The 1,082,500-nt window shown below is 39.7% G+C and overlaps 25 protein-coding genes and 1 long non-coding RNA gene across 46 annotated transcripts in view; 17 read left to right on the plus strand and 9 right to left on the minus strand.

Annotated features, from left to right (window-relative positions):
- The window catches only part of LOC137590456 (kin of IRRE-like protein 1), a 37,462-nt gene extending 1,378 nt beyond the window's left edge, over nt 1–36,084 (plus strand). The window contains exons 2-15 of one of the 3 annotated variants that reach the window (XM_068308089.1): nt 14,631–14,780; nt 23,203–23,352; nt 23,424–23,581; nt 23,683–23,833; nt 24,430–24,535; nt 24,691–24,839; nt 25,009–25,136; nt 26,365–26,491; nt 26,762–26,862; nt 28,009–28,225; nt 28,868–28,975; nt 29,581–29,708; nt 29,967–30,080; nt 33,511–36,084. In XM_068308089.1, coding sequence (XP_068164190.1) covers nt 14,631–14,780; nt 23,203–23,352; nt 23,424–23,581; nt 23,683–23,833; nt 24,430–24,535; nt 24,691–24,839; nt 25,009–25,136; nt 26,365–26,491; nt 26,762–26,862; nt 28,009–28,225; nt 28,868–28,975; nt 29,581–29,708; nt 29,967–30,080; nt 33,511–34,233 — 2,510 coding nt within the window. In that variant the 3' untranslated portion in view covers nt 34,234–36,084. The remainder of the gene's footprint in view (nt 1–14,630; nt 14,781–23,202; nt 23,353–23,423; nt 23,582–23,682; nt 23,834–24,429; nt 24,536–24,690; nt 24,840–25,008; nt 25,137–26,364; nt 26,492–26,761; nt 26,863–28,008; nt 28,226–28,867; nt 28,976–29,580; nt 29,709–29,966; nt 30,081–33,510) is intronic. The other 2 variants (XM_068308091.1, XM_068308090.1) reach the window with 2 other exon arrangements.
- Nucleotides 36,085–36,835: 751 nt separating this feature from the next.
- Nucleotides 36,836–45,753, plus strand: ndufs2 (NADH:ubiquinone oxidoreductase core subunit S2). The gene is made up of 14 exons (XM_068308618.1): nt 36,836–36,960; nt 38,532–38,635; nt 39,210–39,400; nt 39,744–39,864; nt 40,705–40,817; nt 42,490–42,564; nt 42,669–42,746; nt 42,828–42,913; nt 43,237–43,356; nt 44,244–44,373; nt 44,542–44,637; nt 44,934–45,017; nt 45,405–45,462; nt 45,554–45,753. Exons 1-14 carry the CDS (start codon nt 36,854–36,856, stop codon nt 45,589–45,591), a joined length of 1,401 nt encoding a protein of 466 aa, XP_068164719.1. The 5' UTR covers nt 36,836–36,853; the 3' UTR covers nt 45,592–45,753.
- Nucleotides 45,754–45,908: 155 nt separating this feature from the next.
- On the plus strand, nt 45,909–51,021 carry fcer1g (Fc epsilon receptor IgFc epsilon receptor Ig). The gene is made up of 5 exons (XM_068308619.1): nt 45,909–46,111; nt 48,818–48,909; nt 49,690–49,737; nt 50,317–50,340; nt 50,437–51,021. Exons 1-5 carry the CDS (start codon nt 46,045–46,047, stop codon nt 50,488–50,490), a joined length of 285 nt encoding a protein of 94 aa, XP_068164720.1. The 5' UTR covers nt 45,909–46,044; the 3' UTR covers nt 50,491–51,021.
- Nucleotides 51,022–52,027: 1,006 nt separating this feature from the next.
- nectin4a (nectin cell adhesion molecule 4a) lies at nt 52,028–68,477 on the plus strand. Its single transcript, XM_068308296.1, has 11 exons — nt 52,028–52,388; nt 58,369–58,554; nt 59,135–59,302; nt 59,390–59,668; nt 60,420–60,537; nt 63,402–63,556; nt 63,637–63,796; nt 64,106–64,181; nt 64,629–64,691; nt 65,582–65,776; nt 65,900–68,477. Exons 1-11 carry the CDS (start codon nt 52,334–52,336, stop codon nt 66,290–66,292), a joined length of 1,848 nt encoding a protein of 615 aa, XP_068164397.1. The 5' UTR covers nt 52,028–52,333; the 3' UTR covers nt 66,293–68,477.
- Nucleotides 68,478–70,181: 1,704 nt separating this feature from the next.
- LOC137590461 (ubiquitin thioesterase OTUB1-like) lies at nt 70,182–75,457 on the plus strand. Its single transcript, XM_068308096.1, has 7 exons — nt 70,182–70,258; nt 72,135–72,196; nt 72,406–72,504; nt 72,682–72,800; nt 73,109–73,193; nt 73,531–73,725; nt 74,896–75,457. Exons 1-7 carry the CDS (start codon nt 70,204–70,206, stop codon nt 75,091–75,093), a joined length of 813 nt encoding a protein of 270 aa, XP_068164197.1. The 5' UTR covers nt 70,182–70,203; the 3' UTR covers nt 75,094–75,457.
- A 344-nt stretch (nt 75,458–75,801) lies between these two features.
- On the plus strand, nt 75,802–78,883 carry cskmt (citrate synthase lysine methyltransferase). Of its 2 annotated transcripts, none has more exons than XM_068308019.1 (2): nt 75,802–75,898; nt 76,630–78,883. In XM_068308019.1, exon 2 carries the CDS (start codon nt 76,647–76,649, stop codon nt 77,301–77,303), a length of 657 nt encoding a protein of 218 aa, XP_068164120.1. In that variant the 5' UTR covers nt 75,802–75,898; nt 76,630–76,646; the 3' UTR covers nt 77,304–78,883. The 2 variants fall into 2 exon arrangements, with proteins under 2 accessions (XP_068164120.1, XP_068164119.1); XM_068308018.1 differs by having other exon boundaries at nt 75,833–75,923.
- A 144-nt stretch (nt 78,884–79,027) lies between these two features.
- Nucleotides 79,028–80,895, minus strand: epdl1 (ependymin-like 1). The gene is made up of 6 exons (XM_068308020.1): nt 80,741–80,895; nt 80,569–80,603; nt 80,355–80,489; nt 79,905–80,091; nt 79,736–79,823; nt 79,028–79,615 (listed from the first exon to the last, which is right to left on the minus strand). The coding sequence occupies exons 1-6, from the start codon at nt 80,805–80,807 to the stop codon at nt 79,486–79,488; spliced, it is 642 nt and encodes a 213-aa protein (XP_068164121.1). The 5' UTR covers nt 80,808–80,895; the 3' UTR covers nt 79,028–79,485.
- Nucleotides 80,896–83,515: 2,620 nt separating this feature from the next.
- Nucleotides 83,516–100,799, minus strand: alpk1 (alpha-kinase 1). 2 transcript variants are annotated; one of them, XM_068308799.1, is made up of 14 exons: nt 100,715–100,799; nt 100,063–100,284; nt 90,568–90,722; nt 90,287–90,485; nt 90,144–90,203; nt 89,975–90,061; nt 89,824–89,900; nt 89,633–89,728; nt 89,458–89,562; nt 86,783–88,472; nt 86,060–86,207; nt 85,820–85,982; nt 84,841–85,027; nt 83,516–84,735 (listed from the first exon to the last, which is right to left on the minus strand). In XM_068308799.1, exons 2-14 carry the CDS (start codon nt 100,175–100,177, stop codon nt 84,530–84,532), a joined length of 3,288 nt encoding a protein of 1,095 aa, XP_068164900.1. In that variant the 5' UTR covers nt 100,178–100,284; nt 100,715–100,799; the 3' UTR covers nt 83,516–84,529. The 2 variants fall into 2 exon arrangements, with proteins under 2 accessions (XP_068164900.1, XP_068164899.1); XM_068308798.1 differs by having other exon boundaries at nt 100,538–100,741.
- Nucleotides 100,800–101,736: 937 nt separating this feature from the next.
- LOC137590387 (RAS guanyl-releasing protein 2) lies at nt 101,737–134,562 on the plus strand. Its single transcript, XM_068307972.1, has 17 exons — nt 101,737–102,080; nt 111,245–111,359; nt 111,535–111,637; nt 111,909–111,965; nt 112,186–112,317; nt 112,753–112,903; nt 113,486–113,659; nt 116,766–116,882; nt 117,233–117,514; nt 120,975–121,049; nt 121,562–121,684; nt 122,606–122,721; nt 122,832–122,973; nt 127,700–127,736; nt 129,634–129,792; nt 130,930–130,992; nt 133,334–134,562. The coding sequence occupies exons 2-16, from the start codon at nt 111,290–111,292 to the stop codon at nt 130,986–130,988; spliced, it is 1,797 nt and encodes a 598-aa protein (XP_068164073.1). The 5' UTR covers nt 101,737–102,080; nt 111,245–111,289; the 3' UTR covers nt 130,989–130,992; nt 133,334–134,562.
- Nucleotides 134,563–277,115: 142,553 nt separating this feature from the next.
- On the plus strand, nt 277,116–858,216 carry nrxn2b (neurexin 2b). 4 transcript variants are annotated; one of them, XM_068307857.1, is made up of 21 exons: nt 277,116–277,229; nt 343,966–345,370; nt 387,379–387,399; nt 463,767–463,784; nt 521,428–521,729; nt 542,290–542,451; nt 550,502–550,940; nt 551,970–552,353; nt 553,963–554,166; nt 557,398–557,424; nt 574,991–575,110; nt 576,697–577,078; nt 580,062–580,252; nt 596,824–596,997; nt 601,746–601,865; nt 753,623–753,804; nt 813,637–813,808; nt 828,932–829,021; nt 840,043–840,368; nt 847,539–847,617; nt 855,242–858,216. In XM_068307857.1, the coding sequence occupies exons 2-21, from the start codon at nt 344,659–344,661 to the stop codon at nt 856,129–856,131; spliced, it is 4,995 nt and encodes a 1,664-aa protein (XP_068163958.1). In that variant the 5' UTR covers nt 277,116–277,229; nt 343,966–344,658; the 3' UTR covers nt 856,132–858,216. The 4 variants fall into 4 exon arrangements, with proteins under 4 accessions (XP_068163958.1, XP_068163961.1, XP_068163960.1 ...); XM_068307860.1 differs by lacking the exon at nt 828,932–829,021; XM_068307859.1 differs by lacking the exon at nt 557,398–557,424.
- On the minus strand, nt 693,483–697,642 carry LOC137590898 (uncharacterized). Its single transcript, XR_011034543.1, has 2 exons — nt 697,442–697,642; nt 693,483–693,920 (listed from the first exon to the last, which is right to left on the minus strand). It is a non-coding gene; the product is annotated as an uncharacterized lncRNA (long non-coding RNA).
- A 23,768-nt stretch (nt 858,217–881,984) lies between the features above and the next one.
- LOC137590342 (mitogen-activated protein kinase kinase kinase 11) lies at nt 881,985–923,238 on the minus strand. 3 transcript variants are annotated; one of them, XM_068307897.1, is made up of 11 exons: nt 922,529–923,238; nt 921,466–922,385; nt 903,666–903,846; nt 900,523–900,671; nt 898,805–898,980; nt 897,554–897,800; nt 895,661–895,777; nt 893,139–893,310; nt 892,925–893,034; nt 892,140–892,757; nt 881,985–890,042 (listed from the first exon to the last, which is right to left on the minus strand). In XM_068307897.1, exons 2-11 carry the CDS (start codon nt 922,220–922,222, stop codon nt 889,441–889,443), a joined length of 3,129 nt encoding a protein of 1,042 aa, XP_068163998.1. In that variant the 5' UTR covers nt 922,223–922,385; nt 922,529–923,238; the 3' UTR covers nt 881,985–889,440. The 3 variants fall into 3 exon arrangements, with proteins under 3 accessions (XP_068163998.1, XP_068163997.1, XP_068163999.1); XM_068307896.1 differs by having other exon boundaries at nt 921,466–923,238; XM_068307898.1 differs by lacking the exon at nt 895,661–895,777 and having other exon boundaries at nt 921,466–923,238.
- Nucleotides 923,239–925,573: 2,335 nt separating this feature from the next.
- Nucleotides 925,574–938,091, plus strand: c23h11orf68 (chromosome 23 C11orf68 homolog). 3 transcript variants are annotated; one of them, XR_011034375.1, is made up of 2 exons: nt 925,574–925,712; nt 927,423–928,079. XR_011034375.1 is itself a non-coding variant. In XM_068307935.1 (2 exons), exon 2 carries the CDS (start codon nt 937,162–937,164, stop codon nt 937,903–937,905), a length of 744 nt encoding a protein of 247 aa, XP_068164036.1. In that variant the 5' UTR covers nt 925,644–925,712; nt 937,121–937,161; the 3' UTR covers nt 937,906–938,091. The 3 variants fall into 3 exon arrangements, 2 of the variants coding, with proteins under 2 accessions (XP_068164036.1, XP_068164035.1); XM_068307935.1 differs by lacking the exon at nt 927,423–928,079 and adding an exon at nt 937,121–938,091 and having other exon boundaries at nt 925,644–925,712; XM_068307934.1 differs by lacking the exons at nt 925,574–925,712; nt 927,423–928,079 and adding exons at nt 936,505–936,822; nt 937,121–938,091.
- Nucleotides 928,311–935,872, minus strand: drap1 (DR1-associated protein 1 (negative cofactor 2 alpha)). Of its 2 annotated transcripts, none has more exons than XM_068308208.1 (7): nt 935,713–935,872; nt 935,044–935,116; nt 934,568–934,661; nt 934,076–934,201; nt 932,099–932,189; nt 931,538–931,626; nt 928,311–929,650 (listed from the first exon to the last, which is right to left on the minus strand). In XM_068308208.1, the coding sequence occupies exons 1-7, from the start codon at nt 935,752–935,754 to the stop codon at nt 929,470–929,472; spliced, it is 696 nt and encodes a 231-aa protein (XP_068164309.1). In that variant the 5' UTR covers nt 935,755–935,872; the 3' UTR covers nt 928,311–929,469. The 2 variants fall into 2 exon arrangements, with proteins under 2 accessions (XP_068164309.1, XP_068164308.1); XM_068308207.1 differs by having other exon boundaries at nt 928,311–929,653.
- Nucleotides 938,092–938,794: 703 nt separating the features above from the next.
- On the minus strand, nt 938,795–949,456 carry rela (v-rel avian reticuloendotheliosis viral oncogene homolog A). The gene is given in 12 exon segments (XM_068307933.1): nt 938,795–939,167; nt 939,169–939,980; nt 940,450–940,533; nt 940,617–940,697; nt 940,783–940,998; nt 941,167–941,271; nt 941,767–941,901; nt 943,817–943,908; nt 945,810–945,955; nt 946,479–946,624; nt 946,830–946,865; nt 949,299–949,456. Coding segments are annotated over 12 exon segments (1,932 nt in total). The 5' UTR covers nt 949,306–949,456; the 3' UTR covers nt 938,795–939,095.
- Nucleotides 949,457–951,053: 1,597 nt separating this feature from the next.
- LOC137590862 (serine/threonine-protein phosphatase PP1-beta catalytic subunit) lies at nt 951,054–972,312 on the plus strand. 2 transcript variants are annotated; one of them, XM_068308670.1, is made up of 8 exons: nt 951,054–951,208; nt 961,442–961,573; nt 961,657–961,887; nt 962,386–962,490; nt 962,645–962,716; nt 963,496–963,647; nt 963,722–963,856; nt 971,814–972,312. In XM_068308670.1, exons 1-8 carry the CDS (start codon nt 951,157–951,159, stop codon nt 971,916–971,918), a joined length of 984 nt encoding a protein of 327 aa, XP_068164771.1. In that variant the 5' UTR covers nt 951,054–951,156; the 3' UTR covers nt 971,919–972,312. The 2 variants fall into 2 exon arrangements, with proteins under 2 accessions (XP_068164771.1, XP_068164772.1); XM_068308671.1 differs by lacking the exon at nt 951,054–951,208 and adding an exon at nt 959,668–959,691.
- A 4,903-nt stretch (nt 972,313–977,215) lies between these two features.
- On the minus strand, nt 977,216–988,843 carry LOC137590861 (equilibrative nucleoside transporter 2-like). Its single transcript, XM_068308668.1, has 13 exons — nt 988,577–988,843; nt 984,497–984,550; nt 983,300–983,381; nt 982,529–982,674; nt 982,294–982,433; nt 982,081–982,215; nt 981,838–981,935; nt 981,316–981,385; nt 980,811–980,965; nt 980,618–980,720; nt 980,435–980,520; nt 980,093–980,292; nt 977,216–979,163 (listed from the first exon to the last, which is right to left on the minus strand). Exons 2-13 carry the CDS (start codon nt 984,526–984,528, stop codon nt 979,052–979,054), a joined length of 1,359 nt encoding a protein of 452 aa, XP_068164769.1. The 5' UTR covers nt 984,529–984,550; nt 988,577–988,843; the 3' UTR covers nt 977,216–979,051.
- Nucleotides 988,844–995,229: 6,386 nt separating this feature from the next.
- LOC137590668 (uncharacterized) lies at nt 995,230–998,451 on the plus strand. Of its 2 annotated transcripts, XM_068308376.1 has the most exons (5): nt 995,230–995,380; nt 995,722–996,051; nt 996,249–996,368; nt 997,335–997,432; nt 998,248–998,451. In XM_068308376.1, the coding sequence occupies exons 1-5, from the start codon at nt 995,326–995,328 to the stop codon at nt 998,335–998,337; spliced, it is 693 nt and encodes a 230-aa protein (XP_068164477.1). In that variant the 5' UTR covers nt 995,230–995,325; the 3' UTR covers nt 998,338–998,451. The 2 variants fall into 2 exon arrangements, with proteins under 2 accessions (XP_068164477.1, XP_068164478.1); XM_068308377.1 differs by lacking the exon at nt 996,249–996,368.
- A 3,250-nt stretch (nt 998,452–1,001,701) lies between these two features.
- On the plus strand, nt 1,001,702–1,002,650 carry LOC137590669 (protein S100-P-like). Its single transcript, XM_068308378.1, has 2 exons — nt 1,001,702–1,001,923; nt 1,002,371–1,002,650. The coding sequence occupies exons 1-2, from the start codon at nt 1,001,786–1,001,788 to the stop codon at nt 1,002,509–1,002,511; spliced, it is 279 nt and encodes a 92-aa protein (XP_068164479.1). The 5' UTR covers nt 1,001,702–1,001,785; the 3' UTR covers nt 1,002,512–1,002,650.
- A 14,504-nt stretch (nt 1,002,651–1,017,154) lies between these two features.
- kiaa0232 (KIAA0232 ortholog) lies at nt 1,017,155–1,031,209 on the plus strand. The gene is made up of 8 exons (XM_068308139.1): nt 1,017,155–1,017,311; nt 1,021,331–1,021,881; nt 1,022,511–1,022,651; nt 1,024,045–1,024,114; nt 1,024,198–1,024,282; nt 1,024,376–1,027,718; nt 1,027,903–1,028,011; nt 1,028,332–1,031,209. The coding sequence occupies exons 2-8, from the start codon at nt 1,021,645–1,021,647 to the stop codon at nt 1,028,346–1,028,348; spliced, it is 4,002 nt and encodes a 1,333-aa protein (XP_068164240.1). The 5' UTR covers nt 1,017,155–1,017,311; nt 1,021,331–1,021,644; the 3' UTR covers nt 1,028,349–1,031,209.
- Nucleotides 1,031,210–1,032,072: 863 nt separating this feature from the next.
- tbc1d14 (TBC1 domain family, member 14) lies at nt 1,032,073–1,059,477 on the plus strand. 5 transcript variants are annotated; one of them, XM_068308390.1, is made up of 14 exons: nt 1,032,073–1,032,564; nt 1,033,903–1,034,650; nt 1,043,059–1,043,182; nt 1,052,848–1,052,972; nt 1,053,913–1,053,995; nt 1,054,207–1,054,324; nt 1,054,961–1,055,067; nt 1,055,971–1,056,048; nt 1,056,164–1,056,252; nt 1,056,468–1,056,539; nt 1,056,690–1,056,818; nt 1,057,022–1,057,149; nt 1,057,374–1,057,632; nt 1,057,716–1,059,477. In XM_068308390.1, the coding sequence occupies exons 1-14, from the start codon at nt 1,032,525–1,032,527 to the stop codon at nt 1,057,770–1,057,772; spliced, it is 2,157 nt and encodes a 718-aa protein (XP_068164491.1). In that variant the 5' UTR covers nt 1,032,073–1,032,524; the 3' UTR covers nt 1,057,773–1,059,477. The 5 variants fall into 5 exon arrangements, with proteins under 5 accessions (XP_068164491.1, XP_068164493.1, XP_068164492.1 ...); XM_068308392.1 differs by having other exon boundaries at nt 1,057,040–1,057,149; XM_068308391.1 differs by having other exon boundaries at nt 1,055,971–1,056,045.
- Nucleotides 1,059,478–1,060,138: 661 nt separating this feature from the next.
- On the plus strand, nt 1,060,139–1,062,748 carry LOC137590795 (uncharacterized). Of its 3 annotated transcripts, none has more exons than XM_068308582.1 (6): nt 1,060,139–1,060,260; nt 1,060,627–1,060,767; nt 1,060,912–1,060,972; nt 1,061,633–1,061,793; nt 1,062,207–1,062,333; nt 1,062,412–1,062,748. In XM_068308582.1, the coding sequence occupies exons 2-6, from the start codon at nt 1,060,653–1,060,655 to the stop codon at nt 1,062,497–1,062,499; spliced, it is 552 nt and encodes a 183-aa protein (XP_068164683.1). In that variant the 5' UTR covers nt 1,060,139–1,060,260; nt 1,060,627–1,060,652; the 3' UTR covers nt 1,062,500–1,062,748. The 3 variants fall into 3 exon arrangements, with proteins under 3 accessions (XP_068164683.1, XP_068164684.1, XP_068164682.1); XM_068308583.1 differs by lacking the exon at nt 1,060,139–1,060,260 and adding an exon at nt 1,060,278–1,060,602 and having other exon boundaries at nt 1,060,680–1,060,767; XM_068308581.1 differs by lacking the exon at nt 1,060,139–1,060,260 and adding an exon at nt 1,060,278–1,060,509.
- A 279-nt stretch (nt 1,062,749–1,063,027) lies between these two features.
- On the plus strand, nt 1,063,028–1,071,726 carry LOC137590385 (uncharacterized). Its single transcript, XM_068307970.1, has 12 exons — nt 1,063,028–1,063,705; nt 1,064,533–1,064,718; nt 1,064,873–1,064,981; nt 1,065,260–1,065,334; nt 1,066,087–1,066,151; nt 1,066,254–1,066,362; nt 1,066,549–1,066,652; nt 1,066,805–1,066,922; nt 1,067,295–1,067,363; nt 1,069,377–1,069,600; nt 1,071,016–1,071,142; nt 1,071,303–1,071,726. The coding sequence occupies exons 1-12, from the start codon at nt 1,063,642–1,063,644 to the stop codon at nt 1,071,394–1,071,396; spliced, it is 1,344 nt and encodes a 447-aa protein (XP_068164071.1). The 5' UTR covers nt 1,063,028–1,063,641; the 3' UTR covers nt 1,071,397–1,071,726.
- A 40-nt stretch (nt 1,071,727–1,071,766) lies between these two features.
- cfap184 (cilia and flagella associated protein 184) lies at nt 1,071,767–1,073,664 on the minus strand. The gene is made up of 3 exons (XM_068307969.1): nt 1,072,891–1,073,664; nt 1,072,153–1,072,500; nt 1,071,767–1,072,069 (listed from the first exon to the last, which is right to left on the minus strand). Exons 1-3 carry the CDS (start codon nt 1,073,647–1,073,649, stop codon nt 1,071,767–1,071,769), a joined length of 1,410 nt encoding a protein of 469 aa, XP_068164070.1. The 5' UTR covers nt 1,073,650–1,073,664.
- A 230-nt stretch (nt 1,073,665–1,073,894) lies between these two features.
- tada2b (transcriptional adaptor 2B) lies at nt 1,073,895–1,078,202 on the plus strand. Its single transcript, XM_068307968.1, has 2 exons — nt 1,073,895–1,074,164; nt 1,074,874–1,078,202. Exons 1-2 carry the CDS (start codon nt 1,073,895–1,073,897, stop codon nt 1,076,083–1,076,085), a joined length of 1,482 nt encoding a protein of 493 aa, XP_068164069.1. The 3' UTR covers nt 1,076,086–1,078,202.
- Nucleotides 1,078,203–1,078,717: 515 nt separating this feature from the next.
- grpel1 (GrpE-like 1, mitochondrial) lies at nt 1,078,718–1,081,610 on the minus strand. The gene is made up of 4 exons (XM_068307971.1): nt 1,081,477–1,081,610; nt 1,080,880–1,081,027; nt 1,080,459–1,080,540; nt 1,078,718–1,079,766 (listed from the first exon to the last, which is right to left on the minus strand). Exons 1-4 carry the CDS (start codon nt 1,081,542–1,081,544, stop codon nt 1,079,420–1,079,422), a joined length of 645 nt encoding a protein of 214 aa, XP_068164072.1. The 5' UTR covers nt 1,081,545–1,081,610; the 3' UTR covers nt 1,078,718–1,079,419.
- Nucleotides 1,081,611–1,082,500: the final 890 nt, after the last annotated feature.

The raw sequence follows: 1,082,500 nt of genomic DNA on the forward strand, positions 1-1,082,500 counted from the left end.
GGAGGGGGGCGGTGGAGGGTGTGTTCAGGGAAAGGAAGGTATGGAAAAGGATGATGTCACCGTGTCTGCTAGGCTTTGTATCACTCATCCAGGCTTGTTGTTCTCAGCATCCGCCCATTGTGTGTCGCTGAAGGTTCAGGCAAGAACTGAGCCGTACTGTAAGGAACAGGTTCTCCATTGACAACCCAGATGCTCTGTGAAAACACAGATTTGGCTGTCATTGTAACAAACAAACAAATAAACAAACACACACACACAAACAGCCTTGTTCTCTCCATTGAGACCCCACGTTGCTGTTTGCGCTGCGTTTCCACTCATAAACTATTCAACCCACATGACCGGCTCTGTAACACATGCACTTACAGATCTATACACACACACACACACAAACACACGCACGCACACAAAGCGCCTATTTGCATGTGTGAAGCCATGTGTCCTATTGTCTGCCGTTGCACATAATCCATTATTACTTCATGTCGGGCTCCACCACACAAACATATTTGCTCTCAAAGGCTTTTCCCGAAGACGAGATTAGCAGGGCTGCGCACAGGGATGCATTTTGTTCAGCAAGATTTAAAATGATGTAATAAATGTAAGGTCTCAAATATTGCACTGTGGGGTTTTTTTTTTTTAGCATATTGGATTTGAAAACATAAGAGGAAGAAAAACGTAATCCAGAGGGTGCCGAGATGAACATCGTCTCAAAAGAGATAATGCTCACGTTAGGTTGTGAGACTCTTATCTCTTCATTAGACAAGCAAAAGCAGTATTTCATGGCCTGCAGTTTTCACACATATAATTGCCTACAAGTGCTAATGATTGGATGGTTATTAGTGGAGCAACTAATTGAAGCTTTAGCAGGATGTTATAAACTTTATAGATAGCTTCAATGATACATCTGCAACCAGGACTAATTACATCATGAATGCTTTTTACAACAATGCCACTGGAGGTGCTGGATTAGTAGCCTGCCTTTTTCTTCTTTTTTTTTACCTCCATGCCAAACAAGTGTTACCTTTAACACTTTCCGTTAAGTGTTACTGCATAATCAATCATCAGCACATGCGTTGAACTGTAATCTGTCGGAGGCCTGAAAGCATTTACGCTTCAAGCCCAGACGAGTGTCTGGACTGCTGACTCGGACGGCGGCTCCAGTGCAGGTGTACGATTCGTCATCCTCTGTCCTTTTTTGTGTGCGCCCAGGCCACGAGCCGTTGTTCCCCGTACTGTACGCTCCAGCTCTGAATCATACAGCCAGGCTGTGAATCATAGACCTGAGAAGTCGGGAAGAGTCAGACGGGTTTCTGGAGGGAAGTTGATCAGCAAAAGACGTGGTTCACCTACTATTTGTCTCATGCTGATGACTCAAAGCTGGCTGTAAGAGTTGAAGTATCTGGAAGAATCCAGTGAGGACTAAAACGCTGATGATTTACATTTCATGGAGTCTTGCCAGTGACAATCTGTGACATTTGCGTGTAAATCAGTTCAGCTTTTTTCACACTTTTTTAATTACACACACACAGTGACTTCAGTCTTTTCTATTTTCTTGATCGCAAACCCAAGAGAAGCCTCTTGCGTTCTCACGAGAAATTGAAGAATCGAGTTAGCTTTCGACTAATCTCACTCAGCCAGACGTCCATCTCATTAAAGCCATGCAGATCTGGAGACGTCAGCACAGGAGCTGACACGAAAAAGGATCACATGTATGTGACTGAAAGGCTTTGCGCAGAGATCACGCAGCAGAGCCAGATCGATAATTGTTGAACAAGACAACATCGGAACAACGCCGCTTTGGAGTGTAATTTTAAATCTTCTGCTTTGGGCCTTGCGCATAAAAGGTCATCAAAGCGTCCCAGTGCTTGTCGTCCCACTCATGTGTGATTCGACACTGCCACAGCAGAGGTGGAACAAATGAAATTCCCTATACATTCTGGTGATGTTTATACAGAATGCCATCCTGCCTTGAAAAGACAGTCAATGGGCCGATGTTGACTTGAAATCTACCATATCTAACGGTTTTACAATTTATGCTTTATCTGCATGCTACAGAAGAAACTGTCTCTGTGTGGAAATTAGACACGGACAATTCAAACTGTTTTTGGTGCTCGAGCTAAAAAAACCCAAAACATTCAGGACCTGATTTGTTTCAGTTCTTCTCCTGGTTTGACATTATGTACCTTTTGATGAGTCACAACTGTCGCCTGTGAGGTTTATGTTGATGATATGCAGGAAACTATTTGGGAAGCTTGAGCCAAATTAGTGAAAATGATATGATAAATGATAAATACCTAATGAAGAAATTCGAGACTGAGCATCCAAGTAATGTTAATAATCAATAAATATGGAACTGATCAAACTAAATGAATACAATTTTTTGCGGGATTACAGTATCTTCTGCACTATAAGGCGCACCTAAAAGCCTTTAATTTTCTCAAAAACCGGCAGCGCGCCTTATAATCCAGTGCACTTCGTATATGAAAATAAGTTTTGAAATAGGCCATTCATTGAAGGTGCGCCTTATAGTCCAGTTTCCTTATAGTGCTGAAAATACTGTAGTTATTATATTCCATTTTTCCATTATTCCCCTGCATTCTTTTGGAGCAGTCAACTGTACAGGAGGAATCAACCACTGATGGAGTCAAACTCCAACCATCCTGATCATACTAATATCATTCCACTCGGGCTGATTGATCAACCAAAACATGATCTATCTGTAGATGTCAAAACTGCTTAAAGCTACGATTAAACGCGTTTCTGTTAAGATTACGGCTGCAAAAAAAAAATGGTTGGGGAACTCAAACCTTCATTGAGGATTGCGTGGATCACTATGTTTAGGACTATTTATAGCTGCATGCATCTTCCTAAGAGCGTTCTACTCTGGTCTCAAGGCTAATGAACCATTTTGCAGTGCTATAGTGAACACTTCTCCACTGTAGATTTGTGTAGATATGGAGTGACACGTGTAGCCAGGCAGAAGTCTGTTTTTGATTTTAATCCCTGCGATTGAGACACGGTTCTGGCACAGCCTACCATTAATATTTGAATTCGGGTCATGGTTTTACTGGATCTGAATGAAGCCTATTTACCGAAAAGCATTTCTAATTGACAGCAGCCATGAAAGCAATCACTGAGCCAGTTGTAAAGCTCAATCTGGGAATGGAGCCCATAATGTTATAATATACATCCACGCCTGTTGTTCCCCCACCGCGTTTGACTCAATCAACAAATTCTTGGCATTTCTGGCCCGACGGGTGTTTGTCAATGTGTGACGAGCCGAGTGTCTCTGAGTTGGTGTGTTTGTTTAAGGGCAATCCTCCGGACACGAGTGTCCTGTGATGTTTTTTTGTTTTTCTTTGAAGAAGAAGCGTGTTAGATTTCAGATGATCCGTTAAAATATCTGATACGGTACAGAGTATAATTCCTTATCACACACAGACATTGTCCTTTTTTGTGTCCTCAACAACTACACGAATGTGGAGAAGACCACATAATCTGATCGTGTTTGACAGGCCATGAGCATCCAAGTTCTAAAAAGAAAAAGAAGAAGAAAAAAACAACACTCCCCTAAAATGTTTCTTTATGCAGAGTCCCCCGAGCAAAAGAAAGGAACACTTTATCACATCTGACTGAATCTATTGGCCTTGTTTTCCCCAAACTGCACGGCCACATTCTGCAAGCAAGGCCCAATTTGAGGTGATGGAGAGAGGGTTGGTTGGAAGCGGGGGGGAGGGGGGGTGCAGGTTACTGAAAAAAAGTTTTTGGGGGCAGGGGGAGGAGGAAGGGGACAAAAAAAAAGGGTAATTTTGCGAGCAGGTGGGCGAAGCTTGATCGAGAGTGATTAGACCTTTTTTTTGTGTTTGTTTTAAAGGTATTGAGGCGGAGATGGGGGGCGGGGGGGTGGGTGGATGGGGGGGGGTAAACTGGATGAAAAGAAAAGGGAAGCCTGGAGTGAGGGACGAGGACGGAGGAGGAGGAGGAGTGGTCGGGAGGCCAAAGGGACCATTACTCAGGCTTGACTGCCCCCTCAGTGAGGACAGTGAAGCTGCTCATTCAGACAGAATATGGTGGCGGCCCGGTTCAAAGCTTACACTCGCGCTGGTATCAGGACTGATTGAACACACATCTGAGGGGGCAGCCAAGCTCTTTCTTGGGCTTCATCGCCTCTTAGGTTAATTGCTGTTAACCAAAAGCTACTGTTAACATTCGTTTCCTCCAGTAACCATTTGCAGCTAACCAAATTTAATTCCTTCCTCCCTTATTTCTTTCTTTCTTTCCTTTCCTGGACTTTTAAAAAAAAAATCCAACTCCTTATTACTTCTCCTACCCCCCACGCCATTAGATCGCCTTCTCTTTTCCATCTACCCATTTTCTCTCTGTTGCTCTCTAATAAGTTCCAGATGTGCTTCTTGCATTCCTTTGGTCGGTGGAGAGAGAAAAAGAAGAGGGGAGGGGAGGGCTTGGTATGAGTTGGGGGGGGGGCATTGGGGGAGGGGGCAGGAGGAGAAGCACATGAATTAAAACAGGGAGCACATGATGAGGAAGAGAACGCACACACTAGCATGCACTGGACAACATGTAGCACACACACACAAGCAGGGGGAGGGAGATCGGTGTGTGTGTGTGTGTGTGTGTGTGTGTGTGTGTGTGTGTGTGTGTGTGTGTGTGTGTGTGTGTGTGTGTGTGTTTGGGGAGATGGGGGAGGGGGTGGGATGTCAGTCCTGCAACCTCAAAACTTTTGGGACATTCTCCTCCTCCTCCTCCAATTCCCTCTTCCCCCACCTCCTCTTCCAGCCCACCCCCCCTCCCTCTGCAGGAATGTGACCGACGCTGATGATGTCACTTCATTTCTCCACTCTCCCAGTTTCTGCTCCTCTGAGGGGACCGACAGACAGAGATCTGACGCGCTTCATCCATCTTCTTTTTTTTTTTACAATAACAATATTAGGGTCAGCCATCCAACTTAATCGGTCACCGCGGTAACGTAGCGCTCGCCGTCTCCTCATCATGTAATTTAACAGCCTGCAGGCTCAAATGTTGGCCACTACAAATAATGAGCGAGCCATCTCTGAGTAGTAATAATCATCGGTAGCTTTGAAGTCCAATCATTAAAACCATTTTGTACAGATGCGTTTTTGTTTCATAGAAGGCCACTGCCGACTTATACCCTCAAGGCTGAGCTTTATACGTCCATTTTCTCCTCCAATGTTGGCTTTTTGTAGTTTATTTCTCAGTGAATCACATCAGATTGGTTAAAGACAAACTTCATGGTCAAAAGTATGTGGACCATGAGCCTAATTGGCTTCTATAACAAGATCCACTCCTCAGGTTTGAGGTTATCTACAATAATTTGTAACCTGGCTGTACAGATTTACCTCCCACAAAACTGATGTTGGTTAATAGGACTAACAACGTATGATGATTATCAGACAGATAAGTTACCAGCTTTATAAATGGAAAACTGTATTATCATAGCTGATAAACTGAAACACCTATTTTTTACAGGAGAAGGGAAAACATCTATGGGATAGGTGTGTAATATTGAAGAGCTATTCATTCTATGCAATACTAAATCAATAATTAATATTATTTTTGCTATAGCTACATTCATTCATTCATCTTCCTACCCGCTTCATTCGCTTGCACGGGTCACAGGGAGCTGGAGCCTTTCCCAGATGGCGTAGGGCGTCAGGCGGGGGAAACGCCGGGCGCGACGCCAGTGCATCGCGGAGCTACACAGAGACATACAAACACACACACACACACACACACACACACACACACACACACACACACACACACACACACACACACACACACACACACACTCCTACGGGCAATTTGGAACGACCAATTAACCTGAAGTGCATGTTTTTTTGGAGGTGGGAGGAAGCCGTAGAACCTGAAGGGAACCTACATCTTAAATCAAATTATAGGGAACTTTATAACATGAAGTCAAATCATCATTTATCAGTATCTGCCACAGAAGCAGGTTATTAATGGTGATTGTTTTCAGACATCCATCAGTAGTGGATATTCAAACACTAATCCAAAAGTGATAGATAAGAAAAAAGCAGAGAAATAATTTATTGTCCAACCTGCACTCCAGGGCATAAAAATCACTGTCAGGAATGAATAAGGTTGTAGTTAATTGATTACAATTAGTTTGTAGTAGGATCTGGAACAGATCAAAGTAACTATATACTGTATATACCGGTACTGATCTAAAGAAATCCATGTTGGGCATATGGAGATAGGACGGGATTAAACTGAGTGATGGGTTTGAGAACAATAAAGGTCTGTTCAAATTTGTCAAGTTAGTCTTTCACTGAACTGGGAAATAATTTTTTTATGAAGCAAATTTTGTGTTTGGGTCAAATCGGGTCAAGTCAACCTCATTTGTACAGAACTTAGTAGCTGGAGAGAGAGTGGAAGAAAAGCTACTTTTAACAGGCATAAATCTCGAGCAGATCCAAGACTCAAGGTGGGCGACTGTGCTTTGACTGGTTAGGGTGAGAGAGAGAGAGACAGGGAGAGAGAAGAGATTTGATTAGATTTTTTTAACATCACATTAGAGAGTGTAGCCAAAATACAATAATGATAACCTATAACAATAAAGAACAAAAGCTGTGAGGAAGAAGTCAATGTAGGACCATGAATTAACAATAAAAAACATTTGGAGAACAAGAGGCAGAGGAAGAGAGAGGAAGTATCACAGGAAGTCCCTCAACATGTTAAGCCTATAGTGGCAGAGTTGAAACTAGCCCAAGGTAGCCTTAATTATCAAAGTTATTAAAATAGAATAAAATTTTAAGGTTACTTAAATGTATGGAGGTGTCTCCTTCTGGACTGCAGCTAATACAGGAGAGGTATGATCGCTCATATTGTTTCTGGTCAGTACACCCGCAGAGGCATTCAGGATCAGCTGGAGAGACTTTAGCGACTCTCCAGCTGATGTATTAGGACAGCCTGATAATAGGGAATTACAATAATCCAGCCTGGAAGTAACAAATCCATGGATTATTCTTTTTCTTTTTGAAACAGAATATACCTCATTTTTGTGATGCTACACTACTGAAAGAAAATAGTCTTAGAAATTATTTTTATATAGGTACTAAAGGACATCCTAATTAAACATAACTCCATAGTAGTTATACTCTTAGATAATGTTTTTCTGAGGTTTTTAAGGTCTGGTAAATTTTATCAGTTTTGCCAGAGTTAAGTGGAAAATTGGATGTTACTCAGTTTTTTATATCCTTAAAACAACTTAAAACATCTGCTCCTAGTGGAAGTATCTATTGGGTGAAAAGCAGTGGTTCGAGTACAGTACCTTGAGGAAAGATAAGAAATAGGTGTATATTTAGCTAGCTATCAAGAGTTGACATGGCATATCAAAACAGAGTAGGAGTAAAGTGTTCCAAAACCTACAAGCAAATTGTCGTAGAATTACTGTATGCTGGACCATCAACTTTTACCCCCAAACTATGAACGACAGCACCAGACCGAGGCCGCAGACAGGTGTGGATATACTTTTTGACACAGGATTTCTTGATGCATATTTTTAAGTAGAACAAGAAGAAAAAAATTGATTCACCTCATTTATTTCTTCCCTTGTCATCGAAACATTCAACATTTTTGCCACCCCCCCCCCCCTAAAAAAAGCCTCTCCAAGCAACGACATGCTCTGGTGGTGACGCCGGTGAGGGTCTCCGTCTGGAGATTGTTTATATGCATGGGGCTATGACATTGCATGAGGTCAAGGCCTTGGGCTTTTATTGGATGGTTTATGACAGATGACATTGCAGAAAGCTACAGCACATACCAATAAAATTAGATTGCACTGGATCGAATTAAAGCAGACCTTGGACTAAGTGATTTATTGATGGGACGCTGCCTGTAAAATGGTCCCGCTGGATTCCATTACCATGTCATACTGTAACATGCGCTGGATTGACCAACCGTCTGAAAGCTGCCACATGTGATCATGTGATCCAGTGTGCTTGCACGATAGATCACATGACCTTTGGAGGAGTTGCTTTAGAAATGGGTTGCTGTTCAAAATCTACCAACGATACAGATTGAGCCACTTCTGTGAGCATCCTTGTGCTACAAGCAGCTTAGCACGACATTTCAGAGTAGCATCTTTATATTTATTCATCCCCTTGTTCTGGCGTATCCAGAGAGCCTCTATTGTTAGTTGTGGTCACACTTGGTTACGGCAGAGTGTTCTTTGTCAGCCGCTCAGCGTGATCGCCACAGAAAAGCTCCTGGATTTCTTGCAAAGGGCTGGTTTTCCAGCGGTTTGAGCATATTCTCGCTCACGTGATGTGTCAGATGCTTCATCCATGAATTATCATATTACCCACCACTGCTCCTGAGGTTGCCATGGCCACTGTCATTGTGTCAGTGGTCCTTACCGGCTGTAGCCATGGTAACATTGTCTCTAACAGAGGTTTGGTATAAATAAAGCTCTGCAGATGTGAAATGCATGTATGAGCAGAGCCCCAAAGGACGTGAGGGAATACACACACATGCAGATATGCAAATTCGTAGTAAATGAGTGAAATGAGTGCATGTCCTCATTACAGGATGGTATGGACTGTCATTCACATGTTCGAATTGCTGGACAAAGTGTAGCGACGGCAACCATTTTGGTACACAGACGGAATGAGAGGGAGGAATGCGGGATGGAAAGAAAAGCAGATAGTGCTTAAAGGTAGAAAGGTGTCGCCCAAGAATGGAAGAAGGTGGTCGGTGGAAGGAGGAAGGAGGGGTTGTTATTTCTGACAAGATGCCTCCCATAAAAACAAAAACAAAAAACAAAGTAGTGAATCGTGAATTTGGAGGGGGGGCAAGGCCACAAAAAAGATGAAGAAAGAGAGAGGTCGCTGGCTGTTAGTCAGGGGGAGGACGGCTAGGTGAGATGACAGAGCAGGCAGACAATGCGGCAAACAAAAGAGAGGGCTATTTCCCTGCTCCGGCCTGATCTCCCGTCTCCATCCCCACCTCCACGAGACACCTTTGTGCTTGAGTGATACGGTGTCAGCAGGCACAGCGGGTCGCCTCCGTTCACTCCTCGCTTCTCCCCCATATATGTCCCCTCATTTGTTCCTACAGCGCCGTCACCATGGTTACAGGTTATTATGACCATCCTGCAAGGCAGCCATGTTGTTGAGAGAAGGAAGGCACAGGTGTTGGAGTTCCCAAAACCAGGCATATGGGTAGAGAAATGGCTCACACTCACACACTGCATGGTTAATAGAAGTTAGAACAGATTGATTAATTTGTTTATGAGAAAAGGGGAAAGTTTTTTTTTTGTTGTGTGATATTTTCTTAACTATGGAGTAATCAGCATCGAACATATATACTTTTCTAATCTACATTGTTATAAGCTTGAACTTAGACAACCGCCAGTGCTAATGCGATCCGTCTGCCATGGCTCAGGTAGAAAAGTTCATATATAGGTTAATATTTTAATATTTTTGGTGACAAATTAATTTTCACAAAACGTGGTGGGGGAGATATGTCTACAAATACCCCAAATTAAATTTGGGTACAGTTTTTGATAAAGGGGAAATTGGTCTTTTTTTTTAGAAGAAAAAAAAAATATTATATATATTATTTAATTTGGACATATTTCAGAAGCTGGGATCTATGTGTGTGTATGCAATTTGGTGCAGATCCAAATTTGAGCTATGATCTGCAATTTGGATTGGATTGGAAGATTTGATGGATTAAAAGGGAACTGTTGGGCCTTGGCAAATGTCTGTACTCTAATAAATTCATATTTTGTTCCATTGTGTTGGAAGACTTTCTCCCCAAGAAGTTACTGTGACAAACGACCAAACGAAACCCAATGTTACCTTGAATAAATCTACCGTGGCAGAACGTGTACCGGTGTCAAGGACACACAATCCACACATCTGTGCAGCTTACTTCACCCATGCTCCACTCTCCACAGATTAAAAAAAAAAGAAAATCTTGATCTGCCTTTTTATCTTTTTGCATAATTCAATTGACAAACAAACAACAAGCAAACCAAGAGGCATAGGGGACATCGTTGGCTGTTTTGGCTTTCTACATTATTGATAGAATTTAGGATGTAGTAATTTCACTATTACTTTTGTTTTTATACGTTTTAATGAAATTGCTGTATATATTGTCTTTTAGAGTCCAGAGGGTCTCGTGCAGACACAGACCACACAGATCAGTCCTAGACAGACCAGCAGACTGACAGATATCTGGCTCTGCATGCAGTCATGTTCAAGGAGGGCGAGTTAGAGCCTCATGACTCCTGTGGCAGCAACTTTCTCCTGAAACAATGACATCATCCTGCTCCATCACACTTCACAGCTCTTTGTGCGTGGACCTCGCCTTCTCTTTGTTCTCCTATTCCTGCATCTCATTTTCAGATAGCCCCTCCACAGCACCACCACCACCACGCCAGCCACACGCAGCGACGATATGGAATTAGCCTGATAATAAAATCAATTTGAAGCAGATTGACTAACAGTGGAGAGAGCGGGGAGGGAGTGTGAAGGAGAGAAATAAAGAGTCCGACCGCCTGACTATTAATTGGATGTGTGTAAAGAGGATGAGGTCATTGAAAAATGTTTTGGAATAAAAACGGGGTTTACCGATCACAAGGGAGGGTTTCATCAGACATACAGATACACACACACGTGTGTGTGTGTGAGCTCGCAGACATGCTCATACAGAAAACTTTTTTTGGGCTGCTACTATACACGTCAGCTGTTGCTATGGTGACGCAAGTCTGTGATCCAGCCGGAGTGCGGGATTGGCTGCAAAGGAAAGAGGGAGAGGAGGGCAGGAGGACTTTGATGGAAGGGTGCAGAGGGGTATGGGGAGAGGGGGGTAAAACACAAAGATAATTAAATCGATGCATTACAATCCATAGAAATACTATTTTATTTAACAGCATCTCACTCAATGACACTGAATGCCTTCCCTAGAATTCACTATTGCACTTCCAAACTCGTCTCCTGTCCCACAGGAGATGAGGCATATCCCTTATTTAAAAAGTTAGAAAGGAAGCTTTGACACGCGTCACCTAACAGCAGGGTGTTGGCAACCGAAGAAAGTCATCGCATATGGACAGCACATTTACTAAAAATAGCTCCAAACGTCTTTGCATGCGTACACCCTTTCAGTAATTTTTAGCAACAAATTGACGGTTCATTACCTTGCTATTAAAACGGCATCTCATGGTGCGAGAGGAGCTCTGGGGCTAAACTGCTGGGGTGGTTCATACTATGGTGGCGTGTAGCCATGCTTTTTTTTTTTTTTTTTGTGAGTCACCCGGCGAAGCTGTGCACGCCGGCCTTTGGCTTTGTGTCTGCTTTAACATGCCGGGTTTTGGTGTTGACGTCTGCAGGGGCTGTTGTCCTCATCTCCAGATTAAGCCTAATCCCTTCCCAAATTTAAATTAAGGCCATTTTTAAACCCGGACTAAACTGAGACCCATTCCCAATGGAGACAGAGATTCTCCGTCCAAGTCGTGTCGTAATTCATGTTCAGGAAACCACCTCTATGTGTTGATTATATGTTTGTGGGTTTGGAGCGGTCATGTTTGTGTGTGCGCTGGGAGGAAATGGTTAGACCATAAGGGGAAGGTGTTCATCTCCACCGCCTGTTTGTGTTTGCGTGCGTCTGTCATGGTCACAGCTCTTTTTGTGGACAGGGTGCTCAGAGTCTCCCGTCGGTGTCTTGGGGGGATCAGTGACTCAAGAAAATCAGGACAAACTCTAAATTTGTCACAGCAGCATAACCCACATAATGAAAGAATACAAGCTGCCTTGAATACCATCTCCCGTCTTGCCTTTTGCTGTGAGTGCTCTGAAACACACAGACACGCTTACAAGAACACACACTCTTGTTGACACGTGTTAACTGGGTAATATGGAAATAAGAAGGCGACGAGCACATGTTCAAATGAGTCAGTGTTTTCTGTCCTCAGCCTTTGCACGATTGTGTATCCTCCAGTCCGGAGGAGACAGTTCGGATTATGTTTGTAGATGACTGAGGCGGTTGAGGGAATACCTCCAACTAGTAAGTCTGAGGTGATGGAGAAAAGGATTTGCTTTGCCCTCAGGCTACTAACAAGGTTGTGAGAGACTCTAAACCCATTTTAACTCTCTTCACACCCATGAATATCTGAGTAAAGGCTTTCTGTGCTTTTCCTTTTTAAAATATAATGCAAATCTATGCACCCTAGTAATTACCATTAGCATCATAGCTGCTACAAATTAGAGTGCATACAGAAAACTGAAAATGCTCTACGACCATTTGTCTATAAAAGCCATTTTTTTAAAAAATGCATTGCCCATTGCATACTCTCTACTTGAGAGATTATAATGAATCGGTTCATTATTCTTACGTGTGTTTTCTACAATAGACTAAGAGTACAGTATATTTGGTATTCATACACTGTACTTTCAGTTCAGAATTGCCATGAATTCCGCCAAAATTTGAAATGAATTATCAAGCTAAGCATCCCAAGCATGCAATAAATGAAGCATTTTAGACAAGTAGGATTAATATAATCAGATGTTTTCATCTATTTACAACATATATGGGTACTTTTAAGTAAGTAGGGTCACTCGATTACACTTATCCAATTATCATTTATATACTATTTATATTCTTTTCATGACACCCCTTTTATTGGTATTGCTTTCAGTTGCAGTAACCCATTTCCTGTGCTGACTTCAACTGAAATATGGTGAAAACACGAGCCCTTGTGAAGCAATTTCACAATATTTACAACCTATAAGATGTGACTGTTCTTCCCAATGTATCATAAAAAATATTTTTGCTTTGTTTATCTTAATTTATGAATGTAGTTCATTTGGGTGTTCCTCAGAGAGCAAATTAAGAGCTGCTATTTTTTTCCGGCATGAAATATTCTAGGTGTACATGCACCAAAGCTCCATCTACATCTAATTTCCTTCTCACTCTACTTCCACCTCTCCTTTATACTCAGAATATTAATGTGCTGCATTGTTAGAGGTTATTGTTATGATCAGTCAAGAAAACTTTGCTTGTCTTGGTCCTTTTTTATTAGCATATACAGTATATTGCAGGTATATACTGTATATACGTATATATCTGCAAATCACACCAAACTTGACAGGATAGGATGACAATTTATGCCTGCGTGTATGAAAGAGAAGGAAAACACGAGAGGCAAGGATTGAGGGACTTGGTGGGATGTCAGGAGGTTGGGTGCAGAGGCATATGGCAGTTGTTAAAAAAAAAAAAAGTGAGAGAGCTGGGAACCTTCAGAAAAGCACCGGAGGGTTCAGATGGAGAAGTGTGAGGAATGAGACAGGGATGGTGAGGGGGTCAAACAAGTGACTAAAAAGTGGAGAGGACAAGTGAGAAGGAGGGATATAAATGATAGGAGGTGAAGAGAAGGGAAGATAGTGAGAGAAGAGAGGGGGAATTAGAAAGAGAGGGAGAGCAAATGCTGGAGGGCTGATATTTAATGTGATAAATGAGTTGTGACAGTCCGCCTCTAACCCTCTTCCAACCAGTGAGGAGGAGGAACACAGAAATAGAAAGCGTTATGGGTAAAAGGACATATACAGCATTATATATCTATATAGAAAGAAGAACATACTGTTGAGAGGGAGCTGTAGAAAATCAGCGCGGGCAAAAGGACGTTCATAGACAGCATTATGGATGAACAAAGTGAAGGAGGCGAATGGACATGCATACATATGGAGAGAAAAGCAGAGAGTGAAGCAAAGCAATTTGGGTAAAGGACGGGGAACATTATGGAGAGAGAACAGAAGGAGAGACACGATGGCAAAGACGGAGGGAAGGAGGGCGTACAATGCTGCATTAGGTTAATGATCTACTTCAAACACATGGGAGGGAGGGGGGGCAAAGAATTAAAGCAAGAGATCACAACTGAAAGAACGAAAAGTTAGTCTGAAATGTGAATCCTCTACAGCGATTGGCTCCTCCTTGCTGTACAGATGCCGTATCTTTAAGGAAGAGCTACATAGAACGTGTTATATAGTATAGAACAATAGCAGGGTTTTATTTTTCTTGTTCTTCCACCATGTCGGACCACAGATCAGCAGGATCAGTCTGCTACCACTGCAGACTACAAACTGGATTTATAGAGTCTAGTAGACAATGACAGTCACTGTAGTTTTGGTTTGGGAGTAGAAGCCTGGGAGATGACTCATAGAGAGGAATGATGAAACAGAGGGAGACAAGAAGGAGGGCCGGAGAGAGTTTTGAAGAAATCAGGAGCAAGAAGGGAAGTGGTGTAAGAAAGACCCCATGGCTGAAGCTGCCTGTTTGATTTCCCCGGCTCTTCTCTCCTGAGTCAGCATTAACTAATTTATCATACTTTCACTTTCTTCTTCCTTAACTCGAATTTTTATGAACGACCCAGTATTTCCATCCTGCTTTTAGCTCCTCGGTGAGTTAATTGCCGCGAGCTAGTATTTCATGGCGATAGTGGCATTTAATTTCTGATGGGGGAATGTCATTTGCCGTAAAACAGCACATGCAAAAATTAGCTTCCCTTCAGTGGAATTGAAAAAGCCCTTAACATATTATTGTTTTCTCCCAACTCCCTTCTGTCTCTCCAGTTTGGACAGCGAGGTTCTCTCAGGAGCCGGCAGACCAGTCGGTGGTGCGGGGCCAGAGGGTGATCCTGTCCTGCGTTGTCTTCAACTACTCGGGCATTGTTCAGTGGACCAAAGATGGTTTGGCTCTGGGCATCGGCGAGGACCTGCGGGGTGAGATATCATGTTGCCTCCTCAGGCTTCCTTATGCTGTCCAGCATGTGACTAAGATATGATTTTCAAAAGCTGATTGTGATACTTTAGGATTGGAGTTGCTGATAGGCAACATGTTACGCCACATTTAAAGCTGGAGAGGTTGTAACTTTGAGAATGTCAAACATGTTTAATGTTTAGAGTGGTCTCTGCAACTTTTGTTATCAGGGATATCAGAAGAGATTATGCTGAGTTTATATTAGCTAAAGGCTAATGTCAGCTTGCTCTTATTTTAACAAAAACCACCAAATTAAAACTAAAACTAAACTCACAATGATTATTATATATATATCGAAATACATTGACCCATCCAACCAGTTTTTCAGTAACATTTTCTGTACTTTTATGCTCTACTATCAAATTGCTTTTATGAGGCTTGTGATGCTTGTATGGGAAGTAATATTAAAATAAAATAAAGAAAAAAAAATTGGCATGGTGATGGTGTAGTCAAGGTAATTTGGCAAATACGGTTTTTAAAAATGTAGTTTCCTCTTGGAATCTTTCATTACTTTCACCAATCTCACTGTGGTTGCTATGGTTTTAGAGAACATCTATACTTTTAATGTGGAAATATTATGGACAAAGTGCAACTGTGATGGCCATGTGAAGGTCTAAGTATCAGCAGTATCATCTTTCCGTCTCTAGTCTGACGCAACATCTCAAAACTGAAAACAGAGGCCACAGAAAAAAATTATATCTCATAGTTTTCCACCGTTGCAAAAAGCTCAAGTAAAATACCCTGGAGATTTGAAATTCTCAACTACAACCAGATCAGATGTCCTGATCATTATTCTGTCAACGTGATTCTTGCTTCACTTCCAATGATTATCGGGAAAATATTTGGCTTTAATGACACTGCCTGTCAACACACAGTACTAGCAAAAGTCGACCTTTTTTGTGCCTTAATCTTGGTAGTTATGGTGAAGGTAAGTTTCTTTTCATCTTAGAAGTACAGTAATGGACCTAGTTGGGGTCCTCAGTCCCTATATGTGGCTTTAATGTCTTTAGAACCATCAGTAATGACATTGGTTTTACCCAAAATGATTAATCATAACTTATTCTGGAAAATGCCAGAATAAGTATATCTATATCTATTTCTATATCTATATCTATATATATATATATATATATATATATATATACACACACACACACACACACACACACACACAGTATATATATATATATATATATATATATATATATATATACACAGTATACTGTATATACACAGTATATATATACAGCAATCAAGTTAGGAAGTTGATTGCATACAGTTGTACTGTCCTTCCCATATGACTATTTACAACACACATGTGTATTATTGTTCTTCTTTCCCATCGTATTTTTTCATTAGAAACAGTCATGCATTCTCTGTATTCTCATTATGCCTTCCATGTGGAGGAATTGTGGAGCTGTTCATCAGGGACTTCCTGCTCAAGAGCTTCCTGAATTTGTGTCTAATCTCAGTTTAAGATATGACAGAATTGTTCTCTGTGGTGCTTTTAGTATTCAAGTGGATTGGCCTCGCAATTATTGATTTTCCCAATATTACAAATTCTTTTAATTCAGCCATAGCCTCTGGCCATATTCATGACCTGGTCCTCATCCTAAACCCCTGTGTATTTTTGGTTTGAAAATACTGTCCATTGAAGCCAAGGATGTGATTGTATCTGATCACCAATGCATTGATTTTAACAGTGAAACTGGGCCACAAGTCAACAAATTTCTTAGTTTTAACAATACTCTTGTCTCTAATGAAGACAGTGCCTCAAAATTGAGCACAATGCGTTTTATGATTTCTCTAAGACTAATGATTTGGTTCATTATTTTCACTCTTCTTGTGGCTCAGCCTTAAATCCCGTCGGAGATTAGAGTTATCCCCAAATTAGCAAACCACCCTGGTTAAATGAGAATATTCATTACTGTAAATGACAAGAAAGCATAAAAAAGTTGATGAAAAATTCAGGCCTTCACACACACTCTGTAGCCATGAGAGAACTTCCATCCATCCATCCATCCATCCATTTTCTGTTCACTGCTTTATCCGCAATGGCGGGTCACAGGGAACTGGAGCCTATCTCAGCTGGCCTTGGGCGTGAGATGGGGGAAACTCCAGGCGGTGAACACAGAGACACAGACAACCATGCACGCTCACAGTCACACCTACGGGCAATTTTGGACCAGCCAATTAACCTAAAGTACATGTTTTTGGAGGTGGGAGGAAGCCAGAGAACCCGAAGAGAGCCCACGCACACTCAGGGAGAACATGCAAACTCAGCACAGAGTGGTTCACAAACCCAGAACGGCTTTGCTGTGCGGCAATAGCGGTGCCCACCACACCACCATGCCGCGGAGAGAACTTCATTCCAATAAAGTAAATTGAGAATGCTAGAGTTTATAATTTCTCTAAATTATAAGGTCCTGGAGTTCAGACTGCTGATCATTTAGTGAAGCAAGCCTTTCCTTGTGTCTTTGGTGATACTGGTGAAATTAAATTATTTTTATTCATAATTCAGAGGCGTTAATAAGATGTGATGTTACACCAGTGATCACACAAACTTTGAACCTTTGAACTCTTTTTGTACCATTACTCTATATGAGTTCCTAGATGCCACGTGTAACATGAAAGTATCCCCTATATGGCTTCATATTGCTCAAACAATTTTGTTATATGAAGTTGTCGGTTCTTTTGGGAACCATTTTTTATGAGCAGTTAACTGGCACCATCCCTGATTATTTTATATTAGCTTGCGCACCATCAATCCTCAAAAAACATTGGCTGCATCCAACCCTGGGTACACTCTGGGAAAATCTTCAGCAGCTTTGAACTGGCTATCCCGTTATTCCAAGTCCTCATTTCTCCAATTTTAAGTACGTTATTCCAAGGGTCAAACGGCTGTCCAATCCTGCTCTCTCAAGATAGAGTATTTCCTATTACACTGATGACACACAGTTGTACCTTCCAGTAATGCTCATTTCACTTCAAGATTCAAAGCTCCTCCCAGGACACTCTGTTGGACTTTACAAAACAGATATCATTAAATTTCTTACGACATAACTTAAATGAATATCCTTGTTACTGGGCTCTATTGTACGACTAAATAAATGCAATCTGTGACAATAAATAAACCCCATTGCGAGAAATTTTTCCATTAGTTTACTCAAATATAATGTGCTATATGTGAGTAGACTTGCTTGCATTATGCATGAATTTCATCAACCTAGTGTTGTGTCAATCACATACTGCTGTTGTGTTCTCATCTGAAATGACAACCGCAACATTTTATCACAGATTTCTCATCACTTTCACAACTGACCCTATTATATTACAAAACGGAGTTGTCTAGTCTGCTCCACATTTTACGTGACATGGTACTATGGTAGTTGGTTCTACTTCTATTGTTGTGTTGCTTTGTTTCTCCGCTGTAGCTTTTGCTTCCTCTGCGATAATTTTCACAAGCATGGTAAATCATATCCAAGATGATCACTGAGGGCGAGAAGCGTCCATCACCTTTTGCATTTGCCAACTCCATGACTCCAAGATCCCACGTCTGAAAAGACTTTAAGAAGGGGTTTATGCTAATATTTTTATCTTAGATCCTAAAGTGAGATTTCTTTGAAAGGGAACAGTTGCAGATTTTTTTTTTTTAATTTAGAAAAAAATCTGATGTGACAGATGCTGCGACATTGTGAGACCTCAATTACTTTCTATGTGAAGAAACTTCACACTTGCTTTTAGGGTTTCCATTTTTTTATACACAGATTAAAACAAATATATTTGTTTGAGTGAATCAGTCCCTTAAAACACAGCTAGGTAATGAACAGTAGAAGAAAAATGGCAATTTAGATGGTACATACTCACTGAGTATGACACTGTGTGTGTGTAACTGTGGCGGCAACTGCATGCTGACAAAATGTGTTTGCTACTGAATATTAGAGATACAGCTGCATGGAGCCAGCAGAGCAATTTTGGCCAAGAGATGTGAGAGTCTACTGTTGTGCTAAATACAGCCAGACCACCACAGCAGCCATCCCATCACACCAGATTGTAACAAAGTGTCCACTTATTCAGAATGACTTCTGCACACATCATCCAATGTTTGGTGGGAAACTCTAAGCTCCCTCTGGCACATTCAAGTGACACCCTTCAAGATGGTTGAGGAGCATCGCATCAACACCTCTGTCATATCAGCAGCGGGTGACACGGACTGGTTGATTCTTATTGAAAGGCTGATTCATCAATGAATGCACTGTTTGGAAGTAATGTCTGTGTAGATTCTCACTCATCCAGGTCATGTTCTTCAGTTCTCCAACTGAAGAAGATTCTTGGATGAGAGGTGAAACGTCTTCAAGAAACTTTCTTTAAGTCCAATGGATTGATTTAAACAGCTTTGGATGTGTGGAAGTCAGTTTCTTGCTGGTCAACAGCAGCAATTTAAGACACGGCTTGTTTGACTTTCACAATACATGGGGGGAATGATGCATCTTCTTGCTGTGATGCAGTAGAATTGCACTGATTAGCCCAAAGGGGGCTGTGCAATTACTGGTCAAAACAAGTGGGTATATTTTGAAGCCAGTTCCAGAGGGAGTCATTTGTGATGTGCTGCTGCCTTGTTTTTGTGGATGTTGCTGTTGTTTCCTTCTGACTTGGTGCTGTATTATTCAGATTTTTTCCTTTTGACATCCTCTCCTCTCCTCTCCTCTCCTCTCCTCTCCTCTCCTCTCCTCTCCTCTCCTCTCCTCTCCTCTCCTCTCCTCTCCTCTCCTCTCCTCTCCTCTCCTCTCCTCTCCTCTCCTCTCCTCTCCTCTCCTCTCCTCTCCTCTCTTTAGTTCTCTTTTTATTTCTCCCTGCATTTGTCCCTTTTTTGTTACAATCACATTTTTACTATAATACTAAATAAAAACATGTGAAGGAATCATGGCTGCTTCATGCACACATGAACTCAGTGTGTTTGTGTCTGAGGCCCTGTCCCTGTGCTCCCCTGCCTCATTCAGTGGGCTTTTCATGTACCAGTGACAATTCACATGCAAATGTATGTGTATACAAGGCACACACGTGCACATATTCATGCAGAAACAAGGACACACAAGGTTAGGAAAGCTGCAAAGCTCAGTTTGAAGGCTGCATGGAAAAGTCACAGAAAATAAAAAATGCGTTGTATGTCTGGGCAGCAAACATAAATTCTGCACCATGGACTGGAGTCGATTTGAGTCCTCTAAAACGTTCCTGTCATAATGAATTCATCTTTCCACCCTGCTGGTGAGAGAGAGAGCATGGATGCCACCTAATGGTGAGAAAGTACAGTAGTGGCACAGCTGGACTGTGAGGCAGATGGGGGAAGGGAAGAGATGGTGCTACATGGGATCTATTGTGTGGGCAACAAGCAAAAACATATGAGTTAAGTGTGGATTGTTATTTAGCCTGATGAAGAAAAAAGAAATGCCTGATTTTTTATTATGAGGATTAAATGGAAACTTTCTGAAAAATTGTAATGTGGGAATGTGAGGAAGATATAAAGATTTATGAGATTGTATTTAATTTAGTGTCATTCAATGTAGCAACAAGAGGGCACAAGCCAGTGTCTTTTATGTGCCAGTCCCAAACCCAAATAAATACAGAGGGTCGTGTCAGGAAGGGCATCCGACGTGAAACTTTTGCCACATCAAACATGTGAATCAAATCTATAACTTCCATACCAAATCGGTCGAGGCCCGGGTTAACAACGATCGGTGCTGTTCACCTACAGGGTGCCGGTGGAAATTGGAAAGTGTGTTCGTAGGAAGAGAGAGAAGAGGAACGCCATGAGTATAGGACTGAGAGTAGGGACATTGAATGTTGGAACTATGACAGGAAAAGGTAGAGAGCTAGTTGACATGATGCACAGGAGGAAGGTAGACATACTGTGTGTCCAGAAGACCAGGTGGAAAGGTAGCAAGATTAGTAGTTTAGGAGCAGGGTTCAAGTTGTTCTATCATGGTGTAGAAAGGAAGAGACATGGAGTAGGAGTTATCTTGAAGGAGGAGTTTGTTAGGAATGGAGGTAAAATGAGTGTCTGATAGAGTGATGAGTCTGAAGCTGGAAATCAAAGGTGTGATGGTCAATGTTGTTAGTGGGTATGTTCCACAGGTAGGATGTGAGCTGGAGGAGAAGGAGAAATTCTGGTTGGACTTTGATGAAGTGATGCAGAGAGAGAAGTGAGAGAGTTGTCATTGGTGCAGACTTCAATGGTCTTGTTGGTGCAGGAAACAGAGGTGATGAGGAGGTGATGGGCAGGTTTGGTATCCAGGAGAGAAATGCAGAAAGACAGATGGTGGTTGACTTTGCAAAAAGGATGGAAATGGCTATAGTGAATACTTTCTTCCAGAAGAGGCAGGAACATAGGGTGACCTATAAGAGTGGTGGTAGGAGCACACAGGTAGACTACATCTTGTGTAGACGGTGTAACCTGAAGGAGATCAGTGACTGCAAAGGAGTGGCAGGCAAGAGCGTAGCCAAACAAGAAAGGATGGTCGTGTGTAGGATGACTCTGGTGGTGAGGAAGATGAAGAGGTTAAAGGCAGAGCAGAGGACAAAATGGTGGAAGCTAAAAAGGAAGAGTGTTGCAGGACTTTTAGGAAGGAGTTATGACAGGCTCCGGGGGGTCAGGAGGTGCTTCCAGATGACTGGACAACTACAGCTAATGTGATCAGGGAGACAGGTAGGAGAGTACTTGGTGTGTCATCTGGAAGGAAAGTAGATAAGGAGACTTGGTGGTGGAATGAGGAGGTACAGGAGTGTATACAGAGAAAGAGGCTAGCTAAGAAGAAGTGGGACACTGAGAGGACTGAGGAGAGTAGACAGGAGTACAGGGAGATGCCGCGTAAGGTGAAGGTAGAGGTAGCAAAGGCAAAACAAGGGGCTTATGATGACTTGTATGCTAGGTTGGACAGTAAGGAGCGAGAGACTGATCTATACAGGTTGGCAAGACAGAGAGACAGAGATGGTAAAGACGTGCAGCAGGTTAGGGTGATTAAGGATAGGGATGGAAGTCTATTGACAGGTGCCAGTAGTGTGATGGGAAGATGGAAAGAGTACTTTGAAAAGTTGATGAATAAGGAAAATGAGAGAGAACAAAGACTAGAAGAGGTGACTGCTGTGGACCAGGAAGTAGCAAAGATTAGTCAGGATGAAGTGAGGAGGGCATTGAAGAGGATGAACAGCGGAAAGACAGTTGGTCCTGGTGATATACCTGTAGAGGTTTGGAAGTGTCTAGGAGAGGTGGCAGTAGGGTTTCTGACTGGGTTGTTCAACAGGATCTTAGGTAGTGAGAAGATCCCAAAGAATGGAGAAGTGCGCTGGTGCCCATTTTTAAGAACAAGGGAGATGTGCAGATTTGTGGCAACTACAGAGGAATAAAGCTGATGAGCCATACAATGAAGTTATGGGAAAGAGTAGTTGAATCTAGACTAAGGGCAGAAGTGAGCATTTGTGAGCAAATGCCAAAAAACAGTACTACAGATGCAGTATTTGCGTTGAGGATGTTGATAGAGAAGTACAGAGAAGGCCAGAGGGAGCTGCATTGTGTTTTTCTAGATCTGGAGAAAGCTTACGACAGGGTGCCCAGAGAGGAACTGTGGTATTGTATGAGGAAGTCTGGAGTGGCAGAGAAGTATGTTAGAGCGGTGCAGGACATGTATGAGGACTGTAAGGCAGTGGTGAGGTGTGCTGTAGGTGTGACAGAGGAGTTCAAGGTGGAGGTGGGACTGCATCAGGGATCACCTCTGAGCCCCTTCTTGTTCGCTATGGTGATGGACAGGCTGACCGACGAGGTTAGACAAGAATCTCCATGGACTATGATGTTTGCAGATAAAATTGTGGTCTGTAGTGAGAGCAGGGAACAGGAGGAGGAGAAGCTAGAGAGGTGGAGGTTTGTCTTGGAAAGGAGAGGAATGAAGGTTAGCCGCAGTAAGACAGAGTACATGTGTGTAAATTAGAGGGACCCAAGTGGAAGAGTGAGGTTACAGGGAGAAGAGATCAAGAAGGTGGAGGATTTTAAGTATTTAGAAGAATATTTTATTTAGTGTCATTCAGTCAATACCAGCACACACGATAACTGCAGGAAAAACCTACAATGCAATTAAAATGTTAGTACTTTTAACAAAAAATACTAAGAGATGTAAACAGAATGTGTTCTCTTTATTGCATAGCAATACATAAGGTTCAAAAAACATAATAATTCCTCCTTATGGTTAAATTTTATATTTGATCTGAGTGACTTTTAAAAAATGCTGATTCAAAGTTACAACAATAGGTGACATGAATGACATATAGATGATGTTGTTGCCCTTCAATGCCTTTTTAATAATATTTATTTTTTTATTCACTGTCTTTATGTCCTAGCCTGGCCCCGGTACCGTGTGCTGCGTGTCCAAGAGTTGGGACAATATAACCTGGAGATCCTATCAGCTGACTTGTCAGATGACTCACTGTATGAGTGCCAGGCCCCAGATGCTGCCCTGAGGTCCAGGAGGGCCAAACTCACTGTCCTCAGTATGTAGACTATCTAATACCATATCTGGGAGCTGGTGGAGTGTCTCTAACAATCTCCTCTCCTGCTCTAGTCCCTCCAGATGACCCTGTGATTGATGGGGGTCCCGAGGTGTTGCTGAATGCGGGGGAGTCCTACAACCTGAGCTGTGTGTCTCGAGGGGCTAAACCGCCTTCTGTGGTCGAGTGGCTTAAAGATGGTCTGCCTGTCGATGGGGCTGCCAGTATTACTGTAAGTCCACAATAGACACATATTAAACATATGCATTCCTGAAGTGTTTTAAATGTGTTTTCAATCATACATCCACGTGTGTCTTCGTTTTCCACCACCAGGAGGTGCTTCCAGACAGGAAGAGGGTGACCACACGTAGCTACCTGCCAATCCAGCCCATCGACAGCGACACGGGGAAGAACTACAGCTGTGTGGCCACCAATCTGGCTGTTCCTGCTGGCAAAAGCACAACCGTTACTCTTAATGTCCACCGTAAGCAATTCAGTAATACTGAGATAGACATGTGCTTTAAGTAAAGAAATACTGTATGTGTATGTCTTTTTTTCCTTACAATTTACAGTATGTGTGTAATAGCTCTCAATTGAGCACATACCTCAGCCAAGGCCAAACAATACTGTGTCTGCTGAACTTGCCTGAGCCACACCCAACCGCTCTACAACATTTCAGAGAAATCATTTTGGAAGCTTTTGCCCAATTGTGGAAAAGATAGAAAAATCTCAATATCATGGAATGTTAGAATAAAGTTTGGAATCTGCACCAGAACTCAACTGCTTCTTAATGTTTCTAAAATTAAAAACAGCCAACCAGAAGAAAAAAACAAATAAATGGAAACAGGTGAAATAATACCATTGTCTATTTATATAATATACTGTACATATGTTCGTAAAATGTTGCTATAGAGAGCAACATTACATCATATTATTTAATGAGACACATCCGACAACTGCTGTATCTCATTGTCATTGTTCGGTAATGAGTTTAAGCCTTTGTGCACCTTATTATCCTCCAGCTTGCAGCACATTAGATATAGGAAAGTTTTTTTTTACAAGAGTCTTTCTCTTTCCCAGATTCGCCGACAGTGACCTTGTCCATTGAGCCTCGCTCTGTCCTGGAGGGGGACAGAGTCACCTTCACCTGCCAGGCTCATGCAAACCCTCCCATTATGGGCTACAGGTCTGCTTCTGAATAAAAGCACACTCTTATTTTCAGTGGGCAAAATAATATAGAAGCATGCTCAGATTTCTTTATTTTGCTTTAGAGGCTGTGTCTGTTATTGTGGTTACAAATGTGGTCATTTCGACTGTGTTTAATGTGTATCTTTATCTCAGGTGGGCTAAGGGGGGCGTGGTGCTGCAAGGTGCCAGGGAGAGTGTGTTCACCACTAAGGCCGACCACTCTTTCTTCACCGAGCCAGTCTCCTGTCTCGTTTTCAATGCTGTGGGAAAGACAAACGTCAGTATCCTGGTGGATGTTCACTGTGAGTCACTGGTCTCACCTTGTTCAGGCGCCCTTCATTCATTATAGTCAGGAGTCAGAAGTAAAAAATGCACCATTGTTGTTACTCCTTTCCCTCTGGGCAGCTTCTCCTCACTGGTTCTGCTGTTTTATTGCTCCAACTCCACTAACATTCCTCTCTGTATCCCCAGTCGGTCCATTTCTGTTGGTGGAGCCGCAGCCTAAAACAGTGGATGTCGACTCTGATGTCACCCTGAACTGCAAGTGGGCAGGAAACCCTCCACTGACACTCACCTGGTTCAAAAAGGGTTCAAATATGGTGAGAATCCAATCCCGTACATTTACGTTTTTTTCTGGTATTCACACTAATTTAACAAACTTTGCATGAACTGGTTTCTATTGACAGTCCTTTCTTTTTTGTGTTGTAACATATTTAAATTTTTCTTTTCCATTCATCATTAATAAAGTCATAAATAAAATTCAAATATACACAAATATTCCTGCTTAATTTGAATGTTACAGATATACAAGTTAAGCATCCACGTTGTTGTGAACAACTAGGGTTGTGAAGTCTTGTTGTGTTTACAGAATGTCTACAAAATTCATTAGACGTTACTGCTAATGAGGTTTGAGGTTTTTAGATTATTTGTCCGCAGTTGACAACAAAAGAGAGAAGACACAAAGAGAGAGAGAGAGAGAGTTTTGTCAGTAATGCAACACCGACCCCTTAGGGAGAAACCAGACTGGGGATGCGACTTATCCAGTTATCCGGTACATTTATTAAAGTTTTACTAGTGAGGACCACCTTGTCAAAATGTGAGACATATATAATTGAAACTACATTTCATAATTCTGATAAAGATCCCTATTTGCAGCATCTCAAGAAGAAAACTATGTCTGTTAGGGTGAAGCACGTAGACACAAATAACATGTTTAAGCCAACATTCATGTTTTTACTTTGACTGCTTCCTGTTTGTCTAACCACCGTCAGGTTCATGCAACTTTGATCAGGCTTCAAATTAGAAAACTAATGACATGTCTTACAACATGTTAATGAAATCTACTGTAACAGGACTCAACCAGCCTAACCTTAATCCATACTGTCGATATTGCTCAGCTGTTTTTTCCGTCTTTAGGTCTATACTGTACTTTTTGTCAGAATGTTCGCGCAGCTAATTCTTCCAGCAGATGCTTTTGCAAGACTTATATGAATACTTGAATTGTGCAAATGAGCCTTGTTTAGCATGTCAGCATCAAGGTAATAATCACATATATGATATAAGGGTAGCATTATTAACTCTCCTCTGTTTATGTACATTTTTGCTTTTATTTTGTTGACTCCAGCCTGCTGTTCAGAAGAATTGCCTTGTTCATATTTGTGTGTTCATATTTCTCACACACACACACACACACACACACACACACACACACACACACACACACACACACACACACACACACACACACACACACACACACACACACACACACAAACACACACACACACACACACACACACACACACACACACACACATACACACACAGGTACTGAGTAACAGCAACCAGCTGCATCTGAAGTCCGTCAGCCAAGCGGATGCTGGCCAGTACGTGTGCAAGGCTATCGTCCCAAGGATCGGAGTTGGAGAGACTGAAGTCGTGCTCACAGTCAATGGTCAGAAAACAGCCACACACTTGAATGTATCTCTGATTGTAGATGAACAAATTCAACTTCCTTGAAGGCCGGCTTGTTACTAGACTATTGTGCTTCTAAATTGGCGCTCATTTATATTTCATATCATACGATTTCTCTTCAGCAGCCCAGGTCAATGTCTGACATAGACAAAAACAACAGACTAGAAGATGATTCCTGCAATTTCTGATATTTTAAATGTAACTTCTCTTTCACACAAACACAATTATATAGAGTATCTCATTTCTGCAGGTCCTCCACTCATCTCCAGTGATCCAGTCCAGTATGCAGTGAGAGGGGAGAGAGGAGAGGTGAAGTGCTACATCGCCAGCACACCTCCTCCAGATAAGATTGTAAGTCAGCAAATGAGATGCTTGAAGAGACTGTGCTATGAAACGTGGCTGGAGCCAAAACCACAATGGAAATAGAAATATTTTAGTTAGCATCAATATTCAGAAAATATTGAAATACTGTCTTTTTGTGTGACGGTATTTTGTATTTTACTAATACTGTACGGTGTTGTTCCTACCTTTACTCCTGCACCAGGAATGCTTTTAGACACTGTTTCCCTTTTCCTTTTGAGTGGTGAATCACCCCATACTCTCCCAGAACTCTCCTCCATCCCATCACATAAACCAACAGCACTAACTCTAAGCTGGTCCTCTTTTAGCTCCCGCGTCAGAAGTCATTCTGGATGTTTGCTCCACTCAGCTGTATTACGGAGACGCAATAGTAGCAGTTCTTCTCCTCTTCGGCCGCTGTGACTGATCCGTCCTGACTCCCAGTGTGCTCCCCTAATGCAAGTGGCGGTGGTTGGGACAGAAAAAGATTTATAAAATATATATAATATATGTCCCAGTAAACGCCATGGCCAGGAGATTATCCTTCTGTAGAATAAGTGGCAGATTATGGGAACATGTGGGTTTATGCATAATTAACTGGCCTTAGTACAGGCCTTCAATGCTGAATAATACAGTTGCTTTTAGTGGCTTTAAAGCTGGAGGATGTGCAAGATTCTCACCTGTTCAGTCAACCTTGTTCCTGCAGAAGCGGAAGCAAATCATTTCAGATTGCAACTTTGTGTGTTCACACGTGAAGATGCACATCTGTCAAGCCTCCCTGTATTTTTTTATATGTAATGTGTTGCACTCATAAAGAAAAACAGAATTGTAGAAATGCATAAGTACATGTTGTGGATTTATAGGGAGTTACATGTCGTCTGGTTAGCTTCAGAGCAGCCTGTCATGGCTAGGCTTGATTGCAGTTGCATGTTTCTCTGGAAACACTCAGTTCATTTGGGGTCTTGTCAACAGCTGCAGACCATAATAGCTGAATGTTGTTGGTTGGATCTGCAAGCAACCAGAGCAGCAAATTCAGGGATCGATGCAACCCGGCCCATGTTACAGTAATAGTTCTAACTGGACCTTCACAAACCTAAAATACTGGCCTCCTGTGTGTGTGTGTGTGTGTGTGTGTGTGTGTGTGTGTTTGTTTTCCAGGTGTGGGCGTGGAAGGAGAACGTGTGGGAGAAGGAGAAGGGGACGCTGCTGGAGAGGTACACAGTGGAGCAGAGCAAACTATCAGCTGAGGGCGGCGGTGTCCTCTCCACCCTCACCATCAACAATGTGATGGAGTCTGACTTCCTGTCCACCTACAACTGCACGGCCTGGAACTCGTTCGGTCCAGGGACCATGATCATCACGCTGGAGGAGACTGGTGTGTGTTCTTACGATTTTTGGTTTTGGAAGGGTGAGAGAACATGCAGGGGGAGTGTATCGACTACGATGAAATGATTGATAGGAAATGTTGTGTATGTGTGGTTTCTAAGTTAATAAGGTACAGGATGTAGTGGCAGAAATGGAATACACTGCTCAGAATTCGGGTTTCATGACTATATCACCTGACCATGAGAATCAACACTGCTATGTTTCACCCAGTGTCTCTACAGTAGACCAGATACTGACTGTACAGATGTACTGTACTGAAATTTGCATTAAGGTGTTGCTAAATCTTAATTCAACACTTTTAAATCATTTTTAGTTTCCATACTTGTTCTTCTAATCGAATGTATTAGTTCTAGATTTTTTAAGAATATCAACTGTAAAGGCCAACTGCGCCTATTCCCTGCTCCTTTTTAATCACTTTGTTTGTTCGTTTGTTATGGGTCTGTCAACCAAAAATGTGTCACCACTCAGATCTAAATCAGGTAAAAATTGTCCCTGAAATTACTGTGAATGGAAATGAGACGCCTGAAGTGAGCAAAATGATCAACAATGAGAAGGAGTTATGAGTTCTTTCACACTCAGAGTTCAGGATCCAACACTTTTTACGAGACTCTCTCTCTGTCTCTTTCTTCAGAGGAAGTCCCAGTGGGGATAATAGCTGGTGGCACAGTGGGCTCTACCATCCTCTTATTCATCTTTCTGCTGGTTCTCGTTCTCATCTTCTACCGGCAGCGCAAAGGCAGTGAGTCATACCCTGAATGTGCTTACAGTGTAAAACCTCATTCTGCATGTATTGTAAATGGTGTCTGTTTTTTCTTTAGATGATAAAAGTTTAGAAGAGTAGTTCACTCAAAAATAACAAGTCAGTTTGAGAACGGATGGAGTTTCTGGCTGCAGGTTAATCCTGACGATGGTGCAGCACATGTACGTACAGTCAGGTGCGCTAAGTTATTGCTTTTATCTTAGGGGTTGCAGCGAACATTCCAACTTTAAAAAGGTGTGAATGTCACCTTTTGTTATCAACTCGGAACTTTTGTTCTTTTGTAGCTTTCAATTATACCATGTAAACTTTACAGTCCTGTACTTCTCGCTTAATTTGGATAAAATTGCAGTTCTGTCTTCGCTGTGAAGCACCAGAATCATTTACTCAGCATAATTGGGTGAAAATAAATGAATTGAGATTTTTGGGTGAACTGTTCCTTTAGTTATTTGATATCAGATGAAACTTGGCCCAAGCTAAAGCGAATCGAACTCGATCCCCTCCAGCATCTGGATGTAGGTCCCCTCCTGCAGCTCACAAAAACTCAATAGCAGACTGTATTCAACCTTGCTGTGTTTTGCTTCCAGGTCGGCGTGGGGTCACTCTAGGTAAGCCTGACATCAAGGTGGAGACGATAAACAAGGAGACCCACAGCTTGGAGGAGGATTCCGGCAGTGTGTCCACGGCTTCGCGCATGGTCAAAGCCATGTATTCGGTGAGTAGCAACGGGATCGGTGCGCCTGGGCAGGACACTGTTTACACAGCTAGTAGCTGTAGAGAAAGCCTCAAGTTAACTGAGTAACCTCTTCCTACGCCACATTTTGAGTAAAAACAAACTCTCTGTTTCCTCCTCCTTTTAACACTTTGTATTCCATGTCCTTCTTCCCCGTCATATTCTGTTTCCTCCTTCCCTCTTCTGCACCTTGTCTCTTCCTTTTTTTTTTAATTTTGGTTTTGTTGTTTGACGGTTTAGTTTCTCCCCTCTGTGTCCTTCTCTCCCTCAAATCAGCCGTTTAAAGATGACATAGAGCTAAAGTCTGACCTCCGCAGTGACACTCTGGACACCCGTCAGGAGTACGACCTGAAGGTGAGCTCACGCTGGAACACTGGCTTTTGTCAAGTCGGCAAAACAATGTCCTCTTAAGACTCTCACACATGATCACAGTTACAGAAAGAGGTAGAAAACCACAGATGCAGTGAGTATGAACTTGAATCCAACAAAACACTACATGATGCCAGAGTGAAGTCTTGTACAGTTCAATTTGGAGCAAAGTTCGATTCTAATTATACCTCAAAGGCTGCAAATATCCTAATTATTACACACATGGTGATGACTTTGATCCAGTCATGACTTTCATCCAAGGATGTGCAGCATTTCCTCTCTGACTGAAGTCAGTATGTGTCCAACAGGCAGAAATAATAACCAGATGAAATACCCATTGTGTTTTACTGTGAATGATACCACATTCATTAACAAATAGTCAATAATCGCCATTGATTTCATGGTTGCTATAATCATACAACACTGGTTTATTTCAGGTGACGGTTCGGTACTACTTTATTACCAAAGAACCAGTCCTCTAGATGTGTGGGGATTTAGCATATTTGAGCAACTGCCTCCCATTCCATCTGTTAATAGTAGAGTTAATATTCTCTAGGCTCAACAATCCTTCACATATCCCACACTTTCACATAGCTTTGTTGGTAGTTTTTATATAATTTGGAAGAAACATTGAACTTCTTACCTGATGATGTTAAAGGAAAAGGAAATACATTCCTTGACAACATCTTTTTTTTCTTGCCTGTGCCCCATTAGGCCAAGTTTAGCAGAAATGCATCCAGTACAGTAGTTTTGATTTGGATAGAATCTTTTTAGAAGGTATCTACTAATATATTATTACATGTTGCCTTTTGCTCAAGTCAACCCAATGTTCTATGCTGGATTGTTAGTATCCAACCAATGGTGAGAGCGGCCTTAAATCATTTCACTAGCCGTCGCCCCCTCATTTCACATCCTTTATCCAGCAACTATTATATTCTAACAGACCTGGAGTCATTGTCCAGAAGCCAGGAATGTTCTCAGCAAACCTACAAAAAAAAAATAGTTAGCCCCAAGTTGCCTCTTATTTCTGCTTTCTTTTACGTTCTTATTTTTTTTAGCCTTTATCAGTACGACCAGACTAAAAGTGGTAAATAAGGGATAAGTCGATAAATCACTAGAAAATGCTCTCAGGCCTCCACTGAGGAGGAAGTCAGTGCTCAGTAGAGATCAAAAGCTCAACAAATAACTCCACAGAAAAACTTCTAATTGTAAGCAAGTACAGATTTCCTAACGAAACCCAAGTGATACATTTTGCTTTTTATAGACAGTCTTTGTGATTCACTGACAGCTTTGGGATGGTGTGCTGCTGTTTGATTGGTAGAGTCGTGGGAAGAGTTAAAGTATATTCTGAACCTGTAGAACGGCTGAACTATGAATTATTGACTGATCGCCAGTGGTGGGCAAGCTAACAAACGATCACGCTGAAGCTGGTCATCTACGAGACGGATTCGAGGCTCTGGCTGCATGTGGCCTGAAGGCCGTCACTGGCTAGCACTGGTGTAGACTAGAAGAACATAACCAGAGGGCCTAGCATTTATCTGCTCTAGTTAGCCGGCCTATATGACTCATAACTTCTCAGTTACAAAACTGCCCCTCAGTGCAGCTGTCTCAGTCCACAGTAACATCAGCGACCTCTTGTTTCGCTCCAGTTTCCATCATTCTGCTGTACTTCAGTTTGTTTTTGATGATGTTTTTGGCATCTGCTGCTTTTGCCTTTTCAAAAACATTTTTTATGAATTCAGGCCAGTCTGTCATTTAGACTAATACACCAAACAACTCACTGTCTCTTCAGCAGAGATGTGTTCTACTTCACAAACTACTCATGTTTTAAAACCTTGTAGTATCTGTTAGAATATTTAGGACAAATACTGCAGTCTGCCCTCCTTTGGTTGCTGTAACTCCTTTTGTCTGTTCTGTCCTTCATGTATAGTCCAACTGGTGTAAAGATCATCTCTGACTAAAGTTTTTAAGCTCAACTTGAGGATTTCAAAGAGAATGTTTAGAATACGACTAAAATTTGGAAAGAAATTTTAAAAAAGATGAAGGGTGTTTAGGCTGCCCATTCAGCTGGCATGAATCATTCATGCATTTTGACACCATGGGGGTGTGCTGAGGTGACGACTGTATTTTCACGCATAAAGCTGCCAAAATGCTCTGTTGGAACTCGACCCCATGAATATTTTGTGTGGGTAAACACACCACCCAGCTAGTTGGAGTGCTGCCGCGGATCACTTTAAAGAAGCACAGACATTAATCTACCCCAGGAGGTGGTTAGATCACCCTGACAACAGCCTCAGTCTGACTGCTTCTTTCTCCCCGCCGCCTGCAGCACCAAAGCAGTCAAACGTAGTTGGGAGACGTGGGGGGGGGGTAGTGCGGGGACGAGACAAAGAATGAGATGGAAGAGTCATGTTAGAAAAACAGGAGAGCAACATTAAATCATTCAGCAGGGGTTTGGTGAATAGAGAGCAGTAGAGATTCAGGCTATCTGAGGCCAGAGGCCAGTGAAGTGAAGGGGCACAAGTGCAAAGAAAGTTAGTCTGTTTATGGTGAAACAAACCCTGATTAAGTAGCAATCACAATCAGTAACTAATGCACCTCTGTAATAAATTTGGAGTTCATTTCTAGCATGTAGAACATAGCCTATAAGATAATGCATCTCTTTTTGTTCCCTGGAGAGATAACCCAGAGGGCACCTTTGTGCATTATATTTTTCAAATATGGATGCTCTTGTGTCCACTGGTGCGTGTTGGTTGGACTCAGCCCTGCTTAAAATCATGAAGGCACCATTCAGAAATTTCTAAACCGGCTAAAAGGGAAAGCTGTGGCTCATTTCTGTATTTAATTCTACCATGAAAGCAGATTTTAATTGTGTGACTGAAATTAAACCAAATAAAATCTAGTTTGGTTTACTGTAGGATTTACAAGGAGAATTTTAGGGGGGTTCGGGGGCTGACAGCTTTTTAAAAAAGCAGAAAATTAAAAAAAATGTAATTATTTTTTCATTTTAAATTTAAGGACTGACTAGCATATAATAGCACAGTGATAAAATACATTAATTTCATGTTTACTCATAAAAACGCTGGATATAATATACTCTATTTTTAGTGTGCAGTGTATAACGTCATAAATACAAAAAATTGCACCACGGAAAAACAGTAAATAAGGCCATCTTGTAAAGGTTTTTGATTTATAGTGAAGGATCTGAGCCCAGTAGTGATAAAGGTTGTTTATGGGTGACATAACTGGAAGGACATCAGGAAACCCGTGAACAGAACCTGGAATGGTGTTGCTACATTCTCTGAAACAATTATTTAAAAGTATATTTTATTTTAAGACTATTACAGGCATATAGATGACATGTTTTGATGACATGTGTTCTTAACACTCACTCTCTTTTTGCCTCTTTCTGTAGGACCCTACCAATGGCTATTACAATGTGCGAGCCTCCACCCACGATGATGGCCGCCCTGCCTCCCGCTCCACCATGCACTACTCCGACTACCGCTCCCCTGCAGGAACACCAGGGGGAGCTGCCTCTATCAGCAGCAGTGCTGGCGGCTCAGGAGCCACAGCTAGTGGAGGAGCCACCGGTCCCCCAGGGCCACTCACCTCCCCTGGAAGACCCCAGGCTTGTTACGACCCTCGGCCGCCCTCCAGACTGTCCCACATCAGTTACGCCCAGTTCAACACATTCACCCGTGGGGGTCAGAGCCAGCAGCCCCCAGCTAACCCTGCTCCTGTATCCAGCGACTTCCCAGGAGACTGCAGCCTCCTGGACTCCACTTCCCAGCTGGCCTATGACAACTACGGATACCCCTCGCATTACCAGACGTACCGCATGGGTTTTGCCCCATCCAGTCTAGCTCCACTGGAGGCTGGCCCATCCTACGAAATGTATGGGGTGGGACCTGCAGTGGGACCTGGGGTGGGACCTGGGGTGGGACCTGGGGTGGGACCCGGGGTGGGACCTGCGGTTGGGAGCCCCGGGGTTGGCGTGGGTCCTGGGGGTCCTGCACCGTCAGGATCAGAGACTGGACTAGGAAAGTACGGCAGCTCCACTCGCTTTTCCTACACCTCGCAACACTCTGACTACTCCCACAGCCGACACACTCAGAGGATGCAGACTCATGTGTGAGACAGAGAGACGTATAAACACCTCACAGTCTTAGCAGAGCATGAGGAAGCATCTTATAAATAGTGTCACACCTAAAAACATACACGATCATCAATTTAAATGCACACATTTTCACACGCAAAAACACAAACACGGCTACAGAACACACATACACACACACACATTCAGAAGACCATGCCCATGAGGCAGGGAAGGTACAAGAAACACGGAGATGGCAAAAGTAATGAGTGGAGAAATGAGTGTCAGTGAGACAGGGAAGGGAAATAACAGTTTTGAATTCCCTCACTCCCGATGTGTTTGTATATGTGAGCTCTAAAAGAGCAGACGGCGCTAGTCACAATCAAGACTGGAAAGAGAGCAAGAACAAGAGAGAGAAAGAGAGATCACAGATCTTTGGAGCTAGATTTTTTTTTTTTTTTTTGGTATCAAGTGACTTTTCAAATGATGAGAGGGAACATCTTCAAGCAAACCGGACTCCGTTGGTAATCGCTGATCGGGAGAAAACCTCAGCCGGTGGGAGTCATTTCTGGTCACTGTTTTTAAACTTTCCTTTGCTTTATCATTGAATAAGAAAATCATCACTTTTATATAGTATCCCATAATGCCCTATACAGTGGTATGTGCCATCATGCCCATTGGGCAGTCAATGTGGGTGAGAGTGTTGGGGGTGGGGTTGGGAGGGTTGTCATCATTTGCACTGCATCTCCAGTATTCATGCTTAGATGTCCCTGATCTATATCTGTGTAATGTCTTTTTTTATTATTATTTGCACACCAGATTAGAGCTTTGTATTCTATTTTTTAACATTACAGAATTATTTTTGTCAGTGTAAAACATGTAATGTGTATGTATGGACCAAAAGTTTGAACGTGAGCGCACATACCTTGGAGTCTGCCTGAGTGGTTCCACTGAGACACAGTGAAGTCGTCCCAACTGCAGAGCCAGAATTCAGGATGTATTTCACTTCAAAAGGGTATATCAGTGTAAAAAGGAAACCTAGTGCCAAGTGTTGTTGTTCTTCACCTTAGACCATGTATATGCAGTAGAAGCTCCTTCTATTGGTGACTGTTGCTTTACAAAACCAGGCTCGGGGCCTTGAGTCATTCCCAGACAATTCTGTAGGCAGGAGCCTTTTTCTATGAGCTCGTTACTACGCGCCTGGTGCAGACAGAGAGAAAAACACAGATGTTGGGTTTAGAACTGAGTGGCCTTATAGGGGATCATGTCGTACATTTCCATTTTGAATCATTCCTCATTGTCTGCCTGCCAAAACCGCCAGAGGAGAATGTGTGTGTGGAGAGGTTCAATGAAGGCTTGTCTACAGTAGTGACATGTAGTAGTGTATGACTGAGTGTGTGGGCGTGCGAGTGTGAGCGAGAGAGTTCAAGAGGGAGCGTGTGGGCGTTTGCGCACACATCGATTTGTACAGTGTGTTTGTATAGATTTGTGAACGACTGTGTGTGTGTGTGTGTATTGGAAGCGTGCTATAAAAATGCAGTGCCCGACGTGAGAGCGCGGGTACAGTGTGGATGTGTGTGTGTGAGTATGTGTGTATGTGTATAGGTGCGCAAGTGTGTTTCAATATATGTCCATATCATTTCTCTCACAATCCTGTTCCAGTACTTTTATACCTCTGGTAGGACTGTATCCTGTATTATTGTGTCTTTGAATTTAGAAAAAACAGTGTTTATCTTATTGTACTGTTCTTCGTAGCAGAGAAAACTGTTCAAAAGATGTACAAGGAACATTATCAAACTCTCATTTTTTAATTTCATTATCTTCAATATTTTTTAAAAATGGTATGTAATTATTTTTCCACAGTATTACATAAATAAAAGCACTGTTTTTATATAAAAAAAAGAGCAGCGTTTATTTTTGGGTTCATGGGTAAAATGGACTGCAATTTAAATTTGGGCTTCACACTTACAGGTTGTAAATGAAATGTCATCAAATGACTTTATTCATGTTTCTTCAAGAACATGTATAAAGGAAGATAGAACTTTATTAATTATTTCTTTAACCAGAGATTGATTAAAAACGAGGAGTGGCTAATAAATGAACAATACAAAATTAGAAAAATTCATAACAAGCAAAAAAAAAAAGACAGGGAGCTTCCTGATGGATGCGGCTAATTTCACCTTCCTTCGCAGAACACTGCAGCAGAGACATTGATGCTGCTCACAATAAAGAATCAGCAACATGGTTCTGCAGACATTGAAAAATCTGAATCTTTTGATAAAATAGCTCTGATTCTTGCCCTGATTTGACTCCAAATGTCAACTACTAAAACTTGTTGTCTGGTGCATGAATAAAGGTTTTTTTTCAACCTTCTTTTTTTTTAAACTCTTTTCTTAATGATAAACCACAGGCGAGAAATTCCGTATATAACTTATTCTTGAAAAATTGTGAAATCTCTGCATTTGATTTATATTTAAAATTGATGGTTAAAAAAACCCCATCAACAAATACCCAAAACCCTACTCTGCAAATTGGGTCTTTGTGCAGTGACAAGTCATACCGATAGGTGGCAGACACGTACGTAAATCACGTAATACTGTTTTTAAGCAAGCGAAGAAAATTCTCTCCTACGTCATTGGCCAGAGGTTGTCTAACAACCAAGATGGCGGCCACGATGTTGAGGTCGCTCACCAAACTAGGACGTCCTTCAACAAAATTGTTATTGAATAGTAATGTGCTAAGTCCTGCTTATAATGTCCTGCAGAACAGGTGAGTTAACAAAAACACGAGACGTGACATTTCCTCTGTATTGCCAGCCTGAGCCCGACAGAAATGTAGCCACTGATTAGCTATTAGCTTGATGCTATATAAGCCGACATCGGCATTTCAAAGTAATTCGAGTCGTCTGTGACAAATAATGTGTATTATTGTACAAAGAAAGCATGCATTTAACATTATTACTATTGTTCAAGCTATTTTTCATTGTATTGTATGTAAATCTGTCATCAGTTTGCAATAACCACATAAACAACAGCTTGATTAACCCAGGTAACACATTTTCAGTTCAGCTTTCAGCGATCGCTGCGATGATTTGACCCCTTAAATTATGTCCCTCATGAGAACATTTAATAAGAACATAATAAGAACATTTTACTAAACCAAAAGTGCAAGAAAAGTCCGACCCAGTTGCTCAATCCATAAGGGGTGAGATACGGCAGTCGTGGGATGTTGTGCTGTGGAGTCATGAAGCTATTCAAGCCTATTTAACTGGTGTGTCCGGGGGACGAAGAGTGGAGCTGATGAACACCTTACCTACAAACATGCAGGTGAATCGGCGATGCTCTGGAGCTGCATTGCTTCCCCTGACCAGAAACCTGCAGTGTGTAGAACAGGGGTGTCAAACTCATTTTTAGAGAGGGCCACGTCAGCCTAACAGCTGTCCTCAAAGTGGCCAGATGTAACTCAGTGTAATGTAAAATAAATGTAATGTTGAATAACTCTGAATTTATTACTTATTCATGTTACAAACATTACAGTTTCACAGAAAAAATGTGTTTGCTTGTTTCTCTATTATAATATAAATCCTTTAATTTGTCAGGTTATAAACCCCACGTAACTCCATTAATCAAGGATCAAACTATCCAAGAGAATGAAGACAAATAACATCAAACACAAGTTAGAGTTAAAATTATGTGGCGGGCCACATTTGGCCCCTGGGCCTTGAGTTTGACACATGTGGAGTAGAAGGTCAAGGGCAGCTCTCCATCTTCTAGGAAGATGATGCTTGGACATTCCAAAAGGACGGGGATCCGAATTATACTTCAAAGTCCATAAGGTTTTGTTTCAGAAGAAGTTCTGGATCACATAGAGGCCATCACAGTTGCCTGACTTACGCATCATAGAAAGTCTCTTGTAGAATTTGAAGAAGGTAGTTGCAGCAGGGAAACCTGGAATATTCCCAAATGGGAGTCTATTATCCATAAGGAATGAATCTGCATCCTTAACAGCAAACTGGTCTCTACAAAGAACTAGACCCGCTTACGTTCATGAGTTGAGTAAATTAAGAGTCTGCAGCAGTCAGTTGTTGTATTCGACAGAAACTGTCTTTCATATTGAGATTTTTTGGTCCCATTTTTATTATTTGTGATAAATAATATATTTTACCAACCATGTCCGAAGCATCTCCCCACCTCTCGTCCGTAAGTCTCGCCCATAACACTCTGTTATGAAGTGCTCCATCCCAGCCATATGTGATCATCTCTTGTCAGGCTCTCCTATTGATCCACCTCAGCCGTAGTAGAATGAAAGCGTGCTCACTCAGTCTTATTTCAATTTTGCAGGCAGAAACAGTGGCAGCCAGATGTAGAGTGGATGGAGTACTACAGTGGGGTTGTGTTTTATCCCAGCGCCATAACTGAAAAATGGAAATTACCCCCATGGAATGGTATGTCACACATGTACACTGCAGATGCACACACACACACACACACACACACACACACACACACACACAAATTGCAGCGTGACTGGATAATAAATTCGTCATGGGAAGTGAGGGTTTGGGTTCTGTGCCAGGAACCATGAACTGAAGGTAATACCATGTTTGTACAAACAACTGTTTGTTGTTATTTTTGTTCCACATTTTCCTTAAAAAAAACACACCAAAAAACCCATCCCTCTTCCTGTAATTTTCACAGGATTGTATTGCAGTGGCAGCAGGATGACCTTGGTGTTCCAGGCATCCCTCTCCCCAGCATCGTTCCGCTTCAGTTTCTAGGCTAGATTAATGACGTAATCTCTGCAGTTAGATTTTCCTTCCTATTTTACTTGCTCAGAAGACATCCAAAGGGAGGTGCCCCAGACCAAGGCACAGCATTTATATCCAACCAAGTGTCTGTTTTGAAATAAGAAATGTAGTAAATTTAAAATTAATCAAGTCAATCTGAAGTCTTTCCCAGGTAATTTTATTGTATTCTACTTTTTTGGCCTTCTTCTGTATCAATGTCACCTTCTCACAGACAAAGCTCCTCATGCAGAGAGGGATGTCTCCACCTTGACTATCAACTTTGGGCCCCAGCATCCTGCAGCTCACGGTGTGCTGCGTCTTGTCATGGAGATCAGCGGAGAGTCTGTCAAGAAATGTGACCCCCACATCGGCTTGCTTCACCGTGGCACAGAAAAACTCATCGAGTACAAGACCTACCTGCAGGTCCTTAACTTGTTATGATGTTTCTAATTAGTATCTCTGTATTCTTGAATGTTTTAAGGGGTAGTTTTAATAGCTAGTACTCCTGGGTTCATGTTGGACCTTGTTGAGTTAGGAAATATGAAGTTAGTTAGGCCAGGTTAAGATATAATTGCAACATACTTTGTTAAATGAGTCGTGAATGAGATAGTGTCTGATAACACCCCCACCCCTGGAAAGTACTGAATGAAACTGTTGTCAGCGGAATTTTTTGTATCTTATTTAAGGAAACATGTTGCATCGTTCGTGGGACTTCCGTGGATGATTATCTAGTAGGCATCACTTCCTCTTCCCATTTGTACTGCAGGCTCTGCCCTACTTTGACCGTCTGGACTATGTTTCCATGATGTGCAATGAGCAAGCCTACTCTCTGGCTGTAGAGAAGCTGCTCAACATTCAAGCTCCACCTCGTGCGCAGTGGATCAGAGGTACGTGCCGAAGAGGATCCATCCGGGCATCTGCTGGGAACAGGAAGGATTCCTTTGTATCAAGTGACTGGAGGCCTCAACAGGCTTCAGATATATTTTTAGAGGTCTTGTTTGGCACCTGCTGTTCTTGTTAGTGTTTTTGATGATAAAATAATTAATGCTAATTTTTTTGTAGAACCACATCTATTGATAATGTGTCTTACAAGGAGTTTACGATAAATTCCTGATCTAAGGTTCAAGAATTCAGTTTGTTTACAGCCCTGTAGTCCAGCGTACGGATCCTTTCTTTTTAAATGATGTGCTTCTGGACCTCTAGGAAATGGTCCATAATATCATCAGAGACAAAATGATGACCATCTTGAGAAAGAGGTTGTCATCTGACATCCACCCTCCCCTTATGTAGCCAACTTTTTTTCATTAATCCTCGTAGGCGATGATCCCTGTAGACCAAAGCGTGAGACGGCAGCACACAGGCAGATGGTATTCAGTGCTGATTTGCATTTTTCAATTACCTGAAATAGAATTGTCATAAGTGTTATTAACTTCAGACTTTCTGAATGACCGTCCAGAGTTGGACTGTATGTATGGAAGGCTGTGTGACTCATCTGTCTTATTCAGGACTTATCAATCACTCATTTTGTAGAATCTATACGTACTTTTAGACGCCTGTTTAAATATTCCAGTTTTTAGCATCAATTGAAATGTAAGATGATCATTTTAAGAAAACAGTCTTCATGCATAAGGACCATTAAAATATAGTTTGCTTGTTTAAAATGTTGTTGGTTTTTTTTGTCAGTGAACTTGTTCTTCTTAAAGTTTGGCTGCATTTTATGTTTATAGTTTTGTACGGAGAGATAACTCGCATCATGAACCACATCATGGCCGTCACCACACACGCGCTCGACATCGGCGCCATGACCCCCTTCTTCTGGATGTTTGAGGAGCGAGAGAAGGTCAGTGGCACCGTGACATGTTTTCATGCTCAGTGCTTAATGTGATGTTACCCAACACACAACACAATGAAATACAGAATGAAATGGTGCTCTTTGTGAAGCCAGGATTTGTGTCATAACTTTTATATTAATGTACTAAAACAACATCAAGTGTGACGTTGACCTTTAGCATCACAGTTTCCACCAAATTAGTGCTTGTGGATAATTTTCAACTTAAATTATCAGTGAACAAGTAAAAATTTACAAATGCAGTAAAGAGTGGTTGGGTTAGAACAGTGGTTCTTAACCTGGAGACGGAGGTCAATACAAAACACGATGTGTAGGGTGTTTTTGCCGAACATACACATGCATACACATACACATGATTAACATGCGATTCAAACATGCGAATCTTCACCTAGCTAATATCACTCTACCTAAACATAGCTCCTTGCTAGCAGTATTTCTAGCTAAAAGAAGACTTCATGGTTTTCTAGCTTACGCGGCTAGCTAGCAGCTGCATTCAGAGCCAAAATTACAAAGCGATCGGAAGTGTGACTCCAAAATAGTGAAAGTTTTTACGGACAATAAAGAAAAAACATTACTTTTTATTTTAGCATCTCGCTCTGCTCTGCTCTAGCTCTGCGGCCCTGGTGGCCAAACCTGTTACTGTCTACGCTTGACACATCGTTTCAATTCGTGATGACACGCCCCCCGTAGCCATCACTGGCTGCAGGTGATCACGCTACATCGATTAGCCTACCTGTGCTACAGGAGATGTTGCTCACTCAGTAGTCGATTTATGCATGTCATGATGGTACGTCATCTGATTGCTTTCTTAATGTTTTAATTCATAGTAACTATGTAGAGCAAAAAAAGAATGTACTGTAAAAGGGAACGTGATAGGATTCAGCATTCTGCATGATTTGCAATGTCAAGTTGAGCAACTCTAGTCTCGCACTGGCAAAAATAAAGGAACACTTCCTTAAGCTGCATGGAAAACAACAGAAACAGACTTTGCTGTGAAAATGACATCAGAGTAACACTTGTCAAGGTGTAGCCACGCATATCTGAACTGGTCTCTCAATAATAACAGCAGAAGTCACATTGATTTGCATTTCACGTGAGTTCATGCACTGTCTTGGTTTTGTTCTTTTGTTCTTTCTTATATTAATGCACAATTCATTAAATACACCAGTAAAATATACACGTATGTCTTAAATTTGAAAAAAATAAATAAATATTTTTTTACTTAAGAAGGGTTTCGGTGAGTGAGAGCATATGAAACCAGCAGAGTTCGGTACCTCCAACAAGGTTAAGAACCACTGGGTTAGAAGAAACCGATTGTCAAACAATGTCTTGGACACTTTTCCTTTTTTTCTTGGTCTTCTTTGCATTTTAATTATTCCATTTTTTGCGTTAAAGGTCTGTCCGTTTGGGACTTGAGATTCGATTACAAGCAGCTCTTCAAGTTGCGTTACCAATGTTGCGTGGAAACAGCTAGACTTAGAATTGCTTATGATTGTATCAGGGAAGGGTGGACGTCCCGAGAAAAGATCATATGAGAGGAGGACAGAATAATGGAGGAATGATTTCACGTCAGTCACCACAGAGACACTAACCAATGAGACGTTGATCCTCTGAAAATCGACTGTTGTCGTGTCTTACCTGTGTAACCCTTGTTTCCTTTCAGCTGTTTGAGTTCTATGAGCGAGTGTCCGGAGCCAGGATGCACGCTGCTTACATCAGACCAGGTGGAGTCCATCAGGTGGGAGAAATCTGGGAAAGCAGCTCCGCGTTCTACCACCAACTGTAAACGACAGAATGGCATCAGATTCTGATGAAAATGAGCATGATTTGAATCTGTTCCAGGATATGCCCCTTGGCTTGATGGACGACATCTACGAGTGGTGCAAGAATTTCTCCATTAGAATCGATGAGGTGGAAGAGGTGAGTGTCTATTTGTGTGGTTGATGAGAATCAAAGATGAAAGCCTGTGGGAACATGATGTGATTCTTCGTCTGTGCTCAGATGCTGACCAACAACCGCATCTGGAAGAATCGGACTGTGAACATCGGGGTGGTTACTGCTGACGTAGCTCTGAACTATGGCTTCAGGTAACCGACTACGGAATATGACAAAAAGCACATTCCTTCATTCCCATTTCTATTTAGCAATTTTCTTGAGTATTTGAGGTCTGCTGCTTCCACAGAGAGCCTGAAATAGTAAAACAGTTGGAGTTTTCCCAGAAAAGACAGCAGATCATTGTAACATTGTAACAAATAACATAAAAAAACAATTTTTGAAAACCAACCAGCAACATGTTTCAAACTGCTACGGTCATGTTTACCACTGTGTTCATCACCTCTTCTGCTTTTAAGACAGGATTGTAAAAAAGAAAAAAAGATTGTGATCTGAGATTATCTTCTCTGTCCTGCAGTGGAGTGATGCTGCGAGGGTCAGGCATTCAGTGGGACCTGAGAAAGTCTCAGCCTTATGACAAGTATGACGAGGTGGACTTTGACGTCCCTATTGGAAGCAATGGCGACTGCTACGACAGGTACGGAGCAGCAGACAGCTGGTGGGGAAGTGGAAGTTTTTATTTTATTACAGGCTTGTTTGTGGGTTTTTAAGGCTGTGACACATCAGGCTGTCAATCGGCCTCTCTTTGAGCAGTAAGTAAGCATTGGAGGCCGTGGTTCTGGCCGTCAATGCACCCCACTATTAGCAACAGCTAGCATGCTTCATTTGCTTTCTGACAAAGAATGCTGAGTCAGCAGTGGATCTCACCAGGGAGAGAAAGCGCTGTGATGGGGTGTTCAGCGAGTGACTCAGCAAACAAGGGGAAGAAGAGCAAGCAAAAGAGATCACAGTTTTTTCCGCACCATAAGGCGAACTGGACTATAAGACGCACCTTCAATGAACGACACATTCTAAAACTTTTTTCATATATAAGGCGCGCTGGATTATAAGGCGCACTGTTGGTTTTTGAGAAAACTAAAGACTTTTAGGTGCCCCTTATAGTGCGGAAAATACTGTATAGTGAAGAGGGATTCAGGCGAAGTTTCGAACCCTTAGATGACCTGAAGCAACATAATTTGAAGGAATTGTTAAAAGCAGTTAAAATTATTTTTACTGCTGCTGATGTAATTGATGACATCGAACTCTAGTGAAAAGAAAGGATTTGTTTTAGAAGTGCCACATAATTCAAATAACATTTTTATTTGATAATTAATTCCATGCAGCCCTTGTCTTTATCGCTCAGTCTGGAGGATAATTCCAGTGAGTTTGTGTTGCATGAAACCCTGTGATCACAGAGAATGAAAAGAGAAGCAGGCAGGCGCTGGAGTCTCTTTGTGTGTGTTGTTTTATTGTTTAATTGTTAGCTCCACACCAAAGAACTACGGCATCTGTAGCGTCCAGCTGATTTCTGTATGTGTGGTCCAGGTATTTGTGCAGAATGGAGGAGATGAGGCAGTCTCTAAGGATCATACACCAGGCACTCAACAAGATGCCGGAAGGAGAGATTAAGGTGGACGATGCCAAGGTGGCTCCACCGAAGCGGTCTGAGATGAAGGTGAGCTGACAGTATTTCCTCCAATCTTCTGTTTTCAGATCGATAACTGTCTGAAAATCTTCTCTCCGCTTTCTTTTTTATCTGTCTTTGCTGTAAACTGTATTGTGACCATGTTTAAAACTCTCTAACATATGTGTGATGACAGACATATTGTGTTCTTTGTCCCAGACGTCCATGGAGTCTCTGATCCACCACTTTAAACTGTACACAGAGGGGTACCAGGTCCCCCCGGGGGCCACGTACACTGCTGTGGAGGCACCCAAGGTTAGACCACTAACAATGATTTAATGTAACATACGCTTTTTGTAAATTTTATTTTTTCTCTTTTCTGTATTGAGACGCATTGAAATAATGAAGAGATTTTATTTTAACCCAGCAAATAAAACCCAACTCTCTCCGTTTAACTCCGTACATCCTCACTTTACTCTTGTTTTTTTAGAGTCTTAATTAATTGGGAAGCCTCAGCAGGCCTTCAGAGACTTGTTTCGATGTAATTTGCTTACTCAAGTGTGTTTGTGTGTGTGTTCTGTGTGTCTGTGTGTGTGTATTGTCCCTTGCAGGGAGAGTTTGGCGTATATTTGATATCAGATGGCTCCAGCAGACCTTATCGCTGCAAGATCAAAGCTCCTGGATTGGCTCACTTGGTGCGCTCTTAAAACTTCATAAGTCACTGAAATATTAAACACAACAGGTATCAATTATTCAGCAGCTTTAAAGGCTCGTCCTTAAGGCTACTTTTAGTTCATTAGACACATTTTATAAAGTACTCCTGAACCATTTTTAAAAGCGTACATACCCCCCCTCCTCTCTCTCCTCCTTCCTTCCTGCGGTTTAACAGTCACTGCATTTGAATTTGGCCTTCAAGGCGAGAAAAGCCTTTAAAGTTGCATAAACAAACTATTAGAGTAGTCGGTGCATCAACTTGAGGCAATAATATAATGAATATTCCCTTTTCTGTGAGCCTTCCTGCACTAAATAACGTTAGTAGGGTTTGTAGTTTTGAACGTTAATGAATGTTTCTTTATTTCTAGGCTGGTCTGGATAAAATGTCCGAAGGACACATGCTCGCTGACGTGGTAGCCATTATTGGTAAGAACCAGTTTAGCTTCAAAATGACGAAAGAATTATCCAAATCTTAAATATTGGCAGAAGGTTTGACCTGAAGTCTTTTCCTCTACAGGCACACAGGACGTCGTGTTTGGAGAGATCGACCGCTAGCTTGACGCCACCAATGTGTTTGTCCTCTGAATTCATTCTCTCCTCCCTGCTACTCGTATTTGTGTTCTCTTCCTGTTCACCACTGGCTGCACTGCAGTCATTGATGTAAAACCTCTTAATAAACTTAAATATTTTATGACCGAACATTGAATTTTAATTAATTACATCAGAAACCTTTTCAAATTTTTTATTTTTCTCTCTGAAAATGTGCACACATGAAGCTTTGAAGATAATGCCACAGCCTTCATACCCTTCCTCTGGTTAGGGGTTTGAAGGGGAGTGGTGTGATGAGATCGAAGACAAGTGGACTCACAGCTCTGACCACAACTTCCCTCTTTGGCTGTGAGATACGCAACATTCGAGCGATTTGTCAGAACACAAGGAAGAAAAACACAATTTACGGTGTTTTCTGGTCACTGAAGCTTCCCACTTGCGCTTGTTGAGCCTCGAACCATGACCGTGTGGGGTAGGAGGCCGTTGCTGGTGGCGATTCCTTTGTGGATGAGTTTTGAGAGCGCTGGTGAGTTGTGAGTTTTCTTTGGAAAATCAAGTTTCTGGTAAAACTCTGGATTATCAATCAACAATCAATGCCTGAAGGCTCCTTTAATTTTTATGGGGCACATTCAGATGTTTAAAAAAAAAACCTAACTATTTTAAATGACTGGATTTCAGAAGTTTGAAGTGGTGATGTCATTTATTCCACTGAAATGTTGCCACATCAGAGTTCATGTGGAAAGAGAAGCTGACCCTGTCACTTATTGCCACTTTCTGATATTTCTGAACAACCCAAAGGACATTTACTGCCACCTTAAAACTCCAGTGGAAAAAATAAACATTTTACAGCTTTTAAATCATTTAGATGTTGGGCCTTAAATTTCCTCCAGATTAATAAAGTCTATCTATCTATCTATCTATCTATCTATCTATCTATCTAAAATCACCACTGTAGTTTGATAACCGATCAAAGTCATCTTTAAGTACAAATGTTATAAAGTTAATGGGTCCGCTTTGTGAATCGCAGCAACGCTGTTTCTTGTGTTATTAGAGGAAAAGGAAAAAATAAACACCTTTTAGGATGAAAAACAAGCTTCCTTCATCTTTCATGTACTCAGGAAATCCAACAGCGTTAAACCTCAGATATTTCAAATTCTTCTTGGACCAGATTCTAATGCCTGACTGGTGGAGCTCCCTGCTGCTTGTTTTATTAGCTGAGGCAATAAAACGTTACGTGTTATCTCTGGACCACAGGGTTTGCTGTTCCCGTAAACATCTGTATGGCCACCAGAGAATAAGATGATGCTGATATGACGCAACATCTTTGCGTAAAAGATAGCACAGAAAAATTCAACGTATATAACATTTTCACCTGGACAGGATCATTCTTCTTCTCTATGAAGAGTAAAAGAAGACAAACTAGGAGTTTCTGATTTTGTTGGTCATGAGAAGAAAGAAGGAGATAAATTGGAAGGGATTTGTTAATCAGATTTTAGAAAGGTGAGTCGTTTCCTTGAAGCTTTGATGGATGGAGAAAGAGGAACACATCAATGAAAAATCGGTTTTTGGTTTGTACAATGGAGAAGTTATAGCTGGAGTTAAATTTAGGTTGATAACAAGTGCCTAATGGTGAAACTTAACAAAATGAGTCAAGATTCATTTTACGGATAAAATAGGATAGTAAATTTCTTAACTGATCAGGGAATGAAAATGTTCCGAGGCAAATTATAATAATAGAGACAGATAATAATTGTTAATTATAAGAAATTAAATAGAAAAACCATATAATTAAAAAATGGACGAGAAAAAATTTGACTTGTCTAATTTATTTGTATCTATTCTATTTTAACATTTCAATTAGTTTTATTGTTGGCTTGGAACTTTTACATTAGTTCTAATATTTAATAATTCACCCCTCTGCCAATTATGTGTTATTTTCATTATTTTCATTACTGTATTTATTTTCAATACTTTATGGAGCATACTGGTATTTTTTAAAATCATTCATTATTTTAGAAAGAAACCATAGATGATAGTTTTATGTTTCTATTTACCCTCATTTACTCATACTTTCAGTAGTTATTTTCTTATGCTCAACAAAAGAAGACTTGAATAAATCCTAATAACATAAACTCAAAATAAAATAGTGTTGAACTGTGCAAAACCAAATTAATAACCTTATGTCTCGTACATCCCACAATAGTTGGCTGTATATTCAGAAATGATTTATGGGTAAAAATACGAATCAGTCTCTGTGCCCTTATGTAGAGTAGAGGCTGCTGTTCACTTCTGCCTTGTTATTATCGAGGTTACACACACACTCGTCAATGAGAAGATCTTTCACCAATGAAGAAGAAGTGTTAGCCTGACTCTCCACACACACACTCCTGATGGTCAAAATGCACACTATGGTGTGGAAAGGGATTGTTGTGCAAAGTTGTGTAAACCCTCTGCAGCAGTGCTACTAGTCAAACACAAACAAACAAACATGCAAATCTGAAGGGATTTTATCTTGACAGAGGTTCAATCATTACCAAGTTTACACTTACATGCACGCTTTTAAATTGTAGGACATTTTATATTTTGTTTAAAATTCATAATGGAGCTTTTTATCCTTCAGTTGTGCATGATTCCATTGGGAAAAAGTTGATCTGTTTGTTGACTTCCTTGTAAATTATTTGGATTTGGGATTCTTTCATTCTGCTGTAATCCTGTGGTGTTTCCTCAGAACTCCCTCAAGTTACAAAAATCTGAATGATCTCATCTAGATGCAAAAGATTTATATAAATATAAAATAACCCCACTTATGTACTTAATCAAAGCAAATGTCTGATTGTTGGTCTGTCGTCTTGTGTTTGTGTCAGATTAGTCACCGAATGCTCTTCTCAATAAATTAGTTCCTTTTTTTTAATCAATTTATTTTTAATCTCCGTTATAGTTTGTTTGTTTTTTTAGTTATTGTGTGAAATAGCATGAAATACACCTCAGGTTTCGATTAGTGTGTCTGGTGTGTATTTACTCACGTAATGCTTGTATGTTTATCTGAGGTGGTGATAACATGACATGAAAACAGCTCTGTAGTCACTGGTGACATCAAACATCACATGACGTTTGATGTCACGAGTGAACCAAATAGAAGCATCTAATAAGACTAATGAGGATGATGATGATCAGATTGCTGTGGCGTTGCTATGGTGTTGCTAAAAACAAATGTCCTCCTGTGTTTCTACAGCTGCTTTGACAGAGCAACACATCTGCTACATGCTGGATGGAATCCTGTTTGTGTACGGCATCGTCCTGACAGTTCTCTACTGCAGGTTGAAGGTTTGTTTGTTTTCTCTTTTTTTTGCAAAATACATTAATAAATTTATTTTTCATAAATTTGAATCACACACAGAGCAAACGCTGTGAAGCCACAAGACGATAGATAAGACAGTGCACATTCATCAGCTGCTGCCCTACATACCAGGAAACAGGAAAGTTTTTAGACCAAGAGATGATAAAGAAAAATGTTTATTAAAAAAGATATTATGATTGCATTTCGATGAAGCTATAATATTTTAAATTTTAGTCACATTAACAAGAAGAATTCATGGAGAAAAATGATCTTCATACTACAACACTAAGTTAATATCACAAACATGTTTCAATTATTTGTTGACTATTATCTAGATATTATCTAAATATCTTATTTTAAAATGCAATAATAATTAAAATCAAAAAGAAATATTTGTAAAGAACAATTTCTAGAGCTCAGAATACAAATGACTGAAGCTGTTGGTAAGACGGCAGTCAATTAAATTATATAAATGAAAAAAACAACAGGGTGTCTTCAGTGAAGCGAAGCCAGCAATTTTATTTTGAAGGAAAGCATTAAAGGCATGAACATGCAATTAAAACATTTTTTTCACACACTGATGTATTTCTGTGATTTTTAGTTCTATATTTAAATTCTCTATTCATGGTATTCATTATTCATCCTTGCACTAAGATCAAGAAGACTGATGTATTATTAAATTCTTCTACCGCCAGTCTATTCTCTGAAAACACACAACAGAGCCACAGAATAGCTTCTGTTCACTCATCTATCTCTGTCTCCCACAGATTTCCAATGCTAGGGATGTTAAAGCAAAGGAAGCAAAACAGAAACAGGTAAGAATGAGCATGGCTCCACAAATGTATACACCCAGACATTCCGTCCAGGATGACTGTATTGGGATCAGCAAAGATAAGAGTTACCAGAGCACATACTAGATCTTTAGTGAATAAACTAGAGACTGGATGCAAAACCACTTTGATTGTGATTATTTTGACAACTGTGGTCTCAAAAGTCAAAAATCTGTTAAGCTTCTATGACATTTAAATATCCTCAGGTTTGAACCTAAAATGCTAGAGTTTCATTTCACTATAAGGACCACAAACAAACCCTTTTTGCTGTTGCCCCCCCCCCCCCCCACCTCTTTTTTTTCTGATTTCCTATTACCAGCCACAAACTCACCCACTGTGACACATTCACAAACACACTCTGAAGAGCACATTTGAGACATCTCACTCTCTAGCCTGTATCACTTCTCCTCTTAACTTTTTGGTTCCTTCCTCTTTTCACATTTTTCATCCTAGTGGGGCCATTTGTCAAAAAAAAAAAAAGTCTTCAATTACTTTTATGTCACACTGTGCTTCCTTGCAGTTTTAGTGTTCCTAATACTGTATCTTTCTCCTCTACCCTGACAGAATGTTGCTGAGGCCATCTATGTGGTGAGTCCTGATGCTGGGAATGATGACGGCTTTTCAGTTCGATGGCACATTTCCTTTTTCAACACTGCTTCCCCTTTCTTCTCTGTTGTCCTCCAGGGTTTGGCTCCTCATGCTCAGGACACATATGAAACTATAAGTGTGAAGAAGTGACATAGAGAAAGAAAAAAGAAGAAATCCAGACAACACCTTTTTGAAATATTTAATATTAGATTTTATCCTGCTTATACTGTATTTGGAAAATAGGAGCTAGTGCGCACAAGCATTAACCACCTACAACTGTTCCTGCTCTTCTGCAAATGTTTTTATACATGAATATTTTCATGCTGCTTCTGTGAAACTTTTTATTTACTGTAATAATGAAACATTAAATAAATATTTTATTTCTCATCTTAAGCCTATATGCTAACTGAAAATGATTCCTGGTAATTTCCCCTTTTTCAACTGTTTGAAATATGAGCAGTTAGAGCCTTAGACAGGGTGAGATGCTGGGCGGTGCGTCGGAGTCACCACGAGAGGGCAGTAATGACGTCTTCCGTGACGTCATCAATGTCCTCCCTCCCAAAGAGAGAGGGCAAGAGTGAAATCAGCTTCAGGCTTTAAATGTGGGCTTATTATTTAATCTGTGTCCCATTTTGCCAAGTTCTAATTTATTTTATAGATGCACAATGAAATACTATCTGTTATCCAGGTCTTCTCAGATGAATTGATGACATTAAAACATTGAATATCATTTAATATTGCTCTTGATTGTGAGATTAAAGAGGAAGGAGGACAAATTTCACTTTTAATCCTTTGTAAACTATCAACTATTTCACACTGTTTGAAAGACAACAGTGGTCTTCCAAACGATCTTAAAACATCTCACATTCTCTGGATCTGGATTGTCACCAAAAGTTATAAATAAAATCAAACATGTAGAAATATTTCTGAAAATTTTGCAGATGACTTAAACCTACATTGTCTCAGCTGGTAATCACCTGATAGACTTTTATTTTCTAGGGTGTTTCCTGAGTACAGTAATGTCAGAAAAAATCTCAAAAATGTCCCAAAGGCTTTACTGTACTTTTTGAAGAACATTTTCTGGATCTACACTGATATGTGATGGGTTCTGAATGGATATATGTCCCAACATCCAATAATCCAACCAACCAGATGTTCAAAGGACCAAACCAATGATGTGACTGACAATATGGATCCTGATACAAGCATGAAAGTGATTGCACTAATACGATGTTTCTGCAAAATGTAGTTCAACAAGCAGCTTAACTCCATCTAGACTGTGACACGGCACTGAGTTCATTCAAGTGATTCAGATAGAAGTGTTGGTGTGGTTTCTGTGTTGCTCATCTTCGCTGATGAATCTGTATTTTTCCGACAGTAGCAGACAGCTGTTGTTTTGACGTCTGCCTGCAGTGAAAGCCTATTATGATATTCAGCCAACTTTTCATCTGCATTGACTCTGAGCTGAGCAAGTAAAGACGAGAAAATAACTGCCATGCTGTGTTCAACAAACCGGAATGGTGACTTTTACTGCAACTGCATGTGTGTGTGTGTGTGTATGAGCGAGTGTTTGGAGGCCGGTGTGTGTGTATGAGAGAGAGAGAAAGAGAGAGAGAGAGAAAGGGAGGGAGGGAAAGAGAGAGAGACAAACAGGTGTATCCTTAACAGGTAGAGCTGCTCCTTCTTTTTCTAAAGGGTAAACATGATGGGGTTTGCTTGACAAACCTGCACCTAACTGAAAGGATTTACATGACCGACTTCATATAACTTGGAAAAGTTTTTCTTGTTGTTGTTATTGTTTTGGTTTTTTTTTTACATCTGATCCTGACAGAGACAAAACAAAACAAGGATGATCCAGCAGCAGGAGGCATGAATCTGCATCTGTTCACGCTCGCCTGTCAGTTCGGATACTACCACCTGGACGGATGAGCTTTTCTTCCTGCACTGAAATCGTCCCAACTTGAACACAGTGTAAAAGTAACCGCTTTGGAGAATGACACCTCTGCTGAACTCACTCTCTCTGTGTCTCTGTGTCCTGAGGATCTGCGGTAAGACGGATATCCATCCAGTCTGTCTGGTGTGAGACAATATAAAAAATATCTGGTATCCATTCAGTCACACAATCTGTTTCTTTTATCTGATGTTAGAGCTGATGTTACTGCTTTGGACTGTACGTGCATCTGTGTTAACCATATATTTCTAATCTGAGTACCTTCTCAACAGAACTTTACATATAAGTATTTAAAATGTGTTATGAAGAGAAACTTCTGTTGTCTTCCTAGTCAACAGAAAGTCTGACAGATTCGTAATCTTCATAGGTAGGTGGCCAACTTTTCTTAGAGGTATGAAAGTTTGCTTGCAGTTTACTTGAAGTTCTGTCTGATATTTCAGGACGAACAGGTTGCTGCTCATCAATTGGTTGCAGACTGTGTGGACCCTCCCGCTATGTGTGTGTGTGTGTGTGGGGGGGGGGGGTAGTTGAAGCCTGAATGTGTGTAAATGTAGAAAGACCACATAAAAATCAATCCACTGTGCTGCCCTGTCAAACAAGCTAAGAATAATTACATTACATTACTAAGATGGCCTGATATATTTGTCTCTCCAAAAGATGTTTTCCTGTTTTCCTGCATTTGTTTACTTGTAAACATTTTTTGCGAAGGACCCTTTACCTTTTCACCTATAATGCTTGAAAGAAGATGACAAGGTGACATCTATCACACATTAGCGTCTGATCAGGACCTCAGTAACATTCTGGACTTGTTGATGAAGAATTAGTATATTTATAAAGTTCATAAAAATTAATATTGTGAAATAATAAATGAAACAGATTTGAAGTAAGTAGCTGAAATTGTGTTGATTCAGTTTAGTGTCAAATTTGTCTGAAAATATACTGTTGGATCCTAACTAAGGGTCCAATATTGTACTAAAATTTTTATTTTAGTACAATATTAGACAACGTACATCAGGAGACCGTCTCAGCTCCCAGGTCATGGACACTCTGTCTGTATCTGTGGCATAAAATGCAAATGAGTTGAGGATGAAAACGCCTCTTTCCGGTCGCCGGTGTGTCTCAGTCTTTTCTTAATTTGCTCCAGGCAGCAGTTGTTTGTGTGTGTGTGTTTGTGTGTGTGTGTGTGTGTGTGTGTGCGTGCGTACGTGCATGCGCGTGTGTGTGTGTGTGTGAGTTTGTCACAATGGCCTGTTTCTTTAGAACAAGCAGAGAGCCATCCAAACTATTACTACTATCCACAACATTCAGCTTCGTCAATAATAGATCAATATTGAGTTCAACATGAAGATTCTTCATTTTATTGAAAACATACATCGATTAAAGAGCAGGACTGAGTCTGGAGCGTCATTCGCGATGACAATTTCCACACTGTGTGTTTTCAGCAGCGCGTTGTACTATTACATATCAAATTGTGTCGTGAGATGATCAGCGATTATGTAAATAGTCTGCTAATGTCAGATGATAATAAATCATTGAATAAAATTGTCTTCAACCCACACAGAAAACAGTAGAGATAGATAGAGTGTTACGTCAGTAATGCAGCACAGGCAGATTCCACAATATGCTTAAACCTCAGCGTGACACACACACACACACACGTGCACGCACACACACACACTAATGGAAAAACACACCTGTGAGTGGCGCAGACTCACCGTCTGATGGTAAATGAATGAATCACATCCTTCTCACTGATACACCAGAACAAATTCCCACATGACCGACTGAACAACACCTGAGAGTCTCTCAGTAACACACTGTGTTGTTGTTTATTCATTTGGTGGCCTTGTAACCTAGACTGACTATTAGTACACTAACCATACTGACATATCTTTGTAGTAATTTGTGGGTAAATCCCTTTTGCTGTCTATGACGTGTTTATTGTCCCCTGAAGATGATTCCATGATCCTTTCTGGTGAGGATTCAAACATTCTGACTTGGTTTATAGATGGAGGGTGTCTCTGCTTGTGGTCAGCAATGATTTTAGTCATTTCTGAAGTTCTTGATAGAGATGATGGAGCCTGCCTCTACATTCTGAAGCAATGCCGTAGGTAGAGCCGCATGGTTGGCAAAGCAAACTGTCCCACATTAGCCAGGAATGGTGGTAGTTTGTAACCCAGGGCTGCATCAAAAGGGTCATTTGAATTATGGACCTGCTCAACCCATTAGAGATATTCAGACCACGTAGATGGATTAGTAGCTAACGCATACCTGAAAGGTTGTCTCATTCAGCCTGGACTCTGGTTTTGTGATAGAAACTGGAGGATAGGTTGACTGTTACACCCAAAGACTTGCAGAATTCTTTCCAGTCTTGGGAGGTCAACTCTAAAAACTGATCAAACATAACAAACTACTGGTTTGGTGAATATTCACCAATGGTCCTTATGAATCTCTTGAATCACAATTTAATCTTTCAAAAAACTGCTGACACCACATAAGATGCTGAAGGTCTTGGGAATGGGAGTTGTGTCATTGGTGCAGAACTGTTGGGAGCCCAGTGGTGTGTTGAATGCAGTTTCCCTCTCATCTCCCTCTCTTCTTCTGAGCAGATGGTGATCATTTCGGAGGTCCAACTTGGAAAAGACAGTGACTCCCTGTAGGGGCTCAGAGTCAGAAGTGATGAAGGGAGACAGACAGGAGACAGGAGGGAGAGGAAAGGCAGATAACACAGGATGAAACAGAGGAACTGTCTCCAGATGACATTGTCCCACTTTTTATGCGTATTAGAGAGAATTTGGAGAGTTGAGCACACAGATAGATTAAATCTGAGGTATATTTTGTACAGAAACTGCACTGTGAATTTTGATATTTTGCGGGACTCAAACACATTAAGAGGTTGGCGTTTGGTCTTTTAATAGTGAAAATGAAAATGCAGACCTTTAGTCACTCTGTCTTTCCCAGCCACTACCTACACCAGTGAAGTGAAAACAGAAATGTTCTGCAAAAACAAGTTAGAACTGGAACTACACAGCACAATTTTCATGTGGGGGGGTTTGTGTAGTCAGGGAAAACATTGTTAATCCCTCCCAATTTGAAGAAAAGTTAACATTACGAGATAAAATTCCTGGATTATCCCCTTTAGCCAGATCCACAGCAACATTAAATGAATTTGGCCCTGAACCGGATTCCGTCCTCTTGCTACATCATGGAGAAATTGTATTGTTTGCTTTTACTTATAAAGAGAAACTGTCAGAGAATTCTCAATGTCATAATGTTGAAGAAAATGGAAAAATCTAGCTTTCTTTTTCAAATCTGCACCAAAGTCTACACGGTCTTGTCAACATTCTGCAAAAAAACAACAACAACCATATACGTAGGTGAAAACAATTTGTTTGCTGATGGTGCATGATGCATAGGTTAGATGCATATAGTAAACAATGTTGTATAATTAAATATCATTAGCGCCAGGGAGTGATCCATTAATGTAATTCATTTTCCGCGCAAGCTGTTTTGCTTCAGCTTCAGCAGGGCCATCGCCATCAGGACACCGCTCCCCCTGATGGTAAATCAGTCATCAGCGGCTCATGCCTGATGCCAAGGGCAGCAGAATTTTAAATACATTGTGATGATGAATCACTTTTGCTTGTAAGCACTAGCGGGAATTCCACGAAAACTTAATTGAATTTTTTTTTTTTTCAAGCATGAAGCGTCCCCTTGAGAGATACAAGCAAAATGTCTGACTCATGCAAGTTCTGGGTTGCAGGATTCAACGCCTCGCGACTTAATTCAGTTTACTGTATGTTTGTACGATTGCTGGAGGATAGAAAATGAAGGAGTGTGACACATGACAGATCTTCATCAACCAGACGGAAAATTTGTTCTTTAAAAAAAAAAAAAAAAAAATCAGGGGAAGTGAGACGGAAGTCGCAAAACTAGATAGGTTTTGTGGTTTGTAGTGCGACGGTGTGAGACACACAACAAACACGTTGGTTGTGCTTTCAGCGTTTCCTAAGGCTTTGTTCAGAGTCTCCAGTTACTTTAATGTCCAGAAAATGAGTTTCTGGTTACCTTAATGTTCAGACTTGAGTATCCAGTTACTTTAATGTCTAGACATGAATCTCTGGTTACTTCATGCTCAGATAGGAGTCATGTTACGTTAATGTCCACATTAGAGTTAAGTTACTTTAATGTCAAAATATGAGTAAAGTTACTTTAATTACAGATATGATTAAAGTTACTTTAATGTTCAGACATGAGTTACATTACTTTAATATCCAGCCAGGAGTGTCATTATTTCAATATCCAAACATGATTCTCTGCTCATTTTAATGTGAAATGCTAGTATTTGATGACTTAATATTCAGACATGAGTTTTGGGTTTCTTGAGGTCCACACACGGAATAAAACCCTCTCCTTGTTTGCTTTGAAACTTTGCCTCGAACAACTAGTTAAGCAACATTTCTTCTTGTGTTCAGCCTTGTTTTCTGTCTCCTCCCTGTTTTCTGTGTTCACTCTCTGTGAGACCTTTTGAAATCCTCTTTATACTTCTACTGAATAGGAAGTCAGAAATTAGTTTTATTTTGTCGGAATGTTAATCATATTTCTATAAATTTGTGTTATTTTTACACCCTAGGAGAAACACTGCTACACTTTAGAAAGTGTAGCGGGAACGGCTTTTTTGATTTCTTGCTATTGTATGAGGAAAAAAAAGTCATTATTCTTATTTGTTTTCTAAACTTGGAGCTTTCAGATTGTTTGGATAACTTCCAAACCAGTAATTTCTCAAAATCTATCTGGAAAAAAAAAATGTAATCATTTAGAATCGCATTCAAACACAGATAATGAAAAATGCATTTTTAAATTATAACAAGCCCCAACAGAATAACAACTTATAATGTGTGGGTTTTGTTTTTTTTGTTTTTTTTTAAAGTTTTCTAAGTGCAACAGAGAGAAAGTGAAACAAATACCGCTGAAGAGATTCCCATGAAACTCAGTGACAGGATGGGTCTTCAGCCAGAATAGAGCCTGTTGAATTTTGGTGTCAAGCCAGTATTGTTTTTTATGACCTTCTCTAATACTATTAGTAAATAGGGTGTTTTTCAAGCTTGGCAATAATGCATCAATCCTGATCAAAAGAAAAAAAAAAAAAGGTATAATTAGGAGTTTGGTATTTATAAGAGTGTGTAATTTGGTCTGGATCCAAATAAACTCTGATTCTCATGTTAGTTTTGTCGGCTCTGTTGTATGTGATTTTTATCTTTTTAAAAACAAATGCAGTACAACCTTCTACACACTGAATCCCACCACATGGAGCTGGCAGCAGTGCTACCACTGCGCCACCGTGTCACCTCCAACAAATATGCAATTCACTACTTTGTTCCTGTGAATTTAAAATGCATTACTGTCAGCAGTTTTCTCAATAAATCATATGTAGGATAAATAATAGTCCACCCATCTTCGCTGACAATTTGTTTTTCCATAATAACCCATGACACACCCACTTCCTGAAAGAGGCATGGCTAATTTAAACTCATTTGCATTACAGAGGGATAAAATTAAGATGTGAGCAGGCATCCTACAATGCACGATCCAAGCTGTGCTTAGTGAAGCAGTATATAACATTTTTGATAAGAATATAATTTTGGATCTTTAAAGTACTTTATTCATGTTTTCATTCTCCTCAGATTTCAATACAGTTTACAGTTTATCTAACTCCAGACTGTATAAAGAAATAATGGTGCAGCTCAAAATCTGAATAAAATTAGACAAGACAGCCTGTGGCTATTTGAAAGCGAAAGGTCAGAAAAGACAAATTAGTATGACAAGATCACATTTTCTAAAGTTAACATATCTCTTGTACAACAACAGTTTTTTTTTAAATTTGACAAATAAAGAAGATTAGCAGTGTAAATTGGTGAAAGAAAGAGTCTCGGTCTGCCCTTTATCCAAGATATGGAAGTTGAGGTTGAGCCGTGATCATCGCTCGACCAATAATCCTGACAGGATCAGGCATCTCTTTTATTTTTATGACCCTCAGTAAACTCATCCTACCTGCTCTCCTTCTCTGGTCATTGCAGTGATACGGGGAGACTTTGTGGGGTCTCCAGTCGATCCCATTCGGTCCCTGGCTGAACAGGAGACCGTCCTGCCCTGCCTCTACCAGCCACCTGCAGGTGTGCAGGTGGTGCAAGTTACCTGGTATAAAGAGACTCCCGACGACAACGAGCAGATCATCACAGCACACCATTCTAATGGACAGACAGGTTCGTTTGCCATTAGCTCATCTCAAGCCACTTTACAGCCACGGTCACATGATTTAGATGTTAAGTCATCCTTAATATGAATAATGTTGAAACTTCATGTCATCGGTCTTAAATGTTCATTCATTCAATGTTCATTCATTCAAGTTCATTTGTCACTTTCACATTTTGTTCAGAGGCTTTTTGCTTCCCTGCTCAAACAACTTACTGAGCTTTAAGGACAGAGTTCACAACTGTCTAAAATGGTTAAATGAACTGCAGACTGTGGGAAACGCGTACAATTTAACATTTAAAGGGGTCAAGACCCTGTCCGTGCTTTCTTTTTGTGATGATTTGGAATCTTGTGCGTACATCCAATGAGTGTGAGACGTGTCAGATGAAATTGTGAACTAACAATCCTGATTATACACAATGTCAATGCAATTTCAAGGGTGCACGCCTCTGCAAAGTAAAGAAAGCGACAAAATAATCCCCGAGGCTTGTTCTGAACCTGCTAGATGAAATCATTTGTGTCACATTGTTTCTCACCTGCTCCTTTAACTCTCTCAATTCTTGACGTTCTAACTGTCTCATTTGTCTGCAGCGTTTGGGACGTGGTCTAGACGAGTGCACTTCGTGAACAGCGACCCCATCGTGGACTCCTCTCTGGTCATCCTGAGCACCGATGTCTCTGACGAGGGGAGATACGAGTGTCGCATCAGCACCTTCCCTTTAGGCAATTTTGAAATTGTGATGTCGCTCATCGTGTGGAGTGAGTATCTCCTCTTTGACATACTTGTATGCTTCTCATCATCACTGTTGGGACTCTGAACAAATATGGTAACAATCCCCCTTCCAGCCATCCCAATCTCCTCCCTGGACCCTGTGACTTTGGTGGAGGGACAGTCGTACCGCCAGGCCGCCTCATGCCGCTCCGTCGCCCGCCCACCTCCTCGCCTCTCGTGGGACTCCGACCTGAACGGTCAGTCCATCAATCGCTCCTCCGACAACGGCGTGGTCACCTCGCAGTACTCCCTGCACCCACTGAGGAGCATGAACGGCAAGAAGCTGGACTGTCTGGTGTGGCATCCGACTTTGGATCAACCCCGAAGGCTCAAACACAATCTGGTGGTGTACTGTGAGTAATCAGCATGCTCATATCCTATACATCACCTATGTCGAACTCAAGGCCCCCGGGCCAAATGTGGCCCACCTCATTATATTATGTGGCCCATGAGAGTGTCTAAAAATAAATAGCTAAAAGTATGCTTTGTCCAGAAACTACATTTCCCACAATGCATTAATTAAGAACATTTTATCTCTGACAGCAATGTTATTCACTTGGATGGTTCGAACTTTGATTGATGGATTTATGTTGATTTAATAACAAATTAAAAAGATATGTGTTATAACAGTGTAACAAGCAAACCAGTTGTTCTGTGCAAGTGTAATGTTTGTAACTTGAATAAGTAATAAGTTCAGAGTTATTTAGAGTTAAAGTTACATTTGCTATACATTTATTTTACATTACATTTAGTTACATTTGTTAATTACGTCTGGCCCTTTGAGGACGCTGATCTGGACCCCGGTGAAAATGAGTTTGATACTCCTGCTGTACATGTAACATCATTTAAATCAGTGGGCGAATTTATCCCACTGACAAAAGAAAATGCAGCAAAACAAATCAGGAAAAATAATAAAGTGGCTTTTAGTTCTTTTAAATTGTTGATTGAGTAAATGTTTTCCTGTGACTTCCTGAGCTAATATTCTAAACCTTCACCCACAGCTCTTATTTGATCCTGGTTTTTCCTGCTCTGTGTTCAATGCCTTATTAAATCCTCACTTGCCTGAATGGAACAAAGTGAGTAAATTCTTATTCTTTCTCTCAGTCCCTCCTCATGCGGAGGTGTCTGGATACAATCGGGATTGGAGTGTGGGTTTGGAGAATGCTGCCCTGACGTGTGTGAGTGGAGGAAATCCCAAACCACATGACTTCACATGGACCAGGTACGGTAGGACCCACCCTCCTCTCCGGCTGTCTGCTGCTCCTGTGACTAACTGTCTGACGTGTCTGGTCACTGTGACCTTTCTGGGAAATTATTAATAATCATGTTATTTCAATGCAATGAACACTTTATGTCCCGGAATAGATAATAGTCTGATTTGTTTGAAAACAGTATTCACGCACAAGCAGGATTAAAGATAAGAAAATGCAGGATTACACATATTAAAAAATAATTAAAGATGCCAACATGTGTTGGTTTGGCTTGTTCCCCATTTGTAAAGGTCATTGGAAGTCATGAGCTTTGATTTTGCAGAACTGGAGGAGGTTTATGCGCTCAATCTGTGTCACAAAAACCTTCACCCTATTCCAGAAAGAACCAGTGGACCTTTCCGCTTGTCTTCAGCTGCCTTTCTGTTAATTCAGATATTTTTTGTCACTTGATGACTGCTTCCCCAGCAGAAAGCTGTTTCGTCTCTTCTGTCTTCTTGAGGACATTTTGTGAAATCGTGTTCTCAGGTTGTACTGAGTCGGTCGGACTGATAGATTTAGATCATGCTATTTCAGCATTAGCTACTTTTTTAATTTTCGCTTTATGAGTCTGATATATTAGAATAACATCTAGAGTGCAGCCGGTTTGCTGTCGACCCTTTTCACATGGCTTAACCAAACACGTTTTGTCATTGTCACCGCCGGGTTCTTCTGCTTGAGTGGAACACAGGCCCTTCAACATGAACACAGGATTTTTATTTTTTGTCGCGCTGTTAACTGATTTGAACTCTTTTGTGTACAGCGTTGACTTTAAGTTTACTTACCGGACTCTTTACCTGTTTTCACATCAAATTACAATTATTCTTGGATGATATAGACAAACAAAGACATTAAGCAGCGTGATTTACTGCCAACGGTAAACAGTGGCCGGCAGTAAAAAAAAAAATTGTTGGCAGGCAGGTTTAATTATTGGTGAATCCTTTCTGTGCAGCGTTTCAACTGCCTTTATGCAATTTCCTGTGGATTAAGTTGGTTTTATGCAGATTTTGAAAATGGAGAAGGAAAACTCTTGTTCCTGTAGCCGGGACCGCAATCAAAATATTAAATCCCAGATGAGTGTTAGACTCAAATGTCCTTCTGGTGTCTGCTGTCATCTTTAAGCCCTCTACTTTGGCACATTAAGATATTATCAGGGTGTGGTGTTCTATTTGGCTGGATGAAGAAATGAAAACATACGAGACAAAAAAAAAAGGTGACTGGGGCTCCCATCATACTAAGAGAAGTGACAGTTAGGTCCCCAGGGAAAAATTCCTCCCATGTATATGGAATGTAGGTACGTCTGAAATGTACAGATTCATAGGTGAAATGTTTTGTAAGGTGTTTTTGCTCGATGATGATGGACATATGACTTGCTGTTAGTCACAGAAACACAACTTGAGAACTACGCTGTTGTGCGTAAGAGTTACAGACACATGCCATCCCTGCAAACACACACACTCATGAGTATGTACAGTATACACACATGCACACACACACACACACACACACACACACACACACCACTCTAAATCATGAGTTATGATCAACCTGTACTTGCTAATGCATGCGTTTCGCATGAAAACACACACACACGCGCCCGCACACACACACACACACACACACACACACACACACACACACACATGCATGCCTGTGCTGAAACAGCATTAGCAGGAAAACCTGTTGGCTTTGTCAATAACTGGCGTCAGGTGAAGTAATATCTGCTGTCACCGTGTCCTGTTGCAGCTTGCGCAGAGCGTAGACAGCTCAGACAGTTTCACACGAAGGAGGGAGGAAAAGGGGGATGAGAAAAAAAAAAAAGGGAAAGGGAAAAACCAGTGGCAGCCAGGAGGGTGGTGATCTAGTGGGATCAGGTCATTTGGGGGTGGGGGGGGTGCTGGGGGCGACGAGAGGAGGAAGAATGTGTCGACTCGTGGTGTCGGCTGCATATGCAATACAGACGGTTCCTGTTTCCTGTCATGAAAACAACACAACTGTGTTGAGAGTGATGTTAAGGTTAGGGTTAGTTGGGTATTAATACACATGTTCCTATAATAATGAATAGAACTGGTATTACTGGACCAGTGCAGGTTCGTAGAGTTCACAACAATAAGTTCACGTTTGCTCGGATGGATTAAACAGAATATGCACAAAACAACAAGGCTGAGGCGCTCATCGAAAACATGATCTCTGACTCACACTGGCAGGAATTACAGTACCTGCTGGTTTCAGTCAACTGAGTCCCATTATTTCATGTTGACTGCAAAATAAAACTGAAAATGGGAACAAATAAAGACTCCACATCTGACAATCGTCACAAAAATGCTAAAGAAAGGTTTTAGAAACATCGAATCGCATGAAAAATGGAAATTGTGGCGTGTCTTATGTCTCCAGTCAGTTTGAAATGCAAAATAGAAATATTTGAATAAAGGAAAACTGCACCATCTATGGGAAATTCAGCTCCTGGAGGGATGGTGTGCAGATTTTATAGGAGCGGGAGAGAAATGAAAAAAAGTCTTTGATTCTGTTCTCCAGTAGCTCTGCTTAACTGATAATAACCTTATTATAGTTAAATAAAACAGGATTATGTGTAGGATGGAATGAATCTTGCTCTTGCAGTAGTGAAGGAGTAGCAGAAGATTGAGAACATAATTTTCCATTAATTCTTCTCTAACAACTTGTTATTAAAAATATGATAATGACCTGAGAAGATTTGGTCATGATAGTGTTGAATTTTGCCAACGCTGGGATCGACCACTGTTTTTTGGAATCAAACCCAAAAGGAAAATGTTTGCTGTTGGTCAAAATGTACTTTAATATCTTTTTTTTGTGATTGCAGACTGGGTGGAGAGTTACCAGAGGGTGTGACCCTCCACCCGAATGGAACGCTAGCTTTTGCTCGACCCCTAAGCTTGACGGATGGGGGCACCTACCAGTGTGTGGTGAAGAATGAAGTGGGGAAAGCGAAGGCGGACATTGAGATCAGTGTGACGGGTAGAGGACCGCACTTTTAGCGTTTCGGAGGAAGACTTGTGGAAGCATTTATCTAACTCTGTTTTTGACTCTCCATGCAGAATTTCCTGGGGAGCAAATATTGGCTGAAAACATGCTCATGATCATTGTGGGGGGAGTGGCCAGTGGGCTCCTCATCTTAATGCTCATCATCATCATCACCATCACCTGTCACCACAAACGCAAGAACAAGAAACTGGAGCGGGAGCTGACGGCCAAGACGTACGCTGAGCAAATATGATGCGTAGAAACAATTTGAGAGGAGATTCAGCAGTAGAAAAACTAAGAAAAGGAGAAAATATCACAATTAGAGGAGCAGAACATTTAGAGACTGTCAGTAAATGATTGTGTGTGTGTGGGATGTGGGGTATAGAAGTTAAGCTATGGAACCTCAAAAGCATGCATAGAACTTAAGTTCTTGAGCTGAACAAGCACTAAAATATGAGATTTTTATTCACACTGGAAGTCTGTCAGTGTATTTCATCATCTCAATATATATCATTTTTCTCCCCTCCATCTCTTGGGTTTCAGGGAGGAAATAAGCACCCTCTCCAGGCAAGCGTCTTTCAAGAGGATCAACTCTGTCAGCACAGATCCCAGAGGAGCGGTACTGTTAAAGAATTATTCTCTTCACACTGAAAATACTGCCTCACTGCAGCTTCATCATCGTCATCATCATGTTGTCTCCATGTCTGCATGACCTGCTTCAGGCTGTCAGACTTTGCAACACCGCTGATCAAAATCCAAATCAACTGTTGGTTCTATACATTCCCCCATGTGTTCATCACAATATTAAAAAAAAAAAAAATTGTGATGAATACCATCCTCTTTTAGCACCCATAGTCAAACGTCTGTATCTTGTCTGCCATCAGTAGTTGCTTGACCTACTTTATTTGTCTTTTTAGAAGGGGTAGAGTGTAGGAGTATTGCGTTTACAGGTTTTATGAGGGCAAGTTGTTAACTGTTCTAAATTTTTAGGATTTATGATTTTTTTTACAACGGTTGAATGGGTCCTTCTCCGTCTAAATCAACTCAATGTTTCTTTTGATTGCAGACAGAGGAAAACATCCCTCTGAGGGTGGAGGGTACCACAAGGACCAGCACATCATCTCTTGGGGTGAGTCTTCATTTCCATCGATTTTAGCATGCGAGGCCAAATGGCAAAGTTCTGACCTGAAACAAATCAGAATGTGAAGTGTCTGAGATGATGATGACCAATGAGAATTCAATCCCTTTCATGTCCTGAGGATGGCTTCTTATTATATTTCAGCTACCTCATTCTGCTCTGATCATCCTTGTGCTAATATGAGTAATTAGACATTCTGGAAAACTATCTGATTGGTTATTGACTGACTTAGTCTTTCTATTAAATATAAAGTTATAGTCAGCAGCAAGGTAGCTTTACCAATGATATACTGGAAAAGTGTCAGCAAGCTCGCCTGCACTTTATTTCTAACTAGATTATTTACTCCAACCATAAATTTAAGTAAAATTCAACACATTTTAAAACTTACAGGATAGCTCGCTGCAGCTAAATATACAGCATACAGAAACGATTATTCTTCCCAGAGACAATGATGGGATTAATTGATTAGTATATATTTATTTTATTTTGTTGCATGCTTAATTGACCTGTTCTGTACTAAGTGAAACTACTAATGAAGTAATTTATTAATATTAATTTCCATTGTAATTTTTTGGTCAGAATACTTTTTCCCAGTGATAATTTAATTTTTTAAAAAATAAAATTAAAAAAGGAATTTAACTAACCTAAAACTCAATAGAAAAAAAGAAAAAAAGAAGAAGAAATGATGCAAGTTGTTGAACTGTTGCTTTAAATGATTCATTTTCATCAATTGCTCTACAGAATATTGATTAAAATCATGTTAACATGACTTGCCCTTAAAATCTCCTTGTTTTGTGATAAGTACAAACCCAACATGACAATCCGTATGTCTCAGCAGTGGATGTGTGAACGCTGATCGATGTCTTCTCTTGCGTTAACAGGAGCAGGCTCTGTGCCATGACAGCCGATCAACTATCTCCGGAGGGCGGGGAGGAGGAGGAGTGGGAGCGTTTGATTACCTGGGCCGACCAGTCCTGCACAACAACTCTCGCAGGGGGAGAGACAGACACCTAGACAGGGAAGAGGAGAACCGACTGCGAGTAGAAATGTATGTGAGAAACAGCACAATATCTCTGGTAAGTTTGTGTTTGTGTGTGTTGGTAGGCAAAAGCCTTATTTCATCAAACATTAGTGACCTCCTGATGAAATATTAAACCTCCTGATGGTGACATAAAGACGTCCGTGTTGTGTCTTTGCAGCAGGAAACTCGTTTACACCCTCCTCTCCTGCCGTCACCCTTCCCAATTGTACAGTCTGATATAAGGCAGCTAAATGGCAACGCCATCATCCCAGTAGATGGGGGGAGCCCGCTTCCAGAAAGCGTCACCAAGAACCATCAACACCCTCCTCTAAGCTGCACCTACCCAGCTGTAACAGATGATGAGGATGAAGTGGATGAGGGTTTGGGGGGTCCTGCCAGTCAGGAACATCCTGATGACCAAGACAGCGAGACCAACAGTTCCCAGGTGTCCGACGCTAACAGCGCAAGAAGATATCAGCTGACTAACAGCATGATCAGACCCAAACCCCGGCCGATCCCCATGGTGGTCAGTCCACACGCCTCCACCATCCATAAAGCCCAGATAGTGTAGCAAGAAGACTGGATCGGGGTTGGTTCACTGTCTAAAAAACCACTTTGTAGTGTGTTTAAAATCCTGACATTGACCTCCACACGTCATCTTCTTTGTTAGTGGAGACGTAAGACATGTAACAAAGACTTCAAGGGTAAATCCTGCTCTGAAGCATGTACTGAGCACTTCTGAGTTTTGTGACTTCTCAGGATTACCGTCACAACCCAAGACAAGAACATCACAATATTGCAGGGCATCTACAACATAATTTGTAGGTGTTATTTCTGGCTCATCGTTCGCAAGACAGCATCTATCGCTCCAGGTATCCATCTGGGGAATTAATGCAGCTGATGTTTTTTGTGTTGGATGTTGAGGGCAGTAACAATAGATACTCAGGAAACACAGAAGAAGAAGAAGACAGGACTGAGGAATTGTTGGTCCATTTGGAAAGTAGATTGCAACACATCTCTGCTTAGGGTGGAGTTTTCTTGTGTGCTGCTGAGTGTGTCAGTAGTTGTACCAGGGTTAAGTTCGCTTACACAACACGTTTGGGATGCCATCCAAACGATGGGCTTGCTCCACTCTTACCACACCTGCAACAAACATACCTCTGTATTGTTCTACTGTGTTCAGCTCTTTGGCTATATTACTGAGATAGTCTGTATCAGAGAAACCCTTGCAAGAAAACATAATTTTTTCAGTCATTTGGTATTTTGTATGTATGTAGAAATAAATGTCCCTCTTTAAAAAAAATATTTTTTAAAACATGTTTTATATGACTTACAACACTGACAAGGTAACACACCGAGAAATGTAAGATATCTTACTACCTTCCGTTTACGAATATTCATTGTGCTTGGGTTGCAAAGATGAAAGCTGAAAAGTTTTACACATACTGTACATCCTGAATAGATATGGTAAAGTGGTATTAGATATATTCTGTGTTATCGTTGTCAAAACAATTGCTGATTTTTGATACCCTACACATTATCTTATATAATTGTTTTGAAAGGGGTGGGAAAAAAGGACGTACAGTCAGTGTTTCTTTCACAGCACCTTGTGCAGGTTGTTAATTTAAATAAAAGATATTCTATTTTCATGTGCATATAACTTTTTTCTGTCTTTTTACTTCATTATTAGTTGTCTTTTTTTTATACTAGTTTTGTATGAATGTTATTGGTATTGTGACAACCCTTCTTCGTATCCACATTCACAAGGTGGATGAAAGCTGAGAAAAGGGCCAAGCGTTCGTAAAATACCACAGTTTTCCTGCTTTTGCATTTTGTAATGTTGTTGCATTGCTTGATGAGGATACTTTTCTGGACTTTTACATTCGAGATCATCCAAAGAACATAACTTTCACAGATGGAGCAGCTTCTTCTGCATCTAAAGAGGATGTTGACATGAACTGTTACAGACTTTAAATACTGTGGTAAAACCAAACATGCATTTTGTCTGTCGTTTCCTATGACTTTAGTCTTACAATGTGCCAAATTATGTGCCATATACAGTATGTATGTACAGTATCTCACAGTTTTGCTCTTTTAATTTTAATTTTAGGCAAATATGAAGTATTATTTTCTTCTGTCCTGTATGTGACCTGCTGTGAGTTCTGTGCTATTTCTTCCAGGGCAAATGGAAAATACGACCACATTACTAATATGTCTTTGAGAGTATTTACTGACGCCCAGGAGGTAGGAGAGCAGCATGTGAATGATATTCTTGAATGTACGCTGAATTTGTTGCGGACAGCGCCCCCTAATGTGTACTTCTGGAAAGTGTACGGACATGCAAGAGCCTACTAATACGTACAGTATGAAAGACTGTCCCATTGTGATTTTGGAAAAGGCTTTGACCTGGATTTACATTTATAATCGAAGGTTACGACTGGGTAGATCTTTTACTGATTGAGTGAGGTGAATAAGCACATTTAAAAAAAAAAAACTAAACCTAAAGAACATTTTCTGTTTCACTGAAAAATGTTGGCTTTTACATTTAGGCTACATGCTTTTCTGTTGAATTTCTTGCAAAAAAAATTGTAGATTCATGAAAATGACCTGTGGCTTCATACCTTTACATGCCTGGAATTTCTCCAAAAACCCAGGCCTGTACAATTTTTCTGCAGCAGCTCATCACAATGGAAGAATGTCAAGTAATCTTACATAAGACACACACATTTTTTGTTTGACATGGAAATGAACTTTTCTGATACTGTTTTAAGGTAAAAATCTTAAAATAAAAATTTCATAAATTTTAAATGGAAGTGTCAAATTAATGAGGTCATGCAGAAGAAGGAAACCCATTTAAAATGGTATAATCAATGCTGGATTTTGAGAAAGACTTTTACTTTTTTATGCAAATAATAATATAGAAAATGAAACTGAGTTATGCTTGCAGATGACGTGGAGGTGAGAGACGAACATATTTCGTCAAATTCAAATATTGGGCCATCGACTTATATTGTCAATTTATTTGATCTTTTTTCTACCAGGAATTCTCATTGAAATTAGAAAACTAATTTACAAGACAGACCTAGCCAAGGTTACAACCAAATCACTTAGAAAAAAAAAAAACCTTGTGTGAAACACATACTATACCTCCACTATCAGCAGAAAATCTGATCAGCAGAGCTTCGTTGCAGATATTTTCTGATGGTTCCACCACCACCACCACCAACAACAACAACAGCAGCAACAACTAGGCAATCAGAGACTGCAACATCCTGTTACACCCCTGAATTCAAAATTTTACCCTGACCTACTTTCATAATATGTCAGGGTCATTTAATAACTGTTGCATTCTACTGTATTTGTCATGAGGTTTCATAGATCAAAGCTAGTGCTTTGATCAAAGCTAGTGCTTTGATCTATGGTCTTACTCACACTGGCCTTCTCCCACATCTTTGTTTCTTATCCGGTTCCTAAGTCTACAAAAGTTGAAATTTGACCTCATCCCCGTTGCCGCCCGAGTAATTTGCTTTTTGTTTCATCTTTCTATCTGCAAGCGGTTGTGAAGATATTTGGTGGACAGACGGACGGACGAACACACAAACACTGACAATTACAATACATCACCACTTCGCGGGATGTAACAAAAAAAAAAGAAAAACAGGATGAAAACTTGTGATCTACTTTTTCAAGATCACTTGTTTGAATTGCAAAACTGATAGCAGTCCTGTGTTTCATGTGGTGAACAGATGAGACCAAAAGAAAAGATTCATCATCGTAAATTCTACTGCTGCTTTGTATGCTCCTGGAACACAAAGGTTAACCATTAAGATTAAACTAGCGATCTGGTCAGGACAGAGATGATGTAATGTAGGACTGATTTTGTGAGCACACAGAAATTAAAGGTAATAAAGTTGCAGTTTAAATAGCCACTGCAAAGTGACTTAAAATCTATGACAAAAGGATGTGTGCTTCAGTATTATTCAAGCATTTTTAAGAGATTACTGTACTGGCAAACGAAGTGACAAAAGAAAAGAGAAGAAGGTATTACAAGACACTGAAAAAGGGGGGAGATAACATTTGTGCTTCAATCTGTGAATGGATAGTGCCATCAAGACGAAGATTAGGTCACTCTGTCTCAGCTCCTTGTTTCAAAATCATCGGTAACCATAGAGATGGTTATGTGCAATGCATGGTCCTGGTGGAAGCTGTTCTCCATTGTCTTCAGACATGTCTTCCTTTTCAATACCTAGAAAATAAAAATGGCAGATACAGCGGCGGTACATGAAAATGAACGAATGAATGAAAATGTAAAAAATATACCTATTCCTACAGCTGTCCGCATTTTAACACGGGGGAAGATCCCCCTGGTGGTTAGCTGTGGAATTGCCATCTTCTGATGAACAGTAGGGGGAAGCACTGAGCCACTGCGGTGTCCACTCTACGTGATCAAAAGGCGAAGAAGAAAGAACACAACGAAGGCTAATGGATGCTAAGATGGCGGAAGAGCAGCAGGAATCATCACAGGGAGATACGGAGGGTGAGAAAAACATTCATGAACTGGGTATTTCACGAAGTGCACAGTGATCCCTGTCTTGAGTGAAGCATTCGTCAGTACGAGTGACATCTTGCTGTGTCAGCCGTTGTCCGTTCTATGACAACAACGGCCGACCTGCGGCGATAACGGAAACAGAGGCCACAGCTCACTAGCTAATGTTAGCTAGTCGCTCGCTACACAAAGAAAAACGATCGTTAAATGTAGTTACTGGCAGAGCAGCGTTCGGTGACAGTCTCAAGGTTTGTGACTAGGAGAAACGTTTAAAGTACAGGCTTAATGTCAGTGAGTGAATATCCCAATTTAGGTCAACTAAGCGACGTTTTTCGTCGTGACTAGAATGTGTTTTGTTTACGCACAGGTCGGAGCTAACGAAGTGTAACGGACTGGCGGCCGCTGGTGTTCTGGATTAGCACAATTGCTTTTAATGCAACAAATATGTTGATAGTTGAATGAGATGACGGTGGATGTCTGCTACAAAGAACATAGTGTCTGCTGAATGTTTGAACATTGTGTCCATTATGTACCTATTTTAAATATGTGGGATATTTCATACTTTATGATGTAGAATACATTCGAACTGATTTAATATGCTGGATTTGTCAGAATGTCTTCCTTCGAAGGGTCTCAGACTGCAGTAATCGTCCCTGACACCAGGGCCACGTCCTTTCAGTACAGGCTGTTCTACTACCTGGTTTGTGTAGCAGAAGTCTCAGATCTGGACGTCATACCATAGCTTTTCGTTGCTTTTGCAAAAGTCCACCATGAATATTTTCAGAGACATGTTATATCTAAAATAGTACTTTAAAAACGTATGATATTGACTATCATTGATAGAAATCGCTGAAACTGCCAGAAATAAATTTGCAATGCTATATCAACTGTTTAGTACTTTTGCTGTCAATAGTTTATCATTGGTTTGTAAGAACCAGATGTCAAAAAATAGGAGACGTAAAAACTGGGCCTATTTCCATCGATTCACTTGATCGTTGGCTCGCAAGGAATGGGCTAAGATTCATCAGAAATTGTGCCAGAATTTGGTGATTGTTCCCCATCGTGTTTGTAGGAGGTCATAGCAATAGAAGAAAAGAACACATACACACACGCACATGCACAAGCGCACACACACAGCACACACACAGGGCCTGTAAACACGCAGATTAAGGGAAAGAGATGGTGCAGTGAAAGGCAGCACCCTAGGAGCGGCTTCTGCGGTTCAGGGTCTTGCTCATGGGCATCTTGGCAGTGCTTAGGAGGTTAACCACTCCAGCTACCAGTTCAGACTCCATACTTTGTTCAATGCTGGACTTGAACCAGTCACCATCCGGTCCCTAAGGGTTTCTGTGAGCGACCTCCATTAAGGGGTTGAATAATTTTTAGACAAGAATAGTGGTTAAAACTAGTATACTGTTTGTACAGTTGTTTAGATGTGTTTCCTGCAACACTGGGTTCCACAGTAGGGTTAATTTTTATGTACACTGACAACCCTGTCTGCAAACAAATGCAGAAATTTCACAACATTTGTACTTTTATATTTGCTCTGATAAATAAGCAGAGATTACCTAACATACTGAGACACACCATCAGAGTCTCTAAACTATATACTAGTTCTCTACATTGGGCTGTTGTCACAACGTGAGCTTCCAGCAAGGTATATAAATTTTCATGACAAAATTTCCAGCCAGTTGTGGCTCATAAACACTGACCCTGATTCACTGCAGATTTCTGAATCAAAATGACATATTTCATTGAGATTTATATGGAGCAGTCATCTCTGACCTTGTACAAGCTATTTCATCATGACAACCTGCCTGCATTTGGAGTATTTATACCTGATGAGTCTGTCCAATGCCTTTTACAGGAGTTAACTGCCTTGCATATGATGAGGCCATAATCGCTCAACAGGACAGAATTCAGCAGGAGGTAAGGAGTCTCTATTGGCTGTTCGTTAGGTAGCATGATGTTGACCATCTATTTTTCTGTTTCTGACCAGAATCAAATGAAAAACAGGATCTAGTTTTAAGAAAATTGAATTACAGTTAATTTACCTGACGCACAGATAACGCTGATTTGCACCTACAAATGCCAAACTGTGAATGAAAGGACTTTATTTCTTTGTGTTGGGTGTCCAGATAGCCAACAGCAACCCTTTAGTGTCAGACAGACAGGACCTGTCAGTGCTGCAGAAAGAGTACTCCAACGACGACACGGTGTATCAGCTCAAGATCAAGGTCAGTCAATGCCTAATCTCACCTGATCTCTGGTTTCACCCGCATCGAGATGCATTTCTTCCACAGTCCAGGGATCTATTCACTGCTGACATGACTTGACTGTCTGCTGCTCAGTTTTTTTTTCCTTCCATTTTTTAATTTGTTATTTTTCTTTTTCTGTGTTTTTGTTAAATACAGGACCTATACAAAAAATACTCATATATTCGTAAAACACGACCAGATGGGAACTGTTTCTACAGAGCCTTTGGCTTTGCACATCTCGAGTCCCTGCTTGATGACAGTAAAGAGCTTAAAAAGTGAGTGTCACAGTGATACGTGTTATTAGTCTTTTCAGCATAGCAGTCTCTTGTTCTGGGTGTTGTTGGTAATGCTTTAACATGTATTTATTATTTATAATAGTAAATACTATTATCTATAATAGTAAATACATATTATGTATTTAATAGAGAAATGTGACGTCTATTAGTTAACTTAGCTAATATTTATCATTGTTGCCATTTACAGTAACAAGCATAGCTTTTGAGTTTCGTCTGTGTCTGTGCTTATTTATGTTTTAGTTAAAATAGCAACTTCACTTTTAATTAAATTTATTTTGTTTCTTTAGGTTCAAAGCAGTCGCGTCAAAAAGTAAACTGGACCTGGTTAACGAAGGATTCACTGAGTTTACCATCGAAGACTTTCACAATACTGTGAGTTTTCTGTACATTCAAGCATAGAAATTTTGTTTGTTTTTGCTGAAGGAGGCGCAATGTTTAGTACTGCTGCCTCACAGCAAGAAAGTTCTGGGTTTGATTCCTTTCTGTATGAAGTTTGCATGTTCTCCCCATGTGTGCGTGGGACCTGTACTGAGTCTCCTGCTTCCTCCTGACTGCAAAAACATGCAGCTTTGATGAATTGGTCACAACAAATTGTCTCTGTGTGTATGTGTGAGTATGGAAGTTGTTTGTCTTTCATTTGGCCCCACAGTGAGCTGGGGCCAACTGAACATGTACATAATCTAATAATGTGAATATAATTCCCTTCAAGTTCATGGAGCTGATCGAATTGTGTGAGAAACAGCCGAGTCTACAGGAGGTGCTAGCTTCCTTCAACGACCAGAACGTGTCGGACTATGTGGTCGTGTACCTGCGCCTGCTCACCTCTGGCTACCTGCAGCGAGAGCATAACTTCTTTCAGCACTTCATCGAGGGAAAGCGTTCTGTCAAGGAGTTCTGTCAGCAGGTGGGTCTAATTGGATTTTCACATGGATGAACTTTTTACTTGATGTTGCTGAGAAAAAAACAGTTTAGAAGGTACTCACCATTTTAGAAAGAGTAAATGATGTAGAGACTGGCATATACTGAAATATTATTCCAGTATGTCATACAGCCACTTTCACAGATATGGCCTTTTTCCTCCAATGCATTCTTTGTCTCTGTTAATCAGTGTCATTTACATTACCCATAATGCAACTAGACCATGAACAGTTTAGTCAGAGGTTTTTGTTTGTTTGTTATCAGCAGCAACCTAGCCTTGAGTCGCTTGCCTCAGTGATGGCTGAGGAGCCACTACAAATGTTTTAAAACTGACCTACTAAAACTATCATTTTACTTGAAATCCTGGATTGGGTTTTGTGTGTCTGTTAATCTCACTTAATTTCTGAATTATAACTAAACTGTTTTATATTAAAAAGACTGAATGCATTATTTCAGGCAGTCTGTGTGAGCAACACTTAGTATATGGGAGTTGTCTCTCTGGAAGCTAGAGGCGTCACGTGTCCAGCTGTAGACAAACACAACCCTCTCTAGAGCCCCCTGATAGGGGCTTGTGTGACCCCTGGGAACATGCTGTGTTTGCTTTTTTATTTTTTCATTGGTGTAAGAGAATAAGGTGTAATTACACATCCGTTACAGTGGGTGGCAGTGTTGCTTTCACGTCTACTTGTAGTTTGCCATTGACTTTAGCTCCTTGCAATGGTTTGGGGTTTTTTGCACCGAACATGTTCATACATGCAAATACACACGAACGCACACATACCAAAGAGCATGTGTGATGGATGGGGAGGTGCAAAATGTCCTTCTTAATTGGGGAACTTAACGGAAAACAATTGAGAAACACTTCTCTAGAGTAATCTAAGTAAAAAGAATTAATCACAACTGAAAAACATCAGAAATATAACAAAATAAGAAACTCCATGTCAAGGTTATCACAGCCGATTTGTATGAAAAGATGAGAGCTCAAAATTGTCACTGAACGTTTGTATTCTCATCTTTTAACTCCATGGATATGGGTTGATAAAAATTGTATAAAATTTGACAGGGTCAACTGAAAGTACCTTTTTTGTAGTCTTTTTTTTCCAGTTTAAATGAAAGATGACATGAGAATTTTATTCATATTTTTTTCTCTTTCAAGGAGGTGGAGCCAATGTCTAAAGAAAGTGACCACATTCACATCATCGCCTTAGCCCAGGCCCTAAACGTGTCTATCCTGGTGGAGTACATGGACAGAGGAGATGGAGGAACAGTCAATCACCATGTCTTCCCCGAAGGCGGAGACCCACGCATCTTCCTCCTCTATAGACCTGGCCATTACGACATCTTGTACAAATAGCACTCCCGGCCACAGCTCACCTCATTCTCCTCCTGCTGTACACTACAACAGTGGGTGACAACATAAGTTGAGCAGCCACGCTGATGAAGCATACATCTGTGTATGAGGTTACACTCATGTATTTGAAGAAAATTAAAGAAAATCACATTTACATGCCTCCCTTACCCCCTCTCCTCAAGTTTACCCTCAGTCATCACCAAATGGTTAATTAAAAATCTTTTGAAAAATAGAAATGACTCCAGACATTTAGAGTTGTACAGGTTTTTTTTTCTTTTGTGGTTGTAAATGTTATCTACTTGTTCTATGTTGGATTCTTTTCCTTTGTTACATTGCCTGTTATTGAGTTTTATTAAAGGGATTTACATCGTAATTCTTGTCGGGATTTCTTTTTTAGCCAGCGTGAGTTTAGATATGCAGTTATTCATACTATCAATATTTTAAACATCAATTTATTGATAAAGAGAATTTATGAGTAACCAATGCCAAAAACAAGCCAATAAAAGCTGACTTAATGTGAAAGCAAACAAGGAAAACGCAGGCTACAAGCAGTCTTCCACTGTCCTGGTATGCCTGCTGTCACGCATGCGCAGAGTCTGTTCAATGTTGAGTTATCAAAGATCGTCTTCTTAAATCAGATGCACTGTGTTATCGTTTTCTTGGTAGCTACAACAAAATGAGCTGGAGGAACTTTTGGTTGCGCAAATTACGGATAGAGTTGAGCTCATAGTTGAAGATTCGACAGAGGAAAATGGCTACCTTCTTGAAGCGGTTGACTTTGACAAGCCGGCGGGTGTGTGTAGCTTGTGTAAGGAAGCGCTCCGCTCTCACTAGTACGTTTAATTAAAGACATATCTAGTTTCAGATGTCAGTCATATTTGCAGAAACGTTTCTCACGGAATGTTTTTCCAATAACACAAAATGAGTCACGTAAGCTAGCTAGTTAGCCACATAGAGTGTACTGTAGTTGTGAGCTCACTTTTCCTTCGTTTTACATTTATTCAAATAGTTTTTGGTTCCTAAATAGGGCTGCGCTAATGTTCGAAACGGTTCCGGTCTTATTTCTCTTGTGTTTTGGAGGCTGCAGCGTTGTTGACATGTTGAGTAGCACAAACTGTAACAAATATCTTAATAGCTGAGGAAACACCCGAAATAGCCTGAACAAGGTGTATCCGATAAGCTGGAGGCTGGAATGGCGTTCCATCCTTGCGTAAAGAAATTCATGACCATAATATTATCCAGTGATGATATATTTCAAGAGTTAAAAGTAATGCTAGAGTTACTTAAAGAGATGAGCTATACAATTCAAAATAAAATATTTAAATTTCAACTAAAATATTAAAGTTTAAAGGAATGAACTCAAGGTGAAGCTAAACACGTGTCGTGGGTTTGTTCATTTGTAGCCTCTGACGTCAGGGAGTGTTCTGTCAAGCAGCCACATGACCTGCAGGGATCTTGTGACCTCTTCTGGTATTTTCCATATTTTACTGCTTATATTCTCTTAAGTGATAATCTTGTCTATCTGTGTTTTTTGTCCAGATGAGCTGATAGAAGGCATGGATAAGAAAGAAACCTGGGACCGCTTCTACGCTAAGAGGAGCAGCAGGACAACTTCCTTTAAGAACTTTGAGTGGTTCTTCGGTTTTGATGCGGTCCGAGACTTCATTATGCCACTTTTACAAACCACACCTGACTCCGATGCTCTGCTGCGAGTTGTAGACATGGGCTGTGGCATTTCTGCTCTAGGCCCCTGCATTTACAGACATTCACCTCTCCCGGTTTGGGTAACATGTGCTGATATTTCTCCCATAGCTGTGAAACTAATGCAGGAACACATTCGAGGCAAAGCTGTTGAACCTCACAGTCTTTCTTCCAAGCTTGAGTTTGTGGAGCTGGATTGCACACAGCTTCATAAACACTTTAGTTCTGGGAGTGTGGATCTCATCGTTGACAAAGGCACCACTGACGCCTTGTTGAGATCTGAGGAAGGCAAAGAGAAGGCCAGTTTGGTGCTGAAGCAGTGTTTGAAGGTTCTGCGGAGCTCAGGATCTCTTCTCCAGTTCTCTGATGAGGACCCTGATGCCAGGATGTTGTGGCTGGAGACTGAGGCACACAACCAGGGGGTGATGGCAAGTGTTGGTGTGCAGGAGGTGGGGGAGCTAAGGGGAGTGTGTTACTACTGTTATCACGTAACTCCTCGCCAGGCTGCATAGGAATCACTTCTTGTCTCTGGACATTCCTAATGTTGACTGTAATGGAACATAATAGTAATAAAAAATGTAGTTATTGTTTTATTTGATCGATATGCCAATGACAAAACAATATTTACCCCACTTATATTGTGAAAGTGTCTTTAATTGGACACGACTTCAATAGCCCCTTGGGGAAAAATAGTTTTTTGAATTGAACTGAACACAGAGATAAGTCAATGATGATCTTGCTGCGTTTTAGGTCACGGTGTCGTCAAACTAAAATCAGTCATTTCTTTTGTTATCCAGTGCCATCTAGTGGCCAGAAGCGTGTACTACAGCCAAACGCTCATAATTGTGTTTTGTTTATTTAGCGCTTAAATTGCTATACTGCTGTAAAAATACATTTTCTTCATGCTATGCATTATTATTTTTTACCAACACAATAAATCCATTTTAATAATTGCATCTGCATCACCACAGCTACATATTAGTTGCAATGTGTCTTCCTGTGGTCCACTACAGAGTGCCAGTCCCACCAACTTAGTGGTGGAGGATTATTCTTTTCCTGCTTTAATTTTGAGTGTCCTAATATTTTAATAGAGTTAAAGAAATAGTAAAAGAGAGAGAAGTTGACAAAAATAACAAGATGATCCAGAATCTATACCCTAACCCCAATCATAATCTAATTTACTATGCTTTTGCTCAAGATTAAACCCTACATGTAGTTTTTATAAAATCCTTTGACAATATTTAATGTGTGAGCAAACAAACAAGAATTAATGATCGCACAACCTCTGGCTCTCCTTGGCAGAGGTAGATATTTTCAGACTAAGTTATAGGGTTTTGTGGTTTATGGTTTTATGCCTCTGTGGCAGCAACATGTTAGGAATGATCCGGAGGACCTTTTCACATTCGTCTCCAAAGTCCATGTAATGTAGATGATAGATGTATTGTGTGGTCAGAGGTCAAACATCAAGGCCACTGTGACATCACAAACCATGATTTTTATTTTATTTTACCATGACTCAAGAATTCCTATGCTGATTAGGACCAAATTTCACATTAATATTTGATAGGATAAAATGATTCAGCTTTGCTGTGACATCATGATATTCCATAAAAGCCTTTTCTGACACTTCTGACACCAGATTAGATTGTGACCACATTTTGTAAGGGGTCAGAAACTAAAAAGCCAACAATAACCTCAAAACGCTGATCATTTGCGGAATCAGTTACTTCCTATATCTGATTCCTTCTCGTGTACGTGCAATCACCTGATCATCAATTTTTTTTCAACTGGGATGAAAGCATGCCTGGTGACAATGCCTTGCGCAGTCAAAGCACATCACGAGGAGCTGAAGCAATACAACCATGCAGAAGAACAGGTTAGACAGCAAGAAGGCTAAAACAGGAACACATGACAGGACATACAACTTCTATTTCTAACATCCCATTTCAGCTTACTCGCTGTCTTCTCTCATAGACTCCAAATCCTGGACCAGCAGTGTTGGACCGACAGTATTCCAGGTGTACATACCCATAATATCCACAAAAATACCAGCAGAACCTAAGGTTCTCAGTAGAACATTAAAACCGCATGAGCTCCGTGTGTAACTGCTTTCTATTTTGTAAACTGGAAATAGAAAGCAGTTATTTTCTAACACTTTCACTTAAATGTCTCTGAAAGGTGATCATTAAGTCTGGAGCCTGGAAAAGAGAAATAATGAACTTCAAGAAGTCAGTCATTCCCAGTGCAAATTCTCTTTAATTAAGTATCAGCAAGAAAACATTCAGAAGTCCAGTTAAAATTCAGAAATAAAAAGGTCTCATTCCCATATTATAATAAAAGCATGAAGAGTTGTGTAGTTTTTTGGAGTTGTGTACTAAATGCTTCAAATCATTTGCTCGTCTGTGGCTTTACCCTCCAGGACGAGGACATCAGGAACGAGTAACGTTAAAACGGCTGTGTTAATGATCCATCGTACATCGTATTGTAAATATCTGATTGATTTATTGCATGTGTTAATAACTTTTCTCAGGAGTAGAAAATTTGCAACCTAAAGCCCACAATTATTTGCTTCATTTTCTCAAAATACACCACAATTCTGCTAAGAGTTGCCTGATGGTTATAATGCTCTGTGTAAACCACAGGGCAGCCATGCCTTATAACTCTGCCTGATGAGTGATAATAGTTCAGACGCCCTCAGCGCATCTTTTGGAAGAAGCTGTGGAAGTCTACTGGCTCTTCCTCAATGTCAAGCTCCTTGTCCATGCAGAAGCTTGGGGGGTACAGCAAGTTGGGGTTAGTAATTCCAATGATGTTGTTGAAGAGACTAGAAACAGGAAGAGAGTCAAATAAAATATAGATGCAATGTAAAGAAATACATCTGCTTTCAATATCGCTGCTGCCCTATAAGGGTGAGTGCACAGCGCTGGTTTTACTGTAAACTAACCTGGACACCATCCACCCATAGTCCTTGGTGTGGACGACCGAGCTCACAGGAATGCATCCGAATTCGGTGAATGTAGACATGTACTTTTCTGAGTGATCAGAGGAGAAAATCAACGCATTAATCTTGTGACGTGGGTGTGTGAACTTCCTACCATTAGTTGTTTCCTAACCTCCGTTCTCAGGTAGCTCTCCAGTCCACGTGTTGACCAGGAGTCCTTGTCCAGGTCCAGATGAGCTTCCTAGGATGGCCTGGCCCAGCAGAGACGCATCTTTTGGTATTGCCATCGGGTGGAAGTCTGCCTTCAGGGGCAGCTTCTTGCAGGTCTTATTGTCGTAATGAATCTCATACATGATACCCTGATGGGCAAAAGTCCAGGAAGGGGGAGAGTTTTATACAAAAGTGCAAAAACAGGTGGTTTTCATTCCATTTAGACATCTCTTTCCTATCAACTATTAACAATGTCTAAGTCTAATTCTTATCTTTCAAAGCAAATCTCTTCTGCTACATTATTATTATTATTATTAACATTATTACCACTATTATTATAATTATTACTATTATAATTATAATTATTATTATCATTATTATGACTTAGGATAACCATGGAAGCTTTGATCACCTCTCTGAAGAGCAGAAGGCCATCAAATGTGAATGTCTTATTGTCGTAGGTGACCAACTCCATCAAGCGTATTTTCTGTCCCAGTGCGTCATAAAGGTATTTAGCGAAGACAAATAACTTCTCATTCTGTGTGGACTGAAGGTGATAACAAGGACATGAGTTGACGTTTCAACTTTATGACAAACACTGAATAAATATATGAATAAACACTCACCACGGTGAGTTCGCCGCTCATAAGAGGAGGACTTACTGCGTGACAGAGAGACAGAATCAATAATAACGCGTTATAAATGCAATAACACACACATTTGACACAGTCTAATTACATCTCCCACGCCTGCGCGCACTTTTACAAATAAATCACAATGATCTCTCTGCTGACTTACTGCAGTGGTGAGGTTTCTGAGCCAGGCAAGCAGCCAGCAGACAACTTAAACCCAATAAAAGCCTCATGTTTCAGGGTTTCAGGGTTTCTCTTGTCTGAGTTCAATCCCTCTGAAGCTTTGGTTGTTGCGCGCAGAGCCGCTTCCTTATAAACAGTCTCTATGGCTCCAGGAGAAACTCCAGCCTCCAGGTTTTAACTTTAACCCTCACGAACCCGTGGAATTGTGGAGCTGAAAAAAACAAAAAAACCTCCTGTTATCAAGCTTTTATCAGTAGGCAAGGTCAAGAGTGATATCCTCTGTAAATGACATCTGCTCTGCTTTATGTTACACCTGCTTTTCAGAGAGGAGATGATTCGATGGAGGAGTGTAATGAGACAAAAATGACAAAAAAATGCACCAAACAATGAGATCAGTGAAATGTTTTCGTCATTCATTCAAGATCTGAGGCTGGAGGTTTGTCCACAGTGGGTAAGGGTTGAAGAATGTTGTTACTGTTTACCTCAGGTTGAGGATTGGAAAGCCTGAAACAGACTTTGGTTGAACCTGAAGTAAGGATGACATCACTGTCATGTGATAGAGACCTGTGACTGTGACAAACATCCGCGCATTAATTATTGATCGACCGCTGATCATTGATGCATACACACACACGCACACGCACATACACACACAAAATCAACTGGAAGGAGGAAATTTGACATAAATTAAAACCACTTGCTCAACTTGATTCTAAAAATAATTTTTTAATTTCCTCTTTGTTTATACTATATTGAAAGTTGTTCAAAGTCTTTCCACTGAAACATTTTTACACCCAGATTGTATTGATCTTAACAGATTTTCACCTTGTTATCCAATACTTACACTTGATCTTGGAACTGAAGTTTCCAATATTGAACTTGTAATCATGCAGTTGGTGTATTTTAAAGGGGGCAATACTTTGTCCTTTATTACTATCAGTGAATGCAACACCTCATGCATTAATAACAACACTTTATCTTACTATACAGTTGCATAACATGGAATATTGAACAAATGTTTGTTACTGGCAAATACCAACAAGGTTAATGGACTTCAGGGTGAGCAACAGGTATGTGACTTCAGATTTAGCTGCTTTACTGTACATGGTCACAGAAGACCTTTAGAATCCACAGTGCTGTATCTCCACTGTGTTGCATTCGCTGGCCTCAAATGAACCACACCCCCATCATGTTACACAACCCTTTTACACAATGAGGGGACTTTACATCTGAAACACGCCTTTTGATTTATTTCAGCAGGAAATTGAAATGATATTTGATATATCTTGTAGTCACCCATCTGTAAATCGTGTTTGCCTGGTAATTCTTTCTAATCAAATTTATCTGTCTATGTGTCCCTTTGAGGAAATTTAGTTTAATTTACATTTACATATTTATGTCCAGTTATTTTGTTGCTGTTGATTATTTTTATTTGTCTATAACTGATTTTTGACCTTCTACTTACAGCTTCTTTCAAAACCAGCCCATAAACAACACTTGTATTTACACCAGTTAGCATTTAAGACAACATCTCCCAAATTTAATCCAAAGAGAAGTGAAATCATTGCCGTGTCGATTGGACAGAGGCCCCTGTGATGTGATGTTAATTATCAGACTTGTTGCTTCCAGAGGAATTTTTACAATTGTGAAAAACATTTTATGGTTAAGAAAAACAAAATAGCCACAACCAGTATGAGGAAATAATCGTTATAAGGAGAAGTGATCTTTTAAAAAAAATAAAAATCAGAAGGCAGAAAATACAGAGCGTTTAAAGAGGAATTTATGGTCAGTTCTTTCCCACTTTGAAACAGAGTGATTTACATTTATTTTTGTCCAATCAACTTGAATTTGGTCAATAACGTAAAAATAAGTTAGTGGTGAATATTTATCAAAGGTTTTAAGCACTCTAGCATTTCTACATTCACCATGAAAAAGGAACAATTTATGAATGTCACTGATCCACTCTTCACCAGATTTGACAGGTTGGATCAGGAAGACGTTCATTGACAAACATCAGGCGTTGCAGCACCATCTGCTGGTAGCAAGAAATACTACATCGTTGTTATTTATTTTTTCCATGCTTACCCAAGAATTTAAAATAGCTTAAAGATCATGATGATGATATATGTTAATCCATAACCTCTATGTCAGCTGAAGTATTCCATGTCAACCATTTAAGAGGTATCTTTTGTATAATAACAGTCGGACCTGTAAATATTTTCTTTAAATCATGTAGTGGATACAGATCTGATCTGGAAACAGTCTAGAGACATCCCCAATAAAAATGAAGAACTCATTCTCATTTTAAAATACTCAAATGCCATCAATTGATATTTCTTGAGTAAATTTAATAAATAAATTAAAATAGCATGTAACTGATTTTTTGATGGACACTGTTTGGTCCATATGTTTGCTGTAGGCAAGAAAACAGTTGTTGGACTTTTGACGATAATAATTGTTGTTGTATTCTGGTCATACATTATTTTCCAGCCCTTAATTTTGGAAGTCCAAACTTTGTATACCAGATGCTAATTAGCTTAAAAATGTTCTTCCTAGGATGCCACAGCTGTGTCTGGTTCCAGTTTTTGTGGCTGACAACTTGTTCTTTGTGTGGAGATGAAAAGAATCGGTTCTAAATTACAGTATTTTCCACACTATAAGGCGCACTGGACTATAAGATGTACCTTTAATGAATTGTTTATTTTATAATTTATTTCATATATGTAAGGCGCATCGGATTACAAGGCACACTGTAGGTTTGTGAGAAAATTATAGGCTTTTAGGTGCTCCTCACTGCAATGCCACACATGCAAATTCAAAACTGACAATTCTTTTTATTTTGCATCTAACAAGATAATGCAGGAGTTCAGGAACCGACTTCATCAGAAGTTCAGTGAAGTTTCACATTAACTGTACCTGACAAGCTCTTCACTGTTCCTTTCAGTCACCATGGAAAAAAAATCAGCTACAATCACACTGTGATCAAGGCACCCAATAAATTACGAACTTATACTAGTTAAACCGTTACCATTGGTTGTGATTACACAGAATCACAGAATAAATATTAAGAGTTAGAGCATAAACACATGAGGATGGCATCGTGACCACAGAACTATCAGCCAACAACAAGTGCGGACCTTCATCATGACAGTGATTTTCTAACTGAAACTAAAATCCCTAAATAAAACTAAATAAAACCAAAATACCTAAAGAAATAATTGTATTTCCTTCCTTTTTTTTTCTGGAGATAGGGGTTCAGCATCTTCCTCTTCAACACCCTGGTAGTATAGTACATCAAGATAAAGTGCTCTAGTGTTCAGGCTAAGTGATGCAGTGCCCTCTTGGACTCCATTCCAGCAGACAAAATCTGATGCAGTTCCATTAAACCGCTTTTAACTAGATCACCTCGAAGTGTCTCTAAATGTTTAAACAGTTAATAGCCGTAATTTTACTTTGGGGGTATTTTATCATGTCCACTTCTGCCTCTCCCACAACCTCCACTGGCATGTTGTTAATTCTACTCAGAATTGTGAGGCGTCTGCATGCCATTCTCTTGCATTGACCTTTTGTAAACACTGTACTCTTTCAGTCAAGTGAAGCAAAACAAAAACCCCAGTGCATTAGTTGCATTAGAAGCATTTGGGCTAGTTTTTCTTTGTGTGTTTTTTTTTTTATTTAGAAATTTGCTTAAAGAACACATTACTAATAATTTATAACTGCAAATATATGACTTTGACTCTTAATGTGGACTAAACTCAACATCAGGATCTCCTCAAGGCTTCTGAGGCTGCATATCTCTGACCAAGGGAGGGAGACTGAGCAGATGGCAAATGTCATTGCACTCTGGTCCGTGCTGCTCTTCCAGAAAGTAATTCAGGCCTCTGGCAGCAAAGTTTGAGGGGCCTTTGGGAGTCTTGATGGAGTGGATCTGGGGGTCAGTGAGGTAGGTCAGTCCTTTGCCGTTGGCAGTCACCCAGCCTGTGAAGTAAAGGATGATGTTAAGAGTTACAAAAAAGGACAAACTTAAAAATAATTTTCCTTCAGTCTGTGGAAAACCATCAGTAATCAGTTGCACGGACACACCTTGTAGGTCTACAACAACTTCCTGGCAGTCGGAGAACAGGTAGGTGAAGTGTCCAAAGGCAAGGCCGTACTCCGTGGCGTGGAAGCTCTTGTCTTTTTTCCCAGTGTTGTTGGTCAGTTTGACAAAGTCTCCCAGCATGTAGGGCTCTACTGTTACACATCCAACTACGTCATCTCCATTCAGTATCTAGTAACACATAAAGAAAATAGGAAATAAGAAATAAAGACTTTTTAGTGTGGACGTCATTAATGTATTTTCAAACACAGCATACAGGCTTGTGACAATAATTATAGGATGAATACAGACTATGTATTAAATAGGAAGAACAATAAGATGAGAGAGTGTTGATTAAGACACATCATTAGTCATGTGTGAAGCTAGAAATAGATTATGAACTAATAATCTAGAGAAGCTGTTTATAGTGCAATGAAATGATAAAAGAACATACTGCATTGACACAAATCTCTATTTCAGTACAGGGAGTTTAACTGTGAAGTTCTCCAGACAACGACTTCAATAGTTGTTCAAATTTTGGTTGATTTATGAGAAAGTTAACAGAACATTACAATATTATTGAGAGAGTAAGGTAATGCATTCTTCTTTTTCTGCTCCAACTACATTGTGTATATAAGCACTTTGAGTTAAACTGTGAAATTGGTTTTGGAAATTATTCACTGAACAGAGAGAACTATCCAAATATGAAAAATAGTCTGTATTACACTCATTTAATAACTTCCCATGAGTTCAAGTTAAACTCTCAATTACTGGCTCCATAGCTAATCTGAGTTTATTTCTGGCTGTAAACCAATAAATGGAGTGTGTACTGGGGAACAAATATGAACTTAAACCAAAATTATTCCAGGAAGGCTGCAGGCTATCCAGCAACCTTCTACCTGTGTCCTACTTAAGTAGTATTTATGAAAGATTTTCATGCAGCATCTGCTATCTCTGGTTGATCTATTTAATGTTCAGCCTCACCAGTAGAGCTTCTGAGGGGATGAAGAAGATCTGAGCCATGACTTCCTTGTCATAAAGACTCTTATTGAATTCAGTCACGTAGTACTGGGCCGTCATCTGTCTCTCCACATCTTTCAGGTGAAACTGGATCCCTCTTGGCTTCAGGTAATCTTTCCCCACATAACTGAGGACATAAATATACAGTTACAGTGTGGCTAAAAGTCACTCTGTTCATTATGCCTAGAATCTATATTCAAATACCTGCTTAACCTTTCTTCTTGGTGTAAAAACGTTACCCAGATTGCTCTTCTTTGCTTGCCCTGCTCCCCCATTGGCTCTCCAATGTAAACACAAGTCTCCCTGGCTGTCCACAGCCCTGTGGCTTTGGAGAACTTTAAATGAAGAGCACCTAGTATGATCACATTAATAGAATTAGTGTTTCACACAATGGTGTTTTATTAACAGCTACATATAATCGTGATTATAGTAGGATATATTTGATGCGATAATTTTGAAATGGCTGTTCTTTTTCACACACTGGTGGTGGGAAGCACAAAATGTTCTGCGCTATTTCATTATTTGATTGATCTGATGATAGATGATAATCTAGATGGACATATCTCTAGGAAACATTTAATAATCAGAAATAACATTAGCTTTCAGACTTCTTACACTACATTGAGGAAATGTTACACATGTAGGAACTGAGAACCTACACAGACATCTAATAGGAACATGCAATATAATCTTAAGTGTTACAGTGCATGTTTGTCATGTTAAAATACAACCTTGTTTATCTGAGAAGTTGGAAGTGTAAAACGTAATAAACACAATGAAATGATTCATTAAACCCTGAAACCCCGTATTTAATTAAAAAAAGCTCTGAAATACGTCTGAAATATTAAAACTGAGAAATGACATTGTTTCCTGACTGAAAAGACGCACTTACAATGAAGCCAAAGTTCTACATTAATGGTAACTTACTATAAGCAGTTCTGTGCTTCTTGAGTTTGAATTGCATCTTATCGCTGTGTAATCTCTTTAGCAGACAGTCGTTACAAACTCCAGCCAGCAGAGCCTGGTAATCCTGCTGTGACAACAAATACTGTCTCTCGGGGACAGCAGCAGCTTCAGTGAGGTGCTTTAAGCAGGTGTAGCACAGGGGGTTCCTCCTCTGGGAAACATGCGCCGTTTCAGTAGCACAGACTTCGCTTTGGTTCTCTTCCAACATCTCAAATGAACTCTCTGTGGAGGTTTCAGTAGGAGCACACTGTTCTGGATCTGAATGGGAAAGGTTTGGCTGTGGGTTTGCTAAGGCTTCAGTGGAATCAAAATGAAGACTCTTCAGAGATTGTGTCAATTGCAACCCAGATGCTTTGTTTTCATGAGCAGAAACATCAGTCTCTGAATCAAGGGTTTCCAAAAGAAAGAAGCTTCCATCAGATTCTGATGACTTGCTGCTTTGGACACTTCCTGCTTTTGACTGGCTTTTTGATCGAGGGTTTCTGTCTGTAGGGGAGCTCGAGTCAACTAATAGTTTCTCCCATGATGACTGAGAGCTGAAACTCTCACTGAGAGAGCTGGAGGTTGTTCTGAGAGTTAGTTGCGATAGGGATTGTGGTGCTAGGTTCGCTCCTGATGGTTTGAGCGGAACTCCAACTTCGGTCAACCAATCCTCCTCGGTGCCCAGGGTTTCTACACCAGCTTGTATCAGATCAAATTTCTCAGAATCACTATTTGTATTTGAAAAAGAAGCGTCAGGTATCGCATATCTCAGGGAACTGACACCTGAGTTAAAACCCTGTAAGTTCTGATCCTCAACCTCAGTTGTGAGACAGCTCTGGCTGCTTACTTCCTGTCTAATGGCGAAATTTCCTGCATCGGCACTGCTGCCAGGCCTTGGTGATCCTGAACTACTAAAAGAGAAGTTCTGCCATGATGAACCCAGGCTATCTGTGCTTCCTAGAGTTGTTTCCAGATCAGACTTTCTGGCAAACGAACCTGAGCTCTTTTGATCTGGTCCCAGCTCCTCAGCTCTGGCTGCATTTTTTACCACTTTACTGGAATCATTGCTACATTCTGTGTCAAGTGTTTCAATGGTTGTTCCCACTGATGTTATACACAGCCTTGCCCCATCTATTTCATCCTTTGTCTGCTTACACTTTGTGCTGTTTGTCTTGCACAGCGACGCATGATACTTTTGGAATCTCTGCATCACCTTTGCAAAACTTTCCAAAGTGAAATTTACTGATATGTCCTTGATATTTCTGTAGTTATCAGGGATATAAGACCCCTTGTCTGACTTAAAGAAAGGCTCCACTCGCAACATCAGCTTGACCTGAGTGACCAGACGCATGATCTCAGCACAGAGGTTATCTTTGTTTTTGGTATCTGCATCATATTCATAGAAAATTGACAATGCCTTCTGGCAAGCTTGGGTTGCCTGGTCTACAACGTCCTGACCAGTGCCAAGCCACTTGTGAACAACAGTCAGCGAATAGGCTGCCTTGAGGAAGGTGTGAAGCTCCTGTTTGCTGGTTACCAGCTCGCCCTCTGCTTTGGTAAGTAGGCCAATTGAAAATGCCTCTTTAGCCTGCAGGAGGTAAGCCGTCCTTTGAGAGGCAGGACATTCCATTGAGAAACTGTACGACAACAAGCAGGTCCCCTGCGTTACCTGAAGAAAAGGTCATAAAGAGTTATAAAGAATAATTAGATCAGAAATACAGCACTATATTTTCACATTAATTTTACATTCATATTTTAGATTTTATGCAGTCATCAATTTTTTTAACCACTTATTCTGGTTCGAGTGTGAACTAAATGTAACGTAAGGAACTACTCCTTAAGGTTAAATAACTCTAAATTTATTACTTTTTCAAGTTACAAACATGACAGTTATACAGAAAAAATATGTTTGCATGTTACTCTGTTATAACATAGATCCTTTTAATTTGTTCGGTTATGAAACCCACATAACTCCATCAATCAAGGATAAATAAAAATAAATAAAGAAAAATAACATCAAACACAAGTTAGGACATTTACTTTGTTCAAAATCTTTTTTCAAAGTTAAAATGAGTTTAATTACTGCATTTTTGGAAATATGGTTTTTGCTCCAAGCACACTTTTGACCTATTTATTTTTAGACTCTGACCTTTTATGCTCTCACGGGCCTCATAAAATTATGTGGCGGGCCACATTTGGCCCCCGGGCCTTGACGTTGACACATGTGCCGTAATGCAACAGCGCTACTCTCAGCTGTCCAAAGGTCATGCTTTTAAGAATTAAACATGATGATTTTGTTTGAGTGTAGGCACACAATGCCAGATTTTAAACAATTTGTTGAGAAGCCGTTCTAATGCTGAATGTCATTCTCTACTCGCCACCATGCTGATGGTAAATTAGATAAAGTTGTCCATGAGAACTTATAATTTCTGCAATTATGATCTCTGGCTTTCTAGAGCTCTTCCAGTTGCATAGTCAGTTTATGTACAGTAGTTTTATGCTTTAAACCACGTCTTTATCTTACTTTGTTAGGAGAATGTTGTTTTGCTGTGAAGCTCCAAAAATGTGTTATGACCTTCCTATTGTCATGAGGATGAGTAGATGGAAAAATGTTTCATTTATGGATGAAATGCTTTTCTAATAGAATAACTTACCACATTAGTCAACACATAGAGTGACGTGTACTGGCTGTATATCACTGCCATCTTTGCTGCCTGGGCTGCTGAAAGCAGACGATGACTCCTGTCCCGAAGTAAAGACTACACCAAACAGAGAGAAACATTTACAACGCCAATGATTTACAAAACAACGTTATTTAGTCGGTCTTACCAAATCAATGTCTGGATTAGTTCTGAAGGCGTGGAAGTCCTCATCATTCATAGACACCAATATGTTAGCCAATAAGCCAAGGGAGGTTCCAATGCCCTATAAAACAGACACATCCAGAATCATTACAGAGACTGCATGCTAAAAAGCAAAAGTGGCAACCCAGATGACTATACTATGGTTGTCAAGGTTACCTTCTTGTCAGGTTGAGGAAGAGCATAGTAACCAATTAGAGATGCCCAGATCAACTCTGCAGCCTCTAGCCACAGGCCTGAAACAAAGCATAAAGTAATTGTAATACCAACTGATCACTGGAGTAATGGTCAGTCAAGAAAAAGATCTCACCGAGCTTTTGCAAAATCATTCCACGCACTTGAATACTAACAGCCTGCACAAGCGCTCTGTCACTTTCAGAGTAGTACACCCAACAACCTGCATAAGAAAACACTCATTAGCTTTTTATTGCTATGTAATTTTATAGAACATGCTCATGGAATTATAGTAAGAGACTTACCTGTGGCACCACTATAGTTGATGAGGCTGCTCAGGATGTATTCTGCTTTCTGTAATTTGCCTGCAAGAAAGATGCTCCTTTATATATGCATATAGTGAAACAAATAAAAAGCACTTAAAACCCCACCATGCACCACAGCGTACCGGCGTTGAGGTAGACTCTAGCTTGTCGTATTACCAGTTGGGGGGCAACAGGGCTGTCAGGATTAAGCCTGTGGAGCAACTTGGTGATCTTCAGTAGTCGACTGGAGTCGTCTGTCCAGTAGAGGAAGCGGTCAAGTAAGAAGACCACGGCCAGCGCCGAGCTCGTCTCGTGAGCTTTGATGGAAGCCTTTAGACAAGCCTGACAAGACATTGTGGTGAGATGTGGTGAATTATGTGCTCAGAACGGGAAGGACACCATTAATCATCTGGGTGATTGTCACCAGTAGCTGAGGTAGATTCTTGCTGATGAGGTCACTCAGGTTGGTCTTGTCAGTGGCACTGACGGACTGCTTATACTGCCATTTTTCCGGTGCAAAAGGCCACTTCATGTCCACTGCCTCCTGCAGGAGAGAGGCCAGCTCATCACACAACAAGTCTGTAGGGAATAAGAGGAAATTCATGAGTCCAAGTCAAAATAAAATGGGAATGACATCTTTTATATCTTTTAGTTAAACCTTTACTTTAATATCCAGTGTGTTGGATTTTTGGAGACAAATAGAGTTTAAAACTGACAGAAATAGGAAATAAAATTCCTCATTCTGTTTTCATCATAACTGTATAATTGTATCAAATATGTACTGTATATATACAAATACAGTATGTAATATACTATGGAACTAATTTCCCGCATGCAGAATGCCTTTGTGATATAATTTGTTTGAGCATATTTACACAGCAATTGTTTCTGTATTTGTGTTTCCAGAGATTAGTCGTAAAAGAGAAAGTTAAAGTAACCTTCTGGATGCCTCTATGGTAGATTGAACATGATAAAATGTCCTCTTGGGTGGCCTAACAAGGTAACCTCCCCTCTGGGCGTCTTTCCAGCAGACAGCATGTGATGAAGCAACAGATTTAACTGTCATCAGGGTTTGTAACTCGTTCACCATTAGTGCGTAATGAGTCATTTATGTGCTGGTGCCTCTTTTATTTGTCACCAACCATTCCCTTCAAAGAAAAACGGCACCGTTCCGCTTTTCTGTCCCTCTTGGGAAAAGAAAAAAAACATGTTGCTGGTCTTTGTGGGAACTGGGTTATCCTGAACATTGGTCCTGGAAAGCACTGTAGGAGCCATGAATGAATGTACAGGTATTTTGTATTATGAGATGATATGATGATGGTTTGAATATTGTATTTGTTGTTATTTGTGATGTTGTTGTTTTTTGTGATCTCATTGAAGGAATAAGTGGATGTGGGCGTGAACGTCAATATAGGTTAAATAGGGTATCTTCTCACCTGTGTGGAGGTGAGAGAGAGAGGGTGAGCGGGGTTGCCGTATTTTTTGTTGACCGCCGCAAACACGCAAAACGCAACACATCACGCAACGTTTTTATTGATACGTCTTTGTGAGTCGCTTATATGAGTTTGTGAACAGTTTTTTATGAGTTGATTATTATTTTTTTGTTAATAAAGGATTAAACGTATTTTTATGTATCGTGGTGATTTTTGCCTGGAAGCGCGTCTGACAAAGGAGGGCCCCGTCGTCAGCCTCTCAGCGACTTATTGGTTTGGAAGTCGCTACATTTTTGTCAACAAAAAAGGCAAGCATTGAAAGGAAACATCATCTGACAGCGCAACGGATCAAAGGATCAAGAGTGAAAAAGGAGGAAGTGGATCGAATAAAAAAAAACCACATCTTCGGAGATAAACTACGGAGGTAGGAGCTGGTTGTTGAACAGATTGGGAGCCGCTGGCAAAGTGAACTACAGCCAGGTGAGCCACACCTGTAGATGCACGCATGAGGCTGAATATTGATGGAAGGAATGCGGCTTCCATATTGACTGCCGTTTGTTCATTGGGAACGATGGCGTGTTGGTGACTTAATGTTTCATCGCATCAGTGTTATTGTCGTTGTTCATTCTGATGCCAAACTTATCTCCATGCAATGAATGTATGAACCTCCGTTCTGTCGCTCTGACGTTGCTGCTGCGCTGCTGCTGTGTGGGATGATGATTACTGCATGAACCCCTTTTTTCGTCTGTGAATGTGGTTTAAATGCGCAAAAAATATATTGAATAAAATAAAATAAATAAAAATCGAAAAGGTACAAACTGAAAAAAAAAGGTCAAAGTGAAACTTATGAAAAATGAGTAAAACGAATGCTGGTGTTGAAATGGAGTGTGGCAAAAGAGAAACTAAACTCACAGCCAAGGCCTGGGCAAATAAAATTGAAAAACTTCAGCATGAACGCAAAATCACCGTGAATAAAATAAAAGGGCTCATACCTGAAATGAAAGCACTTATGAAAAGCAGGGAAAATGTTTCACATGTTCAACCTCATCTTGAGAATTTAATTCAACTTTGTGAAAATGCTATCACATCACATAATGTGTTGATTCCTCTGCTGCCTGAGGATGAACGAAGCAAACAAAACGAATGGTTTGCCAGCATCATGGAATACAGTAACACATTTGAAGAAGAGGTTAAAAAGTGGCTAAGTGAATCTGAAGAACCACAACAAAATACCAACTTTGGACATTCGGATCCTGTTGTAATTAGAGAAGGAGTGTTTCCATATCCAACAGAGGATGAACATCAAACACCAACTCAGGCTGTGTCCATATTCATGACAGAGGACATTCAAGACAATGTACAACCAAGTGACAGTATATCAAATGTGGGAAGCAAAAACTCCTCTACTAGAAGAAAGTCAACTGTTTCTTCTGCTTCTTCTACACGTCTTAAGGCTGAGGCTGACTTGGCAGCTTTAATGGCAAGACAGAAACTTCTTAAGAACAAACAGGAGCTGGAAGAACAAGAGGAACGTCTGAGGAGAAAGAAAGAGCAGCTTAAATTGGATGAAGATATTGCAGCGCACATGGCTAAGTTAAACGTTTTACGATCTCAGAGCATTCGAAGTGGAAAGAGTTCCTTATCGAAGCATTCTGATGGAATGAACTCTTACCTGGAAAAGGGAAAATCAAACCAAAAGGCTCTCAATGCTAATGCAAATTCTTTTATTCCACAAATGTCACTGAACCAAAAGGAAATTAAACATGATTATGTGGACCAAGGAGCAAAGCCTAAGGAGAAAACTGCACCTCACTTCATCCATTCTGAGCCTGTGTCACTTAACCAACCAAAACAATATTCAGTGAATTACAGTGCTAATGAGAACACCCAAACTCAAAATGGAGATGTATGGAATGCTGGATTTAGATCACAAAATGAGGATCAAAACAATATGCTGGGAATTATGAGAAAGCAAAATGAAATAACTACCCTTCTGATACAGCAGCAATGCCTCTCATCGTTACCAAAGAGAGAGATCCCAATTTTTGATGGTGATCCATTGAAATATCATGCATTTTTTAAAGCTTTTGAGAATGGTGTGGAAAGAAACACTGAAAACTACAGCGACAGACTCTATTTCTTGGAGCAGTACACTAGAGGACATCCTAAGCAACTAGTTACAAGCTGCCAGCACTTGAACCCAGAAAGAGGCTACTTTAAGGCTAAAGCTCTACTAAGGGAGCATTTTGGAAATGAGCAGAAAGTAGCTTCTGCATATATGGAAAGGGCTCTGTCTTGGCCTTCCATCAAAACAGAGGACGTAAAGGCTCTCCAAGACTACAGTCTTTTCCTCAGAAGTTGCTCGAATGCCATGGAAGGGGTGGAATACTTGAATGAGCTAGATCTACCTGCCAACATGCTCGCCATTATAAAGAAGTTGCCTTACAAATTCAGAGACAAGTGGAGAACTGTAGCCTGTGAGTTGCAAGAGAGGCGCAATCAGAGACCTACATTTAGTGACATCACCAATTTTATTGAGAGACAAGTAAAAATCTTAACTGACCCAGTGTTTGGAAATATCCAGGATGTTCCCTCAGCAACATTAAATAAAGGTATGAACAAACTCAAGCAACAGCCACGCACTGGGATGAAAGGAACAAGCTTTGCCACCACTGTAGCTCCAGTAGGAATCAAAACTCAACCCAGAACCAAAGAGAAGGAACAGCTTCAAGCTTCAAGGAGGATGTGTCTTTGTTGTGAAGGCGGACACACATTGGATTTGTGTCCTCAGTTGGAGAGAAGAACCCACAAAGAGAAGATAGGCTTCTTACGAGAAAAAGGTGTCTGCTTTGGCTGTCTGTGTACAGGACACGTCAGCAAAGATTGCAGAAAACGTATTTCTTGTGCAAAGTGTGGTCTCCTACATCCAACTATTCTTCATATCACTCCAAAGGAAAAAGCAAAGGACTCTGAACAAGAAAAGGAGAAATCAGAGATAACAGTGGACCGCACCCTAGTGTCAAGTGGTCTAACTGGGGCTGGTGATCATGATTGTAAACTTCCTATAGTACCTGTACAAATTAAGTCAAAAAAGGGCAGCAAAACTGTTACCACATATGCCTTTTTAGATCAAGGAAGTACAGCAGTATTCTGCACAGAGGCGCTGATGCACAAGCTTGGCCTCAGAGGAAAGAAGACACGTATTCTTTTGCGGACGATGGGCCAAGAAAAGGTGGTGAGCAGCCATATCGTGTCGGGATTGGAAGTTTCTGGCTTAAAGTATGATAATTTCTGTGAACTGCCCAAAACTTTCACACAGGAGCGTATGCCTGTCCACAGTGGGAACATTCCAAGACCGAGGGATCTTCAGGGATGGCCTCATTTAAAACAAGTTTGTTTGCCTGAAATAGATGCGGAGATTGAACTGTTGATTGGAACAAATGTTCCTAAGGCCTTGGAACCATTGCAAATCATTCACAGTGTAAATGGAGGACCCTATGCTATCAGGACGATGCTGGGATGGACTGTGAATGGACCTCTGAAGGTAGAACGTGAGGAAGCAATGGATTGCGAGCAGCCAGAGTTGTCAGTGAACAGAGTGTCAGTTGTGAATTTGGATGAACTTTGGCAGCAACAGTTCAAGATGGATTTCCCTGAATGCAGTATGGATGAGCAACCTGGAATGTCAAGAGAGGATCAAAGGTTTATGGACTTGGTTACAAACTCAGCAAAGCAAGTGAATGGCCATTACCAGATTGGCTTACCGTTAAGGAATGAGGAACTCAACATGCCAAATAACAGAATAATTGTGGAGCAACGTGCCAAGTACCTGAAGAAAAGGCTTTTGAAGGACTCATCGTTCTATTCAGACTACACAGCCTTTATGAATGATCTGGTTGCCAAAGGTTATGCAGAAAAGGTGCCTGAAGAGGAGTTGGAATGCTGCAATGGCAAGGTCTGGTATATCCCCCACCATGGCGTTTACCATCCAACAAAGAAGAAGATAAGAGTTGTCTTTGACTGTGGAGCGAGTTTCCAAGGAACATCTCTTAATGCTCAGCTCCTACAAGGTCCAGATCTGACGAGTTCATTGATTGGGGTGGTGACCAGATTCAGAAAGGAACCAGTGGTAATCTTGGCAGATGTTGAATCCATGTTTCACCAAGTACGGGTGCCAGCTGAAGATGCCGATTTCTTGGTTTCTCTGGTGGCCTGATGGAGATTTAAATCAAGAACTCAGAGATTTCAGGATGTTGGTGCATCTCTTTGGCGCGACTTCATCTCCCAGCTGCGCCAACTTTGCTCTCAGGAAATGTGCAGAAGATAATAAAGAACAGTTCAGCCAAGAGGTGATTGATAAGGTCCTACATTGCTTCTATGTCGATGATTGTCTGGTGTCTGTGCCTTCAGAAGACAAAGCTGTATCTCTCTATCATGACCTTGTCTCCATCTGTGCGAAGGGTGGTTTCCAGCTTAGGAAATGGATAAGCAACAGACGTGAGGTTATGACTGTAATACCTGAAAGTCACAGAGCTAAGGACACGAAAGGATTGGACCTGGATCAGGATCAGCTACCGTTGGAGAGAGTGCTTGGTGTGGAATGGTGCATCCAGTCTGACAGTTTTAAGTTCAAGATCATCATTAAGGACAGACCACTCACCAGGAGAGGAATTCTTTCAACTGTCAGCTCCATCTTCGATCCTCTTGGAATCCTGAGCCCTGTTGTGTTGCTTGCCAAGAAAATTTTTAGGGACCTGTGCAGGAAATCACTTGGCTGGGATGACATCATACCTGACTCAGTTGCTCATGGATGGATGACTTGGCTGCAGGAACTGTGCCGTCTAGAGAATTTTAACATCATGAGATGCCTGAAACCACCAGACTTTGGAGAAACAACTACAGCACAGCTGCACCATTTCTGTGACGCAAGTGAAGATGGCTACGGAGTAGTGACTTACTTGCTGTTGCATAGCACACGCTCACAAGTGCACAGTGCTTTTGTCATGGGAAAGGCTAGGGTAGCTCCACTTAAGTCGGTTACCATCCCTCGTATGGAACTCATTGCTGCCACCATGGCAAGCCGCATTGATGTCTTGTGGAGGAGAGAGTTGCAAATGGAACTTCACAATTCTGTATTTTGGACAGACAGTGCATCCGTGCTAAAATACATCAAGAATGAGACTTCCAGGTTCAAAGTCTTTGTTGCCAACCGAGTTTCAGAAATTCTCAAGGTCTCACGGTCTTCTCAATGGAGGTATGTTGACACTGCAAGCAACCCAGCCGATGTAGCCTCTAGAGGTTTGAAAGTGGATGCATTCCTCAAGAATCTAACATGGGTTTTGGGTCCGCCTTTTCTCTGTCAACCTGAGTGTATATGGCCTGTTAATCCTGAGGACGTTCATCAGCTTCCACCAGATGACCCTGAGATCAAGAAAGCTGCTGTTGTGAATGCTGTACAGGCCAGAGAAGAGAGTGATGCTGTGACTCGCATGATCACTTACTTTTCATCTTGGACTGGTCTGAAAAGATCCGTGGCTTGGATGTTGAGATTCAAGGACTGGCTCTTGGCTTGTTACAAGAAGAAGAAACAGTTGAACACCGAACTTTCACAGTCTAATTTGGATGTGATACAACAAAGATGTTCTTTAGAGGAAGATATGGATGCTTTCAAGAGGAAGATAGTTCCAAGTTGTCTGTCAGTGGAGGAACTGGAGAAGGCTGAACTGGAGATCATCAGGTTCTGCCAGAGGAAGAAGTTTCCAGAAGAATTCTCCAGGCTGCAAAATGGCGAAAGTGTTAAGGGCCATAGCCACATTTATAAACTTTGCCCACGTGTTGAAGATGGTGTTCTGAGAGTTGGCGGTCGGTTGAGCAGATCATCTATGCCCACGGAGGCTAAACATCCCCTAATACTGGCTAAGGACTTCCATATCTCAGACATGCTTCTGAGGCATATTCACCAAGAGGTGGGACATGGCGGCCGTAACCACATGCTAGCCAAACTGCGGGAGAAGTACTGGATTACTGGGGCTGGTACAGCTATAAGGAGCGTTTTATCCAAGTGTGTCATCTGTCGTAGACTGAACGCTCAGCCATTGTTCCAGCAGATGGCAGATCTACCTGTTGAAAGAGTAACTCCAGATGAGCCACCATTTACTCATGTTGGAGTGGACTATTTTGGACCGTTTGAGGTGAAGAGCAGAAGGAGTGTTGTGAAGAGATATGGTGTTATCTTTACCTGTCTGGCTATACGTGCAATTCACATTGAAGTGGCAACTTCACTGGACACCGACTCCTTCATAAATGCACTCAGACGCTTTATAGCAAGACGAGGTCAAGTTCAGGAACTGCGCTCAGACAATGGGACAAATTTCATTGGAGCGGAGCGTGAGTTGAGAACAGCTATTGAACAGTGGAACCAGTCTCAGATCAATAATGCACTTCTCCAGAAAGGAATTAAATGGACCTTTAACCCCCCTGCTGGTTCGCATCACGGAGGATCTTGGGAGCGGCTAATCCGTTCGGTAAGGAAAGTCCTGAATTCTACTTTGAATGTGCAAAATCTGGATGAAGAGGGACTTCACACAGTTCTTTGTGAGGTGGAATCCATAATCAACAGCCGGCCGATTACCAAAGCATCTACAGATCCAAACGACCTGGAAGCATTGACACCCAATCACCTGTTGCTGTTAAAAACCTTACCATCATTACCACCAGGAGACTGCCAGGAGGCGGATGTGTATGCTCGCAGGCGATGGAAGCAGGTGCAATACATGTCAGATTTATTCTGGAAAAGGTGGGTTAGAGAATACTTGCCACAACTACAGGAGCGTCAGAGATGGACCAGAGTGAAGCGCAATATTGTCCCTGGAGATATAGTGCTCATTATGGACAATACGGCTCCTCGAAATTCCTGGGTCATGGGAAAGGTCCTTCAAACCTTTCCAGACAAACGAGGATTTGTGCGTCAGGTGCGGATTAAAACAAAGAGCAGTTGTCTGGATCGTCCAATAACAAAGATCTGTCTACTACAGGAGGCTGAAGCTGGATGAGGAGCAGCTGCTGAATACTGGAATGCTTTGACTCCCAGTTTGACTTTGATTTTGACTGACTTGCTAAAGACTGATGGCTAAAAACTTCTTTTGACAGACTGGTTGTTGCCTTTACTTCTGACACAGGAAGAAAGAAGACAGAAGACAAGATATGTGTTATGGACTTAAATGATATTAAGCTTTTAACTGTTTCATGCCTCCTATAATATGAATGTGGGTAATTATTATGTGTTATCCTAATAATTAGGGGCTGGAGTGTAGGAGCCATGAATGAATGTACAGGTATTTTGTATTATGAGATGATATGATGATGGTTTGAATATTGTATTTGTTGTTATTTGTGATGTTGTTGTTTTTTGTGATCTCATTGAAGGAATAAGTGGATGTGGGCGTGAACGTCAATATAGGTTAAATAGGGTATCTTCTCACCTGTGTGGAGGTGAGAGAGAGAGGGTGAGCGGGGTTGCCGTATTTTTTGTTGACCGCCGCAAACACGCAAAACGCAACACATCACGCAACGTTTTTATTGATACGTCTTTGTGAGTCGCTTATATGAGTTTGTGAACAGTTTTTTATGAGTTGATTATTATTTTTTTGTTAATAAAGGATTAAACGTATTTTTATGTATCGTGGTGATTTTTGCCTGGAAGCGCGTCTGACAAAGGAGGGCCCCGTCGTCAGCCTCTCAGCGACTTATTGGTTTGGAAGTCGCTACAAGCACCAATGAAACAAAAAGAAATCCCTTATGTCTCAGTCTGCCTGTCGCATTCAATGACCGTTTGTAGAGAATATTGATATTTTTGTTTAATCACAGCTGGATTACAATTGTTCTGCAACTTTTCAAGTTGTACAAAAGGTGGCAGCTGGACTTCAAATGAGAAACAAAGAAAACATCTAAATTAACCAAAGTTTTAATGACGCTACACTGGTTGCCCATTTATTTTAGCATTAATTTAAAATTTTACTTATTAGATGAAAATACATCCAAACTTCTGCCCCCTTTAATCAACCAGAATGCAAGCTGACATCCTCAAAGAGGAACCCGTTCATTGTTCCACATTTTTTAAACCTCAACCAGTGCTTTTAGGATCATCAGCTGTGGATCAACCCGCCAGAGGAAGTGACGCTCACGTCTTTTAAATCACCACTGAAGACAAATTTAAATGGAAAGGATTTTTTTTTTTGTAAAAACGATGATACATATTTCTACATATTTTAATCATGATGCTGCATTCACTATTTGCACTGCTCTTTTTAATCCACTTGCTGCTTTTAAATTGTATTCTGGTGTTTTTTGTGTGTTTTTTTTTAGACTTAAAACATCAGTGGTTGTTATAGTTCATGCTATACAAATAAACTTCATTACTGTATAGTATAACTTTTTCATCACAAACTTTGAGCACCAGGAGCAGACAGCACCATCCTATGCCTGACCTCTGCAGCTCCAGTAGCTCTTCCTCTCTGCCTCAGTGGGCTGGTAGGACGGATGAACTCCAGCCACAGCTCCGAGACACTCCTCCAGAAAATCTCCCACTTGTTTGCTATCCATTCTGATTAACAGAGTTTATGGATGCTGCCTGGACTGAACTGATCGACTCTTGTCTTTTGCCTTCTCCTTCTTGTTGTGTAAATACAATGACAAGAGAGAGGGCAGCCCTGCTGAGAACAGATTGCATCATTACAGACATTTTTCAGAACAGGAAAGGAGTTCATACATGAAGAAAAACTGTCAAATAAATCAAACTACAAACTAATTAAAATCCATGCACATACACAATCTTTAAATGCGCTGTCGAACACGTATTAAACCCCATGAGGGCTTTTAAAGTGAATTTAATGTGTTTATACGTTGAATATTTGTAATAATTTTGTATTGACATGGCAGAATTCATTCACAACAGTACAGTACCTTCATTGGTAGTTTAACAAACTCCAGACCACAGTGTTAAATCATTGCTTTATGCGTCGAAATATAAAACAAATCCACACCGAATAAACCATTATTCTTGTAATATTCTCTCTTTTGTCATATCGTCTAATTTATAAGGTTTAATCCTAACATATTCAGTATTCAAGCGGCTCCTACCGTCCCTTCAGGTTGACTTCCTGGTAGGACAACACGACTCGGCGCTGCCTTCAAAACTATCGGATATTTCAGAGTCGACCGTTGTACCTTTGGACGGAAATGAAACTATAAAACAGTCTCTGTAGAATCATCGACATATATTTAGGAAAATTTCAACATAAGTAATTAATCGGTTATCATCAGTGATAATATATAGCAATCACTTTAAAATCGTAAATTCATACAGTGTGTTATTTTCTACACTTCCAACAATGTTATGTTGTTCATATAATCCAAGACTAAACACTGATGTTTCTGAAGGATCATGTTTGTATACAATTTAGTGGTAGAATGGTTAAAAATTTCACATATTTGGTGTTTTACTTACGGGTGTTCTTCCAACACGGCAAAAGCAGCAATGAACCGAAACTGAAAAATGTGAGCGATTGAAGTACTTTTGTAAATTCTACTGGGGAATTCTTAGTGACTCATTTTACAACACAGATGGTGTGTTCTCATGCTGCCAAATTCAAGTAAAATGAGTCTGTTTATGCTTTTATCAAATACATCAGGTTATTATTGAGGAGTGGGCTATGCGATGGAATCTATGCACCCATATGACTTGAATGCAACATGTGACGTTTAAGAGAGGGTGTGGGTATTTTATTTTGCAGCAACAGGTTGTTGTATGTTCAATGTATGATAGTGGAAAATGTGCAGCGTTTTGACATGCAGTTAAATAAATACAGCTCTAAGTCACTACCGGCTCTGATTCTACTACAACATCTGTCTGCCTCTGCTTCAGCCAAGTAAAACAAAGCGAACAAATGAGGGAATTTTAGCATTTCAAGATGCATTTGAATGCGACATAACTGCATAAGTATAGAAGTGTCAGAGGCAATAAGAGAATTATTTTATAGTAGCGCAGGCAGTAAAGTCCTTTTCTGTTGTGTGTGTGTAATGGTGCGTAAAAGCACGTACACAGCGATCTTGTGGACATGTGGCGCTGCTGTGATACTACCAATAGGCGGGACTGTGTCTCTGCAGTGTGACTGTCAGCAGCACAGCTGGAACATGAGCAGAAAGCTGCCACTCGGTCCAGCTGCGGACAAATGACGGCGCTCCGCTGCCTCCGCTGCGCACATCACATCCACTATTGGCGTCCGAGCGCGTCTGGAGAGGACTAGAGCGCATCGTGGGTTAATAAAAGAAATACACCCGCATAGCTCATTAAGGACACTGTCATCATCAACTCCGAAGAGCCTTCTAATTCTGATGAGTTCACCCGAGTCTCGATCATCTACTCTTTGATCCGAGATGTGACGCTTTTCATCTCACTTCGTTGTAACCTCATCTCCGGGATCATGGGACCCTTCAAACTCTAAAGGTAAGAATTGTGTCATAACTTTTAATGTCGGAAACAAACTAAAACCTCTTGAGCGGATGTAGTGTTAGATGTTGTTCTACCGTGATGACTTATAATCTATGGATCAGTCTTGTGTGTTCTCATGCTGCCAAATTCAATTGATACAGTATTGATCTAAATGTGTGTGTTGGTCTGCTGCGTGACGTCGTGCACAAACTTGTGTTCTTGCACCATCAGCTGCAGGTATGTCAGTTTGACAATTTCACATTGAGTCATTTCAGTATCATGAATCCTGTCTGTGTTGGAAAAAAAAACAACTCCCAATTGATTCCACACTTTATTAAACGTGCACCATTCAGTGTCTGCCACTGGGGCTGAACTGATGGAATGAACGGGGGCCCCCCGCACACAGTTGGTTTCAGGAAGCATCCCAGAGAGGATGAAGACACGCCTGTTTCTAAAATTAGACTGAGGAAGGTTAGGGTCTGTAACCTGTTTTGACTGGCAGAAGAATGACGGGAAGCTGTTGTCTGTTGTTATGCAAAGTTATGAATTGACCCACCTGACAAGAAAGGGATGATGGGATGGGGAAGAGGACAAAGTTCAATTTGAAGATGTTCCATCAACCACAATTTATTTTAATGGTTTTCTGAAGTATCCATCGAATGGCACTGACACAGGCTGTCATGGGCTCCGAGCATTTCTTCTACTTAACACCCTGAGGTGTTGTGAGTCAGCCTTGGCTTCTGACTTCGACCGATGCCAAGTCAGACTTAGGTGCCCACTTTATTTCCAGCCCCCCTCATTACCTGTCCTCTCAGGCAGGCTGCAGCTGATTGTGGCGATTAAAGGTGATTTTCTCCCTCCGTCTTCAGAATGCCAAGGATTAAGAGGATTCTTCCAGTGTTGGGGCTGCAGATTACATGCTCTGCAGTGACTTCAGCCCTGCTTTATCCACCCATGTTTGTGTGTGCGTGTGTGTGCGTGTGTGTGTGTGTGTGTGCATGTGTGTGATTTGACTTGTAAGCTGTCACTGGCTGTGCTTCTCTTGACATTTCCAGCCTTAGCAGCTGTAGTTGTGTCATACTCTTATGGGAGGCAGAAAAGTCTCTCCAAGGTTTCTCAACCTGGTTGCTTTGGGTGTAGCTGTGTTCTGCCTGTTAACTGTTCCTGTTTTAAATATTGGACAAGTCTGCTTTGTGTGCACTTGTTTTATCAGATCAGCCTCAGTGGATGCAAATGCATTCCCAAATGCAGCCACAAACACCGGCGCACATCAGTTTTGTTATTTATCGGACCATAACTTTGTAGATTTTCCTTATATTATCCACTAAGCAAGAACGAGTGCTTAAAAAGGATCCCAAGCATAAAAAGATCCCCCAGAATAAGAATTAACTAGAGGTGACTTAAAAACAGCCTCTGCATCTCTGTTTCTCCTTTCTCTCTTTTGCTGCCGCAGTGCAATTACCTCAGGCCTCTGGAACAGCAACCCTTGATATTTAGCATCACTCCCAGCCACCTCCTCCACCTCAACCCAGCAGCAGTGCTGCACTTATCAAAAAAAGCCAGCCATAATTTGATCTATTGTGCAGGACTCGGGCTTTATGTCGAAGGACAGTTCTGGGAGGAGGAGGAGGAGAAAGAGGAGGAGGAGAGGAAGGAATAGACGTAGTGAGGAAGAGGAAACAAAACAGTAATTACAGAGAGCAGACAAGAACAGAAGCTCAGTCAGATACATGGGCTTGGTGTTCACATCATGGGGTTGTGAGGTCCATTCCACTTTTTTGCTTTTGTCACTAGTGTCTTACATCTCATTAACCAATCACATCCCTGCCTTCAGAGTCATTGTACTACACTTCTAATTACCCACGTCAGAGCTTCTCACTTTACTTCCTTATTGGTGTGGACACCAGTAAAGACCGCATGTCCCATTTAATCATACATGAGTAAGTGACAATAATCATGTTGTAACACATCAGTCTATGTTTTTGTAAATTTAGTTAGAAATCAAACACTCAAAGAAGAATATATTCAACCGCATACCAACACAATTGTTGTAGGGCAGGGCATCAACAATTCAAGCAAGGCTCAACAAATGTCTATGGATGCAGAGAAAAAGAAAGAAGTGAAAAAGTGAGTAAATATGAAATATAAGCATCCACACCATCAACAAAATCACCTTTAACAAACCTTTACCAGCTAATCTCAAAATTCTACACCTTAACTGGACGTCTTATCTCATTCTCCGTTCCTTCTGGATTCTTTCTGTTCTCGTCATCTCTTCACCTCCCATGAAAGGACACAGACAAACTGATAAAATCTCAGTCTGTCAATGCACATGGCTCTCCTCACCTTTTAAAGGCATCTCTGAAAGGCGAAGGAGCGATGCAGCAGCAGGGGGTGGGGGGGGGGTTGGATACACAGGAGGGGATGGTCACTGGTGAGGGAAAGTGTCCAGACGGAGGAGCTATAAATCAGTCTGCGGTTGGAATTAAATCAGTCAGGGCAAAACACAGTAGTGGAAGAGCGCTGTGGGTGGATGGAAACACAGTGGCTGCTGGATCTTTGCTGGTTTAATGATTACTAAAGTGAATTAGCAGTGATGGTAATTACATAAGTATAATTAATTACAGCTTCAGCTGACTGGCATCCTTCTGTGCTACAGATGTTATCCGTGCCTCGAAAGGGAACCGCAAAATGGAACACCTCTGGTGTCATGCACCTGCAATTATTTCTTTCTCAACCTTTGTTTTTCATTCTCTGTCTGTTTGCACATTCTTTATTTGAATAAGCACAATGAGCGGCGCATTATGACAGCAGGAAATCGTGGGTTTTTGTGGTCCTCTCAGGGATGCAAGCTGTTTTAGGAAAAATTCATAAACAGGAACTAGCCAGAGCTAACACTGCTAAAAAAGCCTGTAGGGATAAAAGAGGCTGACTGTGTGAATATGAAACTCTGAGTTTTCACACAGTACATGAAACTAGTTCAAAAAGACTGTTGTGCTGCTCTGTAAACGTGCAGCTCTGATAGAATGAAGCAGATCAACTCAGAAAAGAACAAAACTGATCTGAATGTGCATTGTTGGTCCTGTTGTGCAAACCAGCATTTATTAGACAACTTGAAATTATGAAAGATTAAAGCTTCAATATCAGACAGTTACTGTTTTCCTGCAATGACACAGTTTTACCTCCTTCTTTCTGCATGAAGGGAAACACTTTCCAAAACTTCTTTAACACTTTTTCATTTTGAGATTCTTTATAATACATTATGTCATTAGATTCTATGTTAAATACCCAGAAACGATCACAGAATTGAGCTTTACTTTAAAGGAACAAGTCCAACATGTGAATAAATGCTTCCTGACAGTGGGTGAACATTTCAATACTACAAAGCTCTGTTGTGTTTTGGCTGCTCGTTTATGGGACAACAATATTATGGACGAGTGAAAAAATATCAACTTTTGAAAATGGCTTCCAGACTGTAATTTTTTTTTAGTGCCACACGCTCTTGATGTGTAAATATGCATTTTCAATGTGGCTACATCCCAGCCCAGCTTTGTACATGCCTGCTATGGTTCCTAATTTACAACCTAATTTGTGTTTGTAGACAGATCACTATGAAGACAGTAGAATTAAAAAAACAACAACCCGTCAGACTTTTGGGTCGGCCTGGCATATTTCCATCTGGTGTGAGGTTACACTTTAATGTGGTGTAAATGAACAGAAGACAGCTGAAATGCCCACTAACAATTGATTATCGTCTTAAATCTGGTATCAATTGTTTCAGTATCATTTTGTGTGAATTTATGGTGTTGACGGGCAGCTGGACCCAGCTGCATATTTACTGCACAGATATACCATTAGATTAGTTCAATCTTCTAATCTAGATCTGTGTATTGCTTTCATATTTGGAATAAGACACTATCTAGCTTGTCATTTTTCTCATAAATCATGTTTTCCCTCATAGACAAAATATTTGCATACAAATGCATTCTCATAGACAGACGATTATTACCAGCAGTCTGTTCACCCCCCCCCACCCCCCTGGTGAAACTGTAACAACAGGAAGTAATGGTTCTGACTTCAACGGGGCGTTAAAGCAGAAACTAAATTCTAGCTATTGTATGCCATGAAATGTGCAGACGTCTAACAGGAATTTTCTGTTGTGAAAGAGGATTTGTCACACTTGCTGTTTTACAGTGTGCCACATGGTCTCATCTTTCACTCATCACACAGCGAGAGGAGGAAGGTGTGTGTGTGTGTGTTTCAGCGAGATAATGTACAGAGTAAGGAAAAGAAAAAATCAGAGGAAAAAAACCCCATTTGAAATACAATCAAATTTTTGTGTCGTTTTATAATGGCAGTCAAATGTAGTTGGACGCACACACACACACAAACACACACACACACACACACACACACACACACACACACACACACACACACACACACACACACACACGCACACACACACTTGCAGTGTTTCAAAACCCATACCAACACACCCTTCCGCTGTTTGTTTTGAAGCAAACTTTCACATCTGGTAAAAGGAAAGAAGTTTGAGCAGGAAGCCTGAAAACAAAGCAGCAGAAAGAGCCTGACAATGATGCATTGTGCTGTTTGAGGGCTGACATTAGAGCAGCACATGGGATCTGCAACAATGACGTTCTGCGGAACATATTATACTTTTCATTGGAATCAAAAAGCTGAGATGTGAGAGTTTACCAGATGTGAAACAGACTTCTTTTTGCTTTTGGCAAATTCAATCAAACACTGCCCTGTCAACAGCAAGGTAAACAGAAATCAAAATTTTTTTTTTTGCTCTGAGTCACTTGCACTTTTTTGAAAAAGTGGGAGATTTCTTTCTTATTATGTTTTTTGACTGTCCATTCTTTTTTTTTTGATCGTTTCACCTCTTAACCAGACAATCCCTTCATGTTTGACTGGTCTGAAATGAAATGACTGGTCCTGCCAGTCTTCCTCTTTATCTCTCATTCGCTCTCTCCTCCCTTTGCCCCACGTCCCTCCCTCTCTAAGGAGCAACTCGAGCTACTAATCTCAGTTTGCAGCCGGTGCCCCCCCCACTGATGTGGCACTCAGCGTGTCCAGGGAAAAGGAAATGTTTCCTTTCCTGCTCTCAGTACCCTGCAGTCTTTAAATAGAGTTTGCTACCGGCCCCCCCTGGAGAACCATATCTGTTCTGTCAAGCGACACCCTTGCTACAACTTCCTGAAACAAAGTATGGAGTGCTGGGCAGCAGATAAGGGTGTTATGTGCATAATATCAATATGTTTTTCTTGCTTCTGGAATCTCATTACATCCATCTTCCTCCTCATTCTGGTCACCAGCCTGGTCACTGCTGTGCGACGACATCCCATTGTTCAATTTGTCGCAAGTCAGCCATCGCGGTTCTGTTATTCACCTTGGCATGGGTTTGGAGTGCTGGACAGACATTCCATCCTCTTCCAAATTCTGGATGTATAGTCTCTGATAAACCCCGGTCTGTGTGGTCCAAGACTGCAGAGATACGGGGTTTTCCACTGGTTGCACAATTTCTTCTCTGCATTGAGATTACTACTAGTGATGACAAGTCTTGTTTTTCCAGTTTTACCTTCACTAGCACTCTATGGGTGCAAAAATCAGATTCTTTTCCACACGTAAACCCTCAGTCCAAGTGCAGGGTCTTGACCTCAGGAGTGCAGCATACATAGTCAGCACCGCTAATCAATAAAAATAAAAAAAAGTTTAAAACTGTCAAAATTTGCTTTTCACTCAACCACTGTGATCCCTGTGGTTGTGTGTGTGTGTGTGTGTGTGTTTGTTTGTATGAGTTTACACATGTAAAAATATCAATCAAACATGATTTGTACTGATGCCACCGGGAAGAGAATAAATCAATAACTGGCAAAGGGACTGTGCATTAACTGTGTGTTCTAAATAACACGGAAACGTTAAACATCAATAACAGGATGGATATCATTTTCTGTCTGTCAATCACCAGTCAATTTTAGGACACAAGAAGGTGTTTAATGTTTCTACAGCTGTTGTGTGGGCTCAGCAATAAGGCAATGGGAATAAGACAGGAAGCAGGCAGCTGCAGGGTTACTAATTTATTTCACTGGAAAATCTTTTTTTAAAGTTACTTCATACATTTGAAAAATATAGCTGTTTTATATGTGTTTTCTTTGCCAAATGCTAACACATACATAATGAATGCTCTGAAATCTGAAAAGCGGAAATGTTTTGTATGTAATTTTGGAGTTAATCAACATCATTCATTAAATATACAAAATAAAAGGAAACAATTTAAATCTTTTTTGGAAATGAATTTAAAATTAATATTGTCTGACTCCATCTTTTCAATTAAAGAAATAATGCAAAATAAGAGCACTTGCACAAAAGATGCTGAACAATTTATCATGAAATCTTACACCGACTAATTGGTTTTAAAATAATAATGAGTCAGACCTAAATCGATTAATTGACCAATAATTAACAGATGAAATGATATGGAAGTCACTGATATTTTGCATAATGCAGACAAAGTGTGATCACGAATGTGTACAGACTTGTGTCTGTGCTCTTTACAAGTAGAAGCAGCATGGGCTCTTTATACCATAAATAAGTATTGTGTGGGTGTCCTCCAGGTATTACAAAGATTTTAACACTTGCAGCACTGTCTGCATGGCAAGACTGGCCTTAAGCCCCCATGAACCTCTCTTTATCCAGGATGCACCCCCACCCCAGTCTAAAACCCTGGCCGATGGCCCTGAATGGTCGTCACATGGGATCCATAGATTAGATTCTGGAGTCGACTGACAGCACAGAGAGAATTATTCTCTGGGTCAGGATGATGAATGGTGTATTTGACTCGACAGTACCAGATCAGGATCTGTTAAAAGCATGGCTCAGACTTTGAATATCCTCTGTGGGGAAAGTAGTTTGGAATCCTCAAGTGAAGCTTGAGGACAGATTGTTGCGAAATGAGCAGAGAAGTGAAATGCATGCTGTTTTGTTGCTGAGGAATGCCCCTTAGCTCAGCTCAAGATATCTCCCATCATTTCTCTGTGAGGCCACACTCCTCACTGTTACATTCATTAGATGTGAGCTGAGGCATCTTGAGAGTTTAGATCAAGAACTTATTATTATATTCATTCATTAATTTCTTTTTCCGCACGGCTTCCTTCGCTTTCGCGGGTCACAGTGATTGCTGGAGTCCAGCGGACTTACGGGGAATGACACAGGGACAAGTTTTTCCAAAATATAACAGATTTACTTCTGAAAACAATTCTAGAGGTCAACATCCGTTTGGAACATCCAGTGATGTCCAAGCATTGTCTTCCTCACGCATGATGAGCCTTTTTCGTCTCAAATTTCCTGATCCTCAATAGAATCCATCTGATCCTCTACACACTGCAGTGTGTAGAGGGTGACCAAAAACACACACTGTTTTTGGTGACAATGGAAGCACTGCAACATCTTGCATCTTGTTCTAAATTTTAAAGCTCAGTGATTTGACCACCTCCTTCATAAAACCACAGTTTTGAATCTCATCTTTTCTTTCGTACTCATCATCGCAGTGACTTTCACTCATGCTCACTGCACAACTGATTGATTTAAGCTTTACGGTTATATCCGTCTTTATCTTTTCTTTTCCCTGCAGAAATTTGTGTATGTGTGTGTGACTAAGACAGCTTGTGAAGTCTGTAATTGAGTGTGTCCTCCCACCATGTTGCTGCAGAGACAGCACAGTGGAAGGCTTCATTGTGTCCGGCACAATGGATATATACACATTCTCATCACACACATCCCACACTCCGCTACAGAACCACAACAATGACGGGCCAATGCAAACTCAGTACTACCATTAAGCTAATCAGAAGTGATCCAGTTAATTCATAACTTATCACCTGACTGGCCACACCTTATGTATAAAATAGATTTAGAGTATTTTACACTCAGACACGAAAAACACATCTGTTAAAAAAAAAAAAAAAGGTTCTCTGGTTACTTCTATTCATGAACACATTTCTCTACGTGAAAACATGGATTTGGTATTTGTGTTGTTGTGAAATGTGCCGAGACAATAGTTGCCATGGTTTCATGGTACAAGGTCATTGTCACCAATGGAAAAACCACCATTCACCTCTCTCTTAATCAATTTATGCAACAAATCAACAATAGAACAAAATACCATCATGCATGTCAAATATGTACCTTAAATATTTGCGTGTTTGCAAAACAAGATAAATTGTTGTTTCCTGTATACTCTCATGCTCATGGTTCTCTGTCAGCTAAACACAATTTAGTCCAACACGCTAAGATCGATATGACTGATGATGGATGGGGTTCACATGATACGGCTGGTATGCATCGATGAATTCGACTCGAAACGTTATATTATATACTATTTATGCTTTTATTTGAAGTAAATTGCAAGTAAAGGTCCCTTTTAGAATTTCAGTTGAAGAAAAGTAGTATACATTAATGACAAATAAATATTTTGGGAAATTAATCTGTAGCAAAGTATCAGATTTTAAAATCATGTGCAAAAAGCATGTGTGTTTGGACCAAAATATTGTTCATGAAAATGCGGACACATCAGATATTTCTCTGTCAATCATGATTTATCTCCTGTTCCTCATTCATGCCATTATTTATTCTGCTCCTCTATCCCGTGCCGATGGAAAATCCGGCGACTTAGTCGACAAGACATTTCTGAAGCTTTGCAGTGAAACAGCATTGCTCAGATCTTTACAGAGATGATATTTTTACGCCCTCTGACAAATCTTAAAGAAAGGCTTTCATTCATTCAGAGTTTTATCACTCTAAGCTTAACTCATATCAGTGACCTGGTTTAAGCTTTGAAAAACTGAAAGTGCTTTACATAATGTTTAAATGATAAAAGAATGTTCTCTATAGGGGATCTTTAACCTGATATTACAGAGGAAAGGAACAATAGTTCGTTTCAATCACAGGCAGGGATTAACTCTAACGTCTTAACTCAGTGACATTCTTCAATGTTGTGTAATTTGAACCATTTCTAAATACTGTAGTGTAAACAGCAATTGATTTTCTCATTTGGTGCAGTCTGAAGCAAAACACAGGACCAGCAGTGTCTTCCAACAGGTATCACTCTGAATGTCTTTTTCTCCGTTTTTCTTGTCATCTGTTTTTTTGCTCAGTGTGAGACTCAAGCTTGAAACAACGCTACGGACGGGAAAGAAACGATGGACTCCATATTATCAGAGCAGTCAGCCACAGTGGATGAGCTGGTGGAAGCGTGCATCCAAGCCTTCGGTTGGTTCTGCTACAAATAATGAAATTATCATTTAATTTTATATTTCATGTGAAATTATATGTGAAATTTCTAATAATGTCCTGTTGAAAAATATCATGTTTTGTGTAGATTGATAAATTTGTGCTGCTTGTGCTGTGATATCTTCTTAGTATATCACTTGTTATTCTGTTATAGATGAGAAAGGCGCACTGAAAGATGCTTCCTTGGTCCGCATGTTTCTCATGATGCAGCCTTGGTACATTCCTTCGACCGACATGGCAAAGAAGCTGGTGCTCAAGTATCCTTCATTTTTGTTTTCTGCATCATCCATGTGCAAATAACCTGGCAATAATCTCCTATCAGGTTGTTGACAGAGTGAAAAACACTCCAGTTTTAGGATGTTGACATGCAAAATGATCCCAGACCTCGGTGCTGAGCAGTTTACAAACTTTTGTTTTCCTTGTTGTTCTACATCTGTTAAACCTTGATGAGATTGTAGAAAGACTTGTTTGAAAGGTGATTGTAACAAATCCTTCAACAGAAATGTTATACCTTGACATTTTGATTAGATCTCGAGAGGAGAGCTGCTCTGCTGAACGACGAACCAGAATATGCTTCCTTGTCAAGTAATAAACTGTCATTCATTCCTGCTGTGCTCTTCCGAACTTTGTTCTGATGCAGTTTGATTTACGGTCGAATGTTTACAACATGCATGTGACGCAGTCATTCTATCACTCAGTGAAAGACGGTTTTATGATGTATGGTGTTGGTTAAAACTTCATGGTGTAGATGTCTATCATCCTGTGGTATTTTCCTCCCTTTTCATCCCTTTGTTCTGCCCCCCAGGTACTGGATCTCTGAGTTTCCTGCAGAGTTCAATCTGAACCCGGAGCTTGCAGACGAGATCAAAGACTTTAAAGACCTCTTGACCACCGAAGGCAACGAGAGGCAGAGTCAGCTCATCGACCTCGACAGCGTGTGAGTGAATCAGCTGCTGCGTAAATGAACACTGTCTGCGGCATCGATGTCCCTAGTCCCGCCTATTGCCTGTTCCTAGAAACTGATGAGAGTTGAACTGTTTGATTTAATCTTTAGTGCTCCGTACGGAGGTGGCTTTGAGAAACAGATGTCCAGCTGGTTTAGTAGGAGGGATTGGCCTTCCAGAATCGAAGTTTGCATTTACTGAAAAAGTGCTTTCTCGGTTTTACGGGACATGTGACATGTTTTATGGTTATAGAAATGATGTAATGCTGTCATCATGATTTTGCTTTGATACCCAACACCATCATAAATCCAGCTCCAGCCTCAGCAGTGGCTATAAAGCTGATTCTTTGCATATGTCATGGTGACTCCACAAGACATAACCTTTCATAATATATTCTACAGTTTTATGTGCTATGTTGTCCTTCTCAGGCCGTCATATCAATGGAAGAGACAGGTGACTCAACGTGTCCCATCAGTGTCCAAAAAGAGGAAGATGTCCCTGTTGTTTGACCACCTTGACTCCTGTGAACTTGCCGAACACCTGACCTACCTGGAGTACAAATCCTTTTGCAAGATCTTGGTCAGTTTGACTGAAGCTTTTGTTCAAGTTGTATTGATGTATCCTGTGTTGTATTTTCAGCTTTAGAATTCTTCAAAAAAAATTTTTTTTTTAATCTGCTGGATCATTGTAGTTGCTAAGCAATGATGGTTAAAGTTACTTTTATTCACAGTAATTATTCTTGTTGTTTGGAAACTTTTTGCTCTGTGTTATTTCAGGAAGCAAATGCAACGTTTGGACTTAAATGTTATATTTTAGATGATAGGTAGGCAGCAGTATGGGGGTAGTTTGTCTTGGCTTTGTCTCATTTTCTTTTGTAATTAAAACTGGAGTAGCAACAGTCACTATGCAATTTCCTCCGGGATTAATAAAGTATCTATCTATCTATCTATAAAGGAACTCACATTAAATAGAAATATGGAGCTCAAGTTTGTTTATATTTCCCAAATTAAAGGTCACCTTAGTCAACCAGGGAATCATCCACCCAGTCAAGTTTTTTTTTTTTTAATTTTTAGTTGACTTTTATTTAACCAAGTGATCAATTGTTGTATACTTTGTATACTGGAAAATTTGGGAAATTCAAATGTTACTCTCTCCTTGTAGTTTCAGGACTACCACAGCTTTGTGATGCATGGCTGCACAGTGGATAACCCCATCCTGGAGCGTTTTATCACCCTTTTCAACAGCGTCTCCCAGTGGATCCAGCTCATGGTTCTCAGCAAGCCCACGGCCCCACAGAGAGCTGCTGTCATCTCTCACTTCATCAGGGTGGCACAGGTCTGTCTGCCGGGCCCATTAAGTCGTTTCTGTATAGCTTTTCACACGGGCTTTCTAGGGTCAGGATTCTTGTTGTAACACACTGATAGGAGATGTGACTGCAGTCACAGCCAGAGAGAAAAGGTGAGGTAGAGGTTAAACCGACAGATGTGGAAAGATGGATAAAAGTCACGGTGTTCCTTTAGTAGCTTCTTCTCCCACACACTTACACTTACACACACACACACACACACACATGCAAAGGACAGAGTCACTTCCCATTAGGTGACACAGATTGTGAAAAGAAAAAAAAATGTAAAAGCTACAGAGTACTTGGAAGATAATGTTGCTGCCATAGAAAAAAACCCAACTTAAATCTTCAGGACGATTGAAAATTTTCTTTTAGCTGGGTGATGATGCATTTATGACATTGTCTAAAAACTTTTATGGCCTGTAAAACTGTCTCAGGTTATTCATTCAAAGTGATGTTTGGGTGAAGTCCTATGCCTACTTGTCTCATATGGCACATGCTGAGATATTTTAATGAACTGAATATACTGAATAATTGAGCATTTAAGCCTGCTTGCTGTCCTTGGCAAAAAGGATCACTCAGGTAATTGAGATTGATCTTAATTTGGATTTTGAATACCTATAAAAATTTGATTTGGACATTATCTGATGCTTAAAATATAAGAATTAAAATCAGATAAATGATATGTTGATGCCTAGAAAAAAGTAGATAGATAAATAAACAACTTTTAAAACAAGATTATAAATGTTATAAATCTCGTAGCTATATAAAATCTCAGTCAAGTATAAGCAGTTTGTAGAGCACTGGGTTATGCCTCCTAATATGATACTTGCGTTGTGCACATCTGTATCTGATTTCATCCACTGTGTTTGATTTAATTCTTTCCAAATGCAACCCAAATGAAGCTTACCTGATAAGTTTCTCTGACCCTGTGTTGCATGACAGAAACGTTCCTTTAAATAGCGTTTGCCTCGACTTCTCTATAACTCATGTAATGTCAGTTTTTCGTTAATCATTTGCCAGATATGCATCTGTGTGATAATTCACCCACTCAGCTGTGCAAGAGAGCTTCAGTCAACTGCAGAGAACTCAGACAAAACTTTATTTTAATAGCCGGAACAAATCCGTTCTTCTTCATCTATTATTATCAATCACAAAACCTCTTTCTGTCTATCAGTCTTTTTGTCTGCAGAAAAATCTTGTCACTCAACATTTAATAAGTTGGCTCTTAGCACGTTTCACCACCTCCTCCTGTCTTAATACCGCAGATTTCCAACACTACAGCAGGAAGTCAGGGGAGCCCAGCAGTGGCTCCTCTGTTTCTGCTCTTGATGTGTGTGTGCCTGGGCTTTTAACAGTGTTCCTGTTAGTCTCACAATATATTAGTGACAACAGATGACTGATGAGTTTGACCCAGCTTGACGTATGGAATGAAAGATCAACTGCATCTGGATCCAATTTCTATATCCTAATTTCCAAATACTGCCAGTACCCAAACTCAGTCACATACATAAAAAAAGGGAGTGAGTTTGAGATGGCGGGGATAAAATTGTGATCTTCTTTTGGACACATTATAGTTCATAAAACATATGGATAATTTGCAATTCCTAAATAGTTGCAGCTAGATTTTAGCTGACATTTTTTAAGGATTTATAACATTCCTTCATTCATTCATTCATTCATTCATTCATTTTCTACCGCTTCATCCGCCGTAGCAGGTCACGGGGACCTGGAGCCTAACTCAGCTGACATAGGGCGTGAAGTGGGGGACACTCCAGGCACGACGCCAGTGCACCGCAGAGATTTATAACATTATTGGCAAAATTTTAACAGCTATCTAAGAAGCTAAAAATTTTCTCATGAGCCTCAAATTTACAAATTTACTTCTGTGATGCTCCACAGCAAATGTTAAAATACTGACATTCTAAAATAAAATAAGCAAAATATCGGCATATGTCATTATGAACACTTTGGCATTCTGATGTTTGCATTAATCAAAGCACTTCATTTGTGCCTTAAATCAAAAAGTACAAGATTTCTGAATCACCTTAGAATATGTCATTGTATGAAAATGAGCATGAGGACTCATGAGTCAGTGCTGTCCTAGCTGTCCCAGAGTACTCGAGTGTAAAAACGCTGTATCGCAGGTTTTATTTGTTTTAATCTGAACGGTCTTCAGCTCATTTCAAAGACAAACTACAGATGAAAGAGAACTGTGTGTCTTTTTGGACTGAATTGTGTATGCATCAAAGATAAATCATTGCTGCTGGAATTCCCAGTGTAACTTATTCTCCTCTGTGACCTGCCTCATGCCTTTGGTATTCAGACATGCACAGAAGGTAGCCTGGATTTGCTTGACATTTCTAAAAGCTGCCCTCCGGGTGTGCTGCCATGTCGGATGCTTGTTCCTCCTGACCCTCACTCATTAGTTTTCTTTTTGAATGCAAAGACTTGTGTTCACATTTCCCTTTCATGTAGATCAAAAAGCTCCTTTCCAGGAAATTCCATATTATGTGCAGTGTACATGTGTATCTCTTGATAGGAGGACTTTTACCACCAATCGGTTTTGTGATAACAAACAATCAGAGACCAATCATACCAATCCCAGTGGAAAACCCTGGCATGTTGTCCAGGCCTCTCTAATGGCAACATGCACATCCATTTTATTCAAAACTACTCTACAAAAGGCTGCTTTGACGATTGATTCCGAAGGGTGTCTGAGCTGAATTAAATGTTCCCCTCTGGCAAACCTCCCACACAGCTGCAACCGCATTGATTTTCAGTGATATGCCATGCCGGCTGAAGGGCAGCATGGAGCCATGGAGAGTGCCATTTGCTTAACTCTAACAGAACATTCAGTACTAGCTTAGTGTACTCACTGCAGGTTCATGTGTGGATGGGCATACCAGTTGCCGAAGAGGATGCCAAAAGCTTAATCTTGTACTTCTTCCTGCACCGGATGCCGTAAATATTTTGTAACCTCATCCGCCTTCTCGCTTGTGCTTTCCCTAAAAGGCCTTTGGCGGTGTCCTACACATTTCTGTACTGTCTCCTCTTTCACCCTCGCTTCTAATATTTCCTCTGTCTCGTTGACAGAAGCTGCTGCAGTTGCAGAACTTCAACACGCTGATGGCGGTGGTGGGGGGCCTCAGCAACAGCTCTATTTCCCGTCTTAAAGACACCCAGACCCACATCAGTGCCGAGACCAACAAGGTGAAGTAGCTGCTGACCTCCACTAACGTTGGTGCTGTTAGTGCCACAACTAGACACAATCACACATATTTCGATGGTCACTGCATGTGATGAACTTGGTCCACATTGCCTGTGTGCAAGCTGCTAACTCCTCCACAATGACTTCTTAGAGTTTTTAGAGGAGTTACAGCATCCTGTCAGTTATGTAAGTCCATCTGGGCAAAGTTTGTTCCAGAATATCTTGACTCATGTAAACAAATCTCTCTTGAGACAGGCGTTCTATTTCCTGCCAACTCTCATCTCTTCCTTGTCCATTTTACCCAGCGTACTTCTATGTTTTTATAATTTCCCTGCACTGTCTCGACATAAAGGTTTTCAACAACCTCATCGAACTGGTCACATCGTGTGCAAACTACAGTCAATACCGTAAGCGCTTCACGGAGTGCTCAGGGTTTCGATTCCCCATCCTCGGTGTTCACCTGAAAGACCTCATAGCCGTTCACGTGGCGCTACCAGACTGGTTGGACAAAGAGAAGACGCGGGTCAACCTGACCAAGACACAGCAGCTGTATGCCATCCTGCAAGAACTGGCACAGATCCAGAACACTCCACCAAATATTGATGCCAATACAGACCTGCTCAACCTGCTGACGGTGAGTAAAGGCTGGACAGAATGTTGTTGTTTGTAGCTTCTAATTTAAATCTGAGGTAAAGATGTACCTGGGGCAAAGACACACACCTTGGTGCATATGCTGCACCTTGAATTTCATTCAAAAAGCTAGTGTGGGACATGGCGTAATGGATGGGTGCAATTTAAGGCACAAAAACAGAAAGAGAGAATCTGCACTGACTGTAATATAAAACCAATAACATGTGAACTGCTTATTATCTATGATAAAATATTACAATACACAATCAATGAACAGTGCATTCACCTGCAAATCAGTAGTGATGTCAATGCAAGATAACAGAGCAGCAATTCATCTTTGCAATTAGTTTGAACAGTTTTAGATTTATTTAGCAATTAGTGTGAGATGGATGCTCGCTTCCAGGTTTTCATATTATACATGTGTAACGAGTTTCTCTTAAAGTTTATAATTAAGTCAATCTATTCAGTTTACTGTCAATATATCTTTGGATGATACGTCTTCAGTTAATCGACTATTTGCTGTGTTTCTGCTCCAATGCACCTACTAAAATATATACTATTTTAAACTTAGTTTACATCTCTCCACTTGTGGATACTATGTACTTCATACTTATATTTATTGGGCATGAAGTACAAAGTATGTATGATTTCAAATGCAGTAATGATTTAGTTCTATTGAGATTTGGTTGGTTCGTGACCTGACAAGCTACACATGAAAACTTGGGCTTAAATCATATGTAACCATAACTTTCCAGGGTTCACCTCCACTTGTGTTAAACAGACGTGGTTCATCACCACTAAATCATAATTACAGAATGATTCTCAATCTATTTTATGAGCTCATACATTTACAATACAGAGGAAATCCCACTTTACCTTTGCTTCCACCTGAATCGAGGAGATGTTTTAAAATTTCACAACACGGAACCGTTCCATTTCTTAATGTTTTTGACAGATGCTGATAAGACTCTCTTGGATTTGAAAAGGGTAGTTTTCTGCATCTAAGCAGTCCAGGAGATCAATAACTCTGTCTGCTGGCAGGTGTTTGTGTGAGATTGGCTCCTCTTTTTTTCTTCATGTGGAAATGATAGAAAACAACAAGTCAGTGTTTGTGAGTGTGGGGGAGCAAGGGATGATTGCTGGACAGAGTCAGTACCCAATTATCTTATATGTGTATCGCACTCACGTCGAGCTCGAGACCCCCTCATCTCGCAGCGAAGAGATGGAAAAGAAATAAATTCTTCAAATAATGAAGCTGTCTCCTCAGGTACGCCCGACAGTTACAAAAGGCCAACCACACACACGATAACGCTTTTGTATTATTTCAAATGTGGTGAAAAAAGTTGTTAACCCTTTAAATATTGAAAGCTCATCAGACAGGCTAGAAGAAAAAGCTCTATTTTCTTTCTACACTCACAACGCAACAAACCCCAGGAAAACAGTTTACAGTTGAATGAAATGATGCTAGATGGTAATTACATGTGACTTAATGTTGACTGGAGCAGAGAATCCCGTTGCCATAGTGGCGGCATTAACGTATAAGACACTATAATTAAGAAGTGGAGGTCTGCCAGATAAGATAAATGATGTGTTAACTTCAAAAAACAGAAGTGGATATAGATAGATAGGTAGTCACAGTCTTTGAGTTTAGGGGAATATGGTGGTGCCGAATGTACTTGAAAAATATATAAACCACAGCCTGGATATCTGGATCATTCAAGTGAGAATATGCCCGGTGGGGTATTTAAAGGATGGTTTCATCAAATCCAGCAAGTTTGGTAGGCAAACTGCAGGGAGTCGAGATTGTGCCTGACACATAGCCGCAGATAGTGGAGGAATGGCTGCCGTTCAGACAAAACATATCTGATTTAAATATTCTTAGGGTGGATCATTAGTTTTCTACGTGGCCTTCAGAGATATTAGGGCTGGATGGTTTTGAAAAATGAACCGACATCCAACAGCTCAAAAATCATCTTAGCTGGAAGTGATATTTTTCATTTGGCCGCTTCTGTATAGTTCCCACTTGTGGAGTTAATGGAGTGCAGTTCCAATACTTACAGATGTGAATCTTTAAAAACACTGGTTTTTCTCAGTTTAACCAGATGACAACACCTTAAACATAATTTCTCACAAATGTCTATGCAATCAGAGACAGTCGTTGCGATGTTGCAGACAACCACCCAAATATTTACCAGCTGCTTCAGTCATGGTACACAACAGCCTTATTTGGTCACAATGGGCTTCATATTTGCAGCTGGACTCTTCCTCTAGATGTTCTTGCCTAAAGCGATGCAGGAATGAACAAAATTTGTGGTGGAGAATGCTGGGAAAGAAATGAGGCTCTCTTTATGCTTGAGAACATAAGCACAATGAGCTCAAAGCTCAAATGTACACTTACAAGGCCTTAGAGCTTGAAACCATGACATGTGGTCTGTATTATTTTGTGGCCTACAGTAAGTGTAGGTCTGTAATGGAGGCAGGGATGAAGTGAGCTTTTACTTTGTGTAAGGGTTTACCAACATCTCCACTCTCCTTCTAAATATTGTTTTTTCACAGCTACTTGTGAAAGTATACTTTATAGTGTACTTTAATATGGGTATGGTCACAGGTTCAACAGGGGACATATGCCACACCCAGCAATGATGAAACCTCCAGTGAAAGAATGTGGTGAAATGCTGTGTTTCAGTTTTCAGTTATGTTGTAACTTAAAATTGTTGTGGAGCTCCTAGTTTTCTCTCTGCTGCCTTGGCTTCTATTCACACTTAACAGTTGCTTCATCACCATATTTGTTTCCCCTGAAGTTACATAATGATGGTGATAAGAAAGGGTGCACATTTTTGTTCTCTTTCTCATAGGAAGATCTGGAGGTGTCGCTTAGTTTTTTGGTTTCCTCTGTGCTAGTAGTAGCATATCTATCACTTATCGCTTAAAAAAACAACCATCCAGTTATTATTATTATTATTATTATTATTATTATTATTATTATTATTATTATTATTATTATTACTATTATTATTACTACTACTACTACTATTATTATTGCTATTAATTATTAATTACAATTATTAATTATTATAATCAACAACAACAACAACAACAACAACAACAACAACAATAATAATAATAATAATAATAATAATAATAATAATAATAAATTAATCTGACCATGTACGGGATGACAGATAGTGATTGTACATTCAGGTTAAAAGCAAGCAATACAATGTCTGTATAGAGACCTATTGGGACTGTAACTGTCTTGTGTTGTTTACTCTTTGATTTGTCCATGATATTTAGCATTAGCTGTCACCTGACTCTCCGGAGTAATCAGTTTACCAGGCCACAGGGCATTTTTTATGCTGCTCCCAATGACCAGTAATGTTCTGCACTGGCTCAACCCTGCTGATCTGGGGAGGTGGGTGCTGAGCACAGGTCAAATAAGGCCAAATGTTCCCTGTCCTGTGCAGGTTTCTCTGGACCAGTACCACACAGAGGAGGAGATCTATCAGATGTCTCTGCAGAGAGAGCCCCGTAAGCCAGCGGTGAGCAGCACACTTATTTACTCTGGGTTCACTCATGGCAACTTCTCAAACATCCCATTTGGCAGTGACGTCCCCCTTTTTTGCTCCTGTCTTCATGTGATGGATGGTCAAAATTTTCACAACATCTTCCACCTTGCTTCTTGAAGCATCCATCCCTTAAGTGAATGGACAACTCTGAGTTTTCCATGATGATCTATCAGATGTTTTAAACTCATTTTTATCCTCAGTGATTTGAATTATGTTGGGAATAATTACTCCTCAACACTGCTGGACATTCAGAAATAATAACCAAGATCATATCCTATAATAGATGATACACCTCCACACTGTGTCGAATAGCGTCATAAATGCATGTTAGAAGTCTTTTCTTTTCCCATGACATTTTGATCCACTGCTGGGACACCGCCGCTCACCACAGCAGCTATACTACATTTCCCTGTCTTTTCTGCTAAACTTTCTGCTTGTCTGGCTTGATATTGATCTTACCATTTTCGGATTCTCATGTGTTGTAGCAAAACTCCAGTCCTGCCCCCGCACCTGACCCTAAGCCCACCATGATCGATGAGTGGGCTGTGTCAGTTAAGCCTAACGCTGATCCAACAATCATCAAGAAACACATAGAGAAGATGGTGGAGGTGAGTCTGTCAGTGCCCACGGATCCCCCTCTTTGGTATAAACTGTGGGGTTGTTTGTGACAACCCTGAAGGGCTGAGAGTATATTATTTGTTGTTATCCTCTCCACAGCCATTTTTGACATGATGACCGCTACTCAAGTGCTCGAGGCTAAGGGATAAAGATATGTAATCTCACAGCATAATTACCAATTCTGGGAAAGCCACTCAAACATCGAAGTCCAATTTTAATGTGGATTTGAAATAGCTTTTCAAACTAGTAGAAAGGCATTTTTATAATGCATGACTTAACATTAGAATTTTGTTTTTGTCTTGTCCGTCTTGTCTCTCTTTTTCACCGTCGGTCATCAGCCGCCACCACCAATTGGTGGCTGATGACTGTGCTACAGACCGAAGAGGCTGTAGAGACTGATGAAATGAAGTTTTTGAATGTGATAGATGCAAGCATCAATACAGACAGATGACAGATGCTATAAGAATAAATCCTTATATTAGACAGACAGACAGACAGACAGACAGATGGACAGACTGACAGAGAGTGAGAGACATAGACAGAGGGAGAAAGCGAGAGAGAGATTATGAGTCAGGAGTGAGAATATATATTTTTTTATTCTTGGTGATATAAAAGCTGTGGTGCAGTCAGAATAAATCAAAGCATATTGGTTCTTATTTATATTTATCTGCGGCTCGGTGTTATTGTCTTTTGCAGAATGCATGAAGAGCTGTGTGCATAAACTACAGACAGAATCTAATAAACACATACATTTCAATTAAAGAAACATATGCAAAGAAAACATAATAAATTCCAAAAGGATAAGTCTACTTTCTCAGATCAAAGTATTCCAAGCAGTGAGGTTCAATGTAGGTCAACACTATGCAGCAGAAATCCCACAGAATTAACCTTCACAACCTCTCTGTTCACAGTCGGTTTTCAAGAACTTTGACACAGATGGCGACGGCCACATCTCAAGGGACGAATTTGAAGCCATCAGAAACAACTTCCCTTACCTCAGCAAGTTTGGAGAACTGGACAAGAATCAGTAAGCATATACAGATTTACGCAGCGCTGTAAGCAGCTTATGACTTTAAGCTCTGGTTATGACAATCTGAGTTATGCGGCGCTCACCTCTCCTCTTCCTCTCCCCCGCAGAGACGGAAAGATCAGCAGAGAAGAGATGATCGACTATTTTATGAAAGCCAGCTCTCTTCTTAACTGCAAGATGGGTTTCATCCACACTTTCACTGAGACAACTTACGTCAAGCCCACATTCTGTGAGCACTGCGCCGGCTTTGTGAGTAAAACACAGATCAGTAAATGTCAAGATCACTCATGTTTTAAAAGTACAGCCGACCCATGTAGCTTCTTCTTGTACGCATGCTCAAGTTTCCTCGTCTGCAAAACTTTTCTCGAGTTTTATAGAAAAAGCAGCCTAGCAGAATTCTCATGAACAAATCAAGATGATGGATGGGTTATGACTCCACTGCAGCTCCCTTGGATCTTAAAATGACACAAAACAATACAAGTGTATGCAGCACCATCATAGATCATTTTAAATACAAAGTCAGCTGCACGATTCACAAAAGCTTCAGGTAGTTTTGTTTTCATATACATTGATTTCTTTATTGACCTAATCAATGGCGTGCGTCACAGATTGATTGAAAAGGTCAAAGTTTCAGTTGAGCTCACCTTGCCATTATTCATCCTCGTTGTCTTACAGACAATGTGCACTTTATTACATGCCATGATAGACCCATTCTTTCTGGATAGTCAGGGCAATGCCAATTAGTTTGAGCTATAGCCACACACACCGTCGAAGTTGCACTCTGGGAAATATGGGAGGAAAGTAATTGGGCGAGTGCTATGTCCTGTGTGTCATATGGCCCTTAACGTTCTCCAAAGCTCTCCGAGGAGCCCACGATTATTTTGACACAGACAGTGAGTCAGCAGTTAGCTGTAACAGGAACAGAAGCAGGGCCCTCGTATAGAACTTCAGACTATGATGTACGCTGCACATAAAGAAAAGCTCAAATATAGCAGCAGATATAGATAGGTAGATATATAGATGTAGGTGGATATTGCATATATTCACATATATTCATATCATGACATTTCATTCACACTCAAAAACACTCAAAAGCACAAACTCACATCCTCCAGGGGAAGCTGTGTCATTTTCAAACCATCATGAGGGGAAACTCAGAATAGAGAGCAGGGAAAGATAAGGACTCCATCGGCGCGCTTCTTCCTCTGAATGCGTGTGTGGCAGAGGTAGATACACGAGACACTTCCTCCTCTGCTTTGTGCTGTCCCTCTTGGCTCCTGTGCTAAAACAATATTTTCCCGCAGCTCATTTTTCAACACTCGTCTCAAACACGAGTTCAGTCACAACAGTGTCTCTTGTTGCGTGTTCACAGTATTGTGTTGTGTGAGTCATCTTTGGCCTCACTCCCTAATTAACGGCACGTCGAGGAGTTTTACTAAACGCACAAAGCGAGAAGAAACATCACAGCATTGTTTGCATCTCATGAGAGTACAGCTAGTTTCTAGCTGAAGGCATGGAGGGCTTTATGTGAGATACTGCAGACAGTCTCTCTGGGATTTTCACAGTTTAGCTTTATAATATCACAATAAGAGAAGAAGAAGAGGTGGTGTCTTGTTATTTCTGACGAGGAGTGTTCCTATTGTTTTAGATAAACTTGACTGTAACATTGGGCTTTAATGGGAAAAATCTTTACATTGTGAGATTCTTTTTATTCTTTATAACCAGGCTTTCATTTTATAAAACAAGATCGCTTTTACTGAGAAATAGTTCCAAATTGAAACTGGTTATAAAACTTTGATTCCATTGGAATAATAAACAAAATTCTGATTATTATTCTGCTTATTGTTACCTAAATAAATTTTGCCCACACTTAACTTAGTTTCCATGGTGATTGCATGGTCCTGTGGTTTCTACCGCAAAGGTATGATGTTAATCAGGCTCAGCCATGGACTACGGCAAGCAGCAATCAAAACTGTAGCTCTGTTTTGCCTTGAAATGCGCTGCATTGCCACAGCGCAACGACTGTGTCTTTGAGGGTTGCCCGGCAACTTCATGGCGATGACAGGATTCAAGAAGCCATTCAGCAAAGTTAATTAGCTGAGTTATCTTAAGGAAGTTGAACTGTAGCAGATAATGTATATGTGTCCATTTGGATGATTCATTGCATCAAAGTGTCCTAAGAAAGCTGACAAGCCCTCTGTGTTCACACTGTTAAATTGATGGAATCTCCCCTTAAAGCAGGACTGAATGACGCGACTGTTGCCAGATTTGGTTTGGTTTTTACTATAACAGCTAGACACATTCGATGTTACGTGAATTTATTTCAGGAATTAAGCATTAATTACACATTCATTTGCCAGCAGATGTCATTGATAATGCATGTACCTAATATGTCGGCTCAGATTTCATGCCTATAGTCACACTCAGTCTGTTGATTCAAATCTAGTGATCACAAACTGAGATGTTGATAACTATCTATCTTAGAGTTCTTCATCAAACGTCTAACCTCTGGTGATGGAAATGTATTTCTATCATTATAAAATGCTGACATTCCAATTTGACCATCTTAACATTAAAATCTCACAGTAGCCTGTCAAACTGATGTCACACCTCAGTGCGTTTCCAGCTCCTTTTTTTGAATGTATTGTGTGTTGTTTTTTTTTATTCTAGCGAGGCACCAAAGGTCATTCAGTGTAGGCAGAACTGTGATGTCAGTCCTGTTTAGATCTTCTACCCGTAACTGACTTCTCTTTGTTGTACGGCCCGCGCTCACAGTTTCCTACTGTGTGTGTCTTTGTGTGTACATGCGCATCAGCAAGTGTGCGTTTCCTTGCATGCATTTAGATTTTTGTGTGTGTGCATGTGTGTGTAAAGAGGTCAGGATATTTGTGTGATCTCTGGCTTGGCTCTTTCATGTCATTGTCCCCCCCCCACTGTCTGTGCGCTCACCATGTCCTGCTTGATCTCGGTCCCCATTCACCACCTCTGTCCTGCCAGTCTCTTCTCTCCCTATTTCCTCCCCTCGTTCTCTGACTTACCTTGTTCCATTGTGCCTTTTTCTACAGCAAACACTTGTTATTCCTTCCCTCAGCATCAGTAATGGATACCATATATGGACATTTTAACATGTTTTATCCTATCAACTGTTAATGTTTTGTACTGTAATAGTTAACTGCCAAAGCAGACATTTGTTTTTAGTTTTCAGGCAGTAAACAGTTTAGTTTTGTTTGCTGTTCAACACAGTTTAAATTATTGAAAGTGAGATAACTAATATATAACTGTGTCAAAAATGGTTAGTATCTCAATCTATAATTCCAAAGAATCTGTGTTGTGTGGATGTATGGATCCCACACTCTCATCGACTGTTTAAAGCACTTTTGTGTATCACGGAATATATAACACCTTTTCTTTTGTCTTTCTGTCTTATCCTGTTCCTGAGATATGTGCAAAAAATGTACAAAAGTTGAAATTTGACCTAGTTTTCTCAAGGTCATCTCATTTGCATCACCTTTGCCGCCCGAGTAATGTGCTTTTTGTTTCATCTTTCTACCTGCAACGGTTGTGAAGATATGTGGTGGATGGACGGACGACACACAAACACTGACAGTTAGAATACATCACTGCTTTGCGGGATGTAACAACAACGTTCAAATTAAACGAAGTGCTTATTGTTCTAAAACAAAAAGTGATGCGTCAGAACACTAAACAGACATTTCTTAGCTTTTTTGAAACATATTGCTAACCTCAGTTTTAGAATGAATGTATTTTATTTATAATAAAAATGGTCATTGTGTGGAAAATTAAATATGTTTTCTTTCAATTGCATTAAGCCATTGGATCCTCTTTTTATTGGACTTTTAACATAATGTCTCGATGGTCCTGGAAAAGATATTTAAAATAAAATAAAATGCTCCTTAGTGATGCATTCAAAGACCATTGATATTGGTGCTGATGTTTATTGATTCTATAAAAGAAGCCAGTTAACTATCATGGCCAGCTAAAACTGGAGTGTGAGAGAGCCTGAGGATCTCTGTAATTATCTGCAACTACACAATGACCATGTTGTGAAAAACGATGATGTCTCTGTAGGCTGATTATCAGGCTGTAATAAAATGAATGGAAAATAATGGCTGTTAGAGAAATGGGAAATTAATCTAACATTTTATAGCATGGTTAATGGTTGGCAATTATGTAAAGTATAAGTCATTTGTAGACTTAACCGTGCAAAACCACCACAGTCCTCAAAGCCCATCTGTCAAAATTGATCATGTCAGCTGCATAGTGGAAATCTGACCTTTGTTTTGAACACTCAGCTTAAATGAAACCATAACAAGACCGTTAAGCGAAGAGAGTCACAACATCAGCAGAAATCTACAACATTAAATGGAGCATTAAAAATTCTAAAGTAGTAAAAGTCTGGAAAGACCTTGTTTCTGTGTGCAGGGAAAGGCAAAAAATGGCTATGGGTGAAAGGCAGGGTACAACTCGGATGAGACGACAGCTCATTGCAGAGACACAAGAAAGACAAACAAAAAGCATGCTCAACTTGGTGTGAACAGTTCACCTAAGCTGCGCGACATGTATGTTAACATATTCGTTGATATATAGCTAATACAGATGTGATAATAATAATAATAACAACAACAACAACAACAACAACAACAACAACAACAACAACAATAATAATAATAATAATAATAATAATAATAATAATAATAATAATAAAATAATAATAATAAAATAATAATAATAATACTATGGATTAATTGGACCTACTGATAAAATCCTAAGCAGTTTAATTAAACATCTCATGGTTACTGGTGATACAATAAAGTGGTCCAATTAATTCTGACAGCAGTGGACATCCACTTCCCCCCTGAGGAGTCCCTATAGTGATTTTAAGTTTCCTCATGCCTGAATGGAAATGATAACGTGTCCCAATTGGCACCATTTTAATTGTCTGTCTTCTTCACAGATATGGGGCTTCTACAAGCAAGGCTACAAGTGTAAAGGTAGGAGAGCTTTTCATTAAGCTTCGCTCTGTGTCTGCTGCCAAGATGCAGACACACACACACACACACACACACACACACACACACACACATTGGTAATGATTTTTGTAAGTGCTGAGTAAATATCATCAATGCAGGAACTTAAGCAAACAAAACACACTTGTAATGGATTTCCATTCACAAAGCTTGGTTCACTAACAGCTGGACAAGCTCAACACCTCCCATCATCCCTCATCATTAGCTTCAAAGCACACTATCAGTTGGCTCCTTTCCCCTTGTTGGTACGCTGGGGGTTTGTGCTGATGCTAAAAATTAAGTAGTGGTAATTTACAGATGTTAAGTGCACTAAATAACTTACAGTGCACATGTTTCACACAGATGGCAGTTCCAAAGTTTTAAAATGATACCACATCTAAAGTTTAAGAAGAGAGTGATAAAACCCAGATTTGGAATTCTTTGTTAATTGTTGTTCTTACCATGTCTCTCTGCCAACACCATTCATTCAGCTATGAGTGCTCTTTTCATAAATTTATGTAAAAAAAATCTCTTTGTTCCTTCATTACATACAGTATAATCATATAATCGCCAACTATTTACTGCTTCCTCATTGGTTCAGGTCAATCTCACATCAGTGTATTGCTATCAACAATAATTTGACTTTCTTCTAGAGTAATTAATGCTGTTTGGAGTCTTTTACAGACTGTTACGACCAGCGCAGCAATCGGAACCATGGGTTTAGTTTTAATTTCCTGTTCTGTCACCGCCTGATTTCTGAATTACAGAGTCTAATTCCAATTTGAGATTTTCAGCTGCTTAGATATTATTGAGACGAACGCAATGTAAAACTGAGGAAAAACAAGCACTTTGTACGCAGATGCACACATGCACCATTCACCCACGCCCCCCACCCCCCCAGGCATCCCTCCGATGACGGGTGCATGCCTCCGAATCCGAGCCGAGCTGGGACGGGGGCGAGTGTTCTGCTTGTTCCAGTACATTAATGAGCCCGCAGGAAGTCGATGAGAGAGTCCCACAGCCATTCATCCCCATTACCATTGTTAGGCTGTAGAGGTAGAGGAGGGAGCTTCCCTGACATAATTGAAATGAATCACTCTCCGCCATGCAGTAACGGTGTGTCGTCTTGAATGTGTGTGTGTGTGGAGCTGGTTGTGTGTTCAGATATTGAGACCAAGGCCACTGTGTGACTGCTGTCTATTGGTGTTGTGTGTCTCAATAAAAGGCTACTTTTTTTTTTTAAACCTTATTGTGGACCTTTAAGCCCAGTTTTTTGATACAGGAACAGGGAGTTATTAGCTGTCAACAGAATGATGAGAACAGTGAATTCAGATTATCGAACCAAGGGAGAAAAATGCAGTGAAACCAAAAATGTTGTTTCTTAAATCGTTCATCTTGCCATCACCAAGGGGAAGAGGGGACTGCACTTCCTAAATGAGGGAGAAAAATGTTTCTTTAGGCTTTGAGGTAAATATGCAGAGGTGTTTAGGAGAATTTTAGGCTCAGGTTCCATGACTCACATGTTTTTGTGCTGCCTCGCTCGGGGAACCGTCACCCCTCTCCCCCCCCAGACTCCCGCTGGCTTACAGAGTTGATGTCAGGCACGCTCGGCCTCACCGTGGGCGTGTGCCGGTGTTCTTGTATCTGCATGGGATGTGGCAGCTCTGTCCTCACTCCTCAGTTCTCCCCAACTTCCGTCCCTTTGTCTGACCCTGTACCTCTTTCTCCAATCCAACCGCTCTCTTTCCTACCTTCCTTCAAATCTCGCCTCCTCTTTCGGCGGTTTTCACTCCCTCTCCCCCGATCCCCACGTCCTCTCCTCCTCTCCCGTCACCTCTCTTTACCTCCTTCCTCCTTCTTCCGGATGAACAACCGCCGGCAGCCTGCGGGGTGAACTGCCACAAGGCCTGCCGAAGCCGCCTGGCCGTCGAGTGTCGGAAGAGGACCAAGAGCATCAGCCACGAGACACCGCCCGCCCTCCAGGCCAGGTCCTACAGCTTCCCTCCACCTGCCAATACCCCACCCAGCCTGCAGAACACAGGTGAGTCCTACAGTAGGGGTTAAATCAGTAGAGCTGGGAGTCTGGTTCTCTATTTCTGACGTCACTGTAAGCATGACTAAAGTGGTCTAATATTCAACCAGACAAATGACTAGCTCTATTCTCAAACGTCTTTTATTTGTTTTATTCCTTACTTTACCGCTATAAATTATTAGACATATTATAATCCATCTTAATTAAAGTTTTATGGCTGTTTTATGCATCTTTGTCTTATTTTTACTATGATTATCATGTTAACATAAATTATCTGTCCCTGTTTTTATGTTCATTGTGTTTCTTTTTGTATTAAGTGCATAATTTCTCGTAAAGCACTTTGACCTGCATTTATTAAAAAGTGCCATATAAATAAATGTGTTAGTGCTGAATATATCTTTATAAATGTCAAATGTTGCTGCAGTTGTTACCCTTTGTTATTATTTATTTGAAGCTTGGTCTAAATTCTGACATTTGCGTAAAAATACTGCAATTTAAACAAAAAACATAAAATATTTGTAAAATCATTCACTTAGTTTGTTTATACTATCATTTCTTATATAACTGTGTCCCATGTTAATCGTCTTTGTTGTATTGTGTCTGATGGTAAATTCAGAACCAGAATTTAAATGTGATGCTCGAATTTTAAGACTAATTCAATGTGTGAATATCTTGTCTTTTAATGATGATATGATGGACAAGCAGCAGTAAATCGTTTAGCTCCAGATCAAAATCAAGTAAACCAACATGAAAAACATCGGAGCCATCCAAAGATGTGCAGAAAACAGCAGAAGAGCTTAGATGAATTCTCATTAACATTTTTTCGGCGTTTCAATACTTCCACTCCTTTAAGGGTGCTTGTGTCTTTTTCTAAACATATGGGCTGCTGGCATTTGGACGTATTATCAAACAGAGGAGGCTAATTTGCAATGGAAATATAGTTGGTTCACCACAGGGAGGGTAGTGACTCATAGATGCAATGTTTTTATCCGAAATATTCTACCGCCTGCTTCTACTTTCTATCAATATTAATCTATTTGATCAATGAGCTGTGCAGCAAATGAATGTGAATAATAAACAGACTACGGGCAAACAAACTGGACTTTCGTTGGAGTGTTTCTCTACCTTAACTATCTCTGATTGCAGTAATTGCTGAAGAGGACATCGAGTCGGTGGAGGAAGGAGTGTTTGATGTCCATCTATAACCAGGTAACAGACTTATTGCCATAGCATTCAGTTCACTCCTGTCACTGTCGACATTTTTAGTCCCTACCCACGGTGGGAATGAGTCCAGATGTCCTATAAGTCATGATTATGATTCTGGTTGGCTGCTGATGTTATCCTGGGATCGTTCAACACCAGATGTGTCCAGTCACACAACAAAACAGAAGGGTTTGTAACTGGAGCCAACACTCGGTTAGCATAACATAGCATTTAATCTGAAAAAGAACAAGCTCCTTGTTCAACAGCATGTTTGTAGTTCTGTAGTTTTTAGTTGTACTTCCTGACACTGATGTTTCCATGCCACCAGTGGACTGTCAGGTAACCTGGTGAGTCAACAAAGCCGCTGGATATAGCTTCTTATTTCCTAACATATATCAGGGATGTTATGTAAAGTTACTTAATAACATGTTGAAAATTTTTAAATCTCACTGTCCCAAATAAAGTAAAATTAATGTGTTTATATATATGTTTTTATCCGTGTCAGATCACCTTACGCTTTCTGACCCATTAAAACACACAATGGCCATTTACATCCTCTCATCAAAGGCTGCAAAATGAGAACATGCTGTGAGCAGTTAAATCAAAAAGCAATTTCACCTCTCTGATTCTCTAAATTGGAGCCGTTTTTGCTGGCCTGCAGTGATAACATAATTAGAATTTTGAAAAAAAAATACGGTAAGTGGACATGGAGGGAAAAATGAAAACTAATTTTGTGAATCTTGGGCAATTCTAAGACCCATCAATATATCAGGTTAAACACTGATGTAACAGTTATTTAGAGTATTGCGTACATTTACTGACAATAGAGCTGTGTTCGGGTTTTCTGCAGTGTTTATCACCAATTCTGTTCATGATTTTATTGGACAGGATATCGAGGCGTAGTCATGGTGAGGAGGGTTTACAGTTTGGTGGGTTAAGAATCGGATCGCTGCTTTTTGCAGATGATGTGGTCCTGTTTGCGTCGTTGGCATGTGACCTGCAGCACTCACTGGTCCTGTTTGCAGCCAAATGTGAAGCGGCGGGGATGAGGATCAGCACCTCCAAATCTGAGGCCATGGTCCTCAGCAGAAAGACGGTGGATTGCCTTCACTGAGTGGGGAATGAGGTCTTTCCACAAGTGAAGTATCTTGGGGTCCTGTTCAAGAGTGAGGGAACAATGGAACGTGAGATTGGACGGAGAATTTGGGCAGCAGGAGTGGTATTACAATCGCTTTATCGCACTGCTGTCACAAAGACGGAGCTAAGCCGAGAGTCAAAGCTCTCATCTACCGTTCAATCTTCGTTCCTACCCTCACCTATGGTCATGAGCGATGGGTCATGACCGAAAGAACGAGATTGCGGATACAAGAGGCTGAAATGGGCTTTCTCAGGCGGATAGCTGGTGTCTCCCTTAGAGATAAGGTGAGAAACACTGCTGTTCGCGAGGGGCTCAGAGTAGAGCTGTTGCTCCTTCGTGGAAAGGAGTCAGCTGAGGTGGTTTGGGCATCTGGTGCAGATGCCTCCAGGACGCCTCCCTAGGGAGGTGTTCTTGGCACATCCAGCTGGGAGGAGACCTCGGGGACCAGGTGGAGGGATTATATCGCAACACTGGCCTGGGAACACCTTGGGATCCCCCAGTCAGAGCTGGTGGATGTGGCCGGGGAAAGAGAAGTTTGGGGCTCTGTTCGCCCCACAAATGTAATAACTTTCCCACAAAAGTAATACCATGGCCTACCACAAATGTAATACCTAATTTCCCACAAATGTAATAATTATTACGTTTGTGGGAATTTATTACATTTGTGGGATGGTAATAACCCCACACACGTCATAAGAAATTGCAGCTTCAAAAGTAATAATACCACAAACATAATATCTAATTTGCCACAAACATAATTAATATTACTGTACTTTTGTGGGAGTTATTACGTTTGTGGGGCTAACAGGCTCTATGTTGAAGCGGCTGTCCCCGCGACCCGACTAAGGATAAGCGGTAGAAGATGGAGATGGAATAAGAATAAGTCCATATGGAAAAATAAAACAATTGTCTTACTGATTAAAATACTTACATGCACCACCATGAATAGTTTAGTTTGCAATATCAGTAAATGATGCATTCTATAATCTAGGTATTCCAACACAAACCAATTGACAGGGAATGTCACGCTTTCTGCAGCCTCTGGGAGTTTAGGATCTCTGGGCTGCTTCACCCAACTGGTGATCTAAAACTTTCATTATGCACTTGTGTCAGAGTGCTGTTTTTTATGCCTTCCACCATCTGGACCTATAATCCCTGATGCAGGAGCCTTGAAGTGATGACCTGTTGTTTTTTTGTTTTTTTGTTTAGAATCCATCTTACGGCTGGTGTACGAGAGGCCAAAACAGCAAACAGTCATGATCCAGACGCACAACATCTCCAGTATGACAGTTTTCCAGCCCTCAACATTGAGAAGAAATTGCACTGAACACATGCAAGGACAACAGTATGCTGCCACACGGTGGACGCACTGTGCAACTGCAGTTTCCTTCTAGCCAACTCGAATGTGACGACCTATGTGAAAGGAATGTATTTGTATGACTTTTGTGTAAAACTTCTGTATTTTAATTCTGTGGCAGCCAAAAGTGTTACTGTAAAAAAAAAATCCAAAATCCAATCCACAAAATTGTATTTTCTTGTTGCTACAAATTGGAATGCATATTTCCTTTTTTTTCTTTAACATGTAGAAGAGGTGCTGTTCAAAGCCACGAATGTAATCTTGTAACTCAGAAGCTACTGTCTCCTTCATTGTTCCGTTTTCATCAGTAATAGGATGAATTTTGATGTCAAATGAAATATTGTTGATTTGTGGTGCTGACCTGAAGCTGAAAAAGGGACTTTACCAAAAAAAAAAAAAAACTTCACAAAACGACTCACAGTTAGGTCGACCTTTATACATTGTTATATATAGATTGGCAGTAATTAATCATAGGTGTTGCTGTTGTGTTGTTCGAGTACAGTACTGTCTTGTTCCAGTGCTGCAGTACTGTAAATGTAGCACAAACAGTGAACCGTGGCTCTCACATGAAGAACTCATCTTCTTCAGAAACCATGTTGACTGCAGAGAGCAGGAAAATGTTTAACTTCCTGCTGATTTGTCCATCAATTTTCAAATGAGTTTTGGGGTTCTGAGACTGTCAGCAAAAAGAAAATGATCAAATATAAATAAACCCCACATAAATAAAAGGAGTAATGAGCCCTTTCGTTTGACAGTTGCATTTAAATATGATATTATTTCTCTGAGATTTTATTTTGATGAAAGCTAAATTTTGCTGTTTTTACCCCGCATGCTTCTCCCTTCTTGGCTCTATTCTCCAGACAGACATTCAATTTTTAAATGTAGCACGCCGAGTTGTCGTTCATTTAGCAAACATGAAGTCTTTGAAAGCCGAGACTGAGGAAATGCTACTGTTTCTTTGCGCCTGTGGACAGATGAATTCAGATTTCAAGTGCCATATTGTGAACTGGTGGCTCATCATTGAATGTGACTTCTCACATTGGTATTGGTATTTATTTTTCTGTATAAATGGTTAAATAGCTGCTGGTCCTTCTGTGTCACTCCTTGCCTGATGAAGGATGTTTGTTTTCATGCCGTGAATGAAGCTTTCACACATTCTTGTTGACTATTCTTCAGTAATAAAGGCAGAAAGAGTCATCTAACCCATGTTTTGGTTGAGGATGATTGCAAATTAGAAAACAAAAATAAGGTTATGTCATCTCTTCTGAAATGAGAATCTAAAAGACGTCCACATAGACGTGTCTCTATTTTCACAGAAGATATTTTCAGCTTTTAGCAGCTGCTTTGATCTAAAAATACAGTCATTTGAACGTCGGATGAAACATCCATTATGGCTAATCTCAGCTGGAAGCTGGAAATGTGTGTTCTCTGTATTTTAACAAGAACAATTAATGCCTAAGAATTACTGCATAACTCTGGATAACTTTGCAAATATTAGATGATTAAATTTGAGCTCAAAATACACCTGTCGAATCACATCCAAAGCTAATTTTCTCTGTTCCTGTAAAGGAGACATTTTGGAGACGAGGTTCAAAAAGCAACATTTGCACAACGTGAATGTGTTTCTGCCTTGAAAGTAAGATTTATTTAAATAGCCCCTCTGACAACTGTGAGACAGGATGATTTAATTTCTAGTAACTAATACGGGGGACTCCTAAAGAATCAGACTAGTATAACTCATTGCTTATTGTAAAGTGTTTATGACACTTCCCCAGCCTTTCCACTGGAGAATGTGGTGACACCACATCAAACCTTGGAGCAAAGTAGTGATCTTGAAATCAACTGTCCATTTGCGGCTTCACCACCCTCTACGTGACCACGATCAAGCGTCCTTGGGCTGTAATGCACAGTGTTAACTGCTCGAGGCCTGCAGTCCATGCATGCCGGGGCTCCCACGCTGTATGTTCAGTTCAATGGGAGGACATTGATCCGTGTGGATTCAGCCTTTATGGCAGTTCGTATCTCATCCGGTGCTACGCTGCTTAATGCTCTCATGTGACACTGTGTCGGCTTACTGCGAGCTGATGAGCTGCAGAGGCGATGTGTTTGTAATTTGGCCTATCGACCTCGCATACTCACGGACACACATACACACCCACAAACACATAGACACACACAGACACACACATGCACACACACATTAACCACATTATTTTGTAACCATGAGTCGTTTGTTGTGTTCATACAGCTGCAACTCCACCAGCAAGAAAATCCAAGATCCACCACTGATGCATAGACAGAGAAAATTACATTCATGACCATTTGTGTCATTTCAAATGATTTACATTCATATGCTTTGCTTGAGTAGAACTACTTACACCGCGATCTAAAAAAACTCGATGGAAAGTAAAATCCTGCATTTAAAAAGCAGATGGGAGTAAAAATGTATTTTTAAAATATCTATGCACAGGAAAATGTCCCCTCAGGTCAGTAATTTTTTTTTTTTACATATGAAATTCTTGGATTAAATTACCACTGCTAATGTGAATGATACATTTTGCTGCTCTAGATGTATAAAATCAAGATATTCAAAGTATCTCAACTATAAATTTTAAGCGACTTAAATAATTTCTAATGATATAAAGTAGAAAATCAAGTTCACCTTGACTGGAGATGCATGATTTTCACTGGAGACAACATTGATGGTAACTATTATCTAAAAACAATTCTCATACAAATGTAGTTGAGATGGACATACTGCAAATTCTTTCACTCCCACATCTGCTTCTATAAGTGTGCATGGTCATTTCCATGCAGCACTAAATTACTTTTTTTGTGTTGACTGATTGATATCCTCCATTCAACTGTAGAACAGCCCTCAATATCCCTCGGCCATTTAACGGGCAGCCAGTGATAACGATCGGAAAACTCTGAAAAGAGGGGGAAATTGAATAGCACCACGGCTAATTATGTAGTAATGAAAGCAGGAGGGAAATAACCTCTTTGTCTGCCCCCTCATGTGACAGGCTTGATTGCTGGGAAAGGAAAGATGTGAAGCCATAGAGCTGAAGTGCATCCTGGGAAGGATGTGACACGGTCCCTGAACAGATGGCAAAGGTCCACAGTCCAGTGCCATTAGACACAGACTGCAATCAGAGGGTTATTTGCTCCTGATATATTGGGAGCGTGTCACCTTAGCAGCAATGGATACATGTAAAATGAGTAACAGCACACAATATATGGTGGAGCAGCACACCATTCTTTTTATACAAGTGAACAGATAATTGATTTGTTATCTGCTGATCAGAAAATGGCACCTGAGCCAAGTCTTTTGTACCCTACCATGACAACTGTTTCTGCAGTGATGCTCCCTGAAGATGCACCGACTGCAAACATCTGGAGCAGTTTAAGTCTTTCCGAGTGGGGTCAGCTGATGTTCACCACTTGGTGGCAGTGTTGAGCTGGTAAAAGGATCAGAAGGAGAGCATGGCTCCTCATCAGGAAGGTTGGGATTGCTGCCAGTGATGTGGCACAGAACAGGCTCTGTCAGGGTTTATGGTGAATCACAATGCAGCATCACAATGCAGATAGCACCGCTACATCCCTCTGTTGTTTGTATGTAACTTCCCATTAAGTTAAAGCTATGCATATACACAAACAGACACATACCGTTAACCAAATGAAATTGGTTGATATTCTTTTTCATAAAATGACAGCTCTTTCAATCTCTTTCCACCACATTCACAGACAAACTGTGGAAAACACTCCAATATCACTGCAGCTAACTCCCCGGGTTGCATTATAATTGTGTTTGATCGGTTTTATCTGGGCTTTGCTTAGATAAAAACGCCTTTGTTTTTTTTGTTTTTTTTTTGTTTTGTGGCTTTTGTTTTTGATCGGGTCATACAAATTCTACACCCACAATCACCATTGAGCTCAAATAAAATTTTGAATTCATACAGTATAAATGAAGCTGATTGTGGGTAATACAAGTCAAATAGGCTCCCATGAAAGCGCCTCCAGCACTCTGGAGCTTCGTGGCTGACTCTATGTCTGCATTTAGGAAGCAGCTGGATAAACAGTCTCTCACAGTGTGGAAGGACCACAGTGAGATGGCTACATCCGTAATTGCATTGAGCTCATTGCTGACACTAGTGAAGCACTCAGCACCACCGTAGGAGGTTGGAATCCTCATTAGAGCCAAATCAGTTATGATGAATATTGCTCTAAGAAACTTATGCAAAAGAAATCCCATTTGGACCCACCTGATAGTTTGACTGTGTGGCAATAAAACAATCAAGAAAAACAGTACTGCCAGAATAAAAATATGTTTCAATACTCAAAGGCTTTATAATGACATTCTGAAGAGGAGACACTAACTGAGGTTATGTGTTACATGTGTTTGAGGAACTTGAACACTCAGTGTCTGATGTGTTAAGAAGAAGCAGACAAAGGAACGAGAGGAACCTTCACCTTTTCTATTCTCTCTTGTCCTGCTGCAGGAGACTCATTTAGCCATCAAAGATAACAAATCAAGTAACAGCAGCCTCAGGGATTTACTTTAAGTCAATATCTTCACATGCGCATGGAGGCCACCTTACATATTTAATATTTCTGCAGGACAGTAGGATTATGCTGGGGGATCGGAAGGAGGGAATGGAATAACTATCAGCACCATGCAAGAGCGTTTTGACTGATGGACCCATAGATTTTATCCTCACCGCCTTGATTAATCCATATGCAACCGGGTCGCCAATGTTCATGAGGCTTTCTGACAAAAAGAGGGAGACGACATGCTCATCCCTGCCCTTTGCTTTACGAGCACTTTGCCTCTGCTTCCCGTGGTTCCTCTGAGGGTTTGAATCAGAGCTTTAGTGCATTTAACATTGAGGCATTCATGACAGCACAGATTCGAGTGCCTACAAAAGGACACAAGATTTTTTTTCCTAAATGCAGGCTATCATTTCTCTGAAAGTGAGTCACATTTCACCAGTGAATGCATCACACAGTCTGCTTTCAGTCCAGACTGCTGCATTAGCCCTATGAGTTCTCTTCTTCTATCTTTGTATTCTTCATTAATTCTTATTATTATCCACTGATTTAATTTTGCTAATGTGTTTGCTGAAGGATGACCAATGGCTGCAGGACATGAATACGTTCTCAGGGTTTAAAATTCTCAACCTGCTCCTCTGTGAAGCATTTAAACATGTTAACCGGCCAAACAACAAGAAAAATATGTCTCATTATATCAGGATGTTTAAATAATGTTGATGTTTGAACCATGTTTGACCATTTTATTGCTACCATTTAGTTACAAATATGATACTGGTTAATTAATCCTAGACTTAAATGATTCATGACTGACCTCTACTGGTCAAGCTTCGACTTGTAAAATCCAATAACGAATCAGAAATATGCTCCTTACATGCTAATTAAATGAAATTGAATGCAGATTACATGGTTTGCATATTAGTAGTATAATGATATGTGAAGTATGTGCCTATATATTTTTGATCACAATTACCTGCGAGAGTTTCAATGCCCTCTGGCCACAGCTACAGCAAGAAGGTTATCTTGACAGTGGTGGCCAAACCCCAGAGGATGACATCAAACTGAAATAAAGTCTTTCTTTGGTGCTCAAAGAAGCCCACAGGTGTAGCACAATACATGAAATGCAGATTAAGTTTCCTGGGTGCCATCAAGTGATTCAGGAAGTCGAGGCAAGACATCGACCAGGCTGTTCTCACCAGGGGACGAAAAGTGTTGACCTTGTTGAGACCCAAGCAGAACACTTTGAAGAACTTCTAAGATATTGACACAGCAAGAGGAAGAAGTGATGGTGGAAACATCTCCAATTTCTTTGGCAGAGGTCAAGGAGAGTTCAAACTATCTTCACAGGTGAAGTGACAACAGGGAGTGGGATGTGGACTTTTTTGAGCTCTTGTGGTTGAAATGCATTTTCAAGTTTCCAACCTTGCCTGTTGTTAATGAAAAAAAAAAGAGATCTGGAATCAAGAATCACAGACTCTCTGGACTCATATGTCAGGATATTTGCAACAAATTCAGAAAAGAACTGCTGCAAGATGGCTGGGTGAAAGAGCAGAGCCTCCTTCATGCCTTTGAGTCAAAACATTTTTTTCTTGACCAATCTAGTTGCTTTGTCACTGCTTCTGTTCCGTAGCATAACCCACCTTGGCGCACAGAGTGGAAAAGCAGTGGCTCTAATATACATATAATGCCTCAATTTCGTAGAGGGAGCAAGTTATTCACAGCTTCTCTGCCTTTCCCCTCTGATCCAATCAAGCTCACGACAAGAATGATCACAGTGACAAGAGAGGAATGGGAGGAGGAATACGAAGGGAAACCGAGGGGCAATGGGACAAAACAGAAAGCAGCATCATTTGTGGGCAATTGTGTAAAGGTTATGAGGCTTTCGGAAGCACAAAAACCCTCTGCTAAAGATGTTCACTTTGTCATCATGGTCAGAGGAGGCTGCTGATTTTACAAGCCCATAAGAGAGAAAAACTTCGAAACCTCTCCGCTTTTTATGAGAACATGCCTGAGAGGCATGTAAAACCTACCTTTATTAAAGACCACTTAAGCTGTTTTTATGATGCGAACAGCACCGGCTGAAGTGGGAGGTTTATGAGAAGAATGTCTTTCCACACAATGTGAGAAGCGTGGAACATTCTCGCCTTGCAGGAGGTACAGGTCAGCTCGAGAAAGGGTTTATTTGACTAACAGGTCATTGGATGCCTCTATTTTTTATTGTTTTAATACTAATCACAAGCGTGTTTTAGTTCCTCCATTTCTGTTGAGAAACTTTGAACTCGAGAAAACGTTTCCCCTTTTTGCCAGCCCGTCTCCTGCAAGTATTTAACATTAATCAGAGACAGAGAGGAAGACCACCTCATTCTCTTATTATTGGTAGTTAATCTGCAGATGTTTTGGCCTCACCCACGCTTTAATGGAGCTTTTGTCAGAGCAGAAATCTCCAACTGGGCTCCAACCTCTCAGGAATTAAAGCAGAATGTAAAAGGTGTGGCTTTTCAGGACTCTCCCTCCATTTTTCTTTGCTCTCTTCCCACTCTTGTAGCCTCAGTTTTAATTGCTTTGAAGCCGAGCGCTCACCTCGGGGAGCTCAACAGGATGTTTTACAGAGCTTTGGGGAGACCGGCGATTAATAAATAATACCTCCCTCTCTATACTACAATGGGATGGAGAGGAGAGCTAACAACAGCTGCTGGTACCATTAAACAACGGTCCAGCTGAAGGTTACAGGGCAGAGCAACGGAGACTGCATCAAGACACTGTCATTAAATAACAGAACAAAAAGAATTCGATTTGGTATTTTTTTAAGTCAACAGTCAGTTTTGTAACAACATTAGCATTAATAGAGAGAAAATAAATCCTTATTTGACAAAAGATGGTGCGTATTGTATATAATAAAAATGAGTATAGCTGCACTGCCAGGAATTCTGTGTTAAGTAAAGTTGTAATCACATCAGCATGATTAGACTGCTATCACAACAGCATGTCTAATTATACATTCAGATCAAATTGGCGTCATCTCTTGAGAGCAAGTCTCATACATACAACCAGTAGCTTTCTTACGTTACCATCTCACAGCTGGACATTTCCCTTGTCACATTATGGTGCATGAGTGTTTACAGATTCCATAGCTGTTTGGACCTCATAACACAGATAAATACAGAGACAGTAGGGGTTGTAAAAATCGTCCAATCTATACAGTCGCTCACTTCTACCCAGAGCTCATGATTTGATCCAAATCACAACAGCAACCACGTGAAAACATTACGGTTTTACATATCGTGACCCCTTAATTCTTTTAATTTATTATCATTGGAGTTTTTATTTGCTCGGAAAAGATTAGGTTGTTTGTTTCCAGCAAAGCACTGTCAACACTGAACCTCGACAAATATTGGCACACTTCCTTGCATAATTCTGAGGTCTTTTCTTTGTGCAGGTCCATCACCAGAATAAAACGATGGACTTCTGTGTGTCTGAAAAGTATGGAATTACTAAATTTGCAAATTTTATGAATATAATGTAATTGCATTTAGAATATTAAGTTAAGATCATATTAATATGAGCTTAATATGAGTTTTGTTTTTTTGTTTTTTAAGCAGGTGGGGATAGATGTGTTCCATCTATCACATCTATCCCCATTGTATATGTACAGGCATACCTTGGCGTACCTCGTTTTGAATTACATCGTTCTCGATTATACGTAGGTTTTAAAAAAACATAGAGTGTATTTAACTTTACTCAACTTATAATTAGTAATATTTTCTTTACTTGTTTTCTAACCTTTGATTTTATAATTCATTTATAAATAGAACTGCCATGATGTATGGTAAACATCGCCAAATTGTATTTGTAGATTTTGATTTTTTTTATACTATATTAAAAAATAATTTTTTTTTGTTTATTTCCCAGTACAGAACTGGGAATGATTTTTTTCAGTTTGGCCTAGAGACAAGTTAATTCCACTTACATCGTGTTTCGACTTATGTCACGTCCCTTAGAACCAATTAACAACTTAAGATGAGGTTTACTTGTATATTTTTATCTCATATTAGGAATACAAAGTCAGTAAAAATAGGTTTTCACATACCCACCCCGTCTGTATGAAACATTTTCCATCTGTCTGTCTGTTTATGCTCATCTGAGGTCAGTTTGGAGCTGCTGAAGCATTTCTGCATGAGTTATATAACTCCTGTGTCTACTTGTGGCTCTCTTGCCTGTGAAAACAAATACAAGCCCCCCTCCCCTTAAAAAACCCCCAATGAGAATAGTAAATTTCAATAACAGGCTAAGATTTTTTTCACCTCAACTGATCTAAAAATACATAAAAATAATTTGAGGACATTGTACTGAAGAAATAAAAAGAAATAGAATATTTCTGGATGTCTCAAACTGTCAAAATCCAAGGATTTGTGAAACTTTCAAGTAAGTGACTTTTTGTAACAGTTTGCCCTTTCTCCTGTCTGAGGGTTTATGGGATTTTCTTTAATAATGAAGAGTTATCTATTCTCCAGGAACCCACCTTGAGCGTTCAGACCCTCTTCTGCTCCACTTCCACTCCCCGGGCTATGTGACTAATTAGATGCTGCAAAGCATCTTGATGGAAAGGAGAGATATTGAAGTTTAAAAAGGGAGAGGGGCTGTGAGATTGATCTGGTCCTAAATGATAGAGAAATTGATCACGCCTGCATGAGGTGGAGGACGAGAAGCGATTGCATTCCCTAATGAGGAAGAATAGCCATTAGTGACAGAGTTAACGGATATGTGGACAATCTCTGACGCTGATTAAAAGGGCTTATGAGTGCTGTGGCACATTTGTCCTCCACGTTTAACAGGAACAAGGAGGAAGGGAAGGACGGAGAGGATGCTGATGAGACCAGTCGTCAGCTTTCCAATTTTATAACCCAGCCAGTGGGATTTTAGACACTCAGATAAACAACATATTAGCTCCCAGATTTGACCATAGCTGATGGCCACAACACAAAGAGGCAAAATAGCTTCCTCCTCGAAGATATAATGAAGGAGACGAGTGGAGGATTCTGGACAAGGTTTGTGGAATACACAAAAAAGGTTGCAAACAAAACAGAGAAGTAAAAAGCGAGGTCTACTGACCCTATTTTTAGTATTTCACTGCATCAGTTTCATTTTTTATTGCAAAGTTTAATCTCTTTCAAAACATTAGAGTAAGGCAAATGAATGGAAGCTGGTGATATGAATGCGACCGCATCTGTTTTGTGTCTGTCTGCGGTGCATCTGGTCTTCATTGCACCAAGTACCTTAAAAGTTTAATTTTGTGTGGTTTGATCCAGCTTGTGACAAAAAAAATGTTATTAGATCCATTCTGCACAGAATGACATGCAATAAATTCCTTATATGGGCTCAGGCAATGTGTCTGTTGTTTGGGTTCTAATGGAGCCATTTAGCCATATGGAAGCGCGGAGCCTGGTCACAGCGGCATTTGTAAAACGAGATAAATTCAACATTCATTTATTCACATAGGATTTGTGTTTGCAAACTTTTTGATGGTGCAATTAAAGCCAAACTTTTCGAGGACACTACTGCGTCTATCTGTCTACTGAGCTACTGTGTTAGTCGTGTGTGCACTGTGCAATTTTACATAACCCTACATCACGCATTTAGCTTGCCTGCGTATGACATGCAAGTAGTTTCTTCATTACTCAGCTTTTGGTTAAAAAAAACCCCCAAAAAACCAAAACATCATTCATGAGTTAAATTTCATGTCCAAATCACATGCTGTTCACATGCTTGTTCTACTCTGCCTTTGCAGAGCATCATTTACAAACCACACAATCATGCCCCCCTATCTGACCTTTCATTGCTGTGAGCTCCATCTCATCTGACAACCCTCTGCAGCAGCATATTTCTCTGGGCCCTGTAATGTGCGAAAAGGTTGTTGCCAGGACACTGTTTTCATATACACACATAGATGGATGCACAAATGCGTGTCATCCCATCCTCTCTAATTTCACCGTGCAACAGTGACAGCCCCCAGTAACCTTTTTTTAGAAACACACTTCTCCAGATTGTTAATCTTAATGTCTTTGTATTCCATCGCCTTAAACTTTCCTGTTATTGAGGTCTTGCTGTTTAGCTCTTCAACTTTAATGCCGTCAAATCATGGCAAATTGCAAACCACGCTGTTTGCCACACTGTACCTGATTCTGCACAAGAGACATCGTGATGTAGGTCTCCCATTGTTCTGAGCTTCACCCTCACGTTAATGAGACTGATGCTTTGAATTGAACCACACACACACACACACACGCACGCACGCACGCACACACACACCCACACACACACACACACACACACACACACACACACACACACACACACACACAGGAAAATCAATGGGCTGTTGTTAACATTTATATGGCTATTGCTTGAATAACACCTGCTAAGAGGAAGCCTGCCAGCGACAGAAACAAAATAAAAGGAGAGGTTGTTCACTGGAGCAGGTGATACCCATGAAACCGACTTAGCAATATGGTCCTCTTACCGAGGCCCATTAAGGGCCACTCCACGTTAAACGGCTTGTGTTTTAACTCAGATTCATTACATTTGTAAATGTTTATTGTCACTTTAAACCAATCACAAGCCGGGGCAATTTCAGGTTTTATTTATTGATGGGCTAATTTACACTAAACGTCTCAAAAGGAGTGAGGACAAAATGTTGAAACCTGATTTGTCATGTTTAATATCACATTTGCCAACGTGAATCCCGCTAATAAGCTGAGAAAAGTACTTATGGGCTGCACCTGGCATCAACATTACAGGCAAAATTTAGAGGTAGATCAAACAGCCTGCATCAAATACTTGCTCTTTCCCTTTCTTCTCCAGCTCTCTCCGTGAAACACTGAAATCTTAATACTCTGACGGAAATCTAGATGAAACGATGGAGAGGTATAAATAGTTAAAGAAATATATAAGAAAGAAAAAGCAGAGAAGGGAGGTGACTGAGCATAAAAGTGAAACATAATCCATGAGTATTGGGGCTAATCTTCTGATTTGGGCAAATTTCCTTCTGCAGCTGAATCAAAAGGACTATTTGCATTTTTTTTCCTTTTTTCTCACAGATGAGGTTTTAATTTTCACGGTTCTGTGGATTACCTCCATCTCAATTCAAAGCTCTCTGTCAGGAAAGGGAAGATCTCTATCTTCAATCCCGTCTCCTCTCTCCTCATCTCACCTCCTTTACGTTCTTGTGTGTGCACTTGTGGACGACAAGGCTTGGGGAAATAAATATTCAAATATTTGCCTTATTCTTTGTCTTGTTACATTAAATTACATTTGGGCAGCTCTTTTTTTTGGTGGCTTATTCTTCACATGTCAAAAGAAAGAAAGAAATACCTCAAGGAGTCCATCCCTTCCAGTTATAAAATCAGAGAGGAAAGAGGCCACACATCTAATAAATAAAACCTCAGCAATATTTTTATTTATTTCTTTGATTGCACTGGGACGCTTTTAACATGCAGCCGTAACTCCTTGGCGTATTGTATCTTTCTTCAACAAGAGCTTTGGCTTAAAGGACAGGGAGCGTCCCGAGCTGCACAGGACTGAGGGACAGGTGGAGCCTGGGGAGGCGGCGGAAGCCAAAAAGCAATTAACATTCACAAATAGCGTCGGGGAAGCTATCCGCCGGGGTTACACAGCCGCTGAATGTCATCTACTGCCTGGGCTCAGTTCCTTCATTAAACCGTCCCATAAGGGCAGGCACACTTAAATACATATTTGCATACAAATACAGTGATTAACCCTCTAAGTGCATTAGCTATAGCCGCTTCTCAGAGGCTCAGTTCTAACATCTCCCTCACTGCTTGTCTTTTTATGCTTGAAATGAGGTGGAATAATGAGCCCTTTATTGACTTTGTTGGATTGACTTCCATTGGTTACTCCTGGCTGTTTTGTTTATGGATTTCTGAGATACAGTATTTCTTTTCTCTGTCAATAAATCACAACAAAACTTCAGTTGCATTTGACATTATGCCAGTGTGCTCTGTTTGATTTAAGGAAGGCATTTCCATATTGTGGCCCATAAAGCAATAAAGAAGTGAAGCAGAAAAGTGAAACGATCGTGGTTAGAGGTGGATGGGAGACATGTAGTTATATGTAAAGAACGGAATGGAGAAATGGGGTTCATCAACTCATGCTACAACAGTAGAAGCTTCATAAGACTAAGTGAGTATGTTTTTTTTTTTAAAGTGTGTGTTACTGCGTTTTAAGCTTTGTTCTGTTTACAGAAGATAAATTGTGACGTTCAAGGGAAAAGCTAATGAAAATGCCAGTAGGCTGATGTGTTCTTTTATCACCGCTGAGGTTAGGTGAGTCTGGATGTGAGAAAAAAGAAAGACATTCACAATAGCAAAGAACAAAAGTGTTAAGTGGTGAGTCTTGATGTTTTTGTCACACTATAAAGACACGCTTCATAACCTCAGTCTTGTCTCTCGGCGGCCACAAACAACTGCCTGTAGCAAAAATGACATCAACAGAGAAGGAAAATATCACAGAAACTGAGAGGCTACTCAGTGTCATTTCTGATTTCTATTTCCATCCCATGGCCACATTCTCCTGTTCTACTTCCTCTCACACTTATTTGCTTACAGCTCCATAAAGATAGAGTATGATGGGCTTACAAATGGAGGTGTCTGAAGCATCCTTCCAAATGTAGTAGAAAATTACCCACCTTTTCTGTCACCTATGATTGACTCATAAATGGATTATGTATTCAAAATAATAACTGAAATCATTGTTTTATAAAATATATTCTTTGTGGGTTTTTCAGATCTTCATGCTGGTGTGAGGTGTTACCAATCAAAATGAACATGTGTGGATCTATGTTAGAAAAAAAAGGTATGTTTGTTTGTGTTACACTGCCTGAAGGGACAGCCGCCTTCATTCATCTGCAGCGGCCTCTGGGCCTGGATTGTAAGCCTTCCTACCCATTTCGCTCAAGCATCCCTAATGGGAGCTCGTCTGTCATTCACACGGTCAGCAACTCTAGTTTCCTGATTGTCAAAGCACATAACCCGTCACACAGATGATGCGAAGCGACGTGACTCAGCATCCTGTGAGATAGAAGCAGCCTCATTACAGGATCTGAAGCCCCAGAAAAACAGTCCTTAATAAGAATCTTTTGTATGTGTGTTTCTTCTATTTCTACGGTCATCCAGCTGCTACCGTCCAACCGTCTTCCATGTTTGTCATGTCAAGCATTATGATATAAATGACTCACATGATGTCTTCATATCTTCGACACGTTGCACCTCGGTTTTCACATTTTCTCGATGACCGTGATTAATTTCAATTTCCTGAAAACCTCACACTGATTTTTTTTGTCTTATTCCGGCCCACGTCTTTAGAACCAGCACGCCCCTCATCCGCAAAGTTCCATTCCTCAATTTCAGAAATGGAGGATGGAGAGCTCAAAGATATGATCAATATTCTCATAAACAGTAAATCTCTTGCTTGTGGTGAGCGAGCAGCCGCTGCTGCTGAATAAAAGCGACGACTCAAACATCCTTATTTATGTTGTGAGTGTTGTTAGAAATGTCTGTAATGTGTTTGTGCAGCACACAAGATGACACTGCTTCTATGTAAGAAAATAATAACAATAATGTATAGCAATGTAAAATAATGTGTGTTTGTGTTCTGCTCGTTTTGTTTTTAGTGTAAGTGCATCGATATTCCAACCCAGAGTTACCCATACCGATTACAACCCCGATCACTACAATTTACCATTGATTAAATGTTGAAAGCTAATTTTGTTTTGTTAATATAGATGTTTTAAAGGAGTTAACGCAATACTTATGTACTAATTTATGCATTGATGTGTTTATTTATTTATTCCATATCTCATCTTAAAGACACAGAAGACAAAAGGTTAAGCACATGCACTGAAAGATTTATCCAACCTGACAACACACATTTTTATTTGCACTACTGCAAGTGGAGTTTTAACAAAGTTTCGCAATCATTAAATACGAAAATATTATCTTGTGATCTTATTTTAAAGTTTAAGGCTAAAATCCGAATAAGAATGACAAAGTCATGACATTTTTGTTTTTTAATGATTGACATTCCCTGATTAAAGGCAGGCTTTCTGTTCTTGGGAAGTAAAACCTAGTTGTGGTTTGAAATGCAATCAAAATTGCCTATTTCTGACCTTAAGGATCAGAGGAGCAGAGAGAATGTTAAGACGACACAAGGGTTAAGCAGAATCAACTGGAATTATAATGTTGTTCGTCCTCCATGCCTCTATCACTCAGCAACGATCTCAATCTTCCTCGTCCCCCCTCTTCTGTCCATTGGCAGCGCACACAGCCGTGAGCAGAGCTAATTAAATGCTTCTAAGTGAGTCGCCTCGCCTCGTCTGCCATTCTAGCCTCGGCAAAAAGGTCATCCTACTCACAGGCATGAGGCAGACATTTCTCATGACCGTTTTCCTTTGGAGAAATTTAGCAGATTGTTAATTATCAGATTACAAATTTATCTTCTTAAAGGCCAGCGCACCGCCCCAAGTTGCACGGCTAGAAAAAGACAGAGAAAGAGAGTGGGGAAAGAGGAAAATAGTGGACGGGGTATAAGCAATGAGACATAGCTGAGGGCGTCCAGCTTCTCTCCTCCGTGCTCGAGTTGAGTCAGGGCTGTGATTCGTGATCAGACAGAGAGAGAGTTTGAGACCGGCGAAGTAGAGAGTGTCTCTGTCTGACAGTAACCCCTGTGTAACTCTGCCACTACTCCGTCAGCCCCCAGCAGGCTCCCTCCACTCCTCTTTCACTCCATCCAAATTCAAATAGAGACTCTTTAAAGAATGCAAGGGAGGAAATGCCGACATACTCCTCAGGGGACGATTGCACTGTAGGCAAGAGAAAGACACTGGGTCACTTCTTCCTCACCTCTCCTACTCTAACTTGGCTTTTCTTCTTGCTCGTGAAGGCAAGGCTCTATGGAAGACCCATGAATTGTAGGTCAGAGGATAAGGCTAGACATGTCATTGATTGGTAGAAGTGCTAGAAGGCTTGTCGGTGTTTGTACAGTTGAATGTGTGCCTGGTGCATCCGTTGAAAAATTAACAACCTGAACTCAGTGACTTTTCTAACATAAAACTCAGTGAAAACATTTCAGTATTGTCGCCCTGATCAAAACATCTGTTTTGCTTTATGCATGCCGATAAGCCACAAGGCACCTCAAGCTTCCATTTACAAGAAATGATTCTCTATCTGCTAAACTGCTCATGTTGAACATGGTTTTTCAGCCTGATTCATGCCTGCCTCAGGGGTGCACTGCTTTTTTGCGGACATCAATCTATAAATTGATATAGAGCGGTAATGAGCCAATAATTGAGTCTTGAATCAGTTGTGGAAATGAGCAATGTCATGTCAGCGATGAAAGATCTGTGATATGTAAGTAGCTGAGCTGATTTCATTTCAGATCAAAAGTTTGTCGATTTGCAAGGAAATCTAAGCAGGAGGAAGTATCCCCATGTTCTAACCAAAAAGAAATTTTATTATGGTATCCATCAGGTTCCGTCATCTGTCATCAGCTACCACAATATTAACCATCAGGCCGCGTTCCACTCCAGCAGAAGACTGTGAAGAAGTTATCAGTATGACGATAAAATGTTTTCAGAGAGTCAGCATTGCATTGGATGGACGTCTGAACAACTGGATTGGACAGACATTCAAAGTTGGGACTATTTCTTGTGAAAATGATATGAATATTATTATAATCAAAAAGTTAAGAGCTAATTGGTAAGGTAAGTTAACTGTTGGCCATTTATTCTCTTGACATAGCAAAGGGAGATAACAGTATGGTGTTTATTATAGTTAGAAGCCATTTAAAATAGCGGCTGATCCCAGAAGATGCTTTACTCATCACGTACACACAGCACAACACAGCAGAACTTGTTCTCTGTGTTTAATCCCTCCCTGAGGAGCAGCGGGCAGCCATATGCAGCATCTGGGGAGCAACTCCAAGTCTGTTACCATGAAAAACAGCTTCAAGGTGTAGACTGATATATTCTGGTGGAGTAAAAAAATAATTCATCTGACACTTTCTGTGAGAGTTCATTAAGCATCAGAGGGTTACGTATGGTGTCGTAGCATCAATACTAACTTTTTCTGTAATGAAGAAATAATACAAATCATAGCAAAAGTAAGAATACGTAGGGGAAAGCAGGGTTTCTGTCGATATCAGCACACAGTCACAGTGGGTCAAAAGTGATAACTGAAAGGTGACGTGGATTTTTCAGCTAAAAACCCCCAAATTTTACAGTTTAAGTACTTTTGCATATACTTTTTGAAGTATGACAAATTGCTCTTGCAGATTTGCATTGTATAATTGATTGGAGTTAAACGTGCTTCTAGTTACTTTGCAAACGAACATTTTAGACACATAAAATAGGATCTTACTATACCAGGGTGAATTGAGTAGAAACACATGGCTGATTATTTAAAAAAATGACAATATCTTAAAAAATATATAATTGGTTTGCTGTAAAAAAGACCTCTGATAATGTCAAGGGTATGCAAAAATAAATAATAATTGGGTTATATATAACACTTTTACTGCTGTCTTATCTCCTGTTGACGGAATTTCAAATCTACGCATGGTCTCACCTATTTTCCATTTTCTAACCTTCACCCTGCATTAGTGATTTGCAACATGTGCACGAGATGTTATTTGTGTCCCAGCCTTGGGCAACCAATGCTCTCCGTCCAAACACTGCCTAGCCCACTAAGTAAATAAATGAGACACGAAGAACAAATGAATAAGGAGATGGATGTTCTCTTCTTAGGGACACAGAGACCTAATTTGGGCTAATAAAGGACCACATCAAGCATGACCCCTCACTGAGAAAGGAGGGTCGATGTCGTGTTTGAGAAGCCCATACAATCTCAAGCCAATTGCTCACAGGGCAAAAGACTTCATCAGCTTCTTTTCTCTTTATAGAAAGAAAGCAAGGACGAGGGGGATGAGAAATACAGAGACAGAAAGGGGAGGTGAGAGGTGAATGACAGATGATGTTTTCAAAGGAATACGTCTTTATCATCATTTGACCTCTTGGCGCTCTGTCTCATCAGCTCCTTACTAATCTGAAAAGGAGGAACTTTAGAATTAGCTATTGTGTTTAATACTGCGATCAATGGATGGCCGCTATCACTGTCGGCTGATGAGAGGGAAAAATCACAAAATTAGTCTCTCACCCCATCCCTCTAACCTGTCTTTCAGTCTCTCCCTGATGTGTGGGGTGGGGAGAGGGGTTATGGGTAATCGTAAGAATGCTCTCAGAGCAAACTGCCATCTGATTTGTGGCAGAGGGCAGCCAATTACAACCATCGCATCACTTAGTGCAAGACGGTTACTGCCTGCAGGGGGAGAGAGGGAGGGAATGAGGGAGGCAGCAAGAGAAGAGGAAGATAAATAATGTGGAAGGATACAGCAAATGGATGGAGAGAGTTCAGGGAGTAAATAAAAGGAGGTGCTGACTAAAATAAGGAGATTTTATTACATGTAGGACATTGTCTGTTTCTGACAACAATTTTGTAGCCTGAGCGCTTACAGATCATAAGACACAGGATGTTCATCTTTGGGCAAGATACCGTACCAGCTGGAAAAAACACACTGGACAAAATTGTTGGAACCCGCAAGACACAGGGAGAGCATGTAGACAAAGTCCCATCAAGATCACCACACCGAAATTAAAAAAAAAAAAAGTTGAACAAACCTCCACAAGTGCTGTTTCCACCAAAGCACAGCATTTAAACACATAGGCAAACATTTCAAAAACAGAATCACAACTCCGAACTGCTGACCCTGTTAAATTCAACGTCCCCGATTCCTATTTCCTATCATTAGGTTCTTTTCCTTTCCATACTTCCTTCATTAGCACCGTGTTAAGCTCTGTGGGATTGCTAATAAGTTAATTGAGGGCTGCTTAAGACTTTGTAGGTGACATTGAGATGGGGATTGGCTCCACTTTGTGCGAGAATGAGCTTTGCATATTATTTAATGGCCACTCGTGCTCCGTAGCTGCAGCCACTCCTGGGCTCGTCTGCTCATTCACACACACACCCACACACACATAGATGGAGAAACCTGCTATGACTATAGTGTCAGCTTTAATTAAACACGTTGGCTTCCACCAGGGGAGAGACAGTGTGCGCGTGTGCGTGTGTATGCATGTGTGTGTCTGTCTGTGTGAGTGTGTGTGTGTGTGTGTGTGTGTGAGTGAGAACAGTCATCTTCTGTCCCATGGGCTGAACAGAGAGCTTAAGTATAGAATCGACTATCTCTAAGCTGTGAATGTACGTTTGGCATCAAACAGACCCACTGCAATGAAAAGACAGTTGCAAGTTCTCGTTGCAGACCAGTGTGTGTGTATATATGCCGGTGTGTGTGTTTGTAGATAGGTTGACATTACATGCACAGAGTCAGAGAGAAGGAGTCAAGCAGACAGGCAGCAGCTGTGTTGGGACTTCCTCTCGGAGCCAAGGTTTCTTGCCCCTCTCTGTCTCCTTGCCTCTCTCTCCACTACCCCTGAGGCTTTGTGTAGACAGAAGAAACCTCCATCCACACACACACAGATACAACTCCTCTCCCTCTATCTGAAACGATTACTACGCCCACCAACAGGCTACAGATAGTTTTCTAAATGTCAGAAGAAATATACTGTGAAGTGAAATATTGAAAAAGAAGTATGTATGGTAGTATGGTAATTCTGTCTCTGGAGTTTCTGTTCGGTTCTGATTATGTGTATGCGTGTGTGTGTAGGCGTGTGTGTATGCGTGTGTGTGTGTGTGTGTGTGTGTGTGTGTGTGTGTGTGTGTTTGTGTGTGCGGGTGTGTGTGTGTGCATACTTCCTGGGTATCTGCAGGACAGCTTGATTAGCTAGCTGTCTATGTGTCAGAGTTGCCTTCAACAGATCAACCTTGAACAACCTTTCTATCCACTCTGATCGGGTCCACTTACCTACAAGCTCTCATTTCATCCACTCATTCGTTGCACTGAATAAACTGAGCAGATATGTATATACAACAAATTTGCTCAAGTATTAAAACGTGCTAAATTATTATGTACATATTACATTCATGAGAAACAACATCGCATAACTATTTATATCAGGAGCCTATTTATTATTCCAGCACATCATTCTAGAAACAAAGTTACTTGAAGCAGATAGAATTTGCATCAGTGAGATGAACCTGACTTCTATTAGCTCAGGGCTGACACTGCCACACACTTCAACCGGGTCATCAGCAACGCTGATGATGCTCCTGCACCACACGACCACATTTTGACATTTTAATACGAGCACTTTTGGAGATTTTTCTCGACATATAGTGGTTGTGCTTGTAGACCTGTCACGGAGGAGGACTAATGGCCTTCATGAAGGCACTGAGCCATGAGTCAGCAGAGCAGCGATGGAAACAACCACAAAACCTTCGGATAGAGAGAAGGATGGATGTGCTCACAGGTGGATGACTGTAAGTGGTACATGGTGGCCTCGTTGCGTACCGTGTGCGTCCAATCTAAGGTCAGACCGCCTTGAAATCCTGGGGACGTCATCAACCACTGCAGAGTCAGCAGCAGCAGTTATATTTCCACAGCAGCATGTAGTGTTTCTACTGAGCTGATACTGGTAAGACATGTTTATTTTAAAACAGACTATGTTAATTATGTATGATGCGTAGAAATGTTAAAAAGCTAGAAATGTTTTTGCCTTATTGTATAACGTGTGCTGAAACTAATTCTTGACTCTCACTCTAATGTTTAATTTATAGAATTGTTGGATTTTGACGCTGAAGAATTGGTTGAGTTTAAATTTTAAATAGGCAACACAAATATGTAACATTTTCGCTGAACAATTACTAATAAAAATGACAAAATGACAAGTACCTGAGTGAAACATCATAGTTTTATGATAAATATGTATTAGCAGAAGCACAGATAAAAGCTAATGCAATGTATTACATATTTATATCTACTGTATATTTATGTGTGCTGTGGGATGGCCAATTATTACATCTAGTATTCAGGATTTTCTCCAATTATGAGAAGCCCTGCTTCAAGTAAATGTGTTTACATAAGCTCTGTGTTAGGTTTGAATTTGAACAGTAGTAACAAAAGCAAAGAATTGAATGCAGTAAAGTTATGTGCAGTATACTGTATTTACTAACAAAATGTGCCGGTAAAAAGTAGTACAAAAAGAACTCATGTAAATACCTCAAAAACTGTCCTTAAGATGAGTAAATGTTCTTACACAATGTGATTTGGAGTAGAGATATGAAGATGTAGTGGAGTATGGGATTCTGAATCAAGAATGACATTATACTTTTGAAAGGAACACAATCATAATTCCTGCCGAAGGCTTGATTTGTTCATGTGAACTGACTGAACACTGCTGGTTTTTGATTGATTTGAGTGAGTATATATTCAACCTTTAAAGAAAGGATATGAGCTTTCCCCCTACTGCTCAAGTATATTAAAAACAATCCTATTATTGGGAACAGGTTTGCATTTCTGGCACAGATATTAGACCAGTAAATTAAAATGATCATTCTGTATGAATTTGTTCAGGTTGGAAATGAAGCTCATTGTGCTTGAGGTCTTGTTAAACCCTAAATGAGAGATGGGGCATGAATGTGAAACTCTTGTGAAATACAGATGGCTCGCTCCATTTTGCTAAATGAAAATGTGAAGGCCTTGCAAATCAAATCACAGCTTGTCTGGTGAATTAATTCCAGCGCTGCCTCATAATTCTTCTCTCCAGCAAATATTACAGCAGTCGATTGGTTCATCTTATCCAGACAAGCCATCAACGTTGGGCAGTAGCGCTGCCACAAATACCAGCGGCACCGATTGAGCTAATGTACTTCTCTGTAACATTGTCATAACATTGCTGTTTTCTAAATCAAAATAGCTTTTCAGTGACTTATCTCCTTTATTGACCAAGTAGGAAATCATTGTCTACTCTAGCTACATTTTAGCAAGAAGGTCAAATGCAGTCCAAAGTCTGTTAGACAGATGAGTCTATGGTTATCAACTCAAATGCCATTTATCTGCATGGAAACACAGCCAACTGTAGCTCTTCCCTATGATATCCAAAGGCCGATTCCTGCAATGTCTCTGCTGCAGAGAACTACAAACACGGAAACTGGAATTTACTGGATGGAAATATAACAGAAGGGAGAGGAGGACGAGGAATTGATCTCAAGGGAATCATTGACTTAAAGCATCCAAGTGAATATGAAGTAAATCAGTGTAAAAACAGGTGTGCGGAAAGTGATTTTTTTGAGTTATGAAAAACTTTATTTGTCACATTTTTTCATTTTGTTCCAGTAAAAAAAAGGACTAATGTTTAATTTCAATTAAATCAGTATCATAAATAAAACACTCAAACAATCACATCTCTATACAATAGTTTTTTGTTTGCTACTGAACAGAGAACCTTCTGAACCCCCCAGACCTACTGGAATGAGTCCAGATCACTAACCACTTTGTAAAAAACAGAAGCCCACCATCGTTTTGGACCTGATCATTTTTTTGCACAGCAAAGACACGTCAATGTTCAGGTCCTCCTCCACCTTCCCCCTCCTGCTCACGTACATCGCCATCTTGGCCTGTCCTAAAACAAAGTTTAAAACCAGGCTTTTCTGTTTGTGTTGGCGAGTGTATTTAAAACCGCAAATAAAAACCTGCACACTAAAAACTCTTCACAGGCGGTAAAAACAGTTAGTAAAAGCAGAAACAGAGGTAAAAGACAGTGACACACATAAAAAAAGTGGTAAACAATTTCTCTATTGTCGTAAAAAGGACATCTGTCTTCCACTGGCGGGTTGACGACCGACACAAAGGAGTTCATGGGGATAATTCCATGGAGGATCCTCCACTGGAGGTCTCCATGTTTTCTTGTTAGTGGAGGTTTGTACAGAGACTTCCACAAGGGTCTTGTTTGGGGATCTAGGCCCAAGTAACTCCTCCATTGAGTGTCAGTTCGATCCTTTGGATTATTTCTGTTCAAAGTCTTAACCATCAGCCTGTAGAGGGTTTTCCCTAAAGCCGTCTCCAGGGAGGCAGAAGGTCCAGGCTCTAGTAGAGGTCCAACACAATCTTTTTAATCTGGTGCCAGGAAAAGGGCAGGAAATGAGTCCTCACTGGTTGAGGATATGTTCCACTCTTTAAAACCTTTTAAAAGCAGGAACTGGTTTCGTTAGTCTCTGCCTCCAGTGGTCCAGTAGTTGTTTTTTGACCATGGTGGATCTTAATCCCAGCCGAGCAGCCAGTAGTCTTTGAGCAGCCAGGGTCTTTAAGCTGAGGTCCAGCCAGCTCCACCAACTGTTCCAGCGTGAAGACTACTGAAAGCTGCCCACCTGTTTTCCTTAGGAAGGAAGGGGACACTCTGCGAAACCCAGTGCATTTTGTCCAAAAAGAAATCAGTTAAAACCATCTGTCCCTGAGACAGGGGGGTGACTGGAGGATCGACACAGGTAAACTGGTGCCAAAGGGTACATGAGACCAGATTATTTATTACCAAGGTTCGGCCTCTGAAGGACACTTTTGGCATGAGCCACTTCCACTTTTCTATCCGACCTCTGACCTGTTCAAGGATGTTGTCCCAGTTTTTTCTCATGTAGGCACCCCCCAGGTACTTCTTCCCCTCTCCGTACTAGACCACCTGGGAGCCTGAGCCGATCCTCCAGCCTCTCCCCCACCATCACAGCCTTGCTTTTCTCCAAGTTCACCTTTGCAGAGGAGACGCACTTCAAGAAAAATTTGTGGAACCCAACATGATGTCTATGCATCCCAAAAGTAGTAACAGAATATAGAAGCGTACGCATGGATTGTCAATAGTACGATATAAAAACTAAACAAACTGGTAATTTTAATATTTTTATTAATAATATAATAATTGTTCGAGTAGAAAAAGAGTAAAATTATATATTAGTTTTATCCACATGTTAAAGCCTGATAGTCATTTAAAAAACTGTTTTAGAGATAAAGAAAGTTTTTTTCTTATTTTGGCTTTTCACTCAATAGTTTTCTTTGCCTTTAATTCATATACTGTATTCTAGTGTGGACACTGCAGCAAGTGACAGCCTTTTCCACACAAATTTCAGTAATATGCAAGTAATATCTGTCTCTTTTTCTTCATTAACTTTTGATTGTTTTGTTATTCAAGAAAGCACTCATTGTCACTTGTTTTTTCTCCAACTTTTGCATCTTTTTTGGAGGTATGGTGATAATTAATCAATCAATCAACCTTTATTTGTATAACGCTTAATCACATCAGCAGACATTTCAAAGCGCTTGAATAGACAGAGAAACTCACCAGGACGCTTACGCTTGCTCTGGAGGGTCGAACTAACTCTTCGCTCTCACTTCAGTGTGTAAAACGAGAAAGCGACGTCATGTGGCCGTTTGGTCGAAAGTTAGAATAAGGCAGGTGAGTGTCGTGACAAGAAACTCGCGCGAGAAACTCACACGACAGCAAAACATAATGTTGATTTCCTGTTTTGAAATTTAAGTGGAGAAAAATCGTGATTATTTTTTTTCAATGGAAGTGCATTTAAAGCTCGCGTCCCTGTCAAAAAATGTGCGTCAAGGACGCACACAAACGAGAACACCGTGTTCTACATAATTCTTTGCCTGTGACACAGTAATTTAAGTTGGAAAAAGATTCATAATTTCAAATTAATTTATCAATATGACATGAGGTGGCACCGTAATACACTTGCAATGTGTCCATGGTGTTCCCCTGCTGCTAGCACATAGCCAGAAGGGGCTGAAGACAAGATGATTTTGGTCTTATCATCTTCTTTATACTTAAGAGTATATTTTAAATCCTGTACTTTTTCATGTTTACCCTGGAGGTTAATCAATGCTACTATCTTGTTTTACAGCAATAGCTGTACTGCTTGACAAATGCACTAATGTTATTAATAACCGCAACAGTAATCGGTTGCACTGTTACTACTTATTGTATTTCTCTGAGAATAACAATAGTTTGTCTTCATGTATTTTTTGAATTAACTCCAAGTGTAGCTCACCAGCAGCACAGTACAGTATATCTCAATGGAAAGTACTCATACAGTTTGATGAAAACAGAGCATGCAACACATTATTGCCAACTCCAGGAAGAGATACCTGCTGCACATGCTGATTTTGTGAAGGGAACCTCTGCAAAACCAATCTCTTGCTGGCCTCTCAAGGTGGACATGTAGTTATTGAGCAAAAGATTGGAGGTGAGAAAAAAAAGAGATTGGGCAAAGAGAGCGAAGGGGCTGAGGGCGAGGGGCATGACTGGGGGAAAAGGGAGACAATGAGGATAAAGCATGAATAAGAGGATGACAGAGGAGGTAGGAGAGAAGAAGCAGCAGAACTAATGGAAAAAGAGAGATGGAGAGATGAATTTGACTGAATAAACGAGAAATGCTGACAGACAGCAGCGCCAAAGGGGAAGACAAGGAGCAAAGGACGGCTCGGCTCTGCTGCTTACTATTCCAGGTGTCATCTTTTCCAGTTGCTGCTGATTAGTGGCTGAACATATCTCCTGGGGAGAAAATTAAATATTGATTTAGCTTTCTCTCTTCATTGTAAGTCCCATCCTCCTTTTTTTACTCTGTTTTTTTTTTCTCAGTGAAAAACCACATGTGGTAGAATTTCAAATGTGACTAGTCAAAAGTAAATAGTGTTGGAGTGTTTGTAAAATGGGCTCCTGTGCCTTAATGTTCATTCATTTAAATGCTTGGCCTTTATCCAACAGTCAATCAGTAAAACCTGCTGCGCCTACTGTGACTTCTACCTTTCAACAGGTCCAGAATAACTGTTTCCCCCTGTTCCCATTCTTTACATCATGTAAAGCTCACCAACACATGCTTCTGTACCAAAGACTGGAATCAATGTGAGTTCTTTAACTCAGGATGGGATGTAAAACTATGTATTTCATTGTACAGAGTTCTCCTACAAGCACTTATGGGTGTTCCAGTGCATTACGGAGATTTCTTTTGCTTGCTGGTAGCATTCTAAAAAATCTCTGAATATTTTTCTGAATTCATGTTGGACAGGATTCTTTTTTAATCAGTGGGGAACCAACATAAAAATAAGGGAACCGAACTACATTGGATGATCCTTGGGATCATAACCACAATTGTAAAACTGTTTTAAAGCTAATAAATAACTGCTTTTTACTTCAGAAAATACTCAGAGAAGGACTTTAGTAGAACACATGACCAGAAGGTGTAAAACTCAAAACAATGGCCACTGTAGCCTCACATTCTCTAAGGTGCATCCAAATCCTCCAACTCCACCCGAGTCCTCTGGGTGGCATAGAAAGAACAGCCATGCATAAATCCTCCCCTTTTATCCCTCTTGTCCCCTCCTTTCCTCCGTGTCCTATCAGTTGCCTTGGAGCACTGACTTTCACTGCGACGGCGTCAGCTGTGAGGGCCAGAGCGGTTGTGACAGGTCAGTATAGCAGCCGTTCCCCACTGTCCAGGAGGATTAACTCTTCTCCTCCAGCCTGACGACAAATGCCTCCTGGCCTGCTCACCAGGTTTCTATAGGGTCCAGGATGGACGTGAGAATGGACCATGATTGACATGACACACAAATAAATTGACATATTAATGGGATATTTTAACATCTACAGTGCACACTTGTTCTTTGCGGTTAATGCGTTCCACGAACCACATGCGATTAATGAATTCTGCGATAGAGTGCCAAACTATTTATCTTATTATTTACGGTAATTTAAATGTTTATGACCCTCCCTATACTGATACCTATCCACCTTTTATCTGTATAACCTTTTTCCACACTCTTATCGACTGTTTAAAGCACTTTTGTGTCTCATGTAAGTCCCAGACTCACAGAACCGAACACACTTCCGGATGCCGTCAGCCAATAGAATCCGCGTACAGTATCAAGCGACTGCCTACCAAAATTTATACCTTAATGAATAATTTCATGTGTTGTCAGATATCTGCAGGCGATGCATCCAGTTGTTTTGAGCTGAAATAAAGTCCCTCACCAATGTGAGGCGTGTCTGTAATTACTGTACACAGATGGCCTGTTTTCAGGAGAGCTGCACCTCCACCACACTCTACATTACACCGTCATGTCCACTGTGGACTGGTTAATGTGTGCAGAAACCAACAGAGCAAGAAGACAGATCATACAGATGAATGATCTCACTTCTGTTCGCTTTTGTCTTTACTGCAATACCTTTGGGCTGCAAAGAGGTTTTTCTTATGTGGACTCAACAGGTGTCCCCTATTCTGTTTGTGAAAGAGGCTAATTTTAATGATTTGACAAAACAATTGTGGACATGCATGTAATATGGTTGTTTTGCATGCGTAAATGAGATGACTCTGCTGGTCAAAATGGATGAGTTGCTGGATATCATGGTGAAGACAGAATTAGGTAAGTCTGGATGCACAAATGGGGCTCTGGACATTAGATGACAACCTCAAACTTTTGACAAAAGAAAGACGACATCTGTTTGGCTATTGATTGTCAGTCCCTTTTCACTCATATATTTAGCTGTGCAATTTATTATTATTATTATTGTTATTACTATTATTATTATCATTACTTCCATAATCTATTTTTAACCTGCTGACATCTGCTTGCAGAGAACAAATAAAAAAAGAATCCCTATTTTTCACTGTATTGATCTGTGCATGGCTTTTTCATCACTGACAGCTTTGGTCATGGAAGTGCTTGCATACTATGTTTTACATTCCAGACATGACGGCGACTGGTGTCGTCTTGTGTACTCTGATGATGCTTATCACTACCTGTGTCCAATAAGACAATAAAGTGTATAAAATTTGAATTGAATTACATGTGTATTTCTACAGAAAAACATTAATAATTTATTGACTGAATATATTTTGCGCTCTTTATGTTCTAATTTCAAATCATTGACATGCTATTTCCAAGAAGAGCGTAATACAGAATATTTGTTCTTTGTTAGTAATGTACACATTTATACAAAATGAGATCTAATCACTGTGGCTTTATTATAGGTGTAATTGGTTCAAGTTAACACCTGTGAAGTCAACAAAGTAATACTTGTGCTGCTAATGAAGCGTGTCAGTGAACTGAAGTTGTGCCGCTGTTATTTTTATTTCACGCTGCTGAGCTCGGGTGAGAGCTTCATATGATCATGGTTTAAACTGAAAGTTATATGGTATTATTAAAGCGTAAATGAGGTGTGGTAATTTGTCTCACCTTGCAAAGTGATTGTTGTCCAAATAAATAATTATAATATTTCAATAAGGATTTGAAACTACTCATTTTACTCTCCACAGGAATTACTTCTTTAGATGCTGTGAGCTATGTATGTTTTTCTCACCTGTTTTCCCCTTACAACCATTAAGCCTTATAGTCCCTAACATAGTAACTGGAAAGTTGCTGTTTTCAATGCCCAGCTCTTCCAGAATTGACCTCCTTTTCACATTGGTGAGAAGTGACTATAAAAAATCTCTGACCTTTGGTTTATAGGTCTTTTGTAACATGGAAAAAATGTCAGTGTTTTATCCTGTAACTACCACTGGTATGAAATAAAAACCTCATAGCCCTCCAAAGCATTGGCCATTTCTTAACTGTATGTGTGTGAATTGGGGTACCTTTATCCACATGCTCAATTTGAACTTTCATGCACCATAAAGAGGCATCAAAAACAAATAAAATTGTGAGATTGAAGAAAAGAAAGCCTTTGTATTAAAAGGACAACCCCAGAACAGATGGGATGCTTTGCTCTGGTGACAATGCCCAAGGCTTCGGACCAGATTCCATCATGATGACCAGCACACCATGAATTTCACAAGAGAAATAACAAGTAAATCTTAACTGGCTCACATCCAAACATCCAATTATTCAGTATCACGGAAAGCTTCTACTCTTCCTAGCCTGAGTATATGTGAAAAATCTGAGCAGGCCAAACAGGAAATGGGCTTTTATTTCCAGAGGCAGCAGAGAGCCAAGACTGAACGTCATTTTAATGAGCTTTCTCAATGAGGTGCCACCTGTTTTATCCAGATAATTGGATGATTGGCCACCCTAAAAGGACCCTTGCTTGGCTAGCAATCTTTCGTTCTTTTTTTTTTTTTGTCACTTGCACACAACATACTCTCAAGAATAACAGAACAATAATCAAAGCCGGTAGAAATCCCATTGTCAGTCAAAGAAACTGAGCACAGACAGCTGAAAAAAACCCCACAAAAAAAAAAACAACCAAGCCATAAAACCATTATTCTTTTCTCTCTCCAGAACCAAGCTCAGCAGGAAAACTTGGTTTAGGTGTTTTTCCAACAAAATATACATACATTTTTAGTGCATACAAATAAGCTGATTGGTTATGGTCTTCCACCATATGCATATTGGACCTACCTATCCTGATTTCATTTTAAAAAGGTCCCATAGCAACCATCACAATTAGACCACATGCAGAAGCGTCAGAACTCGCTGATCGCTACAAAAGTAAGTTTTCCATTTTCAGTATCATGTTGAATTCATTTGCCACAGAGCACATTCTGGACTCCTGGCAGAGAGAACAAACAGGATTCCGTTATTTCTAGACAAAACACTACTATAAATTCTAAGGTATGGCCAGCTGATGCTGTGCAATACAGATAGATCTATAGCGGCATTTCTTCTGAGTGAGAATGACTTTACTCAAATTAGTTTGGGTATCAGGTTTTTTTCCATGACAAAATAGTATCGCCTCAGTGTAGCTGCTCGATATAGCCTCACAGCTGCTATTGTGTGATGTTTAATGCAAAACAACTCTCTCAGCATCCTTTTGTGATCTCCTGGTCAACCATCAAAGAGAGAAACATCTGCACCACTGCTAAACAGCTGTTTGGAAAAGGTAGCATGGGATTGTACATTGGCATTGAGGACACTTTGTCAATTTGCTCTTGCCAGTCAGTGGCCTGCAGTGTGTCACATGACCTTTTAGTACCTGCTCAGCAATTTTGGAACCTCCACAGCTGTGATACCGAACAGGTCAGTCCCAGACATCAGGAGACTAGAAATGAATGTGAATATTGTTTTGCATCAGCTGAATGCGTTTAGACAGTCTCGAGCTTTTTCTTCATTTTCAAAATCAACATAGGATTATGATATTTAAAGCATTAGCATAGCAACAAGCAAGTCTGTGAAATGTGAAAATATAACAGATGCCATCCTGTCAGAGGGATTGATGGTACAGTAAGCGATTCTAGATTATGATATATTGTGTAGGGTACTCATGGGTCATTTGTTTGGTTGCGGGGGAAGAAAAAAAACTCCATCTGTTTGTGTGTTCTTGTGTGCGTTCAAGGTGTTTGTTCAAAATTGGGTGTGCATGTGTGTGAAATGTTTTGAACCTGAGAGTTGGGGCGGTGGATTTGGATGGGTAATTGAGTGCTTAATCCCATCAAAGACTTCTTCATGCCGTCCGCTTCTCCCATAATCTGCACATAATTACACACTCCTAGTATCAAACACACACACATGGACACACATGAAGTTGTGCTAGTACACAAGGATGATAAAAGAACACATACATCAGCTTTAAACAGTTCATTTTAAGGTTATTGATGATGTTTAGTCCACATGGGAACTCGAAACAAGTCTCTGTAGGTGGTTTGACAACATTTGTCTCCTATTTTAAGCAGTTTATAAATTTAATTTCATATGTTTAGCAAACATTGTAACATTATACATGTAGTAAAGATGACATAAGGATAATTGGATTTATCCTTATGTCACCTTTTCCGTTGTCACATTACAGACCTGGTGTTTCAGCGTAAACTTAATAAATGCATGAAAACAGCTCTTTTCCTCATTAATGTGCAAATGTATGCATTAAAGCACTCCAAAATTCTATCAGATCATCTCCAGTGCAGGTGAACCTGTGCTTAGAAGCTTCTATCTCGTTGATGATGCATCGCCTGTACAATGTCTACCAGTGTTTAAATGACAGCCCACTACAAACCCTCCAGAATAATAACACCAGCCATACTTCATATTATCATCTAGTCACTCACTTGTTATGACTTTGTCACACTCACGCTGCAGAGAGATATCCATTAGTGTCTGTATTTGGTCTCAGGTCGGCCGAGGAGATACACAGTCATTTGTCTTTCACAGTATGATATATATTCTACACAATGTGCGAAACACACTCTTAACCTGTGGGTCAGTGCAGTGAATCTCAGCACTGACACATCTTTGATCAAGCTACAAAATGGCTCCAAGAGAACTGTTGCCCCACATTAATCCTAAATGATCCAGGTAATCTAAGGTGGAAGAAAAAGAGGTGTTTGTTTCTGGGACAGCATGGCTAAAGGGGCCTAGTGCTGATTCTGGTAAATAATATGGTAAATACTGACACTTTTATTCCTGAAAACTGCCATCTGTCTGGCCCAGAGAAAGAAAATAAATATTGGTGGAGGGCAATGATCCAGCAGGGAAGCAGATTACAAATGGAGACTTGTGCCTGGAGGCATCCTGGTTTCAATCCCAAGCCATCTTGAGAAAATCCGACAGGGGAGGGTAGGTATGTACTTTCATCCCTGCGTACCCTCAACTATCACTGAGCAAAGCATCTTCATCTGCTGGTGGCCAGTAATGGATGGCACCGGTTTCTCCCTTCAGATCCTACTTGTGAATATGTTTGTAATCAATTTACTTTGCTATTTTATTTTAGATTTGCAAAACAGCTGCAGCAGTGGATTCTTGATCTTTGTGGCACTGCTGCACCAGCCGTGTGTGAACGTGTGTCACACACTTAGAAGCCGTTTGCACTTTTTTTCAAATTATTACAAATTTATTAATTCAGTAATCCGTAAGACCATAATCGTCTCAGTCGCTTATCCATACCAGCTGGCTCCGGACGAGATGCAGGGTACATCCCAGAATGTAATTCCAGACCATCGCAGGGCCACTGATTTCAACCATTAGCATACATTGACAGCAACTAGAGTCCTAATTTATTTGCAGGATGACATAAATGTCCACATCACAAGCAGCAGAAATGGGCAATGGAATCTTAAGGGTCATTCTAGAAATGGGTTTTCACCAACTTTCATCTTATCTTGACTTTGCATTATGCAGCTTTAACCACTTTAGCTTGACATTTAAATGCCCCCCTTAACCCGTTCCCCCCCTCCCAATTTTTGATGTATACATAAAATTTAATTTTTTAATTTATTTTTTTGATGTATACATAACATGTAATTGTAAACAACAAACAAAAATATGGAACAAAACATATCTGATGGAGATGACTGGGAAAAAGGGACAAAACTACAAGTATAAAAAGCAACAAAACAGTAAACATCCAGCCACACGCACAGCTTTACACAGTCCATCAAACTGAAGGTGGGGCAAAAGGCATGATGGCAAGGTTGACCTCATCTCCACCAGATGTCTGTCACCTGAGACAGTAAGAGAGGGGGAGGATGAGGATGAAGAGGAAGCAAGTAACAGACTGCCAGATTTGTATGGGGCGGAACAATGTGGCCTCTGGCACCATCCCCAATCGCCACCGACGATTCAGTTGTTGTTGTTGCTGTCAGACGACGACAGGACAGAGAAAAACAGAAACAGGATAAAGGAAGACAGCAATATCACGTTCAAGTTGGAAAGATTTTACTTTGCACTGTAATTAGAAATGAAATTATGTAATGAGATTCTTCATAGTATCATAAAGCCCGCCTGATTCTCCAAATGTCCTTGGTGCTCAGAGCTCAAGTTTTAAAATTAAAGACAGATAAATGTCCGACGAAGGTCGTCCTTTGTCTCCATGTGAAACAATTAACCCATTACTTGTATTTGAAAAGGATATCAACTGGAGAACTAGAATTACCGGATATGTAAATACTTTTCACATTGTTGCTGACACCTTAAAAGCCTTGCCAAATATAAATATATACTGTATATATATAAATAAATATAAATATATGATTTTATTTGTTCACTATATTTCACTAATGAGCCATCTGTTGGAGGTATAACATATCAGAGAGGACAGAATCTATCTTCAGTGAGTCATATGCAGTTTCATCCTCAATGCTGCTTCATGATGGCAGTTAAGGTAAATGTGACATTAATTTATATTAGCTGGAAACTTTTTTTCTTTAAATACCAAAATCATAAAAAAATACAATAATACAAGACACAGTGTAATTAATTATTCAACGTGTTTCCATATGCTTGCAACAACATTTAATTAATCAGGCTTTATGTCACATAGAAAATTATTTCATTTCCAAATGAATTTACATGTGGGAAATGTTCATTCGCAAACCATTAGTTGTAGTGGAAATGGGGACAACAACTAAAGAAGAAAACAGCTCATGCATACATTTGGAAACTTCACATTTTTATGATGAAAATCTTGTACGGAGGTATTATTTAAAAAATAGATTGTTTAATGAAATTTAATCCCACAGCAGGATTTCTCCAATCAGTCATCAAGGGAGCACTGACTATTATAAAGATAAGATTTTATTGGAAATGGCACCGACAGGACGATATGGTACACACATTCTGTCTGCTTACTGGTCTATACGACACATCCAGAACAGGCACATTCAACAACACAACACTAGGTAGACTAAAAGATTTTATATTCGCTAATTACCTGCTTAGTATTAGAATATGTGACTGTATCATTTCAATTCAGACTGAACAAATTTTTTCTGCTCACATTTTGCAAACATATTCCATGTTCTTTTATAGTAGAACAACCTTGCGTACCAATTTTATTTTGCTTGTAAAGTGCACTCATGATGCAGCTGTAATTATTGTGCTTGAATGCATCACAAATGCAAAGATTTTCTTCATGCGTGGTTGCATGGTAAAAATTTGTTACATTTACAAAATTGTGAAGGTTTTTCAGCAGAGCAAAACCTGGCTTCTGTAAAAGAACCAACCTCTTTATCACTCTTATAATTAAAGAATAAAGCTTCATTATTTATACAAGAAAATAATGAAAAGGGGATAAAGATGGAATTTATTAATCACGATGATTTCATTTCTTTGTTTAATTTAAAGTGTCAGTAATTGTTTCCAATTAATAGTGAAGATAAAGAAATGCATTTTCATTGTGTGTCTCCACATCAGTCAGGTAAAATTACAGTGAAGAAACAACATGAAAGTAAAAAATATTAATCATTGCCTTTTATTGGCCAAAATCGCTTCCAACACAAAAAAGGGAAACGTAATTAAATCACCTGATTCTGTGTTCAATCACAACTGCAGTTTAAACCTATTAGACATTCTAGTTAAAGTGGTATTTTAATCACATGGCCTTCACTATTCAAAATGACTGAAAGTCAACATAATGAATCTGTTTTAATAATGGGTTTTGTCTGACATAGGAGCTCACTGGCAGGCTGACACCAACAGCATATATCTGGTACAACTAGCAGCTAAAGAGTCTGATACAGTTATTGGATATCAAATCTAGAAAAAAAGGAAAATTAATAGTAGATTTAAAACATTGCTGACCAAAACTTGACTGCAAATGAATACTATTTCTGCCAGTTGTGGAAACACATGCGTTCCCTCATATCATCATCATTGCTGACGTTGCAGGGCTGTATTTACAGCTCATTTCCTTTAAGCTGTCAAATGATCTGGCAGTGACTGCAGACTGAAGGAAGTCTTCAGTTCATATCGTGTTTTGATGGCGCTAACACTGGGAATGCTATGAACCTGATGATGTAAATTCAGTGTTATCCTTCACTGAGAACATAAACATATGCTTGCTGGAGGAAGATTTCTTGAAGTAAAAGTCAGGCAAAAACATGGACATCGATGTGAAAAGCATGTACTGGAGGAGATCTGGTAACATGTTAGCTGCTGAGGTTCAAGCATCGGCACAGCTGGGATACGCACCGGCAATGGATGCTCGTATTGATGAAAAACCACATCCATTAGTGCGCTGACGTTCCTCAGTCAGGCATAACAATGTCGACCACAATGCTGTGTTGTTTTCCACTCATTACTGTCTGATATGATCACTGTCAGGGGTGGATTTAGGATGTTCAAGGTTGAACAATACAACACTTGCTCAACTTGCCTGACATCACATCACAAAAGACATGACGGGCACTTCAGTAGTCTTAAATAATCATCTTGGTATTGGCATTTAGAAAGATTGAAAAAAAAAAAAATACTGTATATGAACTTTAATCTCTACCCACCAACCAAAGCGACTGAATACTTCTATGGAGAGTTTTAAAATAAGAATTGTTTTAAAGTAAAATGTGGAAAATACACAGATCATACATCAGGTTTTCACTAAAGACTTTGATAAATGCAAGAGTTTTACTCATTATAAATACTTTTGAAAGAAATTTTGAAAACAATTATACCCATTTCTGTAATGTAATGCTAGTTAAAACACCAAACATGCCCCATGTTTGGTGTTTTTGAAGCGCTGTGACACATTTAATTTTCAAATACTGGACAATATATTAAAATCTGTCACCTGGCAACGTGAGTGCATTTTGCCATTGAGACAAGAAAAAAGGTCAGGATGCTGTATTTGCTCCACCTCCAGCTTGCTATGGTTTGAGTTTCTACATGATGTGATGTTCCACAACATCTTCCCTAAACCAAGTGTTTGGCTGCATTTTAAAAACATCCTGCAACTCTCCCCTGAAACACATATACACACCAGACCACATGGGGAATGTATCCATGTCATTATGCTGCTGCTCAGTATCACTTCTTGAATTCTAAATCTGACTCCACTGGCTAAATATACGATCACATGTACACCGATGCCTACATCACCCACCATCACGTGCTCTTGCAGCCATGCTGGAGGCTCACTGATCGAATGTGAAATGTATGTATCTTCATTTTAGAGCTGCTACACCGTAGAGCTGCAATTACCCACTGATGCCTGCTTACTGCCAGGCAATCAGCACTCCATTAGCCCCTCCACATTCAACCCTCAGACACACAAATGGGCTGACACCCACAGACACACATAGGCTGACAGAGAGTTTTACCTGCCCCCGCCTTTTTTTTTTTTTTTGTCAATCTTCTCTGTTTTTCAGTCTCTTCCAGCATCTTTCTCAACCATCAAAATTGCACCGCTTCCCCAGCTTCTTCTTCCTATCTGGATTTTTCCATCGCAAACATACTCTAGCAGAGGAAACAGATCATGTAATATTTTGCTTGAGGTACAGTAGAGAATAAATGTGTTATTCATGGCCAAAGGCATTTCTATCATGTTAAGTGGAAAATGTGCCTCACAGAGGTGAATGGGATGAAGGTGGTGGTGAAATGAACACTAACAGACACACATGCTCTCTCTCTCTCTCTCTCTCTCTCTCTCTCTCTCTCTCTCTCTCTCTCTCTCACACACACACACACACACACACACACACACACACACACACACACACACACACACGCAAGAAAAATATGTTTATGAATCAGAACACACCATTACAGACAGAAACATCACAAACATACTCAGAAATATTGAGATACATGTATGAATCTGCTTTCCTGGTTAAAATAGTAAGTCTCTGCAGGAAGCAGCATTGTGCGTTCCAGTTCACAGCTTTAGACTGATAAATATTCCTGTTGCCTTGTGTGTTCTCTCTCTTCAATTTCTAATCCAGTTGAGCACACAGGCACCATTCCCCGCAAGTGTATTTTCCACCCACAACACATATTACTTTCTTGGTCAGCCATACACTCACAACATTGTTGCCACCTGCCACCCTTCAAACACTCAGGAGAAGCAACGTCCTTCATTTTGCCAACTTTAAATTGACATTCTTTAGAGGAGCTGTGGACAAACATGTAGCCCATGGTGTCATTTAGATGACACCATGGGCTACAAGATGAGAGGAAAGAAATTAGCTCATCAGACAGACATGATGTCTGTATGAAAACAAAAAAACATACATGAAACAAAGTTTAGCCTCTTTTCACCTGTTTTTCTAAACATATTTTACAACTGGAAAGATTTTCAGTCACACACATCCCTGTTCAGAGGAGGTTATGAAATTCTATTAGTCACCAGTGTCTTTGTATGTCATCTGTCCATCCATCATCCATCCATCCATCCATCCATGCATCCATCCATCCATCCATCCATCCATCCATCCATCCATCCATCCATCTACCATCCATTCAGTCAGATGTGCCTTGTTAACATTACCTGCATGCTTTTGAAACATTAGATTAAAGTTTATTTAACAGTTTAAATAAATTTAAACATTTCCCCCCCACTTTTCATGCTCTCCACAGCAAATTGATGCAAATGTCTCAAATATAGCCACCAGTGTGTATCCTATTGATTCAGAAATAATAGATTCTACAAAGGGTGGCTGCTTTATGAAGAAATACACAGGGAAATGTTGATTACCTGTAATTGTGTTTACACTGGAACTGAAATCCTTGATAAATACGGGTCAGGACTGATATTAAGTTTGCAGTTTTCTACAGTGTTCATTCTTGGTATTACTGTATTTTAAGGACTGATGTTTTTAAAATAATCCATCCATCTAGAATCTATGACTGCCAGTCATCTGAATGGGATGATTACCACCTATGTGTAGTTGCTGATTGTAAGTTAGTAACATGCAAATGACAGGCTACTTGAAAAGGAAATCTATGCTATTGGTTGCTCTTTTCTCCACTAGATTATTGTCAGCTAAGGGTTATAGTTGAAGTAACAATATAGAAACACAAGATCATTAAAAGTATCATGGGAAAAGCAGTCCATGCCATGTTAACATCAAGTAAACTTAAACTCAACTGAATTTGTTCCCATACAGCAAAGACATAATGAGAATCAGCCCAAGGATTGGTGCCTCATGTCATCATCATCATTGCTCTTCTCTCAGCTATGCATGAACATCAATGTTTGGTTAATGCACCACTTGCTAATCTTTGACAGTTTGATACCACCACTTAATAGTCTGGTGCAGTAGTCCAATGATGAGATGTCTTCACTCAACACAATCTATTCCAATGTCTATGGTCAACATCAGAAACAATGTTTCTGGTCAAGATCAGAAACAATGTTTCTGATGTTGACCAAGTTGTTACTAACTGTGTTAGAAACAATTTTCAAGTTTTAGAATTTCTAATTTCTAGCCTTTCATCCAGTACATCCTGTTCCAGGTGTCCCTCCTTCCTCCTCTGGTTCCTGGCCTGACAATAGACAGCTTTGACCTTCATGTGTTCCCTCAACTCGGTGTCAGTCACATCTACAGTATAAGTGGGACATCATTGGCCACTGTTCACCATCCTGGTTCTCATTAGTACATCTCTTCATCAAAATGTAGGCTGTTGAAGGAGGCAGTGTTAGGTCTCTCTGCCAATTCTGGTCTGACTAACTGTGGATTCCACAGGGTGTGATGTACCACTGCCATCGACAATTATGGTGGGGGATTCCATGGTTACAGATATGACATTAAAGGCAGCTTTGTCTATGTACTGTCTGTGTCCTTCAGTCTGTGCTTAAGTGTGTGTCTTATGTAGGCCGCTCATGCAACATCTATTCAGACGTTTTTAGTCTACAAAGGCATAAAAAAGTCAAACCCAACAAAACATGATTTTATTGGAGAGGGAGAACTTTACAAGAAAACTGTGACAATTTCAAACTCTTCTGGGGAAGGAGATTAGACCACTATAATAGCTGGGACTCCAACCACTTACATTAGTAAGTATGTCTGTGGGAAACAATGCTGAATTAATGTGATAGCTTCCTTTTTAATGTAAGGTCCATTTCTCATTAAAAATTACTTGATTACTTCTAAACAACATTATTTTTAGTTTTTAATTGACATCCCGTTCAAGCCAAATGAACACAGCCAGCTGGAGGAATTATGTCCTCCTGTGAAAATGATAGTTTCAGTTTGCAATGCCATGTGGTCGAGCTGGTGCTCTTGCAGCTGTTTATAAAAATCACTTTAAATACAGTTTCCTAACTGTTAATGAGTTCTTAAGCTTTTGGGTACTTAGTTTAGAAAATTCATGTCATTGATCCAGACATCCTTTTTGTCATTTGTTGTCCTCCAAAACCCACATCATCAGAATCTTGACCTGATGATGTCGAACACCATGGGATAGGTACCAGATTGACTGATATCTGTGTATCTAATCAATTCTGCGAATGTTTGTGTATGAAAATGCACAGACAAAAATAAAAATACCGTTGCAGCATATATTAATGGACACTGCAGCACATCTCTGAGTTAGCAAGCCAATCTCATCTAACTGCCATAAATGGAACATTTAATGAGATGGTTGACTCATTTAATATCAATTTAGTATACTAAATACTGTGAAGGTGAGAAAGAGAACCTGGAGCAACTTGGATCACAAGCTCATTTTGAAAGGACATGCACAGTAGCCCAGAAAACAATGACAGAAAGCAGAACTTTTTATTCTTTAAACTTGGCTATTCTTTAAACTCCAGGGTCATAACAGAGGGTGGAGGGAAGCCCACATTGTTCAAAACTGATTTTGACTTGTTCAGCCTCTGAGCCTTGGTTTAGTCTGTGACCTTCACAGTCAATCATCTCCTAGAAAATATGAGGGATATGACACATCCTTTGCAAACCATTCATCTTCTATTCAAGGAAAAAACCGTTATAAATGCCCACTTTTATGACAGTATACAAGGAAACAAGGGCAGTCTATTCAAAATTCAGTTATTTCAAACTTTAAACTCAGATTCTATCAGAGATCAAATCCTCTTTATTGCTTTGAGCCTTTCATTGTAGATTTGTCTAAAGCAAATGTTTTAATTGTTATAACATAATAAAATGTTACTGATGCTATTGTAGCTAAAATATACATGCACAGTGTTAGGTGAGGTAATCAAGAAATAGAAATGGAATATTCACAGCTATACTGATGAAACACACATGTATGCATGGAGTGGACAAAAGCAAACCAAGCCAACCAAATTGTTACGTGTTGTTTGCGTCTTGATCCCAAGGAGCAAGTGACTGACTCAAGTGAAAAATTAAAAGTTTTATTGCTCAGGCTGAAAACACAAAATGGAAACAAAATGAAACAAAACTAGAAAAAAAAACTTATCTGAAGTAATGTTTCTATTTAAGTGAGAAGAAACCCACTTATTTTCTACTGATTTTAAAATTAATTCAATAATAATAATAATAATAGTAATATTAATAATAATAAAAAGCAGCAACAACAATATAATAATGATAATAATAATATGAAAAAGAATAACACCAGTTACAAAACATACATACGACTCTTGAAACAATAGAAATAGCAGAGTGTGGTTGTTTGTTGATTGTGAACAATATCTGAATGCGAAGCACTACAATTATGATAACTGTTTTAGTCCACTGTGAAAACATGATAAGCTTCCCTGACATGTTTAGTTTATACAGTAGGTTTTAAAGTTCTGCTCTCTTGAGATCAGTCATGCTGCTTTAATATTCATACTAGACAGAGGGCTTAGTTTCAAAAGTCTTCTTTTTTCAGAGTATAGTTTGTATATTCCTGTCCCTTGGTTCACAGTGGCTTTGTCTCTTTGTGTCTGTGTTTTGAACAGATAATTACAAGTTCATTCATTCAGTTTGAATGCCTCCTCTGAGAAATGTAAATACTAATCTTGATACCCCTGGAACACCTTTAGCTACAGAGGCAGAAAAAGAAATTTAAAGTTTTGATTTTTATGTCGTTGACATTCTTACCCTGAAATAAATTCTATTTTCCCCCGACCGTATGATTGTGAAGTGCATGTATAGTATTTCGCTTTGCTTTGTTAACTCAGAAAACTGATGCTATGGTTCTATCATGTCATACTCTCTGTGGAAAAAGCAAGCGAGGACACCTTTGAAACAAGTAACAGTGAAAACAGTACAAAATCCATCTATCCATCCATATATCTATCACAACATGCAGAATATTACACTTCGGGCGGGACACCCGAAGTGTCAGATATGAAATCACACCCTTTTAGTAGACAAAATATATAACAACACTTTTTTTTTGGCAGGTAAAACCTCTAACAGTATTTTTATGTTTGACAGTGGCGAGTTATGACTGTATCTTCACTACATCTCATATCAGTAGGAAAATGATTTTACATTAAATCGAGCAACTAAAAGACTTTTCAGGTGTCATTTTGTATCTTAAGCTTGTAATTTTTAAACAGATTTGATTGTCTAGATGTGCAGGAGGGGACACCATCCTTGTTCCTGTCTTCGAGGATTTAATGGTGAAAGATGAAGTCTCATATTGTCTTTATTTTGGATATTGCTGTTTTCTTTTAGCACCATAATCAGCAACATCATTTTTGCATTCAAGCCAGTATGAAGTCATCAGAACCCCATCCAAGTCACTTGATTATGCTTTACTGTTCAACTGTGGATATGCAACATGAGCTTCATGTTCTTATTGGATTCCAGATCACAAATAGCAGAACGGACCAATCCATTAAGCGTGTTCCTTAAAATATCAATATGTCAAGTTAGAAACTCTTCTCGTTCATGTTTCAGACAAATTTCACTCCTTCCACTGCTGTACTTTATCCCTTCTATTCTTTCCAGAGACACAAGCAATGTAAATAATTACTCATACCATTCACAATTAAAAACAAAAACAAGAAAACAGAGAAAATCGACTCCCACACAAACATTTCATAAAACCACCATCCTGTCAAAAATGAGCTGCATTTGTGAGTGCAGTTTTCGATCCGTGTGTCAGTTGCCGCTTTAGGTAGTAATTAGGTTGTCAGGGAGAGGAGCATGTGAGAGAAAAATAAGCACTGCACACGCACCACACACATGCACGCACGCACGGACGCACGGACGCACACACACACACACACACACACACACACACACTATGATGGAGAGTTGGGGGTTGGAAGTGTGATTATGAGAAAGCTGATGGCAGCAACAATTGTGTGTCTTCACTCCGCTCTACCAAAGACGTATCGACTCTTCTATTGACTTTCCCTTTTTAAATCTGACACATCATTTAAATCTACATTTGCATCAATGCTGCTTCTTTAACAGTCTTGTTACTATCCACTGATGTTTTCTCCGAGGGTAATTATTTGACCTCTTAACAAAAATTGTTCAGAGGTTAAACAACAAGCCCCACACTTCTGAAATATAACAAAATTCAGGAAGTTGAGATCAACCCTCAGACTCTTCAGTGCATTGGTACTTGACTTGGATTGGAGAAAAGTAAAAAAAGGCTGTGAATAAATGATAGTGACGCTGAGAAGAATACAAGAACAGAGACAAACAAAAACCCTCATGAGCAAACAGAGAGAGAAACCTGACACTCATTCGGCAGGGACTGGCTCACCTTAACAAGAAGAATAAAGTACAGCAGTAAAGGGATTTGAAGCTCCATCACTCACCATCACCCACGACTCTTGTTAAGCCCCAGACATGAGCCTCATACAGAGCGGCTTACTAGCATCCCACAACTCCACTTAAAACACTGTCCTTAAGAGCGCCGGTATAGTGGAGAGGAAAATACAAAGAGTCTTGACAACAACAAAAAAACACAAGTTGACACATTTCAGGTGATGAAATGTAGGCAGATCAACACACTTGAAGATAAAGCCCAGATTTACTAGATTTACCATACCAGATGCAGTGTCCGTGTGATGCATCTGCTATGAAAAAAATACACTCACAACTAATTGGAGAGGGAATCATGGGGTTGATATTAAGAGCAGCAGATATTTTGGGCCAATCAGTGCCCACGGAACCTTTCAATCATTAACCAGAACACCTGGACTCCCCCAAGGGATCCATGGCGGTAGCTAGTTTAGCCCAGCATGGACTTAAGGCACCTCCTGGCTAGTGTCCAGTTAAAAAATAATTAAATGGACAAAATGAGACAACTACCCACAGCTTACTGATTTATTAGGCTACAGACTACAAGACCCCAGCAGGATGAGGAAAGGATGACCATGGACCAACACCATTGATGCTCTCTGGTGAAAAGTAGTCACTGTTTAAGAACACAAATGGAAATAGGGCACTGAGACCTAATCATTCAGATCACAATTAGTGGTGGCCTGGTTGATACGGCGACGGTCTTCATGTCTTACATTTTCTAGGACACACTGAAGGACCACCTACTCAACTGATTTCCTTTGAGAAACATCAAGAAGTCAAATTGAATGACACAATATCTGATTTTCACTTGTTTTTCTCTAATGCAAATGATGTGTTTGGGTTCACGTTCCTGCCAAAGCAAGCAGCAGATGTTTGTGAACAACTTGTTTCAACCACCAACCAACTACAACAAAATGTTATAAGTTTGAGAACTGTAGTATAATTAAAAACTTAATAAACTTAACATCATATTCTAAACCACCCAGAGCTTAAAACTGCAGCATTTAATGTAACAGTTTTTTTTTCCCATTCACAGAAGATTAAAAATGAGACATTTTAATAACACATAAATCTGCCCAGTTTATGTTGTAATATTTTTTTCAAATGCTATACAATCATTTATTTCTTTGTGTGATAAAGAATTATGTCGGGCTCAGCTGACAGTTTTACATTATGTCACTTTATGCTGCCTGTAAATCATTCTGGTATAAATGTATTTGCACACACTTGACTTTAAGGTTCTCATCTGTGTTCTTGTTTCAGTTACTGAAGGATGAGGAGGAGGAGGAGGAAGAGGGAAGGATGCTCAGTATCCAGGAGCAGAAGCTCCTCAGTCTGCCTTTCTTTTCTGATTAGGATCACAACAGCAGGAGGTTGGAGGGAATAAGAGGATGGGCACGAGGGGGAGGCGCAGGAAAGAATAGAGGGCGTCAGGGGAGCTCTCAACGAACACACACCAGTTGACTCTGCTGCACCTTTCACAGTGGGAGCTGTCAATCTAATTATGGGGACAGGCTTGCCATAAAGACATAGGCAGAAAACTCCCACTACTGCACTTAACTGCATCCCTCTGCCTACACAAGCTGCTCATACACATCTTGTAATACGCATGTGCGCCCCCTCAGACACCGCAGACAATTGAGGCTACACACTCTGCCAGCGCACACTTGCACACACCTATGAAGACAGCATCAGCGTGATCTCTATCACCACATCCATGCATAACTTGTTGAGAGAACCACAGCAACAACATATGCAGCGGGGGGGGGGGGGTAAAATTCTCTACAGCTAATCAAGACATGTAACGCTGGGATTTCCCACACATAGCCAGACACTTCAAAGCCTCGCTGTTGTGTGTTGCTCGACTGTCTGTTTTTAATTCCTCTTTCAAATACTAGAACAAACCCTTTGAACAACATTCCTTTTCCCTTCTCTCTCTCTCTCTCTCTCTCTCTCTCTCTCTCTTTCTGTCTCTCTCCATCTCCTTCGTCTGTCTTGGTAATCCACGTCGTTCATTGCATTTTGCTGACTGTGAAGTCAGCTTCATCATGTTCTTCATGCGAGCACAAGCATGTTTGTGTGCGTTTGTTACTTTTTTGTACACTGCATGACTGTAATAATCTTATCCTGGGGAAAGAGTCACAACATCTATTTTCTGCCATCCTACGCAAACATGGCGACTTCTTCTGTTCTCGGTGGGATAAACAAGGAGAACACACACGAGTAATCACATTGGATCTGAAATGGTTTTTAGTACTGAAACAAAACTCGGTGTTAAGAATCAATTGCTCTACAGTGAATAGGTGGTCACAGGAGCAACTAAAACCCTGGAGGCAGCACCAGTGTTCTGCTCCAGACATGAGTACTCTTTCCTATTCTTCCACCTGTCTCATGTCATTGACAGCCTAGAGCACATGTGTCAAACTCAAGGCCAGGGGGCAAAATGTGTCCCGCCACATCACTTTATGTGGGGAGCATAAAAGATCAGACTTTCTAAATATAAATAGATCAAAAGTGTACTTTGACCAAAACTGTATTTCCCACAATGCTTTAATTAAGCTCATTTTAACTCTGACAAAAAAAGTTTTGAACAAAGTTAATGTCCTAACTTGTGTTGTCATTTTTCTTTATTTTCTTGGATAGTTTGATCCTTGATTGATGGAGTTCTGTGGGTTTAATAACCTGACAAATTAAAAGAAATATCTTATAACAGAAACACCAACATGTCTTTCTGTGCAACTGTAATGCTTGTAACTTGAATAAGTAATACATTCAGAGTTATTTAACATTAAGGATTAGTTACATTTATTTTACATTCAATTGACTTACATTTCGTTACATTTATAAGTTTCATCTGGCCCTTTGAGGACAGCCATTATACTGATGTGGCCCTCGGTGAAAACGAGTCTGACAACCCTGGAGTAGAGTTTTTAAAAATCTGGTTTCCTCCTTCCCATATAGCACACTGTTTGAACAATGTTTAATGATCGATCTATAACCTAACAATAATACAAACTATCAAGTAAATCTATCAGGGGAAGAGGAAAAAGCAGCGCAAATCAAAGACGGTCATTAACGGGAGAAATGATGTGCATAAATGTTAAGTATCTGCAGATGACCTTGAAAAAATATTTAAAACCTACAGAAATATCTGATTAATGTAGACACAAGTTAAATGTGATTAGATTGTTGGGTAAACTTTCAAAATTTACCCAGGCTATTCTCGTGCAATTTTGGGTAATACACACATATTTTTTACGTTACTTTTTTTCTTTCTTTTTTTTTGTTCTGTCATGTAAATGAGGGAGTTGATAATGTAGCAGCAATAGGCTTGATGTAAAAAAACTTTCATGTTATCAAGTGACATCTGAGTAAACCAGGCATCAAATTACATTCCCAGCAGGAAAGAATTCTGCTGCCAAACTTATGTGGCACCTGAATGTTGTGTTCACTTAAAATTTAAACCATTTGTGATAATAATTCTGACCATGACATAACTTATCTACTGATGACATGACAAGTGATTTCCTATTCCTGAAGAGTAGGAATTCAACCTGTACTGCTTGTTTTAGGGTTAGGGTTAAAAAGAAGAATTGGGACTTGACCAAAGACTCATCTTGAAGACCAGGACTTTAACTGATGAAAACGTAAGTTATACCAAAGCAGGTACTGAAACCTAAAGAACAGTTTTTCAGTCTCTGAACCAGATATCATCCCTCCAACGAGGCCAATGGGAGAAGGGGTAACCTCACAAACGTCTCGTCCAAATTGGTGTGTCTTGCCCACTTGATCACAAGTTAAATGGGCTGGCAGTTTCAATTCATCCATCCATCCATTTTCTTGAAGGCAAGACGACCTCATCTTGTCTTCAGATGCTTTTCTGTCTTGTGAGTCATTGGTGTTGCCGGAGCCTATCCCAGCTGGTTATGGGAGAGAGGCGGGACACACCCCAGACACGCCCCCAGTGCATCACAGTGCCAGTTTCAATTCAGTTCAGTTTCATCTGTTTAATACCAGATCATAATAACAAATTATCGAAAAGAACTTTCAAAATATGGCAGGGAAAGGCCTGCTCTTATAGAACCCAACTTGACCCACATGAGCAAGCACTTTGGCTGTAGGGACGAGGAAAGAAATTTCCTTTAATACATCAGAAACCTTGAGAAAATCTCACCACTTTTAGTGGATAGCCAATTGCCTTGACCTGAGAAAGAGAGAGAGTGACTCAGTGACATAGAATGAAAAATCAGTAACAGGTTGTTCAGACCTTGCAGAGTGCTTTTTTTTTTATTTTTTAGTGATCTAATTTGGGAATCAAACCATGGAGCTACTATTTATGGTTTTATCTTTTCAATTGTTAACAGAGCAACGGAGTCAACGGAGTCATACCTGATGGTATGCAGTACAATAATATATATTTAAAATAATAAATTTGTGAACTGATTAAAAAAAGGTTCTGTGGAAATATAATTTAGTGATCAATATTAATACCCATTGTGAGAACAAGATCCGAGCTGCGATTAAAGCTTTTTGGGGTTTCTTTTCTTTGTGAGAGAAGCCAATTGAGTCTAAAAATGAAATGATTGCAGTCCCCAAGGGTTACGGCAGTCATCATTGGCATCATCATCATCATCATCATCATCATCATCATCATCTGCTCCATGAATGTTAAAATTTCCCACTATAAGTATCTTTTCTGTTTTGAGCATTAATTTAAATTCTGACATTTCAAATTGAAAATTGCTTCTAAAGTGTTCTTGGTTATTTGACTTTTCCTCCTTTCTCCCATCTCTCATCACTAAACCTAATGAACAGCCTGTTGGACATCAGCCCGGGCACATCATCATACGAAAGTTGTAAGAAATCTGAAAGAATGGTGCAGCTGCAGTCACAAGTATGACACTCCCCTTGAGTTATTTACTCACCAGCAGGTGGGGAATCTTGTCTCTTCAGCGCTGTAAGTCTCCAAATAGATACTCTGGAGGGAATGGCCGACAAAAAATTGTTCAAATACTGTGAAGAGTAGCTAAAATAATTTGATGATATGGATTATAATATAGATATAAAGCTCTTTCAAGCACCAGAATCAGTCAGTTTCCGGCTGCATGGATTGAATAGTAGAAGTTTAAACCAGTTATTTTCACTGCTACCAAGAAAATGAAATCCCCTGCTTGAGTTCTTCATATCATCTTGAAACAGATCATTCCTGTTAAAGGATATTACAGCTCATCTAGCACTCAATCTCAGGCTATGTCTCCCTGGAACCAAAGTAATAAAAAACATATTCAAACGTGATTATCAATACATATGTATGTACATGAACCGAATGAAAAGTATTATAAAGTGAATGGATATATTATTCTACACAATCCATTGCAAAATTTTTCATTTGCGGTTTGATAATGTTCAGACAGTTTGGGTAATACACCCACATCTGACTCTTGTAATAACTATGAACTGGCATTGATAAACAATGAGAAATCTGCATTGAGTTTGTTTTCTTCCACTTTAAAGACTTGAACTCAACATGTAGTTTATAAATTCACACTCAGTTCAGACTGTTGTATGTAGCTCATGATTACAAATTTTTAAAAAGGCCTTACGTACTGAAAAAATCTGAGATCCTCCGCTGTTCTTCATGCATGTAGTGAGTGATGCAGTCCTCTTTGACTTGATGTCTCTTAGCAGGCGGTCATCTTTGTTGATAAAACTGATTTTCAAAGTTGATGAAATTTCACTCTGTCAGTTGCATAAAAATTGATTAGAACACAGATATTCTATAAAAATAAAATGCTTCAGTGATGACACAAACAAAAGAGAAAGATTCATAAAGTAGATAGAAATTTTTTTTTCCCATTGTTCCTGTTGTAACTTGACTTTTCTTTTCGCCAAATTTCTTTCTAGTTACTGTCAGAGCCACAACCAAAATTTGTGGTCTTAAAAAAATTGAGTAAATATTTTATAGTTGTGTGCAGAGAGAAGAGCTGTTCTATCTTATTCTGAAAAAAGGTGTTGACGTTAGGGACAGAATGAGAGAGAAGGGTGTGTTGAATGAGTTCAAAATAAAAGCATTGAGTCACAGAAAATAAAGTCAAATGGAAAAAGAAAGTGGGAAAAATTATGGTTCAAAAATAAATATGATAGTCCTCGCAAAGATGAGGCTAATGGCTTTCTCTTGTTGAGCGCCATCCTCTGTGAAACACATCCTCATTTACCTCATCTTAGTTTAAATGCTCTAGATACTCGTCTCAACCCAGTGCTTGAAAACAATGGCGTTTCGGTGTTAATATGAAGTAATTGTAAATGTAAAGTGATTTTGTTGTTGAGATCCCCCGTTTGTATGTGATTACAAATGGAGGGTAGATTCAAGAAGGCTGGATGACTTTCCTTGACATTTTGAACATGGCATATTAGCAATCATGGGATACCAGAGTGAGACCTTACTCACACTCCATGCCTGACATGACATATGATAATGAGTTTTATGTGCATCGTTCCCATGCGTGACATACATCTCTGTCACACAATGATAAATGCTGGACCTCCCTGTGCTAGATTGATTTTTTTTTTGTAGTTGTTCTGAAATTGCTCTTCTAGAAGTCACATGACCTCATCAGCAATTAAAGAGCTGAGGTAAAAAAAAATAGAACCACTTGTCCTGCAACAATGTAGGAGTTAATTTTTAACCATTAACATTTAAATGGCTTGCATGATTGAATGAACAAGTTTGAATAGCAATTTTAACACACAAGTGATTCCTCTCACCCCCTATCAGTGCTGATGTTGTCACAACATCACATCACAGGTACTTTGGCAATTATCCTTTCATTGTCGACAGGATTTACCAAGCACTGGTCCATTAATGAGAGGCTGGACTGCAGTGTGACACGGTGGAGAATAGCACTGCTTTCAGAACAAACTGCATTCTGTAAAATAAAGATAATAATTTTTGCATCTTCATCAGCTTCTTGTATTGTTGTTAAGTGTATGATGCATGCATTCATCAGTGTCATGATGTCATGACATGGTGTGGTTCGGCTCTCTGTTTAGCTCATTTCCTGCTTTATTTATAATGTTTGTATAGCTGCTTTTATTTCATTAAGACTCATAATTTTCAATTGTGTCTTTGCATCAGTGGTATTGTTCTTCATAATTTCCAGCATCGTATGTCCCTCATGACCCCATTAAGTTCCTTCATTTTATCTCTTTTGCCCTTTTTTTTAATATAGAATTGGTTGTATTGGTATTTTCTATCTGTCAAATTTACTGTATGTTTTTCCTCGCTGTTATTAAACCGTTGAACTGTGTTTGCTGCCTCTGGCAAGTGTTTACTTCAGGGTCCTCACTCTTAATTTTACAGTAACATAACAGTACATATAGCACTGTACCAACCTATGTCATAAAAATATATGAACCAAAATATCTAAAATTAGTTTTAAGTCAAAAATTAATATTTGAGATGTTTTAATACAAAATATTAAATTCTATCAGGATCAGTTCAAAAACGACCCAAATGCGAACAAAACAATGTTGAGAACAGGGACATGTGGCTTATTGGCTTAATGAATTAGACAACCTAAAATATCAAGCAAAGACAAGAAAACAAAAAACCCCCCCAACAATCGACAATGGAAAAACAATCATATGAATAAAGGAAATAAATACAAAAGGTATATTAATGCATGTCTATCTTATTTATATGCAGAAGTCTATACAGTACTGTATATCACATATCATTCAGTGCAGCAATGCTCTTTTTTATTTTAGAATTTCTGGCAACATTGAACAGCAATTTCCTCTTAATATTTTGCTCCAATAAACTTCCATTTTTAATGAAAGTTGAATACTAATCAACCGTGTGCAAGTGTAGTGTTTAACAAGTGTGAGTAAATTGTTATAAAACAGCATTGATCCACTGGCCAATGCTTGTGCATGACCATAAACACAATCTAAAGAAGTAATTATTTGTAACTATGTCAAGAATGATTCTTTTTTAACTAACGTGCTGCATGGATTTTAAATAGCAAGGATGTTAATAAATGTAATTATATTAGATTTACCTGAAAGAGTTTATTTTATCAGATTTGATTTTTATCAATCACCAGGTTGGTGTGGATTCCATTAAGTATGAAGGCCCTGGGTTAAATTATAAAGTTGAGAAAAGACATGGTTGTTTCTTTACGCTACAAAAGCTGTGGCTTCAGTAATGATGCATCTCCCATCCAGTGGAGAAACCACATGAGATCCCATCATTCAGTATGTGAAGTGGTGCTGTCAGTGGTGTGCTGCAGCCCTGGGGTCCAGCTGTGACAACTAGCTCATGTATGACACAGGTGAGGGTAGAGCACTTCTACACACTGCACTCTGATGGCTCCTCAGACATTGCTATGTGGTTGTGTTACGAACGAAACAGATGAAAAGACATTGAGTGTGAGGAAAAAAACAATGTTGGACTCAGATGGGGAAGGAGTCTACGTTCCAGACTGCTAGCTGTGCTTTGGTGGCTTGTGGCCGATCAAATGCGAAGCTACGTTAAATTGATTTATGTATTGTGCATGCGTGTGAATCGGGTGTTATGGGAGGTATAAGCAAGTTTGCTCTGTGTGTTCTCTGTATGTTGGTATGCCAGTGACTGTGTGCATGCATGTGCAAAATATTAGATTGTATTTCAAACTCCTTCCTGTCAAACAATAACCTATAGGTCTGTGCTGTGTGGAGTGCATTTATCCCCTGACATGAACCGCCTGTCATTGGTCCTTTGCCTGTAACTATATTATAGTACTTGAGGATAAAGGACTAAAATGACACCCTTCATATTGAGATCACACCACAGCTCAGCAAAGAAATCACTCTGGTTTTGGTCTTCACACTGATAAATGGCAAATCAAGGGTGGAGCAACACTAATGTGGTATGTGTGTGTGTATGTGTGTGTGTGTGTGTGTGTGTGTGTGTGTGTGTGTGTGTGTGTGTGTATTTGTGAGTGTGAAACCTCTCTAATGTGTCTGTTCAGTTTGAAGACATTTCCAGTAGATTTCCTTCTTTGAGTTACCTGCTATATTCTTTGGTTTTGGGTTGCCCCCAAAATTCGTTCGTTCGTTCGTTCGTTCGTTCGTTCGTTCGTTCGTTCGTTCGTTCGTTCGTTCGTTCGTTCGTTCGTTCGTTCTTTCATTCATTTTCTTGTACTGCTTCATCCACTTGCGTGGCTTCGTTGGAAGCTGGAGCCTATCTGTCTAGAAATGAAACAGGCTGTCAAACCTCACATTCGCACCGATGTTAAATGTTGTTGCTATGTCTACCAATAGCACAAAAGTGGAACAATTATATACAACATGAAATCCTTTGATGCAGAATGTCAGGAACCTGAAAATAGCCTCATGATTCTCACATCAGTATCTTTCTAGATACTTTCCCAACCACTCCACAAAGTTTTGTGGATACTTGTGCAGTAGTTTTTGAATTTCATCGTCGTCATCATCGTCATCATCATCATCATCATCATCATCATCATCATCATCATCATCATCATCATCATCATCATCATCATCATCATCATCATCATCGTCATTGTTTTCAAGTTTCCAGCTTTTCTCTACTTGCAGCTTCATTCTGAGACCTTACGTGTGACGTTGAAGCTAGACATTAGTTTACATTCGATCCAGTCTGCAGAGGCATAGTACAACATTAATTCACATAATAACATCACATAATAATTAATGAAGCGAAGATGCTGTCCCTCATGCCTACACTAAATGGCACAGACAGTGGAGGCTATGTATGGTTTCTCCTTCAGGAGCATCCTTGGAGATAATTTAATACTTTTTTCATTAATGATGTACGTATAATTCATCCACTCACTTTCAAGCTGCTCTTAATCAGGTTGATCAATTTATCTTCTTCCTTTCACCCCTAAGTGGCCCAACGGACAGCAACAGAAGACCTCCCCTCCTTCCTGTTTTGGGCCTATCTTAGGATGTAGTCCATGTATTTGCTCCTGCTTTCATCATGGCCGCCAACATTCTACACCAGATATTTTTTTTTTCCTACCCTGTTTTGTCTTGCCCTCTGGAGTTCAGTATAGCCTTGTTGCATTGTCATCCTTATTTACTTTAATCTCCTTGTCATAAGTCTACTTCTCATGCTATCTTGATTGCATTTGTTCAATAGTTCTTCATTTTCTATTTACCTTGATTGCGGGCCGGTTATAAGTGTTTAGGATCATAATTTTTGATTTCTTTTGGCTGATTATCAGGTCAATCTGTTGGGCAAAATCTCTGGTGAGATGATGTCTCTTGCACATGTAGGTGAGTATAGGACGAATAGTTCCACAAAATATGGTTCATCCATCTTGTACCTCTGTTCTGATCTTTTGTTGTTTGTCGTTTCACCCAGTCTATGGCAACTAAGTGTTTGTTAGTTTCTGACCGTGCTCAGTGGTAGGCCTATTTATTCATATACACCATGTATAAAGTGCATACTTTATACATCCACAATCCATATATTCGGTACAAAGCCGTACATTAGCTCCTCTTTCTATCTGATGAATAATGAGTTAGTGATTCAACTGATTTCCCCTTAATCACCTACATTATGCCCAGTAAACAATTACTTCACTACAGGCCTGTTTGCTTTATTGCAGCATTAGCTTACAGTCCCCACCATGTGCTTACCAGAGAAACCATGATATAGAGAGAGTATAGAGAGATGGAGATTAAGGAGCGTTTTCATAAATACAATGACAAGACACAATTAGGATTTTTTTCTTTTGTTTTTTTATGACACAATTGTAATGTCCTTCTTCCTGTTCTTGTTTTTTAAAGCCATCAAAATTAACCCATTTGTGTCAGCTCTCAACACACAGGCGAATTATGATCATAGCTGATAAATGTGACTCACACTATATACAGCTGCTTCCAGCAGCACAAAAGTGGAGTGACGGAAACAGGTTTCATGTCGGACCTCCACTTTTGATTCTGCTTTTAATTGGGTTCCCTGCACACTCTAATGTATGCACTGTCACACTCAGCCAAAGAGAAATGAACAGAGTCGGTCCTTTCACATTGATTTCTGCCTTTCATTTTGCGGGTCCCGGCATCAAGGGGTATTTTACAAAGCGCTCTTTGTCACATGCTTATCGTCAAGAAATTGAAATTTTAACCATCCAACAAAATCTGCCAAAATGCATTAACTGACATACTCAAGACCGATTGAACTGCAAACTGTTGTAAAATGTGTTGCAGGTCTTGGCTGCATATCCTGAAAACTGATTAGTGAACAGCAGTGTCTACCCTTTAGCTCATTTGACCTGTACTCTCCCTTTCACGTACACTTCTGTGGATCTCAAATGCAAAACTTGAAGCTTTCCTCTACCTTCATCTCTCTCCCACCTACATCTACCACGTCCTGATGTTACATTTTCTCTTTTCCACATCGTTTATAGCGGTTGCTTCATCTTTTTGCAGACATATCATCCACTTAGTCATACTCCAAAGTATTTTGTCAATCAGAGAAGGTGCCTAGCCATTCCATATGCCGTCTTTATGCTTGACTGTGCGCCAACTTTTTTGTAATTGGATCATCTCTCTTGCAGCAGACCCAACATCTGTTGTTTGGGAGAGTTTACTATTTCACACTCACCATTCACATCTGTTGGAACCAATGCATTTTTCTTCTGTTTACTGTAATTTTGATCTTGAAAATGTACCTCCAACAGTTCTGTTGGAAATGTTTGGCCCCTAACCTGACTTCTGACCTGTCGGGACAGCTCAGCTGTTTATCTGTCAAACACAAAAATACATGTCCCGTATTATATTCCACTGACATTTATATTGTTAATAAAAATCTGCATACATTTCCATATACATTACCACAGTAATGAGTAAATAATTAAAAGGAATCATGATTGAAATAAAAGTTGCTTAATATTTATTGTTTCATATATCAAATAAGTCAAGCTCATTGTGGTTAGTTAGTTATCTAATTTTCTTATGGATTCAGTTCATAGGAAAATTAGATAACTAACTAGTAGTAATGGTGGATCTGAAGCCATTGCTCTGCCTTTACTTACCTGTAGTTCACTGGACTTGCATGTCCATTGTTGGGATATCTCATGGTCAAAGCATGGCTTTGCATTTAGCTGCAACTCGGTGTGCATGGCTTTAGTCCTTGCTTTTCTTAGTGTTTATGATGCAGTCTCCTGGTACTGTGCATGCTGGTTGCCTCAAGGATATTTAAACTGGTATAATGGAATGGATTGGTCATAATCTGGGACACAAAACAGGTGGAATAAAGCAAAATATCATTCCTGCTCCTTAAGTAAGTTAATTTTGCTATTGCTTCTATGACCAACTGTGATCAATAAGTTACAAGAAATGCATCCTTGTGTTGTCAAGCACATGGTTTTACAGTATTTAGAAAATTAATTTAATCTTAAATAATGTTTATTCTGCAAAATAATGTTTGACCTACATAGTAAACACTGAATGGGGCATTGTTTTGCCACAATTGATCCGTTACACACTTAAAAAGAGTGGGCCAGCTGTATTCACTTGGGTACAATTCACAAAGACAAATCACTGGTTCTGTAATGTCATCTCATATTCATGTGGAGGTGCGACATCTTCCCAGGTGGCGTCTCATATGTGATGGAATCTCCGTGTGAATGCGATGGACCGACTCCGTCATCCATCCACCTCTCTCTTAAATTACCCCGCATTCCCTCTCGGCTCGGCTCACATGATGCACTCGGGTGATTAGCCCACATAATGACCTCTGCAGTGTTCTTAGTAATAGAGTGTCGTATTCTGCACAAAGTACATGTGTCGATCTGATGGTGTTAAGCGGCAGGGGCACGTGTGTTTACATGTTTGATGTAAATGCATGAATAAGTAAAAGCAGTTCCTCCTAAGCATCAACACACCCATCCATGAATTATATTTCAATATGTCAGCCGATGCTTCTTATAACATTACATTAGGAGAAGAAGCATTGACGCGCTGAATTGTATAAGTCAGACTGTCTGAGGATTCAAAATGATCTCAGTGATGCTGTGGAAGTGTGTGATTAAATGTTCACGCGGAAGTGCTCACACAAGTACTTGACTGTGACTGTTTGTTGTGAATTTGGGATAGATTTTAGGGTGGGGTGGTGGTGGTGGTGGTGGTAGGAGGGTGGGGGGTTCTGTGCTGTGGGTGACAGTGATATGTAATTTGCCTGTTTGTGGAGGTTTGTGTGTGAGGATGCGTAGACTTTGAATATGTGTGAGGTATAAATGTGTGCTCATGTTTATATAAAAACCATGAAGAATTCTGCTCCTTGTCCCCACTGGCTGTTTATGTTCTATTTTCCTTTTCTGCACCATGCACACACGCGCACACACACACACACGAACACACACACACACACATACACGAACAGACACACACTTCTCAGCATCCTCCCTGTCCGTCTTTGCCACTCCATCATACCTCTCTCTGCAGAGCTGCCAGAAAAATGGCTGTCTTTTAAATGGCCCACTCAGCATGGCAAGATAACTCGCTTATCATCAAGGTCTACTCTCCGAGTAGACATCACAGACTCACACACAAAAACACACAACTGCGGATTTGTGAGACGCTCTGCATTGCACATCCCATACACATTCACACACTTGCATGTTTTTCTGCATACAAATAGATGGATGTATATGGGCATGCTACACACACCTGCTTGCTCCGAAGCACATTCCTCATTTCTAGCTTCCTCTACAAGCAGTGCACCCGTGCCCCCCCCCCCCCCCCACCGCCCTCCCAGTTCTACCCTGTCTGCCCCATAGGGGAGATTTCACACAGAGTGAAATACAGCGTTGCCAACATATGTCTCTAGCAATCAATTTATGCCACTGGGCTATCTCTCTTGGCTCCCACTGCTTAATACACTAACACAGTTAGCTGGATGAAGGCTCGGCTGTCTTCCCATCACGTTTGCGGGCAGAATTAGTGGAAAAAACGTAGCATCTGCTTTGAATTGTGTAACTCTTGTTCTTTATTTATGAAAGTGTTTACAAATACTAAGCAGCTAGTTTTTTTTTTTTTTTTAGCCCCTTCACATTTACACAGTGAGCAGTTTTACTGACACGAGTGCCTTTTGTTTGATGCGCTGCCTTTCATTTATGATTGCAGAAGTGTGGAAATTGTAACCGCTGGCGTGGAGCAGGTGAGTAAAAGTAAAGAGTTGGATTTTGAAATGAGAGAATGTGGTGGCAAACATAAAGGAGGGACATCTGAATTGCTTCTAGCAGCTTACCTTTGTGTTTTGTTTTCATGGTAGAAAATGTTTGGTTGGAATTCTAATGATGATCAGTCCAGTATAGAGTTGTAAACACTGTGTCACCCCCGCAGCATGCTGCTAACTCCAGGGTTTCAGGAGAAGAAGAGAGAAATTTAACCCCCCCCCCACTCCCTTTTTGTCTTCCAGTAGAATGAATGTCTGCTTTCAGGGCGAGGCTAGCAATGCATTAAGAACACAGGAAGGAGGGAGAGGAGGAGCCATTTAGTGGAAGAGTGGGAAGATAATCTAACACAGGTGGGTCTTTTTTTTTCTTCTGTTTTTTCTTTTCTTTTGGGTTGGGGGGTGAAGAAATATATCTGAGCTGTTATCTGAATGGTGTTGCAGGATCATTAATTTGGCTGATTCTCTCTCCTCTCCTGCCGAAGCTGCAGTTTCAGTCTATTGCCTGTGGTCATTAAGACCAAAGCGATAGGAAGGAAGGAAGACTATGCAGATACGTAGGACAGATACACGTACATAAGCAAATACAAAGACAACCTGGTCTGCCGACATTAAACAGACTATATCATAGACTATAAAAAAAATTACTTCCCTCACATGCACAGATATGAACACACACACCAGCCTAATCACTGCTACTGTGTGATATGGAAAAATGACACGAGGAGCTGGATGGACTGATAGACCATCTTCATTAGGCAACAGTCATCCTCTGAAAACCACGGGGAGGAGACATGGAGCAATGAGAGCTTGTAAATCACCATAATCCCTTCCCAAGCACTTTTTCACTGCTGCTTTCAAGTCTCCTCTTTTTCCTTGTCTTCCTATTTGTCCATGTCAAACTACCCATGTGAAGAAAATAGGTGCCTTTCACTGTGAAATAACATCAGGCTTTTTCTTTAATATAAAAATAAAATAGGAAAAGTATTAAAAAAAAAGGGTGTGTTGCCATCTTTGAGGGCTTCAATCACAACATTCTGCACTGCTGCGCACTAGTTTATGTCACATGAACCTCCTCTCATTCAAATCAGAACGTTTCTCTCAGCTATAAATGCTCCCATTAGTGGTGGTCGAAGATTGCTTAGGCCAGCAGATGTACACCTCAGTGATTCAACCTGCCATTTCTTATAGATGTTGGTGAGTCTAAGCCACATCTGCCCTCAGAGGGAACAGTGCACTGACTGGTCAGCCGTTGAATCCATTCTCCAGAAGTGTTCCAATAAAATAAGGGTATAATGAGCACTGGAGTGTGAAAATGTGAGGCTTGGCTGAACAACAAGGTCAGAATTGTTGCATGTGCTTCGTTTATATTGCTGATGGGACTGAGAGATCTCAGTTTACAAGTATGCCTTTTCTGAACTCTTGAGCCCATACAGTTGTGTCTTTATTGGGACCAATTACACAAACTGGCATTGATTCACTTTGAACCAGAAGTGAAAACAAACCAATGTAGCATTTAATGAGCATGAGCACTATTAAAACCAGAATTATTCCCTGTCATGCTGCCATTAAAACATTCCAAATTAAAGTGGTCTTTTCAAAGATGTAATTATCTTTATGTCAACTGTAGTTTTCAACATGGAGTTATAAAAAAAAGGGCAATGCAAATTAAGTCAACTGAAGAAGCTCAACCTAATTATACTTCAATAATGGGGACTATAATGATGGAAATCTACTCCAATTAAGAGGCTGGTAGAGTCAAAGTTTAATTGTTCACTCAAACTATTTATTCCAAGTTTAATAAAATTCTTAAGGAAGGATCGGACCTTTTACTCAAAGTAAAATCACACCCTAAAGGAGATAAAAGATGTGGCCTACAACCATGAACTGAACAATTTCAGCGGAATGGTGGGGTGTGATCATAGGGTATCCAATGGGGGCAATAATTCCAGAGAGAGAGAGAGAGAGAGAGAGAGAGAGAGAAGACAGGACATCTCCAAACTGGGAGATTTCATGGCAAGTGCCCTATTCTTCTACCAATAATACGCACCAACCATGACATGACATGATGTGACGTAACGTGATGTAATGCAACGTGACATGACATGATGTGATGTGATTTGACACCTTTAGCACCAGCAACATGGATAAATAAGCAACCCAAATTAAGTTGTGAATTGCAAAATCCCATGAGCTACACAAGCGAATGAACTCCCAGAATCCCATTTCCATTGCTGACTTGAGACCATCACCTGGAACAGCACTAGAAAACAGATTAAAACCCTTAACTATACAAAATCAATTCTACCCTAAGGACTTAAAAAGTCAATAAGGACTAAAGCATCAGTATTGCAGTTGCGCTAAAATAAAAGTTAGTCAGTGTTCTGCCCATCATCGAAGAGTCACCACTACAGATCATCAGCTTTCTCCTGCTGTACACTAAAGATGCTAAAATGACTCCAAAACATTAAAACATTAAAACCACAGGCTCATAGTCACTGAGCCTGAAGAACACTGGAACGACTCAGCCCCATGGAGAGAAGGATGGTAACAAAATGAGACGGACAGAATGCAGATCAATGGTTTAATAGGTTACAGGCTTACAGAGCGGTGGGGAATTCAAACAAGCAAACAGATCTGAGAAAGAGCAGGCAACTCTATACGAGGCAAAAAATGTCAAACAAGCCAGTAAAGCAGGCAGAAAAAAGGTTCTGGTGAACAGACTCAAGAGAATAAAAATCTGCCAGTGGTGTGAACAACAATTTCCGTGGTAAGTCCGTTTGGGGTTAATGAGTGGGATAAAATAGGCTGTGTGACTGCAGAGCAGAAGATGGAATGGGGAGCAGATGTACAATTGGGTGTGGCAGCCAGGTGATGAAGAAATGAAGGGAAATTTGACGGTGAATCTGAGTGGAGAAAGTTACTGACTGTTGGTGTGAAAGTTGAAATATGGCTACACGGGAGGGCCAAAAGGGACAAAGAGGCCAATGGCATCGGATGTGGAAAAGTAATGACTAAGAATTACGGAAGAGCAGCTGGAAATCCTAAATGGAAGACATATGTTGCAATATTTCCTCTTATCTTCTTCTGCATAGGTTACATTGGACTACCAAAATTGAAAGGACAGAAGATAATACCATTACTCCATTACTCCAAACTACCATTAGAGAACAAACAACTAACCCGACACAATCACAGGCTTTATCAGCCATAAGACATTCAGAGAACCATTAGGCCGCTGTTTCAGAATGTTGTTGACTGAGGTGGTAGTTTTTGAAGCTGTTAAAACATTTGTTCCCAGAAACAACCATTAATTTAATTAGTTTTTTAACAATGATAATACGATTTGAAGGCCTAACAAGTTCTCGACTGCCTTGCATAAATGTTACAGTTATATCCACAGGTTTCAGCATTAGGATACTGTATTTTTAGAAGTAACATCAGCAGCACTCAGTCAACAGTTAGGAGCCACAACATGTGAACTGGAGGTAAAGAGAATGAAGCAGCACATGGATTCTGGCTAGAGATGTGACACACGACCAGGTTCTCTTATAACAGCACAGTTAATGTAGATCCATACAGTAATTCCTCGCTCATTCGCGCTTCAAGATGCCCAGCTTCACCTCATCGCTAATTTTTAGTAGGTAGTCACTTTATATCCATAGACACATTCTATTGGCTGACAGCATACGGAAGTGTGCTGCGTTTGGAGACTCAAGAAATGCAGCGCACTTCCGTATATTGAAGAAACACTTAAAAGCACATTTAACAGTCTATAAGAGTGTGGAAAAAGCTAATACAAACATAAGTTGGTTTAATATCAGTCTGGTAGGGTTCATAAATGTTTAAATTACCGATAAATAATAAAATATATAGCCAAATCAAACTTGTAAAATCAAAATCTATGACTTCCATACCGGATCGGTCGAGGCCCAGTTTAACAACAACCACCATCGGTGTTAACAGTCAGAGAGGCCAGACTGAGATGGTTTGTACATGTCCAGAGGAGAAATAGTGAATATATTGGTAGAAGGATGAGTTTTGAACAGGAGGAGGTCTAGAAGAAGACCAAAGAGTAGGTGTATAGATGTAGTGAAAGAGGACATGAAGGTAGTTGGTTCGTGAGAGAAGAGGATGCAGTAGACAGGGTTAGATGGAGGCAATTGAGTCACTGTGGCGACCCCTGAAGGGAAAAGCCGAAAGGATAAGAAGAAGAAAATAAATAGTTTGTCAGAATATCGCAGGATTTCGTTATTTGCGGTGGTCCTAGAACGTATTAACCCCGAGTAACTAGGGATTACTGGATATCTGACTTATCCTGCGAACAGTTGACTGATACACTGATACATACTGATATGAGTGAAGTTTTATGATCAAAGAAAGTTTTTGTCATTTCAACTTTGGTGCCCATATATCGCCACTGACATCTCTCTGTTTCCAGACAGATGACTGCGACATGGTTTTTAATTACCTGATATGTTCATAACAACATAGCAATCATTTAGTAACATGGTAACATGCAAGAACTGGCAGGAAAGATGACATTTGAGTTTCTGAAAGACAAAAGCCTACAATGATGTATAAAGTTAATAGTCAAACAACTCATGATTCACACTTGACAGGTTTATGAAAAGGGCATTTATCTGGCCAACCTGCTGACCATTGTTCTCCACACCCAGCTTGACAATCACACAGCAGCTATTGTTATGAAGGTCATTTCACAAAAAAAAAAAAAAAAAAAAAGGACCTCATTGCAGACAGTTCAGGCTGAGGACCTGGCACTTCATTCAGCCGCTGCTCCATTGTGCTCCAGTCGTTGAACCCACTATTCTTGTAGCACAATGCAATGTGGCCTCTGCAGCTCCCAGTTGGACAACATGAATGAAGGCACCTGGAGCCAGGTCATTGGTACTTTATCTGAAACTTTACACAAGTTGGATGACATGCCCCTGGGAGGCTACTCACATCCACGAAGGTCAGGCCTGGTGTAGAGGAAATCGTATCTATATTGATGGGTGTTGCTGGATTGTCTTTGTCCAGTATAACGCCAAAATACATTTTGGCATACTGCTCCAAATTATTTGTCAGGATTCTGAGCACACTGTTGCAAGTTTAGGCATATTCAGCCACTTGATAACAAATTTTAAATGTTGAAGGTGTGAGATGGATTTGCTCCTCCACATGTGGAGAAAAGTAGAAATGTTCCTATAAATGAAGCAAGGCTCTGTTTTCACCTAAATGGTGTATTAGAAATTTGAAATAAGTAGTTTACTTCTTGTCAGTAACTGGAAAATGTGTCAAACACATCGCAACAATTTCTGGACAGAAATTTGCAATTTTGTTTGTTAGGATGCTTCTTCAAACTGAGGTCCTTAAACTACATGACGGAGATTCATGTTTGTGCAAATAAGTGTGTATATGTACATGCATGTGCGGACATGTTTGCGTGTGCGTGTGTGTGTGTGTATGTGTGTGTGAGTGTTTGCGTAGCAGGTCGTTGCCAATATGCCAGGGGATTTAACTAGTTCTGGTTGAACCTTTTCCAATCTGATAGGCGCTGAGGTCAAATGCAAACAGTGGAATAGAAGAATTCCACACATCCTTGAGATGCCTCCCAGCCTTTATTTTACGCGGCAAATCTCGTTCTTTAACATTCTCTAGTTCACAATACACCTTTCAGTTTCAAAGTGCTTTGATAAAATGACCAAATAGCCTTTTATTAAGAAAATAAAGATGTAACAGGACCCCTATGTTCATTCTACACTAGATGTGTTATTGTAAAAGTAGACATTTATTTTATTGCTAAAATACAGTAGTACATAGTCCTACATTTATCCTTAACAGGGCTTATTGGAAGTGGCGTCCATTAAGCCTTTTAAAATATAGAAGTATTGAATAAACAGCATTTGATCATTTAACTAAGTGCAGAAGCCAAGAACTGCCGTAGGTGCAGTTATTTCTTCATGTTGTCATCTTGAGATCACATGTTAATTATTTCATTATCTTAAGATAACAAGGTCTGTTTTCTCATGATGGCAATTCATTTATGTTGTTAACCTGAGAAAACAAAGGAAGATGAAAATAACTTCATATAATGGACCACAGTCGAGTTGCTGCTCCTCTGCATCGAGAGGAGCCAGATGAGGTGGCTTGGGCATCTGGTTAGGATGGTGAGGTGTTCAGGGCACGTCCTACCGGGTGGAGGCCCCGGGGACGACCCAGGACACGCTGGAGAGACTATGTCTCCCGGCTGGCCTGGGAACGCCTTGGGATTCTCCCGGAGGAGCTGGACGAAGTGGCTAGGGAGAGGGAAGTCTGGGCTTCCCTGCTTAAGCTGCTGCCCCCACGACCCGACCCCGGATAGGCGGAAGAAGATTGATGGATGGATAATGGACCACGTTATGCACATGCTGCTTGGTTATGAACTTTTGCCATTTGTTGTAAAAATGTTTCTCTGCTGGTTTTAATGTGATGGTATTTAGAGTATGTTAAAAATAGAGTGCATTGTGCACTGACTACTGAAGAAGGTGACACAAGCTAAAATATTGTTATCCTATTATATAAAACATGACAGATTTTGTAGTGTATGCAGCTGAAATTTGTCAGTTGTCAATTTTTATAGTTTAGAGGTAACAGAATAAAGTTGCATGCATTGATTACCTTAAAAGAGATGTGTTTCTATCCAATGGGGTCCAATCAAAAGCATTATTGAAAAGAAATTAGGCACAATTGAATATACCATCACTGTTCTGCCATTCAATATTTCTGCATGGGGGTAAAGAGGAGCCTGTAGAGGAGTACTTGGCAGTGGTGCCAGCCACCCCAGCTCTCTGACAAGATTACATCTACACCCAATTCAATTAGAAGCCTACTTCCCCCTTCAGGATCTCCATAATCGTAACAGATGGCTCTCTATGTGACATCCACCATCATTCACGTCTAAGAAGCCTGGAGAGGAATAGAGCTGGAGCACTCGTCACGGCACAGCAGAAGATCGTGTTGATTCTTTTCAGCTGTATGTGAGGGAAATGCTTCTTTTTGCAGCTGGTGATGTCAAGCCACTGTCACAAAAACAAGAAAAATGGGAACAAATGAAAAAACAAAGCAAAACAAATGTGTTTAAGAATCGAAAATAAAACCAAATTTAATTTAGATAGAAATTTTTGCATGCTGTAAAAACTGGACTGAATTGCATTTTGCTCTTTATATAGATTTGTTTTTGGAGGAATCCACCTGTATTCTTAATCTAGCAGTCAAAATAACACTAAAGCTATCAGGTGTCTAAGAAACAGGATGCTTAGGCCAGATGAGTTTCAATCAATTAATTCTACTGAATCTTGTAATATCAGCCTTTTGTCTTTGTAGTGTGAGGAGGAACAATAGAGAGGTCAAAGCTTGTTGTCCTTGTTTCTTTTTGCCGTATTTTAGAATTCCCTAGCAACATGGTTTTATAACAGTGACCAGTAGTAATTGCATACTAAAGGTTTTGGTTAAAAATTTTCATCATGTTCAGCAGTAGAAAGGCCAAGCAAACCACACTGACGGTAGTAGTTCAAAGTAAATGCAGAGGATGCTGCTCATGTTCTTTTAGTCACTGGTGCCAGAGGGTTGCTTCCGCCTTAGCACCACAGTATGTAGGAGCTAAACCTTCATGTGTACAAACAAACACTTGCAACATTATACTTAGGTGTGAGGAAACAACTCAGTGCTCAGATATACTCCTGCCCCAGACTCAGCTGGAAGGCTGACTTGTTGCTCCTCAGTTATCTGCCCAGCTCTTATGTTCAGGTGTTTCAGTGATGCTCCAGGCTCCTGTTGCCTAGACTACAGTAGATGTGATTCATTAGTTACACCCTGCATGAAGCATATTCACCATGAAGACATATTTATAGATGCATGATTTCTTCACAGCTACATCATGTCTCAATGGGTTGATGAGGCCAACAGATTCATCCCACTGCCGAAGTAGCATAACAATGTTCGCTGAATTTTAGAGTGAAAATATGGCGGCAAGAATATTCATGATAACCAGAGGATGAACCCTGAATGGAGCGCAAAAAGTGCAGAACTCAAAGAGAGTTGAAAGCTTAACACAATGTTTTTAAAACAGTTGTCAAATCCGAGTTCATGAAGCGATGAGGCGGGACAGACAAGTAGTGAACTTTCAGATCAGAAATTCACCAACATTTGAGTATCAGGAACAACTTTTGTATTCATATTTATATATTTGATTGGATCAGGTGGCAAATGATATGACGAAGAGGAACCAAGTGTCAAATGAGGAAAAAGCACTCACCATCGTAGAGAGGAACATGGAAAAAGCAACAGAGAAACAGTGAGAACAAACCGGAGATGACAAAGAAAAAAATCTGGGTAGTATCCAACAGCTGTGGTAAATGCTGATTAAAAATACTTAACATGTTAACACACAAAGCTAAATCAGAGAAAATAGTATTGAACACATCTACACACAGTTATGTTAGCATATTAGTGTAATGTGTTTTTTTTCTCCTTCTGATTCTTGGTGTGAGCAAGCTTTGTTCATTACATGTTTAATTTTGTTAACAAATTGTTTTTATATTATGAGCATGGAATTTGTGTGGTTGAACAGACAGTGGGAACTCAGAAAAGCAAAGCATATATAATGGAGTCCGGCAAAGTGTCCCTCAAATTCCACTTGAGATGCCTCCAGTCGTGTTTCCTTCCTCCGTCTGGAGAAAGTTATTCTATATTTCATGTTAAATATAAAATTCCTCTCTATAAGTTCAGCTCTAGTCAAATAAATGAAGCCCCACCTTTTGATATAATTTTAAAAATAACCAACTCTACCGTCCCCCTGTGATGCATGTCCTAAGGCACATGTTGTGTTCACATCTTTGTGTTTGGATCCATCACCAGACCCCCAATTTCATTCTCACCTCCTCCACACCTTTTACTCAACTCAACAGGACAATCAGCAGAGCACTGCTGACTGGCTGGCTGCATACTGTGTGAAAATAACATTGTGACTTTTTACATGTGATAGGAATCAACTGAGTGGGATTCTGGCACATAAATGTGTCTCTGCGTGCACAAAACACCCAATCAGAGGCACAAATGAGAATAGAAATCAAGAATCTCAACAACAGGCAGTGCATACCTGTTTTTTTTAATTTTCACTTTAGGATAGATGGAATTCTGTGTTGTGCATGTGGACTGTTAAATTACACTTCAAGATAACACATGAACCACTAAGACTGATGTATGTGCTTCTTGTTTTCAGGCCTGAATTGAACCGCTTAAGTGGCAGCTTTTCTCTGTCTGATCAAAGCGTTCTTACCCCACTGTGTGCTGATCCAGCCGAGGCCAGATAGAGCTGCTTAGCTCCCATAATGTCCTGGGGTCCCCTCTCATCGTTGCCTTTGAATCCTGTCACAGATAATGGTGGAGTTTATATGCCTCTCCTGAGTCACTTTCAAGTTGACTCAACTCCAAAATCCCAAATCTCTCAATCTGACTGGGTACATGGCAGCAACGGAGAGAGGCGCTATCCCAGCTTCCATCTGACTGCTGCTTGTAAAAGCTGGAGGGACTTCATGCATACAGTGTTTTAAGGAGAAACAGCAGGGTGATAATATCACATGGCTGCAGTGACTAATAATCATCTGAAAGATTATGGGACCTTTTAATGCAATCATCTATAGCTGGGTTATTCATAATAAAGCGAAAATGAAGCAACTAAACGTACTGTAAATAAAGAATGAAAGAATCATCTTTATTAACTCACTAGGTTGAACTAAGTTTTAAATTAATATTTAATATGAACAGTGTATTTTTTATTATTTAATCATTATTTATGTTTATTGTTCATGTTTACACTGTTCATGCTAGCACTGTATGTTTGCACTTTTACATCAATCCTGCTTTATGTGCTTTCAAGTGCCCCTTGGGGACAAATAAAGTTGTTTTTTTTTTAATTGAATTGAATCATGAATGAAGAGCCTCACCTGATTCAATAATAATTTACCCATCATTTGCAGAATCACAAAATGACACACATCAATCTGCTTGTGTTTGATTTTGTGTTATGTCTGTCAAATGTCAGAATTTTCCAGTAAGAAGACTTGACATATACTGTAGTTTGTTGGTAGGTTATGTAATGTTGGTAGTAATGACATTGACACAAAATAAAAATAGTGGAAAATTTATTTTAGACTTTGTGCCACGAACATCATAGATTCTTGCATTTATTTCAACTTAATAATGAAAGTTTTGAATCACCAGCCGAGGTCAGTTGTATGGTTGTATGTAAATATATGTGACACAAGTTGCTCCTGTTTTGGTATTCCACTTCTAACTGTATAAATATTTCAGAGTGTGAGCTGCAGGCTGGTGATCATGCAAAACACAGTGAAGATGACGAACAGTTCAACAACGGTAATCCAGGTTCAACCACTGGTGAATCCAAATTTAGATTGAAGAGTTGCTGCTCTCTTTACATAATAGTCATGATTGTCACAGTTTTACACACACGTTACAAAGTGCACGAAAAACAGGTCTCTCATTTTGAGTGGAACTATTTGAGACGGCAAAGCAAATGCAACAAAGGCAACTGAAATAAATTCCACGACACGACTCATTCAGAACCAAAAACGTTATGAAATAGCATGACCCCGACCACAACAAATTCCAATTAGAAGACTAAGCCAGAATCTTTTCACTGTGTCCCCATGGTAACTGCCTAAAGAGGGAAGAAGTCCAAACATTCTTGAGTTTAATCTATTAATAAGGGCAGCTATTTCTCCAAGAAGCTGCACCCAACTTCGCTTTACCCGGGACATGCTGGCACTTAGCGGATGTGATGAGAGGTGAGGATGATGAGGAGGAAACGGTTGGGGGGAGGGGGTGCTTTGGTGGAGGGGGGCTTGTTAAGGGGTACACAATGTGCCGAGAGACAAGAAGCTTCACACTCCAGCACACAGCGTTGCCATGACAGAGAGGGAGATAGAGAGGGGTGTGTGTGTGTGGGGGGGAGTCAGGGTTATCATTCCGTTAGGTTGTTTATCGAGTATCAGTGGTGAACACACTGACCCAAGAACCTAGCTTTAAACACACCCTAGACACACACAGACATGCCCACAGAAGTACAATCAATATTTACGCAGAAATATGGAAATGAGATGCTCACACACACACACACACACACACACACACACACACACACACACACACACGCACACACACACACACACACACACACACACACACATGCAGCATAGTTAAGTGAATCTTCTAAATCACACTCCAGTATTCAATTCATTAGGGAGCTCTTAGCAGCTGTTCTTGTCAAACCACATCAAGGTTACAATTGAACACATGAATCTAACTCCGAGTACTTCCATAAATCTGCTTCTCTAAGAGACTAGGGATTTTCTCAATAATCTCAAAATTACTTTTAAAGTCTCAAGGATCATTAAGGCAGCAGTATGGAGGAAATGAAATCAAAATCAATGCTTTAAATGGGCAATATGGTAGATGACCACCCCTAAAAATAAAGCTCTGTATCAGACTTTCAGTTCTGAACTTGCTTTCTGGTGTCATTGATACGTGCACATTATCATTTTAACTGAAAGGGCAACTTCTGGTTATGAACGATATTTCTAGCCTCCACAGTTGTTTGTTTCATTTGTTGGATTGTGTTGAGGGATTATTCAGAAGATGTCAGCGTCTCAGTTCTAGTTTTCCCTCCTGTCCTTAGTATTCCCAATCCACTCCCACTCAACCCACTCATTCCTGTCACATGTGTTGCTGCTCAGACCTCAGTTTGCTGCCAGAATGCCATCAACTTATCCTACTACTCAGGTGTCTGGGGCTTCCATGTGATTTTGCCCGTTGATCCATTCCTTGCCTGATCTTCTGACAACTTTTTGTAGGATTTTGTTTGAATAAAACTATGACTGTGGTGAATCTCCCCTGGTGTTCTGTATGTGGGTCCAAATCACATCCATGGCATGTCCTTTGGTGTTTCGTTTTATAGTTCGTGTTGTACTGCCTGTTGTACTGCCTGTGTTGCACTGCCTGTTGCACCGTGAGTCTGAGAGGACTGCAATTTCATCTGTGCTGTAGGTAGTGCAAATATGGTACATTTAACAATAAAGTTGACTTTGACTTTAGACTTAAACATCACTCATTTCTCTTGACCTCACTTCAATTGGGATTGGTGCCCTGGCATCTTTACTGAGGCGAATGGCAAGTGGAAAAATGTTGATGCTGAACATGTCTCCAAAATGTTAATCACTTTAGAGATAAACTCTTGAAATACAGCTTTACCTCACAGCAACCAAAGCATGATTGAACATTTTCATTGGTTTCATTGTGTAAATATTACAAAGGTCAGTGATTTGAGGCAGGCAACAGATTTTTAGTGGGTTATGCGTGATTTTTCTAGAACACAGGTTCCAACTGCTAAATTTCACTGTCTTTCAGTGATTTCATTGTAATGTTAGTTCTGAGAACACCCATTCCTCTGGATCAAGAATGTAAAGTTTAGATTTCTTTGAATACGATGTTAAACCATATGTTCAGATTCTACATGTATGGCTGCAGATGCAGAAATGTACTGAATTTTCCACAAGCCTTATATAAATGCAGACTGTAATTACGTATACAGGTTTAATATTTACAGGTGAGTAAGTGCCTCTCATGCAGAACAGATTTGTATCGGTCACATTCATAATGGCAGTCCTTGCATTGAGATCAACCCAACTTTGCACCTTATTAACTGCCTGCATTTATAATTAATTATTCTCTAATCAAGTCTCTATGTGCAGCTATTATCATGTATTCAAGCTTGAATCATTGGCTATAAATAAAAGACATGATAGATCAAAATGAAGCCTTTAAAATACATTCCTCCGGCATGCGGGTAAATTACAGCAGCTTAATTGGTTCATGACTGTTTATCACTTTTTTCCTGGTGATGGATTGCTTTCAAACATGATGGATTGATTAGAAAATGGTCATGAAAGTGGTCACCCATTTTTGGAGGCTATTAAATCAGCAGTACGTGTCAACCTCCTTGTGTTTTAGTTTTATTAATTTTACAACATACAGTATAACAGTAAATAAAGACATTTTTTATTTCATGAACAACAGGACACATGGAGTATTCTAATTTTCGGCTATTTATTCTGTAAAAACTGCTCCAGTGTACAAACAATAGATATTCCCCATCTGACAAAATTAACTGCCTCACATTAGAGCACTTTTGCTCCACATGGAAGCTTCCCAAGAGAGAAGCTTGCATTGTCAGAAGACCGATTCAAAATCATTTCAATCAAGGTGCATTATACCGTAGCTGTGTGTGTTGTGGTTTTATTACTGTGTCATAATTTCTATTTCTTTTGCATGTTTTACTTTCTACTTCCTGTCTCTGTTCTCTTTCTGCTCTTTACCATAATTAGTCTGTTTTTTTCCCTCTTTCCTTCATTTTTATAATTACTTGTTATTGGACCTCACGATTATCCTCCCAGTTTGTAGCTCAGCTTCACATTTTACAACTTTTATCATTTTATTGTATACATGTCATGTTCAGAGATGTTCGTTTTTTAATGCACATATGCATTTAAAGGCATTTTTTATGCAGGAACTGTTGAACTTTGTTTAAAATGACAGTAGTCCTGTTTTTGCATCCCTGGAGTGACACAAACCCTTATTTACCGACATGATGCACATTCAAAAGTCCAACAATTTAATGTGGAAAGACACATGAACAAGACGAAGGTTTTCCTTCAGGTGGGAGAAAAGAAATGTTGACTGCAATCCACGGTCATTTTTCCATGTTGACCAAATAATTTCTAATATCATATTTAATCAGTTAAATTATGAAACGTTAAAAAACATTGTTCTGTAAATTGCCCAGATTGTCCATGTATTGTGCCTGGTGGTTTTAACCCACATACACTCACAAGACACTAAGCTAAATAACTAAAGGGTGGGCAGCTCGGGCTGGCACTGTAAGGGATGGTGGGAGGTCAGAGAGAGGGAGAGATGGAAGAATGAAGGAAAAAGAGGTGGAGGATATGAGGGATAAGCTGCCAGAAAAAAAAAAAAAACAGTGTGTGGGTCTGCTTTTGTATTTGTGTGTTGTGTGTGTGTGCAGGAGTAAATGATCTAGTAAGCGAGTGTACAGTATATGTTGGTGAGAGAGAGAGGGAGGCTGTGCGACGTGCCTCCACCAGTGCTGAGGGCAGCGGGATTTTGGCAGAAGCAGCGCTTTTGTGGGCGGACGAGAGGAGACGGGGACAAGAGAGTCGGAGGAGGAAGAGGGAGGATTTTTCAGTGCTACCAGTGTGGCAGCGGCGGCGGCGGCGGCGGCGGCGGCATCATGTCAGGCCTGATTGGCTTCAGTCTTTGATGGAGGCTGACCTTGTGAGCTTGTTGGCTTTAACTGACTCTGACTGCTGGGTGAACACCAGCCGGACACATTCCCACACTCTGACCCTGAGGCCAGTCAGCAAGAAGCAGCCACACATACATGACTGGGAGTTTCACATAGTAACACATACGTACATGTGTGCGCTGGAGTCACCACAGCTGGCACCGCACCGAACATCACAATCTATTCAAGGGTCACTTCCCCTGAATTACAAGAGGAACCATGAAGACTTCTGCGAATATATTTGATCCATCCTTGTGGAAGTAGATTTCTGCCTTTGTCTTTCATGGAGCTCACATTCATTTTCACATTCTTATCCCAATCTGAGCATTAGCATAATCCCAGTTCCACTCACTGAAATGTTAACTATGAGTAAAAAGTTCGATTTCACACCTCAGAGAATGAAATCAGTCGGACTGCAGTCAGCAGGCTGAACTATAAACTTCATTTTGTAACGAGTAAAACAAAAAAAGCACTTAATTTATATGTAAGGGATCAACAGTTTAAATCTACGATGGCATGAGGTTAGGCAGTTTAAATCAAGCACTTAAAGGCTTGAGGCATCTGTGAAGAGTTCATCCCAAAAAGAAATATGAATAACAGTTTTACAAATCACTTTGAGATTTGACTACTGGACTGGACTGGACTGTACGCTAGTAGCAGCATTTGAGCTTCAGGGATAACCTTTTCAGCAGTTTTCAGTTTAAAACAAGCCCCTGGATTCTCCAGGAAGTGTGCAGTAAAATGTGCTGTTTAAGTGGACTGTTTGTTTCTAGGGAATGAGCTGTTTACTATCTCCAAGGTTGATCAGCCATCCAACTGTTTAATTGAAGGCACAGATGAGAAAAGTGATGAAGAGCAGTTGTTGCATGTAGTCCACATCACCTTCAATTAGGCGGTAGAAGAATTTCATACTTGGGAAGCTTCTATTAATTAAAACCATGAAATGAGATGGAAACCTCACGATAGACTCTAAATAAGGTCTAATTTCAATGCATTGTCCTCTTTACATACTGTGCATGGTGTCATAAAAGCATCCAAGATCACGACATGGAGTACTTCTCCACCCAGTCCGGAAATTAATGCAAGGCAATAACCTTACAGGAAAAAAAATGCTACCAAATGGTGGTGAGAATATTGCTGCAGCACACAGACACACATGTCGTGCTCTTCAGCTGTGAAGGAGTCTGAAAGGGTAGCCAGGACCCGAGGCACCTGTGGTGATGAAGGTCACACAAATGAGTGGTTCATGAAGGTCACAGGAAACTGATCCTGCCTTTAAAAACCCAACAGACTTCACATTAGCTGGTATCCAGGGAACAGCAGACATGACACACACACACACACACACACACACACACACACACAAACATACACACCAGCTCTATCACAGAGCAATCACAGGGGATCCTGTTTCACCTTTTAACACTTGACTTGTGGAAAATCCTTTCAGACTGTACACATGATCCATGTTCCCCCGGAGCAATACAACCCTTATTTGAATCAACACTCACATCAAGTAAGTAGAGGTTAAACTGCCTCAGAAAAAGGCCACATATAAACACAGTTTTTTGTAGACATTTTCACGAAATATTTTATTGACATATGTCTGTTGGTTTTGCACACAATTTTTTATGTTTTTCACGAGCACGCCAATCAAAAATGTAATTCCTCTTCTGTGATAGGCTTTACCCAATGCTGCATTTGTTATTGAAAACACAATGCAGTCTTGATTGATTGTGAGAGTGCATTCTTCAAATGCGCTTTCATTGCAAACAACAATTCTGATTGGACGTTTTCTAGTCCAACTTTATGTAAGCCAGTCGGTCTGATGACTGCTTTTGTTGTTATAAACTGTTGCTTGTTTTTGAAGCCTGCACTTTGAGATAGCACCCAGCAATTTGTCCTCCCACTCAAACAGTGTGAAAGCAAAGTGATTTTAGCTTCAGAATCGGGAAAATAATAATCATAATAATCATAATGGTAGATGGATTGACTGGACATGTTGACCAACTTCACTATTGTCACATCTTCGAATAAGGAGATTTTTATAATGTTGGACATATTTATTATATTACATTACATTACTTCTATATAATATAATATAATATAATATAATATAATATAATATAATATAATATAATATAATATAATATAATATCCCCACCTATTTATTTGAATAAGCTCACTTGAAAAGTCTCACGGTGTCAAGCTGTCACCAACTCCACCCACTACCTGTCAATCAGGCGCCCAACCAATCACGGCGCATCTGCCAGAAGGAATGGCGTGAACAGTATGGCGTAAGACATACTGTTCACTGCTATGTTAGGAGAAGAAATTACTATACATGGATTTCCCAGTAAACATAATTTCAGAGTTTCATAACTGTTCCAAAATTTTCATGTTTTTGAGCAGAGAGTCCAAACAGCAGGAACGACACAGAAAATGGCAACGAATTCGGAGTGAAACTTTGACTGAAAGAGAGGAAAGGATTGTGTCACAAAAAGAGGAGTACTACTTAGCCAGAGCCGATGAATGCCAAGCACAAAAGGTAAATTGCCAATATGCCATACATTTCAGTAGGTTAAAGCCTATCAATGAATTAATGCCGTTCCCAGTCATTCAGAGTGTCATGGATCTTACTATACAGCACTTTTTATGTTTTTTTGTAGAGAACGCAAAGAGCAGGAATGAGACAGAAAACAGCAATGTTTATGAAAACACACTCTACACTTAAAGGTTTAATTGAATAAGTGTAAAATAAGCATTTTAGCAGTTTTATTTTCTATCTTGCTCCATAGAACAGGGTAGCTATTTATTCTTTTCATATGTTTGGTATGAAATCTGACATTATTGTTTTATTAGACAGCTGTAATCTAATAATAAATCATCCACAGTGGTTTTATGTAAAATGCAGACATCAACAGACAATAAAAAACCTTTTTTTCATAAATTTATAATCAACAATCTGCCTTGACTTCAATCCAGTTGTGCAGTTGTGGGCGCTTAATTTACGGGTAACGACTGGTAATCTGTCACGTGACCGAAACCTGTCAAGTGTTACAGACGCATGCATTTGTCTGTATGTCATTCTGCACAGACTTTTCAAAATAAAACATCTTTAGACTGGTAATCAATTTTAAAAAAGTAAGTCAAACGTTCTATGCCGCCAGGACCCTAATGTACTGGGTCGCGACCTGGTGACTGGGGACCACTGACATAGACGGATGTAACAGAGAATCTCTGGTCTTAGTTTGACACTTTCTGACTTCAGTTCAAATTAATGTACTGTATAGATATTTCAACTGTTACATAGTGCGTAAGCACACACACACACACACACACACACACACACACACACACACACACACACACACACACACACACACACACACAAACACACGCGCGCTGTCTCTCTCTCTCTCTCTCTCTCTCTCTCTCTCTCTCTCTCTCTCTCTCTCTCTCTCTCTCTCTCTCACATTCTAAAAAATAAATAAATAAATAAAATTGGAAAGTTGTGCTGAGTATGACAATTCTTGTTCATGCATACTTTGTAGTTCATAATTTCCTATTGCATGTGTTGTATTCATTAGTGCACATCATGTTCTGAGCTCATAAAAAACTTCTGTAAATAATTCCTTTACTATTGTGATCAAAAACATTGAATCTCAATTCTGAGGCTGTTCTGCAAATATTCATTCATACATTTAAGAATATTCATGTTCTGAGTTAATAAAAAACTTGTTTTGTATATAGTTCTCTTACTTTTGTGATCAAAAACATTTATTTGAATCTCTTTTGAGGCTGTTCTGTAAATAGTTTTAAAATAAACAAATACATTTAGCAACTTTTGATCAATCCATGTCAATTTCAGACTTAAAATAATGTACCGATTTAAGCCGCATCCATTTCCTGTCAATCCACACCGACTTCGACCCAGTACAGATACGGGTACAGATAATTTAGATGGTTGAGCAGATACAGATAGTGGTGTACTCGCTCATCCCTAAGTACGGACGTTCTTATTAGGTCATATGTCTACAACAACACATTGTTCAGAGAATGCTCTACTTAGGTTTAACAAACGATGACAACTAGTCACTTGTACCCATGTAAACATGAAATCATGAGACGTATCAGGGAAAACACACCAAAGTTTGTCTATTTTTCAGAACAACGGCTGCTTGGATGAAAACAAACAAAATTAAAGTGAAGCTTATACACGATGATCCACAGCTGTTACATGAACCAACCAAGAGTATTGGACAGAGACCACTAGCACAGCTCAGAACGCTCTCAACATACTGCATGTAATAAAAGCAATCCCTTATTTGCTACAGCAAATATTTGGTGCAGTTAACATCAGAGGTTCACCATAGCTGTAAGCAGAACTTGACTCTTTAACCTTTGTGGCTTGATTTACAGAAATGCATTGCATCTTTTAATAAACCAGCGAATCTGCTATAGGTACAGTGCATACCTTCTCCAAGGCCAAACAATCCTACACATCAGTTTACCTCTGCTAATTGTCTGAAAAGAGACAAAATATATGTTTGCTGTAACTTATGCTCCTTTAAATAGTTTCTGCTCATCATCCATTGGGTCCTTGGCTTGAATTTCAGCCCCCAGCTGATAATTGATTTTTGGGTGTAAGGAGCTGAAGGTCTGACTATTTGATGCTACCTCTGAATTAATACCCACTTCTCCATGCTGGGTTTGCATGGAGAAGTGGGTATTTTTACTTGTCATTGAAGATAGTATCACAGCAACTTCCCCTGTCCTTGTTGCACCTTCTTTGTTTTGCGTCTGTTTAGTTTAGCAGCTTTACATGACAAACACACAACCAAATCTCACTTATTTAATTTGCCCAGTGATTTAAATGAGCCCCATTTAGTTTTACACAGACAATTTGTGGGTTCACCAATCTATTGTAAGGCCGTTTAGAATAACTCCCACAGGTGTCTTATCATAGAATGTATACAGACTAAAAGTACGACAACATAAGAAGTGCTATTATATATAATACAGTGTGGTATGGATTTCCCTCTGTGCAGGTGTACAGCAGGCATGGAGATAGCTTTGATATGTCAGTAGTGTCTTTTCTCTTCCGTGTGTGTGTGTATGCCTCCTGGTACCTTCTCCGGTTCACACCTGCCTCCTGCTCTGCTCCTCAATGGGTAGCAGTCTCATTAGACACCCTCATCCACTATAGTATCTAAGCCACAACTCTTGTTCTGTAAAGATGCAGTATGGACAGCATCTTCACAGCAACTTCAGTCCAACTGTCAGGTGAGGATCTTGGTGGTAGGTTAGCAAAGACATTACCCCCAACATAGTCTGTCCACAATTCCAGTTTAAGGGAAATCCTAGAGCCTGGCATAAAAATATGAACGTTAGCAATATTACTAACACTTGCCTCAAAACCCTTTGGTTCCGGATGGGTTTTGTCACACACACAAAATGTCAGATACGTTAACATTACAAAATCAAACATTCAGTAAAACACTGTTCTGCATTTAGATCCATAATTTCACTGGTGAAATGCAAACATCTCCTGAACTCACTCTGCTTTCACAAGAGGAAAACATATTTTAGTATAATGTGAAAAGACATTGACATTTAACTATGAACTATAGCATTTCCCTCATGCACTATTCATGCTATATGTTTGCATGAAGATATTCTCTGTTGGATCACCATGACAGTTGGATTTTCATATTTTCATAGCTGCATGCAAATTTGTCACAATTTGCAGACAAAGTCCATTGATGATAAAGGGTCCCGATGGTAACAAGAGGGGAAACTGTGCAAAAAGGACATAAAATACTTGAGTGTAACCTCCCAACACTTTAGCAAGTCTTTTTGTAGTAAATACTTTTCCTACAGCAAGCCTCTTGCTGCTCATCCCATGGGTCTAAATGTAGTCACAGAGGAGTAGGCGAAGAGGGAAAGTGAGATAGTGAAACATCTCACATGGACGTGTCGTTAGATCATCTTTTTCATACGGTAGTATTTCCAATTATGCCTGAGTGACATGAAGTGAAGCAAACACTAAAGGTTTTGAAAGTCAGATAGTAATTAATGAGCCTTTTATTATTTATTCATTGAATTTGTGAGAGAGAATTGATGAAAGTTAAAAAAAAAAAAGGATAGTGGATGGAGAAAGCAGTTCCTTTCTCCACTGACTGTAAACTGAGTCTAGGTTCCTGCTTTTCAGTAAACACCAGAGAAATGTCCTTGAAGGTTGAAATAGAATCGAGTGGTCTTCTTTTTTGTGCTAGAATATGTTTCATCTGAAGGATTTTTTCAGTTTAAGCTGACTGACACAAACATTCATGTATTTATAATGTAAATACTTTTTTCTTAAAGGTCTTCAACAAAGGCAAAGACACATAATCAGCTTTTGAGTCAACTCTAACCTTAACAACTATCAACATTGTGTTTAAAGTGAATTATAGAAGGGGAAGGAGTCTTTGGTTTTTTATATCTGTATTTATTCATTATTAGGTCATGCAAATATTGTACTAACAAACAAGTGCTGTGATCTGTGAACGGGATGAAAGACCAACGCTTGAGCGACCAGAGAACACTAGAGGTTTCCCAAAAAAAAAACTTGCTGATGGCATTTTGAAAAACCTTGTTGTTTACAGAACCAGGTTTTCTGTGCAATGAGCGATTGTTAACAGAATCCCTGATGCTCTAGATGCTGCGCAGCTAAAGAACATGCCGGCTGTCTAAGCTTAAATTAAGTTTCCCATTCATTAGAGCCAATAACACCAATTTTGTGCACTGCAAGACCCTTTAAAATATTGGAGTACAAATCCTTAACTTTTAAAGAGCAATCATTTAATCCAGGATAATCATTTTTATGCACTCAAAATCCAATTAAATAATGCTAAGGATCTGATACTTATGAACTAATCAAAGTAAAACTAGACTATATTTATTATTTAAGATTTATTTATAAAGTGTTGATTTATTATTGAGCGATGTCCCCAAACATCTGGAAATACAGTCACTGCATCAATGGACACCACAGGCCTTGGAGATGAAGTATCCTTCAGGGGGGACAGTGAGGGTTGTCCTCTCCCCTCCCCTCTCCTCCATTCCCATCGTCACCCCCCGGGGATGTGGAGGCAGTGCTCGAACAGTAGAGAGACGGGGGGTGAGTCAAACACAAGGTCTGGATGATTAAGAGTCCAGATCTAGTGACCATGAGTGTCATCTTGTATGACACACACACCTTCCAATCCATTGGTCTGATAGAGTGTGAACCCTCCCCACCTGCCTCATAGGGCAGGGAGGCGTACAACCCGTCATCGCCTACTGATGGATGGGGCACATTACGGCTCTTGGGGACAGGTGCCTGTGACGATTAAAGGCCCCAGCCAGTGGCTTGGAAAGAATGGAAGTGGAAAGAGAAGAGAAAAGGAAAGGAAAACTGTTGCTGCAGAACGAGTAAACACAAGCGCTGCAGGGAAAGCAGACAGGAAACGAGCAGCGAGGTGGAGGAGGAGGGGACTGAGGGGGTATTACAGGTAGAGAGACAGATGGCGAGAGCAGTTTTCTCAAAGAATTTGGAGTTTAAGTGTGACATGATATGACTGCAAAACAATATGTCTGTGTACCAAAACAGCAATCACCAAAACATGTCGTTAATGAGTATGGAAACACTTTCTTGTCCTTTTTAGCCCCAACTGTTGGGGCTAAACACCAACAGGCATCAGTGTAACCTCTCCACAAGACGCACTAGTTTCTCTCTTCTTTTTTTTTTGTTTCTCTCTACCATATTGTCTAGATGCCCAGCTCCTCTTTTCTGTGCTGATGACATTTGTTTCCTAACCCTGTCAGTGAGCAGGGAACAGGGAACACATATTACCTCTCCAGCCTAGGGGCAATTCACATCTCAATGCTTTGCCTCTGCCCTAATAAAGATTCAATTGATGGCAAATATTCCTAAATAAGACTATTATTATATCCTTCACCATCTCGACCACGACATACCTGGAGATTCCAGGTATGAGCGAAATCTAGCAACAAATTAGGCAGCAGTTGTCATGTCACTTTGCACCACGCAAAATCCTTTCCCAGATAATGATCGCTCCATGAACAGGAAACTTGTGTGAAGGTAAAAATATGACAAAGTCATCAGTGTGCGGCACATCTCATTTCTATTATCATGGCTATTATGGACGGAGGGGAAAGAATCGTTTTTTGAGAGAAAGATGTCTCAGTGAATGACAGAAGATAGGACATAGAAGGCAGCAGTCCGCTGGGAATGGGCCAAGTTCAAGAGATTGATTGTGGAATGGAATCTCTATGGGACCGAGGCGAGCAATAATAGGTCCCGGCTGACAGAATAGAGCTATACTTGGGGTTCTCAGGGAAAAGTGAAATGTACTGCCATCAGCAGAAAAAAAGGACAGGAGTAGGGACCGATGTCCGTCTCCACAACACCAGTGATTATCTGGAAATTGCCGCGACATTCAGATATAATTTGCTTTATAATGACTGAAAATAGCTGAGGATGAGTCTACACAGATTGCTATGTTATCAAAAATTGCGCTCCTGAAAAACATTGTTTTCACATTTGCACACAGCAGGAGGAACTACTTCATCACCCCCACCCTCCACCCACCAATTTTTGGCTGCAGTTCCTGTTTGGATCTTGCCCCATTATCCTGCCATTTTTTGCCCGACAAGGCCAAAGCTTTTGCTGTTATAATACTGTTAAATGTTTGTTCATCTGCTTGCCTATAATCCCTCACCACACAATCCCTCTCCTCTGTTGCCTCTATATCAAGATTGTGTCGGCATTGATGGATTAACTCCTCTGAACTTCATACAAAACCAAAACATGCTAATGAATATTGAACCTTCAACTATATGTTTCTATGCATTTATGTGGGTTGTTTGTAGCATGAGCTCAAGGAATCAGAAAGGAGAGCCTATGGAGGAATCCAAAGCACATTCAGCAGTGGCGACCTGCTAAATGTTCCTTTTTATTTCCCAAATTTCACATAAACTTTTAGAACAACTGTGTCACATTATGGAATAAAAATAGTTTGTTTTTGACATTCAAAATGAAGCAGAAGTTTTCACAAACTGCTGATTCTTTTCAAGCCATACAAAAACTTTCGATGGCCGGTCTTACAAATGTCTTCCACCTAATTATAATGAAAGAAGTGTGGCTTCTCAGTTAGTCCATGTCTGATAGGTTGTCATGAGGGTTCCTACCTCCTCTTGAAAATGTCCCTTTATCAGTGAATCCGCAAAGATACTGCTCTGAGCCTCTCGCCAGCTTATCTCTGTTAGACCGTTAATTAGTACCGAGCGCAGCAATTACACTTGACTATCCTGAGCAAAAAAGAAACAAAAGATGGCCCCCACCAACCTCCACCCATCGTTTTCTTTTTTTTACCCTGGCCTTAAAACTAGACCAGCTCCCACAGATGACAGGAAGGAGACAGGGGTGAGGAGAATGAAATGAGGAAGGAGGTTTTTGAGCAACACAAAGACAGAGCTCGGATAAGGCTCTACTGTCATTTTTAATTGGTTTGTCTCTCTTGAGAGGAGCCCCAAATCTAGAAGGTTTGAGATTGTAAGCCTCCTCCTGAATGCCTGTAGCTTTGCAATTATGCATTGCTATAAGTAGAATTTTGCATGATTAAAATTACTCACCAAAATTAGTATGATGCTGAAATTATTGTTTCCTTCTGTGGTGACAAGTAACCTGAAAATTGACACTAGTTAAAGTACAGGGAAAGAGGCATATAATTTCTAATTTCCTCTGGAGGAATATCCACCTCCAGTCTTTACAAGTTTAAGCAAGGCGTGAAGTCAAAACTTCACAAGGTCAGACTTAACTTTACAAAAATGATTAATGAATATTAAAATGCGGTTCATAAGGGGTAGTTTAAACTTCAATTTAAGCAAGTGGGGTTTTCTGCACCAGAGGGATACTTTCAGAAGAATATTTCTCCGTTATCAGAAATGGACGTTCACATAGGCCACATTTAATGGTGTAATTGCATAAGGGTCAAACTGTTTGGTTTGTCTTTCCAAAAGCATGTTCATGCAAAACCGCAGGACAAACAAGACATATCTGTCTCGGTGAAAAATGTGTTGTAGCTTATTCAGTACCCATCAGAGCAGCTTCTATGATCGAGTAACACAAGAATAATATCTCCACTGATCATATCTTGTTTTGCATTTGCATTGGTTTGTCAATCAACCTGATGTCCAGGGGCATCTTCAGTTCTGACACAGCTAAGACCTGAAAAAAATGTTTTCGTTTTAATGACCTCAGAAGAATTAAATACATGTATTTCCTAACAGTCAATCAGAAGCAAAGACTCCTCTTGGATGAAAGATCTTTAGACCATAAGCAGAAGTCCAACTGCTTTAGATTCACCTTTCAGAAATCAGTAGATTGAAAATAAAGCCTACTTCACTCCTCCAGGAAGTAGGCCGATCCTTTGCACTGCCTTTATGACAGAGAGGATAATTAGCCCCTCTTGGGTCTATTTACCAGCTTCATGTTCTCTGGAGATGATGAGATTTTCTATATTAATAAACAGCCCTCTTATAAACAAACAAATCTGCTTTTCCAGCATAGTCCTGTAGATAGCCACCAGTAATATCAAGACTGAACAGTTTCTTTGAGAAACATCTCTAATTAATTTCTACCAATTTCATTTTTCTGTTCTAAACCCTCATCAAGCACATGGTTACAATGAAAAGCAATGGTGGTTGGTGGTTAAACAGCTGCTACTATCACATTCATGTCCTGGTAGGACATACAGTGGGGACAAATAAAGCATTGAAGCTTAGGGCGATGTAACCTACAGTTCAAAAGAATAAGATTTTTTTTTACATTTCCGATTTTAGCATTCGTGATTGAACATATAGAGACTTCGAGGATGGTGATACACTTTGAGGTGTGAAACATTTTACTGGGTGCACATTGTTCCTATCACGGACTGCTGCTTCTGTCTGGAGTTTTACAAAACCTCATTTAAATCCCTAGTTAACTAGTTCTGCTCATATTTACATTAGCTACTCTGTTAAAAGCTGACTAGACAGCAACCAGGAAACTGGCAACCATCTGGCACCATTGGGGATCCAGGTTACCCTGCATAGCATCGATCACAAACAACAAAACTCTGGGGGGAAGTTGAAAGGCAAATTAGAATGTAGCTACAGTATAATCCTTATGGCTCTTGTGTCCCAGAATTTCTAGTAATTCTGGTGGGAGTTTGAATTCTACATCAGACATCTGTGACTATGTGAACTGTTTGTACATAAGTTAGTGCTATTTAACAAGCGTTCATGAGATGTTTTTAACTTTATATTTAAACTGTGAAATTACAGTAAACATCTGGCAACATATGGTGGTGCTAATTATCGTAAGAGAACTGAAGCTTTTTATAATTACTCACAATTACTCCATGTGTCACGATTTCCAAAGGAACCAGGCGCAAGAGTCAAAGTGTCACAAAATTAAAACCCTTTAATCAGTCCATTTTCACAACCAGGAAAGCACAGAGGTTGCAGCACTAGGGGGACATCCAAACTCGTAGTCAATTTCAGGCAGGGGTCAAAACCAGGACGATAAAAAGGAGGAAGGCAAAACCGTAATCCAACAGACAGGCCAAAGGTCAAACACAGGGCATTGAAGACAAAAATTGTGGTCAAACAGGCAAGGGTCAAAATGCAGAACAAGAACAGACTAGGCAAAGCAAACAAAAGCGGTCAAGGAGTAACAGTAACGATTGCCATACAAGATTTTCAGTTTAATTCAGACCAAAAATGCATCTGTAAACCACCCCTGTAAAAAAAGAAAAGAAAAAAAGACCACTAGAAAACCAACAGAAAAATTATGAAACTATTTTTATACATTTAGAAGGCACAATAACATGGACAGCATTCTGGAAATCAGTCTTCATCAAGGCTCAAATAAGTGATGGACACAGAGATGGGTGAACAGTCCAGGGTTCTTTAATCATGGTAAAAGGTTGGTACACAAGAGATCACCCCAACAGGCATCAGTGTTTAGATCAGCAGATAAAAATGGTTAATCTAAGAGTTGAATACATGCTGGGAAAATCAAAATATAACGCTGGAACACACACAAGGGTAAGATGGTCACAGAAGGAGAGGAAGACAGAGGTTAAACACACTATGCAGGTGGAGACAGGTGCAACTCAAGGTGAAGCAGGGGGATCTGAAAAGAGACAAAAAATACCAATATCAAACACAAAATACTGAATAAAGAGAAAACGTATCTTTAACCTTAAAGGACAGAGTGGGCCATGACAGTCATCAAGTATACATAGACACAGCTTTGTGCATAGATGACTACTGTGCAATTTGTTCAAGGTGAAACCAAAAATAGCAATTAGCAATTTGAGAAAAAAACAAATTTTGGTTTGGACTTTGATGCTTTGAAGCAACTTTTTTCATCCTCTACTGAAAATTGTTTTAAAGCTATTTACATCGTGTCATGGTTTGTACTCATCTAATCACCCTTTCCGGTAAGATCATGAACGTAAAGGAGAATGCACATTCAACAGAAGAGGAAAGGTGAAGTGAAGAAATAAAAAACAGCAGAGAAAAAAAGTCTGCATCAAGCTGCTCTGCAGGCATAGCTGGTAATTGTTTTACCCCTATGGTGAATTCATGAGCTGTAAGAAACTCCAGGAGTCACAGTTCTGATGAGCAACACCTTTAACATGCAAGAGCTATTAAAACCAGAGAGACAACCCCTTCTCCTGTTTGGCATGAACAGTGTTTTTCTGTAGCTTTAAGTCATTTTTTTGTGAATACCATAATCATTGCTGCCATTCCAGCAAATGCAGAAAACAAAAAGAAAACATCTTACATAAATACGTGGGTACTGCAATTACCCAAGCGCGCCAGCACCAGAAGCCTGACCCGCTCATTTCCTCTTCCAGAAAATGCCTCACAACAAACAGCAAGTCGTTTAGTCTATTTCCTCGGTCTGCTGTTTCCTTGACTATTATCACGACCTGCTGAGAATCCTACACGTCTACATCTTCCCACACAGTGCTCTCCAGCCTAATGTCTGCACACTGATTTGCTCTTAGGAGAATCAAACCTATTTATATGGAAAGGTCACACCATTATGCCCCTCAGTCACAAACCAAATATTCACATTCTGAAACTTCTTAAAAGAGTGATAAATGACATTTGCTCCTGTCGAAAGCCAAAACACCAGGAACCAGAAAGAATGAGAGGAACCAAAGGTAAAGGTTGAGGATTTAAAATAGATCCTCTCGACAGCTGCTGTGAAAGATATTCTCGGTATTTCAGGGAATTCAAAGTTTGAGAGGCAAATTAAACAAAGTGTGAGGGTTAGGGTTAGGGTTAGAGGAGGAACAACCACTGGATTCATTTGTAACTCTTGCTTTAATGTCAGGCTACAGTGTCACCAAGTACACACAGTAACAGTGATGGATGGTGGTAAAGATGTCCTCAAATAACTATCTCTGAAGAAGATGAAGATCTGCCTGTTGTCATTGTTCCTTTACAAACCCATTGCTAAGACCTGGAGGCAGAGAAAGATCTGGGATCTGCCCAGCAGGATACATGAGGGTGATGAAGTCAAGAATAAAAGAGAGTGTAATGACAAATAAAGTAACCAAGTGATGAAGCGGGAAAAAAGAGGAGGAAGGAGCTTAAACAGAATAGCGTAATCCTTCCAGAAAAACTCAGACACATAAAAGAAGTACATTATAAAGTTTGCATTTCATTCCTGCTGGACTTTAACTTTTTCTTTCAATTCTGTTTAAATATTAAAGGTTTGTAATTAAAAGGTGACAGAGTGAGACGTCACACTAGGGCTTTGACTTTATTGACTGAGGAGTGACAAAGTATCAACGGCAACGACTTGCAGTCTCCAACAAAGGCAGGAGCTTGGGGATTTTGTGCAATGCCTGTCTGGATGGTGGAATGTTTTTTATCAATTCACATCACAGCAAGAGCAGGGCCGGCCTCCCAGGGTGCACTGATGGATTAGAGGCGAGAGTCCACCGTGGCTGATATGTATTTCTGAACTTTTATGTATTGCTTAATTTGTTTCTATCTTTCTCGTGGGATTGGACTCTTGCTGAGAGATGACTGGCAGACAAGACGGGAAAAGGGGAAAAGTAAATTTTCAGCACTTTGCAGTGGTAATTCCCCTGACAATGCTATACAACCTTACTTTAGAAACACACCAGGAAACATTTTACTGTGTTTGGCCCACTATGTGTCTCCTGAATGCCGAAATCTATCCCCGTTAACACTGAATGCATATCCTGAAAGGACCAGACTTCCCCACTGCAGAGTCAAAGCCAGATGGTGGTGTGTCAGACGCTGGCATGCTTACCATCTCTGAACAAGAAACACAATTATCAACACCAGTAATTGCTTTGTTGTATTGAATGAGAACTGTTTGGCACCATGAACAAAAGCTGCCACTTTGAAATACTCTTGATAACATCAGAGAAAAGTCTGCTCATACTAAGTTGTCCAGTCCCCTTCGTCAGAGCAAACTGATGTTGTGAAACAGTGATATTGTGTTAGATCCTTTCTTTCATTAATCATACATGCCTTTGAGTAAATTCGCAGCTCCTCAGATTTAATAAGAGACAAGCTAGTAGACCTGAGCAATCCATGTGCCTCACATAGACTAGTGTAAGAGACATCATTATGGAAATTCTCACAGGGAGGTGAACTTTAATATCTGCTCAAAATAAATCAAGAGGTGATATGAAAATTGACAGGCATCTCTTCCCCTCCAGACTTCGGGCAGGGTGTGGAATTGAAACAACACCAAGCATCAGAACATCTCAAGTAATATTGCTTCTTGAGGGAGATTCTGATTATGCGGCTTAGAATATTATGTGCCACTGCTTTGGGTAATCATGCTGTGCTGCTGCTGCTCTCCTATTCCAATAAATCAAAGTTTATGACTCAGGAGAATCACCCACATCTATGCATCCAGAACACAATGTGCCATTAATGCATATTCAGTATGGACACCTTGGTTTGTTCCACACCTTGCTTACTGGAGAACGATATGGCAACCAGTCATGTGAGCCTAAAATGCACATGACTGGTTTTTGACTGCAGAGCCAAAGCTGATCTTAGCATGTAAGATTTGCCCAATGAATGAATGGTCATTTGTAAGGAGGTAGTAGAGTGGTCATTTTCATGGCATATCTTCAAGCCTTATATTTAGTTGAGTATGGAGTAGTTAGTATTTGTAAAAAGCCAACAGTAAAATTCAACAGTCCACTTGATATAAAATTATCAAGTATAGTAAGCCTATATCAAGAAATTATATATAAACCCATAGTAACCATAAAACATTTGCTTAGCAAGAGTAACACCCATCATTCGGGTGCTTACAAATTCAAGCTGGTTTCTACATACGTGATGTAAGAATGTCTGAATTTATGCTTTGCCTCAACGTCTCCTTAGAATGAGCTGTGTGCCAACAATGAGCAACATCTATGTAAAGGCACTGATTTTGCTCAGTGTATCTTTGTTTTCATGCTGATGCCAATGACAGATACAGCTTTTTTCGGGTGTTGGACTGAGTCTAGACACCAGTGCCGTCCACTGCTGGAGTAGCGGAGATTCTTTATAATCCTATTAACTTTCATTTTACACCTCACGGTGTAAATGCTCTTTATTCTCATAACAGTTTCCGGACCAGATGGTGATTCCCCCCTGTAGGGATGCTTTCTTCACCACAAGAAAGTCTCTAATTATTTTCAGAGGTGAGTAGTTTGGATTTTATGAGACATCCTTCTGAAGTCCGACCAGCATTGGAAAGTTAACTTTTGGAATGTAAGAATTTGCCATTTCAAAAAAAATAAGAATCATTAAAGTAATATAACATATTGTATTTGATTACTTGCAAAGAAAGGTATATGGTTTAGCAAAAAAGTAGAATACAACATAAACATGGTAAAAAAATACAACACATATAATGAGAAACAACATCTAGAGCAAACTAAACTTAACAATTAAATAAATCAGTCAAATCAGTGAAACCAACAAATAATACCATGGGAGACCAAATCTGAAACAAGTGGATTCTTTTTTTTTAAATTGAATACAAATAGTTCCCTTAATCATATTAAAATTAAGTGGATGGCGCTTCACCTAAAGTTATCCATCTGATTTTGTAGACCTACTTTCGTGGAAATATTCACGAAGAGGGTGATTCTGCTTGTCACAACATTTTGAGTAGTAAGTGTAATTTAATTATTTGTTTTTGCAACAAATTAAGATATATTAATTTGTAATATTACTTTTAATCTCCTAACTCTTGTCACAACAATCTGCTTGATTTGGCTCACTGTCAGTAAGTGTTTGGTGGACTGGCCACACACAGATAGAGGTCTCTTCTTCCCCCCTTGGCCACCAGAGATCCTACCATACTCAAGTCAACCTAACTCTGAAAATGGACTAGTAGGGCTTTCTTGATCTTCAAGCTGCAGCATGTGTTGCTGTCAATACCCGTCTCTCTTCATAAAATCTAAAAAAAATTAAGACACAAACGACTGATTTATTCTTGCTGTAAACTTATTGTATCCATAAATGGATATTAAGCCAAATAAGAATAAGTCAAGTAAATGTGCATGTTAAAATTTGTTTTTCACATTCAAGAGTCAGAATGCCAGTTCAAGAATTTTATTTCATAGATATGTAAATGCAAAAGACATAAATCGTGATTGTCTTGTCTTAAAAAATGGATGAATGGATGGATGGAAAAAATCCCCTTGTCTGTTCAGCTCTTCCATTCTGCAGCTTTTCTGAACAGTTTGTGAAAGGAATATTAACATATATATTTACAGCAGCTAAATACCACCTGCAAAGACTGAATAAGAAAAAAAAAAAACCCAGAAGAAGAGCAAAGAGATGGAAACATCAGTGAGATTATTAATTCAAGCAGCTTTCTGCAGCAGCATATAAACAAACCACTCAACTGAAGGCCAAGATTCTTTATACCGCCTGCTGCATTTCATCTTCAATCATGGATAAAATGCAGTGCAGATGATAGGGCCACTGTGATTGTGTATGTTATTTTTTTCTGTCCTTACCCATCAGCTCACCCCGTTCCAAACTAGCAAAAGGTAGCAACAAGGACAAAGAAAAAATAGTCAGAATGAAGAGTCAAACTAGCTCGGATAATGAGTCATCTTTACTTTCATCACATTCTTGTTGCAAATATTGATTTCATTTTTGGTTCTGAAAGATTGTTTGTAGTAATTCAATCGATCAAATGCACAGTCACTGCAGTGTCACTAAATCGTTATTCCTTCCCCTTCAACAACAAAGCACAGCCAATAAGAAAGTGTCCTGACCTGTCATGTGTTCTTATCATTACACACTTACAAAAGGATTTGAGAGTAACAGGGAAAAGAAATATAGTTTTAGCTGGGGACTGCTGATCCCTCTGGGGATTTGATGACAAGCGGTGACAAACTTCCAGGTCGGTCCCTGAAGCTGGCAGGTTGAGCATTAAGCAGGCAGAGTGACAGGGTCTATATTATTAGTCTCTGGGAGCTGATAAGGCTGCAGATTCTGAATCACACATTTACAGTCACGGCTATTGAAAGGCTGGGTCACTTCAATCATACCAGTTCTTCACATGAAGAGAAGAAGCTGATGAAGAACTGCCCATGGTTGTACCTACCTGATAGGAATTTCAAGGACTATATAATCCAGTCCTGTTCAGGAAGCAGACTCTTAATAACATACTGTAACATACAGTCACACCGCTGTGTGTTATGAACTTCCTCACTTTTTTCCTAAGTGTTCGACATTCTAAAGAGGCACAAAGTCTTGATTTACTGTGGCAATTACATTTTTATATTGATGTATACCATTTCCTCTGCGGTTCCTGTGTTGCAAATTATAGTCACTGTGGAAAAAAAATGTTTGTAATGCAACATCCCACCAGCGAGAATGCTTGCAGTGTTGTCACAGTGGTCTGGCTTCCCAATCATTCGGAAGAATTACTGATCCCACAAACCACACATTTATTTATTTATGTGTCTGTCGAAATATTTAGCTTCTTTTAGGGAAGAAATGTTTAGGAATTAGCCATAAATTAATCTGCTGATTCCACAAAGAACTGTTCTGCATCTAATCTCTGTTGGTTTGGTTTGGTTTTATTATGTTACTTTCAAATGAGCTGTGTGATAGAGAAGCCATTATTTAAGCCACTGTGTCCTTTTTTATATGACACATGTTTTTGAAAAGGTTAGATGGAGGCAATTGACTCGCTGTGGCGACCCCTGAAGGGAAAAGCCGAAAGGAAAAGAAGAAGAGATGTTTTTGAAAATTAATAGAAAAAGCAAACACCTATGTTGAGTCAAACTTATTGAGGATATATATTCTATTCTTTTCGATATTTTAGAGCCCTCAAATGTGTTTTAGAGTTTTCGCCGCAGCTTCTGCTTGGTCAATGTGTGTTTGTGTGGATGTGGTTATGTTGGGATAAAGGGTAGTTATGGCTGCATGTCTGCTGTGCTGTGGCATCCTTCACGTTCCTTTCTGGCTCTACCCAGGGGTTGCACATATGGAGTGCTCACAAGCTTCAGCAGGCCTGAGAAAAGAGCTCAAAGCTCCTGTTCAACAGTTCAAGGCAGAGGATTCAGGAATGCCTTGTTTTTAATTCTTGCGCTAATAATTTTGTTGCCATTTTTAGCGTTTATGTATAGGCAGGTTATAGTTTGTTCTTTGACAGTTACTTTGTGTCCCTTAAGAGTTAACCGACAAAATGTTGAGCATAACACTGATTTTTTTTTCTTTCAGGAGTGTCACCATGAGAGAAGATGAGCCAAAGCTCATCTTGATGTCGTTACTAAAGATATGTTTACATTGCCAGCCTTCATGCAGATTTTTTTTCCTCAGACTGGATGTTTTTGTGTAGTTGTTGTCAATACTTTTAAACACAATTCATTCTTTTACATGGGCATACAGGTCATTCATTTTTCCTGCAAGAGGCCAATCATCAGTTCTGATAAGCAAATAGGAAATATGCCATCTTTTATTTTCCATTTGAGCAGTAGCCATTGGCTCAAGGTTATGCTGCAACCCTGCACAATGATTTCATCAATTGCAATTATTTGAAAGAAGGTGAAGTCGAAGTTGTATGACTCGTGAACCATTCTGAAGGTTCTGACTGAGGGTTCACTCCAAAAATCCATCTGATATTGGATTTGGGACCATCCATTAAAATGCACCAAGTTCCATGTGATTCATGTTGTTCATATGCCAAGAAAATTTCAGGAATAAAATAATTGACATGTTACATACGCCTACATAAATAGCATTGTTAATTCCTGCTAGTATTTATATCCTTCATTGGACTATATTTAAGTGTCTTGTTGATATAAATAAAATCTATTTATGAGAAAAATATTTGATTTCTTGATGTAGTTCTAAAAACCGAAACAACTGATTTTGTCTCGTTATGAGTCATTTAACTTCAACAAATATATTTTCACTTACTTAAAGGTCCCATATTATGCTTTTTTAAATTGATGTCATTCAGCTGCCAGATGTCCAACTACACTGTATTTGAAATGTCTTGCTCCAAAGTGATCTGTGGTCCTCAATACCTCCCACTCGCGTTCACATGCTTTTGTTTTTTCCTTGAGCCACTTTAACGCTCCTGCATTACAGATTGATCGAACGGCATAGTCTGGAACTTTTTTTAACTTTTAAATTTCGCTGCAACGTATTTCGCTTTAATTCTTCTTGTGTTTTGCACTCTTGTTTTTCATGATATAATGGTTGATTTTCAGCGCTAAGTGTGGACCTGCTTTCTGATGTTCCCTAGTCTTTGCTGAATAAAGACTCATGACTTCTTGTGTAAACACGATGAGACTGGCCGCTGAGATAATTAAAGCTGTGTTTTCCGAAAATCGTCATGGACAGACAGATCGTGGATAACATGGGAGCTAAGCTAATGCAAACTAATGAAACATGGGATTTAACCGATAAGACCGAGTTTTTCACTTGTATTCTCGTGTGAGTGTGTGTGTGCGTGTGTGGATACACACAGCTCTCCGATCACTTAGAAGAGCTGAAGACACACATACACACCTGATGGAAGCAGTGCTAACTAGTTAGCCAAATGCAAGCTGAGTTCAACAGTTTGTGAGGAATTTTCAGTGTGTAGCTCTGAGCTAGAACATTAACATACAATGCTACAGTAGCCTGAACGAACTCCCCCCTTGGGCAAGTCAACCAATCAATATCATCAGTCACTCTGTCCAATCACAGAGCGCCCTTTGTGAGTCACAAAATCTGATCATTTTGATTCGGTCCGAACTCCAAATATCTATTGATGCAGGAAGCGTTTGTTTACCAGATTCTAGGAGTTGGTCGTGTTAGGGAGGACCACTATGTATATGTAGAGACCTGAAAAACTGTGATTTTCATTTTAAGATCCCTTTAATTTTTTGAAAAAGTCTAATTTTGTCAAGCCAAGTCAAAAACAACTTAAAAACTTACCTTGCTGTAAATTGGAGCTTATAATTAACAGCCACCACAGGCACAGAGCAGGACTGTGGTATCCCTCTTTCTCTGAGGCCATCCTGTTTCACTCAGATAATATTTATATACAGCTAATCTGCAACAACAGATATAGTTTTTAAGGAAACACAATAAACACCAATTATGTTTGCTATTAAAATAATGAGTGTTTGTAGTTAATTAACATTTGTGGTAGTATGCAAAAATAGGTATTTACAAATTGACATAATGGATATTTGGATTCAGGGGCTATGTGCTTGCTTTGCAGACTAATATTTCTTAACCTTTAACCAAAGTGCCTCCAGTGCCTGAACCGAGACAAAGGCCTACGTCCATACTCAAAACCTAGTGTCTGCTTTCTGCATCCAGCACTTTGGAAACCTACCATCCCTGCAATCCCAGCACAGAACATACATGTACTTTCCTGTTTAACAAAGTGAAATAAATGCTCTTTCTCTGAGCCTAACCCAGGCCATAATTTCACTTTAAACCACCTTCTTTTGTTGTTTGGAATTGGTTGTGGTCCAGTTTTGAGGACCGAGGTTTCTACAGGCACTGAAAGTACATGTTCATATTTTTAATTTCAGCAATGGACTGACCCAGTGTGGCAATGAATCATAAGCTCATAAGACAGAATGTATAAGAAAAATACAAAAGTATATTACTGTTTACACAACATGAAAGGAGGTCTGTATTACTCATACAGCAGTGCCTCCCTCAGAGTCAGCTCCCTTTGTCTTATTAGAAGGAATGAGACGATGACTGCACTTTAATTCCCCTCATGTAGTTTTATTTGTAGAAACCAGAGCGATGTTTTCCTTCATTTTCTTCTAGTTGGCTGAAGATCTGAAAGTCCGTCTTGATTCTCTGTATAAATTTTCATCTACAAAAATCAGAGGTCAAAGAAAGCGTCATACTGCTAATGCAAGAAATCTCCTTCTGATAAAGCAAATGCCACAGCTGTAAAGGCCACAGATGCTCACAGAGGTGAGTGTCAGGGAATTTTCTTTATTGAACCAGCCTTTGATTGATTTTCTACACAGAGCTCCAAACAGGTGTTACAGTAATGGATTTCATTAAAAGGCTCTGGAACACACACAGAGAGATGGAGATGATGCCCAATGGCAAGGGAAAGAGTGAGACAGAAAGATGGTATAAGAAGAAGGCATGGCTGTCATTCAGGGTCTTTCTGTTCTGTTCTGTTTCTGCAGAGCAATAATAACCACTTCTAACTGCTAGTATTTATTGTGATGTCTGTGTAAGTATATGCATCAGTAATATAAATGCTAGACATCTTTTCACTTATTTTATTCAGAATTTACAAAATAATAAAAGGCCAATATAAAATGTGCATTTTAATCCTAAAAAATATTAACCCCACCACCCAAGGCCATACGGTAGCCATCTGTTCAATACTTAAACTGATTTCACTCTAAAGCCCAAAACATCATACCAAGTGAGCAATGAAGTTTGGAATGTTGACAAGGTGCAATCATGTCAAGATTATTTATGATAGCAGCTTTATAGATGACTGGAAAATCCTGCAGGTGGTGGTCTGGTGTCGTGACAGCGTTTAGGGGGGAACATTCAATCGTTCACGTCTCTGGTGGACATTTCTGCAGTCAGCATGGCGGTTGAAAGCTCACTCAAAACCCAAAATGGTGCCATTGTGGTGACAGATACCTGGTTAGTTTAGTGTTTTACAGTGACATTTTATTGCTCATTGAGAATCATTTTATAGATATTAAAATCAGGTTTTTCTTTGTTTTTGTAAGTATTTTTTTTGTAATGGCTGTATTATCTAAATAATTCATCCCAACCTCCTACCATCCTGTTAGGGGTAGTTCAAGTCTGGACCCCAAGGAGCAAAGACTGACACAAACGTAAAAATAAACAGTTTCATTGCTCAGGCAAAAACACAAGTGAGCAATGAAACCAAAACAACAGAGCAAAAATTAACAAAAATTTACAACACTGAAAAGAGAATGTAGCAGCGAAAAGACTAGGAACACTAGCATCACGAACACAGGACAAAATAATCTGACACCCCCTTGGGGAAAAGCCAGGCCTTTTAAAATGAGACTGATGAGCAGAGTGGGAACTGGTGTGGCTCGTCAGCTGCTACGATCCAGCCACACCCTCTGCCACAGCTTGATCTGTCAAGAGAAAATGAGTTTTCACAATAACAGACCTGTCAAGCACACAAACAGAACAAAACCATGACATATCCATTAATGCCTTCCCTTTGAGTTGTCATGAGAAGTACATCCTTGACCCTAACTAATGTTAGCCAGTAACCAAAGTGACCAGATTAGCCCTTCGGATGTTTTCAGGCTGAGTGAGTCAGTATGTACAACTACAAGTGGACGAATAATTATTTTCATGAAGCTGTAAAAACCTTTTCATCATTACCGCTGAGAGGGGAGTGGAGATCTACAGAACATGGATGTGGACCACATGCAGATGCACATTTATGTAAATTGGCACTGTGCAATATGTTTCCGGGGCACTAGACCTTGGTCTTTACCTCAGACCTCAGACTCCGACTAAAGACCTCTTTTGTCAACAAAGTGCAGTGTGCCATTTGATCCAGCGTCTTAGTTTCCCATGATTGATGCAAGAAAAATAGTGTCCCTAATAGATGACATGCAGATAACAGTGTACAGCAGTACATATACTCAGAGCAATCTAAACTTTATTCTATGATTGTGTTAAAAGTGTTTCTGAGACCACCTGATTTTCCAGCGTGACTAATTTAGTATCTATTTTTTGGTAACTCTGGTCTATTTTATTTGCAACCCTTTTCTTTGCAGGAAGAATTCAAAGATTACACAAAAGAACAACATGATAGAATTACAGTTCTGTGATGCCTATTGTTTAGGAAATGGCCCGCAGGCACTGACAGGTTTTGTTTTCCATCTTGCTTGAACTCTCGTGGTTTTCAAATCCTTCCTCTGTATAAGATTTTAATGGTTTAGAGATAATTTTGTTAATTGACATGTTAATAATATAGAATGATATAAAGACAAGGCCGGGATGGGAGGAACATCCCCACCAGCTATCCTAGGTTGATGTGCTTAGAAATAATGGGAGAGAGAAGATGTTAGATCATCGATGATGCAGAGCTTCAGTGATGCCGTGTGGACTGATGCATAACACACATAAAACTTTAGTAAAGCGAAATGTAATTTTCATCAGCTACTTAACAGACAGACCCCACTATGCTCGAATGGGGGAATGCTTGTCATCAATGGTGACAAGCAGCACAAGGGTTCCATAGGGGAAAGTGCTCTCTCTCCTTCTCTCCACCCTCTTCACCACGGACTCCCAGTACAATTGAATATATGCCACATCCAGGTGTTTTCTTGTTCCTGCTGGCACCAGGAAAGGTGACTCATCTCCAGAGCTTGTTCTGTGCTCAATTGTAGCTTGTTCTCTGTGGAGACATTTCTGGAAAGGAGGACCAATGTGCAAGTTTAGGGCAATCCTGGAGAAAGCCACCCCGCCCCCCCGCACACCACATACTCCTCACAGCGGAGGTCCTTCAGTGGCAGAATGTTGTCAACAAGCTCATCCACAGAGGATCTCATTTGTGACATCAGGGGGCACAATGACACCATCAGAAGAAGGGGGGGGGGCATTAAGGTCAGCAAGCAGCAGATGAATAAGGGGAGGAGAAGGACTTGAACTACATTTGCGATGGACCTGGGGTGTAATTGGGATGAAGATGTGTCTCATTATGTTTATTTTTGAGTGTTTATGTGTGGATGTATGACAGCAGTTGGTATACATAATTGACTTCAAGATGAATAGAGTATGTATCTATCTATCTATCTATCTATCTATCTATCTATCTATCTATCTATCTATCTATCTATCTATCTATCTATCTATCTATCTATAGGGATTGATAGGGATTGATCAAAAGACAAAATGACAGAATGAAGTAAAAAATGAGCAAGTGAGGGTAAAGTTGCACGAATGATTGTTTGCTCAGCTTCCTGAAACATCAGGGCTTCTAATACAAGCACTTTTGAGACAATTCCAAGCCACCTAAAATAAATGCTGTAATTTATCATGTTAACATTGATTGTAGGATTTGATTTAAAATATTGAATATTGAGAAAACAAAATTGCAAAAATTGAATTGTTATACAACAACCAAATGAGTTAGTTTACTTGATTAAATGCAGGGATAAAAACAATTAAAATGTAATGGTAAATTTAATATTTTCCAGTCTTTCAAGACTTTATATAATGTTATAATGAGACTGGTCCATCTAACATAATTTTTTTAAGGTCAACAAAGAACAACACAAAAGAAAGGAGGGGTAGGGAAATAAGCAGACTGGCTGAAGTAGTAAACACCAACACAACACCAGACAAGGCATGTTTATGTCCCTTAGCTTAAGATGCTAATTATGGATGGTCTCTGGTACTTGGAAGTGGAAGTCAGATTTTAAAAAGCTTCACCATGTATGCCTCAAACCAATGACATTAGCACTGGAATAAATCACATTTTACTATGTGTCTTTCCCTTCATTTCACCTGCCTTCACCTGCATATCTGCATTTCAAAGTTAAAAAAGACACCTGGTTTACTTCAACACCCATCGGAAAAGTGTGGACTTATATTAAGGAGAGGTATCAGGCTTTCTGTTAACTTGACAGTCTTCTTTTTTTTTTCACGCATGCTCCACACATATTAGTTGCTAAGGAAATGAACAGCAGCCCTATCATTTTGGACTCATTTGTATTCATGGAGGTCCTGGTCAGGTACCCTTGGAGTGATTGCTGCTCATGAATAAGCCAAATGCCAATTGAGAACTTGCAGATAAATTGTTCTTCGAGTTTTGTTTAAATTTTCATCTAAAGTGGGTAGTCACTAAAATGATCAGCTTGTAAAACTCTGGAGTTGTTCAAAAGGTTAAACTGATTATTTATTTATTCTTTATGATTATGGAAATCAATTTGCCTGATGTACTACAGGACATGCTGCTCATACGTGGACCTACGTCATTATTTATGCACCCCCATTTCCTGCCGAACAGAATTTATTTGACTCCATTTTCTTCATCACTAAAGAAAAGATTTCCCAGATGGAGCATAATGTCATACAAAAATATTAGGTTAACACTAAACATGGACTCTGGAGGAATTTTATTTTGAAATCTCTGCTCGATAAATTGGCACGGCTAAATCACGCATTGTCAGACTAAATGATTGTTGTACAAAGGACAAAATCAATCTTATTGGCTGATTCATAACTCTGTCATGGAACTTTTTATCATTGGTTGTGGGTTTTCTAAAACTAAGGTAATGTCAGCTGTCATTTGTATTATAAGACCTATGGAGAAAATGTTATACTCCAAAGAAAAAAATTTTTTTCTCGCAAACAGAAATTGTTCTCTATCTTTGAAGGAATTTGTCCTTCATATCAAAGAGGACGGAAGAATGTGTCATACCGCTTAGACTCAAACCAGCAGCACAAGATTCATTCTCTTGTCATATAAATGGATGATGTGTTCAATTGAGACTCTGTTTACCATGGAAATGATCAAGAGATTTTGTAAATGTGCATTATATGTTCAAACCATCTTTGACCTCTCCGTTGACGGTTCTAAAGAAGAGACTGTAATTAAATGTCTTTCAGCCATTATTGGTTGAAAAAAAAATGTTACAGAGAAGAAAAACAGACAGAGAATAATAGCCAGCCGTATAATATTATTATATCATTACATTTATCATAGTATTTATAGTGGTATATGTTATTACAATTAAAACAGTCCTTTATTAATATTTAATTACAGTCCTGTAATGTGTGTGTGTGTGTGTGTGTGTGTGTGTGTGTGTGTGTGTGTGTGTGTGTGTGTGTGTGTGTGTGTGTGTGTGTGTGTGTGTGTGTGTGTGTGTGTGTGTGTGTGTTATTTACTTAAGGATCTTTGAACAGCTTTGATTTGATAACTTCATTGCCAGTATTTTATTTTTTTGTAAAATGCATATAAATCCATCCATCACACCATTCCGAGTGTTAATGTGACTAAGGATGTAGGTAAAGCACTGGATAACAGTTGCCTACCATCTTGTATTAAATGCGTTGTCTTTGTGTGAAGCTCTTTTAGACTCTAGAAGCTCCTTCAAATGCTGCTGTTGAATCCTCAGCTTGTGTTCCTCCCTCAACCAGAACAAATCCCAGTCCCCATCCTCTCTTTGTCTTTCTTTTTAAATCCATCTACTTCATTGCGGTCCCTATCTCCTATTCTCACTTAGTCAGTCCAATCCCTTTGCTCTGCCCTCGCCTTTAGCTTTTCTGGAGCATGTTCCGTTCCTCTCTTTTTATTCAGCTGCTATTCTTTTTATATGGTCTTTTGACCTTCTATTCCACATTTCTTTTTTTCTATTTTCATTTCATTGTAATTGCGTTTCCATCATTCCCATCCACTCTTTCCCTTTGTCTATTCATCACTCTTCCACTGTGCTGCCCTATAACCTGGATTCTCATCCCTTCATCCAACAGAACCCTTTGTTCTCCTCTGTTTTGACCTTTTCTCCTTTAACCTCAGGCTGCTGCTCCCACTTAGACCCTTAGCCACTCTATGCACACATACTAGACACACATGTTACACATATGTTAAATTCAAACATCTAAGCCTCTGGGTGTTTTACATTTAGTCCCATCTGAAGAAGAACTTCCAGGAAAATCCTCGCTAACACATGTCCTTTGCAGGAGAACAATACAACCACTCTGTTTCCCACTCCCTTTGTCGTTCCAACGCAGACTGTGCACCTGATGATGGATGCCACCTCGCTGACGTGACTACACAGAGGTGACAGTGTCAGCTGTCACTCAGATAGCTGGCATTTCACTAACTATGGTGCTCTCAATGCAGACAGGGGATAGATAGAATGAGGTATAAATGAGCACAGACATGGAAAGGGAGAAGAAGAGAAAGAGAGGGAACGTTTATGTCAAGCAAGGATCAGAAAAACAATAAAATAAAAGGCTATGAACAGATGGACCATTTTGGTTTAATATTCTGTCCTTACTCTTGTGTATGGACATAAAGGTAAATGGCATAAGCTATGCAAACATATAGTGTGTTTGAAGGACACAATGGGATATTAATATAGATGTTAATTGTCCAGATTGTCAACAAAAGGTGCCACACATGTCTGATGTGTACAGATTAACATAAAGTGTTCATTTGCATTGTAATTGAAAAACCATGCAGTAAAGGTTCAGCTTCATCAGGCTGTTAGTTATGATATAGATGAAAAGTTGGCAACACAAATTACAAAAGAAAAAGTGATTGCCGTCAATTTTTTTTTTTTAAAGTCAAGGCAGAAGGGAGCAATAATGAAAAGGCAAGGTCATGTATAAGCAGGGAGGATTGGCGTCTTTTGTTCACAATTTCATGCTAAGAAAACAGTAATGGACAGGAAGGTCAGTCCTGATGGGTCTATTGACACAGGAGGGAATGTTTGATTGTGGCTTCACAAAAGAACCCATGCAGAGACACTTAATTCTTAAAGGATATTAGAAGATCTGAATAGAAGGAATCACTTCTATGTCGTACCTTTAGTTGGCAAGAAGCAAATGTGAGAATAAAGCAAACATAAAGCAAAAGTATGATGGCTCCTTCGCCTTCACAATTTTTCTATGTTCGCGAGGGTCCTACATCACATTTCTCATTTTGTGTGCAATATAAATGCTGAGTGTTAGAAGACAATGCCACATTTTCTAGTGAAATTATATGTTCATGGAGCGAGATAATTTCACTGTTTAAGAGATCTTAAATAATTTAGTTGCAGTCCAAAAAAAGGATGGATTAAAAAAACAACTTCAAGGCAGGTCTTAAAATTAGATAATTTATGTAAGAGATATAGAACTGATTGTTTCTGACAGTCAGCAAGGTTAAAGGCCATTTTTATTCTGTTGTGAGTGATTTAATCTACTTACCGTTAAAATTTAGTTAATATGAAATATATTTAATTATTCATATATTTTAAATAAAAATTAATAAAATATTGGGAGAACAGTCAGTGATGCCATGCTAGCACTATGGCTTTGATTCTCATACTATCTGCTTTTTACTCTCTCTTTTCCTGAAATATGCAGCATGTATAGTATATTGTATAAGTTCACCTGTGTAACAGCCATCCTGTAAAATAGACATCAGCCTTAAAGGAAGAAGAAAAAATAAACAAGATAAAGTGGGTAATTTTATCTACACTTCAGATATGAAATGGAAAAGTTTGGAGTCTAAAAAGAAAGTGAGCAATCTCACAACTAAGGAAGTTTCAGACATAACACAAAAAGAGAGCTCCTGTGCACTCAAGAATGAAACTCAAAAAATAATGGAGAAAAGCATCAGAATATGAGAAAAAAGGCATAGGTGTTCAACAAGGAGATCTGAGACATTTCATAGCAGTGAGGGAGGAGGGAATGTTAGAATGAAATGAAAAAGAAAGTGTCAACCAGCACAGTGAGCTGCAAGGATCTGTTTAAAGTTGTCAAAACTCCCTCTTCACTGGGTAGAACAGCAGTAAACCAATGGGGGCAAAGGGAGACATACAAGCATCCATATGGACAACACAGAGACGGGAAGCCATTGAAAGTTTTCACGATCACAATAAAAAATGGATTTCAGATAGAGCGAATGGGGGAAGATTCATTATCCAGTATTTTGTGACAGAAGGTTGACTGATATCTATCTACCTATCTATCTATCTATCTATCTATCTATCTATCTATCTATCTATCTATCTATCTATCTATCTATCTATCTATCTATCTATCTATCTATCTATCTATCTATCTATCTATCTATCTATCTATCTATCTATCTATCTATCTATTTTTCTATCCATCTAGATTAGATAGACCATCTATAATCTACCTATCATCTAGATATAGGTGAAAAGGTGATGTCATGTATGCTAGCACATATTCCTTCTAGATTACTTTACTACCAGAACAGTAATTTCCAAATTTTATTAGAACAATAAAAGCTGAAGTTTTTGACGATGTACTTTTCCAGAATTGGAAACATTCTGTTGTGAGCGTTGGACACCAGGAACAAAAAAGCAGCAGGACGTCCATCACGGTGCTGACGCCATCCAGACCTCCGTTGAGTTTGTAATCTGGTGGAGACACTTTTCCAAATCATCCGTACAGAATGAGATCACAGTTGGAATTCAGCTTGTCTTCATTGGAGGAGCATTAATAAACTCAATGAGTCTGCAGCAGCAACACAACTTGACGGTGTGAAACGTGCAAAGCAAAGCTTTGATTTCATCCTTTTCAGTTGATTTTCAACAACGGTACGACAGCATTTAGAAAAGTCAGTTCGCAAACGGACTGACGTCGCAAATTTAAGGGTTTCTGTTTTGGCTGAAGCAGTCATTGTGTAAACGGACATGCTTTTTGTATACCCCGCATTCATTGGCTCTGGCTAAGTAGCACTTCTCTTTTTGTCACACAATCCTTTCCTCTCTTTCAGTCGGAGTTTCACTCAGAATTTGTTGCCGTTTTCGGTCTCGTCCCTGCTGTTTGGACTCTGCTGAAAAACATGAAAATTGTTGGAACAGTTATGAAACTCTTAAATAATGTTAACTGGAAAGTCCATGTATAGTTATTTCTTCTCCTAACATAGCAGATGCCTTACGCCATATTGTTCACGTGATTCTGTCTGGCAGATGCGCCGTGATTGGTTGGGTGCCGTGACTGGTTGGGCGCTTGATTGACAAGTAGTGGGCGGAGTTGGTGAGAGGGTGACAATGTGACACTTTCAAGTGAGCTTATTCAAATACTATATAGGTGGGGATGTTAAACATTTTATCGAATATACAGTACATAAACACCGGTAAGCCACAACATTATCATCAATGAGGGATGAAGTGTATAACACTGATTATCTCATTAACATGGAACCTGTTAGTGGGTGGGAGTTATTAGACAACAAGTGAACATGTTCTCAAAAGATGATGTGGGAGGTAAAGCAGGAAAAATTGATTTGAGTGAGTTTGACAAGGGCCAAATTGTGATGCATTACTACTAAGTCAGTGCATCTCTAAGACTGCAGCTCTTGTGGGGTGTTTCTGGACTGCATTGGTGAGTATCTACAAAAAGTGGTCCAAGAAAGGGAAAGATGTGAACCCACAACAGGTTCACGGGCAGCCGAGACTTGATTCCTTTTATTTGCCTCTGGGTTATGCTTTCTAGCCACTTTTTTTAAATTTCTGTTTATTTCTTTCCTGCTAATGTTTTATTCATTATTTACTCTCCTTTGTTCCAGGTTTGTATTTGGATCATTTGAATGATAACATTTTACAGAAACTAAAATAAATATAGTTTGTAGGCAAAACAAAGTTACTTTGGCTTTCCAGAGACCCTGGATGGGTTTAGCACCACACCATGCCTCCTTTGATTTTATCCAGCCTGTTCTTAACATTATATAATATAAGCAAACAAACAGTACGACGGAATATGATTACTGTGTTCTTGTGACCGTGAGGTAAAATTATTTTTGTTAATCTACAGATGCTGCTGCTCTTCATGCAAACTATGCTGTTTTCTTTTATAATCTTTTTCAGAAACAGGGGCTGGTACAGAAGACAGAAAATAAATTTCTGACTATCTGTTAAAAATATTTCATTTTATTCCTGCAAAGAATTTTGTGGTTCATCAGGTGCTCCTTGGGCATCTTTTAGACATCTGTGGATTTGTGATAAGACACCCTGAACACCATTTATTACACTGGGATTTAAACAAGGGGAGCTTTATTTATCTTATATATATATATATATATATATATATATATATATATATATATATATATATATATATATATATTTAAAGAAGCTTTTGCTGAATACAACTGAGTCTTTCAGCTATTGCCTGATTAATTCATGTGCAAAAGAAAGTAAAATAAAGAAAAGGTGCGTTGAGACTAAGCTGACTCAAGATGGACACGTTCAACATGTGGAAACATGATATTCATGTTTAAAGACAATAATCTCCTTGCAGCTTCAGTACAACAACACATGACTGACATTTATTAACACTATTGTAAACAAACTGACACACCATTACTCAACATCAGGTGTTGCTGATTAGAAGTGTGTGTCCCTATTTATTGTGATCCAGATGAAGGTCAAGGTGATGTTCTGGGTCCTCTAATGAGTTAGTTCAGAAATACCATCTGACTCCTCATTAATTCTTCTGTGCCAGTATCCTGGAATTTGCATTGCAGAAGAACATATGTCTGTGACTCAACCCTGGAGATGCTATTGTTCGTGTGTGTGTGTGTGTCTGTGTGTGTGTGTGTGTGTGTGTGTGTGTGTTTGACACCTTCTAAAATGACTCAATCTCTCACTTTTCCTATTTCCAACACCTCTCCTCTGCTCCTTCCACCAGTCTTTCTCTATTTACCTTTGCTATGCCATCATTTCTCTATTAACATATGAATTGGACCCATGGCGTCTTGTTATGTTTGCACGTGTTCGCATGAAAGAGTCTTGCAATGAAACACACTGGGAAATACAATATATTCAATTACGACTGTGACTGCAACCTGACGTTAAAGTTGGTAAATATGTCTTGTCTTTGTACGACTAAATGTACATGGCCTTGAATTATAATTGGACCACAAAAAGGGATGTTTGCTGCAAACTCAGGCATCGCTCTGCCCGTTTCAACCAAGACGCTTTATGCTTCTGGTTTCTCAGTATCTGATGCTTTCTTCATTTTCTTTGCATCTTTCACAGCACTAAAATTCATGTAAGCACTCATTTATTTTTTCTTTAGGATGTAATGTAGAGTGGACAGTCAAATGTTCCCTCCATGAATGGCCCTCGTTCTTCAGGTGCAGATGACCTCTTGAGACCTGCCCTGAGCTGCTTGACATAACAATGGCTAAGCAGAGATGGACAGAGTACTTGACCCCAGTACTTGAGTAAGAGTACAAATACTCCTGGTAAAAATTTACTCCGCTACAAGTAAGAGTAGCCCAGTCAATACATTGATTGAGTAAGAGTAAAAAAGTACTTGCTTTTAAATGTACTTAAAGTAAAAGCAAGAGCAAGAGTAAATTCTTTTTTTTTTCTTTGATGAGTATGGACCTGACTGGATTACTGTCATTTTACAATTTTATATATAGTACCTTGTGTCTCTTGTTTCAGAGAAAACTCTTTGAAACCACCTGCACTGATGTGCTTGCCTGTAGAACCATTATGTTATACCGTACCAATCCTTCCCCTTCCTTCTATAAAAATGGAAATAAAATTAATGGAATCATCTAAGAGGACAATTATGTCATTTTCACATTTTATTAAACAATCCCCCCCTTCCATACACACACAAGACCAAATGGAGCCATACAGGCCCAACCAACTCGTTTAACTGGGGACCAACTGGAACCCCTAAAGGGTTGAGAACCACTGCTTTACAACAAACTAAATCTCTGCTTTCAACAACTCAATGTTTACAGGAAGGATATATCCCAGTACCACAATATTTGTCAGAGCAGTTAAAGACTTAAACTGAGACGACCATCCCTCAATAGAAGAGGAGAACTTCACCATCAATTTCCTCTACATACAATTTAGTTTTAGGTTCCCGGAAATGTCATTTGCATGATGGTGAAAAGCAAATGCTTCAGGTGTCTTCTGAGTAACTTTCTGGTGGCTCCAACTTTCCTGGGATGTGGGCCTACAGGTGAGACATATACGACTGGTTTTCAAGACACTAATGAACTTGACTACTTCCACTAGGTCAAATATCTGGAACTCCCCACCAGGTGATCAGAACTGAAGAATCTCCCTGGATTAGAGGCAAAATGTCTCCAAATGTTTGCTATAAGACCAGTAGACGTCATTCAACACAGAATGGGTCAGGATTTAGATGCCTAAGGATCTTCATGGAGGTCTGGGAGTGTTTTCATACAGCCATGGTTCTGTGGAAATACAGTAAATACACAGTAATCCCAGTAAGAGACTAGGAGGTTAGCAGGAGTCTGAAATGGTCCAAATGGATGTATGTTAAGACAGATGATAGCGCTGGTCAGGAGGGAGTTAGTCATTTGCTCTGAATGACCCTCTTCCTCCTCTCACAACACTTTGAGGGCTTCCTCAGGTCCTAGGTTATAGAATATGGCAACGACAACCATTTAAAGTAGCTTCAACAATGGTCAGAGAGGCGAATGCATCTTTGTATACTGCTATTCAATAGTTTTTCATTAAAAAACAACAACACTTATTTACTGGGATCACTTGGATTATTTTTTTTTTACAATGAATCTACAACATTAAATGTAACCTGATGCACCAGTAATATCAGTCAAAAAGCACCAGATAAAACAGAAAAACATTGTGAGGACATTTTACTGCACTGTAAGTATCACTGATTCTTGCAGTTATACTCAAGTAAGGTTTGGAATGGAGTATTTTATAAGGGTAGTATTATGATTGTAACTCAAGGCACTGGAATTTAATAAAGACTGATTATGTATCATTTAAACTGTTTCTGCCAAACTATTATCATATTGTAACTCGTAGGAAACCGTGAAAATTCCATGATAAAACAATAATATGAGACTACGTTTATTTTCCTTTTTTTCTTCGCCGTCACAAGAAAACAAACCGCTGTGTCCGATGAAGCCGTAACGGCTCTGTGTGCGTGGGATGGATGAACACGAATACAAAGGCCGCTTCGGCGTTACGGTTCGGTCATCCGGGTAGACGCCGACTTTGCGAGCTCAGTCCTGGTGAATAAAGCATCGGGGTTCCCCACACAACAAGGTGAAGTCCGTCACAATGAAAGAATATAAACACAAGGATCTTAAATCTAAAACTTTATAATTGATCACAATAGACTACTCCACAAATTTCCCCACTGTGGGACAATAAAGGTATTTTATCTTTATCTTTAAAGTTAAAAAAAAAGACAAAACCGTCAAGCGAGATGAAAGAAAATGCTTAAATTTGAATTAATTTGTTAGAAGAGTGAACAAGATACAGAAAAAAAGGTTGAAGAGGTTGAAGAAGAGAAGTGTTGAAGCTGTTATATTGCAGTCTTGTCTCAGATTACTTCCTTCTCGAATTACATTTCTCACTTATTTCCTAATGAGCTTAATGGACCGAGAACAGAGTCTCACCCCTTTAAACCCTGTGAGGTCGGGAAGAAAATTGATCTGCCTAGAGGGTTGATATGTGCTCATGCAAAATTAGATGCATGCGATGTATCAAGTCTCTTCCTTTTTTTATTTTTTATTGCCATGGGAACAGGTGAAGTTGCGGTGTATCACCGCCAAAGGCCTGTTCTGTTTTACAACATAAGAATATCTGCAATAATATGGAGTCATGGTTATCATGCAAATCTAAAACACATATGTTTTGTTCTTAAAATTAAAACAAAATTCAGCATTTTTGTTTTATGCCACTCTAGGGCCTCTTTTGAATCTCATGCTATTTAAAGACCTGTATGTGTTGTACTGTATCAGTATGTAACTGATTTACTGTATTTCTATCTGCATGTGTGTATTTGGTAGGCCACTGATTTTAATACATTTGTATACTGTTGCCCATCTTACCATTGTAAAGTTTTAACAGATGCATAAATATGGTTTGTGATTTTTGTTTTACTCTCTCTGTAGTTTGAAATAATTGAAGGGTTTCTGGCTTGAACACTGATCACAGTTCTGTCAGTCTTCTATGGGATAGTAACAGTATTTCAACTGCATTTGAACTTACAGTACTATGTGTACTGTCCTGTATTAGATGAAAAACTGATTTAGGAATCATTCTCTACAACTACTTTTAAAATGGTTAACAGACAGTACATGCATATCCTGTATGTAGTCTTAGTTAATGCTCGGGTATTTTAATGCTTTGAGGGAGAACTAAAAATGTAATACAGAAAAACAGCTCTGTTCTTCTACTTTGGTTTTTGGCAGACTGAATACTGCTGTCTTTTGAATTTGGACTTGTAAGGGCTTCACATGGGCATCGGGACTGCCCATGTGAAGCTGACTCATTGGTATGAAAAGCTTTGATTGATGTTATATATAAAAAAATGTCATATGAATTATAATGACAAACAGCGGCTCATTGCTAAGACAAAAAACCCCCCAAAAAACCCACAGGGCGGTTTTTGGGAAAGTCTCTCTATAAAACCCTTCTAGAAATTTTAATAGAAGTATCAGATGAGTGTTTTTCCCAGTTGTCAGCAACCGGAGGAGCCCCAGGGGATTTATGCTTGGTCTCATTCCTCTGATTAAATTGATACAATATGTGCGGTCAGACAAAAAGTGGACTCAGACGTTCAGCCGTGCAGCTCATCATCACACATCTCCCTCTGTCAGTATCTCTATCATCTCCTGCTTTTACTCTTGATGAAAGTCGTGCCATATTTTCTATCTGATTAAATCATTTTTCAAAAGAGGCAAAAGGTCATCTCTTCAATGTGCCAGTGAAAAACTTCCCATTTTTATAAATGACAGATTTCTTTGAAAGAAGCAGTGCTCAAATTTTTTCGGTCACTGACATACAGGAGTGCATTTGACCTATCAATCTACAGCTACAACCAATAAGTGATAATAAGTATTAGATAATTAGCTCTCATCAAATGAGGTCTGAGCTCCTGGAGGGACTGTTTTAATAACAACGTGTTTTTGATTACCAAGGTCACAAACACAGCAACTTGTTGCTGAAGACTTGTAGCAATTACACCAAACAGTGTGTGAGATCAGAGACTTGAGGAGTCTGGAGCACCAGGGGGTCCAGGATGATCACAGCCTCTTGCTGTGTCTCTGAGGATCTGAATAAAGGGGAGAGAAGGGATCACAGGGCCGGGGTCTAAATACTGTAGACAGTTGCCCTGAAAAATATATAGCTCCTGGTGCTGGATTTTGATTTGACATTGTATACCGTAGAGAATCCTAAAGGTACCTAAGTGACATGTGAACCACAATGAAAGAGGACTGAATGCAAAAATGGCAAAAATGTAAGTCTTGGTAAAAATTAAATGTCAGTTATAAAAAGAAGAGTGACAGCTGTCTGAAACAGGACAGAAACAAGTACATCCTGTTTATTTATTTCCAATGTAATTGAGGAGAACTGATTAAAGCTTGTGACACCACCAGGAACGATCTATCAGTGCTAGCAAGTACCTCAAAGCCTGCCCTCGTGCACTGCTTTGTCTTCCGATGATAAGTGAGGTGAGGAATCAAATAACTGACAACACCTAGATAAAAAGGGAATATTTTATTCTCAGCTGTCAGTGAACAGCAGGAGCAGTGAAGACGGTCGGAGCTAGAGGAACTTGCTGCAATCGAGGTGCCGATCCCTGAACTTGATGTCTGTTTAATGAGGAAACAAAATCAGAGGAGCTTCTGTCATTATACGAGATCTTAACATATCTGTAGAAGGATGAGATCGCTCTCCTTCACATCAACCCTATAGCGCCTTGCACTTTGTGTTCTTATGATCATATTATGCAGTACTACATTTTCATTTCCAAGAAAGATAGAAAATAATTGAGAACTATACACAGCTAAAGTCATGATTGATGGTTTACTTATTTCCATTTTCATTTAAAAAAGTTAATTTCTCTTACATTCACCTCCTGTTTTTGTCTTGTTTTTGATTGATTGTTGACTTCTCCAGTGTCTTGCTTGCTTTCTTGTCCCTTATCATTTAACTTGTTACCGAAGAATTGTTGTCTTGGAACAGGGACAACAAAGAATGGATGATTTGGAACAAAGCATTCGTATAAATGATGCGATCATCACTGGAATCAAAATCAAGCCAAGGAATTACAGAAATGCTGCGGCTAGGGCTGGCATCGAATCTCTGGAGCATCAAGTGAGTTCCCAACTGAGGGATCTGGAGATAACTATAGAGCCGGACCAGATTGAGACATGTTACCCATTACCATATGGAGGTAGGAGACCACCTGCAGTGCTGATAAAATTCAATAACCGTAAACACAAAATTGCTCTTCTGAAACAAGGCTTCAAACTGAAAGGAAAAAATGTCTACATTAATGTTAATCTCACTAAAAAGAATGCTGATATTGCTAAAAAAAGTTCGACAACTGAAAAAGAATGGGCTGATCGACAACACCTGGATGAACAACTGCAGGAACTTCATCAAAACAAAGGGGCTTTCTCCAGACCAGATGAAAACAATGGTGATCAGGAGTGCAGAGGAGTTGGTAAAGTACGAGCAATAAAGATGGACAAGAATTGTTACTACGCCAAAGATCAATACAACAGAGTCACTTCAATGTTGGGAGCTCTACAATTTTGGACACGTCAAGTATTTCATGGAACAGTTGAAAAAATCAAAATCATCGGTCAGAAACATGGACTAATGAACAAAGAAACCCCCAAAACAAAACAAAAAACATGTATTTGTGATAACATGGGATAAAATTAACTTTGAGACTTTAAAGAGCATGTTGATATCTTTTGACTATATAGTCAAATACCGCGTAAAACTATTAAAGTGTCTGCAACAAACTGGTTAATTCTTGTATAAACACTGTCTGCTGAAAGAGGTGAATATGATCATTATATTCTTGTGGAGAACACTGGCAAGGTCGACGTCTAGTTTTGACTATCTATGATGTTAACAAACGTGTTCCTAGGAAGAATGTAAACATGGTTATACTCTGTTTGTTGAGTTTGGGGGACGGGAATCTCACAAGCCTATTTCTACTCGTCAGCCCTTTTTTTCGGATGTTGTTGACGTTGTAAATGTGATGAAGGTGTGAAGTCTGCTATATTAACATGTCCGAAAAAAATAAACTAAATAAATAAATTAAATAAATTAAATAAAAATATTATTACCCATACTAAGGAGATTATATAATTGGTTCAGTTTCTTTGCAGGATTAAAAAATAATGGATGGATTTGCATGAAATTTTCACCTGATTAAATTTTTAGATGGACATTTACATATCCCAGAGGTGAATACAATTTGGTGACAATACAGCTCAGGATCCAGATCTGGGATTTCTAAACTCTCTGAACTCTCATTCATCAGGGAATTTTGCAATTGCAAACATTTATGGTGATTTAAATGAACTTTGGTTCTATAACTAACAGTGAAATCATGTGTTCTGGTGCTTGAAAAGTCTTTGTACCTGCTTTATTTTTGAATTGGACCTTCTTTCTCTTTTAATTGTAATTTAATTAGTGTCTAATTGTGCTTTTAAGTTTAAAAAGTCACAACTAATAACATAATAATAACTAATCGATTGCCCATCCCTTTTCTTGTAGATGAGACGACCATAATTGTCATCTTCAGCTGCTTATCTGCTTTGCGGGTCATGGGTCTGCTGGAGGCTATCCCAGCAGGCAACTGGCAAGAGGCTGGGTACACCACTGATCCAAGGCCAGCACATCACGGGGCCACGTAATAGGCAAACACCCATTCACACACACACTCTTTCCTACGGTCAGTTCAGAACAATCAGTTCAAATGGCATATTTTTAGAGGTGGGAGGAAACCAGACAACCTGGAGAGAACCCACGCAGACACGGGGAGAACATTCAAAACTCTGCACTGAAACGAATTGAACCTGGAAATAATAACTAATAATATAATAAATCTGGTTGCTAAAGCAGGAAAGCAGCACTTCTCTTACGTGGGGATTTGCAAGAACAAGTTTTACTTGATTCTCTTTAGCTGTGACATCATTAAAAAGAATATTGTGATTGGCTGAAACAAACAGCAGCTACACCAGACCAATAATAGGCACAGCGAGATTGTTCTCGTAAAAATAAAAGGCTATTTGTCCTCCTCCTTCTTGAGCCTAATTCTGACATTAAAAACCACAAAGCAGTCTTGTTATTAAAAGAAATGATTTTTGTCTGACAAATCAGTCTGTCCCACCCCCTTTTGGCCCAAAACTGTGTTGCTATAACTCATCTCTGCAAAGTTTCTTTCTGCTTTGACACCTCATCTTCTTCCTGTCCCCTCTTTTTATGTTGTCCCTGCTTCTCCTCTTCGACAGCGCTGCTGAGGAAGGAAAAGAAGGTTTGAACAGGGAGCTTCTGGAAGATAAAAGCGACTTTTATTATTAACTGAAGAGCAGACGGAGCTTGAATCAGAGCCGATCCCTGTACTGTATCAAAAGAAGAATATTGCCCAGACTGATTGAATGTGATTGAGTGTGTATGCAGGCGAATTCAGTGTTTGTGTGAAATCTTTTGACTCTCTGATCACTGATTAAATCAATGGAATTAGAAGAGAGATGGAAATGAGGTGATTGTGTGTGATTCTGTATTGGGTGTCTCTAATGCATCCACTATTAGGTCTGTCTGAGGCCTAAGCACCTACTGACTCTGTGGACAGATTTCTACATTTTACTTTCCCAGGAGCTGTGATTGACAGCCAACTGTGACTTTGTGTGTGTATGTGTGTGTGTGTGTGTGTGTGTGTGTGTGTGTGTGTGTGTGTGTGTGTGTGTGTGTTGTGTGTGTGTGTGTGTGTGTGTGTGTGTGTGTGTGTGTGTGTGTGTGTGTGTGTGTGTGTGTGTGTGTGTGTGTGTGTGTGTGTGTGTGTGTGTGTGTGTGTGAAGGAGAAAGTCACAAGTGACTTGGTGAGCCAGAGGTGATTTATGTTTGTGTGTGTCTAAGTGAGCAAGTGTACATGTGTGCGAGTGGGATTTATGAGTCAGGGACAAATGTGAACGTAGCACCCTGACAGTTTCCATCACACAGGCCTGATGTGAAGAGACAAGTCATGTCAGAACACAGGGGCCCATGTTTCATCATCTTAAGTCCAGACGGGAGAGAAAAATCCCGCAAACACCCACTGAGGTGGTAAAATCCCAACATACTGATCAGGGAATGGCTGTATGAAAGGACAAGTGCTTTTTTTTGTAACTTCAAAAAATACAGAATTCACATTTACATCAGACAGTCAACCCGCTCTGACAGGGGAGTCTCCAGTAGGAACGGCTGCCACAGAACAATGTCACCCCTGTCATTTCAAAAAGACAGATGCTTTTCTCTCTTCCACAGGCAAATACATCCACATGATGTGCTCGACTGAGCAGAGAAGTTCCCATCTCAGACACACTACTTCAGTGAGTACTTCAGTCGGACCAGCGGCGGATAATGTCACAAAAATTATCACAGTTTTGCTGGGATGAATAAGGATCCTTTTTACAAAGGGTCAGCTACCACTACACATTAGTCAGTTGGTAAAAAAAATAAATAAAAATGTTTAGCTGTGTGTTATAGCAACAAACGCTGTGACATGGGTTCACTGACTTCATTTTGTATCATTGATTAGACTACAAAGCTCATGCATGGAAAGATAGAGAGAGGCAACTGATATTACTTAAAAATGAACCAATGCAAACACTTCAAAACTGAGCCAGGAGAGCAGATGAACTGGAACAATGCAGGTTAAACGTTTTTTCTCAGAGGCATCTGAAAGGTTGATGTCTTTGGTGAGTGAAGCATTCGTCATTTGCTGTCTTCTCACAGATTTTATGATCTGCCCAGGCATATGAACTAACATCCTTCTGGCCTGTTGCCTTGACATTTGGTATGGTTGTCTCCTCAAGCTGCTTCATGTATGGTAGTGGAATAGTTTTGATTCCAAAGAGAGGAGGAATTTATGGTTTAGCTATGCCGCAGATAAACCACTCGTCATCATTTGTTTTACATTTTCAGTACATGCCGAATATTAAGAGAGTAAATATTTATTTGGTTTAGAAGGAATTTAAAATACAAGTTTGTTCTTCAAAATAAAAGCACTTCTAAGCCTCACCATGTGTTTAACAAGTCCTATTGGTTGTTTTTCTTACCTATTTGTTATCAATGATAGCTTAGAAACTCCAGTTCAATTAATTATACTGCCAAAAATAATGCAACAAAAAAATGAGCCTGTCTGGTTTGTGGTTTATCCTGGGTAAATAGCATGAAGATTTGAAACATATGTTGAGCTTGTTTCATGAGAAGTTGAAATTGATTGCACACTTTAAGAGGAAATTCACCCATCTCATTATGCCAAATGGTGTACAGCTAATTTACCGAATCAAACATGCCAAGATAAAGAAGGGTAGGAGCTTGTAGTAGAGCCCAGAGTACAGTGTCCCAAAGAGCCGGTTGGGTTAGTGCTTTAGGCATCTTTTTACCTTGCACCTCTTTTTTTTGGGGGGGGGTAAACAGGGTAAACCAAAACTTGCTACAGCGATTATATATTTGACAAAATGTCATTCTTCTCTAAGACAAAAACTTACATAAATCAAACAACAGATATTGACAGAATTTTTAATATGTATATTCATATACACTATCATATGAATTATTATTATTATTATTATTATCATTACTGTTATATGTTTATTAGGATTTACTGAGACTGCTCAACTTCCCACAGCTTCAAACATTCCCACACTATCTCCTCATATAGAAAGTCACAATGTCATGGCTGTAATATACAGTATTCACTCTGCTCCTCATGCAATGATCACATTCGTTGTAAGCTGAGACCGCTCTCAAGAACTAATTACGGTGTGCTAATTCCTGCACAATGGTTGTGCATGGGACAAATGTATAAATACACACTGGCAGAAAGATACTTATAAATCAATATTGTGGCATTGATTGGATTTTGGCTGTTCTTTTTCATGACTAGCAACTACAGCTACTGAAAACAAGTGTATAATGTTGTATCATGTAATATATCTATTTCATGATCTTAGTGAATGACGGCATCTCATTTATTATTCAATCGAAGCACTGTGACATATTTGCAGAATTTACTCAAGCTTAAGTTCCTCTACTTGTTAGGTGTCTTTACAGGACATTCCATCGGAATTAATTTAAAAAAATTGGCACAGATTCTGGATCACTAAAACATTTCACCAAATAATATTGAGATTTTTGTGTAGCATATCCCCTGATCAAATTAATTTCCTAAAACAGTGCTATATACTGATCTTGGCCAAGGCGCTGCAGTGTGCAATATGCCTTTGGTATACATTCCCTGCCTCCATGAATGAGACAAGATCATCCCTCCCCTGTGCCACCATCATTCTTCATTTCCATCAGCTCCTCCCTGACTGTAAATACTCACTCACCTCCCATCTGAGGCTGTGATCTCTAACCCCAGTGGCCTGTGGGAGCTTCAGCCCTACTGATGTTTCCATGCCCCAGTCACCTCCCTGGTGCTTTCTGGCTGACTGGAGCCAGTCACAGAGGGCTTCTTCGGGTGATGGAGCCCAACTAGGCCCAGGTCACTTGCTCATGGAACTGATTGCTCACCAACACTCTACTGAGAAAATCTAGCTGACTCCTGGCCATTTATTCAACACACTTGTCAGCTGTTTGCATGTCAGCTGTAATGAAGGGAAAAGACAAAAATGATGCTGACAGGAAAAGAAAAACATTTCACTCTGAGAATGAGCAGATTGTGTCACAAATGGGTCAAATTTGAGGAGGTTAAGGTCTCAATAAAATGTGTAAATGAATGATTCAAAGGCCAATGAGGAACAGATTTTAATTTCCTGCAGCTATCAAGGAGCAAATAGCCTCAGGCTGATTTTGGAACTTTGATGTAATTCTCATCATGACTTTTAGGTCCACAGTATATTATTCCTGCCTGGGTATTGTTCAGTGTTTAGTGTGTTCTGGTTCCTTGGATCCATTTGTTTTCTCTTATCTCATAATACTTTGTGAAAAGAATTGTCATCAATTCATGATCAGAAAAGATGGAAATGTATTTTCATTCAACAGCATGTTCCCATGGGGTTGGGATAATATTTGAAAATCATACACAGAACCTTCCTTTGTTTTCTATTTTGTCCGGTCAGTTAGATGAAATACTTCAATTCTCTGATTCAATCACTGATTCCATGCACAGATAAAATATGTGATGTTTTGTTTTTCAGTACCTCTGTCGTGCAATTGTTATCAAATACGTCAAATAATTTTGAAAGGCCTCAATCTTGCTTATACTGACAATGCCACAATTATTGGAGCCTTTTAACATCAGAAATGTAAAAAAAAATTTAAAAAAATGTTTTTTTAGGATATTACCCAAGACTTCCTGCAGCCATGCCTCTTGTGCTGTCTGCTTGAGCTTCACCTCATTCCAGTTCCCTCCTCAAGGACCTGGTTCAGTTACACCAGAGCCGCAAGCTGGAGTGAGAGTTCAGCATGCTCAAGCTCAGCCCCAGGGTCCCTGAAGGACATTGATTCTTCTGACCTGCTGCTCTTCCTTTCATCAAGCTTTGCTGCTTTTTGCAGTACGCTTCAGCAAGTGACTAATTTCCCAAGGCTCAGTAGACCTGGCTATTAGCTCTGAAGCTAAACACGAGCTGCCACAAGCCACTATCATAAGGTTGGAGGAAGACCATGAGAGTTCTGATAAACTGACTTCTCCCATTGGCCACTCTTGCATCCAGTTCATTTCTCTTGAAAATGGGGTTTTCCCCTTTTGTGGGCAATGTGGTGCATTCTGCTAATGAAAGGAAAGACTATCATTATTTCAGTGATAGTGATCCTTTTCTTGAGCATAAAAAAGATAATGCAATATGTAGCATATTTTAAAGCATCATTCACACAGGAGGAAGTCTCCACATTATGTAAAGAACTTCCCTTCAGCTACACTTTTTGATGAAACTGATTTTTTGTTGGAAGAGAAATACCTCTCCAACAGCATGAGCGTGCTCCGCACTAGTAATACTGCAAGCATACAGCTCTGTATATGTATTCAGACAATTAATTTTGGTTAAACACATGAAACAAAAATTGAATGTATTATTCCTAAATTCTTCATCATTTTTTACGAAGATATTAAAAACTGAAGTATGTGTCAAGAAATATCTTCCCGGGGAAATGATAAAGAAAAGAATGGCTGCATTCACACTTTGATCAAAAACTTCTTGAAATCCCCAATCCCGAGATATTTCTGACAAAGTTCTTTTCATTTAAATTTATTTTTGGGATATTCTGTTAACAGACGACAAATAAAAATACAGATGCAATGAAAACATAACTTTCTTTGTGGGTATAAATATGTGCTACTTATACATTTGAAGTAATCCCTCTTTCTCTCTCTTTCTCTCTCTCTCTCTCTCTCTCTCACACACACACACACACACACACACACACACACACAAACAATATATATATACTCTCGGTATCATATTTTCCTGAATGGATTCCATGTGTGACTGATCGTCATTTTCATCTCACTCATGAAGCTGTCTATCCCGAATAGATGTCACACAGTATCCAAAAAAACCCTTTATCCTGTGTCCACCATGGAGATATTAGCAATACACCCCCCGCGGACACAACTGCATGATAAGCAGCTTTTCAACCTTGACTCCAGCCTGGACTTTGTCTAACTCCCAGGCCATCCAGTATAGACGCCGCTTGCCAGAGGCTAGTGTGAATCTCATATACAGCAGCCGCTATCAGTCGGTCCATAGGAGCAGCTGGCATTCAGTAAGGGCAACTCTGAGCTCATTTTTCCACTGCTAGTGCGACATAATAATCACACCAATAACAATCACTGCCTCTATTTCAGCACAGGAGCTCTGCGTAAAAAAAGAAAGAAAGAAAGAAACAACTTGGAATACGCCTCTGCTACGGATCTTACAACACCAAAAGAGGATGTTCAAGGCAATAAGACTCTGGGCTTGCAGAAGGAATTTCTTTGCCAAAAACATCTGTTTTTTTTTTTCAATATTAGAGGAAAGAACAAATCACGCTCTTTTGCAGAGCTTTCAACTCTCTTACTCAGGGCTGTAATGAGGGAAGAGATTGATTAATATGCCTGGCTGTGTCTCTGCAGCATGTGCATCGGCAGAAGTGCATATATGGGGAAATGTCTATGATTTATGTGACCATCACCGTCTGTATTTAAACCTTGGCATGCTGACCTATAGATACTGGAACCACTTAAACACAGCTGATCAGTCGAGACTCAACTATCCACACCCACGCTCTACTGGGTCTGACTGGCTAACTCTCACTTTGCTAATCCCCTGGAAAGATGCCTCTCCCAGAGGAACGTGGCCCAGAGAACAGTCTCTGTCTCCGGAGCTTTGAACACATGCCCTAAAGGTTTTTTGCTGGCCTCAGAAACACAACCTCCAATCCTCGGTGATCCTCAGGATGAGCCAGGAAAACGCTGCACCAAGAAAATCTTTGCTCAGGCAAGGAAATGGCAGCCAAACAAGTTAGCATCAGCAGTTTTGCAAAGAAGGGTGGGGAGCATGGGAGGCTGGAGAGCGGGCTAACACCGCTGGTCAACGTGGGTACACATACTCGAGAAACCCTCCCTGGTGCAAGAGCACAAACTTACTCTAGGCAACATTTTGCATGGGGATACTGAAGTTTGTGTTTTGTGTGTTTGTTAGAAAGTGATTGAAGGGATCCCTTTCATCTCAACTCTGCTACCAACTTTTTCCTCAACTGCCATCACCCCACAATCACTACCACCATCGCCAAACCACCCACCCACTCGCTGCACTCCTCTCCTCTTCCTCTGACAGCGGATGCCTGTAAGCGCTTTCTGTCTGATTGCTATTCTTTCTCATGTTGAGACAGAGCAATCTGAGTAAACTTCTTCAATTGGAGGGGAAATAGTGAGGATGAGGCAGTGATTCAAAACGAGAGACGGTCAGAGAGACATGGACAATGCTGTCTACAAACAGGAAGGAGGTAGCGATGTGCAGATAAAATGACACAACTTTGGGCTAGGAACAACTAATGTAGCTTCATTTGGATTTGAGCTAAATTAGCATAATCTGTCTTGCAAGAGGTTGCACTGTGGTGCAGTGAGTAGAGTTGTCATCTCACAGCAAGAAGATTCTGTGTTTGAGTCTTGTTCTGTGATGAGTTTGTATGTAGTCCATGTGTGAGTGTTCTGTGGGTTCTCCGGTTTCCTCCCACCACCATATATATACACTTCAGGTGAATTGGTCAGTTCCAAATTGTCCGTACATATTAAACAAACAGACAGACAGACAGACAGACAGACAGACAGACAGACAGACAGACAGACAGACAGACAGACAGACAGACAGACAGACAGACAGACAGACAGACAGACAGACAGACAGACAGACAGACAGACAGACAGACAGACAGACAGACAGACAGACAGACAGACAGACAGACAGACAGACAGACAGACAGACAGACAGACAGACAGACAGACAGACAGACAGACAGACAGACAGACAGACAGACAGACAGACAGACAGACAGACAGACAGACAGACAGACAGACAGACAGACAGACAGACAGACAGACAGACAGACAGACAGACAGACAGACAGACAGACAGACAGACAGACAGACAGACAGACAGACAGACAGACAGACAGACAGACAGACAGACAGACAGACAGACAGACAGACAGACAGACAGACAGACAGACAGACAGACAGACAGACAGACAGACAGACAGACAGACAGACAGACAGACAGACAGACAGACAGACAGACAGACAGACAGACAGACAGACAGACAGACAGACAGACAGACAGACAGACAGACAGACAGACAGACAGACAGACAGACAGACAGACAGACAGACAGACAGACAGACAGACAGACAGACAGACAGACAGACAGACAGACAGACAGAGACATTATTAATCCCAGAGGAAATTACATATATCCACTGCTCAGACATACATAATAAATAAATACAGTGCACCCACGCGTGTTCGTGCATTAACACTCGTGACTGCATCTCATCGCGTATTTTTGGTGGGCAGTCACGTGATACCGTACGCACATTCTTTGGCTGGTGGCATTCGGAAGTGCGCAACATGCCGTGAGTCTCAGACTTCCATGAGACACAAAAGTGCTTTAAACAGTCGATAAGAGTGTGGGAAAAGGTAATACAGATAGAAGGTGGTTTAATATCAGTATGGGGAGGGTTCATAAACGTTTAAATTAAATAAATAAATAATAATAATAAAAATAAAATAATAAGATAAAAAGTTTGTCGCTATATATCTTGAAATTTGTCATTCGCTTGTCTTTCCTGGAATGCATTAACCGCGGGTAACGAGGGCGCGCTGTACTTGATAAACACCAGGAGAAAATAGAAACACTGACAACACAGGACTGGACACACGACATATACGACACTAACCGAAAATACACTAAACTAACAAAAACGTATACTGCACTCTGCAGAGCATATACTATACTACAGGACATATACCACACTAAAAGACATATATAACACTAACAGGACATATACTAAAGTACAAGAGTATAAAATACAATTAACGTGATTAACAGCAGGAGGCCCACCTGGTGGGTAAGGTACATCCTTCTTACATTGTAAGTTATTGTAATTTTGTGTGTGTGAGTGGTTGTTTGTGGCTCTGCAAATTCATTGGCACAGTGTCTGAAGCATCTCCCTCCCTCATGCAAGTAAGTCTGGTGGGATAGGCTCCATCAACCCCCGTGACCCACAAAAATGGAAAAGTGGTTCGGAGAATAAATTAATGAATGAGTGAATCTCTTGCAAGACATAACTGCACAGGAGCAATAGGGTGGCAATAAAGTGATTAATACACTGATTAATTTCAATACAAATAATAAATTAATCAATACAGTATCAATGTTTAAACACACCCATGAAAGGATCATAAGTTGAAAATAACTATTCAATATAATACAAAACCGCAACTATCAACAACCTGATCCACACGACTCTTCCTCACTAAAATTATAGATAGTTATTCACACTTCATATGTGGAACCTATCAAAATAAGGCTCTGTGATGTCTCAGACACGTACACATATGCACACACATTTTTCAAAATATGGAGAAACCTGTTTCAGCTCTGTTGGGATTGGGGTAATAGAATATTTTGGCAGCAGTCGAGCTTGTTCTTTTGTTATTTGTTGATGGTGGCGGGGGGGGGGGGGGCGCTGTAGGGATAGTTTTGCTGATGTTGTCATTGCCTGTGTTTCGAGTTTTCCCAGCAGTAAACTGGCGTCTTTGACAACACATTACATTTTAGATAGTAGACTGCATACCTGTTGTAGAATCATTACTTTGTACTGCATTGTCTGGTAGATTTTATAAACATCCAAACCTCTGTGCTTCCTCCATGCGGTTTCACAAATTTTAACAACTGGAAAGGTAAAGCTTAGAGTTAGGGCTCACGTTTGCTCTTTAAGTCAACCCAATGGTCAATATTCACTCTCAAATATAACGTCGTCTTCACAGTTTTACAACATTGTGATGGCTTAGAGATGAGCCAATTTGTCTCTCTAAGCTAGAGAAGCAGGACCTTCTAACGAGAGCCTGGATTCTGTGGGTCTTTTACTGACAGTGAACTAGAAAGCTATAGAAGTTTTAAAACATTTTCATCATCACACCCTTATTGTCTTGCATATTCTTCTCAACGATGATCATTTCTTAATCACCATCTTTTCTGGTGATGCCCAGAGTCACATGTCTGATTTCTGCACTGCTATTGGCTCTAGGCGATGCCATCACAGTCAGAAGAGCATCGAATTTAGAAGTTGGGTTGTGGTTGCTTGAATGTGTGCATGTGACTAAAATAATATTTGTATTTTTTTTATTTAATTAGCATTCTGGTCACATGTTTTCTCATAACATCTAATTTTAGCCTTCTTCTTTTAAGATGTAACTGTAGCTATGATAAAAAGTAAAAGTTGAATTCAAAGCTGCACTTTAGTGTCTTATCGCTAAAACAGGCTTTGGTGCTTCAATCGGTCTCTGTTGTAGGATGATAACGGTGTACAAAAGCACAATGAAAGGCTCTGACATTGCTTGCAGCCTAAAGAAAAAAAAACAGTTATAATAAAAACGAGGAGGGAATTTGGCGTAAGGATCGTACACCTGTCAGGATTCCTGAGCCAAGAGCTGGGATCATCCATTAATGATGATGAAAATTTTCAGAGAATTAATTGGTCAGGAGGCAGTGCTTTAATATGATCTCATCTGTTATCTCAAATTATATAACCTGCTCAGGAGAAGGTCGCAATGATGTTACTCCGTGAACCACAAATCCCACATGGTTGTACAAACTTCTGGCTTTGTTTCTCTTAAAGTGGAATAACAAAGTCAGAAGTGGAGTCAGGGGAAACAATACAAACATGCACTCAACTAACCTGTTTATTCCCACTGAAGCCATGGAGCATGAAATACACCCTGCTCCCTCATGACACCATGCAAACAAAGACACAGTCTTTATGATGCTTATTAGAAAGCCTCCACATTCTGAAAAGGAGTTAGGAATCAGAGGGAAGAGAGGGAAAAGAAATGCCTTTCAAGTGTCAACAAAATATTTTGATCTGTGCTGCAACAACAAAATGAAGATATCAGTTGTTTACCACCTTGTTTGGAACAAAACAAGCTAATAATCTTTACTGATACTCCAGCCTGGGCAGGATTATGCACTTTTGTCTTTCTGTCATTTTCCATTATTGTTCTGCATCAGCTGTAATAAGTCATCATCAGAGAAGCCATCATTTAAAGAATTGGAAAACCAAGCATCAGTTTTCATTAACAACTTGACATTTTCGTTGAACATTTCAGAGCACCAATATGAATGTAGAATGAGGATTGACTGCTACCTCAACTTGCAGTTTTGCAGACAGAACTGGATGCACAACATTCAACCATTCATATGGACATTCAAACGATGGTTGCTGGTTTACCATGCAGGGTGTGTCTAGGTATTCAGGAAAAAAATCTACATATTTTTTGGTTGTTTGCTCACATTGGGACATCCTTCCACACATTTTCATAGGAATCCACGAGGTAGTTTATGACTCAATGAGAAAATCAGCCCAGCAAGCACAGTCCTGTAATATTCAATAAAATAGAAAAAATGTCTTCCTCATCACTCTTCCTTTTTATTCAGGTTCATTGTGAAAAGTTTAATCAAATTTGATGGTTTATATATGATAGATGAAAATGCATAAATAAACATGTGAATATGTTAAATAAAATGATAAAAAGATTCTTTATCTAGATCACAATTGTTGTGGCCCATCGTGCACTGGCATCACGCCAGGAGTATACCCTGCCACAACAGTGGAAAAGCAGGTGTTAAAATTGAATGAATAAAAAAAAAAATTCTGGCTGTATTTTTTCTTAGCAGTAGTCGTGTCACTTTTTCCAGCAGTTATATTTGAGATTGTTCTTTATGCTCTATCAGCATCTACTTCTTCAACACTATTCTTTGGAATTTTTGCAGAGCCTGAAGAGAAATCCTGAACTGAAAGTTGATGACCTCTGTTGAGCTAGTCCCATGACTGAATTTGGGTTTAGCCAGCTCATGGAAAGAATCATTTTGCTTTATAGTCAGCCCTGCGGCACACATTCCTCAGGGGTCACACTGGCCACACACATACAGATGAATACCATACCTTCTTTCTCACTCACATACAAACAAAGACATGCAGTTTTCCTTGTGGAATCCAGCCACCCATTGGTTCCAATGAAGGGATAAAAATGTGTTTGTTCATTATTGCCCAATAGTTTTATATTTTGCAAAGTCCAGCTCTGGTCCACTCCTGTTTAAATGTTGCCTCGTCTATCTGCTTCTCTGCCAGTAATCGATTCAAATCTGCTCAGCAACATCCCACCATCTCCCCGTCTCCTCATTTTCTTTGTTATCTAAATTAAACTTGCTATCTGCATCTTTCTCCTGTGTCTGTAATCTGGATTTGGGTCGGCTTTTGCAAAACTGTAACAGCAGTTGATGCACAAACCACAAACCAAGGCAGTTCAGTTCCTCCACTGACGCAATTTGTGACTGCATGTCTGTCTCCCTGTTGTTCACCTTTTTTTTCTGAACAAATCTGTAATAGAGCTCACCTCCATAAACAAAAGTTGTCCTCTTTTGGGAGGAGACCTGCAGATCAAACTCCTCTTCACTTACATCCCACAAGAATACCTAGCACACAGTCCTGGGGTAGTTTTGCCTTTTGGCATTCAAGTTAGTTTGTCCTTGGTGGTCCAGTGGTTAGGATTCAGCGCTATCACTGCCGCGGCCTGGGTTCGATTCCCGATCAGGGAACAGAGCTATTTGGGGGCGGCAGTGGCTCAGCGGTAGAGCAAGTCATCCAATGATCACAAGATCGGTGGTTTGATTTGCGCTCCTGTCCAGCCACCTGGGGTGTGAGGTGTCAGTTCACCTCCCAAGCACTGCTGAGATTCTATTGAGCAAGGCGCCGTCCCCCTTTACAAGTTGCTCATTTGGGTGCACCAGGAAGTAGCTGCCCGCCACTCTACCTCCCACTGCATGCTTACAGGCCCTTTATATGTGTTTGTGTGTTACAGGGTCTGTACACAACATATTCATGTGTGATCGACTGACAATGTTAACTAGAGTGAGCTATTAACTTCCCCCGTGGAATTATTACAGTATATGAAATTTAAAAAAAAAAAATTACATTAAAAAAAAAAAAACTCTAGACAGAAAGGTATGTTGGGAATGCTGGGGTTTGAACCCATGACCTTCGTGCTGCAAGGCAACGGTGCTAACCACTATATCTCTGTACATTGTGGTTGGCATATTAAATAAAGCAATGTTACTTTTGAAATGTTGTCATATGTCTTGTTTTCATGAGTGAAAGAAAGTATTAGTTCAACTAAATATGTTGAACAGATTTTCAATAAACTGACAACGCTTAACATAAAAGCATGACTGATTGTGTGTTTTGGTATGTCTATCAAAATTACAGTAAAATTTTTACCCATACATATTTAACAAAATTCAAACTAATTATAAATGTGAATGATTTACCAATTTTAAAAAAAAATCACATACTGCACTGATTTCAAATTTTCTTTGGGATATCAGTTTTAAGTGCATGTGTGCCAAGCTGGAAAGAAAAACCTCTGAATCAAAGTTCTTGTGAAACAAAAATATGAGCTGCTCAGACATTGTTTATGCTTTTCTGAAATTCTTCGTTCCAATGACCTCAGAGTGCGGTTCTGGATGTCACAGGTATCTATCTCCTGAATGATATAATAGTATGTGGATAAATTTAGGATTTTGTAAATATAATAGTGTCCAAAGAGGAGTCTAGACGAATCTTAACTTTTGTCTCTCTTACACACAAACACACACACATACACATAAATACATCACAAGTAGGCCAGGGCTGTGCTGATGTCTTGCTCCAGAAACTGAATGCTCTGGGGTTCAGACACTGAACTGCTGATGGAGCAAACACAAGTCACCCACAAAAAAAAAGAAAAAAAGGGAGCAACAATTCTCCTATGTACACATGCTCCACATGTATTTTTATATCCTCCTCAGTTGAAAGGAGGAGCCCATTACGCTCAGTAAGGATTTTGTACCCCCAACTGTTACTGACTCTCTTCTCCTTTCAAAGGGAGTTGGCAGAACTAAAGAAAAACAAAAGTGTTACAGGAGGGAAAATAACTCAAGGTCCAGCTTTTCTCTCTTTTGTGCAAAATGAAATGGCCAAAAGTAAACACATGTTTGTCTTGTTGTTTTGGCTACTCAGACCTGTCCAAGAAATGGCTTTTAAGTCTGGAGGGCAAGTACACACAAACGCACATGCTGCACGACAACTGCATGCCGTACTATTTATTTTCTCTGCATCAAAACTGAGCTGGAGAATGAGAGATGAAACTGAATAAAATATCATTCTGGGAGGAGGCTGACAGTAAAGTATGCATGAAAAGTGGATGTAGAAGTTTCCCCAAGATATTATGTGAGCATTTTCTATTCTGTATGAATATGTGCGTGTCATGCATACAGTATTGTACCTGTAAGCATATTTGCTGCTCTCTAACTTTCTGAATTCCAATTCACGACACAATGACAGTATCGCCAACCCACATCTCCCTCCTCTGGCTCCTTGTCTCCATTTCTTGCTACTCTACAAACCAGCTGCCATAAAACTCAACTTCCCTTATCCCCATCTACAGTAAAGCTTTAAAAAACAAATGTTCACTACTACTTAGCAGATAATAATTGCACATTACACAAAAGCATGAAAAATGAAACTGTCAGAACTTGCCTCAGAGTTGACTCAGACTGTAACATGACTCACAAACCCACATGCAGAAATTTTGGGTCATTTCTCAAGATGTGTTAGCGAGTGATACTGAGCAAAAGCAATGAAACTGACTTAAAATTTGTCTTTCCTTTAACAAAATTAAGAAATGCCTAAAAAAGCAGCACCCCATTTGCATATTTAAGGTAAATACCGAATTTGGGGACTTAAATGCAGTTAGTGTTAGGCTGAATGGGTGAAATCCTAATATACATTTATACATTACCCTTTAACCAGGTCGTGTACAGGACACACCAAATATTTAAAATCTTGTAGGGGAAACCAAGTTTTCACCCAGTGAAATAATTATCAATTATCAAGTCTTGTCTGGTACTAGAATATAAGTCACATGACTTGGTTCAGATTGTCTGTCATTGTTTAGTCGATCCCGCGATCTGCGTTAGCGGATTAAGCGGGTTGGAAGATGAATGAATGAATGTTTAGTCGATATGGCTGCCATCTGTGCAGAACATGATAACTGAATTTGAAGTATTTTATTATCAAAAAATCTAACTAATTCATTTGACTCATCGTGATTGTCTTACTATGTATATTCAAAGTTCATCTTCATACATGACGACTGCACTGCAAACACACATTATCATGCACCATATTTACGTTATGTGTTCTTCAACACTTCAGTGTAATGGGAAAGTTATTTTTGTTCCAAATTAAATGATGTGTCACACAGAGGAACACTTGTCGAATTATTCAGTGCCTTTGTTTTGATGAATTTGTCTGACAAACTGATATATTTGTATGTCGAGAAATGTGGTGATTTTTTCCTGTAGAAGTCAAATGGAGAAAGGTCAGAGACACTGGGATTATTTGACAGGTGCAGTGTTTGAATAGAATGAATAAACACAAATATGAAACATAACCATGATTTTGTTTTATGTTATTTGTCACTTTCATGCCTCTTTTGTCACTTTTGAAGGACAGCACAACCACATGAGTGTAAAGAACATTTCTCTTTGACAACTGTGGACAGGGATGTGTTTCAGAAGTCAATAACATTATTTGGAATGGCATATAATGGAATTATAAACTTGTTCTGAATGCGGATAGAGGAGTATGAAATCCTGCATCCTGGCTCCATCTGAGCACCAAAGGTGAGTGATAAGCGCCAGCAATAAATCTAGTTTAACTGATAGTGAACATTTACTGTAATATGTCTTGTGTTGAATATTGCCAGAATCCAGATAAGCTCAGTATGAATTACCTGTCAAGATGTCTGAACAGCAAGTATTCTGCTGAAATCATTCAAAAGCTCTATATGACAAATTTTTACATGAGAAAAGGAGACACAGTTCAGACAAAATATTGTATTGGACAAACATTTACAGAATAGTTTACTTCTGTTTTTACTTCTTTATATTTTTTCATTATAAAACTGGAGCAATTGCTGTCAATATTTTTGTGCGCCTTGGCATTATTGTAGAAACCGCTTGATTTGCATTTCTTCTCACATAATCTTTACTAAACTCAAACCTACTTAATGCTTCTTTTCATTTCATTTTATATAGCAGTAGGTATTGTGTTGGTGTGACAGCAAGAAATGTATTTATATAGGTACATATTTCCAGGATCTGTCAGCCTGACTCCTTGACATTTTCAAAGCATGTTGAACCATATCCAAATTTCTACCGTACGTCTCTTGCTAACATATGATGTAATATGCAAGCAATGTAATCTTTCACCTCCGTGGACATTTCTCTAAAATACATAACTGAAAGTAAATGGTGCATGTGTCCCTTTCTCAAACGAAGCACGGTATGAAATGGGTGAAAGAGATTATTTTGTACTGTTTCAGATACAATTCCATCCATTAAAATGTGTCTGAAATACAATGTAACGGGAGTCAGTGTACAGGTGGGCATGGAGAGGCAAACTGTGTCAGGTCAAACGTACAGTCCATAGTGAGTAAAAGACTCTTGATCACTGAAATTTGGAGAACGGTTTAAAAAACACTCTCGGATTCAGTTTGTGCTGTAAAATGTACACAATAATAATAATAATAATAATAATAATAATAATAATAATAATAATAATAATAATAATAATAATAATGTTATATTTACAATACAAGTTAAGAATGAAACCAAAATCCAGTATTCATAAATTTGGCATTTACAGTACATGGTGTGTAATGACCAAAATGAATAATATGAGGAACACAGCATTTGCTGTCTGTGCTTTGAAGGAGATCTCCTTGTTAGTCACACTTGTGAGTGTTAGCAACTGGTACAGGAACTTTTATGGAGAAGGGTGGTATGAAGCTGGTGTTAGAATATTAGTCCCATCAGGACTTTGCAGCTGGTGAGTAAATACATCATTGTTTATAGAAAAGAAAATTGAGAAGAAAAGAAAACAGGCATGATTGTTAAAAAAACAGCTGTTTTGATGTTCCATTGCCTCTGGAATGAGTAGATTGATTTCTTTCCGGTTTTTCTTAGTAGTTGGATTTCCAGACGTAATAGAAATACCACTATTACCACTACTACTACTCGTAGTAGTGTGCTTTTACTGGAGTCTAAAGTCTTCTATCATACTATGAATAATTCTGAGAATGAATGTGTTTGCTCTCAACTGATTGACTTTCACAAAAGGACAGGTGACCTTTTTTTTCTTTCAGCTGCTACTACAATGCAAGCATCCATCACATTAAGTCGTTTTTTTCTTTCCGGGCTCTTTACTGATCAGCACTGAGGTGCAAACGCAGGATGTGCATCCAAGTGTTTCTTTTCTGAATGGAGACCCCTTCGATACATCAGCTGCAGCCATGCATGATGTGAACCCCACACTTATCCTTTATCATGAATGGACTTTCATAGCATAAAACATCACAAATTAGAGGTTAGCTCATCATTCCCCTCTGATCCAGTTCTACTGTAGATAGTGGAGTCATTTGCAGGGAAATGGCAGGCCTTTCCCTCCCACTGTTTCTTTATTTAATGGCTCAATAGTGATACCTACGCCCTCCTGCTCCAAAGCATTGTTTCTTATGGTTATTGCACCATCAGTTACCCCTGAAGATGTCTTGCTGACACGAGTGCATAACTCCCAATGCTGAGAAAGAGCATGGGTGATAAGAAAGAAGCTAAGCATAACTTTCTTGCTTTCACTGTGCATAGAGTTAGCCTTCAGTATAAACTAAGATTATTGGTACTTCCAAATTGAGATACTAATATGTAATTGCCACCATTCCTTTCCCCCCTGAGTTACTTCACATGATTTGATAAAAAGAAACACACATGATGATTATTTGTTTTAATATACATTTATTACAAATACAAACTTTGATGGCTAAAACTTGTTCCCAAATCATTAAAATATTGTTTTATCTCACTCACAGTAGGATAGAAAGTTTGATTGACATGTCTGAACATAAGTAGAAATCTGTCTAGAGTGTATGAAAGGTTTCAAAAATTTAAAATGTAATGCTGTACTGCAATATTTTAACGGTGTATTTGAGCAGTGCTGGTGAAGATAATGTAAAATAATTCATTTGGAAGTAACTATTGACTTAACAAAAAACACCACAGCAAAGAAATTAATCAGGAGATGAATAACAGTCAGTTTACCAGACTGTGTGAGTACAATAATCAATATGTAGAACTAATTGTGGGACTTTATGCAGTTACCTGTTTTTGCCAGTATTGATTTGTTTGTTTGTTTGTTTGTTTATTTTTCACTTAGGATTACATTTTTGTGGCGATCCAAATCGTTATTGACCCACAATGCATCATTCTAATTTTGATGCCTGTTCAAGATGTTCATCAAGGAGAGGAGTGAAGTAGAAAGGCAACAAAAAAGCGGGTGTACCACAGGGAGATTGAAGTACAGTCACAAATTGCATTAAGTAGTGAGCTTCAGAGGCGAAACTGAGCTGTCTTTCCGAGTGCTGTCGAGTTAAATTAATCTGCACAAATTCCATGTAAATTTCTACAAACTTACAAACTCAGAATACTTTAACCGGTCCTAAACTATCACATCCACAATCACATCTGGGCAACTCACTGTGACAAAATTACAAGAATTATTCTATTTGTAATATACACACATCTGAATTGCATCTTACCTGACAAGTTTTAAAAAACATAATATTTTCATATCATTCACATTTTTAACATCTGATTGAAGTGGTGAGAATGACTGAATAACCAGGCTATGGCTGATCTAATGTGGTTAAATTGCAAAAGTGAAGCAATTTGATTACAATTCATTACACATTATACAGTACGTTATATTCTTGTAAAGGCCCAGAACTGTTTGTAATTTTAATGCAACAAAAATGGTAATATTAAATATATCTGGAATTACTATGCAAATATGGATAGAGCTGAACCCACAAGTTTCTGCCCAGTGTATTTAAACTACTCTCACTATGTGCAGCTCAGCGCTCAGTGTTTACTACTATGTGGAAAAAATATTGCAATATTTTTCATGAGAATATTCTTTTCCAGCTGTGTGTTTAAAAGTCTTTTATTGTATGTGTGTTCCCTATCAACATAGCATGTGAATGAGTTTGGTGTTGTATGTATTCATGGTAAATCAGTTCAAGTCCCTCAACGGCATCTCAAATTAATTAAATATTAGCATAAAGTTATGTAATGCCAAACTGCCAATATAGTTGGAAATATGCAAATTAGTTATTAACATGCTGTTACACGAAATTACACATCACCACATACATCCAGGCTTAGCAGTAGTAGTGGGGAGCACTGCTCTCAGCAACAAAAGCAGCGGCCTTCACAATCGGCAGGCGCCCTCCACCTCAGGGGGGATGGAGTAATTGTTTACCTTCACACCATGTGTACAATGTGTTTCCTATCAGCTGCCAGCCATGATGAAGGTGATAGCAGAGCCTATGGCATGTGGGTCTCTGCCCCCTCCCCCCATCGCCCCCATCTCCTCAAACGCAAACAGCTCACATGTTCACTGCTGTGACAGCAATGACGGAAGGACCCCCTGGAAAACGGCATCCCTGGTTATAGATCCATGTTCATGCTGAGGAGAGGAGCTGCGGGACTGAAGATCGTCTCATTAAGACAACACACAAATATAGATTCACGTGAACAGGTATTATTCTTGTGTGTGATCTCTATCCCATGCCACATTCTTACTCTCCTGTAAACACTGGCATGAATTCCAAATGGAGTCACATAATTCACACAAATAGATACACAATCTCCAGCGGTGTCGCTCCGCTGTGTATCTTGTCCCCATCCCTAGCTTGTTATCTGCAAATATGCTGATGTTGTCGCTATTACATCACACACAGACAGGCGCGCGCGCACACACACACACACACACACACACAGACACACAAGAGCATGTCCAAAGGCTTCCATGGGGTAAATATGTTTGGAGCCATCATGCCTGATCATCTAATCATGACTTGGCCTTCAGGGAGCTGAGCATGTTCGCTTCATCCTCTACCATATATGCTGATAACACATTTCTCCCACCATGCCCTTCAACACCACTTATTCATATCTTAGACTGAGTTAAGATGACTACAAATACTGAATGAATAGAGCTGCCTTTCCAGTTTTCCAATTTGATTAATATACTGTACTGCATTACATGAATTATGAGTTTTTCTATGATTGCTAATTTTTCCTCTGCCACTTCCAAGAAACGTGGATACTCTTTATCTCCTGAAACTTTACTAAGAGTCCATTACTGTCTGTAGCACCATCTTTGTACAACTAAACTTTACATAGATGAAAGTATGTAAAAAGTATTTTAAAACTCTGCAGACAGAATTGCTTGCTAATTTGTAGGTTCTGTCTCCAAACCATGTTGTCAGGACTTGAACATGACTGACAGGAGGGACCCAAAAGCACGGCAGGGAAGCAGGCGGGTCAAGTCTCAAAAGGGTTTGACACTTAATATTCCTTTCTCCTGGGATTTTCTTTTACATTTTGTCTTTGTCTTGCCTGTTTTCACCTGTCTTCTGTGTTCAATAGCTAAGTCGGTCCTTCACAGTTGGTGTTCACAGTTGGAATGTTTTTCACCTTTCAGTGTTCAGAACCCCCTTTTGTAAATTTTCAGACAATTTAATGTGTTTGAAACTATAAAACAAATAGGACAACTGTTCAGGAAAATAAATGATGGTGATGATGGACAGAAATACTGACCTGTTTTGACACAACATAAATTCAAGAAATGAGATGTCTGTGTAGGTTCTCAGTCATCCAGGTCATGGTTATCCAAAAGCTGCTTAAGTCAATCCACTGGACGTTAAGAAAGTTCTTTAAGATGTTTCGTCTCTTCAGTTCGGCAGAACTGAAGAAGTCTCTTGGATGAGAGACGAAACGTCTTCAAGAACTTTCTTAACGTCCAGTGGATTGACTTAAACAGCTTTTGGATATTCAAGAAATGAGAAATTATTACTCCAGTGGCAGAGGGGAGAGTTGATTTATTTCTAAAAATGGATGTAAAGCATTAGTAAAATGAAAAAAAGAACAGCAGTTGGAAACTGCAAACTAACAAAAACAAATATTGGAGGAGATATGATAAAGATTCAATTAGATTAGATTAGCTTGATAAGAAGTAATTAGCTATTAGAGTGGATCATTTTCTATCGAATGGGATTAATATGAACAGAGATATTGATTTTTTTTTTCACAAATAAGCCTTCCAATGTTGTCAAGTTTAATTGAGAATCATATTTAATTTGATGTATAATCATTAGACAATATTGGATAGTAATGGAATTTATTCCAATCAAAATTAGATGAGCATGAGACCAAACTATGTTCAATCTGATTGTGTATTTTATGCCTCTGTATGAATTAATGTGTTGCTTTGTTCATTTCAGAAGTGTTAATGAGATTACGGCCCTTTTTTAGTTAATACTACACTACCCACTTTTTAAATATTTTTCTATAAGTGTTTCTTTTAATGCCCTGTCAATGTTGTTAATTGAATAAATGGTGTGTGTTTTCTTTGCAAGTATTTAGAAGCTGGCAGCTTTTGTAGAAGTAAATGTTTCAACACAACTCGAGTACATTTGATGTTGAATACATTTGTCTTTTAATGGAAGGAATACAACTGGATTCATTCATTGTGTCTTACATTTTATATCTGTGTGCCCCTCCGCCTCTGCCACTCCACAGGAAGGACTCTCCGTCTATATCTGCACGTAACTCATGAAAGAATTTTTTAAGGGGCAGGTGTACAGGCTCTTGGCTCTTGTTGCTTTGTTGAATCTCCCATAGAACAAATCTGGCTGAGCAATGTTTTTTTTGCCATTGCAACCGGGCTAGAGAGAGATAAAAGAGATCAGGGGAATCAGACCTGCAAGTCGACTGAACCCAAGCTCAACATCATCCTCTCCTTCATTCCCTGAGCAAACATCTTCTTTATGGGTAGGCTTTACCTCTACCTTTAAATCACTGTTGAATGTCTGTTTTGGATTTCTCCTATCTTTTATGTCCGCCATTATGTTAGCAACATGTTCTTAGCTGTAGGAAGAAGGAAAAGCAGCTCCCGACAAGAGTCTTGAAATCTCCTCATGTTTTTCTATGCCAGTTTAATAGCCTGTTCCATTACCTCCGCCCTTTGCGAAGCAAATGTGGTCTTCTTTTTCATCTGTGACCCAGTCCAGGACTCCTGCATCATGTCAGACAAAACAATCACCCGCTGTCAAACACTAAATGTGAGAACCAAAACTTGGGGTACCTTGCCTTTCCCCTGTAGCCAGCTAAGATAGGCTCCAGCACACCTATGATCCACAGGTCAGATAAGCGGCTGCAGACGAGATGATTGCTGTGGTCTCTTAGTTGTACCCAATTTGGGTGGTGAAGTAATTCTATACTTATCAGAAGGTTGTGGTTTGAGCCCCAGCCCCTACAGTCTACATGTCTAAATGTTTTTGAGAAAGGTCCTGAAAGCTAGTTTGATCACAGTGGCCATTTTATTGATGTGTTTGACTGTGAATGGTTACTGTTCCTGATCAGCATGTTGTGCCTTACATGAAAGCCTCTGCCTGTCATCAGTCAGTCTACGAAGACCTTCTATATGTGCAGTACATTCATATTTAACAGAACTATTTAACTATGTTAAATATGAATTTTTTTTAAAAATTAAAAAAATTTTTTTTTAAAAAATTCATATTTAACAGAACTACACATTTACTAGCATGCAAGGATGCCAGAGAAACTACTTGGTGTGGTGGCTGAGACTAATCAGACTGATGAAATTGTGAAGTTGGTGAATACACAAGACTGGGTGGTGACAATGGGGCAGCGAAACAGGGACAAGAATAAACTGAAAGTTAAGACAATATTATATTTAAGAAAAATGAGATGACAATAAGTTAATAATCTTTACCATGAAGGTATGTCACTGTTATATTGGGTAGCTGAGAAAAGCTCACACAAATATCTGATATCTCAACTGACACACTAGAACACATATGTCAAAGTCAAGGCTGGCGGGCGAGATCTGGCCCGTGGCAAATTATTTATGGCCCGCCGGGTGATTTTTAATTACTGTTAGAACCAGTGTTTTGCATGCATCAAAACTACATTTCCCACAATGCACCAGTAGCAGAAGTCACTGTAGCACAGCAAGTGGGCTTTGGGTTTTAGTGTTTATCAGCAGGGCAGCATGGTGGTGCAGTGGGTAGTGCTGTTGCTGCACAGCAAGGCTTTCCCGGGTTTGCGTCCTGCTCTGTGCAGAGTTTGCATGTTCTCCCCGTGTTTGTGCGGGTTCTCTCCGGGTTCTCTGGCTTCCCCCCACCTCTAGAAACATGTGCTTTAGGCTAATTTACGGGTCCCAAATTGACTGTAGGAATGAGTGTGTACGTTGTTCTCTGTGTATCTGTGTGGCACCGCGGTGCACTGGCCCGGAGTTTGCCCCGCCTGACGCCATAAGCCAGCTGGGATAGGCTCCAGCTTCCCGCGACCCACAACAGTTTATGAAGCAATCATGACAATGGATGGATCTTTATCAGCAATCAGAGCAGAGGTTGAATTTAGCCACTCCCCTCCTCAAAACTGGCTAAAAGGTGGATGCTGAGAGCAGGGGGTATCACCCAGGTGGGAGTCAGAAAATTACAGATAAGAGCAATAAGAAAGGATACAACTGATTTGATTTTTTATTTTTTATTTTATTTTACTTTTTGAAAGTAGTGATTGGTAGGATTGTAGAGCAGCACAATATTTTTTTTTCTTTTTTTGCACAATAATGCATTATTATTGTGTATGCATAGTATTATTGTGCATGCAATAATGAATGAATTTCCAGTTTAAATGTATGCAATTTAATTTAAGCATTTATCTTGATATTAAAGAACATATTTTGTTTTTGAAGGGCATTTACTTTTTTGCTGTTTGCCTTTTAAAAAGGTTTCCCCTTGAAGATACTAACAGAGCCATAACAAAATATTGCTTTATTTATTTAATCATTAAATAATATGCACTGTGTTAGCTCGTGGCTCAATAGGCTATGTTTATTTCAATATGCTTTAATAAACATTGAAACAGTATGGCCCTCAGCTCGTATCAGAATTGTTTTTTTGGCCGTGTATTTGACTCTGACACCCCTACACTAGAAGATGAGGGTGTGAGTGTGAGTGAATGTCACAAAGATGTGAAACTTAAAAAAATGCATAAAATGTGTGAGGAAAGTCTCTCAGAATGAGCGAGCCCATAGTTTGATTACATTTGTTGTTGATGAACACAAACCATGAATCTAACAGACATGAGAAGGTTTGAGAAGAACCATATTGTCAATGGACATTTGTTCAGACGACCATTTTTCTTTGAAAGGCACTATAACTTCGGTGGACAGCGGCAAAGATTTGTCGGTGGAATATTCCACCTTCTCATTATTCTTCATGATGTCGGCATCCAAACCTCTTATCTACACCCCCCCATCAGTTGTTGAACATTATTAAAACATCCATCCTGCACACAGTGGAGATCAATTTCTCTGACAAGTGTTGTGTCTCAGTAGCAATCCCACAACAGTTGCCCTGTAAGTTAATGATCTGGTTAGAGGCTTTTAGGGGTCCTGCCACAACAGCAACAATTTACAGTAAGTAAAAATTGATTTGTAAATATTCATTCCCTGAATCCGGCACTCTTGATAGTTACTGTATCCTGGCTTGACCCTGGCCTAAATGTATTCAATAAAAGGTTCTTACCAACTGTATAAGTAACAGTCCAGCTTTCTTTGGACAAGGATGCAGAAAAATGTGTGTGACTACGTTGGGTAGTGGCAGACGTATGACCTGGATTATTATTATTATTATTATTATTATTATTATTATTACTATTATTATTATAAACATGAGTATTTAATTTCTAACTTTGGATGTCAATGTAGTTTAGCCAATTTGAATATATGACTGAAACACATTTTTTCATATGCCCTATACAAATAAAGGGATCCAGAATATTACCTGGATACAGATTACACTAATTGTGTAATTTCTGTCAAAGTAGTTTTTTAGTATTGAAATTAATATTTTGATATGACTCCCTTTCCACAATAGTAAAGACTTACATAAAAATTATAGATTCAAATGATAATCCTGATTGCCACATCAACTTAATGGATTGTTCCTTAGAATGAACCCTGCCACTCTTAAAATGTCATCAAGATCCATCAATAACAATTTGAGTAACCATGGTAGCAGAGAAGCAAACTAATTCCAAATTTGACACAACTATTGGTGACACTCATCTATATATTGTTTGGGAAAACATATCTAAACAAAACTTGGGGTTTTCAAGTTTTGTCTGTATTAAAAACATCAAGCTCAGAAACTTTTTTGCCAAAGGAGACTTTTTCCAGCTATAGCAAAAAATCACATCGGAGACAACTACAGTTACGTCTATTCAAACAATCCTGCAGCTGCTCTTTCATACCAAGTAATTAATTATGCATTCTATAGAAATGTGTCAATGTGCTCGCAACAATAACAACAAATAAGGGAGATGGCTTCTTCGACATGCTTACTTTTTTCCCTTGTATGATTACACAGCACACTTGATTTGTCTCATTTCAGGGATGAGTAGGACTGAGATGGTTGCATTGTGATTCAGGGTCTCTGTGCCATTAATTCAATTCGATTAGTTTTAATTAGTACAATGGTGAGAAATAGGAAAGAACAACAGTCTGACAGGGTCCTCCAAGAATGAAATGAATTACTCATGAATGAAAACTTATCAAATCAACCAGCTTTGTATGAAAAGAATATTAAATCAAGGCACTGGAGGAGACACAACTGGAATAAGTCAGAGGGATATTTAAAAGACATTAAATGTTATTGGATTCAAATCAAATCATGACAACACTGTAGTTGTTATTTGGTGATATTTGGTGTGTTGTACACATCTATCTGCTGAACGATGTTTTCAGTCTTCTTTAAATAAAGTGTTACGCCTAATAATCAAAATAGATTCTTGTTTGATTGAATTGTACATTGAAATTAACCGCCAAGACCTGCAATTTCCTGAGGAGACCACCCTCTACAATGTTGTAGACGTAATTTCATGATCACTTTATAGACTGGAAGACAGTGGAAATTAAAGAAAATTAAGAAAAAGAAAGTCAACAAAATGTCATGGCTAGAGTTTGGGCCTACATCCACCATTACACCAGGAAAGAAATCCGCATTCATAGTTTAATAAAAACAGAAACAAGATCCAAGAACACAAGGAAACTGAGAAGTCCAACAAACTACTCACATGGGCAAGGGTACAAATCAATCTGGCAAATAACCAAAGGAGAAGCTGTTTTAAAAATCCTCAGGCTAATCAGCCTGGTGGGGCATAGGTATGGAGATAAGGAACAGGTGTGGAGGCGAGGCTCTGCCCACAAGTTTGGCCCCGCCTCCTGCCACACTCCAGCACAGCAGAGCAAAATACTAACCGTGACAATACACCCTCCTCAAGGGACAGCTCCCGAGGTCCAAAAAACAGTCCTGGAGGAGGGTCAGGATTGAGCTCCAGGACAGAACCAGGCTCAAGACAAAATCAGGTAATGGGACAGAATAGGTTTGGGAACAGATATGGGTTCAGGCCAGGCATGGGAACAGATCCTTGCTCCTGCCCATACTCTAACTTTTTAATATAACTTAAATAAACCCAAAGCTAATATAAAGCAACTTTCAGCAGTGATGATGGGCCACCTCATCTCCACCAATGCTGTTTTTAATCAAACACAGAGGCCTGAGAAATTAATTCTGAGAGGTGACACTGTTCTCTTGACAGGCCTCTCTCACACTGTACTGCTCAATAAGCCTGTGATTGATGCACTCCTTCCAGTTTCATTGACTGAGGCTGTGATTCATACAGGTCGCCTCTGTCGTGGAGGGACCTTTAAGGCATAACAGACTGATGGGGTGGGATTTTCTGTAAAAACACTCCATACTCACATTATTGACTTGTGTCAATGGCTTGTGCATTGAATGGTTAACTTATGACATGAACCGGACTTTCATTCAGCTGGTTTGGAATTCTAAACTTGCAGCGATGCCATCTTTGGAAGATTACATTGCTTTGACCAAAACATTGTATCCTGTAAATGAGCAGAAGAGGCTGAAATGAAGACTTTACTGTGACGACTTGCTGACATGCTATGAGGCATGATGAGCAGTCCATCTACTGAGCCAGAACAGAGCTACAGCCCACATTGAGACCACAGAAGGCTACTAATGAGAAACTTTGTCAGGCCAGCTTGTCACACAGAAGGAAATTAAGAGAAACTGAAAGAAACAGAAAAATGCATTTTCAACTTCAAATGGTCTCCCTACCTCAAATGACCCCCTTTTTTGCCAAGATAAAATGGTCCCACTTTGGCACGTGACATTTTATTTTTACCAGGAGCAATGATGATGGGCTCGTCTTTAGGGTAACAGGTGATGGTTCAGCAGAAAGACACTCGGCTAAAAGTTGTTGTCTGAGAAATATGGAGCAGTGGAAAAAATAGCAGCTGTTTTCATTTCAAAAATTTATTAGGGTGTGATGTACACTTGGGATACATGTGTAAAGCATTTAATTAATGAGAATTAACCTGGTAGTCCTCCTTTTGACTGGAAACACAACAAATATTTACATCCACAAAAAAATATTTGCACAATTTGCACACATTTGCAAAAAAGAAAATGTATTTCTTACCTTAATATAATATATAATTACATTTAAAAAAATACAATTGATTGAACGATTAACATAAACAAATGAACAAATAGAAGCCCAAGTTCTATGTGGACTTGAACCAACAATTTCCTTGCAACCCATTACACCGCATAAAGTCGACCAAAATATTATAAAGCATATATATGAAATAAGAAATTCATTAACAATAGAGCAACTGCATAACACGTTTCCTCCCACAATCCAAAACTAGAACTAGGGCAGTCAGAGACTGCAACATCTATGCGCTAGTCAGGTACTACCCCGAAAGTAGTACCTAACTGGTGCATAGACTAGTGCATTTGTCGGCCAGCGTGAGTAAGACCATAGATCAAAGCTAGTGTATAGGTAGATCAAAGCACTAGCTTTGATCTATGATCTTACTCACACTGGCCTTCTCCTTCGTCTTTCTTATCTGGTTCCTGAGTGTACAAAAGTTGAAATTTGACCTTGACCTAGTTTTCTCAAGGTCAAGGTCATCATCTCATTTCCACCCTCTTTGACGCCGAGTAATTTGCTTTTTGTTTCATCTTTCTATCTGCAAAGGTGGAGAAGATATTTGGTGGACAAACTAACGAATGGACAAATGGACAAACGGAAACACACAAACACTGATAATAACAATACATCACCACTTTGAAGCGGGATTTAAAGGTCCCATATTATGTATTTTTAACTTAATGTCATTCAGCTGCCAGATGTCCAACTAGACTGTATTCCAAATATTTTGACCTAAAGTGATCTGTGGTCCTAAATATCATCTTTTCAAATTCCCTCATCTGAGCTACTCACAAAACGCTTCGTTTCAGCCTCCGGCTGCAGTATGTTAATGAGCTCCGCTGGTCAACGCCTCCTTCACCTGGGCCACGCCCCTCTGAAGGAGAGCGTTAGGCTAACGGGACACTGACCGGAGTTACGTTTGTTATCATTATGGCGTTTGGAGGACCCATCGTGTCGGCGTACATTTATGACCCTGAGTCGGACCCAGAAGCGGAGGCTCCTAAAGAAACACCGACTGTGCGGCTGCAGCAGGACGTTTTTGAATGGTTAGTACGTGTGAACGTTACTTAGTTGGTTCCTTGTTGTGTTTTGTTGTATAACCTACGTCATCACAGGACGTTAGCATCGTCCGGCAGCTACTTTTTGTTCTACTCCCGCCTCTCATCGCACAGTAATAATGTCATATCTGTCTTATTATGTATTTTGTGTATGTGCAGATGTGTTGATGCTAAAAAGTTGCTGTACTTCTATAAGTGACAGTAAAGTCTGATGGCGGTTCTGATAGTTATTACCATGTGGCTAATGCTAGCTTCTGCTCACAGCTAAGTTACTTTATTTTTCTATCACATTGATTTAACCCGTTACTAAGCTGCTAAATATTTGAGGCAGTCCTCTGTGACAAGACACACGGAGCTAACACCTGCCACCATCACACCAGGTTAATGGTGAAATGATTTAACCATATTGCAGTGATTCCTTTATCTACTCTATTTTGAGGTGTCTTCACCTGTTGTACAGGTGTTCCTGTGGACACTGTGAATGTGTGCCAACAGAAGCAGAAAACATCTGCTGTTTGGAGACACAAGTAGCAAGCTCACAGCTAAACCACAAAGTTATGTTTCTACAGTATTCGGCTACTTTTAAAAAATTGTAAATTCAAATGACCTTTACCATGTTTTTTACTTTAGGTTAGGATCCGTCTGCAGGAGGTTGATGAGGTTCCGTGCATGACTCAACATCCTGGGTTCCAGCCTGTGTGCCTAAACGTGTACACCCTACAAACGGCCGGTCATGTACTGAGGGCTGAGTATGGCCCTTCACGTCTGAGACGAATACATCGGTAAGTCATTCTTTGAAAAATGTCAGAATAAAAGCTAATTGTCTTATTTTGCTTCATTAGGCATTCCTTCATTAATGCAGTAACACATGACATATACAGTATAGGTACAACAAAGTCTAATATATTGTATTTGCGACACCTTGATTTTTATCTTATTAATAGACATGTTGAACGTTTTTTGTTATTCACAATCCATTTCTGTTGACATATACAAGCATTTATTTACATAAAACAATACATCCAATAACAATAATGAGAACACAGAGCCATCCTATCAGGAAATCAACAACAGTTATACTCAGGATTTAGACCGAGTCTTGGTTGAACCTGCTCATGTAGCTGGCAATGACCTCCTCCTTGTCCGGACGCTCATACTGGGCAGACAGATTCTCGGGGAGAGGAATGGCCATCATCTCATTTGTATATGGCATGGGGTCAACCAAGACTTTGTCACATATGAGGTCCAACATGTCAGATCCAAAACCTGTTCAAAACACAAAGATGTATCCTTACTGTTATTGATATTGTCTGATTCATTTCTTTGTTTAGAAAAATTGTTTTCAAAATACATCCTGGTACCTGCTACTAATTTATTTATTTGTATGGTTACTTTTTACTGTGTTTTGTTGTGAGCAATTACCAACAGAATTTCAAAACATGTTTGTTTGAAATATTAAAATATTGCAACACTAACAGAATGTTGGCTGTCTTGTGAGGTTTGACTCTGCATTGTCCCCTTCAAAAGCCTTTGGAAAGTGGATCTTGTAGGGGGATACACCAAACGTAACGAAATAAGGAGCCAAAACAATATCATATGACATACATGAATCTGTCTCAAAATGTTTTATACTAAAGTCTTCACTTACTGTCTTGCTGGAAAGTTCTAATACACAACACTATTATTTTTTACTGAACTACTATCAACACATGTGCATTCACTAACACCTATAGACAACAATATTTAGAAAATTAGTGTATTTAACCAATTTTATTAAAACATTGTATGGAATATGACTTGTACATACCTTTACTTCTATAGTGGGAATGAAGAGTCCTGAAGGACAGCTGTGTACCAACAGTATGGGTGTCCACTGGGTCAGTTTGGCATGGTACGTCCCTTGAAGCTGTAGGCTGAAAGGACACACGCAAACTCGAAACAAAGGAGACCTCCCTACATAGCCTAGCATAGCATGACTTCATGCTAACAAACAATAAGAAAATATGAGACCAAATTATGTGTGTTGTACCTACTGTAGGTCCAGCACGTATACACGTGATCAGGCGTGCACACACACACACGCAATACGTAAACGCGAAACAAAGGAGACCTCCCTACATAGCCTAGCATAACATCATTCATGCTAACAGACAAAAAGAAAAAAGATAAAATGTGAGCCCAACTCATGTGCGTTGTACCTAGATACAGTAGGTTTAGCACGCACACACAGAGTGCGGACACGCAAACACGAAACAAAGCAGTAACACCTAATTAGCAATTGATCACCCATGCTAACAGACAACTGCAAAAAAAGATAAATGTGGTGAGACTTACCTGTAACCAGGGTGCAGTTCCTTGGTCCCTTATGGTTGGGAGTGATCCTTGAATGAGGATCAGTGTCAGGCAAAGCCCCGTCTGTAATGACCCTCATTGCTAAAACAGACTGGAGTGAAGTGGTTCCACACACAAACAAACATGCAGGCGATGTAGCTGCAACCAGCCTCTCTTCTGTTCGTCTTTGGCTGGGATGAAAAATAAACACTGGTGTTGATTTGTACAATCAACAACTGCGCAACTACCCTGTCTCCTTCTCACGGACGCCATTTCAACAGACTGCTGCCTCAGGTCCGACACAAAGAACTCCGTCTTGGGGATGGCGACGCCCTTGAGCATGTCAACCCATCCATATCGTCTAATACTCTGTCCAATAGCACAGAGTGCAAAGTCTGACGTCAAGAATACCTATTCTAGCGCTTCATGGTCGAATCGAGTCGTTCAGAGCCAAGACTTCCTAAAACTCCAAATATCTATTGATGCGGGGAGCGTTTGTTTACCAGATTCTATAGGAGTTGGTCGGGTTAGGGAGGACCACTATGTATATGTAGAGACCCGAAAAAGTCTGATTTTCATAATAGGGCCCCTTTAATCATTCAGTGAAATTTGTTACACTGTTGGCTGTGGGTGTGAATGCTCGAAATGCATACATGTGAAAGAGCAGCGTGGACATAACTACAAAATAACAAAACTGTTATTTTCTTTAGCGTTTAATACAGTGAACAAAGTCATAACCTCATTATAGTTCTACGAACATCTGATTTGCTGCCTGCAAATTATGAAATTTAGAAACCAACCCAGCATCACAGTAAAGAGGTACATGTGGGAGATAACAGAGGGTTCACTCCCTTGCATCTTTAATACAAACATCTCTAAGAAGAATATATCTGAATATGATTCCCCTTATTTATTCCATTCCCTTTTAGGAATGGTATACAGTGGTACCTCTACTTACGAAATTAATTGGTTCCGGAAGAAATTACGTAAGTAGAAAATTAAGTAATTAGAGACATGTTTTCCATGCAAATGCCCTAATCCATTCCAAGCTCACAAAAATTCCGACATAAATGTTTTATAAAGCATAAAAATGCATCAAAACATATAACAAATACATGTTATGATTAGATTATTACACAATAAATGAGAGTTGTGCATAATGTAAAAAACAAAGACTAGAGTAAAGAATAATAATGACGGTCATTTACATTTTAACTAAATAAAAGTTGATTGATTGATTGATTGATTGCTGTCCTCATTGTTTTTTGCCCTCTTTGGTTCATGCGCACCTATCTCACGATGCCGAACAACAGAGTGAATTCCAGTCCTCCTTTTGAACTTCTCCAACCACCCACGAGATGCCTTAAACTCCTTAAACTTCCTTTTGTTTTAATAACGTCGCGATTATAGATGCATTTCAGCCATATTCTTTATCGAGATCAACCAAACACATCCCTTTGTCATGCTTTTCTATTATCTCTTGCTTTGTTTGTACGGACAAAAAAACTTTTTTCTTCGTCTTTTCTTTTCCTCTTTTCTCCATCACTTTCTTGGGGTACATAGCGAATGCGTACTCAAAAAGTTATTATATTTGCACAAAACTATCAGACTACCTGAAGGGTTGAGTGCCAAATGCCGAGAAACTCCATAAGCACGTTCTAGCTCCACACAGGTGGAGTGGCATCCCTCTTAGCCAATGGGATGCCAGGAAGATACGCAATAGGTAATAGCCAATGGCAGAGCAGCTATGAGAATGTTGCGTTCAGGAACCCGTGGGAGATTCAATAATCAGCCGATACAGTGTTTTTATTCGAGTATCAGCCAATACTGTGTTTTTACATTACGTAAGTCGAAATTTCTTTCGTAAGTAGAGGTAATATTTTCCTGCTGAGAAATTTCGTAAGTAGAAAATTTCGTAAGTAGAGACATTCGTAAGTAGAGGTATCACTGTACAAGTATTTACCCACTAATTGCTCTTCACATGTCTTCATGAGAAAAGTACTTTTTTCATAATAAATACTTGACTTATATCATCTGTGGGATTCAATGTGATGTCAAGTCTGTCTTTGTTGCTTTTGCCCTTTCTTGTGTTTGCCTTTTGTAATCATGAGCAAATGTAAATGTTCTTGTTTATATAATTACCTGTAGAAATGTTTGAAGTTCTGAGAGCCCTTTAGAAAATAACTCCAGTATTCAGGTGACGGTGAGTTCTTAAACTAATGCACTAGTTCATCAGGTATGGCTCCATTTGTTTAGATGAAGACAGGTCAGGATGGATCTGTGACCAGCCATCACCAATAAACTGTACATGTCTTGCTTTCATTAAATATTCTGTTATCTTTTGTGGTTGCAATGAGTTCCATCTTATTTGGACCCCCCCCCCCAAATCAATATTTACATCTATTTATGAGGTACAAGTATTTGCATGGAGACTTTGAACATGTGGAGCATCATGTGCAGCTCGCATCTCTCCGGTTGAAGTAGCCTAGTCCAGCCGGAGCGGGGCGTGTCTCTGTCGGCTACCTCCTCGGTGCGTAGCCGTCACCACTGCTGCTGATGCCGCGGTGTCTCCAATTCGAGTGGATGCAGGTGGCGATACATCCAAGTACCAAGAAACACCCAGAAGCATCCACCAGAAACAAGACGGTGGGACCTCCACAATAAAAGCTTCAGATTTATACAGCACTGTAATGGTTTTTCATTTGAAAGGAAAAAGCCGACGTTATATTCTCTGCTTTCTTCACGAATTGACGACGGGGATGCAGGTAGCGCGACTCGTCCAGGACCGTTCACATCTGTCTTGAAGAAGAGAGGGGGGGGAAAGAAAATCTGTGTTCTTGTCTGTTCAGCGCTTTGGATAAAAACAAGAAAAACTAAAGCAGAAGACCAAACTGCGTTCAATCCATATCCAGGGATATTTACAAATCTCTTCAAGTCTGGAGAATATTATCGGAGAGATTGCACCAAAACACAAGTAAGGACTTTTTTTCTTCTTCTTTCCAGTACCTAGATGTGTTTCTGTAGTTCTGGCTTTGAGGATATTTTTACTCTCTGTGAACGCTTCCCCAATCATGACAGTTGATGTCAGGAGACTATTTTTTTTTACAACAAACTCTCACATTGCTCAGTACCGAGCAGTTCGGGCTTTGTTTAGTGGAGAGGCAGCCACCAGCAGACGGTGCGTAACGGGTCAATATTTGTAGGAGATTTGGGGAAATTAGAGGACTGCTCTGGGTTTTCTGCTACTCCGGACGCAAACACGTTGAATCCAGCGTGGGGGGGTCAGAGATACATGCCTTGAAGCCACGAGTGTAGGAGAAAATCAGAAGAAGAAAAAAAATCACTGTGCTCGATGAAAGTCGGTTATGATCCTTTCCTTAGATTTGGATGCGTTTACGCAATACCCAGACGACTTGTGACGGACGGGGCTGATATTCTTACAGGTTCCGTCACTTATTAAGCTTCTATTTGAACCGCTTTGAATTGAAAATAGGAAGTGATACAAGTCATATAAATATGTATTTTATATTACATTTGGCCCAGTTTCCAAAAACGCGAACACACAGCTTGATTACTTGTGTTCATACTTCTCCTTCACTCTGTATGCCTGAATTGAAGAATGGCTGGAATTTTGCCCGATTCATGATTTTGAAATAATTGAGTAATTCTATTGTTATAAATTATTTCTTATTTAACATGTATCGGTTAAATCGTTATGACACTGACAATTAGGCCACCGGAGGGGATATTTGCTTTACTGATCAACTGCATTGCAATGTGATGCTGAAGGGTAGAATGGTTGTGATCCGACAGTCGCGTGTTATGTCGCGTTATGGCAACTCGAGTCTTTTGTCCAGGTAAGTATGGTCACGATGTGTTATTAACGCACGCTAAGACATTTCATGGATATTAGGTATCCTCTATTGCGCCTACTAAAATGAGACTACGCGCCGCTCCTGCGCCACCGTGTCGCCAAACGCCCACTGGGATGCGTAACGGTGTTTCTCCGCCAAATCGCCAATACAGAAAACGAATAAGAAGTACAACAAATCGGTAAATCCATCGTCATGAGACACAAGAAGGGACGGTTCTTCTTACACTAATTAAACCGAGCTAGTTCGGCAGAGCAGATGTGAATGACAACGACTCGACCACAGAAAGCATGAAAGCAGACACCCGTCGGAGTGTCCCTCTACACCTTTATCTGCAGAAGCTCTATAGATTTTTCCCAGAAAATTTGAAACCACTGGTTCATAATCTGTCATAATATTTGCATGTTTCTCACACACCTAAACCCACTTTCCAATTTTTCTGGGTCGTGTGGGAATACCTTTACTTTTCCCTCAAAAGCTGGTAACATAAAGCCAACTGTACAGTAGTAGATTCACACAGAAGAATGCCCCAGTTCTGAGTGACCGACCTGAATCCATTGCTTGTCAAATCCTCCAGGAGCAAAATACAATACAGGAAAGAGAGAGAGATTGAACCACACACAGGAAATGCTTGCAAACCTTGACGTCATCCTAAAGAAAAGGAGGCACTGTGTCAGAAATCAAGAAAGTGATGTGACTAATTCTCAGTCATATCCTCTGGTTGGGGAAAAAAAAAGAAGATGCATAAAACTAAGGCTTAAAGACGTGACAGGACCTCACTGTCATTAGACCCATGAGTCAAGAATCTATAATCCCTGATCAGTGGATGGTATAATCAGCATTCCAACAACAAACATTAACTAATTCTAATACTCTGGAACTTCTTTCTAGTTTCTCCCCTTTGTAATGAGTCACTCTGGATACACACTTCCAGATGAAAATGGTCCCTTTTCACTATTTCACTTTTGTTCTCAGTTTTCATTGCAATTTGTGAAGGGTGCTTAACGTTGCCTTTGTGGGGCGATATGATTTATGATAATTAAATTTTTTTTTGCGATTTGGATAATTTCTTCAGATCATTTCTCTGTTTGTCATTATGGGGATTTGAGGTTTGGGCCTTTTCTTTGTTTTGCTTTCTTTTTACTGAATAGAAATGTCAATCTTTGCAAACATGAGTCATCATTCATAGTCAACTCACAAGCCATTCAAATACTGATTTATGTCTTTGAAAATGAGACCACCTTTACAGTTTCTGTTGGATGGAATCTTTAGACCTTGTTAAATTAATCTCATAGAATGAGAATTATGACGAAACTGGATCTTATGTGACATAAAATCAGTCTCATGCTGGGTATATTTAGACCAAGCATAGCCCTCAAAGCATTTATCAGATAGGAGCCATCAGTCAGATACTATCCACTCACAGGTCATGGTTATGAGCAGCTGCCATTTTCCCCCTGACAGAGACTCTATCAAAATATGGACACTCATATCAACCCGACACACACCTTCCCACCCGATTGCACCCCTCAATTTTACCCTCACTTAGAGTGAGTGGGTAAAATTGGAGGAGAAGAGGGTGGAATGGCTAATCTTCCTGTAATCCTTTGCACGATGGCAAAGAGAGCAATCTGCCTCATTAACTCGCTCTTCTGCTATTCACCGTCTGGCCCTCATTCATCTTCCCATCCCATCCGTCCACGATCCACCCACTGTGGTGGAGAAGAGAAGGGTTAATAGGAGCTTCGGGGAGCCATAAAGAAGGCGGGTACTTTTACTTTAAAAAATAGGGGTGGATATGCAATACAAAAAGAAAGATTTTGTCCTTTTGTTCATCACGCCCTCCATTTTAGCTGTGGGGACCCATGGTGTGGGAAAGCATTCCCAGTCTGCTCTTTCTAACACTCTTTTATCACTTTTCACCTTTGATTAAGCAGTGATGGAGAAGAAGCAGAGGAGCGTATGATGTAAGGATGGATTGAAAGTCCTGTTGTTGTCTATGAGTGATTGTAAGGATATTTTTTTGAGAAAAAGAGAAGGAAGGGTTGATAGAGAGAAGCAGGATGGAAGAAAGGATGCAGACTGTCTATCTGATCGAGTTACTCTCTTCCCTCCTGTGGGATCACAGAGGTAGGATATCTGGGTCTAGAGTGGAACTAATATCAGCCAGTCAAAGCCTGTTCATCTGCTGTGCTGTTAGCTTCATGGGAAAAAGGCAATAAAATGGTGATACGATATCACCAGTTGAGTTGATAACATGAATTTGGTCTATTCAACTGAGAGAGAACTTCGGTTGGGGAACCTGGGTGATGAAAATACCAGATCTGTCATAAAGAGTGCAATATGAATTAATTCAGAGAGCTCTTAAGTACATCTGAGTCTTGGATGAGGATTTTTTTCTTCTTCTGTCAAATACCATTAAGTAATCCCGTCTCTCTTTTTTTCCATTTTGAATAACCTCCAAAAAGCAAGCACTGCCAATGAATTAATAAAGATGATCTTTGTAGCCTCCAGTGAAAGTCTGATTCGAAATATTTGTATTACCATATTGCCTGCCTTTCAAGAAGCTCAAGCAAGAGCCTTAGTGTCAAGATGGAAGTTATGGAAGAAATATTAAAGAAATAAAACACACACTTAATGGTACATTCTCGTTTCTGCACCTGCAATATTACCTCTATCAAATGCAGACCCAAACTAGACCTGAGAGAACTCCCGTGGAGACGTTTAGGACAACCTAATATTCCAGGTGTTGGGTTTATCTTTTCAGTTTTTACACATGAACTGCTTATTCCAAATTACTTGAGCACGCAGGCAGCTGCATCGCAGGCTTCTCAGGTTTAAAAATATCTCTACATCCATATATGGAAGGGCATGCTCTGAACAAAACGGACTGATGTAACTTCACTGCTGATGATACATTATGTTTAACTGCAACCTGAGGACAGCCTTTCCTCTTAGATTTGGAAATAAAGAGTGGATTTATTTCCTGCAGAGCCCGTAAAACTGATTTTTTTCTAAGACTGATTTGGCTTTGCTTCATCAAACATGAACATCAACATTTACTCCATCTTTGTTTGAATGGTCCTTGCCAGTTCCAGAGTGTGCTAACATGTGGCTAGGAGTGAAAGGATCCAAAGTGGAGCAGGTTGCATAACAGGGATATGGGACACAAAAACCCCGCATAAGAGTTTTATGCTCATAATTGAAGAGTGGGTGTTAGTAACTAATCCGTATGCTGTGGGATATCGCTCATCAACACCATTTCTAGTTTTGCATAATCATGCAATTTGTTTGCATGACACTCACAACTCTAGCTACACAATAGCATTGGCTGCCAAAGACAAGTGTTGGGCGTTACCATCAGTTATTTACTCACTATTTGGTCAGAAGGATAAGCTGTCCAGTGTAAGCCAATCCACAATAAGCCATTTCTCTTTTCCACTTATGGAATGCTAAATTATTTATCTGATGGTCAAAAGAGCATATTATTAGACCATTTCCCACTGGATCAATGAGCAGCTTATAGAAAGTCCCTTCATTGCAGTCACTTTCAATATAAATGTGTTAAGGTTATGATTGATTTGTATATGTGCTGCACATGAATTGGACATAGAGTCAGATGAGCTTCTTCAGATGCCCTTTTAATGACTGTATAGTCTCTTTGGGTTTTTTTTTAACTCCTCTTCTCCACTCCTTAGCTGACTCTCAGCAGAACACCTTGAAAAGCTGTAACTATTTCTTTCCGCCAAGTACTCTTAAGAGAGTTGCTCTGCACCACCATAGTTTATTTATCTCTCAAAAATCCATAAGGCTTTTGTTCTTCATGTCATGGAAGAAAACATTACTGGAAAATTGCTCTTGCAGCCTGATCAACAGGATGTGTCCAAATGCTAACAATGCCACAACCTTGCAGTTTCTCCTCTTGCACTTTCACTTGTAGCAACAGTTTGAAACCTATTTCCAATACCAGAATGCACCTGTTCTTTACGCTCTATTCACTGGTTGAAATGAGATCTGGATTGTCACCACCTGTGGGAAGGGTGGGCTGAGCGTCAGGGGACAGTCAGGAGATGATAGTGGCCATGATATTGAGATGCTATCTACTGCCGCAGCTGAGGTCACACTCAGTTTCTTCATGATAGCATTTTCCTCACCAAGCCATGGAAAGGGATGGCTATTCTGCATGCTACAATAGTCACTTCATTGCAGAGAGGGAAAAGTGTTGGCGGGGCACAATGGGCCTTTTTAGAAAGGTGGTTCTAGTGCTGCTGGGGCCTGCATTTGGTTTGTGCAGCCAGCGTACCTTCATCAAGCTTCCCTTGTCACTGATATGATGGGGTTCTGTTTGCAGACAGCCACAGGGCAGGGTGTTGGAATGGCCACCATTTATCCCATAGAACTCTCACGTTGAGCACTCTCAGCAGCCAAGGACGTAGGTTGAGCAGACAGGGTCAAACAATTACCCAGCACTATTCTATCAGTTGTAATGAGCCAGGAATAGAGAAGCACAATTGAGCAGTGACTGCTGACACCCTTTTGTGATTCAAAGGAGAAATAGAAATGAAATGAGCTCTAAAATTCAATCACATTTAGCTGTATTGCGTTTTTATAGTTGTTATGTGTCTTGCTACCTTTGTTTTTTGTTTTCTAAAATCGACTGCATGATAGTTACAATGTTTTTAATTTATAATTGCACCATATGTTTTACTTGAAAACGACGTTTTAACAGCTTCTCTAGTTTTAATGCATTTTTTTTTTTGACATTCTTCTGTTTTTCAGGGGCAAATCAGATCCCTGTCACATTTGTGCAAATATTCTGCTTTGGTGAACAAGTTTACCAGAGAGAGCGAGAGTAGATTCCCTAAACCAGCAGCTATCCCTCATTGTCACTCCAGCAATTTCAATCACACCATCCATCTGCATAGCGTCAACCAAGCTAACATTGGTGCTGTTTTGACTTCTTTCCCTGCCCATGTTCTAGCCTTCCAGCAAGTTTTGCAAAAAATTTTGTTGTTTTTTTCTCATCGTAATTAAATCCTGCTGACCAACCAACCAACCAACCAACCAACCAACCAACCAACCAACCAACCAACCAACCAACCAGCTAATCAACTAAGGTGGAGCTTGTGCAACTCATGGTACCCGTAAAAAAAGAAATGAAGGACAAATATAGTAAACTGAAAAAAATACAATAAAATGCAGCCATATGCAAAGTCTAAGCTCTCATCAGTAGAATATAAAGCAATGTTTTTACTGAAGAGTCAGTTAACACCATAAAACACTGCTGACAACTAAGCTGCACAATGTCCTGCTCTGATACCAACTAAAACAGTATTAAAGACATTCCTGTCATACTTTTGGGAGCAAAACCAATGTTTCCTTCGCAGGTGTTAATCATGGGATTAGCACTTACCAGATTTCTAGTATCTTTTATTCTGTTTCTATATTTCTCTCTGTCAACTCCTAATGGAGCTCACTAGGTTTTATCAGTTTTTCCCATCCTTTCTAGACTGGTGTGATGCACTACTTGGCCTGGGAGTTTAGTGGCTGGCGTATACGGTGACTTGTGACTTCCAGTGAGTCCCCGTAATAACTGTGATTTGACATGGCTCTCAGTGTATAGCAAGCTGTGGACTGTGGGAAAGACTAAAAGTGTGTGTGTGTGTGTGTGTGTGTGTGTGTGTGTCACAGATAGTATATCAGCAAATTTGCTCGTGCCTACTTTGACAGAATTGAAGTATGAACATTTCCATTACTGTTTCTGTCCGTCAGCTCATCACGTTTTTTGGTTTTCTGAAATTGAGTAAACATAACGAGATTTTGAAACATTTTTTCTGACTGAGGTTAACAAGGAGCTAGAAATACAACAGCCTGAAATTCTATAAAAATGGTAAAATAAATTTTCTTTTCAGATATTTCCCGAGTACTTAGGGAATAAGTTACTTCATTCCAGATGAACAAAACAAAGAGGAAGGTTAATGCAGTTCAGACTGCAAAGGTATATTGAACATTACCCTCACAGAACATACATTACAGCAGAAATAGATTTTGGTGGTGATGTCAGACAGAAAGGAAGAAGAAAGATCAATATCATCACAGTGAATAGCTTGCAGACTGACATAAAATCAGAGAAATATATACAAAAAAATAAATCAATGATGAAGAAAGAGAGGAAAAAGACAAACACGCTCTGATCATTGGAGCCCTGCAGACCTCTGAGGTCCAAAATGCAGAGAATGTTGAAAAGTTCGCCCCACCAAACTCATATCAAACTAATTGAGAGCATTATTGATCCAAATGCTTTCTCTCTTGCCAAACCATTTTCTCCAAGCTTGCTGTTATCTGTAAGGCAGGCACTTTCCTCCAGTTAGCCACTCTTCACTTGCTAACCCTGCTCCACCATCAGCCATGAAACTACAAGATTGAGTCACACCTATGTGGCCTGGAGCAAATAAATGTGGACGTAGAGAGTGTGTGTTTTGTGCTCTCCTCCACCATTAACATCTCCATCTTCTTCCTGGTTTTGTGCTCCAGGAAGGAAAGAAAAAGGTATGAAGCTTCTGCATTATCACATTACAAAGGTTTCTTTCCAGAATTTCCAACAGCTTGAATGATCAGAGCATCACTTTGAACATCATCCATTATTAATGGCAGAAGACATCATTGCTCTCCTGTTGATCATGTCTGAATACGCTGAAAAATAATACGAGATTGTACATTCCTCCCGGGATATCATATTCTTTCATTATTCTGGAAACATTAATATTAACTAATGTAGCCCATGATTGCCACAGAGCAGGGACATTTTTACATGTGTATGTATTGTATAAAGTCTTGCAAAGCCAGACTGGCTATTATAAGCGCAGACTGTGCTCTGACATTTACGTGAGAGAAACAAACACCTAGAACTGATTGAGCTCAACAATTATGTCTCGAGGCAATCAGCAAAGTATGTGGAGTGTAAAAATTATGGTGCAACTTTCAATTTTTTGTGAAATTCAGAAAAATACACTATTTAAACCAGACATTTTAAAAGAGTTATATAAAATAGACTGCATGATTTTGTGAACATACCTTTTAAATTTCTAATCTGTTTTCAAAATAGCAACATAAATGTGTTTTAGATTTGGATGTTAGGGCCCTGTTTGTAACCATCCAGTCAGCTGTAGATTTTTGTGAAGGAGAAACCTGTAAATCACCTCTGCTTGTAAAGTCCCAGGCAAGGCTCAATCTGTTGACTAAGATCAGGCATTGATTTTTCTTCCTATTTTCACTGTCTGCTGTTAAACGCTGAGTGTCAGCTTTGAGCATCTCTGTGACCTTCCCCGTTGTCATTAACTGCTCATGGCACATCCCGCAGCGCGTTGCCACCTCCAGCATCTCTGGTTCAGAGCAGAAGAGCTGAACCAGAAACAATGGGTACAAGATGCACTGTGGGATAAGCTGCGAGGACTCCATGACCATCAAGGAAGGACATGCTTTGTGCACACAGTCCATTGCCACACTTCAGCGCCACATACTTCACAGTCAGTTTATAATGCTGCCCGTGCATTGTGAGCGGCTCTCAATTCAGGACCATGGACAGATCTCCTGCACGGGTTGTTTCATTTCAGCTAACCTTGGTTTTAGAACATACTTTCTATCCCACCGTTGTTGTAAGCCCTATTCCTCTGTAATTTCCTCCATATAGCTGCTTAACAAATGGCAGACATGTAGATATCAATAATTAATTAAATTTAGATTATTAATTGTAGTCCAAAGCTCCCAACATCGATTTATCTAATGTAAACTGTTACACTCATATTTCATCATTGTAGCTCTGGAGAACATGATACCAAACTTTTAAATAGCAATCTTTTTACTGAGTCAATACATAGTACATTATTAATGGAGAGTTAACTATGACTGCAGTGTTCTCATAATGCTGTATTACACGTCCAGTACTGCTCTTTAGCCCTGGAAATAAAAGCATTGGTATCCCTTCAATGTTATAAGGTTTTTTGTTTTGTCATACTTATATTCATATTTTGGATAATTTGGTGTCTTGGAAATGCTGTAAATTTTGCATTGTGCTTCTTTTATTGGTCAATGCTTTTGTACTAGTTTATACATTAACTTATTTATATTTTATAGAAATCTACCATTGACTGCACACAATCATACTCCAGAAAAATCACAATGGTGAATTCTCTACATTGGCTGCACTGCAAGTTTTGTGTCATAATCCCACTTGAACAACTGATGTGTATTTTTATTTTTGAGGTTTAGAGTCTGAATTATGAATCACACTCAGGAGAACACCAACTATAGTATCCACAACAATACTGTTTTAAATTTTTAATATTATTGATTGTGTTTCCTGGGAGTTGTGGAACGTAGTCCGTTCTTCCTGTGAATGGTAACATCAAGTCAATAGCTTAATTCATAGCAGCAGGTAAACTCAATTGCATCGTATCACAGGTATGAGCAAACAGTCTGACAGTGGCTTACTTCATGAATGCAAATGTAACCGCTGCTGAATGGGGAGCCCCACTGTTGATTCATTACCCCAGACAGTCCCTCCCCTCCGCTGACCCCGCCCCCGCTCTGTCATCTCCTCTCCCAAGGAGCTGATTGGTTCTGAGTCAGCGATTCAGCGCCTCGGACAGCTTCAGAGTCTTAACCGCCTGTGTGTGTGTGTGTGTGTGTGTGTGTGTGTGTGTGTGTGTGTGTGTGTGTGTGTGTGTGTGTGTGTGTGTGTGTGTGTGTGTGTGTGTGTGTGTGTGTGTGTGTGTGTGTGTGTGTGTGTGTGTGTGTGTGTGTGTGTGTGTGTGTGGTTAATGCTCTCTGAAAGGCTTCTAGCAGCAGGACTGCTGCTCAGGCTTTTTATGATGGATTAAATATGTGTTGAAGTGGACTTGATCTATACTTATTTGAACTATATTTTTCTCTTTCCCTAAAACTTTGTGTGAGATTGTGATTGTTATTGCTCTTCATTCTGACTGCTCTTTCACCTTTACTCACCCCTATTGAAGAAATTTAATGGCAGGCCTCAGGAAGTAAACAACCAGGAAACAACATAGTCAGGTCCACTTTTAAAAACAGCATAATGGTTGTTTGTGTGTGTGTGTGTGTGTGTGTGTGTGTGTGTGTGTGTGTGTGTGTGTGTGTGTGTGTGTGTGTGTGTGTGTGTGTGTGTGTGTGTGTGTGTGTGTGTGTGTGTGTGTGTGTGTGTGTGTGTGTGTGTATGTATGTCTGTATATGTGTGTCATTGTGGTTGTGTGAGCTGCCATTTTTATTAATTATTGACTTGAGTGAAGCCAGTGGGAAGGGCTTGTGGGCCTTGTGGGATAACACCACAATGATTATATCTGATTTACAGCCCCCAGCTCTCTTACCATTGACTGTGCAGGATAATTTCCACCCCCCCCCCCCGTCCACTTCATTCTACCATCCTTCTCTTTTCTCCCTCAACCCATTCTGGATTGCCATCTAGAATTGCACTTTTTATGTGTTTTCTTCAAATCAAGAACACAAGACCAGCGTGATACAGACTTATAATGAAAATCACTAACTGGAGCCCTCCGAAGTTTTGGATGCATATTTCTGAGCAAAGTCATAGAGATGTAATATAATAATATGGTTATGGCGAAAATTTATGAAAGGAAGAAAACTGAAGTGAATTATGGAGGGTTTTTTTTAACACCATTTATCTCTGTGTGCAACTGCATAGGAGTCCATTTAAATTAATGAGATTAAATCACACTACACAATGCTTTGTTAAGTATTCATCATGCAGAAATAAATGCCCTTTTTACTGACAATGCCAATGCTTTCTTTTCAGCAAAACCCCAATGATGACCTTATTCAGAGTGTATGAATATCTTTTCGGAGATTTTTTTTTTTACATGTATATGAATGCATATGCATCAGTATATCCGGAATAAAAATATGCTCACATTTGCCCTGTTACTGTACTACAGCACCACCTGTGACCTACACTAGGTTAGGGTAAATTCAATGTGCTGATAATGGGCTACAGCACAAAGACAGCTGCCAGGTGTCAATGTAAAGGAGAGGGAAAGAAAGGCCGGAATGTGAAATGGCAAGGGACCATTCATTACATATTACATATGCAAAGTTTCCCCTAACCTTTGATTTTCTTCCTTATTCAAGAATTCCATGCACTAGTACTCTGGTTATGACAGTACAAAGGGCAACTTGCTGTCCTTGATGAGCAAAGGTGTCGTCAAAACACACAAGTTTGTCAGAAGGAATGAGTGATAAGTAGAGGATTTAGGTAAAGGTGAAAAAAATGATGGCAATAAAAATAAATAAGGAGAAAATGGAGTGAGGTAGTGAGAGTGATTTTTGAGGAGGAGATGATTAGGAAAAACGGTGGATGGAATGGAAGGGGAGGAGGCGTGGAAGAGAAATTTGTTTCCACTTAACACAGTGAAAGTCTTTGAGAGAAAGGGGCAGAGAAAAGAAATGAGGTTTGCGCAAAGCGCAAGGAGCAACCTATGGTTTGACATTGGCTTACCTTGGCTGTCAGTCAGCTGGAAGCAGGGGTTATCCGTGTCCCCCTGGTCCACTTCCTGCTGATTTAATGAATTTACTGAGGCCTTGGGAATGGCTAATATATTTGTTTAGATGGAAAAACAGGTGGCTACTAAATTCACCTCTAGCAGTTGTTTCCTGGGGGGAGTCAAATAGTCCTGCAGACCTTGGCTTGTGTGCAATTTGGTTACCATTTTGACATTTTGAATTCAAATCATGACTTTTGCTATATGTCCTCTGAGCTGCCCCTTTAATCTTGTGACTCATAACATGTCTTACATAGTGTGTTAAGAATATGTTCAATTTCTAGCACATTTAAAATAAAATATTCTAAACCACAGGTTAGTGACAACATAACATAAAAAAAAAGTACATCTCACACATGAGTTGATGCTTTCCTGTCTGCTCTACGTGCCTTTTTGGATGGCCGATTGCTTCAAAACCTTCTCCATCCTTAATTCATATGCTGCACTGACTGTGCTGTGTCAAATAGGCAACCCAGAAAACCCAGGAGGAGGCATCCACAGAGAGATGGGATGGTGAGCTGCAGGGCATAGGAGCAGCTGGTTCAATGTGGAATGTGTCGTGGAGGAGTGAGGGGAATGCTGCTATCATCCATTCATATTAGAGGAGTGGACAGGGAGAGGAGTGCCAGGAGGGAGTCTTAGGAAAAAAGACAATCAGTCAAGATGCGAAGGGTGCATGGAATATACCTCTACATACAACAAGATTGAGGAACTATCACTCATAGTCATGTTCATGCCAATGATGAAAGGCAGGGGAAGGAAGCACAGACTGGGAGGACGAGAGAAAAAAGACAGAGAAGCTCCTTGAGATTCAGACCTTTGCCTCCTGTGCAGTGTTAAATGCTAAAGATGTTTCTGCTTACTGCAGAGCATGGCTATCACAAGCCTTCAGGCCTTTTCCTTGACTCTGACTCCTGAGAGAGGATTGGCGGGGGCTGGGTATGTCAGAGTTAGCTGAAGGCTAGTTGCATCTCTGAAATTACTACGAGATCTCGTTCCCTTGGTTATCTTCGCTTACTATAGCAAAAGAATTAGCGCAACCAAGTTCTTATTTTGTTCACTTTCTCTCCATATTTTACTCTTCAGCACAACAAACTACCTACATCATGCATTTATTTGAGTTGAGTGAGAAAACTGACAATACTGACTCTGACAAGATGAACTGATAGTGTGGCACATCCCGAGGAAATCTAAGAATATAACAGCTGCAGAATCATTGACGGTTTCATCTCCGTGTTAGGATATGCAAGCAAAGTTTTAATGCATCGATACAAAAACAGTCGATTTTCCTATTTAGTATATATCATCATTCCATACAATTTCACCTGAATATGACACCAGAAGGAACACTATTATGACTAAGTATTTGCAAGAGACTGTTCAGTCTTGAATGCATCGATGCACAGCTAAAAGTCTATGGATATACGCACACGCTTTAATTTTCTTGCTAGATAATTGCAGCCTGGTCTCTGAGACCAATGATGGCCAGATATCTGACTAATAGCTGTGAATGTGATCTTGAAATGAGCTGTTCAAACCTATAACAGGATATGTGCCATCTTTGTCTTTGAAGAGTAAGTCCAAAGAAAGATTCTTTATTTTTGGTGACTTTATAACTGACCCTGTTTAATTAAATAGGATATATAACCCATGGGCCTGTGTAACAGGTAACTCAAAATAGTTACCTTTTACACAGGCCCATGAGTTAGATCATACATCCGGCGATTTGTCATGACCTTAAGTGGTAGAGAAACTAGCTTTGGCTTCTCTTTGAGAGGGGTGAAAACTTGTGTTTCAATTGTGGCTAAAAGGACCTGTACAGGTGGAGTAAAGTTGGAGTCTTTCTGGCAGCTAGTGTCTCATCATATAGCAAAATTCAGAGTATTTTAATAAAGCATTTTTAATGAAATGTTGACAAATGAGCTTTAAAAATGTCTTCAAAGGGATATAGTTAAGTCAAATCAATTTTAGGAAAAGAATTATGTGTAAAAGCAAATGCATGTGGGTGTTTAAATTAGCAGTTTGTGTTCGTAAAAGTATCCCAGTCAGTATATTGTACCATTTATTTCAGTCATCAAATTAGTGGTAAAATGCAACTGGCATCACTTTCTTGCAAAGCAGTGATTTGAGGATAATTAATAGTGCAGGAGTTATCATTTTTATGACTGACTGGATACCTCACTTTGAAAGTAAACTCTTGCAATAAAAGATATCCGTGTCTGTCTGTATGATTTAGTATAATATAATAGATTGTGGTTGCTGTAATGTTACGTTTCTTGCTCTTCAGGATGCAATGCTTGGCATCGTCAAGAAAATGGTGTAAAAAAACCCCCCAAAATTATTTTACCTTAAGTCACATGTCACAAGTATGGCAGAAAATAAAACAAGAGGTAAAACATGATTCTGGCTTAATTTGATCAGATCACAATAAAATAAAATGCTGGAGTTTTCACTAGAGTTTGCACTTCATAAATAAATTATAATTTTGATCTTATAAATAGTCTTTTTGGATGACAGGTAAAACTGAGAGATTTTTTTTTGTCAGAACCCATAACTCAGTTGCAGTGTCTCATCAGTGATGTCATGACTCAGCAAGCATCATCAGCATAAGATATGCCCTGTGGTGCTGAATTAAAAGGTCAATAATCTCTGAACCGATGCTTCGTTGGTTTCTTCTCCAAACTCATCTTTCTCAGGTGTTTGTTTGTGCTGCCAAACGTCTGCAGCTTGGTTTGATCCACTCTAGTGCTCCTGAGGGTTTCTGCTTGTCCAGCTGTACACTGTATATATGTTTATATTTTTGTCCATGAGTAACTTAAGGTATGTGTCTTTGTTTTAGTATAAGCAGACATAAGGGAATATTCAAGGATGCTAGCCTGTGGGCAGGAAACTATTCTTTTTGTTTACTGGGGAGGGATGTCTGGGAGTATAGGTTGCCTTTTGCAGAGTCACTGCCCATTGGTATGTGAAGGCCTTATAATTGAATTAGCTCAGGCCTTATGGCCCAGTGTTAGGGGCATGTTGAGTTCCAACGCAACAGTGCTTGCTCATTATTTGTGAAAGGAGGTCAAGATGAAGTGTATGTGAATGTGCATGGACTCACTAAATATGGTGTGGACTTTGGATGATGCTTTCATATTTCTTGGAGAAAAGTTCAATATTTGTTGTTTTTTTTAAATCAATTTTTTTTTTGGATGTTTTATTCTTACCACACCCTGCCTCAATACTACCTATGGTGTTTGTGTGTGTTTGTGTGTGATGACTGCTAGATTTATGCCGGGGCTCTGCATGTTGCAATGACTGTTTCATCAGCAGGCCCTGTAGCAATGTGGAAGTGTTTAACTGCTGTTGAACACCCATCAATCAGAACTGTTGGGGTACTTTTGGGAGGCACCTTAAAACTGATTCATAAAGAAGACAGTAGCTGTGTACCAGTAATAATATTGTGTTGGAAATATTGTGCATTAAAGATTAATTCTCAATCTGTTAGCACCAATTTATGCCACTGTGTTGATGCAAATCAATAAATCTGCCCCTCTCACTTCATTTGACACCACACACACAAACACACACAAACACACACACACACACACACACACACACACACACACACACACACACACACACACACACACACACACACACACACACACACACACACACACACACAGCACAACAATTGTACCCACAGGGTCTGGCTGCGGCTGAAATTGCTGGGGCAAAATCATTTATTTCAGTCAGCCTTCTGTCACTTTAGCATACTTTAGTAAAGCTACCTCAGGACCAAATGAAAAATTTATATATTTTTCCCACAGCTGGGATATCAACAACTATCGACCATGCATGCTGTATTATATCACTCTTAAACAATGCACCAAACCCCCCCTACCTAATTCCTTTACAGTTCCATCGAGCTGCATTGTTCCTTCTCATACGCATTTCCTCTGTGCTGTCAGTTGTGTCTGGGATTCTATGCATTTGCATGTCTTTGTTTTCACAGGCTGTTCTTTTCTTTCCAACCTCGCAGCAGATCACAAAATACACAGCCATATGCTCACTTTTGATGGTTTTAAATTGCTTTGGTCGACTCGGGGTTGAAACAATGGGACTGTGGAGGATGTCTGCATGTTTAATGAGGATTAAATCATAGATGGGTTGGGTGGGTGATGAAGACGGTGATTGGGGTTTTACACACAGACAAACACACACGTGCACAAACACAAGAGGCCAATCATTTAATGTGTAAGACGTAATTGTGCATAATTTAGCACAAACAGGTCACTTTGTTGGTCATGCTTGTACCTCTGTGAGTTGGTTTTCCGTTTTTATCAAGTGAGAATTCACTCATGCAATGGAGCTGTGCATTTAGGCTAATCTAACTTGTAGATTGCAAATTAATGTGAGCTTTAAAGCAACCCAAGCAATTAAGGAGAGGATAGTGAAAGTCTTATTTTGTTCAGTTAACGCATATGTTACAGAACTAACACTGCTAAATTGGATAATTGTTGAACATTATTGCAAAATTCACGATAAAGAGTTTATTTACCTGTGCATTGTTTCATTTCAAAGTCGTAGCTTTTCCTCTTTAATTAAATACATAGAACTTACACATAACTAATTTTTTGCTCCCTTCTACCACCTTCTGATTAAATATGTTTTAGTTTAGTTTGTTAATAAACAGAGGGGTATTGTGCTTAGCTGATAAGAGAAGAAAATAAAAATGGAGACAAATCTTTAGATCCTATTGTCAGATAGGCCATGTAAAAGAGCTTTAGTTATTTTTAGCAGCCTGACTGTGTTAGCTGGTCCTGCAGCATTAACAGGCAGAGACAATTGTTTTAAGTTTTATTTAAAAAAAACAACTTGTGCTTCGGTCCCACTGGCTCCCCCGCAACAACTGTGTCGTCTCCCCCCAACCTCGTAGTGTTGCTCTGGTCTGTCTGTCGCTCTGTGTTGGATCTCCTCTCCCACTGAGCGAGCTTTAACACTGTCTTATTTCAAAGCAAATGCAACTGGAGGGGCATCTCATCTTGTATGAGCATTGGGGACAGAGGAGTCTATGCAGCCAGTTGTCATTTCCCATTTATCTCTCTATTATTGTTGTGAGCGTCGGATAAATTCTGCCAGTGTTTAAAGACAACAGGATAAAATGCAAAAAAAAAAAAAAGGCTTATAACAATAAACATCTGCTCCATTTATGATTGTGTGAGCGAATGTGCGTGGGAGAGTTAATGAAGCAACTGGGAGGATGTGTAATCATTCTGCTGTTACTCAGTTATTGTGTATGTAATTATTGTTTATAACAAAACACTTATTGCAATGCACTTCTGTTCAAATAATAGTCTAAGTAAGTAAACAAGCAACTAGCAGTGGTTTTCATTCCTTTCAGTTGGTTCTGATTATATACCGCAAAACGGTGATGTATTGTAATTGTCAGTGTTTGTGTGATGTCCGTCTGTCCGTCCATCCGTTTGCTACTAAATATCTTCACAACGCTTGCAGATAGAAAGATGAAACAAAAAGCACATTACTCAGATGGCAAAGGGGCTGAAAGAGAGATGATGACCTTGATTTTGAGAAAACTAGGCCAAGGTCAAATTAAAACTTTTGTATTCAACGTGGATTTTTGGAAGGCGGTCACGTGATACCGTACGCGCATTCTATTTGCTGATGGCATCCAAAAGTGCGCTACGTTCTGTGAGACTTCCGCAAGACAAAAATTGCTACAATGATAAGAGTGTGAGAAAATACAGATAGAGGGTGGTTTAATATTAATATGGGGAGGGTTCATAAAACGTTTAAATTACCCAAAAAAGATAGTTTGTCGCTCTATCGCGGAAATTGTTAATTGCGTGTGGTTCCTGGAACGTATTAACTGCGAGGAACGATGGCACACTGTATACCTTTTTAGGTTCACATCTCTGAAACCTGATGAGATATAATCACTAAACAAATTCAACATTTTCAGGAAGCCAGAGGCACCAAAATGTGTAGGTCAGGGTAAGATATTGAATTCAGGGGTGTCGCGGGATGTCGCAGTCTCTGACTGGCCTGTTGTATTTCACTCTGTTGGAGCTGTTTGTTAAAAGAATGAAAAAAGAATGATATACGTATGTGATCACCATCAATACATAATCAATATGGCTGCCAGTGTGACGTGTCCTTTCTTAAGTGGCATGGCATTTAATGAACGGAAAGGTCAAGTGAAACCCTTATAGAGATGTGGTTTTGGCCAACTTGTTTACATTACTAGGTGAAACAATGAAAGACCGGCTTGGATTTGATTGTCATCCATTCATATTTTATCAGCATATTTGCATGCTATTCATGATATTGCTTGTAAAACGTCTTCCATATCTATTTATGAAAATGGATATAGCTTTCTTTTGTCTCAAAACAGAAAAAAAATTGTTACCATGTCTGACATACTAAAAATGATGCAATGAATTGTAGCATGGCATAATGCTGTTATTTTGAGACACTGCTGTGAGACATACATCCATATCTGCGGAGAAAATAAATTCATGTGGGATTAAGCTTTCCTGTTGACTGCACCATGTCAATGTCGTATCGCAGCTCAGTGTCTTTGTATTTCTCTTGCTATTCCTTGACATTATTCTGGCTGGATAGAGGGTTTTTCAAGTATAAAGTACACGGTGCTTCCATACCAGCAAACACAATATTAACTTTCTCACTTCATAGCATTTGTTTTCTTAAACTTAAAAATAAGTTATCGCATGCTATATATTTATTAACTCATCCAACCTTGTAAAGTCCTATATATCTCTCTGCTACAATTTTTACATCCCGCTTCAAAGCGGTGATGTATTGTAATTGCCAGTGTTTGTGTGTACGTCCGTCTGTCCATTAGTCCACCAAATATCTTTGCAACCGTTGCAGAAAGAAAGATGAAACAAAAATCACATTACTCAGGTGGCAAAGGGGCTGAAAATGAGATGATGACCTTGACCTTGAGACAACTAGGTCTAGGTCAAATTTTAAAATTTTGTATACTCAGGAACCGGATAAGTTAGAAACACGAGGGAGAAGGTCAGTGTAAGACCATAGATAAAAACTAGAGCTTTGATCTATAAAAGTATGTCAGAGTAAAATTTTGAATTCAGTGGTGTTGCGGGGTGTTGCAATCTCTTACTGCCTTGACTCTAGTTTTTATAGTAACTGTTCTTTAAAATTTGGCTCTTGCAACTCTAATTGATATTTTTTGTGATTCTTCGGTATTCTGAATCTGAATATCTGATTACTACAATAACCAAATATGTCCATTGTTCCTTCTTTCAATCACATTACATTTTTGGGATTTTTGTTGATTGTTTATGATTTAATTTTTTTCAATAATTAAATATTTATTCATTCATTCATTAAATTATTTATTAATTTATTATTTTGCTGCTAAATTAGTGGTCTTTTTCAAGGTGTGCAAGGACAGTTAGCACATAGTTGAGCATATTCTCATTCTGGTCATTGATAGTATTCCCGCAACAAAATACTATTCAGCACATTCAGTGTAACAGCAAATAAAGGGTGACTTTTTATATTTTTTTCTGAATTTTGAGAATGTTATTCATATATTCTGTTGATAAAGTCTGACTCCACCATCAAGATTATTTGGTCATACTGTATATGAGTTGTAATTATTGTCAAATATCATTTCTAAGGTGTGTTTGGTTCATTCAGTTTAGAAAGAAGAGTTGTGAAAATTCTTTTATAGGGGACAATGTGTCTGAACTACTGTAATGTGTTTTGAACTAAAACAAAAAGCAAAAATAAAAAATATAAAGGGATCTTACGTATGTCGGTGTAGAGTAATCCTACTAAAACATGAATTTGAAATGATCACATCGGTACCATTCTTGAAACTGAACCTGAATTTGAGTGGCAGTTCAATTTTAATCATTCCTCATCAGCAGCAATAATCCTGGTAAACAGTGCATAGGGATGGGATAATTAATCATCAGTTCCCCAATCCTCAATTAGCTGGCTCTTGGAGAAGCGAAAGGGAATATTCCATTTGCCGAGCTGCTATAAAGTCAGCATGCTGATGACACATCATAGTTAAATACTTCCGCTATCCCAGGATCTAATAGCCAACATCTTGTTAGCAGTCCCTCAGTGGATAGATAGTCTGAAAGCATTGATGTGAGCAAAAACAAAGGAGGGGACAAGATTGCAGGAGAGAAAGAATATTTGCATCAAATTAATTGATATTTGCTTTTTCCTGTGCACATAACTAGCCCTCTTATGTGTTTGGGTGCGGACTCAATTAGCTTTTTCATTAGTAGCAGGAAGAATGAATCAATATGGCCTGACTGCTGTGAGCAAACGACTGCACAACATCAGCATTTTCAGAATGAAAACATTCACACCAGGTCCTAAAACCAATCAGTCAATGAATCGATTGTCTATCACGCTTTGAAGCTTAGCCAACGGTTTACGTAATTTCTCTATTGGTTTGAGTCATGTGTGCATAGCTTCTGCATCTGGGAAGCCAGGCAGAATATATGGCCACATCAAATGATTTTTGAGGCTATATTTTCAATGATTTTTCTGATTTATAAATTCAGCTGAGAAATTAATCAGAGCCAGAATATATAACTGAAGAAATGCATCAGGGAGAGGCTGCATCTGCGGCATTAACCTTACAAATGGATAGGGCCAGTAGGGACAATCAAAAAACCTATCTGCCAAAAGCAAGCTGTGACTTGTGGTGATGTCATTGAAATTAACCTGCAATAACGCAATGTTAATGTTACATCAAATTTTAGTCTGGGGGGATTTTGGCTGGATGCTATGTTGCACACCTTCCCTGAAAGAGTGATTTACTGTGCATGGGTATTTTAGTCCTTAGAAAAGGGTTTATTGGTGATCTTTGTCAGTAAGTAGACGCTAATTAACATGACTTCTTATGTAGCTAATGTTACAGAGCGGCAGCATTCATTAACACACACACACACACACACACACACACACACACACACACACACACACACACACACACACACACACACACACACACACACACACACACACACACACACACACACACACACACACACACACACACACACAAACACTACAGCCTGTGCAGTACATTTATTCTCATATCGACAACTTATGGTAATCAGTTTCCTCTGTTCTTGTTCTGTGTGAGATACCCACTTATGTATATTTGGTAGATTTTGGCTTTGGCACTTGCTGCACTACAGAAATGGTTATTCTTATTATGAAAAGTCAATAAATTCAAATAAATAGAAATTCTATACTTGATACAATCTCTGTTAAATATAGCTTGAGTGTACTTTTCAAAAAATGGGAATCTGTCCAGTAAAGCTATTAAGTTCTTCTACATTGACAGTCTGCTGTCAGCATTGGCCAAATAAGCAGACATGTGAAAGGTGTACACAAAGGAGGTTCAAAGCAGGGTCAGCATCTGATGCCCCTTCACACACAGCGATCCTCATGTATGTCCTGTCATCCTGGATTAATGCATGAAAATTTTGAGCAAATGTTCTTGACATCAGAAGTTGTTAACTGAGTAAAATGATGCCCTTTTCTTTTCATAACATAAAAATAATTCTAAGAACAAGACCTCATTATAAATCGCTGAAAATCAATGTTGTGCGGTAATGCTGTTGCCAAGCGGAAGACACACCTAGCACTATACACTTGTCTATATCTATGTATCCGTATGACCATTTTATTTACCAGGGGGATGATTGCAACAGTGCGTGAACATGCGGCCAAAGGCTAATATTGACCAATATTCTACTCAATCTCACATTCAGAACATTGTGTTACATATTCTGGTCATTTTTTACAGGCTATTTCTGCCACTGCAAACTTGAAAAGTATACGTACCTTATCAGTCTAACATGACTCCTGTAAGTAGCTGGATCTTTATTATGTCAAAGACAATGTTATTCTGTCCCACAAAACGATCCTGGGGGTTGTCTTACCCCACTTACTTACCTTTCTCATTACAAAATAGCTTGAAAAGAGAATAAAGACACACTTATGGTGACAATGAAGACACACTTGGACCCTGTCCAAATTGCAGACATTGTGCACTGTGTGTTTGATAATCGAGTCAAGCTTAGTTTATGCAAACACTTGCATATTTAATATTTATTGAATAATTTATTGAAGTTTATTCAGCATCTCATTCCTATAAGAAAGCAAACAATAGTCAATGACAATCCCTAGACTGATTAGTTGGTTAATAGACTTTTTTAGCTAGGAGGGTTGTTGTGAAGTTCAGTGTACATTTTTATGTTATGTTCTCCTTCACAGTTCATTCAAAGGTGATGATATTGTTGCAGCTGCACTGACCCTGGCCTTTACAAAATAATGCCACTTCACATCGATGTGTCAAAATAATTATGGTCACATACAGTAGAAAAAACTCCAGTGATTGCCTCCCCTTTGTCACTGCTAGCCAGCTTGTTGTGTATGTAATTTGTTTTGCAGTTGAAAGGGGGTGGGGTGGGGCAAACAAACAAACAAACAAAAAATTAAATACTCTTAAACACCAGTGTAAATGTGCAGATTTTGTGTTGACATGATTATTTCATTCTTGATTTATTGAATCCTTATATTTGCTTCAATCGTTTGGTGCATGTCTTTCAAATTTGAAGACAGACTGCAGGGTGTCGTTAAGTTGTGCAGTAAAACTGAAAATGCTTAACTAAATGCTCTAACCTAATTAGATTTTGGGTTCCTGAAGTAGGTGTGCGGAAGCCACCCACAGTTTGGGGAGCTTTTGAACTTCACTTTATTTGCATTTTGCAGGGCAAATAGAAAAACATATTCATTTGTTAACTGAAAAATACTGTTAAAATTATCACGGTACTGTGGCTATTTTCCTGTCAGATTTTTTTTTTTTTTTGTTAATCCATGTATTTGATTTCCTCTGATGCCTGTGTAGAAAATACTGACAATACAACATATTTCCTCTGGGGGATAATACAGATTTCTTTATCCTTCAACTTGGATATATGCATGGACAACAGTCACCTAATGTCCATGCATATAGGTGACTCTTCCTAGAATGCCATTTTATTGTCAGCCTGCATGACAATGGCTTGGAACTGGATGATTGGGTTTCTGTCTTATGTACCATGACAAATGTAAGAGGCACAACTGCATTGACAGAAGTATGATTTTGTTATATATCTTTGATTTAGATTTATTATTTTTAGGTCAAAAGCAGTCAACAGTCCTTGTAAAATATTTACTTATTTTAAATTTGACCACATTTTTTTTCAATTTTGTTTTTTAATATTGATTGTTATGGTTGAAATTAATAGCAGATAATTCAGGCTTCTATAGACTAAAAACACTACCCGGGAAATTCTTTGCTTTGGTTCTATTCTGTCCTGTGTTTTTTCCCTTTTTAAAAATTTTTTATAAGCAGTATCCTCTTCACTGTAACATACTGCGTGGTTGCCTGAGGTTATGGTTAGGATTAAAATTAGGTTGTTAACCGAACAACCCGTGTTGTGGGTTATGATCACACATGCTTTAACTGCAGGGTTAAATCATTCAACTTTGTATTAAAACATCTTTTTATTGCTATTGATCAATTTTCTATGACAAGCTCCAAACTATTTTTATTGTAATTGTCAACATGTCTTGCACAACCTTGCACACAACCTTGCAACCTTGTTTTTCCATGCTTTCTAAGTGATCATATATCCAAATAATTTTTTAAAATGGCTTTTTTAATGTCAACACAGTCACTGCAAGATAAACTACTACAGCTTCATCCATTAACAGTTCTAAAGCAAACTTCTTTCATGGTCTCAGACTTCGTAGAAAACCATTTTTGCCATTTTGCAACTTCCATCACATCTATGGAATTCAGTTAACTGCACTACTTTTTCTTTGCTTCAAAGGAGAACAGCAAGGGTGGTTTAAATTAAGCTTTTAGAGCTGCTATATACTTCTCAGTCCTTTTTTTTAAAATTGCCGTCTGTGCATTTGTAATACAGCAGGTCACTTGAGAATGTCTTTTGTTTGAGCAGTTCTTTTGCAATCTCAGTTAAAAGTGTTCTATTGTCAAGTACCACATTCATACCGTCAGCCGTTTTATCCCGCTATAACCCATATCACTAAAATTAGTCTGTGATTCTATTCTGTTTGTGTTCCTTTTATGCTCCTGCTGCTCTGACTTTGGGACAGGTGCTTTTTCTCACTCCCTTTCCTCACAAGCACAGCTAGATTACATGGTTTTAAACTGGAGGCATGGTCTCCCTCTTTGTCTCACCCCTTTTACATAGCAGACTTCCATTTGCAGTCTAATTTGTGTCAGAGGACACATTTTGTTAGGCTTACAAGCTCATAACTCCATGTTTAAACTACAAGACGGTGATAATTATTAGTGGTAATATTTGCCATTTAATTACTTGGCTAAATAAATGTGTCACTTTGCTCTCCACCCCCCACCCCCCTTCCTCTTTTGTTGGTGGCGTTGTACTTGTTGCAACTGCAACTACAGCTTCAGAGACCATTACGTCTCCTGCACCTTGTTTGCACGCACTGATTTCTGTTTTTATTCCATGTGACTCATAAAATATGTATTTTTGTATTTTTAAAAATGAGTATTAATCACAGATTATAAAACAAATAATTTGACGGTCAAAGGGCCTGTCAAAGCCTTCTCAAAACCTTGGGCCTAGCACACATAACAAGGTATTCCGGTCGTGACTCCTGCAGAGTCCTCTGATCTCTAATATTTCCCATGTGTCTCACATGGACCATATATCCTTCCTCACAGTGGAAGTTATATTCTTGGATAAACTCAACCTTAGAACAACCTGTTGTCTTAGAACAAACAAAAACTGCCAAAATTGCCATTTGAGAAAAAGGAAACAATCTATAAATTTCTTGTATTTTGCTCGTCTTCACATCATCTTCAAATTCATTTTTTCATTATCAGAGCCACATGGGAAGGCAGGATCAATACTGAGCCCATGTCATACAGGGAGGATCCGCTGAGGGAGAGAAGCCAGCAGTTAGAAAGTGGAAACGGGAATGCAAAAAAAAAAAAAAAATCATCTCAATTAATGATGAAGAGAAAGGGAGAGCTGGGAAAGAAAAAAAGGCTTCCAAAGCATGCTGGCGTATGGCAGCTGTCAGATTAGTGCAGGGGGAGCGATAGTAAGCCAAGATGAGATGACTGAACCTTTCACTGACTGTCCCCTTGTTCCCTTTGGTGGCACTGAGGCCACTTTTTCAAAAGACATTAGCTGTCTCTCTTTGTGAACCTGGGCGCTCCCACCCTCCCAGTGCTTGTTCGCAGCGCCTGTCCCCTGTGACACTGGCCAGCGGTGAGCAGGCAGCACAACAACAACGGAAGAAGACAAGAGCTTCCCTTGTCTGATCCTATGGGAGACCTCAAATGACTATGATAGTCCCTTAGTAATCCAACAGGCATGGGTGGGAGTATTATCATTTACATATTTTTCCATTGCTAATTTACAGTGCTACCTGCTCGCACTGAGCCAGATTTTGGTGTTGCACAACACTGTTCTTTCAGAGAAATGTGATCGTAACAATGCCATCACCTAATATGTCAAAATGGTGTGATACAATTGCCCACATGAAACAGTCAAATCCCTGTCTTGTGAGGTTTCCATCTACGTACATGAGCATGAGCTTTACTGGTAATGACAGACGGAATTCATTCACTACTTAAAAAAACAACAGAGGACTAATTATTGAATTGATTGCAATCTCAAGATTGTAATCCTCTTATTCTTATTTTTTTTTTGCACAGAGATTCAAAATGTAAAATTTAGATGCAAAACATTTGCACATTAAAAAGAGGCAGACTTTATCATGGTTAAGCAGCCTGTATAGCCCGTAGGGTACAATAGGACAACCAGCCCCCAAAAATGACAAGTTCCATACTTAGTGGATAGTTTGTTCTTGTAAATTAAATAGCTCCAAACATGGGCACAGTACATTCTTTTAATCAAAACAATGAAAACTAAATGAAAAAGTGAGCAAAAACTCTTTGTGCTCTTGCACTGATGAGTACTCATCACCTCATCATTTCCTACTTTGTATTCACTAGGACCATTATCGTGACCTCTGCTGTTGCAATATTTACTCTTGGTGAAATGTTTGACATGCCACTGCTGCAGCTTACGATATGGATGTGTCTGTTTTTGGCAATAAATGGAATGAAATTTAGGGCTACCCAATTCCAGACCATATGTAAATCACTTTTTTTTTTTTTTTTGTAGTTTTTGCTCATAATTAAGATCACATTTCACTCTGTCAGATGCCTTCCATCTCTCTCTAGTGCCAGGGCTTCTCACTGAATCATGTAGCGTAGAGCCTCGTTGTCATGGGGTGAGGCCGAAAGCAATGATTGTTGTTTGTAATGTAGCCTATAAAATGAAATGCAGAAGAATTCCCTTTGTTTAGAATTGAAATTGCATATACATGTGACTCGAGATCTTGATTTTATAACAATTTATCATGCAGCCCTAGTATAAGTAAGTCATTGATTCTGCCGCTGGGCGTCGACTATGGTTTTACTGTCATGCATTGAGGCCCATTTACAAAAGACTGCAGTGTTTTTACTGAAGTGCAAAAGAACAGGTAGTTGCTTCAGTGCTGATGAAGATTAATATTGCTCAATACCAAAACCTGTCCATGACGGGGGAAATGTCTAGTCATTTTCAGCTGTGCCATGATTGACGTTTCATGAAAGTTGCTGTACCCCCACAACCCCATGACTGAAGTGCAAAGACATTTGCAAGTTGTACCTGATATGTTGGTTTTCAATAGTTTGAGGCACAACAAGGCTAATAATTTTTCTCTGAACCCATCACTTTTATATTTTTCATGTCCATTTGTGTAAATGTACATATATATTTCAAACATTAATATTTGTATATCAGCCCATCATTACTACACATGTCTGCAGTCTGCTAAATTTACAGTAGCCACAGAAGCACACAAAAACCTTTACAAAGAGTAAGCATTGACAATATTAAACCCATAGAACACTGCAGTGTACTTGATGTATGAGATGTCTGGCTTTTTCACCTCCCAGCTAATGGTAATAACATTTATTCAGACAAAATCATCTGCTTTTGTTCCCTCTTCCTTTTAACCTTGGAGCATTTTGTTGCGGCTTTCTGCTTGGAAGCTTGACAGCCTGAGCTGCTGTTGTCAGAGGCTTTGGTCTCAAATACCACTCTAAGGTTTCATTCAATCAGTCATTCTCTCTGTGTGTCAGCATGCTGTGTATCGATGTTTCTTTGGAGTCCATCTCCCAGCTGTAAAAGGTGATGTAGCCTTAGAGCAGTGTATGCAGCTGTCCAACAGTGGATTGATTGGGGATATAGGTAGGGTCCATGGTCAAAAACACACAAAAGCGGTCTGTTGGACTGCTGTTGATCTCATCATCTTGTTGTTGACTCCAGTTTAGTATACATATGTCAAAAGGTCTGTGGAACGTCAGTCTGCTACATGGAAAATTTGATCGAACTGGTCAAAACTATGTTAAGAAAGGACAACATCGCTCAAACAAACCAATGTGGACTTTGTGTGCAGAACTATCCAGTAGACACTCCTGACACTGATGAATGAAATCAATAAGGAAGAGCCAAAACGGAATCTAATCGAATGGACACCTGAAACTGTTGCTGAAACCAAGTGCATCATTTGTAAAAATATCAAACTTTACTGGGGTAGCATGGATAAAACAAACAAACAAACAAAAAAGCATAACAAGGACAGTTTGTTGTCATTTTTATGATTAATTTCCAATAATATATAACTACATTATATCTGTAATATATCTGTTAAAATTTCTTTAAAACTTGAACAAAAATGCATTGTTACATGATAGCATTCTCCAAACCACATCCTATGCTTTACCTTGACTCATTCAAATCACTGAACCTTACCTCTGTTTGTGGTGTTAATGCCTTTTTGTAGATCTTTCTATTCAAACATCGGACGGATGGTTTGACTTTCTGTGTGGTTATTTGTAGCAAAGTGACAGACAGTGGAGTTATGGGTTAACAGCTGCTGCTGAACTGGAGATCCCTGGTGCAAAGAGCCATGGGCAGTGCCCGGAGCCTGTGGATGAAAAGAACACCCAGAGTGTTGGCCAGAGCAGAGTGTGTTTTATAGACTTTTGTCACTAAACAGAGTATTTGTCTTCATCCTTTACACCACTGACTGTGGAGCTGTCAAAATCCGATGACATCTGCTCTCACTTTACGGTTGAATGCAGAGGAAATACATTACTCATTAACATACAGCAAAGAGAGTGTGACCTCATGCTAGTTGGAGGTTAAACCAAACTGGTTTCTGCTGTTGCCCATTCATTTGCAGCTAACGTATAATAGAATAGATATTGTGTCTGTTTTGTAGTGTAATCTGTACATTCATACTCTTGAGCACCCAAATATTTCATTCATTCATTTTCCATACCCCTTTTTCCTCTTATGCGAGCCCCAGCGAACTTACGGCCATGAGGAGGAGAGACGCTCCAGACACCTTGCCAGTGCATCGCGAAACCACACAAAAGACAATTACCAAGTCACTCATACACTCACACCTATTTAGAATTTGGAACTGACCGATTCACCTGAGCTATATGTTTTTGGAAGTGAGAAGCCACGCAGACATGTGTAGAATATACAAAACTGAAAAAAAGAAATCATATTTTTAATAGGTAAAGTACTTCAGTGGGCTATATATTTCAAAGTATTAACAAAACTTGTGCCTTTGTGAATTTGGCCTGATGCCTTTTGTATTGATGTTCTAGTGGAAGCTGTAAAAGGCCAGCATTTCATTGCCAAACTAATTGTCAGTGAAAAACATCTTATCACCTAGTTAGAGAAGAACCTTTCCTTTACGATCCCCACACTCTCTCCGAACAAAAACCCTCCAATGAACACAATGAACAAACCACTAAACTCTGGTTGCTACAGTCAGACTTGGATGTCGGTATAAAGTCTTTTATTTATTTTTTTTGGAATCTAACTAAAATTACTCTTTCAAACAGTGAGAAAGACACACACACACACACACACACACGCACACACACACACACACACACACACACACACACACACACACACACACACACACACACACACACACACACACACACACACACACACACACACACACACACACACACACACACACACACACACACACACACACACACACACACACACACACACACACACACACACACACACACACACACACACACACACACACACACACACACACACACACACACACACACACACACACACACACACACACACACACACAAACTGCCTGCACACAGAAAAGGCTGCCTCACTGACAGAGTGTAATAGATCCTCCTCAGATTTCTCCCTTTGCTCACATGTAGACGAGCAGCAACACAGCCGAGGAGGAAAGGGATAAAAGAGAGAGAGTGAAAGCTGCAGACGGAACGAAAGATAAGAACTCGTACGTATTTCTTCCCATCAACCAGCTAAAGCAACCATTGTGATCACTTTTGCACTTGCTCTGTTTGGGTAAGACAGTATTATGTTTCACCCCAGAGTGTGTGTCATTATGTGTGTGTGTGAGTGCATGATTATTTGAAAAGGCCAGAGAATCAGTGTGATGATAATTTTACTGATTGTACCCACAGCAGACAGGTGGAGGTGATAACAATCTTTAACTTCTGAGGTAAAATAGCTAATAATACCTTTTACAATAACTGATTGCTATATCAGGATTTTTATTTTGGCACCGATATCTCAGTAATCAGCTTGATGCCACAATACCTAAATGTGAACTGATTGTAATAATGAGTGTTTGTCCAGCTGTTTTTTTTTCTTTTTCTGAAGTTATCTCCCATCCATTCTAATTATTTCTCTTTTAATCCTCTGTTGGCTCATGCCCTTTATCTAGAGATGATGAGCAGGGATAAACTCATGACATTACCGATGCAGGGCGGGAAATAAGACCCCAGACTTGATCCCTACCTTGTTCGACTGGGGGATCTTTGGCCAGAGGCTCAGGTTGCAAATCTTACATCATCTTTAGTTCTCCCACCTCCAACACTCATACACATCCAACTCATTAATCCTTTTCCTCTAGCAAGAAAAGATTTGCATGATTGGATGGGAAGCTTTGCTGGGAGCCTGACCAATATAGATTTTTGAAGGATGATTCCAAACCCTAAAACACAAGTGTGTTATAATGCAGTGTGCTGCATTGTAAAAAATTCCTGTGTAGATAAATCACACCTAAAATTGAAGCTGTATATCAACGAAAGAGTGAAAATAGGTGCTAAAAACTTTAATGTGTGTACAGACAACTCCTGATTGTGCATAGCAAAGGCAGAAAATAGAAATGTTATTTTATGGATGTTGTGAAAGAGGACATGAAGGTAGTTGGTGTGAGAGAAGAGGATGCAGAAGACAGGGTTAGATGGAGGCCACTGATTCACTGTGGCGACCCCTGAAGGGAAAAGCCAAAAAGAGAAGAGGACGTTATTTTTTATAAACAGTAAGTCTGGTTGAGAATAGATGTAAGTACTGCTGAAGGGGGTCACAAACTGCTCTGTTTTTTATTTAAATAAAGGGATTATGTAGTGCAGAGTAATGAAAAACGCTCAATGTCTGAATATTTGGACACTTTGTTGCAAACATTCAGCTGTGTTTGATGGGTAAACACACCTGGATTTGTGTCTGCCCTTTCCAAGTGTGCAAAATCTCACATCACCCCTGTTTAAAATACATTTAAAGATGTTCTGTAACTCTGCATCCCTTTGTCTACCAATGTGATGCATACACAAGCACGTACACACACACACACACACACACACACACACACACACACACACACATACACACACACACATGACTTGTCAGTAGGAAACCTGAGCCTGGCGGGATGTTCACAACTGCTGTATTCTGGCATAGATAGATGAGAAGCAGAGGTGTAGCTTTTGGTCCACAATCCTCAGAAGCAGAATCAATCGCTCCATGTTCTTGTTCTTTTTGTAAGTTTGGCTTAAAATGCTCTGTTTGCACAAAAAAGCTTTGGAGAATCATAACAGAATTGTAACGGTGGAATCTGATCTCTTCCAGTTGGTGTCATGCCAGCAGTGGAAGGCCTTTCTCTGACTCTTTACACATTTCATCATCACTTATACTTGTTGGTTGTCTTGACTTTCCAAGTAAATAGTCTGCACACTTACTGGCACGAAACAGATCCTTTGGTAGAGAGGCAGACATGTGAGAAAAAGCTGTTTTTCTTGTTCTTACTTCTCTCTAACTTCTGCTTCCCTCCCTCCTAAGCTACCACTGGATGATGAAGTTTATCAGAGTTATCTGATTCTGGAGCCTTTATTTTGTTTATCTGTGTACCGTCACATTGCATTAGACATAAATGGTATTTATGTCATACTCGTAGTGATGCTTTGGCATTCTGACAGAAATGAGAAATGAGACAAATCTGACTGACTCTGTATGTACGAAACATTTCAAGAAGTATCTACTGATGCAAACATCACAGATCTTTGGGGAAATTCAACACCACAGTATTGATTGGATCACATTTTGATCTGAAATGACACAAATACACCCCCCAAAAAACATCTTAAAACATTTCAATAAACCTGACGGATGGTCACATGATACAGCAAAAACTTGGAATGAGACTTAAACCCTTTGATGCCAAAAGACACAACTCAATAGATGATTTATTTTATTGATCTACATAGATTATTTACTGATCAGTCTAAATCAATATGGTCACCTCATAAGTAGCCCTGGCACCATTGTTTTTGTCCATTTATGAATGAGGGGAGTCTTTTCCTCCGATGTCTCAGTAACACCCGTTTAGCTGTTCTAAAGGCCAACTCAATCTCTCTTCTTTCAAATGAAGACAAGTGGTTCTTGAAGATTAGTGGGGTGCTGAAAATATTCTTTTAACCGCAGATTTTTTGTTCAGGACTCAAAGAAAAATTATTTTTAGTTTGTATTATTGTAATGCTGCAGAGCATGTTCTATCAAACATATACTGTATTTTAAGTAGCAAAATACATTTAATAATATAATCAATCTATTTCAAGAGACATTATAACCAAGAAGATCTATTTTACTCAGTAGGAGAAAGTACAATTTTTTCCTACAGTAGGAAAAAAGATCATGATGAAAAGAGAAAAAAAAAAGAAAAAGTGTATATCTAAATTTTTTTACTTGTCTCAGGAGCTGTTTCTCTTAAATATAAATCCATGGATGAACAGAAAAAGGCCAAGTTCATCCTACAGTTGTCATGTATACAATCTCTGTAGAGTAATATTTGAATGATGTTCTCAATGCCCTACATTGGGCGACATTGGACAAATGTTCAAGTTAAACAAAGAATTATCTTTACAAATTAAATTGTTAAAAAACAACAAAAAAAAAACAAAAACAAAAGTCTTAACAGTCATCCACACGTTAGCTTTTTTTTTCTCATTTGCTTCTCACATACAGTATTGCATGATTTTGCGTTAACTAGTAATGATAGTAAAGATGTTTCTGAAGGTCCCTTAAGGGATGTTATGCTACTTGCTCAATATGCAGTCCAGTAATTATGAGCTTGGTGGACAATTCACACAGTGACACACTCTCAAGCGCGCGCGCGCACACACACACACACACACACACACACACACACACACACACACACTCACACCTACACACACACACACACACCCACACATACACACACACACACACACACACACACACACACACACACACACACACAGACACACACACACACACACACACACACACACACACACACACACACACACACACACACACACACACACACACACACACACACACACACACACACACAAGCACAAAGGCTCCGCATCTCTTCTCTTTCAAAGCACCTTCGTAGAATAAATCAATAGCTTAAAGCTCTCTGTTATTAAAGACTTTAGTGGGAAAACAACTTAGCCTTCTCAAAGCCACCATTTAAAGTGTGGAAACAGAGGATATTGTTTTACAACCAGTGTGTGATTTGTAAAGTAACTTAAGTAGCCCCCCCCCCCACACACACACACACACAGTATTTTTTGTAGGCTTTCTTGAGTGATGTGACATTCTTATTGGACACCACTTGCTACAGGACACATGAAGGGATGGAATAGAGGACTTCAAGAGAAAGGAATGGTTGAGATCCTTACATTATTAATTTCCCAAAAAGTTCTTTATTCCACTTGAAATTATTGAAGACATGCCTGTCTCAGAAACACCTGTTTTAATTTTTAATGGTCACCTTTTTTCAAGTGGATGTGCTCCATCTATATTTGTCCCAAAGTCAAACTTTTTTATTCTGCCCCCAATTTCCTCCAATGGCGTTTGGGCAGGAATTCTTAGTAATGGCCAGGAATTATGTATCAAGAAGACAGCTTGATTCCTTTTTGATTTCATTCTCTCTTTTCCCATTTTGAAATATGCATCGTGTTTCTACTGAACCTTGAGTGCCTTCTTCTGTCCATGACTTAAACATATCATACATCTCAACTAGTGTGTCCATTGTAATTCTCTTTGCGCTCCAGTAGTGTATTAAGACATGCATATCCAAATTAGTGACATTCAGCTGTCTACGCTGTCCTGCTTAAGTAAGTTTTTGTGTGTCTGTATGTGTTTCACCTCATCCAACAAACAAATACACAAAATCGCACACAGCATGTGCACACCTGTTCTGACATTTTTCATTCTTATTTCTTCCCGGTTTAGTATATTTAGGTTTCACTGCCAAAGGCATGCTTTTTTTATAGGAGAAAGACTCCATGGTAAAATCAATTATGCTGAGACGTATATTACCTCTTCTTATCGGCTGACATCTCTGCTTATGTATAATTGGTTCATGATTGCAGCCTCTGTGCCAAAAAAGCCAACCTTATCAAGAGCATTTTTCAACACAATTTACTGCAACGCATAAATATGTCATTCCTAGATACATGTCTTGTGCTTTATGATCATGCAATAAATCAGTACGGTCCTCTGGACCAGATTCCTTCATCGTGTCAGATAAAGGCATGTAGATATCTGAAATACTCCGCCTTTCAGGCCGGAATCACGTGGGCACAGAGACAGTGAATCTCAAACTGCTGAGTGCAGTCTCTTCCTTTATCGCCGTCTAAGCACATGTTTTAAGGCCAGCTTCCATCCCTAACATCATGGCCTCATTTTTATTACTCTATCTGCTCTGCCTCTGAAATGAGGAAAATGAAAAAAAGTGAGAACTGTCCAGTACAGAACACAGTGGTAATTAATAGTAGAAACATTTAAAACTCATGTATGTTGGTGTTAAAGCATACCATATTGAGAAAGACTGATTATGTGAAGTCATGGCCTTAACGCATTTTGGGGTCACGCACCCCGACATCTTAAGCTTTCACACCTCAGGCCAACCTGATTAGACCACCTCTGCTTGTTCTCATCCACTTCTTTTTTATTAGCTAATAGGCTTAGCTTACCCAGGGGAGCGCAGACACTTTGGATCAGCAGACCGACCTGTGCTTCATGTCGGCCTCATTGTCTCTCTTTTTCTCTGCGTCATTAGCCACCTCACGTAAGTTCTTTCTTGCATCTTTTCATCTAATGAGGCTGACTCGTGTTAACATGCATGAAGGAAGATGCTTTTCTAGAGCAACATCTATGAACATACATATGCATGAACACAAACAGAAGCACACACATGCACATTATATCTACTCAACTTAGAGGGAATTAATTATTCATGATGTTTCTTTTTGCATTTAGGGACTCATCCCCTTCTCTGTCTTTTGTTTTCTCTGTGGGCACAAACACAAATCCACACGCACAGTCACAAGTTTTACTGCTGCTTTTCTGATGCTGGTTGTAGAGCCATAAAACAAGACAGCATCACCCTGACTTATCACTGGCAATATAATTGTAATAACTCCATTGGGATATTATATCATAATATAATTGACCCTTGCTCATCTGCAAAATTGAACCCATCGTTTCCAGCTCATGTATGGCAGTTCTTTTGGTCTGGATGCTTAGTAAAATTAATAATGACTAGTTTTATGGCTATCAAAACGGTATGATATTGCTGTTATTGGGATAATATTTAGGTATTTATTTAAAATAGAAATGGTCAGTAACTTGATTTTTAATGAGATTTGTGTATTTGAAATGTAAATAAAACTACTGTAATAATAAATACATTAAATAGAAATATCCCTCGAAATGGATCAAACTGATCAAAATGGCTTGTGGTGGACTCCTGATTGTGGTCTTTTCTTCACAAAAATTGTCTGTTTGGGGTTTAGTTTTGTGTGTACCACATTGCTACCAGTAATGTGGATTTGTTCATATTACTGTAACAGTTTTCAGCTTCAAGACATTATGCTTCTGGTTGTTGAATAAAGCCCAAGTCCATGAGTGTAAAAAATAAGGACGTATTTTACTGCAAATACAAATAAATGAAGCAATTACATTAAAAATACTCAGAGTGATCTCACAGTTTTGTGGGCTGTACTGTAGAATGAAGAGGCATTAATGACGACGTGTTTCATCCATTTGTATTCTTCATTTGCTATTTACACAAAACTTTTTTTTTTTCAGGTTCTAATGTTTTAAAATTGATTGAGGTTGGAACATTGTGTCATCAAAATGAGGTAACAAAGCAATGGAAACAGATTCTTGGAGCACAGAAGTCATATCTGTAGCTAAAATGATGAGAGGAAAACAGATCCTGGTGGAACAATATCGCTTTTCTTAGATTAATACATCAATTCTAACCAACACACATCCAGCTCATTTTCAACATTAATTTCCAGTTGGAGGCTTGAAATCTTTTGCAGCATGTTCTAAGTATCCATACATTCACATTTTAATACCAATATTCAGTTGACTCATTTGATATCCTTGACTACACTACTCATTAGGTGGATGGGGAAAACCTCTCTGAATCTTTACAGAATTTGCTTTCTTGTTATCTTGTCAAATATCAAACATTGAAGTACAGTACACTTATCTAACAGTAGTTTACCTTAAAGGATATGTTAACCTTTATTTTACAGAAACAATTTACATCATAAATTTGGAGAAAGGATGAAATATGACCATATTTTATATATTGATAAGGTCATTGCCCCAGGAATTGCAGGCTCATTTTAGTAGCAGGAAAAACACAAGGCCGTAACACTGATAAGCGACACAAGTTAAGCTGTACTTGAAGGTCATGTTTTTAGTGTCATATAGTCCTGTGGCTGTTTTAAGATTTGATGCAGTGGGACATGTCAGAGTACAGTAATAATGTTCTCCTGACACCAGTCTGTACCAGGCTCATAATGGGATTAGTTGAGATTAATTTGCCAAATAGAACATATACCCTGTTGTACAATTGAACCGTGGATAGAGGTTTCATTGCCATAGCTTACCCTCTTATTATTTATTTTATTCACACTTAAAATTTGTGAAAGTCAGGCTGTACATGTAAATTTAGTTCATCAAATGATCTCAGTCAGTGAGTAGTACTCAATTCCTGTTGGATAATGTCAAATCCTCCCTGGTGAGATGCTTTAAGAAGCTGTTGGCTTGTCTAACCATTGGCATGCTACCGACTATTGTTGTTGCGATGACATCCCAGTGATTCCCAGATGAGATTAGGCAAGGATTGTGGCGCTCATGAAGAGCGTGGCAGAACATGCCGTGCAAATCAAAGTTGAATTAAGCACAACAGATGGGTCTGAGGGAGGACATGGGTACCGCCATGTCTTTTGAATTAATCATACATAACATGTTTTTACATTTCCATGTGTATTTTCCTTATTTTTGCACTGGTTAAATACTTTAAATAACAGAATATTCCCCAAAGGATGGTTACATTGTCCACATGTTGTCTCTCCTTCAGTTGAAAATAACCGGTTTTGTAGGCTTAATGGAAGTCAGGCAGTAGTCAGACCAAAGAAGCTCTCCTGAGCTAGCCACACTTTGTTTTGTGATCACAAAAGCTAAAAGTATGTCATATTGAATGTATTTATTTATTTATTCTTATTTTTTTCTATTACCGTATTGGCCCGAATATAAGACGGACTTTGGACTCCCCAGTCCAAAGCGAACCCCTGTCACGAAGAAGAAAAATAAAAATAGCGGTAGCACGAAGAAGAAAAATAAAAAATATCGGTAAGAAAGAAAAGAGAAGTTAATAAGGGAAGAGGTAACAGAAAATGGAGAAACGTAGCGACAATCTGGAGAAAAGTGGGTCGGTTCTCGGATGGTAGCAAGGTTGGTGCCACTCACCATTCATTTACAAATGTGATTGCACGTAAATATACATATTTAAATGTTCAGATATTAAGATGTGATAGACAGTTTTTGCATGATTTGAATGAGGCAAAATAACATGCTTTTTCTCTCGAATATATTGTTATAATCATTTGTTTCAGATGTTCTGTAATTATTTTCTGTATAAAAATTAAATTTGGTGTTCAAAAAGTCTTTTTTCAAACTTGAGTCTTAAAAAAGAGGGGGTCTCTTATAATCCGTGTTGTTTTATATTTGGGCCAATGCCTTATATCAAAAGATTTGGAGGTCTGGATAAAAGCTGCTTGGAGTTAGAGATTAAAGTTTTTATTATTATGCAGAATATTTTCAACCTACAAACACAATTGGTTCTAAGAGGTTGACCCCAAACTTATTAAATTTATTAAATTTCAATCTATGATTATGGGTGGCACGGTGCTGCATTAGGTGGTGCTGTTGCTGTCTGGGTTGGAGTCCTTTCTGTGTGGGTTCTCTCCTGGTTCTCCGGCTTCCACCTCCAAAAACATGCAGTTTAGGTGGATTGAACACGTCAAAATTGCCCGTAGGGGTGTCTGTGTGTGTGTGTGTGTGTGTGTGTGTGTGTGTGTGTGTGTGTGCGCGTGCGTGCGTGCGTGCGTGCGTGCGTGCGCGCGCGTGCTTGCGTGTGTGTGTGTGTTAATGGTGGGTTGTCTTTTGTGTGGCTCCACGGTGCACCGGCGATACACCTGTAATGTCACCCACCTTTCACCCGTAGTTTGCTGGGATAGACTCCAGCAACCCCAGTGACCTGCAAAAAGTGACAGAAAATACATGGTAGATGAATCTATAATTACCATTTTAGGTTATTTAAATGCCATTACTACTCCAAATAAGAAAGCACTGTTCTCTAAGGTTTACCAGAAACAATAACAAGTCATAAAAACAACACAAGTAAACTAAAATACTGCAGTATTTTTGTTCATTTGGGGGTGACCGTGGCTCAGTGGTAGAGCGGGTCGTCCAATGATTCAAGATCGGCGGTTCGATTCTTGGCCCCGCCGAGTCATTTGTCGTTGTGTCCTTGGGCAAGACACTTTACCCTCCTTACTCTCACTGGTGTGTGAATGTCTGTGATTGTTCCGGTGGTGGTTGGAGGGGCTGCAGGCGCAGATTGGCAGCCACGTCTCCGTGAGTCTGCCCCAGGGCAGCTGTGGCTACATACGTAATCTACCATCACCAAGTACAAATGAGGAGTTAATGAATAATGGATCCAATGTAAAGAGTCTTTGAGTGTCCAGAAAAGCACGATATAAATCTAATCCATTATTATTGTTATTATAGTACCATCATGTAACTTGCCTTTAAAGTGAAGGAAGAGGAATACGGGGGAGTTATTGTTGGTGAGAGCCAGAGCCGTCATCAGAAAGATCATCATTTGTATGGAGTGGTATTGCTGCAGCAGAAAGCAGAACTACAGTAGTTGATATGCTGGTGTGCTGTTGTTTGTTTGAATGTTCATATCTTGAGAACAACCTGTAATTAGGATACATTTATAAATATCAACAAGATGCCTCCTCATACTATCAGGAATATTTAGGGTGGTATACAGATACATTAAAATGTTTGAATACTGTATTGTTTAAGATAAGCAATAAGTAGTTCTGCACCACACTAAATAGTTATTTTAATCTAGTTTAACTAACTTTGAGTGTCCACAATGTAGTGGATTACCTTCTTTAAGCTTTTTAAGTTTAGAGGCCTTTTCTTGTAATGCAAGCCAAATGGACCGAAATTAGGATGAAACACAAATGAATAGGGTTCATATTTCAGAGAGACAAACACACTGGGAGGGAAGGAAGGTGTAGAATCAAGACAGTTCAGCGGTAGAAGGTGCCGAGAGCTCCGGTCTTTCCTCCTTCCTGGAGACACTGATCATACAGTGCGTGGCTGTTGTGGGATCAAAGGCTTTGTCAGTCAAAGCCCCTTGACTCAGTCTCTGCAGAGCTGACTGCAGGTACTAAGGGAGTCATGGATGTGGAATTATTCATGACAAGACAGGCTAACCCTCAAATGCACTCTGCACAGAATGAGATGGCACATCTGGGGTCACAGGTCTCAGAAATGCCCTTATCAACCCGAGGCATGGAGTTGAGAGCAGCTACTGGGCTTGGTTCCTATTGCTTTCCCATATCATTTGTTTGAACGCACATAGGGTGCTATTGTGTGCTTGGCACAAACATGTGTGGGATGAATGACATGTTTTGCATATATATGGGTGGACAGGTGAGTGGAATGTCTGCACGATGTGTTGTTTTTCAGTATGTGGGAGATATTTTTTTTACATTTTCCGAAAACTATTTTTTGGAGTTTAATCACATTCTACCCATAGACTCCAGGTTTCAAACAGCATATGGCTTTGGTTTGCTTGAAGCCTATATGAATACTATTACTCATACTCTGCTGCTTTGGATTCACATGGATGATTAGAAACACTCAGGAAAACTGCCAGGTTTTTCATAACTGCAAGATGTACATATAAAGATGTTTATCATCATATATAATGTCTCAGTACTGCAGTGAAAGTAAAGTAAATATCTATTCATCACATGTGAAGTGAAACATAAACATGATGTATTTCGGGTCAGCATTTCTCAAGTGAAGAGAAGAGGTCTTTCCACTTTGTCCTTGATGAATTGTCCCTTAGCTTAGCATAAATATTATGTATTTTAATACACACATTATTTCCCAAACATCTTGCTTCATCAAGCATATATAATGGTTAATCACTACATTTGGATATATAAGCTAGGACACGACTTGGTGAGAGGTCATTGTAAATGTTTTTAGGTGGACAGGCCCAGTGTTTATATCACAGAATGTTGTAGATTTTGAGATATTCTTTATATAAAGTGCATCTAATAATAAAAAAATCAACATGTTATCAACATTCATTACTCACATGTTGGGTGTAGTTTATTGGTAGTTTTGATTGGCTGAAATATGGCTGCTCTGAACACGGTACAAAAATGAAATTGTGATACTTTTATTCTCTTTCAGTTGCAGTATGATAAAATACAAGAATTTACCCAGATCTTAAAAATTCTGTATTTTGAGAAAGACAGTCTCTTGAGTTTATTTATTATTCCTTTGAGATAATGAAGAGGGGTGCCAGTCAGAGTTGTGACTGAGTAATAACAGCCGTACATTATAAATAAAATGGCTCCGTTAAACCAAACAAAACAAAGTAAATAACAATCTGAATCCCAGCACTGCAAAAACAATTATAGCACATCTTAATCAAGTTTCCAACAGGTGTATTAAATCAACCAAGCAAATCAGTATCAGTGTTTGTGTGGCTCAGACAGATGCCCCCCATTGTCTCAGAGTTAACTCTGAGTCTGTTTTTTTTTTTTTCTTCCCCCAGCAGCAGCAACAATTGAGTATTGATCTCTATGTCTCTACTGGAATTAAAAAGTCAACTAAACGTACCCTCCAGTTTTTTATCATGGATGTCAAAAAACAAAACAAAACCCATGTGTGCTATACTGGAAAAATTCTTGAAAAAGCTCAAACCGAGAAATAAACACCTCACCTCTTAGTGTTGAGCAGCATGAGTTCAGTTTCATTTGCTTTACTTGTATTAGATGTTCATACAAACAAGATTTGAGAAACACTTAACAGGACTCATGACTGCTCATGACTCCATAGGCCCTCAGTGTGGTGACATTTAATAGATGATGTTAAAACTCACGTAGTTTTCCTTTACTGGCTACTTATCTCATCTGATATATAATCCTTGCGCATGCAGAGAATCACCGGTACCAATACTATCTAAAAACCCATAAATCAAAGTAAAACCTGTGTAAACTTACTTTATTCCTGGGTCTTTTTTGGAAACAATCAACCAATTGTGTTTTTTTCAGAGAGTCTTTTGAGATTTACTGTTAAAAACGTCTTGTTCCTCACTTATTAAGGGAATATTGGGAATATTGTGTGAATTTGTGTGTGAGGCTGTATAATGTAAATTTTTCATGACGCAGGACGTTAGTCAATTTTTATAGTATATTGTTTCCCCTAGAAACCAAACTTTCATTGCACACATATCTTAATGTTTATCTGATTATACAAGGTAAATAGTGCAGTATTGCTGTTTTTTGTCTGGCTTAAAATCTCCATTAAAGGCTATAAATCTAAACTGTCAGTCTGTATTGTTTAAAGACGTGTGATGAATATTTACCTGGATTGAAACATTAGCTGTTAATCTACGAATGTTTTTGATTTTGGCTCCATAATTTTGAAAATAACACAGTTGTGACTCAAAATTGGTCCACTTTAAAATGAAGCACATGTTACAAGCCTTAAGGACTACAAGTCACAATTGAGTCGTGTAAGAAAAAACAACAAGTGTTCAGTTAATTCTAACAGTTTATAACATCCCAACGGAAAGGTAACATGGAAAACTGCCTTAAAAGCAGCACTTGAAGAATTGTTAATTCTGTTGCTGGGATGATGCAAGATGCTCTTTTTCAGTTCAAATTTGAGTGAAGCCATCCAGTTGGTGCCTGCTAGATAGCAAAGATAGCTAGATAGATGATTTTTACTTTCTGACAAGTATCTTACCTGTTCTCTTTTCCCTTTGTGCCAACAGAAGCATGAAGAAGAGTGATTGTAGCACTCTCACAACCAAATCCAAGTGATCTCTGTCTTTGCCAAATCACTTCAGAAGTAATCACTGTCTTAGCATGACAAGAGCTACAAGAAATATGCTTTTTTAACCTAGGTGCAGTCAGTATGTTGCGTTACTGCCAACTGACAAAGAAAAAAAAAAGGAGAGAGGAGTGTTAGGTGAAAGTGAAATAGTTGTCAAGTAGATGTAGACACTGGACATTTTGCAAACCCTATCTAGTCCTCACATGATTTCTGCTCTTCTGGCTTTTAATAATGAAGCAATGCTTCCCCAGAACAGACTTCATTTCATGAATGCTCAGATTCTAGTTTTTGCTGCCTCAGTCTCTTACCTTGCCTCCAGCGGTAAGTAGTTTATATACAGGATACAGCTACAACATCTTTATCAGGTGCTTAAAGCAAGTATAGTGGAATATATTTTTGATGTTGTTGTTTTCCCTTTCGAATTGAATATTGATAAGGAAATACTTGTTGAAATATGGGCTATTTCTATATTTTCTTGTAGAGCTGGGGATTATGAATGCAATACAAAATTCATCATACTGCAAATAGAAATTTTTAAATCATTAAAATGTCTCAAAAATTCAATTTCTGTTTTTTTGTTAGAAAAGTTGGATTATACAGTATCTGTAAAAGAAAGAAATGCATCAGTGCAAACACAACTCAACTGTATGTAGATTATTTCTCTAAATAATGTTCTTCAGAATGTTTTAAAACCTACGGGTAAGTAAGATTAACAGTCTACATTGACATTTAGTAATACACAGAAACATTAAACTGATTAAAAATAATATGAAGGAATCTGCAGTAAGAATTTGATAAAAGTAAAGGATTTATAATGGCAAAGATGCAGCTCAATGTTGGAGCACAGACGTGTGCTGCATAATTAGAACTGGGTTTTCTTTTATATGAACAGGAAATGATAATGACCATGTGACCCCCTGAAAGTTCTCCATCTCTCCCACTGGTTTAACTTTTACAGGAATACAAAGTAATTTGTGTTGCACTACTGGGACACACCTTTCTTTCTCTGGCTTTCATCATTGACCTGACAGCAAAAAGTTCAATATCAACTCATTTGAATAATTCTGTGTTGTTTTAAGGAATGAATAAGTGAGAAACTGAGAAAGTGGGTCAGCATAAATAAGCAATGTAGAGACAAGGGTAAGAATGGGGAAAGAGGAGTGCACTCAACTCCGTGGTGATAATTAAGTGCAATATGGAACATGGCCTCAAGGGTACAATCCAAATTAGCACTTTGCATTTTGATGGAATATGAGACGGTGTGGTACCCCTTTTATTAATGAATTTATTTGTGTTGGTGAAAGGCATTTGGTGTGACTGTGCAGCATACTTGGCCACACTAGTCATACTTGCAAGCTGCAAGCAGGGCGTGAGCAAAGGTGACTCAAGGTCACATAGATAGTAATCTTGAACCCTATACAAGCATTTTGGTATTATGTACTGATTGGACATAGTATCAGGTTTTTTTTTATCAAACTGGGATGTCTTAGACTTTAATTTAGCATTTTTATTCCTGAAACCTGAGACTGGAAATCTATGTGTCAGTCATGATTGTTTATATTTCTATTTGTGTTATTTATACTGTTTTATGGTGAGAGGCCTGAAAGTACTGACTCTCTCAGACAGTGCAATGCGTCTGCTCTTCAAACGCTTTAATGAATGTCTTATTAAACTGAAAACAAAACAATAGTTGTTTTTAGAAGCAAACTGTCTAAAGATTGACTAAACTGATCATTTGAGATCTGAGTCACCTTCATTCACCACAGCTGTGTTAGGAAGAAGAGAGCTGACTTCACAAAGGAGATGTTAATGTACCTGTTTCCTGAGAGGGCGAAAGTGAGATCTGTCAGGTTGCCTTTTGTTGTTTCCTTCTTCCATGATGTGAATATTGTTCCATGTGGGACTGGAGTGTCTGATTACAACATCAACTAGCAGTTTGTTGCATCTGCACCATGGTTTGATCCACATTTTTTATCCACATCTTGCTTGGGCACCCAAATATAATCCTGCCTTCTGGTGACTTGAGTTCCTTTTGAGATCTTGGCAAGCTCCTGCTACCACTTTCTACCATGACTAAAGCAGCCCACTAGCTTTCTGCATAAACCCACAGTTGGGTCAGTTGGCATTCTCTGATTGTGATACTTAAAACAACAGCCTTTCTGACTGAATTGTAGCTGTGCACCGGGAATCAAACAATGACAAATCAATTAATTGTGTTGAAACAGATTTTGTTCTGGGTTTGGAGCACTAAACATTTTTATCAAATGATGGTGGGTAATATATTTAAAGGGAAAAAAAATACAACTGAACAATGGTGTTTTGTGAGATTCTGCTCCGTCTCCCACCTCCCCTGAAATATCATTATTTTTTATGTGTGTCTACATTCAGATTCTTTCACCTTGAAACATTCACCTAAAACTTGGGTCCATCCATAACTTTTGCTGTAGGGAAAGTAAGTAAGTTATTTGAAATAGAAAAGTCAGCATTTCCTTTTCCCTTAGGCAGATACCTCCAACATTTTAATGACCTGCTTCCACCCCAGATGCCTCTTTCTAAGTAATAGAAATCTCTCTCCGACTCTATGTGTTAAATGTCTGCCCTCAGGCTTCTCAAAAATTTAAAGACTGTAGAAAAACGTGTCATGTGATGACCTCTTTATGTCTGGATCTGTTGCATAAGTCACTGGTTCCATCTGTGAGAACAGAGTTTGATGGCAATCCAACATGTCATCACAGGAAAAAAAGTCTTATCTTGCATATTAAAGTGTTAACAAAAAACCCAACTCTGCACTTTAACCTTTTCTACTCTATTATTATTATTATTATTTTTTAATTTCTAAATGTCAAATCTTCTCCCATAGTTCATCTCAATCTGCCAGGTGGTTTTAACGTTGTATATGTATAATGTATAATGTGTGTATATGTGGATATGTCTGTGCTGTGTTCTAGTAATCTGTTATGTTGACAGTTAAGGTGTAATACTTCTGCTGTGTTGATCTAAAGCTGGTATTTGTGAAGGAGTTTTTATGTAGTCCTGTTCAAGGTCAGCCTCTCTCAGAAGTTGCTAGTTTCTTTCAAAGTCACACCGCTAAGGTGAAGGTGAACAGGTCTCTGATTCATTGACATGATGGAATAAATGCATATTTTCTGTCTTCTATATGCTGTTTATTTCCCTTTAGTACTGTTGCCTCATACGGTGTATCATTGGAAACTGTCAACAGATGAAAGTATAGCCACTATTGCCCTTTTTGATATCTCCTGACTATCCTTAAATAAAGTGTGTTTATCTCTTTATTGAGATGGCATCAGCAGGTTTAGTGTTGAGCAAATCCTCAGGTCTTAGCATTAACATTGTCTGATCAATAAGCTTCTTAGAAAGGCTATTGGAAGTTAGAGGACTGATCAGGAGGTTAAACTGAGATTTCATGATAAGAAATAGGCATAGAAGTGTGTGTATGTGTGTGTGTGTGTGTGTGTGTGTGTGTGTGTGTGTGTGTGTGTGTGTGTGTGTGTGTGTGTGTGTGTGTGTGTGTGTGTGTGTGTGTGTGTGTGTGTGCGTGTGCATGCGTGTGTATGCGGGCTTGCGTGTATGTGTTGATGGAAAGGTGACCCCTGGATGAATGAGAGTGGAATGAAAAACTTGAGATCAGTATCTATCAACTAATCTCTGGGTCTTCTACACCAGACTGACAACAAAAGAAAGGAAAAGCCTCGCTTTCTGATTGATAGAAAAAAACACAACTGAGTTCAGGCATTCAGAGAATGTTCTAGAGAAAAATCTCAAAATGTTTTCTTTTTTTTTTTTAATTGATTGCTTTAATTTTTTTTATTCATTTATTTTTTGTACTATGCACTCTATTACTATAAGTAGGGAATTCATGTCAATGGACAAGTGAATAAGGGGTAGGATTAAATAAGCTTATGCTTCATCCTACTCCTTTTTGGGCATGTTTTGTGTGTTATTAGTATTATTGTTGTCTTGATTATTATTCTGCGCACATGTACGAAATAAAAAGCATTCATTCATTCATTCAAAGCAGTTGACAGTCAGTTCCAGTGCCACCATTTTGGCCAATGGATTAAAAGCAGCATGATTTTTTTTTGCAATTTTGTTAAGAAATTAAAAATACCTAATAAAACTTGTTTTATTGTTTTTTTTTTTATTTTTTAAATTAAACCACAGCCAGATGTCCGCTATACCCAATAGAAGGAGAAAACCACAGCCTCCTCTTCACATCTTTTGTGCAGGCAGGTATTGTGCCAGTCTGTCACAATTATGTGCTGAAAACGAGGTGAAATAGCTTAATTATGTTCCTTAGAATCCCCCGCGTCACTGAAGCCAAACACAAACCTCTTTTGTGGTTAGGCCAATTATATCGTTTTTGTTTTGTTTTTTTCACTTATGCTCCCTTTGCTTTGTCTGAGGTCCATTTTCTGGAATGGCCTCTGTCCCTGCTCCTTAGATATAACCAGAAAATGGAATGGATGCTGAATTGGGAGAATGTTGAAAAAAAGGAAGGCAGCATAGAGTGAAACAAGTCAGATAGCAATAGAGAAAAGAATTAATAATGTTTTATTGTTAGTCATGGACATCGGGGTGCATGTGTGTTTAATCCAATAGAGAAAGCAAGGGATATACACAGTCATGACAACTGTTCCTGATGTCAGGCCATATAATTCATTTTGCCTTCTTTGATTATTGACCAATCATTTCATCAAAAGGAACAATCTCATCTTGAAAGCTGTGATTAGAAAAGGTTGGCTAGAGAATATATTAAAATACTCTAAAAATACAGCAGACAGTAGAGCAAAAAATAGATAGTATGAAGAAGACCAGATGCTACATGTTCGCACTCAGTCACAGCTACACACTTACAGAGTGTGCTGAAGTTTAACATTGCCCTTGGCTAATGTCTTTGCTGTATAACTAGCACATTAAGAGGTTAAAGGTTGATGAAACATTTGTAGATACAAGCACAGACCCCCATGTTCACAGGTGCTTCTCTGTGCACTTATAAAATGCACATGGATGATTTTGGCATGCATTAATCTCCTGGAGAGATTGGCTATACATAGAATCATGACCTAGCTTTGTGGCCTCCGGTCGAGGTACTTACGTCGTTAAAAGATCCTTTTTAATAATTAATAGAGTGCGTCAGCTACAAAGACAGTCATCAATCGATTGAGCACCTCCACTAAAGAGGCTGCAGGATTTGTGAAATAGAGTAGTAATACAGTGGGTATGTTGACACAGGTGATTGATGCATTCGCTTAGCAAAAAAAAAAAAAAAAATCTGTGCTGTGTATCTGTATGTCACTGTCACAACAGCAACCAGAGGAGAAGAACACTTCAACAGTCCCATGGTATTGAAAGGATTCAAATATTCATATCTGTGTATATATTTGTGTGTTTTATCATTCCCACAAGATAAATCTTGTTATTGTAGATAATTTATTACTTTTGTGTTCATTTCTCAAATACCACATACTTTTAAAGAGTCTATAATTAAGTGTAGAGGTTATACTACACTATATTGCACTGAGGGGTGTCAGCTCACCTCTGGAGACATGCCAAGGTGCCCTTGAGCAAGGCACCATCCTCCCTTTCAAGTTGCTTTTTTGGGCGCACCAAGCGGGAGCGGCCCGTCACTCTACTTCCCCCTGTATGCGTACAGGCCCCTTGTGTGTGTGTTTGTGGGTTCAGGTCCTGTACACACTAATATATGCATGATACTAACAGTAATTTCCCTTCGGGGATTAATTGAGTATATAAAATTAAATATAATACTATTTTTCATATAGTTGAAGGCTTAAAACGTTACTGTGTTGAATTTGTGCAATGTGAAAAAAATATCCATTTCTCTGATTTGACCTCTGAGGGCCCCCTTGACTTGGAGGTATGGATCTACAGAAGCTTTGTCAACTATAGTTTGAAATGAACTTGATCCCTTTTACTTTAACAAAAAGAACCCCAACAACTGGATTTTGAAAAGTTATTATGCCAAGTCTTTAAAAGGAGGTAGAAAATGAATTAATTAGCTTTTAGAAGACACATTTCTTTGTGAATGCTGTGGCAAACAATAAAAAAATACTGCCATGTCAATTTTAGGAGGTTTTTGGAATTGGAATGGACTTATCCATATTATTTCTTTTTAGTCCCTCTGCATTTTTCCTGCTTGGTGGAAGTAAATTGTCAGCTTTTCAACTGCTCCAATGCGATTTCCCTTTTTACTCCTAATTTATTTGTTGTCTCTACCCCAAACAAACCAAGCTAAGACTGGGAAGTCAAAAGGTCAATTTTACTGATTTGTGACACCTACCCTTACATTATCCTCAGTCACACTATTTCACATCAATAGCTGGAGAACTGTGTTCTTAATGAAAGCTACTTCATGCTCAGGTTTATCGACATACTGAAAACCACTCAGGTATCCTTAATGGAAGGTGTGGTCTTTCATTGAGGACCCTTTCGCTATCAGCTACTCTGCTTCAAGCTGAAGAAGGCAGCTCTAATGTCAGTGGAGGACGAGCCCCCCTAAAGACTGCTCCTTTTCTGTCAGCTTTAAGTCTTTCCTTGGGGTCAATATTGTGGCACATCTCTCTGCCTCTGCATCTCCTTTGCGATGCAAACTGAAGAGCTATATTTTTTCATTCAGTTGGAGCTGGCATCATTTATCATCCCCATCTTCTGCCTCAGCTCCTCTGGGCACCCAGGGCTGCTGTCTTCCCTTTTGTTTCTCCTCCACTCCATCTCTTAGTGTGCCCTCCATGCCCTCTAACTGTGGGTTTACCTTATTTCACAGTGACTCTGCTGTCTTGCACAATGCAGGCAGTTTGCACCAAATGCACAGCATGAGCTGATGCGATTGACATGCGATTAATGTTCAGCAATTTTTAAAAAAATTTTTTATTGAGAGTATTTTAGGCCTCCACTGCTGTCAGGGATAAATCTGCTGAATTGTTATGTGAAGCAGACTGATGTTCGTACATTCATTTATGTTTCTGTCTGTGGAACATTTTCATTACCTGTACTTATCTTTCACTTCCTCCTGCCATCTCTGAAGTATTAAATAATTTAAGAGTGAATGTATGTTTGACAATTAGAAAAAAAACTTGTTTAGTGTCAAACACAAATAAAGTATTAACAACCTCCCTCTTATAAAACCATTGCCCCAAAACAAAACATAAAAAAATCATCAGTCATTTGTATAGATTTTCTTTTGTTCTTCATTCATGAAGACAGGCAACATCTTTCCTGCACACCAACTTTTTAGGAAATTTAAGAAATGTTTTTCCAATTATGTTGAGAAGTCAATAACTCAAGTCATTTTTCCTCATTGATGTCGTAATAAAATAACTTCCGTCATTGTCCCTCTAGTATTATTATTATTATTATTTTTTTTTTTTAATGGTAACCGAAAGACATATCAGTCAAATTTGCAAGTAAACCAAACGCCTGAATAATTTGATGGAATCTCAGTTAACAGGCAGAAAAGGTAAAACTTCTGTGAATAGTTAAAATGTCATTATTAAAACAGAATTGAGATTTCAAGATGATAAATTTGTCACATGACAAAGAAATCCATTCCATATTATACCATTGTTTAGTAATGATTCATCTACATAATGATACAGCAAAGTTATGGTTTGATTTAAAATTGCATGTATATAAATTCCAAATGAAGACAACAAAATAACACATTATGTGTTGATTTTGAATGCCTCTACATGGCTCCACATGTCTTTCCTTTGCTTACTTTCACTCTCCAGAGGTCTCTCAGATCCTGAAGCCAGAGACTGGAGTTGCCAGAACAGCAGAAGTAGGGAAGGAAAGGGAGCGGAGTAGGAGTACATGCATAACTTCTGGAAGGAAGGACTGTTAGTCATCACACTGAAATCAGCTTAGCCTGCTCAAGCATCCTTTACTACGCAATACAGGAAATGTGGCTGTGTTGGCTCAGTGTAGCTTTGTGTTACATCACCTGTACTGAGCCATATTCCCAGGAACGCTTTTGGTCATCCCAGCTATGGGTCATCAGTACCTCAAATCTGGAATTTTACTGGCAGAACATTTTGTCTTTATTCTTCTCCAAAGTAAATTATTTTCTTTTGGCCACAACAGAGTCAGGTATCATTTTTGTGCAGCAGAAACACAAGCTTCAGGGTATTCTCACATATGGTTAGTTATATACTAACAATAAATAAAGAAATAATGATTATGTGTTCTGAAACCAGACCTCCAGACTAATTGCTTTTAACAAGACCTTACTTTATATTTCTGGTCCTGAGTGAGAAATTTTGATTATGAGAAGGGACTGATCCAACCCTTGACTGATCATGTATGGCTTTCGAACCCCCATCAGTATTTTGAAAACAATCACCATCTACAGTATAATATGTTAGTTTGTATATGAGTCCTGGGTAGACATAAATCAACTTGTCTACTCAGTGACAGCTAATTTTTATAGACAGTGCAAAACATTGTGAATTGTGGAATGAAACTCATTGAAAAATTTGAGGTTAGAAACTTTACACTTTTTTATTTCCTTATTTTAAGACAAATGTGACCAAGGTTGGGGGCAAATGTACTTTTGTGTGACCAAAAAAACACAATGTCTAGAATTAACTTGGTGTCAACCCAACTTTAGTCCTTGCAGTGATGGTCATTTAGTGGATGGATAGGTAAGAACAGATCTTCAACTAGTCACTTTGGCACTCGTTACTTTAACAACCTGCATCTCTTTCTAATTGGAAAGTGTCCTACAGGTGTTGGCTCCAGTTATTAGAAACAAGCACACTTCTTTATTTGCTTTACAAGACACCTTAGTGCTCATTAGTAGTAATGAATCCAGTGTTATTCCTATTTGCACAGCTTTGCTTGTTTGTGTGTTGACCATAGATTTATCTGATGTACCAAGAAATTAAATCTTTGTCTAACTGACAAACTATCAGGATTATGATATTATTTATTCATGTTTAATTGTTGAAAATTTAAGTTATAGTTTAAAAAAATCCTGAAGTGGATGCCTCATCGCATAATGAAGCTTTCTGTCTTTGCAACGGCACTTTATCTTTCAGCCTTGGGCCAGTTGCTGTGATATTTTTTCTTGACTCACCACATTTAGAGGTTTGTATTGTGCTTTTTATTGTGTAATATGTTGTTTTGTGCTCCAACAAGCCAAACCCCATCTTGACACATACATCACCATCAACGTAACATCCCCACCCACACACACACACTGAACACAAACTATTCTGCACTCCTTGAAGGATCTGTGGCACATTGAAGGGATAAATACCAACCAGACCTCAGTCAGAGACCAGTCTGCTAATCCTAATTGTTACTTCTAATGTCAAATGTGTGGTAAAGGTTTTTGAATAATTTAAGACAGAAAATCAAATGGATATGGACCATTGAAAAGGTGCAAAAGTACCTCTTAATGTAAATGGGTGGGGAGTTTAATGTTCAGTTACTAAAGAGGGTCATAAGAGCACCTCTCTAGTGTGAGTGTCCATTCAAACGGCTTTACAACACTAGCCCACATTCACCCATTCAACCAGACATCAATACAGTGGGGACAGAGGCACAGAGACTCAAACACAGAATTGAAGAATTGTAGTTTTAATGACACAGCTATTGAAAATAATGAAAAATAAGAAGCAAAAACTTTTCAAAATGTCATAAAAATCTGTAATTTGGCCATAAAATATAACTGAATGTATCAAAATTAAAGCATTCTACACTCCTGCTTTATTTTCGATGAACGAGCAAAGAGTAAGTTGCAGGTATTGACTGTATGTTTGTATTCTCAGACATTTCATTGTCTCTAGTGGTATTATCCTGTGAAATATAAAAGCCTGGCAATCAGAGTCAGGATTGGTGCAATTCTCATCTATATGATCTTTTTAAGTTTAGAAGAAGAAGGTTTAGAAGATTTGATTTTTGATTTTTGCAAAAACACTTTGATCACATTCAAACATTTTGCAATTTTACATTAGATGATGCACTAAAGTTCTTCAGAAGATTTTTTGCAAAAAAACTTCAATCACATTTAGAAGAAGAAGAAGAAGAAGATATTCAGTATTTTTATTTAGCATGCTTACTTATATACTACTGACACATTTACTAGGTCATTGAATCATTTCTTAGAGTACAGTATTGGAGTATTGTCAGTCACAAAATGAAATGTTTTAATCGTTTCATTCAGACTTCAAGCGTTGGTCAGACATCTTGGACACTTTTGTGGCTGAAGGTTCATCCAGTCCTTCAGTTTTGGCTCAGCTCAGTTCCTGATCGGTCAGATTAGATCCTGGTCAGTCACATCAGACCCTGATCAGCCTCCTGAAACCCTTCTTCTTCGTCTGCATCAGGAGTTGGGCCTCGAGTTTCACCAACTAAGACATCAAATCGTTCTCGCTGTTTTCCCACTGCTTCAGCTTCTGCGACAGAGTGGGCTTCAGAGAGTCTTGGAGGTCAGATGAGCGTTCCACCTTCTGTCTCTGGCTGCTTGATGATTCCTGTTTCTTCTTCATCAGGGTGGTTTGCACCTCTGGCTGATCCCTCTTTTCCTGATTGTTGATCTGGTTCTTCTGGTGCATGTTTTTGACCTTCCTCTCTGATGTCATGCTGGTTTAGTCTTGCAGTTTGTCGCTGTTAAGGTGAGAGAGTGAGAAGTGACTCAGAAGAAGAAGAAGATTTGATTTTTGCAAAAACACTTCAATTACATTCAGAACATTTTACAATTTTTCATTAGATGAAAGAACTAAAGTGCTTCAAAATCACTAAAAAACAATAAATGAAAGGAAATACAATTTAAAAATTAGTGCATTACATCAGGAAGTTTGCAAAAGTGAGTTGATCATCAACTAAAGTGCATAGGACATTTTTGTGACACCAGATGTTCCTAAAGTTATTAAGAAGAAGAAGAAGATGATCTTTTTAGGTTTTTTAGGTCATGTTACTGGTCTGATTTAGGAGATGTGTTCAAGTATCACACTGGATGGGAGTTGATGTGTGCATCCAGAGGTGTAATGTTTGGCCGTATTCCAATCATTGTCACCTAATAACTTTTCCGGTCATTGCTGCTCCCTGAACACGTACACACTGACACATTAGTACTTATGTCATGTACTCACCTTTGGTGGGTGAGGATCTCAGTAGCACATAGGTTATTTACAGCTGTGGCCTCGACCCTTTTCCACATGCAATTAAAAAGCCGTTTGAATGCACTTGGGTGCTGCATTAGTGGTCAATCCATCACTTTTCTCCTCCCCTCTTTCCTGTTATTCCTCCTTTATTTCACTCACCGACAAGAAGCCTTTCCATCACACCACGGGTGACATCCTCCTTTTTGTCAAGGTCAGTGAAGTGAGGCTCTCAGATGATTGCTGTCACCTGTCACCACTTTTTTCTTTTCAGCGTCAGCCTTCTCTATGTCATGCTAGTTGTGTCGATACCATCGTAGTTGTTACACCAAGCTGAATTTTCTGTGCTGTCACAATAGTACATATCATCCGTTCGAATGAGGGCTAACCTTTAGCCAAGCCTCTGCTTGAACCCTGATTATCAGAGGCCTGTTGGTTAGTGATGATTTTCATTTTTGTCTTCAACTGATCCATTACAGTTTTGGTGCAATTCTTTACCATAATTCATATTGTACAGAAAACTCATGCGCTACTCAGCTGATGAGATGTTACACCCACTTTGCTCTTATGTCTCTCCTCACATGTCCCCCATCTATCCTTTGCTCCATCTCTAGTTTCCAAAGCAACAAATGAGCTTAGTCATTGTTGGGCCAGCTAAACAAGTTCATGCATTTTTAATCTGAAAAGTACCGAACCTCAATACTGACCAAATCACTCTGATGGTAGGGTTGTGCATGGATGGATAAACTAAGTCAAGAAGGTCAGAATGTCTAATATGGATATAGATAAGATTACCTTAAGCTTGTGTGAAACAGTTTTATCTGACCTTGTTTTTAGGCTTTATTACAGTGAAAGCGAAATACTTCACTCTTCTACCATATTGGAGGAACACAGATACTGCCAAGAAAGTTGTCCCTTCACCATCTCTTTATTAGGAAGACTTGATGCTACAGTTCTGTAGAGAGATTCCATCAGTCTGTTAATTTTGTTCCAATTATTCAGGTTGACTGAAGTGTTCAGAAATTGGTTTCTTCATCTGCTCCCAGGTCGCACAGCTAGCTCCTATGAAGTGAGTAATTACACCGTAAAGTATGAATTGTGTTTCTTTTGGTTAAATTGGATTTTCTGAAATTGGAAAAGGTGTCTTTCAGGAAGCTATTTCAAACTCTGTCTCTATACTAATGCCGAGTGTCTCTGAATGATATTGCGTACAAGCTGATCTCCGTCGTCTTCCTTGGTGTCCTGTTGCCCCAGCCACCGGTCAATTGACACCCAGCGGTGAGACCACAAGCCTCAGTGTCCTGCCTGCCCCTGGTGCTCATGCCCAGGTGAATATGTGTCTGCACAACAAAACTTTTTCAGCGCAGCTGTGCTTCTAGGATTCGCAGCTTTAGTCAGGTTGGGAGAGATGAGGAGAAGCAGTGTGCATTCACTGACCTTCAGCTATTTGTAAAAAGGCTGTTCTACTGTGCTCTCACTCACACGGATAAAATTTTGTCTACAGTGTTTGCACAGCAATTCATGAAACTAATAGCACTATACTTGAAGTACTTTTGTTACCAGCTGACAACAGTCTCTTGTGTGAATAGATCAATGGATTCATCAATAAGACATTTAGTAGATATTTAGCTTTGTTGATTGAAAAAATGAGAGTCACTTACGGAAATTGAATACAGCTTGCTTTGCTCATCTCACACAAATCCTGAAGAATGTTACATATTTTATTCAGCTAGCAATTGATAAAACAAACAAAGTGGGAATGAGTGAATTTTATTCTCAGGGAGTGCAGAGTCTAATACAAGCTTTAATCCACTGAGGTATTCCAACAAATGTACGTGAATAACACTTTAATGCTCTTCCTTGTTATCAATAGTCCGACATGCAACCTTGTGTTTCATTAAGTTTCATTATGTTTCTCAGTTGATTAAAAAAAAATTAACATCAACTAGCAAAGCATAGAGTTCAGCGTTCAGTGGTCAAAAAACTGTTAATCTTTCTAGGCAGAAACCTAACCCGGCCAATATTGGTTCTTCACTTCTGAGCACCAATTATCCCCATGAGATCCAATTCATCATTTGGCTCCAACAGGGGGGAAAACACACAACCCAAAAAGATTAAGTAACAAGTGTGTTGTCAGAGTTCTCTTAGAGGGAGCTATAGCTTACATTGCTGGCACTAACTTTCAACCTGACCCTAATTATCTGCAGGGACGATGTTTGCGAATGTCCCCATTCACATGAAGACATTGTGGGTTTGTTTCCGGCACTTTCCAAGTTTGTATTGAATATGAATCTCCAACTATTTGGAATTTAGGCTCATAAGGCCTATGATTAACTTAAAAAAGGAATTTGGCCTGTTGCTTGCTTTTTTTTTATGGTTTAAAAATAAATCCTCCTTCAGTTTTTTTTTTGTTTTTTTTGACAAATCACACTCTGAATGCAACCTAATTAAAGTCTTGTAATTTTTTAAAACCATTTTGGAGCAATCAATACATTTTAGACTTTATTTCATTTCATTTGCATGACTACCCTTAAAGCTCTGAGTTGCAGCATTAAATATACAGCCATGACAGCCTTATCAAAATCAGGACATCAACACCTAGAAGCAAAATTGTATCCATTGTGGCAGTATTACAGGTTACGTTTTTCCATTATTTTGTGCACTCCTTGTATTTACATAAGACTGCTTACATGAGTCCATTTATGGAACTTTTCATCTGGTGATGAGTAGGCCATATCTCACCAAGCACATGTTAAGCCTTGATACATTCAAAGCACTATTGGTTTCCTAATAATGTTGATGTGAAACCAGATTTATGAATGTGACAATATTCCCCTGCTTAAATGATGTCCATTTTCAGTTTGTCTGCATGGTTTTCACATGTGTGTGAATTCCATAATGGAAATGTTTACCCTCCCAATCATTGACTACACTCTAATAGGGTATGAGTATGCTCTTAGTGGCGCCATTAGTATTGAACGGTCTCCCTCAGAGCCAACTAAATGTTGCCTGTTCTACCTCTTTTCCCCCCACCTCTAATGTCACCTCACCTCTTTTCCCTTCTGATCTCCTTGTCATGCTTTCTGTCCCAGTCCTCCCATACCCTCCTTTCTCTCCCCTTACGCTTTGAGACGATGAATTAGCTCCAGGCTTCAACAGGGATATGTCTGTAATGAAGCCTTTGTGTTTGTACTCTGAGCCGGCACCATTTCAAAATTGAATTGGATGTTCTCTCCTCGCTCTGTTCCTCTTACCTTCCAGCTCCCAACACGGCCCGTGCTTTCTCCATTATCTCCCGCATTACTTGTAACAATGCTCCACATTGTGCATCTCAATATGCAGGCGTGTTTTTGAATGCATGCAAGCAGTCCTAGGGGCACGTCCAAGTCCCCTCACCTGGTTGCATAATATGCTTCAGAGACACCCTTGCATATACAGCGAACAGTTAACTGCTTTGTGCAGTAAGAATGCTTGGGGTTGGTCAGGCATGCACATTGCCAGTTTCATTCCATACACATCTCCCTTTGCCACATCCATGGCAATTTTCAGCAATGCTCTATTGTGGCACCCAGTGCTCCCCATACACTCAAGTGTGCGCTTTCTCCTCTTTTCTGCCCATTACTCCCACTATAGTCATTACCTGTCTGTCAAACTAGGCTATTGTTGCTGTTGTTGCCCAGTCTGTGTCGAGTCTTCCTGATGTGGCCTCAATCTTTGCTGCTGTCTGGGAAACCATCATTCCAAATCTGCACTCTACAAATCCAACCTATACATCAGTGAGCCTTTGTTTGTCCCATCACCCCCCACCCCTTCCCCCAACCAACCCAACACACACACACACACACACTCATACCCACATTTTGCTATAGTGGTCAACGTTTAAGAAAAAAACAAGCTCATTTCTCTGCAGGGACCCCATTTGCTAGAATACAGGGGCAGGCGACTATTTATGGATAACGTTCACACCATGCAATAATGAGGTGTGAAATGTACATAATGAAATCTTTTCAAAAGTGGACTTACTGAGGTCCAAGAGGTCCATACTGAAGACCACAAACAACTTTGATTAGGGTAGTTTCCACACTAAAAGGCACACTGGACTATAAGGAGCACCTTCAATGAATGGCCTATTTCAACACTTGTTTTTCACAAATAACGCCCATTAGATTAAAAGCTCTTCGTTTTTGAGAAAATTAGAGGCCTTTAGGTGGACCTTATAGTGCGGAAAATAATGTAGTGATTTCTTTTATACATCAAAATACAGAAAATACTCTGCATGCAAGCCCTTTACAGGAGCTACAAAAGGAGAACTGCAGCCTTGTGGACTGAAAGGGTCAAATTCACAATTTGCAAATTCCAAGTAAGACATGGGTAAATGGAGGAAGAGAGGCGAAAAGAGGAAAGTTGAAAAAGAAACCAGGAACAGAACATATCGTGCTGCTTCTAATAGAAACAAAATAATCAGATTATCTCTATTTGCTTTGTCAGAATATATCTAACTGCATGTCCAGTGACCCAAAGTAAAGCTCTCGTTGGCATCTAGTGTGTTTGACACACACTCTTGCTGCTGTAGGGTTTTGAACTGTACAGCATTGTTACCATGGCGGTGGATAGTAAAATAGTTTGCTCTAGTTATTTGGGTAATTACCCTAGTGATGTCAGGTTTAAACATTAGCAGGTGGCTTCGCGGGGTAAATAGATCACCTGGAGAAGTCTTGTAGTAAAGTCTTTGAAAATTAGTCTCAGTGTCCGGTTAATGATTTATTGTAGCTCTAATTCCTGAGCCTTTAAAATTGAAGTCTAGACTTCGTGAGAGTCAGAGATTTTTTTTCCTGATGGTATGTTGACATTATGTGAAAAGAATGTGATCTTCAGCATCTGACTTTATTGAGCAAACGCACCTGGGTCAACATCCTCCTTTTATCTGTATGTATTTTACAAGGTTGTATGCAGTGCATTATGTATTGATCTTCACCACTGTCTCTAAGCTTTTTACTGGTTTTCAGTAATAAATTTTGTGGCACGGAGTGGTTTCAGTTGGCCTCAGAGGCAGCCAGTGTAATATTATTTTATTCCAGGGGTCATGATTTATCCTACTGTAATATCCCCGCTGAGGCAGTCGGGAAGAGGTTGCATTTTGTCTCGCAAGTTCAGGTTGGCTGCTCAAAGAGGTCCTCCTGAATTTTTTAGGCACATTTTTTTTCAGAAAGAGAATGAGCATTAGCCGTGCTTACATAATCCGATCCTTTATACCCCCGCACGCCTCAATCCAGCCCTCGTCTCCTCTGCCTTCTCCTCTGCCTAACCCACTTCTCCCCGTGGACTTGAAAATACAGTCATGCTCTATCCCCTCTTCACAGCTCCTTATATGTGTCTGTGTCTATATATGTTTGTGCACACAAAAAGCTGTGTGTCACCTCATATCTTCTCAAACCAATTCATATTTTTTTTGTTGTGGGTCACAAAGCGGCACTACATGCCTACCCGTGTTCCTGCTTCTTCTTATTTAAAGCTGAACTAAAGGAAAACTGAATCAATGTTTTCAGAGCAGTGTCAGTTCCATTTTTCATCAGTTATTCTTAGTTACTTCCTCCTGTCCTCCTCAAAGGAGGAAACGGAGCTGCAGAGACAGACTTGATACTGCAAGACTACAAGCGAGAGGCATTGGATGAGAGGTCTTTTGTAAGACACTGCTTTTAACCATATTGCCAAGATCAATATGCCACCATGGGAAGTGCACTGAGTGAATTGAGAGGCCAATAATGAGCTCAGCAAGTCTACAAGGTCTTTGAAATTAAAAACATTGCTCACCTGCTTCAGATATTGGGCGGGCCTTGACTCTTAGTAATCATATTGCACCATAACGTCAATGGAAATCACTAACCTGGAATGTTGAGATGAATATTCTACCCTCATTTGAATGCTTTCCTCTCTCCTTACATCTCCAACAAGCTTTTGTTTCTATTTCTTTTTAGTTTTTTTGATATTTTTGCAGTGATACAATCCTGTATGGGTTTTAGGTGGAATATTGAAATGTCAATTGCATTTACAAACCTGCTATAGCTGTGGTCCCCTCAAAGATTTATAATTTGCCCTCCACTTTAGCACAAAAAGTACTGGGGAAATAAATATATTTGAGGTTATAATTGCAGTGTTTCTTCCAATAATATTTATCACTAATGGTACTTTTATAATAGCTGCAAACAGCTGAAATATTCCCTTAACCATTTATTGAACCTTCTAACTTCATTAATATTAAAATGAAAGATTTTAGTATCACATCACATTGAAAACATCTGCCCTCTTTCATTGAAGACATTGCATATCATTCCAAGTACACATTAAAGGTAACGATGAGTGTCAAAAAAGTATTTAGATTCCATGCTTTAATTATTGTTGAATGATAAAACTTCCCCACAATTTCAGTTTTCTTTTTCCTGTTCACCTAAAGCCCTCTGTTAGACAGGGACACATATGGCTTACTTGAAAATTAAAGCTCAGAAAGGTTGGGAACTAACTTAAAATATAGCACAGCCTTCCTAATAAAATGCAAATATCAGGCCCATGGCATGACAAAAGCAAATTGCTTTTTGACAGTACATTAAAATGGCAATCGGCTGTCATTTACCTCAGCCATTCGCTCTGAATTGTTACTTCTGCCTTGGCGTCTCTCTGTTTCCTGCTCTATCTCACTTTCTTTTCTCTTTGTCTGCTGTGCTTCTCATTTAAACTGTTGGTCTCTTCAATAATTCATTGGTGGTGAGAAGGTGAAGCACCCCCCACCACACACACACACACACACATACATACACACTGCTTCACAAAGCACCCAAATTCACCGAAGACCTAATTACATCAACTTCAACACAATCTTTTTGAATTCCATTTGGTGTTTTTGATATGGTGGTTGAACATATACTAAGGTGTTAAAGTGAATGTGACATGCGGTCCAACAGAAAATGCCACATTTTCTGTTGGACCCATGAAGAAAAACCAAGGTGTCTTCCTTAAAATTGTTTCCCTGTTGCCCTCTCATTGGCTGCCTTTTCTGCTCTGATGCTTTTTATTTAAATCACTGCTCATTCACAACACAAGATGCCTTCAATAGCATCCAGTACATATGATACAGCTACTTGCACCAATAGCTGTTAGTGTCCTTTTTCATGTGCAAATGACTGTCGTTGAAAGGACGCTGTGAATAATCTTATAGGCTTCTGCCATCTAAAATCATTATTGGACCTAGAGGAAAAAAAGGTAGAAAAAAACAACAACCCTTGCATCATAATTTGTTATAAAAGGTCTGTAACCACACTGTGACAGGAGCTCACAAAGGAGGCAAGTAGTGAATGACGTGGAAATCAAAGTGCAGGACCAGAGAATACATTTACCTGCTGGCAAATGACAGACTTGTTCTAACAAGGTCAACAATTATTATATTGTCATCAAATCAAGCTTTTTCTTTTTTTAGAAAGAAAAAGCTAACTACAGTTATATTGTATATATTTTATATTTTATATAATTGCTTGTATAACTGGAGAGAAACTGCAGGATAAAACAGATATGTCATTTTTATTGTTGTTTGTTTCAATGGCTCTCATTCTCCTCATATTTATTAGGCTAACCTCTGTACCATTTGCTGTAAAATAAAACTTATTCTTAGATTAACTGGGGTTTGACATTTTACAGTTGTCTCTCCTGCCCATTATGATACCAGTGTACAACAGTTGACTGCTGCTGAATGTGTCCTTTTTCTGTCGATAAGATGACAATAGCTATAGAAGGCCCACTGGCTGTACTGACTGTTTTCTTCCTAAAATAGCCACAGTGCCTTTTGTCAGCCTCAGATCCATCTTGGTGGGAAGGACAGACATGTTAGGAACTCTCAGAAAACTAGATATTCTGTCCTGCTTTTCTTCCTTCTTTTCCTGCTTTTCTGAGAGCATGCATCTGCATATACTCCAGCTGTGATGATTGTGAAGCAAGTTCTCTCTTCATTCTGTCTTCTCGCTCTTAAGCCTTATTTTTGACTTTCTGCTGCTTTCTGACTCGGCCTCACTCTATCGCTTCCTCCTCCCCTCTGTCTTCCTCTTCCTTCTCCCAGATAAGGCCAGCAGAGCTGCAGGCTGCTGGGCTGGTTAATTGGAACGAGAAAGTCTGGAGGCCTGGCCAGTGAGCCATGTGCTTCCTACCAAAACATCTCCAGGCATCAAGACAACCACACGCATGCTGCTGGGTACACACACTAGCATGCAAAAACTTAATCGCCTCACTCCCCCCCCCCAGCAAATATTTTACATTTAAAGCATGCAAAGTAACTTGGAGCAGGCAAACAGGTAGGGGTTTGTCCCTCAAGGAAAGAGTTCAGCAAGGGCATGTCTAAGAATCTGAACTTACTGTAAACATTCTTAATATTCCCACTGCTGCCTTTGATAGAAATCGATCTCATACATAAAAGGATACCATACACAAGTAAACATGTAGCATAGACAATTTGCCATGCGGGTAAGTGCAGCCATTTTCACAGTCAAGTCACAGACTGATATTTATCAGAACTGTTGTTGATTTCAGATCGGCATACATTGACCTGGGGTGGAAAACACAATTCATTCTGCTGGGTATGCCTGCAGGTTGGATACTTTTGGATTTCCACTTCTGCACTTTGACTATCGCAGTGCTTGTTTTCTGTGAGGTTTCTATAAGCTTAGAAGCAGGCAGAACCAGAACAGGATGTTGATGAATGACTGATAAACCAGGAGAGGGAGTGTATGGAGGCAGAGCCGTGAGGGAAATGGGAGGCATTATGAGGAGGTTAGTGTTGGATAGGGAGGCAAAAGGAGGATGGAAGGGCAATCCAAAGAGGTATTTAGTGCTTGGATGAGTGGGCATCCATATGCTTCAGTTACACTACGTATGCAAAGACTGTCAATCTTTCTCTCTGTCTCACAACTTGATTGGTCTATTATGCTGCAGTATGGCGGAGCTGGCTGATGGCGTGCAGATCTAAAGCCGACACTGTGTGGAGGATGATGTGTGTGTCACAGCATGTGTTGCTTCAAGATTGTGGGATGTCGCTGATGTCTTCTCTTCATTTTTAAATTTTTTTTTTTTATATCTCTCAGCTAAGTCTGCCGTCGCCCCCTCACCTCCACTCCTTCTCTTTGTCAGCCATTTTGTTAGCTTCATTCAGATGGAATAATGAGATGTCTGCCACTGTTGTTAGTCTGTGAACGTATGAGTTTCTTTGTGCCTTGATCTGTCCATTCCTGTCATCTTTGTGACCAATTGATGTGATCTGAGAAGCTGTCTGTGAGCATTGACATTAATAGTGACTGTCGTGTCTGTAATCAAACTCAAATGGCCAATAGTTATCAGCCAACTCGATTAAGAGTAAATTTGTGTGAATTTCTGTAGATAAAGGCAATACCGTATGACTATAATCAGTAAAGTACAGTTGGTACCCATCTCTTAGTAATCCTTTATGGACCTGTTTAAGCAAACTCAACATATATGACTGCTGTCTCAGAGGAAATTTACTTTCTTTGTCAAGGTGTCACGCAGGAAGAACAACAAGGAGTCCTACCAAAGTCATTTTAATCTGGCTGTTACAGATTTAACAGCAGGGCTAAAGCCCTTGATCTGTTTCATTAGCATCGCCTCATCTGAGCTAAATGCAGTTAGCTCCAACAGTACAACTAGTCACTAGCGGCTTACAACTGACGAGGCTGATCAAAGGCTGCAGTCTGATGTGGAATAAAGGCCTGCTCACCTCTGTTAGCTCATGTGGCTCACGCGACTCAAAGGCTGCTTTGCACTCTACATACTGATGAGTCCTTTTTTTTTTTTCACCCAGATTTAAGTCCTGACTCTTGTCATGTGTCTCTGTACGAGCACTGCCGCCTACTGATTCCTAGTGATGTCACACAGGAATGCATTATAACTGCACTAAACAATGACATAAAAATGTAAAAAACAAACTAAAGAAAACATCACATCTACATGGTGGCACAAGCTATGAACCAAAACAGCATTACTGATTCAGTAAATATGACTAATATTGGCCTATATAGTCATTATATATTTCATTAACATAATTGATTTTTTTTTTGCTAATTGATATGACGTCAAGCCTGAATGACTTTAACCTTCACACTCTAGTGACTAATGAAGGGAAAAACAGAATGGCTTTGTGTATTCAATGTTTACTACTGCTATTGGCACAAAAAAACACACACAATTGTTTAATTTACAGCTCCCTTGGAAAATCCTGCCTTGGAAACATGACATCCATTTATCTCTCCTCTCCATCCGTGGCACCAGCCGTCTGGTGGTGCTATGTTTCCATCATGTATTTTTTTAATCCTCGTTCTTTTGTCTTGACCAGGAATATTAAAAGTGGCTCAGTGTGTCGCTCTGGTTAATTAGAGCACAGCAGCGGCAGCAGCAGCTTAATGCTGGTGGATGGGATGCCACTGAGCTTCTCACAGGCCGAGATTGATGACTCCTGACTGACCGTGATTCTGTTTGCTGTGTGTGTGTTTGTATGTGTGTGTGTAATGCAAGTGCAGGTGTATTTCTGCGCAGGACACTATTTGTGAAGTATTTGTCGAAGCCACACCACTTGTATCTTTACACTATATTATCATAGATATATTTACTGTGCGTCAAATGCGTTCAACATCACAGTTCTAGATATATGACGAAAAACACAGCTTCGCATAGCACCGACCAGTGGGCAGCGCAGGAGTCACGCCACACTTATCCTGTTGGTCTGTGAGCTGAGTGCTAAAAGGAAAATGAAATCCTGGGAGAATATCACAGTAGGTGTTATCTGGACTGAGCTCTTGAGCTCTGCAAGAGACTTATTGAATTATAAAACACATACTTATACGCTATGTCATGCTGCTAATGTCTGCTCACATCACCAAAACACACTCATAGGATCCCTGTGTCCCAACACCCAACTAATCTCTGTAAAAAATTTAAAAAAAAAGGTTTAATCTTGAAATTATATCATAGACTACAAATTCCTTATGTCTAATTTTAATCTTTGTATTTGTGTTAATAATGTCAGCATTGCTTCCAGCATGCGACCCGTATGCAGCATTAAAAAGATGACAAAAGCTTATGAGAAGCCCTGCACGTGAAAATTTGTTCATACTTTTCAAAATGTCTTTTTTATATTCTAACCAGTGCATACGGTGTAGGGAAGGCCAGTCAAACAAAAGTTGTCAGTTAGATAACATTTTTGCTTCAAGTGAGAGAAAAATGGGACAGCAATGTGAATGGTCGCCAAAGACTCTCAAACAGATGGAGTACAGTTTTATGTCAAGACTGAGCAAACATGTTCCATGTGATGATGTGAGAGAAGTGGGTCCATGGTTGGTCACATGAACGTGCCACTATCCTGAGGGTGCCAGAGCGTGGCTTTCACTAGAAACCGGGTCAGAGTGTAAGATGGTGGGAGCAGATTGCTCTTTCAATCAAATTCCCAAGCTCTACTGCTGCTCAGCCGACCACTGTAAACCTCGGAGCTGTTGCTCTCCTTGAGCAAAGAGCTGACACCGATGGATACCAAATGTAAAAAGAAAACAACATCACTTTGTCTTTGGATTGAAACTACAAATCAGATGTACAGTACAGTCAAAACAGAACTGTTGCCAAATGCTGTAGAGGTAACAGTGTAACTAGAAAACAAATATAATCCCAAATGCAGGCATAAATATAGACTCATACAAGCTCAAGGATATGCTGTACAGACAGACACCACTCACACACAAGGACAGCTGCTTAGGGCAACTAAAATCAACCAAATCTGCACACACACACACACACACACACACACACACACACACACACACACACACACACACACACACACACACACACACACACACACACACACACACACACACACACATACAAACCCAAAGTACATCCCCCAGACTCTAATCATCTCCCGAGGCTTGTTATGCTTTGTCATCGTCCTTGGGATTTAATAGTGCCATCAGAAGGACCCACCAGTACCCCATAAGAATTAACAACACAAACCATGATAGACAAAAGCAAACTCAACTTGTTATACCTTCATTAACACAGAAATACAAGCCAAGCCAAAAACACTGCCTCTGTCTGCGGTGTTAGAGTCCCCGACCCACCAGAACTCAATGAATATTCAGTTTGGTTGGGGGATATTCCAAATCTATTTACCCATAAGGGACAGTTATGTGATTACAACCTTCCTTGATTTAACAAGTATGAGAACTCACATGACTCAAACACTGCATTTATTGTGCTCCCATGGTTTATACATTATTTTCCTGCTCTTGTGAATTGTCTCTATCTATCTATCTATCTATCTATCTATCTATCTATCTATCTATCTATCTATCTATCTATCTATCTATCTATCTATCTATCTATCTATCTATCTATCTATCTATCTATCTATCTATCTATCTATCTATCTATCTATCAATTTATGCACACACATGTAACAGGACGTACTGTAAGTATGTGCACACGTTCAGACTGAGCTCCGTCATCAAGCGACCAAAATAGACCAGCCTCAGTTTTGTCACTCTTTGGGGCATGTTGTCCAAGCCTTCAGTCATTTTGTCTGACAGCATCTCACATTTAAATGATCACAGTCTCACAAATACAGTCTGACTGTTTGGGTTGGTAGCTTTGTTATATCTACCGTCTGTGTGTGACAAACCTGCAGCGATCATCTGCAGTTAAACATGGGTAAAAAGACCACTGAATGACTATGGAATGTGGTTATCTATGAAGTTAGTCTTTTTAGACGAAAAGCCATTTAACTCACAAAAAGAAAGTAAGACAGTGACACATTTCCACTTTGCAGTGATTAAAATGTTTGTAGCTTTTTTTAATCCATTTCCCAGTGTAGATTGTCATGCATATGAAGAGTAAAGCTATACGACTATTTAAAAATGTAAATTTGTTTGATACTTTATGGAAGGACACAGTGGCCATTTCCAACTTACACTTAAATTCAATGCATTTTGTTTACTCTGCAACCAATTTTAAAAGTACATACTCACAAACAAAGGCATTAATATTTCTTGCTTGCAAGCTCTTATCGTGTGTCTCTCTTCCTTGTGTTTATCACTTTTTTATCTATTCCCACATCTTTTCATTAGCATGAGGTCTCGCACCTTTAAGATTATAATTATGCAACATTCCTCTCTTTTTATCTGTTTATCTTGAACTACCTCACCTTCCTGTATGCCAGTGATTCTCATAGTCGGATGACTCCCCACCATGGCATTTCACATAGTCACCTCAGGGAACACACACAATGAAATTACCATTTGCTTTTTCATTGGTGTAGTAGAATAAAGTGTAATTGCACATCCGCTACAGTGGGTGGCAGCGGTGCTTTCAAGTCCATGTTGAATTTACCATTATCTGTAATTATTAGTGTATGCAGGGAATATTAGTACGTTTACCCCCACAAACACACCATGCATCACCACTGCAGCCAAAGTGCGAGCGTGAGGGAGGGCCTGTGAGCTGAAAACAATTGAGAAGCACTGCATTCTCACTTTGAACTCAGGCAGGATAGCATTAGGGAGAATAAGCCCTGGTAATGGCGAAAGAAAATTGTTAACTGTGATGGAAATTATACTTCATTCAAGTACTAACGGCCAGGGGTAAGGCAAGCCTCAGGGTTAAGACCAGCTATTCAGACTGCTATTGATGCTGCAGAAGTCCATTCTGAGTCATATTTGATTTAACAATTTCTGTATTTGAATATGCATATGTGTGAACGTGAATCAAGTCCAGATTAAAAAAAAAAAAAAAAGCAGTTGAAGAATCAGTTGATTCTTTTTCTGCTTCTTGATTTTCATTGACCTGAATGAATCAGAACCTGAGCTGCATATATGAATGTTACATGCATGAATGTGGCACTCAAAGGGAGGGAGTTATAGACATGCACATACACATAGTACATGCATCTTCAGTACCCACTTCTTCCGCTGTCGCTAGACTTTCTGGAGCCTTTCATAGCGGATTTGGGGCGTGAGGCAGGGTACAGTACAAGTTTTTACATCTAATTTACAGTTTGTTTTTATTGTCTCTTTATTCTAGATCCCCTCGAGCCACCATTATGATGGGACCCATACTGACATAAATATTTGTGGTCTGCAAGTTCCGGGAGAAGAATGAGTCCACTCTGACACCATGGTCACACCATATAATCCAGAAGACGTCGGCGAGCTCTGATACCACTTTTCACTGCAACTCCTTCAATATTTTTTCCCATTTTGTTCTGCTCATCCCTTAAAGAAAGATAACTCCTAGAATATAACTCTCCCCTGAAGCTTTTGGCGGTAGCTCAAATTTCCTGGAAATTGCATTGAGGTCTGAATTCTGGAGACGAAGATTCTATTTTTGGTCCAGGATAGACCAACAGGCTTTTGAAGAAACGGCTGTGTTGAAATTATCATTTTCCCCCCTCCTCTTTTACTCACTTGCTATTCCTCATTCCTTTCCTCTCAAGTCCCAGAGGCACCAACTGATGGAGAGACGAAGGAGAGAGTCAGGATAAGGACAAGAATTAGAGCATCAGAGAGAACAGGAAAATACTGCTGATTTGTCAAGAAAATTAGATTTGGGCCCCTGTGAGGAATATTTTACACAGTGATTTTCATATTCCTGTTAAATAATATATGGTTACTGTGGTTTAAATTTTCAATCTACATTATAAAAGTAGGCTCTACCTTCGGGTTCATTAGACTTATCTAACATCCAGTACAGAACATTAAGTCGGGAACTTTGAGCATGACAAGGGGGTTAAGATTCCAGTGTTGGCCCCTGTGGGCTCTTGCCCTGTTCAGCCTGCTCACTACAGTGAAGATGTTGGAATTTGGTGGAGCGCCTGGCCAGTGGGCACGCTACAGGCGCTGGGAAGGTGGGTCAGTGGGCGAGCTGAGTTTCAGTCTCAAGACAAACATCAGCAAAGCCTTAGTACTCTACCTAGACGATGGTGGCAACTGTGACTTTTTGGAGCTGCTTATCGCTGGTGGACGCCTCCAGCTGCGCTTTGCAATCCACTGTGCTGAGCCGGCCACTTTGCACATGGAGACACGTGTGAATGACGATCGCTGGCACATGGTCTTGCTCACTCGCAACTTCCGTGAGACCCTCCTGATGGTTGATGGTGAAACAAAAGTGGCTGAGGTCAAATCCAAGAGGAAGGAGATGGCAGTCGTCAGCGACCTGTTTGTGGGTGGGATCCCACCTGACGTGCGCCTCTCTGCTCTGACATCTAGCACAGTGAAGTACGAACCCCCCTTCCAGGGTTTGATTTCCAATCTGAAGGTGGGGGAGATGCCTCCTACTTTATTAAACAGCCAAGGCATTCAGAGTGACCTGGAGTACCTCTGCACCAAACAGAACCCATGCTTCAATGGAGGGTTTTGTTCTATTCAGTATGGAGAGGTTCACTGTGACTGCACCCACACCCGGTTCAAGGGGAAGTACTGCAAGGAAGGTAAGAAGAATATTTTTGCACCACCTCAATTCCAATGTGTTGTTCTTGTGCTGTGGTAAAGTTCTATGTAAATATTTTTGACCCCGAGAAATCTCTCTCAGATGTCAGAGATTTGGCCTCATTGGATATTTGGTTGCCTTGTAGCAATTCACTCCTGAGGGATTTATTTTATGTGAGGTTTTACAAAGTAGCATGAGTTCATTTGTGAATACATTACAATAAAACAGTCCCCTTTTGACATTTTGTGAGACTTTGCAGACTTTTGCAGAGAATCACTAGTGATATGTCTTTGGTGTAAAGTAGTATTGCTCTATTCTAGAGGGTTTACAATTTGAGGTGTAGGACCCAGAAGGCAAATAAGAGTCTTTTTCCATCAAACTATTTTTTAAGACATCACTTGCTAGAAAGTTTGTGTTGAAACTTTGAATCTATCATCATTTTTTCTTTTTTACTGCCTTTCTCTTTCTTTGTCTTTCTTCATTTATTCCATTCATCATCCATCCATCCATCCATCCATCCATACATCCAACCATCCATCCGTCCATCCATCCATTGTCCGTGGCGTACACCCTCATCTTCCTCCGTTTGCTCTTGTGTTGCGCTCCTCTGCTGTCAGCTCATGTCAAACTCAGCTTTACACCTCTGGCTTTACACCTCTGGCGCCCTCCTTCACTGACACATCCCATTTCCATATCAGTTTTTTTTTTCTGCTTTTGCATCTGGTCCCTCCATTTCTCTTCATCTCCCTCCCCCTCTACTCCCGATTTCACTCCTTACTCCATTTATCTCCCCTGCACCTTTAGCCACTGTCAGCATTTACCACTCCTGCCACACCTATCACCCTCCTCTCTTTCTTTCAAACTGTCATGTTTGCACCCTGCTTGTAAATTATCTCATTCTCTATGCCACCACCAGAAACTTTCTAATGTGTATTGATGGAAAGCCCTTCATCCTACATTATCACCTGTTTTTGCTGCTAAATGTGAACTACTAATATTGTGTCACACCCTGCATCATTTTCAGTCAGTTCAGTAATGCCTGTGTTGTCCTGAGTGATGAAATTATATTTGATTACTGAATCTTCCAAAGGTGGATAACGACTTCTGCAGCAGATAAACGGCAAATGTTTAAAGTCTCTGACAGTTGAGTTTGATTACACTGGAAATAAAACAGCACAAGCTAAAGAATTCTGTAACAAAATTGCATATACTAAATCAAATTGCATTTGATTTTAAATAATAAGAAAATAAACACCAGCATCAATGATGATTAATCTAGAATAAAGAGAACGGTTTCAGAAGCTCTCCCACTGTTAGCTTGAACAAAACAAAGTCCTTCTCCCAAAAGCACAGCAGATTATGTAGCCATCCACTTTAGGAACATCTTTCTGTTTTTTGTCACTTCTCTCGTACTTCTCTGTTCCTTTCACTCTTTGAGCCTTCTGCTTCCTGTCTCTCTGTCACTCTGGTGCACTGTGTCAGATTGTTGTGTTGTGGTAGCTGGTAGCAGATACCACCTTCTGTCTCTTGGCTAAATTGAGAGCAGAATACCAATGCAGTGCTACAGTGACTGCAGGAAACATTTGTCCTTTTGAAGGGAGAGAGGGAGAGACAGGGGGGGGGGGTTGAGATGATGGAAAGGAGATAAACAGAGTGGGCTGATCAATGGATAAAAATGTAGAGAACAGATTACCATGAAGATGCCATGAAGACTGGTATTTGCTGTGTGTATTTTTTCAGGGATGTTCTTTGGTTTGTTGGCTGTTAATTGGGTCATTATGACTGAGTTTCATAGAGGTGGTGTATTTATTCCTTTTAACATGTGGGTGGGAATGTAAATGTCTCATGTCTCTCTCTTCCTTTTAGTCAGTTTTAAGATGCTTTAGATGTCTGTACAAACAAATCAATGTCTTGCTGTGTTATCTCTGTGGTGAAGGGGCCATGTTAGAAGAAAGCTTATTTTTGAAAGGCTGCTGCCTGCTCGCCTCAGAGAGGAAGAGCGCATCATTTCATGGGAGTATTTTTAATAATGAGATGTGACGCTTGAAATGTCTTTATACGTCTTTGAGATCATTTATGATGTGTTTCTTGGTCATGCTGGCTCTTCTTTACAAAAATATCCAGTTGGCAGAGGCCTCCAAAACTATGAAAATATCTAATGCATCAAGGGTACATTGTTTGTTTGCATTGTATACAAAATAATATTTTTATGGTTTCTACCGTTTTAGAACTATTCAATTGTTGGTCATATTAAAGGATAAATTTGCCAAAAATGCAGAGCAAGTTTATCGTATTCATTGCACTGACCTGTACGAATCATATTTAGGTGTTTTCTGGCACCACCCCAATGCCATGGAGGCAGGGTGGATCGCACAAAATTAGTTTTCCCTCCAAGATTTGGCAAACCAAAGTACTACTCACTCCTAGTAGTCATTATTTAATCAGGCCATTGTATCCAATGTTTCCCTTTTATTTTTATATATTTATGTATGTATTTATGTATTTATTTATCGAACTTTATAAAACTTCCTGAGACTCAGTCTATCTTATCTTATTTTTTCTTATCTATATCTGTAAGGAGTACTTTTTTTGTGAAATAGTACTCCCCTTAAATATGATTTTATTTTGAGTTGCATGCTCTTAGATTTATCCTAATTTGTCCTCTTTCACCTAAAATGTTCTAAAATGCTCTCAAATGTCCAGAAACATTATTCCTGTCATCCTTTATAACTCTCAAACAACCCTGACCTATCTTTAATGATTGTCCTGTGGATACCTACAGGTAAAATACAGTATTATTTTCAAGCCAAATTTCAAATGTTCATGGACAGACATGGTGGAATTTACTCTAAACTTTACTATTATGTTGCACCTGAAGTAAGACAGAAAATCCCCTTTCATAATTTGTTAAACTTAAACTGACTTCCAAATGACTTCAGCTCCACTGATGCTATAAAAAAGGCTACAAAGGCGATGCATTAACATGAGAATTGTAATGATGCAAATTTCAAACTATAAAATGCGGTCGACGAACTTTGAGACAAGCACTAGGAAAATGAGTTTCAGGTCAAATACACATAGAATTAGCTTTCCAGAATATTTAAGATATAGCAATTATGCTAATTGATGAATGGAGTCACTCTAATTATTTTTTTTTTGCAAATATTTGTCTGACATCAATCCACCACTTTAGATATGCATGGATGCATTAGCATAACCATAGTCAAGCATGTGGGTGGAAAATGGCAGTGGGATAAAAATCAGCAAAACAATAGCTAATGGAGCTTTAAAAAAAAAAGAAGAAAAGATATGCTTATGGAGACCAGAGATATCAACAATATTGCACAAGTAAAAAAATACTTTGCTTCAAATTGTGATGTAGACGGAGCTCAAAGAGTCATTTTTTTTCTTCTTGGAGGTAAATATAATTAAATCTTCTGTGTGTTTTTAGAAACAGTTTTCCAGCAAAATCTCATTAACCTAATCCCAATGATAAAAAAAGGACTAAAAGGACACCTTGAGTCACAGTCACACATTAACAGTCAAAAATAAAATGAATGGCTGACAGTTATAAAAGCCTCTAAATTAGAAGTGACAGACTCTTGTCCCAAAATATATGCATCGTAAGTCGTAGTGCAGTATTAAAAATATTATTTCATGCAAATCAATTTGAAATGACCAATGTTTATTGTTAAGTTTAACTGGAAAAGCACAACATTAAATCTGTTTTCATGGCAACTATAGAAACCATTAGATGTCAACAGCCACATTTTAGCAGCTGGGATTGCAATTTGGTCAGATGATTAAAATGGATGCTTTTAGCAACCTTTATTAACTATAATGGTAAATAAATGACCCCCCTCCCCCAGACTTAGACATTCGTGAAATTTCTATCTAAAATAAAGAGAGGGATTGACCTTTAATACCTTCTTATTTTTTAAGTGTTCATTTGTTTTTTTTATTCTGTTGAATTTTGTATGAGAAGTGTTCTATACGTGAAATTGATTTTATTTGACCTTGTCTCTATGAAGCATAGTGGTTTAAATCACAGCGCTTTGTGGAATCTAAATTTCCTGTTGCATTCAACTGAGTTCCAGTGATTTCCCTCAGTACCTGTCAGCCAAGACTGACTCTGACAGCTTTTAGCATTTTTGTTCCATTACTGTAATATTGTTCAGGCAAAGTGGAAAGTTATTAAGGTAGGATGAATGTGAACAATTATAATCTGTTTTTTTTTTCTTCTCACAAAATTCTGATTTTATTTCGAACACAATATGAATCCCGACAGAAATGCAAACATTTCATTTGAAAAAAAAAAAAAAAAATTGGACTTGCTGATTGTATTCATGCACATCGACCTTCCCTTCTAATATAAAATGTTCCCATTGGCTTGCATTTTGCAGTAGCTATGGGTAGGCCCCATTCCATTAGGGGTTGTAATTAGAGCTGCTATGTGCCTCTGTAGGCCATTGTTTTTATAATTACTACTGACCCCAACATTGTTCTGTGTTTGACCCAGAACAGCAGCGTCTGGGAAAGGCAGTAATGAGCTCTCCAGTCAGATTAATTAAAGGTTATATTAATTTGTGGAAATGACTGCTCTGATATTAATGCATTTATTGTCAAAACAAACTATTATTTCAGTTTACATTTAGATTAGGATTTCAGATTATTTAAAAGCTGTTTATCATTTCTTACATAACCCTTAGGATCTATGGCACACTAGCGTCGCGCCCGGAGTTTGCCCCACCTCACGCCCTAAGACAGCTGGGATAGGCCCAGCCCCCCGTAACCCGTTACGGCAGATAAAGCGGTTCGGAAGATGAAAGAATGAATGAAATAGCCCTTACATTGTCACACAGCGCTGATTTAACACACAGAAGCAGGTGTAAATACTGAACTGTAGCGGGTCACTGCAAGTGAATATTTGAAATGGAAATATGGAAATATGGCTTAAATGAGTTTTTTTTTTTCTTGGAAGATATCACATTTGTAAATCTAAACCCAAAACAAGCAGAAATCCAGCAGAAAACAAGCTAATTGAAGGTTTTCACCTCTGTGGCCATTTTACTTTATCAGTTTACAAATGCACTGGACAGTGACTAATTACTTTCAGGCTGATTTTTGAAGGCCAAGATACTGGGGCTGTCCATTTTGATTGAGATTTATGAAGCCACACAAGGTTGAAAAATCTGTTTCTCTCTCTCCCCCTAGTTATAAATTTCAAACCAGTCTCCCCTCTGACCATTCCAATTTTACATATGGAGATCCACAATGTGGATCTCCATATGTTGAAGTTAAAGTTGTGTAGAAATGAAAGAGAAAAATACATTTATGATTTAACATTCCATGATTTAAAAAAAACAAAAAACAAAAAACAAAAAACGGCACACGTGTGTGAATGGATGAGACCCATCACCTTTCGGGTGATGGCTCAATGGTGATCCTGTCCTTTGTTGTCCAGCATTGAGCTGCAGTGATTGTTTGTAGAATCTGTGAAAGGAATCCAGACTGATGTGGTTAGCTATCAAGTATTTTTATCTGTGTTCTTTCCCCTTCAATCTAACATCTCTCCACCAGAAAAATAAAATGATAAATCCCATTGCCAGAACCAAAGTTTAAATACAAGTGTGATTAATTTATAAACTGATAAGCACAATCAAAATTAAAATTTGATAGCAATTCTAATAGATTCTGAGTTTTGGAACCATCTCCAAATTAGAAGCAGTCATGCTACTATTACTACTACTACTACTACTACTACTACTACTACTACTACAGGCAACAAGATGAATAATAATGGTACAGCTTAGATATAAGCTACAGAATACCAAGTCACATTCCATGTGTATATGTACACATACTTAAACTAGTAAAGATACTTTTTGGCTAATAAGTAAACAAAATTCAGATGGAATTAAATATGAGCTGAAAAAGTGTATCACACATATGTAATTGTAATCATGAAGCATAATGTACATTAAGTAATGAGTATTGCTTATATAATATGTGCATCATGTAAAATTAACATAATCATGTACATTTGGAAACTGTATGGTCTAAATTTGATAATAAACGGATTTTGCTTTTCAGAAATTTGCCACATTATACCACATTAGTTGCACATGTTGCAGTTTATAACTTGTCTTAAATAGAATCCAGCTGCTTCTGGTTGAATCTTGTAGAAGTTGGCCTACAATTTAAAACCTATAGTTTCCTAGTAACTAATGTTACTTGGACGACTATTTATGTGTTAAAAAACAACTAAAACAACAACAACAACAACAACAATTATATGGGGCCTTATCACAGAAAATTGGATGTTATCTATGCATTTTTGCTGCCTGTTCTCTGGCGGTGGAATAAACACTGTTTCCTGTACATCACAATGTACAGGGGAAAAAAAAAGGTTGATGCAGCAGTCCTTTTTCATTTGGCAGCACCTCATAAAGTGATCAAAAACAGCTGCGTACTCCTTTGCCGCTTACTACTCCAATCCACTTACATCATCACTTTTTATCATATGTGTCAGAATAAAGCAGAAACCCAGGTCCCCGAGGAGCTCTGCTGTTAAGTGTGCCGCACCCTGCCCACCAGTAAGGCGGTCCCCCCCACCCCCCCTGCCCCTTTGAGAATGATTCTCTGACCTCGGGCAAACCTCTGTTAGCAGCAGAGTGAGACAGAGCTGCGTTCAAGAAGTCAAGGCGTCACCCTCAAACACACTCTGTCCTTTTCATAGCCTGTAACAATGTTTTACCACTCCTGCCAGGTACAGATGGTTTTCTTCTTGACAGGCCAGGGTCATCTGGGTTTATCAGCTCTCATTGTAGATAAAAAATAGTGCAACACCTGCTTGAACAGTAGAACACTCATGAACTTAGCATTTATGCCACAACAATCAACCATAGTTAATGTTTTCACATTCTTTCTCATATTGAAGTAGAAAAGGTAAGTCATTGCAAATGTTATGTTTGAAATAGCTACAGCATTACACGAGTAAGTTTGACCATGCATTTATAAAATTACAATGCCTGTATCAAAACACCTAACGTTTCTGTACTTGACCCAATGTCAACATCTTGTGTTGTTGACACATGCTTTCCTTCAAACCCTGTTTCTTCAAACTGAATTAAGATTTATCATGCTTACAAATGATGCTGAAATGTTGCTGAATGTATTTGCTCTCATTCATTGCCACTTGGGACCTAAAAGGTCTAAGCCACTTTTGTACTGAAACAACAGCAGCTCTATGTTTTTGTGTGTGAACACAACATTCCTCCGGGAAGTAAAGCATTTGGGAATAATTTCCAGCTAATCTACCCTGACGGCACACAATGCAAAATGTGGGTATGATATAATGTTGGGATGCAATATATACTGTAACTGTCCCAAAATGTCGAGTGAACCAGTGTATGTTGGAATGGTGGTGGCAGAATGGGGCGAGGCACAAAACGGAGGACGTCGAAGACAGTCTATACATCATGGTGATAATTACACTCTCTCCTCTGCACTGGCAACTGCAGTGGGAGGAAGTGAAGTGAGCTAGAGCTGGGTGTGTTTGGAAAGGGGGCAGCTCTCCGTCTCATAATTGAACTCCTAATTAACTTACCGTATACATAAATAAGTATAGTGCTAATGAGAAGGCTGCTGCCTGTACAGCTCACTGAAGAGATCCATAGATAACATTAACGGCAATGCATCTCCAAAACATGTCTTTCTTTTTTTTTTTTGCCTTGACCAATGCTACACTGATAATCCTAATGAAGCTGTCTGTTCTGTCAGACTTCAGTGGCTGGCTGAGATTTTGCTGGTGTTTATCAAAGCCTCTGTGCTCCAGCTCCTCAGCGGCTGATGTGTGCTGATGGGACTCAGTGTTTGCATAGCAGCTGTCGTTATTTCTCTATCATTATGGTCAGTCTTTTCTCTCTCTTCCTCCAGTTATGAGCTAAGCAGTTCACAGTTTCAGTTTGAGCTGCTTGGGATAAACTCTGACCACAGATGAGAAGACTTCGGGAATGATTTAGGGAAGCCTATAGCTAAAAGTTTGCATATTTTCCCATCAAATCACAGCAATAATAAGAGATATCACTTTATTGTGTTATAATTTTTGCCAGTGGGCAGTAAAATATTGGAAAGAATGAAAGCAACACGGCAATTACATTTATTAATCTAGCTTTTTAATTAACATATTTTATTGATTTTATACAGTGATAAGTTTAACCGAGAAAGCAAGAGAGATAACTATGCAAATCTTGAAAAACAATATTCATTTAGCAACCAGTATTATGCTCAACAAGTACACAAAGGCTTGTAAAGCAATTATTGCATGCTCTAAATTGGTGTTCATATATCAAGCATATATTTCAAGCATCATTTTTAATTGTATACAATTATTTTGTTGCTAGTAATAAACCCACAAAAACCCCTTAACAGAAAAAAAAAAAAAATAGTCGTCTATAAAAAGTATACATACACCCAGTGGTAAGAAGTATACATAACCTTCTGAAAATGTATATTTGTAAATATTTTTCTTAAATGCTTTCAACAGGTATCACCTTCTCTGTGAATGTGTGAAAAATCTTAGTTATCCAGCTCACACTAGATCTTTGTGGTGAATTTAAGACAACTGGACTTTTAGGAAATGCTTGAAGGTTTTTTTGTCTCATCCAAGAGGCTTCTTCAGTTGTGTTCTCTGATCTTTTTCACTCAGCCTTTACCCCCCCCCCCCCCCCCATCCACTGATTCTTTTATTTCCCACTCTCCTGTGTGTAGTCATGGCTTTTCGCTTTGCTGAACAATTTGAAGTTGAAATGACATGCTTCTGATATTCAGTTCTTCCATTTAGAAATTCCTAGCTTCCCCAAACAGATAGCAAACCAAAACAATCTGTTATTGGGACACAGTTGCCCAATATCCCTCAGCCCCTCTTACTCTGACTCTAACCATCTCACTGTCATGATTTCTCACTAGCAGGAGGAAATAGCAAAATAAAGATCTGGTAACAACTGCTCCCAGAGAGAGACTTCCTTTAATACCTAATCCCTTAATTCCTGTTTTTATTTTGGCACCATACAACGACTTTCATGCAGATTACTTCTCTTTATGCGAGTAAAGCATTCATGCATGGTGAGGATATTTTTCTCGACTCAGAGAAGATGTTGAGCTTTATCCACGAGCACCACATCTTGGTTGACATTCAGGATTCACTGGCTTGGTAGTGTTGGATGTAAATAGACTAGGTGTGATCAAGTAAATGGTGTCTAGGGTTGGCATCACTCTGATGTTTCCAGGCCAGCACCTCCTTCTTGCTGCTCTCAGGTGAGTCTTTACTGGCACTAAAGGTCCCTGTCAGTGTGATCGCCTGTCACATTCAATTAAAGCTTTTTCTCTGCACCTGCTGTCACTCTACAGATGTACGAATGAGCTGGAGGCCAGGCTCACACGTCGCCACATGCTGTCCATCCTTATTATGGTTGAGCTGATGGAGAGACTTTAAGCCAAAAATAAAAAAAACAAACAAACAAAAACCGATATCTGCATATTTTTGTGTAATTATTACTAAAGCTTCATATAAATTTAGGACATGATCTGATTCTTTCACTCACAGAAATATATGTTCAAGGTTTTAAGGTACTGTAATCCACTTTTAGAGAATAAAATTTTGATTTTTCAGGCTGTAATCTGGCCATTATGTCTACCTTTAACAGATGAGCTGCTTATTAATAATTTCCACAATATTGTTGAAATGATTTTTTTAAAAGACAAATGAGATCTTAACACAGCAGATGCATCAAAGCACAGCTGGAGTATATTAGACAGCTTTTATAATGCAACAACAAAGCAAATCGATAAGTGATTCTCTGATGGCTTGTTTTTACTTTGTTGGCTGTGCAGCGTTAGTACCCTAATGTACTCACATCACTGGCTTTAAATTTCATATATATAGATTTTTGAGTGTCCGGTGGAAAGCTTTATGCAATTAAGCTTGATTCATTTTTCTTTTTTTAACCTTCAAGGTCTCCTGATAGTTGTGCATGTTGTTAATTAACAGACTGGCTGGCTTCTTGAGACTGCAGTCACCAGAAAAGGTTTCATCACATCTTCTATTTCAGTATCTGATCCTGCATCTGTAACAGTTTTCAAATAACACAGTTGTTTGTCTTGGTGAGACTTCTGAGGCATAAATACTGATACCAAAACTTAGCAGTAGTTTAAATCTTATGTTTGCATTAAAATGCTGTTTATGATTAAAATATGTTTTTTTTAATTGAAGTGTACTTGGGAATTAAACTACAGTATTTGGTTGGTTAAATGTTTCCTTCCAATACGGCTGTCAGTGAATTAACTCATTAGATATGATAAATGCATTCTGCATCAAATCATTCTGATGTATATTGCAAGGATTTTATTCCTCTATTCTATCAAAGCTTAACTTCAAAAACACAGACACAGCATAATTCTAATGGATCTCTGCTCTGTATGATAATTATTTCACCGCAGACAGACCTTAGTTTATTCTGAGATCATGTTGGGAGAAATACAACAATATGCGGAACAACCCCATCCTTCCTGGATTTTCACTTGACTTACAAGTGAAAACCATAGCTAATGCTATAAACATTTTGGTATGACTTAAGAACTCAAGAATCTCAAATCCATTGTGAACTTTGTGTTAAGGTTTACACACATATGCAGTGTGTGTACCTTCATGAGACGAATGAATGTAAGAAAAAAATAAAAATCCCAAAATTCATTCGACAAATCCATAGCAGCATGGATGCTGAAATCATAGCAAATGAGTTGTCAACTATGTGTATTGTGATTTATTTTTTTTCTGATTTCTGTAAATAAATCACAGCACACACATTGCTTAATCTCAATTCAGGCATGCAATGATGAAGTAGCATAATGATCCGCTCACATTTGTAACGTGTAAATAATGTTGTTAAAAAAACGGTGGAAAAAAATTCAACATTCCAAATACCTGCTCTTGGGGCTCCACTTAAAACTCATGACATCTGAGTGTCCTCCAGTCTGACCAAAGAGCCTCTTACTGCTATTGCTGAGAGTATTGATATTTTGCAGCAAACACTTAACAAATCCTTCTATGATCCGTGGCCCAGACTCTGATGTGTGATTTAAACCAGGGTCTATACAATTCCAAACTATTGTGCTCTGAAATTTTGGACTCAAATTTGCTTATGAAGACCAACTAGCTGTAGTAGCTAAGGTGCTAGCACCATCTGCAAAGATTGGACATCATTATTAATGAATTTAATGCCCCTGTGAGTCAGGTTTGTTCTATGACATTTGTGTATTTATTTTTGCCTTCCAAATAGACAAGCCCACCTATGGAGTTGATACAGCTCTGGTGAAACCAAAATTACTAGGAAATGAGGTCTGATTGCTGATGTGCCTGCTGCTGTAATGCCATCAGTCAAGTTGCAAGCTGTTTGTGCTTGTGGCTAATCAGAGCTCTCCTGCCTTCTGCTGAGCGAGGATTGACAACACTGATGATAAAACTTTTGCTTTATTTATTTATTTTCATACTGCTTCCAATTTGTTTCGGAATTCTTGATTAAACACCTAAACATATGGAAGAGCTGTGTTAATTAAAAAAAAAAAATCCCATAATGCATCTAGAAGGAGAAAATGAGAGGTTCTGGGTAAAAACTGACACAATTCCTTTCTTATTCTACTGACTAAGCTATGATTAAACTTATTGCTCGGCATGTACTCTTTGACGAGCAATAACGTGTTGCATTGACCTGATTTCAGTACCTGCCAAGTGCCATATTGTTCAGCAAACACGACAGTGACTGATGGCAGTAATTGCAATGAAAGCAAAACTATGATGGCCAAACTTGTTTTAGCTGGATGGTTGAGACACACAGGAAATTTTCTGACAAAAAGTCACCTAAGTTGAAAGCTTTAGAAAATGACCAATTTGCAAATCAGACGCAAATATTTTCATACCTTCCCATTTCAAGTATTTTCACTGTGCCATGCAGCAGTTCTGTCAATCCATGACAGATCCTCCCCCCCTTTAAGAATAAAAATAAATAAATAATCGTAATAAAGGGGTGAAATTCATGGAGTTTGGGGGATCAGTGAGGAAGAGTGACAATCATAAGGTACGCATAGATGACTTGTTGGTGGACAGAATGTTTTCAAGACATTACAATGTAGCATCAGTTGTGACAAATTCATCCAACGTCTTAAGAACAGGCTTGTGTGTGCTGGATTTCCAGGGGGAAATTTGTCAGGGTAAATGGAACAGCTTCACGGACGACCTGTGAGTGCTGGGGAGGAAGCACATGCTCAGGCCAGCCTGCAGATTGTGTATCTGCTGTATAATTGCAATCAGGTTATGTGTTGAGTGTGGGTTTCAGTGTGTTAGGCTTCCATGGAGAGGCTTTCAGCATGTCTTGCTATGGCAGGCTGACAGATGGTATGGAATTACTCACAAAAAGAGACAACAAAGAAAGGCACAATCAGATTGTCTCGCAGAGAGCGTGCCACGACATTTTTCCTCCTACCGCATTTTGTTTGCCAACACTAATATTGTTTTACCACACAGGCCTGGACCTTAATGGCATCTTTTAGTTTAATATGATAGTCAAGTAATGTGATGCAGAAAATTACTTTCTTTTCACATTATAAAATGATCATTGAAATTATTCCATCTTTCCTGCTTTTTGAGGAGTCATCACAATGTAGCACTGCAATTATTCACAACCACCCCTCCCCCCCCAAAAAACCCAAAACTTAATCATGCATTTCCATAAACACACAAATACATTGACACACATCCTCTGGCATCGCTTCTCACAAGCTGAGCATGGAAGGTAAATACTGACTCACAATCATCTCATCGCAGTTTTTTGACTATCCGTGCCTCAAAAGAACTGGTAGTTCGTTATTTATAAATGGTAGAAAGCCGAAAGCAGTGTATTCCGGTGATAATGGTCACCCTTTACCCCCACCCCCCAGTATTGGCAGTTTGCCAAGGGATAATTTAGACCTAAGGGTGGAATAAGATTATAGGCCATCGTGGATGCTGGGACTTAGATGATTTTACTGTAAATGCAGAAAACACAGTTCATATGAAAAAAAAAAATTGTTAATCTTGTTAAGCCAGGAGTGCATGCCACGTTTACACAATGAGTACAGCTTCTAGTCTCATTTTTTGTGCCAGCTGTTGTGTCTGTATTCCACTAAGCCATGAATTCTTCTGAATCATGTTTACAGCTTAGAGTTAGAATACACATAATGCATTCCCCTAATGGTTGTTTTTCAGCCACAGTTTAATTTAGGTCCACAGCGGCAACAAAGTCAAACAAAGTCACCAGTATCAATTGTGAATTATAGTTAAATTGAAAGCGCATAGTAGAAGACTTAGTTCATGAATGCAGAGGAAAGAACAAGAGTAAGAGGGAGCGATACAAGAGAAGGGATAGAAGAAATCACAATCCCAAAGACAATTGTTCTGCTGTTCACATGTCTGATGAAGCTTAAAGATGCTATTACTTTATTGTCACCGGAGCTGTTCTCCCTGGCTTAACTCTAGAAGATACAATGACCTTTTGAACACTTTACTGCATCAGGTCTATTACACACCGACAGTTCACCTCTACCTTTTCCTTGTGAGGGGATAATACCTTCTCCCTTTTGATTCTGATGAAAAGGCAGGGCTGGCTTTAGTGTGATTTCATTTCCTATGCCTGTGGAGCTTCTATAGACAGAAGACCTGACAGTCACTTTGCCTGAAAGCAATCACCAGGAATGTCCGTTGCTTTAGTGTATGATTGAATACCAGTAAATGGGACCCTTTTTATTTCCTCTCGAACAAAGAAGAGTGGAGGAATGCCAGTTTATATGAAAAACATACGAGATTATCTTCTTGATTGAACTTTAAGCGACATGATCCTGCATCTTAATGCAAAGCTTCCATCAAATGTGCAGCGAATGGAGTGATTGAAGCTGATACTATAATCCATGCAATTCATAGAACACTTGTGTAACTTCAGCCATTGGGTCTATGTCTGTTGTTTTTGGCTAGTAAGGATCTTCTGCTCTTTTCTTTGATTTTTCATTGGCAGTGAAGGAGCACTGGCAACACAGAGACTGAAAACATGGTCATATTCTGTTCCAACAAACCACCCGTTCTATCCAGTTCTCGTCAGCACATATTAATATTTGCTCTTTTTAAGTGTTGATCTTCACTCATGTGTAAAATTGACCAAATAAATCGCCATGCAAATCATTCTAAGCTTTAACGCATGAAAGACATGTCGTAAAACATCTTCCTGGTTGATGCAATCAAATTCTATTCCTCCCTGTAGTATCCTAAAGGGACTAACAACTAATGTGTAGATTTTTACTGGTCTAACACAATTTTAGAATAAATGGACTGCAAGTCTCTTCAAATAAAAAACTAAACAAAGAAACCCATGCAGTCTTAATTATTTAAGTATAAACATAGAAGCTGGACTCATGAGCTAGAGAGATATCTGTTGACTTTGTTTGTCTTCAGAGTGGTTGGTACTGTGATATAGTCTCCTTTTTTTTCCAGGAACAATTGCGTTTTTGTGTTGCTGAAATGCACAGGTGGCAGGCAGCAGGGATGGGAGCAGGCCAGTGAACAGGTAGAATACCACTGAGGTGGAAATAACAGAGTCTGGACTCTGGTCAGCAATGCCTGGCGTGAAATGCTGCTAGTAGTGCTGCTAGTAGCTGAATGCATATAGTTGCTCCCTTGTGTAGGACCACGTCTGGTGCAGGTTCATCTGCGTGGCTTTGCATATCTGGCGAGTACCTGCACATACTCAGAAAAAAAGGGTGGTACAGATAATAAAGAACAAAATAAAGCAAAAACAGATCCATATACAATTAATAAATGGGGGGAGGGGGGGTTTGCGACAGTTGCTTGTTTTGACTTCAATCTAGAATTGTGCATGAAGAGATGACATTTTGCATTTTAGTATTTAGCTTCGGTTATGACACTAATAGAGTTCATCATAATGAAAACCTGTCCAAAGAAAATTGGAATGGAATACATGAAATCACTGTTTGTCCAGAAGTAACAAAGTTATTAAAAATGTTATGATGTTATGATTTGAAAAAAGGTCATTATTAGAATAATTTAAAAGCACTAGGAAAGTAATGGTGATTTTGTCTCATCTAACATTCGGGGAAAATTATTTGATTTATAAAAAGTGGGTTAAATGGATATTTGTTCAATTGTAGAATGGAAATTACTGTAGTTCATTCAAAGAGAGAAAAAAAAAAGGGCTGCTTTTTAAACCTTCATAGCTGTGTCCTGAAAGTCTCATTGTTCTGATGCTTTGAGCTACTGCCATCATTCTTCTGTATCCTTAAAATCTCAGATGACATAGACAGGACAAATCTGACAGTTAGCAGCTCTGCTTGTCTAATTCCTCTGTGGTTACTCCAAACACTGGACAGAAGAGGAAAAACTGCATTAGATAGAAAATCAAAAATGATTACCATCTGGTGAATATTGTAAAATACAGCATCCCTTCCTTGAGGGCTGGAGCTGCTGAAACGTACTATACACTTGACTCTGTCTGACCTGCATACATGAGTGATCAAGCTTTTTGGACTGTGAAAGTGGCTGTGAGGCGAAGGAGCAGAATATAGAAGACCAGTCATCTCCCCTCTGTTCTTTCTCCTCTAAAGCTCTTCTTTTGTTCTGAGGTTTTGGCAGGGAGCCCCAGGTCCAGTTAAACTTTAGCTGCAGTGATTTGTCTGTGACACATCAGTAGTTCACAGGGTCGCTCATCACTCACATCTCAGGGAGTTTGTGGGGGAGACGAGGGGAGAGAGAGAGAGGGAGAGAGGGAGAGAGCGAGAGAGAGAGAGAGAGAGAGAGAGAGAGAGAGAGAGAGAGAGAGAGAGAGAGAGAGAGAGAGAGAGAGGGAGAGAGTGAGAGAGAGAGTGAGATGTTGCATGCAGCTGTATGAAAGATAAATACATGCATTGTGTGCAGTAAAGCTGCAATACTGTATTTTTTCCTGTGATTTTCTGTATTTTGTGATACAATAAACAAACCGTGTGCTTCATTTTTTGAGAATACAGTTTTGATTTTAATGCATATATATGCTCTGTGTGCGTGTGCGTGCGCATGCGCGTGTGCGTGCGCGTGCGCGTGTGTGTATATATCCCATCTTCCTACTGACTGCCACTCTCCGCAAGGACAGTAAAATAGTTGGTGGATGTTTATTTGGGAAGAAGAAATGCGTTTCTTGGTAAACAGTAATTATTTTAATAACATATTACTTTCCAGACAATGTCCGGTCGCTGCGTTTTTCCAACATGGTGTTAGATAAATTGCCTTTTATAAACCCTTTCCACAGATAAATTGCTGAAAATGAAAAAAGGTGTTTTTCTTGTGAATCAAGCAACACAAAAGTTGATATGACTATTCTGAGTTACTTTTCAAGTACTCTGAGGTGATGGACACACATATGAGATACTGTGATTTTCATTCTGAAATAATGTCCAGGAAAACATGTATAATCTGTCCACCTTCAGAGCATTTTCAAGTTACCTTAGAATAAAACATGTTGGTGGTATAAAGAATGAAACAAATAGGGCTGTTGTTAAAATCATGTAAAAAGGTTCAGTGAGTAGTAAAATGTTGAAATATGCCAGTATGTTTTTAAACCTAAACAGGTTATGGTGTTACAATGAATGTTGGCAGCAGCCCTATTAAAACCTGGTAATAAACTTAAAATTTAAAACTAATCAGCATTAAAACTGCAGACTCAAATAAATGACAATAACCTGAAATCAAATGTTCACAGGGTCTGGTAATATTACTAACACCCACAACTTAAATCTGGAGTTTGGCTTCAAAGAGAAAAATCTGTAACAAATGTGTTGTGCAGCAACTCCAACCAGCTGAATGCTGCATTTCCTCTCTCTGCATTTTGCTCCCCGTGAAATTTTTCGAGCTGTAATTGTTAGAAACACTATCCCTGTATGACATTGCATCTGTCATCACAGCCTCTCATTCTATATGTATTACAGCAACGCTTCCTCCTGCTGTTCACTCAGGTACAAATCGGTGCACTATTTGTCAGTGTCCCTAGTCCCCAGCCCGGCTCATTTTGCTTTCACTCTGTTTAGCGAGATGGTTTTGCACACTCTCCAACCCAGCTTGTTTCTCAGCGTTACATCCCTGTGGTTCCATGACTGCTGTTAAATGGAGAAAAACAGTGATGCTATGGCTACATTATTGTGATTCAAATGGGGGATAATGCACTCAAATGTATAGTAGAATGAATGAAATGAAAGATATGAGGTCAGAATTATTATTTTTTCTCATAGTTTATGGCTGGTCCAAAATTTTTACATTATTGAATAAATCGGTAATGTTTTGAAATTAATAGTCAAGAAATTCCACATTTGTTTCATACATTTTGTCTTTTCCTTTCAGATGTTAAGAGAGTAGTGGAATAAATATTGTATCAGGAACACCATATAGTATGCAAGTCAATGTGTTCTTTATGACCTGAGAGGTTCAGCACACCTTGTCTATAATGTGTGACATCCACATGGTGATGATGATGTAAGGATGTAAGAGGCAGATAGTCTAACTGTGGTATGTGTACCGTCAGGAGTACGTGAGTCAATGTAGGGGATTTGAAAAGAAAAAATGTGTAATTGTAAATCCATCAGTCACACAGGGAGGCATTTTATGTCAAGAGTGATGTAACACTTGTAACCTTGAATGTCTAAATTTAAGTTTCTCCTTCTTTCAGTTTGCTCCAGAGGATGGTTAGATGTATTTTGATGGAAGTATTGTCTTACTTCAGCTCATGTGCTTACCGCTGGCCATTGCTGTTTCTCACGTTGGCAGTGCTTGACGCCTGACTGACGTGCTGAAAGAAAAGGTTGAACCTCCATACTGACTCTGCCAACAAGAAGTGCTCCCATCGTACAATGATTTTTATGTGTGCAAATGAACTCAAATTCCTTGGCAGTTCAGAATGTGACACAAGAAAACACCATCCAGAGCTGGCTGTACAATTACATAAGGACTTTCACAAAAACAGAAGTCACGGGTAACTGGATCGCTTTCTCCCACCAAGTCATGTCACCTGCTTGAGTGTGAGTGAGGGGAATATCCACGAACGTTGCAGTAAAAACTGAGTTAAGTCAGACGGTGCTGTTGTCTTTTGTGGAGAACATCCTGAACAAGCAAATCGATCCATGAAGATGTTGATCTCTTTTGCAACACCTTCTCAGGTCTGTCTAGCATAAAGACAAAATGCAGGAACAGACAATAGCATGAAAGACTGAGGCTGACTCCTATACAAGCTCTCGTTGCAGCATTATGCGAAGTTGTTCAAGCACATCCCTCTCATTAATCTGTGGTGAGGTGAGACAAGTTTAATTTGCCCAGTTTATCCCTTATAGCAAAATGATGCAATGCGTGTGTGTGTATGTGTGTGTGACATACAGTAGTTTGAAAGTTTGAAATCCGAAGAAGCAGTATTTATCAGTTATTTTGTCTCATATATACATATAATGTATATCATATTTATGTGTGAGCCTCACTGTTTGTGCAACAGAGTTAAAAGGAACAAAAGCATTACAGAGAGACGTTTGTAAGGGCTGGGGGGGGGGGTAATTAGGAGGGTGAAGAGTATGTCTGGAGGAAAATGACTTAAAAATTCAGGAAGCACAATTGTAAGGTAATGAGGTGATTACATATTACGTACTTCAAATGCTGTATAGCTATTACATACATATGCAGCATTTGAATCATTTCTGTCTTTCCTTTAGGATCCTTGTGCCTCTAGGTTTCTTCTGACTGTAAAGAATACTATAGTCTCTGGCTGCGTTTTTGCAAAGAATATTTTCAGGGGAACTTTAGTGCTTCCATTAGTATGATTTACAATGCAGGTCAGGATGATGTCAAGCATTCTTTATTTGATATATTCTGATGTGACCATGACTGGGAGCCCCAAACAAAAAAGGTAGTCTACTTTATTAAATGTCCCCTATTATGTAAGTATGCATATGTAAATATGCTTTTTGTTTGTTTTTTAACAAAACTATTTGTCCCTGGCCTGTTTAAAGATCCTAAACATGACAGAGAAATAGAAACTCAAAAAAAAAAAATCCTCTCTCTTTTGCTTATTCCACCCATCAGATATTGACATTTTCAGTGAAAATACTGTTTTGATTTCGACAGCACAATAGAATATGGACACATTTGCATTTAAAGCCCCACACATCAGTAGGTCCATGATCAGAGGGCTGATGCAGGGCTAAACAGACATGATGTGAGAGATGTTTTGTGTAATAAATGTGTATGAAACTGATAATGACAGTATAAAATTGCACCTTTGATATTTGTAATTTATTCTGAATTAAAAGAAAAATCATGCTTGATGAATAGGAACAGCAGGTGATGAAGTGTGAAAGCTGAGCAAGTCAAATTGAAGCCAGGGCAAACTACTTTCCAGACTTATTCCAATATCCTGTATCCCATTGTTTCACATGCTTCTAAGTATAATGACGGCTTCAGACAAGGTCATGATGTTTGCAAAAAGAACAAGGTAATAGGCAGAATAGAATTATTCTATTTCAACATATTTTCTCCCTTAAATGTCTTTTGCTTTTATGGCTTTGTCACAGATTTCCACTGGCCTGATAATGTATGTTCTGGCACCTGTACTGTGTCTTAATTATAAAACGTAATCATTGCTTGAGATAAGAGCTGCACACATAAAGTTATTATTTCTTGATTCCCTTTGCAACAAACATGAATTATTGAAGGCAAAATGGTGCTTGAAGGTACTTGAGGTAATTTACATCTACATTGAAAAACAATAGACACTGTAATAGCTTTAGAGTTAAGATCCATCTTTTCCTCTCAACATCTATCTTTCTTGCAATATTGGATTTCTAGCTCTGAGTTGAACGCAGTGGCCCAAAGCAGCAGCAGCCGCCATCACCCACCTTTCCTCCTAATTTTTCCTGACGGTAAAGGCAATAAGATAATGGAACTGCTGCTAGTAAGACCAGTGTAATGAACCTCAGGGCCATACTCTGCTCCACAATAATTGTGATAGAAATAATTCAGTGTATGACTAATTATATAATAATGGTTGTTTTTGAATTCTTTGTTTAATGAAGTCTCTTTACACCATTGCAATTTATTTTATTGTGTATTAAAAAAAACAACTGTTGCAGGTTGTGTCATTCTGTGTTTGTCTTGTTATATGAATATTATTGCAGTAATTAATCATTCACCGATGTCAGATAGGATTTACCACTATGTGTTATCCACCAGTTATAAAATCATTAATGGTGACGCCAGACAAAGGCATGATTGTTGTTTATTTCACTCACAGGGTGTCCATGACATTTCTCAAATAAATATGAAATATTTCATTGTGACACTTGGCTAGTTGGACTTATTTTGCATTTGCATGGTGAAAAGTGTTACTCATTTCTGAAGTATATTTTTTCAACAAAATTTTCTTTTATTGACAAATTATACACAAGGAATCCCACTTATATCTGTTGCTAATTCAAAATTTTTCTAATTCTTCCATTTCTCTGGCAACAATTTGTTGAACTCAGGGCAATTATTATATTCTTCCTTAATGTCTGGCTGCTTCACAAACATAGATGTGTTTGATTTTACTGAAATCTTCTGATGGCTTGTGTTTTAATTTTTGATATCAACAAGTTGTCCTCTAGTTTCCAGAAACATGCAGCTTAGGTGAATTTGTCGGATCCAAATTGTCCGTAGGTGTGTGTGTGAGTGGTTGTTCGTCTTTCACGTAGTTTTCTAATGGGTTAGAAATGTGTCCAGAACCCGTAAATTTAATGGGTTTTCCCCTGTGAGTTGCTTAAGTGTAAAAATCAGTACGGAAATTGAATGGATGAATGAACGGCACAAACTTCTACACAGGCCTACATGCTACTACAACCCTGTGTTTGAAAAATTAAAATCTAATCAATTCAATCACGCCATAGTGTTTCTTTGCCAAAGGGTTTAATTCTTTTTTCGGCTATATACTTCAGCATTTTCAGTCAACCTTATTGATCAAAATCTTGCTGCTTCTCTTTGACACTTCCACCCAGAATCTGCTGCTTGCCTGGCTGACTGTAATGTAGACATTCTTTCTGACATTCATCACATCATGACTACAGGGAGCTGAACCGATGTGGGTTCACTGCCATCAACAGCTCTTGCCTCAGAGTGGCATTTTTGGAGATCTATGAGGGTGTTTATGAGCAGCTTGAAAAGGGCATTTTGCAGATTTATGGATGACATGGTTAAATGATAGATTGAAAACAGCAAGGATGAAAAACAGTCACTGATGTTGATTGGAAAGGCGTTTTTTGGCAGTGTGAGTTTTTTTTTGTGGATTTTTAGAGGGGCGTGTTCCATTATATCAGCAACTATCAACAATGCAATTTGACATGGAAGGCAGGGGGAGTGGTTTTAATGAATAAGTGAAAAGGTCACGTCAAACTATTTCCAGAAAAGCTCATTAACTTGTATTTACTGTAAAATATGTCTGTGTAATTACAATATCAGAGATTCCATTAATAGAATGACGATAAACAGTGGTAGAGAGAAACCAAACAAATAGGCCTCACACCTCATTAGATTAATAGACAACTCATTGTGTATAATTAACAGGTGACCTTTAAAGGAGATGCGTTGAATCTCAGGTGTACTTAATAAAGTGTTGCTATAGTTTTCATTCATGCATCCATACATATGTGTGTAGTGCGTGTCTTAACTACAGTCATAAACAGATTTTGTCCTGTGTGCATGATTGTGTTTATGCAATAACATATTTTTATTACCATTCTGACAGCTATTCATCAAGCACTGAGCAATAAATGGAAAGTTATTGAGTTGGTTTTCTACTTATATTGTTTAATATAATGAGCAATGACAAGTTCACATTTGTCATTTATTATCATATTTAACAGTGAATGTGGCTACACTCATCACTGCCTTTTTGAGAACTATACAGAAGCTTCTCTGTAATTCCCCTGGCCAAAATATGTCATGCTAACAACGGCTAAATGACTCATTGTCTCTACTGCTTTTGAAACAAACACATTATGCGATTTCTGCCAGCAGGGGCAGGGGCACACAGTCAAGCCAGTGTGCGAGCAGGAAAGTTGTACGCCATTAAAACTACCACTAATACTGATGAGAGTAGTTCAGACAGAAACATTCATGGATGGAATGACTAAATGTGTCATTTTTGTCATTGTTCGGAAGATGCAGTGGAATTAAATGTACCACCTTGAATAATAAAAACAAAATAAAACACAGATTTCAGTGGATGGAAACATTTGGAATAATATGACTACATATGTATATGTAACAATCATTTTAGAAAGTTTCATTTGTAAATGCTTCATGTTTTATCTTTCATCTCAGATAAAAAGAAGAAATTAACGAAGCATGTTTGATGTATTGGCAAGGAGTAGATATGCTCTCCAAGCCATGCAGTACATGATCAGATTTGGTGCTCTGCTGCTGTATAGTGACAATGACAAGTATAAGTTTCACTTTGTGCGATTTTGTAACACCAGTCCATGAATGATAAATGATCCCTGATCATAAGAGCAAGATGAGTAAATCCCTCTGTGAAAGAGTAATCAACAGTTAGTCTGTTTAATCACCTCATTGACCTTCATAAGGGGAAGTCATTCAGTTAGGATAATGACACTGGGATATGAATGGGTGACTCATTTTTATTTGAGAATTAAAACCATATGTGTAATCAATGAGTTACTCAGAGAAAAGAAGGATATCTAATGGATCAGATAAGAGGGATTTGCTACAAAGTCACATCAACACCAGCCATGTGTTGTTCCAACACCTCACCTTTCTAACCCATGTGGTACCTGGCTCTGTTCCATAGATATGAGGGAGATTTGTCAGCCTCCCTGTTTGTTCAGTGTGTGTGTTGATTGCCTGGCAGCGTGTTTGTTTGTTTATTCCCTGTCTAGGTCAAAGCAGATGTCCTCGCTCTTCTCGTCTGCCTTTTCACTCTCTCTCTCTGAGTAGAAGTCTCTGAACTCACACAAAACCTGTTACGATGACCTTTTCAGACAATATATGTACTATATCTGCACAGTAATGTCAGCACCTCAAATTCTCAGTTCCAATTCCATGTTTTCTAAATATGCCTAAGGTTATAGCGGGTGGAAATGTAGACTCATCAAGTGGCTGCTTTATTTTGTTTGCTTGTTATTTGAAAAGAGAAAAAGTCAGAGGTTTCATCGGGCCGATATTAGCTTCAAGGGCAACATCTTTTTGTCTCCTGTTATTTCTTTATTTTTATGTTGGAATTTATTAATAGTACTGGTTTAGACATTTCATTTTTAGAGTGGCAGGGAATTAAATGTTGCACACAAAAGACCATTCATATTTTGAAAAGTAGAGTAATGACTTCAATGTTTATTTCATATTAAGCAGATTTAAATATACTGCTACATACTCATACAATTACCATTGCTAACTTGATAAGACATCCTCGTACACTGCAGTGACTTTGGTCCTATAGCTACTCAGCTGTTACTAAATGTATAAAGCTATGTATTTGTGTTACTATATATCACAAAGCTTAAGTCATATTGTTGTAGTTTCTTATTTATTTTTAAATACACGATTAAAGATTCCATTTTTATTTGATGACAACACATAGCACCTCATTTCTCTACCTACAGATAAGGAAATCAATATATGGTTTTAAGAGGAGACACAACAACACAAGTTTCTACAATTTGACATAACATGTGTTGTGTAATGTAGCACTATAACATGTTATGCACCCGCTGAGGTCTTACCTGCCAACTCATTTCATACATAGTGTACTGGTGTTGATAGAGGCACCATTTGCTCTATTTGTAGTCAATGCACGATTGCTGCTTAACAAACTGGGTCAACTGATGTTTTGACCAATCAGAGAGCTTGGCAGGAAATGCCTGTTTCTTCAGGAGCCCTCCTTACCCAATTACCTGATCTGTTTAGGTGATGATGCTCCTGTGATTTCTCTAAAAGTCTCCCTCCTCTTCCACTTGTCTTGGGGTGGTGGTGGTGGTGGGGGTTGAGGGACTTATGAAAGAGTGAAAGGACTGCAGACTACCGCAAGCTACCAACTTCTTCTCAGTAACGCATGAATGAATTATATTTGTTTCACAAATAAAGTGGTGACATAATTGTAAGCTACACACAGGCATCTGGCATGGGTTACTAAATATCAAAGTTGCTTTGACAAAGGCAAGTCTGTGTTGTTTTTCACTGTTAGGCAAGGTTTTTTTTTCCCCACTGTAATCACTAAACTTGTTAGATTTGTTTTTCTTTCTCTCTGCCTGACCAAGACTCAGCCTTAGATAATCGTTCTTGAAAGCTCACTATTTCATTTCCATGCTTTTGTCTACATTTGTCAGATTCCTACTCACACTCCGCATCACAGGTTAACTCTGGATTTGCAGTGCTCTAATGCAGCATTTGGCCTGACCACTTATATTTCCTGTATTTGACGTTTAACAAACATCCATAGTTTATGTACTTTCCCAGTACTTCAATTTTTTTTTGAACAGTATGAGGTTATGTGTAACCTTAACTATGCTTTAAGTTCATTATGCAATTTTTTTTTACCTTTTCAGCAGGTAGAAAACCTTTTAATTTTTACCATTTATTTATGCTATTTTTGCATTTAGGCCAAAATGCATTGAGTCAGGATTTATCCTTGGTCGCTTGCTTGGTTGGTTGCTTGGGGCGCCCATGGAGCAATTTATAAAGGGGATGGTCCCTTGCTCAAAGGCAGTTAGGCAGGTGAACTGACACCTCTCCAATGTCAGTTCCCACTCCGAAATGTTTTGACAAGAGTCTTCAACCGGCCACTCTCTGGTCCCCAGTCAAAGACTCAGTGGACTGAGCTACTGCCGCCCCTCCTGATCATCCTTCTGTCAGAACACAATGATTTCTCGATAGCTCAATTGTTACTTTATTCTAACTTAATTAGACATACAATGATGTTAATGCAAATGAAATAAGAATTTATTTTCCTAGTCAACATACTCTCCATGGTGCACCTGTAGAAGCTGCAGACTTCATGCAGAGACCTAACATGGAGTTTGCACCTGTAGAAGCAATAGACTTAATTTTGAGCCTCTGCAGCTGTTTAATAAGAAAGACTACTACTCTGCCTTTGTAATAGAGTCTATGTGCTGTGTCCAAGTTAGATGTTCACTGATGTGAACCTCAAGGAACCTGAAGCTCAATGGCTCCCTCCAGCACGGTCCTGTTGATGGACGAGAAAGCATGTCTCTTCCAATGATATACAGTCAAATGAGATTCTTGGTTTTGCTGATGTCTCTTCCAATGATATACAGTCAAATGAGATTCTTGGTTTTGCTGATGTTCATAATGAGTTTATTGTCTTGGCAGCAATATGTCTGGGCTCTGACCTCACCTTTGTCGCTACACTCATTAGGGTTGATGATCTAACTGATGATGCTCATGCTGTCATCAAATTTAATGCTGATGTTGGCGACACACAAAGGTGTTCAATGCTGAACTGCATTCTATGAAAAGCATACTGACGTATGTGTCCCTCAGGTCCAGATAGGAGAGGGTGAGGGGGATGTTATCTTCAGTTTACCTAAGGGGCCTATGAGCAAACTGAAGTAGAGCAGAAAGAAGTAAACAACAATTTGACTAACCACTCAGAGCACTTCATGATGGTGGAGGTGTTACTGAGAAGTAGTCACTCGGGCAGAGGTGCTGAGGTTTCTTGAGAACACAGATATAACGGTAGTGTCCTTGAAGCATGTGATGACTAGAAACTAGAGGAGACTTGTTCAAGATGTTTCTGCAGACGTCTGCCAGCTTATTTGCACACACTTGGAGAGCTCGGCCAGGGACGCCTGGGATCCAGGAATTTTGTGGGTGAGTGATGATCCTTTTAATTGACATACATACCTCTACCCTGGATATCATTGGTGGATAGTAGTTCTCATGTTCTTCATCCTTTAGTGTTAGGAGTTCAAGTCCCTTGGGACAGATCCAAACATTCTCTCAGCTCCACTGGTCTTTCTTTTGGAGCTGGTACTGCTAACATCTCTTCAAAGTGCATACCTCAACCTCCTGTATAACCAGTGTCCTGGTAGTCCAGTATCTCATTGAATGATATCGATCATTATTAGAAAAACAAACAGAAACAAACACTAAAACAAACAAAAACACTGCACTGTTTGTGAAGAGTGTACAATGAAAAAAAAAATCTTGTCTGTAATTTATGAGATAAAGGGCATGTTACTAAATAAAAAGACTAGAATTCAACTACAGCTGTTAACCTTAAACTCTACCTTGGAATTGTGAGTACACGTATGTGTGAACATGAGGCTCTTGCCATTAACAATACTTTAGTGTTGGAGACACAATTTAAAAATGTCTGACTGTGTTTCTGTTTTAAACAGGTCCTAATGTTGGACTCATTCAATTATCTGCCCATTCTGATATCAGTAACCCTGTGTCCTAGCACATTTTCTTGAGAAACAGGGTGACCAATATATTTTATATGAATGAATCAAAGCTAGTTCCTCAATCTACATTTTATTTATTTTACTTCTGTCATTTTTGTTCTATGTGGGATGATGTCATGGGGCTTTTGTCAGAGAAGAGGGGTTGTGGTCAGGTACTCCATCTAAACACACTGAGGGATAATACAGACTGCCTGTGTGCTGCAGTGAAACATGGAAGCAATTGGAATCCTGTCTATCGTGATGCAACATGAGCATATACTCTGACTTTATCCCAGCATCTCCATGATGTGGTGTTTCCCATCACACTAGACATTGTCTGGAAGTTCTTTCTCTGACATGGATGAAAAGGAATAGGGATTTGCCGCCTTCATTTTCCTTTAGAAATCCCTAACGATTCCAGCCGTAGTGTAGGACTGGAGAGGCTGGCCAGCTCAATCCTAACTCAATTGAGGATCATCAGCAATTGTCACTAAATCAACCCTTTTAGTCTTTAGCTTCTCTTGCAATTCATTACATGTGAATGGGCTTTTATTGGCGTGACCATTTTAGTGGGACTCAGGGAGAGTGTGGAGGCTTGTAAGGCTGCATCGACACAGGCAATTTACGAGGAGATAGACGGCGACTTTCGGCCAAAACCAATACAAAGCAAACATAGCTAGAGGGAGAGGAAGATTAAAAGATTTGTCGACCTTCCTATAACTCCTACTCCACCTCTCTACCATCCCTCATGTTTAGTTTTTTATTTTATGCTTATATCCCTTCAGTCTTGGAAAGCTTAGATGTTTTTTTGTTTTTTTAGGTTGGTTGTTACTAATTTTTTGTATGTTTTTTTTTTTCAAATTAATTCTTAAATTTTCCTTTCACTGTCAGTCTAAACTACCCCCATTCTTATTGTATTTCCATGCCAAATATTGTCCATTCAGTAGAATGCCATCTCATCCTGTTAAGACACATTACATAAATCTGTAATTAGTGTGACTCCTAACAATTATATTTTTGTTTAATTAAGCTACCTTTTAGTGTCATTCCATTAGGATTGCATATAAGTGTCAAGTTGTCAGCATTTGTACCTGCAGGCAGCATTGAAGGTAGAAAAAAAAAGTCATTTAGCTCTTGACAGATGCTCTTCTAGTGATTCATTCCACACTCAGCATGACCCATCCTCGTTGGTTTGAGTCATTCTTGTCTATATGACTTCTGTGTCAAAGTCCTCCCAGAATGGTGCAATAATTCAATCTTTACATTTATTTACTGTCACATTTGTCATATTATGACGTGTGGACTTACCTTGTGATTGGATTTATAAGGTTCTTCACTACAAAACGAAGAAAACAATGTTTTATTTGTCATTCGTTTTAATGTTTTAATATGATTAAAGTCTGTCATCTACATTGGGCCAGTTCCCCCCAACACTGGTTACAGCATCTGAAACCATTTTTACATAAGAACAGCGTATCCAAGACTGCCTACAACCTCACATTTCTGCTGCAGTTGTGTGCAGTGGTGTGATGTATAATTTAGTAATTATTTTCCTTTTCTATGAGTTACTTGCTACCTGTTTGAAATGCGTAAAATATTTTCAAACATTATAGCCATCATATGTGTTTTGCTTTTATATCCAGGCTAGTCAATTATCCAGCTGTGATGTCTTTCAAAATATGGCTTATTTCATTAATTTGTTTAGGGGTTTCTTTAGTGTCTCACCAGTAAACAGCGGCATTTAGTCAGATTAACCCTCAGCCAAGGTTTTCTTCACCTTATATCTCCCAGGCCAAACCCCCACCCTTTCTCCCCTCTCTAACTTGTCTTCCTACCTATTATCTCCTACCGCAGTTCCATCTCTCCTGTCGTCCAATTTTTGCAAAGATAAGATTTGCTCTCCCTGGTGAATTCTTGGTATCAATACTAATGTCTTGCTATCATAGATGAACTGCCAGACCACCTCCCCTCAGCTCGCACCATTACTCTCATGACCTTCTTCAAGCACTAATGCAAAAAAAAATAAAAATCATGTGACAGAAACATGTTCAGTGAATACATTTTTAGTACAGGGTTTTGATACATAGGGACAGCTTGCTAAAATATTTATTCTTTTTTGTTCAAGCCATCTACCCTTTCCATAGTGCATCAAATTATAGGTGCAAAATGTGCTGGGGACCTCTGCTATACAAGACAAATATAGACTTAAAATGCCATGGCTACATATAAAATTGGTTGTCCCTGGTTTAGTTCATTAATAAAAACCCATATAAATATGTAAATATGTAAGAGAACAGAAAACCACTGGTTGAGACGTGAAACAGCAGACATGTAACTTAAAGTTCATGTGAGTTCTCTCAGTTGTAGGGCTCAGGGAGGGCACTGTTTGCTGCCAGCTAACAGTGAGATACATCATTGAGGTGGATTTCCTGTTGCTGACTGAGGAGAGTTATAACTGTCATTGTCGTAGACGCTTTCTCCCCTGGCATCTAAAGTATACATGTTTACACACATGGAAATAACAAGGACCCTGGTGGGGATGATGCCTTGAATTCCTGCACCATCCGTATTACACTGTCTTTAGGAGAGACTTTGCCACAGAAAGACTTGAGAAGCAGAAGTTACAAATAAATTAGCCATTAGATTTTCCTTTTCATTGGCAGACTCATGATACATCAAATATGCAGTGTCTTCACAGAGCTTATAATTGAAGAATGTCTTGGAGTCAATGATGTTGTCTCACTCCATCATTTGAAATCCTTTCATTTAATGTTTACTTTATTACTGGGCTTATGTAGTCCTCTGTTGGAGCAAGTGGCCTCTACTCCACCAGAATCCATTTATGAGCTTTTTAATACTGCCTTGAAGGTTTTTTTTAGCCCCCAAAATAGGTTGTCTTTTGTTGTCCATTGTGCAGTGACGTGAATAGCAAACCTATTGAATATGCAATTCAAGGCCTTGACACTATAGATCACAACATGGTTGAGTGATGACTGGATGCAGATGATTGGTTCATCTTATAAAAGCATCTTGACAGCACTCATTTGATCATCTGTATGGAAAAAATGGTATAGGGGGTTTTAGAGTGAACATTTTGTATCTTCAGTCTGATATCATAGTGCAGAGCATATCATCCAGTTGTAGATTGGATGCTGATTAAAAACACACACACTCAAAAAAAAATGCTCTTCATCTATCCAAAACAACAATCTTTCATGTTTGCGATTTTTCAATAAACCTGACCTTTTTCTCATTCATTGGAAGATATAATCTGATAGACAACTTGATGGTGACGGACAAAGAAATATGATTTTCCTATGCCATTTGATGAGCTCACGATCGTAGCCAGGAATTTTTGGAGCAATGGAAACAAATCTATTTAGAGCACCTTAATCAGGGATTATTGAAGCACAGGATCACATTCAAAAAAAGAAGAGTCAGACATTACAGGACGTACAGAAACTACATACATTTGAGTAGAATAAACACTGAGAGGTTTTCTATTTTTCCTCAGTTACCCCGGTACTGACTTTAAATTTCAATGTGGATAGTTGCTATTTGTATTTGTATTTGTATTTGTATTTGTATTTGTGTCCTTTTCTTCAACACCTGCACAAATCCAACTGACACTGTTCTGAGTTACATACATCACAGCTAAAATAAAAATTCATTCCAAAAAAGAAAAAAAGTATATAAAATGAAAATATCTTGATCGACACCAGTAAGTTTAAGGTTTGAGTTTCAGTTCCTCATAATCAAGTAGAATCCCTTGCTAGAGCTGTCTGGAGCTACCATTTCACATCACTGTTTAGCATCCACACAGCAGGACTCAGAAAGTTTTTTTTTTAATTTTGATATGGTCAGCTATTAATTTGTAGCTACAAATACAATTTTCATTGCCTTGGAGTGGTCAAAACATTCTGAGAAATATCAGGAACCAATGACATGTGACTGCATAAGGCATAGTGTACACAGTAAAGCACACTAACAGAGAATTCAAGTTAGAATACATTTAACATCACCTTTTTTTCCATATTGAATGAAGGATATAAATTCCATTTCATCATGCAACCATTAAGAAAACATTGCGTTTTTCCTCTGCTCTCAAATCAATCTGTTCGTTAACTAAGCTCTAGTCATTACTCTAGAATATAATTGCAGTGACACGTGAATATTAGTTCAGATTTCAATGGAGTTGAAAATCAAGGTTAAATGTAGTGAGAACTGAGCACAGCTGAAACTCAAATGTGATTAAGTCTGCAAGGCTGCAGAAGCCTAACGTAATGGACAGGAAGTAACCAAACCAGGGCAATGCTCGATTGGTGAAAGATACACTAATTGCCTCTACACACACACACACACACACACACACACACACACACACACACACACACACACACACACACACACACACACACACACAAACACACACACACACACACACACACACACACACACACACACACACACACACATACACATTGTCCTCAACCTACAAACACAATTGGTTCAGAAAGCGTGATTGTAAGTTAAATTGTTCCTAAGTCATTATTTATTAAAGTTCAGTCTATATTTCTGGGCAACATGGTGATGCAGTGAGTAGTACTGTTGCTGTCCGGGTTCATGGCCTACGTGAAAGAGAGAGAGAGAGAGTGCACACGACACCTATAGAGTGTCATATCTTCATCCAGAGAGCCAACAAACAGCCTTCAACATCTAAACGTTGTGTCACTGACTAGGGAAAGTTTGAGAACATCATGATCAGCAAGAACCACTATGATAACATTAAGGCATAAAAAACTGAGAATGACCACCCTGAAGTCAGTCTTGCAATACATGTAATAAAATAATATTCTTTGCGAAGGAGCATATTTAACCTTTGAATTTAATCCTGGATCACAGGCTGGGGTGTACATGGATAGAAGAAAAATAAATAGGTCATTCTCATGACATAACTGAGACTGGTTATTCATCAGCAGGTCACAGCTTAGCTCCATTGAAAATGTTCATGCGGAATTTCAAATCTGACTGTGTTGCTGCTGCACACTGTTGGCAGCATCCAATGAAAGTCAAACTGAATAACTTTGACTTGGTGGATTTAGCATTTGCTGCTGTTTCCATGTGCACATAAACTGGAATAGAGCACCAGGAGACAACTTTTAAGCTGCGGTCTCTGGGGCTGAGAGCTGCAGAACTGACCACAGGATACAGCTTTTATCACTCAACATAAACTATGACGTGCTGAGCTTCGTCGTAGAAACAAGCCAATAGACTACATGCTGAACTCTGAGACAGGGTTGGACTACTATTTCATTGCGGAAGATTTAAGGTACCTGAAGTGTCTGGGTATGATATGGAGTTTTGCAATAACCTAAGTAAGCTGCAACAGGCTAAAATGCGCTTATAACTTTTGGTAGCTAATGACGATGGAAAGCACAAATGATCACTGCCTATTTTTGGACATGACTAAAAGGATTCTGAAGCTATACCTCACCCTGCAGTATCCATTCATTGCTCACATCCCCCCTCCTCCTGACACCTGCATAGAGATAATCAAACCTAATGAAGAGACGCTTGAAGTCGGCAGTCTTCCTAGTATCAGACGAGAATACCAGAAAACAGGAGATCATCGCCATCACTGCCTGCTGAAAGGAGAAGAGTGGAAAAAGCAAAAGTGAGAACAGTATCCTATTAGAAGGATTATGTGCACATTTGACGACTTCTTTCTCTGATATGAATGAGCTGCCATCAAAATGACTGGCAGCATGGAGTGACAGTGATTGGCACAGTCACCACACAACAAAGAGCTGGGTTCCTAGGGCTTTTCCCAGCAGCAAACCTTTTATTTTAGCTGTGTCAGTCCAATGAGATTTATAAAGAAAATTATTCTTTCATTATTTTGTTGCAAACTAAGATTAGTCTAGAGTGCATCATGTGTCCACTTTTGTATCAATCAATGGGAAAATCACAGTTTTACAATGTTTTTCACCCCATGACATCATAAGTTCTGTAATGTCATGCTTTTGTTTAATTGTTGTTTTGCATTATTGAGCTGACTTTTTTTGCTTTTCATGGCTGTATTAACTTAACAACTGTTTGTGTCACTGTCTCACTTAACAATGAACAAACATGGACTATCAATTATTGTGGACTATTATGAACTATTTTAAATTACAAAATTCTATTTATATAGTATTGTTAGGATCCTGATTCTGCTTTTAAGACTACAACTGTTTCAGGTGAACTATTCATTTCCTCTTGATGTCTGATTGCTGTCAGTACGAAGGATTTTAGTACTCAGTTTCCTCCTGTCAGAAGAAACTATTTGCAGCAATCTAGCTTTATATATTGGAAAATAAACAAAACAAATGAACAAAAACATATTTTCTGGACTCAACAATAGTTGGATCTGGAGAAACAGCAAACCTGATATCATCAGTTGATTTCATGTTATCTTTTTCAGATTTTTTTTGGTTTAGTTTTTTTTTTATTTTTTAGGTGCTTTACTATATTTCACTGTGCTTCCTGTCACCTGACAGCCACTGTTGGAAATGAAAGCATTATATGAAAATGGAATGGCATTTCAAGCTAGACTTGACCTCACATAACCTCTGATTGTTCCTCTTCACAAATCATATGGGGTGTAAAATGTTGTGTTTCTAGAAGATTCTCCAGCCTTCAAATCCTTTTGAGCATTAAGAGATTGTCTCCTTTCACTATCTTTTTGCTTCTATTCCATGCTCTCTCCAGTCAGACTTTATTGGACAAACCGTCCTCCTAATTGGCCCGTGTCTGAACTACTTGCACTCTATACCATTTTACTTTCATGTGCTTAAACATGTTGCAGCTGTTTTCATGGAAAATAGAAGACTAAAATAACTGCTGTCGCTTAACCAACTCTATTCAAAGGCTTAAAAGCTAGCTTTTAACAGAGAGAACATGCGTTAAAGGTGATACACTTTTGAATTATTACTTTTGCTCTTTATTTTATTGTTATTTTTTAAACCTTACCCCTAATGTCTCTTTTTTTCCCTGGGATTGGTACCTCCTGGTTCTCCTTATCCCTATTTCTGTCTGACCTTGTCATACATGAACCTTGTCAGGGCTGTGATAATTCAACCCTTGCCTTTACCCCATCCCCTCACTTGACTCCTGAGCATTATGATGACATTGACAAAAGACATGTAACCTCATTAATTTGCCATCTACATCCTCTCCCTGACCTTATGAGAAATTCTGTTTGTGCTTTGTGTGTACTGTTCAGTGAGTTTGCTCTTATCTCTCTTTAAGTCTGACTGTATAGATATCCTCCATTGAACTTGATCTATTTATACAAGATGCATGTCTGAAAAACTTGCATTCAAAAGAGGGCTTAAGTATACCCTTCTGCAAAAAAACCCAAAAAAAACAATAGACAATGAGACAGAGGGTGAAATTATTTTAAATATCTATCACAATGTGTTAACAGCCTACAATGTCAAACAAGTAATCCCTTGTTCTCATTGCTTACCTCAAACAAATAAATTAGACCAAAGCCATCACAACCTTCGGTCTCAGCTTTCTTCCAGATCTTCCAGAACTATAATTTCCCACAAATTCCACAATTAATTTGAATGTTAGAAATTAGAAGATATGCTCACAGCTAATGTAACATGGAAAACTGCAGATACCTTTTTCAGGAGGTCTGGGCGATAAAATAACTTATCTTTATAAATAAAGTAGGGGATCTGATAAAAAATGTTGGCAACAATGTTTTTCCTTACAATAGACATACCTAACCTATCACAAAGCAGTCAGTTTGTGTGCTGCCTGCTATGCAGCAGACAGCAGCTTAGTTAAAATAAATTCTCACTGAATTTATATATGAAACAAGATAGTTTTTACTTCTGTCAGTGACAAAATTACTATTTATTGAAACGGCAACAAAGGAAGACAGTTTAATGAAGTCATCAAGCACAAACTTAACAGAAGAAATGTGGCATCTTCAGCCATTCTGTCAGCAATAATTTCCTGTCCCTCTAAATGGTTGGTTTGAGGCAGCCATCCAGAGCTTCCTCTGCTGCAATGTTGAAAGTGAATTTGTATTTTGCCCAAAATTTATGAACTTGTTTACAAAAATGTTACACTAATGATATAGATTTGGGTATTGAAGCTGCGACCAAGAATAATTGCAACACAGCATTTTCCATTGCCTTAAAAGATTTAGAGCAACTGCATCTAGAATTAACCACCACTAACCAAACATGGACAATTTCAACCAGTCACTACCACAAACCTGCTTATGTTGGTTAATTCAGATCATCATTAATCATCCATGTACTTGAAAAAACCCAATATACAATGTCATGTACTTGTTTGATTAAGTCCCTGAGAATAAAGGTACATCTGTTGTTGCATATCACTTGCAACTACTATGAGGAAGGTAATATCTGTTTGTGTAATCATCCAGCCCCTGCAGTGATTAAGCACATTAAGTCCCCCAGTGTACAGGAGTAAATAAAATATGGTAAAAATGCCAATTGAAAAAAAAATGTGTTCATTTAAAATGAATATAAATCAGCAGCTTTTGAAGTTGGATATTCTTGGCCAAAACAAAAATCTTTCCACCACAACTAAAAACAGTCAGCAATAACTTTACTTACACTCTCGTGTGAAGTGAATATTTCTTTTTCTGGTAATATCAGAAACTTTTTCTGCACTTGAAGCTACAATTAAAACATTGTTGTGTTATTCATTTAAATAAAATCCTTGTTCATTTAGAATTGTGTATTTTAAATTTATTTTTTCACATTTTTCAGTGGACGGATTATGTTGAGGATTTATTGGGAAATCACCAAAAGCCGTGTCATGTGTATAAGCTTGTCACCGACAGAGAAAGTTTCAATAGTGTTGATTTGAGACAAAACTTCCCTGTGATTCTCCCTGCCTTCGCTTTCTTTTTTGTCTGTGATTGTCTAATTTTGACATTTCGTTTCCTAAGTGCATCTCTGAAGTCATGTCAAAGTGTCTCGCATGCAAAGGACTTTTTTCCCTTCCTTGTTATCTTTGGAAATCTTATTTTTTTGAGTGACACTCCAAATACAAAAATCACAGAATTTCAAATAGAGTGTCACACATAGGCCATGTGAGATAATTATTTGCATTTCAGTTTCGCAGACTGGGTTAATACAGGACAGACATGTCAAATCAAGTATCTTTTTTGTCCTGAAGTAAGTATTGATCCAAGTGTGGAGGTGCATAACAGTTAACACCTCCTAATTTGAGGACACGTTTCTCTGCCAGAAATCGGTAGACTGCCCACTCTGGAGAGTTCAGTATGTTGAGGTGAGTGAAGAGATGGACAGATGTTATGGCAGTAAAGAGGTTACTATACAACCGTGGTGAAGAGAAAGTTGCAGAAAAATAATGCAAACTTCTTGAATTACCAGGTAATTTACCCTATATGACTGAAAAAATACAGTAAGATGTGTTCAAGCCGACAGCACAGTTATTCTTGGTAGAGTGGCTGGACTCAGTTTTAGATTTAGAATGAGTTAAAACTAGATCCTTGCGCCTTCATGTTGAAAAGGTGGTTTGATTAAACTGCCTCCAGGGTGCCTCTTTTAGATGTTTTTGGGCCACGTCAAACAGGGGTGAGACCTTTGGTTAGACCCTGAACTCAGCAAAGGGATCACATATCTCATCTGGGCTTGGGATAGTCTCAGGATCCCTCAGTAAGAAGTGTAAACTGTTGCTGAAAACACTGATATTTAGGATACCCAGGTCTGATGCCTCTGTGACTTGTCCCAGTCCAAGTGGATGGATGGATGGATGGATGGATGGATGGATGGACGGACGGATGGATGGTAGCTATTCATTTGGAAAGCAAATGGTCCATTTTCATATGGCCAAATATTCATTCATATTTCTGCTTTTTGATTTCTTGAAGTGCACTTTATATTTATTTTTAGTATTACTTGTGTACATTTAACCATGCAATGTTTTGGCAATTCATTCTACTTGCTAACAGACCAGTACATAACATAGTGGGCCGGGCCTCCTAATGTTCACTACACATATCTCACACTGCACTATACATGATAACTTTTAGGCACATGCAGGGCACAGTTAGGGCTTTGGGAATGGTTGGGGGTGAGGGCAGTGGGATTGGTTGTGGGGCGGATTGCAGTGCTCTAGGGCACTGTATCCTCCCCATATACACCTCACTTTACCTCCCCCATCCTCCAATTTTAATGCAACATACATACACACACTTTGGAGGGGGCCCTGTGATGTTTGGAGTAGTCTGGACAGCGCTGGGTTCCCTTCAGACGTTTAATGCACCACATCCCACACTAGGTAGCACATGAGCACAAGGTTGGGAGATGGCTGGGGGTGGTGGGGGGCCTCCCTGCCCCATGCCCCTTGGGCCTGTCCCGTGCACCCTGGCGGTGGCGGCCGTTGCCTCCTTTGGATCCCTGGGTCTGCGTGGTTCTCGGTGCCCCCGGTGGCTCTTCAGGTGATGGCTTCTGGGTGCTCCTGGCTGCCGGGGTTGGGAGTGCTCGGCTGGCGTGGCCCTGTTGAGTTCTGGTAGCCTATGTGGGTGTTGGTTTCATCACACATGCATGTTGGGTCAGGGCTTACCAGCTCCTGTCGAGTCCAATTATTGAGAACCATTTGGTCCCGTCAGAATGTGATTGGTCTCACTTCAGTCATCACAATAATATGCCCTCTATCTTCCTCCTACACTGGTTTCCTCTGGTGGCCTATTCTATATTATCAGGACCTCCACTAATCTGATGTTTTGTAACATTGGTGTTGAAATAGCAGTTCTAAGATAGAATAAAACAGCCTAAACCTTTTTCCACTCCAACAGCACTGCCTGTCTATCCACTACCTTGTTTGTGTTTTCTCTCCCTGTCTAAGCTTTTGCTTTCCCCCTTAACTCACAGGGGTACAGCACTTCCCTGTCTGGCTCACAATCGGAAATTCTAATAAAGACTGACAATTTAGTTCCCAGAGAGGACTGGTGATGGTCACATGCACGCATTAAAATATATAAAAGATTTTGCTGCAAGACTAAAATAAGCACTGATCTCATAAAAGGTTGACCCCCGTCTATGGGGTTGAACTATGAGAATACATGCAGACAAGACAAAAAAAAAAGAAAACAAAAAAAAAGTACATAACATAGTGTAATCGTGTTCATTGCCCATGCCCTAAATATACAGTTGATACCATTCAAGTCAAGTGATTTAAAACAAACTGCTGCAACTCTCCATGAATAGTATTGAATGAATTTCATATTTAATTCAAACTATTATGTAACTTACCTCTATCCAGTATGCATTTATTTCATTTTGTGCGTATGCTCATTTATTTCTCCTGTTGAAAATACAAGGAATACAGATGCATTGCTGATCTCATATTTAGCTATCTTTAATTTATCTTGTGGTGGAGAAAGATTGATGTGTTCCCCAGCCGATAAAGAGATCACTTTCTTGCTCTGTTGTTTTGTGTTGAACTCCCGCTGTGATTACTTGCTGCTGTGAGGAGATTATTCTGTATAGATGATTATTTGAAAAAGTAATCAACAGTCTTAATAGATCATGACACACATTGACTGATTTCTAAGGCTACATGCCTTTTAAGCAGACTGACACTTGACTAACATGATAGATCTGAGAAGAGTTTCATTGGTCACGTTCTTTTTGAAGTCATGTCTTATATGGTGTCTCCCTGCATGGTTTGTTTTCAATGTACTTCTAAAACATGTTTCAATTATATTGAACATGCATTTCTTAAGGCAATTATTACAATTTTTGCAAATGTAATGTATTCTGTCTGTATCCTGTTTCTGGATTATGGTGAATTGACCAACAAAACAAGAATATGGCGATAGAGGATGTTCTGTTTTATGCAGCAGTGCTTTTGTCCCATTGAAAAATCCTATAGTTAGCTATAGTTAGTTATAGTTAGAGGATTAGGTCTGAAAGTCTCATTTGCTTCCAAAGCACCTGAGGTTTCACTGGTGAAGAAAATCATCTTCTGCACTGCTTCTTATATATGTTTTATATGTATTGGGAAGCATGTCCAATTATATATACATAGAGAGAGAGAGAGAGAGAGAGAGAGAGAGAGAGAGAGAGAGAGAGAGAGAGAGAGAGAGAGAGAGAGAGAGAGAGAGAGAGAGAGGAGAGAGAGAGAGAGAGAGAGAGAGAGAGAGAGAGAGAGAGAGAGAGAGAGAGAGAGAGAGAGAGAGAGAGAGAGAGAGAGAGGAAGAGAGAGAGAGAAGAGAGGAGAGAAGAGAGAGAGAGAGAGAGAGAGAGGAGAGAGGAGAGAGAGAGAGAGAGAGAGAGAGAGAGAGAGAGAGAGAGGAGAGAATGAGAGAGATCGAGAGAGGAGAGAGAGAGAGAGAGAGAGAGAGAGAGAGAGAGAGAGAGAGACTTTATCCCAAACTGGGAGATTTAGAATTATGCCATTTGACTATCTCTGTGTTTTATTTTCTTTATCTTCTGAAAATATTATGAATGATATAATTTTGAATACAATTGTGCTCGCATTTTAGCAGTTTGGTCTTTGAAAGACAGTTCTTCGGCTTTATATTTGATGGGATCTGAGCCTTAGCGATGAGCTTCATTTTTTTTAACCAGAGCATCACATATACATTAGAAAGCTTGGGGTTATTTCCTCTGAAAAGGGATTCCCTACATTCCCAAATGAATCGCAAAGTACATTGAACATACCAACTTCCCCATGGAGCTAAAAGCCTGAGGCTGTGTGGAATACACCCTCATGGAAACCAGCTATGGGATAAATGTTGGGTTGTAAAGACTGCTGAAAAGTATCAATGAGATAGCAAGAACAAGTATGAAAAGATGGGCTTTTGCCCGCTAAGTGTCTGACTGAAAGTGCATTTCTTCCCTAAGGCTTGATTTTACAAGTATTTCATGTGAAACAATGCCTGATGTAAAGGAATAACTGTCAAGTTTCAAGATTCAAGTTGGAAACACTTTAGAACAATTAGGATCACTGTCCATTTTCACTTTAACGTTGCTCCTCAAGGGGATCGTTAATAAGGAACTAAATTATGCTTTATGTCTGATATGGTTACACCCATCACAAATGGGGTCTGATTTTTTTTTTTTTTTCTTAAATTAAACTTCAGAAGCTGTACTGAAAGTATTGATGCTGTTTGCAAGTTCAGGATTTCATTCACTCAATTTCCATGGTTGCATGTTGGACTTAAGCTCTCCCCGGGTAACAGTTTGTTTTTATATTTTCCGGAATTTTTATTTTATAATTTTTCTCAGATATGCAAGGAACAAGAACAAATAATTAGGAGAACTTCAAAAACTTCTGTCTGTCTTTGCTGTAATGCACCCACAGCAGGAACCTGCATTTCTTGCTTGTTACTTATTAAAGGGAAAAAAAATACACAACTTTATATTAATGTGTTTCCATTCATGAAAATGCTTAAAACAGTTATTGAATCCAAAGAATCAAGAATCCAGACAATTGAAAAGATTCATTCTTGTGTTTTCAAATATGTTTTTGTTCTGTTATCTACTACATGAAGCTGAGTTTTGACAGACTCAGGGACCAGAACAAAAGAAAAGATTAGAGACCATGTTGGGGATTAGTGGAAGCAAAAGACCATGTCATGGCCGGTGATGTTATAAACAACATCAAACATCCTTTTGGGAGGGACAGGTAGGAGCTGAAGGGGGCACAATGAAAGCGAGGATGATGGATGATGATCAGAGATGAGGCGAGAGGAAAGCAGAGTCATGGCCAGGGATTATAGAAACAATACAATGTAAACAAGGCTACTCTACATCAGACAACACATTTCCTATTCTTCAGCCTGGCAAACACTCTCTCATTCAGGATGGACTCCAGCTCAGCAAGCTGGTGTTCCTTCTGTAGTCCAGAGAGCAGTACCTACACCTGGAAAGATTTCTTTATAGCTTCACAATAATGTTTAATATTGACTTACTGGTAATAATCATATTTCCAGACTTAACTCACCTCAAATGAAATAGGAGTTGTTTCAGTTTTTTTCTATGAGGAGTAAAACAGAGGAACAAAGTGATTATTCTGTGATTTCAAACATTTATAATATAGTTGTTCAAGCTCAATGCTCCATAATGATGCCTGCATAGAAGCCCATATTGGAAGAGAAGTCATTAACTGATAATATGATTCAGTTCATGCGTGGATGAATTTCAAAACCTGCATTCAGTGAATCCCTTTCACGAAAAATTGCTGTTGGCATTTTGGGGAAATTTTGTGGACTATTTTTCAGCCTTTTGGTCTGTTTTTGAGATTTTTAACCAACTTCTGTTGTCATCACATCCTAATGATAAACTGTTGATGCTTCTTGTATCATAGGACTGACTGCAGCCCACAAATTGTAGTATAGTGCTGTGCTGATTTCTTGACTCAAATGTTAGAAAATGACTCAGTGAATTTGACTGAGTTCCATGAATGTGAACTAGGAATGAAATAGTATGCTTGTTTTGGAGCCTTCAGGCTACAATATGGTCCGCTTGATAAAAAAAAAGCTCAGTGGTTCTCATTTCAACAGTGATGATGATGTCGTCACTGCTATGGACCAATTAGAAAGAATTGATTCCTCCTCTAATGTTTGAATGAGTAAACGTACAAAAGTTTGAATTGGCCAGCTTGAAAAATATGTGTGCTGGGTTTCTGCAATTGATTCTTTCTGCCCTCAGCCCGTCTATGCTTCATTGTTCGCAGCCCTAAGTTGTTCATAAATTACATGCAACTGTAGAACAGAAACAAATGCCTGCAGCTACTAATGTTGCGGCAGGCAAACTCATTGAATACAGTAACATCAAAATGTCATTGATTGTGGTAGAACACAGAAGTGTCCCTCAAAGACCCCTGGCCACAAGCTACATCAGCAGATCAAAATATCAAACTCTCTGCAGGGACTGTATACCAAGCTACAGTCTAGTATACTTACTTGTATAATACCTCATCTCTAAAATGAGGCTCTAGATTGCTGGGGAGCTCAGTCTGTTTCAAGTAAAGCTGGAGCCTGATCCCTTTGACTTCCCCCGCCTGTATCACTGACCCAGAGAGAAGTGTGGGAACGTCAGGCCTCGCAGTTGGAGATCTTCTTTGACTGAAGGCTCCTGCTCTGTTTAGGAGGTGAAAGTAGTGCAGGTTACAGTATTTTTGGTACACTGAATGCTGCTGCTGACCACGTCTTAAAGAGAATAATATTTTTGTGATGTTTTCAGGGTTTTGTATACATAGATAGATAGATATCTCTCCCAGGAACAAAGTTTAAATTTGCTTTACTATTAAATCTCCAACATCCAGAGATTTACTGGTGATTGAGATTTGTTTGTAGAAAAAAAACAATAGAATAAACATTCACTGAGTTTGCTCTTTGTGCCTTTTCTCTCTCTGTTCCATGCATTTCCTGTGGACCTCTCCCTGCAGCTGAAGAGTATGCTGTTGAAGGTAAGATACCAATATTTTTTTTCTCCTGGCCTTTTGATGGCTTCCTTTCATACCACTATGGATGGTGATGCTGGCTGCTTGTTGATGCAGACCTCTCTCTTTGGAGTAGCATTGTCTCTTTGGACTGCGGTTATAAGTGACTTCCAGGGGCCTAAATTTCTGTTTCTGAGCAAGACACACAAACAAGTCAAATGATTTCAATACTATCTATTTATTTTATTTTGTCTTTTTTTTATTTTATTTTTTTGACTGCAGTTTTTTCTTCAATGTTAGTGATCTGGGTGGGGAATATAGCCTGGCAATTTCTTGTCACTATTTAGAGAGTAGAGTATAGAGTAGAGTAGAGAGAGAGAGTAGAGTATAACTTTATTTATTTAGTATTGATTTGTTGAAGTTAACACAATGTGGCATGGCATTTTTGAGATGCTGTCTCCCTGAATTCTTCCCTGTACTAGCTCTGAAATTCGTAAATTAATGCTACCAGTCAGGGTCCCTGAGGGAACTCATTAGCCCTTGGGTCAGGCACTAAACCAGTACTAGATGTAGCAGGCTTTATGGGTACATCAGCCTAAGCTCGTCTGTCTGCAGGCTGCTTCTGGCTCTTTTCTGCTTTGTTCCGGCAGAGGTGTATCCACTGGTTAACGTCTGTCAGTCTCATCGCACGGTCTGATAGACAGTAAAATGCCATTTTTGTATCTAGGCTTTGAAAAGTGAAATGGTCTCATGGTGTCTGCATTTCATGGCGCTCCATCTCTTCCATGCTGAGTTTGAGGTGATCCAACTTTGAAAGTCACTATCTGGCTTCAAGTATTCTTTAAAGCTAGCAAACTGAATGTTCATTTATTTTTCAATTTGTAGACCTAGCGTGAGTTGTTTATTTTGCCGGAATTTTATTGGAAGTATAAAATCACATCGTAGCATCGTTTCATTGTCGTCAGCTACATCAGTAAAACCTATTTGAATTCTGACATTTCCACAGATTACTTGTATATAAGCCACAAGCCCTCTCTAATGACTGTGTGTGTGTGTGTGTGTGTGTGTGTGTGTGTGTGTGTGTGTGTGTGTGTGTGTGTGTGTGTGTGTGTGTGTGTGTGTGTGTGTGTGTGTGTGTGTGTGTGTGTGTGTGTGTGCCCTTGACGCTGGACCACATGTCAGTTCTACTGACGCCCTTTATAGGAAAATGTCAGGCAGGAGGTAGGAACAGGAATAAATGGAGGCAGTTGAACATTATAGAGTGGTCCCTCTAGATGGATTCAGAGTACAATAAGGGCTATGGAAGCTTTGAGAGGGAGCAGGGGAAGATACACGGAGAGAGAGGGGAGTGGAGAGAGAAAGAGGGGAGATAGAGTTAGAAAATGAACAGAGGAGGCAATGCAAGAGAGTAATTTTACTATTAAAATGAAGGAAGTTGACCCTCATCTGTCTGTCCTCGTTTTAATTGTCATCAAATTTGAGTAGCACAACTGGTCTTTATAACACGTGTACACAGTTATTTTTTGGTACAAAGTAAAACAGCAAATTTCCAAATATGTTGTTGTTTGAGACTGAGCTGTTAAGCTCCACACTTCCAGTTTTCCCGTTTGATGTATTTTATGCTGATATTTCATGGGGCTGTTGACTATGCCATGAACTGTTGTCTACTAATTATGAGGGCTACCTGCTGTTTGTGAGGTGTACACCTCTTCTTCTGCCAAGGGTTTGGTGTTTTCAACAGCAACTCTAATACACAAGCACCCATTGGGTTTCCATCCATCCATTTTATTGTAGATGAGACAAAGGTAATTGTCTTATTTACAGCTACTTGTTGACCTCTTGGGTGACGGGGTTACGATGGATCCTAACCTAGGTTGCTAGGGGCTAGAAGTGGGGGTACACCCCAGATGATTCACCAGCACACCACAGGGTCGTTGGGTTTTCATGAATCCCTCTTTTGACACTGAACATACCTTCTCAGTTAGTAGAACTGAGAAGGGTGCAAATATAACAGTCTCTAATAATGTGTGCGTTCCATAGCCATGTTATTTAATTAGAGCAAGGACTCATGTTCGATGCAATAAGAAGATAACCCAATAGATTAAAATTATGGCTCATTGTTGCTGTTACCTAACCCTCCATTTGCTTTTGGACCCTTTTATCCTATATTCAGGATTTCTCTGTGAGCGTATTTGGTTTAATTAGTGTCGTTGACCATGTGTTCGAGGGGTGGTTGAGATTGATGGTGTAGAGAGGCATTGAAAGCTCCAGAGAGACCCGTGCCCCTGAAAGGGTCTAGTGGCCCTTGCTGTTACACTGTAAGGCCTGGATTGATGATCTGCCTGCTACGGTGACCTGTTTTTACCTCAGCCAGCCGTGTATCACCATCTCTGAAGAGGATTTTTTTTTTTTTTCCCAGGGGACTCCATCAGGGATGTATAGGTTCGTTGTGTAAGCACAGGTTACCTTGTTGTGTGGTGCAGTGGTGTTCCTCGAGGGGCTAACAAAAAACTACATTAACAGTAGACAGTTGTAACCAAGAGGTCAGTGAATGGGCTTATGACCTGGAGGTAGCCACTGTAACATCAGGAAACTAATGGGAGAGTGCAAAGTGCCAAATGGATGTCCTTGCCTTGTGAATTAAACACCATGCTGGACCAGGTGGTGAAAAGAGTGGATGACAAAGGACTGTAGATGTATTCAATACTTTATTTTTAACTCCGTAATTGTGAACTAGAATAGGCCACATATAGTTGACATTTTCAGTATTAATACAGCAGCAAACAGCTACTTGATATGAACAAAGTTAAAGTGCAGTAATGAGAGTACGATGCAATATTATCTTGTGCAGTGCAATCAAACCTTCTCTGGTCTGGTCACTGCTTAGCTTTGTTTGCCTCTGAAAACAACTGATCTGACAATTCTGAAAATATATTTTATCAAGACTGTTTAATATGACAGTTTAACATAGGCTTCATGAACATTGGGTGTGTAAAGCATATTCCCTCTCTGATCCACCAGACTTTATTGAGTGCTTTCTCCTCCAGGGTGCTGCATAGAATCACTGATGACATACTGAATTTTACAAAACTATTGTATAGAGAAGCTGAAGAGATTTTCTGGTAGTTAGGGCAGCAAACATGGAGATGCTGAACTATGACTATTTATATTTTTTCTTTCCAGCTGGTATACACTGCTGGACCATGACCATGAACACCATGAGATAAAAATAACTGGACAGTAAGTGAATAAAGGCTCTGAGGCCAGCTGATGTGTTTGGGTTCAGGATGTTCTGAGCTGACCACGCTGATCTTAATTAATCTGATCAAGGCTAATAAGCTTTTTTCTCTGAACCAGGCATGTTGGCCTAAACCTTAATCTTAACCCTGAGGGAAGGGCAATTGCATTTTATTTTTAATTTATCCTCCATAATATATTATGCAATATTTGATGTTGACAAGACACAGAATTGTATATTTGGGGCCTGCAGTTATTAGAGATTATAGGATCAATCAAACCAGATTATGGTTTGTAAAATAAATTTAAATCATGGGATGTGTTCTACATTCATGCACAGTGAAGCAAATAAGAAATGCCGAGTAACGGTCCTGATGTCAGTGAGGTATTAACCTAGATTTTCTGGAACAAATGGTGCTTGTACTTACACATCAAATTCCAACAGTTATAGTAGTTACTATATTAAATGTTTGTGACTTAAAGGTTGACCACCTGTGCGGCAACCTGTTTTGACCTTGTCTACAAAAAATAAATACACAGACTTATCAACTGAGAACCGGCATTTATTTATACAGCGGTGTAGCATAACAACACAATTTCTTTATGCTTCCCAATCAATAAACCTTAACTACATTTTTCATTGAATGCACAAGTGATTTGCAGTGTTCAGATAAAGTGATCAATTATAGGAAATTGCCAGCTAGCTCTTTTCGTCTAAGCACTTGAGATAATAAGCAGGAAATGAACAAACCAAACATGCACATGGCAGTCTCATTGGAAAACAGAGCTGAATGGTCTTTCTTTTCGCTGATGTACTGCTCAAGAGTCTTCGGACAGTAGGATGTCTTGATGTTGTTTCTTCCTGCCCAGTTTATACCAAATGTTGCACAGAGATTATGAATCTTCATATCCTGGAGGATGAAGTTTGGCCATGCCTATTCTCACAAGATGTTAATTTCACCCCACTCAGCTCTCACTCCTTTTTCTTCTTCCTACTTTCCAGCTTTACAATAACAAAGTCTAAATATATGAAGTAAACGGAGGAAGAAATTATTTGGATGAAGTATGGCTTGGGGGTTTGAATGGTGTTGATGTGTTTAAATGTACACCAAAATCTTTTTTTTTTTTTTTGTTGCTTGATTTTATTTTATTGTTATGTTTTCCTCTGACTATATAAAACTAATATAGTACTGTAACCCTTAAATTCATGCATCCAAGCCTCCATGTGATAATTACACACTAGACATAGATCGTATGAATATGGAATTGACTGTAATAATTATACATGTCAACAGCAGATCCACACAAAACTTGTTCCCACATATATTCTTTTCACCATTTTGAGTGGCTAATGGTTGGAGCCGCATTCATGCCTCCATGCTCTGAAGTGACAGAATAACACCAGGGTTTTTCAGTGGATACTTTCTTCATTTCAATCCGGCCGCTTTAGATGAATGTTCTCTCTGCCCACTTCAGCACTTCTGTTGTCATACAGTGACATACCACAGTCAGCTTTAAAAGGGATTTCAGCACTTTCTTCAAAGTACTCCTTTCTCATGTGTACTAAAATGGAAATGTGTTGTCTTTGCCTTTGTTGCTTTTGAAATAGAAAAAAAAAGAAAGAAACATTGAGTCTTTTAAGCATTTCCCAGTGGACTTTGGGGTTATGTTTTTTTTTGAGTTTATATTACCTTGCCTCTCAATTTGATGTCACCAGCTAATGTATGCCCAGTCAGGGATGCTGTTTTAGTAATATTGCTTTATTTTCAGTCCTTCTGTTCAACCACACTAATTCCCTCCTTCCCAGTATCCCTTAACTTTTTATAGAGCTTTATCTCTCTCTCATCAGCCTTTTGTTTCAGGTTATATTTATTTATTTTTGTTATTTTAGTACCTATTGCTTCGTCTCCTTCAAGCTGTCCACTCCTTTTCATCAAGATCACCTTCATCACTCCTCTGGTAGACCTTATAGCTCAGATGTTTATTGGCTAGATGCCACTATAGGAAGCAATGACATGCAGCTTCACTGAGAGGGATATTGCCTTGACAACACAGAGGAGGGAATAGTGGACCCTGGTTTAATTTCCCCATCCGTTAGATCAGAACTCATTTTTTACATATATGACATGCATTTTTAAAAGGTAAATAATATTTTCACCACCAATTATGTGAGTCTGGCTCAAAGCTCCAAGCATCTATTATTTTCCATTTGTAAAGGTTTGACCTTGTTCTTTTGGATAGTTTTAATGGTTGACATTATGAAAAGAGAATGTAGTCAGTAAGGTGCTGTATGTATTTAACATAGGTAAAGGTGCATTTACAGACCCAACAAAAACAGATTAGACTAACAGATAATATGATTATTTCATGAGAGACTTCATATCTCAGTCTTATCATATGTCTGTTTTGAATATCAGTGCCAGTCATTTCTTATTAAAAAGACTCAAGAACAAAATACAAATCACACATTATAAAAAATGACATGATGAGAAAAGTGAAGTAGAAAAGTCTGATCTGAAAATGTTGCTGAGACTATTTATAGTGAAGCCAAACTGTCATACTTGTGTGTGTTTGAACTCTAAGCCCTTTGCAACTTATTATTTTCTGTTGTAGCAATGCTGGTGATGTCTATGCAATTGATGACAGAGCTCTGTATTGGGATAGGCTTTTCCATCTATTATTGTTTATTATGTAAATTTAGACCATTATTTACTGATATACTGGAATATCATGCATAGGAAGTTTAATGTTTGTCCATTACCCCTGTGAAGTGTCACTTCTTAATAACTGTTTCTACACAAAACTTGCCATTTTTCCAGAATTTCCAACAGTCCTGTTGTGTACCTGTCACCTCTTCTAAATTTAATTATTCTATGAAATGCCACTGACTGCAAAGCTGAGAGACCTTGCCGACCAGGTGACATTCTGAGAGATTGCATTTGGGCAGAGCCCAGTGAAAAGTCCATCTTTCGCCTGTCCCTCAGCCCACAGCCAGCGCATAGAAAATAAAAGGACTCAGACTCATTCTCACTTCCACGCTGATGCCAAAACAAAAGTCTATTTGTATCAGTGATGCATGCATGTCTTTTATGGTGCGTTTACTCATCACTTAATCTTGTCTGACTTAGTCTCTGACTCAGACTGAAGTAAATATACTAGTAACTGTGATGCCTTCGTGAGGTGAACATTAGTCCCAATTGTCTAGTTTGTTTTATTTGCTCAACATTCATTTAGCAAATCTACAATTATGACTGTTGGGAGCACTGAGGCAATGCAGAGAGAAATGATCTGGTAAAATTGAGATCAATAGGTTGGAGAGATGAATGACTGACCAATAAAAGAGGGGAAATGTGGAACAGAGGCATTCTCTGCTCACCCCTCCCTCTATGTCTTAATGGGAAAATGGTAACACTTGAGTGAGCTTGTTTTGCCACTAAGGACCTCGTTCTGCTGGAATGTAAAATATTCTTTTGGGATCTAAGTAGGGGTAATTCTGTTGCTCCATCCATCTTTTTGTATTCTTCTCTTCCCATCTCTTACCTATTTTTCCTTCAGTGGTCTTTTCCAATCCAGGTCTTGCTCAGTTGTTATGTTCCTCTATCTCTTGCTAACTCAGTGTCTGTAAATGTGAATGATAATTATCATTATAAATCTCACTCGACATAACACATCATAGAAATGGCTGTTGCATACCTCATCTGCTAGTTTATTGTTAATTTATACTGATGACAATATGCTGTGTTAGCTTTGACAATAATTCTAACAGAGGAATACAAAGCTCTTGACCGACAAGCCATGAAAATATTTAAACTCTTTATGCTTGAGGTAAAAAAAAAAAAATCTGGGTTACAATCTTGATCCAGTTGTATTTCTGCCTCTAAATAGAACATATCTTAAAAATTTCATATGACCTTGCTTGAATAATAAATACATAAATTGATGAATAAATAAATTAATGAATAATCACACTTTAAAATCCCAAAATTATATCATTTTTGGTACCTATTCAGTTTCAAGTGTTACAAAATTTAACCTCATCAAGTTCATTAAAAACAAACAAACAAACAAACAAACAAACAAACAAACAAACAAAAAACATGTTGCAACACTTTTTGAATTAATTTGGATAAAATTGAAACGTTTCCTAAAGAGCATATATTGGTAACAGGGATGTTTTTGCAAACATTGATGACGCAAAGTTCAGTATTTTATTACTGTACTCACATCATTTAATGAAGTTACAGATTGTAGGTCAATTTATTTGGGCAAATTCAACATAAGTCAAGGTGTTTGGGCTCAAAGAATCAAGTTCTTTCCTACAGTGACGGCTTCAAACTTCACAATCTCAGGTGTTGTCAAGTTTTATTTACACAAATATTTTATATATATATATATATATATATATATATATATATATATATATATATATATATATATATATATATATATACACAATACAGTATATGGTGCAAGTTAGTTTGGTTTAAAAATGTCAAATTACAATCATGCTTCAAATTACATTTATGTTCCATAAATAGTATAGCAGAATGTAATACAACTTTTAAGAGGCTTTGATTTGAATGATAGAGCATAGAGGTCAAATCTTTGTTAATGTGAAGTCTGTTTCATAAACATCATATTGAAAGCATCTTCTAAACACATTACCAGCAGTCTGAATGCCTCCATTTTCAATCTGTGGAGGATTTTATATTATTGGCATTGTCACATAATTAAAACCAAATACTTTCCGGTGCAATCTTCTTCTTCTTCTCCTTCTTCTGCTGTAAATCAATGTTTTATTAGTTGGTGTGAAATTGGCAATTTCCTTCATTTATCACTGCCTCGCTCCTGCCACAGATTACATAAGAATGCTGAGTTGTTGAACAGGCCTGTTTTTTTGTTTTTTTTTTTAACTGTTTTCAACACATTTTTATTCATGTCCCATCATATTTTCTGTCTGATCACAAGCATCACATCTCTGTCATGATGCATAATGTCTGTTCAGTCACCCTGATTTTTTTTCCTCAGTTTTGTATTTATTCCTAACCTTTGCTGAATTTGAGGACCATAAATAAATACTTGCATTTTGTTGTTCACTGTGTGCTGTTCTCAGGCCAATTCATGATAAACAAAATAGTAATGTCTGAGGAAAATAGAGTCGCCTGTCCTTTTTGCTATATCCCTGCCTACTCAAGTTTTCCCTTCCCCCTGTTGGTGCCGTGAAGCGTTATGATGATTTTTTATCAGAAACTCCATAAATTTGCTGAGCAGCCTCCACAAAGCCTAACTCCCTATGGCTCTTGTTCATTTATTTGTGGTCTTTCCAATGCTGCAAGGGCCAGAGAAGGAGCTTTAATACCAAACCCTCAGTGATCCCTCAGAGGCTGGTTTATGCCTGGATTGTTTCCTTTCTCAGCATGTAATCAATAAAATTGGAGACATACAAAAGGATGCAGTCAAGTGAGGACATTTTAAGCAAATAATGGTCAAAGAACATAGGAGATTGATGCAAAGAGAGGAAGAAATGAGATGATGAGAAAAGAGACTGAGGATAAAAAAAAATGGGAGAAATCTCTGGAGCTGTGGTGTCAAACCAGCAGGCTGAGACATGGCCCAGATACTTCAGTAGGATTCACTGTTAATGACTTCTCAGCTAGGCCATGGATTCATTTTGTCAAACAAGTGTCATTCACATGGTGTTGTTAAACACTTGTATGTGCAGTGTGTGTGCGTGTGTGTGTGTGTGTGTGTGTGTGTGTGTGTGTGTGTGTGTGTGTGTGTGTGTGTGTGTGTGTGTGTGTGTGTGTGTGTGTGTGTGGTGTGTGGGTGTGAAGGGTGAGTGGTAGTGCAGCTAAAACACTGGTATCATCAGCTTGCTTTGGAACAATCCCAGTTCTTTTTGTTATTGCAAGGGGATTCTGTTGCCAGTATAACTTGTTTTTGGAAAGACCTTTATTTGAAATCTCAGCCATGACTGCTGGCATCAAGAGGTCAAATTGTTTCTTTTCAGTATTTTTTAGTGTATACTACATGAGTGGTGTACCAATCATTGTGCCACAGGTGGCCACTAAGCTTGCACTCCAGATTGAGCCTTTAAATCTATCCCAGCAATTTGATTTCTGTAGGTTTCAACAGGAAGCTGATAGAAAGACGGCCATTTGTTTTCATGGGTCGACAGCTGGCAATGAATGAAAAAGATCCAATCCCCAAGAAGCACTTCTTTCTCCCTTTTGTTCAGTCTTCTTTTGCTAACTTCAGACTATCTAATAAATATGCTTGCTCCTGTGTAATATACAGGGTACAGCTGAGTCATTCTAAGAAACTGGTTATGTGAATTTGTGTGAGACTATGTGAGACTATGTGCATGAAAGACATGTCTGTTGTGAAAGCACATGACCCAGATTAAGCTGTCAGACTGTTTGTGAGTGGTCCCAGACAGACTGATCAATGTGAGGGCCAGCTTGCTGAAAATGAAGTGGTTAGGTCTCTTCTGATACCTTTAATTGAACAAGTGTCTGCGACTCGGCTCATCTGGACAGGAAGCATTCTGGAAATTGATCGTTGTCCTGTGGAACATAGTAGGAGTCACAATTAAAGATGACCAACTTTAAAGCCATGTTACCCACGCCAGACTCAGTGCAGATTAAAAGTGCAACAAGCGGATGGATAACACAGCAGCAGCTTTCTTACAAATATGACCTTTTTATAAATGTTCAAGTCAATAGAGTCTACGCTGTAATATTAAGAATTTTATTTGAACAGTACAATACTTAATTTGTTATTTATTTTTTCTATTTTGTTTGTATTTAATATTCTGACTTTAGCAGGGGGAGGTGAGCCTTATGATACCTCCAATCCAGGGGTGGGAAAACGTTTTGAGTGGTGGGTCACACAGAGTTCTAAAATTTGACAGGCAGGACAATTAAGAACAGATGGAGGAGTATTTATTTGCACTAATGCAAATGACATGTAAAAACCATTACATTATATGAAAGTTTTGACCTTTAACAGATCTTTAAAAGCATATATATGCAATGCTGATTGTAAAAATTACTTTACAACTTCATTTTTTTCATTAACAAGTTAAGCAAGTTTTAGCCGGCCAGATTACAAGCCTAACAGGTTGTACATGGCCTGCGGGATGTGGTTTGCCTGCTGTAGTTTGCCTGCTCTAACACAACACCATCCGGAGAAGTTTCAGCTATCCTGTTTTCTGTGTGAATGCTGCATCCATATCTCTGGCTCTCAGGACCAGTGTAGGTGGATGGAACTGCCAGCTGTTTAAAATTGAACTCAGCCACCACCTCCAATTGAAGAGGCGGTGGCACTGCAGTTGGAGACACAACTTCAAGTGAAAGGAAGTCTGTGGCTGCAGTTTTCTTAAGATAGGAAAATGGAGAATTGTATGAAAGCACATTTACTCCATAGTCATAACCATAAACTCCCTGAGGGTAATGCCTCTTCAATCAGGGAGACATTATTTTATTTTCAGTATGCTTTTGTTCATGTTTATTTCTGATGTGCTAGGTCCTGATTTTCTAAAAAAAATCGATGCCTTAAAGGTCAGATATCCACTTTTGATTAAAGCACATGTAGTGCATCTCCCATCTGGACACTGACTAGAGAAACTTACCTACTCCCACCAAGTCAGTGAAGAGACCTTCTACCTTCCTTGTTTGCCATTTCTGCTGTTCGTCAGACAGCGACCCGACAGTGACCCAATGCACTATTCATAAACTTGGCCAGAGGTTTGCTTGACCTTTTTGCTGAAATGTGAGGGCAAATTAGTTGTCAGGTTAGTAAACGTGGTAGCCATGCTAATCCCCTGCCCCATCTCCAGTCTTATATCTGACACCTCTGTTCCTGTTCACCTTTTCGCGGAGTACCTGCCCTTTGTGCTGCTTTAATGTTTGTACTGCGACTAACACCACCATGGTCAGTCTTTGTCTCTAGACTTCCACAAACATATCAGTCCTAACGCAAACTCAAAATCAGACAATTTTTTAAAAAAAAATCAGTTCTAAAGCAGATATGAGCTGTCTCTGTAGCATCTTCTTGAACCACTCTGTAACACAAGCCCCTTAATACCCATTATCAGCTTTGACCCTGAATTTACAACACCTATAATGAGGACCATATCAGCATATAGTAAACACCCAGAGTCCATGCATATTAATTGCCTCATGTAATGGTGTTCTAAAACAAAGGCCATTGCATTCAATGAACAGTAGTTATTTTTCCATAATATAAAATACTCAGGATGGTATTTTTTGTGTAATTCAGCACATTTTCCTTTTCCAAGTGTAAGCTGTTAAAAAAGGGGAAAAAAATGTAAGCCACATATTTTCAGAAATGTGTCATTTGTACAGTGTTATACAATTTTTCTTATGCTGTCCATATACTGGCTGACTTAATTACTTTGATAGTAGAAAGAGGTACAAGGGTAGAGGTAATCGAAGAGCTGAATTACCGTCAGGTTTTCAGCAGCTCTCCATGCTGCCGTAACAAGCTGCCCATCTCTGATATGATCCATTAGATTTGTCTGTTTTTACTTTGATAACAATATTCTCATTCAAACCCTTCTACTTGCCAATTTGTCCTCTGCCTGAACTCGATCTCATCTTGTGATTGAGGGTAAAAATTCATCCGCTTTCCCCGTAGGCCTCTTTTCTTTACTTTCTGACCTTAGCCTGACACTGATCCTGCCTTTTGAAGACAAGTAGAGATCAAGTGTGGACCAAGGGGTTAGTCATACTGTAAAGATTTTTTTTTTCCTTTCTCCTGCCTGTAGTTCATGTTTGTCTGTCTTACTCTGGATTAATGAGTACTGCATACTAAACTTGCACAGTAATTGGTTGTGTGCATTTTTGCATTTGGCACCAGTTCATTCATTCAGTTTAAAAGAAAATATATGGTAGGGTTATAACATATTGTCAAGTTAGGGACCTGCGAGCATCACTGTGGCTAGTGAGTACACAAGATAATGGTGTTGAAAACCGATGCATAAATGCACTCTGGGAAAATACAAAAGCATAATAACCATTTACCATACATAAAGACATATGTATAGACAGAGTTGTACCAAGGTGTGAATAAAACATCACAAGAAATAGTCTAGAGTCATCTACAACTCCTACCTGTAAAGATGAAGCAGGTTTTAGTGTGTATACAGATCTCCACTTTTATTAACAACTGGCTTGTTCCCAAAACTTGTGAGATGGAGCTGATGGTGGATTTCCTTGTACATATTCTACGTGCCTCCCATAAACTTAATACCTGATTGGGGCAATACTGTGAGGCAGTTCCTCACTCTATTGTAAAATAAATGTATGTATTTATAGAAAATGGGAGGAAAATAACCTGTAACTTCAGGTGTGGTGAGAAAAGAATTTGCTTTGTTAAACAAGGAGAAGTTTCACAATATTAGATGATTGGAGGCTAGTACCTGCCAATCATATTCAAGAGGTTACAAACAACAGTGACCTAAAGCTTTCTCTACAGATTTCTCATGAGTTTGAAATGTTTATTATCACAGCAGAATATACAATAGTTTGGTGTCCAGGCTCAGATTTCCATCATTCCCTACAGATATATTTACATGGAGGCATTGGGTAGTGATGAGCAAACTTCTTGTATGTAAAAGGAGCCTGCAGGTGACTGCTGGGATGGTGATTGTGCTGAAAAGCAACAATATACATGGATCAATGGGAGCACTCTTAGGTAGAGGTGGATATGGGAAATTGTTGCACTTTATTGCATCAAGCAAAATGCTCAGGTGCTCCTACAGACCCAGACGAAAATGTTTTGTAGATCTCCTTATATATAGATAAAGATTGAGAGAAAAAGATGGATATAGAGGTCTCCATGAAGTTATGGTCTTTACACATTTGTTACATATCATGAAAGCTGTTTTCACATATATTTTTCCAAGAACCATACATCACTGTTTAAACAGCACTGATATCTTCAGTTTTTTCAATGTGATCATTGCTTCTAATCATCTCCACACCATCCCCTTAAAGCATTCTACCTGCCCTATACTGTTGACTGAAGACTTTGATTAAGTGCCATGATGGAAAGCATTAACATCCATTTCATCCATATTTGATGAGTGAATGTCTGCCTCCTATTAAGCACAACAGGAGGAAGCAGTAATCAGCATTCACACACACTGTGAATAATTATTTACCAAGATAATGGCTGTGTTAATGCAAGTACAGAAAAAAAAAAGTTCATATGGTTCCCCTCTGTATTTTTCTTTCTATGATAAAGAGAAGCCTGATTACTTGATAGCTTGACTGATTTCCTGTCACTTTTATTGTTTGTCTTATTCAGGCTGCCACCTGATTTTTTAACTAATGCAATCAGAGCCCTTTCGCAGAGGGACCTTTATCATCTGCAGGTCAACGGCATCAGATTGAACTTCTTGACAAAGCTTAATGTACTATAGATACGGTCTAGTAACCAAACACATGTCTATAGTGCACTCACAAAGAGATTTACCAGTGGACTAGCTCATTGCTGCTCTAAGTCTTTTCATGCTCAATTTCAGAGTCGCCCTGTAAACCTTGGAATTTTATAGCTTAGACACCACATTAAAGAGAATGTGGCTCCACTAATGAGGTCAGTAGAGGGGGCTGTTACATTAAGGACAGGGATCATACTGTCTGACTCCTACCCGGTACAAATGACCCAAAGATTAGCATATAACAATTCAAGACGATTATTATGAATAGTATAGAAAGACAGGGTCACATTGACCATCAGTTTAGTAGGTTCACTGTACTAAAACCAATCCATCCAAATGTCTTAGAACTTTCTTATAAGAAATCAACTATAAATCCCCCTGTTCTTTGGGATATTGTTCTTTACAGGTTCCACTCTATTGGCATTTCAGCTGATTTGGGTTTTGGTGCTGTTGAGTTTTGCCACATTATCCAGAAGAATGTCTGTTGTTTACATATACTCCCGTTTTATTTCAGAAAAAGTATGGTTACAGTATATACTGTAGATCATATTTATACAACATACTGAACATATTCTTCATAATATTTCTATGATTGTTACCACTAAATGATAAAAACATTTTTTTTTCACTGAGATTGTTTAGTCGTACCAGTTTGCTTCTTAGGTTGGTGTACAGATTTGAGGAGAGACCTGGTTTTACTGTGTCGTCATTGTAGAATTCACCTTTTCCTTAGCATCAGGTAGTTTCCAGCAAATTCAGTAAAATTTCTCCAAAGGTTGACCCCTTTTACTGGCCCATGTCCCATTGTCATTACAGAAAGAGGCATCTAAATTCACCTGATCTGAGAATCAGCCATTATCAAAACCTCCATGTCTTTAAACCCTGTGATCTCCAGCTCTACGGGTGGAAGGAAATGATATTTCAACTCCAGAGGTTTTAATACAGCAGGGCAAACATGTCTCTTTCAGTGTGTATTTGATTTGATCTAACACGCACTTTCCTCTGTTGCATATACTTGAAACAAGCTTTTAGCGGCACTTTCTCGCTGTCAAGAGAGATAAAAATCAAAGTATTTTTTTTCTTCACTCCACAAATTCCTATCATCAATTAAGAGATGTAAAGAGTGAAACCAGTTTTTCATATATACAGCAATATACATTAAAAAAACAAACAAACAAACATGACATTGCTAACATGCCCATTAGAAAGAAAACTACAAAGAGGAAAATGTCTAGAATAAAACCTAGCTTTACAGTGCAATGGATTCCTACTCCTTTTATTTTGTTTTGTTTTTAACCACATTTTGTCTTGGATTAAAGCAAAAATATCACTCTTTTTTATGTAGTTATTAGTAATTTATTTTATTTGGATTTTATGTGATAGACCAACACAAAATAACACGTGATTGTGAAATACTAGGAAAATGATGTGTGTGGTGTGTATGTGTGGGGTGTGTGAGTTGATAACTGAATTTAACAAGTAAAATCCACCTATGTGTATTTCAAAGTGTAAATGTAACTGTCCTGTGAAGACCTCAGAAGTTTGTTAGAGAATATTAATGAACAAATCATGACATGTAAGGGATATAGATGTGAAGGAGTTTAAAGCAGGGTTAGGTTACGTAAATATGCCCGGAACTTTGATAAGTTTCTAAGGAAATGACAATGCTTGATTTTCAAAACCATATTTATTTAGAACTCTTTTAAGCATCATATAAAAGTGAAAGCACTTTCAAATGTAGTGCAATATGTCTTACTTGAGCAGGATGGAAGAGACGACAAGCATGTAAGACAGGCAACACAACCGTTGATGTTTTATTAATACTAAAATTTAAAAAAAAATTGTTTGTTCTGTCAGTGAACATTTTTTCTCTTGTGCTTGTTTGAGAATGTATTCATACACAGAATGACATCACAGGCGGCAATGCTGCTGATAAGTGGCTACAACCTGTGGTTTCTCGGAACCTCTTTGTTTCATATTGACTTTCTCGGCTGTGCGTCTGATTTTTAAAAGAACCAGGGAGGACAGCGTGTTTCACTTAAAGGTGGTGTGCCAATTTGTTGCAATTGCACACTTCTAGCCTGCAGTTTCATTCTGCAGAGGGAAATCTATATATTTTTTGGAGGAAAGGTCTGTACTGACACCCAGTATTAGTAATCTCTTAGCTTTAAATTCATGCTCTTTTGTAAAGATAAAGCTTGACAAGCAGATGTTGAATTTTCACAGGGCAGGAAATTTAATGAATACACTCAATATTACCAGAACATATGAGTTCTACTCTTGTATCAGTAGGTAGTAGATTGTAACACAAGCCATTAGTTCATTAAGCAATCCCAAAGACCCTGAAGAGAGCAATTTACCTGCTATTTACTACCACAACAGTCTTAATGGGGGACAGAGGAGACCCATCATGGGGAATCTTGTTATTGCTATTTCCCTGCTTGGTTATTGTCACTATTTGGCTGCCACAACAGGCCGGCCCTTTCTGCCCTTTCTTTTCATTAGTTTTCACCCCATAATAATCCTGTCATTAGTAGCCATTACTGTAAACATCCAACTGTCATATGCAGTTCTGCTTAACTCTTATTAAGAGTACTTTCCCTTCTTTGTACAGATTAGTGCATGTAAGGATCCAGATATCCAAATTGTGGAAGTTTTTTTTTTATCCCACTGATCATCCCTTTTCTCACTAAAATTATCACAATGTTGCCAAAAAGCAAAAGCGTTTCTGCAACCATCCTAAAGCAAAGACTCACCCACAACATTTTGTTAAGTGTGGGAAATATCAAACCACATCACAACATCACTCTGAATGCCTCTGCTTGTGAATGAAGGACCTTGTTTGTACATATGTGGGCTGCTGCATATATTTCAGAAGCCACGGTTTTTGTTGTAGTCATTCACTGGACCCAGGTCTATTTGAGTGCACTATGTCTACAACTGCTTTTGGCAGAATGCATAAACTACGCTGGGCCAGAGCTGATAGGGACATTAGCCTCTCTCAGTGAGTCCATTTGCTCCAGTGGTGAAGTTGTTTCTTTATGTGGTCTGGCCATCAGTTATGTGGTCTGGTTTGTTTATTTCTTTCTCTTTTAGCATGGTTACATTAAAGTTACTTTGCTGATTGGGGGTAGCATACAGCAGGAATTTTGGAACTTGATCTGGAATAACATTTGCATGACTGTCTCTAATAGCATAAGTGTTAAACAATCCAAATGTATTTTCTTTGGAGATTTCACCACAAATACACATTTTCTTGCCTTTTAACATATATGGCATATTAAAGCATATTACTAATATTCATTCATTCATCTGCTCGAAGATGAGACAGCCACAGATTGTCTCATCTTCTCTTGATATCTCAATCATGGATAATGGGTTTTACTGGAGCCTATCCCAGCTGTTTTTGGGCGAGAGATGGTACATCCTAAGTTTCCAGTTCATTGCAGGACCAATAGTAATGACATCTACAGAGAAATCACAGACACAAGTGCCAGTACTGTAATCGTAATAATAATTGCACTATGGCCAAAAACACATTTCTGCTTTTCAAATTAAACCAAATTGTACTCTCAGTCACAAAGTTTTGATTAGAAATTAGGAGGTCACATCAAATGTAGACATTCATGTAGACAGGAAGCCAGTAGATGTACTGAGACTGGATTTCTATTTTTTTATTTCTTTGTTAATCCCTCCAAACAGGCAGCCCCAACCCTTCATTGCAGTAAAGCAGGAGGTGGTTGATATATGAGAGATGGGGAAGTCGTAAGCTGAGCCCTTTTAAGTTGAAGAGGGAGACAGCAGAGAATCAGGAGTCACAAGTTCCCTGCTTATTCATTCAGCACTCTGTATGGAAACCCCACTGGTCTTTAAAAGAGGCATCACTCGAAACCCGGTGCTGACTACAGGTATCGTCTCTTTTCCTGTTAGTTTTTCTTTTTTCTTTTTTGGTGCCAACCTGCACTATTTTCCCTCTCGTCTTGCATCTGCACCTTCCCTTTCTCCATCTAGAAATGACATCAGATGCTTAATGAATATTTCATGAAACTTCTTTACCTCTGTACAAATAATGGATGGTATAAAAATTCATAAAATATGCCACTTCATCCTGGTGCGTGTGTGTGTGTGTGTGTGTGTGTGTGTGTGTGTGTGTGTGTGTGTGTGTGTGTGTGTGTGTGTGTGTGTGTGTGTAACTTGAGCTCTCTCTCTATCTCTCTGTATTACCCACACACACATGCATCTCCCCACACACAAATTGAAAATTTTGCATTATGTTACTATATTATATTATATTATATTATATTATATTATATTATATTATATTATATTATATTATATTATATTATATTATATTATATTATATTATATTATATTATATTATATTACGATACAATTTTAAAAAAACTACCACCCTGTCGGTGGCTACATTTTTTTCAAATTTAGTAATTCATGTACCAAATGTATGTGACTTATCTGTTGCACTCTATTTAATATTCAATATGCGACGTTATGCACCTCCAAGGAATTTTGTGTTCCTTGTATTTTTATGCTACATCAAGAAAATATACCCTTGGCTCTTAGATAAATGTCAATTTCCTTGCTTGGCTTTTACCATGAAGGAGAAGGAATATTCTTTGTTAATTTCTTTTATGTTTAGGTATTTGGTACAACGTCTCTACTCATCAGATATTCAGGAAATTGGGCCTGGACGTGAGTCATTAGGAAATTAAGCATCAAGAGTTTTTAGCCTCCAAATTAGAATGGCTTCATTCCAGGGTGCTGGCCAGCTAGATTTTTTCGTTATACAGTATTTAGTTTCCTCTAACTCATGGATGGTAACGCAGAGATAGACAAATATTATAAAAGACTTGGCAATATTCTTTTAAATAAGATGTTAGCTCTCAAATGGCTTCATCTGTGGTTTGAGAGCAGCCCAGTTTGACTGTGTTGAGTGGTTTTTGTTTCATTTCTTCAATTTTCATATGCTACAAGTTAAACTCAGCTGCCAGGATGTGGGTTGTGTGCATAATGTATGCATTTCTGGATGGAGGACAAGATAAATCTTTAGCAACTCTTGTAAGGTTTCTTATCATTGGAATGATAGAATTTTATCCATATTAGATAAATTGATGACGTCTGAAGAACTGCCAAAAAACATTTACCAAACACAGATCGATAAACACATTGAGATGAGGCATAGAAAGAAAGATATGCATGGGGCCATGGTCAGTGGTTATTCTAGGTATTCTAGGGGTTAATTATAGACTCATAGCAGAAGGAGCAGTAGGTTATTCATCAAATTATTTTTTTTCAAATCAGATGCTTTATTGTTTTGGTTGGTTTGGAGAGTGATATCCAGGCCTTTGGTAATTACAGGGTTAACAAATAAACGTTAAGCAGATGAGATTGATTTGCACTTGGAGAACTGACTGAGTTTGGGGGTTCTAAAAAGTCATTACACTTGGAGATGTGGGAATTTACATAGATTACCAAATAATCTTTGCCCTGTATTGTCTGAAACAATGCAGGGGAATAGAGAGATAGATAGATAGATAGATAGATAGATAGATATATAGATAGATAGATAGATAGATAGATAGATAGATAGATAGATAGATAGATAGATAGATAGATAGATAGATAGATAGATAGATAGATAGATAGATAGATAGATAGATAGATAAACACCAGGAAATAAAGAAACACTGACATCACAGGACATACAACACGACATACACTACACTAACAGACAAGTGTAGCATTAACAGGACATATACTTAACTGTAACTAAAATATAAACAGTATGAAATTAAGATATAAACAATATAAAATTAAATAAAATCAATTCAACCGCGTGCTGACCTCAGAAGAAACTGCCTGCAGAAGAAGCTACACATCATTGCTAAACAGAACTGAAATATCAACACAAGATTTAAAAATTTAAAAAAATAATGTCATTTCTCAAACATTTCAGTGAAATAATTTATTATGTACTAAAATACTTAATTTATTAATTTATGCTCACAAATGGGTTAAACACAAATTGAAGTTAGCATGCTTTTGGTCATGACTGAGATGTTGTTTGAACAAACTCACTGTTCCACAGGTTTGCACAGTTTGGACACTCAAAATAAAATCCCATTCTGTATTGTGTTGTTTTATCACAAGACTACAGATGGTGACAGTTTCAGGGGAGCCTGTGATTGGCATGCCGAATGCAGAAAGGCAGAACAGAACTGCTGCCAGAGATCTGATCGGTCATTTCTCTACCGCGTAAGCCTCCCCATCTCTTAGAGCAGTGCTTCCAATTATGTGACTTCATCAGACAGTGGAATTACTGGAGAGACTAAATAATATACAATACAATACAAAATGCAAATGTAAATGAAATAGAAATGCGGGGGGGGGGGGGGTTCTCAGTCAATACTTCCTCTATATCCTGAAGCTGTTGATGGACATCATTGAAGGGCGACATGAATTATGCAGTTTTAAGAGATGAAAGCAGCTTTAATAGTTGCAAATATGAATAATAACATGACATGTTTTTTTCGTGTGTGTTTTTATCCCAAATGAAATAAATCCTACCAACATGATAATTGTCTTAGAAGCAGCTCACATACTCTGTAATTACTTAGATAGTTGTTTTATGCTGTTGGATGTAGACATGAATGTTCTTTGTACAGCACTCAGACTCCACGTGCTCAAATTTACTCTGGCCTACCACTACGGACTTTGGCAAGTACACGCCAAACTTTGCTTTTCATTAATCAATATTTAAACAAGTGGTCACAATACTTTCAACTTTTTCACAGGGTACTTGAACAGTGACTCACATGTGATTGAAGAAGGCATGGACCTCTGTGACTTTTCCAAGAAATGGGTGTTTGCTGACAATTACAGGTTCATAGTATCTCTTCCCTCTTCCTAAACTGGCCAATTGATAGTTAACGGGGGCTGATACAAAGAACAGAGCAGATCTCACACACCACAGGTGGCTACCATTAGACTGATGCCAAAACTTCCAAATAAAACCCACTTCATTTGCTGCTGATGTAGCCTGTAGATCATGTCAATCATTACCTGTCATTACCCAACTGCATGAATGTCCAGTCACTCTTAGGCTGATGGAGCTCATCTAATGTCAGTCACATGTGAACAAATATAAAGATCAGTATGGAATCAGAAAGGATACGGTCTCTGAAATCCCACACATTAGAATTGATTGAAGGTATGGGATTATTCATTGTGTGGGTGCGTCAGCCTACGCGTACCAGCGGAATGGTAAAATCACCCAGCTTTGCAGAGCAAATTCATGTACATTCTTCAATACCATTAATAACACACACTATACAAAGAGGTCAGAGCTTTTCTTGAATATCTTGAGACACTGTGGTGCTTATTTAACTCAGATATCTTCGTAAACTATGTAAGGGCATTGAGAAGAAGAAAGCTAGAACACTGAAGAGTGTTCGTCTCTCAAATAAGGCTTTTGCATAAGCAGATTGACAGGTATGACAAAGAGCCTTGATGGGAGAAGTAGCAGTTTATTAGCAGGGTGGGCTTTACCCACAGCAGGGTAATAACACCTCTGCATCTTAACAGAGACTACACCATCTAATCTGACACTCAGGGCCACTGTCAGGTCGTTACTGTGGCATTATTCTGCCTTTGCTGTATAAACAGTTTTTTTTTTTTTTTAATCTTATCACTTCCTTCTCAGCTGTGGGCCTGCTCTGACAGCAGGCTGCCTGACAGAAGCCAGAGTGAAATATTTTGCCTTCGAGCAGTTTAAGATTTTACAAATATCTGACGGATTAACACAAAACAATTAGTTTTGATTAGCAGTCGGACAGCGAGCCAATTTTGATGCTCATTTCATTCCATCAATCCAGTAAACAGACAAGTTTTTTGCTTAGCTTGACTTAAAGAAGATGATAATAAATCAGGTACTAAATTACAATATGAACCTCAGCACTTACAAAAAAAATATTAAAGACACACAAGCTTTAAAATTGTGTTAATATTTATGAGAGTTAAATTGTTGATTTAGACGAGATAACTCCACATTAGAATAGCTGCAGCAGTGAGATGACTCCTCTGAGTGGTAGCACCCAGAGGAGAAACACAATTTAGATGCTGATACACTCATGAGTGTGCACTTGTTTGTGTGTGTGTGTGTGTGTGTGTGTGTGTGTGTGTGTGTGTGTGTGTGTGTGTGTGTGTGTGTGTGTGTGTGTGTGTGTGTGTGTGTGTGTGTGTGTGTGTGTGTGTGTATGCGTGTGTGCACATGTAGTCATTGTATGCGATTGCACGCTCATGCTTATATGCAGGCTGAAAGCGGTTCGAGATAAGGACAATCACCTCAAGTGTGTTGCTGCTTTAAAAATATTCCACAGCGGAATTACGAGATACTCATCATCACCCCCACTTGAGTTTTATCTTCTTCGCCGTGCCTCAACATCCCAAAACGATTGAATAGAAAAACATTTTGCTGGCAAAACTGCTACCTATGTGAATATTAGGAATCATATAGGGACATCTTCCTGTCAACAACTTTTGTGGACAGATGGTAGGTCAAATACACTCAGTCACAAATGCACACATACAGTACTTACGTTGGGGTAAGAGAGAAATTGTAATGGAACTGTCTGTCACGTCAAATCATCCCCAAACGATGGATGTTTCAATTTATTTCAACGCCAGAGAAGAGAAGAGAGGTCATGACAGCAACATGAAATGTGTTCGAAATAAAGATTTACCAAAATAGCTATTCCAGGCTATGGGAATAAATCAATTATACTACTCATCTGAAAAGTCCTGTGAATTCTGCAACAGGAGGATGTTTTCACAAAGAATATAGGGTGTGTGTGTGTGTGTGTGTGTGTGTGTGTGTGTGTGTGTGTGTGTGTGTGTGTGTGTGTGTGTGTGTGTGTGTGTGTGTGTGTGTGTGTGTGTGTGTGTTTGTGTGTAGGTGTGTCTGTATAGGTGTGTGTCATTCGTTGTTCATGCACCTGCATGTACAAGGTAAAAGGGTCATAAATCAATGTCTAAATGTGGGAGCACATTCTTGTTTCTCGTGCTTTCTTTGCCTGTTATGAGATGCTGCAGTTGAAAAGGATGGCAGTCATTATTTATAATATTGTCCACTTGTCACTGTGTGTTGTCTCCGTGTGAGCTGTCAGCTGACACTGGATGAGTTGGTAATCGCAAAAAACGCCATAGGGCTAGAACCTGTTGGACAGTATGTGTGTGTGTGTGTGTGTGTGTGTGTTTTAGTCACTTAGAGATGTATAATGGGAAGTAAAGGTAGGGTTGTTGATGCTTTTTATAATTAAGTTGACGAAACGTTTTGCCTTATGGTGGGGCGCAGCTCAATGTGAGCACTTCTGTATAGCTTTTCATCATCCAATTAAAAAACTATAGCAAAAAAATCACTAATTCCAGCATCATGTTACCAACTTTTCCAGCATCACACCAAGTATATGGAAATTAAGTATTCAGTATGAGGTGAATTTAGTTCGTCAATGACCATTTTAAATTGGTTTGAAATTAATTTAACGCAGCAATCCCCTGTTTTTCAGTTTTACAGGTAGTCAAGCTACTAAATCGTTTTGCTCCCTGGCTTGAAGCCATGTCATCTACTAGAAAGTATACTAGTAAAAATCAGATCTCCACCACGCCTGCAATGAAGATCATGGCAAAGATACCGCTTATAAAAGAGAAATAGCTAAAAGGGAAATGGCTAATGTCATAATCAGGCCCAACTTTTGTGTTCGGGCTCGTGGTGACCCCTAACATCCCCCGTGGATCTTTCTTAAAGATTTTCTTAAATAATAGTATCATCAGTTATTTGAATTCACCCGCTGTTCTGGAAATGCCACAAATTTTAATTCCATTATGCTTAAAAGTACTAAAAATGACGACATTCTTATCTTGCAGATGTTAAGAATATAGATATTATAGATAATACATACTGTAATACACACAACCACACACAAGGGGGCCTGTAAGCATGCAATGGGAGGTAGAGTGGCGGGCAGCCCCTTTGTGGAGCGCCCAAATGAGCAGCATATGAGGGTGACGGCATCTTGCTCAAGGGCACCTCGGCAGTGCTCCAGAGGTCAGCTATAATCGCTCATAGATTCAGTGTTATAAACTTCGATCTTTGTCACTTTTCATTGGAAATTAACAAGATGTCATTAATTGAGAAAAGTGTTGGAGTAATTTTTTTTTAAACTACAAATTGAAGTCTTTTTCCTCACTTGACGACACATTATGTTATCCACTAACCTATCATCTGTTATCAGAGGTGATGATTTTGCATCTGACCAATTTGCGGTGTTTCACCAGGATAAACCCCTGCGCTATTGCTGCCTTTTGTCTCTGTGAAAACATTTGAATATTTGCATTTCAACACCCTATTAGTGCACGCAATGTAATTGCATACACGCACAGGAAGAAATGGCATCTATGTCAACTCTGTTGTTTGTTGGGCCTCAAACCTACACCACCATTACTCTTTCTGTCGTTTCTTCCCCTTATGGTGACATTTCTAGGGCTGTGTGATGACTTGAATGACAACTAGGGGCTCTTTGGAGTGTGTGTTTGCAGAATAGTCTGGGGGAAGGAGATAAGGAGGAGGACACACACATGCACGCACACGCCCACACATGCACATTGTCCATGTTTCTAGGACATGAAGACCTCAGCACACAAAATCCAACAAAGTCTTGGGATCGTTCCAGAGATGTTTTTGTGTAATTTGTTCAGCACAGGCATGCACAGCTACACACAGCGTGTAGATGCATGTCTGCTCTATTTTCTGTCCATTTTGTCAGTGTTATATAAAACTGATAATGTCAAATAGTAATCAATTCACAAATTGAAAATAAGAGCTGAGGTGAATGTGACTTTTTAACAGGTTCCAGTCCTGAATCACTAAATGTCTATTGAGGTGTAAATGTTTGTATATGGATTAAATGCAAACAGTCACATTTGTCCAACACTTCAACTTAAATTGTGGGCTAACATGCATTACCTTCTCCCTTGGGATATGAGGAGAGTGTGATCAGTGAGAATTGTGTGAACATGAACACAAACCACAAGAAAACATTCAGGCACACCTGACATCTGCACTACTGAAGGACAAAAGGCAGTTAAAAAAAACTACACCCCTTGAGCACTATTGCTAGTTAATTAATATGCATAAGTATGCACAGTATCAGAGGGTAATTATATATATATATATATATATATATATATATATATATATATATATATATATATATATATATATATATATATAAATATATATATATATATATATATAGAGAGAGAGAGAGAGAGAGAGAGAGACAGAGAGACAGAGAGACAGATAGAGAGAGATTACATTGCTTTTCCAGTTGACCACCGTGCTTCAAGGATGACAGTGGCAGATTGCACTGTTCAGAAGTACAGGATGCCCAGATATGTGGGTTGAAGCCCCCAGATGTGTCGTTGATCATAGAAATAAGGTGTGGATGACACTAATCACTCTCTCTCCCTCACTCTCAGTAAGTGCAGATAAGAGAGATACTTGAGAGCAGGAAGGGTAAGGAGGATGTGTAATTTCAGAGACCAATGCAAACAAATGGAAAAGTTTCTATGAAAATAGTTTTGGAGGGGGATCGTATCACATCTCTAGCACCATATTAACTAAAAACAACACACAACAGGCAGATTGTCACTTCAACAACTGGGCGAGAACGAAAGAAAAATTTTTTTTTAGTTTTTCTGATGAAGCTCTAAATATTTTTTAATGTTACTGACACCGATAATTTACCGAGAAACAGTTATTGATTTGTCTGCCTGTTTTATTGTCCCTTTTGGTTACATTCATCAACAGTTGGTATCAATCTCGATCCCAGTTTTGTCTGCCTTATTAACCGAGTAACGAGGTAGCCAAATTTTAGGATTATGTACAGTGTATATGTAGTCCAAATTTTAGGAGTACATATTGAAATAGATGAATCCACGACTCCTCAAGTGCAGTATGTTTAGTCCAATACAAAGTTTAAATTGCCCCTATAATTATAATTATTTTAATTGATCACAGTGCATCACTCTTGATGGGATTTCAGCATCACCTATTAAAAATTTCAGATCAAGCTTTTCAAGGTCATGCTAAATGAATAAATGCACTGAATTAGAATTAGAACTTATGTTACTCTGTGCATAGATTTTGAGAGAGAGAAAAACACAGAGACAGACACATAAATTCATAAAAGGAAGGGGGTAAAAACTGCAAAATAACCATTATCTACACCGTCACAGCTTCAAAAGGCAAGATGATGCAGACCGGTCATGTCAGCGTGGTCCCTGGCGACCTGATGTCAGATGTATAGCAGCAGTCTTTAGCTAGTCTTGACACGTGATGTGCATGTCCTGACTATTTAAAACATGCTAATACCATCAGTTTTGATCACAAGAATCAATCTTTTTATAGTGTTACATCATACGAAGCTCTAATAAGCAGAGGAGACTGGTGGAGGCCCTTAAGGGATTTGAGTTTTCTGTGCACATTAGCATTCATAGAGTATCATGGATTAGAGCCATAATCCTCGGGAAGCTTTTTTCAATATCTTTGGTGCTAAAAAAAAAAAATCACTGCTTTGGTGTTTTACACTATACTGCACAAAGGCTGTGCTTCTACCAAAGAACTGGTAGAACTGGTACTGTCACAGTTTGCTCCTGGTTTTCCTCTTATCTGCCCAGCTCTACCTGCCCGCCACTCCCACCTCATCAGTGCAGCTACCTTCACCTGTGTTTCCTCACCTGATTATCACCTGCCTGTTCAGTATATATTTCCTCCCATTCCTCTCAGTCTCTGCCAGATTGTCTTTGTATCATGCAAAGCTCTGTCGCGTTAATCTCCGGACTGCTCCCTTGATTCCGACCCTACCTGTCTTCGACCCGTCTTCCTCATCTCTGCCCCGGTAATCTGACCAGCCTTCAGTCCTTGATTCCTCTGCCTGCTTTTTCTGCCCTTTTCTGCTACCTGTCAGTTGGATACCTGTTTACTGAGACTGTTTAGCTGTGATATTGCTGCCATTCCGTGCGAAGCTTCAGAGTAAACTTTTGGACTATTACTGATCTGGTCTCAGTCTGTGCTGTACTTGGGTCCAACTTCACCCGCGTTACAGGTACTCAGACATATGGTTATCGTATTACAATGAATTTATGTAATGCATTCACTTTTATTTTACAAAAAGTTGAGAATTATTTTTAAAACGCAGAGTGATGTCATACAGTACCCTTTATCTGTGATGGAAAAATAATTTCACAGCAGTGTCTTTTGTGGCCCTTTAAACCTGTAACCAAATATCGACCACTGCTACAACACAAGGGAAGGACAGATGTTTAATTTGCTTGAATGTTATGGGTAATAATGCAGGTTACTTTGTTCTCCTGGAGATGATTTAGCTGTGACTGATATTCAGCAACAATACTGGGAAGAACTGCTTTAGAGGGAATGAAGGCAATGAGGGCCAAATGGCTGGTGAAGCTTGCAGTACCAAAGCCCTTTGATCTGGAGCTGCATCCTTACAGTGACAGGTGGAATAGGGTGAGGTAGGTCTTTGTGTGAACAAAATGCCACCCTAACGATTAAAAAAATAAATAAAACAAACAAAAAAATGCAAGGGATGCAAAAATAGTACAGAGAACAGATTGGGTGGTTTTCTTAAAGAGCTGTCATGGGGCTCAAAACAGCATGGCAGATCTGAAAATGAAGTTGTGACAGATGGGATCAGTGGAGCCTGGAATAACGGCCCAATTCAATGAAGCAATCCTGCAGTATCTGAGCACCAGCCAAAATTACAACTGTGGTGAGTGAGAAAGGAAGTGTCAATGACAGTATTTACTTTACTCTTTGCAATAAAGATCCTTTGGCCAAAGTGCACTTATTAAGATGCCCACAAAAGAACATCGGGTGTATTTTCTCTAGTAAGAGATAGGAAAAAAACAAACATTAATAATCTTCACAAATACCAATGAACAAAATGCAAGAAAAAAAAACTCCTTAGGAATATGTGATTAATTTAGATGCAAATTAATGTGGAATTGAATGCTGTTACTTTTTGATGCTGTCTGTAAATAGCTATGTACAGTATATGTTTATCCGCTATTCTCATACACTTTTGGACAATGCAAGCAGTTCATTTAATTTCCCCCGCTTTTGTTCTGTCCTGTAAGGTCAGATTTGTCACTAGTTGATAATGGTAGCAGCAGTAGGCTTGTAAAAAATAAAGTGTACCACTTTAGTGTGCTGAAGGGACAACTGAACCAAACAGGCATCTGATCTGACTTGTAGTAGAAAAGAAATCTGCTGCCAAGCTGCTGTAGGACCTAAATGTTGTGTTGTTTTACCAATGAATAAGTGTTGGAAATAATTATATAAACCATAAAGTAACCCATCTAGTGATTATGTCGTAAGTGGCATCCCATTTACTAGCTAAACCATTTCAACTCCTACTTGTTGTAACTGTTTTGAAGCGTACATCAAAATGTAATGGGGCACAAGAAAATGAGGAGAAGGGTTAGACATTAGGACTTGGGATGAGTCCTAGATTTTACACAGGTGAGTGAGACCGATTCTTTCATAGTAATCTAAGTGAATTGAAATCATTGCTTTGTTTCAGTCTTCAACACGGCGTCATGCTAAGCGTGGTGAAAAACGATTGCTAAGCATGGTGAAAAATGATTTCGATTGCAAAATGATTGCACAATATCACCTTGGCAATTTGTCATAAAGACAGCAATTAGCATATTTGCTGGCAGACAGACACGTCTGAAAGAGAGACATGAACTTCACAGTGAGGCTAAATAAAAGTAAGAAAAAGAAGTTGTCAACGTTCGGACACATGATGGGCAGGTTCAGAGACAACAATAGATGTGACTGGTAATGGAAAACAGACAAAGAGAGCAGCAGAGAGTGAATACACCAATATGGCAATAATTATAGTAAGAATGGTATTGGAGCCAGTTGCCATGCCAACAAGGGACAGGCTTGAACATTTCATGTTTGTCCACAGAGGGCCTAAAAGTGATGTCTGACTCTCAAAAAGAAAATCAAACTTGGGAGGAAAACAACTCTATGATGTTGAGAGAAAATTGTGCTGTGTCAATTTCCTTTCTCACCTCATCGATCTTTGACCAACAGCAGTAACTTGTATCTTTCAAAGATGTATAGATTCAATATGGAACTTTTGTCATCAATTAAAGACAATTATAGATGAACACAGGAATTTGGTCGTATTTAGACTCTCCGTGGTGAACAGCACATGGTCAGGTGTATGTTTGTCTATTAAGCCTTTCTATGACAATTTTATTGACACCCTTTCATAAATACCCAAAACGTCTAGGTGATGTTCTCCTCAGTGCACATCATACGTGAAATTCTTTTTCCAACACAACCAAGCTACTTTACAGCGCAGCAGCACCAGACGTGTCCCACGTTGTGTTTAACATTGTTGAAATATTTGTTTACAAGGTTCAGTGCCATTTAATTTTGTTGTGATTGGCTCCCTCTCCCCTCTTCCTCCCTCTCTTTAGCTCCTTCTGCTCGCTCGAACTCTGGAGCCCTTTTGTTTGAATATGTAGAGGACTTCTTTCTCGCTGGTATTTGTTCAGTTTGCCTAATTAGAATTTGGTGAGATGAAAGCAAGCAGCAGGGCTTCTTTTTGTCACTTGCTAAAAAAACAAACAAGATCCTACTGTTTCTTGTTTTTTCAGTAATTAAGGATTTATATTTGGTGTTTTTCTGGCATCACCTTTAACCCTTTACTGCCTTATTCCGCCTCCATGATTATTCGCATCACTCTGTGAGCGACCACCAACTGCAGGCATGGTAAACAAGATATGCATATATTCAATTCCAGCGATGAAACGTGAACAGAACTTGAAGACCATCCCACTGCCCGTGAGGCTCCGCTATTAATCAAGCATGAGACGCCCCCCTCAGATTCAACCTCCCCCTCTCTTTACCTCTCCTACTATGAAAAATCCAGACCTGGATGGCAAATTAATAATAAACATAATTTTGAAGAAAGAAAAAAAAAATATTTGGAGCTTGGAAATAGAATTAAAGTAATTTTAATATTAAGGTAAATTTATTAAAATTTAAGTTATGACTATTTTTCAGCAGCCAGATTGGCTCAGGGCACATGGGGGAATTATGCATACAACATCAAATGACTGTCGTCGAAGAAAGGGATAAAAAATTATTTCTAGAGACATTGGTCTTTTTGCAATGTCTCTTTTCACGCTTTTCTTGTTTAAATTTGTCTTAGCTAATCATGGCAAAAGCAGAAATGCAAAGGGCTCCCAATTTAAGCTTTTGTAATGTGATAATTCACTTTTTAAATGGTGTTAATGAGACTGCACCATTTAACTTTGTGGAAGTGTTTTATTAAAAATTGTGTTGCAATGAGGATGCACAAGTTACAATCAGTCAAATCAAGGTGTGTGTCGTTCCCCATCAAGAGGACTTCAGCTTCAGAAAATAGGCTCATGAATTATTAATACATTTGTTACACAATTTACATTAATTTTTCCATAATATCCATAATTGTCCAACTCTCTCAAATGACTAAACTTCCAGGAGCTATGCAGATTCCATGGTCTAATGGTGTTTACCCGATTCATCGAGCTAAATGAGGTTAGAGCATCTTCTCAGTTGGAAGACATTAATTTTCCATTATGGGATGTTGTTGTAGTTACCTGCTGAGACCCACCCTCTGACACTAGACGGGAAGTCGTCCTGTCAAAACTTCGCGGGAAGCCACATTTCTAGGAAAAGTCATTACGATTATCTTTCTTCCAAACACGAATCTACAGTGTAGAAGAGCAGGATGTGTGCTCCTAAGCACTGGCTAAAGGAAGAAAACTGTCAAAACGAAGCATCAAGCATCAACAAGCGCTCAAGGCAAGGTGCTATTTTTTGCTAATGTCCCTGTAGATTACATTGCCTCTGACTTGAGCTTCCGCAGCTCAGAGGAACACAAGATTTTTTAGTTGTCTTTACTTTATCTCACCGATATTGGTTTTCATTTTGAAATTATGGTAGATATACAAAAACATTCTTTTTCAATATAAATAATTGTCAAATTCTCCCAAATATTTCTGTTGTTGTCACTTCTAAGACACACTCATACCTCAAAATAAGTATTATTGTACTATTATTTGCATTCTGGTTATATTTAGAGGAATTGAATTGGGTTAGTGGTGTGAGGGATTTGTGATTTTGTACACATTAAGAAGAGGCTTTATTGTTACTTACAATCACATTTGGTCATCGATGATTAGTGTTTGGAAATCTGTGAGAGGTTATGAAATTTGTTGTGCTTACAACTTGTTTGATCAAAGGGTGGTCGTTGTCTTGACTACTCATCCATCGAAGGATGGCTTTTCTCCTTTTCATCCCTGCTGAGTTTTATTCCATCACAACCAGTGCTGATAAAAACATCTTCCAACTTAAAAAAAAAATAATAATAAATAAATATATATATATATATATATATATATATATATATATATAAAATTAATATACAATATGTATATTTTGCTGCAAACTTCCCATTCCAGCTTCCCAAATGAGTCCAGTCCATCAGTGGCATTTATTCCATGAAATTGATCGTATAAATACGGTGGATGGACTGATTGTGGGATGCATCTGCAGCACTTGCAGTTGGAGATTAGCAAGACGAGAGGAAGGATGGATGGATAAAGGACAGCACATCTCCATGGGGACTAATGATTGCTTTTGACCTCATAAATGACAGGAAAATAGAGGTCAGACATGGCATGTGTTGGTTTTCGCTTAATGGGCTCATCATGTCTCTTCCAAATCAGAAACTGCAAACTCTTGGTAAAAGGACGGAAAAGTGTGGAAGGATAGGCAAATGACAGTCTAAATTTAGGAGTTGTATACAATCTCATGAATATACTATTTTCAGTGTTTGTGGGGGCCCTCCTTTTGGAGTAAATTTATGTGTATATGTTTCCTGTTAATATGAGCTAGAAATGCTCCTGCAGCTCCTCTGCGCATATTCAGTCTGCCTTGTGGAAATAAGCAAAAGTAAAGAAATCAACATCCTTTTTATGTATTAGCTCTGATAGTTATAGACTGAAATTAGTCCAAATTCTCCAGCTCGACATATGGAGGTCCAATTTATTTACAAAACCATTTAATTAATAAAGACAGTTTCAGATCTCTACTCTTTAACCAATATCCATGATGCTCTAATCAATTTTTCTAGACATATCCCATGACATATAAGCAGTTTTTAATGAACAAAATGTTGGAGTGAAAGTGATTCACTTAATGTTATACAGTTAATTAGGATATGTGAGGGAGGATAATCAAAGTCAAAGTCAGCTTTATTGTCAAATGTACCATATATGCACGACATACAGCACAGATGAAATTGCAGTCCTCTCTGACCCACGCTAGACAGTACCACAGGCAGGACAACAAAGGCAGGACAACACAGGCAGGACAACACAGGCAGGACAACACAGGCAGGACAACACAGGCAGGACAACACAGGCAGACTTTGGTCTCCAGGTGGGTGAGTGTTGAGTGTAGTGCAATGGAGATGGCGTCATCAGTCAAGTGGTTGGACCGGTAAGCAAACTGAAAAGGGTCCAGGGTTGAAGGCAGGGCAGACTTGATGTGCTGCATGACTAGCCGCTTGAAGCACTTCATGAGGATGGGAGTGAGTGCAACTGGGCGGTAGTCGTTCAAGCCGGATGGGGGCGACTTCTTTGGGACTGGGATGATGGTGGTGGCTTTGAGACAGGTAGGGACAACAATCTGGCTCAGGGAGATGTTAAAGATGTCTGTGAAGACATCTGTGAGCTCATCAGCACAGTCTCTCAGGACACAACCAGGAATGTCATCAGGACCTGGGGCTTTCCGTGCGTTGGTCCTTCTGAGGACTTGCCTCACGCTGTCCACAGAAAGCGTCAAAGCCTGATCGCAAGGAGGGGGTGGAGCCTTCTGTGCCGGGATGCCGTGGTCTGCCTCAAAACGCGCAAAGAAGTCTTTCAGCTGATTCAGCAGAGTAGTGGAGCTGTCACAGGACTGCGGAAGGGGCTTGTAGTCCGTAATAGACTGAATTCCCCGCCACAGGTTCCTGGTGTCTCTGCTGTCGCTGAAGTGGGTGGCGATCCTCCTGGAGTACTGTGTCTTGGTCACTTTGATGTCTCGTGACAGGTTGGCTCTAGCTGTCCTTAGGCCTACCTCGTCCCCAGCTCTGAAGGCTGCGTTCCGCGCTTTAGGAGCCTGTGGACTTCACCTGTCAGCCAAGGCTTCTGGTTGGCTCGAACAGAGATTGTTCTGGTGACCGTGACATCATCCATGCATTTCCTCATGTATGCAGTGACGGTCTCCATGTACTCTTGGAGGTCTGTGGTGTTGTGGGTGGCTGCGTCTTTGAATACGCTCCAGTCTGTGGTTGAAAAGCAGTCCTGGAGTGCGTCTGATGACCCATCAGGCCACACCCGTATCTGCCTTTTCACAGGTTTAACGACTCTAACGAGCGGTCTGTATGCCGGCGTTAGCATAACAGTGGTGTGGTCTGACGCCCCAAGATGGGGGAGGGCACTGACCTTGTAGGCATCTTTATGTGTTGTGTAGACATTGTCCAGGATGTTAGCTCCTCTGGTGGCAAAGTTGACATGTCTATGTAAATTTTGGAAACACACTCTTGGGATTTGCGTGGTTAAAGTTTCCCGCCAGAATGAGGAAGGCATCTGGGTGGGCAGTCTCCTGCTCACTGATGTGATGATAGAGATCATTCAGTGCCTCACTCCTGTTGTTGCTGGAGGTGGGAGGGATGTATACTGCCACCAGCAATATGGCAGAAAACTCCCTGGGCAGGTAGAATGGCCAGCATCTGATGATCATAAGCTCCACCAGAGGAGAGCAGTGTGTGCAAACCACAGCAGCGTTGCCGCACCAAGCATCCCTGATGTAAACACAGAGTCCCCTGTCGCGGGTCCCCCCCCCCCTCAGCGAGCGCTCTGTCAGCCCGGTAGCACGTTAGCCGGTCCAGCTGAATGGCACAGTCCGGGACACTGTCAGTGAGCCATGTTTCTACAAATACAAAGACACAACACTCATCCACAGACTTAGTTGATGATCGGAGCAGGCGGATGTAGTCCAGTTTGTCCAGCGAGTGTACATTGGCAAGTGTGACGATCGGGATAGCCGGCCGGTGAGAGCTAGCTGCTAGCCTAGCCCGGATGCCTCCGCACTTGCCCCGCTTCTGCTTTTGCATGTTCCGCTTGTGGCACTTCCACTTAGGGTGGGGAGTAGGAGTGGGGGTCGGTGGTTGAGCAGGCCTCTGGAGCAGACCGCACTCGCGCAGCACTTCCGCGTCTGCTGGGTCTAAGTCCAATAAAGTTGTTCTGTGCATGTTGAGCAGAAACTCACGGGAGTATGAGCGCCTTGGGGCAAGCAGACATGACAAAGATGGATGTGACAAAGATGGACAAAGACATGGAGAGACAAGACACAAAAAACACGAAAAAACCGCTGTATCGGGGAAGAGAGGAGCCGCTGCGTGTGCACGTGCCGCCATCCTCTTGCGAAAAAAGATATAATGCTTTGTTTGACTGAAAATATGATCTCTTCTGTGTAAAACAGAGTTAACAAACCAATATTCAGTGAAATGCTTGAATAAGCCCATAATAAAAGCTGAACTGATGGTTTTTATTACGTATGAAATGCATTTTTTCCAAATCCTCAATTTAATTGAATGGAACCAAACTGAAGACCATAAGGTTAACAATATATTTCATAGCAGCACCGGTGTCAATTTTCTGTTTGTAAGCATAGCATTTAAAATCTCAATTATATAGTATTGTGCTGTTTAATTGTGACTTTGAAAAGTAAAGCATATTATATATCAAGCTTCCAAACAACTCCTGACAAATGGTGGCTGGTCTACTTTGCGCAATACCAATGTGTGTAGAGCAAAAAGTGACCATGAAGATTTAATGTTTCATTCGCACAGCTTAAGTACCTCGCCTTGGGTCAACAGTTCCCTGTGGAATTTCTAAAGAGATCAAATGCAAGCTCACACACACACATACACACACACACGGACACACACACACACACGGACACACACACACACACACACACGGACGCTAATGCAGAACATTTCTATTTACCTGGTCTTCATTTTCTTCCAGGAACAAACACACCATAAAAACTACAAACATTGATATAGAAATTTTGATTTATTGAATTCACATGTGCACCAAAATCTGATACAGTTAATATGCAACTCTGCCATGTATTGTTATAATGCATCTCATGAGCATACAGTGCATGTTGTGCCTTAAATTTTATTCACACATATTCACACAATGGCAGGACAAACTGGACAAAGAATACATGTGACAAAAGCACACCATAATCATGTTGATATTTCCAACTCTTTTTTTAAACCCCATTGAATGTAAGGTCATCTTGAAAGGGCTTTTTCATTCCATTGTTGCTGAAATACCTCAATGTCTTTGCTTTAAAATCTGGCCTTGTACTTTTCACATTGCTGTGGTAACTGGTCAGAGGCAATCACCTTCATATTGCAATGCAATCACATGGGCTGGGATATATAATACATGATGCAGTTCTATGAGGCAATTGCAAGATAACTATGTGAGGTGTAGCCTCTGTAGTAATACTGCAGTAATGAGCCAGTAACGGCATTACACCTTAATAGTAAAAGAACAAAATGCCACAGCCAGCATGGAAATATTTCGGATTAATATTTCCCCTTTCCCTATCTATAGTAATGTCTGTACACGTGGCTGGTTTGATTTCATATTGTATCAAAGTTTCTAGGAGAGAATTGCCTATATGTGGAAATCCAGGAGACCACTACGAAAGCTGTTTATTGATTCTCAACCGATCTTAAAGTTAGAACCAAATTTGGGTCACGGCCTATCCCAGTTCTCTATGGACGAGAGGCAGGGTACTTCTAGTTAAAACTATATTTGTGAGGCCTGCTAACAAATATAGGGTTTGGTTTCTCACTTAACTCGAGAACCAAACCCATCGAAAAGTCATCAGCTTCACTGAAAATTAGCTCATTAGGCTCCCTAGAGTTCCTTACTACTACAAAGACCTGTGTTGATTTGATTAAAAATCTTGATAAATGACACCTTTCCCTTTTCCCCGCTCTAAAGGACTATTAGTGATAGCATTCAAAAAGAATGCAAGCCAGTAATGTAATTATTCTTAACCAGTTGATAGTATCATTGATAAAGTTATGTGCAATTTAAAAAATGATACCAGCTGTAAATTATGAGGCACACTAGAGAAAACAATGAAAAACATATCAGACCTTTAATTTGTCTTCAGTGTGGGACATTAGCATTTGGACATGGTTTAATTGAGGGACATGATCACCATCATATCACTCCATTCATGATTTGAACATATTTCAGTCATAAGTTCTTCTGACCTCTCTCCAGCAAGAGATGACATCTTAAAAGCTGGACCAGCCTCTCTGCCTTTGGACAGTCTTTTCCATTCTTCTTGGACAGCTCTAGTAAAAGTTATGATGTGTTTCATCATTTTTAGCACTTATAACTATAAACATTCAAAACAATCTCAAATATCCTTCTTCACTGACTTCATGACCAGGGATATTAAAGTGTGTGTGTGTGTGTGTGTGTGTGTGTGTGTGTGTGTGTGTGTGTGTGTGTGTGTGTGTGTGTGTGTGTGTGTGTTGGGAAGATACTGAACATGATGTCCACTTCTGACTTCTGCAGTCTGTGGCTGCAAACCATCACTGGTACATAAAATGACTTGAGTCCAGACAGATGAGTGTGCAGATGTGAGGACAAACCACTTTCTACTGATTGCTGAAGAACAACTGAATGAAGATCCACAAAGGATGGTGGATATATCTGTGCTTATATGAAGAAAAAAATAAACAGTCGTAGTGCAGGTAGATAGGCACCAACACCACTGGGGACCTACGGTACTCTGGTAAAGTATTGCAGAGTGGTCACTAACTAGCTGAAAGATACCTACCATCTCAACAGAAGACTAAAAACACACTTCTACAAAAGTTAATTCTCTGTTCACTTCTAACCTGTGAATTATAATTGCCAAAGAGGTAAATGGACTGTGTGGAAATGGTAGTACCATTCAATTATAATAATGGACAAGTGCATGCTTAACCACAGCTAACTAGGATGAAGAAGACTGCTGAGCAGCAGGAAGGTTGTGTGGCGGATACCAGTCCCCCTGCAACTCTCTTTGAGCCAAGGCCAAGAATAAATCTCTTCCCTGTGAAATGGGAAGAAACATTGCAGGTAGGGCTCAGCGGTCAGAGATCTGTGCTGCATCAGGCTGACTGGTGTTATTCTCCTCCACAATGTCTGTGCAGAGAAAGGGACTGCTGTGGACAACAGCTGAAGAGAAGACAAGCAAAAGAAATCCAAAATAACCAAGTATGCCGCTAAAAAAAAGCAGATTTGCTCCCCTACTGCAAGAACATGGATTTCCATCTGATGACCTGGTTAATACCTCAGACTTGCAGGGAAGGGTAAGGTCGGAAAGTAAATTAGAAGACAGAAAGCTACAGGGGACACTAATGACTGAGCCTCATGTGCCGATTGCGGGCGATTCTAAGATGTGACAAACATGTACAAGTATATGAATATGCTATGCTTTCCCGGCAACATAGTCTGTTACATGACTGACAGACTTCTGAGGACTCTCGTGGCAAATCCAACAGTCAAATACAACCAATACATTGTGCTGCACACCAGGGTCAATAATATTACAGGCAATTAGAAATCCTCAAACAAGACTTTAATAATCTATGAGTGTTGTGGTGTTTAAAACCTAAACATTCACATTCTGAGGTTCGTAAACATCTTTGTAAGACAAATGGACTTAAATTAAAAAAGTAAAGTAGGAGTAGAGCTTTTTAATGTACCTTTCTGCTAAGGTTACAAAACAAGAAAAGCTAAAACAAAAGGAAGACACTTTAGAACATGAAGGAGTACCAACATTCTCCTTGAAAGACATGATCTTCAACCATGGGAGATATCAAGGTAGAGAAGAGGATGCCTTTCTCCCCAACCATTTCTGTTGCTGACCTTGTGAATAGTTTCAATACGGAAGTTATGACTGTCACATATTCCATTCCAAAGTTTTATCAGGAAAGAACAAGTCACCTTGGAAAAAATGCAATTACTGTTTCCAGATTTTGTTTTACAGATAAACAAATACACATAAGACAAAAAAGTCTGTCACTTCAGTTTAGACAACTGATAATTTCACTTTTGCACCGGTTAATCTGACACATTTTAACCTCCCAGATTATACAAAGCTGCTAGAAACCTTTCAGCATTTAAATTCACAATTTGATAATCTGTCTACAATGGGTTTTTTTAAAAGTGTTTTTAAGTTCATAGCATCAGAGGTATTACAAATAGTCAACAAATCCCTTCAGTTAGGGCAGTTTCCCCAGGCCTCAAAAACTAAATTTATTAAATATCTTCTAAAAAGAATATAATCTGGATGATTCAGTCATTAGTAACTAGAGACCCACATTAAACTTTCCATTTGTGGGAAAACAAATATTGAAATGGTTAATCAGGACGAGCAGGAAAAGAATCAACCGCCTCAAACTTGCTTGACAGCCCTAGCCCTACCCACTGTGGTAAACTGGTTTAATTAAAGGTAGGGACTACTTTGTCTTAATGATGAGTCTGAGTAAACAAAGATGACGTGGAGTTCCACAAGGATTCACTCAGATTCGAGAGCATTTTAATATTTCTAACCACAGCTATGTAGATGACACACAACTTTGTATTCCATGGTTTTCATATGACTGCAGTCCCTTACTTTAACTGAGAAAGTGTATCCATTAAATGTGTCCATTTATCAGCAGATGTGCCAGAACTTTTTCTAACTCAGTGCAGACAAGACAACCTCAAAACTGGAAGGTCATTACTTACCTTGACTCAATGTTATTGATTGATACAAATCAAGTAAGACATTTTGGTGCAATTATTGTCTCACACTAAATTTTAACATCCTCAAACTAGCTGCAGTTGAATCAAAGGACTAATTTCTAAATTGTCCTCATGGTCTACAAAGCACTGGAGAACCTTGGGCCCCAGAGGTCATCAGGGACTAGTGTGTGTGTGTGTGTGTGTGTGTGTGTGTGTGTGTGTGTCTGTGTGTGTTGCCTCAGTGTGTGTTTGTGTTGCCTCATAAATGTATAAATAATATTCTAGAAAAATAATTGAGGGATTAATAAAGTATAATAAATCCTAAAAAAAAGCCCTCATTTCAAAATTTGCCAAAGGTAGAGACAGGAATAAAATAGAAAAAAGCCTTAACCTGCTCATATTTATTATATCTGTATCTTCTCTCTCTGCACATTTGTATGATGAGATGCATCACCTATAAGATTCAAAGTGGATTTCGACATATGAGGACCTTTAGTGTATTCTTTTCTTTTCTATCCTCTAGGTTTTGCCTCCCCCTCCTCTACACCCCTTTTTGACTGTGACCTGTAGCTGAGACCACTTGTCTAACTGGGGTATGGAGCCTTAATGGCTCCAATTAGTCAGTGATGTGCTGCCACTGAGCCTGATGGAAACCTTTGTGCTGTTATATCTGCTCATATTAAAGTCCCTTGACTCTATGCTATTGCAGGACTTGGATTCAATTATTCATTTTTTTGATTTAATAATGGACATTTTTTAATTGCATTCACAGCTTACTTTTACTTTATTACTAAAAACATTAAGTTACTTCAGAGTAATTACTGATATTACGTGGACTAACATTACTTGAGGGATATTCAGGTCAGGTGTTTTTGTGTTGAAATAAGTAGAACAAGGCACCTCGCAAAAAGCCTATTCTCTAATTGAAGACAAATCAACGAGAAAGAAAAACCTTCATCTTGTGCAGAAAATCCACCTATATCTACAGCGTGACGGGCCAGGACTGTTTCTGCTTAGTGTCTTTGTGTAAAAATATATTGTACTCTCTATAAAAACTACAGTGGGCTGCAGTCTATGATCAAACTGTCCCTAAACCACAGTAGACCCAATGAGCAGATTTTCACTTGTTCCTCAAGTAGAACTGGGGCAAGCTCTCTATTAATAATTTAAAGTATTGAAAGACATGGAAGCCTTTAACATCAATCTATAACTGCAAGATTATAGAGGTCTTCTTCTTCCTGTGCCTCCCACTATCTTGTCTTTTTTTCTGCATAGAATAGAAATCCACCATGAATTATTAAAGCACTTTAAATCCTGCTAGAGTGTCCATATTACTTAAATATGTGCAAAGACGCTGTTCATTATATATTGTCCAACTGAAAAGAATGTTATTTTCAGTCAATCAGAACTTTCCAGTATTATTAAGCTTAATGTTTTTCACCTATTTCTCTGGTTTTATTCTAAGGCCTCTGAGGCCAGCTGTGAACTTCTTTGGCAATGGGACACTTAAAGTGATGATCACACTGTAAAATTATCTGTGGCCAGGGCTAGTAAAAGTCAGTGAATTGTAGTTTTGTCAAATGTTTTGGACATTGTGTGATTTTATCACTTGTGCCAAGCGAGTACATAAAGTGGTACATAAAAGCATTTATTGTTTGTATTTTACACACCATGACTTTCATATACTCGTTCATATTGTTGAGCCCCCTAAAATCATCAAACTAGTGTCGTCAGGAATATCTTTTAATAACTTTTGTGTGACTATTTTGAATTTGACAAATAATGAGGCTGTTGCATTGGTGCAGTATGCAGTTTAAAGAGACATGAAAAGTGTGGTGCCCATATGTTGGTGAGTGTCATTTGAAGAGGATGCTGATAAACATGGTATTCTAGCACCACAGGGAGCCTGATAAAGGCCCTGTGTCCATCTGATGGATGAGGCATTGAAATAGACGAGCACAGAGGGAGTTGGAAGAAATGATGATAATGACTCACATATTTTTTTTGTCCCTTCTGATTGTGTTTTGTAGCTGAGACCCAGTACATACATTTGTTTACATGTGAGAGATGAGGGGTCTTATCATGGATTCATGACTTCAAAGTTAATCAAATTTAGAACTATAGACTGTGAACGAATGTGGTTTTTGTACTTATATACAGTATATGGTAGGATGCTGCTCTTTAAGCCACCAACACCCATCTGAATTAAATCAGCACTGTAGTTTGCAAAACAACAGTGGCTCCTGTTCATGGGAAGAAAGTGTCAGATGAAGGAGAAGAGAGCAGGAGGCAGCTGCAGCTGTCTGATGGTGTTCTGGATGCGGAGATGGGGAGTGATGAAAAGGTGGAAAACTAGAGAGGAAGAGGAGTGTTTCAGATAAGAAGTAAGCATGTCTTCGCTAATGATAAAATTATGACCCTGCTCCATCTGCCACTCAATCAGATACAGCCAATCGGAACCAGTCTCCAGTCTGCACTGTTTTGTGAGGCTCTCCATTTGTACTCACTGCAGAATTGAGTAATTAAACACTTAGATGTCAAGGAGAATGAGAGACTTGTAACTTAGGCTTGGATTTTGTAGTGATGCCACTTTATTGATAATTTGAGATGTTAAGAGAGATCAGTATTTTCTTTGTCTTTCATGGTCACATATAGTGATCAATAATTAGCATTTTTGAGCTCTGTTCAGTCTCACACAGATTAATGTGAAGCCAACATGTGTGACTGACTGGATCTGTTTGTTTCTAAATTGCCTTTGCATCTTCTTCTAATTTCCTGATGTCTTAAAATGGATTTCTCCTTCAGATTAATTCTTGTATCTTCTCCGCCTCTGTGCTGCACACCTGCATCTAAATCTGTTACCACTGTCTCTGAAGATATGAACTTTCTTTTCTGTGCTATACATTTTGTCTTCTTCTGTCATGACTGTCTTCTGCCTGCCTGAGGTGGATGAGCCCTGGTTGGGGGTATTGGAATGATTTGGTATGCAGCGACAGCACCGTTCTGTTTCATTACAGGAGGCTGTGCCTTATCTCCTTAATGGATTATAAGCAAGGGAACAAAAACAGAGGGAGGCAGAGTGACAATGATTTGACTCCCTGCGAAGGGCCGGCAGGAAACGGACTGCATGACAGATAAATAAAATGCCATGCCTGCTGCCTCTGAATCACAGAGGTTATTAAGAAAGAGGACAATAGGAACAGTGTTTACTCAAGTCATTTGAGTTTCTATAGTGTTTGCATTCTGTTTTATGTGCTTGCCGCTGGTGGTATAGATGTGTCAGCTAGCCTGTTAGGCTGAGGTTGTGTATTAATTTGCCTACTGAGACATTCACCATTCCTTTTCCTTATTTGCCTGACAGAAAATCTGGCAGCAACTGAATATCTAAGTAATCTGAGCTGTCAAGCTCCTCATTTAGTGAATCCATAGTCAATGCACAGACACTGAGAGACAATCAAGCTACATTTATGGCCCATGGAAGCAGAGGTTTTATTAAAGGCTCTTATTTCTCTCTTTTCTGCAGTAGCTACAGTAGTGAAATTAGTATTTTAGCATATCCTACATTCAAGAGGATAAATGAGAGGCTGTATTAAGTCATATGTCTGATTGTTAATTATAGTGTGCTTTATGGCATCTGTATTAACAGACTTTCTAGCATAAACGTGGAATCTAATGGATGAGGGGGAAATTCCAAAGTATGAATTACAGTCAACTGAACTTCAAATAAACTGAATAAACACCACTTATCAGTCTTTAAAGTTTTTGTTTGTATGTTTTTAAGTGTCTGTGAAAATTTTTAGTCAGCAAGGTCGTAAATCTCTGTGTTGCTTAAAGTCCACTGGACTTTTAGGAAAATCTCAAAGATGTTTTGCCTTGCTAAGATGCATTTTCATTTCTTCTACTTTCTTGGCACTGAGGGATTATTTAGATTGACCTGTGTTGGAAATGCCACAAGTTATATATTTGAAATGGTATTGACCAAGCAAGGACATCTGTTTTTTGAAAATGATTTGACCTCTTGGGGCTTTTAGTCCTATGTTATAATGCTGTGGATATCCTGTGCTGCCTAGGGATGAATCCAATTTGCTTTATCCATTCAATACATTTGGGAATAAAGTACTGTTTAGGCCATAGTTATGGTTATATTTACGTTTCTTCTCATTTTTCTTTATTTGGAGGTTGGTCTCCATCATTTTATACACTCCAATTTATGTTTGCAAGCAATGATGACCTTTGTAAGTAGCCTTCACACCAAGGCTAGAGGCATAATTCCCAATGATGGTACAAACAGTATAAAAGCTAGTGTGTGATTCTGTAGTTGTATAAGTTGAAACACTCTGTGAGTTCATAAATAATAATTTTCTCATTTAAATTATTAAGACCTGCCCTTGGTGCTATAGCAACAGTGTTCAATCGTGTGTGTTTTTTTTTTAATTTTTTTTAATAGTTTTTAGTTTGTCTGGAGTGACATCTGATTGAGGGAACTTTCCACCCTGTTATTTTTGGTTTGTTTTTTGAGTTTGTTTTTTTATTTTTTTTAGTCCAGTCCACTTCGTGTGAGGGTGAGAATACTGTGAGAAGTCTGACTGTGCTATCGATAAACCAGAAATTGCAGATTTCTTGTGGTGAATTCACTTTTTTATTCTAAAAGGAAAAATGAGTGGATTATGAATTCTACACTAGTAATATTGTTGCATTACCATCATTACAGAATGTGAAACAGTTTTCTTACTTTCAGTTACTGTGACCTAATTCGGAATTTGCTTTATGCTACCATGTTACCGTTGTTTGCCAACAACAGCAGGAGCTCATTGTGGACATATTTCTTTTATATGAACTGGTATGCAATTTGGCAAGATTTGTGCTCCATAGCCCACAGTTGGCTAAATAAATATTTTGGACTGTATACTGACATCTGTGTTGGAATAATCTTTGGCTTTGGTTCTCACAGGCAACACAATGCATTTTATCCTGTAGCGTTTTACCAGGTTTATCTCTGACCCCTCTCTGTGTGAGGGCCCAGATGCTTTTTTTATGATTTGAGCAGAAGACAAGGAATCCAGTTTAAGCTTTTTCTGCCAAACAGTTCTGTGTTTCATAAGTACTCCAGAGGAAAAAAAAGCATTTGTGAGAGCAATAGCCTTCGGGGGTTGCGCAAAATGAAAATGCTTTTTTTTCTAAATCCCCCACACCTCACTCAAGAAGTGTTTTCTGTTTCTATTCTTTCTCTCGCTCTCTATCTCTTTCTCTCTCTTTTTTTTTTTACCTTTGATTTGAACTCTGACATCCAAGTCTGCCCCAGGATGTCTGTCACAAACTGCAGTCCAACGTTGTGACAATGCTTTTTTTCTTCCCGTGCCGTTTATGACCTTCTTTTCTTCCTCTTTCTGTTCTTTTTTCTGTTTTTTCCCTTTCAAGGTCTGGCGCACCTGACGTTAAACGACCAAGGTATGGGTTCATTCCTTTTTATTTTGGTTCTGGCTTTTTGAGAGGAATTGACTCAGCCTCTTCCCTCCCCAACCTCTTTGAAACCGCTGTTTTCCTCACAATCTCTGGCTTTTTATTTTCTCTTGGTGCCATGTCCCTTCATTTCTACCCACATCCCCCTCATCTTTTAAAATCTTAAATCATCCTCTCTTGTCGCTTCCCCCAGTGACCTCTCCTCCCATATCTCCTCATTTCTTTGGTTGTGACTCCTGCTTCCCCTCCTTCTCCCTGCTGCCATGTCCTTGTTTTTTCTGTGACCTCCACCAATGTGTGTCCCACCCCTTGTCCTGTCCTATGGCTCACGTCCTGGACCTTCACCTCTGACCACCTTTGACCCCGACAACCTGACCAAGGGGCTAAAGGTAACACTTTCTGCTATCCCTTCTGCGTGGGTTTTAGGCACAAACATAAATGAAACAAAATGAAAGGAAATTGCTGATTTTATTGGAAATCTGTTTTCTGGTCAAAGATTCAACAAAATTTTTTTTAAAAAAATGTCCAGACTTCTTTCACTTAGCACTTCAAGGGGGAAGTGTTGTTGAATGTGCAGAGTCTCTCATCACCGCTCTGCTGACATTCTCATTGTTTGGCATTCAGATTTTAAAGGGTGTTGGTTAGATTTCAATTTGTCTGTAAATGTTTTGATGTTGCTATGAAAACTGAATGGTTGGTGGTAATATATGTGAAACAGAATAATCACATGTTTACACAGTTGTCGGGCACAACTGTCAATCCTTTTCTGTCTGTCTTCATCTCTAGAACCAGTGCACACATGTCCCGTTCTTTCAAAGTGTCTAAACCACTGTCATGTTGTCACTGAATCTCACAGCCCAAATGCATTTAAAATTGTGTCTGATTGTCCCCCTATGGTTATGTTTGCTCTGTTCTCCAACTTTCTTTGTACTCTGTTGTCCTGGTGACTATCCAAAAGGGAAAAAAATAAAGCAAAAGACACTGCAGAGACTGAAGTGCCTGAATGCTGTCACCAATGATTGTTCTAACCTTTACTGGTGTGGAAAGAGCAACCCCTCTTTAGTCATGATCATCTGTGGTTCATACTAACAACTTCCCTTTCATCTGTCATTTAGGTTTCAGCAGCAAATTCAAAAAGTCACATTTTAAAAGACCTTTCCTGTCCACCATTTGTCACCCCAACAAAATACATGTTGTAAAAACTGATTTTTACATGTACTATTTAAGCCTCACAAAAAGTGGTTGAGCTATTGAGATGAGAAGTTGTTTCAGCATCAGAACCTCAGAATAATTTCTCAAAAAAAAATCTATAAGAACTGTTTTGAATACATTATTGGATGTCATGTCTACCACTGTAGGTGGAATGGTACCAAGAAGATAAACAGTGGACATAGCTGAATTATGCCAATGAATACAAGTCTATTTTTATTTTTTTTTAAATGTCAAAAATCATCTAAATTAATGAAATTTCAATAACAAAATATATTTGATGGATAACTCTGAGTTAACAAGATGAAGATGAATTCCAAGTGAATTTTAAGAATCAGTTATATAACTTCAGCTTGTGGCTGTTTGCACTGAAATAATATTTGTTTTCTGTGACTAGTCTTTAATATTCTTATAAAAATACAAACAGAACAAATATTAATGTCCATCTAACAGTCACCAGTGAGTAATTAAATATATTTTCCAGCCTATTATGCATGACATCAGTAAGTCTCATTAATGATTAATCAAGAAACCAGGAAAAAATAGTATGTTTTCAGATTTCCCATATTAAAAGGACCTGCAACATGGAGCTAACAGTATGAGCAGCATGGGAGCTCCGTATCCTGAAAATGTCAAATTGATTATTTGAATTGTTATCAGCACTTTTATTGGATAACTTGTTGAAGTGAGCATTTTATTGTGTAAGTAAAATAGGTCAATGTCCATAGTTGTTTGGTGCCTGAGTGAAATTGTCATATAAGTTTACAATGTAATGATTCTAAGAGATTTTCCTCTTTTGATCAATACTTTATCTAATGGTAAAAATCATATCAATCCATATCAAAGAAAACAAAAAAGACATTAACTGATTTTATATATAATCTAACTTCTGATCAGCTCTCATTGAACAAACTACTAGTTTCTTTGCTCCTATACAGCTTAACACAAAAATGGAATTTAATTCCCAATCCCCATCTGAAGTGTGCTTCCACTGCAAACGAATCAAAGCCATAATCCCTTCATCTCTATGCAGCCTCTAGTCTGTCTCTGTTTCATGTCCCCAAACCTACTGCCAATTAACTCGTATCCCTTCCTGTAGGCTATTCAACACAGAGCTGACTATTTACTCCAGCTACTCGCTCATCTCAAGATCAGCACACACCAAGATAATAGGGCACACCTGAAGAATAGGAAATCTGACATTAAGGCGTCTCGCTTGTCAACTTGTACATCCAGCAAGATGTAGACTTCAATATCTGTACCTTCATTTTCAATTGTAGGTAGGACATTTAAATAGTAGAAAGCAATGTATCTTGCACACAACTGAAAACATACTTCATTTCGGCGATCAAAATGCTATCAGTTACCTAAAAAAGTGGTGAACCATGTTATTTAAAGGATTTCGCAATAAAATCAGAAATCACAAGGTACCAAATTGCTTAGGGGAAGGATGCCCAGAGTCAAACCAAAGTAGCTGATTATGCTACTTTCATCAAAAAGTACATTGCCATCAGTTTTGTTTCGATCACCATGTAGCCAGTATTAATAGTGTTTGCTCCCAATAGATAGGCCAAAAACAACTTAAAGGACAGTAATCAATAAACCCATTTGATATAGTTAGGAATGTGTGACTTGACAGCAAATGAGATGATTATTACTGGAATGATGGGACATGCCTTAGCTTCGTGGACATCAACCCTCCTTAAATATGTATTTTTGGACACATAAATGTGTTTACGTCACATTAACCACACTTTGTATAAAATGTATGTTTTGGTAAATTTTAACATTCAGAGGCAGGTGCATTAGCCATTAAATAGCCAGGCCAAGAAAATCAATGTCAGTGTTTTTCTAAACCCAAGGCTGTCCTTCACAGCCACAGGAAGGACAAACCCCAGGCTTCAGTCACTGCTGATCTCTATCTGGCTGTCTGTAAGACAGCTGCCAACCTCACACATTTGGCCACGTTTGGAAAGAACTCAATTTAACGGGAAAACATTGAACCTTTAAGAGGGCTTTGACAGGCAAATGTCATCACCAGACAAGATTATTAAAATAGGCCGCATTCTCTCTTCTCCATTTAGTTTTAAGACACATAATACATATTAATTTTTTTTAATTTTTTTTTTATCTTGAAAACATTATTTTCAGCTATAATTTCATTGAAGCAACATGCAATTCCATTAGGTGTGACTACAATAATGAACAATGGAACGAGACAAGGTAATATTACATTTATGGGAACAGAAGTACAGTTTTGGTAATTAGACACCTGCAGGAAGCAAATCAGCCAAAAGAAACCATCCGGTGAATTAGTTCCGTCCGGTATGAAGGAGACTTCCCATAAGAATAGGTATACCACACCAAAAAAGACAAAAAGATCATATCATTATCATATTATACGCAATTGACTAATCAAAAAAAGTGAAGAGATGCCGGGAAATACGGCCAATGAGGGGGAAAATTTGGACAATGAAATACTGCGGGACATGAATGCAGGGAAAAAGCAAATGCTGATTTTGGAAATCCTGGGTAAGCAGTGTGATGCAAGAGAAATAGCCAATAAATGCAGGGAGGGTGGGGGTCAATTGATGCAGGGGAAAAGGCATTTCAATGCATGTGCATTTCAATGCATGTGCATTTCAATGCATGTGCAACTAAAATCAGACTGGGGATAAAGTTAAAAGAAAAATACCTATGCAATTACAGACATGAGAACTAAATGATGACACAGGAAAAATACCCAAGATGAACTCAATGACGCAACTGTTTTTGATGCAGGGAAGGCAATGTTTATACAGGGATGATCTTAAACAATACATGCAATAGTCAGGATGGGAAATGGGATATCAATAATGAGAATAGTGAGGACAACACTTTATGAATGACTTTTCCCAGGGTGAATGCACCTGTTCTCAATGAAGGACTGAAATATTGCGGAAGTGATTAAAAGCACTTGTGAAGAGGCTTTTCGAGATGTGTGAACCAGATTTAAACATTTAAATAATGACAGAGCTTGTAACAAGTGGAAATGAAGATTTAGCAATTGTTTATATTGGGCTAGATGGCTTAACAGTTTAGATCGCATTTGTCTTATAAATATAATAAAATAAATGCATTTAGATGAACAGCCACACAATGCAATGAAAATTATTTGGACTCTATAAAACCCAATAAGCTTTTTTCAGCTTAAAATACAAACGAGATACGATATAGATATTCACACCCTGTTCTACCCTGTTCCGAAGACCCCATGAAAAATCGAAAAGGAAGAAATGTGACCCTGCCAGGGGGATGCCGGGGCCCATGTCTGGAGCCAGGCCTGGACGGAGGGCCCGTCATCGAGTGCCTGGTGGCCAGGTCTGCCACAGGGCCCATGTTGCCCAAAAGGGCAACATGGATTTTTCCCACCTCTGTGGACCCACCACCTGCAGGGCAGATTGACGGACCAGACCCAGGTGGCAGAAGCTGACTTTGGGGACGTGGAATGTCACCTCACTGGTGGGGAAGGACCGGAGCTTGTGTTGGAGGTGAAGCGTTACCAGTTGGATTTGGTAGGGCTTACCTCCACGCACAGCCTGGGTAGGGGTTTGGCCTTGTTTTATTCTGGAGTTGAGTCAGGCGCGACGTGCAGGGCGTGGGGATACGCACAAGCCCCCTTGCTGAGCGCCGGTGTGCTGGAGTTTGCCCCGGTGTACGAGAGGGTCACCTCCCCAAACCTTAAAGCTGTGGAAGGGAAAACGCTGACTGTTGTTTGAGTGAATGCACCTGAGTATTAGGCATCCTTGGAGTCCCTAAATGAGATCCTTCACTGGATCCCTGTACTCCATTGTTCTTTTGGGGGACTTCAAAGCACACGTCGGCAATGATGGAGACACCTGGAAGGGCATGACTGTGAGGAATGACCTCCCTGATCTAAACCTGAGCAGTGTTATGTTGTTGGACTTCTGTGCTTGACACAGATTGTTCATAACCAACACCATGTTCAAACACAAGGATACTCATAAGTGTACTAGGTACCAGAGCACCCTGGGTCGGAGGTCAGTGATCACTCTTGTGATCATATCATCTGACCTTTGACCATGTGTTTGGACACTCGGGTGAAGAGCAGGGAAGAGCTGTCAACTGATCATCACCTGGTGGTGAGTTGGGTCCATTGGCGGGGGAAACCTTTGGATAGACCGGGTAAGCCCAAAAAAGTAGTGCAGGTGAACTGGGAACGTCTGGAGGAGGACTCTGTCCGTGAGGCCTTCAATTCACACTTCCGAAGGAGCTTATCATGCATCCCTGTGGAGTCTAGGGACATGGAACCTGAAAGGTCGATGTTCAAAGCTTCCATTGCTGAAGCTGCAGCTCAGAGCTGTAGTCTGAAGGTCTTGGGTACCTCAAGGGGCAGTAAACCTCGAACACCATGGTGGACCCCGGTGGTCAGGGAAGCCGTCCGACTAAAGAAGGAGGTTTTCAGGGGTATGTTGTCCCTGGGGAATCCTGAGGCATTTGCAGGGTACCGACAGGCCAGAAGGACTGCAGCCTCAGTGATGATGGAGGCAAAACAGTGGGTGAGGGAGGGTTCGGAGAGGCCATGGAGAAGGACTTTCGGACAGCAGCAAAGTTGTTCTGGCAGACAACCCCTCATGAGGGGAAAGCGGGGGGCTATCCAAGTTGTATACAGCAAGGATGGGACACTATTGACCTCGATTGAGGAGGTTGTCTGTTGGTGGAAAGAACACTTTGAGGAACTCCTGAATCCAACTACCCCAACTGACCCTTCCTCTGTTGTGGAGGCTAAGCTGGAGGATGATGGGGGATTCGAATTTATGTCTCTGGACAAAGTCATCGAGGTAGTTAAACAACTTCACTGTGGCAAAGCCCTGGGTGTTGATGACATTTGCCCGGACATGCTGAAGGCTCAGGGTGTTGAGGGGCTACCATGGCTGACGTGCCTCTTTAACATTGCATGGAAGTCTGGGACAGTGCCGAAGCAGAATGGGGTGGTGGCTCCTCTTTTCAAAAAGGGGGACCAGACAGTAAGTTGGACTTGTTCTGAGTGGCTCTTGGACTTTGCCAGTGCTGCACTTTATCACCAATTCTGTTCATGATTTTCATGGACAGGATATTGAGGCATAGTCGTGATGAAGAGGGTTTACAGTTCAGTGGGCGGAGGATTGATTCGCTGGTTTTTGCAGATGATGTGGACCTGTTTGTGTCATTGGCCTGTGACCTGCAGCGCTTACTGGTCCGGTTTGTAGCCGAATGTGAAGCGGCGGGGATGAGGATTAGCACTTCCAAATCAGAGGCCATGGTCTTTAGCAGGAAGCCGGTGGATTACCTTCTCCGTGTGGGAAATGAGGTCCTTCCACAAGTGAAGGAGTTTAAGTATCTTGGGGTCCTGTTCACGAGTGAGGGAAAAATGGAGCGTGAGACTTGATGGAGAATTGGGGCAGCAGGAGCGGTATCACAGGCGCTTTACCGCACTGTTGCCACAAAGAGGGAGCTAAGCTGAGACGCAAAGCTCTCCGTGTATCGTTCGAACTTCCGATAGCTGGTGTCTCCCTTAGAGATAGGGTGAGAAACACTGCTACCCGTGACAGGCTCAGAACAGACTCGCTGCTCCTGCAGAAAGGAGTCAGCTAAGGTGGTTGGGGCATCTGCTGCGGATGCCTCCGGGGCGCCTCCCTATGGAGGTTTTTCTGTCACACCCAGCTGGGAGGAGACCTCAGGGTAGACCCAGGACCAGGTGGAGGGATTATGTCTCAACACTGGCATGGAAAAGCCTTACGTTCCCCCAGTCAGAATCTGCTGCCCCGGCGACCCGACTCGATAAGATGGATGGATGGATGGACCCTGTTCTAGCCCTGATGTCCAGCAAACCACTATAAAAACAACAACAAAAAGCAAAACAAATGAAAAAAACAAAACCAAAAAAAACCAAAACACTTCACACAGTGAAGTGTTCCGTTTGAGAAAATTGTGCCATGGTTATTGAATATTTCTAATCCTACATATCTATTTCAGTAAATTTTGAACCTGACATATCTGGTTACTCATTAATACAATCTCAAATACTTTAATATTCTTTTAAGTGACAATACAAGATTAGCAGTTTCTAGATGTCTTTGGCCGTGATCCTTCATTGTTGTATTTGCACTTTTCCCTGAATGAGAAGAGTGAGACTTACTGAATCTTTGAATAACATGACCTGAGTCACCAACCACAACTCAATAATAATTTGTTGTTAAAAGTAATTTATAATTAATAACCAACTTAACATTATCTTTCCATTTTATTAAGCACTGTATTGTACACTATAAGTAGCCATAGAGGCTGTGGATTCCCTTAGCCTATACATCAACATATTCAAATATCACTCCAAACAGCTGCTACCACGATGTTTCAGCTTTTAAAAAAACTAATTAATGGAGCCTCAAATAAATAAAAGTACATTCCCCTCTAATAGAAACAAAATGTGCATGGTAATGGCTCTAAAATGTCAACATTTTTACCCCCTTGGCGTTAGAATTGCAGATGGCCTTGCACCATGGACCATTTGGTTTCTATTTGAATGTTGTCTCCTGCTGCCACCATCACCTTCTCTTTTAGGAAGCTAGCATGAGGCATAATGGGAATCGAATTAAGCGGGCTCTGGGAGATCTCTCTCGGCAGGTTTAATGTTGATCTCCTTGGAGATACCAGTGGGAAAATGAAGGGAATATCCAGCCTGATCTTTATCTAACCTCAAATGTAATAGACTAGGTCCTGGTCAAGATAGCCATCTCTGTCTGAGCTCACTGAGGGCAGTTTATGGAGTCCATGTAACACTGCATTTGTTTTCAGCGATTTAAACATGCTGAGATGTGCAGTGAGGCAAAGCTAAATCTTAAACTCCGACATGAGTTCATTCAGAATACTTTATACTTTTATGTATCAGTTATTCATGCTTTTAATAACAAATGTAGGCTTTTCAGTGTTCCAATGTCATGATAGTAGTATAGCTGTATATTGTGATTAGGTTTGCAAATTATTTGTATGTATCCAATTCCTTCACAAAAGTAATAATTGTTAAAAATGCATGATCACTTAATATATAATAACTTAATAATAACATAATAACTTACGTTATTTGCTCACTGACCTTGTTTTTATTCAACATAAATCTCTTCAGACCACTTTTACAGCAGTGTAGATTTACCACGTGTACTATGTAATTTATAGACAACAGACTCAGTAGGAAATTACTCATTAAAACTGACTTTGGGTTGACAAGTTGGCAAATATTAAGAAAAAAAAAGAGACAGCAAGTTGTCAAAACAATATCCAAGCAAAGAAAAAAAAAAACTCTTGATGGCATTTAAAGAAAATACCATGGCTTGTAGGTCCAAATCCAGTTTTTACACTGATTTTTAATTAACTACATGCCACAAAAATATAAGGACATTTTTTTCCTTATTTACTGACATTGATTAATTGATTATTTATACATTACAATATCATTCTTATTCCAACACAAAAGTGTTAAACAGTCATAGCAATTTTTATAAAATGGTGAATTAACCAAGTAAACAAATCTAATTATCAATGACAATTACAGCACATCACCGCTTTGAGGCGGGATGTAATAATCAAAAGACAAAAAAGGTTATATTTCTGGTTATCACATGTGGTTCTGAAAGAAGTGCATGGTGAAGATAACCAACACTTCTGATGTTGTCCAGCTCTCAGTGTTTTAATGTGCTATTATGATTCTGGTTTGTGATGAGATTGTCACAAGATTATACAAAAGAAATAATGAAATCTGTTCTCAGGAATTAGCAGGCAAATTATATTTATGAATTCAACACATGTTAGCGACAATGTATGAAAAATTGTAATATGATTGAAATTTAGAAAATGTAAAACAACAATTCACTCAATCTTAATAACCTTACAGCAAAGTATTTCAAAAGAATCCATACTTCTTTGTCTCTACTTGTTTACTAACAATAAATGGATCATAAGAAGCAAATCTTTTTAACACCACAAGTAGGTCCATATCAGTTCAACACAGACAGTATGTTAGTGCTTTAGTCTCTTAGATAAGCTGCTTTGTATTCTGTTAAACAAGAGCTTTTTCATGGTTCAGCAGTTTTCCGCTTTTAAAAAGTGATTTATCTCATCATTTTAGTTCAGCTCTGCCACATGTCCCACAGTGTATAAAACAGGTAGTCTTCAGTTAACATAATGTTGCTGCATATCATCAAAATCTTTTCTGCTGTCCATCTAAAAAAAAAAAAAAATGAAATGCCTTGTAAAGTGTATATTATAAGTTGAAATTTCCAGTTGTTTCATAAATACTTGATCAGTGTAATTATGTATTGGGAACATGATACTATAATGAATTAGGATTTAAATATTACAATTTTTCACAATATTTACAGTATGGCTGGTAAATTATCATCTTCTTTATATATCTGTCAGTCCTATGAATACTTTTCCAATTTTATTCACCTATAAACTATCTTTAAAAAATATGATGTGGTGCAAAGCCACCATGCTGTCCAGTGATGATTACACCCTTAAATGAAAAGCTCATGCAAAGAAGCCAGGTTGACTTGTGCAAACGCTGAACCAACAATAGATCCAGCTCCATATCCCTCTGTGCTAAATGAACAGCTCTCAGGATAAATTTGTGTGGGCTTGTGCTGAAGCATTCACAGCTGAAGACATGCTGGTTTTACAAAATATAGTCAAGCCTCAATTCTGGACTCAACAGAGCTGTCCCTATTGACAAGATCTGTCAAAAGAAATGCAGATTAATGTTACCAATACACTTCCAGTACGTTTTAAAGGGTGGGTAAAGGAATCATGGCACAACATCTAAATTGATTCGATTCACAATTATTTGTGGTGTTTCAGTACTAGACCTTCCTTAAACAAATGATTTGAGATAATATGACGCAACTGTAAATAGGGACTAGTCAAGATTGTCCACTAATCACGTTCACCTTCTGGTAGCACAGAAAATCACTTTATAACGATGTACACTTAGATTTACAAAAGTAATGCAGTAGCAATCAGCAAGGACCAACAATCAAACAGAAATGAACCAGAAGTCTAAACTAGATTCACCAGAAACATGTAATACAAGTGGTATTATTTAACCGCTGGATCTGATCATACCAAAATAGAAATTTGAATTGGGTGTTAATATCCATGTGCATTCATATCCACAAGTGGAATCAGCCACCTCCTGAGGTGATCACAGCCCTAAAGAGTGCAGAGACTTTTTGCAGTCACCATGCTTTGAAAAGGAGATTGTTCTTACAGAGAAAAAATAATAATAATTGAGCAATAAAAAGTTGATTGGCCCTTTTTTTAACCATCCAGCCATTCATCAACATACTTACTGGGTAGTACTGGGAAAAAAGTATGTGTTCTTATGGAATCCAACCCAGAGCCAAAGACAGATAGGGGGAGAACCACAAACAAAAAAAAAACAAACAAAAAAAAGGGAGCACGAGAGTGTACTAAGAGAGTAGAGGGAGACAGATAAGAAAGAAAATAATGCATTTATAGTCTATTTTACTATTCAACGGGTCATACTAAAAAAACAGTGACAAAGTTAGTGATTTGAGAGCTGCTATACAGGAAATTTAAAAAAAAATTAAAATGCTATGAATCCTAATGGTAGCAGTTATGATAAAATTTAGACAGTCCCTGGTCAATGCACCTCAATGGACACAAGGACCTGCAGATAAATTGAGGACAGACAAAACAAAAGGACAGACCATAAACTATTCACCAGGAGAAAGTGGGATCCTAGAGGGATCAGTGAGGCATATCATCCTGTAATTACTATCATTTTGCACATTTGCAGAGCGTAAAAACTGTCTAGCTCTATATTATGGTAAAAATATATTATTATTATTATTCACATGGCATTATTTTGTCCAGTTTTAAACTTTTTCCTTATTTTGTCTCCCGAAGGATAATGAGTTAAAATGTTTCATGTCACCACTTCTCATCTGGATGCGGTTGGCTTACTGGCTTGAAGCCTGCAAGGCAGCTGCAGAGACATTAGGCCAGGATGACAGAAGTCCTGGCACAGGCAGCAATTTCTGCTGACAGCAGCGGGCTAAAATGGATGGAACTCACCATCAGCATGAACCTGCTCCGCTCTCTCCTCACAGCTTGATAGAGAAAGGCCTGAGATGCACAGATCTGTGGATGCTGGACATCTATTTCTGTTTTTCCACTCTTAATTTCTTCAAAAAAGTTTACAAAAACATGTAAAACTCAAATGAATTAAAGAGAAGTGTAGATTTCTTCCTGTCTAACGACTTTGAATAATAATTTTACACTTAAAAAAGAATATGCAAAAAAACAACAACAGGTATTAAACTACTTCGACATGTAGTACAGGGACTTCTAAATGCAGTGCTATTAAAATGATGCATGTAGTCACACTCATGAAGCTAATGCTGATGGACTGAGGCTACCTTGTGTGACCTTCAGTGGGTCCCTTGAGTAAAGCAAATAGCAGTGTTAGGTATGTGACAATCTCTCTTCCCTCTCTCCCTCATTGATCTGAGGCCTGCACTGTGTTTACCAGGCGAGGCACGCGTCCTTATTGGCTATCTTGCAAAGAGAAATTGACGACACACATCATACACATAGAGAACTCTCACTTTGCTATGCCATGGTTGCACTCTGTGTTTCTCATGTAAGAACACGTATAAGTGGAAAACCTATGAAGGAAGACAAGTGGTCACTAACCACCGAATCGCTGACCGGTACCAGTCCGGGGGTCAATTGGTACCAGGTCGCATAGAAAGAACAAAACTTACATTATGTCCGATTTACTTATTATCTGATTCTTACCAATGTCTTGTTTTGGAAAATTACTAAATTCTGTCCTCTACATCTGTCTATGTCTCACACTTAATGCTTGTCAAGATGCCTGGTCACATAATTACTGTACCGTAAAGTGGCCACTCCAGCTGGTAACACAGAGTAAATCATCGCTAAACAAATGAACAAAAAAACGATCTTTGGCGCGATCTTACGACAGCACTGCTAATAAAGTTGCAGACAGATTGAAGTCATGTGTATTAAAATATTCGGGAAGAAAACGCTGGTTGCATCATTTTTATTTTGTTGTATTTATCTGCCACATCTTAAATTCCGGTCCATGAAAATATTGTTTGATGTTAAAGTAGTCCGTGCTGCAATCAAGTTTGGGGACCACTGATTTAGACCACATTCAGAAAGAACAATAATATAAATAAAATGATCCTAACTAAAGTCAGTGTAATGTAAAAGTATATTATAGTTAAAATACCCATTTAGTTAGAATTTTGGTTTTACAGCTTTTGTTATTTGCAGGGGAACTGTTGTCGTGTGGTACAGTTTTCTAGTACAAAGCCAGTGACCACAAATGTCCATGCAAACAAATGAACTGCATACAAAAAAAACACATTAAAAGAGATGCCAGATAAGTGTAATTCGACATTTAAATAAATGCTATATTGCAAATTGGAGAATTTCACTACAAAACAGAGAGCCGTCCTTCTTTTAGATTAATTCTAAAAGCACAAACAGTAGTGTAAAGGTTTTTGGTTGCTTTTTAGGAGCAGAAAAAGATGTGAAAGTTAATTATGTAATTAAAATGGCACCTACTCATTAGTCCTCTATCTCCTCTGAACAATATGCTAAACCTAAAGCGTAAATATCTCTAGCTTGGGGTGGCTTTCACAAGCAGAAATAAACTGTGTGGGTTTCCTGTTAAATATTCACCTTTAAATTTGTCATAAAAACACAGATTGTTGTCATAAATTATGATAACATGTACCATATCACTTCAGCCGCAAATATAGCATACAGCTAAAAATGGGTCGTCTGTACGTCTTGTATGAGATTTTATTTCAAAACCCTTTTAGTCTTCTCTGAAATATAATAAATGCAATTAATAAAAGAACCAATCCATCTACCTTATCACTTACTAACACCCAAGAAATTGAAGGGGGGTCCCAAATATTATCGTAAAGGCAACCACAACAGACATAAAAAACCAAAAGACTGAGTTAGGTCTGTTGTCTAATGTCTGTTTCTACAGCGATTCTGAGGTCTTTGGATATACCACATAATCCACAGCAGTGGATTTACCCTTAAATGTTAAAGTTATTTTGGGTTTTACTAGCTTTCTCAACTGACAATAGCTTTTTGAGTTGCCAGAAAGATACATTCGAATATTGGTTTTAGGCTATAATCTTTGGAAAATGAAGATTTTTTCCAAAGTGGGGACCAATAATCTGAGCATATAGACAGCAAAACTAAACTAAGAAAACTTTAGTCTATATTGGATGCTAGAAGATACCCAAATAAAAGACCACCTTTAGTGCTTGGAAATGTTGCCTTTTTTGGTCATAATTGTTTTCAACAAACATCCCACTATCAGTTAATCCAGAAAAGTAAAGGTACCAAAACACACTTGGGGAGAGTGGCACCCTGGCGCCTTGCACCTACTCGTCACCTACTGGAATTCATTGGACTGAACCCTTTTACACTCTCCTCTTCTTACACGTCTGTATTCCTTGTTTAGAAGGTAGCTTAATTGAATTTGGCCTATGGGGCATTAATCTTGTGGTTGTGTGGTATGAGGCTGGAAATTGGATCCAGGTCAGGTTTTTACATGTTGTAATTAAGGTCAGTGGGGGGCAAGAAAGGGAGAGGGAGGAAATGTAATCCGGGGTGAGGGATGGACAAGCACACACAACAGAGGATAAAATTGAGGAAGGACTTATGGAGAAGTATTCTTGCTTCTACTCTGAGTTACATTGAGATTAAGACGGAAGTGAGATGGAAGTGCTGTAGGATGTTGAGTCTACCATGAACATCAATGTGGTTGCAGGAATAAGAAGTACTTGTTTTACTTCTTCTGTTTAGAATAAATGTACACATTTGTAGAATAAGTAAATTAACAAAAAACAAAACAAAAAAAAACAACAAACAAAAACAAAGCAGTGCCACTATCCTAAATAAAGAGCATGGAGGAGCCAATTTTTGAAATTTCAGCCTTTGAAGGAAACTTGGGAATTGAAACTTCAAGAGAAAGACAGTGGCAGCACAATCAAAACTCTTGGCAAGCATGGAATGCATAAATAATAGTGTGTAAGAACCAAATTATTTGTGTGATATTTATTACATATTGTATATTGTGATACATAACATATAATCAGTGTGGTTTTTTTTCACACAGCAATTACCTAAAAGAAAGGTTAGTAGGTAGTTAAAGAATATGATTGAAAGCAGCAACTAAAAGTCTCAGGGAAGAGACTGCTAAGAAATTTATGTTACTTTTACAAACCCTGTGAGGGGGAACTCAATGAAAAGGATGGACAAGGGAAATAGGATGGCTACACCATATCTTCATAGGGCCATCTGACCAAAGGCATTGTCAAAGATTATAAAGTCATTCAGATGTGAGAGGAATAAAACTCCTCTCTTCCTTTTCACCCTCTGCTTGCTCCTATTTGTCTATTTTGTGCCATATTTTGCTTTGTCCTTATCCCTCACTTCTCTGGCTATCCCCCTTTCGCTGTTCTTGTCTGTTCCCCAGAGAGATAAATATCAGACAGCAAGGGGAAAATGATGGAGACAGGGAATTGTGGAAATGGCAAAAGAGACAGGGAAAGAGAGGCAACTCGGAGATGGAAACCATGAGTAACATGAGTAGAATGATAATTACCATTGAGCCCTTGTTTTACATTGCTCTGTCTCTACACACTTGTGGTGTCACAGGAAAAAAATCTGCAGAGTAGGCATGCTTAATCTAGTCCCACAGTTACATATTGCCTCTCACTCCCTCTCAGTTCAACAAGCCGACGCTACTGCAAAACCCTTGAGCGACCAGGATCTCCCGTCAATTATCACAGGGAACATCAAATACTTTGCAAAGTCTTAGAATTACTCAGCTTCTTATATGACACATATACACTAATGTGCACTCATAGAGCTCAAGTAGTGTTTGTTCATATCTTATTCTTACAAAGTTAGCATTACTCAACCACACTAAGTCAATGAGCATTCTGTGATAAGGCATTTCAGGTAACAAGTTTAGAGAAGAGTTTTTAAAAAAAAATCTGTAATGGTCTCTACGAATTTAAATGTAGACTGCAGCAAAATTAATAGCTGAATAAGTACATTTTAGGCTGCATATTTAATAGCCTTTTCTGTAAGTAAAAAAAAAAAAAAAAAAAAAAAAAAAAGCCAAGGCAGCCTGAATGAAATGAAATGAACAAAAATAATCTCTCCCTTTCACAGCTCCTCTTGCTTGGTCTACAGGAAGATTATATTTCTGCATTTAGTAAATAAAAAGAAAAGGGAGAAGCTAATCTCTTTGGTGGGAGAGGAGGATGGACTAATGAAACATGTTGACACATGTATTAGAGACTGCTATAATTGAATAAGGGGATTTGGTAGAGCATTATTAAGTCACGTGAGGATTTAAAATGGTGCAGAAGTGAGGCAAGGCCGACTGAGTCAAACCAGTGCCCTGTAATGTTTTTTCTAGTTATCTGTGAAGAAAGAGAGCTTCAGTCCTGCCTTTCTATGTCCACATTTTATGGTTATGTTCTCTTTATCTAGAATTATAGAGTAGAATAAAATAGATCTTTATTGTCCATCAGGGTGGAAATTTGTCTCTGGCTCGTAAAAGATAGATACACAGTTAGTAAAATACATAGAAGTCATTTTACACGCAGACAGGCTTGAATCTCATCATATACCTTGCGGAGTTAAGAATACATATTAAACTCACAATGAGGGGTTTCCTTTACTGCATTTTTAGTCCAGGGACTGATTACAGCTCTTGAAGCTCAGAAGTACAAACTTCTGAAGAGGGGAGGACAGCTATCTGCCTCGGTTCAGTCTGTGCAGCAGTGGTCATCAATTAGAGGTACCCACACCACATTCAAACCGCAAAAGCTCCTCACCTACCCAGCAGAGTATTAACAAAGTCAGCAAATTTGTGCTTGAGCATAACTCACTGATGGAAGAGGTTTAGTTGATCCTGAGAGTCGATTAGCTTGAGTGGTCATGTTAATGAGGCAAATGTCTTTTATTGTTAGTTGGACTTAAAGAATATGACATCACATTATTCTACAGAGATTATCTATGCTGCAGACCCCAGTTAAACCCTCTGGCTCTCCCACCTCCCCATTGTGGGTAATCAGCCACTTGACCACTATGCATGACCATTTAAATTTGAGATTGATCACTTGAGCTTCCTCTCTATGACCATCAGTTGTATTTCATCTTGAATTAGAATGTATTGCTTCCTGAGGTTACAGTATCGAGATAAGAACTAAATCATCAATACTTGATTACTTGATTGCCTCCTTAGTGGTTTCAAATAATTTTATACTGTACTTGAGAATGTAATTATCATGAAGTATTTCAAATGGCTGAACCAGTCAAATGGTACATACAGTCTATCAGGCTGTCAATGTGCAAAATACTTTTCTGCAGTATAGATTTTCATTTATCAGGCCAGGGCAAAATTCAAAGATCAAAATCAGAAGAAACTGGACTTCTGTATTCTTTTTCTACTTTTCTATACAATACTGTAAATGATTCTACTGATGCCCAAACACCCAACAATCCACTAATGGCCTATAACAGCACCTCTAAATGTTTTACCTTGATTACTGCTTGTGTAATGAACCACAGAACAGCTGAAATATTTCATACAGAAGTCAAATGCACTGAAGAAGCCTTTTCGAAGAGAGGAAACATCTAAAAGGAGACTCACCTGCTTATGATTCAACCTTCAGCACCACTTCTACTTTTGTAAATGCACACCTGAGAACTGTCAAAGAGTTATCCCTTAACTGAAAAATCTGTTTCACTTCTCTAGTTCTCACTATCTTGTAACAGCTAATAGACATGTCAAACTAATGAAAAAAAAAAAAGAAAAAGCCAGAAAGCAAGAAAAACGGGATGAATATGCACATATCATGACACTAGTTTCACAATAATTAGTCACAGGGATAGGGTGTACCAAACCAGGGACATTGCCAGCTTAACCAAACCTGCATATGAAATGCTTCTAAATGAGACACATAGCATCACACCTCTCGGGGCAAATTAATTCACATTACAGAATGGATGTGTTAGTGGGAACTCCATCAGTTGCCATGGGGAATTTTAATGATCACACTTTTTGTCCCAAGACTGCACTCTGATATTGGTCTATATGTATCAACAAAGAAATGTGATCACACTTAGTCGTGCTACATGTATCAACCTGGTCATTGTCCGCTCCCAACTGTACACAACATAGTATCTATACTCGTCCTTCCTTGAGTCTTGGTCATACAGTTAATTAGAAGGTATTCATACTTGAAAACGTTGCTTAGTGCTTACCTTCCATAATCTCCCACTGCATGTCATTTTAATAATAAGATGTGCTAAAGGAAGCTTCAACTTCTGGGGCTACAGAATGAACACAACATCATTAGTAATGTCCATAAAGTTCACTATTGTGAACTCTGCTGTTATCTGCCAGTGGACAAAATAGTTCACATTAGATTTTAATGCAGCTGTGTGAATTTTTGTTATAAATACATTTCTGTCTATTTTTATTGACAGACAGGACAAATAAAAAATGACTTGAGAATGAAATAACAATCCAACAAGTATGCAATGAATGCTTTGGTGTGGCTTTTTGATCATAGGAACCAGATAAAATGTGTCTATTTTTTTTGTCATATTCCCCCCAAAAAATTCATAAAATCATGAGTGCGCAATATTATTAAAATATGTATTATTAAAAGCTGCAGAATTAACAATAAATGTCTGAATATTATACATGGCAAAAAACTCATCACAATGCAAATGCAGGCTAAAACTTCCAAACACATCTCTTTTAAGGTTGAAAGGAGATTGTATGTTGCACGCCATTACCTTTCCCAACTGTCGCTGCACACTTTTTTTATTCTCAGTTCAAATGATTCAGAAATAATTCACAGGGACCTTGTCCTGCAAGTGACTTTGTTGGGACTGATCAGCGTTACCTATCTTATCTCCAAATAGGCGTAATTGGGCAGATGATTTGTGAAATGAAAGGTTTTAACATATTATTGAGGCTTGATGAACCAAAATAATTCTCCTTGTTAAGATAAGCTAACGCCAAGTCTCTGAACTGCTCTCAGCACTTTTTTTCTGAGCTTGATCTCCATCATGGTGAGCTGGAGTCGGGCTGCCGCATCCTCAATCAAGATTATCGAGTATTCAGTTTTTTCAATTTATAAAGAAAAATTAGCAATTCATTAGTCGGTTTTATTACAGTCTTACATTACACTACTTTTATTAAGTAGGCAATCCCTATTATTTTGTGTTACTGACCGATCCAACCACACAGGAAAGATAAGTTGTCACAGTGTCTCTGAATTGAAGGAAATTAAGCTGGACCAGATTCTCCACCTCCACCGTCTCTCTTGCTAATGTTGAGAATTCACATGGCAGTGAGTTGTTTCGTGCTTGCTGGAGCATACAAGAGGAGGCAATGAGGCAATGAGAATAACATTAGAGCCCCTTGTTTGGAATGGCAATTTACGTAGCAGGTAGATAGGATGAGGTGGAGAGCAGGGGAGGAATGGGGGATGCTTTTGTCTGACAGTGTCACAAAACACTGCTGCTTCAAATCTCAACGGGAATATAGGGCTACCCAGACAACTCCTAGATGACATAAGAAATAATCATCAAATCATATGACCAAATCAAATCAAGACAAGGAGAAATAATATACTTTAACTGGGGATAGAGAAATTACCCTATGAATAAAGGGTGGTGGGAATCAATGAGGAGAATGTCTTCGTTTTGGCAGCGTCAACAACACAATGAAAGATGACTGTAAGTGTTCTAGTCCCAATAAGATATTAAGACGTTTGTCTTTGCATCATTTGCATTATGTAGTCATTAAGCCATCTTACAAAGCCTGTCTTAATCCTATCATGTATGAACTACAATCGCTTTCAAAAGAAAATAAGTACAAAATAACTAGGAATTATAAGACATATTTATGTGCCCATGGTATTTTATGCAGAAACAAAATACATTATTCGCTCTGAGATCTCCATCTGTAACCCTGGAGTGTTCAAGGTCATGAAAATTGATACGAACTCATTACATTAATGTCATGCTTCTCTATAATCAGCCACTTTTGCTTCACCCTAACCATCTTTCAGCTGACTCTGTGTCAAGGTATACATTTTTACAACAATGCCCTCCTGAGGAAATTCAGAGTAAAACAGCGTTTCGGCAGTTTCCATTGAAAATGTGTATTACTTCATCGGTCAGTTCCCTCTTTATCTAACATAAGATTGTGTTTCTGTCTGTCTGCTCATTCACTCAATTTGATTTCACACTGCCTTATGAATGTAGGCGCACAGTTAGAAGTGCTGTCTGTTTTTATCTTTTAAGAGGAAAGATGGGCAGCCCTTCTTACGTTACAAACATATACATTAAAGTTAAATGTAAGTATCTATAGCATCTTGTATTATTGGTTTATTTACAAGTAAAATTTTCCTAATGACCGATTTTACTCTTGCTTTCTACGTTCTACCCAACAGAAAGTACTTAAATGTAATGGAATTGATAAAATAATGAACAGATATAAGGTTACAAACTATAAAACATCCATTATTATTACTAAGAAATACATATAAAATAGGTTGGTGTATGTTCTTGGCTTGTTTCAACACTATACTGAAATTGGAAATTAGACCTTCTCTTTTTACATTCTTCATTTTTACAAAGCTTTACAGCTTTTTTATTGATTGCAAAAAAATATGACTTGTTAGCTCTCACTAAATGATTATACAGTAACATCTGTATGATTAACACCCCACTATGTTGTATTTACTGGTTGTCAAGGTTCGATCAGTAGGACGGAAACTCCGGACCCCAGTTTAGCAACTGCATTTTATTCCATATTATTTCAGTTACAGTGAAAAAGAAATGCTACCTGAAGAGCTCCTCACGGAGACATCTTCCTGACTCACCTATCTGTTCTGGAGAGGTCTCACACACCTGAGCCACACCTGCCCACTTATAGTTTCCCCACAAGTGCTTTAATTATCTCTACACACTCACAGACAGAAAACTAATAAACCACTTAAATATACTATAGCTTAAACTCTATTGTAAAAGGTGTAATGATAGAGAAATGTTATCAACAGAATAAGAGTGAGCATTATGCATAAAGTGATTGGCCAACCAAAGATCAAAATAACCTACACTAGTCCTTTAAATACACAAACTAATTCCCCAACTTATAAATCTAAATAACAAAAATACACCAACCATACAAATTATCCCTTATACAACATCTAAAAATGATATAAAATATGGGCGTATGCATGTTTGTGAGTGTGTCATTGCATGCATGTATGGGTGAGTGCTTGTATAGATGCGTGTGTGAGAGTTACACTGACATGGCGGCAGGACCGTGGTAAACTCCCATTACACTGGTGAATCCATCTTAAGACACCAGTTGACACAACTTCAAACACTGGCAGCCCTTTGTGCCCTTTCCTTATAAAAAGTTAAATTAAGATGCCAAATAGAAGATTTAACAACTTTCTTGCCCCAAACTAATCAGAAACAAATTTTGGTGTGCTGGGAGCAAACACTGTCATGAACAACTTGTGATCTTCATCAGGATCATGATGAAACACAGTACAAATCATATTAAATATAACATGTGAAGCAGAAAATGTTTCAAAAACGCAACCGAGTTCCCAGTCCAGCAAAATATTTGTACCTGTAAGGGTTGCTGAAGAGTTCTTTACTGTAGATCTCACAGATGCTGCATTTCCCAGGGTATCTCATTCATTACTATCATTTACACAAATGCAACACAAAACAAAAAGTAGATTTTAGGACTCATGAAGATGTGTGTCTCATTATATTGGGTATTTCAATTACCATTCATGTCTGAAGATTGATTGAAATCGTAAGTGAGGATTAAAATTTAATTATTGAGTAACAATCTATTTTTTCCCTTTAGTTTTACTCATGTTTGGGGATATTTTTGAAAAGGTATAAGATTGGTGAAAGTAACCTGCATTTTCCCCATTTTAAAAGCTCTGTGTATGGGTTTTTTGTTTTTTTTACTTGAAACAAAATGATTCATTATTACCCTCAGTAGTGGACATTCATCTTGTAGGTGAAGTGATTTAGGTACATTCCTGTCCTTAGAAAAGAGACGCTGTGTTAATGATAGTTTGTGTTTTGTTTTGTTTTTTTGGACTGTGAAGAGATTTGCATTATTACATTCTCAACTCCACTAATTCCATCATTTCTGCCTGCACTCACTTATTATTTACTCAGTTTCTCTAACCTACCGCTCCTTTGGGATAAACTCAACTAGCTTTTAAAGCGCCAGCTTTTGTTGTTGTTGGTTGTTTTTGACCTTTCAGTCCTTCGAGCATCTTGCTGTCATAATCATGATGTCAAACTGCTGCACCTGAGTGGAGCCACTAGTTTCTAGAGAGACCATAGAATAGACAAATAGAGACAAATATTTTGTGATTTCAAAGGAATACAAATAAACATGTCATTTAAAAACACATGTTTAACAAGGGGAAAGTGTAAGAGATTCAACACTCCAAAACTAATTAGTAGTGAATATTAACATCTCTACTCACTGCATCTTTGCTTCCTCTCAGATGTGCATAAACCAGCTGGACTTCTTAATGAAATAATGCCATTATCAATGGTTAACTTGTCAGAAGGTAATCTTGAAAAGCAGATGATTCTGTCATAAAGAATCCGCCACTAAGTCCACAGACCTGAAATGAAAAATGATCCCCTGGATCCTGGTGGCCTATTTTGGCTCTATATTTAATGACAAGGCAGAAGTGATATGATTATCTAGATATGATCCAAAATGTGTCAAAAATGAAATGTATAAATTTAGTGCCATCAGCAAAATATATTGAACCTCAATCAGAAACTCATACTTTACTTTTCAGTATCACTATTTATCCACTGGCACTGCTTTATTTTAGCAGTGTCGCCATTCTCTCTGACATAATGGAACTCATGGGCGCATCATTAAAACATTCTGGTACCTCTGTGTGGGAATCAGATAACCACCACCATTCGTTGGTTAGTGAGTACACAAACACTTTGACCCAACCAATTAATTGGCAGATGAATCAACTTATCCCAATATTAAGGGAATAGTTTAATCAAGAAGCAGGGCTCGGGAACATAACCGCACATCATTAACTCAGTTAGAGCTTTACAGCATTAGTTCAATCACTTTTACCAGAACAAGAACACCAATCGTGAGGGAACGAAGCAGAGGCCTTGATGTATAGATGACAGTGTTTCCTGTGTCCTCACAAAGTATCAGAATACCAATGGCTGTTTGTTAGGCTTTCGGAATCTTCTTCATTTTGTCACCATGCCTCTTTACATCAACAATTCATAGTGTGTCAATACTTCATTTCTATTATTTAATTTGTTCTTTTAATGTTCCTTTTATTTTTGTCCTTTTTTTTCTTTGCCTTTGTGCATTTCAGATGAAGATTTCCAAGAGTTATTTTAAAGTCTCAAATAAGGAAAATAACTGTCATATCCAACTAAGCAACTGATAAATATACTCATTAAGATCATGAAAAATATTTTTAAAAAATAAACCATTCAAAATGCTACACAAAGTTGTCGTGGTGTGACAATTACCTTTCAACATGCAAGCCATCAAAGTGAACAGAGACAGACTGAATGTTTTAGGGTTTGCTGCATTTTTTATGCAGATTACTTTGCTTCCAGTAATTATAATATGATTGTATCTGCTTGTAAATGTTTTGTTTATTCACTAAAAATCGGCCCCATTCAAATACCATTTCCTTTTTGTTTTAGCACAATACGAACATCTCCTGGAGTAGAAAGAAGCTTAGAACATGAGATTTTGACATTTTAATACCAAAGTGTGAATGACACCGATGACAAAAAATCTCCTGCTGTGCCCATTTTTTCAGTAATCCTTGTTCGTAATCTCCATTTTCTGAGAAAGAAACCAATTTTGAGACATATCCAGTGTTTATTGTCGACATTTGGCTCTCAACTGATGTGCTCAGACAGTTTTAATGGCACACTGAAATTACACATTGTTCTTGTGGGGACACTAATGGCAAATTGGTGTTCACTTCAGTGTTTTTGTAAGAAAAAAGAAAACATTTATTGAAATCAGTGATCAAATGGGGATATTCTTCCACTGACAGTTTAAGGACATAAAACGAAGCTCATTTTAGAGAGAGAGAAAAAAACAGTCATAAAATAAACGTCAGCTTTGCAGGCTTTAAACTCTCGACACTTCATCTATTAAAAATCCATAAAAGAGCAACTAGTTTACTGCAAGCCAAAAATATTTTAGAATGAGGTTTTATTTTTGTTTGCCTGCAACATATAACCTTAATATGTCATTGCCTTGTTTGTGAGTGTGACTGTACGTAAACATGTTTGCATATGTTTCTGTGGAGGAGCACTTGAACCAGAGGAGAGATATGGGCTCAGGGTTGCAAAAGGGATTTGGTGAATTACCAGGATGCAGCCTCAGCATCCAGTCGAGAGGATTAGAGACGCGACTGAGGTCTGGGAAGTAAAAAAAAAAGAAAAGAAGATGTCCAGGCAAATCAGAAGAAGGGAATCTCTCATTCATCTCTCTCTCTCTATATGAGAGTGAAGAATTGATCAACACAAGCTCCCTGAAGGTCACTGTGATTTACAGGAAGCATGATGTGTGATGTCCTCTTTGAAATCACTGCACCATAAGACAGCATGCACCTGAAATGCAGATTCGCTCAGATTGGATCAATCAATATTTTTGCCCCCCAAAACTGAATCCTATCCTTAACAAGTTAGCCTCCTATGGTAATTATGATGTATACTTCCTGGTAGCCGCTCCAGCCTGTTGGCTTCCATGGATCCATGTCTACTCGGAAAAATACTCCTGCTGCCACCCTAAACTAGTGCTGTGTCTCTGTTACCTGGCAACACTGCTTTCTTCTGCCTTCTGATCCAAAAATAAAAATGGATTGATTGGTTGCCTTAATAGCTTTTATTGTTTGAAAGTTTGAATCTTTAATCATAACGCTCACAAATAATACTTGAAGGTTATGTTTTCATGTTTGTTGGACAATATCAAATGCAGACCATTTTTTTGAAAGCTCGGTTTTTTATTGACTGTGTTATCATTCTTTACTGGAAATATCAATTTCTATGCTACCTGTGGACAAGTCTTTGATACCAACCACAGTGGTGTTTTCCTGCGGAAAAATGGACAAACACACCTTACAAAACAGGTAATTTTCTTGCTCTTGAAAATGAAAAATATAATTTCACTTAGACTGTTAATTAAATGTAAGAGTTAAGTGTTAGAACTAACAAGAAGTTAAGAGTGATTCTTGTCATTGCCACACAATAACATGAACCTGGCATCCACCTCCAAGTGAGCCAGGTAGAGGAACCAAGAGTTATGATTAATGTCAAGTGATATAACGTCAAGTGGCAAGTCTCCTTAGTTCGTTAGTCAGCGAGGATGGAGGGTTCCACAATATAGTTTTACTATGTTGATAAAAAAAAAAAAAAATCACGAGACATTTAAATTTGTATTTTGACACTTTTAAATGAAGAGGGTTTGCAGTCGGAATTACACTTAACAATTTATACAAAATTAATGGGTTCTGATGAAATAGCTGTCACCAAACAGCAGTATAGACCCTAACTCATTCCTGGATTTACCAACCCCGTAAATCCAATAGGGTACCAATATAAATCAAGACTCTCATGAACAAATATGTCCTAAAATGCCACCCCAGGATGCATTCTAAGCAGATCCATCAACAACATTAAATCTGGAAAAACATTTTTGTTTGGGCAAATCATAATCTTTTTATTATATATATATATATTCTGGGGTTCTGTTCTTTGATTCCTAAAGTTATCGGTTGTCACATATTTGTTGCAAATGGATTTGCAGACATTCAGGATTTAATGCCTAGCTTTCAAACAATGTCAGATTATATTTATGAATTTTAACACATTTTGATTTGTTGTGCTTTGTTGACCCAACAATGCTCAGTACTTGAAGAAAAATAAATGGGATGAACATCATCAATATAAACAGTTAAAGTCATTCTACTTTCCTCATGACTGCTGCATGGATAGGAAAGTACAGAAATATCACATTGTCTCATCTAATTAAGAAAATGGACATTTTCCTACCTTTTCATTAACAACTTTTTCACTGTATTTGTAAAAGTACAATAGTGATCTTTTTCTACCCGTTACAATGATGGAGATAAAAATCAAAGATAAAAATCAGTAGTAATTGTAGTAGTAGGTCTGTCACTTAGTCTCAACCTGACAGAGCCCATCCATCCTCTGGCTTGTCCTCCTCCAGGCACAGACGCAGGTTCATGTTCTACCTCAAGCTTGCTGACTTTACAACATGATTTGATAGTGATAGCTGGAAAATCTCTCTTCTGAGAATAAAACACTGATAACTCATGCTCCTCACCAGGAACAAACTGGTATCCTCACAGAAGAGTAATTTATCTTCTGTCAGACTAATAACAAAAAAACAATAGTACCTGTAAAACTGTTACTTTTCATTGTCTTGTGTGATTTTATATCCATTTGATTTATGTCAATCGATGCTTTCAAGTTTGTAACCATTCCTGATTACTACCAGTGCAGTCAAAATGAGCTAATTTCCTCAACTGCGTACACAGAGCGCTTTACATGGTTTGCGTACTGACCTAACCTTTAAACACTGACCGTTCATGGAGTAAGCAAAACCCTACATGGGATGGATTTGAGTTGAATGCTAATAACCTTTTGCAAAGTAGACAGCCTTTCCCTAAGGTGATTCCCCCTATGTAAAGGACATAAATCATTTTAAGTAATTACACCTCTGCAGTAGTTCATTGCCTTTACTTGCCTTTTATCCCTGTAAAAATACTTTGCTCCAGTCAGATGATTGTAGACTGCAGTGCAGACTCTCACTGCACACATTGATATCTCTAGACTTGAAAAATAACCCAACAAAAGCAGAGAGAGGTTGGTGAGAGCCATGCTCAGAGGTTGTTGAAGAGAAACAGCCAAGCTGAGATAAAGAGGCAGAATGGGAACTGAGTTTCAGGAATTTATCTTCATTTATATTTTCATTTATTCAAGCAGGATGCAATTCCCTGTTCAAATGCACATATCTGAAACTCTTTGTGGCATAATTTTATAATCACTCTTAGATGCCAGTGTTATGCATGGTATTTAGATAATATTTTATTACTCACATTCTTGAAGAGCTGCAGTAAACATATCGGCAGGTATTCTCTCATAAGTGGGAACCAAATGCTCTTTTGAGAGTGTTATGGCGACCAGCACTTCTTTATGAATTTCAACTCTAAACATGTGTTCATGGTGCCAAATTATTATTATTTTTTGAGCCAAGAGAACTCTTCAGTCACTCCGGATAACAGCATGTCTGCGATAATGCCGCAGTGACATAAAAACACTGAGCTGTGCGACTGCTTTCAAGCATGGACAGACATAAAGAGAAAGAATATACTCTTCCAAGATGGCAGCTAAGTCAGGTTTTGTGATTTTATTGGTGATATATTACATACCTCTCTAGAACAACATCCTCCAGTCAATCTGAGATTTCTGGATGAAGCATTCTGATCCAGATTAACAGAACTCTTTACACCTGAACTGCTGATGATTTAGGCCTACACATACAGTGATGAGCAGGAAGAGAAGGGCTCGACTAACCTTCCACGTGGTGCTGGGTTCTCACTTTTAAATGTCTGACCTGCATTTCCTGAGCTACCAGCTTTATTTGCTCTATGTTTCACCAAACTAAACTGAGACTCAGCCCACCTTCTAGACTTTAAACTCTCAACCTGGTACCAGGGTGACAGAGTGTCTCAGTGAGGATACATTCATCTTCTACTTGCTCATATTTCTCTGGATTGGAACTCTGCAAAGCCGCCTGACCTGATCTTCCAAATTGTCTGTTTTTATTGATCAAGCCAAACAACTTGACAGGGGCTCTGAAAATTGTTATACTTTCATTGATGTTGTCTGGAAATGCCTAATCCGTGTCCAACCACCTCTATGCACTGAGTTTCAACTTTATCAGGCCTTAAAAGATGAAGACAGAGAAAATAACAGTAAATACCTTGCTAGACCTAATTATATCAAATGCATCACATAACTACTCCTCAGGTGACATATTTTATAATGATGTTAGTGTTCACTATCAACTGCTTTTGTTTGACATACAAAATCTTGAAGGCAAATTCAATTTTCATTTATAAAAGGTAATTTAGAAAAAAATATTTAAAGAAGTGCAGGCCTTCCTTAACGTCCTGTACAATTGCTGAGGCAGTCTAAATTAAGTTTAGATGGTATGGAATTACTTGTATGCTATTTCCAATAAACATGCCACATTAAGAAGTTCAGCATGAGTGGTAGGGAAAGTCCCGAGTTTTCAGTAAGTCTATCAGAGCTAATTTATTTAAGAAACAAATTTTGGGTGCAAAATAGATTGTGAAACTCCTGCTGATTGTATTAAATTTAAATCTTAAGAAACAGATGCACGTCAGTGATTGGGAATTCTAAATATGGATTTATTTAAATTTTGAACCCATACCATTAACTCAAGTCCACAAAGCATTAAAATATATTAATCACAAACAAAAAATCCACTTCTCCAGATAAGCTGGATCCTGACATTTGTAGGTAGCTGCAGACATTATTGCTAAGTCAATTGCACATCTTTTTAACATCAGTCTTAAAAACAAGCACAATACCTACAATTTTTTTTGAAAGCTGCATGTTTTCACTTATATAAAGGTGGAGACCTTATCTGAACAACTGTCATCCCAAACTGTCAGTACTAGCAAAAATCCTTGAACCTCAGGTCGCTCTGCAGCTGAAAAGGTTTTTTGTCTGATGTTTAACATTTTATGCAAGAATCAATCTGCCTTTAGAAGTGGTCATAGTACTATCACTACTGCCATGGCCATTACAAATGATCTCATTGGTGCCTTGGACAGAAAACAGTATTGTACTGCCTTATTTGTCGATCTCTCCAAAGCATTTGATTCTGTGGAGTATGAACTGCTTGGACACAATCTCGTGTTTGCTTGGTTCGGTTCTAATTCCTTAAATAGTTTAAAAATTCCTTAGCAGGTGGGACAGAATATAAGCAGAGGGCGACAATTTGGACTCTCTGGAGATAACTTAAGGTGTTCCATTTTGGAATCCTGGGGTACAAGGTTATTTTTGTATGTCTTATATTCAATTTTTATAAATGATGTATTGTTAGACATTTAATCTAAATTGCATTTACAGTATATGTCAATAATAATATATTCTATATATCGGCTCCTTCTGCAGTACAGGCATTTGAGGAACTTCAGACTGAAATTCACTTATTGCACAGCACTTTGAAGAGTCTAAAATTGTCTTTAGCTTTATCAAAAGCTCGAGTGCAAAGCTTAGACAGTCTAAGAATTTCTGTGTCTGATGGCACATTGATTGCAAGCGGATCCTCTTACAAGAATTTGAAAATGTGAACTTATGAAAATATTTCATTTAATGTATTGGTACAAATATTTCTAATATACTGAAGAAACAATTGTAATTTAAAAATAAATAATGCTTTATATTCTCCTCAAATTCATCTTGCTGAAGATACTATTCTATCTGTAATTGGTTATGGTGATACACTGCAAATGTATTTAGCCTCCATTACCTGAAAGAGACTCGATTCAGTGGATCAAGCTTCTTTACGTTTTCAAATACAAAATGTCACAATCCACTGCATTGATTTTTGTATGGTTAATTGGACATCACTAAGCACTTGTAGACAACACCAATAGAGTTTGTTCATCTATAAAGCTCTGCCAGGTAAAAACTCCAAAAATACCTTAGCTACCTTCTTTGTATCAGCTTTTGTAGTTACCATCTTCAAGCCTCCGAATGGTCACTTTTTGAATGCAGCCCAGTTTTTGACAGATCTGGGCAAAATCTGTCATGCGCCATGGTCATGAAATAATCCACGAAAAACTGTCAGATTAAAAACATAAACAAATATCCTTTAATATTTTAACAGTATCATAAAGAATGCAGTGAAAAAGGAATGACACTTTTTCTTTTTCTTGAGAGGCTACTTTTCTTGAATAGCTGTCCCTCTGTTCTGTTGTTTTAATGTGTAAACTATTTTTACTTCATTTATGTCTCAGGCACTTGTTTTATATCACTTGTAACTTTGTATGGCTGTTACCTTGACCAGGTTTCTGTTATAAAATAGATTTCTAATCTTTATGAGACTTCCTGTTTGTAAAGGATTAATAATAATAACAAGAATAATAACAATAACAATAATGATGAGACAGACTTCTTTCATTTACTTAACCATTACCAGATAAAAGCTCATATATGCCAGTGACATCCCACACAATGGACAGGAAACTATAGAGGAAAATTAACTGACATTCTATGTGATACTTTTTATTATATAATTAAAAAATGTATTAAAATCTTTTAACTGAAGAAAAAAATAGTTTATAATATTGATGACCCTGACTCAGGCTAACATATGATTAATCAACTCCACCAGTTAGTATTTGAACACAGAAGGAGAAGCAAATACAACCTCAGTATGTTCTCTTTATGAGGTACTGAAAAGCAAACTGTTGCCAGCATCTTTCTAGGGTTATTTACTGGACTGCAGGAGTCACTAGAGACATTATAGCTCTGCCCCATGGCCCTATCAGCTCTACAAACTGATATACTATCAATAAAACATAGTCAACTCAGGTCTTTGTCCCTATCTGTCTAGAAACGGTGGCTGCCATAGCCTGATATTTGTTCACAGTTGGCCTAAAATGATATTTCATGAAGCACATATGCTGCTACATCTTCATTTCTCTGCTGGGATACTCAATGTGGGCTCAGAGAAACTTGATAGATGAGCAGTGTTTGACCAACTATGTCTTCATGTGTTATCTTTGTCTCCTCGTCCAGCCAGCACACACTCAATGGCTCACTTCCTGCTTTCCACAACCATGGCTATACCTCCATGTGTCACAAACATGTTTCTTGATGTCACAGCAAGCTGGACTCCAGGGAATTGGAGATACCCACCAGTAAATCCAGGATATTAGCACATAAAGGCCTCCTGAATGCTTTCTGATTGTGTTCATTCCTCTGGCAACCTCTCTGGTCTTTCCTTCATCCACCACTGTGGAGATTTAGGCTGAGTTTCAGCACTTGTGCCTAGCCTGTAGTTCAAGAACAAAGACACCACTGCGAGGCAAAGTGCCCTTCACTCCATCTGCTCTGGCTGAGATTCATGCTCCTCTTCTGTGTGCTGGGAATGAAGATGTTTTTTTCACTGTGGACATCCAATGGTGGTCATCTGACCAGTACAGATGACATCCTATTCTGGGCCAGTTTGTTCCTGACTGGCAAAGTGATGTACATTGTATGAGAACACAAAGCAGCAGCTCAGTAGACAAAAGATTAATCCCTCTCCTGACTCTGGGCATTTTAGCAAGCTCCTGAAGTTCAGTGTACACTCTTTGATTGTTTTCAACACAGATTTACATTACAACTACAAAGTTATAGCAGAATGGCAGAATAGGGTTGGGGTTACCCAAGTGATGAAATGCTGACAAGAAATAAACATCCCCATAAAGGTTATCAACAAAAAGGAGAAGAAAAACTTTCATTATCTTTGGACTAAGCATTTGCCATTTGCCATTTAGAAAATCAAGTTTATCTGATAAAATGTTTGAAAACCGTTCTTTTCGCCAGATATCTAACCAGAAGCTACACGTCCGAGACAGATCTTTCCACGTCCTAATCTATTCCCACACCTCCTATAAACTCTGCTATGTTTAGTTTGAATTTCAATGGAAACTTAAAGCAAACTGAATGTACCTTCCACCTCAAAACGATTTTAACATTTAATACTTTCCTCAGCACTGCTACTATACAAAATCCTTGCCAACCGATGCAGCTACTCCAGGTTTCGATGAAAAAACAAAACAAAACTGGCCTGACAGCTTGGATCGATATTTCAGATGGAATGTATGCATTTAATATTTTTTCTGTCATTGTTGTTTTATTAAAAATGGATTCCAAGTGGGACCGCCCCCTTTCATAGATCTATGGCGTAAGGTGTTGGATGGTTTCAGTAACCTGGTGTGACACCTGAACACCACTGATAAATGCGCTGAGGAAGAGCACAGGAGGCTGAAGGGCTAATGTGTTACGTTTGATGTCAACTAAAACATGTTTTAAACATACTGTTACGTTTTATTTGTTATTTATTGTTGATTTGTGTGTTCCTGTATTTTATTATTGATTTTCACTGTTTTTCTCCTGCTTTGATAGATAGGTAGGTAGTTAGTTAGGTAGATGGATTGATAGTTAGCTGGATAGATGGATGAATACTTTATTAATCCCGGAGCAGTTGTGACTTAACCTATTATATTTATTATCTTTACTTTTGGGAGGGTTCCTGCAGATTTTATGTATTTATTTATTTATTCATTCATTCATTGTCTACTGCCTCATCCGCTGTGGCGAGTCGCGGGGGTCTGGAGCCTATCCCACTTGGGGTAGGCTCTCAGCAAGGGAAACTCCGGGCATGACGCCAGTGACATATTTATTTATAAAATGAGTTACCTGCAAAGTTGGGAAAAAAAAGAAAAGAAAAGGAGTCCCAGGAAGTTTGCTGTTGCTGAAGTCCTATCCTGACATTTTTGACTTGTTTATCCTTCTGCCCCAGTGGCTATTTTGTGCTGTCTCAGTTACATACAATTTTGTTAAGAGTATTTCTTAGCAACCATCCCTACTCAAAAGACATTTTGCGGTGGTCTTTGAGCTGATCCATTTTCTCTTTCCCTCTTCTCTTCCCCTATAGGTGACTCATCTCAAGTCGGTAAGTCATCTTCTTCCTGTACCTAATACATCCTGTGTGCGTTCAATCATCTGCAATCATGTAACAGCTGACATCTGGTGCACACAATCACCAATGACACACTTGTGTGAAATGCTGCTGGTATTGAAGACTAATAGCTGCTTTACTTGCTCTTTGTTCCTCTTTCCCTGCTCTCATTTTTTGTTAATATGCATTCCAGCTATTTGATGTTGCCTATTACATTACTTGAAGGAGGAAATTGCAAACTACTGTATTAACAATGAAGGGACAAACACTTAGTCCCAACTTTGCAAATCACATGAATTGCATTGCTGCCCAATGTAAATGCAAATTGTAAAGGTTTCAGTGAATTAATTGGTTGTTTGAATATCATTTTACTGTAGGACTTTGTTATTATGGCCTGGCGATCCGGGATTCAATGTTGTTGAGTTCATGAAGATTGTGAAAGTGACACACTCATATTCAGGGCTACATATTCTAGATAAGGCCTTGTGGTTTATGAATGCAGTCTTTACTAGTTATTTGCTATCCTGTTATGTCTATATAGAACTTCCCTGATATTAATGGCTAACATTATTTTAACTCCACTCTATTGCAGTATGTTTTGGAAAAGTTCTAAACAGGTACAAAGGTTATTCATTCATTTTCTGTAGAGGATTAATCCGCTGTCGCGGGTGCCTGAAGCCCATCTGAGCCGACTGGGGGCTTGAGGCACAGGATTCTGCGGGCACAATGCTGGTGCACTGCGGAGCCACATAGATAGACAAGCACACACGCACGCACACACTCACATACGGGCAATTTGAAGCCTGCCACTTCACCTGAAGTGTGTGTTTTTGGTGGTGGAAAGAAGCCGGAGAATCCAGGGAGAAGCCACGCAGACATGGGGAGAACATACAAGCTCCAAGCAGAGCGGAGAACCTCCTTGCAGTGCAGTGACAGCACTACCCACTGCACCACCGTGCCGCCCAGATTAAAAGTTGTTTGGGAATTTCAGTTGATCCATCATGTTTTATGTAATTTGTCTGCTGTGGACCATTATGGCATTTATTTTAAAAAATGAATATAGGCTTTATGTGCAAATGTACTGACATTTGGTAGCTTTCCATCAGCACATCATTTGAAATTAGCAAGGCTTTAAGACATGAATGAGTGAAGAGATGGACAGAGTGAAGGGATGTCTGACATGAAGTGGGTGCAGATTTGAACTTAGACGTCTTACTTTAACTGCAGAGTGCTCCTGCTCCAGTGATGTTGTCAAGGTTTCTGCTCTGTCAGTAATTACCTTTGTCTCCCTGTGCTTAGAACCATGCATTTTGAATGGAAAATGGTACATCACATCAGAATATGTAGAATCCAGTGAGAGGAAACAAAAATTCCAGCAGCCATTCTCCACAAAGCCACAATAAAATAAAATAAAAAACATTTTTGACAAATCTCAAGATAATTTTTGCTGTGACAATTCTAGCATGTCTCTTGATCCTTCTTTATAAATAGGTTTAGGTGTATTTGTTTTTGTCTCCAGAGTTTTGTTCAGTGAACGGTTGTCTCACACTTCTTATGTCATCTACATAGTGATATGACAGCCTAGAAACTGATTGGGGACGAGCGGTTTGGTTAGGGACATGTTCATCCCCAGGGTGAAGTGCAGAGTGGGAGCAATTACTCAAAAACCATGTTCTTTTTTTTTGCTACTCTGCAAGAATGGAATTCCAATGAGGCAAAGAGTAGAAGAATAATTAAAATTTGATCTGGGAGCCCAGTGCAAATTGCATTTTTTTCTTCATTAAGACCAGTGGGCTAAAAATGAAGGAGATAATATAACTTTTGAGATTCAGGCCCTGTGTGTGAGTCTGCAAATTCAATATAATTCATGTGTCTCTGTGTGAGTGCCTATTGTCAGATTTTGCAGACCAAGATAGATTCCGAAAGCCTACCATATGTTTTCAGGACAGCTCTTACTTTAACTCATAGACTGTATGTGCTGCTTTATACGTAGATGAGTAAGCAGACCAACAGTACTCCTCATGAAGGAACATTGAGATGACAGTGTCGGAGGGCTGTTTATTTATTTAGCTGTGTAGCAGTTATATTTTGCAGCTGCGAATAACCAGTGATTGCAAGCCATTTCTGCCAAAACCGTTTTATTAGTGTACACATAAAGCAGTGGTGAGATGATATTCTGACATTTCATTTTAATCAGAAACTGTTGCATAGCACACATTATAATAGGCTTCACTTCATTTTTTTTTTCCCCAATTCAATACAAACTGTCCTTTTCATTTTCCACAAATGTCAAGCCCAGTTCTACACCAGTCAAATAATTTAACAATGACTGATGTGAAATCAGGACTGTAAGTCAACGTTGCTGGTTTTTCTCAGAAGTGAAGTTTTTGTTTTCATTGGCAGGCTTATGAGGCAGGTGATGGCTGAGGTGTTCCTCACATATAGAGGCAGACAGGAGCTCTACAAAACCAGATTCTTTTCCCTTTGCTAAGTTTTGTTCTTGCTCCAAAAATGGATTGGCATACACATCTAACTGTGTACATCTCTGTCTGTTGCTATCTCTCTCCAGCTTTGTTCTTCTCAGCATAGATGATTAGCATCTATCTTTCCCTTTTCCTTCTCCCTTTCTGGGATGCCAACCCTGGGCTTCTCAGAACCAACAAAGGCCTCTTCAGGCATGTGCTGCAACGGGATTGACCTGCCAGCCACGCACAGTCACTAAATTTTCATTGAACCACACATCTACAATTTGGACAAGGCAATGAGGCATACAGGTTCTTTGTTGGGTTAGTTTTACACCATATTGCTTTTCTACCTGCCCTTCTATAGTCCTCTCTGTTCTGCAGTATGATAAACCATCTCAGGATGTTTGCACGCCTTAAAGCAATTTTTCAAATCACTCATATTTCACTGCTCTCAAGCTCTGCAGCATTCTGTATTTATTCTCAATTGGGAAATTTATTATGGAACTTGCTCTTGTTCTGAGCTAATACAGACATGGAGGAACGACCCTGCTGTGAACAATGAAACACTTCATAAATTTCCTAATTTATGAATTTCTTTCATCACCTTTATAATTAAAATGCTGCACATTGAGGCAATGTTCAGTTTGATAGCAGCAGCCTGGCCACTTACTTGAACAAGTCAGCCACAAACATGTAAACCAAGACAATAAAAACCCTTTATTAACTCTGAAAATGCAATCCGTACTTAACTTATTTTCCCTGCCTAGTGATAAACAGCACGGCCTTAGATGAGACAAACAAAATGGCCATTTCACAACGTAACAGCATAGCCTGTGGTTACTTTTACATACTAGAGGAGGGTGGTAATGAGATAGCTACCTGAGATAATTATTACTCAAGGTGTCCAGCTCTCTTCTGCTCACTGCAGGGAAACAGTTTAACTCACTAAAATTAAGCAGCCAGTCATTTGCTCCATTTGATTCACCATTTATGCCATTTTATGCTTCATTGTCTCATAGCACAACAGTGTCTTAAACAGAAGAGGTGTGGACCTGCAATAGGGGAAGAATGGTGGAATGGAATTTATAGGTTGTAAACACAAGGAAGTAAGAGCAAATCAAGACCCTTTGGATCGGATGAAAGGTTTCTAATCCTGTCATCATCATGTAAATTCTTAGGATGATGTATGTCCTAGTAAAGATTGCAATTCCTGCTGGGAAAATGTTTTTCATGTATATCAGTATGCATTTTAAAAAATGTCAGTCAGAATCATATTTTTTTTGTTTCCCACCCTGTTTTACTCTGATTTTGCTGTGTAGATTATGTCACCAGTGGTTGAAACACATCTTGTTATTATTCCCATTTCTTTTATTTACTAAAATTGGATCCAATGTTGGTTTACTGCTGGTTTACTCTTAGAACTGACATCATCAACACTAATGACACTAAGTCTTAACTTGTAAAATGTTTTATTACAGTAACATATCGTTATGTTAGTGCTCTTCTTCCTTTTTTGGCGACTTGAAACACTTAACATGGCAATCACTCAACCAATAGCCATAGCTAATCCCTAAATTAAAGATAAGATACACAGATTGGTTTGAGCTTCTAGAAAGACTTTCAACATATACAGAATGCAAAATGTCAAGATGTTGATATTACAACAGAGTTTGGAGATGCTTTGATTAACAATAAAAGTGTGAAATACTGTAGAGTGTCAAGAAAATCTTGCACCTCCTTGGAATGAGAGTGTAGGAACAATGTTCAAGAGTACTGCTGGAAAAACAAACTCAAGGAAAACAGAGCAAAGATCAAGGGTCCAGGTGGAACAAAGAATGTCAAGAAGATGTTTATGTTGTGTAAGAGTTGTTTTTCAAGGCACTATTGTAGCATACAGTGGGTAAAGTAAGTGTTGAACATATCACCTTTTTCCCAGTAAATGTACCATTGACATTAGATGTTGGTAATGACCCATGCAATCCGCACATGCAAAGAAATCAATTCTTGGATTTCCATAAAATTAATTGCGTGTTAATTAATGGAATGACACGGGAAAGAGTATTGAACACATGAATACATGAAGGTGCAAAAACCACAGAGAGCCAAGACACCTGCTGAAATCTATCAGAATTAGAAAGCAATCCTGCCCCATTGCCAGTTTAAATTTATATCAGCTGGTTCCGTTCCAGCTGATGGCCTGTAAAAAGGTGTCTCATTGCCAAGGTGTCACACAAGAAACATATCATGGTGGATAAAAGCAGAAAGCTCTTTTAAGGCTTTCCCAACCTTATTGTTGCAAAACGTATTGATGACATTGCTTATAAAATGATTTGTAAACCTTCGAATGTTGCAATGAGTACTGTTAGAGCCACAATCCAGTAGTGTAAAGAACATCATTTCCCCACAAACCGCGACTAGGTGCTCCTCACAAAATTTCTGGCAGAGGAATGAAAGAAAGTATCAGACTAGCCGTCTTAAAGATGAGAACCACTCATGGAGACCTTCAGAAAGACTTTGAAAAACCAATTTATTTTTTTTTCAGAATAAAAAAATAAGGAGACCTCTCATCAGGCATAACCTGTATGAACGCTCATCATTTGGAATTTGCTGCACAACATTTAGATAAGCCTGTGATAAGCCTGTGACTCCTAGACTGGCCTAGACAGTCCAGGAGCTGATATTAATATATTTTAAATATATGCAAAGAACTAAACATCCTAGATAAAACAAAATGCACATAGAACCCTCAAGAATTGAGGGAGTTTGTGTGGAAGGATGGGCTGGACTCACACCTAAGCAAGGTATGCAGCTAGTTTCTCCATATAGGACACATCTTGAACCTGTTAATACCAACAAAAGGAAACCATATTTTCTTCCTGTGTCATTCCATTTTATTATACATTACTTAATTTATGGATATCTAAGGTTTGATTGGTGACCTGTTCCATTATTATTTTACCCGTTGTACAATTGCAGACATGAAGAAAGCAAAACTATCTTCAGATAAAACACATAGGTATAAATTGTTCTTATATCTTGATCTAACCTGTCAGCCATTCCTCCGGGGGGAAACCTAAAGCAGGGAAGCAGGTGGGTCAAGTCTCAAAAAGGGTTTAATCGGACAGGCAGGGGTCAGGTATCAGGTAAACAGTCTCACAGGCAGATGAATCAGACAGACGACAAGTGAATAGGCAGAATCCAGTAATCAGGTGGGGTCATACATACGAGGTAATCCAAAAGCAGGCAGACAGATCCGACAGGGGGTAGACAGAAGGCAGGGTCTGGGAAAACAGGCGGAGTCAATCACAAAAACTGAACAATGGGCAGGATACTAAGGCTGGAAGGTCAGGGCGAACACTAAGCAATCTGGCAGAAAGCAGAGAGCTGAGCTGGCATATGAAGATTGGGGAGTGGCTGCAGGTGCACGAAGGGAAGGCAGGTGCAGGGAATGAACTTGATGTGACAGGATCTGGAATGAGATGGACATGTTAGTAATAAAAAAAACAAAGAAATACAAAGCTAAATTGTCCAGAGACATGACGTTCACAGAATATACTTTGCTGTTTCTCCTGAGCCTGTGCTGGACATTACAATGCTCTGCAGGATCGTTTCAGATCTATTAGGTTGATTTGACTGCATGAGGAGCTACAGAAAGAGCTGCTATGTGAAGGGAAGAAGACCAGAATAATGTGGTTTTATTATGGGAGCAGCAGGGGTGTTCGCTAAGTACAGGGCCAGACTGCTGTCGATGGGCCTTAGTGCCCTGCAGCTCCACGGGTCCGGGGCAGCCTTCCTTAACAACCACAGTTTATTACCAACAGCTGGTACTGGATACTGCCCAAGGCCAATGGCATACATTAACACAGACCATCACACACACACACACACACACATCCCTACATTTTCACACTAGTCACTGTAAATTGACTGCATTAATATCCTAACTTGATTACATCCATTGCTTTTTCGGTGTATATGATGCTGTGAATGCTCTCTGCATGCAGGAGATAAGAGGCATCACCGCATAGAGGAGGAAATTGCATAGATTTTATTAAAATATTATTTTTCTGTGACCTGGAATCTGCCTGAAATCCACTCTCTTTGTAAAATGAGATAGAAAATGAACTTTTCTTGGGAAAAAATATGAAATATTCTGTATTAACCTAATCCTGAAGGAGACACCCTAAAATGCTTCTTTGCAGACAAGCTGCATACTTCTCAGACTTTTGTTTTCTCTTTCTCGTTTTACTCTATCTGTTTCTCACACACACATGCACAGACACACACCGCCCCACACACACACACACACACATACACAGACCAACAGTCAACTGTGATGTCCCATACTTATGACTGTGACTGTCAGCAGTGAATTATCCACTCGTGAAGACATATCAACTTTGTGCACAGGCCTGTGAACTCAACACAGCAGTACTAGGTAGATATATATGTCTGAGGCAGAGGTAGGGGTTTTCAGCTTTTTATAAAGCTGCTGTAATTGAGTCCTGTGATAATACTATGCATGACTAAGTGTTGATGAATGAAATGGAAAGTAAAGTTGTCTAAATTAAATTATGACAAGAGAGACAGAGTGGACAAGTTACCTCTGGGCAGCGTTTTAACTCTGATGGTTTATGAAGCGCTGCACCGTCTCGGTGGTAGATGGAAAGAAACTATACCTGACAGCCATTGTCAGCTCTGACCGACACACACATTTTAGCATGTAAAATTGGCAACAGCTAAGCTTTTTTTTTTCTGTCGACTGATTGATTGTCCGATAGCTCCAGAAAAAAGGACGTCTTCTGCATTTAGATTAGTCCTTAAATCTTGCTTTCTCAATGATTGTTCACAGGCATATCACATACTGTCTGTAAACCTCTGGCAAAGGACTGGTAATGTTCAGTAGAATAACACACAGGTGACACAATGAGACAACTTACTTTATTGGCTTTGCCGCCATTTAGACATAAGTGTAATGTAATGTAAAGTAGAGGAAATGTGTCAAATTAACTTTCATGTTGAACAGCCGCACAGCTGGGAGTAAATATGGACGTTCCTACAGGTGCAGAAACATTAACAGGCATAATTAATTAAGTCACACACACATACACTGTATGCACTGTACATTTCAGTCAAAAAATTGATTAATAGATGAGTATATTTAAATATTTAAACAATAACAATTTAACTCAGTGTGTGCTGGTGTGTTTGTCTTTTTGCAAAATTCAAAAGTAGCAGAAACACAGGTTGTTCCAAAATAATGTTAACAGACATTGAGCTTTTGGCATTTTCAGTTACTTTACATAAACACACTTTCCCTTTTCTTTTTTTTTTGCTATCTTGTATGAACTGCAACTGCTATCAGATTATTTATTGCTACAGAAAGAGATCTGATCTATGTAAGTGGAAAACAAAATTCCATTTGTTGGTTTTTTTCTCATAAGAAGACGGAAATGAACAGATTGTTGGTGTTACTTAACAGAAAAAAAACATGACATACTGTAGAAACCATCACAAAAGAAAATTTCCCTGAAGGAAGACAGATTAAAGCAAACCCATAAACACTGAGATTAATATTATTTGCTAGTAATGCTGCGTTTTACATCAAAAAACTTGTCAGATAAGTGACATGTTGCAAAAACTAATATCAACAAATCATACAGAAAAGTCTCATGTTCTTGTAACGTTTGCCACACACACACACACACACACACACACACACACACACACACACACACACACACACACACACACACAGAGACAATTCCTGGTGTAAATGTTTTAGTGTAGATCCTTGCATGATGATAATATGAAGGTAGGTTGTTTAAATAAGCAAATCGGTGTGTGTGTGTGTGCGTGTGTGTGTGTGTGTGTGCGTGCGTGCGTGCGTGAGTGTGTGCGTGCGTGCATGTGTGTTTGTGTGTGTGTGTGTGTGTGTGTGTGTGTGTGTGCGTGCGTGCGTGCGTGTGTGTTTGTGTGTCACACACCCATTAAGTCAGGCCTCAGGGCAGAGTGATCCCAGCATCCTGCAGCGACTGTGTATCTGTTAGTGATAACACCTCTATGGTTCTCAGGCCATGGTCAGCAACAGTCCACAGCCAGCTTGATCGATAGGGAACCCAATAGGAGAAATGAGATCCATGAATCAACCTGTCTGAATATGAACCACCACACTCGACACGTATGCAGCTGCTTATATGTAAAGAACACTGATGCAGTGCTACACTACTCACACACACTTAGACACACACACACACACACATGCAAGTTTTACAAGATCTACATATAAATATAAGTTTGGCTGCATCTTTCTTTCATGGAACTTATTCAGTCCTTTGAAACAAAATATCTTGCTGCTTTTTAAGTAGTCTTGTAAATACAAGAATGTGGTTGTTGGGTCAGGCTAGGGTGTAAAAGTAATGTTTTAAGTCATGTACTTTATCTACATCTGATTAGTCCACAGTTAATATGCATTTAAAGATGTTTGTGATTCCATTTTTTTGCTACTTTTTACCGTCTAGTTTTTATTTGCACTTTCTACCCTTTTTAAGTTGTAACCACACTCATTTCTATGTCCTCGCCTGACAAGACACTATGGGGTTTGACTGTACTGTTTTAGCCCTGGGTTATACAGCATCTCATAACTCCAAGGAAAGAGCCATTGGTATATGGACCAGGAGCATAGTTGGTTGTGTAGCTGAGGCTTCTGTTTTGCTAGTGCTCTGTTTTATCATTGCCTATCTAGTTTGATGGCACCTGGTCCCGGTATCCAGACATGTGGTCTCATATTGAGTATAAAGGTGTACTGAACGGATGTTTTGATGTCGCTGGATGAGATTTTGTCACAGTAACTCCCTTTATGTGCCTGCCTTTAAAAATGCAATTTCTTTATTTAAAAAAAAAGAAGATTAATTTATACGCAGGATGTGTTTGGATAGATGTTATAATCTCATAGTGGAGACAGCAGGAAATTCAGGAATTGATGTTACCACTAGGGTTTAGTCAGGTACTCATTTCAGATGGGTGTCCGGTACGGATAACACATTTTTGACAAGTATGAGCATGCTACGAGTAAAACTCGTCAATACTCGTGCTTGTTCATCCATTCCTTCATTTTCCTGACCGCTTCATCCGCTTGCGTGGGTCATGGGGAGCTGGAGTCTATCCCATCCGGCATAGCCAAAGAAAATCCTCAGAACTGACTGTCTTCACGCTCTGTGATTGGCCAGTCACACACACAGCCCCCGCCCCTCCCTACAGAGACTGCAACCAGAGCTTTCGCTGGCGCACACACACAGACATTGACTGATCTCTCTGTGCGTGGCTTTACTGTAGCTCACATTTCTTTCCTTATGTTTTTTTCAGCTTGCCTCTATTTCGGTCTATTTAAGGTTACTTGGTGAACTTGTTTCTTGTTTTGTTTCATGTACGCGGTGCATTTAACCAGACAGAGCTGAAAACTGCTGGCGTCGCTTAGGTCACTGCCTCCACTTCAATCGTTTTGTTTTTTTTTGTTTGTTTTGTTTTGTTTTGTTTCTTACCTGCTCTCTCTTAGTTTCATACATTCTCACTTAAGATTTTATATGTATGTATAGATATTTTGACTGTTAAATAACGTGTGCGCACACACGCGCGCATGCACAGACACACAAACAAACACACACACACACACACACACACACACACACACGTGCTCTCTCTTTCTATCTCTCTCTTCTTCTTCTCACATAGTCACTCAGTCACACACACATGTACAAACAGACACACACACAGACACACCTTAGTAAACTTTGTTTAACTTTGTGTGAGAAAAAATGTTAAGAAATTAGGTCGTAAAAATTAATTATTGAAAAATAAACAGTTGATCACAGAAATTGGAAAAAAATTTCAAGAAAAAAAACAAACAAACTGTGTTGGGTATAGCAATTCTTGTTCATGCATACTTTGTAGTTCATAATTTCCTATTGCATGTGTTGTATCCATTAATGCACTTTACATTCTGAGTTCATAAAAAAACGTATAGTTGTAGTTCCCTAATCAAACGCATTAAATCTCAATTCTGAAGCTGTTCTGTAAATATTCATTCATTCATACATTTAAGAATATTCATGTTCTGAGTTTATAAAAAAAAACGTGTTCTGTAAATCAAGAACTTCCTTAACGTCCAGTGGATCGACTCAACAGCTTTTGGATAACCATGACCTGGATGACTGAGAACCTACACAGACATCTTGTTTTGTAAATAGTTGTCTTACTTTTATGATTAAAAACATTGATTTAAATCTCAATTTTGAGGCTGTTCTGTAAATAGTTTAAAAATAAACAATAAATATAGCAACTTCTGATCAATCCATATGAATTTCAGACATAAAATAATGTACCGATTTGAGCCCCACCCATTTCTGGTTAAACCACACCCACTTTTGGTTTAAGTCCCACCCATTCCAACTACAGATACAGTTACAGATAATTTAGATGGTTGAACAGATACAGACACAGATAGTGATGTACAAGCTAATCCCTAGTTACCTCCCCAACAAACACTCTCAAAATACATGCAAGAAGCATAACAGGGAAACATTAAGTTCTACTGATTATTATGAACTCCACACTTAATATATTCTCATGGAAATTTACCAGAGCATAAACTAATGTTTTTCATCAATTTTAAAATCACAAATTAAATATTCTGTTTTTTTCAACAGGGAGTAATAGATATGCTGCTAAAGACTACCACTGGCAGGCTAAAGCACAACCACAGAAAGTCTCCCTGGAAACAAAAGGGCAGGAGTTGTTATCAAACTTGCCATAGATTTCTGAGGTAATTTCGCTGCCAACCCTCCCATTATTTCAAAGCTAATTTGTACAACCGTGGGAAAAAAATGGTACCAGTGCTATTCCAATTCCTCCAGATGTTCCTCAGCAGTTCTGTAGTGTTGCTGGGGAGTACCTTGTGTGCTGAATTTGTAGGTGATAAATGGTGGCCACCTGAAGTGTTATCAGTGCAACTAAGACTTGCAGACCAGCAGAGCACAGGGTTTGTTCTGCTGGAACACACAACCCAGCTGATCTATGGCAGTACAGTCATAGCAGGATTCATCTAAGGCCCTCAGAGAGCACAGGGAGAACGCCAGGCCCAATAGCAGCAAGAGTGTGTGTTTATGAAGAGACAGAGCAACTGTAAAATTTATGTCAGTGTGTGTCTGTGTGTGCATTATCTACAAGTTATTGTTTATTGTGATATGAATCACCCCCACAAAAATTTGTGTTTATGATTGAATGTAGGGCCAGATGAAATTTATTCAGTCTGCAGCTGAGATGTTTTTACTAGGAGCTATCTCTCTCTCTTTGTATGTGTCTGGATGCCTGTGTATGGGTGTGTGTGTGTTTGGGTGTGTGTGTGCGTGTGTGTGTGCGTGCGTGCATGCGTGTGTGCGTGCGTGCGTGTGTGTGTGTGATTGATAGATGTGCTTGTTAAAGTGAGCCATGCGGCTGTGAAACGACCAGCCAATTAAATTCAATCTGTTGTAGAGGACAGATGACATCATAAAAACATGTTCTGCCACCCCCACCCCCTTCCCACACACACACACACACACACACACACACACACACACACACACACACACACACACACACACACACACACACACACACACACACACACACACACACACACACACACACACACACACACACACACACACACACACACACACACACACACTGTACAAATACACAGCTCCCAGTTGCCAGAGAATGAAATTAGTTCACTCTGCTAAAAATGTCAGGTTGACAGAAATAATCATAATCATTAATTGAGTGTCTTCTGCTCATCAATCATTCTTCCTTATCTAACCCTGCTGTTTGTCTTCATATGCATTTGGAACAGATCTACCCTCACAGCAGAAGTGACTTTTCAGTTTTCACAGTTAGGAAAGAATTAAATCAATCAGTAAGAAAAGTTATTAGAAATGTAAAATATAAACTGAAAATAGCCATATAGCCTGCAAAAAACTTTATCTTTTCTGTTGTTTCTTCAAGTTAAAGTTTTTTTTTTTCCCAGTTAGCTGAACAGTCAAACTCAGGCTACTTTTGGATGCTGAGATCCTGCAAACTCAACAAAATCAGACACAAAAACAACTAACTAGAAGTGGTTTAAATGTTTCATATTGTTTATGAACTCAATGGTTCTCCAGTTCTGTCTTCATTTACTCCCATTTTACTTAAGAGCCTCGTTTCTGTTGTCTGGAAGATAATTAATGTCGATGAGACAGTTATGTAACCCTTGCTTCCCAGCCTCATTGTGTTCCTCCAGTTTCATGGCTGTTGTGTCACTGCAGATAAATTAGACCATATTTTAAATAAAATTAAATAAATTTCATGTCAGTTTTGGAAACTTTACAGAGCTCAGAGAGTTGGAGGAAAAATAAACTGTAATTCTTGCTTTCTGTTTAATAATTTGTGTGCACAGATGTGTACAAAGAGGCTCAATTTGTGTTCCTGATAATATTGTTTTTGGCTTCCTACAGCTGCTTCTCTCTTAAATTATTTTACCAAGACAAAAACAGCGCTATAAATTATCAATGATGGAGTTGAGTTTTCACTTTGGTGATAATTTGTCATTGAATTGTCAGTTGCAGCTTATTAATTATAAAGTGTCTGTTGCCATGACGATGCAGCATGAGAGCGAACCTCACCTGATTCAGAATGAGCATTATTTCAACATGTCAAACAAAACTGAACTTTATGTAGTCTTTTTTTCGCAGTATAATTGATGTTCATATACGTGAAGCAGCGACATGTGATGGGATTCATGGTTGGTGAGGCAGAGACATTAGCGCCAAATTTACACATTTATAAGCCAAACAGAATGGCCTGACAAACCAGCAGGTTATTTTCTGACCTGATTTTGGAATCAGATCTTTGAGCTCCATTGGTAATTAAATTGAATAAATCCCATTTTGATAGGAAAATGTTTAGGTCAGCTACAATATCTTCTGGCTTTGGTTTTCATTTGGAGCAACATTTTAGAATGAGCATACTTCAGCTGTCTGTCTTGAAATTGCAGTGCTACATCTTGGCACAGAAGAATGGCAGAATAACAAGTATGCCCCCTTTGGTGAAGCAAAGTGCTTGTCTGCCTCACCTCATACTTTTTATTAATTTACTTTTTTATTCTGTGGTTTAATGCAATCAGCAAAACTAAAACTGTAATACATGCATATTGATTACATTAGTGTGACTAGGGAAAATCGGATTCCTTATTACAAGTGTCTACGAACATTATACTGCAGATGTGAAAAGAGACAGAAACAGGCACTTGCCAATCACAAACCTCAACCCAGTTACCTATTTATTTGAACAGGAAATATGCAAATTCAGCAAGTTTGACAATATAATTGTAACATGTTCGGATACAAAAAAGAAAATCAATACAAATCACAGATCAGAGAAATAAAATTGATACAATATTTTATTTGATCATTATTTGTTTTTTTGTTTCCACTCTTCTTCACCAACACTGACTCACACATTTGGATCATCTACATACAGCATTTGTTCACAAAGAGTTGACTGTCAAAGACAAATAAGCACACTAATAATTTCTGAATATTTAAATGCTTGTTGTGTGTTGCTTGTGTTATTATGGCAGAGACTGGTCAGCTCTTTAGGTTCTGCTGAGTCAGTTGCTACAAACAGTAACATCAGCTAATAATTGAAAGAGCCAAATAGACTTTACATAAGACTGTTCTAAAAAGTCGAGATTGTCTATTCTGGCCTGATCATCATCTTTTTAAACTTATGAAAGTAGTTAATGAGTCGTTTCCCAGATTTATGGAACAAACGGGCAGTGTGTGACACTTTCAGACAAAGAATGAAATAAAGATGTCTTGAAAGATAAGCTGGACCTAAGGAATAAGGAACCATATACAGTATATGTAATTGGAAAAACATGTCTGCTTGATGTGTGGAAAATTATAAAACATCATTTACTGCGAGATATTTAATGATCTTTTGAGCATGTCTGAATAATCAGCAACTGGGGATAATTAATGATGTTGCTGCTTGTTGTCACATGAGCAAAAATGCACAAATTTCAGACACTTCTTATTTCAACATGGTTGCCACAGTGATTTAATATTGATTATAAATAACCTGATATTTTAGAGGTGTAAACTTTGTTATAGTGTAAGACACACTAGGTAATCATAGGGAAAAGAGAGGCTGAGCATACATTATCGACAGAAGAGACATTTTTGCTTTACTTCTACAAAAGAAAAAAAAAAGATCATTCTACAAATATAATTATCATAAAAATGAATGCATATTAAACATATGTACAGTACAAATCATCAATACCAGAGCACAGATCAGAAGTTTTTCCACTTTAAAAACATGTAGTTGTGCACGTTTGAACCTTATTTGTGTAATGTGATGTTTTACCCCCATCAAACATGGGGTTCAATCACTTTGTATGCTTGTTGCAATGTCCTTTTTCATGAAAGCTGGCTGACATTCACTTGAGTGAGTGGATCATTGTTCTGTTTTGGCCTCAGCAGGTTCTGGTTCAAACCCAGAACCAGCTGAGTAGTGTGACTGTTCTCCCATGAGGGGTCTCTCCAGGTTGTCCAGCTTCCTCCCGCAGTCAGAGAACTTGTAATAGAAGTGAACTGTTGACTCTAGAGAACCCCTACATGTGGATGTGAGTGAATGATTTTCTATGTGTGTGTGTGTGTGTGTGTGTGTGTGTGTGTGTGTGTGTGTGTGTGTGTGTGTGTGTGTGTTGACCCCGTCCTCTTGCCCAGTGTAAGCTGGGACAGGTTAATCTTTAGATTCGACCAGCATTTCTACTCTACATAATTCAATGTGTGGATAATCATTTCAAAGCATGTAGAAAAGCTGAAAGGAATACGCAGTATTTTCTGATTGACAGAGGCAGAAGCGGACACAAACACACACATACACACACACACACAAGCGTGCACGCCCTACCATATCATTACTTCTTCCTTCCATATGTCTTATAATTAGCGTTAGCTCATGGAGAGGGAGCCATACATGCAGAAGACATCAACATAAAGCATTATCTACCTTTCCTTACTTGTTGAAATGAGCTGTATGGAAGGCTTTCGGCAGTTAAAAAAAAGATGCTAAAAAAAGAAGAAGTGATATTCAGTATATTGTTTGTGATTATCTTCATTTGCCTTTAGCCACTAGTTATATCGACACACCAAATCATTTCCTGTCTTTAATTTGGCAGCAAAATAAATTAAAAGTCTCTCCATGCTGAGCTCTGAAGGATGCACATTTCTTTGTATTGCTCTGACTTTTTCAGGGCTTTGCTCGGAGTGGATAGGGTGATTGTGTGCAACTGAGGTGGGACTTTGTGGGGATTGAGTTGTACTGGAGTCTTGGCATTGAAAACTGATAATCACTCCCCCAGCACTCAGAGAAAGGAGGGTTGCAAGAGACCCGGGGTTTATAACTCTGATTGCCATGTCCATCAGTCATAATGAGGTGCTTACGGTGCTGATGTTGTAGATTATGGTGACTTGAGAGACATAAGCAGTCTTGCAGATCAGAGGAGAGCAAATGAGTGAGAGTAAAAAAGTGGGTGAGGAAAAATGGGGGGGGGGGGTATGGAAGGATTGGGAGAAAAAGGATAAGTTGTTAAGTGATGGAAGGGACGGGTTAGGAGAAACAGTGAAAGAAGTAAAAAATGAAAATCGCTGAAATAGGATGGTCACAAACAATTGGACTCACTTCAAATCGTTGAAATGTTTTTCATTTGTCTCAATTGGCTCTGGGGTGGGTGAAAAATAAAAGAGGATGACAAAGATGTGCAAATGTTGGCAATGGAGCAAAAATGAGCAAGAGAATAAAAATAATATTGGGAAGACAAAGAACAAAGGAAATATCTATATTCCTGTCAGTGTGTGAAAGTTGCAGAGAAGGTCTCACTTATTAAAGTGTTGACAACATCTGACAGCAATATAGCTCCATCTGTGTTGCAGCTCCATCACCACTTTAAATGAAATTCAAAAGAGGCTAGGATGTCATGTCGAGCGTTGACAGGTGTTTGTGCCTCTTCCCATCTGAATTTCCAGGAATTAAAAAAAAAAAAAAAGTGATATTCTATACGTTACCAGCAGCCTACTTGTTTGATTTGATTGTGCTGCATTAAAGTTGATTCGATGAGATGACACTTTCCCAGTTATGTCAACATTTTTGATATGCACACAGGTTTGTATGACTGCCAGCTGTTGAAGAGAAGTCCCAGTATGTGTGGTACTCTTTTCTACTGTAAGACCAATAACAACCAGCTCATTGGAAAGTTTCACTCCAGGTTTCTTCTGCTTCAAGAGCGGTTGATCTGCTGTCATTGATGAACTGTTTTAATGTCTGGTGTGAATGAAAACAACAATAATGACAACCTGAATAATGAAGTGTCCTTTTTACACATTACACATACTCTGAAGGCTTCCTTTTACCATGATGCTCTGTTCTGACTTAACTTGCTTCAACTGGACAGTGCATGGCGGTAGTTACAGTTGACCTGTGCTTTGAGCCCTTTACAATAAATTTTCTTCCAAGGACACAGCACCACCACTGAGGAACCTTTGATGAATGCCTGAGGTGCAACCAAGGACTGCACTGATTCATAGGGCCACAGTGACCATCTTTAGTGTGTAACAGAGTTTAATGAGCTTAAGATTGGACAACCTTCCACACTACTTACACAGAATCTTCATCATTGCATGACTGTGGGGTCTATGACGTGTGGCTAGTGTGTTTGTGTGTATAAAGGGGGGGTTGTGGCTCTGTGGTTGGTCATATTTTCCGCCGTACTACCTGATTTTCCTTACTTTCACTGTCAACAGCTTCTGAAAAATTGACTTTCAGGGCATTGATTGACATCTTTATAATATATTAGTCGTCACTGTGCAGTCATATTAAATTCCTCCATAACATAATGAGAGTTCCTCTGAAATTATACTCGGCCAGAATTTTTCATGTGATGTCATCTGAATGCTTTTATTTGGTATGCATAGGTGTGAATTAGTCCCCAGGGGCCTCGATTATATGGGTTGTTGCACACAAGAAGTGCTAAATGACTGCAAATATCTTAAACAGTTGGTATTTATAGGAAATATCAATGTGAAAAAACATTTGTATTTACACACATGATTCAAATATGGTTAAATTATTGATTCAAATATGGTTGAATTATTGAGGATAACAGTCGTTACATTTTGAATGGAATGCTAGAGTGCTGCCATTGGTACAGCAATTCTGTGTTGTCCATGGCTTTTGTCATCAATTTCATGATTAAAAGCCTGATTTTCACTGACAAGCTCTGCCAGACTGTACCCCAGCCGTCCCCATTAAAAAACATAACTGAAGTCTATACATATCATTGGGAGCCAGTGAGTTAAATTCAAATTATTTGACCTTTGACCTTGAGCCTAGCTGTTGTCAACATGGCAATAGATTAAAGGTTCATCTGAGGTTTTTATGTTTTTACATCAGATTGGATTCTGATTTCATCTCCATGTAATCACCATTCTAAACAGGGTGTAATCAGCTTGACAAGACAGAGACAGGCTGAACCTGAAGCCTCTGATTGGGAACAGCATGTTGGCCTCCCCGGTGATGGGATGTTTTTGTGCTCCATCTTAGTTTAAGGTGAAAGTTAAAACTAAGTTTGCGATTTGAGATTCTAAAATAAGGGATTTCTCCATTGATTTTTCTACAACTTTCAATTAAAGGAGAAATAAAATGTAAACATGTGAAGGATAATGAAAGTCAGATAAGAAATGCATAGGAGATAATATTAGAAAGAAACTGCAGGAAAAAAAAAAAAAAGTTCTGCTCAGCTTAATGTGGCAGTTTTATCTTAGTCTATATTAACGACACCGACAGTGACATCAAAGCATAAAATACAAATATTGGGCGCCACACTTTTACAAGGGAAACTTGATTTACAAATGGAGACAAACAGAGGGAGTTCAAAGATTTTATATTACAGGCTTCAGCTTTGTCTTTTTGTCATGTTTTCTTCCCAAATAACAATATTTAACAAGTAGTGTAGATCTTACAGTGACATATTTCAGTATATTTGCTTCTACCTCTATGAAGGTGATCATGTTTTAATGTGGGCTCTTACTGCACAGGCTGATTGGATTACATTGATTTTACATTGACTTGACTTATTGGACGTGATTGAACTTTATAATTTATTTTAATTACATAGATTTTACAAAATGTTTTTATTCTTTGCTTTATTTTATTGTATTCTTCTTTCAGCTTTTCCTAAATGATATACTGCACAAAACACTGTATTTCACCATCCAAAGGCATGTTTTCTATAATGTCAAGCACTGCTTTGCACAATACAGCTCTGATTGTGATGGACCAACAATAGCCTGGTGATTTGAGTCACTGAATAAGTGGTTGCAGAGTGGATTTTGTAATACTGAAAGAAACTTACTTTTTTTTAATCTCCTGTGTCTGTCATATCATCATATTCCTGGTGACTAATAGGGTGGCTAATTGATTGATCACTCATTTTTTTTGTGATCACTTGGGAATTTGGTGCAGTATTTGATTCAATTATTATTATTATTTTATTTAATTTAATATACTGTTTTTAATCCCCGAAGGGAAATTAAGAACGCACAGTCTAGCTAATGATTCAAACGCATGCACACATACACAGGTGGGCCTGCAGGCATGCAAGGGAGGTAGAGTGGCAGGCATCTCCTTCTTGGTGCACCTCAAATGAGCAATTTGTAAAGGGGACGGCACCTTGCTCAAGGGCGCCTTGGCAGTCGAACCGCCAATCTTGAAATCATAGGACGACCCGCTCTACCACCCGCTGATTATTTATATTATCAGGAATCTGTGCATTTGCAAACTTTTATAAAAAGTATACTATCAAAACTTTGTTTTAAATAAAACCATCATTATCATTTTATCCCTCTTCTATGGGTGAAGTTGGGGTCAGGGTAAAGAGCATTCTGTCCAATGACTGTTTTAACTTGACTCAGGTAAGGCCTGTGGATAAAAAACAGACAGTACTAAGGGCTCGGTGTCTGGCTATCGTCCACCACCTCTACTGCATCTCTCCTTCCCCCTGCAGCAGGTGGCGTAGCCCAAACAGACACACACTCAGCCAGACAGAGTGATAGATGACTGTTGGCCCTCTCTGTCATGATGAGAATGGGTTTGTATGAATAGACACGCTCACAAATGGCATCCCATCAGGGACGCTGTCCTTTCTGGGAACCAAACAGATGCTCCTGTAGCTTGGCCCCATTCTCCCTTCACTCCATTCTCCTTTTAAAACCTTATCAAGAATCAATGCCAAAAAAGTTATTTTCCCTCTACTTGTCTGACTCAAGACATTTTATCCATAATGCGTTAATATTTGGTTGTAATACACTGTTGTCACGGTGAAAATGCAGACGCTCATTACAATTGTATTTGAAACCAAAGGCCGTCAGTATGGCCGGACACACAAAGTGTTTGTGCAGCCATCAGAGCATTAAAAAATGTGTCTGGGCCTTAGGTTTGTAGACTAATGAGGCTTCACCGACATCGAACACAAGACAAGGTGAGATGGATGCATTTGATGAATTTGTCAGCAGGAATATAGGTAAATTATCATAAATGTCAGTGCAGAATATTCAGTTATTTTGACACTTGTGTTTAAAACTCTTTCATCTTGCAGCATTGTTTGCGTGTGCATGTGCATATTGTATATTTGTGTGTGTGTGTGTGTGTGTGTGTGTGTGTGTGTGTGTGTGTGTGTGTGTGTGTGTGTGTGTATATATATATATAACAATCAGTAAACAGTAAAAATGATAAACTTAGTCCAACATGTTTTTGTTTTTGCTGTTTTGTTTTGGGTTTTTTTTTATATTATTTTGTTTGTTGCATTTTAAAAATAATCCATTTTCAATTTCTTCTATTTTACTTTTTATGCTGGTCATCTTCTAAGGAAAGGGCTGAGTCTTCTAGAGAATATCAATCAATCTGCCAAACATACTGTATATGAAGCAAACCTCCTGAGAATGAGTCACCACTAACTTTAATGTACAAATTAAAAACATCAGATTCACACACACATGCACACACGCACAACTATACACACACGCACACACGCGCGCACACACGCGCGCGCGCACACACACACACACACTCACACACACACACACACACACACACACACACACACACACACACTCACTCTGAATGTTGGTTAGAAATACATCCCTCTGTTAGTCAGTTGATAAGTGTATGTACAGTATATGAAATGACAGTGTAACATACAGGGTTGAGGAAAATAAACTTTTAATTCTTCTTTATGGGGCTTTGTGACAGCAACAGTATATTTGTGTTGAGATCAATATTCCGCTTGGGAACCTTAAATAATGAAAATATTCTGAATTTTTACTCCTCTAATATTAGATTTAGCAAATGTGTCTTAAAGAGATGACACAAATTTACTTCTTTCTTTCTTAATTTCCCTTCGGGGATCAATTGAGTATATAAAATTTTAAAAAAATAATTAAAAAATAATTAGGTTCAAATTGTGTAATTTGAGCAGGTTTATGCTCAATTCATTCAAAAGTCTTAATGTTAAGAGGAATTTTTTTTAGACTTAGACGTAGAACTTCATGCCTGAAATGAACAAGAAAAAGAAAGAAAACTGAACAAATTAAAAATCAGGCAATTAGAAACTCTGTTTTGAGAAAATCAAATTGTTCAGAGAGCGGCATGGTAGGACAGTGGGTTGTGTTTTTGTCTCACAACTAGAAAGTTCCAGGTTTGATTCCTTTCTCAAGAGTTTGTACATTTTTTTCATGGGTTCTGCCCAGGTTCCTCCCACCTCCAAAAACATAGCTTAGGTAAACTGGTCACACCAAAATTGGCCATAGCTGTGAGCGTGAATGGTTGTTTGTCTTTTGTATGGTTCCACGATGAGCTGGCATCTCATCCGGGGAGCAATCTTCCTGTCTACAAGAAAATAGATGGATTAGCTTGAACAGTTAGCTTGTCGAGTTAACTCTCATATAGATTACTGAAGTGAACTGATTTTATGTTCTCCCCTTCTCTATTGTAAGCCTATCAACCAGCAAACATTTCTTGATTTAGTTTTATTGTGTCCTCTTAAGTTTAAATTGAAAGTTTTTAAGTTAAAAAAAAGTTAAAGAGCTTTTTCCTGTTCCAGTTAATTTCTGCATATAAAAAATGAAATTCATTTAAATTCATAGTAAATGTTATACCAAACAAGGGTTTTTTTTTCCTTCACCTTACATCTGATGTAATTCATTCAAATGTAAACACATATACGTATCTTCCATCTGTGAAATAAGGGCTTCATTTAACTGATAATCACTGTTCGCGATTACTTTCAATCACAACAAAATTAGTGTTCCCCCCGATAAGACTTGACTATTTAATGAAATCGTGCAAATATTTGACAGACAGCATAAACAGTGCCGATATGAACGTCTCTCTATTGCTGATGAGGTTAAGTGAATGACCAAATTGTGGGAAGGAAGCTTGTGTGGGTGGACAAGATGGATACACATAAAGAGAAGTGCATATGTAGATAGAAAAGAGCAGAGGAACAGTTAGGTGAAAGAATTGCCTTGGAGGAGGAGAGGATGCCAGGAGGGTGAAGCTTCTTTTTTCCTTTGACGGTTGAGGAGGAGGGCAGGAGAGTAGTGAAGGGCTAGAGGTGGGCAGGAGAGTGTGGTTATTATCTGATTCAATTAATACCACATGCTTCTGGGCTGTGGATCCAGCATGGATTGCTACTGACATTAAGCTGACTGTCAGCAGCCTAAAATATTCCTACTGAGGACATTAATTTAATGAATACGTATGTTAAACATTATAGTCCATATTAGCATATACACCTGACCTTTCGTCATTTCTTCAGCCTGGTGGATTTTGCTTAAACTCGCATGAAACCTAATTTTCAGAGCTTTGATCAAATATTAAATCATTTTACTGTTACGAGGAACTGTTAGTCATTAAATCATAAGCTCATTATCCTGGATTGGGGGAAATGTGCAAAGCTGACTACAGTGCTTTTATGATCGTCTCACCGACAGGCTTCCCGCTTACATGTGGTCAGATCATTGGAATTAGCTCACGTCTCTCTACACTATCCTTAAGTAGGCCTGCTTTACGTAAAGCCACATGGAATCCGGAGCGCTGCATATGTAAACCTACCTATGCCAGTTCCGTTAGGTTGTCTGGAGTAATAAATGTAGGAAGCTGCTGTATATATGGATAAGGATATCAACAGAAGCTTGTTGCAATTGAGATTTCCCCTGTCTTTCCCCATACAATGCAAACCTGAAGCAAGGCTGACTTTAGACATTGCCATGGTCATTGCTTCACGCAGTGATAATGAATACTGATATATACATTTGAAATAAATTATGGACTCTGGCATTGGGCTTTGATAGGAGGAGTGAGAATGCAGTGCCGATAACTCACTGCTTCTTAAGAGTTTTCATATTGCCTAAGGCCATGCTCGTCCACTTATCCGACCCCGCAGACCTCATAAAAGAAATAAAAACGAGACATGATGTTTGGAATTTCTCTGTAGCTTCGTGCTTGACTTGTTCTGGGTGTTCTCAATGGTTACATTTTGCCCTCGTGCTTTGGTGAGTTCTGAGGAATTACACTGTTGATTTTATAAAGGATGGTGGCTGTTTCTTTTACTAGTGCTTTCTCCCTTTTTCTTTTTTATTCCCTCCCAGGAAGTGGAGGACAATAGTGGTCGTGCTGCATGCAAACAGATAATTTGTTCAAATTAGTGTACTGTTAGGGCTTTTTTCAGCACTTGGTTTTATTCATTCATTCATACAAAAATGAAGAAGTGCTATTCACAAGCTGATATAATGTATTGGTTTATTCATCAGAGGTCTATTTGCAAAGCTGCATTCCACCATCTGCCTTCTGCAGGAGGTCTGTCATTTATTAACTTATTGTATTATAATTAGGCTTGCATTCATTTTGAAATGAATTGAAGAGCCCTTCACTACACATTCTGTTTACAGATCACACTTGCATTTAAACTATTGGGGTGATTGTTTGTATTTGCTTCTGAACCCAAACCTGTTATTTACAGAAATCAATAAACTAAAGGAATATAACAGATTTATTTCCCAGAATGTATTTCCCAGTCTTCAGATCTGAATGAAAGAATTGACTGGATCTGTAAAACATTTCTCCAGTCTGACACATCGTTTCTCCTGAAGTCACTCATTCCTGAGATATTTACACATTGATTTCCTTCTTATTTGGTATCTTTGACAACAGAATTTCTGTGTATATTAACCATTATTATAAGGACTGGTCAGCTCTTATTTTTTTGCGATATTGGAAGGTGACTTCACCAGTGCCTCCACTGCGAACACAAATTATGCCTTGTCCAAACCAATGTAATTGCTTGGGGATTTCTGCAGCAACATGCCAGCATCGTAGGAATGAAAGAGAAAAGAAAGTACTATCCAAAGTATAAATGAAGCAAAAAATGCTGATGCATTGTTTCTATAAAACCGCAGTTCTACGCTCACACTTTTCTTTTAAACAGATTTTGGACTTTTGTTGGTGGAGTGTGCATAAGGAAATAACATTTGGTCAGCATAGATCATTAGTCTTTGTAGAACCTTTCGTGTTTACCTTTTAAAAAAGTGTCTGGAGTGGATTAGATATTAACAGTGTGTTTACAGGTGGTCTGACTCTGCAGGACCTCCCCTTGGATCACACACAACATCCATTCTTACTCATTGGCAAATGTTAGTAACTTTCCATCAATCACAGGCAATTAAAAACCTAAATCCTGAAGCTACTTCTGTGATAGTATTCCCTTTTAAGGAGTGCTATCTATGCATGTAAAAACATGGTACAGCATATGGCATCAAAACTGTCTTTATGAAGTTTTGGAATTTATTGAAATGATGCGTCTGATTTATGATTTATGAGTTCAGGTCCATACTGTTATTTCTGTACATTTTATTTATCTATTTATTTTAGTCTTTCTCATTGCCTTTCCTGTCAGCCCATGTAGCTCATTAGGTCACAGCTCTACTGCCATTGTCATGGAAACACTACGATTTAATTTATCTGGGCATCTGTGCTTGTGTCCAGGCACTTCGTACACTATGCGTGTGTTTTTGTGTAAAGCTGTGTACTTGAGTAGTGAGCTTGCTGTATACTTAATGTGTGTGTGTGCGTGTGTGCGTGCGTGCATGTGCACAAATATGGCAAGCGTGTAACAATGTGTGGGAAGAAGCTCTCCGTTGATGACAATCCAAATGACCTTTACATGGCCCCAGAGCCACTTGCCTTTACCTTGAAACCCTAATAAAAGTTGTCTGTCTGCAGCAGTAGCCTCAGCCACTTATCTACATGACGGAATGGGAGCACAGCACAGCAGCTGTTAGTATGCATAGTAACACTTTGTCATGGAGCAGGTTTACCCAAGAGATTAATAACCTATGGAGGCTTTAGTGTTGAGAAGAGATCATGTTCTGGTCCTAGTGATCAGCACTAGCCCCCATGTGACAAGGTGATTCACAGAGGACTCGAATGGTTCATCATGGTTGATTTAGATCATCCTCACTTCACTCTGAAAGGGACCTTGGCTACATGGAAAAATGCACTGCGTCCTGAAATGTGGTGGTGAGAAGAGGCAGAGAGAAGGAAACGCTGGGTTGTATAGAGCCCATGTAGTTTTCATTCAGTGTAGGATATAAACAGCTACGATGCCTTTTTGTGTGAATCTTGTATAAACATTTTATGTTTAATGGTTGTTTAATTGACAGCCAATTTGCACATACCTTTATCCATGTTATCTTGACAGCCCATGTTCGGGTTGGACAAGTCCACCAAATGAAAAAGAAATAAAGACAACTTGACGTTTTGTTGTCACACATCACAGATGTCGTGTCTGTGTTTGATGCTGACCTGTGGTCTGCGCTTTGCTTCTTTGATTTGTCTCTTTGTCAATACCTTCGCTTCGCTGTAAAAGCCAGTGTTCCTTTGGACTCAGTTAGCTTTTACTGCAAGAATGCCAGCATCATTCAGCCTGTTTTACCAACCTCCCTCTTTTGCTTTCCCAGGGAGAGGTGTTATTGGTTTTAATGACATATGGCTTTGTTTTTAATAGCTTCTGGGCAGTGTGTTCAATAACTACTATCAGGGTTTCAGGCAGAAAAAAAACAAAACAAGAAAAAACATCAGCATGAGAGCAGATCTTTCCTCCAAATGAAGACAGTCCTCTGTGGTTACAGTGGCAGTTATGCTTTGTGGTTGCCTTTTGGGATGTGTGTAAGTAGGTGTTATCCATGTGGCATAATTCCTTATAGGGCTTGCTTTGTTGTCACAAATAGGATTTAGTGTCCACTAGACGAGCACTAATCCAGGCCAAATGTATGTGGCTTTTTAATCTTATCAAGATTTACAGTATATTGTTAGTTTCTTGTTTAACCTCGCCTGACTTGTTTTCTCTGCGGTTCAGTTAGCTGGCAGAGAATAATCACATGAGATTGCCAGTGTATTAAGACTTCAGTGCAGCTAGAATATATAATAAGGGGTGCTTAGGCTATTGGCACAGGCTTTATCAGAAAACAACATGAGTGTAACTTTCAATATTGGCTCAGCATTTTGCTAACCACACTGTCCAAACTCCTTTTTAGCACCTGATGCTCATAAGCACTTGTTACAATTATCTCAGATTGTTGCACAGAGATTGAAGTTGTGGAAGGGCCAACATGACACAGAGGCATAATGAGGAGAATCAAAAGGGAAATAGATGAATAAAGTAAAAATGGAAGCAGAGGGCATCTCAGTCAGGAAGTGCATTGGATCGTGATCAGCAATCAACACTAATGTGCATGAAGCTGCGTTTATTTAAATTAATCATCAAGGACAGGACACTTATTTCCCTGTGCCAGAAGAGCAGAGAATTTGTGTCTGCGGTGTCTTGCCATGGAAATTGATGATGAATTACTCCGTTTATCAAGTCGCCCCAATTAACGAGGCTGCTGAAAGCCCGACTCCATCCCAAAAGATGTTTCCTTTGGCTTCAGCTGATGGTAATTTGGATCCTGAAGATATGTTTACCCCTCTGCTCATCGCCCAAGTGAAAAGTGAACCTGTAAAAAGCTTCAGTGGTAATGGCTAGGTGTGACGCCGAACCCTAATGCATTTCACTTAACATCTCACTCATCAGATAAGTGGGTGAGTAGCAGTGAATGGAGCGGTTGAGCTGAAGTGTGAAAGCAAGGGTATAAATCCTATGATATTTTCCCTGTCAGCTACTGGTAAACACAGATTAATGTTCGACCTACACATCAGAGGGGATGCATGCTGAGATAATCAAGACACACTTACATTGAGAGTTTACACAATAGATTGTGGTCAACGTTTCCGTCTCATCAAGTATTGTCTGTCTGTTGGTGAATGAAGAAGTAAAACAGTTTCATGAAAAGTCAACCTGCTGCTGCATTAAACTACCTTTGATAGTACAAAGGTAAGAAATCTTGCTTAGTGCAGCGAGATGGGTCAAAGCTGTTGTGGTATTGACTGAAAGTAAATGAAAAAACATTGGAGATTCATTAACCAACAATGTTCTTCAAGGGATGGATAGCTGAGGATGGCATAAAAAGAGGTAGAAAAAAGAAAAACGGGCAATCAGATGTAAGGGTGAAGAAATGCTCCTGGCTGAGGAAAAATGGCCAGATGTCTGGGAACACATTTCTTGTGTAAGCCATTCATCATGTACAGCTGGAATGGGAAGAAAGAGAATGGATGGCGGTGCAGAGGGTCACGATGAAGGGTTGGTGGGAGAGGCTGCAGAGTGATGAAGAGTTGGTCCATCCCATCAAGGATGCCTTCTAACCTGTGCTACAAAGAGGGGCATCCATCACGCAGGCAGGCAGTGGTGCTTTACAAAACTGCACGGACGTAGAAACACACGGCATGCATGCTGGGTTCACACTCATAAAGGGCACAGTGATCACAGCCAGGGGCGACTGAGCATCACCCAGAAAACTCTATTACGCCTCAAGTTTGGAGCAATTCCACTGGACCATTTCTAAGGGACAGGAACGTGTTGCCTTCCATCATCGTCATCATCATCATCAATCAATGTATTTTCAGTTAGCACATTGTGAAGGTTGTTTCTGTTTTGTTTTGGGGGTTTCTTGTCTTAAAATTTTGAATTCAATCTTAACTGCAAAACATTTTACGAGGTGTTGAGTGCAACCAGCATCCTGAACAATGTTTTTTGAGACATTAAGACAGAAATCAGACCTGATTAATGCTTCATACAGAACAAAATAGAGCGGCACAGTGGCGCAGTGGGTAGCGCTGTCGCCGCACAGCAAGGCGGTTCCGGGTTCATGTCCCGCTCTGTGCAGAGTTTGCATGTTCTCCCCGTGTCTGTGTGGGTTCTCTCTGGGTTCTCCGTCTTCCTCCCACCTCCAGAAACATGTGCTTCAGTTTAATTGGCTGGTTCCAAATTGCCTGTAGGTAGGAGTGTTTGTGTGCGTGTTTTTTTCTTTTTTGTCTGCGTCTCTGTGTGTCTCGACGGTACACTGCCATCTCGCTCTCAGTCAGCTGGGAGAGGCTCCAGCTTCCCGCGACCCACCATAGCGGATGAAGCAGTAGAAAGCGAATGAACGAAAATGACAAAATAACTAATGTTTCAATCTAAACAATAAAGTTACACCTTGCAGGCTTTAATATCTTTAACTGCTGCCTCCATTTGAGACGCTCTAGTTTTCTCTTAAAGGTCAGAGCTGATGCTAATGAGAAACACTGAAACAGGTCTGTGCTTATCTTGTTACTGAAGACTGTGTGGGAGAAGTGGTTTGAAGGCAGTAACCTGGGAAACCTTGTTACACGCTGTGTGTCGGTTGGCAGGCGTGTGTATGTGTGTGTGCGTGCGTACACCCCCAGAAATGTGTTTTCTATGTCTATGTAAATGACAACATGTTATTTTTCAAGGCAGGTAGAGTTACAGCAGAGGCATAATGTATCTGTGTGACCAGTGTACATGTCAAAGGAGTACATGTTTGTCTCTTGTGTGTGTCCAAACCGAAGCTTCTTTATCTGCTCTCTTCATCACACGTCTCTTCACAATATCAGGAACTAAGTGTCGTTCCTGGCCTGGTAAATGTTGTTTTAGGCTTAACTCTTCATTCTTCATCATGTGGACACACTTCTGACACCATGTAACTGCAGTTACGGGTTTGTCTTTTCCAGCTATTAACTGCTGGTGAAGCTGAAGGCAGCAGAGTGGCTGATATAAGACAATGGAGTGTGGGTGTGTGGCACGCCAAGCCCCGGCTGTGGTTTTATTGACGACCTGGCCTAATCAAAACTCAGATCCAGAGGCAGAGCTTGTTAGCAGCCATGTACTGCTGAGATGCCTTCATGATCTAGCAATGTGGGTGAATGGACGGATGGGGTGGGAGTGTGTGTGTGTGTGTGTGAATGTCAATGGGGATTCAGTAAGATAGCATGTGCAGGAGAAGGAATCGCATAACTACAATTATAAGAGAAGGAAGGCACACACATGCACACACACATATTAAATTCATGACATTGCCTACTTTGACTTGAAAAAGATTACAGCTACCAATTGCCTATTTTAGCCCAATTTCACTTTGAAAGTACAATTTTATGCAATGACAGCCACAGAAGCTCAGCAGATCGTCATGTGTGTGTGTGTGCGTGTGCATGTGTGTGTGTGTGTGTGTGTGTGCGTGTGTGTGTGGGTGTGTGTGTGTGTGTGTGCGTGTGTGTGTGGGTGGGTGTGGGTGGGTGGGTGTGTGTGTTGGTCAGTGGGTGGGTGGGTGGGTGGGGGGATTGGTCTGTGACGCATTTTAACCTGCTTTAACAGTAGCATTGACTAGTTTGTCAGATCAAAATTCAAATTAGATGTAAATGAATGAAGAGAAAATGGGAAGTGTACGGGGAACAGATGGTAATTTATTAATGACAACTCAACCTCTTTTGTCTTTTTGATTATATATATATATATATATATATATATATATATATATATATATATATATATATATATATATATATATATATACACCTACACACACACCATTACATGCAGCGAACACACTTAGATCCAGGCTTTATTCGGAGAGCATGCAATAAGAGTACCACTGAGAATGTGAGCAGACAGAGACGCAACACCCTTAGTCAAGCATGATTAAAAATGGATGAGGGTATAACTTGTTTTTTTTCAACATCTGATTTGAGTTAATGGGGGAAATTACAGTGAGGGGAGGGGAGAAAAACGTATGATTGTAATAGGGAGCAGAGATGAAACTTGGTGCTGGCAATCTTAGTTGCCATGGAGATCAGTGGGAAGGCAATTAAACATGTTCAGATTGTGTTTGAATAGTGTATGTATAATTGATTACAATCATCTACAAAGTGATTATAGTGGTGTTAGTGATGATGACAAATCAATACTTCACTTTGAAGTGAATATTGAAGTGGATGTGATTGGAATGTTCCTCATGTTGAGCTAAACACAGAAACCTACTGCATAAAGATTGTTTGAGCTTTCTTTGTTTGTGTTACCGCTTCGGTTTTGTTGAACCTGTGATTGATCGATTTGAATTAAACTGATTAAGTTATTGAAACCCTATACATAAAGTCATGCCATTACTCTCCCAACTCACACACTGTAGGTTTCCTAGTCTGAATAGATGTATCATATTCTCCCTATCCTTATGTCAGTCATGTGACTGCTCTATTTTTATGGTCCTGGAGGGCTAGGGTTATTTGTCATGTTCTCTTTGGTGGTGTTTTGCGGTGTGGTTAACAGAGCTTTTGACCTTCATTTGCACAGCATCATACTCTGGGTAATAGCTTTAGCTGCACAGCTGGCAGTTGGCACACTGCAGTATGTCATTAAAAATACAGCGTGTGCTGTTTGAAATAAATCTCTTCATGTCTGTGTGAAACCAGTTCTCTGTTTCATTCATTCATTTATTCAAATGCAGTTACACGATATTTATTTCAACAAAACAAGTGAGGCTTGTATTGGTTATTTAACAAATCATAAATTAAGCCTTCAGATTCTACAAACTATTTCAAGCCTGCCACATCTACTTTAATGTGAACCTGCTCTCTTCTGTGAGACTACAGGGTACCGATGGTGGACCTGTCAATTCTGGGGTTCTCTGGAGAATGTCAGTCCAACTGCATGATGTTTGACGACAAGTCCCAGTAGAGAAATAAGGCCCTCATGGAACCTGTTTCTGACAGTTTGGTATTAAATAGGTCTCAAGCCAGATTCCTCCTGTTCTGACCCAAACTGTGTTGCAGATACTGGTTCTGTTTCTAGATTGATGCCTTTTTTAAGCTCCAGCATAACACTCCACCTGTCAGGAGGGTTTCTATCTTTGTTTATCCTTCTTGTTTTTTTTTTTTATCATGCAGCATTCTAAATGTAATATACATGCAAAATATTGCGTTTTAAATTGTCTTGGGATATTTTTCAATTCTTTTATATGAAGTCCTACATAACTGTTTTGTGCTACATTGCAAATTAAATACCTGGCATTAAGTATTATGTTATGTTACTTTGATTACATTCATAACCAAAATTATTGTAACATTTAAAAAATGGTTTAAATATAACTTGCCTTGTCTTTGGACGATTTTAGAACATTTTTATTGTATATGATTTGTGTTTGGTTCACATCGGCTTAGCCTTGATGCTGTCTGTGGTGCTAAAAGTGCTCAGTGCCCCACATTATATTATTATGATCCAGTTACACAAGGGACCTCATTTTGTACATTACTGATAACAACTGGTAATTTTGGGGCATACGGTGCCATTATTTTGGCACCGTATGCCCAGACAGGGGCTATTACCAGTAATTAAATCCTATCCTTTCCTCCTCTTTAGAAGCAGACCATCATGTTAGAACATTTCTTTGTCATGAATTTTCCATCAAATGTTTTGAGGGAAGAAAGACACAAGAGTTTCTGTGGTCAAAGGTGAGAATTTGATCATATTTAAAAGCCAGAACAGAACCACATGGAGCTGCAGAAGTAGTTTGACTGAAGAGTTTTGGCAGCAACCAGCATGTTCCTGCCTTCTGCAGAGGATACAATCTTCACATTTCTGCCACAGGTCATCCAAACAGCTGTGTGCTGATGACTGAAGTCATACGAAGTTCATGGAGAGTCTGTAGAAAGTATAGAAGCAGAGTAAGATTTAAGTGTTTCATCAAAATATTCATTCTCATCATGAACTCTACAAATCTTTAGTTTGGCTCTTGCCTTTTCATCTATACATGTATCTCTTCTATTTAGCTCAACGCTTTCCATTTCTTTCATCTCCATGTATTTTTCCATGGCTGCGATATTGCCTGCCTCCCAGCCAAGGCCCTGTCTCCATGGTGACAGGGTGTCCATGCCACTGTCTGGCATTGGCATGCCAGTGATTTGCTGTTTGGTGGGCTTCTGGCCAAGCTTGTCTCTTTGCAGGTGTCAGTGTGGTACACACTGAAAAGCTGTTAAATCCAACACTAACATACAGTTCTGTCATTTTTTGCCTTCTTGTCATGGAAATTAGAAGCAGTGTCTGAAATTATAGTTCAGACACGGTTTTGACAAACTTTGGACGCATTATTGCAAAAAGGAGCTACATTTTTTAATGTGTGTTTTTTTTCTTGATAAATTTCATTGAAATAGAACTGTTTTGAACTTTTGTACTTAAAATAATGTAGTTTATGTTAAAATTAGGCTACCAAAGTAAATCAAGCCAAATAGCTGCTGGCTCATGGCACCAATATCAATCGGCAGAAGTTATTATCACAGCCTCAGATCATTGGGATCAAGAGTAAGTGATGAGGGGAAATTGAGATGACACCGATAGATGATTGTGTCACCCGACCACCACGTGACAGTAACCAAAATCCAGGCAGCTGTTGATAAGACTCCTTCCCCTTGAATGGAAAACAAAGAAATTCCTTAATCCTAGGTGTAATTACTATACCATCAAGAGTGCCACAAACAGTGATTGCTCCTTGACAAACAGATGTCATGAAGATGCAGCAGAAGAGGCAGGTCAAGGATGAGAAAGGAACATTAGGAGATATCCGCTCTCAGATATTGTTCCAGCAAATTCCAGGCACAATATCTCAGAGCTGAGCAGCAGGTAAGATACTGTGAATAATCCTTAAACTCCCAGACCTGGTGGAGGGTCGGACGTCAGGGGAGAAAGACAACATCCACATGTAATGATTGGAGGAGATTTAGTTTTACTTATAACTCAAATACTTTTCCACTTTGTGTCAGTCTGACATGAGCGTGAGCACAGAGTGCTTCTCAAGAAAGTAAATGCAGTGGGAAACACTTCCCATAAGTGTTCCTCAGCCCATGTATTATGTAGTGTTTTTCATATGTGTATGGATCACATCAGTTTTTAATGCAGTGCTGCCCGAGGGATTGGGGATTAGAGCAGTGAGTGCTGAGTTTCGTCCTCGAGGTTTCTCCACGTTCTATGAAATTTTTGCTGATATTATGGTCTGTAGATGGTGAAATCGATGCTTGGAATTGTCTTTTCAGAAATTTTATTGTACTATTTGCCCAAAGAGATGTTCACAGAGTGTTAACCTCTCCCCTGAGTGGTTGTGAATAAATGACCCGCACTCTCATAATCGGCTTTGATACTGTTATCTCTAACCTGTATTAATGAGCCAATCGGATGGCTCATACAACATTCTATGACTTTCACAATCATTCAATGTAAAAAGAAAAAACAAGCATTTGCAGAAAACCAACGGTAAGGGATATCCCTGTGTGATATGACGATTGGAAATGGGTGTGGTAAAATGTTTCAATAGCCAGATGCACCCTCTACCTCCAGCATTGTTTAATTCTGCAGTTTGCCATGAATTCATCTGCAAAGGTTGTACTTCCATATTAGGGAGAATATATTGACTGAACACACACATTAGCTCAGAAATGTACAGGCGGTCAACTCAGCATTGTCATAACTTCCTCTGCTTGTTGAAAACTACAACCAAGCTCTGTTTTTTCTTTCTGTGTCTTTCTTATCATCTGTGTGATAAGATTCTTAGGCATCTCATTATGGATGTTGTAGCGCTACACTCTTCGCACTGCGACACGCACAGATTGGTAATGGTAAAATATAGTTTGTGCGGTAGTTTGTGGGTGGATAGTCGTATCGGTGTCGGGGAGGGAGGGGAGTTCTCCATAAATCAAGTGTGTCAAATTACAAGATTGTGTTACATGATTAGCATCTACATAATTAGAGGAGTTCATTAGCCTCCTTTATTAGCAGTGATTGGGCGTTCCGGGTGTCATGTCGGAAAAGCTGGGTCCATATTTATTAATTCAGGTGATGAATCTGACAACTGCTTCTCATGCAGGCTTGTGTGTGTGTGTGTGTGTGTGTGTGTGTGTGTGTGTGTGTGTGTGTGTGTGTGTGTGTGTGTGTGTGTGTGTGTGTGTGTGTGTGTGTGTGTGTGTGTGTGTGTGTGTTTCATTACATAGTGATAAACTCTTAGAATGCATTTACAAACAAAGTTTTGCATGATGCCATTTTCCAAAGAGAAGGGGCGCAAATGGAAAAAACGCACTGGCGTTTTCTTTCAGTTTATCCCAATTAGGATGTCCTCACCTGCTCTTTATGTCAACAGTGTTGTATTTTCATTCCACACTTAGTCCACTTCCAATCTACTGAAATCAGTGTAAATATGTCTGAAACCAACGCCTACGTCCTCAACATGTCTGCTTCCCTTCCAGACAGCAATTAGCACAGAATGACGAGAGAGCAATTTACAAGGTTGAGAAGCAGCACACAAATGATCCGCTGCACTATTGACATGAGGACATTTTCAAACAAAGTTTTTGAAATTAATCGGAGAACTTCTGGTGAGTTGAAAGTAAAACAACAGGTTGATAAAAACAATATTAAACTTGCTCAGAGGCAGAAGAGATGGAGAAATCCACTGGTGCCAATTTAGCATGTAGATGTCCAAATACATGCAGATCACTGAGGTGTGTGTACTCACCTGCTTAGCATGCTTGTCCCATCCGCTGCTTCTCCACTTAGTCCACATCTGTTCTTCAGAGTGTGAGTATGTGTATGTTAGGCATTTCCTGGTACACGATTCTACTTTGAAATTCTTCTGAGGTTCAGCTTTTTAAAAATCTCCCTGGGGATCACTCAGGATTTTCAGTGCTCTCTTCAGCAAAGAGTTCACTCCTGTTTTACTCCCCTTCCACTGCTTTTTACTTCCCTGCCAGATTGTGAAACTGTTGAAATTCAGAAATCTTTGACTTCTCATTCATTAATATTTTTTATTATTATGTTACACATGGCTTAATGAGAATTGATCATATCAGAACTGCATATAAAATAAATGATTTTTCTTATCCCTCTAACTGAGAGTGTGTTTCTTATGCCTCACACAGAGTGTGTGTGTGTGTGTGTGTGTGTGTGTGTGTGTGTGTGTGTGTGTGTGTGTGTGTGTGTGTGTGTGTGTGTGTGTGTGTGTGTGTGTGTGTGTGTGTGTGTGTGTGTATGTGAGAGAGAGGGAGAGAGAGAGACTCTTGTTGTATCTTGCCTGTCCTACCCCAGTGGTATTTAGGTGCTATCTCTCTCTAACCTGTCTGGGTTGTCAGGTGCTGATGGATGATGAACAGATATTGCGCAGGGAGAGACAGGAGCACCAGGGCATAAACAGTGGTTCCTTCTGTGTCCTGCCCATGCTCTGTCTCAGCTGGAACACAATCCACACAACTACTGCTGTTCCCGATTGGAAAGACTCACCAGCGAAAACTGTGATTCCTCATTTTTTGAAAGCTTGAAAGCTTCCTCACTTCCTCATTTCTTCTGCAATTACATTTTGGAGTGGCTTTGACAGAGTATGTCTATCATTTACAATGCCATACTATAGTTCTGTATAAAAGCAGGAATATTCTCATGTGGGCGCTCCTGCTGATACTCATGCTGATTTGGTGATTAAGGCCATCTGATCAACGATTCATCGATGATTAATTGCAGACGTCACAAAGTGCTACTAGAGACTCTGCTGAGTGAAATCATATCCTTTCCTGATTTATAGTAAAAGGCAGATATCTTCAGATCAATCACACTCAGTCAGGTCATTCTAATTTCTCACAGTGACATCAGCATAAAACCATAAAGGAAGTGTGACTTTTTTTTCTGCCACTTACAGAAAAAGAAGGCACAATGACTCTGGCGGAGACTTAGTCTGGGTAGATGATTTGGATTTTATACTGTATGTTGCAATTCCATATCCTGTTTCTTCATAAAAGTAGTGAATGTCAGTCTTTTGTAATGGAGGGATGGGAAGTCAGGGAGCTCACACAGGACCTCTGCATGGACGTTATTTATGACAGCCATCCCCTCTCAGAGGTTAACACTGCCTACATCTTTGAAATGTAATTATAAGGTTAATGGTGAAGTGTGGATGTGGCAATTTATGGGCAACTTAGCCTTAATGGATGGCAATCATACTGTCCAGCCCACACACACAAACACACAATGTCCAAGGCTGTGGAACAGATTAGAATAAGGAAAGACGGACTACGGTGGTGGAGGTGATGAGAACATGGCCCGCGACAAGGAGAGGGCAGCGGAGGTATTCTGTGATTGAATGATACCCTAGCTGGATGGAAGCTGATACGGCTTTACCTGTTTCAGGGTTAACTGTATAGATCTAAAATTTATTAAATCTTCACTGGTCCAGAAATGTTTCTAGATGCTAAGTGGAAGTGAGACCATTTGAACGTCCGTATTGCATACACTGAAATATCACCTATACCCATTCCGTTAATTGATTTCAGAGTGGAGAGGATTAGTTTTAAATTTACCTGAGACATGCAGAGACTTGAAAACAACTATATATTCTTAAAATGTCTTGTAGTTTTAGTGCTTCAAGGTCACTCACTTCGTATCGCACAAAGACCAATTCAGCTTGCTGAAAAGGCGCCGGCCTAGCAGGGATTGTTTTCCTGTGGACATAATTAACTGCGGACAGAGATTAGGATTATTTCATTTAGGTAATCTGGCCCAGGAGTCCCCAGCTAGCAGTGGTCGGGAGAGATAGCGGAGGATAAATTGGTAATGTTTTATAATGAGTAGCTACAACAGGCATGCTTTGGTCCCAACCAGACAAATAACCATGCAGTCGGCCCATTGCCTTCTCCTTCCATTGTGACAGGCCCCAGAATGGGAAATCATTTTTCCATTTATTTTTTAATCATTTTCTCAATTTCCCCCACCCGACCGTCCATGCTGAAAGTAATTTAATCTGTGGGACACTTCAAAAGACACATTTTTGTGTGCGCATTGCTCACATTTTGCCAAATAACACACATTACATGTCTGATTTGAGGACACACACACATTACTTTCTTTTCCTTCAGGGTACTGTGTCATTTCAGGGGGATGTGTCATTGAGCTACTCTATATTTAATGTTATTATTTACCGGAGCTTTGCATTATCCCTAGAAGGTAATCGGTGCCACAGTCACTTCAATAATAACAAAACATGAGTTTAAAAAAATAAAAGAAACAACTGGACACAAACAAAGAGTAATTCTTTTTAGTTGCATATCTGAAATCTGCAACCACAGGAGAGTTGAAACCCAAAATGTATTTATTGTTACCAAAATATGTAGGATAAAATAAAGAGAAAACACATTGTTCAAGACAAAAAAAAAGTCTAAGCCATTTGAAGCATATCCGCAGTTTACTATGGCAGTTCACCCCAATTTATCAGTTTTTCAAAAGTCAAAATACAACAGTCGATCCCATCAGATGTATATATTTTCTTTCCCCAGTAATCACGAAGGCTGGGCGTCTGCCTGCCTGTCTACAAACAACGATTTGCTTGTGGTTCTATATACTGTGAAGATTTTTGTTTACTCGATTTAGACTGGTGGTTATGATCCGAAGGCTGCAATCGTCAATGATGAGCGGTGCCCCTGTAATTTTCTGAATGTATCTATGTAGCCGATTTCCAGAGGCCAAATCAATTCTGCAGACAAATAATAAAGGAGAAGTGGGGGATCGCAGGTGCTGCCCCATAAATATTTAAGGACTGGCACATTATTACGAAACTGAGGTTTATGGGAAGCCTCAACTCTGTTTGCTGGGGCTTGGAGGGAATGTGAATGTGCTTTTGTGCTTGTTTGTGCTGCCTATGGTGTCATGCTATTGTCTATGATTTTGTTTATATTTTGTTATGTCTTCAGACATGTGTGTGATTTCTTCATTTAAACCCTTGAGACATGTCTTTTTAAATTGTTTCCCAATTTTGACCCCCCTAAAAAAACATCATCACTAGATTTGTTGCCATTGCTTTATTGTCATTTATTTATCCATTTATCATGCATTTATTTTTATACCAAGGAACCCCAGGTTGTCCTCTGCAGATGGCTTTCTCTTTCAGCCCAGTGACCCTCAGCCACTCCCCAGTGGTGCAGACCAGGTCTTGTCTTCCTCTTCTCTTCTATTGCTTGGTAGATGAGGAAAAATGACTGTGACATTAGCTATCGATTCCACATTAACGCAGCGGGCTCCAACACTGCCCCAGACACATTGATTTCTATTTTGGCTGTCACAGGAGAATACAAAAAGGTGAGGCCTGTGCAGCTTTGAAAGATGAATGGTGTGTCTCTTCTAAAAAGCTAGTAGCCATTTAGAAAAGACACACCAACAACTTGGTGTTTTCCCTGAGCTGAAGGCATCCCACACTGACAAACTTTATGAGAGCATGGATGTGAGGAAAGTAATTGGAATTTTATGTCCCATTTTCCACTATTTTATTGCATGTAAAACACAGCGTTTACACTTTCAAATCTATACACAAGAAATGATAGCTTGACATGACTTTGAACATTTGCAACAATATGTAGCTGTAACCAGCCGTCCCAATTACTAATATAGCACTAATACATTAACAGATTTCATAGTAAAGAGTGTTTTGCAATTTCACCGGCTAAGCTGGTCTACAATCTTCAAATTCTGAATAGCACAGCATAATGTGATTCCCTTCAGCTTTCAAGTTCTTTCTGCATATGTTGAAATAATTAGCCAAGACTATACAAATGAGTTGTGTAGTGGCTGCAGTACAATGATCTGTGCTAAGCATCTGGCTGGTGGTGCAGAGGGAAGTCTGCACGCAGGATAATGGAGCTGATGGCAGGTGGTGATTTTTTTGTTGACCGTCTGAATGCCTTTCTCTGCAATGGTTAGTAGAGGCACCGTCATGCCAGGCTGGACACACATGAGAACACGCCAGGCAGCAGCATCCAGCACTGCCAGACAGTCACTTGGTGAGCTCAGTGATTGGTCGGTATGCTGACGATTTGGCAGTCGAAGCAGCACATGGTGAATAGTCAAAGTGTATGTAGCTAATTATCTTATTTTGGTACCTTTGTTCTCTACTTTCTAAAGACATTTGAGGTGAAGTCAGATGCCTTTGGTGTACTTTCCTGTTTTAAGCATAGAGTACATGTTAAGAGATTATATAATGCAGTAGATTGGACTTTTAGATTTTATTGTTTTGTTATCCGAAATACACAAAAACCCGCTTTAGAATAACCTCAACTGGTTTTATGTAAATTCCCAAAACTGGTTCAAAAATCAGTGTGTTAAAATGCGTCTGCATTATACTACTATCTCTTTTGAATAAACAGGACAGAAATCCCCTGCATTGGCTACATAACTATGTTCCAGGACCACCTTTTATGTTTCCTTTTCATTTTGCATGAATATTAATACAAACACTTAGCTGGCTGTGAACTGCATTTATCTGGCAAAATGGCACAAATACATGCAGAGTTTTACTAAATGGATCTTATTTTCCTGAATACTGATAATTTGCAGAATAAAAAAAAAATGTGCCTCAAAAAACAGTCATTTGATGGCTGACATCATGCTTAATAATCACCACCTATATCTGAGTTATCAGTTGTGTTCTTTTTTTTCTTCTGTGTGTCTGTGCGTGTGCGCGTGTGTGTGCCTGTGTGTGTGTATTATGTGTCAGGGAAAGTGTGCATGACATATGATATTGATAAATAGCTTACAGTGTTTCCTTCATTCATCACTTGTTCCTGAAGCTGTCAATACTACTATGTGTAAAATAATAGTTATGCAGTTTTGATTGACATGCCCTCACTCAAACAAACAGCCGCAATAAGGAAAACACAAAAAAAAATAAAAAATAAATCAATGATGAAGCTATTATATGTCCGACAAGGAGGGGAACTCCCTTTAACTTCTAGGCCTGGATGACATATTTATTTCTCCGACTAACAAATATAATTCCACTCTACTTTTCCTGCATGCTCCCAATCTGGGCTCTTGTATACTTCAATTTTACCTTTGGAACACAGGGTAAACTTGATCCCTCCATCTGCCTCACAGTCTTTATGAGACTGTTTCTTGAAAGCTGACAGTTAGCCTTATTTATGACAGTCCAGAGCTCACCAGCTGTGATTTTGTCTCTCAATCTCTCTGATGAAACTGGTTTGTTTGTACCAGCAGGACCAACATACAGTGAAGACATTACAGAGCCTCACTAGCTAACCAATCAAAACTACAGTTGCATAAAACAGCGGACACTGCACATGTTGCACAGGATTGTTAACAGTTCATTAATTTTATGGGCTTAGAGAATGATTCCAGAAATTCCTTATACCCCATGGTGTTTTGTGTGCCATTCAGTGGAACATAGAGGGAACTTCATTTTATTGCACCTGGGAGAAGAGAAAAAATCTTTGGCTAACAAAGGATCTACTGCAGGTGGGGTTTGAAGACATCCAAGTCTTTCTTCCAAGCCATCATCGTAATCATGGTTTGATTTCTGGTTACTGAAACGGACAGGCTAATGGCCCCGGTGAAGAGTCAGAAGGAACAGCAGGTTAATGTTTTCACTGACGCAGATCCGAGGCGACAGACACAAAGAGGAGACCTCTAGGCAGAGACAAGTCAGGCTATGTAGCTCATTCCTCTCATGAACAGAATTAAGGCTACTGACAGAACGAGGTTTGACTTCATAGTTGGACGAGCTCCTACCACATTACTAACACCTTTTCAAATAAATAGCTGCAATTTGCATATGGAAAATAGATTTTGTTTTCCCCATATTTGCTTTCTGTAGTTTATTCAGCACCAGGTACTACATGTTCAAGAAGTTTTTGTATTATTTATATTAATTTGCACACCACATGACTGCCCGTTCCTCCAATTTTATATATTTTCTGTTCCTCCATTCAGAAACTCATGTTCTTCCCTCTTTCATCCCAAACACTGCCTCTTGTCTGTTGTCATATAATTTCTAATTTCCATATGTCTCAGCTCATACACAGCTAAATGTGAACAGATGCTCAATTCATTTATTCATTGATGAGAAGCTGTGTTTGTGTACAGAGGTCATATGAAATAGTTTGATAAGGAAATATGAGATGAGGGAAAGATAAATGGGAAGCTACCGTGACTGGTGAATATATGAGCTTTTCTTCTTCAAAAACAGACAAATCTTTCATTGCAAAGAGTGTTAAAGGTGAAAATGCTGGAGATCCTCAGCCAGTGGAAGAGGAGGGGCTGCAGACAGAGATTTAGAGGGTGGAGGTTGATGGTAATGCATCCACAGCACAGTTGGGAAAGAGAAAGATGTATGGAGAGAAAGAAGGAAGAGAGTAAATGTCCGCAAATTACTGTGACTGCCGGAAAGAGGCTAATCAAACGACACTTGGCACAGTGTGTCTCTACTCCACACAGCTGGTGGAGGAGGGAGAATATGGGCTTTGACAGGGGGGGAAAGATGGAAGGGAGGACATAAGGGCTGCAGAAGAGAGGCTGCAACACAAAGCGATCTGATACAGAGGGATTCAAAGCACCAAAAAATGGTGTGAACAGGAAGAGGGAAGATGACACGCTGTACAAAATAGGAATAACAATTTATCAAACGTTGTGTGCTAAAGATGTAGGGATGCTTGCACGGAAATTAAATGACAGAGAGACAGAATGGGTAGGATGGTAGTGTAGGAGTAATTGCATGCTAGAGAAGATATTTTACTTTAATGGGCTTCTGTAATTACTACAGCATTTACCCTACTCCGCACATGTTATTGTATTCTTTAGCAGTAAAAAGCTGCATCTGTATATGTATTTTGTAATTTTTGTGTATCACATGAGCAGTGCATCATGTAAAATCCAATAATATTTCCCACTTTTATTCTTGATTACTAAGATGCATCATTTTTAATTGTCTTGGGAGCATGCTTTCATTTTTTGCAGCAAGTCTCAGCACAGTGTCAGCACTCCAGAGGCTCAGTGAGTGTTTATTCATCTCTCTGATTGAGTCAATCCCGAAAGCAAAGTTTAGTCAAATGAAAGGGAAGCTTATGTAATCAAGACAGAAAGAATCTTTGCTGGCAGTCAGTGGCATCAAGATGGCTAGTCAATGCTAATTTCAATAACTCTTTAATTATTGGTGTCAGAGCTCCTTTGGATCTCAATTTTGCACTGTGTGAGCAAAGAAGACGGGGAAGATAAAAAAAAGGAAAAGATCCAGGGAGATGGGGATCCACAGCGCTGAAATATTAATGAAGAATGAATGCAGGGTGGGTGTTGCGGATACTGATGAAGACATCTCTTCTGTAAAATTGATGCAGAGTTTAGTTTTAGAGGGAAGTTTGGAAATTTAACATGCTCCACACTCAAACACATACATTCACTGTCAAAATATATCCCTTCTCCGGTTTCTCCTTCTGTTACTATACCCCTCCCTCATTGAAGGGGGGGGGGGGGGGCATCACAAGTTATGACATAGTCTCTTCTACTACCTTCCTGTTCTTCTGCTCTGTTTGAATCACTTTAACAGTTTGCGTTTGTGATTCCTAACTCAGTGGGCTATACAAATACAAGTCATGCAACTCCAGATGCGAGCAAGTGTTTAAAGAGTGGTAATCCACACCCTCTTCCAACAAAACGTTGTACACCGTTGTAGTTTCAAAACACCTAGTCAAGTATTTCATTTGCACACTATGGTTGTCCTTGTATTCCTTATTCATGGCTAGCTTCATTCTGTGGATCATTGCAACATCTGAGGTGGACAAAGATAGTATTAAAGGCATTCAACATCTTTGTGAAACAAAAAGTCAGTCTCTAAATGTGAAGACTAAATGAACAGATCTGAAGACAGACTTTCTAACAAGAGGTTTGATGAAACTGTAATTAAACCCCACCTTTGTCTAAGTATGTTAGTGAAAGTTATAATTTAAACAAGCTGACATTGTTTAATTTAGTAAATAAATGTTAATTATCATCTAATCTCTTCTTTTTACTCTTTTTTTGGATCCATATTTAAGCTGGTAAATCAGGGCCAAGAATGAAAGAAAGATGACATTTAAATTATAGTTAAGTCTACCACCACAATCAAATAGTAAAATTTAATAACAGGCCCCTTAAAAAAACTATTTAAAACCCACCTCATTACAGTAACACCATCTTTTTAATAGCTTGGCGCTTGCTTAATTTTTTTTTCTTCATTTCTTTCAGCTATGATAGAAAATGATAACAGAGAAAAAGTTAATTGTGGCCATAAAATCCACTACTACACTTAAGTGACCATCAATCTTTCTTTTATGTGACATATCCACTAATGATCAGTTGTTTATAACACACTATTCTGTACTAATAAACCCATATTTAACATAAATATTGCACACATTTTTTTTTTACATACGTGATAACAGGAGGCTGTCACTGTCTTCTTACCATAAATAATAGCTGGAGTTGTCATGATACACCCTGCAGTGTCAGATGTACCTCATATTTTTATTTCCTCGTTCAAGGTTAGCTAGCTGAGCCCCGGGGAAACACTTCAGATATCTCCACCATAAGGAGTTCTGACATTGACATAGGAGTCACAGCAGAGTCACTTCGCCTACGTTTGACAAGGTTGTGATGAGGCTGCCACCATATTAAGGAAAAAGACAGTACATGTATTATAGAATGGCCTAGTATCCAGGCCCCTTGAACTTTTCCACATTCTTACATTTCAACCACTACCATAGATATACTTAATTGGAATTGTGAAAAACCAATAAATTAGACCAATTAACATAGAGTACAATTTTTGCCCTTTCCTCTTTTCAAAACCCCTCAAGCTCAATTTTGGTCTTATCTCACCAGAGCACCTTCTTTCAAATGTTTGCTCTGTCCGATTCTTGTGACCAATATTTGTTCCGCTGAAAGATTCCCCTCCACCAAATCTCTGGATCTCTGCAGTTAATCCAGAGTCACCATGGGCCACTTGGCTGTTGAAAGCTTGGGAAATCTTTTTATAGCCTAACCTTGCTTTTAACTTCAGATTGAGAGAACGTCTGTGAGTAATATAACTGAGATTAGATTACACATAGCTGGAATCTATTTAGTCATTAAGTCAACATTCGATCATTCAGTAATCATCAGGAAACGTCTGAAGGCAATCAATTGTAGTAAGAGAAGACTGAGCCAAATACTTCTAGTTTTTAAATTGTTAAATAATTAAATCAAGTATAATTGTCTTTGTAATAATTTTCTGTGTTGCCACTTTGTGTTGGTTTTTCACATACAATTCTAGTAAAGTATATCTATGGTTGTGGTTGTATCATAAGAAAATGTCGAAAATTTCAAGGGGTATGAATTCTTTTGCAAGCCACTGTAGTTGTCATTGCAAAGCTTGCCTGAATGTGAAGAAGTATGTTGTAGATTGTACCCTTATAAAGAAACTTAACAATCTCTTTAATGCCTGCAGGCTTGGGGTAACATACACATACAGCAATAAAACGCCCACATACACCCTTAACAACTGCTCAAACTACTGTGCAAAAAGAGTTTCACTGAAGCAGCAATAATCTTCTAAGCTGCAAATAGTCAGGCAGACACAGGGCCAAGCCAAATAAACTTTCTCCCCTAAGAGGATGTTTGTGTGGTCTTAATGCCAAGAAAATGACCAGGAGAAGGATGACGTGAGGAGAGATCAGAGATGCATAGACCTCAAGGAAGTGCTAGGGCGTAGAGAGTACAACGTCCATTTAGTATGAATGCAGCATACAACAAAGGGGTGGTGAATTTTAACTTTAGCCATCCCATTTCTCACCCGGTACTGTACTAAGTTTGTGTCTATATGCAGACTAAAAATAACACAATTTCAGACATGGTAAACTGCAGCGAACATTTAAGAGGAGAACAACCGTATTATTTTACTATTTACAATCAGGTCCTTTCGAAACTGCCTAAGGCCCCATCCACACAATGCTGGAACTTTTTGAAAACAAACTTTTTTTGTTGCGTTTATGCCTTCCGTCCACACAACAACGCAGATATAACGGAAACAAAACTTTTTGAAAACGCTGGCCTAGATGGATTTTAAAGAAAACGCTGGGTCTGCGTTGTCGTGTGGACGGTGTATCCGCAACTTTTTAAAACACTGACGTCTTGCCTGCGATGAAAACCACTGTGACGTCATATTTATGGGCCCATGTGTACAAACATGATGGATGTACGAACCTTGTTGATGGCAGCATTCTTGCAGGCGCTTTGTGACAACAAAACACGGAGGATTCCTATTGGATAAAATTTGACTCAATACTGCCACCACATGGTTTGGCATGCTTATAGCCGTCTTCAAAAACGCACTGATGCATTTACGTGTGGACGGAGATTTTTTTGAAAACGCTGTCGTGTGGACGCGGATCGTTTTCGATGCGTTTTCAAAAAGTTGTGTTTTCAAAAAAAATCCGTCATCTTGTGGACGGGGCCTAAAAGAACGATCAACCCAGGTAATGTATGTCATGCTAATGACACCCATTAGTAAACAAAGGCTCGGGGAAACTCGCATATCAACGACTCCCTTAGACAACCCCTGGCAACCCCAACAACCATTGTTGAGGATGTCAGATGGGTTGCGACTATTGCGACTGTTGGATTATGTATAGCACTGACCACACCAAGACCAACCACCACTAGAACTGAAGAAGCCTCTTGGATGAGAGGCAAAAACTTTCTTGAAATCCAGTGGATTGATTTAAACAGCTTTGGATAACCATGACCTGGATAACTCAGAACATACGCAGACATCTCAATGATATATTTTTAACTTAAATTCCCAATTATGGAACATTCAGTACTTCTTCAAAAGCATCACTTGCATTGATTTCTAGTTAGACTGAAAAAAACCAAAATACTGCTGACTCACTAAGAACCGAAGACAAATAACACAACACAGAAAGACAAGGGCAGGCTTGGAAGGGGGAGGGGGGCTGAATAAAACTCCTTAATTAGACCAGACATAGAGGACTGTCTGCACGTTTCATTGAGGCGAGGCCCAAAGGGAGAAGAATGAAAGCAAAGTCACTTTCAAGCTACGAACAAAATGTGGCCCTCACGGGACTTTCATGAGTTAGATATGTTTTTGGGTTATTTCTGTGTGCACGTGAGTCTGTGTTCACCGCTGTGTCTTAAATCTTTTTCAAGGTTGACTCAAACAATAGGATAGCAGATTTCCCCAAAGTAATCCCACTCAATAATCACCTGTGACCCATGAGCAGTATATGGCAGTATATATATCTGCATCCTGACAGGACTTCCTTTTTCCATGTGTTAAAGTACAGAGTTTTATCACTCTTGTGACATAGCCACTACCCAATTACAATCCTATGGGATGTGCATTTGGTAAACCAACCCTAAAAATGTAGACAACAGGTAGCCACAACAATGGAGGGTGGGGCTTAGCTACACATACAGAGCAGAGATCCAGAATTTGCATCCATGATCTGGTGCATTCTATCTGTCAGGATCATTGAGCCAAAGAGGATAGGCCAACTTAGAAATGTGTGTCTACAAATCTTGCACAATATGCCTTTAATGTGTAACTTTTTGCCATTATTATCCTCACTGGCAGCACAGCCAGCCAAAAATAAAGTATCCTCCTAAGTCTGGTGTCATATCAGTCTTGTGAAGCTAAGCTTTTCAGTCAGATGTGAAATTGAAATGCAGCCTTGGTTATTAGACAAACAGCTCATCACCCATACTGCTAGTGCACTGTCAATAGTCACTGTAGCGTAAGCTAACAACACAACTCACTTGTTGATTAGGAAGAGCTGTGCATGTTTTGTATGCTTGTATGCTCATGTGCATGTTGATGGGCTTGTGTGTTTGTGTGTGTGTGTGTGTGTGTGCGTGCATCTGCATCTACTTAAGGGTCATCAGTGTATACATTACGGAGACTACATCAGTGTGAAATGTCAATCCTTAGCAGTAAAACAAATGAAAGCATGACTTCTGGTGAAACATTTCATTTTAATCTATTAGCTTCCTGACAGAAATACAAAAATATTATTGTACAACATACACCTTTAGATGAGAGCCTGTAGGTTGTGTGTGTGTGTGTGTGTGTGTGTGTGTGTGTGTGTGTGTGTGTGTGTGTGTGTGTGTGTGTGCGTGCGTGCGTATGTGTGTACATACTTGTATGTGCACATACAAATACATTTGTGTATGCACACACATACACATATATTCTTATATATGTATGTAAATGAAGATGATTACTAATAAATAAAAATAAACAATGCTAAGTCTGCCTGTCACATTATCACTACCACAGTGTATGCGTACTTGTGTTTTCATGAAATAGCATGCATTTCACGTTGCTTTCATCCTTCTGACATACTACAAACATCATGCACTAGAGTTATATTGGTTATGATTAGCTATTCAATACCTACATCAGCTGTAACTCCTCAAAGGATCTTTCAAATATTGCACATTTTAACTTTTATTAGTATTTTGTAGTTTTTCTGTGATTAACTTGGTGTTATGATGTGTTTTCCTATTAAGATACTGCAGTGAGTGTTTGAAAGGTGCTGTCTCACTGTCCAATCCTCCTGGAGTTACTAACTCAGTCAAATTACTCATAGGTAACAAAAGTCGATACAGTACATGAATCATTATGTCAGTGTGATTTGATCGGTACCCTTAAGATTACAGTCTTGAGCAGCCAAATTTAATGAAGGAATAAATGTAAGGAAAAAAATAACTACAAAAGCATTATAATATTCATTGTACTCTAGTGGGATATTTATTCATCTGTTCTTAGTCCAGTCCTCGTAGACTGTTACTGTAAAACTACTGCTAATGGTCTAACTCAATGAGCAATATTATTTTGTGCTCAATAAATCTGAGAGTGCCCTTGCTCAGTAAGTCTGTTTGAGACAGCCTAACATAAGATTATCTACCAGAAATAAAGTGAGATCTGCCAGAGGAGAAATGTTCATCGTGGTCGTTGAGAGAAATCATGTTGCCTTGCCAACATTTGAGAGTTATTACACCGATAGCTTACTATATTGCTTTAAAGTCTTTGTGCTTTTTGTGTTAGAACATTGCCTTTAGACCCTAGCTGTGTCCACAGGAGTGGAGCTTCCCAGAGTAGCACACTTCTCCATTGACTTGACAGTGGGTGTCCTGTCTGCTATGGAGGAATTGTTAAAAGAAAATTGATTTTTTTTAAAAAGGAAAGAAACACAAAAGTTATTTCGCAGAAAGTATTAGTGGTAGGCAGTATCTTCAGTGATAATTTAATTTTAGTAATATTTTTCTTTTTCGCATAATAGCAGTTTACATATCTGCTAATGTGAGGAAAACTTTGTGTAATGTGGGTATATTAGCACTGGCCTGAGTGCCATTCATACACCATTTTGAATGCAGGTCTGCTGTGTAGACATTCCTTCCAACATCATCCTTCCATTCTATTTTTTTAATTGTAGCACCAGACTGTCACCTATCTTATTCCTTGGCCTCTTTGCAATGCAAAGGGAAGGATATTATATTCGATAAACAATACCATATCATATTCCTTGTCTCGTAGCAAACACTCATTTTGTGTACGTGTCATGAGATGGCCATGGTCTTCAGTATCTTCATCAGATAGTCACACCGTTTTTATTTTGTGACAAGTTCAACAGGCCAAATGTCTGTTTCCAAACAGTTGTGCTCATTAAAACTTAATTTCTAAGACAGAACATCTGATTAGTATTTCCACATGCTGGATCAATTATCCTCATCTTATTCAAATGTATGTGTATGTCTATATTTTTTTAAATACCTTCCTTAAATAAGCTGTCAGTCTGACCCTTTACTGATTGTGCTACCATGTGAATTTGTCGTTTTTTTTAATTTAATTATTTTAAACTATTTTCAAATGTAGGGTCTACCACTGTTACCGTTACCCTGCTACACCTATTGGCTCATGTCATTAGTGTCAACATGTTCACATTTCAATGGAAGAGAGTTAAAGATGGACAACTGTCTTGACAATGTTTTACCATATTCAGATCAAAAAATAAGGAATGATCTGCCTGAAGGATTCATTATGTTGTCCAGATGGTGTTCTTTTTTTTCCTCAGTCTTCTCAGTCATGCAGCACTTGTTAGCTTTAATGAAATGATTCACATAAACCACTCACTAAACTCCTACTGTACTGTTTTCCAACAAAGGGATTAACATATTAAGATAAACTAGTTTACATCTGAGAATTGTCTAGGTGATTTGCCAAAACTCACAAAATAACATTAGGGCCTCTTCCACATAGGCGCTCACTTTACATTTTGATAAAAAAATTTGAATATCTATTGATTGTGTGATTTTTTTGCCGGAAACATGACATTTCACTTGTTATTTATAGAAGTGTGCAAATATGCAAATGATTGTGTGTATCCACTGATATATTTCCACTGCAGTTCAATATAGAGTTAATGAGCCCAGTCCAACCAATGCTTACTGGAGCCGCTGAAAGAAGAAATCCATCCTTCTCTTGTTTTCACTTTTCAAAAAGAACGGAAACGAGTGCCACACAATAAGGTTGTTGCCCTTTGCCTTTAATCCCAGGAATATTGTCAGAAATATGATGCGTATTGCCTACCTTACGACTATTTGCTATTATTTGTCTGCAACAACGTGAGTGCTCCGACATGTAAAGACATGACAAGCTTACAATGTCCAAAGAAGCCACTCCTTCCGTGTTCTGTGCGGTTTGTTGCTGCTGTAACCCAATAATTAATCTATGTACAAAAGCGGGTTGGTTGCCATATTTTTGGTCAAGCTAACAGAGTTAATGATGTATCTTGCTTTTCTTGCAATCAGGTTTATGCAGGCTGAGAAGTTAGCCATTAAGGGTTGCATGAAACTATCATTAGTGTCAGTTCACTTTACGATTTCTTTGTGTCTTGCATGAGCCCACTCACGAAAACGACCTCTGCTGGAATAATAGTCACCTGCCAGCCATCAACAGTAAGCGAGAAAAGAAATGACTTAGGGAAAATGAACAAGAAAGTAATATCAGAGAAAGACAACCAAGAAGAGTAGTGTCCCAGGGCAGCTGTTGTGGTTTCTGATATAATAGTTACAAAATGGATTCTCCAAACAAAATGTAGACAAGGGTGTGAGAGAATAAATAAAATTTCTTCATTTCAGTGTTATATTTTGGAGAAAAGTAAAACCAAAGCTATACTGCATCCAAACACTGTCACATTTCAAACAAATTTGACAGATGAAACCCAAAAGCACGATAGGAGAGTAGAATCAAAATATGTACAGTATTTAATTGAAGAGCAGAGTTCAAAACACCAGGTCATCAGTCCAAACAGGCAAACAAATCTCACAGGGGGCAGACAACAGGCAGAGTCCAGGGATCAGACAAAATCAGGACTAGATAGTTAGGCAGAGAGCAGGAATACTGAAAACACGGACATACTCTCACAATCTGGCAGAGTATATGGAGAGAGAAATCTGACTGAAAGATGGGTCGCAAGTGAGTCAACACAGGTGAAAGGGATGAACTGATGTGCAAGACTGAAAAGACAGGAGACGTTAATGCAGGAAAATGCTAAAACTGAATAGAATTTTTTTTTAAAAACTTGTGTTGACAGGAGTCATGATAAACACAGTATGATGACACAGCTCAAGCGGAGACACAGCTTGTTTTCAGGGTCAAGTAAAGGTCATGTGACCCAACTTATAATATCAATCCATGGGAGGAAGGACATATTTAATATGCAAATCATGCTCAACTCTGCTCTCACCAGGTTTATGAGAAAATTTTGTCTGCCACCTGCATGTTCCTTCAGTGACCTTCAAATACTGTCAGTCAATGCAGCAGCGCAAGAAATGAAATTAAACTGAACCATGTGCCTCTAAAATGTGACCTGCAGCAACCTTTATAGGTAGTGTGATAAAATTAATCTTTTCCAGTGTCTTTATGCTAATATACATGGGCTATATTAAAGTCCAAATGTGGGTTTTAGATACATTTTATTGATAAGAAATCAAGTTTATTGGGTGATTAGGATATTACACATGTGTCCGTACAGTAGACAGGAGATGTTAATGCAGGAAAACACTAAAAATGAATAGAATTAAAAATAAACTTGTATTGACAGGAGTCATGATAAACACAGTACGATGACACAGCTCAAGCGATGTACGTTCATTCTGCAGTCATGAATGTACTTGCTTTACATTCACGACTGCAGAAAGATTTACACCTGTCCTCATTGTTTTTCTATTTCCCATCACTCATTAGTCCTTATAGTTGACATATATTCACAACATGAGGTCTTTATTCCCATATATCTTCTACAGGAATTGTGAACCTTCATTTTTGACAACAGGACTCCTCCAACAGTTAAAACATATAAAATGAATCCCTTATGAATGAACAGTTTTCTCTGTATGGCATCACTCCAAACAGCTCACTTAATTAAAAAAAAAAAAAAGGGAGTAGAAGCTCAGAACAAAACAAAAATTATGTATGCTATGATGGTGCATGAACTGTGGACCAAGACACTCCTAAGATGGGGAGGACTAGTCAATGCAACAGAGAAGGTTGACCTCCATCAAATGAAGTGAGCTGACAGTTCCTTCATTATACCCCTACCATTAGTTCTTGGATTGATCCAAACAGTAATCACAAGCTGTGGTGACAAAGAAGAGTGCACTGTTGATGGAAAAATGCTCCTTTATTTCTGTCTGGTGTCAATGACTTTACAAGAGTCCAAAGACATGAGTCAATAAATGAATTAAAATTACCATTTTGGCTAACTACATTGTGTCACATGTCAGGTCTGGACTGAAAATAAAGTAATATACAGAGTTGAGTTAAAAAAGTCACCTTTAATATAGACCTGATGAACAACTAAGACATAATGTTTTATTAGCTGTCAAAACTCTCCAGAGCACTTAGCAAAGTAACTGCATGATTGGCCAAGATGATACAGACTGTCATGCTGCAGAAGATGGGTGTAACAGCTTCTCACAAAATTATTGTTCATACAATATTATTGTATTTCAATAATCAGTGGCAAATTAATGAGGTTTTGTCAGCTGAATTATTGAGGATTTGCTTAGCAGAAATTATCTGCCGCACTGACCGACACAAAGTCTAAACTCAACAGTGTAATATTTTCCTGCTATTCAAGGTTGTATTAGTCAGATGATGTGACTAAATAAGTGATGTTCATACCATGTGCAGTCTTTTGTGTTTTAGCATTTTAAGCTATTCACTACAGACTTCAGTTTAACAGGGCAGATAACCCTCTGAAAAATAAAAGCAATTGAACCTTTAGACTTTGAATTAGTTTTTTTTTACCCTGTGTTGGAGCTATTTATATATCTGGAAGAAATGGCTTTACTCCAGTTTCACTGTGTGAACCTGGACTGTGTGACTGATCTTTTTTGACTGTCTCAAAGAACCTGGAACATTTATTATGATTAAATCTTCACAAAGCCCATTTGTTGATTTGGGATGTAAACAATCATCAAAGTCAAGCTGCTTGATCTGCTGCCTAAATTCAGTATCATCTGGGAGATTGGTGCAGATCATTAAGTTGATCAATACCTTATTCATCATCCTGTTCCATATCAAGAGTCAGATTCAGAAATTACTCTTATACACATTGCACATTTGATAATTTTTCTGGTGATATACAGCATGTTGTTGTTAAACTGCAGGTTTATTCCTGGTTTATGTCAAATTAATGTCATCTTCTGATTGCAAGTGTTTTTATTTAGGACAGCTGACAGCTCAGATTTAGGTGTGAGGTCCATGTGAAAATCCATGAGGGGTAAAACATAAACATAAAGGAGACCTGAGTGATCAATCAATCAGTACGGTGTCAGTCTCCAATAACATTGGAACCCCCTTTTAGAGTGTCTTGTCTTAGTCTGTTTTGGTGTTTAGCTAGTTTTTTCTAGTATTCCTGTCTTTTCTTCTTTCACACTTTAATTTATTTAATTTTAATTTTTGTATCTTTATTTAACTTTGTTGAAGTCTTGACACATGCACTCTAAGCTTCTCAAGGTGCTAAGTGTGTTTATTCTTGTCTTTACTTGTCTCATGTTTGTAAGGGTTAACATGGACAAGCATATTTTTAAAAGAACTTAAAAGTTGATTGGGAAAAGCAAAGGCTCTCAGAGGTTTTCATACTGTCGTCATCACCTTTACCTCATAGATGTCACAGCACACTCGCCACAATCTGCGACCCAGTAGGTCTGTTTGACTCATTAAGTATCATCAAAGCGTTCACAGGCACCATAATTCCCCATTGCCCTCATATCTCCCTGTTAAATTGTTCCTGCAAAGCTGTCCGACTGCTTTTTAGCAGTGGGGATGGCACTTGTCAGAAGCTAACAGTGGCTAACTGTACATGCATGTTTTTAGTATGTTTTTAAGTGTGTGTGTGCACATATTACAATGATCAACGATGCAATAATATCTTGCGAAGATTGAATTTACCAGCATGTGGTCATCTACATCATGAGTATTTTCACATTCACATGCTTGTGTTGTTTCATTTACCGTTCTTAATTTTCCTAAAACAACCTAATTACTCCCGATACATAATCCAATCAGCCAAAAATCAGAATGTTAAGGTTCATTATGTGTTTACTAATGCACCACACAAGTTTGGATAGAGCTGTTCATGCAGCTCATCTTATTAAACCTGCTCTGTCTCTGAGTTGAATCCTATTTGATTGCACATGCTGCACTGCACTTTTATTACTGTAATATCTACCAAAGACGATGCTAAAATGACACTTTTGGGGCAACACTGAAAAATTCAAATTGTATTTGTGTTTTCATGACATTTCATCACCATTTGTGATGCTGTATTTTTCCATAGCAGTGACACTTGTTATAAATATCCACAGATCATAATTCATGACTTTCTGTCCCCAGAAAGAGAGAAAGATGTTGCACACCCTTATGCTCAGTCTTGCTTGGGGGCTCTCAGCAGAAGCTATAGTGCGACTGTCAGACTTATATAGGTTACAGTGTGTGTGGGTTGGAATGTTTGACAGTTTATGTCATTGGTTCCCTATCGGCTACAACTGCCTTCTCCCCCTCTGTCCCTTTGCACTCTCACACATTCACTCCATCTTATGAAGAATTAAGGTTGGAGGTTACTGAGAGTGACTGCTTGACCTGGCCACTGTAGCATTGTCCTAAGCTAACAGTAGCAAAATAATTGTGAGGGGATGGTAGTGGAGTGGAGGTTATGAAATCATGTTTGTATCGTGTATTATGTGTAGAAGGTCAAAGAAAATGTTCATCTTTCTTTTTTCTTCTGTGGTCTGAACTATGGTTGATTAGGAGAGCTTGAGACATATGGGAGAGTGATATAAGAAGAACAAGTCATGACAAGCTGTTGAAACTTGATGCTCAAAGGAAGATGTCCAGCAAAAGTGTCTCATTAGTTCTGCTCATTCATGAAGGTCTGGTAGGTTAGATTCCTCTGTCCAGAAGAAGGAGAGTTGTTGGGCCATCAAAATAGCCATTTCTGGGTCTGTCTAACAACTTCTACAAAAATGAAACTGGGGAAACTGAGCATTTCTTTGATAAGAAAGGCATTACTCCAAAGTGGCAACATTTCAAATGAGTCATTTCTGTAATATAGCGAGGGCCTTCTGAGAGGTTAATTGAGATCTTGACAGCCCTTAAGTGTCTGCCTTGTGCTTGTGTGTCTGCCTTACCTGTGGATACTGTGTTGGCCCTCGGGTGTTAATGAAAGAGATTAAATCTGACTACAAAGAATACACTCCAAGTGCATATGTGCATGCAATCACAACACTGCCATCATGGGAATGGGTGAATGGATATGGAGAGGTGCAGTGAGGTAAAATAAGAAACAGGTGTAGGGATAAGTACATATTCAATGGAGCGCAAGTGTTCTTAAGGAAAGGACTCTTGCTATTAGTTTGATTATATTACTGCTTTGTCTTGAATGATCTACCGCCTCAGGGACTGAAAGAAAGGCTCTTCCAGAACACAGCAGTGTGAACGAAGATCATCAAATTCCTTACTATAAAAATGGTTTAATCAAACTCCCAACATGGAATAGATCACTGACACGGTTTGAAAAACTCAATGCTGTATTCCAGGCCTGTCAATAATGAATTATTATACATACATTTGTATTGTGTTATGCTTCCTCCCCCCAATGTCAGTAAGAAAAACAATATGACACCCTTTTTAAAAAAATTGGCATTGTGACCAGAGGGGCAGATGCAACAGTGAACCCCTCACCTCGTGCCCACCCCCCACCCCCCTTATCATCCATGGCTTTATCTCCTCCTCTCAGCCTTCTATTCATTAAACAGACATAAACAGAAGAAGCTTTTATTGTTGTTGTTGTTGTTGTTTGCAGCTTGTGTCCCTTCGTTGCATGCAGCGCAATCTCACTGAGCTCATGGTGGCAATCACAAGCTGTTTGTTGCTTACTGTTAACAGCCCAGACTTTGGGAGTGGGTCCAACTTAATACATAATTGAAAATGGTCGCTGTGGTCCATTTGGTACGCTTTTGTTCTTCCTACATCAGCAATGCATCCACAGCCAGGAGACTGCCCTTGGGAGATTTGCTTTTTTTTTTCTTTTGCTTTTTTTTCTCAAACCCTTTCTCTACCACCTTTGATGCTTTTTCTCCATGGCAATTCATACTTCAATTGAGATTGCTCTAAATTTCAATTTTAACCAACATTATCTTTTAAATAGCTGTCTCTGCTATACTTCCTTGACACCCTTCTGCCTCCAATCCTACTTAAAATGTTTTCTTTCATGTGAGTGCATGCACCCGTATTATGGAGCTCTATCATTGTCTCTAATGTTGGATAAGTAAAACAGTTTGTATGTCACTCAGTAGAGCAGTCTTCCGCCCCGTCACCATGTTCGTTTGTTTGTATGACTTCCATGCAATAGCTACTTCTTAACTTGATGTTTATGAAATAGTGTCAGGAACTTTTCCCTGTAAAGACTGCTCAGCTGTCTATAATCATATCTCAGTGCAAAGCCCTGCTGTCAAATGGATACAGTGTAATCCATCACCACTCTTTTCTCTCCACCGAGAATGATCTTAACGCAATATCGCTCACTCATGAGATTTGGTTTTCAGTCTGTCTCCTCCGGACTGCCCCTCTGGCCAGCCCCGGCCTCCTTCCCAGGGGAAGTACACTGAGGTCTTGAAGCAATTTTGCTGTAATGGAACTTCAGGATAAACTAGATTTGATGATCCACCCATCCAGGGCCCTCTTGGCTGTTTGAGTTTCCTGTAGTCCTTCCAGTTTGAGCCCTAAACCTCATTACCGGAGACTGATTCTTCATTCTGTCCTCCCTAGGGTAACAAAACCATGAAGGGTCAAACAAATACAGGAAGGGAAGTGTCACTTCACATCACGGTTCAAGTCAGGAAACCAGTTGATTTTTATGACTGCCAAAATGGGAAAAGAAGCAGTTGAGAGTTGAGAGGGTTTGCTGTTACAGGTTTTGCAGAAGTATTTTTTTTTTCCAAGAAACTGTTGACTCCATTTGTAATCTCTGATAATCAACGGGAGGCTCTTATTCTCTATTCAAATACACATTTATATTACACTGAGAATGTAGTCATCAAACAAAAAATACTGGAAAGCAAACATTTCAAGAAAAGTAGGTTGATCCTATAGAAAAGCATAATGAATGCTAATCTCCTGTTCTTTCATTTCACACTTGTCTTGTGATAGAGGTGTAAAAGTTGTGAGTATTGTTGCATTGGTGACAGCTGCAGGTGTTTTTTTCAATTTCTGACAGATGCTCACAGTGTCCTCCCCTGCTGTTAGGCTGCAGTTTGACATGTGTCCGTTGTACAAAGTGGTGGCTTTGACTGGTAGTGTGTGAACGAAGCTCACTGCAGTGAAAAGGGGCCATGTGCCGCAGACAGATTGACAGGCATTAGCAAAGATGTCAACACCTTTTCTTTTTGGCTTTCTGGAGCTTATCCTCTAATCTTCTTTGGTCTTGATGTTCATGTTTCTGGGGGGGGGTTCAACTGTTTCCTTCTTTTCCATCAGTTTGTATTCTGATCTACTTGTTTGCTTTACTTCAACAAAGTCTGTCTTAATGCATGGGAGATGCGTCACTCTGCATCAAAGATTAATTGACGTACCCATCTAATGAGAAATATTTCACCTCTTCTGATGTTGCAAACATACTGGCAGTCCTTAGGGTAACAGTTAATGACTTCACAGTGGTTTAATATATGGACTTCCACCAATGAGAATGGAAGAAGTATTTTCAATAAAATGTGAATCCATCCATTTGTTTCAGATCCAATAATCAACACTTACATAATGAATGTGTGTGTTGCATGAATTAAAGCTGCTGGACCACATTCTTTTTTAGAATCAGTAGAGTTAATTTCATCTTAACATATTTGACCTACGACATCTCACATAAACAATGATAGTGACATTAGTCTTATTTCCCAACTGGTTCACTGTTGCCCCACAGGCATCTCTTAGGATATTTACAAATGCAACATATTTTTTATATCTGTCAGTGAAAAAAAGAATTTATTTCATTGCAGTAACTACTTGACAAAAAATATTGTGTGTATTTCATCTTAGAATTATTTACTCTCTTGGAACAATGAAACTCCATGACACTAACCGATAATGTCAGCGTAACTCTATTTTTTGAGACTTATATTTCCATCTCTCACTCTTGTTTTTTTTTAGGCAAGGAGGAGTCAGTAGCCACCTTTAAGGGAAACGAGTTCTTCTGCTATGACCTGTCGCTGACACCCATCCAGAGCAGCACGGATGAAATCACGCTTTCTTTTCGCACTCTGCAACGCAACGGCCTCATGTTGCATACTGGCAAGTCGGCCGACTACGTCAACCTTTCCTTGAAGAGTGGTGCAGTTTGGTTGGTCATCAACCTGGGTTCGGGGGCATTCGAGGCCCTGGTTGAGCCTGTCAACGGCAAGTTCAACGATAACGCCTGGCATGATGTGCGCGTCACTCGCAACCTGCGACAGGTAAACACTGCCCTTGTAACCCAGGGCCACCGCAGTCAGTGTGGTGCCTCTGTCTGACACCCACAATGTCTCTGCTTGTATAATTTGTCTCATCTTTTCTCTCAACACAGGAAATAATTGTTTAAACTTCTTTCTCTCATCTCCTATTGCTTGCTGCCCAACAAAAGTTTGATTTTTTTTTTCCAGGTTGGAGCTAGACCAGAAGGCCTATGTTTTTGTGTCCTTAACTTGTGTCCTTCACTTTTTTAAACGACCAAAGACTCATCTCACCAAAATAATTCAAAGGCAAAAATTTTGATAGCACATTACATATCAAGTGGAAGTTAGACAGTTATTTCTATTATATTTTTATCAAAGTTAACATGTATTCAATTGAAATCAAAGAATCAGTCATATGTGTACTTAAAATGGATATTGTTACATTAATGACCAAGTCAAAAAAGTGCTTGAGTCAGATGTATGCACATTATTTACTTGGCTACACAAAGATAATGTACCCTAATTTACCAAAGGTGAAAATACGCTTAAACTGTTTCCAAATAAATTACCCAATGTATCTTTACAAATCTTTAACCGTCGCCAGTGGGAAAATAGCATTATCCAAATGTTTCTGTTTGTGCATGCCCCAGTTGAGCGGAATTGTTTTTGTCAGGAACAGGATTAGGACCCTAACGCAGGACACCAGTAGAGAAGTTGTCCTCCATATTTTAATCAGGCAAAACAAAAAATCCAGGGAACAAGACAAAACTCAAGAATTCCAAAACGAGACGGAATGGTATGAGTACAAGACCATTTGGCAGAGAACAAAAAGAACCAGGCTTAAAAAGCCTCAGGCTGATCAGCCTGATCACGTCCAAGTGTCGAGATGAGGGACAGGTGTGGAGACGAGACTCAGCCCAAAAGTTCGGCTTCCCCTCCTACCACACCCCAGCACAGCAGAGCAGCAACACCGAACCTTGACAATGTGTTCATATACACATGCAAATACAAGTACAAGTGCTGTATATGCACGAACACTCTGCTTTCTCTAGGTCATTAATTGGCAGTTGCAGATACCAGCAGCAAGATACAATCAATTTCCACTACACTGGCTGTGCTTACTACTTCACTTTTTTTTTTTTTTAATTCTGTGTAATTGTAATGAATGGCTTGTCAGACCTAATAATAGGTATTGTAAGAAGCCCTGGATGCTAAAACGCCTGATGTGAAAGCATTAACACAAAGATGGGACATCAACTTCTTTCATTTGTGCATGCAAATTACCCGAAGAAACAGCAAGTAGTATCAAACTCGTGCACAGTCGGATACTGAAGAAGTTCCAACCCACGTCAAAAAGGGAAAGCTGAACACAAAGTGATTCTTAATGTAAACAAAGTGCTTTGAAATTAGAGGGAGAAATTTCCACGTGGCAAACCAGATTCTCTACTTTCTATAATATTGAATATTGCTATTATTGGATATGTATTTAGTCACTGAGACATCCAAATTATCCAATATTTGTGGAGCAAATGTTCTAATAGTCTCTAGATAAATGATTCAACTCACCAACAACACTTTTGATGAGACATATCAAACACAAGATAACACACAACCTCTGTAAACACAGTCGGGGTGAATTAGAGTTTGTTGTAGATGTTTGTAACCATAAGACTGAGATTTTGAGCTTGGGAGTCAAATTTTAAAGGTTTAAGGAGTCCATCAGGATCCAAACACCGAGCTCCAACCGGAAAAATAAATAAATAAATGAATAAATATTGGGCAATCAACAATCTGATGAATGAAAGCCATCTTTCATCCATATTTATGTAAGTTGGTTTAGTTTCCACACATGAAGTCATTTTAAGACTCCTAGTATTGTTAAAGTAATATATTTCGTTCTTCGTATTCAGTGGATACAATTGCAAGTTATGCAAGAGTTTTAAAAAAATAAATCTTGGATTCACCTCATTTTCTGGCATGCACATGCGCGCGCGCACACACACACACACACACACACACACACACACATAAATATATGTAGTTTGTGATTGATCAGTAGAAGTGCTGCCTTATTTCAGAATGTTTACTTGCTATTTGTAAGCTGTAAAAACAAAAAAAATGTGTCTATGTTTGAATGTGTGTGTGTGTGTGTGTGTGTGTGTGTGTGTGTGTTTGTGTGTGTGTGTGTGTGTGTGTGTGTGTGTGTGTGTGTGTGTGTGTGTGTGTGTGTGTGTGTGTACAAATATGATGCAAAAACCATAGTCCCAACATCCAGTGAACCCACAAAAAATATCCATAAAGCAATCAAAGTCCAAAACTATATGAATAAATAAAATCCACAAGGAAAATAACTAACAGGAGTAATCACAGGAACTCAGCAGGCAGCATGACGAAACAGTGATAGATGGGTGGTACAGGGAAGAACACGCAATTGTACCCAAGTGGCAACAAACACTCAAAATGGAAGGAAAATTGGATTGAATTGCCCCTATATTTTTATATTCAGAGTTCTTCCCTTCAACATGCCCAGTCTTTCCACCCCAGTTTTAATGAAAATCCATCAAAAAGGTTTTGTGTAATCTTGCAAAAAGATAGACACCGGTGAAAACACCATCTCATTGTTGGAGGTCATCGGTGAACACATGTTTTGACATGCCACTTGTTGTGGAAACAAGAGCCGTCTTCATCAGCTAATTCATGTAAGCTGATCAGATGCCTACACATACTACCCACACTATCCATCCCAGGTGATGTGGGATCACCTGGGATGGATAGAATGGATGGATGAAATTTGTTGCACTCTTTCAAGCTTGAATCCACTGATTGTTGTAATCAACACAACTGTCGGCCTTAGTGTTAAAGTGTTCACGATGTACACAGGAACACTCCAGCAAAGAATCAGGAGTTTGACATGTGTTTGACATTATTATTATTATTATTATTATTATTATTATTATTATCAATAATAATAATAATAATAGTAAAGCCATCTGGCTGTTGTATTGCCAGTGCAAACTTTTATATAGCTACATACATGCTCTATAAATGATCTTCTATCAGACAACTTAATTTTCATCACAATGTGCACCCAAGGATATTGACTCAGACACATTCTTCATTTATTACCAGCCAGTGTGTGCTAATAAAGCACCTATTGTACTCCTAATGCCCATTGTGGTTTGTGTTACTTGAGACACCTAAAATCCATAGAACTACATGCTCCATTACTTGAAAACATGTGACAACCTACACGGCACACCCACAAAATCAAATCATTGTTTTTTTATTACTCCTCCCATTGGAGCTAATGTGATATCCTGCATTATAATAAGACATGCAGGAGGATAGGATTCCAGCCGAGGTTAAGGAGAAGGCCCAGTGCTCTTGGAGGTCTCATCCTGTCCTCTGTATGTTTCTCCTAATCGCTCTTGCAATGTCATGCATATCTACCCCTGCATCACTAAGCCCCAAAATAACTGAGCTCTCACTCGCTCCCTCCTCCCTTGTGTGTATATTTGTGATTTTTCTCCACAAAACCTATAAATTTATCATCCTTGTGTGGGCTAAAATGAAGCAGACAGAATTAGGTGAGGCGATAGTGACTCTTCTCCAAAAGAGTGGAGCGTCAGGGAAGGAATGGGGGGAGAAATGGATACGTTCCACGCCTCACGTTTGATCACAGATTCAGAGCTCCCCTCTGTGGCACCTGGTGTAACTGCAACTATGAATGTGGAGAAGGGTTTTCGTAAAGTTTGAGTAATCCCAGTGGATCGCTGATGATAGGCATGAAAGGACACTTCCCTTGACCTCTTCTGAATGTTCTCCGGCAATGCGCAATCCCCACCATTCAATACACAGTTTGGATGCATCAAGATTTCCCCTTCTCCCTCCCACTCCTCGCCCTGACACGATGACCTACTATCATGGAAATCTTGTAGAGTTTAACAGTGATGATCTTTTCCCTCTCACGGGATCACATATGTTATTACTGCAGAAAGACGAAGGGCAAAAACAGGAACCGTCATGTCAGGATATCTTGAGAAATAGATATCTTTTACACTGCCCTAAAGCAGAGCACACTAGAAGCAAATATCAATTGTGATGACGCTCTTATTAGTATAAATACTGCTGCTTCTTTGTTGTGCTCTACAGTAAATTCAGTAAATGTTGATTTTCTGATCTTTTTTAAATCCCCTTATAATTTTACCAGAAGCCGTAGTATTATAAGTATTATATTTACAATCAGATAAAGGCTTTTCTGGTATCACAAGCAGCACTGAACAAAAGAGAGTCCACAAACATGGTCAGGGTTTCTATTGCATCAGTGTTTATAGTGTTCCATCTGCAGACATACTGTATTAAGTTCAACAGAACAGTTCAAACTAACAGACACCAAAATGGAATTTTTGTATTCTGGGAAAGATTCCTGAAAAAAAAAGAAGACACAAGTCCTTCCACTCAGTGTGTTAGTTTATTTATTTATTTTGCTTGCATCCTGACATTAGAGATATATTTTCCTAGAAATGTCAAAAAAATGGAATTACAGTTAGTATATCGTTTATGTATGCATGTGCAGAAAACCGTCAGCTGCACAGGCACTTGAATTATTGATCCTCTGATCTTAACCATTTGAACATCTTCTTGTAGTGCAGTGCAAGTTTTTTCAGCTGTGTATGATGTGTATGATCACTGTGTTCTGTGCAGTTTACAGTAATGTAGATGCTTTGATGGAATTTGCTGCATGGCACCAGGACTCTAACAATATCTGAAGGAGCAATTACATCACCTTAGCGTGTTGAAATTACAGCAATGCAGTGTTAGGAAAGTGCACCATTCTTTCAATGTAGAGTATAAAAGTGCTAATCACATGGCCTTACATCAAAACTATGTGTCTGTAAGTATAGAATTCTCATGTATCCCAAAAAATGCCGTTGAAAAAAACGTGAGAGACACCGACATGCACGTAACGTCTGTATTTTTGTTTGTTCATAGGAACCAAAAAGAGTGAGGGAAGGATTTTGTGCACAACAGAGAGTGCTAAATGAGGTGTAGTGCTGCTCCCAGAGAATAAAGGAATATCTGAACGGTGGGAGGATGGGGAGCTCATGGAAAGAGACAACAATTTGTTTTCTACTGCAAAATAACCAAACCAAACTCAGCTTACTTTGAATTCCCCTGTGTGACTGGCCAAAGCGCTCCAAACATCCAACAAGCTACAGCCATACAGAATGTTGGGGAGCTCAGACATTGTGTGGAGAGACCTTTGAACTATTTTTCTTTTATTCACCTTTCCTACCTTTTGTATTCCATCAGTACCATTTGCCCTTGTCTGACTCCCTTGTCTTTCTATCTGCATCAATGTTCTTTTTGGATCTTTTCCATATAATTTTTGCAGATTTTTGATTAATGACTCATCAGTGTTGAATCCTGAGATTCAACTGTCTGCCTGGAGTTTAGCTGGAAAGGGCAAATTTTGATCGATATGTAGATCGGGTTGAGCAAAGGTCACACAAATGCATATGCAGTGTGGCTATTTTGAGTTTGAAAATTTATTTATTTCTTGTTTCATACTGTATTTAAAAGTTGGTACGGTAAAGCTTGAAAAAGCTTTCCAGAGAGGCATATTTGTAAATATAAATATGATTTAGACTACAGAGATATGACACACTTGTAATTCAAATTGTAGGTTGGAACAATTTAATCACTACCGTGTGGTCTCTGTCAGGCCGTTTCATCATTTATTATTTTTTAATTAATTCCTGTCTGTTCAGTCTCTTCAGTCCATCACTGTCTCTTCAGCTATCAACACAGACATGCACAGCATCTGACATTCATTCTAGTACTAGGCTTGGGCTGACGCTGACGTGGCAGCTGCTGATTTCATGTTGGCAGCAGTATCCAGTCCATCGAAAGACTTAAAAAGTCAAAAGTATTCTTGAAAACAGACAGTTTAACAGTGTTTGAAAGGAAATCTTTTTTTTTTTTTTTTTTGCCACTGAATCTGGAAAGATCATGTCAAGAGAACTTACTGAGAAGAGAAATTCCAAAAAGATCAGGCTGGTTTGGAAATCGATTTTAGAGCATGTTCTGTTTCCTTATAATACATTTATATCATGCAAAACTAGTTTTACATCTCAGACATAGAGCCCTGAAAATTAACTTTTTTTCAAAGCCTCACCTATTTAAATAACAATAAAAGCTAATGAAATATTTTGGGGGTAAGTACATCTCTGAAGGCATGCATATAGCAAATGCTCACACCCTCATAAGTAATAATGAATATTAGATAAAATGCAATAAAACGATCATATTATTAGTTTCAAATTGTGAAATTCAAATATGTCTTTCACACATCATAGAATATGCTGCTAACTAACTTCAACTGTGATGCCAGCACACAACCACTCAGCTGTGATGTGGTTGTTATATAATTAGAAGCTGCAAAGTAAATGGACAAAGGGGAAAATAATAGTGTGATTTTAAAATGAAACGCCATGATGGGAAATCCATGAGGGAAAATCACTGTGAACGAGGAATTTAAATATATGTACCCTCCTTTCCTCACTCTGTCACTGATACATTCTATTCCCTGTTACTAAAACAACTCAAAGACACAATCATGTTTAAAATAGAGGAACATGTTTGGGAGATTATCATTTATATCATGAAACAATATGCTTGACCAGCCTCAATAATTGTTCTTGTTCTGATTGTTCTTCAGCCATTATTGTAACCCAGCATCCAGTTACACTCCCTTTGCTTCATCCCCTTAAATCCCAACTCTCCCTCCCCTTCATCCAGCACTTCAGTTAGACACAGCCTGAATTCCTGGGAGAGAACTAGTCAGAGCCTCTCCTTCTCTTCCTTCCCTCTCTTTCTCACTTGGATTCAATCTGTCTTTCTCATCCATTCTTACTAGCCGCTGAGCAGCAGCATGTACAGTGTTGTTGGGATGTCAGTTGTATATGGGTGCTGTAGCCTAGTAGTTGGAGCAACCGCATCCAAACATCCCAGTCCTCCACGTAAACATTCCCAGGACAGGACTGAGGAAAGAAAGTCTCATTAGACCAGAACACAGAACTTAGAGTCCAGTTTGCTTTAGTCCTTGACCCTTCTGTGTTAACAGGATTAGTTACAGTATTTTCCGCACTGCAAGGCGCAGCTAAAAGCCTTTAATTTTCTCAAAAACCAACAGTGCACCTTATAACCCAGTGTGGCTTATATGTGAAAACTGTTTTAAAATAGGCCATTCATTGAAGGTACGCCTTATAGTCCAGTGCACCTTATAGTGCGGAAAATACTCTAGTTAGTTAGTTAGTTAGTTACTTAGTTTTCAGGAAAACAAAAATGAATTTGGTCAAAAAGCAAAAATAGAAAATTAAGATAAAAATTAAGACAATAATAATAACAATCATCATCATCAAATGTCAGTCAGTCATTTTCAGATTACCACTGCTGTATCCGCCGCAGCGGGTCACGGGGAGCCGGAGCCTATCTCGGTGGCATAGGGCATGAGGCAGGGGACACTCCGGGCACGACGCCAGTGCACCACGGAGCCACACAAAGACATACAATCGTGCACACACACACTCATTCCTACGGGAAATTTGGAACAGCCAATCAACCTGAAGTGCAGGCTTTTGGAGGTGGGAGGAAGACGGAGAACCCGGAGAGAACCCACGCAGACACGGGGGGAGCATGCAAACTCCGCACAGAGCGGGACTCGAACCCGGGTCCGCCATGTTGTGAGGCGGCAGTGCTAACCACTGCGCCACCGTGCCGCCTGACCATCAATTGGTTACTCAAAATGATTTTGTCTGAATCCATTAGATATCATACATTTATATGTAATACAAACACTCGCAAAACCAATCGCCACATTTGGATTTGCTCCACCTTTTTATTTCTCAATAAGAACAACATAATACACAGATATGCGATTTTATGACAACACAGGGTTTCCTTTTCAGGCTGGCAGGGGCAGTGGATTTGTTAGGATATGCAATAATGCCATGCTCACATGTCTGTCTCATTTATTCCCAATGACAATGAGAGTAATACTAATATGCTCCAGCTGTGTTGATGAAGTAAGAGGCATCGGCATCATGTGTACTTTGGTGTACATCCAGGTTTCTTCTGCCTGATCGGAGAGAATCACAGCATCTGCCTGTACATTGAGCAAACTACAAATCCTCAATGAAAAGTTATCCTGTCTGTTTGACACAAACACAAAGAGGTTCTTTGCATTAGGCAGTAGAAAAGAGGCTCATTTGCATCACATTTCCACTGCATTAACATATCCAGCAGCATCCTTACACATATTCACTCATCAGCCTCATTTAGCACATACCTGCTTCAGCGCCTCCATATTTATTCATCCGTCTGCCACAAACCTATAATCCGATAACACATTTCAGTGACTTAAGCACATTCACAGATGTGGAAAGGGATATTAGAATTCACCACACAAAAACAGGTTGGAAATTGACAAGGATCATGTGGGGAGTTAAAAACAGTAAAAAAAATGACGGTTATTACAGACAGACCGATAATAGATGAGATAGTCTGGATGTGTGATCATAATACTCAATGTGTGGCATGTCATAGCACAAGAAGCAATTTTGGATACCACCATTTTGTACATTGTGTTTAACAGTATGTCAAACAATGAAGAATGAAGTCAATACTTGGATACGCGAAGATCACAAATCAAATTCGACTCAGTGGCAGAATTAGCAGCAAATAATAATCCATTGTAATCTCACACATTTGGAAAAAGACATTTAACCAACCAGTAATATAAAGTGCACCATAACATGTTGTTTATTGCTGAGTTCATCTTCAGCCTTTGCTAAAACATGTATTTGTGGGTTTACATTGAACTTCCGTGATTAGTTATGATTTCCATCAAAATTGGTTCAACCATGAAGGGAAGGATGGAAGAATGATGAAAGCTGAAGGAGATCGGTGGAACCAAAGAACAGGAAAGAAACTTACAGCCCTCTGCGGTGCACAATATGTTCTTTTGCAAATTTAACTCACTCACACTGAGAAGCACACGCCGTGATGCTTGTTCGCTATCTGCACAGTGACGTTATACTTGCTTATACGTACTTAGATCCGTCAGCAATTTTCTGAACCATCGTTATTGAGAAACTCACCAGAGTGAAGGACAGGCAATTGCAGTGAACGCGGAACTAGGTATTCCTAAACGAGTTTTAGTTATATATTATATTTTTTTTGTTCCCTACATCCAACAGTCTCCCACTGAGCATCGGCTATTAGAAAGTATCTGATACCAAGAGAACTCATTGTCCTCGTACGGCCAATACAGTGGTTTACATATGCATTTCACATATTGAATTTAATAGAGCTGTTTAACTTGGCAGGAAATATCACCCATTACCTCGCATAAACCCCTCAATATTCCACAATATTTGGCTGTCACATATTTCTAAAAGCCCAGATTTGATGTTTGAAGGAGAAAGTCTCATCATTCTTTGAGCTCTCTTACCATTAAATATAAATATATCTTCTCTTGGAACTACAGTATTGATCATTTCCACAGCTTGGTTATTAAAAATGTATCCAACTTATTTGTCGTTGTGCTGCAGTTTAGTAAGGTCCACCCTGAACGTAAAAGAGGTAAAAGACCTTTTTAAAGGTAAAAGACCTTTTTTTTTTTTAGAGGTAAAAGACCTTTTTACCTCACCCTGAGGTAAAAGACCTCCAGTGATGCTTGAGATCAATAAAGCTTCTTTCATCTCTGCAGTTTTGCTATTCTGGAGACATTGTGCATTTTTTTCTAACACCTTTAAACTAACTAGTTACCAAAGCTTTCTATCATTTGACAAGAAAAATTGAACAAAATTTTAATTTTCTGCATGATTGACTCAGCAGTGTAGCGCCAGTTCAACAGTACTTACAATTCTCAAGGCTGCGGTAAAAAGCCTGACTTTTATATTAGCTAAGCCTCTAGATCTTATACATGTCTCCGCATTTCTTATTCCACTGTTTAAGTTCAGTTTACTTTCCTGTCGTCAGGTATTCATTTAGCTCTTAAAACTTCTCGTCTTTTAGTAATTACCTCAGTCTAACTCCTTATGGAGATGTTCCTTCAATGTAATATTTTATCATCATGCTGATAAACATTAAATCCTAAGTCAGTCCCAACAATTCACCACTCTTAATCAGTAAGAGCATCACTATAAAATGTTATAAAATGTTTTAAATACTCATACACACCATTATAGGGTATTGCACACCATAAGGAAGAGCTCATTTCCAGTGCTCATCTTTTCACTGTCATCAGTTCATCGAGACATTTCAAGGATCATCAGCAGTTTTTTGAAAGGAAACATGTAGACATCCATCCCTAGGCTATTCTGACAAAGAATGGATGAGAAGGTTCAGCATTCAGGCGTCAAATGTCTGAGATTTCTAAAACATCAAAATGTTGCACTCGCACTCATTTTTTCTCCATTGCATCAAAAGCTATATTTCAGTGAGTCTCATAAAGCCCGCGGTTATTGTCACCTTTTTTAGGGTACATTTGTCTAACTTAATTATTTTCAGGTTCCCGAACATCAGAGCCTCCCATCATATGTGCTTTGATGTATCAGCTGTTGTTTTGTACAGTTGGGACATGGATTAAAGTGCGGTGTGGATATGCAAAATTAACACCCACCATTGAATCTTATTTACTTAGTTAATGGATTTAGAGGCGCCATTAGACAAAGTGGGTTACTGGTGACAGCACTTCATCACAAAACTAGGTCTGTGAGTTGGTGTGGATGAAGTTTCAGATTTGATTTGTTTATGGCTGCCACTTGAACTCGACTCCCACATACATGACTGCAGTAGCAGGCAATTATTTTCAGCCTGTAAGGCATCTCACCAGTTAGTCTCATTTCAAATCGTTATTTCATTACTGTTCGTATACAGCTCTGCTGTGTGTGTGTGTGTGTGTGTGTGTGTGTGTGTGTGTGTGTGTGTGTGTGTGTGTGTGTGTGTGTGTGTGTGTGTGTGTGTCTGTGTGTGTGTGTGTGTGTGTGATGTGTATAATATATGGCTCCGAATCAGAAACATGGTCTGTGGTTGGTTGACAGTCTCACATCAGGTCAAGGGGTTTATAATAATACTATAAACGATTTTCAGACTTTCACTGCTTTATCATCAGAATATTTGGAAAAGTTGTCATCATGGCATCATCTGGTATTTTATGGAGTTTTACACAGTCATTAAGCCTGTGAAGTATTACAGATTTTAAAATACAATCACATCACTGAGGCCAAAATAATAGGTACTGTTCAAAGCTGAAGATTCGAGCTTTTGGGTGAAATGATGGAGCCAGCAGCTGATTGACTTCCTGTTCCTGCAGCTTCACACTATCTCCAGCTGAAAACTTTTTAGAAATCACAATTTAGTTCCAGGAATATTCAACACACACACACACACACACACACACACACACACACACACACACACACACACACACGCACACACACAAACATATATATATATATATATATATATATAATATATATATCAGATATTTCCCGTAAATATAACATTAGTTCCACTGTTCCACCCTATTTTCAGAACTGTCGCCTGGTTCATTCTGCTGCCGATCCAGTCCTGATTGGCAGTGACATGATGTCTGACGGTCAGAAAATGATTGACCGTGTCAGTGACTAACATGAGATGTGTGACATGATTCCATGTTTATTGACTGATTTATTTTCTCGTCGTTGTTTTTTGTATGATTTGCTTTTCACAGGCGAGCATTGTTCTTTACTGTGGAAATTGCTTAAGTAACTGCATTCTTCTCTTCCAGGATGCTGCAGACACTAGAACACTGAATGAAATACCCTACCCATCTCTCAGGCCTAATCTATCCTGTCTCTCATGCTCAGGAATGTGAAACATAATATATGAATGAATTCTGACTTCTGAAACACCACTGAGGACTTTCTTTTTCAGTCTCAATACTGAAAATCAACTGCATTTATTGAAATGGTTGTTAATTTGTCCCAATGTTTTTACTTTATATGAACCACAGTAGCCCCGTAACTTGTTATTTTGAAAGAATTTGCTTTGAGATTTGCACAATTTTAACCAATCCAAACATGATTGGCACTGTCCAGAACTAAAGAACGCCATCCTGACATTGCCAGACCCAACCACCAGCCAAGATCGCTGACCAGATTACACTCTGAGTGAATACTTCCACTGATGTATATTCCCTCATTCCCTTCTCCTCACAAAACAAACATCCCCATCAAAACTACCCAAACCCTCTTTGTGAAAGTTGATTTTCTAACTCTGGTCTCTTTTACTAACAAGATTCAGAACTTTTTCCGGTTTGATTCTTTTCATTATTGAATTTTCTTTTCCCTTAATATTTTAATTTCAACGACTAACACTGTGTCATTCACGGAATGTGAACCATCTGTTTCTCTACTTAACTTGCGACTTACATACTAACAAATGTATTGTTATCCTTTTTATTTCTTTGGTTTAGATGATTTTATTTTCTAGAGTACCCTCTTAAAAAATAATGGTTGCTTTCTTTATTTCTTTATTTGGATTTTTTTTTCTATTAAACAACATGACAGAGCTATTGTACTTAATTCAAGTAATATTTAACTACGATAGTACTTTTTTGCTTTTTTCTGTTAAAAGGAGAAGCTGGTTTTGCTATTATTTTTTTATCTTTCTTTCCCACTTTTTGGGGGTTTAGATATGTTTTCTTACGTTTAAGGTTTGTCATTTTTTTTTCTTTCTCCTCCCCCTATTTTCTCCTGAAGCACGCAGGCATTGGACACGCTATGGTAAACAAACTGCATTATATGGTAGATATCATTCTAATTGTCTTATACTTTGGTTTGCCCTGGGTTTTCCGTTTCCTCTTTCTATTCTGTTTGCTTTACTGAAAGTACAATCCACCATCAATTTCAAGGTAGCTGAAAAACTCCACCTCTCTTTTTCTTTACGCCCTCTCTCTATATATACTGTATATGTTATTCCTTTTTTTCTCATCCAGTTCTCCCCTTCCTGAAAAGAATTAGTGTTTATCCAAAGAGGTCTTCATAAAAAAATACATTAAATATAGAGTTTTGACTTTTTTTCTTCAAAGCTTTGATTTTCATCCCTTCTTATTTGGTCTTTTTCTTTGTTTTTTACTCTATCCGTATGAAGAAATAAAGAATCATAATGCAATGTGTTTTCATTGTCAGCATTTTTAGCCCTCTTTTCCCTTCTTACTTTCTCCTGATTTATTTTCTTAGAGGAACCCTATTAATTGGTCATACTCAGCAGAGTTCTCACCTGCACAAATAACAAAATCAACCTCCAGTGACAGTAAGTTTCTTGTTTTTCTTTTTAAAGTTCATTAGTATCAGCAATAATTACCAATGAGAGAAATGGCTGTGCTGTTAGCTGTTCACACTGTTTTAGAGCATGTTGCTATTCAGGCTTCCAATCTTATGATTTATGGAGCCATAAAGACTGTTTACAACTCTTGATTTAGTGGTCAACGCCCTCACTGTGAAGTAGTCCTGAGGGCTCGATCCCATGAGTGGCCTTTATCTGATTTATATTCAAGATGAAGTTATTTCCAGACCAGAACCTGCACCTGATCCTGGACACATTCCCTTCTTACACAAACCTCTATACGCTATACACAGAGTGCTTTACGCTGACAGTTGTTCCCTGAAGATGCAGGAATCTTTAAAAAAAAAAAAATGTAAAAATGGATGATTTAATTTTTAAGCAGTATTTGGAAAATTTGCCAAGGTAATTTGATATTCATGTTTAAAAATATTGCACTCTATGTATGTAGTCACTTGCTGTCATTGGACAATCTAATTAAAGAATGGTAACTGCTTGGGAGATTCTGATCTGTGTGTGATCAATCCCTCATTAACACTAACATTATCAGATATTTATTCTACTTTATTGGCCCCACTCCTTGCATGAAGATACATATCCTCTTCTTTTTCCCCCTTTAATATGCAAATTGCATTTAGTATATATGTTTATGTATATATCATGGCAAAAATATATACATACATATATCAATTGTCCTAATATACTTAATATGGCCATAAAACATTTAGTCACATTCTCTTGCTGTATCACAGCTTTGTTTTTTTCTTCCTTTTTTTTTCTTTCTTTATTACCTCATTTAAACATAATTCTTAATTAACTTACTAAAACCAATAATGACCTCACACCATATGAAAATACTGAAATCAACAAAGGGGAAAGAGTAAAGAGGAAAGACTGATTATCCAAGTTTTGGTGTCAAAATGAATAAATCTGCCCAATCTTTATCACTTGACTTTTGGGCACTGCTCAGTCTCATTGACTATTATTTAAGTGAAGGCGTGATAGTAAAAGGTGATGATAAAACAGTATCTCTTAAAGTTGATCACCAAGACTGGGATGTCTTCTCCCCTCCCAGCTTTCCCTATTCTTTAAAAAACCCTCTCATTTCTGTTGATACCATCTGTGATCGATGACACTGGTCCCATCCTGTCCCTCTTCAACATTCTTAATTCATGTAGTGGTAGTGTTCCTGCATCCTGTTTGCATGTTCCCATTAGTTAGCAGACCTCCTACCAGCATGTGTCAGTCTGTGTATAGATGTGTTTTTGTTTAATTTTGTTTTTAATTATTAGTTTGCTTTTATCCTGTTTGTTGCATCCCTGTCCAAATGTATCTCCTAACATTGAAAGTTCTTTTCATCCCCCCATTGTCTGGTGCATTGGTACCCTGCAATTAAATGGACTTCCCCTCTATATTCTCATTGTGCTGCTTCTTGACAGATGTATGTTTTTATTTATTTATTAATGTCTTTGTTTTTAATAGATTGTCTGTTTGATTTATGTCTATTGGAAACCTCCCCCCTAACCCCACGTCCATGTATCTTGTCAGCTCTCCATTTAGGTGCATGGCTTGTGTGTCACCCTTTTAGCTTGGATGGGTTCATTTTGTTTTCTCTTAACCAAAACAAATCCTTGACACATGAAAATTCAGTCCAAATCTGGACCTGGTTTGAGCAATCAGACTGCAGAGGAATTTTAAAGAAGCCTCACCTAATCCTATCACTCACAAAATTTACTAAAACAGTGCTACTAATCTACTGTTTGAATCAAACCTTTGTTGTAACTGTACTAACAACCATTTTTGTGTCTGACTTTCCCTTACTTACAAAAGTACTAACCAATTTTGTTCACCCCTCCCCCTTTACCCAACCCTTTAACTCCTGTTGGCACTACAAAAAAAAAAAAAAAAAATCCTCCCTAAACCCCGTGACAGCTGTTGCCCGAACAGCATCCAACTCTGGCCTCCCAATCCTCCCCATGCCATTACTAACCCAGAGGTGTAATTCAAAGATTCGTGGTTTAGCTTATCAAACTGTAAATTCCATTTAGCGTCACATCTTCCTCCTACGCCTTGCTAATGAGCATTGACAAGCTGCCAGACATCTATCAAAGTCCACCACTGGGCTACAACCGCTTCTTTCTCATTCACTTTTAAATATCCTTCCTTCCTGCGGGCCTTGCTTTCACACGAGGAGATGAGGAGGCAGCGTGTGATGCTTATTGTGTTATATTCTATATTCTTACTGTATGTGAGTCTCCGACTGTTTAATGTAATATATTAACCCAAATGTAATTGTTTCTCCCTGCAAAGAATTTCTGACTAATCAGATTTAGTGACATCAAGGGTAAGTGATACGTTTTCACGATAAACGTGTTGTAGACAAGGCGACGGGCTGACAGACCTTGCATGGATTGTGACGTTAAACGTGCAAGGCTGATAGAAATCAATGCTCTAACTGAATCAGAAGTTGCTGCCAAAGGAACTACAGACTGTCAGTGAAAGTAGAGATGTGACTGCCTTCAGGAGTTTTCTGTAAAATCAGGTATGTGGCTTACATAGACTTCAGGCTCTTCAGTACCACCTTGGTATTAATCTGATTAACTGCAGTTCATTTCATCAGTACCAGACACATGGTAATCAAAAATCTAATAAATAGCTGTGATCATCTATCATCTAAGGAGAGTGTTTGTTTGTTTTTAGAGCACATTAGATGACACTTAATGCTCAATAAAACATGACTGCAGTATGTACAGTATCCGTGTTGTAATACAAGCAAATGGGTAAAGACTTTGTGCTTCATAACTGTGGTCAGTGTAGCACCAACAGCACAGTTTTTACTTGCTGAGAGGCAGATCTACAGTACTTCACAGAGCACCCAGTTGTGATCAGCCTGCAGGGGTGTAGACTGATGGGGTCAATGAGCCATTGGTAGACTCAGCTGAGCTCACAACAGGACTCAGTAAGCAAAAATTACCTGTTTAATACAATAGGAGTTCAGAGCAGGAAAGAAGTGATGTAACAATGGTGGTAATTAAGTCCCGTTCCTTGTATTTGAAAGGTGTTTCTGGCATCAAATTCAATCAAATTCAATATACAGATAGAATTTCAAAAACACTATTCAGGTCTTGTTTCAACCATCATTAAATGTGGTTTTTGGAGTATTTGAAATTACACAACGAGTTTCGGTGATTATCTTTTACGCACTGTTCAAACTTTTTTGTTTTATACCTTGATCATCAAATAACTGGACTATTTCAATAGAGGAACATATGACACCATTACAAAGAACTATGGGCCATATCACCAACAGTCGTGTCTGGATTGTAAGCATGGCATGAATATGTTAATGACAGAACAAGAGCAGGAATACATACACTAACCCTGGTTGCTCCGTACTACTTCTCTCATTACTGTTTTGGCTCAGTCCATTCAAATGCAGTGAATACAATAACAAAAAGGAGGCTCATCACAGGTGGTGCATCACTAAATGACCCAATATCTAAAATTTTATAGCCAATGAATTTAACCTGTGAGGTATTTTGACGCATAAATGTAAACTGATGCAAATGAAGCTGCAGCCTCATCTTTGTAGGCATTACCATACCATATCAAAGTCTAGTATTGCTTAAAAATGTATTTTAAAAATAAATAAAGAATAATCTGTGTAGGTTGCAGATATAATGCATCAGAGTTTGTCCACTATCAGCCTGTGATATCAGGACCTTTTCAACACCCTGTCCAGAGATTAATATGTTTGTATTAAATCACAGTCTGGTATAAACAAAGGGCCGTTAGCCTGTGAACAATTCAAGTTGCCTCAGAGGAAACATTTGGGTATTTTGTTCTTTTTTTTTCATGGACCACTTAATGTCTGTGTCAAATGCCAAAATTTGATCACACAATAAATGTATGAATAAAATAAAATATAAAAATACATATCAAAATTTGAAAAATTAATGCTATGCACGTAAAAAAGCTTTGAACCAAGTAAATGGTGGGATTTACATCATGGAGGGGCCAAGAGGAATGACAGACAGAACAAACATACTAGCTGTGAACTAAATAAATGTCTGGCAGCTTGTCAATGGTCAACTTCTGGAGTATGTCGTAGCATAAATTTGACCGTCAACAGCGATCTATTAAATTTAGTAACAATTACAATCCGTAGCCTGGCTTTCCCTCAGTAAGTATTCTTATTTCAGAAACATCAGTCGCTCTTTTTTTTGTTTGTTTTTAGACGAGGTCACACCATCGATAAATGTCTTTGGGATTTGTAGGGAATTTTTAAGTAGCTTGGGTGAGATATCTTTACCCATTGCTTCTCCTCCTCGACAACTTTTAAGTTCTCTGTCGCCACTGTTGGGTGTATGGAGTTACCCTGTCGACAGCCCCTTCATTACCCGTGCCCTGTCACCCACAAAGACTCTTAATGGCGGACACCTCAGACCAATATGATTGATCGTTCCCACTATGTACCAACAGCAGACATAAAAATGAGTTGCCCTGTTCAGAAGGGAAGTACGGCTAACAAAAAAACCAAATGTCCTGGAAAGAGAAAATGTACCTTCAGCTGGGGCAAAAGATCTCTTGAGTGCAGTTGCTAAGACTTTTCAGATTTTGTTGTGACAGTAATCCTGGTCATAGTACTGAATTGAAGGTTTCTGATCAGTTGCTTTTTATTCTACAGGATGAAATCTTTCAAAATACAAAACAGGTTTTACACAAGCATGTTCTGTTTTCTGTATTCATAAAGATGAGGATTGTTTTACCTTTAAACCACAAAGTGTTCGAAAGTAGATTTACAGAGTAGCAGGAAGCACTGCCAGATACAAAACTTTATTGTGTATGTTCACAATGTGAAGTTGGTCTGTATAAAAATGGAGGGGTTTTTTTCCCATGATTTTTGAATGTGCACATGGATGAAAAGCAGATGGTGACATACATGTCTCCCTGCAGTTCAGTGTTTAGGCTAAGTACACCGATAGCAGATGCGGAATCAGACACGATTGCTTCACTTTTGCCAGGGCCAGCTCTATTAGGACACTAATACAATAAATTAGTCACTTACGCTAAATCCTCTCCCAAATCAAACTGCGTTATTGGCAAAAAGTGTGTGTAGTAATGTTAGTGTGGCACACATCACAAACAAGCATGATTTGATTAGCGAAATGATGCTTGTTAAAGCATTTTCAACAATGGCTGCAATTTGCTGCATTGTAATGAGTTTAATTGTAAATTACAATATATATATATATATATATGTTGTTATTTTTTTTCACACAATGGCTTCTAGATAAGCTTCCAGAGTAAAATGCTTGTTGTCATTTCAAAAGCAGTCTGATATCACTTCAGGTTTTCTTAGTCTAAACCTATTCTCCGTATACATTTAAAGACACTCAATTTGGACAGGTTCCAGGTCCTCTGACCTGATATTACATCAAAATATGAATTAATGGAGAAGAAAATGATAGCTTCATTCAATCTAGCCTGGATGAGCTGAAAATCTGCATGAAGCAATTGCATATATTTATAGCTACTTTAATTCCTTGTGCTGAATGACTGGGTTTTTTGCATTTATTTTGTTTACACTGTATGTCTTTAAGTGTCCATAAAATCAGTGTAGGATACAGTTAAACCCATTGGTGGGTGGTCAGGGCCAGCAAGGCCTTCTCTGCTGGTCTAACATAACCAGAAATCATGACAACATTTATGATAAAAGTTAATTATATTTTAATGCATTTTCCTTAAAAAATATATTCAGATATATTTATGAATATTTAATTATGCATTTGGATATAATATGACATAGGCCAACACAGGATAAGTGTTCTATTTTTAGGTTTGTGAGGTTTTATCCAATCAGAATTCAGCTAGCTTGTGTTGCCAGGTTGAATGAAATCTGCCCAGGACTTTCAGAATCTAAAATGCAGGTCTCCCTGCACTGTGAGTAAAAGGGAACATGTAGTTAATAGACAGATGTGATAGCCAATCAGATCACGAGTTGGTGACGCTAAGGCCTTCTAGCTGGCCTCATGTTTACCTGACATGTACTGTCCTGTGATTGGATACTCACTCTGAGAAGGTGGCACTATGCAGACGCATATTTGAAGAGAAGCTCTAGTGAGACCAGGGTGCGATCCCTGAAGGAGCTAACTTGTTTTTGCTAACCTGTTCTATCTAACCTGAGCTAGCTAACCTGTTCTAACTAACAGTATTCTTGAGGAATGCAACAGAATGGATTTTGTGTTTAAATAAGCCGTTTGAACAGCTGTTTCGGTGAGTACAAACATTTCTTTTATCCAAGTTTTCCTATTTAATGTTCTTGTAATTTTATTTCATTTATATTAAATGAATTATAAGGAAACAAAATGACAAATGTACTAAAAATGAAAAAAAAAAATCTTGCTCTTCTGCAATGTGTGCAAATAATGTGGCACACTTGTGCAGCTGTGTAATTATAGTGGACATACACAACTTGTGTGACTTGTGTACCTGCTGTAAAATACCCCGTTTTATACATGACAGAGGTGATGCAACATCTAGTAGTGTGTTACTGTATGTCTGTATTTAGTTTCTCTAGCTATAGTGTCATAAATGATGGTCAATTCAGTCGGTTTGTTGTGACGTAGTTGTGTGACGTCTATAAAAGGTGTGGCCGCGGGTTCTTCTGTGCCAGTGACAATTAAAGGAGTGGGGCTGATGCCGCTTTTTGTCCCATTTGAGAGAAATTATAAACACCTCAGTCCGGAACGCTACATTGGTGGCAGCGGTGGGAGCTGCTCACAGTATTATGGGATGTATCTATGCTAGTTTAACCAAGGATAACATCACTGAAGGCCTAGGTGTGAAATGCACGGCCCGACACTGGTTAAACCCGACCCTTGACCATCTGTAGGCTATACCAAGGTGTTTCCTCTGCTCGTGATGAGAAAGTGAACCTAGCACTGTCCCTGTAGTTTTCTCTTAGCAACTGCACTCAAGAGTAAAAGCCTCCAGTCTGACTGACACCTGAAGTAACCAACCAAGCGATACTGCGTAGGGTGTGGTCCAACTTGTGACTGGTGTTTAATTCAATTTCTTCCCTGTTTTTCCTCCTCATTCTTCTGATTTCTCTCCACTCTCATCATTTTCCATATCTCTCTATCCCTGTATCTCTTCATCTGTCTCTTTTGGGCCATGCCTGTGCCAGGTGACCATCTCAGTGGATGGCATATTGACCACCACTGGGTACACCCAAGAAGATTACACCATGCTGGGCTCCGATGACTTCTTCTACATCGGAGGAAGCCCAAACACTGCCGACCTGCCTGGATCCCCAGTCAGCAACAACTTTATGGGCTGCCTAAAAGATGTGAGTGTATCTGTCCCATCACACATAACCATTTACACAAACTAAAAAATATTAACCTTCCTCGTGGTGGTTAGGAGTAGTGTTCAAACTCACTCGTGCCATAGTGAGGCACGGCTGGCTGGTGCCTCACCTCAGGTCTCTTCTCAGTATTTCAGCGGTAAATATGAAAATGCAGCAATTTTGAGTAAAACTAATGTAAAATTGGTGATGTTAAATGGAAAATAATTATATAACACACACCACTGAATAAATAAATGCAAATAATAAATGCAAACAAAAAGGTTTTTTTTATTTCCATTTTTTTTCTTGGCAGGTGAGGCCATGTCTCACGTGCCTCCCCTGACCGACACTATCAATAGGACTCATTCATATATGAGGGATTAGATGATCGTATTTGTCTTGATTTTGGACCCTTATCCAAAGTATGGCTCAAAGTGGTTGCTGGAGGATATCCCAGCTGGCTATGGGCGAGAGGTAGGGTACACCCTGGATGACACGCCAGCTCATTGCAGGGCCACACTGAAGAGAGACAGCAGCACTACCCACTGCACCACCGCATTGCCCAATCAGTAGGATGTTATTCTTAACAAAATTTCAATGAAGACAAAATCACAGAGTTGCAGTTCGAAAACAGAAAATGTTTGGCACCCCTCGTGTTAACACAAGAGTATCATTGTCCCGTGTGGATGTAACTCCCATCGTCGAGAGTAGGAGGTGTTAGACATACAATCTCCTGAATCTGTTTCCAATGTGTATTTCCTCCGTTCTGCCTCGCTCTCTTCCGAACCACATGGCAGACCAAACAAACCCACACACAGTGGGATGCTGGAGAATTAGAAACACTCATTGACACAACCACACATCGGCATGGATGGATTTGTAGAGGACAGTCGCCTTATTCAAACTTTATTTGTTCTACTCTGAAGTCCCAAAAAATTATTTTTAGTTTAACCATAGCTTGAATCACATCTTAACAAGATGTCAAAGGGACCAATCACAGCTTAAAGCATTATGCTCTTGTAAATGTAATGACTTGTATAGAGGCGACACAACATGGTGCCATCACATTTCCTCATAAAACTGCACTGATTGAATAAGTAATTACTTTTGCCATCACTTTTAATGGATCTCACAGTAATCGCCCTATCTCTAACTTAATTATGCCTGCAGAATTACATTTTCATTATTTGGGTTGCTATCGAAAGGATCCCCAGTGGGTCTTAAACCTCCTAAGGCGTTTAACTATCTTCTCCCTCATCATGTCAAGTCTGAATTTACAGTCAACATACAGAAAGGAAGGGGAGGATGGGTGAATAGTGAAGAAAGAAACAGATACACAAAAGCAGGAGCTCATAACAACAAACAGCTGAAGGCAATGTGTGCAATGTGCTGGAAATGACATAAGACAGGATGGCTGGAGAGCAAATTATTCCTGTCTGTGGAATAGACCCAGGAGATGAGGAACCGAAAGAGCAGGAGGAGAAAATCCTGGCATTATTTTCCCAATGTACTTGATTATATTCTTCAAACAAACATGAAGAAAGTGAAACTAAAGGTAAAAATGTTGAGGTGGTGGATGAGAGCATATGGAAGAAACTTCAGGCACATCCAAGGGCAAGGCAGTGTCATAGCAAACATTCTGCCAATGGCTGCTTTTTTCATTTAGTTTGGGTTTGTGTCACCACAGCCATAATTCTTTACATGTAAGATAGACACAGAAGGGATCTAATTAGAAGAATAATCCATTATTTCTAGGTTTAAAGGAAGAAATTATAGATGCAATGAAGATGAGAGGTCTAAATATAGTTTGGTTCTAAGATTAGCACTGTTGCAAAAAATAATGCCCTGTTTGACTGTATTAGCTGAGCTCATCTGTAAAGGTAATCACAGAGAAAGGCAGGGAGAAAAGAGAAGATGAGAGGAACTGAAAGCACCAGGTAAAATAGGGTCTGAAAAATAGAAAATAAATGGTTGAGGGTAGACAGCGGTCTATTTCATCCTGTGCTAACTCAGCGGCACAGCTCGGATTATCAGTGGTGTTATGGTCTAGGGCAAGACTTTCATGCCACTACCGTGGTCAAATGCCTTTGATACGCTTGGCCAGTACCCTCCAGGAAGCAGAAATCCAAAGGAAGAGCACAGCAGAAGAGGAGTAAAAAGACACCAAAAGAGGCACTGAAGCTCTATAAAGTTATTTGTGGTGTGTACACTCGCATGCTTGTGTGTGTCTCTGTGTGTGTGTGTGTATTCAAGTTACCCGCATGCAATGATCATACACTGTGTGATGTATGTACATGTTCACTCGGCTTCCAGTCAGAGCGGCGAGGTGTGAAATGGGGTGTCTCTGCTCAGCCCCCCAGTCTTGTTTCCTCAGTTTCTTCCGTTCAGCACGTCACCATCTGTCTCTCCACCACGACTTCTGCATATCTGTCTATCTTCCAGAAAGTGACCTTGCTATCTTCCCATTTCACCCTTCTCCTTTCATGTCAGTCTTTCTTCCTTTCTTTACTTCTCATCTTCCTCACTTGCTCCACCTCTCTCATTGCTTCTCTTTCCCTCTGGTCTTCCCTTTCCCGGGGCAGTTTTGTATAATTAAGTCCACGGTTGGCACGCCAGCTTTGCCATCCTGACGGCCAAATTAAAAATTGATTTCTTCGACTGATTCCAACCGCTGGATGAATGCTCTCCCTTCACTCTCTCACTCTCTCACTTCCTGCCCTCCCTACTTCGAGCTGATGCTTTATCTATTTGTCTGCAGGCTTCTCTTACTCTCACCTTTGCTGAATGATAAAATCTTCAGGAGACGTACACCCCCCCTCCAAATCTCACACCCCACCTACCTCAAGTCAGCATCCATTGAGCAGATACAAAATATGCCCTTTCTCTTCCCAGCATGTTTCTTTAATCACCAAGGCAATAGCAATCAATATAAATTATAGTAGCCTAATACTGGAGGTACTTCACATGCTCAATGTCACCAAAGTTCATAAAAATCTAAAATATGTGCAAAATTACTTTATAACACATGGATGTCTGCATTTTCTCTGTGTTTATAGTGATACTTGTGCAAAAGAGGCCTTCTATGATGCACTAAATGGGCTCACTGAGCACTGAGTACCCCAAATACATCCAGAGAAAATATTACTTCTGCTCTGCTGACCTGCAGGGTTTTAGATTTGTTTCTCAATGGCAAAACAAATCAATAGAGTCACTCCGCAGGAAGTTTTGGCAGTGTGTAAGCCTCACTGCAAGACTGGCGAGAAATCCTTGGAGCATGCTGGGGTTCCTGACTTTGGAGAGATCACTGAAGTCAGTCCAACACAAAAACACATTGTGCCTCAGCCAAGTCAATGAGTTCAGAAATAATTATTCATTGGAAAGAGGCAAAAAGGAAAGGCATAAATTCATAAAGGTTTTTTTTTTTTTGGTACCTTTGTCTTGTCATTAGTGGACAAATCTGATAAGCTTGGAATCTACCCTCCCAGTAATGAAATGACGTAGAATAAATATCTACATAAATAAAGATGCTCTGAAGGGTTTGGGTATTGACATAAATGTGTTTGTTAATGATACAGAATCTACCTCAGGACATCTGGATCTTTGTCTGTTAAAAAGGCACCGATTATTAGATACTTGTTTCAGAATGGCCTCTGGATGCTTCCCATCCAGAGGCCATTCTGAGGCTCCCATACATAAATGCTCCACTGAGACCACTGCCTTCATCTTATTTGTCATTCACTGCTAGTTTCACCTGTCTTACATTTCATTTATTCCCCCAACTTCTGTTAGGTTTGCCTCATCTGTGCACTGGAAATAAACTGGAAGATGTGAAGTCAGACATTGAATGAGAGTAATTTCAGTTTCAAAATCAAACACAAAATTCATAAAGTTACTGGCAGTGTGAAAATATCCAAGGTTGATTATTTCTTTTAACTGTCTAAGTAATAACAAATATGTTAGGTGTTACTCAAATTCGTAGTATAGACTGTACTATCAACTGTTAACCGCACTCAACATTAGTAATACTTCTGGCCTTACTGTTAATTACGCAATAGAAGCTGTCCTTATAATCTGTCATTGTGCTTCTGAAACACATCTCTGCTCACTCAAGTAGTCTACAATTTATGGAAATGCTTCATATGCCACCAAATAGTATGTTCCAAAGTAATTTTGTGGTGTTGATTGGTGTTATTGCTGATCTACATGGAAAAATAGGAGTTGTGTACAACAGGCAGATGTCAAGAGTTGTCTTGGCCTCCAAGTCTAAATCCTTCCCAGCATCCTGTTGTGCCCAATTAGGCATGTTTTTTTTTTGTTTTTTTTTTATTTCCAGTCAACCTTCCAAGTTTCATCTTCAACACTGTTAGCATCAGAATTCATCATCAATGAAACGGGACTACCCCAGCTAATCTAATGGAAAACTGGCCACCATCAGTGTTTTATTGTGCAATTAATCTAGGGGAAGTTTCTGATATTCTCCCTGCTGGAATCACACACTAGTTTCCATTTTAATTCACCGATTGCTTCACAGAGTATTTGGGCAACCTAGCATATTTTATTTTACATTACTTTTTACCGTAGCAAGATAAAAAATAATCATGTTTGATGGAGCTGTGATGGTACTGCATGCGAAACCCTATTACCGAAAAGAAAGGTAGAAAATATTAACCTTAACTTGTGCTTTCAATCAACATAATTGATCACAGTATCACTACAGATACTAAGTGGTTTGAAAGAACTCTAATATAGCATGTTTCTTCTGTTCCCTGCATGTTTTATGTGTCTTTGTCGAATGCATAACTCCAGGCTGTTTTGGAAAGACAGAGCAGCATGGGTAAACAAAATTAATACCTGAAAAACAATAAAATCAACGTAAATGTTTTTCCTCCCCCATTGCCATTTTCCTCCCCTTCTCTTCCTAACACCTCAAGCCAAGTCAGCTCATGTCTTATTAGCTGCCAGTTTTAGCGTTATCATGGCTAATTACCACAACTAATCTCTCCTAATGATGTTATTATGAGGTGTACAGTGTACAAGGCAGTGTGGCAAATATAGGAGATAACCATAGGAAGCTTAAGTTCAATCACCAATCAATAATAACCCAGCATATCTTAGTTCTTATGATTATTTCTGTGTCAGTGTGTAGGCGTGGTGTTGACAGAATTGAGACGGAAAGATGGGGAGAGGGGGAGAGATTTTGCATACATGTACCGTCGAAAAAATAGCTAGATTGGAGAGTGTTTGAAAAATATTCTGTGAAGGACTCTGACAGCAGCTGTCTGGTGAAATAGATAGTCGAAAGCCAATCCAGTAAACACCGTTGCACAAGATGAGGATTTTAGTTCTGCAGACGTGAAAAACACCCAACGCAAACAAATGCAAATGAGGACTTAAGTGACGGCGACACTACTTTCAAAACATCCGTGCATATTAAGCATTTCCTCACACCTAAAGAAGTTCAACCCAGTTCAACTACAGTACAGAAGCAACCATTAAAGCAATAGATTATTTCACTCCTATCTCTTTATGTTCCAAAGACTTTATTTAGCTTTTTTACTCAACATGCAAACATGAATGTCTGTTTAGCTCAGAATAATGTACTGTAAAGAAATTATTCCTAAATACTTATTGCATGTACTTGCTGCTAAACAATTAATAATTAAATGAGAAATAATCAGGAATAAATTAACACATCTTTGTACCAGTTGAACTACATGTTGTTTAACACTAGAACCTATGGACCAATAGGACCCCGACTTTTTCTAAATGTGTGTATATTTTATTCTAACACGGTTTGATCATTAAAATTTAAAAACAGTATTACTACCTACTGTAGAGCTACTATATGCAGTCATTTTGACTGCTCGGACATATATAATTTGGTTTATCATTACAAATATTTAAGAGTAACTTGATGGAGTAGCATTATGAGGGTCCTCTGTGACATCATCTTATTGGTGCTTTTATTGAACAAGATCGAAGCATTTATGGCAGCCAGGTTAAGAATATTACGAAACAGTACCAGTATTATGACACCGTCAATATTATGAAACACCACCAATGGCCATCTTCGTGTAGCAGCTTTCACTGGGTATTTCCTCACCATTTGATCAAGTACATCTACTGCAACCTCGGTTGTGTTGTGGTACTGTACGGAACAGTGTCCAGTTTAGCCTCTTGGCCACTTTCGATGTTGACAGCTGTGTGGATTGTGATTCGAATGGAGACATTTTTCCTTGGTCAGCATTGATAGAGTGTTAGGGTTGTACTGACACATTTCAGCACCTCTTCAGTGTGCAGGGCCCTTTGCTCCTCTACAGATGGAGGGAGCTCTTGTCTACTTTTATTTACTGGACGATCCAGGCTGCTTTTCTGGGCCTTTAGTGCCTTGGAAAGTTCAAGAAAAGTAAAGAAGTTATCAGTGGATGACTGAGTATTTGTGAGCAATAAGCAAAAAAACTTGCCAATGCAACAGCAGTGTCTCCAGCTGGCTGGCAGCCGCCACAGCATTATTAAATGTTCATAATAGTTAATATATTTAATTTTAACGTCTAATGATGACACCAACTTATTTTGAGCCATGATACATTTGTTTTTGTTTTGTCTTCACAGAGATACATTTGTTTTAATTTTACAGTACAAATTTGGATGTGTAATTGCAGAGAAGTTTTGTTGTGTCAGTTAAATTAAAAAAAAAAAAAAATCAATCACCGTAATTTTCATTTAGTGTCATGTTGTGTTTTTACCTATTCCAGCAATTTATTCCTGGATATTTTAATGATAATCCAAATTATATACAAATAATGGTTCTAGTAGTCACAGAATCCTGGTACGTCGAGTGTTAAGCAGGATATTGAAATATTGGTTGATTCAGAGCAAAGTTGAAATTAATAGAAATTAATACAAATTTTAGTAAATAAAAATAGATGTAGGTGGCTGGAAGTAGTCCTCCAAAAGACCAAAAATATCCGTCAAATACGTAAATTAGGAAAAGCAATTAAAAATTTGAATCTGTATAGCACTGTACAATAAATTCAATAAACTCACAATTCAGCTGAGCACATCAGCTACAAAGGTCAGGTCTTTACATCAACAGCACAATCTTCCTAACCTGGGAGTCAAGACAGCAGCAGAGAACAAAGACAGGAATGTAAAAAAGATGAATTTGTTACCTTTCAGCAAGTGTGCATTGTTGTCTGAGAAAGCATGGTACATACTGCAATCAAGAGAGAAAATGCACAAATGCAGAGACCTCAGCTGCTTCAAATTACTACCTTGAGGATGGCCTCTCAGAAAGCTGTCAACATTGTGTTCAACAAATACTATGAAATACAAGGATAATTTACTCTGCCTTTAGCACTTAATCCATTATCAATGCACACAGTGAGGCCTAGACACACACTTTGAGCTGAGACAATAGAGCTGTATTCCATCAAAGGCTGCCAGAGACATTTGCATTAAGACTGTGGGCAACGTTCACTTCTGACTGCCTCGGAAAACCCCCTGCAGCCTTTTTTTTGGTCTGCATTTAAACTGACATTTCTGAACCACAATTTGTATGTTTAATGGATTTGACCAACAGCATGGAGTTTGCACAGTGTTGACCAGAGCTATGTGCGCTGACCGTGTTGTGTAGCCACTCAGAGGGATCAGCAATGTCAATATAAGCAGTGAAATAATAATGAACATTCCCTGTAAGGGAACCATGTGCTTCAAGTTCACATGCAAAAGAATGTTGCGTGAATGTCGCTGTCAACCTGCGGCTCCAGAGAGAGTCATGCATTTTATTCATGTTTTGATTCATCATTTCCCTGTGCTGACAAGATTTCCCAGCAGCCACTATAACTGACACTCTAAATTAATTTGGGCAATTAAGATGCATCTGCAGGCTCTTAAAATAATGGACGTAATGTTCTCCTCTGCACCAGCTGTGCTTGGTTTTTTGGCCACCAAAATAATAATCCAATTCTCGATGTCACTTCTGAATCTGCCGCTAATGCTCTACTCAGAACTGTACATTTGTAACTACATTCTTCTCCATGCATTCCAGGTGGTCTACAAGAATAATGACTTTAAACTGGAGCTCTCTCGGCTAGCCATCGAGCGTGACCCTAAAATAACCCTAAATGGAGACCTGGTGTTCCGCTGCGAGGATGTGGCGGCCTTGGACCCGGTCACCTTTGAGATTCCTGAGTCCTACATCTCTTTGCCCAAGTGGAACACCAAGAAGACAGGGTCCATCTCCTTCGACTTCCGCACTACAGAGCCCAGTGGACTCCTGCTGTTCAGCCATGGCCGCCCACAGGGCCCCAAAGAGCAAAAGCCTGGCAGGGAACTGAAGACTGATTACTTTGCCATGGAGCTGCTGGATGGGTATTTATACCTGTTGATTGATATGGGCTCGGGAAAAACGAAGCTGAAGGCAAGCAATAAGAAGGTCAATGATGGGGATTGGTGCCACGTTGATTTTCAGAGGGAAGGGAGGAAAGGTGAGGAACTGTTAAAGCTGTTGCATAACACAACTCAAATACTAGATGTTTGATGTAAGTATAATATTTAGAAAACAAAATTTCTGTCTTTCCTTTCATAATGTCTCAAAAACAAGTATCTGTCTTGTATACAAGCCACTAAAGAAAGCAAAAATGACATCTAAAGGACTCACAGCTCTGACTACCACGTATTGATTGTTAGTCTTTTTTTCTTTTCTGTTGATATTTCCAGCGTATTGTGGTTTCTAAAGGCAGCTGATTGAGTCTGTAGCATCAGGGTCAAATTTGTATTTCACGGGAAAGGAAGACCCGATTGATGTTGACTAGTGAACCTCTGTCCTAGCATGTCAAAACAAAAGAAAAATAATGGTCACTATTAGTACTAACCATTCATCTGGTGGTATTTTTTAGCAAACATTTATTCTCTATACCTGTTCTTTCTTCCTGTGGCAGCAGGCATCTGCATTGCTCGAGTGTGGGATCTGATGAATGGACTGTAGGTGGCCAAGCACCTTAGACATTATATATCCCCTTAATGGCATCTTGTAATGAGGAGAAGTGTGAATGAGTGTGTGTCTGGATGTGTATGTGAGCGCCAGCATGTGATCTCACTGCTGCTTCTGCTGTAATTGGCTTTTAATAGAAAATTAAGACAGAGTCGTTAATCACAGAAGGAGAGAGGGCCCTTTGTTTCACCCGCTCCCTCCTGTATTCTGCTTCCCTTCTCCTCTATTTAGCCTATTACAGACACATTAGACGCACTCTCTCTTACACACAAACACACAGACGCACGCACGCACACACACACACACACACACACATACACACGCGCACGCACGTGTGCTACTTAAACTCCCACCAACTTTATCACTTCATCAGAAAACGTGCTTTTGGTCATGCTTAAAATACAAGCTGCCTCAGACACACACACATTGTGTGCACCATTTGCCAATGTCCAAAAAAAAAAAAAATCAACCCAAAACTAAATTATTGATGAGATTTTGTTCTTTTTGTGTTTCTGTTTACAAGGATCCATCTCGGTCAACAGCCGCAGTATGCCCTTCAGCTCCCCTGAGGGCAGTGAAATCCTGGACCTGGACAGCGATATGTACCTGGGTGGGCTGCCTGAGTCCAAGTCAGACCTCATCCTACCGCCTGAGGTTTGGACAGCGCTGTTGAACTATGGCTACGTGGGCTGTGTTCGCGATCTCTTCATCGACGGAAAGAGCCGGGATGTTCGCCGTCTGTCTGAGATCCAAAGCGCCATGGGCGTTAGCAGTTTCTGCACCCGTGAACTCCAGAAACGGTGCAGTAGCACGCCCTGTGGCAATGGAGGTCTTTGCAAAGAAGGCTGGAACCGCTACATATGTGATTGCACTGGCACTGGATACCTGGGGACCAACTGCGAGATAGGTAAGGAGGGTAATGTTAAAGGAATACATTTCTGATTGGATGAAGGATAAAGGATAAAGATTCCATCTTATTCACAAACAAGATAAAGTTGATCTCTTAACCTTCATCCCAACTCAACTAATGAATAAACAATCTAAAATTCAAGAACAGGGTAAACATTTGACAATATGCTGCCATGTATTTGGCACTTCCAAGGAGGACTAAGAGCTCATCAGGGACTTGTTAGCATCAGGAGCTGACTGACTGGGGGGTGAGGGCTATGGGGGGATTGTAACTCTGAGAGGCTGGCAATGGTAATCAGGCCTTCTGCCATCTGTGCCAGTCCCGCTAACCCAGGTGTTGCATTTGATAAAGCGACAGAATGTGCCAGACAATAGTGGCACACGCGTCTGATTGATACCAATTAGCCACAGGCGCCACGCTTCAAATTTGATGTTGCACATCTGTGGACCTCAATGAGTCATCACATTAGTTTGATGTGGACAGGAATGTGGATCAGAGAGATTTGAATCAAATTAGGACAGTGGGGATAGAGGATAAGATTATTTGACTTTACCTTAACCCTTAATTTTCAAGGGTGAAATGACTTTTTTTTTTTGGGAAGTTCAGAAATCAGGTGTTGTTTTGCTGATACTCTTCTGCCACCTAGTGGAGTTTTCTGTCACTGCAGATATATAGTAAAGAACATCCAATATTAACCTGCAACATATGTCAAATAAATAGCTGTTTGTTGGAAGTGTAATGCTTTGACTATAATAATAATTTATGAAGATTGTTTTGGATCACAGAAGTCTCAGTCAAACAAAATGCTAATCAATGTCATACTTTCACCTGATTGGCTTCCATAGCAGAGATATTTCTGCATTTTTTTTCTGCACGAAAGATTCTGTAGAGTGTGTCCATGGTTTTGAACAGCATATATAAGAAGATCACAGAAACCACACAACATTTTTCCATGCTGGAGGAAAGTCTGATATTGGAGTCATCATTACTTCTATTTTTTTGTGGTTTCCAATCTGTATAATAAATGTCTTGTTTTGATGCTTCTGGGTGATGTCATCTGAAGACAAAATGATTGGGCTGTAATAAGTTCTGGAAACATCCTGCAAGCTGTTCCCATCATTAGACTTATTTATGAAGAAAATTGCACACAGCGTAATGCAGCAGTAAGGAAAACACCAACAGACAAAGGGCCACACGCTCATAGCAAACTTTGATGTACGACAAGGACGGCGATGATTGAGCTTATTTTTTCCCTGCCGTGGAATTGTTTGGCTTCCAGGCTCCTATGTACACCTATTTTGACAAATTTGTCATTAATTCTGTTATTTGAGCTTAAAAGGCATAATGCTCAGCAAAACATTAGTTATTTCATATAGTGAGGCAAAACTGAATGTCACAGAATCAACTGGAAAGCTGATACAACTGATTTTGTGCTTGATAGATGCTTATTATTGTTAAGATTGTGCTTATATCTTACATCTTATGTCTTATATCGTGTATCCAGATGTCCTCATGATTATTTTCCAAGTTATTCTGAGTCTCCTGTGTCACCAACCCCCCACTATCCCCCACCCTCACTCCTTTCCTCTACCTCTCCCCACTCCAGAGGCGACAGTGCTTAGCTATGACGGCAGCATGTACCTGAAGATCATCATGCCGTTCACCATGCACACAGAAGCTGAGGATGTGTCGCTCCGTTTCATGTCTCAGCGGGCGTATGGCCTGCTCATGGCCACCACATCTAAGGAGTCCGCGGACACCCTGCGACTGGAGCTGGACGGAGGCCGCATAAAGCTGACCGTAAACCTGGGTAAGCCACTCCGGTTTGTAGTGGACGTCCCTAACAACCTCTCTGTTACCCTCCCTCCGTCTCCATGTCTTCCTTTTGTTCTTTAGTGTTGTGCACTGCTGAACGCATAAGGACAGTCTGACATTTTGGGAAAAGCTTCTAGATTTGTCCTTAAGATAATTTTATACAGCATATATATGATGGGTTTACACTTCTAAATGTATCAAGTTGGGATGTGATTGCTGACATGCTAGCTGTCACCATGAATGAGCTTCTTGTAGGACTCAAAAGCTTCTAGTATGACAAAAGTGAGGTGCAAATCCAGAAGCTTCTCCTTCACAAAGGGCTTAAATATCTGCTGTAGAAACAAAAGGCTAAATTAATATGTATCCCCTTCATGCAGTCAACTCTGATCTTATTCTTTGGCTCTATCACTGTCGCTCTCATACCCCTTGTTCCATGAGAATCCTCATAGTGCACCCTCTGATTTAAAAGCTCCATCTCTAACAGTTCCATGGGCTTTAACACAATCCTACAATGTCGAGGTGGCCCCCTCCTCTGTCACTCTTCCTCAAGGCTTTGCGTTACTTTCTCTACATTAATGAAGAAAGCTCTGCGATGTGCTGCCAATATATCCAGAGAGTCTTCCTGCCAACTGCCGTTTAAGTTCGGTGGGGTAGGCTCCAGCAACCCCCGTGACCCGTGAAAGTAGAGGTAGCAATACAGAAAATGAATGAATGAAGAAAGCTGAGCTGCTGGATAAGCCTCCAGCGCTACTGAATGACATAATAATCTTCATCACAAGCAAGTATGGATGAGTTAAAAGGTGAAGAGGGGTTTATAAGATGGGTAAATTCATAGACGGGAAGCAAAAATTCCCCAACTGGATGCAGACTCTGCTATGGTGAAGATAAAAATACCCTCTTGACATTTTAATCATGTTCTGATTCTTTAGAGGAGCAAACTCACCGGTGAACCACAAGGAGCATGACAGAGGTTCACACTGGGCAAAATTCAAGCCACCTATAGACAGACAGGGTAATGATGGGACAAACATAGGTGGCCCCTTCACACTCTTTTCCTTTTTCTACTCTTCTCTCATTCTCCTCTCATTTTCTGTCATTCATAAGCACCCACCTGGCCATAACTCAGCAGATGGAACTTTTCATCCCTTCAATAGTCTATATGTCTGCGGCCCTCGGATCAAACAGTCAGAGTGACCAGTTCACAACTGCAGCGGTGCTGACATGTACCAGGACTCTCCTAAACACCTAAACACACACTGCATACCCTATTAACTACAATGGTATAGTCTACAAAGAAATCATATACTAGCATCTTTTTTTCTTTTAGAGCAATATCCTTAAAAGTCATCTCAGAAAAGCCACTCAGTGGATATATATATATATATATATATATATATATATATATATATATAGAGAGAGAGAGAGAGAGAGAGAGAGAGAGAGAGAGAGAGAGAGAGAGAGAGAGAGAGAGAGAGAGAGAGAGAGAGAGAGAGAGAGTCTGTACTGGAAGCGTGTACTGGCAGGATGAAACAGGTGGATAAAAGTGTCAGGTGGGATGTGTGATAGAAGAGTTTCAGCTAAAATGAAAGGAAAGGTGTACAAAACTGTGGTGAGACCAGCGATGTTGTTTGGTCTAAAGACAGTGTTCTCTTTGGGAGTGACCAGAATTGATAGGATCAGTAATGAGTACATCAGAGGGACAGCACATGTTGGGGTTTTGGAGATAAAGTCAGAGAGGCCAGACTGAGATGGTTTGGACATGTCCAGAGGAGAGATAGTGAAAATATTGGTAGAAGGATGCTGAGTTTTGAACTGCCAGGCAGGAGGCCTAGAGGAGACCAAAGAGGGGTTTATGGATGTAGTGAAAGAGGACATGAAGGTAGTTGGTGTGAGAGAAGAGGATGCAGAAGACAGGGTTAGATGGAGGCAACTGGTTTGCTGTGGTGACCCCTGAAGGGAAAGCCGAAAAGGAGAAGATTGTCCATTTTAGAGAACATTGCTGTTTACCAACACATTTTGCTTGTAAACACATTCATTTGAACCATATCTGCCTGACATACTCACATCTCTGCAGAGTGATGCCTGTCCCTGACTGTTTGTGTCCACTATTCTGTAGCGGTTGACAGCTCGAGACCACAACCCAACCACTCTGCCACATGCACATGCACTGTCTAACCACTAGATAGGGTAGAATTAAAAAAATATTTTAATATATAAAATTTGGTAATTATTTCATGTCATGTAAATTATGTGTTGTTCAAATAGCAGAGTTCAGGATCAGCTACAAACCAAAATTCAGTTTTGGATTTGTGTTTAATTTTTGTTGTTCTATTTGTAGCAGAGGGGTTTTGCATCACAGGGGTTGTGTGCACCAGGCATGAGGTGGCTGGGATGTGCAGATCACCCTTTCTTGTCATTTACACTGTTCGGTTTCTCATACCTAGAGTGCTGTAGAAGGCAAGTGCATCATGAATTATTAGTAAAAAGACAAAATAAATACTATAAAATATTACATCTACTCACGTGACTGCACAGTAGCTACACAAGACCAGATGCCTGGTTTAGAAAAATGGCTTCACTTTGTTTATTTTACTTATCCTAATCAACCATTGCAGTAATTTAAACCAGTGACATGTGCTTCAAGCTTTTTTTGCAGTTGAATCTATCAGGTTCTATCTGACTTGTTTTGTGAAGTTAATAATATGTTATTACATTTTCAAAGTGTCATTCACTTACATTCTATTATATAATTTTAATGAACAAAGATTTTAAAAAAAAGAGAGAAAAAAGCTGTCAGATGGTATGATCTTTAATCTGTTGCAGCTTCGTCTAACAGAGATAGAATCTCATAATTCCATATTTTTTTATGCTTTCCTTGTACTCTCACTCAAAGCATTTATCATGTCTACACACGTGGAGCATTTTAAATAGTATATTTTAAGATAGATATTTTGAATATAGAAACATAAGTTTCTCTTATGCCTTCTGCTGTGCTCGGAGGTTATCAAGTTGAAGAATGAATAGATGTAGGATTGACTTTGGAAAAGGGTGATCCTGACTCAGAGCCTGTCCCCGGATGGTGGCCTTAGAGCAATGCTTGGTTGTCTGCAGAATGTACTTTGAAGGATGTAAAATGTCGTTCTTTTTCTTTCTTTCTTTCTCTCCCTCTCTCCCTCTCTTTATTCTTTTTTTATTTGATCTCACATTTCGCTCTCTCTCCCACCAGATTGTATCAGGATAGACTGTAGCCTCAGTAAGTGGTCCTATCCATTTTTTCTGACTAAAATGTGTGTTTTTTCCATCCTGATTCTGTGCTTTAGATTTGTTCTGCTGTCTCCTGACCTCATAAGTGACACCTTGTGAAATAGCCTCAGTTGAATTTCTTAATTTTTTTATATATATTTTTTTTTTCACTTCCATCTTTCATTCGTACATCTCTTACTAAATTTGTACATCTCTCTACAGCCATTTTCAAAGTCAGGTTTTGATATTCCAATGTCCAGTTCTATCATTTTAATTTCACTTTTCATTTGATTTTGACACTTTTGACATGATTTGATTCTCATTCAAAAATTTTATGTTCCACGTTTAAAAAATGTCATTGCTTCCTCCTCCTCCTCACCTGTAATCCATTCTGTTGATTTTCCTGTCAACCTTTTGCAAAAAAACATTCAGAAAACAGAAACTTGCCTCTCCCTGTTGGATGTTCCTGTTTCCTATTATGCTCCTTTGAGTCTAGGTTCCACCAGGCTGCACACACAGGTGCTATCCGTTTTCTCCATGGGAGAAACAGTAGTTTTTTGTCTCCATAAAGCTATTTGCTTGTCCACTCAGACACAGTACCACCCGGTGAATGTTTGTTCTCAGAGCTAGAAAATGTTTTTGTGCCCCATGCTGACAGAATGACAGCAAACTGTTATCTCTATCATGACAATTGAACAAATAGCCCACAGGTAAGTGTTGTCAGCTACAGTGACAAGTGGAGAAAACCTGATGTTTGTCACAAAGTTTGTTTCTTTTTCCTTTATTCGTATAATTGACTTGATAGGGTAAAGAGATGGTGCCTTAGGATTATCGTTACTTTCAATTCAAACTAAAATCGTAGTATTGGAAGGAGACTGACATTTCTATTCTACCTAGAAAGACAGTGTTAAGATTCTGGAAGAGTACAGTATATAATTTGTCAGTGTAACTTTCTTCATCAGTTTTGAGTCAAATGTCAATTTTTATGTGGTCGGATTTTAGTTAATGTGTATTAGGGTTGTCTGACATAAGATGTCAGCCACAACTGTAAGTTTTTTTTATTTATTTTTTTGCAGCATTTCTTCTTGATTAAACATCTACTACATTTATGCCACATTCTAGGAATTTAAAATGTACCTTATAAAGTTCAATCAAAAAAATTCAAAGTCACCATCAGGCATGAAAGTGGTCTCACTGTATGAGAAATTATACCACTTAATATGTGCAGAGCCTCTGGCATTTCATACATTCCAATAATGCTTAGAGGGTTGTATTCCCTGGTTGGCCACTAGATGTCAGGCAAGCACTAGGAATGTGATTGTTTCTGTCCATTATTTACACTGTGTGTGCGTGTGTGTACGTGCATGTGAGCAAACACATACGTGCGTGTCATCTGCAACGAGTAACAAGAACTTTGTCACTGACTTGGAACTCTTGGATTTGGCTCTTTTGTAAGGAATACACGATATGACCTTGTGCAGCAGTCCTCTGCTTCGATGCCATCCAGACACACAAAACATAACACAAAAAAGAATGTGAAAGCATAAGAACAGGTTGGACAGTCTAGGATGAGACGCCTGCAGTTGATTGGGAGCACACCAGGTGCAAGAGAAAACAATTTATTTAAATTAAATCTGTTGATCAGTTTGATCTGTGACTAAAACTAGGAGTCTGAATAAGAGATTCAGCCTAGAAAGCCTCTACTGGAGGGTCCATGCATATGCGGTTAGGGACAAAAACCTACCAGAATAAGCAGCACTTTTACTAATGTCATGATCACCTGTCAGGAAGTATGTTCAAAATCCCTAAAATAAGGGGGAAAAATAAAAGTATTTTTAGCAAGCCAAATTTAATCTTTAAAACTTTGCTGTCACATAATTGCATCATACAAGTATGAACAGTGTGATTTGATACAAATCAGAAAAGCAGGCGGCTGATTAAATTTGGTGGCATTCTGTGACAAAAATGCATCTTGATCACTATCATACTAATTGCAGTGATACACTGCTAGCATTTGCATATAGCAGTGTTCTTCCTTTGTCCTATCTGGTATGATTTGACTATATATCAAACATTCAGTATTTCAACTATTGACCGACTGGAAATGTTCAGTCATTTTAAATAGAATATGGAGTGCCTTGTGAAGTGAGGGATGAACTTTGTGTTTTTGTGTACATTTTGAACCTGCTTTTCCACCTTAATGTGACTGATATGATATGAAGCAGAGCTTTACCCTACAGCCTCAGTCAGGTGAGGGTGTCAGGCTGACGATATCTGTTTGGAATGTGGCCTTTCAGCAGGCAGCAGAACCTTTTCTTCACACTAGATGAGATCAGATTTGGCGTGACATATGGGTAGCATGTGGGGCATGAGGACTCCATCTGCTAATGTCATAGCCTTTGGCCAACTTAGCCGCAGGTGCACACATCAGAACACGCTGGAACACAGACCTGTCAGCATGTATCAAGGAGAAGAAAAGTGACTAATTAGGATTCAGTTTGTAACCATCTCTGCAGCAACATTTAGAAAACACTAGAAATTATCAGTAATGGAATCAGTGGCATGTCTTCAAGGAAGACAAGTAAGTCAAGGCCAGCCAGATTTGTATCTATTATCTAGTAGTGCTTCAGCTTGCACAGTAATTTTACTATCCGTAACCACAACTGGATTCCAGTCTCATGTCTCAGTTGCCTCGGTCCCTTTTTCCCACCTTTTATTTCTACCAGCCAACAGTAATATACTGTAGATTACTAAGACTGACTTTTCCAGCTACTTTAAATTGCTGAGAGCTCTCAGGGATTGGCAGTTATGAGGCATATAAGTCAGTGACAGCATTTCTAGCCTAAACCTTCAGTGACTTAGTCTTCCCTAAATTAATACAAATAAAGACTTAACAGCAAATAACTTACAATTTTCAGTTTATCCTCTATGTGAACTTGGTTCACAAGTGTCATCTTCCTCTTATTTTTTGAAATTGTTGTTATGTTGTTAGGTATTATGTTAGGGAATGGGCGGATTCATACCCCTTTTGATATTAACTCCCAAAAAGAAACACTGGCTTTGCTGGGCTTCTAACAGCAGGTGTGGGCTAAGCATCTCATGGTGTTGGTTATTTTAGGTTTAGTCTGGACACAAGTTAATTTGACGCAAATTGTTTTTCGACTTATGTCGCGTCCCCCGAAACCAATTAACAACACCATAAGGTATACTCTACAATTAGAGAGAGAGAAAAATCTCAGGGAAATGAGGGAGCAGACCAGTGAGGCAGATGAGTCAGAGCAGCAGGATCTGAAGATGCTTCTTCTGATTTAGGGAGGTCCTAACCCATTAAACTGTCACAGGCTGGTTCACAAAAAAGAGTCTTACCTAGATAGTTTCAGATAGTTAGAGTTCTCATGTTGAAGAATTGTTGCTTTCTATTTTTCTTGCAGGGTGTTTGGTAAAAAATCTCGAGGGACGAGGGATTTGTGAATAGTGGTGTCAAGAATTAGAGAAAAAAATTATATGTTTCATACAAGACACAAGCACGTACATCTCAATAGGACAACAACTGTTTTCAATTTACCTGCAATGTGCAGTGGAACATTTAAAATAAGCAGATCCAACAAACAGACTGATGACTTTTATTGTACACATTTATATTCACAAATTGATCTTGACTTATTAGTAATTTTACAGCAACTTGCTGTCACAGAACAAGCCTCTAGTGGACATTTGAGGACTTGCAGCTTCATTTTTCAGCAGCAGTTTTCACCACTGAGATTATATCGTCAAACCAGACCCATGTCATTCTGTTCCGGCAGGTTAGCTGAATTTTGAAAAAGTATGCCTTCACAATTTCTATTCTGAATAGCCTGAAAAATCTGATGACCATGAATCACTGAAACAGGACAAAGTGGAAAGTTTATATGGGAATAATTACAACACACTCCAACCCCTTTACCTATGTTCTTAATCACCTTTACTTTAACATACAGTAGCTTAATAAGTAACACTCTTCAGTAACTTAAGTAAACACAACACACTTTCAGTCTTGAAAGTGTATAGAATCCATACTCTCAGTTTTTTTTTTCTCTCCATATCAATTCTGGTAGAGCGAAAGACTCTGTGGGTGGTAGAGATTTGTTTACTTGTACTTAAGAATTTATTTTTATATAACTCAATGTGTGAAAGAAGGAGCCTGCTTGACTGATATTATCTGATTATATATGAAAAGCAATCAAAGCTAAAGAAATAATAAAATTGTTAAATAAGATGCAATGCCTAATTTATTTGTATGTAGCAGAGACAAATATGTGAGTAAAACTGAATTATTTTAATATAATTTAGTATTTTTCCTGATGAATGAATCTAGGTAGATGTTTTATTTTACCTTGTTTGTTTTTTTATTTAATGATACCATACCCTGTGAGAATAGCACAATGATGACTAATAGTACTGAGAGGAGTTTTTTTTTTTTTTTCTAACGCTGGCATATGTTCATAAATACCCCCACACAGAGCTTATATGTGCAAATGCATTAAATGAATGAATGAATGCATCATATTATAGGCAGAGAAATTAATCTTTTGATTTTGCCCACACAGGGACAGCATGTCTTTGTCACTGGGACTAACTCCTTTCTCCTGCCACAGTCATAACTGCTTCTACTAAAGTTGTCAGATGCTGTAGGGGAGGATATAGGCACCGTCATTTGCATTTTATTGAATTGTCCAATCAATCTCTATGTATTAAACTGGAACACCCCCATGTGTTTCATAGAAGCATGACAACTTAAACCATGACTACTGTAGTATAGGTACAGTCCTTGTGGCTGTGTAGCTATTTTTACTGCAGTTACAGTACATGCATTTCTAAGGTTTCACTGTTGTTTTCCATTTGAATGCTTATTTTGTTCAGACTAATTTGTATTGAATGGGGAGTTTGTATGCTGCTCCTCCGCACTTCTCTCTGAGCAGATGGCTCTCATAAATATTGAATAATGAGTTTCCAATCATTCACTTAATACATGAGTCATCACATTCTATTTCAGCCAAACAGAGGTCAAAGATGGATTTGCAGTTGCCACATGAAGTTGCTCTTAGCATACAAAACATAGAGTAGAAATTTGAACATGTATTGGAGTGGGTTATTTATTGAATGTATTTTGGAGACTCTGATTGGGATTTGATTTTTAAAAGTAATTTAATGCATCAATGGAGGAGGGCCGCTCTTAACTTTATCAAACTCCAGGCTAGATGTGAAGCAATGAGCCAATGGCAGAAGTACGGTATTAGCATAATGCTTTAGATCTGTCAACCATCAGAGACACACACATCTGACAGATCTGTTGGAAGAAATCGATTTCACATATCCCATTATTACAACTAATGAATAGTTGATTGTGTGATCCTTGAGGTGGGTCAGCTCAGACAAGCAATCGTCTAGCAGTAACATGCTGTCAGCCAAACATCTCTGGGACTGAAAACCATACATATAAATATTCATTAATGAATATCATGTCAATAAATGTGATCACATTTTATACATCTTTAAGCTCATATGCATTTTTCTTTTATGTGATTATTGCTGTATAAAGCATCCCAGAGGAGAGAAGATCAAAACCTTTGCCGTGCTTAAAATAAATGCACAAATGAGCCAAAAAGTGATGAATGCTATGCACTCACAAATAAAAACCTCAAAAATGTAGAGTAGCTGAAGGAAATTCTAAGCATGTGATAGACCATGACTGTAAGACACCCACCGACCTATTAGAGCTTTGTCCAGCATGCTTCACTTCATAACTTGAAAGTAATGCTTTATTCTGATTCACTGTCCGACAGCCTTGAAATTTCAGCGAGCGTTTCAGGCCCTTTATTCACAGTCCAGAAAGAAACAGAGGAGGCAGATGAAGAGACCAACACTGAAAAAGCACAGAGAGAGAGAGAGAGAGTTTATGTGTGTGTTTGTGACGTGTGTGTTGGCAGACCTTGACAACTGCTGAAATGTGACCAAATAAGAGAAACGAAAAACAAACTACAAAAACTAGTGGTTTCATCACATGGCAGTGGGCGTTATCATTTGTCTGCTTTCAATATGCTTCCTCCGCTCCCTTTCCTGTCTCTCTTCTATTCGAACTTAAGTCACCTTACGTAACCTACTATGTAATCTCCTCACCTGGTAGACCCTACCAGGTGAGGAGATTGCCTGCCTGTCGGTTTGGTCTAATGAGAATTGTCCACACAAATGTTCCACTGCCTACTTGTGGTGCTACCCTTGAGATCATTTTATTTGGGAAAGCTAGAAAAAAGGTCAGGTACTCTGCATGATTTCTGCACTCCTGGTCCACCCACCTTCTTATGTGTCATATTGAACATTTGAAATTTGTTGCAGCGTTCAAGGGGAGTTAGCATTCTGCTGGTTCAGTAATTTTCAGTAACATTAACTTTTGCATCTTTTGTAGCACCAGCAGACTAAATGATTACAGAATATATAACAAATCCAAATAATTTCAAACAGCAAGTTGAATTTGAATGTTCATATTTCATATTCTGCAGAAGTGCCAAGGGTGTTGACCAAAGTTTCTTTTCCATCTATTTCTTTTTTTCAGAATTTCATGAACAAACAAAACAGTCATTGAAATTGACCAAATTGCAACATGCAGGTCCAGGACCTTTTTCTGGTGGAGGTGGATGTGGCCGCCTGGACTGCATAGCCTCAGTCCATAATCAGTCTGGTTCCTTTCAGCGTTACGTGTCTCTGCCGACAGCTTAGATATGGACTCATTACAGAGGCTTTAATGAGAGAACCGGCACCAGCCTGCAGCTGTCGTAACCCATGCTACCTCGCAGAACTGATGGCTATCCCATGGGACATTACCTTCGTCCTGCCACAGCATGCTGGGAAACGTGGTTTAAATCATAAATCCGCCCTCCCCTGAGACCTTTATCTGGGGAACAAGGGAGACAGATGTGAGTTGGAAGAGGAATAATAATAATAAAAATAAAAAAAACAAGGGCATGAAGGGAACTGATAAGAACAAAAAGAAGGGTGCAGAAGGTATTATGAAAGGGAGCACATGGAGAGAGAAAAAAGTCAACTGAGAATATGGATTCTGTACACTTTCAAGAATAAAAGTGTGTTGTGTTTGCTTAAGTTAATCTGAAGGGAGTGCTACATTTCTTTTGAGGGCAAGTGGAATGTATGATTCATTTCCTACGTCTGAACATCAATCTTGCGTCCTCTCAACATCTCCCCACCTCAAGTAGGTCTTCCCACCATGGTCACCTGCCTTTCCACAAGCTTTCATCCGAGGTTATCTTATCATGGATTCTAAAGCACAAGCGCGCCCCTCCTGCACAGGGGTAAGAACAGTGGGAAAGAGATTGTGTGTGGCCCAGACAGCAAGCAGTGAATACAGATAATGGTGTGTGACAAGAAAGCATCATACACACACAGAGACACACACACAGAAACAAGCAAACACACACAGCCTGAGGATGCTTTTTCTCTCTAATTGGCATTTAGGGTCAGGACTTTTCCCCACTTTCCTTTCCTCTTGCTGACCCCTCCCTATCCACATTCTTGCTGGTCCGACACACACTCACTGCCCTCTCATCTTTTTCTTTTCTTTTTTTGCCTGTTTGTGATGCAGCACCAGTAGGAGTTGTTTGGGTGTGGCTGCAGGAGTTCTGTTTTGCTGTTGTATCAGTATTCAGGAGTGTCCTCAGACGACTTCCAGACCTCCCATACTTCCATCCCCCCAGTCACTCTCATTCACCCGCAAAATTACATCCTGTCTAAAATTACCTCTGTTCTTAGAGATACAACTAATAATTAAGATCAGAAGAGCTATTTCACAGGGACACAGTATTATAGAAAGGTGGAGGGATTTGGTTAGACTCTGGGAGAAAAGAGGACGGAGCGGAATAAGGATTCATCCATGGGGGAGGGTCTCAATATAGGTGTATCTCTGCATTTTTATCATATGATCTTATCTACTTGTCATATATGACGTAATGCTGCACACGCACACACACATGCACACACATGCACTGCCTTTCATTAGATCTGCAGTGATCGGCCTATCTCTTTTGAGATAAGAAATATGATTTCTTAACATAGAAGCCAAATGGAATTATTGTCAGGAGGTCTTATCTTGAAAACCATGACGAGACAAGTAAATCATGTTTCTTGTCATATAAAATATAATATACTGTGGAGCCTTATGTAACTGTTGCTGTTATCTGCGTTACCATTACTGTAAAAATGCATGTCCATTTGGGTCACCCTTTTGAAGAACACTCTATCCTATAAACCACATTCACTAGTGGAACAGCAATTTGAGCCTCTTTTTCTCGATATCGCATGAACTGCTATGTTAGTTATTTTGAGCATTATGCTGCAGTGACTCTGGTGGAATGATGGAGAAAAAAAAACATGCACACACAAAAATCCATACAAAATGTATAATGTGTATAGTATTGGTCTGCGCAGTCGGTGCAAACACAATTCAAATTTAGTCATTGCTTGGCTCATTTTTAAACAAGTCACCTCTCAATCTGAAAGTCAGTGAAGGCAGTTAACACACTTACTCTTCATGACTGATGAAAAAGCACCCCTGGGTCTACGTATAAGGCATTATTTGCATATCTTCCATCTGTAAATTCAGCTCAGCCACAAATGTGAGAAAGAAAACTAAGTGGGAAACATTTTTCTCACTGTAAAGTTAAACAAATGTATAAAGATGACTTCATTTTTTATGTGTTAGCATTATTTACAAAATGCTCCATATTTTCTTACTTATTTTACCATAACTGCAATATGACTCTGTGGCAGGGCTTTAAGTGGCTTGTTTTAAAAACATATCATTCCTTTGGTGGAACAGTTAAAAGTGAAATGAGACATGAGGTAGATGTTAATCAAAATTTAAAAAAAGAAAATAGATGTATGAAGCCGACATAAGATTATACCCTCCAGCAGGACTGCATGAAAAATTCAATTTTAGGTTGTCAATAACTCTTAATAGCTGAGGTTCCATTATGCTGCCTGCATCTTTGTAGGATGTAAAAGGTTTCTGAAGAATCGTGTAACAGCGGCTATCCTTCAATAACCTGTTTTGTCAATTTGTGTATTTGAGGAAGACATTGCTCTTTGGGAAGCACAGTTTGTTCTAGAAATACATTTTTCCAAATCTATATTCATTGCTTTTGGCAGGATGGTTATACTGTCTGCAGATCCATGGGTTTGGTGGGAATGTCAGGATTATTTTAGATCTCCTGGATGGACTTCGACTAAACTTGGTGGAACTAGATCTGTTTCAGGAGTAGACCCATTTAAATTTTGTCCAAATCATCAAGGGTAGCGCTTGGATTTTATTCCTTATTTTTTTAAAGAATTTCTTCAGATATGCAAAAATTATTTGACCAATTTCCAAGAAGCTTTGTTGTTGAGTAGTAGTAGAGAATTGCTTTCTTGGGGGAAGTTTGCATGCTATGGAATGCAATCCTTTTGTTAAAACTAGCTCATCATTAAAAACATGCTTCTGTTTTGTTTTTTTTCTTGAATCCAATGGCATGAGGTTTCCTCAGTGTTGCTGGTATAAGAAATTTAACAAATATAGCATCACACAGTGTTCTTGGATTTCTTAGATTTGCCAGTCATCTCAAAGTCCATGTTTGATCTACAAACAGGATAAGAGTCATTTTGCACACTCTGCCCTCAATCATTGCCGTGGCATTTACTATGAACATGGGGTTAGACTGTAGGGGAGTGGCAGGAAGGACTTTGGTGGCCATGGAGTTGTGGTCCCGCCGTCCAGACACCGGTCGACTGGAGTAATCAAGTGTGAAGGTTGTGAGGAGCAAACAGCCATTAACCTCCCAAACACCAGCCATCATTACCATCTGCACAGAACAGAGGTTAGAGTGTGTGTGTGTGTGTGTGTGTGTGTGTGTGTGTGTGTGTGTGTGTGTGTGTGTGTGTGTGTGTGTGTGTGTGTGTGTGTGTGTGTGTGTGTGTGTGTGTGTGTGTGTGTGTGTGTGTGTGTGTCGATGCTGGTTTGTAAAAGAGCTGGGGCTGCTGAGAGCAGTGTGTGTCTCCTCTGTTGCTGCCTGCTGGATACTATTGATTGTGAGTGTGTCTGATGTGAAGTGTGTGAGGTCACATTGCATGACTGCTGCAGGAACCGTCAGTGAGTGAGTGTGTGTTGGTGCAAATATGTTTCTGACTGTATCTAATGGTACTTTGACTTTGGGTCATTTGCATTCATATATTCTTCTTTTGATTTTGGTCGAATGTGGGAAGTGTCACACTGTCTGTCTCTCTAATGTAAAAGCAGTTTTATTAAATCAGCATTATTCCCATATGGCAGTACAGTATGGCTGGGCTTGGCATGGCCTGTTTGTGACTGCCTGTTTGACAAGCCAATGTGTTGGCTGGTGTGAAGCTATGCTGAACCAGCCCATCTGTTCTAGGCTAAGTTGGCACAAGGGGGAACTCGGTCGGAGCACGCTTGAGGAAAAGAGCCTCGACCCTGTGGTTTGGTGAGCCATGGCATCCAGTTATCTCCTGACCATAAACAAGGATGTGATGGAGAACGTCATGAACGTCATGAGCAAACTTGTACTTTTGTTGGAACCAGTACTGCATTGCTCTTAAACAAAAATTATCCATGTAGAACTCATACTCATGTGATTGATCTCTGTGTGGCCAAAAAAGGAGGAAAAAATACATTTTTTAGTGGTCTTAACTTTACGTTTTGGGAGTCTATGTGATGTATTCAGTTAATTCTGAAACATTAATCAATTATGAATATTTTTCTCATTTCAAAATGTGTAAACATAGTGAAGGGTCAAGGTGATCTGTTATCCAGGGTGGTTCCTAGGAACCACTGAAGAGAATATGATCTGATCCCACAAAGAAGAACCCGGCACTGTTGATTGTATTGTAATTTGAGTCCTTCGGATGCCACACACAGATCTGCTCAATATATCTTCCACATCCTCCCAAAACCAGATGTAGTGAGATTCTCCTAGTGTTTCATTTAACAGCTTGTAATCTAAGCCTGGCCATTGCTGACTATGGTCTGTGAACTGGGACACATTTTGTGTCTGAACTGGTTACCAAAAGGAAACAGGACCAGAAAGAACAGTTGGTGACACAAGTGGTGCAAGTTAAAGGGCACAAACGTAAAACTGCCTGGGCAGGAGATATAAGAGGAGCTGGGAGTCTAAAATACTCAAAATGTGGGTCATGAGATAATATGATGAATGAAATAAAACAGATCAAATGAATACATGATTCAAACTGAATTATCTTCCTCTGAGAATATGGGGTGAGAAAATGTCTTGAGCAGCAAATGCAGCTATATGTCAATCAAAATACTCCATAAATCACCTCATCCATCTTGCCTTAGAATTTAATTATGTTAATGTCATTGCCAAATTGCAGCATTGTAGTTGACAGTGTATATTAATTAGTCATGACACTATTATGAATTCATTCAACAGCATGACTAAAGTTAACGATCCGTTTTGATTCCACCACCGTAGTTGAGGTCAGGACAAGGACAATAGAAAAAAAAAGTGACCTCTGCAATAAAATGACATAACTGAGTCAACAATAACAATCATGAGCCTTAATGAAGACTTTAATAATAATAATAATAGACCTTTATTGTCCCACAGTGGGGAAATTTGTGAAAGATGTGATGTGATCTCACACTTTCATCAGTATTATGACCCACATGGCTTTAAATACATGAGATATTTATGTTTTTTTTCTGTTTTGTGAATTCAGTTTGACTTTTTTTTTAATAGCTTGAGACAAAAAGTGTTAGTTTTAAAGTGGAGTGAATTGAGGTTAGATGCAATCCTTAAATATACAATAAAATAGCAGTCATGTATGATTATGTAAGTGTGGGTTTATGGGTTGAAGTAAGCTGTCGGTATGCTTTTCACAAACTATGTGGTTTAGGTTCAGTGCAGGGATTATATGTGCAGCATTTAAACAAATCTGTTGGTTTGGGTTGAAGAAGAGCATTAAGCTGCTTGAACATAGGAGACAACAAGCTGTGAATATCAATAGCAAGTCACACAGATTCTGAAGAGATGCAGTTCAGCTGCTTCCAAAGCAAAATGATGTGTGTTTGTATGTGTGATTGTCTGTGTGTGTTTGTGTGTGTGTGTGTGTGTGTGTGTTTCTTGTTTGTCTTCAGGTAGTAGCTTAAAGCTACTAGTCTTTCGAGCGAAGAGAACATGTGAAAGGAGAACTAGAATGGTTACACAGATGACATGGATGGAAGAAAAAAAGTTGTTAGCAAATGTTAGAGAGCGTTCCTCTTCATTAACGGAACCAAGGAGCCATGCCAGGAGCACAGATGGCAAAGAGAAAGCATGGGGTTGACACTGCAACCTGCACCACACAATCACACACCGTACATATTCAAACAATCAAAGTAAAATAAACCACACGTAAATCTGAGGGAGTCCTCAGACTTGATAGTTTTTTGATATTCATTTCAGGAATGAGTGATGCACAGGACCTGTCCTCCATATCCCACTGCTGACACATGTGTCATCAACGCAGTGCTCCATCCCTCTGCTGTGCTGACACTGCATTTCTTTCTCCATCCCAGTTTTACAGAAACACACACACATACACTCTGCATACACACAACCTAACATCTCAGTTAAACTTTAACCGCACATTTTTTTGACAATAGATCTCTGTCTTTCTTCTTTTTACATCATCTGGTGGAAACACACACACCTACAAAGAGGCATGTGTGCGCACGCACGCACACACACACGCACACAAACAAAAAAGCACTCCTTGACCCCCCAATAGTCCAATTAAGAGCCCTGGTGTGTTTGTGCAGCAGGAAAGCAAGGCATTGTGCTTGTGAGTGGGATCTATTGTGAAAAGTATGTACTGTTCTCTTCTGCAAGGTTGTATGGAAGAGCAAGCTCATACTTCTCTCTCTCTCTCTCTCTCTCTTCTCTCTCTCTCTCTCTCTCTCTCCTCTCTCTCTCTCTCTCTCTCTCTCTCTCTCTCTCTTCTCTCTCTCTCCTCTCTCTCTCTCTCTCTCTCTCTCTCTCTCTCTCTCTCTCTCTCTCTCTCTCTCTCTCTCTCTCTCTCTCTCTCTCTCTCTCTCTCTCTCTCTCTCTTCTCTCTCTCTCTCTCTCTCTCTCTCTCTCTCTCTCTCTCTCTCTCTCTCTCTCTCTCTCTCTCCTCTCTCTCTCTCTCTCTCTCTCTCTCTCTCTCTCTCTCTCTCTCTCTCTCCTCTCTCTCTCTCTCTCTCTCTCTCTCTCTCTCTCTCTCTCTCTCTCTCTCTCTCTCTCTCTCTCTCTCTCTCTCTCTCTCATCTCTCTCTCTCTCTCTCTCTCTCTCTCACACACACACACACATGCACCTCCCACAACTGTAGGAAGGAGGAGGCAATGTAAGCCTCAGTTCACAACCTGCAAAACACCTAAGCAACACCACCTCCATTTGTTACATTTGAATTCATTTTTTGACACCAGCTATGTGTTTCTTCAACCTACAATATGTTACCACACAAATCTGAATTTAACAAAAGGCCCTAAAGCCAACCTTATGCAGACAATCCCCTCCCTGTATCCCACTAGTATAATCTCAAGAGCAGCCATTGCACACATGCATAAAATATCCTGGCATTGGTTTGTCTTTTCTATATACACTGGAAGCTTTTCTCACCTGTGTGCAAAAGCTGCAGTTCTGTGTGAGCTTTACAGTTGTGTGTTCATGTACAATATGCTCTCCAGTGTACAACAGGGGGTTGTCTGAGGTCTATCACCTGGTAGTAATCATGAAAATAAATAAGTTGTGCTCAGACTGCACATAAGCATATCCACACTTTGATTACAGTACCTGTCTCCATGTTTGCTAAGCAATAATTTTATAAAGGCATCTTCCTCAATGTCTGCTGTTTTCCTTATGAAACCGCAAAGAATTATAATTCCCCCAGCTCAGTATTCAGTGTCCCTCGATGTGTTTTTGTCATTCTCAGCAGCTTCACGTGGAAAATCTATTTCAATCTACAAACTCTCAGACCTGCGTGTTCTGTTTTCTCCTTCTCGTCCCTCCTGAATCTCTCTTTTTGATAGCGTTCAGCATCAGCACCCTCCCTCCTTACTCAGTCTGGGTCTACAGAGTTGCGAATGAAGCAATGAGGGCGGCGCTTTCTTGGGCCACTTTTAATTAGACTGTAGTCCACTGTTAGATTTCCTCCTCTCTCATGGGTGCTTGCCTTTGTGTGTATGTGGTTGCATTAATGTGTGTGACTTTGTGCAAATTTGTGACCCCAAAAAAATCCAAAGCTTTAGCTGCTCATAATTATGTCCTCTTCCAGGGAAATGAAATCGCACAGCTTGTACTGGCATTCGCTAGTGTATGCCATACTCAAGGATGGTAGTTCCCATCAAACCTTGTAAAAGAGAATATGATGTGTTTGTAAATGTGGAATTATGGTATTCAACTAATATAGTGAGTGAGTTTCCTCTGCTTATTTGAGTCAGAGATTAAATGAAAAAGACTCATCCAGAGTGTAACCTTGTTCCACAATATAAGATTTGTCTCTGTTTAGTGGTGTGGTTATATTTTCTGCGTATGCTGATTGGAAATTAGCTACAGTGACATTTATGGACATAAATGTGTTGGTGTTCCTCGTCTAGAGTAATTTTGTGGTTTAACACTAAGGGCAGATTCCTTTGTTGCTGCATAGTCTGGACACTCAATCACATCAAACCACTCCTGGCAAATGTTGACCATATGACATGCTGACACATCCCTCACTGACCCCTGACCCCTGGAAGCTTAACCCTCGGCATATACTTGAGCCACCCTGACAGACGTGTGGCTCTGGTGGCTTGCTCTAATGTATGGCTGTGTGACTCATGACTTGTTCTGTTGACAGCTAAGCCAGCAGCACACTCACTTGGACTGCCTCTGACTACATGTGGCGCTGTTATTACAGTCATGACAATAGTGAGCAGTGATTATTTTCTTTGTCTGACTTCTGTGCCTCTGGCCGGCATGACCATGGTGTACTTGTTAACTTAACAACCATGTCGAGAAAGATCGGTGAGCTTGGTGCTTGGCCAACGTACATCTGAGAGGACTCAGAGTGGCATCCAAGATGTTAGCTTAGTTTTGTTTTATAAATATTATCTTATAAAATTATCTGTGAATTAAGGTGAATTTGTGATTAACAGAAACAAGATAATTCATTATAAGCTTGTATTTATAGAATGTGGTCAGCTGATGCCAGTCCCAGACGTTCATGTTAGTATTCAGAGTCAAATATATCGTGACTTATTTCACGTATCTGTGCTCAAAAAAGACAAACATGCTGCCATCATTGCCCACTGCAAACTGATTATCAGCATCACTCACTGAAGTTGTTTTGATTAGGCTTTAGACATCATAATTACATGGATATGTTCAAGTACCCACTACTGCAACAGCAGCCACACAACCCGAACAGAGACTGATGGTCAGAACCTGCAGCTGTTAGCTGACGCCTTGTGTTCCATTGATCCGATTGAATTAATCAAGGTTGTTTACAGCGAGCACACAACCGCCAATGATGGAAGACTCCTGGTAATTATGCAACAGCCTACAAACATCACACCCCTCATTTGTGGCATGCTGACACAGTCAATGAAAATAATCCAGAGTCCGGGCTTTTTTTTTTTTTTTAAGTGCAGATAGTGCAGAAGGTGGCTTAAGTGACTATTCTTCTACTACTTCAGCTTACCGTGCCTCCAACGAGGCAGACATCTGGCCTCATTATATTTTTCTGTTTACAGAATTCTCCTTTTCTCTTCTTATCAGTGATTAACTTCACCTTTGTGTCATCAGACTGCACACTCACTGCTAGCAGCCCTTTCATCCAGCCTCCGAAGCAACAACAATGATTTCAGTTTTAATCATGGTATCCCACTTACGTATTTTGAATCACAAACTTGGACACAGCCAATCAGCAGCTAACAGCCTAGCTTTGGCCATGAGTCATGTCAACTCATCATGGTCCATTGACAGGATTCTTCACTGCTGTCTTAATTAAAATGCAATGTGTTTCTCTCACTGTCAGTCCATCATTTCAACAATTGGTTCCAGTGTTGATATAATAAAGCTCAGTCAGCGGTAGGATATAAACAGTAACGTGCAGTGAGGTTCATGGCTGGTGAGGCATGAACCTCACCATATATACAAACATATGAACCTACAGTGTAGCTTATTCACCATTTAATTAGCATCAGTGAGTGTGTATGTTTAAAGTCTTATAGCAGAATTATTTACACATACAAACTGTAACACACAAATAAACACATTTGATTAAAAAAATGTCATTTTGCTATTATGTTTGTTTATATGTTTACTTATAAATTAAGTCCATGTGCCGCTCCTTCCACACAAAAGCATCAATAACTTGATTGTAGCTTGCTGTCACTTATTCTGCGGCCGAAGAGTCCCGAGAAGAATTCCTGGGATCACCAGCGCCCCCTACAGTTAGGTAGGAGAACTGCGTGCCTCACTGAATGCCTCTTCCCAGCTGTTTTAGGACTGCTCAATTCAAGAAAGGCCTTACACACATGCAGTTGTTGGAGGAAAAAAACCCACATACATTATATATGTTAGCTAAACTATGGGAATTTCTTTCATATAGCAAACATGAGTGAACATTTTAATAACAACATATAGACAACATTACGGTCTCACTGTATAGCACTGTTCAGCACAGCAAGTCGAGTCATTGCGCAATCCATTGTGATGTTTGGCTGGCTGGTGCCTCACCACTGGGTTCTTCTCAGTATTTCAGTGGTAAATGTGAAAATTCAGTGATTTGGGGTAAAAATAAGCTAAAATTGGTGTCTATAAATAGAAAATAACTCTACAATACACATCACTAGATAAATATACCCATTTAATTTATTTCTTCCATTTTCCATTTTTTTCTTTCATGATAGCAGGTGAGGCCGTGCGTCATTTGCCTCTCCTGACTGCATGTCACTGGATATAAAAATCCCGCTCCCCCCTTTTTGATTTGGCTCATATAAGCATTTCCTTTGCCAAAAGAGGTTGGATAAAAACAAGAGAAACACTCATAGGAGAAGGGAAAGGGAAGCTGGTTTGGAAGTAGTTTGTGGAGTGAAAAGTTTAACGTATTGTTCTGGCCATTCAGCAGAGTCTCTGATGTGTTCAACTGAGCTATAACCTGCTCTGTGTTCATATGTTCAGAGGACACCATCTCCAGTTGTCGTTGTCGGTTGCCTCTTCTAATCTGCTCCCTCAGCTGGTTATGACTTTTGTCCTGCTGTCTTTGGTGACATCCTGCTGCAACACTAAGCTTCTGAGAAGATATTCAATTATACAGTCTGTCAGGCCAGATATTTTATTTGTTTCATTTCCAGTACACTGAGAGAAGTCATAGTGTGAATGCGTTTCAAAAACATGCAGGTTTTCTCCACTTGCCCTGTCACCTACTGGGTATGAACTCTGCGTGACTGCGTGAGTTGTGCACACAGCATTCCTGCTGTGCTGTTTGTGATTTCAATTCCCCCCTACTACAGGCAAAGGACCAGAAACGCTGTTCGCGGGGCAGAAGCTGAATGACAACGAGTGGCACACTGTGAAGGTGGTGCGAAGAGGCAAGAGCCTGCAACTGTCAGTGGATAATGTCACAGTGGAAGGTGAGTTGCCTCCGGTATTCTAATATGAGGTGAAAGGCGATTGGGATCAGATACATACTCTGACAAAAGCAGTGCATCACCCCTTAACAATGTCTCCTTTGTCATTACAACAACCAGTGTGGAAGATGGCTAACTGTAAGAATGTGTAATGAGATATGTAAGTAAAACATATAAGTAAAACTTATGACACTTAAACTTAACAATATAAAAAATAATGAAGAACTAATAAAATTATGTTAATTCCAGCTGTATTGGGAGGTGTCAGCTCACCTCCCAAACACTGCCGAGGCGCCTTTGAGCAAGTCCTCCATTACAAGTTGCTCATTAGGTATGCACCATCTAGGAGCTGCCCGTCACTTAACCTCCACCTGCGTGCCTACAGGCCCCCTTGTGTGTGTTTGTGTGTGTTACAGCAGCCTGTACATACCAACATATGTTCGTGTGTTTGTTTGAAACTATAGTGTGCTCTTAATTTCCCTTCGGAGATTACTATACAATACAAAATGTAAAAATTAAATAAATAAAAATACCATCTTCAAGAAAATGAATGGATTGATGGAAGGGAGCTAAAAGAAGCCAAAAATATAAAATAAAAAAAAGAGAGAAAAAAAAAAAGATAAATAACAAAGTATGTAATATTCAACTTTAGTTATGAACAACAATGACTCAGGGTATTCTTTGTTTTGCTGGCCAGGCAGAGATATAATTAATTGGAAGTTTAAAAAAAATGTAGAATTTAAATTTAACACAAAATTTGCTGATTTTTATGCATATACTACTAAAGCATTTTTGTACTAAATACAAAGGTTTTATTAAGTACTGAGGAAAGAGCAGGATGAGAGGTCAAGAGATGAGGCGTAGTCATGGGTAGCCATAGTGTTGTGGCCCCAGGCAAAATGATGGCAACGCATAGGAATGAAGGTGGAGGTTAGGAAAAGGTAAGAGTGGGATAAAGAAAGAAATAAAGATTTTGTGCTCGGTTCACAAACAGATTCATGTTGAATCAGATGAAGCACTAGGCAAAACCGGGCCTCAGCATGCAAGGTGTTTTATTTCAAGGATACCGAGCCCGTTACTCCAATCATTTCCCTGTGAAGAGAATACAATTGTAATGTGCGAGGCAGTGACAAGGCATTTTCTGCAGCAATGTGTGTGTTTAATTTGTTTAACAGCAGGTTACAGAAATAGGCTTAACATTTGTGACATTCAGAGAAACCTACAGCATTGTGTGCACAGGCAGGCAATTACAGTTAATTCAGAGATCTAATTAGCATTATAAAGATATGTGTATATAATATATGCCTAAATTACCATAGCAGATATTGTTGGCGTGCTTGATGAAATCCTTGAGTTTTGAATTTAGGGTTGCTATTCAATTTACTTCTTTTCTCGGGGTGCTTGTCAGCACACACAATAATCTGAAAGTAGAGGAACACCAAACTAGCTTGCTGTTATTTATAATGAACGTATTTCAATATGGCCTTTCAATTATTGTATTGACTTTGCCCAATGCAGAGCATTTTAATAATGTTCTTCCTGTTATGTTCAGACATAATGTTATTGTTTTTCTTTTTATTCCATTTCAGGCCAGATGACTGGTGCCCACACACGGCTCGAGTTCCACAACATTGAAACCGGCATCATGACTGAACGCCGCTTCATATCTGTGGTGCCTTCGAACTTCATTGGTCATCTTCAGGGCCTGACCTTCAACAGGGTGCCCTATCTAGACCAGTGCAAAAATGGAGACATCTCCTACTGTGAACTGAATGCCCGTTTTGGCATGCGGCACATCATTGCAGATCCAGTGACATTTCGAACAAAAGGCAGCTACTTAGCTTTAGCCACATTGCAAGCTTACGCCTCCATGCACCTCTTCTTTCAGTTTAAAACCACCACGCCAGATGGCCTGATGCTCTTTAACTCTGGAGACGGCAGTGACTTCATCGTTGTGGAACTTGTGAAAGGGTGAGTCTGATTTCATTCATTCATAGCATGATGAGGAACGTTTAAAAATGCTGCACTGTGTTATCCCTCCCAAATAACTCCAGTTACAAACAGTGATGCAAAAGCTTCTCCCCTCAATTTTCAACTCTAAGTTTTACAATAGCTACAGTACATTTGAAATTATTTCTCAATCACATAAGACAAGAAAGTATTTTTTTAAATCAATTCGCGAAGCACAACTGCCGGGAATGTTTATACATCATTTAACTGTGACACATAATAGCAGTGAGCCTGAGAAGGAATTGTGGACTGAAGTCCATGATTACTTTAGAGACATTTAATTAAAGTATTTAAGCTGAGTGCAACCATTTCCATCCATCCATCCATCTTCCTCCGCTTATCAGGGGTCGGGTCGCGGGGACAGCAGCTTAAGCAGGGAAGCCCAGACTTCCCTCTCCCTAGCCACTTCATCCAGCTCCTCCAGGAGAATCCCAAGGCGTTCCCAGGCCAGCTGGGAGACATAGTCTCTCCAGCGTGTCCTGGGTTGTCCCCGGGGCCTCCTCCCAGTAGGACGTGCCCGGAACACCTCACCAGGGAGGCGTCCAGGAAGCATCCTAATCAGATGCCCGAGCCACCTCATCTGGCTCCTCTCGATGCGGAGGAGCAGCGGCTCGACTCTGAGTCCCTCCCGGATGACCGAACTTCTCACCCTATCTCTAAGGGAGAGCCCGGACACCCTGCAGTGGAAACTCATTTCGGCCGCTTGTATCCGGGATCTCGTTCTTTCGGTCACGACCGCTCGTGACCATAGGTCAGGGCAGGAACGTAGATCGACCTGTAAATCGACAGCTTTTCCTTTCGGCTTAGCTCCTTCTTCACCATGAAGGACCGATACAGAATCCGTATCACTGCAGACGCTGCACCGATCCGCCTGTCAATCTCCCTTTCCATTGTACCCTCACTCGTGAACAACACCCCGAGATACTTGAACTTCTCCACTTGGGGCAGGATTTCATCCCCAACCCGGAGAGGGCACTCCACCCTTTTCCGACTGAGGACCATGGTCTCAGATTTAGAGGTGCTGATTCTCATCCCAACCGCTTCACACTTGGCTACGAACCGCTCCAATGAGAGTTGGAGATCACGGCTTGATGAAGCCAACAGCACCACGTCATCTGCAAAAAGCAGAGACACAATACTGAGGCCACCAAACTGGACACCCTCAATGCCTTGGCTGCGCCTAGAAATTCCGTCCATAAAAGTTATGAACAGAATCGGTGACAAAGGGCAGCCTTAGCGGAGTCCAACCCTCACTGGAAACGAATCTGATTTACTGCCGGCAATGCGGACCAAACTCTGACATCGGTCGGACAGGGACCTAGCAGCCCTTATCAAGGGTTTCGGTACCCCATACTCCTCAAGCACCCCCCACAGAACCCCCCGAGGAACACGGTCAAACGCCTTCTCCAAGTCCACCAAACACATGTAGACTGGTTGGGGAAACTCCCATGCCCCCTCAAGGACCCTGTGGAGGGTGTAGAGCTGATCCACTGTTCCACGGCCAGGACGAAAACCACACTGCTCCTCCTGAATCCGAGATTCGACTTCCTGACCGACCCTCCTCTCCAGAACCCCTGAATAGACCTTGCCAGGGAAGCCATTTCCTTCAAAACAAAAGGGCAGATCAGACAGAATTTTTGTTTTTTGAAATTGTCTCTAATTTTATGTTTCTAAAAACATCTCTTAATGATATAAATACTGCAGGTTGTACTTTGTTGTGCTAAAGATATTGGAGAAGCACAGCATCTGTATTGCAGGACATGAATAAACTGATGTCAATTTTGAATCATATCAGCGGAAAGCAGTAATCACAATTACAGTATTGATTACGAGGCTTTTCCCTATGCAGGCCTTTCTGCATTTCTGTTGCTCTTCATATCCAGCATTAGTGTGATACAAGAGTCTAAAGTGTATCTGCATAAAATCATTGGAACAATTGTAGAAAAAACAAAATTATCTGAATAAAACAGACAAAATAGTCATGATCTCAATCACAAAAAGAAGGTGGGACCTGTGTTACCTCCTATCAGTGTTTCTTCAGTCCAACAGGGACTTTAACATAAAGAGCTGGTTTCTGCATATGCATGTCAAATTAGAAAGCCAATGTTACTTTAGATATATTTGAGGTCAGGCAGCTGGGTGTAGATAACTGAGCCAGATCCATTTACTTTATAATGACAGCTATTTGTATATGTCATTGACCAAAAATATAATACATGATCATCACTTATCATCACCCAGCTATACACAGACATGGAATGCTGCATCATTTAAGGTGGTCTCATAATTGTTTACACTAAATCAAGTACAGTAGATATAAAGTCATTTGTAACAAAGTTTTCATTTCATTGTGGAAGTGAATGTGGATGCTGGGAAGACATAGGGGTTAAAATGCAGCAGAAATACACACAGAGCAGGGCATTGATTAGCAAAGGGGGACATGGGAAAATGTCACAGCGTATACCCTTCACTGATGGGGAGTATGTACTAGATGATGGATGATGAGAGTAAGGAATCATCATGAGGTCCTGTGATTGTGTGTGCGCAGCACAGCTTGATCTGTATGCCCGAAGTAGCTTTCAAATCTAATTCCTGCATGTTGTAGTCTGATTATTGATTATTATATCCATGCACACTTAGAGTTTATGAATACTTATAAGGTCCTTAAATGTGGATTTAATTGTAAGTCAGACCTTGATATATTACGACTACTGAAATATTCCAAATTATGTATGTTTGAATGTGGCCATAAAGCATTCAGAATACATTACAGCTCCGTGTGAATGCCCCATAATGCACTGTAAATGGACTCATTGATGACATCTTTCCTGAAAGTACAGTTTGAATAGAAACAAAGAGCAATTCTGCCATGATTGTCCAGGTTGTCCAATTCCATTGGATTTGTAATATGTGTCACACACATTCATGACATCTCTGCTCACAGGTATGTCCACTACGTCTTTGACCTTGGCAACGGGCCATCACTGATGAAGGGCAACTCAGACAAGCCACTCAATGATAACCAGTGGCACAACGTGGTAGTGTCCCGGGATGCCAACAATGTACATACACTCAAGATCGACTCACGCACCGTTACTCAGCACTCCAATGGAGCCCGCAACCTGGACCTGAAAGGTAAAAACAACTTGTGCTGATTGATTGTTCCAGAAAGCATTACCACTGAGGAGAAATAGCTATTTCCTGTGTCAACCTTGGTCGGTTCAAGTCTAAGCGCCATTGGAAGGTAGCCATGAACTCATGCCAGCTAAAATCATTTGACATTAGGTCCACTTTCACATCAGAGTCATTCAGGATAGGCCAACTGTAAACAATACAATTTTATTAGATTCAAATCTGTCTGTGAAGATACTTTTTTTGCTTATCCTTTATAGATGCTGTAGTCTAATTGCCAGGGCTAAACACAGCAAACAAAAGAAAGCCTCTAAGTTTAAATGTGCATGTCAAACAAGGGAGGACAATAGAGGAAATACACCTTCACAAAGGACTGGCAGCATCTGTACCCACAATGCTGTCCACCTTGAAATATGACACCTGCTATATTAACAGATGTTGCCTTAACAGGAAGAGGCCAATAACAGAGCAATATCCTCCAGCAATCTGTACCCAGTATGAGCTAAATCCAACATTGCCCACTGATGTCCAAAAAAAACATACCAAAAACAATAACAGTTTATCACTTCATCGTCCTACGCTTCCTTATTTTTACCTCTTTGTTTCCATGGACCTGCCTGTCGGACTATCTTTTGATTGAGACACCTCTGCTCTGACTTTAAAACACTCTGTGTATCATCTTGAAATAATAGCTATGGTTACAGAGCATTTATGTGTGAAGAGGGATCTCCGGTCTGCTGGTAGACTGGGAAATGGAAGCTCTGGTAATAATAGGCTTTGGACTTCAGAATTCAGGTTTTATAGTGTGTTATTTAGATGCTTGAGAGTGGCTTCATGTGGAGCAAAAGAGTGACAGTATGCAAAAAAAGGAAAGATATGCTCAAGTTATAGAAAGAAAAAAGAACAATTCGGAGATGCAGACAGTAGGTCACAGGGACCAGGGTTGTCTGACTGTTTCAAGAAACTTTCACAAGTCTGTCTCTACTGTTTTAAGATTAGTTCTAAATGCTATGCTGTGGGTTTTCCCCATGTCATAGTTGTTCTATAAGACACATCAGAAATCAATAGCTGCCAGGACTCAGATTTATCATCTTTAATTGGGATATGCAAATTAAAAAAAAATCTTAAAATCATGGGTTGAGGTGCATAATGGCAATGTTCTTATGCTGGTTTATGGGCAATGCTACAGAAAGAAGAGACAGCTTTTGAATGAATGAGTGACACTTTGAATGAATGGTGCCTAATTGGTTACCATGGACATGTAATTAGCAGTGTAGTTGTGCCACAAACTATAGTTAATATGATGTATATGGCTTTGTTGTTTACATACATGCATTGTTCCTTCATTTCACAACACTGGGATAACACCAGCAGAATCTGTAATTACTAGATATGATTGCCTGCCTTTAAGCTTGAGAACATGCACCAGCATAAAATGCATCCATTAAACATGACATGTGATTGATAGATAAGACTATTCTCATGTGCACTCTATGATGAATATCTATTCCAGCGATCTCCTACTCTAAAGTAAAGCAATTGATGTCTGTAATTAGGAGAGTATAGACCGATTGCTTCCATAGACATTGTGGTAAAGACAGCTGTCAATCAACTCGTAGATTATGCAGGAACATCATTTAGGGGCAGTCACTGCGGTTATATATAAGTGTTTAGTTATCCTGCAGGTGTCAGACCCAAGTTCCTTTTAGGTTTGCATCTTAGCCAAGATGCCTCCCTCGACACCTGTCTTTTATCACTCCTGCTACCTACAGTCATGCTGTACTTGGTCCTCTGCAATCAAACCAAAGTGTTTCATATCCCACCCTCAGGCAGAAGAGATGCACACCCTGGACTGTTATTACTGTGAACACAATCCAAGCAGAATCAGTTCTTTTGTTACTGGAACAAGCATTGGTATCCAAGCAATTCAGCCGGTGTAAACAAACTCTCAATCAGCCTCTGGGTGATTAGATCATAATTTAACCTCCTCCTTATAAAAGGCCATCTCCCAAGCATGCAATGTCAACATCTCTCAGCTGTCCACTACAGAGTCACACGCCAACAGTCAGGTCATGTTAAATATGGCTGCATATTCAAAATGCAATTATTTATCATGACGATGAAACAGAAGGCAGATTGTTTGCCTTTCTGTGTTATTAATCTGTGAGCCATTAGTGTAGAACATAATCATGTAAAAGAGTACTCCTCTTTATCTAATCAACTCCTGCCTGTAGTGGATGGAGGCTGAGACAGCCTGATGCTAGTGGGCAAAAATAATAATTTTAAATCTTGCTTCTGAAGACTTCAGAAGGAAGAATATGTCTCTTTCCTCAATGTCCTCATCTAATTGAGTATTCAAACCTTGCTCTGTAGCTCTGTTGTGACCATTCTCCTGCAAACTACCATGCAAACCTTAAGCTTTAGCACTATAAGCCTAACAGAAAAAAGCACCAGACCTGAACATGTGTAGGTGACAAATCCATGAAACTATATTCTATAAAACTTGATATATAGAATGTCCTCATTTGCATACGCACAGGCACATATAGTGTACTGCAAGTATTTGCTTTCCTGACTCTTTGGCAGTCACACACAAATCCTTTCAATTTAAACACAAAGAAATAGTTACAAAGAGCCATTTCTCACAATCTTTTTGCTCCACTTTAACACCATTTATGCATGGATTTCAAAGCCAAAACCCAATTTTCCATGCTTTATCTGTGTAATTGCTCACAGAAAATCGGGAATATGGATTCTGTGTTCTCCGTCATCCATGTCTTTGTTTTTGGACAGTCAGAAATAAAAACCTTTAAGGCATCCCTCTTTGTCAGCTAAAGTATGGTGAGGGAACATCACACAACCCTAGAGGAAAGCACTGAATCTAGTTTTATATGAAGACTGCTAGTCAGTGGATGATATGTTGAACATACAGTATAGCAGACAGCCAATACATTTCACTTCTGTTCGCATTCTATAGAAGACACTATAGAAAATTATATGTTTTGCATTGACACAGCCCTCATTATGCACATAAAAGCATGGTATAAAAAGATCAAGGATTTGCATCTTTGACCAGCATAGAATATATTTGTCATGCTAGCACTGGTTGTTCAGGTCAGAGTGTCCCATCTTCACTAGATGCTTTGTTACTTACAGGGCAATGAGAAGACAGCTTTTTATTAATTGTCTCTGTCAGAATCACAAGAAAAGCATGGACTGATCTGAAATAGCTTGAGATAATCACTGTGAATATAAACCATTTTCTTCCTCTGGTACTTGTAAAAATTCCATAATAATACATTGATTGAGTCCACATCCAGTAATTGTGGTCTCTTATTGTCCCAGATTAAAAACAGTAGGTGCATTTCTAGAAAATCTGTTTGACAGTATTTAAGGATAATATATAAATCCCTGTTAAAAAGTACTCACTGAAAATCGTTAAAACATATTCAACTCTGAATTGTGTTGGGGTCCAGGTGAATTTTGTATGTTAGGCTGCATATAATGTCGTTCACAGTGGGGTATGAGACATGAAGGGGTTACATTTAGTCCAGAGTGCACCTGTTACATCACCATTTACCACCACCACTCGTCTTCAGTGAGGAGCATGCAATGCCTCTGCCTTCTTCTCTTCCTCAGCTCCATCAACTCTTAATTCTGCAGACAAGCAAATCAACTCAATTGGAATGTCATGTGTCAAAAATAATAAGCAGATCACAGCCTTCAAAAAGAAGTCAATCTTTATTTTGATTGATTATTTGATATTTGATATTTTGATAAGTAATATAATGGTAAACACAATGTCCTCAATGATATTCAGTGTGTCTAAAGATGGAAAGTATTGTAGTTTGTTTGTTTTTCTGTCAAAAAGATTCAAGTCTGCTTAACAAGAATTTCTGTCCAAAGCATAAAAGCTTGGTGTTCATAACTCAGACGATGACCTTCACCCAATGCAAATACATTTTAAAATCTGTAAATTAGCATCTCCCTTTGAGGCTTAATATAATAAACAAAACAACACCATCAACCAGAAGACACACAGGATGGTGGGAACAATTATCAGCATCCTTTTTGTCACAGCAGGATTAGTGTTGATATGAGGTGTGATCATTTTGAGGAATATTTGCAGCAATAATAACGCTCTTGGTTGAGAGTTGTTAGAGTTCTCATTAGGATATAATCACACCATTGTAATTAAATTAACAATTGTAAATTGGTCATTCATTCATTAATGATACAAATGAGAGAGTTTAGATAATTAGCAAATGTTTTCTGATGACAGTCAAAGACATGTCTTGGATTTTTTTTTTTTTTTAAACTAATTGATGATTATCCACTAAGCAGAGGTTTGTGGGTAATGGGAACACAAGTGACAGGTTGGAAGGGATGAGACTCTGGTCACCAGAGAAGAGGGATCACAGACTAATTTTTCCACGAGACTGAACTAATGAGAGGCAGGTAGAAAATTAAAGCGGAAAAAGAATGTGTAAAAAAAAAAAAATACACAACCTAACTAGTCTGATGGAGTGTGTCTGATCCTTGTGTGACATTGTTGGATCATCTGCATAGCGACTTGAAATACACAGTTCTAAACTTGTGATGACTTCAAAAATTAAAATAACAATCATGTACTTTCTAAAGTTCTCGGACTTTTTTTTTTTTTATCTTTAAATATTTTGTGATTTACCTCTCTCACAGCGCAAGATTAACATTCAGATTCTTTAAACTGAAGTAATATATCATCAACGTTTGTCAAGCAAGCGAAAACAGAAAACTGCACACGCAGAGTTGTGTTTACATCCTGCAATTCCATGCAAAGCCAAACCAGAAGTGAATCCAGTTTGACTTGTGAACTCGGAATCAAACACAAACAACCACTACCCTGAGGGGAAATGCCCTGATTCACAATCACCAGAACACGATTGTGTTGATGTCATTATAAAATGGGAGCAAAAAGTTTGCTGTGATGGGAAATGAAGCACTGAAAAAGAAGAAAATACAAAATAAGGATTTTTCAGGATGAAGAAATACAAGAAGGACGAATAATTTCCACTCAATATTCCAACAGTGCCTGTCCCTTCCTTTTGAAGATGCTTGCTAATGAGGCATACTTTGCAGAATTGCAAAGAGACGACACTGAATATGTTCTATTTTTCAACAAAAGCAGAACAAATTGAAACACAATGTGGAGGAGAGGTTTGGCAGGAGAGAAGGAGGAGGAGAGAACGACAAACAGGTACACATATTTTAACGATGCCAGCGGTGAATTTGAGATTAGCGGTTTGATCACCCCGAAGCATTTACTTCTTCTGTCTGGTTAGTATCAGTGGAAAACCAAGCTCAAATGGCTTCTAATCCCCACACAATACCAAAGCCTCTTAACATACCAGGTACAACACTCATTCGAACCATCTATCAGGCCAAACATTTTTTAATTACATGGCTTTAGTCCCATAAATGTAAATTGCTGCAGGTCAGCCACCTCCACAAAAATGATTTTTTTAACAGCTGACTGATAGTTGTAAGAAAGAGTACTACATACTGTATATAGTATTTGCTTTGAGGATGTTGATAGAGAAGTACAGAGAAGGCCAGAGGGAGCTGCATTGTGTTTTTGTAGATCTGGAGAAAGCTTATGACAGGGTGCCCAGAGAGGAACTGTGGTATTGTATGAGGAAGTCTGGAGTGGCAGAGAAGTATGTTAGAGTGGTGCAGGACATGTATGAGGACTGTAAGACAGTGGTGAGGTGTGCTGTAGGCCTGACAGAGGAGTTCAAGGTGGAGGTGGGACTGCATCAGGAATCAGCTCTAAGCCCCTTCTTGTTCGCTATGGTGATGGACAGGCTGACAGACGAGGTTAGACAGGAATCTCCATGGACTATGATGTTTGCAGATGACATTGTGATCTGTAGTGAGAGCAGGGAACAGGTGGAGGAGAAGCTAGAGAGGTGGAGGTTTGTCCTGGAAAGGAGAGGAATGAAGGTTAGCCGCAGTAAGACAGAGCACGTGTGTGTGAATGAGAGGGAACCAAGTGGAAGAGTGAGGTTAGAGGGAGAAGAGATCAAGAAGGTGGAGGAAATTGAGTACTTAGGGTCAACAGTCCAGAGCAATGGAGAGTGTGGAAAAGAGGTGAAGTGTGTACAGGCTGGATGGAATGGGTGGAGAAAAGTGTCAGGTGGGATGTGTGATAGAAGAGTTTCAGCTAAAATGAAAGGAAAGGTGTACAAAACTGGTGAGACCAGCGATGTTGTTTGGTCTAGAGACAGTGTCACTGAGGAAAAGACAGGAGACAGAGCTGGAGGTAGCAGAGATGAAGATGCTGAGGTTCTCTTTGGGAGTGATCAGAAAGGATAGGATCAGGAATGAGTACATCAGAGGCACAGCACATGTTAGAGGTTTTGGGGATAAAGTCAGAGAGGCCAGACTGAGATGGTTTGGACATGTCCAGATGAGAGATAGTGAATGTATTGGTAGAAAGATGCTGCGTTTTGAGCTGCGAGGCAGGAGGCGTAGAGGAAGACCCAAGAGGAGGTTTATGGATGTAGTGAAAGAGGACATGAAGGTAATTGGTGTGAGGGAAGAGGATGCAGACGACAGGATTAGATGGAGGCAACTGATTCGCTGTGGCGACCCCTGAAGGGAAAAGCCGAAAGTAAAAGAATAAGACTGATAATTGTAATAGATCAGATATCAAAATATTTCTGAAAGTCACCTCATCTGATTTTGATCAACAGGGAATTAAATGAAAAGTAAATGAAGTTTAAAGCAAGAAAACATGACTTTTCACATTGTGTGGAATCCAGGCTAATCAGTTGTGATGTTATCGTTGCAAAAGGCATTTAAATATTACATTATGATGAACCATGTAAAATGGAGACTCATAAGTATAAATCTATTGCTCAGATGAATTTCTGAATCAGATTGATCTTATTACACAGCAGCGAAAGAACAATGTATGTGTTTTCATGTCAACACAATCAGATTTTTAGCAGATCAACATGATTATATCAGTTCTTGCCAACAAGCTGTATTTGGTGTGAGATTATTTAAATTTATTTGATGACATTTATCAAATTTCTAAAGCATTCAGTGAGCATTTCTGGGATATAAATGTTTCCTTTCATGCATACTTACTGCGACCCAACTTTTACCTATAAAATCCAAAACCGTTAAATAAATTCAGTGCTCTAACTTTGGGCTTATTGCAATTGTAAAAAATACCTCCAGAAATGAGACTTAAATATCATGTGTTTGTATCTTTTCTTTGATTGCAGAGATCTTAGGTTAGATTTAACCTAACCTTAATCTCCATGCAGAGGTTGCTCCCTCACGGTATTGCAGCAAAAATGACCCTAACACCTCTTACCTTCCACATTGTCTGCTTTTTTAAAAATAATCTCCATTATTTACAATTAATATTTACACTAACTGTGGGTGACTACCCCAAAAAATCCTATTTCAAAACCCATTCATGACATCCTTAGATATTTAAAATGATCATTATTGCAATCAAAGGAGTTGGATGCATTTTTTCATTGTAAAGGTTTTTGTCCATGCAATTTGACCTGAGCATATTATTTTCACCCTGACTTGAGAAGTCAAAACTGTTCTTCCTCATATTTCCTTCTCTTATCTGCCTGACCTGATCTGCAGCATCATATTATAGCTGACTATGAAAGGCTCATGAATAAAAGAAAGGAGGACCTGACAATCAAGGCATTCAGCAGACTCAAGTTCATTTTAAACACATTTATAATCCAAATGCTGATGTCACTTATATTACTCTCTCTAACGAAGTAGAATTTAAATGAGGCAGCAATGTTGCTCCATCCTTGAGACGATCAGACAGAATATTCATTCCTTACTTGCGTCAGGCTCAGATTCACAGCATATCCTTCCGTCTTATTCTCCCTCAGAGACTCAGACCTTTTCCAGACTCTCCCACTTCAAAACTGTTGCTTCTGGGACCACAATGGCTGATGTTATCCTACTGCTGCTATTCATCAGCAGCTTAAACCTCCCATCTCTTCCTCCAGCTTTAATATATCAAATCATATGACAAATAATATTTGTCTGAATCTCGTTTCAATAAGAGGATCAAGATGAACAAAGGTATTGAGTCTCAGCTATGGATTCAATTCCTTCCTCAAGGAAAGAGGAGCCTGGATTGGCTTTGACAGGAAGGAATACTTAATGGAGGACTATGTTCACTGATAAATGGAATGGGATCGTCACAACACAGAAACAGAACTGGGGACTACAGCCTTGTATATGGCTTCCCTTGTTATTCTGTATAATTTACTTGGATAAACATATTATTACAATTCACAAACAAATTCAAATTAACCTAACCCTATTGTCTGCCTGGCATTCAACCTTAAATGTGCCATCATAAGAGCGACACTGCTTTCCTTCAGTTCCTAGACATGAACACACCATCACACTGCAGAGCACGAGTCCCCTCATCAATGCATTAACATATTCATTTTCAGGTTCCAAAGTAAAGCTTTGTGATGATGGACGTAAACCATAATAGACTCTTCCACTGATAATAGACATAAAATTGTTGCATCGCAAATATTTTCCAGTTTTATTTCATTATGTGTGGAGAGAAATTCCATTATCATAACAGCAAAGAGAATCCATTATCATCATTGGGCTTTAAGGGTTAAGAAGAATGCTTTTGTCTTCTTTTTTTTCTTTTTTTCTTGTAATTATCTCTCCCCTTGATGTGAATAGTCTTTAAAATATACATCCCTTTCAACAGTGAGAAAGGGGTTTGGGGGGGTTACACTGAGGAAATCCATTGTCCAGCAGTGGAAATTGAAATCCCATTCATTTCTCCATTAGACCCAATGGAACTGGTGCAAAGTAGTGCAACTGATGTGCTGAACAGATCAGATTACACGTCTTTGTTCAGAAGTACTCTTGACCGTGTCATCTTTAGACAAGCAGTTTAAGCTTGGAAGAGGTTTAAACTCTTAAGTGATTCACTCAACTTGGAAAGCACTCTCAAATTTCTGAACGTAAGTGTTGTGGAGGTGTTTCAACCAACAGCCCGTGTTTGAGTCACTGCGTGCTGAATCCACTAGTGAAAAAAAACAAAAAAACCCTTTTTGAACCTTCTTTACTGAAAGGATGTTTCTCGACAGCTAATTTTACCTCCCCCGTGCTTCAGCAGTTATTTATTAATAGTACTATTTATGACAAAGTACCAGCCATCCTCCTTGCATTTTTCAGTATTTCCCCATAGTTTATGCATGAACACAAATAGAAGATGCAACACAAGTAGGTTATGTTCAGATTTCAGAATAATTCCACTTTGTCCTATATACTGCACTTTGTCAAACTGATTCAATGAAAGAAAGTGTTTTGAATATACTATTTACAATTGACAATTTTTATGATAATCACTAAACAAATCACATTAAGCCCAACTCGATCAGCACTGAATCTCATCTTATGTAAATGTCTCAACCTCTCCAGCGAAGCATCACTGAACAGGAAGTGAAGAGCAGTTTGTAGTGTAGCCGCTTAACACTGTAAATTGTTCTTCTCATTAATCAATAGCTTAACCAACAATTTATTAAATTAATTTCTAATTAACTAGATGCAAATGTTAGATACTTTTTTCTTTCCTGTATCTTTATTATATAAACAGAAGTGTTAATTATCTGTCTTGCCAGCTGTATATAAATAGTTTCTTCCTCTTCTCTTTCCTTTTTTTCTGCCTGTGTTATTTCAACAAATGATGGGGTTGCTAGCCTGAGCGCTGCAACAGAGAAGTGTGCTGTAGCTTCTTCCACTAACCTGTCCTACAGTAGAATTTACTGAGCTTTGGCCATTTTCCATCTTCTCCTTGTTCTCGCCTCATCACTCCCTTTCATCAACAGACTCCATTTTTGTCCTACAGACAGACGGTGCTTCTGACTGTGTGTCTTTGTTTTCACACAAGTGTACATTCTTCTCAGTGTTTTCCTCAGACTCACACCGAAATAGGTGATGTTGATTTATTTGAGTGGATGTTTTTTGTCTAAGAATCAAACAAATGAAAGGCAATAAATACAAATATTTGAAAAAACAATTCCAATATAAATTAGTCCTTTCCAATTGATTGCCTTCAAATCAATTGGAAAGGAATAACCCAAAAAATAACCATGGGTAATATTAACATTAAAGTATTGAATTAAATGTAATTGTTGTGAGTGAGCTGTTAAACAAAACTGTAGAAATAGTAATTTAAAATTGAAAAATGAATAAATTTAAAAAACATCAAAACAAATATGTTTTACTGGTGAACATGATGTGTTTTGGAATTAAAATTCCCTCATGTCCACCCATCATCCATCCATCCATCCATCCATCCATCCATCCATCCATCCATCCATCCATCCATCCATCTATTTTCAGCTGCTTTTCTGCCTTGTTAGTCACGGGTTAGCCGGAGCCTATCCCAGTCAGACAGAGGAGGGTTTTAGGGGATGATTAAGTCCGTCTTCTAGATTTGCTGCTTGATACTATGCTGGGTGATCAAACTGGAAGAGATGAAAAGAGAATTCTGCGAGCCCCCATTAAGTCACTATTTAAGTATCAGTAGACTTCAAAAGGCCTCACCTGAAGAAATCATGAATTCAAAAGTCTCCTCACATTCAGCTCCAGTTTCATTAAAAAAAAAAAAAAGATGAAGTAAAACACTCAGATACAACTAATCCGTCCTCCATCTCATGCCAGATCTGATTTTAGGCAGAATCAAGTAAAGCAAAGCGTGTAAAAACAAGGTGAGGTTACCATGAGTGCAGAGTGACGATTGCAAATGAAAGTGCAGCGAGATAAAAACAAACGTAGGGGGTGGAAAATGAAGGGTAAAAGATAGAGACTGAGCACGGCGAGAAGGAAAAAGACTCAGAATACAGAGTGACATTTCATAACGGAGGAATGGAAAAATGAAAGTACGTAATGACGTCTGTTTGATTAGATGATCTTTACAGCTTTTCAGCAAAAACTGGATCATGTGGCGCCTTTTAAAGGTACATACATGCTGGTTGTACTGTGACATGATGACAAGCAGTCAATGGTGGGGGTTTTATACACCTATATGTTCATGTTCCTTTCATCAAGATTCCTCAGAGGGTTATTTACAGCGTTAAATTTTATTTCAAGGAGGTACAATATGTGATAAAAGACTGGAGATACACTGTAAAAAATGATTCAGAGGGCTTTTATTACCTGCATGTGCTGAAGTACAGCTATGCAGTGAAAGTAATAGGGATGAAATCTAATAATGCTAGGCTTTAATACCAAATCAAATACAATCTTCATCTATACATGTAGTTAAAAAGATTTAAACTTTAGCACCTAAAAACATATTAAATAAAGTTTGTGTTTTCAGCAGGCAGATCCCAATGATAGTGTTAGTGTTGCAGTTCAATAAATGTACAATTTGAAAGACAAACATTTTTCTATGTCTTTGAATTCCTGTTTTTTTAAGTATTTGTGCTCAAGTACACACAGTCATTTGAGGCTCAAAGATGATGACCAGATCACTAATCAATGAGTAAAAATGGGATTTTTCTGTGTCTTTCTTGCTCTGTCTATGTACATAATGAACCACGTCTGACCTTGTCTAAATGTATTCAAGCAATGAAAGATACCAGTCTATGACATGAACCTTTAATTCTGGAGACAGTATTAAAATTTGTGCAGGCATTAAATTTTTGCTACATTGTAGTCATTTAAATAATTTATTTTTGTTGTAGATTTTACCACCTCACTCCCTCAGCTATGTAAATGAAGAGAGGCTGTGTAAAGCAGAGTGAGGTGCCTTCCTCCACCCATGGTTAAAAGTAAATGGGGTGGCAGTGTGTGACAGAGAAGGTGTCACTAATAGCATCAAATAATTACAGCATTTGGTGCTTCAACCTAATATTTCTTTCAAAACATGTCTTTGCTACATCATTTCTTTTGAATTGCACACAGTCCAAAATACAGAGAGGCAATGCGCAGCATAATTATGCAACTTTTGATTTTAGCATAAGCAATTAAAAAGCAAACAGTGTCATTATTCATTCTCTACATCAATCGCCTTGTTGTGGTGTCTTTGTGTTTCTGTAATTAGCGATCACACGATCCCTACATCTTCCTGCTGGCTGCCATTGTTCCAACGTCACTTGTAACACACCGCCACTGCCTTACAGTTATTCATTTGCCCACAGCACGTGTGTGTGTGTGTGTGTGTGTGTGTGTGTGTGTGCGTGTGCGTGTGCGTGTGCGTGTGTGTCTGTGTTTTCTCATCACCAATCATTCAATCTATGTCAATTAGAGCCAGCGTGGGACAAACGGTAGCAATGGCAGCGTAGAGATGTGAGAGTGAGGACCCGAGAGGGAGGCAGAGATTTTTAATAGAGCATTTAATGAAAGTTAATGGTGGGCTTTCTGTTTGTCGGGGGATTGGCCAAAGGAAGATGGTTGTTGTTCAATAGTGAGACTAGCCGTTGTGGAGCCACGGCCTATCCTCATTATGAATTTTCTCTTAGTGATAGTCATGAATAATATATCTCTGTATCAGTAGATTTGGGCATAGGCAGCAGACTCGCTACTTCACTTGGGAGCCAATTACAGGCAAGGATGAGAAACAATTCTTGTTCTGAGTGTCTTGAAATGAATAACTTGACACTGCATTCACACTGAAACTCTAAAGTAACACAAAAATTAGCTTTTTGCAACAGGAATATCCAAACTGTCTTTCAATTCTCTTTACAAATTGTGACACATGGAAAAAAAAAATATATACAGTATATATATATATATATATATATATATATATATATATATATATATATATATATATATATATATATATATATATATATATATGAGTATATACAGTATATGAATATATATATATAGCAAAGGAAAAAAGTAGATAAATAAATGTTTTGAGGATGATGACAAGGCTGGAAGTAATTTACTGATGTCTGTGTTGACTCTCTCTCTCTCTCTCTCTCTCTCTCTCTCTCTCTCTTTCTCTCTCTCTCTCTATATATATATATATATATATATAAAGCCTATAAAAAAAACATCCTTTCTTAAGTTCTTGTGCTCCTCTAAATTTTGCCGTCTTGGGTTCTTCAGGGCCTCGTATAGCATGCTCCAGACAACCCCTGAGAGGTCGTTATGTTAACTCTGGAGATGCAGAGGTGGTGGTCTCCGGTGATGTCTGGGAGGCTGTAATTGGACCAGTCTTTAGGACCATTCTGAGCGGCCGCACAAGCATCCATCACCACATGGAAAAATCAGACGAGGAAAATTGTTTCTTGTTATTTTAAACCGCCGGCCAGACTTTAACTCTAAAACTAGGAGGCAAACAACATGCATGGAGTTGTAGAAATGATCAAAACATGACTTTTTGGCATATTAAAATCTTTGAAAACGTATTATTTGTCATGATTATTCACAAAAGAACAAACCAGTACATTGTCATTGAACACAAAACCATAATATTTTATGCAAAAATAAATACAAAACAGGACAAATGTTTTGCACTGCAACCTCCACAGCAAACAACACTAACAGCAATGGAGCTGTGATGCATTCAAGAACTGCTTAGATAAGCTGTAATGTGTGGAGAACAAACTCTTCATGCCCTAATAGACCAAAAAAGAAATACGTATATTCAAACAAAATGTCTTAACTCCAACAATGAGAACTATTTCCTCTCAGAGGGTGGGTGGATGCATGCCGAATATTTATTCCTGCTTTATCATCTTTACTGCAGCACAAGAAGCAGAATTGCTTCTTCTACAGTACAACTCAAATTCAGTCAGGAAAGAGAATCTTTAGCATCATGTTTACTCCTGCAGGTTGCTTTATTTGAAATGAACTCCATGCCAATAATTTCATATTTACCAAATGGTTCTTACAGCCTTGATTTCAGTACATCACTCAGCCAGACAGCTAATGAATTTGTTGTATTGATTATAATATCCAGACCCCTGGCTTGGAAATATGAAGTGTCAAGTCCTCATTAATTCTACAGGGAACTTGGCAAACATCAACTCTTTCCATTACACTAAGTCCACACATAATTGACCCCATGGCTCATTGCGTCTGAGATTGCGGAAGCTGAAAGTTACGCTTTTCTGCTGTGGAAATAGAATTTTTAGAATTTTTAGTTCTTCATGCAGACGGAGGCTTTCTTCTGCTCCTATCTGTGAGGCGTGATCTCTCCCCTTAAGTTTAGCAGGATGCTTATTTTATGCCTTCTTCGAGATAAATGGTGTAGTTCGAATTTTGATGATGGGGAATGTTGCAAGCATTTTAAGCTGTGTTTATTCATATGCACTCACATCAAAGGCCTCTGTTCCCCCCACACAACTCCAGGACAGAGGCTATGTAGAGGAGTGTAGTGAGTGGGGGGAGAGTAATTGGCCTCAGAAATGGATGCATATTTCCTTTTATGTTGTAATGTAAAGAGACCTTAATTGTGCATGAGCACTGTGATGTCCCGAAACTCAAATTCATCATTTTGCTGACGATACACAAAATGTCCTACCGTCATGAAAATGTGGTGTAGTGTCTTTCTGCTACTCTCCCAGCAGGAAATTGTATATTGATGGGATCATACAATAAATCTCTCATATGTCAATTCCGCCGTTTCACGGCTGGCGCCATACAATCTGCTCGTGTCAATTGTGAGGTGCTTCTTTGAATTGCGTTATCATCGAAACATGTTCCTGGGGCCTCTGCATTGACAAACAGTTTGTCTGGGGAACATCTCTCACGAACACACCTCCCAACATTCACACCACACTGCTTTAAGATATCAATTCACTGCTGTCTCTTGGCGACTGTGGTGTTTATCGTCTGCTCCGTACATCTGGTATTAGCCACAGTGGATCGACAACCAACAACACCTAAAGCACAAAGTGCAGCATGTATATCAAAGCAACACGGTATGCCCATAGATAGATCAAAGACATTTGCATTCAGTCTTTAAAAGCACAAATAAGTGAGCAGCACTACGGTCAGTACAAAGTGTACAGATATAATTAGTTTACTGCATCCTATTACCAACACTCACCATGGTGAGTTCAATGAAGTTCAGACATTGTAATTAACATATTTATACATTAATGCACATCACGATCACAAGGCAGATTATGTCATCTAACATCATATTATCTTTGTAGTAAATAATGGGAATTATTGTTTTTTTTATGCAGCATCATCTTTATTTTAAATGAATATTCCAAAATAGATTTCCTTCCTTCCTCTATTGAAATGATTTCTTTTGGAGTGCGCATTTTCATATTATTATCCACTCATTCCTTCACTTGTTCGTGACCATCCTGATGTTTGTTTGTTCTGGACTGATGGTCTGTATGAACCAATGAAGGCATGCAAGGGTGAAAGTAGGGTAAATGTTGCTGTGTCCTAGATCATGCGTTTTCCCTCACAAACCAGATTTGGGTGTTCTGCCAGGTTTTGTCCTGTGTGAACAAACAGAGGAGTGTCACTGTGTAAAAAAAAAAAAAAAGGGCTCAACACTCATAAAAAATCAGTATAGGATAATGCAATTAGTCATTTTGGATTAAATGTAATAAATATAAGCCAAACATAATTTGCAACCATTTTATAAGTCCAGCTTCAGTTTTATAAGCATATTTTATGCTTTGTTTACATCGCAATGAACATTACATTACATTTATATCGCAATCTTTCCAGGAAGTTACAATCTGCGACCATGAGATGAGACTAAAATTTGCAAGATGGACTTTAAAGCTAAAAAATTCTCAAAAGGAAAATATGTAAAATAAATAAATACATAAATAAATTAATTAATTAACAAACCTACATAGTAAATGTCAAATATTTGTGACATCCCAAAATGAAGTTTGGATGTGGAGGTCTTTCGGTGACACAGCAGGGTGTCTTCTATGTTTTCCATATTTTTAATGTTTTTGTGTGTGTGTGTGTGTGTGTGTGTGTATGTGTGTGTGTGTGTGTGTGTGTGTGTGTGTGTGTGTGTGTGTGTGTGTGTGTGTGTGTGTGTGTGTGTGTGTGTGTGTGTCTGTGTGTGTCTGTGTCTGTGTCTGTGTGTTTGTGTGCGTGCGTGTGTGGGTGCGTGGGTGCGTGCGTTCGTGCGTGCGTGCGTGCGTATGTGGGAGCGTTCGTGCGTGCGTGCGTGCGTATGTGTGTGTCCATACAGTAGGTGATGTGACAGAAGACTGAAAGGTGTTGTCTTTGATAACCTACTGGTCTCTGTTCGTACCAGAGGGACTGTCTGGTTTCAGATGTAGGTTTGCCATCTATAACAACCACAGCCTAACAAAGCTTTGTCTTGATAAATGACGCTGTCCGTTGTGCTTAAGCTGCAGACACATTTGTAATTGCACCTTTTTGTCACGGTGCAGTCCTGTCACTTTCATCTTGGATTTATACCATTCTGTAGTCATAGATGAGCAGGACTCACAGACACACACTACTGTCTGCAGGAGTTTCAGTTTTGTCTATGGTGCTGAAAATATAGCCCAACCCAGACCATTTCTCACAGCCCGATTTCTGTGCATTTGCAGGAGAGCTGTACATCGGTGGCGTGATAAAGAATATGTACAGCAACCTGCCCAAGCTGATTGCATCCCGAGACGGGTACCAGGGCTGTCTGGCCTCCGTAGACCTGAATGGGAGACTCCCCGACCTGATCGCAGATGCCCTCCACAGGGTGGGCCAGGTGGAACGAGGCTGCGATGGTGAGTTGGTGAAGCACCCATCAGTCACCCACAGACAGAACTTTATTAGTAATCACTAATTAACTCCATCACACATTAATAACAAAAAGGCTTTTTTTACAAATAAGTACGTAAAATGAAATTACTTTCTTATGCCATCAGTTGCATAATTGTATGCGTCTTCTAATTTTTTCCTTAAATTGGATCTCTATTTAAAAATAAATAAAAACATATTAATGAGAAAAAAGGGATTACTAATCTCTTCTAAAATATTAACTGGATGAAAACTGTGACTTTTTTGAAAATTATTAGTACAACTATATTTATACGTAGTTTCTAATTAATCTTGTCTTGTTCTTGTTGTGTTTCCTAATCATTCATTTTCATAGATCTATCCAAATCCATCATAGATATGGTAATTCATGAAAACATAAAAATCACAAGGGTACAGTAATATTCATACTGCAGCTGCTTTTAAGTGATGACTATAAATACAATGTCTGAACCACTCTAGTCATCGGCATTTAGCGACTATAAATGTTGAGGGGTTAGGATTAATATATCAAATGTTTCTTTACAAAGTAATGTGAAATTTGGAAGTAAAATCAATTTGAATCCCCTTTCTCTGAACTACTTTTCATGTTAAAATGGTGCTTGAGATATGTTTTCCTCAAATTGAATGAAAAACAACATTTTTCCTTCGTTTCAGAGATAAAACCGATTGTGCCAAACTATAATTCATTCAGCAGCACTGCGTCCTTTTCATCAGCAACAATAATCTGGCACAGCAGACGTAACATTTCCAGTGATTTCTCATTATGAATATTTCAGTTTGATGATTATATGAAGTGGAGTGGGATCAGAATCTCTTTAATTTCAATCTGTCAGTTAGAGGTGGGAATAAGATGTTTAACACACATATCATCCAAGCTCAGTGCCAGCAGTGGCAGATGGCTGGACAGCCTCCACTAACTTCTCAAGTGAAATGACATTGATGGACATAAAAATGTATTGCCTATATTTTGATGGTTAGTCTGATCGGTTTATTAATTTGTTACTCAGCTTCTAATAAAGATGAACATTATTCATGTCAGTGATGGACTTTTTCCACACTGTTTGACTTGATATTGGACAATTAAGTGGTGGACGATTAAAATCTATTGTATTAAACCTCATCATCACTTGGATCCATCTCGCACCATGTCCTGGTATGGATGTGTTCTGGTATTCCCTGATAAGCACCAGTAGACCCATTGTCAATAGTCAGAATCCATCGTCAAAAGTGACAAATGAAACCCATGTCCTGCGTTTGTCACCTCTATTACCTCATAAACCCTCTATGAGGGGAGGTATCTATTCTCTAATGTCACTGTCAGTGCGGCTAATCTCAGCGACACCCCCCACCCTCATCAGCTTTTGCCTCATCAGTCTGGAATTTGCTGTCTTTTTAACACTTCTGCAAACAGTTTGCTGCTATCTCTCAGGCTGCATGGCTCTAGTGTCTGGCAGCTACATCTTTGTATTACAGTGGATTTTGAAAATAGCATTTCCCCTCATGCACAGCTCTCCACCGCCGCTCCCCTTGCCACCAAGAAACTCTGAGGCTACTGGCTTGATTTCTCTGAGGGCTGTATTGGCTGGCTCAGTGTGGCTCTCATCCAATTTTTCTCCCTTTCCATCTCTAGCACTGTGTCTTCTGCCAGCCAGCTTTATTACAATTAAACACCACAATTAGTTTGTTCAAAACGTAGTTCAAAACTGCATTAAGATGTAAAACTGACTCCTGCAGGCACCTGAAATGGAGGATAATATTGGATGATGATGGGATTTGCCATTACTTATAATTAATCAGTTTTGGAAAAATTGAACTTTTTTGCAAATTAAGGTTATATTGAACCTTTGGTCTCCTGGAAATATAGTTATTTCATTATTGATATTACAACAGTACAAGGAAAATAATACTAGCTAGTGACCTCATCTTTTTCTATCGAATCAAGATTATTATACCTCACCAGGTAGAGGGGAAGCCAAACACTGGAGTCCATTTCAGTAAACACCATCATTACACCCTATCTATCGATGACCAATAACTATGATTATCTTGTGGGAAAAACCTTTGCAAATAGCTCAATATAAAAGATTTGTAACGCAGAATAAGACAGTGACAACAGAGAGGGTAGGCATACTTGATTCATATACTCAGCTTTTATATTTAAGAGTTATATGTTGCAGATTAAATATTCTCTTAACAACAGTTCATGTTCTTAATATTTAAGTTAGAAAAAAGAGAAACAAAGATGACTTTTCCGAAGTACAGAGGTGCCCTTGTGAACGATTACAGAACAGGTCCTACGGTCATTCTAAACCTGTCCGCTGGTGATCCAGAGTGATCAGAGGTGGCTGCAGGTCAGGTCTCTGGCCAAAAGACAGGGCAGCAAATTAGGCTGCTCTTGTAAGTCTGTACTGAATCAGCAGATTACCACGACAATAAAAAACAAGTCAGGGAAAAGGGAAGGAGACTTTACCCATTAGAGCTGATGTGCAGGTGTTTTAATAGTGTTGGGAATCAGTGAAGCTCAAGAGGGCAAGTACAAGGGAACAAACAATGCATGTACTGCCAAAGTCTTAAAAAGCTGCTTCAAAAGTCTAAAGAAAGATAAAACCTCAAACAGATTTGAAAATTTCTCCTCCTTTTTAACAAATGCCCCCTTCAAAAATGTACTTTATGAACCAGGATTCAGACGTAGATCTCCATCCTGCTCTGCATCACTAATACTGTACAAGCAGCTGCTTCATTTATCACACAGCTGTTCCACCTAGACACAGGTGACAGTAGTGAGAGAGGGGAGACGTGCACTCACTTTGGATTTTACCATTTATATTGAGATGTATTGTTCAGGGTCCTCCTGATTCACAGCAGATGCAGATTAACAGCTTCTCAGGCAGCCAAGTAAAAGTAACGATTGGATGATCAATAGTTTAAGGGGGTGTAAGGGAGTGGCTGCACAGCTCTGTTATTAATCATGACAGTATGGGTAATTAACTCTTCAATGGATCATTTCGTAGTGGGTAATTAATGGAGCAATGAGCCTGGCTAGGAACTATGAAGAGATTAGGCCGATGTAGAAAAGATGAACTTGAAGTTGTTGTTACGAGCAAACACTATAAAGTACTAACATGTTAATGATTTATTTTTTCTGCTGGTTGGTATGGGAGGAGGAGGTGTTTTTACTGGGACATGTGTAAATGACAAAAGGTGTCATCTATGTGAAAATAAGTTATAATGGAACTGGACCATGACACTTTGGATATATTCTGGCTAAATTGAAAATTTAATCACCAACCTGAGAAGGGCCACACCATCCATATTTGTTTACATATACAACAAAGAATTTGCTTTCGTCTGCGTCCTTATATCTAAGTGATGATATTTTATATACATCAGAGATATTATCTTTTAAGAACACAGAATAATTAAGATCAGTTCTTGGAGAACGATCAAAAGATACCTGCAAGGCAATGAATGGTACAGTTTGAAGTTTAAATGATTCTTCTGAATACCTTGATGGCATTTCACTGAGAAATCGCAATTGTGGAGTTTAGAAGTGACTATTTAACGTATTCATATGACAGTGGGTGGGAACAACAGGAGACATCATCACTCCATAAAACTAATGATACTGTGTTTTGGTGCAGTCACCAGATCTCCTAAAAACACTGTGCTTTTTTTTATTATTTCATTTTATTCACTTTCAAAAACTCTAACTCTGGTACATTGGCTGAAACTGTATTCAGCTGCATCCATCTACACTGAATAAGGTTTTATATTAATTCCTACTACTCATTTGTTTCATTTGTTCATCCATCATCAGGTGATGTCCTCAGTTTAGAGCTTAGAGTTTGAGAGTTCCTCTATGGGTCAGCTGGATTCTGGCACTGACTGCTATTTAAATCCCCCAATTGGAGGCTCACATAACATAAAGTCAAAATGTCCCACCCTTGTTCTGTCCCCAACCTCGTTAGCTTCCCTTTCAGAGGTCAAACAGCAACGGGGCCCTATTCTGCCTTTCTAAGTACTTTGTATTATGCAGAACTGTGGAGAGCTACAGCCTGCAAACAATCTGTATAAAAGAATAAACTGAATGAATAACTCTTGAGTTTCATTCTTTTGCTATGAAAACGCTATTAATAATAATGGATTAGATTTGTATAGTACTTTTTTTGTAGACGCTAGAAGTGCTTCACAGTGGTTCCATTATTCATTCACTACTGGTGAGGGTGTACTATATACATAGCCTGGGGCAGACCGATGGACACGTAGCAGCCAATCCATGCCAAAGGCCAGCACTGCAACATTTGTACACCTTCCTCACTGGAGGCAAATAGGGCAAGGTGTCTTGCACAAGGACACAACGGCACATGACGAGCGGGATTTGAACCACCAATATGACCACTGGATGACCTGCTCTCCACTGCCGCCCCTGATATTAGCATGATGTGGCTCAACAACATTACTATACAGCTAAAACCCATTTTCAAAAGCTGCTCTCCTTCACCAGCTGAAGAATTCTGAGCCGTTGAGGCGATTATAGCATGTGCTTGAAATTAAATCTATGTCTAAAGAGAGCTTCCAAGTTTCTGCTCTGCCATCATCACCCTGGGGAGTGGACAGCTGGCAAAGCTGTCCAAGGGTTTTAGTTTGGAATAATAATGATTAGTATGGAATGACCTTCAGTGAACTAACTAAAGCTGATCGTTACCCCCTTTAGGACCCAGTACCACCTGTACGGAGGAGTCCTGCTACCATCAGGGGGTGTGTCTCCAGCAGTGGGAGGGCTTCACCTGCGACTGCACCATGACGTCCTATGGTGGCTCTTTTTGCAACGATCGTAAGTGAACCATCTTCATTGGCTGCTGATGTTTGACTGTGTTTTGCTGGAGTGAGTGATTCAGGTAGAGATATAAGTGGGTGGTTAGCGTTGAGATAAAGGACTTAATGTTTCCGCTGTTTTTCAGACAATGTAGGTGCAGTTGTAGTTGAATTAAATGAGAGAACTTCAAACTATTCTAACTACTATATTATTAGTTTGAATATTTTTTTTAAAAATATTCAAACTAATAATATTTTTTAGAAATTGTTGTCATTTGACTATAAAATAGAAAATACAGCAATCCCTTTCATCAATGCACATCATCTGTTAACTCAAGTGGAATCTTCTGGTGCAGAGATGCACATCCTGCTTTAGATACAGCTGATGAAACTGCACTGGTCTCACTTCCTTGGCAATGGGTTTTCTAGATGGGCAAAGATTGATTTTTGTTTTACCTCTTGTTTAAGAATTGCATGTGTATTAAAGCTCTGCTGGGTGGCACAAAGCTTATATACAATTAGCATTCAGGAAGGCTTGACTTAAACAGGGGCAGAGGTAGGCTGACAGGCTAATAGACTTCTTTGCACAAATCCTCATTTGCTTATTAAGTGATGTCTAGTGAATTAAGCTGCACCACCTTCACTTATATCATTTATAATGCAGTTTGTTGTTATGTGTTGTTGGTATTATTCTGCTGCCTTGCTGGCTTGTCAATATACTGTATGAGTGGGCCTGACAGTAAGAGGACTAGCAAGGTTTTTCGTTGGCTGTTGGAAGACTCAACCAGTGCTATGGCAATCATAATGCTCTGTCAGCACCACAGCCACATCAGGATCAGCAGAGAGAACCCTCATTCCTCAGGAAAAGAGCAAATGGTGGTGAGAGGTGAGGAGAGAGGGGTGCTGAGTGCTGAATTCGATTTGATGCCTGTAGGGAGTGTTAGCAGCTGCACTGTGCTTGCTGCAAAGATGACAGGTTGAAGTGTAGCAGGTGTGTTCTGTGAAAAAGTCAAGGAGATGTGAGTGTGTTTTGTGAGAGTGTGAAGGAGAGGACCTCAGCAGCAGCCCGACCAAATATCTTCTATAACATATCAGTCTCACTGGTCCGTTTGGATCAGCTCTGAACTATTTCAGTTATAATATAAATCTCAGACTGATGATAGAACCAACACTGAAATTGGCTCATTGTTCGCTTTCTTTTTTTCCCATCTTATTTTCATTGGCTGCTGCTGAAGTTCACTTCCCTTGCAGTTTTGGCCTCTTGCTCCGTGCTTATCTCATGAGAGGTTGTCATACTACAGCATGACAGTGACAACAAGTATCTGTCATACGGCAGCATGTCACCCTCTTTTCTGCCTCTTTGTGTTTATATGGTGTTATAGTTGTTTCCACTGCATTGTGCTCCTCCCTCCCAAACAGCACCAGGACATCTCCTGACCCCTTGACTACGTTTCCAACTTGGACTGTCAAGAAACACATTTCTCTTATCTCTTATCCTTCAAAAGCTGAGCTTGGCTTTTGACTCCTGCCCTTCATCATTTTGTCTCTGTTCTTTTTTCCTATCTTCTCACCTTACCAACTTGTCTTCTTGAGCCTTTTTTTCTGGGCTCACTCAGTAACAGCAGCAAAATTTCCTTGAACATGACAAATTCCTTGGGGAAATTTCCTTGAATCGGCTCTGAAAACTAAGGTAGGACATATAATCTGTGACATTTCCTTTTTTTTTTTACTGGGGAATAAAATGACCCTACTAGCAGTAATTAATTTTTTTTAACAGCATACGCTCACAACCCTATCAAAGTTACCCTTTCTCTTTAACTATTTACCCACTAAATTGTATCATTGCTATGACACGTCTGTCACACACACATCAGCATGAATGGCTTTCAAAGGTTTTAACACCTCTTAGAATGTCCCATGTAAATGTCTTTTTGTAGAGCTAATCTATTACTGTGTATCCTTCTCTCTGACTATATGCACAGTGGGGATGAGAGCACAGAGAAACAGGTTCATGGGGTGCATCTCTTTGTATCATTATAAATGGCACAGATGTGTCATCAAAAGAGAGACTGTAATAGCACAGTTGAAAAAAAAAAAAGAATCATAAAGCAATGCTTTTGGTATCACACACTATCTCTCACTTAGTAACCATTAAGTGAGCAACACAATAACTCATCTTCACACAGAGGGTGTCTCTGTAGAACCTGTACACACACTCCGCAGCTGCTGGACACCTGGACACAATTGCTTTCATATACTGTAGGTAATAATCAAGAATGGCTGACGCTGTCAGTAATTTGTGTTGTTCGCTAGTGATTGAGGTATGTAGATTCAAGGGAGCTTTATGTGTGTGTTTGTTTGGACTACACCATTCTAAAGGAACAGTATACCAGCATACAATAAGTTAAATATAAAAAGAAATTGCTTACAGCTGTAATGACTTAGAAGCTCCCAATTTTAACAGCATTCAATAAAGGCAGAGCCATTTGTTTCACTCTGGTTGGAAAATTTGTCAAAATACTGATGGTATAGTTATTATTTAAGAGTTGAGGGCAGAATCAGGTAGGAGTAAAGATTATGTCACACATGGAGGGAAAAAAATCTATGTTTCTGAATATTTCAAAATTGATGTTTTTCACCAGATAGATGGAAGTAATTTGCCTCTACTGAGAATTTATTATCCGCTGGGTTCCAGTGATGTGCTGTGGTAGAGTTAGGGTTATCTCACCTGGAATAAAATGTTTACATCTAATTATTGAACCCAAGTGTTGCTTAAAGGGACAGTAAAGTTAATTTTAAGTGACGTATATGTTATACGTCATTATGATAAATAGAAGAAAAAATACATTTTATGTGTGTACATTTTATGTTTATGTGTCAACAGAACAGCAAAAAGACGCGAAGACAAGGACCTGTTGTTCTTTAGAATACCTTCTGGGAAGGTATCGCGCTAAAAAATGCTGACGCGCTAGCTCGTCAATGGGATTTTCAATATTATGTTAGCATTGAGCTAACCGCCGTTTATTACTATTGGACTGTGTGGAATTAATAACAACTCTAATTGTTATTAATTCCACAGTGAATTTATTTGAAAGTGGCGTATTTTTGCTGTTCTGTTGACACAACTGTTCACCGCGCAGGTAACCATGATATTTTTGGTGTAAATCGCGTCTAGAATTGCATTGTTTCTTATGGCTGCTAAGCTATGTTTGGTCCCAGTGACGTATGACACCCACCCAAATAATTAAAAAAACAGATCTGATCAAGATAAATAATTAAATGTACCTTAAAACCCTTAAGGCAATCTAGTGACATGTAATTCCTGCCCAGTGTAAAATAAACTAAGTTTTGTTTTGTTTTTTCCCTGACCTTTATGGTTCAGGAAACTATAATTGAGAGCTTCCCCATCTGGTCCTTCCTTGAACCAAACCTCTATTTCCATGTTCCTAAGTAATGCTGCACTTCATGAGCTCTGGTCCCTACTGGGAGGCTTCCATTCCATTAAATAGTAATGTTTGCACCTCCTCGGTGACCCCTCCTGAGGGTCAGTTGGCTCTGACAGTTCTACCGCTCTACATTTCTGACAGGCAGTCTGGTACATGACGCATAGCATGAAGGAAGGAATGGGTACAAATGTTTGTTTGTTTTTTTTTGTTTTTTTTGTTTTTTGCTTGTTTGCTTCCTAAAGGAAACTACTGACTGCAGCAAAATCCTCTGTCAGTATTTTGTATAGACTGGATCTCTATTTTTTTCAACAGTACAACATCTGGTGCCGTAGAAAATGCATCACAATAATTTGGAAGTGGCAGTTGTTGTACATATAGTGCTATTACTGTATGTGTATAGACACAGATGCATTCAGGGCCCAACAATTAGAAAAACGCGGTCTTCTACATCCACAAACACGAGCGAGTGTTTGTTATTCGGCAGCAGCCTGTGGTGATTGACTGGTCTATTTGTCTCTGCCTAGCGTATAAGTGGGCCACTTGGTATTCTGCCTTATTCATCTGGAACCAGCTCCGACAGAATTGCTGTGTAAGTACGTGCACTATGAAGGCTTTGTTTCCCTCTCTTATTCTCTGTTTGTTCTGGCGAGAGAGAGAGTGGCCAAGAGAAAACAAGGTGGAGTAGGATGGAGAGGGAAGTGCTGGTGTCTGCTCATCTCTGTGTTTTACTGTTTGTATTCTCTGGGCGTTTTCACCACACGTGCATGAATCCAATGAATCCAGCTGCCGGTGTATAGTGCTGTCAGGCATACTAATTGGGTGGATAGTGCCAGTGTGTTTGCAGCACTGCTGATTTCAATCTGCCTTCTCTCCCAATCCCTTGTCTATTTATTTTTTCATCACATCTGTTCCCACAAAAATGAGAACATCAACTAGTCATCAGTAACAGATTGCATGCTATCACAGACATGGAAAAAAAACTACTCTTACACCATTAGTTGATGGTTGTGATAAAAATGTGTCTGTGCATTTTATGATGGGTCAGCAAGTCACTTTGGGCATCAGGAGGACTCCTTATGTGGCTGTTCAGATCCATATTTAATAGTAGCTCTCAGTATTAAATTTAATTATTCAAGTTAAATGTACTTGTAGCATCCTTTTTGAGTTCTTCATTTGTGCAGTGAACAGATTTTATCTACCCTAAAGGACTGTGTTCAGATCACAAATCTTTGTACTATTTGGTGTTGCTAGCCTCTTGTTAATTCTTGATATGCCTGATAAGTTGCAGTCAGTACTGGTCATGCATAGGCCATGTATAGTCACGAAACTAGGATGAAACCTAATTACTTGGATCCATCGGCTCCTGTCCTCTCCAGTGACTCATCACATTGCCATTTGCTTTGTACAGAACACAGAAATACAGCTTCTCCTTCAAGGAACCAAAAAGCTTCATGAATTCCACATCTCATTGGGAGCAATGCACTTGTTTGTGTTTAAGATCGATTTTGAGGCTGCTGGTTTTGATCAAGGTCAACCTGGTTTTAACATGGACTCAATGCTCAACACAGCGTGGATCAAGACAGACTTATTGGGAGGATTTGCCTTCTGGTGAAATCTTTCAGCACAAACTCAGGAGTAAGCAGAGTTGTAAACATCCCAGTGAGAAAGAAATCTAAACCTTTATAGCCAACAAAACTGATTATGATCACACTAAAAAAGACTTGTAGAAAGTGTGTGAATACCTTATTTGACTAAAACTCCATTCTATTGCTTGGTTGATTGTTGTTATTCACTCCTCCCACCTTTTTTTCGTAGCTCCTCTGTTTGCTGCTTGCAAGACAGTCCCAGAGAGCTCCTGTCCAAAATGAGCTGTCACGTGACTCCTCATTAGATCTGGAACGCAGTGGGAATTCCAAATAATTACTCGACTTGACACCTACATACACAAACACACACACACACACACACACACACACACACACACACACACACACACACACACACACACACACACACACACACACACACACACACAGTTGAGTCTGAATTAGTGTAGGCTGAAGCAGAAACAAGACTTATAGAAAAAAGGGGAGGCATTTGTAGGGCCTGAAAGTGAGAGTGGGAATAGAATGTAAGGCTGGAATGCAAAGCTATCTTCCAGTATGGAATACAATTTTTTGGCTATTCAAAGGCAATTTAAAATCCTAAAAAAGCAGGCCAATCCTAACCTCACAAGATTTCACTAGTCGATGAAGTCATGGGCTTGAAGGAAATAGGTGTGAGGGCGGATGGCTATTTTCAGGAGGTGGTGGTTTTTAGGATACTGGTAGGAAGGGATTAGTTCTTTTCCTGGCACATTATGAATTATAATTATTAAATCAGCATACCAATATTTTTAAATCACAGTACATGGGAAAAATGAATAAAGTGAATGAATTTCACTTGCAATAGCAGTACTAGTTATTTTTTTCATTTGAGTCCAGTCACACAATCATCTTTTTTTCTTTTCTCTTCTTTTTTTATGCTAGCATATAAAGACCTTTGTTCAGCACCACTCCATTCCTCATCTCTTTTCTCTAACTTCTCTCTTTGGTCATGAGGCTGGAAGCTTTCTCAGAACAGCCACAAATATGTTTCTCTTTCTTTGCATGAAATTACCAAAAGAAACCACCGTATTTGGACGTGTTTTGTGCAGCAGATTTCCATTTGCTCCCTTGGTTTTAATTTAAAATCAACCCCGAGTTAAGTTCACAACAGTTGATGGTGCAGGTGCTGTAGCTCATTTAACACTACACCAGCTACTTGCAAACAATAAAAAAAAAAAAAAAAATCATTTCAGTGTTTGCTCGAACAACAACAACAATGTTAAAGCATGTTTATGCACATGTAAGTGCATTGAACATGGAGTGAAAAAAAAACCTTGAAAAACAGCAAAAGCAATTATTTTCCCAGACGCTCAGTCCACTTTTCTTATTAGTCAGTTCCTTTGTTTGCTTTGTAAAAAGCAGCAACACATATCTGACAAGTGTCAATAGTTGCCCTAATTGAATCCAGTGGTGCAAATGTACTCTGGATGCCAAACAAATCTTCTGCAACCAAACTGACTCTGACATGACTGGAGGTGATGAATGCCTCCGTAGTGTTAGCAAGACATAGATAAGCCAGTCACTGAAATATTTTCATTTTCTCATCTATCATCTATTTCCTGAATTTTTTTTCTGACCCCTGCTCACCCACGCTCAAGTGTGAAGGAGTAAGAGCCGATACGCTGTCACGCCATTCTGAGGGAGGAAACACAATCAACTGACTGATACCTGGTGGGCAAGTACGAGCAGAGAGTATGTTCAGCCTCAGAAGACAACATCCTGTGCGCTATTACCAGTAGCACTTGTAAAACAAGTCAAAGCAGAGATTAATAGAATAATTGGCCCTGCTGACCACCTAAAATAATTGTCGATGACTTTAGGGACAATGTGCTCCCTGAATATATTAAATACTGTATAATACTGTCCACATGTAGGATATGGTGGGAGGATATACTGCAGTGTCAGACTAATTCCCCCATGCTCTCTCCCGTCTCTGTCTTGTGCTGGATTGCCGAGACTCGAGCAACACAGAAGAAACTGCTGAGAATGTCAATGTTTCCTGAGGGCATCAGCACCGAGAAGGACCTTTACTTAAGTTGACATGCTAGATCATCAGGACTGACACATACGCACACTCACATGCACACGCATGAACACACACCGCCCTTGTATTTAGCCCTGTGGGGCTTGAGCTGTCAATAGGCTGATCCAACAGCCTCCTCCTCACCTTGTCTTCACTCTAAGTCCTGTCCTCTTCCTCAACTCTTCTACCTCCACACCTTCATGCATCGTATGTCCCCCAGTACTCTCTCAGTCTTTCTGACTGAGACTTCCACAGGACTCATAACAAGGGTTAGGTCTGAAATTGATTCATGCTGCCTAAAGTATATCCAATCCATATTTCAAGTCTTCAAGGCAAAAGTAAGCGACACCCTTAAAATATCATGTTTTCTCCAAGTTTGACGTAATTGATATTGTCTGTAGCTTTGCTCCAACATTTCAGATACTTCATTCTTGTGAGGAAAAATGTTATCAATCAGCTTTTGTATCTCTTTCCTTTATACACTCTGAAGCTATTTTCTTTGTTCGTGACACAGGAGAAGCAACATAAAGCACAGCTTGCTGTTTTTTTTTTCTCTTTTTGAAGTCATGGTAATTTCATCTCCAAACGAATGCAGCAGCAATCACACATCCTAGCATGCTAAACATAGCACCATAGCTAAAGTCAGACTAGATCAGAGATGTGGATCAAAGAGTAGATCATTTCCAGTTGAATAATATCTGCAGTTTTACACACCATCTGTTTTACATGCGCCATCGTCTGCAACATCACCAGATTGTTAGAGATAATGATGATAATTGTTTGATGATAATGAAAATTATGAATTGGAATAAAATCTAACGAATGAAATAAGAACTTTTTGGGGGTTTTGGGGGAAAGACGTGAAACCAGAAATAAAGTATGGATCGATTAAAGGAAACAAAGATCCATTTTATTCAAATGTTTTAATGAAATGCTGTCCTTGAACAAAACTCTGGTTTTCTCATTCTGGAAAGAAACATAAAAAGAAAATAAATTATATATAATTATAATTCTAATTATAAATTACAATTATAAATTATATAATATGATCTATCTATAATATATCTATAATCTATACATAATTTTCAACATTTCAAGTTTACATGCCAGGCCTTAGGCTCCGTGCAATATTATGTATTTATTTATAAAATTTTATTTATAAGACTCATACTGTTAATAACACTTAAAACATGTCTATGACTATCCTCACACTGTTTATATGTTTCCTAACACTATAGAAATACCGATGCGAACAAATGCTGTGTACTCCCGTTGCCAAGCATTTCATCGTCAGATTCACTGTTCTGAGTCTTTGTGCAATGACAATAAAAGGAAGTCTAAGTCTAAACATGTTGCAACAGTGTATAATTCAATAGATTTTGGTCCCTAAAAATGGCTAATAGCTTGACTTGACCTCTAGCAGTAGTTTTAATAAAAACTAATAAAGTGTTAACCACAGTTTTTCATTTATATGCTGCCTTATTTCCCCACTAATGTCACCATGACACATTTGGACTATAACCATAGTTGAGCATGTAGGAAATATCTCTCACTCCACATCAACTGTCAATTAATGAATCCATGTAGCCCCTGCAATTGTCTTGTTCCAAGTGATAGTATGCATTCTGAAACAGTAGAGTTCATGTGTACATGAAGGTGGACCACAATGTCTATGTATGTTTGTGCTTGTTCTCACATATTGTGTCATGAGACCTGATTCCTTCTGGAACACCTACCTTTTTTGTGCCCTCATAAACTAAAACACATCCTCTCCTCCATTGGTAGACCAGTAATGGAATTTCCCAAGTGGAAACGCAGTGGCCATTTCAAAGCAGACCTCAATCCGGTGGCTACTGGGGTGATAAATGATAGCGGCAAAGAGGGTGATAAATCAGGAATATCCCTCATTCCGTTTCCCTGGAGAATTAATATACACCAAGGTACATTTCACAGCAAAAGATTCAAGCTGTGACATTGTAATTGTTTGGGTTTTTTTTATTTCCCTTTCCCCCAAATGTCTTCTTCAAAAGCCCTGCATGGGATTTTCCATCATCTTGTAATTGCTTCCTTCTGGATATTTGGTCTTATCTTAAATTTCTTAATTTTACAGAGCTGTGCCGTCAAACTCAAGCTTTTCCTCCTCTGCTGGCTTTCGGTGTATTACAAGCCACAGAGTCAAGGTGTGTGATGCAGTCACGTCACTACTATGGGATGTGTTGTGTTGAAAGTCTCCCAAAGTTATTGCTTCATTTTCATATATTTGATTTCTGCTCTCTGATGGATAACGTAGGGACAGGCCTTAAAGAGGAGAGCATCAGAAGAAGCACAGAGAAAGAGAGAGAGACAGAGAGAGAGAGAGAGAGAGAGGGAGAGAGAGAGAGAGAGAGGAGGGAGAGAGAGAGAGAGAGAGAGAGAGAGAGAGAGAGGGGGAGAGAGAGAGAGATGACATGCCATGTTTTTCAAGGCTGTAAAGAGAAAGTTTGACAGAGTAGGAATATATAGATGAGCTAGCCTTCTTCATTCCTTTTAAAACTGCTGTCATCTCCTCTGACATGAGTGAGAGTTTGTAGTTTTCAATTTAATTTATGGCATTGATGTTTAGTTGCTCATAAACTGTGACTGACTTTATACTGCATCAGTGACATCTGATTGTTTGTGACAATTTTCCTAAGGAATCTAGATCAAGAATGCACCCATACTCCACCCCCGCCTCTCCCACTTGTCAAACAGATCAATGGCTTCACGTCTTTTTGTTCATGCTTTCCGGTCCTGTTTTTTTTTCCGTAAGAGACAGAATGAATGAACAAATGTTCATTTTTAATTCAAGCCATCTCCCTAATTATCACAAGTATGAATATTAATGTTCACCTACACTGTGATCATATTTGAGAACGCTTTGCTTCCGTTATCCATATCAGGGCTTCAAAAACAGTAGCCTAATCCCTTAATAGACTTTAAATATTGAAACATGAATATTCATTTATGCAAAACAATTATAATGAATAGGAAAAACAAATGCTGAAAAAAAGCCAAGCACATAGGGATATATATAATGATAAAGGGTGAAGAAATATCAAACTTTTAAGAAAAGCACAAAATAATGTAACCCTTAATATGTTGCAGGTGTGCAGTCAAATTGTATGTGTTGAGCAGCTGCTTGGGGAACAGTAGGTGTATCTTTATAGCCATTAGCAGCTCAATGAAAACAATAAGAATATTATACTCATGACATCCCCATAAAGAACAAATAGCATCAGTTTTCTTTGTGTATACTCTCAATTTTCAGTCTTGTTCAGTATGTGGTTTAGTTTTTGTTTTTTTGTTTTTTTTCCACTCTTTTCGGGGTTCCGTTATTTGTGTAGGAACAAGACTGGTAAACAAACTGATAGATAAGGATCTACATCTTATATAGAGAAAATACTCAACTTATTAAAATGAAAACCTGCATATAAAGAGCATTTCTTATGATTTCAGCTCCAGTTGTATTTAATTTTAAACCGCTACAGTTGTTTCACATCATCTCTACTTTATATTCACAACCACTAGAGGCACATCATGCCTTACGGCACTCATGTCAGCAGTTTGTGCCATGCAGCCCCTGTTGTACTTCACATTTGGACTCTCACTTAATATTTATGTTTTATACAGTCTTCAGCACATCACATGTAATCAGAACAATAGTACTCTGTGGTTAGTAATACTAACATTATACCAGTGGTTACACCTCACAGAGTACGTGAAGAGGGCCAGAGACTGACTGACACCAAGCATTCAAATATGAGAAAGAGACGAGCATACCTGAGTAGAGCAAATACACATTGACAGCCCTCAGATATGATGAACCATGACCCTGTGAATGCAGCCATTCCCATTAACCATAAATGTGTTTCTTTGGTTTGCATAATGCATACTATTGAGTTAACCACTTGAATTGCTGGGATCTTGACAAGGTCAGCACTGAAGTGTCCTGTCTCCACGTACCATCCACTGAGTACGAACACTACATTCTGTCTCCGTGACTGATTGCTCACTACAGATACTTCTATCTAGTTTCCCACCTGTGCTTTCTTGCCATATGGGCTTGAACTCATCCAGAAACTCTTGTCTCTGACCCAGTGCTTGGCACATGCTGTGGTGATGCCATTGTAGTAAATAATGAAGCTTAGGCCACCCAGTCAGCTGGTGGTGCTATCAGAGGCAGCCACAGACAAGCCTGACAAAACATTTGTGTTGTAACAGCTTATAAAAGCAAAAAAAAAAAAAAAGTGGGAGGAAAATTAGAAACAGAATGACACACTGAAAGAAGTGTTGCATCAGCATTATGGTACTAGCACAATCACACACGCAAAAAAACAATTCACAGCGAAAGGCTGCGAAGCAGATTTATGCGCCATGTTTCCAGATTGTTGAAAATAAGTCTTATTTCCAATATTGTATTATGCATGACAAATTGGAGAGTTTAAGTACACTAACCTTTCTGAATCCTAAAAAACTTTCACCATCTGAGACTGAAGATAGTTTGTTTTTTCAAGAAAACAAGTCCCTAGTGATAATTGAACACCCTATCCCTGTTGTGAAGCTTCACCTTGTCAATATGCCCCTTTTTGTCAGAAGCCAGTCTGATCTTTTCAGACAAACCTTTGCTTCTTTCTAATCTGAAAAACCACATTTGCTTTTTAACTGTGTATTCCATGAATTAAATGGTTAAACAGTCTAGTTATCTCCAGGAAGAACATATAATCCCTTACATTTCTGTTTTTACCTTTAGGGCTGTTTTAATTTCATTACTTTACACCCACAACTTGTCTCGAATGTCTTTTTCCGCTCTCCATTTATTCATTCCATTTCTCACTGACATACTGTAAAGGTTATGTCACCTATTAATGGAGCATGTGTGTTAATAGAAGTCACACTACATCATGCATGAAGGACCTGTGGTTCTGCATATCAGCCTCTAACATTCATCATGTAACGTGTCAGTTATTCAGTTGCTATTCAGATAATACACATGAGGAAAATGTATTGTAAAAATCAATTGAATTTAAAGTAATTTAGTGTGTGTGTGTGTGTGCGCGCGCGTGCGTGCGTGTGTGTGTGTGCTCCTTCTGAAAATCATACAACTGCTATCTTTTTTCCCATCCACCAATTATTTCTCTTATGTCAAGCCTGATTTTCCCATGGAATTTTTTTTAGAAATATTCTAATTTTATGTATCATCACTACTTTCCATGTCACTTGCCATATGGAGCATGCGGTCTCCTGCAAATAGATATTGAGTATATTTTGATTCACAATCTCATACATGGACTTTTTCCAATGTGCAAGCACCATATCATTCGTTGCACAACAGAAACAATCTTTATATCTAATAAAGATTGCCTCTCTATTTTGCGTCATTGTGATCCCAGGAGAGACGCCTGCAACGGCAGGCAGCACAGCTTTGTTGATCGATACTTTATTTCTCTGCTTCTCCAATCCTGTCTTAGTCTCTCACTCCCGATATCCAGCACAAATCTCAGCTCTTTGCTCAGCCTCTGATCATCAGAGATTTCTTCTCATCATGCAATGTCCAGGCAGGACCCTGTAACCCTCTGATCAATCTAATTAGGTTTCATTTTTTCACCAATTGCCCACTGTGCTGCATGCGCTGCTGGGAGGCAGGTGAGGGGTGTCTTCTGTTTTTGATTGCATATCGCAGAAACTCACCAGCGAAGTGAGCAGTGCTTCAACCTTGATTTGCACGGTCAGTCACAGTCAGCAGCAATATTATGCACTGCTGGGAAAAGGATAAAGGTCACATAATACCATTTAAGTCTGGTTAGACTGAATGTAGCTACAGTGTTCTGTTGCTTGCACTCTGATGAATAGTGCTGAAATCCTGAAGTTCTTAAGTCCACACAGAGAAAATGGGGATTAGACGACTCTCATCACTTCTTTCATATTCAGAAATAAAGAGTCTTATCATATAATTCATAGTGCTGCTAGCATTGAGATGCGTTGATGCAGCAGAATCTCTAACAGTGTGTGACTCTTTTTCTTTTTTGAATTTAATTTTGCTTTACGACGACAAATGAAAATGCTTGAAATCATCACACAACGTCTTTGAACGGCCAGCAAAATATGATTAAATTAATCTGCAGGGTTTTCATTTACAGTCAATACGACAATAGGTAAATTTAAAAGAAAATACAAAAATCACTGAGTGGCTGTGTTTTAGGTATAGTCTGTAAATAAAGCAGGATGATAGGAACAAGGATGTAGAGAGGCAGTATGGCAGTGCTGCACAGCAGAAAGAAGAAACAAATCTGCCCATTTAGGAGCAAAAATTGCACAAATTACATCTCCTCCCGTCTTTTACCGTTTGAACTAATAGAGCATTTGGAATGGCTGGATCGGTAAAAAAATGTGTTAGCTGTGTGATTTGCGAGACAAAGTGCATTTGAATCAACTTAGAATCAAGATCTACAAGCAGGACAAAGTTGTGGCTCTGCCTGTGTGTGTGTTTTTGGAGGTAATTAGTAAGACTGTTGTTGATGATGAAAAAGGGTACTAAAAGGTAAAAAGGGGGCCGAGATTAAACCATATAAACAGAAGAAAATACTGACACTATGAATGGTTTAAGTGTTTCTATTATCCAAGGTGTTTCCGGGTTCGAGTCCCACTCTGTGCGGAGTTTACATGTTCTCCCCGTGTCTGCGTGGGTTCTCTCTGGGTTTTCTGGCTTCGTCCCACCTCCAAAAACATGTGCTTCATGTTAATTGGTCATTTCTAAATTGCCCGTAGTGAGTAAGTGTGAACGCACATATTTGTCTATCTCTGTGTGGCTCCGCAGTGCACTGGCGTCGTGCCCGGAGTTTGCCCCACCTCACGCCCCAAGCCAGCTGGGATACGCTCCAGCTCCCCGTGACTCGCTACGGTGGATAAAGCGGTGATTAGAAGATGGATGGGTTTCTATTATCACAAGTCATCATCGGCCACATTTGAGTTGACAAGGACTCAAAAAGCGAGAGAAAAAACTATTTCCAATCCCTGGCTGTGCTACAGTGATGAAATACTGAAGTGATTTTTAGCTCATGATGATTTCGCTGGTCTTCAGATATTCTGCTTCAGGCTAAAGGCTGGCAGCATCACTTTAAGAACTCTGTATGTTCTGCAATTAAAATATCTCCTTTACCACATTCCAGATTTACTCGGTCACTTTCGTACGACAAGTCTTTCACAAACAGATGGATTTCATCATCGTGCCTATACCCCCAAACAGTTTGGGATTTTATTGAGGGTATTTGGAGGTAATACCACTCTAAATTCCCCCAGAACATACAGTACAACATCAGCTGCAGCATTTTCATTTTCTTGTTTTCAAGAAGCGATGTTGACATGCTGATCCCATTAGCAATCAATGGGCAGTGGACAAACTTTATATCTTCATAAACTTTTATATCACCGAGCATCAGATAGGGTGGTTTAAAGCAGCTGCCACTGGATTCTGGAGCTTTGGAAATGTTTTTTTTGCAGCACGAGAAACCAAGCTTCTTTGTCTGGTGGTCTAATGGACCAGTCTGGGTTTGGATGGTGCCAGGAGAACATTACCCGCCTGACTGTCTCTGCCAACCATTAAGTTTGGTGTTATGTTTTTCAGGGGTTCCACTCAGCTTTTTAGTTCCACCGAAGGGAAAACTTAATGCTTCAGTATGCCAATACATTTCAGACAATTATCTGCTCCAAAATATGGGGGGCCAGTTTGATGAAGGACTTTGTCTGTTCCTGCATTATTGTTACCCAGTGCACAAAGTAAGGTTTATAAAGACAATGATTTGGTGCAGTAAATCATACATTCCCTGCACAGAAACAGACCACAGCCCTGCTGAACACCTTTAAGATGGTCTGGAATGGAGAAGTTGATCCAAGTTTCCTCATTCAAATTCCGTGTCTAACCTCTTGAAGGATCAGTGGCCAAAGGTTCCCATGAACACTGTCATAATTCTGGAAATCCTTCCCTAAAGCGAAAGATGTGAACATGAGACAGATTCCAACTTCTTGAATTCAGAACTGAATGTCATAGAAGTTGTGGTAGACACTACAGACAATATTTTGTGCCTGCATAGTCTATATGAGGCAAAGACTGTAAAGATTTTCAAATTATGTGAAAGTCCACCCTTGGACCCAGTTTAGCTGCAATTCTATGTTTGTTATTGTATAAATGGTTTGGAGAGGATTATTTCTTTCCTTGTTTTTGAAGAAAATTAAACAATACATGACAAAAAAAAAAAGATAGGGAACGGGAAAATTAATAATAAAAGAGTGAGAGAAGGAAGCTCTCCATACTGTGAGTAGAAATTGTTTCCTTACTACATGTTCTCCAATGACTGGATCCCATGAGTTAATGAGTTCTAGCTAACAAGCAGATAAAGCTTTAAAACCTCCCCCAGCCTTTTTCTCCTAAAACCCCTGGTTCTCATCTCTTTTTATCTTGCTTTGCTCCATTGCTCCTCCTTCTGTTCTTACCTAAACATTATTCATCACTTTTTGTGACGTCACTCATTTCTGTTGTGGCACCCTCTTGTTTCTGCATTCATTTATTTCTACGCCCATTATGTTCCTTCTGCATTTCATCCAAAGCTTCCACTGTGTTCTGGTTGAATATCGTGCTGTTTTCTTATTCTACCATTTTCACATTCTTATGTTTAATTTGTCTTTCTTAATTCCACTCTACTTATCACCCTCCTTTCATTCTCCAATACACACAGTTTTACTACATTTCTTCTGCATAGCTATTACCTCCACATCAACACTTATCATTGTTTCTCTTGCCTTTCTTAAAAACTTAACACAAGGCAGTCAGGAGTGTCTGGGAACCACAGACACCCCTTGTCTGCACATAAAAGGGAGAAAGTCTCTCAAAAGATCTAACAGGCAAATGGGAGAAAAATCTGTGCATTACTCTTTATTTATTCATTTATCTCCAAATACCTACTTCATCTGCTGTCACGGGTCGCGGGGTGCTGGAGACTATCCCAGCCGACTGGGGTTGTGAGTCAGGGTACACTCTGGGTGCGACGCGCGGAGCCACACGTGAACAGACATTTAAGCTACATGTTTTTGGAACTGGGAGGAAGTTGGACAACCCGGGAATCGAACCCAGAACCCCCTTTTTGTGCGGTAATAGCGCTAACTATTGCTCCACCATTATTATTATTATTATTATATTATTTTGTTTTGGTGGCATGTGTGTTTGCACAGATAAACTGTAGGCTAGAGTGTCTGTAGGTGTGTTGCATCAGGTTTAAAGCGAGGTGAGAAAAGATAAAAGATTTGAGTTTAAGATGCAATCAGTGTGTTGAGCTTAAAAAGATCAGTCTGGCTTTGAAGTCTGTCTTTATCTCAGTGACAGTGTGTGTGTGTGTGTGTGTGTGTGTGTGTGTGTGTGTGTGTGTGTGTGTGTGTGTGTGTGTGTGTGTGTGTGTGTGTGTGTGTGTGTGTGTGTGTATGTGTGTGTTTGTGTGTGCGTTTGTGTGTGCGTTTGTGTGTGCGTGTTTGTATGTGAAGACCCATTGAATAAATTGTAACCATTATTAATTTCTGCAAAGTGATTCTTGTGCAGAAATGATTAATAAATAAACGTGTGCATCTTCAATTCTAAGTACAGCAAAACCTTGGTTTTCGAACTCTTTAGACATCGAACATATCGGAATTCGAACCAAAAATATTTTTTGGTCTTAGAAGTCGAACAAAATTTGGAAGTCGAACGCGAAACAAATGAAAAAAGGTAGTTTTATAGCGTCTTGGAACATATTAAGACCATTTACATTATTTGTAATGTAAAAATATTGGAAATATAAAATATATTGGAAAAATATTTGGAATTCGAACAAATCGCTATTCGAACTGGCTTCCAGAAGGAATTGTGGTTGGAAACCACGGTTTGCTTGTAATAGGTTATTTAGTATTTATTACAGCACATGACTCTTCCAAACAAACCAAATGTGTTCCACTTAAATGTTGATCACATGATCAGCAATCTGTTAGCATTATATTCCTCCAAATTTTATGATGAATCTTGAATGTTGAAATTCAATTAATCAAACAAAGCCGGATGTGTTCGATGTCTCATGTTTGGACCTTTTGTCAGTAATAAAACATGGCTCTTAGTCTTTGACACATGCAGCTCTGCCAATACAAAAACATCCCTGATTATTTTGGTAGTTCATCTTCACTCTTTTGAACACCTTTTGTCGCTGGACTTAAAATTTTATGGTCAAATTTGTGCTCAAGACCTTTGAGTGCCATCTGGATGCCAAGGCTTACCCAGGAAAACAGAACATTAACTATTAATAATAGACCTAAATAAGACTGTTTGTTGTTGGCTGAGAGCAGACGTTTGTGTGCTAACTCGCTACGTTCAGTGACTATAGTAATAATTATTTAACGGAACAAAATTGTAGAAACAAAAATTGATGGCACAAATAGAAAGTTACAGGTGTTAGGCACAAAATTAGAAGGTAGACAGCATCTGGAGTGGATGAATTGCATAATTACAAAAGCAGGCAGTTCATATTGATTGCACAGACCCTGAGATAGGATTGCACAGAAATTTCCTGGAGGTGCAGCTCTCCTAAGGCTAGAGAGAAAGAAATGTAACAAGGACAGGACAAAGAAATAATGAGCTCCTACAAATGGAAACCGCTGCCCCTTTAATACATAGTTAACCATTCAATTTAAATGTAGACATGCCAGATTATAGAGATGCACATGCGAGTAATTAACCAACGGAAATACAATTGTATCTATTTACGTGTCACGCAGAATTCTACAAACACACACGCAAATATTTTGTTAAGAAGCATCACATCCAAAAGAGCTATTTAATTGGTAGATCCATGTTGATAGAAAAATGTTGTCCTTGTATTTCTCATGTTCGTGGTACACAATAAAATTGACTGTTTGTGCCCCCTGGGAGAGGAGAATGACAAGAAGAGAGAGAGGTTTACTCATGTGTGTATGTATATGAGTCTGTTTTCAGTGTGTTTCTTCTCAGCCAGCAGACTTAGATCGCTAACTCCCAGCCCAGAGTGTAGATTCACCTGACATGAGTGAATTAATAAAATGGAGGAAAATAAATGTGTAGAAAGAAGGAAAAAGTGGCAGAATCCAATGTGTTTTTTTCCTTTCTCCAAATATAATTAGGTGGCCTTCATTCATCACATAATGAGTCAATATAAACATGGTTAATGAACGTTTTAGCTTTCTAAAAGTGTCTGATGCTATGGAATGTGTGTCTTTGTGGGTTCAGGGATTTGTGTTTGTAACTTGACTATAGGTGTGATTATATTTTGAAATGACTGCACAGAGAACCATAGCAAGGTTTCATTATGTCTTCCACTAAACAATGGATCAACCCAAACATAGATCTAAACAAATATATATTGATAAAATACTTAAAAGGTTTCTCTTCTTTATCAGATTTAAAAAGTGTTCGTATTTCCTCCAGGCTGAAAAGTTGGTTTGTTCCCAAAATGTTCTCAAACCAACTTTCAACAAGTCTTGCAAACGTGCACCACCTCCCAAACAATACCAAACCTGAGAAAGGAGACTTTATTACTTCAAAAGTTCATAGGTGGGGTTTTCTTTGTGTAAGGGATTCAATGTTCTTGTGACACCTCTGGTAGGTATTTATTTTAGAAACGATATTTTGCACAGAAGACATATGAAAAAGAGTTTTATAAACAAATTTAGCTTCTTAAATATGAGAATACTATCAGTTTTATCAGAATCAGAATCAGAATCAGAGTTTTATTGTCATGCTGACACACGTTTAAATATGACAGTACGAAATATGTCTCTGGAGGTCCCAGTAAGCCCGGTTGATAAATAAGATAAATAACATGAAATAAGATAAATAAGTTAAGAAAAGATAGGTTAAAAATGTAAGATAAATAGGAGAACAGAGAGAAGTTAAGGATAGTAAGTGTAAATTGAAAAGTGTTCGAACAGCAAAGTCTATTTACAGTGTAGCAGTTGTATGTGGGTAAGTATGTGGGTGCTCCATCCATTGCACCTGATGAAGCACCATATTGCCCCAGATCCCCGTGTGTCTGTGGTGACACTCGGGGCGTCGTGAGGGTGACTACAGAGCACCACAGGAGTTCAGCTGTCTAACAGCCTCTGGGAAGACGGCTGGTGGTCCTGCTCCGGATGCTCCGTAGTCTCCTGCCTGAGGGGAGGGGTTGGAACAGACTGTGTGCTGGGTGGGTGGGGTCTCTCATGATCTGGGTGGCCCTCCTTCTACACCTACTTGTGTAGATTTCTGTGGTGGTAGGTAGGCCACCCCCTACAGTCCTCTGTGCAGCCTTCACAACCCTCTGCAGAGCTTTCCTGTCTGCTGCAGAGCAGCTGCCGTGCCACACCGTGATGCTGGTGGTGAGGATGCTCTCCACCGCTCCCCTGTAGAAGGCCTTCAGGATGGGACCCCCCAGTCCAGCACGCCTCAGCTTTCTGAGGAAGTAGAGCCGCTGGTGGGCCTTCCTGAGCAGGTAGGAGGTGTTACAGCTCCAGGTGAGGTCCTCAGTGAGTTGAACCCCCAAGTACCTGTAGCTGGAAACCACCTCCACAGCTGCTCCTCCGATGTGCAGGGAGGGAGGGGAGTGTCTCTTCCTCCTGAAGTCCACCACCATCTCCTTGGTCTTCCCAACGTTGATGCAGAGGTTGTTGCGTCTTCACCAGTTCACCAGGTGCTCCACCTCCTCTCTGTATTTGGACTCATCATTGTTGTGGATGCGTCCCACCACTACTGTGTCGTCTGCGAACTTTACGATATGACAGCTCGGGTGTTTTGCTGAGCAGTTATACGTCAGTAGGGTGAACAGGAGGGGGCTGAGCACGCAACCCTGTGGGGAGCAGGTGCTGAGGGTGATGGGGGAGGAGACCGTGTTGTTGACCCTGACAGTCTGTGATCTGTCTGCCAGGAAGTCCAGGACCCAGTTCCCTGTGGTGGCAGACAGTCCCAGCTCTAACAGTTTCTGCACCAGGGTCTGGGGGATAATGGTGTTGAATGCGGAGGTGAAATCCAGGAAGAGCAGATGTAAGAGTCCTTGCTCTCCAAGTGGGTGAGGGATGTGTGGACCACAGAGGAGATGGCGTCGTCGGTGGAGCGGTTCCTCCTATAGGCATATTGGTGGGGGTCCACCGTAATGTCTATGGAGTCCTTGATGTGTGCCATGACCAGCTTCTCGAAGCACTTCATGACTATTGGGGTGAGGGCCACTGGCCGATAGTCATTCAGCTCCTTCACCGAGTGGTGTTTGGGGACCGGGACGATGATGGCGGACTTCAGGCAGCTGGGGACGGTTGCTAGCTGCAGTGAGGTGTTGAAGATGTCTGTTAACACCTCTGCTAGCTGGTGGGAACAGTCCTTCAGCACTCTCCCCGGGACGCCGTCGGGGCCTGCAGCCTTGTGAGGGTTAATCCTTTGCAGGGTCCTCCTCACATCCTCTGTGGTCACACTGAGGGGCGTGTCGTCGGGGGGGGGGGTATTAGTTTGGTGCTTGGGGGGGTGTTGGGATCCTCAAAGCGGGCATAAAACTTATTGAGGGTGTCTGCTAGGGAGGGTTATCAGTTATATTCATATATTTTAAATATTAAGGTTTGTGCTGTTCATCGGACAACATGTGTAATTCATTTGAGGCATATTTCTTTTATTTTAATAAATCAGAGTAAACTACATAAAAATAGTGAAAATTACCTAGCTTGAACAAAATTATGAATAAAAATAGCTCAACCAGATCCACAAATGCATCTGCAGTAAAATACTGAAGCCATTTTTCTTCTTTAATATCTTTTGTATGCTTTTTTCAACTGTTTATTAGGATCTGGGTTCGTGGAAATAGCATTTTGAGTAGAGAAACCCAGACACTTTGCTCCCCACCAACTTCTCTGGGGGATCCCAAGAGATCCAAGGATGCTTTGATATCAGTGTAATCTTAGTCTCTTGGTTTTTGTAATTAAGTTGACATGTTTTTACTTCGGTAACATCTGGAATGCTTCATTTTTATTTATTTTTCAGTAAATTTTCTAAATATCCATCTCTTCACCCGCTTCCCCTCCCTCCCTCCCACTGGGGTATATCTGTATGTATTCTCATTCTAAATCTATTTCCATTCACCTTTTTTCACCAGGCTGTGCAGAGTAGCAGTCCATTGAGCTTTTTCCAACCAGAAAATGTTATCTGTCTCAGCTTTTTTTGTTAAGTTTGTGCTCCATCAATTGACACAGTACCTTCACAGTCAGCAAGATGACAACAAGTGGTAAGTTGTTTTTACAGTTAGAGTTTAAAAGGGAAACCAGAAGTCGGTCAGGTTTACCGTCTCGGTCTCCCACAGGTGCCTCTGCAGTGGGAAATGTCGGGTGACAACGTCGAAGACTTCAGAGGAGCATGTGCATTAAAAAATCCACTTGAATGCTGAGAGAGCACAAAATCCTGTTTAGAGGAACTCGCACACAAACAAGCATACTCACTCAGAAAAGCATAGACACTGTTTCTCCAACCCATACATACTCATTCACATATGTATGCTCGACACAGTCTTTGTTTAATTTATCAGCATCATTCTTCTGCATTTTCTCATGCGATAGAAAAATGTAAAACGTAAACTAGAGGGTTCTGAGGGGTGTGTGAACGAGGAACTGATAAAAAGACAGGATGTCAAATTGCATGGGTGCCCTTGTCAGTTCCAAAAAAGCTTATAATACACTAGCATTGCATCTAATAAAATAGTCATTACTGCAGATGGTATATAACACTTTAAGGCTCTGATCATGGAGCTACATACTGTATGTAAGAAAATGGTTCATCAGTGTTGATGGACATTGCTTTTCTGTTTGTCCAGTCCCCAATGTCTAGAAAAACACAGATGGAAACTCTAATGCAGAAATACCCATCAAGCTTGTTTTCTCTTTTATCGTCCCATTTTCCTCTATGTAATCTATTCCATCTGTATTTCCTCCTCATCTCTTAGCTCTTGCTTTTGACTTCATTACGTGCAGTTTATTGTACCTGTATGGAATTTTGAGAGGGTGTCTCATCAGTGTCACCTCTGCAACACAATCATGATCCAACACAGGAGAACATGAGTACATGTACTTATCAACTGAGGATAACCCCTTTCTGCATGGATAAACTTACTCTGCAGGGATGGACGGTGTATGTTTCTTACACAGAGACATGGGTTTAAAGGTCAGTGGAGGGGAGGAAAAGTTTTCAATATATGCCTTTGGCAGAGAAAATGTCAAAGACTTACGTGGCTAGAGATTGAGATTTACTGGTCTCTCTTCATAGTATTGCACCATGAAAATCGATCAGGAATATCCTTCAGTCAAACGCGCTTCTTAGTCAAAAACACTATCTGTTTAAAAAGCAGCCATATCTGGATGTCAACCTTTGCTATGTGGGGCCTTTGAGCTTTTTAACGGTTTGGTTGCTGTACATAAATGAGAAGCTAATGCAATGCACACTGTAAATGTGAACCAGCAGGTTGTCAATATTAGCCTGAGGTGGCAATAGTGAATTTCTGACCAAAACACTAGTCCAATACTTTGATCTCTCCAAGACATGATTTCTTAGAACATGAGAACATGAGTGAAATGTTAATAGCAAATTGACACCTCTAGCAATTCACTGTAACCCATAGGTTGAAGGATTTGCTAGGGGACTGCTTTATTGGTGAAGCCCAACAGATTCCAGCCACAGTAACTGCCATCAATACTGTGAGATGTCGACATAATGAACAAGGCATGATGTAAGTGGGAATAACGGTGTGCAAAACCCAAAAAAATGTAGGCCAGAATTTGAATAGTGACATTTTAACTTGGTAACTAGGAGCAATAATTACCTAGCTATCTGCAACAAGTTTTTGCCCTTTCACAGTGGCACCTCAGGGGTAATTCAGCTGAGCGCAAAATTTCAGAGCAAGAGGCAGTGGAAATAAGCAGGTTGAAATGTCTCTACATGCCTTGCCTTTTTCCTCTTTGATGATTGATGGTGGACATTGTTTAGTGGCTTTTAGTCACAGCCTGTAATTGTTTTTGATATTGTTTCATATGAGAAATTATTACTCTACTCCATTACCAGCATAGGAGATAAACAATAGGGAGTCGTCAGCATTATAGCCTGAAAAAGATGATGTTTACAAAAGAAAATGTCATTTATATTATATCTATCAATGGACTAATAGTTCACGCTGTGAAGATTTGAATTTGCAGGCATTCAAAAAAAATTTTTCGCCCAAAATGTCACAAAATAACAAACCCCCAACAGGCACCTGTGAATTATCTGAAGCTCAGGTGACACATAAAACTTTCATATTGTAAAGAATCGCCACGGTCCACAGGAGCCTTACTCCAACAAGCAAAGCTAATTAGCCAACAACTATTGTATTGGTCACCTGGTTACAACATGCCATGGTGATGGGTGACAGATGAGTGGTTGGTGGTGGTTGACTGGTGATAATTCTGACTCTATTTTAATGAGAATGAAGAGATCCTGTGATCACTGGTGAATTATCCCATATTTCACTAACTCAGTGGTCCTGACTGGACGTAAAAAAACAAGCTTTTTTCAGCCTTGTCAATCAATAATAGTCATTTGCTCAAACTGTCAGTGTCTTCATTTCAGTTGACTGTTGAAAAGTCCCAAAAGCAGCAACATGCTTAATGGTGACAAATCTTTCAGATGTTTGAATTCTGATCATTACAAATTGTCCACTAGACATTGTCTCAAATATTATTATGGTCTTTTCAGTATGTGTGAATGTTTTTTAAGTATTTTTTTAGAAAGTTTTACTTTAACGTCTTCCAAGCTTTAATTCCAAGATAAATCTTCAACCCTTCTTTCTCTGACTTATGTCTATCTCAACATAAAGTCTAAATTCCACATTCACATTCTACATTCTCAAAGGAGATCTTGCACTCTTGCAGAGAACAAGTACATGTTCACAGAATGTCAAATTGGTCTCATTTGCTTAGGAATTCCTTACCTGTCTTTTCTCAATCCTGACCGTTTCTCATCAGGTTGGATAAATTAAATGTCTGGCCTACGACTGTATCAACACTACACAGAATGTTATATCCACTTCGTATTTATGAAGACTTGTGATCTGAGCTGGGCTTACCACTGAGGATTTCAGATATCATCTGGTTCTTGCTTTCGAAAACAATTAATTGAACTGATCCCAGTGAACCCGAGATTTGACTTGGATCACCAGGTCAGGTCAGTTTGTCTGTGTTTAATACGGTCGAAGACCCCTGCAGTGCAGATGATGGAAGGGAACTTGTGTATGTTTTTTATCATTTTGATGTCAGTTGTATGGATGCTTCTCATGTTTCTTTCTGATTGCAACAGGCTATGTCAGCTCCACAAACCAAGCATTTTACTTCCCAGACAACTGATTTACCATAGTTTTTGATGTGTGAAGACATAATGCAACTATGATGTCTCAATTGCTGTATCAGTCGATACAAACTTTACAAAATAGACTGTCGGTGCTTGTTAACATGTTTTCCATTTTGTGTTGCTCTGCCCAGCATGTTCTGCTCAGTGACAATATGGTTTTTGGTGATGATACTTTTGTTTTCTTTTATTTTTGGGTCATTACTTAAAGATGGTACCACCACATCCCTCGGATTTGGTTTGCCAGTTGTAATTTTCCCCCAGAGTTCTTTGTATGTGCTTTGATTCATACAGAAACAAGATATAAAAATTTTTTTAAAAATGAAACAAGTTGTTTACTAGTTGTAAAAAACAACAACTCAGCACTCAGAGACAGCAAACATCCCTATAGAATATGCTGCAGCCATAGTGACAGAGACAAGGTAGCGTGCAGTGAATCCCTAAACTAAAAATATATTCCCTGTTTGATGTCACATGTGATTCCCATCTTGCCTTTGGACATGGAAACGGCTTCCCTAATTGATAGAAACACATCATGTGACGCAGGCAGAAGACTCAAAATCAGTGTGTGGTGCCTGAGGATTTTTTTTTTTTTTGGCTTTCCATGTTAGAGGCTCATGTAAGCTACCAATTAGCTGACTAGAAAGTAAACAAAAGGGTAGTTGTAAGTGTTTATGCGATGGTGGCTAAGAGACCTTTGAGGATGCTGTTTTGCATTTTTCACCCACTGCGGTTTTCCAAATGTTCCACCTCTTGCAAAGAATACTAAAACACACAATAAAAAAAAAAAACCCACACAGCAAAAAAGCCTATGAACTCGAGGATGAAAAATGTTCCAAGAGCCAAGGTAATCAGTTATCTTGTGCAGCTTTACTAACAGTTTGCCAAGAGCTCAAAAGGGCCTTCAGATCACTCACCCTAACTTGGTGCAGAAATAAATATTGTTTAAGTATCAGGAATAAAACAGCAGCCACACCAGTAAACCTCACTTATCCATCATGAAGGATCAGCCCAGTGATGCCTGCCTATAATTGTATCACCAGTACTTTAATCTCAGTGTGAAAAACTCCTTTCTGTATTTGTAACAGAGATTTAAGCATTTCCTCTGACATCCGTTCATAGACACTACATCTATAATTCATATTTTGATCAATCTTGTGTGTAGTGTTTTTTGCTATCCGTTCTCCAGTGGACGTTATCTCTGAAGTATGAAATCAGTGATTATTCTGTCAGTCTGGAGCAGATGGTTGACTGAGTTCACTGAGTGGGAGAGATCAAGAGACACTGAGCTAGGGAGAGGGAGAGGGAGAGAGAGAGATTTGCCGAAAACATGCAGAAACTAATTTTCTTTTCATACATACATGCACAGGTATCATGTATGTATGCTGAGTGAAATTAACTTAGTTTCAAGTGCATTATTCATAATGCCTTGAACAAACCATTAACATAGATGGCTGCAATGTAAATGGAATGAACCAGGGAAAACATAAAAATGTCACATAGTCAAGAGCATAATAAAATCCAATCATTGTAGTAGTAGTATATACAAATAGTTACCACACTGTCCATCCCTCCATCAGTCTGTCTGTTTTTTTTATAATATATGGTTTTATAGAAAACTTTGGAAATTGTATTGACTTATGGTAAACCTGTTTCATATATTTTCAACAAATCATACATCATTATCGCTTTTGTTTTATATTTTTCATTTGCTCAACTTTGTGATATATTTCTAAATGCCTTTTAAAGTCAAGGAGCTTGTGCTCACCCCAACTACATTAATTTTTACAGGACAACCTGTCCTCAGTGGACCATCACCGTCAAACTACAGTGTTCATCTTTATTGTACATCAAGTTTACATATCGCTCTTTGCTGCTGTGCCACTGTTGATATCCCTGCTGTAGGACTATTAAAGTTTTATTTTAGCTTATTCTATGAAGTACATTCAGCTTAAATAATTAATTTTACTCAGTGCTAACCCCTTTAGAATATCACACCATGAAAAAAATACCCTTCAACCTCAATGTGACAATTTCAGATATATGCAGTACGAATTTAAACAATTTAATTTAGCTGGAAATATGCCTTTATCAATTTCCTGACCCACCTTCGCAGGAACTGACCCACGTGCCTCCAGAATTAGCATCATTTTGAAATTTGGAAATAACTTTTAATGTGTCCTATTTTCCCTCTTCTTTGTAGTATTGTTTAAGCTTTTTCAGATTACACTTCTGTTACGGCAAAGTCATTCCTGTTAGCATGTAGTCCCCATTATTTAAACCAATTTGTGTTCTGAATATTGGAACCAAAGAGACAAGGATCTGTTTTAATGTCTTGAATCAGTTCCAAACTTGGCATTTGTGGTTGAAATGAGACAAAGCTTTATGTAGTATGTGGATTTTATATAAATGTATTGGAAGGTCAGTGAGGATTGTTTGAGAGGAAATTGTAGAATATTAAAAGCACTGACTAAAAATGGTGACAATGAAATGAAAATGGTGCTAGAGAGCGTACAGAAAAAATGTAAAATACTGTACAGTTATAGAAAAGTGTGAAAATGTCAGGAAGGTGTGAATTCTAGTAACAGTTTAGCCAGCTAGTAGCTGACCTCTGCCACAGTAAAGGCAACGCCAAGGGAATAGAGCAGATGGATGACTAGCTGGTGTCTCAGCATCTCTCTGCTCCATTTCTGGCATACTCTGCCCATTTGTCAGTATTAGAAGAGGCGGTATAGAGGAATCATAGCTCTAAGTTGTTCCTCTCTCTTCTCCTGATAGCTGGCTAAGTCAGATGGACACAGAGGTGGTTTTCTGACACTATTTGTCGCAGATATCATCCCAGCATTTTAAGGGTTTGTGATTTATTTACAGTACTCTTACAACCCCTAGATGTCATCCTAGGATTCTTACAGCTAAGAGGAAATAATAGGTATACACCTCAATGTTGTAGAGATATTGGAAAAGAAAGTGGATGGCAGAAAGTGAACACAAATAGAGGCACATTCATAAAAGATCCACCTGGGGGCCACTGGAGGACATTTGACGGATGTGTGCATGCACTTGGTTGAGAAATGAATATAGGTGTGTAATGTTCATTTGGATTTCTGCCGATGTGCAGCCATCTAGTGCTTCACTTAGTGTTGGACCTCTCAAAGCATCAAAAGCCAGACAGCAGCAGACTTTATCCTGATGCTTTAAATCTATTTTGGTTCAATGAGCATGTCTCTCCTCAGCTTAATCAATGCAGAAGCGGAGTATTAAGAGACACTAAAGAGATGAACAGAAACAAAAATGGCTTACTTTTTATATTGTTCACATGCATGTAATCAGACTGGGATGCCATAGCGCTATATTTTGCTATGAAAATGCAATTCTGGAATACCAAATCCAGCTTATTTATTGTATCTAAATCCGACCATGATGTGAACAAGATTCTTTGAGGCTGTCATTCATGTCAAAACATTGTGGAAACTGTCCATGGTTACAAAAGAAAAAAGAAAAGAAAAGAAAAAAAATGTATTTGACCCAATCATACAATGTAAGATTAGCAGAATCATCATTATTAATTAAACAACTAAATATTAACATTGAATAAAGTGTTTCTGACTTGTGTCAGTTGCAATGTCACCTAAATTATTCTATCCTATTGATGTCAATACAAGCAGATTTGTGGTTCTCTATCCCGGTGATTTTCTAGGTCAAGACACTTCAACCGGTGTTTCAGGCTGTGCTGTGATTTCAGTCTTAATATGTGTGTATATTGTATAAAAAGCATCACTGGGTCTATCATTATTGGAGTGTCATGAAGATTTGTGCAGTGATTGTATTTTTTTGTGCTGCAATAGTTATTATGGAACAGTAAAAGTCACAGTTGCACATCAAAGCTGAAATTACCATGCCTTCAGGGGCACAGTAGAGAGCACGTCTTCATGCACCACAATAAATACATCTCTTATTAAATGCAGTAAAATTTGTCTAACATATTGCCACACTATTAAACCACTGGCATCTCCATGTCAACATCTCAGTAGTTCTGTATTGATTGTATTCGATTATCACAAAACCATTGCGTTCTTCTTCTAAAAAGAGGCAGACAGCATATTGTACTACGCATGAAAAACAATCTGTAATTCCTGATCAGAGTGTGTCATCCATGTTTACAAAAGGTGAAAACCTTTTTGTTAGGCCACACCAAATTTTTAAAGGGTAAGTCAAGTTTATCTTCCATTGTATTCCAAGGGGTGCGATTGGGATCATCCATGTATAGAAAATATATATTTATCGTTTATTCCAAGTTGTGTTGTTTTCAGATGCATCTTTAGTTTGTACTTTTCAATCATAGTTTTGCCGTTTTAATGGATATCACTAACTTTCCAACAGACCTACCTTTTAATTGTTTCTGGTTTAACAATACAGTTATATCATAATGTAATAGCACATGTAGCTGCTCAGAACCATAGCTCTACTGTTCACAGTTAATGACTGTCTGTGTCTTGTTTTGCGGTTCAGTGTCACATAATTTTCACATTTTCTCAGCACCTCAAATTGTAATGTAGTAGGTGTTTTGTTACAAGTTGGCCCAGCTAGTGGCATGCTTTCACACTGTGAGGGTAGAATACGGAGAGGAAAGCTTGTGTTTCCAGCTGGTCACAGGCAAGAATCTCACAGGTTTCTTTTTGCAATCTTGCAAAAACATCTTGTTCTAAATAAAGATATTCACACTTAAACTTCATTGTTTGAAACAGTATCAGTTTTCCTAGTGTTATGTAGAAGTGTTGCTCTTTTCAGAACTTCAAAATCCACTGTGAAAAAGAAATGATAATAACAAAATAAGTAACAAAACAACAGATTTTTGTGGTACAACAACTAACCTGAATCAAAATTCCATTACAAATAAGAGCATCTGCAGTAGAGATAGGTGACGTGTTGTATATCTTATCTGAATCCAAGCTCCTGTATGAAGGTAATGGTACACTCAACAGTCTTTTGGGTCAGGTTGCCTATGTGAGTGCAGTATATTGATCAGGTGAAATGACAGTGAGGTCCGCAGGACAGATGATCAGTTATTGTGCAACAGCACACTCTGACACATACAGTATGTGTATGTATGAATAAAGTAGCCAGCAAAATACTGTCGGGATACTGTCAAGATATTTGATTTTCATGTTGGTTTCAGGTTGTGGGAGTGTGTAAGCATGTTTTAGGTTATTTCCCTGCTCTGAAGGAAGAGAACTCCACCATACATTAGGCTGTAGACTGCAGTTAGAGTTCAATTTGCTGATGGCTGATAGCAGTTAACAGAGTCCTCCATCTCTGATCATTTTTTCTGCCAGTCTGACTCTTGCAGCAGGGGGGTGTTCATGCCTGTAGTCCAAGAGAACTGTGTGAAGTCATTTAGGAGTGATTCAAGGTAAATTAACTGTAAGTCAGCTACTAGTGGACAAAGATACTTGCTGGTGGTGATGCTGAAGTGACTCTAAATTGGTTTTTTTTTAGTAAAATAGTAAAATTAAATGTATTCACTTATTTTTTCATGTCTTCTTCTTATTTCTAAAGTGATGTCATTTTTCATTTTCATCCACCGTTCCCTGTCCCAGTGTTCAGTAATTGCCACTCAAATCAGTGTCACCTCATTGTCATTAAAATACATTTGTCACAATTATCTACATTTAATTTTCCCAGTGGGTTTATGTCATAAATGGCCTTAATTATGAATTAACAGTTGAGCAACACTGATTTTTACCCTCACTATTTTGCTTTTTGTCTTTGACTCCATCTCTCTATTCCCACAGTTTCTGTATTGTTCTCCTGTTTCTTCTCCTCTGCTGTGGATCAATGGCTTTCAGCAGCCAAACCCACCTTATTGACATTTCTGTGCTCTGAGACTAGCAGAGCAGAGAAGACTCATCCTCCAAACTCTGGGCTAGAAACAGAGTTGTCAGTTGGAGACGTTGCACAGCTATTAGAGTTACAGTGTCATGTTTCAAACGTATTATAGTCTGTAAATTGCCTGTCACAGTTACTTGAGTTCTTATAGCTTATTTAAAGAAAAGTACTTTTTCAGGACTCCGGGGCTCTTTGGACTAATGGCTATTGAGCATGTTAATATTTTGTCTGCTCATTTCAATGAGTTTTCATTTTGCTGCCTCAGTGTTTCAGAGTAATAACAGAGGAGTCACCACTATTCTTGTAGATTTTTAAACAAAACAGAATCTGTTAGAATAAAGTCAAGCTTCCTATTATTTTGAACAATTTGTTTTCTTAACGTATTTTGAGCTGTCTTCAATTTTATTGATTATTAAGTTATCCTACCAGACTCCATTGTCAAAAGCTGCCTTCACACGCCAGTCCAGCTCAAATAAATTCAGTGGCATTTCATTTGTCAGACAGTCTACCCGTTTTCTTGCCCATGCACACATGGACTCTGAGACGGATAAATATGAAGTCCATAATGGTTTATCTTCAGATGCTGAAGAGTGCGAAGGCAGGTACAGAAAAGTGACAGGCAATCTGTGGTAAAGTGTCGATAAACACACAGTGTGAGGTTACATTGACAGCATGATTGTCAAGCAGTCATGCACAAACGCAGCACGCTTTTACCTACATAGACCAATGACACAGTGAGAGAACTCAGAGGCATGGGACAGACTTCAGATACCACTGGTGTCCTTTTTGCCCTTCCTCTATTGGCTTGCATGAGTGCTCTTGTGTCTGGAAGTAGTACAATGTTTGTTTTTAAAAGTCAGTGCTGGTTAACATCAGCCACACCACACCACAATGAAATTATAGTCTAAAGTATTTCAATTTATTTCCTGTTTATCTGCTTTAAAACAACTTCACAAAGGCCTTCAAAGCCTTTTGAGGACATATCAATTTTGTATTAAACATCTAACAGCAGAGTTTTTGTTTTGTTTTTTCTGTTGTGTGTGTGTTTGATTTTTCATTTGTAATCCATTTTGTTAAACTATTTTATCGCAAATAATAGTTGTTGTTTTTTTTCTATTTATTTGCCTTTTCCCTACCCTACCCTCCAGAAACACTTTATTTCCTCTGACACTCCTTTTAATTACCTAGTCTATGTATCCCCAAAGAAGGCGCATGCTAGGTTTATCACATTTCCTGCTGTACTCACCATTTTCTCAATCTGTATTAATTTAGTGACAGTTGTAGTTACATTTTTTATTGCTTCCACTTTGTAGGTGATGCAGGGTTTCATCCTACCCAGTAGTAAAATGGGATGCTATTTTTCATACTTTGTTACAAGACAAAAATTCAAGCAATCACTGCTCCTTCAACTTCAAGTTGAAAAATATCCTCTAGCAGATTATTCATATATTTGCATTTTGCTTATGTTACAGAACTCTCAGGCAGCCGTAGTAAAGCAGAGACTCCATTAAGCATTTGATGGCCTGTCACAGTCGAACAGGCTCATGGGCTTCAACCCTACCATTGTTCTGTTGTCACTGATATGCACAAATACAAATTACAAGGTCTGTGCTAAACTCACTGGGGACTGCCTCAATCTCCTTTTTCACCACAGTTTCCTCTAATGACTTCATCACTCATCTTCAAGATTTTTTTCACTGCCATTAAGTGGTCTCGGACCAACATCAGAGCAGGGATAGGATTGACTGGCCTTGGAAGACACTGAAGCATGTGAAGGGTCTTTGGAGAACAGGGGATCCAGAGTTCCTTGATTATCACTTTCATTCAGTCTGGATGTAGGCTGAGCTGGGTTGACTTAAAGCCCAGATCAGTGCTCCTACAAACGGGACTCGAAGCCCCTGGGCTGCCAACCCTTCTTTTTTCAAGCTGGCTTACTGGCAGAACTTGGTATATGGTGGTTTAGTCCCATGAGATCAGTTGGTCTCTGCCTCCTTTTGAATGTCTGACCCCATTTCGTACTTCTCAGGGAAGGAATACCCAGAAATGATCAAACAGGAATACAAAATGGACTGTTGAAGGGCTTTCTGTCATATAAATTGTCTTATGTAATGTTATCCTCAATGACCATTTATGACATTGAAAATTTGGAGTTTTGATTGAATTGTTTTTTTTTTAATGTAATTCATTTTAGCCTGAAGGGTCTATGGTGTTAATAAGACATTGGTAGAATAAATGTCGTACTCATTTGAAAATACAAGAGAATGGATATTGGTACTGAAGAAACAAAACAAACGAGGAGTCATTTCTTCATACTGTAGACATCATTCTGAATATCCTCCCCAATTTCCTACCACATTTCTCACTTTGTTTCTCCCATCATGTCCTATTCAGGCTCCTGTAAATGTTCCAAAAATTTTACTGCCATCAAAAACTGTTCATGTGAAATTATTCAGTGCAAAAGAGGAAAAAAGGAATGTCAGTGCTGAACATCTAGTTCAAATACTGTTGACTTAATGGTGAGATATTAAAATGTGTCTGACATCTTTGCAAAATGTTTGAATTATGTAAGGACATGTAGTGAGTCTTCACCTTGGATAACAACCTTCTCTGTTTGCCCCAGAGATCATATATATATATATATATATATATATATATATATATATATATATATATATATATATATATATATATATATATATATATATAATTTTCTTTATATTAAATATATTCTCTGCTTATCTTCCGTTCTGATTGTGAAACACACTGAGCTACATCTCTTGTGTGAAAGGGGATTCACAATTAAGTCCACAATGGTTATTACTACTATTACATTGTTTTGAGGTGTGGAAGATGTGCTGTATGTTTGCTCACAGTACGTTATTGATTGTGTGTGTGGTTGTGTGTGTGTGTGTGTGTGTGTGTGTGTGTGTGTGTGTGTGTGTGTGTGTGTGTGTGTGTGTGTGTGTGTGTGTGTGTGTGTGTGTGTGTGTGTGTGTGTGTGGTTTCCATGGTAAAGGGGAAAATAAGCAGATGATTATGTTTTGCGCTACCTGAAAATGGATAACACCTGTTGTACAAGCCACTGCTTTATTTGCTTTTCTTCTATACGTCTCGGTACAGGCTGCTCTATATCCTTAGTGTCATGTAATTTCTTTACCATTCTTCTAATACTCCGGCATTGATGTGTTTGTTTTCCAGTCCCCCTCCCACCCCCCACCCCCACCCCTAAGCTAAGCTACATTTCTTTTAATGTGATTCCCTTTAATGCCTTCTTGTTCTTCTCAGGAAACTGTGACCTTTACAAATAATGTTTAAACCGTTTTGTGGAATCATTGTCATGATGAAGATTTTCATGGCATGATTGTGTTATAATCTAGACCAGGGGTGTCAAACTCATTTTGACCGAAGGCCACATCAGCATAATGTCTGTCCTGAAAGGGCCAGATGTAACTAATAAATGTAACTAAATGTAACTCAATGCAATGTAACATAAAAGTAAAATAAATGTAACTACTCATCAATGTTAAATAACTCTCAATTTATTGCTTATTCAAGTTACAAACATTACAGTTGTAACATAAATCCTTTTAATTAGTCAGGTTATGAAACCCACAGAACTCTATCAATCAAGGATCAAAACTATCTTAGAGAATAAAAAAATTAACATCAAACACAAGATAGGATATTGACTTTTCTCAAAATATTTTTGTCAAAGTTAAAATGGGCTGAATTATTTTTACACTCTGACCTTTTATGCTCTTGCTGGCCACATAAAATGATGAGGGGGGGGGGGGGGCACATTTGGCTCCTGAACCTTGAGGTTGACACATGTGATCTAGAGATCTAGATCTATAATATAGATGTTGCTCATATTTAGGACAAAGTTTTTTGACATCACTTTTTTCCACATGGTAACTTTTTTTTATCCTACTGTGGTAGTAAGGCAATATTCCAAAACAGCATTGGTGTTGCATTTTTCCCTGCTCTGCTTGAGCTTTGATGATCTATCTCGATTTTATTAACAGAGCATATTGCAGCACTTCACTGATACCTCCTGGTTTCCTGCCTCTAGTGAGATTCTGCCTCTCTCTCTCTCGCTCTCTCTCTCTCTCTGTTCAAGCTCGCTATTCAACTAAGGTAAATCACTTACCTGTTTAGATGGATGGTGCAATCAAAACCCTTTTGAAACTCATTTTGCACAAGTAATTGCTCCAACTTTCTTAAAGAAGACAGAAAAAAACAATATATTATATATTTTTTGTTTGTCCACCAGAGATAATGAACAACTTGTACCATCAGAGCAACAACAAACATTTACTTGTGATATGGATGGAGGATGACCTTTTAATTAATTGTTCAGGGTGTGATATTATCATATATTTAATGATCAGGATTAGTTTCCTCATGACTTAATCAGAAAAGTGTATTTGTGTATTTGGAAAACAGTTTCCGGGACAAATGCAGCTAAACCACTTGAATGTGAACTCTGACGCTGACTTCTTTGTGAAGGTTGATGGCTGACGTTTTAAAATTTTTTTTTTTTAATCAGACATGATATTGACCCTGAAGAAACAGTGCTGTAACTTGATGATAGATCTATACTGGGGCTAAAGTTACAAGGGGTAAAGGCCAGAGAAAGCAATAAGCGATACTATTACTGTGCACAAATGTCAGCAGCAGTCCGTGTCTTTTAGCTAAATCGTACACAGAAGAGGGCTCAGAGGGTTGAGAGTCAGAGTTGAATCTTAAGAAGAATGAAAGGAAGAGATGGATGAATGGCTTCAAGGCCTCACTTCCTCATCTCACACTTCTGTTTACAGAAAATAGCAGGAAAGTGTTTTAATTCATCTACATTTCGTCACATTTCCACATAATTTACATCAAAATTAGTTTTGTATTTGTTGGTGTTTTATATCATTTTTCTAACAGGCTGTCTCCGTTTGCTCTAATTGTCATATTTCTGAAAATAACTTATTCCTGTTGATTTTTATCTCGTTGTATGTGTTGGGAATCTTTGTATTCCCGCCAGTCTCCATCACATTCTACTGCCTCACTGCACCTGCATTGTTTCATCTAAATAATTCACCAGGTGTGTTCCCCATCTGTGCCATAGCTTTGTTTCATGGCATCATCACATAGTTTATGGATTATTTTGGCATTAAATGAGATCTCAAAACAAAATAAACTAATGGACCTGCCTCACCCTCAGCTCACATTCACACCATCATTCTCTAAATGTGAAGCTGTATTATTGGCTCACGCCGCAAATAAAAACGCTTACTATCTAGTGCCTTCCCTGCCAGCTGCTCTAACCTGCATTATACAGGTTTTGTATTTTGCCACTCATCCCTTTACATGCCCAGTTTCTCACTGTATCACTGTCTTTCTCCCTGCTTTTATAATCTGCATAATCCTGTCCATCTCACTTTCTGGTGCATTCCTGTAATGATATATCTGAAGGTGCACTGTAATCTTTTCCAAAGCATGAATTTTGAAGAAACAAAAAAAGCACAGGAATGGCACACAAACGGCTTTTGTTTCAGTTGAGCATGGCCTCATTTCCAGGAATGGAATTTACTGGTCACAACCCAAGTACGTGAAGCTGTAGCTGATTGGTTGCTCTATTCAACACCAACAGATAAAGCTTTCATATCAAATTATTTGTCAATATGGTATACATATCTGAAATGGATATTTAATACAAGTTAACACTAAACCAGCTCCTCAATCAATGTCAGTGGTCTTGGTGTCATTGGAGACTGCATTCCCAACTGCTGCCAGTCTCAGCAGGATCTTTTAAAATGTGAATGTAATCCCTTTGTGCAATACTGTACATATGCAACCATTTTTGAAGTTTTATTCAAAGTTTTGAATGAGTATGTCTCATCTGATTTGTCTTTGAAATTAATATATGGGCTCTATTCTAATTTACCCCCTGTGCTTCATTTTGTAGTTGTTTTTGAATCACACTCCTGTGGTCCTGTGATGGTTTTAAATTGGTTTAATGCATTCTGTGTTCTTGGTGAACAGTCCTGCAATACAGCAGGATGGGTCAATGAATTCCTTGTGAACCAAATGTCTGATGGATGTTCTTTAAGGGTAACGCAAATAGGCGCTAAACCAAATAAGACAGAAACAACTTAATCTCATGGGAACATCTGCAGGAGCTACAGAGGCATCTTGGGCTAGTGTCAATCTACAAGGATTGCATATCTTCTGGAGCTGTTGCTGGCTCTTGCTTTTTGAGCTGTTGCTTACCTCTAAGTAAATCAAAGACGAATTTGATGAATTTTATTGTAATATCTTAGTGTGGACATCTAAGTACAATCTTACAGTGAGCTTTAAATTACTTTATGAATTTTTAATAGAGCTTCCATTTAAAATGTTCCACATCATTTCAAGATATTAAACTGGGAAGGATGGAAAGTAAACTTGAAGTGGAATCAGCCTCGTGTACTCTGCTGCTATATCTCTTCCCATTTGCCTGTGCCTGATGTATTTCGGCTTCTCTCCAAACTTCCATCTTTCTGCCTCTCCCCTTTCTCAGCTCTCTCTATCCCTCACCTCTGTCCTGCAGGAGTCAGGAAGCTAATAGCTTTGAGCTGAGCCTTCACCATTAATCAGCCCCCCATTAGGCAAGCCCAAGTAAAGCTTTTGACTAATGGATACACAGGAATGAGAGTTTTCAGGTGGAGACATGGGGTAGAGAAGAGACGGAAATTACATAGCACTGCAGGTACAAGGTGAGGTCATGGTTTTAGAGTTAACACATACAGGTAGTGTCTTTTTTAGTGGGTCGGGGTCTGTCTGTCTGGGACTCTGCAGTCTCAAATATCTGCAGCAAGGGTTTAGGGGATTTAAAGAATTATCCCCGCATCATTGCTCATTTGAAGCAAATGTCTTGTCGTAGTAAGAGATTTTTCTGAGCACATTCCATCTCAAAATGCATAATATTATAAGTGATTTGTCCTTTTTATGACTCCTTTAGCCTTCTCCTGCATTGCAAATTGAGATTTAATATCTTAGATTTGGAGTCATGACATTAATTTTCTTGTTTTTAAAGTGATCCTTGAAGGTTGAATCTGAATAAACTAAACTCCTGTTTGGATTTTCTAAACCATTTCCAAATCATTTGGGTCTTACAAACCATTTGCTTCAGATTCAGCCTGCAAGATTTATCTGATAAGTGAGCATCTATGAACTAGTTCAAATCATATTCCTCTCATTTCTAACCTTATTTCTTACCAGACCATTTTGTGTTTTAAGATTCCAGATGGACAGATTTTTTTCTTTTATTATTTATGCTGATAGCCTGACAAGATTTTTAAAATTACCAAAACACCTTGTAAGCTAAAAATTGTGTCTTGTTTACAGATATAAATATATAGCTAATAAATTGATTCACATTTGAAAATTCACATCACTCACTGTAAAACTAACTATTCACCTGGTTAATGAGGGCACATTTGCTTGCCAGGTTTTGTGAGTAATCAAGTTCAGTCCCCATTTATGTATCCTTCGCTGTAGAGGAGCCCACAGGGATCATTTTATTGGCTTTTGTGCTTTGTGTTGCTATTCATGACTCTCTTCTTATGACCACAATGCAGCCTTAATGTCTGCATTTGCATACTGACATGACCGCACAAATATGCACACCTATTTTGCACTTTATGACTCAGAGGAATCTGCTGTGCTGGGAAAATCACGACAGCAATTATCTAAGCCATAGTGTCAGCAAGCAACTTTCCACCCGACGAAGGCCTGTTTTCAATAGCCACAACGCCGTGTTCCCACAGTTGGATATTCTTCATCAGAGCACAAGCTGCTCAGTGACTGACTACCCTGTCTTTGGTCCAGATGAAAGAGAAGGAGCAAAACACTAACTTGGCCAATTTAAGAGATTGCAAAACAAGATCACTGTAACGTGGGTGGAAAAGAGAAAGAGCTGTCCATAATTCTGTGATTTATCACTCTGCTGAAAGTACTGGCAAGTTGGGATAGAAAATGATGACACACTGCTACTCTTAAACTGTCTAACAAGTTTGTTTGTTTTTGTTAATCACAGCTTACTTTTTTTAAGTTTGCATTCAGTATGCTGTGTTCTAGAAAATGTCAATCTCACCAGAGCAGATGGAGAAGATGCCTCACCACACCTTTCAATCAAGTGTCACTCTGTGCTGTTAACTCATATATTTTAAATTGTGGCTTTCTCCCAAGTAGAATCATTTAGCGTAACAGTTTGGCATTGGTTTTTATGTAAGTATGCTGTGCGGCAAAGATGAAGTCTAACTTGACTTTCCAGCCAAAAAGACAGAAGGCACCGTTGCTCGCATTCAAGGCCAGTCATCTTCTAGCGCTGCAGGTTTCCCCTGCAGTGGAAGGCTTTCTGTTTCTTGCATGACAGACTTTCTGCCAAGGTCTGAAATATATATGAAGTGTTGCAGGGCGGTGCGCCCTTTCAGGGCCTCCCATTATGACTGCGAATCAGAGCATTCTCTTTGGCACTGAATAATTCATGCAGATAAAGTATCTGCTTAGTCAGATTGTTTTTACTTTTACTTAATGCAGGGAATAGATAGAAATCTGTCACTAGTCCCTAAAGGAGAAACATCAGGTTTGATTTGGAGGACCTATAAAAAGGAAATAAAAAGCTTTAATAAATCCAAATGGAAAATAAATGGAAGATTGTCCACAATAAAAATAGAAATTATTCAACTGAAGTAGAACTTGTCAAGAGAAGGTAAATTCCAAATTTAGATGGCATTGATAGGAGAAGTTAACGGGCAAGGTGGAGGATGAGCTTGAACACGATGGGTTGTTCTGGTTATCCATTTTATTTATGTTTGACATTATCAGTGTCACATTACTCACACAGCAGCTTTGGAGATCTTACTCAACAAAACAATATTAAAGCCCTGTGTCAGCAATGCAGGTCAGCCAAGACAATAAATTGGAGAGAGGGAGAGTGGAAGATGCAGCAATACACCAAACAGAGGTGAGATAAAACACTCATCCTGCACTCAGACTCATTTTTCCTGAGTATGTCTGCTGGTGGCCATTGCTATCCAAACCTCCATTAGCCTCCATGAATAATGAAATAGAATAATATTTATTTTTGGTTTGGGCAAGTCCCCCCATTGTTTCCAGGACCTGAGCCCCTGTGAGCAAGAGGGTGGGTCACTGGACACACAACACTGAAACATTGAGAAAGATATGTCCCATGGATCTACAAAGACAAAACCATTTCTACCAATGGCAATTAATTGTGCTTTGAATGAGTTTGTTTAATTCAAACCAACAAAATCCAGATTAAGTTATATTTTCTCTGTATATATGAAGTCAGTTCAGCTTCTAACTGAACTCTTACCTAAACAGTGGCTCCAATCTTTTTTTTTTTGCATGTCCTTTTTGGACTTTCATGGAGTACAAGACATTTTCCTCCAGTCAATGGTCCCCTGTTACATAAACATTGAGCACCAAACATCTGTCTTTCCGTTGAAAAGTTATTTGTTCCTCACCGAAGCAACTTTACAAAGTCAGGGGGGCAAGTATTTTACACAAATTTACCATATTCTAGTTGGACTTCCACATGGATTTTTGTAACTCAAGAAATATTCATTTTCATTTTCTTTGGGAGCACACAGTTTTATGAAGTCTTCTAAAATCAAAATGGCTATGCTTTTGCGGCCTTAATTGCTACCTTAAGGGAGTCTGGGCTTTTGGAATTATCAAGTCCTCTAATGGTAAAGTGACAGAAAATGTCAGTCTCTGAACTCTACAAAAACAATGCACCAAAGTCATCTGTTTTTGTTTTATTCTTTTTTATCTTCATTATCCTCTTTTGAAGCAATGAATACAGGTTTTCTACTTATACTGTAGATCTTATTTTTTGGAGTTGGCCTTAAGATTTCCTCCTATTTTTCTCCATGATCCGCATCCGTCAGATGTTGATGTACACACATGCTGGCAAAACCTCCACTATCTTCACTTGAAACAGCTCAAATCAGACAGGAACAGCTGTCCTCAGACCTCCGTTCAGGATAAAAATGTCAGAGCAAAAGGGCAGGTAGAGATATTACAAAAAACTAGCGGGCAGAGGTTGAGTAATAGAAGTACTTTTATGACAATCTAAGAAAATGACAGAGATGTGAAGGAGAGCATAAATGGAAACGGAACTGGAGAATAAATGTGTGAAAATAGATGTAAAGGTACAATATATTAATAATTCCCCTCTGAAATTGCCATCTTAATGACAACAGGATGGGATGTTTGAACAAACGGAGGCATTTACTATCGATGTCAAATATATGGCACCCTTGCTCTGTTACATCAGTTTTTAAGGCTGTCAATTATTCTTGACATGTGACACAGCTGCCTCACCTATCACAAGGCTGATGGATTGTTTCCTTCCCGAAGTTGTTTACATGTCATTCATTCTCCACTACCTGACAGATGTAAAAATAGGAAGTGAAATATTATCTATATTTTCCTTGTAGTGTGTTGAGATCTGCATAAGCACTAGAATTTTCTAAAGTAAAACTTTGTGTATAAGGACGTAATGGGACACTATATATGCAAGTATAAAAGGTAAACATTGCAGAAAATGAAAACCATAATGTAACCAAGGCAGTTTTTAAAGATGCACATGGAGGAAAATTGAAGGTATATAATAATTTTAAAAAAAGATGTGCAGGACTAAAATATTTCTTGCTGGGATTCAAATAGAATTTCATTCATGCCTTAATAAAACCTGGAATTGTAAATTTTAATAATTGGCATATTAGAAATGAACTGCTTCCTTGTCCATCCATTAATCCAGAGCAGAGCGCTTTGCAATTTCCACATTAGGTCATAGACCGAGAGGACTGCCATGGAAAGCACTGGCTTGTGCACCATTATAATGTTATAATATTTTGCAAGTTTCCATCCTTTCTTCCTCTTAAGAAATTAAACTGAGTATCACATCTGGAACTTTGCACACCAACACCTGCACTGCTACCCACCGCCTCCACGCAACCCACCTCCAGAGCAGCTGCTCGATCAGGGTTGTGTTGTCTGCATTGCCACCATGACATATCAGCTGCAGCTTTTGCTCCTCAGTCCTGCATCTTCTATAATCTCAGCAGTCAGTGATGGTGGCTAGAATCTAAGGTCATATGTCAAGCACCCCACTCAACTGCTCATCTTTAATGTTACACGGTGCAGGACTGCACATGCGATTTCACGCTCTGTTATGTGTATTAGTCACAGTCAGTTTTTTCTTCCTCTTCATTCTTTCCACTTTTTTCTCACATTTATATATGATCGTAGGTGAGAGAACAGGGAATAAGGTGAAGGTTTCGGTGAGTCTCCTTCATTATTCTCTGTACACAGACTGCATTTGTTTGATTCGCCCTTAGCTCCTCTTATTCTGTCTCTAAGTCACTGTTCACACAACATCAGTTTAAACGAAAAGAAATGAACTCTTATTGCGGTTGAGTGACTATCTACAAACACAAGCTTTTGTAAACAGGTTTCAGAATTTAATATTATGGAGAAGCCGCCCGCACTGTCCTTAAAATTGAAAGTCTTCTAAGAACTGTGAACTGTGTCACTGCCCCACTTCGTGCATGGCACACATACATTTTTAACATTCACTATGTGGGGTTAGAATTTTTTTTTTCTTTGAAGTGTTTAATTTGAAAATTAACTATACCAACTGTAGTGGTTGATGCATAACATATTTCCATCCATTTATGAAGATTTCTGTGCACAAGGGTTGTTCTAACTGCTGTATATTGTTTTGTTATTTTGGTGAACTGTAGCTTCATTGTTTCCTGAAATATCTTTAGTTCCCTAAATGTTGCATAACTTTGGATGAAGGAACTGCACTGTTCAAGAATGTTCCAATTAGTCACGGAAAAAGAAGAATTAAAATTATATGATGAATAGAACAAAAAAGATTTAGAGCTTCGTCTAAAAATGTAACTCATTACATTTATTTAGCTCTACACTAATCGCATGAAAGTTACAATAAGAAAGGGATTGTTGTAATGAGTTCCTCTCTGAATGCCATGACATCTTGTTTAGCAACCATTGTTTCCCCTTTCATCCCTTTACCCTTGATTTAACCTGTCAGTCGGGAAAGCACTACAAAAAAAGGTATATCCATACACCAAAATAAATGTTTCCCTTTCTATCCATTGATTTTCATACTGTATGTCTGATTTGGCTTCAACAGAGCAGAATTGAATTCTATCCATTTCACCATTCTAATACAATCCTCTGCTCTTGTGCTCTTGTGTTCCCACCCATTGCATGGCGTATCCACACTTCACACACACTCTCACAGATCACATTGATTGAGGGTCCAGACGCCATAGGATGAAGTTGATATTTTACATTTAATTAAATCTTTTCCAAACCAAAGACTGACAAAGATAAACTCCATAATACAAAGCAGGACGACCTGTGTTTTTGTCCGTTTCTACACAATGTGCCACGACCTTACTCTAAACCTGGTTGTAGGAGTATGGCTGGTCCCCGAATCCCCATCCCATCAGAGAATTGTCTTTTCACTTTCAGCTTTGTGATGAAGTTTTCATATAGACGTGACATCTCATGTCCTAGTGTGTGTCACCTAATAACTCATTTCCAAAGTCAAAGCCACTATTGTTCAGAGTTGCTAATCTTAAAAATTCTCTAGGCCATCGGTCCCACCCACCAATCTAATTTATAGTGATAATGATCAAGCAAATTTAAAGCAATTGCCTTCAAGGGAGCTGGCCGGAGCAGGAAAAAGTTTATCAAGGCATTGGAGGGGGAGAGAGAGTGAACGAATGAGAGAGAAGTGATTAAGAGTGTAATAGATGGGTAAAGTTGCCAGAGGAAGAGGTGTTCTTGATTTCTGGTACACAGTAAGGCAGTGAAATATGAATCCCAAAAAGCAAAGTGACAGAGAAAAATGTCCCCCCACTCCTCCTGTTGCCCTCACTTATCAGTGCAAATCAGCCCTGTGCTGTCAAAGGTGCACGCCGCATCTCGTGAGCACCGCTACAGGGGCCAAGAACACTGAGATTACTTCAATGTAGCCATGTTTAATCATTTCTTTACAATTCTTTTGATAACTTCTGACCTAAGCTTGATAGGAAATTTAAATTTCTTAGCTAATGGATAATTCGAGTAGTTTACGAAAGGACGCTTGTGTCCTTAATTGCATTCTGGCTCATTCTGTGTAAGGAAGTCAGAATAGATGTCCCCATTCAGTCAAAAACAAGAAAGTTAATTACCAACATTCATGCTATTATTGGTTCCTCTGGTGATTAAGTGAATTTCTTCACACAATCACCATTAGTATTTTTAACTTTGCCACCTGATGTTAGCAAAATTACGTTGCGCATTTTCCTTTACCAACATTACCTCTCAGGGGATCGGAGTTTATATCCAACGTTGTGTCCATCCTGGATGCATGACTCCTTTTTTTTTTTGCTTTTGGATCTTTCAGCTCTGCCACATTTACAAGTCTCTATTTGAAATATCTGACTATTTTATGGCTCCTGGCTAAAACACCAACAATGCAGCTCTCGTGGAAAGTCACTGTGATTACTGTTTCTATGAAGTGTGCTATACAGGGAAACTCCAACTGCAAACTCTTTGATACTGAAGACATTTTGAGTGCCATTGAGGATGATTATTCAAAGTTGTGCAAAAGTATAAAGAAATTTCATCTCTCTTTGCATATATTTATTCTTTTTTTAAAAAAGATAGATAGATAGATAGATAGATAGATAGATAGATAGATAGATAGATAGATAGATGGATGGATGGATGGATGGATGGATGGATGGATGGATGGATGGATGGATGGATGGATGGATGGATGGATGGATGGATGGATGGATGGATGGATGGATGGATAGATAGATAGATAGATAGATAGATAGATAGATATTCATGCAAAGCAGGAGACAAGCTCTTTCACCCATAGTGTGAATAAGTTCTGCTTTTTTAAGAAAGCATCTTTATTCACTTTACACTACTTAGTATTCTCTCTGCAGTCACTACCTAGTCTGATGTCTAGACAGTAATTTCATGAATAAATACAATGGATTTCACCTCCGTTTGGCCCTCCTGATTGATCTATAAGCTTTGTATTTGTATGATGAATATCATGAAATAATGTGTTATGGCGCATATATCTGACTTGAAAAACAAACAATGCAGGAGATAACGGTGTGTGTGCTGTGGGTCATCATTGTCTGTCAGCATTATGACAGACATCTAATCCATCTATCTATCTATCTATCTATCTATCTATCTATCTATCTATCTATCTATCTATCTATCTATCTATCTATCTATCTATCTATCTATCTATCTACTTATCTATCTACGTATATATCTCCATCCCTCAATCCCTTCATCTATCTATAGGTAGGTGTGTGTGTGTGTGTGTGTGTGTGTGTGTGTGTGTGTGTGTGTGTGTGTGTGTGTGTGTGTGTGTGTGTGTGTGTGTGTATATATATATATATATAATTACATAGGTATAGATACACACACATGTGTGTGTGTTTGTGTGTAATTTTATGTTATATTAATTAGTGCAGCAATGTCCTTGAATGCTGTGTAAATTTTCTGCACTGCTAAAAATCACAATTGCACTGGCCTGGCTTAAAACTGGCAAATCAGAAGGCTCTGTTTATTTAAAAACAAAAAGGTAATTAATTTAAAATCCATTATGGAATTTAAATATGAATATGTGTTTAGAGGTGATACAGTGGCAAGATGTGATTCAGTCATGTTCATTTATTGTGAGAGCATTTGTTGCGCAACATATCAAGTGTAATGATACATAATGTGTTTAAATTTACTTCACTCTGTGTCACAGGAATGTTTACCTTCTATGCATGAAGTTACTTAGTGGGTGTATTAGCCTTGATGCAGTAGATCCCTTGATTGATGTTCCACCACTGCTTAGCTGAGTTGGATTAATACTGTGTGATCATGGGAACACACAGGCCCCAGACAAAGTGTCTGATTGATATCACCAACAAATTTGCCACAATTACAAATGGAAAACTGTCTTTGGCTGCTTTGTGGGAATTTAGACAGGGAAAATGAGGAAGGCTTGAGAGCGGCTGATGAAATGAAATGGAGAGGACTAATCACTTGAATTCAGAGAATGTATAAGTGATGCAAAGATCATCTCATGATGGTCATGTCAATCCATTCATTTCAATTATGATTAATCTATATGTGATTTTAATCTGAATATATTTTTGGATACAGTATAAAGACATGTGATTGGGCAAAACAGATATTCACTCTTGAATGTGCTCCTTCACACATTCCATCAAAATATACAGTATAGCTACAGATGAGTCTAGCCATGTTGGAAACTGTCTGTTTCTATTTGTATGATTCCTTCTTTCTCATCTACACCCACAATGAACAAACCTTCAGTGATAGATCACAAAAAGAAACTATGGTGTTGAGAACGTCGTCTACAAGCATTGAAAGATGAGAGCAGCAAGGTGAGGAAATGGACTGGAAAATTCAGAATAGTGTCAGACTATGATGATGCCCATTTCCTGTAAAACAAGATGGAGTGTGTGGCAGGCTTCGAATAAAGGAGCAGAAAAGACAAATTGTCTTCAGGCTGATAACACAGTTGCATTAACAATCACAGAGTCCCTGCAAAAAGATTAGAGGTAACAAGAAAAAAGCAGACATGATGTGACGGGGATCATTCAAATAGTTATTATTTTCTGTAAGAGCAGAAAAAGGGCTCACACAAAATCTTCAGACTAATTTGAAAAGCTCTGTGTTAACTTTATCCACTTGCATATTGAGTGTTCCATTAAAATCTCCAAAATGATTATCCGTACATGTGAGACGAGAGCGAGGTAGGGTAACATGTTGAAGTGCTGATGCAGTTTAAGCTGCTGCCTGAGCAGCAGTCTGGCTCCGGGCCCCTGCATGCAGCTGGATTTGTGTCTATTGTGCTCCTAAAGGAACCCATGATTCTATCAACCAGCCCCGTACAAATTAAAGATTAGTTTTTATATATGAAATTAGATTAGTTCTTCATTTCTAATTGAAGCCATGAACCTCTTCTAATCCACTGAGGTCAAGATAAAATTGTGAACATATTTTTGGCTAATCCTTAGTCTTTATAATGATTTTAAAACTTTTGTTGGACACTGATTTATCTTTTGTCACGCATCTTAAATGTGTAAACAATTTAAGATGCGAACACAAATGTCCAAAAAAAAATAATGTGGTATATCATTAGATACGTTATATAACAGCTACGAAAAGTTCTAGATAGTGTTTACATCCCCCACAGAAATAATGTGTTCTTACATGAAAAATAAATGTTATCAATCGTACATTCTGTGCAGACACAAAATGTATGGATGCACAGATGCATTGATCTCCTTTCTGCCACGTGAATTCTGTTCCATGGACAACAGAGAGCTGCAGCTGTGAGATGCTGCTGAGGATTGGGTTTCAAACACTCACTGATCAAGTATTCAACACAGGTAACAGATCGAGCCCCAAGTCATTTCCAGATTAAAGTACCTGATTGTGAAATTAAATTAAACAAAATTAAAATGAGCTTCTTATAAATGACTAATTTTTGCTGGAGGGTGCCAGCAGGCCATGAAGAAAGGAAGAGGTGTTTATGTTTGAAAATCACAGATTAGACAAGGGCACCGGAGGGCGAACGAGTGGACGACCTCTGAAAGGTCTGTGACACATGTTAAGAGCTTACACTTTCCAGACAGCACCAGACTAGCAAATTTTATTTTCTTGGTACATCCTATGTAATTATATAAAAAAAATACAGAACCTCCCATGTGTGATTAGTGCCTGCTTTCCACCAGGGCCAGCATCATCACCACCGGCTGGCGTTAAAGCTTCAGAAGCACATCAAAGTAGAAGCAAAGCATGTGTTTCTCCGTGAGAATGAGTGTGTGCAACACATGCTTGGCACATACCAGCATGTCTCAATCAGTGCCAATAGCACAAGTGAAGCCCCACAGCTCTGGTGGGCCAGGAGTTATCTGGGAAGGTGCAAGCACACTAACATACAAACACACTGTTCCAAACCTCTATGGAGGGGCTAGACCCTGGGTGACATGTAAGAGTCAGGTCATTGCTACACCAAGAACACAAATGGAACATAGTTGACGGGGGAAGCAAAGAGCTAAGGAAACAAGGTTGGAGGAGTTTAAACCTGAGGGGTGATCATCGTCTGCCTGTCAGCTACTTATTTCTAATTGTTAATAGGTTTTTATTGTTCCAGTAAGTCTACTGTAAATGTATCTCTAAATGTATCTCTTGCTATGACTTATACCCGGTGACCTTGCAGTCGGCGAAGTTAATTTTCCCATGTAAAAGCACTATGGTTTGTTTTTCAAGCTAACAAGGTTCATGAGTGTATTATGAACGGGTAAGGGAGCATGTCAACAGACTCCTTGCCTGGAATTATGGGTATTTATGTGGTCCTAAACCAACTTTAGTCTGCTTTCGCCAACATTTTCTCTGCTTTTGTGCATCTTGTTGTCAAACCATGAATACACTTCGAATACTAGTTATGTTTGGCAATGTGTGAAATAATATGTCATAGCAACTTACTGGTCGTATCAAATAAAAGAGCATCATGCAGAAATTCTGCAGCTCAACATGGAGTTAGGTTAGTGGTAATTCAATCAAATCTCGTTCTTTCTGGTTACATTGCTATTTTAAAATACAGGATAACACTACATATATGCAGTGAGCCGGCGCCATTCATGATAAGTGGGAATACTGTACATAGCATGAACAAGAAGAGAGGGATTAGTACTACAGAGTAAAAGAGTCTTTCATTAAAGAAATGAGTACAAGTGCTTGAACAACAACTGGTGACAAGTGGGTAGGGGTATTTAATAACCCTCTGTGGAAGAGCTGTGGGAGGGTTCACATTAAGCTAGCATCAGCAAAGACAAGCAAAAAGGAAGATGAGGATAATGGTAATCAAGCCAAGTTTGTGCACGTTTTACAAGTCAGGCTTTTTTGTAACTGAAAGAGAAAACCAGCAAAACATTGCCCAGGGGCAGTTGAAGCATCGATGGACAAAAGAAGACTGATGAGGACGAATATGATTATTTGTCGGGACATTGCAAATGTAATCATATAAGTGTGTGCATTGTATGCATAGCCAAATGAGGGAAAAGGAGGAATCCGAATAAAGATACAAAGCAAGTGTGGCAGGGAGACACACACACACACACGCACACGCACACACACACACACACACACACACACACACACACACACACACACACACACACACACACACACACACACACACACACATGCTAGTGTGTGTGGGGGGTGTTGTCTCAATCATAAGGGGCGTGTTGTCTCAAACATACAGTATGTGCATATGCACAAATGTTATTTTAGGGAAAAGATGAAAAGGTTGTCGGACCAAAGAGTTGAATCTCTATTCATTGCTCTCTTGTCTTATCAGCTCAAAAAGCAATGTCCATGTTCGGACAACAGCAACCAAGGTAATAAATATATAATGGAAGAAAATAGAATTTTAAAAAAACATAAGGAATAATTGCCACAGCAGCATCTATTTTGTTTCATTTTAGTAATCAAGAATACATCCCAACATCCCAAATCCCAGAGAGCATGAGATTTTGTTCCTTCCTTGATTAAATTTCAAGTCAGTGGTTTAGTGTGACATTAATTCTATGAGCTTTTTTTATATTACCGTTTCCTCTGTAGTTCCAATCATCTTAGATTAGTTGCCCCCCATTACATGTTCCTCTCTCATTTCCATAAGCATTTGTCCTCTCGTGTTACATGCTGGCAGGGGCGCACAGCCATTGGCCAACAAAAGGACGTCCCAGCCTGTATCCTATTATTAATGTGGACGGCTAATGGCTTTACCAGACCCGGTCATAGACAGATTCTCCAAACCCTAGTACTGCATAAGTGGGACCATTCACAGGGCAATGCTGAACAAGAAGGGTAACGGTCTTTAATTAAATGTGTCATCCTGGCATTTGATAGCCACAGCAGGGTATTATAGCTGCCAGCTATAGAGTCTGATGATTGGAGAGGAACTGGAAGCCAGCCGACCCAATCTTTCATCACGAATACAAAAAGACACACACAAAGAGAAATATAACTTACTCAGCAACATGCATTTAACTTTGTAAAACACATTTACACTATTTTACTTCTATCACAAACCTAAAAAAGCATAATTGTTTGGCAAAAATATAGTGAGTGTAATTTCAAAGAGAGTATAAAAGTAAAGTGTTTATTGAAGAAATCAATCATTTAGATGGTGGCATTAGACATTGTAAAGCGCTGATGATGACCATAGCTTAGCATAGTTTACGTGTAGATGGTCCAATGTAAAAGCTTCATGTAGTACAAGGCCTAAAATGAGAGAATTCCGTGCAGCCATTTATCTTTTTTATCAGTTAGAGCAAACTCGACTCAAAAGTCATATTTTGAATAGGAAGTGGAGGAGTATTTCAGTTTTATTCTATGCAGTGGTGTCAGCAGTTTAACATAGATGTCAGAGAAATGATTGTCTCCATCGCCAGACAAGAGACAACATTTGAGGGTAAAGATGAGTGCTTTCAACCATCCGGATCTTCAAATATGGATTGTGCCTTGAAAGTGCTAACACAGCCGTCTCTCTCCTCCTAAATTATTGAGTGCATACATGTGATGTGTTTACTTGGCCTGTGTCCATATGAATAAGTAATCCAGTGTCACGCACAGAGCATGTAAAAAGATACGGAGGTAGGAGGCTTCCAAACAGCAGAGGAAGGATTTAGAGATGTGAGCTATGGAATGCCTGCATGTGTTGTTGCACCGCACTTCTATATTTAAACAGCCTTGTTTCCAAGAAAGATGGGATGCTGCGAAAAGCATGTGATAATTTTTTTTTATTACAAAGAAAATAAATGTAATGCTTTTATTTTATTAACCTCATTGATTTTTATGAACCTATATTTTTTTTCTACAATTTATTCCAACAGCCCATTTCAAACAACACCAGGAAAAAGTTACAGCGCACTCATCTGTTTTGAACATCCAAGTCATGATTGGGTATTGACAAAAAGGTGCACATCACAAGCAAAGACGTTCAGCACTGTGGAATAATGCATTATTGCGTATCGTATATTAAGTCGTGGGTTAAGAAACAGTTTATACATCATTCCATTTGTTTTTATTTTATATGGCATCATAACTTTTTTGGAAATCTGGTCCATAAGAGCACAGAACACTTTTACCAACAGAATATACTGGCTCTGAGCAGGGCCAGTTTAATAAAGCAGTCACAAAGAAAGGACAAAACTATGCACAAAATTTGCAGGCAAAAAAAAAAGAAACTAAATACATTTTTAACATCTACAGGAAGTTGTGGTCAATATGACCAAATAGCTTAAGGGTTTGCTGAATAAGCTGCTACTGCTTCATCTGCAGTACCTGAGGAGGGACAGCTCAAGGAGGCCCTGTTGATTCTGAGTCATCCATACTGGATTTCTTTGTCCTTAAACATTAAGAACTGGAAGTTTATATTGTGCTTAGTATGACTTTAATGTTTTCTTTCAATTTAATTCAAAGACCACATATGGATTTTTTTTCCCCCTGTATGGATTCAAGGGCAGAACATTGCCGATAAAAGGCAAAAAGATCTTCAGTGTCCAACACACACACACACACACACACGCACGCACGCACGCACGCACACACACCTACACACACACAAACACACATCCACAGCCTGGATTTTATGCTGCGCAACTGATTGATCCGTGTGCTGAATGGCAATAATAACACATGCGTCATATCATAGGCATTGTACAATGGAATTGTGGTTGTGGCAGAGTGTGTGTCTTTAAAGTATTTGTGTGTTTTCACATGAGTGCTTGCTTTCTTCCTTGTGGCTTGAAACTACTTAATTTAATAAGCACTGATACAGCCACTCCAGGTCATTAAGTCTGCCGCAGAAGGAGAAGACAGCTTATGACTAATTATTATGTTGGCAGTGTCTATTCGTGCCGTGGCTGTTTGCTAGTGTCCATTTTCTGCTTGAGACCGAGGGCAGGAGGAAGACAGCGACAAACATTTCCTGAAAAATTTAGATTCAGCTCCAGATTTACAACAAAACCATCATCCTTGCAAGTCTTTAATCAGCGACTTACTTTGTTATTATTTGAAAAGCATGTAATGATCGTGGTGACTATGCCAATGAAAATTCATTACTGGCCTTTGGAATGTCCAGCGCAGCATTTCATCCAAACTGATTAGCAGCAGCAGTCAATACCATGATGGAAAGTCATTTTCACCCATTCAGAGCATGTTCCCGATATAACATGAGCACGGTAGCCCTTCAAACTTGCACTACTGCAAGCCAAAAGATAAGATGTGAACTTTGATATCTCCATGAGCTTCATCGCTTAAGAGCTTAACGTCCTTGACTTAACTGAAGCACAAGACAACTGTCAATGCAGTCAGAACGGAATAATAAAAGAAAACAAGATGGTAATGGTGTTTCTGGAAGTTTGAATATATGTGTCTGTGTTGGGTAAAAATATTTCCCCTCAGGTTTTTATTATAAATGAAAATCAACTGTGAGGCATTAGCAATGATTTTGTTGTCTTCTGTACGCCCCCACAACAACATTAGGTCTGAAAAGTTCAGTTGGAGGTCTGGCACACGCTGGGCACCATGGATAACTCTATGCTTTTGGTATAAAAAGAGTATAGAGATGTGAAAGCTTGTGCAACAAGCAGCAGTTGCAGACATGCTACATGGGAAAACACACACGAGCACAAACACAAAAATGAACGCTGTTGCATAAAAGTCAAATCATTAATTTGTTTTTCTTCAGGGAAAATAGCAAAGTGGACAAAAATACTGTAGGAGCAAATAATTATGAAAACACTTTGTTAAACAAACTTGTGTATTCACAACAACGAGATATCAGACATTGTAAACAAGAAGCTGTTGCGTTACCGTGTTGTGAGCAGCAGCTTCTAGCTCCATCCATGAACCCTGAAATCCTGATTCCAGCAAACCATACCATAGGAAAGGCTTCCCACATTCCTTTGCTCACAACACTGACTGCACATCTCTTAACATAAAAAATTCAGTGTCCATGTAGGCATAAAGCCACCCTGAGCATATCCTAAAAGGGTATTTTCTGCTTCTGTTGAAACTTCTGTATACTGAGTACTGGGAGGAAATATTTTCTGCAAAGGTGAAATCAGTGAAAAGTGTTTACTTCAAGGGTTTCTCCCATTTGATAAGAGATGACACAAGAAGGAGCAAACATCAGAACGGGGGGATTATGACAAATTGCCTCACATAATGAGAGAATGATAAAATATGATTTTTTTTTCTAAAACAAAATTTACTCAAACCTGGGCACTGGTTTGGGGGGGATTAAAATGACAGGTATGAATATCAGGGTAAGATTGGGTTACAGTGAATAGAGAACACTTTGAGCTGAGCAAATGTGGAAAAAACACTATCTTTGCAGACATTAATCTGCAAATACTGTCTGGCACTCCATTATCGCCTTCTGTACGGTTCTTCCCGTGGCCCTCCATAGAGAAAACAGGCCTTCACTCTTTTTATTACAATGTAGCTTGACATAGTTTTCTCCAACCGGTTTATTCTCAGGAATCATTCCAGCATCTCAGGAATTATTCCAATTATCAGGACACAGTCTTCAAATATTCAGGTCTCGAAAATGAAAATGGGATGAGTTAGAAATATATTCTAAATAAGCTATGTAAAAAAAAATCATACACCAAAAAAGTCACGGCTCTCTCTGAAATATGAATAACACAGAATTTGGTTATTTTTTTAATCTTCTTTTAACTCAATTTTAGCAAAAAAAAAAAAAAAAAACAGCATATGTGACTTTCTGCCTGATGAACTTGTCTGTTTCCCTCCTCCAATTTTACGGCATGAGCACAAGAACAAATTATTCAAATGTTTTCATACATGATTGAATTCTGTAATTGTCTTTTTTACGCAGATTTTTGAAATCAGGGTCATGATGAAAATTAACAGTGAATGCCATTTCAGAGCTTACTAAATGCTCTGAAATGGCATTTTTGGTAGGCTGTCTTGTGGCATAATACCTTGGGCTCAGTTCTTGAGATGATTTTTATTTATTTGTATTTTCATTACTCTTGGCTTCTGACTGCATCATTGCAGAGAAACAGTACAAAAAATTCCAAATCCCTCATCTCACACACAGTCTCTGTCTTATTTTAGTGAATTCAACTGAACCACATGAAGAGCTTGTAAAGTAGTATTCCATGCCCACTTACATCTTCATTGCAAACTTGAGCTTCACTTTTTTTTTCTTTTTTTTTTCTGCTCAGGTTCTTGTTTTTTAAACATGCATATGCATGAGTGCCTGCAAATATTTAGCAAATACAGGCCAAGATGCCTGTGGCTTTGTTTGTGCTGCATTCATACAACTATTACTATGTTTGCAAACCTTACAGGAAGCAATCAGTCTTACCTGAAATTGCAGTTCATACGATGTATCTCCAGCGTGTAGAATATGGCCAAGACAATTCTCTCCACAGTCTATTTCCTGCAGATTTCGCATTGCTGTTTGCGTTAATGTCAGTGATAACAGTGAGGACTCTGCTCCCTATCTTTCCCTATCTCCTGGTTTATCAAACTTACACCCCAGCAGAGCGTCCCAAACAGCTTATGTCTTAAATCAACCCTCGTACAATGTACTCATTCTTCTTGTTTATCCCTTTTTTTCACCACCATGCCTCACACACACATATGACATTCCTTTTCACATGATGTGATATGATTCAGGAGGCATTTTATACCCCAGGGTATATTTTACCCTGCAGATGTGGAGTTCGACTTGGAAAATGAATGAACGAATGAACAAACGAAGGAATGAACGAACAAACAAGTGAACGAACAAAACAATGGAATAGAAAAACATGTTCCTCTCTTTTTCATGCATCCTCTCCCCAGTCTCCTATCATTTCCTTTTGCACCATTCTCTGTCCCTGTCTCTCACTAGTGCTTTTGTTTGTATTCCATTCCATATAGAAAGTGTATTTAAAATCCTTAAATCCTTGTCAAATATTCTCCCTGTGTGCAGGAGATTACTGTGAGCCAGTATTATTCTAGAATAGCTTTAGCAGGCACTCTCCCTTCCCACCAACCTTTGAGCATGTACCCTGATTATAATGTTCACAATGGCTCGTGGAAAGGAATCGTTTTTATGTTCGAGTAAACCTGTAAATCACCTTGTGAAGTTGTTGCAAGGCAGAGAGAAGGCTCTTGAAAAAAGAGATAGTTAAATGGATGTGCTAATAACAATGAACAGTCATTACTACTCGGCAGTCTGCGAGCTGCACCAACATTTCATTTTTCTATTAGATTGCCCAGAAACATCGCTTTTCCATATTGTTTTAGCTCCTTGACAGTGCTCCACTCTGGTGCCACTTGTCCGTGGTTTCATGTTCGGGGTGGTGGGTGGGGGTTCACAGACATCATGCATGAAGGAGATGAGGTGTAGATGAGCCCATCTGGCCCAGACATCTGGGTTCACAGCTGGAGGGAGAGACAGTGATAGCTCACTCACCACACTGTGCTGGATGGATGGATGGATGGATGGATGGATGGATGGATGGATGGATAGAGAAGGAAGCAGTGTCATGCAGAGGTAGGAGAGGTGAGTCGGCTGGCAAAGAAAAGCTTTCCAGCTGACCAGCGAAGCTTTAATTTTGTAATTTTAATTTACCACAGTCGTGATTTAGAATGCAATTTTTTAAATTCTCCTCATTGCAGATAACAGATTTACTGAGTTTTTGCCATCTATCCTAGTTAAAAACAGTGACTTCTCTTTTTAACTTGTGGTACTTTGTCATTTTGTGTTGAATTAATGTTTCCCTGAAACAATGTGTACTTCTCCGCATCTGGATAAACATTGATGTACGTCGTTTCAAAACCTGCTGATGGAACCACCAGTTTAGGATCGCATTAGTATCACAGAGCAAATTTAAGAAAAGCACCCATCCATCCATCTTCAACAGCTTATCCGGAGCCGGGTGAGCAAGTCAATAATATCAAAGAGGATTTTTTTATTATTATTATTGTAGCTTAGTACAAGCACAGCATCCACTAAGCTCAACTGAACATTCACTATGCATCCATAATATCACCCAGTATTTTCATCAGCTTCCGTATAGTCATCAGCCACAACCACCAGTGCCTTGACTCTATACTGTATATATTCTGTATATTGTGTGCTGTTTAGGACACATGCCATTTGTGCTAATCCTCCCAATGCCAAAACCTTTACTACAGCCTAATGATCACTCATCATCACATTGGGGGGTTTTTTTTTCTTCATGTTTACCTCAATCACAACAATATTTGACACTATTTTGAAAGTGAAATTGACAAATCCGTGGTCACAAATTAAATAAATTGAAAAGATGAATCATTGACAAGCCAATTTAATTTTCAAAAAGCCCCTCCAAAATCCTGCAGAGACCCCTACATGATGACTTAGACAGGAACAACAGAGAGTGTGTAGAGCGTTGACTGCGACCCTATCTTGGGGTAAACAAAGTTAATCTTTTCTTCTGATATAATATAATATACTAAATTATTTTGGTTGTAAATGGGAGAAAAAAGGTATTTCAGCTGATGATACATGATTACAGCACCCCCAGGATAAAGCCATACCTGCGCTGTTTAAAGATGCAATGTCCAAACCTACTGATGGACATTAGATCTTTGTGATTACCAACACTCAATTAACTAGAGTAGGGAGAGCTAGCATAAGATTGGCAGTTAATGGCTTTCGTGTGTGATTTTTAATGGAATCTTGGAGAAAATGGCTTTTATAGTGATGGAATGTGAAGAAGGGGGGGAAAGACATGAGCAAGTGATTTATGTTTTTCAAGATCTCTTTGCTGTCTGCTTGACTTTACCTTTGATGAAGCAGTATATCATTTAATATAATTAAGAGGTGTGCAACCAGCTCCTTTGTCCAAGCGAGACAGAAGAAACTCCACTTATCCTACAGCACGTTCCCCTCAAATTACCAAGCACAGATATGCTTCCATTTATTTGTTCTCATTTATTCACCATTTTGCATTCTTTTTATTTCACCCTTCTCCTCAAATTCTTCATTTAATAGAAACCTATAAACCTTTTCAGGATTCTTCTGCCATTGTATGTCTCTCCATAAAAATTCATTCAGTCGGTCTTAGTTTTCAAAGCTGACAAAGCCACAATGCCATTAGTTGGTTCTTTTGTCCACAGCTGTCCTCTAATGCATCCATCAGCTCTATAAAGATAACTTTACAGTTTGATTTCACTCTTTGTGGTCTAGTCTGAGGCTGTCTAGATAATTGATACTGAAAAACCAGTACACTTTAATCATCAAACCTCTGTTGCATCATATTTAAGTGTGTGTGAATAAGCATTATTTATCTCACTGCAAGCCACAATCAACTGCTGGCCCTGCACAGCACAGTAGCTGCACAGCACAGTAGCCAGTGTATTGTATACTTTTATAGTCACATGAATTTGGACATAAAGATGCTCCCCTTTGTTTCATTAACTATTTTTACATTTTCTTGATATGCAGTTTCTTTAGTTCAGTTCTGTTTAACAGAATTAGAGTGCAATGTGTCCCTCACTGACCATCAGACACCACTGGCTTCATTCTATTACATTGCAATTGAAAACTTAATACTTTCAGTCATTTTTGCAATAAATGTGTTGGGTTTGAAAGCATCTCTCTACGGAATTCTGATAGAAAAGCTCAATTGGGTCAAATTAGAAAGGAATTACGGGCATTTTTATGTGTGAGAGCTTGTATTTTAGTTATGTTTCTTTTGAAAAGTGTTATCAGATGTTTATTTCTTACTGTTTTGAGAGAACTATCTCTGAAAAACAGTGGAAATAACACCATAGTTACTGTGTTCCATTAGAAATGTTTTGTTAAGTATATCCTATGTGTTGATGGCTCTTTTTTTTTGAAAATGAGTGTCTCAGTTTGGATTCAGACACTTAACCAGCTGCAGACTGCTGCTAGCTGATGAATGTCTCTCTTACAAGTGTCATCTTTTCAGAAATTAAGCTTTCTAAAAACCATTGTATTTCCACAAAAGGCTTTGAAGTAATTTTGAAAAGCTTGCTGTGTAGATATCATACCACTTATTGGATGTCTCCGTTTGCAACTCAAATGAACCAGTGCAGTCATTGCACTATTCCAGATTAGAAACTTTACCAGAGGAGTGGGACACAAGTATTGAAACTAAGTAGCAGAAGCAAAATACACAAAAATGGATGCGAAAAAAGAAGAAAAAACACCTGCCGTGTCTTCAAAACAGCAGCACCGTAAGGGGTTACTCCCTTGTTTGCTTTACATCGCAGTCCTCTTATGTAAGTGTCCAACATTGGGGCTAAGTGTGGAGGAAGTTTCCCAACAGCGTACTTACATAAACAGATAACATCGGGGGCTCGGTACAGGAGAAAGCTACTGAATAGCACAAACAGAGACAGGAGTTAAAAATTGATGACTTGCTTTTTGTGTTTTGCCTTCTCCCACTGCCTGAGCAAAGAGATTCAGCTTGTCCTACTTTCCTGACCTCACCCAGAGGAAAAATCCAGGCATTTCATCTGAGTCCTCTTTGGCTGTGTGTTGTACATCTTTATATTCACATGTATATAAACTCGTATCAATTTGCATCTATGGATTTTTTTTCTGAATATCAGGTCTAAATAATTAGTTGTGTAAAATTTAGAAGGCTTCTCAGGATTAGAGTTTAGACATAAGGCTTTGATCCCACGTCTGTCAGTGAACTAATCCCATACTCCATCGATGACCTCACTCTCCTTGAGGGATTTGGGAGTTTGTAGTTTAATTGAGGCGACATGTAGTGTCTGAAATGCAATGTGTTTCACCTCTGGGACGGGATCGTTACATCATATGGCACTAGCACTGTTATGACAGCTCCGGTGCGGAGTTCAACTGGTATGTGTGTCCGGTAATGTGTCTAGCCTGACTGTTCACCTGTGTGTGTTTGTGTGCTCTGTAGTCCTTGTTTTGCTTGTGCCGTAGGGGACTGGAGCAGCAGGTGTTGGCGCTCCTCCGTGTTTTTCATTATAATGAGCTCCCAGTCCGCACTCTGTCCTCTAAAGGAAACATCTATGGTGTCAGTGACATCCCACAATAAAGCTCATGACATAAAGAACATACATATATTTGGAGATGTGCAGGGTAATACACCACATTTTGCAAAAATATAGTTTACTATACTTTCTACATGCATACTACAATTTAATTTTTATTTATCTTAATTTGTGGCCTGAGAGGCTGGTTTAATAACATCTATGTTCAAAATCATTGTCGACTAAGTGTAATCTAACATCAACACAGAAATAACACATAAAGGAAAGTCAAAGTAAAGTCAAAGTCAAAAGGAAGGAAGGTACATAGTTGAACACATACCTGTATCTGTAATACTACATATTATTTATCCTCAAATGGAAAATCACAACTGAGGATTAACAGATGTGGTGCTTTCTTCTTGTAATCCTTTGGATCTTTTTAGCTCTTTCGAAAGATAAAATAATATATCCATACAATTGTGGCTACATAGAATAGTAGATACATAATACATGTATAGAAGAACACCAACAGTGAATCAATAAATAGATTAAAAGTGTGTACGGTACCATTTTCTACATCTAGCCTGTGTTTTATAGTGTTTAACAGCAGTAAAGGACAATTTGACCAATTCTAACAAAAAACATGTTAATTATGAAAGTGTTTTAATGGTTTCCTAATTTCAGGAAAACAAGAATAATTTGTATCTTGTCTTAGTAGATAGTTGGTAGGCCAATCTAATGTAGACTTTCTCTCTGACACACACACAAACACACACACACACACACACACACACACACACACACACACACACACACACACACACACACACACACGCATGCAACAGACACACAAACACACATACAAACATCTAGCTTTTGCTTGCCATCGTGTCCATAGAAAATCAATAATGAACTCTAACATTCTTTACACCTGCTTTACACCATAATAGCATTTAATAAAAGACTACAATGCAATAACTTGGAACTGTATTTCTCAGTAGGTTGTTGTTACCAGAGGTTATTGTATCCTGCAGCAGTTGTGTTGTACCGATTCTGCGTCTGTCTACTGGAAAGGTCTCTTGAGCAGAGGGTTATTTTGTAGAAATAATCGTACACCAGATATGACTGACATGGTAAGGTGACCAATTTGCTCACAGATTAATGATCTGAAAGCATGACCAGCATTTTTTGTGTTTTTATCAGCAAACCAACATATTGGGTTATGATAAAAAAAACATCTGCACTTCCTTATTCTTTTCACAATAACGTGGTGTCAGTTTTTCTTACTCCAGCCACAAAACAATTTTGCTAAATATCTTATTGCCCTGAAGCACCAAAAAATGAAAATGAAATTGAGGGAATGGGAACAAGCTACCTGGGCTGAATGGACTGGTTATCTTTTTGTTCAGATTCTTAACTGCAGCCTCTCACTTCAGAAGTTGAATCTTGGTGCAAGATCACAACCACTGACCCTGGGTGTCATGCCTTCTTCACACTGACAGCTGTAAACACAGTTTCCTTTGCCCCCATGTAATGCTCTCACCTTGTAAAGGTGCTTGTGTCAGTATGAGTGAGTAAATGAGTAATCATGTGGATCCCATTCTCTATAGCATCCTGCACTGACTTCTTCTGTTTTGGACATTGTTCTTGCTTCTTGTTCTATCACTGAGCCTTTGTCCCAGAAGAGATTTCTATCAGCCATGATTTATCTGATGCACGATCTCTTTCCATCCCTCCCTCTCTCGCCGTCACACTCCCTCCCTCCCTCTTGTACTATCAACATTACTTTCTGCACAAACGGAATCATTCTCCTGTTCATTATTTGTTTGTCTGACCACTCTAATGGTCACCGTCTCTTGGCGACCACACCTGTTTTTCTTGGTTGGCCTCGTACTGAAAATGAGTGTTGTGCACAGAATGAATAAATAATGTGCAAAGAAGAGAACTGAACCCTAAACCTGGAATAATGTGTGCTATGTCTAGAAAGGACAAAAGAGAAAAGAAGAGGATTAAGAGGTTAGAAGAAACAACTACAAAACAATTTAAAAAAAACCCAAAACCTTTAATGACCACAACCCACCACAGCGGATGAAGCAGTTGAAAATGAATGAATGGATTAATGACTGAATGAATGAACCTCTAATGGATGAACAAATATGTGCATTGTTGGATCTGTTATCACCTTGAATTACTATTTGCCCCAGTATATCATGTGACACACACTCCCACATTGGTATGTCTTTTTTTCAGAGGACGTTCCCCCTGGCACTGATCCATTGATTTAAAATATGTGGCTTCAGTAAGCCAACATTCTTGTGTGCCTCCCATCCTTCCTGTGTGTGTGCTTCTCTTCAATTTTTTTACTGACTTCCCTCCCACTCTCTCTCTGTCTCTCTCTCTCTCTCTCTCTCTCTCTCTCTCTCTCTCTCTCTCTCTCTCTTCTCTCTCTCTCTCTCTCTCTCTCTCTCTCTCTCTCTCTCTCTCTCTCTCTCTCTCTCTCTCTCTCTCTCTCTCTCTCTCTCTCTCTCTCTCTCTCTCTCTGTCTCTTCCAACCAGACACACATACACCCTCTCCCTCTCTGTCTCCACTCTGCCTTGTGTATCACAGTCACTGTCTATGCATTCAAGGGATCGGAGTGTATCCACCTTTCCCTTTCGGCTTTATTTCTGCAACAGACTTTTGGTTCATCCTGCCCAGTGCACAGCTGTGCGTGCATGCCGTCAGGGTGGTTGGCTGACTTGATCGGAGGAAAAAGGAGATGGAAGATGTGCTGAGGGCAGGAAGGATGCGCTCGTTGCTGCAGCTTCTGATTCAATTAGCATGAATTTCACAGCAGAGGCAGTAGCGGCAGCAGCATCGTCATACTCTCCCAGCAAGAAAGAAACAGCACCCTGTATCGGAGCCCTACGGAGAGGACCAGCGACTCCTTCCCATCTGTCTCCCAATGTGGGAAGCAGTGTTTGACGGGGCGGAATCAGAACCTCATAGGGTGAAGAGCAATCAAAAGTAGGACAGAGGTTCCAAATCCTAGGATTATTAAATTGGACATCAACCTTTGGCCATGAATTAATCTTGTTACCATGGCTTCTTGGTGCTGTTCATCATCTCACAACCCGTGCTGATTTTTTTTTTTTTTCAGCTAAGGAAGTCTACACTTGGACATACTGGACTGTTTTGTCCCTCTTCTTCTCAATCTTTTTTCCTTCCTGGTCCCATGTTCTGATTATTTATACCTTGTTTTCCTACTTTCAGCTGCAGACTTTGTGGGTTTGGATCTCCATTAAGGATTCAGAGCCCTGAAACAGGATTTGGCTGTCCCATTGTCACAGCATCTTTGCTTTTGCTTTTCTTTATTTGCCTCTCCCTCTTTCACCCTGGTTTTACTCGTATTTTCTATCCTCCTGCTCACAATTTAGGTTATGTCCAAAAAAGCCCCAAAGACATGTTGGGAATCTTTATCTTTGATGTTAAGGCTTGGATTATGGGTGGAGAATCCCTCTGAAGAGCTCCCTAAGGTGAAGGAAAACCCTGTCTGACAAGTATCTGTACACAAGATATTTTCTAAAGAGCTAAGATGGAGTCTTGTGTTTGCTAAATCAGAGCTACAAAGCTTTGATTATTTCTGGGGTACAAAGGAAGTTGAAAGAGGTGACATTATATGAAAAGCTTACATTAATTTATGAGTGGAAGGAGGGGATCCAATCAGAAGCTTTTGGATATCAGTGTCAGTCTATTGCAGGATATTTTTGGGGTCTACTTTTTTTTTCACAGGATTTTTTTTTTCTTGCTCACTAATTTTTCTTTTCCAAGAATTTGGGGATTTTCAAACTAGGATCTTTTTTCCCTTTATAGGCTTTTTGAAATTCCTGTTTTCTTTTCTGTTTGTCTCTGCTGGGCTGAGAAGCAGGGGACCATGGACCCGGGATTCATTTGAGATGCTCTCTTCCTGTTTGCGTCACTTGACGGGGAGGGGCCTTCTGTTTCTCTCAGGACCCACCTCCATGGAGCAGGAGGTGGAAGTGAAGGTGGACAGAGGGTTGGTACTGCTACCCAAACGAGTGGCGGCATCACCTGTGGTATGGGCAAATCCAGCTTTTCTATTCAGGCTGGTGCTGTCTTTGGCGCTGCTGGTGTTCCCCTGCCCAGCTGTTGCTGCCAGAGTTTCCTCCTCCCTCAGTACCACCCACCATGTCCACCACTTCCACAACAAGCATGGTACTGTGCCCATTGCCATCAACCGGATGCCTTTTCTTACACGTGGGGGCCATGGTAAGATCAGCTGTTTGCTCTTTTTGCTGCTGTGGAACTAACCAGATAATCCTTGACGCATGATTTCGCTGAGTGGCATGCGAAGGTCCAACATTGTCCAGCAGAATGACATGGTCTCAAAGTGTCAATTGGAAGTTCTTCGAGGGGTTGATTTGTGATGGCAATGAGTTGAGTAGATGAGCCCAGGCAATTGATTCATCCGTCTATTGATCTCTGTTATCTCTGGAAAAAAACAAAGCAGAGCCAGACCAGGGCGGCAGGCCACAATGACTCATTTCCCCAAAGGGCAGGGTCTTTATTCATGTTGCCAAATTGGAAGATGATGTTTGCAGAAAAGATTCCCTTCTGCACTTCTTGTATCACATCTCCAACCATCTGGGTCCTGCTACTTACCTTTCAAGCTCATCAGCCATCTTGTGTCTACTGGTGTATTGGCTTGTTTAAATTCATATAATCACAACTTATATAAGTAGTTGATGCATGACTGCAGTCAATGTCAAGGAAAGACCTTAACTGGATGTGAAGATATCTAATCTCATACTGCTTGCATCATGGAGTATTGTCTACTCAAACGAAATCCATTGATAATTGTGTGAGCACGTCCTATTTTGTCCTACTTTCTACAGTATGTCTTTGGCTCAGTGCTCGTTGGTGCGTCAGTATCTATGCTGTTCGTAGTCTAAGCTGTCAGCGACAAGACAGTTTCACACTGATTATTTCTTTGATGTTCCCATACTCAAGCTTTTTCCACTGCAATTTCCCACATCTTTTTTCTCTGTATTGCCCTTGTTGCCTTTTAAACAGTTGATACTTATGTTCCTTTGACAGGAAATGTTAATATCATTTATTGATTCGTCAGCTTATGCTGCTGTGTTTTCCATTTACATTTTCTTAATATCTATCTGACTTCTGTCTATGTCAGTCTGTTCATTTGTCTTGTGCTAGCTCCTTGTCCTTTCTCTTCTCTTTTTCCTCAGTATGCATGTAATCTGTATCAATCAACTGGCTAAAGATGGGCAGTGGAGCGTTGTATAGCCCCCTGTGGTACATTTGCTGTTGTGTCTCTGTAGGCGATATCAGTGCACAACCTCAGCTCAGTTGCAGTATTACACTGGAGACAAATCCCCATAGTCACAGTGTGACTGAGCGCACAAATTATGGATGACCTGTTTGGTAAAGAAGATATGAAGAAATAAGATCAGTGTCATCATTTATAAATTCACAAGATCACGTTTTATGATGTTAGAGGTGAAAAGGTTCACCAAATTCATGAATTGACTTGTAATCTAATGTTGAAATTGTACTATTAAGTGTTGCAGCTTTTGCACTTTGTGTTTCATAAGATATTATGTACAATGTGTTTTATGGTCATTGTTTTTGATGAACTGTGACAAATTTTGAATTACTTAAATTAAGTAATTACTTAGTTTTATAAACATTTAACTTGACGTTTCAGCCCAAACATCCTCTAGTTCAGCTATTGTAAATCCCTTCTAACATCACATAGATTAACCCAATTACGAAACCAGTTTGGCATTAAAATAAAGCCTGTTAAATTATACGTAAAATAAAAATTTAGCATGCAATAAGTTGTGACTATTAATCCGAATACAGTTGAAATAATGATGTCATCTTGAATTTCATCCTGAAGGTAAATCCTTCAAAAATCATAAAATGTATTTTTTTTTTTTTTTTAATGCAGTGCTTCCTGGGGAGTTTGGAGGGCACGTGACCTCTTGTAGAGAATTCTAGAGATTATTTCAGTCTTCTGATGATATCATGGACTATAAATAGTGAAATCTACAAATTAGCTGTTGGATAAGTAGTGAACCTTTCCCCATCTTTGCTTGTGAATGACATCAATCCCAAGTCATTTGTTGCCTCTCAACATTTTAAGACATGCTACTTGCATAAAATGTGCAACTTAAGCATTGGACAGTATGTCAGTTTTAGCTGTTAAAACAATACTAAGCAGGCTGTGTACCATCTTATTTTTGTCAATTTCTTGATCAGGTAATATAAAATTGATTTTATCAACAGAGTAACATTTGATTTGTTGCCCTCTCATTTCGTCACTGCCCCTTTATTTCACCATTGTCTGTGGATTGTCTGGGGACTGGATGTGCAACAACATATTTAGAGCTGATGTCTGTTATGACAGTAAATAAAACAATGTAAAATGCAAAAAAAGCAAACAAGAAAATTATACTATACCCAAATTAAAAATTAGTAGAGAATCTAAAATATCACAAAAATGATTTGCAGATTGGCCCGGTAGTCTTTTAGGGAGCTGCCGGGTATGGCGTTTAGCTTCTGTCAGTTTGAGTTGAATGCAGCTGAAGGCATGCCTTACATTTTATATTTTAATACATTTGAAAATGATTACTTACTCAGCTAACTGAAAATATGTCCATACTGTTGACAGAAGGGAAACAGCAGGAGATTCTTTGGTGTGTCTAAATTATATCTTAAAACCCTTCACTAATAACAACTCAGATGAGCTCCAAAGCATTTGTCCTGCTCCCCATCTGTTTGTTACTACATTTGGTGAGTTTGAGTCTCAGATTTGTTGGCCAATATCAGACAGATAATCATTCCATCTCTCTTTTTATCAACTGAAACAGAATGTGAATCATTTATTTTTTAATCAACATAACATTGTTCCTTAATAGTGTGTAAATTTCCTATGTTGCTATATTAGAATAGACTATTTAAATCACTTGCCGGATCTAAGAGAGAAACTCGGAGTCAAACACAACTTCATCTTTGTCATCTTCTCAAATGACAACTCAAACTAGTGTCCCCTTCTAAATTTGATGTGTTTTTTTTATTATCTCGCCTTCTCTCCCATCTGGTTGGGATAATTGGATTTCACCTCTCACATCTCCAGTTGATAAGCTATTCAAATTGACATAATTAACATAAAAATGCCCTCTGGCTGTCTCAGAAATTATGGCTGTCTGGGCATATTGGCTTGGAAGTGAAATTGTGTCTTTGCTCTGAGAAAATGAACTGGAATGAAGGCTACTTTTCCATAACCAACTGAGAGCTTCACCCTGCAATGAACAAGCCTCCCTCATAGTTTTTCTCATATGGGGTAAGGCTGGCAGTCTTTCCTGAAGTTTATGTTGAGTGTAGAGGCAGCTTAGCTAAAACAGGATAGGGACATTCTTTGGTTGGCTGTATTTTCTGTCCTTTTTCTCTCCCAATATGGTATAGCAGTTGGTAATGTACGCCTACACATTGCTGCTGTTTTTCTTTCTGTTTTTTTCAGTAGCTCACTTCCAGCTCTTTCATTATCTGCTGTAAGACACCACAAGCATATTTGAACACTGCTCTGTGTGGGGAGTCAATTTCAATTGCCATCATAAATACGTCCATTAAACCCTGACATATCAAGTCCTTGTCTGAAATACCAGCTCTCCATGTATTGTCAACCTTGTCAACCAACTTATTGTCAAGTGGCACAGCTTATTAACAGCACTAATACCCCACTCAGTGATAAGAGCCCACTTGTTTTAGAACCTTTTCGGTAGATCGTTTCTGAACTGGGTGTCACTGGCAAAACATGTCACCTTATAAACTCTAATGTTGGCTCTAAAAGCCTCTGAAAGTCCTCGATCTATCTGTACACAGTATGCCAAGCAGGTATTACTTTACCAGGAAGCAGGGAACCCATCATCCATTAGGTTGTCACCATAGCCCTGAACCATTATTTTGCCATATCAGATCTATGAAATTCACGGCTCAGGATTTCTATGTTGATGTCATCCCCCAATGGCATTATTTTGCTACATCTGTCTCAATGGGCTTTTGCGGGGCCATGTTGCGTTCATTTCCTGGCACACACACACACACACACACAGTTAGGATAATGCACAATCATTATAATATCAGTCATTAAAAACACTGAAAATAACTTTTTTGAAAATCATCATTTCCATATTTTATATATAAAAAAATTATATTAAAAGCAAACTGTGTTGTACACAAGTGCCGCAGTGATGTTACACATTATATTTAAATGTGGCTTGTGTGTGGGTGGAGAAGTCTTGTGTAAGCTGCTTGTTAGAAGGTGCATGCATTTTACACACATTCCGTTCCATATCTGTAGAGAAACCGATATCAGTATCAGATGTAGGGCCTGGGGTCCACCATTCTCCCCTGATCTCCGTTGTCACAGTCATCCACTGTGACAATGGAGAGTCTGATGTAAAAGGTGGCCTTTTTAATCACGCTTTTGTTTGTTTTCTACAGACAGCAATCATTTGCAACCCTTTTACTGGAAAGAAATTAATTCCTATTCAGATGCTGTAAAGTCTTCCCAAAATCACTGTGATTAGGAATAATCACAAAACCTTGACTACTGAACTGTGAGATTTCACTGGACTATATCATTTGTCTTGTTTTGACATCTAGTTAGTCCATGGAGATTATGACACAGTTTGAATGAGGGTTGTTTTCACATTTATTTTTTTGTGCTATTTTTTTTTCCTTTAACACCTGTTCACTGGAACATATGTAAAGACGGTAATCATTCATATTCAAATGAGGGATGGAATTAATGTTACTTTTTCAAAAGATCCTTACTTCAATTTGTTTGGGGTGTGACAGCAAACAAACCAGCCTCTGGATTTTATGATAACAAGTAGGGATCAGCAAGTGCACTACTATCTGTATCTGTATCTGTTCAACCATCTAAATTATCTGTATCCGTACCTGTACTCGTAATAGGTGGGGCTTAAACCGGAAGTGGGTGTGATATGACCGGCAATGGATGGGGCTATTTGGTACATTATTTGAAGTCTGAAATTGATATGGATTGATCAGAAGTTGCTATATTTATTGATTATTTAATGATCAAATATTTTCAATCATTTATTTATTTTTACCGTAATGTTCTTGCCATTTTTTTTCACACAAAGTTAAACAAAGTTTATTAAGGTGTGTGTGCTATGTAACAGTTGAAATATCTATACAGTATGTTAATTACTAATTTGAACTGAAGTAAGAATGTGTCAAACTAAGAGCAAGCAGGTTAAAAAATTTTTAAAAACGACTGGAGTGGAGGCAGTAACCGACACTAGCAGCTTTCAGCTCTGTCTGGTCAAGTGCACGGCGTATGTGCAACAAAACAAAAAAACGAAACAGGTTCACCAAGTAACCTTAAATAGACCGAAATAGAGGCAAGCTGAAGAAAACCTAAGGAAAGCAACGTGAGCTACAGCGAAGCCACGAACAGAGAGCTCCCATTGCAAGTGGATGAAGCGGTCAGGAAAATGAATGAATGAATGAACAAGTACGAGTATTAACAAGTTTTACTCGGAGCATGCTCGTACTCATCAAAAATGCATTATCTGTACTGGATACTTGTCTGAAACGAGTACCCGGCTCAACCCTGATAACAAGTTTAGAGTGCGCCCTCACGCATCAAAGCTCACGACTTCACCTCATTGCAGATTTTTTGTAGGCAGTGATACCATACGTGCATTTTATTGGCTGACGGCATCTGGACGACTCTGTGTTTGCAGGCTTTGTTCCAAGAGTATTTCTTATATGCCATTCTTTCATCTGCACCTCTCAAAACAGCATGTAATAACAGTTATCTTTCCGCTATTCATATGTCTCCTGAAATAATAATGGTGCTAATCTTTTCATTTTTCTTAGTTTTTCATGCTAAAAAAGATTAAAAAAAGACTAATTTGTTGGTGACAGTAAAACGCTGCTTTAATGGATGTCAGTCAACAGAGTGTTATGGTGGGAAGATGGTGATTGTCTGAACCATCCAGTCTGTATAACCCTGCTTTCACTGCTGTGTCTAATTCAATCGTATAAAATTGTATATAAAGACCTGCATATCCCCTGATCAAATAAATTGGAAGGATGGTATTTCAAGTACTTCCCATGTGCCTTATGAAATGTTGTGTGTGTACCCTAGAACTTCTTGTCATGGCAGGTTAAAGAGAGTTGTGAAAAGCCTCCGTCAATCCTAATTTAAATCTGTAATATTTGCCCAGGGCTTTTTTCACTCTTTTGCACCTGTGGCATGACTATGGTGGGTTGTTAGCAGTCCTGGCATTGCTCACCCTTCATCTATCAACACTTATGGGCTTGCAAACACGCACACACATACACATTTTTCATTACTCTGAAATGAAGTTTGCTAGGCAAGGTAATCCATACTTGAACCCCCGATGCATAGGGCTAAAGGGATTAAAAGCTCATTTTGATTCAGGCTGTTTTTGATGTTGTAGATGGAGAGCTTCGAAAAGACTGTACTGCTTCATTATTTCACCCTTGGCATTGAACAGAATATATCCTCTTTTTTTTGGGACTGGCAAATACATATGAATTTCCTTGTGCATTCTATTACTCACCAGTTTGTATGTACGTTACAGTATGGCTCAGAGGTTGACATGATCAATATGTGAAAAAGGTTCACCTTGATCATCTGAAAAATGGCATGGCTTCAAATTTAGGCATGACACACAATTGGGATTCTCCACACACTGCATTTATCTTAGAATGTACCATAAGTGAGTGACTTCCTCTCATCACAGTTGTTAGATTAAAACTCATAACCAATCACTTAAAGGAGAACATATTCATTACCATCTGTCTAGCAAGACTTTGTTTACAGCACAGTTGGTAATATACAGCCAAAACAATGTGTTTTTAAATTAAGAAGGTTGCATTCTCTTTTTAATATCCCATCTCTACAGAGGTCAAACTTGTGCAGCTCGGTTTTCTCTAATTCTGCCATCATTCCGTGGTAGCTCCATATCCATAATATGACTCCTCACAAGCCTTTGTAACCAAACTCGTGTCATCATTAGTTTGATATTCAATGACAACTGATTTTGGTAAATGTGTGTCAAATTAAAACCCAATTTAGTCAGCACAGTCTTAGGTGCAAGTTGATCATAGTTCAAGTCTATTATAATGATTATCTCATCCCATTAAATTATTATAAACCGTGGTTTGCATTGCATAAATCATACGTATGAAAATTAAACTAAATACAAACTTGTTCAATATACAGGATCATTATGTGCAAACAATTTGTACATACAGTATTTTCCGCACTATACGGCGCACTGGACTATAAGGCGCAGCCTCAATAATTTGTTTGTTTTATAATTTATTTCAGAAATAAGGCGCACACAACAAAAAATTAATAAAATTTATTTGATAAACTGCAGTGGCTGTAGTTGCGCAATCCGTCCACTAGATAGAGCCGCGCTGCTCAGGCAGTCTTGATTGCATTCATGACTTCCTGACTACCTTTGAATGGCCCCTATTGTTATGTCAATAAGCCATTCTGAGCATCATCAAGGAAACTTGATCACTTTGCCATCTTAGAAAGAAGTCAACACGCATATTTAAAAAAGCTGACATTAAAAACTGGTTAAATTCATTACGAGTGCAGTCAGTGCGAACAGAGCGGATCATTTCCTAATCTGAAGTTTGAAGCAGATATTTAAGCTCCGACGTTCGTCTTTGTTTATTAATTAAATATTGTTTTGATCAAATGGTAGTCCAGTCGGAGGTGAGGTGCAGCTATTTGCTGCTGTGTGTCCTAGACAATTTTTTAACCAGTTTTTAATGTCAGGTTGCTAATTTACCGGCAAATATGGCGCTGTTTGACTCCTAGAACTGACTTTAACGTCGGTGTCTCACCGCCGTGAATTTCACAGCACGTCGCTGCAGACAGAATACACAAGCCTGAATGCGCCCCTCCGATGCCCCCCCAGAGCTATCAACTACATTTGTTAATCAATTGCAGCACACCAGACACCATTGTCTAGCAGTGACTCTGCTCTTGAAATTTCAGAAAAGGCTGGAAGTTCAGCTTTGAGGGTCTTTCATTCATCTTTATGCCAGTTTCTCCGTATGTTTCCACAGACTAATAGAATGGACCGTCACTAGATTCCAGATGACAGCACAATGGCATTTTTAAGACCAGTTTAAAGTGGGTTATTTCCGATGCCAAATAGTTAGAAAATGCTGAGATCAGTCAGTCAGTCAAACTTCATTAATAGAATTGTTGAAAGTTCCTTATGTTTTGCTACGTAATCACCGGTGCTCCTACAGTCTGCTCTACCGTCTGAGAGCAGCTGAGTCAGAGCCGGGACTTCCTACCGTTGTTAGGGGGCGTAGGCCCGAGTGCCTTGTGACAGTGCTCCTCTGGTGGCCGAGTGCAGCATGACTGGCGGCCAGACTGCCGGCTTTTTTTCAGCGATCATGTTTTTAACCAATATTAATATGAATATTAATCCATATGTAAGACACACCCGATTATGAGGCGCACTGTGGGTTTATGAGAAAATTTTAGGCTTTTAGGTGCGCCTTATAGTGCGGAAAATACAGTAATTATCATGTATCCTGTGTTTTCAATGATCCTGTTGAAAACATTGTACAGATATTTAAAAATGTGCAGTTATAGTTTGATTAGAATCTGAAAATAGTAATGAAAGGCTAATTTAAAGCACTATGACAGGTGCATAAAGGTGTCTAAACCAAATGTGTTTAAATGAATACATTGAACTAGTTCAGCGTGATGTCAATTACAAGGTTGCTGCTTCTGCCCCCAATCTTCCGCTTCTCTTTGGTAATCACGGAAACTCATTTCAGACTGCTCTGAAAGTGATTGTAGAGATATTGTATATTCACACTTTCTTGACCTCCCTGCTTAAAGTCAGTTCTCCATCATTTCAAAATATCTGGTTTGGATTTCTTCACCTCTTTATCTTGAGAATATGATTACCATGTAATCACAATACCAATTAATCTCAATGTCAGTTGTACTTCAGAATGGTGCAGCTCTTCATTTTTTGTCATCGTTTATCTCTTCATTTTGTTCTGTTTCGGCAGCAGCTTTCTTTTCAGTTATCCCTAGATCCTGTTGTCTTCTATCTTCTTCTGACTATTTTATACTCTCTTCTCTGCTAAGGTCCACTGCCTTTGGGAGAACAGTCAGCGTTTGTTGTCCTGCTTGTGTGCTGTTGTTTGCTCAGCTATACTGCACATGCATAAAAATGAGATCAGCTGCTGCCTGCACCTACTTTGGTGTTGGAGCCACAAACTCCAGTGTGTGGTCTCTCTTCTCAAGTCCTCTTCTGTCATCATAAGCCTATATCATGGACAGCTGGGCTGATGATGACACAATGATCCATCAGATAATCATCATCTTATCTCTAGGCTTTTGGAGGAGTTCAGGTTTAATGCATATGCGTTCATCTGTGTGTGTGTGTGTGTGTGTGTGTGTGTGTGTGTGTGTGTGTGTGTGTGTGTGTGTGTGTGTGTGTGTGTGTGTGTGTGTGTGTGTGTGTGTGTGTGTGTGTGTGTGTGTTGTGTGTGTATGTGTAGAAATGTTGAGGGGCAGAGTTGTTGAGTGTTCCCCTTTGAGAGTCAAGTCACAACCATTCTCTTTTAGACCACAACATTAGTATTCATTATTCTCCTTTCACACTAAGACCAAAGCACACAACCACATGCGTGGACACGTGCATCTTGATGAGAAACAGAGAGGACACCTCAGGTGTTCTGGCCAGTTAAGATAAGCTTGCTACTTTGACATTTCCTGTCTTCTTGCTACACCTCCACCCACCAAACCACTTTTTTTCACCTGAGTGCTTATGCGACTGTGAAAGATATATAATTAAACCAAGTATAGCAGGGTACATTCCTCCAAGAAACTGCCAAGGACAAATGTACTGTATCATCAGCTCCACATTTTGTGCTTTGAGGCCAGCTATTGTAGGAGCTTCTTGCTACAACCTCTGGTGTCTTGCCTGGTGCAGTTTTGACATTTTATGAAGTGTGATTCAGAAGTGGGAGCATCAAACAGCACTCTGCAGCAGCTGAAATCCACAGTCCCATTGGCTGAACCCACTCTTGAGCAGCACTTTCGGGGTTTATGCTGCCTGTACAGATATTTGTTGGGCATATGAGTGTCATTTTGACAATTTTGTTACTCTCCAGCACTAGCATTTGTAAGCACCTGGCCACTTTGTATTCACCTCAGCTATGGTTGTACTGCAATCTGGCAGCCTTGGTTAATGAACAGTAAGGTCAGGTCCCCAACATGTAGGTTAATCATTTGAAGGTCACAAAAGCCACAAACAAAACAGTGTTTGCACGTGGGTATATGTGTTTTTCAAAGTCGGCTGTTAATGCTGATGATCCAAAACTATCTTTGACGGTGATGTAAACCACCAAATAGAATTCATGTATTGATGAATTTAAAACAAGTCTTTTTTTCTTTCTTGTAATCAATTAACAACATATGGACTTATAACATAGGGTGAGGTATACCTGTACTGCTGTTCCTCACTGTAATGTATCTTTAGAGCGAAGGAAGAGAAGGAGGGAGGAGTTATTACCGGTGAAAGGCAGCTGTGTTATTGGATAAATCATTGTACAGTATTTCTTACCACTACCACTATCACCACTTATGCCTATACCACTAGTATTAGTTTTTGCTTTATCATTCATAATAAACAATGAAGTATTAAAGGGGTTGCGAAATCTGACGTGCTGAGATGCGAACAGACATGTATAAGAACGAGAGGGGAGATGAGTGCTGGAGATGCGTGATTGCTCGGCGGGGAGTTGCATCAAAAAGGGGAACTGCAGTTGTCGGATATAGCGGCGCGTAGTTGTTCATATCTACGATTGTTCATAAGTTGGATATTCGTATCTTGAGGACTACCTGTGCCAGAAAAATTGATCATCCCTGCCGTCTCCGACAATGCATATCCTCTCTGCCTGCAAGTGAAATTGATTTGCTTGTTCTTGTATGTTTTGAAGCCATCATGAAATAAGGTGTCATACAAGACCGCCGGGAGCAGATGAACGTCTTCCACATGATACAACCATTCATAGCTTTTCCATTAAAAAGAAGAAGGTGAGAAGAGGAAAAATAGTGACTTGCCTGGCTGAGGTGCGACGCATCTTCCTCTGTCTGGGGCATGATTAATGCCTCTCCAAAGGAAGGAGGCCACGCACCAATACATATGTCTCCTACTAACATATATGAATGGGAAGGGCACTCAAGCTGCTATTATTTACAAGCTGCTTATTATTTTCTGTTGTATCCGTTCTTTATGTTGTCAGTCATTTTTGCCACACACAAACCGTGATGAAGCCATGCTACTGACACTGTGTGATTGCTTTGTTGAACTTTTACTGATGCAGTACCTTGTACTCATGCATCATATAATGGAAATCACTTCTGTCAAATCATAACAATCTAAAAAACAGCCTACGGCAGCAGGTGCTATAAGAAAAAGATTGTTTCCGTCTTGTAAAATTGTTTCTTGTGATGCAGCTGTTTGAATCATTGTTAAAAGTTACTGTGTGCTGAGGGAAAATGACAAGGTTACTTTTGGTACATGGTGGTGGTGGGTGGTGGGTGGTTCTTTTTCACTCCCACCTCCACCACAGTTTAGAAACACAGCAGCTTCATCTGTGGGAGTGTGACACAGCATGGGCTTGTAAAAGTCACAGACTGGGTAGACAGACGTGTGTTTAATTGAAATATCAGACATTAAACCAACGTACTTAAGAGAAAGTGTCCACTCGAAATGCTCACTATTCATTGATGCATTGGAGAAAGCATGACTAATTCTTTGAAAAATTGCTATCTCTGTGTGTCCCACCATGATGAGTTTTAAGAGGCAAAGGAAAATACTTGTCCAATTCCAAATTTTGCTCAACTTTGCACTTCTATACTATAAAAAGTACAATAGTAGGCATGGTCTTTGCATATACATTATATTAATCTCAAAATCAAAATATAGACATGCACTTATTGTAGGGAGGGCGGTACGGTGGCGCAGTGGTTAGCGCTGCCGCCTCACAACACGGCGGACCCGGGTTTGAGTCCCGCTCTCTGTGGAGTTCACATGCTCTCCCTGTATCTGCTTGGGTTCTCTCTGGGTTCTCCGGCTTCCTCCCACCTCCAAAAGCATGCACTTCAGGTTGATTGGCCGTTCCAAATTGCCCGCAGGAATGTGTGTGTGTGTGCATGGTTGTATGTCTTTGTGTGTGGCTCCGCATTGCACTGGCGTCGTGCCCGGAGTGTCCCCCGTCTCACGCCCTATGCCACCGAGATAGACTCCGGTTCCCCGGATATAGGGGTGGTAATCTGAAGATGACTGACAGACTTTTTGTAGGGGTTAAAAGAGAGAGCACTGATACATTCATATACAGTATAATGTACATTTGGATATAACAACTTTGCATGATTGCATGGTTCCTTGTACAATTGCAGTACAAATATAATATATCTGTATTTGGTTGTTTTTAGGAGTTAGAAGGAATCATTGACTTTGAAATTTAAACTGGGATTGTATTTGTTATATTTTATTTGGATGTTTTATACTGACTGAGGATTTGATGACTGTGTTTGCATCTTAGAGGTCAATGCAACATTAAAATAGCTGCAGTAATCCCAACATATTGAGTTTAGGAAGACAGAAAATGTTTTTCAAAGGACGACTCAAGCTGCTGTAGATAGGTTTGTTTGCTTCTGTTCATGTATGTTTCATCGATTCTAATCTATTTTCAAATCAAAATATAATTTACTTTGTCTGCTCAGTTTAATTCACTTTTCATACTATATTAATCAGTGCCTTATTAATGATATTCATTATGTTGTGTCTACCCACCTATGTAGAAAACTGTTTGGATCATTAAACATTTATTTATAGATCTAGGTTTGCTCAGCTGGTCCACAGCTGATCTCCATTTTGCACTGCATTACATTACAAAAATAATGAGAGAGAAAAATAACAAAAAAAAAATAAAAAATCAATCCAAATGTAACTGAGCAGAAAGCTCTCATAGAAAACAGGCCAACAAAGGGAGCAATCCATTGGGTGGGACCCAGACTGTGTCCTGCAATTTATTTATTTATTTCTCTCTTTTTTTAATAATCCTACAGCCCTTTGGGACTTGGATTTTTTTTTTACTTGAATTATTCCCAGTAGCTGCTCTCTTTGGTTACAAAAGTTCAGCTGAATGATACTAAGTGTGATGAATTATTTCAATAAAAACATGTATCTTCACTGTTTTCAAATTTTTGCATCAAGATGTGAAAATGGGGGTTTATTAAAGAAGCTGACAGATTGAAACCTTACATTTATAACAACATGCACTCACGCTTCCACCCACACATGTTCAATCAGCACAAAGTAACTTTGTAACATTCAAGGAATTTCAAATAGCTTCATTCCAATTCAACACAAGTGTGTCAGTGGTATCTCCATGATCCCCTCCATCACCACCACTACTACCTCTAATGTGCCCTACAAGATATTCCTGTATGCTGCTTCTATATTGGCAGTAGAAGGAAGGTAACTGTAAAAACAAGTGTGCATGCTGGACTAATAGTAAAGTGAGAACTTTGCACAGCAGGAGATGCAAAGAAAGGCCCACATAAGAGTGGAAAGAATTACATTGAGTAGTAGTCTTGCTATGGTGTTTGTTTAATGTCCTGCCTTCATTTTAGTGCATACATAGAGCCTTGACATACTTAAGTTTCCTCCCTGTGGTCTTTGAAGGGTGATAGAGATGAATCAAAGCACCACTGGAGCAGAACCAGTGATAGGTAACCCTTTGTCACTTTCTCTTTCCTCCATTCTAGACTGTGCTTCTGTCCTCTTATCCCAGCCCATCAGTCATTTCACGACCGAAATAGGTTATTCAGAAGTGGACCGAGGTGACAATCTTTTTTTTTTTTTTTTTTTTTTTTTGGGACCAGCCATTCTTCTCCCTTCCAAATACTGATGTGCATTGACATTTTTCTTTTCATTACTTGCCACTCTATAAAACACATATGAAGAGAAAGCCGAAGAAGAGCTATTTATATAATACATGAGTGGATTCTGCTCACAAGGACCCTTCATCCAAAGACCAGACACGTAAATACTCATGCACTAACTATAGCATGTAGTTATTCCATAATAGAAAGATTGACTTTATATAACCAGATCACTGTAGATGATCTTATGGTGAATCTTACTGTGCATTAATATTTACTGAATTATTAGATCTGATATTTATACTGGGTGTGGACCAGGTGCACCCTCACAGGGTTGGAGAGAAGTAGTAGGTCAATATCTACTCAGTGCAAGTCAAGTGAAAGCCATAAGTCAAAGCGGCAGTAAAGCAGATTAATCGCAGCAGAGAGCAGGCAGAGCATTCCTAATAGTACTGGTAAAGTGAAGGCTATCTAGCTTCATCTGTACTTAAACAGAGAATGGAGTATATTATCTGTCTGCAATAATAACTGTAATTTGGGGGCCTTGATTTGCAAAGGGGAAACCAAGAAGCTTATATCATGGCCGCATGTAAGGCAAATCACTCACTCACCCATTCTCGGCACTCACCGCATCCAGCTCCTCCTCCTCCTCTTCTACCTCCAGCTAAAGTTTCCTCATTGGGCAGATTATTGACAGCCAATAGCAGGGAACGTGGGAGGGCTAAGAAGCTCAGTCTGGCAGAGGGTTTGGAAAAGGATTGTTTTCCCCAGAATGGCACATTTTAAACTGCAAGTGTAGAATATATTCCAGAAGGAAACAACAGGAAGTACCATGACATTTTATCTGCTTTTTTGTTTACGCGTGAGTCCTCAACATCCCCATAGACATTAGTTGAACTTGACATTAAATAGTTCTCCTAAATTCTGAGTCTTAACAATAAAATTGACTCCTTGAAGCAATTTGGGCTTCTTTAATTGCTTTCAATTATATTTGCATATCCACTATCCTGAAACCCTGGAGCGCTCCACAGTTGTTGCAGACGTATCTTAGCGCATATTCATCAGTCAGGATAATGGCTGTCCAGTACACAAGCAGTTGTCAGCTCAGATAGATGACCAGATTTGCTCACACACTGTGTTGGATTACAGCTAGCAGTCATCATGAAACCCAATCCAACAGGGACTTTGAGCGAGTCTCACATTTGGGAGGCTGTAATTTTAGTCATCCTGGTTCCTGTAATGATCGGATTACAAGCCTGGTTGTTCTGTAGTTAGCAAAACAAACACACTGAGTTCATGTCAAGGACACAAATTACAACAAAATTAATTCGGGAAAACAGCAAAATTCAATTAGCATTTGAGGTATTACACAAACGGCATGCACAGTAGCCAGACATGTCTTGCTCAAAGTAGATGGATGGTTGAAGCTAATTAAGGCTACATCCCAACACTACCAAACTAACAGCTTCCACCTGGACACTGTGTCTCAGTTGCTGCTGAATGTGCGTGACTTTTGTCCAACCATTTGTGTTAGATTCTGCTCCTGTCTGGATTTCAAGCAGTTCCTGCACAGGAGCCTCTCATCTGTCTGACATTGATTCGGTTTTGATTTCACTTACTCCTAGTTTCATTTCCATTTTTTGCCTTTCATTATTTGTTGTGTGATGAAAAGTGTTGCGTTGTTGGCTGGAGTGACATACAGTTAGCCATCTTGAGATTTGATTTCTCAGCACTATGCTTGACTTGAATCATTTCCCTTGCTGAGAGACTGTGCTTCCTGCCTGTCAGTCCTCAATCTTGCTTTGTCAATCATTGCTCCAGGCTTCTCTCCAAGTGTTGTCTCAAGTAGTACAGCAGTACATACAGCTCTGTAGGTATTGATTATATTTCAGTTACAGGTAGATTCTATATTATATGAGCTGTTCTTTTGGGATCACAAGTCAGAGCTGTTGAGGAGTAATAAACGGGATTGATGCTGTGGTGGAAGCCTCCAGGCACTCGATAATGAATGTGCCAATATACGGTGTCTATTTTCGAAATATTTTGGAAATGAATTTTAGTTTGTCACACATATGAAAGATGTGGAATCAATTATTATTCACAAGATGTGCCAATGATTCAGAGAAGTGTAAAGTATGTAAATGATTCACAACCTATAATGTGTGGAAGTTGCAAATTTAATTTTTTCCCAGCACTTACAAAAGTGTATTAACATTGTTAGTTCTATGTTCTCTAACTTCCAAATGCAGTGCAATATATGGTGGTTCACTGTTAGAACATCAGCATAAGTGTTGTATCCAATTTAAAAGTGGCTGCCCTAATAAAGTACTTGTCTCCTTAGTCCTCCACCAATCATGAGTTGCACAGTGTTCATTTAATTTGCAAAAGTTGGGTGCTGCCGAAGCTTCAGAGCAATTTCAACACCACCAGGGCATGCTAGGCAATGAAAAGAGATGATACGTTTGTTGTGTACATCTTCAGTCTGGTTCACATCACATACAGTTCCATTCGGTTATAGAAGTAATCACAGAGGCTGGTGCTTTTTAGTTCATGTCATAGTCAGAAGACCAGCTGTGTGAGTCAATTTGGGTTGATGGCAAAGGTAGCAATGTGTGTTATGAGTACACCCATACTATGTGTGTCACAAGGCCAAATAGATGGAAGGACAGGAGCAGGGAGAGTGGGTGGGGATTGATGAATGCAAGCACAGTGGGCGAGCAGGTGAGAGATGGGAAGCGGTATTTTTCTGCTCTCTTTTCTCTGAGTGCCTGGAGGTGACCTCCAGCTCAGCGATATGAAGAGAATGTCACGCAACATTACCTCTCCTCTCGCCCCAGACGCAGATGAAGTTTTATTTTTTGTGATATGCCGTAAAGAGAAAACACTTCTTTTTCTCTTTGATTAATGTCTGCCATATTGGCAGGCAGTACACAAGATGGCAGTCAGAAACGGATTGCTATCCATATATTTTTTCTCACCATCTTCCACACGTTTTAATCAGAGTGTTTTCAGGCTAAGTAGAGCACGAGTTCCTAGGGCTTTCTCCTGGAGCATGTCACCTATGATCTTCTTAATTTTTGGCTGACCTCCCACCATGAGAGACTTTGATTTCACAGTCAAACCTTCCACATGGAAAACGGGATCCTGGTGTAAAACGTTTAGTACCCTTCTCTTTCATAACAAACGGGACAAAAGTGGAAGCCACATAATAAATATCTCATTTGTGTGGTCTTTCTAGAAGGTTTGGGCCATTTTCAACCATGCATGCAGTCGGTTTCATTAATTACTAAGCGATCCTGAAGCCAAATCACTATTCCCTCTCTGTAATTACCTGTCAGAGTTGACCATCAGATAATAACACTGCCTTTTCAATTCTACAGCAAGTTCTTTTTTAGCTTCAACATCTCCCACACTCTCTTCTTGGAAACAAGAGCTTTGTGTGGCTAAGGCAGGGTTCATGTGAACGTCATCCTATAAAGAAACCTATTCAAGGTTTTCATCTGCTATTAGAAAGATGTGACATGAAAGACAATTACTGCTCACAAATGTCAGATATGACGAATGGTCCCTTTAGGTGAGCTGTCAGAAGCTTGTCAAAATAACTTGTGAAAGGCAAGGTCTAGCGTAGGACAATTGGTGGTGGGGTTAGCTGACTGGACAGGGGTCTGGTGTTTCTGGTTTTGAGTAATGAGGTCTCTTTCTACACATGTAGAATGATGTGAGGTGCAAATATCTTATGTATTGCACAGAAAGGTATGTTCGATAAAACATATTGGCATTGCGGAAGATGCTCCTAACATAAGTCAAGGGAGTAGTTGCAATGCATGGGTTTATGTGCATCAATGTTAATGTGTATGGTTGTACAGTTTTGAAACAGAATCTGTTTTGCAAAACACATTAGAGAGTCACACAAAACATATCTCATTGCTTACATTCAGAAGCAATTTGTTCAGTGTAACCAAAAAGCCTTTTGATGACTGAAAACTGACAGGAGGTTCCTCACACTGCATAGAGTGGGAGGTGCAAGTGTGGTTATGTATAATTTAGATTTGTGTGCATGTAGGCAGTGTGTTTGCATGTGGGTGGCAGAAGAGCTGGCATTCGTGCATCTGGAAAGGTGACTTTCACTCCAAACAAACAGTTGAAGCAAAGGTTTGATAGACAGAAGACAATCCACTTCAGTCTTCCTGCTCTTATTGGTATTTGATTGAGAATTAACCTCCCTACACTTAAAGTGAGCCAATATCTTCTTGTTACAGGTGGGAGGAGAAAAAGCTACTAATCTTCTCATATTTGCTCAAGTCTCAAGGACAAGACTGCATGAGAGAATAACAATGTTTGGGACAGATTTTTCCTTATTGGAATTTAATTTACAGTCCTTGCAAGAGAACATAAGATTGCATTTAGGATTCCACAATCAGTGCCCCCCTGCTGGTGATCTGCATCATCAGGGTGCCCAACTAAAAATATATATTTAACTCATTTTCGGGAAACATCATACTGTTTATACTACCTTTGGTCGACTTAGTGCTCTGCACTCCATTGACTCATGAAAATGATTTGAAAGGTAATAGTTTTAGAATCCATGAAAATAAATTACAGTGCATAAAAAATAGATCTGAATTAAATAACGAAATTATACCAATATCAAATAGCTGAGTTCAGATTTCTGTTAGCAGTGCAGCGACTGCAATTTATGTTGATAGATAGAGCAGGCTTTATGTAAAAGTCTGTCTTTGTTCAAATGATCTTACACCTGCAGCAACAAAGAGCCTCCAATCCCCATGAAGATTTTCTCTAAAACAAACGCCATTCTTTGGATACTTTAAGGTTGACTGCCATTTTTATTGATCCTTTCTCCTTCCGCTGTTTTTCTGTTGCTTTCTGTTCCATCCCTCAGCCAAAACTACAATATTTTCCCATCAGTGCTGTGGAGCTGGGAAGCTTTGCGGGCTGCGGATGGAGCAGCTGTCACCCACACAGCGGACGTTCTTAATTGGCTCCCTTGGGGCTGTTCCCATGGTGGAGCGGAGCAGGGCAGTAACTGCTTGGGTATGCCAAAGAGAACCAGAGCCCATACAGGCCTAGTTTAAAACCTACTGAACAGCCTCCGGGATGCATTACGGAACCTTATAATTCAGTTGACAATTAGGGGAAAACAACTTTATCCATTTAAATGGATTGGGAATGTCTTTGCAAATGGATTATCTAATAGTTTTCACAGCAATTTAGAGTCTCGTCAGATTCATCAAACTGTCAGTAGAAGAAACATGGCAGCATCAGAACCTGTTTTCTGGAAGTGTTACTCTTGATTTGCTTGTGGAACTTCACAATTACATGCTTTTACAATGCATACGATTGATCATGATAGATTTCTGAAAAAGTTATTGTCAGGCAACCTAAAATCAATCAACTGGTGTGTTTCCCTTTGTCATTGTAGAAATCTCTGCGTCATCTACCCACATGTTTAATCAATCCTTTTTATGTCCGCTTGTCTGCATTTCTTTCACATTAATAAACACACTATGATCTTGCTGGCTCCACGCCAGGAGAGAAGGGTGAGTCGATAATTCAGGCATCTGTTCCCCTCTTTTCTCTTCAGTGCAGCTTTCCTGTTAGAACCTATTTATGCCACATGCTTCAGTTCCTTCCCTGGATTTTTTTTTCTCCTTCAGTTTCTCTTCTTATTTATTCTTCTCTTGCACACAATGACAGTGCGCCCTCGTTCCTCGCGGGTAGTACGTTCCAGGAACCAGACAGGATTAACGAATTCCACGATAGAACCATAAACTATTTATATTATTATTTACAGTAATTAAAACGTGTATGAACCCTCCCCATACTGATATTAAACCACCTTCTATCTGTTTTACCTTATCCTTTATCAACTGTTTAAAGCACTTCTGTGTCTCACATAAGTCCGAGACTCACGAAATATAGCGCACTTCTGGGTGCCGAATGCGCGTACAGTATCACTTGACTACCTACCAAAAATCCACGATGAGGTGAAGTTGTGAGTGTTGATGCACAAGGGCGCACTGTACTAATATTTTTTACATGTCACCTCTTTCTTTAATCAAATTGTCAGTTTGATAAAGATCAAGTCAAATGAGCATCACGTACATGAGACTATTCAGCTAAAACTTCATGAGGTCCACGATCCCTGCTCTTGCTGATGTTTGGACTGTTATACACACTTTTGCATTTTTTAACAGACTGAAGAGATCAACTTAGTGCATGTTTTAGAACTATAACTTTACAATAAATGAATCTCTAATACTCCTCTTTAAATAAATTCACATTCTTATTCGTCACATAATACTCAAGCTCAAAGTTGGACATAATAAGTCCTTAATTCAGCTTTTACATATAAATGGAAAACTAGCTAAAAATAATTAAAAGGGGGGTTGTGGTAGCCTCCAAATACTCAAACTGGAATATCCAGTCACACCCAAAAAAAATACATTACAGCACAATTAAATACATTAAATCTGGATCGTAAACACTCCCCTTTCATTTCACAAGACATAACTTGCAAACACAAGTGAAACGACTAACCTTGACAACTAAATTTAGAGTTTAGACTAAAATAATAACTGAAAACAGCAGCAAAAAAACACGAAAACCTCATTAGAAGGAAACCTGCTTCTCATGCCCAAACCCATTCTCTGTCAGGAGGTCACTGCTGCCTTTCAGAAAATATTGAGTTATTGCACAATGACCAAACACAGCAACACACAAGAGGTGCGATATTTTCAAAGCTCTGGTTCCCTGGCAACTAGTATTTGAATGAAGTTAGGTGTAAAAGATTGTCTTTAAGTTGTATTAGCTTCTTATCTGCCAATGTATTAAGGGTTATTACACTTATTTCATAGTGTGTAACTGGCTGAGGACAAAGGCCTGTACCCTCCGGTGTCCTGCGGTCTAAATTATGCAATCACTGCATCACTGGGCCGAGCTGTTTGTTCGTATACTCTCTCTCTCTCTCTCTCTCTCTCTCTCTCTCTCTCTCTCTCTCTCTCTCTCTCTCTCTCTCTCTCTCTCTCTCTCTCTCTCTGTCTTTCTCTCTCTCACACTACATTAAAAGGTATGGAAGCAACAGGAGAAAATGTGTTGGTTCTGCAATAAAAAGTGTAACGTTCACAACTGCATAATTAATCACATTTATATACCTGTGGTTGTATCCTGCGAGCAGCTTAAATATAAAAATGTAACACTGTCCATACATGTTCATATCAAAGTTTAAAGTCAGCTTTGTTGTCAGTTCTGCTACATGCCTACACATATCAAAAACTGAAGTTGCAGCTCTTGGTATGAGTTACCTTTAAACATTAAATGATATGTTAGGTCTGTCTAACCCTTACGGTCCTTCTCTTTCTGAGAGTCTTCGAAGTTTCAGACTTTTGCTGTTTTCTGCCAAAGCACACTAATAAGAATCCACTTCACTAAATATTTTTCAAAGCAACCAAACGATTCCAGCTGACTGTTAGTGGCCACCATTATAATGATTTTCTTTTTTAGCAAAAAATGCAACTTATAAAACAAAATACAAAGGTTCAGGTTATTGATGAAGCTGTATTTGTTATTTATCATTGTCCCATCTCTACTCTACTCTTCCCAGTGGCTGATCTTTGCCTGCTGGGACTGTTGCTAAATATCTGGAAATTAGGGGTAATTTCCTTGACTTCAAAAAGGGGTATAGCAGGGTTTTTTTTTTAAATAAACATTTTTTTAAATTAATTTATTTTCTGATTGTTGACTATTGCTGAACATTTTCTTTTTGATACTGCACGCCTTCAGCCATAAGGGTATTTAAAAAAATTGCCAGGAAGAAATAAAAGATAAAGATGATCTCTGCAGAGCAATGGAGGGACTCAGACATGGCCAGTTGAGCCAGCTAGAGGGTTAGTGAAGCAGTTTACAGGGACCTTCCTCTGACTGAAATAAAGAGTGATGGCCAGCTGGTGTTGACAGAAGCACACAGCCACTGCTCAGATTGATGAACGGTGCCATCAGAAGACAGATGAGGGTGTGATGGAAATGGACAAATCAGGTAAAATGGCAGATTAAAAGGTCAAAATCTTGGGCGCAGCATGCCAGGAAAATTTTATCCTATATATATTGTAATCAGAGCAATATTAGGCATCATTTAAGTTATGCTCAATGGCCTGCAGGCTTTTAAAATGGCTTCTTCTTTTTTTCTTTTTACCAGAATTGAGTCTATCCCATATATAAAAACACTAAATATATTATATTGTTTATTATATTGACACATATATTTATAACATTGTTTTTTATTATTTGTAGTGAAGAATTGCAGGAAACATGGCAAACAATGAACGTTTGCATGTGACAAAAGCCTCCAGTCAAGACTGACACATTGTGGTAACTACTTCATAAGTCATTTCATATTGGCCTGTTAGCTGCAGAATTATTAGGTACACCTCAATAAAAGAAGCCAGCTAAGAATGATTTGTTGTTTTTAAAATAATAGCAATAAATGTTGTTGTGCAGTTTAGATTGCAACTGTTGATAGAAACTCAATAATATGTATTTCACTAAACACATCCCAAGTAAAATAATAGGAATACCCTGAAAGGTCATGTTCTCTAAATAGACTACCTGCTCATCCAAATGCAGTCCTAGGAATTAATAGTAATAGAGAGAGAAAATGTCCTCAGTTATTAAAAAGATATGAGAGAGTGCATATTGTCTCTTGCTGGCTGATATGACCCTTCCACAGAAACTCAGCTTTTTTTTTTTTTTAGAAAATACCTTACATTACCTTGATTTAAAAGCCCAAATGAAACACCACCAAAAAAATCCAAAAAACAGAGCAAACAAGGGACGCAAAGACAGTAACACTGGCGTCATTACAGTGCAACTGACATAGAACAGCATTTATAACAAACTCAATGAATGGAATTTGACAGTGAGTAGAAAGAGGCAGTAACCTTAAGGTAAGAAAAGCTTACGGAGCTATGCAAATAACTTTTGCAGTCCATCTGTGTGCAGTGACTTATTTTTGTAGACTGATCTCTCTGGGCAACTCCCAGTTGAACTTTATGAACGTCATAGTAGTGATAGCAGTGAAAGAGCACACTCTGTGCTGTTGTCTCTGCGTAAAAATAAGTAAATGCCAGCGGTCATAATACATCCCTGTTTGTGAACACCGAGAGATTGTTTGGTCAAATAAACCTACGGATTTTATGCAAAATATTTTGTGAGGATAACACAAGAGTCTAAAGAGATGTATCTGTACGTGAATGACACAAAATTTAATGACAGTTTGGGCCATTCAGTGTGAGTTCAAAACAAAAGTGGTTCAACCACTGGTAATGGTGCTCTGTAAACATTGTCTGTCAACAACTTAAGGTTTTTCAATTAAATGTCTCTCTATACATCACAATACATGTCCGGACAGTAAAGTTAACATCAGCCCAAAGCATTAAGCTTCACTCTCAGGAGACTGTAAATGTTCATATCGTGAATATTATAGATATATAACCATTACTTATTTTGTTCACCTGAACTGAATATGATATTTTGAGAGCCTGAGTATGAGTGCTTGAATCCACAAGAGTGTATTTATAGTAGTCATGTTGTCATATTCAGTTTTTCTGTCATACATTCTCAAGATTAACAGTGTCAAGGTGAATACGATTATGCTACCATGTGTGATGGAAGTGTAACAGGCATAGAAACAGATTGAGAGACAAATGCTCCCAATGACTTACTCCCATGTCACATTAGTGAAACCTTGGTGTGTAATCATGTTATCTGCTCTCTTTCTATGCGAATCCACCGTAGGAAAGTCAACTCTCATTCTAACAGATGTTCACTCACATAAAGCACAAAGCTGTTGTACGTCAAGAGAACATGATGGATCATCTCAGTTGAGACCTTAGGTGTTCCTGTTCATGCGACCCCTCTCCTTAGAATCTAATGGATTTTCCCTGCAGCACATCTTTATTGTCTAATGTGTAATAATGTCGTGGATGTTTTATGAGATCGACCTAGTAAGCAGACAGTGAAGAAAGTAACACCAAAGCTGATCGATGGCAGTGTAGTTGATGGATACAACCATATGGAACAGGAAGGTTGATGGGGGAATTGGGGAAAACACAACACTCTGGTGCAGAAAGCAACATTAGATGTCTATTGCTGTTTTGCAGAGACATCTGGGCTTTAATGCATAGGACAGGAATTCTTGCATATTCTCCATAAAAAAACATGGCTAAGAGGGAATGGCCTGCCCACTTAGACAGACATAGCCCTGAGGGATGAATTGAAATGTAGTTATTCCTTGACATGGCATATTTCTTTTCTGTGTTATGTTATTTTCTTATTTAAAATTGGAATAAGAAAATAGCTTGTTTTCTCCTCTGCTTTACGTCACCAATAGACTGTGATTACTGTTACTCTTCCAATATTCAGCTGAAAGACTTATACACATTTAAATTGAATCCACAAATATGCTGTGGGGACTAAAGTGGCTGCTTAGAGGCTATATCACAGATTTCAAACGTAATACAACAGCTATACTCAGAAATAAAGCAAATGTATTCATTTTACATGTTTACATGTTACATATTTACATACTGTAGTTACATATTACATATTTATATAAGATATGCATTGCACTCACACAGAACATGTCCCTGAGTCTGTGTGGCATTGAGTCACTTTGTACAGAAAAGCATGTAAGTTCAGCAGCGCATAGCATGAAAGAATGGTTCAGTGCTCCTGAGAGAGTGAATCTGTACCTGTCTCTTTTATGTCTTCAATGCTTGACTGATCTGAGCACTCATCTGTACAACCATATGGCCTCAGTCAGAGATGGGCAAACTCTGAAGAGGCAATTGGTAATGGTTTGGCCCTAAGCAGTTGACAGAAGCTGTGAAGCCAAACAATATATTTTTGATTTGTATTAGGGATACATTTAAGCATGCAGTTCTGTTAGTCTGGCAGTTGGCTTTGTAATCAGTGTTTCACATTCAGAGCTACATGGTGCACCCTTCTGAATCTGGACACTGAAAAGCTTCATAAAACATAAACCAGTATTTTGGTGAGGCTGATGTCAATTGTGTTAAATAGCTAATTAAATACTGTCTGAATATTCAGGTTGTAAATGTCCACTCCCATAGCTACATCACTGCACAAAATGCAGAAGGTATTTTTTGGTAACTCCTGTACAACATTCAAGCACAAATGGTAAAAATTCCCTCTATCAACAGTACACACCTCTCTGTTTCTGGGCACTGCACAGGTCCAGTGAACATTTGAAAACACTCCTCTTATCCTTCCCTTTGAACAATCTTTCTCATTTTGAGGAATGAAGGGATATGCCTCTGGGAAGTGCCACAAAAGCCCAGGTCTTTCTGTTTCTAATGTCATTTTGAAGGCTAATATCTCAATTTTCTTGAAACGCAGTGTCTCATGCTTTGGTATTGACTACAAAATGGTAATACCTGGGTATCTGGTGTCAAAATTGAAGGTGAAGTACTGGTTTTGAATAATTCCAACTTGTATAAGAGACAAAAAAAAACACTTTTCCAGCCATTTTGAAATCATAAAAGATAAACTCATGGTGAGAACTTCTCTTCTCCTGCATATAAAATAAATGATGGATCAAGGAATAGGCCTTGCCTGCAGATACAACATTAGCCAGCATGATAGCAGTCAGCATTCCACTGCTGTGTTGGACAGCAGATGATCGCACATATTAAACTCAGTTCAAGCTTTCTCTCTCAGCTCCAGACTTGGCCTCCAGTTTCCTTCTGAAGGCCAGATCAGGGCGGCTGCAGCTTTCAAAGTCACTGGTCTTTAGCAACCCAATCCTCTTAGCACCAGGAAGAAGATCTCCCTTTGACATAAAGCTGACATACACAGTATGAAACCTGTCAGATATGTGTGAGGTGGGAGTGTGCATGTCTTAACGAAGCTAGGCTAGGTTTTTATTCATGTACAAGTGTGAATTTTGAAGGAAGTCAGGCAGTCATCAGTAGCTAAGTTTAATTAATATTGTAGTATTTCAAATGCATAGGGACATAAATGTCTGTGTGGTTTTAGGGTTTAGCAGCCAAAGCAGTCCTCACACGTCTCTCTTATCTATACAAACAGCCATATAGTGCATCCTGATTATGTTCACACATTTGGCTGGCCAGATGGGCCGTACTTCTCTTTCAACAGACCCAGTAATCTCATTGTCACTTTCTGGCAATATTTTAATAACACTGTTATCTCCAGATAATGCCAATGAGTCATCATGGTTTTATTTATGCTCCAGATGGTCAACACTCAACAATTAGTCTCTTGACATTTGACTGCTAAAACATTTGTTTTTTTGTTTTTTGTTTTTCAAATGTGTGGTTTGCATATGAACGAAAAATATAACGATCTGCTCAAGGGTGTGTCTTTATATGAGTGAATCTGGTAGCTTTAAGTGCCAGTTTTTGTGATTTAATGAACGCAATTATCACTTTGGGCAAAAAAGAGTATACTGTTTATCAGTCTCAGGACAGCTGGAACAGAGTTCGTGTTCACAATGTTGCTATCTCTGTGTCGCACACAGACATTTGTGGGGGAGTTGTGGCACCGTTTGAGGGATGTGTGTGTGTTTGTGTGTGTGTGTGTGTGTGTGTGTGTGTGTGTGTGTGTGTGTGTGTGTGTGTGTGTGTGTGTGTGTGTGTGTGTGTGTGTGTGTGTGGTTATGAGATGAGATGGAAAGATGTGTTGTCTATCCTTCAACGCCATCCTTGTTGCTTTTTTTGTTCCTCTCAATCTATTGTTTTTAGGCTTCAGTAAAAGACAGAGAGGTGGGTTGAAACAAACAAACAAAAAAAAAGAATGTGAGATGTGAGAAGAAGGGAAAGTTGCAAAAGTTAAAAAAAAAAAGTATTGGCGAGGGACTTATAACAGTGGGTAAAGAAAGACAGAGAATGATGAAGAGATTGCCATCTTTGCAACTTTTCCTCTCCATATGCTGTTAAATGAAAAATTGTGGCCTCAGTCCAGCTACATAGATTTAGAAAAAGACGAGAAGAATGCCAGGGATCTAAGGAACGAGTGAGATTTTCAATACATATTGATGAAAAGACTTTCTTTTCAGTCGGATTCATTTGGCACTGCTTATTTGTGCAAGTTAGGTGGTCTGTGGGAATGTGTATGTTTGATTGAGCACTTATAGAACTCTTATAAAGGCTGTGAAACACACAAAAGAAAGGAGAACTTTAGCCTAATGGGCCTTGCTGCCCAACCAACAAGATCACACATCTCTGCAAATCGTATTGGACCTGCATATTTCATAAGGGTAATGTTTATTTCATCGGATGTCTACCAACTGCTCTCGCTTCGTATTGACTCAGTGCAGCCCCTCTGAGCTGCTGTATAGCAGCTCAGAGGGGCTGCACTGAGTCAATAGCTGTTTCCTTGTATGTTCTTTTTTTGTCCACTCTTGCGTTCATTTGTATTTTTCATCCTCATGCATTGCTTCTCCAACACCTTAGGTCACGCAAAACCACTTTCCACATTTATTTTTGTTTCCTTCTTTGCAAAAAAATCTTCAAGGAATGCTCAAACACAACATCGGCAAGGCAGTCAGAGGCTGCAACATCCCGCAACACCCCTGAATTCAAAATTTTACCCTGACCCACAATTTTTTGACTAAAAATGTTGATTTTTGTTTTGTGATTATATCTCATCAGGTTTCAGAGATGTGTACCTAAAAAGGTATAAAAGTAAAAATTTGGCCTTGACTTAGTTTTTCAAGGTCAAGATTGTGATCTAATTTCCATCCCCTTGCCTCCCTGAATATAACGCGTTTTGTTTTGTCTTTCTATCTTATCCGGTTCCAGAGATGTGCAAAAAAAAGTACAAATGTTGAAATTTGATCTAGACCTAGTTTACTCAAGGTCAAGGTCATCTTCTCATTTTCATCCCCTTTGCCCCTCGAGTAATGTGCTTTTTCTTTCATCTTTCTGTCTGCAACTGTTGTGAATATATTTGGTGGACGGATGGACGGACTTGGGAATACAAGCAGCGTGCTGTAATTCAGTTTTTAGCACCAGTTCCACTTGACTGGACTCACTGAAAGCATCACTTTAATGTGGGAAAGTGACATCTAATCCCTTATGAGTGGATGTAGCACTGGTGTTTTCTGTCTCAACCAATAAGGGTGATCTTTCTATGCAGAAGACGTCCACAATGAAATGCATATGAAGAAGATACAGGATCTTCCTGTTAACAGTTTTAACTGTTTACTTTATTTAAAGTTTTATATCTCATGTTTTATTGGTAGATGTGGTTTCTAACTAAATTTAACCTCTCTGTAGCGATAGACACTGTTACCACTCATCTGCATCTCACATTCACAGCATTGCTAGAAATTTCCCCATCTTTACAGCCAGTCCATGTGATGTTGCTGAGACTGCTGCATTGCTCAGGGGCCATTAATTTCCAAGCTGTGCTTAACTCTCTCGGCGCTCTATAGGGAGGATGACATGTATATGTATGAGTTTTCAGAGGCCATGATAGAGGAAACAAGCGAGGGAGGACAGTATATGGGGAGAGGCCACAAAAGTGACAGACTAGAAGGGGAGTGATTATAGGCAGGAAGTCGGAATTCAAGGCATGATGGTAAAGGTCTGGTGGAACAGAGGAAGAAGGGAAAATAATAACAGGCATATACTGCTTTCTAGACACATGGCTCTGGAAAGGGTAATGAACCAGCTAACCCTAGAGTAAATGCAGCATTTCAGGCAGCATGCACTGTGAATGCCATGCAACATTATTTTTAATGTGTTTGTCATTCAGGATACGCCTAAACATTTCAGCAATGCAGGGCTGAGTTTTTAAGCAGAAGATTGGAAATGGCTAAGGTTGCATCATGAAGCCAACAACATGTACTTTACAATACACCGTTAGTGGTGAAGTGATAATAATAATAATAATAATAATAATAATAATAATAATAACCAGTACTTTAATTACCCCTCTTGGGGAAATTCTTTTTACACTTCACATGTACATATACTGTATGTGTTAATTACACACACGGGGTTACAGGTTACAGGCCCCTGAACACAGCACACACTAGGGGCCTGTAGGCATGCAATTAGTATAGAGAGGACATGCAGAGGTACAAAGGAGGCGGAGTGACAGGTCGCGCACGAGGGTTGCGCCCCAATGAGCATCTTGTAGGGGGGACGGCGCCTTGCTCAAGGGTGCCTTGGCAAGGGTGCCTTGGCACCCTTGAGCAAGGCACCGTCAGCTCACACTCCGAAGGATGTTCTGGCGGGAACGGGATTCGAACCCCCGATGGCCGGGCGATCCTGTCTTCAAGTCGATTGCTCCATCGATGAGCCACTTCCGCCCCAAATTTGAAGGTGGATTTTCCTGTCTGTCTGCAAAACATTAATTTATTACTATACAGGCAGTTTCTTTCTGTATTTTATGTCCCACAATTTTTATTTGAAAAGATAAGAATGTTGTTTCTTACATGGCTGAAAGAGCAATGAGAGTTTGGAAGAATATATACATGTAAGTATTTTTTTAATTAAACGTCAACAGTAGCTGTATCAGGATGCAATACCTCCGCAAGATTTTACCCATGAACAATTTCAGTAGGAGACAGAGAGAGAGAATAGGGTACCAAAGCAGTAAACACAGTTATCACTATATGAAAACTGTTTCTACAAATTATGAGACACATGCTGTTGAACTGAATATGTTGGTAAAAGGGTCACTCCAATAGCCTGATGCAAGGTATCACTGGCCTGAATCAACACACAGTATTTACACATAGATGTAGTTACACATACAAAACAAATTAACAGCTGAGCAGTGATGCCTAAAAGGCAGTCAACTGCAACAGTCACAACAGCTGTGCTTACACATAGAAAGGATTATATACATGTGGAGTTAGATTTCAATCTGATTTATTTTATGCATGCCCCACAAAGGGTTCTTTAGCTGTCTTTCAAGGTCTTAACAAAGTCAAAATGTTGTTTCTGGGAGCTTTAGGGCTCATGGAGGACTCTAGTTAAATTGCAAGAAATAAGAGACACCTGAATGAAAACAAGAGGAAATGCTTTAAAGAGGAGACCAGCTTATAGACTTCCAATCTGCATCTTTTCCTCACCCTTGATATTCAATAACAACTTTTCTAGCCAATAAAACCTGTATATTTACCACAGTATTCAGTACACTCCTGCCACACAATGGGAGTCCAAGAGTGTTTTTATTTTTATGGGATGAGTCACAAAGGAAGAATAAATCCATAGAACTTACATCCTGACAAGAAATCTCCATTATGTGAAATTCAGCCAAGAGTTTTCTGAGATTGTTTTTTTTTTTATTATTGTTATTTACACAGTAGCCCTCTGAATGTTTTGTACCAATTATTCTCCTTTTAATGAGTAGTCGGATGTTTTTTGCCTGGGTTAGGGTGGCTTTGCTTTTGTTGTCATCTTTTGAAGCAAGTTCTTGGCTAAATATTTAGGCCAAAGGGTTGATGTTATAAATAAATATGGAGACAGTTCTACTTCTTGCCAGCCTCCCGTGGCTCGGTTCTGCTACCCATCACATATTTAGAGATCCTATAACACAAAGTTAAAAAACAAACATTCACAAATCTGGATGCACATTAGTGGGGACTCAATGACATCTCAAATGATGCATTGGCAACAAATGTCAGGTTAAAATAACACAGAAATCATGAATGTTGAGACTTCACAAATTTAAACCACTTTGTAAATTTACTTCATTCATACTTTATAGCATTTTCTCATGACTTACATTTACAAGGAGGAAAAAACTGCAGTGTATAAATTATCAGCTAATTGACTATGAACTGTTTTATAATTGGATAATCGTCTGCTTTGTCTAGCATTTCAAATAGGGATGATGATAATTTTATTGGATTTCTCTGTTCTATATTTAATGGAACATTTTTCTTTATGTTCTGAATGTTAGCGTTTTTATTGGACATATTTTCACCAGTTAGTCCATGAATTACATAATCACTTGAATGTAAATCATAAGTTGCTGCCAAAACACAACAGTAGTAAGGGATGCACTGCAAACACAGTGGATGAAAGCATTTGGAAACTGGTGGAGATTATATCTTGTGTTTCTATCATGTTTAATGACAAACTGGCAAATTCTAAGTTAACTAAGACAACTTCTAAGTTAAATTCTAAGTTTTTTGTTTTCAAATCGAGTCTGATTCTAACTTTCCTATCCACTTATAAAGTGCTTCACAACATCAACCAACCTTTGCCCTATCTCTGTGAAATCAATGTGCCTCTTGCTTACATACATCGGTAACCATTGACACAAACACTGGTAAACCAATGACATCTACATTGGTGTCATGTTTTACCATCCGTTCATTCATTCATTCATCTTTCGAATTGCTTTATTCGCCGTAGCGGATTCTTCAATATGTGGACTGCTGCTCTACTAGTCAGCCACAGCCACCAACCGAGCTTCTTTGTCTGTAGATGCAACATGGATCATTCAACAATCAGGACACACAGTTTTCAGTTCTTTTGTCTTTTATATAAAATGATCTCTCTTATCTCTCCTCCTCCCCTGTGGTTGTGTTGGGAATCATAGCCATTGACCATCCTGTGTGGTGGGGACCATCCCCTTCCTTGTTGCCAGGTATATGCTGATGCCTCCCTCCACTGTTTAGGTTACAGGTCTGTCGCCTCTACCGTTCCTGCCCCAGGCACCATTTCCGCTGCTTCTCAGAGCTCAGGCTTCAGACAGGAAAAGATTTCTGACTGTGTTCCAAATGAACTATGACAAATATCTATTGCACCACTGAAAAAGAGACTTTTTAAATGTTTCTCCTCTGCGCGTATAAATTCTTTATTACTTTATTTTTATGGTATTTTTTGTTCATTTTATTCACCCCATGTTAAAATTTTTGACTGTATAACCACATTACAATTTAGGATGAACAACAAAAATAATTTCAAGACCATAAGAACAATTGATTTCTTTTTTTTCTTTTTTTTTACAGGCATCATACTTTATAATATGGAAATTCACTTTTAGGAGTCTTGAAAATGTAATACCTACTTTCGTGCTATTGTGCATGTAAGCATGTGTGGGATGCAGTCCCACTACGTGTCGTCTATGCTAATTTAAAGGGCCAATCCATATTATTTGTGATGAAGGAGTACCTATCAGTTTATTTTGATCAATGCATGTTTTGTGTACAAATAAGGCTCTCCAGCAAAAGTTCAAGTAAGTGCAGCTTATTGTACTTGCACCATCTATCCAACTGGCTCATCCATCTACCCATCCATTCATCCTGAGAGTCCATCAGAGAGTAATGTCAGCTCTGACCTGTTGTTGCCTCTGTGTAATTCACTGTCTTTTGGAGACACAGCTGGAATGTAGAAGCCGCAAAAGAAAAGTAAGCAGTCCAAGGACTGACACAGGTTTTCTTATATTCCTCTCTGTGTCTCTGTGTGTGTTGACATGGTGGTGTGTGTGAAGACATTGTGCATTATTGTGTGCCCTGCAGAGGTCTGCACCTTGTTTTTTAATAAATATTTGTCAATTATCTAAGTTTATTTGGATTCCAGCTTCAGATTCCACAGCACAGATTCTTTATCACTGTCATACAATAAGACCTGACTAACAACCACACAACCACTGCTTATGGTAATCATATTTTCTCTTTCTTATATAAACTAGAATATCCCCGTGTCAAGTTATTTTAGAAATTGTCTCTAAACAAAGACACTTGAGTTTTCAATCATACCTACTGGAGTCTAATCTGTTTATGAGCCTGATTTGAATTCTCCTCAAAATGAAATAAGCCACGAAGCAAACAACTCAATAAATAAACACATAAACATATAAATAGATTAATATCTTCATAGCTCATTAGCGTTTTGCATCTTACCCCCCGTGAAGTCACGCAGCTCTTCATCTAGACTGCATCTTTTCAATTAACACTGATTAAAGTTGTTTGGCAAAATGGATGGTGATGAGCTTTCTATCATCCTCCAGCTCTCTTCCCTGGTCCTCCCACCCGACACACACAAATTGACTCCCTGTTCTCTCCCCTTTTTTATATTCTGTAACCGTCCTCTCCACCCTTCGCTGTTCCCTCCATATTTGCATCTACTTTCTTAACTGTGATAGCACTTAGACTAAAGGCTAGACTAAAGGCTAAAATGGATGTCTACAAAGAGCAGGAAAGTAAGTGCTGTGAACACAGAATGGTCTGATGCACACAAACTTTCCTATACCAATCACAGACAGCCACAGCAGGTTCTATCACGAAAATGGATCTGTTGTGTTTATGAATGTGTCCAGTTGGGGCTGGCACGTGTATTTCTTCTTAAGTAAATGTCTATAATCACCATAAAGTGGGACGGATGAGTGGATAGTTCATTCCTGTTTAACTGAAGATTTGTCAAGCAATACTCCATAAGCAAGATGAAGTGCAGTACATTTATGGTACAAGAATATATACTGCTGTTTATGTTGCATCCAAGTGTAGGTCTAAAAGAATTAATAATTTAATGGAAACTCTGCATGAATATATGGAAATGAACTTGGTGACTATTCCCTCTGAGAGAGTGACATCTGGTTCAAACCATCCTGTTTTAAGTGTGTTACAGATAAATGGGACAATGAAGTGACTTTGTTGTAAAAATTCAAGGAAAATTGTCATCTTTATACACAGTGGTTTATTTTTTAGTATTTAGAGGCCACCAGTGATGTCCAAACAACCCCTTCATAGCCAAGAAATAGCCACTGAGTGGGATGTTGTTTCCAAAGGGACAATCTCTGGGTTTTTTGTAAAAGTGAAAAAAATCAGTAACTGCAAATGTAATAAAGTGAAATAGTTTAATTGTGGACTTTCACATGTCATAGCCTTTGCAGTTGTGCTCTGCTACAAAAACCATTGCCTTTAGAGGACCTTACAAGCAATTGTTCCCCATCTGATGGCCCTTTTGTAAGACTGGTTTCTTCTGACTTTTTTAGCTTACAGTGGTGCTGGGTAAATAGAATGTGTAAAGACTGGCTTTGTAGTCTGACTCCACCGCAACGCTGACTGCTGACCTGCACGTGTCCAGAGAAAAAAACATACCCCTGCATTTCATAATGTAAAAAATATACAAGGTGGGACAAGTTGCATTATTCAAAGTCAAAAGTCCTATCTTGTAATTTAGGAAATTTGAATGTTGAGAAAATGTCTACTCTCCATATTTTCCAATGTTTACTCTCAGAGCAGGGAACAATCAAACTCAAGTACATTTTTTGTGTATTCACTCAAAGTTATTGGCATGCTAGGATTAGCCTTTATTTCCCAGGCTGCTGGTATATGTTTTATTATGGCTATTGACGGGTGGATAAAGAAGGGGCTTTTTTCAGCTAGGCTGAAGTCTTTTGTATTTTCGATGAAGGCAGCTGAGAAAAATAAATAAAAACATTTTTCTCCTGAAATAGATTCAGTCTTTGCAATCTGCAGTCAAATGGGCCGAGAAGATTTGCGAAAAAGTTTCCCCTTTCAAGGATTGTATCCTTCATTTGCTGTAATACACTTGAGCGGTGCATATGGAAGATGTCTTTGGAAAGTAAATACCTTTGGCAGGATTGTATTCACAGACTTACTTGTGTTGTTACAAAGTCTTATTTCAAATGTGTACCCAAGGCGTCTATCAGCAGGCAGGCAGCTCGGGTTTGTCTCAGCTCAGGACATCTCTGCTGTCACCAGTTTTATTTTCTGCTCTTGCCATGAAGTTAAATTGAGGGGGGTGGGAGTGAAACTGAAAAAGGGAAGTTAAATATATCCAAAAATGTCTTTGCTTTGATTGCAGTTCCTCTTTGGTTTTGTTTTTTTTTCTTCTCTTGCTCTCATGTCATTGTTTTTGATGGTTTCAGACCCCAGCATAAAATATGTCTTCTTTCTCTTGTCAAAAGTAATGCTTTTCACAAAACAAAGGTAATGATTTTCACATAAAAAAGTAATGCTCTTCACCTAACAAAAGTAGTGCTTTTCACATAACAAAAGTAATGCTTTTCACAGAACAAAGGTAATACTTTTCACATAATCCTGTCATGAAAAGTCAATGTTATAGTGTTATTTAGCTGGAGATGTTGTTCTGAATACTCCAGGTGCTGCTTTCTGGGTGTCCCTAGAAAATATGAAATCCTAAAAAAGTATCCTCTTACTGTTCATTAAGTTCTACTTGAAGAATTATTACTCTGTGCATCCTGTAAACAACATTTTCTGTTGTGTCATCTGTTTAGTACTTTCATTTTTTTCTCAGCATATTTAAAGCTGACGAGTAGGATATTCTCCAAAGACAATTCAGCTAAATATAGGCTTAAGTACTTGACTCTGAAATTTAGGTTTTGATATAAAAGAGTTGATCTAAACACTTGATATCATAATATAACATCTATCATCTGTTACGACCAGTTAACCAAATATTAATCTAGTCTTATGTTCCAAAATGCAACAATCCTGTTAACTAAAATGTAGTAAAATAACCTTTTCTTTTTTTGTCCTTGTCACATTATCTGCTTGTCTGTACATATTTGTTGTAGATCCACTTTAAAGCCTATAATGTCACTTTAAATGTCAGAGATCTAAGAATGAGGATTTTCCCTCATGTATCTTCTGTTAATATACTCACACAGCTACTTTCCTTACTGCAATCTGCTGCTTAGCCTCAAGGGTTTCAGTAGCTGATCAATAAAAAAGTGGTCCTTTTGATTGTATTCTCACCTTCCGTTGTGCCTGTTTCACACCCGAGACCACCATGAAACAACAACCTCTCTCTCTCTCTACGGCCTCTCTTTTGCTCATTATCTCTATCTTCCACTTGCTTTGTTTGTTCGCTTTTCCTTTCATAATAAAGTTTGCTGCCTGAGCGAAAAGATAAATGCTTCCCATCAAAAGAAGAATTGATTTTTCCAGTGGTCTCCATAACCAGTTATTTGTAAGTTTTCATTTTGATAACAAGTTGCAGGGGGTATTGTTGCAGTAATGACCACCACACTAGGGACAGGAGGTCGCCAGTTGGTGGAAACCACATCACCATTGATAGTGTATTTTCTTTCAGAAAGTTGGATTGAAACTGCCGTTCATCATCATTAGTCTTCCCATGAGAACTCTCGATCAGAGGAAAGTAGTAGTATGATGTCTCTGTTCAGGGTTCCAACTGTGGGGAAAGTCCAATTCCATAATAATAAGAAAATCTGGACCCGTTATTATTATTCCTCATGTCCACAGATATGACCTGGTTCTGCCTTTCAGAGCCAGAGCTCACAAATATCTGCTCAATCAACTGATGATGAGGTACGATCACAATTTCCAGGAGAGATTGAAGCGAGGGTTGAGACAATATTATGCAAAGAAAAAGTCTGATGAGTGATAATGCATGCTACTCAGACAAATTTAGTGATGGGGAGGGGACGTCGATGTGGGTGGGGCAGGAGTTGGTGTCAAACTTAATGGCCTATGCAGCGGCTAGTTGCAAGGTAAATCACCCTTTAAATCTTTGGCTTGTGTACCAGTCCAAGGCTTGGCACGGTCCCCTGCCAGCAGTTAGCGTTTACTTTCCACTTGACTTCCTCCATTCTTCTGGCTCTTATTGTGTCATTCTGCTGCTAGTCTTACTTCCATATAATGAGAAAGACGTATGTAGTTTCATCAGGGTGGTGCTAAATCAAGATTACACTAATGTTAATGCAAGGTTGAACTGTATGTAAACATCTAATTTTATTGTGAAAACTTTAATAGAGACAAACAAGTGATGAAAGAAAAATTTTCTTAAGCTGCTTTTCAGACTGGACTGATGACTTGGTTGCCTTTCAGCCACACATTTCTCTTTGATCCTGGGAGACTCTTGTTCGTACACTTGATATATATATACAGTATGCTATTGACAAACCTGTCACATGGACTCTTACACATGGACTTCAGTTTGCTCCAGACATATTTTACTAGTATTGCAGAGAGACTTGAAGTTTTGTGGTACCTTGGCGTTACTTTATGTTACAGCCTTGTAGAAAAGTCTTTCTTTTCTCTCCATTCTCCAGTGTTTGGTTTTGTCAATTCTGTAATACTCCATCTGGATAATTTCTGTTATTTCAATAACCTAGAGAGAGCAAAAGTCATTTATTTAATCTGATTCATGTTGGGATACTCAATGCTTTAGATGAGTGCAGTCTAGCATTTCACCAGATAAAAGTTCCATCATATTTTCTTGTATTATGTTATTGATAAGAGAACTGACGTTCTGATGGATGAAATTCTATTTCATTCTAACTCCAGCCATCATTCACCATCAACAGCTCTGAGAGAAGACATCAAACTCACACCTATTGATGCCATACATATCCTTAGGCACAGTATATGTTAGCATTATAATAATATATCAACAACATATGTACTTATGACTGAATGATTCCATTTCTCATAGCATTGTAACTAGTGAAAGGAATCTGCCACTCACGGGCAAACTGGGCTGTGAGCTGTTTTTCAGAATGTAATTTAGAGATGTAAAGGCATACCCCTCTGAGATTGAGCAGCTGTCTTTGTTCCTGAATAAACGTCTACATGAATATTAAACCTAAAGGTGTGTATCCAAGTGTTTTGTTTTGTGACCAAACACTGAGCTACCATGGTGGTTTTAATGCTGCTCAAAAGGAATTGACTGAGCCTGATATTTGACAAAATTTGATTAAACGTGTTTTGGTGCATGGGTTTTAATAACAGAGTATAAAAACAGATAAGACAGATACAAGGTGTCAAATACAAAGACTATATATTCCTCAAAAATATTGTTCCTCTCTTGCTAACGTTGTTCTTTAAATAATAATCCAAGGACTGTGGGGATATACAGTATATATAATGTGCGTGTGTGTGTGTGTGTGTGTGTGTATATATATATACAGTATATATAGTATGTTATACCTTTCGCATGTACTGTATAATATGTTTTACTTCGGCATTGGTAGCTGTTTTTTCCAGAAGCTGTATTTGCTTGACATGTAGTATATATAGGACATCGTCCTTGCACCTTGTTGTTTATGCATCTAACCCAAGGCACTCTGTTTCTCAAACCACACTGACAAAGCCAAAGGAATTTGGATTAAGATGCACGGTTCATGTTATCATTACCTCCCCCATCTTATTGGGGGTTGTCAAAGACATTCCACTTGTTTCCAGGTCAGTGCTTATGATCGGCCTGCAATTATTCATCGTCAAAAAAAGAGACAATTTAAGATATGAACTGTGCGCACGTGTGTGTGTGTGTGTGTGTGTGTGTGTGTGTGTGTGTGTGTGTGTGTGTGTGTGTGTGTGTGTGTGTGTGTGTGTGTGTGTGTGTGTGTGTGTGATTATGTGTGTTATAGCTTTACGGAAAGTTGAGCAGTGGATTTGAGGAATAAGCCACCACTAAGCCTTTCCATCCCTTTATTTTTTTTTTCCTTTCAAGTGGCCCATTGTGGGTTATTTCCTTTTTTCCTATTTTTCATGACCAGATCGATTGATTGAAAGGTGCAGCATTCACTTTTATTCGTCTGTGTTAATCAGCTTTATTCCCCCCTCTCATGAGAAAACAAAACCTCATTATGGCCTATGTAATGCTAAGCTTTATTCAGATCCATCATGTTTATAAAAACAGCAATGCCTCACCCCTGTGACATAATGCAGTGCATATATGTTGGTGGGCTGGATTATTTAGACTAATAAAGCTCAGCATGGTCTTTGATAAACAAGCTGTTCTCCCCACTGCATGCGACTAATAGAATCAGCTCAGCTGAATTAATAATAGCGCAATAACTTAGTTCATGTGTATCTGTGACATGGGGGACTGAACAAGCATAGAGGATATACATCTGCAACAAGGATGTTGTTTCCAAAAGTTTCTTTCTGAGGTTATAAAAAACTAATAATTTGATTAGTGTTTTGTCCCCCTTTAAAATATATATTTTAGTTGCAGGTCTATAATAGATGTATTTTTCATTGGCTGAATACATGTGTGATATTAGCCAACAGAACTTTTTTTTTTTTTGGTGCCATAGTCATTTTATTGTAGAATTGCATTTTCCTTTCAAGGTCCACAGTTTTCAACCACACATAGCTTTAAGTGGCCTCTATTGAGTAGTTGACTGCCAAGTGCCACTTCAGAGTTTATTCAGTGTCTGCAGGAGGCCTGCCCTGCAGCAAAGTGGAGAATATGAGTAGTGCACTATAAAAACATGTGGCAAAGGAATGTATAATAGTACAGTAGTAAGCTGGTTCAGCTTGACTCTGTTTGTAGGCTATTGTAAATGCATGTCAGTTGAAAGACCGAAGGCTGTCATTCATATTTGATAGAAGCTGGCATTTTTTTTGGCGTTCCCATCCCTGTCATCTCCTGATACATGGAATCAGCCCTGCCTTCCTTGTCAGATGTTTTCTATTAACTGGGCGGTGGATTAGTATTGATAGTCTGTCAATCTTTCAAATGCAAGGTGTCTTTCTCCTTCTACATTTTTGAATAATGCACGCGCGCGCACACACACACACACACACACACACACACACACACACACACACACTGACACACACACACACACACACACACAGCCTGTGGCTTTGCAATGAGGGGAAATGGACACAGTGGCATTCTTACAGTATTGCATGGTGTTTGGCATTGCATAGTGTTTTACAATTAAGTTGCAGTAACAGCCAAACAAACAACCTCAAAATTACATATGAAGTATACAGTGGTACCTCTATTTACGAAAAGCCTCAACAGGAAAATATTGCCTCTAGTTACAAAAAAATTCGAGTTACGAAAGGTAAAAAAACAATATCGGCTGATACTCGCAGCTCCCAAAGGTTCCTGAACGCAACATTCTTATAGCTGCTCTGCCATTGGCTATTACCTAGCATCCTGGCATCCCATTGGCTAGGACGGACCTCTGTGTGTAGCTAGATAGGTGTCTATGCAGCATCCTCGTCATACGGCCCTCGACCCATGACGTGTTCTGATAGTTTTACGTAAATATATTAACTTTTAAAGTATTCACAATGGACCCCAAGAAAGTGACGGAGAAAAGAGGAAAAGAAAAGACAAAGAAAAGAGTTTTTTTTGTCCATGCAAACAAAGCAAGAGATAATAGAAAAGCATGAAAAAGGGATGCGTTTGGTTGATCTCGCCAAAGAATATGGCCATAATGCATCTACAATTGCCACGTTATTAAAACAAAAGGAAGTTTAAGGAGTTTAAGGCATCGTGTGGGTGATTGGAGAAGTTCAAAAGGAGAACTAGAATTCATTCTGTTGTTTGGCATGCTGAGGCAAGAGCGCATGAACCAAAGAGGGCAAAAAACAATGAGGACAGCAGATAAAAGGTAAATAACCATCGTTTTTATTCTTTACTCTGTTCTTTGTTTTTTACATTATGCACAACTCTCATTTATTGTTTAATCATCTAATTGTAACATGAATTTGTTACATTTTTTGATGCATTTTTATGCTTTATAAAACATTTATGTCTGAATTTGGGGGGGTTTGGAATGGATTAGGGCATTTGCATGGAAAACACGTCTCTACTCACGAAATTTTCCACTAACGAAATTTCTTCCAGAACCAATTAATTTCGTAAGTAGTGGTACCACTGTATATTATTTTCAGTATGTCTTAAATGTATAATTCTAAACCAACTTTTAAATAAATATAATCCTGTTTGACTTGCAATTATACTGACTGAGGAAAATTCTGATTGGAATACAGTTTTATTTACTGGGTTTTTCAAAGAGCCAGCATTCCCAGGATGTAACCATAGCTGACGTGCATTATAATACACAATACACAGGCAGTTTATCAGGCAACAAAAGTATATAGGCATTAAAATTAAACCAGTAACTTATCTTCTAGTGCCAGAAAAAATGTGTGATATCTTTGACAGCTGTGTAGGTCACTATCTACAATCCAATATGTTTTATCTGTGAGACCTCACTGAGAATATGACACCTACAGCTCACTGTATTTGAAGCACTGACTGTCAGCTGAATCAAGCGATATTACTTTTCCTATAAAGAATATTGGCAAGAGATGCATTTGTCTTCTTGAGATTCTGATAGCAGCCCTTATATGTGTGTCCTATTGTGGGCTCTGTTTTATTAGTACCCAGGAGCAGACACAGAGACCAAGGGCAAGGTTACTGGGGAGTTTTATTTTGACAAAGGATAAGGAGTAAGAGAGAGAGGAGAGAGAGATAGAGGTGGGGGGGTGGAGAGAGAGAGAGAGAGAGAGACAGAGAGAGAGAGAGAGAGAGAGAGAGAGAGAGAGAGAGAGAGAGAGAGAGAGAGAGAGAGAGAGAGAGAGAGAGAGAGAGAGAGAGAGAGAGGAGGGCATTGTGACTTTCTGGCATGCGGGCAGGCTTTTTCTTCACTATTAGTCCATGTAATTACAATTCGTCACCAAAAGGTTAAATTTTTCCAGGATTTTTCTTCTAACAATCCATTTCCAAATACTAGATGTGCTGCACTAATTCAGATTGTTTGAGGATGGAAAATAACTCGGTCTTAAACAATTCCAAATGAGTGGCAGGCCCAGCAAGAGACCTTGAATTCCCAATGCTCCATTGCTCCATCTGAAACCTAGACTCATACATAAAAAGACCACCAATTAGGAGTTAGTCAGAGTGGCCCACCTTTCAGGATTATGATTCCATAATTGAGTATGCAGCATATCACTCTGCTTACTCTACAGGGGAACTTTATTTGGCGACAGTCTTGCTGACAGAAGGTGATGGCTTGCTAATAGCTGCCAGCTCCAGGCAAAATTGCCTGTCAATGAAGGTAATTGGGCACATAAGCCATTGTGTGTACTGTCATTCCATCCACATTCAGACATTGTGAACCTTTTTTTTTTTCTTTTAAAAAAAAAGTAGCCAATTTTAATACATAGCCGGGAAAGCATACCTGACCTGTTAGGTAATTTAGTAACCCCCTTTGGAACTCAAGAATTCAACTTGCTAATTTAACATTCCTTTCTGTTTTGGCTCGTATATCCTAATAATTATTGACGACTTTCCAACAGTAGGTGACCCTTTGTGTGAACTTTTTTCTTGTCACCGCAATGCAAAGCCGTGTTTAATTCTGGTAGCTACTTTATCTCGTCTGTCTAGACCAATTCGCTGATTAGCCTGGGTGCACACATTTCCCCACCGTCACCAACTTTATTTTAGCTTTCCTTAAGTCATACATTTCTATAAGATTAGTCACTGGGTAATCGCAGGGATTTCATGTTCCTTTCCCATTCCTTCAACATCTGCACATCTCCCATTCTCCCATTCAATCTCTGCCTCTAAACTCTCATGCCTCTAAACCACCATGTGACACTGGTGAGGATAGGTCTGGACATCTCAGACAGAGACTATTAAGAGGAAACTGACATTAGCTCCATCAATAGACAAGCAATGAAATCCAAGAGGAGGAAAGAAATGCAAAGCAAATGCAATTGGTGCTTTGGAGCACTGAGGTAGTAAGACAGCATGCCATATAAATTATTATGTAGGTAGATACAATATAGGGTTTCATGATAAGGCTCAAAGAAATAAATAGAATATATCCAATTTATTTGTGTGCTTCTACTGTACAGGTCAGACCATCTATTAGGTGAGACCATCTATTACCTTAAATATTCCCTTTGGTAGTGTTTGATCCACTACCAAAGGGAAGGTCTCCAATCTTCAGCCATACCTCGACTTCAGCCATCCCATAAACAAAGAAAGATTCTAGTGTAAAAGCAGTCAGTTTGTGGGAGCCCTCCTCTGATTATGTGTCAACAACAAAATCAGGAGGAACTCAGTTCAAAGCCATATAAGTACATTGGTGAAGCTTCTCCCATTTTCAATCCCTTTTAAAATGTATTACATCCCGCTTCGAAGCGGTGATGTATTGTAATTGTTGTTCGTCTGTTCGTCCATTCATTTGTTCATTCGTTCGTTAGTTTGTTAGTTCATTTGTCCACCAAATATCTTCGCAACCATTGCAGATAGAAAGATGAAACAAAAAGCACATTACTCGGGCGGGAAAGGGGATGAAAATGACCTTGACCTTGAAAAAACTAGATCAAGGTCAAATTTAAACTTTTGTACACTCAGAAACTGGATGAGATAGAACGACAAGCAAGAATGCCAGTGTAAGACAATAGATCAAAGCTAGTGCTTCAATCTGCACTAGCTTTAATCTATGGTCAAAGCTAGTGCATAGCTTTGACTGCCTTGTACCCCCTTTTATTTGTTTTCTGTCTGTCTCTCTTTTTGCTTGCCTTGCTCTTTCATCTCACATATTTTATTTAACATCTATCACTGTTGAGGGGTTGGGTAGGGCTGACTCTGGACCATGTCAGCAGTTGATTGAGACCATCTATTATTGAACTCAATGCAACAGAGTTCTGGCCAAAATCCTACCTGCAGCTCTTGCCATGGACTCAACTCTGAAGTTACTGAGTGAATTATTCACCAGTGCCCTCTCTTTCCCTTGGCCACAGACCTGGAGAGCTGCTACACTTATGGACTTTGTTGGTTATCAGCCCAAGGTACCAAATAAAGACACCAAAATAAAACACCAGACGAGGTTTGTTCTGGTTCAGCTTTTGATTCAGATGTTGGGTTGCTGTCAGCCTAGCAAAGTGATACCATAAGCTCGCGGCTTAAGTTATTCACAATGCAGTGCAAGACTGGAGCTGATTACCAGAAGAGGACATATATTTATCAGTAAAGGAAAGCAGTGTGATGGATTTTAAATGCATAGCTGCAGCATAGGACTGCTACATTTTCTGAAACGAGCTTCGGAGATAAAAGGGATGCAGAAGAAGTAAGCATTCAATGGATATTTTCATTTGGAGCTTTTATACAGTACCATCTATAGATTAGAGAAGAAAGCAAAGTTGTACGTAACCTCTGCAGGGGAAGACTATCCAAGTAGATTTTTTTTTTCTATGATGCCTGTTTTTTTCTTGAAAACCAAATCACATCTTTCATAGAAACAGTATCATTCATTCTTTTAAGTCGAAGCATGTAGATGAAAGTACGGTCAAAAAAATGAAGACGGCAGGTTTGGATCATGCTTGGATTCACCGTTAAAGTCAATCATTCACAAAAATAACACGCATGGCCTCTTTGTAGTGCAAAAATGAAGACGTGTCTTTCCCTTTCCCAAGGACTCGGCCGCTGTGAGACTTCCTGAGGCTATGGTACTAGAACAACACCAAGCACACACACTCACTCACGCAGTCAGGCTGCATGACTAAACCCGCCCACCTTGTAGTTTGCTCAGATTTCCTTTCTCTGGAACATGTACAACATGCCCGCTCATTCCGAGCATATCTAAATAGATATATTAGTCTTGTAATATTGAGGTTAAATTCTCTTATTTCCAATATTTTATGATTATCAGTTCAAATACACAAATAAATGACTGATTAGACATGAAGGCATTAAAGAATCATTTTGATTTGCTACTATTTCTGTTTATGACTGTACTTGTACATGACAGATTTTGGACTGACCACATTTTAGAGACAATTTTTACATCCCTCTTCAAAGCAGTGATGTATTGTAATTGTCAGTGTTTGTGTGTGCTTATGTTCATTCGTCTGTCTGTCCGTTAGTATGTCCACCAAATATGTTCGCAACTGTTGCAGATAGAAAGATGAAACAAAAAGCAGATTACTCGGGCAGCAAAGGGGATGAAAATGAGATGAAGACCTTGACCTTGAGGAAAGTAGGTCAAGGTCAAATGTCAACTTTTTTACATTCAGGAACTGGATAAGATAGAAAGACGAGGGAGAAGGCCAGTGTGAGTAAGACCTTAGATCAAAGCTAGTGCTTTGATCGGTGACAGTAGGTCGGAGAACTAGCTTTGATCCTTGACCTATGCAAGTAGGTCAGGGTAAAGTTTTGAATTCAGTGTTGTCGCGGGATGTTGCAGTCTGTGACTGCCTTGTTGAACTTTGACTTGGTGGACTAGTTGGACATGTACCAAAAAAGTTGTCTTTATCAAAATGCTGCTTCCCAAAAGCCCATATGATACTGTGTTTATGCTTTTGGTGTTAAAAATTAGAGGGGCTTTTTTTGTATTATAACTTGTGGTCTGAGAGGAGTCGGTGACCCAAACAGAAACTACCCAGAGAAAAACACCAAGTTGTGACACTATAAAATACGACATCAAAACCTCCCACCTATACAGTATTGGTTTCTCAGTAGGTGTCAGTTGGAGTGCTTGGTTAGCATTGATTATACTAACTGACATATCTCAGCCCTTGGCTGCACTCATCACCAATATTGATCCAGTTATTAGGTCCTCCTGAATGATGCCATCAAAAGAATAAATGATTATTGGCTTGTTGGAAGAACAAACACCATAAGCAAAATCACTCATCCATGTAGGATTTACTGACATCCTAATACAACAACGATCGAGTCCTGAGAAGGAGAATGAGTTACAAATTCTTACATGTAGTTTAACTGCAGCTACACTTATCTTTCCCTCTCAATATTCTAATTTAATTTTCAAATTTGAGCTTGTACATGTTTGGTTTTTGGTGTATCTAAAATAAATACTTGTCTTTCCAACTACTTTTTTCTCAGTTCAGATCAGATCTCTTTTGCTCACAAAGACATTGTGATTTCCCAGTGTGCATGTTGCCATGCATCAAATTGAATACAGAATCACTATTTAATGGTGTAAGTATATGATCTTTGTAGATAAAGTGAGTGAGTTGGTGCGTGTCTGTTTGTTTGTTTGCATAGATGCAACTTATTTGCCTTTTCCAGTTTGAGGTACTGGATCCTTGTTTTAGTACTCTTGGTTTGAGGTTGCCTCAAGTTTACAAATTTACCAATGGGACATAGTTATTCAGGTGAGATCATTAAGTTATCAAAGGTAAAAAAATGTCAGATTAGTCACCTTAAGAACTTCATCTCAATGGGAAAGAGAACGCATAATTGCCTTGAACTGTAGTAAAATATTGTATTTTCTTGTACAGAATACAAATTTAGGCAGTTTTAATGTTATTCACACTCACAGCAATAAAGCTGTGGCAAAAGCAGAAACTCAGAGGTTGTCAACATGGGCTGATATTTAACTTCCTCCCAACGTACTTATGCCGTGGGCATTATATAAGTTGAGCATTAAGTTTTAATAGCAGATTCATCTGCAGACTTACAGAGGAACCAAACTGAAGTGTGTTTCTCTAAAAAAGAAATAAAAAGCTAAAGTCAAAGAAGTATTTTCTGTTCTACTGCTGTTCTGTTCAACTAAACTAAACTAAAATAATTCGAATTATAGATCCTACTGTTATGGTAAAAGAATCTAACTGTGGCTCCAAATGGCTCAGTGCAGTTTCGTCTGTTAAATAATCAGCTGCCAATTATCCTCTCCAAGTGTTCATGAAATAGGGTTTGAAATGCTTTTCTGTCATCCATACTAATTCCTAAACAAAAGTAATTCTTCAAACAGTGCATTAGCTTACAGGCTTGCTGATCCCACTGAATCTTGCAGCCTCGCTCTTTGGTTTCCCTAAGCGCTGTTCCTACTCCACATCCTCTGCCTCGACCTTCAGGGAAGGTGGAGGCACTGGAAATAAAAATAGCTTCTCATGCATCACTACAGGGCCTTGTGCAGTCGTTGTCCCTCACTCCATCTCTCATTTGTCTTAAAAAAAAATAGGGCATGGACTTCAGGGTGTTGCTCTAGGAGCATTAACTTGACCCACCACCTTGTAGATCCTACTTTAAGTTCAGCTTCTCCTCAGTCAGTTTTTAGCTGCAGAATAAAATATGCTAATAACAGTAAGGGTGTAACTTCTCATGTAAGTTCAATGAGATCCACCAGCCCTTGTTCAGAGAAGGATATAGAGTAGATGAATTGTCATGGAGAAAATTCATTGTCCCTTGTTCAGTTGATTTTTAAATGCAGGGATCTCCTTGGTCGTATCTGCAGTACAGTAGTACCTTGACATATGATTTCAATTGTTCTGTGACTGAGCTTGTGAGTCAAATAACATTTCCTCATTTCAGATAACTAAAATAATTTTAATTCGTTCCAGCCTTGTAAAACAAAAAAAACCCTCTAAATTATCTAAAAAATATGTTTTTATCAACCAATAGACATGCATATTTTATCTGTGCATAATTAATTATATATGTTAGCATACAGTGATAAAATATGAAAAGAAACACAAAAGTGAGATCAAAAATGAGATCCGGTCTCATTTGAAGTTGTATACATCCGCTGATGGATAGATCTCAGATTTTGTTAATATCTCGAACAAAAATATAGACAGCGCAGTGGCTTTTATCACACATAACGCTTATGTCAAGCAGCTCGTATGTCGAGTTAGTGCTGTATATATAATAACTGACAAGTTAAAGCTTCACTACCCACTTACTATTGAACATTTGTTCATCACTGGAATAGTAAACCAAAGAGTCAGCCAGAATTTTTACAAGCAATACTTCTTGATTCTTTAAGACACTGGCTAATTACATGATCAGAAGCAAGTAGCACTGCACATGAATGTCAAGCTCCACTCCAAGTATAATGACAATACCAACACTTCTTTATTTGAAGGTATGAAATTATAAGTAAACAAATTCCCCGAGTGTCTATGTAATATCATTGTGACAGGAAAAAACCACATACACACGAACTGCTGTTTGTAGCATCGGAGCAGGCCACTCATTGCAAATAGTAATGATTGCACATGTTTGGTCTTCTTCTTCTCCTTTGAGCTTTTCCCTTCAGGGGTCGCCACAGCGAATCAGTTGTATTGCTTTTATTTAAGTCAATACTACATATATATTTTTGTAGAAATAATGTTTATCATAATAATTATATAAAACTATATATATATATTTATTTATTTATTTAATTTTTTTTTTATATATCACTTCCTGGCCATTTGTTATTCACTCCAACCAAAAATCCTTGAATTCTCCAGACCAAATGATCATTTTCCTTTGAAACAAGAAGTCCATTAAGATCATCTGGACTGTCAAGTCCAGTAATCCTTAGGTTTGTGTGTGTGTGTGTGTGTGAGTGTGTGGGTCTGGGTGGGTGGGTGGGTAAGTGGTTGCATGCTCTATCTCAAGCGTCACAAGCAAACACAATAGCTGCTCAGGCCTAATAATGATTCCTAATAGGGAGTAGTAATTGGAAATAGCAACTTCATTAGTGAGTGACAGCAGCAGGTGATAAGACGGGGAATACTGTGGAGCCAGTGATGCTAGAAACTCATTATCTGCCATGCATGGCTTTCTCCTTAATTATTTGTGAAGATCTTCACACTCTTCTGAGCCACCCTCCCTCTTTGATTGTGGATTTTAAGTAGTTTCTATAAGAGATATTTGGGCTGCTTCTTTTATCTGTGTTTGGGAGGTGGATGGCCTTGGGATGAAAGTGATGGAATGGAAGAGAAGCCATAATTAAGAATCTCCATGCTTTGGTCTTTGATGCAAGGATAGGAGGGATACCTCACTGCAGTTGTTTGATTTTTAATATGCTCGACATTAATCTTCAGCATTTTTCATCAACCGCCTATTACTGGCACCCAAATACAATATGTCACTGGAAACACAGAAGTTAGCTTTGGAATGAAGCCACAAATGTTTGTTTTCCCTCAAAACAGTGGCTCATTAAAATCGTCAGTCTTTTGGGAGCATGAGGGATACATCAATGGTTACCAATTGCTGGCTCAGGCCTCTGTCCAGGCCACAAAGTCTTTTGACCAAATTACAATTAATATAGGACCTACTGATAGATGATACTGTGGTGAGCCAAGCAAAGGAAGTTATATGAAATGTCAAAAAGATGGCCTGAGGGAAAACCAAAATAATCAACAAATCCTGCAGGTCATAAGAAGAGCTATAGCACAAGGTGTACTAGTACATGCACTAGTGCACTACACTAGTACTGTATAGACATTTATACACTAAACACTTGAGTATAAGCTAGTTTACATGTACTAGTACTAGTACACCTCAGTGCTGCTGTTAACTTTGCATACCTTTGAACTGTAATAGTACACAAAAATTAAAAGAAATGCTCTTTATAAAGTAGAGGAATCCTCATCTTAGACACTGTTAAGAAAGAGGAAGCTGTGTTTTACGACCATACTGATCGGCATGATATCGAGTTAAAACCATATCAGTGGTTTACATTTTGATGGACTGTAAATTATGTAAATTTAGAAATGTTCATAACCTTTTTTGGACAGAATCTCTAGGTACAACCAAATGGCGGAGGTTGCCGGGTTCAGTGGCCTTGGGAATCTGTCTCTGCTTTTGCAGATGATGTGCTCCTACTGGCCTCATTGGACAATGACCTTCAACTCCCATTAGAGTGGTTTGCAGCCGTATGTGAAACAATCGGAATGAGGTTCAGCACCTCTAAATATGAGGCCATTGTTCTCAGCCAAAAAAGGATGGACTGTCCACTCCTCATAAGGGAGGACAAAATCATGAGTACAAGCAGCTGAAATTAGTTTTCTTTGTTGGATGGCTTGGCTCAGCCTTAGAAAAAGGGTGAAAAGCTCCGCCATCCACGAGAGGCTCGATGTGTAGCCGCTGCCCCTTCGCAAGGACCAGAGTCAGCTGAGGATGTTTGGACATCTGGTCAGGATGCCCACTGGACGCCTTAGTAGGGAGGTGTTCCAGCCATATCCACCTGGGAAGAGACCCAGAGGTAGACCCATGACTCGTTGGAGAGATTATATCTCTCAGTTGACCTGGGAATGCTTTGGGATCCTCCAAGAGGAGTTGGAAGTGGCTGGGCAGAGGAGTGTTTGGGCTTCCCTGATTAAACTGTTGATCAAATAACTGGATAAGCAGCTGAACACAAATGAAAGATTTAGAAACGTATTTATTGAACTTTAATGTCTATATTTCACCTGAATCGTTGATGAATTTTTGTTTTTTGACAATATATATTTACCAAAACAGCCTGGAAGGCAGTAGTTTGCACATTTCATTATAAAATTTCTTCTACCAAAAGACATGGCTGCAAAATTGGTCATATAAACAGAGTTCTTCAGTTTGGTAAAATGCCTAGCCTGTTTGGTTTGACTTACTGCTGTTGTTGGAATTTCAATGAATGCTTCTGATACCTGTATTATATGATATGATACCTGTATTATATAATAACAGACAATATATCTGACCTTCTTCTCCTTCTGCTATACCATTTGTACTTGACCGTAGGCTGTGGTCGGCTTTCTGTTTTCTGTGGCTTCAGCTCAAAAGACTTTAGTATACATTTAATATTTATCTGGAACATAATAATGATATAATGATAAAAATGATCAGCAAAAACATTAAAAGCATTTTGAGGCTTAGTAAAACAGGCTGTGAGTTTGTTGACGTGCTGTACAGTTTCAGATAAGTGTGATATCTGGGCATTACAGTCTTTAAAATTCACGCACATTTTACTTATCGCAAAGTGATCTCACCTGACTTTACCACTGTATGGCTGTACACACTTGACAAACAAAGCTGTGACTCTTGCATGTCACAGCAAAATGCACTTCTGCATAATTAGCACTTGTGCCAACCTCATGCCAGTTCCGTATGTTCCAGCTAGTAGGCTTCTTTGAAAGAGGTACTGACTAGTTGCAATATAACATATATGAGTTACTACAAGATTCAGGATTAGATAAATAGATTAGTAAAAATCAGCTACACCTTCAATTTGATCTGTTGAAACAACGGCACATATATCAGCTTGAAGGTGAGCAGTGCAGAATGGGAGATGCACACAGAGCCCAGGACACTGTTTCTAATCACTGAATGTTTTAGTGGGAGGTTCCTACATCTTGTGGCCGACCGCGATCGTGAGAAGACTAACGATAGCATGTTTACTGCGGAGACCAGCCGAGACAGCGGCGGTGCGCCAACCAAAGACCCATCACATCTATCTTGATTGAAATTCAAATCGATCATCCTTGCCAGGATCAATACTGAATGATAATGATGCTGTGACATTTGGAGAGGTTGCGTGTTCAGATGTGTGCTTGAAAGCCTTGCAGCATGATTGTGCAGAATGACAGCATATGACCTGCATGTGTTTTGGATTTACATCTATACAACTACTTCAAAACATTAATAATTATTATGTTAGGTTTTTTTTTGTATTAAATTGCCAAATTTTAAGATTACATTGTGTCCTCCCTTCAAAACTCTAGACGATTCACAAGTGTGATTTGTGTGTGATTTGCTTTCTTGTGGATCACCGGGGAAACCAGATATCTTTGATGTGCAACATGTTCTGATCTCTTTCAAGTGGATAAACAGAAAAAAAATGTGCCGAAAGAGAGAGAGAGAGATGTTCCTACCATCACTCATGTTATTCAGCATTATGAAAGAAGATGCTGTAAATCAAATCGGTGTTTGGCACAGGTGATCGGGAATGAATAAAAATTGTTTTTTCAGTCAGTGCTGGGAAAAGTGAAAAGATTGCTATGACATGATCCTATCAAACGTTTCTGAATGCTCTTCACCTCACATTTGGGGATGATACAATTCTAACCTGTTTGAAAGTTTCCGACCTCATTAAATACAATATAGCATTGATAAATAGAATCCTTCATATCAGAAATTTCATTTTTTTACCCACAGACAACAACTTCATTTTCCACCACCTCTTAGTTTTTCCCTTAAACCATCTTCTGATGCATTACCCCTCAGACCACTGACATCCACTGGCATTCCATGCTGAATTAGTTTGAGCTGAGACATCTGGCTTTATGAGTGACACCAATGATCTATTGCAGAGGTTGAGGGCAGCCTTTCGGACCACTGAATGCTCCAGTCGGGGAAATGTGCAAGTATAACCCCTATACATCACCGGGTAGCGCTTTAACAGAAGAGATGGATGAAACACAGTGGCTAGCTCGGTCTGCATTAGAGATACTAAATATTTCTGAGGATGCTTGCCCTGCTGATTAATGGCTTCATAAAACTTCCACAGCTAGCCCCCATCTTTAGTCGGCTTTTACAGATGTTGTTTGGAGAATTTAAAAAGGATGAAATGTGAACCTGATCTGCTTTGTCTGGTTTTATATTGGAACAATTATAGCTGCCGCCCCTACGTCAGACAATTAGTGTCAAGTGGAAGCATTAGTTTTGTTTACTGAACAGTTTTTGTCCCTCTTACTTCTGCTGAATCTGTCAATACTTACTCCTAATCTTTTCTTGCTCCAGATGTTCCCTGTTTTTCAGCGTTTTTGGCCTGTCTGACTCCTGAAACAGTTTGCTGTATAGTAGCGAAACACTATTAATTACCTTGTCATCCCTCAACAGTTGGTACTGACAGGTTTAAGACCGGCTCTCTGAGGAGGTGGGCGGACACTGGCACTAAATTAAAAAAGCTGGAAGAGCTTGTCATATCCTGTCATTCGTAAATTTAATGAAAACCAAAACGTGAGTTTGTCCGTGTGTGTGTGTACATGTGAGTAATGTTTGGTGAGCGACAGGGGGAAAGAGATGTGCTGAATAACAAACAGATGGGTAAAGGGAGGGAAGCAGACATGTATCGATAAAGGGACCGAGAAGCAGCTGGTGATGACATGTGCAGAGGTCAGGAGACAAAGGGGAAGGACACCAAAACAAAAGGATCAGTATCCCAACAGTCACAACACATGTGGGATGTGTCTAACGCATGTTGAGGAAATGACTTCAGACTGTGCTCTCATTATCTTTCTGACATTCACTGAAATGTTTGTTGAAAGCATCCCTTTTTCTTTTCTTTTTCTCTGCTTGTTGTTTTACCTGATCAAAATTTCTGCAGCGTCTTTTTGAAGAGGAACAGCTGTCTTCTCCAGGCTACTACTCAAAGGAAGATTACATCCCCTTGAAACTTGGTTGCTACTTGCATTTCTCTGGTCATTATATCCATCAGTCAAGAAGCTTTGTATCCTCAGCCTGGGAGCTTTGCAGCTTTTCTCCCAAGTCAAACAAAGGGAGTGATAAGAAATCTTGTAAACTTGCTAATTAAGCTAATTACAGCATGACAGCAAACATTATGGATTGATCTGGAATTCAGAAACCATCGAAGGTTCAAGTTGAATCCATTTGAGAAGCTTGTCTGTGTCTGTGATGTATTTATTTCTATAGACAGCTCAAGTTTTATATATTTCTATCATTTGTTTTCCTTTCCTTTCATTATAATGAAATAATTTAACATATTTACATGTAAGTTATGATGCATAACAGAACCCAGATTAAAATCACAGGAGGCATACTGTGATTCTTTGTTCAGACTGGCTTGAGAAGTAACTAGAATGATTATAAAAATATTGAACATTTCCAGCAATGACAGTTGATTTTCATCACTCCTTGAATAAGGATTAAAACCAGCTTTTGTAAAGTATAAGATGTCACATTGGGATGTTACCTTTAGTTGAATCTGAACTGTCCCCTGTTGCTAAACTTGAACCTTTGATTTTATGAATTGTGTGCTACCTCACAATTCCTTCATATTTTAGACATTTTAATATAGGAACAGCACAGATTAAACATTGTTGTTCGCCACAAAATATATATCCCAGAACATCACATAACAAGCGGCTCCAGCTTCTCCAAGTATTCCCTAAAGAAGGACATCTATTTGTTATTTAAATATATCATCCTGACACTTCATCTAATGGAAAAGCCATGTTATCTTTCTTGAGGCCGTGTTCACCCGGTAACACCACAAGACATGCCAGATCACTGAGCTGCAGTGGCAAAAACACTCAGTAATGTGTCTGTCCTCTGTGATGGTGTTACCACAGTCTGGATCTGTGCTTGGCTTGACGAGCAAGAGCGCCGCAGCGACCCCCGGGGAGCTAGCCGTGGTGCTGAAAGCTCTGATCTCTGCTCCACTGCTGAGGCTGTTGTTTCATGAGCTGAATATCCCTTACAAAAACACTTTCACACTGCCTCATCTGCTGGCCTTCACCTATTCAGATATCTGTGATCTTTCTTTAAAAGAAAAAATATTTACATCAACACCAGTGAAATTGTTAGAGGCCAGATCTTCAGTGATTTTTTTCATCCAAACTGTGAAGATATGATGAGAAAAGATCCATCCTGACAGAATGGAAAGACTTCAAGTTTCTCCACTTTGAGAACCCTACGAGAGACGTGACTTATCCTGCGTGGCTGTGGTCATCATCACATTGTGACAAGTGATAGTAAGACATGCAGCGACAGCATATCTTTGTCACATTAAGCATAGCCTCAGTCCTAAATGTGGGCGCAAATGCCAATTTGGAGTCTCTATTTTCAACTTGCTCCAAAGACAGTGTGACATAACTGGGGTATCTTGTGAAATAAATGCACTGGAGGGTAAAAGAAAATAAAAGAATGGAGAAAAGAAAAGTGTAAGGAGAAATGGAACTTCTCCCTTCACATTTCTCAGCTACCTCACCCTTTCTTTCTCTCACCTTTCAAAGTTTAATCGTCAGGACCAATTTCCTGAGAGAATTGCACTAGCAAGAAATTAAACTACCTCAACATCGAGCTACCCCACAGCATCATCCCTCTCTTTTCCGTTCATTCCTCCATTCTCCTCCCTCCAGTCTGCAAGCACATCAAAGGTCTGGAAGAGAAACACGACGAATCGCTCAGTTCAATTTTTGCACACCACACATCAGTCTGCAGCCTTCCTCTAACTGTTGGTTCTCTTGTGTCGACTATGTCTCCAGGAGGGGAAAGAAGGGTTGAATGGAAATTATAATATAATCCTTTGTTGAAGTGGTGTCACAAGATTTAAGGGAACTGATTAAAGTCTGCATTGTTATAGTCCTCTTGTTTTATTTTATGCATTTGTGGTCATCACTCTAAAGCACCAAATTAACATCCAGCGGTAGAGATGTAGGGTTTAACCATAAAATACTGAAGAATGCTTGAACCATTTGAAGCAGTTTGTTGTAATGGGTCATTTTAGTTGCTCTTTGACGTCACTTTAATATTAGAACCAAGTCACATGAAAGGACAGATTATCTTCAGCAGCAACTCAGTGAAGCACACTTCAGTCAAATGTAGGTAGTTTATTTGTAATGCAGTCACTACTTCTATGCTCCATTTGAGGGAGACCTGCAGTTGAAACTATTGCATTGAGGGATTGCAAACAGGGATGTTAGCCTGAGGCGCTGGCTCTCCTAAGCACAATGGTGGCATTGTCAGGGGTTTGAAACTAAATAATTTAGTATCTCACCGCAAAGAACACACACACACACACACACTAAAGGCCTCCACTTCTCCTAAGTACACATTGAAAGGCTACAGATACAGAGACAAAGCCCATTTTTATTCCATTTCATGCAGGGTTCCACCCCCGTCATTATCAATTCACCAGCTTTGTGTGTTGTCTTTGCTGGGAAGTAGAAAGGTAAGACAGGGGACAAAGACAGCTTCAGGGTCAAGAATTAACATGTGTGTGCTTACGTCAAGACGAATCAAAGCCCATCTTCTTTTTCCTATCCAATCCCCCTCTGGTTGTTCAGAGATATGCCTGTTAACAAAATCCTGGTGCATGTGAAATGAGCAGGATGATCACCTCATTGAGCAAAGCTCAGCAATGACGCACAATCACATCTGTGTTTGTCATTACAATTGTAGCATTTAATTGCATTTTAAACTCCCATAGGAGCAGTGTGCACCCTTTTACTGCTGCACTGTAATTGGTTTGGAGTTATTCTGCGCTGGGCAAGAAAACAACATCACTCCCCAGTAGGTTTCTTGTGACATTTAATATGGACGTGCTGGCTGAGGGGCTGGAAGGGAATGAAGGGTAAAATGATGAAGATGTAAATGTGGGGGTGATAGTTACAGGGTGTGGTAATGGCCACCGTAGAAGGGGGTCTTCATCAAAAGATGTGTAAAATGTCAAACCTGCATGGTGAAGAAAACAGAGGATATGGAAAGTTGATTGACAGCCTATCGACCCCGTGGTCATGCACATGATACCATTAACCTGTGCCGTAATGGGTACTTCATTCTGCTCAAGTCAAGTGTGACCCAGGCTGTCAGCCACTGAAGTGCAGCCTCATGGATAAAACATAAGGTTGATGCCAAGAATCGTACAAAAATGTACTGCATGCATCATTTTAATACTATGATTACTGTTGCTTCCTTGTGTCAGTCACATGTTTCCAAAAGATGTTTGATGGTTTTCAAGGTAAAACATACTGTAATATAACTGGCACTGAGCAGTGATATGGACATTTGAGCATTACTTCTCCAAAGAAGCTGTAATAAGTCACGGAATATATTAACACTTGAAGTACCATTTAGCAACAAGACTGGACTGGACTGGACTAATATTTTTTTGCATGAAGGATTGCATCTAGCTGTGCTGTTGCTTACATCTATTCGATCATGAAGTTTTCATTACCCTCTTAAGACCTGAACTCTTCCTTGATATGCATGGAAGGTGGCGCCAGTTAAGCAGAATTGTGTATTATGGTCATTTAAAATGGCTATATCAGGGTGTTTCTGTCTTTTGCCTCTTCTTTGCCAAGTGCATTTCTGTTAAAAATGAAGTGGAAGACATTTTGTATGGAAAAATGTCTGCGCGGTGGATCAGTCATAAAGATGAGACACATTTTTTATTCATGTGCATTTATATAAAAATAAAAAAAATGAAGACATTAGTACAGCACAGCCCAGTACCCACAGCATTTCCCTGTTCTGTACACTTAACATCATCCTGATTTGTATGCTAACAGTGTTTTACAGATGCCCCACCCCCATCCCCCACCTCCCTTCATGTTCTTGCTGAAATGTCAATAAATGGTAGAGGCTCTGCATCAATCCCAGCATCCCTTAGGGTGTCATGTACCCTGTGTGCCTGACACAGATGGAGGCCATGTCCCACTGGTGCCACTTTGTTTGGGTGGCGTTTCGCTGTGATTTCCTAGCCCATGGGTGCCTGGCAGGGACACACATACCTCTTCTGGCATCAGGTGGTATCATCTCTCCAGGATCAGTTAGCATAAGGGGGTGTTAGAGAAAAAAATCACATATGACACACATGATAGGGAGGATTGCTTGGAATCAAACTTCTCATCTATTTCCTGGCTAATGCAGCCGTCTTACTACTTCCATCTACCTTGATAACAAGCCGAAGCAGAGGCAAAGCCGGGTTCTTTTTCTTTGCATCCTGAACGCCATCCCGTTTTTCCTTCAGCTCCATTTTTCCTACCTTCCTGTAACAAACCTTCCCACCTTTATCTTCTTATCTGCTGCAAACCATGGCTCGGAGAGCCAGTTTGCAAACTGATGAGAAGGATAGAGCATTGCAAGGATGGGGGGCAAGGGAAATATCATCAAATTAAATTTGCTGGAAAAATAGTATCTGATAGCACAGACATTATTATATTAATGTAAAGTGTAGAACGTAAAGCATGTGGACTGTGTGTACGTGTGTGCATGTGTGTGTGTATGTGTGTGTTTTGACATGCAACAGCTCTCTTCCCACCTTTTCTGTGAAATTCCTCCATCTTTTTTTCCCACCAGTTTCTTTTCTTTGCCCTATACCTTCACCTTTTCTTTCCTATACCTACAAACAAACGCAGGCAATATTCTCCATAAAACTTGTCTGATTAAAGAGAGCTCCACCTCCACCACCTGTAAATTTTAGATGAAGTAATCCTCTCTCGTTTCACCAGCGAGAAAATGGAAAGCGATCAACAACCACGAGATACACACACGCTCCACACAACCACTCCCAGTCCATATGTTTCTTTTTCCAACCCACCTGCCTCTCAATATCTTCCTTGGCTGACCTAGATAGTGAAAAGCAAGGAGAAAAACATGACTTCAGCAGGATCAAAATGATTTTGATCCTGTTGTCACCTTTTGTTATACAGCTTGATGGCGTTTGGCGACGGCGTGTTCTTCCACTTCCAGTTGGAGATATTTACAATGTTCCTCCGAACAGTCATTTCTTTCTTCCTTTTGTTAAACAGGAGAAACTAGATATAAAAAAATTCTGGTTTTGTCTTCTTTACGTTGGACGGAAATTAAACAGTCACACCTCTGATGGACCTTATAAAAAAAAAAGAACAACCTTTTTGCCGAACACATTTTTATATTCCTGTAGTTTCATCTTCTCGTAACAGAAAGCAGTGTCTTTTCTTTGCCGCATACTGGGTGCATGTTTCAATCTCATAGTCAGACAAGGAGGAACACTGTCAGAATACGTGACTCTGTCCTCACATTCCACTCCACAGCTGACAAACCAGGTCGTTTGAGCAAACAGTCTGAAATGTTCAGTCTTGACCTGTTTGGTATTTTTGGGCACAGAAAACGTATCAGTGTCTAAAGTCATCTTTATACTGTGCTCTTAATTCTTTATTAAACATGATTAGGCGTCAGCACAGAAATGTAATGGGCGTGAACCTACTACAGTTCTTGCGGCGATAAAGCTGCCTCTGGATTCTGCATGCCACTCTTGATCTTTGCCTTGGGTTTCTCGTTCATTCTGGATGAATGACTTTGTGTAAAAAAAACGATTTATTATGTCCTCTGAAGGAAACTTATGGCTAAGTATGATAAATGATTGATGAATTTATCCGCATGTGATAAATGTACAGTCCTGTTGAGATGGGTTCAATGAAATAATTATTCTTTTATCTTTTTTTGTCTCCCTTTCATGCTCTCCTCTTGCTTCATGCCATTGATGTCTTGAAAACAACCAAATAGGTAAGTGACACAATATTACTTTGAGTTCTTAAATGTCAAATTGACTTATTTGGTTCATTTTCTTTCCCAACAAAGGATGAGGCTGTGTAGTGAGCTGGCAGCTAATTCAAAAACAGGTGCAAAAATGTGTAGCGAGAAACCTGTAATAGTGAGACATTTCAACTGAGAGGACTTTAAATAGGGTCGAGAATCACAACGGTAAATCATTTTTCTCAGAAGCAAGTAAAGAAAATACATACTGTAAATTTCAGTTGCCTTCACTGGTCTGTACTCACACACTGTACTTTCCCTGGAAAACTGTCATTCTGGCAGTTGAATTGGACCAGCTGTTTGCTTGCTTTATTTTACATATTTAGCTCCAATGAGGGAAATCTTTAGTAAGACTTTAGAATTTAGGCATAACATTAAATTTTAATAGTTTGGTGGATTGCAATGCGCCGTCTTCTGCTGCTGACTCATTTTTGACTTATTCCTCTATGTATCACATATTAATAGTCAGGGGATGTTGAAATATTAATATATATGGGTACTATAAGAAGGGGCCAGTGCCACATTTTTAGAGGTAATTACCTTATTATGTGCAAAACAGGGCAGTTCAGGCCTCACATTAGCACTGTTGATTTGCTAGTTGGAGGAAATTTAGTGTTTTCTTTATTTGCAATTTATTTTACATTGAGTTGCTCATTACAGCTCACTCTATTGGAGACACCATGCGATACTTCAGTTGTTGTCTATCCCTCCCACCTTTACGTTCGAATCACTTCCACGTGCATCCAATTGTCTTCTTTCCCAACAGCTCAAATGCAAACTTCACATCAGTCTTTCCGGCATCATTCCATCCTTTTGTCTCCTTTTGACTTTTCATTGTTAATCCCCATTTCCTTTTGTCCCTTTCATGATAATGACAACTGTCTTTTCTGTCTTTTTACCCTCACCCCTGCCTGTTGTACATAGAAAGTCAAACAGAACAGTTTGTCCTCTGCTCACACCTCTGGATAACAGAGCAAGATGGCGTTTTCATTTCTGTACAACAGGAGCTCATGTGCCCCAATTTAATTTCCTCCTTTGATCTGGTCAAATAGCAGTATTTGGAATACATGAGCTTGTTTAAATTCATGAGGTCAGATGAGTGCTGTCTGTAATTGGAAACATTTACACACTGACTTGATTGGGCCTCTCTCACAGCAATATGATCGGCATGAGTGGAGGAGAATATGGCCTAGCTGTCCAAGCCATGAGAACGTCTGATGGACTAGCGTAGCATTGTTTTAGTTAGTTTTGGATAGCTTTGAACAAAACATCTCCCATGATCCTCTCATCAGCGAGCTAAAGGAGAAACTGCTATATTCTATCTGGCCCAAAGGAAAACTGAGTTGAGTCTGTAAAACATGGTAGGAATGTGAATATTGTGAATTCACAGTCTGCATTTTATTGGGGCCTCTCAATGAAAACAAATAATCCTGAAGGTTATTGGATATTTATTGGTGTTGCTTACTTTTAAGCGACCACTGGTGCAGATTAACTATCTTTCTTAGGTTTTCGCTAGGAGGGCATATTTTAAAGTTTTATTCACCTTATGTTGAATAATGTTCTCTGTCATTCTTTGTCATTCTCAGAGTCAGACGGCGAAACCTTGAAAAAAATAACTAATGAGTGATATGTCTGGATTTGAGCTAAAGGTTCACTGACAACTGATTATAAAAAAAATAAATTAATAAATACATGCCTAACAGCAAAAAAATGTAGAAGAACAAAACACATTTCACAATACAAGGAGCCTCAGCAAGATTTGATGTCACCTGACTATCTAAAAAAAAAACAAAAAAAACATTGGCACTGCATTTTTTAGAAACTGGATGATTCTTGATCCAAACTGAAGTACTTATTAAAGAAAGTGGTTAAGCCTGAGGTCAGGGGATAATCATTCATTTTTAATACTTTTATCACACACACAAGTTTTTATATCAAACTGTCAGTCAGGTTAGGGATAACAGCTTTGTAAAAGACATTGTTTGCATTTTGCACTGCAAAAGTCACAGGATTTGTATGATGTGGAAGATAGATGGGAAATAAATAAACTGAAGGCAAGATGAATATAGTTTGTTCTGTCTTTGTTGGACGTCAAGCAGTAGATGCAGTGATTTAGCTAAGCTGCAAACAGGTGAATATGGTGCTTTAAGATTTTAACAGCTCTTAATAGTAAACTGGTTTCCTAAATTGGCACTCAGAACTTGAAGAAGCCCTTCTGCAGATAAGTATCTAAAGGCTACAGGCATATTACACAACTATTGTGTTTTGTTTTGTTTTTTCTTGAGAAATTTAATGTTACCCAAGAGTAAATGATAAACAGTCATTACAATTCCTGGTCATTTCGCTGAGTTGTACAGGTTTAACACAACTTGTTTTATAATAAAATTTGTTAACAACGACATTTTTAAAATGATTAACGTATGCAAAGTCAATATGAATTAAACCAGCCAAACCACATCCAGCTGAGAAGCCAGTAATTGACCTTTGCTGCATTGTTGCAGGTGTGTTTCAAGTATACACAAAAATAGTACAAAGACAGGTGTTGGCATGAAACAGTAGCGTGAAATATACATGTAGCAAACCTGGCCAAGAAAACTGTTCACATAAATGACTTTATCATGTAACGGTATTGAGTTTGAATAGAAGGTTAAATAATAGCAAGCATATTTTTTTACTGATGCATTATTTGGTTTGAAGTTTGGGTTGTAATATGGATTTAATCTCCTAGACACAGATTTAGCCTTCATTGGTGGATCACTGTTTGTATTTTAAAATCAGAGGAAAAAATACCATTTCAATAAAGACAGCAAGATCCAAAAGTTCTGCGTTTTGATTTTTCAAGTTTGAAGAAAATCACCAAATTTGCCAAGCACACAGTCACCGGCAATCATTAGCGCTCATCTTTAATCCCTTTGTTTTTCTGTCAGTATGGTGATACAAACATATCCAAACATTCATTTATAAATTCTCTTTTCAAAGCCAGTTACATATTTCTTTTCATATAACAAAATATTTGGGCAGCTTGCTTTGGAAATGACTTTACCAAGGTTAGAATGTCTTTCTTTGCGACGTGAAGAAAGTTTTTAAAAGTTAAGAAAATGGGGTTTATCATGTGTTTGATCAGCAATGTTTGAGCAATATATTCAGTCTGTGGAGATGTCTTGTTTTCTTTGAATTTGCATTTCAGTCGAATATGAATCACTATCATAAAAGTGTGCAGCACGTGCAGGACTGAAGAAGCAAAGTGAAAGCAGAGAAATGGGAAACAGAGGAGGTGCAGGGTGGAGATGAGTGAACATTGTGCTAAGATGATGTGCGGACAGAGGATTGGTGCTGCAGGGAATGGAGTTGCTGGTTTCAGTAGTGCTTTAAATGACCCTGCTATCTCTCTTGCATTAAACACACTGCCCTGCAATCTGCACTAAGCCTCAAGCCTCACTCTGCGCAATCCGCTTACCCTTGAATAGCTCTAAATTAGCAGTTGGCTTTTTCACTCTGTGCCTCTGAAAGACCAGAGGGGAGTTGAGAAGTTGTTTTCCCAGAGAAAAAGACTTGATACAGCCTGCAGAAAAATCTGTTTTTTAATTAACTTACCTTTAGGGTGGTCCCAATCCTGAAACCTTGATTAATTTAATGGGACAGTCTCAGATGATGGCGCCTCTGGGCTGCCCTAGATGCTTCATTCTTTCTTGAAGGACTTCATTACTCTGAAATCCTTTAATATCACATCAATAAATGGCATGCACCTCAAATCTAATTGTTCCTTTTAATGTGACAAGGAGACTTTGTGTTAATGTGACTGTGCTTGTATCTATCTTTGCCTCCCCCTCCATGTCGCCGGTCAGTCATGTGGCAATGCACTGACTCAGCAAAAGATGATGGCAAAGAAGAAACTCTTGGTTGATGCATCTTGTAGAGATGCTACATTAAGCTTCCCATCATGTGAGATTACAATAACAGGTATTTGATTGGCTGTCGCATTATCTGCGCTTTGTAACGCAGTCAAGCCTTTTCATTCAATGACAACTATCTGCATTAGCAGAGATTAGATGAGAGTTGTGGACTAGATGACAGAGGAGAAAGTTCATTATTGTATGGTTGTAAAATCAAATGAAAGGCAAAAACAACTGGGAACAAAATTTTTAAAAAAAAAAATTAAACAAACGCTGCGTGAGACAGAGTTTTAAGTGCAAATAAGTAATTTTATCTGTTCTGATCCTGAAGTCTTCTCCAGAGATTCCATGGATTTGCCTTAATTACCCTCTAAAATTCTGAAAAACTTCTCAATGCACAATAAGGGATTAATAAAAATCCTAAACTGCCCCTGAACAGAACAAAATGACTCATTAATCTGAAGACACGCTGATAGATCATTTGCTTATTCCGTCCCATGTGTACTTCAAAGTGTTGTAGCCCTTTAATAATGTAGTTTACTATATTTTTCAAGTTCTCATTCTTTTAAAAAGGCTATTTCTTTTTAAAATGCATCTCTCAGTTTAACTCCATTTCCTAATCCACAGCTGATGGCATTTTATTTAAATTTATTTCACATAAATTTCTTTCATTAATCACTAGAGCCACCGTCCTTCATCGTGGTTTCATTATGTGAGGACTTTAACTGACACATCATATTTGGTAGAAAACATGTACTCACATATTCATTTAAAAAGGTCATTTGCCATTTAAACATAGTTGTGAATGCCTTGATGTGACTGTAGATGGAACGAATCTGGTTCCTTATAGCTCTCTCTTATAGCCAACTGAAAATGACGTTTGCATTTACAGACTGTGTAAAACATAAAATCTACTACTTTACAATAAATGAATAAGTGAATGAAATAATAACATGATGCTAATATTTTCTTCCCTGTCTTTGCTGACATATATTAGCATCACATCTCGAACAATGTGAAAAAAGGAGTATTATGTTTTACCACACGCATGCCTCAGAAATCCAACCAAACCATATCTGTTGGAGCTAGTTTCATTTTGAAACTCTAAATTGTTTCACATGTTGGAAATCTATTTCACTTCTTTTTCAGGATGGTACAGTATAAATCTACACCAATTCTATAACTGCAATTATGGCACTAGAGGATTTAGCTTCCAAAGTCATCCTAAAAGAGAAAAAAAAACATCCATAACTTTACTTTTTTTCATTTTAAAGGAGGTCGACACAAGGATTATGGGTCCATTGACCCAGACAACAAAATCATCATCCTTGTTTCTACCTCTTGCATCTCCGACCATTCCCTTTTTTTCAACATCTGGCAGGACATTGATCAAAATGACACTAACTTTCTTAAGGTCTTATTGAATAGACAAATATTTGCACAGATAAACAAACACAGAGTCGTTTTACCAGCTAGAGTGTCAGCTCTTCGTCTAACGACAGCTAAGTCAATCTGGTTTATAATTCCCATCACAATATCTCATGGGATTTTAACTGTATTGTAAGTCCTCAACACTCAGCCGGTGTTTACAGAAATGGGATTTCTCCATCAGCTGCGCTTCTGGTGTCCTGCATCTCCATGTCTTTTGCTTTAGATGATGTAGATTGACATGTGAAGGGTTTGACCTAAGTCGACCAACGGATCAGAGGCAGCAGTGACGAGGGATTGGTTGGCCACACTGTCTGCAGCAGAGTTTTACAATCAGCTTCCGTCATTGAAGCTTCAGCATCTGCCGACTAACATGCAACACAAGCAGACATATATTGAAGTGTTTAACAACAAGCGTAGACAGCTGAGGGGTACAGCGATGATTTAGCAGCACCCGGGTAAGCTAAAGCACATTTATGATTGTGCATCTTGTGTTGAGCTTTGGATTCTGTGTTGTTCAGTCGTATGCTGAGTGTTTGTAGGGCATACTCCCAAGTGACAGATGCTCAAATGGAGAGGTGTCTGCTCTGTAGCTGCAATTTCCCAGAATTAATGTTCTTGTGTTTCCTTCATGCTGTTTGCCTTGGGTTCCTACAGCACAACTCAGCATCTATGACATCTCCAGTGAACAAGACAGCATATTTTAGTCTTTGCACCCCCACGCCTCCACCCCTCAACCACGTAGGTCAGAAGATGTTTGGGCATAATAGAAATGAAACTCTCTTACGAAAAAAGCACAGGGAGTCATTTGATGGCATTGATTTCCCTCCTACAGCAGCTAACATCGCCACCTGTCAGAGCAGGCTTTTTAATCAGACACAGGCAGGAGTCTGTCTCCGTCGAGTGAAAAGAGAGGGTAGGGAGCTGACGGCGGGGTAAGGAGGAAAAAGAAAAAGCGTAGAACAATTGGCATGAAATGAACTGTCGTCTAAGCCAGCGCTCTGCTGAGCATAAAGCAGTCAGGGGGGGGATGATTTATTGTTGCAGCGAGAACGGGCTCTGCATGCATTCCGTTGTGTTCTGATGGAGCCTCATTCGATAAGTATTTTTAATACATGAACTCGTGAAAATACTAAAAAAAATAGTGCAAGATTTTAAAATCGAAACAACTGATGCTGCATTTTGTTTTTGTTCCAGTGAGTTGCTAACGTTTGCTTTCAGACTTTGAGCTCTCCCTAACTCACTCCCTCTCCCTCTGTGCCTGGGCATTTTCCCATCATCACTTTCACCCTTCCCATCCATCCCTCTGTTCCTCTCTACTCCATGGAGCCAAATCAAGATGACTCGTCTCTTCTCTTCCAAGAATTGAGGGGGGTCTTTTGGAGAGAAATTGACTTGTGTCGTGTTCACCAAGCAGATGAGCCGGGCAGGTTCGTGCCCAGGCTCAACAATATGGATGACACACTCGTTTGTCATGCATTGGCCTGTGTGTCTCCCCCTGCCAAAACACTGTCCTGGCTGCCATCCCGACTCCCTCTTATTCTCTCAATGAATGTGTGGGTGGGTGGGTGGGGGTGGGGGGCAGACACAAAATGGCTGCTGCTGCTTCGAGGATAAGTGACGGCGGATGCTGCTTCTGAGTGGCTTCAGTGTTAAGTTTTACAGGAAGGTTGTTGTGGATGTGATGTTAGTACTCAGGTGAGATGTCGGTCCCTTTTAAACCAGTTAGAGGGCAATGAGTCAAATAACCACTTTTGTATCTCTTACTCCTTTTTGATAAAGATTCTGTCAGTTTGAGCCCACTGAAAGCGTGACCCACAAGTTTCCCCTGAGGTGATGGTGTTCTGACCCACATTAAGTGATTTATTGCATTGACATGATTTATTCCATTGACCTTAACAATATTTAGTCCTGTCCCCATAAATTGTTTTAGTTGACTTATATTCACGAAGGCTCTAGATTAGAGGCTGTGGTTGCATTGGCTGCCATTTTCTCACTGCACCCCCATTTCATAAAGGTCAGTGGTGGTTTTTGTCCTCGATGTAGGCTAGTTATTTTTCATTGTTCCTTCTCTTTTCTTTGTTTTTGGCTGCGCCTGTCTGATTACACTGTAGTGTGGGCACAGCAGACACTGTGTGCTGGTTATTAAGGCCAATTTCCATCATTCCTTCCCCCTCCTGTCACCAGCACGCCTGTGTCAGGAAGAGAGGGGATTTTAATGGATGGCGGTTGATTAGTGCGAGGCTGAAGATGAGTCAAGTATGCAGGAAGACTTAAGAGTGAGGTTGATTTGGAGAGGTAGGGGTCACATAGAGAGGACAGAATGAGCAGAATGGATGGTTGTAATAACTTATTTCTTCAGTGCTATGTGTGTCACCATCTAGCATTTTTCCATATTTAATTACATACTTATCATTCACAGCAGCAGTTTATATTTATATTAACACTCAAAACATTAATTGTACTTGACACTTGATTCATTAATCCTGTCTCATTCTATCACCTCTCACTCTGCATGTCACACTCTGCTTCACGTGATGCTTGAACAAAGCACAAAACCTGCCCGCTCGCCCTCAAAGATCACTTCAAGATCCGTCCTTTGCTGGAAATGTCTTTCCGCTGTCTGTCCGCTGACATATTTTATATGAGTCGAATTCAGAAGTACCCCACAAGTATCCTATGGACTTACCATGGAATTAGGATATACTATGGCATTCTAATTCTGTTAATTCATTGTAAAATTATTACCATCAATATATATTTTTGCAGCACTGTTTGATTTTAAAAGAAAGTATTTTCTCACAACCATCTGCCATAGTTTCAAAACTAGTACCAAACCATGCTGAACAAAGAATGTCTTCAACTAGCAGTATTCATCTGTTCAGTGCAGAGCAGCGCTTTGTGCTTGTTGAAGGTTTTTTGGAACCCTGCTCTTGTTTCATCTCATCTTGTAGGACAAATTTTAGACATGTTTGCAACTATCTAATCACAGACAGGTCAGTTTAATTTCCATCCATCTTTAAAAAATCTTTTTTTGTCAGAAATTTTTGAAAACCCCCATAAAAAGCAAAAGCATCTACGTGACCAAACTGCAAAGATAACTGTCTTATATAAAAGAAGTATTGTGGTAATTGTTGTTACAAAATGAATTTAGTCAGCTTTGGAAGTTGACCAGCAGCATTGATGAAAGCTCTTGTGTAACTCCTCTGAATATCTGCTGAAAAATAAATCTTCATGTTTGTTTTTTCTTCTATTTTGCTTTGAGTTAAAATTTGTTCATATCAGCAGCTATACCAGCTATAAAACTGCACAAGTCTTGTGTTGCACAGAAACACTTTTTGGCATCTAACCCACGAGTGTGTGAGCTGCAACACTTTGATTAAATATCTCTTTCGCCTCCCTTCCAAGTCAAAAGTAGGTCATTGCAGTACTGTGGGCCTCAACGTCGGCCCTGCACTGTGCTTTAACTCTCAGTTTCTTAGTGGACTCTCTAGGTGGAGGAAGTGTTCTGATCCTCCACTTCTGAGGATGCAGCAAAGTGAAAATACTGTATTACAGGGATGGGACCTTGTACTCAAGTAAATATAGATGACTGTCAGCATCAAGATTTGTTTTAAGTGTTGATTAGACTCCTATGACAGATGTATGGTCATATATGATATCATTATATACATAATGATGGAACACTGGTATCTCATTTGCATGTTGCTTTGGTCGCTGTGTGAAAAGATAATTCAGGGAAAAAAATAGGAATTAGTTTTCTGATTTTGCGTGTATTTTACTGTAATCTGTGTGTTTTCTGAATGATTTTCTCATTACAACCACAAAAAGTTTGAAGGTGTGTATCCAGGAGTGTACATACTGTATGTGATGAGCAAAAATAATGGAAATTAAGATGTATGACGAGAAAACTATTGTCTTTGTCAACCAAGGGATTTTTTGCAGTGCACAAGGCGAGCATCTGGAGTATCTTCAGTTGCTACTTTGCGAATCAGACAAGAAATATTGTCGTCCCCTTCTTTATCAATATTTGATGGCAACGATGTGATCTTGCAGACATTTTGGAATAAAACACCCCTCTTTGTTAGAGACCTGAAAGGTTAAAAACTACCAAGTTCATCTTCATTCATATAATAGAGTTTAGAGACAATATTCATACATAATGTAGTGGAGAAGAGACAAAAGGTGGCATTAAGGAGACCTAAGTGGACAGAATGTATCTGAAGGTTTATCTCCAGTTTTTTATGATACTGCAGGGGAGAGTGTGAATTATTTTTATCATGAGAGAATCAGGGTATGTTTTTAATCTAATAACCGTGGCAGAGACAGCTAATTGGACAGAAAAAGGGTTGGTTTCAGCCTGTTGGCTGGTTGTGATCAGTTCCTCTTTTGTCTCGGAGATGCAGCAATATCCAGGAGCTCTATGTCCTGCTGTGCTTGCTTTGTGCAGCCGCAGTAGGTTTAGACAGGGTGTTAGCCTTTTAAATGGCTCTAAGCCAGTGTTAAACAAATGGCTACTGTATAGCCTCTGTGGCAAGTGTACCATAACCTGGGGGCTGTGTAACATCTCCAGGTCATGCAGAGATGGCATGCTTCTATAGGCCTCCCATTTGTCTGGTGGTCAAAACAGCAGTTTACTTGTAATGTTACCAGGTTGCACTGCTGTTGAAGAGCCAAGAGGACACAGGTTATAGGAGGATTTTAGAGTCACACATTCAGTGATGAAGATGGTATATGATGACTGTCATGTAAGTGTTATACTGTCATGCAATATCATTCTTTCCCCTCTAACCCCTGATTACAGCTCTCCACGTATCTCTCTCAGATGTTCCTACTCTGTAATACACATCTCATTTTTTGTGTGTTTGCTTGTCTGAGCAGGAATATTATTCATCAAAACCATCCCACTCAGTTACACATTCACAGTCTGAGTATGATCCAGCAGATCACATAATTAAGCACTGTTTTATTTAAACATCCTGAGTCATATTCAGTTTATATAATAAATTTAATCCCAGTGATTTCCAACCATGCTGAAAATCTCTGAGTTTACCTGAAATGTTATTTAATCTGACAGGATTTTCCTCCAAAAACCAGGTGGTAAAAAAAAAAAAAAAAAGTATTTCAAGACACTCAGCAGATAAAGTGAAATAAGAAAGATTACTTACATTTGCACAGAAGTCTTGCAATAAGTCTACTTGCAGTGGAATACCAGCTAAGAATGTTTCCCCTTGTTGTCAGATTGTCTTTCCTCATTCTAGGCAGCAATTCATTTTAGAACAAACTAGCTTGTTATGACATGCTTCCCAATCTACTAGGATGCCTTTTTTTATTCTTTCCATTCTCTGTCTCTTGTAGTGGAAGCAACTGTCATATCAGAACAGAAAAAAAATCATATCAGCCCAGTTATGGCATGTTTTCATTGCAATACATTTCATTGGAGATTAGCTTTAAGATTTATTAAGATATATTGTGTACTTGAGAACCCTCTCAGAGGCAGCGTGCAACTTCAGATCTTTAACACTAGGGATAAAAGGCTTTTGGTGCTCGATTAGATGCCTGAGGACTGTTTTTCTCTTACCGTCTGCTATTGCTTTCTCATTTGAATGCTGAAGAATAAAAGAGGCTGGACCTTACCTAATCTTAGTTAGAGAGGGAAAAGTTGAATTTACCTCCACCTAGTTCCCCCTGTCTCTATATCTTATGCTTCCTCTCTTTTATCCCTTCTCTTACTCTGTCTATCCTCCCCTGCCTAGCTCTACTCTCTCCCAGTTCAACGTTTGCTGCTGGTTTTGCTGAAGGCTAGAGACGTGGTGGACGTTTAAATTCTTACAGAGGGTGTCTGATTAGAGACAGCTAGGCCTGCTGCACACACCTTTGCTGAGCCTGCAGGCAAAGAACGGCCTCTGTCGGCTTCTGCAGGAAGACGGGTGGGGAAATGAGGCCAGAGATGGAGAGAGGTGAAGGGAGATGTAACAAAGATAGAATGTAGCAGCAGCAGTTGAAGGGCAGGGAAGTAATAGGCAGAGGCAAAAGTGCAGGTTAGCAATCTTTTATAACTTCTTTCTCTTCTCATCATCTCTCTCTCTCTCTCTGTCTCTCCCTCCCTCTCCATCCCTATCCTCTTCTGCTTTTTCCGCTGGTTACAACAGCTGTGGGAGGAATTGGAGAGCAAAATGTCACCTCATCACTCCGTGTGTACTCCTACGAACATGTCTGTGTCCTGGATGACACCATCCCGTTCTTTCTGTTCTTCCTTTCATTCTGTCTTCCACTCTCCATTTATATCGTATCTCTGCCTATGGCTTTCCACAGAGACTGATCATTTTTCCGTTGCTGACTGAGGTCACCTGCATCTTACATGCATTTTACTTCATAATAAAATCTTATCATAGTGACATATGCATGACATGTTGCATTTTCTTTGCTTTTCATATTTCGGCATTAGGACAATGATGAGCAACTACACAGGGATGGTTTTGAGGCAAACACAGTGACACAGAGGAAAACGGAGGTAAACATAGCTCATAACTTATGCTTTCATAATACCTTACAACAGAAGAGTACCACTCCATGTACTGAAAAGAACATGCAGTTCCCCTGACAACCAAAAACAAAATTACGTTTTTCAATTTTAACCCACCTGAGACTTTATTTGTACATATTTGGAAGAGATGTCACCTTCATAACAGAATAGCAGACGTAAATATGTTGTGTTTCGTACCTTTTGCTTGGATAATTCAGACGTTTGCGTTGACGCTCTATGAACTGTACCCAGTGAGATCAGTGCACTTGCATTTGCTGACATTTTTGCAGGCAGATGCCACACTGGTGCCACCTTTTTCACCTTGTTGCGACTGCTTTGATGGCTTCAGTTGAATTGTTCCAGCTTGATGGAGGAGAGAAAAGTGGTGTCGAGTGTGATTCAACTGCATGGCTGCCTTTTATCCGCTTGCTCCGTAAATCTTCAACATCATTGCTGTTTCATTGAGAAGTAGGGGCGTCTGCTCCGTTCCATGTACAAGACACTTGTGGGGATGCGGGGGAGGCAATAAGGAAGTCAAGACAATATAAGATGAGGAACTCTGTATCATATAGCTTCATACTCTCATACAAGAAGCTAATTCTTTTTGACATCCATGAAACCCTTTTTTAATCTGCTGACTGAAAGCTTTCTGTAGGGAAATGAAATAGGGAGAGTGTGGGTTCTGAGTGTACAAAATCTGTTCCGGTTTGAAAGTTTTCCTCGTAGTTTTGTTTTTTTCTCTCACTCTCTGAGGGTTGCTGATATTTTCTTCGGTTCTGCCATTCAGCCGTGATTTCAGCCAAGCACTTTCAAACAATCATCATCTATTGCAAGGTTCATGAATCGTATGTTTTGTGCAGATATATGTTATTTTGATTAGCCTGAAGACATAGAGCACTAATTCAAAACTAAACCATACATTCAGTTGAGTAAAGAGTCTGTGTGCACATTTATTTCCAGAGTTTTCAAGTGCAGTCAAAAAACCGAAACCTCTCCTTTGTCCATGAAGACAGGAGTAGGACACAGATAAATGGCACGCTCCCCTACATGATTTAACCGACATGGAGGGAAGACTTCTATGTGATACATCATTACAGAGAGAACTCTCGCAGTTGGTTTACGATCAAGAACTGGCTGAAACAATCTATTTCCCCACCAAAGGGAGGCCCTGTAGACTGGCTGCTGTCAGACTTGGCTTGACTCAAATCCAGAGTGAACAGCTCTCATTATTTATCTAATTTAACCAATTAGCCAACGCAGCATACCCACTTGGAGTGAGACTGGAAAATGTGTTTGGATTACTTGAGGTGCTGAAGTTATTGTGGTGACACAGATGTCATTTGAGTGTGTGGACAGTGGAATGGTTGCCCACTTGCATCAAATCACATTTCAATATCTGTTTGGGGGCAACCGTGGTGTTATACAGTCTTTGCTGCTAATAAGACATGATAAAACAAGAGTTGTACTTTATTTGCCTCCGAGCATCTCTTTCAGCCATCTTGGTTCCAATTCATTTTTATAACCTGTCCTATCTCACTTGGAGTGAGAGTATAAACAGTCCTTTGCACTTAAAAGCACTTGAATGAGCAAGTAATGGGAACAAGTGTCTTTGCAAGTCTGTCTTTTCTTGTGCTGAATTAATTGTCCCTCCTTTATGTAATTACACAACTGTGACATTTAAGGATTGTAAATGGCTTTGGAACAGCCACAGACCATCTCACCAATGCTACTGTGCTATGTCCAAACATTTAATACAGGCTCTAACATAGCTCAAGGCTAAACACTTGTCTGTATTTCCTCCTCACTGTTCCTCGCCATCATGAAAATGCAGTGTTTTTGTATTCAGTGACATCGCCTAGGTTCAAGCACCCCTCCAGGCTGTGAGCAGAGGAAAGTGCATGTGAATGTTTTGGTTTGAAGGTTAGAATGCTCCAAGCATACTAGGAAAAGTCAACCAATTCCGCAAGGGAAGCATCAACACAAACGTAAAGATAGATGTTTAATGCATGTCAAGGTAATGAGCAAAACCTTCCAACACCTGCTGCCGTGGTCACATTAAGAAGTACTTGTTTATGACTCAGAGGCAAGATTTTGTTTGTGGCTCTAAAATATTAATAGTGTCTTTTTTGAAAGGCAGCTTTTGTCAGAGGTACACCTGATCACCAACAAAAGAAGTGTTAGTATGTCATTGGTGATTCCAGCAGACCTGCAGGATTCTTGTTAAGTTGCTGCCGTTGATCAGTATATTTCTGATTCAGAGAGTTTATACCTTGTATTTTAAAGCACAATTGTTCAACACACATTGTATATTAAATTCAATTACAATATGCTAGAACCTAATCAAATAAAGCTATAGTGGCTCAACACAGTAGAGAATACAAGACTTTCTTGCAGATATAACACAAAGTTCTCAATGTAAAGGCTACTGCAGTCTCTAAATGGTTGAGCCATTACTGAAAGGTTTCTCCAGTACTTTAGAGACCGTTTAGCTTTTATGACCCGATGCAAATGTGATGCATATCCAGCCACTAGCTTCTGGTAATGTTTCTTTGAGGTCTTAGCTCATTCCTCTTGAACAAATGTATTTATTGTTCCTGCAACTGTCTTTGTCAAATACCACCGGAGATGTTCTCTTGCCTCAAGTCTGTCGTGCACTCGAGAATGATCTTGAACTTCTTCTGAAAACAAGTCTTTCTCCTTCTGGAATCTCTGATAGATTCATCATCTCCACAGATGGAAGGCATTTACTTCTAGGATTTCCTGATACTTGATGGAATCCAAGGGTACAGTAAGTAGCGCTGTAGCTTCACAGCTAGAAGGTTCTCTGAGTTTGTATGTTCTCCCCGTGTCTTTGTTCCCTCAAGGTTCTGCGGCTTTGTCCAACCTCCAAAAAAATGCACTTCAGCTGAAATAATCATTCCAAATTGCACGTAGGTGTGAGTGTGTGCGTGTGTGGTTGTTTGTGTTTCGTGTGACTTACAAAAGAGGAAGAAGCTGATAATGAATGAATGAATCTACCTGGCCTTCTACACCTGGACACTTCATAAGTTTGACCCCAACCTTATTGTCATCAACATTATGAGGAGGGTCAATCATAGCTCAATAGAAGAAGGAAATGAAGCAGTCATCATGGATGCTGTGAATGCTCTGTTATTCAAAGTAAACTTGGGGAAGTGAATGTGTCCTCTATCATCATATACTAGGATTTCTCTAAATAATGATGCTGATGAGGTTGAGATGTTCATCATTGGTTAACTTCAGGACAAGGTGGAGAAAATATGAAAATAATTCAGTCAGGCTCCAGTTTTGAGCCTCTGTGGTGATTTTTTAACTTGTTGTGCCACCATAATGTAGTTTGAATCTGACATTAAACAAGAGGACAGAATTGTTCATTACTCTTTGGTGAAACATTTTGTGTTTTATCATTTCTTTTTAAGATCATTTCAAATAGCCACTGGAATTTTTTTTTTTTAGATGGCACTTCTTTGTTTTGTTTGGGTTTTTATACAAAATTCATTTGTCATACTTTTTACAGTAAGCATTTCTGTCTGTGGTTTGGGTTATTTTCATCCAAGTAATATATTAAAAATGAACTGAGAAGTTGTGAATTTGGGGGAATATAAGTAATCCTGATTTGACTGAACTCATGCAATAAGTTGTTTTTGATCATCTCAGTTTCAATTTGCAGAAGTCTTGAGGTCTAAAGAAGTCACATTAACAAATCCCAAATTTCCTAGGGGATCAAAATATCTATCCTTCATCTACGCAGTGTGAAGCAAACTGATTTTATCAATAAATTTGTGTTGAAGAAAATCTATACACAGCACATATTTCAATAAATCCAGCAATACCTTCATGTTGAACACAAGGGCTCACTGGAATAAGTGTTGTGACTCTACCACCAGTATTAAAGGCAACAGATTTTTTCAGAGACCAGTTAGATCCTCAGCTTACATGATGCTCCAGAGACCCCAGCATTTATTTTCCTTCCTTGTTTCCCTTCCTTACAGTCTGTGTTTATTTGTTTGTGTGCGCAAACGTCTGTGAATTCTAACTTTCCCTCCGTTAGGGGTCTAATTTGCTGCTCGCGAAAGCCGCCAAGCAGTTCCTCAGCACCCGCCAGCAAATGGATTGTTATGTAATGGCCACAGCTTGCTGTGTTTGACTGCCAACCTCCAGGAAAAAAAGAAGGGATGGAGTGACTAAGAGAGGGTTAAAAAAATGTTTTTTTAAATGAAGAAGAAGATTATTTATTTATTTTTTTTTGCAAAAAACACTTCAATCACATTCAAACATTTTACAATTTTTCATTAAATGAAAGTACTAAAGTGCTTCAAAAACACTAAAAACCAATAAATAAAAGGAAATACAATTTAAAAATTAGTGCATTATATCAGGAAATTTGCAAAAGTGAGTTGATCATCAACTAAAGTGCATAGGACATTTTTGTGACACCAGATTTTCCTAAAGTTATTTAAGTCTTTTTTGTCATTTAATAAATAACAAATTCTAGTTTTAAGCGACATATGATGTTACAGCAAAAAACAGTAGCTGCTTCTTGAACAGTATTGTTTTCAATTCTCCTCTTCCTGGTCACGTAAATTGCGAGTTTTAAAAAATAAAATAAAATGAATAAAATTTAAAAGCTGCCACTTTCTCTGATTCGATCTATTGTACCCAGCACCGTAGATGAATTTCTTGATACTAATATTTTCATTGAACAGATTAAAAACATTTGTTAGAAGAGTGAAGAAAATTGCAAGTCTCCCACACCTCACTGAAAGCATGAAAGACTGTCTCACGAAGGGGACAGAAGGGACACTGGTTGGACACAGCAGGGTTAGAAACAGAGATAAAAGCATTGGAACCGATGGCACCATGTAAAATTATCCACTGGAGGTCGGCTGTTTTTTCTTGAGGGGAGGTTTGTATAGAAGTCTCCACTGTGGGTCAGGTCCATCTCCCGTCATCCTGTTGGCCCAGGTAGTAGGTGCTCTGTAAGAAGAAGAAGAAGAAGAAGAAGAAGAAGAGAGACAGCCAGTTAGAGAAAGAGTGGGAGTACCTCTGGATAAATGTTGTGGTTCCAGTGACGGCACCGTAAATCGTTGTCCCCCTGTTCCTCTCTCATGCTTCGGATTTGTCACATTATAGGTTGGTTTTCTTTTTTTTCTTCTCTCCATTGAATGGCACTCAGTAAAGGAACGACAGTAATTTGTTTAGTATTTCCCATTTCTTGCTTCACTCGTCTGTCTTCCCTGCCCCCCCCACCCCCACCCCACCATGTGAAATATCAGCTGTGTGACAGGCATTCTCAGACAGTTGCTCCTGCCCAGGAGTCCTCCTGGGGAACAAATACAATCAACTGTCTGGGCTTTATTCACACACTTCAACACTGATTTGACATCACGGAACAGAAGCATGTGACATTTCACAGGACTGCTCAGAGTCCTCAGAGAGATGGCCTCTGGCTGCCTCCATATCTTTATGATCTAAGCCCGTTATTAGCATCTAGTTTTGGTTTGTCAGTTCAGAAATCTAATTGTGACAGACTTTGTCCCACTTCAAGGTAGTATGTCCTGTTTCTCCAGGGTTTAGAGGGGTAATGGTCATGTATAGGCCTTCGAATGCCCCCCCCCCCATTTCTTTTTCAGATGCTAATTCCAATATACAGGATGAAAGTGGAATATATTCACATATAATCATGAAAAAATGTTAAATATTATTAGGAATATCTTATCAATGTAGATACAAACAGATGTTCTTCCTTGCATATTTCTAATGCAGGTTTGGGCTATTAACTTGTACTTTGTATGCAGTGTGTGTAATTTTTGCCTATTGTTTGTTCTGTCCTTTAAATGAGGTCAGATTTTTCACTAGTGAATAATGGTAGCAGCAACAGACTTGTATAGAACTACTTTTGTGTTTTCAAGGGACGACTGAGCATCTAATGGGATTTCTAGCAGAAAAGAAATCTGCTGACAACCTGCTGTGAGTGTGACTTGATTGTTGTATGTGATAATTACCTGAACCAAAATGTGACTTATCTATTGATGACTTCACAAGTGGTGCCTTATTTCTGAGATAAAAGGTTAACAAGAATTTAGATGGGGTCTTATGAGATCAGAAGGTGGCTGGACCACCATTGGTCTGCAAAGACAGACCATCGCTTTATTTTCTACTTTTCACTTTGAAGCTACTCTTTATGGATAAAAGCTCATGATAGCTGGATGAATGGGTAATGGGCTTTTTATGTGGGCAGGAATGAATATAAAATAAATCATGATCATGAAACGTTCAATCTCTCCCAAAGGTTACTTTTTTCTTTTTTTATTTGTGCTAAAAACAGCCAAAGCTTCATAATATCCTAATATCCTAAAGCCGTGCGTGGACTGACCTGGGCCTGCTCACACATGTGGGTCAGAGCCCATTCGGCACACATGCAAACATTATTTAATGGATGCACCTCACACATCTAACTCCAACTACATTGTTCTTTCATCTCTCTACTTCATCCGCCTTCGCCTTTTGATGTGAGATACCCTGGAGTCTGAGGAAGATTGTCCGAGTGCATGAAACAGCGGATTTGCACTCTTTCTCCTCAGAAGAGGCTTGCCATTGATTCCCTTTGCGTCACTTGGTTTCTCTCCGCATCTTTTCATTCCTTTCAATAACTCACTCACCTCCCCCCAGCATCCATCCATCTCTCTTTCCACTGGCATCCATTTTAACCACCTTATCCAGGAGGTCAATGCTCCTTCAACTGTACACATTTTTCTTTTTTCTCTCAACTATTCCTCCACCTCTAATGCCATTACTGTGAGTTACTCAAGTCCCACAGTTCTCTTCATGCATTACATTAGATGCCCATTTAGAAGGTGGCTGCAGCCTCTGGTCAAGCGAGCTGCAGGACTCTAGATCAAGTTAGAGTTGAAGTTGCTAAAGTGATAGTGGATGTTTGCTCAGACGAACAGATTGCGTAAGGTGTTTGCTCGCTTGCTCTAATCCCAACAGGTTACATCCCTGTAACAAACAAGAGAGATGGAATTACTGGAAAGCAGTTTCATCCACTCGCCAATGCTGGCAGAGAAGCGATGCTCTGTTGAACTGTATCTGAACAGGTTTTTCATTAATCTAATAATTTGGTTTTCTTTTTCCGAAAAAGGACTCAGAAAATTTACTTATATGCTTTGACAGGAAATTGTGATTCATTTAACATTTTTCCAAAGATAAAATCAAATTATTATTATTATTGTTGTTGTTGTTTTTGTTCGATGAAAGACAAAAACAACATTAATACAAAAAATGTTCTCCTTGTCCCTGAATGGGTTCTCCAGCTTCTTCCCACCACCAAAAACATAAGATACTGTAGGGGAATTGGTGATTCTGTAATCTCTGAAGAATTGTAGTTCTTGTTTTACTAACACAGATGTTATATTTCTGATCATATCAGTTTATTTCTTAGCTGAGGGATTTCACAATGAACAATATGTTGTACATGTCAATGCCGATCTCAGCAGACTGTCACTTGCTGCGATTCCTGTTAAAAATCCAGCTCTGCTGAATCATGGTGTAAGGAGCTGATCTTTATTCAGCAGTTACAGTTACTGTCCGTATCCATATCATTCCTGTGTATTAAATGATTGTGCAGCTCCTTACTGACTGTGTAATCTTGCAGCTACTGTTTTATAAGGTCAGCAATTCAGGGCTGGACCAGCTAAGACCAGCTTTAGCCGATGTTTGTTTGTGTCCTATGAAGGGCCTAATTAGTATGATGTTAACAGTAATAGGTCCATTGATATTAAAACATAATCAAGAAGTGCACACTCAGGCTTGCACATTTGCATCCTCTCGACACACAATCTGTGTGTGTCGAGGGGCTAGATCTAATTCCATAGATCTAGCACCAACAACACAGTCTGGCCTTCGATAAAACAACATTGCTTAATGACTCTGTGGCAAACAAGGCTGTTATTCTGGACAGACCTGTTATTATTTCTTTTATTTCATTTGCTGCACATTTCTCTTTAGGGGATCATTTTTCTTCACAGCTCTCTCACTCCCTCATTTTTTTCTCTAAACTCTAGCCCTCATTGTTTTTTTTCTCACTTCTCCAGCTCTCTGGCTTAGGTTCAAGGCTAAACACCAGCCAAAGACTTGCTAACATGGTGTGTCATCTTCTTTCAACATATTTTACAGGCTTACCATGTGGTTATGGGGGTGGGGTCAGTGTGTATTCCCTTCAAATGCATCAAAATATGAAACCACAATGTCCCAGGGCGTCTAAAGCTGAACTAAATTCATGCTACTTTCTGCTGCTGCGTGATTGGCATGTTATTATGGGAATGTGAGAAGATGCTGCTGCTGTGTGTGTGTGTTTGTGTGTGTGTGTGTGTGTGTGTGTGTGTGTGTGTGTGTGCGTGTGTGTGTGTGTGTGTGTGTGTGTGTGTGTGTGTGTGTGTGAGAGAGAGAGAGAGAGAGAGAGAAATTTTGATTGATTTTAAAATCACATTTATTCATAAAGTCGAAATACAAGATAGTCCGTTGACACAAAATCCAAAAGACATTCACGCAAACAGGAACTCACATTTCAAAAACAAATTATATGAAATGTAGGAACATAAGCACAATATACGTGAATTAAACCAACCACTGACTGAACACAAGTTCTTCACTCAACTTGGAACATAAAATACCTTTGACAGACCATAGGTGTGTCAAAGGTGGCCGTCAACAGACACACCATAGGTTCGTAAAAGTGTCTAAATCATTCATAGCTCTGAAATAGTTTAAAATCGATTCTGATTCTTGCTTGACACATTCTTCGTAAAATGGCTTCTGCAACTGCAGTCAGATGAACCCTCAACCTTTTTCCTCCTGCTTAGATAAATCGTCATCTTTGCTTGGCCCAGAAGAAAGTTTAGAATCTGCCAATCTTTTTTTTGATTCTTCCCACATTTCAAACCAATAATGTACACCTGCCTGTCGAAAACATGATCGAATGAGAGAAAGATACTCTCCAAAAACAGGAACAGATTGTCGAATCTCCGACAGTCTAGGAAGCAGTGAAAAACAATTTCTCTGCTCGAACAGAACTGACAGTTTTCCAAAATATTTGGATTCAAAACTGCAATAAAACTGTTGACAGCCACAGCATCATGTAAAATCCTCCATTTGAGATCCCCAACCTTTTTCGTTAAGGGTGGCTTGTGGAAGGACTCCCATGAAGGGTTTACATCTGCCCCCAGACTAAGGTGACCCCTCCATGGTGTGTAGAGAGAGAGAGAGAGAGAGAGAGAGAGAGAGAGAGCATGAAGCTAGTGAGTAATTGGCATTAAGGTGTCAGATCCACTCTTGTCTGAGCAGAGTGCTCATTCATCTGTGAAGAGAGCACATTAACACTGTAAAAGTAAAGCATGAGAACAATTGTCGCAGAAAAAAAAATCAACCAAATGAAAACAGGAAATAGTTTTTGCATCTGAAGCTTTTAATTAATCATTTGATGCACATTGTATTAAGCCATTGTATTATTTAAATCTGAAGTTGCTACTATTTTATGTCCAGTTTCAAGTGAGCAACAGAAACCAAAGACATCCTTAAGGTTATTCACCTATCTTTGTCATGGGATCTTTTCAACAATCGCTCAGTATTATTACAGAACAAACACATATGTGTACACACACACACACACACACACACACACACACACACACACACACACACACACACACACACACACACACACACACACACACACAAACACATTCAAATAAAACAAAACAACGGTTGAAATTATTGTACTCACTACACAAAAAGAAATTGCTGATGGTGGAGAGTTTTTCTAAATAATAAAATAGATCCTGACTAGCCACAAGAAGATTCCTTTCATACAACATCTCGTCACATCGTTCCCCCAACCTCCTTTTTAGGAAACAAAAGCATCATCAGAGTGCCAGTGGAGGAATAATATTTGTTCAGAAATCGCTCTTTGATAGTAGCATCCCCTCGAGGGAACATTTCAAACAAACCTCACAAGCACATCATTGTCAGAGGCAAAAGGGGAGAAACATTCGGATCCTTCTGAATTCTAAAAGGTACAACCATGTATTGAGTTCCCACCGGTAGAATCAGTGAGGGGAATAATCATCAGATGTCTCAAGTTTACAGAAATGATTTCTGAACAGCCTGAGGTTTGATTTTTGAAAGATGTGCACTGTTAACATTTGGCTACAATTGCTGTAGTTTATTATCTATTTATTTTACATTTTACACATCAAAACAACTAAATATTTTAACATTTTAAAAGAGCCTACTCATTCAAAACACAAAACCACATTATTGTCAGTTAAATATCCCTTTCGTTGGATCTCTACAGCATAATGGAACAAGAAGTTCTTGTCACAGTGAGTCACAATTTGTCACTGACATCAGTCCCTTTTTTAATTAGTCATCTATAATTTAAATCAGAAGGATGACTAAGCTATTGTTCACCTTTTCAAATTATAGTCCGAGAAAAAATCATCTTCCATTACAATGACGGTTATGACGGTTGAGATTCACAATTGCTTGTGATCTACTGTATATGTAGCTCTAATAGGAACGCATCTGTTCTCTAAAGAAGCAGGCAGCTGCACGCTGATATGCTTTTACATGAGTCATCACCGAGTATGAAAAATTAATTTGTTAAACAAGATCCATGTCTTTGTCATCAGTCATAGTAATCAATTCACTAAAGGTAAATACACAGTATGCATTACATTTAGCTCTGGAAGACAATAAAGACAAGCGTGTTGTGAACAGTGGTAATCTTAAAAGCACAGGATATCTGTACGCACAAAATAATTTCAATAAATGTCACCAGTGTGATAAGATAGTGGACACTTTAGAAACTAAACTGCTACCAGCTTTGTTCAACCAAATCATTATTCAAGTACAGTAGACCATTTTTTCAAGTATGAGAAGAAGAAGCTTTACTGACTCATATATGGTTTAATGCCACAAAATTTGTTCTCTGCGTTTGACCCATCCCTGAGGAGCAGTTTGCAGCCCTCATGGCACCCTGGGGGCGAGTTGGGGTTTAATATCATGTTCAAGGATACATTAGTATATAGACTGGGGGAACTGGGGCTTGGCGTTCATCAATCTGGGTTACAATTTTACTTCTAAGTCTCGGGTCATCCACAGATCCACACTTTATTCCAAAAATCTCCTTTTCATTAAATGTGGACATCCTTTATGACGCTTATTAATTTGATACTCTGTTCTTTGTGTTTGTGAATGCCACATAGTCTTAAAGCAAACAAACACCACGCTGGACGGAGCTGCTTCACTGCTAGACCTGAATGACAATGGAATGTATGCTCACCTTGTCATGACATAGTTGGAACTGAAGTTCTTATGAGTCAGTTCAGATTAATAAGCGTCAAAGACAAATACAAGTCTGAAACGGACCAAATCACTAAAAACAGAATAATTATATTTTGTGTCACGTGTGACAGAGAAAGTTTCTTTCCTGTTTTAATGAAATTCTTTTAAAAACACATCATACCATAAATCTGCTGTCCCTATCTGCACTTTGGGAAGTGTCTAAAACTTGATATTGCCGTAATCAACTGTTGTTTCACCTCATGTGCCAAGAAGGCAGCTCTCATTCTTTGAAGCAATCTTGCAGGAAGCAAAACAGAAGAGAAATGTTATACGACTGTATTAGATGGAGATGACTTGCTAGTTCCACTCCAGTCAATCTTTGGGGCGCCATTTCTATGTCTTCGTATTTACTGCCACTGAGAAATAGCTATCAGTGCGAGGGCAGCAATGTTGACAATGTAGTTAGACTACAAACAGAATGTGTTTGCAACCGTTTGTGTGTGACTGCCGATCAAGTGAGGGGAGTGAGAGATGGAAACACCCAAAAATGTCAGGAAACTTCATGTGCTCTTTATCCAGTTCAGGTCTTGTGTGTGTGTCTCAGTCAGAAACTTAAAGAGGAAGTGTTGTCTGGAAACTTTTGGCAAATGCCTCATCTCACCCCCCCACCCCATCCCCCCCCAACCCATCCCTTTTTAAGTATCTCTGAAATGTGTCATGTCAAAAAGGCAGCAAAGAAATATCTTCGTTTAAAAGGAATCAATAGCTCTGCCTCTCTTCTTAACTGCTTCAAAGAATCAGTCTGCACTGATGCAATAATACATGAAGGTTGGAGGAACCATCTGTGTATTATTGAGTTATTGTTTGAGAGACTGTCTGAGAGCTTAAAGTAAGAAGTGTGTTTAAATGTGGGTGGGTGTGCAGGGCTCCTGCACCTTGGGATTTATGGCCTCTTAAGAATAGACTTCATTGCCATCATTAGTCTTTTTTCCTTGTGGAATTTCCATCTTATCCCCCATCCTGTCACACAGTCTCTGTCTATCAACTCCCATGAGGCTTTGCAATATTGACCGCAAGCCTTAATGAAAAATAGTGTCATCTACCTTCTCCAATATGACCTGTTTATTCCAACTGTAGACGATACTGGCCTAGAATTCACTATCCTAAATCAAAGGCCTCTTGTAAAGAAAGAATCCTCGACTAATTAAGTCGATCAGAAATACACTCTCCTCTCTCCGACACAGAAAGGAAGGGTTTGAAAAGTCCGAATCAGTGGGTTTTTCAATGTTCTCTAATTCATTGGTCTTTTTGACCAAATCTGCAGACAAAAGGAATAAGTAATTAATTTTTGTACAATCTTCTTTTGACAACATTACCAGCCAGCCCATGTGAATGGAATAAAAACCAACGGGAGGCCTGTCTTGTTTTGATTCATCTTTTTGCATTCTTTCCACTTCTGGCACCACAGGTAGAATTGATCGGCCGGATCGATGGTGCCAGAGCTAATTTGACAAAAGTAATAAATATTTAGTCTCTTTTTTGGGGGAGAAGGGTGGGGGCTGTGCTACAGAGCAGCTCAATCATTATTGTTATTTTAGGGAAAGCAGGCAGGCAGATTGCTTTATAAGACAGCGCCGAGAGAAGGTCAGAGAAATCCATAACTGGCCAGGTTTTTGTTTGCTGACATCTCCCAGAGTAGCACTAATTTACTTTTAACTCTCAGTTTCCAATAAAGACTAATATTTGATATTTTGTGAAGCCAATGTTTAGTGTCCTCTAGTGTATCCCAGGATGTGCATGCATTCAAATTAATATTATAGGCAGATAACATAAATGATACATCCTTACAGTTACAAATCCAGAATATAATAGATAAACAACAGTCAATGTCTTTGGGTACTGAAGGAATATTAAGTTAGTGAACCATTGTGATAATGAATAAATAATACATATATTTTTTAACGGTTTTTTTTCATGTTATTACTAACAGTGGAAAAGAAAACAGACTACAATTAAAAATTAACCAGACTTTATCAAATGTAGACCTTTATCACGTGTTTCTCCTAAATAATATGTATTCTCTCTATTAAAAGGTTTGTTGGGTTACCTACTTTCCTTTTTCTTGTTGTTCTGGATACTGTAGTTTGTATTAACATTTATAGATGGATACTTATGGTGAAGAACTCGTGGATCTATTGGGAGACAGAATGGCATTGGAGGTTCTGGGAAAGAGGAGTGAGGTGGTCATGAGACCAGATGAGCAGGTAGTCAATGACAGTCTGTACGAGTCTCTTTAAGATTTTGGGTGACATGCTGTTGCATATGTCAGCTCCATATGTAATGAGGTCAGGAATCGTGGTTTCCAGTACAGATTGTCAGTCACAGTTAAAATCAATATCCAATGTTGTATCACATAAATATTGATCAATTTACAAAGTGAACTCCAACCTTGTCAAATTACAGCCTTAAACCTTCAAACCATATTTTGCATTTAGAGTTAAAATTGTGAGTTCACCTCTTTACGTGTGCTGTCAATGTGTTCAAATATCCTCTGTTCACAGAGCATGTCAGAGTGTATGGATGTTCTATAATTGTATGGGGAGTTTCTTTGGAAGTCAGCCAGGGAAGAATATCCTTCAGACCTGTCTTATTGGGTTTGAGAAACACCTTTTCGATCTTTTTTTTCTTGCCATCTCATCCCCTTATTAGTGTGTGTTGCATGCAGAGTTTGGCTGATTTTTGCATCAGTCTGAGCAGCAGGTGTTTGCTGGGAGAAACAGTAGAACAAGAATGTGTCATGTCAGACTAGTCATTAGAGACTCTGCACCTCCTTTTTCTACACATTTAGAAGGATGAGGAGTGCACACAAACACACACACACACACACACACACACACACACACACACACACACACACCCATACACAAGTGCACAGAGCAGCAGCTGGAGAGTGGATGAACAAATCAAAGCAGGTAAAGTCAATAGCAGCTCATCAGGTAGTTGTCAGAGCCAGAGAGAAAAGAAAGTATTTCAGCTTACTCCTATAGTTTAGAAGTTGTTGCACAGCTTTTAGTGGCATTCATTCAAACAAACCATATCAGCTGATAATTGGGACAAAGAAATGAATCAGCAAACCTACAGTTATTTGGTCTGAAGACGAGGTGTGTGATTGAGATGTTAAGTGATGAGAATCAGGTCACTTTTAACTTCATCAGCAGCCACAACACATGCTACAAGCAGTGATGTGTTCACGATATCATTGCAATACATTGATTTTTATTGTCAACAACTTGTCACACCAGGATCAGGAAACAAACCCAGTACTCTGGTTTGGTAGAGCTGTTTTCTTACCACCATGCTAACGGAGAGGACACATATGCAGAGGCAGTTTAAAAGGATCAGTTTTAATGAAGTATTCCCAAATCCCAGAAGGTCACACAAAAACATCAAATTGCCAATGAAGTAAAGCAGATTGGAAAACAGTTATCCAGAATGCAAAGTAACAAATTGCAGGAGTAATCTAAGTTTTCACAAAATCTCCAATATGTAGATCAAAGGCCAAAAAATGTTAAATGACAATGCACAGATGGTAAATCACGGTACTCAGTAAACTCATCATAGTAATACAACAATGACTCGGAACAGCACTATCAGAAGACAGTTTAGGTAGACCCATTAATTGACAGACAAAAATTGGTTTCACAAAAGTAAAGTCACTAGAGGCCAGAAAAGTCTCAAAATTAAATGTAACAAGTGTCTGAATCACTAATTTGATTTATATATTAAGAATGAGAGTGTAAAATACCATAAGAAATCCAAGATTGTTGAAACCATAAACCACCCACCCTGAGTTGGGAAAAATCTGCACAAAAAAAGTACAAATTTCCTGGAAATTATCTTGTTTGCAAATGAACCAGCAAAATGACACAAGTAAAAAGAAGAAACTCGACTTTGACAGATAAATTATCGAGAAAAGCACAAGACTTGATGAATTGGTTTGCGAACAGTTTTCTTTCTTAACAATTTGTCATGATTTCTCCCAGTATTTGAAATGTCACATCTCACAGTGAAATCTCTACTGATTTCTCTGCCTCCTTATTCAGCTTTTAGCCTCAGCAGAAGAGAAGAGTGATGGGTGCACTTACATGTAGGTAGAAGTATAACAAAGATGGATTGGAGCGCGTTCAGGGACAGGCTTGTCACATTGTCATATCATCTCATCTTTTGAGTAAACAGCTGACGAGCTGAATGAAAGTGTCCTTGAGCATTTTCATTGATTTGTCATTCACCAAAGAGCGACAGAATTACTCAATAATTCTGTCTGATTACAATATTATGGCACAAATCCAAATTTTGTTTGATTACAAGTTTGTTTGTTTTTTCCTGTCATGTTGGAAGTGGAAGATTGCTGACAGTATTAGCTGGTATGAGAAAGTGATTCAATAGATAATTGAGTATGACTTTTGTTTGGTGTGAATAAACAAAAAATAGAATGTTTAATGTAATTTAATGTAATTAATGTTTCTTATAATTCACCAAATATCATCTATTTTTGCAGACAAATCATAGAAACATGTTATTTCTATAGAAGCATGTGTCTTGTTGCACTATTATATTCCATTTGCATGTTTTCTCCTTGTGTTGATCTCCAATTTCAATCAACTCATGGCGATTCTTCGAGACTTCTGTTTTGGATTCTAAGACATTTTTTGTGTCTTCCGTGACATTAATGATCCTTAATAGTGCTTTTGATCCATCTGGTAGTCTTCATGACTGTCGATACCTTTAGTCTCTACTCTCTGATCAGAACTGAAGACTTTTGGTCAGTAGGTGAAACCTTTTTGAACCCCAAACAGTCCAGTTGTTTCGGATATATGAATACTATAACAAAACTCTTTCTTATTTAGCACAAATGCAATTGATATCTGCTCAACTCCTCTCTTTATTCCTCACATGGCTTATTCTCACAACATGGCTCCCCTCCCTTTCTGTTTGTCAGCCATTTTAGAAATATTTCCTACTCTTTTTCCACAGCTGTCTTTGCTCAGTTTGTGTGAAGCCCCGGTGCTCCACCGTTATTAAACACAGGAAAGAAAAAATAAATGCCAAGTTTTTCGTCTTTCTCCACCAGTTGGCACTTTCCAATCCTCGCTACTCCCTGCCTCCGTACCCTATTGTCTTTTTTCATCTTCTCTTTTTTCCCTTCCTCCTACGGTGCACAACCTCTTTATAGCCCTCCTTGCCACGCTGCGATAATTAGTCAGCGCTAAAATAATACAGCCTGGAGAAAACAACAAGATCTGAGCAGAGGGCTTAGCTCCGCTGGGAGGGAGGAGAAGAGAGGGGGAAGGGGAGGGAGGAGGGACGGCGAGAGCCAGAAAGAGGGAGAGAGGAAGCGAGAGGGAGGAGAGTTATATGTGTCAGCCGATTTCAAATGGCTACCAGCGGATTGTTGGATAATGAAAGTGTCGGATAGTGTGTGTTTATGTGTGTGTGTGTGTGTGTGTGTGTGTGTGTGTGTGTGTGTGTGTGTGTGTGTGTGTGTGTGTGTGTGTGTGTGTGTGTGTGTGTGTGTGTGTGTGTGTGTGTGTGTGTGTTTGTGTGCTGTGTGGTTGTTGTCAGAGACTCATTTGCCCCGCAGTCATCACAGTTTCTACTTTCAAATATGCCGGACTGAAGTCTACCTCAAGAGAGATTTATGGTTTGTGTGTGTTCATAAGAGTGTGTGTGTTTTCACAGGTAAATATAGCTGCAGTATGAAAATCTCTTTTGTGCACATATGACTGAAAAGCTGCAGTTAGAAACATAAATAACTATAATTTCTAGCTGTTATTTGTTTGACATCCTTGCAAATAAAGGATCTTTGACGTTCTGACTTGTGAACCAACAACAAACTCTGTGAAGATCTTGGCCTCTTGAAGAAGATGCCAAGGACTGAAGGCAGATGAAATTGTGAAACCGTGAAACCAAACTGAAATTTGAACAAATATTTTTCCAAAGGTAGAATTGTTCATATAAAACAACAGCAGGCAGCTAGCAAACACATCAATGAAAACCCAAACAAGGAGAAGCCTAACTTGCTCTCTAGTTGACTGCCAATATGGCAGAAGAGCCTCTGGCAGTTTGAGCAAAGTCATGAGACAGAAGAGAAAAGTAGCCCGCAGTCATGCTTTTGATGATGCCATTTCAATTCAGAGAATGGTCAGCTGTGGGTATTTTTACCCACAGCTGACCGTTTTAGAGATATTAATGTATATTCATATAAAATCAATACAAGCATAAGATCGTCACCTCATATTATGTGAGTAATACTATACATAAATTGTCATCTACATAAACAATGTTTGTGTATTTATGACATACAACCTACAGGCTTGACAGCAGATTCATTACTCTATGCTAATCACAGTCAACGTTCGTCATTTCTAAATCACTACCAGGATTATTGATACGAAGCCAAGCTTCAACGCTGTTACAGTTCAAACATGAAATTGCTCAGCGTACACGGCGGACAGATTTCTCAGGTTGTTGAGGCAAAGTTCCTCTGACAGGGAGATCTAAGGAATTTCTTTTTTTGACGTTGAGGGTAGCAGTTCTACTGACAGCTTAACCAACATAGAGTTTGTCAGCTCACCCGAGGTTGAATGTTGTGCAACCAAGGGCAAATGAAACTGCAGTGGCGCAGAAAAATTAACATTTCAAAGGGAAGTAAGTGGCAACATTGGTGCTAAGACTAGCGGTGAAGCTAAACATGACTTCATGAAATACTGACATGTCACACTGTTTTATTACCTCGAAGGAGATGTTTTTCTTTACATGATAGTCTTAAATTGCCATCCTAAGGCCACTGGGTTCAAGATTTTCACACATATAATGTTCATTTTTTGTTGTTTTTAGGTAACAAAATCAGGCAACATGAAGTTAACTAAGCTGTAAGTGATTTTTTTTCATGAGCGGCAGCATAACAAAAAATAAAAATATTTCAGAAAGAAAAGTGCTTTAATATAAAATGTTATGACAACATATTTTTTTCTGTACATATTCTGCCTTTGTTTTTTTTAATGCCTTCTCACGCGTTGAATATGTTATTTTTGTGGCCCTATTTAATGGTGTCTTTATCTGTCTTGCAGCTGGGACAACTTACATCTTCGGACGAGGCGGAGCCCTCATCACTTACACCTGGCCACCCAATGACCGGCCGAGCACACGGGCAGACCGGCTGGCAGTTGGCTTCAGCACGCAGCTGAAGGAAGCTGTTCTGGTCAGAGTGGAGAGTGCGAAAGGACTTGGAGATTATCTGGAGCTGCACATAGTAAGATACTGCCGTGGGGATTTTGAAAGGGGAAATGAAAGGAGGGGGGAAATGGAAGCTGCACAAAGCTACATTTAGTTAAGATGGGTCTTTGGGGAAACCCCAGATAGAAGAAGGGAGAGATTTGCAAGTAATGTGGAAAAAAAAAGGATGTGGTGAGAAAAGACGGAAGGATGTCAAAGCTGGTGGGAAGATGATGTGCTCAGAGTAACAGGGAATAAACCCACGATGGGAGCAGGAATAATATTGGTGTTTTTAGCTGGGGGGGTTTTCGGCTGCTAAAACATTAAACCTTCACTTATCTAGTGATTTTTAATTGTTTTGGAGTCAGGAACTGGAGGAATTAATCTAACTTATTTTCATAAGAAGAATGGAAGAATAAACATAATTTCCAAAACTATGAAAATAAGACTCAAGGTGTAATAAAACAGAAATCCAACTTTGGCCATGTGGAGAAGTCCTCGGGTATCTTCATCCAGTTTTGCAGATCCATTTTATTGTAAATGGGGTTTTATTGAAGTTTGTCTCTTAAAGGCTTTTTCTTTTCAGTTCATGAGGTGCTGAATATCTCTCATATCTGTGAGTGAAGACATTTTCCTCAAATGATTTTTTTTTTTTTTTTTTTTTTTTTAGCATGTAGTACTTGCAAGGGTCACTTGGATGAATCCATGCATTCAGTCTAGAAAACGACTATCACCCGACAGCCTTTGCTTTTATCCCCTGTCTAACTAGTTATTAGCCTCTTCCCTGCTTTTATTACATTCACATTTTAGGCTTAAAGGTCATATAAAACCAGCTCTAGCAATAACTTTAAATGGCAATGAAGGGGCAGCAGCCATTTAGAAATTCATTCACGGAGGCTTTAATTGTGCCGTTGACCCCTGTGCTCCCTCTGCCCAAATGAAAAGCTAATTTTCATTTAAACTGAGCTTTTCTATTATTTGGCAAGGAAGACCAGACCTGGTGACACCGGCCAACTCACAGCTTGAGTAACAGCAATAAATGTTGTACAGATTCACAGACTGTTTACAAATTGATGAAGATGTAATGTCTCACATGATCCTTTTTACTCCCTTAAAGTACGCACTGATGAGACACTACCACTGATGCAACACTTAGCAATCTACACAAGTGTGTGTGTGCGTGTGTGTGTGTGTGTGTGTGTGTGTGTGTGTGTGTGTGTGTGTGTGTGTGTGTGTGTGTGTGTGTGTGTGTGTGTGTGTGATCACGCCACACTCACAACCCAGGCTCTGACCCCAATTTGTTTGGGCTGCTTGTTCCTCAAAGCAACAGGAAGACAGTCGACCCCATGTCACGTTCCATCCAGTGTCACGTAAACCAAGAGAGACAGGGGGAACGATAATGTGAAAAATAGAGAGTTGGGTTAATGAGTAGCACTGCAGAGATAACGGTCAGTCAGAGTAAAACAATTACAATGATTTTTCATTTATGACAATTATTGATAATTACTATAAGGACGAAAGATTGCATTTTTATATTTTAATTGAGACAGTAATTGTGGTCACAGCGATGTAGCACCTTAAAAGGTCCAATCCTTTAATTTGTAATCATAATTCTGTTGTTTTTTATTATTGTAAGGATTATGCTGCGTGTTGAAAGTTACTAAATGCCTTACACATATACTTGCAGATGTTCACTTTTAATTTTCACTGCCAAGGTATTGGATTTTCTAGCTCACAGACTTTTGCAGCTTATGCAATTGTCTTTACAGCGTTGCAATGACATCAACATCACTGTCTCTTTCTAGAAATACAGTCCAGATTATTGAACATAATCTACAGACTTCAATGGAATAACTTTCAACCAAAAATAAATAGTTCTTATGAAAAGTTATCTGTCCATTATCCTGAATAACAGAAGTGTGTCTGGAGTGACATCTCACTATTGATTTTAAGCATCATTTAAATATTATTTTCCTCCAGCCTGTTAGGGTGTTGTAAGATATCTCAAAATCAAGGAAAGACAGACTGTATTATCAGCCAGGCTGAGCGCCTCCACAAGCTGGCAAGGAAACAACTATTCATGCCATTGGGTCAACAGATTCCTTAACTTTGATTTAACTTTGTGTGGAGTTTTTGGTAGGTTTTTTTATTATTATTATTATTATTAATATTCTCAGCGGACCTCAGCTCACTGTTTATCTCAGCATCACTCATCATTCATTTTGCTTGCTCTCAGCTGAATATTCTCCATCTTAAACCTGTGTTTCTCATTTTCTTCCTCATTCCCTTATGTCTGGCCCCTTAATTCTCTTCTTCTGCCTTTCATACACACACACACACACACACACACACCAGCTTCTCAAACACACCAGCCCAGCTCCTTTGCTCCCATTGCAATTACATTCATTTTCTCCCGTTCCTCCCGAGTCGCTCTCCTAAATGACTCTTTTTAGCCCTTGGTGTGTATTTGGTTTCTGTTAATTATGCTCGTCTCTCTTTGAGGGGAGAAATGCAGGCAAATTAGACCTAAAAACCCAGGAGCCGTGGCCCCATATCATCTAAGTTGATGGAGACCTCAAACACCAAGTCAAACTCCAAAATAGGTCATTCATTGATGGTGGCCTTGACATCCAACACCTGGAGCTTTTCATGGCCAAAAAAGTGTAGTTTCACTTTTCATTCCAGACAAACTTGTTAAATGGACACTAAGTCTAGGTTGGAGATGCTTCATACTGAATAAACTCCTGTGAACGAGGCTCTTCATCCTCTTCATCCTCAAAGGACACTATTTCCTGCTTTTCTTTGTAATTTTTAGCTATGTGAGTATGAATGTTTGCCAACTTTCATGGTGACCTTTAAGAGAAGTAGATGAAAAATGCCATAGGAATGAATCAGCACTGAGCAGACCTAACATGACTGTGCCTATTTTCATTCAGGATTGAATATCTCACATCTTGAAGATTCTGCATCATCCAAGTCAGAGAATCAGACATAAACCAAACTTAGCCAGATTTGAAGTCTGGTCTTTTTCGTTCAGCTGAGAGACTTCATCAGTTCCACTGACTGGAGGAGAGCTCCTCTTTAATCACTAAGGGTAGTTAATACCACAAAGCTTGTCAAGAGTCAGAAGAACTCATTAAGGTTATTTGCTGAACGGTGAAAGTCCAATCATACTTCTCATTGGTCTAGCCAGCCATTGAGGGCCATTGTAGCAAATGTAGTCTTCCTGTCACTTGACATATACCGCAACTGCATATCTGTGTGGGATAGTCTGCTCCCTTTTTATGTTTAGAACAGGCACAGATGAATTCACTTACTTAGCCATTTCCAGGTCAGTCAACCGTACATTATGGCCCTCTTCTGCAAATGAAGTGTGACAGCTAGTTATATATGTGAAGTCCATCAAAGGTCCCATCTCTGTTCATAGAAGGTTTGAGCTACCAGATGTCAATATCGTCTGTTTTTTCTCCATACTAGCTGTGACTCCTGATCAGTGGCATTGACTCCTTCACAGTTGATGCCATAACCAGGTTCGCTGACAAATAATGTACTCAAGTCAAACAGTGACACACTGGCCTATGTCCATTTGCAGAAAATCTGATCAGAAAAATGTATTCAGCTAATTTCCAGGATGATATTAGGATATATTATTTTTGCATCCAAGGCTATGAATGGTTCTGATTAACTTTCTTTAATATTATAATGATGAAAGAAAAACACATAAAATAAAATAGACTCTCTTCTCAGAAATGTTTGTCACAAAATATGGAAATTCCCTGTGGTTTCTCTACTCACAACAAGAATGAAATACGAACAGACACATTTTGTATTAGTTCAGTGAGCATTTCTTTTCTAGACACTATGTCCCCACAATCCCCACGATGTCTTTCACAGGATGTTAGATGTACACAAGTAAAAATGGTCTCTTGGGAAGGCAGGGCTTCATTTTCGCCAGTCTTTGTGACATTCCAGGCTGAGAGTGTGAGATTGAGGGAATGAAGGTTACTGGCAGATATGGAAGTAGGTTGATGGCCGATTCTCCTATCTGTTACAGCTGGAAAAGGCAGCTGTCCTTGCATAGCTATGGAAACCAGTCATAAAAAAAAATGTATTCTCCTACATTAACACATTTTTTTAAGTAGAAACATGTTTTTGTGTGTTTGGTTGGTTGTTGGTTTGGACATTATATCTTGTGACATTAGCATGAGTCCGATTGCAGTCCTTTTGTAGCTACATTTGGAGTATTTTTTACAACAAATGTCATCTTTGTTGATATTAAAAAACTGAATGAACTGATACAATGAATGATTCATTTCTACTTTTAATTATTGCCACGTATTGCTTTTTCAAATTGAGGACCTCTATGCATTTGCAGACATCTGCAATTTAGGTTTGGTGTAACCAAATAAATGAGTGAAGTGGAGAAAACAAGTGTAATCCAAACACCTTTATCCTTCATTCTCCAGAAGATTGCATTGATCTTTTGGTCATTTTTAATACTGAGGCCTTTATTTGGACTTGAACTCTGTTCTTCATGTTATTTTGGTGAATTTCTTTACACATTTTTCCACACATAACATCGCTAGAGAGCGGAACTTGTAAAGAACTATGCAAATATTACCACTTTTTTTGTTTAAATCTATGATATAAAGTTGATTTAGTCCATTGTACATCGTACACAAATATTTCCAATTTGAAAACGAGTCCATGTGTGTCATAGAAAGGTACAAATTTGGGCCAAAAGTTTGAAAGTGTTTGTTGAATAAAATATGGATAAAATGGCTTCACGAAACTTCTTCAGTTTATGACTCATTAGGTATTTTTAGGAATTATCATGCCAGTTCTTTTAGCTGAGCAAAAGCAACATAGCTCACTTAGGATTGTGAAAAGAAGTCTTTTATGTTGCTATTTTCTCTTAAGGCAAAAAAGGCACGAAAGGAACAAAGACCAGCAAATTGGGGGTATTTGTTTTGCGTGCAGCGATGAGTCATTAATGAAGAAAGGAGCCAATATCAGAGCCGTTCTCTTCATGAGTTACACATAAACCCTTCTCTAAATGGCCTGACAGATGGCTGTGTAAAGTTTACAAGCACTTTTCAATTGAGGACTAGTACAATCATTTCTAATACATTCTTAAGAAGTATCTGTTTGTATTTATTTCTATTCTCACAGGCACCGCTCACATTTGACAGTCATTATATTTACAGCTGGTAGGTTGTCACACTAACTCCTCAGTGAGAAGTGTCTCATCTGCAGTTATGGGTCGGTCAAAGCGAGTGGCGGTCCTCGCCATAGACTTCCATCACTGGCTGTCCAGTCCCGCCTCATAGTATTAAATAAAGGCTGCCTCTGATTACCCGTCAGGGAGCCATCCCTCACCACAACTGTCTGCTAAGAGCAGGGGTAGAAAGAGGGATGGGGTGAGCAAATGGGAAAGAGCCACGTTTATACCTCCACCCCAGTGACAGCTGTGACTAAAGACGTTATTTTGTTGAGTTGTTCACCCCCTTTGTTCTTGTGAGCATTTCTGGAATGTCAAATTTCCAACAACCACAGGTTATATGTCAGTTGTTTAAGCAAGTAGCTGTTTAATTATGTGTTGAAAAATGTGACTCGCCGTACGACACCAGCCTAAAACAAGTGCTGCGGAAAGCAAGCCGGATGGAGAGTTTGGAGAGTCCAGCAGGGAACAGGAATTCTAGCATCAGATAAAGGCAGATGGTGATGTGGATAAAACTGTCAGGGAGAGGCAGGGCTTTTTATCCTTGACTCCACAGGCCCAGTAGCTCGTGGGAGGCAAGTGCATGTAAGCACACACTCACTATATGACTCCACTCCTAACATGGAAACGGGCTGCTCTGAGGCTCCAGATACTGTCGTCAAAGACCGATTAGCAAGGATGCCTTCACATATAAGTCATATAATTAACCCTAGTACACACAATTCACAAGGGCAGGCCTTTACATTCTCTCTCACAGTGATGTTGCTACTTCCTTATTCACAACTCTGTCGCACCTTCCCTATCTTAAATGAGTGTCACTTCTCTAGCCCGTTCTCTTTCATCTTGTCAGTGGGGTAAAAGCCAGACATGCAGCGAAGGATGTGGGTATGGAGTACAAAGAGCAGCTGATGGAGAAAGCCAAGCTTTGCTTTGATGAATGCCGCCGCCACGCAAGGGAGAGCGTGGGCCACCGCCGCTGTAATGAGATCGGGTCCTGGTGGGTCTCTCTCCTCAACTGCCAGGACAGATATCGATTAATCCTTCCCTTTCGTATCACTAATATATCCTCCTTGCAGGTAAAGGGATAGTGGGGCTAAAGCTGGAACAGGGTGCATGGGTGAAAGCATTAAGAGCTAAACCTCACTGTAGATGCAGCATGGACTCCATTCATACCTCGCTATTTATAAGTAGAATCCATCCATTTGATTCACCACACTTGTCGAGGGCAGCACTCAGCATGGGCTTAACTGCTGCTTGAGGGTTTTATAACTCTTTAGATGACCATTTCAAAGTGGTACCACCACTGATACCTGAGTGGTCATTTGTCTTGATTTTCAGATGCAAGGCACTTTACAAATCCAACAAGAAATGGCTGCTGAGGCATTCAGCAAGCTTGTCGTGCGCATGCGATTTGGATAATTTTTCAGATCCAAATGTAAATGGCCCATTAGAGTCTAATTAGACGATAATTTATTTTGTCAACTTTGCAGCTGCTAAATCAAAATTACATCTACACGGCTTTTCAGGCATGTGGTGTTTAAAGCATTTGGCGCTTGTGGCCACACCCAACTACTGACAACAGTTGTTCTACATTTGACAGATAATGAAAAGCTTCTGCATTATGTGATTGATGGATTCGTAGTTAGAGGACCAATGTTATTAGAAACAGAGAAAGGCAGCTGATACAAGAGTGTTAATTCACTTGTGGGTAAGATGCACTCAGGACACGGTCGAGATTATTTTATGTTTTCAGCAGCTCTTAACAGTTCATCTACACTGTTCCTTATAAAGATGGTTGTTTGCATTGCTACGCTTTAGTGTAATTTAATACTTGCAATTTGTGGAGTCACTTAGACCAGATTCCCTCATCTCTCACTTTGGCCCAAAAAGACTTGCACCTCGCAAGTGCTTCTGGATTCAGTATCTCTCTAACTGAAAGTCTAATTACAGTCAATGATTCCTGTTTATTTCACTTTTGGCAACTGTGATCACTGAAGAGAAGACTTAGGATGACCTAATGATCATGGCTTTGGTTGTCTCAGAAATGTTTTTGTTAGAATGTCTTTTTCTTTGGATCACTTGGACACTAGTAATAAGTGAACAAATCCCTTTAAGGTCTGTAAAATACAGTAATTTTGTAAGAAACATGGCCTGAACCATTTATTCTAAGTGCAAGTTCCCATATAAGAAGTTCACAGGTGCTATGTGTCCAGTGAGGGCAAACTGGTGGATTGGCTCTCCAGATCAATAAGCTATTAGGGTCTAAGAGAGCAAGCCTGTCAGTGTGGCTTCAGTTCCGCCGTCAATAATCACCAAGGAAGACAAAACTACCCATTTATGTTCTTCTTCTTGTCATTGAAATAGAACATTGACTGTGCAGTACGATGCATGCCTCCTCCCAGCCATTTAACTTCGGGTCATCTCTGTGGTTCCTTTAAAATTTTGTAGCTTTTTACAAATTTTATTAAGGTTTTTTATCTTGCCTATTAGGATTTAGTTTAGTCTACCAGGTTGTACTGTAAATACGTAAAAACCCAGTAAGTTTGTATTCACCATTGCAAAAGACTGATAAGATGGAGCTGGGAGGAAGAAGGAAAGAGGAATGGAGGGTAGGAAGAAAATCAGAGCCTATAAGAGGATCTCTGCTGTTAGTGAGGTGCCCCGAGGAGAGGACAGTAGGGAGATTCTTTTCAAGTATCCTCCAGCCCTGAGCTCCCTGCTGGATGCACTTTAGCCTCCCCTCCCCTTAATCTCTGCAACAAGCACCAGATCAGCAAACACAGGGCAACCTATTCATCCAACACAACTCTAAATTTATCCAACAATGCTTATTAAAAAGCATTTATTCAGATTCTGAGTCATCTCCACCTACCATCACTGCTGCTGCCACTATTAATTATTCTGTTGAGCTAATACACTCTTTTTGTTTCAATATACAGGTGTCTGGTCTGGGTTGAATTGTCTCATTAAACTATTCTATTCCATGTTGAACTTAGAACTTATGCTGACACATACATGAATTTAACGCCATCCTTATTCAAACACCTTGCAGTCTTTGTATGCAAATTCCATAATTTCGCATTCAAAATATTCTACCAGCTTCTGGCTCTGTCTGCTGAGTATCATTTTAAGCTACTGGTTAACATTTTATTTGATACTTGGACTTGGTTGACCCTTATGTTGTCCCATCTCTTTGATTCATCACTATTCTTATTCATCCTTGCCCTTTCCATGTAACTTTATCTATTGACTTTCTGTTTCAATAATGCTTCTATTGATTGTAAACCATTATGATGTATCTGTCCCTGTTTCATTTATCAATCAACCCACACATGAGCACCCTATATCACTGTGGTCCACTTGGTCAGAGAATATATCACCGTACTTTATTGCCTTTGCTTTTTTCTGTTTCAGTGCCTTGTGTTCAGCTGAAAGCACAAACTCTATCTCTGACCCTTTTCTTGGTCCAATCTGTGCGTAATTGTCAAATGCCTCTGGGACAGTGTTTCTACCTTGTACTAGTCAAAAAGAGAAAGCAGAGAAAAAGAGAATGATGAGTAGAGGATGAGAGACAATAGGGAAAAGCACCAGAGAGATGGATGGACTATAAGAGAATGTCTCCAAGGCAGAGATAGACTGAAAAGATGTTTGCATCTGTTCATCCAAGCATACTGCACATGTCTATGTCCCCAAGTCCTGGGTGATGTACTCATGGCAGCAATGATGTATGTATCCTTTCTCAGACACCACTAGTTACATAGCAAGTCTATTAACAATTGTGCAGTTGTTAGACCGGAAAAAACCTTAATTATTCACTCCTTTTGCTGTTCTGAAAATGAGTGGCATTAACAATGAATTTGTAGATACATTAGCATAACTTTGATTAGAATGCAGAATGAAAATCAGAAAAAAGTGACAAGTGCACAAGAGAGATAAGAATATCTTTTAAAACTGTAATTCATTTTGGGTAACGAGAGACCTCTTGATAAAGCACAGTGTTCAGCAAGGACTTGAGAATGGGATGCACCATTGGGTCTGAGGTTAACCAACTGATAAGGTCTGTTTACAAGTGCTGTTACATGTAGGTGGGCTGGCCCACAGGCCATATATATTCAGTCCAATACAGCTTGAGGAGCTGGTCTGCTGCCAATTAATTTCCACTATTGGCAAGAGAGAACAGACTGGAGAGAGATGATGAGGCTCATCATCGTGTAGGGATGGCAGGAGATTGAGAACACAACTCATCTTCAGTATTACTCTTTTTCTTTTCTTTTTGAGTTTTATCAGCATCTGTTAAGGTTACACTGATGATCGGCATCTCACTCTCAGTCTATACTGACAGTCAATGGAGCTGTTTTAGAGATGTAATCTGATAGAAGCCTGTTCTTTTAGTTTTATTTTACCAACATACAGAATTGACATTCAGGTAACTCCCAAGCTGTCATTATGGTTCTGGATTCTTTCTTAATTTGAAATTATATCTGACTTGTAGTTCAGCAAAGTGTTTTGAAAATCCAATAATTTTTATGGTCCAAAAACTCCTCATTGACAACAAACCATTTTAAATATTCTTACATTGTGACATCCTGTGAATCACAAACTGCCACATCTTTCCTCATTGTCTATATTTTTGATATGCACCGTGAGCTTGTTTTGGACAAGGTATCTGTGTTTTTGCATGACCATACTGAATATGTTTGGTCATAGATGTTCCAAGAATTTGATCTTTAAACAGTGATAAATGTGGAAATGTTCATGTATTTTCTTTCATTTTCTACTTCAAACTAGGGATTTGTTTCCACCCTGTCTCATTGCCTGATTGTTAGTAATAATTCCTTCATTCGATTTACTATTTTATTCTTGCTGTCCTCCTAAATCTCAAAGGGTTAGAGATCCAGATACCATTTTTGCACAATGGAATAGTGACCTAGACATAAAAACATGAATATTGGATAGTGGAAAATGAAATTTCTCTCTATGTCTCAGATTTAGCTGTTTACCCCCTTCTCTCTTTTGAAAGTTCTTTATGGTTCGAGGAGTATTTTCACCTTAAAGTCATTCCCATTGATCTGAGTGACTACAGTCTTAGCTCGAAGAGCAAGAGTAGTCAACTGTCCTGCATTCTTCTTTATTTACCCATGAGATGAAATCCTGTTGTCACACCGGTGATATCGGATATATGATGAGGCCCTGAGGTCTGTGTAAGAGCTGTGCAGCCTGTCACAGAAGCCATCCAATGGATGTTCGCTGCTGAATATTTCATCACCTGGCTGATAAGATGCACACAGGATTTGTTTTGATGCAGTTTCTGCTTTGGTAAATCTGAAAGAGAAACTCTTTGTTTCAATGTGGGGTAAAGCCATTGGTTGAGTTTTAGACAGGAGTAGATGAAATAGAAATAAGAGAAAAGGAAACATTCTGTTTAGCTATAAATATATTCAAACAAGCATGTTTGCTTTCTTATCAGTTTGTAAGACAATATATTGTCATCAGCTGTATCATCCTTTATGCCTACTTTGTGACACAGTTGGCTCTGAGTTTTATCCCAGATAGATGAGGTGGGAGAAAGAGGAGGGGGGATGATTCTCTTGCTCTCTCACTTTGATTTCTCTTGCAGTTTAGTGCAATTTTATTCTGGAAAGGGAGTCAATACACAAGCAAAAACTGCACATGGCTTTAGCAAAAGAAAATTTTTTCTTTTGTTTCCTTTTGTTTCCTCACATCCCCAAGAGCTGCATGAATTGAGACCAGGAAAGAGACGAACGCAACAGAAACTCTCAGGCGGAATACTGAATGAATGTATGAGTGAATGAATGAATGAATGAATGAATGAGTTCATTTATTTTGAATAACAAAACAGAATAACAATAGTAAACAATAATAAATACAACAGAGAGGTGTGAACACTTTCACAAAAGGATAAGGAAGCAGTGGCTCAGTGATAGAGCAGGTTGTCCAATGATTCAGGGTCAGTGGTTTGATTCCTGCTCCCGCCAAGTCATTTGTTGTTGTGTCCCTGGGCAAGACACTTTACCTTCCTTACCTCCATTATCAATGAAATAATCAGGGTATTTCCTTCCATTGGAACTATTTCTAATAATATTGTTTAGTATCTTCCATACACCTTTAATGTTGTTTTTACTATTATCTAGTTGGTATAATATTCCTTCTTACATTTCCCCATTAAATTAGTTAATTTATTTTTATATTTGTATTTAAGTTCGACCTCGAAGGTTAATTGTTTCAGAATTTTTTTATAGAGAGTGCAGTTTTCTTACAAGCATTATTCAATCCTTTTGTTATCCATGGTCTGTTGATGTGGGTTTGGTTTTCCCTGCCATTGATTTGTGAAATTTTTGTTCTGTAACAACTTCAAAGTTTCAAGAAATATTTCATGAAGTTTTTCACTATCCTTTTCTTCATAGAAGTTATTCCTCATTTTTAATTACTAAATCATTTCTGAATGCATTAATGTTTTGTTCTGTTCTCATTCTCTTGTACTTAATTGTATGGTACTCGTTTTCTTTGACATAGTCACAGGAATGAATGACAAAAACAGGAAGATGGTCACTGATGCCTTTCATGAACAGTTCACATATTAGGCTGTTCTTCATGTTATTTGTAAATACGTTATCTATTATCATTACACTTTTTACTGTTATTCTACTTGGTTTGGTGATCAGTGGACATAAACTCAAACTATAAATGGTGTTAATAAATTCTTCTGTCAGCCAGTGTTTATCGGGATTTAATAGGTCAATGTCGTAGTCCCCACAACTATATAAAACCTTCTGACTAGTGATGGAAAAAACTCCACGATAGCCTTGAATTTTTCAATACTTGAATCTGGTGTTCTATGCAAACAACTACAAATTATATTTTTTTGTTTTACCGTGCATATCTCAGCTGTGATACATTCCATCAGGTCAACCATAGTTGTTGTCATATTTAGGCTGTTTTCAATGTATAGAGATACAACTCCTCTTTTCCCCCTTCTATTCACATAACTGAGCTCATATCCACCCAGCTACAGGTCACCTTCCTTCTCAGGACAGAGCCAAGTTTCAAACAATGCAATGATATTGAATGGCTTTTTAGATTTATTGAAGTAATCTTTGATACTATGGTTACTGGCATGCAGACTTCGACAATTAAATTGAATTATTGATATTCCATGGTCCGGTTTAAAATCCAGGTCATCGTATTGTTCATCTGTGCAGTAGCAACATGTGTCGTTCAAGGTACTGTCCAGATCAATGTTTTGTTCAAGTTGCCCGCATGTTGAGTGAGGTGGTCAGTCAGTGCATGTGTTACCATTGTCTATGGGTTATACTATACCTTGTCGGGGGCACTTGTATTTGTCCAGCTCACACAGGTCTCTGATGACCAAAACCTTGGCCTCCTCAGGTGACCCATTCAACTTTATGCACACCTTACAGTTTGCAGTCCATGTTGATAAAATTTTCCCCTGATTTCTCAGAAGGAATGCTTTCCTGGCTATGTCTGCATTTTTCTTAGTTGGGTGCTCATTTAAATACTCATCTGACCCCTTGAGCTTTTTTCCTTGCTTGAGCAATGTATCCTTATGCTTCCCACTGGTGAAGCGAATAATTATAGCTGGCTTGTCTGCTTTATTTCTCCGAGGGAGAGGATGGCATACATCAATGTCACTGTTATTTACTGAAATGCCTTTGCTATTGAAAAATGTAATCAGCTGTTGCTCGATGGAATTCTGGTCAGAGACGGTGGGTCCACTGCTGGCTGCAGGTGAAGCCACCTGGGAGTATGTCCAAGGTTTGGTCTACAGCCTGTTGACAACAATGTCATTCATCAGGAGCACTGCTCCAGGTCAGCACATTGCATCCTAAGTTCTTTAATTTCACCCATCATCTCTAGAATCTTTTTTTGATGTTTTGAGATAGTTGTAATTTCTTCAGACATAAAGTCCAGTGATTTCTTTATCTCCTCAATCTCCTCCTCCAAGGCTGAGTTATTCTTTGATTTTGGTGGCATCTTGTTTGTTCAAGCAGCCAGGTAACTATTTTTAGATCAGGCGGAGCCTGATGGTGGCCTGGGCCTGGTCCACTTGGAATCCCGGTCAGAAACACGGCCCGGCGGCCTCTGGTTCTCAAATTCTCAACTCTCACAAAATTCCCTTGGCTGGATCAGTTACAACATACAGAGATTGGAACATTATGGCAAGATCAGTAAAACGCAAGGCGACGGCCGTCCGACAGACACGGAATTCAAGTTACTCTGCAGTGGGATTAATGTTCCATGAGGATTGGAGTCAGTTCACTTTTAACTCTGTCTTCCTCTCAGATTTCTGTAAGACTACAAAGGAACTTTCACTCTCACTAAAATATCAAATATTAAATGGTCATATATATACTGTTGAGTTAATTTCATTGACTACAAATACATTAGAACATGTTCATCTTAACGAGTTCATTCCAAATCACCTCCTCATATAGTTGAGTGATTCGAGGGTTTTATTTATCACAGACATTCTCCATAGCGTCGAAGCAGTTTGCCCATCGAAGCCAAGCATCCATTCACTTCAACTGCTTGGGGTGAATGGAGAGACTTGGAGTGAAGTAGAATTAAGTTGTTGCTGTTTGATTCTGTCTGAGTTGCACCGTCTCACATACACCCTCCCTTATGTTTAGGGGAAGTAGAGCCACAAGGGAGGAACCTCTAAAAGTGATTGAAGGGTTGGTGACATCGCATCGTTATCCCTGCACAGTTCAGGAGGCAAAGGAAGTGCATCATTCATTCATTTGTTGATGCTGCTGGGAGTTGGGTTGGCCATCATTTCGTAAGTTGGCCATCATTTTGTAATGTAGTTGGGCTCAAAACAATGAGATGCAAGAATTAACAACAGCCACCTTAATTTTGGTTTGTCCTCATGCCTGCTTTTTTTAGTTTTGGTTTTTCAAATGTTTGTGTGTGTCTTAAAAAGTGTAAGAGACAGAAAAGAAAAAAAATAATTTCCAAATCCACAAAAAAACTTTTTACACACCAGCAATGTGTTGGTCTGAAATGTTTAAATACGAGGATGTTAATTTAACTTAAATCCACTGATTTGTCTCAAATTGCCTGCTTCAGTTCTATGACATTAACATTTGCTATTGGGTATAAGATAATGTCACTGCCCTGTTGGAGCCCATCCCAAAATCCTGCCACATGGTCACCTATACAATATGAAAGCAGGATTTAATAAAACTATTATACTGCGTTAGTTGCTTTGACTCAGAAAATCAAAACCTTGAATGTTTCCTTAACAAAAAAACTGGTTAAATTCTTGTGAGTGTGTCAAGAAGAAATTCAAATGATGTTGGCTGGAAATGAAGTGCCAAACTTCAGAAAAATTTGCAGATAATTAATTTTCATTATTCAGAGAAGCATACATCACCGTTAAGGCTTTTTGTATGTACTGCCATGATCTCATACATTATGGATCAAGAATCTGAATCGCTATGACTGAGCATGTCACAAAAGTTTAGAAATACATGGCAGTTTGTTCTCGCAAAACATAAACTATTTACTTGGATCGCAGTTCTGTGTCTTGCCATTGACAAAGTTCTGGAAAAAAGATCAAGCAGAGGTTTCACTCATATTTAGAAGATACAAGTTGATTCAGAGGACTATAATTGGTACTGAATATTTTCAGTTCCATTTATCAGGAATATCCATGGAGTGTCCCATTGCCAATCACACCATCAATAGGAATAGGGTGTATTAAGTTTCTATTATTAGATGTGTTTGTCAGATTTCTTTCAGTTTAGTTAAATGGAACTGATTTAGTAAAATATTTTAATTAAATGTGTCATAATTAGAATTTATGTAATTTAATGCTTACCTTTTGCCTAGTGTTTATTGTTGTCCAGTTCATGCTTTAATCTCTTGTAGAGCCTACTTTGCTAAGTACAAATTACATGACCACACATCTATATTGTTTTTCACAGACACCCCACACTGCCAACAAAATTTCAGCTGAAAATGTTTTCCAACATTGAATCCTATAAATACTATTGTGTGACCACTTTGTTTGTTTTTCTTGGCTTAAGATACCTGATTCCATCTTCACAAATGTGGGTGGAAAATTACCGGATTCCTTGTTAAAAAGATTGAGTTTTGTTGCTGCGAAAACAACCGGATTGATTGAAGTACAACCAGTCATTGTCTCATTTGGCAGAGCTGCATATTGTTCGAATACATATAATATGTACAGCTGTACAGTGTTTCAATGGACGTCATCACATAACATGAGAGTTTGTAGTAGCCATATTTTCACCCCTTTTATGATAAATACTGATGTTAGAATTTAACAAACAAGATTCATACCTTCTGGTAGTGGGTGAACTCTGTCTCTAATTCTTTGGATACTTCACTGTTTGTCTCTTTCAATTTCTCTTTGCTGAATCAGTCCTTGTACTCTTGGTTTCAGAATGACATGCTGAGCAAGTACACTTATGCTCAGAGCTGATGTAGCAAAAGGCAGAGGAAGAGTTGGTGCAAAGCATGGAGAAGTCACCACTTTGACTATAATAATGGTGGATATTTTCATTTGTTGCCCAAAAAGAGGAAAGTACTGACATTATTTCAGCACACACCAAAATATTAGGGATGTGGGCATATTATGCACAGCAGTGGAAGGTCTGAAATTTTCCTCCATTTCTATCAATGTAAAAAGGGTGCTTGGTTTGGCAGTATGTAGAATTCTGCATGAGTTTACATGCATGACTGTCCACTGAACCTTTTATTAGCCACTGTTAGCCGATGGATTTTGGACACATGGATCCTTCCCAGTTGACTAAAACTGTAGCCGACAAGCTGTTCCACTCCGCCTCAGCAAAGAGCTTCTCCAAGGGAGAGGGGAAAAAAAAAAGAGTTGGTAGTTGGATGTCTTCCAAGAGCAATTAGCTGAACCCACATGCCTGTTTGATTAATAAACATATGAAAATTAGCTTCTCTCAGCTACACTGCTGAACCTCAGTCCTGTTCATGGCCACTAGACATGACGCGGGTTTGCACAGAGCTGCTGGTGACTAATCGACAGGGCAAATATAGGGTGTAACATTCAATACAGAATCATAGATTAGTCGGATCCTTAACCAGTGCTACTGAGGCATGATGAATGGACAAAGAAGCAGACCAGCGATCTGTGCTGACAAATGAAGCCTTTGCCCCACCGTGGTTACTCCACCAGCTCAACGGTTTACTTTGCCACGCAATCTTTGCTCAGTCAAGCAAGTCTTAATCCATACATAAGTGACAGGTAGGGCATCGTTATCAAAGCCAGCACTCCAAATAATTAGAAAAAGGCAGTAGCCAAGGCAGGGGAGACCATTTGCCTGATGGATTAACAGCGATCACTTATACAGCTGCGTTTTCAGAGCTGTTTACACTGACAGTCATAAGGCAGATGCATTGAGCATCAGCAACTCTTTTTATTTGATCCCCTTTATCAGAAGCAATCGACTAGCTAATCAGCAGAGGTAATGGAATACAAAGGTCTATTTCCAAATGTAACGGATGCATTATCATCAGAGGCAAAGTAAGAGGTAAACAACCGGCCCTCCAGGCCATTTAGATGCTCTCAGTCAAACACATATGTGCACAAAAACAGACACAAACACACACATGCACACACACACACACACACACACACACACACACACACACACACACACACACACACACACACACACACACACACACACACTGCAAACAACCTGGAAGGAATGATATGAGCATTGAATATGATGTCAGTGACACAGAGAAGGACACTAGGAGTGGTTCTGTTAGCACTCCACCTGTTGTTTTAACAAGACCCAAACCAGTGAGCGTTTTCTGGGTCAGATGGCCAGGGGCAGTGCCTCTCTCTCCACTGATGCACCCCACCAGCTATGCATCTGTGTGTGGTGTGAGGACGATCCCACTGCACCCTTTATGGCCGTTATGAAAAGAATCGAAAACATATGGTTTGCTGTAGATGAATTCATTTCTAGCCAGTGCCAACACCAGTACGTCCACCAGAGAGTTTCTCTTGTTTTTCACACCTGTCGTAGACAAAACGGTTTAAGTTGGCTGTCTGCCCAGGTATATTAACAGCTGACAAAGTGTATTTGATTAACAGTTTTAGCATCATTTACTTTTTTTTTTTAATTTGTTCACATCCAGGACAACAATGCAGAGCGCATTGATTGGCTTGTGGTTCAGTCTTCCCTCAAAGTGGAGATGTCTCCACTGTAAAAAAAAACAACTGTTTATCTCATTTTAACACCAGAGTAATGTTGTTTATGGAGACATCAAATTTTTGTAAAGTACAGTAACAGGATAATATGCGTTTTAAAGGGTTTACTAGTGATTTTGCAATTCCCTTAAAATGACATGAGATTGATTTTTATTATTAAGTCTTTTGTTTTTGTTTTTTTGAAAACCGAAACATGATTGCGAACTACGTTACTCAAAGCTGAGGTATACCTGTACAGTTACAACAGTAATTATGCAACAGCAATCTTTGAATCGTAAGTATTATGACAGGGTAAAGTATAATTTACTTTGATGAAAATTTTGACAAGTCAAGGTTTCTGTCATTAAATTGTCAAAAGTGAATTACAGCTGTTGAGCACTCTAGTAAATGATGGGGAACCTTCCTAAATTCTTTTTTTTTTATCATCTTCAGCTGAAACATTTTTTAAGTTTGTCACAGCAATTTCACATACAGTCAAAATAAACTATGTAATATTATTGTACTGTCATCATTCTGCTTACTGTAAAATCATAAAATGGGCCACTAGTACCTCTCCCTCTGTACAGTGTCAAGTGCAATGTTCTCTTCTGAAATGGTAAAATTAAGAAAAAAAAACATAACCATTCATATTAACAGAGTAACTTTAAGTGGCTATTTTTTTACTGTTAACCTGGAACAGTCAAGAGAATGCAATAAAATGTGTATGTGTTTCAACTGCATTGAAACACATAAGTGCACATTTATAAAATGCTATTGCAGCCATTTCTTTTTGAAAATGCTCAGCAGGGTGAATCAGATGACAGGAAAGGTTATTTCAGTAATTGATTTGATGATGGAGTGCAATCAGGGAGCTTTCAGCGTCTTGATTCACATGACTGCTGAATAATTTGTGTGATGCAGTGACCTTCGGCATGTTGATGAACTGAAGCAAGAATTTGTTGTTCAGAACCATCCATCCATCCATCCATTTTATTCCGCCGCAGCGGGTCACAGGGAGCTGGAGCTTATCCTTGCTGGCATAGGGCATGAGGCAGGGGAAACACCGGGCACGACACCAGTGCTCCGCGGAGCCACACACAAAGACAGACAACCATGCACACACACACTCACTCCTACGGGCAATTTGGGACCGGCCAATGAACCTGAAGCGCATGCTTTTGGAGGTGGGAGGAAGCCGGAGAACCCAGAGAACCCACGCAGACACGGGGAGAACATGCAAACTGCACAGAGCAGGACTCAAACCCGGAACCGCCGTATTGTGCGGTGACATCACTACCCACTGTGCCACTGTGCGCACCCCTTTTCAGAACCAAATCAATTTCAGTCTTTATTCTGTAGCAAATCTAAAGAAACATTTATTTGGGGATGTGTTTATAACACAGACATAATTCCACAACATGACGACTTGTTAAATACAATGGATTTATTGTTATCATCAATTTGAGGAAGGCAAAGGGGGCACACGACAGCAGACTAACACTAGATCTGAATGTCAGTTCAAGGGATGAAAATGCTTCCACCCACAGCCCTCACCTCCACTGCTAGGATCACCAAGTCTCTTGCTGTTATTATCTCCTGGAATGATGAAAAAGAAAGTGTAAAAGTGGATCATGGTTGGTGGTCTCATTTAGTTGAGCATTTTTACAATGAGATCCCCGCTCAGTGTGGAGCCATATTAGAACATTTCAAAGCCTGCCTGAGAGATAAATAAAGGAAAGGTCATAATCTACCAGGTATACACAGGGTGTGGTAAGAGGTCAGGATGTGGTCACACAGTCCCCCATCCAGATGGTGGGATTACCACAGACAGGTAATAAATCTGTCTGAATGTTGTTGTTCATCCAATCCCTCATAGACAACAACATATACACAGAGTTATCAAATTGTCCAGAGACTCATGTTATGAGTATGTGGAACGATAAAGCATCTTTTTTCACATTCTACAATCAGCGGTGCTCAGAGAATACCTCCCTAAAATGCACCAGCTGCAGAATGTAAATACTTCATTATTGCACTCTCCAGATACAGTCATGTACACGTCATCCAGTAAACGTGTGCAGCAGTGACGCCAGGTACATTTTCCTGTATTCCACAAGGATAGCAGCATATGTCAGCATCTCCTCATTGTTGTATTTAGCAATACAACACTAATCTTCCACTCCTTTTAATAAGTGAGCATAAGAAAAGCACCGGTTCCCTCATCAAACCCAAAAGTAAAACACGCTTTGATTAAACAGTCAACTTGCCACTGTCCTAGAGCAATTTTAATCTGTTGTTTTGATGCTATTAGCTCTTAGATTCAAAGGGGTGTTTGCAACTGATCTCACAATTACTGCACCGTTATACATCACGCTCGGGCTTTTGGGTATTCATTGACAGCAGCGATTTTTAGGATTACAATGAGAAAGAGGGCAATATCGCAATCTGACTTTCGATCTGATGGGAATAGTGTATCGTCACCGCTGCACCTCTTGAAGACATCCTCCAAGGAGAGCTGGCCTTTTTTGCGCCACCTTTGGACCTAATGTAAGAAGTAATCTGTTCACTTGGGTTCAGGCTATATGGATACCTTCCCTACTCATGTACAAATCTGAGCTGGCGTAAATGTCAAAGTGAGGGCATTACCTGTGTTTGATAAGATGCATGCTTTGGACAGTCTGTGAGTGGAGGAATATGTTGCCTGTTACAGACGGATGGAAATCGCAATCGCAATCTTCAGCCAAGCTCCTGTCGTTAGCCTTCATGTCACACGGATGTGTAGCACATTATGACCGACAGTGTCCTCTGGCAATAACCCATCCTCAGCCCTTTTTGCCCCGTCCGTGTTACTCTGCTTGGGGTGGTGTCAGATTGGGAAAGGGTGTCATCTAATCTTTCTCCCTCCATCAAAATCAGTTGGCAACAACATGCCGTACGTCCTTACTGACACTCCGTCTCTGTACATCTGGATCTTTCTGGTTGGGTCTCTTTTGTTCTCTCTTATGTTGTTTGGCGGTCTGACAGTTCCTGGTTTTGCAGTACTTCACAAGTTTTAACTTTCCCACAGTTTTAACTGTAAGCTATGCACTAGCTTTGACCATAGATCAAAGTTAGGTCAAGGTCATCATCTCATGTCCATCTCCTTTGCCGCCTGAGTAATTTGCTTTTTGTTTCTTCTATCTGCAACGGTTGTGTAGATATTTGGTGGACATACTAATAGAGGAACAGGTGGAAAGATCATGATTTAAAAAAAACATGAACCAATAGGAGCCTGACTTTTGTGTGTTTACTTAATTCTGACATAGTTTGACCATTAAAATTTCAAAACACAATAGAGATCTGAGTATTACTAACAAGAACTACCATAGGCCATACCATAGTCATCTGACTGCTCGGACATTATTTGTATGTAATTTGGATTATCATTAAAATATCAAAGAATAAATTGGTGGAATAGGTAAAAACACTTCAGGGTAACAAATTAAAACTGTAATGATTGAATGTTTTATTTATTTGATTGACATATCCAAATGTTCTCTGCAATTGCACATCCAAATTCAACCTTTGAAATAAAAACAAATGTAACTTTGTGAAATACACAGCTCAACCCTAGGGGCTACATCTATTTTATGGCTGCAATTTGATGAAATGTATCATATAATGATGTATGATATAATATTTCTTCATATGCTCATTTAATGTGTAACAAGAAAAGGTGTTGAGGTTTGCCCAATGCCAAAAGCATGATCCGTAAAAATACCAAAAACCAAGTTTTATTTCACCAGAGGTAAACATTCAAAGATAAAAAAAAAGAAAAAAAAAGAAACCTCCAATACTTTTGGAAAAAGCAGAAGAGGAACGAAACAGGAATGTGTTGTTGTGCAAAGTTCATGTAGCAAGTGTAATGGTCATGCTGATGTGATGTTACTGTGTTCACGCAAATTGAGTTGCCAGTCTAATCAGGGTACACACACAGGGTTCGCCATCATGAAACCAAGAGATTACAGATTATTTTACTCATTCGGGTCCTTTAAAAGCATTCGGTAGACCTCTCTGCCCTCCATATGGACATACATCTGACCATCATTTTTTCCTCCTCATTTATTCTGCCTCTTTTTTAGTCAGTTTCCTCACTAAACGGTCAGCTTACCACATTCAAAAACATGGAAACGGCTACATATCCGTTCCAGTTTGACAGGTTTTACTCAAGACTGTAATTGGCCTCCAGTTAATCCCTGTTTTTCTTTTAGCTACTTTCAGTGGAGGGTAAATCTAGTCTTTGTTGGCACAAATTAGTTTATGAAGTGCAAGCTAGTGTGTGAAATAAAAATTATAGCACTTGACAGGTTGTAGCACAACTGCGTGTATTCTCATATTAATAACAAAAATAAGATAAAATAAAGCAAAATTAAAATGAGAGAAATGATGGAGTGCTGCATTGTAAAATTACCATAACTATGTGTCTGCTGAGACAATTGGTGAAAGACAACATGCATGATACTTTTCAGCAGCTTTTGGAGACTCAAGAGAGACTTAAAACCCCCATGTACAATTAGCATCCTCCTGGAGGTAGGCTGTAAAAGTGTTGTCAGCATATCGTCTTAATGTGTGTGGCGCCAGTCTGAAGGCCCGGGCGGAAAGGACTGCTGTGCAGATACTAACAGAAAGCCAGATTAATAGTGATGAGAAGATGAGATGCCACAAAGAATTCATTATTTTTGCCCTTAAATAAATGAGCCCCGGGCTGTGACTTCATTGCTGCCACCTTGGATATAACACATGCTTTTATAAGAGCTGCTGGAAAAAACCTCGCCCGGAGCATGTGCACATTCATCCATGCATATGTGTTCATGTGTTTGTGCTTGACAGCTAAATGCATGACTTTGCATGTGTTGCAGTGGAAGATGGAAAGGAGTAAAGGAATCTTTTAGCTAGCTGTCTGATGGAGACAATCCTTTATTGCTTCCAAGAACGCTTACAGGGCACATCGTACTGCTGGCCTGCCGGGAAGTGCTTGTTATGGACGTCTCATTGAGTTTTCCGAACATTCACTCCATGGATTAAGCAATCATTGTCTGATGTATAACTGTCTGTGTGTATGTACACTACCATTTATAAGCTACCGTACAATAATATAAATTTGAGATGCAGTAGTCTGTAAATAGCAGCTTTACTATCTACTAGATTGAAAATAAAGCACTTATTTATGTTGCTGATTTTCCTTTATATAAAATACAAAGTCTATAAACAGATAGGCTATTCAGAGTTTGGCTCAATAGACATTTTAAAAGTATAAGTGAACTTTATGTACACAAATGCACAATAAACAGGTGAACCGTGCAAACAGACAGAGCATCTGGCCTGTAAAACTCAAGTGATGTGTAGAGGTGCAGATATGTGTGGTGTTGTATATTTCTGTTTAAATGTGTGTTCCATCCTAAAAGCCCATTGATACTGCAGTGGAGTGTTCACAATCTGACAGAGTCCTGCAGTGTTGGTCTCTCACACACACACACACATGCACACAGTCCACATTCTGCCATTGAAGTCTTTGCAATCCTGCAAACTTCAGTATTTGCATATTGTAAATGTATTTTTAACACAGCTGGTTGAGTTCTATTATATTCTAATCTACCACTATTCAAGTCTTGTCCAACCTTTATCTTTGTGCTCTAAATCTGTCAAGCCCATTGTGGTGATTGTGTGGTCTGCGACTGGGGCTGCATCATCTGCACCCACCCACCCCCACCACTTGTTCCTGGCCCTCATTTTCTCATCACTCGGCTTGGCTCCGTCCACCACGCTTTTGTCCCATCCTCACTTCCAGCCAAAATGGAAGCATCTGGCTCTCGACTCTTCCGCTTTGGCTGTAGGATGGTTATATTTACCAGTCTAGTAATTGGGGTCGCAAAACCTTGTTGTTGGTGTGTGTGTTTGTGCATCAGATGATTGTGGATGATTGCTTAGCTATATAGAAACCAATTTCTGTGTCTTTGTATCGGAAAGAATAGAGCAATATTCTCTAGTATTACAAATTTATTAGTTAATATCTGCCTGCAAAAGAAAGATGATGTACTTTTAGATCAAATCTAGTATAGAATAATCCTCTGCTGTAAATTACCCACCTTGTGTTTGTGGCTCAGACGAGGCTGGTGACTCCAATCATTTATGACCACAGTGATTAAGTCTGACAACTTTGTTTGACCACACAGTAAAACACAAACCATTTCATGAGTCTGGGAGTTTTACACACCAGGAGATTCCCTGTTAGCTGTTGGTTAGACGTTGGTTAAGATTTTTTGAGACAGGGATTGTCGTGTCATTCACATTATGTCATTGATTAATAGTAACTTATCCTGCATGAAACACACATACCATGACAGACCCATCTTTAGAAGCTCTAGGTGGAAGACGTTGGATCTGGTTCCTTCGTGGAGAAGACTATAAAGTGCTCACATGACCATAGTTTAGCACAAAATTTGATTTTCTTTTAATTGATTTTATTTCATTGTAGTTATCAGTATCAAATAATGCAATAAGTTGATCAATAATGTTCACAGTTTAAACATTTTTTTTTATTTCAGGCAAATTGAAAACGTTTCTGTTACAGACTAAAAAATAATGTTAATAAAATTATTCTTTGTTATAAATTGAACTATATTTCTTTGTTTTCTTTTTTGTTTTCTTCAATGTTGAGGATACAATGGTATGCAGAGGTGTACTTATAACAATTTTATATACAACTGATATTATTTTATAGTCGTGACGGAGAGTGGGGGGGCGCAAATTGTTTTCGTCTTGCTAGGGGGGCGTAACAAAAAATAATTCGGAAGAACTGCCATAGTAACATAGTGATTCGCTGGTATTGTTGGTTGTAAAGGTGCAGAATATCTCCCCCAACACTAATATTATCATTATGCTAGTTAGCTGATGTCAGATCAGTGACGTCATTTATTTCCCCCCCTGCACTCCTTTTAAATCGTCCTTTCATGGACCACTGACAGCGTGACCGCTCCCAGAATACTCTAATGTTCAAATATGATGACTGAGGCAGGTCATGTGACCTGAATGCCAGTCATTCCATCTCTCTACCTGAGGACCATGGGTGATTAGTTTTTTCATAATGTCTCACTTTGCCTCAGGCACTTTTTCCTTTATCATCTTTCCTCCCACCGTCTGTTCACTTGTCACTTTTGTGTGATTGTCCACTTTTCCAGCACCACATCCTTTACACTTCTCCTACGGGAGACATGATTCTCCACATCAAACTGATTCTGTCATTGTGATATTGCTGGTCTAATCACCAAGGCTCATCGCTGTAAGAAGGGTGCTGATTACCAAGAGAAAGAGAAAGATGCTGTTATTCTTGGTCATTAAGGTTATACCACTTCTCTTTACCACACCACGTTATGCTGGGCAGGTCTTACAACCTTGCCCCTCTCAAGAACTTATAATTTGACCCAGGGACCTGCAATCACCAAAAGCAAATCCATTTTATCATCATCATTTCCCTCGATTTCAATCAGGGCGTTGAGAAAAAGACCTCCAGGACTTTTCAATTAGTGATCATAGTGCCAGTCCCCTCTGGCTAGAGGCACCTGGACCGTCATTATTTGACAACTAAATGTGAGCATCATTAATACACTTTATTACAGCACATTGACATTTAAGTGATGTCTTCTTAATTACTTTGATTGATAGTTATGGATAGATGAATCCAGGATGGTGGATCACGAGGTGGGAGGGGGGAGAAACTCCAACAGTTCCTTCAGTTATGACTGCAACCTTTCTAGCTCGCAGCTGAAATGTAAATGGTACCCTGGGGTTGATGATCAAGTTATGTATCAATGCCATTTAGATTTTCTCAGAAAACATAAGAGTGTCTACTTTTGAGTGTATTTTTTCTTCTTGTATGGAGATGTGCATTGCTTTTCTACTTCTTGAGGATGCTACCCGGGAAGAAGATGGCCTGAAGTGAAGCCTGAAATTTCCTGTCAGATTTCACAAAATGGACAGAAAATCATTCTTCTACAGCTAAAGATCTATTCGCTAAGGACAATAAAGTGATTGATTTTTGTGGTTTGTAGACAGACATGGTGTTATTAAAAAATAACAAGTCAGCCTGAATAGCAAGTCCTGTCTGCGCTGAATAAAGTTAATCAGTGCTGTTCGTTAAGATGTCTGTGTAGGTTCTCATTTATCCAGGTCATGGTTATCCAAAGCTGTTTAAATCAATCCACTGGACTTTACGAACGTTTGTTGAGGAAGTTTCACCTTTCATCCAAGAGACTTCTTCAAGTTCTGCTGTTGGATAAGAATATTTAGTGCTCTTCCTTCAGGCACCTTGCTCTCGCATCGTGGATATGATGTCATAGACCGCTATATCCAATCGGTGTGTTTGGAGCTGTTCAGACTGAGACTCATCTGTCCATATCTGATATGAAACTACCTCCCAAATGTGGTTTCAATCCCTCTTGCAAAAATCAGATTTCATGTGTTATGTGACTGTTTAGACTACAAAAGAGACATCTAATATCAATCTGGATGGGCTGAAAATCTGATATTGGCGGCCAGTCTGAACAAGCCCAAGGACTACATGGAGGATTGTCGCGAGTACAAAGCATACTTCCTTGCAGTTGACTTACCAAGAGGCTACCTTAAGGCGAGTCAGTAGGATGGTAACAGATCCATCCCAGATTCTACCAGCTGTTACCCTCAGGTAGGGAGAGTAGACTAAATAAACTTAAAAATTCATCACTTGGCCCTGGAAGGAATTATAAAATGGAAAGTGATTTCTCTGTTTTTTTTTGTTTTGTTTTGTTTTTTTAATGTATGAACTCTCTATGGGTGGGTTTTTGTTTGAGAATAGTATTTTATTAACTTTTATGGCACTTTTTTTGATTTATTTTCTGTACATTTTGTCATTCCATGGCTTTATTGTCTGCGTAGATCCCTACATAAATATCCCCGTCTGTAAAATGATAAAGCTTATTTTGATCTTGATAAGAAAAGCAAATAGCACCTAGCATATGCACTTGTGTGACATGAAAGCAAGTACATATGTTTATTAAGCCTCACGTTTACATCAGCTTTCTGAGGGTAGCTAAAATGCTGATGTGGCCTGGGAAGAAATTGAGTTTGAAACCTTTGTCCCCTGGAGTCTGTATAATTACTCAACCATCACATACAATTTACAAATTCCTCCAAACTGCTGTATCAGTAGGAGTCATTTTGAATAAGAGCCTCTGCTAAATGCTTTACATGTAAATTTAGTTGTCTGTGATTCTGCTGTGTCAGAGTGTTGCCCCTTCCTCGTAGCGCTGACAGAAGCACTCCCCAAAGAACGAACACAACAGGACCAAAGGGGTTCCCGTCCGCCCTGTCTAACTCCTAACCAGTCATTAAACAAGACCGGAGGCTTGTTTTGTGTCATGATGATAACCACGGAGAGAGTTGAGGGCAGGATGGAGCCGCCCTACATTCCTGACCTAAAATAATGGATAAATGAGGTGTGCAGTACCTTGGAGGTCGTGCAGATCAATGGTGGTGTACATGTTTTTAAAAAAGCTTGCTGGGAGGATGAAAATGGTTTGGTTTTTTTATTCTCAAACAAAGATAATCAGCAAAAACATGAAGTTGAAATGGTTTCATAGAGGAATATAGTATAGAAGGAACATAATACTTACAAATCAATGTTGAGTAGAGGCATTGTCACAGCCGTGACTTTGTCAAACATGATCAACATACTATTCATTATCTTTTTAAAGTCATGCACCTTCTGTCTATAAATGGTCACTTTGAAGCAGGAAATTATGTCCAAAGCATAATTGTGTCAGATTTGTTGTTATCCTGCTGTATATTTTTCACTTTGTACTTCATTTGCCTATCATCACGGAAGACCAATTTACATTTCTCAGCTTAAAATAACTTAATTCCGGATTTAAATGTGTGCATGTCACCTTCAATGTCAGGTTTAAATTTTCAGATGTTCCCTTTGTAGCTTTAAATAACCTCATTAGCATCATTATTACAGTAAATGACTAAGACTACAGTAATCTGTACAGAATGATAAAAAAAAAAATCCCTCAATCAGCCTTAGAAAGCAACTGTAAAAGCAAAAATGAAAGCAAATTGATTTTATGTGTGTCAAATCATACTAGACAGATCAGGCTAAAAAAAGACTTGGGAAACAAACATTAGGTCAAAATTAGACAATTTTCAGTACAATAATTTTAATTTGGTCACGATTTCTCATCCCCATCTGGGCCATATATATAAATGTGAATAATGGTTCATTTCACTAGTGACAGCTGTGTTGACTGATTCCAGTGGCAGGAGCTGAGAGTAGCATCTTATCATCTCTGCACAGCAGTAGCATTCTATACTGTAACCCACTCATTATTGATCAAGTCCCTGGAAAGGAAATAATCTGGATTCCATAATATTAATATGAAAATATTGGGGATATATTCCACAGCTTGTACTTTCACACACTCTTATATAAAACAGTTCTTAAGGCTTCGTATAAAGCTCATAACTACAGTACTGTGCTGCATAGGTGAGGTATTGCTGAACTTTTGCTATGTGTTATTTTTGGTCCAATGCATTAATTCTACTGTTGGTTGTAATAGATTTAGCGTATTTTTTCATATTAACAGCGTTAATATGACACCATTTTTCACTGAAACCCAAATTAATAAAATAAATACAGCAATATTTAAAGACAGTGTATTTCCCAATTAAATTATCCATACATTATCTGCTCTCTTTCAAGTTCTTCCATTTTTAGCTCCCTCAGGAATTTTCACTTTCTGTTTCTCTATCCCTGCCTCTGCTTCTTCCATCATCACTTGATGTCAAACAATGTAGGTTTCGTCTGTGTGGAGCATTTTACTTGATTGGAAAGCTAATCAAAATCTGGAGTATCTTCACACCTTGGTGAGAAGGTGCTTCACAAAAAAAAAAGTCAACATAATTTTCTGTGAAGCAGAAGTTCTTTGAGCCCAACTTAAAGCACTTGACACCCTCGAAAATTGTAGGAAATAGAATTGTTAGAACTTCCCAGCTATATACCCCATAATTTCATTTCAACATATTCAATGATGACTGAGTTAATGGGGGGTTTTGGAATTCATTAGAATTCACTCGAACTACTCTACCTTTATACACTTGTGATAAACATTTTATTCATGTACACGATTTAAAACTTTTTAGGTGGCTTTCCAACCAATCCCCATTTAAATACCATCCATTGAAATATTTTCTCATTTCCAGTGGTGTTGCTCACTGAGGTGCTGGAACACTTTTCAGATCTCCAAATTTTAAATTAGATTCAATTGATGTACAGCAATGCTTCAGTCACTGAAAGGACAACATTCAGCTCCCCACTTAGAAGTCTTTTTGTGTCTCTTCAAGCTAACAAGCCTTTAGTAAACATGGGATTTTAAAATGTACAAAAACCTGCAAACCGTATTTGCTTTATAGAGGTCCTTTATATATCGTATGTAAAAGCTGAGAGCCCTAAGCAAGGACAGACGTCTCCTTCACAAGAATAGGCAAACATTACCTCCACCTGAGCACTGCAGGAGAGGAGATGGTGCATTCATTGTTTGAGTTATATCTGAAAATGCTATTAGCAGCGAGATAATGTATGGAATGAAAAAGAGATGCACCTTTTAACAGCATTTCTCGCTTCTTCCACCGGGCTCTCTGTGGATGAGTGCGTCCAACCATACACCGTTTTTGCTAATCCTATTTAGCGAAAATATAATCAGAAAAGAAAAAAAAAAAAACATTGGACGTCCTATCGCCCTGCTGTCTTCCTGTGTGGGCAGAGCAGCGCAGTAAATCATTCAGTGCCTCCGAGTCTCTTCAGTCAAACTCACCTCTCCACTCCAGTGCTCTCAGAAAAGCTGTCTAAGTGCTGTCCTATTCGTGCTGCACGTGATACTCATATACCTGTCTCTCTGCAGGTTTGGCTGCATAGCCATTCATTATTACAGACACACATTCACTTTGATTTATAGACTCTCTGCTTTGCATTCAAGCGCACAATAACATGCAATACTTTAATAATGGAGCTTCTGATTTATTTTTCCACAACAATGGCTGTTTTGCGTCCTTTCCTTTGATGATATTACCAAAACCATTATCAGCCCATCATCATCGTCGTCGTCAGGTTAGAGTTTTCAATGAGGGACATCACTAATGCCAGGATAAGCACTTTATTATCCAAATATTACTGTGTATGTAAAGCAAATCAATGCACATGATACTATAATGCTTCTGAATAACATTAGCTTCTTTTGCATTTTTATTGGTGCTATGGAGTTGTACTGTACTGTATTGACATCTGTATGACAGGAGATGTGCAACCCATAATGTGGAAAAGCAGCTTGTAGCATTTAGCAATTACAGCTGTTAAAATGTCTGTAAATTAATGAGACAACTCAAAGTCTGTGGTATTTTTTCACTCAGAGCAGAGAAGAAGAACAAACCATCAATCACCTTCTGTCACACACTGAGCTAGCGTTACACCAGCGATGTTTCATTCGGTGCAAATAAACGTAGTACAGAGAATAATCTTCTTGTGTCAGGATCACATGATCCGTAAAAGAACTATAGTTTGCATTTTTTTAATCCAACATATTTGTCTGATTCAGCTGGAGATTGTATTTAATCATTTGTGTCATTATTTCCATTGATGTTATTCTTACCCACAGAAGAAACAGATTGTCTTGTTTTTTTATTGGGTATAAATAAATCTCTCTTCTTCTCTGTCTACCTGACTGTCGGTCCAAACCAGCAGTCTGCCCTCCTCTTCCTCTCCCACCACCAACCACTATTTCTTGATGCTTCATGGTGGTTTGAGGACAGCCCAGTGAAAAAGAAAACATCCTAATCTAGGGCACTTGCTGCATTCCATTAGCTAGGCCTGCCAACCCTTATCCATTGATCTGCCTGGATTTGGTAGACTTTTTAACTTTATTTTTTGAGGAGTTGCGCGGAGTGGGACTCGCGCCTCGCTGATCTGACTGATAAAAACAAAGATGAAAGAGCTGTATCTAGGCACAGGCTCGGGACAATAAGCAGAGAGGAGCAGAGGGTGATTGAGCTAGAGATAAAGGGATGAAGTGAAGGATGTGGAGAAACGTACACAATGCATTAGTTTGCCCTCCAAGGTCATATATTGGTTGAAAAAAAATTATACACTTTATATGAGCATTACAGAATTGTAAGAACGGAACATACTGTAATTTCCACTCTTTTAAATAGAATAAAGCACACTGTGCTGCACAGCCTTCTCCCTCTACTGAAACCAACATGATTCTGGTTTTGAGTTCAGAAAAGATCAAAATGTCAAAGTTTTTAAAGCAGATTGGAAAATGCTGCTACTCTGAAATCATGAGTTTTGAAAGCAGTATGACTGGTCTGGCTTCCTTTCAGCTGCTTATTTTCGACCACTTGAAAGAGAAAAATAAAAAGCAGAAAAAGTGAAGGATGGACATCAGTAGAATTACATCCATTTAAATGGAAGGCTATTGGTAAATAGAAGAGAAATTACAATACGTTAACTCCAAATTTAGTGCTAAATGCTGGCTGACATAAAGAACTCGCTTTTCTTCCAGCAGTGCTCTCTTTAGCTTTCCTTCCATCTTCCTATCCCTCCTTCCCTCCATTATTTATCCCTGTCTGTCTCCCATGTCACATACATCAACCCGGAAATGCTTATTTACCCAAACGCTTCCTTAATTAAAAACTGTCGCTCCTCTCCTCGTTGCTCGGCACCCCGTCCGAGCCCCTTAGCCCTCGGTGACAGTCATTCAGAGCAGAAAATCTGTGGACTGCATCGCCCTGCTCGCAGGCTAATCTCTGCCTCTCACACCCTGTTTCTGAATTAACTGTCCTCATTATCGCATCCTTCCAGAACCTCTCCTCTTTTTCTACCGTACCTCTCCTTCTCCTCTCCCCCTTCATCATCACCCTCCTCTTCTCTCACATTGCTCGTCCCTTCTTCCTTTCCAACTCCCCCTCAAAAAAGTAGGATGACAGGAGAGAGATGGAGAAAGAACCTTTTTTTTTTTTAATGTTCCCTTGCATGAAGTTGAGAATTTCCAAATAGCATTGTGACTGGCCACAGGCAAGAAAATGTATTTTAATATCAGCCAAATGATAATTGCATTTTGACTGTGGTGGAGGGGGCTCATTTCATAAGTAAAACATTTGAGCTCACCGCGGTCGGGTCTGATGCCGTCACGGAGATGGTGTGTTATCTCGCCAAGGGAGCGTGGCCGCTTTACCCAAGTCCAGTTACAAAGCATTTAGCCTCATTAATTAACCTACTGTCTCCTCCTAATGATGCCATCCAGTCATAGGCAACCTGCAGTAATAGATATCCAGCCATGGAGAGGGGTCTGGATGTCAGGATAAGAGATTTTTATTTATCATTAGATTGTTAACATGCCTCTACCCATCATCAATGGGGAAAACCTGTTATCAGTTACTAGCCACTGACTAGCTGTCTGGCTGTTAGCTAGTAGATAGTCCACTACGCTGCCCAGTTATTTGGAAACTTTGTCTGTGTGGTATTTGTCAGATATTGCAGATAAACCTGGTTTATCTGCTCCCAGCAGCAATTTTAAAACAGGCTCATTTTGCAGCAGAATGAATCCATATCAGTGGAATCATCGAGAGATTCGCTCTCGGGGGTGAAGTAATCTATGCAGATGGATCTGACAGCCAGAAAGTCCAAAATTAAGGAAGCTATCAGAACGTATTCGTTATGAGGCACAATGGACTTTATTAACCTCTTTAGTCAAAGTATAAATTGTGCCATAATTGGTTGGTTCAAAAAAACTAGAATATGTCTTGGGAATAAAAATGAACTTCTTTATCAGCTGTAAACATATTGTCTTGTTAAGGCTTATTTATGCCTTTACCAGAGAATACATTAATAACCTCCAATGTTGCACAACAACCTCAGAAACATTGGTTTTGTGACATTAGACTTTTTATGACATCAGTGTTGCTTGATAGAAACTCCATCATCTTGTAGAGGTAACCATCGCAATTGTCTCATCTACATCCACTTATCAGAATAGCAGGTCACGGGTCTGCTGGAGCCTGTCTTAGAAACAGTTTGCACCCCGGACATGACAACAGCTCATTACGCTCACACTCACGCCTACAGATGAAACCATCTACATTCATCTACCATCTACTTATTTTCATTCTGCTTTTGCTTAGAGGAGTAATGCTTTAAGTGTCCAGTCAGAATTAATAGCTGTAGAGTAAAGCAAGGGGCTTATGATGACTTGTGTGCTAGGTTGGACAGTAAAGAGGGAGAAACTGATCTATACAGGTTGGCAAGACAGAGAGACAGAGATGGGAAGGACATGCAGCAGGTTAGGGTGATTAAGGATAGGGATGGAAGTCTATTGACAGGTGCCAGTAGTGTGATGGGAAGATGGAAAGAGTACTTTGAAGAGTTGATGAGCGAGAGCAAAGACTACAAGAGGTGACTGTAGTAGGCCCAGGAAGTAGCAAAGATTAGTCAGGATGAAGTGAGGAGGGCATTGAAGAGGATAAAGAGTGGAAAGGCACTCAGTCTTAATGATATACCTGTGGAAGTATGGAAGTGTCTAAGAGAGGTGGCAATAGAGTTTTTGTCTGGGTTGTTCAACAGGATCTTAGATAGTGAGAAGATGTCTGAGGAATGGAGAAAAAGTGTGCTGTTGCCCATTTTTAAGAACAAGGGAGATGTGCAGAGTTGTGGCAACTACAGAGGAATAAAGCTGATGAGCCATACAATGACGTTATTGGAAAAAGTAGCTTAAGCTAGACTAAGGGCAGAAGTGAGCATTTGTGAGCAGCAGTATGGTTTCATGCCAAAAAAGAGTACTACAGATGCAGTATTTGCTTTGAGGATGTTGATAGAGAAGTTAGAGAAGGCCAGCAGGAGCTGCATTGTGTTTTTGTAGATCTGGAGAAAGCTTATGACAGGGTGTCCAGAGAGGAACTGTGGTATTGTATGAGGAATTCTGGAGTGGCAGAGAAGTATGTTAGAGCAGTGCAGGACATGTATGAGGACTGTAAGACAGTGGTGAGGTGTGCTGTAGGTAGGGTTGAACCGGATACTTGTTTCATACGAGTATCCGGTACGGATAACGCATTTTTGACGAGTACCATAATAAAATAATAAAACCCGTTAATACTCGTGATCGGACTGAAGGAAAATCATCCTGACTGTTTTCACGCTCTGTGATTGGCCAGTCACACATACTTCCTGCCCCTCCCTACAGACTGCAATTAGAGCGGAGTTTGTCCCTGTCCCACTCCGGCACACACAGACACTTACTGATCTCTCTGTTGCTGGCTTCACCGTAGCTCACTTCTTTCTTCTTAGGTTTTCTTCAGCTTGCCTCTATTTCGGTGTTTGGTTACCTGGTGAACTTTCTTGTTGTTGGTTCTTTGTTACACGTACGCGTGCATTTAACCACCGCCTCCACTCGTCTTTTTTTACCTGTTTATTCTAAACTCTGTTCAGATTAATAATTCCATACTTTCTATACTGAGACATAGGGCGCATACGCACACACACACACACACACACACACACACATACACTCACCGCAAACAACATTGTTAAACTTTATGTGAAAAAAAATGGCAAGAACATTACGTGCTAAAAATAAATAATTGGGGGAAAAAAACAGTTTGATTATTAAAAGTAATCATACTGAAAAAGAAGAAAAAAAATAAAGGTTTTGTTAAGTATAACAATTCTTGTTCATGCATACTCCGTAGTTGATAATTTCCTATTGCATCCACTTCATTAATGCACTTTGTGTTTACTCGTTCTATATATAGTTCCTTTACTATTGTGATTAAAAGCATTGAATCTCAATTCTGAGGCTCTTTGACAAATATTCATTCATAGACTTAAGAATATTCATGTTCTGACTCAGTTCCATAAAAAACTTATTCTGTAAATAGTATTACTTTTGTGACCAAAAACATGTATTTGTATCTCAAGTTCAAGGCTGTTCAGTAAATAGTTTCAAAATAAACTTGTGATCAATCCATATCAATTTTAGAATTAAAATAATGTAGTGATTTAAGCCCCACCCATTTCTGGTCAAACCACACCCACTTCCGTTTTAAGCCCCTCCCATTCCGAGTACAGAGTACAGTTGGTTGAACAGATACAGATAGTGGTATACTTGCTCATCCTGAGCTGTAGGTGTGAAAGAGGAGTTCAAGGTGGAGGTGGGACTGCATCAGGGATCAGCTCTAAGCCCCTTCTTGTTCGCTATGGTGATGGACAGGCTGACAGACGAGGTTAGACAGGAATCTCCATGGACTATGATGTTTGAAGATGACATTGTGATCTGTAGTGAGAGCAGGGAACAGGTGGAGGAGAAACTAGAGAGGTGGAGGTTTGTCCTGGAAAGGAGAGGAATGAAGGTTAGCCGCAGTAAGACAGAGTACATGTGTGTGAATGAGAGGGAACCAAGTGGAAGAGTGAGGTTACAGGGAGAAGAGATCAAGAAGGTGGAGGATTTTAAGTACTTAGGATCAACAGTCCAGAGCAATGGAGAGTGGAAAAGAGGTGAAGAAGCGTGTACAGGCAGGATGGAACGGGTGGAGGAAAGTGTCAGGTGTGATGTGTGATAGAAGAGTTTCAGCTAAAATGAATGGAAAAGTGTACAAAACTGTGGTGAGACCAGCGATGTTGTTTGGTCTAGAGACAGTGTCACTGAGGAAAAGACAGGAGACAGAGCTGGAGGTAGCAGAGATGAAGATGCTGAAGTTCTCTTTGGGAGTGACCATGATGGATAGGATCAGGAAAGAGTACATCAGAGGGACAGCACATGTTAGAGATTTTGGAGATAAAGTCAGAGAGACTGAGATGGTTTGGACAAGTCCAGAGGAGAGATAGTGAATATATTGGTAGAAGGATGCTGAGTTTTGAACTGCCAGGCAGGAGGCCTAGAGGAAGACCAAAGAGGAGGTTTATGGATGTAGTGAAAGAGGACATGAAGGTAGTTGGTGTGAGAGAAGAGGATGCAGAAGACAGGGTTAGATGGAGGAAATTGATTCGCTGTGGCGAATCATGAAGGGAAAAGCCGAAAGGAAAAGAAGAAGAAGAGTAAAGCTGTTAAATAATAATAATTTTGTAAAAATCTACAGTCCCACAAAGCCTTTGTGATTCAGTGATTTAGTCTTTTCATCCCAAAACAATCCATTTGATTGACACATTTGTACATTCTTGATGTATTAAATGGTGTCCATGATGAGGAAGCAGCCCATCATAAAACATGACACAAAGCAATGTGTAGTCCTTCTGTAGCAGAGACAGGTGCAGTGCTTAAACGTAAGTCCAGCTGGGGTTTAGCTTGTAAGGTGATCTGTCTCTCGCCATCTCTCGTCCCCCACAGTCAGACTACAATACAGGAGCAGCAGGTATCTTCTCCCCAGCGAGGATTCTTCCCATCAGCCAACTTGGCTTTGTAAAGGCCTTTGTGTGCAGAGTGGTTTGGTTACAGACAGTATCTGAAGAATAATTTATTACATTCACTAAGTACATCAGGGCAGGTTTCCAAAATCCTTACTTGGTACCTTTCAAATTGTACTTTTAGTTGTGTTGTCTGAGTGCATGTATGCAGTAAAGGAGTGACTGGTGGAAGGATACGGACAGGAATAGAGAATTACGCTCTGGCACTGATGGAACAATCCATCACAGACAACAAGCTCCCTGATAGCCAACACTTTAACCAGATGAACACTTCCACCAATGAGAATCCAGTTAAGGGTGTAGGAGACTGAAGGATACAGGTTGCTATCCTGGATGACACTAAAAAAAAAAAGATATGGGCAAGGCAAGAGGCAGGAAGTGAAGGAGGTCTCCAATGAAGACTTCAAATGCTTTCATTATCGGCTGCCAGATACCAGCAGGAGATAGAGTCAGTACAGAAGACATTGGGTCAAGACTCCAATCTCCACTCATGAACAAGACTAGCTGTGGAAGGAAAAACAATCCGCCAGTGCTGACATGTAGGCGATGGGGGAAAAAAAAACTGCAAACAACGAGGGTTGTAAACAGAAACACAGGCTGGATAGCAACGCACAATGCACTCCTGGATATGGCTTTGTGTGGGTTTGAACGTATGGAGAAGCATCAAATGTGTTGTTTCAATCATGTAGGTACACACACCCACACTAACATGCAGCTAAGGAGAAGAAAGTAACTGACAGAGAAAAACCAACCAACTCCTGGCAAAACTCCTCCGTCAGTTCAACACAAACACAGAACTCTCACTCAAATCGAACCCAGAGAAGTACGTGTCTTATGAGTATCGTTTAGAAGCACATCGTTGCATTTCTCTCAAGACACTACTGCATTTTCCTCTCATCTCCAAGCTAATGACGTTCCCTTGGTCCATTCTCTGAGGTCTTATTAATGACACATTGAGGAAAGGGGGGAGGCACATTGACCTGCCTTTTATTGAGAATAATGGAGCCACAATGGCTCCCATCAGCTCCAATATTTCCCAGGTGGCTGTTCATTCATCACCGGACCCATGCTTCCCAGGGGACTCATAATAAAGACTGAATAAAACATTTCACTCCCCATTAATGGCTACTCAGCCAAGGTTGAAATATCTCTGCATGAAAAGTGGAATCAAAAACCTCCTTTTATATCGGAAAACAGGATGCACTTTTTTTTTAGCTAAGCATATCCTCAATGCTTGCCTGCTGCAGTATGACTGATTCTGACTGATAGGGAGTGTAGTAATCATTAGATAACATTAGGAAACAGAACCTGAAAACCAAGGGTTTGGTTGATATTGAGAGCATGCTATGAGACAATCAATTTCAGAATGCAACACATTGACTTTTCGCAGCATAAGAGTGACGCCGTGATGTCGAATCAGTCATTCCGACAGTTTTACTTGTTATATAAAAAGATTTGAAAACATAATACATAACAAACTAAAATAAGTCTGTCTACTACGCTACAAACCAAGGTTTTACATCCCTACTAAAATATTCATCAGACAGGGCCGTATCCCAGACAAGCAGCATCAACAAGACTGGATTTATCTATTTCTTCCCTCCTTGCTTACAGCCAAGACAGCTTCACAAAACCTCTGTCTTCCCTGGGGGGACTAAAAGCCACTGTTTTCCACCTCTTCTCGGTCCCTTTTCACTTTTCTTGAATAGGAGTTGTGGAAATATTGGCTTTCCAGGAAAACGGTCACACTGGAGATGTGTGTCACACCAAAATGTTATATAAACAAACATCTAAAATGTTTTTTCTGTTTGCCTTGGGCACTGAATGCCCCCAGTCTGACTGGAGGGCAATATTTGCTCAAGGAAGAACCTACTAAACCTACCTACTAAACAGCGATGTCGAGGTCACTTTAGCCCCGGAAGGAGGTGGAATGCAGGGATTACAACTCTATGAATGCATCTTGTTTCATCCCTCGAGCTTTCCCCTGTTACTGAATGAGTTCAGTAGTCTCCTATTGTATCGAACTGTTGTGCAGACTGCAGACAGATCATTACAAAACGAGGGTCCAAAGTCTCATGAGTGCTCTATTTATTGATTTTATGAAGACACTGTAAGAGCTCTGAAAAAAGTGCTAATTGACAACTCTTCAATATTTTCTAAATATGAGTCGTATTTCTTACAAACCGTCATTCATGCTTCCTCTTTCCTTAAAAAAATATCTCATGAATTAATCACCCGAGCTGTAACCCATCCAACATATCCACTGTTTTCTGTGTGCAAAGAGGGAAATTAGTATTTGATTACAGCCTGGATTTTTTTGTGATAGATGTGGGTATCTTTACAAAAATGGTTGTCACTTATTTCAAAAATAAGGCACACAAAAATTTCATTATTTTATATATGCAGTCAGGTTGCAAGTTGTGCACATCTATCAATTTAATCTAAAGACCAGACAGAAGGGAATACATCTGTGTGAATGTCTGACCACTCAAACATTGACTTTGCTACAACAGCCCAAACATGGGTCAATGGGTGTGTCAGTGAGCTGTGACATCACTGTGTAGAAGCCCTTAGCAAGTGTTCCCACAACTTGTTTCCCCTCCCCATATGTTCTGAAGTGTCACTTGTAACGCTGATATTTGTTTCAGTGTGAGACCAGCTTCCTACAGAATGACAACACCACCTAAAACATTCAACGCAAAGTTGTTGTTTATGTTGAAGTGTTATAACGAACTCCAGATGATGACTGTTTCACCATTTCTTTGACTATCACAAATAATAATCCAGCAGTAGCAATAATAAATCGTTGATGTATCTATGGCCCATTACCTTTTCTAAATTGCTGTGAGTTGGAAATGAGAGGTCCTTAAATAGAGAGCTCAGTGCCTGCGTCCAGTGATTGTGAATGTTGTCTGATAGGGGGAACAGAGCCCCCAGGCCTGGTTTATGCATTCTAATCCTCATTGAGAGATAAGGGGAGGAAGCCTTTGAATGTAACACACTTTTATGCACAGAGGCGGATGCAAAAAATCACCTCGCATGCACAGATTGGAGGGGAAAAATGCTACGCAGGTGCATTTTTAAATCGGTGTGATCTGATAGCATGCTGTCTCATGAAATGATATTATCTCTGACATGCGAACGAAGACGCTTACACATGTGCACCTGTAAACACTCACTGTCAAGACACCTACTTTGGGTTGCCGCATCTGAGCCATCTTGGTTATCTGGAAATAGTTTTATTTTTCTTCTTGGACTTGTCATCGCCTGCAAATACACAGTATAGGTGAGTGTGTGTGTTTACCTTGTCCCCACCATGTGGGCCTCCTGCTAATTTGCACTTGCATTTTTTATTTTATTTACATTATTTTATTTTATTTTTATTTTATACTGTTTATATTTTAGTGATAATTTAGTGATACATGTCCTGTTAATGCTACATGTGTCTGCTAGTGTAGTGTATGTCTTGTGTTATGTCCTTTGGTGTCAGTGTTTCGGTTTTTTTTATCCAGTATTTATTCATTATGTAATGCCTGAGCAGTGGATATATGCAATTTCCTCCGGGATTAATAAAGTATCTATCTATCTATCTATCTATCTATCTATCTATCTATCTATCTATCTATCTATCTATCTATCTATCTATCTATCTATCTATCTATCTATCTATCTATCTATCTATCTATCTATCTATCTATTGAAGCGAAGTCCGACGAGAACACTAACTATCTTGTTTTTTTATACTCTGCTGCCATAATAAGTGCATCATAACTTTTCTACATGTGCTTTTTGAAATTTGCCTTTCATGAAGATTTAAAGCAGGAGCAGCGATCACTTTTATTTTCTCCCCTGCTTCTTCTCCTCAGCCTGACGCTTTTGGTCAGGACACAACAGAGGAGCCAAGTCTGAAGCACATACTAGGAGCCTCTGACATGTAAAACCTCTCGGTGAAGCACTCGACCCACCCTGAGAGACACACACTGCCCTATCAAATCAGCTGCCTTGATCAGTGCCGCAGTAATCAATCTCCATGATGCAGTCAGAGATCATAGACACACACTCGCACACACACTCATCATCATCCATCGAGGTCTGTGTTTATTAAACGGAATGTGCTATACGGTGCACCCTGACACAGAAAATCCATATTCACTAACAGAATGTCTATTCAGTCCGTTGAAGTCGGATGAGATCTGTAGCAAAGATGAAAAATCCTCCAGGAATGCATGTTTCCAAATTAAAATTGCACAGAACGCTATGGGAAGTATCATTAGCGGTGCATGAATGTTACGTCTGTATCTGAGTGAGATGCAGATGAGTAATTATTTAATGTTTACAATGCAGGGAAAAGAAACGAAATAAGGGGAGTGACCGAGACAGAGGCTCTGAGAGAGATAAATAGAAGAGGACAGAGTTCATCAGAGATGTAAACAATAACAAGAACAAAGAGGAGCAGGGAGACAATTTCCAGCAGGGTAGTGTTTATGCAAATTTTCATTTAGTAGGCATGTAAATGAGGGAGAGGAATGCAAACAGATTTTTTTTTTCTTTGCAGTACAATTAATGACCTAAATAATGCAATAGAAAAAGAATGAATGCCTAATCAGCGCAGAAAGGTGTTCTGATGAGGAGGATGTGACGGCAGAAGAAAATGTGTTGTTTAATTGAACAGAGTGGGCCAGAGTATGAACTGGTCACTGGAATATAGAATTTCACATATATGTGAAATAGAATTTCTCCACTGGGCAATTAGTAAAGCATATTTTTTCTTCACTTGACACTTGGTTTTGTAACCATTAAGAGCTTTAGGTAAAACTAAAAAAGAATTATTCACAAAAAAAAAACAAGTTTTCTTATGACCAATCAATTGAATAAACACGTTTATTCATATTAATCATCTGATCAATATGCACATCTTTAGTTTTTCTATTTTTCTAATATTTCTGATGTTTGTAAAAAAAATTGGTTGTTAAAGCAGACACAGGGGCGGTAGGCGAAAGCAAGGCAGATGGGATGGTTGGACAGAGAGAGAAAATGCTCATTAGGAGAAATTTGGGCTGAAGCAGTTCTGTATTTTCCTTCTACTCTGTAATTAGGAAATAGATTAATGTGAAAGAGACACACAAGTCTGCCAATGCTGCCACAATTAACAAGCTAAGGAAAAGTTTGTTTCTGCATGGATGCGAGGGGGAGCAAAGTGCAGCCATGATTTCCACTCATTGACTTCTTGTCTGTTTGCATCCTTCTCCGTTCCATTGGTGTTCACTTTTTGCTCAGTTTGCGCCTCCAGCTACATAAATACTCCTTTCCACACTTATCTTAAACTTTTCCATTAGACTTCGCCTCAATATGTCAGCTGCTTACAAGTAGGACAAGAATACAGCAGTGCATGTGTGTATCTTTAAGAGCTTGTTCTTTAAAGCTTTCAAGAAATTTAAATAAATAAACTCTCAGAGAAACACGAAACACTGTATAAGATATGGCAAGCCTTTCAGTACCTCAAAGGCCACAGTGTTGAATTGCTTTGACACTGTCTTATAATTGATTTAAAAGACGGCAAAGTAGCAATTCAATTATTAGAATTACAGTGAATGGAGTCAACACCTCGACCACAGCCAGACAGTCAGACTCTAAAGGTGCTGCAACCATACACATCCCTTACCACTATTTATGTGATTCATTATCTGGATTTGCACCACAATATATGCAGTCATACCTACAGTATAAATATTAAAACTGTGTGTTATTTTATAGACATTTTTGTCTTTAGAAATTAAAGGAACTGTCACAGCAACGATGTGAAAATCTTCTGGGATCCATTTATGTATCCAGATTAACTCTTAAATTTAATCCCCCTGAAGGAATTGTTTAACTTAGTTTCTACATAATCAGAGATAATATAGAAATGTTATGATATATCAGATGTATTTTCCTTCAGATCTAAAAAGCTAATATGAAAATTAACCCACTGCAATGATAAAGTCCGACCATACAAAAGGGCCCAAACATCTTACAATTACAGTACAGGTTTTATATGTATCTATATATAATAGATAATAAGTATAGTGATGTCAATATTACAATATTGACAATATTGTTATGTTATTACAATATTCATAATAACATAACAGTTTGTTATTTTTTGGAGATTTTCTCTTCAGAAATTAGAGGAACTGGTATACCAATGTAACCACTATATGCGTTGAAATCAAATAGGATATACACTATAATCTGGATCCACCTCCAGTTAAATGTGTTTTATGTTGAAGGAACTTCATCCTTATCTGGATTTGTAAGAAGTTGTTCACCTTCGTAGGTAATAATGTAGTAATTTTTCTCTTCTTTTGAGAAATGGTGCTTATATCAGGATAAAGATATTAAAGAAAACATCTTGAAATACTCATGTTGACTTTCTGAGTCTGGTGACAAATAAAAGACAATGAGCTAATCCACCTCTCTACCCAGAACTATTCTAAAATGTAGAAGTCCAGTGTGCAAAAACTCAGGAAGAGGTTGGGGAATGTGTGTAAAATAGTTGAGAATTTACACTGAAGTCTACATTTTCTTCTGCCAACCCACACACACACACACACACACACACAAACACACACAGGCAGACATGTACACACACACACACACACACACACACACACACACACACACACACACGGATACCATACACACATACACACACAAAGCCACATTACTCTGCTGAGACACATCTGATAGATTAGCAGCAATTCTCAGTTTGTTAACTCTCGTTAACATCTTTTCTCATCCCATCTTTTTCTGTCACTCAAACCTGAGCTTGTGCAGTTCACAGTTCCATCATCTGTGTACCTGATTGTTGTCAATTTATGCCTCATCTTCAGCCCTGCCACTTGTCATAAAGAACCATTGACTGGATTGTGGCTAACCTTAGTTTTCCCTGTGGCTTTTTATTATTTTTCTGCTCCAACATATATAGTACTGCACACTGTAGCTACACCATTATCATCCAAGCATGACCTATGGTGTTTTCACAGATGTACAAAAGACGTTGTGGAATAGTAGGATTTCATGGATCTCTGGTTTAATTACTGCTGGATGTCAGTAACGAGCATGCACAATGCTTTTGCCCTGAATCTGGGCATGACACGCGGTTGTAATATTCTCATGTTGTATGTGGAACATCCTACTGCAGCGCACATTTGGCTATATCCCATCATCACATTTGTGTTTGTTTGTCTGAATACATGGAGAAAATCACTTGTCAAATTTTCTGCATGCATGCTCATATGTTTTACATGATCCCAATCCAAGGGCAGAGAGACGAAGAAGAGTTTCTCTATTTGTCTTTACCTCCTCTGCATCTCCTTCAGGGTTGCCGTGTGAGGAGGATATCAAGAGAAATCGCTAGATTCACGTGAATTTTGTCAATCTGACAGCCCCAAATACATGCAGAAGAACAGAGAACATTCAAAATACATCTGACAGTAATCAACACTTAAACTAAAAGTTTCTGATCATCCAGCAAAATAAAATAGTCTTAAGCATTTGTTGCAAAAATTTAAATTAAAAAAAAACCCCATCGGGCTGAAGAATGAATGTGTTTTTCTCATTATTCATAACCTATAGTTCATCACTTAATTGTCTTTCCACCCCTCTTTAGTTGCATCTAATCTCAATCATACGTTAACCTTAAGTCATTTACCATTGTCAATTTTTTTATGCAATATGAATAATTACTGTTTTTTAGACGTATTTAAGTATTTATTGATAAGAGTGAGTTTTCCAGAACAATCCCTCATGGCTGTTTTTACTTTTTGATTCTATTTGGCAGATGAGACCGGCCACTCCTTTTGATTTGCACTCTGATCACAGTGGGGCTGCATTGTCATAAATTGACCACAGGGGGCAGCAAATATTACCTGAATAGATGTCCTGTGAGGAAATGAAGTGAGAAGGGTGCATAAAAAAAAATAAAAAAACAGGAGTACCAATAAACAAACATCAAGCTAAGAGAATTCATGGTGTACTGTTGTTTTAATAAACACTGTGAACAGTGTCCTTCATTTCCCCTTGAGATCAACAGGTACCAACTTTTGTTCTTGTATTTACAGGAAAGACAGCCATCATCCAATAATAATGAAAGCTACTTAAACTGAGAGCCTATTTCGCTTTAAATACTGTAAGACCATTAATAACTTTGAACAATGAGGTCATAGCCATAACAGGATGGCTAGAACACTGACTTCTGTGACATCCAGGTGTTTTCTCATTTGACTGATTCAAGGTTAAAGCGCTGCTATACTTCTCTCACTTTAAAATGTCATTCCTTTTCATTTAGTGCCGAGATGTGAAGCAGTTTGAAGGTGAATGTTCATTTAAGAGTCTAAATCATGGGTATTTGTGGATGTTCAATTAGACCAAATGAAAGTTTAAAAAAAAGCAATACGTTTTACTTTCAGTGTCCTTCAGCCTTTGCATCCCCTGCTCATCTAATTTACTCACTTTACCCTCCGTCTCATCATCCTCTCTCCTCTGCACCCCCCCCCCCATCATCCCTCCGCCTCTGCTCAGGTCATTTATTTAGGGGAGTGATGAGGTACGTCGTCTGTGGAGGGTTTGCCTGCTTGATTGGGCGATGAGGCTCCTGCTTAGGGTTTTTAGAAAGGCAGGCAGGGGAGAGTATTCCATCTGAGCCCCCACACTCGTCTCTGACGCAAGCCAGAGAAGAGGAAGGTGTTGATATATAATGTATGCTTTTATTTTTAGATTTCAGCTCTTAGAACTCCCATCCTGATGTGTGTGTTGTTGTTGTTGTTTTTGTTGTTGTTTTTTTGTTTATACACCTCAGATGTGTGAAGCAAGCGACACATGCCATTGGTGAGAGTGAGTAAGTGCTGACATTTTGTCATCATGGATTTATAAGGAGTAGCATTATGTATCTGTAAGGTGTGTGCAACACACACACACACACACACAGACACACACACACACACACACACACACACACACACACACACACACACACAGACATAGAGACCCTGAGAGTACAGTAAGTGGTTCTGGCTCAGCAGCGTTAAACAAGGCCAAGAGTTTGCTGTTATGGACAGTAAATAGAGCAGAGCACCTCTTGTAAATAACCAACAACAAAGCCTCATAAATCTGTGTGTGTGTGTGTGTGTGTGTGTGTGTGTGTGTGTGTGTGTGTGCGTGTGTGCGTGTGTGCGTGTGTGCGTGTGTGCGTGTGTGCGTGCGTGCGTGCGTGCGTGTGTGTGTACATGTATATGTGCCATGTATTCTTGTGCATGTTTGGATGAACTCTTTGTAATTAGTCCTGACCCTCTGTTCATTTGACTCACTTTATATGCTTACAACCATTTATCAACACACCCACGACTTTTACCTGTCTGTGTGTGAGAGACCAGAGGGAAGTGACCACTCACTGACCTTCACGCTTTTGCCTCCATCTCCCCATCTGTTTCATGACCACACTGGTCACATGTGCTTATGTACACACAGTTAACTCTGGCATCCTTTCAGTGGGCCCACTGGCAGGGAAATCACAGGTCAGCCAGAAGCAGGGTACACAACCAGGTGGGAGGTGGGATTTCTTATATAAGAAAAAAGAAATGAAATGAAATTTTTAAAGTTCGATTTGTGGATAAAATAGGTGGATTTATTTAAAAGGTTTTATCCAAAAAAAAAAAAGAAAAATATTGGTTTATTTTCCCCCACTTCTACCTTCCACCTTACAAGATTGATTTTTGTCAAAGATGGAAAATGGCATTTTGAAAGTACGTATTGCTCTGTGCTGAAGTGGGAAACAGATGTGTTTGCATGTGGGCTTTGTGTATTTGTGTACACATGCTTTAGAGAGAGGCTGTTGTGTGATCTGACAGTTGTGTTAAATTGTTCATTGGCAGCACAATCAGATTGACGTGTAAAGTCATTCGTCATCCTCCAGTTTTATTTGTTCTTCCATAGAGGATATTCGGTGGGACTGTTTCAATAAAGTTCACAAATGCAGCTTTCAATTTATTTTAAAAAAAAGAGACAAAACACACAGATTCAACAATGAGCGTTCAATATTATTTTCTTGGTGCATGATTCATCACACTTACAGGTCATGGCTGTGGCACTCCAAGCTGGCACAGTAGGGTTGCTATGGTGACGCAGCATAAGAAAGAAGAACACCTCTGCCTGGTGAGGCGACAGCATTTATCACCTGCTCGGGGGGGAGCAAGGTCTCACCTGACCAGCTGACCGCTCACATGTGTGATTCAAAGGGAAATATCTGCCGATTTAGCTGAGAGTTTAAGAAAATCAATGAAGTACCTGCAGCCCATAATGAAGTGAGACCTGGTATTAAAGGTGCACTGAAGCTCAAGGAAATGTTGCAATGGTTACCTCCTGGAGAGACTTGAAAGTGGAAAAAATGGATCTTAACTGTGACTTGATTATATATTTTTGAAACAGTGACATTTTGAAATGAACAGATATGGAAAGTCAGAGCCAAAGCCTTTTTTTAAAAATCCATATTGCTGTTGAATATGATGCATTTGTAACAATTTCAAGCATTTATGCTTGAACTTCAGTTTTATCCTGTAATTCCATCACTGTTTCTAATTTACATGTGAATGGAATAGACAGGGGAAGCATGATGGTCCTTATTGACGTTAAAAGCTTTCTCCAGATTTGAGTTGAGCCAAGTAATCTGATCCCACGTCACAACCAGTTCATTTGCAAAACAACTTTGAGGCATCCTTTCGCGTCTTTAGTGATGTTAGCAAAGATACTGACACAGAAACTAGACCAGATTACACCGACAGTAGCTTGGCTAACCGATGCTATATCCAAATGGGTTTCCACGGGCTGGTGGCCCATTAAGATTGCTGAAGATCAGGGGGTCCAAGGCATTATCCACTTCACTCCAATAATTGTGTCTTAAACGTCTGATATGTAGAGCTGTTTTGTTGTACAAAAGAACACCACTACTTTCCTAGGATACCACGTACACATAACTAATATATCATTTATTATGAATTCATCTCACCATTCTTTACTGCTTGTGGGGCCTCAAATATGAGAGGACTCTTGCTGAAGCATCCGCTACTTCGGTACCTTTGAATTCCTATCTAATTGTTCACCCTGCCATCACTTCAGCAGGGGTCACATACCGGCATATTAGATTTAAGTGGACCAGACGAGATCACATTCCATATAAATTGTGCAGTTGGCTCACTCCTGAAATTGGAAAGCAACTTTATTCTGATTAACTTTGTAGATAAATGATATGGCTTCATTGGGTTATTACATATGAAGTGAATGTAATAAAAATTTGCTGTTTGTATGATATATGTATTATATACATGTGAAATATACAAAAAAAAAAAAATTATTCTGTTTCCTTTAACAAAACATACACAAATTGCTTCATTTATTCTACTTGATAAAAAACATTGCAGTTATGTAGTTTAATTTGATGGAAAATTAAAATCTAATTACAAAAATTAAATGAATCAATCGTTATCATTTGGGGGGAGGAAAACACATAAATGAAATGTGTGTCTTAAATACAAATGGGTTTACAGCTAGAATTAGAGAGACAGCTGGAATTATATTCATCATTAACACTCGATGGACATCTGCCACACGACGTTTTATATATATATTTTTAATTAGCAGCATTTGTTAACGCAATAATTGTCCATTATGTGGAAGATGTGGGCAGGTTGTCAGCTATGTGTGTTTCGCAGGTCTTGCCCTGTCACCCTGTATCTTGTCTAGATTGGGTTAGAAAGAAAACATCTTGCTCTACATTTCAGAGAGAGACGGGGCGTGAAGCTTTCTTCTCTTCAAATAATGTGAAGCCACCTTGTAAACAAGAGTCCCACCCAGTCTTCTCTGCTTTTTGATAAATTTTGTCATTGCCACTTGTGAAGATATACTGTTATTCTGAGCAACTGCATGCTGTGTTTACCTCTGCTTCAGCAAAATGACACATCCGTGCTCTCATTGTGTGATCAGAATGAGATATTAATGTATGAGCTTCTGCTCGGAGTCGTTGCTACATGCATGTTCTTTTTTCAATTCACATCATGTATAATTGTGAAAGCATTGGCCACTGGAGAACACAGGGGGAAGGTTGGGGCAGAGTTTTTCATCCATTTAATTACTAATCATTTTCTCTGATTTCCTGCAGTATAGTATACAGTGCCTTGCGAAAGTATTGGCCCCCTCAAGGACTTTTTGAAATTTTGCCACTTTTCAGTTTTTTATTTGTAAACACAATATAAAATGTTGAATAAATGTGGTTCCACTTCACGATTGTGTCTCACATGTTGTTGATTCTTGAAAAATATTTTCAGTTTGTTATCTTTAAGTTTGAAGCCTGAAATGTGGCAAAATGTCAACAAGTTTTTGGGGGGCCAATACTTTCGCAAGGCACTGTAGACAAGCACAGTATATGATTCTCAGCCCTGAGACTAAATAAAATCATTAGCTGATATTTAAAAGAAATACAGTACATAAGATTCTTATAGCATTTGTGACTATCTCCATATATAATTCAGTATTTCATAGAATTTTTATTTTCCTCTTTGGAATTCAGCGAGCAGTTGATCTAAATCCTAGTAGCTGTAACTAACTAGAGTTGGCAGAATGGTGGGTAGCGCTGTGCCCTCACAGCAAAAAGGTTCCGAGTTTGATTCCTTTCTGTGCAGAGTTTGCATGTTCTCCCTGTGTCTGTGTGGGTTCTCTTTGGGTTCCCCGGCTCCCTCCAACATCCACAAACATGCAGCTTAGGTGAATTCGACACACCGAATTTTCAAAAGTTGTGTGTGTATTTGTCTTTCGTGTGGCCACACGCTGAGCTTGTGTCTTATCTGGGATGTACCCCGACTTTCACCTGTAGCCATTTGGGAAAGGTTCCATCAGACCTGTGACCCGCAAGGCACAAAAGACGATTACAATTGTCTTGTTTACAAGAAGTTGGATGGACTATCTAGAGCAATGAATTAGTATAACCCTGATTTCAGTACTTTTTGAGGTTATTGTCTGGTTTTCTTTTCCCTTTGAGTAACATCTTCAGAACTTAGAGTAGATGAATTTATAAAACACTTTATTTCCTAACTGTGAGTCAAATTTTATGCGCCTGAGAGGAAATATCTTTTTTATTAATCTTTTCTAAGAAGACTCTATTGTTAAATGTGTGTAATTCAAACCCGGTGTTTTTATTGATGTGAGTGTCTGAGTAAAATTCTGAATGAGCTGACACCACAAAATATTTATAGTCATTACAAATCCATTCACTAACCATCACCAACGTAAATAGTGTCGTCCATCCTTGCAGTGATTTACAGGGTAAGGAATCCACTTTTCAGGTACGTTATAAATCCCACACAGTGTAACACCCCAAGTTATGGGAAACACTCAGTCATTATTCAGATTTTATCGTCTTTATTTTCTGGTTAAAGTCTGAACAGAGAGTTATAAGGTTTGGCAGTATTTGTTCATGCAGCAAAGGGTGTTATAAGATTGAACACTGCAGAGAATCTGTGTCAAAATAGCACATCAGCCACCTTTCAATGAACTCCAATCAAAACACCATAACCACTATTGGTGCTTTTTTGATTAGTGATCAGCTTGAAAGATATGGATCAAGTTTGGTTAAAGGAGGTCTCTGCAACTAAAACACTTGATCTGAGGCTGGGGGCTCATGGCCACGACCTCCAAACGCTTCCATCCTCATTAAATTGGATGAAACGGGTGAGGATGAGTCGAATCTCAGTATAATTCCCAGTATAATGTTGGATACTGGCATAATGTCAGTGCGGAGGTTTACTGGAGGCTAGTTGGAAAGGATTGCACAGGTGTTTCTGATGAACTACACAGACCGATGTAGAAAGGCATACACCAGAAAAGGATTACGCTGCCAGATTTATCCCTCTGCTTGAAAACATGCGTGCCGTGTGTGTTGGTTAACCAGCAGTGATCTCGACAGCGGCTCGGGACAGACAGGAAAAGGATGAAAAGACAACAAGGCACACAGCCAGGGACAGAAAAAAAGAGATTGTGTTCACTTTATCCATGTTTGCTCAGTTTAGCAAAGGAGAAATATTAACGGGTGTGCTCGACAGCCGTGGGGGAGAGAGGGGGAGGGGGGTCATTTGAACTGGAAACTGTAGGAACAGAATCTGGATCCATATTGAGAGTAACACCTATTTTCTTAACTTATCATCTAACTTAGTCCCCATTAAAATCTGTTAAGGCATTTTAGGTCAAAGTAATTGCTTGTATTCCCGTTTAATTGCTTGTTTGCTTATTTTTGGATGCATTTTATGAAAATTCATGTCATTCATGAGTTCATGTCATGAAGTGTAAAAATGGAGACATCTTGGCACACTGTGTGCAGTAATAGTTCACTTGATTTAAAGTAAGACATCCTTGGTTTTTGGCACGGGTAACTGTACTGTAAATCACTCCAGTGGGCATTCTGTGCCCTGAAACAGTGAAATGAGACAAGATTTAGATCCCTGAAATCATAGAGATGTATAGCTAGGTTGACAGAATGTGTTATAAAGCAATAAATAACATACAGTTAATGTTTTAAACTCATAATCAGGTGTCCATTGTGGCCATGGCACCGCCTTGCCCCCTCTAGTATTCTCTCTCTGTGTTTCTGGATCTTCTGTCTGACATGTCAACTTCATTTATTATCATTACAAGAAAATTGCTCCATTCAACCGGTGGAAAACTCCCCATAATGCATCATTGATAATTTCCGTCAGGTAGTTCAGAACCACAAAGAAAGAATAGGAAAGCAATTAAAACTTAACTGATCTTTTTTTTTAATGAATTTGTTCTGCGGTTTTGCAGAAAAGAAATAAAATTGGAGAAGAAAGATTAGGCCTTGAGGACGGAAAGCAGAAAACAATGAAGAAAACAGAAAATAGACTAGGAATAAGGTCATAGCCATTCTTTTCCATTTCAGCCAACTGTCTCCCTCACTTCTTCTCAACAGTTTGGAACAGGTTGTTGCAGATAACATACAGACACACACACACTAGTAACTTTTATGGCTAACTGTCCACACTGGTTTTATGAAGTGTCCAAATGGGATCTTGCTCTTTGTGGGCCACAATATTGGGCCACAATATTGGCAGACCTGACAAGTTGCCGTAGCAACAATGTAAGACCAGAGGTGTCATCCACGTTCTGAACGTGCAGTGGCTCTTGCGTCGTGCAGAGTGACGTCACGGACAGTCAAAACCGATCGGTGTGTTTGGAACTATTCAGACTGAGACACATCTGTCTAGAAGAAGAAACATAATTAATTGATCTCACAATGGAGGCATTATCTTTTCCACTCATAACTGATACACATGCATATATACAGCATATTCTGTATATGGGCCCCTGATGCAAGCACAACTACACACAAGGGGGCCTGTAGACATGCAAATTAAATACAGTGGGAGGTAGAGTGGTGGGCAGCTCCAACCAGGTGCACCCCCAAATGAGCAGCTTGTATAGGGGACGGTGCCTTGCACAAGGCGCCTCGGCAGTGCTCTGGAGGTGAGCTGACACCTGCCACTGTCAGCTCACCCTCTGGGTGTCTGGGCGGGAGCGGGAATCGAACCGCCGATCTTGGATCATAGGTCAACTTTATCGCTGAGCCACTGCCTCCCCTAAATGTGATTTGAAACTACCTCACGAAAGTGGTTTCAATCCGCAGTGGTGGAAAGTAACGGAGTAAATTTACTTAAGTACTGTACTTAAGTACAGATTCTGAGGATTTTTACCTCACTCAAATACTAGAATTCTTTCATACTTATTACTCTTACTCGAGTAATAAGTAAAATGCAATTGGCCACACGCAGTGTTCGTCAAAGAAGGAAACCTATCACAGTACACGTTCTCAACTGGGAACGTGTACTGTGAAAAGCGGAAATACGTCATCCCCTACCCAATCAGCTCAAAACAAGACCGCGGTGGCAATGGCGACTGCCGAAGAAGTCTCCGTTGAATCTGATGAACATGATGAGCCGGAGTTTTATGAGGCGGAGGAAGAAAACCCTGCTGGAGAATCTCAGACAGCATTCAGGTTTAGATGAAGTTAACCTGATCATTGGTACTTTTTCAATCATCTTCAGATAAGATACCCAAACTGTATAAATTTTAATGTATGGTCTAAATGAGATATGTAGTGTTGTTCAAGTACATGACAGCTCAGTGACACATTTCTGACTTTACTTTAAAAATATGAGGTGTTGTCATTTTTAGGACAAAGAAAAACAAAGTGCTGACAATCTGTTTTTGGTCTCATTCAAGCAAGGAAGACAAAAAAAAAAAGTTAATGCCACAGAATTAACCCATACAATGTCAGAGGGGATTATTATTGTGCAAAGTTAACTTCGCAAAGACAGATTAAGCTCAACATTCAAGGACTCCACTATCTCATTTCACAGTTTGCTGAGTAGATTTAAACTGTCAGGCAGAGATGTTCTACAAAACTATTTCATTTTAAGTTTTTGTATCATCTACCATCAGCCAGAGAGCACTCTGGGTATCAGCTCCCTCCCCTCTGATCACTCACAGGAGAGTATGGATCAATGGGATTCTTCCAAAACCAGGTTAGTAACTCCTGTCAACACAGTAATGAGCCTCTGGGGAGGGAGAGAACTGGTTAGGAGATAGGAGATTAGGAAAATGGGGGGGGGCGCAAAAAAGCACAGAAAAGGCACAATTCAAAGTTAGAGAAATAGTCATGGAAGACGTGTTGCATGTCTTTGTTGTAATGACTGAATTGCCATTTCAACTTCACTTGATTAGGACCTACAGTTTCATTACTGACTGTAATTCTAATTCATATTGAAGTGAAATACTGGTGTTTTTGTTTACTTCACATTTACTGGCACCAATGAAATGTCTTTGGGTCATCAGCTACTGTTCCATTTTGTTCCTAGAAAGACTGCCAGTCTAATTATTTTGGTGGCAGATATATGGATTGCTGCCATATCTTAATGTTTAGTCAATTGATAAAGGATTATGCAGAGTAGGTAAAGAGAAAGAATTGTTGAACACAAACAGATAAGAAGGATGAAACTGCATGGATGGGAAATGTTATTAAGTGACTAAAACTGGCAAATCGTTGCCAGCATATGGGCTTAAAGAGATTATTTTCTGGCTTCGCCTCAAGCAATTCACCTGCACTATTTCACCGTCTTCTAACTTCCCCGTCTTATTACTCTCTGTTTCATCATATCACTGTATTGTCACTTCTTCTTTTTCATACTTATGTGTTTTCTTGTTCCTACATTTTTCGTCTCTGCGTTATCTGCTCTGTCTTCCATCTATCTCAGTGGTAACTTGGAGAGGCTCCCACAATGAACCATGTTTGCATTGACAAATGTAGTGATTTCACCTTAGCAACTTGTCAAATGCACCTTTTCTATCTGCTGGAGAAATGTAGATTCTAGCATAATGCTAATTTGACAATAAAATTCTGTAAGGTGTCAACTGCAAAAGCTTGAAGAAAATGCACAAAGTGCACCTAAAGCAAAGGTGCAGGGAGATGCTTTTGTATAATCAATGAGGGTTGTTAGCCATAGGTAAGGTGGTAATTGTGTCTTCTCAAAATGCCCTTGAGGAAGATATTAAATTAATCAGCTAAAGTTTAACTTAGGTCACTGCTTCACCTGCTGCTCCATGAAATGAAAAATGAATCTCTAATCACTTTTTTCAATACATCTTGTGCCTTTTGAAAGAGGTCACTGCGAGAGATGAACCCGCAGAGTATTTTCACCTAATTCTGAAGTTTCTTTCTCCTTGTCAGTTAGAGAGTAATAGTTGTCTCCATCTTTCACCCAATCTACAAACAATGTCAGACTATCTGCTTTTGTTTGTTCTGCAAACTCTGTTTGCTTATTAAAGGTCCTCGGTTGTGCATTTTCTTCACCACCTCTACGGTAAAGAAAATGGAAGGTTGATTTTGAAAGGTTATAACACCAACTACAAGGAAATGTTGCAGAACTTTTTCAAAATGCAAACAAAGAACTTTTTTTAAAGCATTCTTGTCATGCTTTACCATGGTGACCCCATTACTTTAATAAGGCGATAATAGTATGTGTTGCGTCAACAGTTCCGTTTGCTGTTTGCATGTAGCGGAAAACATAATTAGTTTAAGTTCATGCTCAATGTCAGACTTAATAAGTGGTTTTTTACTATCTCTGCAATCATTGCACATTTCCTTGACAATTCATACTTTTACAGAGAAGCATTATTAGCTGTAGCATATGACCTAAAGACAAATGGTGATTACTTCTCCCATTTTAGAATATGGTGATTACATTAACATAGTCTGAAAGGCATTGAGGCCACACATTAGTATGCATTTTGCAGACCGTATGTGTGTGTGTGTGTGTGTGTGTGTGTGTGTGTGTGTGTGTGTGTGTGTGTGTGTGTGTGTGTGTGTGTGCGTGTGCGTGTGTGTGTCGATCAGCTCTCTGCATTTAATAAATAAGAACATGAGGTGTGTCAGTGCACAGCGTGACCTACCTGAAGGACGCACTCATGTTTGCATCTAGGTGTGTGTGTGTGTGTGTGTGTGTGTGTGTGTGTGTGTGTGTGTGTGTGTTTACAGTGAAAAGGGGTAGGTCGGGTGGGATTCAGGTCCACTCCAGTTCTGATGGTCATTCTGCTGAAGGAGCCCATCCATCAACAGTCTCGGTGGTGCACTCAGTATGTACAGTATGGCTTTACATAGAGGGTTTTTCCTCTTGAGGGTGGAGACGGGCCCCCTGCATTGTTTTGGCTCACTGCTGCTCTTTGTGTTCTCCAGGACAAATGGGGAAACTCAGCGTGACTCATACTCAGATGGGATTGAAATACGCCCCCCTCCCCACACATACACACAAACACACACACACACAACAGCACCACATCTGTCTGACCCACCAAGTTTGTAATGAGATCTGATTCAATATGAGGGTGGCCGTCTGTCCATTTTCAAAGAAGGAAAGAAAGTATCTCTGACCGGTGATGCTGAAAGAGAGCAAAGAAACGAAGAGTAAGGGGAAGGGAGAAGGAAGGAGGGTGGGACTGAGAGATAAATTCCTATTAAGATGAGGAGATAGGGTAAGTCTTTCAAGGTGACTACAAGAGATCTCACTAAACACATACAAATGAGTCGGCTGAGCCGCCAGAGAGATGGCATATCATCTCTTCACTGACTGTCTTGTCTTCACCCTCCTCTTTTTGGCCTGCATCAACTAAATCAAACTGACGTACATGTAGATCCGTGTGCATGATTCTTGTCACTTATGGAGAATATTAGGAAGGGAAGACGTGAACTCTGAGCACTCGCTATCAGCCATTATGCTGTAAAATAGCTATCTGGCCAATCAAAGACACTCTGAAGACGGTAGGTGAATGGACGGTTGACATTTTAGCCAGTAAGGCTCCTATATGTTATGCAACAGCCCGCTACGTCTTACATAACACTGCAGTTCAGAGTGGAAGATTAGCCCAGCTATACTGCTCTTTAAGCAGACCCCCCACATGCTCCTCTTAAAGGCATTATGCTTACATGTTGACAAGATGATTAGAATTATAGAGTCATTATTACCTTAAAAAGGGGATGTGTGGAGATAGCATGTGATATAGGCCATATCAGGGCAAATACTTGCTCCAGCTGTAACATGTTATGAAATATTAAGCTGCTTTAAACTGCGTGACGTAACCATGGTGATGGGTGTGCCCACAGAACCATGATGGGAGCGATTGCTTTTCGTTTGGCGTCCAGTAAAAATCTATTTATCAGTGGCTGCTCTGTTCATGCTGCTGTATGGGCAGATTCATAAGCTTATAATTACCACAGCTCTGCGTGCTTACACTGGTACAACAAGTGCAGCAGATACAGGCTGTGATAGATCATTAGCGGGGAAATAATAAAGAAGCTAACAAATAGTTTTCATTTACCATCACCCACAGGTCTATTAATATGAAATCTGTCAAACCAAATCATCAGCCTCGGAAAATTCTCAAACTGGTCAGCAATCAGCAGCGGCATTGCTGTTGTTTTTACTCTGTATTGTTTTCCTGTTTGTTGCTCCTGAATCTTGATTTGTGACAGAAATGCAAACAGACATTGAGGAAATGCAAATAGATCAAGGGAGAAACATGTTGGGAGATGAAAAAGAAGAATTATGATGGGACTGTCGAACTAGATTCACATTCACCCTCTTTGTCGAGCCTCCTCTTTTTAGCAGACAATCAGTGTGTGAAACAAGAAGAGAAGATTTTAGCTTTTTCAAAAAGAACTCTGAACTGGCAGCATCTAGAGACCCTGGAGGCTCATCAAGATTCCCCAAGACCTTTTATCACATGGTGTTTGTCTCGGCCTTTTGCTTTTCCTTCTCCTTCACTGCCTCTTCCTTTCTGCACAATGTAAACAGTGAGAGTCCGCTGAGGTTGTACTGTATAGCCATATGCAACTGCAGCCTCGTTCTGATGCTGCCTCATTGTCATTCCACTCCCACCAACAAATTTACACGCTCTCACACATTGCAAGGTCATGTTGAAAAATTTCATTCGGAAATGCTTTCCATACTCCAGCACCACTCTTTCTTATCTGTGTGTGCTGCACAGAATTACAAATACGATGTTCTTTGTCTTTCAGAAAAAGGACAGAGTGACTCTAATGAAAGGATTACACACTTTTCTCTGGCAGCAGAAATACAATAACAACGGTTATTTGACAACCGTTCAAATAACTGTTGTGTCAGACACTGATCAGCAATTTCTGCTCTGTGGAAAAAGAATACTTTTCATGATTTTCCTCGATATTTTGTCAAGGAGAGCAAGTTGGTGCGTTAGTAATCCCAATAATATTAAATCTGAGATAAAAGTAAAGCTTTTTATGATTTCAGTAGAAACTTACTCCATTTTGTAGGTATTTCCAACCAAACCTCTGCCACTGAAGCTCATTGATGGACAGTCACTGATGGACACTGTCCTCCTGAGGCACTTGATTTTGTAATCAGATTTTATTTAATGTGCATTATACAGCGCAGCTCTGTGCAGACCCCCCTACCTACACCACTGTCCCTCAGAGAGAAATGTAAGATGAGCTAACCTGTGGAGAAAAGACCAAAAACATGGCATTCTTACTCCTGACATTAGCCGACAGCTGCAAGAGATGAAGGGCTGCTAAGCAGCCGTTTAGAAGCAGTGGTGTTTAAAGAGCAGCCAGGGCTTATTGTCAGTTACCTACCAGTCCTTCATTTTACTGTTGCAGGCTTGAGTGCTCCCAGTCATTCAAAGAGTTCTCCACTCCTTCTGTTTCCAGAGATATGTTCGCTTAAGGGAAATGGCTATTAAAATGTCATTAGCACTACACTATAATCATTTTTAAAAAAGCACTGGTTCCCAGCGGCTTCCCAACCTAAATGGTTCAATACATTCCCCTAACACCAGGAAGAATCCTAATGTTGCAGAACACAAATGCTAATCTCTCTGTAAATATCACTCAAATTCACTCTCCTGCTTTTGAGTTGTAATAGCAAGGATTCTTTGCTCTGGTAAATTAAATTAATTCTCCAGGCAACAGTATCATGATTATTCTAAGCTTTCTATTGCTTTGGCCAAGAGAGAGGTGGTCCCAAAATCATCCTGATCACCCTGTCCATTTAGTATTTCTTCTGCTGCTCTCAAGGGTATCTCTATTCAAAGCTTTGATTAAATTTTCATTCACGTGAATCTGGCTAAACGCTTTCTAACCGTTTTAGTATTTACTTCTTAGAATCAATATTAGATATAAGCATGCATGTGGAGAGTGGGCAGAGAGACCGTAAGGGTCAGTCTATTACATGAATCAATTGATTAAACACCAAAGAGGAAGAAAAGCACTTTGCTATTTGAGACCTTGAAACATCTTTGCACAAAGAAATCATCTTTTGAGCATACCGTCAAGGTCTAGTGTAACATAGTTATGATCTGCATTTGGAAGATGCTCAGCTGCGTGTGTTTCCTGTTACACCTCCACATCACTTGTTTGTTCTGGTGCTCAACATTCTCTTATTTTCTGTGGATTACTCTATGCCATTAATCACGGTCACCAACACTTCCACTTGCACCCTCATAGTAAATGCTTAATTAATATTCTAATTGTATCTGTCATCAGTGCATGGCCATACCATGGCCCCGGCTGAATTCTGTAACCACTTCATACAGCTCAAAAGAATGGTTGGAATGCACATACATTTGGTTGTGATTATACCGCTCATTAACTTACTGCACAACCTCTGCACTTATTTACTTAATTAACTTGCTATTTTAAGTTCTGTTAACATTAGTATGGTTTGTTTTCCTTTTTTTAAATGGTTAATCATCCATGAATAATGGAAAACTGCCGCCAGCAAAAGCCACACGTTCACCTTTGAATATCTCAGCATGTGGAAGGTGTAAAAAATAAAAGCACATAGCTAATGATATAATGGAATCAATGAAGTTTTTTCTGCAATGGGCAGATAGCAGCGTGAAAACGTGACCCTCCTGTGTAAATAGGCTGAACCTGAAGCGGCAATAAACAAGCATTTCTGTCAACACTGTGGACAAAAGGACAGTTGGGACTGATTCTAACCTGGATGTGGAACGTAAAACTGTAACTGAAGATTTACTGCCTGACAGAGACATTGTCTGTAATGGAGGTTTCTATGCATGCAGTCTGCTTCCCTCACTCTTACCTTGCTCTATGCCTCCCCGGTAAACAATAACTCCATAAATGACTTCGACCTTTCTTGTGAGTGACTATAGCAACCACAGCGTAAGTAAGTGGTTGACTGTTATAAACGTAAAGCAGTGGGCAACCATCAACAGAAATAGAAGGGAAAGGGGAGAAGATCACCAGATTGATACTAAAGGTGTTTGAGTCCTCAAGAAGTTTTCAGTTCTTTAGCAGATTGATGTGAGTTCTGATGCTTCTAGTGTCATGAAACGTACAGACAATGACGTTTGGTGACTCGGTATCTTGATATCTGCAATGAAATTGAAAAATTTGTCATCATACAAGCCATACTCCGTAAGGCAGTGTGGTGAAATGTGACCATCAGCATGCTGATATAATTGTAATGATGTATTGTTAGCTGGTAACCTCCTGGGGTCCAACATCAGCCTGTTGAAAACATTCCAAAAGGGGCTAGCGGTAGAGCCGGTTGTCCAATGTTCGTAGTTGGGCGGTTCGATTCCCACTTCCACCCAAAAACACCCAGAGTGAGAGCTGACAGTGGGAGGTGTCAGCTCACCTCCAGAGCACTGCCAAGGCCCCTTTGAGCAAGGCGCCATCCCCCTCACAAGTTGCTCATTTGGGGCACACCAACAAGGAGCTGCCCGCCACTCTACATCCCGTTGCATGCTTACAGGCCCCCTTGTGTGTGTTTGTGTGTATTACAAGGGCCTGTAGACACTAATGTACACACAAACACACACACACACACACACACACACACACACACACACACGCTATATATATACAGTATATGCATGCATTTCATTAACAAAGATACTCGAGTCTCCCATCTTAATTTTCCTTCAGGGATCATAATAAGTATATAAAATTTTAAAAAAAGATTTTAAAAGTTTTTGATCTACATGGGCTTTGAAACTATCACCCTTCGGTCCCTAACCCTAGACCTAGTGGACTAATTTACTGCTGCTCCAAAGAAGAAAGGTTCAAAATAAATCCTATGGAGACCATGACATAAACCAGGTTAAGTTAAGTTATGGTTAGGGGTTATTTGATTTACACCAACAGAGTTATTGTAAGGTTACTAATAGTCCTTTGTTGTTCAAAGAGTGTTTGTGATGTTGCCTTCCTCTCACAGTGTCTGTCATCGTCTGTCTACAGGAACGGGGAAAGATCGGCGTGATCTTCAACGTGGGAACGGACGACATAATCATCGAGGAGAGCGCGGTGATGGTGAGCGATGGCAAGTACCATGTGGTGCGATTTACTCGCAGTGGTGGAAACGCCACTCTACAGGTGGACAACCAGCCTGTCATCGAACGTTTCCCCTCAGGTAGGAACAGGGGGCTTCAGTCTGGGGTCTGGGGGAGGGAAGGAGTCATCATTGTTTGATCTGAATGTTCACAAAATTGTATTCTTATACAAAATGGATAACACAGTGGAGAAAGAAAGAAGGAGCTTTGTAAAAAAAAAAAATACTGATTGGCTTTTCATGTATCGCTAAAACCAACAAGGTTCTGCTTTATTTATCATGGAATTCTTATTAAAAACAGCATCACATTATTCTTAGGGATAAAGTCAGGTTCTGGTCCAAAAGGCAGGAAGAGCCAAGTGGCATTCCCAAGGCAATCAGTCTCTCTCTAGGAGATTCCAGCTCTCCACAGTTAGCCTACTATTGTGGTGGCTGGCACAGAGAGAGCCACGACTGAAATGATGCCAGTAGAATGTAAGTGTGCCAGTCAGGTGCTTTCCGGACACATGGGAACAAGGCGCAATACAGAGAGAGGACGCATCACGCTGGAAAAGTATGCTGAGGTGTTCATAAGTCATACTTCTGCTCCACGATAAACACAGACACAGCATCATTACACATACATATTTAAAACGAGGGCAAACACCCGATTAGTCACTGCTGGGGGTGAGCTCATTCGCTGCTTGTTGTTTGACCATAATCACGCAGTTTTGGCCTAAATTATGAGGTTATTTTTGACTGTGCAGAAGCTCTCAATTAGTTTCTCTCTCCACTGTGTTTACCCTGGTTTCACGGTTGTTCAAAGGAAGACATTTTGTATTCCAGCCATGAGTTTGATTCAGTAAACACTAGGCTTAACCAGGATCTACTGCCTGCCAGGTTGGGTATCAATGGGCCCAGTGCCAACTAATACTTCAGAATTTAAAAGTCTTAAATCTCAGGTACATGCAAAGATCTGCAAATATTTTCTCCTCTGAAATAAATGAATTCCATCTCCACAGTCTAACAATACCTTCTTAGGGAACATCATTGTTTCTGACAGCAGGAGGGGTGCCACTAATGCGACCATGATATTTTCTCTGGTTGACATATAGAGCAGTGGGACTGTGCCATTCTCTGTCACAGCAGTGATCCTCTATTCGGAATCTTTGTTTTGGCGCTGAAAGAAGCTTTTTCTTCTGCTCATCTGTTAGCATGGCGAGGGGCGCGCATCTTAGCCAACACAGGTAGCACCCTGTGACACTCCACTATTTTTAATTATATATATAATTATAATGGAAATGCAGCCCTTTTTGCTGCCTCTTACGTCAAAAAAATGCCCCTCAACTTACTAGGTGCTCCAAAAAGGCTGCTTGTTAACACTGGCACATGTCATCATCCAAATGTATCTTTTCTTTCATGAAGAAGCCTCCGTGCAAAGCCCATATTGTATTCTATTTATTTCTCTTTCCTTCCTTCCTCCTTACTGCTGTTGCTGTTGTCTTAGTCAAACCTCCCTTCCCATTTTCTCAGCTAATTAAGAATTGAAGAGTGTTATTTTGCTGTTGTTCATCAGCTTGATGAATTTTGTATTTGTCTGTCAGGGTTTCGGAGCCTGTCTGAAGTTTTATGAGGACTAAGGGAAGGAAGTGGATGAATGATGGGGAGGGGGCTGCTACTTTGTTGGTGTGTAATCGCTTTGATTCATTTACACGAGCGAGAAACATAAAAGCTATTTCTGAGTCCCCTCTTTGAAGGTTCTAGTTGTCGTTGTCTTGTGCAGCGACATCCAGGGGAAACGGGGAGGGGGAAGGGGGGTTACACATTAGGGAAGAAAACCCACAGATGAGACTGAGGCACAAAAGGGTGGAGGAGTGCTTAAGGAAAAGACTGACAGAGGGATTGAAACAGGAGGTGTGTAAAAAGAGAAGGCGGTTACGTTGTGTAGTGACGATTGAGAGCTCAATGGAGCTTCCTCGGTGCAGGTTCGTGTGTCCCAGATAATAGTTTTAGACATTTTATGGGGGGTTTTTTAGTGAAACAAAATGAGCTTCAATCACAATATGCAATTTTCAGAGTTATGTCAGTCTAAATGTGGCTGGATTTAGAAGAATATAGAGAAAGCTCTTTTTAAAAAAAGGAGCATTCAGGTCAGTTTTTAAGGTTTCAATTGTACATTTTCGCCCAAAAGAGTTCTGTGGGACTCACATCAGGTAACCTAAATGAGATGCCACTGCTCCATTGTGCATATAAAGTCACATGTGGACTTCATCGTCTTGCAGACTGAAGCCTGAGAAATGTGAAAATTTGCAGAGATATAATTTAAGATCAGTGTCAGTAAGGATAAAAGAACGTAAATAGGAAATTCTATACAATAATCCAGAGATCTTTTTCAGATATGTTGTCTTGCAATGCAAAAATTAGGAGAGATCTGTTTCAATTGCTTCTCTGGGATTATGAACATAAGGCTGCTGCAAGGTGATGATTTGGAGAGACAGGATGTTAACAGCTAACACGATCATCACCGGTCAGGCACATTTTTAACAGCAAAGCAACACTTCTCTTGGTGTACCACAAAGTGTTGTCCTCGGGGATTGTGTGTGAGTGTTACATGGGTGTCATTATTTGTGTGTGTGTGTGTGTGTGTGTGTGTGTGTGTGTGTGTGTGTGTGTGTGTGTGTGTGTGTGTGTGTGTGTGTGTGTGTGTGTGTGTGTGTGTGTGTGTGTGTGTGTGTGTGTGTGTGTGTGTGTGTACACATATGTGAATTTGATGGACAGAAAGCAGACTGAAAGTATCAGAGAAGCACAGGGCCGGCTAATGTAGTGTGTCAGGTGTCCCCAGTGGGTCCTGTAGCAAAATTCATTGCCCCCCCCCACCTGACCGGATCACACTGAGCACCTCTACCTGGCAACAGCAGAACAAACATGCTTAACAAGCTATAACACACCAGACATAATTGCGCCATTTCACACCAGATTCCCTTTATTTGGTGGTCACATGCTGAAAAAAGAAGCAGACTGTTAGTCTGCAATGGTTTATTTGTCCCTCTGAGCCACTGTCCCGAAGAGTTTCTGACTCATTTGTGATCGGCAAAAGGCTAAGAATTATTTTTAGACAAATGCACCCCCCTAGCATGGCAACCTCCTGATTCTTCTCAGTTATAATCACAGCTGGAAGGTTTCTGACTTGAGGTGTTAACATTCATTTTATTTTTTGTTGTAACTATCGTTCTCTGGCTAGAGAAATGCTCCAAATGTACGTTTTGTGTCCCCAGCTAACAAATGAAAAGAATGTGTTTCTCAGAATAAAAAAATCCTGCTCTAAAGCATGCACAGCGTCCCATTCTGACTATTGTGGATAGACACTTGTTTTTGAATGACTCTGATGAGGAGTCAGTCTTGGCACTCAGAGGACAGTGGTTACCAAGTAACCCAGAGTTTTGCGACTCTTAGCATTCATTGTGATCAGACTAGTAGATCAGACATTTTATCTTAGAATTTTAATATTAAAAAATTTTCTGCTAAACTGTGTGGGCTCCAAAGTGATGGAACCCTGATGATTTTCTTTAGAGAGCTAATGATCGACAAGCATTTCAGCTAACAGTCTTCAGTATGTGGCCCTCAGACCGGCAGGTCCAGCACACCGTAGTATAAGAGAGAGCGATGACTTCAACACAGCATACCTGAGATAATTAGCTGTCTTTTTAACACCATCTCTCCCTCTCCCCTGCCCTTCCAAAAACAGTACAATTGAATAAGTGTGGTTAGAATACTTTTTCTGCTTGGACATTTTCAGCAGCAAATGTATTTGTGGTGAAAAATAGACAAAAACATTATATTTAAGTTTCACTGCACAGCAGCTTTCCCTAAAATCATGCATACCTTACTGCAATTGTACTATTTGTTATCGCCCACCTCAAGCATGTGCAAAGAATTGTGGTGATGACGGGTTGCATCAGGGCATACAGTATAGCGTGTGGCCATAGTAAATATGCATATGTGTGGGAGAAAGTCAGCCTCCACTGAAACACATTTTGGAATGACATCTATTTGTTTGAGGCTCTAATGCTGCTGTGGCATGTAGCATCTTTGTGGAACAGAAATCTACAGACGATGGAGCACCAATTTGTGTGCTCAGTAACATGTTATATTATTAGAGACACCTTACTTATTTCTATAATTGATTGATCATTAATGACAAATAATTAACTTAAATGCAAAAATTGTATTTTAAATATGCTACCTTCCACATGGGGTTTTCTTGTCACCCACGGTTTTTGGTTAATTGGTTGGTCTGTGAGCGGGATTATGCAGTATCCACTTGATGGATTTATACAGAATAACACGGGAGGTTGGTGCATGACAGGAATAGACCCAATAAATACTGGTGGAGATTCAGTTAACAGATACATTCATATATATTTTTTCACTTTCTGTAACATTCTGTTTTTCAACATTTTCCCTAATACACAAAAAACTTTTGCAGTGAGTCTAAAAATCCCTTCAACCATTACCCAGGATTTCTGACAGATCTAAATCTTTTTCACTGAGATGGGACTGGTGATATTAAATGATTAATTGGCAATCAACTTTTTCTTGATTCATATTTTTTATACTTATTTACTTAGGATTAGACTGAAAAATATTAATTTAAGCTTGACCATGTTTGACTTTTTTGGATTTTTTTAACAAACATTATTTACTGATGAAAATCCATAAAAAATGAATAGATTCATACTATAAAACTGAAACTTTTCTGAAGGCCATGCTTCCAAACCTGTTAGCATGGCTTCTGTGGTGGCAAAAATTGTGAAATGCATTATTTTTCATGTGTTTGTCTGGGAGATCCAGATTTACAGTCTATACTTGTAATCAAACTTTGATCCAATCTGGCCACAAACGTTGCAGCTTTTCAACCCATCTCTCAAAATCTGAACGAGTGAGAAAAATACAGAATTTGCAAATATATACAGAAAAAACATTACCAAACTGCATTTATTTCACAGAAGTTACTCATAACCTCATAACATCTGACATCCTTTTCTTCTAATTACACACAGAGGACAGCATTATCATCATCATTTCCCACTGATTTTCTCCTGAGGTGTGTCTGTACATACCGGTAATTAGCCATTCAATATTGTGTTATTCTATATCCTTCAACAAAGAACCACCACCAACAACAATAATTTAAAATATAAATATTTATACCTTTAGAACCTCAGATCAATCACATCTATTGCTTTTGTGAAATCGTCCACCGTGTTATTGTTCTGTGAGTGTGTCTCTTTCCTTGTTGTTTTTAGCGTGCAGAGAGGTCAGATGTGGTGGGTTTGGGTCTCCTGCAGCATTAATCCCTCTGTCCCACAACTGCTGATGTTATGGCTACATATGCAGTGTTAACCTACGGTATCTTCTCAGAATTTGCTGGAGGTTTCACTTGCACCTACCTGTCTCACAAGCCTTCTGCCATCTCTCAGTACAAATAGCCAAATCACCAAAAATTGCCCTGATACTAATTCACAACAGTAAATTATCACATTATGCTTCTGCAAAGGAGCTTCTACTCAAAGCCATCTATAGCCTGTGGGTTTATACCACACTTGGCATTTTCAATTCATTGCTGTACCCCCTGAGCTTTGGATAATCATTACGCATCTCACAATTCTAGTTGTATCGTTACTTTCGCAGCATGTTGGCTGTAATTACCATATTTTGTGGCCTCATAACTTTGTCATTATGCCCTTCTTCTTTTTCCACATTCATTTAACAGTATTTACAGGCAAAAGATAAGCAGAAATCTGTCATTTAACTTTAGTTTGGAGCTAGAATGAGAAAGTGGCCATGGAGGCAGGGTGTGGGGAAATAGAAGTGGGGTCTGCTGGGGAGATATAAGGCAAGAAAAGCAACAATACTCACAACAAAGTGTAGGATGAATTGTCGCTGTCAGTCCTGTGATGGATGAGGCTTTGCGTCTTAGTGAATAATAAGCACTTCACAAATTGGATTGGATCACAAAAGATATGATTACAGCCAGCCTCTACAGTACGACACAGTTCCCACACGGCCCTCACAGGAAAGCACAGGCAAACACACACACAATATATTATTGTCCGCAAGCCAGGAATAATTTCATGGCAAACTGTCCTTGCTAACAAAATGATGTTCTACTTAAAATGTACTCAAACACAGCAGTGTTCATTTTGAGTAGATCAACGCAACAAATGCAGCTCATAAATCCAGAATGGAAGTAGAAAGAGTCAAAATGAAGTACAAATGTTGTTAGTCTTTTCCTTTATTCTGTAAGGCTTTTAAGGGATGAAAGCTGGTCATTAGAGGAAAAAAAGGACAGAGGATAATGGTCGATTCATCAGGAGAAACTCTGTGATGGTGAGGTCAGCTCCGCCTCTACCAACTGAGTTGTTAAGACTTCTCAGATAAATGGTCAAAGAAAAAAGGTCACTAAAGGTGTCATCAATGCTCTGTCCTCCATCTTCCCTGTTTTCATCATTGGCTTAATGTCCCATACGGTTTCTAGATATCCATCTTTGTCTTTGCAACCTGCACACACAAAGAGAAACAAAACCAACCGTGAATTAGCAAAGGGAGATAAAAAGACTGAGTGAGGGGAGAAGGCTTGGGCAGAAGAACCACTTTCTTCTTCCTCCTGGCAAAAGCAATATGGGAGCACTCAGAAGTGCCAGTTAAAATGCTAAAAGTGGTAGAGAAACAGGATTTTGAGAGGAATGGGGTACACTTTCTAAGACAAATGTTAGACAAATGTCCAGAGGCAGATGGACATAAGCTGAGCATGGACTAGATTTAGCTTTACTGGATTGGGCCTCAGAGCAGGAAGGGTTGTAGCAGCCTTGTGTGACTTTGATGGTCCACAGAGCAGATGATAATAGATGTGTGTGTGGGTGATATACAAGCATCTTTTCTCTTTTATGGCAGCTCTACTGTAGGATAGGCTCATTTATGTGTTAGCTCATAGTGGTTTGTATCATTAATGATGCTAAATGTAATTATATTTTGCACAGCAGCAGCACTAGGCAGGTGATGTAAATGATAATTTTCAAGATTTTCTTTATAAATCACTGGTTGCAGTTTCAATTAAATATATCATATAGCAGATGAACACAGTGATATTTGAGAAGTGGAATGAGGTTTATAGGATTTACATAAAGTGTGCAATAATTATAAAGAAAAGTGAACAGGTGCATAAATCTGGGCTTCCTTGTTGTTTTATTGATTTGAATACCTTTAATTATTGGAACAAAATGTTTTTGGTAAGCTCATTGACCCTTGAGCTACATAGACAGGTTAAGCTAGTCATGACAAATTTAAGGTGGCGAAATACAGGTTGTTCTCCTCTTTGCATTTTCTCTGAAGAGTGGAAACATGGGAGCCTCAAAAGTACTGTCAAATGACCTGAAAGCAAAGATTGTTCAGCTTCATGGTTTCGGAGGAGGATAAAAACACCTAGCTCAGAAATTTCAGTTTATTCAGTGAGGAACATGGTGAAGGAATGGAAGACCACAGGTTGAGGCCCGGAGTGGCAGACCAAGAAAAATCTGTGATAAGCAGATAAAGATGGTGAGAACAGTCAAACTCAACACACAGACCAGCTCCAAAAACCCACAACATGAACTCACTGCAGATGATATCACTATGCATCAGTCAACTATTCAGCAAACTTCGCACAAGGAGATGCTGAATGGGAGAGTAATGCGGAAGAAGCCTTTTCTGCACAAATGCCCCAAGCAGACTCGCTTCAGGTCTTCTAACCCAAATTTGGACAAGTCAGCCTCATTTTGGAATAAGGTGCTGTGGACTGATGAAACTAAAATTAAGTTATTTGAGGGGCATGCAGGGCGAATGAAATACACAACCTTCGAAGACAAACACTTGCTACCCACAGTAAAATTGGTGGTGTTCCCATCATGCTGTGGGGCTGTGTGGACGGTGAAGGTACTGGCAATCTTGTTAAAGTTGAAGATCTCAGGATTCCAGTCAGCATCAGCAGATTCTTGCATATAATGTAAAGAATATTAAATACTGCATACATCAACAAGACAACAACCCCAAACACTGCTTAAATTCTTCATGCAGAAGAACACAACCAGAATCCTTTTTGTATATATTGCACACTTTTTGTAAATCCTATAAACTTTATTTCACTTCTGACATATCTTTGTGTTCATCTGCTATATCAACTGAAGTAGCACAACCAAACAACTACTGATGTATAAAAGTAAAATCTTGAAAATTATCAGGGGTGCCCAAACTTTTTCATACAACTGTAATATGCGGTTTTACAGATTAGCATTACATCATTAGCATCAAAATGACATTTAAGATAAATGGCATAAAGGTGTGATGATTAACTTCCTGTCTCTTGTTTTAAATGAAAAAATTTTCCAAACCCTACATTTTAGGCAGCTGATCAGAAATGATTTGTTGCATTTGAGTCAAACAGTTGCATGGTATGTGTTTGCCTTTTAGCTGACTGATGACTTGTTTTGGATCTGTATATTGAACACTACAGTATTCATTAAAGTAGATGTAGCACTGTTCTAGGTTTATTAAAAAACAGGCTACTGAGTGTTGTTACTCAAGCACTAATAAAGAGGAAAATGTCTGTTTAATTGACAGCACTGATACTATGAAGAAGCTCAGTGGATTCTTTGTGTTAGCTTGTCTAACAGGTGAAATAGTTATTAGTGGAAAAAGTAATCTTAATAGACTCCAGTCTTATTAGGCCCACAAGGAAAACAAGTTAAAATTTTAAGTGATCTGTGCATTAAGGACAATTTTCATGGGTCGGAATTATCTTTTATTTAACTTTACAATTAGAAAAAGCAGGAACAAAGCCTTAAATGAGGGCATCCAGCTCAGTAACTTGTAAATAATGACAGTTTCCCCTTTTTCCATGGTTTCCTGTAGGGCATCTGGGGCTCTGTGACTCACTCTGATTGACTCTTGCACAGTTGGAAGGTAGCTCCTTTTATTGGCTTACGGCTACAAATGATGGACAAAGAGACAAATAATAGTGAAATTACTAAAAAGTAATAATTATTAGAGAGAGGGTGCCTAGTAGCAACAGAGGTAGAGAGGGAAAATAGTGTTTTAGGTAATTAGAGTGACAACTCTAATCTCCACAGGACTGGAGATTGGGGGGGCGGCTCTCTCTGGCTCATTGTGACAGCCACCCTCGCGCAAATCCACCGTGGCTGAGATGAAGGGTGTTGAGATCCTGTCGAACACGAGAAGAGAGAGGGGAAGAAGTGAAAATGAGCCTACCTAATTGATGACTGCCATGCTGATGAAAGATGAGCAAAGAGTTAAAGTGGTGAGGCGTCATTTGTTTCAAGTGAATGTGGATGCACGCTGTGGGCGATGTCTTCACATTCAACAAAAGTGTGCAGTCGGAAGACGAGGGCTTCGTTTTCTTCTGCACTTCACATGAAACAAATCTCTTTCCCACAATCTTTGGCTCGAAAGACTTGAGGGAGAAAAAAAACAGCTTTGTATTCAATGTTTTGGAAAAGTAATCATGCCCCTTGAATTTATATATATTTAAGTATGTTTCATAATGTAATAGAACATGTAATAGAACAACAGATAGTGGCATGCAACTCTGAAGTACGAAGAAAGTAATATTGAAAAGAGCAGTGTGCAAAAGTAGCCCACTGTTTCTTTTCTGAGTGCAACCAATTGCCTTCAGAAGTTGCCTGATGATTGTTGAATGTAATGTTGACCCAATGACTAGATAAGTAGCTAGAGTAACTAAATAGAGTAAATAATCTGATCTCAGTACAAACACAACTGTTCTGTAATGGACTTAGAGGTTTGTTAAGAGAATGCTGGGGAGAAAAAACAGCATCATGCTGTCCAAGGAACACTTCAGACAGGTCAAGGTTAAAGTTTTAGAGCAGCTTCAAACTGCAAACACATGGAAGAAGTGCCAAAAAATTAAATTTTTTGGCCTTAAGGCAAAACACTGTTCAGTGAAAAAGTTAACACTGTGGATCACTCTGAACACACTAATGCCTCAGAGAATGATGATGACAGCATCATCCTCATTTTTCACTTCTTTATTTGTAAGAAAAAAACCCAAACTTTTAAATCATGCATAATTTTCACAACTGTACATCACAACCGTGTGCCACTTTGCGTTGGTCTTTCACACGAAGTTCCAATGAGATTTTTTTTTTGTTTTTGTATTTGTAACATTGCAAACTGTGGAAAAGTTCAAGGGGTGAAAATACTTCACAAGCCACTGTAGTTTGAATTCATTTTGAGCTTTTATCTATTCATATTTTTTTGGTCTTCCTCTAGGCCTCCTGCCTGGCAGTTCAAAACTCAGCATCCTTCTACCAATATATTCACTATCTCTCCTCTGGACATGTCCAAACCATCTCAGTCTGGCCTCTCTGACTTTATCTCCAAAACCTTGAACATGTGCTGTCCCTGTGACGTACTTATTCCTGATCACACATCACACTAGACACTTTTCTCCACTTGTTCCACCCCACCTGTACACGCTTCTTCACCTCTTTTCCACACTCTCAACAACACCGATGGCGGTCGTTGTTAACCCTGGCCTCACCCGATCCGGTATGGAAGTCATAGGTTTGGTTTGCATTTTTGATCTGGCAAAAGTTTTACGTCAGATGCCCTTCCTGACACAAAACTCTGTATTTATCCGGGCTTTGGACCGGCACAACAAGACACTGGCTTGTGTCCTCTTGTGGCTACATTAAATTATCCAAAATCATGTCCTATTTTTATTGATTTCACCACAGCAGTTATTCATTCTGTCATTTTACATTCAGTAACAGCGGGTTGCAGTGCATAGGGCACTTTCCTTGCCCCTTCCCTGCAAATGGATATGAAAACAATCCATCTAAAGTTACCTAATAAAAAACAGAATGAGGATACCTTGACAGAGGGAAGTTTTTGTTAGGGGGAGGGAGACTAATGACCGGTGGCCAGTTGTCTCCAATGTAACCTCCATTCTTGTGGATGGATTTCCGATGTTAGCATCTTGTAGAAGGGCATCTGGCTGCCTGCGGAGCTGCATGATCTATGGTTGGCCCCTTGAAAAGTCTCGACATGTTTTCATGCAGTCTCACAGATGCATACATGCACTGAAAGAGACAAACAGCAAAATGGGACATGATGGGACATCCATAAACTGAATTATCAGGACAGCCGAATACAACTGTCCCAGACAGACCCAGAAACAGGTCTCTCACCTGCCCTTGTTCTCCATGCCCCTAAGGTGAAGCGCCCTTCACCTGACCCAGCAGCTGTGATGCCTTCTCAGGACAGGTCCCATCATGGCTGTTCTCTAGACATCAAACATGGGGTTCAAAATAAGGACAGTCAGGTTTTTGGCTTGCAGGTGGACATTAGTGTCCGCAGGGATTGCAGAGTAACAGGCATGATGGCTGTCCAGAAATACCAGAATAGTGTGGGTCAGGCTCTGGTGTTGACATGCACAACATCTCCCAGGAGATGGTTCACACCTTGGCTCTGTTTGTTTTTGAGTGTTTACGTGCCTATAATTAAATTACACAAGCTTTTATGCCCAGATGTCCACAAATTTAAAGAGTGTGCCATGTGAATAAAGAGGCTTTAAATGAGCATGAATAGAAACTTTGAATTGCTGTGGCTTGGCACTGCTGTACATAAACTTTTTAAATCTGAACACAGCAAAGTGGATAATACTTTGATAAATGCTTTTTTAATTACTTTTTTTATACTATTGCAGGTATATTTCTGCATTTCTTACTGTAAAGAAGAGAGTTTATGTGAGTGAGACCTGATCTGGTATTTACGCCTGCTCAAGATAAAACAACACAGAAGTACCTGAAAGAATTTGTATCCTACATTTCCTATCATGCAACATTGGAAATTTTCTTTCCAGGCTCAGGTCACCGTGGTGACATCAATATGACATCATCGGCATTTTTGCTTGACTAAGCTAGTACTTTTAATACTATTATTGTGATCATGTTTGTTTACATAAACAATAAACATACAGTAGCCAGTAATGTTCATACATCAAGTTTGTGTACTAATAAAAATGTACAACCCAGGGGCAATGATTGATTTATTAGTTTATTTACTTTCCCTCCTAAACATCTGATTTCTTGTAGTTCCAGGTCTGATAGCATTGTTTCTCTGCATATCAGGGAAAGGAGTAGTTGTTGGAGCAGAGAGTGATAATGGTGGTAAGGGAGGAGACAAGGGCCCAGCTGTTTAATCTGTCCTTCCATTCTCATGCAGAGTAAACTTCAGGTGGTCAGGAGAAAAGCACAGAGGGAAAAGTTTTCCTGCTTCACTCCAAAGGATTTAATTCTCCATGGATTTTACACAGATGTGAATAAAATAGAACGACAAAGAGGAATCTTGATATTTTGTGGAGCGGGGGGGGGGGGCCTTTCAACAGAAGTATTATTTTCTGGTGGCTCCACACACATTTCTTGTTGTATGAAAGCTCATGTTTTCCATTTCGACTCCAGTATTTTTCCTCATGTCTGTTTTTGTTTAGAGTAAATACACGAAGCATCATTTTTTGATTCCTCCTTTTTTTCAGTTGGTGATGAAGATGTTGCTTTTCACCAAGGAAAGGAATACACACATTTACATACAGAACACGCACTTCACTCTTGGCATTTATTTCTTTCCCTAGTACACACTTACTCCAATTAATCTCCTATAAATATATTAACATTGTTGCTAGGTGATAAAGATAGACAGATAAAATGGAATTTTCCATGCAAAAACAGGGACTGTAAGGGCCGGGTGAAAGAAGTGGATGAAGGATGGGCGAGGAGAATGTACAAAGAAAAAGTAAACATTATGGAGAAAGGATGGAGACAGTGGAGAGAAGGAGGAAGTAAAACCAAAAAGAAAGAAGGAAATGGAGGAGGGAGCTGGAAGACGTAGCATGGATGGAATTGGGAAGAACATAATCAGATGGACTTTGAAAGAAAGAAGGGTGGGTGAACTCTCTATTTTATGATGAACTCATCTTCGTACAATAAAATGGAGCCTTCATCAGATTAAGTTAAAGGAAGACGCTTCCTCCGTATGATTCACACCAGGAAGTCAAAGGAGGGAGGAGATTTAGTCAGGATTTATGGATGAGAACGCAGATGCAGCAGGAGGAGAAGAACATAGGCAGGATTGATTCATCTCACCGAGGACTTCTACCTCCCACTGTCTTCTTTTCACCGTCTTTTTATTTTGATCGCCTCTTCTCATCAGAGTTACCCCCCCCCATCCTTCTATTTATTTTCTTCTGTCCTTCTCTGTGCACCACCAGGACTTTCTTTTTCTGTAATTCGTTGATTGCTGCAGTTTGCCCGTGTCACCTCTAAAATAGGCTGGTGTGAAGGATGCACCATAATTGCCGCGCTGACTTTCCAGAAGGCTGATCGTAGGTGCAGTTTGAACACGTGCCTGTAATTGGTCCCTGCTAACACTGCAATATAAGTTGCTCTTAATTTGGAACAGTTTGCTTTCCCTAGATAGATTTTCCAGTTGCTAAAAGCTCATAGAAAATGGGAAACAAAATGACTCTGCAGTTCAGATATTTCTGACCCCCTGTAGGGTTAATGAAAGAAATATTGCCTGCAATAAAAAGCACCATTAAGGACGATTAAATATTATAGTGATTGAACTACTGCTTTCCTTCCTAATTTTAGCCAGCTGTAGCGCATATGAACACATGACTGCAGCATATGAACAAAACTTTACGTACATACTGTACGGTGCCTACTCCGACATGTTTGTACAGCTTGTTCTCTTCTCTCAATGCTCCTGCCAGCTATCCTTTCCTCCTCCTCTACCGCTTTTCATTCATTTGTCATTATCTTTTTTTTCACAATGGCCCCTCTTTACTCCGCGCTAACAACCTCATATAGCAAGCACACGCGCCAATCCACCCTTTGCAAGTCATTATTCCACAGGCAGGCGTGGGTAGGGAGACCCCTGGGGAGTGGAGGCAGGTACTGCAAAATAGGGAGGAGGTCTATTTTAGATCACTGCAGCACCGCAGAGCAGCGAGGAGAGAAAAATCAAAGCATATTTGAGAAATGGCTGGATATACTTCACAGCTTGTGTTGTTTACTGATTATATGTTGGTTCCATACCCTTCTTCACTTTAACTGGACTCTGTGGACCATTTCTTCAGTCATTTACTGTTTCCACAACAGTTACTTTCAAATACATATCCAGGGGTCAGATTGCTCGTAAATTTTTTCTTACAGATTTTTAAGGGCATTTCAAAACTGGTTCCTTAAATGTGACCAATACAAGCATCAGAATTGGTGAGAAAACACCTTTAGACCTGATTTCTAGCAGTTGGTACGCAGCAAAGGACACAGTTTTCCATTCAAATTCTCACATGTAATTTTCTTTGAAACCGAAAGAAATTTTGCCCCCCCTTCACAAGTTAGCTTTTTTTTCTTTTTTGGAGGGGTGCGGGGTAAGGGAAGTAAGAAATAATTAAGGGAGGGATGGAATTTGAACAGCGGCGATGAAACATTGGAGACGTACTGATGAAGTGATGTTAATTGCCATGTGCCACCGAGAAGTGCTCAGTTAATACATTTGCAAAGGAATGAGAAAACTTGAGTGCTGACAGCTTCAATAAATCCTTTTCTCATTAAGAGTTGGATCTAAGATAATACAGGATTTTGTGTGTGTAGGGGGGGTGAGGCTGGGTCTCTGTGTGGAATTCAAACTAAAACATGTCTTCCTTGAAACAACCATGAAATATTTTTTTACTTCTGTCTCATGCTCATGTGAAAGAGTTTATTGCTGAGATGTATTTTCCTGCTGTTTTCTTTTACAGTGTTTTAATTCTGTGTGATTCTACCTTGATGAATACATGCATTTTTAATTTGTACTCACTTTGCCAACAGCTATCATAAGTTATGAATCATATTATATCTAAAACATTCATAAATCTGTTTAACTTTTTAGTACATAAAAAACTTAAACTGAAGGTAACTAGATTGTTGCTAACTTGCCTAAAAAAAAAAAAACAGGCCAAAAACACATCCTCAAGTTCTTCCTGTCCTACCTAAAGATGATTTAAAGCACATAACTTGCTAACCATTTGCATTGTTGCCCTTCTAACCTTTAACCTTTTAACTTCCAGATTTTGTAACCTCTCTTAATTTGTCTTCTCCAAATTTCTTAAAGGGAGCTTTGATAATGAGCGCCTGGCTATTGCTAGACAAAGAATCCCATACCGACTCGGTCGGGTAGTTGACGAGTGGCTACTCGACAAAGGTAATAAAAAACCCTTTAACTCCACTAATGATCTAACCGCCTAACCCACCGTTAACCACCACTCTGGAGGAGGTGCAGTGCCAAGCAGCAGGGGTGAATGTGAGCTGGCTCTTTAGTGGAAAATGAATGTCCCCCATAATCCACAGATAAAACGTGCCTCACAATAATTGGCTGAGAGATCCCAACGACTTTCTTTTCAGTATTTCAATTTGTCACGGAAAGACGACTTTGAAATCAGGCATTACTTTAAAAGCTGTTGATTTCTATTGTATTTTACACCAGAAATTGAATAACTGGTATTTCAGTACAAATATCCAGTATATAGTTTGTAGTAATGATGCCATTCTCACAAATTGGAATCCAGTTATCCAGGGGACCGCATCCAAAACACCTTAAACTGGGGCTGCATCTCTTCAGAGAATTAACCCCCAAATAACCCAGCATAACCCCTAATAACCTGACCACATGTAAACAGCCTACTGATTCCTTATTTCCTGTGTTTTTTTGTTGGCTGATTGTGAAATTATCACATATGAAAACAAAAATGTTCACTGGCTTATTGGATCTTTCAAGACAGACAAACATCCCATGAAATTCACTAAAAGTTAAAGGGACTGTTGAAGTGTTCAGTAATCAGTCTGCATGTGGGCGCCACTATCAGCCCCACATCATGCAGTCAATCATGCACAGAATCACAAGTGTCGAATGTGGTTCCATCAAGGTGATGATACTTTAACCCTTTGAGTGCCGAAAAGTCCCAACCTCTTTGTGTTTGAGAAGTTTGTTTGTGCTGCTGAAGGTGGTTGATTCTTACAAATGAGAGAGGGATAAAATAAACCACAAAAGCACACTCCATGTGTGTTTTAAAACACACATGGAGTGTTTTTTACTCACTTTTTTACTCACTTCAGTACACATCATGAATTCTAGATAAATCTAAATGTCCAAAGCTGAAGTATGTGAGTTTTTTTCTTGTATTTGCTTATTAATGAATTAGGATTATCACAAATTCAGAGTTTCATGCATCAGCTATTTGTCTGACCTGGATCGCCTCCTCAGAAACAGTAGCGTGCACGATAACAAATGCAGGAATGAGGAAGATAAAATTTGCCTCAGACTAAAATGAAGTATTGATGCAACAGGCAAACAAGATAAGCAAGGTATCTGCATGATTATTTGATGGAAACAAAACAATCTTTCCATTTATTTCCAAGCTCTTATAAAATGCCTGTTCTCCTGCAGTGAATTTGGTTTTTCACTTCTGCTGAGGTGAGTTTAGATACAGAATTAAAAAGCTTGGGAAATGAAAGTTGAGTGAAAAACTAGATCAATAAAAAATTACTAGCCTACTTTATTTAAAAAAAAAAAAAAGATTAATGCATTCTATGAAATTCTAATGAGAATGATCTTGAAATTGAATGTGGTAGACTATTTCTTCTATAACGCAAATCAGTTAGCATTCAGCAAAAAGAATTAAAATTAAATAAGCAAGTAATCCTCCTTAATCTTCAAGTGACGACTTTGGTCAGGACATATTTTTCATAGAAATTTACAAGGTCATCATTATCTAATAATAAGATTAGAGATAGCCGTCATGGACAGAAGAGACACAGTGGTTTTGAAAGCAGATTATGTTTTGTATTTAAGATCCGTTAGTCTAGATAATGAGGGGGAGTAGTGGACATTTTCGATCTCAAAGGGTTAAAGTTGTATGTTGCTTTGATAAGGAAGCGGCTAGATCTTCAAGAAACTCCTAAGCAGAATCTAACCACCTAACAGCAAACCAAACTCCAACCAGACTAACTGCTGAGGGCTTCTCCTGTGACTCCACATCATTCTCCATGTTCGTGAATGGAGGCGTTTAGAGACATTTTCCAGCTGTCCTGCTGGGTACAAATTCAGAGAGCCCTCAGTTATAACCTTGTTATAAATGAAGTTTAACACAATTGGACGTGGATGTCCAATATTTGGAAGAACTTGGGCAGGTTGCGTCAATCGCTTGGGACGAAAACTAAATAAAAACCTAAAGAAGTTCTAACTCTGACTAAAAGACGCAAATGTTTTACTGGTATTTTCTCCATTTTCATGTGATGCAGAACTCAGAGGGTTAAAACAAAGAAAATAACTGAACACTAATGTAAAAAATAATCTATCTGCTCTGGATCATTTAGCCAAAATATGTGATATAAATGAAGGTCCCTTTAACATTTATTGTTTTCACCACTATGTGAATGGAAACTGTTATGAATCTTTTGTTCTATATGTCATTTTCTGTGCAGGATGAAGGGTGTGTGAACATTTGAATGAGGGTTACAGACTGTTGTGGCAAGCAGGCTGGATCATTCATCCCCCTAGTTCATGTCCAGCAATGGTCCAGGCTGTGTTGCCAATATGGGGTCTCCAATCTGTGTTGATTTTTTGGGATTAATGCCTTTCTGGGTCATTAACCAGAGTGCTCAAAACAATCAGCCCCATTGGCCTCCTCTCCAATGTCCTTACATGTTTCATCAGTCCTGTAAAACCCAACAATCATGAAGCTACAATGGTATTACTACAACAGTACCATTCCAATTGTATGATTCACACACTATTATGCTCATGCATGGAGAGAAATAAAGTTAGTGCACCAATCGGTCACTCGCACAAATATATTTTAGTCACACTTGGACATAATGGAAGTCAGTGGAGCCAACAGGGACCTCGAGGAGGGTTGTGCTATGCACTGCACTGCATCTCATTCCGAAGCCCTTATCCCGATTCTGCTGCCGCTGTGTGAGGCAGATCAAAGTGGGCATCTCTGTCCAGCTCCAGGCTTCCTGACTAGATCCAAAATGGCAACTGTTACAGGGATCCAATGGAGGGTAAAAAATCAGAGTCCAAAAAGTTTTCAACAGCTCCATCCAAAATAAAACTTACTATAATCGTGCCCATCCCCCATTTTCTGTTCACTCTCTTCCACCAAAAACTAGCATTTTGTAAGTTCAGCTGGCCTGTTGCTTTAACAATTATACTAATGTGTTACCATTAGAAACGAATGATTACAAAATACAAACAAGAATCAGTTCATCTGAGCTGTTCCCCAGGGATCAGAGTTCCAACACCATGAGAGGTGCAGGTAGGTGCAAAAAGAGGATCACTGTAATTCCGGCAGAATCAGTTTCGCTGTTGAGTGTTTAATGATATAAGCTTCCCTGCACCCAAGCAATCCATTCCTTCCTCATGGTTTGGGCCACAGACTAAATCAACATCTTTCGGCCAGGCATCAGTCCAGATCTGCCCTTCATGATCCAATCGTCATTTCAGAGATTCTCTCACATCAGGCCTCAGTCGGCAGAGAGAAGCTCAGTCTGGCTCCCAGCAAACCTATGATAAGCTCCATGTTCCGCTGAGTTACAGTCTCTCCTTTTTTTTCATTTGATCTCTCTACCAATATGGTCATAGTGAAGGAAAATAAGGGAAATTGTATCTCCTTTAACATGTTCTGTAGCTTGAAAGAAAGACACTTTTCCTTTATTTCACCGTTCCTCTTCATGAAATGGCCCAAAATATAACAGAATAAAAGGAGACTAGATGAGGCCATGAAATTTCACTCAGTCCCTCTGAACAGTGTACATTATTCAGGTATACTTACAGATATTGGATCACAGACGATGCCACATAAGATTTGATCCAGTGCTCTGCAGATTCACCACCACAGTTCCAACTCCTCTGCTTTAAGAGTGCAATGGGTCCACACTGCTGCTTGTCAACCAATGGTTGACCTGTCAGCTCCTCTGTCAAACCCATTTTATTCATAACCCTCTACCCAAATCAGACAACTTCCAAGGAGCATAAAAGCCGAAATCTCCTAATTACCAAAGAGAGCCGTGGGCCAAGAAGATAACTTGGGAGCCCTTCATAATTGACTTTGTCAGCATCCCACCCCCGTTGTGTTCAGTCTTCTTCGACTTTCTCCCTCCTCATTATTTTCTTTTTTTGATAAAATGGAAATTGGGGGAGTTCTAGTTTGTTGATACACATGCTAGAAATTCTGCAGGCCCACCAAACTGTCCAGTGTTCTCCAGTGTTCTTTGATACATCACAAAGCAGTGAATTGACACAGGTTAGGTGCCTCCCACCCTGCAACTCTGCTAAGAGTAACATATAGAAGCTCCTGCAGCCATAGGATATCCGTCCTCCTGGTGTGATAACAGGAATAGAGAGAAGTAGAGAGTCGTCATAATGATGGTGATTTTGGTGTAAGATACTGCTGTCTCCCACTGCAGCCCTTTCACATCCCCTCTACTGATGAAGGCTACACTTAGATCTTCCTCTCATCTTCACCCCTACAATCTTTCTTCACCTCCCTCTGACAGTCACCTACTCTCTGTTAGCTGCTAACAGCCGGGGCATGGGTTGAGCACTGCGACAGCACAGTATCAAACCGCTGTCCCCACCTCTCCTTTCCACGTACATTCTGGGATTTGTCACGTATATCCAGCCGTTATTTCACAGCCTCCAACAAACAGTCTGCGCATTAGCAAACTGAGCATGGCCCAAGCCCAACCCACTCCCCGGCTTGGCTCAGCTTAACTTGTAATTACAGACCACAGCTCATCTGAGACAAGCCATTGCTCTCTATTTAGAAAAAAAAAAAAGTTGAGGAGGGTGCTGCACTGAAGTGAAGCTGCAACTGGAAACATGCTAGTGCTCTTGTGACTCCAACAGCATGTTACCTGTATAGAATCCTCCTCTCTACGTATACGTAACTGTCCACAAGGATGAGTGATGTAACCGTCACTCATCTGATAAGATCAAATTAATCAGTTGTTCCTCAGGCACAGACGGAGTCATGTTTTCAAATTTCACCAGGACAGATTGAGTTGCTATTACGACACATTAGAAGGAAAAGACAGATATTAAATACAGACAGAACAAAAAATGGACAATTTTAACAACACTGTATTGTAATAAAACGTTTTTCTGAAAATATTGCTGGTATCTGGGAGTATAATAACTTAAAGTCGGAAGAATCACACAAAATCTGAAGAATCCAGATCAACAGGTCTAAACCATTTTGTTTATTGGTGAGCTCACCTTAATTTTTGATATCCATCCCAACATGTCACACTATAACTTGCCAGTAGACCTACCAGTTCTACTAGACTACCCCCCCCCCTTTCCATGTTTAGGATCGGTGACTGGGCTTCTCAGGCAGCAGCACTTTCATTCTGAAAAAAATGCATTTAGCTGGTTCCTGATACAGGAAATCTTTGTTCCTGCACTGTCACTATTTATATCAGACTGCATGGATATTTGTTGTCAAATATATTTGGCTTACCTGGAAGGTTTTTGTTTTTCTAAACCTGCCAACTCTTGTTTTTTACCTCATCTGTCTTTACAGTGACAAAATATTTCCTGTATTCTCAACTTTCTTAACTTTGTGATGTATAAAAGATTGTCTATAACAAATATGTGAACTACTACATGCCACACCAATGGTACAAAATATACCCTTATTGTCTCCAAAGTTGGCTCAGTCACCTCCCCCAACCTTTCCCAGTGGCACAAGAGATTACATCAATAAACACAGTCGAAATGGTATCTTTTTGCCTTAATTTGCCACCAGCTTTATAGGTTTTCCACTGGATCTCAGGAGACTGTGCTGCTGAGGCTGAGATGAGTCTCGATCAAAGATTTCCTCAAAATTCATGCCTCAGAAAAAAAATCTCACATTACAGGGAGACTGTATTACAGAAAATGTAAGTTATTTTTTGTGGAAAATGTGCTAGTTACTTTGGTGACTACAGGCTGAAGAAATATATCAACATCTGTCTTCACAGTCACTCCCCACATTGGAATAACCAGAGTCATACAGAAAATTAGTCAAAATTGAACAAATAATTAGAGTACTTAGTTGCATATTGTAATTGCACTTTCACAGCAGTGTTTTCGACATCATATTGAGCTGAAGACACTGGCAGGATTCTACCCACCTCAGTAAATTTACACCTACTTCCTCTGCATGATCGTCGCTTCTGGTAATAAGACATGTCGTGACACAGCAGGGAGCTGTGACCCATTATAAACCCAACATTTTTCAACTCTGCTGGAGAATGAGGGAGGGTGATAGAGGCTTTCCATGTTCTCTACATGTGAGGCACTTCATCGGATTTTGCGTTCTTTTTTTTCTTTTTCCCACAGCTCACTGCTCTGACTTCTATGCTTCCCTCACCATCAGACTGTCATGTATTAATGTATGTCTTCTTCCTCACACAATTCCTTTAAATTCAAGATCCCTCTTGTTCTTTTTTTTCCCTCGAGCCTGTCATGCCCGTCCCTCCCTCCATGCTCTCGCTTCATCTCCTTCTCATTCTATCCTCATGCAGGCTCATTTACTCTCTGTCCCATTTTTTCATCCTCCCTTGCTCCTGTCATCTCCAATGTCCCAATTGTCTCTGTCCCTGTCCAACCTTTTTGTTGTTTATCATCCCTGTCTCAGGGGAATTCAATATAAAGCTCAAAGACTGCCCTATGGCCACTACCTAGGAGGCTAGATTACACATTGTAGATCAGTTTCAGGAATAGCGAGGATTTCCTTGAAACTTTATTATTGTAATGGAGCCAGCACCAATTATAGTAAAGCTTCTCTTCAGGGATACTACTGCAAGAAGTCTCTAGATGAAACAACAGGACAGTTTAAGTTGTACAGTTGGAGGCAGCCATGATTCTATTCATATTGATTACCTTCCACCTAAAAAAGGTAGTGGTACAGCAGTCAAAATTCCACTATGCATTATACATGGAATAAAGACAAATGTTCTTTCCAGCTACACGAGATGCTGTGAGATGCAAGGGTCATTACAGTAATGATTCAAGTCAATGCAGCTCTCACTCCACTCACTAAAATCCATGCAATCCAACCAAAGGCAAGAAACTGCAAATGATAATTCTTTTTTAAAGAAGACCACCTGATTTACCAGATACTGTATATACTGTATATCCAAGCTGTAGGAAAGTAGCAAAGATGTACCAAGTTGCAGCATATCCAGTCAATGAAAACAGAAGAATGCACACTTCAGCAGCCTACAATGGAAACCTGGCCTTGGTATTCATAGGACAATACATATAAGAGATGTTTGACTCCCCACTCCTCCTCAGATTGCTTTTCACTCAGCTTCCTGCTCCTTTCAAAACATAACTCTTAACCAGAGTTATTTTCATTTTTCTTTATGACTAATCTGACTAATGTGCATCCTATATCCTCCAATGGGTTTTATGATAACATACTATATGATCTCAAATACAGTTTGGTAAAGATATGGGAGGATGAACAGAAGTAAATATTAAAAATATTACATCTCTGAAGTCTGATGGGTTTCAACTTTGGTCATTGAAATAGCACTGACCACACCACACAGGGTTAGTAAGCTGGAACAAGACTAGCCATCTTCAGAACTGAAGAAGCCTCTTGGATGAGAGGTGAAATGTTTTCAAGAAACTTTCTTAAAGTCCAGTGGATTGATTTAAACAGTTTTGGATATGCATGGAAACATATACACTATATTTGCATAGGAAGAACTAGCATGCAATATGAGATACAATTGATTTAACCAATGACACGGTTGGACTCGAGTTACCAGCTTTTGATTTTAGAATGTATGGCATGTAAGTTTGTTCCAACAGCCAATCATTATGAGGCCTAAAGGGCAATGTGTTGGAAGTAGAAAGTTGAACAACCAGAGTCTGTAAGATACATCATTTAAATTTACTGACAACTCTATGGCTGAGCTTCCCTCTGCTCTCTCTAACTCACTGTTCACACATTTGGATTTTTCGTTTTATTAATACTGAAGCAAATAACTCATGATCTCAATGCTCAGGAGTGATACTCTGATCCATCTGGAATCATCAGAATTCAGCTCCAATTAAAAGAAAATAAAAAGTTTAAGTGCCAGCAGTTATTCCTAAAACACAGGAAAACAACACACCAGCTCACCAAATTGCCTTGGTATAAGCTGAAAGCCTTATTAGAACTTTACAGTATTCAGTGACTCCTGGTATGGTCTCTGCATTGAAGTGTGAGTCAATGAAGGAATTGTGTGCGGCTATGAATACCTGGTATGTTGAGTAGCTGGACAAGCCCCCACCCCAACCGTCCAAACCTGCTCCTGCTCCAGCCTCTCTCATCTAAAGAAATGCTCATTAATTAGCATTTTAACAGCCCTGTGAAGAGAGGCCAGACAACCGCCTCCTAATCCCATCAAACTGGTCCAACGGATCCTCATCAGTGTGCAAACCCTGTGTGGAAACGCTTCCAAACGCACAAAAAGAAAGGCTTATGTGAATAAATGTTTGGAAATAAACACCATTTGACAAGGCCAAATCTCACAGGCAAAAAAGTCACCTAATTCTTCCTTATAGCAAAAGTTAAAACCCTGAGTTATAATATAGAGGCACACACACCATTCTCTCTGTAGGGTGAGGGCTGTGACCCCACCCCCAACCTGCCCATGTCCACCACTAAAATTGGCTGTAAAACCGCACGTCACTTTTGATTTGACCCAACAGACAGTGAAATGATAACTTCATCAGGCCTTGTTAGGGTCCCAATCCCTACCAGACAGCTCCAGAAACAAACTCTGATTTCCCTTCATCTCGTCTGGAGGGCACCTTTCGTTGTTTCCTCCTCCTCTGGTGGGATGAATTAACAAACAGCTGTCACTGTGCTCTCCGGTGCTCAATGCTCACCGCCACACAACACGACCACATGCTGTAGTTGAAACGTGGCTTTAAATAGAGACCACACAAACCCATCTGTTTTACAGGTATAAATAACCTTTCATTATCTAAATCAGAACCAGAATACATGTTTCAATATGGCTACATTCTATCACACAAACATGCACTCATCGCATCTGGGGTAAACTGCCCTGTCAGTACACATCATTTCAATGTGTGCCCTCAAATTCACTGCACTCTTTATCACCCTAAACTGGAGAATGGGGGTCGATTGGTCCGCTTGAAATAGGAGACCCTGTGGGCTGTGGTGTGTGTGTACAGTACATGTCCTCCAGTCAAGGACACTGGAAGAGTTACAACAGGGAAGTAAGGTCGGCCCGGATTATTAACGTGCATTACCGAGTGTGATCTCATGTGATGTTTCAAGGTTTCTGCTATGCACACAAGTGTGATTCCTCTGTTTTGCTATCTGATGTCCGTTCATTTCCAGTTTAGCAATCTGTCTGTCCCATCACTCCTCCACAAACATGCAGAGGTGATACAGTGAGATTCAGATATTATGTCAAATGTGCATATGTGAGATTATGTCTCATAATTTTGAAGGTTATATTTGGGCCCCCTCATGATTGCTGGTGATGCTAATGATCTGATAATGGGTTGACACATGCAATGGGCCACAGCTCAGTAGAATAGATTCACTGTCCACCAGTTTGGTGAAAAATAACTTGTAGAAGCACATACACAGTACGGATGGTTTCATGCATCCACACACAAGTGCATGTGCATGTATGAGACATTATCGGTCTGATAGTCCCACCCACAAGGGTGTTACACATGTGTCAGGATGAGTGAACCTATTAAGATAAATCATAATTACAGTAATGAAGCAGCCTCTCACACTCAAATGAAAAACAAATGTGGACCGGTCCTCAGTGTCTCTATGATAGTGTGTGGAGGGCTGTCTTGATATTGCACTGAGAAAACAATAGCAATATTCAGAAGGCATTCAGAGGCTTCATACATCATCATTTAACACAATTACACACAGAAGCCAGCCACAGCAAATGACATGTGCATGAATTGCAAATGTGCAATCATATGCGCTTGAGGGGCGGCTGTGGCCTTTCATACCTGTGTGATGTGTATGCATGCATTCATGAATACAGAACACATACTCCCACCAAGCCGGGAGGGTATCTCATTTCAGACATCCGTAGCATGACATCTCTAGAGAGTTCACATGATGCAAATGCACACATTAGTGGAGTATCCTTTGCACAAACAAACACAGGCCCTCCATCCGTACAGGGATTGATTTATCCATTAAATGAGATGTTTGGCTGCTCTGATAAGTAATCACCTCATCGGTTCTGTTTTGAACCCACATCCTTCAAACAATCCTGCAATAATACTACCTTCCCTCTCCTCGCCATCTGTCCTCATGTACACAAAATTCATAATAGGAGTAAGAGTTTGTATTATTCCATTGGGATGGTGAACCATGATATGAACATCATGTAGAAATAAAAAGTGTAAAGTGTAAATAAAACTAAACTGGCATCAGTTAGAAAATACAAGAAGAAAAGCTACACCTGTACGACAACCTGGTACAGGTTGTCGTACAGGTGCAAGTCCTGGTAACACATTAGTATTGGACACTGGTTAAACTGGCGACCTTATACTGCCTTCATCCATCTATCTGTCCAGATTAATAATAATGACCACAGAGAGGGATGGCCCCTATTGAATTAAACATTTCCTTCCAATGAGGATCACATTTTCTTCTTTTGGATGGCAGAGTCAGGTGAAATTTTCCTATTGGCAGAGTACTTTATCATTGTGCAACTCAGGTGCATCGGAGGTCAATGACACAGACCCAGCATTGTTCCAATATATTCCCTCTCAGGGCAAATGAGATGCATTTCATTGCGCACCTTCAGTCGGGGTCAACCCGTAACTGCCCCTGTAATTTATTTGACTGCCAGGTTCAAGCTGTCTTTCTCAGAAAACGGCACACGCCCAAGCCTATAATGGCTAGAAATGCAGCACACCAAGATCCAATTTCTGAAAAGTGTTTCCCAGGAAATCCCTTGTGATTGAAGCGACCCCTCTATCTCCTGTTCCACAATGTGCCTGTGTATAACTGTTTTGTAAGCGAGCTCACCAAGAGACCATGACTGATTTGTATTCTTTGCCCTATCCCTCTTCTTCTCTCCATCTTTCCATGATTTCTCTTCTCTTGCTTCCACTTCTCTTTCTTTTTCGTCATTTCGTCACCTTCTTTGCCTCGCACCTATCAGGTCGCCAGCTGACCATCTTCAACAGCCAGGCGTTCATAAAAATTGGAGGTGGTGGAGAGAAGGGTCGCCACTTCCAGGGCCAGATCTCAGGCATGTACTACAATGGCCTTCAGGTGCTCAAACTAGCAGCTGAGGGGGACCCTAACGTCCAGAGCCAGGGCAACCTGCGGCTGGTGGGTGACGTGCCCTCGGTGCTCACTACTGACACCACCTCCACCACCCCTCTGGCTGATATGTCCACCACAATCATGGAAACAACCACTACGATGGCCACAACCACCACCCGCAAACAGCGCTCGCCAACAATGAGGGACAGTGTCACACAGGTGAGCAGTCATGAGTCTATAAGCTTGTTTACATGAGAAATACAGCAGTTTGACTGAGGCTGGTATTTAAATCATTGAGCCATGGAGATGTTTTGGTGCCGTGCTTTGTGATGGAACATCACCAGACACTTTTAATTGGCTTTCTAAAGTTCCTCCAAAATTTCAAAGTACTGAAAACAATACTTGAAAGATTAAACAGCATGACCCGCCTTACATGAGTAGGGTTGAATCTCAAATGAAATCACAAGTCAACTCCAAGGTCAAACAGCTGTAACCTCAGCACCATGTTTTATGTGAGCTTCACTTTTTCACCTTCACTAATATTAAGATGTTGACGCACCCCTTGCATACAAAGGAGTCAGGTAGCGCAAATGTGTCTAGCCCTGTCAGACTAATCAACACTGCAATTTTGATTTCCTGTAAGAAGGTACAGCTGGCTAATGCTCAGACTTGGCAGATACTGGAATTGCAATACATCTACAGATCAACAGAGGCTGGCAGAGGAGGAGAAGTTAATGTAAAGGAAATCCTGTGACATCAGCTCAACCACGTAGGGTGCTCCAAATGTCTGTTCATAACTGCTTCGGACGTATGAAATGTTAAGATTTATGGCCTATTCATTCCTTACAAGTGCCAAGGGTTGCCATCACCATCATTGTAAACAGCCATTATCAAACAGTAGGAAAAGGCTGTTGCACACATAGTGCAGGATGTATGATTTGGATTCCCTTAAAAAATACCTAATATGCTTTTGTTTCCACCCTAAATCTCTAAATACAATCTGAATGTTGTGTGAGGGACTTCAATGTGTGATCCAGACCATAGCTGCAAGAGATCTTTCATGTCTGTCCTGGAATCAAATTATGTCAGCTCTCTCTACATTACTGTAATCACTTTGTAGTTTGCTTGAAAGCTCTCCTCTTCAAAAGTTACCCACGTTATACTTTAAACTCCAACCATCCAATAAATTTTCACAATGTCGCAGGAAACACAAACGCGAGGTGCCAATTACTAGCACCTTTATCTTTTTCAGTTGTGTTTATTAGTGCTATTCCTGTCCACAGGAACTTATCTGATATCAGTCAGGGGCCTACACACACTCATCCCTTACAACCCCCATCAGCAGAGTCAGAATATACTTAGAGCAGTTCACTCCTCATCTCAAGTTTAGATTCCATCATTTGAAAGTCTCAGGGTGCAATATGTTGGGGGAGGAATCATCCCCCCCTCTGGTTTTTACATCTAATTACATACGTCTCATCAATCAAAAAGCTTTTGCTGCTGAGGTTTTGATATGTAAAAATGGAAGCATATAGACAAATTTGTGACAAAAAACTCTCTACCACGAGTAATTTGTGAAGCGAATGGTGACTGATGATTGTCGAGCCCTAGAATCTCAGTTTAACCTTTGGAGTGGTAAGAATGTGTTTTTTAGTTCATCCTCACACATTTTTAGCAGCTTAGTCTTTTTTTATTATTATTACTCGTATGTACCCAAATGAACGTGTAACGTTTTAATAGCCCAAAATAGCTTCGGTGAGCATGTGTCTGAAAATGAACAGATATTACCAATGAGTCACTCACCCACATATTTTTTATATTCAATGTGGCAAAATTTTCTTGTGCATACTAAAACATTAACACTTCATTCAGGCGTGTAGTTGGCTATGACAGCCTGATCATTCACACAGATGGTCCCAGTGAGACGGAATATTTATTTTTCTGGAATTTGTTCTTACTTGCAAGGGAGTGTTGATGGCCTGAGACAAAAAGGAGAAAATTGTGCTTGTGTGTGCGTGTGTGGGTGCGTCTGTGTGTGGTAGTTAAATCAAAAGATTAGATTGAGTTTGATCAAATGAAATGTGGCTGGCAGGGTAATCCTGTTGCTTATATACAAGTAGTCCTCAACATACAAACACAATTGGTTCCTGAGAGGCTTCTTCGTAAGTTGAATTGTTCATAAGTTGTCATTTATAAAATTTGAATTTATAATCGCCATTTGAGGTAATTTGAATGCCATAATTGCTCTAAATACTAAAGCACTATTCCCTAAGATTTACCAGAATTTTTTTTTTTTTAAATGCAAAGTCAACACATAATAAAATAAAATACAGGTAATTTTGATTTAAATATTTCTTGGTTATACATTGGTTTGCAAAAATAAATAAAATAAACAGAAAAATAATATTTAAGTTTACTTCCTTTCACTTGAATAAACGTCTGTCCGCCACAAATATTGAACTCTTAAAATTACTAGAAAACTGTCAAAATACATAAAATCATTTTACTATACAATAATAAATTAATAAACATTAAAATAATAAATAAAAATATAGAATCATGTTAAAATACATGCACATATTTCCAAGATCTACTGTAAAGTGTCACTCATGGTCCACGCAATTGTTATGAATTTAGGTTAGTGTACAGTTAGGTTTTGCTCCTTATAATTTAATCCTTGAGGAGGAGAAGAAGAAGAAAACACTTCAAGGAACTCTCGACCAGCTTTTCAATGGCATCCAACAACAGCCACAGTCAGATGTGGATGTTGACGATCTACTGTATGACTCTGTAGCATGTAGCACGTAGCTTACCTTTAGAGGTGTTTTACAGTAGATAAAGTGTACACTGTGTAGTAACTAGCAATTCTGTTAAAATGCTGTTAAATACTGTTAAAATCATTAGAATGATCGAGGTTTATAATTTTATGGATTTCAATCCGTTCAAGATAGTTTACATTCAGTAATGGAGCAGATAAAGCTGTTATTAGAAGGTATTCTTCCCTGACCAATTATTGCCGATCGTCCTTTCCTTTCTGTCAGCATCATTTTCAAATTATCTGCTGTGGACCTGCTTGAGCTAGATGTTTGTCATGTTACATTAAGAACTACATCAATTCTAGACTTTATTTATGTCTGTTCTTTGGGCTGTATCTGTCTCATGTTGTTATCAATTCACAAACAATTGGCTGGCTCAGGTTGTTATGGGGTTTTTTTTTTCCCATACAATCAGTCAGACAGACAAATGGTGATGTAAACCTTACCTCCTTAGCAGACATCATTAGTGATGACACTATCACCTTTAAGACCTGACAGTTATTTCCTCACTTTAATAGACTGTATTAACAGACTGGGTTTAAATATAAGCGAGTCACAGCTCACAGTAATGTCTTCACAGGATTGAGAATACTATGTATCCGTTCACTGCTCTGCGGTCAAATACGTATTGAATTTAAAACATCTGCAATTACCTCAATTTTGGGGGGATTTTGGAAATCTCTGAGCAAATTCAACACAATTGCCTTCCTTAATATTAGTATCAGCAACGTAGAAGAAAGAAAGAAATGTACTTTATTTATCCCATAGGAAATTATTTTTTTCACTCATGGTGTTTTATTAGTATTTTCAGACACGTATATATGTATGTACTGGTCCCTGAAACAACCACACACACACACACACACACACACACACACACACACACACACACACACACACACACACACACACACACACACACACACAGAAGGGGATAACGCTCAGTAGCAAGGCCAAGATAAAACTTCACATTATTAAACCAGTGTGAAGATATATATACGGTACTGATGTAAATACAATTAGGATGATATCTGCAAATATCAAGGGAAATCAACTAATGCTAAATTCCTCTTCTTCTGCAGATCAACCTACAATTGACAGTTTGGTCTTTGCTCACTCACTGGTCTGGCTTCTGCATCAACCATAACCACAAAATGTTGTGTGTGAAATACAAAATTCTCTAGATAGAAATTTTCAAATTTCTTTGCTCTGCTCCCTTTTAACTGAAAATTTGCATACATTACACTGAAACATTGCCTGTGAAATATTGTTTACCCCGAATCATTTCCTGGGGAATCCAATTTGATGGCAGGTTTTAAAAGTAACTTTACAGAAATAGTCAAAATTTCTGTGTATTATTTGTGGATTATTTGCTCATGGAGGCCATGTATTAAACCGTTACCGTTTGCCTATAGTAACATGTAGTTAAAAGAAGTAGGGAATCAACAGAATCTTGTCATATTTATATTCATCTGGGCAGTTAAAATCCCATCCTGTGGATCCATTGGTGAAACTGTGGGATGAAGGAAATAGAGCAATCACACAGGGCAAACTGTGGAGCTCTGTAGAATATCCCAAGCACCTGTCGAGACACAGAGGAAGCAGAAGTCTGAACCACGTGAGGCAAAGCAGGCAAGCAAACGGAAACCCAAATTTCATTTCTCCAGCAGCTCTGAGCAGCCGCCATGCTGCAGCTTTGATCATAGTGGAATAATGCACTTTGATGCTTAGAATAAAAGATTCACCTTTTGATGTGTGTGGTGGGGGTCTGGGTTTGGGTTTTTTTGTACCCCTTTCACCCCTTGGTACTGAGGGTTTCCATGAAACAGTCGGAGTCACTACTTGTCTCGCTCTGACCCAAATTTGATGCCAAGGTGTTACAAAACTGAAATCACAAGCTGCGTTATTACTGTTGCTGTCTTAAGTGGGGAGCACTCCCAGGAATCAGTCTTTGAATTGTGTGGATGGTTCAAAGTTGTCACCTCGTGGATCCAATGTGGTTACTGATGAGAAAACTTCTGACCTCTTCAAACTGGAGTTTGGAGCTCTAGCGGTGGATTGTTGGCCCTCATACCACCGTTTCTGTTTAGTGGCTTCGGCCCCCCTCCTTCTGAGAAAGTGGTTGTGCCCTCTTATGGCACGAGGCACAAAGGAGGTCCTGAGTCTCTCAGTGGAGGAGCTTGGTGACAGCAGTCTGCCACTGAAGGAGCTCCTCTGCTGGGTGAAGGTGGTGTGCAATGGGTGGGTTGTGTTACCCAGGATCGACCTAAACCTGGACATAGTCCTCCTTTCTAGAACAGTCTGTATAGAGTCCAGATCCTGACCGATCACAGAACCAGCCCTCCGGATGAGCCTGTCGAGTCTCTCTGTGTCCCGTTTCCTGGCACCACCACCCCAACACACAATGGCATAGGACAGCACACTGGACACAATGGACTGGTAAAACAGTCTGAGCAGATTAGAGCTGATGTTGAAGGAGGCCAGCCTCCTCAAGAAGTACATCCTACTCTGACCCTTCTTATATACACAGTTCAGGTTGTGCGACCAGTCCAGTCTACTGTCCAGCTGCAGCCCCAGGTACTTATAAGTCCCCACTACCTCCACCTCTTTACCCCCAATGACTACTGGCTGTGGGGAGGGTGGTGCCCGCCAGAAATCCAGCACCATCTCCTTGGTTTTGGAGATGTTTAGCTGAAGCTCATTCCGCTGACACCACCCCACAAAGTCCGTCACCACTCTCCTGTACTCCCTCTCATCACCCTCCCTGATACAGGCCACAATTGCAGTGTCATCAGAGAACTTCTACATGTGGCACATACCCGAGTTATGTTGGAAGTCCGTTGTATAGAGGGTGAAGAGAAGGGGGGAGAGTACCGTTCCCTGCGGGGCCCCTGTGCTGCTGGTCACCACTGATGACAGACAGTTCCCCATACGGACGTACTGGGGTCTGTCTGTTAGATAGTCCGTGATCCAGCTCACGAGATAGGGATCCACAGCCATGGATGACAGTTTCTCCCGCAGGAGCCGGGGCTGGATGGTGTTGAAGGTGCTCGAGAAGTCAAAAAAGAGCACCCTCACTGCGCAGCTCTACTTCATGTGAGGGTTTGGGAAAAGGAAGCAGGCGTTTGAATGGAAAGAACAGGAATGTGTGTGTTTGATGTGGATATTGCTGGAAAACTGAAGCAAGATCATTAGAGCTATTTGATAGAGGCAGAGCTTTTGAATGTCTGCTCCAACTCACACAATGCAATTAATAAATGATTACATTCGGGTCGTGGAGTAGCAGCAGATGAAAGCGCTGCACAGAAGCGTGGCACTTGAATCAATGATACTGATAAAAGCCCTCGGTTTTTGACCGGATGACCCTATGTTGGACAACATGAGAGGCTATAAGTTGCAGTTATTGAAAAGGAGCTGTCATGTCATGAGTCATGCAGAAAGGTCGAAAAATTATGTGAGTTTCATCTTAAAGACACCTTTCTAACTGCCGTCACCATTTAAAAAAAAGTCAGGAACACAAAGCATGAACACAAAGAATCTGAGCCAATGAAACAGCCCATCACCATACTTACACACAATACATCACAACACAGTAAGTTACTTTTTATGACAAGGCAGCTTTTATTGTCAAATTGTGGATAAGACTAAGAAATCCAGTACTGCATAATTATTACACCTCTTCTCGTGTCCATCTCAACCTCATACAATGAAGGTGTTGCATAGAATGATTTGACAAAATATAACCCTGTGCCGGTCACACCTGGGGCAATGCACCACTTCACCCCTCAACGCTTTCAGGAAACTGAGTTTATGTCAGTCTTTAAACAGGAAAAACAACATTTTGTCTCAATGTCAAATAATGAATTCAAGACATCCTATTCTCTCATGTCGTATAAAGTATTTATGGCTTCTGATTCCAAGAAGCCGACTTTATTATCACTAATTAACTGGTTGTGCTCATATATTATTACAGATGTTGTGTTAATCTGACTTTTGTCCTTATTATGCTGTAAAGCACTAAAATACTGATTTATTCAGTGAACCATTTATGGGATAGATGGTCTGTTTTGTTGTTGTCACTGTTTCTGTTTGGGTTTTTGTTTTGTTTTGTTTTGTTTTGTTTTTGGCATGTTTAGTGCAAAAGGATGACAAAATTATTATCAAAAAAGAATTGGTCCTACTTATAGCAGACATTATCAATCATTTGCCAATATTCTCTTAGAGTTTAAGATGTTCGTTTTGTGTTGATCAGACATTTTCAGTTGATGAGTGATTCTAACTTCTATCAGCGGAATAAATAACCAGATTGTGGGTCACACAGATTGTCAACATTTGACGCCCGTCCTTTCGTGTCACTTACTCTTTACCAAACCTAAGTAATGCCTTTCTAACAGTCCCTCATGCATATCATAAGAGGATTCTCTACTTGCAGATTTTTTTAATTTGACTTTGTAACAATGGTTGCTTTGGTCTGGTTTTTTGCTCTGGTTGACAATGTTGTTTTTGTCCTCTACACTGGTGTTAAATGTATTCTCACTCTGTATCTCCTCTGCCTTATGTCTCTGTCTTCCAGAATGCGGATGACCTCTTGGTAGCATCAGCAGAGTGTCCTAGTGATGACGAAGATTTGGAGGAGTGTGAGCCTGGAAACGGTGAGTCAACTCTAGGAGTTCTGTTGTTATAATTCTATCCAAAACTGAAGTGCAGAGTAGGAACATCTGTAGGCACACCTAGGAAGAGATTCAGTCAATCAACAAGCCCTTCCTCCACTTTCAGGTGAATCCCTCTGTATTGTGACTGTGAAAGCCCTCTGTGTGCAGCTGTGATCGGCCACATGTTTACCTGTTTTACTGGTTTTCATAGAAGCAGGAAATCGGAAGCACAGCAGCATGTCAGTTGCTCATCCAAGTGGTCGTGTCTGGCATTTACCAAGCTGTTGCACTGAATGTCCTGTACCAATTGTAACAAGGTAGGACACTTCCATCATGGAAGGGCAGCTTGTTCTGCACAGTGCACAGCCAGTATGCCCAGTGGCTGAGGCCCTGTTAGTGTGAACAGTTGGTCAAGGCATGTTCTGACACCATGACAGGAGGTGAAAGTCAAAGGTCTTGTATTTTACTCCCTTTACTCTACTCTTTCCAACTCTATTGCAACAATAATACTCAAAAACCAACGTAAACCACATGTGAATTAGTGAATCAACTGGCTGCTTTATGGCAAAGCTGTTTATTATTTGTAGAATGAGTATTTTTCATCTTGAATTTAATGGTGGATGATGTACAAAGAGGTTTGATTACATTAATTGTCAAATCCATAATATTTTGATTGGATCAATGAAAAGTGGACATAGTTCATCAAATATACGGCAATGCTGAGCTTTGAAAGGAACTCACAATTCTATCCAAGATTCTATATTCAGCATGTAGCAGGTGATTTATCACAGGGAGATGGTTTTAAAATTTTCATTACAGTTGACTCATGCATCCTGGTTAAAGTTTGCCAAAATCCAATTTTGCCTAAAACCCATCTCTGACCTTAGTGGCAACTGATGTTCCCAAATTATCCGGTAATGTGAAGCATTTACAGACCCAAGATTGAAACTCTTTCCTTCAGTTCCACTTGGTGGATTCTTCCCAGAATTTAACCACCTGTTCTCAACCCACTGCGAGTTTCTGGTACAAGTTTCATACAAATCCGTTTTTGTTTTCATTCATTTAACCACCTTAACATTATATATATCATACTATTGAGGGTTAATCTGTCGTATGATGCATCAGACGTTAGATCTCCTGAGGATTGTTCCTCAGTTAGCAAGAAAAGCTAAATTCATTGCCGCTGCCCATAAAATACTTGGATTTACTGTTTTGTTTTGTTCAGGATTATGGATGAATAGAATATATATTGCATTGTAAATGGTTGCAGATTATAGCAGCCTATATATGTGTCTGTGTGAGGAGAAACAGATCTGAACCTGTGTTGAGAAGCTGAAGGGTAGCATTCTCCTGCGGTTTTCTCGGTAGGTGGTTGGGACCGAAATAGAGACTCAATTCCCTTCTTATCGGAAGGTAAAATGAGAGTTTTTCTGTGGAGGCTATGCCCAGGCTTAATCTCCCATTGGGTAGAGCTCTCTCTGTCTCCCTCTCTCTCTCTCTCCCTCTGCCATGCCCACACAAACATGCACACAGAGGAAGACATGCTCACCTTCCAAGACAGACACTTGTCTCTCTCACTCTGTGGGTGTAAAGTTTTCTCTCTGCCGCCATCTCTCCAGAGAAACAACAAACATCCTCACGCGCATGCACACGCTCCGTATCGCGGCTTCCAGATGCTGCAACAGTTTCAGCGAGGTGAGCCAGCAGGGTCGGATAAGCCTCCGTGGAAACTGTTGACAAGGAGAGAAGAATCAACATCGTCCACAAAACATGTCCCCCTCTCCATCACTGCTTCAAACATACAGGCTTGGAGTCATTCTTTGAGGACCAATGCCCAGTGTTTTCAATCACATTTGAGTGAATGTTATTGACTCGCCTTCAGGGAGGAGAGAAGATTCTAAGCACAGCTGTGGATTTTCTATTAAGCCTAGCATATGAATTCATAGCAATCAATAGGCCTCCTTGCAGCATATACCACCAGTGGTTGCGTGTTACAGATGTGTTTACTTGCAGTGATAGCGGCAACACAAATATAAGGCGTTGCAATTTGTTTTTTTAAACAATGACATTTCCTCCAGGAAGTTTAAGAAAAGCTAAATGAAGACTATCTGACATGGCAGGGCAGGGCAGGACAGCGGTCGTGCTCTTACTAACGTGTTCGGACTGGATGCGGAGCGAAAGGAGCTCAGGAAGCGGAAAGAAGAAAGGCCTGAGTTAAAGATGAGTGTGAAAGAGCTAACTGACCCTCATTGAGATTAGTGTCACGTTCCTCTGCGCTCAAAGCAGAGTATAGAAATGGGGAGAGGAAGGAGGGTGAGGAGGAGGCAGAGGAGGAGGAGGATGCACGACTGAGAGTGAGCAGGGTGAAATGCCTTCCTTTCCCAACAGACTAATTAAACTTTGACTTTGTTAGGGAGTCTTAATTACATCACCCAATTAGAGGCTGGGTCTGGATCCTCCCGTGTTGGTAATGAGCCTCTGTCAGAAGAGTGAGAAGACCTCGACAAAGGAGAACTGGATTACAAAGACAAAGCATGTATGGTAGGATGGAGAGAAACCTTGCGTGCAAACGCAGAAGAGGACTCTAAATAAAGATTTTTGTGTATTTTTATAAAGACTCGTGAAACACACATGCAAGAAAAGTCTCTACCTTCCCTTCCCCTTCTTGTCACAGCTACCCTTCTACCCCAGGATGCTGTTGGGGCTACGTGTCGCTCTGTTGGTGGAGCCTCTCAATAGATCATCAGATTATGGAGACTATTGGTAAATGTTCTTTATGAATCCAGACTCAGAGCTTTCCAGTGATCCAACCCTTCCTGGTTGATTGATTTTGTCCGTCAGTTATTTATTTAATGCACTGTTTCCACAGTTTAGTTGTTTGCCGATATAGACTTGAACTGGAATCGTCTGCATGATTTTAAATGATGATTGATCGATTAGCTTTGGTTGGATTAGGTTGAATTACCAATTGGCTCCACGTTCTTCCTATCTAAACATTTCCCTTAAAAAATGTGACGAGATATTTAAATAGCACAGGTTATGTGAGATGGTTATATTTAAACAGTAACTGTCATTCCTATGAGACTGAAAATAAAGAGCCTTTATATTTATTTGTGTGAAAAGGGAACAAATTAGAAAATTTAAAATCATTAAAAGATAAAAGTTACAATAAGACAGACAGTAAAACAATTAAAAACAACAATATAAATAGTCAAACTGAGCAAAAATTGAATAAAAGTGTATAAATAATGTATTTAAATTAGAGCACTGGAAAATGCATATCATTCTCAATTAACAATTCAAGAATCAATTTAAATCTAATTTCTTAGTATATTGTCTTGACACGTGTCCACGTGTTTCAAGACATGTTTGGCTCAATGTGCTATAATTTGCACACATCAAACAGCCGTGGTTGGCTTGTTGGTTGGTTGGTTGGTTGGTTGGTAGGTTGGTTGGTTGGTTGGTTGGTTGGTTTGATTTCTTCAGGCAAAGGTTTTATGTTGACCTTTATTTTTCATGTTATATATGTATTAAGAGCCAGTAGAATTTCCTATTTGATTTAACAGATACGCTTGAATTATGAATCTTGCAGTGGAAAAGAGATGTGAAGCAGATAAAGTGCAGCACAGGAGAAAAACAACATCTATAGACTGGGAATTGGGCCAACAGCTAAAGCATGAAAGTGGAGTTTGATATTCTCTGTGCGTAGCTGAGATTTATGCCATAGTGAGGTGGGAACATCATACCGGCCAGAAAAACAAATCCAGTCAGCTTCGTGGAGGTGATCCAGGTGCCGATGAACTGCAGGGAGGTGACTTTGACTGCAGCCAATATGTGATTCACTGAGACAGAGCATCATCCCCTCGTGTCAACATAAATCACTTTTGCAGCCAAACGATGCAGCAGTTGTAAACAGTTAATGCAGTTCTGTGTATGAAGAAACAAGCTTGTTTTTCCTGTCACACAGTCTATCTGGCCATAATTGTTCCAAAAATGCAAGTATAGAAAAATAAATTATACAATCACACACTATTGTATTTCCCATCTGCAGCCTAATCAAAGATGAATTATAGTAAACTCAAACCCCAAGCAGGCTGATTTGTTGAAATATTCCAAATAAATGCGAAGTGTGGGGATGAAGTAACAATGTTTGGTAGGAAGCTGACAGGATCCATCTGCCCTCCTTACATTCTAAGTAAATAGAGGATGACTCATATGGGTAACGATGTGGTGCTTTGTGCAGGTAAACATCAAGAAGAAAAGTCATCAACAGCAGTCAAACTAAATTAGTCAGGCCAAATATTTTAAGTGTCTCTCGCCTTAATGAATCATTGATGGTGTTACAATGTTAAACAAGAGATGCCCACACTGGATTCAAGCTTTCCTTTTCCTTGTCAGTACTCGTAGAAGTCAGTCCTGGTCTTGGTTGAAGGACTGCTGACTCAAATATAGAGAGAGTCAATCCACAGAGAGGGGCCCCAGAATGATGAAGACCCTCCTGCAGGATAAGAAAAAAATTGTATGTCTCAGAGTTTCATATCAGCATGTGGTTCTTGGCAGCTTTCAGCAGGAGAGTACATCTCAAGACAAATGGAGTAATTTCTCTCGTCCAGTCGCCCGCCTATCTGTGTTAACTCGACAATCACAGCTGCATACAGAGAGTGCAGTCATGGAGAAGGGGGACAAGCCAATTGAAGTTGTTGATTGGTTCAGAATATATGTGAGGCAGGTGGGGGTCACACAACAGGAAATGAAAATATTGGTCACTTGATAGCTGCCTCCTTTACTGAATTGTGGCTCACTCTGTGCATGAGGGCTGAGAGTCGTTATTTGTCTGGTAGCCACTGCCTGCCAGGATTATGGAATGATGATAATCTGCCTCCAGGCGTTGGCTGCAGAGCACAGCAGAGTGATATGAGGCATTTGCTGGAACACAGTGATAATGCATTTAAAATGCTTCACAGTTAAATTCACAAACCCACTTAATGCATAGTGCACTATATCAACAGTCATAAAGCATTATCGAAGTGACTTCTGATGTCTAATAGATTCTCTTGACTGGTAATAAAGTATACTGAATCTTGAATCATTATAACTACTTATACACAACCAGCTGCAGTGATGAGTCCCAGTATACTGTAACTGTTCATACAGCGCCATTAGTCATTGTTTAATGTGGCAAGTAAAGTTAGGCACATATTGATGCAGTATAACACATGTTTCATGTTGTTTAATGGTTAGTGTACACCGCATCATATCATACATGTGCTATTATTATTCTACTGTGAGTTAAAGTGTGGATCCCTAGTCATGATATATTATCAGCTTTGTCAGTGTACTTTGTAAGCAGTCAAGAGAATTCATGAGACACTTAGAATTCACAAGTATTCACCTTTATGACTGTGTGAACTGCATCTGATTATATGAGTTTATGAATTTCATTATGAAGCATTATAATGCATTACAATTCACTATGAATGCACTCTTCTTCAAAAGGTGCCACCAACAATCTTTTACTGTAATGCCTATATTTGCATTTTTTCTAAACTCATATGAATACATATAGTAAAGTAAAGTTGATCCTTTGGTTTACCATGAGAGGACTGTCAGTTTGCCAAAGCAATCTTCTGTATATGGGGCATGCAGTGAGGGGCGGTACCTCCTCGGACTACAAGGCGAGCAGAAGGTATAGAGCTTGAAATTGCACTCCCTACATCTCTACCACACACACAGATGGCAATGTAAAGATAGCGGCGCTACCATCTCGTCCATCAGCCTCGCTAGCAACTGGATCTTGGAGGAACTATCCGTCAGGCCCTGAAAATGCTTTTACTGAAATAACTTGTCAAAGTCACAAGTGTTGGAGAAAAACAGCAAGCTAAACTTACAAAATCGTACATGGTACGGCTGTTCTTAGCCCTCAGTAGTGCCATCAAACTCTGCTGTCCTCTCAGCTTGAAGGTGAAACGCAGCCCTCAAACACAGAAAAAAGAAAATACAATGAAGAGAAACAACTTTAACATTGCCATGGAAACAAAGCTTTCCAACATAACAGAATGGGTGGAAAATCACTAAGTAACTTCTCTTACAGCTGTCATATTCTTCTTGTTTCTCTTAAGTGTGTTCTAATGTGATGTGTGTTTAGTAGCTTTGTTAACTAAATGCATCGCCTTTTGAGAATAAAAATGTATGGATGTATAACAGATAAGGTTTGGGGCTATGGAAGACCAAGTTGGAGTTGTTCCAATCCCACGACCCCTCCTTACACCCCCTTTATCATATCTGAAGTGCCTGGTTCTACCCTTCCCCCCTATGATTCACCTCATCAAATGAACCAAGAGTCCGAGTCATGATTTTATGCTGATGATATTGGATTTTATTTGGTTATGTTTTGCTCTTGCCTTCCCTTTTCTCTCCCCTAAAGATGTTCCATAATCTAATCCCCACTGCCATGATATCAAATGTTTTCTCTACTGTGACTCACACACATGCCACACTTTTATGACATAATATGTAGTGTATAAACAAACTGTTAATGATATTCTTCCATGCTCTGTTAACAAACTCCCAATTTGTTTAACTCCAGCTGGGCCTCCAGTCTGTGGTAGACTGATTCCTCCTTAATTATTACATTTTTACCAATGCTATTGCTATGCATTCAAATCATTTCATGGTGGGCTAAAATCAGATTGCATAACCAAAACTGTTGCTTTAAGTGTTCTCTTGTGTTTGGTGAATTTTTCAGAGGAACATAATTGTCCTATGTTTATGTGTGCTCTTTGGGAGGGAAGTGGGCATCAGAGACTCTTGGGGAAAGGCAGCAGCAGTTTAACACTGTCTCTCAGTCTGCTGTAATGTGCACTCAGGAGTTCAGGTTAGAAATTATGGCCATTAGTTTCCTGTGGCTCCTGAAGGTTTGCATAAAGCATATCAAAATGGCCATAATAACCTCTATGCCCAGTGGGGAGGGAGGGTTGAAGCATTTTTTCTTCTGGGAAAAAAAATGAATAATTCAACAAAATATTTATTAACATTATGAATATTTTTAAAGATAAGAAAAAAGATGGGAGGAGGTAAAAGAAGGTGGGGGGGGTTGTTTTTCACTATCCGAGAACAATCTTACACAGCTTTCTTTTGTAATTTTTTTTTTCATGCAAAAATCATGCGGCCAATTTGTTGATGTAAGTGACCTGAACCTCGTGGTTTGATATCTTATTAAAGCAATCAGAGCAGATACTTCTGAGCATTAGCTTAGGTCAGACTAGTCTTAGGATAGACTTAGCTGTGTTGTACAATAGATATCTAGCTGTTCAGTGTAATTTGTAGTCTGAGTTTATCTTGTCTTACTGATAGAACATGTTGGTTTATGCAGCATAGGGTGTTAAGCCAGAACAGGTTAGAGTACTTTCTTACATGTTATATTGTATATGAGCTCAGAAATAGTCAGTATATTAACCTGTACATAGAACAGACTAACTAAACTTGTATAACTAACCTCATGTTAAGCTTTAGTCCTGTTCTAATACTGGTGATGAGTTTTTAATTGTTTTTTTCTGCTGATCTGGAGGCGGTGTCACTCAGGTCCTCTCTAACACTCCTCTCTGTTGTCTCTTTCTTGTCCTAGGAGGTGAATTAGTGTTGCCCATAATAACTGTGGACTCCCTAGAACCCCCATCCATCGCCACCCACTACCCAGTAATTCCCCCACCCCCCACCACCTACCGCCCTTTCCTCACTCTGCTCGAAACCACCAAAGACTCCCTCCCCTTGCCCAACGGCCGGCCCCCCTGCCCCTTGGACCAGGAGGACTGCGAGGAGACCATTGAAGTGTCGGCGTACGGCTCGGGGGAGATGACAGAGTCGGATGACGAGGACTATTATAAAAATTCCCCACTGGTCACCGACAGGACTGTCCTCCCTCCTCCCCCGGATGCCGAGGGCGGGGTCCAGAACCCTCGAGATCGACATTTCTCCCGCAACCCTAACTCCCACCGCCCACCTCTGTCCTCTACCCCGACAGCAAACCCCGACCACCTTGGGCCGCGCAAAAAGCCGGCCGCTGGCGGCAGCAGTAGTAGCAACAAAATCCCCGCTGGGAAAATGAACACGCGTGACCAGGTGCTGCTGCCGCCAGCACACCCCTCATCAGACCCAGGCCACCATAGAGTCCCAGGAATAACCTACCCCCCAAATTTTCCCCATGTTCCCACTCCAGACCCCACATCTCCTGAGAGAGGGCTCCCAGGGGCCGTGGAGGTGCAGCAGTCCAGCAGCACCACAGGGATGGTGGTGGGCATCGTGGCAGCTGCAGCCCTCTGCATCTTGATCCTGCTCTACGCCATGTACAAGTACCGCAACCGTGACGAGGGCTCCTACCAGGTAGACCAGAGCCGCAACTACATTAGTAACTCAGCCACGCAGAGCAACGGAGCCCTTGTGAAGGAGAAACAGCCCAGCACTGCCAAGACAGTCACCAAGAACAAGAAGAACAAAGACAAAGAGTACTACGTCTGAGGGCACGTCGCCATGACGCACAGAGACAGACAGCAGATGCACTTAGAGAAGGATTGAGAGAGAGATAGAGAGAGAGAGAGAGAGCGCAGTGAATGGAAAATGGCAATCATCACATACAAGGCAATTCATTTAAAACCCAGTATTGTCAGCCAGTCATGCATGATACCAACTCTAGTTTAATCAGATGGAGGATGCAAACTCAGATGGCAAGGTGACATCAGGGTTCTGTCCACACGTATTAGCTTTGGATTGATTAATTTGACATCTTATGTAATGTTAACCATGGTGTGGATTTAGGGAAAGGCTATTAGACGTCAGATCTCAACACATACTGTGCCAACAGCTGGGTACCAGCCGTGCTGATAAAATAGTGAATAACGGAATAGCACGTGACAGGTTATTTGATATCTTGAGTACTGTAAGAAAGCACCATCGTCAGTATTTGTGTCAGGGTCTGTACTTCATTCTGAGGCGAGCATGTGGTGTAGCAGCCACTTTAAAAAGTATCAACATATTTTACAACTAGGCTTGAATTAGCAACTTGACATTCTGTAAAATCAATATACTGCCAACCTGCAGAATCACTGTGTCATATCCTCTGTGAGTGTTTGTTATACCTGATCTCCTGTCAGTTCTCTCTCTCTCTCTTTTTAATCTCCTTGTCGACTGGTGCTCTGAAGCTGATACAACGTAAACTCTGCCGTGTTTCAAGCATGTAGTATTCATTTACGAAAAAGAGACAAAAACATTTCTTTCCTGTGGAGTTCAAAAAAGAAAAAATATGACGATTATTGATGATCATAACGTTAAACGTAGCAACTATGTGAGATACCACCGCTCCAACCTAATGGATGCTAACTTGTACGTTTAGCTGCCAAAATCTTGTCGAGGCCAAAATCTCGTTGGTCGTCCTTTGTTCCAACAGATGTGTCATGTGTGTCTGGGGCTCCGAAGTGCCCCTAGTGGGCCAGCAGGGAAACTGCATCATGTCCTTACTAATAATCAAAAAACAGAATAAACCTCCAGCAAACAAGATGAACTCTGCGCTATAAAATTATAAATACATGTATAGACGTTACAGAAATTTATGGACCTAAAGCGTGAGCGGAAAAGAAAGATGATAAAGCACAGGAAGGATTTTAACATAAGAACAGTTTCATTGCCCAAATCACCGGCCCCAGAAACCCACCCTTGTCATGAACAGTATGGCTAATCAACGCCTGCAAGACTTGTCACTTTGGTTTGCTCTTTTTTAATTCTTTGGAGAAACAAGAGACATTTTAGGGAAAATCTGAATTCATTCTTGCTGGAGTTCCAGGGTGGAGAGAGATACCTTGCAGCTGGAAAAAAGCAGCTGTGTCTTTTATTCCCTTGAGCCTGACTGGACTGATGGCAGCCAATGGGCAATGCAAACTCTATGGGAAGAGCACACAAGTTAAGAGGTGAACGGCTGTTCCCTGGAAGATGTACAACAGAACACTAGTATTCCAATTTTTCTCAACTCTATTAAAAAAGACAACTGTACCATGAAAAGAAAAAAAATCCTGAAAAAAGTTTGTGAAATGTCTAAATATTTGACCCTCATCCCATTACTAAGAGAAATGTGTTTCCCCTACTATCATTCCTGTTGGGAAAAAATGACTATGATTCTGGGAAACGGAAATTTTTCTGTATTTTCTTTTGGTAACTGAGAAAATGTGATTTGGGTTATGAACATGAAACCACTCATGCTCCTTTTATTTCATTCTCAGTCTATTTTCTGTCCTGCATCAGTTCCTTTTTCCTCTTTATTGCAGATTTTGTGTCCCCATACCGCTGGAGAAAGCAGGCTCTATCCACCTCCAGTTTTAGTTTTTGTTTATCTATTTTGGTCTAAATGGCTGGAGACAAGGTGGCAGTCATTTCATTTGACAGGCTCTATTGATTCACCCTCCTGTTTCTCTGGTTTTTGTCTTTCTCCATTATGAGCATACTCCTCCCAGTATCTACCTGTTCTTTCTAAATGTTATTGTAAAGTGTTCCAGTGAGATGACTCTAAATATGTGTACATTAACAGAGGGAATACACTTGGTTATATACTTCTTACACCCTGTGTTGTGTGATCTCTTCATTATCTAAATCTTTCAGGCTAGTTCGAATTTACCCAAAAAGCATCGATAAGAAGCTTCGCTAAACATCCAGAAATCATCTGGTAAGCATGTTCTTTGTTAGGCTGTCACTTTTATCACATAGCTTTCTGATCATTTTGTGAATTGGGTTCATTGATTAGATCAACAGAAAAAGGATTAAATTGTTATTATTTGCTAATGATCATGACAGGCCTCATCATATCCATCTTTAAGGATGCTGCAACACCACATTTCACAAAAGTACAAGTACACTTGAGTATTTATTGGTACAGACTAATGATAGAAGTACTCAAATATATTATGCTATAGGATAGCATCGTGCGTGCTGCGTCTTCTAGCATGTAGTGTGTAATAGGTCAAAGTAAACAGATGTGATTGTTGTACACTGATGACACTTTGGGTCACTATTGGGTCACTATTACCTTCAAATAGTTCACTATGGCCAAATGAAGCAGTCAGAAATGCTGTAACACAGCGGATGCATTGCATCACTGTGTTGTGCAGTTTTGTTCTTTGGTGTTTGTGATACAGTGACCTCTGATACACTAACATGAGAAATAACAATATACCGTGTTAGCATTGCTGTAAAACATTTTCTTCCACCCCTGCAGGCGATTGAGCCTTTAGCATACCGTTAGAATTAGCTCGTCGCAAAGTGCTTCAGGTGAAAAATCAAAAAATTTTATGCTCCTTTGCCTTCATGCTCAACTGACAGAAGTTAATGTTGTGTTGATGTAAAGTAGTATCAGTACAGCCGTATCATTTTATGAGTACGAGTACACAAGACCTTTATTGAATGTGACACTACACTTTCCTGAGAGTCATTGTTCCAAGTTTACTCCAGTATCGAAAAAATACAATGACTGTCCTGGTGTTACGTGGAAACAGACATAGAGCTTATGTCAGTGAATTTACTGTATAAGATCACTGACACCAGCAGGGGTATAGATCAGCCTTGAGATGGCACCTGTGGAGCAGATATGGATTCGCTTTACTGCTGCACAACACTCAGTATTGATGAGCTGCAGTCGATTCCAACAAGAAAAACAGTCAAACAGCAAACTTGGCTGTGGAAGCTTCCTGTTTATTTGCTCAATACGTTAATCAAGCTGCATCATACAGTTATGCTGCATTTAACTGTGGTTTAGTTTTCCAACCCACTGAAGTTGTTTCTCTGTACATACATACATACATTTTCTGCCGCTGTATCCGCTGTAGCAGGTCACGGGGAGCTGGAGCCTATCCCAGCTGGCATAGGGCGTGAGGCGGGGAACACTCCGGGCACGACGCCACTGCGCCGCAGAGCCTGTACATACACTGCCCGGCCAAAAAAAAAAGTCACCGTTTGGGTTTCAATAAGCAAATTGCAGTGTTATGATCAGGGGTTGCTTCAGTTGGTCAAATCAAGGTTCAGCAATATTATTCAGCAAAAAAAATTAAGTCAGTTGAGTATCTGAATGTACTGAATGACCAGGTAATCCCATAAATTGATTTTTTCTCCCGGATGGCATGATCATATTCCAGGACAACAATGCCAAACAATTGTGAAAGAGTGGTCCAGGGAGCGTGAGGAATCATTTTGACACATCAATTGGCCCCCACAGTCCTGAGCTTAACCCCATTCGAAGTCTACGGGATGTGCTGGAGAAGACCTTGCAGAGTGGTTTGACTCCTATCGTTAATGCAAGAACTCGGCCAAAAATTAATGCAATTCTGGACAGAAATAAATGCTGTGATGTTGTAGGAGGTTTTTGAAACAATGCCGCAGCAAATGCGCATCACAATCAAAGCTACAGGTAGTACCACGAAATATTAGAGTGTGAGACTCTTTTTTATGGTGTGTACATTAGCATACATATATGCTAACACACACGCACACACACACACCCGAGCCTGGATAAATATAGAGGGTTGTGTCAGGAAGGGCATCTGATGTAAAACTTTTGCCAAGTCAAACATGCGAATCAAATCTATGACTTCCATACAGGATTAGTCAAGGCCCAGGTTAACAATAACTACCATCGATGCTGTTCACTTACAGGGTGCCGGTGGAAATTGGACTACTGTTGGTCGAAGAAGGGGAGGAGGAAAAAGTGTTAATGAGAAGAGAGAGAAGAGGAACACCAAGAGTATAGGACTACGAGTAGGGACCTTGAATGTTGGAACTATGACAGGAAAGGGTAGAGAGTTGGTTGACATGACGCAGAGTAGAAAGGTAGACATACTGTGTGCCCAGGAGACCAGGTGGAAAGGTAGCAAGGCTAGAAGTTTAGGAGCAGGGTTCAAGTTGTTCTATCATGGTGTAGATAGGAAGAGAAATGGAGTAGGAGTTATCTTGAAGGAGGAGTTTGTTAGGAATGTCCTGGAGGTAAAAAGAGTGTCAGATAGAGTTATGAGTCTGAAGCTAGAGATAGAAGGTGTGATGTTCAATGTTGTTAGTGGGTATGCTCCACTGGTAGGATGTAAACTGGAGGAGAAGGAGATATTCTGATCGGACTTTGATGATGTGATGCAGAGCATACCTAGAAGTGAGAGAGTTGTCAGTTTGTGCAGACTTCAGTGGTATTGTTGGTGCAGGAAACAGAGGTGATGAGGAGGTGATGGGAAGGTTTGGTATCCAGGAGAGGAATGCAGAAAGACAGATGGCAGTTGACTTTGCAAAAAGGATGGAAATGGCTGTAGTTAATAGTTTCTTCCAGTAGAGTCAGGAACATAGGGGGACCTATAAGAGTGGAGGTAGGGGCAAACAGGTAGACTACATCTTGTGTAGAAGATGTAATCTGAAGGAGATCAGTGACTGCAAAGCAGTGGTAGGCGGGAGTGTAGCCAAACAGCATAGGATGGTGGTGTGTAGGATGACTCTGGTGGTGAGGAAGATAAAGAGGGCAAAGGCAGAGCAGAGGAAAAAATGGTGGAAGAGTGTTGCATTACTTTTAGGAATGAGTTAAGACAGGCTCTGGGTGGTCAGGAGGTGCTTCCAGATGACTGGACAACTACAGCTAATGTGATCAGGGAGACAGGTAGAAGAGTACTTAGCGTGTCATCTGGAAGGAAAGTAGATAAGGTGGAATGAGGAGGTACAGGAGTGTATACAGAGAAAGAGGTTACCTAGGAAGAAGTGGGACACTGAGAGGTCTGAGGAGAGTAGACATGAGTACAGAGAGATGCAGCGTAAGGTGAAAAAGAGGTAGGAAAGGCCAAACAAGGGGCTTATGAAGACTTGTATGCTAGGTTGGACTGTAAGGAAGGAGAGACTGATCTATACAGGTTGGCAAGACAGAGAGACAGCGATGGGAAGGACGTGCAGTCGGTCAGGGTGATTAAGGATAGGGATGGAAGTCTATTGACAGGTTCCAGTAGTTTCGTGGGAGGATGGAAAGAGTACTTTGAAGAGTTGATGAACGTGGAAAATGAGAGAGAACAAAGACTGGAAGAGGTGACTGTTGTGGACCAGGAAGTAGCAAAGATTAGTCAGGATGAAGTGAGGGGGGCATTAAAGAGGATAAAGAGTGGAAAGGCAGTCGGTCCTGATGATATACATTTGGAGGTATGGAAGTGTCTATGAGAGGTGGCAGTAGAGTTTCTGACTGGGTTATTCAACAGGATCTTAGATAGTGAGAAGATGCCAGAGGAATGGAGGAGAAGTGTTCTGGTGCCCATTTTTAAGAACAAGGGAGATGTGCAGAGTTGTGGCAACTACAGAGAAACAAAGCTGATGAGGAATAAACTGAAGTTATGGGAAAGAGTACTTGAAGCTAGACTAAGGGCAGAAGTGAGCATTTGTGAGCAGCAGTATGGTTTCATGCCAAGAAAGAGTACTACAGATGCAGTATTTGCTTTGAGGATGTTGATAGAGAAGTTAGAGAAGGCCAGACGGAGCTGCTTTGTGTTTTTGTAGATCTGGAGAAAGCTTATGACAGGATGCCCAGAGAGGAACTGTGGTATTGTATGAGGAAGTCTGGAGTGTCAGAGAAGTATGTTAGAGCGGTGCAGGACATGTATGAGGACTGTAAGACAGAGGTGAGGTGTGCTGTAGGTGTGACAGAGGAGTTCAAGGTGGAGGTGGGACTGCATCAGGAATCAGCTCTGAGCCCCTTCTTGTTCGCTATTATGATGGACAGGCTGATAGACGAGGTTAGACAGGAATCTCCATGGACTATGATGTTTGAAGATGACATTGTGATCTGTCGTGAGAGCAGGGAACAGGTGGAGGAGAAGCTAGAGAGGTGGAGGTTTGTCCTGGAAAGAGGAGGAATGAAGGTTAGCCGCAATAAGACAGAGTACATGTGTGTGAATGAGAGGGACCCAAGTGGAAGAGTGAGGTTACAGGGAGAAGAGATGAAGAAGGTGGAGGATTTGAAGTACTTAGGGTCAACAGTCCAGAGTAATGGAGAGTGTGGAAAAGTGGTGAAGAAGCGTGTCCAGGCAGGATGGAACGGGTGGAGAAAAGTGTCAGGTGTGATGTGTGATAGATGAGTTTCAGCTAAAGTGAAAGGAAGGGTGTACAAGACTGTGGTGACACCAGCGATGTTTTTTGGTCTAGAGACAGTGTCACTGAGGAAAAGACAGGAGACAGAGCTGGAGGTAGCAGAGATGAAGATGCTGAAGTTCTCTCTGGGAGTGACCAGGATGGAGAGGATCAGGAATGAGTACATCAGAGGGACAGCACATGTTCGAGGTTTTGAAGATAAAGTCAGAGAGGCCAGACTTAGATGGTTTGGACATGTCCAGAGGAGAGATACTGGATATATTGGTAGAAGGATGCTGAGTTTTGAACTCCCAGGCAGGAGGCCTAGAGGAAGACCAAAGAGGAGGTTTATGGATGTAGTGAAAGAGGACATGAAGGTAGTTGGTATGAGAGAAGAGGATGCAGACGATTAGATTAGATGGAGGCAACTGATTCGCTGTGGGGACCCCTGAAGGGAAAAACAAAGGAGAAAAAGAAGATACACACACACAGACAGACACAGAGACACACACACACACACACACACACACACACACACACACACACACACACACACACATATATATATATATATATATATATATATATATATATATATACACACACACACACACAAATATGTACATGTATGTATGTATATACAAATATGTACATGTATGTATTTATATATATATACATAGTTTTCAAATTCCAGTCCCGCATTTAATAACAATAATATCATTTTTTTTGTTAAAATCTCATTTTAATGAATACTGCCCCAACAAACTTCCAGCCCCAACTAGTTTATTATTTATAACTCTCCTTTTTATCCTGCTGAACACTTTGTTAAACTATACTAATTATATACAGTATATTACACTCTTCTCTTTTTCATTTGTGGGATTCACATTTAAGGAAAAGGAAAAATTACATACGAGAGCAATCATCCCACGTTAACTTTTACAAACAGCCCTATTCACACCTCTGCTAGGAACATATTTTTTACACAGTGAATGAACAAATCATCACAAGTGTCCAATCAGTTTAGTGAGGCTGGTTAAAAATGACAAGCATTCTGCTGACGTTAGAGAGCAATCATACAACTCAAGAACATACAGCGACACCTCTCCAATCAAGACGGACAGGAGATCGTGGCGGCTTTACCTCTCTTTAACACTTGTGATTTGAGAGTCGGAGGCTGAGGTAAGTGCTGTAAGGATGTAACAGTGATTCACGTACAGTCTTTAAACTTGAAAATATTTCTTTAATTAAACAGTGAGCCTCAAATGCATATAAATTTGACTAAAGTAATAGCAGCAACCATCCCTGGATCTCTGTAGGTTGAGGAAAAAACAGGCCATAGTTGGACAAAGGATTTGTGTTTGTGAGCCAAACAATTACATCTCTACTAACTCAACATGGCATTAGAAAACTTTTCTAGTAGTGATTTACGTTACATGTCAACCAAGGAAGCATAGAGGTAGAAGAAGGGAGCCCTGCCGGGTCCCCGGATCACTGAGAAGGAGGTGGATTAACAAGTAATGCATTTCAAATTAGTTGTCCTGTCTCCATTAATAAATCACTCTTAAGTCACTTAAATTATACACATTAACTTAGCATGATGGAAGAACATTAAATGTGACGCTTCACATCAAATTAATGTAATAAATGTGAGAAGATCTCTCCGGTTCAGCTCAAAAGAGTTTCTTAAACATAAACATAAACTGAAGAGAGACTGAGCAGGACGGACACAAGTCACCAATTCATCACAGGATCACACAAAAAGACAAACGACCAAGCCTTCAGTGTGTGCTGCAGCTGTGAATGTGCACACCAAGAAAGTGTTAGCCAAACGCTAACAACATGTAAACATAAGTAGAGTTTTATTAAGGGAGCAAGAACCAAGCACAGCTGACACCCATGAAATGTCAATGCATTTGCACTAGACGTACTGAAAACATCCTCATCGTGGCGTACATGTATCATGGCTAGTGCACATCCTGGCCATCATGTGCAACACCAACACACTCCCACATGAACACACTGTGACTGCAGTCGAGTGAGTGGATCATGGTGGTGCAGGAGCAGATGGCTGCCTTCTACTGACTCAGGGATATTCTCTGTATCCCTGGGCCTCATCTGACGTCTCTAAACGGAGGTGAGCCGTTGCTCCCAATCCTCACACAAGCAATATCGTAGCCTCATCAGCTCATGGCAAACTGAGCATTACAAAATGCTCTGTACCTTGAGATTATATGATACCAGCACTCATCACACAACCAGAGCACTTGTTTGCAACAACTCGACATCTATTGATGAGCTAATGGGGCATGCAGCACAATTAGTCCACTTCTACACACACTGCTGATTCCAATGACAGAGCAATTAAGCAGGAAATTACAGTTCGACATCTGTCCACTTAACATACATAAATTTATCTACATTTATAAATATCTAAATGATTGCTGAATCAAGCAGTAAATGAATATTTTCAGGAATTTAGACAACATGTGCATGTGTGTGTGTGAGTGTCGGGGGTAGAACTACATGACACACAAGGAATAAAATGACCTTTGTTATCGCAGCATATTCATATGGCACAAACAAAGGTAGGAGAAAGTGTCACAGCAAACCAATTACAGCGAGTCCACACCTCTTGTCTTGTAGTTCTACTTGCTGTAGATGTGATAAATGTGCTTCTCCTGGTGTCTCATGAGGCAAAACAGTTGTTATGTGCTTCTTAAAGGTCTCCGTCAAAGATAGTGGTGCTGACAATGTAAATGAGGAGCGCTAAAATCTATTAATTAATAAAACAGTAATATGAACTTACTTATTCAAGAAAGTTTCCTGTTTTATCACAGATAAAAGAAAAGTTGAGAAGGACAACAATTACTGGATTGATTTGAAATTGAAAGGAACTTAATGCCCTCAAGAAGATTTTTTTATTTTTATGATTGTTTTATTATTATTACTTTAAAAAGTAAAATCACGAAAACGTACTTTCTAAAATAGGCAATTATACTCCTGCTGTGTAAGCAACAGTTTAGCGCAGAAGACCTTAAAAAGTGAACACAGGAAATGTTTTCTTACACCCGATAAGCAGCAGCAGACTGTTGATAGATAGATGAATGAAAGAATAAATGGATGGATATGCGACTCACATCACATGAATCATGAGAAAACATTACTTCTATTCCAACTGGATGCAGAAAACTGCTTTTAAAAGTTTCTGAAGCCCTGCTTGAAAAAAGTTAGTCTCAAATTACCTGTAATTTAATGTCCAGCATGTGTTCTCATTTGTCACATACACATAATTTAGTGTGTGTGTGTGTGTGTGTGTGTGTGTGTGTGTGTGTGTGTGTGTGTGTGTGTGTGTGTGTGTGTGTGTGTGTGTGTGTGTGTGTGTGTGTTTCTATATGCAAATTGAAAATTTCCTAGTTTGGGATCAATAAACAATATCTATCTATCTGTCTGTCTGTCTGTCTGTCTGTCTGTCTGTCTGTCTGTCTGTCTGTCTGTCTGTCTGTCTGTCTGTCTGTCTATTCCAATTGAAAAATCCCTTGATGATAACAATGCATTCCTACGTTGTTGCAGTATTCCCACAGACAGGTTATTGTTATATCCAGTCTACATGAATTATAGTCACATATTTTACACGAATATTAGCAGAGCATTTAATGAATAACACAGATATCCAATTAGAAGCTGTGAAATGATGATTGCTCCAGTCAGACTCCAACCTCTTTATGAGCCCATCGTCATCTCCTGCATACGTTCAGAAATAGGAACAAGCTGTTTTGCTCTAGACAAGTCCCCACTTTTTAAACCTAGACAAAATCATCAGGAGAGTGTCTGTGCCTCAGTCAGAAACTCCCCTGAGATCTGGAGATCTGAACTAAGTACTTTAAACATAAAAATGAGGAGTGGAACAAGCAGCATCCATCAAATCTTTGACTGTATCTTGTGTTGTTCTTACAGCTTTGGTTATCTGAAGTCTACCATTTCATACTCATTATCTTTGAGGACATGAAAGATGCTTCAGTCAAAGTCATTCCTTACCTTAAAACAGACAGCAGGAAATAAAGATAGGAAGAATTTGATGGTAGGTAGCAACAGAGACAGCTGTGCTTTTCTACACTGACGATGAGTGAAAGATGAAATCCAGTTTGCCATCTAAAGCAGACACAGGGGACAGGGGTCCATTGTCCTGCCTCTTCTAATCAAGTTGTACACATACTGCTAATATTTAGTAATCAGATTGTTCTGACTCGACTCTGTCACAACAGACTCTACAGCAAGGATATGGTTTAATTAATACATTAAAAATGCATGATTAAAATCTAACCAAACATTGAGAGGGAGATCAGTTAGTTCTATCAGCTCTCGTCATGATAAATGTGAGTGATGCTTTTGTTCTATTTCGATTTTATCATTCAAGGATAAAAAATTTAAAAAAAATTAAAAAAGGAAGATTCTCAGATAATCAAGTTAGGAAGTGGTGACTCAAAAGTCACAGCTTTTTCTCTCCACAGGGATTGTTGGGCTCGTGTAGAGAGACAGAACCTCATCAAAAGCTCTCTCTTCATCAGTCTGGAGCAGAGGTTAGAGAATGTGAGTGAGGAAGGAAGAACAAGCCTTTTGTTCTTCATTTAGGCTGCTGTTTCCTGCCTATTTCATCATCCCATCTTCTATCCGACTGTGAGATATACCTCACTGCCTCTCTCCCTTTCTACCTACCAATCTGTAAAACATGATGTGCTCACACACAAGAGTCTGTAAGTTACGCTGTAACCATTGTTCTCTGAGTGGACCGCACTTCTCTTATCTGTATTTGGTGGCAATTATTAGAATTATTATTGTAAACGAAAATGTTATGGACACATACAAACAGACAGCTAGATAATTATCATAGCACAACAGATGGATCCAAGCAAAAAAATATAGCATCTACAGTCAGTGATGATATGAATATACAGTAAGAAAATTAACTGGACACACAGAACACCCAACAACTGTTGCAAGAGTTCTTGATTTGTCTGAAAACTCAAACCCCACCCGCTGCAGGATGGCTGCACCGGGTCAAGGGTTGACGAGTCGGGGTCAATATTTTTCCCCATATTTTACTTTTTTCATGTACTTTGACATGTTTTTCAAAACCATGCGGTCTGCTGTGACTTTCATGTTGATTTGGTTACCCGCATAAACTTCTCACAAAACAGAAATGTGTAACATGAAGCAGGAGAAGAGTTTTATTAATTGTAATTAAATTTGAACGCACAGACATTTTTTTCTTTGAATGAATAAGAATGATTAAAAGTCAGACGCAATGATTATCTATGACAAAAACAGAAGTGTAAAGTAGGTGTAGCCTCAGTTGCAGGCCAGCCACATTGGTCCAGAGTAGAGAAACCAGTGGTTAATCCCACAAAAGAACTACTAATGTACCATCATAGTTGTTGCTTAGAATTAGACAAAGCTGCATTGTCTTTAATCTAATGGTAGCTCTGAATTATTTTGAATTGCATAGCTGATGATATGAACAACCCAGACTAAATTTGAGGACCTCCTCACCCAGAGAGAAGTTTGCCTTAGCCCTGCTCTGCTCGACATTCTGTAAATTACAGAAATGAAAAGTCAAACCCAGAGACGTTCTGCCTGCAGGGAAAGAACAACTTTCTAAAATACCTCACTGCTTAGACAGGATGAGCTCTGATGGCATCTCGGTTTTGAGTGTGTGTCTGCGCACACGTGGGTGTGTGTGAATGTGAGCAAAGGTGATTGTGTTTGTTCAATTGCTTCTCTGAGAAGAAATATAAATTGGCTCAGATATGACTGTGTGTTTGTTTGTGTGTATGTGTTTTTAATTGTGTGTGTGATCATACAACCCAAGGAAGCATTTATGTCAATGTCAGTAAGGTAGCACCTGGTAAGAACTGTTTGGTCCACCAATACCTGCAGATTGAACACAGAGCTGAAGTAAAACCCTAAAAAAACCTATTAATGGACTCGTAAGATTCTTTTAAATTTCCTGTTGTATCTTCTTTTGTCTTGCGTTGTTTGAGTGTGTACACCTGAACGCATTCCTGCCGATTATTTCATGTTATTCCAACGGAGAAATGGTTTTGTTTTGGAAAAGAGGTGAGAAGCTTACCGATGTGCCAGAAAGGCTAAGGAACAAGACGCCCGCTAGCTGGCAGACATGGAGGTAAACAAAGCAGGAATGAGAATACCTGAAAAGGAATAATCTGCACTGCAAATGTTCTCAAGCAAGGACATGAATTTATATCAGGCCCCAAAGACGTGTCAATTTTAAGCAACACCAGATGTTTAAAGAACTACCTGAAAGCCAAACTTTTTTTTTTCTAAAAAAGTTTTAGTTAGTTCCACCTCACTGTGCTTGGATTGGCTGGTTTATATTACATTTTAACCTCGTGCTCCAATCAATCTTTAACTTATAACTAGAATGCGAGTCCAACTCCAACTCCATGGCTGTGTTTGAAATATCATTTTAGAGGAAACCGGATGCATGTGCAGCTCATGTGTAGCACACGTGTGGTGTGGAACCTCTTTGCTGTCCATCCAGTTGGAGTGTTCAAACCTCCCACATGAGCAGCAAGGTTCGGGAATGGCTTTAAGAGGTCTGGATTATTCATTTACGTCACATGCTCAGCTATCAGCAAAAAGACCTAACAATAGTTGGTGGATGGCTGTGCTGACATATAATGGCAGGTTCAATGCTGGGACTGCAGATAATCATTATTTGAAGGGCAGTTTTATCCAGTGTGCTGTTTGAAGGAGAGACAGCTCTGAATGAAGGTTTAAAAAAAATCCTGACGTCACCGTTGGTCATTATCACACACATATTCCTTGTAGATATCTGCGGCTGAAGCACCATTGCCACCCGCGTGTGCACACACACATACACACACATACACACACACTGTGTGTGGCCCACTGCATCAGTTGAGCCACACAGCCTCACATTCTGCTCATGCAGCTACTGTGTGCTGGTTGTTTGTCAGGGTGAAGCTTTATTTGCTTTCATTTTCTTTACGGATTCATGCATAAAAGACACGTCTCTCTCTCTCTCTCTCTCTCTCTCTCTCTCTCTCTCTCTCTCTCTCTCTCTCTCTCTCTCTCTCTCTCTCTGGCGACCCTCGACCAATTAACACCAAACATCCACACCAGTCCCTCGTCACATGCACATCACGTGGGAGCTGACAGCAACTGCAGGGAACAGACTGCAACCACTCCAGATGGACTTTGTTTTTTATTGTTGCATTTCCTCATTTGTGGATTGTGTGTGTGTGTGTGTGTGTGTGTGTGTGTGTGTGTGCGTGTGTGTGTGTGTGTGTGTGTGTGTGTGTGTGTGTGTGTGTGTGTGTGTGTGTGTGTGTGTGTGTGTGTGTGTGTGTGCGTGTCACCCGAAACGAGCGCAGCAATCATTTCACAGCTGGTGTGTGTTTTGATACCTTGTTACCTCTTGAGTGAGTCTTATTCCAACGCGTGGAGAAAGTTCCGGACTGTCTTTTCTGATTGAGAGAGATTCTAGCTCTGGCATGTTAATATGTTGCTGTTGTTATCGGCTCATGGTGATTGCTGTAATGAATTCTGATGGTATTATCATGTCGGTTCTATAAGATTATTCATGAAAGCACCTTTTACACTGTTTTTTTGTGTGCTACTGGTAACTTTTTATAAGGCCTAATTTTGGTTTGTAAACCACAATCCCAGCATGCTCTCTGTCTATATTCTCATCTCTTTCCTTTTGCTGCATGCTGTCCTTCCACCCTGTTTTATGTAATTACTCCTACTGCTGAATAAACGTCTACATTGTCATATGAGTGTGTACCCAGTGTGAATCCCAACATTCAGCAGCTCTCCGGGGGTGAGTGTCTGATCGGTGCTTCTCGCCAAGACGCTCAGTAGGTTGGGGAGTTGGGGTTTTGCCTGATGACACTTGCACTGATCTGAAATTTGTTCTATCACCAGGAGGTCCCTGTATGGTGCAGCACCAGACAGAAAGCTACCTGCCACCTCCTCTTTTTGAAACGTCTTCTAGTCTCTTTCTTTCTACTTCCATCCCGTTTCTGTCTCTCTGGTCCCTCTACGGTAGAGTCGCTCTCCCTCCCTCACTCTCGCCTCACTTGATGCGTAACAGTGTTTAGTCTAATTGACAGCACCTCTTGGGCATGACACAAATAGAGGCTCAATTTACAAGTCAAATATGTTAAGGAGCTGTGCATAAAAGGAAGGGAGCCAAGCAGAGCTGTGGCGTGGCAGGAAGCGGATGGAGAGGGTAACGCGGGACGTGGATCTGCCATTTGAAGTGTGGTTTCCTCCGTGTGTTTGACTCAGCTTGAACATGTTGAGGGTAGTGCTAGTGTAGGCAGAAATGTGTGTAATGCTGTGTTTAGAATGCATAGCGGCCTAAGTACAGTATTAACGTGTGTGTAGGAGAGAGTCGGAGATTGCCATCCGGACTACCGAGAAGAGAAGAGGGTGACAGATGAACGGGTAACTGTGGTAACGGTAAATGTCCGCTGCTGCGAGGAAGCCGTACGTTTCTGGTGGACACACACACACCTACACACACCTACACACAGAGAAACAAACACACACACAAGTGTGTAAAAGGGAGAGAGGGCAGTTTGAGGATAAAATGAAGGATTCCATGGACAAATGTCCTAAATCTCTCAGCTTTCGATAGAGGGCTCTTGTTTTGAGGAGTGTGGTTACTCATAGAACCTTCACGCATCCATCCCTTAGTTTTGCCCAGTTTCCATAGCAACCATTACCCTTATGTTTGGTAAATGCAAAGTCAACATCAAACACATTGCAGAAACTTATTGTCGGAACTTCCAGGCTGTGAAAGGAACGACTGGAAGACGATTCACCTTCCATCCCATTATCCACCACACGTCTTCACACTTAGATCATTTAGAATTTCTCGGTTGTCTGGAGCCAGTTAAGCACATATAGAATGAAGACGTGCTCATCAAGCCACTTTTCCAGATAAGCCTCCATTACAGAACTCTCTAATTAAATTGCCTTGGCATTGAAGTACCATCCATCTGACCTCGCCTCTGAAGACACTTCAGCTCCATCACTTGAGTAGAATCCACTCATTACCACCACACACTCTCTGAATGGATGAGCATGAGTGTGTGCATGTGTGTGTGTGTGTGTGTGTGTGTGTGTGTGTGTGTGTGTGTGTGTGTGTGTGTGTGTGTGTGTGTGTGTGGCTGAGTAAAATGATGTTAATGCACGCCAGTGACGACAGTGTTGCATCTCATAAACAGTTGCACAGACACATTAAAACCTGGGGATTGGTTTGAAGGGGTGAAATTGATTTAATATCAGGGATTTTCGTGGAAATATCAGACTGTGTGTAGACAGGCTGAGGCATTACTGAGGAAATTCCTGTATTGATAGGTTTAAGTAGTGATTAAACAAGAAAATGGAAGAACTAAGAGTGGATGAGGTTAGGAAGAGGCAGAGAACAGGAGGGTTTATTATTTGTAATGTTGGTGAAAGACGGGATCTGACAACCCTGAATATGGCTGCTGATGTCATCACCTGCTCATTTTCACATCCAGATTTTTTTTTAACATTCAGCCTCCATTGATCCTCACTTAAACATTGCAACAGCAAGTTGTTGGTCCACATCATCAATGCCTTGTGGGTAACGGGTCTTTAAAATCCCCTCTGTTGCATGCATGTGCGTGTGTTAGCCATTACACACGCATCGCCGCAGACAGAAAGGAGATGTAATGGCCATAGAAACAATTTCTGTATTTTAAAGATGGCCTCAATAAAAAAACATGAGTGAATAAAATGAAAATACATCAGTCACATAAGCATGAGGGAATACAGGAAATAAAAAGCTGAGTCGGAGTAGAAATATATCCTGGAGGGCTGTATTGAATTACACCATAAAGAAGAAAAGTAGCGGTGACTACTGAGTTTACTCAGTGTGGGACTACCTTTCACGGCCTTTCACAGAGTTCACGAGGCGGAATGAGATCCTTGTCTGCAGCGGAAAGAAAAAAAAACCAAACATGCTATCTCACTTCATCTATTTCTACTGAGGGTGTTGCTGACTGTTACTAATTCCTGGCCCCAAAAAGTGATTAACAGATGGGGCTCTATGATTAGCGGTTTAGCTAAGAACATGGATGCTTAATACATTCAAGGGATTCCATAAAACCAGGTTTTGAAAATGTTAAGAACTGAAACCAGTGATAGTTCAGACAGTGGCCTGTTTCAAACAGGCTTTGATTTATTGAATCAATCAGCATTGATTAATTTACATCTTTATTATTGCATGTATCACAGGTAGAATGCACACAATCCACAAGCAAAAGGTGAGGTAACAAATACGACATCACGTCTGGAATATTTCATGCAGTGTTTTCCACTTACAAAGTACTGCATTTTTTTATTATATTGTACAATATTGCTGTAAATTTACAGAGTAATTTCCAGTATTCAAGTGACACATTTATCCACCAGATTGATTGACAGTAGAACCAAGAAAAAAATTCATATTACTTCCATTTACAGTGAGGAAGCCAGTATCTTCTGCCCGAGGCCATCAGCTCATACTCGTCGGGTTTCGGGTCACAGGTGAGTTTAAAACTCTTCTTCCTCTTGGGGATAACATGCCAATTATTTTTCCAGCCTTTTTCGACCAGTTGTGAGTTGTGATCTGAGTTTAACAGAGAGGTTACCAAACCATGTTGTGATGCCACAGCAAATAAAAGATTTAAGGGCTACCCTGTAGAACAGTAATATAATGTTTTTATCGACTCCGTGAACCTGAGACTTCACACAGAATGCAGGCTCTGGCACTAATTGTTGTTGGGAATCCAAAGGTATACGATGTAATACAAGGCCTTGCCTTCAGGAAACTACTGTGTATTTACAATGTGTTAACTGTGTATGAGTCTACAGTAAGTATTCTGTATTTAATATTACTATAATACATACCAATTAAAAAATGTGCATTTTGCATGTAAAAAACTTCTTGTCCAGATTTTTTGTTGATAGATAATTCACCCAATTCACCTCCTTCAGTGGAGTCATGATTAAAACTACATCTTAGATTTCTAAGTAGATACTTACCATCTGCAGCAACTTTTTAGCACCTGAGCAGGTTGTATGTCATCTAATTCCCCTTCAAATTTTAATTCCCACCCTTTTTTCTGTCAATATTAATATTTCTTGCAAGCAGTAAGTAGGTTTAAATGTTAAATCGATTGAACAGTCTTAAATTGGCCCAAATTTTATTTACAGCTGAAAAATAAAATGGGAGTGATAGGGCTTATGTCTAGCCAAAGGTTCTACCACAAGAAACACAAATTAAAGAAACATATTTCTAATTATTGTGCTGCTACAAATATAGTACTGAGAGGTCATTTACACAAAAGGTTTTGTGTTCCATCCTCTAATAAAGTGTGGTACACATGAGAAATAATGTGAATGGATGTCATGGCAGAGCTTCAACCAAACATTTCTCAGTTTGTCAAATAGTTGAATAAAATCCATTAAAAACAGCCATCTCATTACCTCATCTTTTTTTTTAATTGCCCCTTGGGGACTAATAAAGTTTTTTGAATTTGAATTGAATTTGAATTGAATCTCACTTCTCACTGTCATCTTCAACGGGTCTCAGTCACAGTTCACAAACGTTTACCTTTTCCCATCAGCGTCTCACCAGATATGCAAATAATATTAAATCTGCTAAATATGTTTTTAAAAAATGATTTTAAAAACCAGTCTTTCCCCGGTTGAATAGAGCTCATGATGCCAGATGATATTAGTTTTACTGCATTGTTGAGGTCTAATGAAGATGCTGAAATCCAACCAACAACAATTCTGTCTGTTTGGATATTTATCTTTCAAATAAAGTGTTCGCTTTCATTTTTACCCATCTGTCGTGTTCATAAAGCAGCATAATGACAAACATCACATGGGATCACGCTGAGTCTTCTGGGATCTCATTTACTCAACATTTGATTGTTACCTCCAAATGAAGAAAGTAGATTTATGTGCTACAAAGAGAAGGAATGGAAACCTGCTTCATTAAAATCTGGATTTCATCATCAGCCCCTGTTAATTGTGAGTTCCATTGATATTACTGCTGAAACATAATTATAACATCACAACATAAAGTAGTTTTGCTTTTTAATTACTGTTTTACTGGACGCCAACATATTCCATGACAGAGCTTTATTAATACTAACTGTGACAGAACCCAGGTGCTGAAACTGCACTGTCTTTATTTCAATTATTGTTTAAGAGGATGAAATAATACATTAAGTAAAACAATAATGGTGATAATTAATACTGATATCTGCATCCAGGAGTGCATGAAAGCCTGAAAATATTCAGGGGGAAAAAAATCAACATATTTGAAAAGCTGAACATTTGTCAAATTATTTGTGATTATTATTTGTCAGTTAGAAATTAATCATTTATTATTGACCCCAACAGAAGTACCAGAACAAATGAGTCTCTTTTCCTGACCAATGACTGTGGCAAATTTGAGGTTCAGCTGAAAAAAGAGGTGAAAACCCTTAAGGCTGCTCTGAAGGAGGCTAAGAAACAGTTTGGGAGCTATCAGACCAACTGGGAGGAGGAGGAATCTTCTTTCCTCCAGGACGTAGAGGTTATTAAGAGGAGTAGACGGAGCAGGGGTGGGAGGACGAGGGCAGAGATGCAGAAGAAGAAAAAGAAGAGGAGGTGGTACACAAGGTTTTTCCATTTCCCAAATCTACGGTCAGGAACAGAGTTACCTCGATACTGGTATATTTATTTAGGATTAATCAGATGGACAATCTCAAACCTCTAACATCCCTTTGTTTGGGCATCCTCCTGAAGATATTGGAGCAGATGCGAAAATGATTGTGATCCTGATCCTGATCCTGATTCTGATCCTGATTCGTGTCTGTAGGACCGAAGAAACCTTTCTCCACACAAATACTGTCTTTCCCATATTTGAAAAATAACTTATTAATAAAAAAAGAAAATTGAGTAGTGAACCCCTTACAAAAATAATGTTTCATTATTCCGGTAAACAGAAGAAACAGTAAGGAAACTTTCCAATAATTGATATTAATAGTCATATTCAAGCCCTAGCTAAGGGCCACTCCCATAGATGTGTGAACCATGTAGGTTTAACTGATGAAAAGGCCATTGTGAGCTGTACTAAAGAGGGGGCAACTTAAGAAGGCAGGAGAAGATGAAGGATATCAGCACATAGTCAGCACAGATGTGGCTCAGCTCATGAGATCCATACGCAGCCAACAACTCAACCAATTTATTATCACTCTAAGGGGGATGAATGGACTTCCCAGGATTCATTTGGATAAGAAATGAGACACAGCAAAGAAAACCAATCCGTCATCATTTCTCTGTGCTGAGGACAGACAATGAATGACTCTTAAGAACTGTATTTATTAGGGCCCGAGCTGCACACTGCTGGTTTCTCCTAAAAAGTGCATCAGTACTGGTCATGAATCTTGACGTGAATCTCAGCTCCCCCAGGACAGAATCTCCTGGAGAAAGATGAACTGCACAGTCAAGCCTCTGCAGTGGTGCCCCCTCCTGCAGCTGATGACATCACATTCCTCATGCATTAAACTCTGTTCTGTTGTTGTTGCTTTTCATGACACAACAATAACGCCATCTGCTTTTTAAAGCTGACGTCTTACATCTTCCTGAAGATGTGTGAGCACAATAAATTAAATTTTGCACAGGTTTTCGTGGTTCTTGCAATAAATAAATACACACACCTATATATTACTTTAACATATTATATAGCAATGATTCCCATCATCACTTAATAATTTTCACAAGCTCCAGGCTATATTCGATTGAATGGGTGAATATTTGATTTTTTCTGAAGCTGCATTTTCACCAAGCTGCTTTCAGTGTAGGAACCTTGGAAACCATATGCAGCCCATAATAAATATGCGTACTAAAATTGCATCTCTGCATACTTAGTTACTGATTAAGTACATTTATTTTTTGTCTTGAGAAGATGCAGCATCACTTAACTGTCAGTCACATCTGATTGACCAATCAGTGGTTTGCAGCGTTTCAACTCCACCCTTAATGTGGGATCGGTGTGTTAATAGGCTAATGGGCAGGTGATGTGATGTAATGGGGAAGTGCTATTGGTGCCATCCTTCCTCCCTGTATTCCACATCATCCAGCATCCTTTGATAGTTCACCTGAGGCTCCCCTGCCATCAGCAGAACCCTAGAAAGGTCCACACATCTCCATCTGTCATCCTATTGCGTTACATCGGAGCTACTCATGCCTTCCACAGTCAGCAGCCTGCAGCAGGGTGTAGCTGCTGACATACAGTAACCAATGAGATTTGCCCCCCACAGTCAGGGATTTAAGCTAAATTAGCAGCAAATACCAGCTGTCTCAGCCAGTTTTTGTCACAACAATGAAGCATGTAATTGTTCTGCACACACACGAGAAGCCCGACCGCAATATTTGCGCCGTAAACTCTCTCTCTCTCAAGTCTTTCATGCATGCAGGCACATTTAGTCAAGGCTCTTTTATAAGGTGCTACAAAACAGGCAGCATTGGCACTTCCCAGTGTGACAGTATCTCGGACACGCTCCTGTTGGGGTGGCTTTGCTGTGAAATCAAGTGCAATGAGGAGATCTTTGTTTTTTAACGTAAGTACCCAAGACAGTCCGAGACAGTCCAAGAAGAGTGGTCAGAAACAGGTGAAGCATGTGACCGGTCACAGATCACCACCTCAGTCTGTGTGAAGTAAAAGGTCTGAGTGTTACAAGCAAAGTCCACAACATTCACGGTAATCACCGGGATTCAAAATACTTCCATGCCTCCTTCTTCCCCTTTGAGCTCTCTGAGTCACGAGAAGGCGAGACCGAGTTTCTTTTTGATACTGCATACATTTCTGTGAAGAGCTTTTGTTTGTAATTTCCATGATCTCAATCTGTCAGTCAGCCCTCCTTGTTATATGTGTGTGTGTGTGTGTGTGTGTGTGTGTGTGTGTGTGTGTGTGTGTGTGTGTGTGTGTGTGTGTGTGTGTGTGTGTGTGTGTGTGTGTGTGTGTGTGTGTGTGTGTGTGTGTGTGTGTGTGTGTGGCTCTCTGCTCTGGGAGGATCCACCTTCCCTAAAAACATCGTTAGACAGCCTCGCTCCACAAAGCTATTTCTGATGGCAGCTCATCAAGGAGGCTCCAGATGAGCGAGAGAAGCAAATGCATATTCAACCTCTGACCCCGGATGCCAGGGTTGGTTTCTGCTATTCCCAGCTGGCGTCATATGGGAAAGCAAAGTAATAAAATGATAGGCTAGGGTTATAATTAATAGAATAGATTAGTGGGCAGAGACTCATGATTGATTTAGTGCTGCAGTGGCCACATAAGAGGTGGCTGTGTATTTACACATTGCCCTCTGGTGGTGGTCTGCACAAACAGGACTAATCCTTCCCAGGCTTCATGCGTGGATTCATTTGTTATGATATATGACAAAATGGACTTAAAGCAAAATCCGAAACCAAACCTCTATATTCAGGTTGTTTTTTAAAAAAAAGTCTGTTATCATCGTTGTAAGACGTGTGGGCTTTCAATTATGACAGCACTGCTGATATTTTTGTTCCAGCATGAATTTTCTGTGAGCCATTCTTATCAGTCTGCTGTTTCCTTTCCTGCTGTGGATTTCCTCTCAAAAGGACTTTGTGTAATTTGGCTGTGAGGCGCCTATCACACATCAGACTAGCACATAACAGGTACAAAGCTTGAGGTTCTGACATGAGGGGCAGAGGTAGGAAGAACATTATGTTATAGTTCACAGAGTAATAGTTCTACTGCCTCCCGTCTTTCTGTAGTTCATTTAAATTTGAACAATTCTGCAGATATAGGGTCAAGCTGTAGATCAGTTTAATTCTAAGAAATTAAATGCAGCTTCCAGAGTTTTGATGATTGAGGATTTTCTGAGTAGGTTTCATATTCTGGTTTTAGATAGAGGAACAAAGGATTCAGGGGTGTTTTACATTAAAGAGTTATCTGAAATCAGACTTTTGAGTGTCTGAATGATGAATTAATCATCTGAAAAGTGTAGTTAAAGTGTCACAACAAACAGCTTTTGAAATCAAACAAAATGTTGATGAGTCTGAAGGTCTACCCCCAGTAAGGGTGAAGTAGAGTAGATCTGTCTCCTGTATTCCGGCTAATAGCCTTTTTGAGACTTTTTCATAACTAGTAATAATTCTGGTCACATTTAATATTTTTGACGAGGTTAAGTCAGGTCAAATAGTTTAGAAATGTAAGATTCGTTCATCATATTTGGTTCTGTGTTGGATATTTTGTGTCTCAAAGACAGCGGCTTTGTTCACTCTCATTTTTACACACATGTAACAACAGAAACATCCATCCATCCATCCATCCATCCATCCATCCATCCATCTATCCATCTATTCATCTACAGCCACTCGTCCACCTTGTCGTTCAAGGGTCTGCGGGTGCCTGTCCCAGCTGGCTAAAGGTGGGGTACACCTCTAATATGACACCAGCTCATCACAGGGCCAAACGCAAGACAAAACACATATATTTACGCTCACACCTATGGATAATGTGGTGTGTGCAGTTAATATAAGATTAGACTATTTATATGCAATACTTTTTCTCTCAATTGATGTCTTTGTTCCCAAAAATCCCATTTGCGAGTCATCTGTCCACACAACACCTCTCAGAGCCAAAGAACACAGTTTATTCTACGACTTTCTTTCTCTGGCTGCAGATTTGTCACACAGCAATCTGTAGTGTCTCACAGTGAACTTTGCAGAATAGCCTTTCCTAAAGTGCGCAGATTTCCTTTGTGCTTTCAGAAGCGTGTGGTCCATCTCCAGCCTTTTTGACATTTCACAACTCTTCCTCTCAAATCCTCTGACATCACTCCTGATAAGAACCTGCGATAACCAACCGCCTCAAGCCTGCGTCAGAGTATCTCGTCAATGGTTTGAAGGCAATGAGTGCACAGAAACACCACCAACCATTAAGGTTACTGAAAATTAATTAAAACATTCATTAAAAAATAATAAATAATTCAGTCATTTTTATTTACCTTTGTGTTAATTTATGTGTGTGTGCTCGCATTAAAAAGAAAAAGATTTAAAGTTGGGTAGTTTATTCCGTACACATGGAGGCCTAACAGACGGTGATGTTGGAGGTGTCTGATGCTTAAAGGAAAAGAAAATATGAAATAACTTTGTTTTCGTAAAACAGCAATCATTTACATATAAATATCCTGTCATTATGTACAACAACTAAAGGTTGACTGATTCACTTAAAAAAATTGATTTTGTTATTGCAAGTCATTTTCACAGCTTGTAGCATCAAACGTAAAGTTATTTTGCGAACATGTTAACAGGCTGGTGCAATGTCTACGCAGTGTTCAGCACAGTCTGTATCATTTGACACATTACCTACATAAAAACATAGATCAGTGCATACAAACATAAATATTTGAATTAAATAGAAAAAAATTTGCATTTGTAAAAATGTGTATAAATGTGTCATGACTTTTGTCATCTTACATGGAGACCAGTACAGCTTTAACAAATATTCTGAAAGTCTTTGTACTTATTAAATTATTTTCATTAGCAATGTAAAATGTAGAAGAAATAATATCCTAATTGACAACAGTAATAGGTTTGAATAAAACTGTGAAGCACTGCAGAGCCTCTGCACAGACTTTCACCCACAGTGACCATGGCAACAAGAGCCTGAAGATTGTACCGTGGTAAAGGAGGGTCAGCAGTTGCAGAGTTTCTCTATCTCATCCTCAGCGACGCTGACGATTCCCCTCATTCTGAATGTCGCGCTGATGACTGACGGGTTTGATGAGAAGGAACCCCCCCCCCCGCCGTGCCATGATGCTCCTCTCATTCTTCAAACAGAATCATGTTTCAGATGATGACCTCTCTCAAGAGGAGTTTCCTATTTGAAGTTAGCTCGCTGCTTGACCGCATTGACTGCGGTGTCCTTGCAGTCCTCTGTCTGACATCCCTGTGCAAACAGGGAATATCGTATCACATGCACTTGCAGTAGGTGTGTATGAAAACACACCTACGCCGATAGGAATGAAGGTTATCTTCATTTTTCTGACCCCCCCCGCCCTTGAAGAAGAATAGCTTAATTCCACTTTGTTCAATTTTTCTGACCACCCTTCACCTTCATCACTAATAACCTTCTCATCTAATAAAAGACCTGATTAGATGGAGGTCTACAGGGTGCAGTGGAGGCTATACAGGCACTTCCCACATCAGACTGGAAGAGGAAAACAAGAAGCAGATGGTGGGAGGGTAAAAAGACTTTTTTGCTCACATGTATCACACCAAAAAATGTGATGCTCTCAACCAATTATCATCTGTCAGGTAACTGATTGCGGGTCGCACCAAGACACAGCTGTTACCTGAATATGCAGAGAGGAAACACTGACAAATTATATTAACTGAGAGGCACTCGTGTTCATTCCACACCGCGGAGCTTAAATGGTGTTAAAAGGTGTCTAAACATGTCAAAAAGTGAATGCTTCCTTCAGCTTGTGGCAGGTTTGATGTTATTTTAGGTTTAGTGAGCAAAGTTTCTCCCATGAGGAGACAAATGTTTCCATCTGCTCCTCGCGGGTGATGATGGAGACCCAGATGGGGTACAGGTGAATGTTCCTGTACAACTTCATGAGGAGTTCAAGAACAACAACTCGACTGGTTGCCGTGACAGTTCACATTAGATCCTCATTAGAGAAAGACGTCTCGTGCTTTTTTTCGGTTATCCTTTTGAATGCATCAGCAGCATCAGGTTGACGTGTAATCCAGCATCACATGATGAACTGAAAACATGCCGACATTCTTGTTTCCATGAGGATGAAGTGAAATAAATGTCTATTAAAAACAGCCTGTTTTTCCTTGAGATTGAGGTGAAAACTAGTGGAGACAACAAAAATACATGCACGGATAATGAAGGAAATCCATTGTATATTTACTATTTAAAATATTTTTTACTACATCTTATTAAAGTTTTTAATCAGCTCAACAGTGACTCAACAGTAACAAGAGGATGTCGACTCAGCAGAAATGGTTTTCTTTTAAATGCTGTCTCAGTATTCTGCAAATTGTTACAGGGTTTCTATTGGTTTACAGAAGTCACTAAGCTTGTAAATTGTTTCTGGTCCAGTGCATTGAAAACATCAATGTGTCAATGATCCTGTGTTAAATAGACTGTTCCATCTTTAGTGAGCATCTTTAAACCTGATGTCTCCACATACTCCACGTGTTTTGGTGCAACTCAGCCAGGGACACTACAGGAACTTCCTGCTCCTCTTCATCCTCACCCTCCTCTTCAGTCTGCTGATTTTTGGATTAAACCCCGTGTTTAGCCTGAATCCTGGTAATCTGTGTGAAGGTCTTCCGGTGGCATGACACACTTCAGTCTTGACTTCCCAGAGCAGAAACAGAAGTTATGGAGTTATATTTAGTTTATAAAAGCACCAGCTTTCATGAAATAAGACTCCAGAAGTATTCAGTTTAACATTTTACCAACCTACTGATCAAAGTTTGATAACGTGTTTTCTCGGTCTTTAAAACTGAAATGCTCCATGATGCGATCTCAGGAGCTCAAAAAACACTAAAATGTTTTTTGATGCCGAATAGAAACTGGACCCATTGTAGAACCACAGAAAAAATGTAAAATATTGATAGTTAGAATCAAAATATACAGAAAGAAAATTGATTATTGTTGGACACCAACTTATGAATTGTGTGGGGGGAAAAAAAGTCACAAACAAGTCCGGAGTGTTACATTTTATTTGGTCTCATCTCTTATTTAGCTTTTTCCTTTGTTTTGTTTTTTTTTATTCCACAGGTTAAAACCCTTTATAATAGTCAAGAGAAATAAAAATATTTTCACATACTGTATACAGAAATAGACCTCTTGACACTGAACAATAAAAACAGTTGATTAGGCCCAGCCCAGTGCGAGATTTCACAGACATGCAACAAAGGCAACATTTTCGAAAAGCCAGACGACTGAAAGACTTCCGACTCGCATGAGCGGAGACACTTTCTGAGAGAAAGACGTAGAAATGTCTGCCGGGGCGTTATCCCACGACTGGGTTGTAATAAAACACGCAATAGACGAAATGGAAATGAATGTGGAACAATTACAATGAAAGCAAATATATACAAAGACAGAGAAGGGCTGTCTTCTTCACGATGGTGAGAAACACACTCGTGTCTTAGCAGTTTTACGCACATAAAGATCAGTATGGGTGCCCCGAGGGGACAATAGACTGCAATTTCTGTTTAGGATTTTGCTAGAATGTACACAAAGAACCAAATTTCAAGCTCTGGTAAGCATGACGTTTAATGTTCTGCTGCACAGAAATGGCACCTGTGGAGGAATCGTCATGAGAGACTTAAAAATGAAGAACTGGGATGTGAGCTAACCTGTCTGTGTGTGAAGCACCCATACACATACATCTTAAATACTCCAGTGAAAACCTAGAATGAAGCATTCAATCCATCATCCTGATGTGGACTGCGTCCATGACCAACTAGAGAAATGATCCAGTGTGTAGAAAGATGGCCATTCATAAATATCCACTCTTCCCCCCTTTTATAAAACGGTTGGGAATGTCTTTAACTGGTGGGCAGCTGTGACAAGGAAAAGCCATTTTTACAGTACTGAGATTTGACTGGTGAGGTTTTTGTAGCATCCAAACCTTTTCCAATTGCCTCTGCTGATTATTGAGAGTTCAGTTATTTGAGCACTAGCACCTGAAAGAGACCACCTACTGCTAAATATCCCCCAAAATGCCAAAAATCATTTACCCTGAATTCTGTTGGTGCCTGAGAAGACACTGTTTCGAGTTAGCGTCACGCTACATACTGGATGTTTGTCAGACAGGAAGCGGATGGCTTGTCGTATGGCAACTTTAACAAAGAATTTATTTCACACCTGATGATAAACCAACTTTTTTCCCACGACTTCAAACTCGAAATTCGTGCACCTTTAACCAATGAGACTTGAATAAGCTCTGACAGAATTGTATTACAAGGCTCACTAGCAGGGGAATGAAGAAGGCACTCATAAAATATATTAAGGAGACAATGCAGAAAATACAGACCCATCAAACGTAATCTCCTCAGAGTGTTTAAATGACGCAAGGCAGATTTAAAAAGACCGAAAATATATCAAAAAGGGTCAAGCTGCAAAATGGATTGAACATAAAATTATTATTATTATTGTTGTACTGATCTGTAACCTTTCTTGATAAGACAACAAGCGAAGACAACAAGCGACGTCGTTTTGAGATGGTTATTTTCTGAGCCCTGAGTCTCAGAAATGATTTGTTCTCATTCAAGGCGGCCTGTCAGGTTTAGTTGCTACAAAAAAAAAAAAAAAAAGACAGCAGATGGTGACCTCGGATACCCAGATTGAAAAGAAATAGGAAAGCGAGCAATATCTTACACAACTGGGTTTTGTCCACATGCCAATTGCGATGCACAATTCCTGTATTGTCGATGAAAGGTCATATTTGATCATTTGGTCTCGGCCTGTTAATGCCAAACAACTGCGCAGGTGTTTCGGTTTAATACCAGTCAGAAAATAAGCAATGATATGTTTGTGGCACTGATGGCCGGCTGAGACGCAGGCTGATCACCTGACATATTTGTGAACTCCGCTTAACTGAGCACAAGCGAGCGACGGCATCAAAGGTAAATGGGGTGAGAGCCAATGAAATGTCAGGACATTAGGTTTCAGAATTGACTCCTCAGAGACCGGCCAAGAAATGTCGTTATCAATAAACGAAAATCAAGACGACGCGCATTCCGCCGGATTTTCGAATGAGTCGATTCAAGCATTCAGAGAATCAAACAGAGATCTGGGATCACTCGAGCATCGTTCAACGGTTGTTTATGTGATGAGGACTTTGCTGTTGTTGGCTTGGCTTGACTATATCTATAAATTATGTATGAGAAATTATACATACCTATACAACATGTATAAATTCTTATATCATTTGGGGTTTAGACTTAAGAAGCTTTGCACTGGCCTTCGTATTCTGGTTTCTTGTGGAAGGTCAGCATCAGTTTAGCGATCAGTGTTTTCAGGTTAGATTGACAAAATGCATCAAAATTAATGATTTAAAAAGAGTAGAGGAATTGAAAACATATATATGCATGTTGAAGATATAGACAAGAGTGAAAAGATAATTTCCCCAAAGGGTTTATTAAAGTGTATTTCTAAAGAAACAGATAATACATAGTATTCATAATTTAATGATGAAAAATTAACGTGATGTAAATAAAGCATTAATTCATCATCTGGTTTCAATTCCTCTATGATTATTTAATCAAAAACAGTGTCTATTCATGTTTTCAGTGACACTGCTGGACATTCCACTGTTACACGTTAACGAAAACACAAAACCACGTGAAAGAAAGTTGTTGTTTTTATCTGAATACGGTGAATTGACCATTGGAACCATACCTGAAGCTTCAGCTTTAAATTAAAATCATTTCAGCAACTGAAAGTGGACCAGATATCAGTCTCCACTGCAAAGAATTCACTCCAAACCTCACTGTCAGGTTCTATTCGGGACACTGATTTGCAATGACGGATGGTGCGATGCCTGAAAGAGCTGAGCGTCACAAACAACTCATCAGGACTTTCTTATTGGAGTGCCTGCTGTCAGCTGCGGCAGACGACTGGCAGTTGAGGTTCTGGCTTTTGGCAGCCAAAACCAAAAATTGGACATCCGTGTCTGTAAAAAGCTTCCAAAAATGTGTCCTTTTATTCCCTCAGCTGCAAAACTGTCAGATTTGGGTTACAACTTAAAAGCCTAGGCAGGAGAATCTCTTAAGTATGCATAAACATACATGTTTAAAGGCATTTACAGGGCCTTTTGCAGGAGGAGCGTTGAACGATTTAATCAAACTGCCTCCAGTTTGTTAAATTCATGGAATTGTATTTTATACGTCAGCTGGTCCTAAAAAAATATGTTTTCTAGATCCAGATCTGTATTTTACGTTCACATTAACTCAAATTAGACCATTTTCAACAAATGATACACCATCTCTTAATCATGCGTGAGGTGTATTACGGTTACGCCATGGGCTTGATGGTAAATGGTGGGTAATACTTTGTAACATGAGTTCTGAGGGAGAATTTAAAACTCAGCGTGGCGTGAACAAACAGCCGGGACATGAGTGGCAGGCTGAAGAGGATATGTGACGTACGCACAAAATTTGTGACAGAAGAAATCTGCCAGACGTTTCAATCATTTCCATGTCTTTTATCTATCCGCTCTCCTCACGGCGCTCTGTTGACAACAAAAGCTACCCCGGACTAATGACTATCAGCGGACAGCTTTGGTGGCTTTGTGTGCTGACACAACCAGACAAGGCAATAACTCATCACGAGTCATGTCTGGGAAATGTTGCTGAAGAGGACGAGGCAGCGAGGGAATGTAGGGAACACTGCTGACAAAGCCAATTAAACCTCCAACTTTTTTTCTTTGCACGCCATGGAGGAAAATCCCCGGCACTCGCATCCGAGTGATGGCAGGCCAATCTTTTTACTGTTGAGGTCAACATAAAACAACTGTTTGGTCCTGTCTCATGAGTTGCTTTTACGTTTTCTTAGTGTGAGAATGGATGTGTTTGTCTGCTACCTGAAATCTTAATATTAGGACCTCTTTGGTTGTGGCCATTTACAGATTTACAGAAAAAAACCCAGATTCAAGCCAGTTTTTTTTTCCATGGCAAAAGGCTGACTAAAACAAAGCTCTTACATGCTCAAATAATAAAGTTAAGATCTACAGTTTTACGCCAATAAATTAACATTATCTGAAAGTTTCAGTAAACCTGGCTTTTACTGAACCAAGAGCATTGCGGCATCGAGACAAATCTGCCCTCAAGAGAACTTTCCAGAGTAGACGGAGGCAAGGAAGAACGGGTAGGGGAAAAAAGGATGCGTTAATGAAAAGGTGAGCTTCTGTGGAGAAGATTTTATCTGGTCAGCACCTGAGGAGCCGGTGGCAATAGTGAAAAATGGGGAGTGTAGATGGAGGAAAGATGTTCTGCAAAACACAAACTAACGGCAGAAGCGACTCAAACCCTTTGCGAGGAGGATCTAGGGCATTTTCATAACGTTGGGGCAAATTAATTAACCAAATATGCGAATGCAATGTTAACGCTATCTGCTCTTATCGAGAAGCTAATTATCAGTATCAGCCTGCTCCCTTCGTCAGTGGAATTATTAGGCTAATCGCAAAGCTCTAGCCTTTGGAGACGAGGTTAATACTCTTCACCACAACAAAGGCGTTATTGTCTGCCAATGACTCCATGTCACTGATGAATCCAATCAGTGGTTGTACCTCTTAAAACCTCGGCAAAGATACGGGTAATGGGATGAGTTGGTGTGGATCTTTTTCAGGTGTTCACATGCTTGACTCAGGCCAGTTATGTTAATAGATGTCATGAACACGCTACTCTAACACGTCGTCTGTGAGTGTGCTCTCCAACCAGGAGACGCTGTGATTAACTACAGTATTTTACGCACTATAAGGCGCACCCGATTATAAGGTGTGCCTTCAATGAATGGCCTATTTTAAAACCGTTTTCACCAGAATAGGGCGCACAGCATTATAAGGCGCATAGAATAGAAACCACTGTAGTGGCTGTGGTTGCATTATGCATCCACAAGATTGAGCTGCACTAAAGGGATTGCATTCACGACTCCGCAGCCTTTTTCTGAAACTGTATGCTGTGTATTTTATCTGGGCTGCTGACCAAATAGGAAACAGTGTGGGGGTTGAGGTTACAGCTGAGAGCTGAGAACTCATCTTTAATGACCTATTTTAAAACCTTTTTCATATATAAGGTGCACTGGATTATATGGCCCACTGTTTTTGAGAAAATTAAAGGCATTTAGGTGTGCCTTATGATGAAGAAAATACTGTATTTGACTGTCACCTGAGAAGGGAAGTTTTAGTTACTGTTTCAGTGCATTCTAGTCTGTTGTAACAGCTGATGGTAATATTCCCAGCATATTTAAAAGAAAATTCTTTCAGCGATAAGTGCTGCATGTGTTCCTGAAATCTCGCCACAATCTCTGGAGCGGTATTAAAAAGGTTTAGGATGGATATTTAATAAACCAGGAAGAGGATTTGCTTGTTTCACAAAGGCAGCTCAATTCAAGGCCTAATAGATAAGAAGCTAAGATTTGAGTGAGATTAATTAGAAACAATGGCAAAGAGGATGCCCAGTGAAAGTAACAAGAACCCCCTATTAACACCTCGGAAGTTTAGTAGCATGTCACATATTTTGATACTGCTGAGGAATAAAACATTCACGGTTGTGGTCACATGTAAGGTTAATTTTCTGCTTGAAAAAATGACTTCCTGGAGTCTCCACAAGCCATCCACCATTGTGGCAATGACAAAACTCCAAGGAGTCACTTCTCTTTAACATCATTTAAGATCAAATGAACCGTTTTGCATGCGATCAAAGACACTTTATGTTTGTGAGCTGGTTTTGTGAGACTAGTGCTCTTCTGAAGAACTGGACAAATTAAGTTTAAATGACATTGAGTGGAAAAAAAACCTCAAGTATTTGGCTAAACCTTTTCACAGCATCAGACAGGTGGTAAATAAACTTTCCCTGTCCACTGTGGCAAACCCCAACCATCTAGCTCTCTATGGAGGTAAAAACAATTCCTTGGCAAACTCTCATTGTGCCTTACATTGTCACAGTGGCAATCTTTGGCATTTGAAGGGAATGCAGAGGTCTCCCCCGCCCATCTTGTTTCCTGCGCCGTGCAGCCTGCCAACCAAATGAATTTGTTCAATCCCTGGAATTTCCCAGGGAATGTGACTGGAATGTTATCTGCTTCCAAGTGGAATGCCTGGGTCACGGTTTGTCTTGCTTTTCAAGAGCGGCTTGGAATGTCCACCGAGTGCTGTCTCCCAAAATGCAACAGGCAGACGCTGCGCAAAATTAGACAAAAAAAAACAAAACTGTAAGCCTTTCTTGGACAATGGGTCTAGACATGCATACACATGTGGGAAACTTTTTTTTTTTCCACAAAAATGCTAAGCTGATTTTCAGATTTAAACCAAACCCAAAGCATCTTCCCTATGCAACAGATCAGCCATTCAAGGAACCTTGAAAAGATATATATTAAAAACACTTCACAAAATAAGGCACTCCAAATTTTCCATCGTCCTGAATGCTTTCATTCTGCAACGAGGTAGAGGCAGATGAAGCTGTGCAAACTGCCTTATCCACCTCTGCATTGTCACAATGCTTCAAAGGTAGGGGGAGATGAAAGCAGGTGATATGAGCAGTCTGATTGAATCTGAAGATGGGACTAGTGATCTGCCTCACGCTCCTTCAAAGGGATAGAGAAACAGATAGAGAGGGAGAACGAAATGGGCAACAGCGGTTGGTTCAAAGGCAGCTATCCCACAATCCAATCTACCACCTTTCACTGGCATTCTGGTTTGCAAAGCAGCAGGCTTGTGCATAAATAAAATCTGCACTGATTCAGACTCCAGTGGGGGGGGGGGCTCCCTCAGTGGACTGACTGATGGGTGTGCATTTTTTTTAAAGTTTCCAAAACTTTGTTAGTAGTGGAAAGGATCCTGAACAGCATGCTCCTGCCACACCTCACATTTAGAACCTGTCATCTCTGAGTTGTGTCGGGGACTTGAATGGTTTGAGCCCCAGTGTCCTGCGGGGGTGCACCCTCTCTTTGGTGCCATCCAGGGGCTTGTTGCAAGCTGCCCAGCCCAGGTCAATAAGGGGTGAGTCAGCTGGGTTGAGGGGAGCTATACGGAAAGAGGGTAGCGTGGGCGAGCCGTTGGTGGAGCAGGGGGCAGAACGGGATGTGGGAAAGGGAGCCGAGAAGGGGTCAAAAGGTGAGGCTGTGTCCGAGCCACTTGAAGGGTCGGCCTTGAGGGTGAACGGGTCGCAGTCAGGTGAGGGGAAGGGGTCGCAGTTGTGGAAAGGGTTGGTAGGGGAGGGCTGATAGCCCAGGAGATTGCTGTCTGAGCGGTGAGGACTGCAGCCGCCACCTGAGTTCCCGCCACCAGCTGAGATGAAGCTCCAAGGATCGATGCGGGGGCGAATGGGGGACGGGCGGGGGCGGGGAATGACGCTGACCTCCAGGCGCCGGGTTTTGGGACTCCAGAGGGCAGGGTTAGGGTGGAGAGAACAGGGCGCTGAAGGCTTTTCATCAGAGTCCTGTGTGTCTTGACACAGGGGAAGGTCCAGAGCTAGAAGGGAAAGAAGAAAACATTAATTGATGAAAACATTCGAGAAAGTTTTCACATATAACCTATTAAGCATCTTTATTGCCTTGTTCTTCATTTTCCTGCTTGTGAAAGCTTTAATTGTTAATCAGCAGAGTCATCTCAAACTGTTGTGTCGCTTTGGTGTCCTCTACAATCTGAAGATTTGCTTTCTAATATCTTGCAAATCACAAATTTGTATAATGGAAATGATCCAAAGAGAAACATGAACGTGTCACACTGTTGCTGCAAAATGAAATGAAACAATCAGAAGTGTAAAATGCTGATGAAATTAGTGGAAATTAATTAAAACACAGCGGTACACTAGTTGACCGAGTTGTGGTGGCAGTAAACACCAAACGTAAATTAGCACTGTCAGTAACATTAAATTCAAGATAAATCATCTCAGATGAACATTCGCTGCTCTAAAATTTAATTTGTGAGTCTAAATGAAATTATTTACATCAACAACATCTCCATAAGGCTGCTAAGCTGTTCAGCCGACAAAGAGAGCATTCCAGAGTGACTCGAGAAGCATCAGAACAAAGAAAAGAAAATGTACCAGCAGAGGAATCCACTGCATTCATCTCCTCCTTTCAAGCTCAAATCCATCACCGGCAACCTTGTGCCAGCCTTCTATGCATCTGAGTCATTATAGTCAATTAACATAATAAGATGTTTAACTAAAACACTCATGGTTTAATTATGTGTGGCTTTTTTGCCTCCATGTGCCCAACGTAATGAGTGTATGTGGTTTTTTGAGATTATGGTTGTTCGCGGCGGAACGAGTAAGGTATGTTTTCTCTAACTGGGGGCAGAACTGTTCGAGCTGCTGTGGCGAATCAAGACTTTTGTGAGACCATATATAGAGTGTGAAATGCTTCCATAGGGCACTCTTAAAACCCTTGCAACGCCCACACACCCTTAAAACAACCAATACTCACGCCTCCATCATTACGGCTCTTAACTGTGTCACTGCGACCAAGAAATGCGTGTTAGACTTTGGGCAAACAAGTGAATGCAGTGTAGTGTTTAATGTCTATCAGCATGATACCTACATTAAATTCAAAGAAACCATAAATGTGCCCCGGGGACCTAAGTGCATTAGATTCTGATGGGAAAAGGGTTGCTAGTTGTGTTTGAAAGTGATTTTTTTTCTCATGTGAAATGTGTGCATCCTGCATGCGACACACAGCATACATTAGACATTCCTCTGTGTTAGAATTCAATCAATACCAGGATTAATGCACCTAGATGCAGGCACGACCCTGACAAAGTCCCAAACTATTTGAGGAGGAGAAGATGAAGTCAAGAATAGATTACTGAACGCAGCGCTTTCTGTCTGTGTCAAACTCGATTGTGTCCCCGGATGTTCTGCATTCACATTTAACTCTTCAATAAAAGAAAACTCTGAATTTAAAAAGAGAAAACAGCAAAGGATTGGATGCCAGCTTCGCTTTGCAAGCACACATGTTAACAGTAGAGTGTGGAGGGCCAGCTGTTACCTGAGATATGCAAATAACCAAAGACAAGCTTTGGTGTAAATGAAAAAGCTTGTGCAATATTGAAGCTTCCCTTGTGCCAAAAAGATCTTACTAAAAAGACACAATAATAACTGAATGGTGAGAACGGTGAGGGAACATTGTCATGCTGAGGAGGTACATTATTCAAGGTAAAAGTTGGATCCAATTTCAGTGTGGGGCCTCCCAAAAGCAAAAAAAAAAATGCTTAGTGCAATTTGGGAAAAGGCAGATGAATAGTGCTGATTAATTAAAAACCATATCGTGGTCCCGATCTGGAGAGGAGACTAATTTAACGGGCAAAGTTTAGGATTGCATTTTCAAAAAGTTTGGAATCTTCTAAAAGACAAATAATTAAAAAAAGAATAGTCAAAATCAAAACCGCTGAAGCCAGCATACTGTGACTTTCATCATATAGTAAGACATAAGCTCCTTTCCCTTTCCCCACAATGCAACTGGATAGAACAGGCTCTCCTAACAATGTGTGCATTCCCCTGCTGGGTAGTTAGCTGACTCTGACTTGCATAAAAGGTGGAGTGACCCATAAAGGTATCATGCTGACCTAGCTGGGAGGCGTGCAGGCCTTGGCTGGACCTCCTCCGCCTGTCGGCTCTGTGCTCCCAAGGCTCACAACCCAGCTCCCCATTAGTAGAATAGGAACCTGAGGTCAATTCTCCTACGCTGGCCCTGCCAAGTTGCAGGGGGGTCCTGGGACTTTGTGGACTGTGCTGCACCTGTGGCATCCGGTGGCCACTTCTCTCACGTGGGTTTGGGGGAGGTGGCGTCAAGGGCAAAGGCATCAGTTCTTGGTAATGCAGAGCTAAATCCAAGACTGGTCTGGGGAGCGGCTCAGAGGGAGAGAATGTAATGAGATCATCCACTACTGAGGGGTCTGAAATGAAGAGTTTCGGGGGGGTAATCTCTGGTTCAGAAGGGGTGCGGTCCCCGAGGGAAGAGGGATTAGTTCGAGGGGGAACCCTTGGAGGAATGTCCAGGCAGCGACCTAGTCCAATGGATGCCAAGAGGGAGCCACTGCTCAGCAGGGCCCGGTGGGTGCCCTTAACAAGGCCACCGAAGGAACCCCTCTCAGGCCTGGGGGAGCCGGCTGGGGAGGAGGAGCCTCCTTCCTCCAAGTCTCGCTGAGGTAGAGGAAGCCGGAGACTGTCCTTTACTGATGAGCCTGTGAAGAGAGAAAAATGTATCTTGTCTGAAGTTTTAAGGAGGACAAAGTGTGAAGGTATTTATTATTCATTTAGGTTTTATGTATAATTCACACTCCTGCCCGTAGAAATTAGCCACTAATGGAGGTTTTTGCAGCTGGATGTGGTGATGGTCGGTGGTGGGTACCATTCTGAGAAGGAGGGGTCGGCGTAGAGGGTCTGTACTCCTCAAAGTCATCTTTGGAATCTCTGTTGTCATTGCTGTCCGACTCCAGGAGCTTGGCCCTCATTGACAAACTGAAAAGGCCAACAGATGAAATTATTTCAATGTGGAAATGAGATTAGACCAATCATTGTAAAGGATTATGGAAAAGAAAAAAAAAAGCACAATCCTGCTCTACCTGCTTTCCTGAGGACTAAGACGCAGGACTTTGGGACTTTTAGGACTTTTTGGGCTTTGAGGTCTCCAGTGAGGACCCAACCTCAAGTCTCCATTGGCTTGTTTCAGAGAAGGAGCTTCTAGAGGCCAGACTGGACTCAGACCAAACGTCTTGCTGTTGTCACTGGGACTGACTGCAGAGTCAAAACGAGAAAAATAAATAACCGTTTCCATGTCAACATCAGTATGCTAGGCATTTGGCCGTCTCTAATGAGGTGAACAATTTTGAAAAACTACAGCTCCACCAATACACCAACAAGACCTGCAATCATGCTGAACACAGTAACTCCAGCTATAGCGACAGTTCATCAAAATGTAATTGTGTTATTTCTGCAGTTTCACTGCGACTGACTCTAAAGCAGTTGTATAATTACTGTAACAATGCTGATGTCAACTTGATGAGATTATCGAGCAAATATGCAAGAAGAAATGCAGTAGAATTGTAATTTTTGCTGCTATTCACAGTCATTATGACAGTGTGGGAACATGCTCTGTTCTGAACATTATCCGTTTTGAGCATTGTCTGAACATTGAGTGATTTAACATTTACAGCAGGCTTGGCTTGCCACAATACCCTTTCACCCCCCATGGAGTATTGAATCAAAGGGAAGACAAACTTTAAAAAGACACATAATGCAAATTATAAATCTGCAAATTAATGTTGACCTGACATTTTATTCCCACTGATTCCCTCATTCATTTCATATCATTTCATTTGAGCTTTCAACAACGTTTCACAAATGGGCATGTTGTATTATGTTCATTGGCCTCACTAGACTGAAGGCCTGGCTGATGCACTTCACCATCCATCGCTTGCCAACGCTGTGTTTTCAAAGCAAGCACAGAAGTTGTAATTTCATGAAGGTCCAACCGAGGCCTGAGGATTTAAATTTCTTTGCATATTTTTGTGGAAAATTTCCTTTGTAATACGTCAATGTTGGCGACACAATGTTTTGATATCTTGACTGTCATAATAGTGATATATATTTCAAAAGCTACATCTATGAGTGGCAGAATTGACATTTATCATATCAGGTTGAAAAGAAAATATGGAGACAAGGCTAGTTTGGCTAGCAGATGAACAAACTAGTTTACATTTACTGACAAACTAATTTCCCCACGGGGATTAAATCAGTATATATTAAAAAAAACAACAAAAGAAGTAGAAAGGTTTGAGTTCGAACAGCTAAAGCATCACCTCTGGATATATAGGGTGGCTTTAACAATGAAACTTTGTGTGGCTATATCTAGACCCAGCATTGCTGCCATGCTATGTTGCTTTGATAGTGTCATAAATACCATACTAATATATAAATGGAGATCTTGCTATACCGCAGATATGGCAACTGGACAGAGGAATAAGACTAGATGACTAGAAGCTAATCTGGCCTTTAATGTCAATAAACCTGACACATATGCATCTATAAATCTAGCACAACACGTTCTAACACTAAACGGTGTTGAAAAGAGCTCTGAAGATGAATCATTCTAACCATTCTCTTGGCAAATAAATCTGTGTGTCAATAGCAAATAACGGCTTTCTAGTGAGAGGGCAGGAACAAAAAGCCTCTGTACACAAATCAATGGCGGGCACACTCATTTTCATTTCACCCGTTTAGTGATTGCTGTTGAAGGGAGTCATTGCAACGTTAAGAAAATGAGTCAAGGAGACAGATGTTTGGATTTACTAACCACTTATACAGATAAATGTTTCACCACAACGTATTCTTTCATGCCAACCCCCACTTTGTTAATGTTTGGAAAAATACTATTAATCTCCTGCTGGTACACCACAAATTTCCTTTTGGGTTCTGTTAAAATTTCCCATGATGTAGCGGCAACACATTCCCCTCGAAAGGACACAACGTTGGGGCGTATGTCAAAGAGCCTGAAAACGAGAAGAGTATTGTAAATCGGTGCCACTGCTGCTACCCTTTTAAACCCTTCTCTGGGAGCAAAGAATTCCGGCCTGCTTATTTTTAATTCAGTAAACCGCTCTGTGGCCACTACATGCATACAAAACCCAAGTCCCTTGCTGACAGGACAATGCAGCTCAATATCTCCCCCCGCTGCAGCAAAGACAGAACTGCAAGCAGCGGGAGATGTGGAATAAAGGCTGCAGAGAAGTGCTGAGCCACTGAGAGGAAGTCAGATAATCTTTGGTCTGGAACAGGCTGCTGAAAAGGGAAAAGGGTGTGTGTGAGACAGAGAAAGCAGTAAGGCAGGGAGGAGGAGATGGAGAGAGGAGAGGGGGCCCACAGGGAAACTGGGAAAGACAAAAAAAGATGAGTGGGTGGCTCGGGGCATATGAAAAAAAAAAAACAGAAACAGAAAGGAATTGTGTTTCATTGTTGTCTTTGCACACTCACAAGAAGGCAAGGGATCCCACATTCTCTGGTTTTCTAAATGTCTACAGTAGCACACTTGTGTACCTGTGCATGCGAGAGTGTGTGCGTTTTTGTGTTTGTGCGTGGCTGCACTCACGTTGGATCGCACGGAAGCGAGGGCCGAAGGATGGCGAAGAGCCCGAACCCAAATCGGGGGAGTTCCGTCTCTTCTCCAGCCCTGGGGATGCTTGCACTGTGATCTTGTGAATGAAATCTGCAGCATAGACAAACAAACACAACAAACATCAAACCAAATGGATATCTTGGTTTAAACAGAAATCCTTAACTCATTTTATGATTTTACTTTGGGGATTTTTTTTATTTTTTTTGCCTTGTAATGTTTGGATAGGACCGAAGAGGAGACAGGAAATGTGTGAGAGCGAAAGGGAAGGATCGTACCAAAAACAAACCCAGATTAGAGCAGCTTTATGTGGCTCATTTCCGTGTTGACTTTGCACATTGATCCCTAGTTTGCATTGCTTATACCGCAGCCCAGTCAATATCAGATGATTCGTCTGAATAAATTGTTCTCTAAAATAAATAAAATAAAAAGTTCTGCACTGTTACACTGTCAGTTTGGTCATTGGCATCCTGATAAGTTTCTGTCATGTGGTGAAAATTATAAATCTGGGTTTTGAATTCTCTTAAGGACAGTTGCAAAGCGCTTTTACAGACACTTAACAATTAGCCACATGCAGTAAGCCTCCCTGCTAACCTGTGATAGCAGGGGCAGACTAGCATTAATTTGCTAGTCTAGAAAGAAGTCAAGGCCTCATTAGCTGCTAGGTGTTTGTTGTTGACGGAAATAATCACCTTTGCTAACCTGCTGGCTAGCAAATGATGCTAACAATTTGTTTAGATCAAGATCAAGCGGAAGCAAAAACATAGATGACATATGGAAGGAGAAACTACGTCTAAAGGTCTCAAAGGTAGTTTATATTTAATTTAATTTACTTTTAATTAATTGGATAAAACAACATTACGGCAATGGGGCTCAGTTAACTTTCTTGTTTTATATATCATTGTGGCGAAAGGAAGGGAACATTCAGGTAGACGGAAATTAAAAATACCGAACTAGAAGCATGAGGGCGGAGGAGAGAGGAAAGGGTGAGGGGCATGTACTTGATAAGAAAGGGAGCGGGAGAGAGGGAGAGAGGGAGAGAGAGAGAAAGATTTTTTTGGGGGGGGGGTTAACATCACGTTTATTCATAAAAGTCAAATTACAAAATCCTCATGTTGACACAAAATCCAAAAGAGATTTACATAAAGAGGATCTTCAATAGTACTGTGCGTTTTCTGAACAAAGAAACATGTAACCTTTTAACATTTATCAAAAAAACCAGACATACTTAACAAAAAAAACAATTATCCGTTCTCCACAATCATCCTGAGTTTTTTCAACCTATAAAACTCTTGAAAGAGAAAGAGAGAGAGAGAGAGACCAACAGAGTACCCATACACAGGAAGTGTTGAGGCGTGGTTGGCTCACTCTGCCCTCTCATCAACCCCCCTCCCCCCACATCACCGCCCTACTGTTGCTGGGAAAGGCCTAGCCACAACACACACACACACACACAGACACACACACACACACACACACACACACACACACACACACACACACACACACACACACACACACACACACACACACACACACACAGTGCATTTACGCATGCTTGCTCAGCCCAAAATACACCAGCGCACGCACTGAAAAACACTGATTGGCTCCTGTTTGTCCACGAGATGCTCACAGTTCACATCCTGAGTGTTGGTCCACATAGAGAGCGGATAGTTGTTGGTGTGACACCTTTCACGGGAAGAATTTTGTTTCCAAATTAACCTGTGATGGCACATTTCGTGTTTTAACGTTTGACATTTTCTGAAAGTTATTTTATGACAACTGGAAATACCACCTGTCTTTTTAAGTTACCTACGTGGCGGAAGCCTTTAGAGAGCAGAGTTACAACATTATGTTACACACACACACCTTGAGGCATGCTGATCTTCTCGCCGTTCTTGCTCTTGAGCTTGTGCTTCTTGAAGGTGCCCTTCCTCTTCTTAACGTTGGGTTTCTCCTGGTTCTGGTTGAGGTGGAGGATGAGGAGGCTAAGCTCGCGCTCGAACACATCCTGCTCCCACTGGGCCAGCTGCTGCTCCCGCTGCCGCAGGAACTCCTCGTGGGACTTCTGCTCCAGAGCCGCTCGCTTCAGCTCCTCCTCGCGACATCGCAGCTCCTGGTGGGAGAGAGGGGACAACCCGGCGTGAGAGGTATGGAGGAGATTGTTATCAGCAGGATCATGAGTGATTTATCTCTGACAAGACAGTAGAAGACGTCTTTTGTTGTTACCCCTTTCATAAGCCTTCATGGTAAGTAAGTCAAAACTTCCATCTGACAGTTTATTTCATGTTCCATAGATCCCTGTTTAACTACAAGCTGGAACAAGTAGACATTTCTGGTTCACTGATTTTGTGTAATTGGAAAAATATGCCAAACATAGCCGGTCTAGCCATGTTCCAACTTCTTGGATCCATCACTGGATTCTGTTTGTTTCTAATTTGTCCAGATCACAATTTTGTTGTGGTAAAAATAATCCTACACCTTGCATTTTTCTGCTCTGACACTATTTATGTTTATTTATTCATTCATTCCTTCATTATGACTGAAAAGATGCGCTGCTTGGTATCCTGATGCTCTCCCACCGGACAGGGATATTTCCTTTGACATTATGCTTAGAGCAGGAAGCTCAAAATCTTTCATAATGTCCTACACACCACTTATTGATCGACCAGTAACCGAATAGCCAATCGATAACAATACTCCAGAGTGATATGCACCCATATTTTAATGTTAGAATAACATATTAGATTCCCCCAGATAATAGCTAATGTCAATATTAAACCACTTCCTTCTTTTTACATGATACAGTAGGAAAGGAGAGCATAAATTCTGACTTAACAACGAATATCTTAGACACATTTATTTAGTCTTGGATATAAAACACACCAGATGTTCTCAAGCTAGCAGCAACATAATGTAATATGATGGGATGTTTTTGGATGAAATGAAGTGAGCATAGAGTTGCTGACTTAACCAGAATATTACTGATGCCTGGTAGAGACACCAACACAGGTAATTTTGCATTGCTAGCTTGTTTCGGATCATGCATTTCCACAACATCAGAGAAACATGACCGCCATGTGATCGTAAGCAATGAGATGAATTTTTAAAAAAAAACACCTTCTCTTTAGCCCTGAGTTCATCAAACATGTCCTGGATCTCTAGTTTCCAGTCCTCCTGCAGAGAGTGGAACGAGTCCTGGGGCATTTCCTCCTTCACCTGACGCTCCAGCGCCGTCAGCTGGTTCAAGATGGAGGAGAAATTGGGTCTGCGGTGGGGGTCCTGGTCCCAGCATTCTGTCACACAAACACACAGTCAGACACCCGAGTCCGTGCTGACACTTTAGATACAGTCATTACTGCTAAAACTGGACTCGACTGAGCGTGAACGCATGGATTTTTGCACACTCAAATAAGGATGTAGTGAACCAAAGCAGAGGGAAATGAATACTGGGGGGGGGGACTGAAGGTGATTTAATCTGACACTCAATTGTTTCCCTAGAATAATGAAATAAAAAAATCGAACGTCAAACAAATTCAGATGTTCCAGTATACATTTCATTACTTGAGAGAATTCTCTGTAACTGATAGTACTCGTTTCACCATAAAACTCAGTCAAACCAGTTGAACTGAAAAACAACCACATTATATCAGTCGATTCAAACACCTTCATTAGAATTAAACTTCAAAAGACTGACTACGATGATGGATGTTTCTGCACTCATTACGCATCATATTGAATAATCATCTAGCAAAGCCTTTAATTTTTATTTAAATATACTTCAGGCACTTGTGTGAGCACAATCTACAGTCAAGCTGATCACTTATTCAAAGCGTTATGCTTAATTAACTTGCTGTGGGGGGGTTTTGCATAAATTGCTGCAGCACTTTGGGCACTACAAGCAGATCAAAACCGATCAGATAATTAATTAATCCTCTGGGGTAACTATCAGGGGTGTTGTGCACTGATCTCTCTTTTTTTAATACAACCGTGAAAGACAAGCTGACATCAGGAGACGGGGCTAAACCAGAAAGCATGTAAACTGTCGATGTCAAATTTTTGGCTGATGTTTAGCGGGAGCGAAAGAGATAACGTGTTATAGAAAACTCAGGTGACGTTTCTTTTCAACTTGAAACTTAGACAAAGAAAGAACATTATTGGGCATAAAAAATATTGCTCAAGAGGGAAGAACAAAACACTTCCTCTCTGCTGTCATGCTATTGACAATTTGTTTTCTCAATTCTAACCAAGCTTTGCAGAAATGGAAAGACAGTATGCTAATAACCCTAATTTGATCTCACGCTAGAGACACGCCACCGAACAGAGAGTCAAAGACTAAAAACTAAACCTTTATTATTCAAAACAGCTTGTGAGACGTAAACAGCACTCACATGCTGCTTGAATCATTCCTAAGTTGGGAAAAGTTTGTGTATTCATCAGACTTAGCCAACTTTCACATTGCAGCCTTTTTCCCACATAGATCACACAACAGCACTTCTACATCGGCTTTGTTTGTTCACACTGAACAATGCAAGAGTTCCGGTGAGACATTCAGCCCACCGCCGTTCCACGAGGAAAAAGTATTGTGACGTAAACCCAGACACTATTACATGACAGTTCATAACTAGCTCCTATATATTGAACTGTCTCCCATTTATGAAAAGTTTTCAGATGTTTCCTTAATGCTCTGCAGCTTTATAAGTTTCTTGATTGGGCTGCAAGAATAACATCACAAACCTCGACAGCCCCCTCCTGCATTTCCACCTCGACTCACCTGCATCATGTCAGAATATGAGAGTATTCTGTGGTTACATGTCTACACATACTGTATATCCCACCTGCCATGAGCTGAGCAAAGGGTTCTGGACACGTGGAAGGGATGGGCAGGGTGAGCTTATTGACAGCGACTCCATAGGCGACGGCAAGTCCATCGATTCCTCTGTACGGAGCTTCTCCTGTTAGCAGTTCCCACAGAAGAACACCATAGCTGGAGGGGGAAACAGACAACGAGGCATTAGAACACAAACCAGAGTCAGACATAGGATATATCCTGGAACCTGGTATGTTTGTGGATGGATGTGTGTCTGACGATAGTGGGTAGTCAAGATAAACCTTTATTCGTTCCACAATGGGGAAATTTCCAAAATTTCTATCATTATTGTGTAAAAATGACGAAAAGTTAAAGAAAAGATTTGCTACACTGCAACCAATAGGAATGCTATTATTGCATGACAATGGTATTGTTACTGTCTTGTGATGAAATTGTACCAAAATCGCTGATCTATCCAAATATTTGCTAGAGCACCAAAACTTCCTGTTATTTGTCAGAAAGTCTGAATGTCCCAAAAACCTTTTTTTTTTGGTCACTCCAAACTCCATTTCTTTCTGTTAAATTTTGCACCTCTTATATCGGTTACTATCAAACTGAAGTCATTAATTCTGGATTAAAAAGGTTTGATGAAAACATCTCCCGCGAAATGAAGTCATTGATCGCTGATAGGTCACACAGTGTCTCTAAATTTCTAAATCCACACACACATTATGTAAAGATGCATTAGAATAACATCTCATTTGGTTCAGACTGACTTTAAGATTGGACTTTCAGACTCTAGTCTAAAAATTTCAAAGGTTTCGTGATGAAACCCAAAGGCCCATTTAGATCCTACTTCTTGCTTTACAGCACATGAAACAACAAGACAGGTCAGTGCAGTGGAAGTGTTTTGCTTCATGGATCACATGCTTATAAAAGGATGTGAATTTACGGCAAAAAAATATGCAAACATGCCCACAGGGCATTCGAACCCACGCAGTGGGAGCAGGCTTGTGTCCTGAGAAGATGAAGCGTGGATGTGGATGTCCCACGCTGTTAATTATTTCTCTTCTGGAACTGACTGAACAGACTGCGGAGACTTTCTAACTGGGGAGATGAGGCTGAGGCATTTTTTTTTTAATTTATGTAGTCTTTCCACACACTGTAACTGTGCATAAGTGTTGTTAGTCCACTCGCCCTGAGGCTGGCGTCATCTTTGGAGACCATCGACAGATGAGGGGGGGGGAAGTGGAACAAAAATTACCCTTAATATTTACAGCCAGGCTGCTTGACTGCTGACCGGCTGCTTTCTCTCTGTGCCGCTGCAGATTGTGCAGTGATTGCTCTGAAAATGAGTTTGTGTGGTTTGGTTGAAGGTGTCACAGACTGAGAGGATGAGTCTGCGGCATATTCAGATGGCACTGAGCCCATTAGGGTGGTGAAAAACAGCACACTCGCACTAAATAGGGTTCTTTAATGTACTAGAAAATTCTTTTAGTGGCTTCACCATGGCTGAATCCTTTTTGATGTTCTCAAGGATGCTTTAAAAAAGGTCCTCATCACAGCATGCTCAATGGGATTCCCATGAGCTCTGTGCAGCTGAAAAGAACCATATAAGAAGGGGTGAAATGGTCCAAATCCACAGGATTAAAATTAAATCATCCCATATGGCAGTAGCTGCAATAACCACAATGCAGAAAAGCAAAGGCTGTGTTAATGAGGTGATAAATTATTTTACTTTTCACTGCTGCTGTCTGATTCATACACGGCACTCAAAGCCAACAGGAATCCCCACAACACGTTTTACTCTTGTATTGTCAAACCACAAACCACAGTCAGGGATTCTTTCTACAAAGATGTGGCTAGACATACTGTTACAGGCGTGCACACACAGAGACACACACATACACACTGCTCTCAGATAAAGGTTGTGGTTAACTCTGGTGCGTGGCCTCCTTCTCTCTCTGTACTGAAGACAATAGGACAGTGTGCAGTACACATGTCGCACAACAAAGCACAGAGCAGCTCTTTGAAAAGACGCCATCACATGGCCTCACCGGCCCATCTCTCTGCCCTCATATCTCTTCATCGCCCTTTGTCACCTCTCTGCACTTTCGTCTATTATTTCTATCAGGTCTGAAGAGCCTGCAAAACCTCCTGAGGATAACAGAGGGATTCATATTCCAACATTCATATTCTTCTTCTTCTGATGGAATGCTGGGAACAACCAGAAAGAGAGTCTTTAATAGGGAAAAGTTACACCAAATGAATGGATTTAAATACATAAAGTCGTAATTCAAATGTTTTCTGACTGGAGCCAATGGAAAACACCAAGGAGCCGTTTGATCTTCTATTTTGCTCTGTCACTATTACAATATAGTGATCCCTCAATATAACGCGGTTCATCTTTCATACACTTGCAGTTTCGTACACTTTTTTGTGCAATTTTGCATCCTTTTTTTTACAGTGTTATGTGTTGTGTTATGAGTCCTGTGTGTTTAAACAAGACATAAAAGTGTGAGTGTTAATGCCTGTCTGAGTGATGGTGTAGTGAGAAATTTTACAATCGTAAAACATCTATAATAATTGGAAAAAAAGTAAGCTACTTCACAGATTTCACCCTTTGATTGTTATTTTTAGGACACAACTCCTGCGATTAACAAGGAGCAACTGTACTGATGTTCAGTAAAACTTCTAACAGTGTCATTTCAAATAATACTGCAATCTGTATTATTGCCTCTTCCCTTCTTCTCTTCTAACCATTTTAAATACGGCGCAGAGATTTGGTCACATGTCAGTTCTTCAGCCAATCATAGCCCAGGATTTTTCCCCACAGAAAAACTTCAGGAAAAGGAGTTGATATAAAACAGGAAGCCAGTTTCTGTGTGAAGGTCACAAACTTCTTGGAACAATGCACTGCCTTATCAGAACTTAATCCATTTAGTCCGATCAAATCTGGCCAATCTAGACAAGCCTTTTCATCAAATTATTTAAACACATCTGACAAATTTCATCTGAATCAATGTGATACCAACTTGGTATCGACGTGGTTCTCTTTCACATGTCAGGATTGTGAGTCAACATCTCTGACCTTTACCAGGATTAATCACAAAATAAAACAGATAAAATATAGTATAAAATATTAACATTGCTCTAAATTTAGTAACTTACCTCCAGACATCGCTGCCCTTAGAGAAGGTGGAGGACTTGATGACCTCGGGCGCCATCCAGGCGTAGGTGCCGGCAGTACTCATCTTGGTGGTCTTGTGCCACTCCCTTGCCAGACCAAAGTCGGTGATCTTCAGTGTCAAACCTTCCATACATTCATTCTCTATTGGCTGAGCCAGCAGAACTGCAGGAAGAAATGAAATTCAATGAAATAAAAATACAAAACATTTTTTTTCTTTCTCATTTTCTCCTCCTCTTTCTATAATTCTATATTCCAGGCTGAAGATGATGAACACATTTCCGCAAACACAATTATCTCTTTCAAAGAGATTCCATGAAATATAAGCAAATGTCTTCTCTGTTAAGATCATGACGACTTTATTTCTGGAACGACTACATAAATATGACATTTCAGTGTTTGATTCTAAATAAATAACATAAAATACAGATATATATTAATAAATTGAGCGAAATATAAGCAGCTAGTGATCAGGAACTATTTTTCAAGATCGAGCGGTAAGAAAGATTTTTAATAAATATAAGAATAAAGAAATGAATAAATAGGACCACCATATTTTACATCCAAACATCAGTGCATTTAAACATCTTATACTTTAAATGTCAGAAAACAATACAAGAACAATAAATCATGCATAATGAGATATTTGGCATGTCATGATTTAGCTTATTTAATATTTTATTTTATTTAATGAGGAATTCCTTAAAGTGTCACAATGTACTCCATAATGGAATATCATTAGAAGCAGAAAATGACCAAACAGGGAAAGAAGTGAATTAAATTTGCTTCATATGAATGTTTTCTACATTTTACTGTGGATAAAACTGATGTATTATCGCCCTGGATCAGTGACTCACTGTCACGTCCCAACGGCACAGCAATATACAGTGGTATGAAAAAGTTTGGCCACCTCTCGTCATTTTCAAGATTTTCCTTTATAAAGCATTGGTTGTTCTGATCAGCAATTTGAGTTAAATACAGTGACTACACTATGTTGCTAATGATAACCGAAGCACGCAGGCGGTGTAAACCTGCCAGAAAGTGACCTTCATCCTTTCTGTGTAACAGTGAACATGATTTCTCTGTTCCATTAGTTCCTGTAGGTGACGGTAGCAACATGGACCATGGATAGTGTAGTGCAGACTGTCAGATGTGTCTGTTGCTGTGTGGACTCAAAAATCTGAGCTTCGTTCAATCACAGATTTCTTACAAAGCAGAACAGCTTTTCAAAAAGTTCACTCCAAATGAGCATGACTCTGAAACCAGAGGGTTTAAATGCATCTGAAATCTATCATATGACTGAGAAAATGCTGATGCAAGTAAAATAAAGAGGGATTGCAGCTTCAGCTGTTAAAATCAATCAACTGAGCATGGTATGAACAACATGGTAGTCTACAAGATGTGTAGCTGCAAAAAGTTTTTAAGGTTTCGAACTAAACTACATTGTCATTGAACTAATAAAGCCATATGAAATCTACTGAAAATGCCTCTGTTATTATTATTTGTTAATAAATATGACAATTTAGTTCAAAACCAAACATGCCCTACGCAGAGGATGAACAGTATAACAGTCACTGAATCATTTCACGTGTCATTTTTCTCTCCTTTATTTAGACTCACACCTGCACAATGTACGGGGTTGTCTTTACTGCTCACAACACTTACATTTCTATGCCACTTTATTGTTCATATTTTTTATTTGCCTATTACTTGTTTTTAGTGGTATTTTGATGTTGTATTGCAATGCATGTTTATTATTAAGCACCAAAAAAGACAAATTCCTTGCATGTGCAAACTTACTTGGAAATAAGGTTTTTCTGATTCTAATAAAGTATCACTGTTTCTTATCTGATCTTGACCCTCTGGCGAGTTTTGTCTGGTTAGAAAATATTATGAAAAATGTCTAATTTGGCCATAATAAATCTACTGTGTGACTTAATTTAGATTTACTGATATTCTTTCCTGGCTCATGTGACACCCTTTAGCAAAGTTTCATAGAAATCTACACAGAAGTATATTTCCAACTGCCCAAGTCACAGAAACAAAAGACCAACAAACACATGAAAAAATGAAAATATCCAGAACTGATGCCCGATCATACATGGATGACTGATATTCAGGAATGAATTGAAATGACAGAATAAACATGAATCTAAACATAGCGTAATTACATAAATCCCGAATGAGAAAAATACACGGTGTGAACCGTAACAAGTTATAAGTGAATTCAGCCAATGCCATGCAGCCGCGCAGAGTTGGAAGGCTCTGCCTCCGTGAAAATATAAGGCTGAGACTGCTGCGGTGTGACTGTATCACATGTCTCCGGATGATCGCTGGCCATGCCTCTCTTCCTCTTTGCTGGCAGGCCGGGCATCATTCAGGGCAAGACTGACCGTCAGACACAGGGAGGAGAAGCAGCAAAGAATTTTACTTATTATAGGGAAGTAGGACTCCTGCTATTTGCAGTCACTTTCCGACTTTCTCAGCTCTTTTCCTTTTTCCTTCTTTTGGCTGCATCTCGAAAAATCTATCTTCTCTAGTCTGTCTTTTCTTTGAACACACGAATATGAGATTTTAATGTTCTTCTGCAGAATGATTTTTCCTGGTTTGTTGTCTCCGTCTTTGTCTCTCCCTCTCAGACATCCTGTGCCATGCCTCGTAGCCCAAAGGCAGCGAGTCTGACGTAAAAAAAGGAGTGCATCACAAGCGGTTGTGTTGTCTGCGCGTTGACTGTGTGTGAATGTTAAAGGGGATGGGAGACCTTTACTTAAAGTACTTGGAAGACAATTCCTCAGACAGAAGATGCCTTCCACGAATCTCTAAGATGATGACAGGAGCAAAGACGATCTGTAGAGGGCTCTCACTTAACATTCACATCGGCGTCCTGCCTCAAGAAGACACCATAAACAATATAATAGCAAAAGTAGCCGGCAGCCAAAACAAAAACAACCTCGGCGGTGAAAACGAAAAGTGCACTCTCATTTAACCTTTTTGGAGAAAATCAATTTCTGTCCATTCTATGCTTGAATCATTGGTTCTGTCAATTCCACAGGCCCTCAGGGAGGAGGTAGCAGCATCGGAGGGGGTGCTGGTATTTACTGCAGGGGGCCCTGATCCCTTGCTCCACTGACGGTCAGTTAGCATCTGATGAAAACAAACCCTGGCTAGTCACCCACAATTCCACCCTGCTGCTCGATCGCTGCGTCACAATTCCACTTCGTGGTAGTGATGTTGGCCAGTTAACCCAAAAAAAAAACGAATAAGCAGAGTTGATTTTGTTGTTCCTGTTTGCTATTCTTTGTGCACGATAAGCAGAGTGATATTTTAGGAAACTGAGGCTACGAGTATTCATATGACAACAGACCGACAGACAGTCCGACAGATAGACAGACAGGAAGGAAGTGTGGATGTTGTGGGTGACCAGAGGAGATAGAGAGGGGTACTAACAAATATATGATTGAGAGAAACGGGGTAATGCTAGAAGTGGGCCTGGAAAGCAGAATTATAGATAACTTGCACGCACACCAAACCATCTACACAATGCTCTCTTTCTGCACAGCTAAACACACACACACTCAGACACTTAAACATTCGCATTCCATGCCCATTTTTTAGTAACACACCCAGCTAGCAAAATATGTCAAATATCTTCACACACACACTGAAGGACATGGCAACATTAAAATATACCAGTATTTATAACCTATAAACACAGACATGGGCTACATCCCAAGGATGGATGGGCTGCGAGGTTGGCCAGCTATGTATTTCTATGGGTGACACTTCATACATTCTGATCTGTCCAAAAGGATATTCTAATCTCTTACATCCAGATTATTATCTGGATTATGACCTGAATTATCTGGATTATGACCTGAATCCAGATCCAGTCTGTGTCTGCCCTCACCCCTCCCTTGCCTTATTGTTACTTTTCGTGATCCTACCTTATCTCAATTAAAATAAGTAATTCAGAATTCTACCTGCTTCACGACGTTAACCTGCTACATGGGAACATTTTTAGAAAGGGGGTCATTCTTTCAGGCCTTTGAGGAGATTTTATAACGTGAAGAGCATTTAAAAAAGATATTGTGAGAAATTGTTTTTCACTACTTAAATGGTCTGGATGTGCTCCTGATGCCTGTTGCATAATGAATATGTTGTGGCATGTTTTGTGCTTGTGAAACAAAATGCATTCGTTTGTTATCGTCTTGTGTTTGCAGACTGTTTATGAATCATGGCACACTTGTAAAACATGTTTTGATTGTTTTATAGGGCTTCACAGCAAATTAACTCCACGAAAAAAATTTACACCAATGCATTCACACACTGAACATTGCAGTGGCAAATTTATCTTAAAGTCCTGCAGAAACAGGCAAAACTGGTTTATTAAAAGTTAAACATCTTTGTATTTATTGGATGGATATGTCCTTCCTTTATGCACAAATTATATGGATCCACAACACTGGTCTATCCACCCACACACACGTATACAATCTCAACACATAAACACCAACATTAGTCAGCAGCTTACTGGACGGAATCAGAACCCCTCCAAATCAGCCATGGACCCACATAATATTAAGTCTGCTGTGAACACCATCAAAACTGTTATGTATGGAGCGACAGGAAAGGTGTGGTGCAAAATCCAATGAGCAAACTCCCTGCCATAATGACCTGTGGCAGCGCAGAAAAAGCGCTGACACAAATAGCTTGTTTTTTGTGTGAACCTTTAAAACTCGTGCTAACACTGACGAAAAAAAACTTTTCATAAATTGCACTGAGCTACTCAAAATAAAGATAACTGGGCTTTTTATCCTCTTATCTCTACCCTGATTTCACATTTTGTGGAGATGTGGTACCAAAAGTAGAAAACAGAGCAGGAAATTCACCTCTCCTTCAAAGTATAACAGCCAGAATCATGACTAGATCAGTCTTGCCCAGACAGAGAGTCTTCCTGATAGAGAGTAGAAACCAACAATGTCGCCAGTAAAACACCGTGACAAATCTCCATGGCAACAGGACTCTGTTTGGCATTGTTTGTTGTTCAGAGACAAGAGTTTGTCAGTTGCAGACATGACTCTAACCAGCAGCAGCCCAGATATGACTTTGGTACTGGGACTGACTCAAAACTGCAACGGTTCGCTGCGCTGGAATTCAAATGGGTGGGATTTTTCATGGGAACATTCCAAGGATGATTTCACATAAGTTATTAACAAATGTTACCTGATTACTTTCTTACCTTTGTTAAGTTAGTCAAATATAAGGTTGAATTTCAGGACAGCAACGTAAAATGCAGCAAAACATGTAAAATCAGCTCAAAGTTAAACCGAAACTTCCAATGAATAGTTTACAGTTGTAATAAAGTTAAATCAGATAGAGGACAGGATTTCCTACGTGAGCACTGTATCTACAAAATCAGAAATCTAGCAATGCTTGAATTCACCTTTTTTTCATCTCCACCTAGCCCCACCCAATACAATATTAAGTAAACAATGGATTAAACCATGTTTATTTGCTTGGACATAATTCCTACTAGGTGGGCATTACCTCAACACACTAGCCAAACACACAGATTACCCCTCCTCCTATTCTCTTTATATATGACATTATTAACTATCAAACAAGTCTTATTTATAAAGGGCTTAATCATGGCAACAGACATTTCAAAGCGCTTGCCTCAATATAAATTTAGTCATTCTTCAGAGCTTATAGATTTTAATAACCCCACATGTGAAATGTCAATGTGATGAATTTGTGATTATTTAGCTAAAAGCTTTAATTTGCCCTTTATGTCATTTCTCCCTCACATGATTAACAAAAAACAAAAAGATTCATGCTAAAAATAATTATCTGTGCAAAACATGGTAAAAAATGGCCGACTAGCATTAGCCTTTTAGCTGGTGCATACTGTATATCCCTTTTACAATCAGGTGATTCATGGAGCTGATGTGAACTCAGCTGGCAAGCTAGCGATACTGATAAGATAGACTGGTGATTCCAGCTGGTGAGATCTACAGCTGCAAAAGAGACGTGCGCAGTCTGTTTTTGTCTCTTTGAAATTTAAGAAGTAAAAGCGTTTTTGTCATCACAGAAAACTGAATGTGTGCTGCGAGAAGAAAGGAAAGCTTGATCGGCTACTACAGTCGCAAAAGCAGCCAACTGTATCTGCAGGGCCCGGCATACCAAGAGCGAACCCTCGTCAAGTGTCAACATCCTGCTCAAGGTCGTTTCAGAAGACATGTGACCTCTGCTGAAAACAGAGGTTGTAACCTTTGAGATTCGGGACAGTCTTTTTGCTTTGTCATCCTAACAGATGCTAAACTCAGCTGCCTCTACGTCTTCACTCTGCACCTCACTTGATTACATTTTCTCTATAATTTGATGCTGGAGCTATATTTCCATCTCTCAACGCATCTCTCATGAGTGTCATCATCCCTCAGCCCCTCCAATGTCATGTTGGGAATGGACTGATATATCAGTGAGCGACTATCAGGCAGATTTTGGCTAACGTTAAAATCTGATATTATTTGTTCTTTTTTTTTTTTAACAAGAAATCTCAAAGTCAAATTCTATCCATGGAAATGCAGCTTAGCCTTTAAACATCAGTTCGACCTCATGCTTACCATATATACTCACTCTACCTTCCACCCTCTTCCCCCTCTTTGCCCTACACCCGTAGGCGAAAAGAGAATTCCGGCAGGGTGGGGGCTTTCCCCAGGAAGAACAGGAGCTTTGTCCCCTGAGGGACGAGGCCATAGGCTGACAGACAGTCTGGCAGCCCCAGACCAGGCAGCCAGAGAGAGAGAGAGAGGGACAGAAAGGAGGGGTGGGGCAGTGATAGGACATAATCATGAAACCAGCACCCACTCAGCTGAGGTTTTGTCTCAGCTGACAAATTTAATCAGAAGGTGTAGGAATCAAGCAACATCACCGAGTTTACTAAAAGGCATCCACTTCCTGTTCTCTATGAAAAGAGCTCTTTGATTCAGTCTGAGGAGACATTTGTTTCTCCCAAGATTCAGGTTCCAGAACAAGAACATCCAAACTTGGTCTGACCGCCCGATGACTTTAACAACTTTAATTTCAAGTTCTCCAGATGGAAGCACAAGCGTTTAAAGTCAGTACAGTGCACCCTCGTTCCTTGCGGTGAATGCGTTCCAGGAACCAAAAGCGATTAACGAAATCCACCATAGAGTGACAAACTATTTATCTTATTATTTACTGTAAACGTTTAGGACCCTACCTGTGCTGATATTAAACCACCTTCTATCTGTATTACCTTTTCCCACACTCTTATCAACTGTTTACGGCACTTTAGTGTCTCTCGTAAGTCCAAGACTCACGGAACATAGTGCACTTCCAGATGCCGTCAGCCAATAGAGTACGCATTTGGTATCACGTGACTGCCAACCAAAAATCCGCAATGAGGTGAAGTCGTGAGCGTTGATGCGCAAATGCGCACTGTACTAGTTTAATTACTTGCGGTTACTATGGATGGATTTACTACGAGCTCATGGAGTAAAACGTTCTACCAACAGTACATAGCATTTTATTGATCTGCGCTACTCTGATCTGCACAATGCATCAGGTTTAACATGGAGTCATCAAATAATATTCTTGGTCAACTTGGTTCATTTCCTTTCTCCATCTCACTGTTAGTTTTACTTTCATAAGATTGGGCTACGGAGTCTAATAGTATAGAAACAGTGCTAAGCGCTGTTGTTAACCAGCAAAGAAAAAACCAACCATCGAAATCAAACTAACAAACAAACAAACCTGCTTTTATCGAGCGTAGTTTGGCACACGAGCCAAGTTTTTGTTAAGACGATTTCAAAACACACCCTTCAACAAGGTGATGTTCTGTTTCTGAACTTCCACATCGATGCTGTCCGAGGGGCAGGTTATAAATGACTCTCTGTGCAAAGCATGTGGTGTCAGTTAAAGGCTGCAGCGTCCCGAAAACGATCACTTATTAACACGCCTCCGATGCGCATTTGTTGAAGTTTAACCTCCAGAAGTGGCATTTCCCTTTAGACTTAGGCAGGGGGTCATTACTTTTTTTAACTCAGAAGCTCTGAGGTGGTGAGGTAAGACAATGACGAAGACATGGATGGTGTGAAAATGAAAATATGATGGACTAAACACAACAATTATAAAAAAAATCCAAAGTGAATGTAAAAAACTGAAAACTGAGTTTCTGCGAATTATCTTGCAATTTAAAAGAGTTTAGGAAATTACTCAAATTTAAATTACTTGAATCTACTAGATCATGAGTAACCTCACATGAGCCTCTCCTATTGGAGATTAAATTGTCTGTTGTGGACAAAGTAGAACTGTAGTTGTTCCAAACATTGTTTACAAGGCAGAAATGAGGTAAGAAGCACTTGGTATATGGTTATGCAGAGTTTATGGTTACATGTGAAAAAACACAAAGATAGTCCATTCCAATCACCCTTTAAACATAATGCTGCACGGCATCCTTTGCGTCATGATCAATGTTTTTACCATGTTAGAACTGGAAATAGAGCGGTAGACTATGCTAACACCACATAATTTTTGTGTTATTTATAAAACCTTACTTTAATACAGAAATCATTTTTATCTAGACGTGATGTCCATTATATTCTTTCTCATTATCCATGAGTCTTTCAGTTTGGGTTGCATTATTCATTCAAGCCTGTGGTGAACTTGTATGAGCTTCATGCACGATATAAGAGGAATGTTTAAAAGTGTGAGGAACGTGTAAACCTGCATTCATTATTTCTGGACAAATAGCATCACCTTATCTTTCCAAACTGAAATCAAGGCTGCATCAGTTTAATATAAGGCACAGGTTCTGTCTTTCTGCAATACTTCTTTCACTTCAGCGTCGACACACTGCCAAGAACTTCGCCTGATAGGGTTTTATCACTCCATTTTTAGGTCACCAAATAATCTATTTTACCTTCAAAATGTCCTCGACCATCTTTGTGATATTATCTTCCTAAATGGTTTGATTTTAGATAATGTTTCAAGGCTATTTTGACTAAACTCACATTTGCAGCTGAGTTTTATAACGGAAAATCCATCCCAAAATGACAAAGTGCTTGGTAAAATTCCAGCTACTGCAAAACAATCAAGCAAGTTTCACCTAATCTAGATGTGAATCTGCACTGAAACTGATTAAGTGAATAAATCTCTAGGTATACAAGTGTAAAAAACCACTAAAGAAGTTGTTTTCTCAGGTACACATCGGTAACAAGGCCTGTTCTACAACTATTTGTTAAAGTATTGCCACTAAATAAACATCACCTGTTAAAAATACATAGTATAATGACATGATTTATTATTTCCAAAAAAGATAAGAACAGTCCCTAAATACAAAATGCTAAACAAAGTAACAGGATTTCACAGATCTACCCATCTGTGTGGATCTGCATGAAATTACTTGAACTGTTCCATAGAAATCAATTTAGTAGAAGTTGAGTAATCCTCTAGTACTTTCTCATATCCTTTTCTTAGGCACTTCAATCAGTTCCAACAAAATTGGCCACTGAATCATCTCCAACCCTGCCAGCAGAAGCCTTATAAGCACTGGTGAACAACACTTCGTTGGTGAAAATCAACCAAGAATAGATATCCTGATCCTGATGGGGTTCAACTCTTATATTGGAGAACTGTCTAGTCTTTGGTGGTGAAAGAGAGGCTGAGCTGATGTGAGATTTAACCCCGTTCTGGAAAGCTCTCTACATCCTGTATGCTCCGGTCCTCTGCTGACTGCTTTTTATTCTTTCCCTGTAGTTGTTGTTTTGCCCCACAATCACAGAGTTCTGACCACACACACACACACACACACACACACACACACACACACACACACACACACACACACACACACACACACACACACACACATGAATTGAATCATCCAATTGCATGCTTGACTAGCTATCATCATTATTTTTTTCTTAGATTGTTTCCAATTCTCTCATCAGAATGAGTTTTAATCTAGGAATATCTTCTCTTTTGTGTGTTTAAACGAAAAGGCATTCAAGACAAGCTCTCTCACTACACAGGAAAAGCACCACAGAAACAAACAAACAAACAAACAAACAAACTAGAACCAGGGCAGTCAGAAACTACAACATCCCGCGACACCCCTGAATTCAAAATTTAAAAATAAAATGAACAAACATGCTATAGCTTGAAGGTTCTGGAGTTTGCGTGTCCTATCCACGTCTGAGTGGGTTCCATCTGATTTGTCCAGTTTCCTCCATCAGCAAACAAACAAACAGTGTGGACTTAACTGACCATAGGCATGAACAAGACTGAGAATGGTCGTCTGTCTTTTTATGTGTGACCTTGTGAACTGACTTGTCCAAGATGTACCCAGCCTCGCCACCAATGTCAGCCATGACCGTGCAGCAGATAAGCAGCTGTAAACAATAGATGGATGGAAAAGAATGAAAATATCTGCAGATTAAGGAGGTAGCAAGGGGTTCTTGGATCACATCTTGATGGTAACAGTTGAAACTCTTGGAAGTAAAAACTGCTGAATCTTGTGGAAACTGGAGAATCTGTGACTTTCTTCCCACCTCACTGATACGAGATGAGAGTCAGACCTTTCTCTTGGTCTGTGTTATGGCACAGCTGGCTGCGATGCATGCTAACTCAGGCTCATAAACTGCTTTATCACGCAGCTGAACTCAACCCCAGGTGACCTCCTTGACTCTGCGAGTCAGCAAGGGTTGCTTTATGATGAACAGAAATACAGTGATACAGATCAAACCTTGTAAAATGGAGCAGTTGGGTCAAAGTTGAAAGGAAATACCAGCGAATCCTTTTCTGATGCATTCATCGTGTGTCAGAAAAAGATTTAAAGTTTCCACAGTAATGGACAAGTTCCTCATTTTGAATTTATGTTGTTTCCGTCACTGGTGTTCACAGCTTTCTGCTGCTTCACTGCACTTCCCAGAGGGCAAGCAAAACTGCTGAATCATTATTTTCTCTTTTGAAAGCACTGAGCACTGATCCCCCCCAATTCAAAATCTGGGAGAAAAAGTTATGCAAAATTGTGCAAAAACAAGATCAGAGTATCTTGTTTTGGCACATAAACAGTAATGATGCGTGCTGTGACAACATCCCTAGCGACTGTTTCACATTAGGAATCATGTGTAGCTCAGCTGAGAGGAGTGTGATGAAGCAGCGAGGCAAACAGCACCATGACATCAGACGGGAAACGTCTGATATTCTACAACCCAGACTCCAAAGAATGGGTTGCTTTACATACCGTAAATAACAACAACAACAGAAATTCAGTCATTAGAAAACAAATGGTGTTTACATACATATGACATGTTATCGACTATTCTGCTTTATTTATGTTTATAGTATCCCAAATAGCCATCTTTGCATTGCATAACAATAATGTCTCTGGATTGTACATCAAAATAAATCTTTTTATTACGTTCAAATTATAAAGTTCAGACGGATGAATGAATCAGACAGAATCTATTCATGTTTTATTTTTATTCTTTTCTTGTTTCGTTCACTGAAAAGTCCTCTGACTACTCTGTACTGTTAACTTGCTGGATTAATAAACTGGGATATTTTTGCTTGTGAAAAGAGTTCATGTTGTGATTTTAAAATAATTATTCAGCAGCTACTTTGTCACAAGGCATCTTACAGGTGTTGGGCACAACCTAATTTTCACAATGGCAAAGCTTACTGCTGATTGAGGGTTTTCAGAAGATATCTCTTCCACAGTTGCTATGGAAACCAGGTCCTTCATGGTCTAACACTGGTAACATCCAAAATGGTTGTGGGTGTTGGGTATTAAGGTTTTGTGAAACTATGCTACTTGTATGTTCATGTTTGAAGTAGCTTCTATTTGTAATGTGTTTACAGCTACATCGCCGTTTTCTAATCTATCGTCAATTATTTGCCTCTTTCACTCCATGAAAGAAAATTCAACATAGGCAATAACTAATGATTAATCACTGGACGAAAGTAAGGAAGCTCGTTAGAAATAATAGGTTGTATTGTAACCCACGCCTTATGATTCATATCATGTCCTTATTTTCCTGCTAATAGACAGCCTGAACTTTTAACATGTAAATATACTTCAGCTCACTGATTATATTAGAATCAGGCACAACAACCTTTGCAGATATTAATCCTACACAACCTCGTTTTCAACTGAACTACATATCTCGATCAAAAACCTCCTGAAATGTCCAAATTGTTGAATAGGGGGATGAGATTAGGGAGGGTAAACGCGGTGGTAAGGGGAGTTCGTTTCACCACACACACATGAAAACATCACACACCCAGCCATCGGGACAGTCAGACAAACACACAGGGGATGTTTTCAGTGTGGGGCACAGGGGGCCCTGAATGAAAACATGCTGGTAGAGGGATGTATCAGATGCTTGTCCACTCATGGAAAAAAAAGACATGTTGATCCAAGATCTAACTGTGGCTTCTTCCTGAAAAAGGTCTGTGAGTTCCCGCCCAACAAGTGCTTAGCTTGGCAGTTTCCCCACCAGTTCCAGCTCAAGCTTCTGCACAGTTTTAAGGCATGTGGTCGGACCCATGGCTGTTTTTGGGTCTATGAAGGCTTCATGCACATAACTGAAAGAAAGGACAACAGCTGGACTGAATGAACGTCTGAAGTCTGATGGGAAGGTTCATACAGGAGCTGCAGCGAGAAGATACCACTGCTTTTCAACAACTCTTTAGTTTCTCATATTCCTTTAAATTACAGGATAACCCTTTGTTTTAATATTCTATTACTGTCTGCATCTATTTTTTCTACATAAAAACAAGTGTCTGCTTATGATTTTTAATTGAAAATAGTCTTTGTTAAATTGAAGGTATTTTCATGTTGTTTTGTATAGTTCCTATTTTGTTATCAGTTAGTAATTTTCAATGATCAAAAAACAAATTTTTAGATTGATGTGAAATTTTTAATTCTTGTGAATTTTTTCTCTACAAATACCTAAATGACAAACTTTAAATAGAAAAATTTCCAATAACTTCTTGATATTTCCTGGTAACATGCCACTCATTGTTTTGTTTTTGATATGTTTTCTTAATTTTTTTGCTTAAATTACATATGTAGCAAATTAAATATTGCATCCTTAAACCTATGAATGGGCAGGACTGTATGATATAAATATTGCTGACAGGTAAAAAGCACGAAAAAAAAGCAAAAGGCAGACAAATTTGCTGGTAAGTGTATTTTGAAAGCTGGAACTAAGCAGGAGAATGCAGAGGCGTGTCACAGTAAGAAAGAAGATAAGAAGTAGGAATCATCTATGAAGTTAATGAGGGCAAAGTTTCAAAGTCTGACTTTTGGAACCACTGACACAGTGAACATGAAACAATTTGATAAAAAGTAGGACTCAGTGTTTTCTGCAGATGTGAACAGAGGACAGGGCAGCACACTCTAAAGACCTCATAACTGTAAGACACCAAGAAAGCAGATTGTCAAAACAAAAATGAGGTGTGAAAATCCCCAAGATCTCCTGCCCAATTAAACAGACACGATCGAAAGCAAGAGGTTCCTCTATTCTTCTCTTTCCATTTACTTTGGGTGAAATTCCAGTTATGGCTTCTGAATTTGATCCAAACATCTCACCGTGGCCTTTCTTCAACAATTTTGTAAGAATCGGCATCAGTTCATTAGTTTTTGATTAGTTTTTGAAAGTAAGCCTAAATAAATAACAGCAACAACCTGGTCCCATTCTTCACAAGTATGTCAGAAGTATTTTAAAATAGTAAAGGATCGGTTTACTTTTGTCGAGGTGGTGAAATACTGTAATGAGCTTCAACTTCATGTCATCACTTTTTGTTTTTTAGCATGCTTGTTAAGGGGTGAAGTCTCGACTCTATGCTACCTCAGTTTTCAACACGTCTGGTGGTTCACATATCTTGTTGTTCAACTGTATAATGATCAATTCAAGACTAATGCCAGGGACATGGAAGGTGAATGGATTTGATAGTTTGAAAAAGTTCTCCTTGCAGGTTTGCATATAAAATGATAGCAGAGAAAGAAGAACTTGCAACACTGCTTTTGAGGAACTGTCACCATAATGGAGGGTTCAGCAGCAATATTTCAGTACATTTTGCTCGTCAAACTCAACGGCGTGGTCTGATTTTACAGCAGTTTAGGACACAGTCTCCCTCATGTTAAGATGCTCCTGCACCTGTATGTTAAAACCTGTCAGCACTTCTACAAGAGTACAGCACATTATTGTCAAACCAACAGAGAGCTCCTTTTAAAATGAACCCCCTCCCTCCCATCTCCACACCACCCCTCCCCATTTGTCCGCCACAACAGGATATTGCTCAGTGACACAACAGGGTTAGGGCTGTATGGAGACATGTAGGGGCAGGCCAGGGACAAAGACATCAGGAAGAATAAAACAAGCAAGAGGCAGGGGAGCGATACAATCTCCCTGTGCACAGAAAGATAGACAGTGTTGGCTTTGGCCCACCTCATATACAAACACGATATTAATGTAGCTCCACTTATTTTGTGCCACAGGAGACGTAAGACTTCTCCACAGGAAGTGCAGAAGTCTTACTGGAAAAAAAACTGGCACAAGGGTGTAGATAAGAAAAACAGTGGAACTAGGGATGATGGGATATACCATCCGATTGCGTTGCCTTGAGTATCAACTTGGCAACACTCTTCCAACCATGGCAGCCGTCCCTGGATGTACCCAGTGCCTTTTACACAATCTTTTTCCATCCAAAAATGTTGCACAACCCTGCTGACCGTCCATCGTCAGTTTTAGTTTCTGTGGTGGAGTCCTGCAGCTTCCGTAGTTTCCTAATCACAGGTTAGACAGGCCATTTAATGCAGTGGTCCCCAATGCCCGGGCCGTGGACCGATACCGAAAAAATATTTTACATTATTTCCGTTTTAAGGGACGTCTGTGCGGAATGATGCACAGACGAATGCAAGCGTCTGTCCCACCTGACAGGTCCTTGGTCACATGACAGGTTATCAGCCCAAACAATTAATACCGACAAACGTGCCAGTGTTCTGGATTAAAGTCAAGGAAGATTATCCTGAGATGGGCCAAAAAGTACCGAAAACCCTGCTTCAATTTCCAACCTCCTGTCTTTGTGGAGCGGGATTTTCTGCAGTGACCGTAAAGAAAATCAAATTGTGGAGTAGACCGGACATCCTGAACACACTTCAGGTGTCATTGTCTCCCGTTACCCCTAGATCAGCAGTCCCCAACCACTAATTTTCATTATTATTATGTACAATTTCCTCCAGGATTAATAAAGTATATATCTATCTATTGTATTATTATTTGATTAACTTGTTCAAGCTTTTATTGGAAATTATCAGTATTTCTCTTACGTTGAATGTACTGATTGTAAAGTTACTACATTTCAAAATAAACCTGTGCAGTGCAGTCAACTCAATCGAGTTTTTAATATGATGTTTTCTTACAATTATTTCGTCTACAGAGATATTGATTATCAATTTATAATAAAAAGTTTGTTTATTGTCTGTTGATGTCTGCATTTTACATAAAACCACTGTGGATGATTTATTATTAGACTACAGCTTTCCTGGCGTCATTAACAATTATCGAACAAACGAAGACCGGTCCGTGAAGATATTGTCTATGATGAAACTGGTCTGTGGCGCAAAAAAAGTTGGGGACCACTGATTTACTGGACCACAGGAAGCAGGAATCAAAGTTGCCCATAAATTTGACAGGTCATCAAACCTGTGTCAGACTTATTTCATGCTATGCACAATTAACATGACTAAGCACATCGGCCTACATAGCATACACAGCAACTACACTGTGTTTGAACATGCACGGATTAGTAAAAGTAGTTGCCAGTTTAATGTCACTAACCCAGAGGCAGCAATCCTGTGACCTGACACTCCATTTTAGGTAAGCAAACATTACAAAATAACTAAGCTAGCTTGTGTGCTGCTGGCCACTCACAGCCCTGACCCACAGTAACAGTCACCAGAGTTCATTCTTCGTTTTATGTTTGCAGGGATACGAATCATTCCAGTCTTTGTTGTGAATATATAAATGATTAATTTATTAGACTATTTTTTGTGGGAAGGTCAGAAAAAGGTTGTTTTTTGTTTTTTTTACCTGTCGAATTAGCATGTGGCCTGTTTGGACTTTTCAAAATTATTAAAGTCCCAACAATACCCAAACCAAACAGTGACGGAATAAGAAACTGGTAATTCAGAGAAGACGGCATCCCTACCAATCGACAAGCTCTGCCACAGAAACCATAAAATACAACAGAACCATTGAAATTATAGTTATTTTTAACATTTAAGGACTATAGTTTAAACTGTGCAAATCCTACAATCACTCATTCTTCCTAATTATTCCAACACCTGAGATTTGATGCAACCACCCTAAGAAATACTGTGGGTCCCTGGATCCCAGTTTGGAAACCACTGCTATAAAATATGAATGAGAGATTTTTTTTTAAACTGACTGAAGCCAGGCTGGTTTTTATTTTCACCCATTACCTCTGTAAATCTTAGCCACTTAAAATGATAGCCCTCATTTGGGATCATAAGCATCAGTTTTGAAAGAACGTTAGTTTTTTTCTTGTGTTGTTATTATTTTTGATCAAAATCAAAGAAGGAAAGAAGAAATTAAAGAAAATAAAGAAGGAATTGTAATTCAAATTTGATATGGTATAGTAAAATATGGTAATTTTAAATCATTACTGTTCTTTACCATTAGCATAACCCTACAATGTCAATCTCCTCATATATTCTGAGAACTTGGAATCCTGGATATTTTGCAGAGTCAGTTTTTCCCACTTCCAACAATTGGCAGCCATGATCTCTTTCTATTTTGGTGGTCTTTCGGTATCTTCAGTAAAAGGCAGTGTGAGCTGAGGGAGGTTGAGAATCCCTTGGGCTGCAACAGATAGAACCGCAGAGCTGAGTGCGATTATATGCTGCTTTGCAAGAATGATAATGACAGTGTGGAGGCTGCTGTGAAATTCAGGTGGCTCAATGTTAGAGTTAGCAGGGAGCACAGCTAGAGCTTGTAATTATACTTGTTCTGATTGAAAATTGGGGCGGGGACAAATAGCTTCATACACAATATATCTCTGTAGCGCAGCTTTAATGACAAGGTCCAATATGAATGTGTCTGCCACAGCGGCCTGGAACACTGATGAAGAACTTTTCCAATGCCCCACACTCCAAAGTCCAAAGTGTGAGTGGCAACGATGTTTAGACAGAAAACAGCATCTTGAATTATTGAAATCTGTTAATACAACACGCCCCTTTATCCTTAAATCAACATCATTTAGCAGGCCTTTCAGCCTCTGTACCCGTGGCCAACATTTAAGTGACTCAAATGCCTGGACACAATTTAAAAAAAATCGTTGTAAAACTAATCTTATTTCTTAATGCTTTGTCATGACTTTGAACCATAACTGCAGATAAAGCTGACTCCACACCAGTGACTTTCAATGTACCGATTATGGAGTAAAAAAAAATCTAAATAAGATACTTAAATTTCCCACACTGTGAGAAGTTTGAGTTAATAATTCTACCGTATGCCAAGAGAACGGTTGTCTTTGTTCTAGATATGGCTTTGTAAACACGAAGAAAGACCTTTAACAGTCACACAGCAGTACATGTTCCATCATTGTCATGGGGCATGTTGCTGCAAGGAGGGTCAAGGATATCTGTCAGGACCCTACACTTCCATCACACTAACATCGAAAGAGTTGGGTTTGGCTGATGAGAGACTTGGATTGCATGCAAGAACTTACTGTTGTTGGACTTGAGATCTCGATGGATGACAGGGACGATGGCCTCGCTGTGCAGATACAACATCCCTCTGGCTATTTGTACAGCCCAGTTAACCAAGACATGTGGCGGAATGCGACGTCCCGCCAGCGCCCGGCTCAACGGACCACCTGAGGCGTACTCCATGATGAGGCACAAGTTAGGCTCCTGCAAGCAGACACCTTTCAGGGCGATGATGTTCGGGTGAGTCAGCATGGCGAACAAACGGGCCTCCTGCCTGACATTCTGTGCCGTCACGCTGATGTCCTCATCCGGGTCTTGCCGGGCGGCCTTTACGGCCACTAGCTTCCCTCTCCATGTACCGCGATACACCTTTCCAAAGCCCCCGACGCCGATGACCTCTTCAAGGCTCAGCTCTCTGAAATCCACCGCCTCCGGTTCAAACTCGCCCACCACGGCCGGACCGAGCTCGGCCACCACGCCGTTGCCCGGAAGCTTCCCGTATCCATTTGGTTTAAAAGAGCCATAGTTGGATGGGAAGATACCCACCTTGTTGTTGACCTTACCTGCCCACCAACCCTCATCCCCGGAAATCTCAGAGTCCAGTGAGAGGACTTCCACAAGGTCACCTTTACGCAAGGTGAGCTCATCTTTACAAGATGCTTCATAGTCGAATAAGGCCGTCCACACAGGGTTGGTGAAGTTCCCTTTTTGTGACTGCTCCAAATTTTTCCAGTTCGATAGCGGGCCACGACTGAATATGTTCTTCAGTGGCTCCATGGAGCCTCAAGCAGATGTTTTAACTGGATCTGATTTTGCTCCCCCAGGGTTTGAAAATAAAGTACAAAGGAGTACTTTATTGCACTTCGCTCCCTTTCCTGCCTTTCTTGTTGGTTCATCAGGGACCAGTGGAAAGCATTCAAAAGCTTGACCAACAAGTGAGCTGCAGGAGAGGATTCAGAGATAAATGAATGGCAAGTGTCTTTCATTCGTCTTCACATTTAATGCAGAGATCGCAGCATCATCTCCACTGAAGTTCTCTCAGTTCTCCAATACATGATGTGAGCACCAGATCATTCCACTAACCTGTATTTAAGAGCTTCTGTAATCACTTCATTGTAACCATTGTAACCAAAGTGCCTCTTCTCTTCCTTCATTGAATCTTGCCACCTGTATCTCCTGGTTTTGAAAGCTGAAATTGGAAGGACCAACATAAAAGTGTCCGAAGCTGTCCTTAAGATACTTAAAAAGTTTCACTCCCGCTACATTGAACTGTCCATCTTGGGGTTTTATGTATTTTTAGTCATTAAGTGCAGTGGTCACCACAAGCAGGAAGCGCTGAGAAGTGGAGAAGAATAGCAGGAAAGGAGCATTCAGTCCAGCCGACCAGTGTTTTACGACTAGTTTCAATACTGACCAGTTAGCTTGATTAAACCAAACCTCCAATAATAATCACATCTCTCCGCAACTTGGCGGCATGGCTCCAGGAAACCCCACATCCCTCGGGGCGAGTATTCATACTTACAGTCTTATGATAAGCACGTAAGGATTGGAGACTTTATTACGGCATATAACCTCAAGAGCCGTCGACTTGGTAACAGGAAGAGCTATCCAAACCTTTTCTTTTCCTTTCCAGAGGGAAGAAAAGTAAGAACTAGTCTCGTTAGTTCCTAAATAGACTCGTCTGCGTGGCCTAGTCCAGCTCGGGTTGGTACAGTCCGTGTCCAATTAACGTCATAATTTCTTCACTTCTGCGTATTCCTTTTCTTCGGTCACTGTTGACTCGTCGGGACTCGAACCACTTCTACGTCTGAGCTTACAATCACTGGAGAGGGTGGGGTTTCAAAACTTTTCCTCTCCCAACAGGAAGAGTCGGGTGACAGGTTGCGAATTTACAAGTTTCACTATGGTGATGCCAAAACACCGCCCGTTTCTACCTCTTATTGGTGTATCGAGGTATTCTTACTCCAATCATCAGCCCTCGTGTTAATAATTAACCAATCAGAGGGAGGGAAGGGTGTTACAACCCTTCATCATAGTAGGATATGAAACGTAGACACAGGGTATCGTCAAGGTAGATACAACGTATGTCCGGTTGCAACTATCAAAATAAATTTTAGAGGTTGCGCGTTTTGATATTTTTGTGTTTATTTACATAGATAACAATGGGTGACGGCGTTTGCATGGCAAAAAAAGATTAAAACATTAAGAACAAACTCGGCAAATTCATTAGACACAACTCATTGGTTACTGCTATGCAGACTGTCATTCGTTTTAACTTGGTTTTTCTCTCAAGTTCAACACGTTTAAAAATAACTTTTTCAATGTCAAAAAATTAACTGCAGCTTTTCATAGGACTTGCAACACAAACTGTTTATTTTAGCATGTATTTGAAAAGATATTATGTGAATGTGTTGTTAATAGAGGACTATCTCTGTGACTCGAGTTTGGAGACATTTATTTTGAAATTTAACTTGCCTTGTTTTTTCGTAGTTAGTCCATCACTAACTTCATTTTTACTGTTTTGATTTTATTTTACAATGAAATAATCTGGAGAAAAATGTTGTCTTTAAATCAAAATACAATTTGGTAATTTTTAGATAGTAGTTGACTAATAGCCTATTTTAGCATGTAGAGAATATTGATAGTAATCTTAGCATGAAGTTGTAATTTTCTTCTGATATGATTTTTCAACAAGGGAGGAAGAAAGACTGATTTATTTTATTTGATTCACTACTGATTTGCATTTGATCACTTGAAATTGATACATCGTTTGGGTTTTATTTGGAAAAGCATTCGCTTATTGATCGGTGATATTTTTGAGACATTCGTGGAATATGTATTCATTAATAATATACAGTAATACAAATATAATTGTGCATTCACACTTAACATTTTTTCAGCCTTCATTGCGATAATCATGCACATGTCTGTGGCCAGAATTTATTTTACACAATCTGTGTATATTTTGTTTATTAAAGCTCTATTGCTATTTACACATTGATCAGACAATCATTAAAAATGTTCCAGTAGTCAAAGAGAATAAAGCCCTGCTGATGTTGCAGACTTTATTTTGTTGAGCGTGACCTTTACAAACCCTGGAGTTTCAGGCATATCTTCCCTTCCAAAAGCATTGAGTGTTTGGCTGACTACACCAGCGAGGGTAGAGATTGGTGGCTGCTGGAAATCTCAGATTCACTGCTGTACTGTTTAAATAAAATCAAGTCTAATTGTTTCGTTTGGCTCATTTCATGATCCTAATGAATATCTGATCTTTATTTGTTCACCTATGGCAAAAACTGATCCAATTTTTTATTTTCTTACGTTCTATGGCTAATTAATTTTAAAAGACATTTTTATTTGTATTTATATTTTCTATTGACAGAGTCAACCAGTTCTTTTTGGTGAGCTTACACATAAAGAAATGGTGTCGTGATGTTGTTAGAAACACAAATGTAGAGCCACAGTTAAAAAAAAGTGTTGACTGAGAATTCCTGAAAATGGTGACATACTTTTTATAGTAAAGCAATGCACTGTTATAGTGGGACAAATCACTGTATGTATATGATGCTAAAAGAAAAGTTCAAAGTTTGCCCTCTGATTATGCCTGAGGATTAATAAAACATTTACTTAAACAAGTATTTTAAGTGGCCGTAAAATGAAGTCTTTTATCTTTGATGACGGTTGGGGAATTCTTTGGGAAAATTTTTCCAATGTTTTTTTTTTATTTTTTAAAGTCAGTGTCTCTCTGGACAGGGATGGGAATCAGAGGACTACCTCTGGTCCCGCCTGCTGCCATGTGGAAACAGTGTGCTTCCTTCTGTTAGTCCTTTGATGCCTCCACTCCCCTCCCTCCTTCTCTGCCTCATGGCCGCCGTTTGTTTGGACACCGACCTCCTAAAGTCAACCACCCAAATCCCACCTCCTCCGTCCTCCACAACTCACACTCACATACACAGCTGACCCCACCCTCCCCGCAGTCCGCTGAGTCAACGCCTGTACAGGAAGGATGCAGTTGTTTTTGCGGCCCAGGCTCAGGGTTACTTGGTTGGTTGGGTGGGGGGTGGGGGGTAAAAGAAGGCTGCAATTACACGACAAAGTGGACTTGTAAAAATAAAGAAGATAGGAGAAAGAGGAAAGCGGTTGGACACACGCTAGAGTAGCGTCTCCTCGGAAAGTAGAGTGTCTGATGGTAACAGTCTCCTCTTTGTAAACACCACCTGTGCTGTCTTGTACTTATCTGATTTGAATACCAGGAATACCTGCAATGGTGAGTATAAATACTAACACTTGTTTTTTAGGTTGCATGAATCAGTGCAACGTAAATCGGTGAGAGAGACGCCTGTCATGGAAAATGTTTAATAAGTATATAACTACTGCTGCTGCTGCAACGGGTTTCCCTGTCTACAATGAATATCTAGAATATCACTCAGTAGTGAGCAAAGCCAAGGAAGAACAATTCAACACATCTGGCCTGCTTTCCTGACTCAGTTTCATGGAAATCGCCTCAGAGGTTCTTGCCAAAATCAAGAGAAATTTTGGGAAATGGCCCATCTGGAAATATTAGGGTGAAAATTCCTGGACCACACCTGAAGTAAATGGGTTCTTTCCTGGTCCATGATGCATTCTGTCCAGTAGTTTGATGCAATCCTTCTGACAAGGAGGAAACAAACTCCATAGAGAGTTGGTATTAACATGTTTATAGCTAAGCAGTGTGTGGAATCATGGGAGTTGCTGTTTTCATTGTTGTGATGTGATTTTGTCCATACACTTTTTTTTTCATGCTGAGTCTTCTGAAAGTTATAGAAACAAGATAGCTAAAGAAATAAATATATAAAAATTACACAGCTGAAAAAAAATGCAACAAATGTCCAATTAGTTTTAGACATTTTAATATAGAAATATTACAGTATTTTCTGCACCATAAGGTGCCCTGGACTACAAGGCGCACCTTCAATGATTGGCCCTTTTTTAAAAACTTTTTTTCATATATAAGGCGCACTGTTGGTTTTTGAGAAAATCAAAGGCTTCTAGGTGCGCCTTATAGTGTGAAAAATACTGTCTTTAGTGTGTCATTGATCACATTTTTCACAGCAGTTACTGAAAGGCTATCATTTTTGACACATCCTTCAAACGTAATTTAAAAGTTGTGGCACATTTAGTCATTTTTGTACATGCTAAATAAAATCACTGTATTATTCCCAACAAGATCATTTTGTTCCAGGTCTGGATCAAAAACACTAAACAAAACTGAGGAGAAAAAATGAAGATATAGAAAAGAAAGGGAAGTAAGAAAGGAAAAGTAAAATAGAAACAATGTGATTGAGAGGCAGAAAGACAAGATGGGGAAAAGAGATAGAGCGAAGACAGGAAAAAACAAGGAAAGAAGTAGAGGAATCAAGATAGACAGAAATGTACAGAATGTAGCAGAGACAGTAAGACGGAAGGAAACTGAGACAAAAGGAGGGCGTGAATTGACGGTTGGAAAGGAGCAAGTCGATCACAGGAAGAAAACCAAGACACACTCTGGCTCCTGTTACTGTAGGTGCTACAACAGAAGGAATAGCTGCAGCTGTCACAGGGACACGGCCAAAAAGCTGCAGTCGTACTTTTGAGTGAGAGACGGAACCATAGCCTAGAAAAAGGCTTTAAATAACTTGTCACTACAAGGCACTCAAAAAAGGCAAATACTAAAGCGATGTATTCTTCAAAGCCACAGATAACATGACAGAGCTACAACGTAGATTCACTGAGCTTAAAACTGATCTACAGCAGAAGCTCTGAAGGGGGCCTGAAAGGGCCTAATTTCTACAGGTCAGGTTAGCGAAACAGGAAGACAACGGAGACGACTGGTGGGCATGAGAAGAGCAGCAGGGCAGGAAGCGGTGGCAGACTGCGGACATCAGTGTAACAATATATTCCATGGTTTCTGAATCAGCTGCTACTGGCTGTGACCTATTATCTGTTGTTCACTCTACAGGTATCAGAAGTATGAAAGACAGCAGTGAAGTTATGGTACCTCTGACAGAGGTCTTAGTAAAAGCTTCAGCAAAAAGGATGAAAATGACACGGAAAGAGGCAGCAAAGGATTGAGGAACTTGTTCCGTCTCTGACTGAGGTCAGATTGGAACACAACTGAAGTTCAGACCAGAGCATCCAATTTCAAGCTGGATACAAGGGTAGAAATCCTACCTTTTAAAAAAAATTGACATTGAAGAATACTTGCATATGCCCAGATAGGACATTAAAGTTGGGGATAAGGACACGTCTGATGGGAAAAGAAGTTAGACAGGGATAGAAATTGTACTTATGTTACTGACAAAATATCAGCTGGAACTGCTGAGTGCTGGAGCTTTGTGTTTTACTTTGTGCCAAGTATAGATACATCGAAGAGTTCCGGGAATTTTGGGAGGGGATTACACATATTCTTGCAGAATTAATTGATTTAGAATTACCGGTACGTTTCAAATCTCCTGAATGATTCCCTCCTTTTCCTTACTGACACAGTTTGGCTGACAGACCTAAACACGGCCCAACGGATTAGAAACTACAAAGATGATTTATCTGAATAGGAAATAAACAGTGGGAAAAAAAACAACCTCAGAATGTTTCAGAGGCAAATGTAATTTTGGATCCAAACCAGATTCTGATGTGATTCCTATGTGTTTAAAACCTATAAAAGGTAATAAAACCAAGTGAACAACATTTTATGCACAATAATTCAATGAAAAAATATTATAAATTAATGAACTTGTATATATTACACACACACACTTCAATAAGTGACTTAATGACATCTTCAGGCTTGGATACAGAAAACAACAAAAACAAAGGATTTTTTTTTTTCTAAATTGAAATATGATCTTTATTTCACCCATACAAAATAAAAAGAATGTTAAAAGTTTACATACAGTGTCAACTTCAACTGTCTGTTCAGAAACATTTCATACGAGACTGACACGTGAACGGGGGCCCCATCGCTGCTTTCAATGGATACATTTAAAACAAGCTAAAAGAGGGGAAAGGGCTAAGAGGAAAATTACTCATTATTATTGGGTTGACTAGAACAGAAATCAGAGGACAAAAGGATACAAACAACTTTAAAAACAAAGTTATGGTCCAAGAGTCTCAGTACACTTCTGATGGGTAATGTAGTGGAATTTAATAATTATACAAAATAACGTACGGGGTTCAACTGGTAGAACGAATAACCTGGCGGCGCAAAAACAACCAAACAGAAAATGTCAATCACCGCCCTGCTATGGTCGCGATTGTGGAGGTTTACAGTTCTCTTGATAAAAACGTGAATTAAAAATAGAAACCAATTCAAATAAAGTATTTTTACCGTGGGTTAGGTAAACCATGGTAAAAATACATCTGCTTCCTTGTTTATGTTGACAGCCTAACTCACAAGCTGCGACAAAGACAGGAAGTAGGGATTGCATGTTAACAGCAGTATTTCACAGCCAATCGCTTACAAGGTAATACAAAAGCTTCACGGGTGAGATGATGACCTTCTTTTCCCTTCAACAAGTGTTCATCTCCTTCGAAATACTTCACGAACTGTTGCCCTGAACTCATCTTGAATAGTTGCTCTTGAAAAAGCCTCAAAAGTACCCCTGGAGGATGTTTCAGCCCCACCTGACGGTCTGACTAAAGTCTACTGGAGCACCGGAGATGAAAGGAAAGTGCCAAAAGAAAATATGCTACAAGGAAACACAAACCACATCTATCCAGACTGCTTGGGACTCATGGCAAAATAGAACAAGTGACTTGTTAAAAAAACATCCTCGTTGCATTCTTGTCTACAATAAAATAAAACGTTAAAAAAAAAAAGAAAAAAAATTAAAACACATAATGTACATCCGGTTTGTTTCCCGTGGCGATGGCTCGTACAGCCGGCTGCTTCTGTCAGTGGGTTGTGATGAAGAGTCTCTCCCTCCTCTGCACAGAGCAGCCACCGCAACGCCTTGAGAAGACTGAAAGTAATGTACTTGTGTGTATGTGTGTGTTGAAAGATGAGGGAGCTAAGAGTCATAGTCTTCGTCATCATCGTTTTTGTGCGGCGCAGGGGCAGGGGGAGGTGGCGTGATGTTCATCATGGAAGGGTGGGGGGCAAAAGCCATGCCGCCCTGGGGCTGTGCTGGAGCCATGGCGCCCATTGAGATCATGTTGCCCATGTGCGTGTACTGGTGGGGGGTGTTTGAGCTGCTGGGAGACAAACAGAGGCGTAAACCAGATGAAGTCATTTACAGTTATCTTTCTTACAGTTGTGTGTGTGTGTGTGTGTGTGTGTGTGTGTGTGTGTGTGTGTGTGTGTGTGTGTGTGTGTGTGTGTGTGTGTGTGTGTGTGTGTGTGTGTGTGTGTGTGTGTGTACTACAGAAAGAGAGTAAAGTACTGAATGAAGTACCACTGGCAACAGGTGCTGTGCTGGTATCAGATCACATATGAACAGGATTTTACTGCGTTTGAATTTCTCTTCTTCTTGTCTTTGCAACATCGGAATGTTCTCAAGAAGCCTGCACCAAATCCACGTATTAATTATATATATTATGTGCTTATTATGTGGGCAGCACGGCGGTGCAGTGGCTAGCGCTGTCGCCTCACAGCACAGCGGCTTCGGGTTTGAGTCCCGCTCTGTGCGGAGAAGGCATGCTCTCCCTCCCACCTCCAAAAGCATGTGCTTCAGGTTGATTGGCCGGTTCCAAATTGCCCGTAGGAGTGTGTGTGTGTGTGTGTGTGTGTGTGTGTGTGTGTGTGTGTGTGTGTGTGTGTGTGTGTGGTTTTCCGTCTTTATGTATGGCTCTGCGGTGCACTGGCGTTGTGCCCGGAGTGTCCCCCGCGTCACGCCCTATGCCAGCTGAGTTAGGCTCCAGCTCCCCGTGACCCGCGGCAGAAGATGAATGAATGACTGAATGAATGAATGAATGAATGAATGAATGACTGAATGAATGCTGCTCATTATAACAGGTAAACATGCTTTTATCCTGTTTTTACTGCAGCGGTTTGCCCTTATAGCCCTTTACATCAACGGCATCGCCTCGCTTCTACTTGCATTTTTTTGGCATTTACATTAGCAAACGTGGAACAGCTGTGAGGTACTGCAGCTGCAGACAAAATGAAACGGTGCTAACAAAGAAGAAGCGAGGGGAGGCGAGCCGATTCCATCCTTGTAAAGGAGACGCTGGTAAAACTCCAACTGCCAATCAAACAGATGAACATGAGGGTTATTTAAGGCGCTGTAAGATTCGTGCAGCCCTGAGAAGTTCCTCTACGGCGTAGATAAACTTCTCAGGGCTGCATTCATTCCCCAGTTAGCTTCTTAGCTATAGGTAGAGTCTACTACCCTCAATGAAACCCTGCTTGGTTATGAGTATCATCTGGTAATAGCATCCATTGTTGTTGCATGAAAACAGCGCCATCTTCCTGTTGGTGGCTGTAAAGAAACTCAGACGTGTCCGTGTGAGCAGGAGGGGAAACCAGTTTTTAATTCGTAGGCTTCCTTCCAGTCAATAAATCTGGATCCTGAATAGCTTCCTGGTGATTTACTGTTAAAATAATACTGTTTGAAATTCTGAAATGAGAAGCAACACGTTGTTTGTTTGCTTGATTACAAAGACTTTTAACATTTCCAGTCTTCTGTTGGTTCAATGGGACTTATGTAAAAGCTTAACTATAACTGATTGGTAAACTGTCCGATGACTTTGATTTTACATAAATGCTACTCGTGTTTTGTGTTTTGAGATGACATAAATTAAACTTCTAAACAGCATTTGGCAGCTGAACGAGAGGAACTGACAGTAAGTTGGACTGATAACAGAGAAGAGGAGCAATTTCTATTTTCCCATTAATGTGTTCAAAAGCTAAAAATACGAAAAAGACAGCTAATTACTGCAATGGTTGTAAGAAGAGTCTTAACTCTCTTTGATTCAAAGTGTTTTCCTGTCTTTGAGAGAATGGAATGACCATTCCCTTAAGGGAAATGATAGGAAGACATGTGACAAAAGAAACGGTCACACTCCCAAGAATTATTTCTAATGTGTGAAGTCGTTGTGTTGCCGGCCGATGCACACGCATTCTAAAAATGGCTGTACCTGTGGAACTTGGATGCAGCCTGCAGATTTGTGCTTGACTGAGAGCCGTCCTCCTCTTCGCCATCTGTTTCGCTGTCTTCAGATTCCTCCTGTTTGCATCACAAGAAATAGAAATCACTGAACCTGATCGGATTTTAACATAAGTTACAGTTAAGCTACAGTCTCTTGATATTTCTGCTCGGAGTTTTGGTCATTTGTTACTGTCTAGAATTCACTGTGTTCTGAGCTGTAAATAGCTCACCATGCATTACTCATGGTTAGATTTAACTTAAGTTTGTAAATATTTGTAGACTGAGACATTATTTACAACAGCTAACTCAAACCAATCTGAGCATACACAGAGACTGAGCTGTGTGTGTGTGTGTGTGTGTTTCAAGTGTAGTCAAAAAAATAAACAAACAGACAAAAGGTTTGAGCAGATTGATTTTTGTCTGTTCATAACATACATCTTCATTACATACTTGCAAAAATTATTTTTCTGTTCTCAAACCATCCTGATGCTCGTTCAAGGACGAGGCACAAAAACTGTTACTAGCTGTTAGCCGTTCAATCAACGCCCACCTCTTGCTCGGACTCCGTGCCAGACAACTTCTTGTCTTTGCCTTTGGAGCTGGCCCCTCCGTTCTTACGGCCAGATCCCGGTTTACGACCCCTGGGGGAGCACAAAGGATCAATCAATCGACATTTATTTGTAAAGCACTTAATCACATCAGCAAAATTTCAAAACACTTCGCTGACAGAGAAACTCAACAGGATGGGTGTAAAAATATTTTTTGTTTCTCCTTTCACGGCTTCATGACTCTGTCATGCCGACAGCTTCTGCAGAAGCTCCAAACGACTCCTCAGACATTCACACAAGCGGATCACTCATCACACGTTAATGCTTCAATTAGAAACAATATTGCTTTAATTCAAATACACAACAACCTGGTAATTATGCACAATCTGTTCTTGCTCAGTTGCAGACAACTTGTAATTACAGATATTGAACAGATGTATTTTGTGATGACATTACTTTAAAAGACAGTTTAGAGGGAGACGAGTTTCTTCAATGAAAATAACTGTCTCATTGAGTTTTAAATGACTTCCCCTTAAGCTTATATTAACAAAGACACAAACAGTATATGATTTCCACTTAAAATTGTAAGACTTGGTGGAAACACCGATCCGGCAGATGTTTTAGAAAAAAAAGTAAACAGCATTTTTTTTCTACCTCGCAAGATTCTAATAGCCCCTATAATTAACTGAAGATGCGACCATCTTTCTTCTAAATAAATATACAGACACATTTATTCCCCATACATCATTCAGATAAACAGACACAATTCTGATAAAGAGAATCACAGGCCTGGTACTTCTGTTGGAAAGAAATGTCTTTCAGCCATTTTTAGCTTAGGTAGTGATGACTCCACATGACAAAGTCTTCAAATATCAGGAGCTTGCAAACACTTCAAACTGAATCCCAATCAGTCTTTCTGCTCTCTTTAGTGCCACGTCTTACAACTCATTTAATTGATAGAGCAATTCTCTGCTTCAATACATCAGCAGCTGCTGCGGGGGTTTGATATTAAATTCGATGCTGTGTTCTCTCCTACATTCCTCATTAATCAGTGATTGCTTTGTAACGTTATAATAATGTGGCCCCTTTTGTTCTTTTGGGAATTAATTTATAAAACCTTAATAAATGAGGTAACACCACAAGGATGGCAACTCAATTTCAAATGTCACCAAGTTGCTGTTCCTAATGAGAGAAAAGTGATCGTTGTCCCGTCCATATATAGATTGCTGCCATGTTTGTATTGACTGAGTCACTTGTTCCACATAATACTGTGGCTTCACAAACTTATAAGGGACGGCTGACTGATAAACTGACTAACCAGAGAGCACAGACGACCACTGTTATGTGATTGCACTGAGGAGCACCACTTGCATGAGTTTGCCCCTGATAATGTGACTCCTTCACCACGAGAACTTGCTCTTAAAATTTGGAATCACACTGGTATCATTACTTTGTTGGCTACGTAAGAAGAACACTGTCACCGTTTTCTTCAGGATCTATATCAGTTATTTTTGAGGACACAAAAATGTTGAAGCTGAATGGAATGAGCAGTTTCAGCTTCAATCTGATTTTGCCTTATGCAGCGTCCACACGTCAACGCATACCCAGTGATTTAAAAAAACTTCACTTTGGCCGGCGTTTTTATATACTTGCATTTTCATCCCGAATATCTGCGTTGTCGTGTGGATGGAAGGCGTAACCGTAAGAAAAAAGTTGCGTTTTCAAAAAGATCAGGCTATGTGTGGACGGCGCCTTAGTCTGTAGCATTACTATTTGTAATCTCATCCAGCTGACAACAAACATGAAATTTAATCTGTAACTGTATGGTTTGTTATCAATAGCAGTAGAGAATATTCCCTACTTAGTAGATCATCAGATTAGATGTTGAGGTGTTAACTTTATACAGATGTCAGCACTACTCTTCCTCTGTAATTGCACTGTTAAATACATGCATGTGTGTAAAAGAACATGAGAGATACCTGCGTGGGACTCTTTCTCCTCCCCCCTCAGCGTGATTCTCTTCCCCTTCACCCTGCATGTCTGGCACTGCTGCCACCAGGTCTTTCAGGAAGTCAAACTGTTGCTCCAGCTCAATACACTGCTTCCTGTAAACAAAACTTTCAATCAGTAAATGACTTTATCCACTGACTTGAATACTGTGAAACTTACTCATCCTCAATATTCTCTCAGAAACAGGAGATCTTGAACTTAAAAAAAACCTCACAACACTATCAGAACATCACTAGCATCAGAGGATGCTTCAACCACAACGTACAGAACAGAATAATAATTAAAGTGTCTTCATCAAATTATAAGGACAACGAGATGCAACCGTTTCTGATGCATGTATTCGGGACTAAAATTATAGCCATTCAATTGCTAGAATACACATGTACTAGATATGATTTTCAAAGTGAGTTAAACATAGAACAACTCACAAAGACGTCTAAAATAGTAACACAGAAACTTACAGATGTGATGTTGTCATTGTCTTTGCATTTCTAGACTGTGTGACTTGACAGGCCTTGGTAAGCAGTGATTCCAGAAAAAGCTCCAGGGCTCTTGCTGATGTCTCGGTTCAGGAAAATGGTTGAAAACACAGCATCACAAACATTCACTCGTAAAAAAGATTGGGTAAAAATCAGTATATACAACACAAGAAGACATTTCTAATCCAGTCATCATACATTATGGCCAGACTAGGGATTACCAACATTTTTTTTGTCTCTGGATGTAAGCTAATGTTTTTAATATACATTATACTTATTGAAATATATAATTCACTCTGTTCAACAGGGGAAAAAACACATATTCCATTACTCAGGAAAGGCATCTTGCTTGTAGAAATTTAAAGAAGAATTTCAACAGTTACCACCGTCCTTTCAAAACTCGGACAGCTGAAATCCAGCTGAAACTAGAAGAGTTAATATTTCTGGAGGGAGGATACAAATAATAACAGGTACAGCTGCGGCCACTTTGCCTATTTCTTCATCTGTCTGCATAATCTTCTTAATCCTTGCCTGAAATGACAATTGTCAGTGTTAGAGGTTAGTTCTGATTAGAAGTACGATCTGCATGTTGAGCTTTCCGTGCATCATGAACCATCATTTAAACCCCTTTAAATAACCCATTAAGCACAAAGTTTCAATCACGGCAAGAAATGCACGTTTAAAACATTCCTTTCACACAAGTTTGATGTCATTTAAGCACTGTTAATATCCCAAAAATGTGGTGTATTTGCAACTGCAAATAAGACATTTGTTCAGAATGATGCTCAGGTGAAGCTTCAATTAGCTTGTAGTTGCTAAAAACAAGTGTTAATTACTCGACTAGCTAGCTAACCTACGGCGTGAACCTTATATGTACAATGTCTTAACAATGGGATGCAAAGTAAGTAAGCTAATAAAAGACGCCAACCACGGTTGTGTGCGTGTTATTTCATTTCGTATAATTGAATTTGAGTGTAAATGTCATTCATTCCCCTGTTAGCTTCTTAGCTATACTAAATAAAGAAACAGGCCCAATTACATTCAAGCTAGCTAAAGAAGTTAGCTCCGTTATAGTTTATTACTAGTTGTTCTTCACATCGGTTCAGCAAAGCAAAGTTTAAACTTACCGGAGGGAATCTGGCATTATATTTCTTCTTTTTGCTGGGCATAGTAAAATTACCTGGGCTACCAACCTAAAATAAAACGGAATATATTCCGCAGTTTTATTCTATATCATGTATAAATCAGCTCCGCCGGGCACACACTGGATAGCATTAGCTAGCTGGCTAACGCGTTAGCACGTCGTCGTCACTCGCTGCCTGTTCCGCGTGAGGTGTGTTCGGTTCCGCCGGGTCACAGCGCCGTCACCATCCGCGCCACTTCCACAACTTGTATTTGTAAGAACTTGATGTTAGTTTCAGGTAATACGGAGGCGATTTTTGCATTTGACGTATTCAAATTCCATCTCGATTTTTTTGTTTACTATTCATCATCACGTCTAATTGATTTAAAGTTAATCAGATAATTAAGTACATGTATGCTCCAAATCACGGTTTTAGAGATCTATGATGTTCGGGCCTGGTCAATCTCAAAACCTTAATCCCAAACAGATTATATGTGTGCGTGTTAACCCATCAAATTTGATGGCTTTGAAGATGCTTTCAACAGACAAACTGTTTTCTGAACAAACAAAAAAACACGGGAATAGCCTTTATTGTCATTGTATCAAATACAATGTATTAAATACAACGAAAGTAGAGTGCTGCTCCTTTGGTGCATTTGCAAAAAATCAATAATAAACATAAAAAGACAGAAATATACACAAAATAGAATCTTCAGAAAAAACAATAGTAGCAACTAAGCAAAACATTTTTTAATAACCCACATATTGATCGCGCAAAAACCCCACTGAAATCGTACCAGTACTGATTATAGATCCTTTTTAACAGTGTTTGCACTTTCAATACTATGAAAATGTGTGCTGGATTAAAAACGTGTAACGAAGGGTCAAACCACTTTAGGCGAGTTTATAAAAAACAAAGATAAAGTAAAATTATAGAATTATCTAAATTATTACTGTTTGGGGTTTTTTTTGACAGCGTTGAAACGCAGAAGTCCAGCAGGTGGCAGTATGGAGCTTCAAAGTCACGGTTTAAAAAAAAGCGAGAAAGACATTTCGCGCATGCGCGGTAGCGGAAAATTAATATTGACAAACGGCACAAGCAAAGCGTTTGCTGGTGAGTGGTGACCCGTTGTTTACGACCCGGGGTAATAGTTCATACTGCCAGTGCCCTAATTATGTCAAGTGTAAACGTTAACTTAGTTAGTTGTGATCAATTGCTGGCTGTTAGTAGAGTGAGAGCAAATGTATTGCTAATGTAGCGCGGGAGCTAGCATCACTAAATATCAGCCAACAACCAGTTAGCTTGTGTTTGTGTTGTACGTAGATAGATAGATAGATAGTAGAACACTGGAACCACATCTGTAAATCAATTATTGATATTAAGTGTCACAGAAATGTTCTCGTTTCAACAGAACAAGCCTCAGGACATTATTAACTTCAAATTGTCAGCAATATGGAGGAAGAAGAGGCCCATGCAGATGGCGACATGGAGACCCCATTCCCAGCAGACACCTACGCCGCTGAGGCCATGGCTGCAGACATGGACCCCTGGATTGTTTTTGATGCCAGAAGAACTCCCAGATCAGAGTTCGACAGCTGGCTGGAGAGCAACAGACCCTCACAAGTGTACAGATACGGTGATGAGGAAGCTGGCATCAGTCCTGTGGGGTGGATCGCCGTGCTGGGCATTGACCACTGCCCCGCCAGTGGGGACGTCATGGGTCTTCAGGAGGGCTGGGAGAAACTTTTGTCCAGTGGCCGACCTGCTAACTTTCAAACGGTGAAGGAACTGGCCTTAAACCACGGCGTGCTCGCAGGCAAGTGGCTGATGCACTTGGAATCTGGTTTTAAGTTGGACCGGGCCTGGGAGTGTGTGGCCAAAGCAGCTGTGGATGGCAAGATCTCGCTAGTTAAAGTCAGCACCCATGATCCCACAGGAGAAGGCAAGCAGGTCATTTGTGCCCATAACCACAACTTCACTGATGAGAGCGATGTCATACGATTGGACTCTGTCATCCGTGCCTCCGGGGTGAAATGCCCTCTCTCCTACAAGCCGGATGTTTACACATATCTTGGAATCTATAGAAACAACCGCTGGAAGCTTTGTCCGACAATATATGAGAGCAAGTTTGACCTGGAGTGTGTACCCAGGAGGTCCCGTATTATCAATAAAATCACCAATCTGGAAGTCAAATGAGCCTGTAGCAACAACAGGATAGTTTTGTAGTATAGTTGAAGGAAGAGACACTTTGTGATCTCAGGAGCTGGTTTGTGCTCCACTGCTTGCTGACTGACAGATGTGAACATTGTTGAATAAGTTCAAGTAAGACAATGTCACTTTCATACCTAATGAGTGTACTCTTAGGGTTCTTTCCAACATTCAAGCACTTGGCTGAAAAAATCTTTGGTTTGATTTTACATACACACAAAGAATTATACATTTCTTTTGCTTTCTTGTTTAGTATGTTTAAAACCACAGTTAGAGTTGCCAAATAAAGTCTGCCTTTGAAGACCCTCTTAATAAGTGGTTCTTTTTATTGCAGAGAAAAGTATTTTGCATTAATCAAAGCCAAAAAAAAAAGCATTAGTACAGTTTGCTTTTGTCATGCAAATATAAAATTGCAAAATTTCATCTTAAAGTAAAGCAAGTACTCTTAACAGGTAAGAATAATTATTTACCAGATGAAAATACACCACAAAAATCAAATTTGATAGTTTTTCTGCTACAAGCATATACTGTACATGTACGTATATTATTTTTGCTTGTTTTGATTATTTACATACAGCCCTTCATTTGGTTCTCAACATTTTGATTTGTCTAGAAACACATCAGTACAAGAAAATTAATAGTTACTGTTGTAAAAAACAAAAGTATGAGGTGGGTGTTTTAAATGGAAAGGACAAGTTCCATAAGTTGCACTGACTTACCTCTAAATGTGATTAATTCTTGTTAATATAGACTTTGTCTCAAAGAACGCAGTCTGAATATGAACATTTCACCTAAAAGAATGATAACTAACATTGACCACAGTAAATATTACAGTACAAAAACATGCTTCACATGTTCCGCAGAAAATAAGCTGAAAAACATTTATACTGTTTAATTCAGCTGTGCTACTCATATGCCTTGTTGGTGGACAATCTAACATGTTGAATGGCAGGAATATAGAATCTGATTTTCAGACATACTATATAAGCCATGGAAAACCCCACTGCTTGAAAAGCACCAGGACTGCCGGTTTCAAACGGCATGTCCTCAGGAGCCGGTTTCATTTACATTCTGTCTCTTACAGACCTTCATATTACTTTGTTTCTTCAATGTCTTCAGAAGCAAAGTTTCAGTTTTGAAGACTATAGGAGCCTTAGTGGACATAAAAGCGATCTCTGTTAATAAGAGTCACAAGGACAAACCTTAAGTTGGGTGTCCTGGCACAAACCTATTTTGGCCCCCACTGTTAAAAATGGAAATAAGACGATCTTCGTCCGCAGACATCAGCTCGTCGTACTCATCCAGCACCGGCGGCCGGTGGTTGTTGTTGTTGGATGAAATGTCAATCATGCTCTCCGTCTGCAGCAAATTAATGATGCTGTTGGGGTAATTCATCCAGGTGCTTCCTGGGATGCTGGCGGGGTCGGAGGTGTTCTGGGATATATTCGTGGCAGCACTAGAGGAGCCGGGAGGGGCGGATTGTTGGCATGAAGCTTGCGCCAACATGGAGACGCCGTTGCCGCCCTCGCTGATGAGGGTGGTGTTCAGCAAGTCGTCGAAGTCATCCATGTTTAGGCTGTCCAGTGTACCTTGGGCCTGGGCTTCGGAAAAGCTTGGAAACTCTGGTATGTCATCGTCTACAAGCGGAGCGTCCACGCGGAACTGTGAGCTCTGGTGGGGGAAGGAGCTGCTGGGCTGTGGGGAGGCCGTGCTCACCTGAGAAACCTGCTCCTGGGACATGGTTGAAGAAATGTTGGGGAAGTATTTGTGAAGGTCTGTCAGGCTGACAGTTGAGAAGTCCTGGTTGACGGTGCGGGTGGTGGTAGAGGAGGGGGTGGCGGATGATGTCGGTACCTGCCCCACCGAAAAGTTTGACACCGGAGTGGCTTTGGGCTGGTTTAGGGTCAGAGTCTCCATGATCCTCCACGTTTGGGTTGTCGTCGCATCGCAGATGGAGGGGGCGGCCTCCACCTTGGGCTGGACTGAGAAGAGCTGGCTTGGCTGGGTGTATGAGTAGGTGGGCTGTGGCTTTGGTCCACTGGGACCGGGGGCCACCATAGCAGCTGGGGACACAACACAGACGGAAAGCAATCTCAGTTTATTCTGTTTTTTTTTCTTTTTAAATGAAAAAGTTTTGTTAAAATACAGCTTAACGTCTTTAAGTCAGGATGACAACAACGAATGGAATGCCAGACTGATAAAGCATCTATATTAAGGTTATGATGAAGACGTAAGTGCAGAAGAAGATGAGTTCATACAGCTTACATGGCAGAGTCCCCAGAAGTTCATCTGCAGTTGACTTTTAAAAGCATTGTCAGCCTTCTTTGGGAATCTTTTTAACTCACCGGCTGCCAAAGATGTCACTTATGAGGACGTCTATAGTCTTCCAAGGAAGACTGAACTTTACTTTTTAATGAACTTTTTTCACACTAGACATCAGTCAGATATTGTCTACTTGGTTGTATTCAAAAAACAGCCAACCAGTGGTCACTGATGACACTCACCATAATTAAAATGAACAAATTGACTCACCAGCTTGTGGATTGATCGACGCGTGCTTGGCCGTGGCTGTCCTCCTGGCTGGGCTCATGTGCCGTCTATCTTGTGGAATGGTCACTGATAATCCAATAGGCAGGAGTAAATCACATGACATGACATGACATGACAACAATAAAGAGAAATCACTTCTAACAACGCACCACTAGACAGCATGGGCCCCAGCTTCAGGCTCTGGAACATTTCCCCCGTACGCTTTCTCTTGTCAGTCAGCCTGTATTCATCTACGAGAAAAGGAAGCACTTGATCAGATGAAAAAAATCAGCTTTTAGGCATTTTGAAAGAAGTTAAACATCTGTAAACTCTCACCGGGGTCAGCAGGCAGGTACTGGAAGTCCATGGGCTCGCTCACCTCGCGGTCAGAGGGACGGCGGAGCTGCATTTTGACTCTAATGGGCTCAGAGAGGTTGGTGTCACAGTATCGGGGTGTGCGGAACACAATGGCCACCTGTCTGTGGACGTCAGCCTGGGAGAAAGTGCCTTTTCCCTCCCAGGAATCCTGGAAGAAGCGCACCTCGATGTCCTCTGGAGGGGATGGCACAATGTAGTCTCAGCAAATCATGTTCATTGTTTTAAGAGATGGTTGAAAAAAATTTATGTTCTTCTGTTCTTTGAGTATTTTTTCTTCTCCCTGATCTGTGACAATGAACTCATCAGTGAGAAAAAAGTACTCAAGGTACAGACATAATATACCTTTTTGAACTTTGTCACACAGCAGAAAGATCTCATCCCCTCCTTTGCAGCTTCCATAATTGCGGTTGATTCTGCAGATTTTCAGCTCAGCCGTGTTTGGGGCCCCTACGTGAGGGAAAGACGGCATTTGTAAAAACATTAAAATTTAACACTAGGGTTAAAATGTGACCCCAAACCACTTGTAAATGCAGGAACATTTGGGATACGGTTGGCACAACCTTAGAAACTCAAACAACTCAATTCTTTTGTCTGTGAACTTTGGAAATTAATGCACTGGAAGCAAATGCAGCTCTTTTAAAAATAGATTCCTGTAACTGTTAGTGCTTAAAAATAACCTTTTGTAATGACAGAGAAATTTGTAAGACCAAGACAGTCTAAATTCTCCGTCCATTATTCCGTACATGTATGGTTATTCGTGTCAACAAGTTCTTATTGCTCATGCTGAGCAGAAATGTTTACATTAAAAAGAGGAACTGAATCTAAGAGAATTAAAAGTTTCAAACGATACGGACCAAAATAAAAAGAAAAAATTAAAGCGAAAAAATGACTTAAAATATCTGCACCAACTGCTTCCTAACAGACTGCATGTGGTCCACTCACTGTTGTCGTAGATGGGCTGTGACACCACAGGTTCCAGAGGATACAGCTCCCCTGTGGGCAAAGTGATGGATGCCTGGAAGCAAAGGCGAACGGAATTCAGGTCGTATTCCTCCTCCCATACCTTCCCATCGGGAACTGCAGCCAATACACAGCCAGGAAAGAGTGGGATGAGATGTTAGGAAAAACAGCAGAGCAATCCTCCTAATATATTTCACACCAAAATACATTTACATTTTTTTGTTCTTCACCTTTTAATTGAAAATGCTAAAAATCCATGGCAGTCTTTATAACTTTCTTATTACTAAAATTAAATGTAATTATTAAATTATAATAAAAAAATTAAAATTTTAATTAAATTATGTGTGTTTCGTCTTCCAATTTTTTTTACCAAGTTGTTGGAAATCTTTTTTTTTTTCTAAGCTGTGACATCAGTGGAAGAAACTTCCTAACCTTACCGTACATATACAGTGGTACCTCTACTTACGGAATTAATTGGTTCCGGAAGAAATTACGTAAGTAGAAAATTACGTAAGTCGAGATGTGTTTTCCATGCAAATGCCCTAATCTGTTCCAAGCCCACAAAAATTCTGACATAAATGTTTTATAAAGCATAAAAATGCATCAAAACATGTAACAAATATATGTTATGATTAGATTATTACACAATAAATGAGAGTTGTGCATAACGTAAAAAACAAAGAATAGAGTAAAGAATAATAATGACCTTTTAACAGCTGTCCCCATTGTTTTTTGCCCTCTTTGGTTCATACGCTCCTATCTCACGATGCCGAACAACAGAGTGAACTCCAGTCCTCCTTTTGAACTTCTCCAACCACCCACGCCATGCCTTAAACTCCTTAAACTTCCTTTTGTTTTAATAACGTGGCGATTGTAGATGTATTACGGCCATATTCTTTGGCGAGATCAACCAAACACATCCCTTTCTCATGCTCTCCTATTATCTCTTGCTTTGTTTGTACGGACAAAAAAACTTTTCTTCGTCTTTTCTTTTCCTCTTTTCTCCGTCACTTTCTTGGGGTCCATTGCGAATACGTATTCAAAAAGTTATTATATTTGCACAAAACTATCAGACTACCTCATGGGTCGAGTACCGAATGCCGAGACACTCCGTAAACACCTCTAGCTCCACACAGAGGTGGAGTGGCATCCCTCTTAGCCAATGGGATGCCTGGAAGATACATAATAGGTAATAGCCAATGGCAGAGCAGCTATGACAATGTTGCGTTCAGTAACCTGTGGGAGATCCAAGTATCAGCCGATACTGTGCTTTTACATTATGTAAGTCAAAATTTCTTTCGTAAGTAGAGGTAATATTTTCCTGCTGAGAAATTTCGTAAGTAGAAAATTTTGTAAGTAGAGACATTCGTAAGTAGAGGTATTACTATATGCTCGTAAGGACTTTAACTGTCAAAATATTGATATGATTATATATTATGTAGAAATCTTTGTTGCTTAACATCCTATCACTGATTTTTTTTCTTTATTTTTACAATCCATTGCTCTAAATCGTAGTTTGTCTTTTTCTGATGTTTTTTCTATTGTAACGACACGGTAACTATCACTGCTTATGCTCACAACCCTGTGAAAACACCAAAGCTAAAAACTAATCTGGCTAAAGTTTTAAAAACAGACGTGTACATAAACAGATGGTATCCATCCATAACAATTTGCTAGCTTTGACATCAGCTAAAAAGCAGCAATTCATCAACAGTATTTCACTATTCTGTTGGACAATAACATTCTTAAACTATTACTCTTAATTCTTTAAGTTGATTCAAGCCAACAATGCACATTACCGCTCAGTTATTTGTTGCTTATATTTCTGGTTGGGGCAGAATTCAGTTTTAAGTTGAAGTTTCAACAGTTTTAATTTTATATTCCATAAGGTAAAAACAAAACAAACTCCTCCGCCATCCCATCTTGTACATGATGTACAGTATTTTTCACACAATGACAGATTTAACAGAGAAAGGGCAACAACACAGAACGTGCTTTGTGTTACATTCAACTCGAAAACACGACCACTCACTGTTGAAAGGGTTATTATTGGTCTCCAGCCGACAAACGATGGCCTCGTTCACATCCTTCTTCTTAACACACTGAATGCCCAGGTTCTGAAAACTGAAAGCAAAAACCGTGTCAAATTAAAACTGAAAAGCAGAAACCACCGCCGAGCCTTGTTGCTGGCTGTGATAGTCCACATTCATATATGCGAAACAAAATAAGTGTGACTATAACCAATTCAGACCCGATTTCCCATAAAATCCATGTTTAAAAATAAAAAAAGCGACATCATCATCATCTCATGGGTCACTGACCACATCCTCAAGCTTAGAGAACAGTTAAGTGGAAAAATACAAGACCTCCGGCAATCTTCCAACAGATGAGGCAGTTTATTCAACATCCAATAATGAGAGGAGATTGCTTTAAGGCTCATCAAAACGGTCTAACCATCTAGAAAACGGCGATTTCCAAGTCTGACTTTGTCTGATCTGTGATTTCTGTTTTTCAGACAGATCGATGTCGGCGATATTCCCACTGGGCAACAGAAACTGTGATAAAATAACTCAAACAAGTGGATTTTTTGTAATCTCTCCAGACTCCCATTTTAAGGACTGGATGTTCCGTCAGCCCTTCTCTACTCAGTATGGTCAACAACTCCCTTTCCTCTGGCTGGATTTCAAACTTGTCAGTCCATTGGCCGCTCGAATAAATACAGCCTCGTCAAAAATCGCAGACATATTTCCAAACTTGTCTTTCAATTCAGTTTTTTTTTTCTTTCTCAGATTAGCTCTTTTTTTTTATATCTGATGGTGAACATTTAAATTTACAAGTCACCAATAAGGAGTTCTGGTGTGAATACCAACAGAAGATATGTAGCACGCTGTTATATATATACAGGAGTTTATGTAGTAGTAGAAAAAAACTGGAAACTAAAACATTTTTAGAGCAACACCTGTATCCGACGCGGCGCCACGCAAGGAAGCGACTCAAATGTGGTTTGATTTGTGGTTTTAGATTCCTGTGTGTGCACAGCCCTGAAGAAAAAATCAGAGCAGAGGGTTTTGATAAACCAAAAATGCCCTTTGAATTATGTAGCAAACTAACATGGAATCATGGGACATGTAGTTTATTTTTGATCAACCGACAATCTATCTCCTACCAATAACAGAGGCATAAATGTCAACTTATAGATTCATTGACAATTTTTAAAAAATAAATAAAAATGCAGAAGTCTACCATGTTCTATTACATCATCACTAATTCTATTTGATTGGTTTTATTGCCTGCTTTATCTAAAGTGCATAAAAAAACATTTCTTATTATTTGATTACATATGATACTTTGTTTAGGAGAGTTTTTCGTCATTTAGGTTGACATTAGCCTCAAACTAGAAGTTGCAGTTCATTTCCAAATATCCAACCACTGCGATTGATTCTGGGTCGCCTTATAAACCTCTGAGTCATGAAACACGGCTCAGAACTGAGCTTGTTAGCAAACAACTGGGAGTGCAGGGTTCAGTGTGAACGGTTGGGATCCGCCGTTCCAAAAAAGGACCAGGAAATCCATCTTTATCAGTCAAAGCAAATGAAACATGAGTTCTTAGGCCCCCCGAGTGGCTCCATTGTTCATCTTTGCCCGGTCAAAAAGTTGTTGGTTTTTTTTTTTTACAATGTGTTGTAATGCAGAAGTTTGATTAGAACACACTGAGTGTTTGAACTTTACCACTCCTGACGAAACAGACAAACACAGATCTTCTGCCCAGGCCAGAATTATGAAACGCCGAGCTTTTGACACCACAGGGTAAAAATATCTTTGTTATTGTTTTTTCTTTACTTCCTACAGACCCTGAAGGCATCTCCAATTCTTTCTGCACAAGGGCAGATTTGTAGTAGAGCAGTATCATGAACCCACTGCACTTACTTTAACACGACCGATACCACATTTCACTTATCTCTAAGGAGAGCGAGGCGCAGACAGTAACGTCCATGTGGCGAACACACACACACACACACACACACCTGTGTATTCTTCTCTCCTGCAGGTCGGCCTCATAGTATCCGTGTTTACAGTCTTTGCCCACCAGCTCGTGGGGGTGAGGTTTATGTGGTGGGTTCCTGGTCACCAGTGATATGCGAACACGCAGCGGGCCGCTGTAGTTGTGCACCTAGAGGAGAAATATATACGTTAATGATTTAGTATACCTGTATGCTTGATTTAAATACAGCACATTACTCAAAATGTGCAGCAAAAATTTTATTCTGTTTTACATTTGGATTTCATATTTTCTGCAGATTTTTTTGGCTCATTTAATAAGCCTGACAAAGACAATGTCTTCATTCCCACTCTTCTTTTTATTCATCTTAACTCTAGAATCAACGTCGATTGCTAAAATATTATTTTTCGGCTTCCAAATTAGTTTTTTTGTTAGGATTAATTATATTTATTATTTCCTCTTGTTTTTGATATAAAATGTGAGAAGTGAGAGAAATTGTGGGAAGATATTCAAATGTGGAACAAAGAGGTGTACAATAATTAAAGTCAGAGAACAACAAATGATTCACATTTTAGACAAACCAGTGGAGACTAAAAAATAAAAAAGTAAGTAAAAGCACAACCCAAAGAAAGACCTGGAGAGCATGAATTTGGTTTTATCACAGCAGAGAAAACACGCTGAGAGTCCTGCTCACCTTGATAGCCGGGTGGGTCTTCGTGGTGTCGTTGCTCTTTTCTCCAGGGATGCTTCCGGCAGAACGTCCCTCACATTTATACCTAAACCTCATCCCCCTTTGCTTCGGCTGCTCGATTATCTCCACGAAAGGGTTTGCTGTTTGGACTGATGTCCACATGGAAGCCAGAGAAGAAGAGTGTGAATCAAACACGGCATTGTGTGTGTCTGCTTTGCTTTACTGAGTCAGTGTGTCAACACTGACATACCTCTGTCATCGATCACCAGAACACACAGTGCTGTTTACCCATGAGCAGTCAATTTCAGCACTGATGTTTGCGAAACCAATTACTTACTGGAAAGAGTCTCTTACCTGGGTTGAGCGCACTCATGTTCCATCCATGCACGACTGTGGAGGACAGAGAAAAAGACATTTTAGCCACTTGTTGGTCAAAGTCCTGCAGAGATCAGTGTTATTTTTTACTGATTGTGACACACAGAGGAAACGGAACACAAACCACACGCAGCTTTCAGCATGTTTGTGGTTTAGTCACAATATTTGTGGTGAAAATAAGTCGTTGCATTGTGAGCTGTTGTAATAAGTCATCATAGAGGGTCCTTCTGTAAGGTGTAAGAGAACAAAATGTGCACAATTAAGCAGACAATGACGGGCTGGGTGTAATACCTGGATCAGATGACCCAGCTTGCAACCAGAAGCCTCCACATTGTGATTGAAGAGCGGCCGGTGTTTCGGTTTCAGGCGCTCAATGAAAAGGTGGTGTGTGAAATTCTCTCAGACAGAAACAAGGTGCGACACGAGAACAACAGGCCGGTGCTTCCGCCCACCAGCTGACGACGCCCGGTCGGATGCTTTCCAAGTTGTAACACGTCTGCTTCACGACCTCAGGCCCAACTAACAGTCTATGAAAAATCCTCAATGTCAGTGACTAATTCCTTTTGTCCAGATGATTAATGTTTAAAAAATAAACATTAACTAAAACAAACAGCATTAAACTCCACCAAGGTAACTCAAGAGGATGATGTCATTGCACCTCCTGTGGTAATCTGACCCTAAAAAATACGACTCCCTAATTTGTGAAATCTTGGATCTGGAATCACATCTTCAATGTGATTTTTTTTTTTTTTTAAGAAATCTTTCAATAATGATGGAGTTTCTTCAGGATCTGGATCAGTAACTTTTGAGATTAATCAAATGTGACGACAACCCGAAACACAATTTGTATTATTATTATTTCTTATCTTTTCCTGCCAACAAAGAAACTGTACAAACACCAGTGGAAAACGAAAGCTCCTTGGCAGCGTTCCATTCCTCTGGTTGCACTGTTGCATCAGATGTATGGAGACGACAACACAGCACATGAGCCGGTCGCACTTCCGTCTAGTGAAAGTAAACATCACTGATTTCTGTAGTGGCTGAAAGAGTGTGCTTGTCTTATGATTTCCACGCAATAACCCGCGTGAAATGATATACATTACATCGTCTTCACGGTAATCTTCCTTAACATGCTAAAGGCGAAGATAATAGATGTAACATTACATCAACAATGACATGTGGAACATGAGTGGAAAAGCCTGCTTTTATTTTGTAGTGATGACTATACAACTAAACCTCCTGTGAATGTGCTATTCAGCATACCACACCTATGACAGCTGGGTGTTGTTAGTTTGGACGCCCCCAACAAGACAAATGGCAAAGAGGAGCAACAGTTTGCAAAATAGTATTTAAATAGTATATAAATAGTATAGTATAGTAGCACTGGGGACGTTTTCTCAGAGACCTTTTGTATTTTGAGAAGCCATCAAGATGAGGACTTCTTGTCATTTAGGGTCATTTACAGGACAGCATTCAACTATTGGCTTGATTCCGTTTTGGTCACTTGACTGCGAACATTGACATTTCGGAGGCTTTATCGTTGCCGTTGCCATAAAAACAAGCGAAACAAAACTCCTCTGAAAATGGTGACGACAACGTCCAACTTCAAGGAAAACTATTATGGTTCCAGTCTCGTTTGACACAAAGACAGAACATGACACTGTGAGGGGTTTTTTGTGCTGAAGACTTCATGGACCCTCCTGTGATGTGATCTTCTTCTGTGGTGTTTACAATGTAACATGTAAACTTTACATGCAACTCTTTCCAAACCTTTCTATGGCCCCATGTGGACGATGATCTTTCCCACGTGTTTTTACAATGGAAAACTTTTTTTTTTTTTTTTTTTGGTTTTCAGCAAAAGTGTTGCTGTGTAAACAGGACCGACACCCTGATAAATCTCTGACATGAGATTTAATGTCAAGTCGATGAAGATGAAGAGGAGGTGGTGACGGCTGGAGGTTGGGGTCGGCTTCTTCGCCAGGGGCCCTCCTACCGTCTAGGAGCGCCACTGCTGGAGGTTCACTTGTTACCCGAACTAAGGAGAGCATAGTAACTGTCATCGTCACTCATTCACAATGCGAATTAACCCTCCACGTTATCACAAATGAATAGAAGATCAATACATTTCTAGATTTCTCGGTACAGCTGTGACCCCCCGTGAGGTGGATCCACGGGCCTCTCGGTCGTGTTTGGCTCCTGGGTGCCAAATGAGGGCTGTACACGTCATAATAAACACAATCAGTGCCAAAACAATTATAAATAAAAAGCGCAAAGTTACGTCAACTTTGCTCAAGTGTGTTAAGATTCCTCTGAACAGACTCCTCCTGTTCGCGCAACGCAAACGGTAGCGGGGCTTTCCCCTGCGCGCACAACTCTCCGCACTATTCCAGCTCCAGGCTCTCCGCTGGGTAAACTGGTCCACATTATAACTAATCCACGTCCACTTACCATCCATAGCTGTGTCCGAGTCCGACTCACGCTTCTCTCTGTTCACAACTCCCGATCTGGGATCCGTTCTCAGCTATATCAGACGCGCAAAACACGACAGAATGGACTCCAAAAAAAGTTCTTGACAGAGAAATCCTGCTACCGCCTTCGCTCCACCTTCTTCTGCGTAAAATAGTCAAGCTGCACAAAACACGACCAGGTTGACTTTCCGTCGGTGTGGCAGAAGATCCACACCCCACACGGGCTGTTTGGTGTTGTTGTTGTTGTTTTTATTCATAAGCAATAGTTTGTTTATTCTGAATAATAAATAATAATGCAAATGAAAGCATGCATACAATTTATCTGCAGTGAAATAAAGTTTATGATATGGAAGGTTATGAAATCCCTTTACAGATTTACAGAAGAGGAAGGTGTAATCACGAGATGAGGGGCCCCTAAGTCCAACTTCCTTGGAGGCTGTTGCTCCCTCAGTTCGGTCTGGTTTTCAGATATAATGTGTGAAAAAAATAATTACATTATATATATTAAAAAAAAGTGTGATTAAAGCGAAGTCCAAGAAGTCAAGGAAACCAATTGTTTAAATGAACAAGAGAAGGAGAGGGAGATTCTTTTCAATTTCATGGCTTCCTTTGTTTCTTTTTGTTTTCGTGTCTCTTATTTTCAGTAACATTTCTCACTTTCATTTTGACTTGGGTGTTTCTTTCACGATCGTAACATAATATTCTATTTACTGCACATTGCTGTTAACTTTATGATTATCACAATTCGTTGAAATTAAAACATAAAACAAGAATTTCTTTTTTTTAAAAACATTAAAACACTTGAGTTCAGACTGCAGTAATGCAGTGCAAGCTGGTGCCTTTATGTTGAAAGGGTTCACGTTTCGTTTCCGGTGGTGTACACCTGGTGGCTTTAAACAGCTGCTCCCTTCGTCTTTTGTTGCGGCGCAACTTGCCACCACCCACTCCAAATAGTGCGGAAATACCCAGATGACGCACTTGAAAGGAACAGAAAAATAAGTTGTGCGTGGGAGCCGCCGTAAGACGACTTTTAGCTGTAGTCAGCATTTGGAAGCGTCTGAGAGTGGGTTTGATCTCCACGGCAACTTCATTGTAAACTCCGTTATGTTTTCACTCTCAAGTACCCAAGTTGCCAGCCTTCAACATTGACATATTCATGCCAAAAATACGGGTATTCTAATGATGTACTATTGGATTTATTTTTTTAAGGTTTAGGGGAATTTTATTTTCCTTTTTAAATACAACACAAATTCATGAGTTTTTAATAATTCACTGACAAAATGATTCACGTTATGACGTATTCTGGCCACAGGAGGGCGCTGTAAATCAAGATGTTCTGTGCGAAGCTGCTCCCTGATACTGTGGCACCAGCAGCAACTGGAAGTTAATTGAGTCTCTTTTTCATACTTTTCAATAGTTGCTTGTTTCATTTGAAGATGAAACTTCCAACAACATTTGAGATAGACTATAATGGCAATACAAGTGAATAGGAATCAAACACAGGACATAATTATCAATTTGGACAGACAACATTTGTCGACAGCTATTTTTCATTTCACAAATAAATACACTTGAAATCAAACTGCAGTTGTAAAAATGCAATTTTATTAATTTTAGGTTATTGAAAGCCACGATTTGTCGTTAAACTGTTTATATCTAATTTAAGTCTTTGTTTTCTCTGTTGTCACTGTGATTGAGTTTAGAATATCCGAGGAACCGCGAATGCATCGTAGTCGTCTCTATTAGCGGCTGTGAGTGGGCGGAGGCTGGCGGTGCAGTGAGGCGGTGCCTTCCCTGCCAGCTTCAGACTGCGGCGGGCAGAGCTGTTCGTTACAGAAATGGCGGAGGGAGAGTTGGACGTTGACTCGCTTATTTCTAGGCTTCTAGAGGGTAAGTTTTCGACAATAATGCATTTATCCATAATCCTTGTGTTGTTCTAGTTTGAACTGCACACGTTTGGACACGGTTTCCTAAGGAAAAGGGCCACTTTCCTTGCTAACGTTAGCGTATGCCGGTGTAGTGAATACAACCAGTCTGTTATGTCGATAATGCACATCGCAGACACACCTTTAGCTATCACTAATTCACATAAATGACCCATTTATGTTTGTATATTTATCTATAACTTCGACAACTAAGTTGTGGATGGAAGACAGTCCGTGCTAAATAAGGAGGGTCGAGTTCGGAGCAGAACGTCAGACCGACTTGAGAACTAATTACGGTATAAAAAGAATTAGTATTGCTTTGAAAAAATGTCGTAATGCTCGTATTACATCAGTAGTGATGTCATCACTTTGGAATGTATGTTTTTAAGCTTGATCAAATCTCTACCGTCAAACCTGAGGTTTTAAATTTCATGAAGTTCTGGACCAGAGAACCATAGATGGTGGTTTCAGAAGTAGAAATCCCTCCTTAAAAAAAGTTGACCCTGATGGGAGAGGTATGCCAGAAACTTCATCTGAGTGCTCTGAACTTTAATAAATCACTCAGTGTCGGCTGAAGTTTGTTTAAACACAGTCATAAGGAGGGAAAAAAGTTTTCAAATTGGGTTAGAAAACAGATTTGTCACAGGTTTGTGGTGTTTATGTGTATCAGCTGAATGTTGAATCATGCCACACACCTTGATGATCCTCTTTAACTCCACAGAGTCAGTTCCCTTTCAAGAAGCAGCTTTGTTTCACCCTGTTCATCTCACTGTTCCAGAACTGGTATTTTAGATTGCTGGATAAACCATTCTTAAAGTCAAAGCTGTCATTATTTCTGTTCAGCACAACAGAGCATAGATCTGAACTGGGGTTCTCATCGGCTGGCAGGTTGACCAAAACAAGCCTCAGCAAACTTTTAAAAAAGTTATCATCCTGGTTTTGCTCCCGTACAAACGCAGTGCATGAGGGTTTTTTTTACAAGTGGTGTTACTAAAAAAGGGAATCTGTTGTGGCTGAGCAGAAGATTCTTGTTCTCTCCTGCCGTTCCCTTGAGAACGTGGAGACAGAGTCCTTCTGTGTCTTCTGCTAGCGTGAAGACAAGCTGAGAAAGCTGCTGTGAGAAAACCGTCGTGATGGATTGTCTCTCACTGGCACGGATTGAACTAGCTGGAAGTCAGACGCAGACACCAACGCACACAACTTGGCGACGTAAACTAATGAATAAACACAGTGTAGATCGACATGTCAGGACCTAATCGCCTTGACTGATGGGGGCTGATTATGTAATGGTGTGTGTGTGTGTGTGTGTGTGTGTATTCTGTACAATACCAGTAACAACAGTCTGTATCTGTTGAGCAAGACTTTACAGTAGATATTCAGTTACAAATTTGATAGCTTGTGTCTGCGGTGATATAACAGCGAATTCCACGGAAAAAATGGATGGATTCGGCCCCAAAGGCTTCAAATGTGAACTGCTTCCTCTGCCACTGTATTTTCAAAAGACATCATCATCAAGACCCTTTGACGACTCATTGATCCTCAGCTCAGTTAAACAAACCATGAGATTTTTGCATGAATAGTGAGACATTTATCATGAAATGTAACATAACTAGTAGCATATACTGTACACTGTATGAGCCATAAGCCTGATCAGTAGGTGTCTGCTGTCGGTCAGTATAGATAAATGTCAAGACAAGGTAGCTGACCTCCACCAAAAAGGCATCCCATAATATCAATAATGGGTAATGATCATTGAGCAGCGTACCATGTAGGCATTTCTTTTTATTTTATCAGACTGTGGGTTGAATGTGGGCATTTTCTTCTAGTCCATTGGCGTTTTCTTCAACGGTGCTTGTCGCTTTTGAACTGCTGCTCTTCAGGTGTTTAATCCAGTTCCTTGAAGCAGCTGTGGTCACAGTGGGGAGGACTGTGGAAGCTCTGCTAACCTATGTTTCCATCTTGTGATCCTGTGAGCACAGATCTCTAAACATGCACACACCCAGATTGCGCTGTGTGTGTGTGTGTGTGTGTGTGTGTGTGTGTGTGTGTGTGTGTGTGTGTGTTGGATGTCTGCCGTATTGTAGGATTGGGCCTGTCATAGGTTGTTTTTTTTTTTATCTGCTGAACCATAGCCATGCCAGTTTTTACAGTGTGTACCCAGATTACATCTACAGCCTGCTTGATCTCGCCCTTCATCGGCCAGCTCTGGTGCCAGTCACTCATGAACACAGGCGCTCTTATGAGGGATCGCTGATCCCCCCCCAGTAAATGTCAACAGGCACAGCTGTCCCTGCTAGAAATTAACCTACCCTTTTGGTGGCACACACTTAGGGGAGAGGACAGTAATAGAGGACGTGGACTGCTCATCTGTTTATTTTTATAATCCAAAAATATCTTTTAAATTCCAAATGAAGCAGAAGGCAGGGAACAATGTTCTTCCTTACTCTTTAAAATTCTCGCCTGTTAATGATGGCACTGGTTTGCCATCCATCCATCTTCCACCGCTTATCCGTAGTCGGGTCGCGGGGGCAGCAGCTTCAACAGGGAGCCCCAAACTTCCATATCCCCGGCCACATCCACCAGCTCTGACTGGGGAATACCAAGGCGTTCCCATGCCAGTGTTGAGATATAATCCCTCCACCTGGTCCTGGGTCTGCCCCGAGGTCTCCTCCCAGCTGGACGTGCCAGAAACACCTCCCTAGGGAGGCGTCCTGGAGGCATCCGCACCAGATGCCCAAACCACCTCAACTGACTCCTTTCCACGCGACGGAGCAGCGGCTCTACTCTGAGCCCCTCGCGAACAGCAGCGTTTCTCACCTTATCTCTAAGGGAGACACCAGCTATCCGCCTGAGAAAGCCCATTTCAGCCGCTTGTATCCGCGATCTCGTTCTTTCGGTCACCATCGCTCATGACCATAGGTGAGGGTAGGAACGAAGACCGAACAGTTGATGGAGAGCTTTACCTCTCGGTTTGCATCCCCCCAAAATTATTCAGCGAGATCCAAATGGATGACTCCTAACCAACTGGAAAACTCACTGACCAATGGCTAAAGCAGACCAGTTTGACGATTGGTGATCCTGATGTAGTCGTCCTCCTGGTTATGACTAGAGCTGATTCAGCTCTTAGGATGCTAACATAATTTGGATTCCTTTCGAAAACAGTGGAAATAATCACAGCAGCACCAAGTTAGCTTAAAACTGTCTGTAGATCAAGAAATCCACATAAACCAGTTTGAAACTGGATTCCTGTTCATCATACGTACTTCAGTTTGTCTAGGAGACTGACTGAGCTAGCGAACATGCAGTCGTAGCTGCTTAGAATTCATGGCTCTACTCGCCTCATGAGACACTCTGTTCTGTTTGTTTGCCTGGAAACTAGAGAGAGAGGGATACATTATCATAAACATACTGTGCAAGTTGCGTGAATATTGGATTTCATCGGTTGGCCAGAAACATGACCCCAAACAAATGCTGACGTTTGTCTTTCTGTGCTGGATGTGTAAATACATGTTGCTGGTACTGCTGTTCTGTACTTATCCACGCTTTGATTCTGGGACACTGATTCAAAATGGCAAACAAACATTGTCTGGTGATGCTTTCCATGTAGTCTGATCAGACTCAATTTTGTTTAGTGAACACATTATAATTTTTAATAATCATGCATCATGTAATTTTATCTGTTCGGGAAATTTCTTTTTTCAGACAAGTGTGACACTTTCCTTTTTTCAAGAGCCAATAATGAAATAAGTCTTAATATACCACACCAACATTTTGTTGTTGATTCTTTTAACATTTTAAAAATGGTGTTTGGCAATATCTGATTCTATGTAACCAAACACCTTGGGCTAGTTTTTCTTTCGGTCAGAAAACAAGGCCAATGTGTGGAAAAACCAGACCGAGATCAGGAGAAGACACCGTTTCTAAGTGATTGTCATGACACACACACAGCGCACATGACTGTCAACTGTTGTTTGAGCAGTTGACAGGTGTTGTCCAGCCGACAGGCTAAACCTGATCGACTGCCAACACCGTTTAAACTCACTGGATTCTCTTCAGTGGGCTCCGTGTGAATGTTTGTGGCCTCTGGGGTTTCATCTGTCACTCTTCTCAACAATGTCTTCTTTTTCTCTCTTGTGAGTCAGGACATCTTTCTATCTGCAAGTTTAGATGATACAGTGAAAGCTTGGCTTGTTTGCGAGTTGTTCAGTTCCATCACTGGTTCATGTTTGGCCCATCACTGGTTTATGTTGGATCCATCACTGGTTCACGTTGGGCCCGTCACTGGTTCACGTTGGGCCCGTCACTGGTTCACGTTGGGCCCGTCACTGGTTCACGTTGGGCTCGTCACTGGTTCACGTTGGGCCCGTCACTGGTTCACGTTGGGCCCGTCACTGGTTCACAATGGGCCCATCACTGGTTCATGTTGGGAAATCTAGAAGTAGTTGACCAAATTGGCACACCATCCGAGTGTGTATCAGCATGACTGTACTACTGTATTAACAGGTCTGAGTATATAGACACACACTTTATTTATCAAGGAGATTATTGTTGTTATTATTATTATTGTCTTTTTGCTGTAGTGGCTCAGAGTTATACAGTATAAGTTCTGTTTTAAACTGCTGGTGCAGTGTGAGGGTACATATCACTATCTAATCTAATGGAGACAGAAAAAAAAAGAACTTTTCGTAATTGGCAATTACACGTTTAATGGCTAGGGTGTGATGTTTAGTCGCTGCTGCGAGATAAATCACAGCCGCATTACACCGTTTCTCTCCTCATCGATTAGTCTTTGCTTGTTGTAGTGCAAGTAGCATGTTAACAAGTTCAAAATGGCATCATCACAGTTGCTTAGAGCACATTTTGAGCTGATGGCCCATTTCTACAGCAATCAGAGAAAAGCGTTAGTCATCAGTTAGCATGGCTCAGGAAGCCTGCATGTCCTCTTTTCTGTGTGTTTTTGCAGTTTACTGACATTTTTGTGATTTGAGAGCATATGGAGTCCCACCTTCTCATTAGTTTGTGCTGTCGCAGCGCTGTGGCTGCAAAGCTGCTATTACAGTCTCTCCAGCATTCCCACACTGAGCCCACACCGGTCCCCGGCCTGAGCGACAACAAGCCCTCTGTGCAGCCTGCCAACACAGGTGTCCTGAAGGCACCATGTGATGCCATCCGCTCCATGACCTCATACATCCGCAGGTCCTGGGGTGGGGAGGTGGAGGACGATAAAAAGTTGTTCTTTTATTTTGCTTCATTTAAATCTTTCATGTTTTTTCTTTGTTTGAGAGAACAGCTGGAGAGCAGAAAGAGTCAGGATGACGTGCGGTAAACCTCTCGAGTGGGTTGAGCGATGCAAAGCTGTGGTTTTATAGGAACACGTTCCACTTTCGTATAGAAGTTTCTATTTCCTGTTTCAAAAGTGAGGCTGTTTTTATTGAGGTTTTTATTCCCAAATTGTCCCTTTTCATTAATCAGAAACCACGAGAAGTAAAGTCACTTCCTCTGGTGTTGAATTATGGCGTGTGATAATCTACAGTCAGCTCTTTCGGGATCCATTTTACTCCAGCCTGCCGACATGTTTTGGTCTGCTGGCGTTTCACTCTGTTATGGGGACAATAGTGCAGGGGAGAGCGCTCACCCCCTGGCACCAAAGATGGTGCAGAGATCACCCAGGCTTTCCCTCCCCTCCCCTCTCCTCTCCTCCTATTCACTCACTTGTTTTTCCCCTACTTGAGCTTCAGTTTCTCCCCACATTTCTCTCATTTCTTTTTTCCTCTCCAGCACTCCCCCTCTCTGTGCATCTACCCACGCCTCCTGTTTATTTCTCCTTCAGTCTCTCCTCTCAATTTCATCCTTTCTTTCACCCCACAAAGACGGCCATTCACCCACGGCGCTCAGAGAGTGGGGGAACAGAACGTCCTCTGAAAATGCAAAGCCCGCACAGAAATGCCTCCGCAGTTGGTATTTCTGCTAAAGATCTGCTCCCTCTCTTACTTTGTGTTCCTTCGTCCACTGAGAGGGTCAGTGTTTTCCACCGTCCCCCGTGTGGGAGTGGGTGAGACGGAGAGAGTGGATGGGAGCTCGCTGGCCTGGCACCCGGCTGGAAAGAATGGGTGATAGAGGAGGAGCTCCAAAGGTCTGACAGGGCATCTTTATTGGTGCTGCGAGGCGCAGCGGCGGCCAAAACACGCTGAGTCATAAAATTCACGACAGCGGTCAAGCTGCGAGCTGTCCGGGTTCTCTTACTTCCTCCCATCTTCAAAAACATGTAAATTAGCTGAATTGATGGTGTTCATTTCTTCTATTATTGTGTCTGATATTTTTTAAGATGGCAAGTTTGAATGGTAAACACAACATAGAAGTTTGTAATAATTCAGATCTTATTTTGGGGCGAAAATGTATTTCCAAGTCGTGTTGGGGTGCTGTTTCACGCTGAGGTCAGAGTTCGGTTGTGACTGAAGTGTTTCCATGCTGGTCATGAGTAACACGAACCCACAGCTCACCTCTACTGGTCTTACTGGAGGCCAGTGTTATCCCCTGACCTGGTTACTCTTCTTTTTCCACCACATCCTACAACACAACCTAAAAGCTCTCACTCTGTCCCACACTGACCGGCCTACTTCCTCCTTCCTCCATACATAGCACCCATATATGGTAACGTCTTCAAGAAGCAATCTGTCTGGAGTTGACCTATCTCCCTTCGGTTGTGTTCAAGTGAGCTCGGCTCTTTTAAATCCATGGAAAATAGTTGACCTGCATGACCGAAAACTTTTTTTTTTTTTGTCCAATTCTACAAACCTTGAGCTGCTTTAGGGTAATCTGTGTTAAACTTGCATGTTTCTTGATTTTTCTTGTCAAAGTGTTGGTAGTTTTTTTGACCTTTTTCCAAGTTTTGACTTATAAAAGTTATAAAAGTCTTGTCAAGATGAGTCAGTTTAATGTTTACGTGTTGAAACAGCTCCTGGTGTGGTTCAGCAGCACAATGGTGGGCTGGGCACCACCAAAATATTTGGGGAATTAGCTTGCCAACCAAAAACATTTGACACAGACTCAGATTGTGTGTTGGTGAACAGTTTTGTGACATATTGAGGGAAAACGTTTAAATTATCAAAATGAATGTTCAAAAAAGTGAAATGGAAAGAGGTAAGTAAACATTTGTTCAACTTTGGATCAGTTAAAATGTTTCCTACGGCATGTTTTCATGACGAGATTAATAGCCCTCCAGATCTCATTCCATCTAAAACCCTTTTTTATCAACTTGGAACATTCATTTCTTCTTGGCATGTAGATTTTGATGCAACCCGCAGGTGTTGTAACCGCTTTTGTATCCCGGGCTGAGCCAGATCCTCATCCAGCCAGTGCCGCACGGGCCTGAGGGGTCGATCAGGTGTCTGGAATGTAAAACCAGTCTGAGAGGAGCGCTGGGGACTGACGTCAGCTGGGTTCACCGGCGAGGCAGAGGAGTGCCTCGTCGGGAGAGCTCTACCCTGCATAGATGCAGGAAGATCGAAGGGAGGAGGAGTTTAATAGTGACGGAGGAAGTGTGGGAAAGAAATGGATGGACAGCGATATCCTGGAGAACCCTCTAAAGAGGTCAGAGTGCGTTCAAGTTAAAGCTCAGGCAGACGGACACCTTACCAAATTAGGAAAGATGGATGTAATCAAATATAAGATGGTTAGGAAACTTAACAGGAGACATGGAGCACCAGTTACATATATCTGATGTTGTCTTGTCCAAATCTAAAACTTATCCAAGCCGTTTTTGTGTAATGGGCAGGTGGAGTACAGACCGATGTCGACTCGTCAGTCAGCAAACAGTTCTATTATTAATGTACTATATATTACTGGAGCAATCGAATCTAATGTGTATTGATGGAACAGAGAAGTTGGAAGTTGGCTGCAAGGGCAGCACAACATTCTGGGATGGACTCAGAATTCATCTCCAAAAAAGGCACATTTTGTGTCGTTTTTTGTGTTCTTGTGAATGTTATGAAGAATTAGGAAAACGGTTCGCAGCTGCTATTTAAGACGCTTCTGGTCCAGCATTCTCTTAATCTTTAAACTGTGATCGACCCAGGGAGGTCATTTGAACAAGGGAAGAAACTGTGCTTTGTGTGTGTGTAGTCCAATAGTTCAGATGGTGTGTGTTAAAACAGTGTGTTATCATCAGACCTGCTGCGTGTTGTCATGCAAAGCGTGGGCTGGCAGAGATGACACTCGATCTGCAAATCAGCTCCGTTTTTTTTTTTTCCCTGTAGGTGAGAAGCAGCTCTCCTCACCAACACCTTGCAGACTGGTCTTGATGGGTTGCCATGGTAACCAGTTGTGGGTACCCACCTACTGCTTCACTTTTTTCTTTTCAGTAGGGAAGCTGCAGTGCAGTAGTGACAGGGTGTAAAGGATGCTGGGATACCTCCCTGCAAGACTCTAGTGGTACGATCTGACATCAAGGTCAGTGTGCGTGTGCGTGTGTGTGTGGTGGAGAAATTAAAATGTGTTGTGTGTGTGTGTGTGTGTGTGTCCAGCTCTGCCTAAACTACACCACGCGAAGAAAGGGTATCCTCCCATGGTGCTATTTGAGGTGTGTGTTCAATATCAGCCCCTTCCCCCCCTGTCAGCTGAGCCAGCACAGGCTTGCAAACGCGTCATGGCGAAGCTGAAGGGGAGGGGTGTGAAATCCCTACATGGTGGACGCAGACGCTAACTTAAGCGCTGGCCTCACTGGAGGATCTGTTGTGTATGGTGACCAGTAATAAAGATGTTTCTAAGTGACTGGAGAGTTTCAGTTTTGCCTCCATACAGTTCTGGCTCAGGGTTTGTGTTTTTTTGTTGTTTTCACCGTCTAATTATAGCCCCGACGTGACCCTTCAGGTGAAACCTGTGATCGCAAGCTTGTGTTTGGCTGCAGCGCAGGAGCGTTTATCTCCAGGCAGAAATAGCAGGGTCATGTTGCTCATGTACACACACTCTGTGTTCCCTAAAAACTTGTGTGTCTGGTATTTTCAAAAACACACACACACACACACACACACACACACATCCAAAAACCGTTGTTCTCTAGGTTTCATGCATCCGCTCTTCTGCAAACGATCCCAGACGTCGAGCTGCGGGATTTCTCTTGACCTCGTCCGTGCGATTCGCCTGTCAGACGGCGTTTTGGCGCCTGCAGTGATTTTTTTTTTTTTTTTTTGTATCGTGTTGCATTGGTGTCACCTGACAGCAGTGTTAGTCAGTGCTGGCCCAGTCTGAGGTTTACCTAGCAGCAGGAACAGAGGCGTTTTAACTGGGCAGTAAGGGAACATTTACACATTTACTGAAGGCATCACCTACATACTCCAGTTTCTTGGTAAAATGTCATCAAAATTTAAAAAACCAAAGGTGTGTGTGTGTGTGTGCGTTTATTTCCTTACAATCCCAGGCAGATTTCAGGTCCAGTCTTTCACAGCCACTGGGATAAATTTACCGCTGATCCCACAGAACGAGAAGGAAAACGTATCACTCAGAAGTCGTCACTCATGAACTATGAAATAATCAATAACTGTCAGATCAATCGTATGAGCAACAAATTTTCAATTTGTATTTATTACATCCCGCTTCAAAGCAGTGATTTATTGTAAAGTTGAAACAAAAAGCACATTACTCGGGCAGCAAAGGGGATGAAAATGAGATGATGTCCTTGACCTTGAGAAAACTAGGTCAAGGTAAGATTTCAGCTTTAGTACACTCAGGAACTGAAGATGGAAAGACCATAGATCAAAGCTAGTGCGGCTTTGATCTTTGACCTATGCAAGTAAGTCAGGGTAAAATTTTGAATCCAGGGGTGTTGCAGTCTGCGACTGCATTGGTTCTAGTTTTCAGGGTTGTGTTTGCATGGATACTGACTGTGATGGCTCCAGTCATCCGCTGGGATGTTTGCTAAGCTGTGAAACTTTCATCAGTCTTCTGTACTATTGGTAGAATGATCCCAGCTCCTGGTCATGTGGCCTGCCACCCCCCCCACCCCCTTATTTTCCTGTCTGTTGTGTAAGAGGAAGCGTCTCCACAGTAATACCCAGACAGGGTTCCATCCTCCGTCTGCTCTCCTTCCACGTTTCGGTTACACAAACTCAGTTATGTGACGATAAGCAGAGAATCCGAGCGCGTTTAATAAAACGCATAGTTCCTCTTTAACCCTGTCTCTCCTCTGCTTCCCCTCCACCAGTACGAGGATGCCGCCCCGGGAAGATTGTCCAGATGACGGAGGCTGAGGTCCGCGGCCTCTGCATCAAGTCACGGGAGATCTTCCTCAGTCAGCCGATCCTTCTGGAGCTGGAAGCTCCGCTCAAAATTTGTGGTGAGTCAGCTTCCTTCCCTGTGGTGTCACATTATCTACCACAGTTCCTTCCTCACTCTGTCGCTTCCTCTTCTTCACGTCAGGTGACATCCACGGACAGTACACAGACCTGCTGAGGCTCTTTGAGTACGGCGGCTTCCCACCGGAGGCCAACTACCTGTTCCTGGGCGACTACGTGGACAGAGGGAAGCAGTCTCTGGAGACCATCTGCCTGCTGCTGGCGTACAAGATCAAATACCCCGAGAACTTCTTCCTGCTCCGAGGCAACCACGAGTGTGCCTCCATTAACCGCATCTATGGCTTCTACGACGAATGTGAGCGTTTCCCAGCATTGACTCTTCAGCTCCTCTTCAGTCACGCGCTGCTGTGGCTGGTTCTGTTACGTAGGCTGGCACAGGAACAAGTGGCCGCGAAAGTTGTTCACTTGGGGACATGTGGGCGTGTTTTTGGAGGTGTATTGCGTTGTGCTTTAACTGGTGCACATGCACAAGCTCACTCTTTGACTTACGAAACAAAAAAAGCGGTTCTATTCCATAGGAGCTTGTCGCAAACACTGAGGAATGCAGAGATCATCTACAGAGTTCCTGTCGATCTGGTCTCGAAGCATGTTTGATGAGGTTAATGGTGACAGTAGCCTAAAAGCTACTGTCAAGATTTCTGCTTATAAAGGGAATTTAGGTTCAGTTTGGGTTCCAGGGCTTCTGTAGACTTGGATTACACAAAGTGTATTAAATATAACCATAAATGGAACGGGGTCCAGGTTGGTTTGTTCGGGTCTTCTCAGTGACTTGTTTCATTTCTGATTTTTGCAGGTAAACGCAGATTCAACATCAAGCTGTGGAAAACATTCACAGACTGCTTCAACTGCCTTCCCATCGCCGCGATCGTGGACGAGAAGATCTTCTGCTGTCACGGAGGTATTAATGTTCACGAGTTAAAAACCTCACAGGAGGGTCAAATCCGTCAAACTGGAGAGACAAACTTTGTTTTTACTCCTCTGATGTGATGTACATAAACCAAAGTGAAAATGAAGCCGTTAAAACTGACGATCTCATCTTTGTCCCGCCATAGGTTTGTCTCCAGACCTGCAGTCTATGGAGCAGATCAGACGCATCATGAGACCCACAGATGTGCCCGACACAGGTAGGTCCTGAGGCGCCACGGCAGCTATGAGAAAATCTATGGAGGATCGTTCTGGAGATAGATCCAGCCCAAATATCAACCACTGTTTACAGTAAACACAGAATGCAGATGGTGACAACCAACATTCCAATTCCTTATTAATTCGCTGAACCTCTTAGAGGAAAATCTGCCCCAATCGATCAAAGATTCTCCGTGACGCAAGTTCAGCTCTAATTTAAGCCCCAGAAGTTGAAACGCTTCCTCTTTTTAGTAAAAGTAGGAAGTGAGTCAGGCGTTTGTTGATATTTAGTCCAAGGGTTTAGACTTGCACTCGCGCGTTCAGCGGGACGACAGATGTTAATTTATGACGATGAGGTCATTAAACGTTGGTGTGATTCCCGTCATCTCTGACTTGGACAGCCGTCTTACCGTCGGCCTCCGTAACAATCAGGGGATAAAAATGGTTTCTTTGCCTCCTTTAGAAATCTGGAGTTGTTTGCTAGCGGAGTGGAAGAGTGTGTGTGTCTGTGTGTGTGTCTGTGTCCGCTCCACCAAGCCAGGATGTTTTGTCCTTATAAGGCAGCTGGTGTTCCAGCCCTGGCAGCCGCCGCTGCTCAGATCCTCTTATGGTGTTTGAGGCCGACAGTCTGTGGGGGGTGTGGGTGAGGGGGGGGGGGGGGGGGCTGTGTTTTAACAGCTAACACTCTGTAAAAGTGACATAAAACATTTGAGATTGTTTCACGGGACCCGCGTCGGCGATGGAGGGTCAGACACAAACGTGAATCGCATTTCCCCTGCAGGCCTCCTGTGTGACCTGCTGTGGTCGGACCCGGACAAGGACGTCCAGGGCTGGGGGGAGAACGACCGCGGCGTCTCCTTCACCTTCGGAGCAGACGTGGTCAGCAAGTTCCTCAACCGCCACGACCTGGACCTCATCTGCAGAGCCCACCAGGTACAACTCGTCAGTGCTGAGATGTCCCCAGAAGATGCCTGTGTGAACCTGTGTGTGTGTGTCTGCATCCCCAGGTGGTAGAAGACGGTTACGAGTTCTTTGCCAAGCGCCAGCTGGTGACTCTGTTCTCGGCTCCCAACTATTGCGGAGAGTTCGATAACGCCGGGGGCATGATGAGCGTAGATGAAACCCTGATGTGCTCCTTCCAGGTACAAAATGCAGACATTCATTAATAGTGTGTTCAGAAGTGTGTTGATTACTACTCAAAAGGGGTAATCAGATTACTCTGGACACACACCGGCTGAAATCATGGTCAGTATTCAGCAGTCATCTTCAAACCACCGTGGGAGCAGCCTCGTTTCCCTGGCCCATCTCTTTTGTCCTGTCAGAGAGGGATCCGTTACCCCGGTAACTGGGCTCGAGGGCATTTATTAGAACGCAAGAACAAGTCAAGATTGATGGAGACGTAAAGACGAGACGAACACAGAAGACTGAGCCGAGTGAAGTTTACTTCTGAACTGGTTAGCCAATTCCCAAACCAAAGTTTGACGTTTTTCCTTCGACATATCTGTCAGGTTCAGGCAACCTAAAACATTCAAACACACTCAAAAAGGAGAAGACAACAGTTTATATTTCTTACTCGCGAGGAGAACGGACAGAGATGTGCTCGATACAAACGTCTATCCGCTCTAAGGATTTCTCTGCCGAACCCTCTTTTTATTTAGGGCAGTCCCTGTTTACATTTTATTTTTCTAAGGGATGGGGGGCAGAAAGACAACAGTAAAACAACATCTGGCATGAAGCAATAAAAAAGTGACACAGTCATTCTAATCTGTTTTAGGGCATCCTCTCCTTTGAAGATAACAACCAGTGTCACTCTTATTGTCATTCAGAGGTCGCATCCTGCTCAAATGGCTCCCACCAACACTCTGGTGGTCCCCCTGCTGGTTTCGTCTGCCTAGAAAAGAACTTAAAACATAGTAATACACTTCATACAGATATAAACATTAACATGGCCATGCTACAAAGAATAAAGGAATATAAAAAGAGTAAATATGAGATAAATTATATACATTATTCTAACATTTCCCTCCTGTTTATCACATATTTGCTCAAAATCTCATATCGCTGTATCAACTTCTTCATATTGATTTTTAGTTGTCAGTTCATTCTTATGAGCACAAATATGTTTACACTTGGAGATCATGTCTATATGTCTACGTCAAAATTGTCACTGTCGTCGTCAGTGTAGTCGTCAGGAACAAGCAAAGGATGCATTTGAGCCATGTTTTCCTCCAAAGGTGAGATTGCTGTGGTGATCAGACGATTAACAAGAGAACGCAGACAGGGTATACAACAACATCCACACAAACTCATAATTGCAGAGAAAACTGCAATTGACACCAAAAATGAAGTTACTAAGCCTCTATACCTGCCAAAGGTATTCATCCAGGAATCCCACATGGACGTGTCGACACCAGAGTGTTCCTTCATCTTGCCATTGAGAGTTCTAAGTCCCTCTATGGCTTTGGTGAGGCTTCCATCAGCAGCTGTGTTATTGGGGATAAAAGTACAACACCCTTCCCCAAACATGGAACAAACCCCTCCCTTCTCTGCCAACAGCATGTCCACGGCTATTCTGTTCTGGAACGCCATAAGGGAGGTTGCTGATAATTGATTGTGAACTGCTTCAAATCCACTCTGTGTCCAGTTCCCCAGTTTTTGAACATTGTAATGGATGTAGTTGATTCTGTCTACATTTTTGTTAATCGTACACCACCAACAAAACAAGGACTCAAATCCTCCTGCTACCTGATTGACTAATTTGTATTCGTCAGGAACCCCACGCGGCACACCAATAGCATCGATATAAGTGGGGTCATTATCATGAAGTGAACGTTTTTGTTTGCGTATCATTGGGAAATCGTCTTTATCAGCTAACGTGGCGACTCTATCAACAGACATTTTGTGAATTGACACCGGCAGCATCAATGTAACCAGAGCACAGGTTCCTGTATAATTGTGTGGCAGTTCGTCAAAGAGTCTGTCGTCCCCACACCACCACCAAATATCTGCTCTAGCTACTGGTTTGAAATTTTTTGGTACTCTAATGATTTTGTCACATAAGTTTCGAGTAAGATTTCCTAATTGTTTCCCAAGTCCAGTTATATTGATGCAAGAAAAATTACCAGGTGCAACATTTTTAGAGAACAATGGTTTTTCTTTGTCAGTAGTGGTAACTGGAAAGACATAATCCCACTTGTCACACTCTGCGTTAGGGTTAGTATTGTTCATGACTTCTATTACACATCGTTTAGGGATGACTGCTGGAACCACTTGTAAAATCGGTCTTGGTCCCATGCATACAACGCAGTCACTGTTCTACTATAAGCAGCCAATTGTTATTTATTCCACTAACACAGGTTTTAACTTGTAGCCAACCATCGAAATTGTGAAAAGATACACTGACGGCTCTAACGCCAGCTTGTTGCGTGACCACACGAATAGAAAAGTTAACAATAAAAAGAAAATCAATACCCAACATCTCTAGCCTGTTTTAAACATTTAGGGGTCATTTTGGCTGAAATGCGAAACCCTCTACCAGGATTGGTGTCTTGCAAGATCTTCACTGACTTTCGGATCTCACCAGTCTCTATACGTCTGGATCCACCCTATTATCAGGCTTTAGCTCACCTCTCTTATAGGGCCTTTCAGCTGAAATGACCTTTTTACAATGTGGTATAATTTTGATGCATCTGTCCTACCATCCCTCCTGTTGAGACATGTGTAACACCATGGCTCAAAATAGTGTGCTGCACACTTACAAATGGCTAAGGTTTTTGGCAGTTGTACTGCTTTTAAAAGATCAGATAAAAGTTCTGCATGTGTCACTGGTTTGCCTGTAGATGTTATCATGCCTTGGTTTTTTCAGTATTGAGCAAAGGTGTGAATTGTAGCAAATGCATACTGACTATCTATATAAATTGTCACATCCCTATCTTCAATTTGCATGCTTCGGTTAATGCTACTAATTTAGCGGCTTGAGCTGAATAATTTGACGGTAAGCATTCGGCCTTTACTACAGTTTTTTGCGTTACTACTGCATATCCTGTTTGCGTTTTACCTAAATCATTTTTCTTAGAGGAACCATCTACAAATAGCACTTCTCCTGTTTCGAGTGGTTGATCTTTTAAATTATTTCTGCTTTTAGATGTCTTTTCTGCTATTTCTTGACAATCATGTTTAATGCCATCATCAGGTAGTGGTAACAATGTAGCTGGATTTAACGTTGTGCACCTCTCTATAGTCAAATGTGGTTGGGATAACAATGTTGCCATGCAAGACAAGTGTCTTGCAGGTGATAAAAATGTCATATTAGTCTGTAGGAGCAGAGCAGAGACAACATGTGGTACTCTCAAAATCAAATGATGAAACAAGACTTAAGTAGCGCTTGTTTCCACAGCCATGGATACTGCAATGACTGATTTAACACAGTGTGGCAGTGCACATGCAACACTGTCTAATTTAGACGACAAATATGCTATTGGCTTCATTTTATCTCCCCATTGCTGAACCAAAACTGAGGTCATAAAATGACCTTTACAATCTACCATCTGAATAAAAGGTTTACTATAATTTGGCAAGGCTAATGCAGTGCTAGATACCAGAGTTTGCTTTATTTCACAAAAGGCATATTCAGCCTCTACTGTCCATTTCAAAGGTGAGGTCATTTTAAGGTCTTCATCATACATTATTTTACTCAAAGGTGAGATTATCTCTGCATAATTTGGCACCCAGTTTCTACAATAATTTGTCAAACCTAAAAATGACATCATTTGCTTTTTAGTTTGTGGTATAGGTGATTGAAGTATTGCAGTTTTCCTATCTTCTACTATTGTTCTTCCTCCTGCACTCAGATTATGTCCCAAGTATTTCACCTGTTGTTTGCACATCTGTAACTTATTTTTACTCACTTTATGTCCCTCCTCAGCCAAATGTTTCAATAGGGCCACTGTATCTTTTTTGCATGTTTCTTTGTCAGGTGATGCTAGTAAAACATCATCCACATAAATCAAAATTTGGCTATTTCCTGGAGGTTGGAATTTTGTCATGCTAGCATTCATTGCCTGAGAGTAAATAGTTGGACTCTCACAATACCCTTGGGGTAATCGGGTATAAGTATATCTCTGGCCACCAAAGGTAAATGCAAACCAAAATTGACTGTTCTTATCAACAGGTATAGAGAAAAATGCATTACTGATGTCTACAACAGTGAAAACTTTAGCATCTGGTCTGAGTGAATTTAGCAAAGTGTAAGGGTCTGGGACACATGGTGCTCTTTGAATGACAGCATTATTTACGGCCTGTAAATCTTGGACCATACGCCATCCTACAGATGGTGCTTGCTTTTTTACTGGGAATATTGGAGTATTACATGGTGAATCGTTACATTTTATTATTACACCGGCAGCTATTAAGTCATTAATTACTGGTTTTATGCCTTCATATGCATCCTGTTTTAATGGATATTGTCGCACACAAGGTCTATGTTCAGTTTTAGGTCTAATTTGTACAGGTAGGGTTTCTTTTATTAAACCAACATCAGTGGAATTTCTAGACCATAATTTCTCTGGAACGTCTTTTAACAGTTCTTCTTCTTTTGTAAGCACAAACAGTCACTGCCTAGTGAGGAGATTTTCAGCATGCATGTAAACACCTTTTTGCACTTGGATTGTCCAGAACAATGATTTTCTGGTCAGTCTAGTGGCAGCACTTATAACCATAGTATCAGAGATGTGTTCCCAATCAACTGCATTTTCACCTTTTACCACCATTTTACTCAAATCTCTCCATTTTTCTGTATTACTTTTATACAAAGCAATAAAGGGTACCGTCCACATTTTGAAAAGTCTTACGGTCTCTGGTGATAACAATTTAACTGCTGCAGCTGCATTAGTCTCTCCGTCTGAATAGACATAAGTTACTGTGACTTTTGCTGGTGTGACTTTAGTTAAACTATTTTCATAATTTTCATCAGGGCCTGGTGTAGCTTTGCACCAGAGTGTGATGTGCCGATCCTCCTCTGACATTTTGTCCTGTAATTTAGATATCATCTTTTCTCCCTCTGTCATCAGAGCTGTGGTTCTCATGAGGTGTTTTATTTGGAACATCAAGGGAGTAATAATAAAACAGTTCACCTGTTCCCTGGTGAACAAAAATGTCTCCTTTTTGCAGCTCTGCTTTTCTCTTGAGTACAATGTTTCCCTCAAAACTTAGCATTAATGCTAATCCTAGCAATAGCAGACCATCATGGCGTAGTAGGTTTACAGGACAATCAGAAAACATTAATATGGACATCTGACAGGACTGTCCTTGGGGATCTCTCAACCAAACAGGTTCTGATTGCGGTACTGTGGACATTTTGTCATTAGCAGATCTCACTATCACACTGTGGTTACTCTGCCTGGAGCCTGGAATAGACTCCTTACGTATCATTCTTCACGCACCAGTGTCACAGAAGAAAGTCATAGGTTTTCCATTTACCATTAGCAATGTTTCTGGTTTTACTCCATCCATCAAGAACAAATCTTTTAAGTTTATAATTAAGAACTTCCTTTGTCTCACATTCCACTTTAAAGTCTTTCTCTATTTATTTATTTATTTATTTATTTATTTTCTGTCAACGAATCACATTCTCTTAGTCAATCTTAATCTACTCTTTCCTTATCAGGACAATCTCTGGCTACTGTATATGTCCTTCCTTCCCACAACATTAACATTCTGACATGTTCTATGTAGCTCCACCTCTTCCATCTCCTCCTCCATGTCTCCTACCTCCAAAGCTGCCTCTAAAACTTCCCTGATAGAATATTTCTTCTTCTTTCTGATTAAAGGCTCCTGCTGACTTCCTGTTTCTTTTCTTTCACTTATCTTTACTTTCTCTTATCAACGTGCTTAAACTTTCTAAAGAATTCCCGTTCAATATTCCCATTAATGTAAACCCCTTATGATTCGGTGCCAAAATAAAACATTTATAACCTCATATTTACCCCATAATTTGAATTGACTCAATGGGTAATATAAATTTAATACTTATACTTTCAATGGCTTATCAATCACACAATGCACACTCACACTGATCTTCCCATACGTATATGGTTGGATCTTATCAAACACGCACTAACTTGGGTGACTTTATTTCAGCCAGGTGGCTGAGCAGCTCTCCCCTATAGTATACAGAGAATATATACCAGAAACTGAAAGACTCACCACAAAGTTTATATCACTTATATAATTTATACATTCATATGCCCATTTTATTTCAATGGAATATACAGTATGTGCTAATTCTTTCCTTTTCTTACTTTGTGTTTATACTTTTCTTTTGTTATTTCTTTTTTTTCTATTTTTATTTTTTCCCCATTATGTTGTAGCTACCCTTTATTATTATTATTGTTATTTTTATTATTATTATTATTATTATTATTATTATTTCATGAAGCGCTGCTATTTTTATGTGTTTAATTGACCTCCAATTTATACTATCCTCTATTATCATCTGTCTTAAATTTTAAACTTTTTTAGGATCCTGTTTTTCAATAAGTTTCCAATCTTAACACTGCAGTGTATCTTTGGCCTTTATTTTACTTATTCCTTTCCCCATTTAAAAAATTTAGTCCAGTCTGTCAACACCTAGGGTGTTCTAAAGACTGGTTTTCTGTCAGTAGGGCAGCAAATCAATGTCCTGTTGTGGTAATTCTCACTTCAACTCTTTCGAGTGGAGAATTCTTGCCTTTGCATCCACACCAGTCTGCTGCTTACGATCCTACTGCTTTGGTACGAAATAATAACACCTAGTGGTATTTTATTTCCATTCACACTCTCACTTTCTCACACAAACGTTTGTCCACGGAATTTAAGCACCTATCTTGCAGGACTCCGCCATCCTTTGATTTAGTCAGCCAATTTACACGGATCTTCCGGACTCCGTCGTCCAAATTTGTTACACGGAATTTGTCGGACTCCGTCGTCCATCAATTATCACGGAATTTGTCGGACTCCGTCGTCCCTCGTTTACCTGCTAGTGACTAGTATTTTCAGGGTTTGTACTCTTCAGCCAATTTACACGGATATTCCGGACTCCGTCGTCCAAATTTAGTTTACTTTGCGCATCGGCCCACATTCATTCATTTCCTTTTAAACAAGCTTGTACTCACCACTGTTGTCTTCCCTCTCGGAATGCCGTCAACCCGTGGATCCCAGCTGGTGACTAGGAGGCCGGTCCTGGAAAGGATCTGTTAGGCTGCTCCTAGGCTAGCCTGCCGTGGCCACGGTCTTTCCGGTGTCCTCGTCACCCGCTGGAATCCTTAGGTGTGTTGGCATCCGGCTCGAAGGACCAATTTAATGTCAGGTTCAGGCAACCTAAAACATTCAAACACACTCAAAAAGGAGAAGACAACAGTTTATATTTCTTACTCGCGAGGAGAACGGACAGAGATGTGCTCGATACAAACGTCTATCCGCTCTAAGGATTTCTCTGCCGAACCCTCTTTTTATTTAGGGCAGTCCCTGTTTACATTTTATTTTTCTAAGGGATGGGGGGCAGAAAGACAACAGTAAAACAACATCTGGCATGAAGCAATAAAAAAGTGACACAGTCATTCTAATCTGTTTTAGGGCATCCTCTCCTTTGAAGATAACAACCAGTGTCACTCTTATTGTCATTCAGAGGTCGCATCCTGCTCAAATGGCTCCCACCAACACTCTGGTGGTCCCCCTGCTGGTTTCGTCTGCCTAGAAAAGAACTTAAAACATAGTAATACACTTCATACAGATATAAACATTAACATGGCCATGCTACAAAGAATAAAGGAATATAAAAAGAGTAAATATGAGATAAATTATATACATTATTCTAACAATATCCACCTTCATAGGAGGAGGAGGAGCTCTAGTTCAATCCATGTTTCAATATTGTGAAACCTCAGTTACACAAACTGTAGATGAAGCCTTAAGAACAGCAGGCATCCTCCAAATCCTCACGACGTGTGTCTAGTCGCATTGGAAGCAATTTCCTGTAAATGCCCCTCGGTCTTCTTCTGTGGTAGAATGTTTCCATGTTAAGTAGTTTGTGTAACAGTCAACCTGCGTTTGTGTGTTTTTAAGATCCTGAAGCCATCTGAGAAGAAAGCCAAGTACCAGTACGGAGGGATGAACTCAGGTCGCCCGGTCACTCCTCCCCGCACAGCCCAACCCCCAAAGAAACGGTGAAGAAGGATGGAGGGAGGAAGAGGCACAGAGGACAGGAAGAGTCAAACGTCTCCCGTTTCACTACACAGAATAAGTCAAAGCGACACTAGGCAGAGGAGGAAACTGATGAACAAAACTATTTGAAGAGACACACAAACCTGTTTTTTTCTAAACTCCCTCTGAACTGCTGTCCTTCTTCAGTGCTTTTTCTCTACATCTCTAACATTTTTAAAGTGTTGAAAGAAAATAAATGTCATTCTGTAGCATCGTGGGTTTTATTTTTTCGTCTCTTGCCGTTTTGTTTTTTTCTTATCAGAATGACATTAGTTTGGTTGATCATCTTACTCCCTCGCCTGTTCAGGCACAACAGGTATTAATGACAACTGCTAGGTTTTCAATAAATACAGGAAATTAATCCATGTGAGCTGTGTGGTTCTTACCTGAATGTCTGCTCAGATGAGCCTTGTACTAAACTGACCCGGTTTTAACTAATCCAGCGATCTAAGCAGGCCGTTTGCCTTACAGAACCTTCATGTCATCTTTACTTTCAACGTAGAGCTAATAGGTTAATCCAAAACCAAACAACGTCCAGTAATTAAAGAAGATAAACACCAACATCATTTCACCAAATCTCTGGGTGTTCCAAAGAAGCTGAACGTCTGAGCTACAAGATAAACATCACAACATTACAGAACGGGACACAATCATTTGCATACAAACATCCATTTATTTACACACCTGTAAAAACATGAATTCTGACAGGCATGAGTTCCCTTTGCTTTAACTGTCGGTTCCCTCCTGTTTATTTACTGTGAAATATTACCGTGGTCTCACACAACACCTGCTTGGAATGCATCCAGCCACTGGGAACAGACGGCAGCTTGTATTTACAGTCAATCCAATATGATTTGAACACAACAACCTTTCAAGTGGGTTAAATCCATTAAGGCTGATTATTTTCATCCGCAGACTTCTACATTTGTATTCGTTGTTTACATTCTGTAACGTTTTACAAGTTGTAAGGAAATAAACATTTAGGTGTGACAAGGATCCCACATACAGTACATCATGTCAATGTTGCATTATTTTATCACCATACTTCACTACTTTCTGTTCATGCAGCATCGATGACACCTTGAACTTTGGGACAAAATTTAAAAGAAAACTTCAGTGACATTTTGTTTGCTGCAAACTACAAATTCAAATATAAATAAAATACAAGATAAAGATGGTTCCCACTTGAGGGGAATGCAACATAGAAGTCTGGACTTTTAAGTAACAGAGTTCAAATAAGAGCGATGTAAACATCAGAATTCAATAGTTTGTTCGCACGTGTGCAGCCCAATCATGAAACGTGAATAAACCCTCAATAATAATAAAGAGATTAAATGAAGTTTCTGCTGCCTCACAATAAAAACAAATATAAATAATCTGGATTCAAACTACTGAAGTCCTATGATTAGTTTCATTCACGACTCCTCTGACTCCCTTTGAAATCACGATGACAGGAGAAATGCAGTTTCCGTTGATGAAGCTGAAAATCTGAGACAATCCCAGTAAACAACAAACAATCTAAAACAAGTTCTTGTTTTTTTTAAAAGACGTATTACAGGAGAAAGACTAAATATCAGCGATAAACCAAAGAAAACACTTCTGCAGCAATTCATCAAAATTCAAATACAGCAACTAAATATTATAATTGGCACATGCCAAAAGCAAGCAGCAAGATTTGACACCAGCCAACACAACTTATTATATGAAGACATATTTTGTCTTTACAATTTGTCAGATTCTTTTTTGAAGGTGGCACCACTGAGTCAGTCAGAAAACAGTAGCTGCCAATTTAACAGTTTTAACAGGCCGAGGTGCACCTTCCTTCATTACTGACCCATGAGCTTTAGTGTCATAACGTTGAACACTGCGCCCTCTAGTGGCCAAAACTAGCGTGACAAGTTCATCAAAAATAGATAAGGAGCAGTTCCCCCTCCTGACCAGTAAGTGGCAGCAGACGACAAGGAAAACGGGGACTAGAGCTGCTGGAAGATGATTTCTGAGACCACTGACCTCTGAGTCCACGAGAGACACACCACCAGCTTGTGTTGCGATTGTGTCTCTTATTTACTTTTTGTGGTTGTGTTTGTTTTAACCTACTCTTGGTAGGTTGTGTCTTTTTCAAGCTGTTCAACCCTTGAGGCACTTTCGCAATCAAATGTGTACATTTTTTTAATTGTAAATATATGTTTAAAGGCTAGTTGTGGGAAACTTTACCAGGTTGGTTTTTTTTAATCATAATCTTTAAAATTCCTTCGTTCCTTGTATTTCAAACTGAACAGAATAGGAAATATTCATGTTACGGTAAATACAGTACTCTTTATCCTCAAGTCTCACTTGGTTCATTGTCTACATATATTTTGAAATACTGTATGTAATCCTTACATATTAAATGTAAGGATTGTAGCCGCCAATGTAGCCGCAAGAGGACACAAGCCAGTGTCTTATTGTGCCGGTCCCAAGCCCGGATAAATACAGAGGGTTGCGTCAGGAAGGGCATCCGGCGTAAAACTTTTGCCAAATCAAAAATGCGAATCAAACCTATGACTTCCATACCGGATCGGTCGAGGCCCGGGTTAACAACGACCGCCATCGGCGCTGTTGACCTACAGGGCGCCGGTGGAAATTGGATTACTGTTGGTCGAAGAAGGAGAGGAGGAAAGTGCGTTCGCTCGAAGAAAGAGAAGAGGAACACCAAGAGTATAGGACTAAGAGTAGGGACGTTGAATGTTGGAACTATGACAGGAAAAGGTAGAGAGTTGGTTGACATGATGCAGAGGAGGAAGGTAGACATACTGTGTGTACAGGAGACCAGGTGGAAAGGTAGCAAGGCTAGAAGTTTAGGAGCAGGGTTCAAGTTGTTCTATCATGGTATAGATGGGAAGAGAAATGGAGTAGGAGTTATCTTGAAGGAGGAGTTTGTTAGGAATGTCCTGGAGGTAAAAAGAGTGTCGGATAGAGTGATGAGTCTGAAGCTAGAAATAGGAGGTGTCATGTTCAATGTTGTTAGTGGGTATGCTCCACAGGTAGGATGTGAGCTGGAGGAGAAGGAGAAATTCTGGTCGGACTTTGATGAAGTGATGCAGAGCTTGCCTACAAGTGAGAGAATTGTCATTGGAGCAGACTTCAATGGACATGTTGGTGCAGGAAACAGAGGGGATGAGGATGTGATGGGCAGGTTTGGTATCCAGGAGAGGAACGCAGAAGGACAGATGGTAGTTGACTTTGCAAAAAGGATGGAAATGGCTGTAGTGAATACTTTCTTCCAGAAGAGGCAGGAACATAGGGTGACCTATAAGAGTGGTGGTAGGAGCACACAGGTAGACTACATCTTGTGTAGACGGTGTAACCTGAAGGAGATCAGTGACTGTAAAGTAGTGGTAGGTGAGAGTGTAGCCAAACAGCATAGGATGGTGGTGTGTAGGATGACTCTGGTGGTGAGGAAGATCAAGAGGGCAAAGGCAGAGCAGAAGACGAAATGGTGGAAGCTGAAAAAGGAAGAGTGTTGCATGACTTTTAGGAGGGAGTTAAGACAGGCTCTGGGTGGTCAGGAGGTGCTTCCAGATGACTGGACAACTACAGCTAATGTGATCAGGGAGACAGGTAGGAGAGTACTTGGTGTGTCATCTGGAAGGAAAGTAGATAAGGAGACTTGGTGGTGGAATGAGGAGGTACAGGAGTGCATACAGAGAAAGAGGTTAGCTAAGAAGAAGTGGGACACTGAGAGGACCGAGGAGAGTAGACAGGAGTACAGGGAGATGCAGCGTAAGGTGAAGGTAGAGGTAGCAAAGGCCAAACAAGAAGCTTATGATGACTTGTATGCTAGGTTGGACAGTAAGGAGGGAGAGACTGATCTATACCGGTTGGCAAGACAGAGAGACAGAGATGGGAAGGACGTGCAGCAGGTTAGGGTGATTAAGGATAGGGATGGAAGTCTGTTGACAGGTGCCAGTAGTGTGATGGGAAGATGGAAAGAGTACTTTGAAGAGTTGATGAACGTGGAAAATGAGAGAGAGCAAAGACTAGAAGAGGTGACTGTTGTGGACCAGGATGTAGCAAAGATTAGTCAGGATGAAGTGAGGAGGGCACTGAAGAGGATGAAGAGTGGAAAGGCAGTTGGTCCTGATGATATACCTGTAGAGGTATGGAAGTGTATAGGAGAGGTGGCAGTAGAGTTTCTGACTGGGTTGTTCAACAGGATCTTAGATAGTGAGAAGATGCCTGAGGAATGGAGGAGTAGTGTGCTGGTGCCCATTTTTAAGAACAAGGGAGATGTGCAGAGTTGTGGCAACTACAGAGGAATAAAGCTGATGAGCCATACAATGAAGTTATGGGAGAGAGTAGTGGAAGCTAGACTAAGGGCAGAAGTGAGCATTTGTGAGCAGCAGTATGGTTTCATGCCAAAAAAGAGTACCACAGATGCAGTATTTGCTCTGAGGATGTTGATAGAGAAGTACAGAGAAGGCCAGAGGGAGCTGCATTGTGTTTTTGTAGATCTAGAGAAAGCTTATGACAGGGTGCCCAGAGAGGAACTGTGGTATTGTATGAGGAAGTCTGGAGTGGCAGAGAAGTATGTTAGAGCAGTGCAGGACATGTATGAGGACTGTAAGACAGTGGTGAGGTGTGCTGTAGGTGTGACAGAGGAGTTCAAGGTGGAGGTGGGACTACATCAGGGATCAGCTCTGAGCCCCTTCTTGTTCGCTATGGTGATGGACAGGCTGACAGACGAGGTTAGACAGGAATCTCCATGGACTATGATGTTTGCAGATGACATTGTGATCTGCGGTGAGAGCAGGGAACAGGTGGAGGAGAAGCTAGAGAGGTGGAGGTTTGTCCTGGAAAGGAGAGGAATGAAGGTTAGCCGCAGTAAGACAGAGTACATGTGTGTGAATGAGAGGGACCCAAGTGGAAGAGTGAGGCTACAGGGAGAAGAGATCAAGAAGGTGGAGGATTTTAAGTACTTAGGGTCAACAGTCCAGAGCAATGGAGAGTGTGGAAAAGAGGTGAAGAAGCGTGTACAGGCAGGATGGTACGGGTGGAGGAAAGTGTCAGGTGTGATGTGTGATAGAAGAGTTTCAGCTAAAATGAAAGGAAAGGTGTACAAAACTGTGGTGAGACCAGCGATGTTGTTTGGTCTAGAGACAGTGTCACTGAAGAAAAGACAGGAGACAGAGCTGGAGGTAGCAGAGATGAAGATGCTGAGGTTCTCTCTGGGAGTGACCAGGAAGGATAGGATCAGGAATGAGTACATCAGAGGGACAGCACATGTTAGAGGTTTTGGAGATAAAGTCAGAGAGGCCAGACTGAGATGGTTTGGACATGTCCAGAGGAGAGATAGTGAATATATTGGTAGAAGGATGCTGAGTTTTGAACTGCCAGGCAGGAGGCCTAGAGGAAGACCAAAGAGGAGGTTTATGGATGTAATGAGGGAAGACATGAAGATAGTTGGTGTGAGTGAAGAGGATTCAAAGGACAGGGCTAGATGGAGGAAATTGATTCGCTGTGGCGACCCCTGAAGGGAAAAGCCGAAAGGAGAAGAAGAAGAAGAAGAAGAATCCTTACATATTAAAATGCTATCCTATCAATACTGGTCGAGCTCAACCCAAAACAGGGAAATGGGTTATTCCTCTTGTGGGGCCACTGCCCACAGGAGCCCCAGTGATTCGGTGCAGTGTGGATGAGGCAGCCTTGGCAGTCTCATCCTCTGTTGCAGAAGCTCAAGACAGGGACATGAAATGTCACCTCTCTAATGGGTGAAGAACCCAAGCTTGTGAAGAAGGTTGAGAAGTTCCGACTACATACCGCCGGTCTCACCTCTACACACAGGTTCCAGCAACCAGTCGTCTGAGGGGCTGGACCCTCTATTTTGCCGGAGTTGCACTGGTTTTGACGCGACTGGCTCATGTGGGATGACTCTGGGTTCTACGGCGCTACATGAAAAGGTATTTTCCTCGTGTCTTAAGGTCAGGGAACCTGGTTCTGACTGCTGCGTGCAGATGCGCATCAAAGAGCAGCTCAGACTTCCCACCCTTTCTGGAATCATTGGGACAAGTGCTAGAACAGGGGCCTCCGTTCCTCTGGGAGACTTCTATGATTATGTGGGCATTGATCATAACCTTGAGTAGGGGTGTGATTGGGATGAACACCCTGCCCGATCTAAACCCAAACTGTGCTCAAGTGTTGGTCTTCCGTACAGATCAGTTTTTCCATAGCTTCACATTAAAGGTGAGCACAGTATATCTGATACCAGGACACCTGAGGTTCACTTTGTAGTCATATCAGCCGATCTACAGCCGTATGTTCTGGACACTCGGGTAAAGAGAAGAGCAAGCGAGGAGGAACGATGAAGTTTTCGCCCCCGGTTATGGAAAACCGGACCAGCTCTATAATTTCACGAGGGAGTTGGAAGAAGCACGGGAGACAAGAGGAGAAGGCTGAAATAACATCCCAAATATTCCCACTTTGCATCTCATTTTTGAAAAGCTTTGCTTATTTTGTCTTTTTCATATTGAAAAATGAAATCATGCATGTCTTACATTTCTGACTCTAATGAACTGGACTGTTTCAGTAGGTGAGGAAAAAAAAACAGTACTTTTTTTGCCTCAAGGGTTCATTGACTTATCAAACAGAAATATGAATTTTATCAAAAGTATAAACAACACAGTAAAAGAAAGCTCCGCCGGGCCAAACACAACTACTATCAACCAAACTTCAAGACTATCCATTTTTGATCAAGCTGAGAAGAAATAACAACAGAAATAACAACAGAAATAACGTCTTAAGCGACAAAAATTCAAAAACAAAACTGCGGAAATAAAAAAGGTCCAGCGCAATCAGTTCCACGATTAGAAACCAGAGGGAATGTTTTCTAAGCTCTGTGTTAGCAGCAGAAACTGATGATCAGTAATTTGGATTAAGTCCCTCATTTGTATTAAAAAAAAAAAAAAGTGATCAGTTGTGTGTCGCTTCATGAACAAGTTTTACAGCGTGACACGGGGTTCCTGGCGCTCTAACACACACAATACCTGACAGATTCATGAGAAGAAACAAACGAGAAGCTGGTCCAGCAGGAGCAGATGGATTAACCATGAACACGTGTGGGACTAGACCAGAGCTCGCAGAGGGAACGACAGGCCAGCTCCTAAGGACAGACCCAGCGCTAAGAAGAAGGTCATCAGTGCTCCTGCGGTCTCTGCATCCTTCGGCTCCACCAACCTGACGACGAGCACAACAGTTTATTATTTATCAGCTCTGTGGTGAACAAACGCAATGTGACCTTGAAAGAGAGCAGAGGCAGCCTGAGCGACCGGTTAGCTGCTTGTTTCAAATGTATTCACCGTCACCGTGGTGATCCAGCCGGAACGAGAGGCGACTTTTAAAAACACAGCTTGCTGGTGCGTTCAAGTACGCCCAGACATTGAAGAGTCGGCAGCTGTGAAGCGACATAATGCTCATGACGGCACAGTTCCTTTTTACTCAAATTGTCAGCAGCAGCAGCAGCATCCTGTTTTTTTTGGTCACACTTCCTGCATGGCGTAGTTTTTTGGAAAGTAGCTATTTGGAGTTTTAACTCGCTGGCTGCTAAAAACATCTTTAGAAGTCAATTACAGTATTTTCCACACTATAAGGCACACCTAAAAGCCTTTGTTTCAAAAACCGACAATGCGACTTATAATCCAGTGGGCATTATTTGACAAAAAAAGTTTTGAAAGAGGTCATTCATTGAGGGTGCGTCTTATAGTCCAGTGCACCTTATTGTGCGAAAAATTCTAATTTTTCAATGAGGAGGGCTAAGGGACGTTCTGGCTGAGCTTCTCAGTGAAAATCAGGCTTCTAGTCATAGAATTTAGCGTAATGACATCTGAACCAGTTATGGAACAGAGGATGGCGAGTCAGCAAGTTGTTACGATGCAGCAAACTTCGCAACAGAGAAAATTCGCTAAAGGGGATCAATTGCTAAAAAGCGCTGGCAGTCAATGAGTTAAATCCATCAGGGAGTAAAAGTGTAAACTAACATTACTCCCAAAGCTGTGCTTTTCACTTTTTTCTCACTGATGCTTTCTAACTAGGTTTCTAGTTTTGGTTGGACACTAAAAAAAGACAGCTCTCAGGTCAGTTGTCGGTTCAAACCTGTGGGTACTCACTGTGGGGCGTAGGACATAGATAGGCAGGCAAAGTAACCGCTGGAAAGAGAGAACACGGTCATGATGACAGTGAAAATGGCGTCGTGGTAGAAGAAGACGGGGAGGTGGGAGCGAGGCTGGACGTTGCAGAGCATCAGCAGAGGGATGAAAATCACCCTGGAGACGACCAGCACCACGAAGACAGGAGAGTCCTTACGGGGCTGCAGAGGCGACACGTTCACACGGATCCCGTGAGGCGCGTGGAACAGGAACATAGACGGACGGTAAATCATCAGCGACTAACTACGTGATCCACGTCGGAAGGACACGGCTGTCCGGGAGGAGGAACAATCTGATACCCACCCACTGCACGAAGGAGGTGATGCTCCGACCAATCCAGTCATTGATGTTGAACGTCAAGAAGCAGCTGACGGTGATGAAGAAGCGCTCTGAAGAGGAGGAGATGAACAGAGAGAGGCAGATCAGTCGGAGCGCGCCGACAGCGGAGAGATCCGGACTGAGGGCTGCAGAGAGAGGAAGTCCTACCCCAGTTTTTGGAGAAAATCGTCTTGACATCTGCAGTGACCGCTGGGAAAACCGAAAGGGTGACTGTGAATACGAACGTCACGCAGAACGCCATCAACCAGATCTGGAAAATTTAAAAAAAACAATGCAGCTTTAGCGGGTGTGAAATGTTCTTATGCAACGATCGTAAAGACGATTAATCTGGTATCGTCACCTTCTTGAAGACCTCCAGCACCGAGGACTTGGTTTGTTCCTTCTCGCTCTCCAGGGACACAAAGGCACGCTTGGTCTCATCCGTACCGGGGTCTCTTTCACTCTCAGCCAGACCTCCATGTCCGTTCAGCTTGCCGTTCTCCACCATGCTGCTCTCTGCATTTAGACATTTAAACCTCAGGTCCGACTTTGTCTAAAATCTTACAGTTTCCAAGTAAAACTTCAAATATTTAGAGAATCGCTCTGGGTTACAAAAGAAGCTGTTTGAGGGCCTCCGTTGGTTGAACAGGCTCGTCTTTGTTTCTGTCACAGTCTAACTGGATGGAGGGTAAACATGCATTACGACATAATGTTTACACTAATTGATTTGATTGCTTCAGACAAAGAACGAGTCATGAACCCGGAGGAAAAGCTAAATCTAAGCTCAGTCGCTGCCAAACAAAACGCCGGCTGCTCCGTCTGCTAATGTGAAGATGGGATCGGCTGAGAGTTTGTTCACCCCACACCTTTCAGCAGCTCATCTGTGGTGCCGGCTTCATACTTGTTGGTTTTGTTGAAATAATACTGGGCAAATGCCTGCATGGAAACACAAAAGACACATTAGGCTAACAGCAGAGTTACAAAGGATCTCACAAACGACAGCAAACAACCACAAGTTAGTTCACATTAAATCATGTCAGCGTTTATTTAAATGCTATTGTGTTAAAATACTATATCAGCATCTGAACTTAAACGAGGATTTTTTCAATTCTTTTTGCTTTATTGTTTCAGATCTTTAACAGAGATCATGTTTGGTTCGTCCAACTCTGATGTCCTCAGAAGCCGCCGACATTCTCTCATCAAGAAGTTGTTTTTTTATTCTGGGACCACAAAGGAAAAGAAAAGAATGTGGTCTTTCAACCTTTTGTATTTCTTCTCTGAGTGATTACAAAGTCGTGATAGCGTCTGTATGACCGTGTTAATGATCGACAAAAGCGCACGTTGGAATAGATTGTGAGTAACGCTGTTGGTGCAGAGCTCTGACTGACCAGGCGGGGCAGCAGCAGGTAGCTGATGAGTGTGACCAGCGTCCCGACACACGGCGTGATGAAGTAACCCATCGCCGCCGTCTCGGGGGCAGCTTCACCTGCGGGACAAACGAGCGTGACCAAAACAGGACAAAAACAACTGAGGCAAACAGAAACAAACGGCTGCCATGTGGATCCAGACGGAGATGCTATTTAAAGATGTGTTACTAGGCAACCGGTTAAATGTTCTGTGCGTTTGCTTACTTCCTATGGCTACCAGCATGGCGATGGCGGCGAATGTCCCGGCGAGGCCTTGGCCGCTCATGAAGATGGCGCTGTACTTCAGAGGCAGGAGGCCGACCAGGCCGAACAGGCTGCCCTGCAGGACGGCGCCGAACGCTGGGGGAGAGGAAGTACCGCCCACCTCAGTGCCATTTCACTCACATGATATGCTGGTACACGTAGACACACGCTTACAGTTGATGAACCAGATAGTTGCCATGGTAACAGAGAAGAATTTGTCCTTCTCCATGGGAACTTTAACCAGCACCGCAGTGAACATGAAGAGCAGGAGGACCAGGATCAGGCTGCCGGCGATGCGTATTCTCTCCGATATCCTGAAACAGGAAACGGTCATTTTACATGTCCATGTTTTGTTTTTTGTTTTTGGGGGGGGGGTGTGGTTGCTTAAACTTCCAGCCTGGTCACTGACCTCTGGTACAGGATGGAGTTGAGCAGCGTGAACAACAACAGGGGCAGCTGGGACAGCAGGGTCATCCAGTTGACGTAGTGGTAATCCTTGCCGCCCACCAGGGTACCGTTGATCCATTCTGTTGTGTTCAGCGTGGCTTGGAAATACTAAAACCGAAAAGATTTTTTTTTTAAAAATGCTGGATTATTGTTGTCTGATGATTCAATTTTCCACAATGAGACTGTAAACAACGGCAACGGAAAACAAATCATTTGCGGGACGCATGGAACAAAAACGTTTCCCCAACTGAGCAGCAAGTTTAATTTTTATCTAAACCAAAAAAAAAAATCCCTTTCTTCTAAAATATCATTCAATCTTGATCTTTTTAAAAGCTGCCCTGATCACATTTCTGTCATCAGAAGATCAACCGTTGCGAGAAGCGATCCTGATCGCTGCTCAATGACGATGATCATTCAAAACCTTCATCAGGAGTGGAGGTCATGTTTTTGAACAGATGCTTCACATGGTTACCCGACATCATGTGATGGACTTATGGGGGTCCATTCATTACAGAATACCATTCTGACTAATCCATTCCATCATGCTGAACACATGGCGTGGCTTTCTGGATGCGTCTAAAAGGTATGCGATCGCCAAACGTCCTCCATCGATCATGTGATCAGAGGAGTGGAGGAACCGGTTCCTCGCTCGGAGAGGAAGTCGGTCTTTTGATGTGATCACAGTCGGAGCCCCAGATAAAACCGAATGATCTCCCTGAACAATGATTTTTACCGATGAGGCGGTCATGAAGAAATTCCATGGCAGCAGCGTTCCCAGGCCCAGGATGAAGAAAACAATCCCCACAAAGTATCCCCTGTGGAGGAGAAACAGAAGGTGTTTTTACAGCCAACATCTATACGCTACCGACAGAGAAGCTTTCCTTCAGGCTATAAGTTCTTTGCGTGGTTTCCTATTGGAAACGGCTGCTATAAGGGAGGGGTGGTACAAGGTATGGGGGGGGGGCTGTCCGCAAAGGGCCAGATGTAACTTTAAAAAATGTAATTAAATGTAAGTCAATGCAATGTAAAATAAATGTAACTACAGTACTCCTTAATGTTAAATAACTGAATTATTCAAGGTATAAACATTACAGTTACACAAAAAAAATTTTTTTTGCTTGTTGCTCTGTTATAACATAAATCCTTTTAATTTGTCAGATTATGAAACCCACATAACTCCATCAATCAAGGATCAAAACTATCCAAGCGAATAAAGCAAAATAACATCAAACACAAGTTAGGACATTAACTTTGTTCAAAACGTTTTTGTCAAAGTTAAAATGGGCTGAATTACTGCATTGTGAAAAATGTAGTTTTGGTCAAAGCACACTTTTGATCAATTTATTTTTTGACACTGATGTTTCATGGTCTCGCGGGACACATAAAAATGTGGCGGGCCACATTTGGCCCCCGGGCCATGTGCTTTAAGCTGTTCGGCTGGATTGTGGAGGCAGCATCCGACTGCACTGCTTTGAGCTGCTGATAGTTTACCTCCTCAGCTGATTCATGGTGTATGAATGTCTTTATGTTGCAGACAGCAAAGTCTCATCAGTGCAGTTAGAGCAGATTTCTAAATGTGTCTACAAAGCAGTCTTTCTTCACAAGATCCAATAGTGGATTGGTTTGAAATATTGCACCAAACTGTCAGAACTGGATCAACAAGGTGGTCGATTGCAAATGGGGAAGTGGCGCAGGCAAAAGAATTCGATCCGATCACTTGTGATTCATTTCTTGAAATTACTTCCTTATTAAAAATAATGTCTGTCAGTCTGGCTGCACTTTAAAAACTAGTTCCTTCTTTAAGGAACACAACTGTTTCTGTATTAAACATACTGAAAAAAGACTTTAGAACCCACAGGCAACACACTCAAGAATAACACCACCAAAAAGAAGACAAGGTTCTTGTCTGATTATCTGTTTGCTGACTCACCGGTCTTGAGGAGCATCCTTCTGTTCCTTCATGCTGATTGAAGAAGTTGTCAAACTGAAAGGGTAGCAACAGAGTGTGAAAGGTAAGCAACACTGCAAGTTACTTTTCCATACACTTTCCCACACGCCAAGTTCTCACTGCTGAAAAGATACACTAAACCTTTTACATTGCAGGGAGGGGCCAGGAGAAGCCTGCATGAGGAGGGAATTCTCCAGCTGCCTGTATAGAAAACAAACAGGGCGAATAATGAGGCCCCTCTTCTCTGCTAGGGGTCAAAAGCAGCTTCCAGTGGGTTTAGGACTGAAACCAAACGTCCGAGGCAGGAGACGGACTTTGTACCGTTCGGATGTGGACATTAGTAAACTTCAGTGTGAGATATGTCCACCCCGAGAGGACATTTAAACAGAATTCCTGGGTTTGCATTTTTCCCTACGGCACAGGTCACACACAAACACACTGACTGTTGTGGTAACTTTTTTTTTCCAACACACTCTTTATAATGTCCTGTGATCCATTTGTCCGTCAGCATTTTGTTCCCTTCAACAGCTTCCTTTTGTTTCGTGTTGTACTTTGTGTTGTGCTGCCTGTGTTGTGCTGCCTGTGTTGTACTGCCTGTTGCATCGTGGGTCTGAGAGGACTGCAATGTCATCTGTGCTGTATGTTGTGCATATATGGTACATTTGACAATAAAGTTGACTGACTTTGAACACCACCGCCAAATGGAACACAGGTACCAAGAAGGTTGGGTGGCTCATTCACATAAATATTAATACAACGAATAATAATCACACGAGTAAACACCCTTCACGCCGAGTGAACACCCGTCATTTCCCATGGATCACAGGCCTTTCGCCTAACGCCGCCACCTTTGCCCGTCTCGCCTTCAACCTGGCGAGACGGGCGGTCACGCTTCACCCGACTGAACATTACATCTGGTCGGTCAAAAGGCCTCACAGTCCAACTAGAGAGCCAAACTAATTTTAGCCAATAAGTAATTGACAAACAAGGACAAAGTGATTCCTAACATGACAGGATGGGGGGGAGGGGGTGTTAAAGACTTTAGATCACAGACTCAGTAACTCTCTAATTCACTGCAGTGATCTATAAGTTATAAATCAAGGGCACCAGACTTGTTTTTTGCTTGAATCAATCATCAGCCAATCAAAGGTAGAGAACGAATATCGCAGTTTAATATGATGCAGAGTCATGGGAGGAAAAGCATCAACACAACTCGTTTATTATTGAAAACCATGAAACTGGAAAACACCCATGACCATAAGTGCAGGGCTGTCACAGCGTCAGTGTCCCGGCCTCAGTGGGAGCCGCTCCAGATATCCAACTAAAGCCATTGTGGCAGGAGACCGGACTGCATTGACTGTGAGAGTAAGGAGTCAGATGAGAATGTAGACAACATAATGAAGCGTCTAACCCAGGGGTCGACAAGCCACAGTGTTCAAAGAGCCATATTGGACCAAAAAAACACTACATTGAATCTGTTTGCAGCCACAAGAAATTATGAGCCTTATACGAAGGCAAGACAGGCTGTAAGGGTATATTAGCTTTATTTGCCTATATATTAGCCTACTATAAAAAAATTACTATACATTCATAATTAAATGTTTATTTTCCCTGTAGTGCATCCTGTAGACTCAACACTTTAGACAATGGCACCATGTGACTACTCTGTTGGACGATATTTGGCAATTTAACTATAACTTGAATATATTAATGGTTTAAGTTTTACTGCATTGATGAAGTTACAGAAATTAAATACAGAAATCAGATTTTTGGTGTATTTTTTATTTTGAGGATTCAAAAAACAAACATTGGAATGTGCATATAGGCTTCCTGTACTTTCAGACCTCCCCATGTAAATAAGTCAGCTCTCTTCAAACCTCAATAACAATACAATCTTCTCCTTTTCCTCTTAGTTGGGCGTCGGAGAGCAATAAAATACTGTCTAAAGTTAAAACATAGCCTGAGATTATAACAATGAAACAAACCTTTTGAAAGGGTAAGCAGACCATATAAAACAAAAATGTATTTAATTTAGATTACAGTGCATTATCTTCTTCTCTTTAGGTCTCTGTAAATTCCAATTAAGTCAGTGGAAGGGTCAAACGCAGCTGCTTCCTCTTCTCTTTCCCCATTTCTCAGCAACAGACACTCACAATGCAATGCAGCAATCCTGGAACCTGAGTAATAAAACAATAATATCCTTGTGTGTCCTTCCAAATACATACTGACAAAAATCAGGAATCAAAAAACAGTCACTTTGTTACCAAAAATGTGATGATAACAAGGTTGTGTTCTCACCCATTTAATGTGACTTCTGTTTTCAGACATCACTGGACAGCTTCTTGACATTGAGCGTGTGAAGATGAAACCTTTATCTTCATGCAGGACTGCAAGCTCTCATCTGGAAGGCGGGTGCGGTATTTGGACTTAATGTATTCCATGCTTGACAATATCTGCTCGCACATGTACTGTATGTTAATCCAAAGATTGATCATACTCCATATGCATATTTCTATAACTGTCAGGGAGATATTTCCAGGTTTCAAACTCAAGTTTGCACTCGAATGACAAAAAAAGCTTCCAGCATTTGCAGTGCAGCGTTTCCCCGCTCCTGGAGAGTTTTAAGGGGCATGTTTAGGTGACTTGTCATATTCGCCATGAGGTGCAGCTTTTCCAGTGCCACTCAGTCTCTTCCATTTGTGGGTAGTTCACATTGTTGCTTTTAAGGAATGTTTTCACATGTTCTAAACAAGTACAGTAATGCAAAACCTCCCTTCTGGACAGCCAGTGAACTTTGTTGTGAAGTAAGAGATCCGATTATTTGCTGTCAACTTCATCAAGTTGATGCTTTTGCATTATCTTGTTTACCATCTGAATGACAAGGTTAAAAAAAATTTAAAAAAAAAACATTCCCAAGTTTTTTCCACTTTCATACATTTTTGAAAAAGCTCCAGGGAGCCACGAGGAGTCATATGTGGCTCTAGAAGTAAAGCACGACCTTAAGCCATCCAGTTTCAATATGGATGGGCTAAAAATTAGATTTTGGCTGCCAGTCAAAATGCAGCCAAAAAGTTGATTTAAGACCCTGTACACATCCCTTGCCAAGTCTAGTCAGTTTTGTTTTTTTTTCCAAATAACCACATAGATGCGTTTTTAAAATACCCATAGCCATGTGGGGCCAGGGCAAACTTGGATGATTGAAAGATTATTTCAATCCTCAAGTGAAGCAGCAGAGATAACTACTTGTATCATGTACATGATATCATGTACCTGTTGTATCTGAATGCCAAAGATAAAAATGATAAAGTCTTTGTAGTACTTGAGGCCCTTGTGATGGAAAAGATTACCGATTTAAAGCAAAGACAGCACATACAGAACGTATGGTCATATTTTCCAGGGGTGCTTGCGGCCTAACAGTAGTTTATTTTAGTTGACTTCGACATGAAGCCACGGTACGGTTCACACAAGATGAAATCGATCTCTATCAATGTTACCAGAGTGATGCTGTAATTTAAAATGGATAACAGATAGTGATAGTGATAGCTGAGTCAATACGTGTTTAAATCCAGCAGATGGAAAGGTCCACAGACCAAGCTAACAGATAATTTCACGAATTTCCTGCTCAACACTCTCCAGCAGTAGCGTCTCATTGTGTACCTGCTCCCAACAAAGACAGCCGCGCCTCCCCATCATGGCTGCACTAAAGGGGCCACGACCAGACCTGTTGAGCGGAAGTGCTTCCAAAAAATGTATCGAGAGTTTCATCCACATGATACCAGCACCGTTTTGTTTGAATCTAAAAGCTGTGTTGAATTGGATTCGTAACACACGTGTTGTATTAGCGAGTGATGATCACATGTGACGTTAGCCTGACAGGACACCAGTCGTCCTGTCCTGACGTCACCCAGGCTACAGTGAACGCAGTAAACGTCAGGTCATCTTAAAGATGTCGAAAAATTGTCCTCCGTTCTAAACCCTTTTTTTTTTTTTTTTCATTATTAAACAATTCACCTCCCTGTTAACACAGCGTTAGATTAGCATAAGCTAACGCGACAGACTCACCTTGAGTAAACGTTTCGTCTCCGTCACTGGTGTTTTCACGTGTTCGTCGTAAATTTTGAGAATCTTCGGAGTCCAAAACTCCGAACCGGATGAGACACGAATTGACGGATGCTTTAAATAGACCTCAGCGCACGCGCCAGAAACGTGTTTTCACAAATGGCTACGGTAGTTTACGAGGAGGCTCGTGGGACCGGATTTCTACACGTCATTCGCGCGACACTGCAGTGGATGTGGGATGAACACGAGCTCCACAAACGTATCGTCTGACTTCCGGTTCCGAACATCCCCCGTCATCTTCGTGGGCAATCGACAACAGACAGGTGTCCAAAGTAATGCCGCAGTTAAGTTTGAATCTTTACAAAATATTTGGCACATTATTACGCAACATTTACGGCGCTCAGTAAATATACTTTAATTTTCATATCATACTTTGAAACAGTTAAAATAAAAATATATAGTTCCCGAACCGGTTAATAACGTACCTTGTTAGAGTAAAGAGATAGGTAGCTTCAGGACTTTTAAATTGGCAACTACAGCAATTGGTTTAAATACTGTAGATTTGTCCCTACAGTAAACAGAACAGCGCTGATCCAGTTAAAGAGCAGATGATGGAGAGGGAGAAGCAGTTTATGACTGGATAAAATCAAATTGAAAGTTTCAAAGCTTCAAAGTTTTAGAGCAGTGTCCTTTTTCTTGACTGCTGGTGATTTGCCTAAACTTCTCTCTCATCACGCATTGGTTGAGTGACAGGAAGGGAAACATTCTTTTTACAAGAAAGAATGTTCCACAACATTAAAAATAGAAGGTTGTCAGTTTTATTTCCTCGTTTCTGGCAAAATACCAAAAGTTTCTGGTTTTTGTTTTTGTTCCATGAACTGTTTGAAAGCCCTGATATGAATAGTTTCAAGTTTATGTATTCTTGTATAGCCCAGATTCACAAACAATGTCTCAAAGGGCTTTACAATCTGCACATGGACGATATCCATGGGGCGGCAGAGGCTCAGCGGTAGAGCAGAGGCCTGTACCATAAAGCTGGATTACAGTTTAGCAAGATAACTTCACGTTTAACCCTGGCTTTTTGGTACCATAAAGGTGGCTTACTTTCTATCAGGCTACGTTGTCGTGGTAACCTATGCTTGAACACCTAACCTGCTCAGGAGCAGGATAAGTTCAGTATAAGGGCTCAGCACGTATAACAGCCCCACCTACTGACCAGTCAGTTCTCTTGGAAAATGGCCTGTCCGTTTTATGAGAACCCGGTGGATCTTGGTGCACAGTAGGGGTGGGCGATACTGGGAATTTTGGTATTGATCCGATACCAATTAAATATAGGGTAGTATCGGCCGACACCAATACAAACCGATACTTTTTGCTTGGGAATGTCATGATCATTGAATAATCCCCCCCCCCCCCCCCAAGTTAGTTTATTATAATTGTGATAAACACAGCACAAATATTTTAGGCAATAAATTTTTTTACTTTTTTTAATAAATAACTACAATGCAAACTTTAACAGTATAAAAAAATAAAATACTTCTACTACAACAACTGTTTCAGAACAAAAGTCAAGAGAGTCAAACCAAAAAAAAGCAGCAATGCAACGTAATGTTATTTCAGGAATTAAAGTTTGTTTACCACTTTAATATACATGGTTCACAATAAGTTAGAGATTAAGAGAGACTCATTTTTGGGGGTAATAAATATTACACTAATGGAAATGGTGTTTCTTCTCATTCACTATATAACTTTTATTTATGTCATTACAAATCAGACCAAATAGGACAGCAGTAACAAAAATAACAATATCAATAACATATTGTGAACCTTGTATTTTTTATCTGATTACTTTAGTAATAGAATTAATCAATAGATTAATCGATTCTTTGAGTAATGGATAGCTGTAGCCCTTAGTAAAACAAGATTTTTTTTCAACTGGGTGAACATATAACCATTGAAGTATCGATCACAGGACAATGGTATCGATCTGATCCAAGTACTTGCTTAGTATCGATAATATCGATATTTGGATCGATCAGCCCACCCCTAGCGATTGTTCGCATGCAGCAAACTCCGCCCTTTTTATGTGAGCGCGCACAGATCTAGAGTGGACAAGCCTGAATTGAATTAGTGAGTTGATAGCCAGCTTTATGGTACCGAAAATCCGGAGGGCAGATGTCTCGTTAAGTGAAGCCAGATAAGCAGGAGGAAGCCCAGCTAGGTTAATCAAGCTTTATGGTACAGGCCTCAGATGTCTTGTAGACAGATCGCCCCAGCCATTGATGGATCGAATCCCGCTCCCGCCATGATGTCACCAGGGGTGTGAGCTGACGGTGGGAGGAGTCAGCTTACCTCCCAGCAACTGCCGAGGTGCCCTTGAGCAAGGCACCGTCCCCCCTACGAGCTGCTCAATTGGGGCGCGTTCCAGAAGCCGCTGCCTGTCACTCTGCCTCCCAATGTGTGTAGTTTGATGTGTATGTATTAACTGTATGCTTACAGGCCCCCATGTGTGTTGTGTTCAGGGGGCCTGTATACTGTTAAAAAATACTAACCTAAGTGACCATGTAATTTCCCCTTGCGGGATCAAAAAAGTATACTTCTATCCCTCTGACCTTGGTGCACTGCAAGCAGTACGACCTTCACATCGGATAAGGAACAACTCCCCCCAAAACCCTTTTAACAGGGGAAAAAATGGATGGGAGAAACCTCAGGAAGACTGCAGAGGAGGGACACCTGTTCCAGGAGTGGACAGACGAAGCAATAGATATCGCATGTACAGATTAACACAATAATAATAAAAATGACAATAACAATAATAAATGTATGACAAAAGCACGCTGATCCATCCAGTAGAGCGATTCACCACCAGCCTATGAAGCGCACAGAGGATGGATGGATGAATGGATGGATAGATGGCTGGGAGCATTCTACCATTACCACTGACTTGCCAACATGGGTTCACATGGGTCTTGAACAGGCCACCCTCTAGTCTCTATCCCTAGCACCCAGTGGACTGAGCCACTGCTGCTACTGCAGGATATTAGATCCTCAAATAAGGAAAGATTCAACCATGGGCATTAAATTACTATATAAATAAATAAAATATTAAAGAGCTGGTCAATTCTCTAAAAGCTAGAGTGATATTGTGTATCAGTAATTAACAGTTGTGTTGAAACTGTGACTAAAGGTATGCAATCAGTTATGTTCCGAGGCACAAATATTATTTATTTTATCTCACAAGTTGTGAAGGTTGACAACTAGTTTATCAAGATCGATAGAATATCAGATCACGGTACCGTTTTACATATTTTTACATTTCATTTATCTCTGCAAACACCATCATACTCCATGTGCTTTTGAAACTGTAGTGTAAAGGTAACAGCTAAGCTAAATAAACATGGAGAAATGTGCAAACAGGCTTTTTAATCATTAGGAGGATAAATAAAGAAAGTATGAAAGGGGAAATGATTGAGACAAAAGACAAATACATAAGCATGAATGGACAAAACCTGAAAGAATTATCTTGTTAAAAAAAAATGTCCTTACAAATGATTTCATTTTGAGAGGTAATAATACTAGAACATCATATCTTCAAGCTAGTTTGATGTTGAGGTCAACATTGGTAAAATAAATAATAACAATGTAGTACTTCCTGTTATCAGCAGATGGTGCTGCAACATGTACTGATGTTAAACGGTAAATGTCTTCCGGGTATGACCCTGGCCCAACCTGTCAAATCTGGGGAAGAGGGATCAGTGACATCTATAGGTTGGGTAAAGGGTTAGTACTTGTGCAACTGACCCACCTGAAATGATTTAGAGACAACATACTGTTTTACTTTTTTTAAACCTTTTCAATACATTCAATTTTAATGACTGATTCAGCAGAATTTTGATAATTAAAGTGTCTAATAAAGTTTGAAATAAATGAATAAAACAGTCTATAGTGGATGAAGTATTGTGAATATCAGAAATGTGTCTCATTTGGTAGGAAGAGGATGACTTGCCCTTTATGTCTAAGGTTGTGACTTTGAACACTGGCTGGAATGCAGAGCAGTGTCTCATCTGGTCAAAAAATTCTGGGGGAGCACCTGCCCTTACTTTTCTTTCTTGTAGCACATATCATTGCAATGATCCGCTCGTCGTTCTATACACACCTTACTGCAATCCATTCATTTAAAATGGTGGGTTGGAGCAGGCAAAAGTCTAAAGTTCACCTCCATGTTCACCTCAGCTGGACTTCTCGGTGTGCAAGTTGTGCGGAATGCATTTTGATTGTAGGCCATGGCCATGTGTTGTGTGTACTTTATTCTGCCGTGTGTGTGTGTGTGTGTGTGTGTGTGTGTGTGTGTGTGTGTGTGTGTGTGTGTGTGTGTGTGTGTGTGTGTGTGTGTGTGTGTGTGTGTGTGTGTGTGTGTGTGTGAGAGAGAGACCTTCCGTGGTGCTGTGCTTGTCTGCAGGCCAGGGTGTGTTGCATGCATGACAGCCTACAGTGGTGGACATTAAAACAGATCACTTGTCTGTTTGAGTGTACACACAAAGCACACACAAGTATAACTGCAAACATTAAGATAAGATGAGGTAAGATTTTAGTCTCAGTCTGAATCTAAAAAGAGCATCACGGTGGTGGAAAGTCTGCAGCTAGACCTCTCTTAAAGGGACACTGGTTGCTTGACAACCTCATACTGTATTGTCACCTACCGGTGAAATGGGCTGATATGACCTGACCTTACAGTTTAAATAATTTTTAAATGAAGCATAGCATTTATTTATACTGTACGACATCAACGTAAATTCCATAAAATCTATACAGCGTAGCTCAAACAAAGAAATGCTTTGTCATAAATGTTATTTGTGCTGTAGACAGAGATGAATGACAATAATGTCGAGGATTGTTGGCTGAGGTTTGTGCTGCACTTGTGCTCTTTTTTGTTTGTTTGTCCAACAGCTTAGCCTAAGCTTTTGGATGAACTGTTGACAGCTCCAGGCTTTTTAAGGTATATCGATCTGATTGATTACCCTTGTTGTTTTAAAATAGTTTGAAGCCATAAATACTAAATTATCCAAACCTTTTAAGCACATAAAATATTTTTTGAGATAGAATGATATACAGCATATATACGTAGTATTGACGTCATTGCTGTTGCACAGAAAACACACACAAGCTGTGGATCGGATATGTTGCAATGCTGATCATAACTTGTTTCAGTTTTGTTGCTGAATGTTACAAAAACACAGCCCTGCAGAAGGGTGGTTGGTGGTTGTGGTTCTTCCTGTTTTTCTGATGTTGTCATCCAGGATAGCAAAAGTACATCTGAAGTAACTCACATTAATCAAAAACAGTATGTGACAAGTAAATGTAGAGGCACAGGTGCCAACCATCTGGGCAGATGTTAGTAAAATTATATCTGAGCTATTTATTTGAAAGGCCATCCATTGGCAGCATTTAAATATTTCATTATATTTTAATTTGAATAGCAACAAAGAAAGAAGTAATAAACATTACCTGATCATGCAAGAACAGCTTAAACAGCTCCATACAAATAGTACAAATATTTCTCTGAAACATAAAACAGGATGCGGCCCCAAGATGCACTGACAGCATTCTTCAGGAATCTTAGCGCATTCCCCACCAGTTGTGGAATATTCCAGTATTTGCATGCTGTGATAACTTTCAGAGCCAGAATCACTCCGGAAGAATCCATGACTTCTTCTGAAATCATGACTTGGAGGGTTTTGGAGTTTGCTTGGGATCATTGCCCTTCAAAACATCAAATAATTCCCATCCTTCATCTTCCTCACAAATGAGACATGAGATTCCTGATGGAATCTGTCTGACCTTCTATGTGTTGCACGTTTCTGGTGACAGAGGAAGCACCTCTGGGATTTCGGGATTTTACGCACTCAGTAGTCAATTTATACATGTCACGATGGTAAGTCATCTGTTTGCTTTCTTAATATTTTAATTCACTGTTGAGCAAAAAACGAAAGTTGTCGGACGAACCTGTGCAACGTGAATTTACATGTACTGTATAACAGAACGTGATGGGAGTCAGTGTTCTACAGATTTGCAATGTCAAGTTGAGTAACTCTAGTCTGGCACTGGCAAAAATAAAGGAACACTTCCTCAAGCTGCATGGAAAACAAAAGAAACAGACTTTGCTGTGAAAATGACATAAGAGTAGCACTTGCCAAGGTGAAGCCACACATATCTGAACTGGTCTCCCAAATAACAACAGCAGAAGTCACACTAATTTGCAGGTAACTCATTTCATGTGAGTTCATGCACTGTCTTGGTTTTGTTCTTCGAAAAAGGTGACATTAATGCACAATTCATTAATTACACCAGTAAAACCTGTAATTATGTGTTAAATTTGAAAAAAAACTTTTTTTTTTACTAAAGAAAGGTTCGGTGAGTGAGCATATGAAACCGGCAGGGTTCAGTACCTCCAACGAGGTTAAGAGCCACTGCTCTAGACTTACCAATGGGTCATAAACTGTTTTCAATTGTAGGGTAAATTTTTGCCGCAGACACATAGAAGTAAAAATTTTTGGAAACAAAGTTTTGACTCATCCCTACATAGAAATACCTCATAAATATGTCTGTATCTGAAGGAACAGATGATGTCTGTCACATCTCTTGGTAGGAACACAGAGGAAATGGTAACACAGTGCGTTGCGGGTGTTGTGGGTAGGACTTAGAGAAGCTATAAAGGGATGTGCGTCAGTAGTCACCGCTGAATCAAGACGAAGATGACGCTTTTCAACTGCTTCTTACTCGCCTCTCTGTGTGGCCTCTCATCCTGGAGTAAGTAAAAACACAGCTTACCCCATATTACCACATTTGTCAAGTGAGTGGGGATATGTATTTATGGTTTAGATTGACCATTTGAATCTAGGGGTTTCAAAAAATAAAGTCAAATTTAAAAAAAGATAGGTACCTCAATTTTCTGTTGTTGATTATGGCTTTAGTTTGCTGTTGATTTCTGCAAAAAAATCAATTCAATTATGATCCGTTTCATGCCATGTTTACATGATTTCTATTGTCTGATATTGTTCGCCAACAAGCCTTCTGTTGAAGTTCTGTAAAGATGTGTCCTTGTCATGAACCACCACATGAATCATGAATTCTTACCTCTCCCTTTATAGGTGCATCATCAAGGATATCTTTGATCCAAACTCCTGATTTAACCATTATGGAAGGGGCGAATGTCAGCATTGGGTGCTGCTGGACGGTCACGTTTAAAAAAGTGACTCTTAGCTGGCTAAAAAATGACACCTGTTTCAAAAAGGATCCCTCTCTGATGCCTGATAAACAGAACTGCTCATTCTTGACCTTTACGGCGATTACAAGAGATGATTCAGGGACATACGTCTGCATGTTGACGGTACTAATACCAGAATTTATTGAAGAAAAAGGAAATGGCTCGGTCATCACAGTAATAGCCAGAGACAACACAAACAACAACAAAACAAGAGGTAGGTGACAAAGTACTAGTAGCCTGATTGTGTTAATTCCAGAATAGGTTAGTAATAAGATGCAATCAGACAGTTTTACATTTTAAACATATGTCATCCTCAAATTGAAGTGAAAACCTTTCAGATTTGTTTGAAATGTACACATAAATCCGATTAAAAGAAAGAAATGTCACTGCAGTATTTCTTTATGTTATTAGATAGACAATCAGAACCCAACAGGACTATTCTGCTGCTACCTGTGATCATTCCTGTTGCTGTAGTGATTCCATTGGTCCTCATTCCACTCGCCTATTTCTGCATTCTGCGACGGAAACGAGGTACACAGGAATACAAAGCTCATTTTTCATACAACAAAAAACCGATGAAATGTGGTTTACAAGCACTTTGGTGTCCGTTTAATTTTCCTTCCAGCAGTGAAAGAGTGTTCACAGCGTACCAGAGAGTAGAGAAGCATATTACGGATTGTTTCCTGAAATTATGATGATTCCAAATTGAAATTGCAGTAATTAATTTAAAGGCATTCATGTTATACTTTTACAAGTCAAAGTTTGTTTCTTGGTTGGATTGATTCTGAACTGGATAACACAAAAACAACAGGACAGATTTCCACAAATGTTGGTGGGAGGATGGAATGTAGAAAGAACCAATCATTGTTTTTTGCAGAACCAGGCAAAAGGGTGAATTCAAGATGGCTTTACATCTTATTTATTTTTTTGGTTCCTTTCTACAACTGCGAGACAGTAAAAACTGTAAAAAAAAAATTAAATCACTTGTCTTTGTTGTGGTTGGGGTCAGGGTCCCACCAAGTTAATCAGGTGTGGTAAAGTTGCTGTTGGAATGGTTTATATCTGAATATTGAGGCAATAAAATTCAGCCAACGAATATTATAGTGATGTAAGACAAAGGGTGAAAAGAAAAGTTTTAAAGGATGCAATTAAAAAACAGTTACAGTCTAGTTTGGTGACAGCAGCAAGCTAAATAATACTAAAACTTACTAGAATAACAATTTGTGCCAAAGTGGTTCAAACTGTGGGATCCAGATGATGTGATCTAGCTCAGGTGAGATGGCTGAAGTTTCCTGACATTGTAGTATTAATTTGCTAAATGAAATTTGTTAGGGAAGGAAGTTTCTCCATATCTTTTCTCATCCTGTCTTCACTTCTGCATTTCGTACCAAGGAGATATTTATGAGAATGGCAACGTTTCAGTACAGACTTCTGTGTGGGTCCAGATTTATGAAATTAAACTACATTGAAGTTTGTGCGTGTGTGTGTTTGTCTCAGCAAAAGCAGCCAGGGTAATCTATGAGGTTCCCCACATTGACTCTGAAGAGGCCGAGATGGACCAACACAGCACCAGCTCCAGAGGTTCCTCTCAGTGGGTGAGTTCAGGGGAATACACATCTCCCACAGATTTCGGTGAAATATGTCACTATCAAACTTTCTGACTGGTGCATGGGGGCACTCTATACTTGCACAATTAAATAAAATCTTTCACTTTTGTGTCTAAAAGTGGGTGGAAATTATTATTATTAATAAGTAATTATTGAATGAGTAAATAAATAAAATGAAAATATATCTGTTATTATAAATTGTTAATTTAACTATTATTATAAAATTATTCATAATTTCCCTACAGGGATCATTACAGTAAATTAAAATTAAAAAAGAAAACAGAAAAAAAAAAGGTTTGTAGGCATTTACTCCATTCACTCCTATTATTTTTATGCTCCTTTGCGAGCACCTTAGGTGAACTCCAGGTGATTTTGTTACAAAAAATTTAATCTGGAGTGAACAAGACTGTATGTGACAATGGTTTTGTGTACACACAGGCAGTGTGTAATGTTTGCAGAAAGGTGTGAAAATGCACAGACCGGCTTTCTCAATGCACAGAATATCCAAATATGGCTTCAGTAATGCAGAAAACCTTGTTATAAGTATTAACAGGATACAAGACCATGAATACTTAGAAATAATGATTTAAGTAGCATGTTAATAGGATGTTAATGCTTTCTGTGGTTAGTCATGTTGCAATACTGTGGGCAACCGTAAGTACAGCAGAATTTCCAGTCTTCTTTCCAGTCTTCTATCAAACTTTGTGCACTGTTAACCCCTCAAGATTAACACACACTGATATACTGTACTGCTCTACTACACTTCTATGTGTGCTGGCAGTAATTGTGTGCATCTCTTTCAGTGCCAGGTACCAATGTATGAGTCCTTGGATTACTTTGAGCATGTGCAGCCTAAAGAAGTGGGTGAGGATCCGCTCAGATCGACATCCTGAACTCCTTTTTTTTAGCTACATTTCAGCACGATTATAATTATATCTTTACCTCAATTATATAAATATTATGAGTGTAAATGTTTTCTATTTTTTTATATTAAAGTTTTTGCCATATTTGTTGTCCAATTTCATTTGATGAAGATGATGTGGTTTAAGTACCTGCTTTTGTTTGTGGTATTGACTTTGCAGCAAACATGTACTCTAGGTTTCAGAATGTATTTGGTTGAAAAGACCACTGAATGGAAACGTTTGGGTTTAATATGTCATGACAGGAAATGGAAACAAAGCCTCTGATGGTTGAAGGCTTTCTCAGTGACCCATCTGTGTTCATTTTAATCACCCAGACGTCACAGATCTGACATGCAGCACCTAAACCAGTGAACACAAACTGAAACCACATTGTATTAATTTCTCTAGTCATAATAGCATGAGAAACTAAAGGTCAAGTTTAATTCCAACATTTCCACAGAACATGCAGCTTCACGCCACTGTTCTTTTTCTCCAAATCAGATAATGGTAGGTAGCAGCTGGGGCAGGATCCTTTTCCTGCAAATGAAGAGTCTGTCAGAGTGTTCCTGACATAAGTTGCTAAAACCTTTAGCTTATATTTTAACATCAATATTCAATTTTTACAGTTGTTTGCGTCTGGACCCCAAGGAGAAGAGACTGACTCCAGAAAAAGTAAGTTTTATTGCTCAGGCTGCAAACACAAGTGGGCAACCACAAAAACCACAAACACAGGAAAGGACAGGCAGCTGAGAGACAACTAGTAACACATCACGGGATGAAATTATCCAGGACCCTCTTTGGAGAGGACCAGGCCTTTTGAGAAGAGGCTGATGAGCAGAGTGAGAACTGTTGTTCCTCGTCAGCCGCTAGGAGCCAGCCACACCCCCTGCAACAGCCTGACCTGTCAAGAGAAAACGAGCTTAACACAAAAACAGACCTGCAGAGAATACAAAAAGAACACAACCATGACATCAATAATGATATAGGTCTAGAGGAAGTGCATAATTTGTTGTGTTTTTTTTTTAAGGAAGAGTTATTGGTGCCTGAACTAAGGTCAGCAATACAAACATTTACATTTTCATAGAAGGTGATCCTTTTTGTCACTTCAAATGGAGATTTAGTTTCTGAGAAGAATGAGAAACAAGATTTAAAATTTGATTTGTGGTAGCTGGGTCAAAAGTGGGTGAGTCTGTGGAATCTCTAACTTTGGAAATGAAACAAAATGCATCATCTAAACTGATGTGCCAATAGTCTGCTTGATTTAACCCCAAATTCATACCAGTTCTATGAAGTAGATGACATTCTGCATCTGTTGTTCTAAGGTCCAATTATAACTGCAGACCAAGTCATCGCTTCAGCAGGCATGGTGATGTATTGACTGAGTTTAGTTGAACTATATCCTAAATTTTAGATGCAAGGACTTTAACGTAATTTTTCCTTTTGATTTTAATTGGAATATGTTATGAAATAATTTGCCTGTGTAAATATACTTGTGAGTGATTCACTGTCATATTGCATTGTCATAAAAGCTGTGGGAAAAGTGTTTATATTGATAATCTAGATATCACTCACTAAGTGTAAAACTCATACTTCAAATTTAAAATCATATTGGGACCAGCATTAGAAATTCTAGCAAAAAGGATCTTTCATGATGGCTTTCTTCAGGCCCCAGAGCCGTAATTTTTGAAGATTATCGGCAACAATCTAGTCTTTGTACAAGTCCACATCATTATGTTTCAGCAAACTTTTCACGATCGTTCCTGACTTTTTGTTGTTTTTTTGTTCATTGGTTTTCTGTTCATATACTTTTCTGCTTTTCTGTTACTGCCACATTCATGATTCGCTGCACCTGGTTTGTTTCCCCTGATGGTTTCGTTTGGTCTTTAGCCAATTCGTGTTTATTTCTTCCCCTAGTTAGTGGATCATTAGTTCTACCTGAAACTAATGAAGCACCCTGGTCTGTCTTAAGACCCTTCTCTTCAGTTCAGTGCTGTCGCAGACTCTCGGCATAATTCAGAATTTGTTTGAGCAGGGAGTAAGTATGACAATCGTTATTGTACTCCTTGAAAGCTTTTTGTACGACCACGAGTTTCCTTTGCCTAGTCTGTTCTTCTTCTGGATTTTGGCCCCTTGCCTATTTGACCACAATTTTTGTCTTCGATGCCCTGTGTACAATCTTTGGCCTGTCTGGATTATGGTTTTGCCTGCCCCCTTTCTGCCGTCTTGCTTCTGATCATCTGGTTTTGACCCCTGCCTGGAATTGACTACGAGTTTGGAGTTTTGGTACTGTAAACTTGGTACTGTACACTGAGCTTTCCTGGTTTTGGAAACTGAGTGATTAAAGGATTTTGATTTTGTAACATTTTGAATCTCGCGGCTGGTTCCTTTGGAAGCCTTAACACTGGAGTCTAATTGATCCACTAGAATCTGGTTCCTTCTAAAATTTATTTTAGGAACACAGGAACTAAGTCTTGGATTTGTCTGGGTCAGATGATGACCTTATTTCAAACAATATAATAACTCATTGATGATGATTTTTCATACCAGCATTGGGCAATGTTGGCTGAGCAAATATAATACATTGGTAGGGTATTTTATCTGAAGATAAACCCACGCAATTTCAACAGGTTAAACATTCATATCATCGCAGATGTAATTTCAGCCAAGCGCTTTTGATCTGACCAAAAGGTGGACGGCTGTGCTGAGCCCATACCATGCTGTACAACCAATTTATATAAAACATACAACCATTTTAACATTACTTCATGTTAAATTCAAAACTGTTAAACTGTTCCAGGACATGTAGGAAAACACATTTGGATGTGCGTCTTCATCGATTATCATTCTATATTTCTTTTTGTTGCACCTTCAAAATACTAAAATACATATTGCTCAGTCATTTTTAAACTGTTCAGTGGTGAAGTCCACTGAACAGCTGTTGGGAAAATGAAGCAGCAAATTTATCTGTGCTACGTGGGGCTAGTGTCCTTTTGGGCAGTTGCATTTGTTAGTATAATAAAGTTTTTACTTGTTAAATACCAGCATACACAACAAACCACACCAGATGTGGTGACAATGGTCGTTGCTGTCATGACAACCAGTTTCTCCACCTGCCTCTGCCTTTCTTTATGTAAAGTTAAGCGAATCGGGGAATCAGTCGCCTTTTGTGTTGCAATGAAAAGACCTCTCCTTAAATCAACAGGTAAATGACTGTAGTACCACCAATCAGGGAGGTAGTGTGTACTCTGGGTGTTGTAGAGCTGAGGTTGCGTTGACACACTTGGAAACACCCTTAACAAATAATTCGTACCATAAGAACCAATGAACTCCAACGACTATAAAGGGTTGTCTCCCTCTGTCTTCACCCCCAGACACATCTACTGCTCTCAGTCGTTGGTTTCACTCATTGCCTCACCTACCAGCTCTTAAACCAGCAACCATGACGCAGCTAGAGACAGCCATGGCCATTCTGATGAAGACGTTTGACACCTATGCCGCAGGCGAGGGCAAGAAGGACACCCTGAACAACAAGGAAGTCAAGACCTTATTGGAGAAGGAGCTGCCTGGACTGCTCAAGGTACATCTCAGCAATGTAGAAGGGTAATGTTAAGGTTCTGTAGTTACAAAAGTAGCCTCAGGTGCTGAAATTGATCTTTTCATCTCATGCTTAAAAACCACAGGTTAAAAATGTTTTAAATTTAATTTAAGAAATTAAAACAGGCCTTCAAAGTTTTTGGAGCAAAATTTTGAGCAGCCACACCTTCACTAATGATGAATGTGCAGATGTGCCCTTTAATATACAGTATTTTATATATTTTTTGATGTTTGGACTCTTTAATTGGATTTAGCAAATTTCTGCACCAAAATGCCCCATTTTGAATTTTTCTTAAAACCAAATCTGAATGAGATGTGGTTGGAAACAAAGACTGACCACTGTCACTACGCTTTCCACATTTGCATGCAGTCACATTTAGTGTTGGAATAGAATCAAACAATCCTAATGTTGTATTTTTGGCCTACGCAGGCAGCGAAGAACCAAGGTGAAGTAGACAAGCTTCTCGGCGGTCTGGATTTTAACGGAGACTCGGAGGTCGACTTCAGTGAGTTTGTGATTCTGGTTGCTGCTTTGACCTGCGCCTGCCACGACCGATGCGCCAAAAAGTGAGCAGGGTGACTGCACCTCAGGGTGGGTCCAAAAGGACACAAAAATGACATACTGTTGTTTGTAAGGAGCGTGAATAAAAAGATTTGTGTTCATGTGTTAACTGAAAAATCTGAAAAAGAAAATAAAGATAAAGAATCAATGCCTGATCTCAGAAATGAGAAAACTTGCTTGTCTTGGGTTGAACACATTTTTACATCTATTTCACAATGAGAGCACTGCCTAGTAGACAAAGCAAGCAATAGTTCTTAAGTCTTTTGAATACGATGCCCCTCAGTGACAAAATGATGGTTATACGTTAAACTTGAAACATCTTTTTAAAAAATTTATAGCAGCAAGAAACTCAGATGCACACATATTCACCAACACCATTATTAAGATGGTCTAACCAGGAACCAGGCCAGGATTCAACAAAAGCTGATAAACATTTAGAACTAATAATTGTTATATACAATATTAGTAATTAATTTTTCATGTATTTATTTAGAAATAAAGTTAATGCTAGTGTGGCGGGAGCGGAGTATGGGGTGGTGAGGAATACCGGAATTGAGTCGACAACGCCACCTGGGGAATTGCACCCCAGGAAATCCTAAACTCAGATTGATCACACAGGTCCGTTATACCACTGGGGCGAGACTGTTTTCCATTAAAACAAACAAATTTTTATTAACAAAAGAATTAAAATAATACAATATGTGGCACACACCAGTTATGCCGTACTATAGGGTGAGCACTGGGGTCAAAAGGAAATAAGGGCTGGGGCTCCAGGCTTACCAAGCGGCAGGGACAACCAAAATCAAACGAATCACCCAGTGACACTGCACACACTCAAACCAAAAAAAAGGGATCGTGAAGAACGTGCCACCACCAAGGATAAAACTGCCGCTGTCAGCCCGCAGCACCTAACAGAAAAGGAAAAACAATTAAAACAGAACAGCACAAACTGGTGTGGACTAAATGATAATTCACATGATTTAAATATACAAACTAATTCAATAAACTAATGGCAAATAACAAAATGTAACTGAGAATGAATTAACCAAAATAAGAACAGAACCAAAATAAGGAACCAAATGAAGAACAAAAGGAAAATCAAAGAGCCAAATAATCCAAAATCAAATGTGCCATACTTCAATAAAATGGTTAAGAGGGCCAGTATGAAATAAAACCAGTATAAAAGGGCCAAGACTAAGCCATTATAAAAAAAGGCCAGGGCTAATGAGAAGAGCCAGGGTAGCAGCGTGGCCCAAGGAGTAGTGGTCCGTGGTGTCCTGTAATGGCCAGCGCGCCGCAAGCACAGCACACCCCAGGCAACGGGAGGATGTGCGTCTCAAACACGCCTGGGGTACACAGCCAGAGCGGGCAGGTAAGACAGACGCGCTGAGCAGAGCTCCACACAGGTCAGCCCCTCTCCCTCGGCCCCCGACAGCCAGCCACACTGGGCGAGACGGTTGGGTACCTAAATGGCGACCACACGACAGGTTCAAACCACCCAAATGGGAAGCCGTCTGGGGAAACTGAGCTGCCGATGCCACGCCAAACAATTTGCGGCCACGCTGAGCCACAGCCACTATGGGAGTGCATGAGGAGCAGGAGAGAGCGGGCGCGACCGCACGCACCTGAATATAACAGTGTGCGTAGCACCGCCCCCCCCATCAGTGCGCCACAGCTGTGCGTAAAAGGCTGACACAGTGCCAAACAGTGACAGGGAGGGAAATAGCCTCTGGCTACACTAGCATATCTGTTGAATAATAAAATTAACCCAACGTGTCAATTTATTCCATTGATAACTTTTTTATAATATCTTGCATGAAAGCAAACATGCAATTAATCTTAAAATTTTCTTCAATGTCCATGTAATATGGAATAAATTTTAAAAAGTGAAAATATGAGACACAACGGGACAATTTTAAAGTATTATAAAACAAACCAGAGTGAAATTGACGTGTGCATGCTGCAGTCGTAGAAAAAGGTAAATAGATTTATACGAGTGATGGAAACAAAATGTTGACTGTGGTTGATGTGTACATGAGTAAACACATGCTGGTCGAACAGTCTCAGGTTAGAACAGTCATATTTCCTGTAAAAGTAGGGCATGGTGACCTATAAGCAAATACAGAGTCTTCAGAGACTGGAGATTCTCTCATGTGTGTATTGGCCGAGGAAAGACTTGAACTTTATTTCATAGCATAAAAGGTGGCTAGAAAGGTGTGACATTAAGTCACAATATTAAAGTCACACCTTCAAGGTTCACCCCTGTGCTAACGGAAGAGAACGCTTGAGAAATCTCACTCGAGTGGTCCACACATTGTGTTACCTGCTGACGCAACACATTCGGTCACATCAAGACTGTGGCTGCTTCTCATTCCAGTCAGGGGTCACAGGGTGGGCTGTTTCCGACTCACATATGTCATAAATACCAATACAAAACAACAACGGGTCTTTACTGAAATACAGCTGGAGCCCTAGTTATGTAGTTGGATATTAAGTTTATTGAGAAAATATACTATTTGTCCCAAGCGCAGTTTATCCGCATTAGTGTAGAAGCTAGGGCAAGTATCAACCTCTAAAAGATTCAACCCTCTGGGGAACTATCTCTTGTTTTTTGTGGAAATATTTTCTCTGATATGACCTTGTTCGATACCATAAGGTGTACAAAACTGTGGTGAGACAAGCGATGTTTTTTGGTCTAGAGACAGTGTCACTGAGGAAAAGACAGGGGACAGAGCTGGAGGTAGCAGAGATGAAGATGCTGAGGTTCTCTCTGGGAGTGACCAGAATGGATAGGATCAGGAATGAGTACATCAGAGGGACAGCACATGTTAGAGGTTTTGGAGATAAAGTCAGAGAGGCCAGACTGAGATGGTTTGGACATGTCCAGAGGAGAGATAGTGAATATATTGGTAGAAGGATGCTGAGTTTTGAACTGCCAGGCAGGAGGCCTAGAGAAAGACCAAGGAGGAGGTTTATGGATGTAGTGAAAGAGGACATGAAGGTAGTTGGTGTGAGAGAAGAGGATGCAGAAGACAGGGTTAGATGGAGGCAATTGATTCGCTGTTGCAACCCCTGAAGGGAAAAGCCGAAAGGAAAAGAAGAAGACCTACAACCAATGCAATACTTATCCAGACACCAATTTCTGGCAACATTCCTGAGGAATCTTAGCCCATTCCTTTGTTTCCCTTTAAACAAAGCCTTGAGGACATTGAGGTGTGCATGGGATTGCAAGGTTCAATATGCCGAAGCTTCCTCTTCCTCAAAGGTGGTGGGACTTTTTCTTCTCTGATTTCTTGTTACTTGATGAAATCAATGTGACCCATTACTCGCTTATGGTTTCCATAAGAAAGCAAAGCATCACCGATCCACTGCCATGCGTAGCTGTAAATGGAGGCTTCATTTCATCATCATCTACATTTTCCCTTCTGAGATAAACTTGATTCATTTGCCCCAAACATTATGGGTTGATCTCATCCAGAGAAAAACGTCTGAAAACATCCATGTCCTTTCTTGAAGGTAGAGAATGGAGCTCTTATAGAAGGGTGGGCCTTAACAGAAAAGTCTCTCCTGTTAAAGTAATTGTCTTATTGTGTCTTGTGTCTTATTTGATTTGATTATTATTAATGGCTGATAATGAACACAATTAGCCAATAAATTTAATTGGTAATTGGCTAATTTCACTTGCAAAGCTTGTGTATTCAGGTTGAAAAACCTGAATACACAACAGCTCTTTGATAACTAATTTGATAACTAATTTGCGTTGCGTTTGTTCCGCTTCAGAATGTCGTGCAGTGGAGGGGAAACTTTAGAACATGCTAAAAGTTAGTTCATTCTCTAATCAGACATGAAGCTGCCTGTTATCCACCTCTGGGATATTTTCCCTCTGTAGGTCAGGACATGGGTCTCACTGGCCGAGTGACACACTTACTTTCTCCTTCTGGAACAGTTGTGTAATTAAAGAATGCCTGTGCTGCCCTCTAGTGGCATTTTGCCTCCATTCTCCTCCTGAATAAAAGGCATTTGTTGAACAGGGGCAAGGTTCCATCTTAATAATAATCGCTGGCATTATGACTAATCACCAATGCCATCTTGAGTGAGTCATTGCTCCTCGTGTCTGTGTGACTGGGGCTGATTTCTCTGTACAGGCTGGGGTCTCAGCGCTGCTCATGAGAGGCTATTGGCCTGTAATCGGTTTGCAAGGTCACTGAGCTCAGACTCTCCTCTCCCCTCTTCCTCCCTCTGTGTGTGTCTCTCTCTCTGTCAGGGCATTATGGGAGCTTATGGGGATTAGAATGTAGCTTTGGAGTCAGGAGACACAGGTGAAAGGGATAATGTTTTTACTGTATGTTCTGGTGCATATGTTCACTAGTATTTGACCACTTATTACATTATTGCATGTTATCTGATATAACCAAGAAAGAGAAAATCTGACGTGTGGATTCTATATCATCTAATCAGTAGATAATATAGAATCCACACATCAGATTTTCTCTTTCTTGGTTCATATTTAAACATGTGTTTTAGTTATTAGTTTTTAATCTTCCTGCTTAAAATGCTTCCTCTAAGCTTTCAAACATTTACTGATATGCTTCCCTGAAAAATGGCCTTGACATACTGTCAGACTTTCTGACAGATTGCCTTACGAGAAATGGAAAGAATATTGACTTAAAATCTCGCGGAGGAAAAGGTCACCTGCTCATCTCTCTCTGAAACGACAATACTCAGGTCCTCCCACCGGTCCCTGGGTGGGGCAGTGGCAAAACACACATGAGATGACTCATCAGTGAGCCGCCTCATTCCTACATCGTCGGTGTTAGCTTTAATATTTATGAGGTGCCCTTGAGCAAGGCACCGTCCCCTCACAACCTGCTCATTAGACGCACCATGAGGGAGCTGCCTGCTGCTTTTGAGGTCCCACAATCAATCACACACTCTGTTCAGCTCGTTCCACGTGAGCAGGTCAAGGCATCATGAATACCTTGTTCTGTTTTTAAAGCCACACATCTCTGGTCATATGAACTTTAGGCACAAACACGCTGCTGTTTTGCTTTCTAAACCTGAACCCACTGTTTTTCTTGGGAGTCATGGGTTCATCTGAGGGATTGAAGTCACCCCACGTCTGGTACCGTTGAAATCAACTGACATGTGACTGTGACGCAATGGTTTTTATTCATGTCTGTTTCAGCTTATGATATAGTGCCAACAATGCAGAACAAAAACTAAAAACACAAAAATAAAAAGGACAATAGATGAAGCTGCTATGATTATTCAATACCACTTTACAAAAACATCATCCAGTTGTAATCTGGTTACAAATTAGGATTTATTGTTATAAATTCATCAATGGATGGTTGTAAAAATGAGCAGCACTACCCAAAACTGTATCAATAAGTTCTGGAGTGGGTCAGCATGAACAGCAACAACTGTGATAGGCAACAGTGGAATTGTGCATCAGGAAAGCTAAAGTCAATGCAAATAAAAGTACATTTCTCTATTAAATCTTTTTCTACATGACTTTTACATCATTTAATGTTGCAGGGTTAATATTATATTTATAAAGCCTCAATTATTTATGTTAGCTATGCTATCTGAAAACCCCTGGAGGGAGCCACAATATATAAAACTGATGCGTAAACCAAAGTTTTAGAAATTGCACATCGAAGGCTTTTCCCAGTCATCCAGGTTGTGTGTTGTTTAGGTACAAACACGCTGCTGTTTTGCCTTCTAAACCTGAACCCACCGTTTTTCTTGGGAGTCATGGGTTCATCTGAGGGATTGAAGTCACCCCACGTCTGGTACCGTTGAAATCACTTGACATGAAATTAACTGAACTTGTTGGAAGATGTTTCTTTAGTTCTGAGACGAACTAAATAAACCTCTTGGACAAGAGGGGAAACAATAATAACGTATAATCACATAAACTCTGCACAGCAGACAGAACACAGTTTAACCAAAGTACAATACGTTAAAGGTGTGGCATACTGACAGATGGGTAAGTGTCTGTTCATACCAGTAATAGTTAATGTGTGAGTTATGCCAATGCGCTTACTGAAAGTAATCATGTGCTGAACGGAGGCTTGTGTAACAGCCAACATGCAACCATCAGGGAGTTACTCCAATACCTCACATTCCTGTCGGCTGAGAGTCATTACTGTCAAACAAGATGCCGGTGTCTGTCTGCTTTAAGGCCATGTGTCCTCTGCTGAACAGGATTATATGATTCATTACAAAAACTGACTTCTCAACAATAAGCATGACTGACAGACAGCCGCAACCCTGATTCAAAAGAGTAGGTTTTATAGCGAGCGCAAATAAACCAAAAGTGTTCCTCTCTCAAGGAAGACAGTATCGACACTGTCACCTTTGATCTGCGTGAGCTGCAGGCTTGTAGTGCAACATATATGACATATAAAGTATTTCTATATGTTCATATATGTTTTTTCAGCTTTCATTCAAGTTTAGACGTTCCACTTAAATTCAAATTAAAATAAAAATCAGCTCCATGTTCTTAAAGTATTGGAGGCAGTTGTGTGCTTGTTTGTGCAGCCCCCAGAAACATGATTCCAGGTTCAAATGAATGAACCTGAATTAATACTTATCCCAGTTTGGGATTGCACATCCCAAAGTGGGATGGTATAGGTGTAATTCAATGATCCCAGTTTGGGATCATGAAGTATACCTATCCATCCAAATTAGCTCATTCAATTCTGAGAAACTCCAAAGTCGTTTTGATGACTGAGAAAGTTCACATCACTTTGGGTCAGCAAGAGGATGAGAAGATGAGAAGATATTTTTTGGTGAACTGATCCTTTAACTATCCTGCATGTGGCTGTTCCATGACAAACAAGGCAGTCAGACACTGTCCACATCTTGTGACAGCCCTGAAATCAAAATTTTACCCTGACCTACTTTCATAATGGCTTCCTGAAAATGTTGTTTTTTGTTTTGTGATTATATCTTTCTATCTTCCTGAGATATGTGCAAAAAAATTCATAAAAGTTGAAATTTGACCTGGACTTCGTTTTCGCAAGGTCAAGGTCATCATCTCATTTTGATCCCCTTTGCCGCCCGAGTAATATGCTTTTTGTTTCATCTTTCTATCTGCAACGTTTGTGAAGATATTTGGAGCGTAATGTAATAAAAAATTTCTAAAGGTCAGAATTTTTTTTTTTTTTTTATAAGAGCCCAATAATTTCATAAAACAGGAGGAAGAAGAAACTGTGTTTGTTTGTTTTATTGCATTTGGCCAGCAACAGTACGCAATGAGAGGAATAAGATATTTAGCAACAGGCTCAGGTATTGTTTGCATACACAACACCTGTTTGAAGGCAGCAGTTCATTGTTGGTTCTGGAATTTTATCAGGAATATGCAAAACAATTATCATCAGAACATCAGCAATCAGGAAGCAAATTCCAGACTGAGGCTCAGAAAAATTTAAAACACCACCACTGGGAATATTTTGACAGAAAACAAGCATTCAGTAAAATCTGAAGCGCCTATTAAATTAATATTCTAAATATACAGACAAACATATTTTTTTTAACAATAAGCGAATACAAGAGACCCTTTAAGATATTTCAAGTGACTGGCAGCCTCCTTTAATTTTATTTCATGAATGAAACAAGGAATACATTTAATATTATTTTAGCTCCTTTCTATTCCTATTTCTTTAAATGTGTAATTTTGTTAAGAAGACTCTGGTCCATGATAGAAAACAGAGTCATCAGCACAGGAGAAAGAGACTTTGTCAACCTGTTATCTGTAATCACTCGCCGTCTGCAGACAGAAGACAGGTTAAGAGAGGGCGTGAAGCTGTGCTATTTGCATTGAGAGCACATTCATACCTGCGCTGTGCTGATAACAAGCTCTCTGTGCAAAGACTGGGACTCAGTGATGTAATCTGCATTTTCCTGCTTTTACTGCCACTGGCCTGTGACGTCAGTAGAAACCAGCAACGCTTGTGTCGTCCTGTTGAAAAGAGGCCTGTTCTCTGTCTTGCTGTACTGTTCACACACAAACACACACACACACACACACACACACACACACACAGTGACAAGGAGACTTTGTCCTACATTATCGTCAGCAGCCATAGAGACGTCCTCCAGCACAAATGCAATTAGACATTGTCACATTGCTTGACCGAACACCAGCGTCAGCCAGCGGGCATCTGGATTCATCCAGAGCCATTGGCACCCAGAGATCCTCGTAAGCCCTCAGGTCCTCTCTCCGACACTTCAGCTCTTTTAGATCGTCAGTAGGAAACAACAACCACATTTACTTTCTTCTTCTTCACTAAACAGTCAATTATCACCTCATTAATTCATGATGTATTTGTTTGAGTGCCTAATGGAGCTATTTCATGCAAAAATGATCGAAGGTATTTTAAAAGTTGCTTTAGTAGCTTCATGCTTTGTTTACAGGTAAAATGTGTGATTAGAATAGAGCCAAGGATCAGCTAACTGATCTCTATCCACTGACTGATCACAACGCAGTCACAATTGAAACAGCCTCTTTAGATCCGACCAATTAAATCAGAAGTAACACCTTATTTCAGATTCAGACCTGATTTTATCTTACATCAAAGTGAGCCAGTTCCTATCCCATAAAGATGCTGATTAACATGTTAGTACATTTATTCAGATGGATAAGAAACAAGGTTCTTTTCCTTGTTCAAAGAGCTTATATGAATTTGCATCCAGCTTTCTATACATCTTTTCTGTTTTCTGTTTTTTTTTTCTGTTTTATTTTAGAAATGTTGTATTTTTGAATACACAATTTTTAAAAAAAATAAGGAATCATGAAGTACAGGTTTTTATTACAACTGTGCTCCTACAACTATGAAACACTTGTCCAAAACATGTGAGACACTGCGAAGATAACTGAAAAGCTGTATTTTTACTTTGACTTTTATTTAATCTTATATTATATTGTATTCACTTCATTTCACTCATATGCCTCTGCTGCTGGAGTTCACTGCACTGCAGTGAACTCCAGCACACAATGACAAGCACATATCTCCAAGACATAAAATATGAAAATGTTTTCATGATAAACAAGAGGTCCCTCAGGGTCCCCAGCTCTGAGGGTTTTAAATTATAGACAGATAGGAGTTAAATAAGTGCTCCCTATTAACGACACTGTATATCTTTTTAATTCTTAAAATTTCAAAAAAATTAGTTGAAGAGGCACATTTTGAACACACATGATAGCTACATATTAAAATGCATTTTGAGTTTTTCCTCAGCTGAGACAAATCCCACTCAGAGCATGTGTCTAAATCCAACTGTAACCATGGAAACAAAATAACTACAAATTGTAGAGGTTCATAAATAGCAAAAGATACATGTGATGAAAGTTTTGATAACGGAATATTATAGTTTTGAGCTATGCTAAAGAAATAAATGTGTCATTCATACATAACTCATTTTCATAACCTCTCCTCACCTCCTTGGAGGGCGAGAAGAAGAAGACGTTTACTCTGTTGATCCTTTTGGGGGTTCCCTCAGGGAATGGAAATTTTACACTCGTATGTATGCATTACACACATACACACACACACACACACACACACACAAACACAACGAAGAAACAGAGGGTCAAGTGAAGGACAGAAACATAGCAGCATCCTAAAAGCTGCAACAACAGCAATATTAATGATAATAATAATGATAATAATAATGATAATAATAATAATAATAATAATAATAATAATAATAATAATAATAATAATAATAATAATACCGCAGTGCACTGGTGTCGTGCCTGGAGTGTCCCCCGCCTCACGGCCTATGCCAGCTGAGTTAGGCTCCAGCTCCCCGTGACCCGCTACGGTGGATGAAGCGGCAGAAGATGAATAATAATAATAATAATAATGATAATAATAACAATTAAAACTGGATTAAAGTTTTTAATAAAATTGTTAAGTGGTTCATAGTAAATTTAGTTTAGAAAAAAATCATCTATGATGTAAATAAGTAAGGAAACAAATCTATAGGAATTGTCTGCCAGAATAATAGAAATTCTTCATATCAGGATAATTTCTTGCTTTTCTTCCTTTCAGACATTAAGTTTATTCAAATAGAAAGAGCTGCTGTTTTCAAAGAACTGTAAAAAAAATTCAATTAAACTCTGCTTTTCATTTAGAGGGAGATGGAACAACAGATCCTTCATGTCCAAAGGCTTGAGTGTTCAAATTGAACCCACAGCGGAAAGAAAGGGATCCTATCCCATCAGAATCATGTGAAACAGACTGTGAATCAGACTCTCTACCCTGAAAACAGAGACCCTCATAGAAAAGAAGTGAATTATTTACATTCCAATACATAATTGAATACAGTCTTAATTACACACTCTCATTCTCATCCATCTATTTTTTAGCTCCCGATAAAAGTTTGTATCACTCAGACACAAAGTAAAAACAAGAGAATGGGATTAACAGAACAGGAGGTAAAATATACAGTATATGCAGTACTGATTTATTGTGATCACTGGAGTTAATCTGGAGTTTGTTTTTATTATCCTTCCAGCTGGCAAAGGTGAGTTATGACAAACTGGCCTCAGTGCTACATTGTGCAACTGTGAGCACAGGAAGCAAAACATCAGTCGAGCAGACCGGTCGCCGTCACTGACGCCTGTGTGAGACCTTAAACAACATGTGGGTGTGCACACACATCCCAGACAGTGGTAAACAGCTCTGAGACAAGAAAAAGGAACCAAACTCATGTGATTTGTTGGGCGGGGGTTTGCAGGGGGTGGGGTTTGTTTCTTCCACAAGGATACTGATTTGTCTCTTTGCTTCATGCCTCTTGGGATTCTGCGAGAGGATCATTGTCGTGAGAAGTGTGTCAACCACAGAGGTTAGAAAAGTTTAGAATATGATGCATCACACATGTTATCAGTCTGTCCTATGATAAAGCATAACATGTGATTATAACCTGATGATGATCAACAGGTCTCATGAGGTCATTCAACAGATAACCAGGACAATACTCATTTAACTTTATCAATAAACTGGGATTGGATAAATGCATCCAGCCAGATTTGTTGAGGGTGAGATAAAATAATTAATTTTAAAATGATTACTAATTTGCTGCTAATTTTTGAAATGGTGAACAAAAATAGTTTCACATTCATAAAGGTGATATTGATGTTTTGTCTGTACTTTATGATCATAAACCTGGAGCCAAACTTGTTGCACAATCTGCGTGTAACTATACTATATTAACACTGACTTGCCCTAGTTATGACATGATGAGTGCTTATAAGGTGGAGGTTAAAGGTTAAATGTTGCAGAGAAAAAAAAGTTAGAATACAAACAAGACTTGTTTATCTACTGGAGCAAAAGATGTGGGTAATACAGTATATAATACGGTCTATACACAATTCTAAGACCGACTGTGATGAAAGCAAGAAAATATTTTCTACATTGAAAACATGTTTTAATTTCAAGATCCATCCATTATGCTCTGGCAATCTTTTAAGAAAGTGTACTTTGAAAATTATATCCTTTATCTTGATTTGTGAGAAAACACAAAAGAGTAAAAAGAGTAATGTCTATTCTGGTCCTTAGTTTCACGGAAATCATTCATACATACTGTATATATTTTGCAGATCTTGCCAAACCAACCAACAAACAGAAACTGTAACCTAGAGGGATGTAGAAGTCAAATGATGTTGAATAAGTGTCTCATTTTTGATGGCTCAGCTGTAGAGCAATCGTCTTGAAGACAGGATCGCCCAGCCATCGGGCGTTCGAATCCCGCTCCTGCCAGAAAATCCAACCGAATGTGAGTCGACGGTGGGAGGCCACTGCCGAGGCGCCCTTGAGCAAGATGCTCATTGGGGCGCGACCCGTCACTCCGCCTCCCCTGTACTCTATTATGTCCCCTCTTGACTAATTGCATGCCTACAGGCCCCTAGTGTGTGCTGTGTTCAGGGGACTGTAACCTGTAACCCCGTGTGTGTAATTAACACATATATGTACATGTGTGAAGTGTGAGTGTAAAAAGAATTTCCCCAAGAGGGATGATTAAAGTATAGATTATTATAATTATGATGTTTAGCTGCAACTAGATATTAAAACTGGTTCCACTACACAAACCAGTTCTTAACCACAACCAGGAGCTACCTGGTCAAAGCGCCACCTAGCTGACTTACCTTGGAAGACAAACTGGAATTAGCCATTATCTTACCTATTTTAAAAAGAGATAGAAATATACGGTAAAAATGATTGTACATGAATTAAAATTTACTTTACACATGATGTTAACTGGTATCATTTTAAAACACACAACAATAATAACACAGGTTTGCTCATAGCAATAGACTGAATGAACAAATAATATCCCGCAAAGCTGGCCTTTCTGAATATTTCTCCCATTATAAACTGAATGAGTACTTATACTATGAAATACATTTGTCCCAATTGCACACACATAAAGACAGGTTAAAAATGTTATTGCCAAATATTATTATTATTTTTGGACTTCATGCTTACACCAAAATTTTTATTGCAAGTTTTAATAGTGCAACCCTGTTTTTCACTATTAGAATGATCAAACGGGAGCTAGGGACTGGCATTAGGCATGCAAATGAACAGGGAATAATTTTGTACATTTCATCATCTTAATCATGAAATGAGTGAAATGAGCTGATCTTAATCATCTCCCATTAACACAAGCAAAGCCAAATGTTAAGGAACAGTATGATGCTCTTCACAAACTTGTGTTACGACAGTGATGTAATTCAAACAAGCCGGTTCTCTCACATGTCTATATCTGAAAAAACGGATTGACCCAGAGTGACACACCCACGGGTAATAGTTCACCTCTGGCTGATCAGGTGAACATGAACACTACGCTTTTTACAACCTTGGAGTGAAACCACAAAGAGGTCTCTTACCCACCCACTCACCCCCCCCCTCTCTTAGGAGGTGATTATGAGGCATTTTTGAACTGCACCACATGCTCTGATGCTGTCAGAGCATAGAGCAGCTCGACTGAGATGCAGCTGCATGTTAGCTGCATGTTATCAGTGACAGGAAAGATAGAGTCAGATAGAAACCCCCCCACCCCCCGCCCGCCAAAAAAATCTTTAAACCACAGCTTGTTAGTTAAAGGCTAAATATCTCTCCACTAAATGAAAGAGATGCCCCATATGGTTTGAATTGATTATGGAAAGTTGCACAACTCCCTGATTAATGAGGCCTCTATGGTACAGAGGGTCAATTTGAGTTTAGCCTTTGGCTCCAGTGCTGTAGATAAAGATCAGAAACTCAATATTAGTATGCTAACTGGCCTGGGACCTGATAATTGTAAAGAAATTGTGTATATATAGTCCCATAACATCAGCTGTTAGACGCACATAGCATATAGCACACACACACACACACAACGGCTACAACACTATACTAGTGTAATGTACGCATAAAGGATTAAAAGGCACATGCAGGGACAATGCTTGCTATTGTTACGCTCGTCCCAGAGGTCATAACCTCTGGGGTCAGAGGGGAGTTGACGTGTGCCACATATGGACCCTTTACTGGGGGCTGGTGGCTCCACTAAATAATAAGCACAACCCCCTACAAAAGCACACACATTTACAAGTCAATGGTGACCAAGTGGCTTTGAGAGGAAAATGTTGCTGGGACACAATCTTCCTGTACAACATGCTCTTGAGGGTGGCACAATGAATAGTATTGGTGGTGATAGTGATACAGCAATTACAGTAACTGGATTGAATAATAGCTATAGTTACAAATTGTTCTGATATTGTGTTAATGTGAAATGTTAAGACAACACATACTTATTCATTATAACTACCTTTAAACAGTGTACAAAATAATTCCTACAACTAGATGTAAAACATTTCCACCAGTAATTAAGCACACGGTAAAATAAGGAAGAGCATTTATTTTCATATAAACCACTAGAAATTGAAATAAAATAAAATAAAAAACTAAAGATACATTTTGTTCTTTTAATGAAATATTAAAGCAGTTTATATACAGTATATATAAAGTGTGTGTATACACACACACACACACACACACACACACACACACACACGCACACACACACACACACACACACACACACACATATGTATATATATACACACAGACACACACACACACTCTCTCTCACACACACACACACACACACACACACACACACACACACACACACACACACACACACACACACGTACTGTATATATACAGTATATATACTGTATATATATACACATACATAGTGTAAACACATACACAAAAGAAAAACTGTTTGCACTTGTTTTTGTATTTGTTGTCTAATCTTAAAACCAAACAAGGGAATTTAATCATTTAAATGATTGTCAGTGGTGAGTGTTATTTATTCCTTAAATTAACCATCGACTTTCATTATTTTCTTAAAGTGAAAATGATAAGAGTCCTAGTTGGGCTTCTGATGCAATACCCCAGCGGAGGAATCAAACCTATACGGTAGGACGGCAGAGGTTTGTCTTGTTGCTTGGATACGAGCGCAGAGGGTGGAGACTTAAGTAGTCCTTCGCGGAGTGAAACTAGGCGCTCATTGGCCGACATTGTGGGTCTTCTTGTCACTGTGATAGGGGGATGACCTTCCTTCCGCTTGAGCCGGAATGTCGCTCGTTTCCTTACCGCTGTTTAAGACACACTGCAAGTGAAAACAGCGCCATTTCTGTCGGCGTCCATGATAACGTGATGCTACCGCAGCGGATTCCAGAGCTCCAGCTCGGAACGGCAGCGGTTGAGAACTAGCCGCTCCCCTTGACTTCAGCCCACGGCAGGTAAGCAAAACAACATTCCGACTCTGACTTTTCGTTTAGCTTTTTTGAGTTTTACCCCACCTTATTGTTGCATGTTTGCACAGCCTACTCGTTCCCTATATGACGATATGGCGTGCATTTTGAGGGGAAAACGTCTGACAATACTTTGGTCGCAAACCGGGGCAGCCGCTCATCCGCCCCCCTCTGTCACAACATTCAAGCTTACGTGAAAGCTAATTATATACTTCAACTTGACATCTCCTCTATGTGGCGTTAACTTTTTTCAACTAAAGATGCTGCGTTCACAACTAAAGTTTAGACTTGGCCTTAGCGTTTGCGTGTTACCGTTTGCTAGCTAGCGCTAACTATTTCATGGAGAACAGTGACACTTCTCCATTTAGACGTAGCCTCAGCTCGCTTGGTCGGTTAGAAAATGCGTAAAAGCTTTATTGGCCTGTCTCACTAAATTTAACAGTTTCATCTGATTTTTAGCTGTTTGGTTCCGTAAAATATTAACGAGCCGCTTAACGACAAACGACGAGCTTTTCTCCATAGCTAACTTGGCTAACTTAGCTCATTAGCTCACTTAAAGGTCGGCGGTCCGGCTAACCTTGCCGCTTGACTATAACGTGACGATAGCGGGTTAACGTTAATAATCTTACAAAAGTCGGTGTTATGTTTCCACCACTTGCAAAACCGCTGTTACTGTGTTATATCAACTTAATAATGGAGTTAATATTCGAATTGTGTGTCATTCCTGGTTGTTCGGTAATTGCATTGCCGCACTCAATAGCCAAGCATTGTGTTATTGCTAGAAACGCACGTTTCTTCAGAGCCGAAGTTAAATAATTTGACGACTTGCTATTCAAGACACCAGAAAATAATAAGCTCATTTCCTTGTAAAGGTAGCTCTCTTAAGTAATTGGTTGGAAGTGCAGTCAGGTCAACTAACAACCGGGGCTAGTAAGCATGCAAGAAACAGCTGGGATATAGACTGTGGTCCGCCATGTTTAGAAATCGATGAAGCCAGAAAACCTTTTGCCTGTTTTGTGTGTTATTGTTTAATTGATGGCAAATAGAAGAAAGGATTGTAGGATTGATTGCTTAAACGTTATTACTGCGCAGTGTACAGCGTCTCATCTTAACCTTTTGACGCCTCTAACGGGCAACCTATAATGTGTCACCGTTGAGTGACGCCTGGCCCAGCCAATCAAATCGGTGCGGCCTCCATTTGCTCTTCACGACGGTTCCTCAATCCTCTGCGGCAATATGAAACACATGGAGTGTACAGAGTTTGTCAGCCCATTAGCAAATCCGTTAAATCCACTGCTATCTTCGTTCTTTTCAGTAGTTTTGTCATGACACTCAGTTTTCTGTGATTAAAACAGATTTTGACAACTAGTAAAGTGGAAAAAGTTGGTATAATTCAGTTTCAAACGCCTGTGATCCGCTACAACAAATTGCATTGTCATGACAACATAGCTGATTACCAGAGCTACTGTGATCAAAATAAAATGACTTGTCATGTTTGGTTTTTAAGTTAATGATTGCATTTATTTTAAGGTTCAAATGTGACTTGGAAGCTTTTCCATATATTCTAGCCATTTTGAACTTTTAGGGTTTATACAAATTTTCTGCATTTTTATAGAATAAATGCTGACTGATTTATATAAGTTTTTGTTACTTTGTTCCTGTTTTACAGTGCTTTTGCAGAATTATCATCACATACAGATTTTGAATCACTTGGATATTTTAGACACTTTTACAATAATGTCAGCTGATTGGAATGAATAGTGCTGGGCAAGTCACGTTGGGCTAAAACCTGATTTTCAGCTAGGTTGTATCTGGTAATTCCTGTTAACCTTTACAACTTTAAATGGTGCTTACCACAATAATGACTCATAGCTTCATGTATTAGTTTGCTTAATACAAATTAGGGAAAAGACTAGTATCCTAAAGTACGACACACTTTCTGTGTGAGGTTTGTATGTATTTCCTGTGTCTGAGTGGTTTGTCTCCAGGTTTCCAGCGTCCTTCCAAAAGTATGCAGTCTAGGTCAACTGATAACTCAAAATTCTGGGCTTGCGCTAGCCATTCGCCACTTCGCCATAGGCTAAGTAAATTCCAGATTGGCTACAAGGTTTTTAGACTGTGTAGCCACAGTGCCGTTCTTATTTTTACGGAAATAAAAAAAAAAGCTCGCTAGCGCCGCTAGCACCGCTAGCACCGCTATTTCCGCTAGCGCCGCTATTTCCGCTAGCGCCGCTATTTCCGCTAGTGCCGCTCGCTAGCGCCGCTATTTCCGCATGCTGACGGAATTTAGCCGAAGCATACCGACGGAAATAGCCAAAGTGACCCGAACACTCCCGATCATTAAATATGCACTCGGGTCATGACCTCCTCTTTTTTTTTCATTCATTTTCATATGTCCACTGCTATATCCGCCGCAGCGGGTCACAGGTAGCTGGAGCCTATCCCAGTGGCATAGGGCGTGAGGCAGGGGACACTCCGGGCACGACGCCAGTGCACCGCGGAGCCACACACAAAGACATACAACCACTCACACACACACTGACTCCTACGGGCAATTTGGGACCAGCCAATCAACCTGAAGCGCATGCTTTTGGAGGTGGGAGGAAGCCGTAGAACTCGGAGAGAACCCACGCAGACACGGGGAGAGCATGCGAACTCCGCACAGAGCGGGACTCGAACCCGGACCTCCTCTTGTCCAATGAAAAACAAAAAAAAATTTTTTTTTATAAGCTAAACCCTAAATTGGTGTACGACAAGGCGAGGACAATCGATTGAAAGAAAATGAGAACAGAGTGTTTTATAGTACATTTTGCGTTAAAATTCTAATTGAACAACAAATGGTGAATGCTGAGAGGGGGTAGGAGTTGTGACAGACCAATCAGAAGGTAAATGAAAGATACTATCAATACTTTTTTGTAGTCTTAGACTTTTGATATTTCAATACTTTTTTGTAGTCTTAGACTTTTGATCTCTATGACCGGCAGAAATAACCAGCGATGCATGTAAATGTGTACTCACCTCGCTTGCTATTTTATATGCCTTTTTAAATTGAAATGAAAAATCATATCAAATTAAAAAAAAAAATTAAACTATAGCATACCAATGGTGTTGTCTAAGTTAAAATGTATTCTAGTCTAAGTAAAACTTACAAGTAAACATTGAGTAATATTTTGTTGGGCTGTATCTTCACATAGTGAATGCAAGTTTTCAATTGTTGAATATCACATTTATACCTGCATAAAGTAGGATAGAAATACAGATAGTTAAGCTTGAACTGTTGACTTTAGTGTATTTTTGTAGGTAAACTGAACAGAAGATTTTGCCCTCAGAATGCAGGAAAACGACCCCATTTTCTAAAAAATTTCCTGGGGGGGGGCCGATCCCCCATGCGGGGGTATCCCCCCACCCCCTATGACAAGTGTGGTTTTACACCCCCCAACAATTGTTAACTTGCATTCACTATGTGAAGATACAGTCATACAAAATATTACTCAATGTTTACTTGTAAATTTTACTTGGACTACAAGACATTTTAACTTTGACTTAGACACCTTGATTTTAATAAATTTGATTCTTGGTATTAGTCAATGTTTACTTGTAAGTTTTACTTGCTATTACAGCAAGCTACTGTCTTGGACACGGAATGTGGCTTTTTGTGGCTTACTCAATTCTTTTACACTGAGCTACAGTGGCTTAGTCATACTAGCTCCTGGTGCAAGACCAGAAATTGACCGTAGGTGTGAATGTATGTGTATGTGTGTGTGTGTGGTTGTATGCCTTTAATGTCTCCCCACAATGCGCTGGCAATGCGTCTTGGGTATACCCCGCCTCTTGTCCGTAGCCAGGTGGGATAGACTCCAAAAAAATATGTGACCCGTGAATTTTTTTTATGTATGAAGAGTTCTTGTTTATTGCTGTTTTTCCTCTTTAAAGTTTCAAATAAGATCTAAGAATTTTTTTATGCCTCTATTTAACATGGATTTTTTTTTTCCTGTTTTCTGTTTCAGGTTGTGAAGTGAGACATAGCCCCAAAAATGGACCGCTTCAACTGAGAAGCAAACACAGTCTGTGTTTTGCTCAGATGCTGAAATCTATCAGCATCACAAGCCATGCCTGACGATTAAAATCAGATTATTTTTTTTTGCTCAAAGCAATAAATAAAAAAATCCTACATGTCTCCACATGTAGAGCCCCTTCACTTTGTCCTGCAGAAGTGACTGCTCCCTCTTCCGAAGGTTCTGTCTCATCATCTAACCTTCTCCAGCCACCTGAAAGTAACACAATGCTGCTCCATTTGAGAATGGCCAACACCTGAGGTCCCATGCATCCAATGAGCACCGATTCAGACGGTCCTGCTCCTTCTGAAAACCTCTCCTGCCCCTACCCCCTTGTGGGCCCCCTGCCTGCCTTAGAGATGTCCTTGCTCCATTCTCTAGGTCCAGTACAAAGCTGGCTTGGCCAGGAGCTGGAGAAGTGCGGGATTGATGCAATGATTTACACCCGCTATGTGCTAAGCCTCCTCCTGCATGACAGTTATGACTATGACCTGCAGGAACAGGTGAGCTAAAAAAACAGTAAAACAGTGGAGGAATATTTCTATTGGGGGAAAAAAGATGAGAAATTACTGTTGTACAATAATCCATCGCTTGTTCGTGCTTTAAAATGCACAGCTTTGCTACATCGCAGATTTTTAGTAGTTAGTCACGTGATACCGTAAACGCATGCTATTGGCTGACAGCATCTGGAAATGCACTGTGTTCTGAGACTTGCAGAACGCAGTGCACTTCTGTGAAACACAAAAGTGATTTAAACAGTCTATAAAAGTGGGAAAAGGTAATAGGTAATACATAATAAAGGTAATATAGAAGGTGGTGTAATATCATTACACAGTGGGGAGGGTTCATAAACCTTTTAGATTACCGTAAATGATAAAATAGTCGCTATATCGCGAAATTTCATTTGTCATGAGCGCATTTCCGGTTGACGTCAGCCAATAGAAGGCGTGGATGGCATCACGTGACTGCCTACCAAAAATCCGCAATGAGGTGAAGTTGCGAGCTTTGTTGCACGAGGGCGCACTGTATAAACCTGTATAGAAATATCATTTTTATCCTTTGTAAAACAAATCTTTTGATTTACTAAGCAACGTTTTTTTTCAATATATTCTTTTGGTTTTCTCTTGGAAAGGAAAATGACATCTTCTTAGGCTGGGATAAGGGAAGTGGGAAGAAATGGGGCAAGAGTAAGAAGAAAAGTGGGACCGACCTGAGTCTTGAGGAAATGAAGAAGCAAGCTGCTGTGCAATGCCTTCGTTCTGCATCTGATGAAGTAAGAATCATTCTCACTTGTTCTGCTTTTTTCTGTTAGTGTATTATGTTTTGGATAGGTGTCATAGAAATTTTGTATGAGTTTGTAGAGTTTTACTTGTCTTAAGTGTAAAGGAGTCATTATTTTTAAGTGCTTTCACTTTAGCGGAGTTCAAACAAATTGATGTTCCAATGAGAATGGAACTGTTGTTGTGACTTCCCATTTCCACTGGTGTTTCATATCAATTGGAGTGGATAAAGAAGAACCATAAACAAGTTGACATACTGTATGTTAAACTGTCGCAAGATGAGAAAAACGGCCCCGCCATCAGGACTCTGTTTGAATTAAGTGTTGATTCTGAATTTAATCATACAATCAAGACCAATTTTGAAATAAACATAATCAACTTATGTTATTGTATATCCCAGTGGTATTTTCAAATCATTTCATAGCTTTTTGTTGAGTGATTCCTGACATTTTCGTTTGCTGCCAGTGTTAGTAAGTTGTGCGAGTTAAGAATGACAAAATGACACAACATGAAGCTTGGGGGAGGGTGTACGAGGCAAAAAGAGTGTTGTGCATCTCCCGGGACTGGGCTCTGCAGTCTATTTTTTAACCAGCACACGCTACGCAGGATTGCAGCAGTGAGCAGCAGAGTTAGTCGGCTGTCAGTTGACTGGTAAAAGCACAGTGATGCAAGATGAAACATGGGGCAAGAGAAAATGTAACTTTTCATGAGGTGGCATGGTAAGAATATTTTGCAAGAGTGATGAAGTGAGTTGAGTTAAAAAATTGTGAGACTGGTACTGATGAGCAGCTGTTTATATTTTCTTTGACAGTACAGACTTGGGCTAATCTTGTGCTTTTAAAGTTTTTGACCTAACTTTCAGTATTGGAAGACAGTGACAATAGGATGTTTTGTTATTTTTTGTTACTATCTGTATTTGTACTTTGTGAGGTAATCATGTATGATGTTGTTTAGGCATTTTTATTTTTTTTAAAGCTTGTCTTTACTATTGCTAAATATAGCACAGTCATGGCAGAGCATGCCTAAGCTCTCATAAGTCAGCTGGTTTGACTTGTGTCAGCCCTGTGCTTTTCATTATTTTGTTTGGGTACTGTTTAGGAGTACATTACGACAGGTTACTGGATGTCATGGCTCATTATTTGGTGAAGTTGAATGCTCCTTAATGTATTGATGCAATGTTTTGCCAGTAGAACTCTACCATGATAAAGGGTATCACCACCTGTCTAGACTGTTTCATAGTTGCAGGTGCCGCTTGATCATATTGTCTTGATTTTTAAAATTTAAATTAATTTCTCTGTATGTGCATCATATAATGGTGGTGTTGGTTTGCCCATACTGTTTAATTTGATTTTTTGAATCTGTTCCTCGTCTTTCTCCTTTATACAGAACTCTGGAATTGAGAGCTTGGTTGAAGAGCTTTGCTCTAAACTAAAAGAAATCCAAAACAAACAGAAAGGTTAGATTGATTTCCTTTCATCATGTTAAAAATGTTTTAAGTTTTAAAATAATAATCTGGTCTTTTTTTTTTTGTCTTAACAGAGGACAAAACTGTTCTGAAGAAGTCTGATGGCTCTCAGTCTCCAGAGCGAGTTGAATCCCCCTCTTCAAAGGACCAAGTGGAAATGTAAGTTTCATTAGGAATAGTGTGTTTTGGGGGTGAGGGGGTGACTATGAATTCATCTTAATTGAATTTTTTATTTGTTTGTTATGATTGCAGGTATTATGAAGCATTTCCTCCTTTGTCAGAGAAGCCCGTTTGTCTCCAAGAGATCATGACGGTGTGGAACAAGGCTAAGGCTTGCACATACTCGAGTTCCTCATCCTCTGCAGCTCCACAGACCAGCACAGACACGTCTTCCCCAAAAGATTGCAACAGTGATGGTGAGGCTCCAAAGGAAAGAAATCTTGAGGCATGTGGTGCCATCACGACTGTATCCATTGAGAGAAGCCAACAACAACGACGAAGCAAGAAGGAAAAAGAAAATCGATACCATGGTGGTGCAGCAGTGGAAGAAAAGTCTACCATCCACTCTAAGAGACAGACTAAACACCGATCTGAGGGCAAATACAGACCCAGATCCTGGTCATCTGGCTCTAGTGAGGCAGGCTCTAGTTCAAGTGGAAACCAAGGAGACTCCAAGTCATCGAGATGCAAAGCAGTTAGAATAAGGCACAAATCCAAGGAGGTTTCAAAAAATAAGAGAACCCGCAACAGCGGCCAGTTGAAGGTAGCTGACAAAGATGAGCGAAGAAACGGAGGAGGGAGCAGTAGTAGTACCACTGGAGGTGCTACCAAACAATCACAGCTTTACAAAAAGGGAAAGAGACCGCTGAAGGAGATTCGTAAAGATTCAGGCTGGAAGGAAGTTCAGGATAGTAACAAGAAGGAATATATGGAGGAGCCACTATGGTACACTGAGCCCATCACAGAGTATTTCATACCTTTTAGCAGCAGACAAAGCAAGCTGGAAACAAAATATAGAAACAAAGTAGAGTGTCCTGATGGTTTTGCTTTGTCAACTGACATGGAGAGGCTGCCAGAGAGAATCCAGGGAATCTGCTTTGCCAATGAGAGCTACCAGAGAGCATACCTAGCAGCAGGCTCATTTGTTGATGGGCACTTTGTGGAAGGGCCTGGTGAGGAGGAAACTGCTGAACTCACTGGGACATTAGACTGCCCTCAGCCAGAGGATGGTAGAGATTTAGATGACAAGCATCTGTCTGAATATACTCACTTCTATGAAGTTGATATTTATCAATCCATATTGGATACTAGTGCCTCAGACTCTGTACAAGAGAGTCGAATCTTAAGCATGATTCGACAGAAAAGCAAAGAGCAAAGAGACATTGAGGCAGAATGTTGTTTAGTGTTAGATGGTCTTGAGCAGCAAGGGAAAAGTGCAATACGGGCAGACTCACAGGAAGCTTCAGGATCTGTTGGATTCTCAATGGAGGATCTTGGGAGCATGGCTCAGTTGTGGGGATGTTTTTCACCCTCTACTTCAGAAGATATAGATGGAGAAAGCTTCTTAGGAGATTCTCCAATTCGACTCTCCCCCCTTCTTGATAGTGTTTCATTTGCATTGAGCAGACTATCTGGAAATCTGGAGGAGCCACCTGTTCCTGAAGCCACCAGTGAACCAACTGGTTTGAACTCATCCTGCTTCTCTCTTTTTGAGCTGCAGTATGACAGCCCTACTCTTTCTTTTCCCCGCGACTCACTCACCGTTGGTTACGAAAACAACACCGATTCTAGTAGCTGTCTCGACCCGCATTCACATAAACAGTCTCGTTTGCTTATATGGACCAAAAATAGTGCCTTTGACGAAACTGAACACTGTTCTAACCTTTCAACGCGAACCTGCAGTCCATGGTCACATTCGGAGGAGACTCGTTCAGACAATGAGCAAGGAAATGTTCAGACAGAAGATGCTACTCAAATTGGCAATGAGGATCTCGATTGTATGATCCCTCCACTCTCTGGTACCTATCTGGAGGATGAAATCCTGGATTTTCTGCAAGAAAACTCTGGCAGCAAGTGTGAGGAGGTGATTGTTAGTACAGCATCCAAACAGGCCTTCACCAAAAAATCTAAATTGGAGTCTATTTGTGGTATAGCATTAGAAGAAGATGAGAGTAAACAGTACAGCACTGGCATGTTTTCAGATAATACAACCCAACACAGTGATGACTACAGCTCAGGGATAATAAAGGACATTTGGACTGCAATAGATGACAATTCTGTAATTTCTAGGCAAGGAGCAAAGAAAACAAGTGAGGGGCTATTCTCGAATGAGTCAAGCAGTTACTGCTGCAGTTGTCTGGAGGTGCAGGCGAAAGGAGTCCCAATTCAAGGACCTCAGAAAAGAGCAGTGCAACGGTCGGAGTATCACCTTTGGGAAGGAAAAAAGGAAGAACAGGACTCAGCCAAAATCAAACCCCCCATGGTCGATGGCGCTGGGGATTACATGACTCCGTCCAAACCCTGGGACTTGAACTCGAATAAAGAGAGTACATCATTTATCCTGGGAGGGGTGTATGGAGAGTTAAAGACATTAAGCGGTGATAAGAACTGGGCTGTTGTGCCACCAAGTGACACCCATGATAGCTTGCTTCAGTGTGCTGCTGCTGCTGCCTCCAACTCAGACATGCTTACCATCACCGGTACAGATGTGTTTATGAACACTGGTAGCTGCTTTGCCCCTGGCCACAGGCCCCTGTGGAGGCCTCTTGTGTCCTTTGGGCAGAGTGACCAGGCCATTAGAGGAGGTGGAGATGGACTGAATAAGGGATTTTCTTTTATCTTCCATGAAGATTTGCTTGGATCTTACGGAAGCTTGCATAGTGAGGAGCAAGGTTTAGAATACCCGTTTGCATCCTTCAACCTGAACAATCCTTTCTCTCAAGTCCTCCATGTTGAGTGTTCGTTTGAGCCTGAGGACATGGCTTCATTCAGTCCAGGGTTCAAGCCCAAATCCATTCTTTGCTCGGACTCTGAGAATGAAGCCTTCCACCCACGACTATACGGCATCAACCGGACGCAGTACAGGGCCATTCGCATTTCCCCTAGGACTCATTTCCGACCAATATCGGCCTCAGAATTGTCTCCTGGTGGACCGAGTGATTCGGAGGCCGAGAGTGATAAAGAGGAGCTGAGTTTTCCCGTCCTAGCACCAGTTGACATCTTTGATGATCCTCAGGCAGACCTTAAACCTTTGGAGGAGGATGCAGAATGCGAGGGTCCTTATTACGGGAAGTCAGAACTGGAATCTGGTAAATTCTTACCGAGATTAAAGAAGTCTGGCATGGAGAAGAGTGCTCAGACCTCTCTGGACTCACAGGAAGGCTCCAGTACTCTCTTGCCTATTGCTGAGCAAGAGATTTGCTTAGACTGCAAAACCGCAGCATCTGCATCAGCTGCAAGTGGAGAGACGGTAATCGCAGCTGGCAAGATTCAAAAGGAGGAACCTTCAGGAGAGAAACAGTCCTGCTTACGTGCACCAGCAGGTCAGAGCCCCAAGTATGGGATTGCGTATGACTTTGTTGGTGATTTGCCAGAGGTGAGTTTTGTTTTAAATTATCCCCTAAAAGTATCTCTTTACTGAATGTAGTGATCAGTGTGAATTGAGGTTTAACAGTAATTGCTTAACAGTTTTTGTCATCTTCATTAAAAAAGGCCTCACATATTTCTCAGTTGGCTGTTTACTGAGAAACACTTAACTGATTGTCATTTTTTCTGTTTAGTTTCCTCTGTTAAATGTAAATGGACAGGGAAGGCCTGGCAACCAGCAAGATGAGTGCTGGTGGCAGAACACACACTGCTCCCCCTTTTTCCCTGGACCCCAGTGTACAGGTGAAGCTGAACCTTTTACTAGTTTATCAGCAATTCTGTTTCCAACAGATTAAACCAATGACAATTTATTTTTCTCGTAAGTTGTTGTGAATTACTTTGCAACACACGGCTTATTTAACTTTATACTGTATACCAGACCTGAAATACAAAAATAACTAGAAAACCCGCAACACCCCTGAATTCAAAATTTTACCCATTTCCATCTGTTACAATGCACAACATGCAGGTGATAAGGAAGCAGAGGCACAGTGAAAAGCCGCTTGAATATTTACTTGTACAACAATTAAACCAATGCACCTTCTTCTCTCTTCTCCTTTTAGGGAGCAGCAACATTTGAATACTCTAGTTCTGCAGAGGACACCTGTCGTAGAGAGGAAGCGTTCCTCTTTTACTGCTGGACCAGCTAAGAATCAGGTCGTCGCAGAACTGGAAAACATATTATAGGCCCCACACTCATCCCTGCTGGTTTTATTTACTAACGTAATACCTTGTGTAATCAATCAGATCAACAAAGAAGTGAGTGAAAATAGGAAAATCCAAAAAAATGTGTTTTTCATTGAGTGATGCTATGTGCAAACATGCATTTAGAATTTGTTTTTCATTTGACTCTTTTGAATACTGGTCCCCATCCAATCTCACAATTAGGGAGTAGGGACTATATTTTGTTCAATCCTTGTCAGTTTGGTCCCTCAATTTTGCTTTCAAACTAGGATACTGGTAGTAAGTTTTGTCTGAATGGTTGTGCATGTGTGTTTGTCCAGCCAGTCTCACTCCTCTTCAAGTTGAACCTGTTGTTGTATGAAAAAATTGCGGTTGAATCATCTGGTTTCCAACTTATGTTCAGAAAGATAATACAAGAATGTTTGAGTTTTGAAAGGATTTGAGACTTTAAATAGTTTGTTTGGATCACTTCCTGAATGTGAAGTAGATAATCTGCAGCTTTCCCTAGATATTCATAATTTCCCAATGTGTGAGAAGTTATCACTTAAGATTATGATTTTGGATGGTGATAGTCATACAAAAGTTAGTAGTATGGTTTGTGAGACTAAAAAGTAAAAATTAAAAAAAATAAAATCAAAAGGAGTTTTGTCGAGGAAGAAAATAAAATGGTAATCTACTTGAAATACAATGCTGTAAAAGAATTGGTTTGGGGTGTTTTGCAGGAAACACCTATATTTAAATGACAACTACAGTCATTTAAGCAGACATCTGTGTTGCAACTAATTGACACTTAATTCTATTTTCTGTAAATTTATGGTACAGACTTTCGGTGCTACAAATACGTTCAAAGAAATCTTTGAAGTTGCAGTCCCATAATATGGTTGTGATAAGTAGATGACATAGCCTGGTTTTGTTTTGTAGACCAGACTCTTTAATATCATTTGCATAAAATTTTTAAAAAGATTTGCCTGATCTCAGTTCTTGCTTAATGTGGCTTGCCTTTACTTTGAGGTAAAGTCTCAGTTGTTGGGCCTGTGAGCATTAAATACTTGCAGGTCTTTAATGCTCATGTTTCTATTTCTATAAGAAATAGTTTTATATAAGACTTCAGTTTATTCTCCCCAAGTAGTAAGGATGAATCAGTCTTGCTGCAAAAAACAAACTAATATACAACAAAAAATGTCAAACCAAACCAAAAACAAGGCATAATCACACTAAAATACTTTTTTTTTTTCATATGCGGTGTGTTTTTATTTTTTTGGTTTACAATATATCTTGTGGAAATATTGAGTTATGACTCATTGTGTGTTTGTGTGTGTGTGTGTGTGTGTGTGTCTGTTGGTTGTTGGCAATAGAACTTGTGAAGGCACTGGTTCAGAGTGAATGTATTCAGTCTTTAGCTCAGTGAAACATGATTGCAGAAACCTGCAGTCACAAATGTTGGTTCTCGCTAAATTTGAAACTGACCTGAAAAAGTTGTCGGGGAAACCATTTGAGCTGTGGTTAGACCAGCCCGAGTTCTGTCCTGTGCTTTGAAAAACGAAGCACCTTCAAATAAATGTTGTTAATGTCTTTAATTTCTTTTAATGAAATTAATGAAATAGGCTATGGGTGACATGTGGCATAAAATTGAAGCACAGATAATTAAAATCATCCTTCCATTCAATAAAAAATGTCAGCTGTGTGAGGAGACCCACTGTAATGCACTGTCACAGGTGAAGGTGTCTATTCTTCAGGCATGGCTTTGGAAATGGCTTCAGCATCTAAAAATGCAAATATGTGTAACCCCCCCCTCAAACATTTGTTCTATCAGTACCGTTTTGAACTGAGAAACACCCCCCCCTGCAGTAGTTGAATGAGAGGTTTTCCAACTTCAGGGTATTCTCATCTTTCTGTGACAGTCATCGGACACTCAGGAATTTTTTAATCTAAGCATTCTGCATCAGTTACTCAGACCTGTGACAGTGCATTGATGCATTAATGTAAGACCTTTCTTTGATTGTATAGCAGAAATTATTGACACTAGTTCTTTCAGCGCATACCACAGAGGTGACTCATTAATTTAGAGCTTTAGTTTAAGGGACAAAAACAAGTAAGCCATTGTTGATTGCATAAGCAATGCAGAGGGGACTTCAGTGCCCTGAGTCCTATGCAATACGTTGGCACATGTAAAATTCAAGAATATGTGGAGAAAAGTCATTTAGGTAGTTTTGCACGTTGGTTATTTTCAAGTTAGGGACCCCTGGGGAATATGAAAAACAAAATCCTGGAATGTCTAAAAGTACAGCATGCAAGTGTCACACTCCATTTGTTTATGTTGGATTAATTACACATGATAAAGTAGTGAGGCTGCATCAGTGATTACATTGTTATGACTGAGCATTTGTGAATCTGAGTGTGCCAGAAGATAAGTCACACATAGCGCAAATACTGGGGTTCAAATGCATCACACCTTTCTCCATTTAATTCCTTCATTTTAAAAGAGTGTATTTTAAAATAGAAGAAAAAAATGCATTCATTGAGGGTATGTGCATTTGTAACAACACTGAATAAGTTGCATAGTTTTGATTTTTACTGTGGTCTAAACGGCATCTCCAGCACTGAATCTCCTCATCTTTTCATTCCCACCCACCCGAATCTTCTGTTACCTGAATCTCACCTGTCCTGATAGATGTGTTCTAATTTCATGTACACCCTGGATAAATTATTTTGTTTCATTTTGGATTTTCTTAACATCTAATAAAGGAATAAACCAAACCTCTTTGGGCTCTTTTCTGTCAGTGTCGAGGGCTGTTGAAATGGAGTCGTCCAGCTTTGTGATTTAGATCCACATCGTCCTGCTGACACTAGAGGGCAGGATGAACAGCTAGCTCCCATTCATTTCATTCAAGCCTGTTTTAGAGAACTAGCCATTGACATCTGTCGTTTTCATTACAAAAAAACCAAAAAAAACCGCATGAGCAATACAGTGTTGGACACCACAGCATCCATCCAGTTGGTTTGAAATGTGATGTCCCTTGTCACTTTGGATTATTATTTATGTGACACCATTGTCTAAAATGAATGGCATGAAGTTGAATTTAACCTGAATACATTATATTTTTACGTCAATTAGCAATAAATTCTTTTAACGGAGTAATTATTGCTCTGCAGATAAATTCTGAACTAATATAGAATAGACTGGTCTGGTAAGATGGCTTCAGTCAATATGACACCTTTTATAAAGTGATACATTCTGGGACCTTATTCATAAATACTGTAGATGAATAGAGACTTTAATGAATGAGGGTAATGTGGAACCAGGAACAGAACGTAACAGAAGTAGCAGAAAACCATAGATCGGCTCAAAATAACAATATATAAATTGAATTAAAAATTTAACAAGATGTTGAGATCAAGAAGAAATATCGAATAATTGGTGAAAGATGGAATAAATTGACCAATGTCTGGGGCAAGAATATGTTTGGACCATGCAAATGCATCATATAGCAGAAACCACAGTACAGTATATTTATCCAGTGCAAGTGACGTTTGCTCGCTGCGGTGTTGATTATTCATGCCTTCATGTCCAGACAGGTGAATCCATCGACGGTGGACATTCTTGGCTCGATTACATTTCACTCACGACTCAAGTTTGTTTTAAAATGGCGGCGGAAGCGTTTAACCAGGTATGAAATGTTGATGATGCCGGATAAACTTGTGAAATATGTTTGTTCTTAGCACAGGAGAAGTATTTCCTCCATTATGAGGATGCCACCAGAGAGAAAAATGTCTTACGTGTTTTAAATTTGTTTGCAATTGAGGGAGCGCCGTTTAAATCTAATAGTCGGCGTCAGGAGCAAGTGCACTTGACGAGCCCGTCGCCTTTAATGCTTACTGGCCGCCATTTGTTTCCATTTGGATATCAATTTAGTCTTGTATCCCGTCAAATGACCTCCCACCGGAGCTGTCCGTGTACGCTGAGCTGAGTTAGGAGACAGGTTTAGAGATGGTGGAACAGTAGTCACAACATCACCATGGACCGCCCCGGTGGGGAGACTGCCCCCCACCTGTAGCATCATCAGTCGGCATCATGGCGAACCCGACCCTCGGTGCCCCGGAGCGGACAGACGGTGAGTGATGTGTCGCGTCGTCACCCGTAACTTGTAACTATGAATGAGAATTTAACGCAACATTACAGTTTCTACCACCTCTGAATGATAAATGTTATTTTATTATCAGAGCATAAAATCAAACACATAATAATAAACCATGACGTGTAGTACTATTTATTAGCAGGACCTGTTCTTTTTCCTGCTAAATACACATGTATGACTGAGGAGGTGCTTCTCACAATTTAATTAAAAATTACCTGTGAAAATACATTCCATAAAATTACAAAATGCCTTCTAAGTCGTCTGCTTTCCGTTATACAAATTACACAATGCTGCCCAACTAATCAGAGAGCGTTTATTCCAGAATCTTGCTATCCCAGCTCAGATTAAAGTGTGTGTGTGTGTGTGTGGGTGGGTGGGTGTGTTTGCTTCTAGAAGGTGTATAAAAACTACTGGCTTTGTGTTTAGTCCCTAATACCTTCCGCATGATGAATATAAAGAGGAGTGTGATGGAACGCTGACATTTATCGGTGACCTCTGGCTGTAGATGATTTTCACAAGAAAAACCTGTTGCTGTGTTTTGGGACAAAGAGTAGGCAGGCTCACATGACACAGGGCAGGTCAGGATTTAGAGTAAGAATCCAGTTTTCTGTGTTGACAGTTTGGAACTGGACTGGAACTTTTAGGTGACCTCGGGGATTTGATATGAAGCAGACTTATGTTCAACTTTCACCATGTTAAAGAATAAAAAACGAGACCTGTGTTCCTGAAACATGGATCCTAACAGAAAGGCGTTGATCAGGAGCTCAGTTAATTAATGCAGCTCAGTCACACTAGCTTTGCCTTAGCCTCTCAGCTGGTGTCCAGGCACGATCAAGCCCTGCTGGGATCCTGTTCACATAACAGTACAGATTCCAGTTACACTCTGGTTGCTGTGGGATTAGTTTTCACCTAATCCCAAGTACTAGTGCTAGTGTAATATTAGATGTATTAGATGTGTTTTGAAAAATTTTAGTCAACATCTGGGCTGGGTTAACTGTTTAGATGGCCTTTAAGATCATTTCTTGTAGAGTAATGTCTAAAGAAATAATTTGGCACTTAAGATGAATTCAGGGTTTTGGAAATCTTAAAAACTCTTTTGATAAAAACTCGTCTTTGGGAGTTAGATTCACAGAAATAGTTAAGTATTTGAATAACATAGTTTTAATAATAATAATTGTAAAATAATATGTCAATTTGGGTATGTTTTTTACTAGAAGTGCTGTCTGTCACATTGTTTTACCAGATCGAATCTAAAAACGTGACTAAAACCTAATTTTGTACAACACTTAAAATGATCTCCTATTTTTTTCTAAGATGTGTCTGGAGGAGCCATGATGGAGAACGGCTGTGTGATTGTCTCTCACCTCCATGAGCAGATCAACCTGCACCACCATGAACCCAGCATGACCCTCCACAGCCAGCCCTTCCTGCTCAGCTACAACCCCCCCTGCTCATCTACCCACATGTACTACAGCAGCCCTCAGAAAAGCCCCCCAGACCTCAACCAGGACAGCCACAGCTTGTCTTCCCAGGACTCCGGTATTCCGACTCTGGAGATCAATCCTCCGGAGCCCATCCTCCACAGCCACCAGCGCCTGTGTGACTGCAGTCATGACTCTCCTGCCACTTTGCCTTTGGATGATCCGTCTGACACCAACACCGTCCACAAATCCTCCACTTTCCCCCGCAGCGGGTATGACTCCATCCGCCTCTTCAGCCCCACCCTAAGATTATCCACCACGATGGGGATGGGTGTCGGCGGTGGAGCCTTGAACCGCCGGGATGACATCTCAGTGTGCAGCGTGTCTAGCATGAGCACAGATCTGTCGGTGTCCAATGAAGACATCCTGGATTTCACCGTCACCTCTGACTCCAGTGCTATTGTTACCTTGGAAACTGATAACAGCGGCACCACTTACTTCTCAGATGTGATGCTGTCATCGCCAGGAAACGCAGGAGACCTATGGAGTCCTGCGAGACCACATTCAGGTTCAAGGTTCACACAACAGCAAGAGGATGGAAGGCCAAAGAAACTGGGACCTCTAGCAAGCTTATTCAACAAGTAAGTTCAGATTCAGTTAATCATGTTCGTAATTTATAGGGTCAGTCATAATTTACATGGGGATCCTCCCTTGGATTCTGGGTATTTCTTGCTCATTTGATGTTGAAGTGACATCTTAACATTTGATAAATACTGCACACTACAGACTTGAGTGTGTTTGAAGTCTGGTTGCAAATGGATTCATCACCTGCAGGTAGAAGCTTGGATCCAAACTTTAATGATAAAATATTCCTTCTTTATAAGTTAAAATATTGACATTTATTTAGCCTTACAAATGTTGATTTACTTTCTGCTAAAAAAACTACCAGACTGTGTTATAAGCATTTATCTTTTAACGTATGTAAATTATATATCTGAAATTGCACAAATAGAGGGATTAACCAGTTTGACCAGTTCACCAGGGAGTAGGAAATTTGAAATATTTAACGTTATCGGTTCCTGCAGAAGTGTGCTCTGTTTGTTGTCAAAGTGGAAACACTGGTATTGAGAAGTATATAAAAAACATTCAAACAAATGACTCGTGCTTACATTTCTAGCCAGTAAGTTCATTTTCAATTTTTTTTAAGTACTCATGATGTTCAGTGACCTAAATGTCGAGTAGTTCATTTCTTCGGTTTAAAAAGTTAAAGTGTACCATGCTTTTAAAAATATTAAATAGACCCTTTAATATATTATAAAAGTGCATAAGTGTAAAGATCCTGATTTCAGAAAAATGAAATAAGGTATGAGCTTCAATTTCTTTTTCTTCTTTATGCCATGTAAAAGATCTGAACCAATCAATTGTTAAGCAATCTCAACACGTCTTGACAATTGAGCAGCTTAAATCTATTTTTAGTTTGTTTCCTTAGATCTATTCCTCCACCCTCTGTGTGTGGGAAAGGTGAGTTACTGTACAGTGAGATAATTCAGAAGCGTCTGTGGAGTCATTTAAGCGAAAGCTACACATAGAATTCATGAATGGCTTTGTCCAACCACGTTAGCAACATGTTGATATCATATACAGTGCCTTGCGAAAGTATTGTCCCTCCCAAGGACTTTTTTGACATTTTGCCACATTTCAGGCTTCAAAGTTAACGATAAGAAATTTGAAAATATTTTTCATGAATCAAAAACATGTGAGACGCAATCGTGAAGTGGTTCAAATTTATGCAACATTTTATTTTGTGTTTACAAATAAAAAAGTGAAAAGTAGGATGTGCAAAAATATTGGACTGATGTTCTCTCACCTCAGCTAACCGACTCCAGAAGTTCCCTGATGACTTCTGAATGATCCAATGTTGACCCAAATGACTAACAATGACAGAGTGCATCTGTGTCATTTGGTCTCACATTTGCACATCCTACTTTTCAGTTTTTTTATTTGTGAACACAATACAAGGTGTTGAATAAATTTGGTTCCATTTTTACAATTGTGTCTCACATGTTGTTCATTCTTGAAAAATATTTTCAAATTTGTTATCTTTAAGTTTGAAGCATGAAATGTGGCAAAAAGTCAACAAGTTTTTGGGGAGCCAATACTTTCGAAAGGCACTGTATCTCTTTTGGTTGTGCTGATGAGGCTGAGAGTCATAATTAATTCATCTTTCCACAAAATCTTAAGTTGAATTCTCCCTCACAAGTAAGTAACAGCCTCTCAGTCAGTAATAGTTATCACTTCTATTCCAAGTGATTCCAAAGGAACGTTCATTAACAGGTTGTCGAGCGATGAATTGAGGAGTATTTTTTTGTCTCCATCCCAATATGCTATTAGAGGGTCTTCGTTCATTTTGGAGTGGATTTGTTTTCCCAGCAGATCTGCGTTTTGTCTTTTCTCTATGCTTCATATTGCTGTACCACAGTTTTAGAACATATCAGATAAACCGGTTTTGAACCGCCGCTAGGAAGTATTAACATGAGTTTGTCCACTCTTGACTGAAAGCTTCATTTTTATTGGTTCCTTTTCTCTTTGAGCACACCATTTCTTTGCTTTGACTCCTATAGGACAGTGTTCCAGTCCACACTCAGTCTGCCAAGTTTCCTCCCAGACAACATTATTCTTTTGTCATTCTAGATGTTCATAATCTGTTTATAACAGCAGGAAAACAACCTTATGAAGAATTTATATGTAACAAGTGTGTGATGTGTGAAGGATGAAAAGACATTGAAGGAAAAAGCCATTTACCCAGATTTAGTAGGATAGTTGTCTGTTTTGTTCCTCCTGTCAGTTTAGACTCTGTCAGATCTTGCAAAAGGAGGCATTGCTCAAACCATGCTTAGCTAAGACATCCTTCCCACCAGTCTTTCATAATATAACAGTAGTTAAGTGTGGCTTTATGGATCTGTATACTCCTTTTGCATCTCTTGAACTAGATGTAGGGAAAATGTTTGTCGCGTATTGCGCAGGACGACAAATGACCTCAATGATAAAACCAAAGCGGTTTGTGCTACACATCAGGGCGGGGTCTTCACATCCTGATACCTCACAACTTACTTGTCTGATAGGAAATCCACACAGCACAGCAAATCGTGCTTAAAAGTTCTTGGCTTTTGTCACATGCAAACTGTTGCATTGCATTTTAAGTGTTCCCTAACATCTGTGTTTGCAGTGTGGAGTTCCTTCCCCTTAAGTAAGTTCATGTATACTGCTAACAAAGATGCTTTCAGATGTTCGTGTTTCTGCTTCTCATCCAGTCAAAAAAATTAGCTTTGTTGTCACTATCAGTCAAAGCCTGATTGTTCAGTTACGAGCTGTTTCCTTCGCATGAAGACCTGTTATTTATTTATTTTCACACAGCGCTCTTGTGCTTTTCTCTGGCTTTGTTAATGAAGACTAATAGTGACTGACGACAAGGCCAAATACTGAGAATGTTGTGATTCTATTGAGAACCCTCCAGAGCTCATTTGAAGTTTGTGGTTCTTCAGTTTGGTTCACATTCATTAGCATTGATCACATTTAGCTTCTCATTCAGTCATAAAGTCAGCCTCTGATTTCCACTTAATGTTTACATGTGGATTTGAATCAACGGGGTTTTATTGCACCAAATAAAAGCCTTATTCATTTTTAGTCCAGGCAGCTGGCAGAAAACTGAGGTGCAACCTGACACCGGCTGTGTTCTTAAAGTAAGTGTGTGTGTGTGTGTGTGTGTGTGTGTGTGTGTGTGTGTGTGTGTGTGTCCGCGTGTGTCCGCGTGAAGGTGTTTACATGAGATTCAAGCTTTTTGCTTTTCTTCAAGGTTGTAAATCCTGCAGTGATGTTTAAAACATGTAAATTGATCATAACATGAAAGAGCCCAATAGTAAAATACATTGCTTTCACAAATACTATATTGGGAGACTATTAAATGACATACTGTGTAATATCTGAGATACACCCTTATAGAAGTTTAAACCCGATGACAGATGGCTCTGGATAGACAGGTGCTGTCACTGAATTGTATGATGAATCTTACATTCAGTGTTGTTGAGGATGCAGGTGAGTCCAAACATAAAGACAAAAACATACCAATGTGTGCGTGCTTTTTGTTTTGGAATTGAAAAGAGCTAGATGAAGGTCACTTGTAGTCCTGAAATGTCTAGATTATCGCAACTGTTCGGATTATCATATCAGAATGGAACAAAGAACAAGACTCTTTATATGTGACACTGAAGACGCAACATATGAAGCTGCTCCAAGGCACAGCTGAGCCAAGCCATTAAAGTAAGTGGTTTAACAAATGCCTTCTGCTGATAAATACTCTGCATTATATTATAATAACATATTTGATGCATAAAATTGAAAAGTGTCAGAGCTTTTGATTAACTTGTCCAAAACCCCTCAACCATTCTTATTTTTAATTATGGAAAGAATTTTACTTTCAGAGTGTTTTTCCTCAAAGAAATCTTCCTCAGGCACTTACTCTGGTTAATAAATGTCAGAAATGGTGCCACCAGTCATTTCCGTACACAGTATTTTCTGCAATGAAGGATTTGATTTAAATAAATAAATTGCATTAAATGTGATGCATTCAATAAAAAAAGCGGAAACTCAGCATTATCTCCCCCTCCCTTTCCCTGTAGTTATTACTCTCTTGCCCTCACGTGGAACGGTTAGTCATTCCCTCCAGACACCTTCTCCTCACCCTTTTCTCCCCTCCCACTGGTGAAGTCAGGCCTCCTCCTGCCTGTTCCTCTACAATCTCACTCTGTCTGAATATGCTGCCTCTGTGGGACTTCTTTTATTTCCTCTCTCTAACTAAAAAAATGGAAGTTAAGGGTCTGACTTTGAGCTGAGGGAAAGATTTGTCTTCAACGGACGTTTGGGCTTCTTTTTTTTAAAATTTGATCAACTTTTAAAATTGTGCACCGTTTTCAGTGTGGTCTGTGCAATTGAAGATTTTGACCAAGGGTTTTCATGGTGAGAGCAGGATGGCCACCCCATCACTTCTTATGTACATCGACAGGTAGGGCGACACAAAATGTGTCTAGTGTATGTCTTGTTCATTACTGTTTCTGTTTCAAGAGTTGATTCGGAGAGAAACTGAGTGACATTGTCCTAGATGACCATTTTTCCACGAATGCACACTGTTTCCTGGCCGTGTTGTGTTTCTTTTAGCTTCAAACAGCTCGTAACCTCTTTTACTCTTATCTCTCATACTGGGACAAACTGGTTGTACTGTGCTTTGCCACTTCTTGTACTAGCTTGTTTGGTATTTCTCTTGTCAGTTGGAACTGCATGAGCCACTGGAGACATTATCTTCTTATTTTCACACAAGCGTGAATGCAAGGGTCATGAAATCCTAATATTCACTGGAGACCATAAAACGGTTCAGTGCAAAGCCTCAACCTGTGTCGGACACATAGATTTCACCTTTTACAAGCCCTCTTGGTTTTTCTAGCTGCTCCACTTGAGCATAGTTGCAACCGCCCCCTGTCGCGTTGAATCACCTTTGACCTTAAATGAATGCATATCACATTCCTGTTTTGTTGACAATTGTTAGGCAGCATGCATAAAACGTTAATACACAAGCTTTTTATCAGCTGTACAGAAAAAATGTGATGTTATGTGTTGAAGGTGGGGCTTGGTCAGCCTCTGTTCTTGATGAGCATTCCATTACGATGGCTCAAGGGTTACTAAAGTTCATCGCTTCCCATAGTTCAGAGCCTGGTCAGTTTGTTTTGGCCACCTTAACATTACTGCCTTTGGAAATTAATTTAAATAGTTTTATACTGAATTTTAAAAAAAGGAAATTATTTAGACAGCACTTAAACTTTTTACGGAGCTTTAAACTGCCTCGTGGATCTCTTTGATATGATTTTATCTGCTGTTGTATAATGATGTATGTGTCATGCTTTGGCCGCATTTTCAGAGGTGGTAGCTAGAGCAGAGTTTATCAGTTTATGGAGAAGATTGAGAAGGACAGTCAAATGTTAAAATGTAGAATTTTCTCTTTTTATTGGACTATCATTGTCCTTTTAAGTAAAATGTAGTTTTTTCACCCTGCCAGTCACTCCATTGTGAACTCAAAGAGGATGTTGTTGTTTTTTTAGCTAATTATATCTTCACGTAAACTCAAGTGACTTGGATTACAGCAGATATGTACTTAAAAGAAAACTTCCTTCAGCATTCCAAGTATGACATGTTGCTCTGCAAGTGTTGGATACCTTCAGCTTGTTTCACGAAGCACGTCTACAGAACTGGCTTATTTTCATTGGATGTGGGTTTACAATGTTATATACAGTTATAGTTATGAGCTCAATTATTAAGGAAATGGTAATGGACGGACTTTTGCCCCATTTAATTTGTTGAGCTCATTCAAGTCAGGTATTGGACTTGAATCTTCGTTTTTCTTAACATGGTTTCTGAAATGGACCACATGTCCATGTTTTGATTCATCAAAGCCCTTAGACAGCAGAATGAGGAAATGTCTTCGTCATTTTCTGTGTGCGTCAGTGTCAGTAAATAGAATGGGAAACTTAGAAACTGATGTGAAACATGCCGCCTTGACAGAATGAATTCTTCTTTTGAATTAAAGTATATGTGGGCTAAAGGTGAAGTGTTGGCTAACAGCCTTGCTGTTGTCTGTAGTTTTATCTTTCGCGCAATGTTTTTGAGAATTCTGTCTTTTAAAAAGTCCAGAAGGAAGCCTTGGTTTGATTGAGCAATGATGGAATAGGAACCTTTTAGGATGTTGCTTGGATAGGTGAAGAAAACGACTGCTTAGACTACTTGCAGTTTTATTTAAAGTTATCATTAATTTGCTTCCATTTATATACCATTCTAAAGATTTTGTACAAGGTTACTCATTCCTGTACTTGCAGGGGGGGGACAATGAGAGCGTGACCATCTCTTCAGGTGTGACCAAACTAGAATTCTTTCCTTGGTGTTGTTTGTTCATCATTTTCCTTTCTGGCCTTGCAGCACTGTATTGTAATGTGATCTTAACCACAAACGTCATCACTGTGGAATCTGATATTTAGTGTTACATGAACTCCCTATCATTCAGAGATCAGATAAAATTCTCTTATGTGTTTGTTTTTCTTCCTTCTTTCAGGGAAGACATCATGAAACTCATAATTCTCAAACTGAATATTGTCACTGATGGGAACATCTTGTGGTGCCAAGGATCACTTTGATTGCTGGCTGTTGCTTTGCTAAGAAAAATATACACACTTGAAATAATGTTTTCATAAGTGGTAGTGATGGTTAATGTTTATCTTGTTTATTAAGTCTGCATTGCCCACTGAATTGGTCAGGATGTTTGACTTTGACCAGTCACACTTGGATGGACTTCAAAGTCTGTTAGTCAGCTGCTTGGCTTCGATAATAACTAACATATATACTGTATATCTACCGTATATAACATATATACTGTACACTTTTTGCTAAAGACTTCTTTGTCAAACAGTGTGAATACTGTCATTCTGTGTCATTTGTATATGTATATGCCTATAGATGTCAGGTGCAAGAAGCAACACATATTTAATCATTTAAATTTCATTAGTTTATTGTTTATGTAATTGCTTAATTTTTTTTAGCTTTTTGCTTTGGTATTCTTTGTATGGTTGAGAGTTGCTCTGGTCCTTGTCACATCCACATGTGTGCAGGCGTGGATTTCTAACCCAATCTGGTACAATATCCTCCTCTTCAAGCCAACTGGTATAATTTTGATGTTGAATCAATGATTGAGTCAGTTCACTGTAGTCCTCGCTCCACATTCGTGGTTTAAAACAAAATGCGAGTGGAGTTCTTTCGCGTCATCAGCAATATGTTTGTCATTTTAGAACAGGATGAAAGGATCATGGAACTGGTAATTAGGGAGTCACTAGAGCCTCCTGGCTCCAGCGCAAACACAGGAGCTGTAGCGGGAGCACTGAGCTGTACTTCAATGAAACCTCCAGCCTGTTGTTATCAGCTTCCCATTCTTTAAGCTGACCCCAATCCAAAGCCTACTTGTTGATCCAACATGTGGAGTCTGCTTTTCTCTTGGCTCTCCAGGGTCCACAATGACCCATTGGTGTTAACCCATCCTGTGAAGCAAAAATACTGATATCAACAACTGCAAATAATTAGTCAGAAGTATTAGATTAGGTGGACTCAATGAAAATCAGCTTTAATGGACTGAATGATGTTAAAGTTGTTATTTTACAATTCTTAGGGATCTTTTATATGTTGGTGTGTTTTCACAGCTAGGTTCCAGCCAGGTTTTTAATTACAGTCCCCACCACCAGTTTAGTGATGGCACCACACGTGCAGGTAAAGGATTACATTACTAAGGATCCGCTAACACTGACAACTGACTTTATTAATGCTTCCCCATTAATACGCAGATTTCCTGAACCATGGCAACTCATGTCCTCACCCATCCAAACAAAATGATCTGTTTTTGTGTATGCATTTACTGTCATCTTTGTGTTTGTCTACTTTCTGTACCCTATGTAAAAAAGAAAAAAGAAAAACTTTTGAAAAGTTTTCATGATACTGTATTGACAAGGAATTCTTCAAGCAGTTGAAACACCAGGTGAGCAGTGAGTTTTAGTTATCAGTGCAGGGCAGACAGACATGTTCATTTAAAGAAAAGAATCCTCAATTTAAGCAGTAAAGGTGCATCTTCTGTCTGTGTAAGCCACCACTTTAGTGAATTATTACTGAGTGTCTGCATGTTGCTCTTCTATAGTCAATGCACAAGTTCTTTGTCTGGGTTTTATTTGTCCAACGGTGACCAACCAGATGCCAGATGCCTCATGGGTAGTAATTATGCTGCATTGATCGCCTGTATTGATGTTCTTCTTCAGTCCATAGATTGGTTTTGTAAATTCAGTGGTACACACACATACCACACACTTTGCTTTGGGGGCCACAATGGTTATCAAGCAGAGATTTGCTTGCAATTATGTCCCTCTTATCTTTTTAACCCTGTTGTATAATGGCCTCATTTGTTTCCGATTTACAGGAGCCTGTTTTCCAGGAGGGTGAGGGACAGTCGGTCAGCAGAGCAGAGGGATCCAGGGTGGAAGCTGTTTGGAAAAGTCCCACCACGGGAAGGCTCCAATAAGGACCCCAAGAGGATACAAAAGGTACATATTCACATCTGTACTCCATCTATGAGTTAGTTTCAAATTAAGTGTTCGTCAGCGATGGTTAATGTCAAAATTCAGACTACTGCTCCCTGCTGGTATGGAAAGGCTCTTTTTAATCGCTGTTATACAGTATAGTATGCTAGTTTCAGTGTTTTCAAATACACCTTGTTGGCCCCATTGCAAAAGACATGGGATAATGATTGTATTGTTTTGGTGAGTTATGACTTTCATAAATTGAGACGACACTACATTACAATGTGTATGTGGTACATGCTGTACATTTGTGTGTCTGAAAACTAGGGGGGAGCACAGTTAATGAGCATTACAGATATATTGTCTATACCGCCTTAATCGTCATTAAATGATGCATCACATTGGTTAAAAGTTTTGATTGTTTATTACAATTTAACTGAAAAAAGAATACAGTGCCAAATTAAACTTTCTGAATTTTATTGAAATAGTGTTCAATATTGGTTTTAGACACTTCTTCAGGTTTAATATCAGCAATTTGTGTTGTAATACTTCCTTTTGGCGTTATCACTGCACCCTGGGATAATAACACGTATAATAACATCATGACTCATGCTCAGGACAGATAACATAAATGATGACTAAGAATATACTGTACATTCTAACTTGCACAACCACAACACATGTACCGCAGCCTTAACAGGAGTAATTACAGTCATGAGATTAATTTCTCATTGGAATTGAGAATGAGCAAAGAACCTTTTCTTTTTTTTAAATGACACATTTACACACACGCACATACGCTATCGTCATTTCAATCCAAAGCTTTGTCACTTCTTCTCGTTTCGGCTTTTCCCTTCAGGGGTCGCCACAGCGAATCAGATGCCTCCATCTAACCCTGTTGTCTGCATTCCCTTCTCTCACACCAACTACCTTCATGTCCTCTGTCATTACATCCATAAACCTCCTACTGCATCTGTAGTACTCTTTTTTGGCATGAAATCATACTGCTGCTCACAAATGCTCACTTCTGCCCTTAGTCTAGCTTCAACCACTCTTTGCCATAACTTCATTGTATGGCTCATCAGCTTTATTCCTCTGCGGTTGCCACAACTATGCACATCTCCCTTGTTCTTAAAAATGGGCACCAGCACACTTCTCCTCCATTCCTCAGGCATCTTCTCACTTTCTAAGATCCTGTTGAAAAACCCAGTCAAAAACTCTGCTGCCACCTCTCTTAAGACACTTCCATACCTCCACAGGTATGTCATCAGGACCGAGTTCCTTTCCACTCTTCATCCTCTTCAATGCCCTCCTCACTTCATCCTGACTAATCTTTGCTACTTCCTCGTCCACAACAGTCACCTCTTCTAGTCTGGATTCTCTCCCATTTTCCTCATCAACTCTTCAAAGTGCTCTGTCCATTTTCCCATCACACTACTGGCAACTGTCACTACACTTCCATCCCTATCCTTAATCACCCTAACCTGCTGCACGTCCTTCCCATCTCTGTCTCTCTGTCTTGCCAACCTGTATGGATCAGTCTCTCCCTCCTTACTGTCCAAACTAGCATACAAGTCATCATAAGCCCCTTTTTTGGCCTTTGCTACCTCTACTTTCACCTTACGCTGCATCTCCTCTCAGTGTCCCACTTCTTAACTAACCTCTTTCTCTGTATACACTCCTGTACCTCCTCATTGCACCACCAAGTCTCTTTATCTACTTTCCTTCCAGATGACACACTGAACACTCTCCTACCTGTCTCCTACCTCTCCTACCTCTCCTACATTAACTGTAGAAAGCTTTGTCAATATAATTTCAATTTATATGTTCACTTTATGCAGTTTTCTTCTTCTTCTAGCCACCAAGAAAGGTGTTGCTGATGTAGTTTGACAACTTCTAATATATAATACGCTGTTGCTCCACTAGCTGCAGTTAGTTCTCCAGCACTTTAAAATTTAAAAGGTGACACCAATTTTTTACTACCCTTCTGTTGACACTAGCCATGGGAGAAAAGAAGTCATGATTTCACATTCATCACAAAACAGATGGTAAATTAAAAGACATGCTTTCTTTTAAAACATGCAAAGGACTGTCTTTATTCTGTCAGACTTGAGAATAACATGCCACGGGTGTTTGTGTTGCTCAGCAATTTGAAATTCAAAATGTCAAGGTCTTTAAGAGCATGTTGTCAAATAGCCAGCTGGTGCCTGAACACTTACAATTTCCCACTCTTGTTCAGAGGGCAGACAGCAATGTGTCATGGTCCCAAATAAAGAGCATCACAGCGCTGCTAAAATCAAGCAGAAAGCAGGGTGGCATCGTGTAATTAGAGCCTGTGGAAACCTGTTATTATGTAACCATCTACCATGGATCACCACCACCCAGGGAGTAGCACTCCTCTCTCATCTTTGTGCTGTTAAAGTCCGCTTGAAATGTCTGCTTCCTACAGCTTTCATATCATCCCTTTAACGTGTTGTACTGGCTTTAAATAGCTTGTTATGTTGACAGTCTTGTGTTTGTTAGAAATTAAACCCTGAGGACTGATATGCCGTCATTGACATGTGTGCTCTGTTTTAATAGCTTGGGTTCGTCTTATCTGCGGCTGCAACCTTATATTGGCCCTCAGGAATCAGTTAACACGGATAGGTTTTCAGGCTTTTGTCTTGCCGATACTGCTGTTCAAAGGCGGGGCCAGTACACTTTGTGTGTGTTTAGTGCTTTATTTGCGTTTGTTCGACTGCTATAAGATTGTGGTACTTCAAACATCAACGCTCCCCATCAAAGTCGGGGGGTGGAGGTGGAGCCAACCTATGTAGAAGCATCAATACAACGTGAGATCACAACGAACTGCTACCGGCTGCTGAAGCAAGTAACTTTTAGCATGCTGAGCCTCTAAATATCCTTGTTATGCAGGCCAAACATGTCTGAGGTATTTCAGAGGGAGAGTGAGTTTACATTAAATTGGATAATTTTACCAGCAGGAGCTTTAATTTTAATGCCAAGTTATGTGAAGTGCTTTCAGAAGAAATGAGGGACTAGGGAGGGACTAGGGACTATTTTGTCCTAATATTCTAAATGCCATTAAGAATTCAAATCATGTTTCTTTTATTGCTGCTGCTTTCAGACACTGAAAGTGTAAAATATAAGCTGATACAAAATAACTTATAATAAGTCTGATGTTATCAGCTCACCTCTTCACTAGTCTGCTCCATTTTTTTTTGCATTTACTTTGGCAAACCTGGTACCTGATGCTGTTTTTGGAGATTCCAGCAAACCAAGACAACAACAAAAGCTATTTTGGAGTCACAGTCGGCTCGTGATTGGTCAGAGAATCATCAATGCCATGCCTGATCGCAGGGAGACTGGACAAAAACCAACCAGACCCTCCACTTTCAAATACTCTTTCTTGTGTCTGTTGACAGCATGGAACACCATGCTGTAGTCAACAGAGAAGGTGAAGATTTTTTGGACATGTCACAGAAATTATGTCTCGGTGTGTTTGTTGGGCTTCACTATGGTGACCAACCACACTCGGGAGAGCCATAGCTGTCATATAAATGAAACCATTCTAGCAAAAATGCGAGGCAATACAGTTAGAGTAAGAGATATTAGTTGATAGAAGTGAAACAAAGATTTGTCCTGAAGTAACCTTGCCTTATGTTCTGGTGTCTCTCTTGTAAACACTGCTGTATATGAGCAGCCCACCCTGAAACAGCCCCGATAAAACAGCTACAATTATGACATCATCAGACTGAACTCGTACAGCCTCTTTGGTTTCAGCTTCTATCTGGAGTCATAGAAACTCTTCACAAACCCTGTGATGTAGTTTTAGCTTTGTCTCACTGACATCACTGTAAACAATATGCATGGAATCACAGAACAAAACATATAATAATGATAATAATAATAATAATAATATAATAATAATAATGCAATAAATATAATAATAATACAAAACATGCAATGATTAAACAATACAATATGTATTAGCTTGGAAATGTAACAAAATAAACATTTGTGGATGAGATAAAAGAAATTGTTTTAGGTTAATCCAGGAAATGTAATGCCAAAATGAGGTAAATCATTAATCTCATCAATGTAAAATAATTTAAAACTCTGATGTGCACATTGATTTGATGTATTTGAAAAGTGTAAATTGTTTATCAAAACAGTTAACGTAATGGGTTCCAGAACTCTGAATTTAAGTTGATAGTGACTAAATAGGAGTGAGATTATTTATCTGCGCAGCAAGAGAATTTTTCTGTTCAAGAAATAAGTTGGTTGGGCCCACTTCTAAAATTACAAATTTTGGCAAACATAGAACAATTTCCAGCCTTCTTTCCAATTGAAAAGCTCTTTCAACAAAAGCTTCCAGACAGTCACATCTTGGAAAAATTAGAGTAGATTATATTTGATTATTTTGAAAGCCGTACATCTATAAGTCAAACATTTGATCTATTTATAGTGAGAATCAGTCATGAAGCTGGGGAACCATTCACCCAGAGCACAGGCTTTCTAACTTATGTTGGGGGCTTTAGCTGCAGCTGCTCACAGAGTCTGGACCGGATTAAGAGAACAGACGGTGGAGTGGCTGAAACCTGATCCGTCACTCTGAGGTTGATTAGAATGCCTGAAGCAGCCTGAAGCAGAGAGCAGAGCGTTTTTTTCAGTGCAGAGATGAGCACTAATAAGACATAACGGTGTTGATTTGCTAACACGCATGCAGCAGCGGTTCAGAGCTGCTCAGTGTGGTGTTGCTGCACGGAGAAAGGAGGGGAGGCAGGGGGGTATCATGCTGCTGCTCCCTCGTCTTCAGTGCGGGGTGTGTCCCCTCTTTGGCAGCTTGACTGTCCCTCTCCTTCCTTTTTCACATCCTCCTTGTCCTCTCACTGCTGTGTGCCCCGTTGCCTGGAGTGAGCCCACAGGAGTAGCTGCAACGATGCTCGGCTAGCATCTAGGAAAACTAACCCCCATTGGAGGAGGTCTGTAAGGAACTGCAGCGTTCATGGTGAGTGAGAAAAAGTGGCGGAGCTCGGAGACCCGCCGTGTTTTTCCTCGTCTGTCAGAGGGCATTGGTAGTCAGAGTGTGACAGAAGAGAATGGCTCCAGTTTCACATTATAGCTTCTTTCACTTGATCGTAGCGCTGTGCTCGGCTGCGGAGAGCATGGTGATGATAGTCGGCATGTCTGTGTCTAGAAAGATGAAATTATTTCCTGCTTGTGTTGATGGACTAATGTCCATTGATGGACCAATATCCATCCAAGATATGACCTTAACAGAATGAAACTTGACACCACCATTCAGTAGTACAACAAAAGCACGTGCAGAAGTGACAGCGCTGTTTCTTTTCTATTTTGGCATTTTGAAGAATGCCAAAAGGAATTCCTCCTCTTCTTATTGTTCCTGTTGAACGTATTGGAATGGGTGTTTGTTGTCTAGTAAAGAATGAATGAGGGGAAAAAAAACACAGATTCCAGTTGTTTAGGGCCATACCACTTTGTTTTATTTCACATTTTATAACAAAGCTTCAAGACTCGTTACAGACTCGCTAACTTGGAAAGAAGGATCCACAAGATACTACATGGAAATGAAACTACCATATCAAATTCAATCTGATATATTTAGTTACCTAAACAGGATTTTATCAGATCTGGAAAAGATGTTGCTCACAGTTTTTACCATTAATATTCAGACATGATGGAAGTGTGAATCTGTGAGGTTAATTTCTCTAGGGGTAAGTGTACTCCACAATCAGAAGTAGTAAATCTTGAAGGTTGAATCTGAAGTAACTTGTCTTCTGTATTGGGTTTGAAGATGTTTCTTTAGTTCACGACTGATCACCATGACTTGGATAAACAACGATCTACATAAGCATACCATCAAGACGTACCACAGAATTATTGTGTGATGCTTCCAAAGACTGCATGGTGTTATGCTACTCTGAGTAAAGTGACAAATGATAAAATGTGCCCTTATATCTGGTAACTATGACTTCTGTGGTCCAGCGGCTCATCTCGCTGGAGAGAAAGGGACTCCAGACTACGTTAACTGTTGTTGGTTTGAACATCTGAGCTGTCTGCTCTGCATTGTGGGAAATGTCAGCTTCATGTTTTTACTAGACAGTTGAATTGTTGGTTTAACAGGGATATTTCTGACTCTTCTGCGTCGACTAGTCTGTGAGAAACAATAGTGTAGTACAGAATTCTTTATATCTAACATTTTAAATTTTATAGACTTTATTACAACAGTTTGAAGGTTTAATGGATGATGGGTGTAGATGAATGAATAAACAGACGGAATAGACTTATTTATACTGTAGCTCTGCTGTGATTTGGAGAAATCTGCAAAACACATAGAATGGAGTGTCTTGTGTACCTTTTCTGTCCACACCATCCTCAAACAAATGTGATGTTTGTGCATTTTAAAAATTTGTACCCATAGGCAACTTTCAGTAGCTGTGAGGCTGTTTTGGGTTGCTAAAGGTGAATCAAAAGAATTTTGTGAAATCTATTTTCTTCGACCGAAAGAAAAAGTACTGATCAGTTATTGATAGGCAGAAGAGTCTGCTACCTTTGCTAACCTAGCGTAGCTGCTGTCACCCTTACCTAACTCACCCACACGCCTTTCTTTCCGCACACATCCCCTCTCATGTTACACCTTGAAAGCAGTGCCTGCATTGCTGTTGAAAGGACGCCAGAAAGATGTCTCTTTCTCTCCGTCCCTCCCTCTCTCTGCAGTATTTCATCCGTTATCAGGGCGCAAAGCTCCGGCTAACCTTTTTGTCGACCTGCAGCTAACTTTAAATAGCAGTCCACGAATGTCTGCAGTCAGTTTAGATCAAAATTAAAAGTTGTCTGTTCAAACCTTGGGTTGGTCTGTAGCTTGCATGTTTTTTTTAAACTATGTTAATTACCCAAGGTGTAATATTTGTTTCTCTCTTTAAGGCTGACAAAACAATTCATTACCTAGAATGCAGGCTATGAGACGGAAGTCAGTAGTGCAAATGCATCTCTTTAATAAATTGTCCACTTCTTAGTGCTGATGCCACTCAACTTGGCATTGGACCCTCTTTTTATTATTATTATTATTATTATTATTATTATTATTATTATTATTATTGTTATTATCATTATTATTATTTTATTTATCAGCAGTAAAATTAGCCATAAAATGTGTATCTGTGTTGCAGATACGATATGATCACAAAACAAAATTTTCTCCTTGATCAGACTGAGGAGGACTTGGGTAAACATGCAGCTTGGTGATAATCCTCAACACAGTCCAAGAAGGAAGGGAAGGATCTAAAACCAGATGTAGAGATGATAGCGGGGAGAAGAAAACTAAGGGACGTGTCCACATGAGAATGGTGACTCACCCTCTGTGCAGTCATCCCAGTGCTGAGTGCAGGCTTACCCATGAATCACCTTTTATCTCCAGTGGTGGGCGAATGGTTTTCCATTAGTACCCTTCACTCTCAGCCTCCCTCGTCCTCCTTTTTTCTGTCACCTCCCTTCATTTGTTTCGCGTGTCGACTGTTGATGCCCGAGCCACGAGGGAATGTTCTGACAGCTTTTCCTGACAGCTTTTCCTGTCATTCATTTTATTTTCACACAGCAGTGGCTTACCGTGGCTTTGAAATGTAGACACCGTTTTCCCTTCTGTGAAGCATTTGCGAGATAGCCAAAGTCAATAGCGTTGGTATTTGCTTTGTGTTTCCTCCTGGCCTGAATTTTCAGGTTCAGAAGTGCTCAGAGGAGTCTCCTGGCACAAGACAGGAGTTTCCTTCCACATAACTGATGGATCTGTGTAGGATCTGAAATGACTTGTCGCTTAATTCTTACATCATTGACTACAGAAAGAGCTTCTTAAAATTCACTTGAATGTTGTGAAACAGTTCAACACCAAAAGGAGGAGGTTGGTGTTTTTCTGTACATCTTTTGCACCTCCTGGCTGTTGCCTCTTGTTCTTACTTTTTCCTGTCTTTTGTTTATAGCATTTTTATCACATTTTAGTCATAAAGTTTATGGGTGTTATCGTTAATCACAGAGAATTACCATATTTGCATGTCTCTTCTTTCACTGATGTACTGCAGTCCTCCTCATGCAAAAAATCAGTCTGTTTAAATTTTGATTACACGTCCCCCTGGGTCAGTGCACAGCCTCTGTCACAGTAGTGTCCAACACAAAGACAGATGAATAAGATCAGCTGCGTTAGTGACAGTCAGGCCTGCACAAACTTCCAATGTTGGAATAGATGTTTCTGTTTCTTTCTGGCCTGTGCTGATAAATGCAAACCTCCCCGTGGCAGCGCAGCGTTAAGCTGATTGCTTGCAGTCCTCAGTCTGCATTATTTACCAGTTCAACTCACACTGGAGGCCATTTTGGATCTACAGTGGTATGTGTGTGCTCTCTTTACAGTGGCTTCCCAATTAACTAAGAGAATTTAGCACCTTTGCACCTCTCACGCATAAGACCTCTGGATCCTATGCGTGAGACCCCCGTAACCAGCAAAAGCAGATGAAGTGGCTAAGGAGATGAATGAATTAATGAATTTAGCATCTTTTAGCATGCTGGTCTGAAGGTCTTCCCTTCTTCTTTCCTTGCTCCATCAGGTCCCCGATGCTGATCTTCAGATATCAGCACACAGCTGCTACAGTATCTCACACACTCACACAACCTGCAAGTCAGCTGATGGCTGACCTTTTGTTAAACTGCTCTGAGGCTTTAGCTTAGACAGTCTGAATGTCACATGGCATCACACTGGTAGAGGAGCAGAGTCTTTAGGCACCAGCTGACATGCTCAGGGGCTAAAGAGCATCGACCCTAAGTTGTCATAACATATTTCAGAATTTCACTACTGGAAAGTCAAGTCTGCACAGAAATCTGCTGTTTATGCTGCAGGAAGATGGAGATGCTTTTGAAATTGGTGCTGCATGACCACAGAAACCTGAGAACAGTGTGGTGTACCTTTTGTTCTTTTTACATAAACGACTGATGACCAGAATGCTTTTCTCCACAAGAGAAGAACAACCACGCCTGCTGGTCGGCAACGAAATGTGAGTGCAACAGCACTGGGATTTCTGTTTGCAAGCAGACGACAAAATGACCGGCAACCCAATAACAATAAATGAAATAAAATGTTTGCAATGGAAAACATTATCAGTATTTCCTAATTAATTTGATTTCAAGGTTTTCAAACACAAAATCTATTTCTGAAAATATTGTAACTGAGAAAGAGGTGTGTGGTCATAGGATATTTGATCGGATCTTGGGTAGAGTGACTTTCCACATCCGACCTCTTTTGTGTAGGGGCTCCATTAACAAATGTGGAAATAGGACCTGTAGCTCAAACAATAGAAATCGAGCTAGGAGAAGACACAGGAAGTGGAGAGAAGTTTAACATTGGTACGCGGATACTACTTCATGAAACAATGCTGGGTGAAAATATGCATGAAATCTCCTTGTGGATACAAGTGAACTCAAATGATCTCTTCCTCCCCCTAAAGTCCTAGCAGACTATGCTCGACCAAAAGTTTAGCTTTGAGACCAGCTGTGACCCGCTTTCTCTGGCAGACTCCTCTTTGTCAGCAGCAATGTGAAACTTAATATAGCTCAAATGAAACTGTCCTCAAAAAGAGAAGCCCGCTCTGTCTGCACTGTTGTAATTGGAAATCTGCTTTCATTGCCAGGAATATGAAACAAAGGCTGGCAGAGCTGGACCTGGCAACCCAACTTCTCCCAGGCAAAGCGTGAGGAAAAACCTGGACTTTGAGCCCCTCTCCACCACCGCACTTATACTAGAGGACAGACCTGCGTATGTAAACACACACACATTTTTCTTTCTGACTGACTGGCTTTGGCTTGTCAGCCTTTAAAAGCCTCTCCTGTGTTCTTTTATCTCCACCTTCCTCTCATTCTTTGTGTATCAGACATCTGCTGATCTTTACTCCATTCAGCATTGTTCCAGTTTTTGCAGTGTAATACGGATGATGACAGATATGTGCTGCTGAAAGCGTAATCCCGACCCCCCCTCAAACAGTAGCGTGGGTTTACAATAAACTTCCTCAGGTTCATGCAGGAAGTCCGGCCACACCATGACTAACAAATGAGTTCAATCACTGATCAGGTCTATTTTCCTTCATAACTGGCTCCCCCTAGTGGTAGAAATAATCCACATGCTGTTTTAGTTTTCATTGCAACCTGTTTATTGGTGTCAGAGTTAATTCTCCGTCTATTCAGAATGTTCCGCCAGAGCTTCAGCAGTTGAAACAGAAAACATTCATCTCCTTGCTGACAAGGTCAATAAAACATTGTTGGAAGTCTCAAAAGAGATATTTGCAGCTTGAACTGATACCAACAGGCTGTGCTGTAACCTAAATTAGGATGGAAGAAAAGAAATGTCTGCTTATCGTATTTTTGTGGAGCTTTTGACCACATCTCAGGGTTGATGGACTGAGAGCGTTCCAGCGCTGTCAGATGTACTGAAAGCTCCTGAAAAGGCAGGCAGACCATTTTCATTTTTAGTCTACTGAGCTACATTTATTACTTGTTCTGGAGCTTCCACTCACTGCACATGATGCATATCAGCACAGATGTTGTCTGGAATGAGAGTTTTTTTCCTTTGGTTCAGGATGATTTAAACTCTTGCTCCTTTTGTCTTGCGTTTTACTCTTTTTCTACCAAACTTGATCCAATGTGAATAATAAAAGTAATCGCAAACTGATTTTGTCTGCACTGATGTTTGTGCACTACAGAAATCTACCTGCTAAGCCAGCCGAGGAGGCGCAGAAACACAGACAGCAGTATGAAGAGATGGTGGCCCAGGCCAAGAAGAGAGGTGAGGCCAAGGTTTCCTTAACAGCTGCAGACAGTCCTGTCCTCTCAATACTCTAAATATCCATCCTTCCTTGGCAAACAGCTGTTGCTCTCTTCGCTTCTCAGAAGATGAGGACCACAGGACTGAACAGATGTTTACATCTCTTCAGTCTGCTCGACTCTTCTGTCAGTTGTCCCTGTATTAACCACCCCTCTTCCTGCTTCTTATACAGAGTTGAAGGAGGCTCAGAGGAGAAAGAAGCAACTGGAGGATCGGTGCAAGCTCGAGGAGAGCATCGGCACAGCTGCCCAGACCTGGAATCAGGAAATCCTACCTAACTGGAACACAATGTGAGCAAATAATGATTGTTTCATCTTTTTGTTTAATCTGCATTGGTCTTGAACTCACAACATCCCCAACCAGTGAAACATCATTTCCATTTTGAGAAATCTAGGATACTGCGTACGTCTATCCATGCATACAAGAGGAAAATAAATGAAGGGGAAAAATGAGAGGAGAAAAATAAATACACAAGGGTTAATCAAAATTGCTCAAACTATCATGGTTTAACTTTCTTAAATTAAAGAAATCTTTGTAGTCATATCTTTTCTGCGTGAATGACTCAGATGTTTCCCTGCTCCAACTCACTTGATTGATCTTCCTGAGCTTCCTGCCAAAGCTGAAACCACAGATGGTTTCACTTGACTTTGACTTCATCAGAGATAGAAGGGTGGATTTCAAAATTCCTAACCTTACTTTATCGTCACTGAAAATTACCGCGTCGACTCCATTTTGCAAACAACTGGAAAACCAAATAAGTTTACAATGATTAGATGAATATGAAATGATTTACACCAATGAGAGCACTTGTAAGATTTTACTCTGAAGGGTATTCATTTCTTGGACACTTCCACTGTCCCGTCCGAGTGAGACGCTGATGTTAGACTTGTTGTTTTTGTTTTTCTCCACATTTAACGCTCCTGCAGGTGTACATCTCGACGAGTCAGAGACCTCTGGTGGCAGGGCATCCCACCCAGCGTCAGGGGTAAAGTGTGGAGCCTGGCTGTGGGCAACGAGCTCAACATCACACACGGTAAATGGGAGTGAGGGAGCTTCTAAGAACGTCGTATTTTATGATGAAGAGAGAAAAGTTGTAGCAATGTAGTTGGAGACATTAAATACACACGACAAACAATATGACAAAGGTCCAGTCTATTTCATATACACATACATTTTGGTTCATTCAACAGCCAAAACTTCAGACACACATGTTTGGAATAAAACGGTTACTAGTGAGATAAAACAGGAGGAAATGGTGAGTCCATTAAGATGCACGGTCCAGCAAGTTCTCCTGTACAAGAGCTAACGGGCAGCATTTCAAAGAGATCTCTTGTCCGGATTGAGGTTACACACACACACACACACACACACACACACACACACACACACACCCACACACACTCACCCACACACACACACACACTACAGATTCATTCTGCACTACTAGCTCCCTCAGGGTCATTACAGATAAGATGACTGCTGAGCTGGTCCGCTCATGATACACAGTCTAATGCATTACACACACACACACACACACACACACACACACACACACACACACACACACACACACACACACACTCTGCTCTCAGGTCTCTAATGTCCTTGTTTCATTACTATGAACTCTGGTGTATTTTGTTCTTGTTGCTAAAGCTATCACAAGGATGTGAATGATTCCTGCCAATAGGGATGGAGATGGCTTTCCTGACATCATTAATAGCTTAGTTGTAATTATTACGAACAACACTGACATCCTACAGAATATTAATTCCTCCAGTCCTTACAATAAAACTCCATATATCCACAAACAAGTTGTAAAAAAGTTAAGTTTTTTAAATATTTCCTTACTTTCATATAAACAACTCTTGTTTGCAACCTCTTCTGTGTCTTCCTCCCTCCTCACACCGACTGTTTTGTGTTTGTCACGTTGCTGCAGAGCTGTATAACATCTGTCTGGCCCGAGCTAAAGAGAAGTGGAATACCACCGCAGCGCCAGCCTCAGAACCTGAAGGTGGTGAGGGATATAAAAAAGTTCTCTTCATATTCACTCAAAGTCAATGGGACTAAACCTGAGGGTTGACTGTGTAGTTCAGTGTTTGTCCATTTCCTGATGTTGCCGTGTTTTCCAGATGCTGGCTCGTCAGATCGGGAGTCCAGCCTGGAGCAGATCAAGTTGGACATCTCAAGAACATTCCCCCACCTGTGCATCTTCCAGCAGGTCTGTTGCAGCACCACATCCTCTTCATACAGCACTGACATGAAATCACGTATAAAAAAAAACAGGGCTTGATTGAGAACACGTAGTATCTAGACTTGAATCTGTTACCCCGGTAACCCTGGGAAGAAAGAATGAAGATCATGTTTTTTTACTCAAGTAAGTGTAACTTTGACCTTTTTGTTTATTGTCTTCATTGTTTCTTTGTTCATCATCAGGGTGGGCCATATCATGATGTGCTGCACAGCATTCTGGGAGCATACACTTGCTACCGGCCAGATGTTGGCTATGTAAGTCAAACCTACGAAACACAGCACCACATGTTGCAGCGATATCTCTTATTATACTGCAGCTCTGGAAGAGGCTGTACCCCCACCTTTAGGCTGTGATTGGTTCAAGTGTCTTGTTTTGTCTTTCCTGAATTTCATGTGTGTGTTCAGGTGCAGGGAATGTCATTCATCGCAGCAGTGCTGATCCTGAACCTGGACACGGCTGACGCCTTCATAGCTTTTGCCAACCTGCTCAACAAACCCTGTCAGATGGCCTTCTTCAGAGTCGACCACAGCCTTGTGAGTGCACACACAAAAAAACTGATTACAGTATGTTGTAGTATAACAACTTTATGAAACACAATAATAAATAATTAATTTAAAATGGTGTAATGTTTTCACGTCGGCCTTCCTCACGTATGACGCCACCTGCAGCATTCCTTTAGATGCCTCCCTCCCTGCCTGCTTCTTAAACCCAGTGTTTCCCTCTCTTACTCATCCAGATCTCCTTCTGTCCACAGATGCTGACTTACTTTTCAGCATTTGAAGTGTGCTTTGAAGAAAATCTACCAAAGCTTTTTGCACATTTCAAGAAAAACAACTTGACCCCTGATATTTATTTAATTGATTGGTGAGTCTCTGGATCTTTTTTTCTTTTGTGCCTTTTCATTAAAATCTACCCGTTCTTATAAACATTCATTGCATTTTAGTTTGCACATTATTGTGTACTGAGCTCTGCATCCGATTTTTTATATATATATATATGTGTGTGTGTGTGTGAAAATAAAATTTAGTTATCTCTTTCTTATGAGAGACTGTATCATCTTTAAGCTTTTCTTCTCTGTTTGTCTTCAGGATCTTCACTCTTTACAGTAAGTCACTTCCACTGGACCTGGCGTGTCGAGTATGGGACGTGTTCTGCCGAGACGGCGAGGAGTTCTTGTTCCGCACCGCGTTGGGGCTGCTGCGTCTCTTTCAGGACGTTCTGACCTGCATGGATTTCATCCACATGGCCCAGTTCCTCACCCGCCTGCCTGACTTCATCCCCGCTGAGCAGCTCTTCCACCACATCGCCACTGTTCACATGACCAGCCGCAACAGGAAGTGGGCGCAGGTAGGGCAGTGCAGCTTTGCATCTCCAGGTTTCTGGTTGATACTCCCCTTCTACCCTTTTAACCGTACCCCCATCCTCCTCAGGTCCTGCAGGCCTTGCAGAAAGATCTGGAGAAAGGTAGCCCGGTGCTGAAGCGCTGAGAACACACCAGAAGGAAAATCTGACAAATTGGACTCCTTGTTGTCCGGATGATCCAGTAAACCAACCTGGTAGTAGCCTCTAATAATCCTCTTCTCCAGGGCTGTGACATACCTAAAACTGGAACTGGGACCCTGGAGGGAGGGCTGTTGAAAGTAATACAAGGCCTTATTTATCTCCCACCACCCCTCCTCTGCTCAGACGCCCAGACCGGACTGGAAAGTCTGCTGGCAGAGGCTGAAGAATGTATCACACACTCCCATGTCCTCAAAGAATGCTGACTCGGGTCTTTTACAGACCAGAGGAAGCTCATACATCTTTTGCTCCACATGGACTTTTAATTCTCTGTGGTTGTTCAAACTCCACTTTTACATTTAGAAATTTTCCGATTAAAGTCCAGGTTCGACTTGTCAGGTAAAGTGAGGGCATCGTCCTACAATGACATCTCCAGAGTCAAACCTGTGAACGACCTACACTAAGTAGAACCTCAGCGAGTGTCTATGCATCTTTTATTCTGCACATTTTCTCTCAAAACTTAACTCATTCCTTAATTTAAACCTTGATGTATGTTTCGGGTGACTGAACTGTTACGTGACGTCCGCTCTGTTCTTGAATTGTCGGATAGCCTTGTGAGTTTAAATTCCACGGAAATGCACATCACCTTAAAGCTCAAGGTAAATCCGACGGTGTCTCTGAGAGCACCGCCTCATTACGTTTATGAAATGTTTGAACCCTCCAGAAAGGGGTCTTAAACTGTCTGTAAAATGTGTTTTCAGTATATATGTGTCGTCGAGGTTGGAGTAAGTAATGAAATGATTCCACACATGGACTTAACCAGCTCTTGATGTGTTGAGCTACATTTCTGCTTGTTAGTGTTTTGATTTCTGATGTTTTAGTGTGATGTCTTTAAGTTTTGTATTTATTTAATATTTACCAAAAGGACAAAGGGACATAAACAGGACTTATTCCACTCAGACGAACGACTAGTAATGGACAGGATATGAGGCTATGGGAGGATGACGTGTCTGAGGTGTTTGTGCTTTCTTTGTCTGACGTGACAGTAAATCAACTATTTTGAAGACAACGGCATTGTAGTCAACGTGACACATTCATGGATGGTAACAGGAACGTCCTGAAGGAAAGTTTGTTGTGTCGGCGCTCCAGTTGAAAGGCTTCGACAATCAGCTCCAGCCTTTGAGGAGAGGCCGTAGTTTCTGTTACATCTACCCTTCTTTTTTGTTTCTTTTTTTTCTCGCTGCATCTCTGTGAATTCCAATGTAGTTCCTCAACATTCTTCAACTTGTCATGCTTCCTGTCTGTGCAATTTTGTTTTCTTGATTTGGAGAGCAGCTGATAATACAAGCGGTTTTTGCGATTCACGTGTGATTAAGCCTGAAAGCTCACTAAGTTACCAGTTTGTTGTTACAGTAAAAGCTGGCCTGCGTTTGACTCGAACCTCCCAGCTCTACCAGCACCTCCTGCCTCCAAACACAAACGGACTAAATCAGTGTAATCAGTGTCGTATGTTGTTTCTTAACTTTTGTTTGCTTTGCATTGTTGTTTTTTTTTGTTGTTTCACTTGAGACCCGTGCACTGTAGAGGACTGATGGAGACAGCAGAGGGTAATCATGCAGCTGTATCTCACTTGAAATGTATATAAATAATGGTTTTATTAAAATAAAGAGATGTACATATTCAACCAAACCACATCTGTTTGTTGTCATGTTTACTTCTACTAAATGTTAAACATCCACAACCTTACAATGTGGTAGGACACATCTAGAGGTCACATTTGATTATGTATTTGCATCTTCATATATTATTGTAACTGCTTTGAGCAGCAAATGAAAACGTGAGGAGCATTTGAAAATGAGTGGTAAGGTTAAAAAGAAAAGTTGGGATTGGGCTCTTAGGTCTTGTTGGGCCACATCCGTGCATCTGCTAGCATAAGAGAAATTAAAAGTAACGGATGAACCTTGCATGAAAATCATCAGAATTGCTTATTTTCTGTGTCCACTCTCTGGATATTGACTTCACAGATTCGGACAGGCCAGTAGAAACATAATGTGCTGTTCTTCAGCAACATGTCTGGGTTTACCGCCGAGGCTTCCGACACAGTCACGTTCAGGCCTGTTGGAAGTCAGCAGCAACTTCCTTCCTCTGCCACATCTCTCTACTACTAAATGTAGACACGAAGTTTTGTTTGTGCAACTGAATAAGACATTTTATTTGTCACATCAGATTATGCATCATGCAAAACGGTGAACTCTGTTTTCTGGGTTCGACTCTTCCCTGAGGAACAGCCTTCAGTCAAACCTCATCATTTATACATAGTTCTTTCAAAGGGATGCAGCTAAATCAAAAATGTTGTTGCAGTGTTTTTTTTCTAGACTGACTTCATGATAACGATATTTTACTTCCTGAACTGATCCAGTTGAAGATGCTGTAGTTTGTAGTTGTCGTCATATCTGATCTGCTGAGAGACAGTTTGTGAGTAGAGTTTGTAGCCTTGGTCTTGTGGTTAAACGCTGAAATTTGGAAGCTGGCAAAACACCGCAAAACACCAAGGCAGATCTATAAAAGCTGACAGGCGTCTGTGTTATCTCACTCCGTTCCCTGCGGACTGAAACCAGTTGTTGTTTGAGTAAAGTTTAAACATGCATTGGATAAACCAGATGCTCCTGAACGTCGTGTGGATCCTCTTCTTATACCGAGATCCTTTGTCACTCGGGACAACAGGTTTCCAAAGAAAATTCTTCTGCAAAAGCTCATATTAATGATTCTTAACTGTAACGTGTGGAACAATAATGGAACCTTTACCTGATGGTCATGGTAAGAAGTTTGTGTTTTTATTAGTATCTGTGCAGAAGAGAAGCTCCAACATGCTGATTGGAGAGTTTTGTATCCAGCTTCCATCTGACATGAAGACAACAACAACAACAACAACACAGCATTCAGTCCCCATCTCCACCACTAAAAGCAGTACAACAGCTGAAGGTAGGAATGTCTCCCAGATGCTTACATGATTGGACATTTTTCTGTGTTTTGAAAGGGATGGAGAACAAATGTGCAATTTGTTGCAGATCCACGTCAGGATCGGAATTATTTATGTTATTATATGTTTTATATGCTTTTCTACAGCAAACAGTGACCTGACTTTGGGTGAGACCCATTCCTTCAGCAACAACAGACCCGGACCGGTGTATGTACCTCAGATAATATGACAATTCTCATGTCATAGTTCAGATCTCTAAGGAGTATCTGTAGACTAACTACAGTTAAACTTTGCTCTTATCTTTAGAAAATTGACAAATTGTTGTGGTAACAACAGAAACAAGTTCTAACTTTAACAGTAATACGTTGGTAAAACATGGAGCATTCACAGACTTCAGCAGAAGACCCACAATGGTTTTTCCATTCAGAACAACATACACACTCATCTTTCATCTTAACCATGGAAATGATAGATAGATAGATAGATAGATAGATAGATAGATAGATAGATAGATAGATAAATGGATAGATAGATGATTATTGATCCCAAAATGTGTGTTATGTTTAAAATATACTAAATGCCAAAATATCTATAAATTTGTCAATAAAACAAATTGTACATGACAATAACAGAATGTGATGAATCTTGATTATTAAAGATGTTTAAAATAGTTTACATTTTTAAAACACATTACATATGCAGTATTTGCAATGAAAATATAAATACCTCCTTCATCAGGGGTGCAGTAGCTGAGTACTGAAGGATTTTCTGGTCTGACTCAGATGCTGGTGGTTGGTTCCTCTATTGGGTCACCAACTCATTCATTGTGCTGCAGTAAACAGAGTCTTTGTGTTTGTCACCTGTTAGACACATGGATGAGTTCTCAGCCACTCCAACTCTCCCTCCTGCAGAGAAGGCACCCGCCCCAGCCTCCACAACACCCCATGAGTTGATTTATTCTACCGGCAATTTACAAACGGCTCCCATTAGATCGCTCATCAGTTCAAAAGCTCCCGTCCATCTTCGCTGTGAGTGTCTTTTATCTGTGTTACAGTTTCATGGCAACAGGGAAAATGTAGATAAATAAAGTATGTTTTAGTATTCATTAGAAAACAGAACATCTTTATAACTGAGATTCAGATCAATATTTTGATGAAAAAATTAGTTAGTGAACATTCATTCATTTTCCATTCCACTTCCTCCACTTTCGCGGGTCACGGGGGTTGCTGAAGCCTATCCCAGCGGACTTATACACATTTACGTCTCTGTGTTTGTGTATAAAATTCTTTATTATATTGCTTGAAATCAATCCAATGGTTCTACAGAGCATGATATAGACACGTGAAAGACAGCAGATGGAAGTATGCAGATCAGTATGCAGATGAACATTTTGGTGTTAAGATGGGTTAAACCTGCTGATGGAATAGTTTTCTTCCCACAGACCCCTCTGATGACCGGTATCGCGGGTGTAGATGTGTTAAAAGTATACCGTACACACTGAAACCCTCATTGAAGGCTGAGATCAAGATATACCCCCCAAGTATCTTCTGTCAAAGAACAGAGATCATGTGAGTAACGGATCTGCTTTCTGACACGTCACTTTCTGCATCGTTCCACTAGTGTAACCAACACTTTCTCTCTTTCAGTTTGAAAAGAAACAACGTGGAGCGATGTGTGAGTCCAGATTCGCGTTTTGGAGGAATGATCCTGAAAGAAGTTCCTGCAGAAAAATGATTTCATCTGATGGTTTTTCAGGGACTGCATAGAATTAATAGTTAAGATTTTAAAGTTAACTAAATTTAACCAGGAGGCGCTCAAGAGCCTGAAATTGAACCTGGACACTGAAATATGTTGATGTACATTTGCTGTAAACAAGATGGCAACAAATACACAAGCTGTATTTCCCTCCTTCCTCTTTCTCTCTGTACGCTGATGAAGCAGCTTCACGAAATCTGTGCAATCAGTTAATACATTTTGAAACTAAATGCACCTTTACTGCAATTTTGCTTTCTCTTGATTTGATTTTATCATCATTTATTAATTGAGAATGTTTATATAGTTGAGTTAATGTTGTAGAAATAATAATAATAATAATTTTTTTTTTTAGAAAATCCTATAACGTGGCTTCTGGCCTCTTATTAGTTTATCTCACATCCTTAAGAAAATCATCTAAAACATTCTGGATTTGATGATTTAGTTTTCAAAAGACTTTCTGAATCAAAAGTGTATCGAGGCATTCACAGCTTGATCACAATGCCAACTATTTTGTCATTTTAGCATTATTTAAGGACCAGCTCTAATTTCACCTCATGTACAGACTTTGATTCATTTTCAATTAATCAAAACACACATTTATTTATTTTAATCTTCCCAGTTACCAAAGAGAGGACCCGATTGAACACAAAGTGCTCAAAACAAATGACAAGAAACACATCACACACAGTTGATGCTATGAATGAATATCTATTGCTGTTTTATATCAAAGATGTAATAATATCGGTTGCATACAAGTCAAGCACAGCAATGTCTCTTGACACAGATAAAAAAATTCAAAAAAACAATGTTTTTAATAGTATAATAGCAGAACTGTAATTATGTCGCACAGCATTCAGGTCTCTTCTGATCATAAAATGTAGTGTAATAATAATTAATCCAGTCACTTCAACACAGTTGGAAAGTTAAGAACATTTTAATTTCCTTTTGAATTTTGATCAACTGATGTTGCAACATAAATGATCAGTTCCTGAATCTCTCTCTCTTTCCTGCTTTGCTGCTAACTGATCCTATCATGAGCATCATGTGAAAAGCAGCATCTTCCCTCAACGCCCTCATTCAGCCTGACTGAAGGGTAGCTGGTAGTTTGTTCCAGATCCAAGATGGACCTCTTCATTATCAGTAAACTGCTTCTGTTGGCTCTTCTGCTCCGATCGACTGAAGAAGGTGAGACAGTGTGATCGATTGGAATCCTTTGGGTAGAAATGGACATGGATCTTTGATTCTTGTTCATTCTGATCTATAATGTTGATGTAATGAGCAATAGTATTATTTATAAATCATTAATCCACAATTATTTAACTTTTTAATTAGTATTACGCAAAAATCTGTGTCTGATCAATTGAAATTAATGAAGTCCAGTTTACACTGTCCAAAAATACAGATGAGAAGAAACATAATTTAGCTGGCTGACAGCGTACCTGTATTTAAGCTACATTTTATTTACCACAGACATTTACTCATTAGTAAATCAACACAACATTCAGGTCCTACAGCAGTTTGTCAGCAGACTTCATTTCTACTAAGAATCGGATCAGATGAAAGTATTATGGTTCTTTACAAGCCTGTTATTGCTACCATTATCAGCTAGTGACAAATCTGACCTCAATTACAGGAAAGAACAGAAAAAGTAGGTGAAAAATTACATGAACTGCATACAAAAGATTAGTTTGTTTAATAATTATGAACTATTGTAATGTAGTTAAAAACATTTTTGAAGATGTGCACCACAACCATTTTTGTCCGCGTTATTCACGCGTTTCTTCAAAATTTTAACACTTTTGCTTTATTCAGGAAGATTACTGCATTCATGCACCTCAATTAAAAAAACTAACCCTAACACACTAAATACAAATTCACAATGACTCTAAAATTGATTGACTTTCTGCTTTTTTTTTTTTAGCTCTTAAAACAGGATCAGAATTCTTTTTGTAAATGTTTCAGTTCAAAATATTTGCTCCGTCACCTGACAGGATGTTATCTTTTCTTCATAGATGGCAGGAAGCTCTCTCCATCTGACTCAGACAGTTCTACACGCTTTGGCGAGTTCTGCCTGCGTGTAAAGGATGAGTCTCATTGGACCAGCTCTGAATCTCTTGACCGACCATCTCATCCAACCCAAGTTCCAACCCACGAGTCAAAAACAGAGCCCATCATTCCGCCTCTTAATTACATGAATGGTGGTGGAACCCTTACCCCTCCATACACACACACACACACGCACGCACGCACGCACGCACGCACACACACACACACACACTTGCATACTTGCTTCTTTATTTATCGAGAAGAAAATTAATTATTCATTTGTTCTTGCACATTCACACATTTCAGGCTGTAAGTGCCGAAATAAAGAGAAGACATCCCTGAATGAAATCCATGGACTTTTAAGGTCCTTTAAGACACAGTCTCCTAGTGAATCTTGCAACATGTTGGAATTCTTGTAAGTGTTAGCTTCTCTCTCTCTCTGTGTGTGTGTGTGTGTGTGTGTGTGTGTGTGTGTGTAATCTTGTAAAGTTAAGCAAGATATTTAATACGGTAGATTAACAACCAACAGCTGGGTCCAGAGTCTGTATGCCCACCATATTTCCATCAGCCTCAGCTGTTTTTGTTTGGGAATAAATAACAAGATGCTAAAACAAGATAATGAACATAGATGTGATTTATTTTAATGCTCTTAATGTGAACTAAACGTATTTGGTCCTAACCCTCATCTTTCAGTGCGACATTAAACAACGGCAGCACCATTTGTACAGTCACAGCCAGCTTTACAGATGTCTATGAATATTTCCAGAGGTAAGTGTTAGTCTGATTTGATTGTTTGTTAAACTTCCACCTGCACCCATCATCACTTAAACCACATACCACTGAATGGAAATCGCCACAGTGAGGTCATGGCATTGGACATGTGATGCAGTAAGGTAGAAATACCCATGTCTGACTCATCTCCAGGCTAGAAATGCATCACACAGACCACCTGATGTCTTTTTTTTAAAAATTTGAATGAGTTGAGATATCTTTATTTCATTTTATTTTTTTAAATCTATATACTGTTATAATCCCCGAAGGGAAATGAAGAATGCACACTCTAGTATGTTAGTCAGTCATACACATGCATATTAGTGTGTACAGGTCCCTGTAATACACAAAACCACACACAGGGAGGCCTGTAAGCATGCAATGGGAGGTAGAGTGGAGGGCAGCTCCTTCTTGGTGCACCCAATTCAGTAGCTTGTGAGGGGGAAGGCGCCTTGCTCAAGGGCGCCTCGGCAGTGCTCCGGAGGTTATCTGACACTGAGCCACTGCCGTCACATATTTAGATGTATGTTCAATCATCCCAGTTTAAATCTCCTCTACATGCTTTATCTGTAGGAACTTGCGTGTGTGTATATGTGTGCTTTCTTTCTCAGAAAATTGTTCACAGTTCTTTACTTCCTTCACTGGGTTTACTAACAACCCAATGATCCCGAGACGAAACACATTCAAAAATCGAATTCATTAAATTCTGGTGTAAGCACACCTCATTGATAACCTTCTCTTGTTAATAGTCAGAACTTCCCACGCAGTATGATGACTGTTTCCACTACTCCCACTCCCACTGATCCGACCACAAGTGAGTATCCAAACCTTGGGTGAGGGGGGGGGGGTTTATGCAATTTAATGACTAATACCATGACAACCATGACATGACAACCAATATTACGTGGTTTTACAGGTCATGTTTGTGAATCCTGCAACGTCACGGTGAACTTGAGTGACATTAACCAAAAGGTTATACAGTTCATTACAGTGGAGTATACATTTGGTTGTCCTCCTGTGTTTAAGTAAGGATCTTTATGCACGCTTGCTCTAAATGTGTGTAAATCATTTAAATCTTAAACTCTGCATGCAAGAATTGACAGAATCCAATGTTGACAAAGAAGAAGATCCATGAATACATGAACAATTTGCTTCAAACACTACACTAGAAAATAAAACAATGATTTTTATGTTTGTCCATTGGCTTACAGTGTCAGAATGGAGGATGCAATGGACCACTGTTTCGAATCAGACCAAGGAAATGTGAAAAATTTGATAAAGAGAACAAAGTTGTTTCCAGTGATACCAAAAAACTGTATGTGAAACTTTTTCCTTCTGTTTGCATCATATTTATTCCATCAGAAATGTTACTTAGAAAATAGCTGATGCCTGCCAATCAGCAGAATTGATCGATCATTATATTACATCTGTCAAGATTGTGACAAGGCATCATTTATTTCCTTCAAGTCCAGAGTGATGAATGTCGCTGCTCACACATGGTGTGGGGACAGGAAGATGATGTCTTACAAAAAAAAAGCATTAAGATTTGGTTTCCTAGTGAAACATGTCGCTTCATCGAGTTCATGTAAGTCAGCCTCATCCAACATCACTCTGAATGTGTATGATCACAGTGAAGTGTGTGCTGCATCATCACAGTATCATCAGTATCACACCGGTTCATCAAATAGTCGTGACATATAATCTGCAGGCTTCCTGTAAATGGGTTAAATATAACAGAGTGAACTCTGTTTTCTTCATATGTCCTCATTTTTCTCCATCGTCTTCATGTAACTCCAGTCTGATTTATTTAAAATGTGTTTCATTCGGCCAAAGACAGAACGTGCGGACATGACACAGAACCACCACACTAATCCAACATTTTTGCCCAGTTCAAAAGTTGTGTGTAATTGCGTCGTACTACATAAACCGTAAAGTGAATCGAACCCTTGTTTTCCAGTGAGACACATGTGGATGGCAGCGAGGTGTGTACGACTGGAAGAGTCTTCTCTGAATTTCTTGTGATTCTGTGAGTAAATATATGGAGCCCTCGTACTGTTAGGATTGTCCTGCGTGCTTTAATTTACTGTAATTATTCATGCAGCTTGACATCATGGTTCAGCTAGACCCTTTCATTTCTGCTACTTTCTACTAGTGACCTAGTTTAGGTCACTAGTGTTGTTTTCAACTGATCATGTCGGTACAGTAAAAGGATCCAATACCTCAGTTAAAAGCTCACTAGGTTTGACTACCAATATGGCGGGAAGTCTCCGTCAGGAGTCATGCTATGTGGACGAATAGAGGTTACTTTAAAAGTAATTTAAAAAATGGTCAAACATCACTGACGTAAGAGGAGAGACAGTCACAGCAGTAACATTTATACCACGCGATAGAATCAGGTCTAAGGTAATACCACTGAAATGAGTTGCTTCATGTACCCACTGAGTGAAACCAAACATGCTTTACACAAAGGATCACTAGCCTTATTTAAATGAATGTTAAAATCACCAGTCACTATAATCTCATCAGAATGAGTAATTAGATCTGTAGTGTATAAACCAGGCGGTCTACATACTACTGCAAGATGAAGCCTGCTGTTTACAGCTGTAGGCGATGGGTTTAAAACAAGAGCCTCAAAAGAGTTAAAATGAATATCTAGATTAGAAGTTGTGTTAAGAAGAGATTCGTAAACTAAAGCAACACCCCCACCCTGTTTATCAGCCCTTACGGCATGAGCATATGTAAAATCAGGTGGTGAAGCTTCATTTAACGGTAAGAAGACATTTGGTTTTAGCCATGTTTCACATAAAGCAATCATATCCAGGCAATGCTGAAGAATTAAAACTTTAACAAGCAAGGCCTTATATGACAGTGATATAATATTTAAAATGCCGAATTGAAATGTGGTAGTATCACTAACTTTATTATTAAGCGGTTTAACAGTTGAGCATGTATTAATCCTAATTAGATGCTGTGTCTCAATGATCCTGGGAAGTACTGGCCTATAAACACGATGGTGTGATAAAATAACCGGGATCATTTCAGGTTTAGAGTCTTGTACAGTATAACCCGATTACTGAACAGTACATTATCACTGGTGATGGGAGACAGTCTCCTTGTTACTAACTATCCCATAACTTTGATGGTTTCCTAGTCTAGACTCCACACCTGCACTAACAACTACCGTAGCAGGTTGGGTGGCCCCAGAAGGAAGGCCAGTTATCTACAAAGCATAAACCCGGTTCCCTACAGTAAGGCGTCAGCCAGCGGTTCATAGCTGATAATCTACTCTAGGTCTCATCATTCCCCCGCACAGGCGTGAGGCAGGAGACTTTTACTCTACGCCGGCACATCTTCCTAGCTCGTGTTAATACTCAACTCTCAATTTTTTAAAACATTTTATTTAACCACTCCACAAAAATACAGTCTCATTTGATCTTTATTTTGACATCTACGGCAATTTGTGTTGAAAAAGGGACGAGGACTTTTGAAAAACGTTGTCAAAAAGAATTATAGGAAATTTTCTTTCCTATTATTATCTTTTTAATCTTGCTCAAACCACAGGTTAACAGGGATTCTCACTGAGCTTGTGAACCTTTTGTAAGTGCTATATTGCATTACAATGTAAAATTTAAATTGGAAACATGCAAATCAGCACTGTGATAGACTTTTTGAATGATCACACTTCTGTTTTTAATGGGATTATTTATAAATGGACTAAAATGTTACAGACAACGGTCTGCTATTTGCATCATTAGTCATTTTAAGAAGCAAGGCAGAATTTATATGATCCCAAAAATAAAGTTACAGTAATTGAAAAGAATGTCAGTTCATATGATCAGCTGTTAGCTGCTTCCCTTCCAAGATGGTGATAGATGTGTTGAAAAAAAATGCATCAGTAATAGTTTCCTGTAAATTGCTACAGATTATAAAACACTGATATGTGTAGCTCAACCTTCTCACAGCTCCCACTGTGAACCTGTGGAGAAGCATCCATTGCTGTCTCTGACAGTAATTTTTCATTTTAATTTTGTATACACAGAGCAGACATCATGTCAGATGGTGAATCTGGTGAGGATGATACGGATAATGAGTGGTATCTGAGTAATGACGAGATACCCCACTTTCCTCACGAATATCCACTTGAAGAAGAACACCTGGTTGGTGAAAAGAGTCTGTCTGGTGAGAAAAATGATCATCTGGCAATGGACGTACACTATCCTGGTGGAAGCGCAAACAGAATAGTGTGGGGAACCAATGTGTTGGGTGAGTTTTGCTCAAGATGTTTCAGTATTGTGTATTTCATTCATTCATTCATTCATTCATTCATTCATTCATTCATTCATTCATTCATTTACCTTTTTAAAGAAGATACATCTTCAGCTACTTATTTAGACTGCAGGTTAGTGAATGTCAATTCCACAGTCAAGGATGAAACAAAGATTAACTAAAAATATATCAAGAAGATGAAAATGCCCCCAAAACTGATTGCTAATAGGATATCTCAGGCATCAAGAGACAATGGATAATGAGGAAGAAGAGGTTCTACCATGGAAGGCCTTCCATGGGTGGAAAATACTTGATGGAGCGGCAGCAAGCAAGAGAACAACAGGCCTTAAGAACCAGATCTGTAGAGACAGGGTTCTACCAAAGCAGACAGGATCCAAGGTTTAGGTTTTAAAAAGATGCTTTTGAGACATACTGCATGCTAGCAAAGTGTAAAATGTAAGCCAGGATATACTGAGCGACCTACCAAAGGGTCCAGAATAGAGCGCATGGATGCCTGCGTCAAGTATGGATTAGAAGTTCTGAAGTCCCACAGTGAGGCACCACCGGAAAGAATTGAACAACACAAAGCCACAGCAGATCATGTCTGATGCTCAAACGGTATCTTGAGCCTTCAGTAGAGGCAAGGCAACAAAGCCCAGTTCGGATACCATGAGTCTGTGTTCTTTCTTGTCAGTAGTGCTGCGCCAATTGACTCTTTGTGAAGTGAATCCCTTTTATCTAAAGTCAGACATCACAGTAAGGCTAAAAAGTGAGGCTAAAATATCTTGATTGCCCCCTAGTGGCCTAATTATGTCCTTGAACCTCTGAGTTAGAAGAATGTGAAGCAGATTCTAAACTCACTAGACATTTTCTAACTACAGTAATTTGTTTCCAGAGACGTAATTTTAGTTAGTTCTCGTTTCTTCTACAGCCACCTATCTATGTTGCGGCCTTGGGTCTACTGGAGCCTATCCCAACTGGCTAGGGGGCAAAAGTCAGGCTACACCACAGATAAAATGCCAGCTCATTGCGAGGCCACATGAAAGAAAAAACAAACACACTCAGACTCACACCTATGGATAATTTGTTGTGACCAATTCACCTAAGCTGCATGTTTTTGTAGGTGAGAAGAAACTGGAGAACCCGGAGAGAACCCACGTAGACATGGGGAGAACAAACAATCTCTGAACAGAAAGGAAATGAACCTAGAACATTCTTGCTGTGAGGCCACAGTGCTACCCACTGTGCCACCATGCCATGCAAAGAATTAACATTATAGATTAGTTTAAGGAGTCCTGATGAACTGGAGAAAATCAGAAGCACCACTGTACAAACCGGAACCTGCATCGACAGAAATTGTATATGTGATGTGCCAAATGAAAGTGTTATGTTATCATTTGTCTCTTTTATAGACTCTGGGAGAGTCGGTGCGTGCGTTCAATGCTTGACCACTCAATCATGGGACTTGCATGACCTGACAGATGTTACATCCACAGAACTCTCAATACCTTTGATGCTGCAGTGCCCTGTCTTGATTCAGTAAGTGACCAACAACTGTGACCCCAGCTCCTTTTTTTTTTTAGAATACTGTAACCCTGCAGTGCTGATTCACATCTTTTTGAAACTAGCTAGCGATAAAAGAGTAGATACACAAAAACAAGCCTTCCACAGTATTTATAACCTGTTTTACTGTTCACAGCATTCTTCTGAAAAATGGAAATACAATCTGTGCGGACTCATCGCAGCTGATATTTCAAGATGTGCTGAAGAAGCTGGAGAATCAGGGACAGTGAAAGAACCCTTAGCTAAAATATTTAAAGTTACCTTCGTAGCATCCAGGGAGGAACTATGAAATGGTTGAGTGTAGCGAGGCTGGGGTGATGATGGCATACGTTTGTTTAGTGAGCCTATTGCTATTCCTCATGTTAAGATACACAATTGAATCATTTCTTCTACGATATAGCAGTGAGTAGTATCAGTGTCCCCTGCCACTTGAGGCGGTGGGAAGTTCTTTCATTTGGTTAATTTTTGACGTGATATTTCAAACATTAAAATGTTCATCCATCCAATCGAGTGGTTTGGTAATTCATCAACTCCTACACCTCAAACATCATTATGAAACAAAAAAATCATCAGAATCTGTTTTTATAATTCTGAGTTATTTCATCTGCCACACGTGAAGATGATCTCAGCTTGCTGGTCTTTCAGATTTCCCAGTTGTTCCTCCAGATGTTTAGAGGCATCTACTGTGTCGTCGAAGTCCATTAACAGGACCCTGTTCCCCAGCAGTCCATGCTGCTCCTTCAGCCTCAGGTTGTCTCTCTGTATGCTGCTGCATACCTGCTTCGTCCTGGTCAGGAGGTCCCTCTTCCTGGCCACCATTGCCTCCACCTCCGCCAGCTGGTTTTGCTTGGCTCGGACCTCCATTTGAGTCCAGAACAGCTTCTCCTTGATGTTTGACAGGAGCTGGTGGAGCAGAACAAAAAAACACTGACTCTATAACGTGATACACTTTGATACAATCGGAACTTGTGGAAACTTCAATCTACCTCCAAACGACTGCTGATCTTTTTCTCCATCTTTAACAATTCTTCATTTTGCTTTTCGGCATTCTTTTTCAGCTCCAACCTCTGAGCCTGGAGCTGCTCAAACTGGAGTTGTAGGGGGTCCTTGTTCTGTTCTTGTCCTCTGCAGAATTTTGCTTCCAGACTGTGAATCTTCACGCTCAGCTTGATGTTCTCGAGGCGCAGCTTCGTCAGTTCATCCTGGTGAAGCTGCTCTGCTGCCAGGACTGATTCCACTTTGGCCTGAGCAGCTTTTCTACCCAAGTGGCGGCGAAGTTCTCGCACAGCAAAATTCTTCTTCAACGCCAAAAATGCTTGCCATTGATTTTTCACCTGAAAATGAAGACGAGATGAGTCAACTTTGCCCACTTTTCAGAGCACAATAATTTACAAAATCATATTTGGTGCCAGGAATCTTAGGATGGCAGGTCAATTAATTAATGTAATATCCAGGTTAACCTCTGCTTACATCAGTTTGGGTGTCTAAAGTCCATTAGTGAAACCTCTATGACCGGTTTTCACGGCTATCATTGTGAGCTAATGACTTTGACCACTGAGCCATTTAGAGAAGAAGAAGCTCCAGATCTGCTGCTTTTCTCTTTAATCCATTTAGCTGAATACATTTCATGTGTGTTTTACATGTTCATAGTGACATCTGATATATCTGATCCCAATGTTTGTGAAATTTTGAACATTTTAAATAGGAAAATTACTAAGACCAACCTCGTCTAGCATCTCTTTGGTCTGTAAGTCCAGCTGCTCTGCCTGCTGTTGAACGTTCTCTGACTCTGCGTTGAGCTGTTGCTTCAGCTCTGTCAGGATGTTCTTGTGCTTCTCATACTCCTGCAGCTGCTCTGACACGGGCAGCTTCTTTTCCATCTCGGTGTCGTCTTTAGCCCTGTTGTAGAAGTACTCCTCCAGCTCCATCTGCAGCTGGCCGTTGTGCTGCCTGGCCTTGTCTCTCTCCTCACGCAGCTCCTGGACCAGTCGCACGTATTCTTCATAGCTCATGTCCTGCTTGTCTAAATGGTCAGCTGTGGGTTCCTCTTCTTCAGTTTCCAACTTCTCATCCCGGGTAGGACTGCTGTTGTCTCTCTCTGGCGTCTCAAGATTCAATCTGGGAGATCCATTGTCATCAGTGTTGTTGATCTCAAAAACAACACTCTCTTCATGGGCCATTGGTAGAGATTTGACTTCATTAATCCCCACAGAAAAGTCCTCACTTGTGGTAATATTATCAGTCGGAGAGAACTCTTTCTCACTGACCTGACCTGGTTCACAGATGTTTTTTTCTTCAGTATAATAATCCACAGTGTCTTTTATAGTCTTTGGTTTTTCTTCATCATAATCTGATGCAACAGCTTCGGCTGTGATACCTTCATGACCATTTGCAGGAGTTTCAGAAATGTCTGAATCTGCTGTCATCGCCCTCTCTGGGTCAGTCCTCAACTCATTCTGTTCCTTTTTTTGCTCTCCTTCCATTTTTAGTTAAATGAAATAAAGTATTTTTCAACCTGTCTAAAGCTACATGACTTGGGCACTACGGTCTCAATGAAAGGTTTTGTTTAGGTTGTCCTGGAAACTAGGATCGAGAGCCAATCACAGGTGGCCTGATCCATTCTCATTAATATTAATGAGAAGGGTGTGCGGGGGGGTCACACGTTGAGGCTGGCGGTACGCATGCGCAGAGATCTGCCTCCAACAACAAGAAGCAGGAGCCAGGCAACATGGCCGACCTGGGGAAGAAGTACTGCGTGAACTGCCTTGCAGATGTTACCAACCTGCGGCTTCGCTGTACCGACTGTCCCGATATCGAACTGTGTCCGGAGTGCTTCTCTGCGGGGGCAGAAATTGGTAACCACCGGAGATGGCACGGTTACCAGCAGGTCGACGGCGGTCGGTTTTCTCTCTGGGGTCCCGAAGCGGAGGGAGGATGGACCAGCAGGGAAGAGCAATCGCTGCTCGATGCTATCGAGCAGTATGGATTTGGAAACTGGGTACTTTTTTAAACTTTCTTATGTTAATTTATACAGAAAAGACACGACAAAAGTTCAGTTGTGAATTTTCAACAATGACAAATTCATCTACGGTGGTAGTTAATGAGCTTTATGACCTTCAATTTAATCTGTTCAAGTCGAAGCACAGTCTTAAATAGGAATTTTGACACGGCTAAGCTAACATATAGCTAACTAACACAGGCTAACAACCCTGTAGTTCATGTATCACAATAGTTTTTAACAACAACATCGTTTAAAAGCGTTAGTAATGCGTCACATAAAGTGCTTTTATATGTTCAAATGGAGAATAAGAATTAGATAGAAACTCCAGCAGGAGGATAAATAAAAAATCAGAATCATTTAAGTTCACATGTTGTGGAATGTTACTTAGTAATAGTATTTTAATGCTGCACAAAACCTAAATGTTTGCATAAAGGTGAAGACAAAGTGAGATGTTTGCACTTTGAAAATCACAAGATTTGTTCTAATTTTGTTTGATAAAAACGATTTAGTTGAACTATTATACATTCTTGCGGTTTTTTTTTTTTTTACAGGTCAATAAAAAAATAATATATTGTTTGGGTAGAATGTTGTTGAGAACTGTTTCGAGTTGCATAAATAAATGAATGACTGATGTTCCTAAATAAATGTTTGCATGTAAAGTTTTTCTTCAGGATTCTATTCTCATTGCTAACTGTTTGTCTCTTAGGAGGATATGGCGACTCACGTCGGAGCGTCCCGAACTCCCCAAGAAGTCATGGAGCACTATGTCACCATGTACATCCATGGAAACCTGGGTAAAGCCTGCATCCCTGACAGCATTCCCAACCGGGTAACAGACCACACCTGCCCAAGTGGGGGGCCCCTGTCGCCCAGCCTCACCACTCCTCTCCCTCCCCTGGATATCAGCTTGGTTGAACAGCAGCAGCTGGGATACATGCCGCTCCGTGATGATTATGAGATTGAATATGACCACGATGCAGAGAAGCTCATTAGCGGATTGTCGGTGAATTACGACGATGAGGATGTAGAAATAGAAATGAAACGCGCCCACGTGGACATGTATGTACGTAAACTCCGAGAGCGGCAGAGACGTAAGAACATCGCCCGAGACTACAACCTGGTGCCTTCGTTCTTGGGCCGAGACAAAAAAGACAAGGAAAAGGACAAACCAGGCGCTCTGGGAGTCACGGGCATCGCCGGTGGTGCGGGTGGGGCAGGAGCTGGCGGTGGTGCCGTTGGATCGGGTTCCACGACGACTGCAGGATCGGGGCCTGTCCCAACTACACCCAAAAGAAAGATCACCAAGGAAGAGAAGGAGCAGCGGGTCCGCCTGCGAGGGCTCTGCCAGTTCATGGCTCATCGAGAGTTTGAAGAATTTTTTGACAATATGAATAAAGAGCGTTTGCTGAGGGCCAAAGTACGAGAGCTGCAGCGCTACCGCCGCAATGGAATCACCCGCCTGGAAGAGTCTGTGGAATATGAAGCAGCGCGCCACAAACGGGAGAAGCGCAAGGAGAACAAAAGTGTTGTCATCTCCAAACGGGGCAGCGGAGGCGGGGGCGGGCTCGGCTCCGGTATGGGACTCGGGGGCGGGGCTGGAGGAGGCGGAGGTGTCGCTGGAGGATTAGTAGTTGGAGTCGGGATCAAAGAAGAGGGAAAAGATGGCGAGTTTGCCGCTATGGAGAACCTGGCGGGCTTTGAGCTCCTGTCTGAAAGGGAGAAGCTGCTGTGTAACTCTCTGAACCTCAGCCCTGCGCGTTACCTGACTGTCAAAACCATCATCATCAAGGATCACCTGCAGAAAAGACAGGGCATCCCCGCCAAGAGCCGGTTGCCTAGTTACCTGGATAAAGTCCTGAAAAAGCGTATTCTCACCTTTCTCACAGAAAGCGGCTGGATATCCCGGGATGCCTCCTAGCAAGGACAAATGCAGATGGCTGGGGTGCTAGGCAGGACAAAGCAGTTTTCAAAGTTTGCTTTGTGACTTTGTACATTGCAAAAACGTTGAATCGCCCAGTTGGGGAAAAAAAAAGACTTTTCATAGCAGGGCTTCAAACAAAATCTGGCTGTATTTTTCTCATTTTTGAAAGGAACAAGGACAGAAACATCCCTATGACTTCTTAGTGTTGATGTTGTTCATTCATGATGACGCTGCGACGCTAACAAATACCACACAGATGCTGAGATATTAAGTGTAGAAGGATCATTGAAGAGACCCGTGGAGAAATGGTAGAGGAAGTGAGGCGGAGAAAGTGGTCAGTGTTCAGCACTGATGGGTGGCAGAAGTGATGACTGTGGTGTTTGTAGGTGAGCATTTGTTCTGCCTTTACTACAGTTACGTCTCAGTAGAACTGGAAATTAGCATCGGGCTGATCCAACAGTCCAAACATCCGAGAAACGTCAGTCTCTCTGATTACTGTGAAAGCAGACTGGTTTCAGCTCCTAACCGACTGTGGAATGACATAAACCCCAGAACCTTATCAGTATTGACCTGTAAAATCCTACATCAGCCTGGATCTAATTTGTATTTTCTTTACATGTTCGTGTCCCCTGAAGTCAAAGCGGTGAAGAAATCACCTGTAAAGGAGCAGTTCACCTACAAATGAGAAACAAATAGGTTTGAAATGGCTCCAGGCAGCTTGTGAACCCAGCCTCCAGCAGCACTGCTTTATTTTTGGAAAAAATATTCCCCCAATTTTTTTTTTTTTTTAAGCTGAACTCGTCTAATATAAAAGTGTTGGCATGCACCCCGCCTTTGTATGGCCACGTGGAACAATGCAGGAAAAGAAGCTGAATGTATAAGGGCATTACTCAGGCTACATTGCCAAGATTTTGTTTACCATCTGTGTGTGTGTGTGTGTGTGTGTATGTGAATATTCCAACTATTTATTTCCAGCTCAAACGAACGTTGCTTTTAATTTTATGTCTTTGGGTTTCAACACTCCTAAAACCAAAGACCAGTCCAGACTATTATAAATCAGTCAGTGTCATCTCTTCTTCTCCGGGGCCTGGCGTCGCCTTAAAAGTGGAGCTTTGCCTTTTTATTTTCCCTGCGGAATGGAAGAGGACTGACCTGTCTTGATGTTCTGATGTGAGGTTGGGTCACATGAAAGGTGATGCGAATAAAATCGTTTTTAGGATGTGCTATTTTAAAATAAAACACTATGGCTGCAGGCGGCGGCACAATCGACCAGCTGGGTTACTTCCAGCTGTAGTGTGAGTCGGATCCATCCCTCACACTTTCCTCCCGGTAGAGAATCGCTAACCCACCTAGTGTGTATTAATCAGCAGTGGAAAATGGTGATTTAAATTATTTGCTGTCTCTTTCTTGAGCAGGTTTGTTTTTGGAAGGGTTTGTCAGCGAAGGGTTGAGCTGACAATCTGGAAGGTGTTTGGTTGTCTGAAGTCGATCGATTGAGATTTTTTTTTTTCCTGAGTTTGATCTGCATGTGCAAACAGGTGTTCTGAGTTCCAGAAAGATGTTCGGAATCCTCAAAGAAAAAAAATCTGTCAACTTGTTTTTCTTTTCCTGCTTGGGGAATATTTTTGTAAATGGGAGGTTTGTTTACTTCATTTCGTGAAATGTAAATAATTTTGTAAAATAAGGAGAAAAAAAAATATATTTACTGACCTGTGAAATGTACAGTATTTTGTGTCATTAAGATTTTATAGTTTTCCTAATAAAAAAAATGTGATTATAAAGAAGCATTTTCTGAAGCTGTGCGTTTCATGATGATGCTGTGGAGTTTTCAGGAGCTGTTTATTTCTGTTACTTTGTTGGTACGCACGAGTGGGGATCTATTAAAAGTGTAGAAACCAAACTCTGCCGCTTCATTTTTTTGAACTTGTGCAACTTGAAATGTGTGAACAATTAGCTCAAAATTCACAAATTTACACCTGTTACTTAAGCCTGCAGCATAACAGCGTGTTAATGAAGTGCGATGATTTCATTCATTTTAAACTATAGTTTAGCAAAGCAAGCAAATATCAAACCTCGAGTGGAAAAATGTCATGCTTCTCAAGGCAGGGTTCAGTGTTTTATCTCTATGCCTTCAGGATGTGCAGTGTCAAATAAACATTAAATCCTGTATCTTCCACCACAGACTCAAACTTTTTTAATGTGGTGAGAAATATATTACATTAAATGAAATAAAATGAACGATGTTTTTCTGCTGGCGTTATGCAGCTCACCACCAGTAGGGGTCGCTAAGTTAACAGTTGCAGTATTGTTAAGGTTCATCTGCCTTTTCACAATTTTAAGTACATTTTTTTCACGTGTACACCTAACAATAATCATAATGAAATTCTGAACTACAAATCTACTCAAAATTTAAAGGAAAAAAAGTCTAACAGGGACCAATGAGAATACCGTAATTAAAATTTTCAGGATGGGGAGACTGTGGCATTTTTAAGGATAAACCTTTAGTCTTTGAATTTCTTATTGCCACTAAAATCTGTCAAAAAAGATCATCTTTGTCAATTAGAGCAGATATTCTTAGTAAAATCAGATTATCAAGAGTTACAAACACAATACAACTAAAAGACAACACTGGAAAGGAGACGTTTATTCTGACGCTGTGACAGTATGGACACTAGTCCAAACTATAATTCTAATGGTTCAAAGATGTTCCAGTAACTGAGGCCGGCTTACAGAAGCTTGATCACATCAAAATGAACATCAGTGATTTTTTACCATAGAAGCTGTGGGAACAGCCCTGCCCTTTATTCAGATCCTCAGCTATTCTTTACTTGATGCACACAGTACACTTCGAGTTCCAAATAATAACTGAAGCTTTAAGTTCAAGAGTACATAAATGTGGAATGATACCAGAAGCTCAATCAGCTTCAATCCAACTGTGGATGGGTCTTTGCATCTCGCCAATAAGAGTGGGTTTTTCAGAGATCTCTTAAACAGAAACATCAGATTTGGCCTCCCTTACTTCCAGTGAAGATATGAAAACAATTTGACAATGCTTGACTGAGAGGATTCACTTTACTGATGACAGACTGAAACGTCCTCAACACTGTCCCGTGTCAGACAAAGACAGGAATCCCTTAAATACTGATGGATTCTGTCCGAACACAAAGTTCAGTTAGCCCCTCTTCTGTGGGAGGCACCTCAGGGTGGGGGAGGGGGGGGGCAGTGTGAGAACACATTGGATAAGAGTGGGACTGTGCCATGACCAGTCTGCTGTACCTCAAGTCAACTATTGCCTAGACGTCTAATCCCACTTGGTCACAAGCGTTCATTTCTACGAAGCTTTGGCCACACCTACTAACGCTGGCCTAAGGGTGCGACCATGAAGCTTGTAGCCAACTTTGGTTACTACGGCAACGCTGCCAGGCTCCTTGCCCTCCACGGGGGCATGGAAGAGGGCTTCATGCTCATAGGGATCAAACTTCTGGCCGTGGGGGTTGAGCCTGACCAGACCGTGCTTCGTGAACACCTTCTGGATCTGGACCTCGGTCATCACCAGGCCGTCGTACAGGTTCTTGAGGTGAGGGTTCTCGCTTGACACCTCCTCCTTGGGCACGCTTTCTGTGGCCTTCTCCAAGATGTCGGCCACCTCCAGCAGGTCTTTACAGAAGCCCTGGATCCCTGGTGGTAAAGTCAGAACATGATTTAACGCTCTAACTTCACTTGATAAATATTCACAACAGGTCCAAATCAGCCCTCGCTTATCAGGCCACAAAATATAAGGCTCCCCTTGCTTTGCCCATCCTTATGGATGACATAATAATGAGTAAATTAATCACATTATAGGCCATACTCAAAGTGTTTATGTAGTTACTTTTATTATTATCTTTCATTACGTTTGTTTTTTAAATTGTGAGATAGTTATGGTGAGAAGAGAAGAATAATGAGAGGAAAAGTGATGTGATCAGATTTAAGTAGTTTGTGAATAAATATCAAAATAAGACCAAATTGACCTCTCCACAATTATATTGACAATCTGAAAATTTGAGCTCTCTGGTGACATCTAGGGGCTGGAAGATAGAAGTGTAGAATGTTCATCTAAAGTAGTCCTGTTGGGGGAGACACATTATTATCTTATTAATTTTATATACTGTTATAATACCCGAAGGGCAATTAAGAATGCACACTCTAGTGTGTTAGTGACACGCATGCATATTAGTGTGTATAGGTCTCTGTAATACACACAACCACATACAGGGGGGCCTGTAAGCATGCAATGGAGGGTACAGTGGCGGGCAGCCCCTTCGTGGAGCGCCCGAAGAATTGGAGTGCATGTTATGTGGATCCTGCTGACACGATGAACGGGTTATTACCATATAATTTAGCATCGTCTACCATCTTTTGACTCCTCGTCCTGAGGTTCTCTGTGTCTGCCAAGGCCCGCTTGTACTTGTCCTGTGAAAATGGCAGAAACAATAACCAAAGAAACACATTAAGCCGAGCTTACAACTTTGAGTACTTTTATTTTTTTTAAAAAACAAAAAACTATTAAGCTGATTAACTTACACTCTTGCAAACATAAGTCACGGTATTTAAGACGTCATCCTGGAATCATTCATTTGAACCATGTGGAAGCCTCACTTTACAAAGGTTCAACTTTGTCAACAGGTTAAACAACAATCTTCATGACTTGCTGGGAATAAAATGTCTTTTTCAGAACAGCAGATAAAATTAAAAAAAAAAAAAAATAGCACTGCAGCTTGTCCACTGGCAGTGACCCTGACTGATGCTTACCGTCATGTCCTTGAGCTGCTCCTCCAGCTGGCTCTTCTCCTCCACCAGAACTTTCTCTGCTGACTTCTGCTCAGGCTTCTCCGCCTCCTCCTCAGACCCGTGGCCGTTCTTCTGCTGGGTGGCAGTACACAACAATCTTGGAGATGCTCTAAATTGAGCAGGGCACAAGAAACAGAATCGGATGCTCATTTCAGGCACATCTGAATACAGTTTCACTAACACAACGTCAAAATCCACTTGACAGAAGGAACACTAGCTCAGAATGTTAACGGAAACGCCATCCAAGTTTTCCTCGATCACTTCTGATTGTCACAATATGTCGTCATGCTGTTTCTAGCAACATGCTAAAAATGACACACACAAAAACACGCTGGTTAGGCTTAATAGTTGTGTTTTTTTTGTCGTTTTATCTGAAACAGAAACGTCTCATAAGGTCATTTGTATTATTCACGTAAAGGTCAACTTTAAGGTTTTCATGGTCGGTTACGAAAGCTAATGTTGCTAGCTGGCTACTACGATAGCACCACCAGATAACACGAATTGTTCATCCTGTCAACATGAATGTCGGTGAATTAAATCAACAATCAAATCTGTTACCTTATTAAAGTATGGGACGCTACCAGGGAGTAGCTCTGTCTCACCGCTCGGACGCACCAGCTCGCCATTTTCTACAGTCCACAACTCCGCAGCTAGACCTCCGTGCGTCCACGCTGAAGGGACACTCACCCATGATGGCGGCAGAGTGAGATTTACACCAATCAGAATCTGGAACTATGACCCGCCTTATAATATAACCAATCACAGTTGTTTATTAGTTTCGCAACACATTTGAAGTTTGGTTGAGGTTGAGGTTAAAGGTGACTGGTGAAATGAGGACTGTTACAGGACGTGAAGGTTAACCATCACGATTTACACTGCTTTACACTGTTTTACCGGCAGAAGATCATTATTTGAAATTTTCAAGTTTTAATTTTCTCTTGTCAGATTTCTCTTAAATTAGATTATATAAAATGAACACAAAAAAAAATTGGGCCATAACTTGTTGATTTCTTCCACCCATTTGCCAGGAGGCCCAAAGAAACTCCATCCAAATCTGTTCATAACTTTTTCAGATTCTGTTTGCTTTGCAGCATCAACAGCTGACTCTGGCTGTTGTTGTAGGATGTGAAAATTTATCAAATTGTAAGGAGCTAAATCTTACTGTAAATTAATCTGAATTGAATTGAATAATGTGTGACACTTAAGGGTAGATATTCGAACTATACGTATGGACTTTAATATGTTTTGTTTGTATTTATTGTACAGTAACATGGTATGTTCTTTTATCAGTTTTCTAGAAATTTTAATGTATAATTGTGACAACTTAACACAGAACGACCTGAGAGTAGGGATGTTGAATGTTGGAACTATGACAGGAAAGAGTAGAGAGTTGGTTGACATGATGCAGAGGAGGAAGGTAGACATAAAGTGTGTCCAGGAGACCAGGTGGAAAGGTAGCAAGGCTTGAAGTTTAGGAGCAGGGTTCAAGTTGTTCTATCATGGTGTAGAAAGGAAAAGAAATGGAGTAGGAGTTATCTTCAAGGAGGAGTTTGATAGGAATGTGTTGGAGGTAAAAAGAGTG

Source organism: Antennarius striatus, chromosome 23 (assembly GCF_040054535.1).
Source record: "Antennarius striatus isolate MH-2024 chromosome 23, ASM4005453v1, whole genome shotgun sequence".
Lineage (NCBI taxonomy): Eukaryota > Metazoa > Chordata > Actinopteri > Lophiiformes > Antennariidae > Antennarius > Antennarius striatus.

Excerpts from the sequence above, each read along its gene's own strand:
- alpk1 (XM_068308799.1), bottom strand. The coding sequence starts at position 100,177 with ATGGATAGCAAACAAGTGGGAGATTTTCTGGAGGAGTGTCTCGGAGCT. Across the intron at positions 89,563-89,632 it reads CTAATCCAGACATTGATTTG|TCTTTACTTCGGGACAGGAG; the intron begins GTAAGACCGACT and ends TGTTTGGTGTAG. Across the intron at positions 86,208-86,782 it reads GAAGCACAGAACTGCTTATA|GTGCTCTTCATTTAAAGTTC; the intron begins GTAAGTTACCAT and ends TGATCATACTAG.
- drap1 (XM_068308207.1), bottom strand. The coding sequence starts at position 935,754 with ATGCCCAGCAAAAAGAAGAAATATAATGCCAGATTCCCTCCG. Across the intron at positions 934,202-934,567 it reads ACAATGACAACATCACATCT|GAAGCAGTGTATTGAGCTGG; the intron begins GTAAGTTTCTGT and ends TTTTGTTTACAG. Across the intron at positions 929,654-931,537 it reads GCTGCATCCAAGTTCCACAG|CAGCTCAAACACCCCCCACC; the intron begins GTACAGCCATTT and ends TTTGTCTCCCAG.
- tbc1d14 (XM_068308390.1), top strand. The coding sequence starts at position 1,032,525 with ATGGCGAACCCGACCCTCGGTGCCCCGGAGCGGACAGACG. Across the intron at positions 1,053,996-1,054,206 it reads GGCCCAGGCCAAGAAGAGAG|AGTTGAAGGAGGCTCAGAGG; the intron begins GTGAGGCCAAGG and ends CTTCTTATACAG. Across the intron at positions 1,054,325-1,054,960 it reads CTACCTAACTGGAACACAAT|GTGTACATCTCGACGAGTCA; the intron begins GTGAGCAAATAA and ends ACGCTCCTGCAG.
- LOC137590342 (XM_068307897.1), bottom strand. The coding sequence starts at position 922,222 with ATGGAGCCACTGAAGAACATATTCAGTCGTGGCCCGCTATCGAACTGG. Across the intron at positions 893,311-895,660 it reads TCGCTTCCGTGCGATCCAAC|TCAGTCCCAGTGACAACAGC; the intron begins GTGAGTGCAGCC and ends TTGACTCTGCAG. Across the intron at positions 890,043-892,139 it reads CCTGCACGCCTCCCAGCTAG|CTCTGGACCTTCCCCTGTGT; the intron begins GTCAGCATGATA and ends TTTCCCTTCTAG.
- LOC137590461 (XM_068308096.1), top strand. The coding sequence starts at position 70,204 with ATGGATGCTAAGATGGCGGAAGAGCAGCAGGAATCATCACAGGGAGAT. Across the intron at positions 73,194-73,530 it reads TCGAAGACTTTCACAATACT|TTCATGGAGCTGATCGAATT; the intron begins GTGAGTTTTCTG and ends ATTCCCTTCAAG. Across the intron at positions 73,726-74,895 it reads TCAAGGAGTTCTGTCAGCAG|GAGGTGGAGCCAATGTCTAA; the intron begins GTGGGTCTAATT and ends TTCTCTTTCAAG.
- LOC137590795 (XM_068308581.1), top strand. The coding sequence starts at position 1,060,428 with ATGCATTGGATAAACCAGATGCTCCTGAACGTCGTGTGGATCCTCTTC. Across the intron at positions 1,060,973-1,061,632 it reads AACAACAGACCCGGACCGGT|ACACATGGATGAGTTCTCAG; the intron begins GTATGTACCTCA and ends GTCACCTGTTAG. Across the intron at positions 1,062,334-1,062,411 it reads TGTCAAAGAACAGAGATCAT|TTTGAAAAGAAACAACGTGG; the intron begins GTGAGTAACGGA and ends TCTCTCTTTCAG.
- cskmt (XM_068308018.1), top strand. The coding sequence starts at position 75,842 with ATGGCTACCTTCTTGAAGCGGTTGACTTTGACAAGCCGGCGGGTGTGT. Across the intron at positions 75,924-76,629 it reads GAAGCGCTCCGCTCTCACTA|ATGAGCTGATAGAAGGCATG; the intron begins GTACGTTTAATT and ends TTTTTTGTCCAG.
- grpel1 (XM_068307971.1), bottom strand. The coding sequence starts at position 1,081,544 with ATGGCGAGCTGGTGCGTCCGAGCGGTGAGACAGAGCTACTCCCTGGTA. Across the intron at positions 1,081,028-1,081,476 it reads GCGTCCCATACTTTAATAAG|AGCATCTCCAAGATTGTTGT; the intron begins GTAACAGATTTG and ends TGCTCAATTTAG. Across the intron at positions 1,080,541-1,080,879 it reads AGCAGCTCAAGGACATGACG|GACAAGTACAAGCGGGCCTT; the intron begins GTAAGCATCAGT and ends CCATTTTCACAG.
- ndufs2 (XM_068308618.1), top strand. The coding sequence starts at position 36,854 with ATGGCGGCCACGATGTTGAGGTCGCTCACCAAACTAGGACGTCCTTCA. Across the intron at positions 39,865-40,704 it reads TCGTGCGCAGTGGATCAGAG|TTTTGTACGGAGAGATAACT; the intron begins GTACGTGCCGAA and ends TTATGTTTATAG. Across the intron at positions 43,357-44,243 it reads AATGGCGACTGCTACGACAG|GTATTTGTGCAGAATGGAGG; the intron begins GTACGGAGCAGC and ends TGTGTGGTCCAG.
- nectin4a (XM_068308296.1), top strand. The coding sequence starts at position 52,334 with ATGACACCTCTGCTGAACTCACTCTCTCTGTGTCTCTGTGTCCTGAGG. Across the intron at positions 58,555-59,134 it reads CCATTCTAATGGACAGACAG|CGTTTGGGACGTGGTCTAGA; the intron begins GTTCGTTTGCCA and ends ATTTGTCTGCAG. Across the intron at positions 59,669-60,419 it reads ACACAATCTGGTGGTGTACT|TCCCTCCTCATGCGGAGGTG; the intron begins GTGAGTAATCAG and ends TCTTTCTCTCAG.
- LOC137590669 (XM_068308378.1), top strand. The coding sequence starts at position 1,001,786 with ATGACGCAGCTAGAGACAGCCATGGCCATTCTGATGAAGACGTTTGAC. Across the intron at positions 1,001,924-1,002,370 it reads AGCTGCCTGGACTGCTCAAG|GCAGCGAAGAACCAAGGTGA; the intron begins GTACATCTCAGC and ends TGGCCTACGCAG.
- epdl1 (XM_068308020.1), bottom strand. The coding sequence starts at position 80,807 with ATGAGGCTTTTATTGGGTTTAAGTTGTCTGCTGGCTGCTTGCCTGGCT. Across the intron at positions 80,092-80,354 it reads GCCTTCTGCTCTTCAGAGAG|GGTATCATGTATGAGATTCA; the intron begins GTGATCAAAGCT and ends TTTGCCCATCAG. Across the intron at positions 79,824-79,904 it reads AGAGCTACCTGAGAACGGAG|AAAAGTACATGTCTACATTC; the intron begins GTTAGGAAACAA and ends CTGATCACTCAG.
- LOC137590668 (XM_068308376.1), top strand. The coding sequence starts at position 995,326 with ATGACGCTTTTCAACTGCTTCTTACTCGCCTCTCTGTGTGGCCTCTCA. Across the intron at positions 996,052-996,248 it reads AAACAACAACAAAACAAGAG|ATAGACAATCAGAACCCAAC; the intron begins GTAGGTGACAAA and ends TTATGTTATTAG. Across the intron at positions 996,369-997,334 it reads CATTCTGCGACGGAAACGAG|CAAAAGCAGCCAGGGTAATC; the intron begins GTACACAGGAAT and ends TGTTTGTCTCAG.
- LOC137590385 (XM_068307970.1), top strand. The coding sequence starts at position 1,063,642 with ATGGACCTCTTCATTATCAGTAAACTGCTTCTGTTGGCTCTTCTGCTC. Across the intron at positions 1,064,719-1,064,872 it reads GCCTCTTAATTACATGAATG|GCTGTAAGTGCCGAAATAAA; the intron begins GTGGTGGAACCC and ends CACACATTTCAG. Across the intron at positions 1,064,982-1,065,259 it reads TGCAACATGTTGGAATTCTT|TGCGACATTAAACAACGGCA; the intron begins GTAAGTGTTAGC and ends CTCATCTTTCAG.
- cfap184 (XM_068307969.1), bottom strand. The coding sequence starts at position 1,073,649 with ATGGAAGGAGAGCAAAAAAAGGAACAGAATGAGTTGAGGACTGACCCA. Across the intron at positions 1,072,501-1,072,890 it reads CCAAAGAGATGCTAGACGAG|GTGAAAAATCAATGGCAAGC; the intron begins GTTGGTCTTAGT and ends CTTCATTTTCAG. Across the intron at positions 1,072,070-1,072,152 it reads AGATCAGCAGTCGTTTGGAG|CTCCTGTCAAACATCAAGGA; the intron begins GTAGATTGAAGT and ends CTGCTCCACCAG.
- c23h11orf68 (XM_068307935.1), top strand. The coding sequence starts at position 937,162 with ATGGAGGAAGAAGAGGCCCATGCAGATGGCGACATGGAGACCCCATTC.
- kiaa0232 (XM_068308139.1), top strand. The coding sequence starts at position 1,021,645 with ATGCATCCAATGAGCACCGATTCAGACGGTCCTGCTCCTTCTGAAAAC. Across the intron at positions 1,021,882-1,022,510 it reads ACTATGACCTGCAGGAACAG|GAAAATGACATCTTCTTAGG; the intron begins GTGAGCTAAAAA and ends TCTCTTGGAAAG. Across the intron at positions 1,024,115-1,024,197 it reads AATCCAAAACAAACAGAAAG|AGGACAAAACTGTTCTGAAG; the intron begins GTTAGATTGATT and ends TTGTCTTAACAG.
- tada2b (XM_068307968.1), top strand. The coding sequence starts at position 1,073,895 with ATGGCCGACCTGGGGAAGAAGTACTGCGTGAACTGCCTTGCAGATGTT. Across the intron at positions 1,074,165-1,074,873 it reads AGTATGGATTTGGAAACTGG|GAGGATATGGCGACTCACGT; the intron begins GTACTTTTTTAA and ends TTTGTCTCTTAG.
- nrxn2b (XM_068307857.1), top strand. The coding sequence starts at position 344,659 with ATGACAAGGGGGTTAAGATTCCAGTGTTGGCCCCTGTGGGCTCTTGCC. Across the intron at positions 557,425-574,990 it reads CAGGATAGACTGTAGCCTCA|GCAAAGGACCAGAAACGCTG; the intron begins GTAAGTGGTCCT and ends CCCCTACTACAG. Across the intron at positions 829,022-840,042 it reads CGAGTGGCTACTCGACAAAG|GTCGCCAGCTGACCATCTTC; the intron begins GTAATAAAAAAC and ends CGCACCTATCAG.
- LOC137590861 (XM_068308668.1), bottom strand. The coding sequence starts at position 984,528 with ATGAAGGAACAGAAGGATGCTCCTCAAGACCG. Across the intron at positions 981,386-981,837 it reads ACCTGCTGCTGCCCCGCCTG|GCATTTGCCCAGTATTATTT; the intron begins GTCAGTCAGAGC and ends GTTTCCATGCAG. Across the intron at positions 979,164-980,092 it reads TCTATGTCCTACGCCCCACA|GTTGGTGGAGCCGAAGGATG; the intron begins GTGAGTACCCAC and ends GCTCGTCGTCAG.
- fcer1g (XM_068308619.1), top strand. The coding sequence starts at position 46,045 with ATGACCGTGTGGGGTAGGAGGCCGTTGCTGGTGGCGATTCCTTTGTGG. Across the intron at positions 46,112-48,817 it reads GATGAGTTTTGAGAGCGCTG|CTGCTTTGACAGAGCAACAC; the intron begins GTGAGTTGTGAG and ends GTGTTTCTACAG. Across the intron at positions 49,738-50,316 it reads AGGAAGCAAAACAGAAACAG|AATGTTGCTGAGGCCATCTA; the intron begins GTAAGAATGAGC and ends CTACCCTGACAG.
- LOC137590862 (XM_068308670.1), top strand. The coding sequence starts at position 951,157 with ATGGCGGAGGGAGAGTTGGACGTTGACTCGCTTATTTCTAGGCTTCTA. Across the intron at positions 962,491-962,644 it reads GATCTTCTGCTGTCACGGAG|GTTTGTCTCCAGACCTGCAG; the intron begins GTATTAATGTTC and ends GTCCCGCCATAG. Across the intron at positions 963,857-971,813 it reads CCCTGATGTGCTCCTTCCAG|ATCCTGAAGCCATCTGAGAA; the intron begins GTACAAAATGCA and ends TGTGTTTTTAAG.
- LOC137590387 (XM_068307972.1), top strand. The coding sequence starts at position 111,290 with ATGGACTCCATATTATCAGAGCAGTCAGCCACAGTGGATGAGCTGGTG. Across the intron at positions 111,360-111,534 it reads AGCGTGCATCCAAGCCTTCG|ATGAGAAAGGCGCACTGAAA; the intron begins GTTGGTTCTGCT and ends ATTCTGTTATAG. Across the intron at positions 112,904-113,485 it reads AATCCTTTTGCAAGATCTTG|TTTCAGGACTACCACAGCTT; the intron begins GTCAGTTTGACT and ends CTCTCCTTGTAG.